This window comes from Pongo abelii, chromosome 2 (assembly GCF_028885655.2).
Source record: "Pongo abelii isolate AG06213 chromosome 2, NHGRI_mPonAbe1-v2.0_pri, whole genome shotgun sequence".
NCBI classification, from domain to species: Eukaryota; Metazoa; Chordata; class Mammalia; order Primates; family Hominidae; genus Pongo; species Pongo abelii.
Genome location: NC_085928.1, coordinates 52,873,417 through 54,026,849, shown reverse-complemented (window position 1 = coordinate 54,026,849; position 1,153,433 = coordinate 52,873,417). Strand labels below are relative to the sequence as shown.

At 36.2% G+C, this 1,153,433-nt stretch overlaps 1 protein-coding gene, 1 long non-coding RNA gene, 2 other non-coding genes and 1 pseudogene across 26 annotated transcripts; 2 read left to right on the top strand and 3 right to left on the bottom strand.

Moving 5' to 3' along the window:
* The first annotated feature begins 372,926 nt into the window (after positions 1-372,926).
* On the top strand, positions 372,927-373,030 carry LOC112132826 (U6 spliceosomal RNA). The gene has a single exon (XR_002914547.1). It is a non-coding gene; the product is annotated as a U6 spliceosomal RNA (small nuclear RNA).
* Positions 373,031-477,537: 104,507 nt separating this feature from the next.
* On the bottom strand, positions 477,538-481,675 carry LOC129058331 (uncharacterized). Its single transcript, XR_008523435.1, has 4 exons — positions 481,505-481,675; positions 478,452-478,563; positions 478,177-478,277; positions 477,538-477,631 (listed from the first exon to the last, which is right to left on the bottom strand). It is a non-coding gene; the product is annotated as an uncharacterized LOC129058331 (long non-coding RNA).
* A 46,529-nt stretch (positions 481,676-528,204) lies between these two features.
* On the bottom strand, positions 528,205-1,137,814 carry ROBO2 (roundabout guidance receptor 2). Of its 23 annotated transcripts, none has more exons than XM_054551634.2 (30): positions 1,136,990-1,137,814; positions 1,079,119-1,079,445; positions 705,288-705,445; positions 701,484-701,604; positions 689,369-689,507; positions 659,878-660,005; positions 655,368-655,379; positions 636,364-636,488; positions 631,801-631,972; positions 624,601-624,806; positions 619,866-619,947; positions 619,274-619,436; positions 617,494-617,660; positions 614,182-614,303; positions 607,890-608,121; positions 605,004-605,128; positions 602,544-602,715; positions 591,663-591,845; positions 585,413-585,455; positions 583,849-583,976; positions 577,841-578,122; positions 577,284-577,409; positions 572,388-572,544; positions 561,151-561,411; positions 556,506-556,711; positions 546,123-546,305; positions 543,736-543,909; positions 535,497-535,769; positions 533,547-533,738; positions 528,205-532,387 (listed from the first exon to the last, which is right to left on the bottom strand). In XM_054551634.2, exons 1-30 carry the CDS (start codon positions 1,137,048-1,137,050, stop codon positions 532,383-532,385), a joined length of 4,725 nt encoding a protein of 1,574 aa, XP_054407609.1. In that variant the 5' UTR covers positions 1,137,051-1,137,814; the 3' UTR covers positions 528,205-532,382. The 23 variants fall into 23 exon arrangements, with proteins under 23 accessions (XP_054407609.1, XP_054407610.1, XP_054407608.1 ...); XM_054551635.2 differs by having other exon boundaries at positions 533,538-533,738; positions 577,850-578,122; XM_054551633.2 differs by having other exon boundaries at positions 533,538-533,738; positions 1,136,990-1,137,813.
* LOC100459604 (voltage-dependent anion-selective channel protein 1-like) lies at positions 867,208-868,155 on the top strand (annotated as a pseudogene).
* On the bottom strand, positions 1,085,438-1,085,544 carry LOC112132828 (U6 spliceosomal RNA). Its single transcript, XR_002914549.1, has one exon. It is a non-coding gene; the product is annotated as a U6 spliceosomal RNA (small nuclear RNA).
* Positions 1,137,815-1,153,433: the final 15,619 nt, after the last annotated feature.

Genomic DNA, 1,153,433 nt, shown 5'->3' with positions numbered 1-1,153,433 from the left:
GAGCCACTTGAATAATATCTGTTGCTTAGTGTTAAATCAATGCTTATTTCTAGATTTTTGTTATTGCATTTGTGATTATGTATGAGATTAACATTAAGAAAGCTGAGAGGATACACAAGATTTGTATTTACTATTTTTGCAATATTTGTAATGTCTAAAATGATCATAGAATAAAAAGTTAGAAAATAAATTTTGAATAATTTTAGTTTCAATTAATGTTTGTATACAATTGATTGTAAACTATAAATGTATTAGAAATTTTGTTAAATATTTTAAGAAGAGTAAAATTATTTGAAATGCAATAAAAGGAAATTCTTTTTCAATGTATATATTTTCCAATGAATAGTGTTTAAAACTATGTAGGTTCAAAATCAATTTTTCTCTTTTGTTTTGATTTTGTTGTGGTTTATAAATGCAAACATTGAAATTTTATATTTAAGTAAATTAAAAGATGGGAAAAGAATTTTTTTAAATCAATGAGAATTTATAAACTTTTTATTTTTATGTCCAAAATAAAAAAGTATTTGTTATAAAAAGTATTTTTTTATAAATTAATAGCTGACAACTTTATCTGATTCTCTTTAAACTTGCCTAAAAACAAATGACTCAAAACATTACATTTGGATCATTCACTTTCTCATTTTGGGGAAAAAATGTGAAAAATATTTTATTGAAATATATCAAATTACTGATAATTTAAAAAAAAATTAGAGACAATGTTTAAATCAACATAATCAGAAAGTGTTAGGAGAATTAAAATGTTATTAATTTCTAAACACCAGCAGTATTTGTTTTTAATAAAACACTTTTATTGCATGTCTTAAAATATTTTTAAATCTTGAAACTTCAGATTTAACTAATTCAATTATGGAAAAATATCTACAATATAACGTACTTCCTAAAGCTGGTTTTCATTGTCAAACCAATCAACCAGATCAGACTTACTTTCTGCCAGGACAAAGCAAACATATACAAGCAAACAAACATGGAATTTCTCAATTACATTATTGAAAATTTCAAGGAATATTATTAAAAAATTAAATTAAATATTGAAAACATTCTATAAAATAGATTACTAAAGGCAATTGATATAATATAATTAACTAGTGAATGTTTATTACTACTTTTAAAACAAGTTATAATAATTTAATGTTATATGTGAAACTATATCTTTCAGTTATTTAGCAGGCAAAAGTATGATAAATAATAATATTTTTTATGAATATATGTACATTTATATTTTGAATTCTAGTTTTCAGTTTTGGGGGAATAGTTAATCATGTATAAAGTTCAGAAATATCTCCATCAGTTTCGTTAAATACTATAGCAATCTTTTCCTGCTTATTTAATGAAAATAAAAATATTAATAAAAATTATTTATTATCAGCTACCATGTAATTTTAATTTTCAGTTATAAGAAGTGAAAAAACCTAGAATTGTATAGATTAAGTAAGATGACTATTGACTGTGATTGCAATAAATATCTTATATAATTGATAAAACAGGTTGAAACCTCCGTATTGAGTAGAACATATGTAACTTAAAAAGATCTCAGTAAAATTTTTCTATAAATTTTTATCTATTAGAAATGGACATTTTTTGCTTTTTATTGTTTAGTGATCTCTATCATTAAATTGCCTGTCAGAAAATGTGTGCCAATTTTCTTATCAAACGTGTGTTAAGTGACAACTTTTCCGATACTGATATTAAAATTATTTTTAAACCTCATCAACTGATAAGTATATAATAGTAATGCATTGTCCTACTTTTAAGCTTTTTGATTTTTCTGTACATTAGATCTATTTTCCTATGTTTATTCGTCAATTTGATTTACATATATATGATAACTTGCCTGTTTATGTCCCTTGTCCATTTAGTGAGTGGTTTCTTTTGTTTCTTTATGAATTCTTAGGTCTCCCTTTTTCTCTGTCAGTGTGTTTGTGTGTGTGTGTGTGTGTGTGTGTGTGTATGTGTAGGCTATTAATCCTTTGTTAGTCACGTTTGTTTCAAACGGTTTCCCCAGTTTTTTAAAAAAACTTTTTATTTATATATTACTGTGCAGCTTGTATTAAAGCAATTCAAGAAACTAATTAATTGCTTCTATTAAAGCAATTAAAGAAAGAAGAAAGTTACATGACTAGCTGACTCGTGGTTAACTGCTACTTCCATGAATCTCTATTAACATTTGAATTTGTCATCCCAATTTTCTAAATATCAGCAGCCAGTTTTGAGATATAAAAACATTAGTTTGCTAAAGATTTTTAAACTATGTTTCTCTTTGATTCTCTTATGCTCATATAAGGGAAGCAATCTTGAGAAGGCAGAACTCTAATCAACAGTTAAGAAAGTTTAGAAGCAATCAGTTTATATCACAGATTCCTCCAAAGCACAATTATTGGTCTAATCTCACCAGTATTAGGAGACCAAGAAGCTGTTAGGAATCCCTTCCTCCTTCTCCACTCTTCCCAGTCTAATAACTGCTTCTGTTAGAGCCAGCAGAACACCAGGGGTTCATCATTCTCTGGAGTGAGTAACAGAGACACTAAGCACAGCTGAGCACAGAGACACAGAGACACTTTAATGAAAATGATGGATTTTAGTCAAGGTTTATAAACTAAATGTTTTGCTCTCAGTCCTCAACCCCCACACAAATACCACACTAAGCCCCACAGGTAGGATATCTTTGACACTTCTCTAGGGACTGACCAGCCTAAATGAAAAAACTCTAAAACTAAAATCAGACATTCTGCACAGAAATGGATCAGAAAAGTCAGTCTACAGTAAAGAACCATACTCAGTCAGCACCCCACAACACAAAGGAAGTTTCCATACATTGTTTTAGTGCTACATTTATAAATATAAGCAGGCCGTCAAGAAACATCACAAAATTAAGAAGAGAATCTGACCTGAAAGTTTGCCTTAAGGTAGTAGCAGAAAAACAAGTTTCAGAAAAGAGAGACCGTGCAATCAGAAACTTGGATAAAAGACATTTTTGTTTTTAAATTGAGAGACAAGAAATATTGCATTCAAAAATGAAAACTGTATGAATGAATTACCAAAAAAAAAGCTTTTGGCAATTAAAAATATAAGAGCAAAAATTAAATAACTTTACAGAAGTGATGGAATATAAAGTTGAAGAAATCTACCAGAAAGTAAATTTTTTAAAAAGAGACTGAGAAATTAAAAAGATAAGAAAATTAAATAATTAGTCTAGGAGGCCTCATATCTGAATAATATGAGTGTAAGAAAGGGAGGATCAAGAAGAGGAGGAAATTATCAAATTACTAATTCAAGAAGTTCTCATAATTCTGATATGAGTTCTCCAATTAGATGGCCCATTGATTACCCAGTAAAAAGTATAAAAATAGACACATGATAAGGCACATCATTGTGAAATTTCAGAACACTGTGGACAAATATTTAAATCTATGTATTTCCAAATTGGAAAAAGAAATTGTTTTCATATAAAGGATCAAGAAACAGAACAGCATCAAACTGCAATAGTAGCCAACACTAGAAGCTAGAAGACAATGAGACATTGCTCTAAAATTCTGTGAGAACCCTAAATTAAATACCTAGTTAAGAAATCAACTAAAAATGAGGGTAGTAAAAGATATTTTCGGGCATAAAGGCTATCAAAGAATATGATTTAAATGAACCCTTTTCCAGAAAGCTGGTGGAAGATTTCTTTCTCTGATACCCAAGAGTAAACTTAGAAAAAGGGACATGGGATCCAGGAAAAAGGAGATTCTACACAGGGAAAGTCTAGAAAATCCCAACATGAGGGCGAAGGGACATCCCAAGACCATAGTCACACCTTAGGTGGTAGGAGCAGTGGTGAGAGATTTGTAAAAAAGGATTACAAATGATGGAACATTGGTAAAAGAGGATTAAAATGATAGAACAAGTAATAGATTTGAAGATATTGAAAAAAATATATTCAAATTGATGAGCATTTGAGGTTAAATTAAAGGCAATGCAAATGCATAAAACAATACAATTAAGAGAAAACAAAAAATTCGACAAAAGAAGTATAACATTTTGCACAGATCAGCTATAAATATATATTTCCCTCCAAGAAAGGCAGACTGCCATATACAGCACCTCATTGCTGTGTCTGGAGTCTTGGAAGCTGGACTACTCTGTGTTCTACAGACAGACCTAGAGAGTTTGGAGGCTCTAGCAGCAGAGCGCAGAAGAAAGATCCTCATGGCTCAGGAGGGAGGGCATCCTCTGAAAGGGTGGAAGGAAGCATGGGGATTGGTGAGGGAAAAAGGAGACACCGGCCTAGCCAGCCAGGTCAGCGTAAATCTACCCTGGTGATCACTGGGGTGACAGACGTGGCAGCCAGAGCGCCTTCACATCCAACTATAAATATTCTTAAATGGAGTAAGCTGTTTCAAACACTGAATAATAATTAATAAAAATGAAATCAGCACTATTTGGGAAGGATTTTGTGCCTAAGAGGGGGATGGTGAAGATGTTAAATCCTAAGCTTTTATATATTAAAAAAAAATCAATGGGTAATATCTAATAGAAAATCAAGAGGTACTGATATAATCAATGTTTTTAGAGAAAAAGAGATAAATATTTTAAAACTTGTTAATAGATATGAGAAACAGGAAACTAGAGAGGCTGAATTCATAAAAGGTATGTCAACTATTTGACTTGAAAAAATTCACTGTAATCTTGACAAAATTATGACTTTTTAAAAATAAAACAATTTCAGTAAGAGCAAGATAAAGATAGTACTGAAAATATAAGAGAGTTGAGGATAATTTCAGGCTGAAGATTTTGGAGGAGGAGAAATACAGAATGATACCAGAATCAAACTGTAGCTTTGATGGTGGATAGCAAAAAGCAAATGCAGCTGAAGCTCCAGGAGCTGAAAAGGTTGAGAAACTGATGACACCGTGTTGGAAAGGTCAACATGCAGAAAATGCCATGAGCTGCTCCATCATTTTGGGCGAACGCTAATGAAAAAATCCAAAGGAAAATTCAGTGTGCTGATTGATAGCTCTAATGCCTGAGGGGAGAAGAAAAAGAATCACATGATTTAAAGTTAAGGCAGTGAGGCAAATGAAAGTTGAAAATCGGTACTAAATTGTAAAAACACCTGAACTAGCAGCCCGTTGAAGTATTAAATTCTGGCATTCAAACACATCTTCTCAGGAGTCTGCTCCTCTAACTTGGATGCCCACGAGTTTATGATTCTTAAAAGAAGAGTTCTCAGGGAGAGGGAAGATTTCATCATGGTTTACAAAACAGAAATACAATAAATAAAGGTTGGGTTTCCTTTTCTATCAGGTTTCATACATTTTGTGCTAATATCCTGACTTCTAAGGTGGAGACACAGCCAAGAGAGAACATTCTGTTAGAATCTCAAACCATACTAAATAGATAATTTGAAATTCTTTGCCTCACACTTTGTATGTCACATTCATGTTCTTTATCATACTGATTACAATCGGAAGAAAGTATGAGATAAATGCTTGTTTTTTTTATCACGATATATTTGGATAAAAATAATGAAAACTGAATAACTCTCTCACTGTAAAGCTTCATAGAACAGTCCAACTGTTGCAAGACGGCTACCATAGGTGGATTTTCAGAGTCACTTAACTCTGTGGCTAATGTTTTTGTGGGAGCCATAATATTATGTGGGGAGAAGTTATTTCCATCTTTTCTTTTTATTAATCTTTAGCGTTTTAGCAAACGAGTGTAGCAAATTGCCATGGGGCTAGGGGAGAGAAAAGCAGAAAGCAGGATGATGATTTTTAGATTCTATCTTGTTTTTTATCCTGAAAATATAAACCAAAAAAAATGGCTTAAGATGTTGTTGAGGGAAATCATATATGGAATTCCACTGTGGAAATTTTATAATCACGTCCCTAAAAATAACTACACTTTAATTGCCTATGGAAAAAAATCTACATGCATAAGAACCACTGTGGAAAAAGAAGCATTGTGATGAAGAAAACAAAGAGAAATTAAATTCAAATCAGAATATTTGCTTAATAGCTTAGGCAGTTGCTAATGTTTATATATTACACTGTGAATTATAATGCTTAGATAATGAATTTGTTGCTTTTTGAAAAGTCATGAACATTTCAACTCACAACTTCTCATACTAAACAGATATGCAAATATTGTTAAGATGATTGTCTATTTTACAATAAGGTTAATTTTGGTAAAAGGCACGTTAACTCTATAATCATAATAGGGCTAATCAAGGCTGGTTTTGGTAAAGAAAGCAATGAAGGTAAATGTTAAAGAAAAAAATAGCCAATTTGGATAATTTAGACCAATGTAATAATTTTTGTTTTTAAATAGAAGGGCTGGATTCTTTTGGCCTGACCTAAAATGAAAAAGGGATTATTTCTTTTCACTTACCTTCTTTTGTAGAATTTATTAAATATATTCTGATTGTGTATTATTATAGACTTGAAGATGGTAAGAAAATCTTGAAAGTATATTATTGCTATCAAGCTAATATTGAATATATATTTTGCTCAGGAAATGTGATAAAACTTGTATGGATTATCTTCACTTCAGTTCTTATTTATTTCTAAACGTATTTGAAGATGCTTGCATATTATATTCTATAAAGTATTTGAAGATACATGTATATTATATTCAGTATACTAATTAGATGCTAATATTAAATGTTTATTTTTAACATTAGAAACAATTTTAGTTCTTAACAATTTAAAAGTAATCTGCTTCAGATATCGTTCCATCTAAATCTGAATATGTGATATATTTCAAACATAGACTCAGAATTTTGAAAAACGAAGTGACTTCTGGTCCCATAGGGTTCTGTCTGCTCATATTTCATGAAAGGGGACTGAGGCTCAGTGAGGTTACATAATTTGACCAAATTCACATAGTTAATTAAATAATTATGCCTTGGAGATATATATTTACATGTCACAAATGTAAAATCATTACATGTATTTATAAATGAGAAACAGAGACTCAAAGTGATAATGTGACTTGTCTTAGGACAGGTAACTAAATGTTGGAAGATCTGAAAATCAATCATGAGTGTGTGTGTGTGTGTGTGTATATATGTATGTAAATTTTTATTTTAATAGTTTTTTGAGGTACAAGTGGTATTTGGTTAAATGGATGAATTGTAAAGAGGTACATTCTGATATCTGATTTCACCTGTCACTGTAGTAGTGTATATTTCCAGAAGTTTATCCATTTCCTATAGATTTTCTAGTTTGTGCATGTAAAGGTGTTCATAGTAGCCTTGAATGATCTTTTGTATTTCTGTGGTATTGGCTATAATAGCACCCATTTTACTTCTAATTTAGCTTATTTAAATCTTCTCTCTTCTTTTCTTGGTTAATCTTGCTAATGGTCTGTCAATTTTATTTATTTTTTCAAAGAACCAGTTTTTCGTTTCATTTATCTTTTGTATTTTTTTGTTCCAATTTTATTTAGTTCTGTTCTGATCTTTGTTATTTCTTTTCTTCTTCTGGGTTTGGGTTTGATTTGTTCTTGTTTCTCTAGTTCCTTGAGGTGTCACCTTAGATTGTATGTTTGTGCTCTTTCAAACTTTTTGTTGTAGGCATTTAATGCTATAAACTTTTCTCTTAGCACCATTTTTGCTGTATCCCAGAGGTTTTGATAGTTTGTGTCACTATTATTCAGTTCAGGGAATTTTTAAATTTCCATCTTGATGTCATGTTAACCCATATATCATTCAGGAGTAAATTATTTAATTTCCATGTATTTGTATAATTTTGAGGGTTCCTTCTGGAGTTTATTTCTAGTTTTATTTCGCTGTGTTCTGAGAAGATACTTGATATAATTTTGAGTTTTTAAAATTTATTGAGACTTGTTTTGGGGCCTATCATATGATCTGTCTTGGGGAATGTTCCATGTGCTGATAAGAATGTATATCTGCAGTTCTTGGGTAGAATGTCTTGTAAAGTTTATTTATTCTAGCGTGTCATTTAAGTCCATTGTTTCTCTGTTGACTTTCTGTCTTGAAGATCTGTCTAGTGTGGTTCAATTGTGTATTGAAATCCCCCACTGTTATTGTGTTGCTGTCTGTCTCATTTCTTAGGTCCAGGGGTAATAATTCTATGAATCTGGGACCTCCAGTGTTTAATGCATATTTTTAGCATTGTAATATCTCTTTGTTGAATTGATCCCTTTATAATTACATAGTGACCATCTTTATCTTTTTTTGCTATTGTGACTTTGAAGTCTATTTTGTCTGACATAAGAATAGCTACTCCTGCTTGATTTTGGTTTCTATTTGCATGGAATATTTTTTCCACCCTTTAACCTTGAGTTTATATGAATCCTTCCATGTCAAATGAGTCTCTTGAATATAGCTGATATTTGGGTTGTGATTTTTTAAATTCATTCTGCCATTCTGTATCTTTTAAGTGCAGCATTTTGGCCATTTATATTCACTGTGAATATTAAGATGTGAGGTACTGTTCTCTTCACCATATTTATTGTCACCTAGATATTGTTGTTGTTGTTGTGTTATTGTTTTATAGACCCTGTGAATTTTATACTTTCAAGATGTTCTATTTTGGCGCATATCTGGCTTTTGTTTCAAGGTTTAGAACTCCTGTTAGTATTTCTTGCAGTGCTAGTTTGGTAGTAACAAATTCCCACAGAATTTGTTTGTCTCAGAAGATTTTATTTCTTCATTTATGCAATTTAGTTTTATAGGATACAAAATTTTTGGCTGACAGTTATTCTGTTTAGGGAAGCTGAATATAGGACCCCAATCCCTTCTAGCTTGTAAGGTTTCTGCTGAGAAGACTGCTGTTAGTCTGATAAGTTTTCCTTTGTAGGATACCTGATGTTTTTGTCTTGCTGCTCTTAGAATTATTTCCTTCATGTTGACTTTAGATAACCTGATGACTATATGCCTTGGTGAGGATCTTTTTGCAATGAATTTCCCAGGTGTTCTTTGAGCTTCTTGGGTTTGGATATCTAGATCTCTAGCCAGACCAGGGAACTTTTCCTCAATTATTCAAATAAGTTTTCTAGACTTATATTTCCTCTTCTCCCTCAGGGACACCAATTATTCTTAGGTTTGGCCATTTTACATAATCCCATATTTCTTCGATATTTAGTTCATTTCTTTTTATTCTTTTTTTCTTTATTTTTCTCTGATTGGGTTAAATCAAAAGCCTTGTCTTTGAGCTCTAAAATTATTTCTTCTCTTTGTTCTAGTCTTGTTAAAACTTTCCACTGTATTTTGTAATTCTCTAAGTATGTATTTCATTTCCAGAAGTTCTGATTGTTTTTTCTTGATGATATCTATCTCTCTAAAAAATTTTTCACTCATATCCTCAACTGTTTTTTATTTAATTAATTAATTAAATTAATTAAATTAATTAATTAATTAATTAATTAATTTTTGAGACAGAGTTTCACTCTGTCCCCAGGCTGGAGTGCAGTGGCGTGATCTCGGCTCACTGCAACCTCTGCCTCCTGGGTTCACACCATTCTCCTGCCTCAGCCTCCTGAGTAGCTGGAACTACAAGCGCGTGCCACCACACCCAGATAATTTTTGTATTTTTAGTAGAGACAGGGTTTCACCATGTTGGCCAGGATGGTCTCAATCTCTTGACCTCGTGATCCGCCTGCCTCGGCCTCCCAAAGTGCTGGGATTACAGACGTGAGCCCGTACCCGGCCCTGAACTGCTTTTTAAATGTCTTTATGATGGTCTTCACCTTTCTCTCATATCTCCTTGAGTAGCTTAATAATCGACCTTCTGAATTTTTTATCCAGTATTTCACAGATTTCCTCTTGGTTTACATCCATTGTTGGAGAGGTAGTGTGATATTTTGGGTGTTTGTGTAGACTGTTTCTTCTAGTTGTTCTTGAATTTGTTTTTGATTTGCCTGTGCTTGTTGTTAAATTCTTTTTTCCCCTTAAGGATAAGACTTTAATGTTTATAGTTTATCATAGCCTAATTTGGTTCTTGGTGCTTTCAGAGGTGAAGACTCTGTACGAGTTCCTTGGTTATAGAGAGTTTGTATAATGGCTTTCTCACATGTTGGTAGCAATGTGCTCAGTGTGTGCACAAGTTTACTGTCTCCTATGGGGTTGGAATAGTAGATGTCTCTTAAAGCTTTTCTCATTCTTCCATGGCATGCATTTTTATATTTATTTATTTTCCCCCAGTATTTTATTTACCGGTTTGATGGTTCAGGCTTCAGTTCAGTAGGGGAGGTTGTAGGAACCAGTTGTGGCTAAAGCAGGTGGGTAAATGCAATATCCAATAGTGGGCAGAGGTCTCAGCCTTGATAGAGGTGGCTGGAGAAGCTCTCATGGAGTCACACTACGGTCTTATCAGGGGAAGGGTTGGGTCCGCCTCAGCTCCCTTGCCAGGTCAGCAGGAAATTTATCTACTTCTCAGATACTTCTGTCCTAGAGCTCTAGCCATTCAGATCAGATAGGCACTTCTTCTCATGTGTAGAAATGTTGATGTTCCAAGTAGAAACAAATGTGACTCTGTCTCTCGTGCAAGCCTGTACTTGGAGGCTGCTCCTGTGGGGATGCAGTCACCCTGATGTGTCCCAGAAAGGCTGTCTATGGTCATACCCATGCCAAGCTCACATGGGAGGAGTCTCAACTGTGCCAGTGGTGTTGGGTAAGGGGGGAAATACATCCTCTTCTCCAAGACCCTTCAAGTGAAACAAGGTTGTCTGAATGTTGGGTTAGAGCTGAAGACTTACCCTGGTGAACCCAGCACTGCAACTGCGGCTCTGGTTAAAGAAACTACTCACCAGTGAAAAGATCTGGTACTTAAGGCCTGCCGTCTAGATTCTTTTGTCCCCCAGGGTGTTCCCTTGATGTGGTACACTCCCTCTTCCCCTAGGAGTGGGAGTCCCTGGGAGCCAGACTACTGTGAGTGTTATTGCTCCTCTGGGTCTAGAGGCCCAGCGAATTTGCCACAATCCAGGCTGGTGCTCAGAAATGTCTGCAAGGGATCTGGTGATGTGACATGTTCTCAAATTTCCCAGCAGTGGGTGGCAGCATCAGCTCTAATTGAGATGGCAGGGGCATGCCATAGACTTTATGAGATTTCTTGGTTATTGATAGCCTTAGTATGTTGGCTTTCTTGAATGCCAGTTATAATAGTAATGAACTGGTCATGTGGACAGACTCAGGACCTCCTGGTTAGCCAGAGTGGTGCAAGCAGTGGTGATAGCTGAGATTGCACAGCCATTTTCTCCTTCCTGGGCACAGTGTTATTCTACCAGGAGATGCTGTAATGGACTGTGTTGGTTGGCCTCCAGCCAGGAGGTGGTGCTTTCACAAGAGAACCAGCTGTGGTAGTAGCAGTGAGATTTTTGCTTCCCTTGTGCTGCCCAGGGAGAGTATTCTGGTTTCTTAGATAATGGTCAGGGCCATATAGCGCCCAAGAGTTTCTGTCTTTTGTGTGAAGCTACCAGAGCAAGTGGTGGGGCAAAGCCAGGTGGGGGCTGCATCAGGAAGGTTTCTGCTCTGAGTCTCTGCCTACAGGTCAAGCAGCAGGAACATTTCTCGGGCCACTGGGTTGATACTCCAGAGGGGAGTGTTACTGCCTCTGCTGCACAGAAGAGTTTGCACAGGGAGTGGGGAGCAGCGGTGAGTGGTAAGCCCCACATGGTTCCCACACATGTGAGGAGGCAGATGTTCTCCTGCAGTGTTCCGCTGGCAGAGGTGACCTGAGTTCCAGTCAGGCTGTACTCAGAACTCTCAACCACCCCGAGTCATAAGCTTTCCCTCTGGGGACAGCAGCCACAGCTTTCAGGTCACACCTTTCCCTGTCCACTGCCAAGCTGGGCCCCTGGCTCCTGTACCCACAACTGTACCCGCGACTCCTGCACTTGCAGGTGCAGCCTGCTTTTCACTCTTTGCTGCCCTGGCCCTGGCCAAGGGAGTTTGTCACCACAGGGGGTTATATTGTGAAACCCCATTCAGGACTTCTTTCAACCTGCGACCACTGCCTGCACTTTTTTGGCTGTCCTCTGCAGGGTCCCCTGTGAGGAACGGTAAGGAATGGTTTACTTGGTCCATGCTAGAATCTGGGAGTGCATGCAAGGGTCTTCCTGATGCTGCTGCTTTTTTTAAATTCTACAACCCTCTGCAAGTCAGTTCCTGTGCTGGGTGGAGTTAGGGTTTTCCTCCATGGCCTGGACTTTCAGGGTCCTTGGTTGGGGGTGTATCCCAGAGGCAGCCTCTCCCCCTGTCACACTGGGGACTTGCAGCACTTCACCCGACTCACAGTGTAAACTATAGCCGCCTGCTTCCATCAAAGAGTCTGTAGATTCCTTCAGTTTTCTTGTTCAGTTCCTGTGTTGCTTCTTGAAAAAAAGTTCACAGTGTGAATTTCTAAACACCATTTTGTCCTTCCCAGTGGGAGAGGTATGCTAACAATGCCTCTAATCTGCCATCTTAAGAAAATGATGATCAAATATATATGTATATACACATATCTAATATATGTATTTAATAGTGCATTATCTTCTAGAGTGATTAAATCTAAAATTCATTAATATTATGCAGATAAATTTGCAGCATGATCTTTTGTCTGAGTTTCAGATTATTTCCCACTACCTATTTGACATCTCCACTGGAAGTCCTACAACATCTCAAATTTAACATGTCCAAAATTCAACTTGGGATTTTTTTTCTGGTCAAATTGTTTTTTCATTCCCACTCCACAGTCTTGTGCATCTCAGTTAATAATACAATCATGCTGTTTATTCTAGAAATTTAGCAGTAATTAAATTCTCCCTTTTCCTCACCTGTCATATTCAAGCCAGGTTAGTTCTACTTCTAAGATATAACTTGAATGTTTCTTCTTTTATCCATTGCCACAGTCACCTCACTCAGTCCAGAATAGTCTCAATTATCTTGTCTTCATTACCATCTCATTACCCTACTACTGTGACATCCCTTCCAGTTTTCACACAACAGCCTCAGTTATCCACTTAGCAAGTAAACGAGATCATGCAACTCCTCTGCTAAAAACTGTGAATACATTGCCTCACACTTAGAATAAAACTAAACTGTTGACCATAGTCTAAGAGGATTTTCATGGCCTGACTTCAGCTTATCTCTCCAATTCATCTTTTAACACTTCCTCATCATTTATAATTTTCTATTATTCTGTCTTATTTCAATTTCTTCAACACTAAAGAGCTTTTAATTTTTTTTTTTTTTTTTTAATCTCAGGCCTTTGGCATTTACTGTTGCCTGGGATTCTCTTTCCCTTACTTTTCCAAGGGTTAGGTTTAGGTGACATCTTCTATGGTAAACTGTGCCTGATATGGCCCCACATGATCCCTGCCTTCTGGTGTGCATGACCTTGTGTTATCTCCTTCCTTTTAGTAACTTTCTTCTAGCCAATAGCATATCTCAACCCAGAGAGTTTGTCACTGCTGCAATGAGATTACAAAGGTCTGACTTTTGTCTTGCTAGCAGGTTCTTTCTCTTGCTGGCTTTGATTAAATAAGTTGCTATGTTTGCATTTCCATGTGGGAAGGGCCTGGGGCAGCCCCTGGCCAGCAGCCATTGGCTGAAGCCCTCAGTCCAATAACTCAAATGTAACCTTATCTTGTAAACAACCACGTAAATGAACTTGGAAGAAATTCCTTTCTCAGTCGAGTTTCCAGATGGGACCCTCGCTCTGGCTGAAACCTTGATTACAGTCTTGTGAGATACCCTAAATTAAAAGAACAAAACTAAGCAGATCCCTGATTCCTGACTCAGGATTGCATAAATGGTGTTGCATTAAGCTACTCGATTTGTGGTCATTTGTTATGGACAATTTGAAATACCTAATTCATCTCGGGGGGGAATTCACTAACTACCCTACGGTACATCTCTCTGTACTCAACCTTTCATCTGGTTCCAATGCAACATATTCAAAACTTGAATTTATTTTATCTCCTCCTCTTTGGATACTTTATTTGGTTAAGCTCCCCTACATAAGTGTGAGTTTTTTGAGGCTGAAGTGAAATATACATCACTGATTTATCCATGGCCTCTTCTCTATTATTGACCTAGCTTCATATTTCCTTCTAGCCTAGGGTGCTTATGAAGACTACGTGGTCATTAGAGACATAGCATTCTCAATTCACAATATTGGAATGCTCCTTCATCTTCATCATATTTCAATATGTGCTAGGTCTCCTGAAATAAGCCTTTCCTTCATCTCCATGTTATGAAAAGAAATGTGGTCACACTTAAGGTTTGAGGTTAGCTACTTTTCACAATATTATTAGGTTTTTAAAATTGTCTACACAAACAATGTAAGGTAAAATAGTATTGTTTGATGAGTTGACCAGCATATACAGTATAGTAAATCTGGATAATTCATGCTTCACCAATTGCCTGTTTCTGACTTGCAGGGAATTATTTTTTGCTTGGTTAATCAGGATAATTGCTTTACTTCTTCACTTCACTTTGCTTTTGTAGACACAGTCAGAGACCAGAAGGGCTAAACCTGCCTTGAACCCTTCAGGTAGTTCAGAGGGCTTCCATATTGCATGCAACTCCACAGAATATTAATTTTTCTTCTTTTAGGAATATTTGCAACTGAAATGACTCAATAGTTCAAGTGAAACAACTGGCAAGTTTGTCTGATTCTACAGTTTTAAGGCATAGTCTAATTGTCATAATGCATTCAAGTCTTTTGCTCACAATTAGTTTAAATAATTAAGAGCAAATTTATAGCCCTAAATCTTGATCAAAGATGATGAATTAGTTGATTTATTTTTTTGTGGATTTTTTTTTTTTTTTACTGAAAAGTTGTTTTTCAAGGGTGGCCTAATGACTGCTAGCAATTTCCAGTTTCCATAGTTTGACCTATTTGTTGAGATTCACACACACACACACACACACTCACACACACACACTCCAAATAACAATGTCATTGGCTCAATGAACATCTGAATTTAACTTAAAAACTTGGATACTGGCTCATTGATATTTCCTTTGAAATATTCTACTTCTCCACATTAATTCTTACATTTTCCTTTTTTTAATCCATTGGCAAGTTGTAGCAGGTGGAGTGAGTTGACCTTTCTCTCCTTGGTGATAGGTCAGTAACTGAGGGGTAGAAATGCACATCTACCAAAATTATAGATAGTTTATTTCCAGACCCAACCATTTATTGCTTCCTGTGCTTCTATTGTAAGAGACAATGTTATGATTGTATTTGTGTTTTGTATTTGTGTGTAGATTTCTGAGAAACTGTAACTGTTTCCAAGGTAATTGTCATTAGTATTTCACAGAACTAAATTGTAAGTCTGAATGTTTTTGTTGTCAGAATCCACCTAACGTGAAAAGGAAAGAGGTAATAACTTCAAATTTACATTAGCTTCATTCAAATTTAATTTAGCCTCATTTTTCTTTCTTGAGTTGTAATGAAGCATATCTATTTAAAGTTTAGTTTGAGTATATTTAAAGAAATAATTTCCCTCTGTTAAGAAAGGTTTGTATATAGCTTTTAGGTCAAATTAATTATGTTAATAGTATGATGTGTTAGTTTCCATTAATAAGAGTGAAAAGAAAATTTGAGCCAATTTTGAATGACTTTCTGTGGCACAGCTTCTGATGCCATAAAGTCTCTGGTGTATACAGTGTCAAGAGAAATACAAAAGATGTGCATCCAGGGGCCTCTTCTGTTACGTGGATAGTTGGAATGCCGATCAAAACTATCCCAAAACATTAAAAAGTTCTGTCACCAGTTGAAAAATAAATCAGAAAACTGAGACTTAAAATTTAGGGATTTGGAAAGCCAGGCATGATGGCATACACCTGTAATCACAGCTATTCTAAAGGCTGAGGTGGAGGGATTACTTGAGCATAGGAGTTTGAAGATGGCCTGGGCAACATAGCAAGAACCCATCTCTAATTTTTTTTTATTAGTGATTTGGGTTAAAATAATAGTAAAAAAACATTATTTTACCTAATGTAGTCATGTAATTGGTCCTGAGAAGTTTGTAGTTGTTATTTATTTATTTATTTACTTATTATTTTGATGTTAGGAACATTCTATCTTTTATTTACCTCAATTAGTATAAGACACAGCCAAATTTTAGACATAAGAAATGACCTTTAGGCAGTTCCAAAACATAAACTAAGGCACATAGAAATTTTAAATAGTTTATTTGAACAGACAGTGATTCATGAATTGTGTAGCTCCAGACCACGGACGGTTTGGGGATCTAATAAAGGGCCACAGAGGGAAGGCTTTAATAGGTCTCTGCAGAATCAGAACAAGAAAGAAAATTTTTGATTGACTAAAGAGGAGCAGTAGCAGTATTGGGAGCACTCCAGGGAAAAGTTCCTACTTAGCGGTTAATTGCAGTTTCTGATTGGTTCAGCTTCAGGAGTGGAAATTCCTTAGGAGTTAGGTGGCAGTTTCTGATTGGCCTAGAAAATGACTGTTTACATTGAACTGGATTTGGTTTGCTTACATATAAACCCAGGGTACTGGAGCCACCTCAGTCTAATGGCCTCCTAATTAATTGTTTAAAAAATAGTCTTTATCCTGGCAAAGGTGGTAGAGAATAGAATATTTCTCTGCTCTGCAGTTGATTTTTCTGTTCCTTTCTGATAAAATATTTTTAAAAGTTATTCGTTGTTGAACTGACATTTCCTAACATATCTGAATAAATTACTTTTCAAATAGCTTATAGCATGACCTCCAAGGGCAAGTGAGAAATGTAACATTTAGAATTGCTAAATCACTAATGATATATCAAGATAATATTATAAAAATTACAACATCCTGCGTCCTGTGTATGCTGCAAGGCTCACTAACTATAATTTATTCTTACAGATTATATTTGGACAGGATGATAAGCTTCAACTGTTACTTATTTTTTTCTGAAATTTTAAGAATTACATTATTCCTCTTTTTTCTTTGTTCATTATAGTGTGAGAAGAGTATTTTTCCCTCTCTCTTCGTGTTGAAACTTAGAGGGCTAGAAGGCATGAGTAAGCAAGCATAAGTGGTCAATATCTGGTAAAAATATAATACTTTATTTTCCTCTCTTGAAACTACCAGTTTATTCTCCATTTTCATTAAAAAGGAAAGTGAAATCAATACTCCTTAAATCAAACAACCCCCTTTACTTATCATAATGTGTATGCTGTTTAGTGTGTCGTCTTGCTGTCCAATCTTTCCAAGATACTTTCTTCCCATTTTTCATTTTGAAGTGCTTGGAAGTTAATGAAGTCCTCTGTGTGGCTCCCATCTTCAGAAAATGCTTCTCTAGATCAGGATTCGACCGTGTCTTCTGAACTCTTTTGGTCAGCAGGGCATTTAGTTTTGCCCTCATGCTTTATTTTTTGAACATTTTTATATAGCTGAAAATGCCTAGACCCCATGGAATCTTATCAAAACACAGCAGAGTGCTTAATTGCATCATATTATTGGTATAAATATGATAAAAAATTAACCACTGCAATAGACAGTGGAAAATGTTCCAAATCACAGAGAAGCTTTCTTAAGGATAAAACTGAAAGAAAATAGGACAGCAGGAAAATAGATCTGAGGAGGCCTTCAAAGGTATGGAAATCAAAGAAAGCTTTTGGTGAATGAGAGTTTTCTATTGGATTAAATTGAAATGTGTGGATGTTCATGATATATGAGTATTGTGTGTGTGTGTGAGTGTGTGTGAAGCATGTAAAAGCAAAAAGGGATAGATACCCATAGGACAATTAAGTTGAGAATTGAAGTAAACTTTGATGGCAATAAAATTAATAGATCCAAATGGTTATTTTCTTCTTTGAATTCTTTGTAAATTCCCTCAATTATTCATTTGTACATCCAGTGGAGTCCTGAATTTAAGAAGTCATGAGTAGATTTTTATTTAACTACATATTAAATTGACAAATATTCAAAATTAATTTCTACCTAAAGAAAATTAAATAAAGATATAAAGAAAACAGAGTTTTTACTTTAATAATTACTATTAGAATGTTCTTCATTAAAATCTTATGATTTTAGATTGACTCTGTACATAGCCCAAATATGTTAGGCGGTTGCTGAATTCATTTCATCTAAAGGTGAAAAAAAAGGGAATTGAAGTATTTTTAATAAAATGAAACTAAAACGATATATAGACTATTCTTTTTTATTCAACTAGACTGTAAATTCATTGAGGGACAATTTTCTTTTTTCTTCTTGGACACCTCCTTTACTGTTAGGTATTTAGTAAGTAAACTACTATTGTTGAATGAATGAATGAAGAATTTCCAGGAAAATAAATTAAGCATCTTTCTTTCTGTTGACCAAATATAGACCGTAGCTAAATGCTTACTAAAATGCTACATCATAGTTAAAAATCAAAATATTGTTAGTCTATAGACTATGTATTGTTCAGACTTGGGCAAGACAGGGATAGGATTATCAGAGCCAAAATGCTGTGAAAAGTGAAATAGAGCAGAAAGAACATCCAATTTTGTACCAACAAATGCACAGTGACTGGCTCAGGGGGTGATCTTCTCCTAAATTCAAGAATAGGTGTAAAGACAGAAAGCTAATGGTGTCAAAGGAAAAACAGAAAGTAAAGCAGATGCTGGAGCAAGAGTCTGTGTTCTTGCTATGCAGCCTTGGCAGAAAAAAAGTAATGTGAGGCAAAATACAGTGGGTCTTCACAATTAAAAGTTAACATTTGCTGACAGGGCAGAGAGGGGTGAGCGATTTTAAAGAATTATATGAGAAGTGGGGCCGGGCGCGGTGGCTCACGCCTGTAATCCCAGCACTTTGGGAGGCCGAGGCGGGCGGATCACGAGGTCAGGAGATCGAGACCATCCTGGCTAACACGGTGAAACCCCGTCTCTACTAAAACTACAAAAAATTCTCCGGGTGTGGTGGCGGCGCCTGTGGTCCCAGCTACTCGGGAGGCCGAGGCAGGAGAATGGCGGGAACCCGGGAGGCGGAGCTTGCAGGGAGCCAAGATGGCGCCGCCGCACTCCAGCCTGGGAGACAGCGGGAGACTCCGGCTCAAAAAAAAAAAAAAAAAAAAGATGTGAGAAGGGTTTTTAAGGCTAGGAGAGAACAGTCTACTAGATTTAGACAGGCGTGAAGTTCATATAGGCATTTTTGTACTGGGGAAGAAAAGGAGACTGAGTACAATAATACCCACGGTGTAAATGGGCAATTTCATTCCTAAAGGCAATGTAGGGGAAGGATACCCGTATTTTTTAACGAGTCATGCAAATTAGTTATTGTATTCAATGAGACAACGGCAGGACACAACCTTCCCCTTATTTCATAATCTGTATTTCATTCGATGGCCACATCATCTAACTGAAAAGCTAAGGAACAGCTTCAACTTCACTTTAACTTTACCGCTATTCGAATGCTAGTGAGCATATAGAGGTCTTACAAGAAAAGAGAATTTAGAATACAAAACACAATCCTAAAATTTATATGCAATGACAAAAGACCCAGAATAGCCAAAGCTATCCTAAGCAAAATGAACAAAACTGGAAGAATCACATTACCTGACTTTAAATCATACCATGGAGTTATAGTAACCAAAACAAAACGGTGCTGGAATAAAAACAGACACATAGACCAAGGCACAGCCTAGAGAACCCAGAAAAAAATCCACAGCCCTACACTGAACTTATTTTTGACAAAGATGTCAAGGACAAACACTGGGGAAAAAACAATCTGTTTAATAGATGATGCTGAAAAAACTGGATATCTATATGCCGAAGAATAAAACTAGACCCCTGTCTCTTACTGTATACAAAAATCAAGATGGATTAAAGACCTAAATCAAAGACCCTAAACTAGGAAACTACTGCAAGAAACATTGGGGAAAATCTCTGGGCCATTGGTCTGGACAAAATTTTCTTGAGTAAATGTATAGATGAAATCACATCAAGTTGAAAAGCTTCTGTACAGCAAAGAAAACAATCAACAAAGTGAAGAGACAACCCACAGAATGGGAGAAAATATTTGCAAGCTATCCATCTGACAAGGAATTAATGAACAGAATATCTAAGCGGCTCAAACAACTCTATTGGAAATAAATCTAATAATCCAGTCAAAAAATGGGCAAAAGATTTGAATGGATATTTCTGAAAAGAAGACATCAAAATGGCAAACAGGCATAAGAAAAGGTACTAAACGTAATTAGTCATCAGAAATGCAAATCAAAACTACAATGAGATGTTATCTTAACCCAGTTAAAATGGTTTACATAGAAAAGACAGGCAATAACAAACACTGGTGAGGGTGTGAAGAAAAGGGAACCCTGGTACACTGTTGGTGGGAATGTTTATTAGTAAAACCATTTTGGAGAATAGCTTGAAAGTTTCTCAAAAAAACTAAAAATAGAGCTACCATATGACCCAGGAGTCCCACTACTCCATATATACCCAAAAGAAAGAAAATCAACATATCAAAGAGATAATTGAACTTCCATGTGTGTTGCAGCACCCTTCACAATAGCCAAGATTTGGAAGCCACCTAGTGTTCTTCAACAGATGAACGGATAAAAAAAAGTTGTACCTGTACACAATGGAGTACTATTCAGACATATAAAAGAATAAAATCCTGTCATTTGCAACAACACGGCTGGAACTGGAGATCGTTATATTAAGTGAAATGAGGCAGGCACAGAAAGACAAACATCACATTTTCTCACTTATTTGTGGGATCTAAAAATCAAAGCAATTGAACTCATGGAAATAGAAGGATGATTACCAGAGGCTAGAAAGGGTAGTGGGCGTGGGAGAAGGTGAGGATGGTTAATGGGTACAAAAAGATTAGCTAGAAAGAATGAATAAGACCTAATATTTGATAGCACAACAGGGTGACTCTAGTTAATGATAATTTAATTATGCATTTTAAAATAACTAAAAGAATGTAATTGGATTTTTTGTAGAACAAAGGATAAATGCTCGAGGGGATGGATACCCCATTCTCCATGATGTGATTATTACACATTGCATACCTGTATCAAAATATCTTATGTACCCAGAGAAATATATACCTATGTACCCACTAAAATTCAAAATTAAAAATTAAAAAAAAAATGAAAAATACAAAAAAAGAACCAAATGGAAAATCTATAACTGGAGACAAAAGAAAATGTCATATCTACTGCTTATCATAACATGAATTACTATTCATCTGTGGAATGGCTTTCCTTTATTTTATCTCATTTGTTCTTCATAATCATTCATTGGGTTGCCATGATTAGCTTTATTTTAAAGATGAAGGAATCAGGACTCAGAAAGGAGAGTTTACTTTCCTATGGCAACGCAACTAGTAAATATTGTAACCAAGATCATAATCCACCAGAAATGATATTCTTTTATTTGTCTATACCATTCTGATTACTAATGACAGAAATCTTTTTTTTTTTTTTTGAGACAGAGTCTCGCTCTATCCCCCAGGCTGGAGTGCAGTGGCGCTCGGCTCACTGCAAGCTTCACCTCCTGAGTTCACGCCATTCTCCTGCCTCAGCTTCTAGAGTAGCTGGGACTACTGGTGCCCGCCACCATGCCCGGCTAATTTTTTGTATTTTTAGTAGAGACGGGGTTTCACCGTGTTAGCCAGGATGGTCTAGATCTCCTGACTTCATGATCTGCCCTCCTCAGCCTCCCAAAGTGCTGGAATTACAGGAGTGAGCCACCACGCCCGGCCTAATGACAGAAATGTTTAACTCTAGTGGATCAGAGACCAAAGCTGATGGAGAAGCCACTGTCTCGAACCTTGAAGATTATTATGCCATAGAAAAAAGAGAGCTCTAGAACTATCCTCAATGTATACAAGGGTCTAAAATGTTATGAAGTCCCATATAAGGGAATATCATATTATTAGTGTCAATATATGAGTTTTGTGTAATTTGATTATTGCTAAAATCTACCACCAGAAAGGTGGGGTCACAAAGCTAGATGTACATGAATTAAATATCAGATCAACACATTATACCAACTGTTTTGCAATAGCTAGTCATAGCAAGGAAATAACACCAACTTTAGGAGAAAAAAATCACAGAAATGGAAATTCTCACTACAGACATATAAACCTTGGGCTTTCTTAGATGGATGGCTCTTGCTCCCACTGCAGGTGAGAATGCTCTCTCCCCACTCTCCTAGTATTTGAAAAAGCCCAGAACCCTGGGTATCATTCAGATGAGAGCCCTCATACTGAATTCAATTCATGGTGACAGTGTAGGTCAGTAGACAGTAGACAGTGACCAGAGAAAGAGAGAGGATAAATACCTATCAGGAAACTTTACCACTGGTTGAGGGTCTGTGGGAATAAAGCCTACAGGTTAAGGCACTGTATTCCCCTTACTTCTGGTCCAAAAGAACATATGTGTTTGTGTGTAGATGGAAAAATTTTAGTCTGGTTGATTGGGTAGCTTTTTATATTTAATAACTTTTATATTAAATAGATTTTTGTTATGTCAAATAACCCTATAATAAATAAGTTAGATGGAAAGGCTAATTCTGGTTAGTTTCTACTTATTATTCAAAGGTAGTATAATCAGTGTGACTCAGCATATTGTGGATCTTAGATTCCACACAGTATTGACAAGCTTGAATTGATAATAAAATGCTCTCTCTCAAAAGGGACTAATACACACAAATTGTTGGATACAGTTAATTACGTGTTTCCATCAAACCACAAGATTGCCAGGAAATAAAATCCTATTATGTGTCAGGAAGTGGAGAGAACTGGGACTATTTGGCAAATACCATTAATAACTACAGTGAACCAACAGTGAATTCCCTGCCTGAAATTCAGATTGAATGTTGACCATGTGTGAACTCAATTTTTGCATTGACAGAAAGAGTTTTAAGAGCTAGATCATCTGCCAATATTTTTTCTCATGTTACATTGCAATTTGTTGGATTTCTGATTCCTTCTCTCTTGCAAATGCCTTGAGTGAGTCTACACGCTCTTTAAACAGTTATTTGTTCATCCTAGATAAAGCTCCTTCATAACTTTCCTAGACCAGAATAACATTGTCCAGCCATCCCTGCTGTTAGCCATGCTCCAGCATCCCCATTTCTTCCTCATCTATTTGATTCCTGGTTCCATAATGCATAGAATTTCCAAGTTGAATTTTCACATGAATGCACACACCTCAAATAGTATTCTGAAATTTCTGGCAGCAGAGTTGGCCCAGGGGAAAACATTTCCCATCAGGAAGCACACACTGGGTCACAATCATACAGCTCTGACAGAGAGGTCTAGCAGCATAGATCATATTCTCCAATTTTGCCATTTCAGTGCTTGCGCTATTTTCCTGCATCCAGAAAGTAGTGGAACTTCACAAAGAAATTGATTCCATTTATAAACTGGGGCACTATGTCAAATCTGAATACCTGCAGAAAAAGCTATTGAAAGTTTCTTACTTTGCCTCCAGTCAGCAAGAAATCTTAAGCTTTGTGAAGGCTCAAGATTGGTTCTCTATATCTATACCTGAATCATCAAGTATTGAATTAGGTTACTTCCTGTAGAATTGAGTACAGTTGTTCTTAATTGTACAACTCACTTAAGTCACTCAAACTGTTTAGCAAATTCATCTGTAGCCTCAGTATTCAAAATTAATATAGTGTGAAAATTAAATATAAAGAGACCTTTCAACCCATACTTTGAGAATAATAGTTTAATCCTTGATTTTTAGCAGAGCACTGTCTGGTAGAAATATAAAGCAAGCTATGTATGTAATTTTATGTTTTTTTAGCAACCACATATATAGTAAAAAGAAAGGGGTAAATTACTCTTAATGAGATATTTTATTTAAGACGGTATATTTATCATTTCAACATGCAATCAATACAAAATTATTTGCTGAGATATTTTTATTCTCTTTGTTTGCACCAAGCTTTCAAAATCTTGTGTGACTTTTATACTTATGGCACATCTCAAATTGGAATAGACACATTTCAAGTGATCAAGAGCCTCATGTGGTTATTGGCTACTATATTGAATAGGGCCCTTCTGGTAGATTTCCCAGGCATTTGAGAAAGCATGTTTGTCACCAGTTATAATTTATCTTTAACTTAATCTTCTTTGGCAAAAGGTCAACATGCCTAATATAGTTACAGTGCCAGCACACATCAAGGGTTCAATAAATATTTACTGAATATTTTTAAGTTTCAATTTACAAATATTTGCATATTCATTCAGCTGCTGCTATGTGCCAGGTACTTTTCTAAGCATTGAGGAATTAAGCACTGACCAAAATAGACAAAATGTTTCCAAGGAGTTTAACTTCTAAAAGTTTCTTCCTTTAAATTGATGACAAATAAAATTACAAAAATATCAAAACAAACCATACAGTAAGTCAATAGCTTGTGTTTTAGATGGACTTTTTCCTCCCTAATTATCTTCTCTGTTAGTCATTTCCACAATCCACCTATTGCACATCAGCTATGACTCTCTGACTGCCCAGGATTTTCTACTGCAGCATCACACATGAGCTTGCCTTCTTCAAGCTTCTTACTGTTTTTCTAGCAGAACAGCTTTTTTAATGTTTCTAGGCCTCTGATCTTCTCCATCTCAGATAGCTGTTAAGTTCTTACTCATAATTCAATGTCAGGTTCAATTAGTGCCTCTTTCATAAGCTTCTCTTTGCTCCCAATTTCAGTTTTTTACTTTTTAGTTGTTGCTCACAGACGTTGTGCAGGTCTTTATCATGCCATTTATTTTGGATTGTAATTGTATGTCAATTCTTCCCCATCAGATCTTTACTTATTTGCTTTAGCTCTTGTAACTTATAGAGAGACTGACATGACAGGTGCTGAAAGAATGTGTGTGGGAAGGATTGATAATGTACCCGTTTCCTATCTTAGTCTCATATTCATTCCTGATCCAAAAGAAACTGCATTCATGGACTTATGTGCCACATTGTACCTTCTGATATTTTTGTATCTTATCAGTGTTCCTTCTCATCAGAATTTTAGGGAAATACTAGGAGAAAGACCAAGTCTGTTATACCATGTTGGCAGTGTTTTCCTCTTCTTAGGAAAGAATAGCACTTGTATCTAAGTTATAGTCCATTATTTTTATTTTCCCACTTTCATTTTTGGGCATGTTTTTTGGCATCAATGTTTCACAGGCTTTGTGGTTTTCCAGTGCTTAATCAGGAAAGCTATTTCTTAACAATTGTTTACAATTTAAATAAAAGTAATAAAACTTTTCCCACCCAGCTCTGAAGGTAGCATTATTCACACCTCCACAGAACATTAAATGCATAGACTTAAGCTTTTATCAAGCTTCATTGTGATCCAACTTTATCTGTATATATTTGAGAACCAAGCTGAATGCAATTAGACCACATTGTTGGTATGATATGTTGCATTTTCTGGGTTCATGAATTAGCTTCTTCTGGGGATCCAGGGAGTCTGTGTCTGTATTTCTAACACTTTACCACTAGATGATAACACAGGTTTATATACCAAATGTAAGAATCTGTTCAGTTAAGTGTATTGAAGCTATACTAGAGACCATAATTCTTTCATTCTTTAGAAAATTATCTCCAAACTACTGAGATATGTTTTAATATCACATACATATTTAATTTATATATATAAAGATCATAAAGAAAAAACTATGATAGAATATAATCTCCTGATCTAACAATGGTCCAACGGTACATTTTTCCACTATTATTCTCAGTTGTCTGTCTCTTTGTTTCATTTGCTTTCCTTTTCTTGCTTTTATGAAATAGAATCTCAGATTAAATTCATAGTCTTTTCAGAAACCACAAGTGTATTTTCTATGGTTAACCAGTTCTCACACCTAAGATTTGAGTTTCCTGGATACAGATGGAAGATATAGACATTGGTGGAGCTTATGTAGTAGAAATAACAGAAATCAGAATTCTGCCAATTCTTGCCTTAGTAAGCAAAGGAATTTAGAAGGTACAAATTCTTTTTCTGTATATTGAGGACCATAAGTTTTTCTTAGAAATGCTGTGGATACGGAAATGAGATAGTACATCAATTAGAAAGTATATAAGATCCTTTATTTGGAGTTGGTGACAGATAAATACTAATTCTCTTGTTAACCCACTTTTCTTTTCCTTTTTCTTAAGGATATGAAAATATTAGTTTTATGGTTCTTTTTCCATCCAGCAATGACAGCATAAGACATTTCTTTCAAATTTTTGTCGGTGTATGCTTCCCTATCTCCAAGGAGAATATAGTAAATATCCAAGTCTTCTTTTGATGTGAAACTTGCCACTTAAGACTTTTTATTTCATGTTTCTTTCATATCTTGAAATATAGATTTATTTGAACAAGTTCTCTTTGGAGAAAATACCTCAAGCCTAAGAAATTAATCCAGTAGTGGTGATTTCAGTTAATTGGCTACTTAAGGCTAGATACTTATGGAAAAACTGGATATCACTATGTCTTTTTGCTGTTTTCTCAGACTGTCACAGCACTAGCAACTCAGGAGAGTACCCAGAAGGCCCTTTTTAAAGTGAGTGATGAAGGAGAAAGTGATCAACTGTTCCTTACTGAGGTCAGTAAAGGGAAATATTTTAAAATATGAGTCATTCCACGGAGATAAATAGAGCCACATAATACTTTATGACATCAATTTTGCTTTATCAGAGGAGTTAAGCTCACATTGCATTTACATCTAGTTTGAGTAGAACCCCTCATCTGAACTAGGAGTCATTTCAACTGTAGCATTGAACTAGATTTTTTTAAATAAAACTAATTATATGTAATTTACCGCATTTCTTTATACTAACCTATATTATTTCTACTCATGCTTATATTGGACATTATGTTTATCAGATCTCCCTCAACTTTTCCTTATTTGAAAGATGTCATTTTAAATGAAAGACATAAAATAAACAACAGTCCTATCATTTTCCATCTCTAACAGTAATGGACCTGGTTGTATCACATCCTCACCAATATTTTGGCATTGCCAATCTTTTTTTTTTTTTTTTTCATCTTAACTATTCTAATGCATACATAGTGATATTTCATTGTAGTTTAGTTTGCATTTCCCTCATGATTAATGATGTTGGGCACTTTTTCATGTGTTCATTGGCCACTTATGCATCTTCCTTTCTGAAGTGTTTGCTTAAATCTTTTGTCTATTTTTATTGTCATTCGTAACTTTTATTGCAGAATTTCAAGAGTCTTCTTGTGTTTTGAATTTGTGTATAAAGAGAAGCCAATGTGCATTTTACAAAGAATTTGTTGTTGCTTATTTTGTGTATATATTTCCCTCAAAAATAGCTTTAAAAGCTTTGTTTTTGCAGCACTGTAGTCTCCTCTCTCCTCTCTCATGAAACCTCTGTCTTCTACTAAAAATTAGCTGCATCCCTCTGCTTATCCTTGAACTTTCCTGGTCTGTCCTGAGTGGCATCGACAGGAAGGGTGGCATTCCATCCTGCTTTTCATTCATGTTCAACAGTTTCTTGGTTAAATGAGATCACAGCAGTCTTCCCCATATTAGCAATAACTCATTTATTTGATGGAACTGCCCATGTCTGGGGGATTTTATGTTGTACTTTGGACTTTGGGAGAGTGCCAGTGATTTTGAGGTTCATACTTTAGATGGTTAAAGGAATTAATCCAGTAGTAGTTTCAATCACTTTTCTCTAGGAGGAGTTTACAATTCACATATTTTATACTTTGTTCTCATAGCTACGAATAGACCAATAAATGTATATTCCCAAAAAACATTTTTATGAGAAAAGTTAAATATCATTGTAAATAAATAATTTTATATCCTTTGATGCAAATAATTGCATTGTTATTTAATAACTGTCATTGGACAAGGTTTAAAATTGACTAGGCTCAAAATATGTGAATGGATTAAAATAAGGTCTACGTATTAACACATGATTCCATTTGTTGAGAAGATTCAACTAAATGTATTCTTTGCATTTATTTCTCTAAGGTATAAGCAATGTTGCTAAAACGTGGCCATTGGCTTTGGGACTGAGGGGGATAACCTTACAAAACTCCCAAATGCTTTTCCACACTGCCTTAATAATTTCCAGTCCTGCTTCTAATTCAGGTCAGGATGGGCAGATATTACACCTGAGATGGAAGGTGGACAAACATCTTGTTTCTCCTCCTTTGTTCCTTTAACTGTCTAAAGTATGAACCTCAAAATCACTGGCACTCTTCCAAAGTCCAAAGTACAACATAATATCCCTAGTGACTATTCATGTAAAGCCTGTTGAACCAGTACTTGTTGCCTTAGAAACAGGATGGCCATTGTTGGGATGCAAGGAGGGATAACTTTTACTGATAGTCAATATGTGCAAGGCAATGTTTAAAATTTCCAGAAAAGAATGGTCGTTCCTTGGTCACTGTGATGAAGCAATGAGAGCTCAGACTGTTACAGTAGGTAGCTAGTTAGGCATGAGCAGGACAGGAGAGCGCTTCCTCCCACTTCTACTGGAACTTTCAGATGACCATCAGAGATGGTCAGGCGATTGTTAAACAGTCTCCTAAAATACGTGGTTACAGTCAGCACCAGGAAAAGGCACTCTCAATAAATAGAAAAAATCCCGAAACTGGTGATCAGCAGCTTCCCAGTAAGATCTCAGGAATTGAGTGAATGGGCTCAAACATGCACATTAAGAGGCAAAATGGCGGAGTTTAATTGGTATGTGACCTACGAGGCAGATTTGACTGGTAAGGGAAGAATACCTCAAGTGAGCATGCATACAACTCCAGCAAGCACAGTGGGCATGCGGCCCTTCCCAAGTGCTAGCAGGACACTGCACATGCGGACAGCCCACCCTAAGGGAAGAATCAGAGGAGATGGGATGCCAGACCCTGGAAGTATGCCAATATATAAAACCCTAAGTCAAAGGTCAAACAGGGCAATTGATGCTCTCAAGTCACCGACTTGGCCCTCTTCCAAGTGTACTTTAGTTCCTTTCATTCCTGCTCTAAACTTTTTAATAAACTTTCAACCTGGCTCTGAAACTTGCCTCGGTTTCTCTTGCTGCCTTATGCCCTTCCTTTTCTGAGGAGACAAGAATTGAGGTTGCTGCAGACACGTATGGATTCAACACCGGTAACAAGACCAGCATGACAGAAGCCCACAATGGATACAGAACAACAGAAGGAGGATGTTAATTTCAGAGAACATAACTAGAGTTAACACAAAATAATTCATATTAGCCAACTAAAGAAAGATTCTACAGGAATAAACACTTAAACAAATCAAAGAGCCTAATGTGTCTGCTCAGGAATTAATTATTAAGTGCTTACTATGCAACAAGCCTAAATACCTTTAAAGGAAAATCTCATTCAGTCCACTCCTAGAAGCACTATGAGGTAACAATTCTCATTCATAGGTGAGGAAACTGAGACTTGGGGAACCTCTGTGAAATGTCCAAAAGCTCGTGGCTCTCAGGAGTTGACAGACTTTTAGAATTGTTTTAAAATTAAATTGGCAGGAATGTAAAACAGTGCAGCCATTGTGGAAAAAATTAAAAATAGAATTGCCATATCATCCAGCAATTATACTTTTAGGTATATACCTCCCAAATTGAAAGCAGGGTATAAAAGAGATAAGTACACACCCGTGTTCATAGTAGTACCAACAAAAGCTAAAAGATGAAAGCAACCCATGTGTTCATTGATGAATTAATGTAGAAACAAAATGTAATGTACACATACAGGGAATATTATTCAGCCTTAAAAATAAAGGGAATTCTGGCGAGTGACAACATGCAGGAAACTTAGGACATTACGTTAATCACATGAATGACAAATACTCTATGATTCTGCTTACATGAAGCCCCTGTAGTAGCCAGATACATCGCTCGAGAACATAGGATGATGATTGCTGGAGGCTGGAGGTGGGTAAAGCAGGGAGTTATTTAATGGGTCCAGAGTGTCAGTTTCACAAGCTGAAAAGAGCTTTGGAGACTGGATGCACAGCAATGTAGGTATGCTTACCATTACTGGACTATGCACTTAAAGACTATTGAGATGGTTAATTCTCTGTTATGTTTATTTTGCCACAATTTTAAAAAACTTGACACAAGTGCCTGAGTCCGTATTAGGTGACCCATAAATGGTACCATTCTTGTTGTCTACCAGTTTCTTTTGAGTATGGTTAATTTTATTCAGGTCCTAGAATCTGGTGGAATTGAATGAAATAATTAACTTGAGTTTCTGAACCATCACTCATGAATGCGTCAATAAACTGTTATTGTTTATGAAGTCATGTCTGTGTGTCTGTTAAATCTTCACCTTTTTTACCATCACCTTTTACCTCCCTCAGCAATTACACACAAAATCAATTTTCAGCTTAAACTGGCATATGGATAAAGTTCTGTATAAATAAATTACAGATAGCAACTAATGGCAAAAAAAAAAATCAGGATTAAAATTGAGGATAGCATTCTTAATATAAAATATCGAGAAAACAAACTGAGTTGTATTTAACAGCTCAAGCAGCTGGACCAAATATGGATGTGGAACCAAACATGTTTGGTTGGCAGGCCTGGTGCTTTATAAATTTACAAATTAAGAGTGTTAATTTGCTGATGGAACTGGTAATTTCAAGGTTTATTCAGGAACTCCTCACCAATATCCCCCAGCCCCAGGCTCTTTCTGGTTTAGGATCACACATTTCTGTTACCTATCAAATTCCTGTGGACATTTGATTTTGCCACCTCTGATTTATAGGTTAACCCAAGAAAGTATATTAAAAACTACTGTCTATAAATATAGATAATTCAAAATATCTAAACTTTATGCAAGTTTTTGCAGAACTTTGAAATTATTCAATGTTTAGATATTTGAATCAGACTTTAACAACTCCTCCTGTGTTCTACCATATTATCTTATGTGTGTTGTATTTGTACAATCAGTAAAGACACACACACACATACACATAAGTTTAACAGGAATTTACTAAGGTACTTACATATACCAGGCTTAATGTTTATTATATAAATATTAGTTCACCTATCTCTTTCATCCACAAGGATTGTGTTTTATTCAACTTTTTTTACTCCATTAGTCTGTTCTCATGCTACTGTGAAGAAATACCCAAGACTGGGTAATTTATAAAGAAAAAAGGTTTAAGTGATTTACAGTTCCACATGGCTAGGGAGACCTCAGGAAACTTAAAATCATAGTGGAGGGCATCTCTTCACAGGGCAGCAGGAGAGACAATGAGTGCCAGCAGGGGAAATGCCAGACACTTATAAAACCATCAGATGGTGTGAGAACTCACTTACTGTCACGAGAACAGCATGGGGGACTCTGCCCCTATGATTCAATTACCTCCTACTGGGTCCCTCCCACAACACGTAGGTATTATGGGGACTACAATTCAAGACGACATTTAAGTGGGGACACAGCCAAACCATATCAATCACCAAAGTTGAAGATATACTAGATGTTTGTCAAATGAATATATGCATGGGTAGCAACATGCAATTAACAAGAAATGTTCTTTTAGTAAATTAAATACAAGTTACCTGAAAGTCTCAAATGGCTGTAGGTATACCGTGCCTTTAAATTATAGATACTCATAGTCTGTACCAAAGTGGTACAGAGAACTGTCATGAGACCATTAAAAAACAAAGTAATTTTTGGCTGGGCACAGTGGTTCACACCTATAATCCCAGCACTTTGGGAGGCCGAGGCAGGCGGATCACTTGAGACCAGGAGTTGGAGACCAGCCTGGCCAACATGGAGAAACCCCATCTTTACAAAAAATACAAAAATTAGCCAGATGTGGTTTCACATGCCTGTAATCCCAACTACTTGGAAGGCTGAGGCAGGAGGATCACTGGAGCCCAGGAGGTGGAGGTTGCAGTGAGCCAAGATCACCTCACTGCACTCCAGCCTGTGCGACAGTGCAAGACTGTGTCTTAAAAAAAATAAAAAGTAATAAAAAAGTAATTTTTTAGTTTAAATCTTTTTTTTTTTCTGATGGAGTATTGTCACAGCCAAATCTTGCTTTAAAAAGTTATCATGAAATTGAAAAATGTTTTAATCCAAAAATGCTTGTTACTTTACAAATAAAATGTTGTAACAGAAAAGTCTAGTCTGACTTTTCTTTTTTCAGCTCACAAAAGCAATTTCTCAAAGGCTGAAATCTTCAATATGCAGTTCAATATAGAGCAAATGTTTATAGCTGAGTTATAAACCTCTTGAAGCATGGAAATGGTGGCAAAGTGTTAACTGTGAGCAGCACCATTATAATCAATTACAGCAATGTGTAGTAGACTTAATACTTAGAAATGTGCAATAATCCACGTTTGGAATAAAGATTTGCTCATTTCATTTCATCTCCCAATTGTAACCTTAATTGTTTATAGAAATAAAAAGATTAGATGAAAAAAAAAAACTTCAAGTACTTATTATGGCCAGGATATATTTGCATGGATATAAATGGGTGAGTGGAAGTTTTCAGTCTATTTGCCACTGCTTATTTTGCTCCAGGAAAACTCGTATTTACATCAAAATGTTTGGGATATAATTGACTTATGTTTTAGAAAATTTTTTAGAGAAATGGATGGTGAATTGAAATTATTTTATCTGTAATGGCAGGGGTTTTCCTTCTCTGTGGAGGAAAAAATAGAGTTTCATGATGTTTTGGCATATTTTGGGAATGTTTATAGAAAAAAAACCTTTGAAATGTTAGGGTTTTTCTTTACATTTAATTTTTTGCATTCAACTATAAACTATTTAAGGTTATCAGTTTACTACAGGCAAGTTCTTCCCCTTTTCAAGATGTAGCTCAGAGACTTTAATGACATCTAATCCTCAACCAAACTTACTGTCACTGAGCCTGGCCCAATCTATAAATAGTATTTGCTGCTGAACAGCTCACCTCCTCTTCAGACCTGTGATGAAAGCTCCAATCTAGAAGCATCTGATGAATACAATTCTGAATTATTTTGGAGGTCTTATCCCTAATAAATTTCTGTTATTCCCTTTCCAAAAATATATATGATGAAGTCTGGGTAAGAGAATGAAATATGGCTTTCACTTTAAGTCATATTGAAGAGACAATGTCTATTAATTTTGTTTAATTCTCATGAGCATTACTTACATTATGAATCCAAATACATGGAGATGTACACAGGAATTTTTGTAATTAAATTGACCTAGTCATTTTTCCCTTGTAATTTCAACCCTGGAAAACGATTGTGAAATTTTTTAATATCTGGAAACTGACCTATGCAACATTGAGAAGTTAGGCATTTGGATGAATATGATTGTGGACATTCTTTAAAAATATCGCTATATAAATGAGTTTTATTTCTAATTCAACATCCTGCACCATTTCTACTCTTCCATGTATGTGTTTAATCACAAAATAATACTATTCGTTTCACATTGCTCTATCAATAAGTTACATATTTTACATAAAATATTATATTTTCTTATGTTCATTTATATTAGGGTTCAAGACATTAGATAAATTAGTATAACAGATTAGATATTTTTGCAATCAGATAGAGATGGGAGAAAATAAAAATGTGTCAACAATCAAGGAATAATTTGTTTTTTTCTGGTAAAAACTGATCTTCCAAAACACTGAGTAGGTAAAACTTGGATGACTAAGAACTAATATATAAAAAAAGGCAGCATTTGCTAAAAACAAAAGTGTTTTCTTATTGTAGAACTTAGGGCACCAAATCATTATCTGAAAGCAAATGAGTTTTGTAGAATGACAAGGTACATACAAGAATGCTTACATGGAGTAAAATACTGTTATAAAGAAGAACTAACTGTGATCTAAGTATTGCTGACTTATATTGTGTTCTTTTTCGTGCTTTTTTAACAATTAAACTTTCATTTTAGGTTCAGGGTACATGTGCAGATTTGTTCTAGAGGTAAACTTGTGTCACAGGGTTTGTTGTACAGATGATTTCATCACCCAGGTATTAAGCCTAGAACCCATTAGCTATTTTTGCTTCTCCTCTCCCTATTTCCACCCTTTGCCTTCAGGTAGGCCACAGTGTCTGTTGTTCCCCTCTTTGTGTCCATGTGTTCTCACCATTTGGCTCCCACTTGTAAGTGAGAACAAGCAATATTTTGTTTTCTGTTCCTGCACTAGTTTGCTAAGGATAAAGGCCTCCAGCTCCATCCATGTTCCTACAAAGAACATGATCTCGCTCTTTTTTTATGGCTGCATCATATTCCATGGTGTGTATCACGTTTTCTTTATCCAGTCTACCAAGGAATATAAATTCTTCTCTCATAAAGACACATGCATGCGTATGTTCATTGTGGCACTGTTCACAATAGCAAAGACACGGAATCACCTTCTTTCATGCTTTTAACAGCAAATTTTCTATTAATATATTAAGGAAGGAATTGAGTATAATGGACCTCCTTATACCTACATTAACATTGATTCACATTTTGTCACTTTTTTCTGACACTTTTTAGCTAAAATGTTTTAAGGTATATAAGCTAACATGTTTTTTCATCACCAAATAGCTCAGAATATATGTCTAAATATATAAGGATATTTCTTACATAATGATGATATTGTTATCTCACTTAAAAATAGAGTGATCCCAGTAGTCAACAAAAAAGTCTTGATTTACTAATTTTTAAAAAATGTTGTGGGCCTCTGATGGTTTTCTGTCTCTGCAAAGAAACAGTAAATAGTTCACTGGCCTCTCTGTCTTCAGTCTCCTTTATCTCCAAGACTAGGCAGGGAAAACAGGGCAGAGGCATCTGCACGAAGAACCTCAGCAGGGTCAAGTTTACTCTGCCCACTGACTTTCACTTCCCTAGCTCTTATCCTATGTGAGTTTGAAGTCTGAGAGCAGCAAAAAAATTTTTTAAAAACTATTTTACATAAATGAATTGGCTAACTAACACTTTCATTCTTGCTCGATAGACTGAGACTCTTGTCCTTTAAAATACTTTCAGTCTTAAAACAGACTCGCTTGATACTGAGTTCCAAAAGCTATTCTTTAAATAAAAGGAGAATATTAAATCGGTTGATGTTTCATCTTACCTTCTGCTACACCCTATCTAAAGCTAGTAATTTTAGAATGTCAGAGCTGCTTCAGCCACAGAAACAAAGTAGTGCCAGGCCCCTCTCAGTCTATCTTTAATCCCTTTTATTCTTATATTTGAAATAATGTAGACTAAGAAAAGAGAACCATTGGAGAATCGTATGTTGATTTTAGATTTTCAGGGGAAGAGATGTTCTCATTTGGAGTCACAGATTTATAAAGAAAAAAAGGAAAATAAGCCTGCTTTTTTTCTTATAAGATTGATAGCAGCTAACCCCCAAATTCTGGTGGGAAACAAAACTAATTACAAATGGGTAAATTTCTCTTGATAGACATACTGTGTTATGTGGACATTTGTTAATTTATCTGTAACATATACCACATTAGTTGATTTATGGTTAATTGAACGAAGGTCAATTAATGAGTGGGAATGCGGAGTGTAATTAAGAAGTCTTTTCTTTACTCTGTTTCTCTTCAAGCTAGAGAACAGTTCTGAATGCTGATGAGACAGCATGTATTACAATGCCATCTGTCTGAGTTAGGTGATTAACTCAGAATGAAGCACACAAAAAAATATCTTTGGTAGAGGCAGAAGTCTACAGAAGACCAGGTAGCAATGAGAAGAACTGAGTGTCACAATTATGGTAAAGAGTATCATGGGCCCAGTTCTGTTTTGATCCAAATAATAAAAGTATTCTCTAAGAATGGAATGCTGTACATCTGACTAGTATTAGCTCTTCACAGGAACCAGGAACCAAGCACCTTTTTTTTTAGCCAATGAACTCAAGTTTTTCATAGTGCTCATAAATAAATGTTTTAAAGAAACAATTGCTTTTCTATGAATGCTTTGGCATAGATCTTACTTTTAAAGGCCAAGTCTTCATATCCCCTGAGGATGAATACATACTGAGTTTTTGTAGTATGTTTTGCAAATTGCTGTTCTCCTTTAAACTCTCTCCTGAAAATAATGCACACAAGAAATTTATGCCAGACGCATTTTCTTTAACCCAGTATGTTAACAACAATAAAGAATGTTCTCCCCACTCTGAATTTACATAAGTCACTCATTTTGAATCACTTCTGATTGAACCTACAGCAGCTTCTCAAAAAACTGTATCAAAATCAGTGAAGCACTTGTTAAAAATGTAAATGCACTGGCTCTTTCATAAATCTACTAAGTCAGAATCTCTGAGACAGTGTATTAGTCTATTCTCAAATTACTATAAGGACATACCTGAGACTGAATAAAAACAAAAGAGGTTTAATTGGCTTATAGTTCTGCAAGACTGGGGAGGCCTCAGGAAACTTACAATTATGGCAGAAGGGGAAGCAAACATGTCCTTCTACAAATGGTGTCAGGAAGGGGAAGTGCCAAGCAAAGGAGAGAAAAGCCCCTTATAAAACCATCATATCTCATGAGAACTCAATCACTATCATGAAAACATCATGGGGGAACCACCCCCATAATCTAATCACCTTCCACGAGGTCTCTCCCCCAGTACTTGGGGATTCCAATTCTGATTACAATTCAAGATGAGATTTGGGCGGGGACACAAAGCCAGACCATATCAGACAGGTCAAGGAAATCTGTTTTTTTAGCAACCAGTAATTATTTTACTCATAAATATTTTTAAAACACTGATCTATGGAGGTTTAGAGCTGTAGGAGCTTCCTAAGCTATTTGAGTCATATGTTTATAAATGGAAGATGAAATAGAGTAAATGGTTCTCTTGCTTTTCTTTTCAGTGGCTTCCTCAAACAAAAATCAGGTACTATTTTATCATTTGCTGTTCCCTCTCTCACTCAACAAATCATTCATCAGCTAGCTTCTGAGTGTCTACATTGTGTTTCTAGGTGGTAGGGATAACACAGCCAACAAAACACAAAAGTCACTGCCCTCCTGGAGCCTTTACTGCTGGTGAGGAAGATAGACAAAAAGCACAACAAATAAGAATATATATATACTGTGTTATATAGTGATGTGTGTTTTGGAGAGAATTTAAGTAGACAAGAAGAATTGGATGGGGAAAAGAGTACTAAAATATTAAATGGAATGTTTAGAGTAAGAAACATTTAGAGGTAATCTTTGAATAGAGATCTGATGGATCGCAGAGAAATAGCCATGTAGCTATCTGGAGAAGCCCAGGAGGAAACAGAAAAAGTGATAGTCTAGATAAAAAAGAGAGTCCAGCAAGTTTAAGGCAAGAAAGCCAGAGCTCCTGGAGTGAGATGAATGAGGAGTGGTGGATGGTGGGGATGGATCACATAGGGCCTTCCAGATGATGATTGATAATTGCTTATCTCTGTGTCCCCACCCAAGTCTCATGTTAAATTGTGTTCCCAATGTTGTGGGAGGTACCTGGTGGGAGATGATTGGATCTTGGAAGAGCAGATTTCCCTCATGCTCTTCTCATGATAGTGAGTGAGTTCTCACGAGATTTGATGGTTTAAAAATGTGTGGCATTTCCCTCCCCCAACCTCCTTCCACCATGTGAAGAAGGTTCTTGCTTCCCCTTTGCCATCCACCATGATTGTAAGTTTCCTGAGTCCTACCAGTCATACTTCCTGTTAAGCCTGTGGAACTGTACTCGGTTAAACCTCTTTTTTCTTTTCATAAATTACCCAGTCTCAGATAGTTCTATATAGCAGTGTGAAATGATCAAAATTTTTTTTTTACTCTGAGTGAATTGGAAAGTTAATAAAGTATTTTGAGCAAGTTGCATTATGACTATTGTGAAAGGAGATAATTTTGGACACTTTTGCTAAAATTTGGGCAAGAGATACTGATGTTTGGGGCATGGGAAGTTGGAGGGAATGGCAAAGGGAAGGAGTAGAGACATAGCCATCCTCTGAATATAAAAGGAATAAATGAAAGGGGAGAATAAAGGTGACCCTAAGATTTGTACCCTGAGCACCTGAAAGAAAAATGTTGCCATTAATTAAGGAAAATTGAAAAAGGAAAAGTTAGGGTAAGATAGCAAAGCTCAATTCCCAGTATATTAAGTTGCAGATGCTCTTAAACATTCAAATGGGATGTCAAGTAGTCCTTTGATACATAAACTTTAGGTAAAAAATGAATTTGGAATTAACAACTTGTAGTTCCTATTTGAAATAATAAAATCAGTTGAGATAATTCAGGGAATGAGTGGAGATAGAACAAAGAAGAAGTTCAAGGATGGAACCCTGGAGTTCTCCTATATTTAACATTTAGGGACATGAGAAAGTACCAGCAAGTGAGGCTGAGAAGGAAAGACAAGCAAGGTAGAAGGTAGAAGGAAAGCTAGGCTGGTAGGATACCCTAGAAGATGAGAAGAACAAATATTTCAGAAAGAACAAAGTGACAAATCATGTAAAATGGAACTACTAGGCCAGGACTGAAAACTGGCTATTGGATTTGCTATAGAAAGAATATTCAGGGGCGGGCGCGGTGGCTCACACCTGTAATCCCAGCACCTTGGGAGGCCAAGGTGGCAGATCACAAGGTCAGGAGATCGAGGCCATCCTGGCTAACACGGTGAAATGCCCTCTCTACTAAAAATACAAAAAATTAGCCAGGCGTGGTGGCACACACCTGTAGTCCCAGCTACTCAGGAGACTGAGGCAGGAGAATCACTTGAACCCAGGAGGTGGAGGTTGCAGTGAGCTGAGATAGAGCGCCATTGCACTTCAGCCTAGGTGACAGAGCGAGACTCCGTCTCAAAAAAAAGAAAAAAAAAGAATATAAAGAATATTCAATGGGGTATTAGGGGCAAAAAACTTATTAGATTAGATTTAAGAGAAATGAGAGAAAATAAATCAGAGACTGGTTAAAAACAACTTTTATCTTAAATAAGAAATGAGGCAAAATCTCAAATAGAGGAGTGGAAATGGGGTTGAAAGTTTTTTGTTTCATTTTGTTTTATTGCATTAAAAGAGAAATAAGTATATGTCTAAATTGGGATGGGAATGATCCACTATAAAGGTAAAAATGGCATGACTGAAGGAAATAGAGAAAATTGCCAACTGTGCAATCACTCAATAAATTGTGATATCATTTATTATACAATTCTGAGAGTTGGCCTTATATTGTAGCATCCAAGTGTGACAGGAGTAAAGGCAGAACCATTGGTGGATGTTCTTGTTCTCGGGCCTTCAGACAGGGGCTGGAGCTATACCGTCAACTCTTCTGGGTCTCTAGCTCACTAACTACAGACCTTGACCTTCTCAGACTCTATAATTATGTAAGGCAATATACATTTCTATTGGTTCTGTTTCTCTGGAGAACTCAGACTAATACACAAGGTCAACAGCCAAAAGGGGCAATGGAGCATTGTTGGAAGCTTGACTAGTGAATCTCTAAAATGGTTAGCCAGCAGAGGAGGTGAGGAATAGACTCCTATCATTTTCTGGAAGTATCGAAGGTCAGTGACTATATATTTGAACTAAATCTATTCTTCATGATTTAGTCACACTTTGAATTTTTGATTTTTCAATGTTTGGTTTTGTTTTACTTTACTATGGTCACCACCATAAGTTCAGGAATGTAGTAATATGGAGAGCTGGATTTAGTCAGGGCTATGGCTTAGCCACACAAATACAAAAAAAGAGAAAAGGGAAAAAAACTGAGAGCGTATTCAAGGGAATAATTATGATTGGCCATCTGATTAAAGATAAGAGGGAGAAAATAAGATGGAGATAAAGATAGTGAAAAGTTGCTAGTATAAAAATATTGAAGGTCCTGGTAGGGTAAAAGGAATATCTGAGTTGGAGTATAACATGTAAGAGGTTGATTTGAAAAAATTGGGTGTGTCAGTTAGCTATTTGAGACTGAGATTCTGGAATACTTGTAGCTATTAGTAGCTACAACTACAATATCCTAAACTATCAGTTCCTTAACCCTTTACCCTATAACGTTCTTTACCCTGCCTTAGCCACTCAGTCACGTGGTTATTTATTGTTCAAAGAAATGACACATTATTATTCAAAGAAATGACCACACGATTGAGTGGCTAAGGCAGGGTGAAGAACGTTATAGGGTAAAGGGTTAAGGAAGTGAAAGTTTAGGCTCTTGAAAGGACTGTTTTATGAATTTGAATTCATTAAGAGTTATGAGAGGAGTAGCAATGGAATGGGTGGCAGTGGGCCAAAGATCTATAATTTTCAAAGAACAATGTAGGGGTGTGGTGTGGTTGGTGAAGTAGATTATGTATCAAAGTGGAGTGCAGTTTAATACATGAAATTCAAAACGGGGGCCTGTAAAGGGTAGTAAAAGGGACACTTCTGCACCCCTTATGCCCCATGATACAAAAAGCACTGGAGAGAAATAGCTGCCATTTTGGGAGGATTACAGGAGAATCAGTATCCTCAGTGGGCATAGATGGTTTCCCTAGAACATGAAGGGTAAGAGATGGTTTAGAGAGGAATGTTAGTTTAGAAGTGATTTTACAAGATTTCATCTTGAGTTCCAAAAGGCGTACTAAGAAGGTTTCAGTAACTGGGGAGGAGTGGGAGCTCCAGTTAAAAAAAAAAAAAATGAACAGAGTCATATGTGGATTAGAATTCAATGGATTAGGGTTGACCTGAGAGTCTTGGTCTTTTTCTGGTGACTGTCGTGGACAGAGATCAGGGCTTCATGACAAGTTCAGATGGCCTCTGGTACAAAATGATAGACAAGCTATGAGTGAGAAAAGTGCAGGAGAAGCGGGGAGTGCAGCCATGTCCCATCAATAGTGTAAGGAACCAGGAACTCTCATATGTCTCCTGCTGATGGAAACATGGAGTTTGACCAAGAAGTGATCTTATACCAAGTCCTAAAGAAAGATGGTTTACTCGAGTATAATAACCATCCTTTGTCAGTTGCTGAATGGCGATCAGAAAACAATATTGTATTAAAAAGAAAGCTAAATAAATAAACAGAAAAAAACCCTTTCTGCTGTAGATTTAGTGTTATATTTTAAATCTATCCCATGCAAATAGGCCACACGACCCTGTATTACATTGATATATACAATTTGGTTTTCCTAAACATTAATGTGATTTGTAGACTGTATTAACATTTTTATAGTATTTCTTTGGAAATTGGCAGGAGATAAGTAATGTATATTTAAGATCTTGTGCCAGAGTAACTAAAATGAGAGGCTTTCAGTTTAGGTCAGTGTGAGTAAATATTGACAGTTTATGGCTTGTTTAATGGAGAATATTATATTTAAAATGCAGAATATTACATTTAAAAATCATAATAGGCTATTATTCTTTACCTAAACATGAATGTCAATTACATTTTGTGGATAATTGTTAACAAAAGAAGAATAAAATCAAATCATTATGCACATAAATGTATGGAAGGCAACATTTAAAAATACAGCACAACTTGGGACATTTTATTAGATTGGACAACTGAGAAGCACCATTTACAACCCTCTGTCTATAAAGATATTTTTCAAGAATCACCATAAACAATACCCCCAAAGTATACTGAAAACACTATTCAAAGACCCCCAAAAAGGTTCTAAATATATGAAATATTTGAGGCAAGAGTTTTTAAGTACAAGTATTTTTCTCGGCTTCTGATCAAGACAAACTGTTCCCTGAAAGGGCAGTTCCTCCCAGGTGCGGAGAACAACCGTTAGTCTCATGTGAACCAAGTGCGCTTTCTTCAGTTCACCAAAAAGTGCTGTTTTTCTTGGAAAACGAAGCATACAACATTTTTGAGTTAGCTCCACATCTCTTAAGAGGTACAAATTGTGTTTTGGTTGTCAAAGAAAATCTGAATTTTGACCATGTAGGTATTGTTGTTTGGAGAGAGTTGCTTGGGGAATTTAAAGAATGTAAACTAAGATTGTACTATAGAATTCTGTTACCAACATTTTTTACTTGCACCATTTATTAAAAATATTGTATTTTTAAAAGCTGTATGGGAAGTTAGTGTTCCATTAATTCCTACATGGAAAATTGGCTTTATTAATAGTAGTGATTAATACAGTATATATCAGTTTGACAACATATGCTCTGAGTTAAAACACTGACAAATTTTAAAAGTCATAAATTGGAGGAAACTGATATGAAATCAAACATCTTTTATTATTTCCTTTATTGTTTCTTGCATTCAACAATTACTTATTGTCTCTTATTGTTCTTGGATTCATACTATGCATTAGACAAACAAAGGTAGAAACAATAAATATGGTTCCTGTGTTTAATGTACCTAGACAAGATAAAGAGAAACTAGAGGCAATTACCATTCTGAATAGTAATAAGAATTATAAGGACAGTAGAGGGCCTGGCACATAGAAAATCAAGTAATTTGTATTTAGCAGTTTAGAAGACTTCATAGACGAATGATGGTTGAAGCTTAAATTTAGAAGATAAAAGGAAATTACACTGGGAAAATAGCAAGGAAATTGTTTCCATGCAGAGAATGTCACTATATTTTATGATTATTTCACTGCAAGTGACAGAAAGGCATGATGAATATTATTTTGGAAAAAAAGAATTTATTTCCTTATGAAATCCAAAAAAGGGTTAAACAGCTAAACTTTAGAAAGTGCAGGAATGGGCCGGGCGCGGTGGCTCACGCCTGTAATCCCAGCACTTTGGGAGGCCGAGGTGGACGGATGACAAGGTCAGGAGATCAAGACCATCCTGGCTAACACGGTGAAACCCCGTCTCTACTAAAAATACAAAAATTATCCGGGCGTGGTGGCGGCGCCTGTGGTCCCAGCTACTCGGGAGGCTGAGGCAGGAGAATGGCGGGAACCCGGGAGGCGGAGCTTGCAGGGAGCCGAGATGGCGCCACCGCACTCCAGCCCGGGCACAGAGCGAGACTCCATCTCAAAAAAAAAAAACAAAAAACGAAAGTGCAGGAATGCAGTTGGGAGTAAGATGGGACCCAGGCACAATTCTTTTTCTTCTTTCTTCTCTGCATACATTTGCTTCATTTTCTTTCACTGCAAACTAACTTTTATTTCAAATGGCAGTAAAAAGCCTACTTGATGTTGGCTCTATACATTTAAAGTTCTAAAATCTAGGGATAGAATAATTGGTTAAATCTGTGTCTGGTTCCCATCCCTAAATGAATAAACTGTGGCCAGAGTGGTGGGACCATGTAAGAATTTTCAAGCTCCCGAGTGGTTAGTTGAGATGAGTTGTTGAGTTGAGAGGACTTATTTAGGGAAATAGTCCTGGGTGGCAGCAACATAGATGTCTGTGATTTGGCATTTCAATTATGAATAGTTTTCTGATAAGATTTCAAACCTTCTGTGATTATATCTAATATTTCACTCCAAGTACTAATATAAATGAATAAATAGAATAGTATTTTCTTCCTCAGTATGTAAAATTTATTGTATTTATTCTAAAAGCACATGTATCTCACCATACAAACATACACATCTACACAGAAATACATAGTGAAGATATATTTAATAATATGCAGATAAATATATACATATATTAAGGCCTGTTTGTGCAGGGTAGATTTAAAATGTAAGCTAAAAACCATAGCAGGGAGACTTTTTTTCTGTTTATTTTGCTTTTTAAAAAAATGTAATGCTCGGCCGGCTGCAGTGGCTCATGCCTGTAATCCCAGCACTTTGGGCAGATCACCTGAGGTCAGAAGTTCAAGAACAGCCTGGGCAACATGGCGAAACCCTATCTCTACTAAAATTACAAAAATTAGCCTGGCATGGTGGCGGGCACCTGTAATCCCAGCTACTCAGGAGGCTGAAGTAGGAGAATCGCTTGAACCCGTGAGGCAGAGGTTGCAGTGAGCTGAGATCATGCCACTGCACTCCAGCCCGGATGACAAGAGCAAGACTCCATCTCAAAAAAAAAAAAAAAGTAATACTCTTTTGCAGGCCACCAGTCAGCAGTAATAAAATTGGCACATATATGTGCACACACACACACGTATATGTATATGTATAGGTGATGTGTACATATGTTTATCTATTTGTATGCATGCACATATGCCTGTCTTTCATATAATGTATTTATCTTATCTAACTATCAAATTGATTTCTATATAACAAGATAGCTAGGTTGGGGATTTAGTACTGAATTCTGTAGGAAATAGGTCTTCATTATAGGAAGTCAGTATGCCTCAGAGCATACTGCACTGAGTATGTGGATGAGAGTACTCCTGACTACCTACACCACTGGCATTTGGCCCTCACTGCCTAGAGATAGCTGGGAAATGAACTTGGATGGGAACCAAATCAGGTAAGGCTAATAATGTTTTCCATATCCCTGGTTGGGTATAGTTTAGTAGTCAGTGTCCAAAATATTCTACTATATTAAAAAGATAGTTATGCATAAAGTTAACATAGAATTCTACTACATTAAAAATATAGCAATACAGAAAGTTATTGTTAACTTTAAACAGCTTTAGTTCATAACTTCAGAATATTAGAATTCAGGTTCAGTTTACAGGTTTCCTCTCAGAAGCCTTTACCACATATGTTCTGAGATTTGGGTATGAGGGTAATGAACAAGAGCTATAAATTAAACCAGATGTCCATGTAGCTTCTGTCCTCTTTCAAGTGGCTATTTCCTAGGTTCTTTTATCATGAGACAATAAAATAAAATATTCATATTGAACATAGAAGTCAGAGCTGTGTTGCTAAATGTAGATTTGAAGTAACAAATTAAAAACATATCACCTCAAACTTTTTGCTTAAATGCTATAAATGGAAAGGAACTCTGATTTTTTGAACTTCACGTATTGCACTCTTATGTTTTGTTAGTATTATTTTCTCAAGGTCTCAGATGTTTTGAAGAATTTCCTCAATCCGAAAAAAATGTTATGTAAGTTACTAACATTTGTATAGGATTTTATACACATTATTTTATATAAACTCTTGGATAAGAAAAGAGAGTTTGAATTTAGTATCAAGACTCTTCTTTATTTTGAACCATATAACCTAAAGATATGTAGCTAGAAGTATATATAATGAGTGAGGTTATTAAATAAAATTAATTTGAAATTAGACAAGTCGTTAAAAATATGGAGAACACATTTTTGAACGAAAATTTGATGCATTATTCTGCCAAAGTAAGCATATTTTACAACTTGCAGTTTTATTTATGAAAAAGCCTTTAAAGGAACAAAAGCTATGTTTGTGTTTTGATTTACATAACTGTATTTGTTAAAAAAATAGTTTTCTAAAGTACACTTCAAGAAATTCTAAGAAGCAGAAACACAAATCCTTTCCTAAATCCAGATAAGCTCCAGATATTCAATTATTTTTAGAACAGATATATTGTCTTAGTAATAAAAATGGACCTGAAGAAAGATAGGCATTTATAATATTATGGGAAATGGGGGATAGGTGGGAAAAGTACTCAAGACAAAAAGGAGAATAATTGCCATATTAGTAGCCAAAGAATAAACGGCCCTAGCAGGGAAAATAATAATTTTCCAGAAGGAAAGAACCCTTCTACACTTAATTCTATGATAAACAACATATGCTTGGTTTGTGATTATGACTCTCATATGATTAAGAAGGTCATACCTCCTCATGATGTATTTAAACTGATCGTTATCCCTAACTTTACTCCTTACTATGTACTTTAGATAATAAAATAAAGCTATCAAACATTCATATGTGCTGGATATTCAGTGCTCAGAAATTTTACAATCTCCTTCTGTTACCCAATCACTCAAATGCACAATGTTGATTCTGCCAAATTAGAACCACTTCTGGTGAGAGAACTTACAGAATTTAAAGCACTTTTAGATAGAAAGTTATTTCCTATAAAAAGAGAATCTAGCTCAATGGGCACTGAAGTAGAATTTAATAAGAATGTAGGCTTATTGTAAGTCACTAGTTTCTCTACTATTCTGTGCTTTCCAATCCCCCAAAAGTTTGAGTGTGTAGTTTGGTGGGGACACTGTGGACCTCTGAGCTTCTTTTTAACTAACAATTTTCATTAGAGATTAATGGATTCTTATATTTTTAATAATACCGCCTTGTAGCCTAGAGACTCATGAGTCCCCCCCTCCCCCCGCAACACCATGAGTCCTACACCCTGATATTCATACTTTTTTGTATTTCTCTCTTTTTGGGTGTGACTTGCTTATAAATAACTAGTTATGGCAAAATTAGCAGCCTGCATGTGATCACATATATGGGACTACAGGATACATAAGATTCTACCACCTGTCTTGCTGGAGTTACTCACTTCTTAGCTGGCTTTGAAGAAGTAAGAGGCCTTATCAGAGGCTGCCTATGTTGGGCTGCCATGTGACAAGTTGCTGAAGACAGCCTCAAGAAAATGAGTATAGCCTCCGGCTGACAGGCAGGAAGAAACTGAAGCCCTCAAGTTATAAAGGAGCTGAAATGTGCTAACAAAAACATATTCTTCCCCAGTCAAGCCTCAGATGAGACTGCAGATCCATCTGACTCCTGATCACAGAAACTGTGAAATAATGAATATGCTTAGTTTTAAGCTCCAGACTTACAGTAATTTGTTACACAGCAATAGATAATACAGGCCTATTATTGAGTATTAGATGAGAGAACATAAATTTAGACAGAAACTCTGCCAAATTAGCAGAAATATGGTATAGTCATAGTCCAGATTACTCTTCTACCTACTCTGCATCCTCAAAGCATTGTTCAAATGTCTCCAAACTTGTACAGCAGGCTGATTGGAGCTGGGAGGGTCTTTGGGAATGTGGCTGTAAAAGTTAGTTTCGTAAATATTGACGTGACAATAGAAAGACTGCAAGGTCAGAATCTAAAAGGGATATATTGGTGGTTCCAACTGGCCACACTAAATTTGTTGATACAGTTTTATATTTGTGAGCCTAATGCTGTGGATCCTTCCTAAGATACTTTTAAGGAAGAGAGAGAGGGATATTTGACAAAATATTTAAAGGGGTAAATGGAGAAAATACAACAATGTCATGTTTATGCCCCAACTTTCTAAGACGGTGCAACAAACCAGTTATTCTTGCTATGGTACTAGGCTCATAGATTGTGAGGCAGAGACTGGTGCTCTCACCTCTGCTACATACAATAATCATGAACTTGATAAAGTTATTCAGTCAAATATTGAGTCCTTCCCATATACCAGCCATTAATCTGGATATTTCACACTTACTATACTGTATGTTTCTCATAATAATTTCATGCATTATTATTGTTGGCCTCATTTTATGAATGAGGAAAAAATTCAATTAGCTTACCAAGGCCATAGAGGTAGGATTCATGTTCAGATTTATTGGAAGCCAAAATTCTTGTTATTTATATTATTTTACACTATCACTGTAAGCGGCAGTTCTATCTTTTTAAATTACAGTAATTATGAGATGGAGAAAATACATGAAAAACTATTTTTCACATAATATGTGCTAAGAAATTGGCAGCTTGTTTATCACTGACCTCCTATTCTTACCCATATCATAATTGTATTCAGTAAAATTAGAGTGCAGTGAATATCAAGGGCATTCTTCAAAGTGAAAAGAAATCAGAAAATTACAGCATTCTATCTTATAGAGGCATAATAGTTAAATCTGAGTATCTCTAACTCTTGGCTGTTTTTTGAAAAAATATGTTTTTTAGTACTAATGAACTTAGTTTTTCTCTAAGCCTGTTGAATCACAGTTGAACAATAGAGAGAAAGTGAGATCCAACAACAGGAACCGAGGGCAAGTGGTCCAAATCTCCAAACCTTACAGGTGGTTCAGGGATTTTCTTTCTTCAGATTTCTGCTTTGTAGCCTCTTTGTGTAGCAAGGGGGTCCAAAGGTTTCATCCCTCCTGTCTACTTTAAATCAAGAGTATCCACAGTGTTCAATTTCATGGGCCAGGAAAATTTCAATAGGCCTGGAATCTGATATAGGTTTGTCAAGAAAAAAACAACAAAACAACATATGAACATATAAACAACATATACAATTTACCATTTATTATCACTATAATCGCACAAGTGAAAGAACATTTTACTTTTAAAAAGTAGGAAAAAACAGAAAAGAGAAAAGTCTTAACAGCTTTAGTTCTTCAATAAATTTAGTTTTAGAAAAGAACATCCTATTTTCTTTCTCTTTTGTACTTTTTTTCCTTGCATTTTACAGCCAACTTCTGAAGACTTTGACATTGATGGATGCAAGTCCTCAGACTGGCTTTTGGGAGCCACAGACCCATAAGACTCCTGAGCCCACCCTGAAGTGGAGAGTGACGTTAGAATTTCCAGTGACTGCATTGACTGTGTGCATTGACTGTGCTGTGCACTGTAAAAGGTTTGGTTACTTAGCTCCTGGCCAACCATACTGCGGTGAAAGGCTTCAAGTGGACACCATGTTGTGGTTTGCTGTTTTACAACCCCTGGAGTCTTGTGTGGTCCAAATTGGCATTTTCCAGTGGTCCCCAAAGGACAGAAAATTGCCCAATTCCAATGTTACATTATTTATTTATGTAGTTATCCTTCCTCTTCTTCGTGAGGCATAGGCCAGAGTGGCCACTGATACTGTTTGTATAACACACTGTCCTTTGGGATCTGAGGGACTGAGTCAAATGAATACCAACTGTGAAGGAAAACTGAAGTCAGGAAGGGATCACGTTTATGGTTTTCCACAGTTCTCCCCAGCTGCGTTTTCACCTTTCTTTCAGTCCCAGTTTCCCTGATTTCTCACGGTTCTGAGACAGAACAACTCTCAGGAACACCAGCATATGAAACATCACAGCCTTTTGAGACCTCCAGGCCAACCCCATCAACAGACACATGAAGAATCTGGGCCTTGAAAGACACATATTTTGCAGATGTCACACAGCAAGTTAGTGGCAGGGACCCCCATAGGACTAGAACACCCACTCTCTTTATGGAGAAAGAAAATGCTCCCCTTCATTTAGCTGAAGCAAAGTTAAACTTGTTCAAAAGGAGCTTTGCAAGTAAGAGAGGAGAAAAATAATAACTACTCAAAAATAGAAATAAATGAGCTTGTAGGAAGCACATATTTCTGAACATTGAAAGGCAGCAGTGCCTGCTTAAAACAATATGGAGTTTGACGTAGGGCTAAATCCCCCCTCTGCCATTTATAAGTAATGGGATTCAGGGCAAACTAATAAATTTGTGTCTTCCCCTAATAAAATATAAAATGAGGATGAGAAAATCAACCTTCTAAGACTGTAGTATTCCTTAAAATGGCTTTCAAGACAACTCCAAAAACTCTATTTTCAGCCTTAGGACATTATCCTTTATCTATTTATTTACCATTTCCCCCATAGCCTGTCTGCAGGCTGGCTGGAATTGTATCCTCCCTCATCAGCCAAATACAGAAATTTACTCAATGACGAACGTTTCACTCATAGAGAAACAAACTTCTATATTCTTCCAATGCTTATCAAAATACTGTGGGGAAAGTGGTTAAGTTCTCGAATGTCTCCTTTTTATGGGAAATAAAGGAGAATTCTCTACATTCCAAGGATCTTCAATCTTGGGACTTCTCAAGAATCAACTATATGAACAAAGTACAAGTTTGTAGAAGCTAATTTAAATCACAGTGTTCCTGAAGTATGATACTCTATTCATATTCTTGTAAAAGCTAATCATCATAAGAGGGACAAAAAATCAACTGCTAATTTAGTTGTCTAGCAACATACTTTAGTCTATTGTGTTTAGAAGCCTATTATCCAGGCTTCTAGTATTTTAGGTTTCCAGCTCCAAACTCCCAAGGCAGGTCTCTGGCAGGGCTGAGACTGATCCTGGATGTTAAAACCTGGCATCTGAGGCACTCTAGATTTGAAAATGGGGGCGGGGGGCGGGGGCGGGGGAGAAGAGGTTTGAGGAGCAGCACTTTTAAGTGCTTCTAAGCCCAAGATTCCTTCCTAGTGATCCTTGCTCTTCAATTAGACTCAAGGGCTTATTTGTCTGTTTCAATTTCCTGTAGCTTGTGTCAGGACTTTTCCTCTCCCTTACCTATATAGTCTGTAAATATAATTAGGTTTTTCCAATACTTGCTTAATTTTATTTATTTACTTATTTATTAATTTTTTTAAGAGACAGGGTCTCCCTATGTTGCCTAAGCTGGAGGACAGTGGCTATATACAGGTGCAATCCTGCAGCTGATCAGCACTGAAATTTTGACCTGCTTTGTTTCCAACCTTGGCTAGCTCACCGCTTCTTAGGCAACCTAGTGGTCTCCTGGCTCCCAAGAGTTCATCAGATTGATTCCAAACTTTGTGCAGATACCCACTTGACATAGCACATTGCAGCCCAGTACACCTAGGCTTAAGCAATCCTCCTGCCTCAGCCTCCTGAGTAGCTGAGACTACAGGAGAGTGCAACTATAACTGACAACACTTGTGTATTCTTAAAGGTAACATAAAAACACTAGATTTTTGGAAGGTTGGACAATAAGTCATGATGAAAACATAAATCCACTTGTAAAAGTTACTTTTATTGTCAACTGTCTCTGCCTTCCATTCCCACCACTGACCCACTCCCTCTGGGATCTGTTAATTCCCTAGACAAAATTCACATGCGTTTCATATTAGAGAGGGGCTGGATACACTATGGGCAGGAATAGATTCATCTAGATTTTTGTAGGGAAATTAGACCAGGCTGTTGTTAAGAGCTGCCTATGGCCTCTCCAGAGTAAAGGCTGTTTGAAAATGGGGGTGGGATAGGTCCAAGACTTGAGATAATTTTGGACTGGAGAGATTATGCAGACATGTCATTGAGAGCTGAGAGAACATCTCTGGATAGGAACAGGCGACGACACAGGTCTGAGAAAGGGAGGGAAAGTCTAAAATGTAACTGCGGAGACAAAAGAGTTTCCATATTCACGGGGCCACCCAGCTGTAAATAGCTCTTCCTAGGTTGTAAAGGTGTGTTAGTGGATATATTTTCAGTGTATGTGTGCATGTCTGTGTGTGTGCATGTATTTGGTGCTGTGTAGTGTCTTTAGGGAATGAGAGTTAAGAGAAGGATTGTTAGAATATCAAAGACACCCACGCTACCAGTTTTTGCCACCTTTGCCATTGAGAGGAATAACTTTTTTTCATATTTGTAGAGTGAAAATATTAGCCAACATCTAGATACTGAGTGCTGTCATTTGCTGAAAGAATTTTTATAAGCAAGAAAAAGAATTTTTCTTTTGGTTGTAAGCCACGATGATTTCATGTGTCTAAATATAAATAAAGATGCTTCTTAAAGTTCATTTTATGACTGAGGAAAGCCAAGTAAAAACTTTTGTATGTAAATCTCCTTAAACATTTGTTAACAATTTCTTATTGAAATTAACCATGATTCTCCTTAGAATCTCCTGTGAGACAAGGCAAATCTTGAATTATGAAATTGATCAGCTAAAATAATTTAAACATCATTGACATCTCAGGTTAGAGCTGATTTTGAAAAGGTAGACTAATTACTAGGATAATTAGATTTAAAATACTCGTTACTAGGATTTTCATAAGGAAAAGGAAAAGGAAACAAATTGAGAATGGTTATTGAAATCTCTTTTCTATTGTAGTATTCAGGTCTGGTCTTCACAGTGTGGTTTCGTAGTAATCATATTTCTTTACTGATAATACTCTTCCCAAAATAATGGATTGTGCAAAGGTAAAACCATATACCATCTTGTGAAAATGGCTGGGGGTGTTATTCACAGGCAGATCACAAAATAAAGAGAGCTAATTCCCTGTCCTTACTGACTCTTAGAACATTTCTGACAGTGTTTGTAAAAATGTGAATTTTGTATTTATGTTACAATGAACTTGCAAACAAAATAAAGGAGAAAAGTCTTAATGTAAGTGTGAATACAGAAATTCTCAGACACATATGAATATTATCTTTGTGGAGTGCTAAGAGTTTAACCCAAAATTGATGTAGGAGTGGATATATTTATCATTAAATATGAGGAAATGTTTTTCAGTAAGGCTGTCCTTTTAATCTCATAGGTGATCTGCTTTCATTTTGGGTAAAGGACAATTCACTGTTTCTGTGCAAGAAAAGTGATGGCCACAGCCTCCATGAGACCCCAAAAGGATCAGTTCTTAGGAGCAAAGGAATTTGGTATTTACGTAAGAGAACTTGTACATTTTAATTGAAAAGAGATTTAAACTATGCCTAGTGAATAAGAAAATCTGATAAATCTTAGAGCTGAAGTGTAGACAGGTAATATGAGGAATGTTGTTAGAGATCATTGTTATGGTACTTGTGAACTTGACCCCAGAGCCATAGAACACTGAGCCCAGTAAAAAATACAGGCAAGGAAACCAATTTCATTCACAAAGGAGGCCTTTTTCGAGTGCTTCCATATGCAAAGTGCTTGATGTACATCATCTCCTTAAAGAGAAGAGCACATTTTACACACTACTTTAGAGCCGGGTGATCTTTGTTCAAGAAACAGCCGACATTTAAAACACATAGTTTGCCTCAGTGCAGAGAATCCCACACCAAAGAAGCCATTTCCTCAATGCCAAGAATCAGTGAATAACCAAGGAATACAGCGATGCATTGATGCACAAGTGGTGGAGCAGTCAATCCACAACCGATGGAATGAATAATTGGGAGCATATCAGTGAACAAACTAGCATCAGGCAACAAGCATGGACCCCAGGAGGCAAAGTGGCAATTCTAAGCGAATCGAATGCAGACTCATAGTACAGAGAGTGTTGCCCGGTGATGAACAGAGGAATTGCCCTGAGGCTTAAGTAAAAGTTTGCTTGAAATCACTGGCTCTGAGCCCTGAATGCTCATTAATATTACCTGGGGAGCTTTAACATCAAGAGTACACCTAAGGCCTCACCAGAGACCAATTAAGCCCAAATTTTCTGAGGGCAGGGCCCAAGCAGCAGTCTATTTAAAAACACTCCAGATGATTATAATATGCAAGTAGAGTTGAGACACATTGCCTTAAAGCTGCTGACCCTACAGAAGAGGCCAAGGAGAGAACATTGCTGGAAATGCTGGGAGGAATTCCTGGCCTTTGAGGCCAAAAGATTTTTGCAATCAAATTTTGACCAGAGATGTGACTTCATATGCTTAATTGTATAATGTTATCTCTTGTTTTCTGATGTTTATTCTTCTGCTTGCTGAATCAGCAAGACATTTTTTGAAATGCTATAGGCTTCTGTTTATATGATCTAGAGAGAAGACTGATCTCACAGAAATCAAGGACAGAAAAATGCTCCAGTTGGAGTGGATTTGTGATGTTGGCCTCTGCCCTGTTGTTAGATTGCCTGAAATGACTGGGACTGGATTTTCTGTCAAAATGAATTTTATGGAATTGAGATATGATTAGAAGGCTAGAAAATAACATTAGGAACATATTTCTTGTTCTGTTTCTCTTCATATTTCTATATTTCTGTAACTTTTCACTACTCCTAAAGAGAGTAGCTATTGCGTACAAAGAAGCTACTATTATTCGATATTACCTAGTTTTACAGACATAATTTATAATATAATAGCCCTGCTAAATAAATACTGCTTTTTTATGGCATCAAAAACAAAGGCTTAGTGAAATTAAGGTAGTATTTTTTTAAATGTCAAATGTGTTTAGAGTGTGACCAGGAAATAAAACTCAGGTTTGCTTTAATTCAAAGCCAGTTATTTCAGTAAGTTCAAATTCGTGTGAAATAACTTATCTGATGCCTAATAGTATGCTAAATGTTTATTTGACTTCAGTAAATAATCTCTTGTGTTTTACTTGTTAGGATGAGAGTGATGAATTGATACTGTAAGAGTAAGAGACTATCTAAAACCAATGGGAAGGACGTTTGGGGACAGTTTAATTATCTTTTTAATGTATTTTTCTTTGTTTTTGTTTTTTTCTGCAGTTTAATTTGACATGCCTAGATGTAGTTTGTTGACATTTCTTCTCCTTGGTGTTCTGTGAACATAACTGGATCTGTGATTGGGTGTCTGACATTAATTTAGGGAAAATTCTCAATCATTATTTATTCAAATGTTACTTCTGTTCCTTTCCCTTTCTCGTCTCATGGTATTGTTATTACATGTATGTTACACTTTTTATAGTTGTCTCAGAGTTCTTGAATATTCTGTTCTGGGTTTTGGGGTTTTGTTTCATTCTTTTAGTCTTTTTTCCTTGGATTTTCATTTTTGGAAGTTTTTATTGACATATCCTTAAGCTCAGGGATTATTTCTCAGCTGTGATGAGTCTATTGCAAGCATTCTTTATTTATGTTACAGCATTGTTGTGCTGGCAGTATTGTTGCTTTTTTTTTTTTTTATCTCTAGCATTTCTTGTTAATTCTTTCTTAGATCTTTCACCTCTTTGCTTACATTATCTGTCTATTCTGGCCTTTGTCTCATTCCATGAGAGCTCTTAACATATGAAAGTTGTTTTAAACTCATGTTCTAATAATTCCAATGTCCCTGATAGATCTGTGTCTAGCACTCATGCTTGCTATGTCAGTTAAAAAAAATTTTTTTTTGCCTTTTAGTATTCCTTGCATTTTTTTTCTTTGAAAGGGGACATAATCTACTTGGTTAAAGGAACCGAGTAAAAGGAATGTCATAAATAGGCCTTTAGTAATGTAGTGGTAGGGGGTGGAGAGAGGGAAAATGTTCTGTAGTCTTAGGATTAGGTGTCATTCTTCTAGTCAGATTTCACCCTTGGGCTGTGAACTTCACAAGCAGTTTTCAGTTCTTTCTTTACTTCCCTCCACTCCCTGCCCCCACTCTTAGGTAGTGCAGAATAACTAGAGAGGGCTAGTGTTGGATATTTGTTTTTCCACAGGCTGATTAGGCTCTGGTAAAATCCCAGTAGTTTAAGCTCTAGTAAGAAACTGTTTCCTGAGTGCAGGCTTTGTTAAGAAAACCAGGGTACTCTGGTATATTTCAATGGTTACTTTTTTCCCCTCTTTGTGCTGGAAGTATGAAGGGGATTCGTCTCCAATATTTACTGTGAGAACCTGGTAGAGCTCCCAGAGTTAAAACTCACAGAAGTGTAGGGGACCTCTCATGACTGGGTGCCCCTAGAGTTTTCAACTCCTGGATTTGACCACTGTGAGTCTACAATAAATAGTCAATCACTAGTTCAGGTTTTCCTATCCATGCAGCTAGTTGTTCATGCAGGGGTTTCTGCTCACGTGAGTTGTGATTCTCTCTGTCTGTCTCTCCAGCTTTAGGAGCAGTGGTTTGGCCTACGACCTCACTTATCTGATGAATCTAAGAAGAGGTGTTGATTTTTCCATTTGTTTGGCTTTTTACTTGTTGTTAGCATGGGGTGGTGACTTCTAAGCTCCTTACATGCTGGACCAGAAATGGAATTCTCTTTAGTGTATTGTTGTTCTTATCTCTTTCTTCTTTTCAGCAACAAATGCAAACTAAAGTATAACAGTTTAACTAAAAAAATATAGAAACAAGCTCTTATTTCCTGCTGAGTTTAAGAGAAAGTATTATCAATTTGTGCTACCTGCACTGTCCCTCCTCATTCTTGCTTCCTGGCATAATAAGCCTCATAGCCTACAAGTTACAAGTGATCTCATTTATCTTATTTCAGCTCAACATTCCAGTTTAGCAGCACTTCAGAATAAGTTCTGTGATGGTTAATACTGAGTGTCGACTTGATTGGATTGAAGGATGCAATATTGATCCTGGGTGTGCCTGTGAGGGTGTTGCCAAAGGAGGTTAACATTTGAGTCAGTGGGCTGGGGAAGGCAGACCCACCTTTAATTGGGTGGACACCATCTAATCAGCCACCAGCCAATTTAAAGCAGGCAGAAAAACATGAAGTGACGAGATGGGCCTAGCCTCCCAGCCTATATCTTTCTCCGGTGCTGGATGTTTCCCACCCTGGGACATCAAACTCCAAGTTCTTCAGTTTTGGGACTCGAACTGGCTCTCTTTGCTCCTCAGCTTGCAGACAGCCTAGTGTGGGATCTTGAGATCATGTAAGTTAATACTTAACAAACCCCCATATATCCTATTAGTTCTGTCCCTCTAAGTGAACCCTAATACAAGTTCTTATGTTAAAGTCTGTCAATTACATTAGACCTGAGAATATTTATTAAGCAATTTCTCTGTGCCAGGCACTGGACTAAGAAAGAAGATAGTCTCAGTTACAAGGCCTTATTGTTATTAAAGCTTTGCCTCTGGCTATTCAATGCCCATGTCTCTTCTTATTGACTACTGAGTCTGTTGACTTAAACTGTTTGTCCTGCCTATTGATACTTATGACTTCTAGTTCTTAAGTATTCTATTAATTACTGATTAATAGTCCCAGTTTGTTTGCACCAAGCTGTGTATTTGTTGTGTATGTCTTTAATTTTTAAAACCTGCCTAGGTTATGACATTACTTTATTGTGACCATTCACTAAGATATATTCTGATCAGTAGTAATCTGGTGTTTGGCCACATCTGACTTACACTCCAAACAACAGAACTCGTATGTTTTTTATAATTTTAATTCCTTATTTAGCTCCATTAAAGCGTGCCAAGTGCCTTATGTGATGAGGAAAATTGAAATGATTTCCCACTCCACCCTCGTTGATATGTCGAAAGAGTCAGACCATTCTTCTTGCCAATGATGAATTCAAAGTGAGCAGGTCTTGGTGATTTGAAACAATCAACTCGGAAGTGGTTTGCTGGAGAATTTGGAAAAACAGTTTCCCACAGTTAAGAGAGTCATTGGGAGCCAGTCTTTGCTCATTTTTTAATTGACAACTAGGAAAGATGTTCTCTGGATTGGTACCAGAAGCCCAGATAACAATGATAAGAAGATAAGGATGAAATGGACAAGAAGTCTGAGAGATGAAAAGAACCTGTGTCTGTGACATTGCTGAACCACTTCATCAACCAAACCAAGGCCCCTTGATTGGGATGTTTTTTCTTGTCTGTGAACTCTTTCTACTTGTATATTGTCTCTTTCAAATAGTCTTATGCATCAGAGTGAGATGATATGGTAAGCAGAATAATCGTTCCCCAAAGATGCACATGTCCTAACCCGTAGAACCTGTGGATACATTATCTTACATGACAGTGAAGACCTTGCAGATATATTACATTTAAGAATCTGGGTATGGCAAGATTCGCCTGTATTATCTGGGTTAGCCCATTGTCATCACAAGTGTCCATGAAAGTGGAAGGAGTTAGCAGAGGTCAGAGTGATGGGATGTGAGTAGGACTTGGCCTGCTGTTATTGGCTTTAAAGATGGAGGAAAGAAGTAGAATCCAGACATATAGCTGACCTCTAGAAGCTAGAAAATTCAAGGAGACAAATTCTCCCCTAGAGACTACAGACAGGAAAACAGCCCTGATGACACCTTTATTTTGACTTGGACTCCTGAGCTACATAAATGAAAAACAATTTTGTATTTTATGCCACTAATTTTGTGATAATTTGCTATGGCAGCACGGGAAACCAATACCACAGAACAAAAGCCACTACAGATATCAAGGAGCTGACCTGGTGCTCATAGGTAGAGCTCGATGTCCTGTTGAACACAACTTCTCAGAACATCAACACTAGACAAGGCCACTCTGTGAGTGTGATAGATTGAAACAAACGAAAAAAGACCACGTTATAATCATGTCTGAACACAGAGAAAATTGTGAATCACATACCTAAGTCATAAAAATGACTAACCATGCTCCTTATTCTGGTTAATATGTTACAGCTTCTCCTTTTTGAATTATTATGTTAATTTGCTTAGCCTTTGCTTCTAGATAAGCTCCATTAAAATGTTCAAAAAATTTTACTTCATGACAGTATGCTATTCATAGTAAAGACACATGTCTTTAAATGTTCCCCCAAGTCACCTAAAACAAGCTCGAATCTGTTAATAGCCCTTTCTTAAACACTTACTGAAATGTCTCTCAATTGTTGATGAAAGTTGTTTACCTTTCTGGAATAAATAAAAAAAAAATTTTGTTCAACTACAGGTGTGATCCCGGAGGACTTGGCCTGGAGTATATAGGCTAGAAATACACACAGACACACACACACACACACACACCCACACACACACGCATTTTTAAAGCAGGTAGGTTTTTTTGGAATTGATTTTTATCCTATAATTAGAGGTCCAAAAAGTAACAAATTCTGTTAACCAAACTCTATAAAGAATAGCAAGGATTTTCTTGTACCTACTTTCTTCCACTCATGCAGATGTTAGTTTTGTATCACCAATAGTGAGTATGTTTGGAGTACACTAATCTAGTCTATGGATATGTCCTTATCACGGAAAAAAAAAAAAAAACTAAGAAACTACACCTATGAGAAGCCACAGTTGTAATTCAAAAGTGAAGACATATTTAATCCTAAAGTTGAAGTAAAGGTGCTAAAGGCAGCCAAATATCAAGGCCACTGGGCAAGAGAGTAAAGTGCTGTGGATGAAGTTTGATGTGGGTGTTGCATTTACTTTATTTGTTCAAGCTGAGAGAGAATTTATAAAGAGAGGTTGCATATTTGCGTGCCTGGTGATATGGTGCTCAATAAGTGCTACTGAGATAAGCTCTACTGCCCAAGGATATCAGGGTGATGGCCTAAAATCCTACTGTGTAATGTAGGTCTCCATTGTAGAAGTCAGGTATCCCTAAATTTTTATGAAAGTATTCATCAGTCCAACAGAAAAGATTCTGACTGTGTAATATAAAAAGTACATAATAGGCTACTAGTGCTGATTAATTGCAGTTCATATCTCATGTTTAAGAATGTGCCCTAAATGTTAACTAATTTGTATTTATTAGTAATGTCAAATGTTAATACAGTATATGCACAGTTTTAAGAAAGTATGTAATACCTCGAATTCAGCTATTTTGAAGAAAAAGGTCAAGAATAAGTAAATTTTGAAAATATACAGTGGCTGGAGCAAGACAGTCATTTATTTCAGTGACATACCAAGGGCGGGGGTGTATGAATGGTATGCCCTGGTGGGAAGTAGTTTCCTCCCTAACATTGTTTAGTAACGCAGTACACGGTGCCTTTTTTTTAAAGGCAGATTGAATGTTTAGACATTCACTACAAAATATGTACCCCGTTCGTACCTACACTGAGCAGACGAAACCCGTTGCTTACCCCCTCAGCATCTCACTGTCCATCTGTTTTACGGAAACAAGGTAAAATGGCCCAATTCAGGGACCAAGTTTATTCCCATATAGTTGCTTCTTCATCCCTTAGGGCATTGTCATCATCTGCATGATAAAAGCTTGCCCTTATATATATTGCAGGTGGGAATCTAAAATGGTACAAGCACTTTGGAAATTGTTCAGAGAGTTTTTATAATAGTTAAACATACTCTTCCCATAGCCCAGCAATTCTACATATTTATTTGGGAAAAGTGGAAACATATGTTTATACAAAAATTTTAACAAGAATATAGTATAGTAGCTCTTCTCATTATAGCCATAAACTAGAAACAACCCAAATTCCCATTAATAGTGGAATAGATAAAAATACTCACACAAAGAAATAAAAAAAGAACCTACTGAAACATGAAACAACATGGATGAAAAAGTGGCATAAGAAAATTTTAGAAGTAATGGAAATGTTCCACATCTCAATTGAGTGATAGTTAGATGGGTGTATATATTTTGTCAGAATGCTCCACTTAAAATTTATACATTTTACACTATGTAAAATATATCTCAAAAGTCAAAGCTAGATCATAGCTACATTACTGTTCTACTTTACGTAAACTAAAAAGAATGCAGGCAAGACCAAACAATTTAAAACTTTTCCTTTAGATTTAATTAAATGAAGTCATAAGGCCCTACTTAGCTACAAGGAAGTGTGGGAAGAGTTTTCTCTAGCTGGGGAACATATGTCCAGAGTGAACTTTATTATCTTGGAAAAAATCAATGACAATTTTAGACAACTACAAAATTTAGTAACTGTACATGTATATGTGTGTAGATTTATAAAATCCTCTGTAGACTTTTTTTTGTTAAAATAAGGGCAATTTGTTCTAAGAGACCAATAGAGATTCATTTTACCCTAAATAATATTTTGTGTACTAACCACAAAATTTTACATTGATCTATTTAAAACAAAGAAATTTCTAAATGCCTCATAAGTTAAACACTATGCCCTAGAGATCTTGTTTAAATAACATCTATTTAAGTTTTAGCTTGTTTCAACAACTTTAGCTACTATTGTTTTGATAGATGTATCTACCTTCCTTTACTTCATGGTGCCAGAATCCTGATATTTGCTACTTTTCAAAAGACTATGAAAATAATATTTATAGTGATTTTAGTTTAACTATGTTCAGATAGGTATCCTAAATAACTTTAAAGTTTTGTCTTCAAAACTGGCAAGCTGAGATCTACACTTGGATGTAGCTTTTCTTTTGCACAATGGGAATTCTTTCACAAAACTAACCTCTACTGTTTTTATAATATTTAGAGAAAATATACAGAAAAAAGAATCAGAAAGTTTTGATAATTATGACTTTTATTTTTATACTTTAAATGTATATTTCAGATAACCTCATTTTTATTTCATAACAATGAATGTTCATCCCTTTGTTGCTTTTTGTATTAGCTTACTGAAATTTTCCTCTTCTGTGAGCTGTCACCACTTCTTAGTCTTCCTTCCATTCCCCAGTTCCTTGCAATCTGCCTTCTGTTTTGGTCACTCTAAATAAACTACGTTCTGTAAGTTGCCTGGGAAAACCCTTTTAAATCTAAATCATGCTTTTTAGTAATTTTTCTTAATTGCAGTTGGTAGCATTTAACATTTTTTTTAAAATCTCTCTTTAGCTTCTTTTACTAGCACTCTTCCTCTCCTCCTAGCTATCAGAATCTTTCTGCAGATTCTTTCTTTGGCTCTCCCTTCAGTCTTTAAGTGTTGTAATTCTTTAGGATTTTATTTTTGGCCCTTAGCCTTCTCTTATCCTCCACATGCCCCTGACTTTCTTTCTGGTGTAAACGTGGTTGACCCCACATCATCACCCTTGACCAGTTCTTGACCACCATCATCCAATACAGATGTTTCAAAGTATCCCAAGGTAATCTTGGATCTAAACTAGTTTTCTTCATGTATTTGTTATCCATGCTAATTACATAATTTTCTCTTAAGTGTATCAACTAAAATTCTTGAAATATCAACCCTTATTTAACCCCTAATCAAGATCTACCTGAAAAACGACCAATTTTTTTTTTAGCTATTCCGTGTTCTCATTGCTTCTGTGCTATTTGAGGCCCTATTATTTTGCTTAGATTATTGCAACAACATCCTGTTTCTATACTCCCCAATTTATTCCTCAAACTATTAGAGCTATCTTTCTAAGATATGAGTATAATCTATCACAATCCTTAAAGATATTACTCAGAGATTATACATTTTAGGAAAATATACACATTTAGTCATATTTATTTGATTAAGATTATTAAGAGAAACAGGTCAAAAATATGACTCTTGTGGCATTAAACTCCTGTATTTATTTTCCTGGCAACACTTGAACATACTTCTTTTTGGATTGAAGACTGCATCATGAACCACGAAGACATTGACAGGCAATGTGCCTCTTGACCCCCATGCAAGAGTGCTTCTGATCTCTGCAGCCTGACAGATAAGAGAGAAAAAAAGATCAACATCAAAACTTCTGAATTGTATTTATTGGATTTATAAAACATTCAGCATCAGTAAACCTGAGCTTCAGCAATGGGTAAGCAAGTTTCTCTTTTTGAAGAAGACAGCAAAACTCAGAGACTAGGTCAGAAGGGAGTTTGAGGCCAGCCAGAGGTTATATGTTAAATATCGTGTGTGTGTGTGTTTTACAGGTTATATATTATCAAGTAATCATATCTAAGAACATATTACCTGGCATCTGGCACATAGTAGGATCTCAGGGAGTACTTACAGATCAGAATCTGAACAGGAAAATGAAAAATGGTGATCTTCTGTTTTCATTTCATTTCATGCAGCCATGCATAAAAGGGATCTGGTTAACTCATTTCGGAAAAGAATTCCAGCTCTGGGAAACTCTTGAGTCATTAGGCTATAATTGTCCTCAGAAGCCTGTGAAAATAAGCCAGAAACCACTGTATGCTGGCAAGTAGTGTCTCCCTTATAGGGCACTGAAGATGACGTGCATAAAAGTATGAACTAATGTATAGGGTCTGTTAAATGCCATAAATTTTACATCAGCTAAACATTAAGTACTAAACAGCTCTGATAGACAGAGTTACATGCTGAAAAAAGCATTTTATCACGATAGAGAACTGTGCTGTACTTGTGCTAACACTTCCTAGATTGTAACAATAGGCAAGTCTTGTCACTTTTCACATCATGAAGTGGGGATAGACATAGAGTTCTTTTGAAGATCAAATGAGATAGGAATATTAAAACATGCTTTGTAAAACTTTGGAAAAAGGAATTACTGTGAACTGGTCCCATGTATAACAGTAAAGCTTGCATGTCTTCAAGGTGATTAGTAATGCAGAGATGAAAGTTGCTATGGAATTCTGTGCTTTAAACAAAAGATACTCTGTGATTTGATGAGCAACAAAGAAAGTGCAAAATGTTAGCACATTCACCTCTAGGCAGAGAGATGGAGGGTAGAGTCTTCACTGTACTAACAATAAGCTTAAAATAATCGCCTAACAGCAATGCCTGTATTTTGAACCTATCATAGTAGCTATTTGCAGTTTCATAAGTAGATGACCATTATTTCCTTCAAATGTTACATTACTGCCTACAGTTACAATGAACTGAAATCTTAAAACAGCCAGATCATGGTGAGAAAAGAAGGGAAGACTGAAGTTCTTTTGGGTAAGCTCTACTGTGTGTGTTCAGAGTCTTGACGGCAAGCCGAATGATGAAAGGCATGCTGAAGTCCAGGAGAAAAGTCACAGCATTGATGGGAGCCATGGCAGTGTGCAAATGAGTGTCATGGGAAGCAAATGGCAATACACCTTTTCTTCAAAAAGAAAGGCAATGATGGGCCAGGTGCAGTGGCTCATGCCTGTAATCCCAGCACTTTGGGAGGCCTAGATGGGCAGAACACTTGAGGCCAGGAGTTCGAGACCAGCCTGACCAACATGGCAAAACCCTGTCTCTACTAAAAATACAAAAGTTAGCCAGGTGTGGTGGCGCATGCCTGTAATCCCAGCTACTCAGGAGACTGAGGCAGGAGAATCACTTGAACCTGGGAGGTGAAGGTTGCAGTGAGCTGAGATCGTGCCACTGCATTCCAGCCTGGATGACAGAGTGAGACTCTGTCTCAAAAACAAAACAAAACAAAAATAAAAGCGGCATCTGCAGGCATTCCCAAAGCAGCCAATGAAATTATTGGAAATTTGGCACATATCCATTGCGTTCTGTTGAGTACATTTAGGAGAAGAACCTCTCCATTTTTACACATATTTAGTTATCCACATGGTTGTAACATTAGGAAGGCAGCCTGTCACAAAGAAAGCAATAGGCCCAAATTAAAAAAATCACTTTTATATAAAAATAGAACAGTCTTATTTTGTGTTTTATTTTTCCATTATACCCCCAGGTGGGTATCAAGTATCTATCATCTAACATATGTATCTTCTAATGTTATATGTTGAAATGAGTAGATAATCTCAAATTTTGATCAATAGAAAATTAGATCAAGATCTTGACTGTAACGGAAATTGGATTGAGATTTTGGCTGTTAATATTTTCTTCATGCAAATGATATCTTAGAAAAAACACTCAAAAACTTAGCATTCAAATATATTGCATAAAATATGCCATAGGATATGTTTAAAGGGTGTTTGAAGAACTTGGAATGTATGCCAGAAACGTATGCAAAGTCAAGGATCAATTGTTTTATTTTAGGTAAGAACTAATGTGGTTCCACCCTTTTGAACCATTCTGTAAAAATGTATCAACACAATACTAGATTCTGCCATACATGAGTTTCAAATTAAATTTAAATTCTATATACTTCTAAGCTCCCTATTATGATGTAAATTATGTTTTAAAACTTTTATCCCAGCTGTTTAGTAGTGAGAATGCTGCAGGAGAAATAATATATTGTAAAAACACTGAAATTCCCAGTTATCTGTACTTCCTGACTGATTTCAATTATTTTCAAATTCTCCCAAATGCAAATTATTTCTTGCTTTATAGATAGTCTAACACCTCACTCTCGAACTCCAGCATCACCCCAAATTGTATCATACCACTCTAAAATAAACTTTCCTTGTCACAAGCCTTTTTATTAATAGCACTTCACTTTAAATTGCAGTTAAAACTAAGTGCTATAGCAATTATCTGAGTGATAACTTGAATTTACTGCAGCTTTTCTTCATTTGGTAACCTTTCAGCACATACAATAGACGGATGGCAAATCTGGCCAATTAAAATTGAGACAATTTTTTTTTTTTGCCTTTTTATAACTGAAATAGATTTTGCTTGAAAGAGGAATGCTAGCCTTAGTTCCTGTCATTGCTTACTTAGGACATAGTAGCAAGTCAAATTTCAAAGAAAAAGCATAGGTTATAGTCAAAGTTTCCAGTTTTCAATGTGGACCTGTGCCTTCTACAAGCAGGTTGGGCTATATGTGTGGCTTCTTCCAGCCGAATGTGTGTTTCTACAGCTGCTGGTCTTTCACACCCGTCAAATGGTTCTGACATTGCTAAAGTTTGTTCTAAAAGAATAAATGAACACAATGATCAAATATCATCCACCACATAAATCTTTCTTTATTCATTCTCTGTGTGGCAATTTCTCAAAAACTCTCTTGGAGAGCCAATTCCCAAGCAGAAAAACTTGGCCGTGAGCATTTTATTTATTGGTAAAAATGTGTTTATTTAAAAATGTTTAGTTTTATCATCTTTTGATTGAAGTTAAAAAAATTTGTAGAACCACTTTGCCGGATTATTCCTACGTGTTCTAGACAAGACATAATAAAGAGGTCCCCTGATTCAAAATTATTCTTCTCCTTATGCGAAGAATCATAGTATGTTGAAATTTTTCAGAAGCACTAACACTTTTCTAATTCAAACTTGTGTTTTCAAAGATGACAAAAGTGAGTCGTGGTTAGAATGAGTGACATGGCGGTCAGTTTCATGCAGACAGCTTAGACTGAAACTTTGTCCTATATGCCAGCTGCTTCTCTAATGAGTGTAATTTAGGTTAATAATCTCCTTGTTTTAAAATAAAAATAATTATAGGGGTAGTTGAGCCTATCAGCCAGTCATTCTCTAATATGAATGAATTTAAATTATTTTCTTCTCAAATGATATCAGTTGCAGAAATGAGAAGACTAGCAAGCACTTTTCATGTGAGGAGAGGGTTGTTGGATCTTCAACAGAGGAAACACACTGTTGAAAGTCAGAGGAAGGGAAAAAGGTTGGAGTTTAAAAATCTATCATCTATCAGTCTATATAGATATCTATATTTGAATCTATCTATCCATCTAAATCTATATAGATAAAACATTTTGCAAAATTGCAGAATAGATCTATATCTATCTATCTAGATAGATAGATCTAAAAAGGAAGGGGCCAGCCAAGGGCACCCAACACAAACTTAATCTATTTTGCAATTTCGCCAAAGGCTCTGATGGAAAACATATTTTCTGTTGAAACTTATTTGTCAAATTGCTTTAACCACATGCTTGTCTTATAATGATGCTATACAATACCAACGAACACATTGTCCTTCTTAGAAAAGGATTTGGGGAGGCAGGCGCGGTCACTCACACCTGTAATCCCAGCACTTTGGGAAGCCGAAGTGGGTGGATCACTTGAGATCAGGAGTTCAAGACTACCCTTGCCAACACAGCAAAACCCTAGCTGGCCATGGTGGTACATGCCTGTAATCCCAGCAACTGGGGAGGCTGAGGCCGGAGAATAGCTGGGCCTGAGAGGGAGAGGCTGCAGCGAGCCGAGATCGCACAACTGCCCTCTATCCTGGGTGACACAGCAAGACTCCGTCTCAGGAAAAAAAAAAAAGGATTTGGAGGAGAGGGGTGTAGACAGAATTAGGAAAAAATGAGAGTTCATGACACATGGACACAGGGAGGTGAACAACACACACTGAGGCCTGTTGGGGGGTAGGGAGCAAGGGGAGGGAGAGCATTAAGACCAATACCTAATGCATGGGGGACTTAAAACCTAGATAATAGGTTGATAGATGCAGCAAACTACCATGGCACATGATACCTATGTAACAAACCTGCACGTTCTGCACATGTATCCTGAAACTTGAAACAAACTGAGAGTTCATGGTGGCTACGGTTGAGTAGGTAGGGAGGATTGGGGATGACAGTGTAGAATACTATGTACGTGGTGGGGCTCAGAACACAATACCCCTGATGTGGTGCTTTGGCATGCTGAGTACTTTGAATTGAAGATTGAAAGGACCTCAGAAGCAAGCATTTCTCTTTCACCTTCTCCCAACCCTCCTTTTGTCTTTTTCCTTTTTCCCATTAAGTAGGTTATAGAAACTAGAATTCCCCTTTCTCAAGGTGAGTCAACTAGAACTCTTCTCTCCCAAAGCAAACCATAAAACCAAGAGAGGTCACTCTCTGCCCTACCTCCCTTGAATACTTTCATTATTATAAGGCCACATGACCCTCAATACAGAAGAGTCCTGTCCCATACTTGGGGAAGGAATGCTACACAGGCCAAGAAGAATCTGAACAAATAGGCCTTGCTGATCTTCCCTGAGTTTGTCATCATTAGAGCATATACTTTTCGTCCAACCACATATCTACGTAGCTGTCCATCCTTCATGAAACCTAAGCATAAAAATAGTTTTCCCTGGGTCTTTGGGTCTTCATTTCTAAAGGCTTGGGGGCATACAAAACTTTATTCAGTAAATTTGTTTTGCTTTCTTCTGGATAACCTGGATAATCTGTCTTTTGTTACCTGAGTGTCCACCATGATTTTTGTAATGGGAGCAAAAAAAAAAAAAAAAAAAAACCCTTTATTATATACATACATGTAACAGCAGACCCTGAATTTTGGCATGTCTACATCTCATAACAATCTTAACTAAACAGAGCAATTTAAAACAGTATTTTTCTTCGTGTGCTGTATTGAACAATTAGTATTAATCACTAGCTAATTAATAAGTAACACTGAATCTGCTACAAAACTTAAAGAAAATTCATAAATTGAATTTGGCTCAAATATTCCTGTAGTGGAAAAAAATGTTTTTTGAGAACTCCAAATATTTACCAAAGCGCTGATCTGTTTTCTTGTCTGTTTTAATTTTCAAAACCTATTTAGTCTCCAATGTAGATACAACCACAGATAAGATCTTTTTTTAACTTAAAGGTTTGTTTGTGACTACTTGTGTTTATGTTAGTGTCTAAAGAAATAACTTCCTACCTATGTCAGTTAACATGTGTTTGGCTGTAAGTAGCAGAAAGCCAGATGAGTAGTAACTTATGTTAAAAGTTTTAACTTATTGAAAGCAGTCATTTAGTTACTGAATAAATAAGACCATTGTTGGCAGTCCAAAGCAGGTCTCTCTATCCTTTTACTCCTCTGTGCTGGCCATGTAAGCCTTTTGGGTTTGTGCTCATCTCTCCTTATAAAGAAAAGATGGCGACTATGGCTCATGACATCAACATTTCATCCATAGGTGACAAGTAGGATGCAAAACTTTTCTGGAAATGAAAAGTCTCCTAAATGATTTCCTCTTGAATATTGTTTGCTACAACTAGGTATATATCCAACTCTAGACCCATCACAGGCAAGCAGCATAGGGCCATAGTACTGATGGTTTTAGTCTCATGTAAACCATTCTCTGAAACTGGTCAAAGTTAGGTTCTACCTGCTTGAAAATTAGGATGTTAGTAGAGAAGAAGACAGAGGTAGATATAACCCTTTATTAAGCCATGACAGTATTTACCATATTATTACTGAAAGGAAAAAAAATAGTAGTCAAGGTAGGAAGTTTACTGTGCTTTGAAACGAATACAATTAAAATAAATGCATTAACAGTTGAAGTTTGAGTTCACTTAAGCAATTTTGATTTATCAATATATTGGTTTCAACATAGATTATTAGAATATATAAAATGTAAAAAAAATTTGAAGGTTGGCACTGCCTAAATATTTTATGTATCTTCAGGGATAGTTGATTATAGCCTTGTGTATAAATAATTTAAATAATTGTTCACAAAAACAGCCTAGAATTAAACTTTGCAAGAATTACAAAGAAAGGAAAGAGCCATGTGTTGTAACTATTGTAACAAATCATACCTCAAAGCTGTGGGCCTGGTGGGGGTGGGGAGAGGTGCAGGAAAGAAACAAATTACCACAGACTTGGTGATTTAAAACAATACAAGTTTATTTTCTTCCAGTTTTATAGAACAGAAATCTCATGTAGATCTCACTGAGAGAAAATTAACATAATATCAGGACTTTGTTCCATTCTGGGTGCTCTAGGGGTGATATGCTTTGGCTCTGTGTCCCCACGCAAATCTCATCTCGAATTATAATTCTCACATTCCAGGGGAGGGGCCGAGTGGGAGGTGATTGAATCATGGGGATGGACTTCCTTTTTGCTATTCTCATGATAGTGAGTGAATTCTCATGAGATCTGGTTGTTTGAAAGTGTGTGGCATTTCCCCCTTTGTTCTCTCTCTCTCCCCTGCTCCACATGGTTAAGATGTGCTTCTGCCATTATTGTAAGTTTCCTGAGGCCTTGCAGTTATGCTTCCTGTTAAACCTGTAGAACTGTGAGTCATTTACACCTCTTTTCTTCATAAATTACCCAGTCTTAGGTAGTTCTTTATAGCAGTGTGAGAATAGACTAATTTATGGGGAAAGTCTGTTTTCTTGCCTCTTTCAGATTTTTGGGGTTGCATTCCTTGGTTGGTATCCTTCCTCCTCTGTCTTCAAAGCAAGCAATGGCAGGTTGAGTAATTTTCATATCACATCTCTCTGACATTTCTTCCATAATCATATTTCCCTCCCTGGCCACAAGTGAGAATGGTTCTTCAATTCTTCAATCAGACCCATCTGATTAGATAGGGCCCACTCATATAATCCAGGATGATCTTCCCTATCTCATGATCCTTAATTTTCGGCACAAAGTCTCCATTCCTGTGTAAGGTAACATGTCCACACAGGTCCAGGGATTCAGGCACGGATATATTGGGTGAATAGGGGAGTGGGGATGGGCACCATTCTACCTAGCACGTTGACATTTCTTTTTCTAATCTCAATGAAAAAAATATTTACCATTATTTGTCCATTTTCACGCTGCTGATAAAGACATACCTGAGACTGGGCAGTTTACAAAAGGAAGAAGTTTATTGGCTTCACAGTTCCACGTGGCTGGGGAGGCCTCACAACCATGGCAGAAGGTGAAAGGCACATCTCACATGGCAGCAGACAAGAGAAGAGAATGAGGAAGAAGCAAAAGCAGAAACCACTTAGAAAACCATCAGATCCCATGAGACTTATTTACAACCATGAGAATAATACGGGGGAAACTGCCCCCGTAATTCAATTATCTCCCACCAGGTCTCTCTCTCACAACACGTGGGAATTATGAGAGTACAATTCAAGGTGAAAGTTGGGAGGGTACACAGAGGCGAACCATATCATTCTGCCCCAGCCCCTCCTGAATTTCATGTCTTCATATTTCAAAACCAGTCATGCCTTCCAGACAGTCCCCCAGAGTCTTAACTCATTTCACCATTAACTCACAGTCCAAAGTCTCATCTGAGACAAGGCAAGTCCCTTCTGCCCATTAGCCTGTAAAATCAAAAGCAAGTTAGTTACTTGTTAGATACAATGGGGGCACAGGCATTGGGTAAATACAACCATTCCAAATGGGAGAAATTGGCCAAAACAAATGGACTTCAGGCACCATGCAAGTCTGCAATTCAGCAGAGCAGTCAAATATTAAAGCTCCCAAATGATCTCCTTTGACCCCATGTCTCATATCCAGATCACGCTGATGCAAGAGGTGGGTTCCCATGTTCTTAGGCAGCTCCACCCCTGCGGCTTTGCAGGGTACAGTTTCCCTCCTGGCTGCTTTCATGGGCTGACATTGAATGTGTGCAGCTTTTCCAGGCGTAAGGTGCAAAATGTTGGTGGGTCTACCATTCCGCGGTCTGGGGGACGGTGGCCCTCTTCTCACAGCTCCACTAGGCATTGCCCCAACAGGGACTCTGTGTTCGGGCTCTGACCCCACATTTCCCTTTGGCACTGCCCTAGCAGAGGTTCTCCGTGAGGGCCCTGCCCTTGCAGCAGACTTCTGCCTGGACATCCAGGCATTTCCATACATCCTCTGAAATCTAGGCAGAGGTTCCCAAACCTCAATTCTTGACTTGTGTGTACTTATAGGCTCAACACCATTTGGAAGCTGCCAAGAGTTGGGGCTTCTGCCCTCTGAAGAAACAGCCCAAGCTGTACCTTGACCCATTTTAGTCACAGCTGTGGAGGCTGGAATTCAGGGCACAAAGTCCCTAGACTTCACACAGCAGAAGGACCCTTGGCCCCATCCACAAAACCATTTTTCCCTCATAGACCTCCAGACCTGTGATGGGAGGGGCTTCCATGTAGACCTCTGACATGCCCTGGAGACATTTTCCTCATGGTCTTGGGGATTAACATTCGGCTCCTCATTACTTACACAAATTTCTGCAGCCAGCTGGCATTTTTCCTCAGAAAATGGGCTCTTCTTTTCCATCGCATTGTCAGGCTACAAATTTTCTGAACTTTTATGCTCTGCTTTCCTTACAAAACTGAATGGCTTTAACAGTATCCAAGTCACTTCTTGAATGCTTTGCTGCTTAGAAATTTCTTCTGCCAGATACCCTAAATCATCTCCCTCAAGTTCAAATTGCCACAAATCTCTAGGACAGGGGCAAAATGCCACCAGTCTCTTTGCTAAAACATAATGAGTCATCTTTGGTCCAGTTCCCAACAAGTTCCTCATTTCCATCTGAGAACACCTCAGCCTGGACAGCATTTTGGGCAAAGCTACTCAACAAGTCTCTAGGAAGTTTCAAAATTTCCCACATTTTCCTGTCTTCTTCTGAGCCCTCCAAACTGTTCCAAACTCTGCCTGTTACCCAGTTCCAAAGTTGCTTCCATATTTCAGGTATCTTTTCATCAACGCCCCACTTTACTGGTACCAATTTTCTGTATTAGTCCATTTTCACACTGCTGATAAAGACATACCCAAAACTGGGCAATTTACAAAAGAAAGAGGTTTGATGGACTTGCAGTTTCACATGGCTGGGGAGACCTCACAGTCATGGTGCACGAAAGGCACATCTCATGTTGAGGCAGACAAGAGAAGAGAACTATTGCAGGGAAACTCTCCTTTTTCAAACCATCAGATCTTGTGAGACTTATTCACTGTCATGAGAACAGCAGGGGCAAGACCTGGCCTCGTGATTCAATTACCTCCCACTGGGTTCCTCTCGCAATACATGGGAATTCAAGATGAGATTTGGGTGGGGACAGAGCCAAACCATATCACTGTTCCATTCTGAAACGATAATTTTAAAAGTGTGCTTTATTATTTTGTCTTTAGAATCTGAAAAATATTTCATAATTTAAAAATAAATCTTATTAGATGCACGTAACTTTTGAAATAAAAAAAGGTTTTTCCCACCTGCTGTGAATTATACTGGTATTTTATACACACACATACATACACAAACCACACAAACATACACCACACACACATGCACACTCCCTACCTTCACCTCCCACTCACACCCCTCACCACATATAAAATGTAAGGGCATAGATGAGGTTGAACTTTATTTCTACATGTTTAATATGTTTTATGTCTTCTAGGCATTTATTCTGCATAGTAAGTCAGATTTCTGCTGTTGCCCAAATAAACAGAAGTGACTGTTTTATTGTTAGAAATTGGAATCAAATAAAACATTAACCGTAAATCACCTTTGCCTTGTCAAATCAGGTCACTTGAAACATTCCAGCAGGTGATAACAAGTCACGCCCAATTGTATGAGTTTAGTCTGCCATTTGGAGATGCAGGAATTTCCTCATGTCTCTTTTCAGATAGTTTATCTTCAGAATGTGTTGCTCTGAATGCTTCTAGCCTTATTATACTTCTTGGGAAAAAAAGAAAAAAATTTTTAAATAATACAACATCAGAGAATAAGAAACATCATCATGAGTTTTGTTTTAGATGAGATTTTACTTTTATTTTTTATTTATTTATTTTTAATTTTTTTTTAAATGTGGCCAGAAGGGATAGAGTTTTATTTTTAAAAGTAGAATATTCTTGAGACAATAAATGTTTTTTATTAAGAACATTTCAGAACTAAGATTTGTTTGATTAGATTTTCATATGGCATAAGTGGTATTAATTTATCATGCCTTGTAATTAATGATTATTTGCTATATTTAATTGTGGGTTAGAGATGAATCCACATAGATTAAATTTAGTATTTTAACTAATAAGTTTGGATAAACATTCTTTATGCCTTTTTTGTTGTTGTTAAATCCCTGCGAAATATAGTAAGGTGAAATGGTTTCTTGCTTTTACATCCTGGTCAAAAACCACCTTTTCCCTAGAACATACGCTTTTCAATAAATGGGAAACTGGGAAAATGACTAAAGTGCCAAACTAAACTGGAGAAATTAGCTTCTAGGTCATAGAGTGGCTCAGAGGGTAAGATTTATTTCAAACTTTGGAGAAGATAATTTGGAGTAACTTTCACTAAACAGTTTGTATCAGAATTACTAGGAGGGAAAGTTTGTTAAGCATCCAGTATATTTTATGCCTGGTTTCAATATACATAGTTTTAATAGCATTTGTCCCTCTAGTGACAAGTTCATGACAGAAGAAATACCACATGAGTGGTAAATTGTCTCAAATGAAGGATGTCAAAATTACATTCATCCTGACCTGTGTATGCCTCTCTTTTCATTAAATGATGAACACTCTTTCTGCTCAGCTGGAATCTGGGTTAGCCCTCTGACTTGCTTTGACCAGTAGGACATGGTGAAAGCGATTCTGTGCCAGTTCTGAATCTGGGCTGTCAGAAGACTGTTAGCTTCTGCTTTCATGCTGTTGGAATCCAGCTGCCATGCTGTGAGGAAGCAAGTCTAAGCTAGTGGAGAGAGAGAGGTCATGCGGAAGACAACCTGATGCCTAGCTGAGAGCCATCACCAGCTCTGAGACATAGGAACCAGGGCTTCCTGGACATCCAGACTTCCGGCTACACCATGCATAGCTAAAGGCAGCTGCATGACTAACTCCAGCCAATACCACATGGAAAGAAGAACCCTGCCGCTGGACCCAACAATCCACGAAGAAAAACAAAACAAAAAAACATCGTTTTAGGTAACTGTTTTGGGAGTGCTTAGTTACAAAGTAATATATAATTAATGTAACTAACCTGTGTAGTGGCAGCGATTTCCATTCTTACAACAAAGCCCCCTACCAAAAAATAGACAAAAATATTTTAAGAAAGCAAAACCTTAAAAATTCTTAGGCTGTTTCACCAAAATGTCTGTTATTATGCCATTCTCTTTGCCTCTTTTTATTCATATCAAACCCAATTCTCTCTTTTTGTGATTATTAACAATTTATATTATGGCTTATAGATTAGAAATTTGATTTTTTTTTCTAGTGACATGCTTAAATCATTAAAAGACTGAATAGATTTAAATACTGAAGTGAATTTTCCCTAAAACTGCATTTGAAACATAGTGACTATATAAGAAGGCCTAAGAATTTGCAAATAAAATCTCATTCTGAGACTAAAACAGAAAACAAGCAACTTACAGTTTTAAAAAGGCAGGTAGGGGAGGCTTAAGTTAGCAGCGCATACCCTAAGAGATGTTTTACAAGTGGGTTCATTGTAGGGACCTAGAATATGCCTTTGCCTGATCAAGGTGATCAGGGTTGTAGCCTCAAGTAGTCATGTCTGGAATGTGATTGACGTAAAAGAAAATTGCAAGCTATTCAATCGTGTCGTACCTTGCTTGACTTGACATAATGGTGCTTGTGGGCACTCGAAAAGAAAAAGAACACTGCAGAGCATGAATTCTCATTGTTTTTCCAACACTGTGCAGGAAAAGTAGTGCTCTAATTCAAGGGGCCAAAGTTCTTTACATAGAAAAATTCCTAGAGCGGAGGGCAATCCATCAATTCACAAAGCTTCATGCTTATACCCTGTGAGATCATCCAACTTTGCCTGTTCAAATTTTACTTTCTCCAGTCTTACGACTTATACTATCAAATCTGAATGGACTGGTCCACTAGCAGGGAGCTGTTTGTATACACAATTGGCCCTGCTTTTGGGAAAGGGAAATATTTTTATTATAAAGAACGCTAAGCCATTGAATTTACTGGGTACAATTCACCCATAAAATGCCTCATGATGAGGGAAGAATAATAGAGCCAATATTGAGGCATAGATGTGGTGAGTATAGTCAACTAGGATCACTGGCTAAAATAAATGGTTTACTCCCATATCCAGATTATAAATAAAACCTGTGGCTCAGCAAAACCATAGTTTGATATATTTCATAGAGTGCTGGGGTCTCATATAAGTAGTTAATAGCATAAATGTTATATCTGTAATTACCAGAATTCTAGAGTATACACTGACTTCTGATGGATGCAAAGGCATGATTTTAAAATTGATTAGTGTTTCTTAATTTTGAACATCGTATGTAACTAACCTGCACATTGTGCACATGTACCCTAAAACTTAAAGTATAATTAAAAAAAGAAAAAAAATCAAATTATGCTGAATCAAATATTAATAGGCCTTAATACTACCATTTGCCATCACCCTTATCTGACCAAACATGCAGTTGACATCTCTGTCTGCCTCTGTCCCTCTTCCCCGCATATCTTTCAACATTGGTATGAGCATGATAAAAGAAAAGTTTGACTTTTCTGAACTTCTATGCCCTACTTACCTATGTCTGAGAAGTGACAGTGGATGAGCTGAAAACCTTTTGTTTGAGTCACATGAAATAAATTAAAATGCATTGGGCTACACTTTGGTCAATTAGATAATGGCATCAGCTTTAAGTGAGAGGGGGTTTAATGAGATTTCACAATTTTTTGGTGGCCAGGTATGAGCAATTAAATACTATGGTTATGCTAAAAATTGGTAGATTTGATTGGTTACTTATTGAGTGATTGTACACCCTAATTTGCCTGGGACAGTTCTGGTTTACACCTGTTATTCCAGCATAATCTTTAGTAATGCTCTTTTTTGCTTTTGAAAATGTCTTCTATTTGGGTAGATAAATTTGATGATCACTCTTGTTTCAGAAAAGTTGGAAAGTAGGTATAGAGTGAATTAAAGTAGGTGGTAACAGTAAGTTATTGGTTTATCTTTCATCTATGTTAGAAAGTCATGCATGTGTTATGTTGAGTTAAATATCTTAAACAACTTAAGTCTGACTGTCTTCTAGGAACCCAACTACTCAACATCTCATATTTCCTCCCAGTCAGTGTTTGCCCCATCAACACCTTCCCTTAGGCACTTCCAAGTTCCTGAAAATGCAAGGTGTTCCGACCTCTGGTTTAAAGGTAGTCTAGTCGAATACTGAATACTGAATAATAAAATAAGGGTTTATTAATTTCTCACTGTATTAGACATAGGGCAGGGAGATGGAAAGAAACCAAGTAATAAGTTAAAAAATTCCAAAGAACCTTCTCTCCTCCCCTAAAACATGTAAAATCGGAGTTTATACATTAGATGACAGCATACTAATTTAAATTTCAAATTGTGGATAGTTGCAGGAATTCAAATTAAAGGCAGTACATATTTGTAATACTAACTTACCCTACATAATCATTTTTCATTGTATTTTCAAAATAATTATATTAACATTTCATTCTGCCCCAGCTTCAGTTTGTAGGTGGTAGCATGTTGAAAGAATGGTGAAGTATTTTATGTGAGAACATGAATTCTGGAACCACAAAGCTCTGGTTAAGTTTCAGCTCTACTACTTCTTGATGTATATCCTTGGACAAGTCATTAACCTCTGTATGCCTTGATTTCCTCACCTGTAAAATGGAAATAATAGGACTGCTGCACAGATTTGTTATAAACAATCAGTTAATATTTGTAAGAGGTTTAGAAGATTGCTTAGCATGTAACATATATGACAGTCACTCTTTATCCATGGGGGAATATGTTCCAAGACACACAGTAGATGCTTGAAACTGCAAATAGTAGTGAACTCTACGTAAACAGTCATGTGCCACAATGTCTTGGTCAATGACGAACCACATATACAACAGCAGTCCCATAAGATTATAATGAAGCTGAAAAATTCTAATCACCTAAAATTCTAGTGGTGCTGTAGCCACTGTAATGTCATAGGGTGATGCATTACTCACTTGTTTGTGGGTAATAAATCACATCACACTATGCATCTACTATACATGCGGTGTATATATACAGTAGATAATATTCGATAAACAATTATGTTACTGGTTTATGTATTTACTGCACTTTTTATTGTTACTTTAGGGTGTACTCTTTCTACATATTTTTTAAAAAGTTAACTATAAAACAGCCTCAGGCAGGTTCTTCAAGAAGTATTTTAGAAGAGGCGTTGTTGTAGGAGATGACAGATCCATGTGTGTTATTGCCCCTGAATACCTTCCAGTGGGACAAGACGTAGAGGTGGAAGACAGTGATACTGTTGATCCTGACCCTATGCAGGCCAAGACTAATGTGTGTGTTTGTGTTTTAGTTTTTAACAAACAAACAAAAAAGTTTAAAAAGTAAAATAAACAAAATAGCAAAAAGCTTATAGAATAAAGATATAAAAGAAAATATTTTTGTATAGCTGTACAATGTGTTTTAAGCTAAGTGTTATTACAAAAAAGTAGAAAAGTTAAAAAAGAGACTAAAATGTTTATAAAGCAAAAACTCATAGTAAGCTAAGGTTACTTTATTATTAAAGAATTTTGTATTAATTTAGTGTAGCCTAAGTATTTATAAAGTCTATAATAGTGCAACGTCCTAGGCCTTCACATTCACTTACCATTTACTCACTGACTCTGGGTGAGTCCAGCCCTGCAAGCTCCATTCCTGGTAAGTGCCATATACAGGTGCACCACTTTTTATCTTTTATATTGTATTATTACTATACCTTTAAAGTTATTTAGATATGTGTAGATACACAAATACTTAAGTACACTCTATGATGTTCAAACAGTGATGCATTTCTCAGGACCTACCTGAATCGTTAAGGGATGCCATGAATGTACTTTTTTTTTTTCATTTAATAACAAAGATGGCTACTAAGTGACTAAGGGGAATAAGTAGTGTGGACAGTGTGAATGTTCATGACAAAGGGATGATTCATGTCCCAGGCAGGAAGGAGCAGGATGGCATGAGATTTCATCATGCTACTCAGAATGATGTATAATTTAAAATTTATAAATTATTTTTGAAACTTTGTATTTAATTTTTTGAGTCATGGTTGACCATGGTAACTGAAAGCCAAACCAAGACAAAAGAGAAATGACCGTACTAGAGACTGTTTGTTAAACAATAAAATAGCAGGCATTTCCCTTTAGATGAGCAGTGTGACTGCCTGGAATTGGTTTTCGAGTGACACACGTTATGGTTAACTTTGTGTCAACCTAACTGGGTTAAGGAATACCCAGACCGCTGGTAAAACACTGTGTCTGGATGTGTTTGTGAGGGTGCTTCTGGACAAAATTAGTATTTAAACCAGTAGACTGAGTGATGTGATTAGACCTTGTGTCCCCACCCAAATCTCATCTTCACTTGTAATCCCCATAATCCCCATGTGTTGAGGGAGAGACCTGGTGGGAGGTGACTGGATCATGGGGGTGGTTTCCCCCATGCTTTTCTCATGATAATGAGTGAGTTCTCATTAGATCTGATGGTTTTATAAGTGTCTGACAGTTTCTCCTTCACACACTTGCTCTCTCTCTTGCCTGCCGCCATGTAAGACATGCCTCTTCCCCTTCTGTCGTGATTGTAAGTTTCCTGAGGCCTTCCCAGTTTAATTAACTGTAAACCAATTAAACCTCTTTCCTTTGTAAATTACCCAGTCTTAGGAATTTCTTTTTGGCAGTGTGAAAATGGACTAACACACTGAATAAAGAAAATCCGCCTTGCCCACTGATGTGAGCAGGCATTTTCCAATTCATTGAGGGCTTGACTAGAACAAAGTCAGGGGAAGGGTGAATTCATTCTCTCTTCTGGAGCTAGGAGATTCATTTTCCCCTGCCCCCAGACATCAAAGCTCCAAGTTCTTGGCAGTTCAGACTCCAGGGCTTAAACCAGCAGCCCCCTTTGATTCTCAGGCTTTTGTCCTCAGAGTGAGAGTTACACTGTTCACTCCCCTGGTTCTCAGGCTTTCAACTCAAGCTGAATTATACCACTAATTTTCCATGTTCTAGGGCTTGATGATGGAACCTCATATCTAGATATAGTACTCGTTTTATTTTTCTGAAGAGCCATAATATAATTTCTTCTTTTATCTCATTTTGATAAGTTATTAGTCTTAGTATCACTTACCTAATAAAGTAGCAAGACGAAATCTACTAACAGTGAGAATTGTTTTCTCCCTAATCACTATCTTTGTTTACAAATAGTAGATGTGTCAGAAGTTCTATCAAAGATGCATTAGAACTAACTCTGATTCTATCAAGCACATACAAATTGAGTACAGCTGTTTATGCCCCATCAGAATTGTAAGTGTGTTTCAAAAGAACATAGAAACACTTGAAATCTCATCTCTCAGTCATCACGAAAGTAAGGAGGTACAACTCTTTATCCTTGCACAGTACTGGCTATGCGGTTACACAGGGACCAGTGTTTAGAAAGACCCTGGGTTTGTTTTAAAGTTCTGATGTTGCTGTCTTAAAATTGCTAATGATATTTGAACCACGAAACCCTCATTTTTATTTTGCACTGGACCTTGTCAATTATGTAGTGAGTCCTGTCTTACACTTCACCAACTAGGATTTGAATAACATTCTTTTACAAAATTATAAATATCCAGATTACATTAAAAATTCTTTCTAGCAACAGGAAATACATGGTTCAAAAAAATCAAGTGCAAATCTGTGACTTAACATACAAAAGTGTGAGTCTCAAATGTTTAGTTTCTTATTATGAGCAGTTCCTGAAGAGCATATCTCAATATTCTCCAAAATGAATATGCCTGAAGCTGGACATATTATGATCCTTCTTCAGCATGTTTTAGGTGTCAATGGTACCATCTTCCTCCTATTCATTATGGTCAAATCCTCAGACATCTTTAACTCTTTCCTCTTTCTTGCCTTCACCAGCCAATCACTTGCCAAGAACTATTGATTTTACTCATAATAACTCTTACTTTGGTCCCTTCCTTCCATATTCTTTAGAGTGTCATTTGTCTCTCTGTGAATTAGTCTCAATCTGCTGGTCCAATTTTATCTGTCTCTATGCTTCCTCATATAAGATATACTAAAATCACAGTCCTCACAGGCTACCAGATTTGCTGTGTACATCTATAATTTTGTTAATTGTATTTAATTACTAAATAGCTTTGGAAATAATTGGGAGGAATACAGAGCTGAAAGAAGAGACTGAAGATACAAACAGGATTTAGATCTCCTTAGGCCTTCTAAGCAACATAGAAGGATGTGGCTTTTATTCTGAGCAACTGAAGAGTTTAAAAAGAATGGGATGATTAGATTTTATTTAACCAAATCAGCATTGTTACCTGGTCATGAACAAATCAAGGGGAACTTGTGCAGAGGAGGAAACTTTTTTCTCTACCTATCTTATGTTCGTAGCTAAGGCCCCTATAACAAAACACAGATTAACAAGATAAAAGCAAACATATTTATTGAATATAAGTTTTATGTGACACAGGAGCTTCCTTAAGGAAATGAAGACCCAAAGAAATAGTTAAACCTGTGTATTTTTATGTGAGGACTGATGAAGAGAGGCTAGTCATGGACAAAAAGGGTGTGATCAAATGCAATACATTGTTGACAATTTAGCAAAGCCTGTTTCAATTTTTCTCTGTGACCCTTTGTCATTAGAAAGAGATAAGGATGTTCCTTTCTTTCCTCTGAGATAGAGAAAGCACTTCTCACATGAGGGACTTATGAAAATTCTTCACAGGTCTTATGACCTCACATGAAGGTCAAAAAATCCTCCTTATATTTTATAAACCGCTCTAGGGAAGAACTTGAGAGTGACTTCCCTGCTTCTGTGGTTTCCTCAGATTCCTTCAGCTAAAAATATTCCATTTGCCAAGGAGTAGTCTGTTCCGGGCCTTATCACATGAGAGGTAGAAACCTTACTTAGGAAAGAATATATGTAAATGGAGGAAAGTGGATAAATTGGAAGAAATAACTAGAAGTGTAATCAATAAGACATAAACATTGATAGGATGTAGAAGTAAGGAAGCCTCCATATTTGTTGCTTTAATAACTCAGTGACTGATGAATCCAATTATTAACATAGAGAACACAAAAAAAATAGCAGGTGATGGTGGGGTGAGAAGTGGGGCTTGGGTGGAAGAAAGAGATAGACACTGATATGAGTGTTGGATACGATAAGTTGTTTAAAGAATATGTCCTGGAGTCAGTGGGAGGAAGCACTAAAAAAGAGCCCAAAGACAAATGTTAGTCATCAACTCTGCACGGAGCCAATGTTGATTAGTTGGGTTTTAGCAAATTTCGGTCATGTGTAAGATTTCAAAAGTAAAGAGAAACACTATTTTCTAGGCAAATCAAGAATATAGATGTCAGAAATGAAACTGATAAAAGTAATATTAAAATGACAGATTTCTTCACTGCAGGTAGTTGCATTTTTTATTTTCTGATTTCTCCATATCTTTTAAATTAATTCTTATCTCTTGAAGGGGATAAAAATATCTACTGATCAAGGTGTTTTATTGTTTTTGTTTTTGTTTGAGAAGAAGCTTGTATTAACTAAGTATTCAAATCTAACAAACTTTATAATTTTGAGAAATAATGACAAAGAGGGAAAGTGAAAAGTCTAGGCATTTTAACAGAAAGATATCAAAATCTTCTGAGGGCAATTTTCAAATTGAAGTGATTGCCACATTTTTGTTGATCAAAGATAATTCTGCCTTTATGTTTCTGCATGGTACTTAGCTCTCGGATAATGGTAAAAGGTATTACACACCCTCCCACCTGGTATTACAGCATGCATAGCAATAATGAAGACAGATTAGTGCTATTTACCTACTGACACTGACAAGAGTAGCTTGTCTTTGTTCCTTTATTTTATCATGAAAGTCTTATTTTTCAGCATTACGTTGCCTGAAGACTGCATGCTGCAGTCTTGAATACCAAAGGAAAAGAGTTTAAATAGCACTAATGGCCTGGATCACCCCCATTTGAAACCAAGAAAACTCAATGCTTTCCTCTGTCCATAACTTACATTTTTATAAAAATAAAATGGGCTTAAAAATCATTTTTATGATAGGGAGAGGTAGAATCTTCTATATTATTATATTATTTTAAAAAATATTTTGGTGTATTTCATAGATCTCAACATTTCAATGGTTATCTACATTCTTATGTTCACCTGCACGTTACTTTCTCACAGATGCCAGATAGGAAGGAGAGAAAGGTGATAGAAAACTTAAAATTTTGGACTCTGTTAAGAGCAATATTGGAAAAAAAAATCCATTTTAATATTACTTAAAATTTCTTTTGGAGACTGCCAAATTTTACTGATTCATCTCTGATCACTCTGGGTGATCCAAAAATTGATACCTTTCTTTTTGTTGTTGTTTCCTCCCAGGAGAGTACCCAACTTACCTCAAACCTGTCTTTGATACAGAATATGAAAATCTTTGTTAAAGCCCAAGTGTATTCTATCATCCTGCCTCATTCCTGTCAGCTGTCACTGTCATTTCCTTAAAGCAGTTAATTGGATATGTTCAGCTTCACCTCCACCTCTTTTTTTTTTTTTTTTTTTTTGAAATGGAGTCTCGCTCTGTCACCCAGGCTGGAGTGCAGTGGCATGATTTTGGCTCATGCAACCTCCGCCTCCCTGGGTTCAGCGATTCTCCTGCCTCAGCCTCCCAAGTGGCTGGGATTACAGACACACGTCACCATGCCCAGCTAATTTTTGTATTTTTAGTAGAAACGAGGTTTCACCATATTGACCAGGCTGGTCTCGAACTCCTGACCTTGTGATCCACCCACTTCACCTCCACTTCTAAAACCCAGCTCTACCTGCAGAATTTTATACCAGTTCAAAAATTGGTTTGGCAAAGACAAAGTAGGTATTTGCCTGTGGGGTCAGGTTTATAGTAACAGTAATTTCAAGACTTTAACTATAATTTAGCTACAATTTTGTTGGAACTATTGTCAAAGATCATAGCTTGAGGTGGGAAATTGCGTTGACATTGTTAAAGTTCAGGCTGACAATCAAGTGTTACACTTTGCCACAATTGCCCAATCCCTTTCTCTCTTCATTAATGATCGCTGAACCATCATTTCCCCCTTTATTATATCAGTTTAAAGTTACACAGTTTTGTTGCCTGTCTTGAGCTTTGTTTCAATATCTTCTTGATCACTTTGTGGTAGAGACTGTATTTGTTCCTAACATAAATCTTAGCATTCTAGAATTAGAAAGAACTTTATTTTTTCAATGGCTCTTGAATAAGAGTCTACATCATACCACAAGGGTGAGCATACTCTATCCACACAAATTAAGGGTCGAATGGGAGGAGCAGATGGTCTTGTTAGCAGTGAAAGTTGTCTGAGTCACATGGCACCAAAATACGTTAGAGGAGGTGAATCCATATGGGTCTGCAGCAACCTCAATTCTTGACTCCTCAGAAGAAAGAATTTGATTGAGGGACGTAAGGCAGAAAAAGAGACCAAGGCAAGTTTCAGAGCAGGAGTTGAAGTTTATTAAAAAGCTTTAGAGCAGGAGTGAAAAGAAATTCAAGTATACTTAGAAGAGGACAAAGTGGACATCTTGGAGGTCAAGTGCCCCATTTGACTTTGAACCTCGGATTTTATATGCTGACCCACTTCCAGCATTTTGCACCCCTTTTCCCTTGATTCCTCCCTTGGAGTGAGCTGTACACATGCACGGTGGCCTACTAATGCTTGGAAGGTGAGCATGCTCAGTGTGTTTACTGGAATTGTACGCATGCCCACCTGAGGCTTTCTTCCCTTTTCAGGTGGAATGCCCCCAGAAGGTCGTAGTCCACCGCTCTGCCTCTTACTGCTCATGCTTAAGCCCACTGGCCCAATTTCTGAAAGCTGCTGATTCCCAATTCCAGGTATTTTTATCTATTGGGAAACTGCCTCTCTCTGGTGCTGGCTGCAACCAATTATTATTTTAGAGAGGCAGTGTGACAACTGCCTGACCATCACCTGATGGTTACCTAATATCCTTGGTGTATAAGGGGAGGCCTCTCCTGTCCCTGCTCATGCCTGACTATCTACCTACTGTAAGTTTCATGGCGACTTCCTAATTGGAGCTAATGCTGGAAGTATTATTAGTTTATCCACAAATCATGTCATCCTATTTCAGGAGTTAGTATGGGTTCCTTCCTCTATAGTGGCCAGGGAGGATAACACAGTCTTTAAAATTTCAGGCTTTAGACAAAAAAAAATCTTGTTTTAAATCCAGTATTTTATATCTTACCTAGTTATGAGCAAGTTATTAACTAATCTAAGCTCCAATTTCATGATCTATAAAATGTGAGATAAAATATTACTCACTTGACAAGATTGCAATGTGAATAAAAAGAGCTTTACCTGGTAAAGCATTTGGCACATTGCATAACACATACTAATTGTTTACATTTTAGTAATTGTTATTTGTTCAGCAATCATTTTACTGTTACTAACATTTTTTCTTGTAAACATAAAACTCTGTATTGTAGAGATAACATAATCAAACACAGAAAAGGCCAGTTTACTCACCAAGCTACAGGCCATCTAGGCTTTTTTTTTTTTTAGACTTGCTGTTAGACAGTAAAATGTTTCTTTTAACCTGAGTTTCAGTTGCATGTACAAGACATAAAATGTCTTGAGTGAGCTATTCCCCTGCCTTCAGCATAACCCTAACCCATCACCTAACACTGCACACACCCTTGTCCTCCAACCCACATTCTCACCTTCTGAAAACAGACAAGAAAAATCCACTTATTGTGATGTTTTGTTTTGTTTTGTTTTTTACTGGATGGCAGCAGATGAAATGCATTTCTTAAAAGGGCACAGAAGTGAATTATATGATTTGTCAGATTCTCAGTATTTGGAAGGTCACATAGTAGAGAACAAAACGTGACTTACAGTGCAAGATCATAGGCATGAGATGAGTTGATGTTGAAAAATTGTTTTTATAAGGTAGACAATGAGAAACTTCTGGAGCTTAGTGGTTCTAGAAGAAGAAAAGAAATTTTTACTGAGTGGCCATCTAACATGTGCTTAAAGCTACTTAGTTTCAAAGAGATGCCTGTAAAAAATTTCTTTTGATCTAAGTCATTTAAACGTGATATCTTTTTGACATTAGAACATGTGGGGGACATAGTTTTACAAGCATTACACTGTCTGTAACTGAACATTTGAAAGAAACATCTCTCACACTGAAGAAACATGGAGTAAAATATTGTGTCTGCAGATCTTCCCAGAAAGTCATGCCAGTAGTAAGAAAAGTAATAACATATCTATAAAGAGGGGTCAGAAAATAATTTACAAAATGTGAGAAAAGATTTTTACATATGGGAAAATAATTTTACAATTTAGCATGACGATGATAAAAGTGTATTTATGAAATCTCTTTTTCAAAGGTGTTCAACTATTCACTTGCTAAAAGTTATATCTAATTAATCACTGCTCCAGGGTAATATATAGTCCCTTTCCAAGTTATGAGAATCTGCTGTGGAGGAGGCACAGACTGGGTGGGCAAATGCTACAATGTATTTTTCATCTATCCACTCACATCCTTTGTTTCTGATCTTTTTTGTGAGATATATAATTTTTAGATTGTCAATGTAATAAGATTTGTGCAATATTGTTCTTCTTTTTCCGACTGGTTTCTATTTACAAAATTTGAAAGAGATATGGTAGTCATTAAATGAATTATAAATAAGACTGACTACTATAAGTGTATATTTTCATAAATTGTTCCCTTCCATCAATCTTTAGGAAAATTTAAATAATAAAGAAATACTGATTATATTTCACAGCAGGATTGGTTGATTCAATCCCCTAATCCCTACCTTCTTTTAGAATTCTGAATATTAATCATAGGAGTAAATCACTGAAACAAATCAGTGAGACGGACGTATTTTGAAGCTGTATATTAAGGAAGTCCTTTGAAGACACTGAAGCAATATATTTCCCGTTCCTAAATAGTTTCTTTAGCAAGACTATTTGAAATGGAACAATCTTAACCACAAGCAATGAGAAGCCGGATATGGGATCTTGCACCTCCAGGTCAGCAGTTCAAATCTGGCCTAGATCAACGAAAACTGAAAATCATTACCAGTGAATGGTCTCATAATGTTCTCAACAAATGAGTCAGTGGACTTGGTTGCACTCTCTTTGCTAGTTGACAAGTGCCCAGGTGACAAATCATGTTACACCATTCGTGACACACCTTTGATCACAATGGCACCAAATGATACCATTGTTGGTTATTTTATTAAACTGGCTCAGTATTTACTAAAGTGAAACCATATAGTCATGATCCCTTCACGAATCATATCCATCAATGTATAATCTGATTTTGTTGAGCTAACAATGTAAATATTTCATACTTTGGTGAGTATCCTTATAACCATGATACTAATGAGCCTAAATTAAATTTTCTGTTTCACTTGGCATACTCAAGAAAGACCTTGGTGAATTTCAGGCTTGGTTTTGATAACTGAAGTATTTATTTTAATTTATAGATTTATTTCAGTGCATGGCCTGATCTTATCATGGGAAAACTGCTTTTTCTGCTCATTTTCCAAACTACAACAGGAAAGGAAATAAAATTTTTCCAAAATCTTTCCCTTGTTCTTTCAATAATATTTCAAAGAAAATGCTAATACCACTGAGGACTATTTTGTGCTTTTATGTATGTAAAATGAGTTTCAGTGGAAAATCAAGGTAAGAGTTGTTTTTGGAAGACACTAAAATGGCACATCATTAAACTTCTGTGACATTATGGGAAGGAAGGGTTGTGATAAGTTGAGGGCGCTACCCCAGTTTGCTTCCCCTGTCCCAAATGAAACAAGAGTTCAAGCCAGGAAGAAGGAATCCAGAAAGCACACTGTGCCATCCGTCACGCGTCTCCAAAATGGTGTTTCTCCAAAGAAACTGCCAGAGATTTTTAGCTTTCTGGATCACATCACATGGATTTCTCATCTAGGCCTTTTTTTCTCTTATACTTTGCCTTTATAACCAATTTGACATAGAGGACTTTTATGTATATTTTCTTATTTAATTTTAAGCCTCATGAAACTAAAGGACCTAAGAGGTTAAGTAATTTGCTTCAAGTTATACAACCGAAGCAGAGCATATAATTCAGTACTCTTTTCTCTCCCGCTGTTTCCAAGTTGTGGCCTTCAAATATGAGGGTGTGGGTAAGGAAAAGAACTAAATAGATATTTCAGGGAATGTTAGACTCTAGACAGATAGAAAGTATAACCTGTTGAGTGACTACACAATATATCCTTATCTGTACAAATTGTCAAAAATGGATAGATCCTATTGTCTAATGAAATACTGTTATATTTCAAAATTCTGGTGTGTGAAAATTTTGTAGTCATGTATTTTCTTACAAACACGTCCTAAAAATACAGATATTGTGTGGGAGCTCATTTTTTTTTCTTTCATGTTGTAAGAGTGTCACTGTATATTAAATGGTTGGGAACTCTGGCACTCACTATACCTTGGTGTCTCCCAGCTGTATCCATGTATTCTCTAACATCTGCAATGTCACAAAGAAATTCCAAACTGGGAGCTTATCTTGGGAAACTGTTGCTTTTGGATCTCCCTCCTAATTCCCCTCCCAACCTCGGCAAACTAAGTCATAGGAAGCAATGAGCAAAGGAGCAGAATAGCCTGTCCAGGAAAAATGTTCTGTGGAAGCAGTGGCAGAGACAAGGAATGAAAAACATTCTAGTTTTTGAAAGCAGTAGGCTGATAGAACCTAAGGAACAGGAACAACAGTGAGGACAACCTTACTGGCTTCTGCACAGACATTTGGGGTCTTATATCCAGCGGAATGACTTAATAGACCTTCTTCTACAACAGCAAAGATAAAAAATGACATTGTAAGGGATGTGGGGTTAGAGATACATGATTGTCAAATGAGGATGGTAAAGTAATCATTCCCAAGTTAGGGGGATCCATCTTTGTTCAAAGGTATAAATGTGGTGTTGTTACACAGGCTAACACATAAAACATATGTTCATAACTACTTAACAACCATGTGGAAATACAATCTGAACTAGGGTTGTATGTGGAAGGTGGATTTGCAAAATAAGAAACTTGCTTGGAAAGAGGAAGAAAAAGATAAAATTATTTATTTGCTTGTGTTACAAAATGAGCAATTTGTATTCAGAGCACATAACTGAAATGAACATGATTAAGGTTAAGATGTCTAGGAGTAAGGATTAGAAATTCAACTGGGAAAACATTAGGGGAATATAAAATATGGGTGTGGAGATAGAAATCTGTTATTCTAAACAGTAATATTCCATTAAGTAAATAAATAATCATTAAATTTTGATGTGATGTATAGACTAGTTATTAGGAGACTAGAAAGTGGCAGTTAATAAAGAAATATGTCTAATTTAAAAATATAATATTACTGAAAATTTTACATAAATATATGCCTTTAATTTTAATGAGAAATGTTGGCTTTTTATAGGAGATGAATGACAAACACAATGTTAAACTGAACTCTAACATTTGTTATTTTGTCAGCTTTCAGACCAGATACCCAAGAGAATGGCAGAGCTCTAAGGGTCAAAAGAGGGTGACAGTAGGGGGAAAAAATGACACACACACAGTTTGTGCAGCCCGAGGGGTTAGTCTGCACACAGTAACAGTAATAATTATTTACAACATTGATCTGCTGGGTTTCTTAAAAAATGAACTTGTGAGTGCAAAATGTCAGGTATAATAATAATAATGAGGGGAGTTTGTCACTATCATTGCACAACCACAAAAAATGAATTCTTCTGGGCCTTATAAACCCTGCAGGACTAAATAGCATATACTCATTGTAACCAATCACACTGTTTTGCTATTCTGGTGGATTTTTTTAAAAAAATTATAACATTTTTATGAGATAAGGGAAGAATCTGAATTTCTGTTAATACACTGAATTGTGTCCTCCTAAAATGTATACATTGAAGCCCTAGCCCCCAAAGTGACTCTGGAGATGGTACCTTTAAAGAGGTAATTAAAGTTAAATGAGTTAATAAGGGTGGATCCCTAATCCAATATGACTGATGTCACTATTAAAGGAGGAGGAGACAGTAGGGATGTGCTACCACAGAGAAAAGACCACAGAAAGATGAAGAAAGAAGGTGGCAACCTGCAAGCTGTGGAGAGAGAACTCAAGAGAAACCAAGCTGCTGACACCTTGATCTTAGACTTCCAATTTCTAGAACTGAGAGAAAATAAATTTCTATTATTTAAGCCACCCCATCTGTGGTATTATTTTATTGAAGCCCTAGCAAAAAAATACAACTGCAAATACACACACACACACACACATTCATACATACATGTATATGATATAATTTGCCTTTCTCTTCAAATAGATAAATTATCTGCTGTGTGTTATAAAAATAAACTTGGATTAAAGTATCACATTATACTTACGTTGAAATTATTGTATATCATTTGGAAATGAAAAACAATGTCCAGTTTTAAAATTCTTCCTTCTACCTCATAATACGCTAATAGTGATGTGTATTTGTGTAATTGGGTTTGGTATTAGGTTGATCCAGCTTTTGTAAATAAGTAAATATTTTCATCACAGACCATTCTGAAGCCAGTGATGTAGTACAATATATAAATAATAAATAAATATTTGACTTCTAAATATCTATTTGTTAAACTTTCTTTCATTTGCCAGATAGTTTTGTGTATTTACCATTTGGCCTGAATTGTATTAGGTGACAAGACATGGGGGCATGATATGGTTTTGCCATGTCCCCACCCAAATCTCTACTTGAATTTTACCTCCCAGAATTCCCAGGTGTTGTGGGAGGGACCAAGTGGGAGGTAATTTAGTCATGGGGGCCAGTCTTTCCCATGCTAGTCTTGTGATAGTGAGTAAGTCTCGCAAGATCTGATGGGTTTATCAGGAGTTTCTGCTTTTGCTTCTTCCTCATTTTCTCTTGCCGCCACCATGTAAGAAGTGCCTTTCACCTCCCACCATGATTCTGAGGCCTCCCCAGCCATGTGGAACTGTAAGTCCAATGAAACCTAGTTTGCTTCCCAGTCTTGGAAATGTCTTTATCAGCAGCATAAAAAGAGACTAATACAGGGCACTTGGGTGTGAAACTGATGGAACTCAGAGACTAGCACAGAAGATTGGTATAAGACAAAGTGAATGCATAATTAATAAACTGGTGGTATAGGGGAGGAAAAGTATCTTTCCTTCTATCCTTCTATGCTCTCAGTCAGGGCCACTGTAACAAAGGACATAATAACAATAGAAAAGCATACAAATGCATATAACATCATTTAATATCAGTTTTACATGACTCAGGAGCCTTCATAAGAAACAGAGATCCAAAGAAACAGTTGAGCTGGAATGTTGTTATGCTAGGTTTGGTAGAACCTAGTTTAAAAAAAGAAGAGTGGAGAGTCAAGGCAAAATGTGATAAGACCAGGAGCATGAGCTGAAGGTAATAAACAGGGAAACTTATCAAGGGCTGTCTGCTAAGACTCCTGTCATGCTGTTGGAGTCCCTGTGTCTTTGGAGATAAGAATGCTCCTTTTCTCTGAGAATAAGGAAGGCATCTTTCACATAAGAATCTTATGACCTGCTTCAGAGAAGAAGGGAAAGGAAGGGCAGAGTCTTCCTGCTACTTCTCAAATTCCTTCAGTTTAAAATATTCAATATATCAAGTGTGTACATTTTGGGGTAGCATGTTCTAAAGCCCATCAATGGCAATTGTGAAGAGTGCATTAGGATTATAAATATGGAATCCTGATCTAACTTGAAGGTTAAGTGGAGAGGAAACCAAAGGAGAACATTTACGCTTAAATATGAAGCATAAAAAACATTATATAGACAGGGTTTGAAAATGGAGCTTCCAGAAAGAAGTAACAGAATCCTCTAGGCTGCTGACTGGAAGTTCCTGGTGTTTTGGAAGACACAGTAGAAAAGTCACTGTGGCTAGAGTAGAAATAATCGTAGCAGAAAGGCCATGGTAGAGAGTTGGACATCCTCCAACAGCAAAGGGAAATCACTGATCACTTACAAATAAGGAAAACCGATGAACAGATTTGTATTTGAAAACATCATTTTGGCCTCTTGTAGTGAAAAATGAGAAGGAAGTTTGAGTGGATGAAAGGATACTAGCTAGGAATTTATGTGATTAATTTATGTAGATGAATCAGAATGATAGGACGAATTTAGTATAAAGTGAATGAATTCACAATTTTTTTCGGCAGCAGAGCCAATAGTACTTTATGAGAACACACACATACACACACACACACACACACAGCCCTAAGGGAATTTTTGAGAACACAGGTTTCAATTAAAGGAAGTTGATAAAGGCAATGTATGGAGCAGAAATGAGAAAATGTAAAAACTAATAGCTAACATTTATTTACTTCTTAGTAACATGGAGCTAAGAATTTTATAATGCCATCTAATCATCACAGCAGCCTACACAGTGAGTGTTTTGATAGGAAGTCTAGGAAAATATCCTTTCTGAGGTCCTGAGATCCCTTCCATCAAGAGTTTTGTGAGACTTTCTCCCTTTATGACTGGACTGTTCCATAAATTAGTTGAATTCTCTATCCTTACACTAACAAGCACTCGATTCAATTTGACTACAAATAGCAGTTGACTTTAGACCAAAGGCTATATTTGGACTGTGAAAATGTGATTTGCTTTTTTGAATCTATAATATAAAAGGATGGTCCATGGGTGCCCTCAAAAAGAGCTATGGCTTTCTCTCAGAAATGACCCCAGGTAATAGGAGATAAACCCAAGCCAACCTATATGGTTATATTTGCTGAGACCTGCCTATGGAATTCCTGTCCAGAGGAATCGCGGCAAGTTCTGCTGGGACGCACAAGCTGCCAGAACATTGCCCACTGGGAGATCTATAGCTTGCAGGAGTGAGAAGTTGTAATAATGATTTCATTGGAGCTACAGATCCTGCTGTTTTCTATACACTGTCAAAGCATAACAAAATGTGGCACCAAAGATATGATTGCATAAAAACTTACACAGATATTTACGTTGATATTTACATAAGATAGGTATGTCTCCAGGTTAATACTTGCTTGTATTAAGAAATTAGACTATAATGAATACTGTTTATATTGAGGTTATTTGTTCAATCTTAGTTTCAAACTTAGTATTAGGTATCCAAAATAAATTTTGCCATTAGAATTTTGCCATTCAGTTTTACGAAGACATGAGATATGTTTAGTGATTAAGTACATAGCCTTTATGAGGCAAATACATGTTTAAATACCAGGTCAATCTCTTTACTTCTGTAAACTTTATTATTGTAATCTAATAAGTAAAAAGTTGTAATAGATTATCACAAAGGATTTATGAGATTTAAATATGAAAAAATATATAAAGTATTTAGCACAGTGTCTCTTACCTGCTATGCTGGAATAAATTATTGTTATTGATGTTCAGTTATCTGAGATATATTAATAAGCTCCTAACCGTGATAAGACCAGGAGCATGAGCTGAAGGTAATAAACAGGGAAACTCAGAAAGGGCTGTCTGCTAAGATTCCTATCATCCTGTCAGAGTCCCTGTGTCTATCCAAGGAAGCCTTGCAGTCATTCTAACTTTAGTGTTTGTTCCTTTAGTATGTGATTAGCTTTATTACGATGAAAGTACCTGTAGTTATCGAGTCCAGGAAATAGTATTCAAGTTGTTTAGCAACATGTATCTAAAATATAGAAACATTTTTAAGCATTGTTTATCATAACCTTTTAGTACTATCTCTTAGAATCAAGTACTTGTGATGTTGTTTCTCTGGAATTATTACTACAAGGTCTGTGCTTACAGGCATGTGAAATGAATCTTTAACACACAAACCGAAATTCATCCTCACATATTAAAGACCTGAAAAACAGCTGGTCTGAAAAACATCTGATTTTAGAGTCTATGGACTTTTCAAAGACTGTTCTAAACAGGTAAATGGTGCGGCTGTGGGAGAATAAGTTAGGGGGTGAGAGATATGGCAGAAAGTAAAATAAAAATGTATCTATTTTCATTATTATCATTATTGTAGATGTATTCATATAATATAGTTCTCTTCACATATAGGTTCTTATTGCGTATATGTAAATCATATTGTGAGACAGAAATACCACTCAAGCCAGGTGTCTTGACAACCGTATTTTTTTAAATAAAAAATCACAGACATAGAGAAATTAAAGTATATACATCATAAGTATAAAGCTCTGTGAATTTTCACACATTGAATATGTTTTGTAACCTGCTCCCTGAAGCTGCCCGTCATCCTTCTTCCCACTACTCTGACTTCTAACGGCATAGATTATTTTCACTGTTTCCTTTTATACATGGAATCATACAGTATATAATCTTGTATGTAATCTTATGTGTCTATGGTTCAATATATTTGTGAGATTCGTGTATATTTTATATACTGTAATGTAAAATACATGTATTTTGTATACAGCAATTATCATCGCTGCATTGTATTCCATTGTGTGAATATACAATAATTTAATCTTCTTTTGGATTATTATGAAAATACCTGTAGTTATTGAATCCAGGAAACAGTATTTCAGTTGGTTATTATGAATATTGATGTGATTTACTATTCATCATGAATAGTTGCTTCATGTGAATAATGATTCATAGTTTGTTATGAATAACCAATAGCTTTGGTTATTATGAATAGTGATATGAACATTTTAGAACACGTCTTTTAGTGAACACATGTGTGTGTTACTGATGAGTATACACCTAGGTGTGAAATTATTCAGTTATAAGGTATGCATAGCTTCACCCTTAGTAAATACTGGTGAATAGTTTTCCAATATACCTGTACCAATTTACAGTTGCCTCTAGCAATGTAGGAGAGTTTCAGTTGCTCCATGTCGTCACCAAGAGTTGGTTTTATATTACTTTTTCCGTTTTTGCCATTCTATATCACATTTTATTAGTTTTGTTAGCAGTTTCATGATGTCTAATAGAATTTAATAATTGTTAAGTTTATTTGCTATTTTGACCACCATATAGTAAACACAAATTATAGTACCTTATGAATATAGAATCACAAACAGCAGCAAGCCTATGTCAGATGGGCATTTTGTCTTTTCTATGTTTTATTTTTCATCCCTCTAAGTATTCTTTCATTCAATATACCTATTTTCAGAAGCTGTTATTTTTTATCTATACTTATTCTAATCTCAAATCTTTGATCCTTCTATTTATCTAACTAGATTTATATGGATTATGTTTCTGTAACTCAGCATATGTTGCAGTAAACTGTAAACTACATAGAGAAGAAAATGCAAAGAAGAGTAATGGAAAATGACAGTTCTATTTAAAATAGAATTTGAGGTTTTCATGAAGTATTTATTTAAACAGCTACCTAAGGATTGACAGTGAGCTTTCTTTTTCTGAATTCTATAACTGATGAGAAAATTCTGTTGTCTAAAGTCTATATTTTGTTCATATTACCTTAGATTTTACCTGATTTTTTTCCTGTTCCAGAATCCCATCCAGGATATCACGTTACACTTAGTCATCACATGTTCTTAGGATCTTGGCTGTGACAGTTTCTTTGATTTTCTTTTCTTCTTCTTCTTTTTTTTTTTTTTTTTTTTTTGAGATGCAGTTTCACTCTTGTTGCCCCAGCCAGAGTGCAGTGGCGCGATCTCGGCTCACTGCAACCTCCACCTCCCGGGTTCAGGCGATTCTCCTGCGCCAGCCTCCCGAGTAGCTGGGACTACAGGCACCCACCACCATGCCCAGCTAATTTTTTGTATTTTTAGTAGAGACGAAGTTTCACCATGTTAGCCAGGCTGGTCTCAAACTCCTGACCTCATATGATCCACCTGCTTAGGCCTCCTAAAGTTCTGGGATTACAAGCATGAGCCACCGTGCCTGGCCTTAATTTTCTTTTTTTTAAATAATTTTGACAATTTTTAGGAGTATCACTCAGTTATTTTGTGAAATGTTACTCAATTTGGATTTGACCAATTTTTTTAACGAGTCATGATTTGACTAGAATTATAGGTTTGGGGGAGGAAGGAGGAAGACAACAAAGATAAAGTGTCATTGTCATCTTTAAGTGTAGCCCATACTTAAAGAGAAGGGAGTCCTGTTCTGCCTCTTACAAGGGAGATTTGTGTATTCTTCCCCATTTACTTATGTATTCATTCAATCATATACTTGTATTCAGTATGAATGCATGAATATTTATTTTATAATTTGATTTATAATAGCATATTTCTGTATATACTCTATATGTATTATTTTAGCCTTGTATCTTGGGAGGTCTTTTCATTGGCTTCCCTTTCTCTTTGACATACTGTGGTAGGAGTTATTAAGAAATTATTTTAGGCAGATAGAGAGGAAAAGTTTTTGTTTCTTTTAAAGCTGCTCCAGAAACGTTTCTTGTCTAGAAGGAAAGTCCCGGCTCTTAGAGCAACGCAGGCAACCTTTGATATGCAAATACAGGCCTTTAGAAACTGGGTCCACCCCACATGGCGATTCCCATCTTTGTGTTCTTGCCCTTGTCCCACATGTGCCTGGCAACATGGCCACCCCCACGTATCCCCACGTGTGTAGAACATCATGGCACCCTGCATTTGCATATTAAAAGACTAGAGTGGGAGGGCCAGTTTTTTCGAGGGCTACGTGAATGTCATGCCTGGTCAAACCAATCCCCTGAGACCTATGCAAATCAGACACCTCCTCCTCCAGCCTCTATATATACCTGGCTGGTTTCCCCCCAACTTGGGGGTCTCCTCTCTCTGCTTTGGAGCACCCTTCCCTCTGTCTCTGTATGGGGGAGACTCTTCCTTCTGCCTTCTGCCTTCTCTTTTCTTTCTTGCCTATTAAACTCTCCGCTCCTTAAAACAACTTCACGAGTGTCCGTGTGGTTTTATCTAATCCGACTGGAGACGAAGAATCTGGCGTTCCTCCAAACATCGGAGCCGTATCAATACTATTAGTGTGTGTATGTGTGTGTGTGTGTTTGTGTGTGTGTTGAGCACTTGCTTACTTTCTGATACTAAAAAATGCTCCAGGCCCATCCTGTGTATTTCCTGCCTCAGTCCTAAAATCAACCACTTCTTTGTATATTGGAGGATGGTATTAGAAAGATTGGGTGTTGATCTACTTTATAGGCAAAAATGTTACTTATACTTTAAGAGACTACATATAAACCTGATAAATAAATTTGGAAAAATTACTATAAGTTAAAGAAAAAATTTAAGTGTGTTTTTCTCCTGGAATAGCAAATATTTTAGAATTTTTAAAAATAAAATGGGCTAAATGAATATGCAGAACTATGTTTCTAAAGTTACTTTTTACATCTATTAGAATTAATCGTAAGTATTTAACTTCAGCTAGACATTAGTCCATTGATATGACTTACTGATGGACTTTTTAATTAAAAATAGGTTAGGCTGAAAATATCACATGCTGTGAAGGGCATGTATATTCTGTTTGCTAAGATTTTCTTTTTTTCATCTTAATGGAACTGAAGAAAGGAAATGATTATGACTATTGCCTTGAGTGATAAACATTCATCTTTTAAATTCAAAACTCAGTGGCTTGAGAGACAACTTTGGATGTATACAACCAAAGGAATGTATGAAGATAAATTAGGGAAATTATCTTGCTGAACAGATGCAGATCTAGAGCTTTAGCTTCAGAGAAGATGGCTGTAAGTTATAAATGTATTTTTCTGTTAATTATGAAAAGGCCCATCCATGTTTATCTATAGTCTCTCAGATATGCACATAAAGGTCCACTTAATGTTAAAAAGTATTAAGTAAGTGTTAATAACAAACATTTTTAGATTGTGGGAGGCTTAGATATCAACTGAAGGTGATTCTGAGTAGGGCAGTAGATTTTACAAGAGAAAAATAAACAAAGATAGAATTTACCTATGTGAAATAAGACATGTTATATCCTTTCCATTAAAACAATTGATTATTACATTTGAAATATTTTTTAGAAACATCTTCTTTCTCTACTTACTTACATTTTTCTGACTATCTTTTAATAATTTTCACTTTCTAACTAAATAGCATTACTAGAGTTCATAGTCTACTCTTTATAGCACTTCCTCAATGAACAGAAGTCACACCTGTTGCCTTTTCTAGCACACATGCACCCCACCCTCATTTTAAATGAGATCTGCATACACTCTGGCAAGGGTTGGTGGATCCAGTTTTTGGAGTGTGAGGTTTTCATAATTTGCACAGCCCTCTCAAAGAAAAAGAATAAAAGATTATTCATACATAATTAATTACAGGGCCTTGGAAGAGGTAAATAACTCAGAAGTTTAAGCTTCATCAGGTTCATAGTAAATCTGCCTCTCTGGGATTGCTCTGTTATCTACCCCTGCCTGTTCAACCACATATGGGCTGCCCTTAAAAATGGAAATAAAAACTGTTTGATGTACCACACATGGGTTTATGACATAGAACCAGAAAGGGCAAGTTAGGAGACAGTTCTACATGGGTTTCTCATGCTTCTGCAAGTCTTGCCAGCAGAGGTGCTAACTGCCTTTGCCCAATTATCTTTTTAAGGGTATCTGGACAGTGAGCAACTTTGGAAGACAGAGGTGGTGTTTGTTCTGGAGCAAAGGACAGGTTTTCTTTTTTCTTTCTTTTTTTTTGTTTTGTTTTTTGAGATGGAGACTCGCTCTGTCGCCTAGGCTGGAGTGCAGTGGCGCAATCTTGGCTCACAAGGGCAGATTTTCTTAGAGTATTGAAAGACAAAGTTTCTTCTCCCAGAGCAAAAGGGAAGGTATGCTCCCTACTCATCTTAATATTATTGTTCTTGAAGCCCAGAGTTTCTCTTTTCTAACTCAGCTCCCACTGCAATGTGCAGGTATAACCTGGCCTTCTTGTGGGAAATTTGGCTCAGGAACTTACAAAAGTGTTGACACTCTCACTACTGCTTTTGCTGTGAGTAAAAAATTGCCCTTTATCTTTGACCCTGGAGGCTTGTGTCTCTTGATAGTATACAGGAAATGGCTCAGACTAACTCATCACTTTCCAAATAGGGTAAAATCTTAAGTCCTTAGCAGTTCTTGATGAAACACTCCTGATTCCCTATTCTCCATTAAGTTTATACCCAGCAAGTGATCAAAACTGTTGTAATGTTTGATTCATGTACAGTTGATCAGTTATTTCTCATCTGTATTCTTATAGTACATTATACTCACTTGAATTTTGTAGCTTATGTTGTAACAGAATTTGAGTTTTTGTTTTTCTTTTTTCCCGCCCTCCATTTATTTTGCAAATAGTTATGATTCAAGCACTGTGATCAGTGCTGAGAGTCAATGGGATTCAAAAACACCCAACCCCTAAGGTTAGAGAGCTTACAATCGGCTCTATGAGCATGTCTCCTTCAGGAGACATTGACTTTTGATAAAAGCTGAGCGTAGGGAGGAGCCAAGATGGCCGAATAGGAACAGCTTCGGTCTACAGCTCCCAGCTATAGATGCAGAAGACGGGTGATTTCTGCATTTCCATCTGAGGTACTGGGTTCATCTCACTAGGGAGTGCCAGACAGTGGGTGCAGGTCAGTGGGTGCGTGCACCGTGGGTGAGCCGAAGAAGGGCGAGGCATTGCCTCACTCTGGAAGTGCAAGGGGTCAGGGAGTTCCCTTTCCTGGTCAAAGAAAGGGGTGACAGACGGCACCTGGAAAATCGGGTCACTCCTACCCGAATACTGCACTTTTCCGACGGGCTTAAAAAACGGCGCACCAGGAGATTATATACCGCACCTGGCTCAGAGGGTCCTATGCCCACGGAGTCTCGCTGATTGCTAGCACAGCAGTCTGAGATCAAACTGCAAGGCAGCAGCGAGGCTTGGGGAGGGGCGCCCTCCATTGCCCAGGCTCACTTAGGTAAACAAAGCAGCCGGGAAGCTCAAACTGGGTGGAGCCCACCACAGCTCAAGGAGGCCTGCCTGCCTCTGTAGGCTCCACCTCTGGGGGCAGGGCACAGACAAACAAAAAGACAGCAGTAACCTCTGCAGACTTAAATGTCCCTGTCTGACAGCTTTGAGGAGAGCAGTGGTTCTCCCAGCACGCAGCTGGAGATCTGAGAACGGGCAGATTGCCTCCTCAAGTGGGTCCCTGACCCCTGACCCACCAGCAGCCTAACTGGGAGGCACCCCCCAGCAGGGGCAGACTGACACCTCACACGGCCGGGTACTCCAACAGACCTGCAGCTGAGGGTCCTGTCTGTTAGAAGGAAAATTAACAAACAGAAGGACATCCACACCAAAAACCCATCTGTACATCACCATCATCAAAGACCAAAAGTAGATAAAACCACAAAGATGGGGAAAAAACAGAGCAGAAAAATTGGAAACTCTAAAAAGCAGAGCGCCTCTCCTCCTCCAAAGGAATGCAGTTCCTCACCAGCAACGGAACAAAGCTGGACAGAGAATGACTTTGACGAGGTGAGAGAAGAAGGTTTCAGACGATCAAATTACTCTGAGCTATGGGAGGATATTCAAACCAAAGGCAAAGAAGTTGAAAACTTTGAAAAAAATTTAGAAGAATGTATAACTAGAATAACCAATACAGAAAAGTGCTTAAAGGAGCTGATGGAGCTGAAAACCAAGGCTAGAGAACTACGTGAAGAATGCAGAAGCCTCAGAAGCTGATGCGATCAAATGGAAGAAAGGGTATCAGCGATGGAAGATGAAATGAATGAAATGAAGTGAGAAGGGAAGTTTAGAGAAAAAAGAATAAAAAGAAACAAGCAAAGCCTCCAAGAAATATGGGACTATGTGAAAAGACCAAATCTATGTCTGATTGGTGTACCTGAAAGGGACGGGGAGAATGGAACCAAGTTGGAAAACACTCTGCACGATATTATCCAGGAGAACTTCCCCAATCTAGCAAGGCAGACCAACATTCAGATTCAGGAAATACAGAGAACACCACAAACATACTCCTCGAGAAGAGCAACTCCAAGACACATCATTGTCAGATTCACCAAAGTTGAAATGAAGGAAAAAATGTTAAGAGCAGCCAGAGAGAAAGGTCAGGTTACCCTCAAAGGGAAGCCCATCAGACTAACAGCAGATCTCTCGGCAGAAACTCTACAAGAAAGAAGAGAGTGGGGGCCAATATTCAACATTCTTAAAGAAAAGAATTTTCAACCCAGAATTTCATATCCAGCCAAACTAAGCTTCATAAGTCAAGGAGAAATAAAATCCTTTACAGACAAGCAAATGCTGAGAGATTTTGTCACCACCAGGCCTGCCCTAAAAGAGCTCCTGAAGGAAGCACTAAACATGGAAAGGCACAACCGGTACCAGCCACTGCGAAATCATGCCAAAATGTAAAGACCATCGACACTAGGAAGAGACTGCATCAACTAACGAGCAAAATAACCAGTCAACATCATAATGACAGGATCAAATTCACACATAACAATATTAACTTTAAATGTAAATGGACTAAATGCTCCAATTAAAAGACACAGACTGGCAAATTGGATGAAGAGTCAAGACCCATCAGTGTGCTGTATTCAGGAAACCCATCTCACGTGCAGAGACACACATAGGCTCAAAATAAAAGGATGGAGGAAGATCTACCAAGCAAATGGAAAGCAAAAAAAGGCAGGGGTTGCAATCCTAGTCTCTGATAAAATAGACTTTAAACCAACAAAGATCAAAAGAGACAAAGAAGGCCATTACATAATGGTAAAGGGATCAATTCAACAAGAAGAGCTAACTATCCTAAATATATATGCACCCAATACGGGAGCACCCAGATTCATAAAGCAAGTCCTGAGTGACCTACACAGAGACTTAGATTCCCACACATTAATAATGGGAGACTTTAACACCCCACTGTCAACATTAGACAGATCAACGAGACAGAAAGTCAACAAGGATACCCAGGAATTGAACTCAGCTCTGCACCACGCGGACCTAATAGACATCTACAGAACTCTCCACCCCAAATCAACAGAAGATACTTTTTTGTCAGCACCACACCACACCTATTCCAAAATTGACCACATACTTGGAAGTAAAGCTCCCCTCAGCAAATGTAAAAGAACAGAAATTATAACAAACTATCTCTCAGATCACAGTGCAATCAAGCTAGAACTCAGGATTAAGAATCTCACTCAACACCGCTCAACTACATGGAAACTGAACAACCTGCTCCTGAATGACTACTGGGTACATAATGAAATGAAGGCAGAAATAAAGATGTTCTTTGAAACCAACGAGAACCAAGACACAACATACCAGAATCTCTGGGATGCATTCAAAGCAGTGTGTAGGGGGAAATTTATAGCACTAAATGCCCACAAGAGAAACATCCAAGATTGACACCCTAACATCACAATTAAAAGAACTAGAAAAGCAAGAGCAAACACATTCAAAAGCTAGCAGAAGGCAAGAAATAACTAAAATCAGAGCAGAACTGAAGGAAATAGAGAGACAAAAAAACCCTTCAAAAAATTAATGAATCCAGGAGCTGGTTTTTTGAAAGGATCAACAAATTGGATAGACCGCTAGCAAGACTAATAAAGAAAAAAAGAGACAAGAATCAAATAGATGCAATAAAAAATGATAAAGGAGATATCATCACCGATCCCACAGAAATACAAACTACCATCAGAGAATATTACAAACATCTCTATGCAAATAAACTAGAAAATCTAGAAGAAATGGATAAATTCCTTGACACATACACTCTCCCAAGACTAAACCAGGAAGAAGTTGAATCTCTGAATAGACCAATAACAGGCTCTGAAATTGTGGCAATAATCAATAGCTTACCAACCAAAAAGAGTCCAGGACCAGATGGATTCACAGCCAAATTCTACCAGAGGTACAAGGAGGAACTGGTACCATTCCTTCTGAAACTATTCCAATCAATAGAAAAAGAGGGAATCCTCCCCAACTCATTTTATGAGGCCAGCATCATCCTGATACCAAAGCCGGGCAGAGACACAACTAAAAAAGGGAATTTTAGACCAATATCCTTGATGAACATTGATGCAAAAATCCTCAATAAAATACTGGCAAACTGAATCCAGCAGCACATCAAAAAGCTTATCCACCATGATCAAGTGGGCTTCATCCCTGGGATGCAAGGCTGGTTCAATATATGCAAATCAATAAATGTAATCCAGCATATAAACAGAACCAAAGACAAAAACCACATGATTATCTCAACAGATGCAGAAAAGGCCTTTGACAAAATTCAACAACCCTTCATGCTAAAAAATTAGGTATTGATGGGACATATCTCAATAAATTAGGTATTGATGGGACGTATCTCAAAATAATAAGAGCTATCTATGACAAACCCACAGCCAATATCATACTGAATTGGCAAAAACTGGAAGCATTCCCTTTGAAAACTGGCACAAGACAGGGATGCCCTCTCTCACCACTCCTATTCAACATAGTGTTGGAAGTTCTGGCCAGGGCAATTGGGCAGGAGAAAGAAATAAAGGGTATTCAATTAGGAAAAGAGGAAGTCAAATTGTCCCTGTTTGCAGACGACATGATGGGATATCTAGAAAACCCCATTGTCTCAGCCCAAAATCTCCTTAAGCTGATAAGCAACTTCAGCGAAGTCTCAGGATACAAAATCAATGTACAAAAATCACAAGCATTCTTAGACACCAACAACAGACAAACAGAGAGCCAAATCATGAGTGAACTCCCATTCACAATTGCTTCAAAGAGAATAAAATACCTAGGAATCCAACTTACAAGGGACGTGAAGGACCTCTTCTAGGAGAACTACAAACCACTGCTGAAGGAAATAAAAGAGGACACAAACAAATGGAAGAACATTTCATGCTCATGGGTAGGAAGAATCAATATCGTGAAAATGGCCATACTGCCCAAGGTAATTTACAGATTCAATGCCATCCCCATCAAGCTACCAATGACTTTCTTCACAGAATTGGAAAAAAATACTTTAAAGTTCATATGGAACCAAGAAAGAGCCCGCATTGCCAAGTCAATCCTAAGCAAAAACAACAGAGCTGGAGGCATCACACTACCTGACTTCAAACTATACTAGAAGGCTACAGTAACCAAAACCGCATGGTACCAGTACCAAAACAGAGATATAGATCAATGGAACAGAACAGAGCCATCAGAAATAATGCCACATATCTACAGCTATCTGATCTTTGAGAAACCTGACAAAAACAAGCAATGGGGAAAGGATTCCCTATTTAATAAATGGTGCTGGGAAAACTGGCTAGCTATATGCAGAAAGCTGAAACTGGATCCCTTCCTTACACCTTATACAAAAATCAGTTCAAGATGGATTAAAGACTTAAACGTTAGACCTAAAACCATAAAAACCCTAGAAGAAAAACCTAGGCATTACCATTCAGGACATAGTCATGGGCAAGGACTTCATGTCTAAATCACTAAAAGCAATGGCAACAAAAGCCAAAATTGACAAATGGGATCTAATTAAACTCAAGAGCTTCTGCACAGCAAAAGAAACTACCATCAGAGCAAACAGCCAACCTACAAAATGGGAGAAAATTTTCGCAACCTACTTATCTGACAAAGGGCTAATATCCAGAATCTACAATGAACTCAAACAAATTTACAAGAAAAAAACAAACAACCCCATCAAAAAGTGGGTGAAGGACATGAAGAGACACTTCTCAAAAGAAGACATTTATGCAGCCAAAAAACACATGAAAAAATGCTCACCATCACTGGCCATCAGAGAAATGCAAATCAAAACCACAATGAGATACCATCTCACACCAGTTAGAATGGCAATCATTAAAAAATCAGGAAACAACAGGTGCTGGAGAGGATGTGGAGAAATAGGAACACTTTTACACTGTTGGTGGGACTGTAAACTAGTTCAACCATTGTGCAAGTCAGTGTGGCGATTCCTCAGGGATCTAGAACTAGAAATACCATTTGACCCAGCCATCCCATTACTGGATATATACCCAAAGGACTGTAAATCATGCTGCTATAAAGACACATGCACACGTATGTTTATTGCGGCATTATTCACAATAGCAAAGACTTGGAACCAACCCAAATGTCCAACAATGATAGACTGGATTAAGAAAATGTGGCACATATACACCATGGAATACTATGCAGCCATAAAAAATGATGAGTTCATGTCCTTTGTAGGGACATGGATGAAATTGGAAATCATCATTCTCAGTAAACTATCGCAAGAACAAAAAACCAAACACCGCATATTCTCACTCATAGGTGGGAATTGAACAATGAGAACACATGGACACAGGAAGGGGAACATCAACTCTGGGGACTGTTGTGGGGTGGGGGTAGGGGGGAGGGATAGCATTGGGAGATATACCTAAAGTATAATAATAAATAAATAAATAAATAAAAGAAAAAAAAAGCTGAGTGTACTAGGCTGTTCTTGAGTTGTGATAAAGAATTACCTGAGACTAAGTAATTTATTAAGAAAAGAAGTTTAATTGGGTTATGGTTCTGCAGGCTATACTGGAAGCATAACACTGGCATTTGCCTCTAGGGAGGCCTCTGGAGGCTTACATTTATGGTGGAAGGCACAGGAGCAGGCATCTCACATGTTGAGAGCAGCAGCAAGAAAGAGAGAGAGAGGTGCCACACACTTTTAAACAATCAGATCTTGCAAGAACTCAGTATTATGAGAACAACACCAAGAGGATGGTGCAAAACCATTCATGAGAAACCCACTCCGATGATCCAATCACCTCCCGCCACGTCCCACCTCCAACGCTGGGAATTTTTTTTTTTTTCATCAGAGAGCTCTTGAAGTAAAACTGAGGAAGTAAAAGATATTATCTGACCTGTGTTTTAGGAGAAGTTACCCAGGAATCAATGTGAAGGGCAGATTAGAGGAGATCCAGTTTGGAGGCAAGGAGACCCTAGAGAGGAGTCTTCTAAAGTGGGTTGGTCAGTTACTGTGGAGGCAGAACAGAAAGAACACAGACACATTGCCAAATGAGAATCAATATTATTTGATGCTTGGGAACCAATACAGACAAAAAGTAAGAATAATAAGAAAATGTCAAAATGTATTTACTTAAATCACAGTACTACTGTACATGCTCTACCCACAGGAGATATCTGTGGAGTTAGAGACCTAGTTGGCATCTAGAGATAGTGAAATATTTCAGAATATTCACACTCAGTATAAAATATAAAGCAAACTTGGAGGGGAAACAGGATCCCTGAATGGCCCTGAGTATACTACTGAGGTTGCAGTGTTCCTATATAATGGGAACAACTTGTGTGGGTATATGCTATTTATGAGCATCATTAATTAGTGAATTCAGAGAGACACAGTAATGTTTGGGAAAGAGTATGGACTTTAACTTTTGGCTTCAACTTTCACTAGTTGTGACTGTTATGTATATCTCTTAATTTAAAGCCTTGATTTGTTTAAAATTAATGTGAAAAGTGAAAAATGCAATCTACCTAATACGTTGTTTTGGGGTTTTTTTTGTCTGTTTGTTTTGTTTGTATTTAAATAAGAAACTACAAAACACCAGTCATAGAGATACTATACCTACTTAACCCCCTTGAAATATCTGTTTTATTCCTGAATGAAAAGTGGATCTGAAACAATATGGCAAATCTTTCAAGTTCTATGAATGGAGGAAACATTCTCTGAAAGGCCAATCCAAAATCACATGCATGTTCTTGGGACTTGCCTTGTATAAATGACAAGTTTGAGGTGGGGTTGGGAAAGAAGCAAGACTGTGTTCACAGCAACATTTTTATGTGTTTAGGTCTGCTGGTATTATTTTGTCACTACCATGTGGCAGGAAGCTAGCAGTATTTCTTCAGAACAAAATTAGCCAGGAAACATCAGCCTTTCCGTACAAATCAAGATTCTTCAGATATAAAGTACAAGATCTACTTCAAGCCCTCAGATTTTTTCCACTCTGTAATTTTCCAGAAGAATAACTGTTGGTCCAACTAGGGAGGTATAAGACTTTTTCTCCCCCTCCACTGATCTGCATGCCATGTGAGCTTTAAATATCCACAATCTTCCTAGGGCATAAATATCAAAATAATGTGAGGGCCATTGGGTCCCTGAAAATAGAGGCAGGAAGGTACTCTGGATGCGTTTCCAGGAATGTTTCTGTATTTACTAAACCTGAATATTTGCCTTTGAGATAAGCTCAGTTTTATGGCTGCAAGCGAGATACTGACTGGGCCGTCGTGAGGAGAAAGCTTTCCTGAAGGGAGGTAGGAGGTGAACTTAGCACAGCAAGGACAAGAAAGTGGCAACTAAATGTGCAGTATTGCTCTTCCTGACCCACAGCCAATGTGCTCAGGACTCTTGGGGAACAATTATAATCAATGAGCTTAATTGCTCTTACACATTTCTTTATAGTTTAGGAAGTATGGTCACATTAATTACCTCTTCATCTTTAGTATTTAATAGATTTCCATGTTTTTCTTGGATGTTCTCACTTGATCATTACATTACTCCATAAGATAGGAGGCCAGAGATTGTTACCTTCATCTGAAGGAAAGTGAGGCTCAGATATCAGTAACTTACTAAAGGTCGCTAAGAATTTGCAACAAAGGCAGAATAAGAACAGATTTCCAGATTTCTGGGCTTGTCATTATTTTTACAGAAAGCATTGTTTTGAAGAAGCAGAAATGCCTGAACTAAATCTATGACCACATAAAAATGACTCCGGAAAAGCATTTCCTTCTGGCAGCCAAGCATGAGCTGAGCTCCAGGAGGAAATGGAGGAGAGGAACAAATCAGTGCTTCTTGTTCCTTTGGTGAATACAATTTATGTGTTCCCAATTGCCACCTGCGATGATTTTTATTCATGAAAACAATTCTGAAAGAAATCTTAAATATAAATTTTATTAAAAACCTAAAGCAAAAAGATTGATAAATTGTTCTGACAGCTCAGATAAAATAAATACATCTATTAACTTTCTGGGGAGAAAGAAACATCCACTTGGAAAAACTGAGGCTGCTTGAAAAAGTACAGGAGGGAAAAGCCAAAAAAGAAATGAACAATGACTGTTATTGAATCCTGAGGAAATTATAACTCGGGGTGGCGGGGAGCAGGGAACATAATTGGAGGGACTGGAACATGACTGGAAGTTCCCATAGGAAATCAAATCCCTGTTCTCTCAGCTGGCATTGGATTTTTGCCCTTGCTATATTTTATGTCTCTTGAGGGCTCCAGTGACCTAATGCCCCATGACCTTCTAGCCAAAAAACAATAGTGCCACAATTTCCACTTCAATTGAGGAGGAAGCAAGAATAGCTAGGCTGCAGGGCTGAGGATGTCCAACCCAAGAAAGACGTTCCACTCCATTTCCGTACACGTGAAAGAGGGTGAGGGAATGGGCCACAGTGGCATGACTGTCCTGCCCTCCTGAAGACGTTCAGCCTCAGTGCAGTCTCCCCTGCTGTGAAAATGAGGGCAACCATCCCAGTGAGAAGTGGGGCTGTAAAAACCCAAATTCCAACTTTTTCTTGCCCAAAGTTAAATAAGTTGTTTCTTATTTCTCAATGAGAAAAAGTCTAACTCTTTTGAAGTAATGGTGCATGTAGCATTTCGTCCAACAACCGGAAAGGACAGTAAGTCTTAGAAGCAAACTGCTACTACAAAGACCTCGATGTTCCTTCTGTAGGAGAGGTATAGTAACACCTTCAGGCCTACCCCCAGGTGACTGATTAAAATAAAGCTGCTGGCGTAAGGAGTCCCCAGGATATAAAACTCCCCAAATCAAATCTCTGCAGTCAGTAGCTATTTACTCTAGGGGCAAAGAATTTGACATGCCTTAGTGGCTCTTGAGGGCATTATAACCTAGTACAATAAATGCTAATAAATGTTGTCCTGAGTTAGCAAGAAAAACACATTATGTGGTATAGCATATTAAGAGGATAAGAAAACACGTAATGTATTTTAAAACCACCCAAATTTTCAATCAAATCAATTCAATCAACATAAATTTGTTGTTGAATACTCTGTGGATTAACAAAAACAAAATGGAAATTTTCTCTTGCCTCCATATGCTTGCTGTTATTTTAGGGACAAAGACAGCTATACATGAATACATTTAGTAGAAGACTATCGTAGGTGCTATGATTAACATTTAAACAATCATATGACAGTATAGGTGAGGGGATGAATTTTGAATAGTGACATTTGTGACTGGCTTGTAAGGAGGTGAGATTTTGTCTAAGTCATAAATAAATCTACTACGTAATTTCAAATGAATGAGAAAACTTGAGTTAAGATCAATAGGAAAAACATATTGGGCAAACAGAAGGAATGGCAAATAGATAACAGCCACATGTGATTTGGGAGTTAGGGCACGCGAGAGTAGAGGTAGAGGGAGAAGGCTGAAATATAGGTTGGGGTCATATAATGGAGATTTTTAAATGTTAGGCTAAGTAATTGGCATTTATTCTAAGCAATAGGAAGTGAATGTTTTACAACAGGGTAAGGACAATAACTCTAGCTGTAGTGTGTAGTATTGACTGGGGACGGAGACCAGTAAGGTGACCATTGCAGTATATAGAAGAGAAATTAAGAAGGTCAGGACTAAGTTAGCAGTGGTAATAGAAAGATCTACACAAGAGATAGTTTGGAAATGATTCAAATTTTATAAATACCTAAAATCCCTCATACGCCAAACCCATACAGGTGTGTTCAGCAGAATATTTTGATGGCGGTTTGAATGTACAGAACAAATTGTATTAGGAATGAAGCTTCATCCAAAGGAAGAGAAATAGGATAATAACTCACCATTAAATAAGTCATTTTAAAAACTGCATTAGACTGTGTGTTTGTGTAGAGATAACAGGGTGTGTGTATAGTGGGAAAAATTAAATTACTTAATTACACATGGTGATGCTTTGGACAAGTTCATTGATCTCTCTGAGTCTCAGCATCCACAAATTTAAATTAAGAGTATTGGGTCCAGGCATAGTGACTCACACTTGTAAAACCAGCACTTTGGGAGGCAGAGGTGGGAGAACTGCTTGAAGCCAGGAATTTGAGACCAGCCTGGGAGACAATGCAAGACCCTGTCTCTACAAAAATTAAAATAATTAGCTGGACATAGTGGTGCGTGCCTGTTGTCCCAGCTACTCAGGAAGATCACTTTATCCCAGGAATTCAATGCTGCAGTGAGCTATGATCATACCACTGTACTCAGCATGGGCGACAGAGCGAAGTCCTGTCTCTTAAAAAAAAAAGCATTGGACAAAATAATCTCAAAAATTATATTCTAATATGCATATTCTTTGCATATAAGAAATAACTTTTTATTAAACAGGAAGAGAGAATATTCTAAATTAGAATATCTTCCTAAAAGCAGAATTAAAAATGTTCAATAGAATAATTACCCCTAATGAGTCACGCACATAGGAGAATATATGCATCTGGTATTTTAATTCTCCCGTGTCTATAACCCCAACGCACAAGGTTTACATACGTTTCTAAAGGGATGATGAAACCGATCTAGGAGTTTTTATATATTAACTTTTACTGCCCAATTTTATGGTCAGATATATTTTATGAAAAGCATTACTCTGGAATCAATACTGTGTTTACAACATTAATCAAATAAATAATGAAAATACCCATTAAATAAGGCAAGCAGATTAAGCCATTTATAAATAACCATTTTAAAGCTGTAGCTGAGTGATTGATTATGGCATAAACTTATTTTTGCCTTTAAAAAATGTTCTATGTCCCCTAAAAAAGATTGCAGTTTTCATAAAAGAAAAATTATGTGTGTTTGTCAAAATATTTATTACTCAAAAATTTCTGCAAAAATTTTAGGATGCAAATGATTAAATCATCCAAGCATTATTGACTTTTTCTGATATATGATCCTTTTGAGGCTAGTGTAGTATCAGGCCTTTTAGAAGAACTCAATTTCATAAAAATGAAACAAGCAGGTAGAAAATATTGTATTTTTGGAAATTGTTTTCCTGACTTTTGTGTCTAAAATAATCCCAGGAACTTAGGCATGTAGAAATAGTTTTGGTTTACAGGAAAAGTAACAGCATCGTATTTTTGTCTTTGTAAAATGACTTCATTAAATGAATATCACAGGCAATTTAAAAAATATAGCTAGCCATTGGGTAGAATGAATAGTAGAAGATAAAAATAAGTCAATATTGTTTGTTTTGTTTATAATTTTTCACAAATTACATCATTTCCTCCTACCGTCTTGTTCCTTCAAGGATGCTGCTTACATCTCCAGTGGTTTCAAAATTTAAAATAATGCGTTCCATGTCGTTAGTATACACAGTCCCCGAATAGTCCCCAGAATGAAAACAGATTCAACCATTTTTATTGTATATACAATACTAAATAAATATCTAGAAACATCTGCATGACTAATCAAATATTTCTCTTTCCATCCAGGTGTCTGGAATATAATGATCTGAGTTTAAAATAGAATATTTTTAAAATTCATTAATATCTGCATTACTGATTGAGTATATGCATTAAGTTGCAAAAGACAAATGGTGGTAGAAATATAATTTGATTCCAAGTGCTCATTGCTGACCATACACTTCCTTTTAGTTGTGACTGTCCCCTGTATGGTTCTTAGAGCCACTGTTGCCCTGGGGCTTGTGGGTAGAGTTGTCAAAACAGACAAGACAACAAAAGTGGCAAATTTCTACCCTTTAAGCTCAAATGATCTGAGTCAGCAACGTCCCATTCCCTTCCCATGTGATATAAAATACCTTCTTTTTGGGGCAGATGAAAAGAAGAAGGTGGAATATTCTATAGGTTAGAGGCAGACATCCTACCTCCCCTCCACAACAACTACCTTCACTCATAGATAAGTCTGAAAGACAGAATAAAATTACATAGTATTCTTTTTAAGTTTGGGCATCACAAAGCTAAGATAATATGTTCTCCACTTCCTAGATGAAAACTAAGGAGATGACAAGCTTCATTGGAAACTCTAATGTGTTGTCGTGGTGTGTGTTAGGCACACAATAGAAAGGGGAAAGGGCGTCACAAAATATTTAGGCACAAGAGGGTCAAAGGCAGTCCCCCGTGTCTCCCATGAGGCATAAGTGGCGGGGGAACCGCACTCCACTGTTTCTAGGTGCAGGAGTCCCACAGGGGATTAGATGAGGACACGGCTCACTCTCAGCCAACAGAAACTGGGACAAGTTACATCCAGAGCAATGGCCAACATTACTCTGGCCAACATTTAATGGTGTAAACCCATTAAACCAATTAAACACCCATTTCAGGATTTAGAGGTAGACCTTCCTCCCGTAGCTGTGACTCAGTACTATTTTCATAAACTTCTAAAACCCCCTACTCAAAGGTTAACAGCTTAACATCAACCCAGGGACAATTTTTGAGAAAAATTAAGTTTTACAGCCAAGATAATTTTAATATCTGTCAAATTTTCTGAATTTTTCCAGTAGTAGCTAAAGTATCAGTCAGACTGAGGGCTAAAGTTAGATATTAAATCTTTTTATTTATTTATTTATTTATTATTATTATACTTTAGGTTTTAGGGTACATGTGCGCAATGTGCAGGTTAGTTACGTATGTATACATGAGCCATGCTGTATTAAATCTTTTATAGAATAAATGAAAACATTTATAAAGTTGTACATCTTAGTCTTACCATGCACTACTTATCTTTCATAAAAGAAATAGAGATATTAATCAGGGTATATATTCATTTATTACATAAAACTTTTATCTCTGCATAATTAGATGCTCAAATTTGTCTGTGTCTGAAAAACTATCTAGGTACCATTAAGTAATTTGGGGTACAAAGGTTGCTATTTTCCACAATATTTGTAAATTTTCCTCATTCTTATTGACAAAGCTGTCTGGATCTTCGGATAAGAACTTGTTTAAATCACAGGTACAAGATATATTGCTTTATGTAGGGAATGAACTGTGAGTAGGTTGCCTGATTTCACTGAACCTATGGAAAATAAGAATATCAATATTTATCTTATAATAGCTTATGACTGCTGTGAAATTAAATAATAGTATGTAAAGACAGGTGTTTAGTAGCTGCTCATTTTTCTGTCCTTCCTTATAACCCGAACATTAAGGCATACAGCATCTGGAATGGTGCTTTGCAAATGGTTGGATCTTGACAAATACCGTTGAGTAACTGTACCAGTGCAGCTCTCCCTAGCATAGTGTAGCTAGTGCTACTTTTTCCACCTTCACCTCTTTCAACAGCCACCTACTGTTAGCCTTTTGCCTAGCTGGTCAATCCATGATAGCCTTTTTACTTCATGACTTTGTTAAATATGCTGATGAATTCCTGCCTCACCTAAAATTTCCTGAAACAAAATTAAAATATTAAAGTGAGATATCAATTCACCCAACCCATTTTATTCTAACCTATTTGAAAACCGCTTCCTCTACCCCCCTTTTCTGTTTTTTGTTTTGTTTTGTTTTGTTTTTTGAGACAAAGTCTCACTTTATCGCCCAGGCTGGAGTACAGTGGTTGCGATCTTGGCTCACTGCAACCTCTGCCTCCCTGGTTCAAGTGATTCTCCTGCCTCAGCCTCCCAAATAGCTGGTATTACAGGTGCCTGCCACCACGCCCAGCTAATTGTTTTGTATTTTTGGTAGAGACGGGGTTTCACCACGTTGGCCAGGCTGCTTTCAAACTCCTGGCCTCAAGTGATCTGCCTGCCTTGGCCTCCCAAAGTGCTAGGATTAGAGGCGTGAGCCACCCCACCTGGCCTCTATTTCCATACACTCTCAGAAGAGTCTATTTATTGTGCATGTAGGAATATTAGACTGTTACATAAAGAAAAATAAAATATCTTCTATCATGTAAAACATTTCAGCTATATGCCAAGGTTTTACATCCCTTCGAAAATTGACAAAAAGCCAACAGTACATCATGTTTAACTTTGGATAACAAATATGATTACTTCATTGCTAACAAGACTAACAAGTGAAATCTACTTATGTAAATAATGTTCCAGAGATCAAGTTAGAAAGCAATTACGACCTAATGAGGGTGTGGTTTTGTTTTCTGTCCCAAAATCATTCCAAATTTAAAGTCCTGTGTGAGACCGAAAGCAAGACTCAACAAATAATTAATAAAAGCATTATTCATTGATTTATGACAACAAATATAATTTGCTCATGCAATTCTACTATAGCCTTAAGTCTAACAGCATAATGCAATGATACTTACTTGAGTTATAATGTAAGTCCTCACACGTTTCTATCAGCTCTTTGCCCCTGTCAGAATTTTCAACACATAATACCTAACAACTCATTTAAGGACAGAGAGCAAACACTTTTTAATATACTCAGTTTTTTCTTCACATAGATTGAGAACAAGTCATAGCACTTTTTCAGAACATAAAGTACTTTTAAAAATAACTGGCTATACAAGTACAGCTTCGGCTTTCTGAAAAATATATGTATTAATGTATTAGTTCATTTTCACGTTGCTGATAAAGACATACCTGAGACTGGGAGGAAAAAGAGGTTTAATTGGACTCACAGTTCCACATGGCTGAGGAGGCCTCAGAATCATGGCAGGTGGTAAAAGGCGCTTCTTACATGGTGGCAACAAGAGAAAATGAGGAGGAAGCAAAAGCAGAAACCCGTAGTAGACCCATCAGATCTCATGAGACTTATTCACTATCACAAAAATAGCACAGGAAAGACCTGCCCCTATAATTCTATTGCCTCCCCTTGGGCCCCTCCCGTAACACATGGGAATTCTGGGAGATACAGTTCAAGTTGAGATTTGGGTGGGGACACAGCCAAACCATATCAATATATTTGTAAGGTGCATATTTATAATACAGATATGAAAAGCAAAGACAAAATATGAATTACAATAAACATCATTATTTTTAATGCCCAAGAAAATGTTGGTTGGGTTACTTTAATATTTTCTTTTCCTAGGAATAAAACAAATTTTAAAATCTTTGCACAATATTTGTTATTATCCTTCAACCTAAAATCCCTCTTTTGCCTTTGAGATCCTTTAAATAATAGGAGTTGTTTTTCCCTCTCTAATAAACCAAAAGAACCCTTTGTTCATTTTCTTCTAGTCTTCAAAAAGTGCCTCAGGAGACTCTTTTAAAGGAAATTGGGTAGATAATTACAAAAACAATTCTACTGGAATACAAATGCTCAAAAATCATTCTCCTGTAGGTCTTCTGAAAGAACTTTTCATTCGGCATGTTTGAGGGCTCGTGGGGATAACTGCCTTTGCTTGCAATTTGGATTTGGATTTGGACTTTAAACCATGTTGCAATGTGTGGAAGGAAAATCCTGGGGCCCCAAAACTACTAAGCTAAAGAGAAAAGTCAAGCTGGTAACTACTCAGTGCAAAACCTTCCTCCCATTCTATTCAAAGCCATCCCTCTGTTCACTGAGATAGATGCCTATCTGATTGCCTCCTTTGGAAAGGCTTATCAGAAACTCAAAAGAATGCAACCATTTGTCCCTCACCTACCTGTGACCTGGAAAGCCCCTCCCTGCTTCTAGTTTTCCCTGCCTTTCTGGACGGAACCAATGTACTTCTTACATATATTGATTTATATCTCATGTCTCCCTAAAATTCATAGAACCAAGCTGTGCCCTGGCCTCCTTGGGCACATGTTGGCGGAATTTCCTGAGACTGTGTCACAGGTGCGCATCCTCAACCTTGGCAACATAAACTAACATAAACTTTCTAAATTAACTGAGAGCTATCTCAGAGTTTCAGTGTTCAGAAATGCAACCAAAATTCTATGTAGTGCTAATTTGTGCATTTTTGGTATTGGAGGACGAGAAGGTGGGCTGTAAAGAAGAGATCTCCAAGTGAATGTGTGGTGTGGGTGCTGTGTCATTTTTATGATTTACTTTCACAGGAATTCCATCTGAGCAGATTGGCGAGCTGTTAATTTCACCCCCCTCAGACAATCCTGCAGGCAGCTACCCCCTCTCTCCCACCACTTCGCTACTTGGGGTACAGTATTTCAAAACTTCACAAGGACCTCAGGAACATTTTGGTGTTGTTTTCATTAGAAAATTAAACTCAGATGGGATGACCCTATTCTAATACAATGGCAGTTCTTGGGATAAACTAGTAGGCTCCATCTATTAGCATCATCTAGTCTTGGATAATAAAATCTCTATGTTCTTTTTTGACCACAGCAAATGGAAGTCAGTCTAGCTTTCCCCTTGCTGACCACATCTATTTCCCACGATGGTGAGAAATTAATTTCTATTCTATTCAGTATTAAAAAGTTACTCTAACTTCTGGATCTACTGAGTAAATAAAATCCTGCTCCTCACCCAGACCCCAACAAGCCACAGAATAGGCTTAACTGTTAATCCAGGATAAAAAGGTCTTTAGTAGTTCATTAAGGATTTTCTTGGATTTTAGGAGAGGACATAAGATGGAAGATAAAGAGAAACATGGAGAGAGAGAATGGCAAGTAAAAGTTTGAAGAAATGTGAAGCTGCATATGGTTATTGCTGTAAATTGGCACAACAGTTTGTGGGTGTTAAGGGGATCAACAGAACTCATTGTGTCTGACACTGGCAGGAGTGATTCAGTTGGTTTGTTGTTAATTGTGTGTGAGTGTGTGTGTATCTGATTGCGTGAAGATGAAAAATACAATGCCCTTAATAACGCCAAAAGGTGATCAATCTTCTGAGACCATAAGCTACTCAAGGGAAGTACCTTGAGTTATCAACACATGTCCAAAGTGCCCAGTATGCCTGATGAATAGGGGTCACTTAATAAATGTTTGTTAAAAATTTAAACAACAGCTCAGAAGAGCATCCAGACTTTCAGTCCCCAAGTGCTTGTGCCCCTACCAATTCAAAGAAAAGAAATTTAACAAATTCCCAATTCCCCTTTGCCCTGAGACAACTTAGTGCATTTTCCTTGTAGACGAGGAAAACAAAATCCAAGGTGTGTAACATGCCTGGGTTCCTCTCCACAAACTGACACCCCAGAGACCCAAAACCTTGGGTCACCTGAGGATCACTCACTGAGGGGGCAACATCTGAGTGGCTGCCTCCATGCAGCCTAATTTTTAAATATCTAATTTTTAAAGATTTAAATTGGTAACTCCTAATTTTTGAAATTGTATTGACTTTTATATTTTCTTAAATCTGTAATGGTTTTTGAGATATGTAATTTTCTTGCTTATGATGTCCACATTCAATCTTCTATGAACTAGAGTGAGCATATTTTCTGTAGATATTCCTTGTTGATTCATAAATATTAAACTATATAATTTTTATGCCAGTGCACTCAACCGTGGCAGAGAGCAATTTTGCTGACATTCAAACTATGGTGTTAGGGATACATTTATGCTGGAAGATAGAAGTTGAGCCTAATATTATAACAGAGTAGAATCATTTTCTGTCTTTGGTATGCTTATATCTGGACCCTTCCCCAACCTCACAGACCTTATCTAGTGCACATATCCATGAAAATTCTAGCTGGAGAATATTGCATTTGAATATGTTTGGAGTATCTGAGGAAAATACTATCAAACCCTGGTGTCTGAATTTCTCCAACTCACTAAGAGCATCTGCAGTTTAGCTTTCAGTGGAAACCTTTTCTAGTTTTCAGGTACATTGGTTGTTAGTTGAGAGCTTGTTTCTTTAACAGAGTGTTTAAATATAAGCTAAAAGACTAAAAGTTTTATCTTTGCCAGTTTTCTTATTTTAGAAATGTTTCCTTTTTACAACGGTTATTTGCTGACCCAAAAGATGTTACACACCAATGGACAAAGAAGCAAAGAGAAGAACAAACACCTTGGTGTAAAGGGAAATATCATCACTAAAATAAAAATGCACTGAAGAGAGTTTCAAGATTGTACATTACAGGTACCTTAAGGAATACTAGTTTAATCCTTGGCCTCTCCCTGACTGTCAGAATAGAGAAGAATATCAGAGTTTCTCTTGACATGTTTATTATGCTCTCCCGCATGAGCTTCAAATCATCAGGGCCATAGCACTCCCCCCACCCCCATTTTTTTCCTCCTCCTGCATTACCCATTTCAGTAAATCGTGATATATTAATTATATGTTGCCCCATAACAAATTATCCCCATAATCAATGACTGAGAACAACAAACATTTATTTCCTTCACCGTTTCTTTGTGTCAGGAATTTGGAAGCAGCTCGTTGGAGCAATTCTGGCTCAGGGTCTCTCATGAGATTACAGTCAGGACGTTGTCCAGGCCTAGAGGCAGCCAAAGATTTAGAGATGCTATCAGATCCCATTCCAACGTGGTTCACTGATGTTGCTGGCAAATTTGGGAAAAGCATCAGGTTCTCTTTACATGGAACTGTCCTAGGGCTGCTTTATTATTCTTATGACAGGTTGTTTGGCTTTTTTTTTTAGAGCAGAGGGTCAGAGAGAGAGATCCAAAAGACAGAGAATCCAGTAGAAGCTATGTTCTTTGTGACCTAGCCTTGGAAGCCACACAGCATCACTCCTGTCGCATTCTTTTCGTTGGAGAGGAGTCCCTAGGTTGGGCCTACAACTAAGGCAAGAGTAATTAGGCTTCACCTTTTGAAGGAAGGAGTGTCAATAATTTGCAAACATGTTTTAAAATGAGGACAGATGAGATTCAATAAGTCATGCTGATTTTACCTACTAAAGGATTTCTATAGATCCTTTTCTGTTCATCTGTTTTCTCTCCTATTTTAAGTCCTTAAGATACCTTACTTTTTAACAGGCTCCTTTTATCCTATCTTGGGTTTATTATCTCCGCAACGCACCAGGGAAATCTTGCTAAATCTGATCATGTCCCTCTGCTCCTTAAAACTCTTAATCTGGTCGCTGTGACACAAAAACAATCCACAAGCACCTTACCCTAACAGCCCTTCATGTCTCCAACCTATGACTATATACTCAAAACTTTTCCCTTTTCTGTTTTAAATTTTCTATTTGTATATTTAACATTTGTAATTTATTGAATATGTGATAATATGTAAGATACTGTTCTCTGTAAACCAGAGGTCAGAAAACTTTTTCTGTGAAGGCACAGCTAGTACGTATCTTCACCTTTGTGGGTCGTTCTGCCTCTGTGAGGACAACTAAACTCTGTTGTAACAATGGGGCATGACTCTGTTCAAATAAAACTTTATTTGTAATATAGGTAGTGGCTAGATTTGGCCCATAGGCTGAATGAAGTTTGCTGACCCCTGCTGTATACTAGCCTTTTCTTGAATTACATACCCTAAAATAACATGTTATTTTGTCTAGATAACATCTATGATTGACGTTCAAGAGTCACCTCAGGTGTTGTCTCCTAAATGATTTTTTTCAAGTGCCTTTATGTTGGAATCATGGCCTTTGTTCTGTGGTCCCATAGCAGCCTGTGTGTACTATTATGTCATTATCACACAAAAATGAATGTCAGCTTTCGGAAAATCTTCCTCATTATGCTGGCAGATCTTTTTCATTTTTGAATTCCCATTGCCAAGCATAGTTCTTGGCTAATGTGTTGAACTGAATTGAGTCAGAGAAGGACTAATGCACAGAAGATTCTTAGCAAAATATAATTTAGAAAGGGATTGTATCATATAACAAGTATCTTTTCATTTTCTGCCAAACACAGTTTGTTAATATTCCATTTTATTTTACGCAAATAAAAGCAATAGGGTCTGAGGACTTTGGAGTGACAGATCCAGAGTTGAATGCATGAAACTTTTGCTACCTGTTGATTCTCTGTTACAAAGAAACGTTCTGTGGTGGCTCACAGCTGTAATCCCAACATGTGGGGAGGTAGACGCAGGAGGGTGGTTCGGACCTAGGAGTTTAAGGCCTCCTTGGGCAATACAGTGAGGCCGTGATCGCTACAAAAAGAAAAAGATAAAGCAAAAAAAGCAAAAAACAAAGAAACATTCGGCCAAGGAATATGATCTATACCAAGAAGTCTCGACAGTGTCTGCTCCTTAGAATTAGGTGTAGAATTGGTGTGTGGGTCTGCATGCGCGCACCCCCTGCCCCCCCGCCCACACACACACGCCCAGAGATTTCCATTCAATGGGCTTGTAATGGGGCAGAGAATTCTGATTCCAGAGGACCAGTAAGTAATTCAAACATACACTCGGGGTTGAGAATTACTGAGTTATAGTTCACATCTGAAAGTATAAATCTGATATAGAAAAATTGCAAATAATATTTCAGATATGCTATCATAGAGGAAAAAAAACAAACTGCATAGGAAGAATTAGAATGCCTGAGAGTGACTCGTGGATATATTATGCTGCATAATTGTATGGCTGTAAGTAACTTACTTGCTGTGAATTCTCCCAGGATTTTCTCACCATTAAAATGAGATGATTGGATGATACTTCTATTCTATTAGTTTACCCCCTCGTATTTCTATTCTACTAGTCCTTAATTGGTTACCAAGTATCACATAACTAACCACTCCAAAACTTAATGGCTTAAAACAATGACACATACAGTTTGCTTACTCATATGTACTTTGGGCAGGGCTCAGTGGGGACAACTTTTCTCCATTCCAGTGTGTATCAGCTGTGATAGCTCAAAAACTGGAGTTTATAATCACCAGAAGGCTCACTCATTTACTAATCTGATGGTTGATACAGTTAATTGGGACACTTCAAGCAGCTAAGGCTGTGGTCAAAAGACTTATTCATGGTTTTTCCACACAACTGCTTGACTTTCTTGCAACATTGCTGCTAGGTTCCAAGGTCAAGCATTCCAAAAGAGAGTCAGGTGGAAGCTTTTTCAGCATTTGTGACTTAGTTTCAGAAAACCCTCAGCATTGCTTCTACTTCATTCTGTTCATCAAAATAGTCACAAAGACCCTCCCAACTTCAAAGTAAGGGGAAATAGACATCCCCTCTTCAGGGAGTGACACTTTTCTGGAAGAATACACAAAACAAGAAATGCCCTTGCAGCCATTTTTTTTTGATGCAATTTACTACAGTGTAAAGTTTTCGGTTTTTTTACTATGGTTGAACATATTCTTGCAGTCAGGTTTGAGAGACAGTATGTAGAGCTAAACAGGTTTTACCAAGAAGTTAGAGAGAACACACTACTTAAATTCATAAATAAAAAGCATAATGTAACTCTAGTAAACTGCAAAGTAAAATCTTATGTTTAATATGATAGGTGAGAGTGTTGCTCCCTAACTATATAAAGGAACAGGACCAGGGCAATAATAGTTGTGCTTCAAGAGTGGTATCAGTGGCACTTTGCAGAAGAAAGTATATGAAAGTTCTTGGCAGAGATTCCTAGTTGCCTGCTCCATTTCCCTCTTCTTCTCTTAGGGAATCCCAAATTTTAGCTGTGCACATGACCTAATGGAACAAAGGCTCTATTTATAAGCTTCCCTTGTAGTTAGGTGTGGCAATGTGATAAAGTGCTGGCTAAAAGTGCTATGTACAACATCTGGAATGTATTTGAGATGGAGGGAGACACACCTCGCTCTGCACTCTGTAACTGTCAGTCTTTCTGATAGCTTGACTGTTACAGCTGCCTATTGAAGAGTCATGCTGGAACATGAAGCAAAACACTAGGGATGGATCTCCAATGATAACAAAGTCACTGTTCCAGCAAGGACCATGTCCCTCTCCCCACACTTCATTTTCATGAAAAAACAATAAGACTGTGTCTTAGTCGATATTGTTACAGATTCAGTCACATTCAATTGAACCTAATCCTAACCAATACAGAAACTATGTCTTATTCTTACATGTAGTGTTGACTACATTATAATTATTGCTAAGTTTTTGGTGTTGTCTTACATGACATCACATTGACAGTGCTGATTAAGGCCCTCAGAAGCCTAAAATTTATGCTATACTATCACCATGTCTGCTATCTGAGGTTTTGATTGTTCTAGATACAATCCAAAATTGAATACACTTTATAAACTCAATTTGAGTTTTCTATTATGTAAAACAGAAATAGTCTATTTCATAATATTTTGAGGAAAATCACATGCGATAATAGAAGAACATATCTTGTGCAATTGCCTGAAATAAGAAATAGCTATTATTATTATTATTATTTTTGTGTTAGTAACAGCTGTGGTGATTCATAGCTGTTTTTCAATAATAATTTCTTTCTGAATTGATCACATGGCAGTTGTAAACATTGGGGAAACATATATTTCAAAGGAGAAATGATGATTGCAGTCAGGAAGGCATGTCTGTTCTCTTTCACTTTCACTCCTCATCCTTTTGCAGGTAGATCATGCTCTGACTACAAGTCCAGGCACCTAACAGAGCGGCGCATGCTCATGAGTGGCTCAGAGGACCTCGTGCTCATGGCCACAAAGATTGGTCCAGAAAAAGGCACATAAACCAGGTAGTGCAATCAAAATACTCATCAGGAATTTTGTGCAGGGGGCTGAGCAGGGATAGAGAAAATTCTTGTAATTATGTGCAAATAATCAGCCTCTGGGAGCCGCTGTCTACCTTATATGGGAAAAGTCTATCAACAACAAAAGAAAATGAAACTTTGTGCAGAAAAAATATCCATGATGTGGGCATCTATGAGACAGACAGAAAGAGAGATGGGGACAGACACACACACACTCTTGGTATTTATTAAGTCAATGATACCAGATATGTCTTTTATACCAGTTCACTCTGTACCAATTTTATGAGCCAAAATTTTTGTATTTTGCTCGAATTCCTTGCATTGAGTTTCTAGCTCTTGTAATTAAATGAGTCCTGGTTATGTCAATGACGAATTAGATCAGATGAGCAGAGCTACTGGGAAATGTTAGGTGAATCTCATTATTTGGAGAGAAAAATGGGTTAGAAATATTGTGATTACATTTTCTGTGTGTGCCTGTGTGTGTAAGCGCAGATCATACAAATGGTGTAAACACATCTAGTAAAAACAATGTTTCTTTTTCTAAATTGAAACTTTAGATTTTACCATATTTTTCTAATGTTCATTTATTCAACTACCTGAAACCACCACATGTAAGCCATGAATTTAAATTCCCATCAATCAACTTATCCAAAAGCCTGATTTGTGCTATAAACAGCAGTCTGTAAGGTTGTTAAGGGCTAGTTACATACCATGCAAATATTGAGAAGGTGCTCATATTTTCCTGCTAGCCTCATGCAGCAAGCAGACAGCTTGGCTTTGAAGATCAAAGTCAGTCTTATCTTTTGATTCTAATCTTTTATATTCCTCATAAAGCATAATCTTTAAAATTAAGAAATCATTTTAATTTTGAAACTTTTACAGTACTTTCAAAATGGTTTCATATAAATCAAAATAAGCCCTTTCTTACTGAATGGGGTATTAATGAAGGAAGGCTTACGTAGCTATTGTGAAAACAGTCTGTTTTAGATAAGAAGGGAGCAAATATTAACCTCAAAGATTTCATGTAGGAATTGCATGAATCAAAATCCAAGTATACAAATATATGTCAATTTTTAAATGTAGCTAACCCTTTTTTAAGGGGAAAGAATCTTGCATGCATATGGTGCCCTTCTTTCAGCGATGTGTGTGTGGGTGCATGTGTGTATGTATATACATACATACATGTGCGTATATTTATATGTAATTATAAGATATGTACATATTTCTTTCAATACACTGATTTATAGTTCTGTAAAACAAGTAGAAATATTTCCTTATTTCCCTAAAATAAGTAAATTATCACTTTAACGCTGAAACCGGGATGGACCACTGATGTTTTATACTCATAAAATGATTCAGTCTGGCCTAGACAGTTAACCAGTCTAGATCCATACAGTCATATTAGCCATGAAAAATCCAAATGTCCATTCAGACTGTTATTGGCTAACCATTTTTCCCAGTTGTCTTATACTGAGACTCAGCTATAAAATCTTACAATTCTTTCTCATCCATTTCTTCTTTCCTTTCTCCTCTTTTCTCAATTTCTTTTTCCCTCTCCATTTTCTACCTCACACTCGATTCTCTTATTTTCTGTATTTTTGTTTTTGCCTTCTTCACCCCTTCTTTCGTTTTTGTAGAACTGAGTGTACTAACTTCTAACCACTTGAGCTTGCTCTCGAAGTCTTTTGTGATAGCTGCAAGCTGATTATGGTGCTGAGCCTTCTTTATGACTTTCTGATGCCCTCAGAGTTTTCTTCCTATTTTTTTCACTCCGCATCCCCATTCCTAGGGATTTACTTTCAGCTCTGTTCCAGAACAGATGCTCTTTTCCACTCCCCAGGGAGATCAAGAGCTTGGAGCAGAAATAATATCTCCTCCTCACAAAAAGACAAGGTAAACTATAATAAACTAGAGCAAGCCATTTCGCGAAATTCTGAGTGTTTTCTGTGCTTTAATTGCTATGTAAAAAGCAAATGGTTTCTGCCTTGATTAAGACTATAAATGCACGGAAGTGTGTATAAGCCAGGGTTTGAAATGCAAAACACCAGTCATTGCAACACGTGTTTGATATAAATGTCAGTACTAAACAGTACATTTTTGGAAGTTCTTAATTGTTTTTCCCTCATTGTGAGCGTTAACTGTTTAATCTTTAGTAAGAGATACAAATAAGCAGGTGGAATTTAAATGTGTAGTGGATTTAAAAGGGAATCCAATTCCTATGCTAAATTTAAACATCGTTAAAACGGAAACATGTCACTGTGCAGTACAAAGGCAAATACCACCTCATGGTTTAAAGAAATCAGTGTTTGTATGTACTGCATTTTTGAGCATTCCAAGCTTCTGAAAGATATAAAAGATTGAGCATGTGGGGGTTCTATAAAGGGAGATGTGTGATATCTCTCCTTCAAGAAAATTGAAAATGACAGTATTGATTTAGAAGGTTAATGTGTTTTATGTCATCTCTCTTCTGTTATATATTAAAGAAAATATAAATATTTTCCTTAACTAGATTTTTAAAAATTGGCTTAAGCACCATATTTTGAGGAGACACTTCCCCAAACATAAAATTGAGAGGATTTATGCAAGACAATGACATTCTCATCTCAAATAGCAAATCTAAATAAGGCTCCCAAAGTCTCAGAGGGAGTCAGGGGAAAAATTAGTGAAAAAAGTACAAGTTTGACAGACGGAATTCGGGTGACACAGGTAGAAGGTGAAAAGATGAATGCAGACATTACACCAGAATGGAACAAAGCCAGAAGCAAAATATGAAGAAGAAACATTAAGTAACTTGAGACAAAAGCAACAACTATATAATATTGCAAATTGTATCATATAATCGTTAGTTTCCTGAAATATTCTCCAAAGAATGTCTTATGGTCTAATATGTTGTATTTTTGTCTGTTTATTTCAGGTTCATGTAGTAAAATCTTATATCATAAATTTTGAGGATTTTGGGAAAGTTTAACTTAGTTTAATTTAGTGTTCTTAGTAATCTTTGCATTTTACAGAGAAAACCACTCAAATTCATTAAAACAAAAAAAGAGACATTTTAAAAACTACAAGGGTTGTAACATAAGGGTCGAATATACAGTCAGGCCTTACAGATATTTCTATTAGATATTTCAGTATCCCACTTCCAGTTTTTAGGAATGACAGTCTGACAGGTCCAGGTTGAAAGAAGTTTCCATTTCTTGTTTAGCGACAGTTGAATTTACATTTTCTGATGCTGAAACTTATTTCATAAACTCAAATATATCGGGATAGTATTTCTTCGTATTTTCATTACATTCCTACTGCTCTGTTTTAACATGTTTGTCTTTAAAAAAATTCCTTTACTCCATATCCACCTCTGACTATTGCTGCATTGTTTTGCAACTGTTACAATAAAATTTCTTAAATGAAATTTTTGTCCTTATTATCCCATGTTATAACACATTTTTTTTACCTCTTTTGAATCTGGCTCCTCTCTTCAAAACTCCACTGAAGCATCCAGGTCAGCAACAATCTTCATGTCACGCTTCATCATAAACAACCTCTCAGTACTGTTGGAAAGAGTTGATCAATCCCTCCTGGTCAAAAACAGACAACAACAACAACCTTTTCATCATTTGCCTTCTCATGATATCATCATGGTCTTCTCTTTCCATCTATCTTCGTTTCTTTTTCAAGGGCTCTTTGTTTAATATCCTGTCTTTAAACGCTGAAATGGGCCCATGTCTCTTTTCACTAAATGATTTTATGATCTCATTGATTCCCGTCACTTTAAATCTATTTGTTGATGACTGGCAAACCTCTCTGTCTCACTTACCTCTACTTAGAGCTGTAGATGTCATATTACTTGACATCTCCAATAAATATCTATTCAACATTTCACATTTAGAATGTTCACAAAGGAGCTCATGATTTTACCACCTTATCTTTGTATCAGCAAATGGTAGCAGCATCCACACAGCAGCTCAAGCCGAAAACCCAGGAGTCGTCTTGAATTCCTCTTTCCCATTCACAGAATGTACTGCTGTCTTTTGTTTCCAATTCTCCCTTCCTCCACTCAAGAGAACGCATGAATAATTTCTTGATCTGACCCTCGTTAGTCTCAGAGTAATCACCCTGCTTTTCTCTTTTAGTTCTAATTGAACGATACTAGAGAGAGTTTGGTCCCTTTGCTGCTGTGACTTATTCCAGTCTGCAAATAATGGTCAACCCATTTGGATACTGTCATATTTAGCCACCAGATCTCATAGAATATGATCTGGGCTCTACTAGACTCTTGGTAATAGATTAACTGCCCTTTTAATATTTTGCTAGCTCACACAAACTACCAGTTTCCCCTTTTGGAGCAGGTGCTTATTTCTGGGTTATAGAAATTACCTGAGATTCATTTATATTCAAAATGCAATGACTCTCCTTCCAGTTGTCCCTGAAGTGTCTGTCGTTTCCTTTTTTTCAGCCACATTCCACTTGCTCTTGACATACTGCTCTTTTTCCTTCTCTAATCTGTGGTATATTCTTTCTACTCCTTTTTCTTTTTACTCTTAAGTCAATTTCTGATCTTGAATTTTGCTCCTTTTGGTTTGCATAAAGTTGTTTTTACGGGATGAAGTATAAGCCCTAGAAACAATACATTTTTACTGAGGGGTCATAAATATAGAGACAGGTTAATTAAAATTAATAGTTGCAGCTCTATGAGTAAACGGACAACTCATAGCAATCCATTTAGGAAGTTATCCCATTTTAAGGCTGTCAATGCTTAAGCAAGACATATTCATACATATCCATAGACCTGAGAATATGTACATTGCTTCAATCTCAAATATAGGAGGCAGGTGCTAGGGTGAGAAAAGGAATGCAGAAGTGTCTAAGCCAGCAGGCCTGTAGGAGCTGGGGCAAGGTTCTCAAACAGAGGTGGTGTGTGCGTCCCAACCTTATGAGAACTGTAAGCCCTCGAATTCTGTGACTTTTTCCTAGAAGGTATTTGTAAGCAGAATGAAATGAAATGGACACATATGATATTATTCAGAAAAATAACTGCTTTTTAAAAGTTGTCTAAGTGTATCAAGTGATAATGGTGGCTCAGAATTTCCCAAAATAATAACTGGAAAGACAAGTCAGGCAAGAAACAAGGAAAAAATTTCTGCTTACTACAGTTCATATGTCATGTGGCTGCACTCTATGGAGCTGACAGAAATCATATGCTCAGTGGAAATTTATAGATTATACTTCATTGCTCCAAAAAGTCCCAGGAGAAAATACTTGACACTGGGCAGTGACAACATTTCAACTAAAACCTTGATTGTCTTTAGATACAGGTGAATTTGTAAGGACTTTCAGAAAAGAAATGATCACTGATTGAGATGCTAAAATACTGTAAATAATTGGTAGGATAGCTATCTCAGTTTTCTTCAAAATTTTCTGCTAAATCTTTATAAGTCTTAATAGTATTAGGTCAGTGCAAAAGTAACTGCTGTTTTTGCCTTTGAAAGTAATGGCAAAATATTTATTACTAATCTCACAACCAATGGCCCTTTCATAAACATTGACTAATGAAATACCAAAATGATTTTATATCAGTTCTTTGAGATGGGTTTTTATGTATTTATCAAATTGGTTTTGAGACTGCTCCTGAGAAATGCTACAGGTACTCCCAAACAATCACAATTTCCCTGGCCTGATCGCCACCAAAATCTTCAAAACCATCCTAGCCACATATAGGCTTTATTTTCAGTTCGTTCTTACAGAATACCTGCGAAGATCTTGATGAAATGGATTTTACAGTTATTTCCTAAATGAATGGGAAGGGGAAAAAATAAAAACTTAGATTTTAAATTTGCATTTTTGTTTAAGAAAATTGCAAACCTCCCGCATTATGCAATTGAAAGCAATATAAAAAATTCATGAGTAATAGAACTGAGATTTTTCTCATGGTTGAAAACATTTTTTGAAGTCTATATCAGCATGTTTCAAGTGAAATGGATAAATGAGACAGTTATACATTATTACTTTAAAAATAAAAAAATCACTTACTTCAACTTTTGAGACTTTTTAAAAACCTAACTTTTTCTAAATATTTTTAGGGCTCTGTACTTTATTCATCAATGACCTAAACTAACTATTACAGAGCTGCAGAGAATTTTTGGTGGGTATTGGGCTATGGTGTGGGGTTGAGAGAGGCAGTTTCTTAACCTAGGAACTGGTACCACTTTTCATTTCACCTTCATTTCTACATGGGTTTTATATACCACTTGAATTTGCCCAGTTGGTCTTCAAAGAGCACAGGTGTATAATATGGGCTTTTGCTATCTCTACTAAGCAATATATTTTTATTTTCATATTTATTCAAGAGTGGAGAGAACCACACAATGTCTTTTAACTTTTGGGGGAAGACTCAAGAGCTCTAAGACGAATCACTTTATTCACTTATCTCTACCGTCTTTGCATACATGGTAAGTATGAATAAATTTCACCTTAGAAAATTAGCTGCGAAAAGGATGCAGAGAGCACCAGGATGAGCTCAGTTAAAACAAATAATACTTGGACACTCTCATGTCCTTATTGGATTGCTAGATTGTTTAATCAACATTACCTTGTGGGAGTGAGCTCATAGCCATATCATCTCCAAAATGAATGGTAAGAGGCACTGCTCCATAGAGCTACACGTAGTTAAATAATGAGATTTTGTTTTAAATTCAAACTGTTTTTCTCATTTGTTATTAGCAGAAGGAATTTTGAGATAATTAAAATATAATTGCTATAAAAATACAGTAAAAAGAAAAAAGGTAACTAAGAATTTTGACATTGTAGAGTCATAAGAAATGTAATTGCTGTTTTGTACCTTTGGTATGCAGATTTGAAGACGTTCCAAGTCCTATTCCTGACCACAGTTTTACAAAACTGTGGTGTTGGGAGAGAGCCAAACATTTTTGGTTTGGCTAAACCTCCTCTATTGATGATGGAAAATTAGTATCCAAGTGCATTCCCAGTTAGACAACTGCACGGTTTAGAGCTGCTTTGTTTGACATGATCTTCTTCTACCTCACAAGGGTATACAGAGGATCTGCAAACTATTGAGAATAAAAATACTGAGTAGGATCATTGATCATAAAGGAAATAAATGGTGTGTTGCCAAATCATGGGCAATTATTAATGAATACTTACAGAGTTGTCTCAGGCCCTTCTGCCTGCAGAACGAACTTTTGTGTCATAGCATGTCTTTTAACTAGGGGAAGAAAATTTACAACTCAATTTCCAAAAGTAGTTCTGCTTCATGAATTCTTATTCATTGTCCACATCCTGTCAATATTATGCTAGTCTTTTCATGTTGCCACAATCTCGTTCTATGTTAAATGATTTGTCTTTCCTGGTGATGTTGACACCTTTAAATACTTGTAGACAATCATTGTCCTGCACATTGTTTGGTGCTTAGCTCTACTTTACATATTTAATAGTTTTAATTTTTTTTTTTTTCCCTTTGGAGACAGAGTCTCTCTCTGTCACCCAGGCTGGAGTGCAGTGGCGTGATCTCGGCTCCCTGCAACCTCTGCCTCTCAGGGTCAAGCGATTCTCGTGCCTCAGCCTCCGGAGTAGTTGGGACTACAGGTGCATGCCATCATGCCCAGCTAATTTTTCGTGTTTTTAATACAGATGGGGTTCCACCTTGTTGGCCAGGCTGGTCTTGAACTCCTGGCCTCAAGTGATCTGCCTGCCTCAGCCTCCCAAAGTGCTAGGATTACAGGCATGAGCCACCGAGCCCAGCCAGCTTTAATATTATCTATAAGTGAATTAGTGTTATATTTTTATTTCAGTGAGAAAGGTGCTTAAATATGACCTATCAGTTCAAGAAGTTATGGAAACTAAATGCTATCCAAACATAAGCCAAGGGAAATAAGTTAGAATTTGCAAAAAATGGGGTCATTCAATTGGCTTCAGAGGTGGTTAAAATATATGTAACAGATATATTCCTTGCTCATATTTGGTTTCAACCACCAATGTCTTCACATCTCAGGCACATTTAGGGGTAGGGAATATGTGATATCAGACAATTTATTTTTTTGGCTTACAGTTTATTCAATTCAGTCATTTTTCTATGTTGTAATATAAATATATTCTCTCTAATAAGAACGGGGCTTAGTGAGTACTCAAAAATTTTGGACTTGTATCACAAAAACAGGCAAATAAACAAAAACATCTGTTCTTAGGAAAGGGTAAGTAAATATGATAAAATCTTGTCTAACTCTCTCAAAGAGAGAAGACTTGGGTATAAAAATCTATAGCAAGCTTACACTTTGCATAAATGAAAAAAGATTTTGAAGTTTCATTCTCAACTTTTTTTTTCTATAAAAGGCAAGGTAAATGTATCATGTGAAATAAAATAAGATGGTCAGTTATAGGAAGTAATGAAAAATATGTAATTAAATGAATTAGTTATAATTGTTTGGACTACTTTATTTTAAATTCCACCAAAAACTCTATGTCTATTGTAAAATGACTAATAAAAATAGTAGTGCTACTTCTCTATCTTTAGAAGGCTATTGAAGTAATTTCTAAAATATAAGTGAGCTTTTTATGAGAAAACTATATTAAATAAGACCATGTTGCCTGGCGTGGTGACTCACGCCTGTAATCCCAGCACTTTGGGAGGCCGAGGCGGGCAGATAACAAGGTCAGGAGATCGAGACCATCCTGGCTAACACGGTGAAACCCCGTCTCTACTAAAAACACAAAAAATTAGCGGGGCGTGGTGGCGGGCACCTGTAGTCCCAGCTACTCGGGAGGCTGAGGCAGGAGAATGATGTGAACCCGGGAGGCAGAGGTTGCAGTGAGCTGAGATTGCACCACTGCACTCCAGCCTGGGCGACAGAGCGAGACTCTGTCTCAAAACAAAACAAAACAAAAAAACACCATGTTTACACCTCATAAGACTAAAGAAGTTTTGTTTTTTGTTTTTTGTTTTTTTACTATAGTATCTTTCTAGTACTACTGTTTTTTGCTTGCTTGTTTGTTTTTTGAGACAAGGTCATGCTCTGTTTCCCAGGCTGGAGTGCAGTGGCACCATCATGACTTACTGCAGCTCCAACCTCCTGGGCTCAAGCCATCCTCCCACCTCAGCCTCCTAAGTAGCTGGGTTTACAGCCATATGCCACCACGCCCAGCTAATTTTTAATTTTCTTCTAGAGATGGGGTCTCACTACATTGCTCAGACTGGTCTTGAATTCCTGTACTCAAGTGATCCTCCTGCCTTGGCCTCTCAAAGTGCTGGAATTACAGGCATGAGCCACTCTGCTCAGCTAGTATTATTGTTGATAAACTTGTTTATTTTGAAAGCATCCAAATATTTCCTTTTAACAAAAGAATTTATATAATGTTTTCCTCCATTTTTCTAACAACATTTTATGTAAGTTTCTCAAACATTTAATTCAAAGTATTGAATTAAAAAATGAAATTATGCTTCTTTTCTGTATTAGAACTAGGTAACAGGAAAAAATGAAAAAACAAGACAATAGTTTATACTGCTTCTACCAGAAGTTAAAGATAAGAGAAAATTTGTTTCTGAGAAAGATAGATTTTCTTTAGAAGGATAATGTAAAAAATACTTGTTTCTTTTCTTTCTACATCATACCAGAAGACTAATTATTGACACAATTGTCCTGATCTGTTTCTCTCTTGTGGACCTACTTTTATTACCCCTTCTCTTTTTGAGGTAACCAGGTATCCAGGTTAATCACGCTACCCTTGGTTATCATCACATGTATTTCTGAAATTGTCTTTTACATATATCTTTTTACTTGTTAATGTAAGACATAAGAACAGCCTTTATCTTGTTGATTATGGTAATTAGCACCTAGCAATTTCTCAATTAAAAAATGTTGGAAAATAAACGTTTAAGTACTGTTTTGTGTGTAATTGACTCAGAAGAGTAATTAATTCAAAAGTTTATATCCTAGATTGTTGTAATTTGTTTTTTTCTTTATTTTCTCTTTTCTTGGGAAGGAAAAAAAATTCTTACCTAAAAGGTGGCATCTTTTCTGGCAATATTTTTGTCAATGTGGCACCTGAGAGGAGAGAATTTAGGCAAATAGCTTTCCATAAAATTTCTCAAATCCAACAATGTAGGCCTCCTGTGCCTAACTTGTTACTGTCTCCAGGTTAAATATTTAAAATGGCCATTTCTGCTACATTTGCAAGTCTATTCTGGAGTTCCACGGTTTTCAGACAAAGAGAAGAGAGAAGATAGCAAGGAATGGGTACCCTTGAATTCACCATAAAATATTGTAGGCCTATTCAGCTTTGGCATTGTGAGAACTGGACATATTTAACTGTTCGTACCACTGACCTGGTGTAGTACCAACTGTTTGAGAAACTTTTAGAACATGTTTGCAATTGTACCATTATAGCTATGTTCTCCTATTCTTTTAAAGATTTAGGCTAGTGATAGTTCACTAGTGTAACACATTCTAGATTATTTTTGTTTCTGTCATAAGTCTAATGCCACAAATTTCTATGCATCTCATTGTCGTTCTCAGTTTGTAGAACTAAACTGAGTAGTTGAGAACTTCCTTGCATCTCTTAAGAAAATTCTTCACTTCCCATTGTGCTCAGAATAAAATCAAAGTTCATTTTCATCACCTATAAAGCCACAGCTACTTCTCTATTAAATGAATGAAAACAAACAAATACAAAGGCTTTTGACTGTGAAGTCTATATGTTTAAAAATCTTCTTTTCCAATCCTGGTAATTGATTATATGGAGTCAAATAAGCCATAGCAATTAAGCTGCAGAATTCACTGGGGAAAGAAAAAGGGAACTGGCTTTTATTGAACATCTACCATACTCAATTAGTGTCAGGCACATTTGTGTACACATCAACCTTGTGAGCCAGGTGTTATCATTCTCATTTTCCAGTTAGGCTAATTGGGAATCACAGTGGTTGACTGATTTTTCAAGTTAACTAGGTGAGAAGTAAAAGAGCATGAATTCAATCCTAGATAGGTTTGAAGAGCCAAAATTTATGAAATTGAAATGTATTATCTTACAGGTATGGCCAATGTTTATAATACAAAGTGTTTGTTTATTCATTCATTTATTTTTTCAACAAATATTTGTGGGATGCCAATTGCTTACTAGGTATTCTACAAGATGCAGAAAGTAGAGAAGATAAGCAGAAAGAAAACAGAAATGGTCCTTGCTGTTTGGGAGTTTATAGCAGAGTGGGATGCCAAGTTTTCTGCAAATAATCATGGTGTTGACTATGTGTAATATACAATTACTGAATATAAAAAGTGATCTGAAGTAACTGAACACAATTTTATAAAAGTGTATTAAAATATTAAAAAGGGAACTGAGGTCAGGTTGAGAGGTCAGTGAAGGCTTCCTGAGATAGTAATTATTGAGATCTGAAGGATGATTAACAGTTAAATAGACAAAAACAAACAAACAAACAAAAAACAGGAAAATGAAGTGAAATTGTTTCCTTGGAAGAGGAAGGAAACAGCTTTTGCAAGGGCTTGATGGCACATTGGGGATTTTTTTAAAAGCTAGTAGATACAGAAGTCAGAATGTAAGGGGGAGAAAGTTACAAGATACAGAGGGAAGGAGAATAAACACGGGGCTAAACTTGGAGGCCCCGTAGGGTATGCAAAAATGAAGGTGTATCCGTGTAAAGGGAATCATACCTTCCATTAATAAAGCCTACATTAGCTATTGAAATTGTCAGAGGCGTTCAAACCACAGTGACTGCATCTTGAATAAGGGCTAGGTAAAAATAAAGCTGAGACCTACTGGGCTGCATTCCCAGGAGGCTAGGCTTTCTTAGTCCCAGGATGAGATAGGAGTTTGACACAAAAGACAGGTAACAAAGACCCTGCTGATAAAATAGAATGAGGTAGAAAAGCTGGCCAAACCCCACCGAAACCAAGATGGTGATGAAAGGGACCTCTGCTTGTCCTCGCTGCTTATTATATGCTAATTATAATGCATTAGCATGCTAAAAGACACTCCCGCCAGCTCCATGGCAGTATACAAATGCCATGACAATGTCCAGAAGTCACTCATATAGTCTAAAAAGAGGAGGAAACCTCAGTTCTGGAAATCTATTCCCCTTTTCCAGAAAACTCATGAATAATCCACCCCTCGTTTAACATATAATCAAGAAATAACTATAAGTATATTCATTCAAACAGCCCATGCCACTGCTCCGTTTATGGAGTAGCCAATGTTTCATTTGTTTACTTCTCTACTTTCACTTTATTCTGTGAACTTACCCTCAGTTTTTTCTTGCACGAGATCCAAGAACCCTCTTTTGGGGTATGGATCAGGACCACTTTCTGTTAACAGAACATCTAGGCCAAGTTGAAAAGAGTGGTGTCTGCAATGGACCTGGTATCGAGCACTGAAGCACTGATACCATGTCACTGAACATAAGTAAAGGGAATGATAAACTCTTCTTTATTTGTTTATTCTTTTTTTCATAAATCACACTTAAAGGTGAATCATTCATTGATCCTCCTTCAAGAAGCTTATGACACAGTGGAGAAAGTAACTCCTATGTAAATATCTCTGGCCTACAGAACAAAGGCTGCAACTGCCATGAACAAAGAGAGAGAAAAGTTGCTAAATCCTGAAGAAGCTGGGGTGGGGGTGGGAGGCAGAGGTTAGCTAGGGAAAGGTTCTTGGAGGAAGCACTAGTCCAGTTAGGTCTTAAAGGATGAGTAGTACTAGAATATTCAGAGGTGGGAGAGAATGGCTTTCTAGTCCAGCATAGTAAAGCCTGGCATATAGAGGGTGCCATGAAAGAGAATAGCTATTAAAGAGGAAATTCATGCATGGGTAAAGATAAACTAATTCCAAATTAGGAAGTTTCTTTGAAGATGGCATTAAGTAGGGATCCTGAAAGAGGGGTCATCACTAGAAGAACTCTACTCGTATACATGGTAGAGTTGCAGAAATGGGACTTTTTCTGGGAGAGTACTCCTGAAATGAGTTGACTGAGATTTGCATATGGAAATAGGCAGCTTTGGTACAATTGAAATAATTAAAAGGCTTCCTTTCTCAGCTGTGGGTGTTTTCATCTCCATGTACAACTGTTGGGGGAAGGAAGTGTCTTACTGCTTTCATTAGTCAGTTTTTGGGCACCCTAAGAAAGGAAGAGTGCAAATAGGCAGGGATAGAGGTGGCGCGTTTCACAATTCTCCCTCCGTAATGCTCAAATCCTACCATATTATTCACCCTAGGAAAGAAGCACCTGAGATTTCCTCATGTAAACCATAAGAGCAACTGCCCTTTGATGCCTCTATAGCTCCCAAGATAACATCGTTCTGTTGCTGTGACAAAGGCTGGTGAGAAAAGAGAATTTGGATATCTGAATGCTGGTTTTCATGTGCCTTATGTATTAACCACCTCCTTCAAGTTGTATACCCTGCCTTTCTTATTGGTTTGCTCCCGTGATTTTGAGAAACCTCTGTGTATTCTTCTTCTGATACTATTGTGAATGTGTAGCATTTTGATTTGCTGATCACATTCTTTCTTGTCACAGTGGCCAGTATTTGGTTGTCTCTATGATTCTGGTTTTGCTCTGCCTGCACTGAGAGGTACAGATGAGTGCCATAAATGAGGTTCTTTTCCTCCCTTCACGACTTTTTGATTTGGAGCAATAAAGACTCTAATCTTTGGGTGACATGTTTAGATATAGTGTCTGTTTTCTGAATTCATCCCTTGTTTCTCACTTTATTTCTGTCTCATATGTTTAGCCTTTCATTTTCTCAATAGCTTTTGAAACATTTATGATGTCTGGAACTTGTTTCTTAGTACTTGCTTCATGAACATTCAAAAAGTGCTGTCATGCTGTGGTAACAAAAATGTGGAAAAAGATGTCCACGTAGCAGTTACCAATTTGCGCTCTACAGTTCTTCTGGATTTTAGTTTACCAGCCACCCACTGTCACCTGTCATTTTTCTAGGTTCACTGTAGCTTTTCCATGATAAAATTTTTTGCTGATTTATAGCATCTAAAAGATTCCAGAAGAATTAAATCTGTTTCAAAAATAATAATAATAAACAAACAAACAAACAAACAAAAAACCAGGGGTCTTGCTCTCTTGGGAAATACAGACATGGTAAGAATGAGACTGATCCTTTTTGTTTGAAGTCAGTTCTCTTCTGGGATCACTTTACTGGCTCCATCTGCCATTGCTTCTTTTTGTTAAATTCCTCACTATTTGATCAGAAACAGCCTGCTTTTGATTCAACTGGAAAATGTGACTGCTTTTGTGCTTAACATTTAGTTTTGTGTTTTTCTTCTTGTAGTCTCACATTGGGTTTCATTCATCCATTCATTTAACATTTAAGGAACACCCATAGGGGGCTGGCACCACTCTAGGTTCTGGAAGAAATGGGGAGAAGAGGGTCCTGTCCAACACAGAGGAGACACAGCTCCTATATTCAGTTGTTTGGGAGGCACTTATTCTTTTTTGGCATCCTGGATAATGAAGACTATTGAAACGGGAAGCTCCCTTTAACTTCAAAGGGTGTTTTGTGCATATATGAGGCTCCCTCAGGGGCCAGTCAAAGAGAAATAGAGCTAGCATTAGAGTGAGAGTGGGTGAAGCTGAATGTAACAGAGAAAAAGTCGGATGTTAAAAATATCTCAACAGGAATAAACAAACAGTATCAGCTGTGTCTTATATTGTCGAGAAGACTGTAGAGGGCAGGCGGGGAAGAGAAGTGAAATAAACACTGATTAATATTCGGGAGGCACAGGGGATTCACAATCTAAATAGAAACAAAGGAATTATCTCTGTGCTGCTGGTTTTGGGACCAGCCAGAAATAGGAGAGTAAGCTGAAACCTCCCAATGCATTGATGGCTGTTAGCAAATCCGTTCCAAAAGCAGCAATATGACTTTTATAAACCAACAAAGTATCACATAACAAATTATTTTTTTATTCCTCTAGGAAGCAACTTACAATTGCATCCAATTGTTACAAAAAGGCATTGCATTAGTCAAAAAAAAAAAAAAGGATTTTTAGAAATCTACATTTTACAAATCTATCATGGTAGATTTCTAAAAATGCTTTCTTTTTTATAAAAATAAAATATTGTTGTAATGAAACAAATAAAACATTAATGGACAAATACTAGAATATAAAGTAATTTGCCTAGGATGTAAATATTTTTATATACTACTAGAGAATTGTAAGTATACATACTTTGAGAGTTTAAAATTAGGGCAAAGGTATCTGAGCAAGTAAGCAGATGTGTAAGAGAAAGTTTCAATTCTTCACATAACCCATAACCCATTGTCAACAGTTACCTAAATTGCAATTCAGTATTTTAGCTTTTATGAGACTCTGTGACTGTCATTTGAATGTGACTATCGCATTTGCTTTCATACCTGAAAAAGAAACATTACATGCTTGTAACCTGGCTTCTAAAGAAAGTCTGAAAGACTTTTGTAGAGTTCTACATATTCTTTATATTTTGCAAAGTATTAGGTTTTCATTTTATTGTAGCAATGTCAATATATTTTGGTAATTTGAAGAAAAGAAAATTAGGAACTGATGCAGAGGCAAAACCAGTACATATAGAATATTATTAATTTGTAAAAAGAGAAGAACAGAGAGCTGGGAGTTAACCCAATAAACAAACTCATAATTTTGGTAAGCCTCAATGCTACCACAACTATGGAAATTTAACCATACACAGTTTTACCTCCACAAACCACAGCAATTATAATGAATATATTTTAAACCATTGAAATTTGGGAGACAGTCAAGTACATTCAGACAGAGTCTGATTTTGATATTCTGAAGACTCCACTCTAAGGTTTATAAATCTACTCATTTCAAGGAAGTAAGACAATGTTGCAAGTGTTGTAACTCCCCAAAATGTAACAAGTATATGTGGATAAAAATCAAAACACATTTTTTACTTCCAGGTTAGTATTAAACATTTTCAAGTATAGGAATTTTTTTCTTTGCTCAGTGCACAAATTCTAGAAAATAAAAATGTTAAATCTATCCAATGTATATTAGTTTCCTATAAAAAATTATCACAAAATTCATGGCTTAAAGTAACACATATTTATTCTATTACACTTTGAAGGTCAGAAGTTAAAAATGATTATCACTTGGCGGAGGAATTGAGGTGTCAGCAGGGCCAAGCTCCATCCTGAGGCTCCAGGGAAGAGTCTATTCCTTGCCTCTTCTAGGTTTGGATGGGTGCCAGCATTCCTTGGATGGCACCAAGGTGCCACAACAGTTCAATCCTCAAGGCCAGCATCTTCACATCTCTCTCATCTTCATCTTCTTCTCATGTTCTCTTCTGTGCTTATGTGTGTCAATATCCCTTTGTTTCCATATAATAAAAATGTGTATGGTTACATTTTTCAGGAAAGTCTTCTCATCTCAAGATCCTTAATCACATCTGCAAAGACCTCTTTAGTTCATGTAAGTTAACTTTTAAAAGGTGCAAGCATTCAGACCTGGATATCTCTTGATGGGCCATTGATTAGCCTACCACAGATTTATGTAATAATTGAAAAGTGATCATTGAAACCTAGACAGAAGCGTCCAGATTTACGTAATAATTAAAAACCCTTCAATAAATATTTACCTGACAACAGCTACCATGGTAGGCAGAAAGGATAATTGCAAAGGAGACAGGTATGATTCCTGTTCTCACAGAGCTTACCACCTAGTGGGTATTGATAGCTTCCAGTTTTCCATGAACTAGTGGACCGACATCTTAAGAGACTGGATGATAGTTGGTAAACTGGAAGTTTGAAAACAAGTGAGAAAGTTGGAAACTGCTTTTGTGGGAAACAGAAGTCAAAGAGAAAAGATTAAGGACAAGCAGGATTTGAGGGATTCTCTGAAGATCCAGGTGCAGTAGCTGTTAGCTTTCTTCATCCTGTATTTCCCCAGAGTTCTTCTCCCTCTGAGACCATGGTAGACTTTCACTTCTTATTCCCCATGTAACTGTTTCCAGACAATGAATTAATTGAGTGTCTGAGTGCCACTTCTAGAAAGAAGAGTTAAATATCCATTGAAAACCCTCCAAACCTCTCTTCTCCTGTCACAACAACTGACAAATGGTCCAAACAGTGGCTGCTGTGTCTTGAGTTTGACATGGAAAAGAACCCACACCAATGAATCTAAAGTGTGAAGAAGAAATATGCCTTTGCCTTAAGCTATAGAGATTTTAGAGGTATTATTGCAATCTAACCAGGAATTTATAGTGACATTCATTAAATAAGCTGTTTGATTCTTTTTGTCCATGCTCAGGAGCAGAGGCAAAATAAAGCAGAACGTAGGTAGCTCAGATCATTCAAAGCTGTTATATGCCTAAGCAGGGAGGGCAGTGGGGGGTGTACACGATAGAAGACATAGTTAGTTACAAAGCTTTTAGCTCTAGCATTTTGTATTGTTGTTGTTGTTATTGAATCCAGTTGCTTTAGTTAGTAACAAAAAGAATAACATCAAAGAATTTGGCATGACACTAAGGGTTTACAGACCATAAAAATAATATATCGTCTCCTTTGATCTTCATAGTAACGATTTGATCTAAGAAAATGTTTCCATTTTTATGGAAGAGGAATTTGTGGTATTTTGATAGAAAGTAAAATTTCCAAAATCTAATTATTTAGTCAACAAAGCACCTACTTATTCTTAGCTACTGTGCTAGCTGCTAGGTATGGTACCGTGATGCCCAGAAGAGTCAGCAGTAAGTGAGACAAGCTTAGTACAAGATCTCATGAAGCATAAGGCAAAATTGAGACAAAATATTTTTCTGAATCCTGGACAAAAAATCTTTCTTTTTATTTCAGATTTTGTGTTTTTATGATACCATGTGTCTTATTAATGACTAAAAACTCTAATTCAACTACCAGGAAGAAGAGGTTTTAGAATGATTTATGGAAGAATCCCAACATCATTTTATTAGGTTTATTCTGTACTACATAAAATAGGCATAAAGCAATAAAAGAAAGTGATGTTTTTTCCTTATCATTATAAAGATAAACATTACAAGTCTATGGGGAGAGTAAACTGCAAGCGTAGGAGTTACAGAAAAACCTGACACTTCTAGTTTTGCACTGAATTCTGATATCTGATGGTTTCTATAAGTCTCTAAATGCACTGACAGAGATAAATAGCTATTCTATAAGTCATTGGGTTATTTAGAGGTAGGCGCTGTAAGCCTAGGCTGCTGAATTTTCATGTCTTTCTCCTATAAGTGTTCCTTTCATTGTCTCTTATAAAAACCAAATGGAGAGGAGGAAAAATGTTTTTTCCTTCTACGCTTCTAAGTTCATGGCTGAGGCCCCTGTGACAAAAGACAAACAAGTGAAAACCATAGTTTATTTAATATAAATTTTACCTATATGGGAAGCTCCAAAAAAATGAAGACCCAATGAAATAGTTCAACCTGGGTATTTTTTAAACAATAGGTTTGATGAAGAGTGAACAGTTGTAAATAAATACCATAGGACAGATATGAACTAAGTGTGGCATACTGAGGGAAACTTAGCAAGGCCGGTTGGTTCAGTTTCCTCTGTGTTCTTTGGTCTTTGGAGCAAAGGATGCTCTTTTTTTTTCTGAGTACAGCAAGGGCACCTCTCACATGTGAGTCTCATGACTTGCTTTGGGAAAAGGTCAGAAAATCCTTTCTAGGTTTTATAACCTGCTTCAGGGGAAAGTGTCAGAGGAAGGTCTGAGACCTTCCTGCTTCTGCCATTTTCTCAAATTCAATATGCCATATGCCAAGGTGCCATATTTTGAGACAGTATGCCCTGAACACCATCACTAATATGATTTCATTATTTGAAATATAAAACCAAATTTCCTAGATTTTGTTAAATTGCTGACATATTTCATTATAGAGAGGAAACAAGGTATTTTACCTACAGTTTGTGCAAACAAACAACATTATCACCATCATCTGGCATTTGCTTGAGGAATTGCAAGCCCAAGTACCATTATCAGAAGCATAATAGTTGGATATGCAAGACCAAGGGATGCTTGAGATCTGAGCTTAAAATCTGAATTTGGGAGTTGTGTGTATTTGGATGTCAAAAGAATACGATCATTGAGGTCTTTTTGAGAAAGAGTGTTCCTTACAAAGAGATGAGAATCTAGGACACATTTGAGGAAGTCCAGTAATTAAGATCTACTGAAAAGGATATTTTAAAAAGTACCTAGAAGGATCTATTTCAGAAAGTAGGAAGAAAACACTGCTCCAAAAGATCATGAAAATTGAGCATCTTTAGATTTTTATTATGTCCCTACACTATGGGGTCAGGAAAAAAATATATAGATATAGGAAACTTGTCCCTACATAACCTCTCAGTAGTTAGCTTCTTGCCATGCCCTTGCTACAAACAGTCAAGCACATAGCTGCATTTAAAATCCTTACCACACTTTGACATGAGCAAAATATTATTAATTAACATTTTTTGTATGCTTTGTTAGTTCTTTTCTTATCTTCATAATTTCAGACTAAATACTGAATAGTTGAAACCTCCAGGGAAAGGTTTTTTTTGGAAAAACCCATGTCTTAAAAGTCGCCTCTTAAAATAAAATAAAATCCTATTTTGTTTTATTTTCCAGATTTTGTTTATTTTGTTTTTCCTTAGGGCATTGAGTAGGAAGAACTTGAATACTGGCTTGGGTGGCCTGCTTTCATTCCCTTATCTGGCCCCACCCACATCCTGCTGATTGGTCCGCTTTACAGAGAGCAGATTGGTCCATTTTACAGCGAGCTGATTGGTCCATTTTGACAGAGAGCTGATTGGTGCGTTTACAATCCTTTAGCTAGACAGAAAAGTTCTCCAAGTCCCCACCCTTCCCAGAAGCGCAGCCTGCTTCACCTCTCACTGGCACTTGCCGCGGGAGTTTGCAGCACCAATCCCGGGCACTCTGACAGCCCAGAGGGAGCTCCTCCCCTGATCAAGCCCCGCAGGCGCCGATCAAGCCCCTCAGGCCGCACCGAGGGCGGGGCCCGCCGAGTCCGCGCCCACCCGGAACCCCCGCCGGTCGGCGCGGGCCGCGCGCAACCCGGGTTTCCGCCTGAGCCGCTCCCTCCACACCTCCCCGCCAGCAGAGGGAGCCGGATCCCGCCTCGGCCAGCCCTGGAGAGGGGCCCCCAAAGCGCATGCGCAGGCGGAAGGGCTCCTCCAGCGCGGCCAGAGCGGACGCGGAGGCCTGGGAGGCGCGGAGAGCGCGCGAAGGCTGCTGGCACGTTGTCACCTCTCAGTAGTTTTCTGGGAAGGCAATTGTGCCAGATCCAGTAGGTTACCACACTACTAGCTTACTAGTGTCTATGTGAGTTAAAGAACATTACAATGAAGTTTTGTAAGTACCGTAATCCTTAGTATTTCTTCCTTTGTCTTTCTACATGAATGATGATCTCTGTTTATACCTGTATCTAGAATATATTTTCTTGCTACAGTCTTCCTTAGAAGAAGCAAGTGTTAATAAAAAAATTTTGTTTGTCCTTTCCTTATCTAATGATAAGGAAGCATCTAGTGTATGTTTATCGTATCAATGAGTTCCGTTTTCCAACACATAGCACTAAAAAAATTGATTGTATATCATTACATGCAGTTATTAGATATGCATTGTTTTAAAAAGAAATATCAAAGTGTTCTTAAATATTTGTCTATCATTTTTAACGAAAAATTTAAAAAGAGATGAGGTACGTGAAGATTAGTGAAAGTGTACTGCTGATATTTTAGAATTTCGACATCTGTGTGTGTTCTGTTTCATGTCTACTTTTACCTTGTCTTTGGAAACATGATGTATATTTCTAATGTGTTACACATTCAGAGAATGCTTTAGCAGATATGGAAATTAGCCAAACCCGTGTATCTACTTTTCAATTCCTTAAAAATTTTGTATTCATTAGCAGCCCTAGGAAAATACAAGGTAGAAAAAAGAAAAAAGATGACTCTTAATACTACTCCCTCCCCTAATTAAAAGAAATATTTGAGTAAGTAGATAATGCCAAAAACAAAACATTGGTTTGAAGTAGAACCATGAATTTAATTATCTAGAGTTTTTGAGCTTTCCAAATTTCATCCAGTGACTTCGTAATCACCTAATTCTGCCATCCAAAGTAGCACCTTTGTATTACATGTATTCCGTTCTCACCTTTTCTTTAGACTCTTCTTCATATGCCAGAAGAAACCAGATGCTCCACACATTCTCTCACTGAATCCTTGTAACATTTCTGTCATACTGGAGGAGTGAAATAATATTTTGTTAACAATATTAATCCATTTTTTTACCCGCCTGCATTTTGCCCTATTCTTCCCCTCTATTCAAGCAAATGGCATGCTGTAAGCTCTTACCTGAGGGAAGGAATCTGGTAGAATGACATGCAGAGAACTATTTTGTTGATTTCAATACCTCAGCCTCAGAGTGTGAAAGTTTTCCTGAGAATTGATATATCAGCACTGTAGCCCAAAGCAGGCCGAATGTGAGAAGTGTGTCCACTCTTGGCTCTCCACTTTCTCCTTACTATCAAGCAAAGCAAAGAGAGAAAGGCGTGCTCTATTCTCTTGCACAACACCTAGAGAGGCAGCAAAACCCAAGAGAAGAATAGATCTAGACCAGGATTTCTCAACCTGGCTGTTACTGACATTTTGAAATGAACAATCTTTTGTTGTGGTGAGGCTAGTCTATACGTTGTAGGTTGTTTAGCAGTAATCCTGGCCCCTACCTAATAAATGTCAATTTTGCCCTCCACCCCACGTTGTGACAACCACAAATATATCCAGAAATTACCAAATGTCTCTTGAGTAGGGGTGGTGTGGCAAAAGCACCCTTAGTTGAGAACCACATATGACCAGGTAGATCAAACCTTGAAAAGTCCCAATACAGACTCCGTTTGCCTATGCTGCTGAGTGCTTAGGCCTGGTTCAATGTCTCTCGAAAATGCTTGAAGGCCAATTTAAGTTTATAACTTCCCAGGTGAGCAAACTTATAAAGTAAGCCAGCGCTCAATATGTCTTCAAGATGTGCCTGTTATATTTATCCTGCCCAGGAAGTCATTAGCTTTTTTTTAAGACTGACCAACAGAGCATTTTTTTTTCTCTAGTGACTGAAGATAGATTACTGAGGACTAAACGCTATTTTTGTAAAGAGAATTTATACGCATTGCCATATGAACTCTAGGGAGCTTAATACATATAATTTTAGCTAAGAGTTTTTGAAAATATTGTCTTGGAATGGGTTGTCCAATCCATTATTTTACTTGGTTTTATTTCTTAAAATTTAAGCAGTTTCTACCACCAGAGCATATTCAAGGTGATTACTAATAAAAACCACTACATAAAACAGCCACTCTAAACTAAAAGATAAAAAGAGATAAGAATTTGTATAGAAGAAATAGAAAATTATTTGTACCAGAGACTACAAGTTAGCATTGCCTACCTGAGTTTCCTAGAAGGTAGGGAAAAATAAAAATGAGACATTAAAAAGTTATCATCCCATAATCAAATCATTTTTATGGTGATCCAGGAAGGCTAAAGGGAGAAATGGATTTTGGCTGGTAAGAATTTTGGAATCTTTTTGTTTGTTTTTTGAGGCACAGTTTCACTCTTGTCGCCCAGGCTGGAGTGCAGTGGCACAATCTTGGCCCACTGCAACCTCTGCCTTCTGGGTTCTAGTGATTCTCCTGTCTCAGCCACCAGAGTAGCTGGGTTTACAGGCACCTGCCACCATGCCTGGACAATTTTTGTATTTTTAGTATACACGGGGTTTCACCACATTGACCAGGCTGGTCTCGAACTCCTGAACTCTGATGATCTGCCAATCTCAGCCTCCCAAAGTGCCGGGATTACAGGCATGAGCCACTGCGCCCAGACGGGATCTTTATAATCACACTGTTGTCTACTCTGAAACAATAGGTTTACCCATGTAACCTCATCTTTACTCCTATTTAAAAATAAATAAATAAATAAAAGACAAGGATTAGCTGCTCTCTCATTTATTGACATATATGTATAAAATATTTTTAGTTTCTGAAAAAGTCATTAACACAGTGACTTAGCTCTATTTTGTTCATAATTAAATTTTATGGATTTTGTGAACAGAAAATACGTGCATGGTAAAAATGTTCAAAAGACATAATTGTGTACAAAGTTAAAAATAAGTCAACTTTCCCTTCCTAAACCACTTCCCAGTTTCCTTCCCCAGAAGCAGTCATTTTTATCAGCTCCAGTTTCTTTCTGGAGATATTTTATGCATAAACAAATACACACACACACACACAAACACACACATAATGTCTTTACACACATGGCACTGCCCTATGTATAAAATTCTAACATGAAAAAGTAATTGGATTTTTAAAGTAAAAATTAACTTTGATTTATAAGCCAGATTTTAAATAAGACTTACATTTGACCATTTAACCCCTGCTCCTGGGACACATTAATCTTGGGCATACAAAATAGGGACATATTCTGAGTCATGTCCCTTATTTTTCTGTTTTTTTTTTTTTTTTTTTTTTGCCAGCCTGAATTTCTGTGCTTCTAGCTCCCTTTAAGTCCATTTCACTTATCTTTTGTAGTCCATATGTGGTGTTTTGCCTGTGTGGACAAACACATCTCAGCTTACCCCAGCCACTCAGAGTCTGCACGCTTCAGTCACTCCCATTGAAGCTGGGTGGAGAATTTGGACATTTCTTCTGTTGCTCACAAATTAGTCTCTGCACTTTCTTACCCTATCCTCCTGGTAAAGACCTGTGTTGCCACCAGATGTTGTTCTACTCGCCGCTCTACTGGGGCATGGCTGGTGAAACCACGTGTCCTGTGTTCTCTGCAAAACTTAGAAGATGCTGATTCACCTTTTGGCTTCTCACAGGCTTTCTTTGCTAACCACCCAGTCTCCCTCCAGATTTATTCAGATTTAGTCAGTCACTGGGCAACAGCACTTGGAGGTTTCTTTTTTTTACTGGACATTTACAAACATCTCGGGCATTTTGGTTAGACAACACCTATGTGCTAGGTTCTCTTTCCAGGCTGTCCAAGGAGGCATATTGTTCCTTCAATAAAAAAGCTCCTTATGCATTCTACCTCACTAGGCCACCAGCCATGTCTAGATTTCTCTGACACTTGAAGTAAACACAGCTTATCCTCAAAACTAAATTTCCTAACTATTTACACAAATGACCTCCTTGCACTAACTATGTCCGCCTCTTTTTCCTCTCCTGTTTCCTTGTCTACTACTATTTGAAAGAAGAGAGGAAGCCACAATAACTTTGGATTCTCCTCTTCACTTTACCTTGCAACTTCAGTTAATTCTCCTGGTTTTACTAGATGTTTACATATGTTTATATTTAGACCACTTGATCTAACTTTGATTTCCTTTTTGAAGTAGGTAGACATGTTTTATAGTGATTGTTGTACAGACAGCCTCAGGATATTTTTGCTTTCATGGTAATCTAACGTGACATTTTCCAAAGTTATTTATCTATGCAGCACTTTCAAAATTGTACCATTTGGTGGAATGCTAGCTAAGATCATGAGTTATAATTGCATCTAGCAAACTACACTCAGCATACAAACTTACATTTTAAAAAGTTTTCTATTAAAGTAACAAGAAAATATTTTGTTGATTTTAGTTGAATTCTTTTTTCATTTGGTTGCTAGTAAATCAGTATGTTTACTTCCCCTTAATGTATCCTTTTAGACTTTTGCCTTCAACGTTTAGCTATAAGGTTTATAGCCCCAGTAATGCAGAGTTCCTCCTACAACAAAATGATCATTTTTCAGTTTTTCACAGTTGACTTTCTTGATAGAAAAACAATGTACTCACCTATGTACTACATATCCAAACTGCATTTGGTTCTCCCAACAACCCTCCCCCTGGCCACCTCTTTGGCCTAGGGATGCTGTAATAGTCTTCTATGTTGCACAAAAAAATACCACAAACTATACCCACAGTTTCTTTGAGTTAGTAATCAAGGCACAGTTTAGCTGGGTGCTCTGAGTAGGAGTTTACAATCGTGGCAGTTAAGGTTCAGCCTAGCAGCATCTTCATCTTCAGGCATAAATAGGAAAGGATTCGCTTCCAAGCTCCCTCAGTTATGTTGAGAGAATTCATTTCCTTGAGGGTATAGGATTCATAGTTTGTTTTCTAGAAGGCAATAAAGAGAATAAGGCTTTCTTATGAGTCAGGTAGCAACATCTAATCACTCCAGTCTAACCTAATTAAATCATGACAGTGATATACCACCACTTTTATCATATAGCATAAGGTTATCACATAGTGACATCTCATTGCCTTTGTCATACTCTTTTGGTTAGAATTAGTCACAGGTTCCTCTTACAGTCAAGGGGAGAGTGTTGGGGATTATACAAGGTGTGAACACCAGAAAGCATTGATCATGTGGCCACTTTAAGGTTTGTCAGTGCAGGTGTGTACATAAGTGCTACAGAGTGTCCCTAGAAGGATGGACCAGGCGAAGAGACTTGTGCTCAGCTTGGAAATGGTCTCAGGGCCTGTTTCGTCGTGGAATTCTGAGATCCAGTGTACTTAGACTATGTTTTAGAAGGTGAGCACACAGGCTCATGCCTCCATCACTCAATGGACTCTTCATCCCAGGAGAGAGGTGCAGTTAGAATAGTTCCAGAGTGGAACTCTTTAAGGTATAGGCAGGACACAAGGCAGAAACTTTTCTTTTCTGGGTCTAAGATGTATTAGCCACAACTTTGACAGCCTCATAGTTGGGTTGTATGTGGTGTCACTGCCCTAGGGCAAGATGTAACAGGGTGACAAGGGCTACCATCATTGAAGAGAACTTCAAAGACTTGAAGGGCAGCAAAAGGATCTACATGTGAATGTGAGGCCCTCTGTTTTACCTCCATAAAGACTCAGTAAGCTCTTTCGCAGAGCAAGATGGCATCTAAAGAGGACATAGAAAGAAGCCGCAGAGTGAGGGAGTCAGTGTTTACCTGAAAGGGATTGTTTAAAGTCTGCATATACCAGAAGAGACAGTGAGAAAATAAACAGATAAGTTAAAGTTTCACCATTGTCCAACAGCTTGAGAAACATGTGAGGAAAATTGCATTAGCTGTGGAAAATTAAGTTGCATTTTATTTGCTTTTTTGATGTGATGTGAACAAGTATTTTGATCCTATTATATCAACCTTTGACTGAGAGTGTCCAACTCAGTGTGTGTTGGTAATTTCATCCTTGGCCATTCATGAGTCCCTCCCGGAACCTGAGCTATCCTAGGGTGATGAAGTATTGTGCAGGGACAAGTTATTTGAAAGTTCTTGGCTGCCAGTGATATGTGAATATGCTTTGATCTACTTCTATTACCTCAACTCTTTTTCTATGTCCAATTCTATGTTTTCAGTTCTGTCTACTACGATTCCTGCTGTTTGTAAGATGATTTTTAATTTCATATTTGTTTTTTCTTTTTTTCTGCTGACCTTTGATTTACTTTGCTTAGTTATCTCTTTGTTTATTATTTTTATTTGATTTTTATCTTTTCTTTGATATTTTGTCTTAAAAAGGCCTTTTTGTCCAGGAGCGTTGGCTCATGCCTATAATCCCAGCACTTTAGGATTGAAGTGAGCAGACCACCTGAGTCCAGGAGTTTGAGACCAGACAAGCCAACATGGAAAAATCCCTTCTCTACTAAAAATACAAAAATGAGCCAGCCATGTTGGCGCACACTTGTAATCTCAGCTACTTGGAGGCTGAGACATGAGAATCGCCTGAACCCTGGAGGAGGAAGTTGCAGTGAGCCGAGGTTGTGCCACTACACCCCAGCCTGGGCGACAGAGTGAGACTCTGTCTTAAACAAACACCTTTTTAGATTTATTTGATGTCATTCATATAAAATATTTTAAATTTTTTATTACAAACTCGTATTCGAATAGATAACCCTTTATTTGTCGTCCTTTTATGTTAAAATATCTCTATCTAGTTTTGATGCAGATTCCGTTCTGATTTTGTCTCATTTTCTAACAGGGCCAAAATTGCTGTTAGGATAAGCTCTTTGCGGAAGAATAACATGAGAAGGAATTATGTCCCTGAATACTTTCTTACTCCATCAAATATGAGAAGGTATGTACACCATCATCAACTCACTGCTTTGAGCATTTCAGGTGAAACGGAAATAAGCTTGGACTAGAGTGAGTCATTCTCTCATAAGCTTTTGTTTTCAATTACCTTAGATTTTTGCATGTAGCGTTCCAGGCTCAGCTATTATGACACTGATTGTCCCCTTCACTCCTTCTCTGTGCAGCCTTGTTCTTGTGAATATGTGTTGATGACGACTTGTTTGGCCTCATTTTCTGCCACCCGGCAACGTGGAATAAGGCTTGCGGATTTTTTCATAACCCATTCAGATCATTAAGTTTCTCATCTCAAATAAATGATGAGTCATCCTCAACTATTTAGGGTTACAGACATTTCAGTGTGTACCATCTAGTGTGTATATCTAGTTTGCTACATATTAGCATATAGATGTAGATGTAGATATAGACAAAGACAGACACACAGACACAGGCGCAGACGCAGACATACAGAAACAGACCTAGATATATAGAGATCTAGTTTAGGCCTCATGACACAAATTGGTCCCAATATCACTGTTTTGGGCAGTTATTTATAGATTGAGGCTTGCAATCAAGTTGGTTTTTCATGCCTTCAGTGAAGATAGAAAATCCTTATTTGAGCTTCATGCATTTTGTAGTTTGATAGGTTTCAGGGAAGAAAATGACATAGAAATGCCTTTATTCTGTCACCTCTAACAATAAGATTCTTTTACATATATTTAAAAAATTAAAACTAAATTGTTGAAGAAAAACAGTTCTTACCTAAAATTTCTTGTTAAATGTTTATGGCATTCTTATCGACGTAAAGGACAGTATGGTTTAGAAAGTTATTTAAAGGACTAAGTGGGCAGTCTGGAAGGCCTTAATTATCATAAACTATGTGCAGTAAGTGATGGGTTTTTAATGTTCCAAATAAGCCTACAGTGCCAGAAACTGACTGACACCTGATTCATTCTTATTAAAGTCATTTTTCCTTAGCTACCATTCTTAAGCAAATTCCATCTTCGACTATATGTAGTTATTCTAGGTGATCTAAGAAGCAGTATACAAGGATCTCAGAGGTCTTTACTGCCTGTTCACTAAAGGAAAAAAAAATGTACTTTGAATAAGCTTACCTGGTCTTGTGCCTCTGTGTAGTCAAATGCACAGGAAACTTCTCCTTAGGGTGCATGGCAAGAGCTAATCCAGGGCCAAGGACTTAGTGAGCTCTGTGAGAAAACTTCCAGTAATTTATTCTGAGATTGAATTTAAAGATATGAACGCAAAGACCACAAGCTGCTATTTTAATTCAATGTATTTGGACCACTTACTGTTAACTCTTTATTTGTGAGACATTAACTTATCTTCCTTGATGTTACTGGTTTTATTAGAATAAGGTACATTTCCATGATGTATCCTAATAATATATCAGCAGAAAGACAAATTTTAAAATGACCAGTCTGCTACTAGGTTTAATACATATTTATTATAATAATCCCTTTTCGTTCCACAAATGAGAGAGCAAATATTCATGTACTCATTTCTCCTCCACTGTAGTGTGGCACAGTACATAATATTACATTAATACTCTCATGCTTTTAAATTAAGATTTGAGTTAGTAAGTCCCATTTTTATTATCTTGCATGAACATTAAAAAAAACCATTTGTGCTCTAGTTTATGATTACCATCTTATAGATACAAAAATTAAAGTTCAAAGGTATTAGGTAACTCCCCAAACATTACATTGCTAACAAGTAGCAGCACTGGGTTTCTAAATAAGCTAACTGTAAGCTGTAGCATAAAGAAGTCTTCTATATTTTGAGAATTATAGCCAGAAGAAATACTATAGGAGAATAAAGCTCAATTTAACACACATCTTGTGAAAGACATTGAAAATAGGCACGAGAACTAGCTAGTTATCCCATTTCCCACTGTTAATGGGTGGTTGCTAGTTGCATTGAGAATAATATTCTGTTTTAAACTTGTACAAGAATTTATTGTTTAAGGTAATTGAATGTAAAGCAAGAATGTTACATTGAGTCATAGAAACCAAATCCTTAGGAAAAACCCATCTTTATAATCCTTTCATTGTTTGTAACTAGAGATGGACCACACTTCTCAGAATATGTCATTAATAGTTTTACTCAATATTTATATTAAACTTTGCTTATATTCCATGTCTAACTTTATAATAGATGAAGACAATTATATCTGCCTTATAGTACTTTATAGCCTCTTAGTATGGAATGAGTCTTCTTGTTCAATATAATTTAAGTGTAAGACTAAATTTTAGCAGTTGGGGGATGGAAACAGAGATAAAAGGGGAAGGAATAGCAAAGAGGAAGATTTCTATCCATTTGTCAAACTCTTAAAGGAGTCTAACACACTCCTCTGAGTTTAAGGAGTCTTAAAATCACAAAACATTAACAGAGTAGAATGATAATGAATTCATAGTTGCTGCCACACTTTTATTGTATAACTATAGGTATTAAATGAAAATGGAAAGCTATAGCTTCCATTTCAGCTGTTTACTATGTTCTCATTCTGACTGAATCATTCCCTCAACTTAATATGCTTGAGTTTATTGTTCTCAAAGCCTATTTTTGTTGCTTCATTTATAGTTGACCATTCTCTGTTAGGAATGGCATTAAAAAGTCAAGATACTAAAGTAATTAAGTGATCTACTTAAAAGTGTTTGTTCACTCTTGTTTTCATAGTTCTTTAAATTAATTTATGGACTAAATGTACTGTGTGTTAGTTACCTATCGCTGCATAACATATTACCCCAAAATCTAGCAGTTTAAGTTGATACAGATTTATTATTTCACATGTGGGTCTGGAGTCTAGGTGTGGCTTATCTGGGTCCTCTGGCTCTGGCAATCTCACAGGGCTGCAGTCATCTCAAGGCTCTTCTGTAAAGAATCCCCATCATTGGCAGGACTCAGTCCCTCATGAGCTGTTGCCTGGAGGCCTTTCTTACTTCCTTGTTCTTTGAGCTTTTCCAGAGAGTATCTTACAACATACCAGCTGGCTGAGGAGAGGGTATAAAAGGGAGTACCAGCAAGAGAATGCTAGCAAGATGGAAGCCACAGAACTTTGTAACGTAATCAGAGAAGTGTTTCTATCACTTTTGACCTATTCTTTGTTACAAGCAAGTCACAAGGTCCAGTTCTTACTCAAAGGGAAGAGATTTTACAACAAGTTGAATACTATTAAGCAGGTGGGAATTATCGTGAGCCAGTTTATAAAGTTGCCTACCAGATGATACATGTTTATAACTTTCAGGAAAACAGAATGTGATTTCATTGTTTGTAACTTATCTCTTCCTTAATTTTAGACTATAAAACAAGCGTATAGTGTCAGTCTCTACTGCCAAAAAGCAACAGTAAATATTTTCCTATTTTGAAATAATAGATATGTTTTACCACACTGACAGCAGGAGGAAAAAAAAAACTGAAGAAAACGGAAAAGTTTCAGTCTTGCGGTTTCCATAGAAGAAAAAGTCTCTGAAGTTTGTTATTTAAGAATCATATATGCAATTTTGTAATCATTAATTTTTTATGTTTACTTGTTATGTTATATGAGATTTTTGGATTTAGTTTTATCCGTCACATAATTATAAGACCAGGTTAATATTTAGCATATTATAAATAATACGTGGGGCAAAAGTAGAGAGGCATTATTTGCTCTTACCTTAATCAAAGATTGATTCTCTGATATTATAAAAAATACAGCTGAATTCTTGGCTCTGTAATTTTTTTGGAGATCTCACTATTCCATAAGTTGATTTATTTGAACTTTTCTTAGGGATAAGATTAAAGGAGTAAAGATCTACATGGATATCATTCTCTTTCTCAGACACTTTCCAGTATAATTGATATTAATACATATTCTGTCTTCTAAATATTTTCGGGAATTTTGGCAACTGTTCACCAGCGCTATTGCTACTACTCTGTTTTGTGACGCCACCGCCTCTCACATAGATTATTGCAATTGCTTTCTCATTTCTTTCCCTGATTCCGTTCCTCTGCCCTCACCCCGCAGTCTACGCTCAATAGGGCAGCCAGAATAATCCTCTTAAAATGTAAGTCAGATTATCACTTTTCTGTCAGTCTGTCCATGCCTTCTCACCTCACTCAAAGTACAAGCCTGTTTTTCAAAGGTCTATAAGGCCCTACAGTTGGGGCCACCATTATCTCTCTCACCTCATCTTATTATTATTTTGCCTCTTGATCAGCAGGTTCAGTACACAATTTCTTTCTTGCAGTTTCCTAAATACCCCAGGGATGTTCCAGCCTTTGCATTGGCTGTTCATTTTGCCTGGAATGTTCTTCTTCCAGATATTTGTTTGACTCATTTTACCTCCTCTTTCAAATAGTACTCTAATGTTTCGTTTCATTACTACTGTATGATCCTATTTAAAAATGGAATACCACATCCACTTGAATTTCTTTATCCACATTTCATTCTTTTTTCTTCTTTTTCTCATTTTTATAATCTGGTAAATATTTGTTTAATTTTTCTGTTATTTCTCTGATTGTAAGCTCCATGCAGTGAGGAGTTAGTTTGTTAGCCTAGTGACTAGAATGCTGACTGGTACATTCTATAATTGGTACTCAAAAAATTTTTTGGGAATAAAATTTCCACTTTCTATGTTTAGTAAGATAATTGAACCCACGCCCACTCTGCCCTACCTCTTCCACAAAGAGAAAATTTGCATTGCTTTATTTATTTACAACAACATAGTCATGCTAATTCTTTTACTTTCTTGAAATTGATTAAATGTACAGAAAGACCTAAATTTACATACTGGCTCTTTTCTCTGAATGGTGCATGGATTACATAACCTGCTTTTCCTAGGATATCTTATATTCAACACATAGAAATACTAAATTCTATGACTCAATATTTTGGATTTATATCTAATAATTATACTGCTGACTCATAAACAAGTATTATAAGGATAAGGATTTAACTTTTTCTAGGTTCATACAATAATTAACACATAGTTGATTAAATTATAGTGCCTGACACTATATTTTCCTATTTTCTGCTACACACAAAAGCACACACATTTTCTAGTCTAAAGGCTGGGAAAGAATTCTCTTCCTCTTTTTATTTCATTTCTTTTTCAGATTTTCCATCAGCAAGTAAAAGGTAGGGTTATTCACACGTTGCCTATTTTTAAAGGCTTCTCGGTCTTCATTATATCTTGCTTTAGTTTTCTTTTTTTTTTTATTATACTTTAAGTTTTAGGGTACATGTGCACAACATGCAGGTTAGTTACATATGTATACATGTGCCATGTTGGTGTGCTGCACCCAGTAACTCGTCATTTAAGGTTAGGTATATCTCCAAATGCTATCCCTCCCCCCTCCCCCCACCCCACAACATGCCCCGGTGTGTGATGTTCCCCTTCCTGTGTCCATGTGTTCTCATTGTTCACTTCCCACCTATGAGTAAGAACATGGGGTGTCTGGTTTTTTGTCCTTGCGATAGTTTGCTGAGAATGATGGTTTCCAGTTTCATCCATGTCCCTACAAAGGACATGAACTCATCATTTTTTATGGCTGCATAGTATTCCATGGTGTATATGTGCCACATTTTCTTAATCCAGTCTATCATTGATGGACATATGGGTTGGTTCCAAGTCTTTGCTATTGTGAATAGTGCTGCAGTAAACATATGTGTGCATGTGTCTTTATAGCAGCATGATTTATAATCCTGACCTGAGTTCCCACTGTGCCTCGACCTGGTACTTTGGTAGGATTCTCTAAGAAAGATTAGATTAAACCCAACAAGAGCAAATGTAATCAAAACAGATGTGATCAATTGTTCTAATTTAGGTACAGAACCCTACTTAAGTTACATAAGATAGAAGTTACATAATTTGATTTTAATGATTTTAATTGGCAAGAAATTACAATACAATGTGGTTTTTAAAAAAGGTAATTCTAAGTTTAGATTACACTAATTGTAATATAATACGTAGAATGTATGAAATGTTGATATGATTATGTCTTATTCTGCATTTAGCTGTATGGATTTAGTGGCTTATATGTCAGGAAGGCCGATAACCTAGAGCAAATTGATAAGGGAAAGTTTTACCCCTGGGTGGGTTGCTTAATGACCTGTGGTGTAGGTGAGGAAGTATTTGGAGCAGATAAAGGAAAGAAGATATAAGAACTGTCTTCAAGGATGTTTTAGGACAGATGACTTAGAGGTTCTATATTTCTGGAAAGGTACCAAAAAATGGATGAAAGTAACAGTTTAAGTTTTGCTACAAAGTTAAACCTTTTAACAATAAGAGACTTCGGAAAGAGGAATGTGGTGTTTAGTGGGGAAATGAGATCCGCATTGCAGGACGTGTTTGAGCAGAACTCCAGATGTTTAACATTAAATAGAACCTGAGGTTGATGACTTTTAGTTTCCTTCCAATCTCAAACTTCCATGTTTCTTAAAAGAGAAAGATAGAAGAAAGCCAATGGCTAAAGACTGGAGTTGTGTTTAATATTGAGATGATATTTATTTAATATGATAAAGAAACTCACTGCAATTTCCATTCCCCTTAATGTCATAGGAGAAGCAATCTGAAAAAGCAAATAAAACTTGAAAACTTGATGAAAACATACAGTGAAATATAGGCATCAGCAGTATTTTTAATTTAGGGGAAGGCAAAAAATAAATCAAGCAGCTAAAGAAGTCTGGACTCAAATCTCCAAATAATAAACTCAAGCTGAGAGAAGCCCTGGCTTCTGTAATCTCACATAAGTACATGAGAGAAGTTGTTGTTCACTGTGACCTTCATACAATCTGGACAAAGAAAAGGCAAGAACAGCCTGTATCCTGGTATAAATCACCACTCAGTATGTTGTGCTGTCCAGAAAGGCGGAACTGAAGGAGGTAAAGTATTAAAGAAAAAGTCATTAGATTTATAGGAGAAAAGTTCCAGCTGTGTGTCTGTTAAGATGGTATCAATGGGCTGACTTTGAAAATGTTTCAAACAAGCAGGATTTTAAATGGTGATTTTTTAAGGAGCACATATTCATTCACCTTGAAAGTTTTAATGAGAAAAGCAAGAACAACTAAATCATCTCTTGGCGTGACCAGGCATTTCTAGAATCTTCTTTCCTAGTCATGGGTATGTGTCCAGGTCTTTGGCATTTAAGGACATTGTCCTTAATTGGCATTAAGACATTGTCACAGAAATGCGTAACATTGTTTTTCACTGGTTTCATTTACTTGATAAATAAATACATCAGGAAGAAAGAAACAAATATGAACAAAAAATGCTGTTTCTTCCATAGTATTGAGTGATTGTTTTCCTTTGGATCACAGCTCGGTAGAGACAGCAAAGAAATTTATCCTATTATAAAAACCAGAGATATTTTCAGTATCTGTTTAAGTAGTATATTATTGGGAAGGTTTAAAACAGACCCTAATAATTGAGGTAATTGAAACCGATTACCCAATATAAGATATAGTGTCCTAAAGTGCCGTCCACTCTAGGGAAAGACCCTCATCTCTGATTTATAGTTCTCTACCATTTTGCATTCACTTATGAGATGATAGGACCAACTCGTCAACATTTGTTTTTTCTTTAGCCATAGGAATACTTTTCCTTCATCTCTTTGTGTTTTACATGTAGGACTTATTTTGACACCCAAATCATGTATTGATGTTAGCCTTTTGAAAGAAAGGAATAAACAGACATGATAGCTTTAGTTTCAAGATGCTGAAAACACCAAATCCATCTAAGATTTTGTATATGAAAGAAGTTGCTTAAAGTCTGTAATAAAGTGAAATTATCAATTGCAATCGCAGAGAGGAAACCATTCTGAAATTGGGCTAATGTGTGCATTTGCAAGCTTGGTTCTCTTTGAATCTTTCTGGAAAATGCATTTATTAGTTTCCATTTAATATGAATTGTGCTAATAAGACAAGAAACTGGGAAAATATTCCTATGGCAAAATATGTTTTAACATGACATATATTTTTGCACTTTTGAGCTATCACATTGTGTTTGGATAGATAAGACATGATGAGAGTCTGCGCTTTAACAATGGCAGTAAAGTTGGCAGATTGTGAGAAAATTAGGTAATTAGAATAATCTTTTTTATATTGACTTTCGGAATTTCTTCTAGTCTCCCCCTTAAGTGTAAGTTCCAGGTTATATGGCAATAAAATTGGGATGATATTTTGCAATCAGGATGAAAACATTTTTACTGTTTTTTTAAGTCCTTTAGTTATAGAACTTACAATGCCCTTTTTAATGTATTGGGGGTAATTTTTATTTCTAACTTCGTATTCATGAAAATAAAAGAAATTGCCCAAGTGTATTAACAACCCTAGTTAATGGTTTTTGTATGGGATTCAGAAAGAAGGAAAACTTGGCAAGTTAAAAATAGAAAGAAGAATGGTAAAGGTAAGGAAAGTTTAGGATATATCCCTGTAATTGGCTAGAATGATCACATTTGTCTCTCTGGGTCTTGAACCAAAGAAAGAAATGTATTAAGAGAAGATTACAGACTTTCTTCCCTTTAACCTTTCTTGAGAACTTTCAATTATTTAAATGTGTTATTTACCTTTTACTCCCTCCTCCTGCATGAACAGCCAAGCTTTTCTTTGTTTGGATTATAACAAGTCTCTAAATGAAGAGAAAGTCTGTGATACAGATCCCTCAATCATAAAATTATTAGCAAATCTCTCACTATGTTTCTGTTTTATAACAACCAATTTCATATATTCTTTTTTTTTCACTTGCAGCCAGTTTACTATCATATCACAAATCTGGAGCTCTCCCCCTGAAATCTTATTAAAATAGCAGTTTGAATCTCTCCTCCCTAGGTTCCTTATCACCAAGAAAACATATGCAATAGCAGAGATCACAGTGGAGCTGTCTTGGATTACTAAAATTTCATTACTTCCGTAAAATTTGTCATGGCACATTTACAGATAGATAAATTATCATTGAATACTACACCTGTCAAAATAGATGATATGGGCTCCTTTGAAGATTGGACTAGGTAACCTCATTATCCCTTCAATCCCAACTTTCCTGAGATTCTGTGATACGGCTGACATGAGGCCTTAAGGAGCTTCATTTCTGAGGAAGAATGTTGCAGGAACGACAATGAGGCAGCAGGTGGACCACCTAGAAGCCAGTTGAATTTAACCAGGAGGTAACTACAAGCGTAACTAGACTTAGCAGAAATAGAGTGATTGTCTCATTCAGTGGGTTTACCTTTCCTAGATGTCTACTAAGGATCATAACTAGGCAAAATTGCGAATTATGAAAAAGTACTTTTTCATTTACACACTTTTAATGCTTTTAATTAACATGTTTTAAGAGTCTCTAAACTAGGGATTATGCTAAGTGCTTGTGTATTGGGACACTCAACTGAAAGAGAACCATTCTGCCCACAGGAGCTCATTAGCTGTTTCGTTTCCATGCAGCATATAAAAGCTGAGAAATAGGTATTCAAAGGTGAAAAGGGACAGAAAAAAGATCTCTAGTTCAAATGTAGAAGTCCAGGAATGTTCCCGAAGATATGACATTTGAGTTGATAGCTGCAAGAGTGGAAACCGGTCAGGAGGATGAGATATCTAGACTGTGGGCATGAAAGAATGGATACTTAGAAACCTATAAAATATCCTACAAACTTCAAGTAGTTCAATGTTGGGTAGTACTGAGCAGAAGCTGGGCTCCTAAAAATGAAGAATTTTATAAACTAAGCCAAGGCATTTAGACTTTATCTTGGAGGCTATTGGAAGCTGCCAGTAGTATTTTAAGGAAAAAAAAAAAATAGGGACATTTTCCTTTAGCAAGGTCCATTTCAGTCATGAGAGTAGAGTTTGGAGGGATAATAAAGTAGAAGTGAAGGATCAGTTCTAGTTCTATGTTGAAATCTGAGAGATGAAAGACTGAACTATGGTAGAGGTAAAGGAAATGAAGGCAAGTCCCTGGCAAAATTGTTACCAAAACAGGGGATACTTAGAAATCAGGGCACACAGGATTTTATAACTAACTGTCTATTTAGATGGGGAGTAATTCACTAGGTAAATGACAGTTTCACTCTCTGAAATAGACGTAATATGAAGAGGAGCACTGATGACAAGTATTTTTTAACACTTTGTTTTTTATTCGTGTGTAGAACATTCCAGAGAAGATATCAAGGAATTATTTCAGGAGGTAGCAAAGCCTGGCAAGGTGAAGAAAATGTGACTGAAGAGATTGAATTAATGTGCTGACATTCACACCCTTTAACCTTAGAGATGTTATTGGTTCCTAAGCTTCAGTTTCTTTATGTGTGCAAGGAAATAATATCTACCTCAGACACGTTTCATTCTCAAACAAAGCTCTCTAGTAGAGAAAAGGAAAACTAGTTTCTTTGTTCAAGGCATCAACCACTTGTCAAGCCATCTCTAGATGTCCTATAGGATAGGCCCAGGGGAACTATGTGCTGCCCATAGAGTAGTTATATCTGTTTTAATGAACTATGTCTAATAAATGAACTAAACTATCCAAAATTTCAGAACATAATGGGTTTTTAGATATATATTCTCTTCTCATTGCCTATAATTATTCCAGAATTTTCTTGGTAACTAGCTAAGTGACCAGATGATATCATCTACCTCATAGCAGTAAATCAACAGAGAAATATGTGAGGATTTTAATGACAGTTTTTAAAAAGGGTACAAAGTGATAATTTCATTAGCCTTTGCTAAAGGTGATAGCAGCCAATTTTACTAGATTAAAACATTTTTAAATTTCTCTCAAGCTAACTGTATTAGTCTGTTTTCACACTGCTGATAAAGATGTACCCGAGACTGTGTAATTTACAAAAGAAAGAGGTTTAATTGGACTCACACTTCCACATGGCTGGGGAGGCCTCACAATCATGGCAGAAGCAAGGAGGAGCAAGTCAAGTCTTACATGGATGCCAGCAGGCAAAGAGAGAGCTTTTGCAGGGAGTCTTCCATTTTTCAAAAACATCAGATCTCGTGAGACTGATTGATTATCATGACAGCAGCACTGAAAAGACCTGCCGCCATGATTCAATTACCTCCCACTGGCTCCCTCCCACAACATGTGTGAATTCAAGATGAGATTTGGATGCGAGCGCAGTCAAACCATATCACTAACCTTCAATCATTGATTTAATAAATGTTGGCCAACTCTGTTCAATGTGCCAGGTACTGTTGTACCTTTCCATTGGGTAGGAAAATAGGTCTCTGAGGAGATTACAGTTAAGTGGAGAGTTAAGTGATGAGAAGAAGCCTGACACACAGAGAACTGGGGATCAAGTATTCTAAGCAGAAAGGAAAGCATGCTTTAGGCAGAAGCCAGTCCATTTGTTTTCAAATAAGAGAAAGGAGGCCAGTGTATGCAGAGCTTCAGGGGGAGATCTGGTGGGAGATGAATTTGGGAAGGGAGCAGGGACAAAATGTATATGACCTTGTAGATCTTGGTAAAGAGTTGGATTTTTTGTTAAATAAAATTAACAAAGGCCGAGGATCATGAGGTCAGGAGATCGAGACCATCCTGGCTAACACAGTGAAACCCCATCTCTACTAAAAATACCAAAAAAAATTAGCTGGGCGCAGTGGTGGGCGTCTGTAGTCCCAGCTACTCAGGAGGCTGAGGCAGGAGAATGGCGTGAACCCGGGAGGCGGAGCTTGCAGTGAGCTGAGATCGCGCCACTGCACTCCAGCCTGGGTGACAGAGGGAGACTCTGTCTCAAAAAAAAAAAAAAAATTAACAAATCCCTGGAAAATTTAAAGTAGAAGCATGATGGGGAATGATGGTGCGATGCATATCCTAATGAGGCCATTCTGGATTCTCTGTGGAGACTGGATGTGATAGAGCAGTGGTTGGGGTTACACCATCCATCTACTCATAAGGAAAACCTCCTGCTAAGAAGATCCCCTAAGTGAGGGTGGCAGACCAGTGGCAGGAGCTGGTTAAAAAAACCATGGCTGGCCAGGTGTGATGGCTCACGCCTGTAATGGTAGCACTTTGGGAGGCTGAGGCGGGTGGATCATGAGGTCAGGAGTTTGAGACGAGCCTGGCCAAGATGGTGAAACCCCGTCTCTACTAAAAGTACAAAAATCAACAGGGTGCAGTGGCAGAGTGCCTGTAATCCCAGCTACTCAGGAGGCTGAGGCAGGAGAATTGCTTGAACCCAGGAGGCAGAGGTTGCAGTGAGCTGAGATCATGCCACTGCACTCTAGCCTGGGCAACAGAGCAAAACTCCATCTAAAAAAAAAAAGTAAATTAAATTAAAAAACCATGGCTTTATGTTAACCAAAGAAACATGTAATTTAATAAAAGGAATTCTTTCCTATTAGAAACTATCATTAAGTCATTTTTTAGCATCAGAGGAAATCCGTAAAGAATGTTTATTTCCCCAAATTCAGCTGTACATTTGATTTTTTTAAAAGTCATACTTTAAAAATAACAGCACGTGTCTGCTTTTCCCTCTTTTGCCTGTATTCCATCCACAAAAATATAATGGGTTGTGACTTGTTCAAAGCATTCAACTCTTAAAACTAAATTGCATTCCAACATTTTTATTTAAGAGCTAAGATTTTAATTTGAAGGAGAAAAAAGTACAAGGAATTTATTTAAATAAGATCATCAACATAAATCTAACCCATTTATAAATTGCAATAAACGGATTAACTGAAAAATCACTGGTGAAAGTTTGTTAACTGCAATTTCTGTAGAAAGAGGGAGGAAAGTGAAGAATGAATAATATTTTGACACAAAGCAATCATTGAGCAAAAGGTATTTAATAAAAGTAGGACAAGCTTTCTGATAGCATTTTATCTGAAACTAATCATTTAATTTAAACATGACATTCATTTAAATGTCAAAAATATCTAACACTTCCTACCAAAATTAGGACACAACATAAATATCCAACAAGAGGGGAATACATAAATAAGTTTTAATACAGAAGGTCCTTAATTATATTAAAAAATTTGGAGCCAGGTGTGGTGGCTCACACCTGTAATCCCAGCACTTTGGGAAGCCAAGGCAGGCAGATCACCTGAGGTCGGGAGTTTGAGACCAGCCTGACTAACACGGAGAAACCCCATCTCTACTAAAAATACAAAAATAAATAAATAAATAAATAAATAAATAAATAAAAATAAATAAATTAGCTGGGCATGGTGGTTCATGCCTGTAATCCCAGCTACTTGGGAGGCTGAGGCAGGGGAATCACTTGAATCAGGGAGGTGAAGGTTGTGGTGAGCTGAGATCACGCCATTGCACTCCAGCCTGAACAACAAGAGTGAAACTCTGTCTCAAAAAAAAAAATAATAATTTGTAAGTGGAAATTGAACATTTAAAGTGAATCTATATAAATGGATACCAAAATGTCAAAAGATGTTATTTAGAAAATACTATTTGGAAATATCTTGAAGATAATTTAAAATCAACTACATTTTATTGTATTTTATTAACATTTAGATTATAAATGCAAGTATGTTCACATTATTAAATTGAATAAAAGTTATTCATGTGTGGCTTTTTTAGGTTTTAGCTTTAAAAAGTTTTCAATTCCAGTGAGTTGTTTAAAAGAATGATACTGTGCTCTTCATTTTACAAAGGACCTTAGCACTGTGTTCATAAATTAGGACATTTACTTTGCCAAGAGTATCTCACAGGCTCCTAAACGATTCTAAAGCTTCCAACGGCATTATCATTCTTTTTCATGTCATTGATTCGTCCTAGACATTACCATAAAACTTGAGAACCATTTTTTTTTGCCTACTTGACTTTTTCATTTAGATGACCGGTAATAGACATTTCAAAATTGAAATGTCTAAACTTGAATTTCTTATTTTCAGCATCCTTTCTCCCATCAAACTGATTAACTCTGATTCTCTGCCACTCGGTAAATGCGCATGAGCAGAGGATTACCAGAGACTTGTCACCCAAACCCTACTCTCTTTCGCCCACATTCACCAAATCAATCCACTTACTTCTTTCTGTATCTACTATTAGCCTTGCAGTATCAGCTATGCTTATTTCTTGAATAGATTGCTACAACCCCTGAATAGGGTCTTCATTTCCCTTCCATTTCAATAATCCATTACCCACTTAGGAGCCAGAGTGATCTTTTAAATAGCAATATTAAAATTTAAAAACATGGATGCTTTTCCAATAATTCAAAAACTTTTTATCCTGGACCACATGGCCTGATTTTTGTCCACCTATCTAATATGGGCACTCACCAAGTCCCACCAACCACACACTTCTCTGTTCTTCTAAAACACATAAAACTTGTTCCTGTTGACCGTCCTTGATCTGAAAGTCTCAGACTGGATTTCTCTTCACTCTGTTTTTTTTTTTTTCTTGGCCTTGCTCCTTCTCATCATGTATGTTTCAGTTTAAATATCATCCCTTTGTAGAGGATTTGCTGAACTACCTTTCTGTTGTTAATACTCAGGCATGTTCTGTCATCACATTGCCCTGTTTGATTCCCTGGATAGTACTTGCTACTACCCCATACATTCTCAGAAGACATACAAGTGCTTCGGGAACAAAGATTTTGTCTGTGTTGTTGCTGTTGTACGCTTAGTCTTAGGCTACTACCTGGCACATAGACACTATATGTATGTACATGTATATACATGTATATGTACATATATATACATGTATATGTAAACGTATATACAGATATATAGATAGACCCACATATACATACATATGCATATATGTATATGTGGGCATATCTATCTGATCTAATGGTTATCTATTACATCCAATGACATTCAAACATCACCTTTGAAGTACCTCAGTATACTACATTTTATGGTGATTAATTACATCTTGTAAAAATGTACTATTTAAAAATATGAATATAATTTTGAAAAACTTGTCATGCCAAATTTGTAGAACCCTATAAAGATTGCCAGGTTTTCATTCATGGATTCCTATTTGAGAGACACTGAGTTAGCAGAGGTGTTTTTCCTCCTTCCTATGCTGTAAGATTCATATTATATTTGTATCAAAGGTCCAAATGCATTGCTTGTGAGACAGCTGCTTTTGCCCTCTACCACTGATCCTTAATTATTTGGCTTTCTATCTTCATATATCAAACTGCTTAGACCAATTGGAACACTCCTCTCTACTTATATTCCATCACTGAGCAATTTTTACTTTGGACTTTTTGACAGCTTGATACAAGTAAGCATCTATTAATATTGACCACCATCTGCACAACTTTAAATACAATGTAATGATGGTTGCAGTCTACATTTTACTAAGCGAAAAGCAGCTAATAAAACCAAAAAGCATGACAGGTATTCTCAACTATTTTGAAGTCTTTTTGGTTTGCCCTCTAATAGGCATTTTCCTTTCCTGTTTAATGATGTTCTTAAGTGAGGGGAATAAAACCTCCCTCTCCCAATATCCCATTTGGTTTTTAATTTATTTGATTAGCAATATGATAACATTTAAGATAGAAAGCTTGAAAGTCACAAGAAACGAACCGACCAGACTATTTGTAAATCCTGAAAATGTTTTTGCAAAACCCTCATAACATTCAGAGAGTAATCATTTGTCTGTTGTGGAAGGGGGGAAAAGTAAAACTATAGTTTACTTAATTGGGATATATGTAATGTGAGGTTCGATAGGACTTTAAATGCTATTTGGCAGTAGTTCATGCTATTACCTACCCTCTATCTAGACATCACAAGAGCATCAATGTTACGTACATTTACAGGGAGGGAAAGAACATGAATACTACTCCTATTTTCATTTACTTACCCTGTTTGTATTATATACTTTATTTTCCTTAGGCTTGTGTGTTCATTATACAAAGTTAACATAGATGAAAAATGAGTTCTTGGCTTAAAAAGTAGGACAATGAGGTAAAAGGGGAGTAGATGTAAGATACATGAAGTTATAAAACAGACAAGGGAATTATAAATGTACATTGTTTTCCACCTAACAAATTCATTTGTCAGCAGGAGGAACTGTTTTGAGGGAGGAAGATTATTTTCACTGCATATGTGTGAAGTATGCATAATAAGTCATTTAAATCAAGGTTATACATTGTCTTTAGGCAATTATTCTCTTCAGTATTTGTCAAATGTAAAAAGCCAACTGTAAGCAGTTTTGAACTGTTATTTTGTTGCAATTATGCATGCCTTTGACAAAAGATAATGATTTATTTTCCAAAAAAAAAAAAAAGGTGCTACAGGGTTACTTTGTGGAATTTATAGTATAACAGGGAGAAATAATTAACCAAACAGGTACACAGGAGAAAGAAGGATGCTAGTGTACAATCTGAAATGAATCAGCTCATCTAGAGATTGATATATGCACTTCAGGTTTTTCATAATGACTTTAGGCTTCCTTGCTAGCATCTGGGCACAATATTCATCTAGGATGAAAATTTAATTTTGACCTTTTCCTATCCAATGAGGCTACTTCTGGGAACAGAGACAGGTGGTACTATTTTTTTTTTTTTTTAATGCTGTTTAGAAGTTGACATTCAACGTGTAGAGGCCAGAAAGGGTAAGAAAATAGATGATATAATGAACTCAAGCCTAAACGGAAAGGACAGGAAATAGTCATGGTCAATGTCAGCATGTCACACTGTGCACATGCTAGGGCATTCCTGAGGAGAAGCATGTTTTCCGAAGACGGTGTCAGTCAGGGAGTTTATCATGAAGTTCTTATGGAAGTCAAAGCCCAACAGAGAACCCTTGTGCTGATTTTTAAACTCACACTTATGGTTCAGAAAAGTTAGATTTTTGTTAATTTGTTATTTTTTTAATAATTGAAAGAAAAATTAAAAAATTAATAACAATGATATTGTAATTGTTGTTGCACTTCTTATTTTACATGTGTAACACATACTTTTGCATTAGACAATGGGGCAATGAGGAAAGGTTTATCACAACAATAATAATAGCAGACACAATTTTTGTCTTTAAGTTCTTCCAAGAAGAATTGTTGGAATTCTAGTTACTTCTTGTAGTTCCTCCCATTTCCTATAAGGGATTTGGGCGCCTGGCTGATTCTACTTACCAGCCTTTGATGTTTGCCTGTGGGTATCACTTTTTCCCGTAATGTTACAGCCAAGCTCTGTTGCTCTGCTCTAGCTTCTCATTATGTGGCCCAAAATATTTTGCTCTAACTGTAGAATCACCTTTTCTTATTATTACTGATAGTAATCTGCTAACCTTCATCACTGCTTGTGTTTCTTTTACTAAAACAACAAATGGTTTCATTTCTACCAAGGTGTTGGAATCATGCTTGAGCTCGCTATAAGGATAGAAGTTTCTGATTTTTTAACAATATTTTAAACAGAAGAGCATTTATATTTATTGACTTTTGCAGTTTCTTAGAGCTCCTGTTTTTGTTAAACTTGTGTACAGTTGCCTCAGACTTGCATAGGAAAAAAAAATCAACAAGTTTCATTCTAAAATTATTCTTCTCATTCTAAAATCAACTCACATTCATTAAGTCTTTTCTGCTTCAATGAATACATTTCTCACCTGAGACAATAAAAGAGCTTCTACCCACCTTCCTTCATGGTAGTCTAAATGTGATGTCCCAGGACCTGAGTCCAGTGTAGTGCAGGTCAAGTCTAATCCCTTTCCTATTTTCTCTCCGAAGACCCCCCAGACTTCTTAGCAAATATAACATCCACTCTATTTCTCAAGTTATCACAGTGTGTATGCCAATTCTCTTTCATCCCTGCTTTCCAAACTTAGAATATTACTAAATATTCTCAGTTCATTAAAAAATATCATTTGCACTTTTAGATAATATAGGAACTACAGTTTAAACTAGGAAAATATGTGTAATATAGGTGTGAACACATTTTTGCAATTTAAAAATTGTTAAGAAAAACATTTTAGTCTTCAAAAATATATAGTTAAAATTTGTAGAGGCATATCTTATTTTATTGAACTTTACAGATACTGTATTTTTTTGCAAATTGAAGGCTTATGGCAACCGTGCACTGAACAAGTCTATGAGTGCCATTTTTTCCAAAAGCATGTGCTTACTTCACATCTATCTGTCACATTTTGGAAATTCCCACAATATTTCAAACATTTATTTTTATGATGATTAATTATTATTACACATGCTATGGTGATGTGTGATCAACGATTTTTGATGTTAAAATTATAATTGTTTTGGAACATCATAAACCATCCACGTATACATTGAATAGCTTAATAAATGTGTATGTTCTGAATGCTCCATCCACTGGCTGTTTTTCCAGCTCTCTTTCTCTCCTTGGGGATCCCTATTACCTAATTTCAACGATATTGAAATTACGCCAGTTAATAACCCTACAATGGCCTCTAAGTGTTCAAATGAAAGGTAGTTGCAAGTCTCTCACTTGAAATTAAAAGTAAGGCATGATTACGCTTAGGGAGGAAAGCATGTAAACAGCTAAGAGAGGCCCAAAGCTATGCCTCTTGTGCCAGTTAGCCAAGTGGTAAAGGGAAAAGTTCTTGAGGGAAATTAAACGTGCTGCTCCAGTGAACATACAAATAAGAAAGCAAAACACTTTTATTGCTGACATGGAGAAAGTTTTACTGGTCTGCATAGAAGATCAAACAAGCCACAACATTCTCTTAAGATAGAGCTTAATCTAGGGCAAAGCCCTAACTCTTCAATTATAGGAAGGCTGAGAGAGGTGAAAAAGCCACAAAAGAAATGTTTGAAGCTAGCACAGGTTGGTTCTTAAGGTTTAAGGAAAGAAACTGTTTCCAAAAAGTAACAATGCAAAGTGAAGCAGCAAGTGCTAATGTAGAAGCTGCAGCAAGGACCTAGGAAAGATCATTGATGAAGGTGGCTGCACTGCACAGCAGATTGTCCACGTAGATAAAACAGCCTTGCAAGAAGATGCTATCTAGGGCTTTCATAGCTAGAGAGGAGAAGTCAATGCCTGGCTTCAAGGCTTTAAAGAACAGACCCTCTTTTTACAAGCTAATGTAGCTAGTGACTTTATTTGCAGCCAGCGTTCACTTTTCATTCTGAAAATGCTAAATTTACTCTTCCTGTGCTCTAGAAATGAAAGATGAATGCCTGGATGACAGCACATCTGTTTACAGCATGGTTTACTAAGTATTTGAAGCACTCTGTTGAGACCTCCTGCTCAGAAGAAAGGATACCTTCATAATATTACTACTCATTGGCAATGTACCTGGGCACCAAAGAGCTCTAATGGAAATATACAAAGAGATTAATGTGATTTTCATGACTGTTATCATCCATTCTGTAGCCCAGGGTACAAGTAATATTTTTGACTTTCAAATATTACTATTTAACAAATACATTCTGTAATGCTATATGTGCTATAGTGATGTTTCTGATGTATATGGGTAAATTAAAAACCTCTGGCTTAAAGGAGTCAAGGCGGGAGGCAGCAAGATGGCTGACTAGAAACAGCAGCAATCAGAGCCTCCCATCGAAAAGAACCATAATAAGCATGTGAATACTTCTCCAGCAACCAAGGTATCTAGGTTCTCTCATCAGAACTGACTAGGAGGCTGTTGTGATCCACAGAGAGGGAGGAAGAGCAGAGCGGTGTACCGCTCACCTGAGAGCCACACGGGGTAGGGGAGCCCCACCCCTCAGCCAAGGGAGGCAGTGAGTGAGCGTGCTACCCAGCCGGGGAAGCCATGCATTTTCCATGGAACTGGGCAATCCTCTGATCAATCCACTGATCGTAAGATCCCACTCGTGAACCCACACCACCGGGGCCCAGCATCCCAATCCTGGAGCCTCACAGATTCTCAATGGTCTCTCAGCTGGAATCTGCTCAAGCCTACTGAGCTCCCGGGGGGAAGGGCAACCACCACCACAGCTGCAGCTGCCTGCTGTCTAAGCCCGTTGAGCTCTTTGGGAGAGGGGCAGCAGCCAGCACTGGGACTCACAACTGCTTAACATGCTAATCTCCTTGGGTGGGGGAAGGGCGACATTCATCTCTGTAGCTCCAGGCCACGCTTTTCCCTTTCTGGAGCCAGGGAGGCTGGACAACTTGCTCCCAAGACATGTTCACCACAGCCCAACACACTGGCTGTGGCCGACTGTGGCCAGAGTGCCTCTTCAGGCCTGACCCTGACTCATCCTTCCCCACTGGGTGGGGCTTCCCTGCAGCAACTCCAATAACTCCAGCCAGAGGCTCAGGGACAGAACCTGGATCTCCCTGGGCCTGAGCCCCTTGGGAGATCCAGAGGGTGGGGGAGGGGTGGCCATGGTCTCTGCAGCTCAGTAGATTTAGCCTTTCCTCTTGGTAGTTTTGAGGAATCCAGACAGCCCAGATGATGGGGTTTCACCCCAGCGAAGCACATCCCCTCCACCAAGGGACAAAATGCTTTGTTAAGCAGGTCCTGTTCCCTGTGCCACCCAACTGAGTGAGACTCTCCAAAAAAGGTTGTCGGACACCCTATACAGGAGTGATCCTGCCGGCATCAACTTGGTGCTCGTCGAGGTCAGAGATCCCAGAAGAAGGAGCAGGCACCCATCTTTGCTGTTCTCCAGCCTCCTTGAGTGACATCTCCAGGCACAGGAGTGAACCAGATGAATAGATCCTGAAGTGAGTCCCCAGCAAACCGCAGCATCCCTACAGAAGGGGGACCTGACCATTGAAAGAAAAAGAAACAAACAGAAAGCAACATAAACAGTATCAACAACAACAACAACAAAAAGCCCCCACAAAAGCCCCATCCAAATGTCAACAGCCTCAGAGATCAAACCTAGACAAATGCACGAAGATGAGAAAGAATCAACAAAAAAACACTGAAAACCCAAAAGGCCAGAAAGCCTCTTCTCCTCCAGATGATTGCAGCATCTCTCCAGCAAGGGTGCAGAACTGGATGGAGGATGAGATGGATGATTTGACAGAAGTAGGCTTCAGGAGATGAGCAATAAAAAACTATGCTGAGCTAAAGGAGTATGTTCTACCCAATGCAAAGAAGCTAAGAAATTTGATAAAAGGTTAGAGGAGCTGCTAACTAGAATAACCAGTTTAGAGAGGAATATAAATGACCTGATAGAGCTGAAAAACACAGCACAAGAACTTCATGAAGCATACACAAGGACCAATAGCCAAATTGATCAAGTGGAAGAAAGGATATAAGAGTTCAAAGACCACCTTGCTGAAATAAGGCATGCAGACAAGACTAGAGAAAAAAGAATACAAATCAATGAACAAAGCCTCCAAGAAATATAAGACTTTGTAAAAAGACCAACCTACAATTGATTGGAGTACCAGAAGGTTAGGAGAATGGAAACCAGTTGGAAAACACACTTCAGGATATTGTCCAGGAGAACTTCCCTGACCTAGCAAGGCAGGTCAACATGCAAATTCAGGAAATACAGAAAACAACACCAAGAAACTCCACAAGAAGATCAACCCCAAGATACTTAATCATCAGATTCTTTGAGGTCAAAATGAAGGAAAACATTTCAAGGGCAGCCAGAAAGAAAGGCCAGGTCACCTACAAAGGGAAGTCCATCAGACTAACAGTGGATCTCTCAGCAGAGATTGGGGGCCAATATTCAACATTGTTAAGGAAAATAATTTTCAACCCAGAATTTCACATCCAGCCAAACTAAGCTTCATAAGTAAAGAAGAAATAAAATTCTCTCCAGACAAGCAAATGCTGAGGGATTTCACTCCCACCAGGCCTGCCTTGCAAGAGCTCCTGAGAGAAGCATGAAATATGGAAAGGAAAAACTGGTACCAGCCACTACAAAAACACACCAAAGTATAAAGACCAGTGACACTACAAAGAACCTGCATCAACTAGTGTGCAAAATAACCAGTTAGCATCATGATGACAGGGTCAAATTTATACATAACAAAACTAACCTTAAATGTAAATGGGCTAAATGCCCAAATTAAGAGACACAGACTGGCAAATTGGATAAGGAGTCAAGACCCATTGGTGTGCTGTATTCAGGAAACCCATCTTATGTGCAGTGACACACACAGGCTCAAAATAAAGAGATGAAGGAAAATTTACCAAGCAAATGGAAAGAAAAAAAAAAAAAAAGCAGGAGTTGCGATCCTAGTCTCTGACAAAACAGACTTTAAACCAACAAAGATAAAAATAAAGACAAAAAAGGGCATTACATAATGGTAAAGGGAACAATTAAACAAGAAGAGCTAACTATTCTAAATGTATGTGCACCCACTACAGTAGCACCCAGATTCATAAAATGAGTTCTTAGAGACCTACAAAGAGACTTAGACTCCAATACAATAATAGTGGTAGACTTTAACACCCCACTGTCAATATTAGAAAGATCAAGGAGACAGAAAATTAACAAAGATATTCAGGACTTGAACTCATCTCTGGATCAAGTGGATCTAATAGACATCTACAGAACTCTCCAACCCAAATCAACAGAATATACATTCTTCTCAGTACCACATGGCACTCATTCTAAAATAAGCCACATAATTGAAAGTAAAACACTCCTCAGCAAATGCGAAAGAACTGAAATTATATCAAACAGTCTCTCAGACCTCAGTGCAGCCAAACTAGAACTCAGGGTTAAGAAACTCACTCAAAACTACACAATTTCATGGAAATTGAACAACCTGCTCCTGAATGACTCCTGGGTAAATAATGAAATTAAGCCAGAAATCAAGAAGTTATTTGAAACCAATGAGAACAAAGAGACAATGTACCAGAATCTCTGGGACACAGCTACAGCAGTGTTAAGGGGGAAATTTATGTCACTAAATGCCCACATCAGAAAGTGGGAAAGATTTAAAATTTACACCCTAACATCACAATTAAAAAAGCTAGAAAGGCAAGAGCAAACTAATTCAAAAGCTAGAAGAAGACAAGAAATAACTAAGATCAGAGCAGAACTGAAGGAGACAGAGAAATAAAAACTCTCCAAAAAAAAAAAATCAATGAATCTAGGCTCTGGTGTTTTGAAAAAATTAACAAAATAAATAGACTGCCAGCTAGAATAATAAAGAAGAACAGAGGGAAGAATCGAATAGACACAATAAAAATTGATAAACTCCACAGAAATACCAACTCCCATCAGAGAATACTATAAACACCTCTGTGCAAGTAATCTAGAAAATCTAGAAGAAATGAATAAATTCCTGGACACATACACCTTCCCAAGATTAAATCAGGAAGAAGTTGAATTCCTGAATAGAGCAATAATGAGTTCTGAAATTGAGGCAGTAATTAATAGCCTACTGACCAAAAAAAGCCCAGGACCAGATGGATTCACAGCTGAATTCTACCACATGTACAAAGAGGAGCCGGTAACATTCCTTCTGAAACTATTCCAAACAATGGAAAAGGAGAAATTCCTCCCTAAGTCATTTTATGAAGCCAGCATCATCCTGATACCAAAACTAGGAAGAGACACACCAAAAAAAGAAAACTTCAGACCAATATCCCTGATGAACATCAATGTGAAAATCCTCAATAAAATACTGGCAAACCGAATCCAGCAGTACATCAAAAAGCTCATCCACCACCATTAAGTCAGCTTCATCCCTGGGATGCAAGGCTGGTTCAAACATACGCAAATCAGTAAATACAATCCATCACATAAACAAAACCAAAGACAAAAACCACATGATTATTTCAACAGATGCAGAAAAGGCCTTTGATAAAATTCAACATTCCTTTATGTTAAAAACTCTCAATAAACTAGGTATTGATGGACCATATCTCAAAATAATAAGAGCTATTTATGACAAACCCATAGCCAATATCATATTGAATAGGCAGAAATGATAAGATGGACATAATACTATTGCACCCTCACTAGACTACAGTGTAGTATAAACATAACTTTTATATGCATTGGGAAACCAAACACTTCGTCTGACTTGCTTTGTTGCAGTGGCCTGGAATTGAATCCACAATATCTCTGAGGTATGCCACTATTTAAACTGAATAAAATTGGTAGATTATACTTTCTGGTTTTACTTCTTCAGCAATCATAACAAATTTTGGTGTATATAAAGTATAGCAAGGTAATTCTTATCAAAGAGCCCTTAAATTAGTGGAGGAGAGAATACCTATAAAAATGTAAAAACAATGCTGGTAAATAATGACAAATGGCATAATAAGGGAATAGGTCCAATGGTTAAGAATTGTACAAAAAGAAAAATCACTCTATATTGAGAAGAATTGGAAAAGGCATAAGAAATTGTATCTTATTTTAATAAGATAAAAAGAATTTGTAAAATTCAAAAGGCTGACATAAGTGATAGGCTCTGGGTATATGGAACAGGCTGAGCAAGAGTGGCGTGTAGAAATTTCCCAGAGAATTGAGAAATAGTTTTATGACTTGTATATCAGACAGTACATGGCAAATGTAGTGCAATGTTAAGACTATAGATTTGGAGTTAGACGTTTCTAGACTCCACTCCTGGCTCTTTCCTACTGATTAGCTGTGTTGGCATTAATGAAGTCACTTAACATCTCTGAACTGGAGTTTTCTCATAGATGGAGTGGGACTAGTGATGCAATTGATTTATAGCTATTAAGACAGAATTTTTAGTTAGTGGAAGAAAGAGATGGATGGATAAAAAGATGAGATAAATCTGGGGAAAGAAATCAGGTCTTTTAGAGATGTACATTAGGGATTTAGAACTTCTTGCAGTAGGCATGTAAAATTTAACTTTGATTACATGAACTGGTTAATGTACATGATACAATTATTTAAATTAATTAAATTCAAAATAATTATTAATTTATGCTTACTAGGTTACCTATGATAATGAACTTTCTGACATTGAAAATTCAGAGATGAATAATAGCTACAATGTATTTTCAGATCCCTGTATAGTTGATATTTTATTAGATTCTACATGCTACTAGAACATTCAAATAAATATAGTAGTTAAGATAGAGCAATGAGAATAAAATATTTCAAAATCTGATTTTCCTTAATAACATGAATTAATGTTATAATGATAATTTATTTTATACAATTAATATCATATAATAAATTTTATAATAAAATATTCTTTATGATGACAAAACTATCCTTCCTTGACTGAATTTACACATAGATGAGAGCAGTTATTTGCCCTTGACTCTTGTGGAGACCACAATCTGCAGGTTTACATTATTAATTTGTTTAGAGACTCATTTTCCTAATTAACTGAACAGAGGCAAACTTCACAAGTTCCAGAAATTAATCATATTTTATTGGCCTAGTATTCCAGGTAAAAGGTAATTTTTGCTAGGATGATTTAGATAATTGTCTCAATTTGCTTCATAACTTTCTATTTATTGATGCATCATTAGAGTTTAAGAGAGGTAGTTAGCAACCACCTGTGTATTCTAATAGAGACAGGTAATCAGTTGAATATATCTAGGTGATTCAGCCTGTATTAAGTGCCTGCTCAGTAAAATATGTGCACATGATTGGATAGTTGAAGGTACATTACCAATAAAGATATCATGAAATTGCAAATCAATTCATAAATTTGTTAAAAACACTCAAACTTTTTCTTAAGAAGAATAGCTTTTTCTGTGTTTTAATTTTTTTTTCTCAGTGATGTTAGCTTTAAAAAGACACAGTGAGGTGCCTTGATGCTTCCTCTTTGTAAGTTGTTTCTTTGTAAGTATTCAGAACAAAAAATAATCATACCAATTTTTTAAACTTCATTTTGGTAAAAGCTAAGACACAAATACACACACACTAGCCTAGGCCTACACTGGGTCAGCATCATCAATATCACTCTTCTGTCTCCATGTTTTGTCCCACTGGAAGGTCTTCGGGAGCGATGACACACATGGAGCTGTCATCTCCTATGATAACAATGCCTTCTTCTGAAATATTTCCTGAAGGACCTGTCTGAGGCTGTTTTACGGTTAGCTTTTTTTTTTTTTGTAAGTAGAATGAATGCATTCTAAAATAATGTTAAAAATCATAGTATAGTAAATACATAAACCAGTAACATAGTTGTTCATTATCATTATCAACTTTTATGTACTATACATAATTATATGTGCTATACCTTTACATGACCAGGAGCTCAGTAGGTTTGTTTATGCCATCATCACCACAAATACATGAATATTGCATTGCGGTAGAAGGTTAAGATGGCTATGATGTCACTAGACAATGAGAATTTTTCAGTTTCATTATAATTTTATAGGACTACCCATGCAGGCCATCATTAGCAAAATGTTGTTATGCAGCACATGACTGTATTATATTGGAAGGCAACCACCTGGGGAAGGAGAGGTGAAAGAAAGAGGAAAGTGAGCTAGGGAAAGAATCGGAGCAAATATAAGATAATGCATTACAGAGATGTCCACAGCTTTCCAACAAAGCACAGCTTGTACTCAGTCATGCATGCTATCTCCAGGCAGCCTCCATGGGATGCTGCATTTTGGAAGAGTCCATTGGTAAAGAAATAAAGGGAGAGAAATTTATCTGCTGTCTTCTTGCTGTCTTTTTCTCTGACTGATCAAATTCTACTCCTAGGGGAAGGTGTCCCTTTGCACTTTGGGAAGCTGCTGAGAAAGGTAGTATATTCGCAGGTCCATTCTGGCGAATATGCTGCTGTTGCAGTCTTTCTTTGTTAATTGATGTATTATTGCCATCTTTGGTCTACATAGAAGTGCGTGACATTTGTAGCGAATGGCAGGGATACTTTACTATAAGAAGAGTATGAGTCATCATTAGGGTTGTTCACGCAGGAATTAAGCAACTGAGGCCCAGGTAGCAGAAAGACCAGCCTGAATCTGGGGTATACATAAACTAAATCTGTACAGGAGACATGTTTGTTTTATGGGAGTCTCATGAAGTAAACACCTTGTGAAAAGGGACACGTCAACACAAGCCTTCGGGGCACAGCCACAGGCACATCTAAAGTACCAGGGATATTAAAAAAAGAGGGTATGGCTTGTTTGTGGGACTGAAATTCTTCACTCTGGCTGGATCTCAAAGTTTTATATCAGTGGAGAGAGTTTAATCTGAAGAGGAAAGTAAAGCCCGATGCAAAGGGTCCTGTACTCTCATCTTGTACACCTCAAGAGCTGGGACTTTATATTAATATTGGTGGCAAGCTAGGGGTCCTGCAAGTGTCTCAAAAGATTTTTGTATGGACTTCTGCTGTGGCTGAAGCAGTCTTAAACCAGTTTCCAATTTAATTTTGTGCCTCAGAATTATAGCATCATAATAAAAATGAAGATTTAGTTGGAATAATTACGCATGTAAGAGGTTTAGGTTTTTATTTTTCATAGGTGACTTTTTTTCAATGCTTCCTTAGTGTCTAGAAATAAATAAAAAATATTCTCATTGTCTTTTCTACCTTTTTCTGGTTCTCTTTTCAACTTTTGCAGCTTCAGTCTTCATGTACAGAAATAAATTTTATCTACAGTTATCTCCTGGCATTCATTTATGGACATGAAAGACTAGCTACCAGCCCTCAGATCCTAAACTTGGGTTTAAAAAAAATCACAGTGGCTATGGCAGTGTGAGTTTTTGCTTATTTCTCTGGCTTTAATATTTTCTTCTTCAGTGCTGAAGCCTAGGGATTTAACTTTTCTTCCTTTGAGATTGTTTATGTATTTAAGCGTTTTTGTTGTTATACTTCATCCATCATTTTAGTGTGTTTGTAAAAGAAAGGAGGGTTCATATCAGCTCAGTTCACTATATTTCTGGAACTATCAATCATTGCTTAAATACCAGTCGGTCATAAGAAGAAAAAGACAAATGATATGAGACTGTCTAGGAGAAAGGAACTAATCTAATCTGGTGGATAAGAGTGGCCACGGAAAGGTAAATGTGGTTGGAGTGTTGAGGGCAGATTGTAAACGATAATGCCAGAAGCTGAAGAGTTTGCTGTAGTACAGAATACAGAAAGACATTAAAAATGTCTTTACCAAAGAGTGATGGGATAGCAGTGAATAATCGTAAGAGGGAGTAATGCAATTCTATTTTTATTTTTTAAATGTAACTCTCTTGAGTGTTGATTAAAGCATGGCCAGATTTGATGAACGTGGGAAATTTTAGAAGACAATTATATAGCTGATAATTGACCAGGCAGAGAAATAATACAGATTTTAAATTCTGAAATATGAAAGTACAATAATTATTTTGTATTTTTGGCCATAATCAATTTCGGCCACTGTAATAGTGACTGAGCTATTACATGTTACAATGTTACATGTTACAATGACTACACTGACTACATTACTACAAGTACTACGTTACTCCTGCCCCCAGTGTCTGGTCTCCCTGACTCCACCCTTGCATTCTTGAAGGTAACCTGTGCTGCTGCAGCCAGAGGGATTGCTCTCAAATGTGAAGTAGATCATGGCACTCCCTGACTTTAAACCTTTCTACAGCTTGTCACCTATCTCAAGAAAAAAAATCCATAATCTTGAGGTGTACAAAGTGTACAAAATGCATGTACAAACCCCTTTGCATCTGGCTTTATTTTCCTCTTTAGACTCTCACCATTCACATCAAACTCTGAGATCCAGCCAGAGTGGAGAATTTCAGTCTCACAAACAAGCCACACCCTTTTTAATTTCTGGTTCTTCAGGGGTTCCTGTGGTTATGCCTCCAACACCTCTCATGGCATGCCTCCCCTTACTCCTCCATCCCACATCACACATGAGAACATGATTTACTGGACTAATGGTTGCTAATTTTTGAATCACATGTTTTACATTATTCTTCCACTCCTCTAGGAAGATCTACCATGCCTGGGATTGGTGATTCTCTGTCATCTCAACTATCACCATTTAATTGTGATTGCCTTACTTACTCTTGAAAACTGCTTCTAGGTTTTCTGTGATAAAGAATATCACTTTCTTGTTCTCAGTTGCATTCCCATACTCAAGCACAGTTGGTGCTTGATAAATAATGGTTGAATTAATGAGAAAATGAATGACTGAATGTTTAAAGAGATGCACAGATTTAAGCATTTTATTTCACCTCAACAATATTCAATCAAAACTTTTTCAATTAGGAACTATATAATCACAACAAAATAACTTACAGCCCATTAATTGTACTAGGCCAGATAGGAATGGATGTGGATGTGGACAAGCATTTTTTACCCCTTAAAATTAAGGCAAGGTTATGAAACTGACCAGATGCGAGGGTGAGACACAATAGCTAAGAAGGCAAAGTCGCCTGTTCTATCAGCTGTGTAGGCATCTTTGCAGCCATCCTTGATTTGGAGTTTTTGATCTTGATCTAATTCTGTCCGTCAAAACCAGCCCTTACAATCTCAGATGCCCACCTCTTCCATGACAGTCCTTGGGCCTAGAGGGAGGTGATTGTGTAGTTTTAGCGGCAGGGCATTTGCAGTGAAAACCAGATTGGGCCCGGTGGGATGCCAAATGAGAGGGCGTCACATCTCTGGCCTTCAGAATGCCATGATTTTTGTTTCCTTGGAAGTAAAACAAGGTTAAATCAATAACATTAATATTTTGACAATCATAAGAATATTTGTGTGACGGAACGGAAATAGAAACCTATTCCATTAGGGCACCAACAAAAGATATGAAGAAAAATTATAATCTGGCACTCTCTAGAGAATTATTGTAGCTAAGAAATAAGAAATAATTTATGATTCAATCTGCACTCAAAAAAAAAAAAAACAACTAGGGCTAAAATCTAGTATCAAGTGTTACATTTTTCCTTTGAAACAATTTCTATCTTTCATTCTAGTCTTCCTTTTCTATTAAGGAGAAATTACAATAAGACCAATTTGTGTGTAAAATAAGTTTTGAACTCATTATACTTTGCCTGGTTAGTCACATAAAGTACAGCAATAATTGGATGCTTATATAGGCTACTCTTAAATTGGCTTTGCTGGAACTTTACCTTAAAATATGCTATTTTAGTCAAAGTCTTGGTAAAATAACCAGTGTCTCCAAATGTTCTGTTCTAAAAGACTCTTATTAAACTTATGCAAATAACTGTATTGTCATAAAATAACAATCAAAATTTTGGAGAACTCAGATAAAGAGAAAAGTAAATTTTCTTACAAAAACATACTTTATTCAAATGCTCTAAACTATGAATAACTTAATTTTTTAAAAAAATTGACCCTTTTTAAACCACAGCAGCAGCCTTTCAAGCAAAATGTTGTTCACCTAAACCTTTAATGCTCAGACACCAAAGAACGTATCGTAGCATTAACACCATCCAGGAAAACATGACCTCACCTCACCAATTGAACTAAATAAGGCAACAAGGATCAATTCTGGAAAAACAGAGATATGTGAACTTTCAGACAGAGAATTCAAATTAGCTGTTTTGAAAAAACTCAGAGAAATTCAAGACAACGCAGAGAAGGAATTTAGAATTTTATCAGATAAATTTAACAAAAAGATTACAGTAATAAAAAAATCAGGTAAAAATTCTGGAGCTAAAAAATGCAATCGGCATACTGAAGAATGCATTAGAGTCTTTTAATAGCAGAATTGATCAAGCATAATGAAGTAGTGAGCTTGAAGACAGGCTATTTGAAAGTACACAGTCAGAGGAGACAAAAGAAAAAACAATAAAAAGCAATAAAGGACACTTAGAGGATCTGGAAAATAGCCTCAAAAGGGCAAATCTAACAATTACTGGCCTTAAAGAGGAGGTAAAGAAAGAGATGAGTAGATAATTTATTCAAGGGAATAATAACACAGAGCTTCCCAAGAGAAAGATGTCAATATCCAGGTACAAGAAGGTTATAAAACACCAAGCAGATTAACCAAAAGAAGACTACCTCAAGGCATTTAATAATTAAACTCCCAAAGGTTAAGAATAAAGCAAGGATTCTAAAAGCAGCAAGAAAAAAAAAAAGAAGAAGAAAAGAAATAACATACAATGGAGTTCCAATACGTCCGGCAGCAGACTTTTCAGTGGAAACCTTACAGGCCAGGAGACAGTGTCATGACATATTTAAAGTACTGAAGGAAAATAACTTTTATGCTAGAATAGTATATCCAGTGAAAATATATTTCAAACATGAAGGAGAAATAAAGGCCTTTCCAGGCAAACAAAAGCTGTGGGATTTCATCAATACCAGACCCTCCAACAAGAAATGCCAAACGGAGTACTTCAATCAGAAAGAAAAAGTCACTAATGAGCAATAAATAATCACCTGAAGGTTCAAAATTCACTGGTAATAGTAAGTACACAGAAAAACAGAATATTATAACACTGTAACTGTGTGGTGTGTGAACTACTCTTATCCTAAGTAGAAAGACTAGGCAATGAACCAATCAAAATTAATAAATACAACAACTTTTTAAGATATAATCAATACAATAATATATAAATAGAAATAACAAAAGCTAAAAAGTGGGGGATGAGGTTAAGGGGTAGAGTTTTTATTACATTTCTTTTTGCTTGTTTATGCAAGTAGTGTAAAGTTGTTATCAGATTAAAATAATGGGTTTTAAGATAGTATTTGCAAGCCTCATGGTAACCTCAAACCAAAAAACGTACAATGGTTACACAAAAAATGAAAAATCAAGACACTAAGTCACATCACCAGAGAAAATCATATTAACTAGAGGAAGACAGGAATGAAAGAGAGAAGACAACAAGAGAACAAATAACAAAATGGCAGGAGTAAGGTTATCAATAATAACATTGAATATAAATGGACCAAACTCTCCAATCAAAAGACAGACTGGCTAAATAGATAATAATAAAAAAAAGAACCATTGATCTGTTGCCTGCAAGAAACATCCTTCATCTATAAAGAAACACATAGACTGAAAAGGGGATGGAAAGACATGTTCCATGTCAATGGAAACCAAATAAGAGCAGGAGTCACTATACTTAGACAAAATAGATTTCAAGACAAAAACTGTAAGAAGAGATAAAAAGGTCACTGTATAATGATAAAGGGGTTAGTTCATCAAGAGGATATAACAATTTTAAATATATATGAACCCAATATTGGAGCACCTAGATATATAAAGGAAATATTATTAGAACTAATGAGAGAGATAGGCCACAGTAAGATAGTAGCTGGAGGCCTCAACACCCCACTTGCAGCATTAGACAGATCTTCCAAACAGAAAATCAACAACAATTAAAAAAAAAAATCAGACTGAATCTGCATTATAGATGAAATGGAGCTAACAGATATTTACAGAATATTTCATCCAAGAGCTACAGAATACACATTTTTTCTCTCAGCACATGGATCATTCTCAAGGATAGACCATATATTAGGGTAAAAAATAAGTCTTAAAGGATTCAAAAACTTTTTGAAATAATATCAAGCACCCTCTCTGACCACAATGGAATAAAACTAGAAATCAGTAACAAGGAATTTTCAAAACTATACAAATATATCAAAATTAAACAATATTCTCTTGACTGATCAGCAGATCAATAAAGAAATTAAGAAGAAAATTTTAAAAAATTCTTGAAATAAATATTAATGGAAACACAACATACCAAAACCTATGTGATACAGCAAAAACAGTTCTCAGAGGGAAACTTATAAGTACCTGTATCTTATAAGAGAAGAAACTTCAAATAGAAAATCTAATGATGTATCTTAAAGAACTAGAAAATGAAGAGCAAACCAAACCCAAAATTAGTAGATGGAAAGAAATAAGGACCAGAGAAGAAATAATTTAAATTGAAATAAAAAATACAAAAGATCAATGAAAGAAAAAATGGTTTTTTTGAAAAGTTAAACAAAATTTGACAAACTTTTAGCCAGACTAATCAAGGAAAAAGAGAGAAGACCCAAATAAATAAAATCAGAAATAAAAAAGGAGACATTACAACTGACACTACAGAAATTCAAAGGCTAATCAGTGGCTACTACAAGCAACTATATGCTAATAATTGGAAAAGCTAGAAGAGATGGACAAATTCCTTCATATGTAAAACCTACCAAGGCTGAATCAGGAAGAAATAAAAAACCTGAACTGACCAATAAAAAGTAATGAGATCAATGCTGTAAGAAAAAGTCTCCCAGTAAAGAAAGCCTGAGACTTGATGGTTTCACTGCTGAACTCCACCACACATTTAAAGAAGAACTAATACCAATCCTACTCAAACTATTCTGAAAAATAGAGAAGGTGGGTATACTTCCAAGTATTACCCTGATACTAAAACCAGACACAGACACATTAAAAAAACTGCAGCCCAATATCTCTGACAAATATTGATGCAAAAATCAACAAAATACTATCAGATTGAATTCAACAATACATTAGAAAAATTATTCATTATGACCAAGTGAGATTTATCCCTGGGATTGAAGGATGATTCAACATATGCAAATCAATAAATGTGATACATCATATCAATAGAATGAAGGATAAAACCATGTGACCATTAATGTGATACATCATATCAACAGAATGAAGGATAAAGCCATATGACCATTTCAATTGATGCTGAAAAAAACATTTGATAAAATTCAACATCCCTTCATGATAAAAAAGAAAACCAACCCTCAAATAACTGGATATAGAAGGACCTTACATCAACATAATAAAAACCATATATGATAGACCCACAGCTAGTATCATACTGAGTGGGGAAAAACTGAAAGCCTTTCCTCTAAGACCTAGAACATTACAAGGATGCCCACTACCACCTCTGTTATGCAACGTGGTACTAGAAGTCCTAGCTAGAACAATCACACAAGAGAAAGATATAAAGGGCATCAAAATCAGAATGAAAGAAGTCAAATTATCCTTGTTTTCTGATGATATAATCTTATATTTGGAAAAACCGAAAACTACAGAAGGAAACTATTAGAACTGGTAATCAAATTCAGTAAAGTTGCAGGATACAAAATAAACATACAGAAATCAGTAGCATTTGTACATATCAACAGTGAACTATGTGAAAAAGAAATTTAAAAAGTAATCCCATTAAGAATAGCCAAGCACAAATACCTAGGAATAAGTCAAAAAAGTGAGAGATTTCTAATATTGAAAACTATAAAACATCGATGAAAGAAATTGAAGAGGACACAAAACATGAAAAAAATGCACCATGTTCATGGACTGAATCAATATTGCTAAAAAGTCCACACTACCCAAGGCAATCTACAGATTGAATACAATCTCTATCAGAATACTAATGACATTCTTCACATAAGACAAAAAAATGCTAAACTTTATATGGAACCACAAAAGACCCACAATAGCCAAAGTTATCTTAAGCAAAAAGAACAAAACTGGAGAAATCACACTACCTGACCTCAGATTATACCACAGAGCTAACAGTAACCAAAACAGCATGTTATTATCATAAAAACAGACACATACACCAATGGAACAGAATAGAGAATCCAGAAACAAACCCACACACCTACAGTGAACATACTTTTGACAAAGGTGTCAGGAACGTACACTGGGAGAAAGACAGCCTCTTTAATAAAACTGGAAAATAAAACTGGAAAAACTGGATAGCCATATACAAAATAATAAAACTAGACCCTTATCTCTCACCGTATACAAAAATCAAATTAAAATAATTTAAAGACTTAAATCTAAGACCTCAAACTATAAATCTAGTATAAGAAAACTTTGGGGGAAATTTTCAGGACATTGGTCTGGGCAAAGACTTCTTGAGCAATTTCCCACAAGCACAGACAAAGCAAACACAGACAAATGGAATAACATCAAATTTAAAAGCTTCCATACTGTCAAGAATACAATCAACAAAGTGAAGAGACAACTCACAGAATGTGTGAAAGTATTTGCAAACTATTCCTCTGAAAAGGGATTACTAACCAGAATAAGGGGCTCAAACAACTCTATAGGGAAAAAAATCTGATATTTCAAACAAAAAAATGGGCAAAAGATTTGAATAGACATTTCTCAAAAGAAGACATACAGATGGCAAAGAGGCATACAAAATGGTGCTCAACATCAGAAAATGCAAATCAAAACTACAATGAGATATCACCTCACCCCAGTTAAAATGGCTTATATCCAAAAGACAGGAAATAACAAATGCTGTTGAGGAGAAAAGGGAACACTTGCACACTGTTGGTGGGAAAGTAAATTAGTGTAATTACTATGGAAAACAGTTTGGTGGTTCCTCCAAAAACTAAAAATTGAGCTACTATATGCTTCAGCAATCCCACTGCTGGGTATATATCAAAGGAAATGAAATCAGTACATTGAAGAGATAGCTGAACTCCGACTGTTGTTGCAGCATTGTTTACAATAGCTAAGATTTGGAAGCAACCTAAGTGTCCATCAACAGATGAATGGATATAGAAAATGTGGTACATATACACAATAGAGTACTATTCAGCCGTATAAGAGAATGAGATCCAGTCGTTCGCAACAACATTGATGGAAATTAAGGTCATTAGATTAAGTGAAATAAGCCAGGCACATAAAGACAAATATCGCATGTTCTCATTTATTTGTAGGATCTAAAAATCAAATCAATTGAACTCATGGATGTAAAGACTAAAAGGATAATTACCAGAGGCTGTGAAAGTTAGTGGGGGGTTGTGGTAGAGATGGAGATGGTTAAGAGGTACCAAAAAAAAAAAAAAAAAAAAAAAAACCAAAGAAATAAAAACAGAAAAAAAGGAAAAATACCTTCTATGTGATAGCACAATAGGGTGACTATAGTAAATAATAACTTAATTGCATATTTTAAAATAACCGAACTAATGTAATTGGATTGTTTGTAACTCAAAGGATAAATGCTTGAGGGGATAAATACCTCATTATCCATTAATCGCTTACTTCTCTTTGTATGCCTGGATGAAAACATCTCATACACCCCATAAATATATGTACCTACTATGTATCCACAAAATTTTTAATAAATAATAGAAAAAATTTAAAATATATATTTAAAAATTTTTCCTGGACCCTGGCTTATATCCCCATTCTTTAGTTTTATGTCTTGGAGTAAATATATTTGAGGTTTCTGTCTTATCCAACTTTGGCTTCGGATTAGTTTTCAGAAGACCTCTGATTCTGTGCATGATGTGGTTTGGCCCTGCATCCCCACCCAAATTTCACCTTCAATTGTAATAATTCCTATGTATCAAGTGTGGGACCAGGTGGAGATAACTGAATCATGGGGGCAGTTTCCCCCATACTGTTCTTGTGATAGTGAGTGAGTTCTCACAAGATCTGATGGTTTTATAAGGGGCTTGACCATTCACTTGGCTCTCACTTCTCTTGCCTGCCACCATGTAAGATGTGCCTTTGCTCTTCCTTCACTTACTGCCATAATTGTGAGGTCTCCACAGCCATGTTGAACTATGAGTCAATTAAACCTTTTTCCTTTTAAATTAACCAGTCTCAGGTATGTCTTTATTAGCAGCATGAGAATGGACCAATAAATACAGTGGGGCATTGTTGAAAAGATAGCTGAAAATGTGGAAGTGAATTTGGAACTGGGTAACAGGCAGAGTTTTGAACAGTTTGGAGGGCTCAGAAGAAAGGAAGTTGTGGGAAAGTTTGAAACTTCCTAGAGACTTGTTTAATAGCTTTGACCAGAAAGCTGATAATAATATGGACAATAAAGTCCAGGCTGAGGTTAGAAACTTGTTTAGAACTGGAGCAAAGGTGACTCTTGTTATGCTTTAGCAAAGAGACTGGCAGTATTTTGCCCCTGCCAGTCTCTGTGGAACTTTGAACTTGACAGAGATGATTTAGGGTATCTGGCAGAAGAAATTTCCAAGCAGCAAAGCATTCAGGATATGGGTTGGGCGCTGTTAAAAGCATTCAGTTTTAAGTATTCACAAGGATATGGTTTGGAATTGAAACTTATGTTTAAAAGGCAAGAGGAACATAAAAGTTCAGAGAATTTGCAGCCTGACAATGCAATAGAAAAGAAAAACCCATTTTCTGAGGCGAAGTTCAAGTCAGATGCAGAAATTTTTGTAAGTAACAAGGATCCAAACATTAATTGTGAAGACAATGGGGGAAACGTCTCCAGGAGATATCAGAGGTCTTCATGGCAGCCTCTCCCATCACCAGCCTGTAGGCCTAGGAGGAAAAAAGTAGTTTCCTGGGCTGGGCCCAGGGTCTTGTTGCTTTGTGCAGTCTCTTGACTTGGTGCCCTGCATCTCAGCCATGGCTAAAAGGGGCCAATGTAGAGCTCAGGCCATTGCTTCAGAGGGTGCAAGCCCCAAGACTTGGTGGCTTCCACGTGGTGTTGAGCCTGCAGTGCACAGAAGTCAAGTATTGAGGTTTGGGAACCTCCGCCTAGGTTTCAGAGGATGTATGAAAATGCCTGGAGTTCAGGCAGAGGCGTGCTGCAGGGGCAGAGCTCTCATGGATAACCTCATGCAGAAGGAAAATGCAGGGTGGGAGCCCCCACATGGAGTCCCCACTGAGGCACAGCCTAGTGGAGCTGTGAGAAGAGGACCACCATCCTCTAGACCCCAGAATGTTAGGTCCATCAACAGCTTGCACCTGGAAAAGCCACAGACAATGCCAGCCTGTGAAAGGAGCCAGGAGGGGGGCCATACCCTGCAAAGTCACAGAGGTGGAGCTGCCCAAGATCATGGGAACCCACCTCTTGCATCAGCATGACATGGATATAAGTAAGACATGGAGTCAAAGGAGATAATTTTGGAGCTTTAAGATTTGACTGCTCTGCTGGATTTCTGACTTGCATCGGGCCTGTAGTCCCTTTATTTTGGCTAATTTCTCCCATTTGGAACAGCTTTATTTCCCCAATGCCTGTACCCCCATTGTATCTAGGAAGTAACAAACTTGCTTTTGATTTTACAGGCTCATAGGGGAAAGGGACTTGCCTTGTCTCAGATGAGACTTTGGATTGTGAACTGTTGAGTTAATGCTGAAATGAGCTAAAACTTTGGGGTATTTTGAGGAAGGCATAATTAGTTTTGAAAACTTGTCTCACAGAAGACTTGGGACTGTGGACTTTTTAGTTAATGTTGAAATGCATTAAGACTTTGGGGGACTGTTGGGAAGGCATGATTGGTTTTGAAGTGTGAAAACATGAAAGTTGGGAGGGGCCAGGTGCAGAATAATATGGTTTGGCTGTGTGTCCCCACCCTAATTTCACCTTGAATTGTAATAATTCCCATGTGTCAAGGGCAGGACCAGGTGGAGATAATTGAATCATGGGGGCATTTTCCCCCATACTGTTCTAGTGATAGTGAGTGAGTTCTCACAAGATCTGATGGTTTTATAAGGGGCTTCGCCCTTTGATTGGCTCTCACTTCTCATTCTGCCACCATGTAAAATGTGCCTTTGCTCTTCCTTCACCTACCACCATGATGTTGAATTGTGAGGCAATTAAACCTTTTTCTTTTATAAATTACCCAGTCTCAGGTATGTTTTCATTAGCAGCCTGAGAATGAACTAATACAGCCCAGGATACACTTATCGTCTCCTAAGATATTTGAATAAAATCTAAGGTTTATATTCAGTTCAAGCATCTGATCCAGTTTGCTGCCTAATACAACACCCTTGTCAGCATCTTGTTTCCTAAATCTTGTGACATGATTCAGCTATGATATATTCTATTGTTTCTTGATATTGAAATTCTTCTCTGTCAGCTTCGGAAACCTGGATGCCCTTTGGAATATCTGAAAAGGAATCTAATAGCTTGTCAAGGGAACATGACCAGACCCCAAGGTCAGACAGAGATATAATTAGAACAAAATAAATAGTTTTGTCTTAATTATCTGAGGAGTTCAATGTTCCTTGCCTATTGTGTATATCCTGTTGTCTCTGCTTATTTCAGTTTTAGAGTCATGTTTATTCTATTAACCTACTACATGTTTAAAAACTGCAGATTTATATACCACTGTTTGTGCTTTCTAGCTTTGCCTCATTAAAAATATATCTTATTTCCTATTTACATATAGTACAATTTTTCTTTCTTTGCTCATTTGTTTCTCTAAGAATATTAATTTTATACTAAAGATAACTAAAAAGAGTGTCTCATTTTATTTATATTTATGTAATACTAAAATTTAAAAATCTTTGGTCACAAAATGTGATACCAAAAATGTATAGTATACCTAAATAGTTGAAGATTTAATTATAATAGAAAGCAGAGAGAGGACTCAAGAGGATTCAAATGATATAATAAGTGGTCTTGTTATATATGACATTATTCTGAATTAATTTCTTGATTTATTTAGATTTATACAAATTGTCCAAACATGAAATATTTGAGAGATCAAGAAACATGGGAATAAATTTTGAGTAGTTTTTTACTTAAAGCTACACCTTCAGAGAGAATAATAATTATTCATTAATGTAGATGTGTTCTGATATAACTTCTTACAAACTTGAAATTGTTCTTAATAGGAAAATCTATAGTTTTCATCCATATAAAAAATTGTCAACATTTTAATATTATTAGAAGTATCATATCAGTATAAAGATGTCTTATACAGAGAAGGTTCTCTAGAATATTTCAGCAAATTTGAATGCTTCACAATCTTTTACATTAACCATTCATTATGAATTGTGTTTTGTAATTAAATTAAATGCTTTTTGTTAATTGCTGAATCTGTATCTTACGTTTTATCTCATGAAATAAAGATATTTTATTGCTTTAGATTTCTGTTAATATTTCAAATAAAATTCAAAAGATAAATGTCTACTATAGAAAATCTAAATTCATTTAAGAAATAAATGAGATTCATTTATTCTCCTACTACTCATTGATTATAACTTTTAACATAGTAGCATATTTTTCATCTATTTTTAATATTTAACAATTAATATTTTACTTTTTTAAAAAATTACATTTTTACACTTTTTCAGTAGATGAACTTTTGAACCAGTGTTTTAATTTCCCACTGGGATTTTGATTGGGAAGACATTTAATTTAAAAGTTAATTTGGGGAGAAATGATATCCTTACACTGTTGATTCTTCCCTTTCTAGAACAGGTTGTATCTTTCCACTTTTTTCAGATCCTTTTTATAGACCCATATATTAAGAATAACAATTTTTATATAGTAAAACATGCCTTTTTGTAGATTAAAATTGTATTCTACTTTATTGGTATTAGAAGTTTACTACCTCATTTCCATAGCCCACACACATCTCCTAGATGGAGTCATTGATTTTTTTTTTGTTGGATGTGTTGTTATTATACTATTTGTATTAGTTTGTTTTCACATTGCTATAAAGAAATATCCAATACTGGGCAATTCATAAAGGAAAGAGATTACATGACTCATAGTTCCACATGGCTGAGGAGGCCTCAGGAAACTTACAATCATGGTAGAAAATGGAGGAGAAGCAAGGACATTCTTTATATGGTGGCAGGAGAGAGAAGAAGAGCAAGAGAGAGCAGGGAAAACTACCTTATAAAACCATCAGATTTCATGAGAACTCATTATCATGAGAACAGCATGAGGGGAAACCACCGCCATGATCCAATCACCTCCCTCTCTAGACACATGGGGACCACAGTTCTAGATGAGATTTGAGTGGGGACACAAAGCCAAACCATATTAGTATTTTTATCTAGATACCTACGTCTACTTCCTAATTTGTCTTGTTTTTTATTTTTTAGTTGATTGAGTTGGAAATCACATTACATAAAAACATAGTTTTATCTCAATCCTTACGAATTTTAGGACTATTTTTAGTTATTGATATAAGTGGTGATGTTGAAAAACAATATTGAAAAGTAGAAGTAATAGCAGACATCCTTATTTTATTCTAAGCTTTTAAATGTTAGAAATTAGGGAATGTTAGAAAATATTTAAAATATTAAGAAATATCTGTAATATTTTTATAGGTATATTTATCATATTCAGAAAAATTTTTCTATTTGTATATTACTAAGATAACTTTTTATTCAGTAATGGGCATTGAATATGTAAAATGAACATGTTGGAAATACAAGGGAGATTATTTCTCCCTTATATGCATATTCATAAATATTTATTTATGAAGTCTAGAGAAATGTGTATTCAAATGTATATGTAAATGTATATATTTTAAAACACATATTTTTAAAGACTCTTAAATTTCTATGTAAATCTATTGGTTATAATGTGAAATTTTTCTAATATATTTTTAGATTTGGTTTGTGAATTAGTTAAAATACTTTAGGCTGACAGTATCTACAAATTGATTCAAACAAAACAAGAAGTCCAAGTAGGACCTGCTAAAAATTAGGTGAGTTAAGTGCTAAACAACATTGTTAAGAACTCAATTTATTTTCATCTCTTGTTGTGCCCTGCTCAACATTGTAAATACCATTGTTAATAGCCAAATTCTGTTCTGTTCCACGAATGACCTAGAATTATTTAACCATTACCTTTGTATTCTATATTTAGATTATTTCTAATTATTTGTACTTATCAATGACATTAAGAAAAATAAATTTGGACTTGTCTTCTTTACCTTGTCTTTCTTTAAGTTAGACTCTAAGTGAAAGTGCAGAATCAAAAGACATTAGCAATTTAAAGCTCTAGTCTAGAAATAGTCTCATACCTTGTAAGCAGCTGGGGTATGAGAATTCCTGTCCCACTGCTTGCTGTTTCTGTATCATCACCAGATTTGAGTGTTACTAAAAAGGAAAAGAAAAAAAAAACTGTGGTTATAAGAATATGTATATGTGTATGCTAACTATATAATTTCCACAAGTTTGACATCATGCTCATTCTGCCTAATTTATCTAATAGCACTTAGTTTGGTTCAAATATTTCATCGTTTTTATTATTTGGGGATAAATAATTTTGGTAAACAGGGAGTTTTAATTTTTTTGGTTACTCACATTCTCATGATTCAATTCTCCTTTGAATTTTCTTTTGTCATAAGGACAAAAATATTAATGTACAAGTATAAACAGCCCTTTCCACCTTCTAAGCAGTGACCCTAAAATTTTATGTGTGAAAGTCTGGATAGGAAGAAAAGGAATTAAAGTGCCACAAACTGAAGGAAGCAAAAGAGTGCTCAGTTTGTCTGATGGGAGAGACAAAGGAATGGAAAAGTACATAAAGGCTGAGGCTGGCTGAGAAAAACAAGGGGAACATAGAGAGTATTTTTAGGGATTTTGATTCCTTCATGGTATTTGACAAATGTAAGTAAGGGATTTGATTTATGTTGAAATTATTTTTGATTGCATGGATATGTTTTATGGTCCACAGTGCCTCTATGAGACAGAACCACATCATTTTTTGCTAAACCTTTTCATACACATTTTGATTATGCCCAGCACGGCCATTACTAAATCCAAGATAGTAAGTCAGGTTTTTCAGCATTTTAATATTTACTCTTCTCTACTCACTTCTTTCTTATTTCTTATCTATAATGAAAATGCCTCTTTAAATTCCCCATCAGGCAGGACAACAAAGCATCTGTTGAGCACCAACCATATGTGAACTATTGTGTTAGTCTCATGATGAAGGGATATCAGGAATGTACTTAAAATCACATGGAGGGGAGAGAACCACAGTTGTAGAAAGCATAGCTATTTGCATATCCTGACTCTGTTCCCCACTTTCTCCTTCCTAATAGAACCTCAATTTGTTAAGATGTTGGTGTCAAACTAATCAGCCCATTTTATGTTGGAGAAGCTTGGTCGTTCCTGATTTGCTTTGATCAACAAGCATATGCCATTTTCCAGATTATTAAAATTCTGGCTATTCAACCTATGGCAAGGGCCACATTCTCTGAGGAAGGAAGAGATTCCTTTCTACTGGATGTTACTAAGAAAGCATATTCTTGGTTGCTGCTGAGATCCTTTATATGATCCCAAGGGTAACTAGCCTTAAAATGAAGCCAACAATGTGAACAGCAGAGCCAAGGGATGGAGAGAACTTAAGTCCCTGATGACATCATTAAGCTAGTGAATCCACAATCTATGACATCTGTCTTCTTCTTGACTTCCTGTTAAGGAAGCTAATGATTTTTAATACATTTTGCGCTGGAGATTCTGTTTGTCATAAAAAGCCTCCCCACCGACATGGCAGTTAAAATTTAAACAAAAAAATTCTGATAATCCTTGCAGTATTTCCACCTGGAAGCCTTTATTTACTGCTATGTAGGTATATACTTTCTGGGGTGCATTATTATTTTTAGTGCAAAGGAAAATGTTAGTTTTCTTTCCAAACATACTTGTTTTTGATTTAATAATTAATACTTCTTTGCAAAGCTACTGACACCTCCCTCTCCTCTCCCTTTCCTCCAATTAAATGCTATGGTTTGAAAATAAAACATAACCTAAATGTTTATGTGAGCAGACTTGAAAGACAACTCTCTTCGGCCCTTAATGAAACTTTAATATAATATTGACTCTTGATAAATTGAAATTCTCTAATACTATGAAATATACTAGTGTATTTTTTAATAGTCAATTAATTTGGTAGAAAATTTTATTTTAATGTATGTGCACCTAACTGGTTGCTGAGCTTCGATTTATGTGATCAAAGGTTTAAGAGGCCATGTTTGTATGTTAATTAGTTATTATGATAATCGGTGATTAAAAATTTCTCAGTTTTCAATATCGTTTGTTGTTCATTTTTGCAATAAAATATTAAAATAAAAGATTCTGGTGAGGAGATCAACTTGATGAATCACCAATAAAGAACAACAGAGTAAAGACTGTTTTCTATTTTGCAAAATAAAATTCAAAATTGCAAGATGCCTTAGTCTGAAAGAGATTAATTGTTTTTATGCAGCAGATGAAACATGCAGAGAACCAAATAAAACCTTCAACTATGTAAAATTAAATGTTAGGGCATTTACTTCACTTTTTATAACCTTTGGTTCCACCCTGATGCTCCTCCAGCGGGAATTTGCATCAGGAATGAAGGCGAGTGGGCCAGAGGAAAGGCAGAACTATATATTAGTGTAAGAATTATATTTAGATATCAGGCACTGGCTAAGATTACCTGATGATAAACTTGGATTTTAGTAGAGTAACCTCTGAGTTTCATTCTTTTCAGGAACGTGAAGAGGGCATAAGTGATGAAGATACTGGTTTTACACACTCACAGGGTAATCCAGAAGGAAAATGGAAGATAATAATAAATAATTTCATAGGGCAAACAAAATCTTTCTGTATTGCAGTACAGTGAACAAGCAGAGATGATTGAGAAATGTTTAGTCTGGTTATGGGCTAAGTCACTATAACATTATCAGATATAAATAAATACATTGATAGATAGAAAAAAAGATTTGTTTGTGCATGTTTTCAACATCCTCATGAAAAACATGACTTCATAGATTTTGTCTATTGAGAAGAGAGCAGAAATGTTTCCAGTGGAGAAGTCAAGGCCATTGCCTTGTCTCTCATGTTTGCTTTGTGTGCTCAGTACCTAGAACAATGTATGGAACGTTGTAAGTACTCCATATGCTAGAGTATGTGAGTAAATATTAATATATGAAAAAGTGTCATATATGATGATCTGAAGTCCTTTTCAGCTGTAACACCTTTATTGATGGCATTCATAAAGACAATACCTTGCTCTGGATATTTGCTTATATTGCTAATCAAAATATGTTTAAGAAAATAAAACATAACAATAAGTTGTAATCATAGCAAACATTAACCACACAGGATTTTGGCACAGAAAATAGAGGCTTCCAACATGTGTAAATGCATAATGGTCCCTGTAACTCTATTGTATTCAATCAAAGGAAGTATATAATGTTTAATAAAAAACCTTTAAATTCACCTGATATTATTTTAAAAATAATTTGCATATTTGATTATTAGTACATGTGATTTTCTGCACACCTCACAATTAATGTCAGAATGTTGCTGCTGATCTTCCTATTTTCATAATATGCACAACAGCGCAGCCCAGTTTTTTCTTCGCAAATGTGAGCTCTAAGACCATGAACTGCATTTGTATTAGTATGATTCATGATTTTGTTTTAGTGCCTGACAATGACTTGGTTTTACTAGTCTTTACCTAAAGAGTTGATGGTTCTTAAATTGTAATCCAAATGTTTTGACCTTGCTATCATTGCAAAAATGTATAAAACATAAGGAAAATTTAGTCCTCAATTTTCTGATTCATTTACTCATCAAACTATCTTATTAAAGGCACTTCATATTCAGGAAAATTCTTAGCAAATTATTTCCAGCTTATTTCAGAGTCCCAGGAAGTTGACACTTACTAACCCAACTTAAATCCCTATAGATTCTCCTCGGTGTATAATTCAGAACTCACACAGATTTCATGTTACTACAATTATTGGGGAGTTGGGCCTCCAGATCCTCCATGAAGCATTTATTGTAGGAAATTCAATCCAAATTTTGTCAGCTATTCACTTTCAATAATCCTTTTCCTCCTACATTTAAGGAATAATTTTTATTCTTTTTTGGTTTCTCAAATTATGTTGTCTAACATATTTTTGAATCTTATTCAAAGTATATGATTTGTTTAAAATTCAGTATAATTTACATTTCTTATTATTTTTGTTACAGGTAAACTTAACTCTTTTCTTTACAAAACAGTATAGCTCTAGTCTTTTTTAACTTTTTTTTCTTAAAAAAAGAGAAATAATTTAGGCCTTGATTTGTCCAATAGAAACAAAATAATAATTTCAGGGAGACCAACCAAGAAAAATGGTAACTGGATACACAAAAGAATCTGATTTAACTAGTGCCAGGGGACAAAAAATAGAAGGTCACTTGACAACATGTTAAATTCAAATTGAAAATCGTATGATGAAAATAAACGAAAGAAAATAAAAAACATATTCTGGGTCGTTGGACTAAGATGACCTGGAAGGGCTGGAAGTATACATGGGTGTACAGAGTATTGAAAGCATAATTTTATGAACTGGAAATCTATAGGATTTTTATGTAAATTCATTTGGAAAGATGAGGAGAGGGATGAAATGAGACAACCATAATTTACCAGAGTATTATCGGGGAGCAAGGTCATCGTTTTTGCCAAATTGATTGCAAACAGATCGTATAAGCTCTAGGTATGTAGTGGCTAGCGAGTAGTATCATAAACTGCCAGCAGTAAAAACAATAGAACATATTTTCTTGAATGTTTTGGGGATATGGAAATTTTTAAAGAAAGCAAAACAGTGTAATGTTGAGTAAGACAGAAATTCAGATGTATTTGTGATTATTGGAGTGACCTTGTTTTTGATCATATGCCAGCGAGCATACTCCAGGGTTTGGGGTATGGGGAATTTCCACAGAGGCACAAGCCTGAAATTTATTTTGCAATGGAATTGGGGTGGTGGGTTCTTTTTCTCTTCTATCCACTTCTCAGTTCAGTCCTTGCTGTCACTTTATTGTATAAATACATAAAATAAATGTGCTGATTTCAGATGTGCAGTTTTGAGTTTGAACAAATGCATATGGCCATTTCATCAATGTTCCTATCAAAAACAAAACATTTCTATGATTCTAGAATGTCTTTTCATACTTACTTTCTGTCAATCTCCTTTTCTGCTTCTGTTCAAGCTTCCTGTTCTGATTTCTATATCTATTCATGTATTTTTCCTTTTTCTGAATTACATATAATTGGAATTATATGGCATGTATATATGGAATTATATGGCATGTATATATGGTATGTATATTTTTCCTTTTTCTGAATTGCATATGATTGGGTTTATATGGTATGAATATTGTGTCAGGCTTCTTTTGCTCAGTGTGATGTTATAAGGTTCATCCAGATATATCAGTGGTTCACTCTTTTTTTTTAATCACTGAGTAGTATTTCATTATATGATTATAACAAATTAGTTTATTCAATGTCCAATGTCCAGTTATCATTCATAATGGATATTAGGGCTGTTTTCAGTTTGCTGTAACTGTTATGAACATTAATATTAATATACACATCTCCTTTGACAACCCTCATTGTTAAATTTTTTTTTATTATACTTTAAGTACTGGGATACGTGTGCAGAACGTGCAGGTTTGTTACATAGGTATACACGTGTCATGGTGGTTTGCTGCCCCCATCAACCCGTCATCTACATAAAGTATTTCTCCTAATGCTATCCCTCCCCTAGCCCCCCACGCCCCCTACAGGCCTTTGTGTGTGATGTTCCCCTCCCTGTGTCCACGTATTCTCATTGTTCAACTCCCAGTTATGAGTGAGAACATGTAATGTTTGGTTTTCTGTTTCTGTGTTAGTTTGCTGAGAATGATGGTTTCCAGGTTCATCCATGTCCCTGCAAAGGACATGAACTCATCCGTTTTTTTATGGCTGCATGGTATTCCATGGTGTATATGTACCACATCTTCTTTATCCAGTCTATCATTGATGGGCATTTGGGTTGGTTCCAAGTCTTTGCTATTGTGAATAGTGCTGCAATAAACATATGCGTGCATGTGTCTTTATAGTAGAATGATTTATAATCCTTTAGGTATATGCCAAGTAATGGGATTGTTGGATCAAATGGTATTTCTGGTTCTAGATCCTTGAGGAATCCCCACACTGTCTTCCACAGTGGGTGAACTAATTGACACCCCACCAACAGTGTAAAAGTGTTTCTATTTCTCCACATTCTCTACAGCATCTGTTATTTCCTGACTTTTTAATGATCGCCATTCAAACTGGCATGAGATGGTTTCTCATTCTGGTTTTGATTTGCATTTATCTAGTGACCACTGATGATGAGTTTTTTTCATATGTTTGTTGGCTGCATAAATGTCTTCTTCTGAGAAGTGTCTGTTCATATTCTTTGTCCACAGTTGATGGGGTTGTTTGTTTTATTCTTGTAAATTTGTTTATGTTACTTGTAGACTCTGGATACTAGCCCTTTGTCAGATGGATAGATTGCAAAAATTTTCTCCTATTCTATAGGTTGCCTGTTCACTCTGATTATAGTTTCTTTTGCTGTGCAGAAGCACTTTCATTTAGTTAGATCCCATTTGTCAATTTTGGCTTTTGTTGCCCTTGCTTTTGGTGTTTTAGTCATGAATTCTTTGCCCATTCCTATGTCCTGAATGGCATTGCCTAGGTTTTCTTCTAGGGTTTTTATGGTTTTAGGTCTTACATTTAAGTCTTTAATCCATCTTGAGTTAATTTTTGTATAAGGTGTAAGAAGGGGTCCAGTTTTCTGCATATGGCTAGCCAGTTTTCCCAACACTATTTATTAAATAGGGAAACCTTTCCCCATTGCTTGTTTTTGTTAGGTTTGTCAAAGATCAGATGGTTGTAGATGTGTGACATTATTTCTGAGGCCTCTGTTCTGTTCCATTGGTCTATATATTTATACCAGTACCATGCTGTTTTGGTTACTGTAGCCTTGTAGTATAGTTTGAAGTCAGGTAGCGTGATGCTTCCAGCTTTGTTCTTTTGCTTAGGATTGTCTTCACTATGTGCACTTTTTTTTGGTTCCATATGAAATTTAAAGTAGTTTTTCTAATTCTGTGAAGAAAGTCATTGGTAGCTTGATGGGGATAGCATTGAATCTATAAATTACTTTGGGCAGTGTGGCCATTTTCATGATATTGATACTTCCTATCCATGAGCATGGGATGTTTTTCCATTTGCTTGTGTCCTCTCTTATTTCCTTGAGTGGTGGTTTGTAATTCTCCTTGAAGAGGTCCTTCACATCCCTTTAAGTTGTATTCCTAGTATTTTATTCTCTTTGTAGCAATTGTGAATGGGAGTTCACTCATGTTGTTAGCTTTGATATGTTCATTATGTAGTGTCTGCTGGGTTTCTCCAGATAAAGTTATTTTTCACTTTGTAATTGATAATATACTTTGAAGAAATACTTTACAATACTTTCACATTATGCAAATATCCACGTCTTCCTTGAACTTTTTCCCCTTGATGTCATATCTACCAGTTGGATATTTTTCGTATTATATTTATTAATGTAGTGTTTTCCCTAGGTGATTTTCTATTTCGTTCATTTCTTCTACATTTAAAAAAAAATGAATTCATCTCTAATGAAGAGCTGTGTCTTCTCTAAAATTTATGTATTTATTTTAATTATTTACATTGGTATGGAGTCGCGAATATGGTGGGATGCTGAAAATTCACTCTTCTCCAAAAACAGATATCCATGTCCTTATGCCTGTGCATTAGTAATGAATGGTTCTACAGACAGAGCACCAATAGGAAATTACACACCCAGACACACACACACACACAGAATCTTTTCTTGACTCACATGGTACATTACAAGGTATTTGCTTAAATGATTATGGACAGTGGAAGGTCCCATTATGTGCCATCTGCAAGTTGGAAACCCAGGAAAGCTGGAGGTATCATTGAAAGGCCTGAAACCTGGAGCTCCAAGGGCAGGAGAAGATTGATGTCCCATCTCAGCAAGATAGACAGAGTTAATCTGAACTTCCTCCACCTTTATTTTCTAGTCAGGTCAGTAACAAATTCGGTGATGCCCACCTGTACTGGAGAGGGCCGTATGTTTACTTAGTCTACCAATTCAGTGCCTGATCATTTTCAGAAACGCACCCATAGACAAACCCAGAAATAATGTTTAACCAGCTTTCTGGAAATCCTGTGACTCAGACAAGTTGACACATAAAAATTAACTATCACACCCTGGAGGCAAATGATATCTTACATGGCCAAAATACATGATTACAGTAAGGACATTGAGATGATAAATTATCCGGGATAATCTCAGTGAATCCTAAAGATGATTACATGCATTCTTACAAGATGCATGTATCTTATACATGCATTCTTATAAGAGAGAGAGGAAGAAAGAGATTTCACACTCACAGGAGAGAAGGCAATGTGAAGACAGACCATACCTAGGTGTTCTCACCACTATCAGGAAGCACTACTTCCTAATACTTCTCAAGAGAGTTAGAATATGTGTATACTAACCCATGCATAGCTATACATCTATTTTTTCTGTGTGTGTTTTTGTTTAAAATAAACCAAGATTTCATATTTACATCTCTGATTTCAATCCTACACTGTAGAGATAAAATGGGCTTTCAGTTTCTTTTCTGTTTTTTCCTTTTTTTGAGACAAGATCCTGCTCTGTCACCCAGGCTGTAGTGCAGTGGCATATACATGGCTCACTGCAGCCTCAACTTTCCTGGCTTAAGTGATCCCTTCCCCTCAGTCTCCAGACAGCTGGGACCACAGGCGTGGCACCACCATGCTTGACTAATTTTTTAAAATTTTGTAGGGATAATTGTCTTGCCGTGTTGCCCATCCTGATCTCAAACTCCTGAGCTCAAGCAATCTTCCTCTCTTGGCCTCCCAAAGTGCTGGGATTACAGGCAAGAGCCACTGTGTGTACTGCCGGGCCTTCATTTTCTACAGTAGATTTACCTATGAGTTCAATCTTATTATACACATCAGGCAGTTAGATAATTGTTAACCTTATCTCTGTAAGGTTTACTAACCTGACTACAGTGTTTTGTACAGTTATTCTTTTTCCTTTTTGTTTTTTTAGTCTTCCATCTTTCCAATAAAAATGTTTATTGTCCCCAAAAATTACTTAGATAAATTATTTTCTCCTCCATCCTCTTCAGTGTGAAAATATTATTATGTTATTCATTTCTAATATAATTAGGTCCATTTTTTGCTGTTCATATCATGCAACCTGGCCAACCCTGGTTTCTTTCAATTATTTGTTATTATGGGCATGTGAAAAATTACTGAAGTCTAAGAGTTAAACACAAACAAAGAGGTGTACTTATAGACGTGTGGTTTCTACTGCATACCTACTACCATATTCCTATTTCCCCCTGCTTTCTATTCCATTCTCTGCCACCCTCTATAGGGAACAATTTCTTGAGCTTCTGGTTAGTGCTTCTTGTATTTATCTTGCATAAATTAGAAGATCAATGTGTATTAGTACGTTCTCATGCTGTTATGAAGAAATACCTGAGACTGAGTAATTTATAAAGAAAAGGGGTTTAATTGACTCACAGTTCTGCATGGCTGGGGAGACCTCAGGAAACTTACAATCATGGTGGAAGAGTAAGCAAGCATGTCCTTCTTCATATGGCAGCAGGAGAGAGAAGTGCTGAGCAAAGAGGAAAAAGCCCCTTATAAAACCATCAGATCTCGTGAGAACTCACTATCATGAGAACAGCATGGGGGTAACCGTTCTCATGATTCAATTACCTCTCACAGATCCTTCCCACGACATGTGGGGATTATGGGAACTACAATTCAAGATGATATTTGGGTGGGGACACAGCCAAACCATATCAAATGTATTTTCTTATGCTTCTTTCTTTCTTGTAAGAAGAATAGGATACAATTATTCTTTTGCAATTAGTTTTCTTTTTTTTACTTAACAATATATCATGGAAATGATCTCATACCAATTTATAAAAAATGTCTGTATAATCTTTTATTTTGTGTGTATAACATAACTTAACCAACGATTCTTCCATATCTGAGTATTTAGATTGTTTCCAGTATTTTGTGATTATAAACAATGTTGATATGAATAACCATGTGCATATATATAGTTTCATATTCTTTGAGGCATACATTTAGGGTAGATTCTTTGAAGTGGAATTGCTGGATGAAAAGGTAATTGCATAGTATCTTATTTTGTTACATATCACCAAAATTCTTTCCAGGTCAGTCTCCAGAATCAATGCTCAAAGCCATCAAATAAAATACGTAGGAAGAAAGGGTTTGATTTTCTGAATACAGAACATTATTTATCTGGAAACATAAGAAACAATCAAACAGCAGAGCTATACAAGATATTTTTAAATGTCTGTTCACTTTTTTCCAGTGAGATTGTTGAAGTAATGTAACAATGACTCGCTTCATTGCTTAGTGTGTGATGATGGTATAATCCATCACCCTATAACAATTTCTTGAGTAAATTATTTGTGGACTAATGTGCATAATATAGACAAGTCTTTGAATCATAGAGAATTAAATATACAAAATAGAATATAAATATAAATAGAACAGAATATAGTGAGTTGTCTTGCTGGTATTTTAAACTTCAATAGTCTCTGTTGGCTGGAATATTTAGGAAGCAAAGTATTGAATTGCAATTATGTTAATATAAGTATATCCAATTTCTTAGCCAAGATAATGTGAGGCAACAAAAACTCAAGCAAACTCAAGCAAACACATTTAAAAGTTGTTTGGGTCTAGATCAAAACTTTTCAAATGTGTATCTCCTTTGTAGCTAAGAATATCTAAGTTTGTGAATGATTGATTAGTCAGATTGGGGAGGACCTGGATTATACAGGTAAATGAGATGTCACTGCAGTAAATAATTACATCATAATCAGGAATAAAGCCCTCAGGTCCCTTTGATCATGTTACTTTTGTAGTACATAGAACACTGTAGGAAGTTGATGTGGAAAGAGGAGACATCATCCATCTCAGGAGACCAAAGACAGCACAGGAGTAACCTGAGATGAAAAGAAACACAAATCAAGTGGGCAGCCCAGTGTGAAGAAAATGCAGCATGGTACTGAGAAGTCAGAAGGCTGTGTGCAGCAGGAAGTATGAAACATTCCACTTAGCACTTTTAGAACTTTCCATGAAAAACTGAAGTGATCTGCAAGTATTTTCAGTGTAGAAACTAGCCACTAAAAAATTTTTATGTTGACACTGTTATAGAAGAAATAAACATAATATAGAGAAAGGGGTTGTACTACTTTAATTGAATAAATAAAGATTATTGAATCAGGGAGAATTTTGAACATATGAAGAATTACTAACTGCTAAGAATTATTCTGCTAATTAATTATATCAGCATGTACCAAAAAATAATTTCGAATTTTATTCTGAAATACTTTGACTCATAAAAATATTTATTGTATTTAAATTCCTACATATAATAAAGAAAATATTCCAATAAAAAATATTGTAAATGACCAGGTGCAGTGGCTCACACCTGTAATCCCAGCACTTTGGGAGGCTGAGGCAGGTGGATCACTTCAGGTCAGGAGTTTGTGACCAGCCTGGCCGATATGGTGAAACCCCATCTCTACTAAAAATACAAAAATTAGCTGAGCATGGTGGTGCACACTTGTAATCCCAGCTACTTGAGAGGCTGAGGCAAGAGAATCCCTTGAATCCAGGAGGCAGAGGTTTCAGTGAGCCGACATCGCACCACTGTACTCCAGCCTGGGCGACAGGTGAGACTCCAAAAAAAAAGATAAGTCTTGTAAAATATTGATTCATTTGTTTATTCTCCTTTACAGTAGGTGATCATGAAAATTTATACAATCACTTGTCTGTATTTAGAAATATTTTAGATGGACATAACCTGGACCAGCAATTCCACTTTTATATCTATAGTCTGAGAGTATCCCAAATATGGCACAAGATGTCCCTACAAGAATGTTCATTTTAACATTTTTTTGTAATAGAGAAAAATAAGAAATCATCTAAATGTCTAACAACCAGAGAATAGATACATATATTGGGGTACATTTATATAATTGGAATAATATATAGCAGTTAAAGTAAAAAACTAAAACTACACAAATCCCAAATAAATATTTTAGCAAAATAAAAAAAATCAAGTTGTACAATTGTGACTATAGTGTGATACCACTTATAGAAATTTAAAAATATAATACAAAGAATCCATACACATGTATGGATTCTTGAATATGTTGTGCTGTATTCAATTATAAATAGTGAATTTAGAATGTTTACCTTTGGGGAGCAAGGAAAGGCAGTGGAGTCTATTTGAGGCACATAAAGGGCTTACCTTTATCTGTACAATTTACTCACTAAAAATATGATATGAATATTGCTAAAGACTGAATGTTTATTTCCCCAAAATATGTTCACTACTAAGCCCAGTGTGATGGTATTTAGGTGTGAAGCTTTGGAAGGTGATTAGGCAATGAGGTCATGAATGAGATTAGTGCCCTTATAAATGAGATCTCAGAGAGCTCCCTTCCTTGTCCCTACTGCTTTCTTCTTTTTATTATTATTATACTTTAAGTTCTAGGGTACATGTGCACAACGTGCAAGTTTGTTACATATGTATACATGTGCCATGCTGGTGTGCTGCACCCATTAACTTGTCATTTACATTAGGTATATCTCCTAATGCTATCCCTTCCCCCTCCCCCCACTCCACGACAGGCCCTGGTGTGTGATGTTCCCCTTCCTGTGTCCAAGTGTTCTCATTGTTCAGTTCCCACCTATGAGTGAGAACATGTGGTGTTTGGTTTTTTTGTCCTTGTGATAGTTTGCTGAGAATGATGGTTTCCAGCTTCATCCATGTTCCTACAAAGGACATGAACTCATCATTTTTTATGGCTGCATAGTATTCCATGGTGTATATGTGCCACATTTTCTTAATCCAGTCTATCATTGATGGACATTTGGGTTGGTTCCAAGTCTTTGCTATTGTAAATAGTGCCGCTATAAACATACGTGTGCATGTGTCTTTACAGCAGCATGATTTATAATCCTTTGGGTATATACCCAGTAATGGGATGGCTGGGTCAAATGGTGTTTCTAGTTCTAGATCCCTGAGGAATTGCCACACCGACTTCCACACTGGTTGAACTAGTTTACAGTCCCACCAACAGTGTCAAAGTGTTCCTATTTCTCCACATCCTCTCCAGCACCTGTTGTTTCCTGACTTTTTAATGATTGCCATTCTAACTGGTGTGAGATGGTATCTCACTGTGGTTTTGATTTGCATCTCTGATGGCCAGTGATGATGAGCATTTTTTCACGTGTCTGTTGGCTGCATAAATGTCTTCTTTTGAGAAGTGTCTGTTCATATCCTTCACCCACTTTTTGATGGGGTTGTTTTTTTTTTTTGTAAATTTGTTTGAGTTCTTTGTAGATTCTGGATATTAGCCCTTTGTCAGATGAGTAGATTGCAAAAATTTTCTCCCATTCTGTAGGTTGCCTGTTCACTCTGATGGTAGTTTCTTTTGCTGTGCAAAAGCTCTTTAGTTTAATTAAATCCCATTTGTCAATTTTGGCTTTCTAAGAACACAGAGAGAAGACAGCTGTTTATTAATCAGGGACTGGGCCCTCATCAAATAGAATCTGCTAGCACTTCGATGTAGGATTTCCCAATCTCCAGGACTGTGAGAAATAAAGTTCTGCTGTTTATAACAACCCAGTCTATGGCCCTTTGTTATAGCAGCTCAGATGGACTAAGACAAGTGTAAAAAAAATTTAAAAGAATTTGTACGTAGTATTCATTATAGTGATTTTAAAAAATTCCTCTAATTTAAAATATTTCAAAATAAATATTATTTTTTAAAAATCCATATTCCCAACACTTTTATTTCTGCATCTCCAGTTCAGTGTTCCATAAAATTATAGGCTCTCTGTAAAAAGGGGCACATGTAAGAAATTTTCGGTCTCATAGAATTTGATTTTTTTACTGGAATTTCTTTCTATGTCAACTACTTTAAAATATTACAGAAACTGCTCTTTGTGGCTGAAATTAGAAGATGCAATTACTTATTTTTTGTATATCATATTCTGTTCATCTGTTCATTAATAGTAGATAGTAAATAATAGATGACCTATAATAGCAGATAACTTTTGTACTAATGATCACATCCTGTAAAATTTTGGTGTGATTTAATATGTTGATTTTAAAATAATGACCTATATCTGTATATCTATAGCTATCTATATGTTTAAATATACACATTTATGTGTGCATATATACATACATTAAAACTATACGTGTGTATATATAAAATATAAGTATCATCCAGCCTGGAAATCAATTTTAGAGTAGTAAGAAATCAACTTATCTTAAAAAATGCTGTAGACAGTGCACCAAGAAGATAATTAAGAAGGTATTATATCATTACATTAAAAAGATGAAAGGAATGCAAAACAAATTAGTAGAATTTTTGAACATATAGGGAATTATTCACTAAGAACTTTTATTAGAATTAAGAATATATAATTTCATAAGGTTTAAGGGTCAAATTTGAAAATGTAAGCTTTACAGAATAAATTCACTAGCTCAAGTAAAAAAATAGAATCCCAAATATGGAAGCCATACTGACATGCTAAAATGAAATGTGGCATATTCAATTATAGTGGTGTAAGACCTTTTAAACAACAACTGCTAATACAATTGCTATCACAAGATTTTTAATATAAGTTCCATGCAATTCTTAATATAACTGAGATTTTATTTTGTATATCTAAATAATCAATAAAAAACTTAATTTTTAATATTTCAGTAAATAATTATGTTTTCCATTTGGAATTAGTTGCCAGCAATTTTTTATCATCAACTTGTAATTCACCTTTGAATGTATTTACCATTACACTTAAGGCATGGAATGTCTTTTTTGTCCATATTTCATTATTGGAAGAGCTTAGATTATCATCCATTTTGTGGCTCGTATTTTAAAATGTGTAGATATATATATATTTTAGTTCTTTGAGGTTTGTCCAAATGCATCATGATGATAAATGCCATTTATATATAGTCAATACTCATTTCACTTGGAATCATAAAGCAGAATGCAAGCTGTTATTCAACATGTAAATGAGGATTACTAAGGGATAAGAAAAGTATTACGTTCTGGAGGTACAGTAGTCATTAACATGATGGTAACACTGTGTATAGACTAAAAATGCCAGGACACAGCAATCAGAAGATTAAAATGTATAATATACATATAGACATTCAGCCATGAGAGAATAATGGTACTGAACTTGTTATCCCACTGTACACAAATTTTTGTTTTGTAAACAAAATCAAAGGGGGCAATATTTACGCAACAACTGTTTTCAGACATTGGGAAACAACATAAAATTAACCACTAAGGGAAGGAAAAATGCATTTCACATACAAACATACAATAAGTTAACAGTGAAATGATGGGAGAAAACTATACCATGCAAACACTAAACATAAGGGAGTTGATTTGCTATATTAATATCAGACCAAGTCAAACTTAGAAAAAGAAATATAACCAGGGATAAATATCATTTTATAAAGATCAAAGGATTAATTCTTCAAGAATACCTAGGAATTCTAAACATTACGCATGGAAAACAGCTTTAAACCACATATAGCAAAACTTGACAAAGCTGAAAGGAGAAACCGACGTTTCTACAATTAGAAACTATAGCACTCCTCTCCCTGTAATTGAGAAAACAAGTAAAAAAAATATAAAGAATCTCGACTATGTGAACATTATTACTTAACATGAACCAATTGGCATTTAAAGAACACCTCATTCAACAGCAATAAAATATACATCAGTTTCAAGAGCACACGTACTATTCCCCATAAAATATATATATACAGCAATAAAACAAACTACAAGAAATGTAAAAGACAGAAAATTACACCAAATCTGTTATGTGATATATACATAAATATAATCCAGATTGGAAAAGATGAGTAAAATTTTCTTTATTTGAAGGAAACATAATGTGTACATAAAAAAAAATCTTAAGTTTTTAGAAAAAAAAGTACTACTAGAACAAATATTTGAGTTTAGCAAAGTCCCCGTATGAAAGATCAAGCTGGGAGCAGTGGTTCATGCCTGTAATCCCAGCATTTTGGGAGGATGAGGTGGGAGGATCACTTGAGGTCATGAGTTCGAGACCAGCCTGGCCAACATGGTGAAACTCCATCTCTACTAAAAATACAAAAAATTAGGGCTTGGTGGCGGGCGCCTGTAGTCCCAGCTAGTCCCAGCTACTCCCAGCTACTGGGGAGGCTGAGGCAGGAGAATGGCGTAAACCCAGGAGGCGGAGCTTGCAGTGAGCTGAGATCGCGCCACTGCACTCCAGCCTGGGCGACAGAGCGACACTTCATCTCAAAGAAAAAAGAAAAAGAAAAAAGAAAGAAAGATCAATATACAAAATTAAGTTAGAATTTTATATTTCAGCAATAAAAGAAAAAATAAACTTCAAATAACTGTAATAATATCTAAAAATTAAAGATTTAAGTCATATATAAATAAAACAAATATGAAAGATTTTCAAGCATTTAGAAATTAAGTGTTGTAAGTCTATGAAACTAATAAGTAAAATGATAGCTCAAGAGAAATTAGAAAATATTTTACCCTAGATAGCACTGAAAACAGCCTATCAGAAATTATGAGGTGCAGATAATATAGTGCTGAGGGAGAAACTGATATATTTAAATGCTTCATTAGAAAAGAGAAATTGTCTGAAATTAATGTTCTAAGCTTCTGCTTTAACCCCACCTTCCAAAAAAGGTAAAAAAGAAAAGTAAAAAAGAAAAGAAAACCAACCTCTGTGTAAATAAAAAGATGAAATCTATGATGATAAGAGGGGACACAATGAACTCAAAATTAGATAAACAATAGAGAAAATTAGTGAAACCAGTGGCTAGCGCCAGAAAGAGTAAATTTTACTGTATGTAAACTTAAAAATAAATAAAAATTTCGAATGCTAGAAGTGGTTTTGTGATAATGCATTTAATAGAAATATATATTTCATGAATTAAAAACAAACCCCATATTGGAACTTCTACTTCTTTCTGTCTTTCCACTTTGCCCCATCTTGGCACTTAACTGCTGTCATAGCATGTTTGTGTCTCAGGGAATGGACCCAGCCCAGCCCAACCATTCTTCACCACCTACCCAGTTGAATACAGGCACAGACTTGGCAGAAAGAGACTGCTGGGAATTTTTTTTTTTAGCTTTTAAGATTTGGGCGTTAAGCTTCAATGCTTCATTTATTATATTAACAAAACATTTTGTGTTTATTTTCTCTTGACAAAGTACTTTCACATGTTTTTACTGGAGTGCCACTGTGTCTCTGTGAACAGGATAAGGCAAGTCATACTCTTCTTTATGGAGAAGCAAAGTAAGGCTCGGAAAAATTAAGTGACTTATCCAAGGTCAGTAAGATGGTAAGTTGAAAAGACTCAGTACTCCTCTGTAATGCGCAGCTTTGTTCTTTTTCTACTTGCTGGTAAAATCCTAATAAATCTTGACCATTCCAGCTAGGTCAATGCATTTCTATTAAAAAGTAAAAATTCAGGACTGTGAATGTATTGTTTGGGAAGTATAGAAAATAGTCTGTATTCTCAAGAGTTTTAGAATGTGGATATTCACACACAAATGAGTGTGAGAATGGTGGGAAAGAACACTCCACAAGGACACAGGAAGCCCAGGGTCTATTTTTCATTCTTTTGCTTATTTTTTTTTTTCTTCATGGGCAACTTAACTACTGCTATGCATAGTAACATGGATGAATCTCAAAATATATTAACCAAGAATCCAAGCATATAAAGTATAGTTCATATGACTTCATTTATATAAGATTCTAAAACAGGCAAAGTAATTGAAGGTAGTAGAAGTTAAGAGTGGTTAACTTTGGGGGAAATATGGGCTGGAAGACGATAAGATAAAGGCTCTTGATTGCTGATAAAATTGTGTGTTTGAACTAGGGTGGTGGTTATGAAAGTATATTCATTTGTAAAATATTCCTGTGGAATATGTTGAAGATTTGTATATTTTACTACATCTGTATGTTATATTTTAATTGAAAAGGTTACAAAAAACTTGTGTTTTTTGTAATCAATAGATCTGATAAACATCTAGATGGACTAGGAAACAAAAAATATACAAAGTCATCAGTATTAAGAGTAAAAAAGTAGATATCACATGGTTCCAAAAGTCATTAAAACATAGTAAGGAATTTAATACTTTTTATCAATAAACTTGAAAAAATAGATGAAATGGACAAATTCCTAGAAATAAATAAACTTATAAATTACCATAACTAACACAAGAACAAATACAAAACTTAGATGACCACATATCTGTTAGAGAAATTGAATTCATAACTAAAAAACCTCTTCACAAAGATGGCTTCAGGGCCAGATGTCCTCAATGATCAATTCCAGCCAACATTCCAGCCAACATTTAAGGAATAAATCAATGTACACAGTTCTTTCAAGAAATAAGATTACGATGCACTTTCTGATTTATTTTATGTGATTAACATAACCCTAATAATGAAAACAAAAAAGGCATCACATAAAAAGAAAATTATAAAATAGATTCAAAACCCTTCAGCAAATATTAAGAAAGTGAATCTAGCAAAACAGAAAATTGTTAACACATCATGACCAAGTGGAATTTGTCCCAGGAATGCAAAATTAGCTTAACATTAAAAAAGCATTAAAAAATAATACATGGTATTAATAAAATAATGAGAAAAATTATAATTTTCTCAATAGATGTGGCAAAAGCATTTGACAAAATTAAACATTCATCGGTAATAAACAAAAAAACCTTCTTAGCCTATTACAAATAGAAAGAAATTTCCCCCATTTGATAAAGGCCATTTATGAAAACCTATAGCTAACATCAAACTTAATAATGAGAGACTAAATGATTACCTTCACCTACTCACTCTCTTGGGAAGAAGACAAAAATATTCCATTTTTACCTCTTTTATTCAACACTATGCTTGAGTGTCTAGTAAGTTTAGAAGGTATATTAAAGGGAATTACAATTGCCTCTGCACATGATGTAATTGTATACATCAAAAATTCTAAAATAGCTTCAAAATATCTTTTATGCAACTTGAAAAAATATTGAGATTAACAAAGTCACAAAGACAAAAGATTAATATATAAAAGTCAATATTATAGCAATGAAAAATTGAAAAATAAAATTTAAAATGCAAAACCATCTACAAATACATCTAAAATCAAGAAATACTTCTGTATGAATTTAGCAAGATATATGTTAGACTTGTATACTGAAAACTATCATACTGCTAAGATAATTTAAAGAAGACCTAAATAAATGAAGATAAAATATCAAGAAGATTTATTAGGAAATTCATCGTTAACGTGTCAATTCTCTCCAATTTATTTATAGATGTATTGTAACCCAAATCAAGATTTTAAAAAATAATTAGTTTTTTTTGTAAAAATGAACAAACTGCTTCTAAAATTTATACAGAAATTCAAAGAACTCAGAGCAGCCAAAACAATTTTGAAAAGTAAGAACAAATTTGAGGACTTTTAATAGCTGATATTAAGACTTATTATTGTAATTAAATTAAAATCAATGAGATACCAGCATAAATATAGAAAAAATATATCAATGGAATTAAATAGAGAGTACAGAAATTGACCCATATCTATATGGCCAATTGATTTTTAACAAATATAAAAAGTGGAGGAAAGGATTATCTTCCCTCAAATAGTGGAAAAATTAGATACCCATCTTCAAAATATGATTTTTTACTTTTGGCTTCTTTTCCTCAAAAGAAGCTTTTGGCTTACTTCAAATATTAAATTAGCTAGAAATTGATTATATACCTAAAGTTAAGTGCTAAAACTAAAAAACGTCTAGAAGAAAATATGGGAGAAAATTTTTTTAAACTTGAGGTGAGTAAAGAATCTTTAAACACCAAACAAAAAGCAGTAATCACAAAAGGAAAAAAAATAAGTTGTTCATCATTAGAATTAATGATTTCTGCCCTTCAAAGACACCGCTAAGAAATGAGAAGTAAAAAACAGATTGGGAGAAACTATTTTTAGTAAATATATGTGACAAAACGTGTATACATAACATATAAAGAACTCACACAATTCCAAAGAAAAATACACAGTATCTAATTTTAAAATGGGCAAAAGACTTGCATCAGCACACCACAAGAGTCAGCAGGAAAATGCAACCATGGTTCAATAGCATTAAATATTCACTTGAATGGGTAACATTTTTTATTTTTATTTTTATTTTATTTTATTTTTATTTTTTTTAATTTTTATTTTATTATTATTATTATTATTATACTTTAGGTATATCTCCCAATGCCATCCCTCCCCCCTCCCCCCACCCCACAACAGTCCCCAGAGTGTGATGTTCCCCTTCCTGTGTCCATGTGTTCTCATTGTTCAATTCCCACCTATGAGTGAGAATATGTGGTGTTTGGTTTTTTGTTCTTGCGATAGTTTACTGAGAATGATGATTTCCAATTTCATCCATGTCCCTACAAAGGACATGAACTCATCATTTTTTATGGCTGCATAGTATTCCATGGTGTATATGTGCCACATTTTCTTAATCCAGTCTATCATTGTTGGACATTTGGGTTGGTTCCAAGTCTTTGCTATTGTGAATAATGCCGCCATAAACATACGTGTGCATGTGTCTTTATAGCAGCATGATTTATAGTCCTTTGGGTATATACCGAGTAATGGGATGGCTGGGTCGAATGGAATTTCTAGTTCTAGATGGGTAACATTTTTTTAAAAAATCTAAGTGTTGGTGAAGATGTGGAGCAACAGGCAAAATTAAACATATAATTATTAGAAGGCTGAGCAATTTCACTAGTGATATTTCCTCAAGGTAAATGAAAATCTATGATTACACAGAGACTAGTACTGGATGTTTATAACAGTCTTACACCTAATAGCAAAACAAAACAAAACAAAACCAAAAAAACCAAAAAACTATCAATTAATGAATAAACGTTATATCATGTTCACCCAAGGGAATACTGTTCACTAATAACAAAGAATAAACTAACAACATTTAATATGGGTGAATCTCAAAATCATTAGTCTGAGGAAAAGAAACCATATAAAAGAGAGTACATGTAATGTAATATGGTTCCTCTAGAAAAGATAAATCTGATCTATAGCGACCTAAGTAGATCAGTTGTTGGTTGGGGGTGAACCTGAAGGAAGCAAGGACTGACAGAAAAGAAACATGAAAAAGTGTTCTGGGATGGTGGGAATGTTCTAGGTTGTGGTGGTGATTAGCCAGCTGTATACATTTGTCAACACTCACAGAATTGTACTCTAAAATGGTTTCATTTTATTATGGGTAAATTAACCTTAATAAAATTTACTTGAAATGTATAGGAGAAAAATGAGACATTAAACATATATTTAAATAGAAATTAAATGACTTTTAAACTATGGGATAAAGTTTTTGTTTCAATATTTGATATATTTATGATTGGTATTACTATTATATTGTGTTTGTTCCATTATAGCTCGAGATAGTTGACTGCTTGTGATTTTTAACTTTATTGAAGAACATCAAGAAACAGTTTACATTTGATTTATGTTTTAATCACATACCTGCACATAAAGCTATAGCAAGTATTATATTCAGAATGGGTTATCTTTGGTAATTTCCAACAGATTTCTAAGATATTAATTTGGTATATGAATAGGAATTACAGAGATCACTGTCTTATGAAAAATATATCCTACCACCTGAAAAATACATCAGGCCAAAGTCTGTCCTTGCTAAAACAGGTGAGGAAAGGTGTTATGCCTAAGTCCTTCCATGTTCTTTGTCCTGTTGTCAATCCACAGAGAATTAAGCAAACTTGTAAAAACATGGTAATAAATAAATTGTAAATAAAAATTGGTCTGTCACATAACATAATTCTGTTCATAGCCTCAGCTTCATTCTGAAACACAGTTAACTTTAGAATTGTGGATGTAGAATATGGCTCTTGAAATATTTTTAAATCTGGAAGCAACTGCCAAAAGATAATTGATTGTGCCAGTTTATAGAGAAGTGATTGGTTTAAGAAGCTAGATAGTAAAACCAAACAGGCCATATTTTAAGCCAAAGTTAAATCTATTCATGGACAGATAAACAGATGTGTTCATTCTAATATGGGCCTTTATGCTTATGCTTGAAAAGAGCTATGCTTGCATTAAATGCAAATTAGTCACTGTGCATGAGAACAAGATGGAAGACTTTGCTTCTGTACAACAAATCTCATCAAATAGAGTTTTTACGAAGAATGGAAATAAGTAACATAAAGAAAACCAAGAATTATAAAAGTCACACTTTAGGAAAATGAAGAGATAATACAGGGGGTGTATAGATGAATAAAAGAAAAAACTTCATTACAGTGGAAGACCCTGATAATACCTAACATTGTTTTAAAGCACAGACTACATGCTGGGCACATGCATTTTCTGGAATTTAAAAATTATTGTAGGCACTCTATGCCTTGGGAACTTTTGTCATCATCCTCAATTGCACAGAAAATGTAACTTACCAGAGGTCATATACTTAATAAGTTGCAGAGGTGGGATGATATGGTTTGCCTGTGTCCCCACCCAAATCTTATCTTGAATTGTAGGTCCCATAATTCCCATGTGTCATGGGAAGGACCCAATGGGAGGTAATTGAATCATGGGGAGAAGTCTTGCCCATGCTGTTCTCATAATAGTGAATAAGTCTCACGAGATCTGATGATTTTATAAAGTGGCGTTTCTCTGCACAACTTCTCCTGCCTGCTGCCATGTAAGACATGCCATTGCTTCTCCTTTGCCTTCCATCATGATTGTGAGGCCTCCCTAGTCATGTGGAATCATGAGTCCATTAAACCTTTTTCCTTTGTAAATTATTCAGTCTTGGGTATGTCTTCATTAGCAGTGTGAGAACGGATTAATACATTGGATATGAATCTTGATGAAGATGTGAAGTCCCTATGATTACCACTAGGCTTTCTTTTTCTACACCTACCTGAAGGACAGTTCTTTGGGCAGTTTTTGACCAACCTTTCTTTCTCACTTGTAGTTCTCAAGAATAACTAGAATGTGCTGGGAATATAACAACCTGAGATTGAGAGGGACCAGCAGGAACAGCTTGGAAACCATTCCATCGTTGCCCTAGAAAAAGAATGCCCTTCAACAATGTATCTCAGTGAGTTGGATGACCCTGTGGTATAAAGCCTAGAGAAAGCTACTTTTCAGGGTCCCCTAGCTGTGAGGTACAAACAGTTGAGACGCTATCTGCCCCTGACATTTTTCTGAGCTTTGGAGGCTGACTCATAATAAATTCTAGGCTTCTGTTTTTTTTTTTTTTCTGCTTTTTGTAAGGAATAAATCCATTTCCTGTAATTTGTTGTGTATGAGTGTGTTCTATCTTACCAGACTTAGACAAGTTGGTAACCAGTGCACCATGAACCTACTGTACCTGTCCTACTCTTATCTTCCTGCACAATGAATAAGGGGTCCCCCCTATTGAAGGTCTCATAGAGCAGCAGCACGCTGAGCATCTACTCAATTCTGTTACATACTGGGCAATGCTGAACAGTATTAAAAGCTTTTTGTACTATATCCATGTTCTCTGATCCCAATTCTAATTTTCCAGAGATATCCAAAATCTAGTAGTAAATATGGAGACAGTTTCTGTATCAGAAATTGTGGTGGCAAGACCCAGAAAGTTTTTCTCTTCAACATTATAATAATGTTAACTATAAAAGGAAAGATGTCATGTTGAGTAGTTAACATTCTTTAGAAATTCATTTTCTAAATTGTCCCTGCACAAAATTGTATCTTGGGCCCATGTTACATCTCAATTAACTATACATTTCATTACACTTATTATTAAGTTGTATTACTTTTAATTACTTTTAATGCCACATGGCAAAATTTTATCCTTCATAAAGGCACAATATAAATATTACTTATCCTGTGACATGCACTCTGTCTCTTTCATAAAATAGTTTCTTGTATATGGCTCTGTCTTTTGTGTTTGGTTCACCCACAATGTCTGCCACACTTTAAATCATATAGGATTACATCTGCCTGGTGTATTGTGATTCCTGACCTCCTATCTTAATATGTCTAGGTTTTTAAACAACATATTTGTACAGTCATTTAGTAGTCGTTATAGTCTAAATGAAATAAGCTCTTATCCAAGGGAAAATATTCTTCAATAGATCTAAGAAGGTATACTTTCTTTCTAGTCATTAGTCCGTTATTATAAACCAGTTTATCAGTTGACATTATTTTTACAGCATTACAAATTCTTTCTAGAGTTAAGTGTTTTTATTTTCTCCTTCAAGTCTTTAAACTCCTTAGAGATGCATCCTTGGCCCCCTCTAACACTGAACTTGTCCCCATATAAGTCAATGCAAATGGTGAAAAGAGTCTTAGTAAGGCTATGTTCTCTTTCCATTTTGGATACATATTCTCTTTAAATAGTACCCTCTGGCTTGATCATGTCAGTTTTGAACCATGAACCTCTAGATTGTCCTTATGGCAATCGTTATGAATCATGATGTTTATTTTTTTCTGATGGCTGTTGTAGCAGGTTGACTTGTACCCCCTAGCTAGACTGTGCCATCTAGAAATGTTAGGAAGATATTTTGCTGGGAGATCTTTTTAGCTCTTTCCAATGATTCAGAGTTCCTTTTCCCATCCTCTCGCCTATGATCATTAAAAACAATAAAATCATCTTGCTCATCTTTTATTCTCAGAATATGTAATACATATTCAAATGTGTCTGGCTTATAATGACTAAGATACTAAAACATAGAAAAATAACAGTCTAGAAATTGAAACCAGAGATTCTTGGAAAGTAGATTTTAAGAAAAACTTTCTTTAAAAGGGTATATGCCAGCCATATTTTCTTCATGTTAAATATAACAAATATTTAATACATATTTAGGTTATGACCTATTGTACATTGAGAAATCCATCAGCAAAATTGAAAATGTCTTGTATTACTGTAGAGGCTATAGACAGACTGAGGAAGACAAAATGCATTAAGAACATTTAACAGAAAGAAAAGTAGAGAAATCCATAGTGCAGTGGATTTAGCGGACTAAGTGTTGCTCTGCCTATAACTTCTCCTGGGAGTTTGTCAGAAATGTAGAACTCCAGGCACCACCTCACACCTACTGAATGTGCAGTTCAACAAGATTCCAGGGTGAGTTTCATGCTCATTTACTTTTGATGAGCACTGAACTAAGACTTCAAGCCTTTAGTCAAAGGGTCCTATAAGAATTCTAGAGCAATTGTGTAGGCCCCAACTGAGGAAGCAAAGGTGCAACCCTATCTGTTTGGGTTTTACACTAAGCCACAAGTTAATCCAGAGAGGAGAATGACAAAATTTCCAATCTAATTTGCCCAAGGTTATCAGCTTTTAATGGCTAGTGAGAAAATGAATAAATTTTCCAGACTTTTTCAATTTCTCTGTAATCAGTTCTCCAAATGGCAGTGGTTGTCATAGACTACAGAGTTCTTCAGACTACACAGAACCCCAAGATTCAGTTCCTGGAGTCTGATCAATTTTTGACTTATGATTGCTCAGTTTAGTCATCTGGTGAAGCTGTCTAAAAGACATTTCTTTATCAGGACTGGTCAGCTGCCAGAAAGCTATGGAAACTGAGGCTCCGAGTATTATTTGCAGTAGGCCGTAGAATAAGAATTGTTCCTTTCTGTCCTTTGCCTGAAGACAGAAGTTGCCTGGGGGAAATTTCTCAGCTAAAATGGGATATCTCTATAACATCTTTTAAGCAATTCACTTTTGAAAATATGTGACAAATATTATTTTTTGCTATCAGTTACTTTTGTGAATCACGTCAATGTTAATGAAAAAAAATTTGGATATTAAGAGAATGGCCTCATGTATCTTAAAGGAAAACTAAAATTTAGTTTTTTATTCTGCTTAGAATAGTGACTGATTTTCCCTTTATCTTTTACCAAATGTCATAAATATATAAATCAAATAGATTTCTTTTTCCCTGAGGCTTCCTTAAGATAAGGTCAAAAAAATGAGAAAGGAAAAAGCTATATTCTACCCATCTTTTTGATCTGGTGAAAGCCCCAAAATGAAATTAATATTGATTTGCAGTAAGAAAGGACAGCTGGTTTAGGTGGGTATGTATGTTTATAATAGGCCTATTATTGATGGGCAGTAAATACAGAGGCATCACTAGAAAATGGAATCATGATTCAGTCATGAAAAAAAGAAAACAGGAATTTAATTTTATAAGTCTTCAGGCCATAACTAGACCAAACTGTTTTTCTCAACAATAATTCAGACAACATAAACAATCAGTATGACCATGGGAATCCCATATCTGGCTTTGTTTGTATTTGCACGATCTAGACATTGCTTATATCTGTGGCCATCTGCAGTAGGCAAAATAATGGCCCACAGATGTTTGCATCCTAATCTTTGGAAGCTGTGAACATATTATGTTACATGGCAAAGGAGAATTAAGGTTGCTAATCAACACACCTTAAATAGGTAGAGCATCTTGCAGGGCCCAATATAATCACAAAGATCCTAGAAGGAGAACAGAAAAGTGGAGGTGAGAACCAGAGAGATAGCAACAGCAAAGGACAAGGTTGACGTTACTGGCTTTGAAGACAGACGACGGGGCCATCAGCCTAGGAATGTGGGCAGCCACTAGAACCTGTAAAAGGCAAAGAAAATGAATTATCTGCTGGAGGCTCCTGACAAAAATACACCCCGCTAATGATACCTTAACCTTAGCCTGCTGAGATTGCTGTGGAATTTCTGATATTCAGAACTGGAAGATAATGAATTTCTGTTGGTTTATGTGCTAAGTTTCTGATATTGTCATAGCAGCAATATAAAATAACCCTCTTATCATGACTTTTACTGTCATAACACAAATACAAAAATAATAAAGATATTGTGTAGTGTATATTGTACATCTGCTATGTGCTAGGAACCTGAAATTTACTATTTCAGTTTTCACAAATCTCTGCCAAAATAATCCTAGATTTATGAATGTAAAAATTAAGGTTTATATAAAGAAAGTTGTCGTCAAGTAATCGTTGAGCAAAGATTTGAAAATAACTATTTCTAACTGATTTCAAAGTCAGAATATTTTCCCCGATATCCACTGCTTCTCAGACAGTAAGTGTCATCTTGCTTTGATTTACTCAAATAACCAAATCATGACCATGACTAGATAAGAACTAAAATCATGGGCTGTGTAGCTGTGTTATTATCCAGAGACAATCTAGAAATTTCATCAATTACATAAGTCGGTTGTTATAGGATACAGTGACAAAAATCTATGCAGATAGAAATTGAGCAAATTTGAACTTGTCTTTTGAAGGACATACTTAGGTTTTGGCTGCATGAATTACTAATGTGCTAACCCAAAACAATTATTTCATGTTTATAAAAGATGACAAGGAAGCGTGAATTTATGGCTCAAATATGATTTTGCAGTGTCATATGTACTTCTTTCACAAGAAAGGAGAAATATTCCTCCCTAACTATTGGAGTATGAATGCATCTCCTTGGGAGAGCTCTGCTGCTATGATCATGTGGAATAATCATAACTCACGGTTTTTTATTAGCATTTTATTCCCTCAAGCATTGTTTTGTCTACAATAGTACAAAAGCATTCTCTAGTACACTTCTGTCTTCTGGTGGCTTTATTACCTGGTAAACTTACAAATCTGGATTTACACTGCCATGTTGCTCTGTACTTTCCCTTTACACTTTCTTGTCTTTTTGTGGGAGGTAGGGAGTGGAGAAATGGCTAAGCTTTTAGTGCAATCTTTATTTCTGGTGAAAGCAGTATAGATAGCTACAATTAAAAGTCAAGCACTCATCTTTCCAGCATCACTATTTTTCGACAGCTGACTCAATAGCTCAGCAGGCATTTGTAGTGCCATCGTGCCAGGTATGCTGTTTACACTTCATAAGTAATTCGGATGTTGGCCTCTCACTTCCTTAGCTGTCAGAATGTGGGCCTCCCAGAGCAGCAGACTGCTCAGATCCTAGAGGGAAAAAAGTGATTCCCATCCTTCAACAGACCATTAAAGAAGGAGCCCCATCTGGTAGACTTGGTAGCTCTCTATGTTCCTGCATGAAGCAGGATCGGAGGACATTATAGTGATGGTAAAATTAATGAGAATTTAGAGAGAAGAGTAAGCTTTTCAATGATAATTCAGAACTAACTATAAATGTTTTTTCTGCCTCGGAAATAAAATTAAATAACATTTTAAAATGAATTGAATTTTCAATTAAATTATTATTCTTATCCTTGAATAGCTAGGCTTGAAGACTAGGCATATGTTGGTTAATTTTTTCTACATTTTTAGGCCAAAAGAAACATGTTTTATATATTTTTAAAAAATATTTTGAATTAAATGACTCCCTTTTTTACTCAAATGCAAAAGGGTAAATTTTATTAGTCAAATGAAAATGTTTCATAAGTGGGATATACTTAAAAATATAAACAAATAGAAAAAAACAGATTCTGTTTAGGAGGCTCAGGGAAGGGCTGAAATTTCTTAGTGTTAATATGATACCTGAAAAATATACTAACTCTGCCGTGTAAAGACAAAAGTAATTATTATGTTCCATTTTGTGTTTATATAGGTATAATACACAACTTCTCCTTTCATGAGATGTTAGATATATTTGAAAATTCTGGGTGAAATTTTGAAAGACACAAATTCCTCCAGTCATCAATGTGCAAATTTATTTTTGAAATGAAGAGAAAGCATCAGAAAGGTTATGGAATTCTTACGTATCTTAAATTCACCAAGAGCAGCTGCTACAAGAGAACAGAAGAGTTATTATATTTTTATATTGACTCTATCCCTATTACAGAAATGTACTTTCCAATTGGCTTGCCAAATTATAATTTAAATTCTTATAACAGAGGTCTCACCCTGATTTCTTACTGTTGAAATGGTTTTCTTGCTTAAGGAGTCCAAAAAAAAAAAAAAAAGAAAGAAACAAAAATGTCTGTTTCAGTCCTCATTCAAAAACACTTCTAAATCTCCCAGGTACAGGCGCTTTTGAATGACTTAAGTCTCCTAGCTGTGTGTTGTTTTGTTCATGTTCTTTTGTTTCTTCACCACTGTCTGCTTTGGAAATTCTTCACCAAGTTCTCATGGTATTTATCTTGCATTTTTTTCAAACCAGGAACCATTGTTTTCCTTGCCTGATTTGCACTATTGATTTGAAGTGTGATTATCTACCTGTTTTTAATCTGGTACTCTTTGACATGGTGTATTGGCCTTTGGCTGTCACAGCTCTATGTTCCCTAACTCTAAGCTTTGATGTCCAGTATAGTGGCCAACCCCCTGAGCAAGCTGTATGGCCCGGCCCTTCATGTCTGGTGAGAAGGAAGAACGAATGAAAACTGATGCTGATGTTTTCATTTTGCCTTAATGACTTCGCAAGTGAATTAACTGGAAAATAAAGCTGTTGAAGTAGTGTTTCTAGGAGGATGTTTAATGGTTCAGAAACACAGGAAATATCTCAAGGAAATTCTTTGTTCAGGTTAGATGCAAAAGTGTGTCTCTCTGTGCCAAAGACAGAAGAATAAAACATCATCACTCCTAGGAGCAAAGAGAAGGCTGTTGTTGCAACAATACAGATGAACAAAATGAGCTCAGATTTTAAAATGAGAACACCATTTCTGCAGTAATAAGGAAGGCAGGCAGCAGCAGTTATTTTTGCACATCTATAAGGACAGAATTAGATTTAAAGTCTGGATGGCCAGGCGTGGTGACTGACACCTGTAATCCCAGCACTTTGAGAGGCCGAGGTGGGCAGATCACCTGAGGTCAGGAGTTCGAGACCAGCCTGGCCAATATGGCGAAACCCCATCTCTACTAAATATACAAAAATTAGCTGGGCGTAGTGGCGGGTGCTGGTAATCCCAGCTACTTGGGAGGCTGGGGCAGGAGAATTGCTTAAACCTGGGAGGCGGGGGTTGCAGTGAGCCAAGATCATGCCACTGTACTCCAGCCTGGGCAACAGAGCAAGACTTGGTCTAAAAATAAATAAATAAAATCGATTTAAAGTCTGGAAATGTGGAAATGTAGACTAAGAACAAGTAATAAAGGTACTGAAATGAAGACTTGCCAATCAAGGAGTAGAAATTTTGAAGCAACAATGAGAAATATACAGTCCCTTGAACAAAGAAAAATTAGATAGAGATTCCTTCATTCATATTGGTTAAAATCCTTCACTAGTTCTCTGATAACAGGTCACCACAGCTTTATACCAGAAATGCACAGTACATCTTTTATGGGTTTTGTATGTAATTATGCTTACATAATTTTGCAAAATTTTACAAAAATTTTCTAATTTTGCACTTTACAGCAAATTATAGAATTGGCACTCTGAATGCTCGGATTCATTCATTTTCAACCATTTCCTTTTCCTGTCACCATGAAGTTGTAGAGATGAGGGATACTTTCTGGAGATATTTTGTGCTGGCATCTGCCTGAGCAATCCCTTGATCCCAGATGATCACAGAACATATTCCAGTGGTCCCTGTTGAAAGTAACGGGGACAACACAAACAAGCAAACACACGTACATAAATGACATTTTTAAGAGAAAGCTGCCTTGTAAAAGCTTATTTTTCTTCCTGCCTACAACGCACTGAAAAGGAAGTGATCCTACTTTTCTGCTGTCATCATACCACCATCTTTATATAAAAGTAATCAAGTAAACCCAGGAAACTTTAAACACTGTGATGGGAGCCTCCTATGCATTTTGTAGCATAGCATAGTGAGCAAGAGCTTGGGCTTTGGAGTAGCCCTGCCTGGGTTCAACACCTGGCTCTAGCTACTTTCATTTCTTCATTTGTGAAGATAAATGATGGTCTGAGTTTGTTGTAGATGTCATCCATTTGTTTTTATAGGGATATTGGAGAGAAAAAAATAAACTACTTCTTTACATCTACAATCTCTCCAGAACCCCGTTGTCTATTTTTGAAAAAGATAAATTATTCTTATAATATGTTTGCTTGCCTAAAATAAAATATCATTTTGATTATTTTAAGGAATTCGGGGGGTGATAGGTAAAGTTTAACCCCCAGATATGAAAGCTTTGATGATATTTAGTGTTTCACATCCATAAACATGTGAATGTGAGCAGACACACACATGCATGTGTCCTATCCAGCTGCTTTTGAAAGGTAAGAGTCAAGAGGCTTCAGCTAACTGGACTACAGGACCTAGAGGGTGGCAGGCCTGTGTGAGGACCACTTCCTCAGGTGGCAAAAGCTGCAGTGAAAAGTGGTTTTGCTGCGCTGGTGTAGGCACATACAAACTGTGGCCACAGTCTCTCCTAAATATTGAAGCAAGAGGGTATGTTGTCAACTTTTGAATCTATTTGCTCTCTTTCCCCTGGGAAGGAATGTAAAATGTTTGAGCACAAAGGACTTTGGCTGAGCTATCAGTTTATAGTTCATTCTATGTTTAGATTTCTTCTTGCAGATAAATTATAACACATATTATAAAGGATATATGTAATCTGTAAACATGGATTATTAGAATGAAAACGTCAGACATATTCTTTTGTCCTTGAGATAAAGAGCAGTTAAATAGGAGACAAAACCCCCGCAATTACAACAAAGTAAAGATGATGATAAATTCGTAATAACAGAGAAAATCCAAGATTGATACTGCTATTGGAAGAGCTTATAAAATAGATATTCAATAGCATAAACCTCCTCCAAATGACCACACATTTTCAACAGTATGGAGATGTAGATTAGTCCCTTCTTAGTTTTGTTTGTCCTTAAAGTAGCAGTGGAGGTAATTTTCTATTGAATTAAAATATGCTGTTGGCACTTCTTCACGGATCATAGTACACTTTAATAACAATGTCTATTATTGTTAGCAGGGGAGAGCGATTCCACCAGATGACAAAACTGATGCGTCCCTCGGTGCTCATTTATAGTGGTTAAATGGGATTTAGTGAATTGTTAACAAACTGGTATAATTTGTATAAATGTGTTTTATTGCCACTTCTGAAATATAAATATTTCTGTGAGTCTAATTTCTAATATTTAATCCTCCCAATTCAAATTTTTTTTGCTAGTAATTAACCCAAGAATAGATGGACAACAGTGAAATAAGGTAGCTTTTGATATGTAATAAGGAACATAAAAAAGATTAGAGTTATACTAAGTGGAATCCCAACTTTAAAATATAGTGAGCTTTCATTTATCAAAGGCATTAAAATAGTGTTAAGAAATATATTTCTAGTAGTGATTCATCTATCTCAAAGAGGCTTCCACAAGTTACGTTTTAATATTTCATGTGAATTATGAATGCAATCACTTCACGGCCGTGTTTGAATCCATGCCAAGAAAGAGTGCCTAGGCCAGTGTGGTGTATACCTTATGACATTATTATAATCACAAAGGTGCTACTTTTTATTGTAAAGTAAGATATTAACATGGTAAAAAAATTGAACAATAAAGAGATTATTAAGTAAAAAATAATATTATTTGCCTCATTTCCTCATTCTCATTTCCTAGAGGTGGCCAGATTTAATCATTGCTATTTGGTTTTTGGTTAACAACCAAAATCTGAATAACATACTATATCTATATATTTTGTTTATTACATTTGTACATTATCTTGTTTCTCCAACAAGAAAACTAGACAATTCACCATGATTACCTGTCTCCTGCTACCAACTTTCCATGTAAGATGTTATATTTTATTACTTGTATTTGTTACTTTTTGCTCTGGTTCTAAGCTCTAGTCCTTGTTCTATAAATTAAAAAACAATTACTCTTCAGTTTTAACCTGGATAATTAAATACTTAATTTACCTCATTTCACTTTTACATCACCTAAGTTTATAGCATTTTTATTTTGTTCTGTCGCTTTAATTAATTATTGTAGGCTTCACCTATAGGATCTAAAAATTGAAATTCAATAAACCCTGATGCCAGTTTGGTGTTCATTTACATACCATTTCTGCAGCTAACTAGAGTAACTGGACCTGAGGAAAAAATAATGCTATCCTTTGTGGCATTCAAAGGAGAATGTTGCATGTTTTAAGGTCAGATGGATTTATTTTATATTTTCCATTGCTCAACATCATGCCTGATTTGGAAGATTGAAATTCTTTAGCACTCTCTCTAATTAATTATATTTTTCATTCTCATGGAAGAGAGTAAGATTGGAACTGAAAACCATCATTTTAAATATGAGTCTCAGTAATATCTTTTTTCTGCATTCCAGAAGAAATATTATGCATTTTGTATTAAGGGGGGAAGGATTTTAAAACGTGGAATTTATGTGAAACATCTAATTCTTCTCACATATTACGCTTGTGCCTTCTAAGATTTTCTGTTTAAGAATAAAGAAGGATCTGCCCAGCGACACTATCTCAAATGAGGTCATAGAGCTGTGATTAGGGGTCATCATGGCTCATAATTAATGCTCCAGGGGCTAATAGATGAGGCTGAACTAATCGCACTGTTTTCGCAGAGCTGACTGGCTAATCTTGTAAGGCTCTGTGTCAAGGGGAAGACCAACTCATGTCTCTTTAAGACCAAGTCAACTGTGCCACTTGGCGATTTCTCTCCTTAGACTAAAAGGTGTCAGCCAACACAGATAATACCGTAGTGTTGCTTGGCAATTACAGTTGAAACTGTCATGTTGACCCACATCCATATGCTCCTGAAGTTGGGTTGGCCATAGAACTGAGTGGAATGTGGGTGAAAGAGATAGATATCACTTCTAGGACAGACCCCTCAAATATCTTGCACTATTTCTGTTGTCAGTGCATCTAGAAATTAAGAACATTGAATTGCAGACCCACACAATGATAGGAGCATAGTTCGCTGGGTAACAATTTACAGGAAAGTACACAGAAGAGCAACTTGATCAACATTCATCTGTGATGAAACCAAGAAATAAAATAAACTTGCATTATAAGTCAGGAGAAACCAGGGTTTATTAGGTGGCATACGATAGCCTTGCCTGACTCATATGGCATTGTTTTATTAGAAAAAAAAAGTTAGACTTGACTGGTCTCTGTTTTTTGATGTCTTGAAACTTCTATCAAATTGTTTATTTAAAAAGAATAAGAATAAGGCATAGCCCGGAAACACAGGTTATATCATATTTTAATACCTATTTAATTTGCTTCATATTTGGACCAATAATTTCTTGTGCAGTTGTTTTTTCCAGAGTTTATGAAAGATTTTTTCTTTGTTGCTAAGATATTCCATCATCTTAACCATTAAAATTTGTTTAATGGAATTTACTTCCTTCTTGAAGACACACTTCTCTGAGCCATTCAGTTATAATTTTCAGGATTTCACTATAATTAGACCAATTGCTTTTTAACTTTTCTATCTCCAGAACATCTATTATTCCAGGTTTCCTTTTCAAGCTACCATTCCTTATATATCATGCTTTTTTCTTTTGGTATTCCTTTTGCATTTTTCTAGGCAATATTCTTTAGTAACTATTTAAAGAAATTATTCAAAGAACATAAACTTTTTGACTTCTTGTATTTCTAAAATTATGTTTACTTTCCCTTCATAAATTATGAGGGGCTTGCTTCCATGCAGGATTCTGGGTTTGAAATCATTTCTATCAAATCTTTGATAGCACTGTTCTACTGACTTTCAAGTCCACTGTTTCTAATCACTTGTCTATTGTATTCTGTTTTCTTCTTTTGGAGGTAACCTGTTCTTGTTCTCTGAAAGCTTTTTATACCTTCATTTAGTGTTAGTATTCTGAAATTTTTCAGTGATGTGTATGGTGTAAGGCATTTAAAACTTTATTCTGCTTGGCCCTTGGTAGGATGTTTTAGTCTAAAACGTCCCTTTTTCAGCTCTGGAAAATCCTCTTCATATTTTTAAAATCATTTTCTCATTTCCATTTTCTCAGTCCCCCTCATAGCCCTTCCATCCTCTAGAAGACCTCCTAGATATATGTTAAATATCCTGTTTTGATGCTTTATCTCATTTCAAAATAAATGTATGCTATTAACTACTTAGTGATGCTGCCATTTTCAAAAAAAACACACAAACTTTTTTTGGGAAATTAATAAGAGCATTCTGTATCTCCCTTCTCCAAACAACTCAGAATTGTTGTTATTTTACCCTATACTTTGATATATAAAATTCTATATACACTTATCATTACTATCTTTTTTGACTATTTAACATGTATCTAAAATGTTTCATAAAGCATTTGAAAATAGGTAAAATTAAATTAATTTTAGATTTTTATCCTTTCACTTATTTTTACCACATTTAAGTTTTTTCCTCCAATATTCAAACACATTATAAGGAAACAGACATCACACTGTGGAAGTATTTAAGGTATTTAGTGAAGACTGGTACCACAGGAGTTGTTCTTTGGGGGGTGTGTGTGTGTGTGTGTGTGTGTGTGTGTGTGTGTACGCTTTCAAATATGTCCCCTCCTCTGATTGGAGGGGATGTTATGGTGGTAAGTAGATAGGTCTTCAATAAATATTTAAAATTGATTAGCTGAATAAGAGCATAATTTACATTTTTTACAAGTCCATATTATACTGAGACACAAATTTCAAGACCTTACTGTGGTTTCTAATTTATGCTTCTATGAAATAAAATACAGAATCATTAAGTAGAAAATGAAGGGTGACATCATTTAATCAGCTTGTGCTTGAGCGGAAATTCTATCCAGGTCAAGTTATCCAGGTTCACAGATTTTAGAAGCACCCTCTCATTTATCAGCATGCAAGTAATATACAAAATTTAGAATAAACACATACTGAAAAGCACTCATGATTTGAAATATTATTTTTAGTAAATATTGATATTTAATAAAAACCCCATAGTTTTAAAAAGCAAGAACTATTTAGTACTTATTAGTTACAAATACATATATAACAGTGCTAGAAAAAGGAACTCAAACTCTCTTATTTACATGCATTATAGATGAGATTATAAATCAGCTTTTGAATTTTACTATAATTGTGCTTTTCAAAGTAGATAATTAAATTGCTATGTCTTTGGAAAAGGTCAGCCTGTTGGGATAGCACAGATTAATCTCTCCAGAGCATTTGCTCTTAATAACCGTGAATCGTTGTTTCATAAGCTTGAAGGCTTGGCGAGATTCCATCCAGTTTAAAATACTTTCAAAATGACAGGAATTCACTAAGAAACCCTCTAATAGTTTTATTTAATCACCAATTAACCTGTATAAGCACCTTTGTATTATCATCTACCAGTTAACCTACACTATGATCAGATATTTGGGAAAATGAGAGCATAAACCCTCCCGGGTTTCTTTGTTCATTCCTGTGTTTGGTTTGGTGTTGGCACCCTGAGCTAGATGCAGAGAGCAGAAGATATGAACTTAGGGTCAGACAGGATAAAATCTCTAATTCTATAAATTATTGTTAAATATCTGCCACCTGGTTTTGTATTTCTGTAATAATGTTTCTGTTCTCTATTATGATACAAATAATAATTATTTTTGATACAACTTCTTAAGAGTTGTAAGAGATCCTTATATGACAAAAGCTATGTCTATGCCAGCAAAATTGAAGTTTTTTATTGAGCACGTGTCACTATCAAACCTTCCTAATGAGGCAAAAAGCCTGAAAACCATCAGATAATTTGATCCTGAATTCTCTAACATCAATATTCTCATGTTTATGGGATTTTTTAGCATCTCATTCATATAGCTTAAGAGAAAAAGAACAAATTGATAAATTATAAGTGAAATATGTTGTTTTCTAAGAAAAGACAGAGGGATAAATATAATTCATGCATCTTTTTAAGATTGTGAACTTAAAGTTTGCTAAATTCTACCAACATACTCTTAAATTACTAATAGAAGAAGATCTGAATTCTACCTGGAAAAAAATCTTTATCATGTGGTTGTTATTAGTGTACGTTTGATCATTATTTTTGAAAAGTTTATTTAAAGAAACAAGCATCTCTATTGCTTAAAATAAGGGCTCTTGTTCTGAAATGATGCCTGCTTTTTCCTTCTGGTCATTAAGCAGCTTTTGCTTTTTAGTAACATTCACTGATTTTTCTGAAGGTGTTAGAGGTTTTCCTTGTCCTGGTATTTGAAGAAAGGAGTCTGCCCACCTCTTATATTAATGCCTTTGGTATGTGTGTTGGCCTCAACACTCTGGACTCTGTATTAGTCTGTTCTCACGGTGCTAATAAAGACATATCTGAGAGTGGGTAATTTATAAAGGAAAGAGTTTTAATGGACTCAGTTCCACGTGGCTGGAGAGGACTCACAATCATGGTGGAAGGCAAGGAGGAGCAAAGTCACGTAGTACATGGATGGTGGCAGGTGAGAGAAGAAGAGCTTGTGTGGGAAAACTCCCCTTTATAAAACCATCAGACCTCATGAGACTTATTTATTATTACGAGAACATCATGGGAAAAACCTGCCCCCATGATTCAATTACCTCCCACTGGGTCCTTCCCATGACATGTGAAAATTGTGGGAGCTACGATGCAGGATGAGATTTGGGTGTGGACACAGCCAAACCATATCAGACTCCTAAGGAAAATATGTTTAGGATTTTGGGATGGTAGTATTTAAGGGGAAGGAACAAATATGGAGACTATTATGTAGGAGAAAAGTCACAATTTTTAACTTAGTCTTAATTGATACGGTTTATAAAAACAACAAAAAAGATACTTGTAGTTGCCTTATTCTCTGAATTATTCAGCGTACTTTTCTTGGCTTAGTTCATTTGGAGTGCTATAACAAAAGGCCATAAACTGGGTAGCTTATAAACAATTGACATCTATTTCTCTTAGTTCTTGAGGCTGAGAAGCCCAAGATCAAGGTGGTAGCAGATTTGGTGTCTGGTGAGGCCTCACTTTTTTGTTTAAAAATGCAACCTTCTCAGTGTGTCCTCAGTTAGTAAAATAAATTTTATTTATCTGCTAGATTATTTAATGCCAATCCCTCTAGTATTCCTGGTGGGAAAAGTGAGAAGCTATTTGAGGCTGATTTTATAAGGACACTAATACTAGTCATGAGGGCACCACTCTCATGACTTAATCACCCCTCAAAGGCTCCACCTCCTAATGTCATCACATTAGGGGTTAGGATTTTAACATATGAATTTTGGGGGACATAAACTTTTAGCCTATTGCATTGGCATGTGTAAATTACATTTTAACTTAAAATGATTTTATCAGTTGATTTTTATTTAATTTTCTTTTTCTGTGAGCCTAGGCTGTTGAGGACGACTGCATGTTATCAAAGTTCAAAATCAAAGAGATGTCCATTATTATTACTTGATTATATCAACTTAAAAAACATTTACTATTTAGTGAATTTTAGCTTTGTAGAACATCTGTTCTGAACCACAAAAACATTCATATTTTGAATGGTATTTTCTTATCAGTAGTAGTTTAACTCATCACCATTTAATATTTACTATATTTTAATATTATTATTTTTATGAACAAACCCTTTTTATCACTTGTTGACAGAGGGATTATTTCAAGCAGACATTTATTACTTTTTAAAACTGTATTCTTGGTCAATTTCCAGCATTATATGAAATATCCTAAATAAAGGTGAGAGCAATTTCAGCATGAATTTATGAAGCTAATGGCTAGAAGCTGTAGCTGCAAATACATTGTTCAATCATATTTTCACCTATTTACTGGAATCCTACACGTGCTGACTAATACTTTCATGCTCTTCACCTAGTATTTATGCCTTCATACAATTAGTAAAAGAAATTTTGTCTACATTTTCCATTTAGTAACACCTCCCCAAATTTATCTATGCATTTTGAAGAAGAGTTTCTAAAATAAAATCATAATTTTTACTGGAATTACAAATCACACACACATTATAATGTAATACATGTCCTGTGTATTGTAAAAACATGCAAAAGACATCCAGTTTTTGAGAAGCTTTTGTACATTTTATGACCATCTACGTAAATAAATGCGTTTGACTCTAATATTAAGAATAATTTTAAGGAATTTCTACTTTTGTTTACTGTTTGCTTATTTAATGAGCAGAACTATCACATTTATTCTAGTCTATAATGTCTCACAACATGGTTACTACAACCCAAGGCTGTTTGGGTCTGAAATTAATTTTATTTCTGTGCTAGATCATTTAATACTAATTCCTTTAAATCTCCCCACCCAGTTTCAGATCATTGGTTCCTTTTACCATTAATAAACTCATTAGCCTAAAGAGTTATCTTTTTAAATATGATGATAGCAATCCCCAACATCACTTGTTCACTGTTACATCCAAAATTCAGTCATTACCACTGAGGTAATCACTCTGCCTTTAATTATGCTGCCTAAAAAGGTCTACAATAGCTTTGATTCTAAACAGAACATTTCTTGAAGCCATTCACCTCAAACTATTAAACCAAGAAATTAATGGCTCTGTCTACTGTGGCTGTTTCTGCCAGATTACTTGAATAAGATAAAGTTTTGTATAAAGCACATTCTTTTTCCTTTGTCCTTGGCTTGCAATTTATCATGAAATTTGATGACCTTCCTCCAACTCATCATTCTGATAAGTTTACCACTAGTACATAAAACTCTAGCCACTTCCTGTGTTCTGAATAGCAGTTGTTGATTGTGTGTGTGTGTGTGTGTGTGTGTGTGTGTGTGTATCTGTCTAGGGGAGAAAGGTTGTTATATGAAGAATAGTGTCTTAAAGAGTCATATGGCAACACAAAAGTGTGTAGTAAAGAAAAATAAACCAGCTATTGCTCCCTGGCTTTTACCCCTGTCCCTCTGACACACACTGAGAACTTGCCTAGTCCTCTTGGTCTGGTCTACCCCTGCAGAACTTGCTTCTAGAAAGGAATGTGATTAATTCATTCACAATGAGATAAAAACAATAAAAGTTTCAAGTATTGCTAGGGAAAAGGCCTTTTTAAAGTATAACTATAATTGTAAAAAATTATGTTTTGTTAAGTAGTAGATTAGCATTGCCTTTTGAGAATATTAACAATGATGTAAATATTGTATGATCCTAATATATGGTTTATAGTAACTTGCGTGTGCAAGACACAGTTATATAAGTTTTACGTGTAACCTCTTTTATTCTAATAACAATACTTTGAGATGGGTAATATTATTATTCTTATTTTGCATATATGTAATCTTAGAGAAGTCTGCCCGAAATTTCTGAAACCGTAGTGCTAAAGTAATCAGTGAAATTATTAAATAGACTCACTTAATCTTTTTGGAGGGTAGGGATTTGACTTCATAGAATATACTAAGTATTTAAAAAGAAAAATATTCCACAGAGAATGCATGCGTGCTACCACTAACTTAAACTTTAAAATATAATAAAGCTTATAAGCACTGGGAAAAAAATAAAAACACTACTTGAAAGCACTGGAAATCAAGCAAAGGCAGAAGTTAAATGGGGATCTATTCTTGGAGGAATAGAGTAGGTCTACCAGATATTTAATTGGAGTTTCAAAAGGAGAGAAGATAAAGAGGGGAAATTTAGAAATAATGCTAAAGTTTCTCCAAACCTAGTGAAAGTCAAATTGCTGAACAAAAACATAAAGAAAATGATTTGAAATTGGCCAGAGGTAAAAAATGGCACATTAAAAAGAAGAGCTCCAAAATATAAATTACTGCAGACTTCTCATAAGAAGTAATGGAGTGCATAGGTCTGTGGAAAGACACTTCAGGTGCTGAGAGAAAAATCTGTCAACCCAGAAGTCTATACCTGTTGCAAATAACTTTCAAGAAAAAAAGAAGATACAGATTTTTACAGATAAACATAATCTAATTCATCATCAGAAGAACAGCACCATAAAGAAAGTTGTAAAAAAATTCTTAAGAGACAGGGAAATGATAACAAAATGAAGCCCAGATGTCCAGAAGAGAACAAAAAGCACCGGAAGTAGTAAATATGAAGGTAAATGTAACACAAAGCTTTACACTCTTAATTTCTTTAAAATATATGTAATTTTATTTAAAAGTATCAATATGTATTATGTGGTTTATATAACTGTAACATGGCAGAAAACTGAAGCAGACAGGATGAGAGGTGCGAGGCCTATATGGCTGGGATTTCTTAAATTTTACATGAAGTGGTACTGTTTTAACACTGAGCAAATGGTGAAATGTTAAAGATACACATTGCAATTCCTTAGAATAACCACTAGAAAACACTGCAAAGAAGGTTAACTAAATTAAATGCATACACAAAAACAGAATTCTAAAAAAATTCACACACACACACACACACACACACACACACACACACACACGCACACATGAAAGTATCAATACTTTCTCACAAAGAAATCTGCAATCCAGGATGGGTTTACTGGTAAATTCTATCAAACATTTAAAGGAAATATAATGCAAATCTTTTGCAAACTTTTAAAGAAATTTAGATAGGAAAACCTAGCAATTTGTCTAATAAAGCAATACTTTCCCTGATAACAAAATGAGACAAGGAAAGAAAACTACAAACCAATATCCTTTGTGAACATACATGCAAAAATTCTCTACAAAATATTAGCAAATCAAATTCACTAATACCTGTTAAATCCACATAATGACCAACTGGGAAATTATGCAAGAATTGCAAAGTTGGTTTAACATTAAAAAAAAGTGAGTATAGATTTCCATATTTGTGAAAGAAGAGGAAAATCATATTATCAAGTCAATAGATGGGAGAAAAAGTCTCTGAAACTATTCAATAATTATTTATCGAATAGCTCTGAGTAAATAAGAATAGAAGACCTTCAATTTATGAAAATAATATGTAGAATGACTATGACTAATATGATATTCAAAGGTCGGAGACTAACCACTTTTCCCATAAGATTAGCAATGAGGAAAGCATATCTGCCTGCATCACTTTTATTCAACACTGTATTGGATGTCCTTCCCGATGCAACAAAGCAAGGCAAAGAAATACAAGGCAAATAGACAAAAAAAGGGGGTAGTAAAGCACTCTTTATTCACGGATGACATTGTTTTTTAATGTAAAATATATTAAAGTATCTAGAAAACAAGTAATAGAACTAACAAGTGAATTTAGCAAAGTCACAAGATACAAGGTTGGTGTAAAATTAATTGTATTTATAAATAATAGCAAATAAGAAATAAAGCTGAAAGATTTAAAAATGCATTTATGGTAGCATCAAAACAAACCTAAAATTTAAGGATAATTTTAACAACTGGGTATCTACCCAAAGGAAAAGCTGTATCAAAAAGACACCTGCACTCGCATGTTTATTGCAGAACTATTCACAATAGCAAAGACATTGAATCAACCTAGGTGCCCATCAGTGGTAGATTAGATGAAGAAAATGTGGTACATATACACCATGGAATATTACACAGCCATAAAGAAGAAGAAAATAATGTTTTTTGCAGCAACATGGTTGGAGCTGGAGGCCATTATCCTAACTGAAATAACCCAGAAAGAGAATATCAAATACTGCATGTTCTCATTTAAGGGGGAGACGAACAATGGGTACACAGGGACATAAAGATGGAAATAATAAACACTGGAGACTCCAAAAGCAGGGAGGGAGAGAGGTGGGTGAGGATCAAAAAACTATTGGGTACTCTGTTCACTCTTCACGATTTCAGTGATGAGTTCACTAGAAGCCCAAACCCCAGCATTACACAACAGACCCATGTAACAAACCTGCAAAACCTATGCAGGTGCCCTCTGAATCTGTAATAAAAAATAAGGTGCCTAAAAAACAAGTGCAATAGCTTTACACTGAACACTACAAAATATTGCTGACAAAAATTAAAGAATGCGTAAATGAAAGGAGATACAATAGTAAATGAGATATAATGAAATCTTATAATTTAATAATGAGACATCAAACAACTCATTATAAGTAGGCAAACTATTTAAACAAACATTTCGTAAAGCAAAGGTACATAAATGGTCAATTAGCACATGAAAAAGTGCTAAAAATCAATAATCATCAGGCAAATGCAAATTAAAGCCACCATGGGATATCATTACATAACCACTAGAATGATTAAAATTCAAAATAATAAAAATCCAAATTTTGATAAAGCTGATGAGCAGCCACAACTCTCACTAATGTTTGCGATATTATAAAATAGTACAACTGCTTTTGAAGACTATCTGGCAATTTCATACAAAGCTGAACACAAATCTACTCTATGACCCTTCAGAGTGAGTAAACGAAGAGGAGTGGTCAGTATAGGTCTTACTTTTTCTTGCTGGTTTCGACTACTTTTTGAAATCATTGCTGTTATTCAAAACTTTCTTTCCTGAAGCCCATGATGTCCTCCATATTTCTTATCTGCAATACCTGTGGCTACTACTCTTGACTGTTTTATAAAAGGAAATTATTGATTTTATCGATGTTTTGTTTCTCAGACTATTTTACACCTTTCTACTTAGTGTTTAATGGATTACTTTGAATATCTGTATGGCATCCTAGCACCAGAGTTTCTTAACCTTCTCAACTGCCATGACTTCAAGAGTTGCCAACTGACAAAGCCCTATCTCAGACCTTGCCTAGAGTTGGAACTTGAATTATTTTTCTGTGACTTACAGTTTCTAATTCGTTTCACTTTCCACTTTCATATCTGCTCTGTGTTTTCTTGACTCTTTGCTCTCATTGTGACCTCTGATCCTTCAGCACCTGTTCATTTTCCTGGTCTTTTTCTTTCTTCACTTAGTTGGGACCTAGCACCAGGTCTTGAAACTGGAGACCTTACATAAATGTTTGTTAAACCAGACTGAGTCCACTCACCTCTCTGGTTTGGCTGGACACTGTGATCTGTCATCCCAAGGTCCCCTTTAAAGCACCCTAGTATCACTCATCTCCTTGGCCTACACTGCATTCCTGAATGCTTAATCATGTGTATACCTGTGGTTTCCTCTGTTCTGTTCCACCTTGTTGAAAGTTGATATATAAAGTTCATACACATAATTGATTATGTATAATAATTACTGTAACTAAGCTCAGAGAGCTCTACCTATAGCTCAATCGTCCTTATATTCATCTCTTGTTGCATTCTTACTCTGTTCTCCATGGTAGCCATTCTGACTTTTTAAAAAAATTATTCAAACTTTTTTTCTAGTCCTCTTTCATTTCTGAGAAAAACAATGGCTCTCTTGTATTCTAGCATAATATTTTAATGTTTGATTCCTTTTTATCTTGGCATCTACAAAAGATTAGGTTTTATCAGTAACTCCTCCAACCCACATCCCCATGCATTTTCAATATCTTTTGAATTAGCTCCTTTCCCTCTTCCCATAAGATTACCCAGATCTCCTACTTCAAAAATAAATACCCCTTTCTCCTCAAAACAATATATTCCATGGTACCAAAAAAAAACTATTACTTCTAATGAGTTATGAGACAAGTCTGCACTTAGCACTTCTATTTCTCCAAGTTTAGATTCACAGTTCCTGGTTTCTTCACCACTGAAGTTTCACCATTTGTGGTAACTGCTGTCAGGAAGGCCACCTGGAACCTGCCACCAAAATCAATGCTTCTTTTTTTCTCAATTTGCTTCCATTTTGAATTGTCAAGGTATGGGATACTCTTACTCCCTACTTCAAAATGTTATCTTTGACATGGCTTCTATGCCACTGCGTTACTTGGATTCCATTTTATGTGGTATTTTTTCCTCACTTTTCTTTTAACTAATATATTTTCCTTCTCCACTTTCTCTGCTTCCTTCTCTTTCATCTTGCTTCTCTTTTTAAGAGGATTAATGGCTAGCCATAGCAGTTGTGCTCACCGAGTTTACATACGTTTTACTAAAAATGAAATACTTTTTGTAATGAGAACTTATATAAAATTCAAGAAGAAATTAATTCAAGATGCAGAATAAAGTATATTTTATTTGCTGGTGGTTAACATAATATTTTTCTATATATACCCACAAAAATGGCATACATGTATGGGTGGGTGTATATATATGTATGTGTATATATATATCTGTGAGACAATAGAAATTGAGAAAATTATGCAATATGTTTGGCCATAAAACCCAAGTAATCCGATTATTTCCAATATGTTTGTTGCACATTGGTAATGGTAAGGTTATTTCTTACTAAATCTGGGTCCCAGTACTGCTATATATGCATCTTCCATTGTCTTATTTTTAATGTCGTTTCATTTTGTCTTATTCTGAGAGAAATATTAGTACTAATTCATTTGGAACTCTTTGGAATTTTTTAGAAGCTCAGTGTATATTAACAAAGCCTGTTCCGCATTGACTCATAGAACCCATAAATACCATAGCTATTTCTGTTTATAATTGCTATTACACAAGTCCAAGGAATTTTATCACTGTGGTTTCCCATCTCTCACTTCCAAATATTCCCCATCAACTGAAGCTAAAATTTAGAGCTGCCTACTCCAGGCAAATGCTGCCTCACTTGCTGTTTGCTCTCTAACTCTTCTTTGCCAGCTGTATAAGAATTAAACTACAACCAGGTTACTTTCTGCTCAATGAATCAAATTCACTCCCAACCATATACCACATCAATTCTAAATTATTCTTCATAGTTTTCAAAATTCTCCATAAATTGGACTAAATTTATATATCAATCTTATTTTTACTCCAACACACGTGGTCCTTTCATCACATAGATTTCACTGCCCCAACGCAGTGTGACAATTTCTGTCAGCACACCTTCTTGAATGAGGTTTACTTCACTTTGATGTTTCTTCCCTCTTGTCTTCATCATTATTAATCCTATGTATTATTCATGGCCAAACTCAAGTCCCAATTCACCAAATAAAGATTCTCCAATTATTCTCATCTTTTCTTTCTCTGGTAAATTTTACTCTGTGCCGTCACTGGGTATTTGGACACAAATGTTGTTTTATTCACTTTTTTCAACTAAATTATAAAATTCCTGATGTCAGATGCTTTATTAAATGAAAATATTTATTGACAGAAGGGAAGTAGACTTATATTTTAATTGCACATTTACAGTGCCTGAAATAGATATTCAGTGTGTTTGCCGGTTGCCAGATGTTATCCTAAATTCATTTAATCCTCACCACCACACTCTGCAGTTGTTGTTATTAAATCCATTTAATAAATGAGAGCTGAGGTTCAGAAAAAGTAAATCTCAAAAGTCATATAGCTAATCAAAATCAACTATGTTCAATTACAAAGCCCATAATCCTTCCATTATACCTAGAAGATTCCAAATACTTGTGAAGTGATTGTTTTAAATGAAAAGACTTTGAGTTGGTTGAGTATGATGTGAAGTATTTATATATAAACCTTCTGCTTAACTTTGCGTCTACATTCTGAAAATAATCTTCTTTCTTCTGGTATTTTTTTGTTGGCAGTGAGTATCTTTGCTGCCCTGTTCTACTCAAAAGTGCCATTGCGACATGAGAAGCTCCACATAATCAAAGTTACAGTTTGTATTATTTGGTGCAGAAGCCATAAGTTCAAATTATTGATAATAAGTCACTGTTAAGGCATACTAGAAAAATTTTATCTCATAATGACAAACAATGAAATAATAAAACTAGAATATTTTGAATGCCTGCTAGCATTGTTTGGATGAGATGAATGTTGTTGGCCTTTTACTAACAAGGTCTTTTCAAAGGAGACATTATAATGTTTACCTAATAGAAAATGTGAAAAAATAGGAAATAGAAATAGGCTAAAGAAAGTCATTAAAAACTTTTTTTTTTAATTTATTATTATTATACTTTAGGTTTTAGGGTACATGTGCGCAATGTGCAGGTTAGTTACGTATGTATACATGTGCCATGCTGGTGTGCTGCACCCACTAACTCGTCACCTAGCATTAGGTATATCTCCTAATGCTATCCCTCCCCCCTCCCCCCACCCCACAACAGTCCCCAGAGTGTGATGTTCCCCTTCCTGTGTCCATGTGTTCTCATTGTTCAATTCCCACCTATGAGTGAGAATATGCGGTGTTTGGTTTTTTGTTCTTGCGATAGTTTGCTGAGAATGATGATTTCCAATTTCATCCATGTCCCTACAAAGGACATGAACTCATCATTTTTTATGGCTGCGTAGTATTCCATGGTGTGTATGTGCCACATTTGCTTAATCCAGTCTATCATTGTTAGACATTTGGGTTGGTTCCAAGTCTTTGCTATTGTGAATAATGCCACAATAAACATACGTGTGCATGTGTCTTTACAGCAGCATGATTTATAGTCCTTTGGGTATATACCCAGTAATGGGATGGCTGGGTCAAATGGAATTTCTAGTTCTAGATCCCTGAGGAATCGCCACACTGACTTCCACAATGGTTGAACTAGTTTACAGTCCCACCAACAGTATAAAAGTGTCCCTATTTCTTCACATCCTCTCCAGCACCTGTTGTTTCCTGATTTTTTAATGATTGCCATTCTAACTGGTGTGAGATGGTATCTCATTGTGGTTTTGATTTGCATTTCTCTGATGGCCAGTGATGGTGAGCATTTTTTCATGTGTTTTTTGGCTGCATAAATGTCTTCTTTTGAGAAGTGTCTGTTCATGTCCTTTGCCCACTTTTCGATGGGGTTGTTTGTTTTTTTCTTGTAAATTTGTTTGAGTTCATTGTAGATTCTGGATATTAGCCCTTTGTCAGATAAGTAGGTTGCGAAAATTTTCTCCCATTCTATAGATTGCCTGTTCACTCTGATGGTAGTTTCTTTTGCTGTGCAGAAGCTCTTGAGTTTAATTAGATCCCATTTGTCAATTTTGGCTTTTGTTACCATTGCTTTTGGTGTTTTAGACATGAAGTCCTTGCCCATGCCTATGTCCTGAATGGTAATGCCTAGGTTTTCTTCTAGGGTTTTTATGGTTTTAGGTCTAACATTTAAGTCTTTAATCCATCTTGAATTGATTTTTGTATAAGGTGTAAGGAAGGGATCCAGTTTCAGCTTTCTGCATATGGCTAGCCAGTTTTCCCAGCACCATTTATTAAATACGGAATCCTTTCCCCATTGCTTGTTTTTCTCAGGTTTGTCAAAGATCAGATAGTTGTAGATATGTGGCGTTATTTCTGAGGACTCCGTTCTGTTCCATTGATCTATATCTCTGTTTTGGTACCAGTACCATGCTGTTTTGGTTACTGTAGCATTGTAGTATAGTTTGAAGTCAGGTAGTGTGATGCCTCCAGCTTTGTTCTTTTGGCTTAGGATTGACTTGGCGATGCGGGCTCTTTTTTGGTTCCATATGAACTTTAAAGTAGTTTTCTCCAATTCTGTGAAGAAAGTCATTGGTAGCTTGATGGGGATGGCATTGAATCTGTAAATTACCTTGGGCAGTATGGCCATTTTCACGATGTTGATTCTTCCTACCCATAAGCATGAAATGTTCTTCCATTTGTTTGTATCCTCTTTTATTTCCTTGAGCAGTGATTTGTAGTTCTCCTTGAAGAGGTCCTTCCCGTCCCTTGTAACTTGGATTCCTAGGTATTTTATTCTCTTTGAAGCAATTGTGAATGGGAGTTCACTCATGATTTGGCTCTCTGTTTGTCTGTTGTTGGTGTCTAAGAATGCTTGTGATTTTTGTACATTGATTTTGTATCCTGAAACTTTGCTGAAGTTGCTTATCAGCTTAAGGAGATTTTGGGCTGAGACAATGGGGTTTTCTAGATATACAGTCATGTCATCTGCAAACAGGGACAATTTGACTTCCTCTTTTCCTAATTGAATACCCCTTATTTCTTTCTCCTGCCTAATTGCCCTGGCCAGAACTTCCAACACTATGTTGAATAGAAGTGGTGAGAGAGGGCATCCCTGTCTTGTGCCAGTTTTCAAAGGGAAGGCTTCCAGTTTTTGCCCATTCAGTATGATATTGGCTGTGGGTTTGTCATAGATAGCTCTTATGATTTTGAGATACGTCCCATCAATACCTAATTTATTGAGAGTTTTTAGCATGAAGCGTTGTTGACTTTTGTCAAAGGCCTTTTCTGCATCTATTGAGATAATCATGTGGTTTTTGTCTTTGGTTCTGTTTATATGCTGGATTACATTTATTGATTTGTGTATATTGAACCAGCCTTGCATCCCAGGGATGAAGCCCACTTGATCATGGTGGATAAGCTTTTTGATGTGCTGCTGGATTCAGTTTGCCAGTATTTTACTGAGGATTTTTGCATCAATGTTCATCAAGGATATTAGTCTAAAATTCTCTTTTTTGGTTGTGTCTCTGCCCGGCTTTGGTATTAGGATGATGCTGGCGTCATAAAATGAGTTAGGGAGGATTCCCTCTTGTTCTACTGATTGGAATAGTTTCAGAACGAATGGTACCAGTTCCTCCTTGTACCTCTGGTAGAATTCGGCTGTGAATCCATCTGGTCCTGGAGTTTTTTTGGTTGGTAAGCTATTGATTATTGCCACAATTTCAGCTCCTGTTATTGTTCTATTCAGAGATTCAACTTCTTCCTGGTTTAGTCTTGGAAGAGTGTATGTGTCGAGGAATTTATCCATTTCTTCTAGATTTTCTAGTTTATTTGCGTAGAGGTGTTTGTAGTATTCTCTGATGGTAGTTTGTATTTCTGTGGGATCGGTGGTGATATCGCCTTTATCATTTTTTATTGCATCTATTTGATTCTTCTCTCTTTTTTTCTTTATTAATCTTGCTAGCGGTCTATCAATTTTGTTGATCCTTTGAAAAAACCAGCTCCTGGATTCATTAATTTTTTGAAGGGTTTTTTGTGTCTCTATTTCCTTCAGTTCTGCTCTGATTTTAATTATTTCTTGCCTTCTGCTAGCTTTTGAATGTGTTTGCTCTTGCTTTTCTAGTTCTTTTAATTGTGATGTTAGGGTGTCAATTTTGGATCTTTCCTGCTTTCTCTTGTGGGCATTTAGTGCTATCAATTTCCCTTTACACACTGCTTTGAATGCATCCCAGAGATTCTGGTATGTTGTGTCTTGGTTCTCGTTGGTTTCAAAGAACATCTTTATTTCTGCCTTCATTTCGTTATGTATCCAGTAGTCATTCAGGAGCAGGTTGTTCAGTTTCCACGTAGTTGAGTGGTTTTGAGTGAGATTCTTAATCCTGAGTTCTAGCTTGATTGCACTGTGATCTGAGAGATAGTTTGTTATAATTTCTGTTCTTTTACATTTGCTGAGGAGAGCTTTACTTCCAAGTATGTGGTCAATTTTGGAATAGGTGTGGTGTGGTGCTGAAAAAAATGTATATTCTGTTGATTTGGGGTGGAGAGTTCTGTAGATGTCTATTAGGTCCGCTTGGTGCAGAGCTGAGTTCAATTCCTGGGTATCCTTGTTGACTTTCTGTCTCGTTGATCTGTCTAATGTTGACAGTGGAGTGCTAAAGTCTTCCATTATTAATGTGTGGGAGTCTAAGTCTCTTTGTAGGTCACTCAGGACTTGCTTTATGAATCTGGGTGCTCCTGTATTGGGTGCATATATATTTAGGATAGTTAGCTCTTCTTGTTGAATTGATCCCTTTACCATTATGTAATGGCCTTCTTTGTCTCTTTTGATCTTTGTTGGTTTCAAGTCTGTTTTATCAGAGACTAGGATTGCAACCCCTGCCTTTTTTTGTTTTCCATTTGCTTGGTAGATCTTCCTCCATCCTTTTATTTTGAGCCTATGTGTGTCTCTGCACGTGAGATGGGTTTCCTGAATACAGCACACTGATGGGTCTTGAGTCTTTATCCAATTTGCCAGTCTGTGTCTTTTAATTGGAGCATTTAGTCCATTTACATTTAAAGTTAATATTGTTATGTGTGAATTTGATCCTGTCATTATGATGTTAGCTGGTTATTTTGCTCGTTAGTTGATGCAGCCTCTTCCTAGTCTCGATGGTCTTTACATTTTGGCATGATTTTGCCGTGGCTGGTACTGGTTGTGCCTTTCCATGTTTAGCACTTCCTTCAGGAGCTCTTTTAGGGTAGGCCTGGTGGTGACAAAATCTCTCAGCATTTCCTTGTCTGTAAAGTATTTTATTTCTCCTTCACTTATGAAGCTTAGTTTGGCAGGATATGAAATTCTGGGTTGAAAATTCTTTTCTTTAAGAATGTTGAATATTGGCCCCCACTCTCTTCTGGCTTGTAGGGTTTCTGCCGAGAGATCCGCTGTTAGTCTGATGGGCTTCCCTTTGATGGTAACCCTACCTTTCTCTCTGGCTGCCCTTAACATTTTTTCCTTCATTTCAACTTTGGTGAATCTGACAATTACGTGTCTTGGAGTTGCTCTTCTCGAGGAGTATCTTTGTGGCGTTCTCTGTATTTCCTGAATCTGAATGTTGGCCTGCCTTGTTAGATTGGGGAAGTTCTCCTGGATAATGTCCTGCAGAGTGTTTTCCAACTTGTTTCCATTCTCCCCGTCACTTTCAGGTACACCAATCAGACGTAGATTTGGTCTTTTCACATAGTCCCACATTTGTTGGAGGCTTTGCTCGTTTCTTTTTATTCTTTTTTCTCTAAACTTCCCTTCTTGCTTCATTTCATTCATTTCATCTTCCATTGCTGATGCCCTTTCTTCCATTTGATCGCATCGGCTCCTGAGGCTTCTGCATTCTTCACGTAGTTCTCGAGCCTTGATTTTCAGCTCCATCAGCTCCTTTAAGCCCTTCTCTGTATTGGTTATTGTAGTTATACATTCTTCTAAATTTTTTTCGGTTTTCAACTTCTTTGCCTTTGGTTTGAATATCCTCCCGTAGCTTGGAGTAATTTGATCGTCTGAAGCCTTCTTCTCTCAGCTCGTCAAAATCATTCTCCGTCCAGCTTTGTTCCGTTGCTGGTGAGGAACTGCGTTCCTTTGGAGGAGGAGAGGCACTCTGCTTTTTAGAGTTTCCAGTTTTTCTGCTCTGTTTTTTTCCCATCTTTGTGGTTTTATCTACTTTTGGTGTTTGATGATGGTGATGTACAGATGGGTTTTTGGTGTGGATGTCCTTTCTGTTTGTTAGTTTTCCTTCTAACAGACAGGACCCTCAGCTGCAGGTCTGTTGGAGTACCTGGCCGGCCGTGTGAGGTGTCAGTCTACCCCTGCTGGAGGGTGCCTCCCAGTTAGGCTGCTGGGGGGTCAGGGGTCAGGGACCCACTTGAGGAGGCAGTCTGCCCGTTCTCAGATCTCCAGCTGCGTGCTGGGAGAACCACTGCTCTCCTCAAATCTGTCAGACAGGGACATTTAAGTCTGCAGAGGTTACTGCTGTCTTTTTTTTTGTCTGTGCCCTGCCTCCAGGGGTGGAGTCTACAGAGGCAGGCAGGCCTCCTTGAGCTGTGGTGGGCTCCACCCAGTTCAAGCTTCCAGGCTGCTTTGTTTACCTAAGTGAGCCTGGGCAATGGCGGGTGCCCCTCCCCCGCCTCGCTGCTGCCTTGCTGTTTGATCTCAGACTGCTGTGCTAGCAATCAGCGAGACTCCCTGGGCATAGGACCCTCTGAGCCAGGTGCAGGATATAATCTCCTGGTGCGCCGTTTTTTAAGCCCATTAGAAAACACAGTATTTGGGTGGGAGTGCCCCTATTTTCCAGGTGCTGTCTGTCGTCCCTGGAAAGGGAACTCCTTGACCCCTTGCGCTTCCCCAGTGAGTCAATGCCTCGCCCCTGCTTCGGCTGGTGCACGGTGCACTGCACCTACTGTCCTGCGCCCACTGTCTGGCACTCCCTAGTGAGATGAACCCGGTACCTCAGATGGAAATGCAGAAATCACCCGTCTTCTGCATCGCTCACACTGGGAGCTGTAGACCGGAGCTGTTCCTATTCGGCCATCTTGGCTCCTCCCCTCTAAAAACTTCTTATTGTACTTTGTGCAAATAAACTATTTCCTCATCCTTAACATGAAGAAAAAAATGAGAAACTTAACAGAACAACAAGAAAAGCAATACAGGCAAAAACAACAACAACAAAACTGGTCAGGGAATTAGTAAGTGACTCCAGCAGTTAGAAACATCCTCAGAAAAAAATATGAAAGATAAACTGTACAGTAGGATAGTTTGGCCATGGAGTTATAAGGTCTAAAACCTTCAAAGGAGATTATGTCAGTATATCTAAATGACATTTAACTCTAGACTCCTAACAGCAAATGCAAAGGATGAACAGAGGAATTTAAAACTTTTTTGGAGACTATATTTGTCTGAGAAACCCTGGGAGTCTTTCTCTCAGAAAGGTTGATGCTATGCAAAGCCATCAGTGCTTTTAAAGAGAGTGAACTCTGCTTCACTTTCCTTCTAATTTCATATCTCTTGTGTTATTAATGAATCAGCTAGAATTTTCTGTTCCTTGCACGAGTTAAGCATCTTAAGAGGCCTGTGTGAATGCTGTTTGTTTTGTCTGAAAACATATCAAATCTGAGGGACTATGGAGTCTTCCAACACCTGAAACATTTGCCTCCAGCTCTCGGTACCAGGTCACTTCACCAAATTCCCTACTTTGCTTTGTTTCCAATGACTTTCGTAGCAATCAATGAAGACATGGAAAGCAATCAATATCCATCATCCTTTATTATCTCCATCATTTTGGTGGCTGCAGAAGACACTGTTTTTCCTCCAAAAAGAAGAAGACAGAGCCTCACGTTAGAAAATGAAAAGAAAAGCAACCAAGCTGATATCAAGGGACTTGGAGGCAAATAAGAACTTTCTATGTGAGAACAAGAAAAGAAACATGACAGAGATTACAAAAAGACCCATCTTGCTTTCAACAGTCTTATTTTAGTTCCGCTGAGATCCATTAGCAGCTGTGAAGTGTGAAAATTAGGAGCTAAAGCACAGACGATATTTTAAGGCTGAGAATGCAGTAAGCTTTCACATTTTCTTATCACGTTCCCTTTTATTCCATCACACATGTTATTCATATTATTTTTTAATGATTTCTCAACAGATTTAAATATTGCCCCAGAAGTCTAATGAGGGAACTGACCTGCTTCTGAGTGATAGCATCAGGGGCCTATTTTCCAAGAGAAGCTTTCAAGGGGACAGGGAAGGAAGCAGATGTTTTCCATCAGCAACTGATGCTGGAGAGCTACCATTACTCCCTTCTTAACCACATGCTCTAGGCCGTAATCATGTACTCCCTTCTTCTGCTTTCATAGACACAGCAGCATGTCATAATTCAAATTCTGTCTTGTTGACACAGCTTGCTTCAGCTGTTCACATAGCAAATTGTTTGTTCACTAAAACCGAAGACACAGCAGCTCTTTGTAGAGTGACTAAAAGGAGCTGCAGATTTCTGGATGATGTTTGCAATCGAGTTGTACTGCTGCGTGGGGGTCTAGAAACATTACACAAACATGTTTACACTGCTTTAGTCCCAGCTACATATGGGGTATTTCCACTGATGCATTAGCTATAACAGGGCCTGTGTATCATTTGGTGAGACTGCTAAAACCTCAGATCACTACCAAAGCAACTTGATCAAATTCCTTTCTGATTGAATATGTAGCCTTTTCAAATGAGAGAACAAATATAAAATAGCAAAGGCATCCAGGATTATTATGTGGGACATGAAATCAATCTTTTACATCTCAATGGCATTACGTTTGAATAACCTGAACTCTTCCTGTATCACATATGTTTACTTATTACTAAGGGGCAACCTATCCTGGTATTTATCACAATTATTTTGTATATTATTTTGGGTATTCACCCCATAACATGTGATTGGCATTAGTAAGCCCATAGCAGTAAGGCTTAGTGGACAGAGAACTGGACATAGAAAGTCATATGCCTGGTATCATCCCAGCTGTACACAAATTATATAACCTGAACAAATTCGGTTTAATACCTAGTTTCCTTATACGTAGAGACAGATCAAAACTATCCCATAGACCTATTTAAGTTTTTAAATTTCAATTCCTCTAAATTAATCTTTGGTAATCAAAGCTGTAGATCAGTACATTTGTAATGCAATCCTCTTTCCGAATGATTTCTAACACTATTCAAATACAAAGTCCACCTGGGAGCCGTGGCTCACGCCTGTGTCCCCAGCAATTTGGGAGGCCAAGGCGAGTGGATCATGAGGTCAGGAGTTTGAGACCAGTCTGGCCAATATAGTGAAACCCTGCCTCTACCAAAAATACAAAAAATTAGCCGGGTGTGGTGGTGTGTGCCTGTAATCCCAGCTACTCTTGAGACTGAGGCAGGAGGATCACGTGAACCTGGGAGGCAGAGATTGCAGTGAGCCCAGATGGTGCCATTGCACTCCAGCCTGGGCAACAGTGCAAGACTCTGTCTAAAAAAAAAAAAAAAGATTAAGTCCATAGTCCATAGGCCTAATTTTCTCTGCTCTTCTAAAAGTGGTATGTGCACAGAGCAAATTTTCCCATGAAACATAGGCAGTTTGTGTAAGAAGGTCCTTCTTTCTTTCCATTCCACTCTGATTGTTCAAGTCTAAGACTTTATACGGTTTCTGCCAGATACTTTTACTCTTGATCTATCTGCCCATTTCCCCTCCCTCCCCCATCCAATTCCTTCATATCATGAACAGAATTAACTTTAAAAAACTATTTCATCATTTCCTTCCCCCTTTCCGGTATATGAAATATTTTCTTGTTACCTGTCGAATCAAGTTTTATTCTTTGGTCTACTTTGTCAAGGCTTTCGTTTTTATATGGTCCATACAAATGCCTGAGAATTATCCAGCAAAGCCAGGTCAGTTTCTTCCCTGACCGACCTATAAAGCACTTTCATTTCTACGTCCGTGGTTATTTTTCCTCCTTGTGTCATCCACATGCCTTGAATTCCTTTTCTCTTACACTTCACTGAGTTTTGCTCAACCTTCAAGCCCAGTAGAAACCATTTCAGGCCCAGCAGAAACCATGTCAGACCCAGTAGAAACCATGTCAGGCCCAGTAGAAACCATGTCAGGCCTGGTAGAAACCATGTCAGGCCCGGTAGAAACCACATCAGGCCCGGTAGAAACCGTGTCAGGCCCGGTAGAAACCCTGTCAGGCTCAGTAGAAACCGTGTCAGGCCCGGTAGAAACCATTCCAGGCCCAGTAGAAACCGTGTCAGGCCCAGTAGAAACCGTGTCAGGCCCGGTAGAAACCCTGTCAGGCCCGGTAGAAACCATTCCAGGCCCAGTAGAAACCGTGTCAGGCCCAGTAGAAACCATTGCAGGCCCAGTAAAAACCATTTCAGGCCCAGTAGAAACCGTGTCAGGCCCAACAGAAACAGTGTCAGGCCCAGTAGAAACCATTCTAGGCCCAATAGGAACCATTTCAGGCCCAGTAGAAACCGTGTCAGGCCCAGCAGAAACCATATCAGGCCCAGTAGAAACCGTGTCAGGCCCAGTAGAAACCGTGTCAGGCCCAGTAGAAACCGTGTCAGACCCAGTAGAAACCATTCCAGGCCCAGTAGAAACCATGTCAGGCCCAGTAGAAACCGTGTCAGGCCCAGTAGAAACCATTCCAGGCTCTACCTTCTCTTGGCATTTCCTAGGGCTCTGCAGTTTCTGTTGCTTCTCTTTGCATTAATGGTCAAAAGTGGTGTTTTAGAGTGACAGAAGTTAATGCTTCTTCCTCCCACACAAATTTAGAACCAAATGAGATGAATAAGGCTTGAAATATCATCTTTATTACAAGAAAATGTTGAATTGGAAGTTTTGACCTAGAGTTTAAGCTACATTGAGATTGCAGCTAGTTTTGAGTTTGTTAACTTACTATTTTAGCACAAATTTGGACAACTACAACATAGAGTCTGACAGAGACCTGATCATTAGGCGTGCTCTCGGCCAGCAGGCAGATTGGATAGGATAAGACAAGGAGAAAGAGGCTGAACTCCTTCTAAATTCCCCAATCAGACGAGCCTTCTCCTTTTCCTCTGGAGTCAGAGAGAAGCTATGGATATCATTTTATGTGAAGTTCCTCCAGGAAGAAACTGGATGCGTCGATTTCTTGGTCAGTATGAAAGATGGCACACGTATTTACTTTGTTAGTGCTTAACACATATTAAACATGTCTCTTTAGCTAGATACTAAGCCTGAAGTGGGCATAAACCACCATCTGAATTTATTTTCATTCCTCACAGAACCAAGTACATAATATTTGCTCAAAAATTAATTGTTGCTCAATTGTGTAAGAAATTCAGCTATTTGTATTTTACATTTAAATACACTATGGATTTATTTGTGTGTATGTGTATCTTGAATGTGAACAAAAATAAATATTTTCAGAGAATAGTAATTTTGAGAACAGTTATTGCGAACACTTCAAAGGTCATATAGAGAGAATATCTTTTTGTGAAAGTAAATGATTTTATTAAGAAACATAATACTGAAAATACTTGTTTTATTTTTGCTGAGGTGTAAATGAACACAGCTAAGAGTAAAACAAACAAACAAAACCTGGTATATTTTGTAAGATCTTGGTGTTAAGAAAGGAAGTCAAGAGCATAACATCTGTCTTAGTGGGATACTATTACACACACATTTTACTGATATTATCGAGGGAAGAGGATCCTGTTTTACCACAATGTGGCAGCCTTCCCTACTGTCACAAACTTGGAATGAACTTGGAGAATACAACTTTTCAGTGACATTCTTTGATAACAAAATTAAGTATGACTCTCTCTATTTTTTTAAAAAGGTAAAATGGATAATGCCACTCTAACATAAAAATCATAGTAATACGTCTTAAAATAATCAGGTAGATGTCTTTCAAATACTAATTTCTCTTAGCTACCTTTATAACTTCCATTGTAACGTTCCTCAATTTTATTCTTTTCCACTTCTATTTTATCTTATTTTTCTGGTATTTGAGGAATACTCAGTGAAGAAGAGACAGAAAAGCTGTTTTATATATACATATATATTATATATATACACATATGTGTGTACATATATATTATATATATACACATATATGTGTGTGTATATATATTGTGTGTGTAGAGAGATTGTGCATGTATATTGTATGTGTGTGTATATTGTATTTATATTTGCCTAAGTGATATTATTTTTTCTTTGGAAAATATGAGATCGTGTTTTGCTGTGCTTGCCTTGCTGTGTCTGTCCTTGTCTCCAGTGTCTATCTACTCAGAGACATTACAGCCAACTAAAACATGAGTTGCCTGTTGGTAAGATGTGCATAAGGTAGCTGGAGACTGCATTGTAACAGGCAACTCTCCAGAGGAAACTCAGGTCTCTTATGTCCTCAGGCCTTTCTCATACATAATAAAAGGGTCTCTAGTGGGTTGATCTTCTTACAAGCACAACTCAATTTTAGGCTGCTGTGTTGAAGAAGACAATATGAAATTCATTATCTGGCAGTAATTGGGCATAAATTGAATAAAATATATAGCTAGATGGGGCAATAGTTGTATTTTTTCTGTGTGTGTGTCAGAGGGGTAAGAATAATGGCTATGGAAGGTGCTATTGAAGATCGTATTTTTTTAATGTTTTGAATTCTAATTGTTCTTTGCGAGTATAGAGAAATACAATAGATTTTTAAATAAATTGACCTGTACACTTCAATTTTGCTAAACTCATTTAATTCTAGGACTTTTTTGTGGACTCTTTGGGGCTACATACATACACAATGATATGGTCTGTGAATGGAGAATGTTTTGAATATTCTTTTTCAATCTGGATGCCTTTATATTCTTTCATTGCTTTATTATGCCAAGGCTTCCAGTGTGTTGGTGAATAGCAGTGATAAGAGCAGTGATAAGACACCCTTCTCTTGTTTTCTATCTTAGGAACAGAAAAATAAGTCTTACGTATGATATTGGCTGCAGGTCCTTTGTTAACGCTCTTAACCAGGCTGAGGACAGCCTTTCCATTCCCAGTTGGCTGAGAGTGTTAAATCATTAATGAAATCGGGAGTTTGTCAAGTTTTTTTTTTCTGCATTTGTGGAAATAATCGTGTGTCTCTTCTTATTTAGTCATTGAAAGTAATGGCAAAAACCGCAATACCTTTTGCACCAACCTAATAATATGATAAAATACATTTGTTGATACTCAAATTTAAACCAGTCTTGCAATCACAGAATAAACTATGGTTGGTTGTGAAGTGTTGTTTTACTTTACTTGTATATTGCTATAATTGATTTATAACAATTTTGAAGATTTTTCATACATACTTATGAATATAATGATTTGTAATTTTTTATTATCTTTGGTTTTGATATAACTATGGCCTTATAAAATAATTTAATAAACTTACAAGCATTCCTTCCTCTTCTGTTTTCTAGAAAAGATTGTATAGAAGTTGAATTATTTCTTTCTTGAATGTTTGGTAGACTTCATCAGTGAAACTATCTGTACATGAAATTTTCTTTCATTGGAAGATTTATAAGTACTAATCCAAATTTTGAATTATTGTAATAATCTTTAGGGCATCTATTTCTTCTTGGGTGAAGTCTTGTAGATCATTCTGTTTTAGTCAGTTCAGGCTACTATAATAAAGTACTATGACTGAGTGGCTTGTAAAGAATATACATTTATTCCCCATTGTTCAGAAGGCTAAAAGTCCAAGATCAGGGTACCAGCATGTCCGCGTTCTGGTGAGAACCCTCTTCTGGATTATAGATTGCTGATTTCATGTTTTTACATATGGCAGAAAAAAGACCTAGCCAGTTCTCTGGATTCTGCTTATAAAGACACTAATCCCACTCATGAGGGCTCCACTCTCATCAACTATGGTCTCACTTTCAATTATTATCACATTGGAACTAGGGTTTCAACACGTGAGTCTTGGCAGGGACACAAATATGCAGTTCATTACAGTTCCTTTCTAATAGTTACTTTATCTATTTGTTTTCCATGCTGTTCCCTTGTTATCAATGTCCCTGGACTTTGTAGTGACGATTTCTCTTACATTCCTGATATTGGTATACTGTGACTTTTTTCTTCTCTTTCTTTTTTTGGGGGGTTTTCTTGATGTTTATTATTGTAACTGATCTTTGCAAAGAAGCCACTTTTGATTTGGTTGAATTTTCTATTATTTTTAGTTTTAAATGTATTTGATTCTGCTGTTATCTATCTTTATTATTTCATTTCCTTATTTACTTAATGTGTAATTTGCTTTCATTTTGTTTTTCCTAGCTTTTGTTTTGTTTTGTTTTGTTTTTAGTTGTGGACTCACTCTGTTGCCCAGACTGGAGTGAAGTGGTGTAATCTCATTTCACCACAACCTCCGCCACCCAGGCTCAAGTTATCTTCCCACCTCAGCCTCCTGAGTAGGTGGGACTGTAGGTGCACACCACCACGCCTGGTTAATTTTTGCATTTTTGGTAGAGAAAGGGTTTTGTCATGTCACCCAGGCTGGTCTTGAACTTCTGGACTCAAGCAATCAGCCCGCCTTGGCCTCCCAAAGTGCCAGGATTATGGGCGTGAACTGCTGTGCCTGGCCTTCCCAGTTTCTTATGAAAGATGTTTAGCTTCCTGATTTGCAGCTTTCATCTTTTCTCTTGTAAGCATTTAATGCCATAAGTTTCTCTTAAAGCACTGCTTTAACTGCATCCCACACACACTAATATATTGTAATTTTATTTCCACTTACTTCATAATACTTTTTACATTTATTTTAGATATCCTGTTTGACCCATGGAAGTATGATTTTTTTAAATTGCAAACATTTGATAATTTTCTAGATATCTTTTTGTAATGGGCTTCTAGTTTAATCCTTTTATAGTCTTAAATTTCTTAATGGTCTAAAACCATAACTTTGCATGATATCTATATTCTTAATATTTATTAGGATATGTTTTGTGGCTCCTAATACACAGATCTTGATGAATATTTGAAGTACATGAAATAAATATGTATTTTACTATTGTTGGTTGGAATATTCTATAAATGTTAAGGTGATTGATAGTACTGTTCAGGTCTCTATATGCTAACAGATTTTATGTCTACTTATTCTATCGGTTATTGAAAGATGACTATTAAAGACTTCAACTGTCTTTGTGAATTGGATACATTTTATTTTCAGTTCTTATCAGGTTTTGTTTCACGTATTTTGAAATTATACTATAAGGTGAATACACATTCAGATTTATTAAGTTTTATTGGAAGACTGGCCACTTTAACATTACATAATATTCCTCTTTGTCTTTCTTTAATTTTAGTTTTCCTGAAGTCTGCTTCCATTGATATTAATATAGTTACTCTGGCCTTATTTTTAATTGTGTTTGCATGGTATACACCCCTTTCCATACTTTTATTCTTAACCTATTTATATGTTTATATTTAAAGTGTGTTTCTTGTAGATACAAGCCAAAATTTTCTGGAAAATGCATATCATAAAAATCTGTGCATGGATTTCAATTATTTATACTAAAATAAATACACAATAATTTGTCATGACATGTCTGAATAGGATCTAGTTTGAAGCACTAAGGATAAGGCATCAATTTGAAAACGGCCCCTGTGAGAGCAACACAAATTCTGCTAAAATTGAAGCAAGGACAAACATCAATTGTATAGTGAAGTTTGAGTGGAAGAATGGTGAAATTAGTGATGCTTTACAAAAAGTTTGTGGGAACAATGAAATCATCAGTTTACAAATAGATACCTCATTTTAAGAAGGGAACAGATAATCTTGGAAATGAAGTTCACAGTGACAGGCCATCCACATCAACTTACGAGAAAAAATATAATCTTGCTTGTGTCGTAATTGAAGAGGACTGAAGATTAATAGCACAAACAATAGCTGACACCATAGACATCTCAACTGTTTCAGCTTACACAACTCTGAAAAATTAAAGTTGAGCAAACTTTTCACTTGATTGGTGCCAAAAGTTTTGCACCCTGCTCAGCTGCAGACAGATATTCTTCTAATGTCTAGGGCTGTGCCTCAAGTAGGGCTTGCTTTAATTGGTCAAATGCTGATAAAGCCCCAGGTTCCCAAATCAAGGAATGAGTTCCTAACTCCTAAGTTTCTTTTATTAATTGGCATAAAGGGTGAGCTATTTCTCTGTACCCAGGTATCCATAGCCTGCAGAATCCAGTAATGCCCAAGAATCCCATTAATTACCACAGCATCTTGGGAAGAAGGAAGGAGGAAATGGATTCAATTCTCTCCTTGCCCGTACCCTGGTCCCTTCTGACAAAACCAGGCCAAGGTACTTCACTGAAGTCTGACAGAGCTGAGCCTTGGACTTTAAAATTTTATACGCTTTGTCAGCCAGGAAAATTGAGAAGAGCCCTACTGCCTTCCTGAGAAATGTCCTTAGCTGGGGCACAGAGGAGAATGTCATCTACATACTGTAAGACTTTACCTTTGAGCATGAAATAACTCAGAGAGATCTTTTGACAATGCCTGCCCAAACAAGTCAGGGCTGTCTCAGAATCCTTGAGGTAACACCATCCAGGTTACCTGAGTAAAGGTCTGGTTGGAAGGATCCTCAAATGCAAACAAATATTGGGAGTTGAGGTATAACAGTATGCAGAAAATGGCATCTTTTAAATCCAAGGCTGTAAACGATTTAGTTCCCTTGGGTATCCAAGTTAACAAAGTATAGGGATTGGAAACCCCTGGATAAATTGGAACCACAGCCTCATTAATAAGGTGGAGGTTCTGGACCAGTCTCCATTCCCCACTGGGTTTCTGTACCCCCAATATTGGGATATTACAAGGGCTGTTGCAGGGTTTAACAAGGCCCTGAATCCTTAGGTTACTAATGATTACTTCTAGCCCTTTCCTAGCTGCTGTTTTTAGGGGATATTGTCTTTGGTTAGGGAAGGAAGTGGGACACTTGAGATTCATTTGGACTGGTATGGCTGCTGTGGCTTGGTCAATTTTTTCCTGAATTGCTCAAATTTCTGGATTAATATCAGTCTCCACCAAGGGGAGGCAAAGAATCTTCCCTGGAGCTATAAGGATGGTGGTTCCCATACAAGCTAAAATATCCCTACCTCACAGAGGAGTCAGGCAGTCAGGCATGATTTAAAAGTCATGAGTAAACAAAAGGTCTCCTCAGCTAAAATGAAGGGGTTGAGGAAAATATCGTTCAGAGGCTTTCCTGAGATGCCCCTCATGGTCATGCCAAGAGAGGAGGGGAGGCCTGGATTAGAGAGGAGAACAGAAATGGCAGCTCTGGTATTGAGTACAAAGTCTACCTTCTTTTCTTCTATTAATACCTCAGGAGTCACCTGGGGCTCCTGGATTATGTAATGGAAGTTTGAGCCATCAGAGTGGGGGAGGAGAGCCCTGGGACTTATCAGTCCTTTCAGACCTTCTGAGAAGCTGGCTCTGAACCTCGGGACCTACATCTCCAGAGACAGTCCACCTTGCGGTGGTCTCCCTTATAGCTTGGACAGGGTGTTGGGGCTTCTTCTGATTTCTAAGGCAGTCTTTTTCATAGTGGCCCCTTTGGTCACACTGATCGTGACAGCAACAGGAAGCAGACAAATTCCTAGGCAGACAGGGACAAGTCCCCAGTGAAGCCTGACCTTCAAGCCAAAGACAGCCTGAACCTGAAAACCAAACTGCTAGTTTTGGATAGATTCCATGACCGGAGTGAGAACTTCTCTCCTTGTCTCACCCACTCTCCCTTGATTGGTTCCTTCTGGATGATGCCTTTTAACCAATTGAATGGTGTTTTTTCAAGGCCACCAATGGACCAATCAGCACACACTGCCCCAATCTAAGCCTATAAAAATCACAGAATCAGCTTCCCAGATGGCTACCTGCTTTCAGGGTTCCCTCTTGCCACTGAGAGCTTTATTTCTGTCACTCAATCAAATTCTTCTCTTCCTTACTCACTCTCTGGTGTCGGCATACCTTATTCCTCTTGGTTGTGGGACAAGAATCCAAAACTCAATAAGCTTTGGGTGACAGGAATGATAGAGTTATAACCCCCAGTGAACCCTCATTCATTGAGGTGTGGGTAGCAGGGACAAAGGAGCTGTAGCCCTTCCATTTGCCGAGCTGCAGGAAGTTGGAATAAAAGAGCTGCAACCCTCCCATTTGTCAAGCAGTGAGAGTGAAAAAGCCGCTGGGTAATCCTTCCTTCCACTCACCAAACTATGGGAATGAAGAAGCCACAACAATGCTAATAGAAGGAGAAGCTCCCTGGGGATCCCAGGGTTTATATGCCTGTATGGTGGCTATTAGTGCCTCCACCTTTTTTTTAGTTCCTTTTCTCCTTTCTTGTGCTTCCTCCTGGTCCTGATTATAAAATAATGAGGTAGCAACTTTCAGGAGACTCTGTAGAGTACTATCTGGTCCAATAGCTAACTTTTGCAGCTTTATTCTAACATCTGGGGCTGCTTGGGTTATAAACCTGTCTTTCGAAAGCAATTGTCATTCTATAGAGTCAGAAAAGAGAGAGAGGTGTGTTTAATTAAAGCCTCTCTCAATTTTTTTCAGAAACATGGAGGGATTCTCTTCAGTCCCTTGGTTTATGGTTGATAACTCAGTGTAATTGAGGGACTTGGCTGCAGTTCTCCTCAGACCTTCCCATATGCATGCATGAAAATGTTTTCTTTGCCTCTTTCCTAGAACAGTGTCTGAGTCCCATCAAGGATCATCAGTGGGTACTGCCTGCTTGCCTATCAGAAAGGGCTCCCTAATTTATTCCCCTTCTTCGGAGGTGCCACAATAATAAACAAACATTTTATCTCCAAATGTCTCAGCAGCCTGTAAGGCTGCCTGCTTCTCTGAAGCTGTAAGAGCCTGAATGAGAAGTAACATAATATCCTTCCATGAAAGCTCCAACACTTGAGTAAGGTTCTGAAATATTTCAATATACCTCTCAGGGCTGTCAGAAAATTTTCCTAGATCCCTTTCATTTGCTTCAAATCTTGTAAAGAAGGGGGAATCGTACTCTGAAATAATCATATGCACTAGGCATTTCCTGTAAAGGAGGAAGTGACTCCAGAGTGTGTCCATATAGATCTCTTCTAATAGGATGAGGGTCTAAATGGAGACCTACATAAAGGGTACAAGATGATCCAAGAGGAGCTGGGACCTGGGCTGGTGCAGGTGCCTTTGACTCATTACCTAAAGATGCAGACTGGTTTTTCTCCTATATGTGGTTTGAATCTGCCTTGACAGATATCACTGTTGTAAGTGCAGGGTCGATTCTACATTGCTGACAGAGCTTGGGATTATCCCACAGGGCAAGAAGGCCAGTATATGTGGAACTTCAGACCATTTTCCTTCTCTCCAGCAGAAGAGATCTAGCTGTAGGATAGTATTATAATTGATGCATCCCCCAGTTGGCTAGGCCTTCCTGTCTTCCAAATTATAGCCAGGTCAAGCCTTGGTACTGAAAAATTCCAAGCACTTTCTCTTCAGAGTCTGAGTATCAGAAGAGTCCCAATGTCTCAAGATGTACTCGAGAAAAGTGCAGGCTGAAGGTGGTCTCTTTCCATCTAGAAAGAGAGAGGGAGAAAAAGGAGTCTCTTAGTCTTTCCCTCTGCTATCCCAGAGTCCGAGACATTCCTCAGGCTCACCTTGGTCATGGATGCATGTGCAACTGCCATTCATGACTAGAGGAGGATCAGGCTGGAAGGAGCAGTTGCACTTACCTATGCTCAACCTTGATCCTCCTCGTCAACTGCCTTTGATTTCACTGTCTGAAGCTCAAGACTAAGATAGATCCAGGGAGTCCCTGCATATGCTTTCCCTCTAATTCCAATTTGGCTGGCATCTTATTTAACGTTATCAGGCATAGCCAGGCATCCTGCCCTGAAAGGAAGCAATTTCTTAAAGAGACACTAACATGAACATTTCTCATAACATAACATTTCCCAGAAGAACAGTAGGAAAAAAACAATAGGAAAGATTGGAAGTCTTTGTCAGACACCCAAATGGGCTGCCATGGACTGGGGCTGGTCTAGGGGCCCTTGAGTAATGTCAAGGTGTAGCCTCAGCCAGACACCTTCACTTGTCCTAGGACCTTATTCCGATCCCATGCAATGGCTAGACTTTCGTGAAAGGAAAGTGGATTGGAACAAGGCCAACATTCCTAACACCTGAGGGTTAAGGGAGATTGACCAAGCCCTTCCCAACAAGCGTACCCTCTGAGTCTTGCAGACCAGCAGCCACGCTATTCACTCTTAACTGGCTGACAGATGCCTGGTGTTTTATGTTTTTGAAAATTTCTGAGGATGAGAAGCCTCAGAAGTGAAAGTAAAGAGCCATAAGTCTGTTTTTACTCAGCCTTCCAACAATCCCAGTTGAGCCCCCAAGAAATGTTGCAGCTCTTTTACTCCCATAGTTCAATGAGCTCTGTGTTCTTGTCCCACAGCCTAGAAGAATGAGGTGCACAGACACCAGAGAGTGAGTAAGGCAGAGTAGAATTTGTTGAGTGACAGAAAAGCTCTCAACAGTGAGAGGGGACCTGAAGGTGGGTTGATGCCACAAGGCTGAGTCTAAGGGTTTTTATGGGCTTGAAATGGGTAAGTGCATGCTGATTGGTCTGTGGCTATGCTAGAAAAACACCATTCAGAAATAGGCATAATAGTGTAGGAAGGGTATGGGTAGATATATATAAAATAGGTGAAGGATAAGGACCAATTGGGAGAGAGCACACCAAATGTGAATGGGAGCTCTCAATTGGTCCACAAATTTATCTGAAACATGTAGCTTGGTTTTCAGACTTTAGACTGTCCTCGACCTGAAGGTTGAGTTTCACTAGGGACCCATTCCTGTCTGCCTAAGAATTTGCCCACCTCCTATCACTATCAATACTTAGGAATAAATGAATCCGAGGAGGTGAATGATCTTTTACTGAAAGCTATAAAACACTGATGAAAGAAATTGAAGACAAAAATAAGTGGAAATCTTCTGCGTTCATGGATTGAAAATGTTATTATTATTTAAATATTCATTCTAACCAAAGTGTTGAACAGATTCAGTGGAATTTATATCAAAATTCTAAAGGCATATTTTACAGACTTAAAAAACAAATCCTAAAATTCACGTGGAACCACAAAACAACCCAAATAGCCAAAGCAATCTTGAATAATAACAAAGCTAAAGGCATTACACTACCTGATTTGAAATACACTATAAAGCTATAGTAATCAAAACAATATGATATTGGCATAAACACAGACATATAGTCCAAGGGAACAGAGTAGAGAGCCTAGAAGTAAATTCATATATTTACAGTCAAATGATCTTTGAAAAAAGTGTGAAGAATACACAACAGGAAATGGAAAATCTCTTTAATAAATGAATAGTGCTAAGAAAACTGAATATCCACATATAGAAGAATAAAATTGGACCTTATATCATATACAAAAATCAACTGAAAATCGATTAAAGATAGAAAGTTAAAACATGAAACTATAAAACTTCTAGCAGAAAACAGGGGAAATGCTGCTTGACATTGACCTGGGTAATGAATTTTTGGATAGGACCTCAAAAGCATAGGATACAAAACAAAAACAGACAAATGGGATTGCATCAAACTAAAAATTTCTCCACAACAAAAGAAACAATCAACAGAGTAAAGAGACAATCTATGGAATCAAGGGATTAGTAGGCAAAATATATTAGGAACTCAATAGTGAGAAAAAAAGAACACAATTAAAAACTAGGAAAAGGGCCGTAATAGACATCTCAAAAGAAGACATATAAATGGCCAACAGGTATATGAAAAGATGCTTTATGTCACTAACCATCAGGGAAATGCAAATTAAAACCATAATGACACATCACCTCATATCTTATATGATAACACATCACCTCATAGCATTCTATTAAGATGACTATTATCAAAAAGAAAAGATAACAAATATTGGCAAGGATGGAACTCTTGTACACTATTAGTAGTGATATAAATTAGTACAGCCATTATGCGAAAGTTTACAAATGCGTCAAAATATTTTAAAAAGAGCTAAATTATAACCCAGCAATCCCATTTCTAATTATATGTTGTCATCCTGAAGTAGTTGAAATAATCAAAATTCAGTCTTAAAGACTTTCTTTCAGCTAAAAGTTGAGGATTGTCATCCAGGAAACACAGGCTTCAGGAAAATAGGGTCAATAATCTGAAGATAAAAGTTATAGTCTTGCTTAACTAGTCAGAAATCAAGGGAGCTTAGTAGGATTGTAATGTTTCCTATACGAGGATGGTTTATAAGTTACAGGAATTTAATTAGTTACAGCTTGTTCTCTTTTCTTTACAGCTTGTTTTTATTTCCTTCTCAATTTATGATTGTGTGTAACTTTCTATCCTAGACAATGTGCTACTCATGAATTCTTTGTGTGAGAAAGAAAAGAGGGAAGTTAATGTACAGTAAAGGCCAACAGTTTAGAGGGAATGCATCTTCCTTGGCGTTCTTAAGTCATTTACGACAATTTACAAAACAATATAGGTAAAGAAAAAGGTTAATCTATAATCAAAGCAACAAAGGTTACAGCTGCTTAGGTTACAGCTGCCTGCTTAGGGGACCCAGGTTCCATAATTATGTTTCCTGAAGGCTCAAAATATTTTAAGGGTCCAACAGCCTAGATTTTGAATTACTTATTTTTAAAAACATAAAATCAGTATTTGGAAAAAATATCTGCACTCTCATGTTTATTGTAGTGTTATTCACCATAACCAACATATGAGAACAACCCAAGTGTCTATCAAATGGATGAATAGATAAAGAAAATATGGTATATATAATACAATGGAATTATTTTTCAGCTTTAAAAAAGAGAAAAGTTGTGTCATTTATGACAGCATAGATGAATCTGGAGTACATATGCTAAGTGAAATAAACTAGGTACAAAAAGAAAAACAGGGCCGGGCACAGTGGCTCATGCCTGTAATCCCAGCACTTTGGGAGGCCGAGGTGGGCAGATCACGAGGTCAGGAGATCGAGACCATCCTGGCTAACACGGTGAAACCCCATCTCTACTAAAAATACAAAAAATTAGCCAGGCGTGGTGGTAGGCGCCTGTAGTCCCAGCTACTTGGGAGGCTGAGGCAGGAGAATGGCATGAACCCGGGAGGTGGAGCTTGCAATGAGCCGAGATCGCTCCACTATACTCCAGCCTGGGTGACAGAGCAAGATGTCTCAAAAAAAAAAAAAAAGGAAAAACAAATACTGCATGATTTCACTTATATGTGAAATCCAAAAAACACACGCTCACAGAAGCAGAGAGGAGAATGGTGATTGCTAGGAGCAGGGAGGAGGGAAAGACGATGGGGAGATGGGTAAAGGGTACAGAACTTCACTTATGCAGGATATATAAGTTCTGAAGATCTAATGTACAGCGTGAAAGCTATGGCTAATAATACTGTATTGTAGTCTTGAAATTTGCCAAGAGAGTAGAACTTAAAGTTCACATTATACACAAAGACACCCCCCCCACACAAAATGTTAACTGTGGAAGGTAGTGGCTGTGTTAATTAGTTTGATTGTGGTAATCATTCCACAGTATATATTTACACAAAACATTTAGTTTTGTACCTTAAATATATATGACTTTTATGTAGACAATACCTTGATAAACCTGGGAGATGGGAAAAGCCAAGGGGAAAAAAGAGCAGAGATCTAAAAGTTTTTATAAACAGCTACTTTATGTCAGATGCTGATTTTCACTTAAGGGTGGGGGATGTATGCGAAAAGGTTACTGGTCTTCTTGATGAGGACATTGTTAGTGAGAAGTATGGCAGAAAAAAGTTATCTTAGTTTTATGAAATATGCATGTTCAATTTCAAGAATTTACCCAGGCATCTTTTAATGCAACAATATATTCCTTTGCAAAAGGTTTACATTATGTACAAATGCAGAATAATTTTTATTTTTGCCGACAAATTAAATATATATATATATACACACTAGTGGAATTTATTTCAACATTTTTTAAAGGATTATGTTTTCCTTTTTTTCTTCCGTTTTAATATTTTACTGGAATTCATCAGAATACAATATCATTGAAGAAATAATTTTTTCTTTTTTCTGAGCATGAGATAAATATACCTCTTTAAAATTCTAACTTCAGGTTGATTTGCTTCGTGTTTTATTTGTACAGGCTCATTTCACTTTCTTTGCTTAGCCAGCCACGGTTCTGATTTCAATTGGAATACTGGCCACTCAGGATCACATTGTGTTTCTGTATCATTTGTATTAATTCTTTTGGTTTCAGGATTCTTTATATTAAATTCACTGGAAGCAATGGAATCTTCAACTTCAAGCCTGATAGAGTTAATTTTCGAGGCTGAACTGTTCCCATAGTTCTGACTGTAATTGTTTCTGATTATTTGTATGTTGTAATGAAGCAATAATGATCAAAGCACAGGGCATTTCTTAGGGATTCATGACTGGCTGGCTTTGCCTCGGGCCATTAACCTCCACCATTAATTCCCCTGGAAATCCATTGTGCTGAGGTCATTATTGTTAATAACAGAGCTGTATGAAAACATTTTCACACACTCTGGAATAAAACTGTTGATTATTTTCTGCCTGTACAAGTTTTGTGATTGAAAAACCTAAGATAGTGATGAAGTTTAACCAAGAGAGAAAGTAAATTATTGTTCTCTGAGGGAAAATGATATATATTTGATACATATCATCATCGTTTGATATGATGTCATGTATGTGTATATGCATACATGAACACATGAGTAAGTGTTCTACATATTTTTTATCCTTGGATTTTATATAGTCTTCTAATTTGTGAATATATTACATATCAGTTGAAGATTTTAAGTACAGTCATTTTGAATCATAGATGCATTTTTAATTATGAAAAACATACTGAGCAATGTACCTTTTTTTCTTGCTATACATTTGTTCCTCTTTAATACCTCTAGGAGAATGAATGTGAACAAAATTTTCCTTGAAAAGTAATTCTCTATTTAGTAACCATTCAAAAATCTACTTTTGTTCTCGCCCAGTAATGATTTCTTAAAATAATGACAGTGGTAGCACCGTAATTATCACATTCACAATGTCACAATGTTTTGGATGGTTTTTTTTTTTTTCTGTAATATCCTATGTACATATCACTGCACTTCTCACTAAAAGGGTAGCCACAGTGTAAGATGTAAGACTATCTTGAATGAATTAAATAGCAAAGCAACCTAAACTCTGTCTTAAAGTTTCAAGAACTGCTTACTAATCAACTATAATTAAAACTTCACTTAAAATACAACTGGTTGCCCTTAGAAAGAGATAAGAGCTAAGGAGACACCAAATGATCAAACTGGAATTTGAGAAAAACATCAGAAACTTTGTCTTCCTGTCACTTCCTTGTAAGTGAATTTGTTTCTGTAATAGGTCTTAGTTACTGTTGAAGTTTAACTTACTTTTTAAGTATAAAGATAATCTCCAATTTTCATTAAAGTTTTAAATTTTATACTATTAAGACTATTATAGGTAATTGCTACTTAGTGTTTATTCTTCTTTTATATTCTCCTCTATTTAAAATTTTAGTAGTAAGGAAATAAACAGAAGGAAAATAGGTTTGGCTAGGAGAGGATTCCATATATTTTTTCCATAAAATCCACCACATCCAATGGAATTGGAAGGAGATAATCTAACTGAAAATGTCAGGTACTATACAAATGCAAATTTTAAAAAATTAACAAGAAAAACATAGCTTGGAGAAAATGTTTTTAATCCTGGAGATATTAGAAAACTAATAATTCAATCTATATATCTCAAATAGGAGCAAATCAATGAAATGTGAATTAATGGAAAGATCTATCCTTATTTTACAGATAAAAAAGCAAGCCTTGTATAAATAATTTCACTAAAGTAAATCATGTGGAGAACAGCAAAACTAGGATTTAAATCACAAGGCATATTCTCCCCCGACTTCATATGTTTTATCACAGAGAAACATTCCCTAGTGTGTCTTTCGAAAAGTACTTCCTAAAGAATCACAGAGGACAATGGCAACATGACTATTTTCAATAGATAATGTGATGGCTAATTTTGTGTATCAACTTGGCTGGGCCACAGTAGCCAGATATTTGGTCAAATAGTATTTTGGATGCTTCTGTAATGGCCATTTTTGGAGGAGATTAATGTATAAATCAATGGATATTGATTGAGTAAGCAGATTACCTTCCCGAATGTGGTTGAGCCTCATCCAATCAGTCAAAGGCCTTAATAGAGCAAAGTCTGACTTCTCTTGAGCAAGAATGAATTGTGCCAACAGACAGCCTTTGCACTCAAACTGCAGCTCTTGCTAGTGTCTCCAGCCTGCCAGGCTACCCTGCAGATTTTGGATCTACGAAGCCTCCACAATTCCACGAGCCAATTCCTTAAAATAATTCTCTGTATAGACACATATACACATCCTGTTGGTTCTGTTTCTCTAGAGAATCCTGACTAATACGAATGAGAAACAAAAATCGAAACAGAAAATGGTGTGAAGAACCAAAAGCATGTGGAAAGAAGTACAGATATTTAGGGCAGAGTATGAGTCGAAGAATATCTCTGGTCAGGGTTCCAAAAAGATCCCATCCCTACCCTCAGAAGCAAAATAAACAAAATGCCACCACCACCTCTATGGTAAACTGTGGGTCTAATGTGCATATCTAGTGACATTTTATGGATGTTTACTTGGACAGTGAAATGATAAAACTCTTTTTTTCGATACACCTAAAATCTGCTTTCCTTTTAAAAAAATCTAGATTCACATATAGTTTAAGATTAAAAATACCTGAAAAAAAAATGCTTTTCCTGAAATAGTTTTGAGCAGAATATACATGAATGAATTTATGTGTATGTGTATATTTGGAAATGATAATTAGCTAACTAGGTAAAAGTGGAGGTTGGAAAAAATGTATCCTTTGTAATACATATTTCACAAAGCTTTCTATTTTCCAGGAAATTTAATTCTCTTTAGAAAGCAACTGAAAGCCCTTTAACAACATAGCATCTCTCCTGGAGGGCCCATATTATTCCAGTTACATCCAATTATGTACACAGGTATATGTGTTCACGTTTAAATGCAGGTGAAGTACTTGCAAAGAGCTTCATTTCATACCTTATTGTTTTTAAAAACACCACCCACATATGCTTCAGAAATAATTATGACTGTGTAGTTGCTCAATGGTTATTTCTTCTGTATCAGTCTTAATGGTGAGGAGGTTTCCTCAAGAGCAGAGCACCTTGGGTAAGGGGGTTTGTTTCATGGTAGCACCAAGAAGAGACTCAGGGCTTCTTAGCCCTGGACTTGTAATGAGTAAAGATAATTTTTTTTCTCTTTGAGGAAAACAGTAATTGTTATTATTGCCATGTGCTTAATCCATTGTAACAGTAGCGATATAAGTGCTATATTTCATTTATATTTATTATGTAATATGTAATCATATTGTATATTTATATGTATTATATAATCATATATAATTTCTATATTTATAGTTAGCAATATAATTGCTAAATTGTATTTCTAAAATATTATTTCTAAAAGTGACAAGGAGGATAAGAACAAGAGAAACAGAAAAAAAAGGCGACAACTCATGGAGAATTTGGGCTTGTTTTTGCCAAAGATGCCTCCCCCTGTTTGCTCGTACTGAACGTGTTTCATGTGTATAAGGAGTGACACATTTACACGTGCATCTCTAGGCGTCTGCAGGGCAAAGATTAGGGAAATTGTTCCCATTTTCAGAGGGCCACCTTTGACACTGCGATGTGGCCTGTCTTCTCTGAAATCTGTCCTGCATTACAGCATTTTCAGGATGCAAAATAGGAAAGGCCCTCCTTCCTTAGGAATAAACCCAGATGGAGAGCAAAAGTCTGGAGATATATCTCTCCTCTACAATTATTTCACAGAATAAAAAAGTGGCAGGGTTCATCTTCATTATTTTATTTTGTATAGTGCCTTTCACAAGAATGCAATTTGATAATTTGATGATAAGTTATGATGATGACCAACTAAAAGTGAAGTATTATTCGTGAAATTTCATGAATAATAAAATATCAAAAGTTTTCATTTTGGAATGGTGCCAAAAGCAAAATTCTACATAAATTGTATTATTTATCCTTAGTTCAAGATGCAGAAATTCTTCCCTATGAGGGCAACTTTTAAGTAATATTCATTGATTGCCATTTATTTTACAAATAAAATAAACCACTCACAATCCTACCATGGCAAATATAGTGTAACTTTGTGTCTTCTTTCCAGATTTACATATTTGTACACGATAAAAATGGTACCTATAAAACAATATTTGAAAACACTATTTAGGAGAAGAATGCTTTTCAGCACAGAATACTGAATTTTTCTACTAACATATTTGACAGAGATGATATGATACTTCCAATAGAGATTTAGTTAGCCCATTTCTGCCTAAAATGTCATGATAAAATATAGACTCTGGCAAGAGAAATCTCAGCCACACTTCATTTGACTTTCTCTGTTAACCACATTCCTACAAAATTTGTCTTTTTTTTTTACTTTTAATTTTGATGAATACATACTTCACATGTTCTCCCTCATATGTGGAAATTAAAAATGAAAACAATTGAACTAATGGCGATAATGAATAGAATGACAATTACCAGAGGCTTGGAAGTGGGGGTGGGGAAAGTGGGAATGGTCAATGGATACTGAAATATAGTAAGATAGGGTGAATAAATTCTAGTATATGATAGCACAACATGGTGACTACAGTCCTACAACATTCTTGATTACTGAAATTCCAATATTGTCTCATATTTATTGGTTTTCATGATGTTCACAGAACTTTCACATTTACGATCTCAAGTTTTCCGAGTTCCCCAAAGGTAATCATGGGCAATTATTTCCTATTTTACAAATGTAGAAATTAAGCTTCTTACATACTTGGTTAAATGTTCACAAGTAAAATGATAGCCATTGAGCCAAAGCTAAAACGTGAACTTCTGATTCACAAAGAAGTCTTACGTTAAATTCCAGATTCCTAAATTTATTCACACAAATAATCAGTGGCTGAAGAATTGGAGCAAAACTTAGAACTTTTTATTTTAGGTCACTGTTAGTTCCCCCTGCTTCATTTCTCTTTCATTGGCCACTGTGAGACTTTCTTTGGTTTCAGGACCCTTGATCCATGCCTCCATGTAATTGCCATCCTTTTAGTGCCCCCCTTATGAGTACATAGTATGAGCAACTCCTCTCCTCCAAATGAAATAGAGTCATTTATTTCCTTCTACATTTATTTACTTAGTGCAGTGAATGTTCCAACAACAGGACCTAAACCAAATAACCACTGGAAATTTAAAGACGTCAGAGATAATGAATGAACTGTTCTTACAGGAGGCAAGGTGGCAACAGAAAGGAAGGGAAGAAAAGGGGAAAGAAAGGAGGAAATGTTTCGGAGGTTATGTGGATTAGCACATCAGCCTCAAACTTTAGGACATTAACCTCTTGGGACAATGGTCAGATGTGAATCCCCAGTCCAATAGATCAAATCCTGGTCAGTTATATTCAGTTACCCTCAGATTGTGTGCTGAAACAGCTCTTTTAAAACAATGCCAAAGGCCAGTCACAGTGGCACATGCCTATAATCCCAGAGCTTTGGGAGGCGGAGGTAGGAAGATCATGAGTTTGATACCAGTCTGGGAGATATAGTGAAACCCTGGTTGTATCAAAAAAAAAAATTAAAAAATTAGCCAGACATTGTGGTGTACGCCTGTAGCCCCATCTACTCTAGAAGTTGAGTTGAGAGGCCTGCTTGAGCTCAGAAGTTTGCAGCTATGATTATGGTACTGCCGTGTTGTTTGAGAGAAACCCTCGAACTGTATGGAGGATGATTATAAAAACAGCCCTCTAAAGTTTGACATTAAGTCTATTGTAGAGTGTGCTCAAGAATTTCGTTCTTTATAACAAAGTCCTGAAAGAAATTCCTGTTTGGTCGTAGTATCAGAAAAAGTACTGCTTAGTAATTGGTTTTGTTGTATGGCCTTCCTAAATTACATACTTAGTTTGTTGTCGTTTTTAATGCATGCTGTTAGAAAGAAAAGTTGTGGCCTATCCATCACTCGGAACTTATTTGATAATCCTGTTCTCATTTTCCTTTCCTCTTTTGCCCCACTCTTAAGTCTACTTATTAGACTTTCTTTATCTTGTCTTTAATTCTTACTTAATGAAGTGGGGTTTGTAGCTAGGGAAACAAACAAAAAGTAAAATGGGAGAAAATACAGTCACAATGTATAGTTTTAGCATAGAGATAATCAGAATTCTGAATCCAGATGTTTTTTGCAGGAGTCTGTAATACTCTTTAAAACACAAAATTTCTTCTAGCTTCTGGTCCTATAGTAGTAGTGGATTTGGAAAGCAAAGTGAAGTCATACTTTGGGTTTGGGGGATACCAATGAACCAAAAGAAATATTGAGCCCCTTTAGGACACTCACCCCAGTGCCTGCATGCATAACTGGAAGAAAGCTACTCCTCAGCTTCTCAGGCTGTATGAAACAGCCACGATGATGGCAATAATGTAGTAGGTCCCTAAGGTTGCCATCAGAATGTGCCACAAACCGGGTTGCTTAAAGCAACAGAAATTTATTTTCTCTTAATTCTGGGGCTAGACGTCAGAAATGAAGTCTCTAAGGAAGCATTCTTCCTTCTTAATTGCCTCTTTCTAGGTACAGGTGGTTGCTGACAGTCGTTGACATTCCTTGGCCCCTAGATGCATCACTCAAATATCTGCCTCTGTCTTCACATGGCATTCTTCCCTGTGTGTGTGCCCAAATGTTACTCTGCTTTCTAGCTCTGTCTATTACTATAAGGACAGAAGCAAGCAGAAATTTATGTTTCAAAAGATATTTACAGACCTTGAAAATAATATCTGAATTTTGATCTCTGGTCATCTTTATACTAAAAACTTCAGTGACTGTAAATTCCTTACTTTTTTTTTTTTTTTGAGACAGTTTGTCATCCAGGCTGGAGTGCAGTAGCGTGATCTCGGTTCACTGCAGCCTCTGCCTCCTAGGTTCAAGGGATTCTCGTGCCTCAGACTCAGGAGTAGCTGGGATAACAAGCATGAGCCACCACACCCAGTTAATTTTTTGTGTGTATTTTTAGTAGAACTGGGGTTTCATCATGTTGGCCAGGCCCGTATCGAATTCCTGATCTCAAATAATCCTCCCGCCTCAGCCTCCCAAAGTGCTGGGATTACAGACGTGAGCCACCATGCCTGGTCTACTTTTTTAAAAAAGTAAATTTCATCATGTATATTTGAAGTTTACAACATGATATTATGGGATACATCTAGACATTAGTAAAATTATTATTATAGTGAAGGAAATCAACATATTCATCATCTCACATAGTTATTTTTGTGACTGGAGTGGCTAAAATCTACTTACTTAACAAAAATCCCTAATACAATACAATTTTATTAACTAGAGTTGTTATGTTGTACATAAGCTCTCTAGACTAATTCATCCTGCATATCTGCTCATTTGTACCCTTTGAATTGCATCTTCCAGTTCCTCCCCCAACTCCTGCCCGTGAATAACCACTGTTTTATTCTGTATCTCTGTATGTTTGACTTTTGTTTAAAGATTCTGCATATATGTGAGGTAATATGATATTTTCTTTCTGTGTCTGGGTTCTTTTACTTAGCATAATGTCCTCTGGGTCCATTCATTTTGTGGCAGATGCTGCAACCTGCTTTTTTTTTTTTAAATGGCTGAATAATATTCCATTGTTTGTGTGTGAATATGTGTGTGTATGTCTGTGCCTATGTATAACATTTTCTTTATCCATTTGTTCATCAGTGGACACTTAGCTTGTTTCCCTATCTTAGTTGTTGTGAACAATGCTGCAATGAACATGGAGTGCAGATATAAGATAGTGTGTTAGTCCATTTTCATACAGTTGATAAAGACATATCCAAGACTGGGTAATGTATGAAGAAAAAGAGGTTTAATGGACTCACAGTTCCACGTGGCTGGGGAGGCCTCACAGTCATGGCAGAAAGTGAAGGAAGAGCAAAGGCACATCTTACATGATGGCAGGAAACAGAGAAAATTTGTGCAGGGGAACTTTTATAAAACCGTCAGTTCTTGTAAGACTTATTCACTGTCATGACAACTGCATGGGAAAGACCCGCCCCCATGATTCAATTACCTCCCACTGGTTCCCTCCTGTGTTATGTAGTAATTGTGGGAGCTACAATTCAAGATGAGATTTGGGTGGGGGCACAGTCAAACCATAACAGATGGTGATTTCACCTCTTTTGTGCATATATCCAGAAGAGGAATTTGTAGGTTATATAGTAGTTCTATTTTTAATTTCTTTAGGATCTCTCATACTGACTTCCATAATAGCTACACCAATCTACAATCCACCAACAGTGTACAAGTGTTTTTTTTTCTTGTCAATACTTGTTATTTCTTGTCTTTTTGATAATAGCCATACTAACAGGTTTGAAATGCTATCTCATATTGATTTTAATTTATGTTTCCCTGATGTTGATGATGTTGAGCACATATTCGTATGCCTATTGGCCATATCTATGTCTCCTTTGTTTTTGATTTTGTAGCCTGAGCTTTTGGTGTATTATACAAAAAAAAAATAATAATATTGTGAAGACCAATGCCAAGGAGCTTTTCTCCTGTGTTCTCTTCTAGGAGTTTTATGGTTTCAGGTCTTACATTTAGGTCTTTTATCCATTTTCAGTTGAATTTTGTGTATGGTGTAAGATAAGAGTCCTCATTCTTTTGCATCTAGTTTTCCTAGCACCATTTATTGAAGAGACTATCTTTTTCCCATTGTGGTTGTATTTACTGCTGTACAATCAACAAAAATTAGTTAACTGTAGAGTAGTCCACCCTTATCTGCAGTTTTGCTTTCTGCGGTTGGATTTATCTGCAGACAAATGTGGTCTGAAAATCAGTCAGTACAATTTAATAAAGTATTTTGAGAAAGAGAGAGAGAAACCACATTCACATAACTTTTATTACAGTATATTATTATAATTGTTCTATCTTATTAGTTATTTTTGTTAATCTCTTGTTGCGTCTAATTAATAAATTAAACTTTTTAAATCGGTATATGTGTATAGGACAAAACAGTATATATATAGAATTTGGTACTATTTGCAGTTTTGGGCATCCACTCGCAATTTGGGAACATATTCTTTTTAGATAAGAGGGGGACTACTTATATATTTGGATTTATTTCTGGAATCTCTGTTCTGTTCCACTGTCCATTTTTAGTTTGTTCTGCCCTAATCCAGTATGATCTCAACTTAATTACATGTGCAAGGACCCTATTTCTAAGTAAGATCATACTCACAAGTACTGAAAGTTAGAACTTGAACATATATTTTTGGGGGGACACAATTCAACCTACAACAAGTAGTAGTAATAATCATACAGCAAAAGGAATACTACAAGCCAGGTCTGGGCCTCCTTCTTCAGCCTCCTTCTCCATTAATCTCATTGCTGCATCTACCTACTACTTAGCTCAAGTAATTGTATGAGTTAATATTTGCTGCCCTCTGCTCCCAACCTCTTCGTTTTTAATGACACCCAATCTCTGTTTCTATATTTGTACATGAATTATTTCTGAATGCCTCATCCCTTTAGTAGATGATTCATTAGATGGGATGATCATTTCAGCTGCTAACAAGGTTCCTGCTTCCAGGTGACCCATCCTGAACTTTACACACAGTAGTCTGTGAGCAAGTGATATGCAATTCCTCATATGACTCCAGCTCCTGGATTGCTTCTACCACTGTTTGTCTCTGACAGGGACTCCCATATAAGCTACAGAGTAAGAAGTCAGCTTAGTGTGCGTGGAATGTGAAGGTAGATAGAGATTAATTCATGCTCTGGTTTTGCAAACAGTGATGTTGGAACACAGAGTTCAGTGGTTCATCTGGGCTTAGAGAGTCACAACCATGCATAGAACTGAGCTTCAGTTTTCTCAATACTCCAAAGTCAAGAGTAAAACAACAGCAAGTTCCATGACTCTCATCCAGCCGTAGTAAACATTGCCACTTAATCACATAAGATTAACCTTGTTCACATACAACTCTATAATTTACCTCTTCTGAGGAATTGAACAAAATTGTACATCATAGTTTTGCCAATTCTGAGCTGTGTGAGCTCATACATTAATTCAATTCCTAGAATAAAATTTCTTCATGTATAAAATAAGAAAAAAAAGCTCATAGTTTGCTTGTGAGAAATAAACCAATCTATCTATAATTTTGTCTTATTGTATTAGTCCAATTTTATACTGCTTTGAAGAAATATCCAAGACTGGATAACTTATAAAGAAAAAGAGTTTTAATGTACTCACAGTTCCACATGGCGGGGGAGACAACAAAATCATGGTGGAAGGTGGAGGAAGAGCAAAGCCACGTCTTATGTGGAGACAGGCAAGAGAAGATGTGAAGGGGAACTGCCCTATAGACAAACATCAGATATTGTGAGACTTATTCACTATCACAATAACAACATGGGTGAAACCCATCCTCATGATTCAATTACCTCTCACCAGGTCCCTACCATGACATGTCGGGATTATGGGAGCTACAATTAAAGATGAGATTTGGGTGGGGACACGACCCAACCATATCAGTTATAGAATAACATAGATGTTTATGTTGGAGCTCAGACACACTACCCCAAAGTATGGCATCTTGGAAATTGAGAAAAGAGCAGAAGCAGAAAGGTCACTCTCCAATCTTTTTCTGACTTTCTGTATGAAAGCTGGCTATAGAGAAATTATGTGACCTCTCTCCCATGAAAATAGGTCAAAAGATTCTCATGTGACAGGTGTCTTGCTCTATACGTGGAGACCAAGAAGAATTTGAACAGGCAGGCCTCACTGGGTTCATCCTGAGTTTATTGCCGTTAGAGCGTATACTACTTTTGCCCAATTATACTTCTACATGACTGTCCATTTTTCATTGAATCTAAGCATGATTTTTTTCCTGTATCTTTTGTTCTTCATTTCCAAAGGCTCCCATGTCAGGTAAAACCTTAGCTAAATGAATTTGTTATATTTTCCTATTTTTAATCTGTCTTTTGTTCTAGGGTTGTCAGCCCATGAACCTTGCAGTGGGTGAGGAAAAGATAGTATCTTTTCTTCCCTACTCTTAATAAATTGTAGTTCCTGCACCTCCCACATAAACATCAATAGAACTGACAATGTCACAGTATTATTCTATTATGCACTGCTTTGGGCTAAGTTTTTATGGTGTATTTAAATTTGTTTTGTTAAATATGTATGTCTAATATTCCAAAGAATTTTCTTTAACTTCCTTCAACCATATATATTTGTTTATGTGCTTTTTTTTTTGTCTTCACTACTCAAATTAGTCATCTATGTTTGCACAGGTTTTATGAGCCAGACCCCTGAGATTAACCTTTTCCAACTAAGACAACCCAACATTTTTCAAATTAACAGAATAAGGTAGTGCATAAAATTAGAGTTGGCATTTTCCCCTTCTTTTAGTGTTTAAATCCCCAAAGGTTCCATGAACAGCTAGCGTGAAACAACCTCGAGGCAAAACATCATCATTTAAAATATGCAAAACCTGTCTAGTAGTTGGCCTAACCTCTAATTTCAAGATATAAGGCAAAAGCAGCAAAACCATAGCAAAATGCAAGAAAATAATCTCAGAACTTTTGAGAAGAGTTTGTCTTCTATACATTACAAAGTGCTGACTATCTAATTCACATTCAGCATAATTTCCAAAAAAATCATATACCAATGAAGATCAGTCTGTCTCATTTGTAATATATAATTAATGACAACATAATTGCAATAAAGTAGGCTTTTTTTTAAAAAAATAAGTAATAAAATATATGTTTATTCACACTTGAAACAGATGATGTACCAGAACTCATTTTCAGAGTAGAGGGAGAACGATGTGAGAAAGAAAGAAAATTTTCAAAATAAGGGCCTTTAAATATTGTTACATTCTTTATATGAGCAATGCAACTACAATAATAGGAGAATAATGATATACCAGTGAATGTTTATTTCTTTATAATTTCCCTTCGTAATGGATATCAATTTTCAACTACCCATAAACTGAATTTAGTACTCAATAAGAATGCTGCAATATTCTTCATATTATCTTTGACACAAGTGTGGTTGCAAAACTTTATATCTCTTGAAGTTTATAGGAGGTTTCCTGCTTTGAGAAATCAGTATAAAATCTGCTTTCATTGGTAAATTTGATGTATTAGGGTCAAGACAAGATGAGACTGAGAGTGACAGCTTCTGAAGAGTTAAACTTACATATTTTAAGCTTTTAAATAATTAAGCTAGTCATGATGCTTGAGAAACATTGGAACATGTCACAGCAATCTTGATATATGCTTTTCTAACCTGTAGCACATATCTACTAGCCTTCTCAAAAATATTTTCCTTTTGATAATTGGTATTATTTTCTATTTTCTGTCTTGCATTTTTGCATATCAGTCTTGTTCTTTGATGAAATCATGTTACATTTTGAACATATGAAGATGGTACATTTAGAAACATAGAGAAAAAGCATTGCCATGGGATGAAATATACACTTTCTAAACTCATTCATATAGTGACTTCACAAGTGTTTGTCTATTGTGAAGTATGTGACAAAACCCCTATTTCTAGAAAGTGATGCTGTATTCCTTACTGTTTTCTTGGAAATAATTCCAAGACCATAGAGAAGCTGCAATATTGTACAAAGAGCTCTTGTGTATCCTTTATCCAGATTTGTAAATTGTTAACATTCTGCCTCATTTTCTTTATCATTGTATGCATCTACATAGCTGTATAACTGCACATTTTTTTCTTACTGCTTTACTCTTACATGCTTCACAGTGTATTTCCTAAGAACAAGAATATTCTTTCATAACCACTGTATAGTTAAAAACTTTTGGAATGTCCAACAATGATAGACTGGATTAAGAAAATGTGGCACATATACACCATGGAATACTATGCAGCCATAAAAAATGATGAGTTCATGTCCTTTGTAGGGACATGGATGAAATTGGAAATCATCATTCTCAGTAAACTATCGCAAGAACAAAAAACCAAACACCGCATATTCTCACTCATAGGTGGGAATTGAACAATGAGAACACATGGACACAGGAAGGGGAACATCACACTTCGGGGACTGTTGTGGGGTAGGGGGAGGGGGGAGGGATAGCATTGGGAGATATACCTAATGCTAGATGACGAGTTGGTGGGTGCAGCGCACCAGCATGGCACATGTATACATATGTAACTTACCTGCACATTGTGCACATGTACCATAAAATCTAAAGTATAATAATAATAATAATAATAATAATAAAAGAAAAAAAAACTTTTGGAAATTTATAATTGGCATAATCTTTATGTAATCTACCAGACATACTTCAACTTTGTCAGTAATGCTCTTTGTAGCTTTCTTTCCTTTAGTCCAAGATGCAGTCCAAAATCACATATTGCATTTCATTGTCATGTTCTTTGATCTCGAACATTATTTCAGACATACTTTGTCTTTTGTGACAGTTTCTTTTTGTTTGTTTCTTTGTTTAGAGACAGGGTATCACTCTGTCACCCAGACAGCTGTGCAGTGGCATGATCATGGCCCACTGCAGCCTCAATCTCCTTGGCTCAAGCACACCTCTCACCTCAGCCTCCTGAGTAGCTTGGACAACAGGCACCTGCCACTACATCTGGCTATGTTTTGTTTTTGTTTTTGTTTTTGTGTTTTTTTGGGGGTTTTTTGCTGGGGGCAGGTAGAGATGGGTTCTCACTATGTTGCCCAGGCTAGTCTCAAACTTCTGGGTCCAAGTGATCCTTCCACCTCAGCTTCTCATAGTGTTGAGATTACAGAGGTGAGCCACTGTGCTCAGCCTGGTAGTAAATTTTGAAGCATACAAACCCTCCTGTCTCTTTTCAGTAGTGTGTTTTAGTGGGTTTATTGGAACTTTTCTCACATTTAGATTCAGAGCATGTATGCTGGATATGAATTCTATCTAGGAGATATTGTGTCCTCCTCAGGGTGTCATTAGGAGGTTCACAATATCATTCTATGCCTCAATGTCAATGTCAGTTTGCATCAACAGATAATGGGATTTCTGGTTTCTCTGCTATAGAGTTACCATATTTCTTTTTGCATGTTATAAGCGATCTGTGGAGAGACCCTGTAAGGCTATGCAAAATCCTGCTCCTCATCAAAATGCCCCTCCATATTTCACTGAAAAAAAATTTGATGACTTCATATAATGATTTTCTAACTTCTGGATTTTCTCAGCCTGTATTAATTAGCATTCTACTTTAAGGAACAGCTCTCCTTTCTTCTTCCTTCTTTATTTACCTGTTGATTGATTGACTATATTTATGGACTCACTCAATTCTAGTTTTTCTCCAATGGTTTGTAGTTCATTACCCTCTCTGCTTCATCATCTTGTTCTAGTCTTAGCTAGTGGGTCTACCTTCAAGATGATGGAAGTGCCCTTTTAACAGGGCTCCATCATTTTTTTTTAGGCACATTTCAAGTTTCTAATATAACAAATTATTCCATACTCATCTTAATACGCCCTGTTCTAGAATATGAATTGGAAATTCCCTGAGGATAGCTGTTATTTGGTCGTGCAAAATGTAGAGGTATGTGGGTTCTAGACATGCTCATTGCCTCCGGAGTTCCTTTATTCTTTATCTTGGCAGCAGACAGAACTAGGGTTTACAACATAAACACATATTGATATTTCCAACTGCAATCCACCCCAACATGGTTCTTTCTTCTCTCCCCTCACCTCATACCATATTTACATTTTCCTTAAACCATAGTAAGAAGCCTGGATTCCACCAATATCAATACATTTATTTGGTCAATCCTACAAATCACCTATCATAATTTGAGGATTGCTTCATCTGTACCAGTACAAAAAAATCTACTAAAAGATTTCATCATTTCTTGGCATTCCTCCCTCAATCCCCACATCTCACTCCAGAACTTCGGATATATACCATGTTCAAAAGTTGCTTTGATTCAACTGTCTTTAATTCACCTTTGCTTTGTTTTTATTCTTTTGTCGTAACTATATAATCCTTTTGAGACAAAGTTAGGTTTGTTTGTTTCCAATTTAATTCTTGTTTCTTCTCATTGTTTTGAATTATATTTAATTTTTGAATATGTAAAACGTTAACATGCTTCCAAGAGTTAAAACTATGTAAAAAGATACATTCAGAACAATGTCACTTCCCTTTTTTCCCCTTCTTCCTCATACCCTATCAGTAATAATTTCAGTTTTCTGCTTTATTATTCTTGTAGGGGCGGTTGCTATTATTTACCCTTCTTTTCTATCTAGCTATCCATCAACCAACCCAGCCACCTATCATTTTTGCCCTTTGTTTTTTTTTCATTTAACAATACATTTTTAGGCAGAAAAGTGATGTCTTAAAAGAATGAAATCTCTGATCTCTGGACTGGGTAAGTAACAACATAGAACAGTATACAAAAAGAAAAGTGAGTGCACAGAGGACAGGGGTTGTTGAGGATGATAAGGTTTCTCCTATCATTCCATCATTCATACTCTGTGCCACGCCATATTGAACTACATGCCTCCCTCAACTGCCAATTTCCTTTAAGACTTTGTTTCTTCCATTTCATTCTGATTTTTCTATCTACATGGTTCTAAATTGAATTATTTGACTTAAGATAAAAGCAGTTTCCACCATGTCTCATGTCTCAACCACATCCATTATCCTATATCTCCTTCTGGATAGCTTAGCATTTCATTCCCAGTGTTCATTGTAAAACTTCTCAGAGAGAGGATTTATGATTTATTGATACTTCCTTACCTTCCATTTCACTCTGCAGTCCATTTCAGTATTAATTACTACCTGTCACACTAACCAAATTCTCCTTTCAAAAGTCATCAAGAATGATAATGATGGCCATTACATCCTTGCTGCTCTAAGTGTGATCAAAGAGCCAGAATAACCAGCATTACTTTAGGAGTTCATTAGAATTAGCACAGATACAAAAAAAGGGGAAATAGACCCCTGTTCTTGATGGACGAACTGTCAGTGAATCTGTCAGTCATTAATCAATCATGGCCCAAATTAGAAGAAGAGGAACAAAATAATCAGAGGAGCATATTCCTTCCATTTAAGGTAGTTCTTAGAGTTGGACTCCTTCATTTATGCTTGCATTCCAAGTCACATGGTCACATCGGTCAGTGAGCTTGGGAGATGCAATTTTTCTACAGGTGGCCATATACATAGCTAAAAATTAAGGTTCTGTTAGTTTAGAAAATGAAAAAATAGGCCGGGTGCGGTGGTTCACGCCTGTAATCCCAGGACTTTGGGAGGCCAAGGCAGGTGGATCATGAGGTCAGGAGATCGAGACCATCTTGGCTAACATGGTGAAACCCCGTCTCTACTAAAAATACAAAAAATTAGCCAGGCATGGTGGCACATGCTCTAAGTCCCAGCTACTCAGGAGGCTGAGGTAGGAAAATCGCTTAAACCCAGGAGGTAGAGGTTGCAGTGAGCTGAGATCATGCCACTGCACTCCAGCCCGGGCGATACAGTGAGACACTATCTCAAAAAAAAAAAAAAAAAAAGAAAGAAAAAAGAAAATGGAAGAAGAAAAATGGAAAACAACTAATATATTAATCATTTTGGGCTATCATACACCGGGTGGCTTAAATAGCAGAAGTTTATTTCTGAGAGTTCTGGAGGTTGGCAAGTCCAAAATCAGGGTGCCGATATGGTCCGGTTCTGGTGAGAGCCTGTTCCTGGCTAGCAGATACAGTCATGTGCTGCAATATGACATTTCAGTCAATGATAAACCACGTATACAATGATGGTCTCAAAGGATTATAATGGAGCCAAAAAATTCCTATCGTCTAGTGAATTGTAGCTATCCTAACATCACAATGCCTTACTCATGTGTTTGTAGTGAAGCTGGTGTAAACAAACCTACTGCACTGCCAGTCATGTAAAAATATATGACATACAATTATGTACAGTATATATTTGATAATGATAATAAACAATTCTGTTATTGATGTATGTATTTACTATACTACACTCTGTATTGTTATTTTAAAATGTGTTTCTTCTACTTATATAAAAATCCTTCAGGAAGTGTTCCAGAGAAAGGCATTGTTATTAGAGTGGGTGACAGCTCCATGGGTGTTATTGCTCCAGTACAACGTGACGTGGAGGAGGATGACAGTGATATCGATGATCCTGATCCTATGTAGGCTAAGGCTAATGTGTGTGTTTGTGTCTTAGCTTTAACAAAAAAGTTTCAAAAGTATACTAAAAAAAAAAAGGAAAAGAGTTGATGGAAGAATAAGGAAATAAGGAGAACGTTTTTGTAAAGTTGTATAATATGTGTGTATTTTAAGCTGTGTTATTACAAAAAAGCTAAAATATTAAAAATTAAAAATTTTATAAGGTAAAACCAGTAATCTGTTAATTATTAAAGAAAAAATTTTAAATAAATTTAGTGTAGCATATATGTACAGTATTTATAAAGTCTACGGTAGGTTACATTCACTCCCCATTCACTCACTGACTCACCCAGAACAAGTTCCAGTTCTGCAAGTTCAATTCATCGTAATAGCCATATACAAGTGTACTATTTTATATCTTTTATACTGTGTTCTTACTCTACCATTTTTATGTTTGGACATGTTTAGATACACAAATACCATTCTATTACAATTGCCTACAGTATTCAGCACACTGACATGCTGTACAGATCTTTGTAGCCTAGGAGCAAGAGGCTATACCATATAGCCTAGGTGTATAGTAGGCTGTAGCATCTCAGTTTGTGTAAGTACATTCTATGATGTTAACATAACAACAAAATTACCTAAGGCACGTTTATTGGAATGTATCTTCATCATTAAGCAATGAATGACTGTAGTTGTCTTCTTGCTGTGTCCTCACATGAGGGAGAAGGAAAGTTCTGATCCCTCCAACTCCTACTAAGGTCACTAACACCATCATGTGGGCTTCACCCTAATAACCTATCTAACTCTAATTACCTTCCAAATGACCCACCTCCAAATACCCTCATGATATGGTTTGGCTGTGTCCCCCATCCAAATCTCATCTTGAATTCCCACACGTTGTGAGAGGGACCCAGTGGGAGGTAATTGAATCTCGGGAGCAGGTCTTCCCCATGCTGTTCTCATGATGGTGAATAAGTCTCACGAGATCTGATGATTTTTTAAGGGGGGGTTTCCTGCACAAGCTCTCTCCTCTTGTCTGCCACCATGTGAGATGTGCCTTTCACCTTCCACCATGATTGTGAGGCCTCCCCAGCCACGTGGAACTGTAAGTCCATTAGAACTCTTTCTTTTGTAAATAGCTCAGTCTCGGGTATGTCTTTATCAGCAGCATGGAAACAAAGAAATACAGTAAATTGGCAGCAGTAGAGTGTAGAGTGCTGAAAAGTTACCCGAAAATGTGGAAGCAACTTTGCAACTGGGTAACTGGCAGAGTTTGGAACAGTTTGGAGGGTGCAGAAGACAGAAAACTGTGGGAAAATTTGGAACTCCCTAGAGACTTGTTGAATGGCTTTGACAAAAATGCTGATGGACAATGAAATCCAGGCTGAGGTGGTCTCAGGTGGAGATGAGGAACTTGTTGGGAACTGGAGGAAAGGTGGCTCTTGTTATGTTTTAGCAAAGAGACTGGCAGCATTTTGTCCTTGCACTAGAGATTTGTGGAACTTTGAACTTGAGAAAGATGATTTAGGGTATCTGGAAGAAGAAATTTCTAAGCAGCAAAGTACTCAAGAGGTGACTTGGGTGCTGCTAAAGGTGTTCAATTTTAAAAGGGAAACAGAACACAAAAGTTCAAAAAATTTGCAGCCTGACAATGAGATAGAAAAGAAAATTCCATTTTCTGAGGAGAAATTCAAGCCAGCTGCAGAAATTTGCAAAAGTAACAAGGATACAAATGTTAATAACCAAGACAATGGGGAAAAATATCTCCAGGGCATATCAGAGATTTTTGTGACAGCCTTTCCCATCACAGGCCCAGAGGCCTAGGAGAAAAAAATTGTTTCATGGGTCGAGCCCAGGGTACCTATGCTGTGTGCAGCCTAGGGACTTGGAGCCCTGAATCCCAGCCACTCCAACCATCGCTGAAAGGGGCAAACGTAGAGCTTGGACTGTGACTTCAGAGGGTGCACGCCTCAAGCCTTGGCAGCTTACACATGGTGTTGAGTTTGTGGGTGCACAGAAGTCAAGAATTGGGGTTTGGGAACCTCTGCCTGGATTTCAGAAGATGTATAAAAATACCTGGATGCCCAGGCAAAAGTTTGCTGCAGGCGCAGGGTGCTCATGGAGAACCTCTGCTAGGGCAGTGCAGAAGGGAAATGTGGGATTGGACCCCCACACAATATCCCTACTGGGGCACTGCCTAGTCCAGACCCCAGAATGGTAGATCCACAGACAGCTTGCACCGTGCACCTGGAAAAGTCGCAGACACTCAATGCCAGCCCATGAAAGCAGCTAGGAAGGGGACTGTACCCTGCAAAGGCACAGGGGCAGAGCCGCCCAAGACCATAGGAACCCACCTCTTGCATCAGCATGACCTGGAAGTGAGATGTGGAGTCAGAGAAGATCACTTCAGAGCTTTAAGATTTGACCGTCCTATTGGATTTGGGACTTGCATGGGCCCGTAGCCCCTTCGTTTGGCCAATTTCTCCCATTTGGAATTGCTGTATTTACCCAATGCACGTACCCACATTGTATCTAGGAAGTAACTAACTTGCTTTTGATTTCACAGGCTCATAGGCAGAAGGGACTTGCCTTCTCTCAGATGAGACTTTGGACTGTGAGATTTTGAGTTAATGTTGAAATGAGTTAAGACTTTGGGAGACTGTTGGGAAGGCATGATTGGTTTTGAAATGTGAGGACATGAGGTTTGGCAGGGGCCAGGGGCAGAATGATACGGTTTGGCTGTGTCCCCACCCAAATCTAATCTTGAATTCCTATATGTTGTGGGAGGGAGCATGTGGGAGGTAATTGAATCATGGGAGCAGGTCTATTCCATGCTTTTCTCATAACAGTGAATAAGTCTCACAAGATGTAAAGGTTTTATGAGTAGGAATTTCCCTGCACAGGCTCTCTTCTCTTGTCTGCTGCCATGTGAGATGTGCCTTTCACCTTCTGCCATGATTGTGAGGCCTCCCCAGCCACGTGGAACTGTAAGTCCATTAAACCTCTTTCTTTTGTAAATTGCCTAGTCTCCAGTATGTCTTTGTCAGCAGTGTGGAAACTGACTAATATGCCTCACATTGGGGAATAGATTTTCAACAAATAAATTTTAGGAGACACAAACATTTATTCCACAGTAACCATCAATCTCAAAATCCTAAAGAATCTATATGGAAAGCTTTAGTCTTCTTTCTCCACACCTTTCAAAATAAGAAATTTTTCCCTACCTCAATCTTTTCCATCTCAGATAATTACATTATTACTCAAGCTTGCTTTTTATCCTTGATCATTTTCTTTCTATAACCTTGAATATTTCCCTTCTCTAACTCTGTATAATTTATCAGGAAGTCCTACTCATATCTGATGTATTTCTGTGTCTTATGTCATTTCATCTCCACAGCTGCCTTCTTGATTCAAGCCAACGCCATGTTTTCTGGTTCTCTGTAATTCTCTTCTGTCTGATCTCCCTGCCTTCATATTCATTCATCTATCTCCATATAGATGCCAGAGTGATGTTTTAAATGTATAAATTGCATTATAGCACTCTTTTCATTTAAAAGTCTCATTGGAGGTAGAATAAAATCCAAACACTATTGATTTGATTTTTCTAATCTGCTTCCTTTTCAACCTCATTTCATACTATTGTGCTTTCTTGACCAGATTTCAGCCACTTGGACCTTTTGTTGTTTTTCTGTTCCTTAAAGATACAGGTCACTCTTAATTGAACATACTATTTTTTTCTGCTTCATACAGAAATTTTTTTGTCTCTCTTTCACACACTGCATGGTAGGCTCATTCTCATCTTTTTGGTATTACATCTAAACAACCTCCAATCACCTCCTCAAAAGAGTCTTTCCAGACAGAGTAAATAATTACTGTTTATTACATCAACCTTTTTATATACTTTAGACATTGATGTGATCTATAATAATTCCTTATATTTTTTCAGTTTGTTTACTATTCATCATATCTCATCTGTAAGGAAGGGTCCCTATCTGTTGTGTTTATAACTTTGTCTACAACACATAGCACTGTACCTAGGTCATAGTGATTAATAAACATTTGCTGATTAAATGAATAATTGTTTAAATGGGCATTTCTCTAAAAGATCTCACTGCTAAGAAAGCCCTTCTGTTGACTTCAGTCAAAACTCCTGCTGTAGCAGCTGGGCATATGTGATGTGAGGAAGACAGACTTCTCTGTAGTTCGTAATCTCTTTCTTTAATCAGTTAACTCAGATTGTCACAGAGGACCATGATATTATTGTCATATTTTGACATGGAGTCATTTATCAAAATGTCTGCCATCTGATAGTACCCCATCTTGTTTTTCTTCACTGCTATAATACCTTCCTTCACCTTCTACAGTTCTAAGGCCCTTATCCTACTCCTCTTCATCATCATTATCCTCATTCTAACTTACTCTTTCATATATCTTTTCCATAATTTCATGGATTTAGATCACTATAAAGAATTTAAAATTTTGCTCTAACCTTAAGTTGAACAGCTTTGGAAAAGCTTTTTAAGAGATCCTGAAAGATCTTGAGAGTTCAGACCCTAAAACATGAATTCCAAACTTTATATCTTCGTTGCCTTGACTATAGAAATGGCAGAATTTGTTCTTTACTCACAGGAGTTCTCTAAAGACTAGTTTTGACACTCAGAAAAAACATAATGAAGAAATATTTTGGTTCCCATTGCTAATTCTACTTGATTTCTGTAGTTAGACTCTGTTTTTCTGAATGTAAAACTTTTATAAAAGCAGACAATGCAGTAAATTCTTGCTCTTAAATATTTGGTACAAGGGCCCTATATCTTGGAGCAATTTCTTAACCCTGACAAATAAATTATTCCTATGGCTGTAGCCTGAATTATATTTTCTCTAAGTAGAACAACAAGCCAGCCCCAAAGCCCATTTGCTCAGTGCTAGTGTTGACCATATAAATACACATTTTAAAAGACAATGATAACTTGCTCTTAGACAGCATTGCAAATTGAAACCAATAAAACAAATCTCATTATATTCTGCTGCCAAATACCCCACTAGCTGTACCACTTTCTTCTTCTTAAACATTCTAACTTTTTCTTGATTTCACTATAATCTCAGGAATTATAAAAAGATTAGTTCCTTTTCAGATGAAGTACAAAAAAATTTTAAATTCTAGAGTGAGTTCTATAAATCATTTAATAATCCATTCCAGACATCATGTGTTTTTCCCTTAAATTCTTATATAAAATATTTCAGTCATGCAATTTAATGTTACATGTAAATGAATGGCTGGTTCATGCAATACTATTTATTTCCAATTGAAATTGAGATTCATATTAAATTCTAAAAGATATTTCTTTCTGTTATGAAATAGTGGTTTCAGATATTTGCCATCATATAGCCAAGTAGGGTAAAGACAAAGTCCAAACTTATGCTTTGATTCTGGTTTCTGTTACTGAACTCCTATTTTCATTTTCATGTCAATTGATTTACAGAATTGAGAAATACATCATCCAGTTTATATATTGTTAGAAATGTGGAGAATATGTATCAAAACCAGTCTTCATTAATTATTTCATTCATTCATTTACTTATTACAGAATATTTGTGGGACACGTACTTTGTGGCAGGCATATTCTCGGTGCTGTGCAACACAGGACAAGCTCTTTGCCTTTATGAAACTTAACTGAGGATCGACAGACAATGTAGAAGTAAACAGTAAATGAACAAGATAATTTTAGATGTTAAAAATGTATTATGAGGAATATTGTGAAAAAGAGTGGGTATAGGAGTTACTTTAAATTGGGTAGCCAAGGAGGACCTACATGAGACAGCCTTTGGGTTGATTGATGAGAGAATGCCAACTAGAGCCAAAGCAAAAGCACTCTGAGCAAAAGAAAGAGCAAGTACAGTCATACTTGTGGCTCCTTCTTTCATCTGAACACTTACAGGTCATTGTAGGGCCACTAATTGGCCTAATTTCAACATTGTATCTCAGGGGATATGGAGACCCAAGTAGGGGGCGGGGGAGAGAGAGAGAGAGAGAGATGGGAAACAGCCAGTTGATGGAGCAGTCAGAACACACACATGTATTGGTGAAGTTAGCCATCTTACATGGGTGCAATTCATAGCACACCAAAACAGTTACAATACTAACATCAAAGGTCTCTGATCACAAATCTCCAAAACAGGTATACAAATAATTTTGAAAAATGAAAGATTGCAAGAATGACCAAAGTATGACACAGACATACAGAGTGAGCACATACTATTGGAAAAATGGTGTCAATAGACTTGCTATTTCAGATGGTATTGATAAATATTCTAAAGCAGGAATCTTCTAGCTCCTGTGCGATAAAGTGAGCACACTCAGAATTGTAGAGAGAAATGGGAGATGAGAGCAGGATACTTTCTGCTTTTTCTAAAATGCCTTATTCTACAGTGAATGAGGGGGAAAAAAGGACATGCACTTTTGCTTAAAAAGAAAATTCACAATAAAAAAAGAATTAGGCTCACCTTACAGATTTATGGTGCTTTTCAGAACAAAATTATTAAATTTTATATGTTCATATTAAATAAAGTTTTAGAGTTTTCCCCGTCCATGCATTTAAGTCCTATGAATTTTCCCATTTTATATGACCTTTTTTGTTTCTAGGTAGAAATAATTATATGGCTTATTTGACTAAGCACTGTTTTTTTTCCCTGATTTATTTTTTAATGTAGCAAGTTAATTGATACATCAATAATAGGAAATAATATATATTAAGAGAGAAATAATGCTCAGAGCCCAAGCAAACTTTAATAACTAATGAAGGAATCAAGGCAAAATAGTTAAAAAATAGATACTTCTAGTTGAACCGTAACGATGACGTTGAAACATTTTCTGGATTATCTCAGTTTTATAAAAAGAAAAAAAGTGTTTTTTTTAATAGATGTCACAGGTGTCTATTTTTCTTTATGTTTTCTGATACTTACTGCTTAAAATGTCCTGTCAACAATTAAAAATTGAAAATGTTATCTTGTGAGGGCACTAAATGAAAAAAAAAATACTAGTGTCATCTTATGGAATCATACTTTTGATTATTAAAGACTTGAGAATACAAATACATGTTTTTCCTTCTGAGAAAAATAAACTTATTCAAGTTTCTTTTCAAAGGTGTATAGTTGGGTGCTAGCTGATTTAGAATATTGACCAAGGTTATCTGAAACTGTATAATGTAAATTAAGGAAATTTGCCAAGCAGAATACACTTTAACAGAATTTATCAGAAATTATATTATAGAAAATGTAATTCACAAATTGAGTTTTATTTTGCTACATTTTTCAGACAAAAATAGCAAGTATACAAGTGTTGATGGTTCAGAATAATAGATTTTCTTATATATAGTGCTTCTTTACAATGCCTAGTAGTGAAATTTTATAAAACAAGGTGTAGATCATGCCCTATCAAAAAAGTTTTCTATTCTATGTCAAAAACTTAGTCAAATATATTTTTCCCTTTTTGAGGAAAATATGTGCCTTTTTGCCAGATCATTTCAGACTATATGTCAGTTTTGATAATATACTTACTTTTAATTACCTTATATTAGTGACACTCAATCTCAGCTCTGCAAAATTATATGAAAGTGTTCTATTAAGACATGATATTACATTGTTAATTAATTTCCTGTGACAAAGCTTACAAGTGGAGATATTTCTCCTTGACATGCTGATTCTACAAAATACCCTATCCTTCCATCAGAACTCTACAACTATTAACAAGCTTTGTCAGGCTCACTGTGTTTCTGCTATTAAATTTTAAAATTGAACCAAAAGTATTATTGACAACACATTATAATTCTGAAGTAGATCAAATTATGAAATTCTATCTAATTCAGTCACCTAAGAGTTGAATAATAGAGATTATGATTTTACTGTGAAAAATCCTTAAATTGATTTTCAAATTATGGAATAGAATGCTGCTATATATTTGAATCAAAAACAAGTGAACCAAAATCAAAGATATGTTACTTTTCCCCCGTCATTTCTTTTCCATATCATGGAAGTGAAATTGACTAGGATGTTTTGCTCTTAGCAAACATGTACATGTCTGTACTATTGTAAAAATCAAAGCCAAGGGTGTGGATTTTTTCTGTAATAGGTTCATGCTTAAATCTTCTATGCTTTATTTTTTTTTATTTATTTTTTTTTTTAGCTAACACAAGAAAAAAGAGGGCTTTATTCGAGGTACTATATAGTTCATAGAATTTCTTTTTTTTTTCTTTTTATTATTATTATTATTATTATTATTATTATTATTATACTTTAGGCTCTATGGTACATGTGCGCAACGTGCAGGTAAGTTACATATGTATACATGATGTGCCATGCTGGTGCGCTGCACCCACCAACTCGTCATCTAGCATTAGGTATATCTCCCAATGCTATCCCTCCCCCCTCCCCTGACCCCACAACAGTCCCCGAAGTGTGATGTTCCCCTTCCTATGACCATGTGTTCTCATTGTTCAATTCCCACCTATGAGTGAGAATATGCGGTGTTTGGTTTTTTGTCCTTGTGATAGTTTACTGAGAATGATGATTTCCAATTTCATCCATGTCCCTACAAAGGACATGAACTCATCATTTTTTATGGCTGCATAGTATTCCATGGTGTATATGTGCCACATTTTCTTAATCCAGTCTGTCATTGTTGGACATTTGGGTTGGTTCCAAGTCTTTGCTATGGTGAATAATGCTGCAATAAACATACGTGTGCATGTGTCTTTATAGCAGCATGATTTATAGTCCTTTGGGTATATACCCAGTAATGGGATGGCTGGGTCAAATGGAATTTCTAGTTCTAGATCCCTGAGGAATCGCCACACTGACTTCCACAAGGGTTGAACTAGTTTACAGTCCCACCAACAGTGTAAAAGTGTTCCTATTTCTCCACATCCTCTCCAGCACCTGTTGTTTCCTGACTTTTTAATGATTGCCATTCTAACTGGTGTGAGGTGGTATCTCATTGTGGTTTTGATTTGCATTTCTCTGATGGCCAGTGATGGTGAGCATTTTTTCATGTGTTTTTTGGCTGCATAAATGTCTTCTTTTGAGAAGTGTCTCTTCATGTCCTTTGCCCACTTTTTGATGGGGTTGTTTGTTTTTTTCTTGTAAATTTGTTGGAGTTCATTGTAGATTCTGGATATTAGCCCTTTGTCAGATGAGTAGGTTGCAAAAATTTTCTCCCATTTTGTAGGTTGCCTGTTCACTCTGATGGTAGTTTCCTTTGCTGTGCAGAAGCTCTTTAGTTTAATTAGATCCCATTTGTCAATTTTGGCTTTTGTTGCCATTGCTTTTGGTGTTTTAGACATGAAGTCCTTGCCCATGCCTATGTCCTGAATGGTAATGCCTAGGTTTTCTTCTAGGGTTTTTATGGTTTTAGGTCTAACATTTAAGTCTTTAATCCATCTTGAATTGATTTTTGTATAAGGTGTAAGGAAGGGATCCAGTTTCAGCTTTCTGCATATGGCTAGCCAGTTTTCCCAGCACCATTTATTAAATAGGGAATCCTTTCTCCATTTCTTGTTTTTGTCAGGTTTGTCAAAGATCAGATAGTTGTAGATATGTGGCATTATTTCTGACGGCTCTGTTCTGTTCCATTGATCTATATCTCTGTTTTGGTACCAGTACCATGCTGTTTTGGTTACTGTAGCCTTGTAGTATAGTTTGAAGTCAGGTAGTGTGATGCCTCCAGCTTTGTTCTTTTGGCTTAGGATTGACTTGGCGATGCAGGCTCTTTGTTGGTTCCATATGAACTTTAAAGTAGTTTTTTCCAATTCTGTGAAGAAAGTCATTGGTAACTTGATGGGGATGGCATTGAATCTGTAAATTACCTTGGGAAGGATGGCCATTTTCATGATATTGATTCTTCCTACCCATGAGCATGGAATGTTCTTCCATTTGTTTGTATCCTCTTTTATTTCCTTGAGCAGTGGTTTGTAGTTCTCCTTGAAGAGGTCCTTCACATCCCTTGTAAGTTGGATTCCTAGGTATTTTATTCTCTTTGAAGCAATTGTGAATGGGAGTTCACTCATGATTTGGCTCTCTGTTTGTCTGTTATTGATGTATAAGAATGCTTGTGATTTTTGTACATTGATTTTGTATCCTGAGACTTTGCTGAAGTTGCTTATCAGCTTAAGGAGATTTTGGGCTGAGACAATGGGGTTTTCTAGATATACTATCATGTCATCTGCAAACAGGGACAATTTGACTTCCTCTTTTCCTACTTGAATACCCTTGAGTTCCTTCTCCTGCCTAATTGCCCTGGCCAGAACTTCCAACACTATGTTGAATAGAAGTGGTGAGAGAGGGCATCCCTGTCTTGTGCCAGTTTTCAAAGGGAATGCTTCCAGTTTTTGCCCATTCAGTATGATATTGGCTGTGGGTTTGTCATAAATAGCTCTTATTATTTGGAGATACATCCCATCAATACCTAATTTATTGAGAGTTTTTAGCATGAAGGGTTGTTGAATTTTGTCAAAGGCCTTTTCTGCATCTATTGAGATAATCATGTGGTTTTTGTCTTTGGTTCTGTTTATATGCTGGATTACATTTATTGATTTGCGTATATTGAACCAGCCTTGCATCCCAGGGATGAAGCCCACTTGATCATGGTGGATAAGCTTTTTGATGTGCTGCTGGATTCTGTTTGCCAGTATTTTATTGAGGATTTTTGCATCAATGTTCATCAAGGATATTGGTCTAAAATTCTCTTTTTTTGTTGTGTCTCTGCCAGGCTTTGGTATCAGGATGATGCTGGCCTCATCAAATGAGTTAGGGAGGATTCCCTCTTTTTCTATTGATTGGAATAGTTTCAGAAGGAATGGTACCAGCTCCTCCTTGTACCTCTGGTAGAATTCGGCTGTGAACCCATCTAGTCCTGGACTTTTTTTGGTTGGTAAGCTATTGATTATTGCCACAATTTCAGCTCCTGTTATTGGTCTATTCAGAGATTCAACTTCTTCCTGGTTTAGTCTTGGGAGGGTGTATGTGTTGAGGAATTTATCCATTTCTTCTAGATTTTCCAGTTTATTTGTGTAGAGGTGTTTGTAGTATTCTCCAATGGTAGTTTGTATTTCTGTGGGATCGGTGGTGATATCGCCTTTATCATTTTTTATTGCATCTATTTGATTCTTCTCTCTTTTTTTCTTTATTAATCTTGCTAGCGGTCTATCAGTTTTGTTGATCCTTTCAAAAAACCAGCTCCTGGATTCATTAATTTTTTGAAGGGTTTTTTGTGTCTCTATTTCCTTCAGTTCTGCTCTGATTTTAGTTATTTCTTGCCTTCTGCTAGCTTTTGAATGTGTTTGCTCTTGCTTTTCTAGTTCTTTTAATTGTGATGTTAGGGTGTCAATTTTGGATCTTTCCTGCTTTCTCTTGTGGGCATTTAGTGCTATAAATTTCCCTCTACACACTGCTTTGAATGCATCCCAGAGATTCTGGTATGTTGTGTCTTGGTTCTCATTGGTTTCAAAGAACATCTTTATTTCTGCCTTCATTTCGTTATGTACCCAGTAGTCATTCAGGAGCAGGTTGTTCAGTTTCCATGTAGATGAGCGGTTTTGAGTGAGATTCTTAATCCTGAGTTCTAGCTTGATTGCACTGTGATCTGAGAGATAGTTTGTTATAATTTCTGTTCTTTTACATTTATTGAGGAGAGCTTTACTTCCAAGTATATGGTCAATTTTGGAATAGGTGTGGTGTGGTGCTGAAAAAAATGTATATTCTGTTGATTTGGGGTGGAGAGTTCTGTAGATGTCTATTAGGTCCGCTTGGTGCAGAGCTGAGTTCAATTCCTGGGTATCCTTGTTGACTTTCTGTCTCGTTGATCTGTCTAATGTTGACAGTGGGGTGTTAAAGTCTCCCATTATTAATGTGTGGGAGTCTAAGTCTCTTTGTAGGTCACTCAGGACTTGCTTTATGAATCTGGGTGCTCCTGTAGTGGGTGCATATATATTTAGGATAGTCAGCTCTTCTTGTTGAATTAATCCCTTTACCATTATGTAATGGCCTTCTTCGTCTCTTTTGATCTTTGTTGGTTTCAAGTCTGTTTTATCAGAGACTAGGATTGCAACCCCTGCCTTTTTTTGTTTTCCATTTGCTTGGTAGATCTTCCTCCATCCTTTTATTTTGAGCCTATGTGTGTCTCTGCACGTGAGATGGGTTTCCTGAATACAGCACACTGATGGGTCTTGAGTCTTTATCCAATTTGCCAGTCTGTGTCTTTTAATTGGAGCATTTAGTCCATTTACATTTAAAGTTAATACTGTTACGTGTGAATGTGATCCTGTCATTATGATGTTAGCTGGTTATTTTGCTCGTTAGTTGATGCAGTCTCTTCCTAGTCTCGATGGTCTTTACATTTCGGTATGATTTTGCAGTGGCTGGTACCGCTTGTGCCTTTTCATGTTTAGCGCTTCCTTCAGGAGCTCTTTTAGGGCAGGCCTGGTGGTGACAAAATCTCTCAGGATTTGCTTGTCTGTAAAGTATTTTATTTCTCCTTCACTTATGAAGCTTAGTTTGGTAGGATATGAAATTCTGGGTTGAAAATTCTTTTCTTTAAGAATGTTGAATATTGGCCCCCACTCTCTTCTGGCTTGTAGGGTTTCTGCCGAGAGATCCGCTGTTAGTCTGATGGGCTTCCCTTTGATGGTAACCCTACCTTTCTCTCTGGCTGCCCTTAACCTTTTTTCCTTCATTTCAACTTCGGTGAATCTGACAATTACGTGTCTTGGAGTTGCTCTTCTCGAGGAGTATCTTTGTGGCGTTCTCTGTATTTCCTGAATCTGAATGTTGGCCTGCCTTGCTAGATTGGGGAAGTTCTGCTGGATAATATCCTGCAGAGTGTTTTCCAACTTGTTTCCATTCTCCCCGTCACTTTCAGGTACACCAATCAGACGTAGATTTGGTCTTTTCACATAGTCCCACATTTCTTGGAGGCTTTGCTCGTTTCTTTTTATTTTTTTTTCTCTAAACTTCCCTTCTCGCTTCATTTCATTCATTTCATCTTCCAGGGCTGATACCCTTTCTTCCATTTGATCGCATCGGCTCCTGAGGCTTCTGCATTCTTCATGTAGTTCTCGAGCCTTGGTTTTCAGCTCCATCAGCTCCTTTAAGCACTTCTCTGTATTGGTTATTCTAGTTATACATTCTTCTAAATTTTTTTCAAAGTTTTCAACTTCTTTGCCTTTGGTTTGAATATCCTCCTGTAGCTCGGAGTAATTTGATCGTCTGAAGCCTTCTTCTCTCAGCTCGTCAAAGTGATTCTCCGTCCAGCTTTGTTCCGTTGCTGGTGAGGAACTGCGTTCCTTTGGAGGAGGAGAGGTACTCTGCTTTTTAGAGTCTCCAGTTTTTCTGCTCTGTTTTTTCCCCATCTTTGTGGTTTTATCTACTTTTGGTCTTTGATGATGGTGATGTACAGATGGGTTTTTGGTGTGGATGTCCTTTCTGTTTGTTAGTTTTCCTTCTAACAGACAGGACCCTCAGCTGCAGGTCTGTTGGAGTACCTGGCCGGCCGTGTGAGGTGTCAGTCTGCCCCTGCTGGGGGGTGCCTCCCAGTTAGGCTGCTTGGGGGTCAGGGGTCTGGGACCCACTTGAGGAGGCAGTCAGCCCGTTCTCAGATCTCCAGCTGCGTGCTGGGAGAACCACTGCTCTCCTCAAAGCTGTCAGACAGGGACATTTAAGTCTGCAGAGGTTACTGCTGTCTTTTTGTTTGTCTGTGCCCTGCCCCCAGAGGTGGAGCCTACAGAGGCAGGCAGGCCTCCTTGAGCTGTGGTGGGTTCCACCCAGTTCAAGCTTCCCGGCTGCTTTGTTTACCTAAGCGAGCCTGGGCAATGGCGGGCGCCCCTCCCCCAGCCTTGCTGCCGACTTGCAGTTTGATCTCAGACTGCTGTGCTAGCAATCAGCGAGACTCCGTGGGCGTAGGACCCTCTGAGCCAGGTGCGGGCTGTAATCTCCTGGGGCACCGTTTCCTAAGCCCGTCGGAAAAGCACAGTATTCGGGTGGGAGTGGCCCGATTTTCCAGGTGCCTTTTGTCACCCCTGGAAAGGGAACTCCCTGACCCCTTGAGCTTCCCGAGTGAGGCAGTGCCTCACCCCTGCTTTGGCTGGCGCACGGTGCACTCACCCACTGACCTGCGCCCACTGTCTGGCACTCCCTAGTGAGATGAACACGGTACCTCAGATGGAAATGCAGAAATCACCCATCTTCTGTGTCGCTCGCGCTGGGAGCTGTAGACCGGAGCTGTTCCTATTTGGCCATCTTGGCTCCAGTCTATGCTTTAATTTTTATATTAAGAACAGAAAATTTTAAAGAAAATTGAGAGGTAATAAAAAAGTTGCTGATTGCTTATTCAAGATAATAGTTATTGTGAATTATTTTGAGAAAAAAATCATAATTTTGAATATGTCCAATCATGCCCATATTCAAATATGCATACCTCAAATTAAGTTTCTCGTTTATTTGAGAAATAACCTAGAACACAAATAAAGTTAAAATACCAAAACAGGGATCTAAATAAATATGAGCATTAACATTATTTTTTATCATAGCTATCTAATAGAAAACACACCATAGAGTCTTTTAAAATTGTGATAGAACTTTAAAAAAATATGTTACTAATTGTATAATTAATAAGAAAACATGTTTACATTTAAACATCTTAAATATATCTACATTTCTTTATTATAGAAATTTCTTTATTATAGAAATTCCAGTTTCTAATTCAATACTTAAAGTACTTAGAGGTTGACACACCATCCTAAAACCAAAGCTTTCTTTAGGGAGGGTTGGGAGAAAGACTAATAATATGCATTTTTGGCAGTGTACCAGGGTTCTTTCTTAAGGCTTCACCTTAATTCAATGAGTTCTGACTAAAGTCTGACGATTGAGGGGTTATGACTCTTGGTTGTATAATTCAGGTCAGATTTTTGTTCACTTGACCTAGAACTTTTCTGCTTATATAGAAGAAATAAGAATTTAGAAGGCTTCTGCAATGAACTGAATGTTATATACCCCCAAAATCTATATCTTGGAATTCTAATCCCCAAAGTGATGATATTAGGAGGTGGGGCCTTTCAGAGGTGATTAGGTCAGGAGTACAGCTCCTTTATGAATGAAATTTAGTTATTTTATAGAAAAAGACTAGCAGAAATTTCTCCTCATTTTCGTTATATGAGGTTATAGGGAGAAGACAGTCATCTGTAAAGAAACAGGCCCTCATCGGACAGCAAATCTCTCAGGGTCTTGATTTTGGATTTTCCAGACTCCAGAAATGTAAGAAATAAATTTCTGTGGTTTATAAGCTACTCAGTTTATAGTATTTTGTTATAGGAGCCTAAATGTACTAAGACAGAATCCTGTATATTTTGCTTGTAGGAACACTATGATCAACCAGCCATGATAGCTCTACATAAGCCAGACTCTTTTGATTGCTGTTTTGACTCTACCATCTACTACGGTAACCACATCCTCTTTGCCTTTGGCAGCTGTGTGGTACCACTTGGCCACGTTGGGATCCAAGTGCTCCCATTGCATGTAGGTTTCCCAATTCAGTGACTGCAGTTCCCACTGGAAGATCTTGACTATAGAGAAGAGTGATCACAGAGCTCTACAAGGATGCCAGGGTTCCTCTCACCAATTTATTTCTCACAGTGTTAGTGAAATGTATGCCTTGTGGATCCTCCCAGTGTGGAGGGGTAGACCTTAAATGACAAATCTACTCTAATATTCCAATCTCCCCATGCCTTTGAATCTTCCTCTACATTAAACTAAGAAAGAACTGGCATTTCCAACTTGCTCACTGTGGACCACTTTTTTTGGTCCATGTTTGAGCCAATGAATCAAATGGTTTAAAGCTCATTCTAACTCCCTGAGCTGCAATATTAAATGCAGAGTCTCTGCTTAGTGAGCCCATATCAATAAATTCAGCCTGATCCAACTTTTTGTTTCTTCCACTATTATTCTTTATCCCTAGTAGCCATTCCCACACGTTTTCTGGATTTGCCTTCGTAAATTAGAAAACTCAGCAGTTCTTTTGGAGTGTAGCATACCTCCTCATGTGTCACACTTTGTCCAGAAGCAAAGGAGAGTTGCAGGCATTCTGTTCTCAAATATTTTCAAACTTTCAATGTGAAGGTCTTCTGAATTAAAGCAATATATGAGGGCATGGTATCTGGAAGCTCATCATTTGGTATGATTTTAATTATTAGATTAGCTTTATGAAAACAGTTAAACTTGGTCCTGATGGGAAGGATAGAAATATACCACAAATTATTTTTTTTTCTTGTGAAGATGTAGGTGTGGCTTCCAAAAACAAATGAACAAAAAAGATTTGTTCTCTTCCTAGAATCCCCACCCAACCTCCTTCCAAATTGGTAGAGAACATCCTTCAAGAGCACATAGTTCAATTAAACAAACAGCAAGCATTTCTGCAGGCTGGATCACTCTTGAAGCCGTGTGGGAAGTGAGTTTGGGGAGTTGGGGAAGAGGGAGGCACTCTGGAAATAGAGGGACTAATTGGTAGGCAATAATCTTGGTGAGATGTGATGAACATAGAAAATACTAAAGATACAATGTGGACAGAGAGAAAAATAACTTAGACATTTTCAATTGAGTCTTAGGGGCAGAGCCAGAGTGCAGTGGATGGAGAGTTTAGTATTGCTTCTAAGTGACAAGCACAACAGAGACTGTGAGAAACTCAAGTTTATGATACACTGAAGCTCGTAGAGAGATCTCATGACTCCCATCCAGACATCTTTCCATTGCATTACCTGCTTCTGCCCCTGCCTATACAAAGAGAATATTTCATTTGAAGGAGAAAGAAAAGGTAATATATCCAATTACGGCATGGTTTCTTGTACAACCAAATACTTCTTTAATCCGGCTCTAAGTAACTGTACTATTTTATATGATGTCTTCACTCTCAGCAAGAGGTTTTTAATCATCTGTTGCTCCAGTTGATTGCTATTAGACATCTGCTTTTGAATTCAAATTTTTTTTGAACAGGTCAGCCATAAGTTATGTTTGCATTATTACCCAGGTAAATAATTTCCTTCCAGTCTTGCGGCTCTGTGCTAACCAAATCATTAGGCACCCTGCCATTGCCTCTTATCTATAAAAAAGAAAAACACGTATCCATGTATTTTATTTTGGTTTTCTTACTTCCTTGCAGCAACTTCTCATTCTTTTAATTAACAAATATTTTTATTGGTCTATGTGTTAGTTGTTATGGCTTTTCACAAATATTCTGAGACTCCTCTCCTTCTAGATTTGGTAGGATTGCATTCCCCTGCACAATTTGAAGTTTAGCGTGGCCGTGTGACTTGCTTTGGCTAACTAAATATAAACAAAGTAATCTCTTTATTTTCAGGAAGACACTCTAAGAACCAAACATGAAATTCCAATGTCCTCTTTCCTGCCACAGAGATTTTAAAAGCATGCGCAATGATAGAGTCTAATTTTGCCCAGGACCTCGTGTAATGCCTGCTTTGAAATTGCAGTGTGAATAACAGACTTCGGAGCTATCTGCTACTAAAAATACTAAACTTTGTACATGGAGGAGTGTTGCTCATGTGAAAAAATTCTAAAATATGTGGGATTGTCTTTAGTGATATATTGGTGAGGAATTAGAAAAAATTTGAAGAGTAGACAAAATAAGATTAGAGTATGAAATAATAAAATATTGGATAAAACTGTTATTTTTTGTAACTTAGAAAGAAGATCAGCCTGTAGCTCTAGAAAATGGCAGAAAACAAAGAATCTGCATTTCACAATGTTTTCAAGAACGGATAAGCTCAGAAAAGACTTGGTAAGCTCAAGAAGGCATTGAAGGGAATAGGGAGAATGGATAATATCGGGGTCTTTCAGGGTTGAAAGAGGCAACTACTTCTCAACCCCAAAAGATAGAACATAAAGATGAGAAGAACATGGGTCTACAAGGGCCTGTTCACAATTTTAGAGTTGCAGCTGAATTTGATCAAGGAAATGGCCAATATCCTTACTAGTACATCTTCAGATTTGGTTATATGGTATTCCTGAAAAGGACCCAGGATATAATCCCAAGCAAATACTTTGAATTGGGGGGAAAAAAATGCTCTAGGGAAATTGACAAAGCCTATGGCTTTCCCTCTGAAAAACATTATGCTCAGGGTACCCACTCATTATAATAAGTCTAATGAGAGAGGATAGGATTAAGAAAGCAAACACACATCACAAATTATAAATCATGTCTAGAAAAAAAGAACACTATTTGGAAAAGAACAGTGAACATAGATTTTGACACTTGGAGGTCACTGGAATAAACTAGACAAGATTATTGAAAAGATTTTTGAGAGAGATTTATTTATGTATTTGACAAAGAATTAGCAGCCTCACAGAAGGGACTGTGATTATTTGTGAGTTATAGTGAAACATGTAGTTCAGAAAGTGGGCTGAGGAAGAGCTCAGGGCCAAGATGGTCACATTTGCCAATGCTCATTTCAGTTATGGCCAGAAAAATAACAGAAAAGGATGACTTTTCTAGAAGGCAAAGTGAGGAGCTATAGAGAGCTCTAAACAAAGAAAGCTCTGTCAGGGAGTGGCTCAGGGTCTACTCAAGATACTCTCCATCCAGAGGATGGGGTTCCTCACAATGTCTATTCATCAGGCTGTCAGAATTGCTGCTTCCACTGTCTGTATTATGTCATCCTTTCCCCTTGTCTGAATGGGAATATTTACTTTGGTTATTTTATTATTATATGTATTTTGAAAATATAATACTGGTTAGGCTATTAAACCTCTCTGCCTACTCATTGTCTGTAACTAAACGTTACTATCAGTGGTAACAAAACAATAAACAAATTTACTGATTGATCTAATTGAAATCAAGACAATACATTTCCATAGAACTCAACAATGCCTATTTTTCACACTTTATGCAAGTAATTATTATTTTTCCTTTTACCTCAAACACTATATACTTTCTCCAGCCTCTTACTGTCTGCTGACAAGAAAATAAACACAAACAGAAGAAAAACCTCCTCCATCTTCTCATCATAAAATCTGAGTAGCATTTTTCTCTCTCTTTCCTTTATTTTGTTATTACTGATAAATTGCCCTTCCCTCTATCAAAAGTTGATACCCCACTAGGCAAATATCCTCTCTCTCTCCTGCATCAGAAATTTCTCTCCTTCTACTCAATCATTCCTATAAGCCTTTAAGTATCCAATATCCTCCATCTCCTCTCCACGTACATTTTCAATCCATGTTAATAGTAAACATTTTGAAGTTGTCTGTAATTCCTTTACTTCCTCTTTTCACATACTTGCTCCAGTTAAGTCTATATAGACCTTCATTCCACCTCTCTGTTGAGACTATCCATATCAACATAACTAAAGAGCACCATGCTGAAAAGTCCCCTTGTCACTTTTTTGCTTTTTCTTAATTGAGATCTCAATATCAGTTAACTCATTTTATCTTTCTTTTTTATAACTTTTCTCCTCTTGGCCTCTGTCACATCACACTTCTCAGATTTCCTCTTACCTCCAGGAACTCATTCTCAGTATTATCTTAATTGATTCTGCTTCTCTGCTTGATCGCTAAGTGCTGGACCACTGGCCTCAGTTTTGGGACTCCTTGTCTACTTCCATGCTCCCAACTAGATGATCTCATACAATCCCAGAGCTTGATATAACATCGAGATATGCTAATAGTTCCCAGATTTATGACTCTAATCCACACCCTTTCCACTAACCCTAATATGTTTAACTATTTTATTTTCCTATTTGTATTTCTAATAAGCATCAGACACTTTATGTAGACAAAACCAAAATCTCATTTTTTTCCCCAACCAAACCTGCTCTTCTCTCAGCTTTCCCAAGTCAGCAAATAATACTGCAGCCAGGTGATGCTCTGGAAACAAGCCTAAGAGGTTACCTTAAGTCCTTGTTTTTCCTCACTTTGTACATCCATTCATCAACAAAACCTGTTGACAGAGTATGCACTGAAAACACGTTAAACGAATCTGTCTTCTTCTTGCTACTGCTATTTTCCTAATCCAAGCCTCTATTATTTTTGTCAGGTCCATTCCAGTAGTCTCCTAATTCTGCCTAATGCTTTCCTTCATTCGGTTCCGTCACAATTAGTATCAGATATAAATACATTCCTTTGGCTTTTGTAGCCCTCTATTAAATTGCCCTGCTTGTCTGCCATCCTATCTCTTTTCCTTGCTCAATGTACTCCACCCACACTTTATTACTTTTTTTTCTTCCACTCCTCTTACACAACAAGCTGCGTTCTTCTTCAGCACCTGTCTACTCCCTGTTCCCACCTTCCATCTCATGATTATTCAACTCTACCAAATATCAGTTCCTCAGAGAGACTTTTGCTGGAGGCCTAACCTAGTCCTCGCCTGGCAATCTCTATCACATAAACTTGTTTTTGATGTATTTTCTTACTATCTAAAATGGTCACTGTCACTTGTTTCCTCTGTTTGATTTGACGCCCCACACTTGATTGTGAGTTCCCAGAGGTCAAAGACCTCTCAGTCTTTTTCACCAAATTTCTTCAGCGTCTATGTAATTTGAATTTTATTTTAGATGCATATTTCTTCATAACGGGATGGTTTGCAGATCCTTAGTACTGTTTTGTTTCAGTCCTTGGATTTCTCACAATTCGAGCCTTTATCTGTGCCTTGATTCCTTCCTAGACTTCCATGTTTCCTGTCTACATTTTACTTCCATCTTTGCTAACTAGCTGCTTAGCCATGGCATGAAAGTTCCTTTCATTGAGTACAATATAAAATCATCAAGAAAATAATTTTGCCATTTAAAACTGATCAGCAAGGTAGAGTCTTATTCCTATTTCCAAGTCTTGTCCTAATTTTTGTTTATGTAGAAGATGACAGAGAAAAGCAAGAAGGGACAGGGAGAAGTGAGTTTATAGAAAAAGCAAATTAGAAAGCAACTCAGAAAAGATGACAATAAAACTATTTTATGAGTTTGCTTTAATTCAGATATTATTGTATCTTATAGGACTTTTGTCAGTTTCTGAATCTCTGCATCATGACTTTCTTCTATCTCTATAAAGTCAAGAATTTTAAAAAATATTTTACATTTGATTTTCATAATTAAAATATGTAACTGTGAAAATGTTAAATCACAAAAACACACAAAGAAATTACTTAGACGTAATTGTTTAAAAACTATTACAGCAAGCAAGATAACTACATGTACATGACATACCTTTAATTTTCAAGCATATAGCTGTTTAGCTAGGCCTATGTTGACATTAGAGAGATACAAGTTTGTAATAGTATAGTTGATCTTAGTTTTGTACTCTTATGAAGATTTTGTTTGCATAGTAAACAATCTAATATAGCAGGACTAGACATAGTTCCACTGTAAAGACATAGTCATCTAAGAGAAGCTTTATGATGCAGGTTTTTGTTAAACGGGTACCCCGTCTTTATGTCTAAGCAAACTGCTCTCATATTAGCTTTGTATGCAATACAAAGACTCCAGTACAACTAACCATTAAGTTAGTCTCAGAAATGTCCATTTGAAAATAAATATTTTAATTAAATGTGCTACTTTTGCCAACAAATGTAAACCAGCTCATTTCTTTATCAAATAGCTGTCTTTTTCAAACATCTTTTGCAGCTTTGACCAAATCAAGGACATCCTGGCCCACGGCCACAGCTCACAGCTATGTTTATACGTGTTGTCAACAAGGGCAAATGCATGCAGTGCACCAGGACAGAAGCAAGGATGTTACATAGAGAGAATAGGACATATGATGAATTTTAGTGAAGGAATTTCATTTGACATTATTCTATTTTAGTTTTTTCCTATTGAAATATTAGAAAATAAGTAGCTTTGCTATATTAAAGGCAGTTACTTAGAAGAAACTCCCTAAATACGTAAAAAAATTTTTTTGACAATGATTCAGAAAAAAAAGTCAACATTGCCTGAAAAGCATTGAAGGTGAAAGGGACCATAAATTTAATTCCAAAAGAAAGTGTGACTAGTAAAATAAGTCAAGGTGAGGTACTAAACAAATTCTTGGACCTCAGAAGAGAACCATATCAATATTTGTAGGAAGGATAGATGATACAGGAAAAGAAGTATTTTATATAATTATTGATACTTATAGACATAAGGAAATAAAAATCCAAATGAGATTGTCATGTTTTTTCTATGGATTAGTGACAAATTTCCTAGGTTTAAGAAATAAAAACAATTAAATGTCAAATCAAAAATTTGGAAAAGAATATCAAGCTAATAGTTGAAAAATGAAATAATATAATTTTAGACACAGCATTTCAACTTCAACTTAATGTTGGGGAGTGAGTGAGAAAAAGTTGACTTTAATACAAATAAAAGTGGAATTTTAAAATACCTTTTATAAAGATTATGTGTTATTTTGATACATAATTGATGAGAGTATAAATTGGTACAATTTTTGGAACCTTATTTGGCAATAGATATCTAGAGATGTGAAACTGAACACTTCTCACTATGCAAAAAAGAAAACCATTGAAAATATTTTCATAAAGTAATTTCCTCCCCAAACAATATTTTCACCTTTGAGATGACAAGTATAACTGCAGTGGTGATTCATCTAGAGTATTAAAAATATTACTGAGCTTCGTAGCTGCCCAAGAGGGATGCAGAGTAAACGTTCTTTTAAAATTTCCCCTTTTACTGCAATACATCTTTCCTTTAAAAAAAAAAAAACTCTAGAAAACTATGCATCACAAAAAATGTACTTTGTCTTTCACAGATAAGACAGAGAGTTAAATAAAGGACTAGCTTGCTACAGGCTACTAGGAAGAATGAATAAACCGGTGTGCCTCGTCCTCTCTTTTCCTTCTTAGCTCTATTTTCTTTTTAACTTTACTGTCCCACAGCTTCCTCTGAAGTTGTTGGTCTACACCATATTGAGACTGAATTGTTGTGATGGAAATGTATGCTTAGCCAATAGTTCAGATAAATGATATCTCCCATGTTTTCTCTGTTCTGTTCACAAAAAGATACTAAAATAGTACATTGGCTACTGTCTTCCTACATAAAAACACAACAAGGTAAAACTCCCCCCTTCCCCCCAAAAAACTACTCTCTAAATGTCAATGCCACATTTTCTGAATTTGGAGTTTATTTTGTATTTATTCCTTCTCTTTCTTCTTATCAAAACCATAATATAAAATAGTAACTAGAAAACAGTCTCAATTTTAACCTCTACCAAAATTTATTTCTCAGCATAAAACAGAAATATTATGGAATTAAAGTAGTTCAATAGGGTATCTTAGAAGAGATAATATTTAAATTTAGAAAAGAAAAAGTGAACAAGCATATTGAAGAAACAAGTTTAGTAGAGTGGAGCCTTAGTCCACTTTCTATTGTTATAACAGAATACCACAGGCTGGGTAATTAATAAAGAAAAGAAATTTATTTAACTTACTGTTCTGGGGGCTGGGAAGTGCAAGAGCATTGGTTCTGGCATCCGGTCAAGGCCTTCTTGGTAAATCGTATTATGGTGGAGGCCAACACATGGCAAGAAGGCAACAGCGCAAGAGAGAGCCCCTTTTTATAAAAAAGCTACTTTCTCAATAACAAGCTCACTCCTGTGATAACAACATTAATCCATTCGTAAGGGCAGAATGCTCATTAATCCATTAATCCATTTATGAGGGCAGACGGATTGTGTTTCCAACACGTGAACTTCTAGGGGACACATTCAAACCATAGTAAAAAGAAAGTACATTTTTTTAAAAATTCATTAGTGACTTTTTAAAAAAATATTTACTGAGAGGCAATCAGGTGCTAGAAACCACAATGGGATGATATGCTTTTTGGTGTTGTAAAGGTATGAAAGGCCAAGTTATGGAGTATCTGGAAGCCAGTAGTAGAAAGAAGGACTGAAACATGCAAAATAAAGTCTTTGAAAATTCTTGAGGAAGAAATAATATAACCACAATCTTGTATTTGACACTATAACTAAGGTCCACAAACTATTTTCTCTGGGTCTACTCTGGTCCCCTCAAACTAAGAATGCTTTGTACATTTTTAAGTGGTTAAGAAAAGAAAAACAATATTTGATGATGTGAAAATTATGTAAAAATCAAATTTCAATGTCCGTAAATGAAGGTTTCTGGAAAACAGCAACAATTATTTCATTACATATTATCTGTGGCTGCTGTCGCACTACCACAGCAGACCTGAGTATGTAAGCAATTGTAGTTTCAGGTATTTCCCAATAAGTAGGATCATTTACCCCCTTTACTCAAGTTCTAGGCAACTTGAGAAATAAAAAAGTAAAGCAAATGATATTCTAAGAATGTGGGTCTATTAATTAATAAAGCTAACATTGGAGAGTAAATCTTATATTTTTGGGCTGGTGGAAATTCTTAATAATGGATCTCATTTTAGGAATATTTATGTATTATGTCAAAAGAAGTACTGGGCAATATAAGCTCCCATTTTGGGGAGCAGGCCCCTTTTACCACACGTCACAGACCAAGGTAGGATATATATTTCCTTTAGGAAGTTGTGTCCCGAAGAGGAGGAAATGAAAGGGTCATAGCTATTTATGCCATTTTCTTATGATAACTTAGCAATCAGCTAAGTGAATCCTACTTTCCAGAGGAGGAGTAATCACAGAAGCAGGAAGAATGTATGAGTGTTTCTGTTTGTTTGTTTTTTAATCATGAGAATTGAAGGACTGAGAAAGAAATACTCCACTCCAGCCTTCAACTTTTTTTTTTTTTAACCCTCTGGCTTTAAACAATAAGTCAATTGCCAACCACAGCCATGGGTGTCCTCTTTACAGCAGCACCCCACTACTGGTATCAATTTATTGCATTAGTCTGTTTCCATGCTGATAATAAAGACATACTCAAGACTGGGTAATTTCTAAAACAATGAGGTTGAAAGGATTCACAGTTCCACATGGCTGGGGAGGCCTCCCAATCACGGTGGAAGGCAAAGGAGAAGCAAGGGCATGTCTTACATGGTGGCAGGCAAGAGGGCTTGTGCAGGGGGACTCTCATTTATAAAACTATCAGATCTCATGAGACTTATTCATTACCATGAGAACAGTATGGGGGAAACTGGCCAAATGATTCAATTATCTCCACCTGGTCCTACCCTTGACATGTGGAGATCATTACAATTCAAGGTGAGATTTGGGTGGGGACAAAGCCAAACAATATCATATCCAGAGTCCTGTCCCTACCTTCCTTGATTACAAAAAGCTAATCCACTATGGCTCCTTTTGGGATCACTGGTGCAAAGGATAGATTTTATACCTAGAAGGCTTTAAAATTTATCAGAACAATGTATTAATAAAATTAAATGTATTCTGTGACCAAAGCTGAAAGTGTGACATTCAGCCCCCACACTATTTCCTCTCCAAAAGCTTCTAGCCAAGCTGTCTGACATAGCCTATCTGAGATTTTATAAGCAATGAAATTAAAGACACTATGAAAATATTGCTATAATACATTGAATAAATAAACTTTTGACAATAAATTACCAGTAATAAAAAGGCTGCGCAATTTTAATATAAAACTCCTCTCTTCATTATCAAATTCCCAGGGGGAATATAAATTCTGAAATTATAATTCCTCATGAGTTAAAGTCTAAAGAAGTCAATGTGCCTGTTGTTTGCACTCCCAAGAGTCAATATCCCTTGCCTCTTCTGTCTGATTTATTTTCCCCTGGGTTTCATATCTTAATTATTTTAATCACTTACACCCTCATCTGTCGCACTAGAAAGCTGGGAGTTTTCACCATCATCTACTACACATTCCACAAATATGATTGTAATTACATCTCCTAAGTCACTCTTAAATGAAATGTCCCGTTCTCCTATTTTACTTGGTACTCACCTAGGGAAAACTTTTATAACTCTCAACTGGACTACTGTAAAAGCTTCCTACAGTTCTTTTGCCTTCAGTCTCCTCTCCTCCACTTGTCATTTACATTTGACAGAAATTATACCTGATTTGACCATATCTCCTAGCATAGAAAGATCTCCTATATAAAAGGCTAAGTGGGCCAGGCACAGTGGCTCACGTCTGCACTTTGGGAGGCCGAGGCGCACAGAACACGAGGTCAGGAGTTTGAGATCAGCCTGTCCAGTATGGTGAGACCCCATCTCCACTAAAAATACAAAAATTAGCTGGAGGTGCTGACAGGGCCTCTGTAGTCCCAGCTACTCAGGGGGCTGAGGCAGAAGAATTGTTTAAACCCGGGAGGCAGAGGTTGCAGTGGGCTAAGATTGTGCCGTTGCACTCCAGCCTGGGTGACAGAGCAAGACTGTCTCAAAAAAAAAAAAAAAAAAGGCTAAGTGAAAAAAAAAGCACATTTCTATTAAAAATAAAGTATCAGCCCACTTGTAGATAATTACAACAGAAATAACCTTTATGTATGCATGCATAAAAATGGATAAATGAACCCTTTAAGTACCTGGAAACACCAAGAGTTTCGGTGATTTCCTCTGGGGCAAAAAGATAGAAAGACTAATCTGGGGTGGGTGAATATAAAGTGGAATGTTCTATGTTATTCTACACAATTCTTCATTATTTAATTCTTCTAATAACAGAATATTGCTATGCATTGTTTTATTAGAAAAAGCAAAAAATGTCTGTAAATATATAAAGCAACAACAGTGTAATAAATGTGACATCTATGTGAAACCAGGTAAAACCCTAGACACAGTGTCTAGTTAGTAGGCTTTCCGTTGCTCTGAGTGTGAGGTGGTAAACTTTTTGGTAGGGAAGCAGCAATGGAGAGTGAAAAGTGGTGTCAGAGAAAGGAGGGTAAAGCAAAAGCATATCCGCAATGGAGAAATCCAAATCCATCACCCAGGCTAGCAGATAAAAGAGAATTAAACATCAAAGTTTATTTCAAGGTATCCATCTTGACAGGAGTGATGATTTACAAGTGACATGAATGGTGTATATATGAAGTCAACATACTTTTTAACAATGAGAACACATGGACACAGGAAGGGGAACATCACACTCTGGGGACTGTTGTGGGGTGGGGGGAGGGGGGAGGGATAGCATTGGGAGATATACCTAATGCTAGATGACGAGTTGGTGGGTGCAGCGCACTAGCATGGCACATGTATACATATGTAACTTACCTGCACGTTGTGCACATGTACCATAAAACCTAAAGTATAATAATAATAATAATAATAATAATAAAAGAAAAAAAAAAAAGAAAACTAAAAAAAAAAAAAAAAAAAACATACTTTTTCAGGTGATAGTTTTATTTTCATCTTAACTTGCTGAGTTTGAGATAATTAAAAAACAGTCAGGTAGAGGCGTTATGTCAGTAGTCAGAGTTGCAACCTTAACAGCAAAATTTAAGGTGGGAGATTTCATATTAAGTATAAAGGAAATAGCTGAATTCTTGAGTCCTTGTGGGAAAGGAACAGAAGGAGATATGACCAAAAGGCTGAACACAAACCTCTAAAAGGAATTATTAAAGGAGTTGAAAGGTAGCAATAAGAATAGAATAGATAAAGAATGTAGAACGTGCCAAGAACTCAAAGGAAGAAAACATTCCAAGCAATGCTGGAAGATCAGCATATCAGATTTTACAGTGATGTCAAGGATGAGTGTGTATAAAAAAAGTCCTTTCATTTTAATTAGATCCCATTTGTCAATTTTGGTTTTGTTGCCATTGCTTTTGGTGTTTCAGACATGAAGTCCTTGCCCGTGCCACGTATGTTTATTGCAGCACTATTCACAATAGCAAAGACTTGGAACCAACCCAAATGTCCAACAATGATAGACTGGATTAAGAAAATGTGGCACATATACACCATGGAATACTATGCAGCCATAAAAAATGATGAGTTCATGTCCTTTGTAGGGACATGGATGAAGCTGGAAACCAACATTCTCAGCAAACTATCGCAAGGACAAAAAACCAAACATCCCATGTTCTCACTCATAGGTGGGAATTGAGCAATGAGAACACATGGACACAGGAAGGCGAACATCACACACCAGGGCCTGTTGTGGGGTGGGGGGAGGGGGGAGGGATAGCATTAGGAGATATACCTAATGTTAAGTGACGAGTTACTGGGTGCAGCACACCAACATGGCACATGTATACATATGAAACTAACCTGCATGTTGTGCACATGTACCCTAAAAGTTAAAGTATAATAAAAAAAAAAGTCCTTTCAGTTTGGTAAGAAATAGTTATTGGTTATCTTAGAAAGAAAGAAACTTTTCTTAGAAAGAAAAGTTTCTGTAAATGTATATTTTCCCTTTTAGGAAAAAAAATTAAAATAGGCTATATTGTACAAGTCAATGTGCTATACCATATTCAACATATATTCTGTGAGAAGAAGCTAGTACGGGTAAATGATATGAACAGGTGATAAACAGATGGTGAAACACAAATAGCTATCAAATATATGAAGAGATCCTCAAGCTTATTTATAATCAGAGAAATGCAAATTACAGTAAAATAATTTACCACTTTACAACCATCTGATTGGCAGAAACTGGAAAGTTGAATAATAATAATATTAGTGGGGATGTGGAAAAACCAGAGCAGCTTAATCTTGCTGAAGAGCACTCTGGCAGTACTTACTCAGATTAAAGCTGCATATATCCTATGACAGAGTGTTACTATTCCTGGTTATACAGCCCAAAAATATTCTCCCACGAGACAAGGAAGGAGCATTTATGATGATTGTATCACTCAGGAGAAATGAGGTGATGTTGCTGTAACTTCCACATCTCTTACACTTGAAACAACATAAGTCTGATTTTTGTTCCCACTGCCAGTCCATCTCAGGTTTTGACTCTGCTTGTTGTATTCTTCTGAGACTGATGGAGTATAACCCACCTCAATCATTGTCAGTCATTGTGAAGAGTGGAAAGATAGAGATTTGGAAGGGCCCAACACAGCAATTAAACATACCAGGCCAGAAGTAATACATGCAGCCTTGGCTCACACTCATTAGCCTGATATATATGATCTTAGAAAGAAAAGTTTCTGTAAATGTGCATTTCCCCTTGTAGGAAAAATAAATGTATATTATAGGCTAAACCATACAAATCGATGTGCTATACCATTTATATATATGTAATAAATGGTCAGAGATGATCATTTTCCTCCCATGTATTTACATATGGTGTGTTGTGGGCTGAATGATTGCGTGCCCCAAATCCACATGTTGAAACTTTACCTTGCAATTTGATAGAATTAGAAGGTGGAGTATTTGGGAGGTAATTAGAATTAGATGAGGTCATGAGGGCACAGCCCTCAGATGAGAAAAGTGTCCTTATAAAGAGTCCAGAGAAAGCTTGCTTCTCTCTGCTCTCTGCCAAGTGACAATACAGGGAAAAGTTGGCAGTCTATAATCCACATCAGACAACAATACAGGGAGGCATACAAATTTTAAGATACATAGCAAACACATTTGAGTGAGTTGACTAAGGGGTACAGAAAGGAGATTCAACTTTGGAATGGGGGGAAAAGTGATAAATTAAATGAGTAAAATAAAAGGTATCTCATACTGATCTTTGATGACAGTCACCATGAATGGAGAAATATGAGGTGCTTCACATGAGGTTATTCACAAAAATTAAGAAGCTTGTATGTAATAGAAGTTGACATGGTTTGGCTGTGTCCCCACCCAAATCTCATCTTGAATTGTAGCTCCCATAATTCCCATGTGTTGTGGGAGGGACCTAATGGGAGATAATTGAATCATGGGGGCAGTTTCCTCCATACTGTTCTTGTGGTAGTGAATAAGCCTCACAAGATCTGATGGTTTTATAAGGAGTTTCTACTTTAATTTGGCTCTCATTCGCTCTTGTCTGCCACCATGCAAGACGTGTCTTTTGCCTTCTGCCATGACTGTGAGGCCTCCCCAGCCACGTGGAAATATGAGTCCATTAAACCTATTTCTTTATAAATTACCCAGTTTGGGGTATGTCTTTATCAGTAGCATGAAAACAGACTAATACAGAAGTCATCAAAACTTTAGAGCATGCATCTAAAAGTAACTAGGCAAATTGAAAACCCAGTGGGGAAGGTATTATAAAACGTGTTCTATAAAGTATCACTTGCCTATTAGAATGAGAAACATTTTGAAAATGAAAGAGAAAATGTAGGGTGTTTTACAAGTAGACATGGGAACTGTGGTTGTGGTAAAATGGACTCATCAGGTACTGCTAAGTGATAAGAGAAAGAAAAAAGATGGAGATGAAAAGGGAATGCAATGAAATCGATCCATGTTTGAGGAAATCTGTGCCTTTTTTGTCATCTTTTGTGGGGGCAAGTTTTACAGGACAGGAAAATGCTAAGAATGATAGCTCAGAATAAGACAAGTTATTATTGGCAACTGCTTATTAGAAATGCTAAATCAAGAAAGAATATTAATTGCTGTTCTTAGTTTTTAAAGAAACTATGCTTGCTAATGTAGACAGATGTGAAAGCTCAACATATAATACACGTGTTCCCTACCACTTGCCATAAAATATAGGCTCTCCATAGTGATGTGGCAATAACTAACACTTTCAGGCCCATCTTCATTTACTGCTGAGCCTTTTTGCCTCCTTGTATTTATGACGTTTCTTCTTAAAATAAGTCACCCCCGTCTGTGATTTGATTTGTGTCAGCATGACCCATCTGCTTTTCTGTCCTCCCAGAAGTAAACAATTATGTGGTGCTACTTGATGAGTCTGAGCCTGACCTTATACTAGAAATGCCCACCTTGTCAGCACTTGACACCTACCTATTACTTCTCCTGACCCCTACCACTTCAACATACTCAAACAGCATAACATACCAAAATTGCCTAGGGATCTTATTTCTCCTTCTCTTTCTCTTGTTACATGTTCAGGTCAGAAGCTTCAGTGAACATGCATATCAAGCCGATGGCTGCCAGAAACTCATAGCCACATTTTTAGGGAAACTACTCATAAAGATCGTTCCTTACATTACCTTACTTTATATAATATTGTGTCATTTTTTAAAACGTGCTTTTGCATTTGTAGGAAGTTCCTGAATTTCCCAGTTAAACGAGAAAAAAAAAAGTTAAAATTAGCAAGTTGGCACAGTTGCAGTGTTGAAAAAGCTGAAAGTGATTTTTGTGATTAGTCAAAGTTTCACAGTTCTCTTTTGGGAAAAGCATGACCTCTGTTTTATAGATCCAGAACTTGAGGCCACATTGGAAATATATTCAAAGGTGAGAAATAGTAATGAGAGGAGGAAGGGCAAAAGGACAGAGTTAATATCATGGGCTTTTAAAATAGCTTATTATTTACTCAAATTTTTAGTAATTTCACATTGCGTTAAATGTTTGAAATAAAACTTACTTGAGTTAATTCTAATATTCATGTAGACCTTAATAATAATGTATTAGTGCTTGATTCACTTTTATTTAGAACTCAAAATAAATTGCCATCATAAAATATGACATTAGCTAGAGATGCATATGGTTTAGAGCGAAGATGATAATAAACATTGATTTCTGCGGAGGTGAAGAGCAAGTTAAAATCGATCAATATTTGTTCATTTCAACAAAATCTTAGTATTAACCAGCATCAAAATCCAGTGAGTTTGATTCTTCACTCTTTCCACTTGAGAGACTATGTGAAACACAGCAGCCCCTGGAGAACCAAGAAAATTATTTCTCTGAAACCTTCTTGTATCCCCCGTTGGCCGTCTTCCTGCCTCCAAATGAATAGAGTCCTGTCCAGCTTCCTTGGCGGGGAATTCAATGACTAGGCTAGAAAAGCGGGATGTCTTTTCTTTAAATGTCCCCTGCTTCACATTAGGAGTAATAACTCTCCTTTTGGATAATTTAAAAAAGAAACAAAAATTGAAATGGAGTACTATTGAATAAACAGTGAAGAGTAAGTCAGTCGTGTTTTCATATACTTCCTTTAAATCCTAAAGAATTTTTAATAAACCATTGCTTCTTAAATCATTGTTGTACCATTGTTTCAAAAAACTTTTAATAATAAACTATATAAAAATTGATGAAATTTTTCCCACTATCACTACAGCAGTATTAATTTTTGAAACTTTAAATTATTACTTTGATGTTTTTATACATTTTTCAGATATAGATTGAGAATTACCCCGTTAGATAACTACCTTAATAATAAAAATCAATTTTTACCTGCTTTTAAATTTTTCTTTCTTCATATTGGCAACCATAAAGTCACTCAAATTTCACAAAAAACGTCAACTTTAAAAATAAGCAAAATGCACCACACACACACACACGCACACAAACTCACAGACCAAATGAGGAGCATCCCAATGTAAAGGTTACAATGCCCTGCCACATGAACTGTGTTTTTCCTTCTGCACCACACACACAGGCACGCACGCACACACACACACATGCACACAGACTCACAGACCAAACGAGGAGCATCCCAATGTAAAGGTTACAATGCCCTGCCACATGAACTGTGTTTTTTCCTTCTGTACACTTCCCTCCTCATCCCATTTCGAAAAGAAAGTTCAAACAATTGATTTTGAAGGCATATGCTGTGACCAGGTGTTACCTGCTTTATTAACATAAGAGATAAATCAAACCACAAAATGTTAGATTTAGAAGTTTCCTTATGTACCTGGTTTCACCTGCTCATTTTACATAAAGAAAGCATTCAGAAAGGTTGACACAGCCATAGAAAAGATGGAAGAGCCGGGAATAGACAGGAGATCTCTAGTACATAACTTCTAAAAAGAAGGGCCACAGCTTGTAGCTTGCATAATTTTCCAAACCTGAGATGAAAATTTGAGGTCTAATATTTCTATTAAAGAGAGATTTTGAAAAGGTGGAGAGACATTAAGAAAGGAGAAAGAAGAAAGAAGAAATTAAAAACAGTTGCTAAATTGTGATTGGAATTAATCAAGAATCACCTTGATTCTTCCAGTGGTGGGTAAGCAATCCAGAAAAACAGAAAAATCTTGTTTATAGTTTCATGTGCAATGATGTTGTTTTTCAGCCCTGTCTCCATCTTTGTCTTAAATTATTGCTGGAATCTTGTACTAAAAGTTACCTTTCTTCTACTCTTCTCTATTTGCCTGACTTTGTCAAAAGATTTGAAGTGGCTGACACAACTGGACTGCCATTAACCCCAGGCAGCCTTTGCTAATAAGTAAGAAACTATGGAAATTCCCTCCTCAGTGTTGACCTTGGCTTCAAGAAGCAATAAATGTGAAACCACTGTGAAAGATCAGAGTTCAACCCACGTGAGCTCCTGAACTGCCATGCAAGCTCAGTCTAGTACTATTGAGAAACATTAAATTTAGTTTTTTAAATATTAACATTAGATTTAGTTTTTCAATAAGTGATTGCTTTATCATATAATTATATGTTAAGCACCTACCAGGTACCAGACCCTGCTAAATCCTGGAATTATAACGATGATTAGGATACACATTACTAAGAAGTTTTTGGTCTGGTAGTATGTTAGGTAGATATACAAGTATTAGCAGATAAATTTCAGTGCAATATGGCATTACTACAAATAAGCAATTCCTGTGATTACTCCAGGGACAAAACAAACAAAAACACTTCTTAGAGATTTGTTGTAATGTATAAATGAGAGTTGGCCCTGTGTATCTGTGGGTGCTACATCCGTAGATTTACCAAACTGTGGGTGAAAATATTCTGAAAGACAAATCCACAAAGGTTCACAAAGTAAAGCTTGAGTTTACATATGCTGAGTGCTCTGTTGTATCCATATGAATGAAGTGATATGTAGGCATTAAATTTGGTATTATAACTAATCTAGAGCTGATTTAAAGAATATGGGAGGATGTGCATAGGTTATACTCAAATACTATGATATTTTATACAAGGAACTTGAGTATCTGCAAATTTTGATATTCTTAGGGGTCCTAGAGCCAATCCCCATGTGTATCACAGGATGATTGTATATGGTCTGGAGTTAACAGTCGTATTTTGGGAATTGCCTCTCCCACTTGCCTAAGACTAAATAAATTCTTCTTCTTTTTTGTTTGATTTTTTTTTTTTTTTTTTTTTTTTTTTTTGCCAGTGTCTCACTCTGTTGCCCGTGCTGGAGTGCAGCGGCGTGATCATGGCTCACCACAGATTCGACTTCCCAGGTTCAATTAATACATTCTTAAAATGGAGTCTCTTAACCAGATTTTATTAGTCCAAAGAGGGTACTTGATCTAATCTAGGCCAATTAAAGTACCTAGTCCCTTGACCACGGTTGATTGTCTAGGGCTGGGCAACCATCTAAGCTGGGTTATCTTGCAAAGGGAAGCAAAGCTAAGAAGTGGTGTTGGAGGCATCTGATTTCCAGATTCCTATTTTTTTGTGGTTTAGCAGCATCCACGTTTCCAGGTAATCATTTTTCTATGCTTCTTTGGATTCCTTGAGGATAGTACACACACTTTTTGCTTAAGCTTACTCAATTTGAGTTTCAACCAAATGCATCCTATTAGTGTTGGAGAAAAAAACGAATTAGGAAAGTGTGTGGTGGTCAACGCCCCCAGATGACCCCCCAGTGATTTCCTGCCTGCTGTTTTCCACACCTTTGTGTAATCTCTTGTCCTTGTATTTGGTAGAATTTATCACTTGCTTCTAACAAAGAGAATACAAAAAGATGATGAGATATGACTCCCCTTATTAGGTTACAGCAATTGAAAATTTTAAATAATGCAAGCACTGCACAAATCAGGAAGTAAAAAACTGTTTTTTAGTTAACTGACACACTGGCTGTGTGCCTTCATATCGTCATCTTGGATATAGCAACACAGTGATAGGGAGCATATTTCTAAAAGTCATTCCACACTGGGCTACCTACCTATTTACAAAATTTACTGCAAGCCACATAAATATATCCCATACACCTGCATTAAATATCTCCTCAACTCAACTTTCCCTAGGCAGATCCAAAAAGTGTTAATGACCACTAAAATGTGACCCAATGAGGGGGAAATTCTAGCAAAGGGGAATTTGGAGCAAAAAGAAGGTTTAATCTTATCAATTATCATCGAAATATACCACTCGTATAAATTTTACAAAGACATATAATCATGTATCATACTGATAAGTTCCCTGGTAGTAACAAAAGAAGCATGCGCAAGTAATGGGTGCTCAAACTTGACTTTCCTCGGTTTCATAGTAATATGCCTTGGATTTGCCCATAGTCACGTGATTAGTGACAGAACCTAGGCTAAAACCCATATCTTGATGGGCTTTATCATAAAATGATATGATCATGTACGAAAAAATGGCGAAAATAACCAAAACAAACAAGAATTTGCACAAATGGAACCACCTACTTCTGCATGGTGAGCTGATCTGTCACTAAGTGTATAGAGTTATGCAAAGATCGGGGCCTAGAAATCATTCTCAAATTCTCTTTAATGAGGATGTCTCCCATTTCAGGGACATAAATACTGGGAGAAAAAAGGCCGCAATCGAAATGAGAAAGAAAAACTTCTGTGATATCTTGATATGGGCTTTAGCCCAGGTTCTGTAATAATAATAGTAATATAGCAGTAATACAGAATCAGACTAAGAAAGGCTAGTCATAGAGATGTATGTGTGTTAACAGCGACCTAATAAAGGATCTATTGACAGAGCCTAATTAATGATTTTCAACTCTCAGAAAAAAATTGTAAGTTTAGCTAAAGTATGCAAAAATAGTCTGTATTCATTAGAAAAAGAACTCTGGGTTATGAGTGAATAAAGCTGTAAGTGAAGATTATATTATTAGGAATTATATTAAGAAAGTCAGTTGAAACTTGTTTTTTGTAAATTAATTTGGCAGGGGTATGCTTCTTGGGAAATCAGGAGTGCTTTGGAACAGTGCTGAGGGCTATGAATCATAGTCTCTCTGTTGACAAAATATTCAAAATGTAGAATCAACTCATTAATAAATTCATGTTCAGGCAAGTGTGGATGTTCTTATTCTCCCTATCTCCCCTCTCCCCAATCTTTTCCTCTTGCTCTCTTAAATGGAAGAATATATCATTATAAATAATTGGTTATGTGGTAATGAACAGAGGTTAGGGAAGAATTATTGGAGGCAGATTAGATCCCAAACAGGGGTAAGCATAAAAGATCAGAGTAGAGAATAAATCCCTTAGTCATATGCGATGGTTTGGAATAGCTAAAGCCAAAGTTTTAGTGCTCTGAGGAATAAGAATGAAAACAACAGGATTAATCTGAATAATCTTTTAACATAACTTTCTACCTAAAATTATAAATGCACAATCAATGGTCCTCTTTCTAGACTAAACAAGGAATATTACACAAATGAAGACTGATAAACTCATTTGCTCTAAATTTGCCATGATGTCCTTGAGATAATATAGGCTCCCAAAAAATATCACCAGCATTAGGAATTTTATTATAATTGAAAATATGATTTTATATTAGTTCTATTAATTTGACTACTGTTACAATCAGTTTCATTCTGAGTTTTTATAGTGTCAAATTATTATCTGAAAAACATTCAAATGAAAGAGTGGGAGGCTGACTTGGATATCTGAGCTTTATTAAGGATAAAAATTTTATATTTATTTTCAAGGATAATCAGAGCATATTTATTGTTCTAATTTTCTATTTATCCCTTCTTGATAATATTCAGATAAAAATTTTCTATTATTTCACTACAAACATGAAATCAATTATTGATGTATCCAAAAAGCTCTGATTAGGTGTTTGGTATATTTCTCATGTCTTATGAGAAATACATGTTTTTTTCTTCCCATTACTTCTTCATGGATAAATTTTCAGTCAGACTGTAAGGTATTCTAATAGAAATTATATTACATTTTTGATTGTTAAAGACTCCCATATTTTTAAAGGGAGATTGACCTATAGATTTCTGTCACTCAACAAAATTGATTATGTAGATTTGGTTCCATAAAAATTGTAGTGCCATTCTGTTACTAGTTTCCATAGTACTTATTTTAAAATGATGTACAATGGCATTATTTAACTTATAGTAAATGACATATAATAAGGGCATTATTTTTTATTCTAGGATTTCACATCAATAAGTCAAATCAGAATTTAATCTTTATTATACTCTGTTACTTTTAAAACAAAAAAGAAATGAGATGTAAAATTAAATTCAACCCCATAGGTAAGAGGCAGTTTTATGGTTTGAATGCTTTTATTCTCTCCAAAATTCATATTGCAACTTAATCCCCAGAACAATATTGGGAGGTGTGGCCTTTAAGAGGTGATTAGACCATGGGGGATCCTTCCTCATGAATAAATTAGAGCTCTACAAATAGGGCTTGTAGGAGTGGGCTCTCTCTCTTTTGCACTTCTTCATATAAGAACAGTATTTGTCTATTTTTGCCCTTCTGCTTCCACCATGTGAGCATGCATTAAAAAGCCCTCACCAGATGCTAGCACCCTGGTCTTGGGCTTCCCAGCCTTTAGAACTATGAGAAATACATTTTTGTTGTGTATAAATTATGCGGTCTGTGATATTTTGTTATTGCAGCACAAAGAGACTAAGATACACAATTTGTTGTAAAGGAAAGACCATTGGTTATGGTGTCTATCAGTCAGAGTTGGGTTCTTTATCGACAGGCAGGAGGGTTTGGAAGTGGCCTCTACATTTTCTTATTTGCTTGTAGTATATTTTAACCTATTGATATTTAAATGACCAGATTATTTCCAGGAATGCTAAGTATGCAAAAGAGGAAATAATAAGGGCATGAATCCAAAACGGTGTCAAAATAAGACAATTACTTAAGAGTCTTAGCTATGAGTGTTTCAATATTTGAATAGTAGCAAAAGTAGACAAGTGTTTAATAGTTGCCTGCGGAGCAGCCTGGTTGGAAGATATGCAAGTAAACACAAATGAGAAAGAAAATATCACAGTTGTAACAAGTTGTATTACTGGTATGGACTCTTAGCCATGTCTTCAAGTACGAAATGAGAATGATATGATCATGTATGAAAAAAATGGCCAAAATAACCAAAACAAACAAGAATTTGCACAAATGGAACCACCTACTCCTCCATGGTGAGCTGATCTGTCACTAAGTGTATAGCGTTATGCAAAGATCAGGGCCTAGAAATCACTCTCAAATTCTCTTTAATGAGGATGTCTCCCATTTCAGGGACATAAATGCTGGGAGAAAAAAGGCCCCAATCAAAATGAGAAAGAAAAACTTCTGTGATGATGTTTCCAGAGCAGTTTGGCTTATAACCATGGCAAAATGCCTAGTTATATTGATGATGATGGTGATGGATGCAAATGTGGGGGGCAGATTTATGGCATAAGAGGTAAGGAAGTTGTGTATTTCTGGTTAATAGTCTCTAAATTGAGATTAAAGAAAAATATCTCTATAATCTTTGGCATTCACGCATAAAGCCTTTAAGTTTATAAAACATTTTGGGGGTTGGTAAGTGTGATGATTAATTTTATGTCAACCACGGGGTACCTAAACTAAACATTTTGTGGGAGGTGTGTCTGCGAGGGTGTTTCCAGCTGAGATTAGCATTGAATCATTGGACTCAGTAAAGTAGATTGCCTTCCCCAGTATGAGCCAATATGAGTGGGCATCATTGAATCTGTTTAGGACCTGAATAGAACAAAAGGCAGAGGAAGAAGAAATTCACTCCTCTTTTTCTGCCTTGCTATTTGAGCTAAGACATCTCATCTCATATTCTTCTGCTCTCAGATTGGGATTTATACCACCAGCTTTCCTGGTTCTCCACCTTGTAGAAAGAAGATCGTGAGACTTCTAGCTCAGCTTCTATAATCATGTGAGTCAATTCCTCATAACAAATCATATATATACATACACACACAGAGATGAGACAGAGATTATATAGTATCTATATAATTGCTGTCTCTCCACGTGTGTGTGTGTGTGTGTGTGTACCTTGTCTAATAAAATAAGGCGTTGAGAAAACAAGGTTACAGACCAGTTTGAGACCTAGAAAAGTGAAATAGGTTAAAAATCTGAGAGATGGAATTATAGGAAAATATGGGCCATTGATCTGGAAAGACAAGAATATCAATTAAGATGTTAGTATTGGAATTCAGAGTGATGGGACTATGTTTAGACAGTAGAGAGTATCGTGGATGGAATTTGACATTCGGAATCAAGTATGAGTAACTTCTGATTCACTGATTTGTATTATAGGTAAAAAGCTTTGGACTCTTTGGGGGTTAATGTGTTTTCATAATCTATCTTATTAACCTAAATTTAAAAAAAAACCCATAAATTTTCTTTGCCTCGTCCCTTACTATTTTCTAATTTCAATAAATTGATGTTTCTGTTTTGTTTTGTTTTGTTTTTTGAGACGGAGTCTCGCTCAGTCTCCCAGTCTGGAGTGAAGTGGCGTGATCTCAGCTCACTGCAACCTCTGCCTCCCGGGTTCAAGCGATTCTCTGCCTCAGCCTCCCAAGTAGCTGGGATTACAGGCATGCGCTACTAAACCCAGTTAATTTTTGTATTTTTAGTAGAGATGAGGTTTCATTATGTTGGCCAAGGAGGTTTCGAACACTCGACCACAGGTGATCTGCCAGCTTCGGCCTCCCAAAATGCTGGGATTACATGCGTAAGCCACTGTGCTCGGCCAATAAATTGATATTTCTGATTTAACTGTTCGACTATTGTGGAGGAATCCTAGTTGATATTTGAAGCTATATTAGTCTCCATTTTTCCTGTGAGTTTTCACTAAACAAATACATAATTTTTTCTCTCATGTTGTCAATTTCACAAAATTCTGCTAACATTTTAAGATTTTTAAGTAAGGTGGTAAATTATTTTGGTATTTGAATTAGAGCTATAATTTTTTTCAATTGTGTTTTTGTTTTCATTATGTAAAAATGTGCCAGTTTTCTTGAGTAGAATTGGTTTGTAAAGCTTGCATCCTTCAGTCTTTAATTTCATTCATGCTTCCTGATTTTATTTTTTTCATCTATAGAAGTAATGATTATAAAGCCCGGAGGAGAATATTTATAAGTCTCCCAAAACTGTCTACCTTCCCCAAAATATTCGAGTAAATTTTAACCATTTTTACTTTACTTTACATTGATATGTTTTCTGACTCTAAAATTACTTTAAAAATAAATAAGTAAATAAAACCCCGTAGCCTAATTTCCCGTATAATTCTCAGGATGAGCCGAATTTGGGAATCATCACATCATACATCTCTTTATTCTGTGAAAAGAGACAAAATAAATTAGGAGGATAATTTTTACATAATCAGTCTTTGCACAATCTATTTTATCAATAGTATCATTAGGGGACTTGATTTATCCAGAAAATGTACTTCAGTGATAAACTTGATTGAGAAGGAGTTTCAATGGAACTTACGATATTACTCTACTAACCACTGGGAACACACTAATGTAAAATCTTTAGTAACTAGAAATCTTTAGTATGGTGAGAGATTCCAGTGGGAATTACAGCTGCAAAATCTCACTGTTGAGGTCAGCACTGCATGACAACATACAGAAAAATTTTTCACAAATTTCATTTAAAGAGATTAATTTAAAAGTATTACTAAAGAATGTCCCAGTGTCTTTTGGCTCAAATTAGATTAAGAGATTGAGAAGTGATTCATTTTTAAATAAAGAGGTTTAAGATTAAAGAATGAAGCATGGTATCATTTATTTGTATATCTCAAGGTTTAGGAAAAAGTATTCATTCTGAAGTTAAGGAACTGCCTCTTGAGTCAGATTCTGATTATATCATGACCCCCTTGTTTACCCCCACCACCAAGATTACCTTAGGACAATGTATGTTTGAATTATCCAAGTTTTTTGAACTGTAAAATCTAGGCAAAATCACTAACATTGATAAGTTCCCCAAAACCATATTCCTATCATCTTCTTTTGAGAGTGCCCTTTCTTTCTTCTGGCACTTTCCTACTCCTTACAGCAAACCTTCCCCTAACCCCAACAAGCAGTGGTGTCTGAAACATATTTTCATAACAGTGGCTCTTGTGGCCAGGACTACATCTGGTTTAGCACCTGGGACCGCTTTTCATTCTTCTTATCTCACCCAAAAATTTTTGTTGCAGCAGGCAGTAGAGAGGTTCAAAGACTCAGTGGAGAGCAGCGGTATCTGGCAATCAAATAAATAAAAATGAATAATTGTAGCTCTATTAATCTGTTCTTACAGTGGTATAAAGATACTGCCTGAGACTGGGTAATTTACAAAGGAAAGAGGTTTAATTGACTCACAGTTCCACATGACTGGGGAAGCCTCAGGAAACCTATAATCATAGTAAAGGCGAAGGTGAAGAAAGGACCTTCTTCAGAAGGCGGCAAGAGAGAGAAGTGCGAGCAAGGCAAATGCCAGATGCTTATAAAACCATCAGATCTCATGAGACTTCACTCACTTTAATGAGAACAGCATGGGGAAAACAGCACCCATGATCCGATCACCTCCCTCCCTTGGCACATGGGGATCACAGGCCCCTCTCTCAACACGTGGGGATTACAATTCAAGATGAGATGTGGGCGGGGACACAGAGCCAAACCATATCACCAGGAATGTAGATATTACCTTTCTAGCAACGTGGACTTTAAGAACCAGAGTTTATTTTCAACATAATACTGCTTACTGTGTGCCAGATACCCTTCTAAGTACTTAACAAATAATAACATTTAATTCTAAAACCTAGCCCATCCAGTAGGTAACACAACTATTATCCTTATTTTGCAATGAGGCAGAGATAATTAAGAAAGTTGCTCAGAATAGGAGAGCAACTAAATTCCAGGGCCAGTATTTGAGCCCAGAAAAACTGGCTTCAAGTCTGTGCTGTTGATAACTACAAAATGCTGCCACTCATGAGATTATACAGGGTCACACAATGTCAGTGGCACATCTCTGCTACCTATGTACAAAGATGACACTCCAGTAGGGCTGAGTGTCCTGTAAGTTCAAAGTATCCTCAGGCTATCAGGTCACCTGATATACCATGGCATAACAGGTATAATGCAATATCCCCATGTGTCCCCACTATGTAACTTGAAAAGCACTCACAGACTGCATCAAATGTCATAAAGATTTTCCTTCCAATCTCCTCATGTTATTTTCCTACTAACTTCTTTGGAGAAAACCACCTGCTAGAAGGATTTTCATGTTTCAAATCAACCAGCTAATCTTTAAGGAAACTGTCATAATAGAGACATTTTTGGTGCTTGGCTCATACTGAAAAGTGACTTGTGATGAATCCTGTTGAGTTTTGAAAGAAAGTAGAACAGGGGCTCACCACTAGCCATCTAGTTCCAACTGGAAGAGACAACTTGGTGCTACATCTCAGGTCATTTGGTGCCCTCTTACAGATTTCAGTTGACTTGTCACACCCTTGAGACCAGGGATTCTTGCCGTTTTAGAGTCATGGCCCCATTTGAGAAATAGATTAAAAAGTATAGATCCTCTCTCCAGAAAGATTCATAGATGGACACAGAGGGCAAAAGTTGTCTGCAATGTTTACAAACATCACCCTCACCCCCTCCAAGTCCAGTGATGGAATCTTTGAGGTCCTTGAACTGATAGTTAAATGGCTTCACTTCAGAGGAATTGGGAAATGTCCCTTTGACTTGTGATTGAAATTTGAAGACCCGTTCTTTTTTGATAACCTTGTCTTCTTTTGTAGAAAGGTCATTGATCACTGGTGTCTCCAGTGATAAACCCTCAATATAGGCATTTTTGCTTTTTTCTCAGGAAGGTTAACTTTAAGCTAATCTATCTCTGTAGCTCTCTATATCTCTACCCTAGGATCTATGTGAAGTAATAAAATACTACATATAAAAGAAATTAACTTAATTAGCACTGGGTGCAAAATGGCAAAACAATTAAATCTCTAAGTTGCTGCATGTAGAGAAGTTAATTAGAAGGTTTTAGAAATAGTTAGCAAGGAGCATAACTTGCTCCTTCAACTCTCACCCAAATAAAAGGGGCTTTTACCCATGAAAAGATTGGAAAGTAAAATACATGTGCAAAGAGGGAATGTAGAAAACATTGGAAACAAATTGGAAGTGGGACAGAGAAAGCTAGAATTAAGCCATTCTTTCATTTAAAAAGAATTTATTGGGCACGGAAACTATTTGCATAAAGAGCTTCAGCCATACAAAAAGAAAGTCACCCATTAGTTTAGATAACTTGATCCTGTTATGTATTTTCAAGGCTATCTAAACTTGGACTATTATAGTACTTATTAACTTTTACTTATTTTATTTTGTAATTGTGTGAGTTTGCTGCTAAACCACACATTTCAAGAAGGTAAGGATCACATACACTATTGTAATGTCAGTGCCTTACCCTACTTATAGTTCTTATTAGGGAATACGTAATGATAATACAAATAATAGGATTTGAAGTGTGTTTCGGGCACTGTACTAAGTACATTTCCACTTATACTTCTTTTAATTGCAATAGCTATGAGAATGTTTTGGTAATTTGAAGTAAGTATAATAGTATATACATGATCTATGTATGGATGAATATTTGTTAACTAAATAAATCTATTAATGCATTTTTCAGAATTCATAACAATTTTACTTAGCATTGTGACAGTAATTTAAGAAAATTTCAAGCAATCTTTTTTGCATTTAGTAACTAGGATCTATATATGGAAGGTCTGTAACTAAACATATTGCTATTGCACAAGACAAACATGAAAGGTATAAATCAAATCAAACAATACAAAGAAAGAAATCCAAATCTGAAAAATCTAAGGCAGAGATTTTTCTCTTGGTTATATCTTGGTGAGTATTATCATCATTTCCTTGGTAAAGAGGGCATGAAAAATCACCCCAAACTCCACTGAATATCATCTATACTTTAGATAAGTAGTTTTTGCTTTGGTTAACCCTATTGTAAATTATACGTATTTATCAACCCAAATGCAAGTATATTTGTTCATAACCAATCCCCTGGTTGATTTCATAAAATCCCAAGTTAAGAAACTGTTCCTTGTGTTGGCTTGGTGGATATTAATTATTATATTGAGTTTCTGGGCCTCTAATGAACAGAGATGTTTACCCTTTCAAGAGGACTGTCTTAAATAGACTTGTTTCAGCTCATATGTGCCATATATTCCAAGATTTACAAAGTACATAAAATGTCCTTACATCTAGAAGAGACCATCAAATAGTTTCACGTAATTCTAATCATCATGGAGATACACATTTAATAACCTGCTTTATTTCCTCTTCTCACAGCACAAGCTGTTGGGAGACATGTCTCACTCAAGCAATTGTCTTTTGTTTGCAGAACTACCAACTCTTTTCAAATTTAAATCCTACAAACAAGCTGAATTTGATTAAGTATTCTTCAGGGGCTCTATCAAATAATCTTGTATAATATCAGTATGAAGGTAAGGCTTTTAATGAAACTCCAGCATTCAATTTCAACCCAAACTATACTATCAGAGTATAGAAAAGATATTTTCTTCGTTGCTTCACTTGCCCTGTTTCAGCTTCTCTAAACATTCGTCTTTTAAAATGCTGAATGCCTGATAGAAGCACTGCATTCAATCCACCCACTGAGAGAAAGGCAACACATTTTCAAATTCCCAGAATGATGTTGAGCTAGGGAAGGGAAGAAAGACAGCCATCTGTATTACCAGGGCAAAATTGACTTCTGAGATCAATAAAAATTATAATTAAGCAGTGGAAATTTATCCCTCTTAAAGCATTCCATTTCTCAAATATTTAAATGATGACTTTGCAATACGACTTTCACTTCATCAGCGTCTCTGCGGAAATTGGAAATTACAGTATGTGATACAATTAAAATGTATATCCACAACCACTCAGAATAATCATGGCTAATTAGAAATTATGAATCATTAAAATAACATGGTTTTCTGTCAGTATGTGTGCACAGCACATTCATGTCTTCTAACTTCCCAATTCAATCTCAGTAAACCTAAGGAGGTACATTTGTTATAATATTTCTATTAAGCTTTTCCATTAGGTAAATTACCATTACAGCCAAAGTTTAAAGGTTATCTGGGCTAGCAAACTACTCAACATAGCTAATATGTATAATTAGCTGTGGTTAGATTCCACATTAAACTTTTCCACTGCTATTTAGTGAATTTTCAAAAACAAATCATTTATGCAGGCTTATCAAGGTTGCTGCAGTACTCCTGATAGAATTCAGAATATCTTTATTGTCATAAAATACTAATTTCTATTTTTTTGTATCAATTTTAAGGCTGACTATAAAATCATCCAAATATTTCAGTATTTCTGATACATTGTTTGAAATATCCTATGGAAAAAGTAAATGTATATTGAAAAAAGAGAAAGAAAAGAAAACAAATAGAATTAAATTCAAACAATAATTTCTTTGAAAATTAAGAAACGGGTATTTTTAAAACAAAATGTTAGTATGAACTTAAAGGACACAAAACTCCTGTAAAAAATTGTTTCTGTTTAAATATGCTAGATTTTAACACTATTCTCAGAGAACTTCAAATGTCCAGTTTTTGTAATAAATTCCCCGATTCATGAGAGAGATTAGGGTGAGAAATTCCAAGGAAGATAGCCACAAAAGAAGTCTTCGCTCCAATTGCCAACATATTCTTTGCCAGGCCAAAGTACAGAGATGAGGCTTGTACAGCTCCTTTTTAAGCTGCAACCATTGAGGCAGAGGGAAAAAATACTATTAAAGAAAATGATGAACCTGGTTGGACCTGTTCTCTCAGAAGGAACTGCTGGCACTTCTGAATTTATATTCTAAAGAAAAGCTTCAGAAATTTCAGTTTCTGAAAACATGGTGAACATGCTCCAAAGTTTAAGTAGAATATGATTCCAGAAATATCCAACCGGAATAGAAAGAACGTGGTGTCCAACTACAAAGTTTAAAGAAACTAGTGGTGAGAAAGGATTGAGTGCAACAGATAGCCGGTAGCAATTTGCACGCAGATGTATAGGCTCTAATTACTGTTGTGTCTATAGATACAGATAAAAACCACTGTGGATGCACAAAATATTCTCCAGCTGATGCAGAACTGATGTTGCTGTCGTTGATGTGCTGGTTATCAAGCTGTTGTCTCACAGCTTCAAAGCCACCCTTTTATGCCCTTCTTTGTGGCGCTGTCTGGGGAATTATAAACCACGTTTCTACTTTGCCACCTGAGATCTCCTCAGGCTCTGCCAATTGGGGGAACTAGAAAGGGACTGGAAGGCTGGAAGAGGAAGAAGAAACTTACTCCGTGTTTTGCTTTCTCTTCCTTTCAGTGTTACTTCAACAGTAAGATTTAACATCTGTTTCCAGGTCAGTTTTTCCCATCTCAAGAACAGATGTGGCCCCTCACAGATACCAGCACTAGCGGGCTAATACTCCCTCCCCCGAGAGTTCTGGGTTCTACATCTGACCCAATCTTCTAGCTTTTACTTTTTTTGTATGAATAAGTTAACCTTTTTAAAACTATTTTCTTTAATTGACAAGTAAAAATTGTATAGATTTATAATAAAGAACATAATCTTTTGGTATATGTATACTTTGTGAGATGACAAAATCAAGTTATTTAATATACCTGTTACATCACTTTTTTGGTGATTAAAAACACTTAAAGTCTACTGTCAGTAATTTTCAAATACAAAATATATTGTTATTAACTGCAGTTATCACAATGTACAATAGATCTTCTGAAGTTGTTCCTCCTTTCTAACTGAATTTTTTTGTCCTTTGACCAACACCTCCACAATCCTCTCCCCGCCCCTCCATCCCTCCCCAGCCTCTGGTAACCAGCATTTTATTCTCTGTTTCCATGAGTCTGACTCTTTCACATTCCACATGTAAGTGAGATCATGTGCTTTTTTGTCTTTTTGTGTCTGGTTTATTTCATTTAACATAAAAGTCCTTTAGGTTTATCCATGTATGGGAAATGACAGAATTTCCTTCTTTTTTAAGGGTGAATAGTACTCAATGGTGTGTGTGTGTGTGTGTGTGTGTATTACACTTTAAAAAGTCAATTCTTGCATTGAAAGATATTTAGATTGTTTACATATCTTGGCTATTGTGAATAATGCTGTAATGAACATGGGTCTGCAAAAATCTCGTTGGCAAACTAATTTTATGGTTTTTGGATATATACCCAGTAGTAGGACTGCTGAATAATACAGTGGTTCTATTTTAACTTTTTGAGGAATCTCCATGCTCTTTTCCATAATGGCTGTACTGATTTACCTTCCCACCAACAGTGCGCAAGGCTTCCTTCCAGCACATCCTCACCAACATTTATCTTTTGACTTTTTGATCATAGCTGGTTTAATAGGTGTGAGGTGATATTTCACGGTGGTTTTAATTTGTGTATCCCTGATGATTAATGATGTGGAGCATTTTTTCATATACTTGTTGGCTCTTCTAGCTTCTAATAATCCCAGCTTTTTATTTTTAAAGCAGGTTTTCTCAGACTTAGGGATGGTAGCTGCTTCTTGTGGTTCTCCCTCTCAGATACTTCAGTGTTGCCTTTGTTTTTTCAGCCTTTCAGTACTGATTTAACTAATTCTCTATATTAAATTTTCTCTGTTAAAATAATTACTGGTGTCACTTTCTGACTGGACCCTAATGTATTACTGTAGTAATAAATAACAATTTTAATATTGATACATACAGGGTTGCTTTGTAATTTCTAGTTCTGGCTTGTAATTTAAGTTCTGGCCACAGTGAACATGAGCAGTGTGTCCAGCAGCTTTTCCTTTGAGGAAACACCCCATCTTTAATGCCTTGGTCCCAGTGGGGTATATTAGTCCATTGTTGTACTGCTATAAAGAACTGAGACTGGGTAAGTTTTAAAGAAAAGAGGTTTTAATTGACTCACAGTTTAACAGGGCTGGGGAAGCCTCAGGAAACTTACAATCATGGCAGAAGGTGAAGCACAAGCGAGGCACCTTCTTCAAAAGGAGGCAGGAAGGAGAAATACCAAGCGAAGGGGAAAGAGCCTCTTATAAAATCATCAGATCTCATGAGAACTCACTATCATAAGAACAGCGTGGGGGAAACCAACCCCATGATTCAGTTTACCTCCACCTAGTTTTTCCCTTGATACCTGGGAATACCTACAATTCAAGATGAGATTTGGGTGGGGACACAAAGTCTAACTGTATCATGGGGGTAGTGGCGCTGTTAAAGCGGGTATTCCATCCCCATGACAGGAGTGGACTTATGACCCAGGCTGACCAATTAGACCTTCTCAATTCTATACTACAAGGATTGGTCGGGAGTAGGCATGAGATGTAGTTAGGCCAATCACAGTCTTCTCAGGGACTTTTGTACTAGAGTTGGTGAAGTTACAGTAGTGGGAGAATTAGAAGTTGTGGCAGCTAGCTTCCAACTTACCCTCTTGTTTGGAATTTTCATCCACAGTAGAAGGAAATAAGAAAAGGAAGGAGAGATAGAGATAGAGATAGAGATAGGGGTAGAGATAGAGATAGAGAGATAGCAAGTAAAAACAAACTTCATCTGAATTCTTATCCAGTCATTGATTGTTAGTCAACCAGCACCTTCTCAGGCATCATTTTATTCTATCACTTGTAAGCAAAAGTTGTCTAACTAATATGCATCAGCAAGGGTCAGGTGAAGGTCTAAATAAACATTAGTGCTGGGCCACACAACCATGACAACAAAAATCGTATGTTGAAATAGCAGGAAAACATATACTTCAAGTTTATAGAGCCTGTAATCAAGGTATTTTCACATTTATTATTTAAAAAACAAGAAAAAATGTATTGCCAGTATTTAGGAGGCTGGTGTAGTCTTTTGACTTACAAATGAAATTGGTAGAAAAGGTTCTCTGTTGACTATTTATTTTTCAAGTTTTCATGGCATATTATTAATTAGTATATACAAAACTAATTATGATTCAGAATTTCATCTTGCTGGAAGGGATGTAATGAAGAGTAACAATTTTTTGGCTTTACATGTCTCATATGACCCATTACAAACCATTAGAGAATCACATTTAATGTGTCAGTGTTTCACAAGATAATAAACAAATTAGAACAGCTAACCTAAATTTAAAAAGTACCAGCTTTAGAGGTCTCCTGATACTTGAATTTTCGGTACAGACACATGTCAAGTAAATCGTCATTTCCTGTATGCACTTCTCTTAAAAGCTGATGGTCTGTTTCCTTTCATTTGACCTTGAGCAGCAAAGAGACAAAGAAGTTCAGGAAGGCTTGTGATTTCTTCTTGGGGTAGAGATATTTTCCCTGGCTCTCAGAAGAGGGCCTGCTCCAGCTGTGAAAGAAACTTCTCCTTACAGATATGCAGCCAGACAGGATTTTTTTTTCATCTCAAAGGGAAAGACTCCAAGAAAGAACAGTTCTGACTGTTCTTTCACCACTGGAATGGCCCACCATAACGCATCATACATATGTGATTTTTCTTCTCACTATGACAGCATCAGCTGCCCCTCAGAGATCTTCAATGTAAAAGCCAAGAGGGATTCTAGCATCCCACAAACTTTGTGTAATTTATGTTATCCAAAAGCCCATTTTGATTCAGTTCTGTTGCCATTATTTCCAAGACTATTTACATAAATCTTATGGTCCAATTGATGAAAGTTAATTGGGTTAGGAGTGTGAGGATCAGATGTCCAGTTTTCACCGAATTTTCCAGGCTTCCCCAAGTTGCCTCTCTCAGATACTTTTTTCTCTTTGATCATCCAATAAAGTTGATCCTGCAATTTATTTTTCTATTTTAACTTAAAATTTACATATACAATTATACATCTATTTATATTCATGCAACTGTGGTATATTCAGGAAAACTGGAAAAATGCATGACTGTGCTTTTTTATTCCTTCCTTGCTGCCTATTATTTAATTCTTTATTCCTCTCCTCCAATACACATATACCACAAGGAAAGCTGAGATGACTGCATTGAGCCAGAATGATAGAATCATATTATTCAGTTTCTCCTATGGTCATATACAAATGAAATTTTTCTCTAGTCTTAGAGGTATTCATACGGATTTTCTATTCCTTAATTGGGCCATGAATATGTTAAGTAACTCATCTCCATTCTTTGATTTTGGGTCTCACTCTCTCCTTGTATTTTCTCTTATCATTTTGGAAAAGAGAGCTGTATCACACTTGAATTTACTATACTGTCATTTTTCTTAAATTTTATATGATTTGTGTAAGTACATATTAGGTGTATATATTTATGAGGTGCATGAGATGTTTTCATACAGGTATGCAATGGGAAATAAGCACATTATGGAGAAGGGGGCATCCATTCCCTCAAGAATTTCTTGTTTGAGTTACAAAAAACTCAGTTACACTTTTAAGTTATTTTAAAATGTACAATTGAGTCATTATTGCCTGTAGTCTATTAAATAGTCTATTAAATATTGACTGTTGTGCTATTAAATAGCATGTCTTATTCATTCTTTTTGTCTTGATAAAAAACATTTCCCAATGGTTTTGCAGTTAACAGAGTGTTTAAAATTTTGGATTTTTTTGTTGTTGTTTTTGCTGTTAATCAAAAAGTGTTAGGAGATTCAAGAAAGGAAACAAAGGCTTAACCATCTGCATGTATACAATCAATTGAGTAAGCCACATGTTACAGTCACACAAACTTTTCAAATATCTAAAAATACATCTGAGTCACTTTTTTGCTGTATTAGAATATTTTGCTACTGTTGTTTTGTAGACATCACCATAATCAATTAAATTGAATAATTCATAGTGTTCATCAGTATTTGGCACATAGTAAATGCCTATCAATGTCAATTATTAATATTGTCATATTAATTAGCCACCTTTAAAATGCTTGCCATCACTTTGGGAGGTCAAGTTGGGAGGATCACCAGAGGTCAGGAGTTCAAGACCAGCCTGGCCAAAATGCTAAAACCTTGTCTGTACTTAAAAATACAAAAATTAGCCAGGCGTGGTGGTGTGCATCTGTAATCCCAGCTACTCAGGAGGCTGAGGCAAGAGAATCACTTGAACCCAGGAGGTAGAGGTTGAAGTGAGACATCCCACTTCAGCTTGGGTGACAGAGTAAGACTCCGTCTCAAAAACAAACAAAAAAAAATTCCTTTACTGACATGACAAAGAGTGATTTTCTTTCTTTTTATAATGCTAACTTTATATGTGGATTGCAATTCATTTTTCCTATATAACCTTCATAAAGGTACCCTGAAACCACTCAACACTGTACCAAGACAACTTATGCCATATCACATATGGGGGATGCATCTCATATAACACTTCAAGTTTCATAAAACTGCTTTTCCATATGCTCAAAAAAAATCTTTTAAGCATTCTGCATTATTTTACTCAGTAAATTGTCTCTTCAGCATAGCAAAATTGAGCAAAATTTTCTCTTTAATATCCAGAGTCAAACATCCACAATAATGATCAAATGACTTTGTCCTCTCTCTGAGGATAACAAAGTGTCCACTAACCTGTACACTTTATGGGTGAAAATATAGTGATATAACCTGTAACCTTTATGCATGCAAATATAGTGATATCATGTAGTTCACTTAGCAATAATGCTTGATACACATATCTGGGGATTATCTCTCTGACTGATACACTACAAATATTATATACAATATGTAAAACTTTATTAAAAAATAATTTATTTTCACTTGTATGTTACCTGATTTTAAAATATAAAGGGTGATAAAAAGAATTTGTGTATATTAAAAAAATGTTACATTGATTTTGCTTATGATTGTAAAGGTTCATTAAATCTATATGTAATGGGATAGTTACATAACTTTTTAATAAAGACAAAGGAGTAAACACAGTGATTAAGTCAGCACTACTAACCTATCATACAAGGTAACTGATAGTTCCTTTATTGCAATGTAATAATATAAAACATAACTAGGTACTGAATATTGTCCTGTCAGAAATTAAAACTATGTACCTAGGGACTAAAAGTGCATGAAGAATTGTATAAAAAATAAAAATCTTTTTAGTAAATTATGTTCATTTGTTTATCTCACAATTGGTATGACATGAGTTTTAAATATGTAAAAATAGTTTTAAATGCCATACTGTATAAGACTTAGTTTATTTATACCATATTTTATTTTACATTAAAAAAAGACATTTTATAGGGTAACTACAATTGATTTCTCTTGATAAGATTGTTCTCAGAAAATAAGAATGTCCTACTAAAATCATTTACTTCCCTTTTAATCTATTATATATTTATGGATTTAAATTACACTTGAAAGTGTTTTTATTTGCATGAATTTCCCTTATAGCATATTGCATTTTGGTCACATTTGATTACCACATTCACAAACTACATGAATGAATACTTTTCCCAACAAATTACTTCAAATATGGATGGATGTTTGGTTATCTATATTACCAATATGCATTAATTTTCCCTTATATCCTATATAGTTGTCTATGTTAGGCTGTGATAGCTGACTCCTCACATGAAAATTGAATTCAGGTGGAAATTATATTGGAAGAAAATAACCCATAAAATACAAAATCCATTTATATGAAATACATAATTCAATACTTGGAAGTCACACAAAGCTCTGGGTGCATATAAGCAGATGCCATTGCTATTTATTATTCAAAGCTATAGAGATCAATAGTGAGCACAGACCCATTCATCTAATTAATGATATATTTGCTAAGTCAAAATTATAATAAGTTCTGAGGCTTAAAATATTCTTTAAGTAAGGATTTAACATATTCCTTTAAAAATAGGAAAGTTAGATAATGCTATTACTATTTACATTGGATTATACTGTCATCAAATTTATAAAAATAATCAACAGCATTTTAGTGGAAAATATCTTTGGTTGTATCTTGGATCTACTATGGGTGCAACAAAAAATATGACTCTAGTAACTTCAGAAACACTGACCTAACAGAAATATTTTAGAATCTAATAAAGATCGTTTTAAATCACAGATGAAACTACATTTTTTTTTTCTAAAGGGCAAACCAATCTAATTCTAAAGAGAACAAATTCACTAGCTATAAAAGCTATAGCCAGTTGCCCAGAAGTGATAAAACTTGGAAGAAGATAATTTAAATACTATAAATATTACTCAAAAAATGATGTAATTTTAATCCATTTTCATGAATTTTCAAGTGGCCCAGGAAGACAGGAGAGCATAATTTAATATGAAAAGGAGGTAGAGTTAGAGGTCTACATCTGTTTTTACCTTATGGAGAATCAACAGCAAATACTTGGTTCCTGGAATACAGGAAGGTAAGGATAGATTATTAAGAATAAAAATAAATGGGAGATATTAATGCAAATATTTCTATGTCTATAGTTTAGTGCCAGTAAGATTACTGTAAATGCAAATATTTTCATAAAATGATGTAAAGGCTAAATATATATCATATGATGGTTGTCTTTACTGACCATTCTGTCAAAAAAAAAAATCAGGTTAAAAGATCCAAATTACACCAATTTAATTATTATATAAATGAACAGAAACTAGTTTAGGCAAACAAATCATTTCTCACTCAAGATAGCAAATCTTGAGGACAGGAGTTTGAGACAAGCCTGGCCACGTGGTAAAATACCGTCTTTACTAAAACTACAAAAATTAACTGGGCATGGTGTTGCATGCTTGTAAGCCTAGCTACTCGTGAGGGTGAGACACAAGAATCGCTTGAACCTAGGTGGAGGTGGAGGTTGCAGTGATCCAAGACTGTGCCACTGCACTCCAGGCCGGGCGACAGGGTGATATTCTGTCTCAAAAAAAGAAAAAGTAAAAAGCAAGAATAAGCACATAGAATATAGATGAGAATATTTATGGATAGGATATTTATTGTATATCATTTTAGATGTTGATTTTTTTCTGGAATCCTTAGACAAAGGATTAAAGTCAAATATTCATCCTTAATGCCTCTCTTAGAGAAGCAAATTATTTTTAACACTTTAGCTGTTTTTTATATTTGTATAGATATTAACTGTCATGTTTTTATTGTTTTTCCTTATTTTCTGAGCTCTAATTTGTTGACTTACTAAATATAGGAAGAATATTTAGCTCTTATTCATGCTCCACATTTTGTACACAAAAATAAATTCACAAACACGCAAATACACATAAACACAAAAAATCCTCTGAGTCCCACAGCTTACCAGATTTATTGCATTATTATTTTTAAATAATAATTGAGATTTATATTATTTCATCTTTGTAAGTTTTATTTACAGATAATCTGTAACATGTAACCTCATTGCATTTCCCTTCTTTTATCATTATCATGCTGGAGTTGATAACTAAATTAATTCTTATTTACTTAGTCTTTTCATTAATCCTCAAATCTTTGTCAGAAGTTTAAACTCCCCTAACATACAATATATATCCCAAGGAATCTATTCACTTTTTTTTTTTTTTTTTTGAGATCTCTTTCCTTCAATTGCCAGCCTTCTGCCTTAATTTGGATTGGTTGATTTCCTGTCATGCTATAGGAGTTTGTTGATATTTTCTCTAATTTCTTGGGAATGCCATTCATCTATAACCTGGGTTGAACAATTAACTTCTTCAATCTCATGTCTTTCTGTTTCTTAAGAGAAAATCCAACAGGAGTATGATGGAAAAACAAATGAACCAGGAATCCAAATTCTGCATGATATTTAGTCTGGAAGATAGAAAAGTAGGTGCCAAAATGGAAGGACACACAGTGGCAATTTAATATGCTAGTAATATTCTATTAATCTGATTGGTAAAAATTCGAAGATCATTTAATTATTGTTAAATTATACACACACACACACACACATATATTTAATTCACCTTTTAAAAGTTCAATATATTTCACAATTGTAAACAAAAATCCCAAAGAATTTGTTCCAGCTTATGCTAGAAAACTTAAAATACAGGAATTTGTGTAATCTATGTTTTTTTTTTAAATTAGAAATGAAGAGATGAAATTGATCCTGAAGGCCTGACCCTGCATTTAGAGCCCATTTATTTTGGACATTTGCCCAGACTACTTGGGGAGATAGTCTTACATTTTTAAAAATTCTTGACATAAAGTTATTTACCTTAAAAATATCACATTAAGATATAGTTAAAACAGCTTTTATCAAAAATGTAAAAAATAATGAATGCTGATGAAGATAAGGAGAAAGCGGAACATTCATACACTGTTGGGGGCGATGTAAATTAGTGCAGCCCCTCTAAAAAACAGTATGGAAGTTCCTCAAAAAGCCAAAAACAAAACTGCTGTATGATCCAGCAATTCTACATTTGAGTATACATTTTTAAAAAAGGAAATCAGTGTATCAAAGATATATCCGCACTCCATGGTCATTACAGCACTATTCACAATAGCCGAGATACAGAATCAATCAAAGTGTCCATCATCAGATGAATGGATAAAGAAAATGTGGCACGTATATACAATGGAATGTTATTTACCCGTAAAAAATGAATGGAATTTCACTATTTGCAACAACATAGATAGAACTGAAGGCCATTTTTTTAAGTGAAATAAGCCAAGAAGCACTGTCAGATGAAGCAGTGGAAAGTGAAAGACAAATATTGCATGTTCACGCTTCTAAGTGGATGCTGAAACATCAGTCTCCTGGAGACAGAGAGTAGAATTATGGTTACCCATGCCTGGGAAGAGTGGTAGGGCTGGGGGAGTTAAAAGGGGTTGGTTAATGGGTAGAAAAGTACAATTAGAAAAAATAAGATCTAGTGTTTGGTATCACAATAGGATGACTACAGCTAACAATAATTTATTGTATTTTTTAAATTAAAGGAGTGGAATTGGAATATCCTAACACAAAGAAATGATAAATATTTTAGATTATGGATTTCCTGATTATCCTAATTTGATCATTACACATTGTGTACTTGTATCAAAGTATATGTACCCCTTAAGTATGTACAACTATTATGTATTCATAAAAGTTTTAAAAATAAAATAAAATTATTTTTCCACTTCATTATTTAAGATTTGAAAAATTAAAGTATTGAATGATGGAAGAAACTGTATGAAGATCAAGATTTTAAAAATGCTTCTATCTTTGAGTTACAAAGAGCTAAACATTTATATTTCAAAGGTAACTTAGTTTGGGAATATAAATAGAATGAAAAGGAAACTAAAGCAATATTTTTGGAATATGTAAACCATTTAGAGTAGAACTGAATTTAAAAGCATAAGAATACCACCTTATACTAATGTAATAAAATGAAAAGTACTAAAGTACAGCATAAAATTGCAACTGGAATAAAACTCCATAATTTTAAAAAATATATAGTTTTACAAATGATAAGTGTTTAAAGATGATGTGCTGCCAATTTCTTTAGCATATTAATATTAATCTTTCAAAAAAGTATTAATTTATAATGTAAGTTTAATAAACCTCGTCTCCAACATATTCTTAAAGAGAAAATGTAGGAAATATTTTGTTGTAAATAATAGAGATACTATTGGCTTATAAAAATATTGCATTAGTTAGTAGAGAAATAACATAAAACAACTTGAAATTATACAGCTTGACCTCTTCTATATATTAATATGTGCACAAATTTTATTATACTCTTACATTTAAAAACATGTCAGATTATATAACAAAATTGTGAGATAATAAAATTAGAAAAGTAATTTATCAAATTTTTTATACAAACTTTACTGAGTTTATATTTTGGGCAAGTAATAAACTAGTATATCATTCTAACCTCAATGGTTTCATTGAAGATAAGGGAGGAACGTTTCAAGCTGAAAAGAGTCAACAGTGTCAGATGCAACAGAGGAACAGTGAAAAAAAACTTTAAAGACAACTGAATTAATTTGGCAAGTCAGTCATTGATGACGTTTGCCTGACAGTATCATTGAAGGGGTGAGGTGAGAAGGCTGATTTCAACTTCCTCTTGGGCATGGGGGGAGAGAAATGAGAGCATTGCACGATGACAAATAAAATTTCCAGGAGCCTAGCCACGAAGGGACATAGGCATTAAGAGATGTGAGGGGAGTTTGGTGTTTTGCTTGTGTATACAAATGTGTTTTTCAAGTTTGAGCAGATTTAAGCTCTTTAAAAATTCTGGATCCAAATCACAATAGGAATACTAAAGTGCACTTAAAATATTTGTATTATTGTTAATCATATTTGATACTGTTTTTTCATGTGTAAAATTATTTGATATGTATCTCTAGCCATAAAAATTATTTAACTCAAATCTATTCTACTGTTGAATAGAAACAATTTAAAATTAGGTGCTGGATCTCCCTGATCTGTATCTCAACCACTTTGGCTACTCATGCATACATACACGTATGTATATATGTATACACATATGTGTGTGTGTGCACTTATGTGCTTCATTATGTGTTGTTGAATTAAACTAGATAATAAAAAGAAAAATGTATATTCCACTATCCAGATTCTCCCGGTAAACCTAATGGAAATATTTTAATCTAATAGAAATATTTTAACCTATTAGGAATAATTCAGTAAAATGGTGTGGGTTGTAGACGAACAGGCATGTCAGGTTACTGAGAAAAGCATCCTTGCCAAATATTTGCTTTTTCCTCGGTGTGTTATGATATTTTTTTAAAATCCCAGCATTTCTATAGTTCATCATGTCATCAAATATTATCTGTAATATAAGAAAAATTCACCATGCCAAAATATTTACCCACCCTTATAAAATGATATGGCAACCCAAGCTTTTCTAAGTACATTTAAGATTAATATATTAATTACTAGTTATCCAGGGGTGAGTTAACATTGAGAATTGGCATGAAAAGGCATGCCTCCTCTCCCAAACAAGACTGTCCTTTAAAATATCCCCAATTTCAAATTAATAGCCAGCAAGACAGGAAAGTCCAGGAAGGATGTGTTAATTTCCTGAGGCCACTATAAAAAATTGACAGAAACCCAGTGCCTTAAAATAACGAAAATTTATTTTTTCACAGTTCCTGGAAGCTAGTAGTTTGCTGCAAAAGTGATTACGGCTTTTGCCATTACATTTGGTTGTATTTAGGTCCCATCTGGGTAATACAAGGGAATCACCTCATATCGTATCAAAATTCTTAATTATATTTGCAATGACTCTTTTTCCATTTAGGTCACATTTACAAATTCCAGGGATTAGGACTAGATATCTGTGTATGACCATTATCCAATGTACTACAAAAGGAATTTAAAAAATGAATATTAGAGGGGGCTGGTAAGAGAGGCTGAATAAGAACAGCCCTGGATTGCAGCTCCCAGCTAGACCAATGCAGAAGGCTGGTGATTTCTGCATTTCCAACTAACGTACCAGGCTCATCTCATTGGGACTGGTTAGACAGTGAGTGCAGCCCGTGGAGGGCAAGCAGAAGCAAGGTGAGGCGTTGCCTCTCCTGGGAAGCACAAGAGGTCAGGGAACTCCCTCCCCTAGCCAAGGGAAGCCATGAGGGACTGTGCTGTGAGGAACGGTGCACTCCAGCCCAGATACTACACTTTTCCCATGGTCTTTGCAACCCACAGACCAGGAGATTCCCTCAGGTGCCAATACCACCAGGGCCCTGGGTTTCAAGCACAAAACTGGGCAGCCATTTGGACAGACACTGAGCTAGCTGCAGGAGTTTTTTTTCATACCCCAGTGGCGCCTGGAATGCCAGTAAGACAGAACTGTTCACTCCCCTGGAAAGAAGGCTGAAGCCAGGGAGCCACGTGGTCTGGCTCAGCGGATCCCACCCCCACAGAGTCCAGCAAGCCAAGATCCAGTGGCTTGAAATTCATGCTTCCAGCACAGCAGTCTGAAGTTGACCTGGGATGCTCAAGCTTGGTGGGGGAAGGGGCATCCACCATTACTAAGGCTTGAGTAGGCAGTTTCCCCTCACAGTAACTCAAAAAGCCTCCTGAAGTTCGAACTGGGTAGAGCCCACTGCAGCTCTGCAAAGCTGCTGTAGCCAGACTGCCTCTCTAGAGTCCTTCCCTCTGGGCAGTGCATCTCTGAAAGAAAGGCAGCAGCTCTAGTCAGGGGCTTATAGATAAAACTCCCATCTCCCTGGGACAGAGCATCTGGGAGAAAGGGTGGCTGTGGGTGCGGCTTCAGCAGACTTAAATATTCCTGCCTGCCAGGTCTGAAGAGAAAAGCAGATCTCCCAGCACAGTGCTCGAGCTCTGCTAAGGGACAGACTGCATCCTCAAGTGGGTCCCTGACTCCCATGCCTCCTGACTGAGAGACACCTCCAGCAGGAATCAACAGACACCTCATACAGTAGAGCTCCAGATGGCATATGGCAGGTGCCCCTCTGGGATGAAGCTTCCAGAGGAACAGGCAGCAATCTTTGCTGTTCTGCAGCCTTCGCTGGTGAAACCTAGGCAAACAGGGCCTGGAGTGGACCTCCAGCAAACTCCAACAGACCTGCAGCAAAGGAGCTTGACTGTTAGAAGGAAAACCAACAAACAGAAAGGAATAGCATCAACATAAACAAAAAGGACGTCCACACAGAAACCCCATCCAAAGGTCCCCCATCAAAATCAAAGGTAGATAAATCCATGAAAATGAGAAAAAAAAAAAAAAAAAGCAGCACAGAAAGGCTGAAAATTCCTAAAACCAGAAAGCCTCTTCTCCTCCAAAGGATCACAGCTCCTCACTAGGAAGGGAGCAAAACTGGATGGAGAAGGAGTTTGGCAAATTGACAGAAGTGGGTTTCAGAAGGTGGGTAATAACAGACTCCTCCAAGCTAAAGGAGCATGTTCTAACCCAATGCAAGGAACCTAAGAACCTTGAAAAAAGGTTAGAGGGATTGCAAACTATAATAACCAGTTTAGAGAAGAACATAAATGACCGGATAGAGCTAAGAAAACACCATCAGAATTTCGTGAAGCATAGACAAATATCAATAGCTGAATCGATTGTGTGGAAGAAAGGTATCAGAGATTGAAGATCAACTTAATGAAATAAAGCATGAAGACAAGATTAGAGAAAAAAGAATTAAAACGAACTAACAAAGCCTCCAAGAAATATGGGACTACATGAAAAGACCAAACCTATATTTGATTGGTGTACCTGAAAGTGATGGGGAAAAGAACCAAATTGGAAAACACTCTTCAGGACATTATCCAGGAGAACTTCCCCAACCTAGGAAGACAGGCCAACATTCAAATTCAGGAAATATAGAGAACACCACAAAGATTTTCCTTGAGAAGTGCAACCCCAAAACAGATAATTGTCAGACTCACCCAGGTTGAAATGAAGGAAAAAATGTTAAGGGCAGCCAGAGAGAAAGGTCGGATTACCCACAAAGGGAAGCCCATCAGCCTAACAGCAGATCTCTCAGCAGAAACCCTATAAGCCAGAAGAGATTGGGGGCCAATATTCAACATTCTTAAAGAAAAGAATTTTCAACCCAGAATTTCATATCCAGACAAACTAAGCTTCATAAGTGAAGGAGAAATAAAATCCTCTACAGACAAGCAAATGCTGAGAGATTTTTGTCACCACCAGGCCTGACTTACAAGAGCTCATGAAGGAAGCACTGAACATGGAAAGAAAAAACCCATACCAGCCACTATAAAAGCATATCAAATTGTAAAGACCATCAACACTATGATAAAACCGCATGAACTAATGGGCAAAATAACCAGCTAGCATCATAATGACAGAATCAGATTCACACATAAAATTAACGTTAAATGTAAATGGGCAAAATCCCACAGTTAAAAGACACACACTGGCAAATTAGATAATGAGTCAAGATCCATCAGTGTGCTGTATTCAGGAGACCCATCTCTGTGAAAAGACACACGTAACTCAAAATAAAGGGATGGAGGAGGATTTACCAAGCAAATGGAAAGAGAAAAAAAAGTAGGGGTTGCAATCCTAGTCTTTAAACCAGCAAAGATCAGAAAAGACAAAGAAGGGCATTATAATGGTAAAGGGATCAATGCAACAAGAAGAGCTAACTATCCTAAATATATATGCACCCAATACAGGAGCACCCAGGTTCATAAAGCAAGTTCTTAGAGACCTACAAAGAGACTTAGACTCCCACACAATAATAGTGGGAAACTTTAACACCCCACTGTCAAAGTTAGACAGATTAACAAGACAGAAAATTAACAAGGATATTCAGGACTTGAACTCAGCTCTGGACCAGGTGGACCTAATAGACAGCTACAGAACTCTCCAATCCAAATCAACAGAATATACATTCTTCTCAGCACCACAGCACACTTTTACTGTAAAACTGACCACATAATTGGAAGTAAAACACTCCTCAGCAAATGCAAAAGAACGGAAATCATAACAAACAGTCTCTCAGAACACAATGAAATCAAATTAGAAGCCAGGTTTAAGAAACTCACTCAAAACCATACAACTACATGGAAACTGAACAACCTGCCCCTGAATAACTACTGAGTAATGAAATTAAGGCAGAAATGAAAAAGTTATTTGAAACCAATGAGAACAAAAATGCAATGTACCAGAAGCTCTGGGACACAGCTAAATAAGTGTTTAGAGGGAAATTTATAGCACACTAAATGCCCACAGGAGACAGTGGGAAAGATCTAAAATCAACGCACTAACATCGAAATTAAAAGAACCAGAGAAGCAAGAGCAAACAAATTCAAAAGCTAGCAAAAGACAAGAAATAACTAAGATCAGAGCAGAAATGAAGGAGATAGAGACACAAAAAAACCTTCAAAAACTCAATGAATCCAGGGGGTGGTTTTTTGATAAGATTAACAAAATAGACAACTAGCCAGAATAATAAGAAAAGAAAGAATCAAATTGACACAATAAAAAATGATAAAGGGGATATCACCACTGATCCCACAGAAATATAAACCACCATCAGAGAATATTATAAACACCTCTACACAAATGAACTAGAAAATCTAGAAGAAATGGATAAATTCCTGGACACATACCCTCCAAAGACTAAACCAGGAAGAAATCAAATATCTGAGTAGACCAATAACAAGTTCTAAAATTGAGACAGTAGTTAATAGCCTACCAACCAAAAAAACGCCCAGGACCAGACAGATTCACAGCTGAATTCTACAAGAGGTACAAAAGGGAGCTGTACCATTCCTTCTAAAACTATTCCAAACAATAGAAAAAGAGGGACTCCTCTCTAACTCATGTTATGAGGCCAGTATAATCCTGTTACCAAAACGTAGCAGAGATACAACAAAAAAAAGAAAATTTCAGGCCAGTATCCCTGATGAACATTGATGTGAAAATTCTCAATAAAATATTGGCAAACTGAATCCAGCAGCACATCAAAAAGCTTATCCACCATGATCAAGTCAGCTTCATCCCCAGGATTCAAGGCTGGTTCAACATATGCAAATCAATCAATATAATCCATCACATAAACAGAACCAAAGACAAAAACCACATGATTATCTCAATAGATGCAGAAAATACCTTTGATAAAATTCAACACCCCTTCATGCTAAAAACTCTCAATAAACTATGTATTGATGGAACGTATCTCAAAATAATAAGAGCTATTTATGACAAACCCACAGCCAATATCAAACTGAATGGGCAAAAGCTGGAAGTATTCCTTTCGGAAACTGGCAAAAAACAAGATGCCCTCTCTCACTACCCCTATTTAACATAGTATTGGAAGTTCTGACCAGGGCAATCAGGCAAGAGAAAGGAATAAAGGTATTTGAATAGGAAGAGAGGAAGTCAAATTGTCTCTGTTTGCAGATGACATGATTGTACATTTAGAAAACCCCATCATCTCAGCCCCAAATCTCCTTAAGCTGATAAGCAACTTCAGCAAAATCTCAGGATACAAAATCAATGTGCAAAAATCACAAGCATTCCTATACACCAATAATAACTCCCATTCACAATTGCTACAAAGAGAATAAAATCCTAGGAATACAACTTACAAGGAATGTGAAGGACCTCTTCAAGGAGAACTACAAACCACTGCTCAAGGAAATCAGAGAGGACACAAACAAATGGAAAAGCATTCCATGCTCATGGATAGGAAGAATCAATATCATGAAAATGGCCATAGTGCCCAAAGTAATTTATAGATTCAATGCTATCCCCATCAAGCTACCATTGACTTTCTTCACAGAATTAGAAAAAACTACTTTAAATTTCATATAGAACCTAAAAAAGAGCTCATAATATAGCCAAGACAATCCTAAGCAAAAAGAACAAAGCTAGAGTAATCATGCTACCAGACTTCAAACTATACTACAAGGCTATAGTAACCAAAACAACATGGTACTGGTACCAAAACTGATAGAGAGACCAATGGGACACAACAGAGGCCTCAGAAATAATGTCACACATCTACAACCATCTGATCTTTGACAAACCTGATAAAAACAAGCAATGGGGAAAGGAATCCCTATTTAATAAATGGTGTTGGGAAAACTGGCTAGCCATATGCAGAAAATGGAAACTCGACCCCTTCTTTCACCTTATACAAATATTAACTCAAGATGGATTAAAGACTTAAATATAAGATCTAAAACTATAAAAACTCTAGAAGAAAATCTAGGCAATAGCATTCAGGACATAGGCATGGGCAAAGATTTCATGACTAAAACACCAAAAGCAATGGCAACAAAACCAAAATTGACAAATGGGATCTAATGAGACTAAATAGCTTCTGCACAGCAAAAGAAACTATTAGCAGAGTGAACAGGCAACCTACAGAATGGGAGAAAATTTTTGCAATCTATCCATCTGTCAAAGGTCTAGTATCCAGAATCAACAAAGAACTTAAACAGATTTACAAGAAAAAAACAACCCCATCAAAAAGTGGGCAAAGGATATGAACAGACACTTCTCAAAAGAAGACATTTATGTGGCCAAGAAACATATGAAAAAAGCTAATCATCACTGGTCATTAGAGAAATGCAAATCAAAACCACAATGAGATACCATTTCATGCCAATTAGAATGGCGATCATTAAAAAGTCAGGAAACAACAGATGTCTGACAGGATGTGGGATGTGGAGAGATAGAAACACTTTTACATTGTTAGTGGGAGTGTAAATTAGTTCAACCATTGTGGAAGACAGTGTGGCAATTCCTCAAAGATCTGGAACCAGAAATATCATTTGACCCAGCAATCCCATTACTGGATATATACGCAGAGGATTATAATTCATTATACTATAAAGACACATGCACATGTATGTTTATTGCAGTACTATTCACAATAGCAAAGACTTGTAACCAACCCAAATGCCCATCAATGATAGACTGGGTAAAGAAAATGTGGCACGTATACACCATGGAATACTCTGCAGCCATAAAAAAGGATGCGTTCATGTCCTTTGCAGTGACATGAATGAAACTGGAAGCTTCTCAGCAAACTAACACAGGAACAGAAAACCAAACACCGCATGTTCTCACTTATAATTGGGAGTTGAACAATGAGAACATATGGACACAGGGAGGGGAACATCACACACTGGTGCCTGTCAGGGGGTCGGGGGGGGTGAGGGGTGGGATAGCATTAGGAGAAATACCTAATGTAGATGTAGTTGATGGGTGCAGCAAACCACCATGGCACGTGTATACTTACCTAACGAACCTGCATGTTCTGCACATGTATACCAGAACTTAAAATATAATTTTAAAAAATGTATAACTTCAATCTAATCAAGAGTACATATCAGACACCCCAAAATTAAGGGACAGTCTACAAAATAACTGGGCAGTACTTATTCAAAGTGTCTTAAAGACAGGAAAGTCTGAGGCTAAGCTTGGAGAAGACTAAAGAGATATGCAACTAAATGCAGTTGTAGAACACTGGATTGTTTTCAGAAATATAAAAAAAAAGTAAAAAAACCGGTGAAACAGATATAACTTGTAGTGTAATAGTATTGTACCAATGCCAATTTCATAGTTTTGATAACTTTACAATGATTCTATAAGTTTTTAACATTAGGGAGAGCCTGGTGATAGTTATATGAGAATGTTCTCCACTAGTTTCCAAACACTTATGTCAAAAAATTACTGCAATATAAAAAGTAAGGAAAAAAAAAAAGAACTGTTTAGCTCTTACACAAATACGTTTTAGTGGGTATGAGCACAACTGTTGGCTAAAAGACATGACCAATGTATTACTTTGTTCTCACAGTGCTATAAAAATACTACCTGAGACTGGGTAACTTATACAGAAAACAGTTGACTTACAGTTTTGCATGCCTGAGGAGGACTCAGGAAACTTACAATCATGGCAGAAGGCAAAGGAGAAGCAAGGCACATCTTACATGGTGGCAGGCGAGAGAGATCAACAGGGCAAGTGCCACACACTTTCCAACAACCGGATCTTGTGGGAACTCACTCACTATCACAAGAACAACCAGGGGGAAATTTGCTATGATCTAATCAGCCCCCACGAGGCCCCTCCCCCAGCATATGGGGATTAGAATTCTGGATGAGATTTGGGTGGGGACACAGAGCCAAACCATATGACCCAGTGAACCCCATCACCTGTCCCATCAGCCATTTTCATATAGCAGTGTGATGCCCACTCTTTGATGGGCTACATTTTAACAAAAGCCCTATTTTCATCTTAGTCACTCCATAAATGATAAATGGTAGATAGATAGACAGATAGATAGACAGGAAAGCAAACTGCTTGTATTGCCAAGTAATATTTAAAATGAACATCCATTTTATCCTGTGCTGATGATGATATTACCAAACTCTTCTTTAATCATAACTTGAGGAGACTGGGTGAAACATTCTTAGAGACAAATTGGGTTCTAGTGGATTTATAATAAATTATATATTATTTTATTTTTCATATTATCAAAGTAATGCATACATAATATTTAAAACAATGTTTTAAAATGCGTAGAACTGAATAAAAGCATACTGTTTCTCTTCATCAAGGCGGAGCACAGAGAAGGTCAGGTTTGTGTTGCTTACATGCATTTGTAAACATAAACCATAATATTACATTTGGTTTAAAGATGCACTCTGTTTCACAATTGTTAGAAGTATTTCAATGTTGAATCCTCAGAGAATTCTACTTCAGCTCAGATCACATGTTTCTTGCCATATAGTATTGTTACACAGGTTGTATGGGAGTCTTCCAAGGGACAAGTGAAGAGAGAGGTTTTTGACTGTTCAACTCTGCCTTTGCTCCTGCACACCATGGCATGGTAGGGTACTGAGTGCAATGAACTCTGCCAATTTTTAAGCATATGCACTTGCTTCACTGCTACCCACCACCCATAATTCCCAGGTCCGGAAATGAAGATTTTTGGCACAGAGCCAAAAAATTATCCAGCGAGATTCTTCTGGCCTCTTGAGATCTCAGGTACTGGGTGGTCATTGTATGCTCAAAGAGAAAGAGTAGCAGGAAAAGATCCAAAACCTTAATGCAAAAGTGCCATCAAAGCGACCATAACATTTGTTTTGGACCCAGGCACTTCGTAATGGACCCCCGAGGGTTTTAACTGCATGTTCTCAGAGAGGGCCTAATGCCAGACCAACAGCTACAGAGAAATCTGATCACTGTCCCTTAATTTTAATGCTGTCCTTAGCAACTCTTTCTATCTACTTTGTGTATTCAAAATCCTTCTGGCTAACGTTATTTTCCAGGAGCACAAAAGAGCAATAACAGAGAGTTATTCCAGGAGCAGTAACAGAGAGTTATAGAATCAGTTTGAAGAAGCACTCGTGTCATCAATTAATTTAATAGCACTGAAATATTCAAATTTTCTGCTACATAATTTATGCCCTAATTTCAAGCAACTTGTTTTACAATCCCCAGACCTAACAAAATGACCTCCTAGAAAGCATACAAGGCCTTTTTTATTTTATTTTATTTTTTTTTTGTGCCAAGGACAAGTTTGTCATTCAAGATATTTTCCAACACATACTTGCGTAGTGTACTGTCTAAGTTCATAGTGGCCTCATCCACTACAGTGTAATGAAAAATCAGTTTGTTGGAAACTGTAACCTCTTAAGATTAAGAATCTACTTGAATCACTAAACGTGTGCAAGACACTTTCTATACATTAGCTTGTTAATTCCCATAGTGGTGCTCAGCTATAGTTCCAAAGGTTAAGGAATTTCTCAAGGTTATACAGCTGGTCAGAGGCAGAACCCAGATATTTTGCTATAAAATCTCTTCTCTTTAACTTTCCTATTGTTTCTCATCCTTACATAAGCGTCAAGCTTTATAGTTGGTATATTTTTCAACTGAAAAAATGTGAAGAGTAAAAGAAAGGCAAACAAGATTATTTCCATGCAAACAGTGTCCTCCTCCTTCAATCGGTTTCTACTATACGACCAACTGGAAAGTGTTGGTCTGTATGGGAGGGTTCCTGTATCTCAATCACATCGTGAGATCTTCCAGAATCTAGAGGATTTCGTGGGTGAGAACAGTTCCTGTTGAAATACGAATGAGTCCCTTTGGTGATGGGCTTGGCAAAATACTCAAGATGCTTACCAGTGACCAGGATGAGCTAATTTCTAAAATGTATACATTCTGGGCTGTTTTATACTACTCAAAAACGCAAGACTAAGAAACGAAGATGCAGGCAAACTTTACCAAGGCATTGACCCCTTTGCTTTCAATGTATAATAGCACTTCCCCAAAGCTGTGGAAGAAAATGATTACTGATGGTTACACAATTTAGTCACAATCAGAAGCATGTGATTTGCTTTAGTTTAATGACATCCAATGCTTTGCTTTTAAAAGACACCTGTCATTAACTGCTTCTGCCTTATGATTGCTAGGGTTAACTTTCCTTAAATACAGTGTTTTATTCTAATAAATTTGCAGGTGGTATGATAAAAACCCTGATGTTATAGTAAAGGAATATTTCCTGGGCAATAAGCTGTCCATGTCTTTGCAACGAATGCACGCTTTCACAGCAAACTTCCCTCAGTGGGATTCTGGCATCTGGGATAGTTTATTTCATTTAATATGAATGTGAAGTTTACTGTCATGGAGGAGTTTATGCAACATGTGATCAACTGTTTTACTATTTCTTAAGATGAAATAAATACATATAAGATTTCACAGAAGATCTCTCTGTGTAAATATGAATTCTCGGTATTTACTGGCTATTTCAAAGTGTGGGAGAAAAAGCAGCCACTCTGATTGTAAGGGTAGATGCACTTATAATAAAGAGGGGATTGTACTGAATATACAGGAGCTGCACTGATGATTTAAAATTTATCAGAATATGATAGGAGTCCTCATTATCCGCTCTGAGCTATTTGTAATAAATCAACTCAAGCAATTTTTGTCTATGTTATGCTTCATCATGTTGCTCTAATTCCTGGCAAATCCTTCTTGATTGTTTTGCAAAGTGTTTTATTAATGTTCATGTTAACATTCTCCACAACGTTAGTAGTAACCTAGACTTATTAAAGAGATTACATTTTTACTTTTAGCTTTTTATAGAAACTTAATATTTGGATTCTAAAATGATGTCTCTGTCCAAGATTGCAACATTGACACCTTTACCCTAATGTACCCCATGGAAAAAAATCAGTCAGCTGAATTAAGTTTCTTCTTACAGGAAAAAAAAAATGTATAATTAAATTCATGAAACTACACTGTTATAAGAAACCATATATCATATCTGTAGCTCTCTGTATAGATATGCCACTTACAAGCAAAGTAGATAATAGACTGTTTCCTCACAAAACATTTCATATCTTTGCCTCATATCACATGCAGTATAGTGAAATAAGAATAGTTTTAATCTTAGGATCAGATATTTGATTCAAATCTCAACTTTACCACTTACAAACTTTGTAAACTTGGGTTTTATTTATCTGCTTATTCATTTATTTTAGCATTTAAGCATCAAATTATACTATAATAAAATTAATAGTAATTCACAATGTACATAATGGTCTGTACTGTAGAATGGCAGTAAAAAATGTCTCACACAATGATTGGAGCATAACAGAGATTAAATAAGTCTTATTTCTCCTTTTCTTCCCTTCCTCCACAAGTGAGTAGCTTACACATTTTCCATTGTCAATACTTGATAAATATGTTTTTACTTGGTTTACTAAACAGTTAAATACACACAAATTGACCAATTTACTTCAAAAATGTTGTAAAGGTATTTTCACAGATTAAATTTAGAAAAATGTGATCTTATTTTTTTAAATCATCTTCTGACATTTAGTCAATAATTCCTGTGTATTGTCAGGAATTGAATGAAATAATATATTTATTTCACATAGTGCATTGAGTGAAATACATATGTAATTATTCAACTACATATTACTTATTGATACATACTACATTTTGTAAGTTAAACAAAAGTTTACCTGAGAGTAAAAATCTATAAACAAGAATTCTTACTGTAACATTTTTATTAGTAGTAAAAAACTTAAAATAATCCAAATACCTATACAAAAACACAATCACACAGAAATAATATTATTTTTCCCCTTATTACTAAGGGGAGAAAAAATTTCTAACAAATTTTTCATAGTATGTGGAGAATAGAATCCATTATTGTTACATTTTTGTAAATAGTAAAAAGAATGAAAATATACATAGCTCTTATGTGTAGAAAAGGAAGAAAGAGAACTGAAAAGAGTTATTGGAAGGAGAAGGTGATTATGTGGGTCTTTCTCTTCCTGTATTATGTATTTCTCTAATGCTTAAACATTGTAATACATTGTATGTTATAGTATATGTTAATATCATCCTATGCAAAAAATATAACCTTCTGACTAAAAATGAAGAAAATAATTTGAGAGCTTGTCTATTAAGGCAAATAATTAAGGTGATTTAACTGTGTATCTCTCAGTTTTCTCATCTAACAAACATCTAATCTACTTTATAGAATTGTGGAAATAACTTGAAATAATGCAAGAGAGACCACTCTGTAATATATAGTGCTCTCTCATAATTCGAAATCCAAAAATGGATTTGCTTTGAACTATTGATAAGATTATCTTGCATACCTCTAATTCAAGGTGGAAGACAGTGCAGTAAATGGCTCTTACAGAGATAAAACACTGCCTTCCTTAGCAGCTAGGTTTAACTCCTTCAGAGACAGGCTATTGTCATCAGTCAGTGTTGAAAAATAAATCTCACACTTTCAAAAGAAAAGCTCCATTACCATGTTGCAGCAAATCTAAAGAATAATCCCATGCAACAATGGCCATCTGATTCTTTTTTATTGAAATGATTTATTATTTATATATAAGACACTTCTAAATATTCATGTTGATGTCCTAGAGTACTGAAGCAAGATAGACTGAGCCACTTCGTTATAAAGTTATCATAAAGTTATCTAGAAAAGCATAGCAAAGGACTTTGTTAGCTCATTTACAAAGAGTGTTCTTTTCCTGTTTTTTAGCAATGACAATGAAAAAATAGAGACGGTGTGGCAGCTTCCTTAGCAGCTTGTGGCAGATTGAGGCAGTTGGAACCTCACAAATAAGGACCACATTAGTTGTACTAATATTTGCCGCCCTTCACCGAATAAAATGTCCATAATTACGATCACATATTTACATCACCAAATGAAGTTCAGCATTTGCACTGTGGCTTAAAACGCATACTGATGGTGATTTCATTAGTCATTAGCATACCAAATATAGAAAACCCGGGCTATGGAAATGCTGGAAACTGAATTTCACTGTCCTCAAACTAGATTATTTGCATCTTTTTTAAAAAAACCTACTCATGACCTCTTATGTGTACGTTTCTCAGATTCGCCTCTCCTTCAATTAAAATCCAGTTTTAGACAATAAGATGTTCTACATTTCATTTCAATAAGCAGAGCTCAAACTTTCCTATGTATCATAATCTGTCTATCCCCCAAGTAAATCTCAATTATAATTAGAAAATCAAATACAACTTTCTTAGTAGAAGAGTGAAATTTGACATTTTTAAAACTTGGTAATATTTAGATCCACAATATCTTATCATTCAGTTCCTTGGGTTTTTTTTTCTGAAAATGGTAGGTGTTAAAAATATTTTGGAAAACTTTGAGAATAAATAAAAACCTGGAATTTAATTAAGATGAAATTATAGTATTTTTACTAAATTTAATGCAGCAAATAACATTTTGAATGTCAATGATATGTCATTTACATAGGAAATCACACAAAAAAAGAGAGATTGAGAGAGACAATCTTTGACTTCAGGGAGCTTATTATTCAGTAAGGGGGTACCATGCAAAAGTATTGATAAAACAAATATTTACAATTTGTTGGGCACTTATAATTTTAAATGCAGTACTTTTACTATGATTTCTAAAATACCAACACTAATCATAGTAAGGAAAATTTTTCTTTTTTTAATGTAGAAACGCAGTCTTGTTATGTTGGCCATGCTGGCCTCAAACTCTTAGCCTCAAGCAATCCTCCCACCTCAGCCTTCCAAAGTGCTGGGATTACAGACATGATGCTTACTACATGTTAGGCATCATCCAAGGCACTCCAAACATTTTCTTGTTTAACCTGTCCACAAACAGAGAACTGATATTTAAATCTTTACACAAACTAGAAAACAAAATAAATTGTCTGGTTCTAAGATTCTGTTGAACACAGAAACCCCATGAAATTATCAACAATATATACAAGACAATATTGATACATTCTGCAAGAGAATTCAAGCAAAGGATGTAAGTGCCAAAATGGCAGGCAGCTTTATCTGTTTGCTCCCTGATTTATACCAAGTTCCTAGAACTGTATCTCGTGAATAAAAGATGCTCAATAAATATGAGTGGGATTGAATTAAATTTCAGGGAAATAAGTTCGCAGTCACTGGGTGTAGAGATTAGGATGGGAGTTAGATGACAAGTCAAAAAACACTATCTGAAGGCAGTTTTAAAGCTCTCACTGGCATTGGAACTGTTGTAAAGGTCCTTCCAGTCAAATCTTCCCACTGCAGCTTGTCTGATTGTAAGATGATCACTGAAGCCCTTTTGAACACTCTTCATGTTAACGGCATCTCCAAAACTACTTTCTAAACATAGTAATACTTAGATGAGCATGGTTAGATGCAAAGTAAGAGCATGTTACATGTGAGAAAAATATAACATTTCAGTGTTCGTGAACTTGGAGGGTTTATATGGTTATGCTTGTGGCTGGTAGAAATTAAATTACTGGCGTCAAGGAGGTGCAAAAACTGTGAAGCGATTGAATTATACCCTATAGTCATAAACTTTGCAGGAGACAAGGCAGAGGATGAAAATGTAGACCAGGTGCCGAAATCACTGAGGAAAGAGGAGGAATGTCTGGGTAGCTCAGTAAATGACTGTATTAAAGGACAGAAAGCAAATTCTGTCAAGAAAAACTGAAGAAAAGGACGAAATTACTGCATCTGGCCACTTGCAGTGAGCAAAGAAGGTGCAAACGCTTTCTGTTGCTGGGGATTCCTGGGGAGCACATTATCAACCAGATACAGTGTTTTGGGGAAAGGCAAAAACAAAAGTGATATTCAAGGAAAAGTCTAAGAATAAACCCTACAGCATGTACTTATTGATTAAGTGCCTACACTCTGCTAGTCTCTTTGCTAGGCACTTTGGATGTAGAATTGTTTTTATTCTCAAAATAGCAAGCATTTCAAAGGGAACATTTCAAAGGCAAGTTAATATGTGAATATTGGAACGTGCACAAATCAGGTGATTTTGATGACAGCAGGACTGAGCTAATTCTGATCAAGCACAGAGGCAATATTGAGGAAGGAACAATAGGCAAAGTCAGGGAGACAAAGCGAGAGGTTTAGGAAGTATGAGGATATAGGAGGGACATGTTGCAATAGAAAAATAAAGTATAGAATTTAAAATAATATACTTTAAAAATTGACCAGCCTAAGCAAAATAGAGGGACCCCATTTCTACAAGTAAATAAATAAATAAATAGCCAATCTTGGCAGCTCATACCTGTAATTACAGCTACTTAAGAGGATAAGGTGGAGGATCACTTAGGCCCAGCAGTTCAATATTACAGTGAGCTATGATCGTACCACTGCACTCCAGCCTGGGCTACACAGCAAATCCCTGTCCCTAACGAAAAGAGAAAAAAAAAGAAAAATTATCTTAAGTAAAGATTAGTCTGCCTAATTTTAATATTTGGATTGCTACTAGATATAATCATAAAATTATTAGCTACCAAATCGTTTTAAAAACCACAGGTGTCACCCATAACTTAGTATGATTTTATGAAAGTTAATCACCCCAGAACAATTTAATATTTTTGTGATAGTGATGGTTAAAAAAAAAGCAAGACATTTAATAGATCTGGATCTTAGTAAGGCCTCTGATACAGACTCACATGACATTTTTCACGAAGAAATCTGGAATATTTTGTAGGGTCAATGTATAACTGGTGGGAAAGTCATACCCATAGGTGATGATCAATGATTATGGGACAAACTAGGGTTGCATATTGAGAGCTGTCCCACTGGGGTCAGTTCTCAGGCCCACTATTGTCATAAACTTTATCAACGGCTTGGAAGATAATCTCATCCACCCATTAGCTGTCCTAATCTTGGAAAGCTGCCAACACTGCAAAGCAAAAGAATAGAATCCAAGTGTCCCTGATTAATTTTGGTCCATCAAAACTGTGACTTAAACCATAGAGACAGACCCTCTATATTTGAAGGCCACACACTAACTACTTGATTATAAGCATAAACCCACTAGCATAGCTCTAGACCATAAGTAAAGACAAAGGAATTCCTTTATTGACCATTGTGAATTACAATAGTATTCAGTTTATTAAGAGTATCACAATGCCTCCTATGTCCTAATTGGAGCGTTGTTTCCTTTTTTTCCATTTTAAAAAGGATACCGCACAGAGAAATACCCAACAAATGTTAATCGATAGAATATAAAAATTAATAAATATAATGTAATTACTAATTTAATTTTGTATAATGTAAATTAATTTTATTCCAAATAAATGTTTTACATTATCTTGCTCCATATTTTATAGATAGTAAGCATTGATGCAATATTTGTTAAATAAATTGATAATCTGAAAAGAAAACTTGAGAAGCAACAGATAATTTAAGAAAAATGTATTTATTTATATTAATTTATATTTACCATTCATTTAACTGGCATCTATTGTGCTTTTACTATTTGTCAGATATGTGTTAGGCAATGGAAATACAGTAATGAATGAACCATTGAGGCTGCTCAGAGGAACAAACAGCCTAGTTTAAAAAAAAAAAGAAAGAAAAATAAAAGCAATGAGTATAGGATATGTGACAAACACTGGAAGAGATACATGACAGGTCATTACGGACAGCTGAGAATGAGGGGCTGTCTAAACTGAGACACGAAGTTGATCTGAGTAAGATAAAATTTAAATAATGTTTGAATTGAAGTTTTAAGGATGACTGAGTCTTAACTATGGCGTGTGTGTGTGTGTGTGTGTATGTGTGTGTGTTTGTGTTGTAGGAAAGGAAACTACAGTTGACCTTCAGTGTTCATGGGTGTGTGTGTGTGTGTGTGTATTTGTGTGTGTTGTAGGAAAGGAAACTACACATCCTGGCTAACACGGTGAAACCCCGTCTCTACTAAAAATACAAAAAATTATCCGGGCGTGGTGGCGGCGCCTGTGGTCCCAGCTACTCGGGAGGCTGAGGCAGGAGAATGGCGGGAACCCGGGAGGCGGAGCTTGCAGGGAGCCAAGATGGCGCCGCCGCACTCCAGCCCGGGCGACAGGGCGAGACTCCGCCTCAAAAAATAAAAAAAGAAAAGAAAATGGAAAGGAAACTACAGTTGACCTTCAGTTTTCATAGTGATTGATTTCAGGACCCCCATCAGATAACAAGACTGGCAAATGTCCAAATGTCTTATATGAAATGCTATAATATTTGCATGTAACCTATGAATATGCTCCGGTACACTTTTTATCCTTTCTAGATTACTTATAATGCCTAAATACAGAGCCTACACAGCATTTAATTATCATGGATTCAACACAGAATTCAGTGCGTGGAAAATTCAAGTTTTGCTTTTTGAAATGCGGCAGCTTAAATAAAATCAGATGGAACTGAAGCTCAGCATCACAGTCTCTCTGTGTTTTAACATTAGAACAGAATGTTCACACAATATTGATATTTATTGAAAGTTATCAAAAATGGAATTTAAAAAATCAATCTTTGCCCATTTTATATGGGAAACACAGATTTAAGAGCTAGAATTGCTATCTAAAGTCTTCTCTTGCTTTGAAATGAAATATGTTGCTTGAATTATGAGTGAGAAAACACATTTATTGAGCATTTATTTCATGTCTGGCATGAATATACATTTTTACACCTAGGATACTTACAGCTTTCACATATTATCACTGGTTTAATCCAATGAAAGGTTATTTCTCTTTTACATGACCATGCAAGTTACTAGAAGACTTTACGCACTGTATCTATTTGAAGATCCATGTGGAGAAAGCTTTCAAGGTCATAACTAAGAAGACAACATGGAGAATTGAGTCCCGGTTTGTCACACTTAACACATCACTGCTGCTCACATTTAGAAGCAAGTCCCAAAGCTAAACCTGTTGTCAAAAATAAAAAACAAAAAAATAAAAATAAAATGCAACCATGAGTCAGGAAGTGAAAAATAAGAGACACTATAGAAGAGGTGCTGCACAGCCCAAGTGTACAGAAACGTGGGCAGAAAAGTGAGTATCACTGTGAACGGCGGGCTTCCTCTTGAATTGGTGCCTTCTATGAGCATCTACTCTGCTTATGTCTTGGCCACGGTGTCACTTAGCACAGGTGTCACAGCTGCCTCCTGTGTTCTCTGTGGACCTTAGGAGATCCCTAAAGGAATGGAGACAAAGAGGTGGAGGTGAGACAAGACAAAGAGGGAGGAAGACAGAGAACAGGAGGGGACCTCCGGCCAGACTGCCTTTTTATGTTGATGATTGCTTCTTATTAATAAAACTGTGTGAGACAGGGAGACACCTTCATTGGAGCTGAAGAAAGGGTAAAATTGGATCTCTCCCTGGTGTTTAAATTGCTCTTCACACAGCCCCATGGAGGTGATCTCATAGCAATGTAAACACTACCTCGTAAGAACAGGGAAGTAAGAAGTTTTAACTTGCTGGCCGTGGTGGTTCACTCCTGTAATCCCAGCATTTTGGGAGGCCGAGGTGGGTGGATCTCCTGAGGTCAGGAGTTCAGATCAGCATGGCCAACATGGCAAAACCTCATCTCTTCTAAAAATACAAAAATTAGCCAGGTGTGGTGGCGCACGCCTGTAATCCCAGCTACTTGGGAGGCTGAGACAGGGGAATCCCTTGAACCTGGGAGGCAGGAGGTTGCGGTGAGCTGAGATCGCGCCACTGTACTTCAGCCTGGGCGACAGAATGAGACTCTGTCCATCTCAAAAAGCAAATAATAAATAAGTCGTAACTGACCAAGTGAAAAATAAAAATAACAATCTCCTTTTAATTAAATTGTTAATAGATGAATAAACAATTCAACCTGAGACTATCAACTCACAAAACAAGCAAGTTTGCAGTTAACACATCACATCTGTTCCTGACTCTTAAAACTTAGATTTCAAATTTACTGAGGATTAGATGATGACCTTGTTAGGAAGTAAACTGAGCAAGCCGTTGTTAGGAAACAGAGAGCAATTCCTGCCAAAAATCTAATTTATTTCTCTCCTCATATGCTTAAGTCAACTCGAATAGCATTTATCAGCAGCATCAGCATTAGCGTTATTATTTTGTTAAATGCATCTAATCATAGAATTACAACTTTAAAATGTAATTGCTCTATACTATATGTTAACTAGAAATAAGCTTATATATGTATTGTAATATGCAAATATATATGGAAATGTGTATTTAGTTAATTGCATATATTCATATACATTTATTTATAGATATTCTTGGAAAGATTATATACATACATAAATTTTATAAACATATTAATATTTTTCTACATTTCAATTTATTTCCAATAATAAGGAAGCCAGTGTCCCTGGTCTGCTTTTCAAATTCAAGATGGAATCATCTTTGATAACATATATTAGAGTGAATGTCTTGATCTAGGAATACACATGACTCATTATTTCTGGCATCATGCAATATTTTCAGAGACAGCAGCTGCTAAATAAAATCATCACACAATAGTCTGCAAAAATATCATCAAGGGAATTATTTCTCCCTTCCACCCACATTCTCTTTAAATTGTTTTTCATGTGAGTATATGTTTCGTCCAAGACTGTCTTGATTTTACCCAAAGCAATTAAAAAGTATTTGAGAGTTTTGAAAATAATATACTGAAAACAGTATATTATTTCTCTGACTTCAGCTGAATTTTGTCACTGATAATAAAATTTAGACATCATGTCTATGAAAGGTATTTTTAATATTTATGGACTAATTCAAATGGACAATCTCATAAGGCATTTATATTTTAAGAAATCATATATAGTTATATCTGTAATGAACTACCTTCTTTAAATAATGTAATTAGTCTTTTTCTAGACAATTTAAAATATACACTAGCCATGTCTATGGTTAATTAGATGTTTCAGTTATGAGGATGGCTATAGATAAGGCCAAAGTGACTGCATATCCACTAAAGAACGTCCACTGCCCTCACACACTTGACTTCCCTTAACTTTGAAAAATGCACAGGTATACATTTGTGTACATACCCATGTCCTCAGGTCTTTGAAATGCTATTCTAAGAACCGAAGCTAGGTTTTCATAGCCTCAACTCTCTGAGTAATTGGTTAAATTGTCCTGAAAGAAAATCTCTTAGCCTATGTACATCAGCCATTATATCCATGGTGACATGGCCCAAGAAATAAAAATCCAGGAGGTAAAAAGACTGAGTGGCTTTGAATCCTTCTCAGCTTCTAGTAGCTAGAATCATAATTTGATAGCTACCACAGGTTTTCCTTGTGACCTACTCCAAATAGGTTGTTTTATGCCTCAGTTTCCTTATTTGTGAAATGTATTGTGAAAATAAAGCCAGTCCCATGTGGCAGAGCTGTCATTAGGTTTCCATGATGAAGTGTCATCTGAGTGAATCCTCATTATGCACATTACGGCCCAATTATGCTCATGTTATGAAAAAAAATAGCCCATTTGTAGATATGCACAGGTATCAAATCTCACACATCAAAGTGAAGGTCAGAAACATTTTTCAATTTTTATTTTTGAGAATGATTAAGTACTAAAATTATCTGACATCCAGCTTGTAATTTTCTGCATTTTCATAGGCATGATACTCTTAGCCAATAACATAGGATATTAGTCTGACTTTAACTTATAATAAAATTGGACTAAATTCACTCACTTCTTCATTTCTATTATTTATTGCAGTGTCTACCACGTGAAACGTATTGACTTTTGTGCCAACCTCTGTTCTTGTCACAATTTTAGTCAGGCAAATTAGCTTTCTAAATGTGGTAGCCTCAGTATACTTTGCAAAATATATTGGCTTGCCTTTACAATTTGACCTTTCTTCTGAGGAGCTGGGCCATTTCAGGGCTGAAAGCCATATTTTGTACTTCATTTTTCTCATTCATGTTTGACTTTTATTGAGCTCTACACAAGGTGAGGCATGCATTTTGCATAGAACTTTCTTTGAATATTGTCATTGAACACAGGTAGTTCAAATACATACTTCATATTATTTGATCATGGCTAAAGTATCTTTTAGAGTGTGGTTAAACTAAGGACATTTGTTCATAGAAAGAAATGAGGAAAAGGAAAAAAACTATTATGAGTTGAATAAAAATTCAGGAAGGTACCTGAAAGATGAAATAATTATTTGCTACCAATACAGAGAGATGTTGAGGTAGGTTTTATGTAGAATTTTCTAGAAGTTCAATGTCCACTGTCATGAAGCGATGTAGAAAACTGAGAATGCAGATCAGTAAAGTATGTTCTGAATGACCAGATTAGCCATGGATATTAATTAGCTAGGAAGTACCCACCTACAATGCACTCTGCTTGGAGGTACAGTGTCTCAACCACCTGGTTCTTCATTCATTTAAACACATTTATTAAGTACCTTCATTTGCTAAGCTCTGTTTTTTATTACTATTAGTTTATATCTTTGGAATATCTATTTTTTAGATACAAGAAGGTTTTGTTGTTGTTATTGCTGTTGTTTTAGATATTAGATGCAATAGTGAAATATTTCTGAGACTTACAGATGAAAATCTATCCATTATATCACAGTAGAGCTTTAACATAAAAGATATTGGACGGTAACAGTACTTTGTGCATAATAATTCAACTAATGGAAAATGTAAGGCTATTCTTTTTACTTTTCCATAATTTAGAAGGAAATTTTCTACCCTCTACCCCAAAATCAAACTTGGTGATGTTTAAGAACACACACTTGAAGCAAAAAAAGTTAGAAAATATAATCAAAATCAGAAAAGTTTTTCAAAAAGGAAAACTCCATAAACCTTAGAAATAATTTTCATGGAAGTTAAAATTAGAAGCATCACTAAAGTAGAATATAATATATTCTCCTACAGCACAGTCTAAGAAACAAGAAGTAAGATATGAATGGTCCATTGGACAGTGCATTTTATATTTGCCTTAAATTCCAGCAGTATTAAAGAGACAGTGGTACAGACAAGTAATTGCTGTGGTCATCAGAGCTCTCTGAAAAAAGAAGAATCTAAGCACTTGAGGGATGTGATGAAGAAGGAGACAGGGGACAGAGGAAAAAGAAAGAAAAGAGAAGGGAAGAGAGAAGGTAACACTGGCAAAGCTGGCATTCAGAATCATATAAACATCATTTTTTATTTCTCTTTACCTGAAATTGTCATTAGCTAACCTTGGTCCATAAAGAAAATTGAAATTTAGAGCTCTTCAAGATTCCTTACAAAATAACTCCTGACCTCTTTGTTGAACTATCACAACTTAAAGCAAGTGGTAGTGAGCCCTAGAGATCATCCTGCTGGAATGCCTCCTAGAAGATTCAAATATGTCTTTAATTGTAATTATGTCGTAATTATCAATGACTAAAACCTTACTCAAATAATATCTTATTCTTGTCATTTTTAAACTGAAGAAATGAGGTAGCATAAGCACTCATTTCAGTGTCAGTTAATAATTGGATCTAGTCAATGGTAACAGAGACTAGTATTACTAGCAGCTTTGGTGTACAGGTAGGACTCTCCCTTTCCCTCTCTCTCTCTCTCTCTCTCTCTGTCATACCACACACACACACACACACACACACACACACACACACACACACGCACACACAGGCACACAAATTGAAAAGTTAGCCAGGCTTAGATTGGATGGGTGGATCCAGAAAGACATCTCAGTTACCCTCAGGTTCTGTTCCCAAAATCACAAAGTGGCTGCTAGTGCATTAGCCGTCTTCCAGGAAAGAGTTAACTTTGTGGTTCTGAGTTGCTCAAACTGTGCACATCCCTATACTAAACCTGTCTTTATGATCGGACTGGCCCCATTGGCTTCTCCTGGAAATAGAGCTCCTTGTTCTAACTAATGACTGTTCCTGCTGTTTTTTTGCCTTTAACTACACTGTACCAGTTTTTCTAGATAAACTGTACAAACCAAGTAATTTATGCTAAACATCTGCTTTTCTTTGGGGATCTGGAGAGACTATGGAAGTCCTAGAGGCATTGAATGCCTACATGCTCAACCCCTAATGAAAACTCTGGACTCTTAGGTTCAGGCACAGGTGAGTTTCTCTGATAGAAAACACTTTACACATTTTTTTTTCTAGACAAATTAAGCACATCTTGTGCAACTCCCCCCAGAGAGAAATATTGGAACTTTGAGACTGGTTGTTTTCAGACTTGGTCCCACACACCTTTTCCTTTTGCTGATTTTGCATAGTATCATTTTGCTGTAATAAACCATAAGCATGAAAATATAAACTTCTAAATTCTGTGAGTCATTCTAGCAAATCAAATAATCTGAGGGTACTACGATATTCACATTTTAAACAGTATAAAGGAAAATGCAGGGAGGGACGTGAAATACTTACCTCGAATACCCACACAACATCTGTTTAAGTGTCAATTTGTTCCACCTTTACCTTCATCTGTGCACAATGCACAGGGTTATATTGGTAAGAAAAGGAGAATAAATATTGGGTAGACAAACAACTGTCTTTTTTGCCCACCCCAAAAACAATGTACACATTTTTTCCCACCTACATATAGAAGGAAGATAACCTTCCCTTAAAGGAAGCATTCACAAGGTCTCATACAGTTTCTGCTTAGAGCTCAAGGCCCAGGATCTCTGCGTTACATACAGGTAGGTGAATATCATGTCTAAATGTGGCTTCTGGGACCTATAGACTCAATGCTTTCAGAGGAGAATAAGAAAAACATAGTAGTCAAATGTCACCTAATAGAAATCGCCTGAGGTCTGGCTCCAGCAGTGGAATATGTTCCTTCATTAGCCAGTCTGAGGGTCCCTGAGTGATTTCTTGGATAGGCAATCCCCTATTGATTTTCCTCAGAGGGCCTGGCTCTGAAGATCCAGGAGATCCTGGGAGAATTCTGCTTGCCTAAGATCTCTTGCCATATCTGAGATGAGCACTGAACAGTGTGTCGTTCTTTGGGGCTGTCCAGTATGCGTGGCTCACTTCTTACCATTGCAATTTCAAAGGCCCAGAGATTCCTTTGTAAATTTAAGTGTCATACCTCATTGAGGCAAAGGATTGTGATTTCTTTGACAATATGGTTGCATGAAACATAGATGTTTCTGGTATATTTGTTTTTAATCATTATGATAAGAGGCCATGTGAATGGGTTATTTCTGTCAATGTTACTACATTTCTTCAGTTCCTTATGAAGCTGGTATATCAAGAAAAACAAAAATATTTTCTATCCCTGCCCTTTAGAAGATTACAATCTGTGATGAGATAATACATCAAAAATAAATTACTGAGTCCTACCCAGAGCAATCAGGTAAGAGAAAAAAAAGGCATCCCAATAGAAAAAGAACTCAAACTATCTGTTTGCTGACAATATGATTTATACCTAGAAAACACTGAAGACTCCACCAAAAGGCTCCTTGAGCTGATAAAGAAGACTTCAGTAAAGTTTCAAATACAAAATCAATATACAAAATCTGTAGCATTTCTATACACCAATAATGTTCAGGCTGTAAGCCAAATCAAAGAAACAATCCCACTTAAAATAACCAGGAAAAAAGTAAAATACATAGGAATGCATCTAACCCAAGAGGTAAAAGATCTTTACAAAGTGAACTACAAAACACTACTGAAAGAAATAAGACATGACACAAACAAATGGAAAAGCATTCCATGCTCATGGATTGGAAGAATCAATATTATTAAAATAGCCATACTGCCCAATGTAACCGACAGATTCGATGCTATTTCTATCAAACTGCCAACATCATTTTTCAAAGAATTAAATAAAACTATTCTAAAATTCATATGGGGGAGTTTCAAGATAGGCAACTAGATACAGCTGGGAAGTGCCACTCCCACTTAGAGAAACCAGGATTTCAACTAAACCAGTGTAATTTGAACAGATCTTCAGAGAGAAAACACCAAACGTGGATGGAGATGCAGAGGCTGAAGCTGAAGAGGGAGGAAGCTGGTAACTCTGTGTGAGGTGCCTGAACACTAGGGCTTGCTCCCAGCCCTGAACAGCCCCTGGGGAAAGAATGAGTGTAGGGACCAGGTAACTGACTCTTGACATAAACCTGTGGGATCTTAGCTACAGGGGATGCCACTCCCTCAAAAGACATTTGAGCTTGAAGGAGGATGTCCCCAGAGATTACACGGAGATGGGCTTGAGTAGGCATGGAGCCAGGGACTTTTGTCCACAGGATAGCTCTGATGGAGCCTGGCCATAGACGCTAAACCTCCATGGCTGCCCATCTCCCTCTGAGAGGCTCTGGCCCTAGCTCACCACCAGAACAGGAGAAAGCAGGGCCAAATTACCCACAGGACTCGGGCACATCTGTCATGCAGGCCTGCCTGCCAGCCCCTCCCAGTGCTCCTGGCTGGCTGCCTCACAGGTGTGTGTACACAGTGCAGCCTCTGCTGCCCAGCCTGGGTGTTTGGCTCCACCTCAGTGCATTCCAGCAGCCTGGAAGCCCTTCAGATCTCCCAGTGCACCTGGAACCCAACCCTGAGAGTTCAGAAGAGGAAGCCATGAGCAGATCCTGGTGCCCCAAGGCTGTGACTCATACCTCTAGAGTGCCAAACCAGGATCTGTGCCCAGCACTTGAGTGGAGAAACTCACACTCTCAGAAAACTGAGAGGAGTGAGTTACACAGCTTCATGGACTGGTGTGGGAACTGGGCATGCTTCTCTCCACAGGGCTGTTCTGGTAAGTGTGTAGCCAATCTCTCCCAGCTGAACCACTGTCTGAGGGAGTCCCATGGCCTAAAACACCTAACAACAAAAACAACAAAACATGGGCACAATGTTAGTGATCAGAGGTAGCTCCCCCAAGGCCCAGGAGTGGAAGTGATGGAGGAGTCACCTCTCTCCCCTTCATACCACAAAGCACAGCTGCAAAGATAAGGATACACAAAGGAGCCACATGGCTGAGTAAGAGCCTATTTACTGTCCATTGCTCTCAAGCATCATCTAGTGGATCACAGCCCAACCTATGGCATAAAAAAAAAATTGCTAATTCAGTCTCCTGCAAAACCAAAGGCAAGAATGTAACATCATGCAAAGAAACATTTCTTTGAAAACTTCCAGAAATGAAGCTAACTGACTATACTCAATTTATGCCACAGTTAAAGGAAACAACCCTCCCCTCCACAGAAGAGAAAAAATCAGCACAAGAACTCTGGCAATTCAAAACGCCAGAGTATACCCTTACCTCAAAAATGAGCCCACTAGCTCCTCAGCAGTGGGTTCTTAGTCTGAAATTACTGAAATGACAGACATGGAATTCAGAAACTGGATGGCAAGGAAGCTCAACAAGATCCGGAAGAAAGTTGAAACCCAATCCAAGGAAGGCAAGCAATCCAATAAAACAATTCAAGAGTTGAAAAACAAAATAGTCATTTTAGGAAAGGCCCAAACTAAACTTCTTGAGCTGAAATACTCACTACAAGAATTTCAGAATAAAATCAGAAGTATTAACAGCAGAATAGACCAAGCCACGGAAAGAATCTCAAAGCTCAAAGACCAACCAGAGGCTCAAATCAACTCAAGCAGACAAAGATAAAGAAATTTTTTTTTACAAAATGAACAAAATCTCCAATAAATATGGGATTATATTAAGATAACAATTTTGTGACTCACTAGCATCCTTGAAAAAGAAGGAGAGAGATTAACTTGGAAAATATATTTTAGGATACAGTCCACAGAAAAAAAAAAATCTCCCTAATCTCATAAGAGAGATTGAGGGGTAAATTCAAGAAATATAGAGAACCCCTGCTAGTTACTATACAAGATGACCATCCCCGAGACATATAGTCATCAGATTCACCGAGATCAATGCAAATAAAAACTCTTAAAGGCAGCTAGAGAAGGATCAGCTAATGTACAAAGGGAACCTCATCAGACCGGCAGTGAACGTTTTAGCAGAAATTTTACAAGCCAGAAGACACTGGGGACCTATTTTCAGCATCCTTAAAGAAAAGAAATCCCAAAGAAGAATTTCATACCCTGCCAAACTAAGCTTCATAAGTGAAAGAGAAATAAAATCCTTCCAGGCAAGCAAATGTTAAGGGAAGTTGTTTCCACTAGACCAGGCTTACTAGAGGTCCTCAAGGGACTGTTAAATGTGGAATCAAAAGAAATTTGAAACCTGCTACCACAAATACTCACTTAAGCACATAGTTCACAGACACTATTGAGAAACTACACAACTAAGTCTGCATAACAACCAGCTAAAAACATGATGACAGGATCAATATCTCATTTATTAAAACTAAGTTTGAATTTAAATGAACAAATGGCTTCATGTAAAAGACATAGAGTGGCAAGCTGGATAAAAGAAAAGACCCGACCATCTGCTATCTTCAGAAGATCCATCTCACATGTAATGATCTCAGAGGTTCAAAGTAAGTGTTGAAAAAAAGATCTATCCTCTAAAAGAAAAAAACAAAAAGAGCAGGAGTCACTATTCTTATGTTAGATAAAACAGACTTTAAACCTCTAACAATTAAGAAAACAAAGAAAGGCATTACATAAAAGGGTACAATTCAACAAGAAAACTTAACTATCCTAAATACACATGCACCCAACATTGGACTACCCAATTTCATAAAACAGCTTCTTCTTGATCTACAAAAAGACTTAGCCACACAATGATAGTGGAAGACTTCAGCACCCCACTGACAGCATTAGACAGATTAGTGAGGCAGAAAACTAACAAAGAAACTCTGGACTTTAACATAACACTTGACCAGTTGGATCTAGTAGACATTCACAGAACACTTCACACAACAACCAGAAAATATGCATTCTGTCATACTTCATGACAGAGACACAACCAAAAAAGAAAACTTCAGGCCAATATCTCTGATGAACATAGACACAAAAAATCCTCAAACTGCATCCAGCAGCACGTCAAAGAATTAATACAACACAGTCAAATAGGCTTTATTTCTGGAATGCACGGCTGGTTCTAAATACACAAATCAATAAATGTGATTCACTACTTAAGCAAAATTTAAAGCAAAAAACCTATGATCATATCAGTAGATGCACAAAAAGCTTTCTATGAAATCCAATATCCCTGCAAAATAGAAACTCACAACAGGCTAGGCATTGAATTAACATACCTAAAAATAATAGGAATAATCTACGACAAACCTACAGCCAACATCATACTGAATGGGCAAAAGCTGGAAGCATTCCCCTTGAAATTGGAACAAGACAAGGATGCCCACTCTCACCACTCCTGCTTAACATAGGACTGGAAGTCACAGCCAGAGCAATCAGGCGAAATAAATAAATAATATGATTCTATACCCTGAAAACCCTAAAGACCCTGCCAAAAGGCTCCTAGAACTGATAAACGACTTTAATAAAGGAAATAAATCAATGTACAAAAATCAGTAGCATTTCTATACCAACAATATCAAGGCTGAGAGTGAAATCAAGAACATAATCCCACTTACAGTAGCCACAAGGGAAATGAAATACCTAGGAATATAGCTAATCAAAGAAGTGAAAGATTTCTCAAAGGAAGACTACAAAACACTGCTGAAACAAATCAGACAAGACACAAAAAAGTGGAAAAACGTTCCATGTTCATGGATTGAAAGAATCAATATTGTTAAAATGCCCATACTTCCCAAAGCAATTTACAAATTCAATGCTACGCTTATCAAATTGCCAGTGTCATTCTTCACAGAATTAGGAAAAAATTATTCTAAAATTCATGTGAAACTGAAAAGAGCCTGAATAGCCAAAGCAATCCTAAGCAAAAAGAACAAAGCTGGAGGCATCACACTACCTAACTTTAAATTATACTATAAAGCTACAGAAACCAAAACAGCATGGTAATAGTACAAAAACAGACACATAGCCAATAGAACAGAATAGAAAACAGACACATAGCCAATGGAACAGAATAGAAAACTCAGGAATAAGGCTGCACACCTACGACCATCTGATCTTCAACAAGACCAAGAAAAACAAGCAATGGGGAGAGAACTCCCTATTCAATAAATGGTAACTGGCTAGCTATATGAAGAAGATCAAAGCTGGACGCCTACCTTTCACCATACCATATACAAAAATTAACTCAAAGTGGATGAAAGATTTAAATGTAAGACCTCAAACTATAAACCTCCTAGAAGACAACCTAGGAATTTTTCTTCTTGACATTGACTTTGACAAAAAAACTTTGGCTAAATCCCCAAAAGCAATTGCAATAAAAACAAAATACACAAATGGGATCTAATTATACTAAAGTGCTTCTGCACAGCAAAAGAAACCATCATCAGAGTAAACAGCCTACAGAATAAGAGAAAATGTTCACAAGCTATGCATCTAAGGTTTAATATCTGGAATCTATACATAATTTAACCAATTCAAGAAGCTAAAAATCAAATAACCTTATTAAAAACTGGGCAAAAGACATAAAAAGACACTTTTCAAACAAGACATACAGGCAGCCAACAAACATTTGGGAAAATGATAAACATTACTAATCATCAGAGAATGCAAATCAAAACCACAGTGATATGCCATCTAACAGCAGTCAGAATGGATACTATTAAAAGATCAAAAAACAACAGATGCTGGTGAGGCTGAGGAGAAATCAGGACGCTGTTGGTAAGAATGTAAATTAGTCCAGTCACTGTGGAAAGCAGTCTGAAGACTTCTGGACTTAAAACATGACTGCCATTCAAGCCAGAATTTAATTACTGTGTATATATCCCAAAGAAAATAAGTCATTTGACCAAAAGGATACATGCTTATCTTTTTGAACTTGTATGTTCATTGAAGCACTATCCACAGTAGCAAAGACCTGGAATCAACCAAAATGCCTACCAATGGTGGAATGGATAAAGAAAATGTGGTATATATCCACCATGGAATATTGTACAGCCATAAAAATAATGAAATAATGTCCTTTGCAGCAATATAATGTGACTGGAGGCAATTATCCTAAGTAAATTAACACAGGAACAGAAAACTAAATGCCACATGTTCTTTCTTTTAAGTGGGAGCTAAACATTGGGTACACAGGGACATAAAGTTGGTAATAATAGACACTGGGACTACCAGAGTGGGGAGAGAGGGAAGGAGATATGTGTTGAAATGCTAACTGTTAGGTACTATGCTCACTAACTGGGTAATAGAATCATTGTATCTCAAACCTCAGCATCATGTAATATACCCATGTAACAGATCTGCACTTGTATCCACTGAGTCTAATGTCAAGTTAGAATTTAACAAATAATTAAATAAAACAGTCAAAAAATTAAAAGTAGCATAATTAAATAAAACAGTCAAAAAATAAAAAGTAGCTTATTTTTATATAGCAATAGGTGCTATAGGATTATTCAGTAAATGTGGAGACTCCCTGCTGTAGTAATCTTGAAAGTCTTGTGAAGGAGATGAATCTTAAGAGGTACTGCAGTGAAGGATAGACATTTAAAGCTAAAGCAAATAGCTAAAGGAGAAGAGGAAAAGGCCTACCAAACAGATGTAATAGCACTGGTATAGGATGAAGTAGAGCAGGAAGGCAAGGTTTTTCATTCATGAAAAAAAGAAGCATAATAAGATATGGACCTATGCATTAGTCTCAAATATGCCTGTGTCCAGAAAATAAATACAAAATTGATAAAATTTAAGGTATACACTATCCTAGATGAACACGTGTCTACACCGGAACTGCTATTTTTCAATCAAGAGTATGAATTCTTGGGGAGTTCTGGGACACTGAGGGAGGATAGTAGTGAGCTGGGTAAGTAGCCTACACATTTGACAAAACAGGTGGTGTATTAGTCAGGGTTCTCTAGAGGGACAGAACTAATAGGATAGAGGAGTTTATTAAGGAGTTTTGACTCACGCAATCTCAAGGTGAGGTCTCACAATAGGCCATCTGCAAGCTGAGGAGAAAGGAAGCCCATCTGAGTCCCAAAACCTCAAAAGTACGGAAGCCCACAGTGCAGCCTTCAGTCTGTGGTTGAGAGTCCAAGAGTCCCAAAGCTGATTAACTTGGAGTCCGATGTTCAAGGGCAGGAAACATGCAACAGGGAGAAAGATGGAGGCTGAGAAACTAAGCTAGTCTAGTCTCTCCGGTTTCTTCTGTCTGCTTTTATTCTGGCCACACTGGCAACTGATTAGGTGGTGCCCACCCAGATTGAGGGTGCGTTTGCCTGCCCCAGTCCACTGACTAAAATGTTAATCTCCTCTAGCAACACCCTCACAGACACACCCAGGAACAATACTTCACATCCTTCAATCCAATCAAATTGACATTATTAATCTTCATAGGTGGTAATGGAGAATAGAAGTGATCTGGCTGATATCTGTGGCTGCTACAGTAAGATCTAATAGCATGGGATAAATTGCATTGCAAGGCAGCCTACTTTTATGAACAGCACTGTTAATGTTAAGTATTTGGAAAGATTCATTGACATTTCTGGGACTGTTGCTATTACATTCATTCCCCACAGCTTACCCCCAGTCTTTCTTTCAGGTTCTCTCTCTTTCTGTCTCCCCACCTACTTAATTCTTCCTTTCCTTCTAGGAGCTGGCCTTCCTCTGTTTCATCCCCGTATTGCTAGGTACCAAATTGGGATACTCTTTTTTTACAAGTGTAGTTTTTAACCTAAATCAGTGTCCCTTTCATTACTAATCTGTGTGATTTGCTTAAATAGAAAGAGATTTATTAGAGTCTTAGAGAGCTGAAAGAATATCCAAGAAGGACAGTAACAACAGAAGTTAAGAAAAAGCTCAATCATATTTAATTATCTTCAAATGAGAGCCCCAACACTATTTTTTATTGTGCTAGGCACTAAGGATTTTAAGAGTTATATGTTAGGACTTCCACTAGACCAGAATACAAGGCATCAAACCCACCGAACCTGTGCTACATGCTTTATAAGAAGCCAACATCCCTCGATATAGTTGCTTCCTCTCATTCATTGCTTGCTTCCTTCCTCTGATTTGATGTAGTTATAACTACTTAGAGGAACCACAGCTGTGTGGGAGTCCATCTGCAAAGGAATCTGAAAATGGTAATTATCTATGTATGTATGTATGTGCTCATCTATGTATCTATTAATAATTTGTTCATTTCTTTTTAGTTTACCAGATTTTTTTTTAAAGAAAATTGTATTAGAAAGTAGTTGAAATGAGTATTGACTCAATTTATAGTACTCTCAAAACATCTCATTCTAATTTGTTTGAAGTGATTATTTAATCCTGAAAAATCTTTGAAAAAATTGTATGAACACATATTTAAAGTGTTTCCAACAGCAAAAATAACCAAATAATTTGATGAATCATGATATCTACGAAAGAACATTAAGCATCTCATTTAGTAGCCCTAGGTAATATTTAACACATTTTATACATACATTAGCTGCCTTTAGATAGTTTTACAAACATAATATAGTTTGTTAAAATCTAGCATTATATGGAATAATAAAATGCATTTCATTTTTCTGCTAACAGTTGCCTAAATAGAGGTTTAACATTTGGTGCAAGGGATGAATTTACTAAATCACCCTTCTGGGAGAGGGGTCCCAGAAGATGCGTAAAGTTTGTTTGCCATCACGCAAAGTTAGGCTCTTTCTGGACTTTCAGGATGTAGAAGTAGCAAAAGTTAAAAATAGCGTTCACAAAGAGTGGATAAAAAAGACCACAAATGTAAAAAATATCAGTGTAATTATCTTTAATGCAGGATTAAAGATAATGAAGTTAACTAAAGAGACTTGGTCTGAAACTTATTCAGATAAAACAGAATTCCAAAAGAGAATTACATGGGCCCTAAAGTAATTTATTTATTTTTTAATGGTGTGTAAAATGTCTTACAATTGTTTTTCATGGGTACTTTTCTTTTACTATCCTCAGGACACATAGGATGAAAATTAAGTAATTTAAAATTTCAATGAACATATGTACCATGGTATTCACTTTGTTTTTTCCTATCCAAACTAAAATGAAAACATTCCAGGTCATTTTATTTTCAGAATCAACCCTCAAAACAGCAAAGTTCTAACAAATGATTGAAATAATTGCTCAATTATTAAAACAAATGACAGTTGCAAATTTTTACTAAAAAATGAATATTCATAATCACCTCCAAAAATAAAGAATGAGGATGCTACAGATAATCATTTCGATCAGAGTGCAGGTGTCAGATTCCCAGGTGAAGGGGATTAGGCCATATAGTATAAACCTGGCTATGGCCAAATGGAGCCAATAGGTATGGGTTCTGTCTTTTTAATTTATTTTTTGACTTTTATATAATTGAAGAAAATATTATATATCCAAGAAAATACATGCTTTCTATTTCTTTCTGCCAAAGGTATCTTCAGCCTAGTCTTTGATTCATTACAATATTTTCTCTCGATATCTCAAAAAATAATGTAACATTATTTTATTTTGCCACGTGGAAATCCAAAATCCAATTATAACTTTGTGTTCTCAGAAATGAGCTGTGCTTCAATACCAAATATTTTAGGCTTGTTTAAAAGAACAATAAAAGGAGAAGAAAAACAAGAACAGGAAAAAGGCCATAAAGGGACAGAAGGAGGATAGTAGTCCTATCAGTGGTAAATCAGAAGGGAGGTCTTCACTTCTCCCTTTCTCCCAGTCTCAATCTGTGCATCTATCTGGATTTGTATTGGTCTTTATCTTCTACCCTCTTTCATTTTCAGGTATGTGTCACATTTTTCCCAAATCGAATGTTCAGCCTTTCACAGGGAACAATGGGGAGGCATCTTTTGCCATCTCTTTCATTATCATGGATTTTGCTTCATAGGTCATCCACTACCTTATCTGGGACTCCAAATTTCCCCTATTTCTTTCCTGTCCAAAGTAAACATCTCTACATTTCTATGAGCTCAGAAAACAAATGAAGACACATAACAATTTTTATTTAATCTTTACATACCTGCAACCTACTACAGCTGCATCATTGTTCTTCACTTCAATGTTCCAAATAGTATTTTCCTCTTCCCATTTCACATTTCTATTCCCACTCTTAAAACTCGTGGTAGTTTAGAAAAAGGAGGTGGTCCACAGTGTTAAGATTCCTAGGATGGTGAATAGAGACAAGCCATTTTTAAAAGGCGTTTCAATTTCTCTTAAATAATAATTGGTGACATTTAGAAGTGTAGGTTTATTAGAGTGGGAGTTATTTTTAATAAATTCTGGGTTATAACTTTTTAAAACTTTATCACAGCTGATGACTTGCAGAAACAAGATAAAATAATAAAATTTCCAAAAATTTCAATATGGCTTTTTATACTAACAATAAAACACTTTATTTGCTGCTAAAATAGTACAAGTAAATAAGGAAAATAGAGAAACTGATGTCATTTAATAATTATTTCAATATGAATAGAATAAAACATAATGAGGAACACATGTTTGCTTGGTGCTAATGATACAACGTTTTGCAGTTTTATAGATAAAGCAGAATGTGTAATTTGAACCAGATGTTGAAATACTTTAGGATTAGTATCCAAGGGCAAATATTTCAGAAAATATTGGAAAGGTAAACCACATATTTGCTACTGGGAGTCCTTTATGTATGTGTCTTTAGATTGCACTTTACTTGGTTTCTCAAAATGAAATTGCGATCTGTTCTCCATACTCTATATTTTTAAAAAATCCCGCAGAAGCAGTTCAGCAAAGTGGTTAAGAGCTCAGGTTCTGTGTCACATTTTTGGCTTAATCATTTCCTGGCTACGGGACCTCAGGAAACTTAACTTTTCTGAGCCTCAGATTCCTCATTTGTAAAATGAGAATGATAACATTAAAACAACCTCATAGGACCAATGTGTTGTTTAGGTTAAGACAATGCCTGTAAAGTATTTTCAGTGGAACACAGTAAGCACTCAATATAAAGTAGTTAGCACCATTGTCATTGTTATTATCACTACTATTTTTCATTTTAATACCAATAAAACTAACACTTTTCAAAAAAACACTTTTCAAAATTATTAACTGTTAATCTGAGCATCCTTTCAGTCTCACTAACAGTGTCAATTGTTTGCATCCTGAGAAGTGTATGAAATAGGTTCTTTTAAGTTGCATAGCACAGAATCACATTCAGTTTTTCTCAGGTGATGGGAACATATTTTAACAATATATTGGTAAATAAGGAAATATAAGAGCAGGCCTTAGAAGCCACTTCGGGCCTGAAATGTCAATTTCTTACAGGACCTCATACAATCCCAGCTCTATTGGTCTGGATGTGCTGAATCAGAAGTATCTCTACTGGTCACTTCTGCTAAAACAGGTGTTGCCTGGGCTCCATGGAAATACTTCTAGCTATTTCATGTTCAGCTGCTACTGCAGAGCCTGCTGCACCTGCACTGACTCTAATGTCAAGGTGACCGATTTCAACTCAAACTCCCCTGGAAAAGAATGCATTGATGAGTTAACCGACACAATCCAGCATGGTGTGTCGCTGGTATGTGTGGTTCTCCCCTCGATCCCCTTAGACTGCTGGGCAGTAATCCCTTGTAAATCAACTGCATAGCCAATGCAAAGGGAACAGAACTTGGCAAGATCAAGATAGACCCGGTTTTTATGTTGAGGCTCCTCGAAGGGACTAATGCAACTGGCAGATGCCTTGCATAGCAGTCCAATATGGAAAGCACATTAGGTGGCAAAGCAAGACTTTTTAACTCATTGGTCTCCCTATTAATTCATTTGGAATTTCAAAATACAGAATTTGCATTCGTTATTGATTTCTCATGGGAATGCATTCTGACTAGTCTTTTCATACCACCCTTTTTGGGGAGCTGCTTTCCCCATTTCACCACAGGAGGGCAATAGTCAGTCTGGGAAGCTGTTTTGTACAACACAACCCTGTCCTCTCACCAGGCCTGACAGGGAAGGGCCATCAGAGTCCATTCCCCAAAGACAGTGACTTAGCCTAAGCTATTCATGGTTCAATCCCTAGGAATTTGAAGTTGAGACTGAAAAAAGAAAAGTTTGCTCCAGGGAGCAACATGTCAACTCGGGATTCATCAGTGGCCATGTTTTGTTGTTGTTGTTGTTGTTTTGCTATGTGGTCAGGAAAATTGGAATCAGCTGATCTTTGAGAAAGAGAAAATTGAAACAGACACAAAGAGAGGCATAAAACCTCCTAGTTCCTGTCTCCAGGCAATTCCAGAGAACTAAATTTATGCCTACCCTTCAATTCTATGAGATCTAGCATCATTGTAATAAATATTCCATATTTCTTAAGCTAGTGCCTGTGAGTACTTGCAACTTGAAACTGAGTCTAAATAACCAGTACAAAGGTAAACTAATTTTTTCTCCCAAGGATGTGAATTAGGCACTAAAATAACATAAATTTTATACTAAAATTCCAAAATAAATTTTGTAACTATTCTGCAGTATTGAAAGAGGGACAAAAAAACTTGGATGATTAAATTCTGGGAATAGTACAGTTTTGATGACCTCAGCTATTAAATTATTTTAAAGGTTTTTATTTGTTTGTCTCATCCTTATTATTGAAATTTTAAATTCTTAACATATTTGACATGTAGTAGAGAAAATAAATATTCAATTATCTTGGGATCTTCAATTCAAATAAATAGTAATTTCATAGTTAGAAATATAGATGAAAATGAAGACAAGAGGTGATGAAGGTTTGCTGTAAATCCAGGAGATATGTATGTGTGTGTGTACGTGTGTGTGTATGTTTATGTGTGTATATGTGTATGTGTGTGTATCTAAAGAATATCTGAAGATGAGTGTATTATGACTAAACTCAAACTCTGATATAAATTTGTTTTCTTGTCATTCATCTTTTTCTCTAAGATAGTACACCCACCCACCCACACACACACACACACACGCAAACACAACTATTTTTAAATTTTCTGTAATTAAGGTCGCGTACGTATATATTCCCATCATTCCAGGGCGCCGGCATGGAGCTGACCAGGTGGGTGATACTTGTGTTTCTAATGATTACAATCTGGCCTCAGTCATTCTAAAATCACATTCCTAAAGCCATTTCAGGCTTCTGCTAATAGTTGGCTTTGAATATTAGGGGCTTAATTGGAAGCAACTGATTCTGGCCAGATAGATCCTGATGAGGCTTGAAGAACTCCTGAACAGATTTACATTTCTGAGGGTTCTTTTTCCCAAGAATTGTCCTTTTCCTTTGTATGATTCATCTGTTGCATGGATGTATGGTTATCCCTCATCCACGCTCTTTTCTCAAATGTACCGGTCATTATCGCTATATAACAAATGTGCCCGAATTTGGTGGCCTGAAAAAAAACTCACCATTTGGTTATGTTAATTGCTCCTGTGGATCAGAAATTCAGACAGTGTCCAACAAAAATGGCTGGTCTCTGGTCTATGATTTTGGTGCCTCTTTCACTTCCTTGTCTGGTGCCTGATTTAATCTGCCTCAGCTGGGACTGTAAGCTGGATACCCTCACAGGGCCTCCCTAGGTAGTTTAGGTTTCTCTTAGCATGGCAGCTGGATTCTGAGATACCCAAGAGGAAGCACCTGGAAAGTGATTGTTCTAGGAGAACAAGGTAAAAGCTGCATGGAAATTTTATGTCCCAGCCTTGGAAGTTAAATAGCATCACTTCCTCACTGAATTTATAGAGCAGGGGATATAGACCCCACTCTCAACGGAAGGAATGTCATAGAATTTGCAGCCATCTTAAATCCAATCAACTAATGGCTGACAGAAGAAGCCAAATCAGAATCTAAGTATACATTATTGGTAAAACTAGATTGGAAAATACAGCAGGGGTATTTTGCTTATCCATCTCTTATTGAGTTTGCCTACCTAGATGCAGATAAAATTTCAAAACAGCAGCTTCTTCCTCATCTTTCCACCCTGTTGTAAGAGACGATAGATCCCAAAATATTTATTACACTGGAAGAGGAAAAACAGAAGAATTTACTCTGCATGAAGGCAGTCAAGGGAGAAAAGAGAGCTTTGAATCACCAGCTGATTATGTGGACAAATTAGATACTCCTTCCTTCGTCCTCCTGCAGAGTAGTGAGTCGGGGGCGGACAGCAGAATAATGAGAAGCGTCCTGAACAAGATACCCAAGAAAGTATAAATGTTGGTGCATTTTTCTTCCTCTGCAAAGGTAACACATTGAGGACAAATTTTTTCCCTAATGATTCCCTGCCTCACTCCCTCATAATCTCTAAGCAATATATATGTTTCTCAAACCTAAAGATATAAAACCACATGGTGTAAAAGCTTTGTGCGAAATCATTGGAGATAGAGGGAAATAGCCTGCCTTGCTTAGGTCTCAAAATTAAATAGAAAAATAATCAGAGATTTTTACATAACCAGGATATTAGTTTTGTTGCTTAATGTCAGTTTTATGTGTTTAACAAAATGCAGACTAGATATCATATGCATTATTAAATAGCTCCTACTATGGAAATGTGATAGTCAATATTATAATTATCCAGGATTGTAATCTTGAAATAGAAATGCTTAACAATATATTTGTTTTCTCTATTGTTTTCCATGTAGAGCTTACCATGCAGTATTTCTTCTTCATAATACTTAATACAAGTTTAATGAATGAATTATGCTATAATTACTTATTTACTGTGTGACATCCTTCTAGGAGTCATAGATGGTGTTAATGGCTCCAATACTTCACAATCCCTCTGATTAAAGCTATTGCCTTGAGACTTTGCATTTTCTTCCACAAAAGAGGACATTTCTCTATTCCCTGATTTGGGGTTTGGTCATCTAACTAACTTGCTTTGACCAATGGAATAAAGCAGAACTTACGGAGAGCTAGTTCCAAGTCAAGAATCTAAGAGACTTTGTGTAAAATGCAGTTCTACATGAGCTGATGCCATCATCATGAGAAAGACACACCTAGTCTAGCCTATTAGTCTGTGGAAGAGAATGAAAAACACGTGAAACAGAACTTTCCCATCTAAATGAAACCTGCGAAATCCAACCAACAGCGGAGCCCACATGTCTGGCATTACTCCTGTGTTTGCAGTTAGCTGCTTGTGCATTTGGAAATACCAACAGGGACTCACTTTAGGCTGCATTTGGCTGGGGCAGCTTACCTGGTATTATGGTCTGAATGTATTCCCTAAACTTCGTGTGTTGGAAACATAATCCCCAATGCAAATGTTGGGAGGATGGGTCTTTGGGGAGGTATTTGGGTCATGAGGGTTCTGTCCTCGTGAATGGATTAATGTCGTTATGAAAGGACTCAATGGAGGGAGTTTGCCCCTCTCTCTTTTGCCCTTCCATGCCTTCTACCTCTTTTACTTGTCGAGGATACAGCATTCCTCTTCTTCAGAGGATGCAGGAACAAGGCACAAACTTGGAAGCAGAGATTAGGCCCTTGCTAGATCTGAACCTGCTGGTGCCTTGATCATGGGTTCCAGCCTCCACTAAAAATACATTTCTGTTCTCTATAAATTACCCAGTCTAAAGTATTTTGTTATAACAACACAAAGTAAGACATCTGGTACGTCTCTCCTCTACAGCCCATCCATCTTCCTTTTGGGAGGCTAACACAGACATGTTCTACTCATAGTGATTGCAGAAATCCTAAAAAGCAAATAGAAATGCATGAGGGTGCTGACTTCAGCAGCACGTACACTAAAATTGAAATGATACGGAGATTAGCATAGCCTCTGTGCAAGGATGACACACAAATTCATGAAGCATTGCAGATTTCTGTAACACAAAGGATAAATGCTTAAGGAGATGGATACCCCATTTCCCATGATGTGATTATTATACATTGCCTGCCTCTATCAACATATCTCACATACCTCATGAGATATTTAAACATCTATTATATATCCACAAAAATTTAAAATGAAATATTTTTTATAAAATGTATGAGGGCCTTTGAAGCCTAGGCTTTGAACAGACATACCTTAATTTCTGCCTCATTCTATTAACCAAAACACGTCATATAAGGAGCTATATTCTGCCTTTATCAGAGAAACCCTGAAGTCATATGACAAAGGGCTCAGCTAGAGAGACAGGTGAAAAATCAGGTTTATTAATAAAAATTCATTTCTAGCCTTTCCCATATCCACCTGGATTAAGAAATAGAATATTACTAGGACCTTAAAAGTCACTCTGATGTCCTCACTCAGTTATTATCTCTAGCCTTCCTCCTCCATGTTAACAATTATCTTGACTCCTGTCTACATAGATCAGTTTTGCTAACTTTTATAAAATGGAATCAAAAAATCTGTATTTATCTGTGTTAGGACTCATTATTTTAATAACATTTTGTGAGATTCATGTGTATTGTTATAGGTAGCCCTAGTAAGTTAATTTTCATTGCGATTTAGTGTTATATTTTAGGAATATGCCACAATTTGTTTATTATCAGTCATCTACTATTGATGGATATTTAGGCTATTTTCAATTTGGAGATATTACAAATAATGCTGCTGCAAACACTTGGCAAGCAATATAAGCTTCTCTTTTGCCTGTATACTAACAGTGGGTTTGCTACAGGCTAAAAGACTTCTGATTGCTCCACATTCTCTCTGACACTTAGAATTGTTAGTATTTATTTTATTTTAGTTACTTTTTTTCTTTTTTTGTTTTAGACGGAGTCTCGCTCTGTCACCCAGGCAGGAGTGCAGTGGCACGATCTCCGCTCACTGCAATCTCCGCCTCCTGGTTCAAGCAATTCTCCTGCCTCAGCCTCCCAAGTAGCTGGGATTACAGGCATGCACCACCACCCCTGGCTAATTTTTGTATTTTTAGTAGAGACAGGTTTGGCTAGGCTGGTCTCGAACTCCTGACCTCAGGTGATCCGCCTGCCTCAGCCTCCGAAAGTGCTAGGATTACAAGCATGAGCCACCCCTCCCAGCCTATTTTATTTTATTATTTTTTTAGAGACAAGGTCTTGCTCTGTCACCCAGGCTGGAGTACAGTGGTGCGATCATGGCTCACTGCAGCCTCGACCTCCCAGGCTGAAGTGATAGTCCTACTTCAGGCTCCCAAGTAGTTGGGACTACAGGTGTGTGCCACCATGCCTGGCCAGTATTTTAAATTTTAGTCATTTTGGTGGATATTCATGGAGTTTCTTATATTATGTATAATCTTTATGCTTTTATAAGTGGTATAACTTTTAAACATAATTTTAGTTATTTATTGCTGGTATATAGAAGTATAATTAATATTGATCTTGAGTTTGCTGACCTTGCTAAATATACTTATTAATTTTAAGTTCATATGTAGATTCATTTACATATTTTACCTACACAGTTGTGTCACTTACAAATAATGAGCTTTCTACTTCCTTTTCATTTTTATGCCTTTTGTTTCTTTATTGCACTGGCTAGAACTTCTAATATAATGTTGAATATGATGTTGAAAGTAAACAGTAACAGAAGATATTCTCATTCATTTCCAAGCTCTCAGTGAAAAAAAATTTTATTATTTTCCCAGTAACTGTAATAATTGATGTAGTTTTTTGGTAGCTGTCCTTTATTGCTTAATCCCATTCTTCTACTTAGCATGTAAGCTATATATTCTTTAAATCTCCATTTGGGATTGTCCCAATGATTTCAGTGTGTTTTTTGCCCTGTTAAAATCTAATATTATTAATACTATTACCACTTCTGAGAAAACATAAAGACTGTATTACTTTAATTTCATTTTTTCCTCCCACCTTTTGTGCTATTATTACTATGTGATGTATGTATTGCCAAAATGCTTCTTTTGTCATTGCCTTATACATCCAATATCCATTTCCATTTACCCCTATGTTTACATTTGAATTGCTCTCAGCCTTTCAGCTGCTGCTTTTAAGTAAGCAAATGACTAGGGGCAGGGGAAGTAGTAGCAAATGTCTACAGATAGTTTCTCCTTGAGAACTTGGACTTTGCTACTCTGTGGGATTGTGTTCTAATTTCTTGCTGCCTTGGTAGATCTCTAATCTCTACCAGTAGCTACAATTTTATGTGTTTTTGTATTTTGTCTATTTTCTGTTTGTTTTTATGGGAAATTTTTCCAAAACAAGGTCATCTAGTACTTCTGGAAATACAAAATTCCAAAATGTGTCTCACTGCCTAAGATTCCAAAAAGTGAGGACTTCCATTTCTAGCCACACTGCAGACTAGATACTAAACTCCTGCTGAAATTGACAGATAATCCTGTGTGTGTGTGTGTATTTGTAAAAATGTATATATACATTTGTATGTATACAGCATACTTATATGACGCTCATCTGGCAGGAAATCTTCTAATGTCCAGTAGTGTTCAGTAAAAGAGGAATCTCAAATACATGGGTGTAAAAGTCAACCAGCCTTCAACTGAATTCATTTGTCGGGTTAAATATACTAGAACTTTTACTCTCTTGGCTTTGTGGTTGTGGCCTTTGGAGAGTGACCAGGTTAGCGACCTACAATAACGTGGCATAGAGTATAAATATAATACAATAGAATAAAAATATGAGACTGCATTGAATGAGGATTACTTCTGATGTTTGTGAAAATTTTTGTTTATTTGATTGCCAAGTAAAACGAATTTCTTGTTTTGTGTTGGGGTCAAATATTAGACCATAATAACTGTATATAACTAGAAACAGCTACCTGTATATAACCAGGAGAAAACTATGACAATGTTCAAGTAGCACTGTTTGCATTAAGAAAAAATGAACACATTCAAATATCTACAAACAGAAGAATGATAAATAAATTGTGTTATATCCAGAAAATTGAATACGAGTTAGAAGGAGAACCAGTGAATAATGGCTAAATGGAACAATATGATCAAATCTTAGAGACAATTAATTTAAAAAGCCTGTATTTGAAGAATATTTATAGTATGATTTCATTTATATGCATTCAAAAACATGCAAAACTGAATGTTTTGAATGTTTTTGTTTCAAGAATAGAATGTTTTAAGAATAGAAACACATGCAGTAAAAATTTTGAAATTCTATAGAATGATAAACACAAATTTTAGAAGGCTCAAAAGACCTACATTTTTGGTGTCTCTGCTCACCAGTAAATAGTCTCCTGACACAACTGCGTAATGTGATCCTGAAAATTCAAAATGCCTCACAGCTTGGTTTACTATTGCCCAAGTCTTAAATTCACCCAATGCAGTTGAAATTTTTATGTATTACTTTATTCTTTAATGGCCAGCTGTTATCTATCTCTTCGTGTTTCTGGTTAATTAATTAATTAATTAAAAAAATAAAAATAAATAAAACAAGATATAAGGGTTTATAAATCCCAGTATATAAAAATCTTTCTTTCTACTTAATGGAACATAGTTGTTCCAATAAACACTAGGCATAGAGGGGAAATCAAAATTAAGTTTAGAAGACGCAAATCAAAAAGGAGAGTCACATCAAACAAGTGCCTTATTGTACTCCCTTTTCTTCTTGTAAATCTAGGAAAAGGCAATTGTTTTATGAATGCCATCTATTCTTTGAGAGAGCCAATAGTGTGTATTGGTAATATTGTTTCCATGTAGAAGTGATAAAATCAGATACCATGGTTATCCCTGATAGGGAGAATTATGCCATTTGAGTTTAAGTTCACAGGTCATGGGCTCCGGGTCATAGCCCTGAACAACTAGCATATTAGCAAGGGTGAAATCAAGATTTTTCCTTTTCTGTCTAACCTCCATCCTGCATATAATCTCATGCTCTTTCTCTTTGGCAAATGTTGTTTCTGTGAACCAAATTTTTCTCCAAAAACTGCTTTATGAGTACACAATTGCTACCAGGTAGAGCCAGATCATGAACCCAGACAGTCAGAATAAATAGTGTGGTAATCACTATATCATGCAAAAATAGATTTTTTTTCAGGGGACATTTTACTTGAAATTTCACTTCTTCCTTATCTAACGAAAGAAATAGCAGAGATTGTGTTTCAAAGCACTTTGATGTCATATGGATTTATTAGGCATAAAACAGCTTTTAAAAGGAAATTATTAAAATGATGAGTCAGCTTCAAAAATCTAAGTGTTTTGGTTAAACTGAGTGCAATTACTCATATTTGATAATTCTTTATAAATGCTGGACTCCATATCTCATTTTTCTTCCAACTCTTCAAATTTTATGTTCATCCAACAGCTGTATTCAAGGTAAATTTGCCAAATGTGGATCATTTTCTATGCTGCTGGGTACCAGTTGCTAGGAATGATGCTTCATTGTTTTTCTCTTCAATGGCATCATTAAAACTCTAGTCAGTTAATCATCAAAGGAATTACACAAACAACTTTTTCAATTGCACCAAACATAACAAAGCTTGTCAAATTTATTTTTATACACAATTTCCATGACAATAATGAAGCAAACACCAACGTCTGTCAGGCATCACAGTTTCTGCGTAAGTTTTATATTTATCCATCCTAAACTTGTCAAAATATCATGACCATCCCTATGCAAATTTATTTGCTTGAGATTTTGCGTGTACTTTTACCAAAAAAAAAGGATGCTTGAACAATATGCATGTCTTTGAACGCTCAAACCTAAATGATAACTAAATGTTACCGGGAATAGAAGTCTGTGTTTTACATTTTTATGGGTATGTAGTGGGTATTTTTTACTTCATGTGAAATCTCTTTTAAAATACTCTCATATATTGTCATTAATACAGTCTTATAAATCATCCATTGCCAATTAAATTATGAGACATTTCTCTGATTCTGTATCCTATGATATTAGAGGAGAAAAGGAAAAGAAGGATTAAGTGAATTTCCTGCACCTTTTTTTTTCTTTCCACGAGGCCCCAGAATGTGATCAGTACTTATGATCAACAATAGATTCCAAATTGAAAATGAAAGAATACATCAAACCGGGATCTGAGAAGGTGAAAGGAAGTCCTCAGCTTAGACAGCATCCAAGCCCACATTCTAATTTGGTAACTAAATTGAAGGTATTTGAATATAATAAGGGTTTGTCAACTAATTGGCCCACAGACAAACAACATTGATCTTGGTAAATTGATGCAATTTCTCTGTATTTGTGTTCCAAAAGATTATCTCTTGGTTTTTCATTCCAATATGAATTAACTCTTCAGTGCATAGATCGGCTATTTTCAACAGCATACTCAGTAAAGTTTTGTTTCTTTTTACGTTCCTCATCAAGTTAAGTATATTATACTAGTAGAGTTTAACATAAAGCATACTTCTGTATTTTTCTCTTGCCTTAGACAGCATTAAAATTTTAAAATATTCGAGGTAAAAGCCTCTTCTCTGAAATAATAAAATCACATTTTCAAGCACATAACAGAGTGAAAAACAATTTCCTCCATGTTATTCAAAACAGTGTGATAACAAATCTTAATATTATAACTAATGTGCCATAATCAAAATAAATCACAAAATAACAGTGATTAAAGCTAAAATGAAATATAATACCAGAAATTCATACTGGAAATTAACTGCTTTGTCCTGTCTTAAGAAGGTTTTAACAATAACTAGCAGTACAAGTTCTAATGCTTTAACAATTGGGTTAAATTTGCCATTGGCAAATGCTCAGAAAATATATGATGCTCCATCCTAAATAAATACTAATGTGTTTGTTCTTTTTCGATCTTTTTGGTATTAATATTTTCTATTGTAATGCATTATTTATGCATAAACAATAATACACTTAAGTTACTAAGAAAATAATATGAAGCATAACATCAAGCCCATCACTCAGCCTTCAAACAAGACCATTTCCAATAACTTGCATCTCCCATTGTGCCATTGTCCTATCCCACCCCACCTTGTGTCTTTTTTAAAAGATAACTTCTATTCTGCATTCTGTGTTTACCAATTTCTTGCTCTAGTTTTATCATGTGCCTAAAGAGTATATTGAAGAATGTTGGGATAGTTTTTAAATTTTATAGTTAGATATAATAGTGTGGTCTTCCAGGACTTGCTAGTTTGTCTTGATGCTTCCAAAGGTTCATCCCTGATGTCATGTTTAGCTATAGGTCATTTTTTTTACGGCTGCATATATTCCATTGTGTGAATGCATTCCGACCTATTTATTCATTTCTCTATCAATGTGCTTTTGAATCATTTCCAGTTTTAGGAGGATATTTCTTCCCGCTCCCCTTCTTTCTCTCTTTATTCACACAAACATTGCTTCTATGCTCTCTAGGGTGTATGCACACCCTGTTCATTAAATATGTGTTTCTTCTTTATACTGGGCACACAGCTAGACTACATTTTGCAGATCTCCTTGGAATAGCCATGTGACTGAGTTGTAGCCAATGACTTTGAGTCAAAGTCTGATACATCTGAGATACAGCTTTCAAGTCATGTGTTTGCCCTTTCAATGACCAGCAGAACATCATCTCTTTCATTTGTCTCTTTCCCCTCCACCAGCAGAAAATAAGAGGCTCAGAATATATATTGGAGGCACAATGTGCAAATAACCGGGGCCTCTGAATGTTCACATCGAAAAAGTCTTTCATGGCAAGTGATACATATTTGGACTATTATATGAATGAGAAATAAGGTTTTATATTATAGATCCCATTTATACATTTTGTAATGTAGTTGATAAGACTATTAGTATTCCTTTAACTTAGTGGTTCAATGAGTAGAATTTTTCTTTCCCTTAAAGGAACACTTGACATTATTTGTCACCACAGTGAGGTAAGGTACAATCCGAGAGAACATTAAATTCTGTGCCCTAAGCACCTCACTCATAATTATAAGGGCTTGCTACTGGCATCTAGTGAGTAGAAACCAGGATGCTGCTAAACATCCTAAAATGCAGTCCCCCACAGCAAAGAATTACCTTACCCAGAATATCAACAGTGCCAAGGTTGAGAAAACCTGCGCTAATTAATATACAAGCAGATAACAAATGAGAACTTAATGAGCGGTAGTTATCCTAATACAGCTTAAAGTCAGCTCTTTAGATTACATTTCTGTGGCCATCTGATTTCATCCAATGGTTCAACAATCCAGATTCACAACAGTGGGCCAATTAATCAAGTAAATAATATGTCTTAAATGTATGGGTTTTTTGTTTGTGTGTTTTACTTTTTCAAATTATACACATGCTCCTAGAAAGTACGAAATGCAAGTGAGTAGAAAAGCAATTCCTCTCTTTTTAGGAGTGTTTTACCTTATATATTTAATCAACCAACAGATCAGGAACTAAAATGTAAATACTGATTTTTGGTAATCCACAAATTGTTTAATGTTCACAAAATGGAAATTACTGGACTAAGAAAATTAAAGTGGTTGAAGTATGACATAAAAGACAAAAACAACCTGCTATCATAATCTGTCCATATCTTACCATGTGCTTCCAATATGTTGTTCCAATATGAATTCCTGGGTCCACTAAGCCTTAGGTTTGGTGTCTGCCCAAACTAATCTGATTTATTAATTTTCCTGGCTGGCCTCAAGGTTTGGCTAGAAATCAAATTCTCTTCCTACTGTTGTGCATCCATTTCTCTGCTTCCTATGCCAGGCTCCATTTAATATTCATTATATTCAGGGAGTCCAAAGGGAGGCAGTATAGGAGGGGCAGAAGCTCTGACTCAAATGCAATTTTTACCACTTTCTAAAATAGAGACCTTAAACAAGATGGAGTCTTCTTGTGACTTACATTCCTCTCTGTAACATGATGATAGTAGGATAATGTGAGGGGCGAAAAGAAGTAGCATATGTAAAATACTTAGAGCATCACCTACACATAGCAAGTACTCCCAAAAAGGTCATCTTTATTATGCTCAAGTACTTCATTGACTGTCTTGCTGTCATATTTTGGGGTTTTCTTATTCTTGTCTGTGTGACTACTTGCTTGATTTATATTTTACCAACTAGTTTGACTTCTAGTTCCTGATCCTTCTTCTTGGCCATCATCTTCTGTTTTACCATCTGCTCTGTTTTTTGTTCTCATGTTGTATATATTATCGATTCACCCATTCATTGAACAAATGTCTATCGGGCACCAACTATGTTCTACTGTAATTATGGCAGTGAATAAAGCAGACAAAAATATCTGCTCTCATAGAACTTAAATTCTATGAACTCATAGAACTGCCCTCATAGAGCTTAAATTTTGCGGACACTCCATCCATATCTTGAATCATAACAAGACTCTTGATTTCTTCATGGCTGCAGATCTGATTTTCTTAGCTGAGCTTTTAAATTCAGGGTATCCATTGGCTGTTCTCACTGTGCCTTCTAGCCCTGTCTGGTATAAATAAATGACAACAGTTGACCAAGTCTTGACATTGGTTCCAATTCCATAAGTTGCAAAAATCACTGCACAGAAATCAAAACTAAGGCAGTGCTGGGTGATCATTTGTCTGATTCTTGAGACAAGTTTATTCAATATTTCACTAGGGTTGAAGCAGATAAAAAGTACTAGAGGTAGTAGACTACATGAAAAGTCCAAGAAATATTCAGGGGGAAGTTTAGCCTGGGATTCTAAACACTGTGAGTTACTTAGATCAAAAGGAGGACTTTTCTGGGCATACCATTGGACACAGGGTATTTGGAAATTTCCTTATCATTTGTAGATGTCCTAGAGATATTCCTACACTTCTGACATTGTATTTTTATGTCATTGTTGTCCAGGATCCCAGTAAAAATCCCATTCTGACAAGGGTTTTGTAATTATATTTTTGGTGATTATATAAAATACAAAAACAAACTGGATAGAGTATATATCTGATAAAATACACCAATTCTTGCAAAATTATGTTTTATTAAGCATCATTTCAACTTGCAGAAAGTGGAAATCCTTTGCTATTATACAGCTATCTAAAAGTTAATTTCCCTTTTCAAGCTTTGGTTTTATGCATTTTTATGTTTCGATTTTGGATAACAATCTTAAATTACACAACTGGCTTTAAAAATGAATAATCATGCATTTTCTACATCAGAGATATGGGGCCTTAAACATATCTTTGAAGCAAACAGATCTTTACTTCACTACTGACTAATACCAGATGCCTTTTCAGTACACAAGGGAAGGATTAACGATATGTAGGAACATGTAAATGGAGAAAATCAGTCACAGGTGCCAAAGGCACCATAATGATTGCCTTCCTATGAAACAACAATCCCAATGTTCATCAAATAGAAAATGGGGTTCCTCTTGGGAATATAAAAATCAAGCTTTGTAACAGTTAAGGGCTATTTTGTGAGAAAATTTCAAGTGAGTTGATGGAAGAAGAGCAATGCATGCTCCTGTCATTTATGTCAGAACAGTTGTGCTTCAATATAAAGATACTGAGCATAGAAACCTAGCGAGTGAAACTTCCAAATTCTTAACAGGAAATAGTAGAGTCAGACAATGCTGAGTACTTTTTTGTTTGCTTCTGATGTGGCCATTATGTGTATTTTCTCTCAAATTTGTATAACTTTTTGATTAGCTATGTTAGTCTATATGTGGAAATTATTTTCCAAGTGAATGATAAGGCTCAAAAACAGTGACTTAATTACACTATATTTAATTAAGGTGAAGTACTCTGTAGTCCACATATTTGAAATATATGTATGCCAAGGATTAGACCAACATTCCTCCCTAGTTCCAACTAGTTCAACAATGAATTTTATTAATTCTTCGTGCAGCAAATTAATGCACTACTGGAAGAGTTTAGTCATGTTAGGGTGCGTGTCAGCCAGATGACTGTTTAAGATATGACATGTGAATCTCTTGCTCTGTCAATTACATAAATTGCTTTTAAATTATGCTGTAGATCTGGAAACTATCTTACAAAAAAACGGTAAAGACACTTGCTAAGCATCAGAGGCCACAAACTATGGATTATGTGACTTAGCTTTTAGTAAAAGCAGACATACAAAGGTGGTGCATCCAAAGCTTTTTTCTGTCTCATATGGAAAACCATATGAATTTAATCTGGTTTTGGATATTCGTGTGAAATTTGAGGAACCTAGGTTACGTACATGCCTATAAATCTATCTTTGAAATAGGAGTCTCAATATTTCATTGCAAGGACATGTGAAATCCTAGAATCTTGGTCTATCTAGCACCTGAATTAGGCTCGTTGTAGAAATTTTTAAAAGTATTCCATCTAGACTACCCTTGCACGCATAGCCTTCACACAACTGAAAGTGACGAATGCAACATGTAAGAGAGTTTCAAGAACCATCTTTGTTTAGTTAGTGCTCCTGTAAGTCCTACATTTCTAAACACCCCGATTTTAAGTTTTTAACTAAAAATATAGAAATACAATTTTTTTTTTTTTTTTTTTTTTATTATTATTATACTTTAGGTTTTATGGTACATGTGCACAATGTGCAGGTAAGTTACATATGTATACATGTGCCATGCTGGTGCGCTGCACCCACCAACTCGTCATCTAGCATTAGGTATATCTCCCAATGCTATCCCTCCCCCCTCCCCCCACCCCACAACAGTCCCCAGAGTGTGATGTTCCCCTTCCTGTGTCCATGTGTTCTCATTGTTCAATTCCCACCTATGAGAAATACAATTTTTTAACACAGTTACCCTTTTGTTATTTTGCTAAGTGGTTAAAGCAAAGTGATGGAAGGATTCTTCAGGGTAGTGAACTTTCTGTTCCTTTGTGAAAGATTGACTGGATACAGGCTGCTGCCAATGAAGTATAAGAGACTGGCATCCTTCAAAAACAGCAGCTGTAGACAATAAAGTAGTTTAAAATAGAATGAAACTACTATGCCTGCCTTTCATTGCCTTTGATTCATCTCAATAAAAATTGCATTTAAACATGGTAGGATTAGCTTGCTTTGCTATGCTTCATATAAAAAACACTTTTCCCCATACAAAGAAAGTTTAATTTCTTTTCCAACATTTATTTTCATTATAGTTTATTACCACTGTGTATGTTGGCACTTTGCATAAACATTCATTAGCTATGCTACAAAAAAAGTGTGTGTGCGGTCAATCTAAATAAAAGGTAAATATTTGTTTCAAAAATGCTAGTTTCATTTGCATTAAATATTTATCTTTCACGTAGAGCAACCAGATGTAACCTAGGTTTAGTCTCTTTCCAGTATGCAGTATTTAATTAGAATGTTGCCTTAAAATGTTACTGTCTGTAAAAAACAATGCACCTTCTGAATTTAAAATATTAATTTAGATTCCATTAACTAGGTTGTTGATTTATATGTGACATAATTTTGCTCTTAGAGCCACGTCAAAGTAACTATATGGAAGAGTCATCATATTATTTATGTTAAAGAAAGTCAGTCTTCAAAGTGAAGCTATTTAGCCTTCTCTAATAAAGCAAATAATCACTTCTTAGATATAAAAATTGTATGAAAGAAGTAGTAAGTGTAACAGTGTAACACTCATCTATTAGAACATAGCCATTGAGTGTATAATAATGACAAAGAAGATCAGTAATGATAGGTTTTAGAAGATCAAACTGTGTAACTGTAGAATCACTGATGGAAGAAAAACTATTCAGTCCACTTGGTTATGTATTGGCATTATATAAATTGTATTATTTAATCTTCATTTTAATTTTTAAAATTGTATTGGGAAGTCACTTTTCTTTAAATTACCTAACCATATTTTACCATATTATGAATGTTAAACTGATTCTAAATTCACTAGGATACAATAAAGACTTATGTAAATTACATAAAGCAAAAAATACAAATTTTGGAGTAACTTATGAATTTAGATTGTATTTTCAGGCATTAATTGATGCTTTCACTGCAGGAGACGGGGAGAGATGAAAGGGTAAGAAAAGAATGAGTTATCTAGTTTGGCTCTATATGACTGAAATTCACTAAAGGTAATTGACAACTTTTCCTTTGTCATGCCCAGCCTGGATCTCAAATCAGTTAGTTTAAATCATCCCACGTGATGAAGTTTATCCATTTATAACACACTTAAATCTGGGAAATCCGCAGCTACATAGCATTAACAGCAGGTCAACAGAGAATTACACCTGAAATTCAAAATAAACAGAAAAAGACCAGTCAATCTTAGGCTCGTTAAGTGCATTTTTATTGATTGTATTTTCTTCCTTCAGCATGAATCCAAAGGACAAAAACTGGTCCTATGGCTTTTACTCTTTCATTATCCCAGACAAGAAAGAAAGGATAGTGTAGAAAACAGGAACATAAAATATCTGTTTCTGCAAAAATGATCACCTTCCTCATAGCTTCATAATTTACTCCCAGTCCATAAGGTCCTCAGTTCCTGTGATTGCAATGATGGATGACTCCACTTCAGCTACAACAGGCAAAGATGCTGCAATGTATCACTCTGCAGGATACACAATAGAACCAACGAACTAGCAGGACTGAATGGCAAGCAGGGGTGCCAAGGGAATTATCTTCAGTGGAAGAGTAGACAGTCATTCCCTGGAATTATGTAAACTGCAGCTTGTAAATATTGCTTCCATTGTGGACACGTGCGTGTGCAACTTGACAGAAAAGGGCAACGCTGGCACAGAAGAATGCAAAAATATTTTCCACTTCAGTGCCCGTATTTCTCACACGGCCAGATTTTGCATTAAACAAAGCCCTAGCTCCATGGCCAGTGAATTGTTGAGAATGTAAGTATATATATTCGAGGACAGAGGGAAACCATTAATGGTTTCGTCATTGAGATTTGGTTTACTCTGAAGCTTGTAATTCGATACTGAGGTAACGCTAAATTGTTTGGTGATAATTTCTTAAATCACATTTCTGAGATCACCACATATCTTGTCACAAGTCAATATTAAATTTGAACTGACTAAATTAGTATGTGAAAAAATACCCAGCAAATTTTAGCTCTTCCGTCCATTCCACCATCTGTTAAAAAAAGAAGCCTGGAATTTCCAGACTGTGCAGGGCTATATACTCACTCCCACCCCGTCCTCTGCAGCTTGTACAGGAGAGAAAAACGCAAACTACCCATGCTTTACACTTTCCCACATGATCTAATAGAAATATGCCCTGTCCTGTACAGAATAAAGTTTAACACTTATGTCCTAATAGGACTTTGGTAGCTAAGGCCTCGCAGCAGCAAGGGATAAAACTAGTTGTTAGCAATTCCTCTGAATTACTAGCAACCAGCAAGAACAACTTCCCAGCCAGCGCTTACAACCAATTGACAGATCCTTTTTGCCAGGTTCTTCTTTATCTGTCTTGTATGAAAAACTTATGTTCTACAGGGAGCCCTGGGGATTTTTTGTTTGGTTGGTTGGTTGGTTAGTTGGTATGGTTGTTTTTTTTTTTCTTTTAACTTTTATGCAAGAAACCTTCTCTTCCTCTTCCGTACTAACAGAAGCAGAAACAGAAAATAAAGTAAAACTCATAAAAAGTAGTCTAATGACATTCCAGGTGACCATACAGTCCAGGCACTGCATACAGTCCTGACACTTTCAATTTATACTGTATAGCCACACAACAGACTATGTGTGTGTGTGGTGTGTGTATTAGGGATGGGAGACAATCTATAATCTTATGTAAAGTGATTGATTCTCATGACAGATGACCTTTAAAAGTGAATGAAAGATGTGAGTTTCATCTTTTACATATTGAAGTAGCTACATTCGATATTTTTTTAAATCATTTGCATGTTCTTAATTTGTTTTTATTTTTTGGCTCAGTAAAAAAAATGAAACTAAAGATGAACTGGTAGTCATAAATGATACTTTGTACCTTTTTTATTCTCGGGGAGGAGATTTGAAACTTCTGCTTGAGAATGGATAATAGAACTCCGGGTAGCTCTCAGAACACAAGCTACACACTAACTCAATATTTCCAGTTGTGTTTTATGAAATGCTAATATTTGAAAATGGGGTTTTGCTGTCAAGCAAGTTTGGGAAACACTTGTGAAACAAAGTTAAATATCTTTACTGTACAACTTCACAGAATCTTTCATATGATCACAGGCATTGCAAATACCAAGAAGGGATATTACCATTTTTTCTTTTTTGTTTTTGTTTCTGTTTTTTGTTTTTTAACTTTAATTTCAGGAGCACATGTACAGGTTTGTAACATAGATAAACTTGTGTCACGGGGATTTGTTGCACCAACTATTTCATCATCCAGGTATTAAGCCTACAACCCATTAGTTTTTTTTTCTGATTCTCTACCTCCTCGCACCCTCCAGCCTCCAATAGGCCTGAGTGTGTGTTGTTCCCTTTCATGTGTCAAAGTGTTCTCATCATTTAGCTGCCACTTACAAGTGAGAACATGTGGCATTTGTGTTTTTGTTCCTGCATTCGTTTGCTAAAGGTGGCCTCCAGCTCCCTGCAAAGGACATGATCTCATTCTTTTTTATGGCAGCATAGCATTCCAGGGTGTGTACGTACCACCTTTGTTTTAATCCAGTCTTATCATTATGTATATTTGAACTGGGCACTTTTGTTTTCACTTAAAATCTTTTAATATAATGAGGAACTTACATTCTGCATAGTGTATTTTGAAAAATGCTACCTTAATGTTGCATTCATAACTAAGCATCTTTGATCTTATATTTTAAGCATTATTGTCAGTGTTTTGCTACAATGCAATGCCATGACCCGAACAAGCTTCTGTTTATATATTTTATGTCCTTTCCCTTCTGCTGATTTATAGAATTAGCATTTTGTCTGAGGTGTCCCTTTCTTTATCTGAAAAACTTCTAAATCGGTTGGTGACCCCTGGCGACTAAGACATATGTCGAATGAATTCTCACTCCCTTACGACTACAAAGCAGAGGCTCCACTTTGTAATCCAGAACTCTGGGTTGTTTTCAGACCACTTTCTAAAAGAAATGCATCTCATTACAAATTGTAAAAGTAGACTGGGCGCAATGGCTCACGCCTATAATCTCATCACTTTGGGAGGCCTAAGCAGGTAGATCATTTGAAGTCAGGAGTTCGGGACCAGCCCGACCAACATGGTGAAACCCTGTCTCTACTAAAAATACAACATTAACCAGGCGTGGCGGCACATGCCTGTAATCCCAGCTATTTGGGAGGCTGAGGCAAGAGAATCACTTAAATTCGGCAGGCAGAGGGTTCAGTGAGCCAAGATCGCACCATTGCACTCCAGCCTGGGTAACAAGGGCGAAACTTCATCTCAAAAAAAAAAGAAAAAAGCATAAGGAGTTGTCGAGCTTTAATTTAGACTGTTAATTATTAAAATACATCTTGTCACTTTACATTCAGAGACTCAAAGTCAGTGAAGGAAGGTGACGTATGTAGTGGAAATAGCATTAGACTGAGAATCAGGGAACTAAGGTTTAATCATTAATAACGGTACAACCCAAGAAAGATACATCCGGGTCCTCAGTTGCTCATATGTGAGATGAAAAGTGTATGATTCATGCATTTGGAGCATGAAATGGGAAATCGAAACCTAATAAGGATTAAATTATAGTGGCTAGTCCTTTCTTACATATATAAGACATTCTTATTGCAAATGGAAGTCATTTAACCTTAAAATTTTATTTCCTTTATTTCTTAAATTTTACTTAAAATATATAAACAACATATATAATTAGTCTGTTTGGTGACACCTAGAATAATTAAGACAATGTTCTTGCCCTGTTTTGAAATTATTATATGTTAAATATACATGCTGCTTACTACAAAATGGGCAAGGAGATCAAAGCCTTTTGTTTTTAGCATGAGTGTTAATCTATAGGCTTTTTTCCCATTAAAAACAGCCGTTAGTCTAATAGAGTCAGAATTTCATCGCATATCTTTCAACACATCAATCTACCAACACAATGCTTTTTAGTGCCTTTCTGTTTGAAGACGAATGTGTACCTACTTGTTAGAAATCTTGGCACCAACTCTTCTCTGTATGTAGAAGATATAATAGCTTGACATTGAAAGAACTTAGCTTTAACAAAATATACCCATTATGTGTCACAGCTAAATTCTTCTTGGCAAAGAAAAAAGGCATAAAAAAGAAAAGTGTGAGTTCATGAGAAGAACTCAAATTAAGCCTTTTAAAATTCCTTTGGTTTAACTACCGATGTTTCATCCGTCGTTCAGTAACAGACATTCATTATACCTTTTTATGATTCATTGCTATAAATTTTTTTAATTTTAAATGTGTGTCAATTTTACCCTGCTAACTTGCACATGAAATGCCTTGGACCATTACAGTATTTTAAGAGAAAACATCGCCTTGTATGTTTTGAAGGTGTACTTCAAAATTTGTGCTTAAAATATACTATGACAAAAAATTAAAATGTTTGCCGCTTCTGTGGCTTGTGAAAAGGTTTAGTACAAACCTCAATATAAAAATACATATATTTTATCTTGAAAGGGTAGAAAGAAAATTTGCTGAGCAAAATCAAATATTTTTATTTTGAAAATGAAAGAAACGTTTTTGCTTAATTTTTTGGGTCACTACATGGTGACTGTTTAGTTTCTGGTGTAGCATTTCACTTCCGCCTTACAGAGGCACAGTGACTAGGGTTAGGGGCTGCAGTAAGCTTGTTAAAGATGGTAGGTATTTACTTACTGCTTTAGAGTATGCAGATGGACTCCTAGGAGCCCTGCGACACTGACTCTTGTTCTACCTGCAGGCACTAAAGCAGGTGTGTGCGGCTGATGGGGCTGCTCCAAGTGGAACATACCATAGGTGATGCTAATTAAGGAAGCTCAGGGACTCTGAAGGAGCACACAGTTTATTGCTGATGGTGGCGTGCCAAAGGTTAGTGAAAAGCAGGATTGTCTGCTGGCCTGGGGAAGATAAGAACACAAAGGGCACCGAAAAGGATTTGAATATAGGCACTTATCAGTGTGCCTTTTAAACTACATAATGCTGCATACATTGCTTTGCTTTTCACAGTAAAACTGGGAGTTCTTTTATGAGTGTACTAATTTATTAACATCAATTTGTGTTACCATTTAGGTAACACACTCATTTTACACTCTCATTTTTATTTTGTCTTAAAAAAGGAGCATCAAGAAAACATTAGGCCAACCCCAAATAAGCTATGATTAAAATATATACCAGATGTATCATGCCATTACAAGTAGTTTTATATAGTGCCACTTCACTTTCACATTAAGAAGAAAAAAATTTTAATTTTAACAGCATATGAATTAATTTTTCATCTTTCCCTAATGTACTAGTTATTTAAAAAAATATTTATTTAGAGAAGTGAACACTACATTCCACAGAACAACAGAATTGAATTTTTATTGGCATTATGATCAAATGGCCAATTCTAATAATTATAAACCAGAATTAATTCATGTTAAATTAATTGTAGATAATTTTAAATTTTATATATGCTACTTCATTATTAATTATATTTTACTTTGAATAAATTAGATTAACCTGCAAGAAAGATGATCTAAAGAACAATGAATGCTAAAAATAAGGAAGGCATATAGTGTGAACATTACAGATTTCAGCACGGTTTACCATAGAGCAGCTAGTTGATGATACGCCATGAGTAGATTACCTAAAGTACATGTGGTATAATTGATCATTCTGAATTTAATTAGTGTCGTGTTTGTTTTTGTTATCTATTGTGGCTCAACAGACTAACCCACCATTTGATGGCTTTAAACCAGAACCATTTCGTTTGCTTAAGATTCTGTGGGTCGGGAATTTAGGGGGTGGGTGTGCTTGCCTGAGCATTTCCTCCATTCCTTGTCGTATTTCCTTACTCATTTGGCTGCATTCAGCTGGGTTATCAGCTGGAGGTCAGGTTCAGTTGGAATACAGGGCTGACTGGTGAATGAATTCAGCCACCTCTATGGTATCTCAGCTTGAATGGCTAGAACAGCTCAGGTCTAGCTGGGCATGCCTCTCCGGTAGAAGATGGTTGAGAACTCCAAGAAAACTGAATTGCAAGCTGCAGATAAGACTTGGCCTCAGGGGTTACACAGTGCCATTTCTGCTGCATTCTACTGGTGAAAGCCAGTCACTAGTAAGCCCAGATTCAAGAGGAGGGGGATAATAGATTCTAAAGCTTGATGTGGGAGTGGAATGGGAGATATTATTGTGGCCATCTTTAGGAATACAATCTAAATAAGTTGAATATATTTTTTGTTTGCTACCAGAAGATGCCATATCTTTCCTAGAATTAGCATTAATAATTATATTAGACTTTACAAACATTAAATCCTGAAACATAGGAAAATCCCAGAATATTTCCTTATTAAATGTATACATTTGAAACCATACTAAAAAATAGTTAAATAGGAAGTCACAGTCTACACCCCCATTGCCCTGAAGCAGTGCAGCAACGGTTGTTTCAACAGGGAACACATGTTCACCATTACAAAGCCAAACCTCAGTGCACCTGGCCTCTCAAAGAAGTCTAAACTAGAATGAATGAGATAAACTGTTATGGGTGAGAATTTTCACCCACCACTTAGGAATGGCTTTACTTAGAAACAAACTGCTGGCATCTTGCCAGGCCATATTGCGCCCTTACCTCATTGCACTTGAGCTCAGTCTTTTCAGGGACTTTCTGGGAAAGCATCACTGAAATCACAGTGGCACCAATTTTCTAAAGGGCCTAAAAGAAGTAACTTCAACACCCACAGGGAGAAACGTATTTTATCTAAGATTATTGCAAATAATTGAACTAAAACAGTGAAGAGTAATAAAGTAAATAAAAGTGACTGTAAGAAAAGAATTTGATGTTCATTTATTGTAACATTCTCACTTCATTGGTTAAAACAGTGAAGCTTTGAGAAGTGGAAGAACCCACCAGTTGTCAAGCCAAGATACTTGACCTGATTCCTTTCTACCTCTCACTGCATCATATTGACTCATGCAACTTGTCTCTGTGTCTCTACATCTGGGAGTGGCACACTATGGCCCATTTTGTAGAGTTGTCGTCTGAGGACGTTTGTTTTTCTCATTTTCAATAGCTAAAAAAAGTAAAAAGAAAAAAAATTTTGTGACATGTTTTGTGACATACAAAACTTAAATGTTAATGCTTATGAATAAAGTTTTATGGGAACATTGTCACATTGATTTATGTATTTCTTGTGGCTGTTTTCACACTACAAAGGCAGAGTTGACCAGTTTGACAGAGCTCCCTTTTGGTTCATAAAGCCTAAAATATTTACTATCTGGTCATTTGGAGAAAAGTTTCCCTAACTCTGCTCTAGGCTTTTCTTTCTTTTGATCTGTTATCTATTCGTTCTCTCCTTCCCTGCCCTTTCTTTCTTTTCTCTCTTTTGCAATTTCTCTTTCTCTCTCTTTCCCTTTTTTCCTTTCTTTCTTCATTTCTTCCTGTTGTTTCTCTCAGGCTTTCCCTTTTCTATGGTAACAAGGTGCTCCCCAAATTTTCCCCTGACTTTTGCATATGCTTTTGTCCTATGCAGGGTTCTTTACATCTATTACACCCAAATGAAGACTTTGTCTGTGATTTTTCAAAATGGTGCTCAACCCGGAAGCAGACATTTGTTTCCTTATTATATATATATGGAACAATCCAATCAGCAGTCTTTTCCACATTGGAAAATTCACCTGAATCAGAAACATGTTAAACCATATCATGTTAATTAAAACAGAACAGTACTTCCTCTTGGGCTTTAAGAATGTGTGTGGCACAGTTCGCCACCTCCCGCAGGTCTTTGCTGAATGTCCCCCTTTCAGCAATATCTTTCCTCACCACTTTATTGAAAGGTGCAGAGGCTCCCACTCTCTTTCTCCTTTGTTTAAATTTCCTCCATTGTGCATATATCTGAAACATAACAACTAATTTACTTATTTATTTTCTTTCTTCCCCACTAGAATGTGAGAGCTTCGTGAGGTTAGATATTTGGATCCGTTTTGCTAAATGTTATGACCCATTGCCTGGAACCAAACAAGCTCTCAGTCAGTATTTCATTGGGCTATAATCTATTAGTAACATTATTTGTTTTGATATCTACTGTGTTGCATATTTGTTCAGTGAGAACACTTCAGGTTGGCTGTTGTACAGTTTTGATGTTTCCATAATCCTTTGAGCATGTCATTGCTTTCTGGCATAATAGGCTATGCCAGGCTCATCTTGAATGTTCCCTTTCCCAGCCCTGGTATCACGTCTATAATTTCCATTGGGATGTCACTGTTTCCAGTTTCTCTCAGCAGACAGAACTAGGTAATATGTGTATATGTGGATATATACAAAATCCATGTTACCATGGCGTTTCTTTCCACACGAGACTCTGCATATCCAACAACGAGACTCTGCATATCCAACCAACGTGGATATATACGCCATAACTTGGTCACAATTTGTTATTTTAGAGTTCTCAGAAGTGCAATTAGTCACTATCATTTGTTCTTTCAGTAAAAGAGGTGAGTGGCCAATTTCATCTGCAATTAACAAATTACTGCATGGTTTCATCTGCCATGCTGGAGCCCACGTGTTTTCAAACATTATGTATACTGCGTTCAAAACATCCAGAGGAAGGTCAGGGACAATTTTCAGACCATAAATTAATAAATTTGAGGCAGCACATATCTTCTTCTAGAAAAGAAACTGAACATTTAGAAATAAAAATAACAGAATATATATATATATTTAAGATATATTATATATACATATACGTATAAGTATATATGTAAGCAGCACAGAATGCCCACATAGTGAAGTGCAGAATTGCAGCGTGGAGTGTCAATGTCAGCGCCTATAAAGCTCATTGGCTTCTGCAAGGGCTCTCATTTCATAGACCATTTATTGCAGTGTCTCCACTAAATCAGCAGAGTTTAAGGAATGAATATCAGTGTCCCTATTTTCTTTTTCATTTTTAAAGCAAAAATAGATGGACATGACCTCTAGATAGATGATAGATAGATAGATGATAGAGATAGATAGATAGATAGATAGATAGATAGATAGATAGATAGATAGATAGATATAGAATGGAAAAAGATAGCCACTAGGTTTTTAAAAGTATTTTTTCCTAATGAATTGAACTCATAACTGAAATATTTCATTTTCAGTGAAAATCCAACCTCAATTGTGCAATTAAAATGACTTATTTTAAATTTAACATAGAAAGAAAGAATAATTGTTTTTGGGTTCCTCTTTTTTTGCTCCATCCCTGTGCCCACCATAACCAAGCCTAATCTCCACCCTTTATCCCTCACCCATCTCAGTTATAAGATTTAGATTCTTTCATTTCAGTAACTTGTACAATAAAAGTGAGGAAATGACGCTATAAATGGTTGATTGTACAAGGTAATGCTTGAACTTTGCCGCCTTACAGTTTAAAGAGCAGCTTTGGTCATTGCCATGTGATGAAACTTCCTTCATATTGAGAAAAATGGGATTTGATCCACTGTTCTAGGAAAGTATGTGATGGCATGGCTTGGGTTTGTCCGTTCATTTCTCAGACAGACATTTTGAACATTACAGCAAAGAAGAGATGAAAGCGTGAGATATTCTTCAAAGTCTTCGTATTTAGCCCTATTTCACAAGAATTAGGGAACATTACGATTTTGGCTGAAAGTATTCAAAATCATTAAATTGTTTTTTAAAAACGTATTTTTATATTACATTTTATAAAATTACTGGCAATTCACTTTTTAACCACAAAGGGTAGACAGAGTCTTTAGAATTTGCCTGACGAGGTCATGTCTTTAAAAAGGTAGTATAACACCTATTTCTAGCCACTCTTGCAACTACAGGTGGCTGTGTACAGGATAACTCTATTCCTCTATATCCTGTTTGGACAAACCATCTTTCCACAGATTTAAGCACACCTTCAGAATGAAACATAATTTCTTATCTCAGGAATTCCAAAGTCTAATTGAAGAGGGAAGCTTATATTGAATAATTTAGCAAAGCAGATTGTGATTGGCAATAATAAAGTAATTCAATATATAAAAAATAAGAAGGAAATATCTGTTTCATAGTTGTAATAAATTAGAACTTTACCATGCAGAATAGAGAGGCATTCCTCAAAAGATTAAGAGAGGTATAAAGTAAATGTAAATGTAAACTATAGGGGTTTTCTAAGGCAGAGAATCATGCTTCAGGATAATGAAGGTGATGCTGGTATTTAGGTTCCTTTGGAGAAGGCAACACTAAAAGTAGAGTTGTCATTTATGAGATCCAAGAAGCCCAAGAAAAGGTAATAAGAGCGTGAGCTACAGCAGGCTCAGGCTTTTTTCCTAAATAAAAAGGAATGAATAGCTAAATGTGACAAAAGTCAAGGTATCGTTTAGGAAAGTTACACTTCCTCTGAACCCCAACAGAAATCAAAGATAGTCACCCTACCTCTCATCAAAGAGTCACCTTTGCCTCTCATCCAAGGATAGAGCTATGTATTGTTTTTTAGAAAAGGTAAAGGGAATATACACTTGGCCATGTCTCTATCCAAGGTGAATTTATCCAAAAGCACAACTTTGGAGTACTTGTAGGCTATAGTTTAAACCTCACTGAATTTGATTTCTCACCCTCCCAAACACTTATCTAATTTTTTTCTCTATATTTGTTTGTTTTTGTTTCCTTAATATATTCCAGGAAATTTATTTTTGGGTTGTCCTACAGGAGAAGTTATGATGAATAGAAAAGTGTGAAGAAGAACCTTCTATTCTCCCAAGAGTATAGGGCAAAGAGTGTGCAATTGCACCCAAAATATCAGTGTGTAAAGGTCACATAACTGATACTAGCAAGTAACACATTGTCTTACAGAATTCTCATCCTTAGGATAAAATATTACCTTCCTCATCAAACTTACCTGACCGCATATTTGATGTTGTTTGAGTAAAATATAATACTCTTTTATTTCCCAAATACACACACACACACACACACACACACACACACACACACATACACACACATATATTTGGGGAAATATATGTGCTATAGGATCTATATTTCTTCACTTCTAAAAATTGTACTTAATCAATCAAAAATGACAAAAAAAAAATGCCAAAAAGTGTTGGTAAAATGATCACCTGTATTCAGTCACATAACTATTAGTTAGTCTTAGTAATGAAAATAGAAAAAAAAAAATACAGCTGGGCGCAATGGGTCATGCCTGTAATCCCAGCACTTTCGGAGGCCAAAGCAGGTGGATTGCCTGAGGTCAGGAGTTCGAGACCAGCCTGGCCAACATGGTGAAACCCCATCTCTACTAAAAATGCAAAAATTAGCTGAGCATGGTGGTACACACCTGTAACCTCAGCTACTCGGGAAGCTGAGGCAAGACAATCTCTTGAACCTGGAAGGCGGAGGTTGCAGTAAGCTGAGATAGCACCACTGCACTCCAGCCTGGGTGACAGAGTGAGACTCCACCTCAGAAAAAAAAAAAAAAAAAAAGAAAGAAAGAAGAAAGAAAATAGAAAAAACCAACAGACACTAAAAGATAAGAAAATAGTGTGTTCATTTTGGAATCTAATTCAAAATTTATTATAATGAATTTTAATGGACCATCAAATGCATTTGTTGAAGTTCACTGAATATTATTCAATGTTTGAGAATTATAGACAACACACGTATTTTGTTTGGAGCAATGTTTGATTTGTTTTGCATCTATATGTTTGCATTTATTTAAAACAAAACATCAAAATACATTTCATCTGTTATTTGGAAAAAACACTGAGTAATTGTCCAAATATAATGCTCTATTTTGTAATTTTTAGTTAAAAATGCTTCTTATTTAAAAAAAAACTTATTTCAAGATAATTGACATTTAATTTTTTTTATTTTTTGGAAAAAAGTTTTTATACACATCTATTTAATTTCTAGATGCCGTGAGGAAATTGTCACTGTATCTGGAAGCCAGATGCCAAAGATGTTCAGTTATTATCAATGTATCTATGCATAAGGGATTAAAAATTACATTTCATGCCATAATTTATCCAAATGTTAATTCCTTTGGAATACTGTTTTCCACTGATAGTAACAAGACTTGGAACAAAATAAAATAGCAATATCATATGCATTTTCTATTTCTGCACTTTTCCACTTCTGGAAATAGTCATAGGATCATTTTGTGACAGATTAATATCATCCATGATCCTAAGTTGCTAAGAATAAAAGTGTTAGATTCTTTGGGTTAAATTGCCATAAGGACCAAATTTATTTTTTTAACTGATTCCCTAGAGAATCAACTGATTTTTTTTTAGTTTTACAGCATATGTATCACATCTCCATTTATTTTGCTTTAATTCTAGTTCTTTTTATCCTTCAATAGTGAGGATGAGAAAACCTGGATGCATATGGCTATGGTTGATTTGAAAAGTACTTTTTAAACATTTGGAAGTTTTTCAAAACCAAAAACATATTTGCCAAGTGATCTTTTTCCCCTGCATTTTAAATCCATGTGCAACTTAAAAGAAACTTAGACCATATGTAGTTCAGATTCACTTATATTAAAATCTTGAAAATTATATTTAATAGCTTTTTGACACTCAGGGAGCATTTAAATTAAACTTCTCTAAATTTTATATTTTTCAAAATACACGATGTTTTCTGTCTACCCTCAACTACTCCTCACTACTCTCCAAGAAAATATCAGATTTAATTCAAGAGATGGAAGTTGGATGTTTTCAGTCCATCCACAATGATTAAATAATAAAAAAGCATTCCTTTTTTTTTTCACTTTTTCTCTAGCTTTTGTTTGTTCGTTTCCTTGTTTAAATATCTCTGTGCAAGTTCTGAACAGTTTTATTTATATCAGGATCAATAATCTGAGGAATGAAATAAACTGCTGCATTTGTTGCAATAAATGAGTTTATGCTTCCTTTACAGAACATTAAGCACATAAACTTTTAAAAATGTTTTAATGTTTCATTATAAATGATACCAGAGCCTTGTATTAGAATAAATAAGGTAAACTTACATAAAGAAAAAATAAAAATCTTCTCCTTCTCATGCTCTGCATTTGCAATCCCACCTGCACTGAAGTAATCAATGTTAGTGGTTTTGTGTCCATTCCGCCACACCTCTAATGGATGGAATTTATGTAGTGTAATTCTTTTTCAGGTACAACTACGCATGAGTAAAATTAGGTGTGATTTGGAACTCAAGATTAGGATTTTAAACTAGTAGTGAAATGGGAAGAAAAAAGCAAAAGTAAAATACACATCACTAATGGCAGAATAGGGTATAGAAGGGAGTCATCTGTCTATACGACATCTGTTGTCCTGACCACTCGGCTACCCCATCCACTCATGAAATAATGAATAGACAAGTGCATTGAAAATTGTAAGTGTGATGGAAAGGTCACCACATGATTACTACTATTATAGCATTTTATTATTTTATTTTCCCAACGATGTATAGATCAAATTTATACTACAGGTTGTTCATATCCTTTAATGAAATAAGCATTAATTTATGAATTTCATAAAATTCTAACTTACTACAATGACCTACAAATAATAGTTTGGCCCATCTGTGGTGATGACTTTCCTGAAGACCTTTCTGATGTTGAATTGCTAATATTGTTTTTCAATGTTACTATTAGTTTGGTGCAAAAATAATTGTGATTTTTGCCATTAATCACAACTACTTTTGCACCAACCTAATAGAAATTGAACATTCTGTATCTAACAATTGTGGACATTGATTGAATATGCAGTATTCTGGGCAGAAGTTGGTGGAAGAGATGTGTGTTGTTTTGTGGAAGATAGTATTCTGAGGGAGGACAGAGAAGAGATATACATATAAGAAAATAGTGGATCTTAATCAAATGCACCCTCTTTCCTATTTACAAGAAGTCTACTCTGTGTTACTGAACAAATTGACTTACGTGAAGTCAACTAATTCAAAACAATTTTCCATCTAGAGAAATTCACATTGGTAATAATAAATAGTTTTCTTAACCACAGAAATTTCATAATGTCTTTTTTTAAATTTTATGGCTATAAATGTAGAGTTATAAAATCTGAATACAGACAAGCCTACCCAGTGTTTGATTATATTCAATGATGTTTAAAAGTAATGGCCTCTCTTTTGTTCTTACTGGGAACATTATCATTAGCACAGTGCTTCATGCAGGCTCTTATTATTCTATCACTGATTGTTATGATTGGCAAAGCACAAAGCCATACTCAAATAGGAATGCTTGGGCACACTGCAGCATTTATCCTAGGGTGGACTGGATACTGAGTTTCTTAGTTTATAAATCTTTCTTTCCAATGCAAAATTCGTGAAGCCTTAATGCTGGGAAAATGTCTGAATGGCTATCAATTCCCTTCCTAATTCCCTCCCCTCAAAGCATACCCATGGTTTTTTTTTGGCTCATTCTTAAAACTGTAGCAGTTCTTGAATCTTTGATGAGTTGAAGCTAATCCACATTTGGATTTTTCAATCTGATATAATTGCCAAAATTCTACCCTCCAAAACACGTGTTTCTTTCTTTTTTTCTCTTACATTTCCTTAAAGAAGAGTAGTGAAAAAAAACAATTTTTTTATTTGGTCTGAAATTTTATGGTGCAAATCTGAGGACAGGAGGAAATTTAAAGACTTGTTCATCCACATTAGATTTGGCGAATGCCTAGAATATATTTTTTTCTCTCTCTGCACGGTGCAAAGTAGTTGCACTCACAAAGTATGAATTAGAAAAAATAATTCCACATTTCCTCAGAATTTTAAGTGGTTACACTACAATAATCCCAAGCTATTTGGGAAATGGTAAAACAAAACTTTGAAGATCAAACCATCATTATTATTTTCACTAAAACTTAAAAATTCAGCCACAATATGTCAAACCAGTTGGAACAGGACTTCCCTCCTCTAATTTAGTTTTTACTGCTGGATCCCTGATGGGCTACTTACTATATCAGGTGTCTCATAGGGCAAATTGTACCTGGAGATAATGTGATTGGCTCTGTAAAAATACTTATCAGTCTGAACCAATGCAAACATTCTACGAGTAATTCTGAATACTATCAGTCAGCTTGCTCCTCAGCCTTTAAATTTAGTAATAATAGCAAAAATAGCCAACATTTATTAAGAACTATGTTCCAGACTTTACTAAGAACTTTATCTGCAACGTTTTATTTAATGCTCACCACCAATCTGTGAGAAAGATATTATTGTTTTGCTCACTTTTACACAAAGGAAGTAGGGCTTAAAGAGGCAAAGTAACTTGACTATGATTACATATCTAATAAATATTGGAGAATGCCATGATTTAAAACTGTGATTGTCAAAATTATAGGAAAACATCAGAGTCTCTTATTATTCACCTCCCTTCTTTCTTTGGAGGTGGTCAATCTGTACATACATACCGTAAATTTTTTCTCCTATCAAAATAGCTTCATAACACTTGATAACAACTAAGGAAATATAAACAATGTATGGACTTTAATTAATATCATGTAGCAATATTCGTTTGTTAGTTTCGAAAAAGGTACCATACCCGTATAAGAAGTTACCAAAAGAGGAAACTGGGTGTGGTGTATGGGAGAACACTCTGTGTTATGGTCAATTTTCTAGAAATCTAAAGCTATTCTAAAATTGAAATTCTATCTTAAAAAAATGACTACATATACATACCCAGCCAGTGTTTAATATGATCTATCCATACATCTAACAGACATCTTCTATCACAATTTTACGATGTTTTTGCTAAAGAGGGGAAAAATATCCTCAGATACCAAATGAGCTGATTTCATTAAACCCATTATTCTTAATGTCAGAAGCCCTTATTCCATGTTTTCAAAATTCATGATATTGTAAGGATTATGAAAAACACGAAAGCAAATTAAAGTAGTCAAAGTGTTTACAATAATGTTATTAACACAACAATCCATCTACAAAAATGTGAACATATTTTAATAACCTTGAACATGGCAGGAAGAGTTGTAATGTAAAAAGAGATTTACATGTACAAAAGCTGACAGAAAAAGTTTCAGCTTCAAGCATTAACATCTTAGTTCATAAATCTGAAGGAAAATAAAAAGGAAATAAAAGCATTAAGAGATATGAAAAAGTGTAAAAGAATAAATGTTTCTTTTATGAATCTTTGTGAATATGTGACAGCATACAAGCTACAGAAAACCAGTTTAGTGTTTGAAAATGAATGTTAGTTCAGAAGTACCAATATGGCATTTTCAAGTCAGTGGAAAATAAGTGTACAGTGTTTATGCAATAAATTATAGTACTCTGACTGCATTAAAAGGGATTTTAGAACATAACTTTTATTACTGAAACACATTTCTCAGCTCTGAAAATGTAAGGTGTTTTGACAATGGATTACGAAGATTATCAAATACATAACAATAAATTACACTTAATCAATTAAAACCTGTTTTTACATAGTTTATTAGAAAGTATTTGTTCTTGTGCTCTAAATGTTTGATTAAAATTTAAGTGATATTAATCTTAAAATGTGCTTGAGATGTAAACTAGATTTAATACATGCAAAATTCTTATTTTCCCCTTCAATTTGATAAAAATTCCAAAAGATCATTTTCTTTTCAAAAAGAAACTTGTTGAAATAATTACCTGTTGAGGACCAGAAATCCCAAAGGATTAGTTATGGATATAGAGCTTTCAAGTTTCTAGGTCACTGAATGGAATCTGAAACCAACCCCATGGTGACTGAAGGGTATTATCAGGAAAAACTGTTAAGTGACCTTTATCAAATGGTCTCAGTGGGAGACAGGTGTCCACTGTTGCTGACCATCTGGGCTTAAAAGCAAGAACATAAAAGGGGATGATTGCCCCTAAAAAATTATCTGCAGGGATTTGGTTTAGGCCAAACATTGCGGTTGGACAAGTCTATGGCACAGTGAGTTAACATAATCTCCTCCACCCCACTCTCCATACATACAACCTCAACCAACAACGCCCCCAACACACACACATACACACACATTCTGCATAAGCTTCCTGAAAAGGTATTTACTAAGAAAATGATTCAAGGAAAGGGAGAAGTATTACTTTTGCCTTGGAAAGGAAAAGCTAAATTTTCTCAAGAGGTATTAAAATTTGGATCAATAGATGGAAAAGGAGGGTATATTAAAGATACAGGTACAAAAGAAAATGTGTACATTAATTACACAGATTTTGAAATTATGAAGACCAATGCTGACTTTATTTTGAAATGGCTTCAAATTCCATAGTTTCATTAGTTGATTTCCCATTGTTTTGGGAAATGTGGGCCATTGTCAAGATATGTCTAAATAGCTTTGGTGGGTAGAGAAGGTTATGTTATGTGGGATGGGAGAGAGTAAAAAGAACAGAGGGCCAAGTGCAAAATGAATGATGAAATGAAATCAAATATATTTCATTTGTTACTGTAATAAATTGTTTTCATAATCAGAAAATGAAATTGAATTTTTATATTTACTATCAAATGAAAATATCAATAAAATTTCTGTACCAATTTTGGGAGTGATGTAGTGGTTACAGCTCTCCCCATCTCTCCATCACCTGACCAAGAGAAAGAACAAATTCAAGGCACAGTCTGTGTTACTCATTTTGGCCACAATCAGTATGGAGACTCGTGTCTGGTGTTGAAATCAACTTTCTATGGAGCATAGTAATTTTAGCTAAGCTCCTTCTTTGAAAAATGTGCTTTAAAAAATTAGAGCTGCTATACAAAGACTTGAGAGTGAGATGGGGAAAGAGAGCCTGTGGTTGATGAAATGCAAATGAGGCTTGGCTCAGACAGCTGGCTGCTTTGGGATGACATGGGTGATAAATGGTTCTTAAAACATGAGCAGGCATTAGACTCCTGATTCAGTGTCAGACTGGCAAAAACAGCAGTATTACTAGATGCTTCCTTTAATTAATGCAACACTACTGCATTAGTCCCGACACTGCCGATAAATGGGAAAGAACTGATATCAGAGGTAATATCAGAAATCTTTCAACCTTGAAGCTGGGATGTGTTGGGAAAAAGCTGCAGTATCATAAGAAGTTTAATTGTATTTGTAATGTACCAGTGCACCATGACAAAAATGGGGAGATAGTGTAGTCAGGACCAGGAGAGGCTGTGATAAATTAGAGAGAATGAGTGATTACACAGCCGGGAAGAGTGTGAAAACAGACAAAGAACAAGCAATAGAGAAGGGGAAAGCAGCCACCACTGTAATTTGAACAGTAAAACTCAGAGGAACTTTGAAGTGGAGAGGACTGTAGTATTTATTTAGTCCTTGGGGATTTGTCAGGGCTGGAGGATGCACACAACAAATAACTAATTTAGGGTGCTCTGAAATATGGTCAGACAGCATATGCCTTGTAGTTATGTCTACACATTGTGCTTGATCCAAACATACATATTATTGGGGGAATATCTGACTGATACCTTTTAAACACACACACACACACACACACACACAGACACACACACACAGAGGATGTTTTATAGAAAATATATCTGGGCCTGGCTACATTTCTAGAGTGTCCCATTTCTCTTGGTTCAAATTTCCACCTAGAAATTAAGTTAAATCTTTGGGATGACACTAATGTTGTAAAGATGCTGCATCAAAATAAGGTTTTTAAAAGTAGATAAGCCATTCAATGATTTTCTACAAGTGAATGACAGAAGCGTTGACCTCAAATTTCACAATGGACCCCAGTGAGAATTCCCTGAAATCATGTCCCTTTTCTCATTCATTAAGAACAACCACAGTATTACAACCACAGCCACAACCACACCTATGCGATTTCCCCACATGATCACCTGTACGTTCCTGCTCTAGTCCAACATCTTCCAGCCATGCCTTCCTACCGCGCTCTACAGCAGGGGTCAGCAAACATTTTCTAAAATGAGCCGGGTAGTAAGTATGTGAAGTTTTATGTGCTGTAATGTCTCTCTCAACTGCTCACCTCTGCTAACGTGGAGCAAAAGCAGCAATAGGCAATATGTAATGAGAGATGTGGCTGTCTTATTCAGTGAAACTTAATAAAAACTCACAGCAGGCTAGATTTGGCTTATGAGCTACAGTTTGTCAATCCATGATGGAACGTTTAAAATTTCCATGGTTACTTTAACCGCAAAAGTGAGTCTTGCCTGTTATATTTTACCTCTTCCAGAAGGGCGTACAGACAGGAGCGAGTTGGAACACTTCCTCTTGACATTTATACACTCAGAAGTATACTGGTGTGTCACTACAGTACCTCACGGATGGTATCCTATCCTTCCCCTTTGGTTCTCATCTTTTGTCCTAGATTAATAGAGAACATCAAATACTGTTTTCACATAGAAAAACTGACAAGCCACCTACACCCAGTCTTTCCTGCCTCTTAACATTAGTGTTGAACTTTTCTTATGCACAGACAGCAAAGATGCTTCAACACTTCTCTGTCTCCTGTGAGACATTGCGTTTCATTTTATCATCTGCAAAAAGCAAGGGAAAGAGTTTACAATTTTGTATTGGTTGTCAACTGCAGCAAAACAAACCACCCCACAACTCAAAAAAAAAAATCATTTATCCTTTCAGCTCAAGTATCTGAAAACATCTAAGACCAAGTTGATGAAGGTTGAACTTAGTTGGGCTTGACTGAACTTGTGCTTCTGCAGTTTACTGACTGGACAGAGTTCTATTCTTTACTGGCTTGCACTGGGCAAATTCTCTAGTGAGGATCTGCACCACCTTTCTTTCACCTTCCTGGAACCAAGAAACTAGCTGAGATATGTTTGTCTCATGGTAGTGAAAGAGGCACAAATCAAGTCTAATTATGCAGACTCCATTAAGCCTTTTCTTGTGTAATGCCTGCTGAAGTTCCACTGGTCAAAGCAAACCCCAGGAGTAAACCTAGGTCACCAAGTCATAGTAGGACACTACACGTGGAGTGGATTCAGAGAAGTGTCAACATTTTAGTCAGATGTGCAATCTCCCAAAGACTGGCACAAAGGTGGGTGTCAGTAAAAGCCCAGATTAATTCCAGCTACATGATCTTGAGTTCAGTTTTACAGCTGTAAAGAAGAGATGATGATGCCTACCACAGAAGATCATTTGTGCGATTACAAGGATTAAATAAGAATGTGAGGAATGTGTGAAGTGCCTAATGCAAAGTTAATTGGTAAATGTTCTATATTTTTCATGTAACCTTGGGCTTAAAAACAGATTAACTCTAAGCTCTTTAATATTATTCTGGCATAATTGCATAGTTTGGTGGGCCTATCAGCATGTATAAGCAAATGTGAATCTGAAACGATCTGCCTATGTAACATGAAATTTATATTAATTTAGTCCACAGAAAATTAAGATCTGATTTTCTGCAGCATGATTAGTTTGGGAGCTGATAATTCGAAAATTTACTCCTTTGAGTAAATAAAAATAGCCACTTGGATACCTATCCATAAATTTATTAGTCTAGAAGGTAATTCTGTGGTGTTTACTGAAATAGTAATCAATTATTATTTAGCCTACAATTGATTCTTTCCCAACAACTTTTAATTTTTACTCTTAAACTACAAAATCCCTTCTCTGTGATCTAAAAGCAAGATATTTGAATTATCACATAGATTTTATGCAACTATGACGTGTTCAATAAAGCTCAGACAAATGATGCATTATCTTTAATTCTTTGTCTCATAATGACCATGATTAATTAAATATATGAAAAAATGTATTAGATCTCTTTCCACAGGCTTAAGACTCACATCTATCTCTTGGATTTCAATCAATATCCCTGATTTTAGAATTGAATGCATTATTCCTGATGTAGACTCATTAGTCTCTAGCTTACAGGTTTTTCACATGGCTCTAGCTGAGATCAAGCAGCCTTTTGTATTCCTGGAGAACTTTCCCTGTGCTACTTTAAAACTTATTTTAAGAAGTTGGAGTGACTGAAAAACCAAGGATTTTTTTTTTTTTCACTTAAAATGACTCCTCAGAGAAGACGGATTAGAGTGGGGTGGGTTATAATTCTTTTCTCCACAATGTTCATGACATGCACTAATGAAAATGTTCACCTTTATGTTCCTCTTGATTATAACCAAGGAATTTTTGATGCTACATAGGCATAAATTTTTGTTTCTTGATCGGAAAAGGGCAGGCTGGTTGTGAGGTCTAATTGCTAAAAGATGAAATTTAAGAACTGAAGGTCATTTTGAAGTTATAATTCTTTCCCATATCCTGACAAATAACTAAAATTCAATTTTGTAGAATTTGAGGTTAAACTTTATTTTCTGAGGTCACTTCATGCATTAGCACTTTCTAAAACATCTATGTGGATAGTGAACCCTAATAGAAAACTCATCTTCCAACATGATGCAAACATACCTATATAAATTGGCCAAAGATCACTTTTCTGTGGTCTGCAGTAGTAAAGAGCCAAACAAATGAAAAAACTTAACAATGCTATTTTGAGATTTCTGCTATTGAAAATGATGCACTAATTAGCAGAAGACATTAGAGATTTGGTTGAGACTCAGAGAGATGACCAATGTTTGATATTTTTCCTGTCCAAAATGAGAGATGTGGATTCATCTGCACATGGAAATCTTAGCTATGATCAAAATGAAGTCAATTATGGAAAAAAGAAATTTTATCATAACTGTATTTTACCAATTTCTACTGTGGCAAAATATGTACTTTGTGATATTGGAGGATCTCCAAACTTCTCTAAGCTTCAAAACCTTACATGAGTCTGTTTACCTTTCTATGTATCTATTTATCTAATATTCATGGGACACACATTTTCTTTATATAAGACTTGATCAAAATATAATAATGTTTATTAAGTACTCAACTTTCTAGAGCAGGTGACTGAGAAGTTAGTTGCTTCTCCAAACTATTAAAAAAAGAAGACAGAATTTTCCTACCTTTCTTACCTCACGATCTTATTCTGAGGATCAAATGAAATAATTAACAACAGCAACATTTTGTAAGCTGTGAGGTCTGAGATACTGTCATATAAAGATCATGTTTTGTGTTTTAATTTTTATGATATAATGTAAAGACTACAGGTTCTGGAGTTAAATTATTTCTCTCATCTATAAAATGGAAACAAAAACATATATTTGGATTGGAAATAGTTTTTAGAAAGTAGCTAACACCTTTTCTGGGATAAAACATGTAAAAATTTGTAAAGTAGTGCTTCCTCTTCAAAGACTTTCCACCCCATTTAATTAGGAATAAATAGTAACTTCTCTTAGAAGCAAAATTGATTCAAAGACCTGTGCTAACATTCTTAAATATCTGCTAACTGTGATTAAAAAAAAATCAATGTACTTTATGTTCTTAGCTTCTACAATTTAGCCTAAATATTTTCCCTGGCATGCTTATACTGGTCCAAGCAAGCATTAGGTCATAGCCTGTTCCTATTCCTTATTTGAAGGTGTTTTTTTTACCTTTCTCAGCGTTCCACAAGTTACTTCCTCCTTCCTGTGTTCTCCTCTGCCTTTATCTCTTTTAAAAAGTTCTAAGTTGCTAGCCAATCGGGACAAATACAGAATGTGAGATCCTGTTCCAGCCAGTGGAAACCAGACACAGCAGTAGGGTGGACGCGTCAGGTTATAAATGACCCTGTCTCCTTTGTTCAGTGTACTCTCGTGGCAACACTGCTGGTGAGTGTACCCTTTCTGCACCATTTCTGCAGGAAGTAAAAATGGCCTTGCTGAGTAAATTAAATTTATGTTCAAGTGCTATTTCTTTAAGGCACCAGGGAACAAGCATTTCATACAAACACACGCTCAATAAGTGATCATTATGATTACTATTAATATATCAAAATGGATGAAGACCTGACCTAAGTCAGGAGACATAACAGCAGGCAACTTCTAGGCACATGCACTAAATTAGCCAGGTTCACATAACAATCATCAACAATTTCCATTTAGAAGAAGAACCATGGTCAACGGCTAAGAAAATATGAGAACAGGTCTAGCCCCTCAATAGGGAAAGAATTGGAAAGAGTTAAGGAGTTCAGGGAAAGCCTGATTTCTGTAATAAGGAAACCAAAATACAAATCGGAGAAAAAAAACTGTTAAAGAATTTCATAGTCACTGCACAAACATGACCAGGGTTGGAAGGAAGGAAATGTTGAGATATCTGTTGTCCTGTGTATTCCTCTAGCTTAGTCTAAGTCCCTTAGTGTCTGACAAAGAAAGAAATCGACTGAATGACAATACACACATAATTATACATGAATACATAAATGTATGTTATGGACATTGAGTACACATATACCCACATGCAATATATTTAGATATTACCTCAATTTTCACAGCCATATATATTTCATAGTCCATTGTTATGACCATCTTTCATTACTTATTCTTTGCAAGAGTCAGGCTAACTACCTGCTATCACCTGCTTTAATTCTTGCCTTCACACTTGCTATCCACCTGCATTAAATATTCTACTTTTATCCAGGTTTATTCAGTTCCTTCCATCTTTTCAAGCCCTGACTGAAAGCTAAGTTCTTTCATGGAACTTTCTCTGAATTCTCCATCACACTCTAATCTCCTTTTTCTCTGATCTTCTGCTGAACTTCAGCTGTAACACTCAATTTAGCACATGCCCCATCTCTAATCTTGTCGCATTACGTTAATCTTGTCATTCTATTAAGCTTGTAAACCCCTTGGATGCACAGACTGTGGTAAAGGGTGAGAATTGGCTCTCAACATCCATTCTAACTCCATTCAAGTTGAAGACATTAGAAAGCTAAAAACATTCCCAGATCTCTTTGCTACTAACATTCCAGAAGAGAATCAGGTTTCACTAATTAGATTACTTGAAGAAGAATTGGAGGGTAGGAATGAGGCAGAAGCCATTTTTTTCACCTCTTTGATTATGCTGATAGTAATGTTGTAGTCATATGCTGTTTCCCTGCAGTGAAATCCTGGTGTCCATTCTCTACTTTACCAGATGTTCAGACCTATATGTATCAGTAGGAGCAGCAGTGGCTGTGGGTCACTTTTTTATGCCATCTTCATTCATTCACAGAGGTGTGCTTTTGAACTCCTGATACCAATCATGGCCTCAAACAGTAGCCCCTAATATTTCTGCCTTGACAATGCACTTCAAGTTTTCCAGTATGTTCCTGAGCATCTATAACCCTTTATCAAACATTTCCAGTTAAAAATGTCTACAGTGGCTTCTGTTTTCAGCATTGAGACCTGACTTATAAAGAGGTCAGATATTATGCTTTATCTCTGATAGCGCCTTGAACAAGGTAGGATATCTGGTAAGATATTAATAAACACTTGAATGAGTATAGTAGCTATTAATTGCTATGTGACAAATTACACAAAACATGGCACTTTAAAACAAGAAACTTAGTTTATCACATGGTTTATGAGAGTCAAGAATCAGGTAGTGGTTTCCCCAGATGGTTTTGGCTCAGAGTGTTTTCAGAAGGCTGCAGTCGAGGTGTAGGATGAAGTCTGCAGAAAGTTTGTCTGAGAGTGGAGGACCCATTTCCAAGTACATTCAGTGGCTATCGGTAGTAGCCCTCAATTTCTCACTGACCATGGATCAGAGGCCTCAGTTTCTTAACACATGGGCCTCTCAGTGATGCTGCTCATGATATAACAGGCTGACTTTCACCAGAGTAAGTGATCTGAAGAAAGGAGAGAGAGAGAGAGAGGAGACAGAATGAACTTGAGGGGTGGTGATGGGATTGAGAATGCCAAGATGAAAGTCACAGTATCATTTGTAATCTACCTCAGAAGCGAAATGTCATCACTTCTAATATATTCTATTTGTCACAGACCCCATCCCTATTAAATGTGGAAAAAAAACTACAAAAAAGTCTCAATTCTAGATATGGGAATTTGGGGGGCCATCTTGAAGGATGGCTACCACAGTCTGACTTCTTTTCACCAATCATTTATGTCTGTCTTACATGCAAAATACCCTCATCCCCTCCTAGGGACCCCAAAGTCTCATCTCATTCAATTTCAGTGTGACACTCAGAATCTTATCATCTACATCAACTCCAGGTGCAAAGGAGTCTATTTCTGTGTAATTCCTTAAGGAAAGCACCTTGTGTCCAGATATTTTTCAATCTGGAGTCTTGTGAGCTAAAGAGACGATGACACTCACCCTCCAACACATACACAACCAACATACAATGGTGGGACAAGCTTAGAATAGTTGAAGTAGGAACTCCTATTCAAACCAGAGAAAACAAAAGTTACACCTACTGGTCCACAGCAAGGCTTAAATCCATCCAGGCACATGTTGAAAGTTCTTTGAATGGGACTCAGTCAAACTACTGCCTGCAAATGATTTACTGTGGTCCTGGGCTTCACCCTCTGGGATCTTGGTTCTGCCCTGAGTTATCGTTTCTTTTTCACAAAAGGAAGTATGTGTTTGCAGCTGTTTCCTTCTTGCAGAAATTTGGAAGTTCCAGGCTTTAATTTTCTACTCTCTGTCCCTTTCAGTCAAGCTTTCTGTGATTCTTTAAATACAATATTCTGTAAAAATATTTTTTGTCTCCTTGAAACTTATTAAGGTTCACTCCATTAAACAAAAGTCACAGTCACAAATTGCTTTGAGGTAACTCTTTCTCCACTATGGGCTTCTATTAAAATAGCCAAAGGACAACTTCCATAAACTTTTTAAAGGCCTTATTATTTGATTGAAGGAATCTGTGAATCTATATATTTCTGCTGCATTCTATTGATCATACAGACTGATCGTGGTTTCATGTAGGAAGAGGCTACATAGGAGTATGAATACCAATGGGAGCTGGGATCATTAGGATCCATCTTGAAGTTTGACTACTATAATGGTTGAAAGTTTCCCAAATAGTGCATTTCATGTGTTTGTTGTTAAGTGTTATATCCTAAGGGTTTGCTGAGTGCTTATATCTACTCTGAAATTTTAAAAGTAAACATCTTTAATTAGTCACATACTTTATGAGTCATATGTACCAGTCAGGGTTCTCTAGAGAAACAAAACCAATAGAATAGGTGTGTATATGTGTGTGCATAAATATATGCACATTATATATAGAAGGATATATGTGTATATATATATGGATAAAAAGAGAGAGAGAAATTGATTTTAAGTAATTAGCTCATGCAGTGATATGGCTTCGCTGTGTTCCCACCCAAATCTCATCTTGAATTGTAGCTCCCACAATTCCCACATGTTGTGGGAGGGACCCGGTGGGAGATAATTATATCACGGGGGCAGTTTTCTCCATACTGCTCTCGTGGTAGTGAATAAGTCTCATGAGATCTGATGGTTTTGTAAGGGGTTTCCCTTTCTTCATTGCTCTCATTCTCTCTTCCCTGCTGCCATGAAAGACATGCCTTTCACCTTCTGCCATGATTGGGAGGCCTCCCCAGCCACATGGAACTGAGAGTCCATTAAATCTCTTTTTCTTTATAAATTACCCAGTGTGGATATGTCTTTATCAACAGCATGAAAATGGACTAATACATGCAGTTTATAAAGGCTGGAAAGTTCAAGCACAGGCGGGCAGACTGGAGATGCAGAATGCCGTCTCAGTCTGTTCAAGCTACTATCGCAAAATACCATAGACTGAGTGGCTTATAAATAACAGAAATTTTTTTTCTCACAGCTCTGGATACTGGGATGTCCAAAATCAAGGCAGACTCACTGTCTGGTGAGGGCCCATTCCTGGATTATAGAAGGTACTTTCTAGCTGAATTATCATATGGTCCTCACATAGCTCTCTGGGCTTCTTTTATAAAAGCCTCAATCCCATTCATAAAGGTTCCTGCCTTATGACCTAATCACCTCCCAGAGGCCCACCAACTAATACCAACATTTTGGGGCTGAGAATTTTAGCATATGACTTTTGAGGGGACACAAACCTTTAAACCATAGTGTTCAATGAAAAGCCAGTGCTGTGGTTCACAGTTCTGAATGCTGTCTGCTGCAGAAGTCGCCCGTGCTTACAGGAAGTCATTGTTTTGTTCTATTCAGGCCTTCAATTTACTGGATGAGGCCCACCCACATTATGGAGGGAAATTTGTTTTACTCAAAGTGTACCAATTTAAATACCAATCTCATCGAGAAACACTCTCACAGAAACATCCAGAATGATGTTTGACTAAATATCTGGGTACCTTGCCTAGCCAAGTTGACACATAAAATTAGCCATCACATCATAAAAGTACTATATTCATATTTAAGCAAGGAGCTGAGATACAGGATTTTGGCATAATGAGTTAGAATGGTTCGTATCAATATCTATATGCACTGATTTTCCTTTTAATTGAGGCTTACTTTCAGTTCCGGAGTCGTGGGAAGGTAATTTTCAATCATGTTCAGAGTATTAAAAAGTAGCTTACAGTCATGTCTACTGCTGGGATTCAGACAGTTAGCATGACTCTCAGATTGAGGTGAGAATACAGAAGCAAGATTTTAAGACAGGCTAGAAGGGGCTATAGAAGAAAATTATCAAAAGAGAAATAAAAACCTACACTATCAACCATCTTACCTAAAAGGATTGGGCATTTAGCAGGGAGTGGTCGATTCAGGTATGGTGAGATGGTAAGCACAGTGATCTATTGCATTTAATTGCCTTAGCACTTATTCTTAGCCAGACACTGGGATCACCTTTCTTTTTAAGGATCTGCCTGGTTTGCTTGAGGCTAAATAATTTTGTAACCCGTATAACTGTGTTTAGGCAATGGACTCTAGTCTTACACAACCTCTAGCCAGCTCTAATGAGGTATCCCTTCCTACCAAAAAGGGTGAAATGGTCCAGATAGTAAATATTTTTGGCTTTTAGGGCCATATGGTCTCTGCTGCAGTGACCCACCTCTGCCATTGTATCAGGAAAGCAGCCATAAACAATATGTTTAAAGTGGCTGTTTTCCAATATACATTATTTGTATCACCTGGCATCAGGCAAGATTTACTCCCCAATATTGCCCACTCCTGTTTTGTACAGTTTTTAGAAGATACTTTGATGAGTATGCGTATATAGTCTAAAGAGATCTCCTTTTTCTTGGTTAAAGATATACCTATTTCAGAAATTTTAAAAATCCAAACAGATAGACTAGACAGATAGATAGATAGATTAAAAACTAACCCTATATCTCAGTTTTTGCAATAAATACCTGTTAGCTTTTTAAACTTGTAAAATTTATCATTTTACATATTATCTTTCCAGGCTTAAAAAAGAAGAAAAAGAAATATAAATTATAGACAAAATAACATGTCTTTTGATTAAGACCCCAAATCATATTCTCTTTACCCTCCCTCTTCTCAGGACAATCAGTCTGATAATTTTGATGGATATATTTTTGCACTTTAAAAATATTTAAAATGCAAATTTATAGAAATATAAACATATCTGGAATATATCCATAAATAATATATAAATTTTATTTATACATGTGGGCATGGCTATCTGCCATTTGTTTTTTATCTATAGCAATGTATACCCCCACCATTAGTATTTGTTTGTCATATCCTCGCCAACTTTTGATATGGTCAAATTTTTAATCTTTACCAATTCAATGGATGAAATAAAATACAACTTACAATCTGTTCAGTGGTTTTGATTCAATTTCGTGTCATTGCTTACATATACATTTTCTGATTACAAATTAGTTTAAGCTAAATGTCATATGGTTTTGAATGTGGTAGGCAGAACAATGTGCTCCCCATCCCATGCAACAAAGATATCCGTGCCCTAGTTCCCAGAACCTATGAATATGTTATCATACCTTGGTAAAGAGATTTTGCAGATGTGATTAAGGTTAAAGAGCTTGAGAGAGGAAGATTATCCTGAACCTGGGTTTTCCCAATGTAATCATAAGAGCTCTTAAAAGCCTAAAAGATGGCAGCAGAGTCAGAGAAATTCAGTGGAGGAAGAACTCCATCCATCATTACTGGCTTTGAAGATGGAAAATAAATACCACAAGCCAAGGAATGTGGCATCCTCTAGAAGCTATACATGACTCTCTGTTATAGCCCGCAGGAAAACAGGGACTGCAGTAACATAACCTCAAGGAACTGAATTTCACTAACAATCTGAAAGAGCAAGAAACAAATTCTCCCTTAGAGCCTCTAGAAAGCAATGCAGCCTGCTGACAACTTGATGTTAGGGTGTTGAAAACTCTTTCAAACTACTGACCTCAAGAAGTATAAGATAATAAATGTGTTTTGTTTAAGCCATAAATTTTGTGGTAATTTGTCATGACAATTATAGAAGTTTGACATTAATATTTACTTTTTCATGGCTACCTGCTCATATTTGACCATTTTTCTAGTGGGTTGTTGAATTTTGCTTATTAATTTGTAGTTCCTTATACACTTTGTTTAATAATCTCTTGTGTTATAGTTTCTGTTATATGAATTGCAAAAATCTCTACGTCTAGCACTTGTCTCTTAACTTAGATTATGGTTGTCTTAAAATACAGATGGCTTTAATATAATGTGGTAAAATTTACCAAAATATCCACTAATGTTTTTGTTTTTGTTGTCTGAAGAAAGTACTTTTTCTCTTTCATTATTAAATGATAACCAGACTATATACTGATTTGTTCAATGAGAAGACTACTAGGTTGAGTGCTGATAATGTAAATTGGCTTCTTATGGTTGCATGTAATAAGATTCAGAAAAGGAGAGATGAACAAAAGATGACATTTCTATTTGTAATAGTTCCCACAATTACATTTAGTTTCCTTTTTTTTAATCTCAAACAATATAAAACTGATATATTGGGGTCAAAAACAGCAGAATATTAACAATTTTACATGATACAACATATATATTCTCTGCCAAATTATTCACATTATTTGATGGGATCATGTCAATGTTTATAGTTTTTATACGGATCATGAAAAATGTTTCACTTTACTGTTGTTGTTGTTGTTTTTATTTTGTGTTTTTTATATACTTTAAGTTCTGGGATACACGTGCAGAACGTGCAGGTTTGTTACATAGTTATACACGTGCCATGGTGGTTTGCTGCCCCCATCAACCCATCATCTACATTAGGTATTTCTCCTAATGCTCTCCCTTCCCTAGCCCCGCACCCCGCGACAGGCCTCGGCGTGTGATGTTCCCCTCCCTGTGTCCATGTGTTCTCATTGTTTAACTCCCACTTATCAGTGAGAACATGTGGTGCTTGGTTTTCTCTTCCTGAGTTACTTTACTGAGAATGATGGTTTCCAGCTTCACCCATGTCCCTGCAAAGGACATAAACTCATCCTTTTTTATGGCTGCTTAGTATTCCGTGGTGTATATATGTCACATTTTCTTTATCCAGTCTCTCTTTGATAAGCATTTGGGCTGGTTCCAAGTCTTTGCTATTGTGAACAGTGCTGCAATAAGCATACATGTGCATATATCTTTATAGTAGAATAATTTATAATCCTTTTGGTAGATATCCAGTAATTTGATTGCTGAGTCAAATGGTATTTCTGGTTCTAGATTCTTGAGGAATCGCCACACTGTCTTTCACAATGGTCAAACTAATTTACACTCCCACCAACAGTGTAAAAGCATTCCTACTTCTCCACTTCCTCTCCAGCATCAGCTGTCTCCTGACTTTTTAATGATCACCATTCTAACTGGTGTGAAATGGCATCTCATTGTGGTTTTGATTTGCATTTCTCTAATGACCACTGATGATGAGCTTTTATTCATATGTTTGTTAGCCACATAACTGTCTTCTTTTGAGACGCGTCTGTTCATATCTTTTGCCCACTTTTTAATGGGATTATTTTTTCTTGTAAATTTGTTTAAGATTTTCATGGATTCTGGATATTAGCCCTTCGTCAGATGGGTAGATTGCAAAAATTTTTTTCCATTCTGTAGGTTGCCTGTTCACTCTTATGATAGTTTATTTTTGATATACAGAAGTTCTTTAGTTTAATTAGATCCCATTTGTCAATTTTGGCTTTTGTTGCCATTGCTTTTGGTGTTTTAGTCATGAAGTCTTTGCCCATGCCTATGTCCTGAATGGTATTGCCTAGATTTTCTTCTAGGGTTTTTATGGTTTCAGGTCTTACATTTAAGTCTTTAATCCATCTTGAGCTAATTTTTGTGTAAGGTGTAAGGAAGGGGTCTGTTTCAGTTTTCTGCATATGGCTAGCCAGTTTTCCCAACACCATTTATTAATAGAAAATGCTTTCCCCATTGCTTGTTTTTGTCAGGGTTGTCAAAGATCAAATGGTTGTAGATGTGTGGCATTATTTCTGAGGCCTCTGTTCTATTCCATTGGTCTGTATATCAGTTTTGGTACCAGTATCATGCTGTTTTGGTTACTGTAGCCTTGTAGTATAGTTTGAAGTCAGGTAGCATGATGCCTTCAGCTTTGTTCTTTTTGCTTAGGATTGTCTTGGCTATATGGGCTCTTTTTTGGTTCCATGTAAAATTTAAAGTAGTTTTTTCTGATTCTGTGAAGAAAGTCAATGGTAGCTTGATGGAGATACCATTGAATCTATAAATTACTATGGGCAGTATGGCCATTTTCATGATATTGATTCTTCCTATCCATTAGCATGGAAGGTTTTTCCGTTTGTTTGTGTCCTCTCTTATTTCCTTGAGCAGTGGTTTGCAGTTCTCCTTGAAGAGGTTCTTCACATCCTTGTAAGCTGTATTCCTAGGTATTTTATTCTCTTTGAAGCAATTGTGAATGGGAGTTCACTCATGATTTGGCTCTCTGTTTGTCTATTATTGGTGTATGGGAATGTTTGTGATTTTGGGCCACATGATTTTGTATCCTGAGACTTTGCTGAAGTTGCTTATCAGCCTAAGGAGATTTTGAGCTGAGATGTTGGGGTTTTCTAAATGTATGATCATGTCATCTGCAAAGAGAGACAATTTTACTTCCTCCCTTCCTAGCTGAATACCTTTTATTTCTTTCTCTTGCCTGATGGCCCTACACAGAACTTACAACACTATGTTAAATACGAGTGGTGAAAGAGGTCATGCTTGTCTTGTGCTGGTTTTCAAAAGGAATGCTTCCAGCTTTTGCCCATTCAGTACAATATTGGCTGTGGGTTTGTCATAAATAGCTCTTATTATTTTGAGATATGTTCCATCAACACTTAGTTTATTGGGATATTTTAGTGTGAAAAGAGGTTGAATTTTATCAAAGGCCTTTTCTGCATCTATTGAGATAATAATGTGGTTTTTTTCATTCGTTCTGTTTATGTGATGGATTACATTTATTGATTTGTGCATGTTGAACCAGCCTGGCATCCCAGAGATGAAGCTGACTTGATCGTGGTGGGTAATCTTTTTGATGTGCTGCTAGATTCAGTTTTCCAGTATTTTATTAAGGATTTTCACATCAATGTTTATTAGGGATATTGGCCTGAAATTTTCTTCATTGTATCTCTGCCAGGTTTTGGTATCAGGATCATGCTGGCCTCGTAAAATTAGTTAATGAGGAGTTCCTCTGTGTCTATTGTTTTGAATAGTTTCAGAAGCAATGGTACCAGATCCTATTTGTACCTCTGGTAGAATTTGGCTGTGAATCCGTCTGGTCCTGGGCTTTTTTTGGTTGGTAGGCTATTAATTACTGCCTCAATATCAGAACTTGTTATTGTTTTCTTCAGGGATTCAACTTCTTCCTGGTTTAGACTTGGGAGGGTGTATGTGTCCAGGAATTAATCCATTTCTTCTATGTTTTCCAGTTTATTTGTGTAGAGATATTTATGGTATTCTCTGATGGTAGTTTGTATTTCTGTGGGATCAGTGGTGTTATCCCCTTTATCATTTTTTATTGTGTCTATTGGATTCTTCTCTTTTTTCTTCTTTATTAGTCTGGCTTTTCCCTCTTTCTCCTGTGGGCATTTAGTGCTATAAATTTTCCTCTAAACACTGCTTTAGCTGTGTCCCAGAGATTCTGGTACATTGTGTCTTTGTTCTCATTGGTTTCAAGGAAATTATTTATTTCTGCCTTAATTTTGTTATTTACCCAGTAGTCATTCAGGAGCAGGTTGTTCAGTTTCCATGTAGTGCATTTTTGAGTGAGTTTCTTAATCCTGAGTTCTTATTTGACTGCACGGTGGTCTGAGAAACTGTTTGTTATGATTTTCATTCTTTTGCATATGCTGAGGAATGTTTTACTTCCAATTATGTGGTCAGTTGTAGAATAAGTGTGATGTAGTGCTAAGAAGAATGTAATTTCTGTTGATTTAGGGTGGACAATTATGTAGATGTCTATTAGATCCACTTGGTCCAGAGCTGAGATCAAGTCGTGAATATCCTTGTTGATTTTCTGTCTCACTGATCTGTTTAATATTGACAGTGGGATGTTAAAGTCTCCCACTGTTACGGTGTGGGAGTCTAAGTCTCTTTGTAGGTCTCTAAGAACTTGCTTTATGAATCTGGGTGCTCCTTTATTGCGTGCATATATATATTTAAGATAGTTAGCTCTTCTTGTTGCATTAATCCCTTTACCATTATGTAATACCTTTCTTTATCTTTTTTTGATCTATGTTGGTTTAAAGCCTGTTTTATCAGAGACTAGGATTGCAACCCGGCATTTTTTTGCTCTCCATTTGCTTGGAAAGTCTTCCTCCATCCCTTTATTTTGAGCCTACATGTGTATTTGCACATGAGATGGGTCTCCTGAATACAGCACACTGATGGGTCTTGACTCTATCCAATTTGCCAGTCTGTATCTTTTAATTGGGGCATTTGTTAATTTTCTTACGTGTGAATTTGATCCTGTCATTATGATGCTAGCTGGTTATTTCGCCCATTAATTGATGCAGTTTCTTCATAGCTTCGATGGTCTTTACAATTTGGCATGTTTTTGCTGTGGCTGGTACTGGTTGTTCCTTTCCATGTTTAGTGCTTCCTTCAGGAGCTTTTGTAAGTCATTCCTGGTTGTGACAAAAATCTCTCAGCATTTGCTTGTCTGTAAAGGATTTTATTTCTCCTTTGCTTATTAAGCTTAGTTTGGCTGGATATGAAATTCTGGGTTGAAAATTCTTTTCTTTAAGAATGTTGAATATTGGCCCCCACTCTCTTCTGGCTTGTAGGGTTTCTGCAAAGAGATCCTCTGTTAGTCTGATGGGCTTCCCTTTGTGGGTAACCCGACCTTTCTCTCAGGCTGCCCTTAACATTTTTTCCTTCATTTCAACCTTGGTGAATCTGACAATTATCTGTTTTGGGGTTGCACTTCTCGAGGAGAATCTTTGTGGTGTTCTCTATATTTCCTGAATTTGAATGTTGGCCTGTCTTGCTAGGTTGGGGAAGGAAGTTCTCCTGGATAATATCCTGAAGAGTGTTTTCCAACTTGGTTCCATTCTCCCTGTCACTCTCCGTTACACCAATCAGATGTAGATTTGGTCTTTTCACATAGTCCCATATTTCTTGGAGGCTTTGTTCATTTATTTTTACTCTTTTTTCTCTAAATTTCTCTTCATGCTTTATTTCATTAAGTTGATCTTCAATCTCTGATATCCTTTCTTCTGCTTGATCGATTCAGGTATTGATACTTGTGTATGCTTCACGAAGTTCTCGTGCTGTGTTTTCAGCTACATTGAGTATTTTATGTTCTTCTCTAAACTGGTTATTCTAGTTAGCAATTTTTCTAACCTTTCTTCAAGGTTCGTAGCTTCCTCGCATAGGGTTAGAACATGCTCCTTTAGCTCAGAGGAGTTTATTATTATCCATTTTCTGAAGCCTACTTCTGTCAATTTGTCAAATTCATTCTCTGTCCTGTTTTTTTCCCTTGCTGGTGAGGAGTTGTGATCCTTTGGAGGAGAAGAGGCATTCTTGCTTTTGGAATTTTCAGCCTTTTTGCGCTTTTTTTTTTTTCTCATTTTCATGGATTTATCTACCTTTCATCTTTGATGTTGGTGGCCTTTAAATGGGGTTTCTGTGTGGACATCCTTTTTGTTGATGTTGATGATATTCCTTTCTGTTTGTTAGTTTTCCTTCTAACAGTCAGGACCCTCTGCTGCAGGTCTGCTGCAGTTTGCTGGAGGTCCACTCCAGACCCTGTTTGCCTTGGTATCACCAGCAGAGACTGCAGAACAGCAAAGATTGCTACCTGTTCCTTCCTCTGGAAGCTTTGTCTCAGAGGGGCACCCACCAGATGCCAGCCAGAGCTCTCCTGTATGAGGTGTCTGTCATACCCTGCTGGGAGGTGTCTCCCAGTTAGGAGGCATGGGGGTCAGGGATCCACTTGATGAGGCAGTTTGTCCCTTAACAGAGCACAAGCACTGTGCTGGGAGATCTGCTGCTCTCTTCAGAGCCAGCAGGCAGGAACGTTTAAGTCTGCTGAAGCTGTGCCCAAAGCTGCCCCTTCCTCCAGATGCTCTATCCCAGGGAAATGGGAGTTTGATCTATAAGCCTCGGAGTGGGGCTGCTGCCTTTCTTTCAAGGATGCCCTGCCCAGAGAGGAGGAATCTAGAGAGGCATTCTGGCTACAGCAGCTTTGCAGAGCTGCAGTGGGCTCCGCCCAGTTCAAACTTCCCAGCAGCTTTGTTTACACTGTGAGGGGAAAACCACCTCCTCAAGCCTCAGTAATGGTGGACACTCCTCCCCCCACCAAGCTCAAGCATCCCAGATTGACTTCAGATTGCTGTGCTCTCAGCGAGAATTTCAAGCCAGTGAATCTTAGCTTGCTGGGCTCTGTTGAGGTGGGATCTGCTGAGCTAGACTACTTGGCTTCCAGGCTTCAACCCTTTTTCCAGGGGAGTGAACGGTTCTGTCTCTCTGGCATTCCACATGCCACTGGGATATGAAAAACAACTCCTGCAGCTAGCTTAGTGTCTGCACAAATGGCTGCCCAGTTTTGTGCTTGAAACCCAGGGCCTGGTGATGTAGGCACCTGAGGGAATCTCCTGGTCTGTGGGTTGCTGAGACCATGGGAAAAGCATAGTATCTGGGCTGGAGTGCACCGTTCCCCAGGGCACAGTCCCTCATGGCTTCCCTTGTCTAGGGGAGGGACTTCCCCAACCCCTTGCACTTCCTAGGTGAGGCAGTGCCCCACCCTGCTTCAGCTCACCCTCCATGGGCTACACCCACCATCTAACCAGTTCCAGTGAGATGAGTCAGGGGCCTCAGTTGGAAATGCAGAAACTACCCACCTACTGTGTTGATCTTGGTGGGAGCCGCAGACTGGAGCTGTTCCTATTTAGCCATCTTGCCAGTCACTGTCACTTTACTTTGATAATTAAAATTTCCACACTAGATTTAACCATTGCATAGATTATTAGAATAGTTATAAAAGCCAATTTCAAAGTTACCATTAAAGAATATGCAGAGAAATATGCACTACTGTCAGGCAAGATGTCTTTGAGGGACATCTACATAGTTCCTTGGCTTTAAGTCACACAGCCTGTAACTAAAGCTAGAGTTGCAGAAAATTAAAATAGCTTTTTGCCTGGCCTGAGTATCTTACCTAAATCATATTTGTATGTTGCTACTATTATGCAATCTTGTAATTTTCCACAGCAGATTTTCCCAGGTTTCCAGGTCATTTTTCAGAATATGCTTTTCTAGGTAGCTTTTTCTTTTCTGCCTTGCATGGATATGAAAGAGCACAGAGCTGATGTCAGCATAGTATTCAGTTGAAACATCTTTGCATTCTTGCAGAGGTTGCAGGCTATCACTACTTAAAAACTGGCTTTAAATTTTTTGTGTCATTGTTATTACTGCTGCTGTTTTTTTGTTTGTTTGTTTTGTTTTGTTTTTATTGAAATCAATCAAAGAGAGGAGTTGAATCCAAACACTAGGCCTTGTTGACTGCTTGGTAGAGAGTGACCTTCAGTCTCTCTCACACAACATAATATGATACTTTGTGGATTTAGGAATGTAAATACAATTTCTGTATCTAGCACAATCTTTTATATATTAAACCAGTGGGAGGCAAAGGCTATGGAGAGCTTTCTATATTTAATGAAGCTCTTTGTTATCTAGGGATGTGATCCAGGAAATACCTAATACATTTGCTTCAAAGTCCAAATTTTGTGGTGGCAGGTGAGATTAGTCTATGAATACCCAGAAGCCAGTTCTCTTTCTGAGGAAATAATAATGATGATGAATATTGTTATTACAATGATTTATTTCATCAAGGCTCTAAGTATTTTATTAACCAGAGTTACAGCTTGATACAATTTCAAGGTAGAAATACAGCTTTTTCCCCCAGCTGAAAAAGATTTCTTGGTTAAAATTAAAGCATATTTTAATCATGAATTTCTTCCACGGGTTAGACAAAAGGGAAAGGTTAGCCAGAATATAAATAGAAACCAGTACACAATTCACTTATTTGAGACTGTTTAACATCATCAGACCAGTCAAATACCATTTAGTCTACTCATTAGTGAATCAATAAACAATGGCAATCTTGAAGACTTAATGGGTGAATTGAGGAACGTTCATTTCAGTGTTCTGAAGTATGTTCTACAGAACATTTCTCTCTATGATACGCCAAGGAGAAAAAAAAACTAGTTCTGTAGTCAAATATGCATTTGAAAACTGTTCTCTCTATAAAATAGATTGTGTGTGTGTGTGTGTAAGTGTGTGTGTAGAGAGAGAGAGATACACACTACATATATGTAGTCATGGTCCACATTAGCATTTAATGGCTCTGAGAAGTACTACAATAAAGAAATCTGTATGACTTATTTAAACTAGTTTTTGCCAAATTTACTTGATCACAGAGCTTTTGTCTTGATTAATGAATATTGGCATATTTTAAAACTACATTTCCAGAAAATATATACTGTGAAACTCTGATTTACTTATTTATTACATATTTGCAAAATCAGGATTCTAAAATTTAAATTATTGTTTTAGATTTTTAAAATACATATATTTTGTTTTAAATTCTGTCCAATGTCCACATAGAATGAAGATAATATATGCCAAAATACTTTTGCCTCCTCCCTTTCTTTTTCAAAAAATATCATTCCAAGAATGAAATTGGCCACATCTGTTACACTGCTCTTTACCACTTTAAGTTAGGGGAAGAAAATGACCTTTTTTCTTCTTTAAAAAGAAAACAAACAAAAAAGAAGTCAATCAAATATCTCCCCATCTGTTTACCAATTATACATAATGGTGAGTCATTTTTTTCCTGTGAACAACATAATTACCAATGCATAAACACAAAATATGTCTGCTTTTAATCAAGAATCTGAACTCTGCCAGAATATTCTCAGATATCTTTTTTATTAATGCTATGACCAGGCTTTTTAAAGAGTTTAGGAGATATATATATATATATATCTCCTAAATATATATATATGACTAGCTATCCTCGTTTTTCTTTTTAGAATCAGATTTGAAAATATAGTTTAGATGTCAGACACTAAAAGAGATTTATTATGTGCATGACTATCATAATCCATATGCACAAACTTACCTGTCTCCAAATTACAGACAGGATGAGCCCAATTAGGAAGAAAATTATGATTGCAGTCTTTTTCAATGCATGAAGTCATTTTCCTTTGAAAGTTCAAAAACATTACAAAAGAAGTTAAGAAAGAACATTTCTCTTCATTCAAAAACTATTTATCAAAGCATAGGCACAATTACAAGGCAGTATGTTAAATATGAGTTAAATGTGTAATTAAAAGAGACAGTGATGGTTGTATCTGATTGTATCCCAGGTTCTTGAAATCACCCTGCAGCTACAAAGGTGCAGGTAGTTCCTAATGGATATCATTATGTGGAAGACACTATATGGAAAACTTACTGTCTAGGCTTTGGCCTGCAATTTCTCTTTTTTTTTTTTGTATTGACCTAAGCCCTAATTATATTCAGTGTTATTTTTTCTTCAACTATTATTTAAAGTTCAGGTACATGTGCAGGATGTGCAGGTGTGTTACGTAGGTAAACCTGTGCCATGGGTATTTGGAACACAGATCATCCCATCGCCTAGGTATTAACCCCAGCTTCCATTAGCTATTCTTCCTGATACTCTCCCTCCCCCAATATCCTGATAGGCCCTAGAATATGTTATTCCCCAAAATGTGTCCATGTGTTCTCATGATTCAGCTCCCACTTATAAGTGAGAACATGTGGTGTTTGGTTTTTTGTTCTTGCATTCGTTTGCTGAGGATAATGGCTTCCAGCTCCATCCATGTCTCTGCTAAGGACATGATCTCATTCCTTTTTGTGGCTACATAATATTCCATGATGTACATGTACCACATTTTCTTTATCCACTCTATCATTGATGGGCATTTTGGCTGGTTCTATGTCTTTGCTATTGTGAATAGTGCTGCAACGAACATACGTGTGCATGTATCTTTAAAATAGAATTATTCATATTATTTGGGGTATATACCCGGTAACGGGATTGCTGAGTCAAATGGCATTTCTGCTTCTGGGTCTTTGAGGAATGGCCACTGTCTTCCACAAAGGTTGAACTAATTTACATTTCTACCACCACTACTGTAAAAGTATTCGTTTTTCTCCTAAACCTTGCCAGCATCTGTTGTTTTTTTGACGTTTTAATAATGGCTATTGTGACTGGTGCAAGATAATGTCTCATTGTGGTTTTGATTTTGTCTCATTGTGGTTTTGATTTGCATTTCTCTAATGATCAGTGATATTGAGTTTTTTTCATATGTTTCTTGGCCACATGTATGTCTTCTTTCAAGAAGCTGGCCTGCAATTTCTTTGTGCTTTCCTACTTCAACACACTGGGCTTAACCATTTGTGAACTTGGATTGGAACAGAGAAAGAGACCAACATCTTCAGTCTCCAACATGATTTTGGCCCCCCAAATTCCACCATTTTAAGGAATAGTACAGTCAGTCACAAAGGAAAGAAAATAGTTTTTTTGTTTGTTTGTTTGTTTGTTTGTTTACAAAATACAAAGACCTAATTGAACCAATCTACTCGTCACCTCCCTTCAACTGAATCTGCTCTAATTCTGCCAGGTCTTTCTTCCAAGTGTTTAAGTTGGTTGTGGTTTGAAGTTCCCCTCCAAAATGGGAGAAAGGCACTATATTTCTCAAGGGTTTCAAGAGAGAAGAATAAACCAAATACAGGTCTAAACAGTGAAATGGCCACTTAATGAGGAAGTTAGACCTTCTTTCTTAGTCTGGAAACTCTGCTACCTACCACTATGGCCTATTTATGTCCTTCAAACCAGAATTATAAATGGGGAAATGGAAGGTCATTGAGTTTCACTGAAGGTCATATGTACCTCTGTGTCCCTTTAGGGAGCATATATTATTCTAAGAGTGGTTAGCAGTTGTCAAATGAGGCTACACTTCGGATTCTATAAATAAAAATAAGTTCCAAACCCCACTCCAGACATTCATATTTTTCTATAACACATTCAGGTGATTTCTAAATCTGCAGTCTTTGCTATAACAGAGATTGAGTTGCCCCAGTAACTTTAATATAAAACAAACTATTATGACAGTCGCCAAGGAAGTCCAGAAAATAATACCAGTGCACCATACTTGAGCAATTAAAAGAAATGTAGGCTACTTGAGGACATCAAATAACCCAAACGAAGCCCAAGACTAAACACCAGAGTGGTTAAGGAACTTAGAGAATCAATATAGCTCATACTAGAAATATAATCATGTGTACCTGGGATGATGTCTAAAAGATATGACAGCCTCAGTAACATTTTCATAAATGTTTTACGTCAAGGGTTCCAAACAGTAATAAGACATGGGATCTGAAAAATTTGCACAAGGCTATTTTTATTCGGAGCCATAGTTTGCAGGAAATAGAATACCATTCAAAGTAGCTTGAACCAAACCGGATAATTCATTAGAAATAATCAAAAGCTATCTCATAAAACACAGGGCAGACAATATGTAGCCAGGCTTTAAGAAGAACTAGAAAGAATCAAGGAACTTGGGTAACATTCTCTTTTTCTTCTTAGTGCCAAACATCTTCTCTTTACTTTCTTTGTGGCCTCTTATTTGTTTCTAAGACCAGTATTATTTGCTTCTCCATGTCCAAGACATATCCTCTCTTTTTAAATGTCCACAGTGATACACCAATGTCACAAAACCCCAGTTCCATGTATGCAAGAAAGATAATTTGATTCGCTAGTTGGGTCGCATGCTCATCAATGGTTGTACCACCCATAGACATAAAAGAAAAGCATGCCTACAGGTACCCTACCCTGTAAATAGGACTGTGTATTAGAGGTAGTGCTTAGATAAAGGGACATAATTTGGCCAGTTTCAAAAGAAAAAAATCAATATTCTGCATTATGATTTATAGTGAATTGTGTAATATCAATTTATTTTTAATTTGGATCAGTGGAGTTGTGGTTCACAGGCTAATTAATGCAATGATGTTGAGACAATCCAACCTCATATGCCAAAAATAATTTACCACCTAAACTAAGTAAACATGTTTTCTACAAATAGCGTTCTTGTGAATTTAGCTTTTTATATCAAACATTCATACCCTTAAAGTTATGTCAACGAACCTTCTAACAGCAACAACAAAAAAATAAAAATTATAGGAAAGTCTTTTATCATTGTGGCAATCAGACTTAAAAGTTAAAATTTCTAATGACAAGACACAAAATAAGTATGATTCTACATAAATACATTGTACCTGATACATACACCTTTGTTAGCTTCTTCTTTTATCAACATAAACAAGGGCTTATTGTTAATCCAGTAATTTTTATTTTCAAAATCACTTGTATTTTCTCAAAACTTCTTTCAATTAAGTTTCTCTCAACCTAACTTTAATCAAGGAACAATTAAAAATATTTGGGACTTCTATTTTTTATTTTTGTAAAAGTTACACCAAAAAGTATTTACAACATGTTATCCACAAAACGGAGAAGGATGAGTTGCCTATATCAAGAATGTTAAACGGACCAGGGCCTAAGTAAGTCATACCACGTTTTAGAAGTGGTGGGAAAGTTAATTAACCCAAACCAAGCAAAGAAACCAGACTTTAGGTATGGGGCTAGAGTTCAGAACAAGACCCTACTACTGAGCATGAGTCTTCGTAATTACTCAGGTGGGTGTATGGAAGAAAAAAATAAATAAAATTCACTAAATGCAATAAGTACACTGAGCATAATTTAAACTTTCATTAATAATTAATGGCTTCTGTATCTTCAATATGATTATCAATTCTTACTGGTTTGGCAAACTAATAGTACACACTTCAAGGTGGTAAAATAAAAGATACATTTCCATTCTCCAATCTGCCTCTTTCCATAATGTGTCTGTGTAACAAATGCCCGTATGCAACAGAAAAATCAGAAATTCTTTAGATCTGTAGAAGAGAGGACTGAAGGATAAAGTGAAAATGTGAACAACTGGTTTATGATTTTAATGCATTTTTACTGTCTAATATTGAAAGGGGACAGGAGGCTGGGCATGGTGGCTCACACCTGTAATCCCAGCAGTTTTGGAGGCCAAGGTGGGTGGATCACTTGAGTCAGGAGTCCAAGATCAGCCTGACTAACACGGTGAAACCCTGTCTCTACTGAAAATACAAAATTAGCCGGGCTTGGTGGCCCACCCCTGTAATCCCAGCTACTTGGGAGGCTGAGGCAGGACAACTGCTTGAACGCAGGAGGTGGAGGTTGCAGTGAGCCGAGATCGCACTATTGCACTCCAGGCTGGGCAACAAGAGTGAAACTGCACCCCCACCTCCCCCCCCCACCCAAAAAAAAAGAGGACAGGAACTTCTGGAACATAAAATTTAAATATAGTATTTTATTTGTATATAATGCAATTATACATATTTATTATTTTATTAGCATAGAGGCACTAGAGTAAATGTTATAAAAGTTAGCTGGGATGTAGTGACACTACAGTGAAAAAAATACATCTTATATGGGGACATTTCCTTAATGTTACTGTTATTCCAAGTAAATCTATGGTATAGTTCTAAATTAAAAACCTAATGCCTCTTGACTCAAATTTCAGTGACAAAATTTTAGGAACATTATGGGACTGTCTATATAATGCATGTGACAATTTTTAATAGGAAAAATAAATAGTTCACAGAGTTCACCCAGAAAGAAAGTCAGCAAGGAGCTGCCATGGGAAACTGCTTCACCGATGATTCAAAACTGGAGCAAGTTCACAGATGTTTGCTCTCTGATAAGAAAGAGGTGCCAGTTATAATTTGCCTGAGGTGACCTTTTAAAATAATGTCAAGTCCCAAAGAACGACCACCATCTGGATGGTTGCTGGCTCTGAGATGTGGATCTGAATTAGGCATAAAAAGTAAAGCAGGATTATTTTAAACAGTGGCAAACTATTCTTAATTTGTAACAGTCATTTCTTGGCTCCCTGGTTTAGATCCATTACCCTCTCTATGTGGTTCCTAATCTCCTGGGTAATACTAAACACTGGCCTTTACGGTTACTCTCATCATAAGCCAACTTGCACAAAGAACAAGGAGAACGGGCCTCTGCTCATTTCCTAGTCTCAAATTTCTTCTAGAGGAAGAATCGTGTCTGTAGAATAGGACACATTATATATGATAGACAACTACAAGATTAATTGTCTGCATCTAATTCTAGCAAAGTTATGTGGGAGAAACCACAGTTATATACTATACCTGGGAACTCTCAAGCATGCCAGAACGAAAGGACTTTTTACATACAATACATTCTGTCTCATAGAACAAAGCTCTCCCCAGATTATTTTTAGGCATTCAACAAAGACAGAACTAGCTAGACAATATATGGCTCCAGTATTAACTACCATTTATTTCTTTTGGTTGTTCTCAATAATAATATTTTTCATAACACACTGGTCCTGTATCTAATAATCACAGTAGATATATTGCTCATGTAACCCTTATTGAAATTTTAACCCTGATTGGATAACCCCCATTGTGTTCTTGAGTCACTCCACTGCTTCAGTCAAAGAAACAAAGAAACAAAAACACAAGACATTCCATAGTTTTTCCCGCTTTGCCTCCTATTTTGCCTGTTTTCCCCGAAATCCTTGGAAACCTACATCCTTTTTTTCTGGAGGCACTGACAACTTATTTTATCCTTGTTAACTACTCAAAATATCTTTTCCTCTTCCTATAATTAATCTATAAGATCAATTCAACAGTATCTGTATTTTTTAATTGCTTAATTTGGAATTTCAAATTAAATTAGCTCTAAAAATATTAGCAATGATTGTTTTGATCTTAATGTTATTAAACACACTCAGACACAGAATTGGCTATAAAATGTGTTAATGTAAATTTTTCTACTTTACTACTCCAAAATTGAATCACACTGCCTCCTCAAGGCACATGGGCTCCTCATCTAAAGGCATATATACAATCCAAAAGCACAGAATCTAGGAATAAATAGCCTCTACAGGGCTTGCCTACTATATCTAAATTTTCTAAGGGATGGACTTGGATTCTCCTTGTTGATTTTAATCCTTCTACTCACATGCCTTTCCATTCCTATACGTACAATCACTGCTCTCTGGCCACAACGTCGTGAAGGGAGAAACAGGTCCTCAAAATGAAATAAACATCCAACAAACATTGAATGAGGACCGAACTGTGTACTAGACACAGTATTATACACTTAGAATACAGATATTATTCTTTCCCTAAGGAGCCACTATCTAGTGTGGAGAAAGCTGAGAATGATGCTATTATAGTAGATATACGCACAATATTTTGGTGATACATGAACTATAGTATAGCAGAAAGTACAGTAAATAGTTAAATATGTACAGGGTCACATCTCAACTCTGCTACTTAAATTTCTTTAAAAATGTATTTAAAGACAGGGTCTTGCTCTGTCATCCAGGCTGGAGTGCAGTGGTGCGATCACAGCTCCCTACAGCCTTGAACTTCTGGGCTCCTGCTTCAGCCTCCCAAGTAGCTGGGACTACAGGGGCAGGCCACCACACCTGGCTTTGCTACCTTATATTTGACCAAGGAAATGTTATATAACATCTATAGATATATTTCTTTATCTAAAATGGGGCATTTCTAATCCATACCTTGTAAGAGTGTCATCAAGAGTAATGATAGTTTATGAAAATTACATGCAGCATTGTAGGTCCATAAAACAGACCAGCTGTGACGAGTGTCAAGAAGAGGACCCAAGGAAGAGTACCTAATTCTTCCTGAAGATGATCAGAAGAGAAGGATCTGAGAGGAGGTAACTGGTAAATACAGGCAAGCCAGATCCTAATATCTGTGTATATTAAATTAAAGACTTTGGACTTAAACCTGATGTTACTGTGAAAGACTTTTAGAAAATAAGTGACATGATTAAATTAGCATTTTAGGAAAAAAAAAACATTTGAGCCACTATATAGAACATGAATTGAAGCTGAGCAAGATTGTGAGGAGGAAGGCTAACTGGAATGCTCATGAATAGACAAGAGGAGCAGTTTCATGGAAGGGAATTTGTTTAGTGACTGTGGACATGAATGGAACAAAAATTGGTTGTTAATTGGGTATGGAGGGGATCAGAGTTTGACTCTGAGGATGCTGGATTAAAAGTTGTCTGTGTTACCAACATAATTAAAGCACAGGGTGAGCAGGTTTTAGGAGGTGGTGATGCTTCCATTGCAAGAGAAGTGAAACTAGCTTGAATACCAAGTGCCCATGAAGAAATGAAGCTGATATTCCTTTGTAGTTTGTGGAACAAGACTCATAACTTTGTGGTTGTACTGTATATAAGAGAAAACTAGTTTCCTTTAAGGGTAGTGCCAACTTTACATTTTATCTATTTGTTGAAACTTGTTTTAGGTTTCCTATAATCTGGTGTGGGGAAATCCTCAAACTACTCCTTGGTAAATGTGTCATATGTCCTTTTCTTTCTTTTTTTTTTTTTTTTGAGACAGAGTCTCGCTTTGTCGCCCAGGCTGGAGTGCAGTGGCGCAATGTTCACTCACTGTTGCAACCTCCACCTCCCAGCTTCAAGCAATTCTCTGCCTCAGCCTTCCAAGTAGCTGGGATTACAGGAGACTGCCACCACACCTGGCTAATTTTTGTATTTTATTTTTAGTAGAAATGGGGTTTCACCATCTTGGCCAGGCTGGTCTTGAACTCCTGACCTCATGATCCACCTGCCTTGGCCTCCCAAAGTGATACGTCCTTTTCTTAATACATGCATATATACAAAGCGTGAGTCCCAAATTTATGAAAAACCAAACTTGATTACACAATCATCTTATCTTTCATAGCTAATGTCAATGATAAATAATCAAGCAAGCAATTCTTTTTTAACACACTTTTTGGCCTCATCTTTTTTCTTCTCCCTTATCTAACAAAATATGGTGTATTCTATAGGTTGTACTTGCAAAAACAACATAATGAATCATTTTCAAAATGATGATTTCACATTTTGGCTATAATAGGAATGATATCTGCATAATCTTAATATAATAACTTATTTTAAACCCCAAATTATCTGCATTATACATAATCAGAATACATTACTAAAAAATAACACAGCATTTGGCCAAATTATCAGTAATAAAATTATAGTTTTAAGTTTGTGTGCAACTAAAATATAATTGAATTTTGGAGCTGACTAAAACCAGAATATCAAAATGGACACTGGATGATATTAAACTGTAGTAAGCTGAATAATGATCCCCAAAGATGCTAGCATTTGAATCCCCAGAAGTTGTCAATATGTTACTTTATGTAATAAAAGAGGTTTTGCAGAGGTGATTAAATCACAGAGTTTGAGATGTAGGAATCACCCTGGTTATTCAAGGTGTTCCCAATGAAATCACAAATGCCCTTGTAAATGGGAGGCAGAGATATTTGACTGAAGAGAGGGTAATGTGACAACAGAAACAGACAAGGAAGTGATTTGTGGCAGACAAGTAACCTTCAGTTGCCTCTGGTCATTGGAAGAGGCAAAGAACAGGTTCTCTCCTCTTGCCTCTGAAGGGAACCAGTCCTGCTGACTCCTTGATTTTAGCCAAGAGAGACTCATTTTAGGCTTCTAATATGCAGAACTGTGAGAGAACAACTCTGTGTTGTTTTGAGCCCCTAGGTTTGTAATATTTTGTTAGAGCAGCAACAGAAAACGAATACCTAGAAGTGGGACACTGCTGAAAGAAATATCCAGAAGGGTGGAAATGACTTCAGAATTTGGTAATGGGAAGAGGCTGGAAGAATTATGAAGCAGGGGATGGAAAAGTATAAATTTTCTTGAAGAGACTCTTAGTAGAAATATGGTCGGTAGTGATTCTGACAGTGAGAATGCACAAGGAAATGAGGGGCATGGTGAAGAAAGCCTATGTTACCTTGGAGAGAATCCCTAAATCATCAGAAACAGGCTGTTGATACAAATAAGAATATTAGGCCCGGTGCGGTGGCTCACATCTGTAATCTCAGCACTTTGGGAGGCCAAGGCGGGTGGATCACAAGGTCAAGAGATCGAGATCATCCTGGCCAACATGGTAAAACCCCATCTCTACTAAAAATACAAAAATTAGCTGGGCGTGGTGGCGCGTGCCTATAGTCCCAGCTACTCAGGAGGCTGAGGCAGGAGAATCACTTGAACCCAGGAAGCAGAGGTTGCAGTGAGCCGAGATTGTGCCACTGCATTCCAGCCTGGAGAAAGAGTGAGGCTCCATTTCAAAAAAAAAAAAAAAAAAAAAATAGGAATGTTAAAAGCATTGCTCATGAGATCTCCTAAGGATGTGAGAAACATGTCATCAAGAGGTGCAGCTTAGTTCATTCTTGCTACTTATAATAAAATGTGATAGGAAACAATTAGACTGAAGCAAGAACTGTTAAGCAAAAATAAAGTAGGCTCTGGTGACTGGGAGATTTCTCAGCCTATCCAAAGGTGCAAAAGATGCTAAATTGGAGATTCATTGTCAGGAACTGACTTGGCTCTGGAGTGAAAGACAAGGGTGTGGTTGAACAACTTTTACTTGTGCCTCTGAAGTATCAAAAGGTCAAATTATTCAGTCATAAAGAGGACTATTGATGAAATTAGGTGTGTGACTCATGGATTTCCTATGCCACCTCAGCAGGAGACACTCCCTGACTCCCAAAACTTCATGTCTGTCTCACATGCAATACATTCACCCCATTCTCAAGTCTTAAAAATTAAACATCATTTTAAATCCAAAATCTTATATAAGTCTGACCAGCTCAAAATTTCTAAATCTCATTATTTAAATATTCTAAATTAAGCACAGATGGGACTCTAGATATAATCCATCTTATGGAAAAATTCCTCTTGGACTTCTGACCTTCAGAACTATAAGAGAACAAATGTGTCTTGTTTTAAGTCACTAACTTTGTGGTAATTTGTTACAGCAGCAATTAGAATCTAATAAACCAGCTTTAAAACTTTCAAAATTTTAGCACTTATATTTGGTGACCTCTGTAAACAATAAATAAAAGAACTTGGATAAAATGAAAATTTTTCAAAAACCATTATCAACATTTTCTAACAGATTTTTTTTCTGACAACAAAGAGAAAAAAATTATGGATTAGTAGGGAGTCATTGAAGACATTCTGTCTTACATGAGATATTTTCACCTTTGCTTCAATAGGAATTGAGATAGCTTTTAATTTCACTATATTCCTTTAGGTCAGAAACTTTTGGCAAGTTACCTACATTCTCTGGTGCTTAGATTGTTAATTTGTAAAAAAAGGGATAGTAAAAATATCTAATTTATCACATAACTACGGAGTCAAATAACATCATTTGTAATATCTAAAATAGGAACAATGTGAATCACTTATTATTTTCAACTTATTTTACTATTCCTTTATTATTATATTATTTTATTATTGTTTAAACCCCTGTTGACAAGAAAGGAAAAACAGGAAAGAGGTTTTATTTTATTTTGGAATTTACTTCTTAAGTATGAAGTAAAAAGTTTAAATATTTTTCCATCATACAAAAATGTTTCAAAATATAGTAAGTCAACTAATTTAAAAGCTTGTGTTTTTCTAATTTTGTATGTGAATTGATAATTAAAGATAGACTTTGTGGCATTTCTTATTTTAAGAAAACTTAGTTTATGACATCTTAGACCTACTGGACAAATTAGAGAATTAACATTTATTTGAAAAAGTAATCATCCAAGGGCTTCTTTGAATAACCACCAGCAGGAAAGCATTACTCATGTAAATAGAAAGTATCTATAATATGGTTTTTGGGGTTTTTATTTTTTTAGAGTCTTGCTCTTGTCACCCAGGCTGGAGTGCAGTGGCGCTACTTCGGCACACTGCAACCTCCACTCCCGGCTTCTAGCAATTCTCCTGCCTCAGACTCCCAAGCAGCTGAGACTACAAGCACACACCACCATGCCCGGCTAATCTTTGTATTTTTAGTAGAGACAAGATTTCATCATGTTGGCCAGGCTGGTCTCGAACTCCTGTCCTCAGGTGATCTGCCCGCCTCAGCCACCCAAAGTGCTGGGATTACAGGCATGAGCCACTGCACTCAGCCTATAATGTGGTATTCTTATATAGCTACGCTGAGACTATGAACAATTCTCTGGAACAAAATTTATTTTATTTCTATGTATATACATTTTCTTTAACTTTGAAGAAAATCCCATAATGTACACTAGGGCTATATTTAGCCCATAATGAATATTAATGATAATTCACATTATTAATAATTTTAGAGTTGTTTGCTTTATACTTCTGAATTATTTTTACATACACCTCTTGAAATTTAAGCACTCTTTAAATGTATTTTCTACTTTGAATTACGAAAAACGTGTTTTAAGATAAAATTTTTTTATCAATTTAGTCTCAATTAAAAACAAATACATCAAATAAGATACGTATACATCACCTTCCCAAGCCCCTGATACACAGCAGGCATTTAAAAAGTAGAAAAAAAAGTTGTAGTAAAATAAATATGTCCAAGGATGTTACATTATTGTATCACTATTATTAACGTTTTCAGTTCAGGAAGGGCCAAAATGTTATATGAACATCTTCACAGAGACTCACAGGAGTTTTTTAATCCAGCCACAAAGAGTCAAAATTTTAAAGGAAACTTGTTTTATGTGGTATTTTAATTTAGCTTAACATAGTTGTTTTTTTTTTTAATTAATTACACATTTTACAACTTCAAAGTACATACGGGCTATGATATATACAAAACTGTGGGAAAATGACATATATATGGAGAGCATAGGTCTTCCTTCCTCCCACTTTTTATTATACATTACATATACACATATACATAAATACATGTATATAATCAATTTATAGCATCCATTTGAGTATTGAACATGAGATGGTACTGAGATTTAGGAGTGTCAGAATAACACTAGAAGCAAAATCAGAAATGATCAGGATAACACTGTAAGCCATATCTGTTTAACTTTATTCCTATAATCTTGCCATTAAAAATTAATAAATTATTTTTTAACTTTAAAAAATAACTAAACCGACTACAACGTTTTTGTAAATTATAAACTTGGAAGTCGTTCTTGTCATCTTCATTAATTATATACAATTTCATCACTACTGAAGTTTAAGCAATATTAATATTAACATAATAAAATAGCCTATGTTTAGTCTTACTATGCCCTCATTTTTATTCATGTTTGTAGTGGAACATCTGTTTGGTTGACATTTTAAAGTGCCTATGCTAAAATAGGCTAACAAATGTCATTTAGCACTTCATATAACTAAAAGTACTAAGTCTAAAAATGTTTGACAATAAAACAAGGTGATATTTACATCATTAAAAAAACACTACATAAGTGGTATAAACATAATTCACTTTTAAAGATCTTTATGTAACATGGAAATATTTTCAGCCTACCTTAGAACTTACATATAAAAATGATGCATTCTTAATGCACATAAAAATTCATCCTAGAAGAAAGTGCACATTATAGTGTACAATAAGAACCTGACCCAATAAATAAAGAGTAGTAGTGTTTCTAGAAGGAAAAAATGGTTTATTCCAGCTTTCTATAAAGGGAAACAAATTGAATAAAATCAAAAGTAATGCCACTTACTTTTCTAATATGTGTTTGCTACATACACATAATGAATTATTAGAATAATGACACACATTTGTTGTATTGTTTTATAATTGTCAATATATTTTCACATTCAATTCTAACCCCTCAGCCATGCTTCACTGTAGGCGGTACACATTTGTACCCCATTTTACATATTAGGTAACTGAAATCCAAAGAGATTGAGTACTAAAGTCTATTTGATGATAAAGTTGAAGTTGGAAGTTGCATTTCAATTTTCTCAAGCCAAGTTCCCCAAGTCTTGATTTTGAGGCAATTATTAGTAAATATTACAATCCATGTACGCGTAATCATAAGGAAGAAACCACATATTTCCTGTTAGAACCAGCCTTCTGGAGATCTCTGAATGTTAATGAAGATGAATAATGCTGAGGTTCAAAGGAATGCCAAGTCAATATTACCACTCTCCTCTGATGAAGTGTGAAACAACAGAGAAGTACGACAAAAGATTCTATAGTTAGGAACCAAAATAGCACTTTTGTCACTAATAAATTTGGAGAATGAGGCTTGAGCATGTGCCAACAATGGATTTCCTACGATTGATGCCAGAATCAGAACAACATAACCCTCTGGTCACCTACAGCTTTGGACCACCATAAGCCTCTCCAGGGGACGGGGCCTTTGCATTTAAATGGATCACATGCCTAAGAGCATATGACTTCTGTAGGCAAGCAGACCTCACACAGAAGAAAGAAAGGAGCCACATTTCCATGCCCAGTTTTTTCCAATACTCACAAACAGGTGTGCGAAGAAGTGGAGAGAGGCAGCGTAACCAACTAGTGGAGCTTCCCTGCTGTGTGGAAGAAACCATCAGGAGTGGGGAAGAAATGTTTCTTCTCCCTAAAAATGTCAAATAATCATGGGGACAAGAAATATATGTAAATACAGTTTAGACTTTCAAAATATCTTGCCAAAAGTCATAAAATCTCCACATTTGCCACAAAAGGATATAAAAAATAATGTTAATGAAGAAATATAGAAGCCCTAAGATACAGATAGTTATTTTATTCGAGTTGAGATTCGGTGGAATCTCCTATTTATACTGGACTGCAATCCCCATTGATGTATAGTAAAATAATCTGTAAGAGGAAACATACCTGATTTTTCCTGAAATCTCTTAAACTGATCTAAGGAAAGATGTGTGCAGCTTACTAAAACAACTTAGATGAGACTTAATATCGTCTCCCAACTAGATCTATCTTTAAATGGATTGTGTTCCTCCTTTCTCCCCTGCCTATTGAATTTATTTACCTTGGTCTGTAGTTCTAACTCTTTAATATAAGAATAAGTCTTATATCCCATTAACCCCTAGGACTAGATTTTTAACTATAAATCAAATTTCCCATCTCTTCAATCACAGATTGGGATAGCACAGACTTTAGCGCTTGGTACAAACTTTTTCTAGAGCTGTGACTAGAGATAGTTGAATTTATTGGTCCCCATTTGTATCATTTTGAATAAACTTATAGTATCAGATAGCTTTGTCTTTAGCTTGGGTCACCCCCTATTAGGTATCATCTCAGTTGTTTGCCAGTTTCATTTTATGGATGTATGAAATGGCTTGAATAGATGACCTCACTACAAATCTCATGAGAACTGTAACCTCCAATGTTGGAGGTGGAGCCTGGTGTGAAGTGTTTGGGCCACGGGGGTGGATCTCTTACAGCTTGTTGCTGTCTTCACAATAGTGAATGAGTTCTTGACTTACCTGGTTGTTGTAAAGTGTGACACCTTCTCTTCTCTCTTGCTCCTGCTTTTATCATGTGACATGCCTGCTCCAGCTTTGCCGTCCACCATGAGTAAAGGCTCCCTAAGGCTGCCCCAGAAGCTGACCAGATGCCTGGGCCATGCTTCCTGTATAGCCTGTAGAAAGATGAGCCAATTAGACCTCTTTTTCTTATAAATTATCCAGTCTCAGGTATTCCTTTATAGCAGTACAAGAACAGCCTAATATAATGTACATGCCTTGATGACAAGTTTCAGGTTATAGCAAGAAACGTATAATAAGTATATTTTAAAATATTCCGCAAACATTAAACTCATCCAAATTTTATTAATGTTAAATTTACATAAATAAGTTGCAGTGAAATCTTGTGTGTTTATTTCCTTAGAAAAACCAATAAATTGGCCTGGCGCAGTGGCTCACGCCAGTAATCCTAGCACTTTGGGAGGCCAAGGCGGGCGGATCACGAGGTCAGGAGACTGAGACCATCCTGGCTAACACGGTGAAACCCCGTCTGTACTAAAATGCGAAAAAAAAAAAAAAAAAAAAACCTGGGTGTGGTGGCGTGCCTGTGGCCCCAGCTACTCTGGAGGCTGAGGCAGCAGAATCACTTGAACCCAGGAGGCGGAGGTTGTAGTGAGCCAAGATTGCACCACTGCACTCCAGCCTGGTGACAGAGCAAGACTCCATCTCAAAAAAAAAGAAAAGAAAAAGAAAAAGAAAAAATCAATAGATGTATGCCAATGTGAAAAAATAAGAATTCATGTTTTTGGAGATGGGGATGGAATGGGAAGAATACAGTCTTCCCAGAATGTTTTCTTCTGACATAGAGAAAGGCTCTAACAATTATTGTACTAATGTATCACTACCAAGGGTGTGGTGTATGTATATTCCAGCAGCATCATCCAGGAACATCCTAAAAATGCAGAATTCTGGGCCCCACTGGACCTACTGAATTAGCACCTATATTTTAACAAAATCCACGGGCAGCTCATATGCACATTAAAATTGAAGACGCGCTGTATTAATCCATGAATACAATTGTTCAATGAACATTTGGAGCCTGGAGAATGCTGGGATCGGAAACAAAGCTTTCGGGAATACAGAAATCATTATTTTGCCTTTGTTCTAAAATATGGAGACTCCACATTTGAAAAATGAGATACAGATCTTTTTTTATCTTCCTCAGAAAAGAATGAAGTTGAAGAAAGTCTGGTAGCCATGGTGGCTCAAGCCTGTAATCCCAGCACATTGGGAGGACAAGGTGGGAGGATCACTTAAGGCCAGAAGTTTGAGACAAGCTTAGGGAAACATAGGGAGACCCCATCTCTACAAAAAATCTAAAACTTAGCCATGCATGGTGGCACATGTCTGTAGTCCCAGCTATTGTTCTGGAGGCTGAGGCAGGAGGATTGCTTGAGCCCAGGAGTCCAGGCTGCAGTGAACTATGATCAAGCCACTGCACTCCATCCAGGCAGACAGAATGAGACCGTCTATAAACAATAAATAAATAAATAAATAAATAAATAAAATCATATAAATATGAAGAAGAAAGTCTGGAGACTAGTAAACTTGAATTATTGAGGAGAGAGAGGGATGGCCACATGTGGGAGGGCAAAAGGATCACTCAGTCTGTAAGCATGAAAGATGAAGCAATGGTGATCAAAGTTTATAAAATCATGAAAGGCGTACAGAACATGTTCACCGATATCAGTGTCAGAGAAATGCCAATGCTGGAAAAATATATCTGTCTTTTACTATAGCAAGTGTAGATTAAGTGTCTGCTACTCAGACATCCAGCCACCTGTTTGTAGTTATCAAGGGCTTAGCTCTTAGCCAGGTTCAGTCCGGACTGAATCTCCACCAAGTGAGAGGAATATAAAGGGAGTGGAGGCCAAGACAGTCAGCTGGCTCCGTTTCAAAACTCTTCTTTGCTTCACTCCCCATTCCCAATCTTTCCTTCTCCTCCTTCCAAAAGGGCTTAATCAGTTACATTTGCTGCCTGCCAGTACTTTCAGATGATTTAGATGAATTTTAGACACTCTTCATTCCTCTGCTTACTGATATGGATGTTTTCTTGATGTCTCTTGCTTGATTGATCTGAATGATTATTTACTGCACAGAATCCCCAGCTTGTCAGCTTCTGACAATCCTGCAGGTCACCTCAGCTCTTGCTGTCAGTGATTCAGGGTTACTGGTGGGAGGGTACTCCTTGGGCTTAAAGGCAGTGACTTCATTCAAAAAACAGAAAGTATTTCTCTATATAATAGTAAAGGTATCCTAAAAGTTGTTCTCACACTACTATAAAGAACTGCCCGAGACTGAGTAATTTATAAAGGAAGGAGGTTTAATTGACTCACAGTTCTGCATTTCTGGGGAGGCCTCAGGAAACTTACATCATGATGGAAAGTGGTTGCAGGAGACAGAAGTGCAGAGCGATGTGGGAAGCCCCTTATGAAACAACCAGATCCACTGAAAACTCACTCACTATCATGAGAACAGCATGGTGGAACCCACCCCCATGATTCAATCACCTCCACCTGGTCCCGCCCTTGACACATGGGGATTATTACAATCTAAGGTGAGATTTGGGTGAAGATACAGAGCCAAACCATATCAGTAGACTATAGAACTTGAATAGGTTCAAGAGGGTTTTATGTCTCTTATACATTAAAATCCCTGGGAATACATAAAAGAAAGAAGACTCAAATACTCCTGATTAATATGGTGGAATACCTTCTATAAAATACCCCTAAGTGGCCAGAGACAAAGCTCTAGGAGATACAATATGTTCTTACCCAGTTTGACATCTTTCTATTCTCAATTTCAACTTAACAACATTACCTAGTGATTATGATTGATGTGATGGTTAATACTGAGTGTCGACTTGATTGGATTGAAGAATACAAAGTATTGATCCTGGGTGTGTCTGTGAGGGTGTTACCAAAGGAGAATAACATTTGAGTCAGTGGGCTGGGAAAAGCAGACCCTCCCTTAATCTGGGTTAGCACAATCTAATCAGCTGCCAGAATGGCTAGAATAAAAAGCAGGCAAAAAAATGTGGAAAGTGAGAGACTGGCCTAGTCTCCCAGTCTACATCTTTCTCCCATGCTGGATGCTTCCTGCCCTCGAACACCGGACTCCAAGTTCTTCAGTTTTGGGACTCAGACTGGCTCTCCTTGATCTCCTTGCTGCAGATGGCATGGCCTATGGAGAGGCCTTGTGATCATGCGAGTTAATACTTAATACAATCCCCTTTACATATATGCATAGTCCATTAGTTCTGTCCCTCTAGAGAACCCTGACTAATACAGATTTTGCTACCAGGAGTGGTTTTAGAGGAACAGAATATTAAGAATGGAGTTTTTTCATTGGTTTTGGTGTTCCTGGAGTTGGCTGCTTAATATGATTAAACCCCAAAATTCTAAGGACTATACTTCTACTAGTACGGAGAACTCTGGTAGTCCTTGGCACGAACTGCTTAGAGTTATGCAAAGTAAATGCATTTGACACTCCTGATTCATCAGTCATAAGAGGCAAGGAGTTTAGTGACTCTATGCATAATACTTTTGACCATATGTGGAGAACCAAGGAACATAATGAAGCTGGTTGGTTGCTGCTAAGTTCAGTGGACAAGGTGATGAAAGAAAATGATGAACTCAGGGATTCTATCTCCAGGCTTCAGAAGCAGATACTGAGCCTCAAATCTGCTAAGATTGTCCTGAGTGAGAGATTTATCTCCTGTAGAGAAAGAGCTGAAATTGTGCAGAAACAGATACAACTTCTTATCATGTGAGTGGATGACCTGCAACAAAAGATGCATGCACAGCCTCGCCAGGTGTCTACTGATAAAGTGAGAGCATTGATTAGAAAAGAATGGGACCCTGCAACATGGAATGGGGACATGGGGGAGGACCCTGATGAAGCTGGGGACACTGAGTTTGTAAACTCTGATGAACCTTTTTTGTCAGAAGAAACAGCTTCCCCATCCCCAGTAGTGGCAACATCCCTTCCGCTACCTATGCTGCCATCAGCCTTTCTGCCTTCATCTGAGGAGATAAACCCTGCACTGCCTGAGGCAACAGTGATGGCATCCCCTGAAGCAGTTGCCAGGCAAAATAATGTTGACTTTCCTCAGAAGCCACCCCCAACACCTCTGTTTGCTTGTAGACCTGTAACTAGACTAAAGTCCCTGCAGGCCCCTAGAAGGGAGGTTCAGAGCATGACCCATGAGGAGGTGCGCTACACTCGAAAAGAACTGCTTGAATTTTCTAATTTATATAAACAGAAATCTGGAGAACAGGCATGGGAATGGATATGAAGGGTGTGGGATAATGGTGGAAGGAACATAGAGTTCGATCAGGCTGAATTTATTGATTTGGGCCCACTAAATAGGGTCTCTGCATTTCATGTTGCAGATCTGGGAATGTAAAAAGGCTCTAATAGTTTATTTCTTGGTTAGCTGAAATGTGGATTAATTCCACTGTGAGCCACCTGGAAATGCCTGATCTTTCTTGGTTTAATGTAGAGTAAGGGATCCAAAGGCTTAGGGAGATTGGAATAGTGGAGTGGATTAGTCACATTGGACCTACTCATCCCAGCTGGAAGGGTCCCGAAGATACACTCTTGACCAATGCTTTGAGATACAGATTGGTGAGAACAGAACCTGCATCTTTGAAGAGCCCTGTAATGGCTCTTCTCTGTATGTCATATCTAATGGTGGGAACTGCAGTCACTCAACTATAAAATTTAAATGGGAATAATTGGATCCTGAAGTGGCAGGGGCCAAGTGGCAGCACTCAACCATTAAAGACAAGGTGGGCATAGCTACCATAATGGACAGCAGAGGCAAAGTGGCAATCAGAACAGTCTGACTCATGTAGCGCTCTGGCATTGGCTAATTAATCACAGTGTTCCTAGACATGAAATTGATAGGAAGCCTACTGTATTCCTATGTAATTTATATAAAGAGAAAACTTCTATGTCAAGTGGACAAAAGCCCAATTTGAATTATAAGAACAAGAATGATGGCCCCTCAATCAATGTCAAGACTTGAGCCAGTTTACAGACCCAGAACCCCTTTAATGAAGGGAAGGCCAGGTTCCCTTGAGGAAGGACCCCACTACATTACCAACAATTTCTGCAGTGAATCTTTCTTCCATCCTTCCCCAACGAGACCTCCAGACTTTTTACCAGGGTAACTGTGCGTTGGGTAAAGGGAAATGATCAGACATTTCAGGGAGTACTAGACACTGGCTCTGAGCTGACATTGATTCCAGGGGACCCAAAATGTCACTGTGGTCCCCCAGTTAAAGTAGGAGCTTATGGAGGTCAGGGAATTAGTGGAGTTTTAGCTCAGGTCTGACCTACAGTGGGTCCAGTGGGTCCCCGGACTCATCCTGTGGTCATTTCCCCAGTGCCAGAATGCATAATTAGCATAGACATACTTAGCAGCTAGCAGAATACCCACATTGGCTACCTGACTGGTATGGTGAGGGCTATTATGGTAGGAAAGGCCAAAAGGAAGCCATTAGAGCTGCCTCTACTGAGAAATATTCAACTAAGATTCAGGGACCTTCTACCTCAATAAAACTTCTAAGGATCCAGTGGTGTGGGGCCTGTCAAGATATTCCTTCTAAGGTGAAGGATAAGTTGCTGCATTTGGCCCTTCCTACAACCAAGAAAGAGGCACAACACCTAGTGGGCCTCTTTGGATTTTGGAGGCAACACATTCCTCATTCTGGTGTGTTACTCCAGCCCATTTATCTAATGACCCGAATGGCTGCCAGTTTTAAGTGGGGTCCAGAACAGGAGAAGGTTTTGCAACAGGTCCAGGCTGCTGTGCAAGCTGCTCTGCCACTTGGGCCATATGACCCAACAGATCTAATGTTGCTTGAGGTGTCAATCTCAGATAGGGATGCTATTTGGAGCCTTTGACAGGTACCCACAGTGGAGGCCTCTAGGATTTTTGAGCAAGGCCCTGCAGTCTTCTGCAGATAACTACTCTACTTTTGAGAGACAGCTTTTGGCCTGTTACAGGGCTTTGGTGGAAACTGAACATTTGACTACGGGCCATCAAGCCACCATGTGACCTGAAATGCCCATCACGAACTGCGTGCTTTCTGACCCATCTAGCCGTAAAGTAGGTCATGCACAGCGGCATTCCATCATTACATAGAAGTGGTATATATGTGATCGGGCTCGAGCAGGTCCTGAAGGCACAAGTAAGTTACATGAGGAAGTGGCTTAAATGCCCATGGTCTCCATTCCTGCCACTCCACCCTTTCTCCCCCAGCCCCTACTGATGGCCTCATGGGGGGTTCCCTATGATCAGGTGACAGAGGAAGAGAAGGCTAGGTCCTGGGGTTCACAGATGGTTCTTCATGATATGCAGGCATCACCCGAAAGTGGACAGCTGCAGCTCTACAGCCCCTTTCTAGGATATCCCTGAAGGACAGCAGTGAAGGAAAACTTTCCCAGTGGACAGAACTTCAAGCAGTCCACCTGGTTGTGCAGTTTGCATGGAAGAAGAAATGGCCAGATGTGCGATTACATACTGATTCATGGCCTGTAGCCATGGATTGGCTGGATGATCAGGGACATGGAAGAAGCATAATTGGAAAATTGGTGACAAAGAAATTTGAGGAAGAGGTATGTGGATGGACCTTTCAGAGTGGTCAAAAACTGTGAAGATAGTTGTATCCCATGTGAGTGCTCACCAACGGATCACCTCAGCAGAGGAGGATTTTAGTAATCACGTGGATGACTCATTCTGTGGACACCACTGAGCCTCTTTCCCCAGCCACCCCGTCTTTGCCCAATGGGCCAATGAACAAAGAGGCCATGGTGGCACGCATGGAGGTTATGCATGGAATCAGCAACATGCACTTCCACTCACCAAGACTGACCTGACTATGGGGACTGCTGAGTGCCCAATTTGCCAACAGCAGAGACCAACACTGAGCCCTCGATATGGCGCCATCCCTCGGGGTGATCAGCCAGCTACCTGGTGGCAGGTTGGTTATATTGGACCTCTTCCATCATGGAAAGGGCAGAAGCTTGTCCTCACTGGAATAGATACTTACTCCTGTTATGGCTTTGTCTATCCCACATGCAGTGCTTCTGACAAGGCTACCATCTGTGGACTCACAGAATGCCTTATCCACTGTCATGGTATTCCACACAGCATTGCCTCTGACCAAGATTGTCACTTTATCGCTAAAGAAGTGGGGCAGTGGGCTCGTGCTCATGGAGTTCACTGGTCTTACCATGTTCACCATCATGCTGAAGCAGCTGAATTGATAGAACGGTGGAATGGCCCTTTTAAGTCAAAATTACAATGCAAACTAGGTGACAATACTTTGCAGGGCTAGGACAAAGTTCTCCAGAAGGCTGTGTATGTTCTGAATCAGCTTTTGATATACAGTGCTGTTGCTCCCATAGCCAGGATTCATGGGTCCAGGAATTAAGGAGTGGAATTGGCACCACTCACCATCACCCCTAGTGATCCACTAACAAAATTTTTGCTTCCTGTTCCCATGACATTACTTTCTGCTGGCCTAGAGCTCTTAGTTCCAGAGGGAGGAACATGGCCACCAGGAGACACAACAACAATTCCATTAAACTGGAAGTTAAGATTGCCACCTGTCACTTTGAGCTCTTCCTACCTTTAAGTCAACAGGCTAAGAAGGGAGTTACAGTGTTGGCTGCGGTGATTGACCCGGACTATCAAGATGAAATCAGTCTACTACTTCACAATGGAGATAAGGAAGAGTACGCATGGAATACAGGAGATCCATTAGGGTATCTGTTAGTATTACCACGCCCTGAATTTAAAGTCAATGGAAAACTACAAAAACCCAATCCAGGCAGGGCTACAAATGACCCAGATCCTTCAGGCAGGAAGGTTTGGGTCACTCCACCAGGGAAAACACCACAACCTGCTGAGGCGCTTGCTGAAGGCAAAGGGAATACAGAATGGGTAGTAGAAAAAGGCAGTCATCAGTACCAGCTATAACCACGTGACCAGCTGCAGAAATGAGGACTGTAATTTTCATGAGTATTTCTTCCTTTTGTTAAAAACATGTTTTTGCATGTATACACTTGTACTAAGGAAATATCTTCATTTTATTTCCTTTATCTTTATCATGTGACATAAGATCTATTGACTTCACATCAGCATTTAAATATTGTTAATTTTATGTAATAGTATTTGGGTTGGGGATTGGGGCACTTCTGGCTGTGCAAAGGATAGTTGTATTATGTTAGGTGTAATTATTATTGGCTTTACTTGAAAATGATGTCTGAGCACAGGAGATGTGTATGGGTTCAAGTTAACAAGCGGTGGGCTTGTGATGGTTAATACTGAATGTCAACTTGATTGGACTGAAGGATACAAAGTATTGATCCTGGGTGTGTCTGTGAGGGTGTTGCCAAAGGAGACTCACATTTGAGTCAGTGGCCTGGGGAAGGCAGATCCACCCTTAATCTGGGTGAGCACAATCGAATCAGCTGCCAGTGAGGCTAGAATACAATCAACCAGAAAAACGTGCAAAGATGAGACTGGCCTAGCCTCCCAGCCTACATCTTTCTCCCGTGCTAGATGCTTCCTGCCCTCGAACATTGGACTCCAAGTTCCTCAGTTTTGGGACTCGGACTGGCTCTCCTTGCTCCTCAGCCTGCAGACAGCCTATTGTGGAACCTTGTGATCATGTGAGTTAATACTTAATAAACTCCCATATATATATATCTGAGATACATATGTATATATATGATATATATATGTATATACACACACATATAATTAGTTTTGTTGCTCTACAGAACCCTGACTAATACAGTTAAGGAAACTGAATAACAAAATAACATTTCTTCCAATATATAGTAATTTTTCTAAATTGTTTCTAAAAGCATAAGAAATAACTTACAAGTTTCTGTATACTCATTATTTTAACGTTGTTTAATTACATTCACTTCACCAATTCTCCTTTCTTTTCCATGATATGGGAAACAGATGGATTGATAAAAATGTACAGGAATCTAAAATATGATGTATTTATAAAAAAGGACATATATAGAATTGAATTTGTGGGCTACAAAGAAATATAATTCAGAAAAGGATTTAAGAAAAGAAGAGAAAAATGACAAAGGGCACCAACATTTACTCAGTACCTATTGTGTGCCAGCTACAATATTCATGGCTTAAAATATAACCAGATCATAAGACGTTTCTATAATCTCGGAGTTTCTAACCAACATCTATCTTTGTCCAGAAGAAAATATATATAATAGATGCCAGTATCCTCCTAGTTTTAAATTGATTCCTATATTATCTATGTAAGATCTGCATAATGCTTCTTTCTGCCAGCATTAGCATATTAACTACCTCCAGCATCTACATGAGGAATAGAAGAGTGACAGGAAATTGAGGACAATAGTAGTGAGGATCCGTTTGGAGACAGAGATCAGTATGTCTTCCCCTTTCCAAGGTGCAGGAACAGGGTAGGCTTCTTCTCCTCTGAAGCCAACTGAGGGTGGCTTCATGAGAAGCCCTGGGAGAGCATGACATATGTGACCTGAAGTTTCACAGATAAAGATCAGGTCACTGACTCTCAAACTCACCCATGAACACTCTAAAGAATGACAGTCTATGGCTCTTTCCCCACTGCAAGTTTCCCAGCCTGGTTGAAAGAAAAGATATTAATTGGTAAAGCTCAGAGTTTTAGTATAATACTGAACAAGACTCTTAATATTAAGGAAAAAATACCATTTTTTATTACCCGAAACTCACTGGAAAAGCTTTTGAGCTTGAATGACTTTCATGCAGGAGAAGGAAACAACAAACAGAGGACTGCAGTTGCTTTCTGTTATCTTATGGAGCCCAACTCACTTTACTGAGTAGGTTACACATACATCTTTCCAGGAAATGTTAAAATTCTATCCGTGGTGTGTGTAACTGGTAGCTTTTTAAAAATTCTATATTCTTTTCAATAAATCACATTGTAAATGAAATTTGTCACCTCAAATTTGTTATACCCATCTTTCTGCCTAATTCCTTACTATTCCTCCCAAATAAAACTCTACTCAAATAACAGATATCACCATTTACAAACTTTCTTTCTTTTTTTTTTTTTTTTACTTTATTAACTTTATTCTTGGTTTGACCTCCTGTACTTTCTATCTATTTTAATTCTACCACGTTTATTAAATACATAAGTCATCTCTGCTGAATATAATCTCTGCTTTAAAGCAGTGCAGGCTTTTGAGTGCCTCGTGTGTCTGCTACTGTGGAAGGAATATAAAGTGAAGGATATAGCATCACTGATCTTAAGAAGCTAATGAGTCTGGTAGAAAAGACATACAAGTTGTATTAGTCTGTGTTCATGCTGCTGATAAAGACATACCCAAAACTGGGCAATTTACAAAAGAAAGAGGTTTAACTGGACTCACAGTTCTACCTGGCTGGGGAGGCCTCACAATCATGGTGGAAGGCAAGGAGAAGCAAATCACATCTTATGTGGATGTCAGCAGGCAAAAAGAGAGAGCTTGTGAAGAGAAACTCACGTTTTTAAAACCATCACATCTCGTGAGACCCATTGACTATCACAACAACAGCAGAGGAAAGACCCGCCCCCATGAATGAATCATCTCCCACCAGGTCCCTCCCACAACACGTGGGAATTATGGAAGGTACACGATGAGATTTGGGTGGGGACACAGAGCCAAACCATATTACATGTACTTATTTTAATTAGAATGCAAAGTAACATTTGATAATTGTATAATTGATGTAAGGAAAGTTTTGGAAGGTGAGAGGAGACTATCACTGCTTCTGACTAGAGCATGCATTTTCAAAAAAGGCAAAAATTGGTTCTGGAGGGTGGGGAGAATTAAAAAAAAAACTAAGTCTTTTTATGTAGAAAGCACAGATATTCATTGCATAAACAGATATATTCTCTATGATATTCAAAATTCATGGGGAGGACAATTAGGAAAAAAATGTCTCACAAGGCTCTTGGGCAGTCGAAGGAGGTATAATAACATCAACAAAATAGGCTGAGAAATACAGGACTAGAGGAAATGGTGATGACAACCCAGATGTATTTTTTAAATTTTTATTTGAATGAATTTTAGACTTACCAAAAAAATTTATAAAAGACACAGAGAATGTCTATATATCCTTTGCCCAGTGTTTCCTAAAGTAACATTTTATGTAACTATGGCATAAAAAGCAGAACCAGGAAACAAAATTGATACAATACTATTAAGTAAACTAAAGTCCTTATTTGAATTTCATAAGATTTTCCACAAATGTGCTTTTCTGGAATCTCATATTGCATTTAAGTGCTTCTCTTTAGTCTCCTTTTTAACCTGGGGTGAGTTTACTCCCTAGGAAAGATTTGGAAATGTCTGCAGACTTTCGAGTTATTACAACTGCAGAGGTGTTGTTGGCATTCAGTGGGTAGAGGCCAGGGATGCTGTTAAACATCCTACAATGCAAAGTTCAGCTGCCCACAATAAAGAATGATCCAGGCAATAATGTCAATAGTGTCATGGTTGAGAAACCCTGAGTTGAGGAATCAGTGTGTTCCTCAGTGTGAACAGTGTGCAGCTGTTTAAGAGAATGATCAGATGTCCAGGATGAGAATGCATAGCTGATGCGTTGGAAGGGAACACTTCAGTAAGCAATTATCATTTTGAAAATGTAAAGTCAGCTTAGAAATAAATTTGAATGCATTTTTAACAGGTTTAAGCCTTAGTCATGTATTTAATTGACATTTGTGGTCGTTGCTGTTTGTTGTTTGCACTTTTCTGAAGTGGTTCTCTGGCATTCAATTTCCCTACTGACTTGGGGTTCCCCAATGCATGCACTGTCTCCGTGATGCAGTACATCTCACACCACAGAACCCAACAGTAAAGAAGATTCCCCTTTTCTAGCATTAATGGTGCCCTGCAGCAGCAATAGCAGAATCCTGGCCAGACCATTTCTGCTACAATCCAGTTACTGTGTTTCAGGAAAGACCTCCCAGTTGACGTTCCTCCTCATTCATTTTTCAAATCTAGTTTTTTTAGCCTCCCATAAGTCTACTATTACATTCAATTTTCATTGCTGGAGACCAAGGATTGGTTTCTAAGCTTGCAGACTTATACAACAGAAAACAAGAGCCCTGACTGATGCACTGGGCCACCTCCTAAAGTTTTACTAATAGAGGGCTGATGCCATTGTAACTCTGCATTAGAGTGTCCACTCTGATATCAGTCAGTTGTATGGATACAAAATAAAGGTAGGACTAACAGTAGTAAGAAGACATATATTAGAGTGGTTTTGAAAAGATACATGAATTATGAACTTGAACTAGTATAGAGGAGGAAAAGGAATAAAACACAAAGTGATTGTGGATATATACTTGGTTAATTTAGATGATTTGATGATTGCATGTGTGAGGGAAAGAGTGAAAGAAAGAAGGAGGTGGTTGATGACTTCTGAGATAGTAGCATAAATACAGTAATGGTTCTACTATGGGAAAACAGTATCATGAGCCAAATTGAGACATCGGGTAGTGCTGCAGTATCAAAAGTGAGAATTTAGGGAAACATAATTAGGTTCTTTTTGGAAATGCTCTATTTGAAGTACCAGTAAAACACTACTTTATATGCTTACCACTTATTTTGTGCTTGCTGTTTGTGTAATGTTAATTTCTGGTTCACAAATATCACTAACTCATGGAATTATGCTTCCAAAGTGGTGATATAAAATGTCTTTTCCACTAATCATAACATCATAGCATTAAAGCAATTACATTAAGAGTTGTGAATACACATGAGACAGTTTACTAAATAAAATAATTCTAAGCAGAGTTTCCATAAACTTTATAGTATTAGGAATATTATAAATGGCAGGTCAGGACATATCTAGGTGTATTTCAACATACTTGTGAAAGATAAGACAAGCTAAGAGTATATATATATGATTTAAAGGTTTTTTTACTTGTTTTGACCCCAGACTTACTTTTTTTAAGAAAAAATTATATATTTGTGCTTGCTCATAATTAGATACAAACATGATTTATTCAAACTAAGCTTCTTCTCTTTACTGTACAAACCTCCCTGCCCCACCCAATGATGAGGACATTAATGAATAGCAAAATAACTGGAAAATAATGCAACTAAAATAAAATATTTGCCAAAATAAATGAACAACTCACATTAGTAATGTCACTACCCTAGGGAGAAGTCAAAACAGATTGTCTAATTCAAGCAAAATCATTATAATGAAAAATTATTTTATGGAAACTTCTGGGAAATTGTTCTTTTTTGAATCACTTAGGCTGCCATTCCCAGGAGGAAGCAGTAGCTCCAAAATTTGTAGCCAAGAAAAATGTCTTTTTCTTATGACATCAAATATTCAATAATGAATAGCAATGCTCAACTTATCTCTGACCTATTTAATGAAATTGACTGTATTTATTGATTTTCCCCTGAAACTTTATATTTTATCTTTAATAATCTTATTCAAAGGACATTGTCTGGGACCAAGAAACTTCTCAATCTTCCAAGATACCTCAATTTAACATTTTTCCTTCTATAAGTTTATAATCCCTCTTCCCTTCCATAAGGCTTTTTTTTTTTTTTAGACACAATCTCACTATCTCACCCAGGCTGGAGTGCAGTGGCACGATCTCGGCTCACTGCAACCTCCACCTCCTGAGTTCAGGGAATCCTCCCGCCTCAGCTCCCCAAGTAGCTGGAACTATAGGCTCTTTACACCATGTCCAGCTAATTTTTGTATTTTTTGTAGAGAAAAGTTTTCACCATGTTGCCCAGGCTGGTCTAGAACTCCTGAGGTCAAACAATGCACCCATCTTGGCCTCCCAAAGTGCTGGGATTATAGGAGTGAGCCACCATGCCTAGCCCCGTAAGAGTTCTTTATGGGGATAAGGAATCTGTCACTTGAAATTAACCTGAATCAATTAAAATAAGCACAAATAACAATGTCTTGATAGTTAAATTTCTTCCTTCTTCCTTCCACCTGCTTTCCTTTTAGCTGCCTTCTTAATTTCAAGTGATAGAAATGGAGCTTCTATTAATATAATGTATCTCAAAGTTGGAAAAGAGACAGATACTCTTTTGGTCTAACAAAGTATCTACTAAGAAGAATTGAGAAAATCAGTCATTTTGTATTGCAAAGATTACTCTCCTTCTGGCATACAGTAGATACCTTATGAGATTCTCCCAACATTCATGAGCATCTTTCTCCATTTCATTCTATTTCTGCCCCCATTGATAAGCAGATATGAATGAAACAGAAAATGCCTGATAATCCAAGCTACAGGCCAGGCATTAGAGGAGGCAGAAACTTGGTGGGGAATATGAACAAAAAAGATAAGAGGACCAAGGAAAAATACTGGGAGCAGGCAAATAGTAAGGTTTAACAGGAATGCTCTCTCTTGAGCATAGTGGTATCCACACTGTATCTTCTGAGGGCCTTGGAATAAGGCCTCTGTATCAGCAGACTAAGCCCAGGAACAAACAGAACAGGTTATGTCTCAACAACATTTGTGAAACTTGTTGTTTGAGTTACAACATTTAGTGTTTTGCTTTAAGAAAAGTGATAATTAAATTTACTACAATTTTTTTTGCTTGTAATGAAACTATTTCTCATAGGATCCCTGGCTTAGAGTTGTTGCAATTTGTTGCAATATTATTATATGTGACATAATATCTAGCTATACCTTCATCAAATTATGCCACAGAACTAAACGTGGCAAGACATTACTATGACAAGTGTTATTGTAAGGTACAAAAAAAGTGTACCTAGTGTTTGCCATGAATTTATTTAATAAATCTTTGCAAAGTGCTGACTATTTGTTGAAATACCGTCTCAGAAGAAAAGAGACAGAGAAAAACTGAGCTTGGCCCCCAAACGACAGAATAAGAACACTACTGTAAGACAGAACTATTTATGTGAATTTTCCAAGGGCAGTTCACAGGAGATACCTCTTAGAAAATGCCAGGAGATGATAGGTTCTGTAAAGAAGCATGTGAGACCACCTCTTTAACTGAGAAGGAGAAAACGAATCCACAGAGAGAACTGGTAGGAGAACTCAAGCAGACATCAATTCACTGGTGGCTACTTTGAGGCCTTAGTCAGTCAGGGCAGCTACAACGAAGTACCATAGTATCGAAGTACTGGTGGCTTAGAAACAACAGAAACTTATTTCTCACAGTTCTGGAGGATGGAAGACCACAGTCAGGGCGCCAGTATGGCAGGGTTTTGGTGAGGATTCTTGCCTGGGTTGCAGATTTCAACTTCTTGTATCCTCACATGATGGAAAGAAAGCAAGAGAGAGCGCTCTCTGTGGTCCCTTTTTCTAAGGGCACTAACTCCACCCTCTCGACCCAGTCACCTCCCAAAGGCCCCATCCCCTAAGCCTATCACATTGAGAACTTAGGCTTCAACATATTAATTTGGGGAGACATGTTCAGTCTATAACAGGCCCCAGACTGATGGTCTAGGATTAGTATTAGCCAGGTAGAGCAGCCTACTTTGGATTTGACCATATTCTAAAACTTAAGACTCTTTTGCATTTTGCATTCCTCTCAATCAGAAGTTCAGGAAAGAACAAGGGAGATGTAGGACATAAAAGGCCCCGTGCTTGGGGTTCCATAAGGGTTGAAATCCTGAAACTCATTCTCCTTAGTATACTATCTGTTGTTAAGCTTACAGCAAGTAAAGAGTACAGGAAGAAAGTTCCACATTTTTTTTTTTTTTTTTTTTTTGAGACAGTGTCTTGCTCCATTGCCCAGGCTGGAGTGCAGTGGCGCGATCTCGGCTCACTGCAACCTCAGCCTCCCAGGTTCACGCCATTCTCCTGCCTCAGCCTCCCGAGTACCTGGGACTACTGGTGCCCGCCACCACGCCCGGCTAATTTTTCATATTTTTAGTAGAGACGGGGTTTCACCATGTTAGCCAGGATGGTCTCGATCTCCTGACCTTGTGATTCACCCGCCTCGGCCTCCCAAAGTGCTGGGATTACAGGCATGAGCCCCAGCGCCCAGCAGAAAGTTCCAAATTCTTAACTGCCCAGGAAATGATGGTTAACATGCCTCTTTGTATATATTTTACAGAAATGATCGGGGACAATCAGAATCAGGTAGTGCTTAGGCAATTTCTAAATTATGCCTAGGAGCTAATGGTCCACCTCACAGTATCGAATTTGTTTAAAATTCTCCATTTTTAGGTTACTTTTAGTTAATTTAGGTGAAAGACATGAAAACCAAAGACATCCAAAATGACCAAAAACGAAGCAGACTGGCTTCATTTTATTTCCGAAGTGAGTTGGGCAAGCATGTCACAGACAACATACCTTCTCAAGAAGTTACTTCTTAGTGCTGGAGAATACTCACAGTCTTGTGATTGTTTATGAAAGGGATGGGGTCCAAGCCAGAGTCTACCAAATTCCTTCACATAAAATTTTGCTACTTCAAGCTGTTCCTCAGTGAGTCTCCCAGCATCTGTGAGAAGTCTGACAATTGTGATGGTTAATACTGAATGTCAACTTGATTGGATTGAAGGATGCAGTATTGATCCTGGGTGTGTCTGTGAGGGTGTCGCCAAAGGAGATTAACATTTGAGTCAGTGCGCAGGGGAAGACAGACCCACCCTTAATTCAGTGGGCACCATCTAATCGGCCACCAATGAATTATAAAGCAGGCAGAAAAACATGAAGTGATGATATGGGCCTAGCCTCCTAGCCTGCATCTTTCCCCCATGCTGGATGCTTCCTGCCCTTGAACGTTGAACTCCAAGTTCTTCAGTTTTGGGACTTGGACTGGCTCTCATTGCTCCTCAGCTTGTAGACAGCCTATTGTGGAACCTTGTTTAATTAATTATTATTAGTTTTTTAGATAGAGTCTCTCTCTGTTGCCCAAGCTGGAGTGCAATGGTGTGATCTCAGCTCACTGCAACCTCTGCCTCCTGGGTTCAAGGGATTCTCCTGCCTTAGCCTCCCGAATAGCTGGGATTACAGGTGCCCGCCACCGTGCCCAGCTGATTTTTGTGTATTTTTTAGTACCGACTGGATTTCACCATGTTGGCCAGGCTGGTCTCAAACTCCTGACCTCAGGTGATCCGACCGCCTCAGCAGTCTAACTTCAATAAATGGTCTATAATACTTGCGGAAACTCCACTGTGTCTTTAGGTCTCTAAAATGAGTTGCACAGGATTTATGATGAGGTTTGCCATCACAATAGTCTTTCTGTTCACCCCAAGTTTGCTATTATGAGCTTCACAAACTCACCAAAAATGCAGCAGAAACTGGCTTTTGTCAAGGGCACTGTAGCACACCCTGGTTAGATGCTCACCCAGTCTATTTTCCGTTTTCAAGAATGCAGAAATAATATTTCTTAGCCTTAGCATCTTTTTAGGTTAGCTTGGAAATCCATATGATGAATTTCGGCCAATGAAATATGAATGAAAGTGGTACTTGCTTCTTTTTGGACTGTATGTTAAAATCTCCCAGAGATATTCAACTAGAGCCCTCTCTCTCCTTTGCCCCGAGGCTTAATGCAAACATCCAGCCATATCGGAGTCACATAATGAAAAAAGCCAGAATCCTTTAAACACAAACTTGGAGGAAAACTTTGCTCAGAAGGGACACCCAAAATGCATCAGACTGAGATGTGAGTGTGAAATAATGTACGGTGGAGTAGTAGCATTAGTTTTGACACTGTATTCATTTACTTAATAAATATTTATTGAATGCCTGCCATGCGCCAGGACTCTAAGCACTAGAGATATAGTCCCCTAACCGCTGGGCATACAGTCCCCTAACCGCTGGACATATAGTCCCCTAACTGCTGGACATATAGTCCCCTAACCGCTGGGCATATATTCCTCTAACCGCTGGACATATATTCCTCTAACCACTGGGCATATAGAGGTGAACAAAAAGGGCGATATTTTTTGCCATCATGGTGCTTACATTCTAACAGAGGAACTAGGTGGTAAACAAAAATAATAAGGATAAATGGTTTTGGGGAAAAAAGGTTGACTAAGGAGTGACTGGAAGAGATTCCATTTCACACAAGGGGCTAAAGAATGCTCTCTGGAAATCTGAATGAAGTGAAGGACCAAGTCAGGCTATTGTCTTAAGAAAGAATATCCCGGCCGGGCACGGTGGCTCACGCCTGTCATCCCAGCACTTTGGGAGGCGAGGCGGGCGGATCACGAGGTCAGGAGATCGAGACCATCCTGGCTAACACGGTGAAACCCCGTCTCTACTAAAAATACAAAAAATTATCCGGGCGTGGTGGCGGCACCTGTGGTCCCAGCTGCTCGGGAGGCTGAGGCAGGAGAATGGCGGGAACCCGGGAGGCGGAGCTTGCAGGGAGCCAAGATGGCGCCACCGCACTCCAGCCTGAGGGACAGGGCGAGACTCCGCCTCAAAAAAAAAAGAAAGAAACAAAGAAAGAATATCCTAGGCAAAGAGAATAGCAGTTAAAAGTCCTGAGATGGGAATTTCTTGGCAAAAATATTAAGGAAACTATGATGTCACCAAAAGAAGAGAAGAAGGAAAAAGTAAGACCTTTATAGCAACTAGATCTATGACAGAGATATGCTGCTAACATTCTTCATTCTGTGTTTTTAAATCAGTGGCTTTGATAGCCAAAATAATAATAGAATTATTGTCTTCACATCACTTCTGCAATATAAATTGAAAATAAATGTACTTCCTATTCCAACAGTTTATTAGTTAGTAATTTCTGATTATGCTCAGACAGCCTCTTGTAACAATGCCTTCTCTGTCAACATGCAAACATACAGTGCATGATTCTAGAAAAAAAAAAAGTGTGCATGTTAAGCCATTGAGGTTTGGATATGATTTGCTATAGCAACTAGCATCAACTATCCTGTCTAACACAGACAACTTTTAAACCTGTCTCCCCAAGGTGATCTAGCGATTTTAGGAGTCATGGCTCATTTTTGTCCCAAATCCTTCAGAACACATAAAGAATGAGCATTTACATACATAACAGCTCCCAGTTGTTCTGTCTGAACCATGAAACAGCCTTAGCCTAGCAACATACTTGTCTCACCTGGCAGGCCACTTTAATAACCACAGTACATCCAGTAAGCTTAGAAAATCTACACTCATGAATGATGCAAAAATGCTTTTCTCAGTTTATGAATTTCCCATTCCATCTGCATTCTGAGTAAGAGAGAAATTTTGAGAGTTGTTTACAATGGAGAAGTGTGTTGAATGGCAAGAATAAAAACATCAAAGTCAGTTCCTTAGCCCCAGAGGACCAAAAATTAGAAAGATTTAATGGAACTCTATTAAAATATGCTAAACACTGTCCTAAGAGCAGAAGAAAGAACAGAGCTAACATGAGTGTTTCTTAGCCGATTCCTACAAAGCAGCTAAAAATGACACCCACTGGTTTCATTCTCCAGGTCTGACATTAAGGTGAGAGCCTTGGTTCCCATTCGAGTGTCTGTTTAGCAAAAAGAAGAAAGAATCAAAACTGGGAAGTTAGAACCAAATACATTAAAAGTATGGATTTTAAGCATCCATCATACAGCATCTTAAATAGCTTGAATTTATTTATTGAACATTTGACACTAACGCTGAGTAACATTCATAATCAAGGAACTGCTTTTTCCAGCTGAAATGATAAAAAACAAAAACAGTGAAGATGTTTCATGAGCAGAATATATTAATCATATTACTCAAAAATACTCCTTTTTAAAATTCCACATCTAAATGGAATCAGCTAGGGGTTGACATATTTCTGGAGGGTCCCCATTATGATAACCTGGGTGCCATATATATAACACTAAGTTACATAATGGGTATATATCATTTGGACAATTACCCACCAAAAATAATTTAGGTATGTGGCTTGTTTAAATTATTGTTTTGTTTTAATTTTAAATAAAGGAGCCAGTTACCTCTTTGCCTTGCCTAACAATATGGATTTCTAGAAGATATAATTACCTATGCAACTAATCTTCCTCTACTTGGGGAAGAGTACCAGAGGGAGCTTCAGTTGCTGTATTAGTCCATTCTTGTATAAAGAAATACCTGAGACAGAGTAATTTATAAAGAAAAGAGGTTTAATTGGCTCACAGTTCCATAGACTGTACAGGAAGCATGAAGCTGGCCATCTGCTCTGCTTCTGGGGAGAACTTAGAAAATATACAATCATTCCGGAAGGCAAAGCATACTTCACATGGCCAGAGCAAGAGGAAGACAGAAAGCGGGGAGGTGCTACCCACTTTTAAACAACTAGATCTCATGAGAACTCTGTCATGAAAACAGCACTAGAGGGATGGTGCTAAACCATTAGAAATGGCTCCCATTATCCTGTCCCCTCACACCAGGCCCTACCTGCAGCATCGGGGATTACCTTTCAACATGAGATTTGGGTGGGGACACAGATACAAACCATATCAGTTGCATACATATAAGGTGATACCCATTTTTCATTCAGAAAGAGAACTTCAAGTTTTTTTAATTTGGAATGGGGCTATTAAGGGGTTCGGCATAGTTATGTGAATTTGGATTTATCTATATCCACACAATAACCTTGTAAATGATGAAATCTTTTCTTGAAATAAATAAGCAAGTAAGCTGGAATGTTGATGGCTTCTACCATAGATTATTTGGGAAAAAATAACATAATTTTTTGTGAAATTCCCATTACACTAATGGTTTACCCTGCTCACAGAATGAAAGTCTCTGTGAATGGAGGGGACTCATACTACACATAGAAAAAAATAGCAAAGAGCCAGCAAAGTATGCAGTTATTTTCAATTATTAATCTTGTAGCCTGAGGAATTATGATGGAGTAAAGAGACATGATTAGCAAACACATAGTCTGCCCACATCTTGACAATAGACTACTGTGGCTAATGTCGTCAGACTGGCAAGACTTTCCAATGACAATAACCAGGACTGATTCACTTGAAATTAACTCTACTGGGTTTTGGGTATCTTAGGAAGAGAAGCTGAGAAGTAGAATAAGATTCTCTCAATTTAAAGGATGCAACTTCAAATCCATAGTGATTTGATATTAAAAGGCAGGGAATTTTATACTGAACCTGAATTTGGTAAAGCCAGACATATTAGCTCCCCAAATTCTTTCTTAAATTGCAACAATTTGTGGTCATGACCTCTTTCTCTGATGCTGATTATAGGTTTTCCATATCCCTAGCTTCATCCTGCCTTGCCCTGCAGGAGGAAAAAGAAAAGTAAACTTGAGTCTTATTTTTAAGGCTTACTTGAACAAACGTGGTCTTTTCCTCCTTCAAAATGGCATCCTAAGTTCATTCTAAACTGGTCCTGACACTTAGATAATCTCTTAGAAGTTCACCAGGCCCATTATAAAGGAATTGTGTTTTATCATAAGGAGGTATTTTTGCCTGAGGGAGGCAGTCTGGCCACTTAGCTTCAAAGTTGACTTACTTCCACTCCACTAGCTCTCATTCTTGGTATATTGTAGCCTTTAGCAAAATAGCTTTAGCAAGAAATAAGGAAATGCAATGAAGAACAAAATCATCAAGGGCAATGAAAAGAGTCTTTTGAGCTATCATTTATTTTTTCCTCAGACTAAAATATAAGCTTTATCAGGTTGTTCTCTAACCAGTTTCCACTTAGCTAGTTAACAGCATGAAAGAGGCATGCTAGAGCACATCTCTGTAAAGCATTGTGATTTCTTATTTCATGCGTAAGTACTTTTCAGCTTCATAGCTCAACACATAAAGTGAAAAAGTTGACAACCCAAGTCTTATTTGTTGTCATAAATGAAACCAGAGTGTATTTTCTTTAGATTTTGTCACTTCATTAACTTAGAGAACAATATGGAAGAGGTGATTTACTGTTAAAAATAATATCATTGCTGTATTGATTCTTAAACCAACCATGACCAAAAGAATTAGCATTGTTTGTCACCTTTTGTTAAGCAGAAAGGATAGAGAGTCTGGGAGTGTGTAGGCGCAACTGAAAAGTGTTAAACAGAATCGAATGGGCACACATTAGTCTTTATATCCTATACAACACTAGACATTGTCCCTGATTTATATGTTCGTTTCTTCATCTTTTTACAAAAATTACTTAGCTCAAACATTCTATAAATCAGACAGAAAAGATCAAAATTACAACCAACCAACATAGAAAATAGAAACCAAGTATAGTAGGTCACATGACTCTATCTTCTATTTAAATAGTTTCATATTATCTGTCAAGTCTCGCTAAAATGGCAGACTAAAATTTTTTTTTGAAAAGGCAATCATTGTTATTCAAGTGCACTTTAAAGAGAAAAAAGAAATGTACTGCAAGAAAGAAGAATTACCAAGAAGGAGTGCGGAAAATAAAACTTCCTATTTTAGGCAGTCAAATAATAAATTGCACAAGCACAAAAATGTGGAATACTTTACATCAACTGGAGAATTGTGGTTATTAAAATGATCTGTCAATAGAAACAAAGCGAAGTTTAAGTGATGAATAGCTAACAGCTGCACCTTTACTGCACAGTCAGGAATTTATAATGAGGTTTAGGTACTGTTTTTCTTTTCTTTTCACTTTTTTTTGGTAAACAAAAACGGAGGCTTAGAAAAATCCTTAAGACTAAACTTTGTAGTAGATTACGTTCTAGGTTTAAAATGTTGTAGAATATTTATGCTTCAAAATGAAATTTGGGGAGTAAAACAATGCATCTCTTCTGCTCGTACTGTCTTCAGAATAACCCTAAATAGTACGTGAAAGCCTAGCTTTAAAAAACTCATAGCAAATATAAACGTCCTTGGGATAAGGATTGAATAGTTCAAGTAATATGTATAGGCACTGAAATTCCTTTTGTAGGATAAAACAAAGACAAAACTTAAAACCCATTAACATGGAAAACACCTAGGTCTTTTTAAATACATACATTGCAATCTGACATTAGGATTAAATATTCAAACAAACATAGTAATTGTCTGATTCCCATACTGTATTACCTAAAAGATCAATAATCTCAAGGATATATAATTCTTGCCTTAAAAACAAAATTAGAGAACTATGGTATAATTAATTTTTGTCTATATTTATCTTCTTCACTTCTAGCCTTTGAGCTTTCTGAACATTATAGCTAGGGCCAGTTAACTTTATTAATTAGCTCTTCTCAAGATTTTAGACCAAAATCTGAGTCTAGTCAGATTTACCATATACCAATTTCATGGCAGCAGAAAATCTGATTTGTCCAAGCATGTTTGTTCTAAGAACTGGTCTCTTTTTTTTTATTAAAGCCCATTGACCAAAGGTGACCAGGAGCACAAACATAGTGAAATAAAGGAGGACTCATTAGTTTCCTGAAGCAAGGATAACACACAGCAGAGCCACTGTGGGACAACTTGGAAGGAGATGGGGAGAAGAGGACCTCTTACAGGGTTTTGGCTTGTGCTGGCTGATTGCAAGAGGAACGCAGAAGTGGGAGAAGTGCAATGGTTCTGCAATTATCTATTTCAGTAATCTTTTTTCAAGTGGTGGGAGAAATGAGATAGGGCTGGGTATGTCATCAGTAAGAAAGTAGCAATCACTCTGAAAAAAAGATTATTAGTAATTTTAAAGGTGAGGTATGGCCGTGGGTACAATTCTATTAGAAATACGGTTTTCTGTTCACTTTGTCCCTGATCTATTGGAAAACTGTTGATGTTCCTTTAGGAATATTTCAGTCTTATCATCATCAGGATTAATTTTTACTTTCACATCTTGTTCCTCTTTTAAATAAGTCCATACTATAAATCTCAGGTTCTTATTCAATGGATGCCAGTATTTAATTTGTTTTCGTTTTCTGTTCAATTACACTACTCTTATATGTTATTTGTAAAGATCAAGCACAAACCTCTGAATACCATTTGGCTGGGATTGCAATACTTTCCACGAGATCTTCCTCATGCTAATGGCTTTATGGGCAGCTGCTGCCAAACTGTCACCTGCCAGGACGTCTGGCTATTTTAAGTGCAGTATATCTTAGTTGCCTACACTTCTCCATTTCCTGTTTTAGGAAATTTTTCCTAATTTTCTGCCTCATTTTTTTGTTGTTGTTGTTGTTATATTGTTCTCTCTTGGCCAACAGAAAAGAAGGAAAATACAAACAAAAAGTTGAAAAATGTGGTCCAAAGTACAAATGTTTCTCAACATGTTAGTGTTTGGCAATTAATAACTCATGCCCTGAACAACACCAATGAAAACTTTATAGTTTTTATTATTGGCTTTAAAAATCAGAACAAAATACATTCAATAAACCTGAAATGAAAAGAGAAGCATTTCTCCTTTGTTTCAAAACTAAGCCAAGATAGCTTGGGTTTGAGCCTTGCTGGAGAATTGTGGTCCAGTCCTATGCTATTAACTGATACTGGAAAAAATTATCTAACATTTTTATGCCTTGATTTACTTCCTTCATAAAAAACTAATGTCTTAATAGTCCTACCTGATAAGATTGTTGATATGTAAGGTGCATAATACAGCAATACTATCTTGCCTTTTTTGTTTGTTTGTTTTTAAACAAAGGCAATTTCTGTGGATGATATCATTAGAGGAAAAAATAACTGAGACTAGCTGTAAATTATTATCAGAAGTCTTTCTAGAAAGCATACTTTACGAGCTTTATTCTTTACAATTAAATGGATTTTAGGTCAGCGCCATTCAACGGGAATATACATGATGGCAAGAATGGGAATAATTCAACAACATTATTTTGAGATAATATACCTAAAGTCTGCTGATATGAGTAACAGTGATGTGGTGGTGCTAACAGAGTCCTTAAGTGCCATTGTTGTTATGCCATTGTTTAAATCATTTAGGATTTTGCAATTTACGTGTCCCTGGAGGTCTTAAAAGTAAGTGCACATTATAAATCAAAGGAATAAAAATAATGGCCTTAGACATTATCAGCAAATAAAATATGACTATTAAATGATCTCAGTAACTTTTAAAGTAGTACTTTATATATGAAGTATGTTATTTTGCTTCCCTGAAACATTTGTTTTAGCCCAATATTTTAAATTATTCATTCTTGCTTAATGCATTATATTGAAATGTTTTGCCACCCAGTGGAGCAATAATTTAAATATGACCATTCCTATCTACCTTATTTTTTACTCCAAATATCATACACTAGGTACAAAATGTAAAATGTCACATTCTCCGATAGATATGGTGACAGCCTTCTGAGCCTTGCTAAGCAACTCCTCGGCACGACTGAACTCCTTCATCATCGCCTTAAATTTGTTTACACAATTTTATTTTCTTATCAGTCAGTTCAACACAGTTCCCAGCATCACAACAGAAGCCTTCTCTTTCACTTTTTACCTTTATCAAACTCCAGCAAGCATCCTCCACCTAAACTTTCTTTAAAATTAACTTTAAATCTTTGCCTGAGGGGATTCTTTTTCCGCCTTCCAATTTTCCACTTCTGTGGTCTTCTCTTTGCCTCCACATATTCAGAAATGTGTGCAGCTGATAGGAACACATTTGGAAAGGCAGTGCCAAGGAGCACCTCTCGCCTCGGCTTTTCCAGGTGGCTGCTCTCGGTTCATGTGGTGTGCGGTCTGTCCTGGTGGTGTCTGCCTACCGAGTTATCTAATGTTTTAGGCTGCTTAGTCGATTCCAACATAGAGTCTCTCCTTTATTTTTTAACACTGAGACACATTGCCAGGAAAATGAAATTTAAATAACAGTCACAAAAACTCTCCAACGTAGATGACATAAAAGGTACTTACTAAAGTAAATCATATCTTGGCAACTTAATGTCTTGCAGTAATGAGAAAATTTGAAGTCGTTCCTAGGAACAATAGATCATACAGCTGTGTCCTTAACTGAAGCTTAAGATAAAATGGAAAAAAAAAAGCAATACCCATTAATAAAGGAAACAGCTATGAAAATAAAACATACATGAAAGTATACTAAATCAAATATTTGAACAGCTTAAAAATAGTACTGTTAAAAAACGAGAGAGGCAATTTTAGGCATAGGAAAAATCCTTTTAAAAAATAGAGTTCAGCAATCTTGAAACCCAACTTCCTAGGAGGCAAAGCCTTGTGGCGCACAATGAGAATCTGTATGGTTGTTAAGACAGGTGAAACTGAACCTTAAAAATAGGATTTGAAAATTGTTTCCTCTGGTTGTCTTTCTTTCTGTGAAGTGCAGGTGTTTAGTATATTCATCATCAGGAGAGGCTTTAGAAAATAGTTGATCATATCTAGAGAATGGATTGTACCAATCCACAAGTAGTGATCAGATTCAAAGATATATTTATATGTAACAAACTCAAAAGAGACTAAATATGAAAGTTAGGCATCAATTTAATTCCACCCAGGCATTTGCAGAGGGCAATAATTTTCCTTTTTTTTTTTTTGCTCTTACTACCAAGTAGAAGTTCATGTAGAAAATCTATAAAATACAGATAAACTAAAAATGGAAAATAAAAATCAACCTCATTTGCACTCCAGAGATGAGCTCTGCTAGCTTTTTGAACTATATCTTTTCAGCCCTTTAACGCATACTTCGTATTATTGTACATATTATTTGCATATATTTTGTAATACTTATAACAATATTTTAACAATAGAAACATGTTGCCCTATTGTATGTGCTATTTTACAACTTGCCATTTTTTATTGAATAACATATAATAAATATTTTTTCATGTAATCCAGACAGCCAAGTATAAAGGGGTCACTGGAGAAGCTCCAAGCGCCCTGCACACTGGGGGGAGTGTGCACTGGGGTGGAGCCTCGGGAAGTTTGTGCCGCTTGCAGTGGGGAGAAGCCTGGCCTCCCCTGTTCCAGGTGGTACCTAGGATTCAATCTGTGTGGTGGGAAGCCTGTTAGCAGGACTCTTGTTTTACTGAGAGTCCCTGTTTCACTTTTTTCCTTTTCACCCAATAAACCCTGCCCTTCTCACCTTTCAAAGTGTCTGGGAGCCCAATGTTTTATGGTTGTGTGACAAGGACCTTAAGGAGAAAGTCCTACAACATAATTAAATATAATTCTGGAGCAAAATGTTATATGGTAAAATTTTCTATGATATTTGAAATTTAAGGAGCTAACACATCTCAAAAACCAACCTCAATCTAATTAGGAAACCTCAATTTTCAGTGACGGTGCAAAATCTTAATCTTAAAATGAAAGAAAAGGGAATCTTATTTGGATGAAAATTTTATCACATTCAAGGTTGCTTTTCCTTTCTGAGATAGATCCTGTGTACTGGGGGAAGGTTATGCACGGCAGATGAATGTGTGCTGGGGACAAGACCGTCTTCCTCTGCTTACTCCTGCCATCTCTATCCCTCTGCAGTCTGGTCCCTGGTGCTGGTGCAGCTCATTGTTGGCTACATCTTTAACTTGGCACTGGTGAGTGGAAGACCGGTCCCTGTACTCTAAATTTAATTTGATCTGAAGTCCTTGATCTGCAATGCTATAGTGCACTTGGCAAGGATAAGGTCAGTTTCCCCCAGCTTTTAAAAGATCTTCAGCCTATCTCTTTTTGGCTTCTGTCAGCATCAAGTGCTAAATCCCCAGGTAGTTTTATACTCCATCACTTGGCTGAGTAACTTCAGCTCTAGCCCTTCTCTCTCAGGTTCACATGAGCCATGTAACTTATATTCCTACATTCTGACATCCTAAGGCAAACATCATGAGGGGAAAGAGGAGGGAAGGAGTGTGTCTTGCAGGCTCCCCTACCTAGACAAAGCACACATTTCCTCAATCTCTGCTTGAAAGTATGCTTTAATAAACCCCTGCCATCAGAAATTTCCAGGCAAGGAGAAGGGACTATTTCTTTATTTTAGAGTCGCCCAACCTTTAATGGTTAATTTCATGTATCAACTTAACTGGGACACAATGCCCAGATATTTGGCCAAACATTATTCTGGATGTTTCAGTGGAGGTGTATTCTTGGACAGGGTTAATATTTAAATCAGTGGACTTTGAGTAAAGCAGATTACCCTCCATAATGTAAGAGGGCCTCATCCAAACAGTTGAAAGCCTTGCTAGAACAAAACACTGACCTCCCCTGAACAAGAAGCAAGTCTGTGGTAGATGTCCTGTGGACTCAGACTGTAACTCTGTCTAGGTTTTTAGCCCGCCAGTCTAACACGCAAATTTAAACTTCCACCTCCACAATTACATAAAACAATGACAATTCCTAAGAAAAACCGTCTCCTGTTCTCTCTCTCTTCCCCTCTATGTACACACACACACACACACACACACACACACACACACTCTATTTGTTTTGTTTCTCTGGAGAACCTAAAAAGCCCACCCCCAAAAAAATTTTGGAGAAGTCTTTGCCCCACTCCACCCCCTGCTGTAGGAGTGACCCTGGTGAGGACAAAAGTTAGTGATCACGGCTTTTACTTTCCTGCTCTGTAATGAACTTAATGGTGGCCCCCAAAAAGTGTGTCCACAATATTATCTCTGGAACCTATGCATGTAACCTTATTTGGAAAAGGGGTCTTTGCGGATGTAATTAGGTTAACATGTTTTGAGGTTAGATCATCTTAAACCATCCAAGGGGGGGCTAAATCCAATGATCAGTGTCTTTATAAGAAAAAGGCAGAGGGAGACTTGAGACAAAGAAGAAAAGGAGGAAATGTGACCACAGAGATGGAGACTGGAGTGATGCAGCCATAAATCAAGGAATGCTAGCAGCCACCAGAAGTTGAATGATGCAAGAAATGAATTCTCCTTGAATCCCTGATAACACCTTGACTTCAGACTTCTATCCTGCAGAACTGTGACAAAATAAATTACTGTTACTGTAAGCCACCAAGTTTGTGATCATTTGTCATGGCAGCCTCAAGAAACGGAAACACTCTCCTTTTTTTCACAACTCAGCTCTTACCTAACTTTTTTTCTGGCATTTCACATACTCTTTGTATGGGAAAACAGAAGCAAGTGAGGTACAAAAACAGCATCTTTTGGAATGTACTCTTGTTTAAATTTCATTTATACTCCTTATCCTCACAACCCTTAAGAATTTCACCAGTGGCTGGCAACAGAGAAATATTTCTTTAACCTAAAAGCTAAGAATCATTTAAAAATTTTCCTTGTCTACCAAAAATTATCTTTTGTTTCACTTTGACCTTATGTATTTAACTAATGTTGAAGTTGTTAGATATTTGTTATAAAATAGAATGCTACAGTGATCATATTTTTGGCTAAATACAACCAGGATGGGAAAATTTTATGTAAAAATGCTGAGTTATAAAACCTACAAAGACTTAACGGTTTTGGTGTATCCATAGCCTTCTTACCACGCACCTTGCTTCTGATTCAATGTTTTTCAAAGTGTGTTTACAAAGTGTATTTGTTCCAAAAAGGTATGAGTTAACAAATAGGCAGTAGGCAGTAATGGGGCCCTTTAGCCCTGCTTCTTATGTATTGTATTGTGGCTACTCACCATGTTTTAAAGCATCTATATTTTAGATGTCTTCAAAATGACCCCTGCTTTCTCTGTCAAAGTCTGAATTCAAGTTCTCAGTCTCCCTTGCAGATAGAATGCTGAGATTTACCTGGGCTCTTCCAGTCAGATATACTGATATAATTACTCTTAAAGGGGAATAGAGTGAAATTACACAGAGTTAACCTTTTGAAGACCTTAGCAGTGAAATGACCAGTGTAGCCTGGGCACCTGTGGAAGACTTTCTGACATGCCATCTCAATTCTCATTGGTGTGAACTGAGTTGATGGGTTGAAGTGTTAACAGTGTTTTTCCTGGAGAGCTGCCCTGTGGTATTCCTTGGGACTATTTCTCACTCTAGAGCTTACCATTCTGTCACTTGGACTCTCTTGAAGAGTCAATTATTTGTTTTATATTTTTAAATAACTACCTTTCTGTTTAAACCAGCTAGAGTGACTTTTCTTTTTGTGATGAAGACCATTGACCAAAAATATGTCAGATAAGTTTGGGAAACACAAGGTTAAATTGATTACATAGTTTTCTTTACTAAAGACACTGTAAGATATTTAATGTGCCTTGTAAACTTCTAAGCAGAGCGTAAAGTTTTCCTCAAATGCATTTGAATGCAACATACTTATTCTAAGGAAAATCATAAGATCTGTATTTCCTGGAAGACTGCTTGAGAAATGTTTTTTGTTTCTTCAAGCTACAAGAAAGATTCTGTTTGAGAAATAGTCTATATTTCTATGTTTCTCCTGCCACAAGAAAGAGTCATCTTTTCTGCATGAAAATCTTACCATGGTGTTCCCCTTCTCAAAATGTGTCAGTGGATTTCCATTCACCTACAGGGTAAAAATGTAAACTCTTTGATGGAAACATAAAATAGCTTTTCAACATGTAAGTCTTGTTTTCTGATCCAACCACATAGCCCTCCTCTCTCCTTCCTTTGCTGCTATGGTCTGAATAAGTCCCCTAAAACAGATATGTTTGGAACGCAGTCCCCAGTGCACTAGTATTTGGAGGTTTGGCCTAAATCAGGGAGGTGTTGATGCCATGAAGATTCCACTCTCATAAATGGACTAGTGATCGTTTTAAAGGGCTTGTGGCTGTGAGTTTGACTCTTGCTCTCTCATGCTGTTGTCCTTCTGCCTTCCGCCATGAGATGATACAGCTGGAAGGCCTTCAGCAGATGTCTGCAGCTTAATATTGGACTTCCAGCTTCCAGAAGTGTGAGAAATTTCTTTTCGTTTACAAATTACCCAGCCTTGGATATTCCATTATAGCAACAGAAAATGGACTAAAACAGGATTAACTTCTATGTTTAATCCTACATTATTGAACTATGTATAGATTCCAGGACAAACCTTTCTCCCTGATATTTTCATCCAATATACGGACTCTATGCCCTGCCTGGGATGCTCCTCTCTTGGGATTCTAACTAACTTCTGACACTTTAAACTCTCAACTCAAATGCTGCATTCTCTGTGACATTGCACTTGACACCCCTAAGGCACATTGAGGTGCCTCTTCTCTCTCTCCTGCACTTGGCATACACAACATTACAGCAATTGTCTCATTTAGTTGCAACTGCTTATTGGGAAGTGTTCCTCTGCTGTAGGCCATAGTTCCTTGAGGGCTTAGGCAGTGCCTTATTCCTTATATGTCAATAACACAGGAAGAAGCCATGAGTACAGTTCTTTACAGAATCAAGCCTCCTGTCTCTGTTAACCAATAAAGCAAGCACCCAGACACAGACTGATGTGCAGAGTTCTTTGCTTCTGGTCCAAGTCTTCGCTATACAAACTCCATATTGCCTGGGGGATGGGAAAAGGCTTATAAAGCACCACTCAGTTCACCCCTTATATTTTTTCCTGATTGTGACAGAACTTCATTCTTTCTTATTCTCAACTCTCAGTACAGTGAGCTTGGGAATGGCTTCTTACTGTAAAAAAAAAAATTATTCACTTTTCTCCCATGTGTTCCCAAGTCCTTTAAAGAATTTTGCTCCCTGATTCCTGCCCTAGGATTCTTTTTCTTTGTCTCAAACATCACTTTTGGATGCCAAGCTTTCCCTTTGGTATGATTTTTCTTAAAGTGAAGTTAAGTAGTTTTGGATCTCTGAGACTAAAAAAAAAAAAATCTTAAAGGAAAGAATTACTATTTCAGCCTCAGGATCAAATGTCAATGGAAAATCAATCATTTGCATTGTGGGGAACAATATTTTTTGTAGTATAAATACTGTGTTTTTATGCAGAAAGAGGCTTTTCTTTTTTTCTTTCTTTCTGCGAGTTATTATTTAAAGGCCTGCATCTTTTATTTCACTTTGATAGACATCCAGAAAAGGGAGGATAAATTTATGCCCAAGAAGATGGTGCTAGATTGGCGAAGAAAACACTGCCTACTGCCAAATTTGCATTCCTAATGCCTATCAGAGTGATGGCACATTACATATATGTAAATGTCTTTTAAATTATCAAACAAATTAACAACTGAATGATAATCTTCACTAAAGAGCATTAGGTATATAACAAGAGCATGGACCAATTGAGAAAGGATTATGAGAACTGGAAGTTGCCGTGAAGAAAGAAAAAAGTTAAGGCCACTCCTCAAAGTTTTGTTCTGAAAGAAATAGAGTAGCATCAGGAGGATCTACAGGGTCAAAAATTGTGTTCTTTGCCTACTTTCATTTTGGTTTTTAAGATGGAAAAGACAGAAGTATCAATGTAGTCAAGAGCAAAAAGAGAGAGGTCCGGAAAGAGACCTCTTTTTGGAGAGCAAAAAGATAAAGGTCTGGAAAGAGAAGGCACCAACTATGAAGGAATGTTCCTAAAAATGATGAAAGAAATATCATCCTGAAGAAAGGTAGAAAGGATTCACTTTCCATAACAGAGAGGCTTCTGTCTTTAACACAAGAGTGGGGCAGATATGAAAATGGAAACAGAGGGAATCAAGTTTATAGCAGAGGATCAGTACTTTCAAGTGTTTTTCTTTCTTTTTTTTTTCTTTTTTTCTGAGAGACCCTCTCATTTAGACATGTATATATGTATTTGTATCTGTTTGCCAAGAGTTGAGAAAATATTACTCAACATTTTTTGGCACTCTATCAAAACAGTTTAAGTTCCCTCTATTTTTTTTAAGTTATTCATTCATTGTATCCCTAATTCCACTCTCATTTATCTACTCTGTCTCTATTGGCACTTACCAAATACCTTTTGTGTGTGATGTTTATCTATCCAACAGTGCACTATTCTTAGCACCTTTCATGTAAGGATAGGGTTGGGGAATATGTCAGTGAAAGAAATAGAAAAACAAACAAACAAACATGTTTCTGCCCTTGTGGATTTTCTATTCTAATAAGAGAAGAGGAAGCAGGAGAAAATAAAATAAAATTAATGAGTAAAACATGTAACTTGGGTCTTTATAAGTGCTATGAAGAAAAAAGAAATCAGGGAACAAGAATGGGGAGTGACCAGGAAAGGTGAGATTGGAGTTTGTCTGAGGTAGACAGGGAGTCTCACTGAGAAAGTGTTATTTGAACATCATGTCTCTTTTCTGCTCAAAACCTTTGAAGAGCTTCCCACGTCATCCAGAGCGAAAACCAAGAACCCTTAGAAAGGTCTCCAAAGCCCTGCACATCTACTCATCCCACATCTCTGTAACTTCATCTCCTACTCCCCCTCACTCACAGGCTGCAGAAGCAACCTGCTCTTAAAACCTGCATCTCCCGGACCAAGGGCCTCTGCACTTGCTTTTCCTTCACCTAGAATCCAATTCCTCTAGACATTCAAACAGCTTCTCTCACTAACTCTTTCTGTTCTTTGCTTATCACTTTCCCAACAAGACCTTTCCTAAGCACTTTTCTAAAACGTTAACATATCCTCTATGCCCTGATACCTACAGAATCTTTCTTTTGTCCCTGCCTAATTTTACGGATAAAGTGTATCCATTTCTAAAATGCTATACAAATTGTTCATTTTGTTAATATCTGTCTCTTCCAGAGGCAGATAATTAATCACATCTCCATCCCCCTCCTCCCGCCCCCCACACCCAGTGTACTAGAAGACAAGCTCCTGCAAGGCAGAAATTGTTCGGCTCTTTTCACGGATGTGTTCACTGACCACCTACTCCTTCCCTGCAATACCTAGAAAAGTGTATTCAGAGTAGGCTTATGAATAAATATTTGAGAAATACATGAGCAGAGGGAACATGCTATGGGATCTCTGGAAAGCAGATGTCCCAGGGACAGGACCAGATGAAAGGAGTGGCTGGCTTGTTCAGTGAACAGTAAAGGGGCCACTGTGGCTGAGATAGATGAGCCTAGAGCGAAAAGCTGGACAACAAGCAATCAGGGAGTGCTTTTTTGGCCACTAGACAAATTTTGGTTTTACTCTGAGTATTGTGAGAAGTTTTGGATGAATTTTAACAAATTGACTATAATGGCCCAAGGGCTAAAACCGAAAGAACATTCAGTAGAGCACAGCAACAAACCCACGTAGATATTATGAATGAGGCTTAGCTTCTTCTATCGCATTTAGTGTCATCCTGTGTTCATGTATTTTTAATCAGCACAAATGTTGTATTATATTATATGTCTCTTTCTCTTCCTTACCTTTCTTTTTTTTCACTCCACAGTATGCTTTCACAATTTATCCATGCTGATTAGTGAACAACTAGTCAATTGCTTCTAATTGCTGAGTATTACCTCACTGCCAGCATCTATCTCTTCTTTCCTAATGTGAACTAGAAACAAGGTTAGAACTGGAAAAAGTGTGCTGTCAGGAGCACTGGGAGAAAAAAGATAAAGATCAATTTACTGAGGGGAATGGGATGGTGAGAATGAAACAGGAAAGCAATGGGTTAGATTAGCCCGTGTATGAATTTGCCAGATGGGGACAGTGAAGGAAGAACAAGGCTACAGAATCAAAAGAAATAATAAAAAAAGGTGGCCAAAATGATAAACCATCGGGTCCATATGGATATTAATTATGATAAGAAGAACAATAGCAACAACAATCACACCAAGATAGTATTCACTAAATACTTTCATCATGCAAGACACTGTTCTAGGGATTCACATACATTGAGCAAGGAACCAATATATTTGAAGCAAAAAATAAACCAAGGTATTTGTTACTACATAGAAATAAACTTTAATGGAAATAACAAAATGAAAAAAGTTAGAAGTGTTGTACATTGTATTCAGATGCACTGATATTTAATTTTCCAGATGTAAATACTTTCAAGATGATGACAGGTCTGGTAAATGTCTTCACAACTAGATAAGAGATGACGATGTTAATGAATCATGAACATGGATAATGAAGTCTCCAAGATGAAGCTAGTCATGTAATAGCCACAGCTGCAATTGGAAGATAGGACAGTACCATCTCAACCTCACGTCCATCGATATATAGGTTAGTGAGGAATAAGAAGCCATTGCTCAGGACAACTAGAAGAGAGCTAGATTTCAGGCAATGCAGAGAAAGAAATGCAAGTGGAGGCATTGAAGTATAGGTTAATTAAATAATTAACCTGGCATGACATATATTCAATTAGACAACTGTTTTGCTCTTTGATTATTAACAAATACCACAGGTATGTCTTTGTGGTGGTGAAAAGGGCCAGTTTCACCCAACTCTCTTGCCATTTTGACTTATCCCCTCTCCCCACACATATCCAAATGAATAAGTAAAAGTTAAAATTTATTACATATAGTGTTGCCATGTTGACTGTTCGTTATGTGGGGGGTTGTTTGTTTGAGATGGAGTTTCGATCTTGTCACCCAAGCTGGAGTGCAGTGGCACAATCTCAGCTCATTGCAACCTCGGCTTCCTAGGTTCAAGTGATTCTTCTGCCTCAGCCTCCCAAGTAGCTGGGATTACACGCAACCGCCACCACACCTGGCTAATTTTTGTATTTTCAGTAGAGACAAGATTTCACCATGGTGGCCAGGCTGGTCTCGAACTCCTGACCTCAGGTGATCCGCCCACCTCAGCCTCCCAAAGTGCTGGGATTAAAGGCATGAGCCACTGTGCCTGGCCCATGTTGGCTATTTGATCAAGTAAGAAAAATATGTTGTATCATCCCAATAGCTACATTAAATGGCTCTTCATCTTCTCCTTCTGGGAACAAAAGACAAATTAAATGGACTAAATCTGGCTTCAACAATAAATAAATAAATTTAGGTTTTAAGAATTTTTCAGTTTGATTCTTTGGCTGAGGATGTTTAAAGTGATTGACTTTTTCCTTTTATCTTTATATTTGATACACACTAACAAGCCATTTATAGGTCTAAACGTTAAATAAATATAGAGAAGTTGTTTTCTGACTTTGATATTTGCATATCATCCTAAAAATAAAATAGGACAAATTAGAGCAGTTTATATTTTGGGAAATCACAGAGTGTTTAATATTCAAGCCATAGGGTTTGTTTTTAAAAACTAAAAAAAATCCATACTAATTATATGATTTCTAAATATGCCAACAGCTCAGCACGCCCTGAGCACATATTAGACGCAGGAGTTACACGATTCTCTGGGTTTGAGTCTTGTGCCTTTCTTTGTCTTCACTGCCACTCACTGATGTTCATATTCATTCTGAAGTGAAATTTGGCCCAACTTTGTTTCTATGTATGTTATCAATCTCCCATAGAACTGATAGGAGACAGTGGCTGGATTACGCTGATGCCGTCAGGACACACTGGCACCTTGGCATTTGAGAAAAGAGCAGAAGCAGGAAAGTCACGTTTACCTCCTCACCCTTTCCCTTGAAGCAGGTCACATTGCTGCAGGAAAGGAATGTCCTTTGATCTCTAAACACACTGGGACACAGAGGAGAATCTGAATACACAGTCCTTGCTAACTTGTCCCATGTATTGCCATTAAATTATGCACTTTGTCCAATCACTCTTCTGCATGACTATCCACACTTCGTCATATCCAAATATAAAATTACACAGGCTTTCTTTCTTTAGGTCTTCATTTCTGAAGGCTCCCATGTCAAGTAAAAATTATGTCAAATACATTTGTATGTTTTTCTCTTGTTAATATGTCTTTTGTTATAGAGTCCTCAGCCATGAACCTAGTGAAGTGTGAAACAAGAAATCTTTCCTCCCCTTCAATACCCTCAGAGGTTGTAGTCCCACAGGCAAAGACCCCAGTCTCCGTTGTTTCTAAGTTCTGGAGAGAGAATAACTTCTTCTAGGGTATGAAATTTTTCCAATCACTGGAGAAATGCTAGATAACAGCATTTACTAACAAAAGTGTTCTATAGAGACCCAAGCTGAATAGCTGGACACAAACAACATTTGTTTTCTCATTTATTCAACAGCACCGGTGAGCTGGGTGCAGGGGACAAGTATGACATGAATGTGGAGTTGCCTGGGAGGAACTCAGAGTCTATTGATGGAGATTAATGCACAAACAAGAACTTTACAATGATAAATTATATAATTATTGTAATTACAATAATTAATAAATGTAATCCCTCGGTTGTGGCTGAACTGTCTGGAAGAGCAGAGGGGATAGTCCATGAACAGAAGGAAATCAGCCTTATTGTTGAAACACCATAGTTCCCTTGATCGCTTCACAAGGCTTGCAAAGAGGTTCCTTTACTCAGCCCATAGCTGCCAACCCCTCATGGGATGGGGAGCACGCAGGTGAGTGGGTGCCGGGGCCAGGACGAGCACTTCTGGGCAACCGGCCGGAGTAGATCTCCATGCCGTCTAGTAGGGTTACCCGCAACCCTTGGAGCCCTAGAGGGCATGTGTTACAGTGTGCTCTTTTAGCTCTGCCATCTGTGGACAGCTTAAGTGTTCAACAGCTCAGTGGAGGGGCAGCGTGATGCCTTGTTAGGCATCTGCGAAGAATCAGGTCACAGGAATGAATTGAAGATTGTAAATGCTGGGAATTTTATTGGGTGGTAGAAATGGCTCTCAGCGGGGTGGAGAGCTAGAAAGGGGATGGGTGGAGCAGGAAGGTGGTCTTCCCCTGAAGTCCAGCCATCCCCCAGCTGAACTCTTACATGAAGTCCCACTGTCAGGCCATCCCTCTGAAGCCAAGCTGCGTCTCTCAATGTACAGCTGCTGCTTCTCTTCTCTCCTTCTCTGCTGCTCTGCCAGTGGGGTCTGGGGTTTTTATGCATGCACGATGGGGGGCAGGGCGGGCCAAAAAGCAACTTTCGAGGGGGGAAACAGTAGTGTATGTTCTCACTTTGGGCTGTGGTCCCAGGCTTGAGGGTAGGGATTTGTCAGGAACCCCGCCCTTTTCTGCCTAGTATTTCCCTTCCTTCTGCCCATATCATTATTAATCCCTTGTGAACGAAAACAAAGTGAAGGATATAATATAAAACTCTTCTTTGCTGTTTCTAACAGGAAACATTCAGTCCCTTTAGGGTCTTTTTCAGATGGTTATCAGGTATCTCCTTCTTTCCTACCCTTCTTCTCCCCATGTTCTTTTCGCCTGCCTTGCCCTGGCTTCTTTCTACCTTTTTTAGACCTTCCAGCAGGGTCTTGGCTCCAGCCTGGAAAGACGGTAACAGATCCTTATTGGACTTCAAACAAAGAGGCTTAAAGTCCCTCGGATTCTCCAGAATGTTGTAGCAACAAGATAAATCTGTCTCTATTAGTATACATTCATACTAAGTTTTCCCTGCACTATCCCTGATGTATTTTTATACAAAATTGTTCTAGCACTAATTAATGGGCAAACTCTGGCAATATGAAGAAACGTTTCAGCTCATGGCTTGTGGAGCCAGATGTCTGGGTTTGTAACACTACCTTGACAGTGTGTAACGTCTTTCTCTTCCTCATAATACTGTTTGGGGATTAAATTAATTGATATGTGTAAAGAGCAGGGGAAAAGTGAACAGAAAATCTGCAGGAAACTGAAAAGTTCCTTCTGCTGTAGTAAGGTAAGTAACCAAATCTGGAAACCCAGGGGCACCAGGCACAGTGGCTTTGTGCTCAGCCTCTGCTGTGCCTCACAGATTCCCTATCATCTGGAAGAAATTCCTACTGTTTTAGTCTCCAAAATATAGCCCCTCCCTGTAGCCAGCCACAAGGAATTTATTCTAATGGGTTAATGCAGCCTTCTTCTCATGTGGAGGCAGAGAACTGATTCACTCTCTTCCCTAGCCCAGTTTTCTTCACAAAGTGGGGAGGTTCTTTTTCGATAACGGAGCTTGACTGACTCCAAGATCCCAGGACCTAGCCCGTGACTCTCACCTCGGCATTGTGCTAGAATTCCTCATTGCTCTTCTTGTCTCTTGGACACAAGTTTTTGGAAAATTTGCTTTCAGTAGTACCATTTTTCCAACTGAAGTTTAACCAGCCAACTTCTTTTTTAAAAATTTTATTTATTAGACTCTAAGTTCCAAGGCACATATGCACAACGTGCAGGTTTGTTACATATGTATACATGTGCCATGTTGGTTTGCTGCACCCATTAACTCATCATTTACATTACGTATTTCTCCTATTTCTATCCCTCCCCCATCCCCCCACCCCACCACAGGCCCCGGTGTGTGATGTTCTCCGCCGTGTGTCCAAGTGTTCTCATTGACCAGCCAACTTCTATGTCAGTTTCATAGACCCCCAAGGAGTAGTCCCATGTATGTAGCTCCCCCATCTGGGGATACTTAACTGACTCATCACACTCCAGGGCCATGAGAATCTAAGGACATCATCACTGCCTGTGCAGTACCGATGGGTCTACCCAGGTAACAGAAACACTTTTCCATAGACCTAAAAAGAGGAGGATGACAGGAAAGAGGAAAGGGCTTTCTTCCCTACCTCCTTTGGCTGGGTGAGTGTTTCCAAGATCAGGACCCCATCCTCACTCGCCTAGAAACTTCAAATTTTTTTAACTTTTTAAAGTTTTAGAGCCCTTATTTAATTATTGCCTCCATAAGGTAAGGGAATATTCATTCACAATATGACCCTTAGCTAAGCACCTTGGATCCTACAAAAGACTGCGACTAGGCACTTAAAAAAAAAAAACAAAAAACTTACTATCTAGGGAAATATATCACAAAAAGTTTTTTCAATCAAGTAGCATTATCTGTGAGGTCACAAGGATAACAGTAAAAAAAGTTTTGCTTCTAAAAAAGAATAATCTTTGTAGACTTAAAAACCAAAATCTTAAAGAAATGAATCCCTAATGGCTTCCTGACCAGAACACACAGCATTAGAATATAGTTGAAAGAATTTAGTCCTACATTAGCAGGAAATGGTTTAATATTTGTCTCTCTCATTTACTAGCTGCAGGCCTTGAATTATTTGCCATCTCAAAGTTCCTGTTTCCTCTTCCATAAAGTGGGTGTACTAATTTCTACTTCACATGATTTTTGACATAATAAAATGAGAAAACATACAGAGCAACTAATGGAGGATAGCAATTATCAAGATGAACAACAAAAAACAACCAATTTATCACAATGTCAAATTTAACTGTATGTAATTTTCAAGACTCAGTTTATTTCTCTGGGATATTCAAATCCAGTTCTTCTAAAGGAATCCAGTGATTTCTTAGAGAATCTTATCTAGAGAAATTAGATTATTTATTTAGTACCTATTTCCGAAATAATCACAAAAGATTATGTTATTCCTGTAGCTGCATAGCTAGTATCCACTGAAAATGTTTGTGCCATACTCTATAATAAATTCATTATTCTTTTAGTCACAGAAGACTCAATCTCCAAGAGGCTGTATGTTTTTCCAGATCATGGAAGTGTGGCAGTCAGTAATTGATATTATTAAATATGTTTACTGCTGATGCAGTGACATAGCTGAAATGTGCCTGCTTTTCTATGCTGAAAATTGATGGGATATTGGATCTGATTTCAATTCTGCAGTGTATGTCAGCAAAACCTCAACATGTGAACCGAAGAAAACAAGAACAGTTGATAAATGCCCTTTTTGAGTCAGTCTCAGAAGACAAGAGAATCAAATGTCTGTGGTAACATATGCTGCAGTTTCAGACGGAGTCTGCATTGAAACCATGAATAGCTGGTTTAAAGCAGCTCAGTGTTATCCACAGAACGGGGCAAAGCATTGTGGAGCCAGAGGAACTGGCTCTAAGCCTTACCTAAGGACGAGGATTTGCTTCAGTCTGCATCTATGCTTGTGGCTGTCTTCCTAGAAGGCACTTGTTTTGTTTGTTTTGGAAAGGTGACTTTTTTCACTACACTGGATAAATAGTAAAAATGTCAGAAAAAAATATTCAGTCATATTGACTGGAGAAACATCTTTGTAAAATGACAACCAGAAAAATGATTTTTTTGGTTGGAAAATAACATAAAATGGATATGTTTTCTATATTTATATGATATATCTAAGTGCATTATTTAGGCAAAGACTTACAAAGGTGAATTCACAAGTGAAGCAGGTGAAGTGCAGGGCCTGTTATCTTCCCAAAGACATGTCCAGGGTATTGTTTCATAATTTCAGGTTTCAATTCTTTATGCACATTAGACTATTTCAACAAAGAGCAAATATTTACACCCATATTTATAATATCACTAATGTTCTATGAAAATAATGTATTTTCACGTGCTTCATCTTATTTAAGTTTTATAACAACCATGTGACTCACGTGAGTTGGCATTTTCATCCCTAATTTACATATTAGAACACTAGGACTAGGAGGATGGAAATAATTTGTTCAGTGTCATGCAGTTAATAAGTATCTCAGTGACAGCACAGTCTCCTCTATTCTGATTCTAAGTTGAGTGCTATTTGGGTTTTCTGTTTGTTTGTTTTTAATATATTAAAGCACCTCTCCTGCTTACTTTTTATCATTTACTGACATAACTCAAAAAGAAAACCTACCAACATTTTTCCCTCTATTATTTCATTCAATAGATATGATTGATAACAAGGGATGTATGCCTTCCTTAACTAGGATCACGGAATGTTAAACCTCGAAGACGTTAGAAATGTAGTTCAACCTCTGTATCAAGTTGGTCAAATCTTTTTCTGGCATGATCCGTCTATAAACTTGGCTGGCTTTCTCCATTGTTCCTATTCTAAGATCAGCAACCTGTCAATTTCCAACTTTCCTTATGCGCTGTTTTCTCTGGATCAGATGCAAACCTTTACAAATGAGATATTGAAAAAAACAACCAAGTAATTGAGGATGTGTAATAAAGGAACTAATTACAAAGGTGTAGGAAGGTTAAGATAAAGCAGTAAGAGATGGTTCACTATCTTGGAGTCATTATCTCACCTAGACTTGGAGGGACAAGGGGAAGGAGCAGATACTGGAACCCAAAATGTATAGCGGTAGGAGAAGGCTGGAGTGAAATTGGGAAAGATAAAGTCAGGGAAACAAAAACCCCAAATTCACTCTCTTCTGAACGAACATATTCTTGCCATATCTCCGATTGTTCCAAATTGGAAGCCAGATGGTGTCTTAGCCCAAGTATACTTTAAAACAGAGCCTATGGTATCATATTATCTGAGACTATAATCCAATGAAAACAAAACTGAGAGAAAGGGGGATGAAGCAAAAAAAAGAGATAAAAAAATGTTAAGTGCTTTACCTAAGCTGGCCACATCTTCACAATAAGCAGATTGCTTAGGTTTGTGAAACATCTCCAGAGAAGTGGTATGGAAGCTCCATTGGCTATTAAGAGCCCCATGAAGTATCATAACTGACCATCTGGATTGTGCTATGCATGGGTGCTGAGTGGCTTCATGGTATCACCTTTTCAGCAGCAATTGTGAAGCTACATGGTGCAAGGAGATAAATGTGAAATATGAGCCAAGGTTCTGTGTGGATGTGCCCTTGAGTGATCTCAAGGAAAGCAAATAATCAAAGCAGAATCCTGACGCATCAGCAATATCTAAGTCTATGATCTTCAGGACAATGCTAGTCCTTGCTAGGGCTGCACAAAAAACAAGCAATGCATTGATGCAGACCTGGGGACACAGAAACAGGGCCTGGTGCGGAGGGCCAGGGTGTCCATAAAGTGCAGCCTCACAGGGCAGAAAGGTGAGGTGGGAGTGGCAGGAAAAGAGAGAGAAGTGCGTCTGGAGGAAAAAACAGGAAGTATGCATCATGTATACAAAATGGGAAGAAGTTTCTACAAACTGGCTGTTATGGACTAAATATTTGTATCCCCCTAAAATTTATATGTTGAAATCCTACCCTCCAGGATGATGGTATTAGGTGGTGTGGCTTTTGGGAAGTGATTAGATGCTGAGGGTAGAACCCTCATCAATGGTATTAGTGCCCTTATAAAAAAGGTCCTAGAGACCTGCCTTACCTCTTCTGCCATGTTCTCACACAGAAAAAAGCCACTATCTGTGAACCAGGAGTAGGGTCCTCCCCAGACACTCAATCTGCCAGTGCCTTGATCTTCGACTTCCCGGTTTCCAGAACGATGAGAAATAAATGTTGTTTAAGCCACCCAGCCTGTGGCATTTTTGTGATCACATCCTAAATGGACTAACACACTGGCCATGTCCTATGTTACCACTCTATGTTAAAAACTTATTCTTTTACGATTCTTCAAGCTAAAATAATGAGACAGAATGCTCTAATAGTGTAGTCTGAAGTCTTTGCATGCAGTCTTAGAAAATTTGCTCTGTTCTGTGGAGTGGCTTCTTTTTTTTTTTTTTAATTTTATTATTATTATACTTTAAGTTTTAGGGTATATGTGCACAACGTGCAGGTTTGTTACATATGTATACATGTGCCATGTTGGTGTGCTGTACCCATTAACTCATCATTTAACATTAGGTATATCTCCTAATGCTATCCCTCCCCCCTCCCCCCACCCCACAACAGTCCCCGGTGTGTGATGTTCCCCTTCCTTTGTCCATGAGTTCTCATTGTCCAATTCCCATCTATGAGTGAGAACGTGCGGTGTTTGGTTTTTCGTCCTTGCGATAGTTTGCTGAGAATGATGGTTTCCAGTTTCATCCATGTCCCTACAAAGGACATGAACTCATCATTTTTTATGGCTGCATAGTATTCCATGGTGTATATGTGCCACATTTTCTTAATCCAGTCTATCATTGTTGAACATTTAGGTTGGTTCCAAGTCTTTGCTATTCTGAATAGTGGAGTGGCTTCTTTTTATCCATCTCCCTGTAAAACTGCACTGTCACTCATGACCCATTCTTACTGTCCTCGCTCCTGATTGTCTTTACAGTTGCCTCCTGTCTGTTCTGCGTGAGACCTTCATCATCTCTTGTTTGAACCATTACATATTGCCATGTATCTAGGACTCATTGCATTTTTCCCAAGCCATTCTTTACAATGATAACAGAATAATCTTTTAAATATACAAAACGGATCAAATCATTGTCCTTTTTAAAAAGTCTTCACTACCTTGTAGGAAAATAATTTTTAATTTAGTATTATAAAATAGTAACTACTTGCCAGTTTTCTATGAACTTTCACTTACCTTGGTCTTTTTATAAAATAACTCCATTTAGTGTATTTATAAATGAGCACTGCAGTTTTCAATTTAATGCATTTGAGCATTAAATAAACTTTACCAAACAAACAAAATGTTGACTCAGTGGGAGTGTGTGTGTATTCCAGGTTATTCTTGATTGTATTTTCCCACTCACCTTGTCTCTTGATGGAAAGGTTTTCACTATTTCCTGGTTACACAGACCATTTACATATTTCTATGGTAGTCATTATGACCTACTACAGTCATTCCTTCCAAGTATCTCTCATCCTCATTTTTTAAGCCCAACAGAGTCAGTGAGTCTTACTCATTTAAGATTCCATAATTTGATACTAAGTGCATGCTTCTGAATGAAATGCAGAATCTAATGTTTTAATACTAGACTTGCTTAAAAATCTATTTGCTTTTTATTTTACTTGTATTTATATTTATATATGCATTACTATTTACTTTTGAACCCTGATTTAATTTAAAAGCAAGGATTTTTTAGGACTAAAAACAAAAAACAAAATAAAAGCATATATTATTTAATTATACAGTAGCTTACCATAAAATATGTGTAAGAGCTATTCAAAAACGTTTTTTTCTGTTATTTTTAAAAGTTACTTCTCCTGCCTTTTAAGGGTCCCATTCCTGAAAAAGCATTAAGTAGTTTTGTCACCTAACAGCAGTGTGTCACTTAGCTAGCTAGTCCACTTCTCCAGTGCTCAGTTTCACAGTCTGAAAAACGGGAGGTATGATGTCTGTCTCATGAAACGGTGCACATAGCATGCCTAGCCTGGTTCCTGAAAAATATATCAGTCCCCTGCCCTATTTCCCATACTGAAAGTTAATTTTTAAAAATGCTTGTTATATTGCTGGGCACGGTGGCTCATGCCTATAATCTCAGCACTTTGGGAGGCCAAGGCAGGCTGATCACCTGAGGTCGGGAGTTAAAGATCAGCCTGACTAACAAGGAGAAACCCCGTCTCTACTGAAAATACTAAAAATTAGCAGTGAGTGGTGGTGCATGCCTGTAATCCCAGCTACTTGGGAGGCTGAGGCAGGACAGTGGCGTGAACCCGGGAGGAGGAGGTTGTGGTGAGCTGAGATCACGCCATTGCACTTTGGCCTGGGCAACAAGAGCAAAACTCCGTCTCAAAAAAAAAAAAAAAAAGCTTGTTATATGTGAATTGGTAGTGATGTAAATACTAGCCAAAGGTTGAGGAATACTTTCATTTCTTTAGAGTGAAGGAGAACCTTCCATCTTCATACTTTCAGGCTTTATCTCATTATCTTCTTTAGAAAATAAAGTGTAGAACTGCTTTATTGACTTATTTATTCACTCAGCAAATATTTATGGAGTTTCTAATTTGCACTACTCACTCTGCTGAGTGCTGAAAATAAAAAGTAAAATTAAGAAAAGGGATGTTGGTTCAGGTGCAATTTCTTCCTGCTCCTAAACAGGTGTTAGTCGGATATAGTCACACAAAATCTACTGACTTTTGTCAGGCACCAAGTTTACCATTTGCACCAGGGAAACGAATGTCACGTTTCAAGTCTTCTTACAGAATTTGCTTCTGACCTCCTCACCTTTGTCTCCCCCTCAACTTGAAAGTGTTACCAGTGTTAGTCAGGAATTTATGTATGCAATTTACTATTTAATTTCTTCTTAAACACTGTATCATCATTGATGTTTAACACAATATTTTTTCTCTTTGGTAACCATAATAAATCTTAATTTTAATCACCAGTTTAAAAGAATATTATTTCCCCTCTTCAATACTGTAGAAACTAACCCGACCTAGAAGTGAATTTGCATTGATTAATATCAGATATTATTTAGTTAGTCATAATTGTGATTGGAACCACATGGAAAAGAAAACAGGAGAAAAAAAGGACTTGCCTACCTCAGCTGTCCAAATTCAACTAACAATTAATATTTGCAGGTGCTGGGAAATTTACTTAGATGACTGCTGCCAGGGCACACCTTGATCTACCCTTGAGGCATGGCATTAGGCCTGGGAGTACGTAATTCAGAAAGGAATTGTGCAGGTGCAAAAATAATCTACAGATGAATTGCCAAGTGCCTAGTATTGCACTCCTCTGATTCTGAAGACAATGTCATTGGTCTCATTTGTACTACCTTTGGATAAGATCTAAATTAGAAATAAAGACTAGAAAATATCATAGAACAAAGGAGAGTCAACAAAATCGATAAGATCATTGGAAATCATAAATTATTCTTATGTCCTTTCCCTCTTCCTAAATCCACTCTTGCCAACTTGCGTATAGAAAGTCACCTTTGCAGAGATGGTATATAAAATTCCATCCATATTATGAAATGTTCTGCTATAGACAGTCACGGACATAATACACAAATAATGTCTTTCTCCTGAATGTTCTTTTTATTTAAGTGGTGATCGTGTGTACATATGTGTGTGTGTTGGGGAGGGGAGTGTATCTACAAATAGGGAATTTTCAAGGAGCTTAAGTCCTCTTGAAATGCGGTGTGCATGACAATCACTCTGACAACAACTGTAACAGCTAAATATATAATAACAATAATCTGTTCACAGTTAGGAAATAAAATAAAATAAGCTATTAACTCTAGAGTTAATATTGCTCTGGACTAGTTTAAAGAGCATGATTTTGAGAAAAAGAAGGGCATATCTTTATAAATTTCTTTCTCTTTTGACATTTAACTTTGAGGTTGGGAATAGACAGTAGAAATTACCAGGATCTGCGTCCTTAAACAAGGTTTAGACCCCAGATGTGTTGTATACAACAGAAATACACTTTGTTTACATTCTTAGCCATGCCATACTGTCTGGGGCCTAAGACAGTTTGTTTTCTTTTGTTTGTTTATTTCACTAGTAATAGGGCCCATTCTTGGCTCACATCATATTGCTGATTATGTTGTACTTCAAATCTATGCAATCAAAAGTGGAGCTTATTTTCATGTATCTACTTTAGAATTGCAATATATCAAAGAGCACTGTAGGGTAAACAATACTATTTCAATGAAAATTTCTCAATACTACCTTAATCTAGATTTTTTGCTCTAAAAACAGTAAAAAAAAAGAATAGTATTATTTTAAAACACATTACCAGTAAAAAAAAATAGACTAATATTATTTTAAAACACAACATTACAAAATGAGTTGGTAATATTGCTAGATGGATCTTTAAACATAAAAGACATACTGTTTTGGGCCCTCCTTGTTTTTACTGATAAACTAAGGCTTAGAGATGCTAATTTAACAGGAAAGAACAGTTAACAAACCAAGGAACTGAGAATGGAACCAAGGTAATTTGCTTCTAAAACCAGTACATTTTTTCACTATTCCACACTGATAGATTCTATTTAGATCATAAACCAGTGTTTTCAAAATATAAACCCAGATCCACCAGTATTCCCTGGGTGCTTTTCACGACTTACCTTCAGGCCCAGCTCTTGAGATTCTGATTCTGTAGATATGAGAAGAGACACTAGCATCTGTATTTTAACAAGAAAACACCCAAAGGATCTGATGCACATGGAACTTTGAGAGCACTGCTAAATACAGAATCCATTCTCACGCTGCTATAAGGACATACACGAGACTGGGTAATTTATAAAGGAGAGAGGTTTAATGGACTCACAATCCCACATATCTGGGGAGCCCTCACAATCAGGTGGAAGGTGAACGAGAAGCAAAGTCATGTCTTACATGGCAGCAGACGAGAGAGCATGTGCCAGGGAACTGCCCTTTATAAAACCATCAGATCTAGTGAGACTTATTCATTATCACGAGAACAGAATGGGAAAAACCTGCCCTCATGATTCAATTACCTCCCACTGGGGTCCCCCCAAGACAGGTGGACATTATGGAAGCTACAATTCAAGATTAGATTTGTGTGGGGACACAGTCAAGCCATATCAACTGCCAACAGTGTGATGCCTTAAATTACTGTACAGGCACCCAGTGAAGGCTGGTTCCCTGCTTCCCACCCATTTGAATTGAAATGAACCAAATATCTCTATTTCAAATATTGGTCAGGGCCACTAAACAAAACAAAACAAAAAAGTCTCACGTGTAAGGCTCATCTGGACTTAATTAGTCAGGGAAGTGATAGATGGAATATAGCATTTGGTAACACAATTAACTCTCATCCTGAAAATAGTGTGCACTGAGTAAAAATCATCTGTTGCATCTTACTTCTTCAGGGAAGCTGGCAACTGTCATTAAATGGATGGAGTAGGGCTATTTCTCTCTAGCTAAAAGTTGTACTTAGATGTGAATGGTCAGGTCACCAAGGAATGTTCAGCTAGCAGCACTTGATTACATCCAGGTCAAATTCAGATTTGGTGACATTCTGAAAAAGGATTGCGAATCCCATTTACAAGCTTAGAAATGATACTTTTGAGGCTCAGTTTTAATTTTATTATGAGCATCAGGAACATATTTATACAAATTTTTATTTTATGAAAGTCAGGATTGTCATTTTCAGCTGATAATGCTCAACAAGAATCAAGACAGCATTTTTCACGTCAGATTTTATTTTGTGTTGTTTTAAGGTGGTGGGGAGAACAGAGGACTGAGGGACATGCACAGAAGTTTGATTGAAAACAACCAAATGTCTGAATCAGTCTACATAGAAAATGAGGCCTCAGTTTTCTCATTTCAAGCCTGAGTAATTTAGATCATCTGGCAAGCACGTGGGCTGCAAGGCCACAGACTCTAGTCAGTGTCAGTTGCCTTTGTACAGGAGACAATCAAGCAGTGAGGCACACTGTAATTTTTCTTTTATGTTTCAAAGGGTTCTTTAAAAAAGATTGTATTCTTCCCTTACATTTTCATTGCCACAGCTGGAGACTCCCTTCTAAATGGTATATTACGGCCTTCAAGCACTTGATGTCTATCTTCTCTCACTTGACTGACACAATGTGTGTCAAAAATGTAAATAGTCTAATGCAGAAGGCACACGAGTTCAATGGGAAACTCCGAAACTGTTTCTGCAATGGCTCTGATGGGCTGGACTCTGAGAAATTTCAATGTGTGACCTTCTAGCCTTCTGTAACTCTAAACCGGTGGATTTATAAAGCCGTGCCAATGACCACACTAATCTATATCCACCGATGAGACTAAAATGTTCTCTCTCCCCGATTTGAATACACAGCACTTTTACAGTGATCTAAAGCAGATTATTCACAGCTCACTATACAGCCCTACAATTCCTTAACGCTAAATTAAATTAAGCCTATTTCTGATTATTTTACTGGTTATTAAGGAATAGTGCATTTTATCTTTAGCACTTTAATGAGGCTTCTGTTGTTAATGAAATCATTAAGTATCAATAATGCTGTCTGCATCTAACCAATATACAATTGGATATAGTCTTGGAATGTTAGAGATGTCAGGAGCACAGAGATTTAGAAACCATTGAGTTCAGCATTTCCTCACCTTCTTTTCCAGGTGCAATATTCCTTGTAAGCTGATGTAAAGCAGCCAGAGAGGACAATAGCTAATCCTGTACGCACTCCTAAGACCCATCTTCCGAGGCTGCCCCTCTTTGCCCCAGAGCCACCTCCCTGAATGTGGTGATAGAGGAGAATCTTCATCATGGGTTCTGGAAGAGGGCATCAGCTCAGATTCCTTCAGCAGGTCACATGCCAGTCTCAGGTTCTGAGTCATCCCTTCTTTTCACCCTTCATACTTCTCATGTGCACTGAGTGCCAGGTCTTTTCAAGTACCCTGCTACGAAGAGAGAATTTGACATAAATAAGAAAATCTTTTCCCTCAATAAACTAACAACTAAATAGTTGTAACTATCAGTAACACAAGATGAAGGGGAAGAAACATAATTTTTTATTTAGTCCTCATAAATTCTTAGTTGGAAAGAACTCCTGTAAGAGAGTAGCAAGAGAAAAACAAACAGAAGTGTATTAATATATATGTATCTCATATATACATGGATGATACCAGGGAAATAAGTAATCTTCAAAGAGGTGGTGACAAGACAAAAGAAAAGGACTTTGAGTCTCTAGGGCCAGCAACTTGTGGGAAGGTGAAGGAATGGCAGAGAAAAGCTAATTAATAAACCTTGTTCATGTAGATTCCTCTGGTACCGTGTCAAGGCAGAGAAGGGTTTAAAGTTGATCTTCGTGGTTAATCCTTGTTCCCCTTGGTGGAAGAGAAGGTAGGCTACCTTTGGTCTTTATAAATCTGTGTCCTGCTTTTAGGCAAATAGAGGAGAACAGAGAGCTTCTCAGCATCTAATTCTTTTTAATTGCCTTCAGCTCAACAATCCTTCACATTTTGGAGTGGCATATTACAGTCTTCCACAGAGGTAAACGCTGAATTAACAGATATATTCTAAAGGTGGAAAGTAAGATTTGCTTGTGAGTGATGAACTGCGCCACCCAGCTTCTCCAGGCAGGTGAAATGTGGCTGCTTTCCTCCTCCTCTGCATTTCTACAATACCTCACAGCTAATGCTCCAAGTGAAATCAGAATGATCCTATCTTCCAAATATCCCATGGTACTCCGTGCCTCTCCTCCCTTGCCTATTAATTTTCCCGGAGAACACTGCTTAATGAAATGGACAAAATTACTTCCACCACACATGCCCTTTCTTTGTTCACACACACCCCCACACAGAACCCACACACAACACAACACAACACATATTACAGTCTCACTAATTGAGCTCTCTGTGACATTACCATGTATACATTATGGTGATAATAAGGACTAGTGAAATTTACATTATTTTTTTGACCTCATGATTCATTCTGTCTCTTTTCAAGTAAGTAATATGATAATCCAAGCCCAGCTAAAATAATAGAAATGGTTAAGACTACCAGATCATAGGACCGTGTCATTGCCTTGTGCTGAATTATACAGACATATTCTTACTATCTAACATCCTAGTTTCTAAATCATATGCCTATAACATAGCTCCTGTTAAAATGCACTTATTTCTGAATTTGTTCTTATTTGTACATTTGCATACAATTGTGTATCTGTAATTGGATAGGATAGGTTATATTAGAGCTTTAGTTTGCAAAAGCTAAGTGTTAGTTAATAAATAGCTTCAAACAAAATATGAGACCACGTCCTTAGATCTCCCAAGTCACTATTTACTATTTCTTTTAGGTTGGGGAAATGCTTCTGATGGTTAACCATTATTCACCATTACCTAATAATTTTTCTTAATTTCACTTTAAAATAATTACCCCATTTTATAGTTCTGGGGACCTATGGATGGAAACAAGGATGGAAATCTAAAGTGTAGTGGTAGTATCCAACATTAAGCACTGGTCTCATCATTTCACAGTGAAATTTCTACATCAATTTAATAGATAGTGTGTGTATTTCAATGTCAATGAGATGATAAAAATAACATTCGTATATAATTTTCAATATTAAAACACATATTTATTTTATTCTCACAACCCTATGACAAGATAAACTCTGTGCACAAGTGATGGAAATCCACAGATAATCAACAAGCTTCTCTCCCTTGAAGGGTTTGCACGTTATCCCCAAGGAGGCTTTTGGCCTGATCTCTACCTAGAAGGAAAAATTGGCTGCTCTTTCTTCTTCATCGAGTTCTCTTCCCAGCTTGTGGCCGCTAGGCTCCCCTCGAGGAGTTTGTGTAGCATCTCCATTGGAGGTCATCTTTTTTTCATCACCATCTGGAGGTCTTTTCCCAGGCACTTTAGTCTCTCCTCTACCTGATTACAATATCCTACTGATCCTGTTTTGCACTTTCTGCTTCTTAACAGGATCTCTCTTTGGTGTCCCAACACCATAAAGAAGTTAATAATGCATAATGAGTTTGGACATCAATAGTTTGAGCTATAGTGAACTAAAACGACTTCTCTTTCATGGCACCATGAAGGCAGAGTCTGATCATAGCCTCACTGAATTCCCATGTTGTCAAGACAGACACAGGAGGATGTTTTGTGAACAGCAACAGTACATGAGCATGAGCTACAGCAAATGCACCTCTCTCCTTCATTCTATTCATCTGGAAAAATAATAGCTTTACATCTGTCCTTGAAAAATCAGCAACTAATAGTCTGGAAAAACTACCTTTGTCTTGTAAAATGCACAATATAATCTTTGCCATTTCCACATAAATCCAAGCTGTCTTTCATTGCCTTTGGTTTTGTGTTTCTTAATAAATTATGATTAGCATACTTAGCCACACTTTTAAAAAATATCTGTTTCCCTTAAGAATATAGAAGAGGTAGGCTTAGGTATGTCAAAACTTCTAAAATTGTATTCTTTTTTTTCTTTTAGTACATTAATAGGAAAATGGTGTCAGCTCTCTGAATTGATTGCTTGGAAAAACGAAACACACACACACGCAAGCTAGGATTTGTTAAGTGAATACAAGAATAAAACTAATTCTTCAAAACGACTTGGGGACATGGACAAAACATTTGATTTGAGGAAAGGACAAGAAGTAGGAGGCAATTTGGGATCAGTATTTGCTCCAATGAGTGTAATTATTGTGTAAATTGTGGCTCTTGACAAAAATCTCTGAGTCCTGTTGAGATGTTTTTATGTCTCAGGAAGGAGCCTGCCTTCTATAGTGTGATTACTTTGCAAAGATGCTGCCGCCTCCTTCCTCCTTTTCCCACAGGAGATGGGCAATTTGCCAGTGTTTCATTTTCAAGTGCCATTGTTCACCTAGAGCCTTAGGAAAAGCTCCTGCTTTTTTATTGTTAATCTAAGCCTAAGTGATGATCTTAAAAAAAAAAAAACCCGTAACATTTTATAACAAATTTATTAGGCATCAACATTAGCCACTAAGGCTCAAATAGCTCTGTCACTTATATTTTAATTTAACAAGTAATTGAATAATTTATGCAATCTCCACATTACTTTATTGGTTTGTGAAATCTGTCTGTATGAGTAATTCATGGGAAAAATTATACATCTAGAGTTGTTTCTGTAATACCTTTCTAACCTCCTTCCATTAGTTATGTTTCTGACAACAAAGCAACGTGGTAATATTCGTCACGTGATTTAATCTTTTTAGCATCATATTTTACATTATATATGTATATGATACTGAAGAAGAAAGGTCCAATTGTCCTGTATTCTAAGGAAATAAGATACATTTATTCATTAAAGAATTTGAAGAATAGGTTAAAGATGTTAATGATCATCAAATGTGAGCTCATGCTGGGACCTTATGTGAATTAGGTTTGGCAGTCTTGGATTAATTCTTCATATTTAAAACACACTACACACTCAAGGGGGAGGGTAATTTCCTGAGTTTTATCATAAAGACTGAAACATGACCAAAATGGATGCCAGAATTTGAAATGGTTGTATGCAAAAATGTAAAGCAGGCAGTCTTTGCTTTTATCACTCCTAACAGCCCTTGCAGACGGCTTCCCCTGTCCTACCGGCATGTGTCATGCCCTGCTCACCTCCCAGCACTTATGGTCTGTCACTTGTCCAAGGCCCCCATCGTGACGGCATCCTTATGCTCACAACCTTTCCCATCTTCCTCATTCTCTGTTCAAAGATTTCCTTCAAACTATAGATTCTTTTAGAGTCCTGTCTAGTCTACCGAATAAGCACATTGATTTGTGTTTAGGAGTTAATAGCTGGTAGTAGCTATTAATGTGACACCTTCCCAGATATAATTTGCATTTAAACAGCTGCCTTTAACAGAAAGAAGTGGAAAATGCTAAGGATTTCAGACTCTGAGGCAGGGCCAATGAGAGTTATTTCTGGTCACCAAGCCAGTCTCAGTACCTCTCAGGTGTTTAATCTGTGTATGAGACATTAGGAGGAAAAAAACAAATAAACAAGGCTTTGATTTGATTCACCGCTCTGACAATTACTAGCTTTGTGACCTTGAGCTAGTTTTCTAGTGTCCTCAGCCATTAACATCGGACTAATAAGGTTTTATGAAAACTGAAAGTAGAATAGCCCAAACTCCTAAAAAGTCAAATATTATAAAAATGTCTCTTAGTTAGAAATTTTTTGGTTACAAATGATAGAAATGTAATGCAAACCATTTATTCCTATACCACTTGAAATGTGCATTTTTTAGCAAACAAAACAATGAATTCTGATATGGGTAGTAATTGGATGACACCTCAATAACTAGTATTCTCCAGTCAAAGCTTTATATTAGTCCATTTTCACGCTGCTATAAAGAAATGCCTGAGATTAGGTAATTAGGAAAGCAGTTTAATTGACTCATAGTTCCACATGGCTTGGGGGGTGTGCTTAGGAAACTTACAATCATGGCTGAAGGGGAAGGGGAAGCAGGCACTTTCTTCACAAGGCAGCAGGAGAGAGTGAAATGCTGCGAAGGGGGAACTTACCAACACTTTTAAAACCGTCAGCTCTCATGAGAATTCACTCACTATCACGAGAACAGCATGGGGGAAACACCTCTTATGATCCAGTCACCTCTGTCACTTAACACTTAGGAATTACAGCCCCTTCCCTCAACAGGTGGGGATTGTAATTCGAGATGAGATTTAGGTGGGGGCACATAGCCAAACCATATCAAGCATTATCTCATAGGACTTAAAAAATGAGAGGCAGGAGGTGATAGAGAATGTAATTATCTAGGTCTAAAATCGTCAAAGATGAGGGCCAGGCATGGTGGCTCATGCCTGTAGTCTCAGCACTTTGGGGGGCTGAGGTAGGTGGATGACCTGAGGTCAGGATTTCGAGACCTGCCTGGCCAACATGGCAAAACCTTGTCTCTACTCAAAATATAAAAATTAGCCAGGCATGCACACCTGTAGTTCCAGCTACTCAGAAGGCTGAGGCAGGAGAATTGGTTGAACCCAGGAGGCAGAGGTTGCGGTGAACTGAGGTCGTACCACTGGACTCCAGCCTGGGCGACAGACTGAGACTCCATGTGAAAACAATAACAAAAATAACATAAAATAATCAAAGATGAGTATGGCAACCTCGGTAGTCCAAGAAGAGTATACAAAAGATTTAAATCAGAAATGTTATGCCTAAGGTAAACAGAGAATTATTAACATTAATAATATTATAATTATTTAAAACAATTATAATTAATAATTATCATAATTATAAATAATTAAAAATAATTATAATTTAAAATTATTATTTTACATTGATGGGAGTTCACAGAAAAGAAATGAAACTCAAAGAAGTGGCTTGACTCAGTGGCTTATATATTATTCTAAGAAAGCAAAGAAGGTTTGGGCTTTAAAGATAGATAAATTGTGGAGAAGTGACTAGAATATATACAGCAGAACTAATGGAAGATAAAGGTTATTTTAGCAAGGTCTGTTTATGCAAATTCCTTTCAGTATCAACTCTGTGTCTCTGATGATGAGTGCTCTCGCCTTCATAATATAGGGAAGGGACACCTTCACAAAGACTTATACCCTGCTTTTAGGCAGATAAGGAGAGGGCAGAGAACTCTTCCTCCATCTGTTGATCGTTGATTGCCTTTGGCTCAAAATAATCTTTATGCCCAAGTTGCATATTTCGAGGTGGCCTATTCTAATCCCGTTTATAACCAAAGATTGTAAAGTAGTAATTCTTGATCTTTTTGGTCACAGGGTTCTTTATACTGTTAAGATTTATTGAGAATAAATACACATTTTGTTCATGTGGATTATATTTATCAATATTTATTGTATTTGAAATTAGAACAAAATGTTTAAATTCTTAGTAATTCATTTAAAATAAAAATAATAAATCTCGTATATGTTAGTATACTTTATGATAATAGCTATGTTTTTCATAACAAAAAATGAGAAGAGGTGACTTCTCTTTTACATTTTGTAAATCTCTTTAGTGTTTGGCTTCACGGAAAATTACTGGATTCTCATATTTGCTTGTGCATTAAATTTGTTTTGACTTAAAAAATGGGCTTCAATGGAATACTATGCATTGTAACACACCCTTTCCTTTTATTCAATTCTGATTCTATAAGCGCCATTTTACCATTTTGTAGGTTGCTGTAGGTAGCTGGAAAATGTGTAAATTCTGTCTTCTCTGTAAAGGTTTAAGTGTCTTCCCTTAAGCCCGATGGAAAAAACAGGTTTACCTCCATTTGCAATTTATTTTAAAATTTCTTTATATAAATTTGAGGTTTTTTGACTTTTCCGTTAAATCAATCTGGTTCTCTTAGCTAATGAGTAGAGCAAAATTATAAATGCATGATCATTTTATATCCAAAGTGAGTCATGATTTTACTTTTTTTAAAGGTATTTTTTCAACAGTGCTATCTTTCGTTATGGAGGATTGGTAAACTCCACTGTATACTCTTCAGAGAATTAGAGTGAAAAAGAAAAATAATGACAAAGTATTAGTATGAAAATAGTTTTGACCTTGCAGACTTCTGAAAATATTTTGATATTTTCAAATATCAAACCGTATTTCAAATGTCAGAACCATAGTATTGCTTCATAATTTTGAGAAGAGTTCCCTTACTTAACAAAGCCAATAAATAAAGCGTTTTTTGAAGTAAAGTCACAAGAATGGTGAGGGGAACCCAAAATGTATCCTGATAGAAAAGTTCAAAGAAACTGAATAATGCATTTAACATAGAAAAGAGAAAAAAAATTAACACATAATGTTAATACTTAAAAGTTTAAAAGGCTTTACATAGAAGACTATGCCTTCTCTTATAAAAAAGTGGAGTATGATTTCCCTCAGATTAAATTCAGTGCAAATTTAGTGACTTGCTTCTTATGAGTTGATGGAGCAGGAAGTGACACGGAATGACTTCCACAGTGCGGTTATTCAAGGTGATAGAGCTTTCCTGATTGTCTGTTGGGACAATTATTCTTGGAACCCAGCCACCATTTCATGAAAAAACAAGCTTAGTTCAACAAGGAGAGTCCACCTGTAAATGTCTGGCCTCCAGCCCCAGCTAAGGTCCAGTCAACAACCAGCAACAACCACCAGATGTTGTAACTGCCCAATGGGCTCTCCTGGCCCACTGCCCAGAAAAAACCAATTTATCAAGACAAGGGAATTGCAATAGAGAAAGAGTTTAATTTCATGCAGAGCCAGCTGAACAGGAGACTTGAGTTTTATTACTTAATCAATCTCCCTAACAATTTGGAGACTGGGTTTTTTTAAGGACGGTTTGGTAGATAGGGGGTCAGGGAGTGGGGAGTGCTGATTGATTGGGTTGGATATGAAATCATAAAGAGTCCAAGTGGATTCTTCTTGGTGTTTCCTGTTCCTGGGTGGGACTGCAGAACTGATTGAGTTAGATTACAGGTCTGGGTGGCACCAGCTGGTAAGTCAGAACACAGGGTCTTAAAAATATTTTGATCACCAATTTTAGGTTTTATAATAATGATTTTATCCCTAGGAGTAATTGGGAGGCTCAGAATCTTGTGACCTCTAGCTACATGATTCCTAAACCATAATTTCTTATTTTTGTGCCTAATTTGTTAGTCTTACAAAGGCAGTTTGGTCCCCAGGCAAGAAGAGGGCTTGTTTTGGGAAAGAGCTGTTACCATCTTTGTTTCAAAGTTAAACTATAAGCTAAGTTCCTCTAAAGTTAGTTTGGCCTACACCCAGGATGAGCAGGGATAGCTTGGATGCTAGAAGCAAGATGGAGTTGGTTAGGTAATATCTCTTTCACTGTTATACTTTTCTCACTGTTATACTTTTTGCAAAGGTGGTTTCCATGTCACACTAAACAAGACTTCAGCTCCCAGTTTTTGGTCTGCCCCAGCCCTGGCCAAAGCCAAGTAGTGCAGAGACAAGTTGTTAACTGTCAAGCACTGACCAACTTGTAAATCTGCGATCAAAATTTATACAGTTTTTTAACCAGTATGCTTTTGGGTGGTAGTGTAGTGAGACATATCGAAAACAAACAGCAATTACTTCTTAAAGGGCTATCACTAAATTTTTGGTGATAATAGCATGAAAATCAATTTTGGTTGATTGTAAGAAGACTTTCATAGTGAAAATCTCGTAAAGGTACAGCATAGAATGAGAATATTGGTAGAACTGTGCCTAAGGTTATCACATAAAATTCCCTTATTTTTTAGAGAAGGAAACATGGACTGAAAAAAGTCAGAAGATTTGTTCCTCTACTCCATAATGGCCCAGCCAGAATTAAACCAAAAAAGCCTGAATCTTAATCAGCTTTATTTTCATTATTTTAATTGGGAAGCCTTGGGTTTTCTACAACCAGAGCCCTTCAAAGAGTGTGACTCCTTACTTGTCAGGAGTCTAGTATAAGGGAGTAAAGGCTTACATAGGGTTATTGCCTAGATAATGTACAAGGGCCTTTCTAAAACTGACATATTACGATTCTATGACTTAAAAAGGAGGTGTCCATAGACCTATGTGAAATAAGGGTCTTCCCTCTAGCACACTTCTTACACTTCTCCCAGATTAGTAATTTATGTTTTTATACTTAAATATTATAGTATTTCAGTGGCTAATTATTTCCCAATGAGACTAGGGTTGTATCATGCATTTAAGTACTCACTGATTATCTTCTTAATATTTATTAAGAGCCTACATGTGCTCCATATTGTGGATATTAATTCCATCTTATCCAATCCACATTCCTCCAAATGTACTTTCATGTTTTTCAATTTTTGTATTCATTCTATTTTATGCTAAATTTTACATATTTGAGGAAAGTAACAATTATTTCACTATTTTTATTAAATTATAAATTAATTTTAAAAACTTGAAAAAAGTAGGAGAAAAATATATCATAATTGTAGAAAGACATAGGAATTTTTGTCACAAGGCTACATTCGTGAGCTGGAAATAGTTAAACTGCTACTAAGTAGAATGTTTGCTTTTCTTTTCCATCATTGTAACTAAAATATATGAGCTGTTTAAGAAACAAAAAATCCAAACAGAAGGCAATTTTGTTCCAGAAGGAAGAGCATTGTAATGTTAAATGCTACTTCTATAGAAAATTTTAAGGAAAGCAGTAAAGGGTGGTGGTTGAGAGGGCAGATCAGTAGCCAAACTGCCTGGGTTTGTATCTCAGTGAGCCTATTTCCTCATTGTGTTACCTGGGGTCAGTAACATAATCTGTTTTCACTTTCTTCGTTTGTAGAATGAGAGTGACTATAATATTACTAACTTCGTGTGGTTGTTATAATGGTTCAAGCAGTTAATATTCGAGACGATACTTAGAACAATGTTTTGCCACATAGTTGTGCAAACACTTGTTAATTAAAATATGGAGATGTAAGATTTAATTATACTCTTATTTTTTGTGATTCCTCAAAAGCCCAATTTTCTGATTTACTTGATATTTTCTTCAGAAATAGATGAATAAAAGCCTTTAGAATTGACTTAATGTCAGTAACCTGTCATTCTCTTCTTTCTTAAGTCCTCTAAAATTTTATAACTGACATGGCTTACTATCACAATAGAATGATTTAAATTTAATCTATACTGTTCATTTAACTTTAATCTAGTTAAATTGAATATCCACCTCAGGGGTTTTGCTTTTGAGATCTTGTGAAAACTTTATTCACTCAAGGGGTGGAGTGAGAACATGCTTCTAAATTTTCATTATATTTATAGTATTACCTTTCACTCACTTTTAATCTGTCTAAATTTATGTGCCTATCAGTGGGATAAAGAAAATGTGATACATTCACACCATGGAATACTACGCAGCCGTAAAAAGAAGGAAATTATGTTCTTTGCAGCAACACAGATGGAGATGGAGGCCATTATCCTAACCAAATTAACACAGGGACACAAAACCAAATACTGCATATGCTCACTTACAAGTGGGAGCTAAACAATGAGCACACATGGACATAAACATGGGAACAATAGAAAGTGAGACTACTAGGAGGGGATGAAGGGAGTGAAGGGAGGGAAATGCAAGTCTAAAAACTCCGTATTGGGTAGTATGCTTACTAGCTGGGTGCAATATACCCACATAACAAACCTGCACATATAGCCCCTGTGTCTAAAATAAAAATTGAAAACAAATGTCTAACTTCTTATAAGGTATAAAATGGGCATCTAGATTTCTTATTATCCACATAATCAGCCAGCTTTCTCAATACCATCTTTTAAACTCTCCATATACCATACTCACTTTGTAATACACCAAGTATCTGTATGCACATGGGTCTTTATCTCAGCTCCTGAATGATCTGTTGTTCTATTTCTATTTTTTCCCTGTGGCTTTTAACTTTTACAAATTTATAATAATAGCCATTATTTACTGACTAATATATATCACTTAGGATGGTAACTACCAGACTATAAAGTGTAATGACAAGTGTTCTTTAAAATAAACAAAAAAATGAAAGAAATGCAGCCATTGAGGAATGAAGGGAGAAAAATGTGTTTGAAGGGAAAGAAGCAAACATTAGTCCTCACAGTAAAAGCTTATTAATTCTTAAAGTGAAACCATTGTTAGAATTAGGAGCCTAATCTCCACGAGACTGACCATATGTGACATTCAGACAGCTGTTTTAGCCTATTTCTGATCTATTTAAGAAACTAGCTTACATTTTCAATGCAAAGCTTGATCATTAGCAATAAACCCTGAAGAATTAGACATCATAACATGGAAATTTTCAATGGGGCCACGATGCTCTGGTGTCACACTGACAGGTGGACTATGTAGAGCATGTCATCTTCACCTTCTCAGGCTTGGTTGTAGACCTGAGATAAGAAAGGGGGTGAATAAAGACTTTGACAAAAGGAACTAAATCAGTTTAAAAATGTAAATAACCAAAATGCTTCTTCGAACATGGCATGTATTTGTGAATGCACTGTTATCTTCAGACAACATTTCGAAAATGTATCCCTTTCTGTCTGCTGCTAATAGTGTAATCGTCCTTCATCCTGGATTTTCATAAGAATTCTGGAGGATTGGAGAAAGCCCAATTAATCAATGCCAGAGTGGATAATGATTTATGACCAGGGCGAAAATAGGAGTGCATACTTTTCAATGCAGTCCCTTCTCTCTATTGACCAGAATTTTTTTTTTTCTTTTTCTTGGAATGATTCCAAACATCTTGCTGGCAAAGAGGGTGATTTTTTGAGATAGCAAAGTTGTTTACTGAGCCACTGAGTTCAATCAGAATCAGTAACTCCTGCAGTACAAGGAAAATTGGAAAGAAAAAGCTTAGTGTAAGTCTTCAAATATGGAGTAAACTATTAGCTGGTTCAGCAAGTCACAGAATGGGCCTTGGAATGTGAACATGTTGTATATAGGGTGTGTGTGTTTGTGTCTGTCTGCTTTAAAATATATGGGATAGTCTCTACCTGTCCAAGCATTTTCATTATGATGCCACATTTATACCCAGGTATTTTGACAGTATTGCTAGCATAGCACTCCCACCCAAAATAAAATATCTGTATAGTTTTCCTTGCCTTCTACTTTTATCTTTCAAAATAACTGGTTCAAATATTCAGTCAGATTTTATCACACTTTGTTTCTAAATCATAAAATGTTTAAAAATACCACTTCATTGCTGTGTATCCTAGAATAAGATAATATCTTACTTTTTGATGAATATTATAAGATACTACCCTTATACTGCTGAGATTTATGTTACACTTCTCAGCAAGAGCTACTGTAGGATGGTGAAATGACTAGCAATAAAGTTGGCGAACGGAATGCTGCTGTGTGTGTCTAATGTCTGAAAAAAAGTCTGCTTTTATGAACATACAAATTGGCTGCGAAGCTTGTAATTCTGGAATCCAAACATCTAGTATGTGTCCTCTATTTGACCCGATATGATTTGAGAGACAGAATGAAGGCAATGAGTGGAGAGGGCAAGAATTGAGGAGGAAAATATTGGTGTTATTTGTAGATATTTGTGAAAGATCTTAGCCTGTTAAAGAAACAGACTCAGAAATGAAACTACTGCTAAATTACCATCTTAGTAATGAAAGAAGAGAGAACTATTGTTATTTTACAGCAAAAATAAGGGTTAATTAATATATAACACTGCCTTTGGTGTTGAGTAAATAGATGATTTCATTGTATCAAGCATTGTTGTGAATACTAACAGTGCTCCTTTTGTGAGAAGGGATAACAAATGATAAGAGAGTTATGCCGGGTAGATCCCATCTGCTTACAGAGTCTGCTACAATCTGATATTTGATACCAAGTATCATTACGAACCACATAAAAAAGGTTTCTGGGTCTCTAAAGCAAACTTGATGTAAGAACTGGAAACTATCTCTTTGTATTCCTGTCCTGGGTATCTATCATTTGGTTTGTTCAATACTCTCCTTCTTCAGGAATTTCCCCTCTCCGCTCAGAATTTCCTCAACAGTGGCCATACTTTAATACTTTAATTAGCCCATCTAAGCACCGTCATTGGTTCAGGGGTGAGAACCTGACTGAACCTAGTAAAAATATAATTCCCCAACTCCGTGCTGAAGTTCATTGATCCAGAATTGGAAACTCAGCCATACCAGATTAATTATGATAAGTTCACCTCTAAGATTTGAAATATTAAGATGAAAAACATTATTAAACATTATTAAAATCCATCCCTTCTACCATGTGGAAGAAACCCTTACAACTTTATATATCGAGAAAAATGATATAAATAGTCAAATGGAACCTTAGTTAACATACAGGGTCCTGACGTCCCTTAAGCCTTGTCTCTAGGAGTTCCTAAGCCTCAGTTGCACCCATGACCTTTCTATATATTGGATATTCATCTAGTTCTTTTGTTCTTTGAGCTAACATATTTCCTGTTTTGTCTAATTAATTCAACTTGAGATTTTGTCACCTGCAAACAGGAGTCCCAACTAACTTAATTTCCAAGGTCAATTGTTTGCAGACATTCTGGAAGGCAGCATTGTCTTCTAGCTGTGGTGTATGTATGTATGTATGTGTATGTATACATATACGTGTGTGTGTGTTTCTGTGTGTGCATACACACATACCATATCTATCTATCTACCTATTTATCTATCTATCATCTATCTATCTTCTATCTACCTATCTGGCTATCTGTATGATGCTATCAGGTTTATGTCTAGGATTGACTTAAATTTATTTTTTTCCTTAATGAAATCATTTATATAAACCATACTGCAGAGGAGAAATAATCCCGAAGAGTGTTTCATGGCTAAATGTGACACAAATCAGCATAAACACAATTTTAGCTCTTTTACACGTCAATATGTCCAGTAGAGACTATTTTATCCTTTTTCTTTTTATTCAAGTTCACCAAAATATTTGTAGGGTTTTTTTTATATAATAAGTGAAAGCTGGCCAGGCGCGGTGGCTCACGCCTGTAATCCCAGAACTTTGGGAGGCCGAGGCGGGTGGATCACGAGGTCAGGAGATCGAGACCACCTGGCTAACATGGTGAAACCCCGTCTCTACTAAAAATACAAAAAATTAGCTGGGCGTGGTGGTGGGCGCCTGTAGTCCCAGCTACTCGGGAGGCTGAGGCAGGAGAATGGCGTGAACCCGGGAGGTGGAGCTTGCAGTGAGCCGAGATTGTGCCCCTGCACTCCAGCCTGGGTGACAGAGCGAGACTCAGTCTCAAAAAAAAAAAAAAAAAAAAGAAAAAAATGAAAGCTTAGCTAGATTGAACAATAATTGAAAGATAAATATGAACAGGAGGCTGAGGTGGGAGGATTGCCTGAGCCCGGGAGGTTGAGGCTGCAGTGAGCTGTGATCGCACCACTGCACTTGGCCTGGCTGACAAAGTGAGACCCTGTCTCAAAAAAAAAAAAAAAAAAAAAAAAAAAAGTATGAAAGAAAATAACAAATGAAAAGTGAACAGATTTGAGTTGCTAATCTCCTTGCAGAGCAAGTTTCAACACCCTTTTCTCCCTTTTAGTTCACATTTATTTACATATTAGCTTTCATATAGCAAGCACTGCACTGAAGAGGGAGAGTGTTGAACAGACCAAACAAGAGGTATCCAGTAAAACTATGGATCTCCCAGTCTAGTGGAAGAAAGCAATAATGAATTCAAATGGCACAAACTCAAGGCATAAAGTGCAGCCTTCAGTCTGTGGCCAAAGGCCCAAGAGCCCCTGGCAAACCACTGGTAAAAAAGCTGAAGAACTTGGAGTTGGATGTTCAAGGTCAGGAAACAGCCAGCATGGAAAAAAGATGGAGGGCAGAAGACTCAACCAGTCTAGTCCCTCCATGTTCCTCTGTCTGCTTTTATCCTAGCCACACTGGCAGCTGATTAGAGGGTGCCCACCCAGACTGAGGGTGGGTCTGCCTCTCCTGTTTCACTGACTCAAATGTTAATCTCCTTTGGCAACACCCTCACAGGCACACCCAGGAACAATACTTTGCATTCTTTAATCCAATCAAATTCACACTCACTATCAACCATCATAGTTAGTGATGGAGGCAAATTTTGAAATCAGTCTAAATCCAGAATCTGGACTCTAAACATGATTTTGCTGCTATGCCAAAGAGCATCAACTCCTGCCAAAGAGGACTGGTAATGAAAGTGGGACCTTTCCTAAAGAAGGTCTTCATCAAAGGGGTGTTGAATTTTAGTTTCGATGGAAATGGGCTGTGATGATATGGGAAAGCCTAGAAGGTAGATGCCCTGGTCCTGATTTTACTATAAATGAGAGAAGAAAAGGAAAGAAAAAACATTTTAGATACTTTTATCCTGCTAAGATTGACCTGTTTTTAGCCTCTCTCCAGTGCATTATTGTGTGTAAAAAGTCTGTTTCTACTCTCTTTTCACCATATGGTAATTTCTTTCTTCCAATTATCCATGACAGAATTTGGAGCTAATTCTTCATATCTTTTTTTACCTCATGTGCACCTTCAATCAGCATTTCGGGGCACTAATCCCATTCATGAGGTAGAAACTTTTATAACCTAATCACTTCCCAAAGGCCTCTCTTTCTAATCATATCACCTTGGGATTTAAGTTTCAACATATGAATTCTGAAGGCAGACATACACAGAAAGCATAGCAAGAGGGAAGAGGAAGATGGAATTACTTCTATATAACCTGGGCCAGGGGATGTGTGTCTAAAATTCAAGGACATTTTAGTACTGGGAATAGGAGTGATACAGTTTGAATATGTGTCCCCACCCAGCTGTCATATTGAAATGTAATCCCCAATGCTGGAGGTGGGTCCTGGTGGCAGGTCATTGGATCATGGGGCGGATTTCTCCTGAATGATTTAGCATCATCCTTCTTGGTACTGTCCTGGCAATAGTAAGTGAATTCTGGCGAGATCCATTAAAAGTGTGTAGCACCTCCCCGTTCACCCTCTTGCTTCTGCTTTCATCATGCAATGAAAAGTGCCTGCTCTCTGTTCATCTTCCCCCATGATTGTAAGCTTTCTGAGGCCTCCGCAGTGGCTGAGCAGATACTGGCACCCTGCTTCCCGTGAAACCTGCAGAACCACAAGCCAATTAAACCTATTTTCTTTATAAATTCCCAAGTTTCAGATATCTTCCTTATAGTAGTATAAGAACGGACTCATACAAGGAGGCCAATCATAGATATAGTAGGCAAAGTTCTACAGACAGTAACATTAGCTTGATCCCTAGAAGATAATAGGTAGCCAGTGTACCTTACACTTTAGAGTTGTGTTGATCAAGGTGTGAGACAGTTGAGAATTTTTATCTTTACATTATCAATTATTATCTAAGGGCTGTGCCTAAAGTGACATAAATTATTAGGCAGAATGCCACACCTGGTATTCCGACCCTCTATTTGTGCAGGTAGACTAAGCTCAACATTTTAAGTACAGCCCTATGACCAAGAGATGAAGGTTTTGGCTGCTGGAATTAGAGTGAATGGAATTGGTAAGGTCATTCCAGGGAATGTGTGTGAAGCGCAGACAGTGTCTGCTATAATCTAACCATTTCAATGGTCAGGTCCATCCAATCTTCACATAAATTTATTGTACTGATGTTTCAGTATGATACCTGGTAACGTTTCTAGAAAAAATGGACTCAAAAGAAGAATTAGCAAGTGATAGCCTCCACTATAGCATAACCTCCTCTATAGTTGTCCTGAGACTTAGATAAAATGCATCATCTCCTTCCTCTACCATTGATTCTAGATTTTTCTCACCCTTACCCAACACTTCTGCTGCTCTGGGTCAATTAAATAGTGGGGCAACTCATACTTTTATATATCGAGTGACTGACCCCTTGTTTGACTATGGTCTGTTCAGAGTTAAAATAAGGCTTGAGAATACTAAGGATGCCGTAGTATCTCTGCAGAGTTTCAAACATACTACTTTCTGCTCTTTTATAAAGAAGTAATTCTACATCCTTATAATGATCAGAGTTAATTACCCTTGCCATTATAACTCTTTTCTTGTCTGTTGGTCAATTGGCTTAAGAAACTCAAAATGACCGAATGGAAGCCATAGCTTTAGAACACTAGGCCTGTCAAATTTTAACTTTTAAGGACATAAGCACAAATTCTCTAAATGCGTCACTGGGAATAATGATAAGAGGGGCCACTCCTGCTTCTATCTCATTATTTTTAGACTCAAATATTCTAACTATCAGGAACACAGGAAAAATTACCATTGGTTACAGTAATATGCCACATCTAAAGGAAATTCTACAAACTAGCAAAATGTTGTCTCTAAGTTGAAACATCAGCCATGTCTTTGATTGCTTATTGCAACATTCTATCAGGCAGGCAGGCTCTGAGTGATCCAGAAAATAGTAGGGCCAGTGATTCCTTGGGCACCCTTTATGTGCACCCACTTTAGTGAAAAATGTGTTCTTTGATCTGAAAAAAATGATATGGAGGATGAAACGCTAGTAAATCAGACATACTATAAGCCCTTAAATACTAACCAAGACATTAAGGTCAGGAAAGGAAAACACATACCAGAATATCTGTAAATCACTGCCTATTCCAGAGTGGATGTTGCCTGGTATAATCAACTTGCCACTAAGTGGCTGATTGATTCTCTTGAGAACCGAGAACATATCAAGGGTCCAACATCAATCTCTGCTGCCGATTAGTTGGATATTTAACAAGGGTAGCTGTATCAGCCTTGCTAGAATGAGACCATGCTTTTGGATCTGTGTGAGTTGGATACTTAACAACAAGAGTAGCTGTATCAGCCTCACTAGAATGAGACCATGCTTTTGGATCTGTGCATAGGCAGCATCTCTTTTGCCAAGGCTACTTCATATATGGGTCTAGTATGTAAACGCTGGCATGAGTGACTACAGAGGGTGGCAGACATATACCAGATGACTCATCCTGTCCACCTGCTTGTTAAATGCCTCCTGTAGAGTGCATTTCCTAAGATTGGCAATAATGTGGAATATGAAGATCTGTACAGTTCATGTTGCTCCTATGCATCCATCCATCATATGTCTTTTCTCTTGACTTTCTCTCCAATCTTGCTCTTTCCAAGTCACTGATCAACCAGCCAAGCCATTTGCCACTGGCCAGATGTCTAGTATGTCCTTACTGTAGGCCACTTTTTTTCTCCATTTAGGGCAGAAGACCAGAGGTATTACACAAACTCTGCCCTCTGGGAGAATTTTTATTGCCACTTATCTCAGGACCCCTACTGGGCAGGGCTCTGATGTGACAGAAATGTCCAGATGATCAAGAACCCCTTGGAGTGTATTGTAACATAGAGCAGGAGAGTTAAAATAGCCCTGATTAAGACTGGAATTTATACTATTGTCTTCCCTGACTGTAAATACATTCACCCCAATTATTAATTCAGGGGCTGGGAAAGACCACAAGTTGAGTGTTTTTCTTCTGGTCTTGGAAACGAATTCCATTTGTTGCCCAGTTTTCCACTAAAACAAGTAATCACATGGGATTTTGGGTCATCTGTATCGTGATAGCTTGGATGACATAACCCACAGCTTTTTAAAAATTCTGGATATTTCCCTTTCCCCAGGGTACACAGATCTTTCTGGAGAGGGATAAGTTGTATTGTTGATGTTTACACTTGCAGTAGCATTGCAGGGAACTTCCTCAAATGCCCCTGTATCTTCAATCAAGCTCAGTTCTGAAAACTAGATCTAGATGTGGGATAATGATTTTCCACTGGGGTTGTTAACGTGAGGCCATGTGCCTTCAACTCTTTTTGATTATTCCTATTAAGCTATACCTTGCTGGTTGTCCATTTATCTGATTCTTAAAAATACTATGGTGTATTGGCCACCACTATAGATATGTGTGGGCCAGAACCCCCTTACTTCCATTCGAAACTTACTACCTATAGTAGTGAATATGTTAATTCTGTGTCTGATAGTTAAATGCTGCCACTTGGCCTCTGTTATTCCGTAATCCTATCATCCCCATAACAACAGGGTGTTCCGTTTCACAACAGCATTTTCAGTCCTCAGTATTGGCCTCCAGTGGGTAGCCATCACTCATTACTGAGCATCCCTCTTGCTGGTTTCTCCCTCACTAAGTATTTTTCTTAGTAGAGGGGTATCCTCTGGGCCCTCCTGGGGAACATAGTTATTTGGTAAGTAGTTTGATCTAATGTAGTACATTCATTCTTCTATGTACACCTCTCTGAGCATTTTTGTTTTTTCTTCAACATTCTACCAAAGAAATTTTGTCACATCCTGTTAATTTAATGTGGGTGCTTATTTATTTCCAACCTTCTAGGAGCTGTCCCAACAATGTATTAAGACCAAGTAGCTGCCAGCGTATTAAATCTGAATCATGGGAATGAGTCCCCATTTTATCCAACCCTTTTAATCCCACTTTATATACAACTCACTTGGTCCAGTATGCTCAAGTTTCACTCTTACTCATGTTCCCTTAGTTCTGCAGACAGAGAGTGGACCATGCTGATGATGAGGTCTGGAAGTCAATGGCGAGTCTAGCAGAACTACAAAGAATGCTGAATTCATAGCCTTGGTGCTACATATTATCTAGGTCCTGCAGTTATCTTTTTGAATAATCCCTGCTCTCATTTAGCAGAGTCAGTATTTCCCAGTAGGGCCATTCTAATACTTGACCGTAGTTATTGGGTCCTGGCTAGGAGGGCTACTCTTCAGAAGAGGTTTCAGCATAATCTTCAGGCAAAAGGATGTCTCCACGTGTTGTTAGAATCTCGTTATCTTTAAGCAGAGAAACTGGCCACTTCTTTAGACACAGAAGGCTCTGGTAATCTCTGGTCCAGTGCATTCAAGGACATCCACCCAAATGTTTTCATGGGAGGTTTCAGGCTCCCACTCCTTCTCAGCTTGCCAAGGCTATGTATTCAGCATTCTTCGTAGCTCTGCTAAACTCACCATTGACTTCCAGGCCTGACCCTCAGCAGGGCCCACTCTCTGGCCACAGATGGTTTCTGCTTGTGCTGCCAGGGAAGTGTTTTCACTTTCTTAATATGCCTTGAGTTTGGTAACTGGTTGAGCTCAGTTTGTCATTTTCTCTTTTTTTCTTTCTTTTTTGAGATGGAGTTTCACTCTTTTTGCCCAGGTTGGAGTGCAATGGTGTGATCTTGGCTCACTGCAACCTCCGCCTCCCAGGTTCAAGCGATTCTCCTGCCTCAGCCTCCTGAGTAGCTGGGACTACAGGCATGTGCCACCACACCAGGTTAATTTTTGTTTTGTATTTTTAGTAGAGATGGGGTGTCTCCATGTTGATCAGGCTGGTCTCGAACTCTCGACCTCAGGTGATCCACCCACCTCGGCCTCATAAAGTCCTGGGATTACAGGCATGAGCCACCGCGCCAGGCTGCCATTTTCTTTCTTTAGCACATTAGTGACACTTAAAAAAAGAAAAAAAGAAAATAAAAAAAAAAACCTTCACAATTATAAGAGTAACAATTTTCTCTATATTACTTTAATGCTTAGAGATACTGCATAAACCAATACATCCTTTTCCAACTTTATCTTATCCCAATTAACCACAGAGGAAGGTCCTGCCCATTGTAAAGCAGTATTATACCAGAAGTTACCATCAATCCAATGTCCACCAAAAATTGCACTTCTATTGCCATCTGGTTGGTAAGTGATCCCTCTCCAGAATTCCATTTCTTTTCTAGGACCACCTCTGTTAACAACTCAGTTAGATTGGATTTCCCAGAATCAGATCTTGAAATAAGCATTTGTGTGAAATACAATTATTAGAAAGAATTAAAAAAAAAAAAACTGATATAGGCTTGAGGAAATAAGACTTGAAAAGAATGGATGTTGGTATGGTTGGAATGTGTCCCACGAAAACTTGGGTGTTGCTAATGTGATGGTATCCAAAGGTAAGGCCTCTCAAAGGTAATTAGGCCAGGACAGTTCCTCCCTCATAAATGGGAGTAATACCCCTATCAAAGAGGTTTTCTTGCTTGCTTTTCTGCCTTTCAACATGTGTGGACAGTGTTCCTCCTCCTGGAGGATGCAGTCCTCACCAGACAACTGACGTTGAATTTCGCAGCCTCCAGAAGTTAAAAAAAATAAATTTCTGGCCTGGTGCGGTGGCTTGTGCCTGTAATCCCAGCACTCTGGGGGGCTGAGGCGGGTGGATCACCTGAGGTCAGGAGTTCGAGACCAACCTGGCTCACATGGTGAAACCCCGTCTCTACTAAAAATACAAAAATTGGCTGGGCATGGTGGTGGGCACCTGTAGTCCTAGCTACTCGGGAGGCTGAGGCAGGAGAATAGTTTGAACCTGAGAGGCAGAGGTTGCAGTGTGCTGAGCTGGCTCTACCACACTCCAGCCTGGGTGACAGAGTAAGACACCATATCAAATATTACCTACAAATTACCCAGTTTGTAGTATGTTGTTACAAAAAAAAAACTAAAATAGAGGTCTAGCAAGGATATGACATCAAGAAAAGCCCCACAAACCTCAAATTAGTTTTCTATTTCTGTGTAAAAAATTACCACAACTTGGTGACTTAAAACAATATAACTTGTTGCTCTGTAATGCTCTGTAATATAATGCTCTGCTCATGGTCCTGTAGGTCAGAAGTCCAGGCACAGGAAGACTCAACTGGGTGTTTTTTGTTGTTGTTGTTTTTGTTTTTGTTTTTTGCTGAGGGGCTCAGAAGGCCAAATTAAAAGTGGAGGCTAGGCTGAGCTCTTGTCTGGAGACTCTGGAGATAAGCCTGCTTCAAAGTTTATTTAGGCTGTTGGTTGAATAGAGTTCTTTGTGATTGTACGAATGAAGTCTTTGTTTCCTTGTTGGCTATCGACCTGTGGTCACTCACAACTCCTAAGTCTGCTCGATAGCCTTTGCACAACTCCTCTGTCTTCAAAGTCAATGGTGGGCCTTTGAATCCTTCGTATGCTTTCTACAGCTCTGATTTTCCCTCCACTACTAGCTAGAAAAAAATCGACTTTTAAAAGTTTGTGTGATTAGGTTAGGCCCACCTGAATAAGCTCCATATATTAAGGTCAACTGATTAAAAACCTTAGTAAAATCTTCAAAATCCCTTTGTCAAATAACAGAGGCAGGAGAATAATGCCATGGGGCCGAGATCATGGAGGCCATCTTGGAGTTCTGTCACCACAGCCTGCCATGGGATTGCCATGCAGTAAATAGTTGAATCCATTATTTCTTTCTATGAAACAAAGGTAATAACAAAACAGAATTCACTGGATTATTATAAATATCAAAACAGAAAATCCACGTAAAAGTATTTAGCATCGTGTTTGGCTCATAGTAACCTATAAAAATTCACTCAGCTAGCATGCTACTAAGATTCTGGTGGCTGTTCTGTAAAGATGGATCTCAAAGTACAAAGCCTCCCAGTATTCATGCCTTTGTATAATTCTCTTTTGAATCTTGGCTGACCCTGTGACTCGTAACAAATAGTATGACTTCTGATGCTATGTCATAAGAACCCCGTAGTTTTACTTCAGTCTCGTGGACACTTGCTCAAGGCACAGCAAGCTTCATGACACCGCCTTGTTCTTTAGAAGCCCCAACTGGCAACGTGAAGAGGTTGCATGGGTGAAAAAATGCCTGAGGAGCCCTAAACGTTGTCTGTCTCAGGCAGATGATAAACCTGTGATTGAAGATTATACCTTGTATGTTTAGCCAGAGGCCCCTGCCAACGTCTGACCACGATCTTACGTGCAACTCACAGAACAAATAAAGATAATAAACTGTTGCCTAAAAAACACCTAGTTTACTGTGGTTTGTTGTATAACGATAGACAACTGAAATAGAGTTCCAAGCAAGTTATTAAATTAAATTCTCATTGTAAGGTATGTTCATGGTTGCAATTCAGGTTATGTCCTTTCCCAAGTTCTTAAATAATCTTGAAGCTGGTTGATACAAAGGCCCTCTGTGATACAGGGTGTCAGTCTCTCATTTGGCTTATGTAGCCCTTATAATTCAATGGAACTCACTCCAGTTTCTTGACCATCTGCAATGAATGTCTCTGTCTATGCCCAGTCAAAACTCAGATTAAATCTGACATACTCACCGAGTAGTTGGAGTTAATTTGTCCTCCGTTGGCTCCCACTTATTACAGGAAGGCCTGTTCATTTAATTGTTTTCAAGCCACACATTCCTGTAGTTGGAAGTATTTTACGTGTTGATAGTTATCTTCGCTGACATTCACTAGCCTTGATGTGCCAGGGAATTCTTAATGGAACTGAGAAACAAAGGCAATGCAGTTATGCAGACACTGAAATGTAAAATAACACTCCAGTGACTTAAAGAAATGGAATCAGTGTAGCCCTAATAAAATATGAAGGCTTTCTAGTCCCAGATCCTATTATCTCCAGTGATACTCTGGTTGTCAGTCTTTTAAAAGTGCAGATGCAATCCAGTTAGAAAAATGTCACAGCGCTCCTGTAACAATAGAGTGCTCTATCGTCACAGTAATAAAGATTTCCTCCATCAGTGAACATTGTTGTGTTTGGTCTCCAGCACTGAGACGCTTCCTCCAAAATCTCACAACTCCTTTGTTTGACAAGTGGGCTGATCTCACCCACAACAGCAGCAAATATCTTCTTTAACTTTAGTAACTTGACAAAATTAGATAAAGGAAATGGTCCAAGAAAAACAATCAACAACAAAGGCTGGAAGCTAGTGGAGCAACCTGACTTGGCATCTGTGTCCAGCGCATGGCTACATGGACAATTGTCAAGGCTTTATTGATGATAAATGGCAGAGAGGTCATTATTTCCCTGACCCCAGTTGCAAAACCTCCTCATTCTTATAAGCACAGTCATTCCTGAAAGACATTTAAAGATATTTGTGACTGTCTAGGAACATGATGGCTGCAGCTCCAAGCTTAATGAGTAGAAATGTCCTCTTATGGAAACAAGAGAGATACCCAAAGCCCCAAAACTTCAAAAACTTTTGACAGTGGAATAAAAGAGACTGAATTCATGGAAATAGAGGGCCTCAAACTAAGGGGAGTATTATTTAGTAGGTTTCTTTGTGGCTGAATCGTTGGTCGACGAGGAGTATAAATTTAAGTTAGAGATCTATTTATCTCCTAATATATTAAAAAGGGTTTTTTGCATTGATTTTTCCTCTAATAAATATTATTCTATCAGTCTTTTGAAAATACAGCCATAGTGTATGCTCATGCTTGAAAAAGCTGAAGGAAATAAATCAACAAATAATCATAAAACTAGAAGGAATTCTAGAATTTCACTAGTTCCATTCATTATTTTAGCTTATCCTTGATGACCTGAGCCCAGAGAACAAGTAATGTGAGGCCACACAGCTCACCTGTGACAGGACTTGAACACGATTTCCTGCCTCTGGGTCTTTTGCTCATGCCATCCTGCCTCCTCAATGCTGAATATACCACAGATGCCATTTCCTTAAGTAGTAGTTGCTTTCTGTTATATTCATCTTTATGGGGCCAAAATGTCAGCACTGATTGTGATGAGAGAGGAGAGGGAGGAGGAAGGGGGCAACTTCTAGATTCACTGAGTTTCAGGGAAGGTAGACTAAGCAGAAAGTTTATTATTATGCTTAAAAATTGCAAAAGATCAAACAACAATATGTTATAGAATGTCAGGGATTATTAACAAGGGATTTTACAAAAGCTTAACTTAAAATAGAGGACCTGATGTGGTGGGTCATGTCAGTAATCCTAGCACTTTGAGAGGCCAGGGCACGTGGATCACTTGAGGTCACAAGTTCGAGAAGAGCCTGGCCACATGGTGAAACCCAATCTCTACTAAAAATACAAAAAAAAAAAAAAAATTAGCTGGCATGGTGGCTCATGCTTGCAATCCCAGCTACCTGGGAGGCTGAGTCAGGAGAATCGCTTGAACCCTAGAGGCAGAGGTTGCATTGAGCCAAGGTGGCTCCACTGTACACCTGCCTGGGCAGCAGAGTGAGACTTCATCTCAAAACAAAAACAAAAACAAGTCAATGTATTCCCTGTTTTGAGGACCAAAAAATAAAACCTTACAAATACATCCAGAAAGATCTTTAAATCGGGTCACACCTCTAATTTTGGGTGTAGTTTTGAAGCTCTCCCGCACCGCAACCCATAGACTATATATTCTACTAGATATAATTTATCTCTACTCCCTATTGATTTATCCTTTTCTTTCTTTTTAACTTTTATTTTAAGTTCAGGGGTACATGTGCAGAATGTGCAGGTTTATGATGTAGGTAAACGTGTGCCATGGTGGTTTACTGCACAGATCATCCCATCACCCAGGTATTAAGGCCAGCATCCATTAACTATTCTTCCTGATGCTCTTCCTCCCAGAAACTCCCCAAAAGGTGCAGAGTGTGTGTTGTTCCCCTCCATGTGTACATGTGTTCTCATCAATCAGCTCCCACTTAGAAGAGAGAACATGTGGTGTTTGGTTTTCTGTTCCTGCATTAGTTTGCTGAGGATAATGGCTTCTAGCTCCATCCATCCATGTCCCTGCAAAGGACATGCTGTCATCCCTTTTTATGGCTGCATAGTATTCCATGGTGTGTATGTATCACATTTTGTTTATCCAATCTATCACTGATGGGCATTTAGGTTGATTCCATGACTTTGCTAATGTAAATAGTGCTGCAATGAACATGCATGTGCATGTATCATTAAAATAGAATGATTTTTATTCCTTTGGGTATATACCCAGTAATGGGATTGCTGGGTCAAATAGTATTTCTGCCTCTAGGTCTTTGAGGAATCGCCACACTGTCTTCCACAATGGTTGAACTAATTTACACTCCCACCAACAGTGTAAAAGTGTTCCTTTTTCTCCACAACCTCACCAGCATCTGTTGTTTTTTGACTTTTTAATAATCACCATTCTGACTGGCATGAGATGGTATCTCATTGTGGTTTTGATTTGCATTTCTGTAATGATCAGTAATGTTGAGCTTTTTTTCATGTTTTTTGTCCTCATGTATGTCTTCTTTTGAGAAGTGTCTATTTGTCTTTTGCCCATTTTTTAATAGGTTTTTTTCTTGTAATTTAAGTTCCATGTAGATCCTGGATATTAGATCTTTACTGCTCAAAGTAATTTATAGTGTCACTGTTATTCCCACTAAACTACCAGTGACATTCTTAACAGAATTAGAAAAAACTATTTTAAAATTCATATGAAACCAAAAAAGATCCTGAATAGCCAAGTCAATCCTTAAGCAAAAAGAACAAAGCTGGAGGCATCATGCTACCTGACTTCAGGCTACAGTAACCAAAACAGGATGGTACTGGTACAAGAATAGACACATAGACCAATGGAACAGAACAGAGAACTCAGAAATAAGACTGCACACCTACAGCCATCTGATCTTTGACAAAACTTACAAAAACAAGCAATGGGGAAAGGATTCCTTATTTAATAAATGGTGCTGGGAAACTATTCTAGTTCTTCTATGCTAGTTCGGCTATCCACATGTAGGAAATTGAAGCTGGACCCCTTCCTTGTACCATATACAACATTTAACTCAAGACGGGCTAAAGACTTAAAGGTAAAACCCAAATCTATGAAAACCCTGAAAGAAAATCTAGGCAATACCATTCAGGAGCTAGGCATGGGCAAACACCTCGTGACAAAAATGACAAAGCAATTGCAACAAAAGCAAAAATTGACAATAGGATCTAATTAAATGAAAGAACTTCTGCACAGCAAAATAGACCATCATCAGAGTGAACAGACAACCTGCCGAATGGAAAAAAAGTTTTGCCTTCCTTTTAATATTTCCAACAGAATTTTATGGGGGTTTATCAATATAGCAATGTTCTGAGGTGAATATTTGCTTCTCAGAGCCCCTTATTGAGGGGGTCAGGTGGGATGGGAGGGTGAGAAGATTTATGTGACATCATTAGGTTGAGATTTAGCTGAAGTCATGGGGGAAGGACTCTGGCAAAGCTCTATCATTCCAAATAAAACACGTTGGCTCTCATGGTCATATTGTCTTTCCTCTTCCCCCTGCCTGAAGTACAATTGACCCTTGAACAACGTGGGTCTGAACTGCATGGGTGCACCTTAACGTGGATTTTCTTCTGCCTCTGTCACCCCTAGACAGCCAGATTAATCCCTCCTCAGATCTTTATGATGATCTATTTCCTCTTAATGAATAGTAAGTATATTTCTCTTTCTTAGAATTTTCTTAGTAACATTTACTTTTCTCTAGCTTACTTTATCATAAGAATACAGTACGTAATACATATACAAAATAAGTGTTAATATATTGTTTATGTTATGAGTTAGGCTTCTGGTAAACAGTAGGCTATTAGTTTTGGGGAAGTCAAAAGTTGTATGCAGATTTTTTGACCATGCAGGGGTGTCAGTACCCTCAGGTTATCCAGGGGTCAACTGCCTATGTGTGATGTCTGCATTTCTAACAGTCTCTCTGCAACCATGAAGGACAGGCATGACTGATCCCCTGAACCACATCCAACAACTACCTATTATAAGCTTTCTTGCCATGTGATAAAAAAAAACAACAACATCCAGACCATCCTGGCTAACACGGTGAAAACCCATCTCTACTAAAAATACAAAAAATTATCCGGGCGTGGTGGCCGCACCTGTAGTTCCAGCTACTCGGGAGGCTGAGGCAGGAGAATGGCCTGAACCCGGGAGGCGGAGCTTGCAGTGAGCCAAGATCGCACCACTGCACTCCAGCCTGAGTGACAGACGGAGACTCCGTCTCAGAAAAAAACAAAAACAAAAACAAAAACAAAAAAAAACCCAACAACAACAACTCTTTATTGTTTAAGCTATTGTCCTTGGGTTTTCTGTCATGTGTAACAGATTATATTCCTAACTGACACATTTTCTCAAGGGGCCATCTTTATATACTCACATTTTTTAATATTCTGGCCCTTTTGAAATGAATGTCTTCTCTTTCACTATCTGGAAACGTTTTATTCTACTTTCAAGAGAAGGGTCGCCCATAGATTTCCTGTTGAATCCTCCCTTAGGTTCTCCAGGAGTTAATTCTGTACTATTATGTGTCCTCATTGCTATTTGTATCCACATTCATCAGATACTTGTTATATGTTAATTATAATTTTGTATATAACCTGCAAGTCCCCATTTGGGCTCCATAGACTCTAAGGTTGTATTAACATTAATATTCATTTTTGCTACCTCAGTTCTCACCACATTTATAAAGACAGTTCCTGGAGAGACAAACCACCTATCTCTCAAAAATACTGGGCCTTACATAGTGCAAGGATGAGTCTTTGCCTCTCAGTGTGGCTGTCTTAGCCTCAGGTCTCTTCTGGTCAGCTTCACTATCTGCTGGAGTGGCTGTTGATTCTAATGAGAATCTTGCCTGCCTGCTCTGCCTGCCACAAAAGTTTCTTCATTTTTCCTTTTGGGGAAATGCTGTCCTAACCTGGGTATTGAAATCTAGTGCAGCCCAAAACTGCCAAAGCATCAAAGTGACAAAATTTCACTTTGCTTCCAAGTGAAAATTCATTGCCCACTTTAGTCTCTTCCAACTGCAGCACAAATCCAGTCCTATGGTCATATGGGAAACAAGACGGCAATACAGCCTAGCTACCCCTTTATGTTTCTCCTCTGTCTTCTGTTTTCTTTGTAACTCAAGCATAAATCTTTCATCCTTTTTCTTTACTACTAAAGAATCGACACGTTTTGGACACCTGGAGAAGTGATCATTTACCATACATTTCACATACAGGCAGGTTGCAATTCCCAAGTTGATGTCAGCTAGGATATCCTGATGTATTTGTTTTACATCTATTTATTTTACAAGGTCGTAAGTTCCTCTAAAACTTGGAGCATTTAGGTTTTGTTGTTGTTGTTTTTAGTTTGTTTGTTTTATTTTTCTTTCTATTGCCTTCCACAACATCTGGCATACAGTGAGTCCATGATTAATATTTATTTAATGAATCCATGAGGCTGAGATGAGTTAAATGACAATGTCCCAAGGTGTCCAACTAGTTAGTAGTAGAGTCAAAATTAGAAAAAGTTTCTATGTCTTCCAAGCCCAGACTTATTACTCTTTAATAAGAATTGGAAAATTAAGAATAGGTTGTTTCTTTACAAAAGAAAAGATGTCTTTCTTGCAGCTAAATTTAGGCATTATAGTTTAAGACATAAACAGGAGTTATCAATTTCTATACATAATTTTTGCTCTGCCCGACAATCTTGGGGTGCCATGTACCTTAAAAACCCATAGATAATCCTACAGTAGAGGCCAGCTCTGCTTCTTACAGAGAATTTGTAAGATCCAAACAGAACTAGTGGTCTACTGGTTGCTATAAAAAATAAATAATCATGGGTAATATTAGTGTACATAAAAAAGCATCTCACTTTCATATGTCCACATCCACTCACCCACTCATATACATTATCTCCTTATGAACATTTTTCAGCAAACTCAGAAAAGACAGCTAAGAAAACTAACAGAAGCAAAAAGACAGTAATCAATACTCAAGTTGTCCTGGCAACTGGTGGTGGGGAAGAAAATCTACTGGCAAATCATTTGAATAATGACAATAGTCTTCACCGAGAGTCCTACAGTAGCACCATTTGCCATCTGGCTTAAAGAAAAAGAGAGATAAGCAGTGCATTATAACACCAGTGCAGTGTGTTATTTGATTCCTGCTTCTCCCCTATTCCTCAAACTCAGGCTTCTGACCTAAACTAATAGATTCAGTTGTAGTTTTTTTAAGGCAAAATCTAGATAGGCTGTATTAAGATGAAGAAGTAGAATTGTTTTTTTCTCTTTTTAGTATCTAAAATTTTAAAATGGGACTTGTACTAGTCAGCTAGGGCTGCCATAACAAAATACCATAGACTGGGTGTCTTAAACAACAAAAGTGTGTTTTCTCACAGTTCTGGAGGCTAAAAGTTTCAGATCAAGGTCCAACAGGGTCAGTTTCTGGTAAGGGTTGTCTAAGCACATCAGAAACGGAATGAAGGAAGGTTGACAACATGATTATCTTTCAAGAAAATAAAAGAATTACCCTGCAGATATTTTAGAGACCATCAGGGCTGCCACTCCCATCACAGGTTCAGGGGAAGTCTGTTTTGTCCTTCATTTTAGTGGGCCAGACAGAAAGTGCCCAACCAGTAACTTACCCCTACAAGTCAGAAAGACAGTGGTCATTTTATGGTTATCTTTTTTTCGTTATATGGCTTTTGCTAGGTGCTTGCATGTGAAGAAAGAGAGATCTCTTTCTTTCTCCTCCTTTTCTTGTAAGGCCATTAATTCTATCAAATTATGACTCCTACCCAAATGGTATCATTCAAATTTAATTATCTTTTAAACTTCCTATTTCAATATACAGCAACATTATGACTTTGACATATGAATTTTCGGGAGACATAATTTAGTCCATAGCTTAAAATTCACGTTCTTTTTGCATATAAAATACATTTATTTCACCCCACAGCCCCCTGAGTCTTAACTCATTCCAGTGTCAACTCTGAAGTCTAAAGCCCAATGTCTCATCTAAATAACATCTAAATGGGTGAGACCTGAGATACAATTCATTCTAAAGCAAAATTCCTCTTCAGCTGTGAAGCTGTAAAAGCATACAAGTTAGGTGCTTCCAACATATGGTGGTGTGACAGGGATAGGACATTCAACCCCATTTCACAAGGGAGAACTCAGAAAGAATACAAGTGTGATGGGTCCAAAACAAGTCCAAAACTTAGCCAGACAAATTCCAATAGCTCTTAGGGCTTGTGAGCCATTTTTTTTTTTTGGTTTGATATTCTGCGCTCCAGGGCCACTGGGGCAGCAGCATAGCCCCACCAGTGCTTCCCCTTTGCTTTGTGGGCTGACCCTGCCCATATGGTTTGGGGGGAGTGCTGCCCCTGGGACTTTTCATGGTGGCTGCCTGGCCCACTAAAATGCAGGACAAAGCAGACTTCCCCTTGGTCTATGGTGGTGGCCATGATGATCTCTAAAATGCCTGCAGGGTCAATCTTTTATTTTCTTGAAAGATAATCATGTTCTCAACCTTCCTTCATTCTATCCTATTTTTTTCTCTTTTCTTTAATTGCAGGAGGCAGTATTTCTGCTGGTGTAATCCTGGCTTCTGCTGAAGTAGTTGATTAAATTCATGGTTCAACCCTTGTTGATTTCCTTATCAAATGGTTGTTAGGCAACACCCTCAGTGTTCACTTCAGAATAAACTTTTCCATTTTTGCCATATGAAGAGGCTGAAAATTTTCCAAATTCTTCAAATTCTAGATCCTTTCTGTTTAATAATCTTTTCTTTAATTAATCTCTCTCCTCTCATATTTTGCTATAAGCTGTAAGGAGGATCCACGCTGCTCCTTCAACACTCTACTTAGAAATCTCCTCAGTCAGACACTTAATTTCATCACTCACTTGTTCTACCATTTTGTGAAAAGTAGAATAATAGGACATGTGAGTGATGAAATTAAATGTTTGGCTGAAGAGATTTCTAAGCAGAGTGTTGAAGGAGCAGCTTGGATCCTCATAGACAGAGATTTCTAAATGACTAGAACATGAACAAAATTCAGACAATTTCTTTGTAATCTGATAACAAGGATCACCTTTCCTCTAGTTTCCAATAATCTGTTCTTCATTTCTGTCTGAGATCTTGTCAGACTGACCTTTAATGTCCGTATTTCTACCAACATTCTATTCATGATTATTTATGTATCTCTATGAAAATGGAGGCTTTCTCTTCAACTCTTCTCATTTTCTTTCTGAGCTCTCACCAAAATCACCTCCAATGTTCATATTTGTAGAAATACTCCCTCCACAAGAAGCATAGCTTTTTCTAGCATGTACCTCAAAACTCCTCCAGCCTCTATCCACTACCCAGTTTTATATACAAGTCAAAAAGAAAGGTCTCGAAAGAAACCAATCCTGCAGATACCTTGATTGTGGGCTTGTAGCCTCCAGAGCTGTGAGAAGATAAATGTATGTGGTTTAAGCCTCTTACATCTGTGGCACTTTGTTAGGACAGTCCTAACAAACTAACACAGTGCAGACTTCAATGATTATTCATAGAGTTTAGTGCTACTAACTTCATTTGTGCTAAGAAAGTTGCAGTTTGACTCACCTCTGCTTTTGCACTATCCTTGCAAATATCAAGTTAGTGAAAAAGACAAATGAAATATTAGTATTATTATGAAAGTACTGTTGCCCTCATGTTCTCTCTGAAAATGTCTTGAGAACACCTAAGGTACTGGAAAGATACTTTGAAAACCACTGGGTTATCTATATTATACACTTTATTCATTATCATTATTATTTCTTGCTTGTCTCATCAGGGAGCTGCTAACTCCATCTTTTCTAAGAAGTGTGATGATTAACACATATCTGGCAAAATCTTAAGATATCTTTTTCTACTGAAATTTTAAAGAATCTGTGTAAAGCACTAATTTTTGAAAACCAACACCACAAATAAGTTTTCTTTGACCAATTTGTAACTTCCCAGTGGATTCACTGTGCTTGCTGCCCAGATGGAGTCATTTAGCAAGATGAGGGAATTGCAATAGAAAGAGTTTAATACACATAGAATACCAGCTACAGCCTCCCCAAAATTCAGAGGCTAGGACTTTTCCAGGATAGTTTGGCAGGCAGGGGCTAGGGAATGGGTGTTGCTGATTGGTTGGGGATGCATTCATAGGGTTGTGGAAAACAGTCACCATGTGCTGAGTCTGCTTCTCGGTGGAGGCCAAAGAGGAGTCGCTGGTCCATGTGTGCCCATCCGGCTGTCATAAATGCAAAAGCCTGAAAAGACACCTGATATGGTTTAGCTCTGTGTCCCCACCCAAATCTCATCTTGTAGCTCCCATAATTCCCACATGTTGTGGGCGAGATCCAGTTGGAGATGACTGAATCATGGGAGCATATCTTCCCTGTGCTGTTCTCGTGATAGTGAATGGGTCACATAAGATCTTATGGTTTTAAAAATGAGAGTTTCTGTGTACAAGCTCTCTTTTTGCCTGCTGCCATCCATGTTAAGATGTGACTTGCTCCTCCTTGCCTTCCACCATAATTGTGAGGCCTCCTCAGCCATGTGGAATTATAAATCCAATAAACCACTTTCTTTTGTAAATTGCTCAGTCTAGGGTATGTCTTTATCAGCAGTGTGAAAACAGATTAATACAATATCTAAATAGCTCAATCTTAGGTTCTACAATAATGATATTTACAGGAGTAATGGGAAGTTGCAAATCTTGTCACTTCTGGAATAATGGCTGGTAATCATTTAACTATGCCTATATCTTAGCAGAATTCAGGCCTCTTTCATCCCCCTAACCTCATGGTGTTTCATTCGTTTTACAAGGCAGTTTAGTTTGGGGAAGGGCTATTACCATTTAAACTGTAAAATAAATTTCTCCCAAAGTTAACATGGCCCATGTCCGGGCATGACCAAAGGGCAGTTTAGAGGTTAAAGGCAAGGTAGAGCCAGTTAGGTTAGATCTCTTTCACTGTCATAATGCTCTCAATGTTATATTTTTTGCTAAGGCATTTCAATATCTCTAAATTAAGAAAAAATTGAACATAGCTTTAAAATTCAATGCCACACCTTTGTCTTGAAGAAATTTAGTCAAAAAAGGTGAGTAAAATTTGGGCAACATTATTTCATAACTAATTACATTTATTTCGTTTCAAACTCATTCACTGCAACCACCCTGGAAATATCTGACAGCTTGTGTTAAGTTATATTAATCTGTATTTTTAAACCTGTACTTTTGGGGCAGATTATTTCTTGCATTCAAAGTATTAACCAATATACAAGGAGTATTCTAATGACAATTTTAAAATGAAAATTGTATACATTTTTAAAATTTATACCTTTTTTGAATATGAACCTTAACAATTTGGACAAATTACTAGAGAAAAATAGATGTGTATTCTCTTATTATAGTAAGCATAAAACCAGAATGATTGTTAGTGAGTGAAGCCTTGCTTCCAGAGAACTGTTGTGGAGCAATCGCTGTACCAAACAAACCTAGTGTGCACAATTATCAACATCTAAATGGAGTCTCTTAGATTCACTCATTCAACTGATGAGCTGCTTTTTTTTGTTGTTTGTTTTGAGAGTGTATTGGATGATTTCTGGTGTGCTCAACAGATTGAAGTACATATTCTACGGCATAAGCTGAGCTTCTTTAGAGATAAGATCTTTCCTGGGAGCACATTCAGGAACCATTTTTATCTTAAAGGCAATTTCTTTCACTAAACACAGCACTCAGGCATTTGATAAATGCTTAAGATGATCCAGGTATCTTCTCCCAGGAAAATATTGACTCAATCTACTCCCTAAGTATATGCTGCTTAAGTGGATTGACCATTCCAAGTAAAAAATATTGGTCTACTGTTCACACTTTAACACCACCAATATGATTGCCTTGGATAAGATAATATTTACTGTGACTACAATTCTTAGCTTTTCGAAAAGATTTGCATTACAAAATGGTCTATTTGAAAAACAGTCCTCAGACTTTTGCAAAGCTGTGGTTGAAGATAGTGCTACTCTCTTACCCAGCTTTTCTACAAAGGCTCTCCTGATAAATTTCTGTTTATTTGAGATTTTAGCAGAATAAATATGTTTGCCTCTTCAGGGCAATTTCATATTTACTTAGACATAAAAAGTAAAGTGAAGCTTTAATGTTTTGCACTTACATGGGTTTAAGTCCAAAACTTACTATTCAACAACTGCATTCCTAGTAGCTTCTACACATGTTTTTGATGCCTTCTATTCTGTTTCTACTACTAGTTTATTCAATACGTTTAGACTTTGGGCTCTTAGATAGGGTATTACTCAGATGGAATAGATGATTTAACAAGAAAAGTTGCAATGCCATTCAACTTAATATGCTAAAATAATTCAGTGGGTGTCAGTATATTCAAATCAGTTCAATATTTCGGCAACCCCTCAATTCAGTGTTCTGTCAGAAACTGGCAATTGCAAACAGAGTATAAGAGATGGTGTTTTAGTGCTGTATATTTTTAAATACCCTGCAATCTTTATTCGGAAATGCTCTCTCTCCAGCCTCAAAAGGTTAGAAAAATAAAAATACATGTCTTCAAGGGAAAAAAAATACTTATAATAGCACTAAATTTAAACAAGGAAAACCTGAAATCCCTGATGACAAGCTATAACTAGAGAAATATGTCAAAGAGAATGTTGAGCAGGTATAGTTTATACCTGTAGAACTTATCTAGCAAATCCATGTTCAAGTGTATATTGAATATTGCCCCTAAGTCTCATAACAAGTTTGTTTTGTCAGCAAGGAGTTTTGTGCATAGTTTGTATGTGTGTGTCTATGAGAGCTTGTGGGTGTTACAAAATTAAAGTTATTGTGCATTTTAAAACTATGGGGTCACTTCAGAAGAGACACTTGCAGGGAATAGATGATTAATTATATTTTGACATTTCATAATTATCCATACTTAGTTTTATGCTCTAATTATTTTTCATATTTTTAAGCTGTTCTGTTCTTCATCTTTAATAATAGATAACTAACAACTCACCAGGGGCCTGGTAGAAGGCAGAATAGGTGAGAGGAAAGCTGGAAAGACCAAGTTATGCTTTGAATTCCATTTTTGTCTACTAAGTTTTACTGCACACCGTTACCTTGGTTTTCATTCATCTGCTCTTTGCAGGATATAGATTCATTTGTGCTCCTTGAATGTGTACTCCTTGAATATGGCTGGTTCTCAGACAGATTATTGTTGCAGGATTTATCATCATTGTGTATTGTTCTTAACTTTCCCTAATGAAGTTCCCATTCCATCCCTGGGGTCTGGTTTGGCTCTGCTCCATTCATTTGCACATGTGTAGAAAGTCACCATGACCCATTTGTGATTATGCTCATCATAATTGGTGTCATTCTGGTTTTGTCTGGTATTTCCCACTTGTTATTTACATGCAACTGCATACTTTGTAAGTGGAAATATTTCATACTCTATTATAATTATGATATTTATTTTAGGCAGATATTTATTTTAAGCAGATTTGGGCTTCTATAATGTTCTTTATTTTGACTCTTACTGCATGCATGGCAAATGTGTTTACGTAGAATTTGAAGGTAGAATCGACTGTTCTCATTTCCAACAGCACAAATCCCCTTTGAGGATGAGATGTCCTTATCTGCTCAGAATGAAAACAGGAGCATGCAAAGTAGAAAAAATAGCCTCTTTGCCTGTATTCCTTCAGGTCTTTATTCACTCTAGGCATTATTAGTCTACTTCTTTTTAACCCATTCATCCTTTTCTTCATTGTATTGCCCCACCATATTTCCTTGTTGTTTTCTAAACACGTGTGCTATTGACTGGTTAATTATGCTGTGCTGCCTTATGAACCAGTGCTTTTGTACAGGGGAAGTTTAACCTTCATTTAACTTGTTTGTTTGGGAGAAATAAACACTCTCTACAGTGTTAGTCAGTCTGTAATGCGTGGCTTGACTCCTAAAGTCTGAATGGAGTGTCCACCTTCCTTACCCTACTGCAATAGTATATTGCTTATTTATCATATCTTGGATACTCCTGAATTCAAATGTTGGTTCAAATGACTGGTTCCCATATTAGACTACAGTTTCCTGTTGGCTAGAGACTACATTGTGTCTGCTTCCTCTCCTCTAAATTATCTTTCTATTAATTGTTCTCATTCAAAGCCAAAGTCAATTCCCTTTACCACTGACATTTCGCCTGACCACACCAATGCTCAATGCTCCCTTCCACTTGTCATCTCCCAAAATTGATTTCTGCAACAATTTAAATTTTATATGGCTTTCTTTCACTTTCTACTTGTAAAATAATATTCACTCTATGACTTATGTCACCCCAACTAGTTTATAACATGATTACATTAAATGTAACTGGCTGCCCCCAACTACATTGTGCCAACCACAATACTATGTATACAATATGTGTTCATCTATTTAAAAGGAGCATTTGGTCATTTGAACAACAAAATATCCATTTCTTCAGAAATGCATATATGTATGTATATATGTGATGTGTATAATAGAAATATATACAGTCAGGCCTCCATATTCACAGGCTCCAAATCCTCAGATTGAACCAACCATAGATGGAAAACATTTGAAAACAAACTACAATAAAAATAAAAATAAAACAATAAAAATAATACCAATTAAAATATAGTATAAAATGATTTACATAACATTTACATTGTGTTAGATGCTATAAGTAATGAAGAAATGATTTGAAGTATATTAGGAGGATGTTCATAGGTTATATGCAAATACTACACCATTATATTTAAGGTATAGCATCCACTGATTTTGGTAGGAATCCTGGAACCAATTCTTTGTGGATCTTGAAGGAAGACTCTGCATGTGTACGTAAGTGTATGTATACATATGTATACATGTAAATGCATCTATGTAATTTGTCTAGGAGAAATAGAGATTATTTGAAGTATTATTCAGCCTATGATATTTGTCTCAATCCCCATAGTTCTTGTTAGGTTTCCCTTTTTCCACAGTTTAGGACTATGGGTATTTTTCAATCCCCATCCTATCTTGGTTGGATTCTAATGAATGGAAATTATTTTATTATATGTACATTTGTATATCTGTACATGTGCATGAGTATGCCTGTATGTGTGTAGCTCCTAATACAGTTTTTGGCTACTTAATACATTTTAAGGTTTATAATTATTTTTACTTGGAATATTAGGACAAATCTAAAATATCATTGTGCATGAGCTTCAACTTTTAAATAATAACTATAAAAATGATTTTAGTGGGAATTAGTTGATATGGACATTTAACACACATATTTCTTTAAATGTATACTTTGTTGTCATATGTATATGGGATTTGTTTTATACATTTTTATTATAGTTGTATAAGATAGGAAAAAATAGCATCACCAACATTGATGGAAACGGTGTCTTAATTCTTGGTAGGTGGTTATTTGCAAAGAGATGCTTGCACAGTTATTGAAAATGTTGTAGTTCCTTTTCTTAAGTTGAATACATAGTATTCTAATGTGTCTTTTGTTCAGACTGCCACCATTTGTCTGTTCCCTCTTTTTCATTAGAATAACCATTCATTGCCCATCCGTAACTGTTCTCACATTACCTATGTTGGGACATGTTAATTTATTGATTGCATCAATCTATCATCATTCAAAATTAATCAAGTAAATTTAAATTCTTACTTCTCACATCCCACTTTAACTTCCCTCACTTCTTTTGTCCTCATAGCCAGTGAAAGTTCATGTAATAGTTATCTTCGTCTTCCCTTTGTTACTTCTCTATTTAACCATTTCTGAATATATGAATTTTCATCATTACTAGTTAGCTCTATTTCAAATTCCACTGGTACTTAGCTCTGTATTATCTTAATGAGAAATTATAAGCCCTCTTTTCCTACATTTTGCGTTACTCGCTACTATTTTAAGCAAGGTACCTCTTCAGGGAGAACCTATTAATAATCATACAGTAGCTTTTAAGAAATTATCCTTCTGTGAAATCTTTCAAAATATATTATACTTTTGAAATCTGGTTGAAGGTCAGTAGCTAGGGGTGGGAGGAGACAGAAAGTGTATTTCCATGCTTTAGTTTTAGCCTAATGATTTCAAGAGCTGACAATGCACAAAAGCATTGTAGAGAAACTAAAGAACATGATGCAATCTTACCTGTTGCTACAGGACTGAGCACTGATCTCAAATAAGGTTTGGAAATATAATTTAATTAATGAATTTCTCACTGCACATTTCTTTTTTTTTTCTTTATTATTATTATTATTATTATTATTATTATTATTATACTTTAGGCTCTATGGTACATGTGCGCAACGTGCAGGTAAGTTACATATGTATACATGTGCCATGCTGGTGCGCTGCACCCACCAACTCGTCATCTAGCATTAGGTATATCTCCCAATGCTATCCCTCCCCCCTCCCCCCACCCCACAACAGTCCCCGAAGTGTGATGTTCCCCTACATTTCTTTTATCATCTGCACATTATACATAGAATTTGAATGATTCTTTCCCATGACTTAATATTGATTTTTAAAAGACCACAGCAAGACATGGCATGCAAAACCTTTGGGGCCACTAATATAGAGTCTAGGGGCAGGATAAAGTATGATACTTCCTAGGAGACTATTTTTCAAAGAGGATTTTACATAGCCCTGTTTCATAAGATGCTCCAGGACAAAGGATTTTATGTCATATAAGATTTGAACAGATTTGTAAAGGATTCAAGTAGTAAAGAAATGTCTTCATATATTCAACTATGGAACTTCAATTCCATTATTGTCCTATTCATTTTAAAAATGCTATTAAAATCCTGTGGACTATTTTTGAGAAAGACTAGATTTTATGATGGGTATGGAGGATTTGAATGAAGCTAATACAAATTTTACTGCTTGGCAATCTATTTGAAGACCTTGCTTATTGGCTCTTTCCTCTTAGCTTCAAAACATTCGTCAAAAATTTCTAGGCAAAAAATCAGGGAAGGAATTAACAGAAGATATTATTTATTTATGAAGGCAAAGGTTATTGCTGTTTTTACTAATCTGAATATTTAATTCTTAGCACAGTGTCTCAAAACTTGCTTGCAAAGGAAGTGAATAAATAAACAAAAACACAGATTTGTTAGACACAAATTATTCCAAAGTGTTGTGTAGAAAAACATTTTCTAAAACTTGTCCAAAAAATGTTGTCTACGACCCAGAGGTTATATCCATCAAGGTATTTTATAGGCGAAGGATGTTATGGTGCTATGGTTTCAGAACAGTTATAGTGGCCTGCAAATTTCCTGTTATGAATATTGACATGAGCCAAAAGGTCATTCTATTTGACTCACAAGTGTAGCTTTCCTTGATTACTAAGATATCTGCAATACATATATATATATATAAATCTTGATAATATTTTGGTAATAGATAATCAGATATCTTGGAAATATACATGTATTTCTCTTTTTTCTCTTTCTATGTATGTATGTATGTATGTATATACGTATGTATGTATTTATTTATTTGAGACAAGGTCTCACTCTGTCACCCAGGCTGAAGTGCAGTGGCATGATTACTGCTCACTGCAACCTGGACCTCCTGGGTTCAAGTGATCCTTCTGCCCCAGCCTCCTTAGTAGGTAGAACTACAGATGTGTGCCACCATGCCTGGCCAGTTTTTGCATTTCTTTTTTTCTTTTTTTTTTTTGTAAGACAGGGCTTTGCCATGTTGCCCAGGCTGATCTCAAACTCCTGGGCTTAATTGATCCACCCATCTCATCCTCTCAAAGTGTTGGGATTACAGGCATGAGCCACAGCACCCAGCCATTTTTTTTTTCTTATAGCTCGACTACTGCACGGAGAAAATGTTATGACTGGAAAATGCAAAGACTAGTCACCTTTGTAGTTCTTCATATTAAACACACATCTGGATAATTGTCTTGCATCTGTCTTTGGGATTCTTGACAGCTTTGCGCACTCCTACGTGTCAGATTCTTTCTCTGTGCCTAAGAAGCTGAAGGCCAAAACTGAGACCACACTAAATTCATCAACGTAAAAAGAGTCTTTACAAACTTTTGGAAATAACAGATTCTTTTCCCCCCACTGCTAGCTTTTCTACTGGAGTATTGTTTTGAACTTTTAAAACTTGGTTTTGTATTATTGTACAGTTTTATTTCACATCTTTCCTACGAAATGAAGTTTAGTGTCAACTCTGCTTCTCTCCTCTGTGGAAGAGATAAAATCACATTTAAAAAAAAATGGAGGACATGAAGTATAATTTCTTGTTCAAATGCTTTTGTGCAACATTAATATATCTTTTCTCCAGCTAATATATACAGTAATCAAGAGTGTAGTGTATTACTTTAATAAACCTTCCTGATAATTTTACACTTTTGCCATTTTATACACAAATTCCATAAAGGAACAGTTGTTTTGTAATTGCCCTACCATTTATCATATTGACATACTTTGTCTTTAATCATATATATTATATTTTGTCACTGTATTATATTAATACAACATCATTTGTCATTACAGTAATATTATTTTATTCTCACCTTATTAATATAAATTAAATGAAACTCTAAAATGTGTTGTCCTAAACCTTGTATTTTTAAAAATATTTTTAAATGAGTGTTTCAGGATTTAACAATAATCTTTTTCCTTTTTCCTGTCACTAGTATTACTATTTTAAAGAATACAGAAACTGCCTCTGTTTATTTTTGGAAAAAAAATTGAGCCTATAGTTGTACTTAGCAGTGAAAAAGAATAAAATATTTATGAAATATAATAAAATGAGGCATTTTTCTTTTCTACTCAGTCCTTGAGATAACTTTTCAACATCCAGTATAAAAACATCCAAAATAAAAGAAATTTATAATTAGCTCTTCTAAAGTAATTGAGAAAAATTCATTTTCTCTCAATTTTCATATTTACTTATACTTCCAAAAATAAGATAATTGTTTTAAATCTATCTAAAGGTCTTTATGGTATGGGGAAAGTAGCAGTGCTGATAGAATGGGGTCTATATTTCAAATGCTTGCTGTATTCTTTGTCAGGGTCTGTTAGTCACTACTAAATGTCAACACCAGTTCCTATTTATCACTATTCAAGCCATAACTGAGTGAGAAACTGAGATTATGCATTTAGTCACAAAATATTAATGCAGAGTTCTAAAAGTGGCTACCTGGTCTTTTTTGGCATGTCTACAAACAGGTTTGTTTTACATAAATGGCTTTTCTACAAATTTGAAATGTGAATATATTTTATTTTTTCCCAGTGAGTACACAATACACAATTCTTTGACAATACTATTAACCGATTTTATGCCAATTTCTTCTCTGATCTAACAACATCAAATGAAACACATTAAGATTTTGGACGCTGCTTGGTGACTTAAACAAACTACAGTTAAAAAAAAATCCATCTATAAAACAAAGTATAAAAAGTCTACCCACGGCCACAAAATCCCTTTTCTTGCAACACTTTAAAATCACAACAAATGCTTTTTAAATTATGAGATTTAAAAAAATTAGTAAATTGAACATCTTTTTTTAAAAAAAGTATGGTGTTTCATTTGAAGTACACATTATAGAGAAGCAAAACAAAAGTAATTTCACTTCTAAAATAATGTGGAAAGACATGTTGCTTTACAACAGTTCTTGCCATGTAATTCCATAAACAATATACAGAAGCAGATGAACAAATTAGTGAATATTATGTTTCTGCATATCTTTAATACTGATGCACAGTTGCTTCCCAGTAATGAAGATAAACCACAGTTTAGAGTTCAATGGTACTGTTATCATTATATTGTCAATGGACGATTACATAAGTTTATTGAATAGAAATTGGGAGGTGTTCCATCAAAGCACATTACAAACTTTCAACTCAAATCCTGTTGAAAACATATTTAAATACCCAGAGCATTAAACTATGACATAGAACACCATTAAATCTGTTTTGTACTCAACGCAAGTAAACTTGCAATGGTTTTACTTTTCTTGGTTGTGTGATACCTTATATGTTGGTTTTGAATTTTCTACATTCTCCCTTGAACTGGATTCAAATCCTGTGAAGGAATCAATTCTTTTCATGCCCCTGTACTATTGCCATCTTATTTTAAAAATCTCATAGGACATGTTTGGAAGAAGGGTAGGGCGACTCCACCTGCATACACTGGCATACCTGAGTTTGGGCACCAATAGAGCTATTTTCCCAAAGAAGACGTTTCCTGTTATGAATGAAGCTGTGCTTGTGTTGGGCATGACTGCATTGCAGCATTGCCTATGAGTGCAAGATCAGATTACATTCTCTCCCACCCAGACTTCCTTTTGCAGTCCTTATGCAGGCCTCCGTTTAAACCTGCAAGAGTGAGCTCAGTGAATTTCTAATCACATTCATTGAATCGGCTGTGAAATGAAAAACTGCTGTGGCTCTCATAGGTATTTGTATTTTTCTGTTGACATCTGACTCACACTGATTAGTAGCTTTTTACATGTAGCAAGCTGACAAAGCCTTTGATTTCTAATAATGTTTCTGAATTCCTTTGTATAGCTACAGCACTTTATCTTGCCCTCAATCTACCTGAGGGTGATATTTTGGGTGCATAATTTGACTGCCCAATGTGTTTAAAACTAGGTTTAATAGGCAACATGGACTATTCTAAAAGAACATTCCAAGTAAACACAAGCTCTGCAATGACATAATTTTAACTACAACAGTTAATTTTTATATGCTGAAGACAATCAGGAAGGTATGACGCTATGCCCACGTTATTCCAAAAGTCATCTGCACACGCATACTTCACTTTGAAGCCTTGGTTTATTAATCACCAACACCTGCCAGTTACCAGGGATCAAAGGCTATGTGTTGTATATGTAATGAACTAAAGTTTTAGACTAAACTGGGTCATACAGACACATAAAGAGGGAACACAAAACCTCTTCGAAATTTGTTTGCCTTTAAATAGAAAGAGGTTAGGTAGGGAACTGCATAAAGAGATATTTAAAGTCCTCACATCCTAGAGTTGTGAATAAGTATGTATTCACTGTTTGCAGAAACTTCTCATCTTCCTCAGTCTCTTTGTCCCAGAGAAATCACACTGCATTAGAATTCAGGCACTGATGGTAGAAAGTTGATAAAGGGTTTAATAACTGTGTCTCAGAATTCTTTTTCTCTTCAGTGAAGAAATAAATTACATGGCACCAAAAAGCTGGTGGGGCCCATGAAGAACATTACATTCTATACTTGCCTGTGCTGATGCAGTCTTAGGGAATAAAAAAGATGGAAATGTTTAATTATGTCATCCCTTTGTTATAACGACATGACATAAATTGGTTACTGAGCCAATAATGCGTGGAGTGTGAATTGTCACTCAAAGGGGTCCCATATTTTAGAACTGATCCTAATTAAGTTGAACATTCTTAGAAGAGTACCAACAACTGAACTTATCATAGGACAAATTTGAGAAAGTATAGACAGAAATAAAATTTAAGATTGTGTAGGAAATACATGGGAAAATGTCACAAGTGAGAATTTCAGGAAGGTCCTCTTCTACTTGACTGACTATACATGTACAGTAGCTAACATACATTTCAAAGTCACATTTATTCTGAGCATACATGACTAATGTTCAGGAACTTCTTGTTGTCAAAGTCGTGGAAACAAATGAGGCAGGACAATTATTAATGTCCACTTACAAGGTCTGGTTTTATTTAAAAAGTTTGTAAACATGCATTTTTTTTCTCCTTTTAAATTTGTCTTTTCAATTTCCTTATTCAAAATGGGTCAAACGTATTTTAGTTGGAAGCCAATTTCTGAGAATGTACCATAAAATATTTATTCCAATAAATCTACTTACTGTGAACTGAACATACTCTCGGCGCTGCTTTTTAAGCACGTACAATTTGGCTATACATTGGGTGGCATAAACTTCACTTCTTAATCAAATAAAACACAAATTGTATATAGACTGTATTATTTTTTAAGTCATGAATTTAAGTGATGCAGCTCTATCCTCTAGTGTGTACTGTACATGTATTAGAAAGATGAAATGAGATATTGCAATAGAGTTTATATTTGGAAACAGCCCGAGTATGCCCTAATAATAAATTGCTTCTTTAACTATTTGCTAGATATTCTAGAGTTCTTTTGTTCGTTTCCTTGGGGAACTTCATATTATATTCTGACTTAATGAGTTGGAGAGCTTAATTATGATAATGCAGAAAATGTTTTTAAAAAACTGTAATATAAATACAGCTCTTGCAAAACACCTTAATTTCCTCTTGCTTATTGTAATTCTCAGATGGGTCAATTACAATGACAGGTAAAATTGATTCTAAATAAAACTTTAATTTCTTTTTTTAAGCAAATTTGTTACGTCTTTGCTACCTGCATACTTTAATGCATATTCAGTCTTAAGACTTAAACTACTTTTTTTGACCCCTGCTTTTGTCAATAGTAAAAGCCATCTTTCTACTATTTTTTTTATTGACTCAGTCCCTGACATTCAAATAAGACTTTGCCAACACCACTGTTCCTTTGCATCTTCCTATTTCTACACCCCAACTGAAAACCATCTAACATGATTTGTTACAGCCATCATTATCCAATCTAGCTTACAGTACAGAAACTCCCTTCACATTCAGTCTTTTTCTTCATGTCATGAGGAGTAGAGATTTGTGCTTATCACCAAATAAAATTGCAGTGCAAAATTTAAACATAAAAGTTACACAATTAAAAGTTAATATATGGCACCACAGCCTATTAATTCACATATAGTACAACAGACCAATAAGAACAGACAATAATATGAACAGAGCTAAAAAGAGTGAGCTTGCATAGCAATGCACAAAAGAAATTATATACAGAGGAAAATCCTTTTCTTCCTGTTGGGTGAGTTTTGTTTTCTTTCTTTTTTATATACTCCTGACAAGAAAGAGTTAAGGTGGGTGGTGTACTTAAGAGAAGAACACGATTAAAATATCTGTGGGATATGTGTGGCTGTGTGTCTTTACATTGCATTTACAGTTCTTTTAATAGTACATAAATAAAGAAATTGTTCATTGCACTGTTTAGTGTCATCACTTCCATGAGTTCGGACCTGATGGTCCTTCAGAGCAGCTTTGTATGTCTCCTCTCATTTACTCTAAAAAGAGAGAAAAAAATAGAAATAAAATGTAAATTAAGCATTCTACTTTTCCGACCAGCATAACAAAAAGCAAAGCAAACAGATAATCAATGAAAATAAGGTCTTCAGATAGATGAGTTTGTGAATTTAAGTAATTTTACTTGAAGGAGATGATCAAAGAGTAAAAGAAAAGAAAACACTATAGAATTTGGAAATTTAAACACCCAGTAGAACTATTTTGGTACTCCTGTGAGTCTGTCATTACTTCAAAAAAACGTTAAAGAAAAATTCAAGTAGTTATGAATCAAATTAAAATTATAAAAAAATGTTAATAATAGATTAGCAATAGTCAACAACAATGACAACTGAGATCAATAAAGAAATTTATAATTTTGAAATTATTTCTCTTTTCATCACGTCACAGAATCTTCCAAACAATCTGTGATGTGAAGATAATGGTAATGCTATTTTTCTGATGAGGCAGTTAAAAATATTCGGCAAATATGTTTCTGATAATGAAAAGCTGTATTGGTAACTTTCCTGAGGAAATTAACACAAGGAGCTCAATATTTTTTGCTGTGACATTCTTAACTTTCCCTATTACCTAGTATCTTACATTTAGAAAAATTATTATACTAACTACCTATGCCAGTTTTCATTCATAAATGGAAATTTATTTATAAAATGTTATTGTCGTCAAAACATTACAATTTAATTAAAAATCAAAGATCAACTCTTCAAGGGTGACTACCCAAATTTAAAAAATAAATAAAGAGTAACTTGAAAATGAAGCATTCCTTAGGAGTTTCTTTAAAACTACCAAAAGGCCAGTGTCTCCATTTCTTTATTGTGTTCAGTTAAAAAGGCAAAGAAAATGATAAACACACTATATTTAATTTCACTTATAAGTGTTAAGACAACTTGCCTAACTTAAAACAATTTTTATTGCATAAATCCAACTTGAAATAGCAGAAACATTTATAAAAATGGACTGCAATAAATATAGCAATGGCCTAAGTTATGACCAAACTTGTTGAAAATTGCAATTGATTGTTTTCGTAGCAGAGCAGGTTTTCTATTAATCTGAAATTTGTTTAATATGGCAATGTTATTAACCCAAGATTCTTTCTGAATCACGATAGCCTTTTAAATGACCTGCAGCACTTACATAATTCACCTGTAAACTGTCCTTGACTGTTGGAGCCCATATATCCTATGTCAAGAAGGTCGCTGGCATTGCGCTGATGGCCTGCTCTCAACACCTCGGTTTTCCTAGGTCCAGTGGATCCCTTAGAAGAAGCTGTTCCTGATGAGCTGTGGCCACCTGGAGATGGGAAGCTGGGCTTGCTATAGGGCACCAAGGCCTCCTCTGAAAAAGAAAAAAAACCCAGAGGCTAAATTGAACAGCAACATGGAGGCAAACTAAACTTAACTCTTAAATATTACACTGTGAATGGCCTACTTTACCATTTCATTCTTTAGTAAAATTAAAATTATGAAGTTTAATCAGGACCGGATATTAAAGAAATTTCTATGTGCAAGCAACATTTCCTACAATAGGAACCAAAGCAAAATTAAATTGAAAGAGATCTTGGGATAAGTACACAATGTTATATATTATTTGCAAGATTTAAATTCATTATAAAAGAGAGCTGCATACAATGAAATACAGTTTAACAAAAGCATATCTGAGAATAATTTCTAAAGTTCAATGAGGCTCCAATTTAATTTTCCCATTAAGATTAAAGAAACATGTTTTTTGTTTCAGCTTAAATTATGGCAACATTTTCTCAATTGATTTAGATAAAGAACTATATATTAGTTAAATAAGCTTTTAAAATTTATGTTGCTTTTTGAGACAGAAATACATTATTTAAAGGGCTATGTATTTCCTTAAAAGTAAAAGAGAAACTCACACATTTAAATAAATAATATGCTAATTTTTTTTACAGATTGTCTCTCTACAAATAACTCATGACATATGTTACAAATAATTACTCAATAGTTCAAAAATTGTTTTTCCTTTCCCTCTCTATTCTCATTGCTCCCTCTCCACACCCCATCCCTTCTGTTTTTCACTTTCTTTCTATGTATGGGCTATTATTCTATGATTAATGCTGACTGAATTTACTATTTCTCCCCTTACATAGTCTTTAATGACAAGAACCACATGATTTTTCTCTCACAGCCTGAATGGTGTAACCTTTCTAAATGTTTCACTAAACCCAGATATTAAAATTGTCATCTACTGGCCCTTGCACAAATGACATTTTCCAAAAACTTGAGCACCAAGTTGTGACAAAATGTAGTTATGGGAAATGCATGGAGACAGGTCTATCTACAACACATTAAGTCCAAATGAATAAGTGAAAAGACATTTTTTCAAAGATTGTGTGTATGTGTATGTGTGTGTTTCAATACTCAATGAATCCTGACATGAGATGTCTCAGAAAATGCGTTTATAAAACAGGCTCCCCACCTCCCGCGCCACACCGCCCCCCCAAAAAAATCTAACTACAAACAATGAAATTTATTTCTGTGACATTTCCAGGAAGCTTGATTTATAAAAAGGAGCATTTCCCATAGACGGATTAACAACCAACTAAATCAATCAACTGATTAACAGTTGGAGAAAGTGCAAGCCCAGTATAACTTTATCTAACTTGAGGATCTGTGATTGGGCATTTTTCTGCAACTTTGTAATTTTAATGAATTCACGTATTTGATGTGAGTTCTCCTTTCGAATGACTGGTTATTTCAGTCAAAATGAACAAACTTGCTAAAGGCAGAGATTAAACTGACAGAAAAGATTAAATTTAGCGATCTTTAAAGTACTCAATATAAACATTAATAGGCCAAAAAATAAAATTTTCTACTGAGCCGTTTAGATGAAGCCTGGAAGTCTCTTGGGATCAAAGACCCTATGGAGAGGTTGACTGAGGAGCAATGCCCGTTGGAATCAGCCTTAAGGCATGTACTGGTAAACTCTGCTAAGGAATTCCAAATTCCATTACTGATTGAAGGCAAATATTTTTCAGATGCCCTTAAACAACTGCCATTTCTAGAATACCTGGTAGGAAAAGAAATGGTAACAGTCCACACTTTCTTGGGACTGTGCAGAACACACCTGATCCGACACCTTGTTTGTGTGGGGCTTTCCGTATATCTTCTTGTCGTTCTGTGGAGCTTATCCATTCCTGGGTTTGTCGCTGCCACTCTAGGGAGGTTCTAGCTGGACAATCCAGTGAGCTCTTTGTGTCTTCTAAGCTGGATGCATGTTGTCTCTCTAGAGAGCTTCCTTTTCTCTCTGCTGAGTTTTCCACGTTACCAGCCTGCTGGCTCGGGCCTATTTGCTGCCTTAAACCCTGACCTGGCGGGGGATCTGGTGGTGGTGGAAGATCTAAAAATTTTGAATAATGTTTAGAATGGACTAAAATTTAATGAAAAATACAGGTTTTAGTTCAAGTTGAAGAAAATCTTTGCCCTCATACAGGTATTACCCATACAAAAGAAATTTGGGGAAAATAAAAGTCAATTATTTATTTCCAAAGCTCATATTATTGCTCTCTCTGCTGTCTTTTGGCCATAGCATCATTGAAACAAAATTGACTAGTTTTATTCAACAGTTGAATGTGGAAAGTGTTTTCAGTTGCATATTGAGGCTATCATTCAAGGTGTAAAGGGCAGTTCATTGTTTCTATTCCATCCATTCCAACCCTCCTTCCCCAAAGTAGAAATACCATGACACAAAATAAGATCACTAGAAATTCCAGAAGCTGTACTAATAAACGGCCCCAAGAACAAAAGCTCTCCTGCCAATCTCCAAAGGGAATGTCACCCTCGGGAAATTTAGAACTATATGCTGTGTCATATGCAACATATGACTGCCTTTACCCGTGTATGTGGCACATTTAACAACATTAAACTAACATTTATTAAATGCAATTAACATTCTGCTTGACAACCAATGCTGGCTGTTCGTTTCATGAGTCAGCTAATGAGTTACAACTAATATATTATAATCTTCCAATGTATTAATTTTAATAAGTAATAACCGATGTTCAGAGTAAAGATTGAATGTGTTTTATGGGGCTAGAGAAGACAATGCGTCACAGAAATTTGCGATGGAGTAGAAGAGATAATTTTTCAGAAAAGCTCTTTAAAGTAAATATCAGATAGGAAAAAATTTAAGGTTCCAATATCAACTCCCTTTTCATCTCTCTTTGATTAACTCTTCAGATCATAATACCTTTATATTTTGTATGCCTTCGACTGTGAAATCATAGTTCTTTCTCTCTTTTAAGTATGTATTAGTTCTGAAATTACTTTGCTGAAGATTTTGAAATCTTCTGAACATCAATTTGTATCATTTTCTTCTCATTTTTCTTGCATGCTATTGTAAACTTCTTTGTTCATCCTTAGAATATTGGTAATTATATTATTTTTTCATAAAGACCAAATATCATATAAAATATACATTTATTTCATTAATAGAGGATATTGTACATAATGTAGTCAATTATTTCTGATGCCATTTTTGTAAATGTATTCTGTTGTCTCTAATAATATTCTGTTTGTGAAATTTAGAAGAGAAAAGTATAAATTTCTTGTAGACAAAAGATAGCTTCCTTAACAGTCAGCTAAGCCTCTCCTTTCAAAAAACTTCAAGAACCTTTACACTCTCTTTTATGAGCAAAGTGATACTAATCTGCATTGGACTGATAATGTTGGTCTCTGGAGCATCTCCTCTGAGTTCCTAAGTTGGAGCAGCATTACCAGTTCTTACATATGTCCTCATGTTAAATTATGAATTGCTAATAACTGAAGGGAACAGGGTCTCTGTTTGGGAGGATAAAGTTGCATTTGGAATATTTTTCCAAAATGAAGAGCTAATCCAATATTGAGATATCTGTTTGTTGGATAATCCAATGAGTTTGGTGTTTCCTTCATATTCGATAGTACTGACTTCCTTCACTATATGTTATTATAAATGCAAATTAATTATTTCATTTGATTTATTGAACTTAGACTGCCAGTGAGGAGAAATTATTCTATTTTCTTCCAAAATAACTTATCTTGTCATTGATTTTTATTCTCCATCAGAGCAGCTTAATTTTTAAAATGGCCAAAACGGCATCTGCTTATGCCAGCTAAAATTCTGATTATTATTTAATTTAACCTAAAATTACATAGCTTCATAAGTAATATCCTTGGAGTTTGTATATTTTAAGAAGAAAGGACATTACATGCACATTGAAATAAACTAATTGGAAAAAGAAATGGGATTAAGAATGGTTTTTTGAAAAATAAAAGTATGTAATCAAATACATTTACTTAAATTAAATTTATTATTCATTTCTATGTTGATTCATTTCCACTAAATCAATTCACTATAAAGTCTCTTACTGGCCTACTGAGGATTAGCTCTTTTCAGGCACACAACAGTCCAGTGAGATAGGTGCCACTATTACCTTCTGTTTTTAGACAAGAAAATGAAGGCACAAAGAAATTAAAAATCTCCAGGTTGGATCTTTCCTCCCATGAACTCGACTCATGTAGCCAGATCTACACTGGACAGTTCCACTTAGGTGTTTAGAAAGCTTCTCAAATTTCATGTATCAAAACTCAGCTCTAGTTCATCCTATATAAAATATGCGACCAGGCGCGGTGACTCACGCCTGTAATCCCAGCACTTTGAGAGGCCGAGGAGGGCGGATCACAGGGTCAGGAGATCGAGACCATCCTGGCTAACATGGTGAAACCCCGTCTCTACTAAAAACACAAAAAATCAGCCGGGCGTGGTGGCGGCGCCTGTGGTCCCAGCTACTCGGGAGGCTGAGGCAGGAGAATGGCGTGAACCCGGGAGGCAGAGCTTGCAGTGAGCCGAGATCGCACCCCTGCACTCCAGCCTGGGCGACAGAGCCAGACTCTGTCTCAAAAAAAAAAAAAAAAAAAAAAAAAAATGCTTCCTCTGCAGTGTTTCTTCTCTCGATTGGTCACAGTTACATTCTACAAGTTAGCCAAAATTTCAGAGTAATGTGATTTGCCTTCTTTATGGCCTACGTTAATTTCATAACAACTCCCGTTAGCTCTACCTCCAAAATCCAACGTTTCTGAACACTGCCGTTGATTCTCCTTTGGCATGAACCACCATCATCTATTCCCTAGGTAGCCTCCACAATCTCCACCTTGCCTCATTTAGTACATCTCAACACAGACGCTAGAATGACTTTTTAAAAAATAAACAAATAAATAAGGTCATGTCACTTCCCTGCCTGAAACACACACACGTGCATGCACACGTGCACACATATACACATATACACACATATATACACATGCACACATATACACACCCCGTCCAGTGGTTTACCATTCACAGGAAGAGCCAATGTCATTATGGTAGCTTAAAGGTCTCACAAACACTAGCCTTTGTTTGCTTGCCTGGCTTTGTATTCTATCTTCTTTCTCTCTCTGCTGCAGTCATATCGTTCCCTTTCCTTTTTATCAAATAAGTCTCAGGTTTTCACTTGCCATTCTCATTTCCTGGAATAACCTTTCCTCAGATATCAGCATTACTCTTTTGCTTGTTATTCCAGTCTTTTCTCAAATGCTGCCTTCCTGGTGAGGCCTTCCCCGATCACTCTACTTAAAAATACTTCCTCCCTACACCTATACTTCTCAACTCCCTTCCCTTTGTTTTTTCCCCATAACATTGATCACCATCTTACTTATGTGTTCATGTATGTACTTAGGGTGGTCTTTATCTATCTTCCCCAACTAAAATATAAAAAGGCAGGCAATTTTGTCTGTTTGGCTCCCATTGTCTATTATGTGCTATATACTTAATAAGTACTTGAGTGAATAGATTAATTAATATGTAAATTTATTTGCTCAAAGGCCAAAGCTAGTATGTGGCAGAGCTGAGAAAGAGCCCCTTCTCTGAACAGGACATTAAGAACTAGGGGAAAGGGGCCGGGCATGGTGGCTCATGCCTATAATCCCGGCATTTGGGAGGTGGATGTGGGCAGATAGCCTGAGGTCAGAAGTTCGAGACTAGCCTGGCCAACATGGTGAAACCCTGTCTCTACCAAAAATACAAAATTTGCTGGGTGTGGTGGTGCACGCCTGTAATCCCAGCTACTCGGGAAGCTGAGGCAGGAGAATCGCTTGAACCCGGAAGGCGGGAGTTACAGTGAGCTGAGATCGCACCATTGCGCTCCAGCCTGGGTGACAGCAGCAAATCTCCCTCTCAAAAAAAAAAAAAAAAAAAAAAGCTAGGTGAAAGGGAGAATAGGCTGAAAATAAATTATCTAGGAAAAACAGGTTGATGGATAGACAGATCTATCTTCCTTTTTTAGCATTGGTTAATATATTGGCTTCCAAGGGTATTCTTTGATTTATAAGACAAATGGAATACAAGATTTGGACTCAGCAATGCCTGCTTTGGAGAAACTTTACAAAAGGGAGAAGAATGTGTGTGTGGGTTTTTCAGTCTTTAGGATACAGACTGACATTTCCCACCATTCATAATCTCTCTTATGGGACACAGGGAAGGCTGCTTTCTCACCCCAGTAGTTAGTTTGACACCACGTGGCAGAGTTGTGTTCAAAGAAATAGAAGTGATGTGTGCCACTTGCCATTACAACCTCCCAAAAACCACTCATGTTCTGTCTTCCCCTCAGAAACCATAAAGATCTGATCTAGAAAATGATGGTATCCCAGTGCTAAAAAGGCCTACATCTTTACAATACTGCGTAGAAGACAGCAAACACTATTGTAAAATCTATAATGCAAAAGGTTTATTGTAAAATGTCTGTACACTCAATGCTGCTAAGCATCAGGCTTCCCAAAAAGAACAACTTGATTTTTACATAAAAAGTTATGAAATTATTTCTGACATATGGATCCAAACCATATAAATGCTATGGCATATGCATTTGCTACAAAATAACAATGTTCTTAAGGATAACCTGTAGAGCACCATCCAAAATAAATGTCTTTGCACTGTATCATAATTAAAATGGCTTTGGATTAAGCACTTGGGAAGATACGTGGGCTGAAATTTCATTTGCTATATCACTACTTCTAAAATGTATCATTTTCTAATAACACATAATCCATAACCCCTTCTTGAAATGCTGGCAATTTTGAAAATTTACAAACTTATTTATTTTTTGAAAGATAAGCAATATATTGATCATACTTTAAAGTAGGAGGTAGCTTGCTTTAAGGAAACATTCTGAAAAAGCTTGCGATAAAAGTGTTTTAGGAAAAAAGAGATCTCTACTTTGTTGATTTATATTTTATGTCTTCCACATATTCTGAATATTATCTTCAAACATTTCTGGAAAACCACAGAAAATTCTATACCTAGACATTTTTCTCTTACCACAATATTCGCAACAGAAAGAATATACAAAATTATCAATTACTAGATTTATAACTAGCAATTCAGTGAAAGTAGTCCTTTTTTATTTACGAAGAATTAGATCAACACTACAAATAGTTTTAAGTGCTCAGCTAATCTTCTGAACATATAAGGCAGAAAGGCAGTGGTGACCATTTTTACTCACCACAGGATACAAATTTATAGAGACTCAAAAATCTCAATTCTACTCTTAACCTTCATATTCCATTGAAAACAAAGGAAGCAGGAAAGATGAGTAAACCGGAAAGTATGTACAACAATATATTTGGCTTTTCAAGTCCTCTTACCTTTGCAAGATGACAAAAGAAAGCACAAATAGGGCTGCAGGATTGGATACTCCCTTCCCCAAACTAATAAAAAACAAATGCTGGCCGGGCGCGGTGGCTCACGCCTGTCATCCCAGCACTTTGGGAGGCCGAGGCGGGCGGATCACGAGGTCAGGTGATCGAGACCATCCTGGCTAACACGGTGAAACCCCGTCTCTACTAAAAATACAAAAAATTAGCCGGGCGTGGTGGCGGCGCCTGTGGTCCCAGCTACTCGGGAGGCTGAGGCAGGAGAATGGCGGGAACCCGGGAGGCGGAGCTTGCAGTGAGCCGAGATGGCGCCACCGCACTCCAGCCTGGGCGACAGAGCGAGACTCCGTCTCAAAAAAAAAACCAAAAAACAAAACAAAAAAAATGCTTTTCTTCTTTTTCAACTAAGCTTCATTCTGTCCCATAATGATAAGTGTAAGTGTGCTAAGGACTAGGTCATAGCTTCTCCAAGATAATTATACTTTAGATTCACCTGTGGAGCTTTAAAATTACCTAACTGGGTTTCACCCCAGAATAATTAAATCTGAATATCTAGGGTATATTTTAAGAGCTTCCCAGATGGTTCTAATGTGCAATTTTTAAAAGCTTATCCTTTTGGTGTTTCACTCAACTATGTTAGGATAATGTTTGTGTGCTTATAGGGTACAGTGCTGAAAAGGAAAAAGAAATTTACCTTTCAATCTGACATTGTACTAGACATTTTAAATATGTGTTACATATCCTTAGAATATAACTTCAGGATACATATTTTAATTCATTCTTTAAAAGATATAAGAATTAAATTAAAAATACGGGAAATAGATTATATTCTGTAAAGCTAATGAAATACTCATTATCAAACATGGATATCTTCCAGTAATATTGTGTTTCCTGAAACTAAGTGTTTAAGCAAATATTCAAATATTGGATGCTATATATAAATGAAAAGATTGAGCTAGATCAGCAAACTATGGCCCATGGGCCAAATCCAGTCACTGCCCATTTTGTGAATGATGTTTTATTGGAAGTCAGTCATTTCCATTATTCTACTTTTCTTTTCCTTCTGTCTTTTTTTTTTTTTTTTTTTTAGTAGGAGTCTTGCTCTGTTGCCCAGGCTGGAGTGCAGTGGTGTGATCTCAGCTCATTGCAACCTCTGACTCCCTGGTTCAAGCGATTCTCCTGCCTCAGCCTCCCAAGAAGCTGGGATTACAGGCACGCGCCACCACGCTCAGCTAATTTTTGTACTTTTAGTAGAGAGGGGGTTTCACCATATTGACCAAGATGGTTTTGATCTTCTGACCTTGTGATCTGCCCGCCTCAGCCTCCTAAAGTGCTGGGATTACAGGCTACATGAGCCACTGTGCCTGGCCTATTCTACTTTTCTTATAGCTGCAGTCATACAACAATGGCAATGTTGAGTAGTTGTGACGGAGATCATATGTCCCAAAAGCCAAAGATATTTACTATGCAGACTTTAATAGAAGTTTACTGACCCTTTGCTAGAGTCTGGATGTTTGTGTACCCCCAAAATTCATATGTTAAAATCCTAATCCCCAATGTGATGATATCGGGAGTGCAGCCTTTGGAAGGTGATTAGATGATGAGGGTGGGGTCCTCGTGAAGGAATGAGCACCCTGTAAAACACACCCCAGAAAGAACCTTGTTCCTTCCACTATGTGAGCATACAATGAAGAGGCACCCTCTATGAACCAGAAAGTGGGTCCTCACCAGACACCAAGTCTGCCAGTGCCTTGATCTTAGACTTTGCAGAGTCCAGATTTGTGGAGAAAATTTCTGTTGTTTGGAATCTACCAGCTTATGGTACAGTCATATGTCACTTAATGATGGAGGTAAGTTCTGAGAAATGTGGTGTTAGGTGATTTCGTTGTTATGCAAGTGTCATGTAGTATATTTACGCAAACATAGATGGTATAGCTGACTACATACCATTGATCTGGGGTAAAAATCTGTGCAACATGTTTCTGTACTGAATGCTATAGGCAGTTATAACACAATGGTAAATATTTGTGTATTTAAACAGAAAAGGTACAGCATGAATACGGTATTATAGCCTTATGGCACCACAGTCTTATATGCAGTCTGTCATTGACTGAAACATTATCATATAATGCATGACTATTTTTTTATAGCAGCCCAGACAGACTAAGACACTCTTCAACTACTGTAGCCTGATTTTGGCTCTGAAATTTGTGACGAAAAAATTACTAAATCATTTCAAAAAGTCTTTTTTTTTCCCAAAAGTGAAATACCAGCTAAGATATTGTAATTTAATATTATAAAAGTTCTGATACTCTAAGTGCACATGCAACTTATGTTCTTTCCTAGTCTTAAATGCTTACTAAAAAGCATTTATGAAATATGCCAGAATGGCAAAAAAAAAAAAAAATCAACCTCAAAAAATTGTATGGCATGTATTTCTTGAGGCTGAATAATATAGAAATAATTCTAGATTGTTTTTAAAAATGGTGTTTTATTTAAACAAGACCATATTGCCAGGTTTTTGTCTTGTTATGTAATGAGGCAATGGCTAATCTACCATGACTACATTAATCTAAGTAAATGATTGCATGGAGCACCTCTCTTCAGTGAGAAAACAAGAGTAAAGGGAAGAAACCTACCATCTGTCATTCCTTCCCTTCGATGAGGCAATGCTGGTTGTTGGTCCATCCGCCCTCCCTTGTGTTTTTTAGTGGGCCGAGGCCTCTGACTTTGACTCAGGGCTGCACTGGTATTACTGTCAGTAGAAAATGGGCTGGTAGGTCGAGGTCTTTGAGAGGAGGTAAAGGCTTTTCCTAAAATGAAAATAAAGGGAATGGGTTCTAGAGAATGTCATTATAGTACACTGATTCTGTCCTGTATCTCTGCTCTATGACTAACCTGTAAATCTACCTAGAGATAACATATGAAGATACCAAATACTGGTGCATCTCTGTAGAAAAATGTATTTTCTACATTCTCAGCTGCACGTATTTTGTTCAATTTTTAATAAGCTAACAACACCCCCACTGACCCCCCTCAAAATCAAACAAATGAACATAAAACAGATCCACCAATCCAAAACTCAATATTGCATGATTATACTTTTATTTAACCTTAACAATATTAGTGATATTTTCAAACATATATGCAAATTCATGCAGTTTTTAGTTCTTAAAATTAAAGAAGCTATTTATGAAGTATATACTGTTGTATTTGTTTAATAAAATTTCATCCTTGGAAACTTACAAAATCTCTCTGAACACAGAAAAATGTTATATAGTAATTACATCTGAAATTTTACATGAAAGGTCTGCTCAGACACATATATTAAATTGACCTTACCACTTATGCACATACACAATGAATTCTATCTCTTTTGGCAGAAACTCAATAACATCTGTGTAGAGGATAGCAGGTTAAAATCACCTTGTATATCTAGCGTGCAATAGGTATTTTCTGATTAATATTATTGTATCTGAGCAGGCTCCAATTCTCGTTGAAAAATGATATGTGCTGTGTCCTTTTCTTGTGGTTTAGAGTAGGTATACAGGGAAATTCATTCTGGGAAAAGGTTAGCTAATAAATTTTCAACAACTTATGATTTTAATACCATGTTTATTATAGTAACAGAGGCCTGGTTTATGTGTATGCATTTATTCTCCTGTGTATGTTTTCATTTCATATGACATTATTATATGTAGTTACATTTTCTTATGTCGATGTGACATGATATTACTTAATGCTGTATTAGCTATTAGCATACATGCAGGAAATGCACTTGTGCCTTCTAATGTATTAGTTTCCTTGCACGTTCTCACTGCTCTTCTTACAGCTAATGCTGCGAAAAGCACTCAAGCAACATAAAGTTTCAGACTTACGCCTTATAATGCAAGACAATTCAAATAACAGTTCTATTACAACATAGTTTGGATGCTATTTGAAAAATAAACCTCTGCAATGCTTAGAAGATCTTTTTTATTTCATTTAAAGATAGCTAATGTATGCTCAAAAGAAACATGATGGTATAATTCCAAGAAAACTTCCAAGACTCATTTTTATAACCTGAGAGTTTAGTGAAGGGTAAAAATCTTTTTTCTTTACTATTTGATTATGGTTAAGATTTTGCAAATGTACTTAATGTTTTATTAGCTTGGTTTTTTTGCAAGTTAATTCAGTTTAATTCATATATTAGAATATTCTTATATGTATAGTTAAGAATTATACATACCAATATAAAAGCATGCATCATGCCTAAGTAATTTTGTTGCAAATGTTTACAAATTACTGATCTATTATTAATCCCACATTCTTTTTTGTGGAATGAGCAGCACTTGAAAAATTATGCAATTGTTCTTTTATATGATTACTTACCACTCTCAGAAATCAAAATTAAATTACTCTAAAGAGAAATACACATGTAGTCATTATTTTATTCAACTTGCAAATGCAGTGGGTGTATCATTAATTAGCATCCTTTAAGACAAATAATAAGTTATTGTATTAAAATCTTACTAGCCAAACAATTAATAAGACCATAAGCTATTTGAACTGGTAAGACCGACAGCCTTAGACCCATTCACCCCATGCTAAGGAAACCTTCCCAGAAAATGCATTTGCAGAAAGAGACGAGGCAAAGGAAAGTAATGGAGATAAAAGCTGAGTAATTTTAATCACTGGGTACATTATTAATTGTGTGAGGATTTTGCAAAGTGTGAGTTATGGAAAATTTAATGGCAATCTTAGTTGCTGCTTTGTCGTAATATAAAAAAGAAGCATATTCCAATTAATCAGCAAAGCCGTGAAGAGAAAGGAAAATAAGAGAAAGTGGTGAGGAGGAGTCTATTCTTGGCTCTGCAAAACTAGCATCAGAAGAGAATTTGGGTAATGGAGCATCCAAATTGTATTCATGCGTATTAAAGAAAGCCCTACAGTCAGACTCACTAAGGAGAAAGAACAGGAGAAAAGAGGTCAGTGTCCAAGGACAAGATTCTCTCATGCAAAAAGTGTTGACTTGGAGTCTACCAACCTGTTCTTGTAAGGCTGGTTCCATCCAGCCTAAAACCAGCTTTATCTGCTGCTGCCACCAGTGCTTGTGCAAAACTGCCGCTGGCAAAGATAGAGCCATCTGAGGAGCTACCTACACTAGATCTATGACTAGAAAAGTTACGATCCTCATCAGATGCAGAGCCCCATCCATTTACCATTGAACCTAAAAACAAATGTAGTTGTCTAGTGAGTTGTATATATTGAAAATCTCATCTGCTTGTACACACTATACTAATGAGCAAGTAGGCTGTCCTCGCTTCTTGCTTGAAGTTTCATCATGATTTCTTTAGCCAAATGCAAGTATCATGTACATTTTAAACATTTTTTGTGCAGAAGAATGAAGCTCATTTGAAACCTGTATCTGTTTGCAGCACATAAGCAAAGCATGTGCTGTACTGTTCAACTCTCACATTGTTTAAATTATTACACAATCATTTTCCAAAAGAGAGCTGCAATGTGTATTTTAAGCTACTATAATTCAGAAATGAACACTTTTAATAAAACAAACAGTGTACTTAAACTTATCAAAGACTCAGTTGAAGAAATAGTGCAAATATATTTTGAATTTAATGCAGACTGCAATGATAATCTGCATAGAAACTACACTGTATACCATAAAAGGGCAAAAACTATTTCAAGATTTTAAAATATAAACTTAATTGCAAATAACAACAAAAATTCACAAACAAAAAATGTATAAACAATATCAAAGCAAATGAACTTAGAACATAAGAAAAAATGTATTTTAAAGAAGTTCTATTAATTTAAATGCTCTTTTTGCTTACTTTGCCTTTTAAGTTACTTGAGAACTCCAGTTTTCTCTTTAATATTAATATTTATATTAAAAAGTAACATTTATAAGGAGTATCATCAGCATTAATATGAATTTTTTCTGCAAAATGCAACATGGGAATAGAGGAAAATAATTTAAATTTTATGTTTAAAGAACTGTAAGTTGTGAAGATACTCAGAAACATTTTTTCTTAATTTTCTAGCGAGTCATTTACAATTTTATATCTTTTCTTAGACAAAAACAGACTGAGAACATAATCTCCTACTTAATAAAATTAATATTACAAGATTTATTTACATCGGTATATCATTAATTCATGACACAAAAAAACTACCAAGTATTGCTTATCCTAAAATTGTTAGAAGAGGGGCAAAAAGTATTTGTAAGAAACCAATTCAAGATTTCTAAATAAACCAAATACATATTTACATAAAAGAGATGAAAGCCAAATGCTATAGACCGTTTAATTTTTTTTCTCTAATATTTAAGCAACAACAGAATAGTTAGGAGTGTTGCCCTGACGCAGTATTTGTAATTTTAGTCAAGAGGCCAGGATACAATGACACGGATTCATGCACTTTCAATACAGAGAAAACAGAAGCTGAACTGGTTAGAATGATCTGAGAAGTTAAAAGGGTGTTAAGTGTAGCAAAGAAAGATAGAGTTTTGATTCTGGTTGCCAAAAGCACAGAGATACACTTTTTACTTTTCAAACAAATTCCCTTGACACAGACCACTGCAAGGAAGCTGAGATAACACCAGCAACTGAGCCTCTTCTGAGAGAATCATTTCTGGGTTAATAACCACAAGTCAAGGACCAACAATCCAAAATGAAAGAAGAAATGATGCAGTAGGCTTTGCAATATAATGCTATACTAGATAAGAAAAAAATCAAAGAAATTCAGCCAGGGGGTCACAAAAGAATACGAAACTCTGGAACTGAGGATAGTTTAAAAACATTTGAAAGCTCACTCCCAGTCCCTTCCCTGTGCTGTTTTCTGTATTTCTAAATGCCTGCTCTTGTGTTTCTAAATACCTGCTCTTACTTTCCAAATAAGCATCTCTTTAATCTTCATCTTGTTTCACTCCTAAACTCCTCCTACCTGATTTCCCTCTAGTCTCTTCTATCTTCCTCATTGCTTTCTACATTATCTTTGTGAAGCACTTACATACATGTGTTCCTCTGTTTAAAGCCTTATCCAACTAGCCAATGCCATATCCAAACTTCTAATTAAATATTTGCAACTCTTCCATATCTAACCTAGCCTACTGATATGATTTGGCTCTGCATCCCCCTCCTCAAATTTCATCTTGAATTGTAATCCCCATGTGTCAAGGGAGGGACTTTGTGGGGGATGATTGGATCGTGGGGGCAGTTTCCCTCATGCTGTTCTCATGATAGTGAGGGAGTTCTCATGAGAACTGGTTGTCCAATAAGTGTCTGGCATTTCCCCTGCTCTCTCTCTCCTGCTACCTTGTAAGACATGCCCCTCTGTCTTCTGCCATGATTGTAAGTTTCCTGAGGCCTCTCCAGCCGTGTGGAACTGTGAGTCAGTTAAACCTCTTCTGTTTGTAAATTACCCAGTCCCTGGTAATATCTTTACAGTAGTGTGAAAACAGGCTAATATACCTACTGTGTATTAGTCCTCATTCACTCTTACAGCCTGTGTGTCTCCTTGCTCATTTACGTAACATCATCTTTCATTCTTTAGACAGAGATATTGCCACTAACACTATTAACCACTGACAAACTTTAAAGTCTAAATTAAATGCCATTTCTGTTATCACCATGATTCTGTCCTATTATAGCAAGAATCAATCTCTCTACCTCCTTTGGTTTCCAAACACTACCCATAAACTCGCATATCAGTTCTCCCTATATATTATGGTCCACTGCACATGTGTTTCCTCTCCTAGACAATGGAATTCTGGAGATTAGGAACTATTTCATATTTATTTTCATATTTATTGTCCAGGGACATTGTACATTAGAAATTCAATAAACAGTAGGCATATGGAATTAAATGCATTCAACATTTTCATTATTCTATAATTCTGTGTATGACATTATTTGATGTGTAATTTCTTAGCAATGTCCTTATTTTAACTATAGAAAGAATTTTCTTATAAGAACTCTTGGAAAGTTTATTAAATAAGGAATATGATGACACTATATAAATAGTATACATATATGTGATATACATGTATGTGTATTGGTTATGCTTTGATACACTTGAATGTTGATATTTAGCAATATCTTATTCAAATTAAGATAAAAAATTTGCATTAAGTGGCAGCTAAGTTTCTTTGGAGTGTAACTTTTCCATCCACATTTATCCATCTTAATGCACTTGGCCTGGTGATTTGTTTTCTAAAATTTTTCTTTTTCCACTATAACCAGCCTAAAAATAGTTGAGTTTCTTTGGTTTCATGTCTATGTCTGCTTGCTGTGTAATTCCAGCCTGAAGATCTAGCACAGTGACACATTTAGTCTCTGAACCTATAAAACTGACTGTGGTGTAGCTATTGACAGGTGAAATCAGTAAATCCTACACCACAGCAGCATTACTAAAGAAATGATATCCTGTGAGACCTCCTAGCAGAGAATCAGCCTAACTTTCCACCTCAAATAACCCTGTTTATCTCCCTGTGGTAACTTGACAGTTCATCCGAGCATTTCCACAAACACACTTGGGAAACTCTAAACAAACGGACTACTTCCTGCCTTTGTGTCTTTGCTCTGCCTTTCTCCCAGCCTTTAGTACTCCTTGAATGTCCTTAAAACTCCCAATTATTCATGAAGTATTCCCTGCTGCTTTTTGTCTCCTTCTGGGAAGAGAGAGTCACATGGAAGACAGGGCTTCAAGTGAGTATTGGTAAATACAGAAAGAACATCAGCTATTCTTTCTTTCGTACTTCTTGTAAGAGCACAGAGACTAGATAGATGACTTCAGAATTAAAGACATGTGGCCACAGATACTTGGCCATATTGGGCAACAGGAAATCTCATGACCAAATCTGAAGAGAGGGAAGTGTCTCACGTTAGTGTAGTTGTGTTTGCCTTCAAAACGGAGGGCAAGGAACACAGAAAGGAATTTTCTCTCTCCTTCTCTTCGTCTCTCTGCCTCTCTGTCTGGGATCTTCGACATCCCTTCCTCTACAGTTTGGTTAAGATGTATGGAATGGGCATATTTATGGTAAATATTTTTAAAAGACACTTGGCTACATTCCATGAATCAAATAGTATATAAAATATTAGAATTCCTTCTGTAAAATGGCTAAAATGTATTGAACATCTACTGATTTTACGTCTAGTGGCCTTTCTGAAAAAAAAATGTTGAGATTTAAACATGAGCAATGAGCTGAAGATTTAGGTAAACAATTACACCCCCCTCCAAAAAGAGAGAGAGAAGAAAAGATAATGAATGAATGAAAATAAAAACATTAATTCACGAATTTAAAAATAAGTCACTTTTGTGATAACTGATTTCCTTTCACAAACATAAGTATAAACACGAAAATTAAAATGAACACCAGGTAAAACCAGTTCGGCTAGAGGCTTCTTACAAATTATAAGCACTCCATACCAATTTGACATGTTTTAACCCCAAACATAATCAATACATATCTAAACATTTAATGAAAAATGAATTTCTGTCATATAGCCAAATTTATTTGTGTTTACATTTTCAATCTTTCCAAATTTCCCTGATTTAAATTGCAGAAAGGCCAAAAAAAAATCTCAAATTTATTCAAGCTGTTAAAGTAGTACTGCAGATAGGACGTTAAGTTGTTGCTCAGATGTTACTGAGCAGTAAAATCCCATGATAAAGTGGCATCTTGCTGTGTCTCTATTACATCTTCAGCACTAAAATTAATTTATGATCAGTCATCAATTCATTTACATGTCATTTTATGCTAAATCTTTCCTTGCTGATAAATGCTTATCCTTAGATCCATTAAGCTAGAGTAAAGTCTGTGCTTTATAAGATGACCCTGCTAATTGTTGCATTACCATTTTTATGAGATACAAAAACTAGCCGTTCCCCATTTTTTTAACCAATATTTAATCTATGAACTTTTCCTATTAAATGTTATTTGTCTACCTATTAAGTAAAAGCTGCAGCTACAAATGTCTTTAGAAAAATTAATCCAAATATTGACCTTTGCCTACATGTAGAAAAACATGTCAAACCTACAGAACTTCTTCTTTCACTCAAACATATTGAATGTGCAATGATTCTACCTGCGTGCCTCAGAGAGAAAGGGATGTGTAATCATCTGTAATCCCAGCACTTTGGGAGGCTAAAGTGGGCAGATCACCTGAGGTCAGGAGTTTGAGAACAGCTTGGCCAACATGGTGAACCCCGTCTCTACCAAAAATACAAAAAATTAGCTCAGCGTGGGGGCCTGGGCCTGCAATCCCAGCTACTCAGGAGGCTGAGGCAGGAGAATCTCTTGAATCTGGGAGGAGGAGGTTGCAGTCATTGTGCCACTGCACTCCAGCCTGGGTGACAGAGCGAGACACTATCTCAGAAAAAAAAAAAAAAGGAATGTGTAATACATGTGGAAAGCAAAATAAGCAATTAAAAATATCTTCATTAGGACAAATGATGCTTGATACCTTGTTTCACTCAGATAAAAATTACACATGTAATATCCCGCTTCCCCTTTTTATCTGTTCAATTTTGAAATATACATTTAATTGTTCTTTAAAGGCATCAAACCTGTTGAAGTAGTCTAAGAAATTAATTTGATTACTGTAGCATTATCCCTGAACTTTTCCTTAATACTAAACTTATTTTCCTTTACGTTTTGTAGAAAAGCAAAGTTTCAGGTCAAATATTTCAGTGGCCCAGGCTCTAAAAGCTGTGTGGTCGAGTCAGATGGTGAGGCCGCCAGGTTTCATTGTTTCCATACTGATCTGTTGTGGGAGTTCCAGAACAAACCTCCAAAAACGTAACAGAAAATATAGAGCCATGATTTCCTTTCAGCTGTGATATTCACGTGGGGTCCAGCAGTCAAGGAAACTTTTTACTTGTTTTACTGAACAGCACACAATCTCAGTCTTCCTTTTTGTGATCACTGAGGCAGTTAGAATCTTTGCTACACGTTGAGGGCATTTTCCCCCTGCACTCTCTCCTACTGCCTTCTGTTTCTTTTTTCCTGGTGGTGTCATTAAATTTGGGAAACAATTACCCTTGACTCCCGCCATGGAAATTACAGAAAGAAGTATTGTAGCCCTCTCCCTCCCCGTTACCCAATGGTTTGGCATTTAGGAAGAAATTACAGGCTTCTTCCTGAAGACAGAAACAAGCCTTTATGTTTACTTTCTAGCCCAGAGTGCAATGAGCTGCAATAAATAAATATGTTGTATTTTATTACAATCAAATAGGTGTGCATTATGAGCATAGATTACAATGAAAATTATTAAATGAGGTTCATTGCAAAAAGTGCTGATAGAGTTGAATTTTGTTAGCATGGTCAATATAAATAAACATAGAACTGAATGTGAAAAAAATGAATCACAAAAGTCACATCTAAAATTAATATCTTGATCTTGATTAAATGCATAAGGAAAAAGGACTAATGTTTCTAGAGAGAAAATTATATGTTGTGCTTGTATACATATTTATTCATGTGTGTTTATATACACACACACTCAGTTCCACATATGAAGCAACAAACCAGCATATTATTTTCCTCTTAAATGTACCTGTTCCTCAGATTAGAAGAAAGTTGTGTGTTTCCAGAGCAGGGATCATAATTTGTCTTTAGAGTAAGACAGATTGATTTTGAACATTCTTCTTCCATTTATCAGGTGGGTAACCTGGACAAAGGCTTTAAAACCCTCTGTGACCCAATTTTTTAATCTATTAAATGAAAATAATACTATTAATAGGGTTGTGAGGATCAAATGAATTAATATACATTAAAACTTTTTAATAGGGATAAGCAAACTTTTTCTGTAAAATGACAGTAAATATTTTAGGCTTTGCTGTCTTTGTCATACATTCTTCTTAGTTTTTGTTTGTTAGTTTCTTGTTTCCCTACAATGCTTTCAAAAATGTGAAAAACCATTCTTAGCTCATGAGACCACACAAAATACAGGCTACTGCTTAGAAAGATGCCTTGCATGGGCCGGCCGCAGTGGCTCACGTCTGTAATCCCAGAACTTTGGGAGGCCGAGGCAGACGGATCACCAGGTCAAGAGATCAAGACCATCTTGGTCAACATGGTGAAACCCTGTCTCTATTAAAAATACAAAAATTAGCTGGGCGTGGTGGTGGGTGCCTGTAGTCCCAGCTACTCGGGAGGCTGAGGCAGGAGAATCACTTGAACCCAAGAGGCATAGGTTGCAGTGAGCCTAGATCGTGCCACTGCACTCCAGCCTGGAGATAGAGTGAGACTCCGTCAAAAAAAAAAAAAAAAAAAAAAAGGAAGAAAAAAAGAAAGAAAGATGCCTTGTACTGCCTTGCACTTAGTAAAGATTGTATATGTGTTACCTATTATTATTATTACTGAATCGAAATTTTTAGCCAAGTGATTAGAAGTAATAGGCGTTCACTAGGTGTTTGTTGTAGAAAGAAAGAAATATTAACAGCAGACCTGCAAATACATGTTATCCAGTACTGAGATCATGGGATATTGAACTGCTGATATTTTCTTATTTTTTTTTAGCCTTTTCCACTCATAGAACATCATTTCAAAATTTAAGAGCTCCCTCACAAATTAGTTGTTATAAAAACTTTTGTAGTTAACATGCTTATTTCTTTACAAAAAAATGGGCTCTGTCCCTGGATAACTGCTGATATATTCCCTAATGTGGCAGCTGTGAAGTGCAATATATCCAAGTAAATTCCTGCATAATTTTACATATAGGCTTACTAGCCCATCCCAGTGTTGTTATTGAACTAATATTCTGATTGGCTTCAGTTTCAGGGACTGGAACCCAATATTCTGTTTGGCTTCAGAGTTTCAGGGACTGGAACCCAATATTCTGATTGGCTTCAGAGTTTCAGGGACTGGAAGCCAATATTCTGATTGGCTTCAGAGTTTCAGGGGCTGTGTAACCCATGCTGCCTCCTGTAACTGTTAGATCTCTTTAATAAAATGGTCATTAGTTTCATGAAAGTGAAAATAACTAACAACATTTCAGGGGGAGGTAATAGCTAATCTATTCACACCACAAATATATTTAGAACCCAAAGTAACTGGTGGTATGATCTGCATCCACTGTATGGGCACTTACTGTGTTAAAAACATAAAAAGCTCATAGAAATAATGCCTGTTTTATTGTCCACCTCATTCAGCGTCATTAAACTAGCCTTAAGTGTCTGAGGAAAACATAAGCATGTTAGAACAACATTCATTGGCATGCTGATTTCTCTAATATTCAGTCTCTATATACATCCACCTCAGGGCTATTCTCATACATGTCTGCATGCATGCATGCATACACACTATATCACACTTAGAACTTTACACTCTCACACATTTATACACGTACTCACTCCCTACACAAGCACCCACACCCACACCCACATTCTAATACACTCACATACCTAACACGTACTCCTCACACACATGCACTTATAAGCACTCACTCACATACCATAGAAAGCAAATTAAATCTTTGATCACACCTTCTCCACAAAGTTATTGTGGAAAAGAAAGGAAAAAAAAGAGTGAATTTGTATTTGGCTACATTTGTGTAGAGCACAACTTCTTTTACTAAAGAGATGTATTATTCACAGGATAAACTCATCATGGAATACAAACCTAAACACCCTGAGGTTTTTATATATGGCAGTAATTAAGCAGTGAATTCAAGGAGGAAACCAGACTTTTTTTCTTAGCAATAAAAGCTTCATTTGGAATGAACATTACACTAGCTACAGGAGAAATGCGGACTGCTCGAGCTGCAGTCACATCAGGCAGCCTAGCATGTCACAGGTGAGCATGTAAAAGTGCAAAATGGCATTCTCTTGATTTATAGATGTATTTATCATCTTTGACATTATAATATTTAATAAAAGAACTACACAGACTATAGCTGACTTTTTTTCATCAGTATTGCAATTTGTTACTGCATTCCTAATGGAAAAGAGTTCAGTATCATTAGTGAAATATGCAAAAATATGCAGAATTTTACCCTGAAGGAGATTATGCTAGAAATTCAGGCAAAGGGGCTTAACACAATAGTGCACTAATAAGTCAGCTCTCTGCATTTGAAGATTTTAACTTGTGCTCTGTCACCTTCGGTTGGATCTGGATTTCAAATCACAGCAGTGTATCTGCAGCTCTTAAATCTTAATTAGGCTGGCAAGCAGACCAGCCCCTGGATAAGAAGAAAAACTGAAAAATGGGCTCATGCATCACACATTGAGTAATTCAGTGAGGAATACAGAAGAAAATCACAGGCACTGATGCTGCTTTATCACTGTCATAAACCAGTTCCCATCAGTGTTTGCAGAACTCTAACACATTGTGTAAAATCTGTGAAAGTTTGGAAGCTGTTGGCGTAAAAATGAATTAAGTGAGATTGTGGTAAAATACCTCCTAGGATGAAAGATGTCATCACGGTAAATATAGATATGAGCGGTCTTCTGAGAAGACCCAGTGAAATGCAGAGACCAGACTTCAGTTTGTAGTAGCTCTGTCTACACATTCATGTAAGAGGCATTTTCTTGTGTGTCCAACAATGTATATCGATTTGAATAGAAAGACTGAATTTTTAGTTTTCTCCAAATTCATTGTGTCCATACTAGGATTTGAAGTTTTCTTTAAAAAATTTGGTACATTTAAATCCCTGAAAATAGGTTATACCTCAGTCCTGGGATCATCATAGAAGAGTTCCAATGCAACCCTTTCATTTGGTGAACAAGGCAAGAGGAAGCCAAAGAAATAAACAGAAAAAATAACTGCATTTCTTGGAAAAGAAGCATTTACTGGATGCGGCAATGTGAAATGCATAAACATATGGTTTATCTCACTACACATTTTCTTCATTCTAAAAATAATACCTTGTGCAACCTTAAAGTGGCTTATTCAGGAGACTTGCTTACTTTCCATCAGTGAATGATTTTACAGAGTGAAATATCAAGAAGCATTTTAAGACTGCATTCACTTCATATGTTGTTCCTGATACATATAAAAAAGATCATTTCTAAAAGTCAAGGTTTTTAATGTAATAGACTTGGTTTCCTAGTAGAGTGAACTTCTCATGAAAGCCCTAGATATAATTGAGTTTTCTTTCATGTCTTTAAAGCTTTTTAAAATTCATGAATTTTCTTATCATTTTTGGAGCGAAGCAAAAGTATTTCCAAATCCTTTTTTAATTTTGTATTTAATGTTAACACATTTAAAATGTTACAGAAATAGATGGAGTGGAATAAATCTTTTTTTTTTTAATTTTTTCTTTTATTATTATTATTATACTTTAGGTTTTATGGTACATGTGCGCAAGGTGCAGGTAAGTTACATATGTACAATAAGGAAGTAGTTGACTTTTGATGCATTTTAATGTTACCAGTAAGCCAGTTATTCCTATTAAATTGGTTCCATTACCTGTCACAGAGCTGTCTAGATTGTCCATGCTGGATCCAGGAGTCTGGTCCAGTGCTCTCAGGGGCCTGGGGATTTCTAAAGCTTCCTCTTCATCGTCAGCGTCATCATCTGCAACATCTGTTTCCAAATCAGAAATCAAGGCTCCGGCCACATAACCTAATGGTGGAACCGGAGGCTGTGGAGGTTGATTATTGCTTTGAATATGCCTAGAATTCAAATGAAATTTAAAAAAGAAAAGCAACTCATTAACATGCAACAAAATCATAATTTTAATTAAATGCTGTAGTAACTCATATTGTCTTCTTCCTTTCCATTAACTAATTTAGGAGCTCATAATGATTTCAGCAGAAACAATGGCTACGAACACGAGCCTCACCAAACAAGGAAAACATAGACCATTAAACTCTTCACTTGGTATTTATAGGACAATACACAGAGAAAAAAAAGTACGGACCCGGTAATTTGTGAAAAGAAGTCATCTAGAGGGGACTAGGAATATTCACTATGAGTAACTATTTACAGTGAAATATTATACTTTTGTTCCCAGTTTAGTGTCAAAATTATACTCAGTCTGTGTAACCCACGCTGCCTGCTGGCCCTTATGAAGAAAAGATGTCACATGAGGACCTAATATCCCCTACCTCCCAACCCTGAACACATTTCCCACCCTGGAAGGCTTCCTCCCCACACGATCTGTCTCACATCAAGGCTGGAGGGCTCTTTCCACTTTCACTATAACCCAGTTTAGGGTAGGCACAACTAATTTGTGCTCTAGTAGCTATTTGTGTATCTGTCTCACCCACCAAAGTCTTAAACTCCTCAAAGGCATAAACAATTCATCTAAGCAGTCTCTGTGTTTAGAACACTAGTGTGTTAAATAAACCTTTTGCAATGAATAAATAATTCTAATCTCAACCTTATGAAATAAATAGATCATGCATTATCAACCATCGTTTATTTATTTATTTATTTATTTATTTATTTAATTTTTTGGAGAGACGGGGTCTTGTTCTGCCACCCAGGATGGAGTGCAGTGAGGCGATCATGGCTCACTACAGCCCTGACTTCCCAGGCTTAAGCGATCTTCCTGCCTCAGTCTCCCAAGTAGCTGGCATTACAGGTGTGCTTCACCATGCCCAGCTAGTTTTTAAATGTTTTGTAGAGTGGGATTCTCACTATGTTGTCTAGGTTGGTCTGAAACTCCTGGGCTTAAGCAAGTGTCCTGCCTCAGCAACCCAAAAGTGCTGGGATTACAGGCATGAGCTATCATGCTTGGCCCAACCCTCTTTAGAATTTATTAAAGTGAAGGTCAAATTTAAGTGACTTTTTTCAAACCAGGTAGCTAACAAAGTGTGAAGCTGGGTAGTAGGGTCCAGTTGATTTGCTTTGAGTCTACTCAGATTTTCTTCTAAACCATAACATGCTAAATGAAATGAATTTATTGTTATTTGTTACCAGCATTAAAATGTGAGTGTACTACATGTTTTAATATAGTAAGTATTTTCTTTGCCTTCATAAAAAAGGTATTTAAAAGGCCATGCTATTTAAGGGAGATATTAAAAAGTACTATGCATTTTTATTGTTGGCTTATGAATGAAAGACATTAGATTATTTTTCTTTGTCATTTGCATGCTTTGGGGAAAATATTGTAATCTTCTCGAATTTGTTTAATATTCCTCTCCCAACTGGCTTCTTGAACTTGTAACCAACCTCAATGTTAACAGGATTCTAGATGTTTCAACGTTAAAAAAATTTCTAATTCTGGAAGCTACCTCAATATCATCAGATCCCAATCTTCAATCTTTAACAGATTAGAAAGTTGAGGCCCCAAGTTAGTATTCAGCATTCATCACAGCCTGCTAGTTGAAAAATAGGAAGAAATAGCAAGTTTCCTAAGTATTAGTACAGAAAAGCTTGAGGATAAATGAACACATCTTGCTATAAATGTTGCCACCAATCTGCTTATGAATTGACACCTCTTGATAAAACAAATATATCTTAATGGATGAAAAATGTACTCCTATTCAAGCAAAATTAAGAGGTAAATTGAAATACAGGAAAAGGATACATAACATTTATAAATATCTTCTAGTGACAGGCACTGTGCTGTTTACTTCACGAATCAATAGAAACAGATCCTGGGAGGTGGAGCCTGGGAATTATTATTTGTTAAACAGTCCTATGATGTTGATGTGCTACCCAGATGGAGAGTCACTTCCAAACCAGAAGCACATGTAAGCTCATAACTCCCAGATGTGGAGTCAGCCAAGGCCTTCTGAAAGATTGCTGGTTGAGTAGGAACACACTCAGAAGAAGAAACAGGGTGTCCTCTATGGGTATTTGGAGCAGGTGGAAATGAACTAATTTGTTCATTCTTTTAGCAACTATCTATCAAGCACTTACTAAGTGGGACACTCTTCTAAGTGTGGGAAGACAGAAGTGAACAACTCAGGGGTGAAAACCTAGGCCTTTCTAAATAATAACAGCTAACATACAGCCAGGGACAGTAGTATATAAGTTCATACTCATTTCATTCTCACAAAAACTAGGATATGTAACAAAGAATTGAACCTGGACCCAAGAGAGGTTAGGCCTTTGCCCTCTACTCCTGGGAGGTCATCTCTAAGCCCTTAGAATGTCCTGTGTGATAAAAGTCTCTCTGCTTACCTAGAGGCCTTAGGCTACTCCAAAAAGCATCACAATATGATTATGGCGGGGCTTGGAGTTGCACGGTACCACCTCAGCCTCTGGAGGGGCTGGAAATTGAGGTCAGCTATGTGGGTAGTCAACACTGTCTGTGTGACAGAGCCAAAGTGAAGTCGCAGGACCTCAGGGAAGGTGTGCTCATCCCTGGTTGGCAATTCTCTATGGTGTGTAATGTCACACTCTTTGTTGAGAAAGTAATGCTGTCTATGATTCCACTGAGAGGACAACTGGAGGCTCTGCTTTTGGAATTTTCCTGGACCATGTCCCATGCATTTCTTCTTTTGGCTGATTTTAATGCATATCTTTTCACTGTAATAGACTGTAGCTTTGAGTGTAAAATCTTTTGGTGAGCTCTATGACTTACTATAGAGAATTCTCAAACTTCAGGGTGGTCTTGGGGACCCTTGAAACTTGTACTTGGTATCAGAAATATAGGTGGTCTTGGGGACTGCCCTCTAACTTCCTATACGAGCTAATTACTACTATCACCATCATTTTACACATGGGGAAACTATAGCATATAAATGTTTAGCAGGTTGCCCAATGTCAAGCAGACAGTAAGACAGGTTCATCTCCATGGCAGTGGTCCCAACCTTGGCTGTCCCAGTCAAATTCCAGATCATGGCAGTCAGAATCTTTCTCTGGGAGTGGAGCCCAGGTACTAATATATTTTAAGGTTATCCAAATGGTTCTAAAATGTAGGCAAATTTCAGAACCCTTCAGCTTGAGTCTGTGCTTTAGATGACCAAACTGCATTGCTTCATTAGTTAATGTGAAGGAAGCTCTATGGCTCTTGAAGCAGCTGGCTTCAACTTACATAGTGATGTTTTATTGAAAGCAGATTGATGAAAAATAATAGCGTTTAATGGTATGTTGTCTTTGACCTTTGAGAAAGCATCTGATGACTGTTGGAAAATGTTCAAGAATGTCTTAAGAAAAGAGGCTGTTTGTAATAATCTTTAAGTAATACTCCTCCTTTTGGTATCTCTTTCTATGTACAGTTAGCTGTATTTTAAAAATAAATACCTCATTAATAATGAGAATAAGAATTATTTATCCCCATGACTAGAACAATTTAAAGAACACAACAAATACTATTTAAAAAATTTACTCAGACTTCAAGCACAAAGTGTAAATCAACAGAAGAAAATTGGAGTATGACATGGAAATTTAAAATAGTGATATAAAAGTCTGGGCTTTTGAAAATTAAAATAGAAAGATTGAATAACAAAAATCCCATATAAAATTGTTAGAGTTAGTCCCATTTATACATCTGTGTTAATTCCACAGGATACCTAGGTAAACTGACACCTATAGTTTATAAAAGTTTATAGATTAGAAAAAGAAATGTGAAATTTTTGATTTACTCCTGCTTTTTATGCATTTACTGATACTAGTATTGTTTTTTTTTCTGTCGCATTTAACTCAGGTAAAGAGAGTCTTTTAATAACTAATACTGACCATATGTGATTTGCAGAAGCTCACATTTACATATTGACAACCACATACAGAATTAATCACAGGCAGTTTGAGGAATCTAAAAGGAGTCTTTTATTACATCATGGGATGTGAGTTCAATGATAAGCTAATTGAAGATAAACCATAAATTAGAAAAGATTCTGGTGTAGCCAAGAGCACTTTAGCCTGAAATACAGCAGATTTATCTTGCTCTAGCTCTAGTTCTAGTTCTAGTTCCAGTTTCAGCTCCAGTTCCAGTTCCAGTTCTAGTTCCAGTTCCAGTTCTAGTTCTAGTTCTAGTTTTGGCCAAATTATTTAACATTTCTGCCGTGGATACATTTATCTAAATGATTAAGGAGTTATACAAAATCGCTTTTAACCATAGCTGTGTAGTTCTATCAGAATCTCTTGTGAATTATACTCCCCCAAAAATTTCCATGTGTTGAAAGCATGGGTCTCTTGACTCAATGAAGATATTTACCATGTTTGTTTTGCTATATCAAACTGATAGGCTCTTGTCAACTCATCCAGGTGAGCCTGCAGCATGGGTTGCATCTCTTCCCGTGGGGATGGAGTAAGAGTTGCAGTGGACTGCTGTCCAAAGGAGATAGCAGGAGAAGAAGCCACGCCTCGAACAGGAGGTGTTGGGACCCTATCATCATCTTCTTCCAGTTCATCTTCCAGACCTTGGTGTAAGTAAGTTTGTACTGGCAATGGTGGGCACCAGCTATCACTGTCATAGCTGAAATTAAATGAGAAAAATACGCACATTGACACAAATACACATACACATACGTGCACACAATTATACTGGCAATAAGTAGCAACCACATGGTATCTGAAATGTTCTCTCGGTTTATTTCTTCCTGAAGCTGTTGGTGTCACCACAGTGAATCACCTGGCTGTTATCTTAATTTCTAATTGTAATTACATCTGTTATCTCAATATCTCAATTCATTCTTAAAAGACCTTATTAGCTAATTGTTACCCCACAGTTACAAGAGGCAATAACTTCCCAACAAACTTACTCATGTGGAAAAACCAAATTGCTAATTAAAGACAATTAATGAATTTAGTGCTTGTAGATTTAACTGCTTCCTTCTCCTGTTCATACTTGTGCACCAACATTACATGCCAATATCGCTGATTGATTATCTAAGAAGTATTGGAGAATTTTACTTGTTCTTGTTCTAGATATCTGACAGCTTTCATTTCATATGTCATTAAGAATATGATATAAATGCATTCAGTATCTCTTTGATTCTCTTAATTTTCTCAGTAGAAACTAATGTCCTCTTTATCTTGTAATCCAAATGCAAATCATGAAACAGGAGTTCAAAACCTTGCCCTATAAAATAAAAATAATACTTTTATTGTAGTAAAAAAGTTTAACATGAGATCTATCCTTTTAACAAATTTTGAGTGTAAAATATAACAATTATTTTAAAACTGTATTTTTTTTAGGGACCGTGGTCTGTGAATATAGAAAATTAATCCAAAAAGTTTTAACCATTAGACAAAATCAGTAGCTTTTTTACTTCAATTCTCTGTAGTCTGAATACTTTCAGAAATCAAATGGATTATAACATCCTTTTAAACACAGACAAGGAAAAGATAAATAATATTATTGGATATAGTGGTCTTATAAATTCAGCCTCTTAAATATCTAGTGAATCTTTCTCCAAACTTCACCCCCACTCCCACAATCACACATCAGTTTCCTGCTGTAAACAAGCTCATTAGCTTTCCTACTCTTCCGGTATCATCTTCTCTTCTGCCCTTTCTTACGTGCAACAGAATTATATCTCTAAAATCTCATTCACATCACGCTTAAGCCTAAAATTATTCAGTGATTATAACTAATATTTAAAAAAAAAAACCTCTCCAACTCATTAGCTAGGTCTGAAAAACCCATCCTCGTCTGATAAACCCATCTTTCTAGCTTAATCTCGCACTATTTCCTCAACATCCGTATACTCTAATTTTTTCTAAAGTCTGCCTCTGTTTATGACTGTTCTCAAATCACTTGCTTGTAAGTGCCTACTCTTCCTTCAACCAGAGTCACTTCAAACATCATCAGTTTTGTGAAGTCTTCTCTTCCCCACTCCAAATGGAATTAATTGCAATTCCATAATACTTACATTGTGGTACTCCTCATATTATATTGAGATTATTTGTTTCTGTGTTTCTTTTCTCCCTCTATTTTGTGAGATTCTTAAATTCAAGAAAGCTGTAATTCTCATCTACTTCTTGCACCTCATACAGTTTCTGGTACATGGGAGATATTCATTAGGGAAACTGTGATATTAGTAAATATCAGAAATGTACATCTCTAGTCTTGATCTCTCTTACAAAGAGTAACTTATAAATGTCCGGATGATTCTTGAATATTTACACTTGAATGTCTTTTCATTTATTCTGCTTAAAAGTTGAATTTATCATAAAACTTGAACATGTATACTTTTATTGGTGTTATTCATACTTGACAAAATTTGGAAGCAACCAACATGTCTCCCAGTAGGTAGACGGATAAATAAACATCCATGCAATGGAATATTATTTGTTGCTAAAAACAAATGAGCTGTCAAGCCATAAAAAGACATGGGAGAAACTTGAACGCATATCACCAAGTGAAAGGTCTAAAAAGGGTACACACAATAAGATTCCAACTTCTTGACACCCTGGAAAAGGCAACGCTACGGAAACAGGAAAAAGATGAGTAGTCTCCAGAGGCTAGATGAGAGGAAGCCATGGACAGGCAGAACACAGAGGAATTTTAGGACAGTGAAACCACTCTGTATTATAAAATAATGGTGGATGCATGTATTACATTTGTCCAAATCCATAGACTGTGCAACACAGAGAGAACCCTAATGTGAACTATGGACTCCGGGTGATGATGATGTGTCAGTGTAGGTGCATCAGTTGTAACAGATGTACCACTCTGGTGGAGAACGTAGATAGTTGGGGAGACTATCAATATGTGGGAGCTGGGATAAATCTGTAACTTCTGCTCAATTTTGCTGTGAGCCTAAAACAGATGTAAAAATAAACTTTATTTTAAAAAAACTCTAAATTTATTTTTTTGGGCAGTTATGTGTCAGGGTCCTGAACCTATTTCACAGAGCATACATTTCAGTGGGGAAAGCTGATATTAAACAAATAATCAATGACGCAGGATGCCACAAAAGTAGAAAGCAGGAGGTTTAAACTAGTTTTGGAGTTGGGCAGGGCTAGGTTGACCACCAGTAAAAGGAACATTTTAAACGACATGTGTGGAAGCCTGGAGGAAGAGAAAGGAATTTGAAGAGTTCAAATACTTCCCTAAATGCCAAGAGCTGGCAAAGAAAGAAGAAAATCAGCCGTGTAAGAGGCAAGAGAGTTAGGGATAGGCTGGTCACTGAAGGCCTTATCAGCCCCTACAAGGAGCTTGAAATTTTCCTGTGGTTGACTGACAGATAGTTACAGAAAGGATTTTTGTCTGTTTGGTTGGTTGGTTGGTTTTTTGGGGGAATAATATCATCTTTGGATGTTCAGTTTCCTTAGACCCCTAAATTCTTTTTCCCAAATTCCAAAGATTCTTCCTTCAAAGTTAGTCATAATTTTAACTCCTTTATTTTCATTTCTATGGCCATTTTCTTCCCTTGCTGAGGCTACCTAAATGAGTTGCAAGACCCTGTTTCAGAAGCCCTGTACGGTTTGATAGGAATATTTCCTCCTAAATATCTATTATAATATTAGATATTATAAACAACAAACACACACTAGTGTGTTACAAATAGCAATTTTTATACTAGAAAATACCATCATTTAAACTGTATTCCCATTTAATTGACTACATAATGCGTGCTAGTCCGAATTTAAAAAACATATTACTCTACAAAATTGATGCCATTTTTATCTGTTTTATATGTTGGAGATCACAATTAAATTTCACATGGAAAAAAGATCCTATTGCTTTAAAATATTGTAACTCACTGTCCTCGTGGGATTTTCTGCTTTTGGTTTTTCCCATCCTCTAATCAATCCTGCCTGCCACTTAAAAATTCATCTATGAAAATATCAGAATGGTCTGAATAAACAGATTTACTTCTCTTTATTCCATCCATTGAATATGTCTAAGCCTCAATCTACCTTTTCAGACAGTTTTTACAACAAGGATCTCCTGCTGAAATAAATCAGTTTGTTTTCATCTTTCTTTGTACTTTTTTCCCATCCTGGTGCATTTATTTATAAGAACCAACTTATTTCCAATAAGCTGTACTCCTCCAATTTTACCTATCTTAATCTTATAAATCCATCAAGATGCAGGCTAAATCCCATATCTTGTATGAAGGTTTCCTTGATGCACATTTCTTTGAAAATTGATTATATACAGTCTTGTGTCATTTCCAGTGTTGGTTTCTGTAACTCTTGACTAATTTATTTTAGTATTTAACTTTTCACATGTTTATAATACATGTTTATAATACACTTTTCCTCAAGTGCATTACAGTTATGACATTGAACTGTTCTTGTATTGTTACATCTAACATAACACCTTAAAAAGAGTAAGTCATAAGCATATGTATTGATTTGAAAACACACAAATCGTTCCACTAATTAGAATGCTTTGTTCTTTTTTCATAATTTGTTTATCTGACTTAAGCCACATTATTAAGTTAAACAGAAATACGTAAGAGGAGGCTAATCAAAAGAGAACTGTCTATTTTCAATATGAAATGTGCTTGCTGTTCTGCTTCGTAACTAGATATAATTAAATTTACTTTGTAAATCTTACTACAAAAGAGTCCTTTTTTCTGCCAAAAAGTAATAGGTGCACTTTCCTTACTTACACTCATTCATTGCCAAGGATATCATACCTTGGAAAAAAGAAAGAAAATGTTTACATATTCAATTTTTCAAATGGAAATAGTCTGTTATTTCCTAAGATTTTTCTGAAACTCCATAGGTAGTAAGATATCCTTACTTTTGAAAATCTAATGGGGATATACACATGAAATGAAAATTCATAGAGAATATATTAGAAGAAATATGTGTTATATGCATCATGTGCTAAGAAAACATAACAAAAGTTATAATTTGATGTACTCAATTCATTTTTATTAATCAAATAATGTTAGGCCAAGGAGAGCCAAACCATATAAATATTGTTTTTGACATTAGTCAAATACATTGCTTAATGCATTAATTAACTAAAACATATTTCATTAGCTATTCCCATTAACTACAATTAATGTTATCACCAATTTTTCTTTCTCTCTCTCTTTTTTTTTGAGACGGAGTCTCGCCCTGTCGCCCAGGCTGGAGTGCAGTGGTGCGATCTCAGCTCACTGCAAGCTCCGCCTCCCGGGTTCACACCCTTCTCCTGCCTCAGCCTCCCGAGTAGCTGGAACTACAGGCGCCGCCACCACGCCCGGATACTTTTTTGTATTTTTAGTGGAGACGGGGTCTCACCGTGTTAGCCAGGATGGTCTCGATCTCCTGACCTCGTGATCTGACTGCTTCGGCCTCCCAAAGTGCTGGGATTACAGGTGTGAGCCACCGCGCCTAGCCAGTTATCACCAATTTTTCTGTTCATTTTTTTTTTGCAAAGAAAATTTAGAACAAGAAGGAGCAAATTCTTGACCCCTTTGGGATAGCGAAGCTGAAAAATGTCCACAGATCCATCTACTTACCATGTACCAAAAGAGGAAAAATGGAAAAAGAGATAAAAGAAAAGACTAGAAGAACCTGAAAGAATAAATGAAGGGAAGTTGGGGCATGGCGTATATCATATGAAGGAGAAGAACGGTCTGGTATCTCTATGGTGTTCATGTCTTAATTCACTGCAAGCAACAAATACTTAGGTTTCATGCAGTTACTGAACAAGGACGAGAAAGTAACAGATGACTCTATAAATTTTAGGAAGGGTAGCCCTGTTTTTATAGTTTCCTTCACATTTTACAGATATACATCTTATTTGAGTGATAGAATTTCGACTTTTTCTTGTAGTAACATTGAAAAAGACTGTGAAAATGCTGCTAATGCCAAACCAAAGATCTTTTGGTCAACCTTTCCTGGAGAAGGTTTTGTTCTTTGACTTATTGTCAGTGAACTATGAGGCATCGTATTATCTGTCTTGCCTGGCAATTAATGATAAAGATGACAACAAATCAATGTTGCATGTGAATGAACTTGTAAAAGGCCAGATACAAATACCAAATTACTAATAAAAATACAATAAAGTTCAACACTGGCAGAAGCTTGCCAATCTCTAACTGCAGTAGCAAAGAAAAGCCCCACTTTTCAATTTAATTACCATTGAATTCTCCCTGGAATCATATGACTATAATAAAATGCACTGTATTTATAGCTAGGGATTAATACATTTTGACATATTTTTGTCAAGCTGAGAGAAGAATATTGATAGGAAAAAACATTGCCATCATTGCTGTATTACTGAATTAACAAATACTTTTCTTCGGGCAATTGTTTGATAACTTTTGATATTCTGATACTTTTTATTTTATTTTGATATTTATTTTGATATTGTGGGGAAAGGCTTAGAATGAAAATTGATGATAGCTAAGCTTTTAGAAATAACACTAAATATTGTAACAAAAAACTAGAGACAATATTTTCAAGGTGATGATTACCATTAGCTGGGTATATCTCCTAAATACTTACCTTTCCTCCATCCCATTGCCCTTGCTTTGTTTTATTCCCTTATCATTTACATGATATTAGCCATTCTGCTGCAATATTCCATGCTTTATCTACCTGCCCCAGCCTCACATCCTCCAATCCATCATCTGTACTCAAACATCAGAACTCCAATATGACATACAAGGCTTCACAGTTGGCTTCAAAACGTCTTCTTAGATTATCTCCTACCCTATGCAGTTTTCTCTTTTTTTTTTTTTTTTTTTTTTTGAGACAGAGTCTCGCTCTGTCACCCAGGCTGGAGTGCAGTGGCGCGATCTCAGCTCACTGCAAACTCCACCTCCCAGGTTCACACCATTCTCCTGCCTCAGCCTCCCCAGTAGCTGGGACTACAGGCACCTGCCACCTCGCTCGGCTAATTTTTTGTATTTTTAGTAGAGACAGGGTTTCACCGTGTTAGCCAGAATGGTCTCGATCTCTTGACCTTGTGATCCGCCCACCTCGGCCTTCCAAAGTGCTGGGATTACAGGCGTGAGCCACTGCGCCCGGCCACCCTATGCAGTTTTCAAACTCAACAAGCCTCATACATGAGCGACAAATTGATAAAGGACACAGACAAGCAGTTAAGTGCAATATGAGGAGTACTACACTAGAGGAGCAAGCTTTAGGAATAGCCAAAACAACAGTTTAGTTAAGGCAGATAACCTTAACGAAAAGAGTGTGGGGTTTCAAAAGGAAGACTAATGGGACTATTTGCTATTTCCTGTTTTCTCGTCTTTCATTGTATTATATTTATTTTCTTTTTTTTTTTGGTCTTTGACCAGGGAAATTTGTCTCCATTTGCACAGAAAATCACAACAATAGTAAAATTTTGTTATAGTTGTTGACTACAATCTATTCTAATGCTAGACCACTTTTGGACAGAGACGTTTTCTTGTTATCTTTGTCCTTATTTTTGGCTCAGTGCCTGGCATCCAACAGCCACCAAATATTTTTCTATTATTTGTGAGTCAGTGATTCTAGATGCACCTCAAAACTTAACTTCTACAAGCTTTCCCCTGGCTTCCCTGGTATATATGATTGCCCCTTTCTGTGGGGAAATTATTAGTTCTTCCACATTGCTCAGCTAGGGCTTATCATACAAAATTGTGTGTGTTTGTGTGTGTGCATGTGTGTGTGTCAGAAGCAGGATAGTGTTTAGTGTCTGGTCTCTAATAAGTATCAAGAGCAAAAAAAGTATCTGAAATTTTTATATTTTGTACATCAGGAAAAGCTTACCTGAATTATGAAGGTTCTAAATTAAATATAGAAGAATTTTCCAGAAGATCAATTCTGAAGATTTCTTTTTCGAATTACTTAATATTATGAATTGTAGAATACTCTACTGTGTTCAATAATCTTTCATTTTCAGTATCATATGGTTTACCAATTAGAAAACATAAAAGTATAAAGAATATCAAAAAATGGACAAAATCATGTCCAATCTATTAATTTTTATTTGTTCTTTTTATATTAACTTTAAATATGTGTTTTTATTATAAATAATTAAAATAATAATTTTCAAGTGTTAGCCTTTTAAAAACTGAGCTCAAAAAATAAGGAAATTGAATTTTGTTGTCAGTATTACTGACTGGCTAAGATCTAACCACTATTTTTAGTAAGAATGATAACTTCTTTTTTTTTTTTTAGCAAATACTAGGTATTTAAGGCAAACAAAAACTTGAAGGTAACTCAAAATACATACATATATATATATATATAAAGTTTCCAAATATGTAGAAACAGTTTTGTGTTTTATATCTTAATTATACTGAAAATAATTTGTGTTAAATAATAAAAATTTGCACCATCTACTATTTCATGAATATTTTCAATTCCACTGCAAGATAATAAAATAAAGTGAGAAGTTTAGCATTCATTTTGATTTAATTGGTTTTACTGCAATGGGTTACAGGAATTATTATAGTCTATTTATTTTTTAGTAGACTCAATGTGAAAAAAAACCCTCCAAATTATCCAGTTTTCATGTGGTATGAGGTCAAGACTTTATGCATATAAAGCTTTAACAGCACTACTTTCTCTTCCTATTTTATAAATCCCCATTTCTGTAGTCTCTGACTACAGCTTTTAAAATGCAGATTTCTCGCCAAGTCAATCCTAAGCCAAAAAAACAAAGCTGGAGGCATCACGCTACCTGACTTCAAACTATACTACAAGGCTACAGTAACCAAAACAGCATGGTACTGGTACCAAAACAGAGATATAGATCAATGGAACAGAACAGAGCCCTCAGAAATAACACCACATATCTGCAACCATCTGATCTTTGACAAACCTGAGAAAAACAAGCAATGTGGAAAGGATTCCCTATTTAATAAATGGTGCTGGGAAAACTGGCTAGCCATATGTAGAAAGCTGAAATTGGATCCCTTCCTAACACCTTATACAAAAATTAATTCAAGATGGATTAAAGACTTAAACGTTAGACCGAAAACCATAAAAAACCTAGAAGAAAACCTAGGCATTACCATTCAGGATATAGGCATGGGCAAGGACTTCATGGCTAAAACACCAAAAGCAATGGCAATAAAAGCCAAAATTGACAAATGGGGTCTAATTAAACTAAAGAGCTTCTGCACAGCAAAAGAAACTACCATCAGAGCGAACAGCCAACCTACAAAATGGGAGAAAATTTTCGCAACCTACTCATCTGACAAAGGGCTAATATCCAGAATCTACAATGAACTCAAACAAATTTACAAGAAAAAAACAAACATCCCCATCAAAAAGTGGGCGAAGGACATGAACAGACACTTCTCAAAAGAAGACATTTATGCAGCCAAAAAACACATGAAAAAATGCTCACCATCACTGGCCATCAGAGAAATGCAAATCAAAACCACAATGAGATACCATCTCACACCACTTAGAATGGCAATCATTAAAAAGTCAGGAAACAACAGGTGCTGGAGAGGATGTGGAGAAATAGGAACACTTTTACACTGTTGGTGGGACTGTAAACTAGTTCAACCATTGTGGAAGTCAGTGTGGCGATTCCTCAGGGATCTAGAACTAGAAATACCATTTGACCCAGCCATCCCATTACTGGGTATATACCCAAAGGACTATAAATCATGCTGCTATAAAGACACATGCACACGTGTGTTTATTGCGGCATTATTCACAATAGCAAAGACTTGGAACCAACCCAAATGTCCAACAATGATAGACTGGATTAAGAAAATGTGGCACATATACACCATGGAATACTATGCAGCCATAAAAAATGATGAGTTCATGTCCTTTGTAGGGACATGGATGAAATTGGAAATCATCATCCTCAGTAAACTATCGCAAGGACAAAAAACCAAACACCACATGTTCTCACTCATATGTGGGAATTGAACAATGAGAACACATGGACACAGGAAGGGGAACATCACACACTCGGGACTGTTGTGGGGTGGGGGGAGTGGGGAGGGATCGCATTAGGAGATATACCTAATGCTAAATGACGAGTTAATGGGTGCGGCACACCAGCATGGCACATGTATACATATGTAACAAACCTGCACATTGTGCACATGTATCCTAAAACTTAAAGTGTAATAATAAAAAAAAAATGCAGATTTCTAAGCTCTGTAGTAATCTCTTGTGGAATACACGTTTGGTTTTTCTTTGCTCATGATTTATATGACACTGACACATTTATAACATTAATATAAATTAAGATCATATACAGAATTTTATTTTTTAAGTTAGAGAAAGAGGACACAGGATATGCTTTTAGTTTCCCATTTCAAACGTGAACTTAAAAGAAGTAAAATAACGATATATGCATATATAATAAGTGCTACAATCTCAGAGACACAAAAGAAGGCTTTTGGAGGGAAAGGAAGACATAGACAAAAAATATTCGTGTGTGCGTGTAGACATATATAATGCATATATACAGCATATATGTATATATATTTTATTTTATCAAAAAAGGCAAATGATATCATTAAAGGAAGCCAATGTTATGACATAGAAAATTCTAGTTAGAAAAATTAATCTGAAGACCTCAAAGACAAGAGTTATGTACAAAGAAAAGAGGATGAAGAAAAAATTTATAAACATGTATATGTGATTTTTTAAACCGAGATAATGAATAGCCATTAGAGAAATAAATGGATTTATTTTAATATCTACATATTTCTAAGTAAAAAAAAAATCCTGTGAAAAGAAAAAACTGCTTTTATTCTATATTTTTAGCTTACATAAAGGCCCAGTCAAAATAAATAGTGACCTGGGAATTAGGAAGACAAAGCATTCAGAATTATTAAACTAGAAAAGGAAACAGTATGATTTTTTGACCAATTTTTTCTTCTTGGAATTAGAGGATAAAAAATATCAGTGTCTTTGTATTTAAAATCAATTAAGGCTTAAAGTAACAGAAGAAAGCTAACTCTTGTGAGACATTTGGGAAAGAATAAGGAAACTGGTCCCATTTAAAGACCCTCGAAGAAAATTTTGTATCTTAAAAAGGTTTCATTACAGAGTGTGCATTGGCTCTATTATTGTTCTGGCCCCTAAATTCCCATCAGAGCTGATGATTAAAGTTCTACCCACTGGCCAGGTCCCTACAATTATCCCATTGTGATGGTGCTCTACAGTGGCGCCCTGCTATGGCCAGACATCAAGTCATTAGAGAACTGCAAGGGATGATGAAGAAGGTTATTTTAATTCCCTTTTCAGACCTTCTCAGGAGTGGCTCTTTAGTTCACAGAGCTGTGGGTACTTGCTTTCAAACTAACAAGCAATATTATAAATGGAGGCTGCATTATCCTGATTGCAGACAATCTAAGGCACTTGAAGGCCAAGGATTCTCTGTCCTCAATATGTGCTGTTTTGTGTTTATCGGCTAAAAATATATAGACAGTGCAAACAATAAAAGAGGGGGAAATGCCATGAACATGGTGGTGCGGGGCAAAGGAAACAGTGAGAGAACATAAGATGATGGCAAAAATGAACAACAGAGAGGAGAGGAGAAGAGAGCCCTGGCCATTTTGTTAGTATATAAAATATCTTTACCCATTTTCTTGTTGTTCCACTGCATAGTGTTCCAGCTCTGTACCAGGAAGGGGCTGGACTGGGGGAGGAGGTAGAGGGACATTGGCCCAAGTGGATCCATTGTTTTTCTGTGGTTTAGAAGAGTTTTTATTTTTCTTCTTTTTTCCACCTTTCCCACCTGAAAGTAATAACGTATTTATTCAGAGATGCCAAATAGCAGAATAAAGAGAATACATCAGATGGCAAGATGTATTTATGTTTCAAAACACCAGAATCAGTATGTTGGAGTTGTTAAAAGCTATAAACAATGAAATGATATAATCAGAAAAACATTTTTATAAATCACTCAAAATGATACTGTTTTTTTTTTCCCCAGTGCATTAACAGCAGAGCTGAATAAACCAAAAACATGGCTGCTGTATCAAAAGCATGCTTATTGATTTATTCATGTCTGCTGCCTTCACGTTTTCATTGTTAGAGGAAATAACGGGCCATAACAAATTCTTTTAAATGCCAAATTTTAGTACACTTATAATGCTCTTTTGCATAATCTCTCTCAGTGGAAAATGCAAGGTCTAAGGATATAGGAGAAACTTTTCCATTAGAATTTATTCAATTTAATTAATCCAGGAAGGGTAACAATTTTTATCTCAAAAGTAACTGATAAAAATCAATCAGCTACAATCAGGAAAATACCTGTAAATATTTTGCGAAGATACGTTTTACAGACTTTTTAACTAATGAATGGCACAATTATTTTTGCATATGTAAATAGTTCTTAGCTATTTTAAGCATAACATCATATAATATTCCAAAATGGAGGAAAAATTAATACAGTAATCAGTTTCAGTAGCATTCTAATACAAATGAATTCATGCACAAAATATAAGAAGAAAGTAAGCTAGCAGCATATGAGCCATATCTAGGATTACATGGAGCTTAATGAAATATAAAAAATCTAATTTATCATTTGGACAGTGCCATGGTTTTTACTCTTCGAAAATTAAGTAGATAAAGCTTCTTCCTTCAAAGTGGACTACAGTTAGAAGAGGAATGAGTACTTATTGGAGCAGAATAACAAAGGACATTTCAGGGGACACTATATAACTTCTGTGGATCCCACTACAGCCTACAGCAATATCTGCCAAAAATCTTACTGATTCTTTCGACTTCATCTTTCTGGAACCACAAGTTGTGAGCAAAAACTATTTGTAGCAGGGCTATTTAGCAATATATTATAGTATCACTAGAAGTCTACTATTCTCCTTACTTCTACCAATTACTCATCTGCATCAGCCACATCGAATATTATGTAATTTAATAGGAACGTATTTGAGCACCAGGAAGTGATAAAACTGTTAAACTAGATATATACTTTATTGCCAGTTATAAAATAGTGTGTGTTTTCCACATAGCATGCACACCTTCACACATATTTCAAAGAACATCCCTGCACACAAATTGCTTTCACCTTGCCTTTTATTTACTTGTTTGGTAGAATAAGAGATTTTAAGAGGAAGGAGAGCAGATATCTTTTGCTTAGAGGATAAGAGTTTTGTATCTGGGTTTACAGACCAGTTTCCCACTGACTGGATAAGTTACTCAATAGTTACTGCCTACATTTTTGCACATGTAAAACAGATATAAAGTTACTACTTCTTTGAGTTATTTTGAGAATTACAAGAGACAATGCATATCAACTACTCAGAATGGACAGAACATTCAATAAATGCCACTCATTTGTGTTCTTTTTTTTTCCCATATCCTCTATCTTAGAGCAAACCTAGCTCCTCTTGATTTCTAAAGCTTTCTTTACTCCCAACTTCTCCAGGCCCTATGAGTATCCCACAAACAGCCTGACTCAGAATAACAATAAACTTGCTTGAATATAAATCTGTAATGTTTGTCTTTAAGGTAGATGAACCTTAATCCTTTGTTTCCTGATGAATCAGCAAAATTATAACACAGGAACCATTTCTTCTGCTGTAGTATCAGAACTCTGTTTCAATGATTAAAAGGGGAACAGATTGAGCTACTTGTCTTCCATAGCTTTCTCTCTAGTTTCACCTCCTTTATTCCTTATTTATTTATATATTGAGAGAGCGCTTTTCATTTTCCGTAGTACTTTTAGAAATGTGAGGTGGTCACCACCAGAACTGAGTAACAGAAATAGACAAGTTCTCGCATCTCCATTTTATAGATGAAGCAATTGAGGTTCATTCTGAGGGTTACGTGGTCCACATTCACTCAGTAAGAGAAAAATCAGAATTCAGAGTGCAGCAGGTTTCTTTACTGGAAATTACTACTTCCAGAGCCCTGAATTCTGTTGAAGTCACTGTCCAAAGTTCAAGAAAGCCGTTCATTACCTACTCTTCCAAACAGATTTAAAAATATATTTTGGAAACAGGGGTGATTCACAGAAGAAATGTGTGAGGGCTTTCTATCCGACAATCACTTTCCCTTCTTTTGAGGAAATTTCCGCTCTCTCATTATGGGCAGTACGTGTAGGATTACAAATCAACACACCTGACTTCTTTTAGCGGTGAGCAGTGGTAGGTTCATAGCATGGTGGAGAGCATACAATAGAACCAAAGCCACTTACATTCTCTGAGATCTGAACCTTCAGTGAAGTAAGCCACAGTCTGTTGCTGTTACTTGCAAACAAAGAACCCTCAATCACTTTAAGGTGAGAATTTCCTATATTATCTTTAAAGGGAGCATATTTTAATGACTTACATGTATAAACTCTTTAATTTGTGTGTATATTAATATATACGTGTATATATACATTTTTTTTTCCTTGAGACAGGGTCTCAGTCTGTCACTCAGGCTGGAATGCAGTGATGCAATCACATCCACTGCAGCCTCACCTCTCAGGCTCAAGCATCCTTCTACCCCAGACTCTCAAGTAGCTGGGAATACAGTCGAGTGCCACCATGCTTGGCTAATTTTTGTATTTTTTTCAGAGATGGGGTTTCACCATGTTGCTCAGGCTGGTGATTTTATATTTTTAATGGTTAGATTATTAATGGAAGTGCTCAGAACTTATATATTGAATAAATATTAAGTGTTTCAAAGAGGGTAATACACTCACTCAAATAATTCAGAAATGTCCACTTTTATCACTGTGATTATTTTAAATTGCTTACATTGCTATGCACAAATTAAGAAAATCTTATAATACCATGTGATTAGCTATCCACAAGGTGGTTTGATCTTAAATTTAAGTCTTAGGAAACATACCTATGATTATGAGCATAAGACAAAACTCTAATATTAAACTCAATTGAACTAAACTAAAAAGAGAATAATCACTTCACTCTCACCTACTAAAGAACGCTTTCTATCATCGATTTAAGTAATTTTGTATTCAAATGTAGATGAAGTAGTTAATATAATTCATAGATATATATAAATGTCACTCAGGAGATTAATGGATTCAAAAAAGCACTAAGCACTATTGTGAATTGTGTTCTGCTTACAATTACTCAAAAGACAACTTTTAAAACTTGGTGGTGGCAATCAACACATATAGAATACTTAAAGGAAGATTTTTTAAAGTCTTAAGTAATCCATGGATTATAGTATATAGATTTATTTTTACATACTGCATGTGACTTTGCATATCTTTAATGAAATAAAAAGGAAGCCCAGGATAAATTACTTTTTAATTATTCAGAACAATTGTCAGACTTTTCATAAATAAATGGCAGTCTAAATGACATATAAGGTCATTCAAAAAGTTCTCCTATATTATTAAACCCGTTTAAATTCATAACAGATGTTTAAAATTTTCTGGATTCTATAATATAGCTAATTCTACCAATAGGCAAGAAGAGCAAATGACCCATTTTGAAGGGAAGAGGGAGCATTAACATTTTCAGACTGAAAGGGTTCCATCTCCTGAGGAAAAGTAATTTAGAAAATGTTACCCTAATGATGTAAAAAGTTTAACTCATTATGGCTTTGATGCTTGGTAGCCTGTAACATGCCATAATACACTATAGTCTTTTACAAATAACCTGTAATTAAAAAAAAAAACAAAATCTCAGTACAAACAAATAGCATATAGTTAATCCGAACAAATTAAACAAGTGGGGTCATGGAATAAATTAGAAATGCACAAAGTCATCAGCCATACAATGTATATGCCATGGTTGAAAGTTAGAGTGTGTCTACTACAACCTCCTCATTTTACAGGTAAGGATCTTTGGGCCAGGAAAATTTCATTCATAAGTCATTACAATAGGTATATATATTTGTCCAGTAAAGGGTGTTTCTTTCCATTTGTGCTATATGATACCGACATTATAGATAGATTGTCAGTTTAGCTGATATATCTCAAATACATATTAAAATTTATACCATAAAAGAATTATCAATATCAAAGATTATATGGTTTTTTGGAAATTAAATATTAATTTCCCATATTAACTTCCTTGTATAGTGCAGTAGAATATCATTCAACAGATAAAAAATCCTATTATATGGTATTTTGAAATCTTGTCCAAAAATAGGAGGTCACATCAATGAAATACTAATATTATGAAGTACTCCAAAATCATTTTCATTTTAGTTGAATTCATCTTTTGGTATCTATAACATGGAATTGACTTTCATGTATGATCTTTTTATTATAAAATTCTCTTTACTCTGTTCTTTAATGAATAGTGTTTAGTAGAATGGCATAATTTTTCTTTAAATATTTCCTTGTAGAGTTAGTATATAAAAGGGGACAGTGATTTTTCTCTTCCATTTTATCCAACCAAGGCATGATTTCATTAGCATAAACTGTTGTCATTTGACAGATAAATGCCTGACAGTGAGCTGTGATTCAGTATATCTTCACGGTTGTTAGGAACACAGGTCATATGCTGGTGACAAACAAATATTTCTCCTTACTGTGATGAGACCAACCTGAGAGACTGCCACTCCTTTCTGAGCTGTTGTGAGAGCTGGTGGTGCTGAAATCCTGAGACTGGTTGTGTGGCATTCTATTAGACAATCCCTCAGCCAATCGGTAGTCAGGAATGTAAAGTAAGGCTAAGGGTTAAAGGGCAGAGGTCATAGTGGCATCATGTGATTAGTTCACAGCACAAGCCCATGCAGAACATGCAGTTAGCAACTCAGAAGCAGATGTTGTGGGAGAGTGGAGGAATGTTTTGTCTACCCTGTCCTAATGGAAGTAGAGATGGATTGTTGATCATTAGGTTGAAAAAGAGCTAAAAGATGAAACCGATTGGCATTGGTGTGTGGTGGTGGTGGAGGAGGTGGTGGTGGTGGCGGCGGCGGTGGTGGTGGTGGCGGTGGTGGTGGTAGGTATTACTCAAGTTACTGGAAACATGCTGGTATCTTTTTTTAGTTTAGGTAGTAAACCTGATAATGAATCACTAAGTCAAACAACAAATACTAATTTCTATCTCATGCACAAATGATATGAAAATACCTCCTCAGGACACAAGAACCTGACTCACCATTGTTACCTTTGTTCTGATCAGGTAGAGAATAACCAAATCCCATCAGATCTGTTTTTTGCTGAATTGAGCTTTTCCATTGTGGATCAGGCAGATCGACAGCCAATTCGTGTATGCTGTTGGAATGCAAGATCTGTGTCGTGGCATATGGGGTAGCCTGTGTTATTTGGCTGGAACTGTTGTAAGTGGTTTTGGTAGTGAAGTCGATGCTACTATAAATGGCTCCATCTGAGAGCATCGTTGCTGTTTTATCCCCTTGGCCTGGAACTGGTGGCAGCACATCTGTGGTGAACACAGGGAAATGAAACAATTTAATGAGGCACCGGAAGCCCAAAACTATCAGGATTGAAGATGAAAAATAAGTGTGTCACACTGCACGTTTGCATTTCAGCTGAGATGGGCTTCATGAGTCACTGAAGGGTAGATGATATACAACCATCGCCAAGCTATCAGCCTCAGTGACAGGCAGGCCTACTGCTCGCCCTTCACGTCTCACTGCTTAAAACACCCTTCCCCCCATTTTCTTTAACCATGAATGAGACAGTTGGCATACTTCACTATAGAAAAATGCTTTCAGTTGTTCACTCTGTTTTAGAGCCAATGAAAGTGTTAGCACTTTACAGTTGCAATGATAGTGAATCCACAACTCACAGATGAAAAACGTCTCTTTCCACTTTATCCCAAGAGACATGGACTACAACTGCTGAATATATGCTAACATTTCCAAAATTATACTATACTGACTATGAAGTATATTTTTTGAAGTTATAACTTGCCACTTATTGATGTGATTTCATTGCTCCAGAAATGAAGAACGCCTTCTTTTTTCTTGGATAACAAAGGAAAATTTTCATGTGTAAGCCATTTTCACAATATAGCAGAATTTAACTATAGAAAAAGCAATCTCAGTGATCGGTGAGTTTAATTTATGCTATCAAATCTGAACTAGAGAACTATAGTTTCATGTTGTAATACAGCTAGAGTAAAATTAAACTCCAGGAGCAGCACTGAATATCAATCAGTCCATTTTTCATTTTGGTATGCTGAATTATTTTTACATGATGCTTTATAATTCAGAACTGCTGCCTCTCTCCTGAGCTCTTATTTTCCCTTTTTGGAAGAAAGATACTAAGTGAATCTAAAATAGAAATCATTAAATAACACTATTTTTAATCCTGTAGTGTTAAAATGAATCTAATTATTATATAGTACATTTTAAAATAAAATTGGAAATCATCATTCTCAGTAAACTATCGCAAGAACAAAAACCAAACACCGCATATTCTCACTCATAAATGGGAATTGAACAATGAGAACACATGGACACAGGAAGGGGAACATCACACTTTGGGGACTGTTGTGGGGTGGGGGGGAGGGGGGAGGGATAGCATTGGGAGATATACCTAATGCTAGATGACGAGTTAGTGGGTGCAGCGCACCAGCATGGCACATGTATACATATGTAACTTACCTGCTCATTGTGCACATGTACCATAAAACCTAAAGTATAATAATAATAATAATAAAATAAAAAACTTAAAAAAATAAAAAATAAAAAAATATAAAGTGAAATAAACTATCCTCTGAAAGCTTCATTTCATGGGACTTGAGGTCATCAAATCACTGCATTCTTTCATTATAGGACATTTTCAACTACCTTAAAAGTTTTAGATTAGCTGATACTCAATAGTACCTGAAATAAAAATTCTTATAGAAATATTACTTTTGCTTTTGAATTTTACATAAGCTAAAAATTGTCTTCTTTAGCAACTGTAGAAAGAAATGTATACTATATTTTGTACACTGCATAACTTAAGTCTTTATGAAGGTTTTGAAGTTTGGAGCTTGTTTTACAATCGAGTGGATATGTACTTAAGGTATTGAAGTAAATATCTTAAATGTGTATCAGTGAAATTGTTAAACATATTTAAACTTATAATATTTCACCATGTTGTATAAGCAAATAACATTATTTTTAAATTTCAGAACTTCACAACTACTTTCTTGACCTTCTTTCTTTGAGCTATGTACTAATTACAAAATTTGATGTTAAGCATACTGCATTCTCAAGTGTTAATATTTTTATTTCTCAAAAACTTTTAATATGTAGTATATCGAAATTGGTCACAATAGATCCTTCATTCTGGGTGATCTTTCAGACTTTTGTTTCTGCCGCTTCCACCATGTCCTTCACTGATGAATATTAAGTGAATATACGTGATTCCCCAACTTGAGCTCCAATTTCACACACCTTGAATTTGAAGTTCTCCAAAGCTTTAGATGTGGATTGCAAGCCACTTCGATGGCAAGCTTTTCAAATGGCTGTGTGCTCAAATGTTAAACAATGAAGAAAAGTGCTCCAAGAATCTAATCCTACTTGCTATACAACTAATGCTATGGCTCTGGAAATTGAATCTCTCCTCTCCCTGCTAGATAAAATTATAGTCAGCCTTTAAGTCTAAGTGCTTCTGTATTGATTTTTAGGCTGCATATTGTCTTCAAATATGATTTGATCATCCCTACATTTTCAAAAAATAAACTGAATTATATTCTAACATCGAAATATTGGAATATTGCACATGACTATTTGGATGTTAAGGAGAGTCCTGAAATACCAGATGATTTGGAACTCTGGCCCAGCCTTCCTCCCAACAGGCTAGACGTAAATAGGTGATGTCATATTTAGCAGGTCTTTTTTCCATTTCCATTTATCGCAGTCCCCACCTACCAGTCCTTAATGTTTTAGGCTGTCTGACTGGTGCTTGTTAACACTTGTGTTTGAAACCTATAAGTTATAGAAACGCTTCCTCTACTTGGAATTGGTAATTCGTTCTATAGTTTTCAGCACCTTGGTTATACTTGTACTCACATTTATTTCCTTTTGTTTTCTATAATTATCTGTATGAATGACTGTCTCCTTCACTGTATCATACAGTCACTGGAAGATAGGAGCATATGGGATTCATGTCTGCATTTTCAGAATTGCTCACCCAGTGTTTTGAAGAGAGTAAGCACTTGCTGACTTGAATGGTTAAATAATATTTTTTTATGGTTTGCTTTGATAAAAAATAGATGTATGCTATAATTAGTAACTTTATTATTCTAAGTACTATTTTTATTACATTCAAACATGTATTGTCATTTCGTTCTTTTTTTGCCAAATTTTATTTATTTTTTATTTATTATTTTTTTATTATGCTTTAAGTTTTAGGGTACATGGGCACAACACAACGTGCAGGTTAGTTACATATGTATACATGTGCCATGTTGGTGTGCTGCACCCATTAACTCATCATTTAACATTAGGTATATCTCCTAATGCTATCCCTCCCCCTCCCCCCACCCCACAACAGGCCCCAGTGTGTGATGTTCCCCTTTCTGTGTCCATGTGTTCTCATTGTTCAATTCCCACCTATTAGTGAGAACACGCGGTGTGGGAAAATGTCAGTATCCATCCTTATTCTTCCAAGTGAATATGGTTATATAGTCATACATATGAATCCGCCTTTACAATACAAAGCAGAGATTTCTACAACCAGATCTCAAATTATTTATCTTGAGAAAACTTAGTTTCTTGATCCTTAAAATGGAAATATGACTATCTATTTCATACATTACTATGCAAGCAAAATGAATTAAAATATACAAAACATTTTAACAGTATTTCTGGCACATAGTAAATGCTTAAAATGACTATCACATGGATAAGGGATACAGTCAACCCTACAAAAACATTGTCTTGGCCTTGCTGCTCATCTATGAGATATTTCACATCAGGAAAATTAAGTGAAAATGGAAGAAAAACCTTGCAAATCTCCAAGTGTACCCTTTTGTTAAATTTGACTGAGATATTTTAGACGTTAAGGTAGACTGTGGAAACTGAAAATTCATTTTCTCCATCTGTAAGCATTTACTTTTTGATATAACAATAGCATCTCATATTATTTCAATAAAAATACAAGAGGTAAAAGAGGCAGCTATTCCTTGATTGACAACAGCTATGGGAACAGAATTCTTTTTGACAAAATTAGTCTACATAGCAGGGGGAGGGACATTCTTGTTTCCTGATGAGCAGGTGCTCAGGGACAGAAACTACCCATGGCAAAGTGACAGCTGACAGTTGCTCACAGTCAGGTCACTTAGGGGAGGAAGCCACTACCAGATCATCTGGGCAAGTGAGAGTCCTAAGTGGGGTCTGTTGGCTTGCAGAAGCGGAAGAGGAAGCTGAGGAGTCATATAACTTACTTTCCATTCTCTCACTCACTCCACTGATGCCTGGTCATTGATGGTATGCCAAGCTTTGGGAGATGAGATATATATATATATATATATATATTCATCTATATAAATAAATATATACATATTCATCTTTTTAATCCTCATTACACACCTATGAAGTAGGAATGGTTATTTTCTGTATTTTATTTGCAGAAGGGAAGGGAGTTCCCCTTCTCATAGTTGGTAGTGACAGAATGCAGACTTATGCAATAATTAGTAGCTTCATTATTTGAAATACAACTTTAAAGACAGTCAAACATAGTGGTAATCCATTCTTAAAGAGAAAATGCTATGAATATTCTTCTCAGTTCTCAGTCAATCTGGTTATATACTCATACATATGAAATTAACCCATCTAGGCTTATAATGGACTCAGAAAAATTTAACAGAGCCCTGGGCCTCCTTCACTAATTCTAGAAGTGCAGAAATCTTACAGTAAATTCATACAGCTTTGCTTGGATCACAGCACTATTCTAATTAATCACTCCAATTTTCTACTGCTACTCCATTCTTCAACCAGCAGCAGGCTGGATGACTTAAAACAGTACTTGGATCCCAGCATTCTCCTCTTAAAAATCCATCAACGGCTTCTGATTACTCTCTGAACGAAGTCTAAACTCTCTATGTGGCTTCAAAGGTCCTTTGTTATCTATCCTTCTATATTTCTTACCATTTCTGCTTCCTCGTATTTTATACCCAAGTCATTAGGAAATTCCTCCATTTCTCAAGTATGTCAATGTCTCTTTTATTTCTGGAACTTAAAATAGAGCAATTTCTTTTCTAAACACTTTTTTTTTCGTACTTTCGACTCATTTTTAAACTTGCTTCAGGTATCAACTTAAATGACACTCTGTTCATAGAGCTTTCTTGCTCCCAATTGGTAGACATTCCATGTGGGGTTCTGGCAAGGCAGTTTAAGTACATTTAATGTCTGTACACTCTTCCACCAGTGGAAAACTCACATGAACCTGCCAAGCCACACTGAGATCAGAGAGTTCCCTACTCCTCTCATCATTCTCTAAACCCAGCTCTCCCCTATTGACTGGATGAAAAGGTGAAATCAGGGGAGGCGGTAGTTATTTACAGTAGGTTACTTCTGTCTCCTTACAAACCCACAGGGAGAGGACTCCGGCACCAAATTTTGAAGGCTTTAGCATGTTGGCTACTTAGCACTTTTTTTTTTTTTTTTTTTGGATAACAGTTCCTAGTTGTGGAACTACAGAAAAGTTCTCTCTCAACATATTATATTGACTTAATTGTCTATTTCTTACATGACATATTATATGAGGGCAAGAACTATCTTTTTTATATCAATATTAGATTCTTATGGTCTTCCATAGTGCCAAGTACACAGGAGATGCTCAGTAAATACATGTTAAATGAGACGGAGAAGGGAAACCTCTAGTCCAAAACCATAAGCCCTAGTTAGAAAAAGAGTCTCTGAGTTCAGTAATCTTGTATTAGTAATCCTGAAACCATATATATTATAAATATTTATCATCTTGGTTAGAAATAGCTTCCTTAAAAGTTTGGTTTTACTCAAGGTAATGAAGACACAATAGTTTTACATTAAAATATGTAGCAAATGTACAGCACTATTAGTGCATATGTTTCATTGATATTAATTATGGGAGTAAATACTCTCTGATATGTCTCTTTAAAAAAATCCAGGAAGGTCAAAAAAAAAGAGAGAGAACTCAAATAGCATTATTTTAAAAAACACAACTTACCTCCACGGCCAAAATTTCCAATCTCATTTGGGCCACTGTTGCTATTATTTACTGGCAAGCTAGTGGCTGGCCAAGAATCAGCAAGCCATGGATAGCTGGGATCACCAGCATTGAGAAGACCTGGACGGCTAAAACAGAAATTACAAGGAAATCAACACATGGAGCTCAATGCAAGATTTTGACACTCGTCTCATACAATATAAAGCGTTAAGAAATGGAAGATTTTAATTGACTTCAAATTAATATATGTAGACTCCCTAGAATTAAAGAACTCCAGCAATTCATTAAGGCTATACATAGATTAACAGTGGACGCAGGGAGTCCTTGCCCGGGATTTTGTCAATGTCCAAATGAATTCAGGTGTCTGCCCTGAAACTGGTAGAAATCAGTAACATACTAGGATCCTAAAACAAGGTTTGATGATACATTGGCACCTCAAGGGAACAACTGCTCAAAGTGACTGCTCTATGTCAGCCATTTCTAAGACTTTGGGTTATTCCTTCCCCAATTCCTGCAGCTACCTTATGTATCTGTTCCCTCTAGGCTGTAACCCTTGTTGTGAGCCCTCATGCTTGATTTGGAGGCAAGGAACTGAAGCAAAATTAATGAACAGTATTTATACTGCTCCATCAACAGCACATTTCAAAGTTCTAAATTGCAAAATATCAGGGGTATATTAAGGGTTTTTTTAGAGGTAATAAAAGATACACTGTGATCTGATCCAGCATGTGAGTATAGTCTATGAGTAAAATTTCCTTCACGTCATATTTAATAAAGAACTTCCTTCTTTAATATAAAAGATGGGATTCTGATTCCTTTCCAGATTACTAGCATATTTACACAGAAATAGAACATCTATAATCATTACACTTTTCTTTTGATAGACCCCTTCTGGTACAATCCCTAAGAGAAACATGTGTTTCTATGGAAACTGCAATAAGAAGACCCAACTGCTTTCTTGCTACATCCACAAACTCTCATTAGACTTAATCTCTTTTTGCTAAAATATTGATTAAATGGGAGATTGGAGGTTATTACCAGAGCCTAATTACAATCTCCATATTGGCAAAGGGAAAATAGATGAGGATATATGAGTTTGTTATCAGCTTTTATCAATTTCAATTGAGTATCCAAAGTTGTGGAATCCAGTCCTATCAATCTATAGCCTATTTATCATCCATGAATCATTTACTTTGTGATTGATTATGTGTAATTGTTCACTCACAGCAATTTAGTGAGAGCCAATAAGGAGTCTTAAACAACAGCAACTTCATTTGCTAATGTCTAATTAATGCAATAAACATCCTGCTAACAAATGAACACATTCCATGTGATATTTACTACTAATTTCTTCAGGGGCATCTGGGAGTTATGAAACATCTGGACTTGATTCCTCTAAAGTGCCAACAGATAGATCATTAAACTTTGTGGTAAGCCATTTAATTCCTCCTAGAATTCTCAGACTTTTAAGCGATCATTTATTACAATAATAGGCTCTTACTATAGCGTTTCCCCAGTCCTGATTAAAAATAAAAATAATAATGAAACAATCTCCTTAGCATACCTTCCGTTGCTCATTAGTCCTCCATCTCCTCTTTGAAATGTAACTGTAAAAAAAGAAAAAAGGAAGACATGCACACACAAGTAGTCAATATTAATTACAATTAATAACAACTACATACTGGCCCTTAGTTTAGAGCCGAGGCCTCTGGGAATTTTAACAAAATATAATTAACATAATTGTACAGAGAGTAACAAGCAGTGGTTTGGCCCAAGGCAAAGCCATCATTTGCTCCAATTTTAATAGGACATTTCAAAATTCTTTAAGCCAAATCCATGGTTAAGTTAAAGAACTAATTTGTATTTAAATGTCAAACCTGTTACAATTAGTATATATAGTGGTATTGCAAGATCAATGTAGCATTCTTGTGAATTTATCAAATCAAGATTTTTAATTTTAAAACAAAGGTGTCCTAATTAGAAGGCATAAGACAAAACACTCATAATATAAATTGAAACAGGAAAGTTCCAACATGTTATGTCCTTCTAATGAAACAAGAAAAACAAATACTTACTGATTACAGATTTTTCACCATTGCAAATCCTTTTATGACTCTCATAAACAGTGATAATTACAACAGACATGAACTATAATTAATAGAGAATAACATGCTCACGAAAATGAAATTTTCAAATAATTGATACTGAATATATTCTTAATTGTATGTAGTGATCAGAAAAGTTGAATCCTCCATATAACTATGGAACCTATTAGCAACACCAATAAGCATCCACCAGAGCCATAGCCAGTGAATCCACTCTCTCCAGCCGATAGTTTCAAGCCTACAAACCCAACAACATGAAAGTGAATTTTAAGAACTGGCCAAAGAATGTTATTATCAGTTCAGGTCCATCATCCTTATCCAAACCTTTGCAGCCAAATGGATTTGGACTCCAGAATGATTCAGAATTGAGAAAGGTAATATACTTTGCATATTACAAAGAAGTTCTGAGACAGTAAACTGTATTCAAAGTTATTTAGTTTTTCTGCAGTGGAACGTGAATATCCATGATTAGTAGGATAAAGTCTACAAGTAGCTTCACATTAGTTTGGATCAAATTTTGCCATTAAATTAGTTAACTAGAAAATTATTTTTAAAAAGAAATGTGGTGTTTAGAAGTGTACAGCTTGCAAAAGTGCAATAAACCTGCAATTCTGACCAAAATTAATGTGGATTGGCTAAACCAATCACCGGGGATGAAGGAAAAAAAATACCATTTTCACAGCTGTGAACCCAATAAACCCTATCTTTGGAAGGGGTTGATTATATTTACTATGATTTTTTTTTAATGTGGTGAGTACAGGTGAAAATAAATGAAATTTAATTAGTTGATTCATATTGTAAGTAAATAGAGGATATATTGCCACTTAATATATACACATAGTGAATAATTCTTACTTTGAATAACTCTCCATAACTCCTCTGTTCCCACGTTTGGGCTATCAAATATGATGATCGCTCTTTAAATTTTACACATTTCCAAATGAAGTCCCTCCTTTAAGGTTATCTACTAATGTTATCTCTCATGCTATCATAATCAGGTAATATGATTCTAAACTCCAAGGGTCTTCATGGGACAGTAAAGCATATCAGGGCCTTTAGGAACTTCTTATTGGTAACTGATATATACTGCCTTATCAATTTTACGTGTAATATCTCAACTGCATTGCAGAACAATCCTGACATAACCTTTGCATCTGCTCAACACTGGCTTTAGGCACATGCTCAGAGAAGATGAAAAGGCTCGCTGAAATGCGGGGAATCAGGAATCAGCAGTGCATCTGTCCCACATTGTGCCCGTTTAATAACTGCTTTTAACAAAAAAGAATTAATCTGAAATAATTAATGCAAAAAATTGAGCACTAGAGATATTAAATAAATGCCTGATTAGTACACACGCAATGTGAAAACAGTATAGCTAATTAGCTTTCCATCTGATGTGACTTTCTAGTTTGTGTTTTTTTTTTAATGGACTATCAAGTGATTGTTTTAGTCTGTTAAAGAGAGTTAAGATAATGGTGTGAATATCATTGTGAATATGCAAATAAGCAGATGCTCATGGGTTACACCTCAAAATGTGCTGTTTAAGAGATATGTGAGAAGCTAAGCAGTTTTCCCTAATTTAGATGCTTTTTTGTCCCATTCAAACTTTCTGTTACTGCCGGAGCAAATAAATAATATTAGAGAAAAGGAGGACAACAGAAGCAGAGGTACAAACATTGAGTTGCCCTTAACTTTAATACATGAACCAGTGGCAAAGTCTTCATGACATGTAAAGTTTAAAGTATTATAATTGAACACTGAAAACCTTATAAAAAATGTATCATGAGGCCAGGCGCGGTGGCTCACGCCTGTAATCCCAACACTTTGGGAGGCCAAGGGGGGTGGATCACGAGGTCAGGAGTTCAAGACCAGCCTGGCCGAGATGGTGAAACCCCGTCTCTACTAAAAATACAAAAATTATCCAGGCACAGTGGCAAGTGCCTATAATCCCAGCTATTCGGGAGGCTGAGGTAGGAGAATTGCTTGAACTTGGGGGGCGGAGGTTGCAGTGAGCCAAGATCACGCCACTGCTCTCCAGTCTGGGCGACAGAGTGAGAATCTCTCTCAAAAAAAAGATTATATATTTATATATATACACACACATAATGCATTGAAGTTAATTTGCAAACTTGTTAGAGTATGAACACTATAGTATGTATGGCCCATATCTGGCAATTGAAAATTAAATGCTGTGAGCAAAATAATTTAAATTTAAAAATATTTCATATTAAGCATTTGGGAAAATCCATATTCTGTTTCTGTTCCCATCATCATTAAAGTATGCTTTTCAAATGATTCTAGACTGCTAATAGGGTGTCAAAATATTCTATAAAGACACTTATATCTGTATCACTGCATATTAACTATACAAAGGCAAAACTTCACACATTATGTAAATATTTGATGACCTTAAAAAGGTTCACATATAAGTTAGTACACAATCTAAATTTCCATGTTGTATTATTTCTGTCAGAATTTTTTTAAAAACCCTTATCTTAATAGGTTATTTGGTTGGGTTTTTAAAGCAAGGGAAAAACAGGGAACACTTTTTCAAGTTTCATTTTTTACTTTATGCTTCAAAACTTTTAGATTTGTTCTATTTTGAAAAGTAGATCAAAAGTAACTAACTTCTATTAGATCATGAGATTTAGGGCAGACTACAAATAACTATGAACAATTAGAACTCCTAAAATGGAAATCATATCTGGTGTTTTGACCAGCATTTTGTGTGTCTGTGTGCAGAGAGATGAACATACAAATAAAATTCCACAGCAAATTGAAAGCTATTTTGAGGTGGTTCTCATTTCAAAGAACTGTTTGCCTTGAAGCTATAAGAAGGGTTGGGGGTGGTCAGACAGTCTTGTTCTTGTCACAATTTTGATAATCACAGAGTAGTAACTTTGTGCTTATTAGAGATACATATGGAATAACTGTGAATCTCAATCAGAAGTCTCTGTTAGCATCTAAAATTAAGAACTTTCAAGGAGTTACATACAGAATATTTTAGCTTACACTAACTGAATAGTGCTAAGGTTTCCAAAAAGTTCTGCAGACACCACAATTTAAAATGTTTTTGAATTGCATGAAATATTTTGACTTTCTTGCAATTTTTACAACAAATATAAGGTAAAGAGATTTTGCAAGGTTATAGCATACAAACAGTAATTCTAATATTACTTCACAGGATTAATCCTAATCTCATGCCTGCTACAACTGGGGTAGAGGAGGAGAAAACATAACTGTGGTAAATTGACATTTTGAGTCAGGAAGTTTTCAGAGTGCCTGTCTTTAGTAGGTCACATTTTCCTACTCCAAATGGAAACTTTACTGTTGCAGCCAAGCCTCATTCCCTTTCCCGATAAGCTATTTCTCAAATATGAATGTAGATTAATCCTTTTATAATAAGCACTAACTGAGCCCAGATAATCAGAGTATAAAAAAATCCATCAAATCTTTTAAGTGCCTTGGATGGTTTTGTCCAATAATTTATATTTCACTGACAATTTTAAGACCTATGTGTGAAGTGTTTAGCATTTCACATAATTTGCTCACTCATATTAAATTGTTTATATTTACTGAGCTTCATAAAATCTGTTATCTTCATAGTGAACCATCTATCAGTTAAGTAAAAAACTTCTGAAAGGCTTCTCTCTGGCTTGGCCTTACTCCAAAACACCTGAAGGGCATAGCACCTTCTGAGTTAGCAGTTCTTCTACAAGCAGATGAGTATCAATAACAATAAAAAATTATAATAGGAAATGTACTATTCTTGTCAAGCTCAATGATCAACATATATTTTCAAATTAAGTGCATAGGTTGTGCAAAGAATTGCTGTTAAAAAAAGAAGAAAAGTCTCTCTGTGTAGTTTTACTAACAGTATAAACTTACCAACTATGAGAGATATTTTATTTATAAGGAGTGAGTGAACGAAGAAGTATGGAAGATAAAAATGCAACACTCCAAATGTGAATATATTAGAACTTTGCACCGAACTGACCAGCACAGTCAATTTTTTATTATCATTGCTAACGTCAAGCGAAGGGATAAACACAAAATAGTCCATGAATTAAATCAGTTCTTCCTTATATTTCATATGATTTATACGAGTGTATCACAGAGATGTAATATATAACATGGTGGCTGATTAAACAGAAAGGTTGATGGGCAATACCTTCAGCGATGAAGGCAGAGAACCGGACTGCATAACAAGAAGGTACATTAAAGTATCATTAATTTTCCAGACTCTGACACTCAGTTACTGCTTAGCACCCCTTTCTGCAAAGAATCCCTCACTGTTGAAGTGATATAGGACTTGGGTGACAAATTATGAGGAAGCAGAGAGGCAGCAACCAATGAGAAATGAGAATGGCAGAATGATGGCATGTCACCAAACATGGAAGCCTCTTGTCAATGGATATGCTGTACTACTTTCTCTAGTCCTGGAAACGTCTTCTAACAAGTAACTAATAAATTTTAACTTCATAAGATATAGACACAAGCTACAATGCTATAATCAAATGATCATAAACATATAAATGCATCAAATAACAAGTAAGGCAACGAAGTCAGTGCTATACTTAGCATTTTGCACTGTTTCCACATTCTCAGCAGTTTAGGAGCCTACAAGCCACAGCATCTTAAAAGCTTAATAACCAATGACGCCTCTGTCAAAATCAGTTACTAAGACATTTATGCTTCCTACCAAATTTAATATTAGAAATACAAGATTGAATATAATGTCTCAAAAACTTCTTACATATTTGTAAAATCATGTCAAATTAAAATTGCTCCCTTGTAAATTCTAGGAAGTGTGAAATGTTGTGAGATATTTCTTATCATTGTTGTTGGAGAAAATATTTAAAAGAAACTGCACTTAAAATTGTAATTGAACATTGCTTCAGTATTGAGTTCATTCTCTCAATCACTGACTTTACAGTTTTGTGTGTCTTCTCTCTCCTCTCTCTCTACCATGGAGATATTTCGAAGGCTACATTATATGGCATCCTTGAAACTGTCTTGGATTCTAAGAAGAAAACATTGTTGTGAATATGTAGACCATCTAGGGTCTTCTTTTTATTGTTCTGGTTCAGCTTCTTTCTCTTTTTCTTCATTTTCCTTTTCTTTTAAAATACTGTTCATTTGCATTGTAATAAGAGTCTATTTAAGTGAACAGTAAATCACTTAATTCATGCCTCATCAGTCTTATCAATTCTGGTGAGATTTTTGCTTGTCAGTATTTTTCACGAGGGACATTTCCTATTGTAATCTGCATCCTGACACACTAAAAGCTATATTTCAAATTTTTCTTCTTTCCTGAACATTGAAGTAATGCTCATGCATAAATCCACTTCCCAAACATGGCTTCATAGCATGTAATGCATACTCTGCGTGTGTGTGTGTGTGTGTGTGTGTGTGTGTGTGTTTGTTTATGACTTCAAAGAACTAGTTGAGAAAAATAGTTAAGCATTTTTATCAGTCTGTGCTCTTGTTATGCTTCACTGGAGCTACGAGCAAAAAGACTGCCTTATGGTTATAAGGTGATATGGTCAAGAGCAATGCATTAAAGCATGTTGAGTGTAATTGCATTTTACAGTGCACGTTTCTAAAATAAGCCCAAATCACTCATTTGTTATGCCTTTCTTTTCCTTCCATTCATTTCATTACATTCCTACAGATGAGAGATTTTCTTAGCTGGAAATAGTCACTTACCAGCATAATTACTGAGTCCCTTCCTCTTCTTTCTTCGCCAATACAACCATATGCTAAAACCCATCAAAATTACCCAGCAGGCACCACCAATACCAGCTATAAAGGCTGGTTGCTTCACCACATCAGTGATTTGCTCAGTTATGCTGTTATTGTTTTCAGTAATGACAACTTCATTGCGTCTCCCTATGGAAAAAATAATAGTATTAGTATATATTAAAACAAAAATAAGCACAGGAATACAAACGTGGTGCATCAAAAATGAAGAAAAATTATTGAAGGCAGGAAATGCTTGTTTTGTTTGGAGCCTATCACAAGTATTGATAAGCATAGCCCATAATTTTCAAAAGAATAATCAAATCGTGAGTTTGCAAATGTGATTAAGAACACTGACCTCTTGTGTTGTGGTTTGCTATGGACGGATTCACAATGTATGTTGATTTATCACCTTATAAATTATAAAAATAAGTACTAGGAGTTGAATTAATAACTTATCTTGAATTACATCAAGTGTTTTTAAGTATAGTTCTCATTTTTAAGAAAGCAATTACAACTTTTAACATGGGGTATTTGCAAATTGCCTTTCTGCTAAGGCACGGCCCATATTCAAATGTTCATAATTCACAAGAACATGTAACTTAATGTTGACCTTAATATTCTACCAAAGAACTTATTTTGAGCCAATATCCTTTAATTTTCTGGGAAGTATTAAAACTACTATACAAAACAATGACAATTATGTAAACAGCCTTCACAGAGATCAGCATGTATAATTAAAATATGAAAAAGATGAAACTCATATATTCCCTTAAAGTATTTGAAATTAGTTTGAAAATCCATTTGAAAGCTAAATTTAAAGAACAACTTAAAAATTAACTTTGAAGTCTCCATTACTGAGAAATGCATTTAAATATGGACTAAGACTATTCTAGAACTAGTCACGTTTGGAAAATTTAGGCCTCTCAGATAATTAAGAAAATCTCAATCTACATTTTAAATAGGTCTTAAACTTGTGGACTCATAAGATTTATGGGCTTATTTAGCAGATCAAGAAATGTAGACGCTGGGAATTAAGTGATTTCTAATGTTAATATCATGCCTAATTAGTGACTAATCAAAGACTTTTAAAAGGTAAATGGTAAGCAAAATATAAATGGCACATTTCAGCATATCACATCAAAGGAATGTGTGGGATTTTCCTTGTTTTAGTTACAGCACTGTAATATATTAAAAAGATCATGATCTTTGAAGTCATGATTTTGATGATACCACCCTGCCACTTACTAGCTAAGTAAGCAGTAAGTTTATATAGGGCACTAAATCTTCTAGAGCCCATGTCAATTAGTTGGCACCAGTATTGTCTACTTCATGTATTTTGGGAGGGTTGAAGTGGGGGCTAATATGTAGTTACATGGGTCAAAATTATGACCCATGTAAGTTTAAGGGCTGCTTTAAGGGCTTCTCAGTCAACCTCAGTGTCATGAGTGATAAATTACCTAGATTTGAGAATCCTGCAAATCTCAATTCACTTGTTTACCTCACTGCTTCTCCTTTCTTCCAAGGCAGAAAATTAGCCTACATTTCCTAGCATCTTTTGCAGCAGAGTTCAAAAAAGTAACTGAGCATTAGCCAGTGGTAACTAGGAACAAAAAGTGCGCACGACCCTCCAGACTTGATCCGTAAGACTGCCTTGACTTGAAACTCTCTTTCCTCATTGGTTGGACAGAAACAGGGGATCTGTTGGAGGATGTTAAGCTTCCAAGAAATGGCAGAGCTATGATTTGAAACCCCTGAATAACGGGGTTTGAAACCCCAAAACCCCAGAATAACGGTATGGAGTAGAAACTCCATTTCCCATTCTGCTGACCCATATTGGTCTGAGCTGTGAATTAGAAATAAAATTTTATTTTGTTAATCTTTTCAAAATTCAGGCTTTTTTATTATAGCTGCTAGCATTTCCTTATACGTACTTATAATCCATTCCTGAAAGGTCTTTTGTATTAAATTTCAGATTTAAAAACCAGCGTCATTTATGTAGTAAATCTGGCTCATTTTCCCACTATGTCTGCCTTTAATTATTATACATGTAAACATAGTCAAAGCTGTATTTAAAATGAGCTCATATTTTCAATATGAGACATATACCTATCTGGTGATGTCCTTAACTATTAGGAATTATCAGAAAGAAAACAAATACCTTATTGAACAAAAAGAAAAGAAAATTTGGCCTTCATTTTTGTAAAGGATCCATAATATATCATATTTAGTAAGGTGCAATATTTATGTTACTCAAGGTGTATTGCTATTTTTTATGCTGCTGGTATGTTTGAAACAATGTTGTCAGTTGGATTAATTAGAGCATAGACAAGGGATGTGTGTGACCTGTAACGCTCCATTGTTCTTGCAGACAAAAAAATATAATGAGATATAATGTCTTCATCCCATTGGAGAGTAATGAAGAACAAAGTCATTTGTTGGACTAAAAATTAATTAGACACATCACATTCGATTGTACGTATTACCGTGAAAGTTTGCAGCTGTTCCACATATTATAACCAACTATGTAATGTAAGCGTGAAAAGCCAAATGATTAGAGAAGCAATAACTATACTATTAAGCAGATAACTAAAATTCTTAAGTCAATGTAAATTGGTTATATGACACACTGCTTAATGGATATATATCTGAATGTATTTGATTGCATTTTTGTGTCTGTAAATGCAATGATGCAGAATTATGGACACTATGATGTAGAAGTCATCTTACCATAGGAAACGGCACAGAAAAGAACAACAACAGTGTTAAGCCAGTGTAAGGCAGTGTGTTACATTTTTATAATGTTTTAATTAATGGTCCCTTAATGGAACTTTCTGGAAGGAAGGCTAAACTGAGAAGGAATAGATGAAACAATACACGGTCTGGCATAGTACAAATCTAAAATTCTCAACCATAAATTGCATCAAATGCCAATACATGATATAATTAAAACAAAGGGGAAATGTGGTACAGTTTGAGTCACTTCAAGTGCCGTTTCCAGTTCTGAATAGACAATGGGAAAGTGTAAACTGAAACAGAAAAGAAGATTAGCCATCACTAAATCACTTCTCAACTAAGGAATAACAGTTGTGTAGATAAGGGCATCAGACAAGATGTTAAGGTAGATACGCAGGAGTAATTAAGGAAACAATTAGAAGGCTTCTCAGTACAAGAGTAGATATTAAAAAGAAATAAACCTCTGAAGAACAAATAGCCTTTTCTAGGTTGAATTGTGATTTGTGTGTGTGTGTGTGTACACAAAAAATAGAATTTCTGTAATTCTATTTTTATAATTACATTTTGAGTATAGCATATTCTAACTATTTGAATAAAAGATAGAAATATTATTTTCTAGATTACTTTATCTCACAGAAAAATGTGAAAACACTTGTATGAAATGCTAAATAGTAAATTAAAAGGTACTCATTACCCATCTGAAGACTCAGACTTTTATAAATGATAGGGAAATTAAGTGAAATTTTCTATTTGATTTAAAATAATCGTTAACTTTATTATTTTAAGTTACAGTTCAATTGTTCAGTGCATAACTGTGATTGTCATGACATGAGCTTGTAATTTTTTACTTCCCTATAAGGAAATAAATCCCCCAAATATCTGGCAAACAGATAAAATATCTGGCAAACAGGTAGTCACTAAGAAGAAAAAGAAACAGAAAGCTCTACTTAAGAATTTAGTAGTTATTACTAAAGATAACAAAAAAAAACTATGAAAGGAAAATACGTTATTTGACAGTTACTTGACAATCTTAGTTATCTTTCACTTACAATAATTATATTCAGCCAATCCATTTCATAAAGGTATACAGATATAGATATTTTGTACTGTCTTTCTGGCATATATATGCCAGTATACAGTACATATAATATATATACACACACACACACACGCACATACATATATATATATATGTATATCTTTTTAAGTGAAAAAATAAGGGCTTATTTCTAAATACTATAAATGAATACACACACATGTATGTTAAATCCTTTTTGGTGTACCTGTATTTCTTTCTTATTCCAATTTATTTTAGAAAATCTCAGAAGGACAAGATTGTAGGTTTCCCTCAGGTTAAGGAATTAATTCAGTCTGAATGACTAATTAAGAAAGAGAAACCAATTTAAAGAAAAGTTAATACTTTAACTTTTTCTCTACAATGCTTTTAATATATAAAAGGAAGAAAACCTAGAGAATCTAAAAAATTTTAACACTATGACTGAATGTTAAATCTGTCCATATACAATACATATTTGTAATAGAAAGAATTCTCTAGAAGCTGGCAGTCGGCTTTATATGCATCATTTTAGCAAATAAATAGAAAAAAATGAGAACGGCTTATATCAAACACTTTAAAAACATGTAAACTCTAGGAAGAAGATGTCTTATTTGTTTATTTTTCTTTAAAGGCACTGGCAAGCAAATAAAAGCAGGGAAAACTGAAGGGGATGCATGTATTGAATGAAGGGCGCTTTACTAGAGGAAATCTGCAGTTATGAGGCTTTCTTTCCCTTAGGGAGCACCGCAATCCATACAGTGTGAGACAGTTAGGACCTCAGCTGAAAAAACTCAATCTTATTGATATGAGATGTCTCAGGGTGGAGTTCAGGGAGGCCAGAGTGACTTAAAACAGAGAGGAGAACCATATGAAAAAGGGAGACGGTGGAGAGTGAAGCTCCCAAATTTGTGTATACTCTCCCCTTACATCCAAGGGTGAACCCTGAACTGTGCTTGCAAAGAGAAGATTGTAGGATCTGGTGAAAGCACAGGTTTTAGCTCATGTTCACCGCAAAACTTCCAAACCATGTTAGGAAGACCAGATAAACATACGAGGCTTCTCACCGGAAGCCCAGGAGAGGATCACGCCTTGAAAGTATTTTACTGAGGTTTTGTCTTGAGAATAAGGGCAAACGTAAGAAGTCCCATACTAACCAATGTAAAAACTAAGACATCACCGGTTAAAGATGACCAGACAGTAACGTATGTGCCTGCTAGAACACAAACATGCTTCAAAAGATCACAAAATTTTACTTCATCTGCAATGTTCAGTATAGTAAAAAATTACCAGGCATGTGAAAATAAATAAGCAACAAACCGGAAAAATATAACCCAAGGTTAACAGAAAAGATAATCAATAGAAGTAGACTATGAGACAAGCTGGATGTTGAAATAAGGAGAAAAGAACTTGAAGCAGCTACTACAATAGGTGTATGGACTTAATATGGTCATAATAAATGATTACATGGAAAACATCAGAGGGAAATGAAAAGTGTAAAAGAAAGCAAATGGAAATTACAGAACAGGAAAGTGTAATATATGGAATGACCAGTTCTCTGGACACTTCCACTTCTGCCATGAAGAAATAACAGGTATTGGGATATGCACTCCCAACACAAACAAGTAGAAGACTAGGCAAAATATGTGAAAGAAAAGGGTAGGACTGTGATCTCAGACAGAAGGGAAAGAAACAGGGACAACTTCAATATTTTCACAGCTTTGTACCTACAGATAACTTTAAAATATGATGCAGCCAAGACTAACCCAAACATTGCTGAACAGCATCCCTGAGTTGAAAAGACTGAAGCACTCATGCAAGCTGAGGGGACTGAATATTTTTTTCTTTTCTTTTCGTAGAGACAGAGTCTCGCTCAGTCACCCAGGCTGGAGTGCTGGAGTGTGGTGGCGTGATCTCAGCTCACTGCAACCTCCGCCTCCCGAGTTCAAGCAATTTTACTGCCTCAGCCTCCTGAGTAGCTGGGACTACAGGTGCATGCCGCCACGCCTGGCTAATTTCTTTTGTATTTTAGTAGAGATGGGGTTTCACCATGTTGCCCAGCTGGTCTCGAACTCCTGAGCTCAGGTAATCAGCCAGCCTCGGCCCCTCAAAGTGCTAGGACTACAGATGTGAGCCACCGCGCCTGGCCAGGGACTGAATTTATGGAGCAGAATATCAGATAAATATGAGAACTGCACTTTTTATTTTTAATTTATTTGCAAGATAACTGATGTTTAACGCAAAAACAACACTAGAGCTATAATTTGTATATTGCTGTTTATTACATAGAAGTAAAAGGTATAATAATAGCAAAAAAAAAAAAAGACGACAGGAAAAGGAGTGACATTATACTGCTGTAGGATCCTTATAGTCAAATCCTAGAGCAACTGTCACCAAAGAAATGAGGTGTACCTAATAATCCAAAAGCGGACATAAAATACTAACCCTTTCTCATTTTATCAAAAGAAAGCAGGAAATTTGGAAGATAGTAACAAAGTTAGCAAACAAATAGCAAGATAGTAATTCTAAACAAACACACCAATAATTACATTAATAATAACATTCTGAGTATGCAATAAAAAAGGCAAAGATTGTTAGATTGGATTAAAAAAAACAAGACTGGCTAGGAGAGGTGGCTCATGCCTGAGAGGCCAATGTGTGAGGATCACATGAGGCCAGGAGTTCCAGAGCAGCCTGGCCAACATGGTGAAACCCTGTCTCTACAAAGATACAAAAGTTAGCTGTGTGTGGTGGCACGTGCCTGTAGTTCCAGCTACTCAGGAGGCTGAGGCAGGAGACTCTCTTGAACCTTGGAGACAGAGTTTGCAGTAAGCGGAGATCACCTAACAATGTGCAATTTAATAGAACTGCACGTTCAATACAGAGAAACATGGGTTAAAATGAAAGAATGAAAAAATGACAATCCATGCAGATACTTACAAAAGATGATGTAGCTATACTAATATCAGACAAAGTAAATTTTAGGATAGAGAATCTCACTAGAAAATAAACATAGCCATTTCATAATAATAAAGGGTAAATTTAAAAAGAAGATATAATAATCTTAAAACATACTCACATAAAACAAAGTAGCCAAAACATGAAACACAAACTTATAGATGAAAGGGAGAAATACATAAATCCATAATTACAATAGATTTACACTGTTTTTAGTAATTAAAAGTGCAAATAGAGATCAATGAAGACCTGATAATACTAAGAAATAATTTGACCTGAGATAAAACCTTCCACTGAAAAAACAGAGAAATGCAAATACTTTTCAATTGTTCAAGAAACATTCAATGAGATCAAATCCTGTGTCAAAAAATAAGTCTCCATATTTAATAGAGTAAATTTACACAAAGAAAAATTACTCTGAGGCTCTGGCCTCAGGGGAATTAAAGTAGAAATCGGGAACAAAAAGACACCTGGAAAAATTCCTAAATATTTGGAAATTAAATAATATACTTATAAATAACCTCTATGAAAGAAAACAGAAATCCTTAAAGAAAAGTTGAAGATAGTTTATATTCCATGATAAATGGAAACATAACAAATCAAAGTTTGCAAGAGTCAGCTGTAGAAATGCTTAGAGGGAAATTTAAAACTTTAAAATACCCAAAAAATAGGAAAGGTCTGGAATCATTGATTTATGTTTTGATCTTAAGAGACAAAATAACAGTACATAGAAAAAAAAGCAGAAATCAATTGGTTAGAAAACTAACAAAGCCAAAAGTTTGCATCTTGAAAAGATTAATAAAATTGATAAATCCTTATCAAGACTGATTTAAATAGGAAAAAGAGGGGTAGAGAAAAGAAAGAGGGAGGATAGGAAGAAAATGAAAGAGATAGTTCACATACATTTTTAGTATTTAAGATAAAACAGGTGGCATTATTCTATATCTCACAGACATTCAACGATAATAAGGGAATATTGTAAACAACCACATGCTAATAAATTCAATAGCTTAGAAGGATGAGAGAGAGTCACTACTGGGCAAAAAACAAAATATCTATTTACCACAACCAACACAAGAAGAAATACAAATTCTTTTTTTTTTTTCTTTTTTTTTTTTGGAGTTGCCTCAGCTGGAATGTGGTGGTGTGATCTTGGCTCACTGCAACCCACACCTCCCAGGTGGATTCAAGTGATTCTTGTGCCTCAGCCTCCCAAGTAGCTGGGATTATAGGCGCCCGCCACCACACCTGGGTAATTTTTGTATTTTTAGTAGAGACAAGGTTTCACCATGTTGGCCAGGCTGGTCTCGGACTCCTGACCTCAAGTGATCTGCCCACCTCAGCCTCAGAAACACAAATTCTGAATAGACCTGAATTCATATATTTTTGATATATATATATATATTTAATTCACAAAGAAAAGCATAGATATAACCACTGAATTCTAGAAAATATTTAAGGAAGAGGTAAGTCCTAAAAAATTTTCACATAATTTAGAGGAGGAAGGAATGCTTCCCAAACTACTTTGTAAAACCAGCCACCTGATTTCAAAACTGGAAAAAGAAAACTACAGATCAATATTCTAATGAACATAGATGCAAAATTATTTACCAAATATTAGTAAATTCAGCAACATCTATGAAATGGATAATGTATCATGACCAGTTGTGATTTATCCAAGAATACAAGGTTGATTTACCTTTAAAAGTCATTCAATAGAATTCATCACATTAACACAAACAAGAAGAGAGAGAAAACATGATTATCTGAAAACACTTAAAAAAATTTCACAACTACTAAAATGAGTAAGTGAGGTAGTAAGGCCACAAAGCACAAAGGCTATTTAGAAATTAAATTTATGTGTAATACAAAACAATTGGAAAAATAAATTTTAAAAATCCATTTATAATAGTGTAAAAAAACATCAAATAGGCCAGATGAAGTGGCAGGACCTCATGCCTGTAATCCCAGCACTTTGGGAGGCCACGTCAGGCGGATTTCTTGAGGTCAGGAGTTTAAGACCAGCCTGGCCACAATAGAAAAACCCTGTCCCTACCAAAAATACAAAAATTAGCCGGAAGTGGTGGTGCATGCCGGTAGTCCCAGCTGCTCAGGAGGGTGAGGTGGGAGGATCACTTGAACCTGGGAGATGGAGGCTGCAGTGAGCCAAGATCGCACCACTGCACTCAAGCACTCCAGCCTGGATGAGAGAGAGAGACTTTTTCTCAGAAATAAAAACAAAACAAAAAACATATACAAAAAATCAAATGCTCAAGAAATGTGTTGACACACTAAAAACTATAAAATATTGGAACAAAGTAAAGAACACTTAAATAATGGAAACATATATTGCGTTCATGGAAAGAGTTATTATTAAAATATTTACTCTACCCATTTTGATGGATGTATTCACTTCATTTTCACTCACCATTCCAACACAGTTGTAGAGATATCAACAAGCTGATTTGAAAAGTATGTGGAAAAGCAGAAGGCCTATAATAAGCAAAATAACTTTGCAGGAGAAAATGATGGAGTATTCATGTTACCTGATTTCAAGGCTTACTATGAGCTACAGTAACCAAGACAGTGTGGTTTGGCATATGGATAGACATATAAACAAATTGAATCCCATAGGGAATCCAGGAATGCATCCATGAATATATGATTAACTGGTGGAAAGGAAAGTCCTTTTAATAAATTATGAGTACATAATTTGATATACATATGGAAATAAATAAGCCTCATTCCTTTAACCACATTACAGTTACCATTAGACGAATTATAGACCTCCGCATAAAAGCTAAAATTATAAAGCTTCTAGAAGAAAATATCCTCAGTATCTAGAGGTAAGCCACAATTTCTTAGGAAGCACTAAATATCAGAGAAAAAATGATAAATTGTACTTCATTAAAATGTAATACTTTTGTTCATCAAATGACACTATTAAGAAAATGAATAGGGAAGTCATGGACTGGGAGAAAATATTTGTAACACATATGCATGGAAAAGAATTTGTATCCAGAATGTATAAATAGCTCCTACTAATCAGTAACAAGAGACAACTCAATTTTTAAAAGGCAAACATGTGGTCAATTCACAAAAGAAATTATGTGGATGGCCAATAAGCTCGACATTATTAGTCATAAAAGAAAATTCAAGTTAAAATCACAGGTTATCCCAATTAGAATGGCTAAAATCACAAAAACTGGAAACATCAAATGTTGGTGACAATGCAGGGCAACTGGAAGTCATTTTTCTCGCTGGTGGCAGTATGAAATTATATAACAATTTGAATATTGTTTAGCAGTTTCTCATAAACTCAAACTATACAACTCTTTTACCCAGAAATTAGACTCCTAGGTATTTCTCCAAAAGGACACAAACATTTACACAGTAATATTCATTCTGTCAGGTGAAAAGCAGATAAACAAAATATGGCATATTCATACAAGTGAATACTGCTCAGCAATAAAACGTATGAACTGAATAATACATACATGGATGAATTTCAAAAACATTATCCTTAGTGAAAGAAAACAGATTTAAAAAATCACATTCTGTATGATTCCATTTATATACATCTCAAGAACAGACAAACATAATCTATGATAATAGGGAACAATTTTATGCAATTATGATATTAGATTTAATGTGATTTCTTCTTTGGGATGGTATATTTAGATTACAAAGCTTATTCTGGCCTGTTTCTTGTTAATTTTTGACATTTCTCTGACTAAGAGGAAGCACACAGATTTGAAACATGGTGGTCTCTCTTCAGTAACTATCTCATTTTCATTATATTTCAATGGCACCAAAATTGCCAATGAGGCAATTGATTAAAAATAATTTTTAAACTACCTTTCAGCATTTAAACTCTTAAATAATGCAATTTTAAAAAGGTTCTGGGACTTTTAAGAGCATGATCAATTGCACCAAGTATTTTTGTAAGAAACCCTAGTCAGTTAACCCATTTGTCAATATGATATGTGTACCCTATCATTCATAAGTGTATATTCACTATTAATACATTGATGCAAAATCATCATCCACCTTGTCAGCTGACTGATTCTAAAGCACAGACCACATAGTTTGATACTCACCGATTATTATTGGCTGTGGCTCACTTTTTACTCCAACCCCTGCACTGGTACTAGCTGCAACCTCTACCCGGTATTGAATACCTGGGAATAATCCACCAATTATTACGGACCGAATGGCTGCATCCACAGTTTTGTTGATATGGAATCGTGTTTCATTTCCTAGACACCAGATCTACAGAAATGGAAAGTGAATAACACATGGGTATAATATTATCATTTCTGGCAACAAGACACTATAGCTGATCAAATGTTTTTTTAATCATAACCTATCTATCTTCTAGGCTTATAGAAGTTTTGCAAATGACATCTTCTAAAGTTCAACCTCTGCAGTTTATTTGTAAGTGTATATGTAAGTGTGTTTGTGTGCACGTGCACCTGTATTAAAGGAAGAACAATAAGGGAAGCTGAAACTATGCCGTGTTCATTTATATCTTATTCTCAGCACTGAATGCTCATAGTGAGTAATTTAGAAAGCACAGTGATTTCTTTAACATCTCTGGTATGTGGTCTTCGGTTGCAAATGGCATTTTCATATGGATTAAAACACAAAATTTCCTCTGTTTTATTTATCAAGATTTATTGTGCGTATAATCCACTAAAATATGGTGATTATAAGTTGTAAAACCTAAGGTATATACGTAGACATCTAAGTAATTTATATTTCATTTAAGAAAATATTAACTTACACAGAAGTAGTTAACAAGATTAATTGACCTAAGTTATAGGTATTGACTAAAATGAAATTAAAGTCAATATTTACGTTGACAGCAATAAATCTAATATTGATCAACACATATCTACACACACATACACATTCATGAGAACAAAGTGGTGGCAAGTCTTTAGACATTGATGTTAAGGAAGTTAGGCTTTTATTTCAAGTAGGAATCAAATTTTAGGGCATCTTCTTGGATATAGAAATTGTTCTGATAAACTGTGTTATGAAAAGAAATCCACTGTGTATCCACATTTGTATTCATATTATACAATATTTTAAAATCTACAGGTAGACACATATGTAGGAAAACATATGATTTGTTTTGGAGCAGGTAAGTTCCCAAAATTTTTCAGTAAAAAATAATTCTTGTGAATCATGTGTTTCTTTTATTGATATATGATATCTATGTTCTTAGTGAAGGAATATTTAGCTCTTACCTACATATGTGCTTTGAAACCAAAATATGACAAGTCTCTAGAGAGTGAGAACGTTTACAACTTATGGAAAAAAAATTCATCATGTTGTAAAAAAAAGTAACAATATTTAACTACATGGAAATTTAGGATATTTAGTGCCAAATGGTACAAAAATAAATTCCTAACCTCATTAAAACACACACACACACACTCAAACTCACACAGAGTAGATAATTTGTTACTCTGTTAAAATAATGTCCTAATGCTTATAAAATCTTAGAATCTATATAATTATTGTATTGTAAAAGCATTTATTCTTGTTTCTTAAGCATGTGTCTTTACATGATAGAAATCATTTTAAAATAAATCCTTATACCTTTAGTCCATTCATTTGCTTTAGCACGTTATTCTTTAATAAAATTCTATGTAAAAATTAATATTTCCTTAGAAATAAAATTTAATCTGCAAACTTTTGAGTAAAATTATTCAGCTTAATATTAAATACCAACTCTGAATTTTTTAGGTGAAATGGGTGTCTAGTTTTGTATTATATTAGATGTATAGAATATGCTATTTTCAGAAATCTAGAAATATTTATTAATAGATGATACCAATAGATCATTTATTAATAAATTATAGTTTTGAATTTTACAAAGATTAATGAGGGGTTTTTCATTCACATGGGTCTAATCACAACACAAACAGAATCTTATTTTGAAAACTTAGACACACTTTCTACGTTAAACACCAAATGATGGCAATGAAACAATAGATATATGTTTCTGAACAGCCAAAAATTCATCAGTTGAAAAATGAGACAATCAACTGTTTTTTCTGTAAGTCAGTATTTTGTAAAATGTGTTGTTTCAGTGGCTTTTTTTCAGGTGAAATATTCTACACAACCTCAATAAACAGACAAAAGTAGCATCTAGAGTGAGGGTCGGTGCTGCCACAACCCACTCCACCTCTTTAACACCCGAAGCATCTTTTTTTCTGAGAACATGGTTTAAAAACAGCTGCCTTAAAGCTTCTTATGCAGAATTCTAATAACAAAGATAAAACTCATTTTCTAGGCTTCACAACCTACTCTGTGTCCCATCTCTTTAAATCCTTGAGGTTGTAGAATCACACTACACAGAAAACCATTTCACTGATGTGGTTTAATACCTATGCATTTGTTTCATTCTCTGTCACACAGAAATATAAATAAAAACTTTACGCTTAAACTGAATAAGAGAACCTTTAGAGATGTGTCTCATTCGTGAGACACTGAGATTTCTCTGGGAACCTTTACATGAGAGCTGTCCTTCTTCACCCAGGTCCTACCTTGTATTCTTGGATAATTCCATTCTGGTGATCTGGAGGAGGAGGATCCCAGGAAACACTAATACTTGTGCTATTGTAGCTTCCAACTGTCAGTACAGTGACAGACTGTGGCGGGGCACTTGGGGCTGTAGAGGAAGTAATTAGAATAAATGCAGACTATAAGCCTTGGTGCACGTTTGTGCTACTTCCAGAATATGAGTATAAAGACAAGATGCAGGAGGCTCTGGCTTCCAGGAGTTCTGAATGCACACGGTGTTCAAAAGTGACAGTTTTTTTGAGAAATATTCTTTAAATACAATATCTAGATTTAAAGCAAATGCAACAGCTTTTGTAATATGCTCTCAATAATAAATTTAGCAGCTAACATTCTAATAAGTGTTTTCTATGCACCCCGCACAGAGCTAAGTGTCAGGTTGAATTCTCGCATTAACCTCAGGAGGTAGAAACAACTCTTATCTCGCTTTTACAGATGAGGAAACAGAAGGTTACCGTAAGAGACTTAGGAGAGTCAAACAGCAAGTCAGAATTTGAGCCGGTGTATGTCTGATTTTAGAACTCTACTCCAATAGGCTGTCTTTCTAAAAACAACCATAACTTCTTCTAACCAAAATTATTCTGAGAGGACATATTCCAGTATTTATCACCTGTTATTTCTGAACGGTGGCATTATTGACAGCTTTTTTGGTATGCTTTTAGCTTGTGCTTACTAAATAAAAACAGAAACATAACTATAAATGTCATCAACACAGAAAAAACTTCTTTTTCTTCCCATACTGGGAAATATAATTGACTGCTATAAATTGACCCGCAAATTAAGAATGAAAACTTATATTATATGGATGGGCAAGGGACTCCGATGATAAAAATGAAAACAGTTCATGTTGGGTCAAATGTGAAACGGGAAGATTTTGATTTCCCACAATAATTCTCTGCCTTTGTAATTTCTCCTATAACTAATTACAACCATACTGAGAAAAGGCAAGAGAGAAGTTCTTCCTGATTTTAGACTGCCGCATCTCTCTTTTAATGTCCCTGAGAACTCAGAAATAATAACTTTATGGAAAAAGTTATTTATTCTCAGTGAGTCTTTGAATTAAAACCAAAGGTGGGGGTAGTTAAAATCATAGTATTACATAACATACTTCTTGACAGTTTAAAATATCAAATAATTTGGTGGCATTAATGGCTTTTTATATAGAATCATCAATGCTTGCGTAGCTGTACACGGTTTAGTTTTTTGAAACTATCCTAAATATCCTAAAATATATTTTAAAAGCCTGACAGCAGATATCCCATGTTTTGTAAATATGTCATGACATATTTCACTTAGGTATAGCCATATTTGCATTGAGATATAGGACACACACAGCAACATGTTAACACAGTACTGCTCTTTCCTATTCCTCTTTGTGACAATATTGCTCCAAAATATGGCATGACGACATAAATCCGACCACTTGTCTATGAGCCTTGTAGTTATTAAGCAGACTGCATTGAAAAATAAGACTTTCAGAATGGGTTTCTCATTCACCTTGCTGCTGGCTCAGCGAGAACACCGTGCCTGCTTCCTGACAGGTCAATTATTCCAGGACTCAGCTTCTTTCTACAGATGTGAAAGAACCCAAATCGCTGCTCATCATTCCCAGACACAGCCCAGCTGAGTTCCATTTGTTACCGTCACATAGCCACAGAAATTGGGGATGAATGTATACCCAACAGGGACAAATGTCTAATCCAGAGGAAAAGTCTAACTGCAGTGAAATGGATTTTGGAAATAGGCTTCAAAGAGGGCATTCTGTGTTAAGGGGACCTGCTCCACTCATTAACACCACCAATTTGCAACACAGAGTGAAATTTAATGATGAATAAAGATATGATGATAATGATTATTATTTTTAAACATGTTGGCAAGAAGAAAAGATACTATTATAATTACTGGTAACTTTTCAACATATCCTAAAAATAGATTAATGGTGCCTTTTTAAATATGCATTTTTGCCCTGCCAGTGTATCACACTGCAAAACAATGGGAAGATGACATTTTTACCATGTTGTGTAAGAAATGCATAATTTAAGAACTCTTTGGTCAAGCACATAGATGTTAACGTGGGCAACCTATATACATTTTTTTAAGGCTTCTCTTATTTTGTATGAAATATGTTTAGAGAAAGGGCTTTTTACAAGAGTTGTGAGCACAAAATTAATACAAAAGCAGAATGGAGGGATTTATTTCATTTGGCATCTCCTTTTTTTCAACTTTAATGACAACATTTATTATAAGCCTCTTGTTTGGTGAAAGAGATACTACTAAATGAACTGGTGGAAAGCTTGTGTTCATCACAGATTGACTTTAACATACCTTTAGGTAAGAAATGGTCCAAAGTGGGGAGAATGAGGGAACTTCACTAAGAAGAAAGCTACTGGAAATACTCAAGTGCCCTTCCTGATTAGAAACATGGGTTTGACTGGCAGTGCCCACAGGAAAAAGTGGCTAATAAAAGAAAATGTCACACTTAACTATAACAAAAAAAGAGTAGTCACAATGAACAGCCTGTGTTCTCAAATTTCCAGTCATCTGTCTTCCATGATCCAAATGAACTAAATCTACACAAAATATAGGGGAATATTTAATAATCCAATTCAAGTGAACTTAAAAACATAAGATTTGGTGCAAATGGTTACTTAAGAAAAATTCAAATTACATTAGTGTCCTTTTTTCTGCTTGTCACATTCTATAGAATTCTCAGAATAAAAGGAGAAAACGACACTTCCTCAATTTACTTTTAGGTGATATCTTTCCATTCTTCTAAGGAAGATAACAAATAGGTACTGTAACAGAAATTAGTGTCATCATGTTGGATTTATATTCAAAATCTGAATACTGACCTTCTTCAGTAGTACGAACCGTTTTAGATTCACTATCCATTCCTTGGAACTCATTAAAATATGGCCGTACTTTAATTTCATAAGTCACCCCCTTCTTCAGGTTGACTAAGACAGCACTCCGTTCAGTCGGGATTTTGGCATCTAAATTCTGCCACGAAGATGTCGCCTGCAGACCTGAAGTCTGACGATACATCACTCGGTAGCCTTGGATAAACTGGGGTTGGCGATCAACCTGAAAAACATAGTTAAGGGCATTTGAAACTAAAGGAAAGTATTTTAGACATCACAATGAATTTGTCCTCTTTTCATTTGTCCGTATTTCTGTCCTCATAACTGTCAACTGAGTGACGTCATGGCTTTCTAGCTAATCTCTCTGCTTCTAATAACTTCTATCCTTTTAGAGTTCAGATTGCTCCCAAGATTGTTTCCAAAATGAAGATTGGAAGAACTCTCTCTCCTGTTTAAAATACCTCACAGTATCTAAGATACCAACCTAATTAATTAACATTCCTTGGATTAGCACACGGGCCTCTCAAAGGCCAGACCTGCCAATACCTCTAGCTTTATATCTCCTCTGCTTACCCTTTTTCTGCATCCAACAATTCCCTTTTATGTGGCTTTATATGTAATATGCCCTTTGTCAGGGATTTCCAATCTCATCCTTTGTCTATTCACTAACATCATCACTCAATCAAAACACAGGTTTTGGGTTCCTACTCATAGGTGCCAGAAATTCTGCTGAGCTCTGGGGGTAAAACGGACAATGAAAACAGAGTCAGCCCCTGCCCTCATGAGCTGAGGTGAGAAGATAGAGTCCAGGTAGAAGGTAGGAGTGGTCTAATAACGACTGAACCATGGTCAAGTTACAATCATAAAAAAAAAAGCATAAACAAATGTTAAGAAGGAGAAGTGCCAGGAGCTAGGAAAGCCTATAGTGGAGTGGAGAGAAAGGTGACTGAGTTGGGAAGCAGAGACAAAGCTTCCCTGAAGAATTTGTTAAGTGCTAGATAGGCAAGAAGAGCAGGATTTACCCAGGAAAACAAATATGAGGACATCATGTATAAAGTCCCTGTGGCTGGAAAAAGCATACAATGCAGATTAAAGTTGTAGAGCTAGAGCATTTGTTTTAAAAGCATATGAACGTTTATACCCATTACCAAATATTAAATGAAAAACTTTTACTAATTTACCAACTTCTGACTCTTCAATTGTCCCATTCTTGACAAAATTTGACAACTTTTTGATATCTTCATTTATTTAAGGTACAGTAAGAAGCTATTTTAATTAACAATCTAGGATTAAACTCATACCAAATAGAACTTTTAAAAAGTGTTTTTGTTTTGTTTTAAAAAGTGTTTTGACAATCACCTAAAAATCAAATATATAAAAATGCAAGATTAAAAAATGAAATATATTCTTCTCTGTACACATTTATTTTAAAATATTTACCAGGGTTTTATGGTTGTTTCATTTTCAGGGAGAAAACAACTATGGATTTTAAAAATTAGTTTTAAAAATTAAGCATCTTTTAATACTTTGTCATGTTTTTAGAAACACTTGATTTAAACACATACTATGATAGCATGTTCCAACTAATATCCCTTATCATAGTTTAATAGCTATAGTCTAACAAGGCTTAAATTTGACATACTTCACTATCAAATAAAGTGTAAAGATTAATGGAAAAGAAATGGAATAACCTCATTTCAGGAAGTTTGTAGAGAAAGAGGAAGTAAAAAAGAGAATAATGGAGATGGTTATTAATTTCAGCTTTAAACAAATTTCTTTGTCCAAGAAATTTGAAATTTGTTCAGCATTTGAAATTTGTTTCCACATTTGTTGAAATGTTGAAATTTGTCAGCAGGTTATAAACAAAACGTATTCTTTCATGTATTAACTACTAACATCTCTTCTTTAGTTGCAGTATTGTTTTACTTATTTTTAATTGAGGGCAGCAAATGAATATTAGCTAAAAATATTGGCTTTAGAAAGTTAAAAATGCAGAGCCTCAATAAAAATACAGTGGAACAAAAGGAAATACTTAGAATGTCCAAACGAGAAAACTCCCTCAATTAAGTGTGTGTGTGTGTTTCTATGTATGGCTAATTCCAGTTTCCCAGATAAGTCTCAACAAGAATGAATTCCTTCACCCACCTGAAAGCTTTCTCACCCTCAAAGACTTTCTGAAGTTAGTGCTACACTTGTATGAGGTCAGATAAAAAAAAAAGTGAGCCCAGGTGTAACATGGAAGCTGGTGATCGGCAAGTCCTCATTCATGCTACCTGTTTACGTTTCTATCACTGGACACATTCTTTGAAAAGCAGGAGTTTTTCTGACACTATGAAATAAGGCAACCAAGAGGCGAAAAGTTAAATTTATGAGAGCCAAAGAGAGATGACTTTCATAAAAACTGTCAGTGTTCAAAAAAACCCTTGCAGTATATGTTAAAACAACATTAAGTTTGCATTTTATAAACTTCTCTGCATTTGCTTTAAGTGAATTTATATACTGAAAGAAAGGCATAACTCACAATAATAGCTTGTTAATACTGAAAGAAGCAAGCTGTGTTTTTAAGAAGAACATTAAGCAGCTGTTTCCAGATGAAGGGAGTCTGTAAATCAGGGTAAATTGGTTTTATCCATGTTTGGTTTTCATTAATTAAGTGTTTTAGGGACTTTATGAAGCTAATGTTCACTACAAAACATTGTTTTGCACACTTCAGTGTACACTATCGTCAGCCAGTATATCGTATGGGGCTTCTTAATAGTTAAATCGTTTAACTTGTGTGCAGTGGCAATGCATTTTTTTTTTCAGGAGGAAATTTGTTGTTACAGGTGGAAGCAGAAATGAAAACACTGAACATTTACTTTAAAAAAAATAGGTGAGATTTTTACTGGATGTGTGTTCTACCCTACTAAATTTTGGAGCTCATTTTGACAGGTGGTCATTTTCAAGTTAGGCCATATGTTTGTTACGAGTTTTATTAACGTTCTGATTATAAGAAAGAGGATTTTCTTTTAGAGTTGATTACAATCAGAGTCTGACCACAGATTCATGGGTTTATATATTTTTTTAAATAGTATTTTCTGAAACATGAATAAAAAGAGAGTTGTCTTAAGGAAAAGGTAAAATGATTACGAGAACTTCAGGCTTCCAGCCATAAGCCTCAACTTGAATTAGACTTCAACCTCTTAAACTTTCTGAACCTCAGTTTACTTAATTTGCTCACATAATACCTATATCTCAAGGGCACAGAAACAATCAAATGACTGATATAAGTGAAAGCATTTTGCTGGCTTTAGAGATGCACAATGATAAAGCATAATTGTTAAGGAAGCAACAGGCTAAAAAAGAAGAGGGCTTATATGTGGCCCTAAAATCAGCAATCTAGTTAAACTGTTTAAGCGTGATGCTTCATATTTACCTTTTCCATTTACAAAACAAAACAACATAACAACTTGATATAAAGCAAAAATTCAAAGTGAATTTTCTTTGATGGGTTTAGCTGCTAAGGGTCTGATCTGGTTTTAGCAGACTTCTGAAATTCTAGTTTGTCGAAGCACTCTTTTCAATCTCTGTGGAATAATGCTTAATGGGCAAAGAGTATGTAATTCTTTTTGTCCTTGAACAAAACAAAGACAAAAAGTAAAGCTAGAATAATCATTTTTCGGTAAGTGACTTATTGCTATTTTTCTTTATGGAACAGCAGGTTTCTTATCATTTTTGCCCACACTCATTCTAAAAGCAGCCATTTTAGAAAGCAGTTGTTGCTAACCATTGTTGTTTCAAGTTTAGCCTGGTGAGGAGGGGGACAGCCAATGGTCTCTCCAGTAGTTATGTCTTGTGCCTTTGGTCATTAATCCTACCAACCACTGGGAAACTTCCTCAGCTGGCCCAAAACCTAATCACATGGTGGGGAATTATTTCTCCCTTCAACCCCAACACTTCTGTAAAGCAAATGCTAACATTTTGATAATTTAAATAACATATGCATTTAGTAAATTGAAAATATTACATTAATAAAAGAGTTACACAAATTATTTGACCACTGGACACACCCCAGTCTGACTTTATTTCACTTAATTTACCTCTTTCAAGTGCATATTTATGTCATGTGCAACTACAAAGTCATGGAGAACAATATGCTATGATATTAACTGAATTCTTTCTTTTATTAAAAAAAGTGTAAAATGTATGAAAACAACTGATTTGATCATTCAACAAACAGTTATTAAAAGAGTACTTCATAATAGACACTCTGCTCTGAAAAAAACAGAAATGAAAGAAATTGGCTGTAGTCTCACAGAAGTTACAGCCCATGACGGGGATAGATGTGCAAACTAGTAATGATAGCTTCTTGGGGTACAGAGATGAATAGACAACATCCCCCTCCTGGAAGAACTCCCAGTCTACTGTCATGCAATATTGATCTAATGCTATTTAGTCTTGAAACTAAGTGACTTTAAAGTGATTAACTTCATCAACATAATGACTTTGATTCTTACCCAAAGAATTCCCACATTTAGATGCAGCTTAAAAGAAACCCCCTTATAACTTTCAACAGAACAGAGACTTTTTACAATTGAGAAAAAGGAAAAATACTATGCTGTGAAAAATACAAAGTTCCTTTGGCTTTGTTAGTTTTGTATCTACTCAAGGGTACTGAAAGATAGAAAAGGCATGGCAGATAATACCCCCTACTGTGCCACTGTAAAAATGATAACGTAATTGTGTTCCCTTCATAGGAACAGAAGACTAGAAACCAATATATGCAGAAAATGGAATAAATCTATGCAAAATTATGTCAAAACTGGAATAAGAAAGTGTAATCCTAAATAATCATAATTACTCTTAAAACATTATAAACTTAGTCTTATTTTTAAAATAAGACTAACCCAATTTTGTACTCATAAACCAATAATTTGACTGATTATGTAGTTTGCTTTAAGGAGTAACAATATGGAACAATAACAAAAAAAGCCTGAATAGCTAAGGCAATCCTAAGGAAAAAAGAAGGAAGAAGGAGGCTTCATGCCACTCAACTTTAAACTACATAACAGGGCTACAGTAACCAAACTGGGATAAAATGTTTTCAAATTATGTATCCGATAAGGCATTTGTATCTAGACTATATAAACACTTACAAGTCTATAATAAGAAGACAAACAAAATAGAGTGTATAAACACTTGTAAGTCTATAAGAAGACAAACTCTTTGTCCAAAAATGGACAAAGAGTTTCAATAGACATTTCTCTTAAAAAAAAGTTCAATTAGGATATGAGAAGATGAATATGATTAGTCATTAAAGAAATGCAAATCAAAACCACAATTATATACCACTACATACCCACCAGAATGGGTATAATCCAAATGGCAGATAATAATAAGTGTTGGCAAGGATGTGAGAACAAAATGGCAAGGATTTGAGAGAATCTGGAACACTGAAACATCGCTAGTGAGAATAGAAAATGCTATAGCCACTTTGGAAAGCATTTTGGCAGTTCATCAAAATATTAAATGGAGAGTTACCAATATTACTGAACAATTTGTAGGTTTATACCAAGATAAATGAAAACATGTGTCCACCCAAAGACTTGTACTCAAATGTTCATAGCAGCATTATTCATAATAGACAAAACTGGAAACAACCCGAACATCCATCAATTGAAGAAGGAATAAACAGAATGTGAAGTATCCATAAAATGGAATACTATTTGATAACAACAAGAAACAAAGTCCTGATACACGCTACAACATGGATGAACCTCAAAAACATTATGCAGAGTGAAAGAATCTAGACACAAAAGACCATATATTGCACAATTGTACTCATATGAAAGGTCCAGAATAGGCAAATCTACAAAAACATAGAGTAGATTAGTGTTACACAGGGCTACGGTAGGGGAAATGAGAGAATCAATGTTAACAGGCACAGGATTTCATTTGGGGATGATGAAATTTTCTAAAATTAGATTTTGGTGATAATTTTAAAACTTTAAATACACTAAAAATCATGAAGTTGTTCACTTTATGGTATGCTAATTATATCACAAGAAAGCTGTTAGAAAATTCAGAAGACAGAATATGCCATGTTTATATAATAATCAATCTATTCTTACTATGTTTATTCTAGTAACTTTTTAATTTGTTGATTTTCTTTACTGTCATCGATTACACCTTGATTTTAAATGGCAAGAATTTTTATTATCATTTTTTGTTCATTTGCATTTTTCCTGTTTTGCTTTCCCTAAAGAGAAGAGATTACTATAAATATTTGCCTTTGAAAACTTACCGTCCACGTGACCTGAACAGTGGTGGGGGTCAGTACAACTGGATTATGAAGACGGACAAGGACATCTCCTAGTTCTTTCTGCACTTGCCTGTGGTCCACTCCTTGTGCTGGTGGGCTGATATCTGCAGTTAGATAAGATAATCATTCCCAATTTTAAAAAATTCGTATTAAAATTACAACTTATTTTATGTAAATCAACATCATGTCTTTAGAACTAATTACAGGGAAACAAAACTGAAACTCTTTTGTGACAAAAAGCATTTAAGCCTATATATATAAATATACCACTGTGGTAGGACGTAATGAGAGTTGATATTGATCTTTATTAAAAATATATTAATAAAAGAGTATTTATAATCCCTCATCCTCATTCAAATGCAGACACACTGCTGCATAAGATCACTTATTTTCTTACTAAAGGATAAAGTATGTGCTGTAAGACTTCTCTACAGAAGTCTAGAAAGATCTCCAGAAAGATGAGCTTTGTACAGATGTTGGTGTATTGAATGATTTTCTGGATTTGTAAATTGGAATATATCTAAAAACTGATGCTAAGGGACCTGTTAATCCCTTGTCCCAATTTGCAGGTTGTGTGTTCTTCTTGACCTACTTCAGTCTGGGAGCATGGATGGAGAAGTAATGGTGGACTAGGAAAGTGAATTCTGTCATTAAAGGTAAATAGAGTTGGGGGAAGAGGGGAAACAGCTCCTCAAATTTGCAAAGATACTTTTGACAGAAATAGTTATAATACTGATAACATGTTCTAAAGTAATACATTTTGAGCAGTACTCTAATACCTGACATGAGGTCATGCAGCCATTTTTAGGAATAGTGGTGGGGAGAAGGGAAGAAAGAAAGGTGACGTTTAAAATATTATACCCTCAGTCACATATTGTTATGCCACCTTATTCATCAGTCTCCTAAGTACTATTCTATTTCTCTATACGATGGTTTATATTCTTGGTCCATTAAGAAAAAAGGATAAATTATAGGCTGTGTCCATTAAGAAAAAATGATAAATTATAGGCAGCTAAGTCCATCAAATTGATATTAAACATTGAATTTTACACATACTCAGATTAACATTTTAAACTGGTACACAATGTTTTCGAATTGTTTTTCTCCAACTACTGTATTTAAGAAAGGAAGTCTAATTTAAAGTTATTTATTTTCTTAATCCTGTTTTTTCTTATTATCTCAGGCTACAATGCACGAGCACTCTCACAGAAGTATTTTTAAGAAAATCTCTCAGCTATTACTTAAATTGGGAGCACTAACTTAAATTGGGTCGTAAATAATTGGGAATAATACTTACGTAATGTTTTTCCAGTTCTACTTTTTTTTTTTCATTTTTAACATAAACAGTAAAATGAAGTTTGACTTAATTTGGAAAAAAGTCCCTTTATGTGAATAACATTAATCTATGCCTATATATGTATGTTCTGTTTTGATGTTGATAAGGCAAGTATTTGTACTTTTAATGAAATAAAAGATTTCTAGATTCTCTGTTATTCAATACCTTTGAAAAATAAGAGTTCACAGTGCAAAATGTTCTTTGAAAAAGAAGAAGTGCTTTGCAGATTGCAAAGCTGCTGAAAGTATGGTATCCAAAAATAATCCTGACCATCAGACACAACGCATGGGTTTTCCTATTAAGTATTTGTTAAGAGCACAGAAGTCTTTCACTCTATATATTCTTTCCATTGGAACAAACCAGACCACAAACAACTTTTCATTAATCTTTCTTGACCTTTTCACTGAGAGTTATTTTATGAGTCAAGATTTAGTGACTAGCATAGTTACCGAATGATCAAAAAGGTCTGCCAGATACAATCACACCAAATGTCTTCCCATTCTGATCTCTCTCTACCTTTCATTGGCTACACACAAAAACTATTTCTATGCACAAAGGTACAAATGATCACGGTACTACAATTTCTTGACTTAAAATTGTACACATCTTCCATTTTAAGTTCAATAATAAAATTTACACACTTGATTCTAACACAGTAAAAAGCAATCGGATTTAAGGAAGGTAAAATATAACTGGGTTCAAATTTCAGATTTTCAAATTCCTTGTTGTGCTTTTTCTTTCTCAAGAGACAGGTTCTTTACCTACAGGCCCTTTATCCTCATGGAAAATTAATCACGTTACTGCTTAGAGAACAATAGCAAAATGGCATTCCCTCCCCCCTTGTCTGTCATCATGTCAGCAACGTTACAAAGTCACGTGGTGACTTTATTTCAGTCGATTCCTTTAAGGTGCCCTTCTCTGTTATAATAGCATGCTAGTTACTATCACTGAACTACATTGTAATTATAATAATATTTGATGGCTGTATGGTGCTTTTCATTGCATAAAAATACTACTTTGAATTATACCTTGTTCAAAGTCTTTTACAAATAAGAAATAATTAACCCTTTCTGAAGAACCCTGTGGGAAGTAGCTTATAACAAATAATAAAATTACCGTTTCTATTTTATTAATTTCTTTTACCTACTTGTCAGAAGGGAAACTATAATGTAGCATTGTATATTAAACCTCAGACTCCAGTGACTTCTCAGTTTGAAGAGACAGGTAATAAGGATAAAATTATGAAATCTTCCATTTTGAAATCGTATTTTAATATTCTATGTGTATTTTACATTATAGTCGAAAGAACTGAGTTCTTTAGAAAGAAAACTTGATTTCCTGCTTTCTGTAATAAATTGCTCCTTTAAAAATCTGATTTAACGAAATTCATTGTAGCAGTGGTTGTAAAACTTATACATCAGCATCACAAGGAGGGTTTGTTAAACAAACACTGGGCCCCAACCTCAGAGCATTTGAATTTGAGCCTGAAAATGTGTGTTTCTAACAGTTGTAGGCTATGCAGATGCTGCTTACCCAGGAACCATACTGTGAGAACTATAAAAACAGAATTCCAAAACAATAGGACATAATTTTTATACCTCTATTTGGGCATCTATTCATTAAAGACCACTTTTCCGTTATTGCGTAATTAATTTTAAAGAAGGAGAAACATTTTCCTCCCTTTGAAATATAGTGAAGCTCTAATTTAGTGAATTCATTCTACGTAGAGGTACCCAATGATTTTGTTTATTTTTTGCTGAATAAACCCGAAAACTCCAGAAAGAGAACACATCTCACCGAGGTAAACAGCAAGCTACCTTCTCCTTCCCTAGATACAGCCTAGTGAGCCATCATACAAAGCAATGCAGGCACATGTATATCTCCTCATCAATCCCCTCGTTCTTCAATATCTGATGTTTCTGCCTAGAACCAGTCTTGTTGACAGCTATTGAAAGTACCTTGTGTGCGCACAGGATCTGACATGGGACTTGGGTCACTGAGACCTTGGGGGTTGATCGCTCTGACCATGAATAAGTAGATTGTATTGGGCCGCAGTCCTCTTACAGTATAGAGGGTGGTCTTTACGTGGTTTGCCACGGTCTGCCAGCTGTTGCTCACTGATTGGCTGAAACGCAAACAGAAATTTCATTTAAAGAACGGTCATTTGAAGATTGGAAATGGAGTTGGGTATCAATGACAAAGGTTAATGGCTGGAAATTAAACACACACACACACAACACTTGAAGTGTTCAGCCCAATAAATGAAACATTTGGATGATTTCAATTTATTCCACAACAAAGCCGAGCCCACCTAACGAAAGTGCCATGCACAACACAATTAAACTCAGCCCAGGAGATGTGACAGCCCTTTGCTAATGCACAGCAGCCCACTACATGAATACCTGTAAAAGGAACAGAGGCCAAGATCACAACATCAAGTTTATACAATAAGTATGGTCCTCGTAAATGTATATATATATATACCTTGAAAAGAATTAACCTGTAGAAAGAATAAATGGACTACAGAGTAAATTATGCATTTTCCTGTTACAAGGTGTGTTTTCTTTTGCATCATTTTCCACATGCAATATTATAACAGAGCCTTCTAAACTACACATCTGTAAAAGAAGAGAGGAAGCAGGCAATGAATATTGTCCCTCGGTTACATTCTTAATAAAATTGTACATTACACAGTATTGTGATTTCTCATCTCAGAACGGTGAACTCTCTCTGAATTTGTGTGTGAGGACCCATTTAGAGCCAGCCACAGATGGATGCCATTTTAGAACAGTTTGTCTAAAGTCAAATGCCACTTTTTCCCAGAGGAAGGGGAAAATGTAATTTTCGGGGTGGTCAGTTTATTTTTCTGATATCCTTAACTGTCCACGCATAAGAATTATAGAAACGTAGTATTTTCAAATTTGAAAATTAAACACCTAGCATTACCTTAAATCATGATTAGAGAAGCCTTATAAGAAAGTGATCATTTGTCCTAATGTTTAAAAAAAACAGTGCTTATCCATTAAAATTTATACTGTCACATAGAAGCACATTTGAAAGGGAACATGAAAGCATATTTTACCATTTGTGTAAGCATTTCATCAAATTCTCATAAGACAATTTTATACTGATATTTGCTAATTTACATTTAAATCTTTAAATTGGCAACAATTATTTCAGATAACACGTGGAAACATCTTTTCCATTAAGCAACTAGAAGCACATGGAATAAATTTATTAATTATTGTTGTTAATTTTCTCTCAGGCATATCTAATAGATGTATGTAATATATGGCATAAAAACACTGGGATTATTTTAAGTTCTGCTCTAATTATTAGGAATATAAATGCCAGAGTCCCCTGTTTCAATAAATGTCGCCTAACTTTAAAAAGTGCCTGTGCCTATGCCTAATTAAAATATTTTCTACCCAGTTCAGATGCCTAAATTCTCACCTTAAATCCCTACAATGGTCTGGGTAAAGAATGGAGCTAAGTGATTATGTAATGAACTGGATCCCCAGAGACCTAGGCATGAATAATGCATATTTAAATCTTATAATTAAGTTGTAAACTAAAAGTATTAACTCTGTTCTTGAATAAAGTCAGAGAGAAGAGATCAATTCTTAAAATGCATTGATTGGACATGTTTTTAATAAAACAGCAGGATAGTTCAGGTGACATTTTAGAATAAAGGAGCTAAAACAAAACCCAATGGAGAAAGAAGGAATTGTCCCATACCTGAAAGCCTCAATGATATATGCACTTGCTGGAAGGGCTCCAGGGGTACCTGGTTGCCAGGACAAGGTGACACTGTTCTTAGTAACATCAGTGACCTGCGGTTTGGATGGTGGCCCTGGCAGGTCATTTAAATCATAGTTTTTACTGATTGTTGCTCCAGACTCTATAGAGGACAGACAGAAAAAACTTCATTCCTGATTGCATAAGTTGACAATACTGCCTAAAAGAAGGAAGCAGTCTACTAAAGGACTTGACCTAGACAATGAGAAATTCATCTCCATGAATCAGACGTATGTCAGTGAATATTTGCTTCTCCTACATGTTAATAAAAGTAAGCTGTGCTTTTACACAGGATCGTTAGAATTCCTTACACTTCAGAGGAAATAAAATAACAAGGTTATCAAGGACAAGTGTATTAAATTCCACAAATGTATGTGCAAATTCATGCATGAATTAAAAAATGGCGTTGAATGTAAAGACTTAAATTTACATTCAGTGAATTAAACACTTTGATCTCTCCTTAACTTATTATTTGATATTGAGCTATCACTAAAAGGGGCTCAAGATTTCTCCTAATTCACAAAGTCCTCACCTGTCACATCCAGCACTGCACTCCAGGAAGTCTCTCCACTTGAACTTGTAGCCACACAAGTATAAGTGCCAGTATCAGAAATCTAGTGTGCATAGAAGGGAGAGAATTAAATTGTTTCAGTCAATTTGTAGAATGATTACTCAATGACAGCCAGGCAATGTTTAATTTCTTAAAATTAGATGTATCATTTTGTTGTCTAAATTATGCATTAGAGTCAATCATATGTATACATAAAATAATGAAATAAATTCATATAATGTTATTCATAACATTGATCCAAAGGGCTTTTAAAAATATTTATGCACCTCAATGTTAATTTGCCTGATAAACAATTTGCCCTTCTCTTTTTCTTCCTCCGTGATAATACTCTTACCTCTTAACTCCATTTTATGGTGGGGCTCTACTATATCTAAGTTGTTTATGAACGACTCAGAACAGAACTCATTCAGAATCTCACAAAATTACAGAGAAGCAGTAATGCAAAACTGTTCTGTCTCAAATAAACTATGTTTCAATGAATAAAATGTACCTGAGTAAATAAGCAATAAGACAATAAGGGATCACACTTTCTTTCTTTTGAAAGACATGGAAAAAAGTGAAGAAGAAAAAGAACTTTTTTTTTTCTTCTGAGACAGAGTTTTGCTCTTGTTGCCCAGGCTGGAGTGCAATGGCTCGATCTTAAGCTCACTGCAACCTCTGCCTCCTAGGTTCAAGCAATTCTCCTGCCTCGGACTCCCGAGTAGCTGGGATTACAGGCATGTGCCACCATGCCTGACTAACATTGTATTTTTAGTAGAGACAGGGTTTCTCCATATTGGTCAGGCTGGTCTTGAACTCCTGACCTCAGGTGATCCGCCTGCCTCAGCCTCCCAAAGTGCTCGGATTACAGGTGTGAGCCACCATGCCCGGCCAGAAAAAGAAATGTTTTTAAGGTAAATTTCTTCATTTAAAAACCTCAATATTCACTTATATGTAAATTGCAGTAGTGGAACAAGGAATAGAATAAAGTATCATTAAAAAAATGTGGCTATGGAGTGACTGCAATTTCAAGCTGAAAGGGAACATAAATATATCATAATTCATAACTCTTTTTTGATCACAATTGAAACTTGCCATTTCATCGACCACTTAAAATGGTTTTGTTATTCACAGAAGAGTGGCAAAAGACTTTCAGAAAAAGTTGATAATATAATCAAGAGTTCTCTTTTACAAATGCAAGAAGCAGAAGATTCTGTGATTATATTTTGAATAAAGCCCCAAGATCAATAAAAGAGGCAACTCCAAAATTCTGTGTGATCAAGCCTTGTGGCTTACACTGCAAACAACATTCATTCTCTTCAATTTAGGAGTAAAGGAAAAGTCACACTGGGAAGAGAAACTGATGACCAAACAAAGTCAGACGAGGCAGAAGATGTAGAATTAATATTCTGTGATGAACATGAGTCTAATTGTTGATGAAATATAGTCGCTCATGGAATATTATATCTGCTGGGTTCAAACTGTCAGTGTGTTGATGACTCAAGCTTTCTCGATTGATTCTCAGGTAAATCATTAGTGCCTGGATGTTACTGCCATTTCACTATCTTAATTGATTTTAAATGCCATTATGTATTTTAACTTAAGTTTCAAATTGCTCTGGCATGACATTCTTTGCCATACTATCTCTGCACAATTGTCTTCTATTACACAGAGGGATGATGGGGATAGCCATTGTAGAAAGAGCCATTCTTTCAAATGTGGCTGTGCACACATTATAGTCATTAGAAATCTTTGCATTTAAGAAGCATCACTCACAAACTAAATATAATGAGCCAAGGTTGGATTTTAATGGGATGTTCATTTGAATACGGTCTGTGAAAGAGTAAAAGAATTTGCATTTTATTATAGCTGTTGAACTAAAATGTAGCACTTGTTATTACTTGCAAATGCTAAAAGAAAAGTATGTAGGTAATGCTTCTTAACTGCATCTCCTTGTCATTGTGTGGAGATACAAGTATGACATTAGCTGTGGTAGGTATGTTTTAATGAGTGCTGGAATATTCTACTTCTCAAAAGATAAAGATTCAGTTACCAATTAGCTGGCCTAGAAGAACACAGTATTCATCACGTTATTTTTTTCCCTTGCATTAAGTACTGAAAAAAAAAAGTGAGACACAAAGGAATACAGCCTACAGAAACTCTCTTGACTGTATGAGTGAACTATTGGAAAGTCCACTTCTGTCTCCCTTTAAGGACAGTCATGTTACAGGAAAAGAACAACATTTTCATTTTGGTGTCCTCATAAACCTAAATATTGTTGCTAAAACTCACTCTTGGTATTACCATCATCGCCACATTTTATTCCTTTAATTTTAAATAATGTATTTTTCTGGTCAGGAGTGCTTCTCATCTTTTCCACCCTTGTCCTTTTACCCTTAATAAATTGCTTTAAAATGAGATTAATGTGCAGGCAAATCCCATCATCTACTTTTCTCCTTGTGCACTTGGCTGCAGACAAGCCCCCAGGAGCTGGCATCTCAGAGAGACTACTCAGAAGCCTGTCAGGGGCTCAAAGTTTGTTTGACATCATCAAGCATCCACCTTTAATTGCTTCTTTCAAACACTACTAGAAATCTTGACTACTCAAGCATACCCTTTAATTCAGTGATACGGTGAAAATGCATTAACCCCTATGGCCCAAGTCTGCCTTTAGCCCAGAAATAGAGGTTAAAGTGTTTACACAAAGAGAGTTGGCATTAATTTTTTAATAACTTCCATTTTGTTCAAAGAAGGTTAACAATTAATTTACAATCAATAAAAAGGCAGGCTCAAAATATTTGCATTAATTTACTTTTTTAAACTCAACTTGGCAGCATTTTTTCTACTTAAAGCAATAATTAATGCCTGTATCTCAAAAATTAAAGATAAATATTATATATATAAAGTAAAAACTTATGTGTGCATGTGTGTGCATGTAGCAAAAATAGTCACTTTGCTTTCTGATACACATCTGTATGATACAGTGATAATCAGATAAACATATAATTGTAAATATATTCCCATCATAAAAGAACAATATGCCAAATTGTGATCATTTGGAAATAAGTGTAGTTAAAAATTTTTGCCTTTCTTTTTAGCTCCAGAATGGGAAAATTCTAAAATGCTGTTTTATTTTGTTTTTCTTCATCTTGGCTCTGAATTTCTACCTGGACACAAGATTCTACAGATGGCTCCTCCACTGAAGTTTTCTTCACGCACTATTACATCATTTACCTTAGTTCTGGGTCGCATCCCCAATCTTGTGATTACTAAAACATACTCTCCAGCTTTCGCATAGCACTTGCTACATGGCAGTTAGGAGGAAGGGACTTACCATACCTAGTTGAATGAGTTGAATGTACAGATAGAAGACAGGTGCCCTCCATGATAACATCCTTCTGGTATTTGTATCTTGTGTAATCTCTCACCTGGAGTGTAAGTGGGACCTGTTGGTTCCCTTCTGGCCAATATAATATTGCAAAAGTGTCAGTATGTCATGTTTGTGATTTGTTCCACAGGACTGTAGTGCCCATCTTACTAGGAGACTCTCTTCCTTGCTGACTTGGAGGAAGCAAGTAGTCATATGGGGAAGATCCAGATGGCAAGGAACTAAAGGCAACCTCCTGCCAACAGCCATTGAGAAGGTGAGGTTGTTAGTCCAGTAGCCACAAGGAACTGAATGCTACCAAGAGTAATGTTGATTGGAAGCAAATCCAGCCTGTGTCAATCTTCAGATGAGACGGCAACTCTAAATGACATCTAACTGGAGCCTTGTAAGACCCAGAAGCAAAACACGCAGCTCAGTCATGCCTAGGCTCCTAACTCACAGAAACTGTGATGTAATATATCTGTGTTGCTTTTAGCCACTATATTTTTGTTCATATTGTTCCATAATAATAGATAACTGATACAATATTCAAAAGTAGACATTTTATTTTGAATTGCTCCTGAAGCAGGAATGACTTGTTAAGTTGCCAGGAATGCTCATTTTTTTTTTTTAATGAAACAGAATAGTTGTTGTCTTTATTGCTATTGTTGCTATCATTGTTATTGTAGTTTTGCAGTATTTAGTTTCTCTAATCGAAAAAATAAAATTGGCACTGGCAAATCATAGTTTTTTTGGTACAATTACAGTTAAATGTAGCCATTTCCATTTTTTATCATGTAAACGTCAGTAAAAAACCACCAATGCCTTGTTCTTTCCATGGGTTTAAATCTAAACTACACACACAACTTAACCTACAATCTAAGGTTTTCCACTAACCAGGAAAACTTGCCTTTTATGTACTCAGTCTCATCTCTTTATTTTTCCTCTACTCAACTCTTTGGCCAAGCCACCTTATCTACATTTTCTTACAATTTCTTTTGCTAATGAAAGTAAATCAGAAGCGTTTGTTGTTTTTGTCATTTCCAATATCCTATTACTTGTATTAATGCTATGTGTTTAAGATTTCTAGATTTATTGACTGTATACATATGGAATGGGATACAGGAATAAAAGTTTCGAGATTCTGTTATGAATGTGTGAGTCACGTAAAAACTGCGACCTTTCCTCTAATTTCAATTCATCGTTTTTAAGATAAGTAATAACATTAACTGTTTTTAAACATACAGCAATTATACTAGGATGTAAGATTTTAAGTTCACTACGCAATTTTTCCATAGAGCAGTACTTATGTGCGGATGATAATTCAAGTACAAGTCCAATATTACTTACCCGTAAATTCTTAATCTGCAGTGTGCCTTGCTCTTGAATTGTTGCTCTTGGATCTCTACCCGGAAAAGTAAATCCCTCCTTTAACCAGCTAATTACAGGAAGAGGATCACCAGTGGCTTTACATTTCAGTAACGCTGTACCATCCACCGCCAGCGTTTGGTTGGCTGGGCCTTGTAGAATTATAGGTGGAGGTCTATCTGTCAAAACTGAAGAATAAAGCTCTTTTCAGGGTATTTTAACATCAATGTAGTTCAGTAGGCTTGATATATTGACACTGAAAGTAAGGTTAAAGCCCCAACACAATATATATTACTTATAACTTATTCTAAGCAATATGTATATTCTTAGTAATGTATATTCTAAATCTATCATATATCTATCATTTATATGTACATACATATATACTATACTAAGGCCATACTATTTATTGTCAATAACTTCCTCTGCATTACCTATAACTAAAATGGCACTGAGATAAATTCTGACATTTTATAAAGCCTTAATTATATAAAAAGGCTTAGGCTTAGTCATATTAAAATTAAAATTAAAATATGAATAGCTTTGGCAGTCAGTCACCTATGAAATGTTCATTTTATCTCATATGCATATTTAAGAAAGTGTGTGAAGTATCATATGAGTACAGCCAATTTTCACTTTTGCATTTATCATAAATATAGTACATAATTTCCCCCTTATGGCACCAGTTATGTGCTGTATTTATATAGGCTAAAATATTTCTGTTGATGTTAAAATATTAGATTATAAATAATTTACTTCCAAAATTGTGATATTAGCTTATCAAATTATGGTCATATCATTTGGATGATTTGATTTAATTAGTGCTTATAATTGATCAAAGAAAAGTAGTCTAGATTATATTTATCACATGACAAAAACGGTGCTTGTGCAAAATCAGTGTTTACATGTATATCAATTGTCGTGTTCATTTGGATAAATTTTCCATAATTTCTAAATGTTTAGCTTAGTATTGCTTTTTATTTATGAAATACTGTATTTGTAGTAGCATTTCAGTAGTACAATACTACTGTATTGTCGTAGCATTTCAGTAGTACAATACTACTGTATTGTCGTAGCATTTCAGCGCTTTTAGAAGTATTTAATGATTATTTAAGAAGGACATCAAAATGTACAGTATTATTTACATGGTTAAGAAAAATATAGACTTGACCGGAGGTAAGATTTCATTTAGAATTCATTAGAAGATCACCATATAATCAAAGGGATATGTCCAGGTCCAAGGAAGTCTTTCTAAAGAGAAAGTTCTGTAAACTTCTCCATAGACAGCATAGACTTTGGTTAATTATCCAAAATATGCTTTTTATTGTGTATGGTTATATGTAACATATAAAATATATGTAGTATATAAAAGAATATATATGAAAAAGACTTCTACAAAAAAGAAAAAATGAATGATGGATTCCAATAATTTCTAAGCAACTGTGAAGATAAACAGTGTTTTTTCTCAAAAAACTCACCTTGTATTACAATGTATATAATTGAAAACACTTTGCTTAACGTTCAAATTTCCTTTGCCCACCAGCTTTTATAAATGGCAGCTTAAAATTACTGTCTTTTCGATTTACTTGTATCATATTTACTAGAGTTCATAGTTTTAGGGAACAAAAGATTAAAGTTAAGCAGCCTTTTCAGAACCTATCATGAGAAAGCCAACCAAATTTAATTGAAGCTAGAATTTATGATACAGGTTTCCTTCATATCAAGACATTGCAGATTCTAGTCAACCTAAACCTACTTTATCAATGATAAAACCTAAGAAAAACAATAAAAACTGTTTATCGTTCACAAACAAAAATCAGAATCATTTATTTCACTGCGTTTTTCATCAAATTCTTACTTTTAATACTAAATAAAACATTTTAAGAAAATATTGAAGTAGAACATTATAATAATTCTGGCACATCTGTCAGTAATTAGGCAAATAGAAATTCAAACTAAAAGTTTCATGGGACTTATTTTTATGGGTCAAAAATAGAAGGCCAATGGACAAAACACTACGAGTAATTTTTTAATGCAGTGAGAAAGTGAGTCTATATTACCAGAGTAAAGCATACTAATTATATTTTAAATGATTTTTTTTCAAATTAAATACCTATGCAGAATTCAGGTAACTTCTTATAACCTGCTTTTATTGTCATATCCCTGAAATCATTAGATGCAGCCAAAGGTCATCTAATTAGTTTTTTTCTTTCTTTTTTTTACTGCCCAAATGAGTAGCTCATCACCTTTTGAATGAATCTAATCAATAAAGTAATTGAAAATCTCCTGGCCAGACATAATTTTCAGTTTCAACGATGTTATGGGTGAAAGATGACCACAGGTTTCCATGACACTAAAGTCAAAGGTTAAATGAACATTTAGGGATTCCAGTGATCTGTGAACAACTCCACGGTTTTCTCTCACTATGCATTAGAAATACTCAATAAACCATTCATATAAGATCATGATGTGACATTTATTGTCAGTACAAGATATAAATACATCTTATCTCCCCAGTCTTTTTAGTTTCTATTGGCTCTATTCACAGAATCCTGATTACAATTTCCTAATTCTCTGAGAGAAAAAGATAGAGCAAAAGAAAAGAAGAAATAAAGAACAATGCCAGTGAACTAATGTGGAAGTCTTTTAGAGAAATATATTGAAACTCAAGTGTATTGAAACATATTAGCTTAATCTATGACCAGTAAAACTGTTGCTCAACATAGCACTATTCAGCATCATTAGCAATTTCATCTTTTATGAATGCTTGAATTATAAATATTTCCAGAAAATGAGTCTAAGTGCAAAAATGTGACAACAGATACACTGCTCTAAATGGAATACAGGCATATCTCAGGGGTATTGTAGGTTTGGTTCTAGACCACAACAACAAAGCAAATATTGCAATAAGGAAGGCCACACAAATTTTGTTTCCCAGCGCATGTAAAAGTTATGTTTACACTATTCTGGAGTCTATTAAGTGTAGAATAATACTATGTCTAAAAAAACAATGTTCATACCTTAAAAATACTTTATTGCTAAAAAATGCTAATGATCATTTGAGCCTAGAGTAGTAATCTTTTTGGTGACGGAGGATCTTGCCTCAGTGCTGATGGTTGCTAACTGACCAGGATGGTGGTTGCTGAAGATTGGGGTAGCTGTGCCAATTTCTTAAAATAAGACAATAAAGCTTACTATATCAATTCACTATTCCTTTCAGGAAAGATTTTTCAGTAGCATGCAATGCTGTGTTATAGCATTTTATCCACAGTAAAATGTCTTTCAAAATTGGAGACAATCCTCTCAAACTCTGATGTTGCTTTATCAATTAAGTTTATGTGATACTTTGAATCCTTTGTTATCACTTCAACAATATTGAACAGAAGTAGATTCCAGCTGAAGTCATCACTTTCTTTGGTCATCCATAAGAAGCAATTCTTCATTTGTTCAATTTGTATCATGTGACTGTAGCAATTTAGTCACATCTTCAGGCTCCACTTCTAATTCTAGTTCTTTTGCTATTTGTACCACATGTGCAGTTACTTCCTCTACTGAAGTCTTGAACCCCCTCAAAGTCATCCAACTTTCCAAACTCCTGGTAATGTTGATGTTTTGCCCTCCTCCCATAAATCATAAATGTTCTTAATGGCATCTATAATGGTATAACCTTTCCAGAAGGTTTTTAATTAACCCTGCCCAGATCCTTCAGTTGAATTACTGTCTATGGCAGCTATAGCCTTAGAAAATATATTTCTTAAATAAGACTTGAAAGTTGAAATTATTCCTTGATCCATGGGCTGCTGAACAGATGTTGTGTTAACAGCTATAAAAACATTAATCTCTTTGTATATCTCTAGCAGAGCTTGGGTGACAAGGTACATCGTAGATGAGAAGTAATATTTTGAAAGGAATAGAATATTTTTTTTTTCTGAAGAGTAGATCTCAACACTATACTTAAAATATTTCAGTAAACCACGCTGTAAAGAGATATGCTGTCATTCAGGCTTTGTTTTTCCATTTATAGAGCACAGGCAGAGTAGATTTGGAATAATTCTAAGGGTCATAGAATTTTTGAAATAGTAAATGAGCATCAGTTTCAACCTAAAGTCACCAGCTGCATTAGTTACTTACAAGAGAGTTAGCCTGTCATTTAAAGCCAGGCATTGACTTCTTTTCTTCAGCTATGAAAGTCCTAGATAACATCTTCTTTCAATATATGGATGCTTTGTCTACACTGAAAATCTGTTTAGTATAGCCACTTTCATGAATGAACTTCTGGATAACTTGATAAAGCTTCCATATTAGCCCTTGATGCTTTACCTTCTACTTTTTGTTACGAAGATGGCTTTTTTCCTCAAATCTCATCAACCAACCCCTGGTAGCTTCAAATTTTTCTTCTACAACTTCCTCACCTCTCTCAGCCTTCAAGGAATTGAAGACAGTTAGGGCCTTGCTCTGGATTAGGCTTTGGCTTAAGGCAATGTTGTGACTCACTGATCTATCCAGACTCTAAAACTTTCTTCATATCAGCAATAGGCTGTTTGACTTTCTTATCATTTTTTGTGTTCACTGGAGTAGCACTTTTACTTTCCTTCAAAAACCTTTTCTTTGCATGCATAACTTTGCTAACTGTTTAGAACAAGAGGCCCAGCTTTTCGCCTATCTCAGTTTTTGACACGCCTTCCTCACTAAACTTAAGCCTTTGTAGCTTTTAATTTAAAGTCAGAGACATGTGACTTTTCACTTGAACACATGGAGGCCACTGTAGAGGTACTGACTGGCCTAATTCCAATACTTTTGTGTCTCGAGGAATAGGGAGGCTCAGGGAAAGAGAGAACAACAGGGGAATGTCCAGTGCGTAAAGAAACCAGAGCACACACATTTATCAATTAAGTTTACAATCTTATATGGGTGCAGTTTGTGATACTCCCCCAAAATTATAGTAATATCAAAGATCACTGGTCACAGACCACCATAACAGATGTAATAATAACGGCATTGTTTGAAATATTCTGAGAATTACCAAAATGTGACACAGAGGCACAACGTGAGCACATGATATTAGCAAAATGGCACCAACAGACTTGCTTGACCCAGGGTTTCCATAAACCTTCAATTTGTAAAAACCATGGTATCTGCAAAGTACAATAAAGGAAGGTGTATGCCTGTAATCACTTCTTTCTCTGAGCATGACATACGTTTTCATTCTACCATGGAATTTCAAATGGCTCTACAATTCCCTGAATTATATCAAAATAAGTGTGTTCAAAATGAAAATAATGGCTCAGATAGTATTAAATCATTAACCTGTATGAAAGATCAAAACTATGAGTAGAAGCTTAAGGCATCACCAATGTGGCAACTTCATATTTAGAGACAGATTGATTGATAATATGTGTGTACATATTTAGTTCTTATAGTTTAATTTCTTTACTGTCAAAATCAACAACACTGTAACTTCCAGTCAACATTTCTGCAAAAGGATCTTGACTTTGTAATTGCTTACTCAAGTAAAAATCAATATAGGAATTAATATTCAAGCCAGTTGTAACAAAATGTTTAGAGCAATCTCAGTTGGCAGAAGATTTAAAATTAGTCATCACTTATTTTTGACCACAGAAAGAAAGCTAAAATAACTACTGTTTTGTAAGATAGCATGAGCTAGTGTAAGGTCTCAAAGGTTTTCCATTTATAGTATCAGACGTAATTCTGAATATCCACCTGTTTTACGAACAATAACAGTCACATCAACTGGCTCTTCTAGTTCATCAACTTTGCTTCCTACAAATATGGTTTGCCTTTTCCATAACAATTTCTTCATTTAGAAACATTTGAGAGTCAATCTTCTATAAAATATTATAAGTAGCTAAATGATAGCTGGTATCTTAAGTATTACATTTGGAGTGTTCTTAGGAATATAGAATAAAATGTAGGCTTTGGCCAGAATATCTTATTTTTCAAGTGTATGTATCTGGACATTTTTGCTAACAGGTGAAAACATAAGATCTTTTTAATGATTAATAATTATCTCTTATTCTTTTAAAGAAATATGGAGGTACAAAGAATCAAAGACCTTGCCCATCTAAGGAAGAATTTCTCATCACTGCTATCCTTGAACCTGACTTCTCCTTTCAGTTCCATAGCAGTAAATCTCTGCAGCATCAGCAGGTGCAGCCATTAACGATTCAATGTCCCTGCAGCCAATGTTTGTCTGTTCTATTTATTCCCATTCCTGACGTGTCACTGAATCAGGCCATACCATGAACAGATATTAAAAAATACTGCCTTTCTATTAATTTTAAATGAACTTTTAATCTACATGTAAATTTAAATTGTATAAAAGCACATCAAATTTCACCAGCAGAGAAAGAAGGGGATCAAGAGAGGCCACAGACCAAAGCACTTGTATCTCAGAAGCCAGCATTAGAGGAGAAAACAAAAATAAAAATCCTCACAAATAAAGGAGAGTAAGAAAGAATTTTCAGTTTAAGACATCAAAGAATAGAGATTAAATTCACGCTCAGAGGTTCATGAAATATCTCAAATTTGCTAGCTGTCAATTGTGACAAATAAGCTGCTGGGAAAAAATCAGATTACGCAGAGCCCTTCATCCTTTTCAACTTTCACTATGAATGTAGATGCCTCAGTTAAGATTCAAAGTGCATATGTGCAAATAAAAATTATAATTTTAGCATTGTTCAGCACTTTGAAAGGTAGTTAATTTAACTTAGTGAAAGCATAATTAAAATCATAGGAATGTCCTAATGTGATTAGCTAACTAAAATCTCATCTCTGATAATATTAAAGGTGGTATCACCTCCTCCTAGGGTGAAATAAAATTATTAATGTCTAGTAGAACCAATCGTGTCAGCCAAAGACTAAATAAAAATATACAGATTACATTTCAGCATGCAGTGAGTGTGATGACATTTATTTAAAATAATGCACTATTCTATTTTTAAGAATTAAGTAAATTATCTCTGAAGTTCTTCTTTGGGGAAAATAAGTGGTATTCAATCAGGGAGAATTAGAAACTACCAAAAGAATGTGACCTGGATTCAAACTTAAAAGATAAGCATACATAGAAATGATTTAACAAATCAGCAAACTCCACATGGTTAACGTGTATCTAGAAATAAAAATCAATGTTTTCATAAGACAAATCTAGTAAAGATATCGCACCATCAGTAACCTCCAGTTGAGCTTTTGCTAAAATGCTTCCTGCCACAGTTAAAGCCTGGCAGATGTAGTAACCCGCGTCGGAACGTTGAATGTTGGTGATTGTGAGGTCTCCAGTTGGTGACACTGAGCATCTACTGTTGGGCTGCTGGGGTTGGTTTGGGAAAAGTAGGTTCTGTGGAAGCAAGCACAATCTCATCAATATTCATTTTCCACTTAAAAAAATATGTTAATAAAAGCTACTACAATTAAGGAATATAGTGGGAAAAAGAAAATACATAGATTAAAATACATATGGTTCAGAAATGTTTAAACGCCACACAGTGGGTTTCACTAATAAAGGTTTTCCAAATCATGGTGAAATAATATCCTCTAAGAAGTCAATATTTTCTAGTTGAAAGAATAATCATCTGTGTTTTTAAAGTATGGGGATCTTTTTCACATCCTGATTTTCTGCTAGTTACTTAATATCTTTGAAGCTTGTTTCTTCATGTGGAAAATGGGCAAAACAATTCTTATCTGACTCAACTACTAAAGCCTCATGAAGATCTGGCCATAACATTGACTGTGTATGGGTTGTATAAACCGCACAGCTCTGAAGAATGCAAAATATGATTGCTGTTGATCATTTTGAATACTTGATGGACTCAATTGAATTTCTCCCAAAGTTGTTCAAAAGTGTGTGACAGAGAGCTGACTGTACTTCTGCTGTAAAGTTTTCGCAGCTTTGAATGGGGCTATAAACAAATGCTACAATTTAAGCAAGATTAAGCAAATTACTGAAGATAAAAAGAAAATGTAGAATGTTTCTAAAAGTGTGTTACCTTAAACAATTTCATAATATTACTTTCTTTTTAAAACAAAATTACTTGTTTACTCTATATCTCATATATACATATAGCCTAATTACAAATTGTAAAAGTTCAGCTATGAGAGGAGTAACATTAATTTGGATGAACTATGTTGCTTTACTGTTGTTCAATTAAGAAAAACATTTGAGTATAATAAATTACATTGGGGCATGTTTCCAAGTTGGATTATAAATAAGGAGATATCAATTTTTATGTTGTATTTACTTACAAAAAAGGACATTATAACCCTCTGGGATCTGTTTCTCCATATAGTAATTAATTTTCCAGGTTTGTAATTAAACAGTTTCAATACGTTGCAATCAGGAGGTAATAGCATTCAATGAAAGATACAGGACACATTTTCACCTTAAAATGTTTTTACCCTTGAAGTAATACCAATGGAAGAGGATAAAATAGGGTATTAACACTTTTCAATTATGCTAAATGACTTTAATCCTGCAAATGATGTCCTGTTTTAATTAGAAGCTCTTCTCTTTATTGCAACATGATGGATGTCCACTTTATTAGATTCAAGTGTGACACTATAAGCCCACTTTACATAAACATTACCATGTTATTAAACTCCTTCTAAAACAAGTGATGTTTGCTAGCATGTCAGGAATGTAATTTCAATATGCTATTGACCTCTTATAAAAAGTGTACTACTATATAAGGCTAGACATTTTCATGCATAGAAACACAATTTGAGAATCAGCTGATTCTACTGTAGATTCCAAATGTATTATCAAAATAAATGAGCTAAAAGAGAGAGTCTAAATTTTGAAGTCACTTGAAAATGATACAATAACTCAAAGTGCACACTTTCCCACAATTAGCCATTAGAATACTAATTTACATAGCACTAATATATCAGATGGGCTTTATTCTCTACAGGATCGCTTCCTCTACAATGTACCATCAGTCCACCTTCTAAATGATTCGTTGACATGGAAAATGGCATTATATGAAGGTTAACCCATCATTTTTATTCTCTGCTTGCATGACATAGGCAAAAGAAAATGGATTACAAGCAAAAACCGGGAACCTCACAGCTCTTCCCGCCTTGGAGAGTGCCTGGGTATCCTATTAGAGCTAATTGGCATTATCAGCATATATTGAGAAATATGGACCATTAAGTTCAGGCTTTTAACTGTTTCTACTGATGGATGGTCATAGATCACTGTAAAAACTGGGTACTGGAAACGGTAAGACCGATTTATTTTTTCCCAATATCCCAATTCATGATTTGAGAATTTATAATTTGCTCAAGCACTTCTCTCTTGTTCTCATTCACAGTATTTTCTCTCTCTGTGTATCTCTCTCTCTCTCTCTTTCTCTTTCTCTTTCTCTCCCACCACATCCCTCTCTATCTCTACCTCTATCTCTCTGATGGGAGAGAGATAGGTGAGGAAAAGAAAACTAGACATAAGATTTTATGTAGTCTTTAACATTAATATCTCTGGAATTATATGCCACTTTGTCAAATACAGAAAAAGGAATACTTAAATGCTATTTAATTGTTATTTATTTTGAAGCCATTAACAAAGATGTAGCATATTTAAATATCCTATGTTTATTAAGCTACACAGCCAATATACATTGTATGCACTACCTTGTAATTCAACTTGGAGCTACTTTAGGGAATGTGATTTACACCTGATATGGTCTTAGCTATATAATAACAAGACACATTATAATGAGATTTCACTCAATACATGGATTTAAAGTGTGAGTATGCAATGATCAAATTGCTTTACATCATTATATTTACTGTCAGTGACATAACATTTTGCTTAACCTTCATAATCTGTAAAGCAATTTTATATATAAACTGACTTATTCATTTAAACTTTGTTTGTGTGAAGTAAAATGTTTTAGCCCCGTGTTTTAGATTAAGAAAATGAGTTTCAGTACATTTAAATAGCACTACAAAAGTTGTACAATTTATAAGGAGGAAACTGGATTTTGAATTCTCTCCTTTGTGTGTGTGTGTGTGTGTGTGTGTATGCATGTGTATGTGTGTGGTATGTGTCTATGTGTATGCATGTGTCTATGTGTGTGCATGTGTGTCTATGTGTATGTGCATGATGTGTGTATATGTGTGTATTTGTGTGCATGTCTCTGTGTGTGGCGTGTGTGTATGTGTGTGGTATGTGTGTGTATATGTGTGTGGTATGTGTGTGTATATGTGTGTGTGTGTATATGTGTGTGTGTCTATGTGTGTGTGTATGTGTTTGTCATGCTGCCTTACACTTACTTTAGAGTCTGAGATGCTAACATCTGAAAAGAAATTTAAAGCAAACAGTCAAAGAACTCTATGTGTAGAAACCTATTTTATAATTACTAAATTATAAAGAAGATTTGAGAGTTAAGGCCTGGAACAGTTCTGATGCGGGATAAGGCAGCGGCCATCACCTTTCCTTACATTCCCATCACTACATTTACATTCCACAAATCACAGGAGGAATGACTCCACCAAGGAGAGTTGAGTGAGGAATAAAAGGCCATTCGTCCATCCAGACTGAGCTGTTAGAACTGCTCACTATGAGCTGGTACAGGAATTTATAGAAACCCACAACAATTAGAGATAACGGCTGAACAGAACTTCTACAGGCTTCCTTGCACACATGTATGTTGCAGATAAATATATGTAAGCTTTAATCAACAGAGTCTTCTAATGCAACTTACATTTCCCATCTCTGGCCAAGGTTTTAGGTTTCCAGAGATGTTTAATAATGATTTCCATTATTCCCAAGGAAATTCTTCTGGAACGTGTAGTAATAACAGAATGTGATGAGGAAGACCACCAGTAGGTCTCTTCCTCAGAATATGCCTAGTAGTGCATGTTTCTAGAAAGTTTAGAAGGAAAATATCTCCAGGTCCCATGGGAATGCACAGATAAATTATTTTGCAAACCACACAATTTTTAATCTAGTTTTAGCTGGAAATTTCACTCATTGACTACGAACCTAGAGGCTAAGCAGTTGTCCAACTTTAGACAAAGTTCTAAATGAGAAAACTAGTGTATCCAGTTGACTTTCCATAGAGACTCTGAGAGGCCATGTTGCCCAGAGAGGGCCCTGGAGAGGACAAACCAGGGCAGAACAAAGACAAGACAGGTATGGGTTCCTTCTAGTGTACTATGTGTTATTTCCTGTCTAACCCCACTATGGATGAATCCAGGAGGAATGGAGAAGGAAAAGATTTATCCTACTCTTAAATGGAAGCATGCTTTAATTAAGGATAAGAAGAGTCATTTTTGCTGTGTATGTAAGAGAGAGGATTGAAATTAAATTCTGGGCCAATTAAACAAATATTTGACTGTTTTCCATGTCACAGAGATTGTTCTAAGTACTGCAAGTGTCCTGACTCTATCACACCATGTATCTCAATACAAGAAAACAAAATCAGCTTTACCTTCACAGATTTTAAATAGCTACAGAGGTTTTGGTTGGACTTTTAACGATAATTTTGTTACACTGCTTTATTGCTGTTCTATGTAAGAGACAGAATTTTGAAAAGATTAATACTAGCAAATAAAGAATGCTTTTGCTGGAACATCTGACTGCCACTTCTTTTTACATTCACCAGTCTCTTTTTCAGAAATAAACTAAATTCAAACATTGAGAAGAAGAGAAGCAAGGCAAGCTTTCAGGAGCAGCAAAGACAATAGAAGTTCAGAGATTTCAGAAAAGCAGTGAAGCCTCACACTCACCTGGCTGCCTTCTTTCTGCCAAAAAACAGCTGGCTGTGGGTTTCCTTTAGTTTCACAGGGAAATGTCACTGTTCGACCTTGAGCAACAATCTGATCTCTTGGCCGAACCACAAACTGTGGGGGAGCTATAATTTAAAAGAAAAGAAAGCGTGTAAATATCAACCATTGACAAAGAAAAATATATCAAGGAGAAAATATGGTACCATGTTGATTGTTCAGTGCCAGAGAGAGACTACAGTTTTTTATTTACTTTTACACATTTCTCAAAACACAAAAAGCAAGACATTATATTCAATCAAATGTGAGGAAAGAAGCAAACTTTTTAGCAGACATATTTTAAATGTTGTACATTGTAATCCTTTGGCCTATATATAATTGCATAGAAAATTAGATTTTTAAATGATTTTAACATTTTTAAGGAAAAACATGGATTCTCAAGTTGGTTCTGTTTTTTAAATAAATAAAGATAAGAAAAGAATCACTCTCTTACTCAACCATCTCCTTCCTCTAAAGTCAATTTATTTATAAGCATTGGCAGTTTTTGTAGTTACTGCAAGAATTGTATAAGGCACAGGGATACCAGAGGGTATAAGATATGACCCCTATTCTTAAAAGTGCTTATATCTAGAATTCAAGAGTTGAAAGATTAAAGACATTGAAGAATTGAAGAGATGGGAATTATATACAAGGGTAATAAGCAATATAAATAAATGTATTGAAATGGTTGACTCAATCTAATTTATTTCATTTAGATAGATAAAGGTTAGTCAGGTAATTACTATATTCCCCTACTGGGCACTAAAGATACAGAGATGGGAAGCTTTTATCCTGAAGCCATCAAAGAGCTTACAGTCTAATGGAAATGAAAAACACAATGACAATGACAAAAACAAAAACAAAATTAAATCAACACTTGTCCAAGACTGTGGTAAGTGCAATGGTAGAGGTAATCTCAGAGCACAGTGGAGGAGAATTTAAGTTATTGTATGTATAAGAAACACAATAAGACTCAGGAGAAAGAAATCCCTTGGTGTTGTAAAACCTACAGAAGGCTCTGTGTAGAAAATGGGCATTATGGGAGCTTTGAGGTAAATGGAAAAATGAACACATTCCAAACGAGATTATGGAGCAAAGTATAAGAAGCAAGAACAAGTTTAGAATACAGTGTGTAATTTGGCAGGATGGAGGGTCCAAGTTATGTAAACACTTTTGGCTACAAAGGAGGGTTTAAGAAGTCAAACTGAGGATTTTATTCTGATTTTTTTCTAAGCTGAAAAGTGACAGATGCAAAAGATAATTTTTGGTGGCTTTAACCCTCTAATGAATGTAGCATGATTGGAGAGGAAGGCACTTAGTCTATAAAAGAAGGAGTCTGGCTGGGAGGCTAGTAAAATAGTACAGGTGAAGCTAATGAGACCAAGACATAAGTAACTCTGACAGAAAATAAAAGAAAGGGATGGGGGTAAAAATCCTAAGAAAGTTCAGATTTAAATGATGGTCTAATGATCTTGAGAGAGAATAAAGTGAAAGACAGTAGGCAGTATCATTGGAAGTTTTCACAAGGGTATCTCCCTACCAAAACTCATTTTTGTTGAGCAGAAAACAGTGTTTATTCCATGACTTTTCTAATAATCTATTTCCACTTTAACTCGCTTCTTAGGCTAGAAAACTGAGACCAAGAAAACATTTTAAAATCAACTCTAATTTTTAGAATCTAGTGGTACTTTAATGCCCTCTAACCATGAGTGATGTCTGGTAAAAACTGTCACTTGAAATCATTTCAGTCCTTCAGGAGAAAAGAAGTGCAGGTCCAAGAATGGGGTAAATGTAGAGCAGCCCCAAACATGCAACCAATTCTTCATCCTTACAAGAATCCTAGCATAGAAAAAGCAGCAGCATTTTTCCAGACAATTCCCTGGGATTTGTATTGACTTATTTTTTGGTGTTGTATTATACTGCCTCCTAGTTCAACACATCTAACACATACCCCAGGGACAGACGGGATAAATCTACTAAGTGACATTTTCTTCTATAACTATAGATAACAGAAGACTCATTCTAGCAGTATGGAAAACCCAGATTTATGAATCTGTTTGAACAGAGTGTGGTATACGTTGCCTTGTATTTTCAGGAGATTAGTTGCTTTTTACAATCTTCTTGTTATTTCTACACAATTCTCCTGAATCAGCAGATACATTGATTTTTGTTCCATGTTTTCTAATAGAAATGATAGTGTAAATCAATGTTAAAAAATTACTTTAGAGAAAAATCTTAAAACACTGCAGTGACCATTTTTTCAGTAGAAATGTGAAACCACCAGGTATTTGCACCAAAAAAAACACTTAAGGTTTGTTTCCATCATCTGCAATATTGTAGAAAAATTATATTTGTTATGAAAAAGTTAAGAATGAGTATGTAGTTATCTCTTTGTAATCCTATAAAGAAAAATAATAGTGCCAACATGGACACTTGCTAAGTGAGGAGTATTAAATAATTTAGCATGTATCTAAAATTATTAAAAATTCAAAACTCAGTTCAGTCAAAATCAGTCATTTAAAAGATTTGAATAAAAATCACCTATTTAGCTTATTAGTTAATTTGTACTGCTTTGGGCCAGAAAGAATTTAAATTACCTCACAAAAGTAGTTAGTAAAACTTTAGAGTCCTGGATACTCTATACAGTTAGTCCTTCTTTACAAATTTTTAAAATACATTAACTGAGAATAAACATGATTGAAATCATCAAATGAAATCAATGAAATATAAACATATATTTATGTATTTTATAGTTTTAAGCATATTATTCTTCATCTATCCAGTAAAATTACAAATCTCTATCACCAAAATTACCATGTGTACTTTAGAAGTACAGACTTCCAAGAATTTAATTTTCAAACTTTTGAAAAATTTTTTTTGTAGATGAGTGATTTTGCAAAATGCTTTTGGCATCCAGATACTACAATTTTAACACCGCTGCTAAAATATAGTCCTCAAAATAAGGACTGGCAAATGACCACATCTATGCATCCACTTTTCTGAAAAGACATAATTCATCCATTTATTCACACAAAATGTATTGATTGACTAAAAATGATGATACATTCTGGTTGGTACAGGAGATGGGAAGCCAAATAAATTGTTCTTGCCCTATAGCAGAGGCTTACAAGTAAATATATAAACAAATACACAAAAACAGCAAAATGTGATTTTTCTCAATGAAAACAGAAAAAATGCAGATGGCACTGGGGGAGAAAGAGTGGAACAGAACCAATCAGCCCATGTTGTGAGAGAAAACAAAGAGAAAAGCTGCTAGGGCATGGCTGCATTAGAGCTGTACTTTGGAGAACAAGTAAGAGTTGACTAGGTGAAGAGTGGTAAGGTCACTTGGGACAAAGAGAAGCAGCACATAAGGCAGAGACCCACTGAACTGGATTTTTAGGGGCATGTAAAAGATTCTGAGAATAAAAGAAATCTAGTTCACAGTGGTCATATAGATAGGGCCAGATGATTTCTGCTAAACGAGTGTGACATTTCATCCTGAAAACTATAAAGATCTGTTCAAAGACATTTTTGTAAGAAAGATATAATCAGATTTGTATTTTGGAAAGGATGCTTTAGAAGCAATGTGATGAGGATTAGAGAAAGAGCAAAGACAAAGAGCTGGCAAATCTTCACAAGTTAGGGCAGAAAATCCAGTTGAGAGTTTTTATTTATAGTAGCACCTAAAGATACCATTTCATCAGGGCTTTTAAAGGACAAAGAAATTCTGCAAAATCACAACATAATATTTACCACTGATTGTATAATCTAAAAAGGACAGGAAATTATAATTTCTGGAACTTTTACCCAATACTGGATTATTTTAAAGACCACTAACAAAAAACTGTCAACATCTGTTATTTATCCTATAAAATATATTATCATATGATGTTTATTTATACTGTACACTTACACCAAGTCAGAAATGTGTTGTATTTCAAATGCATCCAATAGACTATTGTCACCGGAACTTAATGTCACCACATTGATCTTGCTGGAAGTAAAATCATCTAATCATATTTTAATTTTAAAAAATGTAAAAATGGAAACATTTATCAAAGCAAAAAATTGAAGAGTATTCAAGCCTGTGAAAATATACATCCTTTCCTATTATCACCTGAAGGTGGACCAAAGAAACGAATTGCATCAATCACTTTTACTTTTGTAGACTCTCTGCCTGCCCTAGATCTATATTGCAATCTTCTTTGAAGGGATATCAGCTGAAGGAACTTATTTTTGAGGTTCTAAATGAAAAACAGCATCAATAATTCTTCTAATAACCCTCCACAGTTTCAGTGTCTCTGCCAGGTGGCAGTGAAAATGGTCTGAAAATACAGTATTTGGCTGATGGCACCAAAGGGAGGGAGTAGACAGAGGTGGCATTTTATCAACACAGCACAATAGCACAAAGTGTGCTATACACAAAATAGATTTTCTATAATGACTCCCATTAAGTATTAAAAAAAAAAAACTACTAGGTCCTCAAGATGACAATTCCAAACACATGCTTAAACCCAATGTGAATTAAAGAGATTGAGTTATAAACTCCAGAAGAACATGCCTGTTATAAAAATGGCAGTTCTCCTATATGTCTCTGAGACAGAAGACTATAAAATATATATTTATATTCTGTCTAAAACCTGAAAGCATTGGAAAAATCTTTTGTAACTACGATGTAATATCCTACTTGCTTACTCTGTCACGTGATTATACCTTATTGCTTCAGCTATAACTAGAAATGAGATGAAGCAAACAGAATGACACAATTTAGTGTTTAATCAACACTTACAAGCTGAAAAACAATGGCTCTATAAGAAAAGTATGTTGTGTGATTTCCAGAGAAGTAGACCCAAATATAAAAAGGTCAATTAAGATTAGAGGTCTGGGACAGTTCACTTGAAACTGTGTTTTGAGAATTTAAATACAATGCACGGTAAATTAGATTTGATTTCTGCTAAATTATGCTTTGATACTGCATTCAGCCCAAGCTGGCTTCAATCAAAGTCATGCTGCAGCTCCGTTATGCTAATGCCTGCTGGTGAGAGTGAGTGGGTGATATGGAAATCAGATGGCTGGACATGAGTAGGAAGCACAGGCCGTGCATGAGTTGGGCTTTGAGATGAGCGGATAGGGGACCCTAAAGGTTAATCACATCATGTTCAGAGTTGTTTCAACAGGAAAATATGACTTCCTATGGCAGGCATTAGCATGGAGAGAGTCATGCAACAGCTACGTACATTCGTGTGTGGCACAGGGTGAATACAGGTATGCTCAGCCACTCTTTTTCTTTGGATATAATTTTATGCCTGAATGAATAAACTTTTAATTCTATAATAGCCATTTCAAATTTTTTGACAAACTAAAGTAGAATTTTTTTTTTTGCTATTTTATATATTTACTTGTTAAATACTAACATATTCTATAAGCATATTTAAGAAGCATTCTCTTCCGTCATTTGCTTGAGTTAAAATTTCACTTAGTCACAAACCGTTTAGTAGAATGGCAATAATTAACATTAATTGAGTGCTTATTACGTGCTAGAGTTTGTGTTAAACCCTCCACAGGCATTATCTCAATTAATACTTGAAAAGCCTTATGTTTCAACTACTATCATAACGATGTAAAACCAGTAAACTGAATCTTACGCAGGGCATAAGTAACACAGCTTTATTAGTTTATTTTATTTTATTAAGTTCCGCCGTGCATGTGCAGGATGTGCAGGTTTGTTACGTAGGTAAACGTGTGCCATGATGAACTGCTGCACCTACCAACCCCTCACCTAGGTATTAACCGCATCATGCGTTAGCTATTTTTCCTGATGCTGCGCGCCCCAACTGCCCCCAACTGGCCCCAGTGTGTATTGTTCCCCTCCGTGTGCCTATGTGTTCACATTGTTCAGCTTCCACTTATAAGTGACAACATGCAAGAAACACAGCTTTCTTAAAGTTAAATTAGATTGGAGGACAGGTTTGACTTCTGGTTTATTCCAATGCCACAGTAGAAACTCTTAAACACTGAGATGCCAGATTCATTTGGTTCCCTTCGAACCAAGATCGGATTAACTAAAAATTTGTCATATCTAATACGAAGAAGAATGATAGACATTTAATGCTATCATTTCCAATGCACTATAAAGATTTGAAAAATAATAACATTATGTTTTTCCTGAATAACTGTTTTTATTATTAGGGTAGCATAAAACCCATTACCTTTCTCTTTCTATACTACCTGTAAGTATAACCTTTCTTAAGCACACTTTCTTCAAGTCACTCTTTATTCATAAACCTATAGTACTTTTCATTGCACCACAGTGAAACCTACAATACTTACCATAGCGATGCTTGCAAATTATTCTTCTCCGTGTAGCATTCTGGCTTCCATCCGCTGATCTAAGATTTTCCAATCCTGACACTCATTTGTCCCCAAACTAGCTCCAGCATTTCAGCAGAGCAGTCTACTTTCAATCACTGGTATTTGCTTGGTCTTGTGGTTGACCCACCCTGATATCAATTATCCTTTGGTCCTCTTTGTCAACAATGATTAACCTGAACAATCTCTGACCTTGTACTTGTCTTGTGTTCTTTTCCCATTTAAGGTACTTGCTCTTGCTTGCATTGCCTTCTCTATTTTTCCCCAGCCTATGTGTCTGACTTCCTCAGTTCAGTTTGAAGGTTTTACTGGTATGGGGTGCTGTCTACTATTTAGCATATAAATGGTGTATTTTTTTCATCTAGAAAAGCCCAAAACAGTGAACACTAAATGAATGCCTCGGAATAGTACATTTTAAAAAGAATAGAATCCTTGATCTAAAGCAAATACTCAATATTTTTTCCATCTCATTATACCTAAGGAATAATATATCTGCATTATTACACCTATTCCATTATACCTATACACATACCCAACAGTGACAGTGACTTACAATTGCAGTAGTAAATATGGTGTTTGAAAACAATATATATATGATTTGAAAAAAAACTAATCGATTCTGGTATGTGTTGTTTCAAATATGTTACCTGAATACAAATCTAAGTGATTCTGATATGCCCTTTTGTAGAGAGTGCTGCTACACTACGTTGAAAATTTATGACCCAAAGGCTATAAATGAGTAGCCAATATTCCAGAGTAACAAAGCACTATAGACAAATAAAGACATTGTGTAACAATGGGTTTTAAAAGTTCCTGCAAAAGGCCGGGCACGGTGGCTCACTCCTGTAATCCTAGCACTTTGGGAGGCCGAGGCGGGTGGATTGTATGAGCTCTGGAGTTTGAGACCAGCCTGGGCAACATGGTGAAACCTCGTCTCCACTAAAATACAAAAGAAATTAGCTGGGCGTGGCAGGGTGCGCCTGTAATCCCAGCTCCTCAGGAGGCTGAGGCAGGAGAATTGCTTGAACCCGGGAGGCGGAGCTTGCAGTGAGCCGAGATTATTGCGCCACTGCACTCCAGCCTGGGCGACAGAGCGAGCCTCCGTCTCTAAAAAGAAGAAAAAAAATAAAAAAGTTTCTGCAAAAATTAGTTAATAGGCTTGCCTCCACCAACAAGAAACAGATAGTGAGAAATCGTTTCTTTGCAATGCAATCTAGACCAGTAGTAAGAGGTAAATGTTTACTCAATTTATACTCAACTCAGGTTGGGTTCTAACTGATACATGAATGTTTCTTCAACTTATTTAATTTTATTTAATTTTTACTATGTAATACTTCATTTGATTTCAAAAGATTTTCTGTTAATAATATTGGAAATGCATACACACTGCCATAGAAATATTTGATTTGAAGCTTATTAACACATAATTCATCTCAGAGGAAGCAATGTATTTATAATAGAAAATATAAATTAGAAATATAGGATTTAAAATAATCACTTTTATAGAGACTACTTAATCACATTTTACTCATTTGTCACTGTTTCCAAGAAATGTAAATGACTGGCCAGGCGTGGTGGCTCACGCCTGTCATCCCAGCACTTTGGGAGGCCGAGGCGGGCGGATCACGAGGTCAGGAGATCGAGACCATCCTGGCTAACACGGTGAAACCCCGTCTCTACCAAAAATACAAAAAATTATCTGGGGTGGTGGCGGTGCCTGTGGTCCCAGCTGCTCGGGAGGCTGAGGCAGGAGAATGGCGGGAACCCGGGAGGCGGAGCTTGCAGGGAGCCCAGATGGCGCCACCGCACTCCAGCCTGAGGGACAGGGCGAGACTCTGGCTCAAAAAAAAAAAAAAAAGTAAATGATCAAATTGCTAAATTACCTACCTTTCTAATTAACTATTTTGTTTTGTTTTTTATTGAGTCCATGGCAATAAATCCTTCAGATGAGTGATACACTTTCTTTGCCACCAGCTACTTCCTTGTAGCTAATAATAAAAATCCTTATTCCATAGTAAAATACCAATGTCTGTACCTGATATGGTTTGGCTGTGTCCCCACCCAAATCTCATCCTGAATTGTACCTCCCACAATTCCCACGTGTCTTGGGAGGGACCCAGTGGGAGGTAACTGAATCGTGGGGCAGAGTCATTACCCTGCTGTTCTTCTGATACTGAATAAGTCTCACAAGATCTGATGGTTTTATAAAAGGGAGTTCCCCAACAAAGGGCTCTCTTGCCACCGCCATTTAAGATGTTCCTTGCTCTTCCACCACGATTGTGAGGCCTCCCCAGCCATGTGGAGCTATGAGTCGATTAAACCTCTTTTCCTTATACATTACCCAGTCTTGGGTATGTCCTTATTAGCATCATGAGAACAGACTAATACAATAATACCTTTTCTTTCAACAATAATCATATATATGTATGTGCTTCTTCAATGTCAAAATGAAAAGGAAAAGCACTAAATGATTTACTGCTCCCATAAATATGAAAAAATAAATAATCAAAGAGAATAGAATGACTACCATGAATCATAATCCTTAGATTCTTCATCTATTTAGACTTCATATCCACTCTACACCCAGGAGAGGTCTCACATATACATACAAATTACATTCATTCATTGTATGAGTAAAACATGTTACTATTATGCACCTATTACTCTTTACAGTTTGGAAACAGTCTTGGAATTTGTTGATTGTGAGATTAATTTTGGAGGGTTCATATAATATCAGAACCTCCTCCCCACAAAAAAAACTCTCAATTATTCAAAATCTGATTACTTAAAAAGGCAGTGAAGTCAGCCAATAATTTCATAGTATGACTACAAAGTAACAGAAGTGGCTTCTGAATTGCCATGTGTTGCAACTGTAAAGGCAATTCCAAGGAGAGCCAATGGCATTGAATTTATTTCAGTAAGTGTAATACACCCCCCCCAAAATATGTGTATGTTTTGTGAAAGTGGTTCAAACCATTTGCTTTCACTTAGAGTCACACATAATGTGTTCCTGCCTGAAATGCCACAATGTAAATATCAAAATGAAATAATTCTACAATAATCTAGAATGGAAAGAATGCTTCTGAAAAGAGTTAACTCAATTCAAAACGTCTTGCATTTTTAGATCTCATAAGCAGGCACACAAAAACAGTGTTATAATGAACAGCTATAAGCACATAGCCATTTTATACTTGGGCCAGTGCCTTAACACTTATATTTTTGTTTTTGATGGCAAAATATTACTGGAATGTACCACAGTAATAAATTTCTACAAAAATGAATTCAGATGTTGCATGGCAATTCAATTCATAATACTATTCAATTATTTTTTAAACAACATTAGTGGTTTTCTTTTCTGTGAGAGGGTACTAAGATCTCTGTCCTGTGGAAGTCACTTCCTACCACAAGAGACATTCCTGGAAAGAATCAAGCATGTTACAACACATGTTACAATTCTGTTGTGACATGTTACAATACAATGAAGGTTGTAATACAATACATACTAAGCAAAAGAGTAACTTGACTCAGTTGGCCTTCTACAGCTGGAGAAAACATAGAGAGAGAAGAGAGAGGAAGAAAACGAGGAAAGAGATGGAGGGAGAGGGAGAAGAAAAGAAGGAGAGAGAAAAGAAGAAAAGAAGAGGGGGGAAAGAGAAAGAGAAACAAATTGATTTGTTCCTTTAGATTAAGTTGGAAAGGAAGGAAGGGCAGGAGAGTGTTCCTGCCAGAGGAGAAAACACAGGCAGTATGTTAGAGACAGAAGTTTCGCAGACTGCTCCAAGGCATCATTCCCCCCACCTGCTTTTTTGTCGCCTGTGGCAGTCTAGATGGGTGTGCTCCTTGAGTCAGCTTAGGTATTTGAAGGCCTCCGGCAGGTAATATAGTTCAACTATAAACTCGCTCATAGTTCGAGTTTGCCAGGCAGAAATAAAACTGAGGGATTGTTGGGGGTGGAACCATGTATTTTTTCATCTAAATGGTCTTTACTGGGTTTAGCAAGTCCACTCTAATCCTATAATCATATTAAATATTTCTACATTGCAATCAATAGTAATAGTTTACTCACACTGTAAATAAGGTGGGTACATTTGCAGGTAATTTTAAACTTTATTATATTTCAGATTACTAAAATAGATTTCCTTAATTATAGGTAACTACAGGAAATCATCTAACTATGGAAATCATTATGAGATTCGCCATGCAAGTTTCATAGAACTTTTAAATTATACATAGGTATAAATTGAGAGATCCCTAGGAAAAGCTGTCAAAATATTAAACAAGTTCTGAACTTTTAAATTCCATTGTCCCATATTATTCTGTACTTTACCAGTGCGTATGTAGCTTTGCTTTTCTACCTGCCTTTATCATTAAAATACTAAAAATAAAACAATAAAATTTTGTTTTCTTTAAGGGACTCTTAATATGAAATAAAAAGTGCTATTAACTTAAAAACGAATTCATTATTAGAGAAATTAACTCTTTGTTTGTAAAGAAATGATCTCATTTTTGACCAGTAGAAGAAGACTAGTTTAAAGTGGTGAAAAACTTCTTTCAAGATCCTAAATTCCTAAATTGGGAAAACTTGACTTCTCATATCTGGGATAGAAGGAGTTGTAAGTGTGGGAGTAAAGAGAGGGAAACTATAGCTTAAAATGGCTCTTCAAGTAAATGGTGAGACAAGACATCCATTTTCACTCACTTAACCTGTCAACTTGCCAGAACTGTCATGTCAGCACTCCAGCTAAACCACGAGGGCTGATCACATCCCATTATCTCATTTTTTAGAGAAAGATTGCATGAAGATGCCAATCAGAAAAAAAAAAAAAAAAAAGAAAAAGAAAAAGAAAAACTTGAAACCAAGGAACAAATGTACTGATGCTGAAGGGTTGCTTAGTTAACGGAATTTTAATATGCAACTGCAATGTTTCTTAATAACATTAATTACACGCTTAGTAAGTCACCATCCTAGCTCATTAGTGCCTTCTTTTTGTTGTATTTTATCTCCCACCAGCAGAATGGGGAATATGTGATTGGCCTGTTACCACTAATGTTGCTTAATCTTTTTATAGCACTATTTAAAGCTGCTTGCATAAACATTTTCTAGGCAAGTATTACCTATGTATGCATATGTGTGTATCAATTAACTGCACCAACATTTGTGTGCCCCCACCACATGTGTTATGCTAGACCTAGAGGCAGCAGAAGGATAAATATAACAATGTATTTACTGACAAAGAGCTAATAGTTTTGTAGGGGAGATGAAAATAATATCCTCAGTAAATCTGGAAAGCAATACTTGCCATAAGTGAGATTTTAAAAGGCATTCAGATATATTTTAAATCAAAATGTAATATAGTTTGCTAGTTTATATATTTTTAATAAATCTAATTATGTACTATTCCCTTAAGTGACATTTAATATGTTTAAGTAAGTAGTGTAGCAATTCAAATATCATGCATATGTAGGTGTAACACATATCATAAGATATATTTTACAGTATATGTATCATGACATCCCTGTCTACAAAGTGCAGCAACTTATGAAAATTCTGACTTTCTTCGAATACATAATTCAAATGTTAATGTGATTTTTTTCTGGACACAGCCAGTGAAACTTCTTAATACTAATCTCCTAATACTGTTTTGGGCCTAAGTATTCACATTATTCTGGTATTTAATATTTATAGTACTTTAGTTTTAAGTACTAATTAAAAATACTTAATATTTATTTTATTCTTATTTGAATAGACTCCAAAAATAATGATTATTCAAACTTTTTGCTATTTAGGTTAAGATAATTGAGTAAAGGCTTATATTGCTTCACTTTCCTGTGTTGAGTACAACAAAAGAAATGAATAATAAGAAAAAACTACCACAGCCCCAAAACCACAAATTATGAAGTACCACTGCCAAATACAGCAGAGTCTGAAGAAAACTGAGGACCCACACTAGACATCAACATAACTAGCCTTAATCCTTTATCAATACCAGTTGCACAAAAATTATCTAACATCATTGTGAGAACCCATGCCATGATCCTTTTATGGGAAAAATGATACTTAGAGTCAAGAGTGAGACATGGGAAATATGAGACACGACTGTAGAAAATAAGCTAAAATTCAGAAGGCAGAGAAAGAAGTATTGACAGAAAGAAAAAAAAAAAGCCTGCCGTAGTTGGCAGAATTCTGAGGCCCCAAGACCTCAGCCTTGCCCTTCCTGGAAATACTTTCATGATTATATTAGGTTACAAAAAAATATTTTGAGATATACTTAAGGTTACTAATCAGTTGACCTTAGAATGGGTTGATTCATCAGCTGGGCCTTACTTAATACTCTGGATCTTTAAATCAGAAAGAGGCCTCGGAGAGCTACAAAGCGAAGCACATGAGGAATTCAGGGTGCCCCCGCTGGCTGTGAAGGCTGTGGTGGCAGCGATGTGCGAAGGCTGAAGAGCAGCCACTCAACACAGTGAGTCACCCTGTCTAACAGCCAAGGAAATGGGAACTTCAGTCCTACAACAACAAGGAACCAGATTCCCAAAAACACCACAAGGAACTTTGAAGTGGATTCTTCTGGAGAGTCCCCAGAGGAGAGTGCAACCTGGCCAATATCTTGATTTTGGTCTCTGAAACCCTTAGGAGAAAACCCTGTTGAGACTGCCTGCATTTTGGACCTATAGAATGACATTGTTTTAAATTGCTCAATGTGTGGTCATTTTTGTGCAACAATAGAAAACTGACACACCTGAAAACCATCCTTATTATGAAGCAGAGAGTATAAAGGAAGATGAGGAGAGAGTTTTATAGGAAAATGCACACAGCTCGTAACTTAAAAAGGGTGATTCTGTTTCAGCAGGCCTAGTACAATACCGAGAAGAAAATAGTATGTTTTTAGTAAGATATTGAAAACAATGTTGTAAATAGGGGTTACTGAATTACCCTGCTACTTCACATTTTCTCTTCTCCAAATATGCAAACTCTAGTCTTCAGAGCTAACCAGAAAATGAATAATCAGATAGGAACCAAAACAGAATCTATGCAAAACAAAATTTAACAAAAACTTGTATATTAACTAATTACTTATTTAATTCATGACAGAAAAGGAACATAATTAATTAAAGAGAGATAAAGAACCTGTGTCTTCCAAGAATTACTCAAAGAAACACAGAAATAATTTAAAATAAATACTTAGGCATAGTCTAAATGAAATTATATACAATGAAATCTCTCTTTTAGAAACTAAAAAAGGGTTACAAAGGCTAAAAGACAAGGAAAGACAAAGAATTTTATATTAGAGCTTAACAAGAAAATAACAAAAAACAAAAAAATTAGAATACATTTTAGAAATAAGAGATACGTAATGATTGCAATTTTAAAAGTTAGAGATGCAGTATATTGTCATTGAGAAATCATACAATATGAAATAAAAATGATTGAAATTATTATAGAGAAGTTGATAAATGTGAAATTGAGACTAAGGAAAGCCAATATCACTAAGAAGAAATAAAATTTGAAGAAATGAGAAAGTAAAACAGAAAAAAATATTCAAAGATAAAACAGAAGAAAAGGTTAAAGCATAGATCTGGCAGATTCAAGTGGCTTGTTGCATCCTAGAAATATTACCTACAGGATGATCATTACCAAGATATAACTAAGCAAAGTTACTTGAAAGAAGGGACTACATGCATATTCATATGGTAAAAGAACATCCCAGCCAAGAAAAAAATATATTTTTTGTAAGTTTCAGACTACACTATAATACCATTCAATACCAAGACAATAGGACATTTTTACCAAGTTCTGAGAGGAAAAAAAATAAATAAATAAGGAAGTGTGAGAGTAATTTAAGATCCGGCCTCTCTCCTGTTCAATGGACAGACATTGTCAAGCACACAAGGCTAGAACCAGCTCAGCCTGAGAAGTAACCCACGCCTGTGTTTCACTTTAGAAATGAATATTAGCTTAAGATATTTTAAACGTTTCACATTATGGAAACTCGGTTGGAATATAGAAGATAAAACAGAATGCCTTTTTTAAACTTACCATTTAATCAAAACATATGGAGCAACGGAAAACCGATGCTTAATAATAAGTAAATGGGACTGTGCATAAAGTAGCTAATTAGTGCCAGGTGCAGGAAACATTAAGAGCTCTCGGGAGGGAGATGATTACCTCAGGTCATGGGGTAACAGCTTGTCCAAAGAAAAGGGATGCAAGAAACAAAATTCTAGGTCTCCTTTCAAGGTACACTTAGAACATCTTTTGAAAAAAGTGCATCCAAACATGAAAAGGTTCATGCATAATACCTTTACGTTTTCTTATTTTAAAAAACTGTGTTTTTCCAATATCCAATTATGTACAGCACATTATATTTTCCAAATTTCAAGTTGGGGTGGGAGATGGGGGTATCAAAATATCTGTTACATTATTCTTTAAGTAATGTCAGATTTATAATTCATGCTGAATGAATTTTTCAATCACAAACCTTTTTTTTTTGGACTTCTTAGTGGCCTCAGAATAAACTGCTTTTGAACATGCTTTAACAAAACTTTGCTTCAACTCATAAAACAGAACTTTCTAAACTAGTATATTTAATTACTGTGGTTAAGCAGTTGAAACATTAAAAAAATATGTCCCTATAGATTTCTGTTTAGAGTAGTGGCTGCTGCTTTTAAAAAATAATTTTTAAATGGCGAATTTTGCCAAAAAACATGTGTACTTCTTATTACTTCTAAATTCTTGTGTGGCCAATTACATTCTTCCATCAAAAGGAAGCATACTTTTGGGTCACTAAGTTAGAAAATACTTAGAAGTTTCCATCAAGTTGTGAATTGTCAGTTTGTTTTTTGATATTTTAAACAAGTTTCATGTGAAGTACTCAGCTTTCAGTTTTATACTCCAGGCAATCAGCATCTAGCATATGGTATACAAGTCACCAAACGGAGCAGGACGGCTTCATAAACAAGGCAGCTGGTAGATTCGACAGTTCCTTTCCAAATTACTCATCATGTTTTGAGTTGCTGCTGGGAAAAAATGTGGTGCCCATCTCCAAAATAGATGTTCTTTTATATTTTTGAGCTCGGGAGAGGCTTCCAATAGAAAAATAAGACAGATGGGTATAGGAAGCAAGATATTTATCCCTATTTAGACCATTTTCTTCTGTCAGTTTCCTCATCAGAAGAGTTTTCCAAATAAACAAATGAATATTTCAGCATTCATAGTTAACTACATCCTACGATGTACTTTTCTTTTCATATAAAGAATGCCTTTGGAATAGTAAAACGTCAAAACCACAGGAAGGGCTTGTGGATTTTTAATTATTAAAGTGATAGTTGCCTAGATTTTGCGGCAACCAGTAAATATGAACATTAGATTAAAGAGCTCTTTTTGACCCATTGGTAACATTGCAGATGAATAAGTGAAATCTGTAAAACACTTTCCTCTGTTGGCAAGTATATGAATGTCTGCTTTCAGTAATACCTCCCACACTGGGGCATCCTCTAAGTTCACCTGGAGGAAAACTCTAAATACAGGCCAGAGGCTTTTATTCCAACTGTGACTGCACAGAGTTGCAAATCCTTTAACGCAAATGCATCGCACAAGAGTCATCCATTTAGACAAAATTCTCAGTTTGGGGGTTTGTAATGATTTCTAAAGGGGGCTTTCTACACAGACCATCCAGAAGTTTCATCCAGTGAGTAATGTAGTGAGGGTTTCTGAATCTCTAAGTATTCCACAATCTGCAATGATTTCTAATTTTCATTAAAAGCTCTAAGCAGAAACTATGATCTGAATTTTCTCTAAATGTTATATGCTTGGTACATATTTCTTCATCTAATTTATATTGGAACTAAAAGCTGTTTTTTCTCCCCTTTCTGTGTCCTCTACCTTACAGAACGCCCTTTATGCTAAGAGCTCCAAAGTTGAAAAACGTGCTTTTTAGTGCATTAACAAATCTAAATAATAATGCAGTTTTTCTATGATTTTAATATGTAATCATTATTTTACTTGGCTTATACTTTTTGACCATACAATAAATGTTCAGATATCTATGTTCTTGAATTAAAATTGATGTAAGAAGTAGATACAAAAAAAATGAGGCTAATTGCCTTATTATGTCTCTTCTTTGGAAATCCAATTAAAACATATCCAACATTCAGTTTTTAAAATTAATAGTAGTTGTCAAGTTTAAAGTATAGTTCTTTATATTTCTGAACATTGTCATAAGTCATTTGAGATAGATTTATGAAATGACAGACTTCCCCAGAATAAAGTACAATGTGTCAAGAAGCTATTCTTTAGTTCCAGTCCAATGGGAATTTAAGAAATCATTTCAAACAGGAATAAAAAATGGAAATAACTTTCGAAACATCTTGCAGATGACAGATACATCTCAATACTCTGTGTATATCACATTTTGAAATCAATGTACTTTTTCCTACGTTTAAAGATTTTAAATATATTGGAAGTTATTAACATACTATTCTGTAATATAAATCAAGTGGTCATGGTATATTGGCATGAGGTTTCTGTGTACAAAGATCTGTAATTTAAATGGTGATTTTTCCTTTTCATTTGAAAAATCATTAGCTTATAAGTACAACTGCTGCCAGTGCAAAACCAACCTGTATTTTTTGATACCTACTGTCATCCTTTCTTTTGAGAAATGTTTTCAATCATTCATCTATTTTCATATCTCCTATAAATACTGTAATGCTTAATATCTTTAAAAAAACTTCTAAATAAGGTTGCAAAGTTTTTGTACTCCATAGTCATCTGAAAAAGTGTCAGATCCTTCTCAATCTTTCCACTTCATATATTTTATTATATATATAATCTATAACATTGTTATATATAATTTATATATAAATCTTTCCACTTATTTTATTTTATTATATGTTTTCTTATTTGACACATAAATGAGTGAATTTCTGAACCTGAAAACTAGCTCACAGATGTTGAGAAAAAGAAATCTGACAGAGTGGCCATGTATTCTACCATCAGCTCTTTCTTTGTCTATTGCTGCATCATCTTATTCTTTCTCATTCTTTTCTTAATTTTGTGTGTCATTCAAAAGACGCATAAAATTATCATTAATAGGAATCCTTACAAATACAAGAAAATAAGGCTTAAAAATTATTACAATATATTCTTCAATTTTCAAACACCAATTCTACAAACCACAATTGATTCCATCAGTTTCAAAAAACACCCTGCAGTTTATGTTTCAATTAATTGTGAGCCATAGCTTTATTTCAAAAATATTAAAATGTGAAGTAATGCCTCAGAAACTAGGCATACGATAGCTACCAACATTGGCATACTGAATGCCTTTCACATATAAAATCAATCTTAAACTCAGTCCCCTCCTGCAACAGCTTTGATAAGTCAGTATTATTCTCTCCATTTTATAGAGGAGGTCACTGAGGATAAGGGATATTAAATTACTAATCAAAAGGGAGTATTGCTCAGAAACACCAGATCAGAAAGTCAGATTGGGAAACCAAAGTATATTTACCGTGTTTGCTGACAATGTAAAAACATACCGTCTAGCAACGAAGACCATGACTCTTTCAACCGAAGGGGGAAAAATGTGTGAGTTTGAACCAACATATATATCAGGTGTCAATGATGTCAAGCCGGTACATGAAGAAAGCTTTTGAAGCTAGAGGGAGAATTTATAAAGCCCTCAAAATTGAATAAGTTTTTATTAAAGTATCTTTTGGTATATTAAAGAAGCAGTGTACTAAATTTGTTCACTCTTTCATCCATCCATTTATGCATCCATCTATTCATTTACATGTAACACAATTACAAAAATTTATTTAAACATAGTTATTGGTGAATTAAGCTTAAAAGAGATGCAGAAAGCTTACTAAGTCAATGAATTGAAAAATTTTATCTTCCAAATGTTTACAAATAATTACCACTTAAATATCTGCAAAAGCAAGCTGTTAACTTTCTTCGATTTCACAAAGCCAAATGAAAAATAAGATACATTAAAACCACAAATACTAAGTTTTCATGCCAAAGAACACAGCTCCACTCTCCCTCCCCCACTTAGGGTAAGCATCTACTTAAAGCATTTTACTTAATTTTGTTTAAATAGGCATGCAGGCAATAAATATGCAGCAGCTAAAAATATCCCTAAAATACTGGGACTCAGAGTAACTTAAAAGAAGTGTATAAAGTCGTAGAATTTTTTAATTTAGTGCATAACTTTTTATCTTAACATCAAACATAACTAATAATTGATTATTTTATACATACAAAAAAGGAGAGCAATGCTTTCTTATTGTATCCTAATACAATATATTTTTCTCCTATAAGAAAAGCTAGCAGTTCATAAACATTAATCATTCATTTATTCTCTTACATAAAAATTGTTACCTACTTATTGCTCTGTAGCAAAACTCACTACAAAATTGTTTATCAAAGTGATTAAAAAAAAACAGGAGCAACTTTTACAGCATACAGTCTCAAGTATTATTTTAACATGGATAAAATAAATATATTTCATTCTGTCCAATCTTACTATGCATGAGTTATGAAGCACTGTGCAAAGCCATGCTTAGTGGATAGAAGGATGGCTACTTACCAACAGGGCGAGCTGTAGACATTACAATGGTGTGGTGAGAACATAAAAAAGAAATTAAAAAAAAGAAAGAAAAATTATCAGAATGCATGATGTGTAATGTTACATTTAAGTATGGACAATAGAGTGATTTCTAGTCTCACAATTCAAGTATGACCAAGATGTCTGAGTCTGATAAAGTTGAGAGTTATAAATATAATTCTAGGAAAATAATTACTTTGAGGACTGACTGTAAGCAATTTGAGAGATATTTTAGGTAAAGTCTTATCATCATCAGTTACTGCAGTTATTATTTCAAAGATCTTGAGTTAAACAGCCTTGTGTTACCCCAAAGTTAAAAACCTGATGAATATAACTATTCAAGTCACAGACTAGCAAATGTCATGTCAATAAAAGAAGGCCTCGCTGTCTGATTTAAATAGCAATTGGATTTTAAGCATGGTTAGTCAGAACCATTACAAGGACTGCAGAAAAGCCCCTGATGCTGCTTTTCCATCAGTAATAAGTTAAGATCACATCACTTTTCATCCATGGACAGGGTGGATGAAAATATAACAAATAGGTTGGAACATCCTTAGAGATTTCAACTCAGTAGCTCCCTAACTACTGTTAAGCTTTTTTCTTCTTTTGGCAGAGGGCAGGAAACAATGACTGACAAGTTGATTCTTGTTCACACTGAGAACGGCTTTCAAACTGCTGCTTCAACAAATTATCATTTTTTTATTATACCATAACTTTCAATCACTAAAATCAGTGGTAATAGGCTGCCCCTGTTATTAATGCAAACAAATTGTAAGAGATACACATGGGCTTCATAACCCTTTCTTTAAAAAAGAATAACACTCTATCAGTTTAGATGGTAAACCATTTTATACAAAAGCAATAGACAAATATTGTGAAACATGTGATCCCATTATCCAAATGAAGAAACAATATGCTTAGTAGTATATGAAATTTCATGAAATCTGACATTAAAAATAGAATTTCTTCAACAGTGTTTCGCCCATATCTCAGTAGATACAGCTCTAGCGCATATGTAATGTGATTCTGGAACATACCAATAGTTTTGTGTTGATGATGGCTCTTTGGGCAAGATAGGAACAGCCATTAAGTGAATGGCTTTAAGTGAAAGTGTGTTAAGTGAATATCTACACATATTCACTTAACAGATACATCATAATACTAGCTTTGTGCAATCCATCTCTATGAGAGCCGTGGTCTTATAATATTATTCACAATTAAAACAGGGAAGCTTCAGACAGTAGGCAAGAAGGCAATTGTAGCAGTGGTACGAAAAGCCTGGTTTAGTGGAACCCTAATGTGTCCTAACATACAATGTGTGTTTGCTATAGCCAGAGAAAAAGAGGAGTGAGTTACCCAATGTATCATAATTTCTTTCTTTTTGCAGGGGAGTGAGGGGCAGAATACAAGATTAACTATCCAAAAGAGATAACAGACTAACAATGTGAAATTGTGGCTTATTCTAACAGATGAAGTTTCTCTTAATTTTGCATTGGCAAAATGTCCAGTAGAAAAAGAACTTTGTTTTTCATCTTTGAATTTGCTACTTTTCAGCTTGCCATCTCAAGCTGAACTTAAAACATAATGTTTCCTTCAGAAACAAAAAGGCGTTTTGAGTGTAGGATATTGACAAAAGAAGAAAAAAAGAAACTGTTAAACAAATAAAATGTATTTCTATTTTGTTTTAGTATAGAATAATTCCAAAAAATTAAGGCTTTAATGCTCTAGAAACAATATGATTTTTCCAATGGGATCTTTATGCAAGGCAAATTAAAAAATTTAAAAATGGGTAAAATGTGCTTACAAATACGCAGTTTGTGTTGTCATTTTTAAGCCATTTAAAAAGTTTTATTAATAATAAATTAATTGATTAGAAGGAAAATGCTAGGAGGTTTGTTGTTGACTGGCTTTATTTCTTCCTAATTTTACATTTGCCAAGTCTTGATGTCCAGCCTCAATTTATATATATATATTTTTTAAAAGCATATTTTTGAAATGGGAAACAACTGAGTAGATCTGTATCAAATTTTGACAATAAACTCCCTTACCTTTCCCAAATTGGCTAATGTGAATGTTATGATAAAATTTTAGCAGAAATATCACAATACATTTTTTTTGTCCTTGTTACATTATCAACATTTCATCTTGAAAAAAAAAAACAGCAGGTGGATGTTTTCAGAATCAGCAAATTAAACTCAACTGTGTCTCTGCATTAAATGGATGAAAATGGACATGGCCTCTTGGGTCAGTTGACCCTGTTCTAATAAAACAATCCACAGAAAGGCTGCACATTTCATTTATGTGCATAGAAAATTTAGCAAAGAAAAAAATAAGTCGTAGATAACAGTGTTGTCTTTTTTTTTTCCTGTTAATCTCTTAGCATGAGAAAACCCAAATGCTTTTCCTAATGGTAAAAAATAAATGTTTTTAAACAGTATTTTACTCTACTTTATATTGTATTAAGGAGATTTTTTTAAACCCAGTTTTTGAAGTTTCAGTCTTAGAGAGGTGATAAATTCATACCACAAAGAATAAACACTCTAATTCATCTACAGGATACAGATTAGGGGAGACGCCATTTAAGGTTTGCTGATTAAAAAAAAAAAAAACTATTGAAAACAAACAATGCTTTCTATTAGTTTTGTAAGTTAGCTTCAAAAATCCTTGCATGAGGAGCATGCTTTGTTAAATAAAATGTTAAGCCTGAAACTTTCAGCAAATTATGAAAACAATTAGCTGGGAAAGGTCTTAAAGCAAACAGACCACTTAAAGTCTCACTCATCCAAGCATTCAAGTATAAAAGAAATCCTGCTGCTTCTACAAACAAACAACTCCTCACATTTTCTCACCATTTGTTTAGTCAGCAAATATTTTTCGAATGGAACATTTATTGGTTGGTTGTTTACTATTTTTTTCCATTTACTTTAGAAAAAAAGAAAAAGAAAACTTTGGGGATAATTTAGTCTAGTGAATTGTTTTTGCAATAAGCTGCCTAGCAAACATACGACAAACATATGAAGTCATCCATGTAGAGTGTGGGTTAAATAAAGTGTGCTCATTGGCTTACAAAGTTTATCAGATTTTCATCCTACATAATCCATATATATATATATATTCAATTCATATATGATCATAGTCTTTTATGACCTGTTAACTAATGAAGAATGAAAATGTTTTTATGCAACTAGCTGTCAATTTTGTCTAAATATGTTTTGTATCTAAATTCACACTAGAATGTCTAAAGAAGAAAAAATGAATTAGGTGGAATATTGAGTAGTATGAAAAGCACCAATATTTTTCCAGGTACCCAAAATGCCTGTCTCCTAATAATAACCTGGAGGTAGTTGAGTTTTGTGTGATTTGAAGCCCAAATCATAAACCTGGTAAAAATTCTTTTTCTTACCACACGAAGGACTAACTTGAGAATCCCTCACACCTTTCCTGCAACTTCAAACTTCTCCAAACCTTTTTCCTAATCTTCTGAAACCTTTTGGCAGCAAAGCTGCACAAGGGTCAGAGGTATGACTAAATGGGGTAAGATGTAACTGAGACTTGGATGAAAACATGAAGCCAATCTCTTTATCACGAAGGATGAGAGAAGGAGGCACAGTTAGCAATGGGAGAAAGGATGTGCTTGCCTATCTTTGTTTGATTTTCTATGAGTGTAGATGATGCCATGGCTAATGTCTATTTCAAGAATAAGTGTGTCTACTTGGTACTACTTGGTACCTTGAACTATGTAATTTACCTCATGTGATCAACAAGTTCCACTGAAAAGACAGTTAATTTATTCTAGTGCACTGTGAAGTTAAGTAATGCTTTCTTTCACTTATAAGCAATTCCAGTGAGTCTATAAATGAACATTATTCCATGACTGAGGAAGTGCATGACACCCAGAAAGTGAAAGTTATTACAAGAGCAGCGCTGACTATTTCAATTATTTAAGGCCAATGAACTTCACAAATCAGTCTCTAAATCAGATTATCTCAAGGCTGGAGAGCTCCTCTGTATTCATTTTCACCTTTGGAAACATTGCTAGTTTTTTCAGATTGCTGTTTTGAATGTTGACATTAAAAAGGACTTCAAAACAGTACGCTACTAGTATAAAGTGACAAACTAGTAAACAGAAAACATGAGAGTACCTTTGAAACTGATGACATTTAAAAGCAGTAAGTAGTTGAAAGCAATGGAAATGAAAAGAGTAGTATAGATCTTTTCTATTTTTAAGATTTACTTTTAAGCCATATAAACTGTTAACGTTAAACCATATAAGCAACTTACTAAATAAGAATTAATCTTTTAAAATTATCATCATTTGGAACCAAATATTGAAAGTAATTTTATTTCAACTAATGATAGAGAGGACACAAAATCTAGGCATTTTAGTACCACAAAACAGCATAATTCATTATTTTGATCGTAAGTTCACTTACCAATTTAACCAAATATTAGTCTCCTGGTTCAATTATCTTTGACATCTTAAATCTCTTACCTCGGACGGTGAGTGTAGCAGAGGCTTCCATTTTTCCAACCCGATTCTCAGCAATACACATATAGGTGCCTTCATCTGTACTCATGGTCTTTTTAATTCTTAGTGTGTAATCATCTTTGATGTCATACCTGTGTAGAATATGAACTGGTTTTATTAAATAGTAGTAGCTATATGGATAATAACATTAAGTATTCATCTTCATTTTTCTTTTTATACTGTATTTTACCTAAATACAAATACACACATGCACAAATCAGCCATAAAGTGCAATTACTTAAAGATATTGATAATAAAATCAATTTCATATCTGATCTTGAGCTGCTTGTCAGTTACCTATACTTCACATATGTATACAATTCTTTCCACTGCACAACTATCAAAGGCATAATTAGCACTTTGACCTTTATTTGGTAGCTCTTGACTACTAAAGAAAATAGTATATATCTCAGTTTCTCGGTGAGTTATATTTCATTAGTTTGTTAGTCACATTGTGTTCAGTAATATGATTTATTTTTAGGCACCTTGGATATTAGAGAGCCGAAATATATTAAAGAACAAAATTTTTCTCTCATTTGTTGGCAAATTGACAAAATGGGCATTAGTTAAAAGAATTAAGTGTATGTAATCAATTTTTAAATAAGCAATATTAACTCCTGAAACATCAACATGCCTTGGAGTGATTTTTGGAAATGCACATCCTCAGCTCGTTCACGTGCATTTATAGTTTTACCTCCATTTCATTAATGAAGCAGACTAGCAAAGTGGGTCAGAAAACATTATAACACCAAAAATTTGGGAGTACTTGCACGAGAATATATTCTTATTTAATTCTAAGAAATTATAATTACACAAACTAAATAATCCAGCTATCATTTTTTTCACATGTGATCTTTCCTCCTGATATTTACCAGTGGTTTTTATTTCAAACATACATTTTGCAATAGTTTCTGATTGGCCACCTTGCTTCTCTTCCTCGTGCATACCACAGTTAGATCCATGTTTCCAAATATCATTTTAATTGGTTGTGTCTGCTCAAAACTAGCTGTGACTTCCTATTGTTTTCAGGACAAATACAAACATTTTAGGCTTGCATTTAAAACTACCATAACCAGATGTCTTCTACTTCTAGATTTAGCTAGAAGAATAACCCAGTTTAACTTTATTAGAGTCTAAGGCATGAACTAATATAGTCCTAATTTATAGACCTTGACATGACAAAAAGCATTGTCCATATACCAATCATGGCAACTAAACTTAACCACCCTTACTCTTCCATCCTTTAATTATCATGGTTACTTTCCTGTCTGCAAGTTTTGCCTTAAAATTCTGCTTATTAAATATGTCATAAGTGGTTAGGGAAAAAACTTATCCACTACTTTCTTATCCACTACTTTCACTGTGAAGCCATCCATTACTATACTATAAAAATCGAATTACTCCCTTTTTGAAAACTTATTGCTACAGCAATAATTCTGCACTTAGTTACATTTTGTAGTTATCTATTTTGATGAAGGCAGACATCTTGTCTGCTTCACTCACTGCAATATCCACACTCCCAAACATAGAGTTTTTAACATCCAGTAGCATAATCAAGTGGTTAAGAGCACAGGCTCAGGAGCAAAATGGCCAGAGTTGTATTCATGGACTTGGCCTCTTAATGTGCTTGTAAGGGTTGGCAATATACTTAAATTTTCTGGGTCTCTATCTCCTCATTAGCAAAATAAGTGCTAAAGATAACATCTATTTCATGGAGTGAGTGTGAGCTTTAAATGACATATAAAGTACGTAAAACAGGCACGCAAAAAGCACAATACATGTTAGGTATTATTATTCCACTACTAGGAGCTCAAGAAACACTAATGGTGTATACATGATACATATCTTGTTTCCTGCTGATATAAAGGCCAACTGTGAATGGCTTCAAGACTTCAAATTACTTTACCCGTGTATTTATAGTTTAGAGCAAGTACTAGGCTAAAATGCACACAGATAAACACTTTCTGCTTAACTTTGCCAGTAAAAATGTGAGAAAAACAATTATTTTGATAATGGCTTCAGCAAAGTTACTGGTGATGTATTTGATCTCTAATAAAAATAATCTTTTCTACAGTTAGCTTATGAACTGCATGACATGCTTAGCTGTAAGACAGAAACATTTAAATACTGTATTTTGCAGCCATTTCCAATTCATCTAAAAAAAATTGAATTCTTGACTACTGTTTAGCTATTTATTCTTGTTGTTTGACTTTCAGAAGTCGCTACATTGTCCTATAGCTGAGTTTTTTCAAGAGCTAAAAGAGGGGAAATAAAGTTAATGGTCTAAAAAGTCTTTTCTGGATCAATATATATGTGAAGCCATGATTCCAAGTTAATAAAAGATATCTATATTGTACATTATTTTGATTTGCCATTGAGAAAAAAAATGTATGTTACCTCAGTTAAAAAAATGATTGCACACATTGTTCATAGTATCCGCAAAACCTTATTCTGAATTAGAAATTGTTATTTTATAGATGAGAAAACTGACACTTAGGCAAGTAAAATGACCTGCTCAAAGTCATGTTATTAATAAACAGAAAAACCAGAATTAAAACCCTTACTCTAAATGTGTCACTTTTCTCATTCTATGTGTACTTCTTCTCTGCAAGAAAATAGTTTAATTTTTAAATGCTAACTTAAATCAGTAAGACACATAACTACATAATTTGGACAGAAAAATAATTTCATATTCAGCAAATATTTAGCTATAGCATATGACAAAATTTTACTTCACATTAGAGACATTCACTACACAGAAGACAACATGGAAGCTAAATGAAATGTAAAAGTTATCTCCTGCTTTAGTTAAAAAAAAACTGTTTATTTTAATCATCAGAGAACTGAAAATCAAAACCACAATGAGATACCATCTCACACCAGTCAGAATGGCTATTAAAAAGTCAAAAAATAACACATGCTGATGATGCTGTGGAAAAAAGAGAATGCTTACACACTGCTGGTGAGAACGTAAATTAGTTCAGACATTGGGGAAAGCAGTTTGGAGATTTCTCAAAGAACTTAAAACAGAACTACCATTTGACTCAGCAATCCAATTACCGTGTATATACCCAAAAGAAAGTAAATCGTTTTACCAAAAAAACCCACAAGCATTTATACATTTATTGCAGCACCATTCATAATAGCAAAGACATGGAATCAACCTAGGTGCCCATCAACAGTGGATTGAATAAAGAAAATGTGATGCATATATACCATGGAATACTACACAGCCATAAAAAAGAAGGAAATCATGTTCTCACTTATAAGTGGAAGCTGAAAATTGGGTACACATGGATATAAAGATGGAAACAATAGACACTGGGGACTACTAAAGGAAAGAGAGAAGGAGGGGGTTAAGGGCTGAAAAACTGTCTGTTGGGTAATATGCTCACTTTCTGGGTGATGGCACAATTTGTACCCCAAACCTCACTGTCACACAATATACCCATGTCACAAGCCTGCACATGTACCTCCAAATCTAAAATAAAGGTTGAAATTTTAAAAAAAAATTAAAAGTGTTTATTTAAAAATTATAAAATACATAATATCTGAACCCAAACTAAGTCTGAAATCTGACTTTCTGAGATTTTTTATCATTTTAAAGGAAAGTGGAAACAAGAATAGGAATGAGATTCTGTTAGTTTGTTTTTGAATTAATGGTACATTGATCAGGGATGAAAGTAATTGTGCATTCTATGATTGCATATCACCTCCCTTGTGAAAAGTTAAAATTAAATATTACTTGGAAAGAATAAAATGAATAATCTTAACAACTAATAAAAGAGACTACCTTTCAAAGAGACTGTGCCATTAAAATCAAACAGCAAATCTATTTTTTTCTACCTAAGAACAGGTTTTCAGATATAGATTTTAAAACTATGGCCAAGGCCAATAGTCTGGTGACATGGGGCAGGTTTGTTAGAAAACATGTAAGTACGGAAAGTAACTAAATCCATTCCCAGTGAGACAGGTATGCTTTGGAGTAAAAAGAAGTTTTGGGTAATAATTTTTAACGGTCTTGCCTATAACAGTGCCCAGCATAGTTCCTAGGAATTAGTAGATGTTCATTAGCATTATCATCTTTTAATTTCTCCTTGATGATCACTAAAGTTTGAAAAGATTATAACAAACATTTCATTATTTTATTCAAGAAATGCTGATGACATATCTATGCATTGCAACAAAATTTGGGGATACACAACTTGATAGGATTCAGAGCCTAGTGAAATGATGTCTCCAAATTAGGGTAGATCAGAGCTACCTCCGGGGCTTTCTCCAGCTAACAGACACTTCCCAGGGCCATGCCTTGTCTTTCTCCAATTAGAAGTAAATGCTACAATACATGTCTTGTTATGACCCATAACATTGGGATATTGTAATTTAAAAACAAACAGACTTCGAGTACTTAGTTATTGAAATGCTCACAATCTTTTAAATTCTCATTTCTCGCTGAATCTTTGCCTGAGGAAAGACTGCAAGTATTATCAGCAGTTTATATGATGTATTTATATCAGAATACTTTGAATATATATAAAGTGATTGACTCATTAGGCTAAATGAAATCTTTAAAAGTTCACCTTCTGCAACCGTCCATCAACACTTGAATCCTGTCTGCAGCATGCAACCAATCAGTCCTCCCGCTTACTCCTATGACAAGTGGTCTATTCCATCTTTGAACACCTCTATTAGAAGACCTTCTACATGTGATAACTTTTCTTCCCAAAGTTACTACTAATAGTACTACTCCTTGTGCCAGACAAGGAGAACTTGTCTTGTGTCTCCTACAAGAGAGCTTTTTCAATTTTGGGTTTCTTATGAATTATCTCATCTTCAGGTCAACTACTCCTAATAACAACAACCATATACTGTACAATAATCCCCCTTTATTTGAAAGGAAAATGTTCCAAGACTCTTAGTAGATGCCTGAAGCCACAGATGGTACTGAACTACAAATACACTACACAAAACAGTCAGTCTGATAACTGAGAGATTCTGGTAAGCGACTAACTGGCGGGTAGTGTGCATAGCGTGGATATGCTGGACAAAGGGGTGATTCATATCTTGGTGGAATGAAGCTGGACAGTGCAAGCTTTCATCATGTTACTCAGAATGCTGTGCAGTTTACATCTGATGAATTGTTTATCTCTGGACGTTTTCATTTAATATTTTTGAACCACAGTTGACCAAGGGTAACTGAAGCCACAAAGAGAAAGTACAAAACTGCAAATCAGAAGGGACGACTGTAACAGCAGTTGTTTTATGTAAGGGCTTCAAAGGGAATTAAGAGCTTCAGTACAGATTTACTGATTGATAAACATAAATCTGATTATGTCACTGAACTCTTGCGAAACTATCCAATGGCTTCTCATTCGGTCACTCAGAATAAAACCTATTTATGTATGGTGTTTAAAGCTTTAGATAATCTGGTCCTTGCCTCCCTCTCAAACTTCATGTTCACTTTGTTCCAGTCACATGGCTTCTTTTCTACTTGTTCAATGTAAGAAACCAGTTCTGTGTCTTTGTAGTACTTTTGCAAATTCTTGGAATGTTCTTCCCTTGTGTTTTCCATGGCTGACCCTTTTTGACTTTCAGGATGACCCAAATATCATTCCCTTACACATGTCTTTCCTGCCTAAGAATTCTAGTTGCTATCTACCAATCCAGTTACTTTTAAAAAATTACTTTCTTTTTATTCTTTGCTTTCATATTTCTTTTGTCACTTAATACGTTTTATTTTCTTCGAAGCACGTATCTTTACCACATCTTTTGTTTCCTTATTTCTTGTCTTCTTTATTTCCAAGAGCACGTGTGTTCCATGGGAATGAGGACTGGTTCTCTCTTGTTTTAAACTGTATAGCCCAAGTCTAACCAAACAGTGCCTGAGATATTGGAGGTGTTCAATGAATGCTTATTGAAAACATCATGATGCATCAGCAAATGCTTGAAATTCTTCTCTACTTCTTTATAGCATGGTTACCAGTGCAACGATTATACGCAGTACTGAGAGATTAACTAATTTGAAATATAACAAGATATTGTATCAAGAAGCATAGTAATGTTGTGCTTATATACCAGCAATTAGCTCTGAAATGTAAATTAAATTCATATTGATATGATGCTGAAAATGTAAGAACTTGGAATATTTAATACATTAATGCTACTAGCTATATGGAGATAACTTGGCAATTTGAGTGGCAATCTACACATATGGTTTACATATTATCATTAATAAATTACCCTCTGTAAATTAGTAACATGAATAAATAAATAGTTTCTCTCTATCCACCAAAATAAATGAAATAATTTTAGCAGAATGTATAAAACAAATGTGAAGACTGAGAGAAAACAATGTAAGCTTTGTGTTTTGTTCCATGCTTTCAAATATATAAGCTCATTATTTTGGCAGGGAGCTTTCAAGTCACATGTCTTATGAAAATAAAATATGACAATAAAAATATATTTGCATAGTATTCTCAAATATACTCTTTCATTTATACTTTTAACAATTCTGGTAGGTAAGGTGGGAAGCTGTTATTTCCCCCATTTTAAAAATTAGAAAATGTACATATACAAATTTCAACCTGAAAGCAAACCATATAGCTGTTCTTAGACATTTATAAAATCTGGCATAGCACAAATTGGGATATTATTTTCAATTTTATTGCTCGCTTCTTAACACAGGAATTATAGCACGTGTAAAAATAATAATTTCAAAGAACTTCATTAAAGTCTAGAAAACCACGAAGATACGAATGAGTGAACATGAAAATATTCAGCTAATCCAATATTATTAATATTAAAAGAGAACATATGGAGCCTAAATAAAGTACCTCTAGGATAATAGACAAAAATACTCTTTTATTATGCAATAATAATAAAATACATGAAAATTGGTTATTTCAAGACACCAACAGATCATACGTTCTGAGACATAGTAAAGAATTTCAAAATTATTAAGCCTAGTCTAATGTCCTAATTTTAATATTAGAAAAATAGTTCTTTGTTATCCAGTGCCCTGGAATTCATTGGTAGCAAAGGTTTAGACCGTATTGGAATCTAAGTCTCCTGGCGCAATCTTCATCAACTATATTACAAAGATTTTTACCCAGCTTTTTACCAATGCACAATATAGGCATTCAATTTTGAAAAATCCTGATGTATGAATCCATATAAGGAAATTAAAGTAAGCAGGGGATATACTACCAAAAGAGTAGCTGCTTCTCAGAATTTTTTCCTAATGGGTTCAAAGAATAAATGGTTAACATCACAGTTAAGCTTTTAATGGCTGTTGTTATTAGAATTCAGGTCTCATGGTCTGGGTATTGAAGTTTACCTTAGATTGTATAAATTTGTAGTTGTGTGTGTGTGTGTTGGCCTAGTAATATTTTAAATTATTTAAACAATTGACATAATTTAAAACGTGGACATTTTTAATATACAAATTTGAATTTTCAAATCAAGATCTGTCTTACTCCAAAGTACAAGCTCTTTCTGCTTCCTCACTCTGCTGACTCAACAAACCCAATACAACTGTACACCATGCAGACACTACGGTTCCTCCCAACATCGTCGACCCACTATGCCAGTCGCTAGTCTGACAGTACCTACAAAAATCCCGGAAGACTCAATCAAATTATGATACCTTTATGAACATTTACATTAAGCGTCTCAGGTCAGAGAAAGGATAGGCCTGTACTTGTGATCAGATTAACTCCTATCTGCAAAAGCTTAAGAAATATAAAGACTATTTTTAAAGAAATTATGTCTAACTAACTTCAAAATCTAGAATGTAAATAGTTGGCTCATTACTAATTTCACATGTGGGCAATCTGAAGCAAAAGATGACAAAGTTTCTTTCCCAAAACCACATACGGAGGCAGTTATAGTTGGAGAAAAAACTCTTGTGCCTATCTACTACCAGTCTCTGCTTTCCCTCATGGGTCATGGTTTCCCTAAGACAATAATTTGCTCCCTAAAACTAATAGGTTTCAAGTATTTTCCCAGGTCTAATAGATGTGGCCTTATTTCTTAGATTTCTCTCTAGATACATTGGTCCATGCTTAATATTAATCTCATTGTAACCATTACATTGGAAAATTGGGAAAACATGCATTTCTCCCTTCAAAGCAAACATTGACAGAGTGATACGGTAAGTTACAAATAATGTTTTCTTACATTTAAAGACATCTTTATAGCGTAAAACAGGGCTTTACATGTAACTGCACAGCAGTAAATAACTTAAAGAAAATGCCTGTTTCCAAATACAATTTTACAGAAAATGCTGACATTGCTCTCTCAAGTTATAAAGTGACTGGAACTCTTTATAAGTACATTTATTTTTCTAACAAACAGCAGCATGCATTTTCTGTTGGATGTGTGTGTTTATTGCTCTGTGTGCGTTTGTATTGGGCAAATAGATATTTATGTACTGGTGACTTTGTGTTCAGTTTCAAAACCTCCAGAAACTAACTTTATCAATATTTTTTCTCAATATTCCTCTAACACCAACTGTAACCCCGGGAGGTTCATAAATGTGTTTCCTGATGTATATATCCTTTAACATTATTCTCCTATTAAACAATCAAAGGTATTTATATTTTGCTTTTAATTGCATTTAGCCTTCTTTAAGAAGTCTAGAATAAATTTTCAATAAGTGGAGTTTATTTTGGTATGAAACAGCTACTTTGTAACATGGTATAATATTATATTATATATGATCAACACAGGAGGTTGATCATATGTAATGATCAGTGTCAATGTAGAAGGTATCATTGGCTGTAATTAAAACCAAGAAAAAAACAAACAGATGAAAAAATGTTACTGATGAGGAAATTCAAATAGAAATTTGGTGATTTTTGTTTTGAAATCTGCTAGTTTTTGACTTAAATAAATGCAGTCATTGTTGCCAAGTTTGATTAATGAACGTTGTACAATCGTGTGCTGACAGTCCTCACCATAGAGATACCTTATTTTTTCTGATATGAAACACTGCTGAAAAATGCAACCCAATCAGATTTGGCCCCTGGACAACATGTGCTATCATCACTGTACCGTGAATTGAGATTGATTGGTAACCAGCTGTGACAAAGTGGAAAAGAAGCTCTGTGTTTTTGTGGGGTTTTTTTCTCAAGGAAGAAAAAAAGAAAACGAAAACTGAATTGTGTCAAAATCATTACCATCTGTTCAGCTGAATAATAAACAAAACAAAGTAAATTTATTTTAATACTTAAAACCCACAGTTTGCATGCAACATTCTGTTTGTGTGTGATCCTATATTTGATGAATAATCTTAAAAGTGCTTCAAAAGAGAAATATTAAGTATGTTTTAAGAAAAAAAGTACTACACTCTAAAATCATTTCCAAATTTAAATAAAAGAATCTATGTTATTTTTTCCTCATAAACATACCTGCTTTCATACCTAGTGGAAAGATTTCCTATACGGCTAAATTTACTTTTAAAATACCAAACAGGAATTGAAAACTGGCAAAATTTTATAACCACATTTCATTCGTTACTCATACTTTGCAATTCTTGACGCACATTAAGCCTCAAGGGTAGGAACGTCTCATGATTTTCTAGCTTCTAAGAATATAATTCAGACAATTTAGGGACTCCCAAGCCTTCCACAACGAACACAGAATTTAGGAGAAAAAAATTAAGAAACATAAATTAAAATTTGTATTACCAACTGGAATTTTATCATGCTCAGTTCAAGCCTGTGTATCTCATCACCTTGTTCGAATTATGTAAGGACTCTATAAAACTTCCTGACTGGCCATTCCCATCTCAAAAGCACCTTTGTTTTTCATGGAAGGAAATGTATTTTCTCAACATATTTAGTTTTTGAAATTACCTACTACTTCTTATTATAAGATTTCTGGCTCCAATTCTAGAACAAGTGTTTTGAATTAGCACTTAAAATTTTATTATGCATCTGCTGTATTAATCGTTAAGTTGGCCAATAGTAAAAACTATGAATTGAACCAGGAAACATTTAATGTCTATATGAGTAAATGTTTCTTTCCCTTTAAGGAGACTTCAAAAGTTTGTTTTCAATTTTTGAAACACTTCCACTCAATTCAAATAGCTGAAGGTCAACCTATACCTTTCAGACTCTTTCAGAAAGTAAAGGTCTATAATTATAGGCATTCCATAGTTCCATAATTCAAGAAAATTTCACTATGGAGCTTTCTATGAAAATGTCACATAGTGTAATGTCTTACTTTCAACAGAAGAATTTTTAGGATAAAATCACTTATTCATCTTATGGGACCCTGTATTGATTTTTTATACATACCCACTAACCAGTTCCACTGTACCATGTTATGGACATGGAGATACATCCATCTAGAACTTAGTGACAGTGTTATTCAATTACATTAAAACATGCATTTTAGTAACTCACAAGTTTATTCAAGGCACATTTCTATGAAATATAAACTTTCCTGCAGAAAGTTAAATCTTTTACCTCTTTCAATTTTGAGAGCTGAAAATAGGAAAAGTTCCTCAATTTTTCTAAAATGATCTCTCCATTCACAATTTTTCAGGTAATATCTTTGCACAGGCAACACTTGAAACTCCTATTAAGAATCACATAAGCACTTCTTGGCAGTTTAATTCCATATGATGCTTTCTTAATCTTTAATATTTAAGGTGTATTCTAAAGGCAAGCTCTTATTTAAATCACCTTTGAGGTCTAAGACCCCAAAATGAACACAATAAGCCATTATTTTGTTGGTACAGATTGAGTCTTTGTTTTTAATCTATAGACAACCACAGGTCACACTTTTCTTTTTATCTACAATTATAATGCAGGCTAATGTTTACTGTTTGGGTGAGGTGAATATTTGCCAATTCTCTTAGGGATGAGGTTGCAAGCAATTTCTGGGCAGGGCACCTTAGAGAAGTATGAGAGACAGATACCCTTTTAAGAAAATAAAAATTTTCACAGCATTCGTTGTAAAATGAAAGAAATAAAAAATCCTGGGAGGTTACACTTGCAGGGAAATAGTAAGAAGCAAGGTTATCATTCAAGTGTACGTGCTGTTCTGTTCTGAAAGGCTCTACAGAAAACCAAAATGAAACTTGAAATATGATGGCATCCTTATCTTGTCTTAATTAACCAAATCAAACAATATTTTAGTCTCTCTTGGCTTCCCATATTCTACCATTTTTTACCTTCATCCTCCAGTGATCACTGGCTCTCTCGTCTGCCTGACTGATAAACGCAAACCCCTACGCTAATCTTCCTTTAGCACAGCTGAGAGAGCAAGACATTTTCCAACTGAAAAACTAAGCAAAGACATACAAACAAAAAAGATGTTTACCACAATTGGACGATAGCTGATTTAATGAAGTGCAGATTTCAGCTCATAAGGTAACTAGGCCAAAAAGACTAGCACTTGAACCGATGCCAAGGAATTTGGGTACTGACCACCTTGGAGCTAGAGCCTCTCTCTGGAGTGTGGGCAATGAAACCAAACTTCAGCTGGGCTCTTTCAGACGTCAAAGCATCCTGCTCACCCTAAACCAGAACTCCTTCCAAGTTTTAACCAGTGTAGCCTGTGGCTGTCTTCTGAGTGCCCGTCTCTCCCATCTTACATTCCTATGGTAGACATGGGAGGCTCCAGGGATTAATTCTTTTGGCAAATTTGTGGCCAGCTGTAAGTTCCCAGTCCGTTGCTTTTGTTCATCGCCCAAGTTTCCATCTTCTCCTGTCATCTCATTCTCTTGTATTTCATTTCCTCTGAAATGAGCTTTATCTCCTCTAATATAACCCCTCACAAAACTTTTGTGGCCATCTCCATAAGGATTTTTCACTGTGCTTTCTAAACTACCTGTTTCCTGATTTGTGAAGTGTCCTTCTCATCTGTCTTTCTCAGATATTTCTTCTCCACACCTTAATGCAAATCTGGCTCTTTCCTGAGGGTTTGCCCTCTGGAGTAGAGGTGGAGGAAGAAGGAAAATGAAGACCACACCTCCAACCATTCCAAGCAATTACTCCGTGTCTGACACAGAGTAATTACTCAATAAATATTACTTGAATGAGATGCTTATTTTCTCTCATGCAAATAAAATACAGCAAACCAAAACAAAATTCAACTTCATTGAGCCTCATGTCATCCAGTTTTCAAATGAAATATTTAGAATTTCTTCTTCCTTAAGATGATAATTAATAGGCCCTACCTCACAGGGCTGTTGTAAGAACTAAATGATTCAATACATTTTGAGATTTGCACAAGGCACATAGTAAATCCTCAATAAATGTCACCTAACATTTTCCATAGCGGACCTCACTTCATTCTTATAACCTCCTCCAGTGATATTATTGTCTCCATCTCTCTTTGGCCATTGACCTGTCTGGCTTTTGAAATGGCTCTGCCTTTGAAATGTGAGGTTCAAATGTCTGATCCTGCCATAATCTTGGTTGTGTCTTCCTCACTTACTCAGTTCACAGACTGAACCTCTTCCTCCATGTCTATCAACCCTTTGTATCTTCTTTACTTTCTCTACCCTGCTTAGATGTCGTGGTCCATAAGTTGCTTGTCTATATCTTCAGTTATCTTGTTCCATTGCTTTAATGTTGCATTTGCCTGACAAAACCCCAATTTCATATTAATATAACAGTTTACTGTCTTCTTTCAATATATACAGTAGACTAATAAAAACTCCAATTCACTCTTGACTGGCTCTCTGGAGGGCTCAGGGAGTAATTCAAACTTCTGAACTCAGTCTATATGTGACATCCTCATTGGTCTCTGGCCATCCTCATTGGTCTCTGGCCACTTCGCCAGTCCCCTTATACTCGAGCACTCAACTATACCCCAGAATTCTCGGGCTGTCTCTTGCATCCCTGCATATGCTGAGCCTTCACATCTGGCCCACTCTCCATACCTCCCACCTCTCTCTCCCTTTAGCCCAACTACTTCTGCTTATGCTGACATGGGATTAATTTAATATCTACTTATACCTCTAGATTTCAATCTCCATAAAAGCATGGCCCTGTCACTTTTATTAACAGTTGTATCCTCAGAACTTAGTACAGTTACTTGAACCTAGTAGGCAGCCATGACAAATTTGTTGATGAGGGAATAAACAAAGGCTGTACACATGCAGGAAGGGGAAGGTTATATTCTCTCATCAGCATCAAACATTGCTCATTGCAAAATGCCAAGTGTGCACAATGGAGTCACTGGGGACACCACACAGTATATTTTGAGCAGAAGAATCACTTCATTTTCTGTTTACTGAACTTTGAACTCTGTCTGAGTTTGTTCAAGTTATATCTTCTGTTCATCATTTTCCACTTCAAATATTCTCTCTACATCCAATCCCTCCCAATTCTGAATATTAACACAATTAACACAGTTTTTCACAGGACCCAGGAGCCACCCCAACCTCTAGTTCGAGGTAGATATAAATTAAATAGAATATCCTCACTCACACCTGTCTTTGTTCTATTGTTTAACCTGAAAACCTTATGAAGGAAACCATACCCTAATGTATGAAGGATTGTTAAGCTGGGGAAAGACAAGATTCAGGGGAACTTGCTGCTTTTCCTTTGTGTTTGCTGAAGACAGGACAGAAATTTACAAATACAAAAGGTCTTTCTACCCTCCTTCCTACCTTCCCACCTGAAGACAGGCTGTAATTTCTCCCTTGCAACCTTCATCAGCTCAGAGATGGCACCGGAGGAGCAAACGACTCTTTCCTATTCTCCTGTCTTTGAAGCCTACGACTACTTTGTCTTGTCACTTTTCTAAAATTGATGTTCTTTGTTGAAGATAATATGTAAACCAGACTTGTAAACCACTGCTTTGAGTTACCTCTCTCTCATTTTGACGTACACGACACTCATTAATAAACCTGTTTGCTTTTCCTCTTGTTAATCTGTGTTTTGTTGAAGCAGTCTATCCCAACTACAAACTTATGAGAGTTGAGAAAAAAATGCATTTTCTCCCCTCACACATGCACCCCTGTTGCCTAGATGAAGAAACCGAAGTTTGATCTTCAGCAGTAAAAAAAGAGCAAGGTCTAAATGTTGTTTTTTAAAAAAATTTTAAGATAAAAATTAAGTTTAAGTTAAAAAGCATATGATAAAAATTATAAACAGATTCCATTATTGATAAACCCTTCATTTATATCAAATATTAACATCAAAGAACTTGCCACAATTTTAGAATTTACTTAGAATATTTTAAATCACTGACATGGTGGTCATTATTGTTTGTCATTACACTATGAATAGCAGCAGATAGTGCGCTCACCTATCACTGACAATCACATTATTGTTCCCAAAAATGCAGAGAACTTTAATATCAACTATAGTCGTTCTAGTTTTCACTAAATTGAGAACTCCTAAACATTCAGATTTAAATATATTTATATATTTAATATGTATATATTTATCTTATGCTATCATATATACAGAAATCTCTAAACCTTTAATATATACATTTATATATAATGTTTTTACTATATAGCTTATAACATTTTATAATAATATGTTTTATATAAATTTTTGTAATATAGAAAACTTTCAAGATTTTATTATATATTTTAAATATATATACTATATAAACACATATTTAAAGATTAGAGATTCAAATATAAAGATATTTTTGCAACATTTTGAGAAAGACATATAGAGGTGGCTGGAACTTTCAATTTAGTGAAAATCAGAACAATTATTGAAGCTCTCTGCAGTTCTGAGAACAAGATACATATGTACTTTGTGAAATCATGTACTTCTTCTTTCTACATTCATATAAGATCAAATCCAAAGCATTATAGAGATTAGATTATAGAGAAAGGGTTTCTTTGGTTTATCATGATCAGAAAGGAGTATTTCATTATTTTCATTATTGTCCTTAATATGCAACACTCTTTTGACAATTTTTCCACTAACTTTTCATAGATTATTTAAATAAAATCTGGTGCAACTTCCTGAATTTATTACTTTTAAATACTTTAAAAATATTGCAGGTATGATTTTCAATAAGTTCTTGACTAAGTAGAACTTGGAAATTTACTGTTAAAAATACAAATATATTACAACTAAGAACAACAACTAAGAAGAACATTTGTTCCTATTGGAACAAATAAAGTTGTGGAAGCAAGTTAAGTTATCCTTTCATTTAGAAATAATTGTTTCACTGGATTAAATACTTTCAAAACTGGTTTTACAATAGGACTAGAAATTGCATTATCAGATTTGGAAAAGTAGATATAGCTCATAGCTGTGCATTTGGGTAGAAATTAACCTCAACTTTAAGTCCTTTTAGGACAGGACTTTAGGGATCACATCCACAAGAATCCACAGAGCTCACAGCTCAGACTGGAAGTTTTTAGATAGGCAGAGCCCATGCTTGCAGTCTTCTGTGTGCAAGAAGAAATGCTGTGATAAGAGACAACCAATTCACGGTAAAATTGGTAAAATGCATTTCCGAATGTGCCATCTATTTGGCGGCCTTGCTGTCTTTGTTGGAAAAATGCTAGGAAGTCTCCTTCATCAGTGTTCAAACTGAGAACCAGCTGGGGAAGTGACTACATTATCAGAGGGATGTTCAGTCCGGGATGCTGTGGAAGATTCAAAAGGCTCTCTTCTTTTTTCTTTTGCCAAGAGAAACTTCCTCTTGAAATGTGTTTATGGAATAATTCATGAATTCCATACAACCTCATAGGAACACTTCTGATCATTAAATGTTTCACATAACTTGTAGGTTTGTAGGTCTATTTGAAAATGAGGTTCAGACACTTCTCTAATTAGGATATTCTTCACTAGTTTCGTCAATTCAGCAACTATTTGATGTGCAAGGAATATAAAGAAAAATTATCTGCCTTACATATTCTAGAAAAGGTGCAAAAATATACATTCATCTCAAATCATTAGAAAACCAACAGGTCCTCTTCTTGTGTTAAATGATGACATGCCTACATCAAACCAAATTATGATATTATTCATTTATCTCATTTTGTATAACCATCATATCTCAGGCAACAAAAAAAGATTATTATCTTTGAAGTCTATTTCGGTGAATTATATTCTATTATTTTTGCCCTAACATTAAAAACAAAAATAAAAATTACATAAAATAACTAATTGAGCAATGCCCAGATTGATTTTTTCCATGAAATCACCATTTCTTAACCTCAACACTACCGGCATTTTGGGACAGATTATTTATTCTTTACTGTGGGAGTTGTCCTGTGCACAGCAAGACGTTTAGCCGCATTCTTGGTGTCTACCCACTAAATGCCACTAGCACCCACTCTCCCAAATGTGGCAATCAAAAATGTCTCCAGACATTGCCAAATGTCTATCAGGAAATGGGGGAAGCAAATTTGCCCCGAGTTGAGAATCACTGCACTAAAGGCCTAACTCGTGAGCACCATGTGACAGTCATAGGACTGGATATTTAGGATTGTTAGGATTGAAGATAAATAAGGCAAAGGGAGTTGGGGAGATAAATAATTATAATAATGATGATCTGAGCACTATTTTCTCTTAGAAAGTTGTTCCAAGTGTGCACAATGGAGACACTGGGGACACCACGTAGTACATTTTGAGCAGAAGAATCACTTTATTTTCTGTTTACTGAACTTTGGACTCTGTATGAGTTTGTTCAAGTTGGAGTTATATAGAAATATACAAACAAAATGTCACAAGCCATTGACTAACACATGGAATGAAGGGGGTCCCGGGTCCAACATAAGCCATGAGCACAAGCTTTTAATATTAGAGAGACCTGAGGTTTTAATCCAGTTTTGATACTATGTTTCCTGTGACCTTGAGCATGTTTTTCACTGTCTCTAACCTTCAGTTTTCTCCTCTGTTTAAAGAAGGGATTCATACTTTAAGGCTGTTGGAAGCATTAATTAAAAATATTGTGTAGCCACTAAGCAGAAAACCAGTGAGCCCTTAAAATAAAATTAGTTTATGCCATTATTTTTAAATATGTTTTACTAGAAATGAATTACTGTATGTAGTAGTCAAGAAAGTGGGCCTTGGATTTGGATTTGGATTCAAATCTCTATCATTTAAATTGGCCCTTCAGATTCTTCATTTATCAAGTAACAATGATAAGAGTTCCTGTTTCATAAGAAAATTGAGAAGATTAAATGAGTTATTTCTAAGGAAAGCACTTGTAAATATTAGCTATTACTCCCATATTTAATATATTTTATGATGCACATTTTTATATTTTAACACCTCCAAAATTAGGAATCATCTTATCATAGAAGGCATATCATAGTTGATTTGGTCATTTTTCCTCTCCTTAACTCAGAGAAAAAGTACTATTAAATCTCACAATCAGTCCTACCTTGGATTCAGTGACAGAAAATACTATTACATGATGAAAAATGATGAGGCTGAATAATACATTTTGACTTCTCTATTTATTGAACACACCACTTTTTGACCAGGCACCCAAGTTACAAACCTCAGCATTACTTTTTAAGCTCTCTTTTTCCAATAACTCTGACATACAATTAATTGCCAATTGAAAAAAAAAAAGGTTTTCTTGTATGACCACTTGTATTAATGTCCATATTTGTGTAATTCACACAATACACTCAATGTATTCCCTAAACTGTATTTCAAACAGCTTCCTACCAGGTGTGCCTACTTCCAAACTTTCTCTGTTCCAAGCTACTCTACATAAAAGAATCAGTTTTCTAAAGGTGGACACAAAGATACATTTCTATTCAATGTGCTTCAATTAATCCCCATTTTATGATGTATTCCATATAAATACTTCACTTGAAATTAAAGGCTTTCTTAATAGAACCTCAACCAACCTTTATGGCCTTAAGTGCCACTGCTCTACGTTCCAGGCAAACCGAATCACTAATTGTTGGCCCACGCTTTCCAAAGCTTTTTCATCCTGCTTCCTTCTTTTGAAATAGCCATTGCAGCTCCACTTATGAAAATTCAATTTTCCCTTTCAGACCTATCTCTAGTTTCATATAGGAATAGACTATCTATTATTTTCTGAAGCCATAAAGAGCCTCAAATATCATAGTTTTTATATAGTTCACCTTATTTAATAATGTTATGCATATCTCACACTCCCTACTAAAATCCTTGAGAACAATCTCATCTTTTTTTATTTCTTGAAATATCAACACAGAATATTCAATGAATGGGATTATTTTTGAAATAATTCTTGATATATAATATTTGATTAGTCTGGCGATTTGGGGTTTACGTTTGAGAAAATCAACTATATATATGTCTTACTATAAATTATGTTCGTAATGAAGACAAAAGCATTTTCTTTCTCACTTTTAAATAATCTCTCAAATAAAGATAACAGGTCTCTTTTACTTTTTTGTTTCTGTTATTTGTGGTGGTAAATATTTGGACAAACTGTTAGAAAATGTGAGTTAGTGGGTTGGAATGTTTATGGCTTTAATTGAACATTTTTTTTTTTTTTTGAGAAGCACTGCACTGAATGTCTTAACTGGTGAGTACTATGTGTCAGAAATAGGACATATTTTTATAACAACTGCCATTTATTTAAAGAATTGCAATGATATAGCATATCCAACCAGATCGTCTTTATAAAGGTTTCAAATGTCTATACTGATGAATGGGTTGAATGGTATTACAATACCTTTTGTAATTTTAACATCATGCTCATAAGAATAACTGGCAGAATTTTTATACTGACATCTTATTATGATGTTATCCCGTAGATCTATATGATGAATCACTTCTCAGAGGGACTTCTAATTTCTCGGCAAGGACTCACTGAGCCCTAGGGCTAACCTCCCACCTCCAAATATGGCCTTTTAAAATGAAGTGCCAGTGAGTTATACTATGTAACAACTAAAACAGAAATCCCCCAAAAAATGACTTCACTGAAGTGGACCAGGGTATACCCTGAAATACTTTGAAACTATTTGTCCTCCCATCCCTTATATTTGGCAATTATATCTCCTTCATACACTAACAAAGATATGTTCCTTGTTCATGTAATTGTAATACTGGATCTCAAAAATTATTCTGTTTTTACCCCTTCTCTTTTAATTCATACCAGTTAATTAAAATAATTCTATCAAATAACAACTTTTCCTGAGGGACCATTACATAGTTTTTTAAAAAATTTAAAAAAAATTTATTGGGTAGAAAATATAGCCTAGAACTCAGTCCTACCTGTTAACTCATAACCATCCATGGAACTACTGATATTCAATCATTATCAGGAAATTAGCAAAAATCATACTCTTAGTACCTATTGATTTATTTTGAAGAAACTTTTTATTTCCTCCAAATAGCTTTATTATTATTATTTTATTTTATATTTATTTATTTATTTATTTAGAGACGGAGTCTCTCTCTGTCGCCCAGGCTGGAGTACAGAGGCTCAATCTCGGCTCACTAAAAACTCCACCTCCCGGGTTCACACCCTTCTCCTGCCTCAGCCTCCCGAGTAGCTGGGACCACAGGCGCCGCCACCACGCTCAGATAATTTTTTGTATTTTTTAGTAGAGACGGGGTTTCACCGTGTTAGCCAGGATGGTCTCGACCTCTTGACCTTGTGATCCGCCCACCTTGGCCTCCGAGAGTGCCGGGATTACAGGCGTGAGCCACCGCACCTGGCCATTTATATTATTATTTTTTTAAATTTATATTTAAAAATTTTTATGAGTACATGGTAGGGTACGTGAGAAGTTTTGATACAGGCATGCAGTGTGAAATAAGCACATCCTAGAGAATGGGGTATCTATCCATCCCCTCAAGAATTTATCCTTCGAGTTACAAACAATCCAGTTCCATTATTTAAATTATTTTAAAATATAGAATTGTTATTATTGGCTATACTCACCATATTTTAGTACACTTAAATTTGGTCAGAGAACTTTGTTAGACAGTGAATGTGAAAGACGAATTAAACTATCAATACCCTAGAAGAGTTCATCATTCTAGATGTATACATAGTCCTCCCTCGGTATCCACTGGGGCTTAGTTCCAGGACTGCCATCCCCACAACCCTGAAAATACCAAAATCTGAGGACTTCCAAATCCTTTATATAAAATAATGTAGTATTTGCATATAACCTATGTACATCCTCCTGCAACTTTAAATCATCATAGATTATAGCTAATCTAAATGCTATGTAAATCATTGCAATACTGTATTTTTATTTCTGTTATTTTTATTGTTGTTTTTTAATCTTTTTTATCACAATTGGTTAAATCCACAGATGTGGCATCCATGGATGGAGAGGACCAATCACACTCCACTCATACTATTTGACTCTTTCAGTAAGCACTTCTTTAACTTCTAATATGTTTCCAGTGAAATTATTTTTTCTTACCCAGTATAGTGTTGAGAAGACAAGAATATAAGTTAAAATATTCCATGAGAAAAAATAGATTTGTTTTAAATTTTGCATCAATAAGCAGTATAAAATAATGATTTTAAAGGAAAAGACATAAACTTATTTATTTGACATAATAAACATTAATTATGGGAAATAAGTGACCTTATAATAAAAATTTTCAAAACTTTAACATGTGCTTTCTATATAGATGTATTCTGTGACTATATGATAAAAATCCTACTTCTAGGCAAGCATATGCTAGGCTGTCTTTCCTTACCTTCAATCCCGAATAAAAAATGAAGAAAAGCTCTTCCCACTCAGCACCACTATGTAGTAGCCAAAAGTGTGGACTTTGAAGCCAGACATTTTAGGTCCCTTAGTCAGTGACGTTGGCATATTTACCCTCTCTGCATATCAGTTTTGATATTTATATTATAGGTATAATAATGTTTACATCATAGCATTTTCTAAAGATAAAAGAGCACTATTGTAAAATGCTTAGAGTATTTCTGGTATAGAGTAAGCACTGTGTAAATATTATTTATTAATATTATATTTATGGGAAAGGAAAATGCAGTCAGAAACAGCTATTTTGAATCAGTACTGGCTTTTTAAAAATAAAACCCTAAGTAAGCATTCAGGGTCAAGAACAATTTTGAATGAAAAATATGTCTAAAATATAAATAAGTTTACAAGATGCCTTCTATACATAAAATGTGGTTGTCACTGGATAATAGATATATGGGTAATATTAATTTTCTTCTTTAGGTCCATCTATTTCAATTTTCTGGTTTCTTTTTTTCCTTCTATTGAAAAAAAAATTACCGTGCTTCTCTAATTGTTTTGAGTGATTGACATAGAATTATACAATTTCAGAATTTGAGAACAGCACGGAAACAATTCAAGCCAACATAGTTTGCAGATATGGACTCTGGTACTCAGACATGTTACATGAATTGCTTAAAATAACATGATGAATTATGGCAGAGCTAGGATAAGAACATTGATCTCTTAAATTCTATTATACCTTTCAGCCTCACGTTACAATTCAACTTACTAAGAATAATAACAAAAATCAGTTAGAAATGTATTTTTAGAATAACCCCTGGGGTGATTAAAACTTATTTGCATGATTCTAACAACAAATTGTCTTATGCACACAAGTATTTGTGTTAATATAATTAATTAAACAACTTTTTTTTTTTTTTACCTTTTGTTTAGAGTTAACGTAAGAATCTAGGTACAGGACAGAGTGTCTCCAATGGTAAATCTCCATCCACCTGTGTGATATGGTGGGATATGAGATCTATCTTCTGGTAAGCCTCTGGCTTGTCCTATAGTTTGGTTTAAGGTAAAGTGTTGCCCTAGTCGGTACCTCAGCCTAACTGAATGCTCTAACAACCACACTTTGATGGAAGAAGCACACCTACTGTGGCTCCTGTTTTGGACATTATGCACATGGCAATGACAGGTGGCACGCAGACAGATCCTTTTGCTCTGCATACTGGCACCTGGTCTTGGCTCTGCCCACACACAAGAGCTGTCAGTTAACAGACAGCAGAGCATCTCTGACTTCAAGGCATTTCATATTCCAAGTGTGTTCCAGCTTGTTAGTTGACCACTGGCCAGAACCCAAATTGGATGCCAGTTCCAGCATTGTTCCTAAACTGAGATTCCTAACAGATGGGCCAGTGTGGCCACAGGCTAGGCAACTTGCACTCCCCACCCTAGGTGGCAATTAGTTTTGTGTTAACAGCAACTATTAGCACCTATTTGATGAAAACACAGGAAAACTACCATTCTGTCATCCCTCTGAAAGTTGTCAATTAATCCTGTTTGTAAAAACAAAATCTTTATCTTCAGTTTCCAAGAAGGTAAACTTGAACTGTTCTAAGTTTAAATTTTTATAATGTCAAGACATCTTATGTGTGGCTTACGAAGTCGGTCTAAAAATTACCTTAACTCTATTGCTGTATAGTATGTGTATTTAGTTATTCATAATACAGTATTTCTAACCAATTATCTAAGTTTCTATCTACAATATAAAATTCATAGGTGGCTCAATCCTTAAATAATTAATAATCATATAATTATCATGCCCTTTCATTTAAAATAGAGATTTCATGCTAGACAGATTCTACGTCCAGTTCTGGCCCTAATGCTGATTAATGTGTGGCCTTAAAAACCGAACTTGTTTAAGCTTCTGTTTCTATAACCCTCAAGTAGGAGTAACATTATGCTGTAACACTATTCTTTAAAAATAATGGCATTAACATATGTAAAAAGCATTTATTGCATTGCAAGGCACATGGTAAGTCCTCCCTAAATACTTGCTTTTAACATTACACATCTTTTTATCATAATGGTTTTATGCTTATTACTCACAGACAAACAAAACCGTATGTGTGAAATGTGAAGGTCTCAACCCAGGTGACTGATTGCACCGGAGCTGGCACACAATACCAGGAGAATGTATAGCTTACTAAGGGTAGAAAATGCAGGCAACTTTCAGACTTGGCAAAGTCACTAGAAACATTTATAAATGAATCTATATAATTTAAAAGCAGGCCAGACACGGTGGCTCACACCTGTAATCCCAGCACTTTGAGAGGCTGAGGCCGGTGGATCATGAGGTCAGAAGTTCCAGACCAGCCTGGCCAACATGGTGAAACCCCATCTCTACTAAAAATACAAAAATTAGCCGGGCGTGGTGGTGGGCGCCTGTAGTCCCAGCTACTCAGGAGGCTGAGGAAGGAGAATCACTTGAACCCGGGACACAGAGGTTGCAGTGAGCCGGGATCGTGCCACTGCACTCCAGCATGAGTGACAGAGTGAGACTCCGTCAAAAAAAAAAAAAAGCATAAGTGATACCTATTTAAAAATAATATTGTATATGTTTCTATGGAAATCATATGGCCAAAGATAGGAAAATGTGTCATTATATACAAATTATATATTTCATATTTATTTTTTAGCATTAATTATTTTTTCCCTGTAGTTAACTGTATAATTAATAAATGCCACCAATCAGGTGGATTTGTAAAACTGAGGCACCATGTATGTGTATCCGTTGTACAATGTTGACAGTGCTTTGAAATGGTTATATCATTGTAATAGCCCTTTGAGTTAGAATGGATGGCATAATTCTTCACCCTATGAAATGAGTAAAAATATAGGTTAATTGCCAGTCCTACCACATTGCTGGTCCATATTTTCAGGATGTAAAACAGAGTTTAAATAGCTTCTTCAAGATTGCATTCCTAGTTTGCAGTAGAGAAATTTGTCAAATATCATTTCCAGAAAATAGGAGTGTAAATAAACTAAATGATCAAACAGTAGCAGAACAAGGCCTAAAGTCTAAAACCCCTTGGCAATTGCCTAAATATTTGTATGTTATTGTAATTTGTATTAAAAGGTCCCACAGTCATTGCTCATGAAGTTTCTAATTGTTTTTAGACAGACGTAGATAAGCACCTGTATAGCATAAAATATAAAGATTTTTCATTTACACTTTTTCTTTAAATTTCTGGCTTTTGGGAACCAGTCCATTTTTTAGATGTCATTTACAATATTTTGTACACATTGCTTTTCTCCTGTTCTTAGATTTTCCTTCTTTTGCTAAGACCATTTCACTTGCCCAGTCTTTACCAGCCAACCTAATCAGTGTGGTTATTTATCAGGAGCTCAAATTATCGCATGTCCTTGATGCATACACTATATGTGAAGAAGGCCCATTGCCTCCTAAGGGTAGCTGAGCACCTGTTCAGCATCTCTGTGTCCCAGAAGCACATGCTCTAAACAATAGAGCTTCCAAACAATTAAGCTAAACACATTTTCAGGGCTAAGAAGAAAGAGCCACTTTGTATAAAAATGCCATTCAAAAAAAAAAGGAATTGTAAGTAGTTCCATTCAGTTTCTTTTCTTAAAGACTCATGTGTTTATGCAAATCTCACATTTCATGGAACTAAAAACTCTGAAAATTCTCTCTTAAAATAGACTTGCACTTTAGAGAAGGAAATTTTGTCAGTGGGTTAAGGAAAATTGATAGAATTTTCCTCTATATATCTTGAAACTCTTGTTCTCTACTCCCTTTTCTATTTTATGAAATATTCATTAATTATATCCACTATGTGCAAGCCATCAACTGCATTTAGAATTTGCAGGCATACGTAAAAATGTAAATGGCGTATTTTATTTCCTTTCTCTTCTGACAAGCTATTATGAACATTCCTTTGTCTACTGTGGAAGAGAGAAGTTCTTATTGAGGAACTTAGTGTCACTTTAGAGTTAGTTTAGAAAATAAAAATGAAATAAAAAAGATAAAGGAGGTAATGGTAATATGCTGAAAATTATACGATTGATGAGAGATATTAAATCTCCTGTTTACAGTTCTTTAAAGACTGCTAATAACGAAATGAAATACAAACTCTGCTGACATGCACAGGTAAGAATTCACAATTAGATTAATCACACTAACTCTTATCCAAATTCTGAGAGGGATTTTTTTAAATTTCTCATTAATATTAAATTGAACAGAATATTGTAGTGTTGTCATATTTCAATTTAGTTTTATATCTTTGGTTACAAATGTATTATATTGTTTCTTTATGGCATGTTACTTGTGTTATGTTAATGTTTCTTCATGTGATACTTTTTTACAGAGCTTTAGCACATAAATATATTTATATAACAAAAATATACAATAAACCTATGTTATGATGGAACATGGCATAAGATGGAACCTCACCTCATTTATTATAAATACTGACAACTTCTATCACATAAAACAGTTTGTGAAAAGATATATTGAAGGCACTCTATCAACAGAGTACTAATAAGCAACATGTTGGATATTTACCTGCAAAAGACAGACAGTACCCAAGAAAATAACTAGAGCTGTTCCAGTTTACTTTCTTTACTGTATTTGGAATGTAAATACTTTCCCACGTCACCCAATCTCACTAACATAAAACAAAAACTAAAGAACTGATAACAGTTAACTTACCTTGTTTAAAACGACTTACTTTTCCAAACTTGCAATGAGCATTATAAATGTAGTAGGCACTCACTAAATGTAGGTAAACCCAAAAGTGCATCTTCTTCTATTTAAATTATGCTTTTAAAACGTGCTTTAAAAATCGTAATCATTATAAACTATAAAATGCCTTGCACTTGCTTGTTCCCCCTACTCACTTTATTTTCACGTTAGTGTTATGAAATTTTTGTCCCTAACACATATGTATTGAAACCTTCTAGAAAACAGTATTGGTACTTGGCACAGAATCAGTATGCTTCCTGAAATACTCAATTGTGAAATGGGAATATCTTCAGAAGTATCTGCAAGGAATTAACAGTTTGGCACTAATGTGTATAACGTAGACTCCTTCCCGTTTTGTTTCTTGGTGGCGTGGAAAATGTCCACATAAATAACTTTCCCTAGTTGAGCATAAGGGTTATTGTTAGACTTGCTATGCTTCCCACCTCACTGAAACATTCATCTTTTCAGAAAATGTTTTAATACAACTCACTAAGAGTCTGTTGTAATTTCATTAAAGATAGTTACTGAGAAAGGTCAGGAGTTTAAGACTAAATAAAAGAAAGAGGCATATCAGTACTACTTAAAAAATATTTTCAAGGCAAGGGGAAAAAAATACTCCCTTAATTCATCCCTGGTTACTGAAAGGTTGGCACAGATATCTTCTTCTGTGTTGAAGGTTTTAATAGCTCTCACAGCATTTCATAAATTTAAACTTGAATTGAAAAGCTTTTCTTGTCTCCAAAAGAAAAACAGTCACATATTACTTACATAGTAATTACAGGCTATGCAGCTGCCCTACAAAGCTTTCATATAAATGTGTTAAGCATGAACTACTACACAAACCTTATTCAAATTTCATTAAATGTTAAGCCAAAGAAATGTCATCCACCACACCAATTGCTTATACAAGAACAATGGCCATCTCCCTAGTCTGAGACCTAAATAATGTAATAGAATCAATGTTGTTGATTTAGTCTACGGTTGGCTAAAAGTTATTACTGTTATTCGTCACCAAGGAAAGAGGTGTCTTTCTCTCTCATTATGCATAAGTGAGGCTTATGCTAATACATACAAATCAAGGAATGAATAAACTCCTCTGAAACATCACTTAAAGACTGGGAATCCAAGAAAAAGTACATGCTTCTTTCATGATGAAATACTGACCTCAGTTTCTACATTGCACTTATCCTTGCTTTAAGCCTTTCTAACAAAACAATTTTAAGCTTACACAGCACTGCCATTTGTCTAATATTTTTAAAATATTTAACTGGTTACACAAAGTACTATAATAATATGCCAGTAAAAAGAATAAAGAGGCCAAAGCTATGAAAATGTTTTAAAGGAAGTTAGTGAAAATAAGATTTCTCATGCTATCAACCTGGTTGTTTAGTGGCCTTGATATCATACCTTCTGATAGTGTAGCTTTAATGCTGTTGTTTGATTTATATGTACCATTTGTACTTTGAAGCAAATGAATTTGGCAAGATTTAGAGAACAGTGTAGCAGCTTAAGTTGTCAAGTTTATGACCTAACACCTACATTAAGCTGGAAATAATCAAACTAGGCTCAATTCATTTTTATTTTATCTTAATTCAGGAACATAGACATGTTAAAATGCAATGCACACTTACAATTCTCTATTTTAATACTTTTTTCAACTAGCTCGTGCTCAATGTTTGAAAATTAACAGGGTGGCCAGTGCTGTTATATGGATATAACGTGCCCCCGATACAATGTGATAAGAAGAGCATGTCATTTCTAGGGTATTCTTTTTAAAAACCTATAAACACAGTCTAATCAGGCTAATCCAAGTTTGGGGGACATTCGATAGCATACCTGGCCAGCACTTCCCTTCAAGGTTGTTAAGGTCACAAAACTAGAAAAACTAAGAACCTGTAACAGGACGGAGGAGACTGGAGAGATACGAGAACAAATGCAGAAGTCTATGATACCCAACTCAGTAATTACCTGAACTAGACTTGGAGTAGAACGAGGACAATGATGAAAACCTGGGAGATCTAAATAATGTATACACTTTACTTAATTATTATTACCTATCAAGGTTTGCTCATTAGTTGTGACAAATGTTTTATAGTCATGTAAGATATTAACAATAAGGAAAACTGGGTGTAGTGTAAAGGGGAACTCTCTGTTACTAACTTTGTAACTTTCCTATAAATCAAAATTATTCCAAAATTAAAGGTTTTTAAAGTTTCAGTGTACAAGGCCATATACTCCCAGTTATTTAAAATAAACCTTTGTTTACACTAGGATAAATTTTACTACAGAATTAATCTCTGCACCTTACATTAACATTTTAAAATTATTTACTACGTGCTCTCAAATTTGAAGAAAGTTGCTGACTATGTATAGAGGATGGACAGTAACAATTCAATAGTGTAAACTCTCCTTGTTTTCTAACCTGCTTCTCCAATGAGAGGGCATGAAAAGCCTCACATTTACAAACCTCTTCTACTAATACCATTCCTTTAAAGATAGATGTCTGGCATTAAAATGATAAAAGAAACACAATGATGACTGTCCCTACTACATAGGCTGAAAAACTAACTGAATTAATGTTTTCACTTGTTTTATTCCCGTAGATTACAAAGAACCTCTCAGTAACTATTATAAATGGTTGGTGCATTTGAATCCAGTGCATTCAATCCATGAGTGACATGTCTTTTGAAGTAAAGTATCCTATCATATCTAGGGATTTATAAAATAGAGATTTTGAAATGAATGTTTACATTTAGGAAAGTACTGATAGCAGTGAAAGCACATAAAAGGTATACAGCTTCTGTGGAAGCATGGTTAATATCAGTCAGTTGAGAGAAACAAAGTTGTTTTGTTTTTTTGTTTGTTTGTTTGTTTTTTGTTTTTTCTCTTTGAGACAGTCTCACTCTGTCGCCCAGGCTGGAGTACAGTGGCACGATCTTGGCTCACTGCAACCACTGCCTCCCGGGTTCAAGCGATTCTCCAGACTCAGCCTCCCAAATAGCTGGGATTACAAGTGTGTGCCACCACACCCAGCTAATTTTTTGTATTTTTAGTAGAGACAGGGTTTCACCCTGTTGGTCAGGCTGCTTGAACTCCTGACCTGAAATTATCCACCTGCCTTGGCCTCCCAAAGTGCTGGGATTACCAGGCGTCAGCCACCGTGCCCAGCCAAAAATTTTTTTTAAAAAAGAAAAATTAGAAAACCGCAGCCTGTACAATTTTATGCAGGCAGTAATTGGAGAATGCATGATGGTTATGATATCAGCAGGTAGAACTAGCAGGAAGGCATAACAAATCTTAAAGATAAAATTACTTGTGTTAAACCAACAACAACAAAACACACTTGAATCACTTATTTGATTCTAAATGGCAAGGTCTTAGGGAAATTTCTATAACAACAAGTTACAATTATTTTTATATATGATGAAAAGCATTTTTGAATACAGGTGAGACTTTGAGAGATTGGGTTTGGGGGTTTTGTGATAAGTACAATAAGAAGGAGATGGAAGAGAAGGTCTCCATGGAGAGATGGAAAAAAGAAAGTGACGGGAGGTCCCTGTGTTGGAAACCCCCTATGTGAAAAATGATGCCAACTACTTGCTACCATTTCAGTGTTGTGCTGACCTTTGCTTGACTCCAGGACTCAGAGTCAGCCACATGAAATAGTCTTTTCTTAGTTATGCTTTGGGCCACAGAGGTGACAAAGGGTATCCAGAGGGGGTGAAGCATGGGAACGGGCAGTCATTGATGGAGGCCTCCAGGGAGCATTCTGCAGGAACAGAATGGTATACCTCAAAGGGTCCAGGGGAAAGAAGGCACCCAGGAATCCTTGGTATCTGGGGATAAGAGGTGGAATGAAGAATCAAGCATTAATGTAGATATTCATTGAAAGAGTGACATTGAAAGCCTGGAGGACTTTAATATACAAACAGTAAATATGTGGCTTGCGTATGTAAAAATCACATGAGTGAAAATATCCCAAGATGTAGGAGTGTTTGGTGGTGGCACTGTAGCTGTCCTTTTCTTTCCTAATTATCCATTGGTTATCTAACGATCTTCCATCCATATGTTGGTCTTACCTTCCTCTTGGCAAGTCTGCATCATCCTTTTTCCACCTCACAGTTGGTTGAGGATCTCCTTGGACTTGACAACGAAATTCTACAGCTTCTTCCTCCAGGACCACCTGGTTAATTGGCCTCCTGAGAAATGTGGGTCGTTCTTGAAAAAAAAAAATGAAACAATGGTAAAATGAGATAAACTATTATGCATGCTTTAAGTACATTATGAAAAAGCAAAGGAAACCTAATTTACTTTTGGTACACAGGTACCTAACTCTGTACCTCAGCTGTGTTTTAATAATGCCTTGTGAACCCAACGTCATTCAATAAAATAAAATATTTTGGAACAAAGAAATAGCTACAGTTTGCACATAAGACCATACAACCTTTGGAAAAAAATATTAAGTTGATTTTTCAGTGAATCCCTGAGCTAAATCAGGTGGATTCTATCATAAAAAATCACAACACTGAATTCTACAGGAAAAGATAGATTAAAAATGATTACAATAATCTATTATCGGGGTTCAAAGTGGGAAAACCAAAAGTTGAAAGGGATAAAAACATTTACAAAACAAATATTAATATTCCTCAAGAATGCTAGAGAAAACCAAAAGATGTGTACTTTCACACATATATTACCTAAATTTTCCCACAGGCTATGATTTGATAAGGACTCAATATTTCCATGATTATTTTAACTTCATGTATGGAAAGCTGTCTACCTGATTATTTTTCTTAAATACAAAGACTGTCATTATTAATTGTTGCAAACTACTTATTTATCAATTTTTTGAGGTTTTCTCCAATGGTCTTCTCTTAAGTGTTTGAGATATTTAACCATTTTTTTTTTTACTTAATTTTATGTTTTTTATTTCTTCAGTATTCTGTTCTACTGTTTTCATCCTTTCTTCTTTTATTAATCTGTATTTGGCACTGTTAAATTGTATTCTAGCACTCTTCTACAAAAAGCTAAAGAAAAATAAGTTCGTATCCATAAAAATCTTTTCCTATCCATAAGATTCTTAGCCTCTGAGGATATAAAATAAAAAGTAGTTTTATGTATCACCAAACATGGGCATTCCTTGTCCAGTTTCTTCCCTTTTGGATAATGGTCTGAAACTGGAAAAATTATCATTTAAATTTTATTAGCCCATATCTTCAAATCAAAACAAATTCAATATTGCTACTTACTGAGGTAGAAAGAGAACTAAGCCAAGGAAAAGAAAGATGAGATCCACAGGAAGCTGACACAATTTATCTGGCCATCTGGACATATTTAGCCACCTAGAACTTGAGTTTCAAACCTTCTAATTTAAAATTCTGTATACAGTGGCACAAAAACCAAAATGTATTTGGCAGGAAACCTTCAAAGAAAATAAATTACTTCAAATAATAGACGTTAAGAGTATAAAATAAGAGTATTTGATTTTATTGACTAAATCAAGATCCATATTTATAAAACAAATGTGTGAGTTGCAAGATAAATATTTTATTGCAATAAAACTAACTATCATTGGCATTTAGAAGGAAGACTATTGTATCTCTCCAGAGAATTTGACAGTAGGGATCAAAATTTTCTGCATATGCTTGAGTATCTGTGCTCTGGGACTCAAAAATCCCAAGCAATAAAACAAGGCAAATAGAATTTTATCATGAAAAATTTTGTAAACGCAGAATTGACAAGCAATCCATAAAAACTAAAGATAAACATGGTTGCATCTAAGGATTTTAGACACCCTGAATAAATTAGCAGCAAATTGTGCCCCGTAGACAGCAGAACAAATCTGCATGTCGGATAAAATAATTTAATGTTACTTTTTTCAACTCTGGACACTATGTGCCCAAAACAGCTATTTTGAGGCTTGCATAGTTGGTATTGAGCTATCATTTCTGGTAGTTAAATAGGCAATAGGATTAATATATCCTTATGAGGGTCCCAAATGTTAATAGTAAAAAATAAATCATTAGCATAGGAAGTGGAATCGACTTTTTCTGTGCTATCAGGTGCAGCTATTCATCCAGTTCATCCAAAAACTACATTAACCCAATGTTAAAGAGGTTTGAGACACTATTGGTATTACTCAAGATTGAAAAATGATTCATCAAGAGGAGGTCTTTCCTGTTCCCTTTGATTTTAGTGGGAGTAGCATACTACATCCTGACACTGGGATGAACAAGCTAGAGAAGTCTTCCTCTCATCCACTCACTCACTCAGCACATATTAACACAACCACTCCTAGAGGCTTTCACTAAGTGTCAAGCTGGTGAATAGTGAGTAGCTTAGTTTCACTGGGGAAAGTGGTGAGAGACAAAGCCAGGCAGAGAGTGTGAGATAAGACCACGAAGGCCCTATTCACCACTCAAGGACTGTAAGCTCTGCCCTGAGGTTGATAGAGAGCTATTGAAGGACTTTAAGCAAGTAAGCAACGTGTCGAATAAGCATATGAAAAAAGTCATGTTGGTACGTCTGTGAAAGATAAATTAGAAGAGAAACATAAAGTCGTGAATTAGGTCAAAGACTCTTGTAAGAAATTATTTCAGCTTAAACTGACACAATGGTTCATAGGATGTGGAAAAGGGGACAGACAAGAGAGATCAAAACTGGGTGATCAGTCAGACGCATAGGGTGAAAAGGAAACTCTAGGAAGTGTCTCAACTTTTCATTTGGCAAATTGAAACAGACCGGCAGGTAAAACATGGATTGTGTGTGAGTGTGTGCATGTGTGTGTGAGTTTGTGTGTGTAAGCTCCTTTCATCATAGAAATGGTAAGGATGAGAAAAATGAACCTCTTATGCCTAAACCATTGTTAGGCAGATTTCTATTACTTGAAGTCAAATAAAATTTTAATGAGATAAAGGAGATTACTTACATAATAGGAAGAGAAATAAAGATAAATATGATCAAATCTGTAGATAAAGCCATTGAATTAAAAAAAATCTAAATAAAGAAGGAATCAAAAAGACTTTTTAAACGTGATGAAGACATTTTGCCAGAAATTAAATGCCAAAATCCTCTTAAAAGTAAAATAAGGGCCGGGCGCAGTGGCTCATGCCTGTAATCCGAGCACTTTGGGAGGCCGAGGTGGGCAGATCACGAGGTCAGGAGATCGAGACCATCCTGGCTAACACGATGAAACCCCATCTCTACTAAAAATACAAAAATTAGCTGGGCGTGGTGGCGGACACCTGTAGTCCCAGCTACTCAGGAGGCTGAGGCAGGAGAATGGTGTGAACCCGGGAGGCGGAGCTTGCAGTGAGCCAAGATCACGCCACTGCACTCCAGCCTGGGTGACAGAGCGAGACTCCATCTCAAAAAAAAAAAAAAAAAGTAAAATACAAAAGTCATGCCCATTGAAGTCTGGAACAAGACGGGCATGCTGGCATTAAAAATCAGTAAGAAAAAGGAAGTATGAGCCCTGAAGAAGAACCAAAGCAACCATTACTTACAGACACTCTGCAAAATATAACAATGCAGAACAGTGGCTTCGATAACTGATAACTGCAACAAAAATAAGAAGTCCATAGGATAATTGCAGCAAAACTCACAATATTGGAAAATGCGAGATTTTAGGATAAATTGCAGCAACTTATACATTGAAAAACTGTTAAGTCATTGCAATATTAAAACTATCTACCTGTCTAATATGAAAAGTTTTCATGACATTATGCTGGGTATAAAATAAATTGAAAAACAATATGTGAGACCAGTTCCGTTAAAATACTTATATTTTCAGGCAAAGTTTGTGTATGCTTTCCTTAACATGCTAACAATCACAAAATCACAACATATAATTAATCCAAATGGCAAACGTTACATCAGAGATGTCACAAAACTAAGCTGTCCCTTCCTCAAGGGGATACCATCAGGATCCTTAAGGGTTTTTTGGTCATGGTACTTGTTCTAAGCCTCATTGTTTTATATGGAGACACGTGCAGGCACTTGATTTATAATTTCAAGAAGAATCAAGATACAGGATCCCTGCTGCTGTTCAAATGAACTCAGCAGGGGTGCGGGACTTCACAATGAACCTTCTCTCTTCACTGCTACCCTCAAGCAGAGTCCAGTTGCTTAGCAACTGGATAACCACAGGAACATATGTGGTATACGATTTTTGGAAGCCTGGCATTGGCTCATGGTGAAAAATGTAATTCAATGGATAGAAAACCAAAACAAAGCAAAACAAAGGCAAAGAATAAATGAGATGAAAGTCGCCTGCACATGCATGACACATCAACACGGGTTTTATGCCTGGGTATTAGGATGTGCTGTCCAACACGTGACACGGGAAATTCCTGAGATACTGGAGCTTGGTCACATATTTTAAAGTATTATTCTGAGAATTTCCATAGCACCCTTTCTAACAATTATCTCTAAACTGTGTTATTCATTATTCCAATTGTTTTCTGTTAATTATACTAAACTCACCTTCTGCTTTGCAACTTTCATAATTACCCACAGAAAACGTTATGTTAAAAACTGTAGGTTTGCCTAACATTTATTTAAATGGAAGAAATTTTTTGTAAGACCTATTTTCCACTTTTCTTAACCAACTTTATTTCCAAAAAATCTGAGAATCAGAAACATAAATATGAAGACTAAAGAAGTTGTACAGGCCAAAAATGTATTTCAAATGTGTTGCATCTGCAGTGGCAATTGTTACAATAAGCCAAACACAAAGCCAAGCCCCTTTCAGACACAAATTTTAAAAATTATAAGGAAGTAACTTGAGTCTCCCCTTTTGACTCAAAATAATCTCCAAAAAAATGAAAAGCTAGAAGGATTAGAAAGTAAGTTGGTAATAGAACCATCCAATACATTGATAAGCGATCACACTCAATACCTATTAATGCTCCATAGAGTTTGGACAATTAGAGCTCTGTACAATTAAAATAAGTATGCATGAAAATCTTAAACTATTGAATAACAAGCAAACAATTTTAAAACATGTCAAAACAAGGTCACTGGTTTTTTCATGTTAATACCTTATGTCTGACCACATATTGAAAAACGGGGAAGAAATCTCAAGGGTCGTTTGCTGACTGCTTATCAATTAGATTAGAGCCTCTCTGAATGGGCTGATCTCTAATTATATAACTGCAGAGTGATCAGAGGCAATGTCTTTGCCAATGCAATTAACATTTTTTTATGTGAGATTAACAGGATTTGAATCACCTGCATAACTTGCTTACAAGGTTAATCTCTCTTGGGACAGTAGTGTTGTTTGCCAGTGTGTTTCTGTGAAGTACAGCTCTCAAGTAGTCAATCTTGTCAATTTAGTTCCAAATTGGCATTTTGGAAAAATCCAACTTTATATACAGCTATAATAAAATCAAATGCCAAGTCTCTTGTAGTTATGATAAAAATATTCAGAAAGCAAATATACAATTTAACACAAAATACCATAAATCTGAAATGTGGTTGCATAGTATCTCTTAAGTTCCTTAGTTACATGAAAAAAATTAAGTGCCCAGCAAACAAATTTCTCTTTTTAACTGTATTCAGTCATTGAAAACAGCTTTAAAATTGTCAATCACTGTGTTATAACAGCTATTTCTCAAATGACCATAAAATTTTAAAAATAAACTTCGCTTAACATTATAAAATTAGTGTTATGGCAATAATTACATAGGTAGAGTTCTTTAAGTCCTGTAAGACCAAAGCTATGTAATAAAAGGACATTAGAGTTAACCACTGCTTGTAAACCTTATCTCGACTTCAGCTCACCCAGAAAGAGCTGCCACCCTGTAGTGTCAATTAAATTGGAAGTCAGATGGCCCTGGTAGGTCTCCTTCTATTTAACTGGGCATGAATGAGGTGAGGGTGGGTTTGATAGTCATTGAATGTGAATTATCACGCCCTTCCAGAAAAAGACTGAACGATAATGATCAGGCTGTCTGAATGTGATTAAATAAATCCTGACTGCATTAGTTTCTTTTTGGCTAGAACTTTCCTTGCCTGAGAAAATTCATCCTATGAAGCAAAGACAAATATAGATAAATCTTCTCAGAGGAAAAAAAATGCCTCTCTCACCACATATTAGAGGCAAAATTTCATGTTATTGCTGATAACATGATATAAGACTCCAGGTGAGAGCAGGGGCTCTGCCTATTCATTCCACCATTAGTATTTAAGCACTTAAACAGGGCATGGGACATAGTAGATGCTCAATAAATATACTCAAGAAAGGATTATATTGCTGACAACAATCTTAATAACACCTCATGTTCTTATACCACATGCTACAAATAAAATACAGATATTTCTTAAGGTGTGGGTCCTAAGGATCTTCTCTAATAGCATTATCTCTGAATATCTCAACTACTCTTATGCTATCAACGATTATCTCTCATTCAAAGACTAAACACCAATATCACCAACCCCAATCTCTGTCCTCATCTTCCCCAAAATGGTTAGTTCTCAATCTGAACATCATACTGTGAAAATAATCAGTTGGCACAGAGTTTCCAGTAATCCTTTTGGAGAATAACAACTAAATATGAATTAACAATAGATCATGTGCCATTTGAAAAAAGCTTCCAGTGAAAAGACAAAGAACAATGTGGTATGGAGCCGTGGTGGTGGGGGATGGTGGGGAAGAGAAACTAAGAGGAAATAAAGGCAGAGAAGCATCACAAGATAATTTTACTTAAAAAAAAGTGTTATTAAAATTCTGTGATACAGCAAAAGAAATTATCAGAGTGAACGGACAACCTACAGAATGGGAGAAAATATTTGCAATCTAAGCATCTGACAAAGGTCTAATATCCAGATGTACAAGGAACTTAAACAAATTTACAAGAAAAAACAAACAACCCCCATTAAAAAGTGGGCTAAGGACATGAACAGACACTTCTCAAAAGAAGACATTCCTGTGGCTAACAAACATATGAAAAAAAGTTCTACATCACTGATTATTAGAGAAATGCAAATCAAAACCACAATGAGATACCATCTCACGCCAGTCAGAATGGCAATTATTAAAAAATCAAGTAACAACAGATGCTGGTGAGGTTGCAGAGAAATAGGAATGCTTTTACACAGTTGGTGGGAATGTAAATTAGTTCAACTGTTGTGGAAGACAGTGTGGCCATTCCTCAAGGATCTAGAACCAGAAATACCATTACTATTATGGAGTATATACCCAAAGGAATATAAATCATTCTATTATAAATATACATGCACACCTATGTTCATTGCAGCACTATTCACAATAGCAAAGACATGGAATCAACCCAAATACCCATCATGGACTGAATAAAGAAAATGTGGTACAAATACACCATGGAACACTATGCAGTCATAAAAAGGAATCAGATCATGTCCTTTGCAGGAACACAGATGGAGCTGGAAGCCATTATCCTTAGCAAACTACTGCGGAAACAGAAAACCAAACACTGCATGTTCTTACTTCTAAGTGGGAGCTGAACAATGGTAACACATGAACACATCAGGGGAACAACACACACTGGAGCCTGTCAAAGGGGCATGGTTAGGGAGAGCATCAGAAAGGATAGCTAATGGATGCAGGACCTAATACCTAAGTGACAGGTTAATCTGTGCAGCAAACCACCATGGCACTAGTTTACCTAGGTAACAAACCTACACATCCTGCACATGTACCTGAGAACTTAATAAAAGCTGGTGAAAAAATAAAATAAAATACAAATTACAAAAACAATAGTCTCTGCTACAAGAGAAGTCATAATACCCATGAAACAAGAACAGGATGCTATAAGTAAGGAGGAATTACAGAAAAGAAAAACCAAGGAGGTTTAAAATCTAATTGATGAAAACATGTTTGACAAAGAAAAATTTAAAAAAATTAAACATTTCATTGAATTGTTTTGGTTGAGAGTTTTCAGATTGAGACTGCTCATCAACTATATAGCAAGGAAAAGAAAGGAGTGTCAAACTAAGGTAATGTATTGAACCATTTCAGAAAACTGGGGTAAAGAGACCACCAAACATTTGGGAAGAAAAAAAAAAAAAGAAAAAGAAAACTGATCACATACAAAGATACAGGATACAGAAATCAGAATCACAGTAGACTTCTCAAGAGCATCATGAGAAGCTAAATGATATTACAGTCACAACTGTAATATTCTGAGCAAAAGTATTATTTAAGTCAAATTCCCTAACTAAAGCATAATTCTAAACTAGAACTCTAAGGTCTGGATAGAATAAAGGCATTTTGGTTGGGAATGTGCTCCAAGCTTCAGCCAAGCAGAAAGAAGTTGAGAACCCCTTCCGAAAAGAGGGGTTAACCGAGAAAGAAACAAACACAGGATGCAGAAAACAGCAGATCCAGCATTCCAGACAAGGAAGACAAAATCAGAATTAGGTTTACGGGGTTGACCTAAGGAATATCTAACCAAGTCAGATCAGGCAGCCTCAGGGAAAGCTGTAGTTAAGGGGACTTAATAGCTAAAGTCTAAAAAGTAGATTATAGGAGATTTTATAGTTTCTGTTAGAGATTTCAAGAATTCATGACAGGTATAGACAAGCATAAGTAAATGGGAAAACGGGCTTATTATTAATTCAAAGAAGAACAAAAATGGTACCAGAAAAGAAATATGGTCATAATACTATAACATTCAACTCACAGTCAATAATATTTACATGACTATAATAACTCAAATTCTGAATATTAATATAACCAATGTTTCTAAAGTTCATAGACTAAAAAGAGAGAAAGAAGGAAAAGTGGAGGTGAGAAGGTGGGGAAGAAGCTATAAGTGGGCCAAATCATCATCTTCTGTAATAGGAAGTCAAATAATGTATGAAATTGATACATCAATAAATAGCAGAGTAAGCACATATTCAGAAATATGGAAACAAATCCCAGAATAATTAGATAAAACAGAATGTAAAATGATGAGAAATATGTGTGTGTGTGTGTGTGTGTGTGTGTGTTTGTGTTGGGGCAAGAGATTCCTGTATTTCATTCTAAGTTTTGTAATACTTATTATATTTTACAAATGTTACACATAAAATAAGTTTTGATGTATTGCATTCATAAACACTTAAAAATCACTTTTGAAATCCACATGTCATTTTTAAAACCCACATTTTGGACAGCAGTTTTCTGAAATCTACTCATAATTAGAAATTGTATTATTTACTTCAACTCTACTTTCTCTGCCATCCAGGATCTTTAGAGCTTAACATATGTAAACTTCTAGGGGCTATACTTCAGGAAAGTGTATAGATTGGGCCACAGATTTCAGTGCCACTGTAGACTATGATACCTACTTCTAATTTTTAGATTTGATAATGCCCAGTTAATTAGGATGTTATTTCATGACCAAAAACTATTAGAAGATCAACCACAATATTTGATTCATGATATATGGCACAGTAACTTTTTAAAATTAGGTTACACTGATCATATCTTTGATATGATCAAATGGCACATTTAAAATATATAATGCTGAAATTTTAAACTATACAACTTCAAAGTACAAGCCCACTAGAATCAAAATACTTGAAGAATTGGGAAAATTATTTTTCCTAGCAATATGTCTCGGAAAGTAGATAGCTATTATATTGGAAAAAACCTTTATTCCTTTCATTGTTTTTCTTGGCATTTACAAGTGACTTATATTTCTTGAACAATTAAATGTTACTTTACTATACACATTTTTATTATATTTATAATAATAATATATACACTTATTTTTTCGAACAACAAAATGTTACTTGTTCTGTATAACATATCTTAAGATAAAGATTCAATTGCAAAGGACATTTAAAAACCTTATAGCTACAGAGTGGTTATAGTAGCCAGACCTTTAAAAGTGAAATTGCTGCTCCATGAAAATAAAATTGAGAGAGAGTATGAAGTATAATCAGTTTTACTTACATAAACATTAGGTCAAAAATGATAATATGTAACAATGCTAAAATATAAAGAGTTTTATTGGAAAATGTGTATTAGATGTAGGAGCACCAGCATAAAATAAAGAAGACCTCCCTATTAATAGTACAGTTTTTTTTCTTTTATGTTCTCTAAGAATAGGGAGCCAAGATGCAGAAGGGGTTTCTTGGGCAATACTTGTCACATCCTTGATTTGGACCATCACTTTGGTTTTTTTGTTTTTCTTTTGGATTTGGATGTTGTTTTCTTACCAATAATGGAAAGTTAGTTTTTCCTTCAACTTAATCTTGTACTTATAACCCCTCAGGTCAGTTCCGACTAGCTTACACCATCTAATAAACATTTCTCAGTTTCCTAAATCAATTCTGCCAGGGGAACTGCCTTTAGACAATTCAATCTATTTGGATGATAGCTATTTTCAAAATAATTTAGAAGTTCCCACATAACTTTTGACATGTTTAGGAATCCCCAGTAGTTCTCATCACTTCTTTAGGGAAAGTAGAGTAAATATTTCATAAGGATGTCTCATTAGTGGTAAGTCTAATTGCTTCTGTAATGACATTAGACCCTTTCAATTTCCTTCTGAAGGCAGTCTATACTGCAGTAATACAGCTTTTTTTTTTTCTTTCTTTCTATTCCAGAGTTTGTGGTAGTTACAGAAAAATAGCAATGAGTGTTTCTTTAAATAGAAGAGCTGTACTTGTGGGCTTTCAATGCTAACATTCAGTGACCACTAATATCATTTCTTACCAGGCAAAACTGTGTTTTATTCATTGCAGAGTGGAGCACATCTTGAGAGTCTTATAGAGGACTGCATGAAATGTAGGGGCAAACTGACACTTGTCTGAGCCCTGCAGGATAGAAATTTACATGCATACTTTGAACAATTCTATTTTTTCTATTCAATTCCTTTAACGAATTACAGGATTTCTCCTAGCATTGTCATTTGGGACTTCAAGATGCTTAGTAGCCACAGGGAGTGTTACCAGAGATTACCCGGTGCTCAGAATGATTGAAAGGAGAGGCCTGCATTCTGGTACACATGCACAAAGCACAATCTTAACTCTTGAAATATAGCAGAAATCATAATGCAGCTCTTTCTATAGTGGCACTCCCATTACACCATTGGATGGCGTCTCCCAAGCCAGCAAATTACGTTTCTTTGGGGACCTACGCAGGGCTTTGGTGCAACACTTGGGGGTGTCCTGAAGAAATGACCAGAAATAGGGATTTTATATCATGCACAGAAGTAGAGGATTATTTTACTGGTACTGAAAAATAATTTAAAAATATCAATGATATTTTTGCTCCTAAAAAATCACATAATATCTGCAATAGTAAAATGTTTAATGAAGATTGTATATATACACGTACATATACATACATACATATATGTACATGTATGTGTGTGCATGTGTGGGTCTATAAATGTGTAAGTCTATACAGAGATTTAAATAGAACTTCAATGTATTCTAAAAGAGTGTTTCATTTTTGAGTCTCTTTAGCATATCTATTTTCTCCAATTTTTTGTCATTTTCTCTCTCTTTCAATCTTCCACAGTTGCCCTGCAGTATTTTCCTTACATTTGTTTCCTTGGCCATCTTTAATTGTCCCCAGTTTTCTCCTTTCCGATACTTTATCCACCATTTATGTGATATGGTTCTAGTCAGTTTTTAACCTATTAATTGCATTTATCCAGCTAAGGAGAGCCTTGGTTCTTGAAGGAACATGAATATCAACAAAATATCTCATTTTAGGGGTCCTTTTTCTAATTTAGAATTTATATGTGTGCATACATAGTATTTTTATCAAGAGTTGAAATTATAAATACTTCAGTTTGAATTTCTAAGAACTGGAAAACAAGTTTTTTTATACTATACTCTCTATTTTTTCAAAATCCTTACCCTGTATCTTGCACATAATAGCTACCTGATAAATGCATGAGAGTTGAATGAGTGATAAACTTTAGATAGATGTAATATCTCAAATAGACTTTAAGAAAGAACATTACATTTTGATGAACTGCAAAATCTTACAAATATATGAACAATGTAAGTTAATTAAAGTTTCAAATAATTTTTTCTTTACATCGAAGCTTTCATTAGAAAGACAGAAAACAAGATAATTCTAATTTGTCACTGCTTACCATGAGTCATGAGTAACTGTCCTTACATGGTCCAGTTTTTAATGTTAGTGATACTTAAAAGCAAAGAAAAACTGATAAAAATAAAAATTAATAATTTAGAAGAAAGTTTTACCGAAGACAGTCAGCTCTGCTGGGTCACTGTCCCTTTCTCCCACCATATTGGCACCAACACAAGTGTACATCCCGGCATCACTTTTCCTGGTATTGGAGATCATCAGTTTCCCACCACGGATCTGTTAAAATCAAACAAAAAGAAAAGAGAAGGGAAGAAAAAGGAACAGAATAGAAAATAAAAGGTCATTAATAAATAGTTTTGAGTATTTGAGCATATTTGTTTCCCAAAGGAAAAAACTCTGCCATTATTTCGGCATTTGCAGGTATGTTTTCTTTTCTTAAATTCACTCTCAGTATAAGTTTCCATACTTTCTTCATAGAAAATATATTTTTTTATTTTATTTTATTTTATTATTATTATACTTTAAGTTTTAGGGTACATGTGCACAATGTGCAGGTTTGTTATATATGTATACATGTGCCATGTTGGTGTGCTGCACCCATTAACTCGTCATTTAGCATTAGATATAGCCCCATATTTTTTAAGGCAGCTGTCCTCTCTTTCCTGATCCTATTTTGAGTCTTGTGACTGACCTCCCTAAATCCCAGTAGTTAGTCTTCACACTGAAATTCATTTGAATAAATTGCTATTGTCATTTGTCATCAGAAAGAAATACTAGATATTCATTTTAAATAATCTAATAAAATCCTGCTGAATCAGAGGGATTCAGAAAGTATATATATCCCTACTGACTAGGCATATTCTGGACACTTAAGAGACAATAGTAAATCAAACGGTAAAAATCTTTGCCTCCCTAGAATTCACATTTCAACTGTTAATATTAATCATCTTTGTTTCATCTTAATTGTATTTAAGAGATAATTCGTGGAGAAAAAGGCAGGTTGGATAAAAACAAACACAGTTTATAAAACGGTAATATGTATTGGTATAAACCATTAGCATCTAATAGGTTCCCCTTCAAGATTTCTTAAATGAGAAGCATTTATTGGCTGATAAAAACAAATGCAATAATATTAAAATATGTATTTGCTAAAGAGGACATTAAAGCAGAGTTAGGCTTTCAGTAAATCTATAACTCATAGTTTCTTTTCCTATTTTTTTTTTTGTATTCATTTAATTCAACATTAGCTTCACAATGATTGAGTGTTCTTGAAGAAATACAAGATAAGAACATGTTGGTTTTCTCCATTATTTTTTAATTTCACAGGCAAACACAACTCATGTACATTGGCTCTTATCAGAGATGTTTCAAGATTTACAACTTGTCATGTTCTAGAAAGGAATTTTCGACTTTTTTTTACATAGGTGGAAAAGACCATTAACCTGTTCTCAATTCTGTCTGGTAGAATAAAATAAGGGCTTATAAAAATGGCTATGAAGGCCATTTCTCCTTCCCCTTGAAGGTTAGAGCTAGGTAATATGACTTGATTTGACCAATGGAACTACAGCAAATACTTCACTGGAAGAAAGGTTCTTGTACATTGTGTCTTGCCTACTCTTGCTGAGTTGGAACTGAGACCAACATGGGAACTGACTGAACTAGGCTGCTGGAAAATTAGAGATCATAAGGAGGGGAACAAAGATACCCAGCTGAGAGTCAACCAACTGCCAGACTTGTGAGTAAAGTCAACCTGGATTATTCAGCTGCCAGCACACCTTTAAATAGGCAAGAGCTAAATGCTATAAACATAAACTACCAATCCATAAACAATGATTTTACTCCATCATCAGGAGTACATTTTCATAAATTTGGTACCCAAGCAAGACCACTGAGAACAAAACTCTCTTTGGTAAAATAGATCTCACAGTGTTAACAGTGAGACTAGTGTTGGGGCTCAGAAAACGATATCCCAAAATGTGGTGCTTTGGCTTTCTGAGCACTTTGAACTAAAGGAAATTGTAAGTCATTAGAAACTTCCTTAACATCAATGTCTCTCTGACATTCCTTTGTTTCTCCCCTCCCCTTTGCCCCAAGAACAGAGAAGGGAGCTCTCTGAAGTTTCCTTATCTGACTGAGAAGTTCTTCCAAAAGAAACACAATTGCCTTAAATCCCCTGTCTGAAATCTCAGTAACCTGCAAAGATTAATCACCAAAGAAGAAACTAAAGGTCATTACCAAGCCTACTGGACAGACTGTTCAACTATTCTTCTTGGGGTTGTTATCTGAGACTTTATCTACATAATAAGACAACCTTTGTTTGCAGTGCAGTTCTGCCCCTCACCTTCCCAGAACTTGTCACCACCTCTCCCAGGGGCCAGAGGAACTTTATCTATTTGTTGGGCCCATTCATCTTCTCTGAAAATCATTTAATCTTACTCTAAAATTGCCTACTATTCCCACTTCCCTCTAGCCTATGAAGAGGATAAGTAAGCGTCAACCATCTAGCCCTTCTTTGAGTTTTATACTTTGTGTGATTCCCTTGCACTTACATATAAATACATCTGTATGCTCCTCCTTCCATTAAACTGTCTATTGCCAGTTTATTTCAGCAGACTAAAAGACTTAAACCTTTAGAGGGTGAAGGGAAAAATTCTGTTTGCCTCTATACCAGAAACACATGAATATACATTGTCATCACTTCCACAGCCTATCTAGTTCTGTTTTATGTTGTAATCACACTGTGCACACAGGAAAAATCCTCATTTGTAATAAACATATTTTTAAGATAATAGATACCAATAATTTATAGATTTTTTAATTAAAATGGCACATGTATTCAGTCAAATGAGAAATTATCTTAATTATATTCACTCTCAGTTGTATTGAATATAAAAATTATACTACTGAATAATATCAGAAAGTTAAGCAATTATATACTATTTCTGTGGGTTGGTTCTCACTTAAAAGCTTCACATACAATGTTGCATGGATCCTCTGAAGAAATAAAATGATTACATGCCATTTGCCTGTTTCTGTGTGTTTTATTTTGAATTTTAATCAACTGATGAATCTGATTATAAATTTCCTTTGGAAACAGTTATTTTTCTACATGCAGAATCAGTCAGCTATTTTGATTTTGATTTTATTTCATATCTATTCAATTTGCTTTTAAATCAATTCATGTATAAAATTTTACTGTTATAAATATTATTTAATTGGAAAAACTGGAAAAATAATTTGAGATATTCATCACCTTAAATTACTTTCTCTTGTAATTTTTGAAAATGGTGCAAAATTAGATGTAGTTAATGTGGTTTATGGCTATTATTTATACTTTAACACTCATGTACTGCATGATCAACAGAAGCTTCTGGAGATTTTATAAAAGAGCTAAAACATCAGCCGGGTGCAGTGGCTCATGCCTGTAATCCCAGCACTTTGGGAGGCTGAGGCAGGTGGATCACGAGGTCAAGAGATGGAGACCATCCTGGCCAATAAGGTGAAACCCCATCTCTACAAAAAATACAAAAAATAGCTGGGTGTGGTGGCGCATGCCTGTAGTCCCAGCTACTTGGGAAGCTAAGGCAAGAGAATCACTTGAAACCGGGAGGCAGAGGTTGCAGTGAACAGGATTGCACCACTGCACTCCAGCCTGGGTGACAGAGCAAGACTCTGTCTCAAAAAAAAAAAAAAAAAAAGAACTAAAATATCAATATTGCAGTGTAAAGATATAATTCAGATTGGTGCAATTATTAATATTTCATGTACACTTGATTTACATAATTTTTGTCTCTTGTAGTCTCATCCAAATGTTTTTAAATCTTTTCAAGGCAGTATAAATTGTAATTAGCATTCAAATACGATTCTATTAATAATAAGTTAAAGAATAAAATACATCTATCTTGTATTTTGAGACCGAAAATTCAATCTCTCTGGGCCATGATTTTAATTTAACTCACACTTATTCTTTCTTCCTTGTCATCAATTCGAACTTTGTCTTTTTTCCAGTAGATGGTGGGTTCTGGGTGTCCCCGGGGAGGCTGGCACTCCAGGATTGCAGGCTCTCCAGCTGCCACCACAACATCTGTGGGGTTTTGTCGGAAGTCATCTCGTAACACTGAGGAAAAATAATTACAGGAAAAGAAAACTCAACGACAGTGACTTAGGCTTTTTGTTGTACAAGGTAACTTCAAGTGTTGTTTACCCTGTTCTAGTAAAAATTGCCTGGATTTTTACTGAGAACATAGCTACATCCACCTTAAAATATTCTAGAGCCAACATAAATGATCATCAACAGGAGAATGGCTGACTAAATGATCGTGCACCTTTGGTCAAAAATCCAACTTTAAAAATGAAATCAGTCAAAAAAATGAGAAATATTCATGTACAGTTCTGTGATTAATTAAAAAAGCAAGATGCAGAACCCTTCATTAGTATGATTCTATTTTCTATATAGAAACTCGTGTGTGTGTGTGTGTGTGTGTGTGTGTGTGTGTGTATGCATGTGGTTTGTGAGCCTGCAAGCCTAATGGTCTGTGAGGGAAAGTGGGGTGAGAATTCTTTGAGAAAGTCCTTTTTATGACATGAATATAGACAAGATCCACACTGTTTTCATTACACTTCAGAAGACAGATTCATAGTTCACCCTTGCAGCACACTAGCACCCACATACGCAGGGCTACATTTTCATTCTCTCTGCAACTCCACCTGCCGAGTGACATCTGGGCAGCGTGACATTCAGGGCAGAGATATCCCTTATAGCAGTTTTGCCTGTCTGAAATTTCCCTCCTTTCATTAAGGAGAACAGCAGGTTGGACCTCCGCTGTAACCACCAAAAATCTGGCATGCCTGCCTCTCCAAATGTCACCTATCTATCTACTTGTGCTTCTCTGCTCCTGACAAGATGAAAAGCCTGGAGAGATGGCTCAGCCCTATCAGACTGCGTTTATGTGGTAAATCAGAGCTACATTAATTTTAGGGTAAACATTCAAAAAAGTAGTTGAGATCAGCAAATGTACCATATACTGCAACTGCCTCTGCTTTTCCTGGCTGGCTTCACTGTTTCTGTTCTTGGACATTCCAACACCGACATGTTTGGTTCCAAAGTACCTCGAGGTAAAATGAACCTACACACACACACACACACACACACAGACACACGCACACATCAAGCTGTTTGAAATCAACATTAGGCAGCTTGTGGTAGCCTGTTATGTAAATCATGTGCCGCGAGTGGGGATTAGGTCAAACCAACTGCCTTCCGTGTCCTATAATGAGACCCACTTCAGCACTCTGCTTCTTTGTTGTGCCAAGTCTGTAGGTTAATTGTCATTCTCCAAATAAATAAAAATCCCTGTCCTTAAAAGAGCTCCAGAGAGACAACTCAGTGACTTTCAGGGTTTTTCTTTTCTCGTCTTTTGCAACACACCCTTTAACACGGTTTTCCATCTTAATGAAGTCATGGCCCTTTATGAGATTAGAAAACCTTGTCTCTTATTGAAGGAGCAGTAAGAAATAATTCAGCACAAATTGTTCACGCTCAGTTTATAAGCTGATTAATTTACTGATTTCACTGCTAAAGAAATGTGTTCCATTTTAGCACTGTGAACTGCATATTTTTGGCCCCCTTGTCTAACTGGCAAGAAAGGTGTGATTTATATGCATAAGGATTTGCTTCTGAATGGGCTGAGGAAAGTGTGCATTTAAATGTGACATTCACGCAACTGATGAGAAGGGGTTAACACCCGTGGTTCCCTCTTGCAGGTAAATCCTCCAGGGAGAACAAGCTGGTGACTCATTTAGATTCTAAATACAGAACAGCTGCCTATTTATGCAATGCTAAGAAGTGCAAAAATATGGTAACAGGGTGATGAGCACCCCTACAATATCCGGTATTGGCAACAAATGGTGTTTTTGCAGGCCCTCAATCTGTTCCAAAATGGCACATCTGGCCAGTTGAAGGGCCTTCTCCAGATCTGCTCTCCTAAAAAATGGTATGCCAAAAAGCCTAAGCACAAATGGTACTTAATACCATTGCAAATCATTCAGAAATACAACGTTACACCAATTTGCCACAATCCATTTTTTTTAAAGGTCCTTTGACATGAGGGACAAAAAGAAGAAAAACATCATAACAAACTATAAGGACTGGTACCCTTTAACAATAAAACATGTGCTTATGGCATTCAACAAAAAGGGGGAAAATGACTCCAATTTGCAAATGAAGCCAAGAAATCTAACATCAACTGTAATTTTAGGCTTTCAGACTATTCACCCAGAGAGTAGGGTGAGATAATGATATAATTGATACTGTACCCTCTTCAACTTGTAATATGCTCTTTGGGGTTTGTATAGTACTCAGTAAATCCGTTTGTCTTTAGTGATATCACTTATTTTACCCTAAGTCTTCAGGATATTATAATATGTTTCTTCTCTCTCTCTCTCTCTCTCAGTTGAAAAACATGCTTTTTAGCAGGTTCCAGCATAGGCAGCCTGAACTTATTTTTAGAAAAAGGAGTAAAATCATTTTTACTCTTCTCAAATTTTGAAGGAAGATATGTATATTCTGATATTTGTTTATATGTTTCTGGGGTCTGCATTTACATTCATAAATGTAAGAAAAGTAAAATAAAATAATATCTATCAGTTCCCCTTTTTGTGCTAATTATTAATTTCTGCCTTGGATTTTGCCCTGTGCTCTTTATCGTAGCCGACAAAAACAAGAAAGTGTTAGCCATGGTGAAGTATTCCCATGTGTTGGATGAAGAGAACTAAAATGGTCTGGTAAATGTAGAAAATAGCAAAGCAATTTCAAATTCTAAATTGAATGTGTGTGTGTATTCCCCCTAAATCCTCTACCCTAGAAAGAACTGAAAACTATATTTTCAAGTGTGACTTGACAAGTATGTCAAAAGAAGAGCACATACCACAGCGTGTGTTACCTAATTCTCCAAAAAGTCTTTATAATGAAGAGAAATAAATCTGATGAGAGGGTAGCAGCAGTTGTGTTTTAAAGAAAAAGGAGATACTGTTTCCATAATGGCTCTATTAATTTACATTTCTACCAAGTTGTAGGGGCCAAGGGAAAGCTTCCCCTTTGCCTCTGATGTTTCACTGAAAAATCAACTCACAAAAAGCAGATTAATTGGAGAAAAGGTATACAAATTTATTAGCGTACCCTGAGGAGAATCACAGAGTAATTGCCTAACACCGCTATGGTATACCAATGCTTATATACTCCGTTTCTTAGGGGAAAGGGAGATGGGGAAGTATAGCTAATTTTTAGGCGGATTCGATAACCTTAAAGAACATACAATAAATAGCCTGGGACAAAGTCTTTTCGGCTCACAAGGGGACGATGGTTTTTGACGAAAGTTTGCCCGGGTTTTCTGTCCAACTTCAGTCTTCCTTTCTGCGATGTCATTTGAGCTCATGAAAATTCAGGGAAGGGGTCAGAGGTAATGGTTTTCTTCTTTGGCAGGTCCTGACTTCAGGCAGGTGAGAAACTTTGGAGAACAACTTCATCCTGTGCTTCAAGAGACACAGAGGACTGAGAGATGGGGGTTTGGAGGAAGGAAGGTCAGAGATCTTGAGGCTTCCTCTTCAGTTCAGCATGTCCAAGTGCTGCTACAGGAGCTCGAAATTATTTAGGCAGACAGAGAGGGTAAACAAGTCCTCAGCAAGGCTTCCCTTTTAACAAAAAACAGCCCCAAATAATTTCTAACAAAGAGCAGCCTGCAGCCGGGCGCGGTGGCTTACGCCTGTCATCCCAGCACTTTGGGAGGCCGAGGCGGGAGGATCATGAGGTCAGGAGATGGAGACCATCCTGGCTAACACGGTGAAACCCCGTCTCTACTAAAAATACAAAAAAATACCCGGGCGCGGTGGCGGCGCCTGTAGTTCCGGCTGCTCGGGAGGCTGAGGCAGGAGAATGCCGGGAACCCGGAAGGCGGAGCTTGCAGGGAGCCAAGATGGCGCCGCCGCACTCCAGCCTGAGGAACAGAGAGAGACTCCGTCAAAAACAAAACAAAACAAAACAAAAGAGCAGCCTGTAAAATCGAACTGCAGACATAGAGAAGCAAGCCAGAAGCTTGCACGGGTGAACGCGGCAGCTGTGCCAATAGAAAGGGATACCCGGAAGCCAAGTCTGTTCCACACGGCGGCTCCATCTTCTTCCTCTTCTTCCTCTTCTTTTTTTTTTTTCCGCCGCAGGTACAGTAAAAAAGCGGACAACATGGTGCCGGCCAGGTACAGAACTCATCCGCATAATAAAAGGTTAGGGTGGGGTGGCCAACTTCTTCACGCTCTGTGTAAATGACACACCTGCCCCAGCCAATCCTTTAAACCCTGTGGGAAGAAGACGCCGCATCCTCAAGCTAGTCTATGAAACCAACCGCATCGCGTCGCACACTGGGAGATACGCTCGGAACCCCTCCCTCTGCACAAGGGAGCGTTTCTCCTTTGCCTGTTAAACCTCTGTTCTTAAACTCACTCCTTGTGTGTGCATGCCCTTGATTTCCTGGGCACGAGGCAACGAACCTCGGGTATTACCCCAGACGAACGACACTGCTTCAGCGACATACTTCAGGGTATCAGTTTCTGAGCCCCAACAAAATACACAAGGGTTCCCTTTTCTCAACACCCTTACCAATATTTATCTTTCATCTTTCAGATAATAGCTTTTCTAACAGGTGTACATTGTACCCAGTAAATATATAATATATACGATTGCTTGTCAAATAAAAATAGAATTTTTAAAATTTCATTTAAAAAGAAAAAGGATATAGTAGGTACATTCTAATATAGAACTTGCTTGCAGATCTAAGTTAGAATACAGGGTTTCAAATCTCCATGGGGTGAGGTGGCGGGGGGGGATATGTAAATGGCTAGAACCCGAATATTCACTTCCATATGTGAGCTGGAAAACACATATAAATAGTTCACTTAGCTAGTCATAATATAACCTGAATTATATTTGCATGTTTTTTACATTGGGATTCACCATGACTTAGGAAATTATTTTGGAAAATTGGAACATTCTAAATTACTAGAGTACTTGATACAATATAGTTCACATTTATGACACAGAGATTTTTGACAAATTAAAATTCTGCAAGTATGTATTGAATGCTGTAATGTGCCCAACACTCTCCTATGAACTGGTTAAGAAATATATTAACAAGAATGACATGATAGTGCCTGTGATAGGCCCTTGCTCTATTCTCCAATGGTCACTCCCTTCTGTTATTTATTCCCTTTGTATATCCCCTCCCCTTGAGCATGAACTAGACCTGGTGATTTACCTTCGATGAACAAAATGTTACAAAGTGATAAGATGCCACTTCCAAGATCAGTTTATAAAAGATTGTGACCTTCATGTTTTTGCTCTCTCTCTCTCTCTCATTGTGGCCTAGAAAATGATACCCCAAAATATGCCACTTCAGACTTTAAACTAAGAGCACCCAGTGAGTAGCAAATGGAAGAAAGAGCTTTCTCTAAAGATCCCCTGTCTACCTAAAGATCCTGTCCTCCAGAAGATATTCAATTAATTCCTTTCTCAGATATCTCATTAACCAGGGGAAATTGGTGCATACTGCAGGAGGAAAGACCAGAGTTGACACTGCACCCAGAGCCCAGGGAAACTTTGTCCCAGGCCACACTTTGTTCTTCAGGCCCATTCATCTCCTCAAAAAAAATCACTTATTCTTCTAAAATTGCCTGTATCTCCCACTTCCCTCTCCTCTATGAGGAGAATAATTAAGCTTCAAGTATTTGACCTTTCTTTGTCTCATATTTTGTGTGGCTTCTATGCACATGTGTGCATAGTAAATATGTAGCCTTTTTCTCCTGTTAATATGTCTATTGTCAGTGTATTTCAGCAGACTAAGTTATTGAATCTTTAGAGGGAAAGTCTGAACTCCTCTCTTACTCTCTTTTCATATACTTTCTCTGATCATGCCGGGTGCCATGTTGCAGAATGGAGAAGCCCATTTGGCAAGGATCTGAAGTCAGCTTCCAGCCAACAGCTGGCAAGAAACCAAGGCCCTCAGTCCAAAAACCCTTGAGGACTCAAGTCACCACTGAATTTTGTAGTAATTTGTTACGAAGCAATAGGTAACTAACAGAGTGCCTTTAAAAAGTTTTATGTCCAGCTGTGATTTTAGAGCTTATATCTTTGACTCCTGCTTCCTTATAATCCCATATTCTTTCCCACCCCAAACCCTCTCTGGTTTGTCTTAAATCAATAGTTCTTAGAATTTTTTTTAACCTCAGTCTAGGCAAATCACTACTTAGTCATTTCCATCTTAGTTTATTAAAACAAATTAGCAATGACAATGAGGTGAGACTGTATAACTAATGGACTTCTGAAAGATACATTTCTAAACCACAATGTGCACATGATCCCAACTAAAGTTATTAGAAGGGTAAAGCCTAGAATGTTACTGATAAGAGAATTGGCACACATCATTGATTAAAGAATACCATCCACAACCAACTATTATGAGAAAGATAATCTAAGAAATAATTGTAATGAAAGGTACGGCCAACAGCAGTTGAAAACCACAGGGGACCCAAACAACACTGAACACAAGGCTTTCTTGCCGGCAGGTTTAGTCTCTATGTATGTGTCAGAACTGCTGGAGCTATGTGGCACAATGACATCCAAACTTCTCAGTAGAAGACCGACCTCTAGTCCGAAGCAGTTCCTTATATGACATACATTTTAGTTTATGAATACAGTTTCAGTAAATTATGATAAATAGAAGCATACTCAGGAGCCTTTACTTATCCGTATATATAATATATATAATTATGTGCTGATTTTCAGTAAGAATTTTTTAAACTTGCTTTTAAAAATTAATTAACAGGCACATATAATGACACTTTTAATCTATTTTTAAAATAACTTGTTCTATGATAATAGCTAAAATTTAGTGAGTACATACTATGTGCCAAAGATAGCATCATGGATATAGAATAGGTCATTGGACCCTCATATACTGTGTTAGGTAAGCACAGGGTTTCAATCCAGTGTGTCTGACACTAGAATTTATACACAGTCATTATGCTGCACTGATTTGCAATATCATCTGGGTCTATTCATCCTCTCTCCACTGCCCTAGTCCAGAATGTCCTTATATCTTCCTTGAATTACTGTAAGAATATCCCATTTGACCTTTCTCTCTGATTTCTCCTTTAAACTTTCCATTGTAGCTATTATGAGTTAGCTAAAATGCAAATGTGATCATGTCAATTCCCTTTTTAACACTTTTTAATGGCTCTTAAGATAAAATTCTCTCCTTAATATGATTTCAAATGTTGTTTGGAATCAGGCCCCTGCATATATCTCCAGGCTCATCAGGGACATTTCTGTAACCTCCATGCCCTAGGGATATGAAGGAACACCTAATTATCATTGTACGTTGGCATATGATGGTCTTTCTGCCTGCAAGTAACTCCTAGCTGTCCCTTTGTTCTCTTACTTTTGCCTATGCCTTTCTGAAGTACATACTGTTCATTCAGTGTCAACTTTGGACTCACTCATCTGAAGTCTTTCCTTATCTACTTAACTGGACTGGGTAACCCTCCAAAGAGCTCTCTAGTTGAAAGGTATCAGAAAAGTTAACCAAATAATGTCGATTGGTTGATTGAATTGATGTGCTCTTCTTCAAGATGTGTGCTGCAGCCCTTTTTTTATGATATAAAATAGACCACAGTGTTTTAATTTGATTTTAAAATGTCATTTATGAAGAACAATTTGAGTTGTTTGGATTTAAGAAATAGAGTCCTTGGCTTGCCTATCTACATACTCATATATCTGTAAAATAAAAGCCAGACAGTTCAAGAAGGTCAGAAATCAACGACTCAAGGAATAAAACAGATTTATGTCAGCCAGAAAAACTGGTAGCACAAATTATAATATATCATAGTAAATTATTCCAATGGACTAAGAGAAAAAAAAATGATGGTCACTCATAAAACTACCACAGATTATTCCCCCAGCCCCACCAACACCACTGCCACCATCACCACCACCAGTTACCATAGGGAATGACTGAGTGTAACCCCAACCAGCATGCAGCTCAGAACTTCCACTCTGCACATGAAGAAAGCACCCTACCTCTTCCTGGACTACGTGGCTATAGGTGGCAGCCATGCTTTGACCCCAGGGGGATCCTCAGGATGAAACTGGAGCTATGAACAAAGTGTAAAAAAATCTGGGTTCTTAAGGACATGGCTGGACGAATTAATTCTGAAAACTATGCTAACTCTGGACTTTCTAGATATGTTTCCTTTTATATTTAAGCCAGTGTAAGTTTTCTTTTTCAACCAGAAGCTCCCCACTGACATGGCATAATAACTCTGTATTTTTCTGAAGTTTTAATGACTAAACAACTGAATAAAGATTATCATTCACAAGAAACTACTTTATTACATTTGGTACAATTGAACAAAATATGGTCAGGATGGGCAGGCTAGCCACCCGTTAAATAGACAATAACATCTGAACATGTGGGCATAAGTCATAAGTGGTTTCTTCTGCACAGAAGGGGAATGGGAAAGAAAGAACTCAGTGGGGAGACATCCGGGGGCCGCTGTGCAAGCTGACACTCTGGCACCCTGTAGCATGCTGACAACTCCAAAATGAGAAGCTCTCACCCCCACCTCCAATGAGATTCTGTGTACAGGCACATTCACTGAGCAAATGATCCAGATAAACCAGCAGTATGAATTGGAGCATGTTGAATAAACAAGAATGCCCTGTGACTTGTTCATTTTCAAGTCATAGCATTTTGTGAAGTCTAGTATTCTGCAGGGAATAAAACACACAAACACAAACATAATTCACACAGGAGGAATGGCCAGCTTCGAGTTTCTTAGCCAAGTCTTTATTCTTGAATCCTTTTTTTAGCCATGTTCTGTCCTCACCCACAATATAATTTGAAGTCCTGCTAAGAGTGCCAAGTCTTCCTTAATGTTTTCCATTTATGTTTAAAACTTGCTGAAGGATTCTTAGAAATTGCATGGAAACATTGTGCTCTCTGTAATTTGTATCCATAACCTCTGTAATGCATATGTTCTCCTTGGGGACCAAGTGTTGAGATCATTCATAAACTCTTGGATCACATGTGGCACTGCAAACTGGTGACATCTGACCACGGCAGACTCTAGGCCTGTCTCTGGCAATCATTTGCTTTGGTTTGCAGTTAAAGAGCCAGCAGTTGGCACGCCTTCAACACTTGGAAGTCCTATTTTTGGCAAAGCCTAGCTATGTGATATTTGACAGGGATCTGCATAGCCTATCCATTAGCTTATGAGGAAGCTGTGGATTGAAGCTGATTAATGTTTAATCAGTTCCTCTTCTTTCTCCCTTAAAGAGCCATCGCCCACAGAATTGTTCACGTGGCATTGCTGTCTCCAAAATCACAGAAAGCTCAAAGAAACCAGATCAAGTTAGAGATTGTGTCCAAACATAGCATGTGAGGAGGAAGGTTTCTAGAAATGCTAGTATTAACCTAAACATGTTCAAGGCAATGCCTCGCTCAGCTGCAGAACAAAAACCCATCTCACCATGCTCCCAAAGTGTACTGTTCTGCTCCACAAGCAACTGTCTTTCAGCACCTGCCCAGTTCAGACAAAACTGTCTTGGCTTGGTCAAAGCAATGCTTGTAACTTTGGACATTAGAAGATGTAATACAGTCAATTTAAAATTAAGAACTACACAGGCTAGCTTTTTTTTTTTTATGTATTAGTGTTTTTTAAGATAGTAACAAGGGGAAACACGAGATTGTTTCAAGGTTATAATACTGCCTCCTACTTTTCTTAGATCTGGGTTTGGGTATAGATAGACAGATAGATAGATAGATAGATAGATAGATAGATAGATAGACAGATAGATAGATGGATGGATAGATAGATAGACAGACAGAGAGATGATAAAGCCAGCAAGCCCAGCAGTTTTAAAGAATTTACATTTACAGGATGATTACAAATAACCATCTGTCTGCTTCCAGCTTTTCAGTCTGGTTCATGTCCCATGGGCCTCAGGTCTTCAGACAAAGTAGTTAGGCTGCTAGGCACCAGGTAGGCGTGTTACAGATGCTTTGTAGAATGCCTGCCTGATTTCCCTACTGCTTCTCATTTTTCTCCAACTCTCTGCATTCCTTCCTCATTTAGCCCTTACCATTAGACCAAAGAAAACAAAAATTAAATATTAAATCTCTTTTACATATATTTATACAAAATTTGAATTCAATATATTTGTTTACATGCACTTTTAAATTAAAATATATCTAAGTATATATTTAAATCCAAATTTCAGGATTCATTACTGACTTATAGCTATAGTTGTCCATTTGAATAAAGGAAATAAAGAGTGTTATCAAGTACCTATTAATGTGCTGCATTATTCCGGATCCCAACAGATCGCCTCTCTCCTCCCACCTTATCAGTCTTTATCTGAAGATATCAGCTTTTACAGCATTCCACTGCACAGTTCACAGAGGTACACAGCTTCAGCAGCATCTTTTGTCATTCTAGCCTCTCCTGGTATCAACGTGTTATTGCTCTGATATTTCTCTACTGTTGTGTATTCTGATGTGCATGATCAACATGAATTACAATGCCAAGTAACTGCCAGATGTCATGAGTTATAAACTCAATAGTCTAAGGATTATTACACATTAGGGCACCCTGCAGTGCAAGGGTGTCCTGGAATTTGTGTGTTATTTATTACCTATTGGCAGGGTCTCAAAGTAATCTCACCCCTGCTGATGAAATGAGGGTTGAAAGGAAAAGAAGGTCAAGGTCAACCTTCTTTGCCAGTTATTTTAACACTACTGTTGCTTTATCTTTTCTTTCCCCTCTACCCGAAACTCAACAAATCTCTGAGTAGAGTAGAAATATAATTAATCTATGGGCTCACAACTTGATTCTGCTAATTTCACCATCTCCATCATTTTAGCTATTTTAACAACACATTTTGTAACCATAACCATTGGAGGTCCTAGATAGGGGGTTCACATGAATCACATCATAATCCATAAACTCAAAAATGAGCAGTTTGAGAGTACATGGTTTATGTTCCTCTTTTGCACCAGAACATAAACCAACGCCTAAATGCATAGATTATGTTCGAATTTTGAATTTTAAAAACATATTCCACATGCTTGTGGATTTTTTAGCCTTAGTCTTCCAATATTAAAATTTGATATGTCCACATCACAAAATATGGGCACTACACTGTCATGAATTTTGCTGAATTAGATCCAATTTGACATCCTATGTTCTTCAAGAAATGTTCTACTTGATTACTACATGACAAGAGGCTTGAAATGTATCCTAATTCAGAATGTATCATATTGATTTTTAAATTCACTGATTAAAAATAGCTCTATCACTTTTCTACTCTATCCCAATCCCAGTAACCTCCTTTTCTTTTGCTACTAAATGAATTCCAAATGCAGTAGTTAACATTCAGCAATCTCATTACCCATCTACCATAAATCTTCAAAAGCATCACCATCTTCTGACAATTCAGCAGGAGAAGAGGAAGCAAGGAGCATATCCAAGTACTTTTTATAAATGCAAATATCCTAAATACCAAATTTAAATTACCTCAGAAAAACTCATATTACACCATTGACAGTGATTGGAGAACAATGTGCTTGAAGATGTTTGTTTACTTATGAAAAGCACAATTTCTTACATTCCTAAAGACAAACATATCAAACAACAGACACTGAATATCTTTTTAAGGTATAAGTAATACTGAGTTCTCGTGAAGAGAATTAATTATATGTGTGTTTTACCCAAAAGTATGTAAATATTTTAAAACTCATGGATGCTTTAATCAAACCTTCACATCTTAGCTGAAACTGGAAAGAAGCCTTCTTAAGTAGAGTTTTAATAAAATCCTTCTTTTCCTCTGATACACACTGGAGCCACCTTGACCATCCATAGAGTACGTGCTCAGCAATAAGAAAATAAATACTACTGCCTTCTGAATCTCTAGCTATATATCTATTCCCTGGGCTACCCTGTTTCTCCTAGCCTGAGGACTTACTACACTTTCACTCTCAGAATGCTTGGAGATAAAAAATAATCATAGCCATTTCCTTTCTGTGCAGAGAGGAAGCAAATCTCTACATTGTAGTTACTACTTACTTAGCTTCATGAGATGGTTTGAGTTTCTCTCCCTGGGATGGTACCAAACCTGATAAATAAGATTTACCAGAAAGTCTACTAAACCTCCATTATTTTGACCTGATCAAGGCAATTCATTATGCCATATTACTAAAATTCACAAACTGCCTTAATCACTTTTTGGCTTTTTTCATGCATCATATTAACCTTACTCCCTCTAAAAACTGTCTACAAATAGTAAAATTAGAACTTTGTTTTCTTGGTACTCTTGATGAATAAATTATGGCTGTTGTGAATGTAGGGCAAGTTGTCTAAAATGTCAGCAACAACAACCAAAAAATCTGAAGTTGGCGAATGGGATAATTTTTGAAATAAATTAGTGGATACTAAATGATCAAATGTTATATACAGATTCAGTAATTTCTAATGCACATGTTTAATACTGCCCTTGACATATTTTCCCCATATTTACTTAAAGGAAAGACCTTTGATTTAGAGGGCTAGGGCCTTATGACAAATGGCTTCAATATATCACTGGAGAACCAATCACTGAAGTTGGTCTCAGTTGATAAAAGTGCTGGATATGAATTATGGACTAACAGACTTTTCATTTTCCTTCTAATATCCCAAGTAGTGAAGGAGGAAATGCGTTCATTCATTCTGAAATTAAAAAAAAAGAATCTTCAACATTACCTAAGAATTGGATAACTTTCTATTTTACCTTCCAAACTAACACTTTTGAAATCCTAAGGAAGTACTATTAATAATTATTCCAGGACAGTTCCAGGAAATTCAGGCTGAATAGTCCCCTTCCTCCGCCTGTAACTCTAAGTGGTCTAGCCTCTAAAATAGTCTCTACAGCCTCTTCTTTGTCACCTCAATCATAATATTCAACCCACACTTTCTCAGGCCTTTCTTCAGGTTCTGAAACGTAACACGCTCTTTTCCTTTTTTAGGGCCTAAACACAGTTTGTTCTCTATTTCTGGAATGCACTCGAAATCCCCTCCACCGTATGCCGGTTCCTCTTAGGGACTTGGAACTCCCATTTAACAAGTGTTTATGGAGCTACTACTGTTTGGCAGGAAAGCAACATAGCACTGTGGTAAAGATACTGGGCTTAGTCAGATGGCCTGGGTTGTCTCCGTTCTGCTACTTTGATTATCCAGATGATTATCTACTTTCATTATTAAATTATTACAGGTCCTTCAGCCATTTTAGCTTCAGCTTTTTCATCTGTAAAATGAAGGTTTAAAAAAAGCCTTTGTCTTTTGTTTGTTATGAAGCCTGAACAAGTGATCTTTGTAAAGTACAGTGAAAAGTAAAGGAAGTAGTTCATAAAAGAATTACTGTCATTAGGAATTAGAAGTAGTGTAGTAAACAAGAAAGACTTTGAATTTTACTTCTGCATCTGATCTTAAATGAGTTTAATAGCTGTCAATTTTTAATTCCTTTGACTATCAAATAGTTAATGATCTTTAAGAGGTCAGGCATGGTGGCTCACGCCTATAATCCCAGCACTTTGACAGGCCACGAGGTGGGGGGATCCCTTGAGCTCAGGAGTTCGAGACCATTTTGGGCAACATGGTGAAAACCCATCCCCACCAAAAATACAAAAATTAGCCAGGCGTAGTGGTGTGCACCTGTAGTCACAGCTACTTTGGAGGCTGAGGTGGGAGGATTGCTTGAGCTCAGGTGGTCAAGGCTGCAGTGAACCATGATTGCACCACTGCACTCCAGTCTGGGCAACAGAGTGAGACTCTGTCTCAAGAAAAGTAATAATGATAACAATAATAATAATAATCTTCAATAACCCTGTCCCATATATAAAATTTTTCAGACCTTAATGTCTTAGGGGTCAATCAATTACTATGCAATTGCTAAAAGTGATCATTGCTATGAAAAGTATTAAAGGAGTAGGGATTTATATATAATATAATTCTAAAAACAAACATATTTAGAGGTACTATTTTATGTTATACAGTACTAAAATCCATGGTTCTTCCCAATCAAAAAGTATAAATTTTGCCCAGTGAGTTTTACCTAGTTCACTTTTAAAAGTTGATTTTAATATGACCTTTAATTTTGCTCTGTTTAATTGATAACAAACTTAAATATTTGTTTTTCACTTTTCAACCAGCTCTAGTTGTTGAGACTACCTCTGTGAGGTAACAGAAGAGTTTTACTTCTCAATCATCCACTTTTTAAACTCAAGTATGTGCTGCACATGTTGTTCCAGTCTCTATATAGCACACTTTAGGAGTACAAGATATTTCAATGAAAGATGTTCCCCTGATGGTGCTAAAGAGATTTAGGAAAGTTACCATACCTAACTCAAAAACCACAAACTGAAAGATAAAAGTATGAATTACTGGGGACAAGTATACTTAAAATGCCATAAGGTAAAATGGAGGAAACATTGTTTTCATAAGGAAGGCTTTTTGGAGGAGCGAGTTTCAGAGCTGGGTTTGGAATATGCATTGTATGCTTTAATTAATTAAAAAAGGAAAATAAACATGCTGGAATGTGCTTGCATGCACATAAAACAATCTCTGAAAGAACACACAAGAAACTAATAATAGCAAATGCATTTGCAGGAAAAAAAAATACTGGAAAGTAAAGAATAAGGGAGGAAGACTTCCCTGCATCTACTTTACACTTCTTTAAAACCCTGTAAGTGTATTAATTACTTATTAATACATATGTTTACCAATGTATAAATTCAGTGTATAAAGAAAAAGTATATTGATGGAGTGTTTTCAAATTATACTGTCTTTCCCAACTGGATTCAACACAAAGAGTTGCGAAGAGAGTATAGAAACGTGGTTTCTTACAAGAGTCATTCAGTGACACAAATGGCAATTTTCCACAATTAGGTGCTTTGAAATGTAAATATCAATAAAATATCTGTAGGATGCTGGTAAGCATGGCCTTAACTTGAGCCTGATCAAAGTGTACAATTCAACTAATGAGTTTTTTTCAAAGATAGACTAAAAATTCACAAACTTTACTATTGAGAAGGACCTTTCTTTTCATTTAACATTAACTGAAGGCCTATTGTGAGCTAGGCACAAGAGACATAAAGACGAATTCGATGACAACCTTTTGATTTGAGACTTAGGTCCTTTCAGTGCCTCAACAGAATATTGAATAAAGAGTGAGGAGGTTCTAAAGGAAGGAGTAAGTATTACTGTGTTTTAGTTAAGAGTGGCTTACAGTTATGAATACATCTTCTATAGAAGCCAAAATATCAATTATTACCCAAAATTATCAATTTTATGAAAAGTTATTTTTCTCTCTCAAATTATAAGTTGTGAGTTTATAAATCTATTTCATGTAAGTAAATCAGGCCAGGCGCGGTGGCTCATGCCTGTAATCCCAGCACTTTGAGAGTCCGAGGCAGGTGGATCACCTGAGGTCAGAAGATAGAGACCATCCTTGGCCAATATGGTGAAACCCTGTCTCTACTAAAAATACAAAAATTAGCTGGGTGTGGTGGCACGGGCCTGTAATCCCAGATACTGGGGAGGCTGGGGCAGGAGAATGGCTTGAACCCAGGAGGAGGGGATTGCGGTGAGCCAAGATAGTACCACTGTACTCCAGCCTGGCAACAAAGAGAGACTCTGTCTCAAAAAAAAAGAAAAAAAAAAGTAAATCAAGAAAATTATAAATGATTCCTCCTTTAAAAAATAAAAACTTATAACAATTCTTCATAGAGATTTCCTTAAATAACATATTTTTTTAAAAATCGAATATTATAAAAATATTAATTTATTTTCTTTGATATGCTGTCTTTTATATTTCATATGGATTGAATATACAAATGCAAAAATATCATTAATGTTTTTAAAGTGTGATGAAGAATATATCTACGTACAGCATAAATATAATGTTATTCAACCATTAGCACAATTTTTCATACACGATGATACTTGATGGTTTATCATAAAATGTATTATATTCCGTCTTTAAACAATATAATTAACTCTTGGTGAACTTTTCTCAATACCAGTAAATTCAATTTTGTCTAATCCTTGGGTCTATAATAATGTTGGCTCATTAAAGTGTTAGTTAAAATTCATTAAAATGCATACTAAGAGGTAACAGCTTCATTACTGTAATATGATGTAAAGAAAAAAGAATGTTTTATTATCATTTAGTTATTTTTAGAACTGAATAAATTTGCATAATAAAAAGTTCACTCTATATTTTCAACAGATCTCAAATATTAAGCAGCCCAATAATTAAATTGCATGTTCTAAAAACATATTATTTTTTAACACACAGTCCCAGTTGTTGTTGTTTTTTTCAATTATAAAAAATTTCCTTCACTACATAATATATCAGTACCTTATAAGACTGAAGAATCAGATGGCCATGGAAAAAATATGGGAAATTAGCTAGCAGCTATTATCTCCAATGCAGATATAACAACTCCATGTTTCTCTCCCATTGTACCTTATCTATAATAAGTGCTAGATATATATTTGCTAAGAGTTAATATGTGGAAAATTCCTACAGTTTTTTTATTCCCCCCTAAATTCCTACATAATGAAATCATTACCACGAAAGCATTGCATTAAAATGCATCTAATTTAAATGTGTGTTTTTTACCTTGTCTTCTGGAATACTTTTCCTAATTTCCTTCCAACTAGCCATTACTCATCCATCTACTTTGCAAAAACTTCCTGCCCTTAAAAAATAGTCAGTACTTAAAATGGAGTGTTCCAGCCACATATTCTTTTGAGTGAACCCCTGCTGGTTCTGCCTCCATGCTGATGATCCCAAAATGGATGCCTCCAGCCTGAGCTACTCTGGAACTTCAGTCTTGTGTCCACCTGCCTGCTTGACAGTGCCTTGAACGTCTAAGAGTAACTCAACATTACCAAAATGGAATTCATCTTTTTTGCCATACGGGTCTTTATTTCCTCAATCTTCCCTGTCTTTGTACATGGTATCGTCTTCTATGAATCGCTCAAGGAATTATTATTACTCCTCCATTTCTGTCACCCACGAACACACTCACACCATCCTGACCATTCGTAAGGTCCAATGACTGTGAAACTTATTCAGAATCCGTCCGATTTTCTTCACTTCCGCCCATCATTTTGTCTGAGTCGCCAACATCTCTCAGAGTACACAGCAGCCAACTCAACAATCTTACTCTTACTCCTGTCCACCCTACAGTCAATTCTTCCTGCAGCAGACAGAGGAACCTCTTTAAAATTATAAATATAAATGTTGGCATCCTTTTACATAAAATTCTCCGAAGGACCCCCCCCCCACCCCACCCACTCCACCACCCCCGTCACATTTAGAAACAAATGAAAATCCTTATCCTGGCCCACAAGGCTGAAGAGATATGACCTCTTATCTCAGAGCATCCACCCCTTCTGCTCTCTTCCTTCCCAACCATGCTGGCCTTTTTCTTCTTCTAGCAGGGCCAGTTACTTCCTTGGGTCTTGTTTCTACATTATTTAGTTGGCCTGTGAACTGTTATTCTCCCTACGACTTCCTACACCTCTCCTGTTCTTTTAGTCAAATCTCGGTTTACATATTCACTTCTTCAGTTTCCCCTGTTAGGACTACCCAAACTAAAGAAGCAGCAAGATCACACATATCATATTCCTCTGTTTTCTCCCTTGAATATCACATGTTACTGTGTAAAAGTATTCTTGTTTGTGTTCATTATCTATCTGCTTTTAATAAAATGTAAGCTAGCTCCACGAAGGCAGGCACCAAGTTCATTTTGCTTGCTGTTGTATTTCCAGAGTCTAGAATGGTATCCTTAGCACACAGCAGGTGCACAGTAAATGTTTATTGAATAAACAGATGAATAACAAATTTCAATTCTTGTCATTACTAAATTGGATATAGTTAATTATTACACATGCATCTTTAGTAGAAATTTCCTTATATTTGTCTAATTGTTGAGTTTACTCAATATATGGGTAGTTGCTTATCTCTTGTTTTAGTAAGGAATGTAATATGCATTGAAGGTATCACTGTGGAATGATCTTGAAATGCTAGTAGTTTCTTATTTTCAAAGGTAAAAGCTAACTCCTAAATTTCATGTATTCAAATGGTCAGAAAAAAGCCAGTAGCTTGTATCACTTCTTATCACATCCATAACCTTTTAAAGATCATGTTCTGAATGTTTATTTTAAAATATTGCAGTTGTCTAGTGGGGTGGAATAAAACAGTGTCTACTAAATGGTCAAGATTTCTTGTCTATAAGGTCAATTGAATACTCACAATGACCCTGTGAGGTGGGCAGGTTTATAAATGAAAAGACAGAGGTTCCAAGATGTCAAGTTCATCTAGTTAATAAAAGTGGCCAGGATTTGAAAATAGACAATTTTTTATTCTAGATCTTATACTTTAAAAATATTGTGATGAAATAAGATGTAACAGGCATATTTTACAATTCCTTAACCTAATAATCAAAGTATACTAAAAATAATTTAGCTTGGTAACTAAGGTCTTCATTATAATCAGTTATTACGCCATGCTGTGAGATGGTGATTTTGAACATTAGGCTAAATCTATTTTTCATTCAAAATTCATGATGACACTTGCTTCTTTGAATAAATCCCTAATATGAGCTTGATTCTGTACAACTGCCTTTTTTTCATAAAAACAAAACAAAACAAAAAAAACTGGAGAACAAAAGGTGATGGTGAGTGAATTGCTGATCAGTGTTACATTCTTCCGTATAATGAACTATGGCACTTTTTCCTAATGGGTATGCGGAAACCCTCAGGACTGGTTTTCACTTTTTAAGAGAAAATTAAGCCAGCCTCTTCTTCCAACAATCACAAACCTTCTAGTCAGCCTCAATCTTTTCTGTCTCCTCATTCACTGTTATTAAAACATTCAAAACTGTATGTTACCATCTTGGAGACAGTTTACTTCTCAGAGTCACATAATTCTTATAGGTTATATTTTCTGCAATTGCAAGTACAAACAGAATCTTGCATCTTCAGCTATTCTTTGCCCTTTGGAGGTTATGCCCACATGTTTTGGTGATTGAAAGCCTTTGGTTTGAGTCCTGGTATTGTTGCTTAACAGCTATGCCATTTGGAGCAAGTTATTTACCCTCTCTAATTTTTTGCTTCTTCATCTGTGAAATGGGGATAACAGTGCCTCTTATCTAAGGTGGCAATGAGGATTAAGTGAAATAGTTTTTTGGCATTTAGCACAAACCTGGCAAAGAGCAAGGTTCATTCATTATCATGGTTTTGCATAATCAAATAGAGATATTTAAAGTTATATATAGTCTCTTATAAAGTGTTTATTTGCCCACAGTGATAATTGTCCTGATCAGTATATAAATGTATAACTAGGTTGTAGCTCAAACACAACAAAATGTCTATTTCTCTATTATTACATTAATTTAACAAATATTAAATTCATATAATATTTAACAAATACTATTTTGACTGAACAAAATAATACTTAGGAGGACAGAATAATCTGGTTTAAACACATTCATTGGCTTAGATAAATAGTTGTGACACTTTGCTTCATATTAATTTAGAATAAAATCTAGTCATTTACTTCTTTGGACAGTCTTTCTCAGTGAAAGCACATAAAATAAAAGGGTTGACATTTGTAGCAAAAGAAAGTGATCCCTGTTGTATGGGAAGCAAGGGCAGAGAATCACTCTAATATAATACCAATCAAGTTTTATGACCAATTCTTAGTGAACAACCATTTAACTTGTATTTACATATAGGCATTTTAACACAAAAAGTAACTCCTTAATACAAATTTTCAGAATGCTCAAATTTCTAAGACTTTATCTCTCTTTATATTTTAAACTTACACTAAGCAAATGTTATTGTCATTTATTACACTAGGTGCTTTGTCCTCCCTTTTATATAGCTATTGCTGGTTAAAAACTAAAAGAGCTCACAGAAAGAAAAAAAGTTGAAATAATGAGGGGAAAAGACAAAACAAATCAGGAGCCTTAGTTTCTTGACAACCCAAAATCACCTGTTTCTGACAGTTCCATCTTCCACTCTCTGAATGCCTGTTAGTAAAAGAAAAGCAGTCCAGCCCACCTCCTGACATCTTTAATTGACTTACTAGAGAGTGTTATCAAGAGCTACTCAAGCAGGGCTAATAGTGCCTGTGGATTGCTCACACATGGCAAAGCTTGGTGTGCTGGATTTTTAAAGGGCTGGAGGGGGACTGTAATCTCTATTCAGTGTGGAAGCAAATAGCAAGGTTTATTCGAAAAGCAGCAAATAATCCTTTGGTACCCTTGAGACAGAAAGAGGATGTGTAAATGGGGAGACAGGGAAATTGGTGCCCAGATGCAGACCCTCCAAATATGCCTCACATTGCCATATCTACATTGTGACCCTGAGTTGTGTTCCATGATGGGAACTGCATGACATGAAAGGACACTGGCCATGATAAGCCTCCTTTTTTCAGTAAGTGTGGACTCTTCCAAGAATACATTCTACTGAGAAGAGCCATCCCATGTTGAGATGAAGTGAAAAGAATCCGGCAGAATTCAAATAAGCCCAGTCATTTCAGTTAAGTTTAAAATGTCATCCCCATAGGAAGAACAGCACATATGGTACCTAAGATCTTCTACCACTTGGATGGTTGCCTTGGCACTTCAGAATGAAGAGACGTCTGTTTGTTTTCTTTTCTTTTCTTTTTGGATTTGTCACTAAATTTCTCACTTCTGTACATTAGAACTCAGTATTTAACTGGAACAAAATGAAAGTTTTGCACACAAAATCCAGCACACTGTATATCCTTTAGCTTTTATTAAAACATCGTAAGTGTATTTTCACATAAGTGTTTCCTTAACAGTTCCAAGACTACCCCCTACCTCTTTCCTACCTAGCCAATATTCTTTCCTTTGAAGCAGGGCCAAACTTTGAGATTTCTTATATCTCCAACAAAACATAAATAATTACAGACAGCAACTCCTGTTCACACTTAGTTTTGGATCTTCAATGGCTAATTTTATTGGCTTGCTGTTTCAACTTATAAAAAAGTTCACTTTGTAAGTAAAAAATAATATAGCTTTCAACATTATTGCTTTTTACTATTCTATTTATGTTGTTTCTATTTATGTGTGGTTTTCTATAGAATATGCTATGATATTATGGCATATTTTCATACTACAGTATTAAATAGGATGCTAAGAATTCAAGGTGACATATGAGCACGGATAATACCTTCTGAATAATTCCTCTATCACTCTACTACAAGAAGACATGCTGGGCCTTGATAATTCATTTTTAATAAGAGAAAGGGAAATAAACATTTGCATTTACTTTGCAGATTCCTTCCACATTTAGGAATATTTAACTGGCAAAGCTCCTTAGTTGCCATCAATCCTCAAAGGACATTACTATAAAGAGAAACACATGTGAAAATTGCTTTGCAAATGAGATGATATATATGATGATGGCATTTGATATTTATTAATGAATGAATAAAAATGCATATTAGTCATTGCCTCAAACATCTAAAAAAAAAAAAAAGAGTATAAGGCCGGGCGTTGTGGCTCATGCCTGTAATCCCAGCGATTTGGGAGCCCGAGGTGGGCGGATCACGAGGTCAGGAGATCGAGACCATCCTGGCCAACATGGTGAAACCCCATCTCTACTAAAAATACAAAAATTAGCTGGGCATGGTGGTGTGTGCCTGTAATCCCGCTACTCAGGAGGCTGTGGTGGGAGAATAGCTTGAACCAGGGAGTCAGATGTTGCGGTGAGCTGAGATCGTGCCACTGCATTCCAGCCTAGTGACAGAGCAAGACTCCATCTCAAAAAAAAAAAAGAGTATAACGATTTTTGCTTTTCCTTAATTTTAGACTTCTGTTTTGCCCTAATTAACTATATTCACATGTCAGTGATTATATTTTTAGTGTCATAATTTTTCAATATTTATTTCTATACATTCTTTTCATTAGCATAACTTAAAAGTTTTCCATAAATGATTGTACCTGCTGAAACACTTTTTTCAAGTTTCCGTCAATGATTCAGTATTTCCTTCTCAAAGGTATGAAAAAATGTTCTCTCATTAATCAAACAACATGCAAGATTTGCTATTTATACTAGTAATTCTATTTATTGTAAAGCCAGTTAAATTTATTGTTTTGGGGTCAGCATTAGAGTTTCATTGTTCTATTTGTTCTCCCATAATAATTTTACCTTTTGAAATTACAAGCTAGTGACCATTAACATCTACTTTATATCAGCAACAACAAACTACTAATCCATTTTTTCTTGCCATCTCCTAGTTTAAGCCACTTTTATACACCCAGGAGATGGTAGACTAAAGGCACAGCCTGGTTGTAGGAATGTGTTCACTATAAGAAAAAACTAACTCAACCGTGATCTTCAAACTATGATAATTCATATGGTATCCTAACAAATGATCTTAGCATTATGTCAAAGTCTACCACAAATGAATGGATATAAACGAATAACATAAATAAATTGAAAAAGAGAAGACACAATTAAGTAAAATTGGTTAGAATGAAAAATAATCATCATCCTAGAAATTTTTAAGAGTGCATAATGGCTTCTTATGAACTAGAGGTGAAAAAAATATTCAAAGGAAACACCTTTCAAAATGCCAAACTGTGAAGTATTATAAGTCAGATGCACTATGGATTAATAATAATTTTCTGTACAAATGATGCCAGTACAGAGTTAGAGTGATGTTACAGCACAAACATCATTCTGCAGGAGATTAACACAAATATTTCCAACTTTCTGCCTCAAATGTATAAGAATGACTAAATGAAAGGGTTGCTTAATATAAAACCTACTGTGTAATCAAGAGAGTTTTGATTGCAAATGAGTCAGGGATTTAGCATAAGTGCATGACCTATATGACTACGACAGTGGAAATGTGTAGAAATTGATGAGGCCGACTAAAGACTCTGCAAATTTACCAAGGCAGGATACCAGAAAATGCAAAAACCCAATAACCAAACTGAACGCTTATCTTTTTCTCAAACACAGTCTTGTTTATATTGGCAAACAACAGTAACCATTAAAATATCAGTGTCCCAGACAAGATTTAAAAAGAAGAGAAATAAGCTAGCAAATATTTGTACCATAAACAGGCAAGTATTAAAACAAAACAAAACAAAACAAAAAAAAAAAAAAAAAAAAACGCCCAGAGTAAGAAGACTTTGAGGAAGATGCTAATCTTGAAGAAGGCTATATACAAGTTCTATGTTTTAAAATGTCTAATAAGGGTGCCTGGTCCAATCATTAATGGGAAATGAGGATTGAAAATAGATGTGCTGATTGAACATGGGGAGCAAAAGAACATGTATTTGCAAGACACTTAAAACACATCAGAAATGTTTCAATCTCCTAATGATCTTTCTTCACTTTTCTTCCTGGAAGCTCATATTATAAAAAGGTCAATATGTTATTTGGTTTTGATTTTGGCAGTCAATTGATAAAAATTAATCCCATAATATCTAAATTACTACTCCAAGCCATGCACTCAAACATAACCTGGAAAATAACAGTAATAAGGTAGAGTTTCTGTCTTCAAGAATCTAAGAATCTAACAAAAACTAGGACTAAACAAGAGAAAACATTTAATACTTCTCAGAAATAATCAGGAATATTAACTAAATTTTACATACTTTTTTCCTATCAAACAGATTCTAACAGATTCTTTATTGTAGCTGCTTGACAAAGGAAAAAGTCTCAAATTATATGAAGCTCCATTAGCATCTGTAAATTGAGGAAATCAGAGTAGATCATCTACAATTCCTTTTAACCCTTATATCCTATAACATAAATAAAACAATAATGGAAACAAGCAGGAATAGTAAGTGAATGTGAAATTAAGTTCCAGTTAGTGGATATGACTAGCCATTGAGATTGAAGTGAAAAAAAAAAAAAAAGCCTTTAAAATTGTAGCTAATAGGAATCAATCCAAGTAGATGGGCATTTGGAGAGATACCATGTTCTCTTTAACTCTGTGCCTCAAAGCCAACTGCAGTGATGAGAAAGTTGCTCAATAAATGTTGAATGAAAAATGACCCAAAAGACCATTAATGGAGAAGATATCCTATTTTTATTTTGTTGTATGCGTATTTCTTCCAAAATTTCATAGTAGTTTAATAGAGAAGGCAGTAAACTGGTTTAGATAAATAAGAAAATAGAATAAGGTGTTGGTAAGATTTTTAAGTGGCAATGTTGAGTAGACTTGGCTATACAGAAGTGTGATACCTAGGTCATAGATATACTTCGGGGAAATGTCAGCCATGTAGTAACTAAGACATGAGATTAGAAGACACTGCTTGAGGAGATGGATGAATTCCTGATGAGAATGCTGAGAAATACCCATTTTAAGGATCAACAGGAAAAATGAAAACTGCAAAAAACATTATAATTTAATTCACATTGGCTTGTATGTGTGCTTTTGATATTCAAACCTGTTTCTGCAACTGGGATTAATTTTCCCATTGATTTCTATAATTAAATTCTGCTTTTTATTTAAAAAAACATAGTTTGGTTTTAGGATACAAAATATCACATTCAAGAAATGAATCCATTTAATGCTAATCTTGTCACTTGTAAGCTGGATCTAGTAATAATAACAGCTACTATTTATTGAGCACTTGCTGTAAACTGAGTACTGTTTAAAGACTTTGTAGGCATTTTCTTTTTTAACTTTAAAAGAAACGCAAAATTACATATTATTATATTGCCATTTTGCAAATGAGAATATTGAATGTATAATTGGTGTCCACTTCCAGTGATAGCAAAGGGGTATCTGGGGGATTGGAATGAGTGTCTGTTAGACTTACAAGCATGCTTTTCGTATTCACTATAAAGGCTGACACAAACATGGTTAGTTTATCTGATTTTAACTATATATATACTCAGAAGGAGAGAGAGGGAGAAAAAGATAATAGTTCCACAATTCAGTCAATTCCAAACAATATTCCTATGAAATAAAGTTTGGAAATCTTTGCAGTCCTCTTTCCCACATGAAATGTGAACATCTCACTCTTCTGCTTGTGATGAATGAGTATGATACTTTGCAAATGATTTGAAGGACTTTCAAGGATCATTTTTACATTATTTTGCCTATGAATCTTTGCAAATGATTTGAAGGACTTTCAAGGATCATTTTTACATTATTTTGCCTATGAATCAACTTTCAAAATTATTCCGTGTTTAAAATGTAATTCAATGAGATATTCATTTTTGTCTGGGGGAAAGATGGAAGCTGGGAAGAAGAAAGAAGGGAAGAAAGAAGCTGGAAACCGTCATTCTCAGTAAACTATCACAAGGACAAAAAACCAAACACCGCATGTTCTCACTCATAGGTGGGAATTGAACAATGAGAACACTTGGACACAGGAAGGGGAACATCACACACTGGGGCCTGTTGTGGGGTGGTGGAGGGAGGGATAGCATTAGGAGATATACCTAATGTAAATGACGAGTTAATGGGTGCAGCACACCAACATGGCACATGTATACATACCTAACAAATCTGCACGTTAAAGTACAATAAAAAAAAATTTAAAAAAAGAATTTGCTTTTTAGAGTCAGAATGATTGAAAAGAATCACACACACAGAAAAGAAAGAGTAGAAGGGAGAAACAAAGGGCAGGAGAGGGGAGAGAGAAAGAGGAAATGAACTAGACTTTGCACATTTTGGCTGGTAATGGTGGAATACTCAAAGAGTGAGATCTTGCAATTATCTTCTCATTTATTCACTTAATATATATTAAATAAAACTGCACTTTGGGCAAGCACTGAGCTAGCTAGCATTGGGATGCAATGTGGAGCCAAAACATACCGGTACCCTATGGACCTTCATTAAAATAGCATTACTTTCTTCTCATGAGGACATTAAGCCAAAAGGTAGTGATCTAAATGGTGAAAAACCTACGAATTCAAAGAAAAATACTATAAAATCATAATAATTTTATAATGGGAGGAGGAATTTTATTTCTTTTAAGGTTGGAGGATCCTTTCAGCATAAATAAATTAAAAATGTGGTTTTCATATGGATAGGGATCATTTTTCAAACTTTAAAATTCAAACAAATTAAATGGAAAGAATTGGAAATTATAAATGCTGCTTAGTGAAACTTGCTTACACTGGATTTTAAGCTATTGAAGAAAATTTTGATATAACTGGGAAATAAAAATTTGTAGGAATCCACTTACATAGCATATGTTCTGATTCCCTTTGAGAATTAAGGCCATTTTCAAATGCATTTAGATTTTTGAAAAGTGGTATCATGAAAGCTTAACGAATATAGCTGCTGAAACTAACGGATGAATGTAACAAAACGTACAAGAAAACTAGTGTGTTTGGAACATGCTTTTTGACTTTGTAGAATTTCAAATATGCATTCAATGAAATGTGCAATTCTTTCATAAATTTCACTATACTCTGAATTTTAATTAATAAAGGCCAAAATTTCGTTCTCTAATTATCCAGCTTGAATACCGTCAATTATCTCAAAGTACGATTCTGCAGATACAATACCTAACAAAGACATTTTCCTTCCACTATCTTTACCTTTAACTTGCCTCGACTTATGAATATCACATGAAAATCGTTAGTCTTTCTAAAAACTAAAGCCTTTAGGCTTGCTGTACTTATTCTGCCATTTTGATATCGACAAATAGAAATCTCATGTACAAGTATCCACAAATGATATTTAAAACTTTTTCATATTAATTGATGGGATCCAAGTAAGACAAACAGAAATTTATTAAATAAACCAGTACTAATAGTAATAATTACCATTCTTGGGGATCTATTATACAGCAGGCACCACATTGGCCAATAATCTGTAAAACTCACATCACTTTTCAAGGGATTATTTTCTCTAGTTCACTTTTCAGGGGATTCTTATCTCTAGATGTACATTTCTGAGTTTCAGAAAGTGATATTCCAAAGGTCATTAAGCTTAGAGATGGAAATCCAGGGCCCTTTTTCTCTAAAATATGCATTCTTTTCACTTCCCTTACTAGAAAATGGCTTACATTAGTTGAAGCTGCGTGATCAACATGTCATGTTAACAACAAGGAGTGAAGTGTCTCATTTAACATTAAAGTAAAAAAAAGTAGGTTTGAATATTCTAACAACTGGATTCTCAATTTTAAATAAAACCAACTGACTCAAAAATGCAATTATTCTAAAATATGCCTAGAGAAAACTGTCTAGAGAGTATCTAAAAATTAACAACAAGCTATTTCTCATATGGACAAACAAAAGCTTCTGGCACACATGTTATTACTTTACAACATTTTTTTTCTATGTTTACAGGAGACACATAGATTTTTATTTTGCTAGAGCTGAAATAGAAAATTATTTTATCTTCTATTGGCAGGCAGATGGCAGGTTTATTATTTTTACTTTGTGGTCAGTTAGAAATAAAAAGCCCATTGTGCTTCGCAAGAAGGTCTGTGGCTTGTTTTTAACAGAGCTGGGCTCGCTTGGTCATAAAATGCTAGCCAATCTCTTATGGCCCCTTTTGAGATCTGACTTTGCTCACTGTGAGAGACACTATTTTTTTCACTTGAATAATTTTGTATAAATAAACTCAGATTTTGCTAGCTAAGCACGTGGAAGTCATATAAAGCACACCTAATCACACAGTTTAAGCATTCAAAATGTAGCATATCGCAAAAACTGCAGTGCTGTTTCTGTCAAAACCTGTCACCTGATGCATAAAATTGTTGGTTTTATGAGTCATTTTTCAGTGAACTCTAATGGAAACACAGCTAGATGGAGATTTTAATGAAAGATGCAGATTTCTTTCTTCCCTTTTTTGAATGAAACTCAACCAAAAGTGTCCTCTCTGTGATTAAAATTAACGCATATTTTGTTCAAGATGTATGGACTTACAGCACATTTATTATCCCTTCTCATCCCTAAATATATATTTGCCAATCTGACTGCATATGTAACAACCTAAAATTCACTTACCCCATATGCGTATTTAAAAATTCAAAAATGGAAATTAAAAATACAGACCTTTTCATTCTTCTCACTACCATCTTGTTTTCATGACCTGAATAACCATTTGCTTTAGTCACTAAAGTGCTTATTTCACACCATGAACTTCAAGTTCAAGTTTTCTTTGGTAAATCTTAATTAATATTGAGTTATAGAATAGAACATTTAATAATGTTAATTTTAAAGAACAAACTAATTCCGTGTTTTATGATTATTACACCTTTTCATGTAAGCAATTAGCATATCTAATTGAATACTCAGTATGCTTAGAAATGTTTACCTTTCTTTTCAAAGTAGTTCTACAAAACTTACAGAGCTAAGACTTTTATAAACAATTTTTACATACCTATAAATATCTGTAATTTTCTACTTCAAATAAACCAACACAATCACACCAAATGAAATAGATAGTAAGTTAAATTTATTCACACTTTCTCATATGATTTTTTTTCACATAGAGTTGTGCATAAATGTTTTTAACTTGGCTCTTATACGTGATTTTATGAGGAAAAGCTTAATGTTGGTCTCAAGCCCAGAGCTCAGCAAGAGACTGGAGGTGACTCTTACAGGCAAAAGTTCAATAAGGGATGTGGTTCCTTTGCCCAGTTCCCCCATGAAGCTGCCAGTCTCTTGAAATAAAGTTTGCTACTTACTTCATTTCATTTGGATTCAATAATTTTTCCTTAATATATACTCTGTGCCAGGCAGTGAAATGTACGCAGACTAATACCTGTCCTTACGCATAATAAAAGGTGTATGCATTAGTTAACTCTAGCTGCCTTGCTAACCTCAAAACTCAGTGGCTTAACAAAGCCAACTTAAGGGTTTACAACAATTATTTCATTGGCTTACACTTGTGTGTGTCAGAGACTAGGGCTGACTTTGCCGAATGGTTCTTCTCTTGATCTTGCCTGGGGACACTGATTCATCTACAGTCTTCAAGGGACCTTTACTGAAGCTGAATGGCCAAAGGTGGCCTCGTTTACATTTGTAGGTAGTTTGGTGCTGTCTGTGGTCACTGGGGCAGCTATACAGCTGGGCAGCTGGGCTACTCTCCCTTCATAGTAATCTCAACTTCAAAAGTCATAGGCCAGACTACTTCACATGGGGACATCAGTGTTCCAGGAAGTCAAAGGTAGAATCAGCAAGGCCCCATGAGGTGGTAGCTCAGCCCATCAATGCCACTGCATTATTTTTGTCAAAGCAAGTCACAAGACCAGCCCAGATTCAAGCAGTAAAGAAATGGGCTCCTCCTCTCAGTAGGAAAATGAGCAATATCGCATCGCAAACACTGTAGGTATAGGGACAGAAGAAATTATTGTTACTCATCTTTATAAACGCTCTGCCTACCATAGCTCGAAAAAATTACTGCGACACTTTATAATCTTTATGTACAATGAGCAAGAGTTTATATTCAACAGTTTTTCTCACACATATGACGTTGAGTAGCTCGATATTGCACCTACTTTTCATCATCTCTTACAATCTCTCAAGGATAGAAACAAACTATAATTAAAGCAAGACAACCAAACATGAAGGTTTAACATATATGGATTCTTTCTATCTTGATTGTGTTGTGCACTAGAACTTTTTAATTAGTCAGCGTTGATTTGGGAACCAGCAGATGAGATTAAATTCCTCTGAATTTAAAAGAAGACACTAATTAGTTCAAAAGGATACTATCACTGATGCTTCTGCAGAACTTGTATAAATATAAAAAATGAATTCCATCTCAAGCAAAGTGTGATGTCAAATTTATTCTATAATTTTAGTGGTCCGTCTTGTGAACCTATTTCCAGAGATGTTCCTCAAGCACATTAGCATCTTATGTCAGAGTAGTACTAATCAAAAGCCTATTATATTAAGCTTTAGTATATAAAAAGTTAAATTTTAACAGTCTATTTTAATTTGGTGTTCTCAGAAATTAACAGGAATTAATAATCCAACAGCATTACTGAAGAAGAACCTCATCAATATTAATAAACAGCAAAAAAGGCCAAAGTATTGAATATTCCAACACTTGACATTCAGAATACTATGTTTCTTACTATAGTAAGTTGCATCCAAAATATTAGTGATGACTGTTCCTGTGTATACAGAACAGATATTTATGGACTATCAAGCAATAGTGCTAAGTAACTTATTAGCACTGGCTGTTGCTATAAAACATTTCAAGGTGTAGTATCAATTAAAATCTCAATATACTTGAGAGAACTTCCCTCAGCTAGCAATGGGTTATAAGTAAGTTTTCTTTTTATCAAACTCTGATCTCACTTTTCCTTGAGAAAACTTCTGGCTATCCAGGAAATTAAATAGCATCTGATTGGCCTGTTTACATTTTCTCATTTCCCCAAACCATTTTGCTTCATTTACTGCATTCTTTCACAGTGAAAGTGATTTGGGAATTTAAAATGGATTCATTCTGTTCAAACAGATGTCAAAGATGAGGTACACTGATTTTAACAACTATTTGGGGGCCATGAGAGAAATAGCTTTTCCCATGTAAAATCCTATTGTGAGCATCCAAAGGATTTTTTTTTTCTGTTCTTTCCACCGCTATATTTCACTAAATTTAGTCAAATTTATTGAGCAATAGTTTTGTGTATTGGTGTGGAGAACTGACATTCATATTTAATTTTAAAAACTCTGCTATATTGTAGAAATTATAATATGTGGGAATAGTTTCATTGTAGTAGAAACCATAAATAGTGTTTAAGCACTGTAAGAAAAATATGCAGTGTCTATTTTTACATATATAAAGTGATTTTAAAAGGAAAACAAAAGATATGCTCCTTATATCCTTAAGGGATATGACAACGTGATGAAAACAATATGGATATATACTTACTTTGATGTACTTTTTTTGTGTTAGCTGCACTTGGGTGCAATGAGAAATTAATATTTGCCCAGCAGTTAAATCAAGCATGGAGCTGAGTGGTATGGTAGTCTTAATATCCTTTCAAGTTGTTATTGGTTTCAAATTATGAAATATACATTGCAAAACATTGTCATATGAGAAAGAGAAGTAAGAAAGAGCATATAAACTGCTGTGTCATCATTTTCTTTGTGTTTATGTGTGTGTGTGTGTATAGCTTTGATGTCTACAATTTTGTCTTAGTAAGTGAATCTTTGACAATTAGATGGTGCTGAAAAGTATTTAGTGACCTGAAGTATGATGCTATTAACATCGACTAGAGAGACAGAGAAAAATCAATACAAATTTTGCTCACAATTAGCAAATAATTCAATGATTTCTTGCTGGTCCTCTGGAGAGGAGAGTTGTAGACTCCTTGAATTCTAGGAAAGATACTCTGAATTTATTTCTACAGAAAAGCTTATCTCACAAACCTGATGAATAAAGGCATAAGTCTAAATAAGTCAATGCCTCAGGGTAATTGGAGTTACAGACCCAATTACTACGTGTCATCCTAGTAATTATTTCACCTGTACAGTATACTAGACATCGTTTCAAAATGGAATTCCTGTGGTTTATATTACAGAAAGCTATCCTTGCTATGCTAAAATTAGCAAAAAAAAAAAAACCTTTTAATTGTTTAAAAGCAACTGTTACCTTTATATGCTAGTACAGTTAATTAGACAAAAATACATACATATTTTTATTAAGAAACTATCATGAAAATTGTAGCTTCCATAGTTATCAAGTTAAGGCTATACCTATATTTAAATTGTTCACTTATTTTCTTCACTTGTGGAAAACCTTGAAATCTCTAACCTTGTTTTACAATATTATTTATAATTTTAAGAGTCAACTTTTTTATTTTTCCTATTAGAAGTTTGGTTGAAAGTCACTATTAGTTGTGATATATAATTATTTTTGTATGGATATTTAAGGGTGAGAGTATAAGTAAGTATATATAATCATTAGAAGAGGGAAGTAGGGAAGTACTTTATGAGGAGTTACATACCCATATTTCACCAAATAAGTTTTCTGTTTGTTTTAATATAGATCCTATTGATTTTGAGGTAAGTGACAATTATTGAATGTTACACTCATTCGACTAGTTTTAAGAAGTCCTGAAATAGTCTTAATTTTAATTTCATATTATTCTTTAAATTAAAAAAGCATTAATTTTTAAATGTATCTTTCCACTAGTAGCATAGAGTGGCTAATGATGCTGTGGGCCAGGTGCCTATCTTCCTGCTCTCGTGTCATCATCTTCTTAAGACACTGAACTATCTAAGTCCCTAAAAAGGCTCTATCTGCAGAAGACAAAAAATGTGTCAGCAATATGGCAGGCGATGTCACCAAACTGATGTGGTACATCAATCACTTGGTGATTTTATTTGCCAAAAAAGGGAAATACGCTATTTCAAGAATGAGAACACCAAATCAGCTTGGGTACTGGAACTGGAATGCATTGTAGACATGTGTCCCATCCAGACTTCATCATAGCAATTGGTAAGGATGCCTCCGGACATTCCAAACATAGGTGACAATTCTGCATGTCTGCTGACAACTCCTAACTGGAGATGCTAACTATTCAAATATGAAATCCCTGCCCTTCTCTATACATCATATAGGTTAAATAAAGGTCTTTCCAAATTCCCAAAGCCTGGGATAAACATATGTGTTCTTTTCGGTAATTTCTGCCTTTTTTCCCACATAGGATTTTATACGTCATCCACTGAGAGCCTTCAGTATCAAGCAGCAATTTGCTTTATGTAGAGATGTCAATGCTGCTAAATCAATAATTCCAATGTGTATTTTAACCTCTTTTTCCTCTTTAAAACTTCTCATGGTGGCAAAATGTTAGTTTCAATTAACTGAACTTAGAAAAAATTATCTATCAAAGGGCAAACTAAGAAACACCAACAGACAGAAACTGGTATGTCATTGAACAGAGTTATTGAGGTTGTTTACATGGAGACATAACTTAATGTATTCAGAGACACAAGTTAATGTATACAAAAGTTAATGTTTCCATTAAAATTTGAAGGTTTTATACACACATATCTACCTAATCAGAGTAAGCATATAATTATATACTCAAATATATCAGGCACCATAAAAAGTTTATATTCTCTTAAAGCTTCATCCTCTGTATTAAATAGGAGGTTATTCTTTCTAATAAAATACATAAAGACATGAACCTACATTTATTTATGCAAATACATGTTTAGTAAGAGAAAATCTTAATATTAAAATCCTACTCCATAGTATTCTTGAATTTACTTCATATGGAATCTTAGAGGGAAATGTTGAATAAATAGAAAAGAAGATCTAAAATAAAAAATGAAGGCATGGACAAAGATAATAAGAAACAAATGGGGAGGTAATCAGGAAGAGAAGAAGTGAGACTAATTAGGGACATTATCTGCTTAATTTGTAAAGTATGAAGCCTAAGATGCTTTATGCAGATTGTTTTAGAAGACTGTGAAGTTGGAAAGAATGACATGAGAATCAAGAAAAAAAGTTCAGATTTGGTAGAAGGGAGGGGCTCTGGGCTAGGTAACTCTGACATTCCCTTTATGTCTTCTTTAGTCCAAGTTGGCTGTCTTAATGCTATGTCTGCCTGCTGGCTACATAGCTACAACTTGCATGGGGAAGAGACAAGAACCCTCCAAATGAAGTTAGAGGATCTAATGTCTTTTTACTCATATGAGAAATGATTAAGATGTTAAATTAGAATAGGAGTTCACTCATGATTTGGCTCTCTGTTTGTCTGTTATTGGTGTATAAGAATGCTTGTGATTTTTGTACATTGATTTTGTATCCTGAGACTTTGCTGAAGTTGCTTATCAGCTTAAGGAGATTTTGGGCTGAGACAATGGGGTTTTCTAGATATACAATCATGTCAACTGCAAACAGGGACAATTTGACTTCCTCTTTTCCTAATTGAATACCCTTTATTTCCTTCTCCTGCATAATTGCCCTGGCCAGAACTTCCAACACTATGTTGAATAGGAGTGATAAGAGAGGGCATCCCTGTCTTGTGCCAGTTTTCAAAGGGAATGCTTCTTCAGGGAGAACTACAAACCACTGCTCAATGAAATAAAAGAGGATACAAAGAAACGGAAGAACATTCCATGCTCATGGGTAGGGAAGAATCAATATCGTGAAAATGGCCATACTGCCCAAGGTAATTTATAGATTCGATGCCATCCCCATCAAGCTACCAATGACTTTCTTCACAGAATTGGAAAAAACTACTTTAAAGTTCATATGGAACCAAAAAGAGCCCACATCGCCAAGTCAATCCTAAGCCAAAAGAACAAAGCCAGAGGCATCACTCTACCTGACTTCAAACTATACTACAAGGCTACAGTAACCAAAACAGCATGGTACTGGTACCAAAACAGAGATATAGATCAATGGAACAGAACAGAGCCCTCAGATATAACGCCACATATCTACAACTATCTGATCTTTGACAAACCTGAGAAAAACAAGCAATGGGGAAAAGATTCCCTACTTAATAAATGGTGCTGGGAAAACTGGCTAGCCATATGTAGAAAGCTGAAACTGGATCCTTTCCTTACACCTTATAAAAAATTATTTCAAGATGGATTAAAGACTTCAATGTTAGACTTAAAACCATAAAAACCCTAGAAGAAAACCTAGGCATTACCATTCAGGACATAGGTATGGGCAAGGACTTCATGTCTAAAACACCAAAAGCAATGGCAACAAAAGTCAAAATTGACAAATGGGATCTAATTAAACTAAGGAGCTTCTGCACAGCAAGGGAAACTACCATCAAACTCAACAGGCAACCTACAAAATGGGAGAAAATTTTCGCAACCTACTCATCTGACAAAGGGCTAATATCCAGAATCTACAAAGAACTCAAACAAATTTACAAGAAAAAAACAAACAACCCCATCAAAAAGTGGGCAAAGGACATGAACAGACACTTCTCAAAAGAAGACATTTATGCAGCCAAAAAACACATGAAAAAATGCTCACCACCACTGGCCATCAGAGAAATGCAAATCAAAACCACAATGAGATACCATCTCACACCACTTAGAATGGCAATCATTAAAAAGTCAGGAAACAACAGGTGCTGGAGAGGATGTGGAGAAATAGGAACACTTTTACACTGTTGGTGCGACTGTAAAGTAATTCAACCATTGTGGAAGTCAGTGTGGCGATTCCTCAGGGATCTAGAACTAGAAATACCATTTGACCCAGCCATCCCATTACTGGGTATATACCCAAAGGACTATAAATCATGCTGCTATAAAGACACATGCACACGTATGTTTATTGCGACACTATTCACAATAGCAAAGACTTGGAACCAACCCAAATGTCCAACAATGATAGACTGGATTAAGAAAATGTGGCACATATACACCATGGAGTACTATGCAGCCTTAAAAAATGATGAGTTCATGTCCTTTGTAGGGACATGGATGAAATTGGAAATCATCATCCTCAGTAAACTATCGCAAGGACAAAAAACCAAACACTGCATATTCTCACTCATAGGTGGGAACTGAACAATGAGAACACATGGACACAGGAAGGGGAACATCACACTCTGGGGACTGTTGTGGGGTGGGGGGAGTGGGGAGGGATAGCATTAGGAGATATACCTAATGCTAAATGACGAGTTAATGGGTGCAGCACACCAGCATGGCACATGTATACATATGTAACTATAACTAACCTGCACATTGTGCACATGTACCCTAAAACTTAAAGTATAATAATAATAAAATAAAAAATAAAAGAAATATTCCTAAGAAAATGTTGGAAAAGCAAATATTGCCAATCCACATTTATAATGAGGTCAGGGTAGAAAAATAAAATAGGAAAAAGAAAAAAAGTTAGGAAATTGAGGATACAAAAAAAGGAAAAGATATAAGCTAAAACAGAAGCAGAGAAAACTGGATGGTAAGAGGTATGAAGAAAAACAAAGAAGGAAAGATAGAAGGAGGTAGACAGAGGGAGAGGGCAAAGTGTTAATCATTGGAAACTAGGCATGATAGTAAATAATAGTTATCACCACCCTTTGTCTTTTGAAATGTAATAAAGCAGTTTTGAAGTTAAAAAAACAGATGTTAATTAGAAATTATTTATGTTAATATATAGGTAAAAATGTTAAAGGGAAAAAGAAAAAATTACAGTATTTTTCTCAATTTCTTATATTATTTTATAAAATGCAATTTTAGTAGAATTGTGTACCTCTAAAACAAGAACTCCAAAAGCACATACATTTATTCTTCAATATTATTCTGACATACTGTTTCATGGTACTATTAACAACAGCTGAGTACTTATAAAATATACTAGAACTGCACTACTTCAATTGGGCAACGAGTGACACTTAGACTATTTTATTGAGCACTATATGTAAATGATGTTGCCACATTGGAAATTTAAGATTTTAAGTGAGAAAAAAAATCCATGTCAAACTGAATTTATTTTTCTTCTCAGTCTATTTCCTCTTCTGAAAAAAAAAAAAGATAATAATAACCATCCTATCCTCATTGTATGAGAATTATTTGAAGATCATTGAGCATAATGTGTAAAATGATTCTATAAACACTTCAGGGCTATACAAGTATTATTAAAAGCAATTATTTATAAGCAAAATTATAATAAGACTTTGATTTTACATTCATTGTTCTTTCCATTGTATCCAATCAAATCCTAGTATTTCGCTAAAGTCTCTAAGGATGGCAACAATATTTGATTTGAATTTCATTTTAAATTTGGTTTTCAACTATTTTTACAACAAAAACTAACAATGCACTCAGACACATTATATTCCAATCCCATCATATGAGAACCACCGTATGTGCAAGCAATTTAACTGACTTCACGCAGAGGTTAGACTCCACTCTTCCTGAGCATTGATGTAAAATTCAGGTGTTTATTATTACTAATATTTGTATAGCACTGTAAGGCTTGCAAAACCATTTCACAAACTTTATATGGGAAAGTCACACACTACATCACAATAGATCTTGGAAGAGAAGATTCTGATTTAGCGTTTCAAATTTGCCCCAGCTCACTTGGAACATGGTACAAATGGGAATGCTACACATGTGAACACTGGTAGGGTCACCCAATACTTAGTGTCATATGGGGGGTAAGTGCACACCATCAAGCTATTGTCATTTCACTGCTACCAACTGATACAACGCGTCATAGCACCACGATGTTGTCATGTATTGGAGACTGTTTTGATATGTATAAGTTTTAAATGCTTATCCTTAGACATTTATATTCGTAGTATCTCTTTAAATACTATTTAATTATGTTTTATATGATACAGCTCTGCCATGAAGAAAAGGTTTGCATTGGGTGGAAAAAGTTTGAAAATTACAGTCCTATTTCCTACACAACAGGATAGTTTTACAGAATGACCATACTCTCTCTTTGAATGAAAATAGCATCATGCAACAAACACATGACTCATGAATGTAATTTTTTGTTTTTTGTTTTTTTTGAGATGGAGTCTCCCTCTGTAGGCTGGAGTGCAGGGGCGTGATCTCGGCTCACTGCAAACTCCGCGTCCTGGGTTCCCGCCATTCTCCTGCCTCAGCCTCCCAAGTAGCTGGGACCACAGGCGCCGCCACGACGCCCGGCTAATTTTTTGTATTTTTAGTAGAGATGGGGTTTCACCGTGTTAGCCAGGATGGTCTCGATCTCCTGACCTCATGATCCACCCGCCTCGGCCTCCCAAAGTGCTGGGATTACAGGCGCGAGCCACTCCACGCCCGGCCGTAAATCTTGTATTATTGTTCCATTTTAACTAATACTTAGGAAGCAAGTCTAAAATGTGTTGTGTGTAAACCTAAAAAAAAAATCTTAAATGTAAAATGTTTTAAAACCTTAATTCCTCCATAATCAAAATGTTGATAAGCATCAGCAAAAAATGACCATTGTAAATTTGTGTTTTCTTTGATTTTCTGAAGAGAATCTCTGACAGTCACATTCTTCTAATATTTTAAGCTAATTCACCAAAATTGAATTTTAAAGTTTAGAAACTAGCAGGTTTTTTTTCTAGGAGAGGTAAAATGTCACTTTGAAAACCTTGACCAAAGACATTTATCTTGTAACTGTTACTCTGTGTGATCATTTTTCTTCAGTCTGATCCCAAAGGCCTCTGTCGCAGCTGTCCTTCAGAATACTGATTTCTTATGCATTACAGCTCATTTTATAATTTTTTATGTTTAAATTTAGATATGAAGACATATGTCCTTCATATCTCGTATTTTCAATCCTTGCAAAATGATTTTTAAGTAACGTTTTATAACAGTTAAAGTGTTGGGTTTTTTTACATGACATTGTTATCTTATTTTTCTTGTGTATTATTTAATGAATATTTTAATATACAGCATAGGTATATGTGTGTATAGATATACATATATACAGTTGCACACTTACATTTTAAATGAAACAATAATATCTCAACCCACCCTGATCTAGTATCAGCACATACACATTCCCGTTTCTGTTTTGGAAACATCCAATGCTTTACACGGCAAACTTCAAACATGTTTCTTGGATTAAATTAAGGCACACCATGATAAAACTAAGCAAAAATGAAAAGGGGCTGCTCTGTTGTAAAGCCAGTTGGGCAATGAATGGTGCAAGAGGACAAGCCCCAGCGAAAGAGGAAATGTCCACAGGGAGAGAATGACACGTAGAACTACACTCTACTCATTTGTATTTCAGTCTTCCCTTGGACATAGGAAATCTTTGACAGAAAGAATAGAATATGGGAAATGTAAACAGACTTAGGGCAAGAAAAGAGAAAATGGGGAGGCATGGGAGAAAAGAACGCAGAGAATGGGGAGTTTTCTAAATCTGGGTGCAGAGTGGCATATCCTCTCCTCCTGTCCTCACCACCCGCAACCCTCAAATATTCCTGGAGACTGAGCTTCCACAACTAGGTCAATTCGCAATGGTGAAAATGGAAAAGGAATGTAGCAAAAATTGAACAATTTCAAAGATTGTATACTTGGCTGAGACTTTCCTTCCTTCTCAGTAAGAATCAATAAAGAGGAATAAAACTGAGCTTTCACATAGGTCTTGCGATTTAGAATAATTTCAAAACAGTTTGTTCAAAAAGAACATGAAAACCTATCAAATGTTTACTATAAACACAATGAATTTACATTTTTATTCTTCATATTATTTCTAATAGAATAATTCCATCTATCATGTCATGACCCATATATATGGGCTAAGATGTTTACTCAGTGCATATTTTAACTACTGAAGTATATGCACAGCTCATTATAAAAGTACAGTTTAACTTTTTAACTACTATAAATGCAAAATCTTTACATTTATTTGGAAAAAAGCCAGTATGTGGTACTGCTGATTTAACTTTTATTTAGATCAAAAGACTCTCAAGTTAATAATGAGTTTTGCCACTCAATACTAAAAACAAGGATGTAAAATAGCATAAGAAAGTAATTACAGGGACAAAGTCTGGATTCAATAAGTACATGACAGCAATCAATATGGAAAGCTAGGCTTTTTATTGACCAAAACAGTGTAAAAATGTGTCACATGAAAAGACAAAGTAAAAATGGCAATAGTAATGGTCATCTTACTGAACCATCTTTTATTGTTACTCTAAGCACAGAGTAGACTGACATAAATGAAAACAACTTCTGTGTTTTAGCTACATTTATAACCTGTTTCTCACACTGAGCATATATATAATAACTATCTTCTGTATTTAAAACTACATATTAAGTAAAAACTCTATTTTTTGTTTGCATATTATGTTGCTACATCATTCATTCAACAAATATTTTTGGACCGCCTCCTGGACAAGTACCAGGCCAAAGTGTGTTTAATTTCATTAAAAAACACTTAAGAGATGAGGTATGATATGTAGGAGGTGTCTGGAAGAGAGCTAAAACATGTTAGAATGTAAAATATTCAGATAAAATGTCTATCTAGAAAAGAAGATCACAGAAGAAAGAAAGCAAGGAAAATGAGAGGAAAATTGGGGAGGGTAGGAATAAACAGGAAATGTTGAAGGACATGGGACTGTCAAAGTTGATTGACGTTCTCGCCTTAGTAGGTTGCCTTGTGCTCCTTAATACTAATGGTTAGCATGCGTCTTCTCTTGAAATGCATTAATGCAAGGAACACTTCATACTTAATAAGGTATTCTTTTGGTGGATCTTGGTCTGTTCTGCCCTGAACGACATAAGTATTTATTTCAGCAAATGCCAGAGAATAAGAGAAGAGAAAAATGCAGTCCATCTTTTTCAGAACTAATTTGTGTATCATAATTTCTAATTCATATCATAATTCATATCTAATTCATATCATGGCCACAAAGCCATGTAGACTGATAAAATACAGATACACTGCAATGGAAAAATCATCAGATATCTTCATTTTAGAAATGACATAGTCCTCCTTTTTAAATATATTTCCTTGATCATCATGTTCAAATCCTGAGCAAAGTTGATAAAGCAGATGACTGTTTCAATGAAGTGATGAGTCCAGGTTCTGTATTAAGATATTAATTGCTTCTTAATGACTTACAAGATATTACTCACTTTTTGCTGTTAATTTAAGGGACAATGGATAATAGTAAATAGAATGTTCTAGTCTATTTAATTAACATTTAGAAAATTAGCTGCTATAGCTGATGGTAATTGTAAGAATTTAAAATGGTTTGAATGTAAAAGGACGTATTTTGCAATTTTTGTTCTCCCCCATCATGGTTATTATTTTGACTTTCCCTTGAACTAGTGAGATTTCTTTTAGTTTAAATGACTTTGACCACACAGAACACTACAGATTTAATAGCTCTGTGTGTAAAACTACCTCAAAAAAACTACTTCACTTTTTCTTACAAAGCCAATATGAGTTATTTAGTATTATATGATAGTTATTTAGTAACACATCATCCACGAAAGAAAGCTTTCTTCTTTTGCATATACTTTAAAAGTACAGTTTAAAAAAAAAAAAGTACAGTTTAGCACAGGGATCTGGAAGCAACACCCTGTGGGTCAAATCAGCCTCTTGCCTGTTTTTGTAGAGCTAGTGAGCCAAGAATGGTATTTACATTTTTAAATGGTTACAATTTAAATGACTAGTAAGCACATATATAATATGCTTGATTTATATATAATAAATATAACTATTGATATTAATATATTCTAATATGTAATATACATAATATAGATACACATATATGCATGTGTGTGTGTGTGTGTGTGTGTATCCCCTTCTCTTCAATATAAACTTCTTTCAGATACACACTTTTCACCCTAAACAGTCTGAAGTGTTCTGGCAAACCTGCTTTCTCTTGTAGGTTGGGTATGCTCACTCCCTTTCCATATATATATAAAATATATACAGATTTATTTTCTGGTAAAACTCAGTTTCAGGCTTGAAATGCTCAGAAATCAGTCAAAGTGGGTAGTCATTTGGACAATTGCTAGTCCTCTTTGGATGTCTTGTTGCTGTTGCCATTTGCTCATCCCTCTCAGAGATCAACTCTATCGTTATCTGTCTATCTATCTATCTACCTATCTATCTATCTATCTATCTATCTATCTATCTATCGTCTACCTATCTATCTATCTAGAGGCAGAGAGAGAGAGAGAGCACATTTTCCAATCCAATCAAGGCTGTGTAGGTTGAAAAGTTTGTATCTGAAACTAAGCCTATGCCAAAGAGAAGGGGAAAGTATTATTATAAGACAGTACAAACCTCCTATTAATCACATATATGGTATTACAGTTATTATAGTTATTAAAAATGTTTTAAATTGCTTTTAAGACATAGATTTTTATTAAACACACTGCTACACTTTATTTATTATCCTAGCTTTGCACACTGTAGTGTCTGGCATACCGATTGATATAAGTTCTTGCATCTGGATATTAAGGAATTGACTGGCCAGAGGACAGGGTGTATTCACAGAAGGCTGTCATATTTTATTGGGGACATTTTTGACGGAAGGCTTCTTTTGATTTTAAAAAAAGAGTTTTGAGTAAGTAGGTAATCATCAGTTCAAAAAACTAAGCCATTTTATAGGCTAGATTGTGAAAACAATGTCAAATTCTCTCACTTATCTGTAAGCCTATGATGAATAATATAATAAAGGAGCTTTTCTAGCCCCATTTTACTTAGAAAGGTTAAACATGTTACAGTTCTATGCAAACATTTTTTAATATAAGTATAAGAAAAATAAACTAAAATTAGATGCTTTAATAGGCAGTAAAGTCTGCTATCATAAAAATAAATTGTTAATTAATATTATGTATTATCTATAATGTAATAATAATCACTATTTCTATTTAAATCCACAGCTTAAATCTTAGAACATAATTTAAAATCTTAAATATATAACCCTAAACACGTTAAATTTCAGTACTTGAGCACAAGTTTTATAAGATGAAAGATGATATAATATAGTAACATTTTGAGCTTATTTAAAATAGTGTAAGAACTATATCTTCATATTATAAACAAACTTTTAGAAATCACACATTTGAAAATTAATAATTTCTCAAATATTCAAAGAATTTTCATGCTGGCCGGCCAAGTGAATGGTGAACTGGCTTTATGCTGTTGCCACGGGGTCGTTCCACTGTAGTGGTTAAAAGCAAAAATCTGTCATCCTTTGTCAGGGATTATGAATAACAGAAGATGCGGACTATGCAAGGTATTCAGAAACACATTTTCTTGCATGAATTCTATTTGTCATGTTTTGATGCAGGCCTGAATCTGAAGAAATGCAAAAGTAGAAAATCATGTATATAGAATTGTCCAAAGATTGCTATTACAGAATATTCACACTTCTTAATAATAAAATAAGTTGCATAAGCAAAGCCTGAATACACATTATGGTTTATTGCATAGCTGCTAAACTTTTGAGTTGACATATATTTCCCCTGCATACAGGCTATAATAGTTTCTTTCCTTATTCCTATTTGAATAGACTTCAAATTGGTTTTTAAAACATAAATAGCATCTAGATAAGGAAATCCCAAATATATATTTTTGGAACTAGTTCTGACTTTCTAATATGTGATTTCCAAATATTATTATTATTATTCTGAAATCCAGTATCTCTACACATAAATTAGTTTCTATGTTCTTTTTACATCAACTCAGAAGGTCACATCTGACCATATTCGAATCTTCAAAAATCCCCACAGACATGCTAACTTGAATAATTCATAAAACAGAGTATTTTCATTCTTAAAGTAGCAATGTTGGTACAGGCTGACACCTACTTTTGCTCTTAAAATGTAACAAGCCCAAGAAAATAAAATGTTTAGAGGAATAAAAAAGAAAAAAAGAAATTTGTGGTAGGCTATTTTTCCATAGCTATACTATCAACATTAGCCACCTCTGGTTCTAGAACATATTTGTGATTCTTTAATACAGTGGTGAAGAGAACAAACAGATAATGTATTCCATATGCACATATTTCACTACAGTATATTAAAGTTTATTCGACAGGGAGGAAATCTCACAATCTAATTACTACTTTGTGATTATGCCAGAAAACATTTCTTCCATCTCTCAATCTCTCATCAGCCCAATATATCTGATTTTCAAAATCTGAAATGTAAAAAAAATCTGCAGGAATATAAAACATAAATTAGAGAACCTAAGAATCAGATGTATTATATATCATACCTAGTCATCTCTTTATGACCAAGCCCAGCAGGACTGAGTCCATATCATGTCTTTTTTTTCCTCTAAGACTCACTTCTTAATCAAGAATGACAAAGTCATTCTTAATCAAGACAAAGTCATTCTTGATTAAGAAGTGAGTCTCAATTTCTTCAAAGAGACTCCTAGGACCAAGATATGGCATTGTAGTCATAAAATATTTACATTACGATTTTTTTGCACAGTAAACCTACAGAATTCCTTTATAAATGAACAACTATCAGATGTACTTGAAGATATGCTCGTTTCATGATCTCCAATAATCTTGGATACCCTGTTTCTTTCATGACCTTTGTCCACCCTGTTTCATTTTTAACTGGTCTATGCTGCACATACACATTGATCTGTAGACAAAGCATTGTCAGATGGAATCAATATATCATTCCTTTGGTATTGAGACTGGCTCTTGCTTCGTTTGCTTTCATTTTTTAGCAGATCAATAGTGCTAAACTGATGCATTACAAATTGGGGTACAATTAGTATCTGTCTTCAGGCTAGTTAACATGGGAATACAGTTTGAAAGGTAGAATTTAGATGGAAAAAAAATTTGAAATTGTTAAACCTGTATTCAAAACTTCTTCCAGAAAACGAATGTTTTTAAAATAAATTTAAATTTTTTAAAACAACAGCTACTTTTCACATTTCTTAGTACTTATTTGGCTTAGAAAGAGTTTTTCATAATAGATCAGTTTCTTCATAAAATATGATATGAAATAAAACAGTTTCCATCAATGTGCTGCTAAAAGGAGGTGGTTTTTCTTTTTTAGTCTACAATCTCTGATTTGGAAAGAAAATAACAGATTCATGGAGTCAGTATAAGATACTTAAAATAATTGTATTAGTGTTATGTAAATTTCAAGAGAAAATTAGCTTTATTATGTTATCTATATCAACAAATTTATTTTTATTAATAAAAAATGTTTAGAATGAACTTTTATGATTATGCAATGTCTTTAATGCCTTCTTTTTTACCTACTTCTTAGTTTGTATGATAGGGCTCATCTCACTGATGACAAAAGACTGTTGAGCCCATTTTCCTTCAATTACATCAATATATTCATTAACAGGACTTCATCAATCTCATTGCCCTGAGAAAATATTAAATCTTCTAAGCATATTAAAATTGATTTCATGATTTGGGGATCAAGTATTCATTATTTGGCTGTTTCTTCATTTTATATGCAAGTGCATTAAAATAATAATACAATAAGTGATCTTAAAAGGGTATCCAGTGAAGCCATTTTCTAAATGTAAGGGTAATAAGGTACACAATTTATTCAATTTGACGCTTAACAGCAAAAATACTGTTAAATATTGATTTGCTCTTCCTTACCTAGGATCCAGTAGCTGGACCTCATCAACTTTTCATTATGCATGGTAATGGGGAACCAGGAGAGCAAATAAGCACTAAACCTTCTTTGCGGTGTATCACAGTACATGGTCTGAGGGTCTGATAGCCTAGATTGGAAATTTAGTTCTGCCTAGTTCTCATAAATGGTGACAATGATAAATATCTAACAAGTTTGCAAGTGTTAAATGAGCTCATTCATTCATTCAGTCAGCACATTAATTCTTTCAGTAATGATAAAGTTGTGTTAGGAGACAGAAACACAGTCCTAAGCAGAACTATACAGCTCTTGTCTTTCTAGAGATTCCCTTCTGGTGAGGCTGACAGATTTTACGCAATTACATACTTGTTTACTTAATTACAGTTGTGAATACAGTTGCAAATGGGAAATTTGGGGGTCCTCACCTAGTCTGATCATTTTTAAAAAACCATATTAAGGATATGATGTAAGTTCTGCTGAGAAAGATATTCAGGGGTTATCTAGGCTAAGGATAAGGAAGCAATGTGTTCAAAGGCAAGAAGGAGAACACGCAGGAGGAAGTAGAAAAAGGCCAAGAAGAGAGCTGTGAAGAGATAATGCAGGGTCTCGTAGGTAACATTAATGCTATTGGACTTTTTCCAAAAAGTAAAAGGAGGTCAGGGAAAGGTTTCAAATAGAACAGCAACATGATTAGCATGAAGAGTAGCTTTAGGTGCACTAGCTAACTAACAAGCTGTTTCCTACTCTGAGGGAGAAATGCGGCTGCTTTGACTAGAGTGATGGCAGTATGAATAAAAAGAAGTAGATGGATTCCCAATTATATTTAGAGGAAAATACATACTAGACTGGGTGATTTGATCCAGGGGATACAGGAAAGGGAAGGGACAAAACTGACACAAGAATTACTGGGTTTAGAAGTTTCATGGACGGTGGATGTATTTACTAAGACAGGCTCTGACTGAAGAGTCAGATAAAAAGACCATGAGCGAGCCAAGAGGAAATATTTCCAAGTAGGTGGTTGGGTATCCTGATCTGAAGCTCAGAAATTAGGTCCAGGACAGAGTTACACATTTGAGAGTTATCTGTTTAGGGAAGGCACTTGAAGCGGTGATGTCCACGTGATTGTCTAGGGAGAAAATACAGAATAAGAGATTAAGAGAACTCACAAGTAAGTCTAGAGAAACTCAATTGTTTAAAGATTAGATGAAGGAGAATTACATAAAAAAAAAAAAAAAAAAAGTTGCCAGAGAAGAAGAAAAATCCTTAGCATGCAGGGCATCTAGCACCCTGCGTGGTCCCTACTAAACATTATATAGATGTCCTCTAGGAGTGATACTGACAGCATAACATAGAATAATAGAACACAACACAGAACAGTTTAGGATGGATGGGAAACCCCTACTTTATGGTTAACTCTCCTAGCTAATAAATTATCTGAAATGCAGGAGGAGTCTGGGAACCCCTGCTCACCTTGCCTCACTGTCTTTATTTCTGTTTTTCTTGCTCTATTGGCTCCTGACCAAGACTAAACCTTTTAAAAATCAACTCATGTCTACAAGGTGTCTCATCCCAAGACCCATCCTGATCAGGGGCTGAGATGCAGACAGACTAGTTATGGGGACAGTGTAGCAAGAAGGAAGGAAGCAAGCAATTGACTTCATCACTAGTCTGACAATTGTCATCCGACAATAAGGCATTGTCGCCAAATAAAGCCATGTCCTCAACCTCTGCAGTGAACTTGAAACACCAAAAGAAACAATCCAATCCCATTCTTTTATGTCTCTTAGACTATGTCCTGTGAGAGTCCTCTCTTCAGACCTTGAGAATTAATTCCTGCCACATGAAGTTGTACCACTGTCTGGAGGGAGCACACCACTGTGCTGTGAGACACAATAAACCAGCATACGGGTCGACTAGGGTAGCATGAATTCCTGATTGGTCTCTACAGTCAAAACTCTGAATAAACTTCACAGGTCACCCTTCCTTGTGGTCATCAAAGACCATTCAGTGATAGGCAAACACTCCCTCCGAAAAGTTGGGTTTGTGGACCAAAAGGTCTTTGTGGCAACTACTCAGTCTTGTCATTGTGGCCCCAAAGCAGCCATAGACAATATGCTAATAAATAAGCACAGCTGTGCACCAATAAAAACATGACTTATTAAATCAGGGGGTGAACCAGAGTTGGCCCAGGGACAATAGCTTCCCCATACCCTGGTCTATAATATCGTTAGTCCCTTCATAGACTTCAGATGCTTTGCTAAATCAGATTTTGTAGACTGGTGTGGAGGTAATTAAAAACTACATTTAATATTGCTTCCATGCACCAGTATATACCCCATTGCAAACAATAGTTTAGAAATGAATTTTGTAAACACAGTCAATTCACAGAGGGTATCCTGTATTACCCATACAGAATTCACTTTATTAATATAGGATTAAAGGAAAAATAAGCCCTATATAAAATGTCATTCTTTACATTTCCTATAAACTTCTGTAAATGCCACTGTTTTAGCTTGACTATACAAATGACTTTTATAATCCTCTCTTTGTCCTTATTCTTACTATGTTTATTAACAAGGCAAAAGTGTCAGAACAAATCCCAAAGATTTTGTTCCAAATTGCTAAAAAAGTTAGAGGCATATAGTATGCACATTCATTATATGCTGCAGAGAAAATTGCTCAGCCTGGTTTTGCTACGTATTTAGAGTTACATCAATATCCAACCTAAGTCACAAATCTTTAGCTTAATTCCAGGATTTGGAATTCAAGGATGTCCCTATAAACAATGATTCCTAGAATTTTCACCCTGGAGACAGAGAAACATCAGTGTCAAGCAACATACTTATGTTATTGAATCTTTCTGGTAGACTTCCTTATAGACTGATAGACTTTCCTGGGATTTGAAAAGAATAAAATATAGCCTCATTAGATTTAACACTATCAACACTTTCTCTAGAAAGTGGTTGAAGTCAACCAGACTGCCCCTTTCATCACTGACTAGCCTTTCTCTTTCAGGGAGCCAATTATAGATTCTTCGTTCCTTAACTCAACCCACATTTATTGAATAGTATGAGCCAAACATTGAACTGGATGCTGGGAACACAGGACGAAAGTAAGACAGACTCTGCTTTGGGAGGGCTCAGGGTCCAGCGACTATGTCATTTCAGGCATAATGTGCAAGTAGGGGTCATCACTAAAAGCTGAAAAGAGAGGCTTAATTTAATAGAAATCAATAATTACTTATATCTATTTTTGAACTGTGGTTGACTTGAACAATTAATTAGAAAACTATCCTGTAGAGAATATAAAATGTTTAACTTTTCCTCATTAGTATTTGCTCCTTCATAAATATTTGTTGAATGGATGGATTCCTATATTATTTCTCCATTGCGGATGATCATAACCCCTTTATCAAAGGACACTTCTTGAAATCTTCTTTGTCTTCAGCATACTCTCATATCTAATCAAATCTCATTGATTGTTTTGAGGATTGTAACATTGTAACTGAGGGTATCATCACCTCTCAGACATTAAGTTGTTACTTGCTGAAACCAGCTCTGGCTGAATCTCAAGAGCCAATTGCTAAATGTTTAGTTACTTTGTGAGTTTGCTGTTGCACTATATACATTTCTAATTGATTCTAACGCCGAAAAGTTTCCAGTTTAAAGAATGTAATTAATATCAGGATGAGAAATAGTTATAGCAGATCACATATAAAATTTAATGACAATAAATTTACTGGGAAAAGAATAAGCAGATTGGGATGCAACTTGATTTGGGAAACCATGGCTAGACTGCAGATGCAGATGCGATACAGGCACAAAAGTTTAGCAAAAATCAGTGACAGAACCTTGAGATCATCAACTAGCCATATGAAATGTACAACAAAGGGTGTTACATATATCTTAGTCTGCTCGGGTTGCTATAACTAAAATACCCTCCACTGAGCAATTTATTAATAACAGAAATTTATTTCTTAGAGTTCTGGAGGTCAGGAAGTCCAAGGTTGAGTTGGCAGCAGTGTCTGGCGAGGGCATGGTTCCCCTGAGATGGTGCCCTCCTGTAGTGGAAGGAGCAAGGCAGCTCTCTGGGGCCTCCAGTATAAGGTCACTAACCATCTAAAAAGCCCCACTTCCTAATCTAGTATCATCCTCTTGTGGTTTAGGATTCCAATATAAGAATTTTGAGGGAAAACAAACATTCAGACTTAGCCACATGTTTCATTATTTGTAAACTGTGTGTCCATATCCTATCAATAAAATTTTTAATACATTAATATGTACATACACATTTTTATTTTGGAGAGCTGGTTGTTAAACACTTACCAGCACACCTCTGACCAATAGCCACTCCTTGCTAAAACACACAAATACACACAAAAGCGTTATCAACAACAAAACTTCAAAGGATGCCAAAGTAAATATTTTATCTAAGGCTTTCTACAAAGCCTTCCTTTCCAAGCTTCCACAACTTCTTCACGTAGACTTTTAGCTCCCCTCACCCTTCTAGTCACCATTTAGAAAGGATCCAATCTTTACCCTTTACTCACACCACTCCCTGTCAGAATTGCCCTCATCCTCCAAGAATCAGTAGAAGTCCTCCCTTCTCCACAGAACGGATTGCAAGAAACTCCAGGCTTGGGTTTCTAGCTATCATTCAGTGTCTATGCCATGTTTCCAGGGATAGGATTATATGAAACATATCGATCACTGTCCATTGCACTGAAGCCTCATGGTCACAGCAGAGTGGGCCAGGGGCTCCCACTCTTGGGCTCTACCATGTTGATCCAGATTCTCTGTCTTGAGATACAGTCATTAGTGGGCACCGCAGCTGAGAGACCATAAGGCGTAATTTGTGTGGGGCCATTTCAAACCATAAGTAAAACAAAAAAGTATCAACATGCAGAGAGAAAGGGGTGCAGACTGAGCTCTGTGTTCTTTAGGGAAGATCACAACCGTGTCTTTCAACTTTCTAGGTCTGATTCTCATGAATTTCCTTTTCAGTATTTGAACATCATGAAATACTGAGTGCATAAAAAAAAAAAACAACCCTCCTTTTTACATGAGCGATTTTGAACTGTTTTCTATTACTTACAACCCAAAGATTCATGGACATAACAAAACTGCAAAGTCCTTTGCTCTCTATACTGCCTGAGATTCCCCTCAGAGACCAGCAAAATAGGATTTTGATGATTAGTTGATTGCATAAAGGAAGAATTTCCAATCAAGTCTGAGGAAGGGGAGAAATATCATTTTACTTGTCTTCAGTTTGAATCTGTGTTTTCTGACCAGTTGGGTACCAGTGGGGGCTATAATAATGGCTTAAAAATATGTGTCATAGTCTGGTAAAGCAAGTTGGGTGCACTTATGGGATGGTAATAAAATGTAGCTCCTGGCCTATTACCAGGATCAGTAAATGGAGAAATAAAATGTAATACAGAGATTGAATTTGTGAGCTTCCACAAGTCCACATTCAAGAGTAACCAGGAATACTTTTAAATGCATACTTTGGATATAAATAGCTGATTTGTGTCACGATAGGATACGACTCCGAAGTTTGCTCTTTTTTGTCATGTTTCTAAAGTTATCAGATTATGGAAATAAAAATAGTGTACATACAATAATTATTTAGCTGATATAACTTTACATTAGCACTAACTATTCTTTTGGTTCTAATAAAAAATAAATCAAAATTCTATAGTATGGTTCTGACTTTCTCTTCAATAAACTTTTTAAAAACTCAAACTGAGTTTTGACAGAAAATGCATTTTTCTTATACTGTTATTTTGAAAATGTTCACACTGAAACTTTTTGATTTCATGGATACATACATTATTCAATATAATCTTGGCATGCAATAGATCAACATGACTACTAATACAAGTATTTCTTATTATACAACTTTGCCAAGCAACAGCAAAAACATAAAAATTAATTAAAAGCTATTAAAAATGAGCACCATTCTACAAGCATCCAAAGGAACATTAACAATAAAATATTACCTAAGTTTTGCTGTGAATGCCTCAAACATAAAATATTACATTTTATGTATTACAGGCCAAATAATTTTGACACTGTATCCTCATTAATTTCAGTAACAAATAAAATCACATACTTCCTATAGTTTTAAAGGGAAAAGAGATCAATTTTCTAAATTAATAGGAATAAGGAGTGTGTATACTCGGGTAGATTAAAAAGCATAAAAATTTCAAAAATTTGTTTACAATGACTTTTATTAAAAATGTAACATTTGTCTTCTTGTGCTTTCTTGGTAAGTCAGAATATATTTTTGTTCCTGGAATGAGATATCACAGTTAGAATTCAATAAGATAAATGCCACATTTTTAATGAAAAACCAGCTCAGCTCAACTCTGTGAAAAGAAATGGCTAATGGTTGCCTGTAAGGTTAAAAATGGAATATAAAATTAATCTTTTTATATCAAGGATCAATGCAAGCTGAATAGTCAAAATTATCTCTCCCTATTAACGATATCTTTAATGATTTATTGCATTCTTTATTGATAGTTTAAATTATTCCAGTAGGATAATTAGCAGTCTTTGCAAACACAATGAAGCTGACTAAATGATTCAGGTGAGATGAGTCAGCAACGTACCAGGTGCAGAAACTGCAAGCCTTGCACTTGGGAAAATTATGTTTTATGAATTAACGACTTGCTGTTATTTTCTTTCTTTTTCCCTGGCCAGTGGGAGCCAGAAGGCCATTCACTCCAGGAAATCAACTAACATCCAGGAAAGACAGCATTTCTTTCCTTTGGGATGGAAATTTCTTGTCCCCTCAACCCACTCATCCCAAACAACAAATAGCAATTACGATACGTGCTTTGTGTGAACAGGAGTTCACATCCTAGGGGTACCACTTACGAGATACATGAACTTCTGCAAATTATTTAAGCTCACTTCAATTTCTTCAGTTATAAAATAGAGATAGCAATTGCACCCATTTTAAGAGAATTGTAATAATTAAATGAAATAATACATCAAGTGCTTACAACACTGACTAGCACATCATAAATAAAATACAGATTAGCGATTATTAATTTGGCCCTGTGTTTTCAGTAGCAAGCGTTCTGTGGTCTGACAATGCTTCTATAAGATACAACTTCAGGATCAGTGGCAAGAGAGGCTACTCTATCTAATCCCAAATCCAGAGGTTTTTATGTTAACCTCGTCCCTTTTCCAGTGCCTCCAGACGCCTACAAATAGGTTGTTCATATTCCGCACATTCCATATGCCCTCTCCAGGAATCTGGCAAACCTTCCATGTAGAAATGTCACTTTTAGAGGTTTTAGCTCAATGTTAAATTAAAATATGAAGTTCACTGTTAGCAAATCTTAAAAGGAGCATGACTCTTAGGAGAGAACATAGAGTTCAAACACTTTCATCAGATATTCAATGCAAATTCTTACCCTATATGCACTTTGGAAGCTGAGTTAATCTTATTTGCATTTTTAATCATTTTCTTTTTACATTCATATACAGCTTTGTGGGGGAAAATTAAAGCAAATTAGTAAATGAAAGCAAATTAGTAAATGATTTCAATGTGTAAAGTTGAATTGAACATGGGTTTCTTCAATCAAGAAAAACTTTCCTTCCTTCCTTCCTTCCTTCCTTCTTTCCTTCCTTTCTTCCTGACTAAATGATATCAGCTATTCTTTTTACTCGTTAGGTTTTATGCACACACACACACGCACAGACCCACACATCCACACATATGTATGTGTGTGTATGTATTTACATTATACACACCACATTCAAATAGGGTTTCCCCTTTATGATCAAGAAAAAGAATTTCTATACCTTCAATTATCTATATATTTCCATTATTCAAATCCTTATCTGTTACCTTAATCTCACCCCTGATTTCTGAACACTCTGAAGCATCTTAACCTTCATTACAATCAGGTATCTCAAATTCAGAATACAAAGTGGAACTCATCTTCTTCACCCCCAAAACCTGCCCGCCACAGTGGGCCCCATCTCTGTTCATGGTCCCTTTATCCATCCTGTTGTTCAAGTTAGAAACCCATCAATTCTCCTTGATCAGTCTTTCCCACACATCACAAAGCCAGCACTTGGAGTCCTTACAGCTCAATGTCCCAAGTATTTCTAGAATGTGCTCACTTTGCTCCATTTCCACTGCCATCACCCTAGCCAAATCCACCATTATCTCTTGTCTGGACAGCTGAACGACCTTTAACGTGACATTCCTGCTTCGTTCTTGCTCCCTCCCAATCCAACCTCAATACAGTAATCCCAGGAATCTTTGGAAAATATGAACTGGGTCAGGCACTCCTTGGCTTTAAATTCTTTCATGGTTTCTAATCACACCACGAATCATATTCAGGGGCTGGGCACCATGGCTCACTCCTGTAATCCCAGCACTTTGGGAAGCTGAGGCAGGCAGATTATTTGAGGTCAGGAGTTCGAGACCAGCCTTGCCAACATGGTGAAACCCTGTTTCTACTAAAATACAAAAATTAGCTGGGTGTAGTGTTGAATGCCTGTAATTCCAGCTACTCGAGAAGCTGAGATAGGAGAATGGCGTGAACGCAGGAGGTGGAGGATGCAGTGAGCCGAGATCACGCCACTGATTCCAGCCTGGGCGACAGAGAGAGACTCCATCAAAAAATAAATAAATAAAAGAATCATATTGAAGTCGTTAGCATGGTCTGCACATCTTTGCATGACCTGACTGTTCCTGATTACCCCATCCTCCTCATACCCAGTCTTCACTCTCACTCCTTCCCAGCTCCTCTCACTGCAGTACCACTGCATATATAATTCCACCTCCCTGCTTAGCACTTTGTCCCTGTCTTTTACGGAGTATGGGCGACTTCATCTTTCACCTTGGCTCTAAGTTTATGTATCACCCCCTTAGAAAGAACATCTCTGGCCACCCCCAAAAGAGGACACCACCTCAAGCTATGTCTTTTCTTTTAATTTTACTCAAATTCGAACAGACCAAACTACGTTTTACCACATCATCTCTTTGCTTTTCTTAACATACTTCCAGCAATTTGCAATGTGTATATTTGTTCTGTAAGTATTATATATCTCCTTACTAATTCAAAGCTCCATAAGAGCAAAGACCATTCAAGTCTTTTTTTTTTTTTTTTTTGCCATTGCATCCCTGACAACTAGCGTACTGCTGGGCACGTAGTGAGAACTCAACAGATGATTCTTAAGTGGTTTAAAAATAATTCAATAGAGAAAATATTTACCAATTTGCCTTTCACTCAAATATTAGCCATGGGTAAGAGTTTATCTCACTCAAATACTATGTCATATATATGTATCTCTCTTTATCTATGGTATTTATACCTTTTGTTCCAATTCACATTAATCGGGAAGGGATACTTGTGTTGCCTTTTCTAAGGAGGATTTTAGAGCCAACACCAAATACAGAAAGAAAACCATATATAACCTGTAGATGTCATACTGTGCAAAGGTTCATGGAAGGAGCTGAAAACCCTAAACTACATTGACAAGGGGATGTTTGTTCCCTCCAACTCTCCCCTCCAACCCTTCTCCTTGTGACTTCGCACGCATACACGGGCACGCAGTGTTCATATACAAAAAAGAACCAAACTAAGAAACCTCAGTATTTTCCAAAATTGATGGAAACAATTTCATGGGGATAAAACCAACAAAAAGAAGAAAAGAACCTTTACATTACCAATTGTGGAAGCCTAGTTGCTTTAGTAAATTAGAAATATATTTATGTTTAAGCCAAGTTTCAAGGTTTGGATCATATTTAATTTTCAATCCTATCCTAACTTGTAACACAGAACACTTTTACGAAGTATCACTCATTTTCCAATCTCAAAGGAACAGTCTCTAGAATTTCACATATATTGTATCTTATATCAAAATAAGAAAGCCAACAAGTATATATCCCCTGAGTAAAAGCATATACTTTGTAAAGACATCAGAACAATCATTGATTAACATTCTGTTTGCTCACTCTTCTAAGCACATTTTAGGTCTTCCCCTGTCAGTGTTTTACTCATACCATCCTACTCACATTCTCCCATTTCCTCTGCCTGTCCAAATTCTACCCGTCCTTTAAAATTCATTTTAAATCCCAGTTCTTCTACAAAACCTTCTCTGATTGTCATTGTCTAGAGTTATCCCAGAGTTACTATTTCTCTGGTTTAATATCTGCGCAAATTGTCACATATATAATTTTAGATGATTTTTAGTATTTTGCTTGTGCTGTATCAGCTTTAACTCCGCTCTTAAAGAGCAATATCAAGCTATTTTTTCTGAGCATCAATATTCTCATTTATAAAATAAGGGGAAAGAAGTAGAAACTCTCCAAGATTTTTCCCAGTTCAAAGAAGAAAATGTTACTGAATCATTAATAGAATAACATATTCATTCAGTCAGCACTGAATTTAGCTACTGGTATATGCCAGTCATGTTAATAAGCTCTATAGATACAAATACGTTATGACATCTACCCTGAAGGACACAGTAAGTCATAACGTTATCCTGGGAGAATTACGTTTTAGGAAGCACCAGGGTGGAGTTAGGGGTTTATGAAATCACATATGATAAAATGTCCACACATTGAATTATTTTAAATGTAAAATCTGTATAATCAGTAATGTAGTGCTTAAGACTTCTTGTGAATATCAGCAAAAATGCTGGGCACATATAGTGTTCCAGGTGAGACTGTACAGACGAAAAGTAAGTGTTCCTGTCAGAAAAAAGTGGGGAGGGACATTCTAGGCAGAAAAATCAGGGAGGACAAAGGCACAGAATTGAGGAAGAATAAAATATTATGTAAAAATATAATACAATTGTATGAGGTTATATTTGGTCAAAACAGTTGAAAACTGGCAATTTCATACATTTCAACCTAGTATAAACTTAATAATTGTTTATTTTAAATGTTTACTTACAGTATTTGTCATTCTGTATTTCACATTCATGGGAAATTCTGCAATTACTTTGAAAGCTCATGGCAGGAAAGGTCTACTTCTTATAAAAGAATGTCATTGAATTGAACATACCAGCTATACAACAAATATGCAATTAATATGACATAGTAATTCATTTAGTCTTTTAAAGAAATTTATCTGAAAAGCATATTAGAAACTAAACAGTAAGATTAAAGAAATGTTGCTTCATAAGCTGGTGAAAAGTGTAGGGTCCTCATTTACATAAAATACGTTTTGATGCTTTTGGTCCAATGAGTAATGTGGGGAAAAAATAGTTATTTATATTAGCACAGCATTATACTGCATCTGATCCCAGGAAATCTGCTTTATTAATCACTTAACTTCTATACTGTATAACTCTGACTGCCATAGAAAATATAGTTACACTACATATGGGCCATAAGGGAATTGGTAAATAATGAAAAATAGTACTTTACATAAAAGACCAAATGATTGCTTTCCAGTGGCATATCATCTCTAAAAGTGAGTAAAGTGTTTTATTTAAAGTGTACTTGAGTATTCATAAAATGTGGGCACATTATTTTCTATGCCTTCTACGCTTTTATAAAAAGTCATATAATTATATAATCATAGGCTGACACATCCATAAAAAATAGGTGCAAATCACTGTGAGTGTCCAGGCAATGTTGCACGCTGAAGCAATAAAGATAGAACAATCCAACCAGGGGACGTCAAATAAATGTGAAGAACACATTAGCTATGTTTTGCAGGAAAGTATTAAGATAATCATTTGTAAATCCATGCCTGAAATGCAGTTCTATTTGAATGAATCTGTGGTTCAATATCATTGAGCTGACTCTAATTTATGAAACACTAGTTTAGGAACAGATTGATTCCAGAGTCATATCTCAGGAGGACGTGGCAAAGACGTTTCTAAAAATGGTGTCTTGAATGCACACCATGTGCAACAATTAGTACCAGGAGCCGCTTGAGATGCAAAGATAACCAGGAAATAATTATATGGAGGAGTAGAAAAGTGCATATTAGCTATAAATGCCTTCTTAGCCTTCATGTCCATTTCTAAGCAAGATTCTCTGGACACCAGAAGATACAGTGAGCATAGGAGGGAAATGAAAGGCATAAAATGTCAAAAGGAACCGCTAATCCCCTATCTTATTCTACACCAACTTGATTTCGCCTTCAGGTATGGTTCCATAAAACCGAGTAGGATGCTTGTGCAGTTAGACTGACACAGCAATTAGGTAAATGGCTTCTTGACTTTTGTGCTAATCTGCCGATGTTGGCGTTTTCTAGGGTGCTGTCTCAGCATTCAAAATTGCCAGAAGAGTATAAAGCAAAGTGCCCATTAAACGCAAGAATACAAATCAGCACATGAATCTAATTTTTCATGATATTATTTCTAATTCATTTGAATAAATTTTGAGGAACTCTAAATTAGAGGAGTGTAAATTAATAACGTTTTAATGTGTAAAAGGAAATAACATTTTTAGACAGCAGATCTTGTTTTTTAAACTTAAAATTATTTCAGGCTGATATAATTTATTTGTTCATTATAACAAAATTTCTACCATGCCCTTTGAAAACAAGATAACCAATGGATTACTGTTAAATGTTATTTACCCATTTTTATTTTTCTATATCTGTCTACTTATCATTTTCCCTTTTTCAAAATCTACTGCAATTAACATGTTTATGGAGTTTTTAACACTATTATGCTCATTGAGGATGCTCACTAGTTCAATGCTTTAGATGACTAAAGCTCTGTGATCCAATAGAAAAGTGCACCCATAAAGAATTTTCCCGAAATTATTCAACGAATGTTTGTGGGCTTTTTCTCTACTTATTTCTATGGTATTATATGAGCTAATTCTTATGAAGCATTAATCCCTTGAGATTACAGAAATACTCTCACATACAAATTTATACTGAAGCTGCATCACCCTCTGTTAACCAATATTGACAACATAGAGTTGAAGATGGCCATAGAAAAAAAATGTTACACATGATCAGATTGTAGTAAAACAAAATACATAAAATGAAACTTCTCTGAATATTTGTCATGATGTAAATATTAATAGGATAACCATATAAAACAAAAATATATCAAAGTAACATTTAAAAAACCAGATAATACTAAACATTTATACAGGAAAACAAATGTCCTGTGACATTTCCAGACACATCTAATGTATAAAATAATTCTACTTTACAGGTTAAAAGCCTAAGGCACAGAAGGATTAAAGAGTGTGCCCAAACTGCCACAGAAGGTAGAGGCCAATTTCCACTTCTAATGTGATTTTTCCAGTGTGATAGGAAAGACCATGATGGCTTTCCCTTCCATACTATACTTTCTTGTAGACAATTTTCAGGGAATACAGAGCGACTGAGCTGGGAGAAGGGGTGAGTTGGAAACTGTTATGGGAATTTGACATTTAATTAGTCAGATTGGGAACATATAATCACATACTAAAAGCAAACTGTCAATGTGGGGAAAAAATGTGCATAAATCTTATTTTATAGAGTGCAATGATATAGCATTTGATAAGGGAAACATTCTAGAATGCCTCATTTTCCAAATTTGTCTCTTCAAATCACTTCCATTCTTCATTTTAAAAAGGCATCTGCAAATCAGCAGAGTCTGGTAGCCTGAAAGGAGCTTCAGGCACTCCAGGAGTTAACTAATGGCACGTATTTTCTATATGAATATCTGACCAGTTTGATTTACTTTTTTGAGCAGAGTCAGAGTGACAGACAACACATTTGGTAAACCTTCAATCCTGTCTGTTTGGCTGAAATCATTAGAGGAGCAGGTGGCTTTCATTCTGTTGGACATTTCCCAACTGTACAGCTGCTAAATGGAAAGTAAAGAGAGCAACCACTCCCAGAAGGATGTGTGCCCAGGAAATTTGGCCTGATTGGTAGAGCCAGTCCCTTGAAATGGGAAGGCTTTCTTCTGACTAGCAAGAGAAAGCCCAATATCTACCTTATTTTATTTCATTTTATTTTATGATACACGACCATATATACCATATGCATACATACATTCAGGCTTTTTAGAAAAGAATTTACAAATAGATCATGGCTTTTCCAAACATATTTATTTGATTAACAAATTAAATAAATAGTTGTAAAATAGTTACCTTGAATATTTACTTAAAATAGTTACCTTAAATATTTACTTAATACAACTCTTTTGAAATGAAAATTCATGGAACCACTGTAGACTGAGACCACGCTTTCATTTTATCACCATCTCTTCCATCTTACTGAAGTCATTTTTTAAAGTTAAAAATTAAAGAATTTTTTTTAATGTTGGGGGGAATGTTATGAATGCTCACATTAAACCTACACCAATGGTTCTCAGGTATTTGGTTTTAAACAATTATCCTGGATGTTCATTTATAGTGCAAATTGCCTTAGCCTGTTTCCTGAAACTTCGATTGAGAAGGCATGGTGTTGAGCAGAGTAATCTTCACTTTTACGTATTCCTATGACACCTATTTTCAGGAATATAATATGGTGATCACACTTGAAAAATATCAGCCTGGTGAAGCACCTCAAAAACATCAGGCTTTTCTAGCTTAGAAATAAATTCATTTTTGAGAAGTTCTTCAGTTTATTTGCTTTTTAACAAATATCCGTTTACTTATAATGGCAGCTTATATTAACCTCTACTTTGTGAGATAAAGCTTCCAATCTTCAAATGTAAGGTTTCAAAGCAATGTTCACTATAGCCTTAATATTTGCTGTCATAGTAAGCAGCGCATAATATTTTTATATTGTGTAATGAGTTTTGCTGCAGAAGGCAGAAGCAGAAAGTGCTGAAAACTAAGTTGATCACTCCACACAGAGTTCCATTTCCTCTGTCATTGCACTATCATTTAATATTTATGCTCATGTACCACCTCTCCTTCTTTTTTCAGTTTTCATAGTAATAGATGTCCTCATGTTCAATTTGTTTTATTATTATTCTGCTTATCACAAGCAAATGTTTATAGATAACTCTCTTTAGGCCTCAGTTTTCTTATCTCTACCTAGAGCATGCTAGTACTACCATTAAGGTGATGATTAAATGAGATATACATGTGAAACGCTTAACTATGTTCAATACATGACGGTTATTGCTAATAACATTTATTATTATTCTATTAGATAGGTCAATGTATCTCTGTGAGCTGACAAAGTATGATTTAATGTTTTCTATGATAGGACATTACTAAAACCAGACATAGGACTTTATGTTGCCTTAGGCCTTTATAGTATCTGTCTCTCTGCTTCTAAAATAAATTGAAACAATAAATAGTGAGAAACTATTATTTTTCAAGAGTAGGCATGGGACAGTTACTCCCTCAGAGTCCCCAGAAAGAACCAAACCTTGATTTCTGACTTCTGGCCTCTTGAATAAAGAAGGAATACATTTGTTTTAAGCCACCCAATTTATGCTAATTTTTAATGGTAGCTCTAGGAAACAAACGATTGTTCCTTTCTCCTGATTGCAACCATCACTTTTGCCCATATGAATAGGTCTTCCTTCATCATCTGCAGTGTAAGAAAAATGCCAACTTTAAGGAGGCTTTTAACACTCCTTAATAATTTTTTCTAGGTGCTCCCATAGTTTACAGTTTTTAAAAATTCTACAACAGCAAATATTGTATTCTCTCTTGTTCTGTGCTTTAAATGTCTCTCTCCGTCATATTACTAGTTCTTGGAAAAGGCAGGTTGGACCTTTAATTTCTACATCTCGTAACTCCTAGCAAAATGGAGATTTGCGTAAAGTGATCTGTCATACGAATGTACGAATCACAACACTTTTCTTTGTGAGTCTTAAAGAGATTTGGTGTTCAACAATATTTGAGATAGTGAATCTCCAAGGGAAAAAGAAAGAAAATGAGAAAATATAAATGAAAGTAAAAGAACAAATCATAAATTATAAGATCCAGCAAATTTAGTCCATTTTATGTCTTTGGTAAATTGAGCCATGATTAATTTTAAAAACTTACAATTTAAAAGATTACCATTTATAACCGCAATAAAAATGTACACTTGATTTGGAAAATGGATGCATCTAATATGTTGCAGAGTCAATATGATGATAAGAATATCCTCCAAAAAATAAGGAGAAGCTGATTAAAAATACTAAGAAAACTTTTGCTCAAGCAAAGTACCTATCCATGCTAAACACAGCCGATATCAATTTGAAGAAAAACAAGAAGCACCAAAAAGGCTGCTGTGACTTTTTCACATACTTTTCTGTAGGTAAAAAAAAAAATAAGGATGTTACTTTCAGTGGGCTACTAATATTGCTGAAAGTAAAATTTTTTTAAGAAATCACTTGAGGTAGAAACAAGGCTTATTTATTTTTTCAGTTTGTATATTCATTCATTTATTCCTCTTTTTATCTGCTGTCAGAGACTTTAATCAATAATAAAGTCATTCACCTAATAAAAATATAAGAACTTAAAAAAGGAAACTTTAAAAAATATGTAACATAAGAAAATTTTAAATACCTTAAAGGAATTAACATATTGGCCATAATTATATATTAAATTTAGGTTTAACTTTCCAGAAAAAAGCATTCCATTAAGTATGCATAATCTCACAACAAAAAATGATAATACATTCATATGATAATCTATGTCATTGATAACATTTCTGAGTACAAGAACACTAGGACAGTGTAATGAGAAAACAGGAGAAAACATCATAGCATTTCATAGTGTTCTTTAGTTTGTTAAAAAATAAGTTTACTGATTTTTAAAGTTTTTACAGTATATTGAATCAATAGACTAAAGTGGTACAAATCAACGGAGTCTTTGTGGATTGGCCAAGTAAGCATTCTATTCTGACGTTAAATGGTCTTGGTGTATAATTAATGATTGAGACAACACAATAAGAACCTTGATGCATTTATTACATATATTTTATTGAAGTTCTTGGAAATCTTAAAACTATTATCATTTTCCACTGGGCACATATGAAAGAAAAGAGTATCTTCAAGTAAATTAATCCTTTTCTTTATGCTGTATTACTTAATCACGTCCTCCTAACCATCCTTCTAAGCTTTTGTTTTATCTTTACCAAAGGATTGATTGCTTGTGAATATATAACAAGAAAAGAAAGTAAAGTGTGTCTGGCCCATCTTGTAACTTACAAAAATTACTTTAAGCCAAAAAAAAAAAAAAAAACAGTGGTTACCCTGCTGCTCTGCATTAAAATAATGGAAACCCTTGATTTTGCTAGGGATGTAATGAATTTGTCCTTCAGCAATCAATGTCCTTCACATGAAATTGCACCTAAATATTGCTAGTTTTCCTGAATTTTCTTTTGTTGAGTTCAGATTAGAGAGACTCAACGTTCATTAAAAGACAGGAAACATGTCAAAGAAACAAATCCTAGACTTTGGAGTAGCTTAAAATTACCTAATATTCAACATGTACATAATGAACTCATTATGTTTGCTCACCTTCTGACCAAAACTGTCTCATTCTCGGCAATCTACATCTTGACAAATGAAATCAAAATGTAACATTTACCCCAAACAGCAACCTCATAGTCACTTATTTTTTCTCTTATTTTCTAAATATGTGTCAAAGTCCTGCTTAAAAACTTAATGAGATGTACTCTCTCCTTTCAACATTTATTGCCTTTGTTGATAGCAGCAGGAGGCAGATAAATTTCCTTTTTTTTTTTTTTTTTTGAGACGGAATCTTGCTCTGTCGCCCATGCTAGAGTGCAGTGGCATGATCTTGGCTCACTGCAACCTCTGCCTCCTGATTTCAAGTGATTCTCCTACCTCAGCCTCCTGAGTAGCTGGGATTATAGGCACCCGCCACTGCACCTGGCTGATTTTTGTATTTTTAGCAGTGATGTTGTTTCACCATCTTGGCCATGCTGTTCTCAAACTCTTGACCCCGTGATCCACCCACCTCAGTCTCCTAAAGTGCTGGGATTACAGGCATGAGCCACTGCTCCAGGCCACGGCAGATAAACTTCTAGGCAGAAAGGGACAGGTCTCTGGTGAAATCCAACCTCAAGCCAAAGACAGCTTAAAGCCTGAAAACTGAACTTCCGGTTCTGAGGACAGTCCACCACCAGAGTGAGAACTTCCTTACGGCCTTTAGCCAATTGAATGGTGCTTTCTCCAGGCCCACCATGGACCAATCAGCACACACTCCCTCATTCTCAGCCCATAAAAACCCCAGACTCAGGCACACACTGGGATACCCATTTTCAGGCCCTCCCCCTCACACAAAGGGCCACCATCTTGGGCTGCCCTCTCATTGTCAAGAACTTTACTCTCGCTCAATAAAATTCTTCCCTGCCTTGTCCACTCTCCAGTGTCCGTGTGATCTCATCCTTCTTGGTTGTGGGACAAGAACACGGAACCCACCAAACAGTAGGTACAAAAAGAGCTGTAACACTGTAATCCTCCCTCTCGTTCACCAAGCAATGTGGGAGAAAAAGCCTCCGGGAACCACATGCCCCCATTTGCTGGGCTATGGGTGGCAGGAACAAACAAGCTGTAACATGAATAAGCTGTAATATGTCCCCCTGTTTGCCACACTGCAGGCAGCAGAAATGATGTAACACTTCTTGGGGGCTCAAACCTGGGGACTCCCTGGGAAAGAGCCATAAAACCCCTAGGTCTCTGTGGTTACTGGCATCTCTGAGTTTTCCGATGCCACTGGGTTCCCCTCATCTAGATGCTGGTGCCCAAAGCAAAAACTGCCCACACCCGGCTCAGCCGTGGGCTGAGTGCAGAGACCTGTGCACCACCCTGGGTTGGTAGTGCAAGCTGAGTGCAGAGACCTGTGCACCACCCTGGGTTGGTAGTGCAAGCTGAGTGCAGAGACCTGTGCACCACCCTGGGTTGGTAGTGCAAGCTGAGTGCAGAGACCTGTGCACCACCCTGGGTTGGTAGTGCAAGCTGAGTGCAGTCCGCTCAGCCGAGTGGATAGAATGGGCCCAGTGGTGAGCCCAGAGCCGAGTGAAGCCTGGTCAAGGGCACCGCTGGCCACAGAGATTTCCAGCTGGTGAGGTGGCACTGAAAGCATCCTGTGTCATTGTCACTTCCTTATTGTATTTTGCCTGGACTATTGCAGAGGACACACAGTGGTTTTCAACCTCCAATTATGGTCAGCCTCTGCTTCATACAGCTACTACATTTCTCCCCAAAACACAGACATACTTAACATCACCATCGATGTTTATAGAAAAATATTCACACCCCTTAGAACAATTGTTCATTCACTATGACCCTAATCTACCTGCCCAGCCTTAACTCCTGTCTCTTCTTCTATTTCAGTAATTTTCAATGCCTTAACATTGCTTTTCTACACCTCCCAGACAAAGTTGAGCATTTGCTCTTCTGTTCCCCTGTAACACTGTTTATTTCCCTATTTCTGCACTTACAAACATCTGACACTAATTACAGTAATGGCAAACATATGTTCTGAATATTCCTGGATGTCCCTAATGTTAAATATTATTTCCTGTTGTGGGATCATGGGTGGAGTGAGCAGTCCTCAGAATATCTTAGGGCTCATTCCACCAGATGGGCAGCTCCCTGAAGGCAGGGGGGGAGTCTTAATAATCTTCAGCAGCACTCAATACTTCATTGTTTAATTAAACAAGACTGGAAATGAATTCTCTATTTATATAAATTGACTCTAACAGGAGCCATATGCAATGGATTAAGACTCCAATAACACTGTCTGGAAATCTGTTCTCTTTCAGCTTAATTCATTGTTTCTCTACCAAACAATGTATGCCAGGGTTCCCACTTATTTTCCAAACATTAATGTGAAATAATGAATGCATCATGGACTGCACACTACAAAGACCAAATATCTGGGATTGTCTACCTCCTTCACCCGTTATCTCCCTTCTCTCATAATAATGAAAATCTGTCTATGTGCCTACATTACAGTCACTTCTACACTTGTGCCTAGCTCCCATCTTGTTTTGTCTGCTCAAGTACTTTGCTTCAGCAATTTTCCCCCCTCTGCTGTATCATTAATTTTCCTAACTTAACTAGATGATTCCCACAAACATATGGACACGCTTTTCCTTACCCTGTTTTAAAAACAAAACCTGTTATAGCCACATTTCTCTCCAGATATTCCTCATTTTCCTTCTTCCCCGTACTGCAGGACACTAGTGTGGTATCATCACCTGCTATCTCTATAGTCTCTTCTCTCATTCTCTGTTGAACCTCCTGCAATAAAGACTTCCCTTGTACTACTCCAGGAAAATTGCTTTTATAAAGGTGGCCCATAATCTCCACATTGCTGTTTCCAACGGTCAGTTCTTGTTACTTGTCTTCTGTGACCTTAAGTAGCATCTGACACAGTTGGGCATTCTGTCTTTAAATATTTAGTTCATTTGGCCTACAGAATTAGACACTCGTATGGTTTTCTGCCTACTAGCTAAGGTTTTTATTTTTTTCTTTTTTTCTCAGTCTCCTTTGCTAGGTCCTCTTCATCTTCTTAATCTTTAAAAATGAACTGATCCAAAACTCAGTCTTGGGATCTCTTATGCCTCCATAGACTCCATCTGTAGACTTATCAAATATCATGACTTAAATTACTACATGTATACAAAGATTCTAAATTTATATGTCGAAGCCATATCTCTTCCTTGGACTCATGCATCCAACTGCCTACATTACAGCTCCATTTTTAGTTGTCAGATTGACCTGCCACATTTTACTTGCCCATAACATTTGCATCTCTCTCCAGTCTTTCCATCTTAGTAAGTGGCTATTCTGTTCTTCCAGCTAGGCCAAAAAAGTGGAGCCTTCCTTGACTCTCGTTCTTCCTTTATATCCTCACATAGAGTGATGGAATCCTCATAGTTTTGATTTGAAAATACACCATATTTTAATTGCTTCTCAACCTCTCCGCTGATTCCACCTGGTTAACTCTCACCTACATTACTGTAACTGAGCTCTCTATTTCAGGCCTTGTCACCATGTGGGAAATTCTCAACTAAACATCAAGATCATTTCAGTAAGTCAGATCATGTTGATTCTTCTTCAAAACAAAACAAAACAGCAAACCTTTCAATGGATTCCTGTCTCGCTTAGCATCAAAGCCAAAGTTCCCAGAGACTCCATGACCCGGCCCCTGCTCACGGCTCTCAGTTCACCTCATTCAAATTTGCAGGATGTATCCCACCCGGGTTGTTCCACTCACATTGAACTCCTCGCTTTAAGCCTTTGCACTTGTTCTTTCCTCTTTCTAGAACAGTTTCTGTCCCCACTCCCCACTCCTACATGTTTTTTTTTCTTTCTTAATTTTTACCCCCAAACCTTAGAGTTTCATCCTAAAACAATTATGTTTTCTTTATTTGCCTCGTTTATTGTCTATTATATATCTACTTCCCAAAAGGACTGATCTTGGTCTCTTTTGTTCCTTTCCGAATCCCCAGGTCCCAAAAGAGTACTGGTCCCAAAGCCTGTACTCACTAGATATTTTTATTATTTTTATTTCTGTTGTAGAGATGGGGGTTGTGCTATATTGCCCAGGCTGGCTGGACTCAAGCTACCCTCCTGCCTCAGGCTCCCAAAGCGCTGGGATTACAGGCATGAGCCACTGTGCCCAGCCCTCATGAAGTATTTTTTTTAAATAAATGAATAGAGTTTAAAGAATCTGCAGCACTGACTCATCCCCAAATGTCAAAAGACTTTAGCCAGGCTGGGAAAGGAACACATTGACTAGCCCAGTGCCCCAGGGCAGAGGCTAACTATCCATATAAAACAGGAAGTGTGGGGTTGGGCCTTCGTGAGCAGAATGCCTCAGGAAATGGATTAGGAAAGCATTTTTGGGATCAGTCTTGGCAGGATGGGTCTTTAAGTTCTTTGCAAAGACTTTCAGATCTTTTAACTCAGAGAACACTGGGCTTGGCTGCTCAGAGATTGCCCAAGGCTAGGGTGTTCCAGGAACAAATACTTTCTGATTGAGATCCCACTCTCCCCAGTTACTGAAATCAGAAAAGTAGCAGATCAAGCAAATTAGTGACAGAGAGCAGTGCTCAAACTAGGGCTCTTTTATACAGTGCCTTCAGTAGATCTAGAGGACAGAGCGGCTCTAGAGTCTTTCTTTTTAACAAACATTCCATCATGAAGCATATGCCATGTGTTATATGTCTTTTGCCACATGTGTGATAACCACACTTAGATATACTTGCTTAGAGCTCAGCAGCTCTGTCCCATCTGTACTTGGAGTTTTCCAGCATGCAACTTCCTTGCAAGCCCTCTGGGCATCTACTTCTGGGTAGAATCTTGGTGTGAGTGGCAGTGACTGCTTTGTCCTTTTGTCAGGGATGTGGATTAAAGAACCTACAGATGTCTTTGGCTTGCTGTCCTCACTTTAATCAAATGATCATGCAAGCACTGCCTGGAAGGTACTTTTAGAACCGCCTGGTATTTAACGAGTGAGAATTCTATGCAAGTTAATAACTCTCCTCTTCTAAATAGAAAACATGCCTGGAAGGTCTGAGGCTATGAGTCACCTACACATTAACATGAATTTAGGTTGTTTTTCTAATAGCCAACTAAAATTGACAGCACTAAAATGGAGATTTAAAAGAGGGGAAGAGGAAAAATGTAATTTGAACATTTGAATGTGGGATGTCAGGTTGGGAAGGAAACAGTAAAGGATGAGAATATTTTTAATGTTTTAATGATATAAAAACATTATTTAAAGTGGTTAAAGAAAAATGCCATGCTCGTACCTGTCTCCTTTAGCTTTGCCCAGTTCTCCTCCCCATACACAGCCGGTATGATTAATTTCTTTTATGTCCGTCCTTCCAGATAGAGTTTACACACATATAAGCTAATATGCATAAATATACATATATATGTGTATATATTCATTTCTCCATTTTTACACAAATTGTTTAAAATGGAGAAGTTCAATTTACCACCTTTATTCTTCGTGCTTAATAAAATGTCTTGGTAACTTGACTGTAGCAAGGTGTGAAAGACTTCCTCATTCTTTCATTATGGCCCAGAACAAGCTGTATCATAACTTACTTAGCAAGTCCCCTGCCGACTTCATCCTTCTTAGCTTGAAATCTTTCATGATTTAAAACAATGCCATAATGCAAAAGTTGACACATATAATGCCATTTTTCACATACACAAATTTATCTGAAATACAGATTTACAGCAGTGGAATTGCTGGGTTGAAGGCTTCAAGCATTTTTAATTTTAATAAATATTGCTAAGTTGTCCTCAGTAAAGGTTTTATTAATTTATGCCCTCACCAGGCATGTATGAGAAGACTTTTAGAATTACTTGGATAATCATGGACTCAAGAGCGGGACTTTGTTCCTGGACAGACAGTGATGAATGGGCAAGAAGAGTTAGGAGAACCTAAAAATGATGCCATTTTTATTTCTGCTCTGTGCTTATAAGAGATTACAAATTACAAGCTGTTTGTGGTGGCTCATGCCTGTAATATCAGCATTTTGGGGAAGCTGAGGTGGGAGGAGGATGGTCTGAGCCCAGGAATTTGAGACCAGCTGGGCAAAATAGCAAGTCCTCATCTCTGCAAAACACTTTTAAAAACAGCTGGGAGTGGTGATGCATACTTATGGTCCCAGCTACATGGGAGGTTGAGGCAGGAGGATCCCTTGAGCCCAGGAGTTTAAGACTGCAGCAAGCTATGATCACACCACGGCACTCCAGTCTGGGGTGACACAGTGACAAGAAGAAGAAGGAGAAGAAGGAGGAGGAGAGGGAGGGGGAGGAGGAGGAGGAAGAGGAGGAGGAGGAAGAGGAGGAGGAGGAAGAGGAGGAGGAGGAAGAAGAGGAGGAAGAGGAGGAGGAGGGAGAGGAGGAGGAGAGAGAGGAGGAGGAGGGAGAGGAGGAGGAGGGAGAGGAGGAGGAGGAGGAAAGAAGAGGGAGAAGGGGAAGGAGGAGGAGAGGAAATTGCAAATTATGGAACACAGTGTTGTGTGTAATGCAGCATCTCTGTGAGTCAGCCCATACTAGAAGCAATAGAGGCGAAGAAAATTAGCTATAGATTTTTCTAACACATCTCTAAGTGAAATTTAGAAACTAATAATAATAATATTTTTATAAATGAAAGGCTTACATTAATGGGAGGTCATTTAAACAGTAACATGAACTAAAAAGTTTTGATACATACAAACAGATTCCACAGAGAGATGTATTAACTAATTTATCTGTCACATCTCAAGAATTTTTGAAGATTTCTTTATTCACTGTTAATTCAAAACGAACTTTGGTACGCTTGTGGGTACTTACACTTTTCAAATCATCAGGCAGCTACAGTGTCTAAGGAGGCATGTAAATTAGTTATCACATGCAATTTACTCATCACTTAGGAGATATAACCCAATTAAGGAAGTGAACATTAGCAGATATAAATTTAATTACATAAACAGTAGTTTCTGTTTTACTTGTATTTTTATTGTGCTGTGCTAAATGTGAACATCTGTAGACTTCAAGTTAAATCTCTATACAGGAAAAGCTATGTAATCAAAATTAGGGTGTGTGTGTATGTGTGTACGTTACATATTATTCACTTTGATTCTTTCCTTGGTCTTATCATTGGAAATATGAGCTAGATCCACATTGCAGTTGGGCTTCATAGTTTCATCAAAATCAACTGAGCTGCCAGAACATTTTTAATGCTACTTGAAACCATTAATGACAAAGAGTCATTTGCTTACCCACGGTCCAGTCCTTCTCCAGTGAAAATTACTGGTCATGAACCTGGTGAACATTTACAGGAATCTGTAAATGAAACAGCTAAATCCTTGATGACAGGGAGCCTCATAAAGCCGGCTCATTTATTCTCTCGGGACACTCATCCCCGCAACTGGGATCAATAGAAAATCTCAACTGATATATTCTTAAATGCCATGGTACAAATGCTCTCTTGGCAATTTTGCAGGAGAAAAGCCCCACTTCCATTTTTTAAAGAATCAACATTAAACTCACTAAATAAGCCAAACAATGCTACCTAGAGTTTGATTTAATTTTAAAGCCTATAGAATTAAAATGATCACTTTTTTCCTCAATACAGAAAGAGTAAGATTCAGACATTTGGAGGTTATGAAATCGCCTACTAAATAAAAGTTTATAATTTGGCCACACATCTAACAATGTAAATATTAACTGCTTTAGAGTCTCATGCAGAAACTATGAATTAGCAACTTGTTGCAATATAATTGTTCTGCAATCTTTACTGGTTTACTCTGCAAAAAAATGATTTTAACCTCAGTAAAAGACTATATATATATACATATATGTATGTATTTCAAGATGCTAGCATAAACAATTCTTTTAAGAGTACATATAAAAGATGGATTCCAGTGATGGCTCACACCTGTAATTCCAGCACTTTGGGAGGATGAGGCAAGAGGATCGCTTGAAGCCATGAGTTTGAGACTAGCCTGGGCAACAAAGCAAGGATCCACCTCTACAAAAAATTTTAAAAATTAAAAAATTAGCCAGCCACAGTGGTGAATGCCTGTAGCCCCAGCTATGCAGGAGGCTGAGGCAGGAAGATCCCTTGATCCCAGGAGATTAAGGGAGGCTGCAGCCAGCTATCATCATGACACTGCAATCCAGACCGTGACACAGAGTGAAACCCTGTCTCTAAAAAAATAATAAAACAGATAAATAAATAAAAAGATGGAACAGAAGAACTCAATGTAGGCTAAATAAAAGTTAAATTTTGATAGCAATTGGGAAAACAAACATCTCCCCAAATCAAATTTATAATGATAGAATTATTAGTCCCAGTCCTGATAGTATATTATAAATACAACAAAAGAGATTTCACCCATGTAAGTTCCCCCCCTTTTATAAATGTCATGACTGCTTACTTGTAATTTGCTTTTTAATTAATATGGGAGGGGGTGTCAATTCTAAAGTCTTCACATCCTAATGAAATGTCTTTGGCAAGAGTACAGATTCTATTATGATTGGTAAATTATAAGACTAGGGTAATAAAGCAGCACATGCTTTTATTTCAACTTAGAGAAACAACAAGGATAGAAAACCTTTTTATTCTTTACTTTCATTGAAAAAGTGAAAATATAAACAACACATACACTCGCACAAACAATTTAGTGTGGAATTAAAAATATTTGACACAAGTGATGTATTTATTTTAAGGAGAATAAATCAGTCACTACTTACCAGATCTATTTAGTGAAATCTAAAAGTTAGAATGTTCCTCAAAGATAAAATACCTAAATGCAGTTCATGGAAGGTTTTTTTGTTTGTTTATTTTTTGTTTTTGTTTTTGTTTTCTGATCCTCCCTCCAATTACTCCGATACACATACAAATGCATAATATATTGAGAAATCTGTATAAGAAATATTATTTTCTTGGGAAGGGCATGCACCTTTCCAGCATAATCAAAGCTAAAGATTTATACTAATGCAAATTTTATTAAATCTGTTAGTAACACGTGAAGTGAACAAGTGTAAACTTACAATTCTGTCAATGACCACGTATGTATTAATGAGTCTTGTTTTACTTTTGAAATCAAAACTAAAGTTTGATCATTCTTTATACTTTTTCCATGGAAAGTTCTACTTAAAATGAATAAGAGCAACTTTAAAAATTAAGAATAATGTCTAAAATAAACACGAGCATTATTTTTTAAAACTGCGAATGTAGTTTGGTTTAGGCAATAGCCTGGGAGGCAACAAGCCAGCAAGAGGCTGGGAGGATTAGCCCTAATTACCTCATGTTTCACCTTAATTAACTCCTGATACATAAAGTAAACGCTGCAGGAATGATGGAGAAACCTTAGGCCAGTAGGCAAGATAGCTAAGCTCTCTTTATTTGCACATGATAATTTTTCTTTTGAATTTCCCCTAACTCCTCCAAAAGATCAAATGATGGACACACATTGTACTGTAATTAGCTTTGCTACATTTTTCATATTTGTTCTTGGCATGAAACCACATTTCCAGCAAGGCAATGTGTCAGTACATTGGAACCATAATTTTATGATATTTGTTTATAAGATCATATAAATATCTAAAGAAACGATTCTAAAAGGCTTAGGGAAAACTACTCTAGAGTTGATTTTTTTTAGAAATCATTTGGCCAACCCACTCATAACTTTCTTTTAATCCACCAAAAGCCCATTTTCTAGATGTCCCTGCACCATATATTCTTTGAAAGCATGAGGCAATGTGAATACTCTCCATTCCTTTGTCACTTAGGATAGATATATATCCACAAACATAAAAAAGAATTATTGCCTGGGTGGTTCACTCTTGTAATTCCAGCACTTTGGGAAGCCAAGGCAGCAGGTTTGCTTGAGCCCAGGAGTTTGAGACCAGCCTGGGCAACATAGCAAGACCCCATATCTATATATAAAAAGAATTATAGCTGTTAAAAACATTAAAGCCTTTCTCCTGTCTTTGCTCATACAGAAATCTCATTAGTGCAACCTGAACTCGAAATGAAAGGTCAAATGTGTTAAATTTAAAATGTAAACTTTGAGAAAGTCATGTACTGTACATTTTCTTCCCAGCCTCACATTGCTACAAAGAAGCATAAAATAATTCAAAGAGCAAAAATAGTTAGAAATTGTGATTTGTCTCCAAGAAATGGGAAAGCATGAAGTGGGGACAAAAAGGGGCACCATAGCCTAGAACTTTCAAAATATGTGAAAACAAAATAAGCCACCTGCAGTCATATTTTTACTTTTCAACTTATAGGTAAATATATTTTACTATCTTGGGGAAAAAATAAAACAAGGACAGAATTAGGCTTAGCATCCAATTAATAAGTATTACTAATCAAAATTGTTTTCCAGTCAGCACTCCTTTTGCATTGAATATACAGTATCAATAAGGTCATGTTGATAAAATATTTATCTTTATTATCTCAAACTTCGATAGGAACAAAAAAAAATTGATCCATTAATTTTTGACTCCGCCATTTTCACTCCAATTTTTATTCAAAAGGTAAAAATAAGTACATAAGATAGCATCACAACACAAATATTCTGGAGAAATCCCTATGATATGGTTTGACTCTGTGTCCCCACCCAAATCTCATCTCGAATTGTAATCCCATATATCAAGGAAGGGACCTGCTGGGAGGTGACCGGATTATGGGAGTGGTTTCCCCATGCTCATCTCATGATAGTGAGTGAGTGAGTTCTCAGGACAGCTGATGCTTTTAAAGTGCTTTTAAAGAAGCTCTTCCCCTTTGCTTCCTCTTTTGCCTGCTGCCATGTAAGGCTGTGCCTTGCTTTCCCTTCACCTTCTGCCATGACTGTAAGTTTCCTGAGGCCTCCACAGCCATGCGGAACTGAGTCAATTAAACCTCCTTTCTTTATAAATTGTGCAGTCTCAGGGAGTATCTTTATGGCAGTGTGAGACTGGACTATACATTTTACTTCATACCTCTACTTTTTGCCATTCAAATCAAATTCAATTTTATCTTTTCATGACATACAGGGATCAGCAAACATTTTCTTTAATGGGTCAGATAGTAAATATTTTCTGCATTGAATTTTGCTGAATTTGGCCCAACAGACCTTTTTGCTCACCTCTGCACTATCAAATTCTATTTCTTGCATTCCAACATCACTGTTCGTGGTTTTTCCTTTTTCCCTCCCAACTCCTAAACTATTAGAAATCTTTAATTTTTTAGTAGACTTAGAAACATTAGGAGTTGGAAGAGGCTTATACTTTTTATAACTAATATTTATATTCATTATATTTATGCATAATTATATTTATAGCTAATATTTATCCTACACTGAGTAATTGCAATTCTGACTTCTAAACATTTCCAAACACTAGAGTTCTACCTGCAATGTTAAGTTATATTTAGGGCAGAACATACCACACATTCACTTTAAAGACATAACTGCTATTTAAAACTTAATCATAGTTAGAATATGAAGATATGAATAGTACTATGATATTTTTAATTTTTTGGTGAATTAAGTACATCCGTAATATTTAAATAAGTTACATACCTTTTACAAAGAAAGCTCTAAAATACTATTTTATTTTTACAAAGAAGAATATTCTCTACATTTTTACTGTTTACAATGAAATGTAGCAAATCAAAATAAGTAAATATCAGTGCAACATTCGTACACTATCATATTCACTCATTTATTTATTTGTTCATTTAGTTATAAGTTCTTATTCATCTTTTATTGTGCTCTCTCAGCCCTGAGCTAGCAATACTATACATGAAATAGGAAGTTCATGATGTGTTAAAAATAACTGAAGACCCAAATCTGTTTTATAAGAGAGATCACTGCTTCCAAGAAACTCATAGTCTCGTGGGATAGGTAGGTAAACAAACAATTCTGTGATTTTTGCTTTCAGGGAAGTGCATGTTCAAGGAACATAAGACATGGGAAAAACAACATCAGTTGGGGAGGGTATTAGAAAATTTCAGACAAGAGAAGACATCAGCCCTAGAGCTTTACTCAGCACATATTGAAATCTATTATTCAAAATCAGTTCCAATGTCTTTTTCGTCATGCTATTATTTGAACACAATTAATTCCCATTGATTGAAATTACTTTTATTTTATTCTTTAGGATTTTTAAAAAGCTTATAAGAAACGTAATTATAACAAGCAAAGCAAATGAATATTTTACTTCCATTTTGCCAAATTTCCTATAATTGATTCCAGGTAAGTTCCCCTTTCCCCCATTAAATTCTAAGAATATCCATATGTCCCCTGTAAAACGTTACCTTAGTCATTTGGAGGGAATTTTCCTTCTTTCATATTTCAGTTGAACGTATGCAAAGAATGACATGCTTTGAACTGCAAAATACATCTTTTCATAATAAAAACAAATTCTAGAATTCCATGTTTATGCCTTGCCATACTGCTGACCTTTATGATCCTTTGTTATTTGTGTGTTTATTTCTAGACTGATTACTAAGTTTAATTATGACATCTGTAGACTCTTAAAATGTCTGAGCTAGTTGTCCAACAACGGTTAGAAGACATACTGCAAGTGACACAGAAGAAAAAATGTAATCATGAAATTATCTGTTTCATATAAACACAACTAAGAGTGGATTTTGCCTCCTTACATCCTACAAATACACACACACTTAATGTTTATATAGAGGGGCTGTGTACATAAACTTACACATGAGATATTATATTCTGTAAGGCTTTACTCTATTTTAATAATTTCCCCATACCCTATGCTTATTTAAAAACCAAGAATCCACGAGTTACGATATTATATAGAGACTGTCATATAACATTTTTGCAGCCTCAGTGTTATGAGGAATTATTATTCCCCAATTCCTTCCTCATAATAAAAAATAACTATGGTATTTGTGTACCTTTAATTGGATGCTAGTGCTAGTGTTTTATTTCAGCAAATGCCGACTTGAAAACCAACCATTTTTGAGCCTATTGCCAATTTGGAACACTGACCTACTCCAAGCAATCCAGGCTTGAGAACAGAGTTCCATCTTAAAAAAAACACTCTCTCCATTGGTCTGATTCAAACTCCACTTTTTTCATCTTGATTTATTACTCCACTGAAATGTTTGGTACATTGAAATGTACCATATGATCCAACAATCCCACTACTGGGTATATTTAAAAGGAAATAAAATCACTTACCAAAGAGATATTTGCACTCTAATGTTCATTGCAGCATTATTCACAATAACCAAGATAAAGAATCAACCTAAGTGTTAATAAATGAATGGATAAAATAAAATACACACACACACACACACCACACACACACTGAAATACTATTCAGACTTTAAAAAACAAGGACATCCTGTCATTCATGGCAGCATGGATGAATCTGGGGACCATTAGGTTAAGTGAAATAAGCCAGACTCAGAAAGACAAATGCTGTGTGACCTCACTTATACATGGACTCTAAACAGTGGAAGTCATAGATGCAGAGAGCAGAATGGTGGTTAACAGAAGCTGGGGTGTGACAGGAATTGGGGAAATGTTCGTCAGAGGATTCAAAATTTTAGCTAGATAGAAGAATAAGTTCAACAGATGGGTTGTACAATAGAGTGACCATAGTTAATGTATTGTACACTTGAAAATCACTGAAAGTAGATTTTAAGTGTTCTCACCACAAAGAAATGATAAGTATGTGAGACAATGCACATGTTAACTAGCTTGGTTCAGCCATTCCACATGTATATATATTTTAAAACATGTGGTGCACCACAAATATATAATTTTGTCAGTTATAATTAACTAATTAATTAATTGGAAAATGTTTGGTCTATCATTGCTTACTAATATCTGTTCCTGGTGGTGGAATGTATCTGTACGGGTCTGTAGCAACCTTAATTCTTGCCTCCTCAGAAACAGGAATTCAACTGAGGGGCATAAGGCAGAAGGAGAGTCTCAGGGAAGCTTTAGAGTAGGAGTAAAAGTTTATTAGAAACCTTTAGAGCAGGAATGAAAGGAAGTAAAGTACACTTGGAAGAGGGCCAAGTGGGCGACTTGAGATCAACTACGTGGTTTGACCTTTTAACTCGGGATTTTGTATGCTGGCGTACTTCTGGGGTCTTGCATCCCTTCTCCCCTGATTCTTCCCTATGGTGGGCTGCCCTCATGCACAGTGGCCTGCTAGCACTTGGGAGGGGAGCGTGTGCAGTGTGTTTACTGGAGTTGTACACATGTTCACTTGAGGCATTCTTCCTTTAACAGTCAAATGTCCCTAGAAGGTCGTATACCAGTTAAACTCTGCCATTTTGCTTTTTAATGCACATGGTTGAGCCCATTCACCCAACTCCTGAGATATTCAGAAGCTTCTGATCACTGGTTTCAGGTGTTTCTGTTTACTGGGAGATTGCCTTTCCCTGACGTGGGCTGCAACCAATTATTATTTTATTTTATTTTATTTTATTTTATTTTTATTATACTTTAAGTTCTGGGACACATGTGCAGAACGTGCAGTTTTGTTACATAGGTATACACGTGCCATTGTGGTTTGCTGCAACCATCAACCCGTTACCTACATTAGGTATTTCTCCTAATGCTGTCCCTCCCCTAGCCCCCCCACTCTTGACAGGCCCCGGTGTGTGATGTTCCCCTCCCTGTGTCCGTGTGTTATCATTATTCAACTCCCACTTAAGAGTGAGAACATGCGGTGTTTGGTTTCTGGTTTTCTGTTCCTGTGTTAGTTTGCTGAGAATAATGGTTTCCAGGTTCATCCATGTCCCTGCAAAGGACATGAACTCATCCTTTTTTATAGTTGTATAGTATTTCATGGTGTATATATGCAAAATTTTCTTTATTCAGTCTATCATTGATGGGCATTTGGGTTGGTTGCAAGTCTTTACTATTGTGAATAGTGCTGCAATAAACATATATGCGCATGTTTCTTTGTAGTGAACGGTTTATAATCCTTTGGGTATATACAGATGCTGGAGAGGATTGTGGAGAAATAGGAATGCTTTTACACTGTTTGTTGGTAGGAGTGTAAATTAGTTCAACTATTGTGGATGACAGTGTGGTGATTCCTCAAGGATCTAGAACCATAAATACCATTTGACCCAGCAATCCCATTATTGGGTATATAACCAATTATTATCTTAAAGAAGCAGTTAACCAATGCCTGACCATCGCCTGATGGTTGCCTGACATTCCTGGTGTGTGTGTTGTGGGGAGGGTACTCTCCTGCTCTGCTCATGTCTGACTAGCTAGCTACTGCAATGATTTCACAGAATATGTCCCTTGATGTGCTCAGTCCAATATCTCAATGCTTTCGAAAGGCCACCAAGTTTTCAAGTGCATACCCTTTTTACCAGCCCAATAGGTTTACTTCTGTATCTCCCTGTTTAAAGAGGTAGGATAGTCTTCAAAATGAAGTACAGGGCAAAATCTAATTCAATAAGCATTTCATAAAATTCTGAGCTGCATCTAGTATATATGAAAATTCACATAAAAATACACTGTCCCTGCCTTGAAAAAGTTTAAATTCTAGCTGTAAAGAAGATACTTGGATTCATGAAAAGACTTGTAACACTGCATGAATTCTAGAAAGATAAACAAAATCCTCTTGCCTTTTAAGGATTGAAATCCCCTCTTTGAGGTTTTTGTTTTTGTTTTTTTTTTAATACAAACAACTCTGCAGTAGTACATGACCAGCAGAAATAAAATAAAATATAAACTCATAGTCAATCCACCCAGAGCAGGATTTTTCAATAAACTGCAGGGACTGATGAGGAAGTAATCTAAACAAAGGCATGAAATTTCTGGACAGATTTGCTTCTTTCTGCAATGCTTTTGTATCCTCTATGTTCATGGCTTCTATGGAGGAAATAACCAAGAATCGTGGAAACAATCCGGAAATGCCACACAACCCTATGTTTTTATTCTTGCAAGAACCCTCCCAAGAAAGGTGGAAAAGAACACAAAAATTGTATATATATGTTAAAACTTACTTCAAACAGAATAAGGCATAGGATTAACACAATCAATTTTGTAGAAGAAAAAATTTGAATTGTAATTAAACTTTGCCACTCACTAGGTATAGAACTTGATAACTCACTTAACCAGGCTCTATCTCAGTTTTCCTGGTCTTTGAAGTGAAGATCTTAATACCTACCTCATGGAGTAGATGTGAGAATTAACTACATCTGAATTTAGCTCACTCGCGAATCCATAATTAGCCCCATACTAACCAATATAAAAGTGATTCTTGAATCATTACAAGGCAATCATGAAAACAATCAAAGAAGTGTGACTCAGAAGAAAAAGTTGAACACAATTTCTTAATTAAAACAAATATGGAAATTAAATATGTTAAAGCAATTACTTGTATAAGTTATACACTTAAACGAACCGAATGTGTTGGATAATTTCTAATTTCTAAAGTGAACGTACTGGCTCCTTCTTAGAACTATGCGCTCCAATGTCTGATTTACTTTAAAAGGCCCCCCAAAAGACTCCAGAAGAATCCACGGTTGATTTCATATGATCAATAGTTGATAAAGCCTACAGAAAAGAAAGCAGTGCCATTCAGAAACATTAACTACTAATTTTTGAAGATGCCCTAAAAGTTACTGAAACATTTTAATAGCTCTGTTTGTCTGATTAGAGTTCACCAAGTCAGATAATTCACAACCTACCCATTTCCTTTTGAGCTAACCCTACCATTTTTAAAGCCTAAATCCTTCGATGCGTGGCATCCTGGGCTAGAAATAAGGAAAATTTTTCAATAAAACGCTAAGCTATATGGTTAACCAGTGACAATTCTAAAAAGTGGAATTTAATCAATGTCAATGCTTTCATTACTAGCTTCATCATTTTCTCTGCCTCGTCATCCATTTCCTCACTCCCGTCTGGCCACACAAACCCTCTTCCATCTCTCTTTTCCTATATAATCCACTCACAGCAAAAGACCTCTCTGGGCAGACTAACCTAGCCCAAGGCAAAACACTGCAGATTTCAACCTGCATCACAGTGTCAAGCTGATGGGTTTCAGTGTAATCACCATGACTCCTAGAGCTATGTGAGTTAGGCAGGTTACTTAGGGTTTCCGGGGCCTCAGTTTTCTAGGGATAATACAAGTTTCTACTTTAGATAGGTGTAAATGTTTTTAAAAGATAGAGATAGCTTGCTTGCTGGCTAGCTAGTTATGTATAGATCTGGATCCATACACAGGCACCATGTGTATTCTAACCCTAAGGAGAGTGCATGAACTCTATATCTATTTATTACCATTAAGTACTATATAAGTGCTTATCATGGCCAATTAAATCAATTTACCTCTAGATATACGGTCTAACCACACGTTATGGTCATTAAGGTACCATTCCATCCTCAAAAACATAGGAATTTAGAATTTGCTTAGATTGAGGTTTTAAAACACACAATTTGAAATGTGTGCCACAGAACATGGATTTCACATCCTAATTCAGTGGCTGAAGCTGTACTGAATTGTGATTTAAAAAGAAACCCAAACAAAAATATTGATTTACTAAGCCAAGTATTGTAAAAAGAAAAAAAGATTCCTAGGAAACTTCCATAAAACGTATCCTGACTACTTGTCACCAAGGAATATGTGCATCGGGCATCCTATCTGCAGAACTTTTCTGGAGAGCTCTAGATATGAAGGGAATTAATGTGACAAAAATAAACTTAATTCTCTGTATCATTCACTCAAAGCATGTAAATAAGCTATTTTAGTAGTTAACTGTTTTAAGTGCCTTTCTAGAATCATTTACTGCCCCAAGTATTTTCTTGAAATCTATATCTAATGAGAACTGAAAGAAGGAAAATATATTCTTAAAAAATCAAACTTGGCAATTTGATTTATCTTTTCGAAGGAATTCTCAAAGGCTTGTATAAGGAACCAACTGCTAAAAGACAATAACCAATTTTGCTAACTTCTGAAACAGGAGCTTGAATTGTATCACTTTTAGAAGGAAAAAAAATAACTTCTGTTAACTCCAGGCTATTTTACAAGGCTTGACTTTAAATAAGTTAAAAAGATAGCTAGTAATGGTCAGGCATGGTGGCTCACGCCTGTAGTCCCAGCACTTTGGGAGGCTGAGGCAGGTGGATATTTTGGCCCAAGAGTTCGAGACCAGCCTGGACAACATGGTGAAACCCCATTCTCTACAAAAAAAAAAAAAAACAAAAATTAGCTGGGGGAGGTGATGTATGCCTGTGACTACAGGCATCCTCCCAGCAACTAGGGAGGATGAGATGGAAGGATCACTTGAGCCCAGGAAATCCAGGTTGCAGCGAGCCATGATCACGCCATTACACTCCAGCCGCAGTGGGAGAGTGAGACTGTCTCTAAAAAAATAAATTAAAATACAAAGAAAAAAGAGGCCTAGTAAAAATCCATGTTGTCAGTAAACCTGAGCAAGAAAAAGCCCTTTAGCAAAGGAAATGATTTTTTTTTTCATGTAGGTAATTTTACAAGGCACAAAATATACAATGAGAATTCTACTACATTCAGTCTCCCTTTTTCTCTCTGATTGTGTCTCTCTTCTAAAATTTCAAGAACAAAACAATATCACTGGCAAAGTTAATAAAATAAAGAAGAAACTCCTCAGCTTGGCATCTTGGCTTCCCACAACCTACTTCATCAGTTCTAACACTCCCTTCTCTCCACCAAGCTAACATTCCAAACTAACTCACTCCCTCCCGCATGTTCCCTGAAATCCTCTCTTTTGGTTTTCCTGCATCAAAAGAGTTTACAAAGGACTTAGATGTCTAAAGCTCAATTAAACCCAGAAGTTCATATAATTGGCTTTAAAATGATCCTTGTTATCTCATTATTGAAGTGAATATTAGTGTATTTCATTCATATATAAAATATAATACATACATTCTAAAAGACCTAGAATGTTCTCTGTGTTATTATTCCTCATGTTTGGAAAACAATACATCTAAATGTTAAAGACATTTCATTTAAGTACTAGGATTAATAGTGGTATAAAATTTATCTTTATTTTTATGTCTCTTCTTTTTCTTTGTTGCTCCTAATTTTTTTTTAAGTAGCATGAATTACTAATATTTAGTAAAGGGTTTTGCAGACAAATTCAGAACTCAATACAAAGCTGGGAGGAACATTTCAGAAATTTTACAAAACAAAAATTATATAGTTTGCACTAAGTAAATGGAAATTCTTCAGAAAACTATTAAAAAGATAAATGCAATTTATACACCAATTTGTTGCAATGAACATTTTATGAATAATATTGAACATTTATAGGCGCTTATTTACAGGAAGATAACATACACATACACATTTGCCGAAAGAAAGACATACATTTTTGCCAAATGATGATGCTAGTAAATACACAGGGGGGCATCAAGAGGTTTCTTACTGAGGATCCTTTAGTGAAAATAACTAATTGCATTCACGCTGACAAGGCTTCATCTCCAACCTGGGCTGCCAACCAGAAGAGAGACAGAGCCTTCTAGGTAAGAGCAGGTGTTATGATGGGACTCATGAAGATGGGATTGTTCTAGAGGATGCATTTCTACTTCACTATAGAAACAAACGCCTCTGATTACTGCTGTCAGGTATGGCTGGTTTAAGGGCAATCATAAAGGAGTTTCCACTGTGAAAATTTTGATGTAGTTTGATTTCACAGAATCTCTTTTTTGGTAGGGTGCAACTAATGAACCAGCCATGATCAGTCCCACTGACTAAGACTTTTCGTTACCTACAGTTCCCGAATATGAACAGACGGACTTTCTTTTGGGTGAGAGAGCAATTTTTCCCCCAGAAACTTGACTTGTTTCTACAATAACACTGAATATTTGCTTGGAAAAACTGGATAACTTAATGATATGTGTAATACTCACATAGTTTCCTGAAATTCAGATGTGATACCTTTAAATATCCTTTAAGTATTTGAAATCTGAAAATTTTAACATATATTTATATTTAATCTAAACGTGTCATAGTTTTCTGAATGCATTCACTTTTACTATGGACCTCAAAGGATGAAGTTTCTATTAATCTCACAAATAAAAAAGCAATAATTGTTCTACTTACAGATTCATGGAATAAATTGACCACATAAGTCCTTTTCTTGGTTTACCTAATGATATAAAATGACACTGACAAGATTAAGAAAAACAACTGAATGTACTTTTGCTGACTGACTAATTGCAAGATTTGAACTCTTCATCCTCATTGGCAGTTTACAGACTTTCATGACTGAGACATTTAATAACAGCAATCTAACCATGACAGGGTCTAATATGATGATTATGTCTAGAAGATATTTAGCATTGTAGAAACAAAAAACTTAATAGATACCAACACCTTCAAAAAATTGCAAGTGTTTAATTAAGTACTATAACTAAAATTCAGTGATTCTGTATAATTGTCCTCAGTTGCTGATGGTCACAGTAACTACAAGAGTACGACAGCTTAAGTTCACAATAGTTGTGAAGATCAGAGTGTTTCACGTATTCACTCTTTTGTCTCTGCATTGTGATTGCAAGGTGATTAGAACGCTTTTAATAATTTGATTATTTCAAAGAGAAACAACTGAAAAATACAGAAAGAAATAAATTTATTTGAAGTGTATTACAGACTGCCTAGTTTTGAAATTTTGACTCATTTTTCTAGTTTTTCTACAAATTATAAATCCTTTGTTTCAATGGCATTGGAAATATGCATATTACCATAATTTATCTTAATCTTGTATGTAGAAACAAATAGTAGACTAGAAAGCAGGTCCAAATAGGAGGTGAGATAACAACCCTCAGAATTTTAACTCAGGGAAGGACAGATGCAAGTGAGGATGCTAGTGCTTCTCTTTTTTTTTTTTAAGTTTCTTGGATATAATTTTAAAAACTCATTCCTAGATTTGAAAATATATAATTTTATTGGTTATTTGGATATCAAAAAGATTGAGTTATTGCAGAATGATTTCCTAGCAGTTGAAATTTCAGAATGCTTCCACAATTAAGTTAAAAAAAAAAGGGGGAGCTCTGAATTCTAACAAAACAAAAGGACTTTCAAAGCTATGGCTCATTCATGCCTTAAAGAAGTATACAAAACACTATGCAAAATGTAATCCAACCAATGTATAGTGAAATACATTTAAATAAAGAGCAATGTATCATGCATCACATATTAAATTCCCTTAAAAATTCTGGTAATAAATAATTTAGTAAAGTGTTATTATCAGTTAAACTCTCATAAAAGAAGAATTGTATCATACACGATTACATTTAGATCTACTACAGAACTTATCCAGTGCAATTTTATATGAAGAGTCTAGAAAAACTTGTGGAGTTGACTAATTATGATAGCAATTACTTAATATCAGGCTGGACCTTGGGCATTTGATTAATCCAAACACATCTAAAATACAATTCAATTAAAATGCTGTCAATAAAATACAAGCAAAGCTTGAATTTAAAAGCTGAATTGGTCCATATCATATTCTTACTCCTTCTAATTTCACTGCTCTCCTAAAGCATAAATCTCCTTCTACTTCCTCAAAAACACTCAATTTTTAATAAAGTAACATCTGTTTTGGGGATGAGGCTATGCTACCTGCTGTTCCCCCACCCCTCCGGGAAAGTGGAAAAGTAAGCAGTTATTCAACATTATTTTCGTTATCCTAGTAACAGCTGTGGTTTTTAAAGGGATAAAGCAGGAGAAATTAAAAATGAGAATGCTTGAACACAGTGTTTGCAATCTACTACATTAAAATCAATCTATCATAATAGGAAATTAGACTGTGGCAATCCTATGTGGAGAAGGGAGGGTAGAAAATAGCAAATACTGCATTATGCTCTGAACTCTTCCCGTACGCATCTATACAAATAAAATTAAAATAGCAAGAGAAACTACTAAGGAAATCATTTCCTTCATAGTTTGAGTCTGTGAATGTAAACAATCTGTTAATAGGAGAAGTGGAGAAATACTGGGCCTATTTAGGCAAGCAGGATCTTAAAATAATTCTACATTGAATAATAGTTATTAGTGAAGAATTGGCATTAAAGTTAAAAAATAGTGTAGTATGGTTAGAAGCTTGTCGATATCTTGATACCGACACTATTGCTGATATGAATATCATATGAAACAGTGAATTTGGTGGAGTGAAGATAGGTAAGATAAATAAGGCTAAAAAAGCTATGATGACAATTATTACAGCATTAACAATGCAGGCCTTCTTGGTTATCTTTACTGTTACTTATAAAGACTTTTGTTTAGTGTTATTCTAAATGTAGACATGATGATTCAGGTAAAGGAAAACTGACAAATTCAAGGCGAAATGAGCTAAAGTCATTTATTGTTTGCATTCTCAAACTATATATTTCTGAAATATTACAAGAAAGAGAAATGAAGAAGCAAAACTCATCTGAGCACAAAACAAGGAACTGTGATACCGGCTCTGCTTTCTTCTTAACAGTCAGTATAGAAATATGTTTTCATTAGTTTTTTTTAATAGTAGTTCAATACTTCACCAGTCTTTTAACTGGAATTTTTTCTTCCCTTTATTATCCTTAATATATTCCACTGAGAGTTTTCTTTTCAGTTCAAGAATAGGGAGGCGACCAGCCAACGGCATCTCCCTCCCAGAAGCCACTGCCATGAAAACCTGCACACTAATCAGAAGTGGGTCAAATGGTCTTCACATGAAAGCATCTAACAAGGTCCCCAAGGAAGCTCTTCTAAGTGGCAGCAGGGAAAAGCACGATTGCTTTTTTATGGAAGAGGGATGCTAGCTTCCATTGGCCCTTCTTAAAGTACAGATGCTTGCTGCTTTGAAGTTACTATAATCACCGTTGCTTTTGAAAGACTATTATGGTGTTGGAAACAAATTCCCTGAGATTTGGGATTAGAAGCAGTTATGAGGGTTCACTCTGTAAGGAGAGGCCGCACACATAAAAACAAAATCTGTTGCCACTGTTTGGTCAAATAGGCACTTGTAATCTTCCATTTCTCAGCTTCCAATTGTAAATATTACAATTAACTGTAAGTTTAATAAAGTCTAGTTTATATTTTAATAAATTACCATATATATAATATTCTGTAATCTTTTTTGAGTAAGAAAAGAACTCCAGATTTAGTTGTAAGAAACAACCACAATGATTGAGTTAAATATTCAACAGCTAGTAGATGAATAGTAAATAATGACTGTTGACTAATAATATATGACTTGGGGATCAGTCTGTACAGAATGTAATAACTTTAATAAACTTTATGTAAATATGAATATCTTGAACAATGTGAAGCTGTCTTTGCAAAGTAATTGTTATAATTAAACATTGTTTGATGTTCAATATAAATATATATTACTATATATTATAATTATACTATATAATTAACTATATATAAAATATAATAGTTAATTCATTCACATGTATAAGTAAGTTACTGTGTGCTAGTCATTTTCTGGTACTGTTATCATAGGTAACTTTTCTTCTGTCCTTGAAAAACAACATTCTAGCATATACAATGAGATAGAGCATTAATACTTATGATGCTTTGTCTTCCGGAAGTTTTAGTTAATGCTGTTCACCGGTTGCTAAAGCTCTAAACTGTGTTTTTCCAAAAGAAAATAGGTAAATCAGACCAAATATAAATTTCTGTTCAAAAGCAACCTTTCATCCTGCTTACCACACCTTTGCAGGTAAAAGGACATTGAGAAGAGAAATTGATATATTATTCAATTTCTATAGGCAGACAGAATAAAAATATGTTAATTGATATTATACCAATAAACAAAGAAAATAGAAAATGAGATTTCATTAACGAAATTTTCAATAAATCCAAATTTATTCTTAAATATGGTTTAAATTATAACCAGGAAAACAGAGCTCTTCCTAACACAGAAAGACAAAAATGATATACTAATAACTGATGCTCAACTTAAATTTAAAATGTGATTACAGTCTTCTGAACCTACCATTTTATGAGCATCAGTGATAAAACTTCTAATATCTGCACAAAATAATAAGAAAGGTCAAATTTTAGTGGCATCACAAACTTATTTTGTTCAAGATTTGCTTCGTATGTATAACATGAAACAGACCAAAGTTCATAATACTTCTGCAAATTCAGAAGAAAAAAGACAAAGAAGTAGCCTCCGTTAGGAATAAAAAAAATAGTACTATGTTTAAATCCGGCAAAATTAATGTTTAGCTCAAGGATTTGCTGTTCATCTCAGAACCCCTCAAGCCTGAGGCAGGATTAGGTCAGACTCATGTTCGAACAACTGGAGGAAATCAATGGATTTCACTTTATTAATAATTAAAAGGCTAATGCAGACTGGCAAGTGATTAAAAATGTGTAGAACATATATTTATTACTGCAATTGCAAATACCTCCACAATATATAATTTTAAATTGGGCCACACAAGAACGAGGTTATGTTAAACAAGAACAAGTAAGAGATGGAAAGGAGAGGTAGGCATTGTGGTGTCCATTGTAGATTTAGCAAACTTCCTGCCTGCAGCAAGAAAAACAGAGCTCACAACTAGTTTGGATCCATGACAGAATGCAGGGTTGCCATTGCAGCTTATCTTGTCACCCATAACTAAATTAATCCCTATTAGAATTTGTCAAGGGTGACAGAAACAAAGTTTGCACAAATGAAGAACATTAAAGTTTTTCTGACAGAGTCAAATAGGTTGAATTTTAGCAATTTAAAAACTGAGTCGATTAAGGATATGTGGTAGACCACAGTAGCAACACCTCATTTTTGCAATCCACAGTAATTTCATTATCGTAGCCACTAACAGTCTAAATAAAATTTATGAAGTCAAAGAATAGATGAATATACTTCTAAACTAAAATGCCAGCCTTCAATTTGACATCAAAGCTGCCCTGAAGTATTGTTGTCTTGACAGGTCTTATTTCACAATGCAGTTTCTTCCAAGATAAAAATCTGTTATGCATGGCCTGGCTAAAATTAAAATTTTTAAATATTAAGTCTCAAGGGATTAGAAAGCATATGGAAAATAGACGACAGTAAAAGAGATGATCCAAACCATCTAAAGTACATCACTTTACAAAAGAGAATGCTTTTGGCCAGGAATGGTGGCTCATGCCTATAATCCCAGCACTTTGGAAAGGCCAAGCCAGGAGGATCATGTGAGATCAGGAGTTCAAGACCAGCCTGGGCAACGTAATGAGGCCTCATCTCTACTAAAATTCCAACAAAAAATTATCTGGTGTTTTTCGTGAAGTATGGCATCTTACATGGTTTGGCTATATACCCACCCAAATCTCATTTTGAATTGTAGCTCCCATAATTTCCACGTGTCATGAGAGAGAGACTCAGTGGGAGTTAATTGAATCATGGGGGCAGGTCTTTGCCATGCTATAAAACCATGTCTGATGGTTTTATAACACATCTGATGGTTTTATAAAGGAGGGTTCCCCTACACAAGCTCTCTCTTGCCTGCCACCATGTAAGACATCTTTTGCTGGACTACAGGTGCACACAAGCTACTTGGGGGCTGAGTTGGGAGGACAGCTTGAGGTGGGGAGGTTGAGGCTGCAGTGAGCCCTGATTGTGCCACTGTACTCCAGCCTGGGCTACAGAGTGACACCCTTTCTCAAAAAAATTTCTTAAAAAAGCTTTTTGTTTTGATATTTATAAATTATACTGTAATACAAATTTCAGAAGTTTCTAATGAAAACTTGACTTTGAATACTGCAGGTTATAAGCAATTTGACAAGAAAGTGTTTTGTCTTCTTCTTCCTTTCTAAACTTGTACAATACTTGGCATTGTGACTACATTAATATAATAAAATATTCGCCTCCAAAATCATAGACCCTTGGTGTTCAACAGAGAGAAAGAACCTGGGAGTGGAATTTATGCCTTTTGAGGGGGATGCAGTGAACTTCAAACTGTGGCATTCGGCACTCAGGAGAGTGTCTAAAATGAAGGCAGGCCTGAAATGCAAAGGGACTGAAACACATCCAGAAAGCATAGGGAAGGGAGGGAAAACTTTCATTCGCTTACCTGCAAGCTGAAAGAAAGATAGAGACTGGAGAGATGCCCTGAATTGTTGGGATGTTGGGAACTCAGCAGGGCAATGATTCCAATAAGAACTATTAACACTTCAGACACTGTGTATAATGAGTGCAGGGTTTACAGGAATAATGGATAATCTCGATCACTGAATGTTTTTAAAATGTAAGTGGCACACATGCTATTTAAAAATATAATGTTCATTTTTTTTTGTATTACATTTTGATCATAGTTGCTTTATTATCTGTTATCACTTTGCAAATAAAGACTTACCAGAGACTGGGTAATTCAGAAAGGAAAGAGGTTTAATGGACTCATAGTTCCATATGGCTGGAGAGGCCTCACAATCATGGCAGAAGAGCAAGGGATACCTTATATGGTGGCAGGCGAGAGAGATTGTGGAGGGAAACTTCCCTTTATAAACCCATCAGATCTCATCAGACTTATTCACTATCATAAGAGCAACATGGGAAAGACCCATCCCCATGATTCAATTACCTCCCGCTAGGTCCCTCCCATGACACATGCGAATTGTGGAAGCTACAATTCAAGATGAGATTTGGTTGGGGACACAGCCAAACCGTGTAAGATGCCATACGTCAAGAAAAACACCAGAGTACTTGACTGGAACTTTGTCATATAACAACTTTAGATTTTCCAGGAGTAGAGTAACCAATTTACAGGTTACCCATAGGTTGGGTAAAATAGGAATCTGGCTTGCAACCTAAGCTGCGTGGTTAAGGTGGAAGAAGGGGCGGAAGGACTGGCCTTAAGGACATGGATCTTACCAACCTCTTCTCATTGATCCCACTCCCCCATAATGACCCAGGCCCAAGATTGATATTTGGAAAATCTGTTTCCTCTCTTCTGGACATAGGTTGCTGCTGTTTAAATACACTTACAGGTAAAATCACAATCTTAGAATCTTCTTTGTATTCCTTTCTAGTAAATGCGTTTGACATGATCAAGTATAACGCAAGAGTGTAGCCTAGGCTTCCATAGAGTGGAGGAGCACATCTGTGCTCTTTATCCTCATCTGGATTTAGCATCCATACCAGGTGGGAGTGCGAAAACAGACACACTCCTAAATGAATACAAAGTGGGTGAGCCAATGTCATGATCTTGCTGAAATAGTTCTTTTTTTTTAAAAAAGTTAATAAATTAGGTCAAAAAGAGAAATTAAAAAGAAATTAAAAATTAAAAAGGGAGAAAGACATGAAGAAAAGACATGAAGGAAAGAAGGGAGGAAGGAAAAAGGGAAGAAGAAGAAAAAAAGGAAAGAAGATAAAGTAAATATAAATGTATGAAATATATAAATATAAAATATAAATACAGTTGACCCTTAAACAACGCTGGCTTGAACCCACACAGTTCTGCAATACTGCTGACTTTCCCGGTTAAATATCACACTATGTTGTGTGGCACTGTCCAATAGAACACTGCGTGATCATGGAAGCCTTTTATGTCTGTGCTGCCTAATAAAGTAGCCACAAGCCCGCATGAGGCTACTGAACAGTTAAAATGCGGCTAGTACAAATGAGGAACTGGATTTTTTTTTAAATTTTAAATTATTTAAATGCACATAGGCACACGCAGCAAGTGGCCACTCTATCATCACCATACATCTATGGAGGAAGAAAGCAGGTTAAAAAAATAAATAAGGCCGGGCTTGGTGGTTCACGCCTGTAATCCCAGCACTTTGGGAGGCCAAGGTGGTTGGATCACCTGAGGTCCGGAGTTCGAGACCAGCATGACCAACATGGTAAAACCCTGTCTCTACTAAAAATACAAAATTAACCAGGCATGGTGGCAGGCGGCTGTAATCCCAGCTACTCGAGAGGCTGAAGCAGGAGAATCGCTTGAACCCGGGAAGTGGAGGTTGAGGTGAGCCGAGATTGCGCTATTGCACTCCAGCCTGGGCAACAAGAGTGAAACTCTGTCTCAACAACAACAAAATAGATAAATAAATAAATAAATCAGAAAAACCCCTCTGAGGTAAACTCTGAATTTACTTTACATTCTGTATATTAAAATGCTACATCTTGTCTCTATTTAAAAATTGTCTTTAGAGACATGGCTCTTTCAGACAAATATTTTACAGATTTTATTGGTGTATTAAGATTCCTTTCTAATTTACAGTCAATTTACTACGGTAGTAAAAGGCCACAAATTGAAGATCCGTGAAAAAATACTTAAAACACATCATTCCTTCCCAGCGCAAACTAGAACTTGATATTAATTGTGAGATAAGTCATAAAAATATCATGTTGTATCACCTTAAATATATACAACACAGAAATAAAAACTAAAAACATAAGAAAGTTACAATAAGGGTGCCTTTAATTTTTAAAATAATTTGAGAAACTCCAAAAACAAATTTTAAAAAAGAAGAAAGTAGAGAAATAAAGAGGTGGGGAAAGAAGAGGAGTGAGAAGAACAAAAGGGAACATCCCAACATAGTTTTTCATTTGTTTGTTTGTTTGTTTTTAGAGACAAGGTCTCATTCTGTTGCCTAGGCTAGAATGCAATGACATGATTATGGCTCACTGTAGCCTCCACCTCCTTGGGCTCAAACGATTCTCCAGCCCCAGCCTTCTGAGTAATTGGGACTATATGTGTGAGCCACCATGCCTAGTGCCAAAAAAACTTTTCATTTGTTGAATATACATTGAAAAGATAACCCTGCATCCTTTTACATTTTAACAAAATAGTACCTTTACAAAAAAACTGTGTGTGTGTGTGTGTGTGTGTGTGTGTGTGATGTATGAGAATGGAGTTTGGATTGCTTACAGATATTAAGAGATTATAACTAAATTTGCTACAAATATCTGACCACTCGGCAGGGGTAAATGGTGGGACAAGCAAAACTCATTTTTTTTTCTTTTTTCTTAATCAATTTGGAAGTTTATTTTGCCAAGGTTAAGGACAATGCCCAAAAGAGAAGTCTGAGCCTTTCTCTAAGGATGATTTAGACGGCTTCGATATTTGAAGGGGAGAAGCAGGCTGGAGGTGAACGAAGAATGGTATGGCCACATTACTGAATCTGCAAGGTGCAGGACAAAAGGAGCAGCTAGGGCAATAGTCAATGATGTATTTTTCTGGAGCTCAGTAAACTGACACTTTACATAAGATAAGATGAACATAGAGTAGCTACCTGTGGGGATATTTAATCTTCTGCCTGTAGCTATCTGCTTAGAAACAAAAGGAAAGGCGGATTCTTGTATGACTCAGCTTTCAGCTTTTTTTTCTTTTTGTAGAGTGAATTGGGGTCTCTAGCTTTACTTTCCTTTTGAGACAGAAATAATACAGGGTGATCGCAGGAGATCAGAAAATTTCAGGCAGCAGTTTCAATAACTAGCAAAAGGAAACTCAAAATAGCTGCAGAAGCTAGGGACTGATAAGACCCTGAAAATCCAGGGTGTGGGTCAAGCGAGCTAAGACCAACTGGACCCAATATGGTGCTTGATTCGACCTAGGTTTCTCCTAGGATTTCATTAGATGTTCTTTTTTTCTTTTCTTTCTTTCTTTTTTTTTTAGAGATGGGGTTTTGCTATGTTGGCCAGGTTGTTCTTGAACTCCTGGCCTCAAGCAATCCTCCTGCCTCAGCCTCCCAAAGTGCGAGGATTACAGCAGGAGCTGTGGTGGTCTGCCAACACTCGTTAGCATTCTAAATCACACACCCACCAGGGCCATGATAGTCCCAGAAACACTGATATTTGGTGTAAAAATGGGTGGCATCACAGTTTTGAGAAATCACTACTTGCTTCCAAGATTTTTCATGAATGGGGCCGAGGCTGAAGACTGCACTCTAATATCCCAAATTTGAGAATGTGAACTGCTTAATAAGGCTTTCATCAAGACAAGAGCATTCTTTTTCTCTCATTTTCATAAATAAGTCAGAAATGCTTCAAACTCTGACCTTCAAGTTTTTCCTGTTTGATCAAGCAGAACTAATTTATAAAAAAATATTATCAGCTGGGCACAGTGGCTCATGCCTATAATCCCAGCACTTTGGGAGGCCAAGGCAGGTGGGTCATCTGAGGTCAGAAGTTAGAGACCAGCCTGGCCAACCTGGTGAAACCCTGTCTCTACCAAAAATACAAAAATTAGCCTAGTGTGGTGGTGGGCGCCTGTAATCCCAGCTACTCTGGAGGCTGAGGCACGAGAATCACTTTAACCTGGGAGGCAGAGGTTGCAGTGAGCCAAGATCACACCATTGCACTTCAGCCTGGGTGACAGAGACAGGCTCTATTTCCAAAAAAAAAAAAAAAAAAAAACTTACCTGGCTGAAAAAAAAAAAAATTAACTCTGAGTTTTAACAGTTAGAAAAACATATTTTAATAAAATATCTTGTAATCCTCAAATGTTAACTGAAATGTACCTGATGTAACACTCAAAGAAATGCTGCTACAAGGTTTCTATAATTTAATTTTCACAGTTTGAATTGTAGTTAAATGTATTACATTCTATACCTAACGTGCTAAAAGAAAATTCTCTGTGTGCTTTAGAAAATCAAGTGTTCCACTGGTATCTTTTTTTAAAGTGTTAAACATTAACTATTGTTTACTTTAGTCCTGAAGATATTGTAAATTGGAATCATAGATGGGTTATAAGAACAAGCTCTGAAGTCAGATCTAGTTAGGACATCTAATAGCTAGGAAAGTTATTGAACTTTTTAAAGTCCTATTTTTATCACTTGTAAAATGAAGATAATATTAATATGAACTTCTGAGGGTTCCCGTAAAGATAACGTAATAAAATGCAGGTAAAATACTTAGCACAGTGCGCAGTGGAGTATGTACTGTTAAGCATATTACCTGCATTTTACCTTCATTAGGAAGTACTCAATATGCATTAGTTATTATTAGAATAGTAAAATATAAATATCATTACAAATTCACCTTACATGACAATATTTCATGTTTTTGTTTCTCTTTGTTGTTGTGGTTGCTATTGTTAGATTTCACTTTTAGATTTAGAATTAGAAGTGATGTGATAGAAACATTCCTGGATTGAGTGTTAGGATAACTGTGTTCTAGGCTCTGTCACTCACATTTCTGAAGGTTTTGAGTAAGTTACCTAAACTCTGCAACAAAGTGTCTTCACTTAAAGCAGGAAAACATACAACCTCTTGCTGTGCAGCCAGAACTCCACGTAACTGAGAGGGTTATCAATGGAGGTTTCTCATTTCACTTGAGGAATTCATCGCAAAGACCTCACAGAATGAAAAACTTGTATAACTCAAGCTAAGTTTTCCATAGGAATAGGTGTAAAAGGTTTCTAGAGGAGGGACTTCCTCGGATATATCAGGATGAATGTTTAGGCTTTTTCCAAGCTTTGAATCATTGTTAAACTCTGTTTCAAAGTTATTTATCTTCAGATAAATGTTGTAGATCTGTGCACTACCACACTAAAATATCACCTGGGTACCATTACAATGGGATATTGAAAAGATTTTAAATGATAATAATTTTGAATTTTAAAATAACAGCATATTACTGACTAAAATTACTCACATTATTCTCTAATAAATGTTTAAAAACAAGCAAATAAACTCCATATTTGGGCCGGGTGCGGTGGCTCGCGCCTGTAATCCCAGCAGTTTGGGAAGCCGAGGTGGGCGGATCAAGAGGTCAGGAGTTTGAGACCAGCCTGGCCAACATAATGAAACCTCGTCTCTACCAAAAATATAAACAATTAGCCGGGTGTGGTGGTGCGCACCAGTAATCCCAGCTACTCAGGAGGCTGAGGCAGGAGAACTGTTTGAACTCGGGAGGTGGAGGTTGCAGTAAGCCAAGATCGTGCCACTGCACTCCAGCCTGGGCAACAGACAGACTCCATCTAAAACAAAAACAAAACAAACAAACAAAAAAATCCTTCATATTTGAAGTTTATTGTAAACCACAGAGCCAGAGTGTTTTTGTTTTGCAGAGAATGCACTGCCTCCTAGGAAGAATTAACAATTCATTGAACTCAACAGCTTTGAAATCATGGAAATTTTTAGAGGTAACAATGCGGGAAGGGAAATTTATAGTATCTTGTCTGTAAATAAAGTCTACAGTCATTTTCTATATCACAATATTTTAAATTCTCATTAACACAAATTCTAATTACATCTTATTTATATATACTTTGTGACTCTATAAGGAGCATGCAAAATGTCATATAAGTTTTAAAAAGGTCTATATATGCTCATTAACTTATTATCTTATGTGTTAAAATGACGTTCACTGAGTATCACTTATATTTTAGGCAAAGTACTGGGTAGAGGGCCATATAGACTAATAAGGTACAATTTGTGTCTTAAAGCCACATATAATCTTCTCAGTAATAGGCAACTAGAAGGCTGTCATTCGATTGTTTCTAAAAGTTGGAGAGAGGTATTTATTTCCTTGTTCAGAGAGGACTGGTTTATCCAAATGAGAAATGAGTATCAGGAATACTTTCTACTCCTGGACTTTTTTTTAAGATAAATAACATTGAAGAAAAACAACATTTGTTCAAACTTCACAGATTGCAATATCAGGAAAGAGATGGCCTTGCTGGGAAGATTCTTAAGTTAATAACTTTAGTGTAAGCCAGTGTATGTCAGTCATTGAGGACTAAGCTTAATCAGAGCATCTAGGAAAGGTTAGTTAATCCATTTCAGTTTTAAGTAATAAATATCTGATTTAAAGACTTTCAGTTGGCATACATTTAGATTTTAGCACTCTGGGAAATAATTGAGCACTAGTCTCCACCCAAACATCACATAGATTTGTCATGACCAAATGTTTAAAGAGTACAGATGAAAAAACTCACCACCCTTTTTTGGTTTATATGCGAACATATTTTACACCATACTACATCTGAAAATTTTCAGGGTGGCATATTTTACATTTGTCAATTAGTAAACTCTTTCTAAAATACTTCTCCAATGTTTGATAGAACTCATTTAGTTAAGTATCCTAACTACATTCTCTTCCCTCCTTAAACACATACAGTTAACATCCTATTTTTGAAGCCATTTATTTGAGATCACCTTTGCAAGTTTATGAAAACTAAAGTGATAAACCTCTATGAAATATTAGAAAGTACATAAAGGATGAAAAGTCTCTTTTGTTGAAAGGAAATATGGATGAAGCAGAGGGAAAGGAAAAATGTTAAATCTTCAGTGTCTCAAATGAGGCACTTAGTCAACCTCTTTTCCTCCATGGCAAAGTGTAGAATCCTAAGGTAACAGCTTTTAGGTTAAAATCAATATATCTACCTTTAGGGACTTAACCCCCAAAATAGTTAAATTTCAACTAAACTTTGAGTTAGTTTAAACAAACCAAAAAATAGTTAAATTTCAACTAAACTTCGAGTACCAGCAGCATAAGTAATTAAAACTGGCTCTACTTATTGCAAGTTTGAGCCTTAAACTTCCGTTCATGCAATGGCCATAAAAGCATAAAATATATAAAACAATAAAAGAGAAAAATAAATATTTTAATTAATAAAGGAAAATATGGAAAACTTGTTTCCAAATTTTAATGTTACTTATATATCTTTCTCTATAGCAAAATAATAATAATAGCTATTTCATTATTGAGCATCATGCATATTACAGTACAGTATGTGTCTAAACTTTGGCTTTTGAGTTAAAGCACAATTATTATTTTCATTTTACAGATGAGAAAATTGAGGTTAAATTATGTGTCTAAGGAAACATGCTAATAAGAGGTTCTAGAGTCTCATTTCTTATCAACTATATATAAGGTGGTAATAAAATTATTTCCAATGAAGTTTTATTAATGAAAATAAGATATAATTCAAAAGTTATTTTAAATGCATATGCAAATAGTTGTCTATTTTATGCTTCCTAGCAGCAAAAAACTTGCAGATACTTGTAAAAAGTAACACAAGAAAAACAAAAATTCAACATCAATTTTAAGTCCTCTGTCTTAAAAAAAATGTATTTTGTTGGCATGTTGGCAACTAGGAATGAAATATTACAAATAGATCTTTTGCGACACCTGCACACATATGTTTATTGCAGCACAATTCACAAATCCAAAGATATGGAAGCAACCTAAATGCTTATTGACTAATGAGTGGATAAAGAAAATGTGGTATATATGCACCATGGAATACTACTCAGCCATAAGAAAGAACAAAATAATGTCTTTTGCAGCAAATGGATGGAGGCGGAAGCCATTCTTTGAAGTGAAGTCACTCAGAAATGAAAAACCAAATACCATATGTTCTCACTTGTAAGTGGGAGGTAAGCTATGGGGATGCACAGGCAGAGAGTGGAGTGGTAAAATGGATTTTGGAGACTCAGAAGAAAGAGGTTGGGAAGGGGGGTGAAGGAGAAAAACTACATATTGGGTTCAATGTACACTACTCAGGTGACAGGTGCTCTAAAATCTCAGGATTCACTGCTACACAATTCAACCATTTAACCGAAAACAACTTGTACCCCAAAAGCTGTTGAAATTAAAAAAAAAATTAAAAAAAAGAAAAAGAATTACTTAAAACACCAAAAAAAGACTTTTTTTTTAAAAAAAAGGGCATGTTTGCTACTATTTCAACGATATAATTTAGAATGTTTTCATTCTAATGGTGTTTTTTAAAGGGCCTATCAAATTTTCTCAATTGTTAAACACAAGGTATAATCTTAAATGTTAATTTATTTTTCTATCCATTTCCGGTTCACTCTTATGGTGCAGAACATTTTACTCAATGGGCAGCTCTGCCATTTATGCCTCTGCTTTAAAAAGCTTGTTTCTGAGTAACCTTCATTTTCATGTGTTCCTTTGTTGGTATGACCCTAAAATATCCGATTTCTCCAGAGTTTCTAGGTTCTCTGCAAACATCAAGGACAAACTTAGCTTGGGCATTTAATACACGTTCATGGTGGGAAGGGATTGAAAATGCATTCTCCTAGATACCTCAAATTTCTCTTCAGAAAAATAGATTTCATGTCAATTGGCATCAAGTTTCACATAGCCCCTCACGCCCCATAAACATCAGAAAATGTCCAGGATAAATGTACTCTGGTTTAAAAATAAATGAAGAGAAAGGAAGATCTAAAGCAAAATAAAATAGTAGCAAAAGTAAAGGGGAAGAACCAACCAACTGCTCACATATGTGGATATATGCAAATGAATTTTCTGAGATTTTCAATGATGATGTTCACAAGTACCCTTGCCTGAAGTCATTTTTCTTCTTCACAGCTGAAACATTCACAAATATCTAAACTTGTGATTATCTAACCATGGGTAGTGTGTGTACTGTAATATATGCCTCAAGGAAATGGCAAATGTCAGGAAGATGCAAAAATAGTCAGAGTATGAAATCATTGAAGGGATACTGAAAGTTTAGAAGCTATAATTTAAAAGGCCCTTCATGCACATTTTCTCTGTTAAAAACTCTTGCATTGTGCCTCTGAAGATCTAAGATAGGCTCAAGAGACTGGATATCTGATCATGGCTTTGTGAACTAATAGGGCATCCTAGGTACTTCACACCTTCTATAGATTCTATGGAAACAGGAAGTATAAGAATACTGTGTTTTTTTTGTTGTTGTTGTTTTTTGTTTTGTTTTGTTTTGTTTTTAGACAGAGTCTCCCTCTGTCACCCAGGCTGGAGTGCAGTGGCGTGATCTCGGCTCACTGCAACCTCTGCCTCCCGGGTTCAAGCGATTCTCCTGCCTCAGCCTCTGGAGTAGCTGGGACAACAGGCAGGTGCCACCACGTCCAGCTAATCTTTTGTATTTTAAGTAGAGACAGGGTTTCACCGTGTTAGCCAGGATGGTCTCGATCTCCTGACCTCGTGATCCCCCCCGACTTGGCCTCCCAAAGTGCTCGGATTACAGGCGTGAGCCACCGCGCCCTGCCAAAATGCTGTCTTGATTATTCTAAATGTCTGTTTTAGAAATAAATGGTGATGGCTGGGGTAGCGAGGGTAGTGGTGGGGATTTGCCAGTTTCACGGGGAGAAAGAGAAAGGAACACTGTGATTGGACTGTGGTGGGGATTTGCCAGTTTCACGGGGAGAAAGGAACACTGTGATTGGACTGTGGTGGGGATTTGCCAGTTTCACGGGGAAGGAGAGAAAGGAACACTGTGATTGGACTGTGGTGGGGATTTGCCAGTTTCACGGGGAGAAAGAGAAAGGAACACTGTGATTGGACTGTGGTGGGGATTTGCCAGTTTCACGGGGAGGGAGAGAAAGGAACACTGTGATTGGACTGTGGTGGGGATTTGCCAGTTTCACGGGGAGAAAGAGAAAGGAACACTGTGATTGGACTGTGGTGGGGATTTGCCAGTTTCACGGGGAGGGAGAGAAAGGAACACTGTGATTGGACTGTGGTGGGGATTTGCCAGTTTCACGGGGAGAAAGAGAAAGGAACACTGTGATTGGACTGTGGTGGGGATTTGCCAGTTTCAAGGGGAGAAAGAGAAAGGAACACTGTGATTGGACTGTGGTGGGGATTTGCCAGTTTCACGGGGAGGGAGAGAAAGGAACACTGTTATTGGACTGTGGTGGGGATTTGCCAGTTTCTCTCTTTGAGTTTGGGGGTGGGGTGAGGCTGCAGGAAGTGCATCAGAAGATCAGGGTTTAAAACATTTGCCATTTTAGACAGTGCTAATCAGTGGAGAGATATAAAGGAAATATTCATCTTTGTACAGATTAACCTTTGAGATAATCTCTGTAACACTCCTGTGATGATGGAAGGAAGCAGGGAAGGAAGGAAGGAAGGAAGGGAGGGAAAGAGGGAGGGAGGGAGGAAGGGAGGGAGGGAAGAGGGAGAAAAAAAAGAAGGTGCACTTTAGCCAAAGAACTTTTATATATCACTAAATAAATATTGTATAAGAAAATAAAGCACTACAAATGCTATTAATTTTTGAATTCTAAAAAAACCCCTCGTCTTTTTTTTAATTGTTACTCATTGATTTTCATTCTTCTCCTTTGATAGATATTTCTCTTTGCATAGTTTCAAAAACGTTTTAACATGATGTTACACTTGGGTCCTCTGTCTTTTAACTTTTTTCTCAATCTCTCAGTTCTCCTCTTTCCATATGACAGAAAAGAATGATAATAGGCTTGTGTTCCATGAACTCAGTACATCTAGGTCAACACTGTCATACTTCCAGGAGGACAGATCATCAAGAAGGAACAGATTAGACATGCTAGTGGGTTTCATCTTCCAAAGTAAAATTTGTATTATTTTGATTTCTTCCAAAAAAAGCAAGATATTCTGCTTTGGTGCTGAGTACAAGACAAATAAAATTCCACTTCAGGTGGCTCACTGATGGCAGCTACTTTGATAAATGCTCCTTGTTTCACACATTAATATTAGTAGACTCACTTCTCTACTGCACAGAGGCACACAGCGAAAGGGTTGGAACAGAAAGAGTGCTTTAGAAGTGACTATCCGTTAAGTCCTTCCTGAGTGTTTTAGGGCAATCCAAATAACTTTGCTTCTTCCTGGGGATAAAAAGACAGATGCTCAGCCTGTATGCAGTGAGCTGAGAGGTGGAGGGTGAAAGCTAACAACTGAGTTGACACGGGATTGAGATTCTCTCGGAGGACCTAGAAAGGTGAATGGAGTCTGAGCTGGCTGTCATTTAGAGGATGAGTGGGAGCACCAAGGCTAGGAAAGGACATATGGATGGAACAGGGAGAGATCCTGATGAAGCTAAGAGCAAGCTCTGCAGGAGTGAAGGAGTGTATTGAAGTGAAGTAGCAGGTCAGGAAGAGATATTTCAGAGTACCAGAGTTTAGAGATATCACAGAGTTGATTCACACATGGGGACAAGGGATAAACGTCATTTATTATTTTTAAAATGTTCATCTGAACAAAGGGCGTACAAAGATTTTATTCTATATTTACTTTATCAAACAATATCACATTTCTTCAAGTTATAGAGCTCTAATTCATTATAGCTACTGACGTATTAAGTTAGACAAATGTAGGATGGTGTCAGAGTCATCGACTTTTAATTTTGTTTTTTTTAATCAGGCAACCCTCGAACCAGAATACATTCACAGAGACTTCCTACATTTTTTAATTGAGTGCGTACCGGAGTCAGATAGCATGTAACATACTTTGGATACAAAATTAAGTCACCATACTTTATTTAAAGGTATCGCAGATTAACAAAAGGCATGCATGTATTGGTAAGTACCTTAACTAAGTTATGTAAAAAGATACAGAAGTTGCCGGGTGTGGTGGCTCACACCTGTAATCCCAGCACTTTGGGAGGCCGAGGCAGGTGGATCACGAGGTCAGGAGTTTGAGACAAACCTGACCAACGTGGTGAAAACCCGTCTCTACTAAAAATACAAAAATTAGCTGGGCGTGGTGGCGTGCGCCTATAATCCCAGCTACTCGAGAGGCTGAGACAGGAGAATTGCTTGAACCTGGGAGGCAGAGGTTGCAGTGAGCCAAGATCATGCCATTGCACTCCAGCCTGGGCAACAAGAGCGAAACTCCATCTCAAAAAAAAAAAAAAAGAAGATACAGAAGTGACATCAAGGAGTGACTGATAATCTTGACTTGTTATGCATGCCGGGTTGGGGAAAGCATGGCCAGGGAAGACTTTACCGAAGAAGCACGAATTGAATGGATCTTAAGTAAAGATTTTTTCAGGCATCTATGCAGAAGTAATTGCGTAGTTAACCATAGCATGGAATCATAAAACAGTTCAAGAAATCTAACACTGGTTCAGAGATGGCACAAGAGAAAATTCACCCACTTCAAAACCACACAGCCTATTTCAAATATATTTACCTATATTTATATATCAATATATATATTTAATCATATCTCTCTATTTATACAGTGAATAAAACTACAGATTTTGATGTCAGATTTGGGTTCAACTCCTGGCTTTACCACTTTGCAGGTACATGACTTTGAGCTTTTGGAAATAGAGTTTCCTCTGAGAGGTTGCATAAATTTAGCCATAAAAAGTAATGACACTGGAGCCAAATGTCCTGTTTGTTGTTGTTTATTTGTTTCTAATTCTGGCTTTACAATATCCTAGTTCGGCTGTTTTCTTGAGCAAGTCCTTAAGTTCTCTGCTTCTCAGTTCCCTCATTCTATAAAATGGGGATAATATCATCACCTACCTTACAGGAACTCAAAGAGTTAATACAGTTAGGGCTCTTAAAATAGTACCTGGCAAAGTGCAAGTTCTCATCAAAATATTAGCTGAAACTTCAAGTTAGGGAGAACGATACTTACCTATTGAGTTGCAATAAGACAATGGTAATTTTCAAAAATGTTACTTTCATTCTAACTTCAAATATAAAGGGACAACTCTTATCTATACTACCTTTTTTAAAAAGCATAGAACATATTAATCTTTCTAAAGTCTGTTGCAAAGAACTAGATTTAGTTGGTGCCACCATTTAAAGAATTCAACAGATAAATCTTTCATCCAGTAAACGTAGACATAACCTAAATTACTGCAAAGAGGAAACGCCAGAGAGTTGGAACAGAGAAAATAAAAATTATCCCTCACCTCTGGCATCTATCTGATTGTATCTTGCTGATTAGTTCTGAACTGCTCTGTTTTGCCGCCAGGCTGAAGAACTACTACCATTAGTCACTGATATTAAGTATTGTTTATGTCCATTCTAATGGGAAAAGGTTAAGGTAAGGTTCACAGAAGGATTAAACACCAAAAGTCCTGGGTTTTCCTTTTGAAATGGATATACTCAACTAAATCAGATATCTAACTCCTATTACAGTAAGTCAATAACCTTCAGTCACTTTAACAACATGGTACAATGGACAGTCAGTCCTGCCAAGGATCGAGGTCTCATATCTTTCATATGGTCTTGGGGACATTATTGACTTGTGTGTAAATTCCTGCTGGATTTGCATCCCATAAAGGAAACACAACGAACAAAACTCAGCTTGTATACAAGATGTAATAGAACACTTATCTAGTTACAAAGTGAATGAGGATGTTCTCTGGTACGGATAAAGATCACTGTAATATGTTATATAAAAATTTCAAGGACAAAAAATTGTGTAGTACATCAATATTTGTTTTTCAAAGGGAATAAACTAATGTACCTTTTACACAGTATATTAATTTGTTGGTATATTTCACAAAATATTTTAGGAGGAATAACCAAGAAACTACAACATCAGTTGCCATTGGAAAGAGCAATGGATGGGCTAGGGGAATAAGATAATTTTTATTGCTTATTATTTTATATTTGAATTTTGAATTTTATTCCTTTATACTTTTGAATTTTATGTTTTTGAATAATGTACATTTATTTTATATCCAAATATAAAAACCATATAGACTGAAGATATAAATTTCTAAAATAAAGTAGGGAAATCAGCTTTTGGTCAAACTCACAAATCACCACACAATTGATTTTAGTAAACAAGAACTGTTAAACCCAAACTTATGAGATTTACAAATAAATAAACCTTGCCTAGGAATTTCTACTTAATGAGAATGAAGAAATAATTTTAGGTGACACTTTCTCATAGATGTAGTATGATTATTTTCAGAAAATGATGGCATTTAAATTAAAATACTTCTGCTAGGCAGAATTACACCAATTGAATAATAGAAAGGGCAGAATTGGCAAGTGGATGGTCATTGGATATTATGATATCCAAAGTCACACGTTTTAGAACTTGAGCCCAGCCCTCTACTAGTGTTGAGTACATACTGTCAATGGACTTGCAGTCTAATGGAGGATGCAGGGGTAAAAGATGCTTAAAATATGCAGGCAATTCACATTCAGCAAGATCAAGGCGTGTTAAATGCTGGACTTTCTAAGAAAGAAGGACTTTCTAAGAAAGAAGGATATGCAACCAGCCTAGGGAGAAAAGGGAACGGCTTCTGGGAAAGTGACTTAATAAGGGCCTTTAGGAACGGAGCACCTAAACTTCTTCAATGATGCCTTGTGTGATATTTTAACTGTAATGCAAAATGAAGAGGAATTTCAGCTTGTTGACATAAACTTTAAAAAAATGAAAGCTAAGCTGGGTGCGGTGGCTCACATCTATATTCACAGCACTTTGGGAGGCTGAGGTGGGTGGATCACTTGAGGTCAGGAGTTCGGGACCAGCTTGGCTAACATGGTGAAACCCTGTCTCTACTAAAAATACAAAAAAATTAGTCAGGCATAGTGGTGCAGGCCTGTAATACCAGCTACTCAGAAGGCTGAGGCAGGAGAATCGCTTGAACCTAGGAGGCGGAGGTTGCAGTGAGCAGAGATCGTGCTGGTGCACTCCAGCCTGGGTGACAGAGACTCTGTCAAAAAACAAAACAAAACAAAACAAAACAAAAAAGAAAAAAAGAAAGTTAAATAATGCCTATTGTAATGTTCATTTGCCTTTGCCTTTTATAGTACAACTGTATCGATAATGGGATCTGCTACCAGTAGCTATTCCTTAGGGATATTTCCTGGACTGTGTCCATCTCCCTCACAGTGGATGCCAAAGAGCCATAGAAACTCAAGGCACAAACATGACCTACTTGAGAAAGGGATCTCTTGGTCTGAATTGGCTTCCTAGGCCTACCTTAGACTTTTCTGGCTAAAATGCAGTGCTGAAATCATCGGTGATTTCTCTCTTAACTACTACTGAGCACCTCAGTACTGTTTCTTCTATGTGTGTGCTGAGGGGTGAGAAAGTGTGAGCAGTGAACAGTTGTGGGAAAGGGGTAGGGCTGCAGTACAGTCTATGCCAAGTTTCTCAAATGCATGGGAATATCTCACACATCAATGTTTGTCCCAGAATGAAAGGAAGAAAACAGTTGAGAACCTTGTGTTTTACATACTCCTGTTTCCCATTAATACCAGATGACTCTTCATTATCTTAACTTGAACCCTAGTATGTTTCTAGTTTAAATAGTTTCATAGTAAAGAAAGTCTAAAGAGTTAAACTTTAGACTTAACAAAAAGTGTGGAAGGGTTAAACCAAAGATTACTAGTCAACACAAATGAAATCGTCATGTGTAAAGAGAAAAATTTAAAGGAAATCAAATAGGCACCATCATTTGGAAAGCACTACAAGTGAAGTTCTATTCAATAATAGAATTACAATCTTAGAATTTAAAAGGTACACCTGTTTAGTGTTCTGCCTTTATTTCTGTGAGAGCTGCATGATACGACAGAAAAAATAAATGAGAAAAGAAAGACATCCTATTGTCATTGGGAACTGAACAGAGGTTAAATAGACTTTCTAAATCAATGAAAAGAGCCTGCAAGAAAACATTTTAATTCCATTCATATATCTTTGTTAGAGACAAGGTCTTGCTCTGTTTCCCAGGCTGGGGTACAGTGGCACAATCAGCTCGCTGGAACCTTGAACTCCTGGCCTCAAGTGATCCTCCCACCTCAGCTTCCTGAGTTGCTAGGGCTACAGGCAGATGCAACCATACCTGGCTCATTTTTCAAAAACTTTTTGTAGAGACAGGGTCTTGCTATGTTGCCCAGGCTGACCTCAAACTCCTGGCCTCAAGCAATCCTCTCACCTCAGCCTTCCAAAGCGCTGGGATTACGGGCATGAGCCAGCATGCCCAGCAGCATTCATATATCTTATTGTATTGAAAGCAAAGGCTGTTTCAAAGAAATATTTTAAAATATCTTTTTATAGTGAAATACAAGGATTAAAATAAGAATTTACTGAGTCAAGTATTTTTGCTGAATTACTTTTGGATTAGTAAAGAATTCTATAATTAGGATACAAGCAACTAAGAGTAATTCAGTCAGTACATCTCAGCTACTCTCTTAGTAAACTGGCAGCAAAGTATATTTTAAACCAACGTGGTAAACTCTATAAAAGCAACAGAAAATAGCACGTAGACCAAATTAAGAATCAAGCCATTGAGAAATGATCCAGAAAATAAACTTACAAAAACTTTAAGGAAGCATATTCCTGAATTATAGTTAACAGTAATCTACACAGAAGTTTAAATGGCAATATTTTCTATTTAACACAATTATTTAAGGCCAAAAGGGTCAACAGGTCCTTAATTAAAAATAAATAAGTGGCTGACACTGCAGTGAGGTATATTTTTAATAACTATTTACTTGTCAACAGTTATCTGTTTCCTAAGAAAAATTTCTCAATTCCTTTCCTTCACTGAACTTAGTCTAGTCACTTCAACTTATTATTTCATTCTTGACTCAAACCCAGATTTAATGGTTTAGGATATTTTTGTTGAAAACACCAAAAAAAACATAAGTCTGGCCTAATAATTTTGAAGACTGTATTCAGGTTGTATTTTGGTTTTTTCTTTAGTCCAACTTTTTTTTTCTTTTCTTCTTTGACGGAGTCTCACTGTTGTCGGCCTGGGCTGGAGTGCAGTGGCACTATCTCAGCTCACTGTAACCTCTGCCTCCCAGGTTCCAGCAACTCTCCTGCCTCAGCCTCCCGAGTAGCTGGGGTTACAGGCACCCACCACCACACCACTTTTTTTATTTTTAGTAGTGAGGGGGTTTCACCATGTCCAGGCTGGTCTTGAACTCCTGACCTCAGGTGATCCTCCCGCCTCTGCCTCCCAAAGTGCTGGGATCACAGGCATGACCCATTGTGCCCGGCCACCTTTTTTTTTTTGCCCGCTTTGGTGTTGAGGCTGCTCTATAATCACCCCTGTGGGAGTGAATGAAAACAGCAACTGCAGGCTCAGACAAGAGCAAGGCAGGGGAGATGACCCTTTTTCCTTCCTTTGGATAAACCCATCCTGTGAATTTTCTCCCTATAGAGAGGACTGCTGGCAGCTATAATTTCTCTGACACACACAATCAAAATGTACGTTTTGCTCAGTTCCCCTTTTCACCAGGACGCAGCTTTTCTGGAGATAAGCCATTCACTTGGCATGATGTTCTTTGTACTCACTCTCAATTTTGATATTAACACTATTATTTTTGAGAAGGGTGATTTCTTTATACTCTAGGAAGCTCTACCATGGAGATATGATATTAATAAATGGAAAAATAAAGGTCAAGTCTTGTATTATAGAAGTAAAACTAAGCAAATTAGATAGATAGACAGACAGATATACATTTACGTAGAACTATTTAAGTTCAACAAGGCCAAAATGAATTCCAGAAGTAAAAACATTTGTATCTAGTTGACTCATCATTGATATATTTTTTAAAATCACTGAAATGGAATACCACCAGAAGAGGTGCAACTAAATATGGCTTGATAATCTCTGGATATTTCCCTCTAATACTTCCACATGTCTTGCTTTAATTATTTTATTATAACAAACTTTTTCCTCAATTATGATTTTAACATACCTGGTCGAGTAAGTGGAAAATGTATAAGCCATCTCCACCTATATGTAAACAGAGAGCTTTAATAGTTAATACAGAAGCACATATACTTCCTGAACTGTCAGCTGTCAAAAATATCATTAATAAATAAGGGGGTAGGTATTATTCATGAAAAAGAGAAGCTTGGCTTAGAAATCTTGTAGTAATAAAGCCTTAATCCCTGCCAATCATCCTGTCTTAAGAGGAAGGAACTTCATTTAATGCAAATCCAATGAGAACAGTTTTCATCCAAACTAAAGGCAACATGGAAGATCCTCCTGTAAGGCTCTACTGATTCCCTGTACCGAGAAAGAATTGTATATTTCCATTCAACACAGATAATATTTCAACTTTAATTTACATTTTATGTAAAAATAGTACACTCTTTCTTACAAAGTTGGTAGAAGCAATTATTCTATAACTTTAAGCAACTCAGTTTTATACATTTACTACTGATCATTATGTTTTATGCATGGTGACATGATTATCTGTTGTCCAAGATATTAAAAATTTTCAGCTTTAGTATGGGACCTCATCATTTATTTCCTTCTCTCCTACAAACTATAAATGGCATAGAATATAGTGAAAAATATAATATTTGGAGAGGAATCTTAGCATCAAAGTCAGAAATGGAAAGAAGCTTAGGGATTCTTTTAATAGCCGTCAAAATAGAAACAATATTGATTTATGCATCTCTTTTCTGTTTAATATCTTCTTCCTGATACAGGAATTGACTATGCCTAAACTGGACACTTTTTAATAATGCTTTTCCTTTTTCTTTTCTTGCTCCCTCCTTTCCCCTGCCTTTACTCTCTCACATCTTCACTCTCTCCCTCCTTCCTTCTCTTTCCCTTTCTCCCCCTTTTTAAAATCTCCTTCAATGTAGTTTATAGTCTCTAAATTCTTTCTTTAGCTTTAGATATTCACAGAAGGACAATACAGAACTCTTGATGTGGGTTAAGATTTTGTCACTCATAAAAGGTGGAATATTCCAGTTATCCACATAACTCAAATCCTGGAATGGAAACCAACCAGAAAATATTAATCACCTGTAATTATTGGCAGTGTAATATTCTGTTATTTATTACAAGTGACTACTGCAGCAATTTGTTGATTTTGCATTAAACAACTAGTTTCGTTTAGCTGTTAGCTAGTAAATGATGAATGAAAGTGTATAATGGTAACACACGCATGGTCCCGGATAAAAATCATGACCCAAATGGCCCAGCATATATTAGGTTTGATAACCGAAATACTTACCAGGTCATTCTTAAACTTTCACAAGAATAGAGTGTTATGCAGCTGTAGAATAGTAAATGTATTTTGAACTTCTATTTTTTTCCTTATTAATGTAGCGCTTCTGAATCACTTTCTTCTTAGTTTCATAAGGAAACTCACATTATAAGAATCAAAATTTGCCTGTGTTACTTTGTATATGCTGAGTACTACAGATCCTCTTATTTAACGTTCCTAAAATAGCCCTTGTATGTAAGTAAGGCCCTAGTATGTAAGTTCTCATTTATAATGAGAGTAAATGAGAACTTAAGTAACTTGTCCAGTGTTTCACTGGAGGGATGTAAAGGGAGAAGGGAGGCAGGAGAACGGAGAAGAGAGAAGAAACATAGAAAGAGGATAAAGACTTTGAATGTAGAGATTTCAAATTTATCCTATAAAGAGCACTACTTGTAGAGGAGACATACTAATTGAAACAGTTAAACAATCATTCAGAAAAGTGCATAATTATGTTGTGAGATGACTTTTGTGAATGGGCTAGTGTTCCTGTTTTCTCACAAATCAGAATCACACGTATGAAATCACCAACCTTGATCCCTGGAACATAAAGCATTTTCAAGCATTGTTAAATGAATCTGAATTTAGAAGTTTGATTCTTGATTCAGTTTCAAGGTTGTCAATACAAACCAGAAAAAAAATAATAGCACCACCTTCATTCCCTCTGCTTTCCTTCTCATATCTGCTCTTTTCCCAGGGTGCACTTACACAACACAACTTTGCTCCCCTTGACGACTGAACTATATGACTACTGCAAAGATGTCAGAACTTTTCTGGAAACTTTCAGCTCATTTCCCTGGGCTATCTAGGGCAGAGATCTGAAAAAGTCTAGAGAGTAAATATTTTAGGATTTGTGGGTAATGCGGTCTCTTGTTATCAACTCTGTCTCTGCTCACCTCCACTGTGGTAGTATAAAAAATAAGTGAGTGTGGCTGTGTTCTGATAAAACTTTATTTATGGACACTGACAGTTGACTTTCATCAAGTTTTCAAGTGTCCTACAATATTATTCTTCTTTAAAGTTTTATTCAATTATTTAAAACCGGAAAAACCATTCTTAGCTCACGGGTCATACCAAAAAACGGCAGTGGGCCAGACCTGGCATGTGGCCATGGTTTGCTGATCCCTTCTCTAGAGCACAGTCTTCCACAGGATCTAAATTGGAATGAGCCCACTGGATAACCCAATACACTTGACCTGCAAGGTATCAAGCTGCCACGAGCCCAGGGAAGAAGGAGGCAGCAAAAAGCTGCAGCACCAGAAGCAGAATGAGAGAGAGTGGCAACTAAGAAGGGGCTTCAACACCAAGTCAAAATCGGAGCCCTCATTTTAGCATGTACAGGAATTTTATTCATCAATATGCTGAGAGATGATCAGGTTCATTTACGCTACTAAGGAGACTCCAATGTAAGGTGAGATGTACCAAAATGTGAATTCAGTTTTGAGCACTGTAATATGCTGAAATTTGTTACCTTTGATATACAAAGGCTAGAAGTATCTAAGGAGAGCAAAGCAATTATCTAGATTGAGAACCACAACCCATACTAGTTCCTGGATATGCACTAGCAATTTTAAATTTTGGTTCCCCTTTTTGTGCCTTTTTCAAACCATCACGCTTTTGTTATAACAATCCAACCATTATTTCAGAAACATTACAATACATTTGAGAGCATTACAGCTTTCTGGAAAATAGCCTGGTCTTCTGAATCTGACTTGCATCACTCTTGTTGCATCTACAATAGATTTAAACAGTGTTTTAGAAGGCTCTGCAGATGGCTGTTTATTCATTAGATCTTGATTATTAATCGTTTCACTATGTATGGATGACTTTTCAAATATCACTGTCTCCTAACACTAAAGCCCAATACATTAACTATAGATGCCCATATTTTCATTCACACATAAGCCAGTGAATAACTCCTTGCAAGAATGTAACTCTTGGGACAAAGAGAATCCTACACCATTTGGACACTTTCATATTGCCTTTGGCTTAAGTCTATCCATAAAACCCTAAATCAGCCTCTCCAATGCAAGTTCCAGTATCCTCTTGCAGGGAATCCACATCAAGAGTCCAAAAAACTTTAATTGGGAGCACAAATTATCCCCTTATTTCTCACAAGTGAGCATGGTTCTATGGGATTCAATAATTACAAAAATGCAGCTACCAAAAAAGAGTCCGCACTTTCAGGTAAGTGTGCGACTTGCCTCAGACGTGCTCAGTTATGGCCTACAGCCACATACCTGCTAGCATCACTCAATATTATACAAGATTATCACTTGGTTTCCAAGAGACTCTCATTCATTTCTGCATGCATACACTGCCTCTGGCTGCAGCTCAGTGACACAGGTGGGGCATCCTGTACACATTTTGTGAAACCTGCTACAGTCCAGGACCTAGACAATTGTGTAGCAAGTACAAATTCAGGGGACAGATGCATGATCCTGAGAGTGAGGCCTTCATTAAATTTTGCCCCCAAGGCACCTCACTTGAACAACTTTCAGGGTTGTTCAAGAACAGGATGGGCACTTGGGAGACTGAAGAGTGTGAAGCACATCCCAGGCACTTCACCTGCTTCACTCTAGTCTCAGGACAGCTTTGGCCACACTCAAGAGGCCACCTTAGACAACATTGCTCTAACTGGCTTTTCTTGAATGAACAGGATACTAGTTCTATCTCTTATATGTGAAAGTGTAATTTGCCAATGTTTAAGGGATTTGCAGTGAGAGTTTGCAACTCCACTGCAAGATAAAATTTTAACACCCCCGTAAGTAGTGAATGCATAATTTTTTAATTAATTAACTCAAGTAAGGTGACTTTATGGGTGTTCACTGACTAAAGGTTATACTACGCATGTACTCATATACATGAATTTTATCAAATAAAAGATAAAGACCCAACTTAGACGTTTATAGTAAGCACTAAAAATTTTCTATCATATTAAAGATCAATTTAGGAAGGAAAGAATAAGTTTCACATTTCAAATTTAAGTAGCTAAATGTACTGAGAATATCACAAAAGATACAGAACATAAGATCTAAATAAACCATTAAAATGGACACATAAACAAGGAATTATGCGGAGACACACGTAAAATATGTTTGCACCTCAAGTGGGCATATTAACTAATATTTTAATTGCATTCTTTTTTGAACATGAGTATATTCAGAAAAGTATAACATTAAATATAGTACATCTAGAGCAGTATCAGCTAATGAGGAAATAATCCTTGAAATTCCACACAGTTGCTAAACCACCAATGAGCAAATTTGGTGCCCAAGTTTTTTCGTCTTGTTTCAACTTCATGTCACAGAAATGATTCCCAAAGCCTGTTATTAACAAAGTTTTTCAACGATACAAGCACATATTAAGTGTATTATACATACATTTGCACATATAAATGTATATTCATAAATGATAAATTTCATATGTGCTCTTGGATGCATAGCTTCGGTTTTCTTTATTAAAATAACAAAAAAAGAATGTATTTGACCCCCAAATAATTTCAATAAGAAAAAAGGAAAAAGATGACGGAAATTTAATACAGACAAAGCATAAAGAATCAAGGTGCTGGAGAGAATTATAAATTAAGCCCTTGAACAACTTATAACCAGAATCTGTTTAATAGACAAACGTGAATCATAAATGCTCTAAGAAAATGTTTACTTAATGTGAAAATTTAGACAAGGCAGATGACACTAGAAACACTCCACTATTTATAAAAAACATACTTCTTGTCTCCTATAATTTCATAGGGTTAAAATTCTTAGATGGAAGAAAAATTAATTTTCCATCAAATGAAACTATCATCCAAAAACTAATTTTCCCTTTCCATTAAAGAATGTTATAACATTCTGGAGCTCTCTAGTCAAATATTCACATAAAGAACTACAACTGATGAACTGGAAGTGTCAGACATTGGCAAATCTTAGCATTCTAAGAGTTAACATTAAAGCAGAATCCAATGGAGAGGGTAAACAGAATAAAGTTCTGGAAGCTAGCGGTACTATTTCATCCAGAGGGTTTATTACACACTTTCATTGCTAAGCATAGCGTGTCCCACAGAACCATGGAAAATTACTGTTGCCTGTTCTTAAAGGTTGGAACTCTTCATCTCCTTCTGATAATTCTACAGTAAAATGAAGAATATATCTCTTGGCATCTTCGTAACACCTTTAATTTTTCATGTTGGATGTCTTCTTTTTATCACCTATCTATGAAAACTATCGAGAGTCCAGTTATGATCCTTTCTGAGTTATCATCATTTCCAAAGTGGGAGATGATTCTCAGAGTGTGTACTAGAAACCCACCATTCACTACTGGGTCGGGGGTTGGGAAGGGCAGAGTGGAAGGAATGCCATACTCCAAGGATACTCACAAAATCAACAGACACAAAGCAATACTCTAATCATTTCCTTAGAAAAAGGACACTTAGGACTATCACCTTTTCACTTTGCTTAATCATAATTTCAATAAGAGTTATGTACATATCTCTGGCTTAAAGGTTTTTAACGTATATATTCACATAAAAATATGATCATACAGTAACCTGGTGGTCTTGCAGTTCCAATGAGTGGTATGTGTACAGCATCAACAGTAGCAGCAGGATTATGATACAGAAGGTTCAGGCAAAGGGTTTCAAAGTGAGTGTCTAAATCTGTTTGAGCTGTCATAACACAACACAACTTACAGTGCAATGTATTGCTACAATTCGAATGTTTATCCTCTGCAAATTTCCTGTTGAAATCTGATCCCCAGTGTTTGAAGTGGGGCCTAATGGAGGTGGTCCCTTCATGCATAGATTAATTCCAGGGGACTGTGGGCATGGGGGGTGCTGTGAGAGTTCTCACTATTAATTCCTGAAAGACCTAGTAGTTAAATAGAGCCTGGCACCTCCCTCCTCTCTTTCTCTCTCTGTATCTCTCTGTATCTCTTTCTCTCTCTCTCTCTTTCTCTCTCTCCCTCTCTCTCGCTCTCACATCCTCTCTGGCCATGTGACCTGTACACTGTCTCCCCATTGCCTTCTGCCATAAGCGGAAGCAGACTGAGGCCCTCATCAGAAGCAAATGTTGGCATCATGCTTCTTGTACAGCCTTCAGAACTGTGAGCCAAATCAAATTTTTTTATTCATAAATCAGTCAGCCTCAGGGATACCTTTATAGCAACACAAACAGACTAAGACACTTACAAACCCTGGAAATTTATTTTTCACAATTTGAGAGGCTAGCAAATCCAAGATCAATGTGCAGGCAGATTTGGTGTCTGGAGAGGGCCTGCCTTCTGGTTCCTACGTGGCCATCTTCTCAGAGTCCTCACATGGCTGATGGCACAGAGAATCTCTCCGGGCCCTCCTTTCTAAGGGTACTAATTCTCTCCATGAGAGCCTCACTCTTATAATCATTTCCCAAAAGTCCCACCTCCTAATACTATCAAATTGAGGATTAGGTTTCAACACATGGATTTTGAGTAGACACAAGTATTGTCTATAGCAGAGAAGATGCACCCTGACCAGAAATACCCAGACCAGATCACTCACATTTTCTAAAAGACTTGAGATTTTTTCAAACTATTTCTTTCTAAAGATCCATGCGTGGATGAGTGAATTTAATACAACATATACTTCTTTTTACAAACTCAACAGAAAAATTCACTTAGGTTGTGCTCTTATTTCAGTTGTTATAACAATAGGACAATATGATCATTTGGACTGATACCTGCGATATTTGCTATTTTATGCTGAATTGTTCTTTAAAAAGAAATGGAGAAAAAAACATTTTTCTGCAATCAAAATCATTTTTCTAGTCCTTACCACCACCTTGGGTTTCAGATAGTTAAAATTTTGCTAGTCAATATATTTTTCTCCTCATCAATGAAATACATCATGTAATATTTTGCCTAGAGCTTCCATTCACATCTGCATTTCATCGGGTTGGTTAGAATAAATCACGTCATGTATGTTAGTTTACTCTGGGCTATACCATGAGAGCGTCCTCTTATCAGCACAAAAATGTGAAAGTGATTCAGAATTCGTGATGCACTTTGTTACCAGCTATGTGAATGGTTTGCCAAGAAATCTGAAACACCTTTCTACACCTGAGTCTTCTGCTCAACTTAACTGGTGGTACACGAAGTGAGTGTTACACAAAGTGATGAATCTTCCTAAGATAAGACAATTCTTTTGAGTCTAGTTGTAGGAATAGAACAGTGACTTAGACAAGGGTATACTATTGCTACTGAAGGGACCAATAACCCATCAGATTGGTGTAAATATTACTTTAAACTGAAAACATCTGAACTAACTGCAGGAAAAAGAAAAAAATATTCTTATCTAAATTCAAGCAGAGCCTCCAAAAAAAATAGCTGTCACTAGCTCCCCTCTGAGGGTGTTTCCTGCTTGGGAGAAGACAGACCCTTAACACAAGGATGTACAAATTCAGCTGCCATAAACCCTCCATCAGTGGAGCTTTCAGTCAAGAAGAAAACTCCATTAGCATCAGGATGAAAACAAACAAATAAAAAACAGTAGAACCTTCCATACTTTCCCACTGAAGTCTTAGAACCTCTTCTTTTTCTTTTTTTCTTTTTTTTTTTTTTTCCTGAGATGGAGTCTCACTCTGTCACCCAGCAGGCTGGAGTGCAGTGGTGCAGTCTCAGCTCACTGCAACCTCCTCCTCCTGGGTTCAAGCAATTCTCCTGCCTCAGCCTCCTGAGTAGCTAGGATTACAGGCATGCACCACCATGCCTAGCTAATTTTTGTATTTTTAGTGGAGACGGGTTTTCACCATGTTGGCCAGGCTGGTCTCGAACTCCTGACATTAACTAGGTATACTGCTTATCCTTGGCTATTCAGCAAGCTTACTCACTGCTTCTGCCTCCTGCATGCATATGAATTAAAACTTTTCTCCTTGTTAATCTATCTGTTGTCAATTGATTCACATCCTCCTCTCCCATCACACACACCTAAGTTGGGACAGAGAAAGTTTTCCTCTCAACACCATACTAGAAGTTAAAAGTATTATCTAATTAAATACTCTCAAAAAAAGCATAACAGTTACTTCTTAAGTTCAACTATTATTATTCTCTTTTTACAAATTAGTCAGTTGAGCTTAGAGAAACTATTTGCCCAAGGTTATATCAGCTGGTATATGAGAACCAGTGTTCTGACCCCAAAATGGTTCTCTTTTCAATATCTACTTCCTTAACCAGAGAACCTCTGATATGCCTGTTACTGACTCTCTCCGTTAGAGCTGATCAGGGTTTTCCAAATTTTTCCAAGTCAAGGCATAGAGAGAAAATAGTAATACACTCATACTGTCAAGAATAATGAAAGAGGCCACTTTTAGCTATATATGATCACTGTGGTCAGCCCATCCAAAGCCTCATCAAACTCTGCCCTGGTGCCCCAAGGCTAACAAGTGACCTATTTGGGAGGTCATGAACATTGCCTGGGAGGCACCACACTAGATAATATTAAAAATCATGGAGAATATAGTTCAACAAGTGGTGATAGGGAGCAGAGCTGATAATCACCAGTAGATAAACAAACGTACCAGAAAATAAGACATAGAGCAGGGAAGGAAAGTGGAGATAATTAAAGATATACCCAGAATGGAGAAGCATTGGAAAGACTTTAGCAATTAAGCATTATAGAAGATGTCCGCCCCTGCTGGCTTCAATTGCCTCATATACCTTGTATTCAGATAAAATGATTTTCATTTTTTTAGTTTGTTGTGGCTTAGAAGAGAATACTCCAAAATATAATGCTTTGGCATCCCAAGGACTTTGAACTAAAGGAAATTAGAAGGCCTCAAAGCAAAGCCTCTGTCTGCCCTTCTCCCAGCCTCCTGTCTTCTGCTCCCCTTTCTCCCCCATAGTGAGTTCATAGGAAATAAAATTCGTCTTCTCCAAGGCAGGTCATAGACACTTGAATCCCTCTCTTCCCACAGCAAGTCATAAAACTTCTGAAAGGTTACTCTCTCCCTTCTCCCTTCTTCCTTGAAGACCCTCATTCCAGTGGGGCCGTGCCCTATACCAGGGAGGCAGCAATGTTACACAGAGAGACCAAGAAGCGTCTGGACAGCCTGGCTCGGTTTGCCACACTCTCAGTCTATTATCAGTAAATCATAACCTTTTGTCCAGTCACATTTCTGTACGGCTGTCCATTCCACACTAAACTTAGCAGAAAAACAGATAGCTTTCCCTACATCTTTGGGTCTTCATTTCTGAAGGCTCTTGTGTCACATAAATCTTGATTAATTTGTTATACCTTTCTCTTATTAACTTGCAACAGAGATCGTATGGCCTGCAAATCCTGAAACATTTACTATCTGACCCCTTATGGAAAAAGTTTGCCAATATCTGATATACATTGAGCTATCATTTTCTTTTTGCTACAAGAATATACAGGCCACCAGGAAATGCTTTATAAATGGTGCCTTCAACAATAATCTTCTTGCTTTTGAGCAGCTAGATTCATCTTTTCAAATGCAAATCTTACTAGTCTTTTAAAACCTTGGTAGATCTTTCCATTGAGTTTTAGCATCAAAATTGAAATGGCTTGCTGATTCACGCTTGATGTGGTTACAGACTTCCTTTGCAGAATTTTTAGTAACACTTTCTACGCTCACTGTGTTCAACCTGACACATACTTCCAATTCTTTTGTTCCTGATGCCTCATCTACGTATAAATTCACTTCCTTTCCTCTACCTGTTTGATATGGTTTGACTGTGTCCCCACCCAAATCTCATCTTGAATTGTAGCTCCCATAATTCCCACATGTTGTGGGAGGGACCTGGTGGGAGGTAGTTGAATCTTGGGGGCAGCTTTTTCCTGTGCTGTTCTCCTGATAATGAATAAGTCTCACAAGATCTGATGGTTTTATAAAAGGGAGTTCCTCTCAACGCACCACCTTGCCTGCCACCATGTAAGACGTGACTTTGCTCCTTATTTGCCTTCCACCATGATTGTGAGGCCTCCCCAGCCATGTGAACTGGGAGTCAATTAATCCTCTTTCCTTTATAAATTACCCAGTCTTGGGTATGTCTTAATTAGCAGTATGAGAACAGACTTATACACTCTTTTTTGCCTAATTTAGTCCCATTGGGGCTTTGGTTTTAGTTCTGACAATTATCCTTTGCTCAACCAAAATTCAGTCAGCCTCCTCCTAAGCTCTCCTGTGTACTTCCTTGTAAAATCCAGTTTTAGCAAGAATCCTGCTAAGTCAGTTTAGCAAGAATCCTCCACCACAGATATCTGATCACTCTCAATATCTGAGCAGGTTCTTCATCCTCCACTATCCCCCAGATGATATCTAATCACCCTATTCTGTCTTCAGCAAGATTCATGTTAGGATGGTTTAGTTTGAATCTTTCTTACTCCAGATGCTTCCTCTTAGCAAATTTCCATCCACTGACCCCACTCTACTTCTTGGCTATAAATTCCTACTTGTGCATGTTATATTTGGAGTTTCGTTCAATATCTCTCCCCCATTGCAAAATTCCATTTTCAAAGTCCGTATGTCTATTGCAATAGACCTGACTAAAGTCTGCCTCACTGTGCTTTAACAAGTATCATTGACTGACTGTTTTCTTTAACAATTCAAATTTCACTTCTTCAGAGAAATCTTGCCTGACTTTCCCTTTCCAACACATTCCCCTATATGTATGAATGTTATCCTTCTGCATTATTGTATTTATTACAGTTTATCATGTATTTGTGAGATTATTTGGTTAATGTTCTTCTCCACTAAGTTATAAATATCATTAAGGCAAGAATTAAGTTTGTTTTGCTAATCCCTTAAGACCTGACATTTTAGGCATTTGGTGAACATTTGTAAAATGAATTAATGAATCAAAGTTAACAAGATCTTAAATTTGGATTTCCCCTTCCCTCTCTAATCATTGAAATGTAACTGAGTCAATTACACACATTTTTAGAGATAATCCTACAGTCTGAATGTTCATGTCCCTCCAAAATTCCAGTTGGAAACTTAATCCCCGGTGCTATAATACTAAGAGGTCGGGGCCAAGGGTGTTTAGGTCATAAGAGCTCCATCCTCATAAATGGAATTGGTGTCCTTATAAAAGAGGCCCAGGGCAGCTTGACCCTCCTTTCCACTATGTGAGGAAATACAGAAGGTGCCAACTTTGAAGCAGAGACCCTCACCAGATGCTGAATCTGCTGGCACCTTGATCTTGGAGGTTCTAGCACCCAGAACTGTGAGAAATAGATTGTGTCTAAATTACTCAGCCTAAGGTCTTTCGTATAGCAACCTGAACCAACTAAGACAGATAGCTTGATATATAACATGTTTTTAACCAATAAATTTTCCTATACTTCTTTCTTTATAGTGGGATTTCCAGATAAAAATAAAATAAATATACAAATAAATAACAAAGAAAAAATAGTGAAATTTGTATTTCAGATGAATAACAAATACTTTTTTGTATAGGTACTTACTATGTGAAAAAGTATGTCTGAAAATAAAACAAAACGATTTGCTCTTATCTGAAATTCAAATTTAACTGGAACAAAACTGTTGTTTATCTGAACTTCAAATTTAACTGGGCAAACTGCACTTAATCTGGCAACCTTACTTTAAAAAGGTATTTTATGGAAAGTACAATTAATTTGCTAATTGAAGTACTAACTAGGCATAAGCATAAACATTGATAAAATTATCAATAGATATGCCTGATAGAAATGAAGGGATATTGAATTTTAAACTAATAATTTTTGCCTATGCAATTTAAAAAGTCATAATCTTAATATAAGAAAATCACCAAATTAAGAAAAATCACTCACTACCAACAAGAAACTAATGTAGCCAGAAAAAAAAAAATTGCAAACAAAAATATTTTAGCACCCACCTCAAGTCCCTAAGAAAACCTTTGGATGCTTCCCAAAATATAGAATGTGGTCAGATGAAAGTGCTAAGAATTAAATTGTGAAAATATGGAGGTGGGGCCCAGACACAGCAATTTGCTTAAAAAGTCAGAGAGGAGAGGAATCCTGAAACTTTGTATGCATAAAAACGACTTTGCTTCTTAAAATATGTTTGGTTTGAAATTAAAGCTAATTGCAAATCACATGTTACAGTTTTGTTAAAAAAAAAAGTCAACTGGAAAAGAAAAAAAATTACTCCTAGCATTTTCAGTGCTTGCATAAGGCTTGTGCTAAACCAACACAACGAAATTTATTGATAAAACACAAATAGTCCTCATTATCTGTATAAGCCCAAGGTGACAGTTATAGCATTTTATGATAATAGATACTGACAAAGTTCATTGACTTTAATTACCTCGATGGATTTATTTTTACCTACTCCCACATTTCCTCTCCACCCTCCATCTCAAACAAAACTTCAAAATTTCTAATCACTGAATTCTTGATTTATACAAAATAACTTTCTTCAAGTGTCAAATTCATTGCTACTTATGGGTAGAATAAATCCTTCCTGGGCTTCTAAATTTGGGGGGGCTTGATTACATTCTAACTGTTGCAACTTAGTGCATTTGCAAATAGAATATTTAAGCACCCCTGCTCCGCCCCGGCCCTGACACTGCTTCCTGTATGTGGTGACTGATAAAGAGGTGGTCAGGCCCTTGGATACTAGAGAGTATTATTTTAAGTGCTCAATAAACTTAGGGGATTTCATCCCTAGCAATGCTGGAACACAGTAGAGATTTAGTACTTCAATTTCTACACTTGGCATCTATGCAGCTTACTATTTCTTTGATTAAAGGGCTGAGGTTGGGCACAGTGGCTCATGCCTGAAATCCTGGCACTGAAAGGCTGGATCAGTTTGGTAGATCACTTGAGCTCAGGAGTTCAACATCAGCCTGGGCAAGAGAGTGAAACCCAGTCTCTACAGAAAATAAACGATAAAAATATTTGGTGAGTGTGGTGGCATGTGCCTGCAGTCCCAGCTACTTGGGAGGCTGAGGTGAGAGAATCACTTGAGCCCAGGAGTTTGAGGCTACACTGAACTGTTATCAAGCCACTGCACTCCAACCTGGGTGAAAGGGCGAGACCTCGTTTCAAACAAACAAACCAAAGGGCTGAATAAAGAAGGTGGTATTTCAGATGTTTTCTTTTACTTAGTAGTCTACAGATGCCCTCTCCACGCTATCTGCTCTGGTGGATGACCCGACCCACAACACACTCAGACTCACAGGTAATGGTGTTCTTCAGCAAGACTTAATTTTTGAAGGCTCACTAGACAATGATAATTGCAAGTACTCTGGAAAGGCACATATCGAAATCTTCAAATCAGCACAGGTAAATGTTTTTTCAAAATGGATGCTTTCTGCCTAAAAGGACAGACACATACATTTATCTGTTCTCTGCGTTTCAGTTTTATGCTATATGGTTCTGAAATAATCTCTCTCTTTTGAATCTTACTTGATCACACTCCAGCCACAGTCTATGAGAGTTCCCAGCCCTCTAAGCCGACACAGAGATGCATTTTCCATTACTGGTCACAGCCCTGCCTGCCTAGGCAGATTTTCCCAGGTGCTTTGGCTTTCGCAGTTCAGTGAACATGTCCCTGAGAAACGAATAAAATCCAGTTGTTTTCTTGTTTCTTTTGCATCTTTGTCAAAGAACATTTTATTCCTGTTTAGATACTCATGCATTGCTTTCTATTCAAGTCGGGACAGGAAGGCAGGGTGAGAAAGAGCGCTAATCATTTCACATGAGAGAAACACTTTTGTTTCTGTTAAGGCTTTCAGTCAGAGAAGAAAACAAAGCAAAACCAAACAGAGCAACTAAATGAAAAAGAACACAAAGCATACTCAGCAACAGATTTTCCTGCAATGATTGTGCTCATCTTGCAGGCCTACTATAATAATTTACCTTACCAAAAGGTCATTTATTCAACAACTTATTTGACTTGCATACTATATGCTCTTCTGAATAAGGAATTGGAGGAAAGGTAATACAGTTTTCTTCCACTGGTTTCTTTATTGGGGTGATATTTAAAAATCTCTTTCTAAATGCATTGTTGTCTAGATATAAAATCTCAGTACATAATACAAATTGCTAAACGCTTAAATGATGTACTATTTAGAAATAAAACACTGCATGCGTAGATTCACATGGATATGTACACATAGTTATTTACACATTTAACATATTTTGATTTATTTTAAATGCTCAATGTCTACCAAGTTCAAGAATGAAACATAAAACTTATAATGATTGCCTTATTGTGTTTTCCTGTTGTTATGGGTTGAATTGTGACCTACAGAAAGACATGTTGAAGTCCTAATTCTCAGTAGCTCAGAATGTGACTTTACTTGGAAATAAGTTTGTTGCAGATAAAATTAGTTATGATGATGTCACATCGGAGTAAGGTGCACTCAATCTAATCTAAGCAGTGTTGTTATAAAAAGTCAATGGGAAGAAACAAAGAAAGAATGAGAGAACAGAGGAACGAACTGGAGTTCTAACCCCAGCAAGTTGAGGGACAAGAACTGACAACCACCACCAGAGGCTAGGAAAAGGCATGGAAAGAGTCTACCCAGAGTCTCCAAGAGAACACGGCCCTGCTGACATTTGGATTTCAAACTTCTAGACTCCAGAATTATCAGAATTATTCTGACAATTTATGACAGTTTGCAACAAAAACTCAGTATTGGTTGTAACCAAATACCCAGTTTGTAGTATTTGGTTACAACAGCTCTTGCAAACAAATACACCTGCGTACCCTTTAGCATTTCCAACGAGGAACGCATTTTAAATAGGATCTTCCTGAGAAGACACTGTTTCTTTCTTATGCTTGAACTACCAGTTCAAAAGTGAAAAGACAAGAATTTTACACCAATCCTCATGGATCTTTCAGAGTTTAATTCTCTGGTTATTTTATTTTCATAGGGAAAGGTAGTTTTCAGCCCTAACCTCTTTTCTTCTATCCCTTAAACTTTACTTTCCATTTCCCTACTTTATTTCCTAATAACCCATCTGATTTAAGGCTAGCACCAGTCTCCTCCACATTTCCTTTCTCAACAGAAAAATGCTATTTATTACAGAACATGGAAGTTTGGAGTTACAAGCTTTTAAGGGAGTCAGAAGGCTTTGGTTAAAATCTTGGTTCTGTCACTTGACTGCTGCTGGGTGACCATGAATAAGATTCAAAACCAATCTGTGTCCATTTTCTACATCTGTGATACAGGCTGTCTTAGCCTGTTTTGTGTTGCTATGATAGAATACCTGAGACTGGGTAATGTATAAAAATCAGAAATTTATGTCTTACAGTTCTGGTAGCTGGAAAGTCCAAGATTGAAGGGCTGCATCTGTTGTGGACCTTCCTGCTGCATCATAACATGGTGGAAGGCGTGACAGGGAGTGACAGTACTCAGGACAGAAGGAGAGAGGGAAAGGGGCCAACTGAACTCATGCTTTTATCAGGAACTTAACTCCCATGAGATAAGGGACCCACTCCTGCAATAACTGTATTAATCCATTCAGAGGGCAGAGTCTTTTGCTAGGGAAATGAAAAACATCTCATAAAGGTCTTACCTCTCGACACTGTTGCATTGGGGATTAAGTTTCCATCATGTGAACTTTGGGTGACACACTCAAACCATAGCGTCACCTAACAGCTGTTGTGAGGATTAAATGATAAAATACAGAAAGGCCCTTGCAAAGTATCTGGTACACAATAACTTCTCAATAGATGCAAGTTACTGCTTGTATTATAATAATTCAAGAAAGGTCGCAACGGTAGCACCCTGTTCCAAACTAAACACTTCTTCCTTCCCCTATTTTAGGCAATATTTAATATATTTCCTTATGTTACTCCATAATGTCTTCTTTAGTCATCATCTAAGCAAAATATTCTCCATATTTTTAATAACAAAAACTTCAAACTATCAGGAAACAGAAAATAACATGTCCACATATTTCAATCATCTAGGTCACCAAACATTAAATATCATGTCATATATACTTTATATTTTTTAATAGTCAAAAATTATAGAAACGAAGCCCAACTTTGCCATCTCCTCCTGAATTAACCACTTTCCTGAGACTGTATGGTATCATTCCTTGCATATTTTCACCGTTTACTAATGGGTATTTCCCCAAAACAATATATAAATTGTGTTTTCATTTCAAAAGTTCTCATATCATGTAAAACTTATGTTAAATCAACTTGCAAGTTTTTCTATTAATCTGCCTTTTGTTATAGAGGCCTCAGTCATGAACCCAGGGACGGGTAAGAAAAATGTATTTCTTTTCCTCTACATACCCAACCCAATTCTAAGATCCTCTGTGAATAGGAACTGCTATTAACCTGTTGGCCATTTGATGTGCATACAGTTGTTTTCCTTTGAATTTAGTCTCTCTTTCTCTCTGTCTCTCCTTCCCTTCTTTCTTTCTGTTTCTCTCTTTCATTCTCCCTGTCTCTCTTTTATGCACACATAGTCACAAATGTGCTTTTCTTTTTAACTATCAGTAGAATCATGCTGAACAAACTGTTTTGTAACTTTTTCATTTAACATAGAACTTTCCATGATCTAGCTCACTCTTTTAACTGAGATCTAGCTCATTCTTTTAATACAGATCTAGCTCATTCTTCTTAATGGTTGCATAATATTTGATTATGCCAATGAACCAACATTTACATATTTATTTCCCTATTGATGCAAAACAATCTATGCCCACATACATAAGTATTACCATAGAATGGATTGCCAGATGTGGAATTGCTGAATCAAAAAGTAACGAGAATAAGCATCTTTTTATACGTATATTGGACATCTATATTTCTTCAGTTAATTGTCTTCTCCACTTTACCCATTTTTTTTGGATTTTCTGCCTCAGAGATTGACAGCTGCTCATTATATAGTGTGTATATCAATACTTGGTTATATATGCTATTAATGTGTCTCCCTGGCTGACACTATTTTACAGTTTTGATTATGGTGTCCTTCACCTTATGCAAATTTAACTTTTTCATATTGTAATTTTTTTCCACTTTTGTTATGTTTTGTTTTGATGAATAAGTTTTTCTTCGATCTAAAATTATATTAGACTTTCCTATGAATCCTTTTAGTACTTTCATTGTTTTTTAGTATTTAATGTTTTGAAATTATTTTTCCTAAGTAGAAAATTATCTTTCCTACTCATATCTGCATCACTAGCACTCATGACAGATGAGCCTTCACCATATTTCCTGAATCTGCATCTCAGCACCTTCCTGCTGTGACCCATCCTCTCCCTTAATCTCACCTGCTACAGTCACCTCTTCACAACCCCAGTCCCACAATTACCACAGCAAAGGAGTTATTTCTATAAAACACAAAGCAGTTTGTATCATTCCCCCACTCAAAACTCTTGGTGTACAAACACTAGCATGAATGAACAGCAAATGCATTTTGCTAAGTGCAAGAAGCCAGACTCAGAGGACTACAGATTGTATGATCTAATTTATAAGATATTCTGGAAAACGCAAAACTATGCGAGAGAAAGCAGAGCCAAACTCCTAGGGTATGAGGATGGGAGGAAGGGTCGAGCATAAAGGTATGTGATAGAACTCCTAGGGAATGGGGATGGGAGGAAGGGTTGGTCATAAAGGTATGTGATAGAACTCTTTGGAGTGAGAGAAATGTTTTGGTTTTGGTTGTAGAGATGCCTACCTGACTCCATGTGCTTATCAAAACCCACAGAACTTTATTCTAAAAAAGTAAATTTTACTGTATACCGATTCTACTTCAACAAACTTGACTTAACAAAGAAACCTTCGGTATTTCTAGCGTGTTTGAAATGGGATGCAACGTCTTATTATGGTTTGTAAGGCTCTTCCTGACATCTGGCCTGTCTACTTCTCAACTTTATCTCCCAAACCTCTCCCTTTCACGCGTTCTGTCCCAGCCATGTGTGACTTTTCGCTCTTTTGAAATCATGCCAAGCTTCTTCCCTTCTCAGGGCATTTGGACTTGCTCTTTTCCATGCCAGAAATGCCATCTTTTAATTATACATGTTATAATTCAAAAAATACCTATGCTCGGGTGTTGTTTCCAGGGATTCTGATTCAGTTAACACCTTAATTCTACTGAACTTCCACACTGAGACACTTCATGAAAATACGGACATTTCAGTTGACAATCTTTCCCCAAATTCTTCATCTAAGACTAGGCCTTTGGTTTCCCAGAGGTGCCTTGGTCTCACTCACATTATAAAGGCAATTTGGTTGTTTATACTCTTTTTCCAGACTTTAGATGCAAATTCATGCCACAAAATAAAATTAAGTCAACAAGTGCATCAAGGCAAAGGAAAATTAACAAAGGAACAATAAAATGAAACCTGCAATGAGACCAGGAGAAAAAATTCTGCAATATTCTGTACTAAGGGTAGAGATGTGCCCTAGGTTGCTCTGTATTATCTAGACTCCAGTGTAAACTGGAAAAGAAAAAAAATTGTAATTGTCAGTGTCCATGAGACCAACAACTACTTGTTCAGGAAATAGAAGACTATTCCTGGTATTGCCCTTTGAGATCTATTTCTTCTGGGGGTTCTCAAAAGGTGTCCAAAGGGCAATGCAGAGAACCACATCCTCAAACAACATCTTACAGTAAATAAAGTAATGAGATTCTCAGGGCTGTTTTTTCTAATGATCCTCAATGTGGCCCAAGGGCATAATTTCAAAGTACAATTCAGTAAAAACAATTCAGGGTATGGAGTTTCAGGAGCAGTGGTGGGAAGAAGTGGTAATTAATGTAATTCATTTACACATTTTCTATTCTTAGAGTTTAATCCAAGAAGAGATTTCAGAATATCTACATCAATATTTTCCATTGTATGTTCTGAGCAGTATTAATAATTACTAGTTTTTTTTTAAAGGTTCCAGGCCCGGTGCTGTGGCTCACACTTATAATTCCAGCACTTTGGGAGGCCAAGGTGGGCAGATCACTTGAGGCCAGCAGTTTGAGACCAGCCTGGCCAACATGGTGAAACCCTATCTCTACTAAAAGTACAAAAATTAGCCAGGCATGGTGGTGCATGCCTGTAGTCCCAGCTACTCGGGAGGCTGAGGTAGGAGAATTGCCTGAACCCGGGAGGCAGAGGTTGCAGTGAGCCAAGATCATGTCACTGCACTCCAACCTGGGCAACAGAGCGAGACTCCATCTCAAAAAAAAAGTTCCCTAGGTATGAAAGGTATTTTGAGGCATACTGAATAATTAGATGCCAAGTACATTTATCCTTTGAACATTTTTGTTTCAGAACTCCCTATCTTGATCCAAATAGAATAGATGGATTTGACCAAAGCTCTCCTTGGTCCTCAATCACGTCAAGAAATACAGACTCTTCCAACTATGCTTTATCTAAAACAAGGACTGTGATAGAATTCACCCTTTTAGAAGTAGCAGTAATTGCTCAAATCTTTTACACTATTGACAGCACCCCAAATGTTTGGGTGGCCCACGTCACAGAAATATATCATCTGGTTCAATGTACAGCTTCGAAAACTTCTTAGAGGAGAGACTACAAAGTTACAATATTAATTTGAGCAGCAGGTTCAAAAAGGGGGTGTAAGAGTAACATTTTTAAAAATAAATATTAACACTGATTATAACCTATGAAAAAGTTTAAGCCAGTAAGAATTTATTCCTTCATCATAGAATTTAAAAGAACAATTCTGAAAATAATTCTGTGGATAAGTTGTAAACACTGAGATTTAATCAAACACAGGTAGCACATGACCAACAAGATTAATAAAGTCTGTTGAGACAAACTACTTTATTTAAAAGGATTATGTGATGGACCATGTGAAATTAGCTGTTTAAATCAAGAAATACTCGCCATCTGCGTTTTCCTGAACGCTCTCTCTAGCCATCTTGTCACAGAGAGAAGTCACTTCCCACATCCGGGGTCTACAGTGAACTAACAGAAGAGACTTCGTGCCCACTGGTGACTTTTCAGTTGATGACTTTGATGTTGCTAAGGTTGAACACTCCAAAAATAAGGTGAAGGCAAAAAACTAAGATGAAGACAATAATATGACTATTTTTTAAAAAGCAAAAATTTTGAACTTTTTTTGAGACTATTCATTCCGTGTCATAGTTTTCTTCTATCGGAAAAAAAAAAATCAAGTTCTAATTTCTTCATGGCTTACCAAATGAACAAGAAAAACATTTCGTAGCCTTGCAATTTCTCCCGTTACGATGTCATTGACTCTAGACTCTGGGGAAAAAAAAAATATATCGGTGTTTTGTGTAAAAACTGATGTCTGTCTCTGGGCTGATGTTGCTGTGTATAGACACACGATGTCAGACCACCCGCATGAGAATATCTTCTATGAAATAGAATGATGCACGAATTGTAAAGAAGCCCTTGTCGTTACTCCTGAAGTCAAGAGTTTTGACAACACTTCTATAGTCACTCCTGCCTACATGTTCAAATCCTAGGCCTTTTTTAATGTTTTTTTTTTTTCAGAAAAGAAAGAGAGAGCATAAATCATTCATTATGCATTTCTGTAGTGCTTTGCACCAAGTTTAAAATAAGCTCCTCTAGAATGCTAGAGTAAAATGCTGATACCTGCGACTCTTATTGCTGGAGACCCCAGATTATATTGTTGTGCTCTCTCCACTTAGAATGTTAATATAACAAGTCCTTCCTGATTCACTCTCAACAGCTTTAGGCTGATTAGAGAACCTGGTTAATTATGACAGTGATCCTCCATTCTACTTGCTGATAAATGAGACCTTCTTGATGTCTAAGGAGGCACCTCCTTGTATTTCAACATAGATGACTCTGCCACTTTGTTAAGGGAAAATGTATCTGGTGATTGTAGTGAGGCACCTTACGATTCTCAACCAAGGAACACTTTATCTCAGTTTTTTCCTTCATTTTTGCCGATCCCAGTTCCTGGGCTTGGAGCTACCCTTTCTCATTCTCATGATCAATATCTTCACCTGCCATCATAATTTGTTTCCTGCCCAATATAAAAGTCATGCCACTCATTGTCTATCCACCTTCAACGGCTCATTTTTCATTTCTGTGGTAACTGAGTGATATCTTGATGTTAAAGACGAATTTTTAACTCTCAGACTTAAATTCAGGTGTTCTTATGCCATCACAATGCCAGTATGTTTTGATATGTTTATGTCGCTCTTTTTTGTTCCCTAAAATTAATTATTTATTCGAGATTTGACTATAGTACAACAGAATTTTGAAGTTGTCACAATAAACTTCCCTAAGATGTATCTTCCAAGGTGAAATAATTTAAAAAGACAAGTCAGTAGTAAAACAAACAAATAGGAAGGAAGGAAGCTTTCTTGCTAGAAATAAAATATTTTCCCTGAGTGCTTTGTTAACTATTATTCAACACTTTAAAAGGGAGAAATCACCAAAGCATAACTTACTGACACATATAGAAATGCATACATGCAAGCATTAAAAACAATTTGTGCCAAACTGTGCTCGATAAATCAGAAAGCCACCAAGTGTGTGTTTAGCTCTCTGGCTGGCTGATTTAGAAACCTAATTTGCTTCTGTTGAGAGACAACAAAAGACTGAGACCCCTCTTCTGGGCCTCTCTTGTGTCCAGTTCTGTGTAGCTGTTCCTCTGGGCTCCCTCTTGCAAGTGACCTTAATGACAAGTGCCCTTCCCACTGCCTCTTGATAAAAATCTAAGTTGCCAAAACAACGGCAGCTAATCTGCAAGAGGATTCCTTCCTTCTATGAAAACCCAGAATTATCCTTGGCCCACTATTCCCTAAAATGCTGAATTTCACCTGACACCTTCTGTTAAGACTCCATAAAAAAAAAAAGTCTGTCCTTCGTCTCTAATTTAGGAGCCTCCTTCAGAGCCTGCTCTTGTGCAGCACTTCGAGTACAGAATGATGCTAGGAAGTTCTGGAGTGGTTGATTTTGCTTCACACTGAAATGTTAAGAGTGTCTCCATATTCAGTGGAAGTGAGGGAGGTGCAGAAGAGACTCACATTCAATTAACCAAGTAAGGGAGACTGATACATAAAATCACAATTCAGTGTATATTTACTTCAAGACAGGGTCCCACATTGTCACCCAAGCTGGAGTGCAGAGACACTATCAGGGCTCACTGCAGCCTCAACCTCCTGGGCTCAAGCAATCTTCTTACCTCAGCCTCCCAAAATTACTGGGTTAATAGCTATGTTGCACAGGCTGGTCTTGAACTCCTGGGCTCAAGCGATCCTCCTGCCTCAGTCTCCCAAAGTGCTGAAATTACAGGCATGAGCCACTGCACACGGCATATATATATATATATATATATATGAATGTGTGTGTGTACATATATATATTTTTTTTTTTTTTTAATGTACCAATCGCAGGGATATACAGGTGTCAGTGAAATCAGGATGTCTTTTCTTCCAAAAGTAAGCTTTACAAAAGCCATACTGCAATCAGGTCAACTAATTTTCAATAAGAAATAACTAACATCAGGACCAGACTGCTGGAAGTACCTATTAGAAGGGATTTTTCTTCTATAGAGAGGCAGAGCTGCATGGAAAATTAATTATTAATCATAAGGCTGTTTTGTGATCATGATTGCAATATAAAGTGGGGTGACAAAGAAAGGCCTCTGAAAAAAAGTGAGTTGGTCAGACGAATCAAATGTTTATTGTCATTAGCTAACAGAGTCTGATGCATCCGTGAACCCAGGAAGTTCTGGAATTCTCATAATTCACTGGCTTAGACTCCAGCCCCTAGGATTCATTTGCCCAACTTTTGCTTTGGAGTATCCTTTTGAAGTGCCTCTATGTCTGCCTTTTCTTATTAAAATGTTCTTTCTTTGGAAATGTTAAACCATTTAATCAGTAATGGTCCCTTTGGTTTAAAAGCAATTCTAGCTCTTTAAGGTAAGTGACTCATTACATGTCGATTTCATAGTGTAACTCTCAGAAGGCAATCTTATTTCTTTATTTCCAGGTTCTTGAGGGCTGCTGTACTGTAGCTCCCAAGAACAGACAACACTATATTTTTAGCACCTATTGTAGTGGAATGGAAACCGGGTTAGGAGTCAAGAGAATTGAGTTTTGGTTTAATCTTTGATACTTAACTAGTTTTGTGACCTTGGGCAAGATGTATAATTGCCTTCATTTGGAAAATAAAGAAAATAATACCTGTACTATCTACCTCAAAGTGTTATAGCCAGCACCAAAACATACCATTTATCAATGTACTTTCATGTTTTATTCTTTTTTCTCAGTATTATTTATTGACCACCTGTTATATTCAAGGCTCTCATCTAGCATTGGCAGAGAGAAAAAAGCAGACAAAAATACCTTCTCACACAGAATTTAGAGGCTAGGCTGATGTTAGGTAAGTGAGAAGAAGACGCAAGGCAGGAAACGGGAATACAAAACCTCAGGTGCAGGCGGGGATTGCAATGTAAAGAAAGGCCTCTCCGAGAAGAAGCTTTTTGGGAGAAGAAGTGAAGAAAGTGAGAGAGCTAGACAAATGAATATCTGTTGGAAAAGATAATGAAGCAGAGCCAACAGGTGATGCATCTGCAAGAAAAAGCAAGGAAGATAATGAGGACTTAGCCCTGGGGAGAGACTAACAGCAGAGAGGTCAGAGATGTGGTGGGCACTGATACCTGAAGGCAAGGGCAGGATTAGGGAGACTTGTTAGGAGGGGTTTGCCATAATTCAGGTGAAAGATAGTGCTTGCTTGACTTTAGGCAGTGGCAAAGGAAATGAACACAATCTGGATATATTCTGAAAATAGAACAAATAGCTTTGTCAGAGGCGTGTAAACCAGAGCTACTCCATCTTGAATAGGAGCTGGGTAAAATAAGGCTGAAACTTACTGGGCTGTATTCCCATACAGTTAGTCATTCTAAGTCACAGTATGAGATAGGAGGTTGGCACAAGGTCATAAAGACCTTGCTGATAAAAGAGCTTGCAGTAAAGAAGGCAGTCCAACCCACCAAAACCAAGATGGTGATGAGAGTGACCTCTGGTGGTTCTCACTGTTATACTCACGCCAGCGCCATGACGGTTTACAAATGCTATGGCAACATCAGGAAGTTACCCTATATGGTCTAAAAAGGGGAGGATGAATAATCCACCCCTTGTTTAGCATATCATCAAGAAATAACCATAAAAATGGGCAACCAGCAGCCCTTGAGGCTGCCCTGTCTGTGGAGTAGCCCTTCTTTAAAACCTTTACTTTCTTAATAAACTTGCTTTCACTTCACTGTATGGACTCTCCCTGAATTCGTTCTTGCTCAAGATCCAAGAACCCTCTCTTGGGATCTGGATCAGGACCCCTGTCTGGTAACAGCTTTTCTCACCACAGGAAAGGGATTAGAGGAAAAAACGTGTATAAAATCAAAGATCCTGGGGTTAATTGAGTAGAAAAGTGTGGGTGGAGCAGTTTTTAGGAAGAAAAGTAGAAATCTTAGGAGTAAAGTTAGAGACGATAGTGAAATCCATGAGAATTGATGAGATCACCTAGAAAGTACTTTAAGATAGAAAATGAGGTCTAAAAACCCTGAGCTGAAGCACTCTAAAGAAAAGGGTTTGGGCAAGAAGGTGAAATTAACACATACATGAGAGAAGGAGCTTCCAGGCAGACAGGAGAAAAACAATGCAAGGCTGATTGTTCTGGAAGCCTAGTGAAGAAAGTATATCAATGATGACAGTGTGACCGTCTGTGTCAAATCCTAATTTTGGGGTCTATTTAGATACAAACTCTAACAAGACCATCATAATTAGTAATGTGTAAGTCACCGTGGGTCATAAGGGCAGTTTGCATAGAATATTTGGGGAAAAAAGAGCTGAATTTTAGAGGTGGCTTAAGAAAAAAAAATACAAATTATGAGCAGAAAATATAGATAGGGAGAGATAAGGGGAGATATAACACACTATAGGTTCTTCTATTTTCTTTTGGCAGAAATAAACATTATAGTCCTATGCTGATAGGAATGATTCGGTAAGAGGGAAGGAAAGAGGGAAAATTGCTACAAAAATGTTTTAAGAACATGGAAGCGCAAATTATGATGTCTGCTTATTTATTAATATATACTTATAATATTTCAGGTCTGGAATGCAAGGTATTTAATTCGTATTGTTTTGGTTAGTAGTGGTATCTGTTTTGCTTTATAGACCTTTGAATAAATCAAATATGAACCTTACAGCTTTATGGTGTACTTGCAATTAGCATGCTCTTTTTCTGGTTTTCTCTCCACATCTTTCTATGATTCCTTGTGTCACTGAGAACTAAACTTAAATGTAACTTTTCCTGAATGGGCTCTCTCAAGTTACATTACTCTAAGTTTCTAATCAAACAACAACACTGTGGAAAGCAGAATTCCAAAGATATCCCTGGGAGATTCTTTTCCCACAGTTACTCCCTCAGGTACTACTGTGAAGGGACTCTGCAGTTGGAATTAAGGTTACTTACCAACTGACCTTAAAATAAGAAGATTTCCTTGAATTATACAGGTAGACCCAATCTAATAACATGGGCCTTTAAGAAGAGAGAAACTTCTCTGCCAGAAGGGAGAAAGGACAAAGGAGAAAGGGATTAAGAGAGATCCTAAGACGGAAAAGGACTTGATCCTTTTGCTGGCTTTGAAAATGGAGGAAGAGGGTATCCGATGAGGAATGCAGGCAGCCTCTAGAAGGTGAGAACTAACCCCAGCCCACAGCTACCAAGAAGGCAGGAATCTCAGTCCTGCAACTGCAAAACACTGAATTCCTGCAACAACCTGGATGAGCTAAAAAGCAGATTCATCCATAGAATTTCCAGAAAGGCCAACACCTTGATTCCGGGGATGTGAACCTACTGCAGAAAGGTAGCTGAGCCTAAACTTCTTACCCACAGAAATGTGAAATAATAAATGAGTGTCATTTTAAGCCACTAAGTTTGTGACAGCAGGTTACACAGTGATAGGTTACTAAAAGAAACCCTATTTCTCAAAATACTGCTAAGTATTATTTTAAAATAGTTGTAAGAGTAGAATGAGGAGTAATAAAACTGGACTCACGGAGAAGGTTGATATGCCATTCTATTATTAGTACAATTGGAGGAATAATCCTAGCTGTATTTATAATCACTACACTCATGAAGTTTAAATGTACATTTAGCTTAAAAATCATGACTTACATTTGTTTTAAAATGGATTACACTTTGATCTACAAATGTTTAAAATATACTAAGCAATTCATTCTAAATATACTAAATGCAAGTTTGAGAATTACAGAATCATTACTTGTTTAGTCATGTAAACTACTCCTAAATGATGGGGCCAAAAGTGCCTAATGTTTGGTTGCAAGCAATATATCATGGGTAGTTCTGTTTTAGTAACAGAGTATGATGTGGTTTCTACTAAAATTACTAAAATTAGCACAATAATAATGAAGCACATTAGTGTATGACGGCCAAAGAACCAACCAATATTATGTGTAATTTCTAGATGTACCATCTTAGCCACCATACAACAGCATAATTAACATTTAACCTACATTAACAGGCAAATAATGTGGCTAACATTTTAATATCACAGAGCAAATTGACTGTTAATGGGTTTAAAAGATTATTACAGTAATAAATTGAAGAGTATACAGGAAAATAATCACCACCCATTATACTGGACAAAGTCTTGATAATTTATTCTAGGCATATATTTTCACCTTTTGATTTACAAAGTTATTTAATATTATTATTCCATTAAATACAGCTAATTTAAGTGCCTAATCAGAAGAAAGACATCATTATATAAACGTACCCTACAAACTAAATATAGACACAGAGGTTTAAAGATAATTGTGTGAGTTATGACTTGAAAACAACAAATTAATGAGGGATTTATTTTGGGGGGGGGCATCAATTCAGTGAGCATGTCAAGATTATTTGTTTAAATACCAAATACACTGTTTCTCCCTGTGGCAGCTAGCCTTCAATATGTCCACCAATTATCACCATCTCCTGGTATTCATGTCCTCATGTAGACCCCTCTCACCTTGAATGGGGCTGACATCTATGACCAATACAATCATGCGTGGTAAGGGTGTGTGATTTCCAAGTCTGTCATGTTTCTACCTTCTCTTGGATTGCTTCAGAAAAAGCCAGACACCATATTTTAAGGACATACAAGCAACCCTGTGGGGAGACCCAGCAGGGAGGAGCTAAGGCCTCCTGCCACCAACCAACATCATCAACTAGTCAATTCTGAGTCAACCACCTTTGATGCAAATCCTTCACCTAGTCAAGCTAGTTTAGATAACTGTAGTTTTGGCTGACATCTTAACTCAAATCTCATAAGAGTTTTTACGGTTTTTTTGAGGGTGTTTCTCAAGCTAAAACCACAACTTATTGACCCACATAAACTGTGAGGGCTAATAAATGCTTATTGTTGTTTTAAGCCTCTAAGCTTTGGGGTAATTTGTCATGCTGAAGTAGATAAGGAATGCAATTCCTTTCAATAATTGTTTATCATAATGTTCTTTATATTAGTTTAATAAATAAGGAATATATCAAGAAGAAACAGTATGTTCGTGGAGAAAACATTTGAGACAAAAAAAAAACCTTTCAATATTAATGTTTTCAAAGGTACATGAAATGAGAGAAAATTCTCACAGATTCCTAAGTACTCATCACCTATCTTTAACAACCATTCAATGTCTTACTGCTCTACCACGGCCCCATCTCACTTACTGATCTCACTATTTTTATCTTCTGTTTTAGTCCATTCGGGCTGCTGTAACAAAAAACACTCTATACTGGGTAGATTATAAACAACAGAAATTCATCTCTTATTCCTTCTGGAGGCTGGGAAATCCAAATTGAGTCACTGGCAAATTTGGAGTGTGGCAAGAGCCCACCGTCTGGCTCACAGATGGCATCTTTCTGCTGTGTCCTCACCTGGTAGAAGGGACTAGAGAGCTTTCATGGACCTGTTTTATAAGGACACTAATCCCATTCATGAGGGGGTCTGCCCTCATGGCCTAATCACCTGCCAAAGGCTCTACCTCCTAACACCATCACCTCAGGGATTAGGATTTCAACACATGAATTTTGCAGGACACAAATGCTCAGAGTCCATGGCATCCTCCCACTTTTCCTCTTGCATATTTTAAAGCAAGATTAATATGTCATATATTTTAAGAAAAAAATATTTTTGATACATGAAAGAAGCTGTTCTGTATACCTGGATCTTCACATGGCTGACTCTTCTTTGTCATTCAAATTTTACATCAAACATCTCCTTCTCATCATCTTCTCAGGAGGACCTCTCTGACCATAAAAGGAGGTTCACTGTAGCCCATCTTGCTATATCAAGGTCATGTTTATATTCTTCTTTGCATTTACAGCTCTTGATCACTTATTTACTAATCATTTATTATCTCCTCACCTTTGAAAATTGGCTCAAGAACAGGGAGCTTATTATTGTTTACCACTCTATGCTGACTCATATAACCTGGAACCTGAAACATAGTAGGAGCTCAACAAACAAACAAACAAACTTTAAGAGCATTGTATTTTCTTCATTTTGTTCAGCATAAATGGTTTGCAGACTGCAGTAAAGCCTTCTCATTCACCCATGTGTTTGCTTTGTACTTGCCATTCTTTTTGCCTGGTGTTTGTTTACTCTCTTTATTTCTTCAACTGTCAAACTCAGTCTCATGATCAGATGCTATCATTATTGAAAAGTCTCTAATTTACAAAAGATCATGGGCACTGCTTCATTTTTATTTCAAGAGCAAATTATATTAAGCACTTGACACATTGCTCTGAGACTGTCTTTCTTGCTAACTAGGAGTTCCTAAAGGGTATAATGTTGTCAGGACATTCTTTAGATCCTAAGCCCCTTGGTCTGTATGCCTCCTGCATATGGTTGGGCAACTTATCAATGTTAAATACATAAATAAGTGGATTCATAAAATCAATAGTAAATTGATTAATAAAATCAATAGTAAATCTCTTGTATGTTTTTTAAGATGATAAGAGTAGAGATTAGCACCAGAACATAGAACATCCTTTAACATTTGAAACACATCTTTATTATTTACTATATTTAATATGAGCAGCTCTTGGAGAAAACAGAAGTGGCCAAAGCCTATAGGCAAAGAGCTCTTATATTTTCATGTGAAGGGAAAAATTCAGTCCTCTCTTCCGCTTATGTAACTCAATTTGTGTCAGAGGTACTTGCTCTGGACTGAACTATGTTCTGTCAAAATTTATATCTTAAAGTCCTAACTCCAACATGACTATATAGGATCTTTAGGCAATAATTAAGGCTAAATGAGGTCATAAGGGCAGCATCCTTATCGAATAAGATTGTGGTCTTATAAGAAAGGTCTCTCTCTCTCTCTCTCTCTCTCTCTCTCTCCCTCCATCTACCTATCCCCTTTGTCACGTGAAGACAGAGAGAAAAGGAGCTATCTGCAAGCCAGGAAGACAGACCCTACCAGAGCCTGACCATGCCTGTACCTCAATTTCAGACTTGCGGCCTCCAGGACGGTGAGGAAATAGATTTCTATGGTTTACGCCATCCAGCCAATGGTATTCTGTTACACTAGCCTAAGCCAACTAATACAGCACCTTAAAGGCAACCACAATAAGAGGAACACAGTGATAAGCTTTGTGGGATACACAAAGGTATAAGGTAAAACGGTCTCCAACATAAAGGTACTTGCAACAAGGGACACAATGGCCACACCAGTGAGAATATAATGTGTGTGTTGGGCGGCGGGTGCCAACAAAAATGGTTCCACAAAAGGAGGCAAATGAAAAGCCAGGGAGAAATGTTCATCAAAAGGACAATACCATAGTGTCAGCAAATGGGGAGTCTTCTAGCTCTCTGACTCCAAGAAGGCTCCTAGCGCCCCTTAAGGTGCAGGAAAAAGATATTCAGATGCAGTTTATAGAAAATGTCTTCGGGTAGACATATAAGTTTATGTTCATACATGCAACTCTCTAGTTATAAGGGAAGAATTCTCTCTGCAACAATTATGAATTATTTTATTTTTAAAAATCAACTCTTGCAATTCCAACCAGAGAAGACGGTCTGTTTTTGTTTTACAGTGACCTCACACTGCACTTTCAATCCAGGTGTTGAGAGAATGGAGCTGACACATCTTACGCTTTCGAGACTTTAATGATGCCCAGAGCTTTCATTTTCTTTTACACACTGACAACGGAAAACATGGTCTCCTTATGTACAACATAAAACCTAATAAAGCATCCAGCTGTTCTTTCCCTGGTGATTCCTGCTGCTTCTATCTGAGGTGCAGTAATGTCAAATTTTCATGAAAAGGGTTAGAACACATACTGTATAATTGTACCATACTAGAATATCTATAGTATGTTTGCCTTTTTCTTTGTGCCTGTCATTATACATCAAATACACGCACGGAAGCTTTATTTCCCAGTGGCCTAAACCTAGAAGATAATGCATATTCTTAATATCCAGCAATTTCTACATTGCTCTCTCTTGCAATATTCCAAGAATATGCTTTCTTTGTTCTCTTTTATTTCTTTCTTTCTCAAACTACAAATGCATCTATTTCTGATAAATGCCAATATGAAAAGAACTACAATATATTTATAATTATTTTTAAAGTTTTTTTTAAATTAGAATATGCATATAACCACTCATGATCCACATGGCCTCTGAAAAATTCTGCAAAATCTATTCCACAAAGCACAACTGTACTTACTTGTGTTATTTTAGATGCTAAGCTGGATTACAGTGATGACTATTACACTTTTCCAACACTGTCAAATGTAATTCAGAACAGGCAGTGTCTATAGAATGTTCGTATTTTCTTTGGTGGAACAGAGCCTTGAGAACTATTGAAAAGTTTGAGGATATTTCTTTTCATTATACAACGTGTTGCTGCTTCACTAGCCACAAAATGCCACTTCCCCAGTTCCCATCAACTACGGGACTCTGAATATCTGTGGGCAAAAGCTCAAAGACTTGCTGGCAGTAAAATAAATTAGACTTAATGGGTTGAATGTTGTAGGGCTTAAAATGTATGAGAAATATAACTATGTAAAAGACTATTTCGGGAAAATTTAAATCTACAGTCAAGATTTACTCTTCCGTTTGTTCTGACCTGGTCATTTTAGATATGGTGGATTCCCTTGTGACTAAGAAAAGGTCAGATATATAATGATTTCACCTCTGCTCTAATAGTATCTCCAAAGTAAGAGGTTCGGGGAATTAACCTCTTATATGCTGGTACTCAAACAATGGAGTCAGCAAACTTGTTCTGTTAAGGGCCAGAATGTAAATATTTTAGGATTCATGGGCCATATAATTGTAGTATGAAAACAGCAATAGAGAATATGTAAAGTGATAAGCATGGCTATGTTCCAACAATACTTTTGAACACCAAAATATGAATTTCACATTATTTTCACACATTATGAAATATTATTTTTCTTTTGATTTTTTTGTCAGCCATTAAAAATGTAAAAAATATTCTTAACTCATAGTTGGCCAGATTTGGCCCATAGACTAGCTTGTTGATCCCAGCTCTACAAGTGACGATACCACAGAACCTAAAGCTAAACTTTTTTTCAGCCTAGTATCTTTGAGATCAGGAAAATTGTTAGCTAATTATTGTGTATCAAGCCATTACTGGCTGCCATATGAAATGCTTTCTTATACCTGGGTAAGTCATACAGTATTATGATTAGTAACTAGTCTAGTGTGACCTAGAACAACATGGGCAAAATATGACCAACCTGCTTTAAAATACAAAAGCTAGCCAGCAAAAAGGACTTAAATGATTTTGAACATATGGCTCCTATGAATAGGTACAACTCAAACTGGGTCTTCTTGTTAGTCTGTTTCCTGTGCCAACTAATGCAAAAGATCTGAAGTATATTTCTGAAAATGATGATTTGTCTTATGTTCAATTTTTACCCTATTTCGCCAGAAAATTCAACAGTGCAAATAGGCAACGAATATTTATTTTAAAATACAATCATGGACTCCTAAGAATACCAAAGAATCAGAATCACTTACCTATTTGAGAAACAAAGGCCCAAGTCATTTGGAATCATTCAGCAATGATAATTTTCAAATCCATGTTAGGAGACATGAAAGAAAAGGAATCAAAATAATTCATTAAGATATGTTCTTTAGAAAAGTGACTTTTCACGTTCATATTACTAATTCTGTTGGTAATAAACCACCAGTGTTTGGAAACCCAACTGGAGGCATTATTTTATTATTTTCGTTACCATTCATGACAAAGAAATGATTTTAGAAATATCTGATAAAAAACCTGTGCAGCACTTGTATTATAGCTAATACGAATTGAGCAATCTTACCACTTATGATAGCGAAGAACATAGGACAGTTCTGAAAATTACTTGAATGAAATCTTTATCTGAATATCAGCAGGCAAATGGCCAGAGTGGAAATTATACAATGAGAAGGAAATTGAACAATTCAGATATGTTTATGGAAAGCTTGCAACTTGGGGCATCTCATTTGCCATCAAATAAAGCTGTTATTCATGATGTACATCAACAATACAAAGTAGCTATCTGGTATAAAAATTTTGCCAGCAGGGCAAATTCAGGCAAATAAGTAGTTTTCAAATAAATGCATTGAAGTGGAAAGGGGAAAAAAGCCCTATAAAATGTTTTCATGTGTTTTGCTAGCCACTCCAACTCTTTTTTTTTAATATATATTATAATGCCTAAAACCACTAATTCAAGAGAAGGTCATCATTCCCATAGATATATGTTTTAGTTCTATGAAAAGGACATGACAATAATGGCTTTTTGCAGAACTGAAAATGATATAGATTCTAAAAGTCTACCCAAAGATTGAGAAAACCAAATAAACAACTTTTCTTTCATTAAGTGGATTATTTTAAGGCTATACTGACCAAGATCATTTCTTGCATTTTTAGGGACACTGATGTTGTCCGCAGATGTAAGCTGCATTGAAATTTCCTATTCAGCACATCAACACTATTTCAAATATTTTTGCGAAAGCTGAAATTCAAGTCTTGAAAATGTGTTCTTATATGAAGAAGATGGTGAAAAATATTTGGAACTTTCAAGCTCACCACACTTTTCCTTATCACCTGACCAGTTTGGCATCTTCTTTGGTTGAAATTATCTGTACATTCAAATTATCTTTGCTCATTTAATTACAGTCAACATTTGCCAGGCTAACTGCAGATAACTTCTAACTCTAATCTAATCCTCAGTGTGGCTACTTCAACCATACGGAATATATATATGATTAAAAAAAGAGTGTTAATTTTTTTATCATTTGCCAAAAAATAAAGAAAAGCTTTCTTAACGTCCTCATCTCCTGCAAAATAAGTTAAGTATATTAGAAATATATTAGAAATTAACTAAAAAGAAAATGTTTTAAATGAAATGTTTCTTGTCTGAAAGCAGCTCTGTTTGTTGTTCTATCATAATACTCCTCTAATATGGAAAATTAAACAACCATTTTGAGATGTTATCAAGTACTCACCTCTAGAGCTGTTTCTATTATTAGATCTATAATTCAAAAACAAATCAACTCTATCAATACACTGGCTTTACTATTCTAGCCTCAACTGTGAGTAAAATATAAATTCAAACAATTATTTCAATAATTTACTCAATAGAAAAAGCAATAGCTAGGAAAAATGGCATTGCTTTGCTAGTAGCAAATACCTAATCCTAGTAATTTTCTTGACCTATACCTAAATATATTAGCATTTTAAAAACATTGAATATTTGTGATGGCAGATACTTACCATTTGAAGCATATTTGAAAAATATGTTCACATCAATATTTTAATTCAATAACTGCACTCTGTGGTTCCTTAAAGACCTATGTCTGCCATTAAAAAAATCTTTTCATTTTATAAAGTTTAATAAGTTATTTAAAAATAATTGCCACAACATTGTCTCATTGCTCTGCATCAACCACATTTGTGAGTTTTGCTTTCTGCATTTTATCTTTAAGGTCATTTGTCAGAGAAACATAAGCTTAATCTTCACAACATGCATCTGCTCCTTTTTTGACCACTCTCAGGTAAGGTCATGGTGATCCTGTCTGAGATCTCATCAACAATCTCGGAGCAACTACGTGTTGAAAGTCTGACCAGAACAAGGGGGGAGCAGATGTTAGCTAAAAAACAAAGTGCACTTTATTTAACAGCATCACAAACAATGAGAAATAGAAAAGACTCAGTGTGGAAATGCTGAAGTAAAATACTATCTCCAAACAATTTTTTTTCTTAATCCTGGACCAAAATAAAATATGAGCTCTAACTTGTATTGAATATGAAAAATAGATCTGTGGTACCCCTTTTCTGGTGTCTGTTTTCTAAAACTTAGCTTTATAATTGGAAAGAAATAACCACATTTTCTTTGTTTTACCCAAGCATATTATTACTGATCGTAGTTATTTACTGGAAATATGAAAGGTCCATGGAATATTTCAAGGATGCTGAAATTAAACATCAACCAATACTTACAGATTTATTATTTACTATAACAAATTTGGTTATGCTGGTTTGTGGAGTCAAGCTGGAATGTTTTCTGCCAAGGAAGCAGAAACACGACTAATAAAATGATTTTACTGATTATCCATACATTTAGAAGACCTTACCATTTCATACCGGAAAGTAATTCAAAACCTTTCTTCCCTAATTTTTGCAATGTATTCCTAAAAGGAATGAATTTTATACTAAGATTAGGGGATGTTTATGTAATCCCAGAATCAATTAGCTTTGTTGTGTTCTCATTTAATGTTTTATGTAGGCCTAAAGCAATAGCTTATTTTTGGGCAAGATAGGCAATTTGCGAGTTAACTATTAGGTTCAAATAAAATAAAGTAACAATATAAGAAACATAATTTTATATCAAAATAAATGCTTTGTTGTTATAGTATTTTTTGAAGAATATTGTAAACTCAACTTAAGTTCAGGTAACATATTCAACATGAAATGAATTTTGAGGGATCAAACACAAATTTTTGAAGTTGAGCCGCCTTTAAGAAAATAAACTCTCCATTTTCTTTTTGGTCATAACCATGAACAGAATTGGCTGCTTTACTCCAAGTTTAATATTTTGGGGGCTAATCTTGAGGAAGAGATGCCATTTTTCTTAGGGCAAAGGTTTTCTTTCCAAAGAAGAAAGAGATTACTTTCTGATCATTGGCTGCCTTATGAATGGAAACGGCAAAATGCTAATTTTAAAAGAACAAAAAGATATTTGAAGGCTTCCAAATGTATCTTTGTGACAGTGCCTCTTTAGAAATATGACTTGACTTTCTAACAGCTAGAAATTCCTGACGTTCATTCAGAAAGTGAATAATTAATTTCTTCCTAACAGAAAACCAACCCTTTACATCATCTGTCCTATAAAAATTGCAATGAAACTTCATCTCTTGTAGATGGTTTTTCCTTCTTTCCCTTATGCTAGAACTCATATTTATTTCCAAATATTTGTTGAATACAGACATTATTTTATCCTGGAGACATATACCGAATTTAGCAAAACAAAAGTGGAACTTGTCTGTTCCTTTTTTCCTCACTACTATTTTACACAAGCTTTGTTTCTGGCCTTGGGAAAGGCATCACCAATTCATTCAGCATCACAAAATAGAAGCTACGCATTATTCACAAGTTTTTGTTTGTTTATTTGCAAATAATAAAACTTCACAGTCTGCCTGTTTTGTGTCAAGCGTTGGTGTGGTACACCAGGCTTAGGGAGGGGAACAACAGATTTTGCCTGCCTTTGCCATACAAGGTTGTATCTGCTTTTATCAGCTACTTTCTTACGGAAGGCCCTCATTAGTTCCCTCATAACATATTACTAAAATTTCTAATTATTCAGTATGCTAATCATCTTTCCCAATCCTAGTCCATCCACCACACTACTATTGAAAGGATCATCCTTCATTTATAAGCAAAAGAAAAAAAAGGAAGAGGAAGAGGAGAAAGAGACGGGTTAAAAGGAAGAAGAGGAGGAGCAGGAGGAGGAGGAGAAAAAAGGAAGATGAACAGAAAAAAGAAATAAGGAAGATCCAAAGGGAAGGAGAGGGAGACACAAAGAAGACTAGTAGACAAACAGGTCCCTCTTGACCTTGTGTTGCTCGTTGGATAAATGTTACAATCTTTTGCTGAACCTGAGAGGTCCTTTTCACTCTGCCTTCTCTCTGACTATTCAGTCTCATCTTCCATGATGCGATACTCTGTACACCATGCACCTGCACCCGAAAGCCTGGCTCTTTGTTCACCTACAAAGTCCAAAGGGACCCTTCGAAAACTGCACTTGTGCAAGTAGAACCCTTGGTTTATCTCCTTTTTTCTTCACCAGGCATATTTCTGCCCATTGATTATCCTATCTCCAAAGCCATCACTATGAGGCCATTCTTGACTTTCTCAGACAGAGTTACTGGAACTTTATAGTCCATTCTACTCTTAAAAGGCTGTTCATAAAGCTTCTCTTTTGTTCTTACAGTACCTTGCATATGCCTCCATTATTACAATTTCAACATTTAATTTCTGAGGTTTTTCTCCCCATCAAACCATTAGGGCATCATTAACTGACTCAGTTAGCCGTTAACAAGGTTGCATTGCTTATCTTTGATGGATATCTCTCTCTTCTATTGTAGTGTCAGCTCTTTAAAATCAAAGTTGCCTTACCTAACACACAGTTAGGCTCAGTTGCCATTCAATAAATCACTATAAATTATTTTCTATGTTTCTTCCTTTTTCTTGATGGCTACTATGAATCAGAGAGTAACGTAACACTTGGTATGCTTCCTGTTTAATAATGACTCAGTAGTGAGAGCTGTTATTTATGATCATATGTAGACTCAAGTAGGGGATAGGTCAATTATGAATGGGCTTGGGGTCTATTGTAAAGAAGCCAGCCTAGGTGAGTGAATAGAAGTGGAAAATATTTACATTTTGGCAAACTAAATACTATCATGTTTGTTTTATAATTAAGTTAAAGAACATAGGTATAGCTGTGGCTATAGATGAACATACAGATTTTTTTTTATCTCTGCTTTTTTTGTTTGTTTGTTTTTTGAGACGAGTTTCCCTCTGTCACCCAGGCTGGAGTGCAATGATGTGATGGTTCACTGCAACCTCCACCTCCCGGGTTCAAGTGATTCTCGCGCCTCAGCCTCCCAAGTAGCTGGGATTACAAGTATGCATCACCATGCCCGGCTAATTTCTGTATTTTTAGTAGAGACAAGCTTTCAAGATGTTGGTCAGGCTGGTCTCAGACTCCTGTCCTCAAAGAATCTCCCTAAGTACTGGGATTACAGGGGTGAGCCACCATGCCTGACGTTGACCTTTGTCTTTACAATTTTTCCAGGTGTAAAGTCTGATCTGCTATGTCAAAAGCATAAACTAAGTGTATATTAATAATGTGTGTACTTAAACAACCTTTGAAGAGAACACTAAATTACCACTTCAAGTTTTAACTTCTTTTAGTTTGGGCAATCAGTATCTTTGCAAAGGTCCACCTTTCTCGCCTACTTCAATAGACTTAAAAATGTCAAATGGAATAATACACATAATCTTACGATAGATAAGCGTCTTGCTCCTACTATGCAGGGAATATAGGAAATTCTCTTACGGACTGTGTAGAGTTTTCAGGTCCACAAGTAAATCTCAATTATAAAGCCTAATAATTGCTACCTTAGTGGCAGATTTGTGTCTCACTAAGACCCACTATATATACAGTTCCTGAAAAAGAGCTTGTGTTTTCTTTTTTCTGTCAGTCTTGAAAGTATCTGTCACTCCCCCAAGCACTACTAGAGAGCTATTGCCTCTGCTTCTGCCAGGAAGTTTGTTATATGGTAAGGGATATCCCAGAGCTTTAGAAGTGCCTGTGTATGTCAGAGAGCAAGGAAGAGAAGGTTGAAGAGAAGCATATATGTGATGTATGAATGAATGAAAGCAGTGTATGCTTCATCTTATCCTGGGCCTGGAACTAGGCCAAAACAAACAAGCAAACAAACAAAATTTCTCTTCAGGCCAGAAAAACTATAGCAGACGTTTAATGGATTGGATTGTATGAGGAAAGAAAATTAGTGCCCGAAGCCAAGCACAGGCAATCCAGGACAGGTACACCGAAGATGTCACTGAAGATGATATTCAGCTTCATATAGGTCAGCAGTGCCCAAGGCAGATTTACACGACTGATGTATTGTTTTGGCCTCTTCTCACTTTCTGTTCTGCCTTTGTTCCCTCAAAATCTCTGGCCACCCTACTGTTTCTTTGGCTACTACCTAATCCGTGTACAGCTTCATACAGTGCTGAAATGATCACTTTGTATCTACCAATCAAAACTATCACTTCTCCATGGTGGTTGAGCTCATTTAGGCGTTAGGAGAGAAGTACCTGTTAGTTTGAAGAACATTTACTCAAAGGTATAGTTGTGGGCAGGAGAATAGGTGTTAGAGTATGAGGCTTTAAAAAAAGAAAGAAAGGAAGAAAGAAAGAGCTTAAAGAGCTTACTCAATCTGAATGAATTTATCAGTAAAATGCTTGGGACCTACACTCCAATCAGGGAAGCTTGTTGCTTCGCCCTTTTTAATGGTAGATTAATACCCTTTCCATCCCTATTTCAGAAAAAAACAGAAACGAAGTACACATTTTCTTCCGGAAAAGTGTCCATCCCAACCTAAGCTATAAGTAATTACTCTAAATAACATAATGTGATGATTTTCATCATTGAATCAAAGAATTAGTTGTACCAATTGAGTCTTTGTTTTGCATAACACATTTGATTGCAGATGGTTATAACAATATAGTGGACACACATTCGTAAAAATGTAGGCATATGTGATAGCTACAGACATATGAGAGAAAAGTCATTGTCAGGTTTGCTTTCATGAGTCACGTGAGCAATGGCTTTTTATTGTTTATTATAATAACAAACATACTTCTCTACATAAACATATGCATTTAAATTTAAATCACTGGTTTGTAACAAAAATATAGGCATATATTTTTATTCACATAGATCTTTTCACTTAAAAGCTTCTATACTTGCATTCTGTTCTAATCAATCTAATAAAACTAAAATCTAGGATTCTTTACCATTTCAACTGCACAGAAGCAGAAAGCTTCCCTTCTAAGTGTAACGTTAGAAATATGGTGAAAGTAATGTCTGAGGAAATTTAGGAACATCCAGGTTTAATTAAGGTGTCTGCGACATCATCTTAAGAATGCATGGTTGAATCAACAAATCTAAAGCTATAACCTCTTCATGATTAATAAAATGACGGACGCCAGAATATAACCAAGCTTCAACTAAATCTATTATAATAAACTGGCTTAAGCTAGAATAACCATAATCATATGCATTGTATCTGGTCAGATAATTCTTTTTAGGGAAACAGAGGTATCTGCACAAAGTACAGAGAAGAGAAACCTGGGATACAAAATTTAGTAGATTTCACTTAATACCAACCGGAAATGGTTCCAGAAGAGCAAATCATCACAGACACATTTTCTGCTTTAAGTGAGGAAGGGTATTCGGGTTTTCTATTACCTGGGTAAATTTGTAATAAGTCGCTCTAGCGCTCTCTGTTTTTAACCTGGTATTGAGCAAGCGCTTTTCAGATGATTACACAGTAATATTAATTAATTAATGTTAGCATTAATATTAACAGCAGCAACTAATACTGGTTAATTTTGTGTTATACATTAGAGCTAATGTATTTACAAACATTATCTGTTTTTATTATGATGATAACCCAAGCAGGTACAAATATGTACTACATCTTTTGGAGTTAATGCCTAATTACACAAATATGTCTATTATGCAACTTTTATGTACTAAATATACATTATGTACATAACAGTTATGTATGTTAAGTATGTATGTTATGTAGTTATTTATGCTATGTTATGTGCATAACTTATGTAACTGTGTCACACTAAGTTATGTAACATACTGAGATTACATACATGACTATGAGTTACATGACTATGAGTTAACATAACTATACACACTAAGAAATTGATGGGGTCGGATTCAAGTCTACAAAGTGCATTTCCAGAGCTTTTAACCACACACCCCATAATACTACCTCTGTAAAAGGTACCTACAGAGCTGAGGACCAGACCCGATCATGAAGACACACCAACACCAGCCCACCTGGACAGACTCTGATGGCTCACATTTCACCACAGCGTTGTGCCAGTCTCACAATGTTAGTAAGTACAAGGTGGTCACAAAAGGTTCCAATGAAAACAAAGGCAAGAGAAAAATATATTGTTCAATTTCTTTTCATTTTGAAAGTATTAGGCAACAGACATAAAAACACATTACGTATATTAATATAGTACACAATATAAGAATCGTTATCTGAATAGACTTTCATATCGAATTTTTGCTGTGGAACTGCCTCAAGCCATTTCAGGGTTTTTAAGTACAGACTACAAAGGATATCAATAGTTATAACACTACCATATCTAACCGAAAAGACAAGCATTTCAGGCCGGGCGCCCTGGCTCACGCCTGGAATCCCAGCACTTTGGGAGGCCGAGGCAGGTGGATCACCTGAGGTCAGGAGTTTGAGACCAGCCTGGCCAACATGGTGAAACCCCGTCTCCACAAAAAATACAAAAATTAGCTGGGCGTGGTGGCACGTGCCTGTAATCCCAGCTACTCGGGAGGCTGAGGCAGGAGAATCGCTTGAACCTGGATGATGGAGGTTGCAGTGAGCCGAGATCGCGCCACTGCACTCCAGCCTAGGTGACAGAGGGAGACTCCATCTCAAAATATATAAATAAATAAATAAATAAATAGGCCGTTCAAGCTTGTAAAAACAGTGGTAGTAACTTTTAATTCAACTGAATAACTAGAAAAATTGAAATTCTTTGAATTTTAAGAAAATTCAGGTATCAGATTTACAAGTATTTTTTTCTTTGCCTTCAATATATGAAATTAAGTTTCTAAAAAGGTTTTGTTTTTGTTTTTGCTATCAAGTAGAAATTTGATTACTGATAAAATCTGATACAACACTCTGGGGCACATAAACCACATCCAAGAAAATACCCAGCTTTATTGTTTTTCAGTCTACCCCACTGCAAGTGTCCCTAAAATGTCATCAACAATAAACTGTAAAAGGCTTCACATCTCCTCATTAAACAGTCTCCCTAAGGCACTAGGCAGTGAACAGACATTGCCTGGCTCCTAAGATGGCATTGATGAATTCAGACATAGATATTTGCACTCTCACTAAACATAAAGTTTATATTTTGAGTCCTGTTTATGGATTAATCAGTTCAGGGTACAAGGAAGCAAGAAACACTGTAATTACCATATTAATGGGCTTAATGTTTTTCTGTCATACCCTAAACCTCTACTGAACATTTTGAAATCGAGATTGGAGAATGTGTGTGGTTAATACCCCGGGGCTCTCTTCTTCTCAAATTCAACAGCACATTCTCAAATGGTGGAAGACAAAGGTAACTTTTTCACTCTGAGTGACACAGTCTACATCATACAGAATACTATATGATTTACCTTTTCTTTGAAAATGGATGAATCAAGTCAATCAAATATTGAGAAACAATATCACTTGACTGTTTCACAGTGGAACTTAGAATTGCTAACCCTTAAAAAAAATAACACTTTACCAAATAAACAAAGATTATTACTGAAATAGGATAAGATGGTGTTTAGTAATATACCTCAACAATAAATAAGCAAAGTGCGTATAATGTGGTCAGATCAAAACCCACATTTCTTTGCCTGCTTTGAAGACCTTGTAAAACCTCCCACCAAAGTTTTCTTTCTTGAGTTGTCCAATCCAAAATGATTTTCTAATAATCCCTTAAACACGCATCACAAAAGTCTGTCTCTGTTCATTGTCTATACAGGCTTCTTTACTTCACCCTCTCAGCTCATTTATAACTGACTGCTATTCAAGTATAATCTTTATTTTCTTTTTGGAGAAAATAAAGATTAAATAAATCGCTCTGTTGCCCAGGCTGGAGTGCAGTGGTGTGATCTTAGCTCAAAGCAACCTCCACCTACCAGATTCAAGCAATCCTCCTGCCTCAGCCTCCTGAGTAGCTAAGATTACCAGCATGTGCCACCACGCCAGACTAATTTTTGTATTTTTAGTGGAAACAAGGTTTTGCCATGTTGGCCAGGCTGGTCTCAAATTCCTGGCCTCAAGTGATCCACCCGCTTCGGCCTCCCAAAGTGCTGGGATTACAGGCATGAGCCACTGCGCCCAGCCACAAGTATAAATAAAATCTTTAACAACATATTGGATGATTATTAAACATAAAGCATACCAAGTTCTAGGTTATTCTCTGACACAGAGAATTTGTATGGACAACAAATCAGGACAAATCATACGCCGTTATATATATTACATTTGGACTTTAGGGTAGAGTGGAGGAGTAAATGGTTTAATTTATATTAAAAAAGAAAAAAAAGGAAAAGTAGAAATATTACTAAGTTAGTTTGAGTTTGTCTAATGCTGAAGTTCATGTTTTTTGGCTTTACTGAGCTTCCATCATCTCCAAGAATCCTTCCTTTATAACTCCAAGCTCCAGACTGTGAAAACTAAATGAGATAATATATGTCAAATATACTAAGCATACATAGGTATTAGCTACCATTGTTTTTGTCATTGTGCCACCCTCACATAACACCAAAAGCAGAGACAGGTTATAATCTGGTCTACACAGTCAGTGTATTCCAATGAATTATGTAGTCTGCCTGAATCCTTAGACTGACTGTACAAATTGGATGAATGCACGTCTCCTAAGCACTGTGGGGAAGTAGAGACCCAATGTGCGGCACAGGGCAGGAGAGAAGCGGAATTAAGGAGAATTAATTCTCCAGCAAAAAATGGCTGAAGAAGTCACTATAGTATCACTGTCACTACACTGAACTCTTTCTTTTGGAATTTCTTTTTAATATGCTTATTGACAAAAAGCTGCCAGGTATGATGCTTCTGTTTCATAAATGGTGCAGGATTACTCTTAATGTGAAGGTTATTTTGTGTAACCAAGGGTTAACTAAACACTATGTCATTAGCCTGAACACTAGAACAAACAGCATTTGTTATGTTTTGTCATGGAGACAAGGAGTGATTCTTAAATTCTGAAGGAGTATAAGAGAATGAAAATAGAAACAGAAGTTTCCAGTGTTCTGCCTTGATAGAATTGTAGCCACACGTATCCGTCTAGAAGATCTTACATCTGGTTTTGCCCATTGCTTCATTCCTCTTTTTCTTAAAAGCTGTGTTACTACTTTACCCAATGCTAAATTAGCTTCAGATTGTTTCTTTTTATCCGCAAAAGAAAGACTACATCAATATCAACACTGGACTATTAATTAATGGGGAAAAGTCAAGTGTTAAGCTCTGTTTAGGCATTAGCATGTGTGTTTTAGGGAGACTTGGATCAACGCATCAGAAAGCAACACAGAACAGGGAAGTTCAGTGAGTTTGACAAGAGAACGCAAGGAAAAGAAAAAATTAAAAGTTGTGTTCCAGCATTGTTCCTGTGATTACTGCCAAACTATCACAGATTTCAGCAGTTTATGAAAACAGTATTTTGTGTTTTCAAATATGCTGTTAAATTTTTCACAGGATGTATCAGATGGGATGCATTCTTGTCATTTTCGGAGAATGTGGGGATAACAGGCATGCCAAAGACCAAGAACAGCATGTGGGAATAACACTTTACATGCTATTTTTATGCCACTTCCTTATTTTATTTTATTTTTTTCAGAGTATAAAGTGTTGTGAAACATTAACGGGGCAATGCAATGTTAAAAGGTTCTGAACTATATCTATCTCTTTTATTGCTGAGATGCTCTCTTACATTATTAACATATGCCATTATTGTTAATGCCAGGCCATCATCATTACTATAAATTAAACAGCAGATCAATCACCACATAATAGCACAGCAAACAGCATATACAAAAATGATGAAGTGCTGGCAGGTGATCTGTATATAAAAGCTAGATTAAAACTTTAGGTTTGGTTAGATGCTGGTAGTCAATTAATTCTGGCTTGCTAGGAACTCTTCATAGAATATTAGTTTGTGCATTGTTGCTCCAGCTTACAAAACTTTACATAGCAAACTGTGTTCTGTGTCTTAAAATATAATTCCCTTCACAATTTGGCCTAAACTTTATTAATAAACTCTGTGGTAGCATTTGGTTAATTCCTCAACTCAACAGGGACTTATAGTAATGTACTGTGTGGCTCACCATCACTGCATCATGGGTACAGCAGAAAGGAAAATCCTTAAAGCAATTTTGGGAGGGAAGAGGAAGTGATGGGGGCAGAGGGGTGTGGGGGAATTGGGGAAGGAAAAGGGGGTGAGTAAACAGGAACATTTCTAATGTTCTTTTTTTTTTTTTTTTTTGAGATAGGGTCTCACTCTGTCACCCGGGCTGGAAGGCAGTGGTGCGATCTCCACTCACTGCAACCTCTGCCTCTGTCTCCGTCTCCTGGGTTCAAGCGATTCTCATGCCTTAGCCTCCCAAGTAGCTGGAATTACAGGTGCACATCACCATGCCTGGCTATTTTTTGTATTTTTAGTAGAGACGGGGTTTTGCCATTGTTGTCCAGGCTAGTCTCAAACTCCTGACCTCAGGTGATCGACCCACCTCGGCCTCCCAAAGTGCTGGGATTACAGGCGTGAGTTACCACACCTGGCCATTAAATCTTCAATGTTTTTTAATACAGATAGTTAAGGGTCAACATAGTTTTTGAAATTTCATTGCTCCATATGTGTCTAATATCCAGGAGCATGAGATCTGTACCACTTCTATCTTCAATTGGGCTTGGCTGAAGGAGTCATAACTTCTTTGCCTATTGTCATTGGGCATTTGCTTCCTATTTTCTTTTCTTAGCCTTTGATAGTTGGGGTCCATATATGCACTTTACTCATCCCTTCTCCAATAATGGGTCCGGTTTTCAAGGGCATGTTCTTAAATTGTAAAATGGAGTTACAGCATATCCAAGGGGATAGGAAAATGAAGAAAATCTCACCCTACAACTTGTTATTTATCTAGTTCTTCCTCTTTCTCCTATCTCCAGCACACTACTCCGAGAAGATACAGACCTGTCAGTTTCTCTGATCCTCGAAATGACATACACTGTGAATGAAATAAATCTGAAGGCATTCCCAAGGAAAAGGCGTTTTTTCTTCCCAATATTGAATCCAGAATATTGGTTGGAAGTATTCTCATAGAACTGCTGCTATACAGAACTTGTACTAGTTACATAAGGTATATTCAGCTACATTGTGAGTTCAATAGGCTTTGAAGGGTTAACCAAGAAACCAAATTTTATAGAACAACATTTCTATGATAAATTCTATCCCGAGTTCTAAATTGTCTATGACTTACCTATGAACTTTTATAATATCATTCAATTGTAAATTGAGAGCTGCCTGCACACTCTTCATTTATTAATACTATATGAAGTGTATCTCCCTGTATCAGTTAGCACAAAAGGGTAAGTGTTGGTTCTTGGAAAACAAAATGAGTAAACTGTTATTAAAGCAGAATTCATATTGAAGAGGAATTCAAATAGAACGCTATAGGGAAGAAAAACAACAAATGAAAGGTACGTCTGCAGCTCCACCAGGGAGACTTTGGAGGAATTAGCTTGTGTTGTGTTAGTTCTTATCCCCGAAGAAGCACTGCTAAGCTATTTGAAGCTGCTTTCTCAGAGGGATTATCTCCTTCAATCTGTTTTAATCACAACTAAATGCTTTCAACTGGTATATACTGAGCTCGAATTAGAGAATCACAATTCCCCTAGATCTTTGTGATTTGTTTGAAAAAAAGGAACACATTCACATACAAAGACACATTCTAGAAATTAAATTGTGATCTGTCATTGTTCAAGTTAATCAAAAAACATAAAAGATTATACTTTTAAACAACACAAAACAAGATCAATGGACATACAAAATACTATAAATGGAAATGATTTGGGGTTGTCCGGTGATTTTCAGAAAGAAGCAAATGCATTCTTTAGAAATGGCTATATTTGAAGATCACTGTGTTTAAAAATAAGTGATTTGATCAACAGAATGGTAAACTGAGCTACAATTCATAAATTTGATAAGTATTTCTTGCTTATTTTTTGCGAGCTTCTGAGCTTCTAATAGTCTTTATTACTGAGATTATTAATCAAAATTCCCCACATTTACTCACTACTCCTCAAATTTTCAAAGTGTTCTCAAATACTGTGTTAAAGTAAGTACTGTAATGAGAGAATTAGTCTTTGACCAACTCCATTTAGGACTAGAATCATTCCATTGGATACATGGTTACTCCAGAAAAGCTATGAGGATGATAAAAAGTTCCAATTTTCATTCAGTGAGTATTTATCAGATCATACAAGGCACTAATTGCTATTTTCCCTCAATAAAATAACAGATGTTTTCTAAAATTAAAACTAAAGAAAAAAATCAACGGCAACTCAAGGAAATAATTCCATTTATCTAGGATCTTCAATTCCATGGGAAAAACCATGTAACTCAAGGTGAAAGCACGGATCTTGGAACCAGATTGTTTGCATTTGCGTCCCAGCTTTTCCATCTTCCAGGAGTATAATCTGTACTGTCAAATGAGGATCAAAATAATACTATTTATCCTCTGAAACTGTTGTTAGAATTAGATGAGCATGTAGTTTAATGAGTACAACCAGTATGTCCCTAATAGATAGTTACAGTTCATATTTATGTGAACCAAATTTTAAACAAAAGATTATTTAACAATAAACCAGGTAAGTATTCTTTCTCAATTATCTCCACCCCCTAATTCCAAGAATTTGATGACTATTTTATAACATCGATAGATTCACATTTTGCCCAAGATGCAGAGCTATCAAATAATTTTATGCTGACATCAGTTGCCTCCTGACAGCTCTAAGATATGAAATAACAAGCAGTCAATGTCAGTGCTACTAAATCAAGCCCAGGGCCCCCATGGCACCAGACAGTAGCAGCTTGTTACTGCTAAGGAAATGTCAGTCCAGTCAAAGTGTGGCAGAGTTGTCAAATCCCCAGTTGCGTCTGCTCTGGTATAACTAACGTTCTATAAGGTAACATTCATAAAGATGTTGTTATGTTGCCCAAAACCCTGAAGCAGAACAGCTAAGGTGGCTCTCAGAGTTCAAAAAGTTGTTTGACTTCTTCAGTCACTGAGATTTCTCCCTCTGGTAAACAGGTTCATTTTCTTTCCTCTGTAGGGACAACATTCAGGATCAGAGAGTATATTTTTTTTTCCCTGAAAATGTTGTAAGTATTTGGATAGAGTCAGACATCATTATGCATGTGATATCTGACTTTTGGTTTGCATTCACAAGCAATACTTATGAATCATTTCTTATTTCTAAAATATCCTTGTTTTTAAAATTACCTATGTCTGCCCCCTTACATCATAACTATACTTTAATTTCCTTCCACTTGGCACTTACTCTGACATCCTGTTATTATCCATTCCTACCTACAGCATCTTGACCATGGAGAGAGTATCACTTACTTCTAAGGTGGCACATTGGCTGACTCTGAGGTTCTCGTTAGGGTTTTTCTATTTCCGTTTAATTTTAAGAATTACTTATAGGAAACACATGCTAGTTTAAAAATTCATTTTTGCTATCCCTGTAAAGTATGGTAGTATTTTTTTTTTTTTTTTTTTTTTGAGATGGAGTCTTGCTCTGTCACCCAGGCTGGAGTGCAGTGGCACAATCTCAGCTCCCTGCAAGCTCCAACTCCCGGGTTCACACCATTCTCCTGCCTCAGCCTCCCCAGCAGCTGGGACTACAGGCGCCCGCCACCACATCCAGTTATTTATTTATTTATTTATTTTTATATTTTTAGTAGAGACGGGGTTTCACCGTGTTAACCAGATGGTCTCGATCTCCTGACCTCGTGATCTGCCCGCCTCGGCCTCCCAAAGTGCTGGGATTACAGGCGTGAGCCACCGCGCCTGGCCTATAAAGTACGGTATTATTTTGACTTGTGTTTCTACTTGCCCTGCAACAGGACAACAGGTCTACTTTTATACTCAATGCCACAAAAAATAATGGAATATGTTGGCAGGTCACAGTCCTATTTTGCCAGTAAGTAGCATTACTCACAGATGCAGTTTTTCATCACAGTTGGTAAAGACCTTTAGTAGCACTTAAAGGCTTCATTCTCACAGTGCCGTACAGTCATCAATCGGAGTTCCATCTTTTGAGTCCGTGCTAGGAACACACATTCATCAACATACTGCAGTAACTGGATCTGATCTTTTGCTGACACTTATAGCCAGTCCTCTGTGACTTTTATCATGGAGACTGTGTTGAGATTAGAACTGGGTTATAGTCTGTGATCATTAATCTAAAGTCTCACTGTGGACTGTCCCAAGCAGCAAATTGGGGGACCCTCTCACCCTCTTCATATACCAGTGTTAAGGGAAATACTTACATCTGTGTTATAAATCAATCTGATTATACACTAACAGAAACAAACATATGGGTTAAATTTTCTTGAAATTACACATGGTTATAAAAATTGACCTAAAAAAAGTACTCGAAAAAACATGTTTGGAATTTGGTTGAACAAAAATATTTTTAAGTATCTCAAGCTGTTTGGCAAATCTCAAAAACGCCAAGTGATTTCCAAGCCTACTGAAAATACCCTTTGTCTTACACATGAGCCTTTCAAAGCTTGAAAATTGTGTGTGTGTGTGTATGATGTGTTTGTGTGGATGTGTTTGTGTGTGATGAAGCAATGGGCTTTGTAATCATTTTCAGGAGTTTCATCCTTAAAAGACAAGAATAACATTGCCCAATTATCTCAGAAATTTGTTATCAGTATTGCAAACATTTATCAAATATTGGTTTAGCTCTATACACAACTAGAGTCCAAAGGCATGCACTTGGTGTGATTAAATGATGACAAAGTCATTTGACACACATTTTCTCAAATAGCCCATGTTCTACAGAAAAGCTATTTTTCTTGGTTAATTTTGGAAGAAAGAACAGGTCAAAATGCAAATGCGTTATTCTATTAGCATGGAGGAGCTTCTTAGATTACAAACTTGATCTCATCTTATACCTTATATCAGAGTCTTGAGATAACTGTCATAAGACGCAATTAAGGCTCAACTCAGGAGAGTATGAAAAGTCAACAGCAGGTGAGTATTGCCAAAGGAGGGTTAATGTGCTTGGGGCATGAAGGTCATAGTCCTGGGCAGTTGGAAATCCTTGAGAATGTAAAGGTGGGAGTGAACATGGGTGATAGCCAGTGTGGAAAATACGTTTATGGACATGGAGGGAGTCAGATAAAACACTATTTGATACAAGTAATTACATACACTTTCTTTATAACTGTAATATATATGTTATATATAACATATATATTATACCTATGTTCTTGTTTCATAATAAAGATCTTAGAAACTAAACTATTCAAGGATGAAAATATCTATAAAATATAGTCCATCCAACCAAGTGTGGATATTATCTAAACAACTGTCAATTTCTCTCCTGACATCCCATTTCCTTACTTACAGATTGCCTAGGTCTTGGTCATCAATCTGCTGCATTTCTTCCAAGCTTGTATCGTGTTCCTTTAAATTGTGAAATTTTGCCACCAAAAATGTCTTAAGCATTATGTTAGACAAACCCCACTCCCAATTAGGACTGACAACTTGAAATTGACTTCAGAATGCAACTAGAACTTTTGAGTATGCTTAATTCTCCCATCACCAGACTTCTGTTGAAGTGAATTTTCTCAGTGATACTTCAAATTTGAGCACCTCTTCATTATAGATTTTTTTCCAGTCATACAATACAGTGTCAAACATAATTCCTTCCAAGGAACACCATATTTGGTCAGAAGTCAAAGAAGCAAAAAAACATCATTTCATTCGGTTATTTTAGACTATCTTGTGTTTTGTGAAGGAATATATTATTTACAAGATTATTCATAGTCACATGTGGAGCCTGGGGAACCAAACCTCATATTCTCTCATTTGATTATTATGGTATAAAACAGTGCCTGCTTAGGACTTGCTCTAGCAAAGTTATTAACAACAAGTCTCCCTCAGCTCTCTCCATTTAAGCCTTCCATACTTGAAGCCCTGTTGTCTCCTGATTGCTCAGAACCACTTCCCATGGTGCTATGTGCATGGAAAATACCCGTGCACTGTGCCCAAACTCTTGATCATTTACACCTATCTTCTGTACTTAACTGTCCTTTTCTCCATCTCAAACAAAGGGCCACTTTGTCCTTGGTGTGCTCCCTTAGTTTGTTATACATATTTCTATTAGCACTCATCTCTTTGCTCAGTTCTCTGTTCACTTGCCGCTTGCCTGTCTAAGTTGTTCTTGTATTTCCTGCACATTGTCTAAATTATAGCGCATTCTTGGCATTGCTTAAATCCTTTCTTAGTGGTTACATGAATGTGAACGAGTAAGTTCAAGTTAAAACTGTAACACTCGACTAATCTCTAGTGCCCTTTAAATTCTAATACTTAAATTTTAACTATCTAGTGATTCTATCACCTCTCTCTAAAATTTTTCCAGTATAAAACTTTTCCTTTTTCTTTCTTTCTTTTTTTGAGACAGGGTCTCTCTCTCTCTGTCACCCAGGCTGGAGAGTGCAGTGGCATAATCACAGCTCACTGCAGCTTCGAACTCCTGGGCTCAAGTGATCTTCCTATCTCAGCTGCCCAAGCAGCTGGAACCACAGGTGTGTGCCACCATGCTTGGCTAATTTCTTAATATTTTGTGGAGATGGGGTCTCCCTATGTTGCCCAGGCAGATCTTGAACTCCCGGGCTCAAGTAACCCTCCACCTTGACCTCTAAAAGTGCTGGGTTTACAGGTATGAGCCACTGTGCCGAGCCTAAAATATTTCTAATATACAGAGAAGTACAGCAATATGCCCACTATCCGAACTTATGTGATACTTTTTAAGTTCCTTCACACTCCTTTGATAAATTATGAAAAAAATCTAGAACCCCTTTATTAACTATCTTGTGAGTCAACTAGAATCCTTTCATTTGGAATTGTGTGTTGTATGTGTGGGATTACTGAAGAACAAAATGAACAGTAAAGCACCTTGCCTACTTTGCATACCTAATATTATGAATTTGATAACTGAAAAGATTTCTAAACTTTTTAGGAAACTCGATTTTAGTTGCAAGCCACATTCATTAAAATGTGTGATATATAAATTATACATATCAGATAGTGTTTTAAAAAGAGATAACAAAAAAATTTTTTTTTAAAAATCCCTTGTAGTCTACACATGAAGTACCAGTTTTTGCCACTAGAGGGAAGCTACCTTCAAAAGCAACAAAAGTTTCTTTTCCTTTTTCTTTTTCTTTTTTTGCCTGTAGTTCAACAAGTCCTCTCCCTTGTCTGGTCAGATATTTGGCCAACATACAAATCAGTACCCTTCATCAACAATAAATGTAATGACAATGTTTAATTAAATAAGAGCCCTTCTTTTTTTTTTAAGAGCTAGAAAGAGAAACAAAGAACCATATAACTGGCAACTGCAATTTGCGTCCCTCTAGAGGCAAAAGGAAATCTATAATTTGCCTTGAGAAAGTGGGAAAAGATCAAGAGGCAAAGACAGAAGCAGCGCCAAAGTGCAATCTTATTCCTTTACCATCTGTCACAATCACTGTCATTCCCCAAAGACCATGTTTAAAAATGAGACGAGAGGGCTCCTAAGAACTTGAAAATGGTCAGAGCTCTGAATCACACTGAAATATTATAACTCAACAATACCAGCCAGCAATTGCTAGAAATCAAGAGTAAAAATGTCTTCCAGTATAAGGCCATGGTGGGGAGAGGAGTTTTAAAACAAGAGGGTAAGAGAAAGAAAATGATCCCCACAAAACCTTTAGAAATCTATTTCATGAATGGTGGCTGAATGTCTTGAAGTTTATTTACTTGGTGTAATGAATTAAAATGTGCAGCTACAATTTCAAGAATTATTATACTGCCATGATTTGAACAGGTGAATTCATATTCCATGTGATAAATTTCAAATTGTTCAGCTGTTGTATACCAACAAAAATCAATCAGGCATACAATTGCAGCCATAAGTCATGGATTGACCACGTTGTTATCTTTTTGGGTTTTTAGGCTCTCTACCACTTGGGGGCAGACTGAACAGCAACAGAAAAGGAGGATCCACAGCATAAGCAACTTTCTCAACTATGAAACAGTGAATGGAAGCCACCCAACATCCATTAAAATCTGTTTCACATATACCTGGAGAATGCAGACATTATGACATAGCCAGAGCATCATTTGAATAATTTCACATGAAAAAAGGCATGTTCTATATTGTCATTCACCACCACTGTCCACTCCAAGCATTATTGATAACGGGAAAAGATACAAAAGAGTCTTCTTTGTTATTTTCCTTCCCTCTTCAGAGGCTTCAATTAAAGCTGTCTTACTCATAGCACACTCAATTGTAGTATGAACTTTCCAGCCAATGGACCTCAAAAAGACAAATTCTAATGACCAGACAAAGGCCTAGACTACTTAGATATTCAATGTTGTTCTGTCAATCAGCATGAGCAATTGGGTTATCCGTTTGCAGAAACTTTAAAAAGGCCCAAAGACAAATTCTAATCTTACTTAACAAGAGATTTCTGTATGTATGCCTCATCAGTGACTGAAGTCACTGTAATAAAAATCCTTATTTCTGGGCAAGGGAGACATTAAACAATACAGGATATAAAAGAATGGTTAATTCTTTATCCAAAGTTAGAATAATGTATGCATAAAATGAACCAGAGTTCTGTGACTTTATCTTTTACTTTCGTTAGATTCAAAGAATGAACTTCCGAACACCTGGCACATAAGCAATGAAACTCATAATGGACTTGGCCATTGCCCATATTGTCAATATGATAAGAGCAGATTAAAATGAAAAATAGAAACATAATTACTTTCCAGGTATTGTAATATTGGGTAAGGAGCACAGACTAATCAAAATCATTGACTTGGTCATGTCTCTAGAAGATGGAACTGCCAGATTTAAACGGAGAAATAGAGACTTTGATAGAAGATGGATTAGAATCATTGTCATCTAAGAAACGAGTCTCAAATGCACTAAAGCAATCCTGATGACCTGAAGTACAATAATTTCATAAATAATATGACCTTGACATTGATTTATATAAAATGTCAACCATCTTTAATTTCTCAATCATAGTATGTAGCAGAGACCATTGGCTGGTTCATAGTAGCACTCACAACTTACAGGGCAATTACTATATCCTAGGCATTGTATTTAGGCGTTTCACTTTACATGTATTATCTAATTTAGTCCTTGACCTTGTAAAGCCCTTATTTTATAGATGAGAACATCGAGGTTTAAGTAATTTGTGCTAAGTAGTTTGCTCAAGTGGTGGAGTCCTAGTTTGAGCCAACTTCAGTTTTACTTTAAAATGTGTGATTTTAATTTATATAGTCTCTTGCTAATTATAATTCTGGTTTGATAATATTCCAGAACAGACATAATGGCAAATATAAATAACAGAAATACTTGTATTCATAACGTTATCCGTAATGGTAAAACAGGCCCCTGCAGCAGATGTTTCTAATGCATTATCTATATTCTTTCATTTTTTATTAATAGAACTTGAGAATTGGAAGAATACATAAGGTGACCAGTCATAAAACTATATCACTGGCTGGGCGTGGTGGCTCAAGCCTGTAATCCCAGTACTTTGGGAGGCTGAGGTGGGCGGATCACCCGAGGTCAGTAGTTCAAGACCAGCCGGGCCAACATGGCGAAACCTCATCTCTACTAAAAATACAAAAATAGCAGGTGCCTGTGATTCTGGCTACTCAGGAGGCTGAGACACGATAATCGCTTGAACTCGGGAGGCGGAGGTTGCAGTGAGTCGAGACTATGCCACTATACTACAGCCTGGGCTACAGAGCAAGACCCTGTCTCAAAAAAATAGTAAAATTAAAATAAAATGAAATAAAATAAAATAAATAAATAACATAAAATAAATCACCCCACCTTCTTTGCAATGTGGAGCCTTGTATTAAAATGTTGGGCAACTCCCTGCCTCGGTGCTGCAGCCCCCCAGCAGCCCCCTAGCAGCCCCCCAGCAGCCCCAGCAGCCCCCAGCAGCCCCCAGCAGCCCCCCAGCAACCCCAGCAGCCCCCCAGCAGCCCCCAGTAGCCCCCAGCAGCCCCCCAGCAGCCCCCCAGCAGCCCCAGCAGCCCCCCAGCAGGCCCCCAGCAGCCCTCCAGTAGCCCCCAGCAGCCCCCCAGCAGCCCCCCAGCAGCCCCAGCAGCCCCCCAGCAGCCCCCCAGCAGCCCCCCAACAGCCCCCCAGCAGGCCCCCAGCATCCCCCTAGCAGCCCCCCAGCAGCCCCAGCAGCCCCCCAGCAGCCCCCCAGCAGCCCCCAGTAGCTCCCCAGCAGCCCCCCAGCAGCCTCCAGCAGCCCCCAACAGCCCCCCAGCAGGCCCCCAGCAGCCCCCTAGCAGCCCCCCAACAGCCCACCAGCAGCCCCCTAGCAGCCCTCCAGCAGCCCCCAGCAGCCCCCAGTAGTCCCCCAGAAGCCCCCCAGCAGCCCCCAGCAGCCCCCCAGTAGCCCCCCAGCAGCCCCCTAGCAGCCCCCCAGCAGCCCCCGCCGAGCCCGCCAGCAGCCCCAGCAGCCCCCCAGCAGCCCCCCAGTAGCCCCCCAGAAGCCCCCAGCAGCTCCCAGTAGCCCCCCAGCAGCCCCCAGCAGCCCCCCAGCAGCCCCCCAGCAGCCCCCGCCGAGCCCGCCGCCACCTTTGAGCAGAAGACGGCTGTGCCACCCACGTATGCCAATCTTGGCAAATCTGCTAGGGATGTCTTCACCAAGGGCTATGGATTGGCTTAATAAAGCTTGATTTGAAAACGAAATCGGAGGATGGATCGGAGTTTACAAGCTCAGGCTCAGCCAACACTGAGAGCACCAAAGTGACGGGCAGTCTGGAAACCAGGTACCGATGGACGGACTGTGGCTTGAGGTCTACTGAGAAATGAAACCCCGACAATACACTAAGCACCGAGATGAGCGTGGACGGTCAGCTTGCACGTGCCCTGAGGCTGACCTTCCATTCATCCTCACCTAACACTGGGGGAAAAAAAAATGCTAAAATCAAGACAGGGTGCAAGTGGGAGCACATTCCCCTGGGCTGTGACGTGGATTTCCACATTGCTGGGCTTCCATCCGGGGTGCTCTAGTGCCGGGTTACCGGGCTGGCTGGCTGGGTACCAGATGCATTTTGAGACTGCAAAGTCCTTCCTGAGTGACCCAGAGCAACTTTGCAATTGGCTCCAAGACTGATGAATTCCGGCTTCACACTAATGTGAATGACGGGGCAGAGTTTGGCGGCTCCATCCACCAGAAGGTGAACAAGAAGTTGGAGACCGCTGTCAATCTCGTCTGGACAGCAGGAAACAGTAACATGCACTTCGGAATAGCAGCCAAGTATCAGATTGACCCTCATGCCTGCTTCTCCATTAAAGTCAACAACTCCAGCCTGATAGGTTTAGGATGCACTCAGACCCTGCAGCCAGGTATCAAACTGACACTGTCAGCTCTCCTGGATGGCAAGAACATCAAGGCTGGTGGCCACAAGCTTGGTCTAGGCCTGAAATTTCAAGCATGAATGAATACCGTACAATTGTTTAATTTTAAACTATTTTGCAGCATAGCTACCTTCAGAATTTAGTGTATCTTTTAATGTTGTATGACTGGGATGCAAGTATTGTTAAACATGTTAGACCTCGAGGTTAAAGATGATTCAGCTTTAAGATGTTACCCTTTCAGAGGTACAAAAGAAACCCATTTCCAAAAAAGGTCCTTTCAGTGGTAGGCTTGGGGGGAACTCGGTAGCCCCTTTGAGATGCCAAGTTTCTTTTTTATCTAGAAATGCCTTCAAGTGGTAGCTGGTAATATGTAGGCACTTTGTAAATTCATATTGGGTAAATGAATGAAACTGTGATTTCCTGAGAATCGAACCTTGGTTTCCTAACCCTAATTGGTGAGAGCCTCGCTGCTTCACAGTGTTACAAACTCACCAGAATGAGACTTTTTTAGACAGATCTTCATGACCTGTTCCCACCCCAGTTCATCGTCATCTCTTCTTTTACACCAGATGGTCTGCAGGGTGTGGTCACTGTTTCTTCCGTGCCATTTTGGGGTGGAGAAAGGTGGATGTGATGAAGCCAATAATTCAGGACTTATTCCTTCCTGTGTTGTATTTTTTTGCCCTTGCACCAGAGTAAGAAATAGCTTCCAGGAGCTCCAGCTATAATTGGAAGAGTCTGTGTGATTGTAATCACATGGTGACAACACTCAGACTCTAAATTGGACTTCTTTTGTATTCTCATCACTCAACTGGTTTTTTAGCAGTTTAATGGGTACATTTTAAAGTCTTCCATTTTGTGTGGAATTAGATCCTCCCCTTCAAATGCTGTAATTAACATCACTTACAGAAACTTGAATAAAATATTGAAGACTCAAAAAAAAAAAATGCTGGGCAATAAGTTACAACCAAAAAACCCTGGCTGTTTTTAAGATGAGACAAACTTATCAGCCACTTACCCTTTTGCCTTTTATCATTCTTTTCTTTCTTTTTAAAATCAGCTTCCTTGGTTGAACGTCATTCTTATTATTTTATAAATAAGACGCTGTGCAAACCTTGCCATCCCTGTAGGCAGTTACATAGGGAAGGCCAAGAAACTTGCAAAAACATTGGAGGTATATATTTATAATTTGTATACAGCATTAACTTTCAAAAATCTTTCGCTAGCAGTTGAATAAAATTCCTAACTGATAACAGCCCAGTTTTAAAAAATGTGAGTGAAGGGATTAGAGGATATGAATTCAAAGTCACTTCTAGCTTTTAAATTTTATGGTTTTATTTGATTAAGCGTCTCAAAGTTAAGGAGAGAGGAACAAATCAACTTTACCAGCATTTACTGTTTGGTCCAACACTGTAAAAGTTGATTAAGTAAAGCCCAGATTTGCTGGAATTCATCACACAATGCCATTCACCCTCAGACCTTGTAACTCAAATATGTGAGAGTAGATTGATCAGATAAAATCAATGTGGTCTGAATAATAAAATTTAATTTCCATTTAAAATTGTGTGCTTGTTTACATACAGTTATACTTACCATGCTGCTATTTATGTAGTTATTCTAAGACTGTTCTGCAAATAAGACCTCTGTGTAGTTCCAAGTTCATATTATTAATTTGCAAAAGGTTGATTTTTTTTCCTCCATTGTACAGAGAAGGAAACTGAGGCTTTGAAGACATTAAGGCACTTCAGGGATCACAGTAATGTGATCCTGCTTTCTTCTCCCTATAACACATTGTTTTATTTTCATTTTTATTATTATTCAGAATATTCATGAACTTATACAATATTAATTTTGCTAATGAGATAAATACAAAACTTCCAAGTAGATTCGTTTGAAAATTGTTGTAAAGAGAAAACATGCTACTGAAATTTAAGCAAAAAGAAGGCCAAAAATAAGTTTATTTTTCACAAGACAAACCCTACCCACATTCCCTACAGCAGTTATATGGGACAACCTTGCTCTATGATGAACTGAATGAAACAATTTTGGGAAATAATTTTCTCTGTCTTCCCTCCCATCCTCAATGGCTTGATATATAATGCCTTGTGTACAATCTTGTCAAAATATAAGAAATAGATGTTTTTTTTAACACTTCCCTGTCAACCCTATGATGTTAGAATTCTATGACTCACAGTCTATTCTCTGGTATATTTGTAAAATGACATGCAAAACACAGAAACTGTAAGTCTTGGAGTCACAGAACATCTCCCTGAAAAACCTGATAGCAGAATCTCATGCATAAATTTTAATCCCGTTGAATCAATGTTATAATTATTAGGCTTAGTAACTAATGACATATTCACCAGTGTTTGTTTTGACTTAAGATAAAACACCTTAAAACAAAAACACATCAATAACACATAAAAGATAACTCTGCTTAAAGAAGAAGGCCAAATGCTAGATGCAATTCTTTAAAAAGTCGATACCTAAAATATGGAGTTAATTCAGCATGTAGACTAGGTAAGATTGGTAGCAATGGAACCTAAATTGGGGTTTTAGATTTGCAGGTAGTATATGGATAATCATTATCGGTGCTTGCCGAATGTTTGTGGTGGTCCCCTCCTTCCAGAAACATAGCTAGATTGCCTTCTGACTTCTTCATGGTTATGTGTGGCATGGGACTTGTTGTGGCCCATGAGTTGTAACAGATTATGGCACGCATTACTACGGGCTGATTTATGTTGATACAAAAGCTTCCAGAACTCTCCTTTCCCTCAGCCACTATCACCAGAGTGTCAACATTCCTTCACCCTGGATACTCAAGGAAAGTCAATACTTATGCCAGAGCAAGGCCCCAGCCAACATGAAATAGGCATGTAGCCCAAGGACTGATAGGCTTTAGACCTTTTTTTAAAAAAATTGTTTTTAAAAACACTGATCCTGCTCGGGCGCGGTGGCTCATGCCTGTAATCCCAGCACTTTGGGAGGCCAGGGCGGGCAGATCACCTGAGGTTGGGAGTTCGAGACCAGCGTGACCAATGTGGAGAAACCCCATCTCTACTAAAAATACAAAATTAGCCAGGCGTGGTGGTGCATGCCTGTAATCCTAACTACTCAGGAGGCTGAGGCAGGAGAATTGCTTGAACCCAGGAGGCGGAGGTTGCAGTGAGCCAAGATCACGCCATTGCACTCCAGCCTGGGCAACAAGAGCGAAACTCCATCTCAAAAACAAACAAACAAAAAAACACAAAACAAAACAAAACAAAAAACAAAATACTGATCTAGAGACTGGGAATGGTTGGGGAAGGTAGGGATAGGAAGAGATTTGTGAAAGAATACAGAATTACAGCTAGATATGAGGAATAAGTTCTAGTATTCTATATCACTTCAGGATGACTATAGTTAACAATAATACACTACATAATTTCAGATAGTTAGAAGGACCATATGGAATATTCCCAACACAAAGAAATGATTAATGTTTGAAATGATAGATATGCTAATTACCCTGATATGATTACTGCATATTATATGTATCAAAACATCATTATGTACTTCACAAATACATACAATTGTTATGTATCAATTAAAAAATTAAATGGAAAAATCACTGAAATTTTGGGACTGTTTGTTAACACAGAATCTCTAACCCATCCTGAGTGATAAAACAAAAATTGGTACTTGAAATAACAAATGCACACTTATGCTCTATCTTGTTCCTTTAATCTGTATCTGATGGAAAGTGGAGTAGGCTACACCATTTCCACATAAGAAATATTTTCTTTTATGGATGCAACTGCTGGGTTCCAATTAGAAATTTTAAGAAATGAAGATAAGATTTGCACTGTCAGCTATGAAATTAAGCATGAGTCTAAAAGCCAACAGAAAAGGTAAATAAAGGACACAGATTTTTTAGATTTGGTGATAATTAAGATTTCTGAATTTTTAAAATGTGTGTGCTGAATAATTTCCATGAGTAGCTGCCATATTGAATTCTGACAGGTATGTCTCTATTCACTGTCATGGCAGAGGAGGACTGTTTTCTCTTTGCTTAAGACAGACATTTTCACTCACCAATAGTGCAAACTATGTGTACCCTTCACTCAAGACAGTTAAAGTTTAAGAAAATATGTAGTCATTAAACTCTTCAGTTTGCCAGAGGGATCTTTATGGCCTGAGAATGAAAACGATAAATTACCTGACTTGTCTAGTCACACTCACTCAAAAATCTTTAAAAATATATAGGTTTCTATTTTCTACATTAGATAGTACTACTTCCATATCGGTTTATGTGTGAATTGAAAGGTAAGACAAAAAATAAAAATTAAAACACCTTCATTCACTTTCTCTTGTGTCCTTGGTTAGAGGCAGGCGTATGAGCTTTTCTGTTTCTTTAAATGCACTTCTAAAACTGGCTTCATAAAATGCTTCCAAATAATACAGGTAAAAGTCATCATTTGCTAACAATATATGAATGATATGATACAAGATGGAGATCAAAACATACTTGAAACCACCGACTGGTTGTTTTGAAAGTTGTCTGGCTATGTAACCACAAAAATACTCAATAAACAAAACTTCTAACTATTTTTATTTGTGTAGTATCCGGTGTTAGATATAAAAGTAAGCTGAAAAACATCTGGAATTCAACTGGCTGTCACATATATATGCTCAAGAAGGATAAAAACTTAACAAATTTTAAAATTTTCTGAATCTTTTTTTTTCTTTTTTGAGATGTATTCTTGCTCTGTTGCTGAGGCTGGAGTGCAGTGGGGTGATCTCAGCTCACGGCAACCTCCGCCTCCCAGGTTCAAGCAATTCTCCCGCCTCAGCCTCCCCAGTAGCTGGGTTTACAGGTATGCACTGCCACACCCAGCTATCTTTATATTTTTAGTAGAGACAGGGTTTCATCATGTTGGTCTGTCTGGTCTCCTACTCCTGACCCCAAGTGATCTGCCCACCTCGGCCTCTCAAAGTGTTGGGATTACAGGCGTGACCCACTGCGCCCAGCCCTGAGTCATTTGTTTTGAGTGATGTATTAAAAGATGAAAGAATGAGACAGTTGTTTATTAGAAACAAATGATTATGAAAAAGAGATTAGTGATCCACATAAAGCATGTCCTACTAACATACTACAAGAACCCTGAGAAGTTAAGAAGTTCAGTGAGCCTTTCTCAAGTGAACCCAGTAGAATCCCCATTTCCTGTAAATCAAGATGACTGTTGTATGGGAACTTTGATTTAACACTGAATCCCTTTTGTTCTTAATCACTGACCCAGTGGTTTCAAAACATTTTCAGCAATTACATTCTCACCAAAGATCATGATGATATGACGATCTTAGCATTACATCTTAGATGAGTTAAGAGCAAAACAATAGAAGCCAATTACATAGCCACATATATTTCTAATTGACTAAATTTTCTAAAATCCAGTTTTGCAAAAATACAGTTTATCTGTGGAATCTGACAAATCATGTATAAGACATATTTGATTGGAGCTACCAAAAGCACCGGGATATTTCTGGTGCACATAAAATAGTACAATATTGTTGGAAATACTTGATGTATGTAGTTTTGTGGCCTTTAGCAAAAACCAGAAACAAAGCTATAAAGAATGACAAGCAAAAATTATAACCCAGTCAACTAATGAGAAAAAGAAAACATTAGAAATGAATAAATATATTGGGGTAAATCTCTTATTACCAAAATTGGTTTTTCCATGCATCTTAGATTTTATTTTGATTAAATAAATTAAATGAGTCAGAAAATAAATTTAAACCTACCCACAAAAATTCATAATAAAATGTATAGTGGATTACTTCTGCTATGACATTTCAATTCACTCATCAGAAGACATCTGATTACTCATGAGTGCTTATATTACATTAGCCTCTTCACTCATGACAAAAAGGCTGTATTAGACCTAATCCATTATGGAGTTTCTGTTCTTTTATTTTTTTTTCACTTAAAGCTCATCACTACTATCCACACTGAATTCTATATTAAATAGTAATTCTATATTTAAATAGATATTGTATTGGTAAATCTTGGTCTTATAATATAGGGTTGTTCTAAATTATGTTTCATCTCTTAGGATATTGGATAACTGTTCTGAAAAACTAGGCTTGAATCTTAAGAGAAACAAGATAATGAAGCTTTGCATCATACCATTTAATTTTGAGACATCTCAATTGGGAAGAAATGCACATTTTTTCCGAAAGACACAATTGCTCTGTCTGGAAATTAGTATCTTTCTTTTTCTCTAGAACCAGATTTGAACTGAACTTCAAGACAAATAGACACAAGATCAATCTTTTCTGATATATCCTCAATTGCAGGAATTTTATGCTCCAAACAGAATTAGATCCATTGCCTTGCTTTCTTATCTGCTTTAGGGTTCTCAAGACACAGGAATTCATTTCTTCCAAAATGGGTCTTCAAAAACATCTTTCTCAATTTAATTTCTCATAGGTTCTCAATTGGCTGCAACATTCAATTTGAAGGTGTAGAAATTTACTTTTATCCAAAACTTTTTTTAGATATCATCAGGCTACAAATAGGGACTAAATTTTATCAACGTTAGATTTAGCTTTTTAAAGACAATTTTGCAATAAACGGGTTCTTAATTTGAGTTTATGTGTATGTAAAATTTGATATGTGATCCATTAAAGGAAATGTAAAATAAGAGGAAATTTTCCTCTTCCAGTCACTGAAACCCTAGGAGGGGATCTAACTTTGAATGAAGAATAGCTGCATGGCCATGTTAGATAGTACATAGAAAACAAACTTGAAGCCTTTAAACTTTTTTAATGGAAGAAAGAGCTACTGTCTAACTACCACTTACTTTCCATTTTCAGTTACTATGAATTACATGCATGAAGATTTTACATTAAGGAATGAAGGAAATCACTTTTGGCATTAATTTGTTTTAAGCCTTACTGTTGCTGTTTTACAAGTACCACTGCTTTAAAAATCAGTCATCTCTCTATGGACCCTTCAACAGTATCACAGACACAAATGTGGTTCTTGCTGATGTAAATGTTTGATTCCTCTTGGATTGTCCAGAGAAACAGTTCAGCTAGGTCAATTTCTCTAAAGCAGAGAAGGATGATGTTTTGCCTTTTGCGGACACGGCAGTTGCCATCACTCATCTGGGAAGAGAGCTAAAAACACTGGACCAGAGATGAATTTGAGAGCCAAGCTCTTAGTAGCAGTGTTGCCAGATAAACACATTTAATACAAGTATTTTTATGTAGTAAACTTGGCAACCCTAATTATGAGACTTTCGTTATCACTCAGTGGCTTCTTCCAGGAGAATCTGGAATGAAGAAATCTCTCCATAAGCATGAAGGCACATCATAGATAATCAACGGATAGAAGTTCTTTTCAGTCCCTCCAGATGAAAACACCAGAATTTAGGAACAACCAACTACAAAAGAATACTTCCCATTTTTTCTTGTAATTGGTATCACATGCTGTATTTCTCCTAAATCCTCTAAATCTGCTTTTGAGATGGATAATTAAGCACATAAACTCATTTCTGTGAATTATGGATTTACATATTTATGTATTGTGAGTATATAAACGTAAGGCTTAATAACAACTGACATTTATTAGAATATATATGAAAGTAAAGGAAAAGGAAAATAAGTTATGTTTTCTTAGATTTTAAACCAGTGGTTCTCAATCCTAGCTATAAATTGAAATTACTTGGGATTAAAACAAAACAAAATAAAACAAACAAAAACAATAAATAGTGCCCATCATTAGTAGAGTCAGAATAAGTAGTCAGAATTAGAATCCAATGTTCATTTAACCCCTTGATTTATGGTGGAGAAAACAATGGACTAAAAGTTTTGGATCAAGACTGAATCTTGGTCAAGTCTTAATCTTGACCTTGGATTAAATCCCAGATCAACCATTTTCTATACGTGTATCTATATAGTCAGTTATTTAACTTCTCTAAGTACAAGTTAGAATCTGAGAGAAATAGAATTCTCTACGTATGAGTTAGAATCTGAGAGAAATACAACTCTCTAAGAATTAGTTAGAATCTGAGAGAAATACAGTATGTCCAAGTAACCTACAAATTCTGTGCACAATATAGGCATTTTAGATTTTGGAAAGCTATGAAATTCCCTGGCCCCACTCGTTTCACTGAAATTGATAAGTGGTGATTATCTTTAGTATATATCATAGCTCTATAAAGTTATGAAACCACAAGAATGTTCAGAAATGGTACTATTTAAATTTGTCAACATATATTTTAGTATTTATGTCTAGTATCTAGCATCCATGCTCCTCTGTTTCTCCTCCCAGGGCTTTTCTGTCAGTCTATTTGGATATATCCAGCGTCACTCACACAATGTTGAGAGTCCCAAGCCACTTAGGAAGTCTAGGTTCTTTCTCCCAGCTAGACGGATGCCTAGGCTCCCCTGAACTCCTGACGATGCCCTTGGTTTATCTTTTATTATGCTTTTATTCATGTATCACTAGAAAACTGATAAAGATATTGTGAGTCAGAATGCCAAGAAGGCCAGGGAATCCAGATGAGATCTTCCTGCCTACACAGAACATGACTAAGTAACTGGCTTAGACTTTTTATCTCTCGCATGAAAAGAATGACTGACGCATTTTCCAAAAATCTTAAAATTAATATTTAAATTTAACTCTCCTTATATGCAGATTTAATTTGTAGATTTTGTATAAAAGCAATTTAGTAAAAAGAAAAAAAAAAGGAAATATCTCCTTTCATTAAGGTAAAAACTCATCTACCCAACTCATATATTGTCAATATTTTTAATATAATTCAGGTGGTTTCTAGAAATTTCACGTTTCCTAGATTTGACAAAAATATCCCCACTCCTACTTTTTTTTCTTTTTTTGAGACGAGTTTCACTCTGTTGCTCAGGCTGGAGTGCAGTGGTGCGATCTCAGCTCACTGCAACCACCGCTTTGTGGGTTCCAGCAATTCTCCTGCCTTGGCCTCCTGAGTAGCTGGTGTGATCTTAGCTCACTGCAACCACCACCCCAGGGGTTCAAGTGATTCTCCCACCTCAGCCTCCTGAGTAGCTGGTGCGCTCTTAGCTCACTGCAACCACCACCCCAGGGGTTCAAGTGATTCTCCCACCTCAGCCTCCTGAGTAGCTGGTGCGCTCTTAGCTCACTGCAACCACCACCCCAGGGGTTCAAGTGATTCTCCCACCTCAGCCTCCTGAGTAGCTGGTGCGCTCTTAGCTCACTGCAACCACCACCCCAGGGGTTCAAGTGATTCTCCCACCTCAGCCTCCTGAGTAGCTGGTGCGCTCTTAGCTCACTGCAACCACCACCCCAGGGGTTCAAGTGATTCTCCCACCTCAGCCTCCTGAGTAGCTGGGATTACAGGCTCCCAACACCATGCTCAGCTAATTTTTCTATTTTCAGTAGAGACGGTGTTTTGCTATGTTGGCCAGGCTGGTATTGAACTCCTGACCTCAATTGATCCACCAGCCTCAGCTTCCCAAAGTGCTGGGATGACAGGTGTGAGCTACCGCACCTTGTCCCCACCCCTGCTTTTTCGAAAAGCCTGACAAGTAGTATAAAGAATGGCAGGCCTTCATGAAGAAGCCAGCAATGGGAGCCATGGGTAAGGTTGCCAGCAAACTGTTTAAAGAAACATGTCTTTGGTGATAGCTTAGATTGTCCAGTTCACTGCAGCCATTCACTTTGACTTTATTCACTTCACCCCTGTATGCTTTTGTGTTTGCAATCCCTTAGCCAAGATGGTAAACTCTACTTTAAAATAGTTAGCTTAATTTCTAGAAAACATTATCTAATGTATAATTTTCCAATATTAAATAAAAAGTAATATTAGTGTTAGGTTACTCGGTTCCAACAAAATAAATAATTCTTTTTGGTCACAGACAACTCACCAGTTTGGCATCTCCTTATCTTTTTCATGCCACCCAGCGACATAAATTAACGAGGCCAGGATGCATGCAGGAGGCACTTATAAAATGAAGTTTGTATATCACAAGCACTGGAAAGTGCCCTATTTCTCAGACAGCTATGTTCTGCATGTTAAAGGCTGCAATTGTTCTGTGAAATATTTTAAGGTGACAAGGTATCTATTTTGGCATTGGGAAAGAGGTGGCAAGAATGCATTATTAAATTTTTTAAAGATAACTAGAATGAAAAATGAAATTGTGTATTGTCACATGCAAAGATAATGCATTTTGTAAACAATGCTTTTGTTTCTAAAGGAAGCAAAACACTATTAGCGTGACATTTAATTTTCAATTTAAGAATTCTAGAAAAAAATGTTGGGTGAATGAAAACAAAAGTTCTAAGATTACACATTCCTCTGATTTATTTACTAAGCTATGAGATATAAATGAATATTTTTTATTGTAGAATCATAGTAGAAAGATAACTTTCTCCCATATATGGACTGACATAAGTTTTATGTTATGTGGTATATGTCTCCATCTTTTTCGACCATGATTTTACTTCAAAATTGAATTTGGTTTCTAGAAAATAGTTCACTGGTCTATTAGTGAACTTACCTCTTTAAGACAGGGTCACACAGGATTTTTAAAAATGTGTGTTTATTTTAACAGAAGCTAAGATTTTGCTATAGAAGAAACACTTTCGTTGCATTTTACAATTTAATGTGAGTTATACTTCATCAAATTAACCATCATAGTTTATATCTTTGAGTTTATACATTTGCATTGCTTTGCCCAAATAACTGAATGCTTTAAAAAGATGTATATGAATTCATAGTTTATTAATAGAATTGTATTTCACATGTACTATAAGAGTTTTCAAGTAAAAGAAACCATGTGAGAGATTTGTAAAAGGGAGTTTTTAATCCAATTAGAAAAGATAATGTTTCAAAATTTTTAAATAGGATTATTTAAACATTCAAGACTTACATAAATATGTCATTGGTTACTGAATATATGAATACATTATTATAATAAATTTATTATTTCATCAAATTTCAAAACTAAGATAAATATTATCATTCAATATTTAAGTGATTTTTCTTTCTATTGTTACTTTATGAAAGAAGAGGGAAAAATTGAATGGTCTAATTATTTCCTCAACTGGAAATATTTTTGTATCTCTAGATTTGTTATTTTTGTTTACATAACAATAAAGAAGCTACCTGAAATCAGTATATATTACAGAAAGTCTTCAAAAGAATAAAAGGGCACAGACAGACATACATATTAATCCTTATGTAGATATTCAGGTTCACTCTTGTTCAAATGTTAGAAAGCTAATTTCATACTCCATCTGGAGAACGTTGAATAAATTTCAATTTTTAGTGCTATTGTCCCATGAAAGAAGTCTGATTATTTTTCAAAATTCAAAGATTTTTTTGGTTTGTTTTCTTTTCCTTTTGTTGTGACTTGCACTTTGGCAAATGACAAAATCGGTGCAGAACTTGGAGGAAAGGTGAGAAGGCTTCCTTCCATAAGCTTTAATTTAATTTTCACAATGCCCATTCGAACATGGGCGAATTCACAGATTTTAATTTAATGCTTCAGAGTCTCAGATAAAGGGGGAACAGACAATATCTCAACACCATAGACTGTATCCTTCTGTCCTTTTTACATCCCACCTGAGAACACCATCCTCAAATGTGTCAGCTTAGAGTACTGATGTATTGCTGTGCGTGGCACATTCTGGAACTTGGAAATGTAGGCCACCTTCAGTTTTATAGTCTCACACTCAGAAAAAGCCATCAGAGTGATTTGCTAGGAAACAGAGTGAAGAATGCTACCAAAAGGGCAGTTGAAATCTCTTGTTTTGCCCTCTTTTATGACTGCAAAGGCAATGTTTAAAAATTCTACATTGACAATAAGGTGTTTATTGCACATTTTAACAGCCGCACTTGAAGATTATTTATTTTTCAAATGTTACAAAACAAGATTTAAAATCTCCCTCAGATAAAAGAAAAATCGTCTTCTGCTTTTATTGAGCAACTTTCAAATACAATTGTACTTAAATTAACTCATTGAGGCCAACAAATAGAGTCCTTATTGAGCAAATAAATATTCCCAAACGGGTCAGAGAGGTTGAAAGCTGCTTGTTTTAAACACCAGTCACAATAAAGCCCAAAGAGAAATGAGTAATGCAGCACAGAGAACTGCACCCGGTCATTTTTAGCATAAAATACTGCAGACCTACAAATGCATTTATCAAAACTACAGCTTACCTATGTATGCTCTCCCTAACTGACACATCACAAACAAATTTACTCCCCTCAAAGAACAATCTGATAAGCACAATACATAGATACACACACTGTATCTATCATGCTGTTATTCGACCAGAAAAGATCAAATTTTCTAATACAAATAAAGTGGAAATGGTTCTTCCAATTTAAGGTCCATAAAACACTTATTAAAGATAAAAGCAGGTTATTTAGTAATGTTGGCCTTCGTGAGATGCGGTATGTGCCATCTCACGATGAATGAAATAGAAATTTCAGTGATGGAAAATGATTCTCCTTCCCTCTTGATAGCATGATAACCTTTTAAATCATGTTTGACATTTGTAAGTTGAGTGCGCTGGCAGCCCTGAAAAGCCTCTGCAGTAATATATGTGGCAAACCCTTTCTGCAGCAGTAATCTCATTGCTGCGTCTAACGGCTCTCACTTCGTGTGGCCGACTGGGCCCCAAGAGACATATTTGACTCTGCCTTTCTCAAGCCACTGGTTGCTAATGTTCCCTATTATGAGGAAAACAGCAACGTGCCTTCAGGCAATGGCCACTCTGCTAGAGGTACAACCACCAGCCAACCTTCTGCTGAGCTTTTTTTGTTTTAAACTATTAAATATGCACATGCGTTATACAAAAGGGGTTCTTTGTGCTTCAAAACAACAATATGACAGCGATATTTACTCTGCTCCAATTGCTAATCTGACAAGCTCCATCTGGTAAGCAGACCCTTTATCTTCTCATCACCCTAAATCTCTGAAGGAAAGTGGACACTAGCGGCATATGTCCATGGCTGGTCCTTATGCTTAATGAGGTAGAATATTTATAGGTTGAAACTTTAAGGACACCTAGGAGATGTGTTAGTTGATGTTGAGAAAGAAAGCTATCTCACTAAAGAGAGCTACATGAGTCTATTTCCTGTCACACCGCATTTCATTTGGAAAGGAAGCCCAGCACAACCTCTTACAAAGATGAAGTTGAAATGTGATTTTTCTCAAAATGTTTAATAATCCTACAGAGCCACCTTCCATGTCCCCAGGTACATTTCTGCTTATCCCTAGCACTTGCATATATATATAAAAATAATATTTCATTGTCAAATAAAGATTGAATATATTCAAGATGCACAACATGATGATTTTATTTTTATGTATACGTATACACACACTTTGTGTAATGATGAATACAATCAGATTAATTAACACAACCACCACCACCCATTATGTACGAAATATGGTCAAAGTGTACAAACTCAGTTATAAGATACCCCTATATTTGAATTGGCCTTGTCTTTATTCTCTACTCAAATATAAGCATTGTGAATGCAATAAATATATATTATTTCATAAGTCCACACAGTAGATGCTCTTAATATTAGTCATTTGAATAAATGTATACATTTTCACTCTGTTATGAACACAGAATACTTATATTTCACACAGGAATAAATGTGATATCAAAAGAAACCTACCTTAGCCCCAAAATCAAATTTATAGACAGGTTATTTTTGTCTTCCATAGTTTATCATACAGCTTCATTTATCTTGACCTTTTTCAACCATTTAACAACTTAACTAGGGAGTGTCCACTCTGTGTGATCTGTACTTAAATATAAAATATTCTAGACATTCAAACTTCCAAATTAATATGGTACTCCATACCTACAATTTAATCTATAGTGCTTTGTAGCAATATAGAAAGAACATGGCATGGAGGTACGGTTATACCCACATGCCCAGAAATAAATGTGTAATTTTAGAGAATTAGCAAGTTCTGTCTTTTCATTTGGTAGCACATTAAGTCCCATGAAATCCATCTATGGAAAGATTGATTATAATTAAAGCTGATGTGCACATATTAAGGGAATAAATATTAGTGTGTTTTTCTATTCAAAGCTGATAAAACATCTCAGCAGTAAAGATAAAATATTCCCTTACTCAATTTGTATTTTATATACAACCTAAAGCCAACTTTATCCTATGGGGATTTAAAGGCATCTGAGACTTTGGTTCAGAAGTAGGAAATAAATGATGAAATTTCCTCGGCCATTTTCTGGGTCACTTTCTCAATAAAAAGGTCATAGCCAGCTGCTGTTGCTGCCTTCCAAGTCTATATTTCAGCTATATTAATGCATTCTTCTATCTTTTTATCATTTAGAGGGTATTTAATGTATTTTCCAATAGATACCTGAAATTACAGTTGACTTTAAAACCTCTCATAATAATCGAGTGAGCTGGAACATGCTAAATAAGAGATCTGGAAATTTGGCATTATCACTTAGATTTGGTGTCCATATCAGTATAACCTTTATGAATTTCTAGCCAAGAATGCATAATAATTATACAGAAATACACACAGGTACAATTATTGGTTTAATGATCTTATTTGCTGAGCTAGTATGGCCCATAATTGTTTAGGGGTGATTATGGGAGGCAAGGAAGGTAAGCATGTGGAAGACCTAATGAAGACAAATAAGGCTTTAGTGAGAAGAATACTAAACTTGCATTAAGGGTGCACCACAAACAAGACACTGTTCTAAGTAGTTTATATGTATTAATTAGTTCAATCTTTACAACCACCCTATGAGATAGGTACTATTAATATCTTTATTTTTTTATTGAGAAAACAGACTCAGGTCAGGTTTGGTGGCTCAAACCTGTAATCCCAGCACTTTGGGAGGCCAAGGCAGTAGGATCATTTAAGGCCAGTAGTTTGAGACCAGCCTGGGCAACATGGCTAGATGCTGTTTCTATGGAAAACAAACAAACAAAAAATGTTCTTTACTTAGTTTCTATGGAAAAAAAAAGTTCTTTACTTAGTCAGGTGTGGTGATGCACACCAGTAGTCCCAGCTACTTGGGAGGCTGAGGCAGGAGGATTGCTTGAGCCCAGGAGGTCAAGGCTGCAGTGAGTCATGACTGTGCCACTGCACTCCACTCTGGGTGACAGAGTAAGACCCTGTTTCTTAAAAAAGAAATAACTTAGAAAAAAAAAGGAAATTGAAGCTCAGAAAGGTCAAGTAATTTCTCTGAGGACACACAGCAAGTATGTAACAAAATTGGGGAGCTTAACCCCAGAGTGATACATTTAACCACTACACCATGAATTTAGTAAAAGAGTTACAATATTTGAACGTTAGCTTCTAAAGTAAAAAGAAGGTATCATTATAACTATGATGAGAACAAAGAGGGCTAGAAAAAGGGATTTTTCAGTTGAGTGTTTATGCCTAACTTTTCAAATGAATGGCATAGGCCATTTAATTTTGCTTTGCTCATGTGCGAATTTAGATATCCACACCTATATGTATGATAGGAACATTTTAAATATTTGATAAGTGAATGAATTGATAATTGAATAAATATATAGATTGCTGTATATTCATATTATTCTATAATTTTGGAGTAATACATGCATATGCAATTGCAGAAGTGATTGGAGTCTTCATATAAGTAGTTAGGAGCCTCCACTGTACATCGTTTCATAAATTACACTTAGCCAATGCAATTTATTATATTATCAGCTATGGTGGGAATTGTTTTAACACCAGTCTCCCCCAGAATAATTATTCTGATAATAATATTAGTAATAATATTAGGAAATTGGACTCTTTAAAAATCTTATGTAAAGCCTGAATAAAATCATCTTAGAAATCTTTATTTTTTAAAATCAGTAACATATATTTTCAATTTAAAAATATGTCTATTAGGCCGGACACAGTGGTTCATGCCTGTAATCCTAGCACTTTGAGAGACCAAGGTGGGTGGATCAACTGAGGTCAGGAGTTCGAGACCAGCCTGGCCAACATGGTGAAACCCTGTCTCTGCTAAAAATACAAAAGTTAGCTGGGCATAGTGGCGTATGCCTGTAATCCCAGCTACTCGGGAGGCTGAGGCAGGAGAATTGCTTGAACCCAAGAGGTGGATGTTAGTGGCCAAGATCATGCCACTGCACTCCAGCCTGGGTGACAGAGTGAGACTCTGTCTAATAAATAAATAAATAAATAAATAAATAAATTGTCTATTATTTCAGTTTAGGTTTAAAATAAGCCCCCCAACTCTCCTATTTTAGGTAGCTGCCCCTAAATGTCTCCTGTAAAGAAATTCTAGACATCCATTTTCAGAAATGTTGAGACTTCAATAAGAAAACTGATGCAGAGAGGAGATAGTGAAAAAGTAAAAGGTCATAGAGTTTATTTAAAAAGTAAGGAAATACTGCCTAAATGGGAAAATGGCTAAGTTTATATCCCGCAATTTCCTCTTCCTCTTATCAACAATTTATTTTTTTTTTTAATTTAGTCTTTTAGCATCAGGATTTTTGTAGCATAGCAGAGACAGAGCTAAAAATTCCAAAGACTAATATAAAAATAACCTCTTCAAAATTAGAAAAAAAGAACAGATGGGTTGGGCTGCTACATTCATGCTCTCTACATTTTACTAAATGGAGTTATAGGAGTAACTGTCTCTTTGGGTCCCTGCCGAAATATCCAGTTAGAGCCTCAATCTTAAGGTACTATTGATTATTTTCAATTCTGAGTAGCTGCTCTATAAACTAAATCAATTCTCCAAATAACTCTTTCTTAGAATAATTTTTGGAATATGTGAGGCAGCATAGCAAATGATAAAACTCTAGGCAGAGTCTAGAGTTTGAGTAAGAGCAGTAAAAAAAAAAAATTTATTTCCCTACTGCATAATTTATTTAATTCTATGTCAATTTCTCTTTTGCTGTAAATCTATGCTAACCTGCCAAAGTATTAAAGTTATAAAATTTGCATCTATGGACATGTTGTACATATACAATACATAATATGTATGGCAGATTTAAATATTTTTGGGAGAAAGAATGAGGTATTTTTTTCCAAACTATGAGAATATGATGAGTGTTATGGAAACATTTGCCTCCCATATTTATTTTCATGACTCTGTCTTCCCTCCTGTTACCCAGGCTTAGAATCTTTGAAACCAGCTTGAGGTCTCCATTTTCATTCTCTTATTTTTATCTAGTTGGCAGACACTGCCTGTCACTCACTGCTCTATCGTCCCTCTCTGTTATAATCTGTATTATTATGGTTGTTCTCTGATTCCTATTTTCAATTAGTCTGACCTGAGATTTTGCAATCATAATCTAAGAAGTCTCCTGATACGTTTTGGCTGTGTCCCCCACCCAAATCTCATGTTGAATTATAATTCCCATAATCCCCACGTATCATGGAAGAGAACCAGTGGGAGGTAATTGAATCATGGGTGCAGTTACCCCTGTGCTGTTCTCATGATAGTGAGTGAGTTCTCAGGGCATCTGATGATTTTATAAGGGGCTTTTTCCCCTTTGCTCAGCACTTTTCCTTCCTGCTGCCGTGTGAAGGACGTGTTTGTTTCTCCTTCCATCATGATTGTAAGTTTCCTAAAGCCTCTCCAGCCCCATTCAACTGTGAGTCAATTAAACCTCTTTCCTTTATAAGTTGCCCAGTCTCAGGCATTTCTTCATAGCAGCATTAGAACAAACTAATATATCTCTAGGCTTTCAGTCCTTCTTACCTCCAGACTACTCTTCACTCTCTCTTAAGTTGCTTTTCCCAAAACACATCCTGATACCACACCTATCTATTCCATTTTTCTGTCCCCCATTTAAATGTCAATTTAAACATATGTAGACTAATATTTTAGAATCTAATTCCAACTTGCCATCTCAACTTACATTTTAAAAAATGTTTCACATCCTGTTAAAAAACACTAATTTTTTCATGCATGCTTCTCTTTTTCCCTCTTTCTAAAATGCTTTCTTCCTGTTCCTCATCATGCACATCCTACTTATCATTCAATATCTAATTTAAATTCTACTTTTTCATGAAATAATCTTGACCCTGGCAATTCTGTTTGCCCTAGAGGATGAAAATAGCCCCTCTATCTTCTGAAATGTTCTGGCTACTGATTCGTTCCAGATCTCACAACACTTTTGTCAATCGGTGTTTTATTGTAATTCTGTACATGTATATCTTATCTTCCATACTGACTATAAGCCCTTTCAGGGCAGGTTCCATTGCTTTATCTATTCTACAGTGTGCCAAGCACACTCCTATGCACACAAGAGGCACAGATGAATGAAGGAATGAATAACAAATTTGTCTGTAACAGAGAATAATTTAAACTCATCTCCTGAATCCCAACCAAAGTTTTCTGTTCACGGCTCTGCTGAGGATAACTTGCTGTTAGTCAGCTGTGATTGTTACAGTGCAGCTATTACAACAGTGCACTTTCCCAGCATCAAATAACCCTTAATGGTGGTTTCCCATGACTGAAGTAAACCTTCTCCCACTTCAGTTCAGTCTCATATTTTGCCCTGGTCTGAAGGCAGCATGACAGACTAAGAACACAAAAGACTCATGAGTGAGAAAGTCTGGACTCTAGGCGTCGCTCTCAAGAATTCCTTAGCTTGGCAAATCATTTCACTTCAGTTTTCTCATTTGTTAAATGAGGGGTTGGGATTGGAGTTCCTTTCCAGCTATGAAATTTCATGGAGGTGAAAGGCATAATCTTCTAACTTTGACGTTTAGAAAATCATTTTCCATGCTTGAACTCCTAAGAGTTATTAGTAAATGGCCCTCTGCGTTTCCTGGTGCTAGTTGGTGTGGTTTCAGTACTTATTCTAAGTTTTAACTTTCAGACTTCATGTGACTATTATTCAATTCATGCTGAGAATTTTTCTTCATCTATGTCACAACCTTCAGAATTTCCTTGGAATTCTTCACCCAAAAAGCTTCATTTTCACTGAATCCTTTGATGGATCCAATGACACTCATTGTTGGCTGAGGAGGATTTGCAGAATAACCCACAAGCACAATGCCCTACCTGCTTAGGTAGCCCATCCACTGATGGACTCATTCAGCTGCTACCTGGTGTTGAACCTTCTCAGCCCATGTCCAACGACTCTTCCTACTCTTTCTGACCTCTGTTAGCATGCCTCCTCATGTCAATGGGCCTTCTATTCCGGACTAAGTCTGTTTTCCTCCTTTCTACCCATATTGAAGGTCTGTTTCCTTCCCTTTCTGTTCCATATAAACTTCCTTTACTTCCTTTGTTTGTCAGTTTCTTCTTCCCTTAAATGTAAAACCTCTGAGTGTTAACTGGCATCTAGAAAAGCAGAAGCATTGATACAACTGCGTGGACCTGACACGACTGTGGGGAAATAATCAGAACCAAGTGTTAGAGGTACACATCTTTCCAGTTAGATCCTAGAGACCGACTTTTGAAAACGCAACCTGGGAAATCTGCTGTAGCCAATGGCAAACTTCCAGAGGAGGCAATATTTCCCTCATTTCATCCATCACCCAGCATTCTGGAGGGAGCTTCCTTTAACTGGATCTGCCTGTAAAGGACTCGTCTCTATTCTGTGAAGGGAGTACACTTAAGCAAATACCTCAAGGTGTTCATTTTAACTTCTCCTCATTTTCAAAAATCAAGAGACTCTAGTTCATGTCTAAGATCAATATGCCCAAATTTAATTAAATCCAAAAAGATTTATCCAGCAGGTGTTATTAACTCTGGCTAAATGTTAGAACCACCTAAGGAACCTCAAAAATTATGCTTAACTATCACTCATAAATTGACTAACTTGAGCCTGAACATTGGTAGTTGTAAAAATGTCCCTAGGTGACTGTCACATGGAGCTGAAGTTGAAAGCCCACTGCAGTAGAGCTCATCTCAGATCCACCTGTGGTGGCTGGAAGACCCACAGTTGAAGACTGATCTAATGACTATGGACCATCTTAGATTTTTTAAAATACATTTTCCAACTTTGTGATAACTCCAGACTAAAAAAAAAAAAAAAAAAAAAAAAAAGGAAAATATTTTAGTTTCTCCATAAACAACTTAATATCAAAAAATCCTGTCCATTTAAAGGTACATACAGATGAATAAGTCAAAGTATGTGAGAAAAGCAAAGTCAACACTTCCATATTTTTCACAGGAGGTGGTGGAAAGAAATGTCCACTGAAAGACTTGAATGGCTTCTTGCTGCTATTCAGCAAAGCACCAAACCAGTATAATGGCCTACAAGCTTCTTCTTGGCCAGCTCTTCAGTCTCATGTTGCACACGCCTCTCTCCCCAGCTCCCTCCTCTCTTTGTCCTGCAGGAGCAGCAACTGACCTTTCAGCCTTATTAAGATTTTGCCACGCTTCATCTTACCACAAGGCCTTTTCCATCTGCCTAGGATATTCTGATCAATTCTTCTCAAACTTTGTCGTACATCAAAATCACCTGGGGATATTCTAAAGGTCTCAATGTCCAGGTAATACCCTGAACAATTAAATTAGACTTTCTAGACATGGGAGTCGGGTATCAGTAATTTAGGAAAAAAAGAGAAAAAAAGCAAAACAAAAGAAAACAAGACAAACAAAAAACCAACATCTGAGGCAAGTCCAATGTGCAGCAGTGTGTGACTTTGTGCTCTAGCCTCAGCTTACCCGTTTAACCGTCAATTTTACTTTATGTTTTTAGTGATCTGGCCTCAGCTTACCCGTTTAACCATCAATTTTACTTTATGTCTTTAGTGTTCTGGCCTCAGCTTACCCGTTTAACAATCAATTTTACTTTATGTCTTTAGTGTTCTAGCCTCAGCTTACCCGTTTAACCGTCAATTTTACTTTATGTCTTTGGTGCTCTAGCCTCGGCTCACCCATTTAACCATCAATTTTACTTTATGTCTTTCTCAATTGTCGCTTCCAAAGAAACTTACCTCAATTTACAATCTGGCTAAAAACTTCTATTAACAATCTCAGAGTATCAAGCACCTCCCCTCACATCAGTGCTAATTTTATATTTATTTGTAGAGCCTATAAATAAACTTCACCCAACTTCACCCACTAGACTGTACAATCCACATATCAAGTGCCTGTGTATGATTTTGTTAATCATAGTATCCCAGTCCCACTCACAACAGGAACAAACACACAGAAACAAAACTCACCAATGCCCAGACTCTTAAAGTCATAACACATACAAATTTGCTAAATTAGCCCGTCAATATAGAGGTCTCACATGGTGCTGTAAATATATTGACAACTTTGCTTCTAACTTTTAATGATAATTTTACTAGATGTGATTGCACTGGTAAATTATATTCTTCATGATAATATAATACAGTGTTATCACACTTTGAAATTCTGGACCCAGGTATAATAAATTTGTATCCATATGCTTGAGTAGGGTCTAGTCTCCTTTATTTTTTTCCCCAGTACAAATGAATGCAATCCTCTAATTGTAGATCCGTTGTAACACATTCTGTTAATGCAGTTGTTCAGGAAAAGTGTGATTCCATTTTTGTTTGGGTGTATTTTGTAAAAAAAAATCTGCCATGTTGGAAATTTCCTCAGCTGTTGGTTCACAGAGGGTGTCAGACCTGTGGGCTGTCACATGGTCAAATAGGGAAAACAGCACAACGGGCATGTTAATTAGTATTTTGCATAAGCATGGTCATCATGAAGGCTAATTGCTTGGCAGTGGCAGTGACCATAAGACACAAAATCCATACGAAGATTTGAGTCTCCTTTCCAGCTACATGTCCAGAAAAACAGTCAGAACAATGAAGACTTTTCTATCCAAAAACTTGTATGCTTTTAAGCGTGCTGGCTTAACACGCCAACTACTCTACAGAGAAGTGTTTGTCAGTTTAATGTTTTTGCCCTATGTTAACACCTCTCTACCTCTATTCTCTCCTACCCATTACCATCATCCTTTCCACACACATTTTCTCTAACAACGGTTCCTCTGATTCTTGCCATCGAAACTAGCTCCTACAATTTCTAAAAACAATTTCATGCTCGGTCAATTTTGCAGTCTGTATTTGATCTTAGTGGAAAAAGAGAAAGAACAAAATTCATCATTACACACATAAAACACCCTGTTCCTCAATAAACCCAACAACTAAATGAGAAACCTAAGAGTTTTTCATGAACTTAAATTACTGTACACTGAAATATCTACTTTTAATCAAATCTGGGGTGATTCAATGAAGATCTAATAGCCAACTGCCAATTTTATACATAATATTGTCACTGATCCTAAAGGAAAATAAAATGAAATCTGTACGTGGTTATTTTACCAGTTTCATTCACGCTCAGGTTAATTTAATTCAAACTTTCGAGGAACAATGACTGTCAATTACATTAAATTATACTCTAGGGAAAGGCCTTCTGAACATGTGGAGTGCAATCTGCAAAAGAAAAAATAAGACATCAAAGCACTTTGCTGATCTGAATTGCAGTCATCCTTTAGAATGGCATCCTGAGGAATTCTGAATGCAACGGAATCTATGAGAAATTCTTCTCAAACACCTAAAATCCTCTAAAAATCCATCTCCCACATATAGAGCTACTTGCTGAATGTTTCCTTTAAGTTTTCTCCTCACAGAATGAACAATTGAGTTTTAACGGTCTAAAGATGTGAAAGAAATAATATGTGCTTCAAGATCTGAGGAAGGAAAAGAAACCCAGAAGTATCTGGGGATGGTGTGTTTCAAAAATAATTGCAGCTTTACTTTTGCTCTTTTTAATGGAAAAAAATGTTGTATTACAAAACATTTTGAGTACCAAAAATAGGGAGTTATAGGTTTCAAGGAATAAGAATAATTCCTGTAGCTGAATTCAGAAGTCTTTCAAAAGATAAACGATGTTAAAAAAAAAAAAAAACTGTCAATTTAAAAAGCATGTTGCGATTCTACTCTATAAGATTTTTTGCAAGGGCACAAGTCTCTAACGGTAGCATGTGTGCATAGAGGGTGGTGTGTGTGTATAACTGAATGTGTTAGTAAGTGTGCATATAGCATCTTACTTAAATTCTCATGGGTTTATTTCAAGAGCGTAAGGGATTCTATGATGGATCAATTCCATAAAACAATGGCTTATGAACTCCAGATGTAATGCTTTTTGCACTTTGTCTAATAAGCAGAGGGATTTGTCAAAGAAAGCCTTCTTTTCTAAGAGAGCTCAAACGAATGGCAACCTCTATTTCTAATCTGTTTAGAATTCCAAGTTGTCTTTCACTTGTACAAAGGAGTCAGGAGTGAAAGCATTTGTACTTACATCTTAGCAGCATATTACTCAACATCTGGAAAAGCCCAAACTTCTGAAATATAATTTATACAAACTCGTGGCCAGAATGCCACAAACAAATAAGGAAAATTTGTAATGTTTCACATATTTTTCAGTGTAGACTTCAAGAGTAATAGACTAAATATTTATTCAATGTAGTTCTGTGAAGGATAAGGGAAAGCCTCATGAAGAAAGCAGAAAACAGTTTCAGCATATGGTTTAACAAACACAGATAAAACAAAAAGCCCTCTCAAACTGGCAAAAGTGGTTATAAGGAATATTCTACATGGATGATGTAAAGAAGGCAATTTTGTAATATTTGTAAAGTTCTTTTAAAAAATTGCTCCATAGGCCTGGTACGGTGACTCACGCCTGTAATCCCAGCACTTTGGGAGGCCAAGGCGGGCAGATCACTTGAGGTCAGGAATTCAAGACCAGCCTGGCCAACATGGTGAAACCCCATCTCTACTAAAAATACAAAAATTAGCTGGGCATGGTGGCATGTGCCTGTAGTCCCAGCTACTCGGAAGGCTGAGGCAAAAGAATTGCTTGAACCTGGGAGGTGGAGGTTGCAGTGAGCAAAGATCATGCCAATGTACTCCAGCCTGGGCGATAGAGCGAGACTCAGGCTCAAAAAAAAAAAAAAAAAAAAAAAATGCTCCATAATTTTGTGTTTCTAGGCTTCCATTACTTTTCGGGGCATTTTAAATTCACTATTTATTAACATGGAAGATGTTCAAGATACATGATTCACTTATGGAAACAGAGTACAAGGTAATGTCTACGACAAGCTTCCATTTCTGTAAAACACACTGCTATAAGCATATGCGCAGACTATTCACAGATATAATGAAAGTTTGCACAAAATAACAGCAACATTTGTTACCTCTGAGAAGAGAATGGGTTTCCTAAAGGTTAGGGTAAAATAGAGACTTGATTTTCCCTTCATAGCTTTTATACTTTTTGGTTTTGTTTTATATAGGGCATTATCTTTTTAAAAATAAATAACATTTATTTTCTAAACTATATTTTCTTGTACTTAAACCTATCTCTCTATTAAGACCTGTGGGTTTTTTGTTCGTTTGTTTATTTTTTATTTTTGTTTTGCCTTGTCTTCATGAGCATGTACATAGTTTAGGGAAAGGAGTGATATAAAATAAAATTCAAACAGAACTTTGGAGAACAGCGCAATGATACGTGTAGGATAGACAGTGAACGTGATCTGTGAGTCTCATTAAGGCCATAATACTTTAGTTTAAAAAAGGCTTCAGGCAAAAGTGGAGATCATAAGATTTATATAAAGAGAAAAATAAAACGTCATTTCTGTCAAACATCGTGTATTCAAGGTGGTATAGGAGACAAGGCTGGCTAAAGGACAGTCCCATTTTCTTACATGTATGTAGGTAGATTTTATGGCACTATGGAAAGAAAGATTGGTGTAAGTGAGAGGATGAGGTAAATAGATTGTATAGCAGACGTTTTTTTAATGGCTCTAAAAGCAGGATCAGTGGATGGACTTAACGCTTTTGTTGTTTTCTTTCATTTTCTCTTCTTTTTCATATTTCATTCTTCTTGTAAGCATTTTACACCTACAGTGAAGTGTACAAATCGTACGTGTTTTGGCCAATGAAGGTGTAGAAAGTGAATCCAGCCCTGTAACCTATACCCACATGAAGAGCCGTAACGTCACCTGCCTCCTACATTAATACCCTATGCCCCTTCCACACACCCTGAAAGGTAACCGATTTTCTTTTCTATCACCAAAGATTAATTTTCTAGGTGTAGAACTTTATATAAAGGGGATAATACTGCCTGTGGCCTTCGGCTTCTGGCTTCTTTCCCTCGTTAGCCTGTAAGATCATCCATGTTGATGTGCGTGGCAACACTCGACACAAAAGCGTTAATCTTGAGCCCTCTTAGCTAAATAATTACACATATTCATTACCCCAAAGTTCAAAGCATGGAAGTGAGGTAAGGTTAATGAGGCACTAAAACCTTTGATTTGTATTGCAACCTTACAAGTTACCCTACTTCATATTTCTAATTTAACTGGCCCTTTACAATATACAGGCTATTGGGGGATGATATTATTATTAATAATATTATTATAATTGTACAGATAAGAAAGAGAGGATTAGAGTGTTTACATTACTCACTGAAGGTCTTATTAAACAGCAAAGAAGAAGGCAAATTTTCATCATACCCAGGGCTTCCACCTTCAAATTCTATGATCATAATACAAAACCACACTACCTACTTTATTGTTTGACTAGTGAAGATGAACAGACTACAATAATGTAGTTTGAAACCTTCTTCTCAGTCTCCACGACCTAGCATTATTCCTGAGAAAATGACAGTGATGTTGATGTTGGGTGACATTTGTATCAGACCTATTATGAACGAGACCTTTTCCTAACAGCTTATATTATCCCATTTAATCATCATGGCTAGGTACCATTATTATTACCACATGTAGGGACATCTGGGTAGACACCATCGGTGTCTTTATATTACAGATGAGGAACCTAATGCTCAGAGAGCTTAAGAAAACTTACCCAAAGTTATAAAATGTGCTAGCACATCAGCGTTAGTAAAATTCTCCTATGAAGAGGCAGATAGTAAATATCTCACTTAGGGCTTGGTAAGCCTTACTGTGTATTGTGACTTCTCAGCTGTATTGTTGTAGCACAAAAGCAGCCACAGACAATAAGTAATTGAATGGGTATGACTGTGCTAAAATAAAATCTTATTTCCAAAAAACAGGTACAAGGTCAGATTCAGCCCTCTAGCTGTTGTTGTTTTCTGACCCTTGATACATCAATATTTAAAGAATGAAAATATTGTGATGCAAATTCCAAGTAAAACTTAATTTGTGGGTAAAGCTATAGAAACTTCTGTAAAATACAAAAATTAAAATATGTTCCAAAAGTAAAGCATAATCTGATCCAAGATGCATTTAGATGAGCTCTGATTCATCTTAACTAGCTATTCCAATGTGGATTCTGTCAGTGCATTGAGAGTAGGACCTATCAATCAAAGTACCGAGCTCAAGTCAGAATCAAATGACAAGTGAAAGGAGTTTCTGCAAAAAAAGTTACTCTTAAACTTTTTTAAAAATCTCATTTTCCATATGGACCATCTTTATTCGAAAGATTGAATAATCAGAGAGATGTGAAAACTTATACTGGGAAAAAGCTAGATTTCACTGATCTAGGAGTTACTAAAGGAAACCAGTTAGGTAGGTTCAAAAGCCTCAAATAATGCATGAATATATTTCATTTATATATTTAAACATGTAACTTTGATCATTTTAAAGAGTAGTTGGTATGTATACTCTTATTTTAGAGATAAAAATGTGCCTTTACTTAGATGTTTTAGAAGTTTTAATAAGAAAAGCTCTGTCATCTTTGTAAATTGTATGCTTCGCTGGTGCTTGCCTTAGAATCCAGGTTATTTTTAAAACAAACATTCTGAAATTCTTTGATATCGCATTCAGCAATCCATCTGCTCCAATGTAAATTCTTTGAAGTGCAGGTGGCTTGTAACGTTGTGTGAGAGCAATTAATGAAGTTTTGAATCTCTTTTGCTCTTTCACGCTCGGCTGAATGGTGAAAAGGGGTTATCATCTTTAATTCTCTAGCTTAACAGTATTTACACAATTAGATATTTTCATGCATCTTCATTTCCCTTTTAGATACATATATTATACATATTTTTCTAGTTGTTCTAGATGTAGACTAAATAGATTCACCAAGGATTTGCAGAATGGATGAAAATAATAAGATGTAGTAGCTGTTACATTAATAATGTTTTAAAAAACAACAAAGTTGTACAGAAAATATTTTTGCCATAATTGACATTTAAATTCTCAAGTTTATATCAGCAATTATTTTTTTTTTTAAAAAAAGCAGAAACCTTTTTACGCCATCAGTTATTTAGTGGAAAAGTTCCAATAATTAGATATTTATACTATTTCATTTATAAAAACCTTATTTGTATGCTAGTAAAGCATTCACTCTAGATAAATAATAATCTCATTGCAGATTTTCACATTAATTGATTAGACCCCCAATTTTTCTGATTATTATATTATGCTTTGAGGCTAACAAGGACTCAGGTCAAATTATGCTTATCATAAAATGTATTAGAGTTTGTTTAATTTATGACTTTGTGCAGATATAATGTTTTGCTAAGTACATCGATAATTCATTCATTCTACAGTAAACTTACATTTTATCAGGTATGAATGGTTGTGGATAGATTTGGGAATATTATATTTATTTCTCTTCAACTTTTCATACAAAATTTGTACTTCTATTTACAGAGAGAAATCTGTCCCTACCATTAAGATCTATTTTATATTTATATTAATAATATCTTTATGTTAGATATTGAAGATCAAAAAGTAGAAACTCTAAAGGAAGTAACCTGTGTAATAAATTTTGTTATTCTGGTCATGTAGTAAAATTTCATCAGCAATACCAGTCAGCTATCATACAACAGCCTAATTACAGTCTATACATCCTTATAAGTTATAAAAATAATTATATTTTATGCAGTAATTCAGTTTTTTAAAAAAAATAAATTCAGTCATAAAAGGAGGAGAAAAACCCTGAAAATAATGATGAATCCCAATAGTTGATTATAAGAGCTTGCAAAATTAAATCACCCCTCCATATCTGCAAACTGCATCAAAAGTATTTAGAAAAAAAGTGGTTGATTATGTCTGCACCGAACATGTAGAGACGTTTTTTCCTTGTCATGATTCCCTAAGCAATACAGTATTAATAACTGTTTACATAGCATTTACATTGTAGTAAATATTAAAAGTAATCCAGAGATGATTTCAAGCAGGGGTCCACAACCCCCGGGCCAGGGACTCATACTGGTTTGTGGCCTGGTAGGAAACGGGCTGCACAGCAGGAGGAAGCAAGCATTACCGCCTGAGCTCCGCCTCCTGTCAGATCAGCAGCGGCATTAGATTCTCATAGAAGTGCTTACCCTATTGTGAACTGCGTATGTGAGGGATCTAGGTTGCGTGCTCCTTGTGAGAATCTACTGCTTGAACACCTGATGACCGAGGTGAAAGAGTTTCATCCTGAAACCATCCTTCCTTCCCCCTGCACCATCCATGGAAACATCATCTTCCACACAACCAGTCCCTGGTGCCTAAAATGTTGGGGACGTCTGATTTAAAGTATATAGAAGAATGCACGTCGGTGATATGCAAATAATATGTTATTTTATATCAGAGACTTGAGCATCCACGGGAGGTCCTGGAACAAATTCCCCACAGATACTGAGGGATGAATGTACAAACATATGCATTTCTAAGACTATTTCTAGTGTTTTTTTTCTTATATTTCTTCTTCCTTATATTTTTCTATTTATTTTATATTTAGTGTAAATATTTTATATTTAGTGCAAAGTGAAGTCTTCATATAGAGTCAGTAAAAATATTGTCTAACTGGAAACTTTCTGTATTGAAGTCAGAAAAGATGTGCACTAAAACTGTCTAGAAAAAACTTTTGTCCTTTTGTTTTTGTAAAAATATAGTTTCTTAAAAAGCAAGTTTCTGAGAGGTAACGAAAGAAGGATTGAAAATTGGTCAGGAAATAAAACTAAGATAAACGGCAAATCTAATCTGGACAACTCAAGCTTCAGAGTAAAAATTTGGGATTTATCCACTGTCCATACATGTTTATAGGAAAATGAATAATTGCAAGCATCTTCAGCTAGGACTGATTATACAACCTTTGAATGGCTGTTTTTTTCTAGTATATTGGAAAGTGTAAGTGTGGCTCATAAGGCCTTTCTGATATCTGATAATACAGCTAGTTTTATATTCCACTTGATGTCCTCAGAGACATGGATTATTGAATGCCCTTGCATATTCTGTTCCTTGTGCCTGGAATACTTCCCAACAACTATTTTCCACTCTGTTCAGGTGTCACCTGTCTAGTCCTTGGAGCTAGTGTCAGGAACTCGCTGATTTTAATTCTTAATTATTTTGCTTTTCCAATGTAGATTGTGATTGGTTTTGTGTCATCAGTGTCCACATGAGTGTCTAGGGCAAGGGAAACTATCAATAAACTGAAAAGGAAGGCAGGAACACTGAAAGGAAGTTGAACCATGGCAATTTTCTGAAGGCAAAGTTAAACACCAGATATTGTCAAATAGTCACAGCAAATATATAAAGCAAAGTGAAAGAATCTAAAATACATCAAGTCACAGGATTGGCAGGGGTTTCACGAGACCATGTAATGACCTTATTTCCAGTGTCGTGTTATGAACAAACTAGTGTGGAAAAAATCGTTTATTCATTTTTTATGTCTGTAGGCCTATTAATTCCTTTTGGCTACAAGATGGGGCATAAATTACAAGTTCATTAGAAACAGATACCCATCCTCTGTGTAAGCCAAGTCAAGCCCAATCTTCTGTCCTCAGTTGCCTATTGGATTTTAGGAGATTGGCCAAACCAAGACAAGACATAATTTCTCTATCTAGAAACGCAAAGAATTCCCATATTTATCAACCTTAGATTTAAATTGGCTATAACTTTCCACATAACCATTTTGTAGGGAACATAATAGTTCAACTATAAATACTGTAGGAATTCATCGAGGGAAAATACCATGTAGCTTAAGTAAGGTGGGTAAGGTATAATGGCAGAAGAGCAGTTCGTCTAAACATTTAGATGGGTTAGCGATCATGCATTTACAGAGAGCATAAGAATTAGAATCGAGGCCAGATTAGAATGGAACATGTGAAGAGATGTAGGCGAGAGAGGTGCTTTGTATTGGAGAACAGTCCTCAATGCTGAACTAAAGGTCTGAGATCATATCTGATAATTAATCAAGAACTGGTAGAGTTTTTTAAACGGAGGAGGGGTATGACCTACAAAAAAATTGTTAAGAAAATATACTTTACAATGAAGCCAATATATTATATAAGAGTTTTAAAAGTAATCACAAGGTATTCTTGCCACTTTTTGTGAATACTGTAATGTCTGTGTGTGTATGTGAGACATCAAACTCCAATTTCTAATAGCACAATTGAACATAAGGTAAATGAAGTCCTGACTATAGCATTCTAGTACACATTATACACTTTGGTAGGAAAAGACAGATACCAAGATTTTTTTTTTTAATGTTATTTTTATCCACAGTGAAGTAATAATGAATAGAAAGTATTTAATAGTGTGTCTTTAATTATTAAAAAGACTATATCAAAGAGAAGTAAAGAGGACTCCACACGTTAGTATGTGTATTCATGATGCCTTATTTATAATTTTCAACATTTAACTAAAACAACAACCACAACAACAGAAATGAGCCAGATCTGGATTAGTCCACTAAGGTTTAAAATATTTGCATGTTAAAAGATGCATATGCATGAATTCGAAATAATCATTATGAACACACCCCACAAGTTAAGTAGAATTTTCTACTATGCATATTCAAATGTCTTTTTCAAATGCTAATTTGTTAATTACAAACTTTTTCTCAAGCTTAACTAAACTCATAGACTTCATTGTGAGTCATTTGCATAATGTTTCCCGTAGAAGCAATGCCGTCATTAAGTTACTGAAAATTTTCAAAAGAAAAGGTACATTGTATTAAACTCAAAAGAGTTAAAAAAACTTATGGTCATGGGCAATTATATTCAGAAAATATATACGATTCTAAAAATTTAGGCGTTTAAAAAAATGGCACATTCTACTCATTTTATATTGTGATAATTGTTTACGTGAAAAAAGAGACGTTTTCAGTTTTCTTAGAAGGCTATTTAATTACCCTTAACACATCTCACAACAACAAATAATCCAGACCATCACTAATAAAATATCGAGGTCTAGAATCTAAGGAATATGATTAGCATCTCTAACCCTTTGTCTCCTCTTCAGTAAAATGAAAATGCTGCTGTGAAGGTGAAGATGACTTAGTAAGCAGTTAACTAATGCCAGCTGTTACCATGATTACGATTAGAACAATTGTTAGTTTCAAAACAGCCAATTTTAGAGTCTGAGTTTGAATTTAAGTCATATTTTTGTTTGCTTTTTTTCCTCCTGGTGGCTATTTTATTTTTGTACCTAATGCTATTATCTCCACAACTGGCAAGATAGGAAGCCACCATAAAAAATGAAGCAAAAATTAGTCAATTCTGATTTTTATAATCGCTTCTTGCATTATAAACATCAATAAAATTAGCTATTTAAACCAGTATTTAAAATGCACTTTGGATATTATTTTTCTTATCTATAAAGTAAAAATAATAAAAGTATCTATAGGTTTATTGTGAGGATAAAAATTAGAAAATCTACGGAAAGTTTTTAACACTGTACCTGGATTCTAATAAGCATTTAATATATGTAATAATAATTTATAATTTCTAATCATTCACATATCATCATCTTGCATAAATTAGCCTAATTCATAAAATTGGTTCATGTGTTTTGTGTTATATTTATTTTCTAGCAACACTGTACCTCAGTCCAGGACATAACCCCTAAATATGCATCTATTTATAGGGTTTGGAAAGATATGAGTTACAGTGTTATCAGGAAGGCCAGAGTAGAGGCTGAATGGAGGATACACATATTATTTATCATTAACATAGTGGAGGTCTATGGGAGCTACTGGAGATGATAATGGCAAACAACCTTAATCCTTTAGCATGGCTGTTTAAGTAGATTTACATGGCTTCTCATTCATGGAATATATATTAATTCTAAGAATGTCATCTATAAGAAACAAAATATAAATTCTCTCTTTAGAGAGGAGAGGGCTAGCTTATTCTCATCTTTTCCCATCCTCTGTGCTCTTTCTGAAATAGACAAAGAAAACTGCATTTCCTTGCAAATCAAAACCACAATGAGATACTATCTCATGCCAGTCAGAATGGTGATTATTCTGGTGACAACAGATGATGGTGAGTTTGCAGAGAAAAACGTTTTTACACTGTTGGTGGTAATGTAAATTATTTCCAGCATTGTGGAAGATGGTGTGGCGATTCCTCAAGGATCTAGAACCAGAAAGGCAATCCCATTTGACCTGGCAATCCCATTACTGGGTATATACCCAAAGGAATATTAATCATTCTAGTAAAAAGATATATGTACGTATATGCTCATTGCAGCACTATTAACAACATCAAAGACATGGAATCAACCCAAATGTCCACAGTGACAGACTGGATAAAGAAAATGTGGTACATATACACCATGGAATACTATGCAGCCATAAAAAGGAACAAGATCATGTCCTTTGCAGGGACATAAATGGAGCTGGAAGTTGTTATCCTCAGCAAACTAACACAGGAACAGAAAACCAAACACTACACGTTCTCACTTATAAGTGAGAGCTGAACGATGAGAACACATGGACACATAGCGGGGAAACAACACACACTGGGGCCTGTAGCTGGGAGGGTGGCGGGAGTGACATCATCTGGAAGAACAGCTAATGACTGCTGGGCTTAATACCTAGGTGATGGGTGGATCTGTGCAGCAAACCACCATGGCACACATTTACCTATGGAACAAACCTGCACATCCTGCACATGTACACCTGAACTTAAAATAATAGTTGATGACAAAAAAATGCAATGAACTCTAAAAGAAAGACAGAAACAAAGAAAGAAAGAAAGAAAGAAAGAAGGAAGGAAGGAAGGGAGGGTGCATTTTTATTTCTCTCTCTCTTTTTTTCTTTTTAAAATACAAGGTTTTCACTATGTTGCTGATATGGTTTGGCTGTCTCCGCACCCAAATCTCACCTTAAATTGTAATAATCCCCATGAGTCAAGCACAGGGCCAGGTGAAGATAATTGAATCACAAGGGCAGTTTTCCCCATACTATTCTGAGTAAATGCGTCTTATGAGATCTGATGGTTTTATAAATACAAGTTCCCCTGCACAAGCTCTCTTGCCTGCCACCATGTAATATGTGACTTTGCTCCTCATTCGACTTCTGCCATGATTGTGAGGTCTCCCCAACCGTGTGGAACTGTGAGTCCATTAAACCTCTTTCCTTTATACATTACCCAATCTTGGGTATGTTTTTATTAGTCATGTGAGAACAGACTCCAGTTGCCCAGGCTGGTCTTGAACTCCTGAGCCCAAGTGATCCTCCTGCCTAAGCCTCCCGAGTAGCTGGAACCAAAGGTGAGTGCCGCCATGGCTGGCTATGCCTTTGAATGACATAATTATTAAAGCATTTCCAAGGGGAAGTCAAAAGAGGGAACATACAGAACAGCACATGACAATGTGTCCTACCTGACTAGAGTGGACAATCTAATAACTGCCACAGCCTGCATTCTCAACGGAGGCAATGCTAACCTTAAGGGGGCAAAAATAGATTCAGGGGAGTGAGCCAAAAATCAAGTATTTTATGTATTAAAACACAAATATAGTATATAAACAGATGTACAGTTTATCTGTAGTAGTAACATTTCAAGGGAATAGCAATTAGGAAAAATTTTTGAAAAGATTCCTTTAAGGGGCAGTAATGGAAAGTGGTTCAGAAACACTATGCTAAGTTATCACAGACATTTTTTCTTTTGTTTTGTTTTTTTGTTTTTACAACATATTAACTCTTATCTTAGAGGAACATGCAAAGGAAAGCATGGATACAATGAAAATGGGAAGGGCAGTGGAAGGGAGTACACCTGACTTTTCTATAATGTGGTTACAAATTTTGCAGCCTCTACAGATTTTGAAATAAATCCAAGCTACATAACACATACACATTGCAAAGATAGGTTTGCTAAACTCATAGAATACTTTCATAGCACTATATATAAGGGAAAACAATTGGATGTCATCACTGAGAAAAAGCGGGGTTCCAGTTTCCTTTAACAGCTTTATGTAGACAAAGGTAAAGATTCCAAGGAACTAAGGTGATTTTAATCACCCTTGAAATACCACATCTGGCATTTCATCTATAACTAAATTAAGAGAAAATAATGTTTAGGATATATTTGGTATCATATTGTACACCAAACTGTGGTCCTGGAGAAACTCTTATGCCAATTTTCTTTGGCAATTTATACTATTAAACTTTATCCATTTGATACACGTGCTAAAAAACACAATTTGGATACTGCAACTATGAGGAGAAAAAGATTTTATTTGATAAAACAGAAATAAAGAGGGATAAAGAAGAGAGAATGTAGAAAAACCCTGGAGATACTTGCATTTACATAGCAGTTCGTTTTCCCCCAAGCTTTCTATTTCTTTACTTGCTGCACATATTACAAGGATAAATTAAAGAGGCGGAGTAACCATACTGGGGAGAGAAATTGGAAAGAAATATCTTTAGCCACAAAGTAATGGTTGTTCAGACATGTGCTCATTAAATTTTGGCAGATTCTCTGCATATACTCAAGTTTATCAGAGATATGACATTATAAGATGCTAAAGTTCTATTAAAGTTCTACCTAAAAAAGTTTTGACATATGATAGTTTTGAGTGACAGAAAGTTTAGTTTTGACTTCAGTTTTATAAAATTTGCCTTATCACATAGTATCTCCTCAAAACTGTCTAAAAGTTTTGTCTTCAGAACACATTTTCAAAGTCAATTACCTGCCTATTCTGGTTTGTATCTATATATGTATGTATCTATGTATTTACCTGTCTTCATTGTTATACTGAATTATGTAATACACTTTCATGTGTCAAATAAGAAATTCTACATTTTCAAATGTTCTTCAGCAAATGATGCAGTTATTTCTGTAGCTGCAATAGGAATCTAAGAGATGTATTAGTAATTCAGATATTTAATTGAAAAATATTCATTAAGTACCCAAAAGAATGTTATCCTCTACTTCTTCAAATTTGTAGCACCAAATTGTGATGAATAAATAGATATCCATCTTTTAATTTTAAATCAGTCCTTAAAACACCTCTAAAGTAGAAGAGTCTTTTAACTGTCTGGTGTTCATGGACTATGTTACATCTCTTTGGCTCAGATTATTAACTCAGAAAATGATGCTTGAAAACTATCCATTGTAAGTACTGATTTTTAAACTCTTCACAGAGTGGGGGAAAGTACTTATTACAAAGTATATGATAATGTTTTCCCATATATATTTTCCTAATACAACTTGGAAGAGATGCCACATCTTAAAGTTCATTCTTTCCATGTAATTCAATCTCTACTCTATGATTATCTTTTGCTTTCTAAGATGGAGAGTTTTCAAAAACATCATTAAAGAGAACCTGAATCTCAGAATATTAATTAGGCAACCGTCCATGCTGCAACATATTTCAAAGTGGTTTCAAAGTGACAAATACAGTTGTTACTCAACTCTATGACAGGTTTTTTTTGGTTTTAAATGCCAATTCTAAAAATTTTATATTCATGAATAAATATAAAACATTCTTACGATATATACAAGTGTAATTTTAATAAGTGGCTAGCACTCCCTATCTGCCTGACAATAAAGCTATTTAAAAAGAGTAAAACTGGAAGAACCATTCCAGGTTATTTGGCTTTAGTGCTTCTTAGACAATGAAAAAGAAGAAAAGACCATATGCTTTCTAATTTTCCTACAACACTTTATATGCAAATTCAGATGTAAAATGCATGTATTTTATATGCACCTGTGTGATGAATGTTTCTTGGGAAAAAAGTGTTTAGTTTCGGTTTAAAATTTATACTTCAATTGACTCTGTTCAAATACATAGTAACTACAGGTAAAGTCAGCTTATATAGAACTAGGACTATATTAGGGTTATAAATGATTTATTAACAACTTCATTAACAAATTCAGTATAGCTTTAACTTATGGGGAAAAAAGAATACAGGAAAAAATATCAACTTGTCTAGGTTAAATTCACACCAAAGTGGAATTCTAACATCTTTTTTTGGATGTAATTTTCAGGCAAAAAATTAATAAAGTTTAGAAAAGATTGGATGAGTCTTGATACTCATGACACAGTGGTGGTGCAGACCATGGTCACCACACCAAAAAGTTCCCTCTGGTCTTTGCAGTTAATTCCCTCCCCAACCCTGGCCCCTGCAAAGCACTGATCAACTTTCCGACAATCCAGTTTTACCTCTTCAAGAAGTTTATATAAAGCAAACCATTAAACATATAGTCATTTGAGTCTGTCTTCTTTTATTTAGCATAATGTTTTTAAGTCATCCAAGTTATTGTTCTGTATCACTAGTTAGAATTCTGTGCAAGAATAGAAACCATAAAGAGAAAGGGAATGACCAACTAGCCAAAGGAAATTGTATGACTTGCTATAATTTTATGCAATACATCATCTACACTTCAAAACCAGCTAAATAAAACTACTAGATTTCTTTCATCTTTTGTATCTAAGACTCAGATCCATGAATACTATTCAGTTGTTTCTGAACCATAACCAGTCAAGATTCTGGTACTTCAGCAAGGATCCTTGCTTGAGTTTGTCTGGCAATGCCATTCAAAGATACCTTCTAAGTGAGAACATGTGGTGTTTAGTTTTCTGTTCCTGCATCAATTTGCTTAGGGGAATGGCCTGCAGCTACATCTATGTTGCTGCATATATGCATTTTGTTCTTTTTATACAGCTGCACATATCCCATAGTGTATATGTGCCACATTTTCTTATATGTGGAAGCTAAATATTGTGTACACATGGAAACAAAGATAAGAAAAATGGACAGTGGGGGCTACTAGAGGGGGGAAAAAGGAAGGGAAATGGTCTGAAAAACTACGTATTGGTTACTATGCTCACTACCTGGGTAATGGGATCATTCATACCCAAACTTCATTGTCATGCCGTAACCCCCTGCAACAAACCTGTAATGTGTGCCCCTAAATCTAAAATAAAAGCTGAGACTATCTAAAAAGTGGATTATCAGGAAAACCTAATGTTTGAACATGAATATCTGATCCTTAATAGAAAATTAATCTAAATATACATAGAGAGAGATTTTTTATAAAATAAGGATGCTTTCTAACCTACAAGATGAGACTACAACCTAAAAATTGCCAAATAGCAACCTTTTATATCTCAAATAACAGGTAAAGGTTTTTACAAAACTATGGCATAATTACAATAACGGAACTATGATCCACTATGATAAAGATGCAGGCCCAGTAACAGTCACTGGTGGACAGTGCTATCACTTTTACATTAACTTGAACCCTACATTTATAAATCTTTCCCCATCCTTAACAATTTTACATTTTGCTTATGATATGGTTTGGATTTGTGTTCCCACTCAAATCTCATGCCAAACTTGTAATCCCCAGTGTTTTGAGGTGGGGCATAGTTCCCCCTTGCTGTTCTTGTGATAGTGAGTCCTCATGAAATCTGGTTGGTTAAAAGGGTGTGACGCCTCGCCCCGCCGTTCTCTTCCTCCTGCTCCTGCCGTGTAAGGCATGTCTGCTTTCCCTTCACCTTCTGCTACAACTGTAAGCTTCCTGAGGCCTTCTCAGCCATGCTGCCTCTACAGCTTGTGGAACTGTGAGACAGTTAAACCTCTTTTCTTTATAAATTACCCAATCTCAGGTATTTCTTTATAGCAGTGTGAGAACAGACTAATACAGATTACATAGCAAGTTTGGATTCCTTTTCAAAGAGTATCTTAAACTAGTTCATCAATTTAAAATATCAGTTTCTGTAATTCCCCATCTTGTGGGTTTAAGACGATCAAACAAGAAGGTTGACGGGGAAAGAAAAATAATATTTTTACTCACATGGTGTAAAATTATAGCCACCTGTGCTATGTTTGCTGTGTCACTAACCAAAATGAAAAGCTCTAAATTAAGTGCTTCTTTCTACACTCTGCAGGGAAGTGTATTCATGCAGCAGGCAAAGAAATTCCCAACCACTATCCACCACTCAAAGAAGCATGCTAAAAATAGCACGCGAACCCTCTGGCTGTAAGAACCTGTTCAGAAGATGAAAAGGGGTTAACCATAAGGAAAGATCCTTGAAATGATGAAACTACATGATAAAGGTAAAGTCAGGGCCCATGGGGGCATCTAATTTTACTACAAGGCAGTTCTCTGTTAATATGTAATTTAGGGCACCCAAAACCAACACACACCAGGGTACATCTTAGTAGTACTTGAATTTTTTCACTTTTGATTTTATTTTCTTCTACTTTATTATCTTTTGTACAGGGACAATTAAAAATGTCACTGAAAATTACTGATGTGATTTTGTAGCGAATGAATAGCTAAGAATAGCAGACTGTGGAGGCTCTAATCACACTTTATGCTGAATTCCTCACACTCAATGCTGATGCTTCCTTAATCTTTCAGCTGTTACTTCTAAATACCCTAGGCTAATGCTTGGCAAATTCACTTCTGTCAGGAGAATAGTGCCGTGTTTTAAAAATATCATATAAAACAAATACAATAACATAAATATTTGTCCCCCAAAATACACTGTACCTTTCAACTATAATTTTACTAGTCCCTTTCCCTCTGTTTCTGGAGAGCCTCCAAATATAGGAATTTTATACACTGTTAGAAAAACATGAAAAATCCTCAGGTAAATATTATGGTAGCTTACACTGAAAGTTCTTCAAGGCAGAGGAGATAACATTATTCAATGTTATCATTCTAACACCTAGCACAGAGTAGGTGTTCAATAAATATTTGTTGATTTATTGTATATATTACATAGAAGACACAAAATAATGATAACATATAGTGTTTGCACAAAAAATGTGGACTTCCTCATGAATAAAAAATATAAAAATGTACCCTACATGTGCATTGGTAAAATATTATTTCTCATATAATCATATACATAAAAATTATTATCACTTTCAACAATGACATAGTAACCTTTTTTTTTTTTTTTTTTGAAATGAAGTCTCGCTCTGTCGCCCAGGCTGAAGTGCAGTGGCACAAACTTGGCTCACTGCAACCTCCGCCTTCCGTGTTCAAGTGATTCTGCTGCCTCAGCCTCCCAAGTAGCTGGGACTACAGGCGCGAGCCACCAAGCACAGCTACTTTTTGTATTTTTAGTAGAGACGGGGTTTCACCATGTTGGCCAGGCTGGTCTCGAACTCCTGAGCTCATGATCTGCCTGCCTTGGCCTCCCAAAGTGCTGGGATTACAGGTGTGAGCCACTGCACCTGGCCAGAAACCATTTTAAAAAACAAAACAAATTCCAATTTTCCTTTAGTATTTAACATGCCATATCAATCCTAAGTAACTATTTTTATATCTTCTTGAAATTTTTGTACTAAAAATAAATTTTGTCCTATTAGTTAAAAAAACCAACAGCAATCTTCAAATGTCAATGATTAAGGGTTTTTGGGTTATGCAAATAGTTTGAACCATTGAGTTAAATACTGAGGCATTTTAATTAATATGTTCAATAATAATTTAATACCAGATAATTATATGACTTTAAGAGGCAAATTATAATGGAATGTTTCTGAATGTATATACACAGAGTTTTCTCATTGAAAACGTTGATATCAGAATGTGGCAGAGTCTTACTTGCAAGATTACTTGGCATTTTGTTGGGCTAGCATAAAGAATAAGCCAACAGCCATAGGTGTTTTAAATCTGAGCCAAGAAAGTTTTTATTTAGGAAATGGTATTGATTTGAGCCATTTAGAATGTTCTTAAAGAAAAGCTTCTCTGTTGGCTGCTTCTAAGGAGTATGAACTCATTATAGCTATATTAACTAACTGAAGAACTGGGAAAAGGCATGATATGAAACATAGAGTAAATGAAGATAACTATTTTCTTAATCTTCATTTGTACCAATTTTAGTTGACACATTCAGTTTACATCATCATTTTTTATTTTGAAATACTTCATGGTCATTTGCTGTTAAGTTGCTATTTTAATTAGAGGGCTTTTAAAATCAATATAGTTTGCTATGCAGTTTAGTTTATTTTTAAAAGAAACAACAAATTCTAGATGCCAAATTATAATTAGAGAGAAAATACATCAGAACAGAGAAAAGTTTTTCTCACCACATTTTCTGAAAACTATGGAGACTTTCTGAATACATGGTAAGCAGAATATTAGCAATTCATCCTTGCTTGTTATCAATCTCAGAAATATATACATTATAGATGTCCCTCCCTTGTGCATATGGTATATGTGGGAAAGTTGGTAATTTATGCTTTAACATGTTGGTTCCTTTTTATAGGCAAATATATTGATACACACACACATCTTGGAAAACTCCTTATCAACCATGTTTTCATTGGAATTCCTTAAATTATGGAATATAACCTCAAAGGGGATTGTTTATTTAAGGTTTATGGAAACTCTATTTACTTGTGGCTTGCAGATGAATTCTAAATGATGTTAAGAACGCCAAATCCAAAAGAAAAGCCCATGTGGAAAAAAGGTACCAAAGCCTAAAGGATTTATGTTTAAATTATTGAGATTCAATTGGGAACGCATGGTTTATTTATGCTGATTTCCTTTCTGCCTGCATTGTATGTGTTAGGTCTACTGGGTTTAGGACAGAAGACAATGACTTCTTCTTTTCTGTATATTTGAATATTTTTTTTACATCAGTTATCCATGTTGATGAGACTAGTGACTCATAAATGAACATTTTGACACATCATATGTGTACATGAAATTTCATCTTTCTTTTAATTGGTTCAGAGAGCTGGATTTTCACTATAGTGTAAGGAAATTATTCATTAGTTAGGAGAAAAAAAATTACGAAACCTATTTTTTATACCAACACGGGATATGAAACCTGATCTGGTAGAAATCAAACATTATATTCCTACTGAATTAAGATACTCAGAGATATTATGTAAACCATATCACACACAAGCTGTGAACACTCTAGTAGCAAGCTATCTAGAAGACAAACTGTTTTATGGGAAGCTAATTATTACAAACATGGAATATAAGTAGAGATACGCAGCTCTGACTACTATTTCTACAGATGGGCTACGCACTGGTGGAACCTGTGGTCTTCCTACACTCTGCCAGCCTCTCTAAATTGCTGCTAAATCTACCAAGAGCTGTGCCCGGAAAAGGGGAAAAGGAGTAGATACAAAAATTCAACTTGAGTTTAGCAATAGATGTCTGCTTCTTGCTTGCAGTGATGTTGTCTCAAGATTCCAAGGAAGACACCTTCTGCTCCCTTACCCAAGTGATGGGAATAAGCATAAGGCAACTGACTGGTATTCCTAATATTAGAGAAATTGTACTGATGTGCACATCACTGAATAGTATCGTTTATTCGGTTTTACTATTGGATGGGAAAAAATGAAGTTAATAGATAAGCAGCAATGACTTTTTTCTAGTCTTGGTGTCCTAAACTCTTTCAGGTGGCATTTAGGACTCAGATAACCCACATTATAAGGAAATCCCAGTGCTTCAGTGGAGAATGAATAATTTCATTAAGTCTTTCTGCTGGAATGGGTCCTACAGAAAATTTAGGGCACAGTAAGTATTTAAAACGTATGCTGTACTTCTTTTTCTGTTATTCCATAGAAATGCCCTAATAGATTTTATAAAAACTTGCTTCTACATGAGAATAAAAATATATGCATTTTTTCACTGAGCATATATTCCATATTTTACTAGCGAAAAAAGAAGACTCAGACAAAAGAAGCTAATTAAAAATCATTAAATGTTTCTCTAGTGTGGTGTATTAACAGTATTTAAGAATTATAACAGTAAGCTGTAATTATAACATGGCAGAATATAACGATATAATTCAGCAAGCTCAAAGCAACCCTACTACATCCAAACACAGTGAATACCCAGCAGGGAACAGCATTTTACAACAATTTGCTTTCTATTCTAGGCAGGTCATATAATATTTATCTTTTATTTCACTGAGTGTGATCGTGATGCAAAATAATGTGTTCTGTTGTGTAGAAAGGGTTAAGTTACGGCCTTTGTGAGCCATTAGTTGGAGATTTATTGGGGGAGTTGGTAAGTCTATAGTTCAATATGTGGTGATTGAACAAGGACCATAGGTGCAGAGACAGAGAGAGGAAGAAAGCTGAGGCAAATGACACCCCTAGGGCTTTACAACATATGGCCCGTCAGTCAAGGGTCAGGCCCCCTCACAAATTGCATGCACTTTACATAGCCATCTGCATCAATAAATTACTACTCTACTGTAGCCAAGCGCTAATGCATGAGCAAGAGGGATCAGTCCCACTAAAAATAAACTCTTTTATTTATTTTTCCTCGCTGCTGCCCCGTACTCCAACCCATCTTTTCCACACTAGAATTGCCTCCATAATCACACCTACCCACTAACAAACACCCTTATTCTTTCAAATAGACATTTGTCTTGTCCAGGGTGGTGGAGCATGTCACAGAGAGTAACAGAGGTGCAGGTGAGGCAGGTGTGAATACCTATAAGAAACTGAACCTGAGAATATGAAACATTTCAACAATTAACTTATCATTTCTTTCTGCCAAGTTTCCCTGTGATGTCCAAGAACTGGATTGCTAATGAAAAGTTTCTGGACTATTGCACTTTGCAGTTTTAGATGTTTTCCATTTATAAATTAAGGCTGTCCACAATAAAACAACTAATATTTTTGACTACCACTTACATGTAGAGAGAACCTTTGAACTTGGGAGTCCTGGGCATGTTTGAACCAGCATACAAACTAGATTGCAACTAAAATCATTTTGTGTACATTCAATAGTTAACACCGTTGAATAATCCCTGAACTTTTATGTTTCAATGCCTTGAACAAAATTTAAAGCTTTGTTGAGTCTGAGAATATCTTTCATAACTGAAAGAGGAAAAAATATGTCTAGCTGTTGATAACCCACAAGAAGTAAAGCAATTTGAAAATAAATAAATATTGGAAAACTCGTCAGTTGGTAGCTATGTAATTGGATAGTGGAAAGCTTGAAAAAATCAACATTTTTTGTTTCACAAAATCGAATATTTTGGAGAGAAATGGGAAAAAAAGAGAGAGTAAAGAAGGAGTAAGGCAACAACCTGCTTAAATACCTACTTTGAGTCGGGCATTGTGACCCTTACATAAATCACTTAATTTCCTTCTCACAACAATCTTCCAATGTGGATAATTATTATCACTATTTTATGGATGACAAAACTGAGGATTAGACAAGATTAAAGGATTTGCCCAAGATCACACCGTGAGAATTAGTAGATCAGGGATTTACACAGAACTCTTCCTGGTCCAAAGTTCATCACTACCCAACGTTCCAAGAAAGAAGAAAGGAAGATGGAGGAGTGTGGTGAGACCAGAGTATGGATGCAATGTCATGGAACCCTAGGGGAGAAAAGGCCTTTATGTAAGGTCTTGTTCAGCTACTCCTCAGCTACTTTAACCTCATCTGTAACAGGAAGCCTTCATCAGCAGCAGGTCTTTCTGTTGTGGTGCACAAATAGAAGCAGTAGCACAGTTCTAGAAGGAAAATAATACAGACAAGGAAATGGAACAGATAACAAGAGATCAGGACAGCCCTGAAACTTAAAGGTGGCCAGAAATGGGCTCAAAGATTGTCCATATCAAGGTTAGATTGCAATTTATAAGCTACCTAGAGCACTGAATAGAGAAGGATTCTGAAAGATGCCCAAGAGTGCAGGAACAAAAGATGAAGATTTAAAAAAAAAAAACAGTAGAAATAAATAGTATGGGGAAAAGCGAAAGTTAAAAAAAAAAAAAATCCTGTGCCTAGTGAGACATTCTTCAGCTTATCTGAAAAACTGATTGAAATCTCAGTTTGTTCTTGTACTTTACAAGACTGGGTTAGGTAATCTTTTGGAACATGTCCTGATTCTGCAAATCTTACTATATATGTAGAATAGCTTTATATGCACCCCCAAAATTAAGAGATGCACATCCATGCATGAATGAATTTTTCTTACAGGTTGGTATGTATTAAACAGGCAAACCTGGATTCCCATAAACCCTATGCATTTCTTTAAATACTCCAAAGTAGTCTATTGATGTAAAACGTAATTAATTATCTTTTAAATTGAGAGCAAATAGGAACAGGCATGATTTAGTATGAGAAACAGATGTGTACTTCATGTCTGAGATTGGATTCTACTTCATGAAACATATTAGAGTGGACACAAGACCAAATTCTTTTGATTTAGATGGAAAGTATACAGTAAGATTTGCATTGTAATGGATCCATTGACCCTTGGTCAAGATGAAATTGTCAATAGAAATGTCTTATGTGGGATATGAATTATATCTAATGGTTCTATTAACATCATATTGAGATTGAAGTCTCAAGGAGCATGACTTAGAATAATGGAAATGGAAGAGGGCTTTATTTATTATTTTCATTTCATTTCTGCAAGTGTATTTTTTCACATTTATATCATCTCTCATAAAGAAAAGCAGGCAATGATGCACCTATTAAAATTATATGAAGGCATATAAACTTGTAAAAGGCATTGAGTTTTAAAACAGATGTTATTTTCCCCACAAGATCAATCTTCTAATGGCCTACACCTTACAAAATAAGGAGGCTAGTGACTAATGAAAAGAAGGGTGGATTGGCAGTGAACAAAAGTAGTATCTTTGCCTACTCCTGCCTCTGACATAGTGTGTAACTACAGGCAAGTGCCTCCATTTTCTGCTCGCAGACTCCTCAATTGGAAAATGAGGATAATGTGATGCCTGCCCTTCATTTATGTCATAGGGATGTAAGGATGAATCAGGCAATGTAAATGAAGCCCTTGGAGGAGCACATTAGAAGAAACTGGTTTCTGAGTTGCAATAGATATTTAATGATACCATATTCCAATTCCATCAAGTCGTGTGACCAAATTTAGTGTTTAAGTAGCAAAACGGGCAATCATCAATCCAGGAAATTTTCTAATTGTTCAAGGTATTTCTAAAGGAACAAGAATAAAGAGATTTTTCTATAGTGATACACCTAAAGTAACAGACTGCATTATAGCTTTTAAAAATGTTGAAATATAATATCTTAACTATACTCTTCATCTATTTAACAATAAACAAAAAGACAACTGTCTATTCAGACTTGTCAGAAGTGCAGCAATGACTAAGAAGAATATCAAAGAAACAGAGAGTGTTAAAGGAACTAGAGAGAAATGCCTCCATCTTACTATATATGTATCTATATGGTAGAATTAACCAGCATATAAAGCTGTGATTCTAGAAGTCTGTGAATGGTGATGGAAGATCATATCAAAAACAAAAATACTATTGACTCCTCTAGAAGGATCCAGTTGACAAACTAAAGGATATTTCTCTTCCTAGCAGACATAGATCTTTTTTAGAATTAAAAAAAACATTATGAACATGTACAGTTAACATTCCTCTGATGGCTGAGAATAAACCTGAGTAAAGTAGAATAAATTTGGATGAAAATTACTATCTTTCTCCAAATGTGCACAAGCACAGGAGAAAAAAAAAATCCAGATGCTCATGTGAAATGGCAATTGCACAAAACCAGTTTGGTGTGAAATAAAAGGAGCCGAGATGGATTCGGCGAACAATGAACAAAGTCAGGGATTGTTAAAAAAATAAGACCAACAAAGCTGAAAAGTGAAATTTTTCTGGGTCTTTTTAAGTTTATACCTAGATCAAGATTTATGAACAATCTTCTGTTTTTATAACTACTTATATAATTTTTGTTTAAAAATCTTTTAGAAGAAAATTATGGCTGTTTTTTCCATTTGTTAAAAGCACTAAATTTAAAAATTAAAGTATTTAGAGTGGCATCTATGGCAGTGGGGTTAAAAATTGGCAGATGAGGTGGATAACGATGATGGTGATGATGATGGTGATGAATATGATGAATGTGATGATGAAGGTGATAGCTAACCTTTATTGAGTTTTGCTATGAACCAAGTGCCACTCTAAATACTTTAATTAATTCATTAAATTCTCACAACAGTTTATTTTACATCGGAGAACACCAAGACACAATTCTTAGATTAAGTAACACTAACTGTGTGTGTGTGTGTGTGTGCATGTGCAAATTAAAGTATTTTTGAGTAGTTCATAGTAAAGTTAAGAAATTCTAACTTTAAAGACAGAAATAACATTTGACCAGCAATCCCATTACTGGGTATATACCCAAAGGAATATAAATTATTCTATTATAAAGACACATTCACTCATGTTCACTGTAACCCAATTCACAACAGCAAAGACATGGAATCCACATAAATGCCCATCAGTGATAGACTGGATAAAGAAAATGGGGTGCATATACACCATGGAATACTATGCAGCCATAAAAGAACGCGATTATATCCTTTGCAGGGACATGGATGGAGCTGGAGGCTCTTATCATTAGCAAACTAACACAGGAACAGAAAACCAAATACCACATGTTCTCACTCACAAGTGGGAGCCAAATGATGTGGACCCATGGACACCTGGAGGGGAAGAACACACACTGAGGCCTATCAGAGAATGGACGGTGGAAGGAAGAAGAGGATCAGGAAAATCTACTAAAGAGTACTAGGCCTAATATCTGGGTGATGAAATAATCTGTACAACAAACTCTCATGACACAAGTTTACCTGTGTAACAAACCTGCACATTTTCCCTGAACTTAAAATAAAACTTAAAAACATTAAAATAAAAATAAAAATTGTCAAGTAAATGGCTTAAATTTTAGCTTTACCTCTCTGAAGTCATGTCTATTTGAAATGGGGCTTTTTTTCTACCACCATAGTTCAGAATTTTAAATTCCTCAATTGACTTAATGATTCTACAAAGTATTTTGCAACTTGTTCCACTGCGATCGATGGTATTTCACTACAACATAGAAAACAGAATCTTGCATTTAGTTAACTGTGTTACTCAGACAATCTAAGCATTGTGTCTCAGTGTTCTCAGATGTAAAATAAACTGTTGTGAGAATTTTATGAATTAAAGTATTTAGAGTGGCACTTAGTTTATGGCAAAACTCAATAAAGGTTAGCTGTCACTTTCATCATCACATTCATCATATTCATCACCATTATCACCATCGCCATCCAACCTCTGCTGTCTCAGACTTACTGTAAATGCTGGGGAATGTGGGAGGGTCAGATCTGCCTATTTTATGATATTCCATCTTCAATTTATGATGCTAAATGACCAAAGTTAACATACGTATGACTTTCCAAGTAGCTTTCAGGGATTTTTTTTTAATTATTTTTTTCCGGGAAGCTTTTTTTTTCACATATATTTGGGAGTGCGAGTGTGTGTGTGCACTCATGCGCAAGAGTTGTAAGCTCACTCTCTACTTCAGGTTCAACTTGAAGCTGGGGCCCTGCCAGAAGTACCTCAGGGATTTCTTCAGTTGTAATATATTACTTACAAGGATGTATAGCTAAGGCCCACCCAAAGACACTTACTCTTTCTCATTGTGAATACACAACTCCCAGTACACCTATCAGCACAAGTACTCATTTGTGAGTACTTCATGCAATAAAAATTGGGTTCCAATTGATTGTTTAACTTACTACTTACTTTCTTTATTCCTTGTAAGTCTCTAGTAATTTATGCATCACAATGCTGTCATTTTTCAATATGCAAAACAGATTTCCAAACAAAGACAAAATAGTAGCTCCTCTGATGTGTTTCCAATTACTGGACATTATCCACCACATATAACCTATGGCTTTACTTGAGAATGTTTGCTTGACCTTCATCTCAAAGATATCCTCCAGCTATTGTATGAAATGATGGAGTTGTTGATATATTTGTGTCCAACTATAATATTTTTGTGAAGTATTTATTTTCCAACCAGAAATAGAATGTACAAATTTGAAGTGGCAAAAATTATGAGGCGGGCAACTTGAAGCCACTATTTTTCAGAGAGTGTGAGAATACATCAGTCAATTTAAGGATACTTCAGAGTGCTGAAAGCCTTTCTCCTATCTCATTCATACAAAGAATGAAATCAAGCCAGGTGTGGTGGCTCATGCCTGTAATCCCAATGTTTTGGGGGGCCAAGGTGGGAAGATTGCTTGAGCCCAGGGGTTTGAGGCTGCAGTGAGGTATGATTATGCCACTGAACTCCAGATTGAGTGACAGCAAGACCCTGTCTTACAAAAAAAAAAAAAAATGAAATCAGAAATCCTTTGGCAACAAAGCAATGAGGTTTTGCCATAGTTGCATTGATTTTCTTCCAATTGTGGTAATGAAGCCATTTGAAAAAATACATGCACCCCCCCCCCACCTCCTATACACATGCATGCAGCTGTGAGCATCTATGTCCTTAGTATTTCACTGCTGATTTATGAATAGTAATCTTGTCATGGTTTTCATTAAAATATATACTGTACATAAAAGCACAAATTCTCCAGAACAAAGGATTAAGCCACAATAAAATCTCCTTTTTATGCCATTTCCTTAGAGAACTGACAACACATTATAGCAATATGACTTCTTTTTTCCTGAGACTAAATATCATTTTAAAAGGTCTATCCTCAGCCTACAGGAAAGCTTTAACAGCTCTTTCCTATTTAAATTGTCTTTGGAGAGAATATCACCCTTCCCTTGGACCTAATTGTGACGGTTTTCTTAAGTGTCTGCAGAACCTGGAAGGCTGCTTCTGGGAGCCTCCTGTGGCTTCCCCAAGCACACATTTGCCATTTTGGTCCAGGCATAAGAGTCGTATCACTGTCTGTCTACTTGGCTTTATTTAACACTAAGCACCTCATTTCTACTCCAGACGTAGAACTCAGAGGCAGAAGTCCAAGGAAATTGCTTTCCCATACGCTGTCTTCACCCTGAAATATCTCCTCAGATACGTGACAGGCTGATTGATTGGAAACCGTGAGCCTGGGAGTGCCTAATTTTGTCACTGCTTCTGAGTTGGCAGCCTCTCTGTGACAATCCCAGGAAGCCCAGCTACCAGGAGGAGGTTTCCAAGAGGTCACACAGATGCAGTTTCCTTCATGTTCCTTGTCTGACTGCAGTCCTGCTCCACAGCCTCCACCCCCAAAACCACCCCCAAAAGGTGAGGTTACCCACTGGGGCAGAACGAGTGTCGGGGCAGTGAAAGCAAATAGGGATGTCGTACAATCATGCACGTCATTTCATCATTTCGGGGACTCAATGATCAGGATTGACTCTCCTGACAAGTCCTACTGTCATCGAATAATTGGACAAACTTCATCTTCACTTTGACTCTGGATCTATGGCTTGTGTCCCTTGGATAAGTCAGTTAAACTCTCAGAGCCGATTCCTTTTCCTGGATATAACATGCTAAATTATTACTTGAGCTGAATCTTCGTGTTGCATTGGTTCTTTTAGAATGATGGGTTCCTCACAATTCAAAACCGTGAATCTGCTTGAATAACCTTTGAGGAATTTCCTTAATCATGGTTCTAAGGATCACAAATAGTCATTTTATCCATCCTAAGTTGCAAGTGAATCTTCAAATAACTCAACTCATTGATTGCTAAAAATAAACTATTTTTTTAAGTTTCCCTAGGAATTAAAATACTGTTCATTTGTGCTGTGGAGTATTATCACCTCCCTTAGAGATCAGTATGCCACTCCAGTAAGTTGAGTTGAGGGCTATAATAATGTATATCTTCTATTTCAATGATACATAAGCAAAATAATATATTTGGTAAATTGAAAAAGTATTTTATTTCCCCCCAAAACTCACAAATGGGCTGCTGAGAACCCGTGAATAACATGGACCCACCGCTGTGAAAACAGTCCTTTTCTTTCCTAGTCTCGATGGCCACCTGTTTTATTACTTTCGTCAGACATTGTAGATACATTAAAAGGAATAAGTTGATAGCATGTGAGAGACATTTAAAGGGAAATTCTAACTAGAATGACAAGATGAGCTCCTAAATGGCCTGACCCTCACCGTGTCCCACAGGTAGCGCCACAGCCCAGCAAAGCTATTAGTGTAAACATTCAAGAGACAATAAAGAAGGCTGGCCAGAGCCCCAGATGGTGCTGCCGTAAAAATACATTCCAAAGCTTGGCATCTGGATTTTGCAGCTGCCATGCGCAGCCCATATGTGGCAATAAATATTGGTTCTGAGGTTGGAACAGCTAGAGGTTGGGGTCAAATGGAACCACCTGAACCATCACAATGGAGCAAACAGACAAAGCACGCAAGTGATTGTAAAACGACATGTAATTTTTCATACCTCTTACTCCTTTTTATTATTGTCAGCTGCTGAAATGCTAAGGTAAACTTTCAGAGAATAAGGGTTTATTTGTCTAAGAACAGCAGCTAGTAAGCAATCATCCTTTTTTGTTCCTGCTCTTTATTTTACTTCCAAATACTAAGTTCTATTTACTCTCATCTATCATTTTGTCATCATTTACATTTTTAGTACTTTCATTCAGCTGTAATCATTATTTATAACACAACCTCTTAGTAACCAATTGTTTTCTTTTTAAAATACATAATATTTTCATTCCTTTATTCACTGATTCATTCAACCACTATTTTATTGAAGATATACTGTGGGCCAGGCATGGTTCCAAGCACCAGAGATATAGATACACACAAAACAAATTTGCAACTTCCATGGTGCTTACATTCTGTGAACGCTAATTCTTACATGTATTCCTAATATTTTTTTTAGCACTGACCATGAATCTTATGATTCTCATCTCAGAGAGAGAAGAAATTCTGTTCAAGGAGACAGACAAGAAAGCAGGCAATAACAGGTGTGTGAAATGCTAACCTTAATAGCAGAAGGTAATTTTCTGAGAACAGAGCGAAGAGTCGTTAAATTGGATGTGAATATGAGGAGAGTATCAGGAAGTGAGACCTTAAATGAAAGCTGAAGGATTAGAAGAAATTAGCCAAGGAGACACGCAGGAAGGAAAAGAGAACTGACTGTGCAGAGATCAGTCAACTGTTCAGCAGAGTTGGAATGTAAAGTGGAGAATATAGAAAGAAGCAAAGACAGAATCCAGCACCATCCAATCAAAAAGGATTTGTACATAAGGAAACTCCTTGCAAAGCATCCATGAATTAAAAGAAATTTTGTCCTCAAGACAACCTGACTGGGGAGATTAGACAGGTACATAAATTCTTATACATATATAAATTCCCAAAGAATGGTATTTTGGAAGTTAAGAAGAGAGATTTAGCTTATTCATAGCTAGAAGGTCATTAAGGAGGCCTTCATGCTAGACTTTGAAGATGAGGCAGGATTTAAAAGAAGAGGATCAGCAAAGGGAAGTGTTGAAAGGCATGAAATTCTTAATCGGACTTTTTTTTTCTTTTTTTCTTTTTTTTTTTTTTTTGAGATGGAGTCTCGCTCTGTCGCCCAGACTGGAGTGCAGTGATGCGATCTCGGCTCACTGCAATCTTAACCTCCCGGGTTCAAACAATTCTCGTTCCTCAGCCTCCTGAGCAGCTGGGATTACAGGCGTGCACCATCATGGCCAGCTAATCTTACCTAGACTTTTAAAACTATCTCTTCCTCCAACAAAAATTAGTATAATTTCTCAATTTCTAAACTTAAAAATATTGGGGAGGAATATACAATTAGGTAAAAAGTAACATAGACTTAAACTTTTATAGCACTCATATTTCCCTCTCACAGGTTATTTAGTATATTTTCTCATTATTTTGGTTATAACTTAAGCCAGCAGTAATCTTGCTTTTAATTTGAGTGTTGACCTAAAATTTCCAGCTACATTTTCACTTGAACTTTATACAAGTGAATCTGAACTACATGCACCTTTCAAATCTCTTATACACATTCTTCACGGCATGTTGCCCTTACTCTGACATGTTGACACCTTACTTCAAACTTTACAGCCCACTGTATTTTCATTCCTAAGGGAATGTGTCCCACCAACAGGTTATAAAATCAACACTCTTTTTCATACACTTCCAGTATAGCAGAGTTTAATGTAAGTTATTTTTCCCCAGATTCTAGTCAAGACATTTTAGCTAAAAAAGGTTTAAATGGCATTATAACAAAGCACTTTCCTTATCAGACAGGTTAAAATGACATATCTTGACATATTATTATAAAAAGGTTTTTATAGCATTCTTCCTTGTTATTATACATTATTTTTTCTCAATATGTATTACTGAACTTAACCCATAATATGAATCAAAAATACTGGTAACAACATCTTCAATTACGTCACTGATCTCTTATCTTGTAAGTTGGAATTAGAAAATCAGAAATGCCCTGTATTCTGAACAAATAATGAGATTAGTTACGCAGTCATTCCTATGCTAAGCTAATGTTGCTGAAAACCCAAGTACAACTATGGAAAGGGTTTTTCACTGTTTACATACAGACTGCACTGCCCTTCTTTATTTTTACTATTTGCACTTCCTAAAAATTAATGGTTTTATTTCTTTTCTGTTCATACATAGTTATTTCCTATTATTTCTAGCAATCATTCTTTTTGAAATACCGTGCGAGCTCCCTACTCATGTCCATAACACATGCCCATTTTCATGATCTCTGCATTTGACTACAACAGCTTGCCAATTAAACTTTGCCAGGTCCCCACATCTCAGTGTTCAAAAGAACCTCTACAATCCCACCTGCTCTGTGAAGCTTCTCAGCCATAAAAAGCACTCACTGGGCCGTGTTTGTTCAGCCTTGTGCTGTACTTGCTTACAACCGCTGGGCTATATCTTGTTTGCTGGAAAGCCGGTCTTTTCCCTGATATGGCTTGCTTTGGCCCCATTCTGCTTTTTTTACACTATGTGTATTTAAATAATAAGACAGAAGCTGGTGATCACAGGGGCCCTCATTTCAGATTATCAAGTGTAAATTAGCCAAGTGTTTTGATAGCTCTTAATTATTGACAACAGACAGTCTCATGGAAGAGCTTGCATAAGCCACACGTCTAGGTAATATGAAACCTCGCTCCAGGGCTTGGCAACTACATCTCTGCTGAGATATGGGGCTGAGGGGTGTACCGCCAGGTGTCCAGCACATAGGATAGAATTTGTGGATTAGCAAAAAAAAGTGAGAGCTAATGAGTTGCAATGAGGGCTTTCATTAGCAGTGTTGTATTAGTGCATAATTTGGAGACCGCTTTCCAAAAGGCTCTAAAAATTGCCTGAGAAATCACTGGGTGCACAATAAAAATTATTGAGAGAAAGATGGCTGGCTTACCCAGACACCGCCAGAGTTTGTTTGTTTTGGTGTTCCTCGAGAGCCTTGGTTTCATGCTCTGCTCTTCACAGAAGCCTCTCTTGGGGATAGGCTTTTCCTCTTTCCACCTTTCTCCATCAATATTCTCCACAAATAAAGCACTGTATAATAGTTTTTTGTACTAATGCTTGAGCCCTCCTCTTATTTAACTTGCAGGTTTAATAAGATATAAGATGTCAAGATGTTTCTGCTGAATAAAAGAGATTTTTTTTTGTTTATAGTTTTCACATGCACACATACACACACACAGTTATTGAGAATGTCCCATGATTTACTTTTATTACCCATTTATTCTTAATGATGTTAATGTTATCTTCATTGTGCATAAAAGGGAAGAGGTTAAATAATTTGCTCAAATTACATGTTATGCGATTGGTAGAGACTTGTTTTTAGCACAGATACATTATAAATATTTTTGAGCATTATAAAAAATAAAATAAATGATGACTGCACTTAAGTACTGATGTTTTATTACATTTATGGAATCATCAATCAGGATAATTTTGGATTTGTCTTTGGTTGTCATCTATTGTCATGTGCTATAATACTATTTTGATCTATTAATCCCACTTCTGCTGGCGAAATTAAAACAGGAATACCACTGACACCTAAAAACAAATAACCTGCAGACAAAATTCTGTTGAACTGTTGACAATTAGGTGGCTTCATTTGGTTAATGAGTTTACAGGCACATTAGCTATCACATGCTTCGGTAATTGATCATTTTGGAATCAAACACATTTCTTGATGTCATGCTCAGAGTTGAAAGCACAACTGGTGTATAAGCGGAAGTAACCCGTTAAGCTCCAGACAGAAACACCGTTGGTCACGTTTATGAATGCAACTAAATGTAAAGAAGTGACTGGAAGCCTTCCATTCTCACATACCCATAGGATTTCCTTTGACGAGACTGTTACCTCATTGCTTTATACAGAATAGATTAAAATTTTTTTTCTAGATGAAAACTGCATTGTATATTTAGGATCCTCTTAAAAATAGAATATCTTCCTCCACCATGAACACAAAAGAATCTGAAAGAAAATTCAGTTCCTACTCTTGCTCAAGGTTTTCACCCTTGTGATTGATGTCTGTATAATAGCCCTGGTCTCCAAATATATGGTATCTCCTAAATCGCTGTGGTAGGAATTTGGATAGTAACTCCAGAAGAGGGATCCTGTGTTCCCCAAATCTGTCTGGTTCCTGAGTTCAGAACGTGGGAGGTTGGTTATCACCAGACACCTTTTATTTTTCCTCTCAGCACTTCAGAGGTTAATTTTCTTCGCAGAGCCTGTCTCTGAAATCTACATAGCACCACAAGGTGGCAGTGGAGACTTGTGGTCACATGGTTAGCAACTCCAAAGAATGGGGCTTAACTATATTCACTGCCTATATGACATCTACTCATAGTTGAATTGGTTTTAAAACTTCACACACTTTACAGAATGCTGATTTTATGAATTCTTGTAATTTTCACTTTACCAACTTTTTTCTTTACATTTACAGGTGCCTTTAAGAAAGGCTTGCTCAACATTTTGGACTCATGTAACTTAATTTGATTTCAAAACCTCCAAATAGATTTTTGTTCCTCTGAGTTCATATTTCACTGGGTAATCTTACATTTCTCTGTTCCTTTACCAAAAGAAAATCAAATCTCTCCAGTGTTAATCTAAAATTTACTTTCCTAGATCTTTGGAATCTTAGTGGAAAGTCTCACCTTCTCTAGTTCTTCCTTTTAACAGCACAGTTTAAACTTTACATTTCGGAATACGTTTCCCGCTCAGAAAAGACAGATAGAGTAACCTGCCCCTATTACACACAAAACTGGCAATTGAAGTTTAATGGAAAAGTCATTAGACCTTGTGTCAGAAGATCTGACCTTGTTCTTATTCTGCCACTTTTTGATGGGTGACTCGGAGCAAGACACTTAACCCCTTTGACTCTCAGTTTCCCCTTATGTCAAGAGAAAATGCTGGTTCAATATGGAAATAACGAGTAAATAAAAGTAAGTGAAATAAGTGCCTAGAACAGAGTGGGCCTTTAACAAATGTGATATCAGAACTGCTTTAAGTTCTCAATCTTGTTTGACAACAAACTAAAGATTATTAAGAATAAACACAACTTATAATAAAACCAAACTTTAAAAAGTGGAACAATTTTCTCCTCCTCTCTAATAGTTCCGAAAGGTATTCAACTTCAACATCATGTAAGACCCTAAAAAAAGAATATTTTGTACTTTAGTTTTCAGATGTTAAGTTTCCACCATAGGAGAGGGGTCCAAAATCACCATTCTCTCAAAAAGTAAAAAAAGAAAAGAAGTAGTTTAATTGCTTAATATACTGTAAAGCTGCTTCCTCTGTTTACTCTTTGGAAAATATCTACTGCGTTAGACAAATTAGGCTTTGTATTGATTCAATTAAAAAATGAATATATTGACTTAATGTAGAAATCACTATTCACTAGAAGAGCAGAAAACCATTTTTTCTTTCTTTTTGAGATAGGGTCTCTGTCACCCAGGCTCTAGTGGAGTGGCAATCACAGTTCACTGCAGCCTCTAACTACTCCTGGGCTTAAGCCATCGTCAGACCTCAGAGAGTAGCTAAGACTACAGGTGTACCACCATACCTGGCTAATTTACTTATTTATTTATTTTTGTAGAGATAGGGTCTCGCTAAGTTGCTCAGGCTATATCTCTTTAAAGAAAAAACAAAGAAACATTTCCATTACCTTTTCAAATTAATCAAAGGCTAACTACTTTGCCAAAGTCTCCTTATAGTGCTCAAGCAAAGTATAAAAACAGAATAGCAAAAGAAAAATTATGTCCAAGATATACCCTTTTTCTTTATTATTTTGAACAAAATATTTCAAATATTACAGATTAGAGGTTCTTAAATAATATCAGTTTATATTCATAGTTGTAGGTCATTTCTTTACCACTATCTCTAGTGGTATGAATATTATCTGGTTCTAGAGTTCAGGATCCACATTTGTCTCTGTGAAAACTGCAAGCTTTTTATGGAAATGACCCAAATATTTAGAACACAAGAATATGCCATTGCCTCTCTGATGACATTTATTGGTATTTCTCATTGACAAAGAAGAAAATAATTGTCTAGGCCCATCACTCAAATCATATGATTTCCATTGCCCAAACAGATGTAGATTCCTCCCACCTAGGGAAAACTTTGTTTCACATTGGGACAGACACCTCATAATAGCTTAAGAATACCAGATTTAATTTTTTAAAAAAGATAAAATTTAATATTATTTTTGGAATAGAGCTTTTCAGTGAATATTAAACTTTGCAGTTTATGTCACATGGGTCTTTATGTGAATAACTTCTCGAGAAGTCATTTTTCTGTAGCTGATCTGACTTTACATACCCCTTCCACACAAGTATATTTAAATACATAATTCAACTCATAGTAATGCTTGCTTGGCTTCTGTGAACTTTTACAGTTAATTTCTAAATCCATTTTTTAAAAAGTCTCCTAGGAACCACAATTATCTTTTAAATATTCTCATTAAAATCAAAATTTGCACGTTGAAACCATGACTTCAGAGATAATCCACTTTTTACAGAATCAGATATGAGCATCTGACAGTCATCTGAAGTAACATGGAGACATGCTAGCTGAGAACCCTTACCCTGTGGTGTCTCAGAAATTTACTTAGAACACTTCCTAGTTCTCTTTAACTTAGATCTTAAAATGCCCCACAAATATCTGTAATGTTAACTTTGGGACATCCATATTTTTTTCCAAAACGACATAATTTGAAATTAGTACAGCTAGCCATACAAATTAATTTAATATTCTTTTATCAAATAGAGTACCCTTTCTAAACAGGTTGGAATTCATTTATTAAAACTTTCTGTTTATTTCTCTTTTTTTTTTTTTTTTTTTTTTAGACGGAGTCTCAATCTGTCGCCCAGGCTGGAGTGCAGTGGTACCATCTCGGCTCACTGCAAGCTCTGCCTCCTGGGTTCAAGCCATTCTCCTGCTTCAGCCTCCCGAGTAGCTGGGACTAGAGGCGCCCGCCACTGCGCCAGGCTAATTTTTTGTATTTTTAGTAGAGACGGGGTGTCACCGTGTTAGCCAGGATGGTCTCGATCTCCTGACCTCACGATCCACCCGCCTCGGCCTCCCAAAGTGCTGGGATTACAGGCGTGAGCCACTGCAGCCAGCCCTATTTCTAATTTAATAATGATATATAAAATGCTCTTTCAAATGTATCGTGTCATTTAAAATGAATGAATTGATTCATGAATAAGCTATGCACACATCTTGTTGCTCTGAGTCAGTAATTGTTTTTGTTGGTTTGTTTATTTCAAAAAGAGTGGTCTCTTCTCAGAAGAAGACAACAGATATAGGGAAAGCCTAAATATTCTTAGGGATTACTTAAGTGGTTATGATCAGAATGTTGCTGGAAATATGAATATTCAAGGCCATTCTGATGAGATCTCAGACAAAAATGAGGAACAAAGTGTTGGAGAATGGAGTAAAGGCAATCCTTATTACACAGTTGCAAAAATTTGACAGAATAATATTCATGTCCTAAGACTGAAAGGCAAAACTTATGAGCAATGTACTAAGATATCTGGCTGAGGAAATATCTAAGTAGCACAGTGTTCAAAGTGCTACACGGCTTCTTTTGGCTGCTTACACTAAAATTGGGGAAGAAAAAATAATTTAAAGATAAAATGTATAATTAAAAGGGAAGTAAAATGGATAGATTTTGAAATTTTCCAGGCTGGCCGTGTAAATAATAAAAAAAATCTGTCAGTCCATTTTCATGCTACTGATAAAGACATACCTGAGACTCGGTAATTCATAAAGAAAAAGGTTTAATGGACTCGCAGTTCCACGCAGCTGGGGAGCCCTCACAATCAGGGGGGATGGCGAAAGGCACATCTTACATGGTGGCAGACAGAGAGTCAAGTAAAAGAGGAAACCCCTTGTAAAACCATCAGATCTCGTGAGACTTATTCACTAACACAAGAACAGTATGGGGGAGACTGCCCCCACGATTCAATCATCTCCCTCCAGGTCCCTCCTAACAACAATTATGGGAGCTACAATTCAAGATGAGATTTGGGTCGGGATGCAACAAATCCGTATCACTAAGGGTGTGGCTAATCAACCCTTTCCTAAAGTAATTAACGTGGACAGAAGAAAGCCAGGTTCTCTTCATCAGGATAAAGAGATAATGACCATAAAGGCAAATCTGAGATCTTCCAAGCAAGCTAGGACCTTGAGAGCAAGGTTTTGAGAGGGGTGCCTGCAAGACCTCAGCATTCACTGCCCTGCACTGCCCTAGAACTGTGCTCCCTGAATTCCAAAACAGCACGCTTTGGCTACCACACTTGTAATTCAAGTGAGACCAGGTGTGTGTGGCTTGACCCATGGCTCTAGAAGGTACAAGCTGTAAACCTTGGCGATGTCCACATCATATTAAATCTGCAGGTCCCTGAAATGGAAGAGCTGTGGGGCCACGGTTTAGTGGCCAATCTCCACTAAGATTTCCAAGGACGTATCAGACAGCCTGGGGGCCCAGGCAGAGACTTGCCACGGGGGTGGGCTCATCACAGAGATTCCCCACTAGGGCAATGCCTAGTGAAGGCTTGAGAGTGGAGCAGCCCCTGAGCCCCTGGAACTGCAGGGCCACCAGATTGCAACTGCAGCCTGAGAAAGCTGCAGACTTGACACTGCAACCCTGGAGAGCGAGGGCGAAATGTTTGAGTGTGACCCCCAACGTTTATGTTATAGAAACCTAATCTCCACTACAACACTGTTGGGAAGTAGGATCTTTCAGAAGTGATTAAGTCATGAAGACTCTGCCCTCATGGACGGATTAATGCTATTATGATGGAGTGACTTAGTGGGAGTCAGTTCCTGATGAAAAGATGAGTTCAGCCCCCTTACCCTCCATCTCTCATATGAGATCTTTTGCCCTCCCACCTTTTTGCTATGGAATGCTGCAGCAAGAAGGCCAACACCAGATGCATCTCCTCGATCCAAACTCCAGAACTGCAAGCCAGATCAATTTCTGTTCATTGTAAATTACTTAGTCTCAGGTATTCTGCTTTAGCAAAACACAAGAGACTAAGACAGTCAGTTAACACATGGATGTGTGATTCAAGGGAAAAAAAGACCGTGTCTGCCTCAGCTGCTATTTTATGTGTGCAACTCAGTCATGGCACACACAGACTTTGACTGGCTGGATATATGGAACGCAGCAATGTCTCGTCACCAGGAGAAGATGTGAAGGAGGCCTGATATTAAAGGGGAAGGGAAAAGGCATTTCCATTTATGAAACTATGGAGACAGTGGGAAAAAGGCTAAACATCTGTTGGAGGCCCGGTATGGAATAGCACAGACCAGACGTCTTTCACAATACCAGACGGAATCCTCAAAATGATCTTCCCAGGTAGCCTTAGGGTCTCCATTTTACAGATGAGGAGCGCTAAAATTCACCAATATTAAATAACTTGACCAAGAATGAAAACTGAATCAATCAAAAGCTGAGACAGAATTCAGCTCTAGGCCTTTCTAGATATAAAATTAATATGTTATTCTGAATTATGGTTGAAGCAAGCTAGGTAGGAGGTTTTAAAGTAATCTTATGGCATTTTTTATATAATAGCAATATTTTAATTCTGTAATTTGACTTTCTCCTTGTGCATTACTGGTATGCTATAATACAGTTTTTCTGTGTTTTTATAGAAAAAAATTACTTTGGATGCTTCCTTAAATGCAGAGTTCTTCAAGTAAAACTTTTAAACATATGGAAAATCAGGAAAAAAACCCAATTAAATCTAACACTTAGTAACTTTATAGCCAGGTCTTAGTTTTCAGTATTTATGCATATGGGTCCTATATAATAATAATAATAATAAAATATAGTAGCTATATTCAAATTTGATTAGTGTAAGACAATTGGTTTCAAAGAAACACTCTGATTTCTGACTGATATTTATTTTGCATTACTTAAATATAAATGTAAGTTAGCAAATATAAAACTGGGTTTAAGTTTTGTATGTTTATGTCCTTGGGCAACTATAACATTTTTAAATATAAAAAAAGGTTGTAACTTCTAAAATTTGAGTCAATATCTCATTTTAAAGTGATGGATGGGACTGTTCAGCTGAAACTAATTATCTCTTGCAATATGAAGATAGGGCTGGCTGCTACAGCTAAGGGCCTTTTAAAGGTGCCATGAGATGCTATGTTAAGTCCAGCTGCCTTTTTCTATGCAAATTCCTACAGAAACTTTGTTCTTACTGCATGCCATGATGTTTTAGAGTTTTTGAAATTTTTCTTTGATGCTTCATATACGTATGAATATTTGATTATTTCTCTCTAAATTACAAATTGTACAGAATATTATCTGAAACTAAGGCAATTGTAAAAAATATATATACGCAGAAGACAAAACAGAATATTTTATCATAAGGTCCTTTACAGGTAATTCAGCAGAGGTTTTTCTGTTTTGTTTTGTTTTTCCAGTTCTCACTGCGACAAAAACCCAAATTAAAACAAAAATGTGGGCAGGGGCGGTGGCTCACGCCTGTAATCCCAGCACTTTGGGAGCAGAGGCGGTTGGATCACCTGAGGTCAGGAGTTTGAGACCAGCCTGGCCAAAATGGAGAAACCCCGTCTCTACTAAAAATACAAAAGTTAGTCCCAGCTACTCAGGAGGCTGAGGCAGGAGAATCGCTTGAACCCGGGAGGCGGAGGTTGCAGTGAGCTGAGATTGAGTCCCTGCACTCCAGCCTGGGTAACAGACTGACACTCTGTCTAAAAAAAAAAGTAATAACTTTCACATTTATGAGTGGGCTCATATTCCAAAATATGTATGCTCAAGTGACCTCCTAACTTATTTTACGAATTCTTCCTTCAAAAAAAAAAAAAAAAAAGAGCAAGTGGTATTGAAGCAGCTATTTCCCTGCCCCTTTCGTGCGGGAACTGGAGCGCACAGGCCCTGGACCTCGCCGGCTGCTTTCGTGCTGGCGGGGCGGACTCACCCCTTTGGTCTCCCCTCCACTCCTCACAGGAGGGGGTGCAGATGAGCGAGCGCAGGAGCTGGGGTGAGCACTTCTGGGTGCTGGCAGGAGCAAAACTCCATGTGGGCCCCGCGACAGCCTCCAGGGGTGTGCCCGTGACCCCTGAAGCCCCAGACGGAGTATGACAGCATCCTTTGAGCTTTGCCATCTGCAGATGGCTTCGGTGTTAACAGCTCAGCGGAGGGTCAGTGTGACAGTTTTTCAGTGTTAACAGCTCAGTGGAGGGTCAATGTGACGGTGTTTGCACCCACACTCCTGGCACCCGAGTTCTTATCTGGATCCAGGAGGAATGAGGTTGCATGAACTAACTGGAGATGGTAAATGCAGGGGATTTCATTGCCAGTGAAAGTGGCTCTCAGCAGAAAGGGGAGGTGAAGAGGGGATGGAGCAAGAAGGTGATCTTCCCCTAGAGTCAGGCCATCCCCGCCAGACTCCTCTCCGAAGCTACACCGTTAAGCTGTCCCTCTGAAGTCAAACCACTTCTCTCCAACGTCCATCCCAGTCTCTGACATTCAGCTGCTTCTCCTCTCTGCTGGCTGAGCTCTGGGGTTTTATAGGCACAGGATGGGGGTGGGGTGGGGCCGTGGGTGGAAAGGCAACATTCCAGCAGGAAAACAGGGGTGCAAGCTCTTACTTTTGGCCATGGTTCCAGGCTTTTCAGCTTGAGGGTGGGGCCCTTGCCAGAGACCCATTGTCTTCTGCCCAGAATCTCCCTGTTCCTATCAGTATTATGAATTTAATAACATTCTTTTACTTGCTTAGTTTCAAAGGATTAGTAAGTAAGTGGCAGATCTGGGATTCAAACCCAGTCAGTCAGACGCTTTGAGATACTAAGGGAAATGGTCCGCAAGAATGATAACCTAAAGGAAAAAGAGAGCACATGCATTTGCGAAATTGTCAGTCTACTGCCTTTCCATCAAGGAAGATGATTCTAATCCTCAGAATTCCTGGTAGCAAAGGAAATATTCTCTAAGAGATACAATTACTCTTACTGAAGAGAGGAGGAGCCACCGTATTTGTGAGAGAATAATTGAAGGGTGGCAACTGGCCTTATATTTGGGATGTGAATATGGAATCACTCTCAGCACTGTAAACAAACTTTATTGAGCCTCCATGTGTAGAGTACACTCTCTTTTTTTAAAGCACTCAGACTAATGTCCTTGCGGAACAGCCTCATTCTAAAATTTTACAGAAGAAAGACTGTATCCTCTCCCTTGCCACATAAATAGAGTCTGCTGATTTCTCCACTAGCTCCATGACAACCTACTCTTGCCACCTCCAGGAATAAAGATTAGACTCCAAGCCTGGGAGCTATTCTGGGCTGCTCGTGGGAATAGTATGACACAATTCCACAGCAGTATCTTTATTGACACATTTAAGTTAAAGCACTTCTAAGCATGAAAAACTTAAAACTCGAGACATGGACTAAAGAATTTAGTCTGTAGAGAATGATTCAGCTCTTGGTAGATAGCCACTAAAATAATAGATACAATTGTTTACTGAAAGTGAAATATTTTAAAAGTTGACCCATATTTTTTCCTTCAAAAGAATTTACCTAAATCTTCCATTAAATTGAATATAATCCACCCCACCCCCTTCTACTTTCTTTTTTTTTTATTATTATTACACTTTAAGTTTTAGGGTACATGTGCACAATGTGCAGGTTAGTTACATATGTATACATGTGCCATGCTGGTGTGCTGCACCCATTAACTCGTCATTTAGCATTAGGTATATCTCTTAATGCTATCCCTCCCCCCTCTTCTACTTTCAATGACCAGTTAAATAGTAAAGCCTTTGCAGAGCCCAATAAACATGTAAATCAAATAGCCAATAAATTTTCCTGTTTCCTTGCCTGGAAATTTATGCCCCCAAGAGATAGCTTGTGTAAAATAAGATGAAGACCAGCTATAATCAAGAAGTAAATTGTCTCCAAGAAATGGCATTTATTTAATTAAAATCATTGTCCACAAAAAAGTGTTACATTGCTTGCTTGATAGCTTTCAGAATATATTAGGAAATCTGTACAGTACCGTTTTGGAATTCCATAACAAAGGAAAATAAAATGTTATGTGCTGACACTTCAAAATGCGGTTGACTTTTTCTGATTCACAGTTTCTGGAGCATACTGAAGTGCAGAGCACGTTTAACACGGGGCGGGGCTCATTTTGAAGTCTCATATTTCATCTTTATTTGTTCCACAGTGGCTCAATACCTAATGGTTTAGACCTGGCCTTACCACTAAGTGATCTTCTGTATATAAGCAAGGATTGATCCAACCCACATATTTGGGCTTAAAGCGAGTGTAGCCACAAAATCTCAGGATTAAATTTTCCTACAATGATTCCCTTGCCCCATACTTCGCCAACATGCAAAACACACACACGGACACACACATATACACATACACTCTCAGTAGTTTGTAGCCAAATTCAATTCTCACTCCTGTCGCAGAGGTCTTCTAGGACACAGGGAAGAGATCCCAGATTTCTCTTTGTGCCTAAGAAGGTATAAACTCATGAAAAAGTTGCTTAGATTTACTATTCCTTTTCCATTTACCCATGAGGCAGGAAGTCCTAAATGAAGGTAGAAAGAGCTTTCTAGCTACAAATTATTGATTTTGTCTACACTATATATTTCTAACATAAAAAATACTATGTTTACATGTTTTAAGTTCATGTTATTTAAACAATCTACTTCCTGATAGTCACCACTAAAAAACACAGGCCTTAATTCTGATTTAATCAGTAAAACATTTGAAACGCTTATCTTAGTTATTACAATAACACACCCATTACATGGTACATGGTTTATTTTTATGCCTCAGACATCCTTCAGCTTACTGTGATTTCTAATTTTATGACTAACTCAGCCATGGCAACATCGTTCTGTGACATCTATCCCAAGTCTCACTTAAACTTCCTAAAAATATGGTGGTTCCATTGTAATCCTAACATATTATGTTCTGCTTAACACAGTCACATTGTACTAAACATCAGCTTAAAAGAAAGAAGTAGAAGATGGCAGAGTTTTTCCCTCACTCGGAATGAGAATCAGAAACCATACTTGTTTGCCAGTTTCTCTGAATCTCCCTTGTATCCACACAGCTTCATCCTTTGGAGAGTTGAGCTAAATGAGTCAGTACGTTAATTATGTGCTCTGGGAGCACAAAGAAGAAATAAAGAAGTTATTACCTTCCAAAGTTTCTCAGGTAATGAGACGCACTTCTGGAGATATGTGGCACTGTACCAGAATCTATCATGAGAATGAGCTTTGCAGTAAAATGCACAGAATTGATTTTTTAATGAAAATCCTCCACTGGTTTTCTGAGTCAAATCTACCTAACAAATGTCACTGGGCAATGTCATTACCAGTTAACCAGCACAAGGCCTTTAGAACAGATGATGTAGCAATGCATTTTCAGAAGTGAGCCTGGCTAATTTGAGCCACCCCCCATGAAAAGGAAATAAAATAAAATTGGCTCCATGTCATTCAAACATGACAGTACTTTGGATTTCTCCCCCATGATGTTTTTTAGCCTTGAGGCAGATATGACAGGCGCCTTATTAAATTCCAAAAATAAATGTGGAACAAGAAGGCAGTGCATTCCAATGAGACACCCAACTTGTTAAAATGCAACATGCATAAAACTTGGTTCATTTTATTTTTAGCCATCATCCTCATAATTTTAAATAAAATTGGAAATATAATATTTGTGAGCAAAATCTGAATAAAATTATTTTAAAGACCTTTGCTTTTTTGATAAAAAAATTAGCTGTTCATTTGTTCACATATACTTAAGTTGGGATTTTCTTTTCTTTTCTTTTTTAATTTTTTTTTGAGACCAAGTCTCTCTTTTGGAGTGCAGGCTGGAGTGTCACCCAGGCTGGAGTGCAATGGCAGGATCTTGGCTCACTGCAAGCTCCGCCTCCCAGGTTCAAGTGATTCCCCTGCCTCAGCCTCCCGAGTAGCTGGGACTACAGGTGTGCACCACCACATCTGGCTAATTTTCTGTATTTTAGTAGAGATGGGGTTTCACTATATTGGCCAGGATGGTCTGGATCTCCTGACCTCGTGATCCTCCCACCTTGGCCTCCCAAATTGCTGGGATTACAGGCGTGAGCCACCGCACCCAGCCTTAAGTTGAGATTTTCTAAAACATCTCTATCAATATCTGGAACTAAGGGTAGGAAAAGAAAATATATGAAGGATCTCTCACTTTGTATTTTAGCATCCCCCATCCAACTACTAACAATTCATTACACACCCAATGATATTTATGGATCCCTGACTTTGACTTTGTGCATGCTATACTTTTCCCTATCTTTTTGCCTCTTAAACTACTGAAATCCTTCCTAAGTCCAACAGTTGTATTTTTACCATGTTTTCCTGACAACGACTGTCTTCCCCTATAATTTCTCCTTCTGATCTCTTACAATATGTGTCTTATTCATCTCTTTAGCACTTAATTCATTTGTTTATAAAGCCTATATGTTAATTTCCCCCACTAAAACATGATTCTTCCAGTAAGTTGCCTTTATTGAGGAAAAAGTACTTTTATATAATTGACAAAATTTAGCCTGAGGCCTTTTATGTATCAGGAATTCAATAAATGTTAAGCAAACTAACATGAACACTTACGTATATTATAATGATACAGTCACTACTGTCTCTCCATTGTTTTACTACTATAGCTCTGAGCAATTTGGATACTTGATACCAAGAAGCAATCCAGTTTTGAAATCCCACAATGTGTACATCCTATACTATGAAAAACACAACAGAATTTCATAATACGGTCCTTGTCTATAAGGAGCTTTGAGTTGGAGTGTAGGGTTCAGGTTTTGAGAATGCCAGGGAAACTTACATGCCCCATACCACATAACATGACATTTGCCTTGAGATTAATAGTATCTAAAGTGCTTTTAATGCATTATTTAATGTTAAACATTCCTATAAAGGAGGGATTACTAACCTGTGTCATAGATCATAAAACTGAAACTTAGAGAAATTAGATAACTTTGTGTAAGGCCGCACTCACTAAATTCACAGTGCTGGGTTTCAAGCTCAAGTATTTTAATGACAAAAACCAGTGCTGAGCACCTTCAATGACTGCACAGCTTTGCAAAGCACCAATGCATCTCCCAAGAAAAATGGAGGGGACTATAGCAGCAAAGCCAAGACTGTGTCTAGAATAGTCACCCTATTTTACCCAGATGATTTTCTCTTATGGGCTAATGTGTGGAAACTGAACTACCCTCCACACCCAGCTCCAGAAAGCTCCTGGTAAGGACTCCTCCCTCCGGATCAGGGTGTTCAAATTGTTGCTCCTAAGACTTCTCACGTTCTAAGAAAAATAACCATGTAGGTCTTTAATTAGTACTAGACTACAGTTAGCAGTCATGATCTAAATGATTATTCAAAGAACTGAATTTAACTTATTTTACTTATACCTAGTTTTATTTAGTCTTAAATAATGATTCTTACAGAAGAAGCAAATTATTATTTTGCAATATGGTCAGGTACAATCTGAGATGTGTTCTGCAAACTATTATTATTTATGGGAAATTAAAGTTAACACAGTTGAAAAAGATGGATGACGCTTTGCTATAACTAAAATTCCTTCAGTGACTGACTGTCCTAACATCCTAGATCAGAAAGTTGGCTAAGATAGGTTGGAGAAGATATTTATTTTCATTTTCATTGTCCCTCTTTTCTCTCTCTCACAGACACAGAAACACATACACAAACACGCACGCACGCATGCACACACACACATATTCACTCTCTCTCTCTTTCCTTTTCTGATGTTACCACTCTCATTTAATTCATGTAAACCAGGGAAGATATGAAACTATTAAGACATAGTACAATAGGCCATTATATATTAATATAAAGACAATGTACAACTTGAAGACTCTTTACTAGATATGGAAAAGAAGGAAGTAGACTTCCTAATAAAAAAAAGTAGCAAACACATAAAGACATTATCAGCTGCTCTCTCCTCTACCTTAGATTTTACCCTACATGTTAAAGACTATCTCTTGTTCTTCCTTCTACATTTACGCTTCTTTTTCTGTTGAAGTTCAACAAGAAATCTGTTTTAAGGAAGAACATTTGCTGTTTATACCACCCTCTTGTAAACAAGTCGTGTCACTGTTGGTGTGATGTCATCTCTATAGTAAAGCTGGATGCAAAGGAAATTCCCACACACTGAAGAAATTATTTCAGTAAACTGCAAAACAATATATCTTGGATAACAACATCTAGAGAATGTTTGCTTCTTTCTTAAATACCTTCCTATACCTTAGACTTGATTTAAATTGCTTTATTTATATCATTATCTTTTCTTTTCAGTGGAAGATGTTAAAATAGAATACATACCACAGAAAAGAATTTTGTTTGCCAAAACTTAGCTAGAAAACTAAGCTTCAGAAAAAAAGGGAACAGAGAAGAATGCTGCTAATCTCTTCAGCCAAAAGCCATGATTCTGCCTTTTGGTTACATTTTAAATCCTTAAATTCTATTATTATTTTTTTCCTGACACAAATATAAATGTATCCAATCTTACTTGAAATGTGTGAATCTTTAACACTAATAGTCCCTGCCAACTGCAATCCATAAGGCAATACATATTTCAGCATGCATCTGAGTGCTTTCTTAGCAGCATAAAAATAAAAGAAAATCAAAGTAAGTTGCTAAAAGAAAGAGCTTATTTCTCGCATATTTATTAGCAAAATGTCTACAAAGTTTTTCACAATTTGGGCCTAGTAAATGTCTGTGTTTATCATCAGACCTCTTAATATAACAGAAAAGATTGTTCACAAATGGTCAAAGCTTCCGACTTTTGATTCCTTTATGCACTTGGTATTTTAGATTCCAACCACATAAAGGAAAGACTGATACAAATGGATGATCTTTTCTTGATACTTAGTTTGCTTCCGGGTATTGATTAATCATACTGCAGTGCTGGAAAAGCCCTGAATTACAGGTCAGAAGATTGATGTTTTTATACGAGCATGGCCACTATTTATTTCTTGTGTGAATCTGCCACCTGACTTAATTTGTCTGCACCCAAATTTTCTCCTCTGCCATTTGGGGTTCATAATGATTTATCTCTAGTCGATGAAAGTAAGACGGATAGTGCATGTTGTTTTTTATTTATCAGTACCATTCTTACCAGATAGGAAAACTGTGGAAAGGTACTTAAAGTGTAAAGTTTTATTGACAATAGTGTTATCATTAAGGAGCACAAACTGAATTTGAATGAAACAAGAAAACTAGAATAAAATTTGGCTACTTACTATAATTATTTTACTTTTTTATTTGTGTAGTTTATAGTTTGAGTCAAACTTACAAATAAAAAGATAACATTATTTGTGAACATTCAAAATAAAGTGTAATTTTCACAAGTAATTTCTACTTCCATCAGACTAGAGGGCGTTGTAAAGTTAAACCTTGATTAATCAGTATATAGAACTATTTAAATAATTCCTGTCATGCAGCCTTTGGGATTGTGCTATTACTATCTTGGCAACCAGTAATAAGTTCAGTGAATGTATATGTCTACAATATGTCACTGGATGCACAAATGATCAAGTATGTAAAAGTACAGAGATTTCTGTATAAAATAAAACACTTTATTTACTAATTCATCAAAACTGTTTATCAAGAGAGGCTTATAGGCAGTTTGTGAACTACTTCTATTTGAACTGTTGTACCCTGCCAATCATCCCGGACCTTTGGCTAATCATCAGAAAAAAATATCAAAAGTAAATTGTGAATATACTTGTAGCTCAAATTTAGAATTACTGGAGGCTGGTGTTCATTTTCGTTGTGTGTTTTCACTTTCATGTGACACTTGGGCTGCTTTATAAAGTTAGATTGTACAAGTTTCCCTAAACATGCCCATTCAACTCTCATTTTCTCTGCTCTATCTGGGCAAAGAGTAGCAGCTTCTTTTCAGTAGAAATGTCAACTTTTCTGAAAGGCAGTAAAGAAGTATAAATTTAATCAAATAACTATACAGTTGGCTCTCCATATCCATGGGTTCCACATCATTGGACTCAGCTAACAGTGAGTCAAGAATACAGTATTCGAGGTGAGAGGTGACAACATGCTGGTGGCCCTCGCTCGCTCTCAGCCCCTCCTCGGCCACGGCGTCCGCTCTGGCCACGCTTGAGGAGCCACCGCTGCACTGTGGGAGCCCCTCTCTGGGCTGGCCGAGGCTGGAGCCGGCTCCCTCTGCCTGCAGGGAGGTGTGGAGGGAGAGGCGTGGACGGGAACCGGGGCTGCACGCAGCAATCGCGGGCCAGTGCAAGTTCTCGGGGGGCATGGGCTTGGCTGGCCCCGCAATCAATCGGAGCGGGGGCTGGCGCCGACGGCCCGGGCAGTGAGGGGCTTAGCACCCGGGCTAGCAGCTGCAGAGAGAGTGCCGGGTCCCCCAGCCCTGCCGGCCTGTCTGCCACGCCCTCAAATTCTTGCTGGGCCTCAGCCGCCTCCCTGCGGGGCAGGGCTCGGGACCTGCAGCCTGCCATGCCCGAGCCCCACTGCCCTGGGCTCCTGCACTGCCCGAGCCTCCCTAGCGGGCTCTGCCCCGGGTTCCACGGCGCCTGGTCCCATCGACTGCCCAAGGGCTGAGGAGTGCAGGCACCCAGGGCGGGACAAGCAGGCAGATCCGCCAGTGGCCCTGGTGTGGGATCCACTAGGCAAAGCCAGCTGAGCTCCTGAGTCAGGTGGGGACTTAGAGAACTTTTATGTTTAGCTGGAGGATTGTATATGCACCAATCAGCACTCTGTGTCTAGCTCGGGGTTCATGGATGCATCAATCAGCACTGTGTGTCTAGCTCAGGGATTGTAAATGCAACAACCAGCACCCTGTCAAAACTGACCAATCAGCTCTCTGTAAAATGGACCTATCAGCTCTCTGTAAAATGGGCCAATCAGCAGGATGTGGGTGGGGTCAGATAAGGGAATAAAAGCAGGCTGCCTGAGCCAGCAGCAGCAACCCCCTCAGGTCCCCTTCCACACTGTGGAAGGTTTGTTCTTTCCCTCTTTGCAATAAATCCTGCTGCTGCTCACTCTTTGGTTCCACACTGCCTTTATGAGCTGTAACACTTACTGCGAAGGTCTGCAGCTTCACTCCTGAGGCCAGCGAGACCACGAACCCACCAGGAGGAATGAACAACTCTGGACGGGAGGAAAGAACAACTCCAGACGCGCTGCCTTAAGAGCTGCAACACTCACTGCAAAGGTCTGCAGCTTCACTCCTGAGCCAGCGAGACCACGAACCCACCAGAAGGAAGAAACTCCGAACACGTCTGAACAGCAGAAGGAACAAACTGTGGACACACCACCTTGAAGAACTGTAACACTCACTGTGAGGGTCCGTGGCTTCATTCTTGAAGTCAGCGAGACCAAGAACCCACCAATTCTGAACACAGAGGGATGAGGATCCCAAGGACGTGGGGGACTGACCTTTTGTGTCTGTGTATTCCACAGGGCTGACTGCAGGACTTGAGTATCTGCAGATTTTGGTATTCTTGGGGAGTGGGGTGGTCCTGGAACCAAGGGATGAATCTGCATCTTTAGAGACACAAGGAAATGAATGAAATTGCTCAAGATATCTACCACTTCCTCTATCTGCAAGTAGGGGAGAAAACAGAATTGCTCCAGTGTAAACATCTATGTCACTATGATACCATGTACACAGGGGATACTGAATATACACTGGGAGAAAGTATATGTTGAGGATCAAGATGGTCTGTTTGCCTAAAAAGGCCCAAACTCATACAAATTATATTTATAAAAAAATTAAATATTACCATAGTATTAGGAAAGTAGCTTTAGCCCACTAAGTGAAATCTGTTTCTAAAAAAGAAAATTAGATTTAAAATATAGTTGAAGTTATATTAAAACGAATATTTAGAAATGTAAATGTTCCTCATAGAAATATTTTTTCATTCAAATCTATTTTAGTAGAAAGCTATTATTAAATCATAAGAATTCTCAAATTGGCAAAATGGAAAATAATAATAATGATGTAGACTTTATTTTCAGGGATAAGTGGTATCAAAAAGGCATGGAATGCTAACACCAGATATCCTTCAGAAAAGTTACCTCAAAATTAATTACAAGGCCGGGCGCAGTGGCTCACGCCTGTAATCCCAGCACTTTGGGAGGCCGAGGCAGGCAGATCACGAGGTCAGGAGATCGAGACCATCCTGGCTAACACGGTGAAACTCCGTCTCTACTAAAAATACAAAAAAATTAGCCGGGCGTGGCGGCGTGCGCGTGTAGTCCCAGCTGCTGGGGAGGCTGAGGCAGGAGAATGACGTGAACCTGGAGCCGAGATCGTGCCACTGCACTCCAACCTGGGTGGCAGAGCAAGACTGTCTCAAAAAAAAAAAAAAAAATTAATTACAGACCTTGGAATGCTAACACCAGATATCCTTCAGAAAAGTTATCTCAAAATTAACTACAGACCTAAATGTAAAACGTAAAACTAGAAAACTTCTAGAATATGGCACAAGAGAAAATCTAGATGAATTTGGATTTGTCAATGACTTTTTAGATATGGCATCAAAGGCAAGATCCAGGAAATAAATAATTGATAAAATGGACTTCGTTAAAATAAAAACTATATGCTACATGAAAGATGCTGTCTAGCGAATGAATAGACAAACACGGGCTGAGAGAAAATATTTGTAAAAGACCTACTTGATAAAGGACTGTTATGCAAGTATATAAAGAACCCTAAAATCTCAACAATAAAAAAAAAATCTGATTAGAAATTGTGTCAGAGACTTCCACAGACATCTTACCAAAGAAGATGTGTACATGGCAAATGAGCATATGAAAAGATGCTCCACATCAAATGTCATCAGGTAAATGCAAATCAAAACAATGAGATACTGCTGCACATCTATTAGACTGGGCAAAATACAGAACAACGACAACACCAAATGCTGGCGAGGATGTGGATCAACAGGAACTGTCATTCATTGTTGGGGAGAAGACAAAACGGTACAGCCACTTGGAAAGGCAGTCTGGCAGTTCCTTTCAAAACTAGACATACTTTTATGACACAATGTAGCAATTCCACTGTTTGGCATTTACCTAAAGGAGCTGAAAAGCAACAACAACAACAAAACTGCACACAGATATTTATAGCAGCTTTATTCATAATGTTGCCAAAACTAGGAAGTAACTGACATGTCAATAGGTGAATGGATAGATACACTATATGGACTTGTGTTACATCCAATGTAATACTATTCAGCACTTAAAAAGGAGCTATCACCAGGTGTGGTGGTTCATGCCTATAATCTCAACATTCTGGGAGGCCAAGCTGGGAGGATCATTGGGGACCAGGAGTTCAAGACCAGCTTGGGCAAGATAGTGAGACCTTTTCACCAACAAACACACATACACACACACACACACACACACACACACACAGAAACAAAACAACAAAACAAAAACAGGGAAAAGAAAAAAAAAGAAAAAGAAAGAAAAGCTAGGTGTGGTGGTGTACAGTATGGTCCCCGCTACTTGGGGGACTGAGATGGGAGGATTGCTTGAGCCCGAGAAGTTGAGACTGCAGTGAGCTGTGATCACACCACTGCCGTCCACCCTGGAAGACAGAGGAAGACACTCTCAAAAACACAAAAGAAAAATGAAAAAAAAAAAAGAGAAAGGTCAAGTGGCCAGGCACGATGGCTCACGCCTGTAAGCCCAGCATGATGGCTCACGCCTGTAAACCCAGCACTTTGGGAGTCTGAGGCAGGAGAATTGCTTGAGGCCAGGAGTTTGAGAAGAGCCTGGCCCACATGATGAGACAGTGACTCTATACAAAATTTAGAAAGTACTGGGCATGGTGGCACGTGCCTGTAGTTCTAGCTACTCCAGTAGCTGGAGTTGGGGGATCGCTTGAGCCCAGGAGGTTGAGGCTGCTGTGAGCTGTGACTGCACCACTGCACTCCAGCCTAGGCAATCTAGGCAACAAAGCAATACCTTGTCTCAAAGGAATGGTTATCAAGCCACAATGAAATATGGAATAAACTTAAATGCATATTACTGAAGAAGTCAATCTGAAAAGGCTACACTATATGATTCCATACTGTCTGACATTGTGGAAAAGATAAAACTATGGAGACAGTTAAAAAAGATCAGCGGTTTGCAGGGGCCAAGGGTTAGTGGAAAGGATGGATAATAGATGGAGAACAGATAATTTTTAGGACAGTGAAACTATTCTGTATAATACCAGAAGAGTAAATACATATCATTATGCATTTGTCCAAATCCGTATAATGCCTACCAACCAAGAGTGTACCCATGTAAACCAAAAATAAAATTTTAAGGACTCCCAAACATCTGGTTGGACCCCTTCTCTTGGCCAGGGCATTCCAAAGTTACCCTGAAAAACTGGCTCAGGCCGTGATGGGAAGCGAGAGTTGGACATGCATCATCATTCCTTCTTCTCTTTCGGATTTCAGGAAAAGCTGACCAGCATTAGCATCGGCACAGACCTTAAGTCTGATGAGGAACATTTACCATCTGTTCTCTGCGAAGCCTGCAACCTAGAGGGTTTATCTGCATGATAAAACTTTGGTCTCTACAACTCTTATCATCTTATCATCATCCCAGGCATTTCTTTCAATTGATTCCAGGTCTCTAGATAATAGCTTAACTCTTTCAGCCAATTGCCAATTAGAAAATGTTTAAGTTGCCCCAACTTTCCAGACAGAACTGCCAATGTACGTCTTACAGGTATTTGATTAATGTCTCATGTTTTTCTAAAATGTATAAAACTAGACTGTGCCCTGACCGCCTTGGACACATGTTCTCAGGGTCTCCTGAGGGCTGTGTCACAGGTCATTGGTCACTCATATTTGGCTCAGAATAAATCTCTTCAAATATTTTACAGAGTTTGACTCTTTTGGTCAACACCCTAACATCAGCTGTGGACTTTGGGTGAAAATGATGTGTCAATGTAAGTCCATTAATTGTAACAGATGTACCACGTCAGTGTGGGATGTTGATAGTGAGGGGGCCTATGTATGTCTAGGGGGAAGAGTATATGGGAAATCTCTATACCTTCTCAATTTCACTGTAAACTTCAAACTGATTTACAAAATAAAATCTGTTTTTAAAAAGGCATGAAATGCTAATACTAGATTATTCTGGCAGAAAGAAGTTTAATTTTTCCAATGGATGCTTTTGAATTACATTTCATTTTTGGCAGAAAGCATGGTAGAAATATTTTTAAATAAGTATTCTGAAATCTCTGAGACTTTCTCTTTAATATATAGTTGAATTTATCATTTTGCTGATATATAATATCACAATTTTGAGTAATTCATTAAAAAGGAATGTATAGAGGTATAATAGGTTCACATTCATATTTTATGTTTAGGTAAATTCTGTTGACATCATTACAATATTCTCCTCTCATATTATAGAATGCATAAGATTTTAGAGCTGGATGAAATCTTGCAGATCAGGCAGCAATTCTTCATTTTATAGATTTAAAAACAATAGCATTGAATGCTGTTCTGCCTTTCATGATTAGTCATAATTCTATGTATGATAGTCTCCCAAATATGTATTTTAATAAAGGTTATTGAATATTGTTTATCACCATAGATTACAAAATTTACCAAAATATAATAAAAAGTAATTGTTTTTCCATTAACCATATTTTGGGAGAAGATATAAAGAAAGTACCTTTCATTTTGTATGATTGTGCTATTCTGTCTTTTCTAATTTAAATAATTCCATCACAAAACTGCTTCACTTTTGTATGCTAAAATTATATATATATATCCACAATGCTTAAACATGATGCAATCATCAAAACCCTTGGAATTAAAGTAACGCCATTGCTTCCCTTGATACTGGCATCACCCACCTGAGCATTAAGAAACAATCCCAAAAGTCCCCAACCAATAACCATGAAAGCCCTAACATTAAGAAGATAAGCTCTAAACAGACACTATTTGAATTTTTGTCATTGAATTTTTAATTCTGTTTCTTTTTCAATAAACTTGCTCCATCTGATGACTTGCCAAGAAAGAGTGAATGCTACATGAACAAAGCACTTACATAGGTCAACATGAAAATTACAAAAGGATAAAGGATAAAGAAAGTGCAACATTTAATTGAAAAATGTTAATAAAACCTTATTTCTTTTAAGTAGTTTCCTTCTCTCCTTGGGGAATAAATGTCCCTTTCATATGCCAGATAACCTTCTAATATATGCATCTGTCATTTCAAGGATTGCTGTAAAAAAAGCAGATTGTCTGTGTGATTCACCTAATTGTATTCTTTTCTGTCCACATTTACATTAAACGACTGTGGTGTAATTCTTGAAACCAAAAGAATTCCACTGCCTGAAAAGTAATAAAAGACATCCAGGCATGATTAGTGCTCAAATATTTGACTGCTCTCTCCTAGAACCCTAATCTCACTTCATTTTAACAGGAAAAACAACCCTAGGGGTTCTTGAGATGGTAATGATGTCACAATCCCAAGGGCAGGCGTGGGAGATGGGAGGGGGATGAATCAGATTTGATTTCAATAGACAATATGAGCTGTTGCTCTTCTGTGAATTTTGACGTTGCCCTGGAATGAAGGGAGGATCCTGTCCTAAGCCAGCCCAGACAAAGCAATATTACATATTTAATTTCCAAAGGCAAAAACCTGAAGTCCCAAAGCTCCAGGAAAACTAATGGTCCACTCCCTGGTTAGGCTGTAAAGAGCAAATGCCAAACTCAGAACTAATTTGGCTAGGAAATACAAGGAATTTCTTCAGGAATATTTATAAATCCCAAGGTTTTTATTTTAGAGAACAGAAACACAAATACAGTATGCATATTTTTAAGTTGTGCAAATATTAACGTATATATTTGTATGCTGTGTGGATTCACTAGTGGATATTTTGTCTTTTATGTAGACATTAGAAGCAAATAAATTTCAATTCATTTAAGTATTATTTTCTTGAGAGAAAACCAGATATAAGGTAATTAATAAGAATTAATTGCTCACATTTTCTTTTCTAAATTGATATAAACATCAGTATATGAATGTAACATATAAAAATTTACATAAACACATAAGACTTGATTTCAATTATTAAATATTAAAATAATAAAGTGCATATACAGTTAACATGGGATACTGATATAAAAGTATTATACTAGTATTATACTAAAATTTGAAATACAGTTAAATCCCCACTAGCTTCTAGATCCTAATATGAGTATTCCAGGCACTGGATAATACAGTGATTTTACATATAGTGATGGGCAGGGCTTCGCTTCTGTAACACAGAAAGCCTAGGAAGCAGATGTTGCTTTTGTCTCCTGTCACCAGGGCCTAATAGTGTATTCTTGTCATCCACATTGGTTTTACCAGTGCATACCAGCTTCAGATGTGCTACCTGCAAACCACACAACTGCTGAAAACAAAAACAAAAAAACGGGGGCGGGGCAAGGATGATTTCTTTTACATTATTTTAATTGTATTCCAAAAATAATACAACCAGGCTTCACCTTATTGATATTACTGAATTGTTCATGGTATTATTCACTTTGAATTTTCAAACATATTAGTTGATGGGGCAACAATCAATCAGAGTAGCTATGCAGAGCTGAAAACTGACCAGGAAGTTAGGTTAAAAACTATTATATGACTCGGTTGTAGACTTTTTTCCCCTTTAGTTTTTCCATGTAAGTAGAGTAAATGTATTCCACCTGCTTATATTGTAAGCACTAGTCTCATACACACTAACTTGGATTTAAAGCTCTTCGATATGCCTCAGATGCAACTGGTATTGGTAATTTAAAGGCCATGGTTTACATTAAATGAAATCATATATAATTTTAGGCTTAAACCCAGAAACGTTTTGAAAATGATGAGGCAACCAAAATCTACAGACACTTTTGAGCACTGCACTAGATGTTAGAAAAGGCAATCATGGGCAGGACAAAGAAGAGTAAGAAATATTTTAATTTTAATCTACTGAAAGACATAGACATACATATAACTTACCAAAGTACAAGTTAGACCATCACCATCACATTACTGACAAAAACAACCAACAAAATACCAAGAGCACCAACATTGCTGGAGTTCACTCCAACAATCACCATCCCTTTCTGCACAGGCAATGTCCCCCTCAATCCTGGGTAATTCCATGTAGCATACAAATGTGTCACAATATCTGCATTTTTAATGTCTCGTATCTCAAGCCTATCAGAGCTTGCTTTTAGAAACAGTTAACTCCTGGTCTCCACCTTTTCATTTCCCATTTCCTCAAACCATTCTCCTACGAATCAAAGAATCCATTTTTATCAGATTCACCATTCTTGTCTCTCACTCTTTCCACTGGTTCTGTTTTCTTCCACTAGTTTCTCTACTCAGGACTTTACAGAACAGCCTCTCAGAAAGGCCAAAAGGGTCTCCATTTAAATGCCACTCACCAAGAAAGGAAATTCCTGACCACGCCAGCCAAATAGCTCTCCCTGGCCACCTACTCCATTGATTTATAATACATTCCCATAGAATTTAACCACCAACTTATACTGCTTATGCTTCCTAATTGATTTTATTTCTCTTTCACCAGCATGCAACTTTATAATAGCGGGACATTTTCTCAGTCACTTTTGTATCCCCAGTTTCACTAAAAGTACTCGACTCATAGCAGGTATGTAATAAATAGCGATGAAAAGAAATGGAATTTTGGAAAGAAGAAACAATACAGCAAAGTTGATGATAGGAAGAGAACCTAGAGTGTATAATATTACTGAATTCAAAGAAAGAAAAATATCCAAAGATGACAGGATAGTCAATAATTTGAAAGCTACAGAAAACAAGGACAGGGTAAAACATTAAAAGACGTTGGAGAGAGTGGTTTCAGTAGAGCCTCAAAGATAGAGACCAGATTCTTAAAAGTTAAAAGACTGGAATAATCTACTTTTTGCTGATCAAAGATCGTAAGTGGAAGCAAAGAATCCGTGGAGAGAAAACAAATAGATGTATGAAAGTCAAAAATGACAAAATAACACTCCAGAGAAGGCTGACAGGATGAGAAATAGAAACACCAATTCGAGATTTTCAGCGGGGAAAAACAGTAGAGTCAGGTCTGTCCTGAGATTTTAAGGAAAAAAATAATAATATAATGTATTAAGAACTTACAGGTGAAAAAAGATTCCAGCATGGCCACCTCTATTAGTAAAGTAGGAGGTGAGGTTTTAAAAACTCAAAGAATAAAGTAAGGCATATAATTAAAGCACCCAATAAAGGATAAGGGGACCTCATCAGGGGTCCTAAGTGTGTATCCTTCCCCACTTTTTAAGAGAATATGAGACTTTTATTTTACCTTAGTGTCTTTTTTTTTTTTTTCTTTTTTTGGACAGAGTCTCACTCACTGTTGCCTAGGCTGGAGTGCAGTGGCGCGATCTCGGCTCACTGCAGCCTCCGCCTCCCAGGTTCAAGTGATTCTTGTACCTCAGCGTACAGAGTAGCTGGAATTACATGCGCCCGCCACCACAACTGGTTAATTTTTGTATTTTTTGTAGAGACGAGGTTTCACCATGGGTCAGGTGGGTCTCGAACTCCTGGACTCAAATGATCCGCCCACCTCAGCCTCCCAAAGTGCTGGAATTACAGGCCTGAGCTACCGCACCGGGCCTAGAAGGATTCTTAACTGGTGAGAAAGTAGATCCCAGTTCTAAGTAAAGCAATATTTTTCTTTTTACTAAATTTCCAAGCACATGTTCAATCACACAAATTATTTTCTTTTATTAACTAAAAATTAATTTGCCTATGAAGGTAATATCTTAGAAACATGCTAAAAATAATGCATAAAATCAGAATCTAGATACACTAAAGGCTAAATTAATTATTTTCATAAAAAGATAGTAAAAGAATAATTTTGCATTAAAAAGTCTAATTTTAGGAAAATCCGGATCTTGTTTGCATAATTCCTTACCATCAAATGTTCAATGTTTTTCTCAATTTAATAACTAACATGTGTTTTCTAATAACTTTAGTTTCTGTATATTTAATGTGGAAGAAGCCAACCTTACAGTATTTTCATTAAAGAAATTTGAAACAGAACAATTTTCAGATAAAAACTTTGAGATTTGCTTGAAAGATTCTAATAGAAAAGTAAACTAATATAAAAGTAATATGCCCTAGAAATGGTTCCATTTGGTGCGAATACATATGTCCAATTCTAACAAAAAGGAATTAATTGTTTTTCCTACATTGCCTTTGGCACATCCAACTGCATTCACTTTCACCTTCAAATACATCTAGGTTAATATTACATTTGTTGAATAACTTTCATTTATATTATTGTTGCTGCTCTTGTATTTTAAAAAAAGCTATGTAGGCCAGGCGTGGTGGCTCACATCTGTAATCCCAGCAATGTAGGAGGCCAAGGGAGGAGGACCCCTTGAGCTCTGGAGTTAGAGATCAATCTGGGCAACATAGTGAGACCCTGTCTCTACAAAAAGCAAACAAAATTAGCCGGGCGTGGTGGTGCATGCCTTTAGTCCCAGCTCCTCGGGAGGCTGAGGTGGGAGGATCGCTTGAGTATAGGAGATCCAGGCTGCAGTGAGATGAGCTTACGCCACTGCACTCCAGCCTGGGTGACAGAGAGATTCTGTCTCAAAAAAAAAAAAGCTATCTAGCATGGGTGATTCAAGTAACAACCCTAGAGTTCTTGGACACAGCCAAAAGATATACTTCCCAATACCAAGGGAAAATCACTTAATAAAGATCAAGCTTTTTATTCACCAGATAAAACAATAGTTTACTTTAACTTATACTCTCACCATCAAGCCTAAGACAAGGATGGTTAAACAATTTTTATTTTTTTACCGTCCCTTTGAAGTAAAAACTTGATCTCTCTTCATGGGGGGAATCTCAATAATAAATTGTCAGGAAAAATAATAACCTCTTGATTTCAACGGGTTGAAATAAGTATCACCTAGAAGGAAGAACAATTGGCAGCACAAGGAGAGAACGGCGCTGCCCCACACTGCAGCAAGCACTGGCCTCCCCTGCCTATTCTGTCACCATGATAAGCTAGTCCAATTTGGTCCGTTCCCTCTTTTTTATTTATTTATTTTTGGAGACAGAGTCTTACCCTTACTCTGTTGCCTGGGCTGGGGTGCAGTGGCACAATCTCAGCTTACTGCAGCCTCCACCTCCTGGGTTCAAGTGATCCGCCTGCCTCAGCCTCCCAAGTAGCTGGAATTACAAGAGCCCACCACCACGCCTAGCTATATATTTTTTTAATTTTTAGTAGAATAAAAGAATAATTTTATCCTCAGGTGATCCACCTGCCTCGGCCTCCCAAAGTGCTGAGATTACAGGCATGAGCCACCACACCTGGTGCAATGTGGTCCATTCCTTTAACGTCCTTAAGCCTCCACTGATTTATCTGTTCATAGTATAGTAATAATATTAGCATTATAGTACACTGTTATTAATAGTATAGTATTAATACTACTCTGGGGAGTATAGTAATAGTAGTAATAATACTCTTGGGATGTTTCTGAAGAGAGAATTAGGTAATGTACATCAAATAATCTCAAAACCATACATAGCTATATAACATTGAATCCCATCTCCCTCCCAATAACCAAGAGCTGCCGCCATATCAGTAGCTGTCATTTGTGAGAAATACATGACAGAAACCATGGCGAAGGCTTAGAAATTAAAAGCAGTTCTTAAATGTGAAAAAAGCTTCTGAGAGGTTGATTGCATTGGTTTGGCAGATATCTTAGTGACAAAACATGCCAAATGAACCTAGCAGACAGACTTGATGTTGAGTCACACAGGTAAATTGCATGAGACTTAAAAATGAGTAGTTCAACTATTTCTAAGTTTAAATGAATTAAGCTAATCCATGTAGATTGATGAGGTTAACCTGGACTTGAGCATTTCAACAGAGTAATGTCAAGAGATCAGACATAATTGGGTCTTCTTATTGACTCAGTTTAGTGTTTCCGGATTTTGTTAAGATGTTCTTTTTAATCTTGCAAGTTTTTTTTTATTATTATACTTAAGTTCTGGGATACATGTGCAGAACGTGCAGGTTTGTTACATAGGTATACATGTGCCATGTTGGTTTGCTGCACCCATCAACCCGTCACCTACATTAGGTTTTCTCCTAATGCCATCCCTCCCCTTCCCCCAACCGTGCGGCAGGCCCCAGTGTGTGATGTTCCCCTCCCTCTGCCCATATGTTCTCGTTGTTCAACAAGGAACTGAAACAAATTTACAAGAAAAAAAAAAAACAAAACACACATCAAAAAGTGGGCAAAGTAATTTTTGAAATTAAAAAAAGGGTGTGTGTGTATGTGTGTGTGTTGTGCATGTAATACAATATCTGTTTTCTGAGCTATTTAATGCAAACTCTCTGTAATATTCCTGTAATAAATAGAAAAATTAGCTGGGTGTGTTGGTGTTTGCCTGTAGTCCCAGCTACTCCAGAGGCTGAGGTGGGAGGATCCCTTGAGCCCAGGAGTTCAAGGCTACATTAAGCTGCGATCATGCCACTGCACTCCAGCCTGGGTGATACAGCAAAACTCTGCCTCAAAAAAAGAAACAAAAATAAAAATAAAATTCCTGTAAATATTACTAGTTTGGTTACTATAATACAGAAAAATATTGCTGAATGTTTCTGTAAAGAAGCATCTTAGTGTATGCTTGACCAATTATATCAGTCTCTGTCAAATAGTAAGTCAAATATTAGGAAATTACAGTGTTGGCTTTAAGTTCCACATGTTTTCTCTTCTACATACCTCTGCACCCATAAACATCTGCAATATTTGTGTCTAATTTTCAACATGTGGACTTAAATATTTGTTATGTCTGTGTTTACAAGGGTGAGGTAATAGCACTCATAAAATAAATCTCTGCATACATGTGAAAACTAGTTTCACTATTTTGACTGACTTGACAGTCAATGACAGAGTAAGGCAGTTGAAAGAACAGTCAGATTATTTGATTGACTTGAGTGAACAGCATAACCTGTTTCCTCTCCTTTGTCCACCCCAATTCCCCACCTCAACTTGATCCAACCTGTCAGTCAAACCCATCACATACAAACAAGTTTTTACTTGTAGACACTGTCTCTGGCAGAATCATTGAGTGCTGTTTTAAAAGTGAAAAGATCAACTTTACAAAAAGTCAACTTCGTTTTATGTTATCCTTAACTTGTTCTTTCCTTAGAAATGGGCTGTGCTGGGTGTTTCTTCAACTGCATTAAAAAATCAAATTTTAATTATTTTATCACAATCCTATTTTAGGAGTCAAAATGTATTGCAGTAGAGTTTTTTCAATATTCACCTTTTGAAATATCTTGTTCAAATTCATTTATGCCATAAAAATAATACATTTGAAGGTATTTTCCTTAATTGTCCTAAATGGAGTTGGAGGTAAAAGGCAAAATGAAAAAGTTGTACAATGATATGTCTGAATCTTATGTGAATATTTTAAAGACATATGTTTTAACTGCGGTTTATGACCACCTGCAATATCATTTTTAGCCCATGTTTCTTGCTTTTATTTTTTAACTTATATTTTGAGGTAGCTAAAACAACGTAACTATTAAGAAAAGGTGGCTTTGTGCACCACAAAAAAAGAAAATCAGAGCCTCTATTTTCCACTGTTACAAGAAAATTGTAAGCCTAAAATTCTTTTCATTAAAAAAATGCTTTTAAGATGCAACATTTTTGTTGTATTAAAGGACAAAAATTTGTTGAAAAAAGTTACATTTACTTTGACATCACAATTAAGCTGTTAAAGAAAAATGAAGTTGGTCAGCAACCACTATTTTTTAACTGAGTACAATCACCAACTTATGATTTTTTGACTTCACAATGGTGCAAAAGTAATACATATTCAGTAGCAACTGTATTTGAGTACCCATACAACCGTTCTGGTTTTCACTTTCAAGTACAGTATTTGGTAAATTATATGAGATATTTAACACTTTATTGTAGGCTTTGTGTGAGATGATTTTGCCCAACTGCAGGCTAATGGAAGTGTTCTGAGCATGTTTAAGATAGACTAAGCTATGATGTTGGGTAGGTTAGGTATATTAAATGCCTTTTTGACTTACAATATTTCCAACTTACCTTGAGTTTATCAGGACATAACCCCATCATAAGTCAAGGCAGTCTGCAATCTTGATTTTGTCAATTGAGATGCTATAAGAAGTCAAAATAGCAGGTGTTCAAGATTTACTTCAGCTCATCTTTACACTGCTCCTTCCGTTCACATGTTAGCGTGGGCACCAAAATCTACCAGCAACTCAAAGCCAGGTAAGTGTGATGAAGAGCGGGGAAACAGTAGAAAAAAGGGGCAGAAAATAGGAGGAGGTGGTAAAGAAATGGAGAGTGAAGAAAACTGCCATCAAATGAAAACTAAAACTGTATTCTCGTGTTCAATAAAGAATATATGTGAAACTGAAAAAAATAAAGACATAAATATTCCATATAGGGTCATCTTATTTTACTAGGATAGTAATTTCTTGCTATAACTTTGTTTGTTTGTTTTCTAAGAAAACCTTATTTTTTAATTTTCTTGGTCAAAACTTGTTGTTTGTTTAACTTAAAACATATTTCAATGTTTTGTGGGTATAACATTCCTAAAATAAAAAAGGATTCATGTTGTATGATTTCTTGCATGTGCTGGAGAAGTAAAAATGCATCTCTAAGTTTTCATTCCAGCAATATTCCAGATTATAGAGAAAATACCGACGTGTAATATCATACGCTTACATGAGTCTCATGATACTATTGTAATTAAAATGCTCCTCGTTATAATCTGAACTTAGAAGACATGCTGTCCTAAATTAAACATCTTGAACATCTTCCTGTGATAAAATCTCCATAGCAGGAAGTCATATGTAGAAATTCTATTTCTGGATAAAAATGAATTTTACTTAAATGTTTGTGGCTTTTAAACATTATTATCAGCTTGCAAGTGTTAATTCAATTGCAGTGAGTCTTTTTTTACACTATTAAGTGCATTTAATACGCTATTGCATGCAATTGTTTGACAGTGAATATGCATAGGATTGATTTAGAAGCACGTAGTATTTCCTCCCTCTATATCTTTAGTAAATCATTTTATTTTAAATCAGGTTAATCAAAAATGACCCACAGAGATGCTTATTTAATTTATTATAGAATTTATAAAATAGATTGCCTGATAATGCATGGCTGCAGGTACATTCAAGAAATTGTACTTTGAAGAACAGGGAGAAAAAAAATAACAAGACTTCACACAATTCCAGCATATTGTTGAAGACAAGCTTTCTCTGAGCAATGGAATCCAAAAGCTGTCAGAAGGAATAAAAAGGGGCTTTTTCATCATTCTATATTATGCAAAGTTGACGGAATTAGAATCTATTAATAAAAGTAAAATGGGAGGAAATATCCCTGAAAAAAATCCATTTTTGCTTTCAGTACAATGAAACAACATGAGCATAGTAATTCCAATTATTTTTTATCTCCCACTTAAAAAATAAAGTGCCTACAATAAATTTTAATTATTTTGTGAGAAGAGGTCTGTATATATTTTGTGAACAACGAATTATCTAGCAGTGAAATGAATGCTTTAATGTACTTCACAGTAAAGAACAGGAGGGATAGATAAAAATTGTGGGAAAATATTACTTATGATTATATCTAGCTCATGATTATGTATCAATCATTATGCTACTTTTTTCTAATACTCTGTTTAAAAATTTTCATAATAAAAGTAAAAAATTCATATAATGATAAATTTGGCTATTTATGTTAAACCTATAGCTGCAATTTAAAACTTTTCCTATATTTGATGGAAACTTGACTAATCAAATATTATTCATCAGTCTTATCGTCCACTATCAGCGGTCTTATCTAGGGAAAAATAAATGTCTAATAACATAAAGTATATCTTATCTATAATCTGTGTAGCTTTGAAATTCAAACTATCAAGATTCTTCTGCCCAGCCCCTGATCATGACTCTTTCTGTTGTTTTAGGAGAAAGATACCTAAAGCTAGTAAATAAGTCATTTGAGGAGTTTAGTTCTAAAACAAAACAAAAACAAAAACAAAAAACATCTTCCAAATAAATCAAACAAACAAAAAAAACCCACACAATTTTATGATAAGCCCTAGGATTGATATGGATTTAACTCAAATATACAATAAATACAATGATCATTAATACCCATTGTGATAGCACTGCAGCATTACAAGACCATAAGTTTAAAGAATAAGCAAATGTTGTTCTCTGTACATTATTATGTGCATTTTCTAAGGCCGATAAGGATTTGTCGCAAATAGATAAGCAAAAAATATCACTGGCATAATTTTAAATTAGCCAGATATCTTTTCCCCAAGCATCCTATAAATACTGTATTTTACTTAAGCAATCTTTCAGCTCTGATACTCAAACATTTGTGGCTTGTGAAAAACTATGTTCAATGCCTTTCGATTGGGACAACATGGTAAATAAATTCAGAGATTTGGGTCAAGGTTCAAAAACTCCTTTTACTTTCCTCTGGTGAAGAAGCTGTCTTCTCATAGTCATCACATTTGTCAAAAACACATTAATAGACAATGTTAGAAAATATGATTTAAAATTAATAGACTACTACTTTCATGATCATTGGTTAGAAGTACTCTAATTACAACAAAATATCTTAAAACATAGAAGTGGCACAGACTCCTTTACCGAAATTTAGAAGCATAAAACTTGTAAATAGATTCTAAAAGCAAAAGTATCCATTTCTCTCCCTTAAAATATTTGAACAGTATTGAGGATGACACACACAAATAAGATACATATGAACTATTATGGATAATGCAGCTACTCATAGAACAATAACAAAATAAAATTCCAAGCTAACCAAATCAGACTGATACAATTATATAAAAATAAACAATTCAAACCAGAAGGAAGAAAAAATGAGATACTTCTCTTGTCTTAATAAAGTTTTGTACTATTGTCTGATATAATCTGCACATAAACATAATCTAGGTCACAGTTTTAAAAAGTGATTTTTCTTTAATGTTTAGGTGTTAAATATACTTAGGCAAATTGGGTGAACCAAGGTAGCACAGCTATATTTACTGAAAGCATTGTTAGAAAGTATAATATCCAAATTTCAATTATGAATCTATAGGAGAAAGCAAGGTATGTGCCATTTGACCATGTCATCCTTTTGCATGGAACAGAGTGGGTGGATATGGAAAGTTAATATTCTACAGGACTTAATCTTGGGGAATGTGGGTCTAAATTTCAAGGAAGCAAACTGACATTAAATGTGCATCAACTGAAAAAGAAAAATGTTTAGTGCACCTGTTTTAGTTGTTCTCTTCTCCTAGGAAAATAAGTTAACCATATTTCGTTTCAATATCCATTAAATATAACTATTTTGCACATAGAATTTTTGAGGTAACTGTATTAAAAACCTTGCACTCTATCTGATATAAAAAAATCAATGAAGGTACAGATATTCTTAAACTCCTTTCAAAGCCTATTTTTTTAAAGTTTACATTCTTTCTTTATGGTTCAAATATTTAAAGTTCATAGAGTCATTCTTTATAACTAGAACAGTGTAGCTATTACTAAACTAGATTCAGCTAAACTTTAAGCTTCTGTAACTGTAAGAGCTTTCAGGGTGAATAAAACGGAAAGTGAAGGCTTCGGGATACTGTACACCTCAGTGATCTTGAAACTCATTTTCCCAGGATAGAAGGGGAAGAGGTCACACATACATTCTATTTGATTCTATTTTGACAGGGTGAAGTGGATTACCAAAACAACAGTTCATGCATATTTAAAGAGGGAAGAAAGCACTCCTTGGGAGCTACAGCTTTAAGTGCTTTGTACACCAGATGTCTGCTTTTTAATGGGTCTTCTTATTTAGGAAACGAAAATGAAATTAGGAGTAGACCACATTTTCCCATAGAACAAATGTGCATATCAAATGAAGCAAATGGACATATCACCATTCTGTCTTATCACTAGCTTAAAATAAAGGAAAAATGTTTAAGTGAAAAAGAAATGCTTTAAACACATTAAAGAAAAGTCTTATAGTAAATGCTTGCATATGAAGATATAGTTTTTGAACAGCAGTTGTTTCCAAATGACATGAAGAAAATTTGAAGAGAATATAAACCAATAAAGATCACATGAAGGGAAAACAGAATCTACTTTGCAAACCAATTCACTCTTACTTGCAAGTTCTTACATTCCTCTATATTTAAAAATAAGTTTCCATTAAAAAAAAGTCTTCTGAAAAAGTCTTTCATCTCCTTATTACTAAGTTCTTCTGACTTTGAAAATCCTCTGCAATATTCAAATTCTGACAGGTTATCGGTAACATGTAACCCACTGGGGAAACAACACACACCAAATCAGTGAGATTAAAGGATTTTAAGCAGGTACCATTCTCTATACCTAATTATTCATATTGACAATGTAGTATATTTCTATAGCAGGTTTTGGATATGACCTATATCTCAACTTTTAAAAATAAATGTAACATCTCTTTTCCACCTAGTGCTTTTGGACAGGAGGGTAAAGTAAGATAGTGTATTGAGAGTCCATTGGGCCGGGCACGGTGGCTCATGCCTGTAATCCCAGCACTTTGGGAGGCTGAGGTGGGTGGATCACAAGGTCAAGAGATCGAGACCCTCCTGGCCAACATGGTGAAACCCCATCTCTACTAAAAACGCAAAAATTAGCTGGGAGTAGTGGCGGGTGCCTATAGTCCCAGCTGCTCTGGAGGCTGAGGTAAGAGAATGGCTTGAACCTGGGAGGCGGAGGTTGTAGTGAGCCGAGATCGCGCCACTACAATACAGACTGGTGACAGAGCAAGACTCTGTGTCAAAGAAAAAAAGAAAAGAAAAGAAAAGAAAAGAAAAAAGAAAAAGTCCATTGGGCTATCAATTTTTTAAAACAAATATATAGCATATATTTTTTGGACAACTATTGTGTATCTTCACAGAAATACCCTTCTTTCGGGAATTGTTATTTTATAGATCTTTTCCAAACTGCCAAGTTTTTACATATCTTGGTGAACTGGTGAATGGATGGGCACTTGACATAGACTAGTCATTGAGTTATTTTCATCTGGGGAACACTAGGTAAGATGTATGACAAGAAGATATTTAAGAAGATCAATCTAGGGAGAGACTAAAAGAGAGAGAGAGAGAAGAGGGGGCAGACAACAAATATTTGTGGGAGGTTTAGATATGAGATACACAAAAGACTGGATTGAGTCTGAACCCCAATATTAGCCTCTGCTTCCTTCTTTTGCATTGGATCAGTGTCACCCTTACTAGCTTTAAAACAAAAGCCCCTTTTTAGTTTAAACTGGTTGAAGTTGTATTTCTGCTGTATTTACCAAAAGGTTATCAAATAAAACAATGTAATCCTATACAACTCATTTTAAAAGAGTAAGCAACACCTTCTATCTACTTGGTCTGAATGATGAAATGTCAGCTTACGGAACCACATAAGGACAGCAAGGAACTGGGGAGCTCACACAGCACTGTCAGAGGGTGCCTAGTCAAGAACAAGTGCAGCAGAGGTATGAACCACCAGAGCCATGAACAGACAAAGCTGTACACCAGGCCTATGTGGGTCTGCAGTGTTCATATAACTGATGTTTTCCTTGCCAAAAATATTTAGCTCACGTAATCCAAGATGCATTGGAAAGCTTTACCATTACATACATAAAGGACACTGAAAATGGTATTTAACACTCCATGCTAACTTTGACTTCATTCAGATTATATTTTCCAATCTACTTCCTCTATTTTTTTGTAATAGAAAAAGTATGGTTTCTACTATTATTCTACTATTATTTCTACTATTATACAACATAGCAATACTTAGGAGGCGAGTTCAACAATAATTCATCTTTTTTTCAAAAAGATGAATGGGTAACTTTGCTGGGTAGGACTGAAAGTTCATTAACGTCTAAATGATAAAAGAGATACTAATCTCTCTTCATGAGTCAGATGAAGTTAGCTACACCTACCATGAAAGTTTATTTATAACTTACATGATTTTAAGTATACATCACTGGAAGACTCTATGGTTCAACTGGAAGATTAGGAAAAATGTCCATTTAATCATCTTGACAGAATAATGACTTTATTTTTTTAGAGAATCATTTATAATTTCCACAAGGAATATAATTGAACTATATTAAAATAATAGAGATTATAATATTTAAATATTTTATTCTTATAAAAATGACATATATAAACGAATACTTTTTAATATATGTAAAGCATTGAGTTAAAATGATTAATTTTAAATTAATAATCAATTTTTTACATACTCTTAGTATGTCTATATTTTCATTTGCAGTCAAAATGTAATTTTTATGTATGGAGAAGTTGCCAATTTGTCTGTGAAAAGCTATAGTATGCTTTCTTGGCCAGGTGCAGTGGCTCATGCCTGTAATTCCAGCACTTTGGGAGGCCGAGGTGGGCAGATCACAAGGTCAGGAATTCGAGACCAGCCTGGACAATATGGTGAAACCCTGTCTGTACTAAAAAATACAAAAATTAGCCAGGTGTGGTGGCATGTGCCTGTAGTCCTGGCTACTCGGGAGGCTGAGGCAGGAGAATCACTTGAACCTGAGAGGCGGAGGTTGCAGTGAGCCAAGATCGCACCACTGCACTCCACCATGGGTGACAGAGTGAGACTCCGTCTCAAAACAAAACAAAACAACCAAAAAAACAAACTATTAGTATGCTTTCTGAAGCCATGTTCTGAACATATTCTATTGCCATCTATGCTTCTGATTGGATATGTCATTGTTTCCATATTACTAAAGAACTTTGTCTTAAAGAAATTCAGATCTACATCTCGTATTTCACAAATATTTTTAAGATTATGTAATTTCAAATATCTACAAATTTTCTACACAATGTGGATTTTTGATATGGACTGAAATTAGTAAAGGTCTAACATTTGCAAAGCATTTTTGAATGTCATATGTGATTCGATCTTCACAATAGCTTTGTGACTTGTAGAGGGCAAATACTACTGTTCAACCATTTTATAAATCAGCAAACTGATGCTAACAGGAGCTAAATGACTTCCTTAAGGCCCATGGTCAATAGTAAAATGCAGAACAACAATTCAAATCTTTAGTGTCTCAGTCAAATACTTTACCAACAAAAGAAAGCACTCAGGTGAGATATATATATATATATATGTATATATATATACACACAGATATATCTATACAGATATATATATACAGATATATATCTATACAGATATATATCTATACAGATATATACATATACAGATATATATCTATACAGATATATATATACAGATATATATCTACAGATTATATATACAGATATATATATACACAAACATATATACACACAGATATATATATGTGTATATATATATATACATATATATATACAGTCAAGATGATTCTCTCAAAATTTTACATATAAAATAAAGCTTAATGAGTTTGGTTATAATCATTTAACCAAATTGCAAAAGAAGGAGAACTACCAGACAGATGAAAAGGAGCAATAATGGGCACTGTATCTAAAAAGAAGTTGAGGCCCAGTGTGGTGACTCATGCCTGTCTGTAATCTCGGAACTCTGGGAGGCTGAGGCAGGCAGATGACTTGAGGTCCAGAGTTTGAGACCAGCCTTGCCAACATGGTGAAACCCCCATCTCTACAGAAATACAAAAATTAGCGGGGCGTGGTGGTGGGCACCTGTAATCCCAGCTACTCGGGAGGCTGAGGCAGGAGAATCGCTTGAACCCAGAAGGCAAAGGTTGCAGTGAGCAGAGATTGCACCACTGCACTCCATCCTGGGCGACAAGAGCCAGACTCCGTCTCAACAAACAAACAAACAAACAAACAACAAACAAAAATCGATCAAACATACTGCTAAAGATATTAGAAAGATGAAAACGCCACTCATTCAAGAACATTTAATGAAATACTTTCAATGTGCTGTGTTCTGTGCTGGATTCTGGATGTAGAGTGTCAATGAAAATGTGCAGCTCTTGATATTGTAGCACTTCCATTCTAAAGGAAAAGTCAGACGCGTTAGTCAGTCACAAATAAATGTGTCACTACAAACTGCAGAATACTTACAATGGAAAAGAAGAGGGTGATATGATAACCTAATTATACTTCCTCTACAGGAAAGTATAATTTCAGGCCGGGCACGGTGGCTCACCTGTGTAATCCCAGCACTTTGGAAGTCCAAGGCGGGTGGATCACAAGGTCAAGAGTTCAAGACCAGCCTGGCCAAGATGGTGAAACCCTATCTCTACTAAAAAATACAAAAATTAGCCGGGCGTGCTGGTGGGTGCCTGTAATGCCAACTACTTGAGAGGCTGAGGCAGAGAACTGCTTGAACCCGGGAGGCAGAGGTTGCGTGAGGCAAGGTCACGCCACTGCACTCTAGCTTGGGTTACAGAAAGAGACTCCATTTCAAAAAAAAAAAAAAGAAAGTATAATTTCAGCTGAGCTATGAAGGATGGTAGGAATTAAGCAAGAAAAGCCTAAGGATCGAGAAAATTCCAGGCAGAAATGTACAAAATGCATTAGTATGAGAAGGAGTTTGGCGTATGAAAGAAATGAGGGGGCAGGCATGGTGGAAGCACAGAGTTTGAATAATTTGCTTTTTAATACCCAGTCCAGTGAAAGCATCCAGAGCAATGGGATTGAACACATCCGTGCATGATGATTAGACCCTACAAAGCGTTCACTGAAACAGGATGTCTATGCTCTAAACTATGACTCATAATTTTCTTGAGATTTGGGAAATGCATATAGATTTGATAAAATCTCTTTTTTGAGATTTAAAGCTGTCTTTGGCTTGGATAATCAAGAGCTGACAATGCATCCAAACTGGGAAATATAAAAATAATTTCAAAATAATGAGATAATTTCATTTGAGGGAGAACGACTCCTGTCTGTAATATTTCATTTACTTTTTTGGGTTCTTTTGTCCTTGTTTATAAAATAACAGTTTAGTCTAGACCCTGGGTTTCCAATATGAATTCCAAAAGCTGTAAATCTTTGTCAATTTAATACAATAGAATTAATCTAGATAGCTAGCTCACATGAGTGTCATACTCAAAGTATTGCCTCCTACAATTTTTATATAACTGGTTTCCTTTAGGTGTCATGCTAATAAGTTTGGATCAATTAATCACTACAATTGCAGCTGAATATAATTAAGCATTTCGTTTTGAGCTCTTCAAATATAATTCCACTAATTACAATATGAAACTAGGACAAAATAAAGAATTATTGACAGAAGATGACCAGGAACAAAAAACACATCATCATGCTTTTTCAGCAGCCAAGTGTTACATGGCTAAATCAGGTCCACGCTGACATTAAGTATGCTTATTTTCAAGTTGACAGTAGAAAAATAGGCCAGGCATGATGGCTAATGCCTGTAATCCCAGCACTTTGGGAGGCCGAGGCAGGTAGATCACCTGAGGTCAGGAGTTTGAGACTAGCCTAGCCAACATGGTGAAACCCCATCTCTACTAAAAATACAAAAAGTAGCCAGGCGTGGTGATGTGCACCTGTGGTCTCAGCTACTTGGGAGGCTGAGGTAGGAGAATTGCTTGAACCCAGGAGGCAGAGGTTGCAGTGAGCTGAGATCACACCACTGCACTCCAGCCTGGGCAACAGAGTGAGACTCCAGAAAAGAAAAGAAAAAAAGGAAAGAAAAGAAAAGAAAAGAAGAAGGAAGGAAGGAAGGAGAAAGAAAGAAAGAAAGAAAGAAGGAAGGAAGGAAGAAAGAAAGAAAGAAAGATTGATTAAGGGCCTTGCATGTATGGGTGTCAGCTTTACCACTCTAATTTTCCCTTGACAAGCTCTGTCCTGTCCTTTGAAGCTCTAACATCAATTATTGGTGTCTTGAAATGGATCTTTACATTTTCAGGTTGAGAAGAATAAAAGTGGCTTTATGCCCTGTTCTCCCTAATCTATCTGACACACTTGATAAGAGTGATTTTTTTTAAAATACAGTAATATAAGCAATAAATATATATTTTGAAAAAAATATGGCAGTCTAAATAAAAACAAAATAATATTTTGTAATTCCATCTCTTTAGAGATAGAAGTAGCTTCATATTAAATTACTTTTGCATTAGGTTGTTTAAAAAAATTATTTGTGGGGTGGAGCCAAGATGGCCGAATAGGAACAGCTCCAGTCTACAGCTCTGAGCATGAGTGACGCAGAAGACGGGTGATTTCTGCATTTCCAACTGAGGTACCAGGTTCATCTCACTGGGGAGTGTCGGACAGTGGGTGCAGGACAGTGAGTGCAGTGCACTGAGCATTAGCTGAAGCAGGGCGAGGCATTGCCTCACCCGGGAAGCACAAGGGGTCAGGGAATTCCCTTTCCTAGTCAAAGAAAGGGGTGACAGATGGCACCTGGAAAATCGGGTCACTCCCACCCTAATACTGCATTTTTCCAATGGTCTTAGTAAACGGCATACCAGGAGATTATATCCTGCGCCTGGCTCAGAGGGTCCTATGCCCACAGAGTCTCACTCACTGCTAGCACAGCAGTCTGAGATCAAACTGCAAGGCGGCAGTGAGGCTGGGGGAGGGGTGCCCACCATTGCTGAGGCTTGAGTAGGTAAACAAAGCAGCCAGGAACCTCGAACTGCGTGGAGCCCACCGCAGCTCAAGGAGGCCTGCCTGCCTCTGTAGACTCCACCTCTGGGGGCAGGGCATAGCCAAACAAAAGGCAGCAGAAACCTCTGCAGACTTAAATGTCCCTGTCTGACAGCTTTGAAGAGAGTAGTGGTTCTCCCAGCACGCAGCTTGAGATCTGAGAACAGACAGACTGCCTCCTCAAGTGGGTCCCTGAACCCCAAGTAGCCTAACTGGGAGGCATTCCCCCAATAGGTGCAGACTGACATCTCACACGGCCAGGTACTCCTCTGAGACAAAACTTCCAGAGGAACAATCAGGCAGCAGCATTTGCAGTTCACCAATATCCACTGTTCTGCAGCCTCTGCTGCTGATACCCAGGCAAACAGGGTCTGGAGTGGACATCCAGCAAACTCCAACAGACCTGCAGCTGAGGGTCCTGACTGGTAGAAGGAAAACTAACAAACAGAAAGGACATCCACACCAAAACCCCATCTGTACGTCACCATCATCAAAGACCAAAGGTAGACAAAACCACAAAGATGGGGAAAAAACAGAGCAGAAAAACCAGAAACTCTAAAAATCAGAGCACCTCTCCTCCTCCAAAGGAACGCAGCTCCTCACCAGCAACGGAACAAAGCTGGATGGAGAATGACTTTGACGAGTTGAGAGCAGAAGGCTTCAGACAATCAAACTACTCTGAGCTAAAGGAAGAAGTGCGAACCCATGGCAAAGAAGTTAAAAACCTTGAAAAAAAGTTAGATGAACGGCTAACTAGAATAACCAATGCAGAGAAGTCCTTAAAGGACCTGATAGAGCTGAAAATCATGGCAAACCATGGCACGAGAACTACGTGATGAATACACAAGCCTCAGGAGCCGATGCGATCAACTGGAAGAAAGGGTATGAGTGATGGAAGATGAAATGAATGAAATGAAGCGAGAAGAGAAGTTTAGAGAAAAAAGAATAAAAAGAAATGAACAAAGCCTCCAAGAAATATGGGACTATGTGAAAAGACCAAACCTATGTCTGATTGGTGTACCTGAAAGTGACGGGGAGAATGGAACCAAGTTGGAAAACACTCTGCAGGATATTATCCAGGAGAACTTCCCCAATCTAGCAAGGCAGGCCAACATTCAGATTCAGGAAATACAGAGAATGCCACAAAGATACTCCTCGAGAAGAGCAACTCCAAGACACATAATTGTCAGATTCACCAAAGTTGAAATGAAGGAAAAAATGTTAAGGGCAGCCAGAGAGAAAGGTCAGGTTACCCACAAAGGGAAGCCCATCAGACTAACAGTTGATCTCTCGGCAGACACTCTACAAGCCAGAAGAGAGTGAGGGCCAATATTCAACAATCTTAAAGAAAAGAATTTTCAACCCAGAATTTCATATCCAGCCAAACTAAGCTTCATAAGTGAAGGAGAAATAAAATACTTCACAGACAAGCAAATGCTGAGAGATTTTGTCATCACCAGGCCTGCCCTAAAAGAGCTCCTGAAGGAAGCACTAAACATGGAAAGGAACAACTGGTACCAGCCACTGCAAAAACATGCCAAATTGTAAAGACCATGAAGGCTAGGAAGAAACTGTATCAACTAATGAGCAAAATAATCAGCTAACATCATAATGGCAGGATCAAATTCACACATAACAATATTAACCTTAAATGTAAATGGGCTAAATGCTCCAATTAAAAGACACAGACTGGCAAATTGGATAAAGAGGCAAGAGCCATCAGTGTGCTGTATTCAGCAAACCCATTTCACGTGCAGAGACACACATAGGCTCAAAATAAAGGGATGGAGGAAGATCTACCAAGCAAATGGAAAACAAAAAAATGCAGGGGTTGCAATCCTAGTCTCTACTAAAACAGACTTTAAACCAACAAAGATCAAAAGAGACAAAGAAGGCCATTACATAATGGTAAAGGGATGAATTCAACAAGAAGAGCTAACTATCCTAAATATATATGAACCCAATACAGGAGCACCCAGACTCATAAAGCAAGTCCTTAGAGACCTACAAAGAGACTCAGACTCCCACACAATAATAATGGGAGAATTTAACACCCCACTGTCAACATTAGAAAGATCAACGAGACAGAAAGTTAACAAGGATATCCAGGAACTGAACTCAGCTCTGCACCAAGAGGACCTAATAGACATCTACAGAACTCTCCACACCAAATCAACAGAATATACATTCTTTTCAGCACCACAGCACACCTATTCCAAAATTGACCACATAGTTGGAAGTAAAGCTCTCCTAAGCAACTGTAAAAAAAACAGAAATCATAACAAACTGTCTCTCAGACCACAGTGCAAGCAAACTAGAACTCAGGATTAAGAAACTCACTCAAAACCGCTCAACTACATGGAAACTGAACAACCTGCTCCTGAATGACTACTGGGTACACACGAAATGAAGGCAGAATAAAGATGTTCTTTGAAAGCAACGAGAACAAAGACACAACATAACAGAATCTCTGGGACACATTCAAAGCAGTGTGTAGAGGGAAATTTATAGCGCTAAATGCCCACAAGAGAAAGCAGGAAAGATCTAAAATTGACACCCTAACATCACAATGAAAAGAACTAGAGAAGCAAGAGCAAACACATTCAAAAGCCAGCAGCAGGCGAGAAATAACTAAGATCAGAGCAGAACTGAAGGAAATAGAGACACAAAAAACCCTTCAAAAAATCAATGAATCCAGGAGCTGATTTTTTGAAAAGATCGACAAAATTGATAGGCCGCTAGCAAGACTAATAAAGAAGAAAAGAGAGAAGAATCAAATAGACACAATAAAAAATGATAAAGGGGATATCACCACCGATCCCACAGAAATACAAACTACCATCAGAGAATACTATAAACATCTCTAAGCAAATAAACTAGAAAATCTAGAAGAAATGGATAAATTCCAGGACACATACACCCTCCCAAGACTAAACCAGGAAGAAGTTGAATCTCTGAATAGACCAAAAACAAGCTCTGAAATTGAAGCAATAATTAATAGCTTACCAACCAAAAAAAGTCCAGAACCAGATGGATTCACTGCCGAATTCTACCAGAGGTAAAAGGAGGAGCTGGTACCATTCCTTCTGAAACTATTCCAATCAATAGAAAAAGAGGGAATCCTCCCTAACTCATTTTATGAGGCCAGCATCATCCTGATACCAAAGCCTGGCAGAGACACAACAAAAAAAAGAGAATTTTAGACCAATATCCCTGATGAACATCGATGCAAAAATCCTCAACAAAATACCGGTAAACCGAATCCAGCAGCACATCAAAAAGCTTATCCACCATGATCAAGTGGGCTTCATCCCTGGGATGCAAGGCTGGTTCAACATACGCAAATCAATAAACGTAATCCGGCATATAAACAGAACCAATGACAAAAACCACATGATTATCTCAATAGATGCAGAAAAGGCCTCTGACAAAATTCAACAACGCTTCATTCTAAAAACTCTCAATAAATTAGGTATTGATGGGACATATCTCAAAATAATAAGAGCTATCTACGACAAACCCACAGCCAATATCATACTGAATAGGCAAAAACTGCAAGCATTCCCTTTGAAAACTGGCACAAGACAGGGATGCCTTCTCTCACCACTCCTATTCAACATAGTGTTGGAAGTTCTGGCCAGGGCAATCAGGCAGGAGAAGGAAATAAAGGGTATTCAGTTAGGAAAAGAGGAAGTCAAATTGTCCCTGTTTGCATATGACATGATTGTATATCTAGAAAACCCCATCGTCTCAGCCCAAAATCTCCTTAAGCTGATAGGCAACTTCAGCAAAGTCTCAGGATACAAAATCAATGTCCAAAAATCACAAGCATTCTTATACAACAATAACAGACAGAGACCCAAATCATGAGTGAACTCCCATTCACAATTGCTTCAAAGAGAATAAAATACCTAGGAATCCGACTTACAAGGGATGTGAAGGACCTCTTCAAGGAGACCTACAAACCACTGCTCAATGAAACAAAAGAGCATACAAACAAATGGAAGAACATTCCATGCTCATGGGTAGGAAGAATCAATATCGTGAAAATGGCCATACTGCCCAAGGTAATTTATAGGTTCAATGCCATCCTCATCAAGCTACCAATGACTTTCTTCACAGAACTGGAAAAAACTGCTTTAAAGTTTATATGGAACCGAAAAAGAGCCTGCATTGTCAAGTCAAACCTAAGCCAGAAGAACAAAGCTGGAGGCATCACGCTACCTGACTTCAAACTATACTACAAGGCTACAAGAACCAAAACAGCATGGTACTGGTACCAAAATAGAGATATAGACCAATGGAACAGAACAGAGCCCTCAGAAATAATGCCACATATCTGCAACTATCTGATCTTTGACAAATCTGACAAAAACAAGCAATGGGGAAAGGATTCCCTATTTAATAAATGGTGCTGGGAAAACTGGCTAGCCATATGTAGAAAGCTGAAACTGGATCCCTTCCTTACACTTTATACAAAAATTAATTCAAAATGGATTAAAGACTTAAATTTTAGACCTAAAACCATAAAAACCATAGAAGAAAACCTAGGCAATACCGTTCAGGACATAGGCATGGGCAAGGACTTCATGTCTAAAACACCAAAAGCAATGGCAACAAAAGCCAAAATTGACAAATGGGATCTAATTAAACTAAAGAGCTTCTGCACAGCAAAAGAAACTACCATCAGAGTGAACAGGCAACCTACAGAATGGGAGAAAATGTTTGCAACCTACTCATCTGACAAAGGGCTAATATGCAGAATCTACAATGAACTCCAACAAATCTACAAGAAAAAAACAAACAACCCCATCAACAAGTGGGCAAAGGATATGAACAGACACTTCTCAAAAGAAGACATTTATGCAGCCAAAAGACACATGAAAAAATGCTCATCCTCACTGGCCATCAGAGAAATGCAAATCAAAACCACAATGAGATATCATCTCACACCAGTTAGAATGGTGATCATTAAAAAGTCAGGAAACAACACGTGCTAGAGAGGATGTGGAGAAATAGGATCACCTTTACACTGTTGGTGGGACTGTAAACTAGTTCAACCATTGTGGAAGTCAGTGTGGCGATTCCTCAGGGACCTAGAACTAGAAATACCATTTGACCCAGCCATCCCATTACTGGGTATATACCCAAAGGATTATAAAACATGTGGCTATAAAGACACATGCACACGTATGTTTATTGCGGCGCTATTCACAATAGCAAAGACTTGGAACCAAACCAAATGTCCACCAATGGTAGACTGGATTAAGAAAATGTGGCACATATACACCATGGAATACTATGCAGCCATAAAAAATGATGAGTTCATGTCCTTTGTAGGGACATGGATGAAGCTGGAAACCATCATTCTCAGCAAACTATCGCAAGATGAGAAAAACAAACACTGCATGTTCTCACTCATAGGTGAGAATTGAACAATGAGAACTCATGGACACAGGAAGGGGAACATCACAGTCTGGGGCCTGTTTTGGGGTGGGGGGAGGGGGGACTGATAGCATTAGGAGATATACCTAATGTTAAATGACGAGTTAATGGGTGCAGCACACCAACATGGCACATGTATACATATGTAACAAACCTGCACGCTGTGCACGTGTACCCTAAAACTTAAAGTATAATAAAAAAAATTATTTGTGAGATTTTATTTTTCATCTTTTCTTTAGAAATATAGGGGAATACCATTTGATGTTTCTTTACCGAGCAGTATATGGTGAATACTTTTTATGTCAATAAACATCGTTCTAGAACAGAAATTTTATGTCCTGTCGAGTATATTGTATTGTTATATGACAATTTTTAACAATATTATATTATTATCATAAAATTCTTTTAACCTATGTCTTGTTTGCAGATATTTGTAATGTTTTAATTACTATTACAAAATATGTTGAAGAACATTAATTATGCATACATTTTTGAACATAATTTAGGAATAATTACTAGAAGAAAATGGCTAGGCTAAAATGCATGCAAATTTTTAGGCCATTTTCCACAATGAAGGAGGAAAATTGAGATATTTGTACAAATGTCTGTGCAGGATGCTGCTAACTATAGAAGAAGCATAAGCTTACCTCCAAAGCAAAAGAAAAAAAATCTTGAGCTTTAGTACCAAATCCACAAATGTAATGTAACCTAATTTATAATGTAAAGATTCTTGGAAACAGCCTAGAGAAACACAGAATTCAAAGTTTTTTTCTTTTAAAAAGAAAGATCTTTTGGGGGTCATACATTCCACCTGTTGTAAAAGATCCCTACACATTAGAATCACCTGGGTGATTTTTACAACTCTCTGTCCTTGAACCCCACTCTGGGCATAGGAAGTAAAGATTTCTGAGTGAAGAATCTGGGAATCAACTGTATTTAAAAGTTATCCAAATAATTCTGATAAGGCCAGCCTGACATTCATCCTTGGACCAGCATTTTGGATCTACTATCTACTTCAATCTTCTAGTTTTGTAGATTAGGAAACTAACTCCAAAAACATGGTTTTTGTGCAACTCTCTAGTTGAATAGGCTGATCAAGGCTTTCTAAGTCTCAAACGAGTGTTCTTTCCACTATATTATTTTGCCTCAGTTGTCAATATGGCATACCCACGTTGTAATAAGCCCACTGGCTCTACCATTAAATGACCAACCAGGAAAGAAATGGATTGTCTGATGACATTCATTGCATCATCTCATAGAGTGGAGTGTGTGCCTAATGAATTATGTTTATTCCCATTTCCATGTTATTGCTTTTTTTTTTTTACCTTGAACCTATTTAAAATTAGATGGCATTGCAAAAGTAAAATACCGTTATGCAATTTTGCCTTCAGTTAAGATGTTTTTATGTGACACTAATCCATCAACCTTTTTGTAATATAAATATTTTGATAATCAGCAACAGAGATGTTTTTTGATTATCTAAGGCAAATAATTATTTTTTATTATTTAGTTTGTCTTAGATTCATAGATCATGAAACAAAAATAACTGAGTTCCATTTTCTTCATTACCGTTCATATTGGCTGTATGAAATTAACATTACCAGATAATTCTGGAATAAAGTTATTAATAGACAATAGATGAATATCTGTACAAAAATCTTTATTTACTTTAGAAGATCATGCCTGCTTTTCAAAGAATCACATGTGAGATCTGCTTCTTGAAATCATTTTATAAATCGTCAGAAATGAAGCAGAATTTTTTGTAATACATCAACCATAATAATCTCTCAAAAATATATGAAACATATCAGGTTATTATTTAAAGCAGTCCAGTGGCTTCTTTTTGCAGATAAAATGAAGTCCAAGTACCTTATTTTAACCTACACAGCCCAATGTCATCTGGACATGCCTTTCTCTCCAACTTATCTTCTGTCATTTTTCTCATTACCTACTATGACCAACCATATCGGTTTTCTTTCTTCTCCTCAAGAAATAAGAAAATATGGTTTTCTTAAAACCCAAATTTCAAATTACACAAATAACCCAGTAATTGTGTCATAAGTCATAGGACCATAATCTATAGTCTATCGTCAAACACACATGAGACTGATTGCTCATTCATGGCTTTATAATAATAGTATCTGCCTATTAGTTCTGTCCATTCAAATGGGTATATTTTGTCCAGTCTAATGGGTCTTCAGGAGCTAAGTTTTAACAGGTCAGGAGTCAATGAAAACACACTGACAATTCTGGTACTTTTTGTTATCAGCTATCCACATGCTATTGACCATGCCAGCTTGTGTAACTGTACCTATTGGCTGCAATTCAATCCCTATGTCCTTTAAAACAAAAGAAAATATAAATTTATTATAAAAGCAATTTATGATGTATCTATGTAACATAGAGCCTGATCAATCGCACTAACATGACATTGTCCTCAAATGCTAGATATTTTATCCAAAGCAAAATGTAGTTTTATAGATGAAAGAAATATATTCATAATTTTTAAATTCTTAGGGAGCTTTGAGTTCCAGGTGAGGCACTTTTGTAAGAGCTATAAACGAGTACACAAGGTCATGAAATGAATACATTTCCTGATCAGTCTGCTCACACTAGGCAGAGGCTTGTCAAATGGTTTAGAATCACAGAAGAGACTGGGAATTAAACTCGGCGTCAGCTAGTTCTAATGTGCACATCTTACTCTTTACAGGAGAGCGCTCACGATAGATCCTTTATCTGAGCCAATTCCTGCCCTCGGATACTCACGGACAATTCCCACAGTGGGAGTGAATCCATCACAAGCTCCTGTTGTGTATGAAATCAATTCTCAAGAGCAAGAAGACATCTTTAGTGCCCACATGTTTTGAAAAGCAGCAAGGATCTTAAAATGTCAGCTGTATGGAAGGCATATCATTAATAGACTTCACTCAAAGTAGTAAGAGGTTTAAACTCAGATGCAGTGAATCTGCAATTGCCTCACATTAACTGAGGATACTCTTAAAACTGCTGCACACTAAAAGCTTATGACTGTCCTTTTATGATCACTGGAATGTTACCTCTATTTCCATTTTGGGAGCTGCATATCATCCCCATTGGAGAGTGAAAATACTTTTGGATTTCGTACAGCCACGACATACAAATATATTAAAAATGAATTACAGTCTCATTTTTAACCTTTATCTTTATCTAAAAATGATGTTATGACTCCACTTATGTACATTCCTATGCATATCTTAAAGATAAAATGATGGCTAATGTGAACAAAAGATGGAAGCATCAGCAAAAATCACAAGTTAATGAGAGGCATTTAAGTATCTAAATACATGATTCAGATCAAAACTCAAATTCTGACTTATGTCATATAGAAGAGTTAGTTTAAATTGATGCCTACTATGAAAAATGTGACTGCCTGAATGGATTTTTGGTGTCATATAAAGTCTATCCTATTTTAGAATGATTCCAACTAACTAAAATAGAAAAAGAAGTAATTGTCCAGTTAAATGCTCCCATATCCCAAACTCCTTCAAAATTTTAGATCTCTTATAAGAGAGATGATTAGAGAAGCAGATAAATGGTAAGTGAGAAAAACAAAACATAAATAAAAATAGTCTTTATATTATTTATAACTATAGTTTGCACTGCCAAATAAATCAATTCAATTAATATTATGCCCATATTTGCATACAATTGTTTAAACTATATTCTTTATTTGTAGTTTATGGGTACAAAATGTTTATGATGCAAAGGTTAGTTAGTGTCCTTGAAATTACCAATCCATTAATGAAAGCATAAAAAATACTGTGTACCATTAACAAGCTGGTCCCACATAATGCATAGCCTTGGTTTCAGCTGTTTGTCTATTTTTTTTCTTCTTTCATCAATGGATTCTGGAATTCTTGAATGGTTTCATCAATGGATTACAGAATTCTTGAATTCCGTATCAATTCAAGAATATTGCAACGTTATTTAGAATGTACATCAAAAACTTAAAAATGCCAAATAATTATTTTCTGATGAGAGTACTGCTACATTAATTTCATGCAAAAAAGGCTAGCATTAAAATTATCTTATTCCGAAAAGAAATAATATAAAAATTTTAAAAATATATATTCTCTTCTTTATGAGTGAGACTGTGTTCCTCAAAAAGATATATTGAAATTCTAAATCCCAGTGCCTATAAATGTGACCCCATTTGGAATAGGGTCTTTGCAGGCATAATCAAGTTAAGGTGAAGTCATACTTGGGTAGGTGGTCCTTTAATACAATAAGACTGGAGTCTTACAGTAAAAACGATCTGCGCACGGTGGCTCACCCTGTCATCCCAGCACTATGGGAGGCCAAGGCGGGCCAATCACAAGGTCAGGAGGTCGAGACCAGCCAGGCCAATGTGGTGAAAACCCGTCTCCACTAAAAATGCAAAAATTAGCCAGGCGTGGTGGTGGGCATCTGTAATCTCAACTGCTCGGGAGGCTGAGGCAGGACAATCGCTTGAACCTGGGAGGTGGAGGTTGCAGTGAGCTGAGATCATGCCATTGCACTCTAGCCTGAACAACAAGAGCGAAATTCCGTCTCAAAATAAAATAAAATAAGAAAAAAACAGAGAGAGAGAGAGAGATGCAGGAAGAGCATCATGTGAAGACAGAAAAAAAGCGAAGACAGTGTGTGAAGAGAAGGCAGAGACTGGAGTTACGCAGCCCAACCAAGGAATGCCTGAGGGCACCAGAAAATGGAGACACAAAGAAAGATCCTTCCTCAGAGCATTCAGAAGGAGTGTGGCCCTTGATTTCAAATTTCCAGTCCCCAAAACTGTAAGATAATGCATTTCTGTTGTTTTAAGCCACTCATTTTGTAGTAAATTGTTACAGTCACCCTAGTGAACTAACACATTCTTATTCCCTGTAACCCTGATCTTACGCATGTTTCAAGTGAGAACCTTTCTATGTATTTCAATATTTGCCTTATCTTCACTCAAAGTGAGTTCCTTATCTTTGAAATACAATCAGCAGTATTATTTTTGCCCATACATTAAAAAAGTAAAATTGTTTCTACAATAGTACAACTTATTAAGCTGGTTTTAACACTACATGTCCATGTGATATGGAGAGGAGACAGGGAAATACATACGGTAGAAGAGGAAGGTTCCCATGCAAAGGCCCCACCCTCAAGCCTGGATACCTGCTGCCCTAAGGGGGAATAGGCATTTCTGTTTTCAAGCCCAAGAAGTTGCCTTTTGGCCTGCCATGTCCCCCCATCCTGTACCCACATAAACTCCCAACCCCAGGCTCCAGGAGCAGAGAAGGAGGCAAGGAGATGAGGAGACAAGCAGAAGAACAGCACAACGGCACGACAGAGAAAGAGAGAGAAGAGAAGGAGTCTGAACACTGAGCCGAGTTCAGTTGGGGGTGCTCAGAGAGGAGTTTGGCTGCTGGACAGCCAAACTTTAGGGGAGGATCATCTTCCCACTCCATTGCCCCCGCCCAGCTCCCCACTGAGAGCTACCTCCGCCACTCAATAAATTCATCCTTCAAGCCCATGTGTGACCTGATCCTTCTGGGACACTGGACAAGAATTCAGGATATAGAAAGCTGTCACACTGGTCCTCTGCCCTGGTGAAAAGGTAATGGTTCCACTGAGCTGGTTAACACTTAAGCTGTCTGCGGACAGAAAGGCTAAAAGTGCATTGCAACACTGGGGCCCCAGGCACCCACCCCTAGATACCACCACGGGGCTGGAGCCCAGAGCACTTGCCCCGGCTCCTGCACCTGCCAGTCTGTGCTCCCCTCCCGTCAGGGGTCTGAGCAGCCACAGCAACTGAACAGGGGAGCCACAACCCTGTCACATGCCCCGCAAGGGGAATCAGCAGACTGTCCCATTTCAATGGAACTGCTGATACCAATCTTGATACATTCGTATCTCGCTACCTAAATTTTAGTTAATTTAATTGGGCAGTATTACACATTTCAACAAAACAACATGGATAATCTGTCCTGAAGCTTATTTTTTTGTTGTGGTGGACACATTTACAATTTGAGAGAAAACACTAAATTATAAAACATGCTGTCAGGTGGCCCACTGGATAGTCAATTGGACCTCTAAAAGGAAGGATGAAAATTGCATATTCTAGAAAAATTGTTAACTATTTTTCCATGTTTATTAGAAATGAAGGGAGGCCTAGAAGTCTAAAAAGTTACAAAATACAAACTTAAACATATAGATTTTTAAATTATAAGGGCCTAACAAAAAAATGGCACTTACAGCCACAAAACTCTTGCCATAAATGCATCCTAAAAATGATTTCACATATTTGTTGAGGGACAAAAAAAGCTGAACCTTAATTCTTTATCATCTATCAATTTAGCATCAAATATAGTTTATTTTAAAGTAAAAATTCTTACAGTTTGGATAATGCAAATAAAATAAAAGTAGTATATTTTGCTAAAAAAATAAAAGTAGTATATTTTAGTTGCATGCACTGAATGCAATGTTACGATCAGGGAATTACTATTGATGGTGAGGAAGCAGGTTCAGAGGTAAAAATGGAGTTGTGCTGGGCTGCTGAAACTACATCTCTAGTTTCTCCTAGGATCCTGAAGAATTAAACCAGGTTTTGCTGGGAGCCCTAACTCAAAATAGACCTCAATATATTTTACATGACCAAGATGGTGAATCATTCTTATTTACTTTCTACTATAAAGCACATTTATCTCCTCTGTACATTGTGTTCATGAGGTTAAGGCCAGGCCAAATTGTGGGCCGTATTTTATCCTAAAAGAGATAGTTGCAAAAAGAGAGACCTTACTTTTATTTAAGTTACTTTTTCCATGCAGAGGCAACTTTGCATCATGGTTAAGTGCATAAGTTTTGGAAGCTGTGTGGCCTTGAAGACACTCATAATTCACTTGTGCTTTAGTTTGCTCATCTGCAAAATAGGCATGAATAAAGTTCCTGTCTCATAGAGTTGCAGCAAAAACTGAATGAGAAAATACTGGTAAGTCAATTCCAACGTGGCAGTTTCAGCCGCCACTATCAACACAATCACCATCAAAATGTCTTGTAAAGAGAAGCCTCTAAGCCTCTTTCAATAAAAATATAAAGTAGTATAAGGGACGAAAAAATGAAATCTATGTGAATAATAAATTGGCATTTGGTTTCTTGAAAAAGACAAGTCTGATTCAGTAACTTTTACAGAGAAACTATATTCAAACACTTTAAAACTGACATTTTAAATTTCAGCACCATCGTCGGCTTCTGATAACTCGGTTACACATCAGTCTTCCTTATTCAGGTTTTCCTTCCCAAAGATATAAAACCTGATTTATTTTTACACAGTAAGCAGTCTAAGAAAAAAACACATGCTTAACCTAAGATTATTTGCGAATTCTCAATATGCCGTAACAGTACCCCACCCCCAAGAACTGAGTGTGATCAATCACTCCCATGACATATTTTCATCAAAGATTACTTAATTCTGTTAGTCAACACAATCAGAAGTGTGGATAAAGTGATCTAGCAAAAAATATTTTACAAATCGCATAAATCCTTCACACAATTAGGGTAGCACATTTATGTGCAGTGCTTTTATTCTTTAAGCATATTTGGAACTAGAACAATAAATTACTTGTTTTATTGATTCGTTGGACATAAAACAAAACGTCATGATAGGGAGACATACCCCCCTTCAAATCCCAACTGACTTTACACCATGATTCGATATTGAAAGCTCTCTGCTGCCAACCAATCCAGCTACATTCCTGTGAGTGGCTGAGATTATGTTTTCCTACATGCTAAAATACACTGTGGATAAGGGCATCTCTGCTGGAAAAGTTCTGAACCACAGCTCTGCTAGAAACTGTCCTGGATGAGTATTTTCTGTCCTAAGGCCTTTGCCTTAAACTTGCTCATATGATCTTGAGAAGGTGAAAAATTTCATTTCATGAAGCTGCTACCATTACCCAGGGAGGCACTTGATAGGCACTATAATAAATATTTGATGAATGAAGGAAATAAAGGAAGAAAGAAAGAAAAGAAGAATGTGAGGAAGAAGGAAGGAGGGAAGGGAATGGGGAAAGAGAGAAAAGAGGAAGGAAGATGGAAAAGAATGAAGTCGGGGAGTCAAGTAATAAGTTGAGGGCTGTCTTAGATTTCTTAGATTCCATTACTCATGCTAAGAAAAACCAAATTACCTATGAATAATAATTTTTAAAGCAAATGATGAAGTTATAAGGACAGAAATAACTATATTTCAGAACAACCTCCTCCCAGGTCATTTCCCTAAGTTTTAATGATAAGGATGACAGGTGTATATTAAAAACACTAGTAGTTGTTACTACATCACCCCTCCAGAAGTATCATTAATTTGACTTTCTTCAAACCATTCAGCATTTCTCTATCACTCTAAAATGTAGATGTAATCAGATAAAGCAAATTAGAATAAAGTATCATGAGGTAGAAGTGTTGTACACTGCAGAAAATGTGTTGATAGCATTTTGTATAGTCAAAATGATCAACACTTTGTATAGACAAATGCTATTAACACATATGATTAAAACTCAGAAAAAACTCATGAGCAGTAATTTCACAGTTGGGTGGCTTCCCTCTGATCGTGGATACTATTCTTGACTCTTTCTTTGACTTCTAAAATGTGCATGGAGGAATTAAAGCTATTGCTTTAATTAAAAATGTAGATTGAGAAACATACACACTTCTCAATTAGCTCTAAATAGCTTGTATATATAATTTGTTTTAATCCTAGGAATTTGTGAGTAATCTAAATGTACAATTTTTAAGTTAGTAAAACCCATTAGGCCACCCGTAATTTGTTTCGTCCTTGAAGATCAGGCAAAAATCTAAAGATAAACAATATTTAGGAAGCTGGTTGTTGGCAGTTATATCCCACTGTTTCTTACTGTATATTTCAGAATACAAGTCTAGTTTTTGTGTTTTTTCCCCTCATGGAAATAATACCCGTGACTTCAAAATCAAGATCCCGCTATTGTATAAATTTTAGGCAACAAATACAATGAATATGCACAAGTTCAGTTCAATATGCACATGCTAAGACATACAGAAATAAATGCCCTGTTGCAATGTCACATACAGTGAAAGGAAACAGACCAAAATACTTTTACGTAAAACTTAAATATGAAAAATTGATATTATATCTTCAAATGTAAAAAAAATGAGTTTCTAAAATACTTTTATCATGTTCCTTGGTCTTCAAAGTTCGGAGGCCTTGTTATTAAATCAACTTAGAGGCACAAAGAGTAACATCATAAATATAACTTAAAAAATAAGAAAAATTAAACTGTAATTGTTATTATGTGCTCAAGTTCCAAGTCAAGCACAAATAGCTGCAATGGAGTTTGCTGCTTTCTGGAAAGATTTTCCACTTACTTTATCCTGTAACATTTATAAAACTTCTTAGTGGCGAAATGGTCAGGTATTCCCTCACTAAAAAGAAAAAGAATGTGAAGTTGTAGAAAGAGCACAAAATCTAGAAAGTTCTGGGTTCAACTCCAGGTTGTTCTATTTTATGAGCAGTGTGACCTTGAGCAAGTTACATGAAATCTCTGTAGCTTTCGTTTTCCACACTGAGCATAAGGAGGTTAATACTATCTTACCCTACAAAGTTGTTATAAGAATAATGAAGTCATATAGCTTGCCTAGTTAGGTAAGTGATAATGATGAACACTCATAGGAGCTTCATACCTGATAACTAGAAAGAACAGGAGCAATGACAGAGGTAGCAAGTTTAATAATTGCATTCGAATTATATATAATCATTTCAGCCAAAAGACTTGTGCTACTGTGTAGTTATTGATTGCCTGGAATTGGAGGCCTTGGTGGGCAAAAGGTGGCCTGGCCTATGGTGTCTGTGGTAATCCTTGCCTGCCCTTTGGTATGTTATTCAGACACAATGTGCTTAACCATATCAGCCCTCCAGTTGCTGCTAACTAACACACCATATAACATCTTAGAAAATAAAATGGCTTTTAGGTATTTCTCCTTTTAAGAACATTGTCATTGTGATTGTTTTCATCTTCATTGTTCAAGGTCACATGGTGACTAAGAAAGGAGCTGAACTACAGCCCTTCTGAGAAAGCTTTACAATGGACAGAACATCCGGTCTGCATGTAGACGAGGAACATCGTCTCTATGCAAGACAAAAGAATTGTTCGTGGGACCCTCAGCCTCCACATAACACAATATAAATATTGCTTTTGGAAAGCTTTTATATGACTGATGAGGGGGTGATACCAACTTAATTTTTGAAATTTTTAGAAGTTGCATGGATTGTGTTTTTCTTCGTGGCTCTAAAATTGGTTTAATAATAAGGACACCTACCAAAAGTAATCAGGTCTGGAATCTGAAATGTTTCCTGCTTTATTCCCTTTACCTATAGAAACTAAAATATATATATATATATAAAATATATATTATTTAGGATACACACACACACACACAAATTATTAGCATATACTTCTTTACTACTACGTTGTAAAATGTTGAAAAAATATTGTTAAAAGGAAACTCATTCATAACACCTTCCAAATGCAATCTTCTTTCACATAGTAGATAGCTTTGTGTGTCTCCTTCTAATGTCGTTTTTATACATACTTATACATCTAAAAGTGTATACTTTTTAAATTTATATAAATAAAATCCTGCTCTTTTATTCACTTACTTCTTGCATGCAATAATACATAATAAGAATATTTCCATTACAACTGTAATTATAATTTCCATTACAATATCTCTAAGAGTATATTTCAATGGAATGTAAAGAATAACTAATTAGGCCAGGCGCAGTGGCTCATGCCTGTAATCCCAACACTTTGGGAGGCTGAGACAGGAGGATCACTTGGGCACAGGAGTTCAAGACCAGCCTTGACAACATAGTGGGGTCATCATCTCTATAAAAAATAAAAAATAAAAAAAATTAGCGAGGCCCGGTAGCACAAGCGTGTTGTCCCATCTACTCAGGAGGCTGAGGTGGGGGGATTGCTTGAGCACAGGAGGTTGAGGCTGCAGTGGGCCAAAATTGTACCACTGCACTCCGGCCTGAGGTGACCACAGTGAGAATCTGTCTCAAAAAAAAAAAAAAAAAAAAATGGTGACTGAGTCCATTAGAATGAAAACAGCCTCAATCACTGAGTGTCCACTATGAATAGATGAATCAGCTGAAGAACAAGACATCAACCATTTTGGCTAAGAAATCACTGATCTTTAACCTGTAATAAAAACAGCTGAACTTGCCAATGCGATTTTTCTCTGAATATCCTTGTGCTGGCTCCCTGGTCACCTCCTGGCCACCAGCATTTAAAGACTGGTGGCTGACTGTGTCTGCTCCTGCCATCTGCAAGCTCAGGCAACATCCCTAGTTCCCCAGCTGGTGTTCAACCAGGTTCTCCTTGGTTTCCCAGGGAAACAGGCAATGATGATTTAAGACCTGTTAGATTAAAAACTCCAAGGTGTTGTGTAACCAAGGCCTGTTTGAATGCCTGGCCCTGAACCTGCACTGCTTGGGGGGACAGCAGATGGAGCTTGCTGCTGTTATCAATGGCCGAATTCGTCATATGTCTCTTGGGGTGAATCCCTCCTTGGTGAGCTGGCTGACCACTATGCTGGGACTGAGGCTTCAGGTGGCACTGGAGCACATGCCTGTAGGCCCTGATGCCATTCTCAGATGCTCGCAGGGTTGGTGATCCCCCCCCCAGCCACTTCCTGAGGAGCCAGTGGAAGTTCAGGGAGCAGAAAGAGCTTCCCCTGAGCCTCCAAGGGAGAATGCTTCCCCAGCCCCTGGAACAACAGCAGAAGAGGCATGTCCCGAGGTCCACCTCCTGCTCCTGAGGGGGGCTCCCGGGATGAACACCATGGAGCTTCAGCTGAGACAGAACCTTGGGCAGCTGCAGTCCCCCCAGAATGGGTCCCTATTATCCAGCAGGACATTCAGAGGCAGCGGAAGGTGAAACCCAGCCCCCTCTGAGTGATGCCTGCCTCAGTGGTGCGCCTGCCCAGAGACGCAAGATGATGCAGGGTGAGGGCCTCCAGCTGCTTCTCTCAGAGGCTGTGAGCCCCGCAGCTAGGGCAGCCGGAGCTCAGGCCCTGACGAGCCCCGAGAGCCTGAGCCCGGGCCTGGAGGCACCAGAGGTTCAGGAGGGCTACAGGCAGCAGCTCCGGTCCGATGCACAAAAACGACTGCAGGAAAACCCCAACTACAGTCCCCAGGCTTCCTCAATGCCCGGCGGGCCTCTGCTGATGATCCTTAGCTCTTTGCTCTATGGCTCTTCCTCATGAGGGACTGTTTCCCCCTCTTCCTTCACAGTATTTAAGAAATAAAAGTCGGATTTTTCTGGCTAAAAAAAAATAAAAAATAAAAATGAAAACTGAAAACTCCAAGGTATGGCAAAATAAGAGGGAAAACAATTGCATGAAAAAGTGAAGGAGTGGGTACTGCCTCAAAGAGATACAAATCCAGGAAGGAATCTTGCATGAGAAGATAAAATATCTTTCACCAGAGGGGCAAACACTTTATCTACCACTGAATATTATCCTGCTGGGAATCATTGCTGTTGGTTACAATGTCATTTGTATGCATCACTCTGTATTTTATTTATCTGTTTACACACTTGTCTCCCTTGAGTCTGGAATCTTTGAGGGTAGGGACCATTGAATGCCAAGCACATGAACATAGAGCATATTTTTACAAAATACTTGGTAAAATAAAATGTCTTTTTTTTTTGGACAGAGTCTCTCCCTGTCGTCCAAGCTGGAGTGCAATGGTGCAATCTCAGCTCACTGCAACCTCCACCTCCAGGGTTCAAGCAATTCTCCTGCCTCAGCCTCCCGAGTAGCTGGGATTACAGGCACACACCACCATGTCTGGCTAATTTTTTTGTATCTTTAATAGAGACAGGGTTTCACCATGTTGGCTAGGCTAGTCTCGAATTCCTGACCTCAGATGATCCGCCTGCCTCGGCCTCCCAAACTGCTGGGATTACAGGTGTGAGCTACTGCGCCTGGCTGTAAATAAAATGTCTTTCTAAGAAATATTTTGGTGCCTGGCTGAAAGAAGCCATGTACAATCTGAACTCATTCCTTTGGTCCTCAAATGTCCCACTATTGGGACATTAGCCACAATGACCTTCTAACCTCCCATTAGTTAACTCTAGCCTTTGTTCACTGCTCTCCAGCCACTGGACCTTCTTTCATTGCTTTAAATCAGCCAACTGCTTTTTCACCTTAGGAAGTTTAAGCAGGTGGTTTTTGCCATCTAAAATTTCCTTCCCCTAGGTCTTTATAAGACTGACTCTTTCTCATCCTTGAGTTTCAACTTAAATGTTTCCTTCTCAGTGCTGACCACCTTGACCAGGCCTTCCTGCTTCTCTCTATCACCCCTTGCTTTAATGTATAATGAATAGACATTATTTCTAAATAAATAATGTAAGCAACAAGGAGATCATGCAATTTCTTTATGCTTATGGGTTATCAAAATTTGAAAAACTGTGCCTGTGGTAATTGATTCATTTGTTCACTAGTTCACTCATTCAATCAAATATTTATGAATCACCTACTATGTGTCAGGCACTGTGCTGGGTGCCAGTGATACAAATGTGAATAGGACAACATTCTGGCCCCTGTGAAGCTGACATTCTAGCTAGGGCCTGGAGTACAAACACACAAATAGACTTAGCTCATTCCCCCTCACCCCCATCTTCAAAGAGAGCAATGTTGTATCTCTCTGACCTGCCTTCCATAATCACATCTCCCTTTGAATACAAAAGGGGAAGGTTCTCCACATTCTAGGTGCATGTAACTAGACTGGCCACACCCAGATAATCTGAGATAACCTCCCATCTCAAGGCCCTAATTTAATCACATCTGTACCATCCCTTTTGAGCCGTAAAATAACAATTCATGGTTTCTGGGAATTAGAATGTGGATATCTTTAGAAACCTTTATTCTGTCTAGCAGAGGAAGCTAAATTGATTTTTTCTCAGCTTCCTTTGCATTGGCTGTTGAAGTATCACCCCCTTTCTGATGGCAGAATCATAAAGGTCATCTGAGTTCAAATCAGTTCCTCTTTTTCCAGACATTTTCTTACTAGCCCTGACTCAACTTCACTAGAAGCAACAGGACCTAAACAGATTCCATAATCGAACCTGTTTTTTAAAGAACGTAATTATTTTACCCAGTCTCTTTTCTGCTCCTACCTGATGCTTAATAACAAGTTGCTTTTTAGCAGTGTGCCTCACGGACCCAGTTAAGATGAACTCCGGACTGAATATTCATTGCGAAGTAGATTCAGTGAGGTTGTCTATTACTCATTAATGAAGCTTTCCACCTAAGCTCATCCAACACTAGAAGCAGTTGATAACTAAATATACATATAATTCTCATTAAAACTTGCAAACATGAAAGGTGTGAAATTTCAGCTTTGGAACTTGGAGGAATTGAGATTTCAAAATGGGATTGAAGACTTTCTTCAAGAGAAATCACACAGAAGCCTTCCCGCCCAGCAGAAATATTTTTTCATGATTCCATAAAATATTTTAGAAGATAGTCAGTGGTTTCCTGTGTAGAACATTAGGACTGCTTGAACAATTGGAAGGTCTGCATTATTCATTTTACTTTTTCTGTTTTTTTTTTTTTCTCTCTACCTTCTTCTTTATCAAAAGGAATTTCATTAGGTCTCTTTTTTTTTTTAATTAAGCCAAATTGTTCTCATATTTTGCCCTTTTTTTGATTGTATTATATATGGTTATTAGGCTCAATATATAAGTGAAATTTTCCATTGAACAAGTCTAATCAGTTAAATTTATTTCCTACTTGCATCTGATTTTGCTTAATCAGGTGTAAGCAGGAAATAAACATATATTTCTACACTTGCCTAAGGCAAACAAGTTTGCAACTCCAGCTACGACTTAAGCCATTTTTTTATTAATGCAAATTAAAATAATAAAGATTTATCTAAAATGAATATATATGCCTGAATTAATAATAAAAATCAATAAATAACATGTACATATGCCCTTGAACTGCCACAATGTATTTAAGTATATTCTGATTAAATACACATTAATTAGGTTTTAAAAAGTATAAAAGAGCAAAATGTAACTATTTGTTGAGTTCTGCAAACGGGAAAAAAAGATGCCCTCCTCATCAAATTTTGCAACTTCAGTAAAATAAATATTAAGCGTATGTCTCAAACCATCTGTTGCAAACTTTCAAAAACACAAAAACAATTTAGCAATTCCGAAGAGATCTGGGTTTGAGAATTCTCTGTTCTTTGTAATTGAGTTCCAGGTTAAAAAAAAAGCAGGGTATTTTCCAACTATATTTTTAATGCAACATTCAAGTATGGTAGGATTGGACTAATCCCACACACATTTGTACTACAATGTGTAATAGCTGGAATTACACAACAGGCTTCCAAATGGATTTCTCACATTCCCATACAAAGCATGCTGAGCACCGCGCTACCTGTCTGGGGCTCCCCTATTAGCCGTCTACTGCTGCTCTCCCAGCAAGTTGCCAGGGAAGGCTCTAAATATATTTGATTAGTTTCAGGCCTTCATTTTTAGCGAGTCATCACCCTCCTAACAGCAGATGATGCCCCCTAGTCCAAATCAATGTGAGTGGCCCTGGTTACAATAGGCTGGATTAATGATGAAAAATGTGTCGTCAGCCTAGAGGTCCTTGGACATTTATCACCCAATGGGCCTGCCAATTGGTGGGCAGTCCCTGGCTCATCAGCACAATACTTGCCTAGCCTTAAAGAGATCGTGTTCTTTTCAGGATAATATAATGAGGTCTGGTAGGTGGGGAGAGGGACCTGAAAGACAGGTAACTTGACAGATTTAGGTTCTATACATTTCAGCACTTCTATAACAAGTGTGTTTCTTCTTGTAATATAATTTTGCAAGGCAAGTACAGGCAATTATTATAAGCTATATCTGGAAGTCTAAAACTGCTTATATTTCATTCTAAAAAGTTTTCTTATAAAGCAAGCCTAGAATGTTTTATTAATATAGATAGACAGATTTAAAATGTTTGCTGTGAACTATACTTCTAGGAACTTTAAATGTCCAGTTGTTAAAAAGAATAGAAGCTTTAAAATTATTTTGTGTTCTGTTCCTTTTTCCTTAATTTCATTTGCAATTTTGCTGTCAGTTTAGATTTTTTTTTCTTGAACTGCTCGTCAGTGCATTTATCTTCATTTGAAAGAGAAAAAGCTATATAAACCTAACTTAAATAAAATTTCCTTTGAAAAATGTTTACATCATTCTGTTTATAACTGCTTAATATTTCATTGATTGACTTCCTGTAATTCTCCACTTCACCAAAGTATTGGACATGTAAAAATTAAGATAATAAATTGTTCTACATTTTGTAAACAAGTCAGATATAATATAAAAAGATGCAATGACAAATTGCTCATATGGCAAATTTAACGGGGAAAAAGAATATTAGATTTATACTCTGTGTAGCGTCCTATTTATCTGAATTTAACGAAACTAGGGGAAAAACTTATTTGAAGGTTTCAAAAGTGGTTAGGCACTGAAAGGAAACAACACCACACTTCTCTCATGGGTTGAGATTTATAAAAGGGAAGATATTGGTAGATTTTACTGCCATTTCCAACATGCAGAATCCTAATTACGTTGCCCCTATATTATGACATTCTTTCTTCCAAGAGCCACCTAATATTTAATTTCCAAGAAATTACAATGATTAGTGTAAAATGCATTTGTGATAGAAATAAAATATTATAAATCAAGCTTTATACTATAACTATTCCTTCATCCAATGCCATATTTCTAATAACCCAATAATGCAATTTTACATTTTCTATTTTGTCCTAATGGCCAAAAATCAATCATTTCGGGCAAAGTTTTAAACAATACAACAGGTCAAAGACACAATAAACTAATAATTATAGTTAACCTAACACTGATTCCAGAAAATTTTGGAATTCTTTTTCAAATTGGTAAAAAGAGATTTGTAAACAAGATTTACCCAATGAATATACATATGTCAACTAATGAATTCCCAGTAATGAATTCAAGTAATGAATTCAACTTGTTGAATTGAATAAATGAACTCAACTTTCTGCAGTCACTAAAACAAATCTTAAATACAAAACTAGTATATGTAATCAGAAGATTTTAATATAAGAAGGAGTCTGAAGTAACCAGAAAGTATGGAAGTGAGATTAAGTAATAGCCAAAGAAAGGAGCTGCTAAAGGTAACTAATAGCCCTGTTAAGTTTGGCATACGTGAACTTACGTAAAGAACAGTAGGTCCAGGGACCACAGGACAACTAGGCATTAATTAGCAGGAATGGGGCCAATGACAAGAAGAGAGCTTCAGTGCAGAGACCCCCAGAGAATCTGGAGGGAGGCTGTAAATTGATTGATTGGATTAGGCTGCCAATGATCCTACTATCAACTGTAACTATAAGAACTAGCTTATTATACAAATGTTTCTGGGTTGGATGTGAAATAATAAAAACAAAATATTTGAATCAATATTCATGCCCATTTGTGTCTGTCATCAACTGTCATCTCACACAACATGTTACTTTGCTTTTATTTGCTTTTGATTTTGACAGTTGTGTGGGAAAAACAAAACGGAATATAAAATTAATCTAAATATCTGAAAATATAGTTTCCTGATTTTCACATTAAAAAAGAGATGAATACTTATTTGTCAAATAAATAATTCCTAGTACCACTATACTTAGTATGCAGAACTTCAAAAAGGAGGGGGTAGGCTTCACTTTATTCTTTTTTTTTTTTCCAGTTTTATGGAAACTGGAAAAATTTGTATAAATTTTAAGAAACATCAGGGGTTTTGCATCAGTCAGAACAAGAACTTGTTCAAAGAACAATTCCCTATGGTGCAAATGCTTAAACCAGAGTGATGATATAATTTTATTTCCCCGTGCTGATTAGGTCATGACCTATCCTCACCCTTTGCTACTCCAAGGTCATGGCCCAATTAGCAAAAAGAAGGAAATTTGTCTATAAAATTACTTGGTTAATATAAGTACATAGAAGATTACAAAGGTTCTCACATTCATCAAAAGTTATCTGTTGGAATCACTTGAGGTTAGAAGTCTGAGACCAGCCTAGGCAACGTAGCAAGACCCTGTCTTCACAAAAAATAAAAAAAATAAAAACTTAGCTGGGCATGGTGGTGCACTATTGTATTCCCAGCTACTCAGGAGGCTGAGGTGGGAGGATCGCTTGAGCCCAGGTGTTCAAAGCTGCAGTGAGCTATGATAGAGCCAATGCACTACAACCCGGTCTGGACAACAGAACAAGACCTTGTCTCTAACTTTTTTTTTTTTTTTGAATTCTCTGTTGACCATCTTGGTAGGTCCTCATGCCAAGAAGAATCCCTTCCATGTAATTTTATCATCGAATTAGGTAGGACTTCGCCTGGGACATGGTTTCCTCTCTGCAGCCAAGAAGTATTTAGAAAAACACAAATTTTGTTTCTACTCCCTCTGGCTTTGATTTTTCCTACCACATTAAAAACTAAATATATATTCAAAGAATGCTAATTTTTTTAATGTTGGCATGCCATTCACAGACCAGGTGCTTCTGTGAACATATTTTAAAACATATTCTAATATTTGTAAAGCACAATATATATTAAAAATGGAAATGTGGGCCGGGCTTGGTGGCTCATGCCTGTAATCCCAGCATTTTGGGAGACTGAGGCAGGTGGATCACTTGAGGCCAGGAGTTTGAGACCAGCCTGGCCAACATGGTGAACCCCCATCTCTACTTAAAATACAAAAATACAAAAATAAGCCAGGTGAGGTGGCACAGTCCCATAGTCCCAGCTACTTGGGGGGCTGAGGCACCGGAATTGCTTGAACCCAGGAGGCAGAGGTTGCAGTGAGCCAAGATTGCACCACTGCACTCCAACCTGGGTGAGACTCTGTCTCAAAAAAAAAAAAAAAAAAAAAAAAAGGAATTGTGTTTGTTCATAAAGAGGAAAAGATTTTCCAAATTTAATGAGAAATACTGAGTTTAGAGCCCCACATTTGATATCTGCATGACCAGTAGAAAATACCTGAAACAATTATTAGCTAAGAATGTTTACCCAGTGGTTCAAATTAGTTGGTAGATAAATAGAAATACTAACATTCCAATGATGATCAAACTTGAATAGCTACACTCAACATTTAAAGTTATATTTATTCTATAGGAATTGGTCCTAAGAAATATGTATAAAAAACATGGCAGAAAAATCTGTAGTAGTATGACCCACAGACTTTATGAAATGAAGGAATTACATTTTAAATTCTTAGGAAAATGTACTTTCCCTTTTTTAAAATAAAAAATCATGGTCAGCATATTAAAACATACACATAAGGCAGAACATTAAAAATACTTGCAAAGATAGAATAATATCATTGAGAATATTGACATTTAAAATTTATTTTTGAACTGTCTTTTAATAAAATCACCAAATAAAATGACATATCTTGTCTCCTAATCTTCAAAAATTGCATATCCAACTTCGCTTAATGTTACACTGCTTACTTTCTCAATAAAGAGCTTGCCATCCTGTTTAGACATTACTACTCATTCCCACAATTGCTTCCCCAAACAGAACTGTATTCATTTTATGACCATGCAGTGTACTATCTACAATCTTCTTACATTTAAAGGGAAAGTGTTATTTATAATGTTTATCGTTCTCTCGCCAGTAGACTTTTACAAGTCTCTGACATGTCAACGTGAAAAATTTATAGATATGCAATAAAGCTTCATTGTAAGGATTTTCAAATAAACTAAGATGCATTTTGTGTTTGTCTAAAAGGCCCAGTAATGAAACCCTGGGGGCTTGTTTATGCATAGTGTTTTCCCAGCAGGAGAACCAATATTGGTCAGTTCTCAGGTCCTCAGAGGCCTTTCTCACTAAATGGAACAGCATTAGCTTTGTTCTTTAAGTCTAATTAACAACTAAATCATAAATTGTAGCCTTTGCCCAGTTAGATGAAACTTTCAGCAATATCCACGTTTAAAAAACTCCAAGTGCCTTGAATTTTATTAGATAAAATGGAATACAAGGGCAAAATGGTAAATGCCAAAAGCAAGATGGTATACAAGTTTAATGTATTAGCCTCTTATCCCTAGAGATCACGGTTCCTATCTGTCTTAGGTCACAATTTTAAAGAGTTGAATGATCTAGTGAAATCCCTCATGACTATTTAGCCCTATCACAGAGTCCCTGAACAATTAAGGCTCTCTGCTCAATTTATGGCTCTCAACTGGACTAACCAGTGGCACAACAGGTCAAAAAATTAAGGTGCTCACATTAATCTGTTTTCACGGTAAACTTACAATACCGATTAGAGTTATTTCAGGGTTAAATGAAATAATATACTCGAAGCAAAATGTCTGTCACCCAGTAAGTCATTAATACATGTAGCTAGTATTACAGTGTATTCTATTACTATTAACTGACCATAAGAACTTAGACAAATATCCCACACACGTATAATGTGTTTATTTAGCATTTAATGAGAGTCTATAGTCAAAAGGCAAGGTTGTTAATTCGTTTTTATCTTCCTGAAGTTCTGTGTTTTGATTTTTTGCTTACAACATTTGAAATATTTCCAGGAGCACCTATTTAAAAATGGACTTCTGTGACGCATTTTTTTCTGAGGTTCATATTTATGTTTCTTGCCAGCAGGGCTATTCACCTTTAAAAAAGGTTACCTAAGCATTCTTGTACATCATTCTATAATTTATATAAAGAACACAAATTTACTACCATCTTAGAAGTTCCTTAAAGTGTCATCAGTATAATGGTTTTGTATACAGACTTCACATTCCTCATAGACTAGGAGTCTAAGCACTAAATAAAACTCTTCAAAATGTAGCATAGAGCAGCAGAAACAAATTATTTTAAGGCATTTTCTTTTAAAAAAAGCTTTAGCCAAGATAAAAGTCCAGAGTATGTTCAGCCAAAACACAAGACTTCCTTGCTAGACTCTGCCTGCCAAGATCCTGGGTGTCGTTCACAGATTATAATGCTCCATTTCACTGTTTTCTCTTAAAAAAGTTACACTATACAGGTTTTGTCTGAAAAGAAAATAGAGTCCATATTTACCTGTTAAATTGGGAGGGATGCTAAAAGGAGGCATTCAGGTTGCAATTCGTTTATAGAGCACTCAGACAATATCGTTTATTTTGAGAAACATCTGGTGCAACAGTTTAGAGGTCAGAATTCATGTTTATATTTTACACACAGATAATGCAACTCTGAAAAAGTTGCAAATGCCCACAAAACAAGACTTTTTCTGAGCAGAGCTAGAATTTTCTAGTAACTTTAAGATAACTATCCAATTTTACTTGTACACTAGTCTTTCATAAATGTTTGGAATACAATCCATGTTTAATATAGACAGGGTCTTTGCAGAAATTTCATGCATTCTTTAGAAACAAGGGTCAAATTTTCCTCCAGAAAAATACTATATTACTACAGAAGAACAAATACGTCATTTCAAAGTCAATGTTAAATCAACCCAAACTACTTCCTCTTTTTCATGGAGATGAAAAGTGTATACTTTATAAAGATCACGGACAAGAGTGCTAAAACCTAAGCCGATTGAATTTAGTATCAGAAAATTCAAATAATGTGGTAAATTCTACTTAAGGTAGAACTACATCTGGGAAACCTTGAACTCCTTACTTAATCTCTTTATGCCTCAGTTTTTGTATCTGTAAAATGGGAGTAAAAACAGTACCAGCCTGTGTTTAATATGAGCTCTTAGCAAAGCATCTGGCATATAGAAAGCATTCAATAAATATTAACAGTTTAAGATACAACTACAGATATATTGCTGTTCTATCGAAATAGTTTTTGCCTCTAAAATATATTTTTATTAAATTGTTATATACTGTGTATACTCATATACCCGCTTACATGTTTTATAAAAGTCTCACCAGAAAGTAAACATCATATTTTAAAGACCCCTTGTTTTGGGGATACAATATTGAGAATAAACTTGGTGTTCAAGAAACAGAAGTAGATTGAACAGGCACGGTTCTGACATGTTCAAGGTTTGCTATTTCTTTATGTCATGGTGATTGCGTGCTTGTAAGTGATGCATTTTCCCATACCCCTGATAAAAGAGGGCACAGATATCTTCCTTAAAAAACAGTTATCATGACATATGAGGTAAATATCATTTATCATCTTTCCACAGTCATTTCTAAGAGGGAGTGTTACACATCTTATCTTCAGTGTTCTTGTCTCAGCAAACCTGTAACTTCTTCAGTTTCCATATAATCTTCAAGATGTTCCACATTTTAACCCTATCATACCTAGTTGTAAGAGTTTAAAATTTCAAACCAAAACAAAGTAGTACAATAATCATTTACAAAATTTGTTACATCACAAGTATAAAATTCTCAGAAATTTCATTAGGAGGCCAAATAACTGTGATAATCTGTGAGAAGGGTTCTAATTCAGCTGGAATAATCTTAGTCATTTTTAAATAGTGTCTGACACAGTATGTCTACTTAAACACATATTTTATATAAGAAAAAGTTCTGTATTTTGAATCAGAAAGCCGAGTCTCTCTGTTTCTCTCTCTCTCTCTCTACACACACACACACACACACACACACACAAGATTACAAAAGTAATCTGGCTTCAAGTTTTAAATATTTGATCGTGAACTAGAAATGTTATCATTTCCTACCATGCATTGTTTAAAAATATATTAAAATAACCCCTTTTATTCTAGTCTGCTACTTGGCTCTATGTAAGACTATAATTCTAAATATATATTAGTCAAATATTCTAGTGGCAGAGTTTCATAATTTCAGGACTAGCGATTTTTAAATTTTTGGTGAACGCAGAATCTAGAGAGATGTAACAGGATATGAGAAAACAGTAAAAATGTTCTCTTACAACATAATAAAATGCTTGTTGCCAGTTTTATCCTGAAAAGGGTGTATTTTGTTTCAGCACCAGACATTTACTTTTACTGGCACTTTTTCTGCCTTAAACGAATGAAAGACTCATACATAAGTATGAAAATGCCACATAAAAGCACACGTATTTTTAAGACAAACCCAGTAAGCAATGCGGTCCCATGCTCAGAAACCCATTTCTTCACCTTTGTTTCTGGGGCACTGATGAGAAGCAGGTGTCAGAATTTTTTTCCATAATCCTGACAGGCGATTTTGCATATAAAACACATCTAGACTTTAATAACTCTCTAGGGTAAAGGTAGCTCTGTTTTGACTAGTATTAGTGTTTCTCTTTCATATTATTTAATCCTTCGGTTGGAAAAATATCCAATACATTAATTTTTTCATATGTTTGTAGGTCCATTTAATTGGCTTTTACCCTTCAGAGCAAATAATATATAAGTAAATAAGCCTACTTCATTTCAAATCTTTCTGTCTCTGTCTTTTTTTTTAGTAACACTGATAATTCAAAAGAATAATCCACATAATATCAAAGATAATTGATACATAAGCAAGACATAATAGATCTAGGACTTCTTATGTTTAATGTTACAAAAATTATGGTCTTACTCATTCACCTTCTTTGAAAATACTATTCTAATAGTTTATGGTAATAGAGAGGTTGGAAATAATTTTATTTATAGCATACATTTAGACAGTCGGTATTCTTGATTACATTTAATATGTTTTATTACCTACCAACTTTCATCCCTTACTGGGCTTTAAAGTAAAAAAGCAAAGTCGTTTTCTGCTACTTATTTCAATGGTCTACGATGAAAGAAAATACAAATATACTAATTATACTTCTATACATTCATTTTAAACATAATACACTTTTTTATTCTTGAAAAGACTGAACTTTTGGGGACTGAAAATAATTACAGACCTGATTTTTCTATCATTTAATATGAAGAGAGATTCCAAGTGCCAAAATAAATAAAATTGAAGAGATTGCCTAAAGTCTTTTAAAAAAATACTAATATGTAGAATTGCTCATGAGGCAGTGACTGTAAGGATGATCCACAGACTCTGCAGTGGCACTGAAGTATCTTATAAGTGCAACAAGTCAGTATATTCACCTGCCTGTAAAAACAAGACCAAAAACAACTATAGAGATAAAAAACAATCATCAAAATATAAGGACATTTTACTGTTTTGACATAGATTTTGCTAATTTTAAGTGTATTTATTTTGAACTGTATTCAAAGTTTTGGTACAATTTGGATGTTGGGCCTTTGGGATACCAATCAGAACTTCTGGATGCCTAAGAATGGCAAAAACAAATCTTATGTATATTTCATTTTAACCTGAAAGCATTATTAATAGTTTGCACTTTGCTGAATGGCCAGTTTCAGGTTAATCTAGATAGATAAGTTAGCTTAAGAGGATCTAATAATAATTTCATATTCTTCTAACCTATCCACTTCATAGAAGAAATATTTTAATATAGATGTCTTATTTAATCCTGATACTGCTTTCCTGTTTTTGCTTTTTACAATGAAGGATCAGTCTTATTGTTGTCTTCGTTTTCATTTACTTCAATGAGAATCTTACAGAAGAAACAACAGCTGTGATTACATTTGTGACAATGATTACAGAAAACTTACAGCTTTCACTTCCTGCCTCTTGAATACCGTGTGAGTTACAATCAGCTGACACTGACATGGTTCATACTACATTACATAACATGTAACAATTCAGCAATCCAGTTCAATCTATAAATAATATTGCCTAATCAAAGGAAGTTAAAGCATTTTTAAAATTAGCTAATCAGTCAGGACAAACATTAAAAAACAACATGGTAATAGCAGAAAGGCTGCAGGTTTTAAAGCCAGGTTGTATCTTTGGAATCACATTGCTTACTCTCAAAAAAAAATCTCAGTTTTGATGTCTAAAATGAAATTACTAATATCAGCCTTCAAGGATTGTTAACACATTTAAGGAGATGACTATTAAAAGCAATTCTCTCAATATGGGGGAAAAATGAACATCCCTAGTTTTGTAAAAGTCCTAGACTGCCCCCTGTGCTCCGTATAATCTCTTTTGCATTTGACTAAAGTTCTGCTTCACTGACTAGCTTTCTATTATAACTTCAGTTCCTCAGCCTCGCCTGCATGCTCTCCCTTGATTCCAAAGGGCTTTTCTTCTCATCTTACTGGTCCTGTAAACCATCACCTCCTACTCTATTAATAATCTCTCATTTATTTCTTACTCTGTTACCAGTTAGAATCTAAAGTTATTAATCTATAGAATTTGCTCTCTACAAGATCACCAGTAAAGCTTCTGGTCTTCAAAACCAAAGGCTTTTCCCCCTAACTTCATTTTAATCTCCCCATGACATTAAACATTTTTGTCTACTGCTAACCTCCTATTGCTATGATACTGACTTAAAAAAAAAAAAAAAACATTTCCATAGGTTATTGGGGAAGAGATGGTGTTTGGTTACATGAGCAAGTTATTTCATGGTGATTGTGAGATTTGGGTGCCCCCATCACTCGAGCAGTACACACTGCACCCAATTTGTAGTCTTTTATCCTTCACCCCCTTTCCATCCTTTCCCACTAAGTTCCCAAAGTCCATTGTGTCATTCTTATGCCTTTGCATCCTCGTAGCTTAGCAACCACTTATGAGTGAGAACCCATAAGTGTTTGGTTTTCCGCTCCTGAGTTACTTCACTTAGAACAATAATCTCCAATCTCATCCAGGTTGCTGCAAATGCTATTAATTCATTCCTTTTTATGGCTGACTAGTATTCCATCATATATATATATGATGTGATATATATATCACAGTTTATTTATTCACTCGTTGATTGATGGACATTTGAGTTGGTTGCACTTTTCTGTAATTGTGAAGTGTGCTGCTATACACATGTTTGTGCAATTATCTTTTTCGTATAATTACTTCTTTTCCTCTGGGTAGATACCCAGTAGTGAGATCACTGGGTCAAATGGTGGTTCTACTTTTAGTTCTTTAAGGACTCTCCACACTGTTTTCCATAATGGGTGTACTAGTTTACATTCCCACCAGCAGTGTTCCCTGTTCACTGCATCCACGCCGACATCTATTACTTTTTGATTTTTTGATTATGGCCATTCTTGCAGGACTAACGTGGTATCACATTGTGGTTTTGTTAACTGACGTTCTGACGTATCTTCTACTTGTCTGACTACTGCCTTCTTTCCTTCTATGCTTCCATTTCTTCTCTCCTTCAAAAATATTCATTCACTAAAAACCTGATCTTCAGCATCACCTTTGACTCTCTGTACTTTCTCCTTCAGTAATCTGTCTTTAACAACCATTCCAAACAGATAATTCTTCCACTTTACCTATATCTGAATCTAAGATGCCTATCCACTATCCTGTATTTCCAACAGCAGATCACCAAATGAAGTCATTCTCTTTCAATAAACTGACTCCTGTCCTCATTTTTGATGGAACTATCATTCTACCTCTCATCCCAGCTTCAAGCCTTAAAATCATATTTGACAATTCTGTTTATGGCAGCCCTGAACCCAGAGACTTGTCAAATTTTGCCGAATCCGTTTTCAAATATCTGCTCCATGCCTTATACTCTATTTCTACGGCTACTTAGCTATTTCAAGCTGAAATTACAACGAATTCATCAAGAAGTTCTGTAAGCTACTACATGCCACGTATGATGCTAGAATCTGAGGATGTAAAAATAAGCATTATATCATCTCAGTCTTACTTGCCCAATTATAGATCCTGAAATATTATCCAAAGCTTTTCTTCACAATTCATTGTATATATAAAAGACACAGCACATTTTCATGTGAAACCCATACTCAGAAACAGTAGATGTATTTTTACTTCCTATAATTTCTTTAAGCTAACATTGAAGGATTAACTAATGTTAAGCAAACTTATTTCAATGTTTTCTTTCAATCCAGATAAGGGGAATACATATATTTTCTTACCTTTTGCTCACATTGTCCCACCAGCTTGAAATTTCCACTCTTTTATCTCCCTGATGGGCAAACCCAAACCCCATCCTCTTTTTTAGGCATGCTAAAATCAATCACCAACTTTCTATAAGTAATTATTTTGTTCCCATAAACAGAAGTGATCCTTTGAACTCTTAACATTCTCTCTGCATCACTTCTGGATCATATATTTTTCCACTCACTCATAATTCCTTATTTGCACATAATATTCCCTTTATTATAATGTAAGGTTATAAATGGCAAAGTCCACTTCTAATTCATCTTTCTATCTCCCACAGTGCTTCACGCACAGCTGCCTCAAAATTTTTTGATAAATGAATGATTGTATTTCTGGTTTTGCATTTTTGATTTTAAAACCCAGTATTTCACAAGTCTCAGAATTTAAAAATAAAGCTGATGCAGGATTTATAAGGAGAAAATGCATATACTTTGTAATTAGTGAAAACCAGCTCTGGAGATTCAGGTTATGTTGTCCAGCAGTAAGAAAATCCCCAGAGCCTTCATTCATTAAAACCATCTTATAAACATACTCCTCTTCATTCAGTGAGCAGAGCTATAAATATTTTTATCCTGGAGGTTCAGTTGCTGTTTCATGGGATCTAACGATGTCCAAGATCAGAAGGAAAAAGATACTAAGCTCATATGCAACCTAATGTGAAATATATGGTGGTTAAAGACAGCAGAAAAACTGACACTGTGTGCTAATGTGATAAGCAGCACAGTGCAAATCAACTTGTGAATTGTGGCATATCATTTGAAAACATGAAAAGAAAGTTAATGAATTCAGCAGCAATGTATTGGTGCTTACTCTGGGAACAGTGATCTGTATGATGTTCACAAGAGGTGATTAAGAAACTCCAGTTGGAACAAAATATCAATGCTAATGAACTGATGAAATACACAAACAATACCTGTCATCACTATTGTAGTAGTTGGCTGGGGATGCCATAACACAATACCACATTCTGGGTGGCCGACACAGAAGAAATATATTGTCTCACAATTCTGCATCCTAGAAGTTCAAGATCAAGGGGTCAGCAGGGTTGGTTCTTTCTAAGGCCTCTGTCCTTGATGGCCATCTTCTTCCTATGATCTCACGTGGTCTTTCCACTGTGTGTGTTTGTGTTCTAATTTCTTCTGCTTATGAGGGCACCTGTCACATTAGTCTAGGACCCACCCCAATGACTTCATCTTAGCTTAATTACTTCTCTAAAGACCCTATCTCCAAATTCAGTTACTTCCTGAGAGACTAGGGTTTAGAATTTTAACATTCAAAGTTTGTGAGGAAATAACTCAGCCCATAAGTATTATAGACCACTTGGAGACGTGTCCAGTTGAGAAGGTAATCCCTATAGCAACACTGGAGAATGTGGAACTCTAGATTTCCTGAAAATTTTAAAGCTTATGGGGGAGAAGATAAAGGAAATAATGTTTCAGCTTTGGAGGCTAGGACAAATACAATTTTTTGTTTTTTGTTTTATTTTTGAGAAAGCTTAATGGGTTAGTGATAAAACAGGAGCCAGCATCAGTGAATTACAGAGTATGAAATTACAGAGACAGTCTGGAGACTGACCGGGTAGATTATAATGACCTGAGGCAGAGAACAAAATCAAGTAAAGGTTTTTTGTTTGTTTGTTTCATTTTGTTTATTCCTTCTATTCCCTAAGATAGGGAGAATACCTTACCAAACATACAGAAATGCTTAAATAACATTTTCATTCAAAGAAATTTGGTGACTTGTATTTTATGAAAAGTTCTTGCATTCAGGAGATCTCATATAATACCATTTATCCACCTAGTTACCTCCATCTGTCGACATTCTTTACTTAACACCTTTGTAGAAAGTTTCTTCAGCTGTGGGAACACCGAGTCTCTATGGAGAGATTGTTGAGAGCACCAACTCATTGTAGTTTCAGGGACAAAGCTACAAATGGCACTCATACCTGCTTGTGTCAGCGCACTATTCATTTAGGCCTGCTAGGTCTAAGTTCTGTCTTCTCATCAGTTGATCGATAGGTTGGCAGCTCTCTTTGGCTAAACTACTCAATTTAGGAGGATGGACTAGTGCTCTTTCATGTATTATTCAAAAGAATGGGCTCAAATTCAATCCTTCCCCTGTCCCATCTCAGACAGAATTAATTGCTCCCTCCTTCAGAATAACAGTTCAAGCTTGTACATACCTCTATTACTGTGCTGATCACACTGTACTCTACAATCATTTATTTACATGTCTTTCTCTCCTCCTAGACAAGGGATCCTTTAAGAAAGGAACTTGTGTATACTTCTGTTGTCCCAGCTTAACCCCAAGTACAGTTCTCAAACATTAGTTGTTGAATGAACAAGTAAATTCTGAATTATTTGGCTTTTTCCACCACCATAAATATAAATTCATATGAATTGCCCAAATATTCAGTCCCAACTGTTGGAAATTTTTTGATAGGGAGTACTTTAATCTCAATTAGTCTCGTTAATCATGGTTACAAAAGCTGACAATATAAATTAAATATTTCTTTGCAAAGAAATAAAATAAAGCTCTATGCATAAAACAACTGTACACAAAGAAATAACCATCTACAAAATATCAGAAGGTGACTGAAAACTTTCATAACAGTAGGATACATATAGCTAAAATCATACTGCTTTTGTGAAACATGAAGTACTCAAGGTTATCCTAACTAAAATCAATCATTGTACCAGTAAGAGAGATGTTAATAGCTGTCCCTACTTATGTAATGGCTGACTGAATCAAGTTTATTGGACTTGGTGCTAAAATATGTTAAGTAATTGATATGTGACTTTGCATTTTAAAATATTTTCACTATAATTAAATACTTGAAAATTTACATATTCCAAAAGTAATGTGATCCAACATTATTGATACATTCTGAAAAACACTAAAAGCAAGCATATTGAGCATCATTTTCTTAATTATAGTATTCATTAATGCATTTTCAAGCGAAACATTTTATTTGGTTAAATCCTAATTCCTCTGCTCTTTAATTTCTGCGGAGACTTTGGAAAGGGGGATATATTTTACGCATCTAAGGGATCCTAGGTATGTGTGAGACAGTACTAGCTATTATACTTATCTCTTGATTTTCTTTACTTTTCCATGCTTAAAATTATATACCGAAATAAAATTCTTTCAGCACAGCAAGTCCTATTTTAATAAATCCAGACCCGTATTCTCAGTCACTGGTGAATTCCTTTTCCAGAGACACACACAGCTTTGGAATATATACGGAAATAGGGGAAGAGCCTCCTCAATGAGCTTCCCCTGGAAGCATGGGTGGCATCTCATCCCTGGTACAGTAATTATCTCCACAACAAGTCAGATAATCTCAGTACGTCATCTAATTGAGCCTAACAGGAGTTTAGTGTGGATTCGCTACAAAACCCTAAGCTTTTGAAATTTCCTGGCAAAACCAAAGGCATTGCAGTCTACCTTGGGCATTTTCTGTGTTACAACAGGTGGGAAGCATTAAGCACTGGCAACTAAGTAAGATTGAAGTAATCTAGTATTTGTAAATGCTGCCCTTATTTAATTAGGCACTGAAGGTCACAGTTAGGTGATTACTTGAATTTGTAATAATAAGTAGGCACAAATTTTATAATGGTGTCTGTGGAGTTTGGCAGCAAGTTAAATGCAGCTAGGTTGGATCTGGTCCAGAAGTAACTCTTTTTCAAAAGTCATTTTGCTTGAGTTCTCTAATGGTCAGTATTAGAATCTGGGTGCTTTTGTGGAATTTTATGGGTAGCTATTATGGGTCAAAGTGTATACCACATATAAAACTATACATTAATATTTTATCACAGAATTTATATAATATATTTTTATGTAAGACATTTCAAAAATATCTGGGAAGTATTTACTAAGAATACATTTGCTTTTACACAGAGTACAAAATGGAATCTTTAAATTATGTAGAGATAGTAATACATCCCTAATGTGTCTATGAACATCACAGCTTTTCCATTTACAGTCTTTTTTTCATTAAACCAATATGGTATATAGAAAAACAGATAAAGAATTTGTGTACTCCCAGCTACTTGGGAAGCTGAGGCAGGAGAATCGCTTGAACCCAGGAGGTGAAGATTGCAGTGAGCCGAGCTCATCCCACTGCACTCTAGCCTGGGCGACACAGTGAGACTCTGTCTCAAAAAAAAAATATATATATATATATATATATAGAGAGAGAGAGAGAGACAGAGAGAGAGAATTCGAAAGGTAGTTTAGAAACATTTTCTACTCCCTATCTCTTCTTCAAAATCAGTTAAAACATTTGTTCTAAACTGATTTTTTTGTGGTTGTTAAATTTTTTCTTCCACACTTGATTCAATGATTCAAATGAGGTGTTTTTTTCTAGACTTGGGCTGCAACACCAAATTCCTACAAAATATGCTTCCCTGTTCTATCTCCTCTTTGTGGTGCTATATACCACTTACAAGTGTTTTTAGTGGTAAACAGAAGATTAAATGTAAGTGTTAGATCTCATCAACACTAAACATGGGGGAAGAATGTCCGTGGCTCTTTTCCAGGCGGCAAATTAAAGCATTGCTGGCAGTGTTACTCCAAACAAGCCCTGATGCTTTTATCGACTCCCTCACCATCTCAAACACAGCCCAGGGTTCAGTCAATACCTGTCATTCCATGGGAGCCACTAACTCAACTGCTGCTGTCAGTTTTCCTTATCTAATTACAAATGGGCTCCTGTTCATGAAACTGTCTCCTTAACAGAGTACATCCAGAACCGCAACTTTTAAGAGACAATTTAACCCCACTCTAGCAGTTGTTTAAAATCTCTTCTTGTAGTCACATGTAATTCCTTCATAATGGCCAATCTTGTTTCTGTTTTGTTTATGTTTACTCATTTGTGTTTTGGTGGAAAATAATTACAATTTTATAGGAGATTAAATATTATATGTTACATTCAAGGTTTAAAAGAAACTGGACATAGATAGCAAAAGAAAAGAATGTTAACCAACTGTTTTTAATGCTATTAATTTTTTTGGTCTTGATGATGCACAAATTTAATGTGTGGCCTTTTTTTTCTTGCCTCTTACATTTGATTAGCTATTTCTCTGGTACTAATATCTTCATTTAAAATATTACGATTTTTCTCATATACCACAGTATTTTTTTCAAAACAAAATTTTTGTTAAATGCATATGTATGTATTCATGCACATTCATTAGCCATATGAAAAAATGAAATATATTTGCATGGCAATGTATAAAAAATAGCTGAAAAGGAAACATGTACATGAGTCTTCAATTTAACTTTTTTTTTTTTTTGCAGGCATATTAAGAAAACTAGCCTATAGCAATTCAATCTCCCGAGAAGTGAAGTTATTAGTAAGTGACCAGGAGTTTTGAAGCCTATTATTAAGCGTGTGAAGGGCACTGACAAACTAAACCTAAAGGCAGTCACTAAATATTAAAGCTCTCGAATTTTTATTAGGAAAAGACAGTTTTTTTAAAAAATAGCCTTTCATTTCAGTGTTTCTAAGGAATATTTTGTAGCTAGCTGTAAATAAGAGGAGCATATATATAAAGTACCACATATTATGATATGTTAGTACATACCTACCTACCTAAGATACACTAAATACATCAAAATGAACCATTTGGAGCCATTAGCAGATTCCCAAGTTATCTGCAATCATATCAGTATTCAACTGCCTCGAATAAGACTAATGCCTAAACCACACTAAGACTAGAGAGAACAGAGTTAAGTATTTCTTAACAAATCAAACTCAAATTCAATTTGCTCTTACTAATAGTAGCCTTCCTATTTTCAAAATATTTCTGTAAAGCAATAAAAATAAGAATGTCTTCAGAAGTATATTTAAGAGAATATTTAAATACAATCTGAGTAAAATAGGTCCTATGTAATTTTTTAAAAATATGTACATGGCAATATATAATTATATACACACTGTGGAGGGTATAAAATTTATTTCAAAAAATGACACTTATTCAAAGTGTTATTAGTGCCTAAGATTTTTTAAAATGTTCTCTTTGCTGGCTCTCTTGAGCTTGCATTCTCACCTGTTTAGTAAGGATGGGTATCTTTTCATTAATCTGAAGCATTGAAATCTATTTGCAAGCATATATTTTTTGGTGAGCAAGTGTTGGAGATTTGAGATCATTGCTGTTCAGCATGAGTTGAGAGCAAACACACTGAAAGAGTACTTTTTCCCTTTAAGAAACAAAACCAACCATCTAGGCATCAACAAAAAGTTCTAAATGGCAGAGATTTGAGGTATTCTGCCATTGTATCTTTGTGCATTGGGAACTTCAGATCTACAGGGCAAAATGATCAATGGAGGGGTAAGATAAATCTGGATCATATGGCACGGAAATAGTATGTAACACATTGCTTTTCTCCATTGTCTTCATCTATCCTACCTTGTAGCGTGCCCATACCTCAACAGCATGTTCTAGCCCCTTATCTTATGTGATGTTGTCTTTACTCTCTACTTAATCTTAAATTTTATGTTGTTTATAGATTTGTGTTCAATCGAGCTCTTTCCCCGGGAAGTTCAGTAGAGACAGCGCTTTGTCTCTATTGTCTACTGCTCTCTCTTTGAACCTAAACACTTCTAGGCACATAGATATTCAGAAAAATATTAGCTGAATGAAGGAAATAGAAAATAATGAAGGAGTTGCAGAAGTATGAATGGGAAGCATAATATTTATTTAGCACATATACATACGTAGTTATAAATGCAAGAGAGATTTGTGTTGATTTATTGGAGAACATGAAGGGGGAAAAAGATCTTCTTCACAAATCATTCATGGTCTTTGTAAAGTATATGGCCTTGCTCTCTTTTTGCCTATTGATTAAAAATTTAATTTTCAACTTATATATTTAACTAGAAAAATAGAAAACTAGACTGTAAACTACAGTTGGCTGTCCATATCCACAGGCCCCCATCTGTGGATTCAATCAAGCTCAGATAAAAATATTTGGGAAAAATTTAAGAATAGCAATACAACAATAAATGGTAATACAAATAAAAAATACAGTATAACAACTAGTTACATAGCATTTATATTACATTAGATATTATAAGTGATTTAGAAATAATTTAAAGTATGAAGGAGGATGCACATAGATTATATGCAAACAGTACTTTTAAAGTCTTTTTTTAAAGAAGAGACTTGAGCCTCCATGGATGTTGATATCCCCTGGAAGTCCTAGAAGCAATCTCCGACAGATACTGAGGGATGACTGTACTACCAATAATAAGATGACATGAAACAAAGTATTATCATGTATTTAAAGCAGAGAGGCTCTCAGAACCATTGACAGGATTAAGAGTATGTTTCCTACTTGTCTAGTTCGATGAGAAAAAACATCTTCAGAGGTTTTGGACTTGAAATTTTGTTAAAATGAAAAACAAAATATTTTGGCTGCATTTTTATATTTTAAAATTCTAATCAATGAGACATATCCAAAGTTTTAGTACAAAGCGAACTATAGGTTTACAAGTAACCAGTGGTAACAATAACCTTTCAGAAATCTCTTTTTTCTACTTTTGTGTTTTTTCCATTTTTTTAAGCCAAAAACTTAATGAATCCACGATACAAATCACCTACAGATTCTTTAAAGAAAAATTTAAAGACATGCTTTGTAAATAAGTACTTGACATTTTTATTGTCTTTTCGGCAAACAGACCATATCAAATTTATATTTTTGTTTCCTGGCTTTGTTTCAGTCTCAGTATTGAACTTGTAAGTTTTATAAATAAGAAACAACCCTTGATCAAAATAAGAGGTCACAGTCTTCTGGATCAAAATTTATTCTGATCTAGCAAGCAAACCAGTGATACAGTTTTAACATAATGCAGTTTATTCCTAAAAAATGTAAAATGTAAATTTTGGATTTCACTAATCTAAAATCTTTTTGTTTTTTAAGTTTAAGCATGTGTGGCTTTAGTGGGATCCACAAGTTTTTGGCAGCAGAGATAAATAAGAATCAATTCATAAAATGGAACAAAGTACGTTGTGATCTTTCTAATGATATATGCATCTAGAATGCCATGTATAGGTAAATATTGGATACCAAGTCACGTTTATCTATTGACTTCCATTATAATTTTAAACATATGTGAACACCTGATCAAAAAACCAATAGAAACCCTAAAATTTTCTTTAGAGATGGTGTGTTTATAAACAAACATTCTGAAAGCATTAATTCTTCCACACAGACCCTGAATGTACTGAAAGGGAAAAATCCGTCCGAGTATTTTCACTGACTCATTCATATGCAAGTGGTTACTCTACATTTGTCATTGTTAAAGGTTATCTGTAATAATGGCCAACAGAAGGTTTTCTTTAGAGATTTTGGATGAATTAAACACCTTTTCTTCTCAATTAGCTCTGAAGTAAATGAATTTTGACCCTCTCTTGCTTCTTAGAATTCCCTTTCCTTTTATTGTTTATGATTCTTCCTTATTCTAGTTCTCCCTCAATCTTTTGGAGCTCTCCTTACCCAGCTCCTTCTTTCTGTTCCTGATATTTGCTGATTAAACGGAGGTCCTACCGCAGACTAATTTTTCAGGCTTTCTCCACCTCAGCTTCCATACTTCATTCTCTCATTATTCCATCTACTCAAATGGTTTCAACTTCCTTTGGCTAGATACTTCCAAAATTATACTTCTGTCTCTGATTTTTCTCCCTACTTACAGAATGACGTTTCCAAAACGTTATCTGAAATTTCCATTAATATATCAAAGTTAACATGTACCAAGGCAGATATTTCCCAAATTATTAATAAATATTCAGGCTGATTTGATCAGTGTTCAGATAACGGCTCCTTATCTTCTAAGTTATGATTTAAAATCTTGGAGTCACCTCTCTCCCTGCTTGCCTTGATCTATGACTATCCCAGCTTGGCCAATCCTGTAAATGCTACCTAAACCATTCTCACAAATGTATCTCCTTTCCAGTCACCTTCCTGATTTAGGCTTCCTGGTTTCTCACCCACACGGTTGCAATAGCTTCTAAATCATTATCCATTTCACATACTTCCTGCCTCAATCTGTCCACTGTTGCTAACATGTAGATCCAACAATATCACTTCATGTTCAAAATTTTGAGTGATTCCTCATTGTGTGCCAATTAAATTAAGTCAGAATTCTTCAGTCTAGAATTCAAGGACCTCTACATTATCATTCCAATCTACATTTCTGTTCCTCTTTCATGCTATTTCCCTATTGATGCTCTATAAACCCCTGAAAAAAACCCAAAAACCCAAACTAATTCTGAAAATGGATTTGCAAGACTTCTAAAGCCAACAGCTTTATGGTTAATCATATACACAAGTACTATGTGGAGAAGCAATAAGAATGGTGGCCAGGCACAGAACCTGGAACCAACTAGGTACAAACTCTGGTTCTAACAATTATTACTAAATATATAGTTTCAGGTAAGTTGTTTAATCTCTCTTTGACTCAGTTTCCACATCTGTAGAATGAGAATAGTAATAAAACTTACCTGACAGGGTTGTCATGAAAAATATGAGTTATAAATAGAAATTGTTAGGAAGATGATGTGCCTTATTGTAGCCTCGGGTATTAAAAGTGAGCAAATTTAAAAACAAAAACCGTATGATGACAGTAAGTAGTATTTATGTTAAAACAGGCTTTATAATATTAGTGTTTCAGGATATTTTTAAATGCCATTTCTTTTATGAAGCCTTTTTGAAATCCAAAGCTAAACATAATTCCTTTTCTTCATGAAATCTTATAGAATTTTTCTTTTTATCTATACTATCCTGTCTTTAAGATGGAGGAGAACTGGGTATGCTTATATTGTAAGGAAGAATTAATAAAGAATGAGACTGAAAGAGTAGCTATTTGACAGGTTTCGACTGGAGTAAATGAAAATCATAAACCTAAGCAGATAGGTTTGTTAGTCACAGACCTGAGTATCAGAACAGAAATAGAAAATGATAAATGAAGATTTGGAGAAATTTTGAGGTAAACAATAAATAATTCACATACAATAACTTCCTATTTCTTCAGGAAATTTAGGTTAAAGTTACATGCTAAGACAGAAAGACAAAGATGGCATGGGGATAAGGGGTATTAACTACAAATAAATTTTTTAAAAACTCCACAGCAAGTAGCATGAAGACCCAGTTGAGATGTATTGGCTTCAATGTTTTTCATTTGAAGCCTATTAATATGGGCTAATATAATTGTTTCTAGATTGTATAAAGAAAACTCTTTTTTTTGCATGAGTAATTTATATATTCTAAAATTTCAAAACATTTTAATCGTACTCCATGCTTCAGGCAATGTTAATCAACATTACATGTTTTCATTTAAAATTTCTGATTAGAAGAATTTTCTTAGTCAAGCAAAGCTATGGGGAGGGGGACACCCATGACTCAGTTAATGTTTTGGTTTAAAGGTGTCATTACTTGAAAAGATACCTAGTCTGCACAATCTAACTGGGGGACAGAATTGTACTCATGGGAAGAAAGTGAGTAAGTGAGAAATGAAGAGCTAGGAAAGCAACGGTGAGTATTATGGTTATTCCATTTACTTCCATCCTTTCTTCTACTTTGGGGTCAATAAATGAAAAACACACACGTGGAGAGTCCAGGATGTATCGCAAATTTAGGCATCACATGTTATAATGAGAAGATAGGATATGCCAGATGGTAGGTGTTTGGAGTCAAAAGCAATTTTCCTGATGGTCAATTCTAAGAAAACAAAGGTTGTAGTTTCTAACCTCATGAGAATTAGGAGAGATAATATTGTTTTTTATAACCACTGAGCCTTTTAATCCCTTTAGGTATAATTCAGAAACAAGATATGCACTAACTGATTAGACATGAAAATAAGATATGTAACAATAACTGATTTTTTTCAGAATTTTAAAATATGAATAATGCCTTAGAATAAATTTATACAACATACATATGTCTTCTATGTAAAAAAAAAAGAATGGTGCCAAGACCTGTTTTACAAATGAGGAAATTGCAGGTCATAAAAGGTTAAGTTACTTCCCCAGGACCACGTGATTATTAACTGGCCAAGCAAAGCTCAACACACGAGACTTTCAGACTCTCAATCTGAAAGTCTTTGCATCATACACAAGAAGGGGCAAACACAATTAGGAATCAAAGAACAACATAACAAGGTCACTTCTTGCTTTTAAAACAATATACTTGTTAAATTGTTTATTTGAAAAAAAAATAATGTGGGTACATTTCATGAGAGCACTCCTGAGAATGAAAAATTTATTTGAACACATGGGCCTTTACAAATAAATATTTGACAGTGTCTCTTTTTTCAAATCAAACTTCCAAATGTCTATCATCAGGCTGAAGCCTTAAATGTTTAAAACTTAATTGCTATCTATTATTAAAATCTACCCACACCTTTTTCTAAATAGCTTTCTTCCTTTTCAAAATATTCTTACCTTCCAAAGTCGTTAAATATTAGAGTCAATGCTTTCTAAATTATGGCTGGCTCTTTCTTGTGATTGATTCTGCCATGTTGATTTACCTTGTCTATCTACCTGACATCTCCACTCCATTCAGAGTTCATCGAATGCAAACATTCTTCTGATTAATGGCTAATTTATTATTTGCCTTGCAAATGTTTATCTGCTGGGAAATGGGATAAATACTTCAGTTCTGACAAGTAGGAGGGTCACTATTCTAGGACTGATGGAATGGTCAGTTGATGGCATCCCAGAGGGCCTGGGCCCTGCCTTGGGTTTCTGAGACAATCTTCTGAAAAGCTAAGTATCTATTTTTAATGAGTGCAATGGAAAATCAATTAGCCCTTGGTTTAAGGAAGGAAATTAATGATAACTTTTATATGGCATCTTATAAGCCCAACCAGAAATAACCACCATATGTAATCACTCAGCAATATTAAAACCTACTTATTTAAAATAAAAGGACGCTGCCAAAATCACACTACTTGTCTATATATTTATTCAAGATGAAAAATGGCATCACTGAAAACACTCAATAGAACATACACACATGTAAACAGTTAAAATCTTCAAACAAAAGCCAAATGGAAAAAATATTAAAATGTTAACAATGCACTCCTCTGAATGGTAGACTAATGCGTGATTTTCATACTGTTATTTGCACTTTATAATGTTTGCCAAATTCTGTAATTAACACATATTTTTTTTAAAAAATCAGAAAAAACATTTAAGAAAATAATTCTCACAAAAAGAGAAATACATCTAATGTAAGTCATGGATGCCACACAGATAGGAGATAACCAACATTAGATAGCCAATTATTTTCTTCTCTACAGTGACCAGTTCTGAAAAAAGTAATCCTCATTAGGCATTTGAGTAGACGCTTACAAGGTGTTCCCAATCCATACTTTTGGTGGGAAACTGAAAAAATCTTCTTACCTGAGCATGCGGAGACATTTTCATTTTGATGTTAAGAAAACCCTGTGTGGAAAGAGATGTCTAATTCCTACAGAACAAAAATATGTAAATTTGATTGTATAAAACTATACTTATTGTGAATTTTTCCAAACAGTACACTTCCAGCAGAATACATTGACTCTAAGAGGTGATTAGCCTAAACATGATTAATTAAATAAGTTGCATTTGTAAATTAACACAAAGAATAATCTCTTGCTGAGAAATAAATACAGCTACTTGACATCTCTTTTTATTCCAGGTGGTCTAATTTAGGTATTAGTTTCTCTATATGTTAAGGTAGGCTTTGGAAATGCTGATCTTTTTCTTTAAGCTTATTTGAAATTCCGAAGCAATGGAACAGAAGGAAATAGACAGCATGAGACTGACAGAAGAATCTTTATAGAAAATCTGGTGGATATGGCTATGTACTACCTACCTAGCATAGAACATACTCCACCATTTAAATGATGCTTCTCTGGCCAAATTATGGAATTGAGTCTCTCATTCTGATACCTGTACAACGCAACTTATTAGTGTACATTTGGACTTTTGCCAATAACAGAAGCCTGGCAGGAAAAGTCATAAAAGTTATCTTAACTCACGAGGAAACATATTGCAAATATAACTATTTCTGTAAAGCATACAAATACCTACTTTCAAGTCCATTTGAATTCCCCAAAGTTTATTTTAATTAGAAAAAATAAGTAAAATACTTTTTTTCTTATATTAACTGTCAAGTAGAAAGAATGCCAACAATTAATGTTATCCTCTAAACGTCCCCAAATTTCTAAGATCAGTTTTCTAAGCAGGACGAACCAGGCTGCATGTTACCCCAGTGGTAAAGCTAATGTGCCTTGGCCCTGTTACTCAGACATCATATATGTAACCAGTCCTGACAACTGCTGATTATATCTTTTTTCCAGGAGTGCTTTCCTCTCTTGTTGTTTGCCAGTTATATCCTCTAGTGTATATGCCAATGCAGACAATGTCCCATCACTGGTAATTGTCACTGGGCTGTCAGTGACCAGGAGAAAAGGGTGACAGCCTTGACATCCACCAATCATCCCTCTAGAAGACTGATATTGTCCTTCCCAGTAAACAACAGCTCAAGAATCGACCAGTCTCACCGGCACATCCCTGAACAATCAGCTTCCATTAAGGGCAGAAGCCACACATTTATCCCACCAGAGGCCAATCAATAAGAAACAGACTTTTTCTGTCCTTTTTAAGCATCCTCTGCTTGCATTTTGCACTTAATATCCCCCCAATTACAAACACCTTGTGGTCATTATTCACCTTAATAGAATTCAAAATAAAATTTTAAACATTCATTTGAGGGAAGCAGAGAAATCCCCGACATGGGTCGATTATTTTATTTTTAATGTCATTAATATGTAGACATTTAAGAGAGGTAAATTTCTGCTCATGTAGATTATAGACTTGCTAAAGTTTTACAGATCTTTTCCACTGCCCCTTTTTAAAAGCTAAGGGATTCTATAATGCCATTTAAATAGGAACCATAATTAGGGCAAAATAGGACCAGATAACAGTTGAGTTGAGTCACGTATGTTTCTTCAATAAAGTGACGTGTACCACAGAGAAGATACGTATTTTATAATATTAATGAATCACCAATGCTTACTGACTTATTGGAAAAGGTTACAGTCTGAGGATATTCAAAGCACTTTCATTAACCCCCAGATTCTTAAAGATTCTTAAGAATTCTTATCATTTTAAGTGCTTTAAGGTATTATTTATAAGCCACCCAAATGCAATATTCTATTGTTGATTATAAATATACATAATTAGATCTGTTAAACACATATGTATGTTTTTTAAAAAATAAAATGCATTTTGTATTATGTTCTTAGTTGTATACCCGATAACTATCTGGAACTATCAAGTTTTTAGGCGTAATTAAAAACCTACCTAGGCCATACTGGTAATGATTTAATAATATATGGGCAGCCACCCGGATAACAGCACCTAGGCAGCATATGAGAATGAATAAAGAAAAGACGGGAATCAGCTACAGTGACAGAGAATGTACACTCTTTAAAAGGTGACAGGTGTCAGCTCTGGAGGGAAGGCAGTGGCCAAAGGATCATGCCGGAACACTCACTTGCTGATTTATGAAGCTTCCCCAGTGTCAGTCTGGGAGCATGATGTGATGCTCTATTTATGGACCAGAGTTAGGTACAAAGAAAGGAAGCCATCAAGAAAAGCCCATCACTGTCAGATGCCATCCCACCCCCGAGAGACCCCAGGACGACCACAGTGGGGAGGCTCATGCTCAAATCCTGCCCCCTTGGTGGGGAATGGTGTCTGCTTCCATTGTAATCTCCAACCCTATGGAATACTTTTAACTCAGGAACTACCTTCTTAGAGTGACCTTTATCTTTAAAATGAAAAAATAAAAAAAGAAAGGAAAAGAAAAAAGCGGGAAAAATTGCAAACATCAAGGCAGTCCTTACCTAAAGCAGGTTTCTGGTTTAACTGCTCAGTCATAGTTACACAGCAAAGTTTTCACTCAGATGATACAGGTGAGTAGGTTGGATTTGCAGGGAGCAAAGTAATTTTCAGAAACAATATTCTGAAAATTTTAACAGTATATACTTGCACTGTGTTTAGCATGTGAAATTTTTATAACAATAATGGAAACATTCTGGGAGGAGTTTAACTACAAATCTGGTACCTGGTAAGTGTGATTCACAAACAACTTGACAAGTCAGTATTCTGATTATCTCTTTTGATTTTAGTTTAGAGGGGGCCTGGTAGATAATGACACATGCTTACTAAAACTTGACAAATTTGAAGACAAAAATTCAAACGGGGCTATTTTAATCATAGGTATCTAAGATAGCCAATTATAAACATTAAGAAATAATCTAAGTTTCCAAGTGAAGTTTTTAACACAATGTTAAATAATCACTTTATCTATAACAGCCTATTGACTTGTTCATAAATTCACTCAGCAAATAAGAACACAGACACATATTTCATTTATTCACATATCTTTAGGAGCTGGAATCTGAATGTTTCCATTTGCATATGTGTGGATGCAATCAGAGCATTATATTAAACAAATGGAGAGGGAAAGTCCTTATTTTGTGCTTAAGTCTTCTTCTTTAGACACTGGAAATGGAGTCACTGCTACTCTCCATTTCCTGTTGCTCCTTAAGGACAAAAAGAATCTTTTTACAGACACTTAGCTATCTAATCCCAGGACAAAACAATCCCACAGATGAGAGAGGGTAAAAGCCGCCAAGTTTGCCGACTCTGGCATTACATGCGGTCCTTCCCTGAGGTAGGCTGGAATTCTTCAAAATCACATGGGAGCAATTCACGTTTGGTAGAAAGCAGAGGGAACCCTCTGTGAAGGCAAATTGGACCAACATGTTCCTTCGATCCTTAAAACATCCCAGACTCAGCAGACTTTTTGTTTGTTTTAAGTTCCCTGTAATAGGTCATGTAGTTACTAGGAGTCGGGGCAAAAAATTAAAACTGGAATGGTATCTGCTCTATAGGTATAACATTCTAATGAGAGAATAGGTAAAAAATAATTACAACATAATAGAGTATAAACATGCAACTATGATAGTAAGTGTGAGAAATGTAGCTAGCTCCATTTTCTGGGTCTCTAGGGTAAAGGAAATAAGAAAAGGAACTCCAAGATTTCAAATCAGACTTCTTATTTCCTATTCTTCCTGCTAGTTTTCAAGGGAATAACTTGACAAATGTAAGTGAGTAGGCAAATACTACCTGTGGAGGCCAGATAACTCCTTAAAAGTAGAGATTTCATAGTGACATTCATTTTAACTGTATGTAGCCATGAGGTTTTCTTAATAACAAGATTTCCTAAGACCAAAGCTAGCATTAAGGTTAAGAGCCAGACTACTTGCACAGCCATTCTGCCACCGACTTCGTCATGTATTTAGGGGCTGGAGGTATGTTAAGCCAAGTGCTTGGAAGGCTGATTGACTGTAATGATGAAATGCCAAGTCACTGGGGAGTTCACGGCACCCTCAGCTTTGCTACATGGACACAATCAATACCTTCATAGGGATGTGTAGAATCAACTTTATGAGAACCAAATTGGCACATTACAACACTTCTTTCAAGGTATGCATTAAGTTCATTATTTTTTCTCATTTAAATTACAAATTTCATTTCTCTGATAAAGACGAAGACAAGTCTCTCATTTACAAGCTCAGATTTTTGCCTGTTAAGTTTTACAGGAAACAACAAAATTAATGTGGCGGAGAAACATCATGTCCCCTTTTTTGGAAGACAATTAGAAAAGCAGGTCCAGTTGTCCAATAACTAATGGAAGTGTCAGGGGAACTTCCATAAACCTTGTCAAAATTGTTAAGTGAGAAGACCCAAGGGCTAATTCAGCATATTAAAAAAATATGTATTAACCTTTGCAACAGTACTAATGTACACAACAAGATAAAATGTTTTTTAAATTTCGTTTTCTAAACTACCATAACTTGTTAAGGCCTAAATATCATGCAGAAAATTCAGTGTTTTGAAGAATACAGAAAAACACTTATATAGTTATGAAATGAAATACAGGGCAAAATTATACACATATGGGTTTAACCGCCACCCCAGTAGCCTCTCTTATGCTGGGAACTCAAGGAAAAAAAGAAAAGTTCCCAAGTAGGCTATAAAGGATGCAACAGATAAAGTGAATAAAGAGAGTATACCTAGCAGTGAGGCCACCTAGGTCTTCAAAAGATGTTTTAACAACTTGGAAGTCTAAATTAGAGCAATTGCAAAGAATTTTTATACTATATTTTCTACACAGAATGTTCTGAAATTCTTTGGTAACCATTCATAAGATTGTACAATTAGTTGATACTCTATTCAGAATATTAGATGATGAAATATTTATATAATTTTCCATCCCATGGTAGTAATACTAACTTCAAATATGGTAACATGGCCAAATAGAATGTTTAAATAAATAACACAATTTTATCAATGGAAGATAATGCAGTCAATTTACTCAAAGATGAGATATTTAGGTCTAAAGGGGCTAACAGGCTTACTCAAATTTGTACAGATTGTCACAGAGCTGGTAGACAAGTTTTTAAACTGATAGTATGATGAACTTATCACCATTTGGTACTTCCTACAGGCCAGATGCTGAACCATGTAAGTGCAAGAAAGAATAAAGAAACATACCATAAATAGCAATGAGTTGACATTTGTAACTTTTTCTATGAGACATAAATATGTATGAGGCATCTATCTATGAAACAATTGGCCAGGACTGCTTAAAAACTTCCGTGTCGGCCGGGCGCGGTGGCTCACGCTTGTCATCCCAGCACTTTAGGAGGCCGAGGTGGGTGGATCACGAGGTCAGGAGATCGAGACCATGCTGCCTAACACGGTGAAACCCCGTCTCTACTAAAAATACAAAAAATTAGCCGGGCGTGGTGGCGGCGCCTGTAGTCCCAGCACTTTGGGAGACCGAGGCGGGCGGATCACCTGAAGTCAGGAGTCCACACAAGCCTGGCCAACATGGCGAAACCCCGTTGCTACTAAAAATACAAAAATTCTCCGGGCGTGGCAGCGCCTGTGGTCCCAGCTCCTCGGGAGGCTAAGGCGGGAGAATGGCGGGAACCCGGGAGGCGGAGCTTGCAGAGAGTCAAGATGGCGCCGCCGCACTCCAGCCCGGGCGACAGAGCGAGACTCCGCCTCAAAAACAAACAAACAAAAAACACTTCCGTGTCATTAAATATTTTTTAAAAGGCTGGAAAGTTTTCAAACTAAAAGATAGAACAAGAGAAAAGAAAAAACTGATATTGGGCCAAAGGCAATGCATAATCCCGAATTAGATCTTGTGTCAAAAACATTATGATAGATACAATTGAATCAATTGGGGATATCTGGATATGGAATTTTTATTAAATAATAAGATTATATCAATATTAAATTTCCTGAGTGTGAAAATATTGTGATTATGTAGAAGAATCTTTCTTTTTCCTTTTTTTTTTTTTTTTTTAATTTTGAGACAGAGTTTCTCCCTGTTGCCCAAGCTGGAGTGCGGTGGCAGGATCTTGGCTTACTACAACCTCCGCCTCCTGGGTTCAAGCTATTCTTATGCCTCAGCCACCCAAGCAGCTGGGACTATGGGCACATGCCACCACATCTGGCTAATTTTTGTATTCTTAGTAGAGAGTTGGTTTTGCCATGTTGATCAGGCTGGAGATACATGCTTATGGGTAAAGTATCACCATCTGCAAATTACACACTCAAATGGTACGCGTTGTACATACAGAGAAAGAGATAGACTTCAGCAAAATAGTAACAAATACTGCATCTACATGATGGGTAATGCTTGCTACTATTTACACTACTCTTTGAAATTTCTATATACTGAAATTTTTAAACACAGAAAAGTTAGGGATAAAAGAAGACTCCTTTATGGAGTCAGAAGATAGGTTCTCTTGCTAAAGATTGAGATGGGGCATGAGAGGGCTTCTGTGGTGCTTTTCATGGTCTATTTCACAATCCGGGTGCTGGTGATACAGATGTGTTCAGTTTGCAAAAATTCATCAAGCCTTCTTGTTACTTTTCTGTATATATGTTATACTTCAATTAAAAATTTACAAAAATATAGGAGTTAGGGAATGTGGACAACTAATGACTGTATCAACAAATTAACAAATTATCACTGATTTTTTTTTAAAGGCTTTATACCAGCCTGGCCCTACTATTTAAATATGCAAATGATAAATATGGAATGTCACTCATGCTAAAGTAATAATAAAAAGAGATGTTTTACATCTCATTTTCTACTACTTTTTGTATTTTTAGTAAAGACAGGATTTCACTTGTTGGCCAGGCTGGTCTCAAACTCCTGACCTCAAATGAACCTCCTGCCTCAGCCTCCCAAAGTGCTGGGATTACAGGTGTGAGCCACCTGTAATATATCTAGAAATATCTAGTCTGCATAGAAGCAGTCTGATTAGAGGATCCATTCTAATACAGAAACATACATAGATGTGTAGAGATGCTACATGAATGTTGATACTCTGGTTGTGATATTGTACTATAGGTTTGCAAGATGTAACCATTGGTGGAAACCAGGTAAAGGGTGCCGTTTATCTTTGTATTGTTTCTTGTAGCTGGGTACGAATCTACAATTATCTCAAAATAAAAAATAAAAAAGTGGTATGTGGCATTTGTGTGAAAACTGAACCAGATGTAGAAATCATCTAGAAATATCTAGTTGATTCAAACATAATTACAACTTAAGAACAGAACTCTATGTGCATATGAATATATCAATTTTATCTGTATGTATGTCTGCCTAGCTATACATCCATCCTTTGAGAGAAACCATTTTTGACTATGCTAGAAATAAGTTTGAAATACAGATTTTTTTTAAAAAAAGTAACACTAAGATATTCAGTTCAAAGATTATAAACCATGAGTATTCAGTGCGCTTTTCTTGAGCTCTTAGTATGTGTCCCAGACCATGTCCAAATATTAGGTGTAAGTTGGTGAACAAAACAAATAGAATTGTCGGTCAAGTTGAGAAAACAGACATCAAACACATGAACATACAGATATAATTTCAAATTATTATAAATACTGTAGCATGCGACAATGGAGCATTATGAAAGAAAAGAGCAGGAGGACTCTAAATTGATGCCAGCAATTATAGTTGAGCTCTGTGTTTAAAGAGTTTAAAAATACACAGCATTGTGAAATGAATGGTTCACAACACAACAACACAATGTATGACATTGGGTTATTGGACTCTCTGTAAGTTAGCAGTTGAATGATTACCAGGACTATCATTAGAATCAGCTATGCCTCTGCCTTACATGAATGAATAGAAATTTCTGAATGATTTATGTAATGTAAAATAACTTTTGTAAAATCTATGTATAGATTCTTTATTCTTGATGCATGTTTAGATGGCAAGAGGAATTCTTTAATTATTTACATTTTAAAAGCTAATAGACATCTTTGATATCAGGAACTACAAAAACATTGCATAGAATTCAAATGAGGCAAAATCTGTAACACCGCCTTTATTGAAAACTCAAAAGTAATACCCTTGGCCAGGTACGGTGGCTCACGCCTGTAATCCCAGCACTGTGGGAGGAAGAGGCAGGCGGATCACCTGAGGTCAGGAGTTCGAGACCAGCCTGGCCAACATGGTGAAACCTTGTTGTTACTAAAAATACAAAAAAAAAAAAATCAGCTGGGCATGGTGGCACATGCTTGTGATCCCAGCTACTCAGGAGGCTGAGTCAGGACAACTGCTTGAACCCAGGAGGCCAAGGTTGCAGTAAGCCGAGATTGTGCCACTAAACTCCAGCCTGGGAGACAGAGCAAGACTCCATCTCAAAAGAAAAAAAAGAAAAGAAGAAAGAAAGTAACACTGCTAAATGCTAAACTGCAGGATTCTGAATGTCTCTGACCTCTAGTGCTGATCTCCCTAACACAGGCCTCAATGCTTTAAACCTATGTGTAGTCTTATTAGAGGAAAAAAGAAATACATACCATTTATAAAGCATGTGATATTTGATTCGTAAAAGAGGGAGATTGTTCTTCATGTCCTTAGCCATATCACTTTTAATCAGGGAGAGAGTGACACAGAGGCAGGTGTGTACTGTTGCCGTTATGTAAGTTTCCAGAACTCATTAAGACACTGAACTTGGCATCCATAAAATGGTATTTCTTGGATCTCACGTATGGAAACAGTTGTTTATCTGCCTGAAAGCTATTTTAATGAAACACAGAAGACAACAGTAATTCTTTTCCTAGCACGACACCTTCATGTTCATTCTTTGTCTGGAGGACATCTAAATGTGTAAGGTCAATACTTCTGAAGCTAAATACTATTTTAATATCTATCCACCATTCAGAATTATATATTTAAAGCATCCAAGAATTTCAAATTAAATCATGAAAATAAAAAATATAGTACAAATATACACCATGTTGTTATTAGTATATGGACATAATATTTGTTCTTAAGCTGTTTTATTTTTTCTCTTGAGCTATTGTGTTTTACAGAGTATGGTTTTCTGCCATATGCCCTATTTTTTTTAATACTGAGAAGCTATGACATAAGAAGGTTTGCAAATGTTCCAAGTTAAAATATGGTAAGTTAACTCTCAAAGTTTTACAAATTGAATTCAAGAAGAGATGAATTCTGTCTATAGCTTCTTTAGAAAAGGATGATTTTTTTAACACATTACTGCTACAGCTGAATTTGCACTAGAGAAATATTGTTGGTACGTTACTGTCAAACCAGGACTTTGTAGATAATTTGGATGAAGTTATTAATTTGAGAATTACATGGAATGTTTTTGTACAGAAGAAAAACTACATGCTTTAGTAAAAAACCATGACAACAGAAAAAGGGGTAAGAAAGGAGAAAGAAGAAGGAGGGAGAAAAGAATAAGGGAAATTGAATGACTGCTTCTTGCCTTAAGAAAGGCTAAGAAAAAAAACATATTTTCAGAAAACACCTGGGAATAAATAAAGCTAACTTAGTGATTTTCAAACTGAATTGTGTATTTTGAAATGTGATTTCTTGTAATAAGCCAAAAATAAAATATCTCTGGGCTATATTTCAGAAAATAAAAAACCAATTGCTATGAAATCACTATCTAAATAAAGTTCAACTACTTTACTCTCTTCATATTATGCAAAAGTATTTAAAAGTGACACACTACTGAAAATAATTTAAAATCTTTTAACCTTAGTTTTAATATCATCTAAGAGTGTGTACACACATTTGTCCTTAATAAAGAGTCCAAACATTGCTTGAAGAGTGGTCATCAGAAACATTTAATACTATACTAAATTAACACTGGTGGTACGTAGTCAAATGAAGCCTATATTTGAATAGTCCCATATTGCTTCATATGCAAATTAAGCATAAAATGGTGCTGAGGTTGCATTTTATGCAAGATGGAACTTCCTGTTATAGATGCAAAAATCCAATTCCAAATACATAATTATTATTACGGTCATAATGTGTTTTTCTCAACACCTAAACAAACAACTAAAACCTCCTGGGACCCAGATGCCCTAGGCAGTCATGCTCCATTGAGTCTATCTTTCTGAGAAGTGCAGGCCATGAGGCTTACAGGGAGGGAGCTTTCGTTATCAGCAGCTTCTTTCAGCCCACTGGAGTACTCCTTCTTTTACCTATCTGTGTAACCAGTTAACCACTCAGTCATAAAGGATGCCTTAATAACACTCTACATATTCTGATTCCATAGGAAACTGGGATAATTATCATAGTAATAAGTTATTCTTCAGGAGAACAAACTCACAATGCAAGCAGTTCAAAATCAACGTACAATTTTACACTCAAGTTCTATGTTTTACTTTAAAATTACAGTCTCAGTATTTCTGGAGGTCAATATAAACTGTAACTCCAGGGTAATTACATGCCAAGACTGCAGTAATTACATGCTCAGAATCTATCTTAAAGTAGCGGCACTAAAACTGTAGTTCAAATATGACTTTCTGTGCCACACGTAGGCAACTGCTCACATCTAAACTGCATGGTGTGTCCCACAGCCAGTCTAAATGGTTTCGCCACAGTTACTGAAATGTATTACATATATCAATTTATAGAATGGAATAATTCAGGTAAAGAAATAACTTGACTCCTTTTTTCATTATTTCAGCATCTCTGACTTATAAGGGTATATTATTGAGGGTACGTTTCACTAATTTAAAAATGTCTGATTCAGCCAGTGAATCAATCCAATGAAAACATCTCAAGATCATGTGAATGGAATTGCATAAATACAATTTATCTACAAATACATCTCACCATGTGTAAGAAAAAAGTACTTTCCAAGAAAATCTTTATAAAATAACTATCATTCTTTCTTTCAAATAAATGTTTAAAACTCTGAATTCTTTTAGTCACCTTTGTACACAAAATGCTACCATATGTGAAGTATTTTATTCATTGGGAAAGACTATATCTATTTATTTATGAATAAATAAGTTTTATAAAAATTGCATGGAAAATTGTGCCTTGTATAGTTGCCCTTTACAATTATTATTAGGCTAATAATCACCAGAGAAACTATAATTCATGTTTTGTGTTTGTGGTGAACAGGCGCATACATAGAAATCTGTAATGCCTGGTGAATCTATATATTTTTTCTTCATTCTCTCTCCCTTTATTTTTTCTTACAGCTAACTCCCAGACTAATGAAGAAGCAAGGGGATAATTTCAGAAGAAACAAATAACTTCTAAAACATAATAAACCATTGACAATATAATGTTTACATATTTAATCCCATTGTTGAGGAAACTTCAAAGATAAAGGATAGTATCAAGTATAGGAATTTGAAATATACCTTGGTAATTATCTTACTTTTCAGCTGAACCCAAGTAGGACTTCTCCATAGTTCTTTCTAAAACAGAATTTTTATTTAACTTATACACTTTTATAATTTCAATATGTTTATATGAGCTGCCCTGAATTTTAAATCCTAAGTTTGATCATAGACTAAAGACAAAAATTACTACATTTCTTTTGACAGAGCTTTTAATCCTTCAATTTGGACAGGTAGAGATATATTTTATTTTTATTTTTCAGATAACATTAAACAAATCACTACTTTCACAATTGCCATTGATGACTAAAGAATGAACAGTACTGAATACAAGTTCTACTGACCAGGCATCCACTCCTTATGGAAATCCACTATGGAAGTGCTGGGTAAGGACTGCAAGGACTGCTGCCACATCTACATTAGGTGTATCAGGGAACCTGCTAAAACACCCCCTAGTGCAATAGCTGGGAAATTCATTACTAAAATGTAGTAATCATCTTGCACAGCACCAGCAGATTGCACACATTACCTCCTGCAGATTGGAGTGGGAATAACGAAAAGAAAAAGGGTAATGATGGTCGGGGCAAATTGAATTTTCATGGCACTGATCTTCTCTGTCATTCTATTTGCATGAGAACAATGTTAGCTGCAGACATTACAGGACCCTAATGAGAACAGGATCTTCTCCTGATGGGCAGGAGCCAGGATGGGTGTTGATGAAACCAATCTATCAATGAGATTTTAAAAGGTGCAATAGTCCCTGCCTTGCTCAGAACCCATGTGGGTGGGCCTTCCATCTAAGAAGAGAAGAAATTAAGAATGATGACTTGAGAGAGTTCAAAGCACACTTGCCTCTCTGTCAGCTGGCCCTTAATGATAACGTACTACTGCTTTCCTTAAAGAGCTTCATGTCTTATTCAGGGTAAATGGTGAAAATGTGGCATTTTAGAACCCATGATGTGTTTTTCTATTGATGCTGTCAGTGTGACCAGCCGCTAAAGGAAGAGTTGTTTGTCAGTTCCCATTCTCTTCAGTGATTCATCAAACAGTGGCAGTTCATGCATGCAGTATCAGAAGTGGAATAAATAACTTAACAGCTCCGCACTGAACACTCACATATTTTATTAAGCTGCCACCAACCCCAGGGCAATTCAGCATGTCGGAAGACACACTCTTCTAGGGGAGTCTCTTAGCACACACTTTTAGTTATGAGTTAAACCTACTGCAAGTATTTATTATCTAAGATATGAAAAACATCTCTTGAGTTGCAAGAGCTAGAGAGGTATTTATCCCCTGGCTCTATTCTTCATGTGATGAGTAAACCAGTAATAATATTCATTTTTAATATATTCAATTTGTAAACCACTTTTCCTCCAAAGAATCAACTGTCTCCTTCCCGCAGTATCCCCAGTTACATGTATTAACTTACCTCATATGGCTTGCCGTCTGTTTTTCACACACTGAACTACATTAGTGACTTGAGTGGGTAGTTCTCTAAATCATAGCTATTTAAGGGCAAGTCATAGTCTTCAAACATTAATAACAGGGGCCATTCCCATGAAGCCTGTATTGACCAACGTACTCACTGAGACAGGTTCTACTAACCGCTTTTGGTTATCAATGAGTTCTACCTAACGTTGGCACAGGGGGTTTACTGGGTCCTGGCTGGTGTCCAATTCATGCATTGCACATTGTCAACTTAAATATCCTTCAAACTTTTCAGTTAACCTTTTTCACTCCTCAGCTCAGCCTGCAAGAGAACAGCTCTAAAGTATACTTTTACCGACCATGTTTAGGGACTAGGCAACTTGAATGAGATTAGATTCATTGCATATGAGAATTTTGAGTTGTAATTATTATGTTTCCCTTTCTATTCATTAAATCAAACAACTGAAATATGAACATCTAGGCTAAAAGCAGGGACAATCAGGGCTGTATTTCAGGACTTTTGCTGTGTACTATCATTGTTTATCTCCCACAACTCCCCTGAGAAATTTAGAATATATATGCGCTGACATGTAATATCTAAGTGGCAATTTTTGCCCTCCAGAATAAAATATAGATAATCTATGATATAGAAACAGTGTCTCAAACTCTGATTAAGAATTGGCTTTAGTTGGGGGAGGGGGGAGGGATAGCATTGGGAGATATACCTAATGCTAGATGACAAGTTAGTGGATGCAGCACACCAGCATGGCACATGTATACATATGTAACTAACCTGCACATCGTGCACATGTACCCTAAAACTTAAAGTATAATAATAGTAATAATAAAAAAGTTTTTACAAATTAAAAAAAAAAGAATTGGCTTTAGAACACAATGAATTTCCTCATAAGCAATAGCTCCCTTCAACCTACAATAAAGTAAAGCAAGAATACTCAAATCAATTTATGGTCAGCATACCAAAAAATAGGGAACAGACAGTTTCTTCACATATTACTAATTGCTAACAAGTCCTCATCCCATGGACTCCAACGGCCTTCAGTTACCTTGTCTTTTTTAATGGAGGTAAGGAAGATGGGTAAAGAACTGCTCCACTCCCACACAGAAAGCAAAAGAATTCCCCGAGCATGAACTTTTTATAAGTTTCTTTCCTTGGAAATTCAACCTGGGAATTGGAGAATCATTAAGCTGCCATAATGAAGTAAAATAAGACTTTTAGCACAAGACATTGAAGCTGAATATAGTTTACAGTGAAAACATTCAATCGAATTTTAGATATTTTAACCTTTCAATTATATGCTAACCTTAATATATTTAGGAATACTCATTGTTAAGTATGGAATCTCTTAGTAAGTTGGAATAAAACATTGAATTATTTCCTGGTTCTGCTTTAGCAGCAAAAATTAGTGAGTCAAAGAAGAATAATAAGAAAGATAGGGGCGGGTCACATCTATAGACATATAATCAGTGGTATAACAATATGGTTTTCTACATTTAGTGTGTATCAAACTCATCTGTAGGGCCTATTTAATGTGCAGACTCATCATTGACATCACCTGTCCAGTCAATCCCAATTACTGGGCTCCATCCCAGAGTTTCTGATTAAGTACATTTGGGGTGGTCCAAGAATTTGTATTTCTATGAAGTTCCCAAGTGATATTGATGTTGCTGGTGTGGGGACCAAACTTTGGGAACAACTGATATAGATAAAAATAATATAAGCATTAGAAACAGAAGAACTCTATTCAAATTCTTGTCTTTTTAATAATTACTTAGCTTAATTCTTGTTTTTTTATATATTCTAATGAATATTCTAATGAATATTTTTATATATTCTAACAAATATTTTCATATATTCTAATTAATATTCTAATAAATATATTAAAAAGTACTAATCACCAGCACAAATTTGTTAAAATTAAATGAAGTATATTTTATTTACTATTTTACTAAAGTAAAATGCCTGCAATATTACAGGAGCTTAAAAATGTTAAGAATTTATTTCACATACACAACTGAAATCCTTGAAAGAAAATTTATCATTTCTCACAGCAACCTGCAATACACAGGAAAATGTTCCTCCCACTGAATTTCAAATAACTAATATGTATGACAATTGGTTTAACTAATAATGGTTTTCCAATGTCATAGGTACAACAGCACATTAACAACAGTTCTTGGTGACTGCAGAGCCAGCTGATATTTGGGATTCAATAAAATTGGGATTGACATCAATTTAATTATGAAAAATACAAAATGATTCATATGCATAAATATACAATGTTACATTGTTTAACACGCTCTAAAGTAAAATCAAACCTGACCACATTTGCCATGCATTTTCTACCCGGTCTCAACCCTTCTCAACCAGTACAGAAAGACACGAAATTTATAGCAATACCGAAGGAGAATACTGGGGAAAAAAGCTGGGAAATCTTTGTTCCATATTGTATATTTTCTATCTTTTCAATGTCATGGTTTCTAATATTTGTGGTCTAAAGGTAAAAAAATGAGACAAACTGTGCTAAAAATGATATTATTGAGAGGTTACTTCACTTGCTACTAGAACTACTGAAAGGTTTTAGCAAACTGGAATAGTGCATACAGTTTTAGAAGGTCTGCCCTAATTTTAAAGGCAAAAGAAACCATTCAACAGTGTTTGATGCAGGTGGGATAAAGTACTAATACATGCTACAACAGTTATGAAACTTAAATATAATTTATAATTATATCCAAAAGAATAAAATATGAAAAATAAATTTAACAAAATAAGTGTAAGAATTATACACTGAAAACTAGAACACACCATTAAAAGAAATAAACAAAAGTCTAAATAAATGAAATAATATTCCATATTCATGAATGGGAAGACAATATTTTTAAGATAGCAATACTCCCCAAATTGACCTATAGAGTCAATATAATCTCTATAAAATTCCTAGCTCCTTTTTTTTTTTTTTTGGCAGAAACTGATAATCTGGTCCTAAAATGTATATAAAAATGTAAGGGACCTGGAATAATCAGTCTTGAAAAAGGAGAACAGAATTAGATAACCCAGGCTTCCCAACTTCAAAGCTTACTACAAGGCTTTGGTAACCAAGACGGTGTGGTCCTAGCATAAAAACAGACATATAGATCAAAGGAATATAACTTAGATTCCAAAAATAAATCCTTACATTAATGATTATTTGATAATGGACAGTGTTGCAAAGACAACTCAATGAGGAAAAGAATAGTTTTTCCAACAAAGAGTGCCAATACAACTAGATATCAACATGTAAAAAATAAAATAGGTAATAAAACAGTAATATTCACTGTTCTGCAGCCTCCGCTGCTGATACCCAGGCAAACAAGATCTGGAGTGGACATCTAGCAAACTCCAACAGACCTGCAGCTGAGGGTCCTGACTGGTAGAAGGAAAACCAACAAACAGAAAGGACATCCACACCAAAACCCCATCTGTACATCACCATCATCAAAGACCAAAGGTAGATAAAACCACAAAGATGGGGAAAAAACAGAGCAGAAAAGCTGCAAATTCTAAAAGTAAGAGCGCCTCTCCCCTCCAAAGGAACGCAGCTCCTCACCAGCAACGGAACAAAGCTGGACAGAGAATGACTTTGATGAGTTAAGAGAAGAAGGCTTCAGACGATCAAACTTCTCCGAGCTAAAGGAGGAATTTTGAACCCACCGCAAAGAAGATAAAAACCTTGAAAAAAGATTAGACTAATGGCTAGCTAGAATAACCAGTGTAGAGAAGTCCTTAAATGACCTGATGGAGCTAAAAACCATGGCACGAGAACTACGTGATGAATGCAGAAGCTTCAGTAACCGATTCGATCAACTGGAAGAAAGGGTATCAGTGATTGAAGATCAAATGAATGAAATGAAGCAAGAAGAGACATTTAGAGAAAAAAGAGTAAAAAGAAATGAACAAAGCCTCCAAGAAATATGGGACTATGTGAAAAGACCAAATCTACATCTGATTGGTGAATTTCCCATGGTTTCTTAGATATGACACCAAAAGCACAAGCGGATACATAGATAGATAGATAGATAGATAGATAGATAGATAGATAGACAGACAGATAGATAGATAGTTAGATAGATAGGACATTAAATTTAAAACTTTTGTGGTTCAAGCAATTCCATAAAGAAAGTGAAAAGACAATGCACAGAATGGGAGAAAGTATTTGCAAATTATATATCTGATAAGGGACTGGTACTCAAAATGTATAAACAACTCTTACAACTCAACAATAAAAAAAAATATCAAAAAATGGCAAAGGATCTGAATAGACATTTATCAAAAAAGGAATAGAAATGGTAAATAAGCATGTAAAATTTTCAATATGATTAGTAATTAAAGAAAGAAAATGAAAACCAAATGATATACAACTTACACCCATGAGAATGACTAGAATTAAAAACAACAACAACAACGATATGTGTTGGTAAGGATGTGGGAAAACTGAAACCCTCCTACATTGTTGGTGGATATGTTAAATAGTGCAGCTGATTTGGAAACAGTCTGGTGGTTCCTTCAAAAATTAAACAGAGTTAATACATGACCCACCAATTTCACTCCTAGATATACTTCCAACAGAATTGAAAACATATTTACAAACAAAAACGTGTATACAAATGTTCATAAAAACATTATTCATAACAGTCAAAAGGTATAAACATCTAAAACATCCACCAATCGATGAATGGATAAACAAAATGTGGTATACGTAGGCAATGGATTACTTTTGGGCCATAAAATGGGATAAAGTACTAATACATGCTACAACAGTTATGAATCTTAAAAACAGTATGCTAAGTGAAACAAAACAGACCACATCTTAAATAACTCCATTTATGTAAGATGTCCAGAAGTGGAAATTCCATAGATAGAGTAGATCAGTGGTTGTCAGTCACTGGGCAAAGAAGGAAGAGCTGAGTGATTGCTCATGGGTAGAAGTGTTTCTTCTGGGGCGAGGAAAATATTATCAAGTTAGATAACTGAAATAGTTGCACAATTGTGAATACACTAAAAAACATTGAGCTTTGAATGTTAAAAGGGTGAGTTATAAGGAATATGAATTTTATCTCAATAAAGCTGTTTGGAAAAGAATCTATGGCATGGGAAGTAATATTAACACCAATTTTCTATACATTTGGGAAACCAGAAATGTAGTGATTTTCTTTCTTTAATGTGCATCCAGTAACTTCAGGATCTTGTTGAAAGGAAGATTTGGATCCAGTAGGCCTGGCATGGGGCTGAGATTTTATACAACCAACATACTCACAGGTGATGTGGATGCTCTCTGTTCATGGGGCACTTTGAGTATCAAGGTCTTAGAGTGGCGCTATCCAGTATGGTGGCCACAGTCAGCAGTGGCTATTGATCACCAAAATATGGCTAGTTAGAATTAAATGTGCTGCAAGTATTAAGTACGCACTGGATTTCGAAGACTCAGTGTAATAAAAAAGAATTAAAATATTTCATTAATAATATGTTTTACTGATTGCATATTGATATAAAATTTGGGATATTAGGCTAGATACAATATTAAATTAATTTTAGCTGTTTTGTTTTCCTCTTTACTACAGAACCTAGTAAATTTTAAATTATTTATGTGGCTTACATTGTACTTCTGTTAAAGTTATTCTACCGCATTTTCTCAGTATACCAGCAAACTGTAAATAAGAAGATATTATCAGTATCAAGAAGATTCTGAATAATCTACAGCTGTGAACAGGTAGTCCATGGTTGTAGCATAAATGTACTCTGCTGAATGAATACAATGGGTAACAGGAATATGCCCAGAAAATCAAAAGCAAAAGAGCAGGAGATTGTTAAAAATGCATGTTTTCAAGTAGTGTAGTAAAACTGAGGACTGTAGTAAAGTTACAGTAGTAGAAAGTGTGTACTAGAAATTTGCAAAGGCATTGGACTGAAAAAAAATCTAAAGGATAGACTTTAAATGGGAGCAGTTCCAAGAAAACCAATAGTATTTTCCTATTTAAAGACAAATTTTACATGTTCACGTTATGAAAAGGTACAATTGATATTGCTTAATTTCTTCAACATCATCTAAATATGCCATTTGCAAATGCAATTTTTAATGCAAGACATAGATGAAAATACCATTTCTTGCTGAGCTGGGCATGGAAAGTAAATAAAATGTATTTTTCTCTGATGTAAAAATGTGTTGGGCACTTGGTAAATGACTATGAAAAAAAATACTTAAGCCATAATGTGAATATAGTCAAAGCCTGAACAGCAAATCAAAGTTGCAGTCTGTCAAAATAGTGTACGTTAACAGAAAGCTGTCTGTCCACATAGAATTACACTGCAGATTCACAAAAAGATTCACAAAGCATTCACTCTGAATGAGGGAAAGCTTGATAATTCCAGAAAAGAGAGACAAGAAAAGGCCAAAAATACAAGAGAAAAACTTACTTCTCCATTTACCTCACCTTAAAGAAACTTCATCTCCCTTAAGTAAGGGATTCCTATTTATCACCGAAGATCCAGATAAATTATAATTTTAATTCGGTAGCATTTTCTGAATCCACTTAGCATCACTGAATATTTGTATACAAATATTTGTATACAAATATTTGTATTCTATTTTTGGCTCTAATGTTGTAATAAATTTTTATGTTCTCATATACCATTTTGGGGAGGATACATTATTCAAGGAAGTAACGACTACCTTCTAAAGTGGAAATTGTATTTAATGTTGAGACTAAAATACATCTTTGTCCATTCTTTTCTTTTGATCAAAAGAGGACAAGATCTAGGTCTACATTTGAGTACTCCTTTTAAGCCAGAGTGTTACATCTTCTAATAACAAAATTATGATAATGCAATTTGATTTTAATTGGAAAAATAAACCCTATACTATAAAACTCAATTATACTTGTAGCTCTAACTGGTAACTGCTATGTCTTGAAAGCATCTGTTCCTAAAGTTAATGAAACTTGACTTTCACATGGTCAAATCCTGCCAATTGTAGTTTCCAAATAATTTTCCTTCCCTATAACATTCTGCCATAGAATCACATCCATTTTTGTTTTATTTGCTTTGCTTTATAATACACAACCAAGTTGTCTTATTATTAGAAAGAAGAAAAGTAGGGAGCCAGTGTTCTTATAACAAAAAAAAAAAAAAGGCTTCTCATTCCAGTATTTTATTCACGTTAGACAAATTTGAAACTGAGTTTTCAGTTGGTAAGGCTTTTTTTGTACAACTTTTGAAGTATGACCATCTACAGATACTTTTCTGTTGTTCTTCGCAGGGGAAAAAAAAAGTTTAACTGACTGTCTTGGGCACAGACATTTTACTCAACATTTATTTTCTGATATATGGAGGAGAAAGAAAAGAATCACTGCTTAAAAAATATGCTTATGCTAACTTTCAGAGGTTTTCTTGCGGTAAAAAGATTACCAAAAATATTGTCAAACACGAACAAATAAATATGAAACCTCAAGTTACTTGTCTTTCTTTACATTTTACTATAAAGAATTTTTCTTTTGTTCTCAATGCAAATGGTCATTGGTTCATTTTCTCTCACCCGGGACAGCTATGTCACATCCCTTGACTAATACGCATGCATTCGCCACTAAAAGACATTTTAACTGAGAGCTGTCACATCCGTCATCTCCACTCGGCCTGGTTAAAAATTTTATCTGCCGTCTTGAATTAATTTCAACCTGCTTGAGCCCAGCAGGGGAGTTTTGAGTGTTTTTGTTAAATTCTTCATTTTAAAAGAACATTAGAGTTCCCTATTTAGAGTTTTCCTCCACATCTAATTTTTGTTTCATATAACTGAAACAATGATATAATCATGTATCTGCAGAAAAAGAAAAAATCAGGAATAAATAAAATAATCATCCAATGTGACATTTTCCCGAGGAAGCATTTTCTTTTGCTCTTTCTTTTTTCATCAATTTTCCTGTTACTTCACAAGTTAGTTGTAATCCCCCCTAAACAGTAGACTGAGTACAGTACATTAACAAATAAATGTGCAGAATTTAGAGAGAAAGGAAATGAGAACCACAACACTAATTGACAATGGAATCACAAAAGCAGAAAAAAAAATAAGGCCTCATCACCAAAATATTTAATAAAGATCACATCTGGGACAAGACTGAATGGAACCAAGTCAATCATCTATTCTCAAATCTGTTGCTAAACCGTTTGCTTTTCAGGCAGCCAACACAGATATTGGTAGGTAAGGAAGTTCAAGCTGTGAGTTGGATGAGACTGATGTGTGTAGCCGATTAATGCCAACAGACACATCTAAATCTCCTATAAGCCACTATTGACCTCTGAGAATGTACATCCCACTTGACAAGTACTGAACTCGTGACAAATGTTTTGTCTTACACACGGGTTGCAAGTTGACTTTTCTAAGCATGGTGATACCTGCTAAGAAAGCTTAGTAAGGGCATGCATAAATACTAATTCCCCAAGCTAGCATGGCTAGTCTACATTAAATACTACCATCTTCACACATATGTTTGTAAGACACCATTAAAATTTACTTTGGGCCGGGTGCAGTGGCTCACGCCTGTAATCCCAGCACTTTAGGAGCCTGAGGCGAGCAAATCACGAGGTCAGGAGTTCAAGACCAGCCTGGCCAACATGGTGAAACCCTGTCTCTACTGAAAATACAAAAAATTAGCCAGGCATGGTGGTGTGCACCTATTGTCCCAGCTACTCAGGAGGCTAGGCAGGAGAATCGCTTGAACCCAGGTGGCAGAAGTTGCAGTGAGCTGAGATCATGCCACCGCACTCCAGCCTGGGTGACAGTGCAAGACTCTGTCTCCAAAAAAAAGAAAAAAAAATTTACTTTGTCTCCAAGCTTTCAATTAATGAACTTTGGTTAGTAGTGATCTTAATATCTTAAGTCAAAGGAATAAGCAGATTACTGTTGTGTAATTATAACTCCAACATCAAGCTTTCTCAAACATTCTTTTAAAAATCTCAGAGGGAGTGGATTCAATCTATGCTTTTACTGTTATTTAATCAGGATTGAGGAAATTGTACCTTTTAATTAAGCTAAATTGGTAGTTTAAAATTCCCTATTAGATTTATTTTGTTAACCATAACTATATTATGTAATAGAGTCAATATTTTGTTTCATATTTAGCGGTATTTGCTTGACATAATGGTGTTTAATATTTGTAAGATCTCATCTGATATGAATTCTTTTTGCACCTGTACTTTTTAGGAAAGAAAATTGGCTGCAATATTAGTGGTCTCTCCTGTGCTTCAGACTGTCCTCATTTATTGCCGTATTGATAAGGCTGTGTTGATGAAGGAACGGGAACATGAGAACTGAATACACAATAGTTCTTTTTATACACTGTTTTAACTTTATATGAGAAATACGAACCAAGAAGTTCAGGTAGTTTTCCTTTCCTCTTCAGTGTTGAGTGAAGAGAGAAAGAAAAAACTTTTCATGCAGAAATTATTAGAAGAAAAGGGAAGTACCTACCAATAACTGGGCCTCCCCCATGCCCGGTGTAAAGAAGAAGCAGTGAAACACAGTATGTCCTCTGCTTAAACAGCCATCACAATATTGTGCTATTAAAGCCCCTTTAATCGACAGGAATGAACACAGTGGTTAAATCAAAAGTAGTAACCAAAATAGTTGATTGCCACGGGGCTTAAGGAGTGGGTGAAGGCATTGAAGGAGCAAGCACAGAAGTATTTCAAACCTATCTCCTTTAAAATTTACCAATTCAGCCATCTGCCAAGTTTACAGCTATTATTATACATTCTTATTTAAATGATAATAAAATCACTTGCTGACAGGAAATTAGTCATGCAAGGACCTGCAGATGCACTGCCTTCTGCCCAGGACTCATGTCTCTGTGTGCAAAGTTCAAGGCTGCTCATTTGCTCAAACCGCATGGGGTAGTGAAATGGTGACAGCTTGAAGTTCTTCAAGGTATCCCCCAAATTCAACAGATCCTTTATAACTTTTCAGAGTGGATGTGTGTGTGGGAGGGAGTGTGTGTTTCTAAATGCCAGATCTTCTCCCTGATTTCTTTCATCTTTCCTTTGTTAGAGTACGTATTGAAAACCCAAAGGAAAAAAGAATGTAACTATCTGCCTGTGTAACTTTTGCACAAATTCTTGGCACAATAAAATTAGAAGACAGTGTCATATTAAGCAGTAATATTATAATAAAATTCTATCTTGATAGTGTAGAATTATTTTTAAAATTACACATAGGAAGAAAGTCACCAGGAAAACATTTTAACATACAACGGTGTGCTTTACACAGGAAATATTTCCATAAAACTTTCAGTATTGTGGTGGTAATAATTAATACAATTTATTTTTGAAAGTATTTTGGTTTTACTTTATAAGTTTATTTAGTAATGAAACTATGAGTATCGTATCTTTTGGAGACCATGGTTAATCTTACATGACATCAGTCTTAATAGAAACAATATCTGATGTTTATATAACACATTACAGTTTGAAAAGAGCACTCACAATTATTATGTCATTAAATTTCCACCCTTTGGGGCCCCCTCAAATGGGCAGCAGTGCTCCCTTTTTGTGGATGAAGATACTGAGCCTCAGGCAGATTAAAGAACTCACCGAAGGTCATGGAACTAATAAATACCAAAGGCAGCAAGCAGTCTCAGATTTTCTAATTCAAAGCCTAGAAGCCCAGATGCAGGATGACACAATTACTAAATGAGCATTTGCTAAACCTAAGAAAATTATAATTTAGTAAACATGTTGAAAAAGAAAGATGATAGTATTGTTTCTTGTTAGGTAAAAAAATTTCTACCATAAACAGGTTCATATCGCATATATCCCAGATATGAGTCCCCAGTGTATATATTTACTAAATCTTGGCCATTTTTCTTTTTTTTTTTTTGTTTTTTGAGACAGAGTCTCGCTGTGTCACCCAGGTTGGAGTGCAGTGGCGCAATTTTGGCTCACCGCAACCTCAGTCTCCTGGGTTCAAGCGATTCTCGTGCCTCAGCCTCTGAGTGGCTGGGACTGCAGGCGCGTGCCACCACACCCAGCTAATTTTTTATGTTTTTAGTAGAGATGGGGCTTCACCATTTTGGCCAGGCTGGTCTCGAACTCCTCACCTCAGGTGATCTGCCTGCCTCGGCCTCCCAAAGTGCTGGGATTACAAGCGTGAGCCACCATGCCCGGCCAAATCTTGGCCTTTTTACACCTGTATGCATGCCTGAATTTCATGTTGTTTCTTTGATAAATTAGACAATTTTTTGCAATGACATCATTGGAAGAGATCAAGGAAAGGTAACTTTGGAAAAGACTCAGGTAGCAATTCACCATCTGATTTCTAATTCTCTATATAATTGAAAACATCATCTATTGATAGATACGATAATCAAAATGATTATTAATCTTGTCTTAATAATCACCCACCCCATTCAACTTTAAAAGGGGAAAAAATGATTCCCACAGAGAAAACTCATCTTTCATCACCTACTACCATGTTATCAGGCTTCCCCGTTTCCCTGCTCGCTGGGTTTGGCTCCTCTGTAGTAATGAACCGCGGCTGACAGAGGCATCGCCCTTCCTCCCTCGCTCCACCCTCCTGTGTCTATTTAAATTCAAACATGCAAAGCTCATGTATAAGCAAACAGGTGCAGGGAGCAGGGGGCGGCCAAACCCTGAGCAGGCAGGAGGTACATGTGTATCTCGCTGATTGTGGCACACTACTGATAGAAGACGACAAGCCCAGACAATAGGGAGGGTCAGTAGGTGGCTTTTTGATTTCTCTGGCTTCATGACATGGCAGCAGGCTGGGAGTGTGTAGCTTGTAGAAGAACTAATGGCCTCTACCCTGTAACATTTAGCAGGAAGGAAATTTTCAGATGACTTGAGCAGTGGCTGTAACTGTGCTTTCTAATCAGCACCTCAGGCAGGTGAAGAGCATGACAGCATCACCTCAGAAACTCAAGATACCAGGCGTCTCAGATCACAGCCAATGTTCAACCAACAAACAGCAATAATGCCACACTGGAATGAAGAACAAATGAAGAAGCATGCTGTTAGATTGTTAACATGAGGGAATATTAATTAGAAAATAAGAATTTACCATGGCGTTTACTGTGACAGAAAAGATCTTTTCTAGAAACACATAAACTGATGTGTTTATGCCACACTTATTTCAAGTCTTTCCATCGATTATCTCATTCAGTTGATGTGGGATGGAGGCAAAAAAAAAATGATGTTACACCAAGAAAAGTGCTACCTTACTAGATCCATCATAGTTCCATAGTTTGCTTAATTTTTAGAGTATGTGGGAATATTTTTAAACACATAAAAGCCTGAACAATATTAACCTAGCCTAGTTAACATTTAAAAATAATGCCTCTGTTAATTGTATAAAGCTATTTAGAACTTCATGCCATATAAAAAAAAAAACAAGCCAAAAGACATGACTTAAAACACAGTGGTTCCTTCAGAACATTAGCTACAAGCAATCACAATAATATCCTTGAAAATATAAATATACATTTTTTTTGTTAACCATAATTGTTAGAGCCGAAGGTTCAAACTTCAAACATGTTTCTCAGGAATCAATATTCATCTTATTTTATTTTAATACTTTTTTAAGGCTCACAGATCACTTTTACTTAGAACTCCTTTGTTGGACTCCCATAAAAATGTAATCTTCATATTATCCTTTCAGCCCATGCACACCCAGCTAAACTATACTAGTCACTCTCCAGGTATCTATCATAGAGACTCTGAACTGCAAACCAGGTATAAAGCCAATTAACTTTATTCATTTCAGTTTGAATCTAAGTACCTTCATTATATATAATATTAACACTTAAGAGCAAATGACAAAAAAAAAAAATGTGCCAGGGCAACTGACTACTTCCTATCATAATATACGTTTTTACCTTTAGAGATATTAAAATAGGACAAAAAAATGATGAGAGAAGTAGCTACTGTCCATTTTTATCATCACGTTCCACTTGGCAAGGCATTAATACAAAATTATTTCACAAGGCCCACAACTATCTGGTATTTGAGGCCTGAAGGAAAACTAATTATATTTAAGTTTATCACGAAAGCATGTATCTTGGAATTGATGAAAATCTACTTATCTACACTTCCTTCTCCCAGTCCGCTTACTTTCTAAAAATTAGTGACTAACTTTACATTAGAACCCCAGTGCCATATATTTGTCATATTTTTAATCAGTACAGTCCTTTCAAATGTGAGTTAATGTAGTCGATCCAATATTTTATTTGAAGTTTACAAAGTTTAAATAAATTGTAAATCATTTTTCTTTTCAAACAAAACTATGTACATATGCATATGCATGTGTATTTTATATATAGTTGAGACAAATCAAAATGTATTATTTTAAGAAGAACATACTGCAAAGAGGGTAGAAAGCTGCTGAGGGAGAAATCAGGCATGGAACAGATTCTCAAGAAATTTAAAATTGTTGGAGAGTCAAGATGTCCACATATGAAATACTCATGAGGAAAAAAATATGGGACCACTGTCTGCCAAGAGTTAAATATGGGGGACAAATTGCAAGCCCAGTAGGATTTCAAGGCAGGCAAAGGTATTAGGAGAATGTGTGGGAGAGTAAGACTTGATAAAGGAAATACTATTGAATTCTCATCCTGGGTCATATGAATTAGGGAAATAAAAGGGAGAGTAAACTGGTTAAACAAGTCAGGTAAGCTACGAAGTCAGAAATAAACATTACTGTAAGTGAGACATGAAGTGGCTGGTCTGTGTAGAAAAGGCATTTTCTGATAGGAATTACGAAAGGAAAGGTTGTCTAAATAAGGTAAGATCGGATCATGCAGGACACTGAGAGTCATTGAAGGCCTTTCTTTTTAATTTAACCTGATATAACTTATTTTAAGAATAGCACGTGTCATGGAGAAGGTAAATGTTTTAGGACAATTAAATTGTCCGTAAGTTTACAGAGTGGAATAGAGTAGCAAAACATCTTCTAAGAATAGTCCCAATGCCTGACACACCAGTATGGTAAAAATATGAAGGCACCAGTATAGTAAAAAATATGAAAAAAAAAAGGGCAAGAAATGATGGATGTCAGAGAAATGCAGGAAGAATAGCAATAATTAGGAATCAAAAAATTTAGCAAAAATAGGCACTACTGATTTCAAGTGAGAAAAATACTCTCGACTCTATATTTTCTCTACTTAGGTTAAAAATGAACAGGTCTTCAGTCCGTAAGTATTAAACGCAGCTAAAAGAAGAGGCACTATGATTTTATATATACTGAGTTTACAATAAGTATAAAATATAAATATTAAAGTGATGTCTGACACTATAAGTGGATGAGTTGTATGGTACATGAATTATATTTCAAAAAAGCTGTGGGGCCGGATGCAGTGGCTGACACCTGTAATCCCAGTACTTTGGGAGGCTGAGGTGGGCGGATCACTTGAGGTCAGAAGTTCAAGAACAACCTGGCCAACATGGTGAAACCCCATGTCTACTAAAAATAGAAAAAATTAGCCAGGCGTGATGGTGCATGCCTGTAGTCCCAGCTACTCGGGAGGCTGAGGCAGGAGAATTGCTTGAACCTGAGAGGCAGAGGTTGCAGCGAGCCAAGATTGCACCACTGCACTCCAGCCTGGGCGACACAGCCAGACTCCATCTAAAAAAAAAAAAAAAAAAAAAAAAAAAAGCTGTTGTTTAAGAAAATGGTGTCTGGTAGGTAAATTGCAAAGCTGTCATAAGGTACTGCAGCTGGCAGTTTGCTTTTTGTTTATTTGCTTGCTTGCTTGTATTAAGACACACAGAGTCCGATTCAAATCTGGATTTGCTGGGCTTTCAATTAGTACAATCTTAGTTGAGTTACTTCATTTCTCCCGGCCTTATTCATTTTGTTTTCCATTGAGAGAGTGACTGCTGGGTGCCAGACTTCCTGCTGAGGAAGGGGTAGGGAAACACACTTCTCTTTTCACTTGTAAAAACAGGGCTACTAGCGACAGGTCCCTGCATTGCATTGAGGCTAGAACAGAACTCTGTACGTGCACATGCCTAGCCTGGTGTCTGACCCACCTCAGGCCCTCAGAAGAGGTAGCTGTCTTCTCCTGCCCTTGTAGCAAGCTCTAGAGGGCTCCCTTTAAAGGCAGGTGCAGAAGTAATAGGCCCTGTGCACCCTGAATGCAGCCATGTGTGAGTGGTGACGGAACTCCTCCCATGATTAATCCTGGTAGGGACACCCACGTATTGATTTGCCTGCTATGTGGACAATTTATTTTGTATTCCATGTGTGTATAAGCAACAGGCTCCAATAGCAAGGAAGACAGATTTACAAAGCCACTGCTCTTTAGCCTTTATTATAGTAATGTCCTTAAGATTAGGTTATTATATATTAGCACTCCTCAGAAGTATCACTTTGGAGGAAAACAAATCTTTGTCTGTCTTTCTCTGAAGGGGTATATGTGCTTGCACGTCAGTGTATGTGTTCTTATCCTTTAAATATGTAATAAACATAATTATCTGTACAAGTGTATTTCCGCTATATATTCAACATGGAAGATACATTAAGAGTTTAAGACTTTATCAAATACAGAAGAATATTAATGACAGTGTATTAACAAGTTACCTTGATAAATGGATTCTCTTTATAATCCATCTTTAAATCTCTAAACTTGGAAAAGATGTCCTCAGGATTTGGGTGTATACATGGAAATTTCTAATAGCCTTTCTTACAAATATAAGAAAGGGGGTGGAAGGAAAGAGAGAGAAAGAAACAGAGAGAGAGGTTTTTATGAGTTTGGATGACTCTCTTCCAAATGCTCACTGACTGTTCAATGTATAAGACAGCACAAGTATGCAAAATGGAGCCCATATTTTTAATTGAGTATGCAGCCTTCGGTTACTGTAAAACTACATTAAAGGAATAATTTGCCAGTTTCTGCAATTAGTAAACAAGTAGTCTAACACAGGGCTAGAGGAATATGGCAGTATTAGTGCAATTCATACAATAGACTTTTACCCAAGGATGTAGCAGAAATGAAAAATCATTCAGTAAGCTTGTTTGGTTTGCCTCTAATTTATCACGGCTTACATCTCTTGCCTGCCAGCAGAGCCAAATTCATACGTTATTGTCCCAAACCTGTCACTTTCTGGACTGCTTTTTAATCTTCCTTCCACAATTACATCCAGAAAGGTCACCGCTATCCAATTAGAACCTTATCAAAGATGCACACGCAGTCTGGATTCATGCTTATCAAGAATGGGTCATAAATCCAGAAATTGCATATCACAAAGTGCCATTACCATAATGAATAACTGAAAGGGGGTAGGATGTAAGAAAAGTGACAAAACACCTGTGCATTTGTCAACAGCCTTTGACTCCCTTCTTATGGGTATCATGGAAAGTGAACAACTGGAATGTAGGCAACAAGGAAATGGACCAGAGCAGAAGAGAAGCAAAGCAATGGTCTTCAAGAGTGGGACCAACAGTAGGTCATTCTGCCTGAACAGATATACGTCCAAGGATAATGGCTGTTTATAAAAGAAGTACATCTGTTATAAGCCTATTACAAGGGGGGGCTTTATATGTACATCCCATCTTAGCATATAAAGGAAAGAGTTAAGTACTGCTCAGCTACAACACAGAATCATAGACTCACAACCTATTACATTTCTATGCAGACTTTAATTCTCAAGAATCTGGGATAAATATTACTTGCTATAAGATCAAATCACATTGTTCATTTCAGGAAATACTTCATACATTTTCTTTGTAATCCTAAATTATCACATTGGGTCATAACTTTCTTGGAAAGTAATGTATTCTTTCATCCTGACAATGAACGTCCTATTATCAATTTATCACAGCATACCTGTAAGTAACTCACTATCTGACACTCATAGAATGAAGTAAATAAAAATTTCGATTTAAACAAGTGAGAAGTGAGGAGGTAATGATTTACTGTATAGGAGGATTTATTATTGTTCTAACAAGAAGAAAAAGAAGAGTTATTACAGGTTTCTTTGAAACAGAAAGCCCTTAAAAAGTATTTGTAATAAAATTACCCAAAGAATTTTACAAAAAGGTTTGATTATATAAAGAAAGGGACGCCATGAGTAGGTATTAAATTGGGACGCTGGGCTAAATTTTAACCTCATATCATATTCTGGGAGGACAAAGTGTTGGGAGTATTGAAGGTACATGTAGGTAATATGTTCGTAGATGGTCAGAAATTCAAATACCCTAGGACCCCTGGAGCACAAACTCTCCATTGCAGATGGTTCTGTGATTTGCTTGGCCCAGGCTTTTAGCACCCAGTTACCACCATGCTCACACTAATGCATATTTCTTTGAATGCTGATTCTAGGGATACTGGGAGGTATTACGTAAGTGAATCCAAATCAATATCTGACATAATCTGAGCAGTGCAAATTTAATATCCAATTTCATAATATAAATAAAATGTCTCTCTCCATATCCCTTCAGTGTTTACTGAACTGAATTGAGTGTCTGTATTCCTATAATGGTCCTAGCCAGGCTTTTAGTTCACCCGGAATCTAGTTATTATTTTAAAAGATCATTATTTGTCCCCCCTCCCAGCTTTAAAACATTTCATCTTAATCTAAAAAACTCAGCTAGGTTTAAGAACAATCTCCACAATAAAACCAAAGTCTCTCCGTCTAAGGCACTACAAGGTCATGCTGTTAACAGAAGCATTTGCATTCAATCAGGACGCTCACAGTTCATGTTTATCAAGTGGAATGTAATTGTTCATTTATAGAGTTTAAAATTACAAAAATCTCCCTGGAACTATGTCTGCAGTTGACAAAGTCAGGGCAAACAGCCACCCTTCCTTCATCCCCTCCTGCCCTGGTTTGCAGTAGGGTTTTGACTTTCAGCTGGTCATGAGGGGTAAAGATACACTCTCTGAGTTTTGGTGTTGACAAGCATGTCATCTATAACTTAGGCTCTGACATGTGGGGTTGTCAGGATCTTCCTTGATGGGAAAATGATTGACCTTCGCCCATAATTATCAAAATGAGGGGAAGCAAAGTGACTAAAGAGGCAGCTGCTACTGCGGCTGCTGTCCAACTTCAGAGAAAGTGGGGATGAAAGGTCTTTTTAAAGCCTGAGTGCAGAAGATACAGCCTACATGAACAAAACGTTTTATTGGAAAATGCAAAATGGCAATAATACCAACATACTCTGAAAATTGTTCTGCCGTGAGCAGGCACTGATCTTCACAGCTACGAACTGTTAACTTTGAGCTGGTTTCATATCTGCGTTCCAAATCAGACAAGTGATGCAGGATTCAAAAAGAAACTTTAGGCAGTAAATCATATTTTTATTAGTAGGCTCTTAAAACACTGGTAGATGTGGCTGCAAGGCTGCTTAGTATTAATACACCCTAGGTAAATGGCTGGTTTGATGAACCGCTCCAAGTACAATCTACTATTGAATTTAAAATTTAATAATTTTCAAATATGAATCGAGTGTATTAATGGAATAAAGTACATGGAAGGAGATTTTTCCTTTTGTTAAAACATTCAGATTTTGGAGGTATAATACAAGGTTTTCAACATCAGAAAATTACTTGTATAAAATAAAATCTTTCAATTTTTTTTAATCAGGGAATTCGGAAGCAGTTTGTCTCCAACTCCACAGTCTTAAGCATAATCAGATTAACCCTCAGTAACATTAAATTTAAACTCTTAACATTTTCCTCTATTGCTGTTTTTGTTTCATCTCAACTCAAATTGTACTATAGATTCAGTGATTAGAACTGGCCAGATTGCTCCTGTTTTACCTTTAATATAATATAATTATATAATAAATTCTTATAACACAAATACTTTTAAAAACAGCTCGGTTGCTAAGTCATGGTCTAGCACAGAGACCAGCATGCTTTACAACACAGAGCCAGAGCCAGACATGTGTTTTTTTTTCCTTTCTCACAGCTAGACACCTCCAATCTCATATTCATGAGGATGTTTTCTCCTCCCTAAGTGTGGAAGCCTGCAATCGGCCTAATCCTCCATAAACTCTGCAATTGTCCTGTTTCTTCCACTTGCTTGCTTCTGGCCACTTTAAATTATGGCACAAAGAACACAGAGACAATCATTCCAAGTCTTTTCATATCTGTTATTAGTTGTAGGATCGACTTAGAACTAAAACGGAATGTTAAACAAGGGATAAACAGGAAAAAAGTTTTAAAAACTCACTCTGCATATTTTATTTAAAAGCTTTCAGACATATGTGAATCCTTTTATCTGTTCACAATTAGTGTCTCTCTTTTCTGCTTATCATATCCCATGATGTCTCTCTAATATGAATACATATTTGTAAATATTCTAACCTGGATACACTAGAGATTCTGTGACAGTTGCATTTTTCATTTGAAAGGAACTTCTCTGTTCATGATTCTCTCATCATCTTGAAAGTATCATGGCATCTAAACTACTATTGAGAAAAAAAATCCATAAATCAGATTTAAGTAGTTTGGTAAATTAACAATGTGTGGTGGAAATTATGCTACATTGTACTATTATTGATAATATGAGTAATTAATTGTATTTTCACAAAATATAATCACAAATAAAACAGACTTAATAATTGTAGTAGGTCAATAGATTGTGATGGGTTTCATTGCAAAAAATGAAAAGCAAATGAAAACTAGTGAGAAACTAAAATTGCTTATAGTGCTGGTAAGGATAATTGAACCATACTTTCAAATAATCAACCCTTATTATAAAAGCTAAGAAAGAACGAATTGCAAGAAAAAGGCTTTGGATAATAAGAAGGAAAGTTCCTGGTAGTTGGTCAGATTCAAATGAGTGTCAGAGCGATCTTTATATTACACGTTTACCACTGTGTCTGGCATATTGGAAAAAAAAATTCTGTTAAATTTAACTGCGTTTGCTTGGAAGGGCTGCACCAATGACCTTCCCTGTCAAGGTCACAGAACTGAAGATACTGGGATGGCCAAGCGCTAAGAGATGATTATGAATATATCTGGCTGTATTTCAATACATAAAGTTTCAGGCTTACGCAGATAGAACTGAAGAAAATGTGTCTCCTTCCTTGTGTTTCCTCGCCGTCTCTTACAGGCAGGCAGCCGTTTGGGGAGGTTCTCTCAAGCACAGACTTGTCCGGGCTCAACAGACTGTACAATCAGAATCCCCTGGGTAACAGGAGGAGGATGTCCCTCAAAATCAGTGGGGATACAGCCAGAGTTTTAACAACTTTTATCATCATTTTGTTATTTCTCAAGGGACAAAAAGTTGAATGCAAATTAAAGAAAAATTAAATGTGCTTAAGATGTTATATATGCGGCCGGGCGCCCTGGCTCACACCTGTAATCCCAGCACTTTGGGAGGCTGAGGCGGGCGGATCACCTGAGGTTGAGAGTTCGAGACCAGCCTGACCAACACGGAGAAACCCCATCTCTACTAGAAATACAAAATTAGCTGGGCGTGGTGGTGCATGCCTGTAATCCCAGCTATTCAGGAGGCTGAGGCAGGGGCATCGCTTGAACCTGGGAGGCGCAGGTTGCGGTGAGCCAAGATCGCACCATTGCACTCCAGCCTGGGCAACAAGAGCAAAACCCCATCTCAAAAAAAAAAATAAGATGTTATATATACAATATCACCAAATTGCACTGTGATGGCTTTATTTTCTTGAGAAAAGCTAAGAAGTAATAACACTAAAGTTACTTTAAAGGACAGCGGACTCTGCAATAAGAGTAGTGAGAATAAAGTGAAACTCTCCAGTTCATCTTTAAAATTAGAAAAGAGGCTGGATGCAGAGGCTCACAACTGCAATCCCAGCACTCTGGGAGGCCAAAGTGGGAGGACTGCTTGAGGCTAGGAGTTTAAGACCAGCCTGGGTAGCATAACAACACCCTGTCTCTACAAAAAATAATTTAAAAAATTAACTGGGTATGGCCAGGCACGGTGGCTCAGGCCTGTAATCCCAGCACTTTGGGAGGCCGAGGCGGGCGGATCACAAGGTCAGGAGATCGAGACCATTCTGGCCAACATGGTGAAATCCCGTCTCTACTAAAAATACAAAAATTAGCTGGGCATGGTGGTGCGCACCTGTAGTCCCAGCTACTCAGGAGGCTGAGGCAGGAGAATCACTTGAACCAGGGAGATGGAGGTTGCAGTGAGCCAAGACCATGCCACTGCACTCCAGCCTGGTGACAGAGTGAAACTCAGTCTCAAAAAAAAAAAAAAAAATTAATTGGGTGTAGTGGCACATGCTTGTAGTCCCAGCTACTGGGGACGCTGAGGTTGGAGGATTACTTGAGCCCAAAAGTCTGAGGCTGCACTAATTCATTCCAGTCTGTGTGACAGAGCAAAACCCTATTTCTTAAAAAAAAAAACACACACACAGATTTTATGCCCTTTCTTATTCATATATAGAAAAAGATATGAATTAACAAGACTAACTTTCCCTAATACTATTAGAATATTCTCAAATGGAGCAACAATTTAGTATGCCATAAAAAAAGTACATTGGTATTTAATGATGAAGCTAATTTATAAAAATCTTAAGTCAGACTTAGGCCAAATAAAAACCTTAAGAGAAATAAATCTATTATTTTATGAAAAGAACTCTGAAGTCTACTTTCAATGTCTCCTTAATTATCTTACTGCCTCCTTAGTTAAGAATAATATTTCAGATCTTTCTATAATTCATCATTCTGTAATACCACATTACGTGTAGAATATATAAACAGGAAATATGTACAACAATGTCCCAAACCCAAAATACTCACAAAGGCAAAAACCAGTAAAAAATACATCTTTATTACTGCTACTCTATGTACTGTGCTATATAAAATCCCTTTCAGATACCCAGTCAATAATCTTAGGTATTTTTAATTATAGAAACAAACATTCAACATGCTACATGGAAAGTTTATATGAAAACTTTAAGCAATTGAATAATTCTGCTCTGACAGAATATATTACTTTCCTGTTTTTTATTTGTTTGTTTGTTTACTGACGTTAAAATATCAAGCACTATTGAATGATGTACAGTGATGGAAAATGATTCAAAATAAAACCAACTGCTTCAAGATTCTTCAGGTAAGTGAGTAGAAAGGGCAGAAACGTTTCTACAGTCAACATTAGTGTATTAAGATATTGCGGCTGGGTGCGGTGGCTCATGCTTGTAAATCCCAGCACTCTGAGAGGCCAATGCAGGCAGATTGCTGGATTCCAGGAGGTCAACAGCAGCCTGGGCAACACAGCGAAACCCCTTCTCTACTAAAAATAAAAAAAAAAAAAATTAGCCGGGTATGGTGGCGCATGCCTGTAATCCCAGCTATTCAGGAGGCTGAAGTGGGAGAATCACCTGAGCCTGGGAGGTCAAGACTGCAGTGAGTAGACATCACATCACTGCACTCCAACCTGGGTGACAGAGAGAAACCCTGTCTCTAAAAAAAATGTAAATTCAATTAAAAAGAGATTGATTTCTCTGGAAATCTAGATTTGATTACAGTGATCACAACAAGACACACCCACCACAGACTCCAAATAACTTTAGGATCAAGTTAGAATCTAGTGAAGGTAGCATGTGGCTCTTTGGCCTCTATACATCACTCTTCATATCCTAAAACTAGAGTTCAAACTGCAGTCATTCCCACCTATCTGTTTTCTTTCCCTATTTCCAATTAAAAATCGCAGCCCAAGAGTTTTGCATGTTGAAGGCTGCTGGTAGAGTTGTCAGGAGGTGTAATTGCTGCCCAAGCCTCTTATCATGGGCTTCTAGGCTGATCTATGGAACCACTCAATTCCACAGCTGTCAAAGCACTGATACCAACTGCAGTTAATGACACGGCGTCATCTCTCTAGCTCGTTTACCTGCCGTCCTGCAAACAAATGGACACTGGCAGCAAATGGGGGGTGGGCCCGGGGAGCGCAGTGAACGGCAGATACCATATTTATCATAATCACTATGATCCACAGTAGAGGAAAATCAATTTCTCTTAATCGAGTAGAGTGACTTATTAAGGGTTATGAGTCCTGGCTGGATAGCTGTACTGATTTGATTATGTAGGGAGGGAAATTAGCAGTGGCCTCCTTCACAATCTTTTCCTTTGTCTTCTGGCTGGGAGTTTCTTATTAAATTATTATCTTATGAAAGCTTTAGTGAGTAGGTCATGCTTTGATCAAGAATAGACTGAGACATAGGTGCTGAAAGGGTTTCAGAAGTGTTGACAGGTAAAGATGTGAACATTCACAATATCCTCACTGCAGAGCTGTTGGTTTATAATTGAAAGGGGCATAGATAGAGACTGTGTCTGTGCCAACACTGGAAACTTCTTGAAAAAACCCAATCCTAAATTAACCTTTATCCTTCAGTTTATCCTTCCTGTTTGTGGTACCATAATCCTAGTTACCTGGAAAGCAAGGTATTCTTGTTATGCTGTCTGAGAAGAATAGATTAGTAGATTAAAAGTCGCAAATGTGTTTTTAAATTTTTCAAGAATGCTTTGACCAAAATCAGTACTACAAAAATAAAAAGTCAAATGTGTGGTATATTTTTTAATTCTTTTGGTTTTTAAAAGGTTACCTATCATGGAGAAAAAGGCCAAAAAGACTCTGTGGAAATAGCTTTTAAGCATTTTCTCATAAAGATCACCTATCCTTGTTTTTATGTTTCTTTTCCTTTTTTTTTTTTTTTTTTTTTTTTTTTTTGAGCCAGAGTTTCACTCTTGTTGCCCAGGCTGGAGTGCAATGGTGCAGTCTCGGCTCACTGCAACCTCTGCCTCCCGGGTTCAAGAGATTCTCCTGCCTCAGCCTCTCAAGTAGCTGGGATTATAGGCATGTGCCACCACACCTGGCTAATTTTGTATTTTTAGTAGAGATGGGGTTTCTCCATGTTGGTCAGGTTGTTTTTATGTTTCTATGATAAAACTTTGGGAAATAAAACAGAATAAACTTCAGTTGTTTCCACCTCTTTTTCTGAACAATTTTGCTTGGAATTTTGAAAATATATGAGCATCATCAGATTTATTTTCTTCTGAATAAAATAAAGAGATAAGAAAATGACATCTCTCCCGACATACATGACAAACAAATATGGTAGGATACTAAAAATTACTATATTTTGTAAATACTTATAGTTGTATTCTAGAAATTATCCCTGTGTACTACCAAATATGTCCAATTTTCTCAGTAATGTTATTTTAAAATACCAAGCAAAATTACAGGGTGAATTTTCATTAGGAATAAATATAAAAACTAAAGGAATCCCAGGACGGAATGTATTTTAATAGAGAAGAGTACTAAATTGCTGTTTCTTTGCCTTTTGCAAAATACACAGTTCTTTAGATCCACATAATTCCTTTCCTAATCATAATTTGTTTTATACATAGATTTCAAGTATTTGATAAATATAATGCCAAGATTTCTTTTGATGGTTTCAAAGTTCTTAATAGAGTTGTTATTTGATTTCCCTGAGTGAAATCTTATTGTTAGCACAGTGATAACAAAGGCATGATGCAATTCATAGAAATGGGACAATGTGGGTTCCAGAGTCTTTTGCTACCTTGAAAATCACATATATGTTCAATTGTCTTCCTCCCCAGTGGCCTCATCACTACCCTCTCAAAATATCACCTGACAAAAAAATGGAAAATTTTTATTCCATAGTGTGTGTTTGCCCTTCAAATCGCTAACAGCTTTTTGCTCCCAATGACCCCCCAAAAACTTTGACATTGTACTTATAAACCATAATTGCCACACAATGTCCTATTATGCATTTTGCTATATAAATAAATAAGCACAGAGACATATTGAAGACTATAAGAAGCAAGAAGTTAAAAGTTATTTAGATGCTCCTATTCATAGTTAACTGTATGTGGAGCATTTATACAGCATGCTTCTATGCTTGGCTATTTCATATGGAGCAACCATAAACATCTCCTCTCCACTCATCTCTCCCTTAAGATACATTCACTTCTGTAAACCTTCAGCCTAGCACACTGCCTAACATGGAGATGTTCAAAACATATTTGTTGAATTAAACTCAAAAATATTGTAAACTTCCCAAGCATGGTTTACATGAATTATTTTCGATCTTTAGTAATCTTCATTTTTCCAGTGCCTCACATTATTGTAGACATTTTCACACTCTAGAGAATAAAGACTCTTGTACTTAAAAAAAAACATCAGTGGCCAAAAGAGATTTAGTGACTCTTTAGTGAATGGAAACTTCTACTCATCTATTAGCAATAGGTGAAAGTTTCAAATTCTACAGCTATACAGTTCATTCATTTCATCTAATGTTATAGAGACATTTTTGGTTAATCAAACAGTAATCAAGAATGACTTTTTTTCATCAGGACCTTCCTTGTGGTATAAATAATATTGTTTAAAATATGATAGCTCAGACAAAATAGCCTTTCTGTGAGCTGAAACTACCAGCTAGTTTAATGATAAATTTAAATCTGATAAAATTGACATATTACACCAAAAAAACCCATATTAATCAGAGAGAGTTGGAAAAACATTTACCACTGAGCTCTATGTAGGATCATTTTATTGCTTATCAGTCAATAACCACCAAAACGCATCCAAGTACTCTGTCTCTTGGCTCAGAGAAATTAAAACTACAATAAATCTTCTGACATACAGTATTACAATATTATTAAACATCATCATTCAATACAAGAGTGTTGGATAAAAATCACAACCGTATAATAAATCACACACATTTTGTAGGTAAAGATTATAATAAGCTTCTTTTAATTTTCATAATTTTAAGAGTGAGCCATGGCAATATATTAGGTCCTATTCTAAAGGAAAACATGCACCCAAATTAATCCAATTTAAATATATTTTAAATGACTGATTTCAAATGAATTCACTTTATAACTTAATAATGTATTTTCCCTATTTTAATGACACTATTTTAGAATATTACTCTTTTAAAACAACACAGCTACTCACAAACATATATAAACACTTTACCAGAAAGTTGTAGTAATTTTCTTCCAATTAATTTATTTTAAAAATTAAATTGTCAAATCTGATAAACAAAAGAATATTTCCTAAATTCTCTAGTCTCACAAGTAAATTATAAAAAGAGAATGGAGACTATGCTATACTCATTCAACACATTTTATGGAGCATTGATAACTATGCTAGACACTTTAATACATGTTATAGATTTTTTTTTTAATTTAAAGAAATACATAGTTCCTTCCCTCATTGAGTTTAGAGCTTATCAACAACTTACTTTTCATATTTATGGATTCTTGAAGGTTATATATTTCCCCTTATGTTATTGGCAGGTTTAATATCTCCTGAGGATCTCAAATCTCTTTTTACTATTGATTTTTGTTTGTTCATTTGTTTGTTTTTGCTTAGCTATCTTAAACATACATGCCACCTGGATACAGTCAAGTAATCTGTATGAAAAACATGCTAGACATGAGTAAATCTGGAGAGAAGAGACTTATCTAGAAACATTTAATGCCATTAGAACACAACAAAACAGCAAGCTACTGAAGGCTAAAAGAACTTGTCTATACATAGCCTTTTTGGTTGCCTGCTCTAAAATATGAATACTAAGGAAGAAAATTCAGATGCCTTCAGCATATCTCAGAGGGAAAGGTTTGTGCGTATGTGTGGAGGGGAGCATCTTTCAACCAAAGATCCAGTGTAGGCCTAAGGTTCCACAAACCCATTAGAATTAGAAAGGCAGAAATGATACCCACATAAAGAACATGCTGGATCCGTACATCTCGGTCCCATCAGTGCCATTTTCACTTTTGGCTAGCAGTGTCCCAAACTTATCCGATAATATATATTAAAGGAAAAAGCAGTAAGAAATTCTAATACTCTAATAAGAAAAAAAAGGAGAAATAAAAAAATTTCACTTCCATAACTAGTTAACAAAAGAAGTTTGCACAACATAATGCTAACCATACTGTCAGTATATCAAAATAATTCATATATAAATGGTGGAAAATCATATATGTTTCAATTTTAAAGTAATCACTAGAAAATCATGGAGATTACTTTGAAGTTTTTCTACATAGAAAATGAAAAACCTTTATGCACACACACAGAGGTTCATGAAAAGAGGATAATGTGTTACATATATACCAAGCATTGAAGTACATATCAAGAAAAACTCCATAAAGCATGGTGACTGTAGTTAATAATAATGTATGTACTTAAAAATGGCTCAGATCTTAAATATTTTCACCATTAAACAAGACACGTATGTGAGGTGATGCCTGTGTTAAATATTAGGTTTGTGCAAACATAATTGCAGCTTTTGCATTGTTAAAATTTGCCATTTGGTATTGGAATGCATTCATAAATAAATGTGGTTATGTTACACATCATTTTAATGCACATTTCTCACTTTATTTTTGTTAATTACTTATTACTTGCTGTTTATTCTATATTTATTTTAGATTACGGAAATGAAGTTAGACAAAAAGCAAATTCAAGCGACTTTCTTATTCGAGTTCAAAATGTGTCGTGAAGAAGCGGAGGCAATTCACGACAACAGCCATGCATTTGGCCCAGGAACTGCTAACGAATGTTAGCAGTGGTGATGCAAGAAGGTTTGCAAAGGAGATAAGAGCCTTCAAGATGAGGAGCGCAGCGGCCGGCCATCGCAAGTTGACAACGACCAGTTGAGAGTCATCATGGAAGCTGACCCTCTTACAACTACACGAAAAGTTGCCGAAGAACTCAATTTCAACTGTTCTGTGGTTGTTTAGCAGTTGAAGCAAATTGGAAAAAGACAAAAGAGCTTGCACAGTGGTTGCCTCAAGAGCTGAGTGAAAATAAAACAAAATTGTTGTTTTGAAGCGTTGTCTTCTCTTATTCTACGCAACAAGAAGTCATTTCTCAATCTGATTGTGACGTGCGATGAAAAGTGGATTTTATGTGACAACCGGTGACAACCAGCTCAGTGGTGGGACCCAGAAGAAGCTCCAAAGCACTTCTCAAAGCCAAACTTGCACCAAAAAAGGGTCATGGTCACTGTTTGGTGGTCTGCTGCAGGTCTGAACTACAACAGCTTTCTGAATCCCGGCAAAACCATTACACCTGGGAAGTATGCTCAGCAAATCCATGAGATGCACCAAAAACCGCAATGCTGCAGCTGGCAGTGGTCAACAGAAAGGGCCCAATTCTTCTCAACAACACCCGACCGCACGTTGCACAACCAACACTTCAAAAGTTGAACGAATTGGGCTACAAAGTTTCTCATCTGCCATAATCACCTGTCCTCTCACCAACTGACTATCACTTCTTCAAGCATCTCGACAACTTTTTGCAGGGAAAGACGCTTCCACAACCTGCAGAATACAGAAAATGCTTTCCAAGAGTTCGTCAAATCCCGAATCACAGATTTTTATGCTACACGAATAAACAAACTTATTTCTCCTTGGCAAAAATGTGTTGATTGTAATAGTTCCTATTTTGATTAATAAAGATGTGTTTGAGCCTAGTTATAATGATTTAAAATTCATGGTCCAAAACCACAATTACTTTTGCACCAACCTAATAGCTTGATTTAGTCATTGCACAATGTGTACATATATCAAAACATCCCACTGTACACCATAAATATATACGAGTTTTACTTGACAAGTAAACATTAATAAAATTGAAAAATAAAGACATAATTAGTAACAATTAATAATTATTATTAAAAATAAAGAAATAATTAGTAGAAAAAAAGACAGTTGTAAAAGTTTCTAAAAAGAGCACTCCAAAAGCAGAAAATACTTAAACATAAATAGGCAATTCACAAAAAGAGAAAGATTAAGCCAATACTCATGCAACAGCTTTTAGCTTCACTAGAAATAAAAAGTAAAATTATTATGCAATAATATTTTCACCTATCGTATTAGCAAAGGAAAATATCCAAGGAAAAGAAATGAGTAAGCCTGAATTTTCAGATACTTTTGATGGAAGTTTAAATTTATATGTATACTCACTGACTGGTAATTCTACTGTATGAATTTATTCAAAGGAAATAACCAAGGATGAGTAAAAGGATTTGTATCACAGTATGTTCTTCATAGTTCATATATTCATATGCAACCCTGAAAAACTACATACATCCTAAATATCCAATGACAAAGAATTAAGAAAATTAGCACAGAACACGGGATGAAAGGTCCACCATTAAATATCATGGTGAAGAAAAACATAATATGGGAAAATATTTATGAAATTCATACAAATAAGCAAAATAGATGGACTACACCAGCAATCTGAAAAAATTGCAAAACACAGTATACACAAAAACATGCAAAAAACTAGTCATCCACATATTGTTAATAGTGAAATGTTGAGTAGTTTTATTTTTGTGTACAGCAGTCCCTTCTTATCCATGAGGGATACATTCGAAAACCCCCACTGGATATCTGAAACCAGGGATAGTACCAAAGCTTATACCGTACAGTATATACCATGTTTTTTTGATCTGATAACCAAGAAGCCTACTAAATGACAAATGAGAGGTAGCACCCCCAGAAAGCAGAGGAAAGGACTACTGTGTTTACATTCACATATGTTTCAAGTTTCTGCACTGAATAGGTAAGCACTGAGAATATAAGCTCTAGGAGGCTTTTTTCTAGCTTATTCGCTGACATAGCCTTAACACCCGGATGTGCGCCTGGCATCTAGAAGAACTCCTATAATCATCTGCTTAAATAAATGAGAAGTAGGGATAATTTTTGAAACATTTTCTATCTTAATGAAACATAAATGAATAAATCATGTTTAATTATAAAATATAAGTATCACCACACCCTTACAAATTTAGAACCATCAAAGCTGGTTAACGTTATAGGCGAAAAACTGTGACTCAGACACTAAATAATTTGCCTGAGGCCTTTCATAGCTAGTAAGTAATCTTTGGTAAATGATCTATAACTAGGATTGAATGGAAGGTCCTTCATTCCCACTTCAGTCCTTGGTCTTTCACCTCAACACACAACCTCTCAACTGACTGGTGTTCTGTTGGTTAAGACTGTATTATTACATATTTTTTAATTCACCTGCTTGGATAAGTCAAAACTTTAGCCTTAACTGATAACACAACCTACAAGGGAATGGGGCCTTAATTTTCCTGATTAGGAAAGACAAAATGTCAACTTTATGCAAAGACACTACCTTAGGCAGAACACCTTTTTAAGTTTACTAGCAGATAAGAAATACCCAATAGATATTTAATTGACTTACCCACACAATGAAAATCTTCTTTTGAGAAATCCACTTTAAAAGAAATAGAATTAGCCTTCATTCAAGTTTGTAAATGGTCTTCTTGCAAAAAGTATTTTTGTCAATGTAAGAGAATTTTAGAATTCATGGTGAAAAATAATCTATAATAAAAGGATTCATGGTGAAAGATATCTATAATAAAAGACATGGTGGTGATAGTGAGGAGCAGAAGAAAAAGTTCAGTATGTAGAAGAGTAAGAGAAAGTGCAAATGCTGAGACAGGAGAGAGGCAAGGACAACTGTGCGTGAGATTGCACCACAAATGAGAAGTGATCAGAATAAAACGGGTTTTATGTGCCAACCATAGCACCGGACTGTCACATTTGAAACAAAAATGGTGCTCCTGAACATAAGAAATTTTAGAGATACATGCAAATATTGCAGTAGGAAGACTACGAGGAGCAGACGGAGCTTCCTGTAGGTCAACATTTCCACCTTGTTCTTCATTAAGAAAAAAAGAAGTTTCGGCCTGGCGTGGTGGCTCATGCATGTAATCCCAGCACTTTGGGAGGCCGAGGCGGGCAGATCACGAGGTCAGGAGATCGAGACCATCCTGGCTAACTTGGTGAAACCCCTTCTCTACTAAAAATACAAAAAAAAATTAGCCAGGCGTGGTTGGCGGGTGCCCGCAGTCCCAGCTACTCGGGAGGCTGAGGCAGGAGAATGGCGTGAACCCGGGAGGTGGAGCTTGCAATGAGCCGAGATCGCGCCACTGCACTCCAGCCTGGGTGACAGAGCAAGACTCCATCTCAAAAAAAAAAAAAAAAGAAAGAAATTTCAAAATCAAATACACATGAAATATATCTCACAAAGACTTCACCATCTTCAAAGGAAAATATATATATATATATATATATATATATCTACCCATATTCCTTCTTTTTCTCAATTACATAACTTCAGAATGTTGATAGAGTTCCCTTGAGTACTAGTGCTGAAAGCCTGACTTTAAACTACTGGACAACGTACAAATGAATACTGCGGAATAATTTATCATGAACTGGTGATTGTGGACAGAAACGTCTAAAATACCGATATATATTTAATGATCAAGGAGAAAACAACTACAAATATAAACTAAAAATTCCAAACCACAAGGGATAATCTTTTTAATCCAGTATTTGGCACCGTTTTTCTCTTACACAAATTGGAATCTGTAAATGTGATTTGTGAATTTTAAGTAGGCCAATTATGGATCAAACAGATGATTACTTCATTGCTTCTATAATAACACTCCTAGGCAACCAATTCAAACTTATATTTAATGGTCATATATTTTCTTTTAAATCATCTTCGAATACATTTTGGAAAGGGACTGTGACAATGGTTCAAAGCTTTATTCCTCTCCTCAGCTACAAGTCATCACAATTCTGACTGTAATGAGGTTACTCTGCATCTGTCTGTCACAAATAACCTAGTAACAACTAAATGGATTGCCATCAATCTTTCAATTAGAATGTATAACTTTATTAGCACAATATTTTTTGAACTGATTGTATTACTTTGAAAAAGGGCTTTCATTTACTTTGTCATTTAGGGTCAAATGTGTGCAATCGCTGGGAGCTGAATAAATGATAATAACCAGTTTTGAATTTGTAGGCTCTAGACTCTGCAAACATGTTTTCCTTTAATTATATAAGTGAAACAACTAATAGTACTTCAGAAGTAGAAGTGAACTAAACATAGCCATATTTTTATGACAATTGTATATAGTTTATTTTGTGATATGAATTACTAAAAAATTGCACTCTAAAATTGGGTGTTAATCAACTTATACTTCAGGAATACTTCACAACAACTTTATTATATACTAAATAACTGGTAAATACCTGTATTGAAAAAGCATTATAATTATGGTGAAGCAAACGTTTTCTATATCTAAGACACTTTTTTTCATATTTCCTCATGCTGAAAAGTTTAGATTCACTCAGATCACACCTTTGATCAGGCACGCTGACATAAATACCGATGTGTAGCTTGGTCAGCGTTTGTCTTCTTTCACCGCGCAATCTTTTTGTTGTTAAGAAGAAAGAATATTGTGTACCTATCAGTGAAACAAATGATAGAGACCTAGACCCCCAAATTCAGCAGAATTAATCTTAGAATACTAAAGTAATAGTACCACATCTGAATGAAATGCAAAGTAATTAACAAAACAAACACCTACAGATGATATAAGTCCTGGACGGGTTGAAATTTGTAGTGATTTATGCTTCAAAAGCAAATCTCTTCCTTCACTATAATCACCTGGTTTACTTACATAAACAGCACCCTTAGAAGTAGAAGTCCACAGATACGCATGTGACTGTGATTGGCGTGGTGCAGACAGACCACAACTATTATAGATAATATGGTTTTTCCACTAAGTGTGAATATCTGGCCTAAATTTTATTATAGTTCCAGATTTCATAGCAAATAAAGCTTGTATCTAAAAACTACCTGGAAAATGAGCAAAAGTAGGGACATGTCATTATTTAAATTATATATCTTAAAATTGCCTAGATTCTTCCCATTGGAATTCTGATGTTACTGGAATATGAGGATATAATCATATCATATTAGAGTTAAGTATTTATAATGAGTAAAAGTCCAGGATATTATATGGTAGGAAGAGATTCAGAAAGAGGAAAGGAAGAGGAAAAAGGAAAGAAAGGGGGAAAAAAGAAAGAAAGGGAGAATAAAGATAGAGAGTAAGAAGAGAGAAAAGGTAAAGGGAAGAAGGGAGGGAGGAAAAGAGGGTAAGACCTTGCAAACTGTAAGAAATTATAATGGATACTTTATTTGCTACTTTTAATTGGAATTAAAAATGGTTGCCTAAACAAGATGTATACTTAGTTTATGACTAAAATTAAGGTAACTGCACTACTATTTCTGAAGCCAGTATACCTTTTACCAAAAGTGAATACAAGAATACAACGGACCCCTCAAGTTTCTCCTACCCTGATGATATTTTGCACAGTAACCTACTCCTACAACTCCACATTTATATAACTTATGTTATATCACATTGTGTCACTGAACCATTTTCAAAGGTTCCTGAATATATACATACTACTGACTGCTGGATGGTCTTTGAAAAATCTATGCCTGGCATTTGTGGCTCCTGTTAGTTTGGCTTTCCCCTAACCCAGGTTCCTCATGAATCAGTAATATAACCTCTACTCCTATCACATGGGTCTTCTCACAGTCCAGAAACGCTACTCTTTCCCGACTCCAAATGTCTGCTTTCACCATGTTGCTTCCTTCGGATATGCCCCATTTTCCTCTCTTCCAATTTTTCAAATTTTGTTCCATTCAAAAGACATCGCCTCAAGAAGGAAGGCTTCATCACCTTCTCTAACCCATATCTTTCATTCGACTCAAGCCTCCCTGATCCTACAAAAATAGTTTTCAATCATTTGAACTTTGAGGTATCCAGAACGACAGGAGCAGAAAATATCTGCCTTTAACCCATCTGGACGCTGGGCACTGGAATTTCTGGTAGGATTTTATTGCAAGAAAGCAGTTCTTCAAATGTTTTACACACGTATGTTTTACACACCATTGTGAACATATATATATCTATATAGATACATATATATATGAAAGCTGCTGTCCTCTACCCTTGCCTACATTTATCATTTTCTTGTCCACTCTCCAGAATTGTTAAACAGTTTCATATGTGTATGTCTAATTTTTCAAATTAGTGTGCAAGCAGTCAAAAGGCAAGGGCCACACCTTAATACACACCAAAACAAGCTAAATTCACAGAAAGCTCTAGTAACTATTTCACTGATTAAATAAATAAATGAACAAAATACTTCCAAAGTGCTCTAATAATCAACCTCAATTATTTTCTAACTCCTCAAAGTTTTTGCACCTTTGTAAAAGCAATAATTTGATGAATCATCTTGAATTATATAGCCAGAGAAGCAAAACTTTTGATTTCCTGGAAACCGCTGCAGAAAAAACACAAACAAACAAACAAAAATTTGCCTGGCTGATAAGGTCTGGTTCCATTTATAGTTTATTATCTTCCTTTATAGGACTGTATAATATGGAATAGAACTAAAAATCAATTCACAGAACATTTTAAATTTCTTCCTTTACTATTGTTAATGCTCCCAGTCCATGTATGTTTATGAAAATCAACTGATTAACATTGTTGTGACGATATTAAATCATATATACAGAGTTAATATCTTTATTGGCGAACTGCTTTTCAGAGTTCAGATCCTAAACTTGTCTTTGCTTTTATTGCTGATTCCTCTCCATTCTTCTCCTTTAATAACAAAGTAATATGGCTTTGATCAAACAGTTCTTTGCAGCCTGAAAAAGCCCCTCACAAGCTGTTCCCAGACTTACTAGGGAGGACTGTATGTTGGAAGCAGTGAAATTATCACGTTGACTCAAACACCATTAGTGTGAACTAGGAAAAAGAGGCAGTGTATTCACTTTTAAATTTGAATCTATCAGAGATGGCTTGTCGACATTATGTCATTGGCCTGTCAGAATGAAAGAACACAAGACAAAACTGTTTTAATACTTCAGTGCTCACAATATTACCACAACACCACATGTGGAACAGATCTGAGAAGGTGAGGCATCATTGGTTCATTCTTTATGACTGGACTTCAGCCTTTTAAGTGGCCATTCTCTATGGGTTTACTATGGGTGTAATAATAATCTGATTTTAAATTAGCTAACTTTGTGGATTTCTACATATGCTCCGAATATGAAAATTAATGAAGATTTTACATATTAACTATTTTAATCCACACAAAATCAAAGGGGCAGCGACGGCTAAATTATAACCTCAGCTCTTTGCCAGGGCAACACTTACTCATTTACACATCTGCGTGGATGACCACAAATTTACATCTGCAGCCTAAGGGGCAAGGGACACTAGTCTGAAATTTGAAATCAAACAAGAAAATACGTTTGTGACCACAGATCAAAGAGTCTACATTTTTAGAGTTGGGGAGCAGATTAATATTGAATACTACCTTCCTCTCTCTTTAGACATAAATACACACACACACCTTTCAGTGTTTATAAATAGTTACCTACTTCATCTGTGTAGAACAAGAGAGTTACATCTCAGTAAATCAAGATCCTGAACTCCCATAATCAGAAAGTCTTGTTGCGCTTTATATTCACAAAGAGATCAATCCTAAGAACTCTTCCTTACATTAAACACTCTAGATACTGTGTGAAGTGGAAAAAAAATCCAGGTCATTGAACTAACACGTGAAAATTCAAAAATCCCCTCTGGCTAGCTCTTAGGCTTTGGGCAATTTTTTTTTTTTAAATCTACCCTGCCATTAAGTTTCCTCAAAAAGAATAATAATAATAAAATTCTAAATATCAGTGGCTTGCAGTGAAGATGAAATGTGTATGAAAACTTCCAGAACATAATTAAAGTTCAATTTATGTGGATGAAAACTGAATTTTACACTGTAGAGTAACATAGTATATTCATAATTCTATAATATAAAGAACACTGACACTTAGAATTATTACCCTGATGAGATCTTAATCATCCAAGCAATTCCAACACTAATATATAATATAAAACAATACCTTCAAGAAAAATTTCAACAGAGCATGGTGGCTTAAACAAAACAAATCTGGCTTAACTAGTTAAGCAGAAAATAGTAATTAATTTATTATTTAATTTAAGTAAATAAGACTTTTATTCAAATAGGAGAAATTTTCATTATTTGCAGATAAAATAATTATTTCACAGAGAACCCAACAGAGATCAGTAAGATTGCTGGATGCAAAATCCAATTGTATTTCCCCATTCCAGTAGAAGCCAATTAAAAATGTAATAGGTATCATTAAGCAGAAAATTTTAAAATCAGAATATCCCATTCCTCACTCAGTTTCAACCAATGAAGGACTTATAAGAATTCTTAGTGAAATGGATATTAGCTAAAATGATTATGCTCACAGAATACGAAAGAATTTTAAAAGAATATCAAAACCTGAGCATGTATTCAGGTCAGCATAATAATACTATGGCCGGGCTCGGTGGCTCACGCCTTTAATCCCAGCACTTTGGGAGGCCGAAGTGGGTGGATCACCTCAGGTCAGGAGTTTGAGACAAGACTGGCCAACATGGTGAAACCCCGTCTCTACTAAAAATACAAAAATTAGCCTCGCATGGTGGCAGGAGCCTGTAATCTCAGCTGCTTGGGAGGCTGAGGCAGGAGAATCGCTTGAACCCAGGAGGTGGAGGTTGCAGTGAGCCCAGATCACGCCACTGTACTCCAGCCTGGGTGACAAAGTAAGACTCCATCTCAAAAATAATAATAATAATAATAATAATAATAACAACAATAATAAAACATCTGCATTCTTTCCCCCATTAATTTGCCCACAACACTGACTAGTAAGAAATTATTTTGGGTTTCTAAGGGTAAGGAGTATGGCAAACAAAGCTGGCTACATGTAAATCAGTTTCAAAATACCAATGCATGTTTAAGTTCCCTGTTCTGCTCAGTATAAAGCTGCTCAACTGCTTTTTCTTATCTTTTAGTTTTTGGTTTTTATTTAAGTCTGCATTCAAACTTAGCTAAAATGTATACTATTCCGAATACAGACAAGGCAATAGGTGGCAAAGCTGATTTTTCTTCAAAGCCAACTCCTATCACTGTAATTCCAGCTATGCCAATGAATTTTATCTTTGCAACTGCTAAAATTAGCATAACGATGTCAGGCTAATCTTAAATTCACAGAATAAAAGCAAATTCTTTTCTTCCATGTTTTGTGCAGCTACTCCACATTTAAAATTTTACTATCAACTTACAACTATTAACTTAATATTAACATATGATCAGTTTTATGAGAGGTAAATTATAGTATGAATCAATCCAGAGCAGGAGAAAAATGTGATTTCCTTTGAATCTCTTCAGGACACATTTTAGAAGCTTCATAATTTTCCAGATTCCCCCAATGCCTAAATCTTTTTAGGTCATGAAAGTAAAGTTATTAGATTGCTATATAAACATCATTGACTTAGTTCTTTGCCATATCTCTCCAAACTATCTTGCCCATAGGACAAATGTTCATGCCGGACACATGGAATAAATGCCAGTGTCTATTACAAGTTAAAATAATTGTTACTCTACTCACTTGTAATCATTATTGGTCATCATGATGCTAACAAAATGGAATTTCAGTATAGAAATCAAGGTTGTTGATGATTCAAAACACTAATCCAATATTGTAAGAGAAGTGAAGAAAATAATTAATGCTTAATAGGGTTTATTAAACATTCTATCATAACAGTTGTTCAAAATTACTGATTCAAATGCTTTCAAGGACATTTGAATGACAAGGACATTAGAAGGAAGGCAGTATTTTAAAATTGTGGTTCTTAGTGTCGTTCTGAATTACATTTTACTATATGAAACTGAACAATGTTAATGTGCTCACATGAAAAATCATTACATGTCAATGTGAATTCCATAAAACCACAACTCGTAGACTGCCAGTCCAGAGCCTCTAAAAATGGATAGCTATGTATTTTCTTTCTTTATTGGTCTGTACCAAAAAACTCACACAGCATTAAAATACTTTGCATTGTTACAGCTCTTTATAGTTTGTGAGGTACTTTCATATGCATTACTTTGCTTAATTTCTCAGTTTCCCTGTGAGGTAACAGATAAGATCCGTTTCTATGTGAAAGCATCTGGAGATTTTACATCCATGCTTCTTTATCTAAAGAAACTTTGACCCATATCAAGTTACATTTCATAAATATTTTTTTCTAAGTTGATTCATTTTGATGGAAGAAAAAATGTTCATGCTACTGGTTTGATCCATGTAATCTTTACGCTAAAATAATATACAGTCATACACCACGTAATGATGTTTCAAACAACAGGCTGCACATATGACTATAGTCCCATAAGGTTATAATACTGTATTTTTATTGTAACTTTTCTGTGTTTAGACATGTTTAGGTACACAATACTTACAATTGTATTACAATTTTGTATTACTCTGTTTCCACACTTCTATAAAGAACTACCTGAGACTGGGTAATTTACGAAGAAAAGAGGTTTAATTGACTCACTGTTCTGCATGGCTGGGGAGGCCTCAGGAAACTTACAATCATGGCAGAAGGTGAAAAAGAAGCAAAAGCACCTTCTTCACAAGGTGGCAGGAGAAGAGAGAGCAAGGGGGAAATGCTAAGCACTTTGAAAGGATCAGATCTCGTGAGAACTCACTCTATCATTCACGGGAACCCTCCCCCATGATCCAGTCACCTCCCACCACCAGGTCCCTTCCTCCACACGTGGACAATTCAAGATGAGATTTGGGTGGGGACACAGAGCTAAATCATACAAATTTCCTACAATATTCAGTATACTAACATGCTGTACAGGTTTATAGCCTAGAAGCAATAGGCTACACGTTATAGTCAAGGTGTGTAGTAGACTATACCATCTAGGTTTGTGTAAGTTCAGGATATGATGTTCACACAATGTAAAAATTGCCTAATGTCTCATTTCTCAAAACATATCCCTGTTGTTAAGCAATACGTGACTGTATATAACTTTTCTGTTATTGCATGCTTGCTTTACATAAAAATATCTGTTGACCTGCTCCTGACAAGTCATGTATAGTTTATTATCGTGAGAAATTGCAAATGAAAAAATACATGTCATTTCAGAGAGAAGTCAATGGCGTAGAGTAAAATCAAAAGGAAACTTGGGCATCAAGCGAAATAGAGTGCACATACAGAGCATCTCCAATTTTAAAATAACTGTGTAAAACATCTGAGGAAGCATAAGTGCTAGGCATCACATTTAAGAATTTAAAACCAATAAATATTTAGTGTTCTAATTGTTAGAGGCATTAATCTTTGAGGAAAAAATGTTACAATGACTTCCCTACAACTGCTCAAACGAATTTCCAAATCAAACTCATATTCTGATCTGATCTCCCTCATTTTTTAAATTGTGTCTTCTTTGGGCATCCACAGCAGTTTTTTCAGCCCAATCTAAATTACTGAGCATATCCTGTGACTAGAATTCATCCCAACATTTTCCAAGCCAACTCTGAGATGTCAAAGGAGAGATGGGTTAATTAAATACCATAGTCAACTACTAAAGGTTTCCACAGAACTATAGAAGAAACCTCACTTAATTTTAAGACAAATCAGGAAGTCTTTGGCAATAAATAATGGCCCACAATGACCTGTAATATTGCCACGTTATATCACATTGTAAAAAGCTGGACACTCCAAAGGGCCTATCAATTTAATGGCACACAGCACTGGTGTATTAGTGAATCAATGTAAACTGTAATGCCAAAGGGCTCAATCCTTATTTTGTGAACAAAGGTAACATTTCTAAGTTCTTATCAGTTTGGTAATTCAAGAGAATGTGTGAAAATGCATCGTATGAAGATTAAGAATCATTTTTAGCTTCACAAATATTTTTATGACAGCACACATAAATATTAAATGTAGGCTCATCATAAAGTAGGCCATTAGGTGCATGGAATATAAAGCTTTAGGGATAATCACATGAAAGATTTACAAATGAGAATAAAGCCAAAATAAAAGTTACAATGTATTCTCTGCCAAAATCTATTAATTTCTCAACAAACATAACCAGTTTTTAAAAGACATAAACTTACCATAAAACAAACTGCTAACCTTAATCATTTGAAAAATGAATCACAAGATTATTCTTAAATTTACATGGAACTTTGAAATACAGATATGAAGAAATTTATATTGAAATACATTTTAGTAAAATGGACAGAGGAATAGAATATATTTCTGTGTTAGATTAGCATTTGCAATAAGGTTGTTATTCTTTATTACCAGAACTCCCTCAGGTTAAAAGAACCATTCAGTATTAACAATAAACACAAAATTTTTGCAAATCTTATTTCACATCTTGTTTATAATTTAAAAGAATTAGTATCATAGGTATTTGAGTCGGGGTTTTATTTTGGTAATTTTATCACTGTAGTAGACCAAACATTTAAAACCATTATTTTAATGCCTTAAATTTTTTTAACAGAATATTTTGAAATGAGTAATATTTTTATAAATCACATTGTTTCCAAAATAATTCCAAGTAACTATTTCATCAAATCCAAAATGTAAGTGTAAAAATGTTATAAAAATATCACAAAAATCAACAAAGCATATTTACAGTGCAAGTCAGTTCTTATTCCAGCCTTGTGTGTAAACCACTGGGTGCTTTTAGATTCTCAAGTATAGGTGCAGAACTCGTCTGATTTCTGCAACTTTTGTCTTATTAAATCTGAACAAAATCTTTCCAATATTCAGCTGTGTGATCACACAGGTAGCTGAGCATGTTATTGTTGAAGAAAATGTGTTATGAGTCCTCAGATGATGGACTACACTGAGGCCAGATGTCAGAGGTGCTGAAATTGATAATCCATCAGTAATTTTCTATCTGTTGCAATAGCTCTGACCCACTGAACTAAATAAATATGTTTAATCACTGACTGGTCAACTTATCAAAGGCTGCCCTGGGCTAAGGCGAAAGACTTGTCAAGCATAGCACAGATAAAAACAAGAACCATAGCCAAAGGCAAGAAAATACCTGCATCCATCATCTCTACCCCTTGCCATCTGACTTTGGGAACACAGACTTAATTGGAAATCATACTAGAAAAGCAATGTTTAGACGAAAGAATTACAGGTAAATACTTCCTTAAAGTTCTACTACATTTTTTGTATTCTTTTCTAAGTGTCCAAGTTTAATGGCAGTAACACCCTGAAGGACAGCAATGGAGAAGGAGTGAAGGAAGAGCTACATCACACAGTTCTCAAGCCATGTGACAATGGTGGCTTGCAAATAAGGCTGCTCGGCCCCTTAGATAAGTTCTCTTCTGAAACGAGAAATACCCTTCAGTCATCAAGTAAACTAAGGGATTCACAATTGCTGAATATGAACAGTTACATGACAAGCCCATGCCATACAAACATTAATCACAGTTAATGAGATAAAAGCTTTAGCAATGTGTGACATTGGGTAAGTGATAGATCAGCCATGTTTCACTGAATGTGCCAACAGCTATGTGATTATAAAGGCCAACTGCCATCGCTGTCCAGGAATGGAGCGAACTGAGGAGATTAGACACACTACGCTGACCACAAACAGTAGTGATTTCTCCAACAGGATTCGTGGAGGTGCACAAAGAGTATTTCAGGTATTAAGTTCTCTACGTCTTACTTTGCTACTGCCGTGCACTGGCAGCCCGGACAGAAGACTCTTCAGCTTGTTTATTCACACTTGTTTAATCCTGATTCTACACACTGACTTGCAGCCTTGTGGGGTTAAGAAGATGGATGAGAGGAGTCAGGGCCACGAAGGCCTCAGGGTCATGATGTCGCTAGATCTCATTAACTACATCACTCAAGACACCAGCCACTCCAAAGGTCACTCCAGCTGAGGACACTGGTATAGGTAAAGAAAGACTAGTTGGAGAAGATAAACCGTTTTTATCTCGGACTGATAATCACAAACAAATACAAAAGTATTCTAAATTTGCTTTCTAGTTTCAAATTCATCTATGTACTGAAGTAAACAGCATCTTTAAATGCAGAATAAACTACCTTTAAACTCCCAAAACAAAACAACAGATGAACATTTTTAAAGGGACCATAAAAGTCTGGTTAGTTCATGGAGTAATGATGACTCTGCTTATTTTTACTATGTAAAATGTGAGGCTTATTGTATTTGTTACTTGGTTTATAGAGTAGAGAAAGGGCTAATATTCACAAAGATATCACAAGAGTTAGAAAGCTAAAAAAACAATGTTTTGTGGCAGAAAATATTTTAACTTATTTTACAGAGATGTTATAAAATATTTAGCACTATGCCAATTATATGAAAACTTTGAAGACGACACTGCTCATACATGGAAGAACTTATTAAACAAGTTTGCAATTTAGATCACTCCTATTTTCTGAGTACATGTGCAAGCTATTATTTAAGCTTTCTAAATATTCTTTGAAAAATAGAAAAACTACTTCTTCAATTTCTCTAAATTACTTTACTTACATGTGTAGTATTTTTATATTTTATTTTATTAAAGTACTAAAACTAAATTCATTCCACAGATTGTCTATTCAAGTCATACAGTTGACAGAAATGAAATTAAAACACAATGGAAGAAGTGGTGTTTATTTCTGTTGGTAATTTTTAAAAACTTTTCTGTAGTTTCCAACATACCTAAGATGGAAAGATGTTACATATAACCAGGAAAATAATATAATAACGCAAAATAAATAACGTTTTTTAAAAAATAAATAAAATAAAAACACTCACAGGAAAAAGATCTTTACAGTAGTTCAGATAATGTGTGTTCAAAGAGAGGACAAATGTGATGTTGGTTTAATATATGACTGCTACTTGTAAAATTATGCTATTTGGGTGAAAATATTTTGGTAAATAGATAAAATACATTTTACCTAACAAAACATTTTATATACAAGGTGTAAGTCAAATATATGAGTAAAAAAAAACTTCTTTGCTTTTTTAAAAAATTATTTTCTATTTTAAAGAAACAAAATAATTCAGTTGATATACTAGGAATCTATACTTGTACACTTTAAACCTAAAGGGACCAGAAGTACTGGTACAAGGTGTGCATAATCTTTAAAAAACCCATTTGCCCTAGACCTGAATGGCTGATTGGAAAAGAAAAATGACTTAATTACATGGTCACAAGGTGAATGAGGACTGTGTAGACATGGATACATGAACAGCTAATTTCTCAAGACATGTAAGATTAAGGAAATGCCTCATTTTACCAGCAATATTATCAATTACTTGCCAACTATAGGACAGATAAAGAAATGCTATAAAAATAAAATATTTTCTGGAATAACAAAAAAGTCTTTTCACGGCTTACGGAAAAGGTTAGTTTAAAAGTGCTACTAAATTTATTTGATATCCAAGGCTGGTGTCTTCAATTTTGAAAACAAAATATACATGATACGTTAGAAATATCTTTTTTTCCAATGAACTAAGTTGGAATAATAATCACACACTAATCTCCTATAGGAGCTTGCTTAGATTTCCCCGTTTCCAGAGGGCAAATGCTTAGTCTAGTCTCACCTCAAATTTAAGAAAACAGATCCAGAGAAGGTAAAAAGTTTGCCCCAAATCACAGGGTAGTTAATAGTAGAAAATGGTCAGAACATGGTCTCTTAAACTCCCAGAATTATCTTTCTCTGCATTGCTGCCCGATGACAGAGGCTACTTCATTTGTCACCTCATGCCTGCCTCTGATGAGACATCAGCTGGGACTTCAATTAAGTCATTGCACTCCTCCAGGACTCAGTTTCCATATCTAAACAACAAACGGACTGAGGATCTCTAAGATTCCTCCAACCTGCCAGCTTCTACCTGTATAGCTCTATCATGACCTGATTCATCTAAAGGTTGCCTTATTATTTTCTGATTTAATCCCATATTCATTTCTTATGAGAAAGCTTCCATTAATGCCCCTATAATTAACATCAAACCCAAATGGAATGAATGAGAGATTTTCTTATGCATAGGGTGAGGACCCTTAAATAAGAATGAATCATGATAATATTTCCCAGAAGATAACCACGCAGTCCTCAAGTATGATTAACTAGACCGCTCCTTGTCTCTCTTTCTCCACAGAAATAGAACAGTTCATTTGCATGTCATCTGATACAAAGAGAGATTCTAGCATATAATGGGTTATTGCCATTGGGTACTTCATTAGTAAAGCTTTTCCTTATAATGTGTCAGGAAAGGAAAAGACAAAGCACACTGAGATTCTTACATCTCTATTAATGACATACACATTTGAAGATTAGACTCCATCAGCTTATCCATCAATCCCCAAGAACCAAATAAGTACTTAGGAAGGATTTCACAAGTTGACCCCTTTATAGGCAGTCCTTCTTAACAACAGGCTTTTGAGAGAAGCTGCTTTTAATAGAAAATCCTGTATGAATATTAAACACAGCATTTTCCTCCTTCTTTTAAGAATATTCAAAGCAGACCCAGGAAGAAAATAAAAATAAATCAGTCTTTCTATCAAGCTGCTCTTGAATCTGGACATGTGGGTCCTGGGGAATTACACGTTACAAGTGAGGGGTTGGCCTACAAAATGCAATTGATTTAATTGCTTACAATCTCAATGGATTTCGAAATAAGATGTGTAAGATGTATGCACAAATGGGATTTTTTCAAGGACTTTTCAAAACAGTGATAATGCTAAGTTTAATAAACTTATTTCTACTTTATTGAATTCCTTGTGTATAGGAAAGTGCTGAGAATTATTTTGCAACTGAAAGTGCATCAGAACTGTCTTGTTACCTTGTTTCCTTATCCTGGAGATTCAGTTTTCCTTTGAGGAAAAACGTAAGGCAAACTATACCAAAACATATTTTATGCAACTTTTTAGGTTTATTTATTATTTAGGTTTATTAGGTTATGTTGTTTTGGTTGGTCCACAGTTCCTTAAGATCCCAGGAAAGAACACATATAGCATAATCACCGTATGGCACACCGAGGCAAAAGCTGAAACTTTTATCCACTGATCCTTTTCTTTCTTAAGGTTAAATAGAATAAATGTATTCTCTCTTTGGGAGAATAGTTCTTGGTGTGCCGGGTAGGAACGATAGGATCTACTGATGTCTTTAATGCTCCTGGATCAATAATTCCAATTCCTTTAGCTTTTCCTTCTTGTGACATAGTCTTAAATCCTTGATCTTTCCCGGCCGGGCGCGGTGGCTCATGCCTGTAATCCCCGCACTTTGGGAGGCCGAGGCGGGCGCATCAGCCCAGATCAGGAGGTCGAAACCAGCCTGGCTAACCTGGCGAAATCCCGTCTCCACTAAAAACACAAAAATTATCCGGGCGCGGTGGCGGCGCCTGTAATCCCAGCTACTCGTGAGGCTGAGGCAGGCGAATCGCTTGAATCCGGGAGGTGGAGGTCGCAGGGAGCCGAGATCGCGCCCCCGCACTCCAGCCTGGGCGACAGAGCGAGACTCCGGCCCCCGCGTCCCCACCGCCACCCCCAAAAATACTTGATCTTTCCCCTTTTTTTTTTTTTGAGACAAGTCTCGCTCTGTCACCCAGGCTGGAATGCGGTGGCGGCGCCATCTCGGCTCATTGCAAGCTCCGCCTCCTGGGCTCTTCTCGACTAGCTGGGACTGCAGGTGCGCACCGCGACACCCGGCTAATTATTGCATTTTTGGAGAGATGGGGTCTGACCGTGCTGCCCCGGCTGGTCCGCGACACCCGGCTAATTATTGCATTTTTGGAGAGATGGGGTCTGACCCTGCTGCCCCGGCTGATCTGGAACGCCTGGGCTCAAGCGACCCGCCCACCTCGGCCTCCCCAAGTGCTGAGATTACAGGCGTGAGCCACCGCGCCCAGCCCATCTTTCTCCGTTAGTGACATTTCAGTTGTAATGGTGAATTTAAACAGATACTTAGAAATATTCACAATAATCCACGCATAATTTTAGCAGCAAAGAATCAAGATGAATTGCATCTCTTTATTAACCTCGTTTAAAGTAGGGACTTCTTGCCAGCTCCATAATGCACTCTACTCATTAAGTCATGTTTTGGGCATTCTTGCCAAACTCCCATGAACAAACATTCCTCCCTTTTCTTTCCCTTCCCCTAAAAAAGAAAATGAAATAAAATCTATCCTTAAACTAAAAAACCGTGATGGAACAAAAATCAAAGATATGAAGATAAATTCATGAAACTGTACATAGAATGTATCACAAGTTAAATTTATAAATTTAAAACAGTAAATACATGAATTTGAATAAGATTTTTAACAGATCATGGACACTTAAAAATATGAATTCATCAATATTTAAGAAAAACAAACATTCAAAAGCTATCCAAAGAACTATTCAGTTCCAAATTCATTTTTATGTATATTATTAATGTCTACTTAAGATAGCTTGACAACTAATTTTAATATTTTATTTTGTGATAAGTATAGATTCACAGGGACTAAGAGAGATACTACTAGTATCTCTAGTAGTAGACATACTTCCTGTGTATACTTATTTTAAAATAAAAAAGATGTCACATGGATTATTAGTTTTATTTAATGTTGAATTTTGATATATCTTTATAAATTCTAGATATACTTTTTTCAGATATGTGGTTTGCAAGTATGTTCTCCCTGTATATAGTTTGCCTTTTTTTTCCATAAACAAGATCTTTAAGAGAATTAAAGTTTTAATTTTAATAAAGTCAAATTTATTAATTTTATTTTTTGGTTAATGCTTTACTCTTCACCAAATTCTAAACACAAAGGATTTTCTCCTCTGTTATTTTTTAAACATTTTGTAGTTTTAAGTCAGGCGCAATGGTTCACACCTGTAGTTCCAGCACTTTGGGAGACCAAGGCAGTTGGATAGCTTAAGCTCAGAAGTTTGAGACCAGCCTGGGCAAGAGGGTGAAACCCCGTCTCTACGAAAAGCACAAAAATTGGCTGGGCTTGGTGACGCATGCCTGTAGCACAAGCTACTGGGAAGGCTGAGGTGGAAGGATCACTTGAGTCTGGGAAGTCAAGGCTGCAGTGTGCTGTGATCACACCACTGCACTCCAGCCTGAGTGACAGAGTGAGACCTTGTCTCTCTCTCTCTCGCTATATATATATATATGTGTATATATATATATACTTATATTTACATTTATATATTTTTATATATATAGTCATGCCTTACATTTAACTGTATGATCCATTTTACATTAATTTTTGCATAATTTGTAAGGTTTAAGTCAAGGTTCTGTTAATTTATATTTTTGCCTATGGATATTTAATTCCACCAGCATCATTGGTTGAAAAGGCTATGCTTCCTCTTTTGATTCATTTTTAAATATAAAAAAAAGAGTAATTTGAAAGTCAAATAGACCAATGTTAATGATACTATGTATTGAACTTAGAAACTATCGAAGTCAGCAAATGTCTACAAATACATATAGCAACGAAATAATGCATATAAATATGTTAATGACTCAAAAAACTCCAGAAAGTATCCTAAAGTAGTAAGATATCATTGCTATTATCATATTTCTTTTTCTATAAAACTTAGTCAAGTTATCTTTGGATATTCAATGATAGATGACTTGTCTTATAAATTGGATTCTTAATCTCCAAGCTGCTTTGACCTGCAAACATGTCAATAAGAACTGAAAGTGATGGATTTTCTTGATGCTAATATTTGACAACTAGGAACTGTACAGAGAAAATCAAATTACTTGAATAAACTAATGAGCTCTCAAATGTCAATATGTAACTAAATAAAAAAATAGAAAAGATTACTCTTTCTGTTGTTTCTTTCTGTCATATCTCAGGAATCACAGAATTATTTGTGCCAAAATGCTACTCTTGGACTTCACGTATTCCAGGGGTCATCATTGTATTTATACAATTGAATAACTGTTTCTGGGTAAAATACCTAAGAAAATGCTAATGACTCTTTTAAGTGTCAAGTGATTTTGTTTGCTTGTTCAAGTAAATCAGTGAGGGTGCTTAGCATAGTAATTAAGAAAGCAGGCTTGAGAGATAGGCTGCCAGCATTCGAATCCCAGCTCTCCTTTCTGTGTACCTCAAAATACAATAGAGAGAAAATAATAGTACCCAAATTTTAGATTTGTTTTGAGAACTGAATCAGCCATAAGTGTGAAACACAGAAATAAGCCTGGCCCTTAGCAAGCACCAGAGATTATTATTAATTATTTTCTCCCTAGGAAAATCATTTCACCTGTTTCACATTCTCTTGCAGAGTCGGCCTCCTTCTCCTCTGTTTTTCACAGCAGAGCAGCTCCTCCTCCCTCACTCTAACACTTACCACATTCTAGACCATCCTATTGAATGTTCTTTGATGGCAAGAGCCATGCCTTGGTTTTTGTTGTGGTGGTGGTTTATTTGTTTTGTTAATATTTTCATGTTTTAATTGTGGCAAAAAATGCATAACATAAAATATACCATCTTAGCCATTAAGTGTACAGTTCAGGAGTGTTAAGTATATTCGCACTGTTGTGCAACAGATCTCTAGAACTTTTTCATCTTGCCAGCTGAAACTCTATACCCACCAAACAAACCTTGTTCTAAGTATCTGTATCCTAACACCTAGGTGAGTACCGACAAGTAGAAGGTACTGTACAAAACTCTAGCAAACTAAATTTAAATCTTCCCTTGAACTACAGATTCATTTTTTAAATTTCTATCAACTATTTTTTTAACATTTTATCTCCTCTTTTCCTATTCTGAACTTAATTAATCAACTTAACCCTCATGCTACTATACCTGAATGTATAGTAGATCTCCTACCTCCACACTCTTAGTCTCCCATCCACCCCACACTGTGTTTATCATGTCTCCTTTTACACTTCACTTCCACATAACAAGCCCACATCAAACAGTGCTCCCTTGGGTTCTAGGATAACATGAAAGCTCATCAATTCATTTAGTCATTACTAATTTCTACCTCGCTATTTAAATTATCTCCCTCTACTACCCTACATCTACTCCCCAATTAAGCTAATATATTATTTGTGCTCGAAATCTGGCCAAGCACAACCTCAGGGTTTTGCTTTTATACTTCTTTCCAGTTTTCTAAGTCCATCTTTCATTCAGATTCACCTAGAAGCAACTTGCGGCCCCTCCTCACTCCTGCAGTATGCCCTGTCTGAAGGCCCCTACCCTACATCACCAGGGTAGAAGGTTCACTGCCACCTGATGAGGCAACTCAGACTCCTCATATGCAGCCCAGCACCACCAAGGTGCTCTTAAACCCGTTTTACTCTTAACAATTAGGAAACCCAACAAAGATGTTTAAAAATTGATTTAAGAGAAAGTGTTCTCTGGCCCTGATGGCTCATACTTGCAATCCTAGCACCTCGTGAGGCCGAGGTAGAGGGGTCACATAAGGCCAGGAGTTCCAGGCCAGCCTAGGCAACACAGTGAGTGGGATCACATCTCTAATATCACATCATATATACATATATATGCATATGTGTATATATGTATATATATAAACATGGATACACACATATATGTATAATATACTCATTCAATATGAATAAGCAAAGAAAGCAAGAAGGAAAATGAGGTAGGTGGATTTATATAAAATGGTTTATATCAAATATACCTCATGTTAAGAAAAAAATATATGTATGTTTATATACACACACACATATATGTATAATGTACTTGTTCAATTTGAATAAGCAAAGAAAGCAAGAAGAAAGAAAATGAGGCAGGCAGATTTATATAAAATGGTTTATATCAAATATACCTCATGTTATGGAAAAAATAGTTACATTTCATTTCCATATATAGATACTGTAATGTTTATTCCAAAATCTTGGTTCAGACTTAAATGTTAGATAATCACACACAAAAAATGTGATGATTGCCTTTATACTTGCATTACCAGGAAACGGCCTGACTCTCAGAAAGAGGCACATTCGTCCCTTGGTATCCAGAGGAGACTGGTCTCAAGACCCCTGAATTGGATGCTCAAGTTCATTTTATAAAATGGCATAGTATTTGCATATAGCTACACATCTTCCTGTATATATTAAATCAACTCTTGATTACTTATAATACCTAATACTATGTAAATGATATGCAAATAGATGCTATACCACATGATTTGTAATATTTTTTGTTGGTATATTTTTGTTAGTTTTTAAAATTATTTTTAATTTGCACTTGGTTAACTCCTCAGATAAGGAACCGATGAATCTGTAGGGCTGCCAATATCAGTGAGAAAGAAGAGCCTTTTCTCTACTTGGGTGTTAATTTAAGCTCAATTTCCAGGCCCTGTCTGTCATTGCATCCAAACACCTGCCTCTCTTACAACCCTTGCTTGAAGTCTCTCCAAAGGCCAGAGCTGTGGTCAGAATGTTTATATCCCCCCAAAATTCACATGTTGAAATCTTATCCCTGAAGGTGATGTCATTGAAGGTGGAACCTTTGCAAGATGATTAGGTCATGAGACAGAGCTCTTCTAAATGGAGTGCCTTTTCACCTTGTGAGGACACCATCTATGAACCAGGAGGTGGGGACTCACAAAACCCAACGATGCTGGCTCTCTGAGCTCAGGCTTATAGGCTCCAGAACTATGAGAAATAAATTTATTGTCCTAAAAAGCTACCCAATTTATGGTATTTTCTTGTAGTATCTTGAACAGACTAAGACATCCAGAGATATTAAACTACTGATGTCTTAGTAGACAAAGGAGGACTATGCTAGAAAACTTCAAATAGTTTACAGAAACATCCCAACTGGGGCTCAGTAATGCTTTCATAGAGTATTTTTTGGGAGACAGTGACAAAAAGTGGATGAATATCTACTTCATAAAAATGTATAAGTATTTTTAATTCAGAAATGGGTGGCTGAGAATTGCTTTTGAAAATCTCCTAAGAGGGAAAATCAATTCTAATGGTATATAGTGGAAAGAATATCTTAATACTATCGAACCTCATCCCTTAGCAGCTAAATCATAGACTATTAGAAACATCTATAAAGCAAAAACTTTCAGAGTTAAACAAAACTTCACCTATTGTTTTTACTTCTATACTTCTGTAAAGGCCTTATCATATATACTGACTCACACTTAAAAGAAGTGTAACCTTCCTTAAGTAATTACAGAAACCTTGTTGGGGGTGTTTCAGAATTAAAAGATGTATATTATAATTATCAGAAACAAATTCGATCTAAAGAAGGGAAATTGGAAATCTGTATTCCACCGAAACACAAATCATGGGAGAAAAGCATATGAGTTACTGCACGAAATTATATTTCCTAAGCATAATGTCAACCTACATACATTTTCAGTAAAATCAACTTGCATCTACACACCAGTTGAAATTTTATAAATTAAAAATTTATAGTAAGAGGCCGGGCGTGGTGGCTCACACCTGTAATCCCAGCACTTTGGGAATGCGAGAGGATTGCTTGAGGCCAAGAGTTCAAGATCAGCCTGGGCAACATGGCAAAATCCCGTCTCTACTATAAATACAAAAATTAGCCAGGTGTGGTGGCACCTGCCTGTAGTCCCAGCTACGTGGGAGGCTGTGGTGGGAGAATCGCTTGAACCTGGGAGGCAGAGGCTGCAGTAAACTGAGATCGCACCACTGCACTCCAGTCTGGGTGACTGAGCGAGACTCCATCTCAAAAAAAAAAAAAAAAAAAAGTAAGAAATAAATTCAAAATCCTAAATTATTTTTCTTAACTTTATATAAAAAGGGTTTCTGGGATCAAAAACCAGAGCGGACCTCAACATATTTTGTCTCCTTAACTCTTAGTATCACTATGAATATGTTTCCTTGTCATTTTATGGATAAGATCTACATGACTGCAGACCTCAGGATCATACTCAGAATTATACTGTTTACGGGAATAAAGATTTGAAAAGTAGAGGACACAATGACTTCACTTCATTTATGTGCTTTCCCGGGAGTCAGAGTTAATTCAGGCTAATTGTCAGTGAATGGCAACTTGAGACTTGTTGAGAGAGAGTTTGAATACGGTTAATTCAATCAACAGAAATAAACCTCGTATCACAATACAGCATTATACATACTTAAATAGATCACAAATTCAAACACGTTCCCCAGGTGTAGCAATTTCACACCCTCATTTGTGAAGATAAAGGAGAGGCTGCATTTGAAAGTATTTGATGGAGTATGGCAAAATTAAAAGGCACACTCACAAAACAGCCAAAATAACACATTCGCATGATCCTGTGAAGTACCTGCAGCTAGGGAGCGTTTTACAGTTGTGTAAGTATCCTCCTCCCCTACCACCCACCATCACCACCAAAAATATCTGAAATCTCACCTGACATTTGTAGAAATGCAAATGGAGAAAATTACAAAAAACAAAAGTTGCTCCTATATTCTTTTCGGTCCTCGCCTGTAAATATTAGTTCCAGTCCAACTCATCGCCATGGAGTTTGCATTTAAGTTGATATGTTTGTTTGTATGCTTCTTTGTTTTAAGAAAGATACAGAATGGTAATAGTTCTTTGTTTTCCCACTCTTAGACTTACTTAACTGACTTCTAGTATAATCGCTCATTAATTTCTTAGTCTGAACCTGACAAGTAAAAGAAAAAACCTCAGTATATTTGGAAGAGAAAGTAACCCGAGAACGAGGAAAGTACTGTCGGTTATTCTCAGGAAAGGTAATGTCAGCTTCTGAGAAGACAAATTGCCAGCTTTCAGAACAAATACAAACAGAACAGAAAATGAAGTGAAGACTCAAACAGTAAGATTATCCAACTTAACTGGGACCAAAGTGAAAACAGTCTAGTAGAAGTTACACAAGGATTTATTAGGAACTTTGTGGCCATCCGTTGTTTCCATATGGTTAATTGTTCTATATTTTTAAATACTTGAATCTTACCTGAAATGATGGACATATGACACAGAAAATCTAACATAACAGCCATACAACAATATTGATTAAACAGTAGAAATGTTTTATGACTGTGTTTCATACTGAGAGGGGAGTTGGATACAGTTACTTCAATGCACCAGTAAATATAATTTAATCTACACTTAATAATAATTACATATAAATTCCTCAAAAAAGTTAAACAGAGTTACCATATGACTCAACAATTCTACTCTTAGGCATAAACTTAAGAGAATACCCAAATGAAACCATATGTGCACACAAAAATGTGTACAAAAATTTCCATAGCAACATTGTTCATAGCAGATAAAAAGTGGGAGTAACGCAAATGTCTATCATACGATGAATGGATAAATAAAAAGTGGTATGTTGATACCATGAAATATTATTGAGCAGTAATAAAGAATAAAGTACTGATACATGCTAAACAAACAGGATTCTTGAAAACATTAAAGCTAAGGAAAATATGCTATTATAGTCACACAAGACAATCTATTATATGATTCCAACATATGAAATGTCCAGAATAGGAAAATGTATAGTTATAGAAAGTAGATTAGCATTTACTTAGGGCTGGGATGAGAGGATGCAGGAATGGGAACTGAGTTCTAATGGGTATAGAGTTTATTTTAGGATTGATGAAAATGTTCTAAATTTGATTATAGTGTTCATTGCACAACCCTGTGAATACACCAAAAACATTGCCTGTATCTATTAAATGAGTAAATGATATGGTATGTTAAATATATCTCAATTAAGCATTTTTTTAAAAAGCTCTCTATTGATTGACCTTTTTGCAATTTAATTTGTCTTGTGTCTTTATGATGTGTAAAGGTATTTTGCCTAGATAAGATGCATTTACAGCCAAAATAAAATAAAAAACAAACATTTACATATTTATTAACTTGAGGAGATCAAGGAAGCTCTTTACCTTGTCTTCATTTTCAATGCCGCCTGTGCCCTCTCATACTAAAGTCAGTCTACTTCTGTAGCCTCTCTTCTTTGTACAGATAAACCGTCAATTTAATTTTCGATTTAAAGCAAACAGGAGCATTATGTTTGGACAGTGCTCCATAGCTTTGCTATTCTCACAATCTGTGACCCTATAAATAATGCAAGACCTTTTCCTTCTCTCAATGACTTTCATACAGCGTAAGTCTTGATACTGAAGACAAAAAATAAAAGAAAAAGAAAAAAAATCATCCTGAACTCATGGAATTCAATCTATTTTCAGTTCCGCACTTGAATTAGGAATCACTCTGTTCTCTCTTGTAACTGCATCAAAAGCCAACTTTTGAACATGTAGTCATTTTATTTATCAAAGCAAAGGTAAATCATAGCTAATCTGAAAAGTTTCTTGTGTTTTGCTTTAGCAGTTAAGAAAAAAGAAAAAAAAAAAAAGAGTGGTTTCTAAGTGACCCCTGACCTTTGAACCACAACCTCCTTGCCACTAAAGCGTTCAGCACCTCATTGAATCTCTACTCTGCACTGGCACAGTGCTGAGAAAAGGAAACGGAAAAAATAATCTGGGGACTTCATCAATTTTTTATGAATTTTCATTTAGGCCAGAACCCCCTCTTACCCTGGTCGATAGATCAAGTTGCTGTCATATATTTGCCACCTGGGGCTACAGCTGCCATCTCTAGAGGCTGCCACTGACTCAGGCTGCATCACAGGCAGCTACAATCTCTGTGAGGACCCCCTGTGCTCCTTCTGCTCCATAAACAGGGGGCACCAGTGTTCAGAACTGAAACTTCATCCGCACCAGGTACACCATGGCTCTCTTGGTGGTCCCATTGGAAAACTATGTATTAGCTTTTTGAGTACCAGGCCTCTTGTTTATTAACTCTGCAACTGTTTTCTAACTATTTTTAAAACATTTTTTGCCTAGAGATTATTTTTGAGGTCAAGTGACTCAAAAAACACTTTCTGGATAGCTATTTTTTTTTTTGCAAACTAAGAAAAAAATAAAAGCAAATTTGAGGTGATTCATTGCAATGATTGGTCCCGAATTTTTTTCCCCTCCGCTGTATTGTTCCAGAACATAAAGCTGAAGCATGTATTAAAGGAAAACAAACAAACACCAAAATGAGTGCAGTATGGTAAAGAACTGGCTGACTTCCAAAAAACCAGTCAAGACAGATGGTTATCAATAAAATTCCACATTTCGTATCACAGTAGAATCCAACATTTTTGAAATTAAAAATGACAACTAATGTGAAGCAAAAATAGTAAAAAAATTCCATATTTTTAATCAATAATCATTTTATAATAAAAGTTGTGAAATGTTTATGTCCTACATATCAATACATTCTTGACTACTTAGGTACATCTATGTCAGTAGTTCTCAACTGACTTTCTCTCCTGGGGAGTATTTCCAATGTCTGGAGACATACTGTTTGTCTCAACAGGGCTATGGAGGATCCCATTGGCACCTTGTAAACAAATGCCAGAGGTATGTCTAAACATCTTACAATGCCTAGCACAACCCACCCATCCCCCCCACCAACACACACACACACAAAATAATTTTCTGATCCCAAGTGTCAGTAATGCAGAGGTTGAGGCACCCTGCTCTAATTCTCCATGCTCCATTCTAGGAAAGAACCGGCAGCATTTACTACTTCCATCCCACCACTACTCACTCTTCAGCTGTTGTGCTCTGTCCCCATCACTGGAGCCCACAGATACTGTTTATTTGACCATCATTTGGGATTTGCATCGTGTCAACCACTTTTAGTACTCTTGTGGTTTGTCTGTTTGTTTGAGATAGAGTCTCACTCTGTCACCCAGTCTGGAGTGCAGTGGCACAATCCCAGCCCACTGCCACCTCTGCTTCCTGGGTTCAAGTGATTCTTCTGCCTCAGCCTCCTGAGTAGTTGGGATTACAGGCGCCAGCCACCACACCTGGATAAGTTTTGTATTTTTAGTAGAGTTGGGGTTTCATCATGTTGCCCAGGCTGGTCTCAAACTCCTGGCCTCAAGTGATCCACCCACCTGGGCCTCCCAAAGTGCTGGGATTACAGGTGTGAACCATCACACCCAGCCCCACTTTTAGTATTTTTTAAAGTATTCCTTGATTATTCTTGCCACTTCACTGCCCATATTCTATCACTCTGATAACCTCTCCTGAGCCTGATCCTTTTGCATGAGCATTGCTTGCCTTGGCCACCACTAAATATTACTGTTCTAAGCACTGGAATTGGACTCAGCCCTTATTAACTGCTCCCTGAACACAGCCTGCCTGGAAATCACATCTACTTCTATATACTTCTGTGGCTTCAAACCTATCTCAGAAAGACCTCTCCCCTCAACTCCAGAAGCTGTTTCTTTAATGAAGCTTGAGATATTTTAAGCTTACTATTTCATTGGTATGTCAAACAATACAGCTGAAGTTTACCATACTGTTCTGTCCCCTAGAGTTATTTCTCCTGTACCTGCCCTTCACCTCTATGGATTGTAGCACTATATATCTAGTCACTTAGCCAAAACACAAAACAAAAACAAAACAAATCTAGTAATCATCCTCTACTTCTCATTGATCATGTCACATAGTTTATAATTCCTAAATATGTTCCAAGCTGTTTCCTCCTTTCAATCTTCACTGCTATGTTCAGTTGAGAATCTAGCATCAACTCTTTTCTGAATTATTTGACAGCTACCTAACGCCTCTCTGACTTCAATCATCATACCTTTAATGCAATCTTCAATTCTCTTTCAAAGATTCTCTTTTCTCTTAACAAAATAGCTTAGATTTTTATTCAGCACATGCCTACCTTTCCAATTTACTCTGCTCTCAACCTCATATCCAGACACCTGGCAGTTCTCCGAATACACAGTGTTCATCTAAGCTTCCATTCTTTCTACCAGGATGGTCTTTCACTTCAATTTCCACCTGGGACATTCTTACATGATCTTAAATACAGCTAAAATAATGTATCCTCTTAGAATCATTTCTTAAGCTTACCTATCTAGGAAGAATTAAATATCTTCCCTCCGGATTTGCATAGTATTTTTTACATGTCTTTATAATAGGCTTTATTGTTTGTCTATTTAATTTATTATAGTAACTCTTTATTTACATGTTTGTCATCCCAACTAGAATATGAGCTCTTTGAGACTACATTGGACTATGTCTTCACTGCTATTCCTTAACACCTCTTTCAGTGGATATCCGCCTTCTATTAATAAACTAAGTGAATGAACCACAATGAGTACTTATGTTCAGTTTTCTAAAATATGAAGGCCAATTTAACATAATCTGAAGTTGCTCCTCTACAGCTGTTCCTCTGTCATTTTATAAAAATACATATTAGTTACCAATAGATACTGAAAAATCACAATGCTTTGACCCAAATTTCCATATTAATATGTTTTATGAAATACATAAGGAAAGATAGAAGACTGATGAGCGAATGCAAAGAGATGAGCAACATATAAATGAATATTATTTGACCTTGTGATGCCTCAAATGGAATGAACTGTTGACATGGCATTAGAAAAAGGGATTTTATTCACTCCCTAATCTAATTTGCAAGCCTTCTTGTTTTCCTCTCTAGGTCATGAGTAATTCAAGTATTTCTTAAAGCTCATTTATTTCAAAATAAAAAAAATTACTGTCACATTACACACACACACAAAAATCATGGTTTAAAATATTCCCACTAAAACAGTTTGATTCATTATTAATGATGCAATTAGAAAAGAAAGCAATTCTTTTAGATGAAACAATAAAATGACAGGTCAATTTTTATATACTTTAATTTTGAAAAGTAAAATTTTGTTAAGGATTTAAACATGTTATTTGCTGCTGAGTAGATAAAATTTTTAAAATAAAAATTAAAATTTCTTAATTTTTATATATTTAAAATAGACCAGATTTCATTTGGAGTGTTTCTTCAAATATGACACAATTCCCTAAAAATAAAAATTAGAAGATTCAGGACCTGGTCTAGCATCCCCATTGATTTATTGTCTGAATCTTGGTCACCTAAACTTTTTGGGCCTCATTTTCTTTATCTTGAAAATGGGAGAATAATGCCAGTCATATTCACCATAAAAGGGTCTGCTGGGGGAAAAAAATAAAATTTGGTATTGAAGTATTTCAATATGTTTGAAAAGTTTCCAAAATTAGATATTTCAAAACAAAAATGGAACAGGTATGGATATTTGCATTCTTGAATTTTTGTGTGTGTATTTCAAATTGCATTTAATTTAAGGGCTTTTTGAAGTATCATTTTATAAAAATAAAACTATTTGGTGGCCAGTACAAAATCCCATTGTTAGCTAAAGTCCTAATGCTCATAGCTCAAGACACTTCACAAAAAATAAAAAATATGAGTCTTAGGATTCTCCTAGTCTTTTCCTATTGGAGTTATACATTTCCAGCATCCGTGGGTTCCAGGTTTCTTAGCACAAACTGTAAGTCAGAAGCAGATGCCTGAGAATGAAAAACTTCACTGGAATAGCCGCATAAGAAATTGTAGGCAAGTGGATCACCTGAGGTCAGGAGCTCAAGACCAGCCTGGGCAACACGATGAAACCCCGTCTCTACTAAAAATACAAAAATTAGCTGGGCGTGGTGTCTGTAATCCCAGTTACTTGGGAGGCTGAGAAAGGAGAATCGCTTAAGCCTGAGAGGCAGAGGTTGCAGTGAGCAGAGATCGCGCCATTGCACTCCAGCCTGGGTGACAGCAGGAGGCTCTGTCTCAAAAAAAAAGAAAAAGAAAAAAAAGTACAATGTTGTTTACCAAAAGAAAGACATGAGCCCATGAGCTATTATTTAGGAGAAAATATACACAGCTATATACATAAGACTCCAGCATCCTGAAATCTGCCAATTCTCTTATCTTTGAACATGTACATAACGACAAGGAAGCTGAAGAGTGCAAAAATTTTAAGGCATACTTGTTGGCTTTTGTTTTGTTTTGAGCCGGAGTCTCGCTCTGCGGCCCAGGCTGGAGTGCGGTGGCGCCATCTTGGCTCACTGCAAGCTCCGCCTCCCGGGTTCCCGCCATTCTCCTGCCTCAGCCTCCCGAGTAGCTGAGATTACAGGCGTGAGCCACCGCACCCGGCCTTCTGTGTATTTTTATACTTGAAATGATATAAAATTAATTTACATGCCAGTTTTCATATAAATTGTAAAAAAGATATTCCCATCATCATCAAAGCCATAACTTTTTTTTTGAGGCGGAGTCTCGCCCTGTCGCCCAGGCTGGAGTGCGGCGGCGCCATCTTGGCTCCCTGCAAGCTCCGCCTCCCGGGTTCCCGCCATTCTCCTGCCTCAGCCTCCCGAGCAGCTGGGACCACAGGCGCCGCCATCACGCCCGGAGAATTTTTTGTATTTTCAGTAGAGACGGGGTTTCACCGTGTTAGCCAGGATGGTCTCGATCTCCCGACCTCGTGATCCGCCCGCCTCGGCCTCCCAAAGTGCTGGGATGACAGGCGTGAGCCACCGCGCCCGGCCTGCGTTCTGATAATAACATATTGGTCATCTTGATTTCATATAAACGAATTTACTCCAACGCCCTGGCTTGGTATTATCTTGACCAGACTTCTCTGAAGAAGACCCAGTAAAATTATGCAGTGTGTGGATTGATTCTTTAGGTTTCAGCGTCCATGGGAACACATCAGACTTACTTGAAATAAATAAAAGTAAATGTGCACAGGAGGTTCAGTATGTCCACTTACGTGCCACTTCCAGAGACGCATTTCGACTCACGGCTTCACCAAGATAGTTCCTCGCGGCACACACGTAGCTTCCTTCGTCGGGTTTACTCCTGCGCCCATGCACGATGCGCAGGAAGAATAAGGACCCGCTGGGCAGCAGCATCCTGTGGGACCGCGGATCGTCCTTGTCAGTCTCCACTCGCTCCCCATCCTTGTACCACTCGATGGTGGGCGTTGGCCGGCCCTCCGCCTTGCAGTTGAGAGTCGTGGGCTCGCCCTTGGAGACGATGACATCGGAAGGATGCTCCACGATCCGCGGCGGAAAATCTTCCTGGCGAAGACGCGATCCTACAAAACACGACAGAATAAAGACAAGCTTTACCATCTCCTGATCCAAACCCTCGGTGTCACTGAGGTTCCTGATGGGGAAATTAAACTCTTCCATTATCCAATTGAACATTATTTTATGTTTCGTTTTGTGCATGCATCTCGTAAGTCATCTCAACTCCTTTGCAGGATGGGGGATACCAATACATTAATATGTTAACTCGAAGGAGTTAGGTTTAATGTGTTCCGTGAATCATGACAAGCAAAAGTAAAAGAGAACAAGAGACTTTCTTGTTTTTCTGGGATCAGCATGGGTACTAAGATGAGTAAGACTAATTTCCTGTCCTCAGATTGCTTATTATATACTGGGGAAGAAAGCCACGTTGGCAAGCACCTAGAAGACACACATAGATATCATTTAATGTGCTGCCAATGTGTTATCAGACTAACACAAAAAGAGACCTGTAAATTATGTACAAATATTATCTGCATTTAACAGATGAGGCAAAAGCTTAGTAAATGATGTCAGTTGCCCAGAAATGTAGATGAGGCAAACAGCAGAGGCAGAATTTTGAACTCAGGTGTGTTTGACTGAAGAGCTCAAGTATAAATCCGTATGTTAAAATGCAACACACTGCATAGAGGTATATAAGAAATGTACTATAGGCAGAAAGAAAAAAAAGTAAAAGTTAACCCTAAATTAAGCATAATAAGATACCTCTTCCCCCCAAAAAAAAATACATTTAGATTGAGCTGTAAAGAATGAAAAATGACAACTAAAAGAAAAAAGCATCATGCCAAGAGATACCATCAGCAAAAGGACAAGGAAATGAGAGTTATGTGCATGGTACATTTCATAATCAGGAAGGAAGCTGATACGGCAGGAAAAGGTTTAAGGCAGTCTTGGAGGCTGAGACAAGGCTTTGTACCATGCTCAGGGGTGTGACTATTCTTTTACACGGCTCACAGATTTTTAAGGGGGCAGTGACATGACTATCTGTATAATTGAAAGATACTGTTAGTCTGCATTATCAATAAGGGATAGCAATGGAGACATGAAGACAGTTGCGATTTACTTAAATAGTTCAAGAGGAAAATAAAGAACCTGACCTTGGGAAATGATGGCTTAGGTAGAAAAGAAGAAGGAAAAATACACCACATCAAAATGCTTGACAGAATTTGGTATATCGCCATACACAGCACAAAGAAAGATCATACCAGTGACTTCTCTGTGAATGCAATAAAAGTGGGGCCATAAGCGGCGTAAGAAATCTGAAGAGAGGCCGGGCACGGTGGCTCACACCTGTAATCCCAGTATTTTGGGAGGCCGAGGTGGGTGGATCACCTGAGGTCAGGAGTTCGAGACCAGCCTGCCCAACATGGCGAAACCTCATATCTACTAAAAATGTAAAAACTTAGCCAGGCATGGTGGTGGACGCCTATAATCCCAGCTACATGGGAGGCTGAGGCAGGAGAATCGCTTGAGCCCAGGAAGCAGAGGTTGCAGTGATTGCAGTGAGCCAAGATCGCGCCACTGCAATCCAGCCTGAGTGGCAAGAGTAAAACTCCATCTCAAAAACAAAAAAAAAAGAAAAAGAAAAAAAAAAGAAAAGAAAAGAAATAGGAAGGGAAGGATCTGTTGATATTTTATAATCAAATTTTTGCATAATGTGTTATTTTGAATATTTTTCATTTATATGGTGTCAATTACCATTATTCATGAAAATGTTCTACCAGCTCCTCCAAGTAAATAAAAAGGAGATGCTGAGAGGAATCAACATATATGGGGACATAATGATTATATAGATAAGCACTTCTTAAAAGTTTGCTCTTATATAAGACTTTCCAACCAACCACCGAATATGAGCACATTTCTCTTCAATAGACAGCAGTAATATTTACTTGTCAATGTTACCTCAGTTCACTCTCAATATTAATTGAAAATACATATTTCAATGTATTAAAAGGAATTTAATTTAGTCTTAAATGAACTTTATTTTTCTGAAGAGGGTTAACTCTTAAAAGTTGCTGACTATTTTTTTAATCACATCAGACCAAAAAAGAATGTATACATTACAAGTGTTAGATATCTAAAGCAAAAGAGTAATTTACGGTTCACAGGTCAGAACTTTAAAAAAAACTAGAGATCCAAAGCATCTAGATAGGTAATTACAGTATACATCACAATAATAAAGGTTGTAGATCATGAGTACTGGGTCTTAAAGCAATGAAGAATTTACAGAATACAAAAGTAACAATGAATTTTTAAATTCATAATCAAGAAAGACCCCAAAGTGTTTAAATATGAGTGGCTGAATATAAGTAGCTTGCAAATCAGAAACATATTCTCAATGTAAAGGTCTGGATACATAGCCATAGACTCTGATCTTAAAATACATCAAGAGTTTTATGTCACTTTTCATGTAACAGGCATATAGTAGGTTACAATCATCTGTTTAGATAGCCTCTTTGTTCTCCATTAATCTCCCTATGCACAGTGACCTACATTCTCCCTACTGCAAAAACTGTTCTACTATTAAAAGTAAGCAAGTAAATCATCCATGCTACGAGGGTGCTATTTACTATATTAACCTGTTCCCTAACTTATTAGGCAGTAGGCCTGGATAAGGGCTGAATAAGACCTGAAATATGCTAATACTTATTAAATAAAATATAAAATAATTGATTTATAAAAGAAAAAGTGAAAAAATAGCTAAGCTATTTAGCAATAAAATTAAAATCCAGTATGTCCAATGAGCACACAAAGAATTTTACTCATTTATCATGACAATATAATGTAAACTATCTTACATAAAGATTATAGTACTGTCATATCAGGACACTCTTCTAGTAATTTTACTCCTACTTTAACAAAAACATCAAAGAACATCTACAACCTCAATATAAAAAGTAAAACTATGAAATGATTACAAGAAATTATAGAGGCAAGTTTTTATGATTTTGAGTTAGGTGATGGCTTCTTGGATATGATACCAAAAGCAGAAGCAACAAAAGAAAAAAAGAGATAAACTGGATGTTATAAAATTTTTAAATACTTGTGCTTGAAAGAATACTACCCACAGAATCAGAAAAAAAAATCTGTGAATCATATACCTAATAATGGATTTACATCTAGAATGTATAAAGAACTCATAACTCAATAAAAATATAAATAATCAAATTTTAAAATAGGCAAAGGATTAGAATAAGTAGTTAGACAAATTTGACAAAGAAGTTAGACAAATAGCGATAAACACATAAAGAGATACTCAACATCATTAGCTATTAGAAAAATGCAAATGAAAACTACAATGAAATACACTTCACACCCACTAGGACATATATAATCAAAGCAATGTAAAATAACAAGTATTGTCAAGGGTTGGAAAAACTGAAAGCCTCATCCATTGCTAGTGTGAATTTAAATCATACAGTCACTTTGGAAAACAATCTGGAAGTTCCTCAAAATGTCAAACATGTAGTTACCATAAGACCCAGCAATTTCACTCCTAGATATATATCACCCCAAAATGAAACCTTACATCCACACAAAACTTACTCATGAATATTCATAGCAGTATTATTCACAATAGTCAGAAAAGTAGAAACAACCCAAATGACCAACTGAATGGATAACAAAGAAAGAATCAACAACATAAATATCCATGATGAATGGATAAATAAAATGTGCCATATCCATATAATGGAATATTATTCAGCCTTAAAAATGAAGTATTAATAATACATGCTACAACATAGATGAACTTTGAAAATGTAAGTGACAGAAGCTAGTTGCAATGGACCATATACTGTACGATTCCATTTATATGACATGTCCAGAGAAGGAAAATCCACGGACATAAAATGTAGATTAATGCTTGCCTAGGGCTGGGGTATGGAAGTGGGGAATGAAGGGGGTCTGGGCAAGTGCTGCTAATGGAGATGGGATTTCTTTAGGGATGATGAAAATATTCTAAAATTAATTATAGTGATGGTTGCATTACTCTGTGAATGTAATAAAAATTATTATATTGTATACTTTAGGTGAATTTTGTGGAATATGAATTATATCTCAAGCAATTTTTTAAAAATTGATAGATAAAAGAGCACTGTGAACAAGTTTAATAAAAGGTGTGTAACAATTTGTGCTCACTCCTAACAACAGTTAACGTTATTTTCTTCATTTACAATTTTAGGTTCTAATGAAATCATCAGGCCTGCAATAGATAATTAGGACATAAAGTGAACTTTAAAGGTCTCACCAGCCAGGTAGACAGATGAGAGAGATAGAAAGATAGATTAGAAAGATAGACACAGATATACAAAAATACAGCTTTACAATCTAAGTTTTACGATGTTATTAAAAATATGGGGATTAATTCTGAGCTTTCTTAAATTCAGACATTACATAACAATAGCAGTGGTCTTTACGATGGACCCAATGCATAAGTCTTTGGATTCTTTAAAACTGTGTGTGGAAATGAGTATTATCGTGTAAAGGGGAGGCAGTAGTGGTGGTGGTGTGGGGTGGGGGATGTAGCTTTCATTATATTCCCAAAGATGTTGGGCCTTTAAGATTATCAAGGAGCACTAAACTACTGGGTATTCTATGTTACTGGCTAAAACAACTCCATTATTTGGTCAAAAATAAAGCTGAGTTGTCAGCAAAACTCACTGGGGACTGAGAACAGAACAGTAAGGGGGAGTGGGAGTTGTTCATCACATGAAGTACCATGAAACAGCTCAACCTCAACATTTTGGCTGTCTAAAGTGTGAGCCCCTCAACTAGCAACAAAAGTGTGATCCAAAGGCGTATTAGAAATAGACGCTCTTAGGCCCAAACCCGCATATCTGAAATCTGAATCTGTGTTTTAACAAGATTCGCCTCTCTTCATCAGGTATTTGTATGTACAATACCATTTGATAAGCACTGCTCACACCAGTTTTTGTATGGCTCTGAGCTAACAATGTTTTTAAAAGAAGAGGAGGAGGAGAGGGAAGAGAAGGGGGATGAGGAGGAGGAAGTGGTAACAAAGAAAACTTATATAGCCTGTGAAACTTGAAATATTTACTAAGGTTTGCCCACCCTGCTCAAGAGTACCTGATTATCATTGTCCATTACAAAGTTCATTTTTAATTTAAATTTGTTTTATAAATAAATTTATAAATTTGTAAATATCTCTTCTACAGATTTCAAATGAAAATTAGTTTGACAGCAATGTTATTATTGCCCATATAACGAGAAATTATTCAAAGACTCCTATTTGAACAGATATGCTAAGCGATGTATGAAAATAACTATCTACAATTCTAATTTTGCTTCTGACTGATATCATGTCTGGCATCTTTTTATATCTCAACTATTAATTGGGCAATCAGTCAAGTTTTAATTAAAATAATATATATTATTAATATATATTATATAAAAATTAATACATATTATATATAATATATAAATGAAATATATATTATATAAAATATATATAAATGAAATATATTATATAAAATATATATTAATGAAATATATTATATAAAATATTAATAAAATATATATTATATAATATATATTAATAAAATATATATTTAATTAAAATAATATATAAATTATATATAAACATATATATATTCTTTGTCTCTTTTATAATGATAAACGAAAGATAACAAAAATTGGTCAGAGGGTCCTAAAGATGAATATCCGAATGTTTATTTTTACTGTCCAAGAAAGTAAGTTGTGAAATTGTCATGTAAATTGTCCCTAATTGAATAGACAGAAGAAGCAGAATTGGAACTCATGACCTTTAATCCAGAATGTGCCAGGATTCTTTAGAAATGAATGGAGGACCAAGTAAAGAATGCACATGGCATCTAGGCTAATTCCAAAGCCCTCTTCTAAGGTTCATTTCAATAAAATGTGTCACATGAATGTCGCTAGTCCTAATTTCAGCAGAAAACATTTTCCTTGTTTTTCAAAGCCTGATTCTCAAGACTGCCTGCATCAGAATCATCTGGGTTTTTTTTTTTCTAATGCTTCGTGAATTTGCATGTCATCCTGGCCCAGGGACCATGCTAATCATCTCTGTATTGCTCCAATTTTGGTATCTGTGCTGCCAAAGTGAGCACTAAGATATTTCTTTAAAATACAGATTCTTTGTTTCTTTATTTTATTTATTTATTTTTTTTGAGACAGAGACTCACTCTGTCACTTAAGCTGGAGGGCAGTGGCACGATCTTGGCTCACTGCAACCTCCGTCTCCCAGGTTGAAGCGATTCTCGTGCCTCAGACTCCTGTGCAGCTGGGACTACAGGCACACACCACCACACCTGGCTAATTTTTTGCATTATTAGTAGAGACAGGTTTTCGTCATATTGGCCAGGATGGTCTCGAACCCTTGGCCTCAAGCGAGCCTCCTGCTTCGGCCTCCGGAAGTGCTGGGGTTACAGGCATGAGCCACTTTACCTGGCCACCAGATTCTTAGTCTCCATAGTGAGCAAGGTGCATCAGAAATTACCAGTGAAAGGTTCCAAGAAGCTGCATTTTTTCCATGCTTACCAGAACATCACACACTTAGACCTGGCTAATGCAGCATTCCACAGCATCATCAAGTTCCTCAGCCAGATGCAGGTGCATCTGTGAATAATGTTCTAAGCACCTTAATTTGCATAATGGATTATTTCTGCTTCTCAGAGACTCTCAAACAATGATTTTGTAATGATTTTTGATAAAATATTTGATATTTTAAAAAGTTGAGTGGTATATTAGCACTTCAAATTTTTGAAGGTGATGTATAAATTATAATTCATGAATATAGTTAAGTTTAGTTTTCTTTAGTCAGTAACCACTCATTCGCAGTGAGTGCCAGAGAACATTTGTTTTCAGGAAGAGATTTCAATCACGTAGTATAATAAAGGAGGAAAATGCACCTAGAATACTTGTTGGTTTCATTTCATGTGTTACAGAGTAAATGTCTCTGCCTCATTGAGTTGGAGTATAGTATTTCCTTGAACCAAGTTTTATTTTTCTTTTACAAATTGGATAGCCCTATCAACTATTAGTCCCTCCACAAGTCAAGCATTGTATTTCAAATTGTTCTAAATTTTTCTGAGGGCAGAAGAAATTCTCGGCAAATTAGGGACAGAGTGTGAAATATACTTCCTCCAGCAAAATTTCTATGCTGTGTTCATTTTTCTCTCTTAAAAATGTATGTAACAGCATGTTCTAGCCATAACTATGTCTGTTTTAACAAAATATTGTTCCCCAAAATGATATACACAGAATTAACCTAGGAAGATTCTACAGGATTACTTCAATTCTGAATGTGATCAGAGCCACCTGCTGATAATGAGAGATACAGTAGCACTACACGAAAAGGTGAAGGTTGCCTGACACATCACAATAGGAAGGAGGCAGTGTGGTACAAATAAAGAACACAGGTTATTGATCAGTTAACATTCATGCCTCATTTGTAACAGGTAGATCAGGACATCAATGCTATAAAGAGTGGTTTAGGCCGGGCGCTGTGGCTCATGCCTGTAATCCCAACACTTTGGGAGGCCAAGGCGGGCGGATCACAAGGTTAGGAGATTGAGACCATCCTGGCTAACACGGTGAAACCTCGTCTCTACTAAAAATACAAAAAAAAATTAGCCGGGCGTGGTGGCGGGCGCCTGTAGTCCCAGCTACTCCAGAGGCTGAGGCAGGAGAATGGCGGGAACCCGGGACTCCAGCCTGGGCGACAAAGCAAGACTCCATCTCAAAAAAAAAAAAAAAAAAAAAAAAAAAAAAAGAGTGGTTTAGAGGATTAAAAGAAATCATATATATGGATCAGGATGGGCAGTAAGCATTCAGTGTAATATTTTTTCTCCTCCTGCAAAACATGACAAGTACTCCAACTCTAAAATTTATTTCCAAAATTTAGCCCATAAAACTCTACAATCCCATTGACAGTAGTTTATCTTTGCTGAGGATGATTCTGACATTAATATTTTATTGCTTGATACATTTTAGCTGGACCAGGCTGCTAGCTTTACACTAGATTTCCAAAGAATTAGTTGTTACTACTTATCATTAGTCAAAAATATATCCAATTCAAAATTTCCTTCACTGAAGGAAACATAGCTCAGTGCCACTGCAAATGCTGTCTACATTGATTAGTGAGCTAAGGTAATTTGCAATGAAATGGAATTAATGAATCATTCCATCAATCCATGAAGTCTGTCCATAACAACTTTTCCATCTTTGAATTCTTCGTGATTATTAAATTCCAGCTTACTTTGCTTATGAGGGGGGAGTGGATAGAAAAGTATTATGAGATAACTTTTTTTTTCTAGAGGTCCAATGATGTGATAGGATATGGTGAGAAGGTCAATATTTGGAAAACACGAAGGCCATTTTATCCATTTGAACTTTGCTAAAACTCTCTCAGGAGATTTCTTAATTTGCCATTGGCCTAAATAAATTTATAAGATTATTATTCCTTCTGGAAGCACAGCAGTGCCATCTTAATAAGTCTAAATTTGAAACAAAATCAAAATTGAGACCTAGAAATTCTACTTATTTTTTAGAAAAATTTCAAAATAACTTGTCAGTGTCCTAAAACTAAAGGGCTTATAGTGTGAAAGGGAATTGGTAAGGATAAAAGAGGTTTGTCAAACTCAACAGGCAGCCTTGATTCTGAAAGTTTCCAGTTGTACAAAACAGCACCCTGCAACATCTCTGTGCCCTCGCTTTCCAGATGCAGAAAACAGAAGATTAAGCTATCAGAGGTCCTTTTACAAACCCTTATTTTATAGATGAAGAGGAAAAATGGAGTACTAAAGAACTGAAGTTTCTTTCTCACAACCAAAACTAGAAGGATATAAGGATATAGTTGTCTTAGCTGTGGGTCCAAGCTCTGTTTTCAGGATGACTTTTTCTTCTTACCCACATTTTAGAAGTCTAAAATATTATTAGAAAATCCCAAGCACTAGATTTCAGTTGTTTTTTGTTTGGCTTTTCATCTGGACCAATATATGGTTAGTTATATCACCTTAAGCAATTACCTAAACTGGTTTTTTGTGCTATTTATTCATCCCAAAACTGAGGTAAGTGGAAAAGTAAATTGCTACAGCCTCATTGTTCTGTAGCAGGATCACACTCTTTATGGCTGTCATATTAATGATATCTTAACAGACATATCTAAAAGAAAGCATAATAAGTAGTAATTTAAATTTATGAACACACGGTACACTTTTTTAAAAATACACACTTTAGATTACTGTTCATACTTTTGATAAATGTATAGATTACAAAAGTTGGCCTTTGTAGGTCTTGTATCTGCTGTCAAAAGCAGTGGGTATCACATGAATTCTTAGAAAACCCTCCAAGAGTTAACAATGATTTAAAAGACTGAAAACATAGCTTAGAAATGTATTCCTAAATTTCTATAAAATTTATCCATATTGTCAGTAAATGCATGGCTCTACAAATCATTTTAGCCAGAGACTAACTGGCTATATTGGATAGTTATCTTAAAAATAAATAGGTCCACACACTGGGGTCTGTCAGGGGCAGCATGGGGAGTGACAGCATCAGAATAAATAGCTAATGCTTACAGGGTTAATACGTAGGTGATGGATTGACAGGTGCAGCAAATCACCATGGCACACATTTACCTATGTAACAAACCTGTACATCCTGCATATGTATCCCAGAACTTAAAATAAAATAAAATGTAACAAATAAATAGATACGTCATTAATTATGTAAAATAAAACCTTCAGCATTCAGCAAAGATCTTTAAAATTTCCTTCCTTATTTAGGGTGAATGAGTTGATCTTTCAGGTGAAGGTAAGTAATAAAGATTCATAAAACTTTCAACCTGAAGTTCACAATTGCATTTCAGGTCTTTACTCATCTACCATTAACAGAAATTGCTAAAAATATGAAAATTAGAACACTTTTCCCCTCATTTTTTCCTCCACTACCGCATGTTATTCAGTGCTTTTATCAGCTAAGTCTTAATCACATTTTTAAAATGCTATTCAACTTCCTGGATGCCCACATCAAAATTGAGCCACTGACTGCCCGAGCAAGTGGGCCTCAGTGACAGGTAGAGCCTCAGCACCCACAGGGAGCGCAAGCTTGGTTTGTGTAAGTTAGAGTCAGAAGCTGAAGGCAATCAAACCAAAGGTGGACAAATAAGAATATATATATGAATATACAAATAGAAATATATATATATATTCTTATTTATGTGTGTGTGTCTCTATATATGTGTGCATCTATATATATGTGTATATATACAACTTTCCTATGTCTCCGTGATGAATACATACATATATACACACATGTATACACATACACACATATGTATGTGTACACAAATATATGTATATATGTGTACATGTATATACGTGTGTGTATATATATACACACACACACGTATATATAATATCGAAGATAAATTTTGAAACTCCTAATCTGAAGTTTTCTAGAAAACTGTTAGGGGTGATTTTCCTCCTGAGAAATAACAAATTACTCTTCTACTTTATAAATTCATTTCCAACAATTCAATGAAGAGCCAATGTATTAACCTGGATATTCATCCAATACTATTTCAAATCAATTTGCTACATCTTACACGGTTGAAGGTATTCTTTAAAGTGTGATTTACTGCCCAATCAGAGGTTTTCATGGCTTATGCAGATTTACCTTACAATGACAAAAACAATCCCTATTCCAGGAAGATAGCTTTAAAATCTGGCTTCTTATTATCATATTTATAATATTTTGATGTGGTTTGAAATTGCATTTGGCTTTACAAAAGGTGATACAATGAAACAATCTCAAAAATCATTAAATTTTCTAATAATGTTTAATTTTCTAAGAACTATTGGCATTTATTTAATGAAGATTATGAGTCTGTCTCCAGAAAAGGGGATTCTACTTAAATAAACTCTGAGTGGAGTGATATCATTTTGACCTTCTATTAAATTTCCTTCTATTTCTATATTCTGAAAATTCTGTAGCAGTAGCATTAATCTTAGTAACTGAAGATGCCAAAAGACCCAATGTCAATGTCTAAAGAACACCATTCCCACCAGCAATGACATCTTACGCATGTTTGTGCTAAGCTTTGTGAAATACTTAGTTAATAAATTTGTCAGGAACTCCTGATAATTTTTCCTGTACCCCAAAATATTTCATAATAAAGTTAAATTGAGATTCAATGATCCTACTTGAAATTTCAGACAAACTTCTTTTGCTATATAAGTCTATAAAGGATTTTTAAAAGACAGATGGAAAATAAGATTACAGTCCAACAGTTTCTTAAAGGAATAATGGCTAAATCACGACCAAAAAAATTATAGCTTTCATGAGCCAAACGCGCTAGTTGCATCATGTCCAAGGGATGCACAATGACTGATTTTAGGCTTGTTCATTTCTAATCAACATTCATCTACTACAGAACTTGGCCTAAGATGCAAATCTCATTGCATTACTCCATTATTTGTAAAAATGTGATTCATAAATCATGGGTTGGTTTATGTGGAATGGAGGTAAGGGATGGTACTGCAGGCACTGGATGCAAAATTTTGTGCAGATATGTGCATGTTCCTTTTTAAGAAATGATAAAGTATATTTTCGGTAGTTAATATAAATCATCTGTCAGTAGGAGGACTGACTTGAAATTTCTCCTGTTCAAATGCTGAAAAGAAGTGTGAACTCAGGCAAATTTCTTACCTTCTCTGCATCTTGTTTCCCTATGTATAAAACATAGCAGTATCAGTCGAATAACATTGCTGAGAAGACTGAATGAGATTTTTCCATGTGCTGAGTACACAGCAAGCACTCAATAAATGTTCCCCACTAGTATAAACATTATTATAATGTATAACTCTTTTATTAGTATAACCTCTATCTTTAAACTCAAAGGAGTCTGTAACCCCCTTAAAAACAATGAACCACAATCTATAAGATATGGCGTTTTTAAAGCAAATGTCGACGCCTAAGAACCCTGTGTCCCTCTAAACTATTTTACTGAAATATATACCAACACTGTTTATTTTTCATTATAAAAATCTTGGAATGACTCCATGATTAATGCATAGGAAGCATGTATTTATTTTTTTGGTTGCTTTTCCATTATAAGTTTAGAGAGAACTAAGGGATATTAAATAAACTTTATTGAGGGCGCAATAACATGACTTAAGTGACATAACAGGAATGGGAATATTATCAGAATATTATCTGAAACGGACTTTTACCAGTAGTTTCAAGAGATGGTCAAAACAAAATCATTGTCGTCCTTTTAAAGCAATAACTTTTCCTAGAAATTTCTAAATGACACCTTTATGAAATTGTGTATCTTTAAATAAAAGGCCCAAGTCAAAAATGAGTATAGTGATCCCAAAGATGAAAAGAAAGATTTCCTCTTGGATGGTGGAAATGGCCATAATCGAGTTGGTTTATTTAATATGGTACAATGGCTTTTGGAAATCTTTCCTGAAGTTTGCATCTTTGAAACAAAGGAGGCTTATAAAGGTATCCAAATACAACTCGGACTTATGGCTTTGTCTTTGTATCATACTGAGAATGAATGGATTTTCACAGTTGGCCAAACTGAACAGAAGTGACAGCATCATATTTCTTCAGGGGTATTTGGAGGATATACACCTAAATTGTTAAGTGTTTACTCCACCAAAAACACCTTAGATAAGATTTGTGACATAAAATAGCTTGAAAAAGAGGCATGTTTTATCAGTTGCAAATAGCACTAAAATTTGGAATAAGCTCTGTTTACAAAATTATAGAATCTTATAGAAAATTTTGGAGTTTGTATTTTGCCTTCACTTTATGCAATGCATTAAAATAATAAATAAGTGTACATTTACATCTTTAATAAAAACATTTTCTCCAGTTTTATTTGGCAAATCATAACAATTTTGATGTGACAACTGTAGTAAGGCTATGCAAAGTGGATTACATTTAGATTGCAAACTTGAGTTATTTTAGTAGATAAAGAATATAAGTTACTTTAATGATCAGGATACTTTTCATTTGGGGATCTACTTTCTCTTCATTTGTGTCTATTTATGATATCTATCGATGCCTTTTTAGTGACCGATTTAATAAAACTTTAAATTTCCTTTCAGGAGATGTCTTCTGTTTCAGAGCAAAATGACCAGCAGATAACATCACTGCTGCAACACAAATACTGAGTGTAGTTTTCAGTTAAAAGATTCTGTGTGCACAGAGAAAAAAGAGCTTATTTTTCTGCTGAATGGAGAAGAGCAGCAAATGTGAGTGCTATAAACGTTTTCAAATGATCTTTTTCTGCTTGAATTATGTTTCACTAAAATATATGAGTCTCAATTCCTTGAGTCTCTCAAAAAACATCTGCAGCTTCTAGAAAAGTTATGGAATAATGTTGTTTTCCACTCAGCCCATTTACTTTGAAGCCTTATCAGAGGAGGGATCAAATGAAACTGATCATCCCCAGGTTTCCCCAGGTTATTACCATGCACACACGGAATTAACCCCCATCCAGCCACTCTCAAAATGTAATGCTTTCTTGTCACAAAGCACAAGAGTGGAACACAGAATTATTCTGGATTATGCGAAAAGGAAAGAAAAATGCTGACAGGCAGAGGTATAAAAATGTAAAGTGGTAAGTTTTGTGAAACACAAGAATAATGATAGCTTCGAACAGGGTGGTATTTCTAAAATGTAGGAAGTTGCCTTTACCATCAAATATTCAATATATCAAACTCTGATAAGTTGGATCTCATAAACAACCAGCAACTGAAAATCTGGAAGAAAATGAAAAGTATACAAATGTTAAGAGTATAATGATGTTTGCCTAATATTCCATGTAATTTTTCCCACTTTCAAATGAGGCAATAATAACTGAATTTTAGTGTTTTAGTGATGCACTCACTGCTGTTGAAATTTTTTTTAAAAAGAACATTATTACTGGTTACTTTTGTTATGAATTTCCATTATAAATAACAGAAAAAATATTTGAGTTTTATGTAAACTAGTGAACTAGAAGTTTGAATTGTCTAATAATTTCTGACCCAATAGTTACCACCTCCCAAGGTATGTATGCCTTAGATGTCTACTCTTCCCTTCAATGAAGATAATTCACTCATTCCACAGAGAACTCATTCCCTCTCATGGTGTTCAGGTATTATCTCTACAACAACAATAGCCAAATGTGAGTTTAGTGTCTCCAGCTAAGGAAAGCTCTAGGCTTTGTTTGGGTGACCACCTGAATGCTCAGTCATCAACTCAAGGTTCATCTATCTCAGAATGAAACCCTCACCTCTCTCCTTGTCCCATGTTTCATCGTCTCTCCTTCCTGACATCAACTCCATCTTTCTCAAGATCCCTAATACTCAGAATCCCAGTTGTGGGGTTTAACTCTTCCATTTCTATCATAACCACTTAGGCATACATTTCTGTGGATTCTTCCTTCTTTCTCCAGGTTTGTGTCTGGAACTGACTGCCTCTCATTTCCACAGTCACCATTTGTGTCTCTCGACATAATTTCACACTATCATTATTCTAAATGCCTCATCGTTTCTCTCTTCCAGGTATGTTCTTTCCCTTTCCTCATCACTCCATTCCTAGAAAAAAAATGCATACGGATTTTGGAACAGTTAGTGATTGCTTTTCTTTAAACCAACACAAAATAGGTTGCCCAGGCAAATCTCAAACTTTTATGGGGTTTTCTAAATTTTTATACTCCCTTGGCCAGAAGAAATCTACTTATTCATCAAATTGACTTACAAATTGGGACTTCCCTAAGTCCATCTTACGCATCGAGAATTATACAAGTTGCCTCATGAGTCTTACGATGAAGTACAAAACTCTGAACCTCCACGCTGGGGCTCAGCATTTATTTGGACAGAATTTACTCAGGCTGCCATGAGGTCTCTGTGACACTGATTTATGGTCAAAGGTGCCAGAACATCACTTACTATATTAGAACTTGGCTGTGTTTCTCATTTTTTGAGTTCACTGAAAATTTGAAAAAACACACTGACTGCAGGGGGAAAAATGAGATGCAGGGTTCTCTATTTCATCGAGGTAGCTCGTGCCTGATATATGTATCTAAACTGCCCATATTGAAATCAGGTCCATGGGCCAACTGCTTCAGATATGAAACCCGAAATGATGATGGAGGCACTGATATAATCTGGCTGACTTTTTTTCCATTTGGTGTGAGTACATTTAAATACCGTATAAATTTTTTAAAGAATCTCCTATTAAATAGGGGCCTCAATTTAATCTCTGGACATTCCTTGTGAGATTAGCCAAAAAAAAATGTTTTAAGTGTAGTAGCATGAATACACATTCACTCGTCACAAGTACATTTGTATATACAAGAGTGTACATACAATACACTATTGTGTGTATATACATATATAGAATGTTACTATGTAGCATTTGAATCAAATGTACCAAACACTGAAAGAAATTGTATATATGAGTGTGTGTATATATATATGTTAATTAATATAGCTGTTGATATGTTTCACAGGAGAAATATATCAACAGTCTAAAGTTCATCAACAATCAGAAAATGGGGAGGTTGTATCCCTGTTATCATTAGTTTACAACCAACTAATTTCTTTAATTATCCTCACAGGGGCTAAAAAAGGTATGAAATACCCAATGATCAGTCACAGAAACACAGGCAGGGATGAGAGCATAATCTATGACTTTGCCAGGCTCAGTAAGCACCACCTTGATGTACTGATGTTTCTTAATGAAGACAACCACCACCAATTAGACAACTGACAATTAGGCTGAAAACTAAAGTGTCAAAACAGGAACAAGGAGTGACCTCTGAATACTAAATTATTTTTAGATGGCACTTAATCACTATCACAATAGCAATAACAAATGTTAGCAATTTTTCTTTACTACAAGAAGTGATTCTGCTTTATACTTTATACTTTGCAGGCTAATCTGTTAGCGTTTTTCCTTCTCCTTTTTAAATTTTGCTGGAATATAGCTTAAAACAGTCTCTTATTATGACCAAGTTATATCAATTAGTATACGATTAGAAACATCAGCTCTGCATTGTTTTTAAATTTAGGGCCTATGCCCTTGGTGCGCATAGAATCTGGATTCTCACAGACCTCAGTTTCAGTCCTGGTTCCTGGAGGGCAGGTTATTTCTACTTCTGAAGTGAAGGTATGGGGAATTTTAAAGCACTGGATTCTTTAGCCAATATTAAGAGTGATTACAAAAACCACCCAAGCATTGGAGTTTGGGGAGGATGCAGGAGAATTCCAGGTCAGCCTGAATAAGGAACAGCCATATGTATCTGTGTCTACATCTCCATTTATAGCTATATAGCACTCCTACATTAAGCACATTGCCTGAAGAGCTCATTGCTCATAGAATTTTCTTCAATAAACTAAGAATGTTACAATACTTAACACACTTTTGCACGAGCCACTGCCTCCCTTCAACATAACAAAAATAGAAATTCTTCGTGCTCACACACTGGCAGGCAGCCCACACTTGCCTGTATCACGATTATTTCTGAATGACTTGGCACAACCTTTAATGATATGCTTCTTGCATCACAGGATTTGATGTTCCATTTTTGCCCAGCTCATCACGTTAGTCTCCAGAAGTTGTATTTGCCTGATTGTTATGAATACACAGGGGCATTTCTTCATGGCTATTCTTAGAGTGCACACTCTCAAGCTGCCTCAGAGGTGAGATCACCTTTGGATCTCCACTGGTTCGGTTCCTTTGGATGGCATCCAAGACAGAACTGCCTTCTGCTGAATTTCACTGCTGTGGCCAATGGCGTAATAATGAGACTCTTGTGTCAATGCCCCTTGGATTGTAAAGAATCAAATTCCCAATATAAGTACAAGCATTTACAATGATGTGTTTATTTTCATTTTATTTCATTTAACTTTTTTTCTTTAACAATCAGAGCCAAACACTGGATATCAAAATATATGATAGTGTCAGTAACCTGTAATTTTCCATAATCTAATAAACTAGCCCATAGATATCAAACACACAACACACATGCACGTGAGTATAAACACATAGAATCATGAGAACAAAATTTTTCTCATTTTTCCCCTCAAGGAGGAAAAATACCACTCAATATTAATGTCAAATACTTGAGCCATGAAACAAAACAGGCAACTCTGGTGAATACCTTATAAAAACCATAATGTAAAATACACATAATTATGTAATCCGATTAATATATCCACTCCTTTTTAGTGGAATAATGCTTAAGCAATAATGTAAGCCTCCAAATAACTATATATTTGTGAAGAGAAATACACGAGCAAATGTTTTCAAGCTTTCTGCATTCATACCAAAGGCAGTTGTATGCATCAGGAAAAGGACACAGGTCTACCCTTACCGTCAACTGTAGCTAGCTCAGCTGAAGAGAGCTTTCCAGTTCTTGGCAGAATAACAAATTCTCGAGGAGAGAGGGGATAGGGGTGAGATTTTTTTCTCCTGTAAGTAACTTAATGAATGAAGTACTAATTAACATTATGGCATTGATAAATGGAGAGAGAGATTAGGGATGTACTCGATATTCAGACCTTCGCAGATGGACTGTCAAAGCCACATCAATTCCTATCTCATTGGAGCATCTGCTTCTCCCATAATCTGCTGGCCCTTGGTACGAACAACACAAACTGTTGTGACTGAATTCGATTTATATCAATCTAATTTCTTTTAATCCAATTTGTATTCCAATCTACTACCTTCTAATCACTTAAATCTTCAGCCTCCATCTGGTAAATTTTCTCTCAAAATTAACCAAGCAGATGCCTCTGCGATTGTCTTCCACAGTCAAGCTAATCAGACCCTCGCAGTGGCCTATAGAACCCGCTGAATAGGTACGTGACTTACGGTGTTGTCCCTCTAGTTACAGACACAGGGAGGTAGGAAGACCATTTCATCTACCATTAATTGGTTCATTTGCATAACACTGCTTGGGAAAAAACACAGGACACAAAAGCCAAGAGAAGAAAAATACAGGAAGAAAGCAAAACGTGCTCATTTGTCAAGAGAGCTTTACAATTCAATCTATCTTTTGTTTCAGTTCACAAACACGGAGCGAGAATATTATTTAACACTGTATGATGGAATAAGCTACCCTGTGTACTCTATGGAATTAAAAGAGCTTGTCTAATAACCACAAAGTCATATTGAGACCCAACTTTGGTTCATCAATATGTTCTTCAAATCAGCTTCTGAATTTCAGAACTATGTGCTGATTTATTCACTTGAGCCTATGTGATATAAACAACACAGCCCCTGGCTAGCACCGACATTCACTTCCACAGAAGTTCCACTGTGATCCATAATTAAGGTCACAGATTCAACATTCCCCTATAAGCAAACTGGACGGCACTACCTGTGGAATGAACAACATTATGAGGACACAGTAATTAGCAAAAATAAATTAATAAAGAAGGGACTAAGAACATATAAAGGCAAACACTATGGTAAACTACTTTCACATGAGACTTACGAGGTTGCTTTCATTAACTTATGGCCATACTTCTTACATAGTAGATCTTGATTATACTTAAAAGTTTTGTGGGTTTTTTTTTCAAATTCGAAGTCACCATCAAATAGAAATATTCACTTATTCAATGTAGCCACATGATGAATTGGCTTCAGGAAGACCTTTGTTGTTAGGAAAAACCCAGAAGGCTAGCCAAGAAAATCATTAAATCTAGAACGTAGTCTATCTTGGAATGAAGGATACCTGTAAAGTCAGTCTCATTAACATTATGAAACAGAAACATCAAAGTTCCTTCATAAATTATAACACAAAGTATTAATAGTTGAATTAAATAATTAAATATAGGGGCTGGGTGCGGTGGCTCACGCGTGTAATCTCAGCACTTTGGCAGGCCGAGGTGGGTGGATCACCTGAGGTCAGGAGCTCGAGACCAGCCTGACCAACAAGGTGAAACTTCATATCTACTAAAAGTACAAAAACTAGCCAGGCATGGTGGTGTGCACCTGTAATCCCAGCTACTCAGGAGGCTGAGGCAGGAGAAGCCCTTGAACTCAGGAGGCAGAGGTTGCAGTGAGCCAAGATCGCGCCACTGCACTCCAGCCTGGGTGACCGAGCGAGACTCTGTCTCACAATCAATCAATCAATCAATAAAATAATTAAATATAGAACCTATTTCTACAATTCTGACAAGAATAAGATATAAAAGACGAGTGGCCAGGTCACTGAGTGTTCAAAATAACCAGAGAAACCCAGCTGCAGAAATCAAAGGGCTGTGGGAAACTGGTAGCTCTGGTGAGTTGCGGGGTGTGGGAGGCCCTGATCCATTTCTATTTCAGCCCTAAAACAGCCAGTGACACACACCACTCAATGAATAAAACCAAATACTTTTGGGCCCAATTCTGTTTTACATTTGCTCCTTGAACACTTTGTCTCTCTGAGCCTCAGTTGTTTCATCTGTAGAGTGGAGTGAAAATTTTATCTGCTGCTACATACTATGTTAAGGATGAAATGAGATCAGACATGCAAACCGCACTTTTTGAATGCCAAAGCGCACCATATCAATGTAAGACAGTATGGCAAGGCCACTGAAGAACATGAACTCTGGACTGAAATTTGAGAACCAGCCTCAGGGGTTGTGTAACTGTGGGCAAACTGCTAACTCCCAAACCTTGGTGTAAAATGGTGACGATAATATCTCCTACCCCCTGTTATGAGAAGAAAACGAATTCACATATGTAGCATACTTAGATGGATGTTTGGGACAAAGTATCCCAGGAAAACGTGTGTCCACTAAAACATATAAGCTAAGAGTGTTTTGTTTACGTTGTAAGTTTTCAAATATGTTTTTAAACTGGATGTTTATAAACTGCTCAGTAGCTAAAAAGCAGTGTGTATTTTCTCCATGATATTTTTCTTTTCAATAACAAAGGCAAATTAAGCTGTAATAATATAATTATTTAAGGTGCTGCATTGAGGTGTATCCATATGAGTGGAAATAAAATGTAGTCAATAAGCTACTTGTAATTGGCTCTCATATGAAAACAGTGACCTCACTGATATCAATAATGTAATTAATTACTGAAACAAAGTTACTGTGTACTAGATGCCAGACAGTGTGCTGGGGGTGGCCTTGAGTGCCAAACAGGCTCACAAAATTGACTTAAAATTGTCAAAGTATTGGTTAAAAGCCCACTTTCATAATCCTGGCCTCAAGAAGAAAGCAGAGACAGAAACTGGCAGAGATTCTAGAATATCCAGGAATGATTCTCTACGCAGCTGAGCCACCAGTACACTCAAAGACTCCTATCTATTCCACACCTCTGTTACAGCAAAGAGCAGACCTTGATGGATAAGAACATACGTGTGTGTGTATATATGAAGAGTCAAGAGGACTCAATGCTACTCTGAAAAACAAAACCCTTGAAAATCTAGACAAGACTACAAGACTGGAGAGTCCAGTTGATGACGGACCAAAGTCCCAGCTTCCATTTTACCACAGTCCCAGCTGATCATTTCTCCTCTAACCTTTTATGCCTCAGTGCCAAGACCCACCCCAGCAATCACCCACTTTAACTGAAGCTAGAATTGACAAGGCTTGCGGGTCGCTTGTATACAATAACTCAAGAAGTAGTTTATCCATTATTGTCCTAGAATTCTGATTATTTATAAAGATCTTGTTTCTTCTGGAATATTTAACTTAGTATTTCTGATGTCCAGCACAGTACCCTGGTATATAACCAGGGTATATAACAGTACCCTGGTTAAACATAAACATATGTATATGTTTAATTCACTTTCAATGATACTATAATAATATCCAATAATAACAACAGAAATTATCAATACAGCTATAATTTACCGAATTTTTAGACACCACTGCTTTACCAAGATTCTTTTATTTCATTCTCACCACAAGCTTTGTGTAATGATCTCTGTTTTACAGATGAGGAATCTGAGATTTTAAAAGCTTGTGTAGATGCACAGGAAACTGCCATTATCCACAGTTCTCAAGGCTTTCAAAACGCAACTGAAAGTTTTTGTGCTCTCTTTTTCAAAAGGCAAGAATATATATTTCACATGTGCTATATGTCATCATTGTGTTTTTTTGCCTAAGATTTAGCTCAGGAGACAGCACATTTATCAGTAAGGAGTACCAGTTTGTTGAAGTGAGCTGTTTCAGCATCATCTTTGAAGGTTCCCTTTATCTAATCCCTTCCTTAAAAACTTTAGCTTCTGCAGCTTTAACAAAATCTGCACTAATCAGTATCAGTCTGCTGATATCCATAAGGCAAAACTGAAAACCCCTAATTTTGACTTATTTTTTTAAAAAACACACGCAAAGCTCAAAATTGTCTGTAAGGCCAAGCTTATCGCCTTAATTAGGGCAAATTATTAAAGTTCATATAGATTTATCCGTACGTTATGACTTAGTTATTTATAATGCAAAGTGCTACATTATTTCTATTAGAAACTATAACTCATCCTTATTTGAACAATCTTATTTAAGTTTTAAGGCAATCATTTGTAAAGATTCCATATAATCTGATTTTGAAATAATTTATAGGTGGCTGGTGAGACATAGCTTAAAATAAGAGAAAAAATTATTCATTATGAGAATAACAGAAAAAAATTTATTTTCCTCTCATTTTACTTATTTTATTTGCATTTTAGAATATCACTTAAAAACACAAACTTTAAGAAAAAAGAAGAAAACATAAACTGCTGTTAGATGCTTTAGTACCACGTATGCTAAAATATCTTCCTTCCCCAAAGAAGTTTTAAATATTTGAATTAGGTGCTATAATTTAAGAGCCAGTCTAATTAAATCCCTAAAAAGTTAAAGAGTCTTCATAGAACAAAGCAGAAACCATAAGATAACACACTAAAATGGACAATAACCATCAATACAGGAGAAAATACAGAATTTATATACTTTATGATACAGTCAAAAATAAATTATGGAAAGACAATAAGTCTTTCTAAATAAAACTATAAGATAATAAAATGTGCCAAGGTTTTCAAACTGTTTTAAACTATTAATATCTCCTTTGTGTTTTTCTTTTGTTTTTTTTTTCTTTTTTCCCCCAATATTTCCTTACCTCAGCAAAGAACAGTAATTTTAAGACCCACTAGGATGCCATAAGAAACAGCAGTATGTAGGCCAGGTGCGTGGCTCCCACCTGTAATCCCAGCACTTTGGGAGGACGAGGAGGGTGGATCATTTGAGGTCAGGAGTTTGAAACCACCTTGGCCAACATGGGGAAACCCCATCTCTACTAAAAATACAAAAATTAGCCGGGCATGGTGGTGGGCACCTGTAATCCCACCTACTCGGGAGGCTGAGGAACAGAATCACTTGAGCCCGGGAGGCAGAGGTTACAGTGAGCAGAGATTGTGCCATTGCACTCCAGCCTGGATGACACAAGCAAGACTCCATCTCAAAAAAAAAAAAAAAAAGAAAGAAATAGTAGTGTATATTTGAACCATTCCTCCTATATAAAAAAAATAGCATATTTTGTTGTATATATCAACATTTAAATGCAAAAAAAGTTACTTTTTCTGCCAGTTATTCTCATCTGGAGTTTATTGAGTAACGGAAACAAACAATAAAGCCCAACCCTGCCATAGTGATTACCTAGGAGCGCCTCTCCCCTACCCCGCTTCAAGTCTTTGATATATCTGAGAACAGGAATCTCAAATAATCTCAACAGATAGTGCCTAGCATCAGTGACAGAGGGAACACATTACTCTCAAATTAAAATCTTACTGATGTTCCCAATTGCCTCAATGACTGAAATTCATCAGTATTTTCATCTGAAGTATCCCTGTGTCTGTGCAGCACTCCACACACTATACTTTTAGATACAGGTTCAATGATAAAAAATATTCTCAGGTAAACTTAGTCGGAAAGATATGAGTCCCAAAAAACCTGGTCAGTTGTTCTATAATGCTAATATGGAATGTCAACATATAAATTATAATGCTGATATATAAAGAGATGCGTTTTATGTACGTGTGTATATATTTTAATGACTAGACACAAAGTGACTTCACCTTTTTGATTTATTGATCATTTTCTAAAAGCCAGGTTTTGATGTATTCAACTTTCCAGTTACAAAATTTTAAGTAATATGACAAATATAACAAAAGCATTTAGTTGAAAACAGTTACAATATGAAGTTTGCCATCTTTAAGTCTTTCTTCTCAAGACTATGCAAACAGAAACAAGGCAACATCCACATGTAGCACTTTAAATACTCGAAGTTTTGGAAGAAAAGGTTGCCTCACCATCATCTCATTCTGCCCTTAGGGACATTTATGTTGTGCTAAAATAGCATCATTTCTTCAAAGGATTGCATTCATTCATTCATTCATCACTTATTCATTTATACTGAATATTCCAGTGAGCAATATACATCACAGAAGGGGAAATCAAACAATAAAGGTGATGCTTTCTCTAGGGAGGGTTATTGTAAAAATGGGAGAGAAAATAGAAAGTCATGAATTCACCCAGGACATAACTTTTTTAAAATTGAACTAGCTGTATTGGTTCTTCTTCCATCCTAAAGGAAACACCTGTCAGCAAACTAGCTGAACTAATAGATTCCCTAATGTGTTAGAAAAGACTGTGCCTTGATTCATTCAAAATATAATAGATAAATACAAAATATAATTGATTCATTCAAAATATAATAGATAAATACAAAGACCCTCTCGGGAACGGACTAATTGCATTAGTGTGCACGGAAACACGACACGTCAAAAATCATCTGTTCCTAACTACTTCTTTTATGTCCTACAGTTATAGCATAGGCAGAAGGGGACATATTTTAAACAGAACCTTAGAGAAAAGGAAGGTGAGAGGCTGTAAGTTAACACTTCCGGAGACACTTTAAAGGTAGCCCTATGAGTGTGGAAACATAAAGTGCCATTACCTCACCCACTAACATTTGTGAAAACAATCAGGACACGCTTGAGTATGTATGCTAAATCTAAATGTAAATTTTCATTTATAATTCATAAATAGTCACAGTGCTAGTGATAAAAATAAATTATTAACATCACCTGTTTAATGAAAATGTCTTCATTCGTACATTCAGGATGTTCCCTGGTGAGGTACAACACTTCCACGTTTCTATTAAACTATTTTAACCAAAATGTTTATCAAAATAGCTCATTTTAAATTAATTAAAACATATGATCTAGTTAACAAACTTCACTTATCCCTTTCTTTGTGTATGTTTTCAGGTCACGATCACCAACTAGGCATAAAGCTTCACGACTCTGCATAATTCCATATTCAAGGGTAGAGAATTGCACCATGTCCACAGGACAGTTCTATCTGGTCACCTTCAGTGTGAGGGTCAAGCTGTACAGTCCCCAGAAAGAAACATTAAAGAAGACAACTTCATAATGCACTAGGGAGGAAATCACTTACTATTCATGTTGACAGAAAGGAAGAGAAGATGAATCACCACAAGTCTGTATGCTCAAGGAGGGCTCAGGAAGGCCCTAGGTTCCAGTTCCAGGAAAGTGGATTGCTTTACAGTGGTTAATAGCAACCCTTTGAGGAAACGCTTAGGTTTACTGCAAATTGGCACTGGGTGAAAAATGAGAGCCCTTCCTTACTTTACCTTCGAATTAATCATATTGTCCCATTGATCTTTGTTTTCTGTAATGTGCTTCTCACCATCTTTTCCCCTCTTTTGTATGGAAAAGCAATCTTCAATGAATTTTAAACAATTATGGAGACTATTTCCTCTCATATTTACTTCACCCTACAGGTGATTTAAGAAACAATATGCTTTCTTCTCTTAGCAAATAGAAATGTGTTCTCACTCTGCTCATTTCTTATGACAAAGTAAACATTAGAAAAATAATGGCCAATGTTTACCTGGTATTCAGAACACTGAGTTAAATGCATTCAACCTGTTAAAGACTATTTTTAATGGAAATGATTAAAAATAATTACAACCCTTTTCCCTTAAGCAATTTATTAGCCCCTTTGGATTAAATACTTGTCTGCTGTAATTTTTAAAGGGCAATTGTTTTCATATCTATTAAGCCTTTCCCTCAATACCTAACTATAAAACCATTCAAAAGCTACAATGTTATAAACATCATAAAGGCCTAGCAGATTTATTTTTTGTTCATGTTTGTAAAAATAATTTCCTTTCGGACTTCTGCTACTCATTGCATTGAACTAAATGATGATGTCCTAATCGTTCTTCTGAAATACAAAATGAACTTTATTTTGGTATGTTTGTAGTAAATAAATATAAATGTAATCCGGAATTTAAAGAAAAACAGATTAATATAAGACGTAACCACAAAGCACACAAACCAAAGATGATGAAGTTTATACTCTCTATTACATATTAAACAGAAAATATATTCATTCACAAATATATGTTGAGCACCTACTACCTGCTCAGCACTGGGTATATACTTGCAAACAAAACAGAGACTGAAGAAGGTTACTATCCCATTGTACATATGCTTCAAAATTATGATAAATGCAATCAAGGGGAATATAACAGGAAGAATTTAATTTGATTATTGGGAGAAAGCCTTCTTTAAGCATAGCCCTGAAAGATAAATGGAGTTAGCCATGGTAAGAAGTGGAAAAGAACATTCCTGGCACAGTGTCCAGCACAAGTAGTCTTTAAATGCAAAAGGTCTTGGTCAGTTCTAGATCACACGTTCCCAACCTTTTGGCACCTGAAACCGGTTTTTCAGGTGACACTTTTTCCATAGACTAGTGTGGGGGGCGGGGGAAGGGTTTGGGGATGATTCGAGAGCATTACATTTATTGTGCACTTTATTTCTATTATTATTACATTGTAATATATAATGAAATAAGTATACAACTCACCATAATGTAGAATCAGTGACAGCCTTGAGCTTGTTTTCCTGTAAGTAGACAGTCCCATCTGGGGGTGATGGGAGACAGTGACAGATCATCAAGCATTAGGTTCCCATAGGCAGCACGCAACCCAGAGCCCTCAAATGCACAGTTCACAACAGGGTTCTCGCTCCTACGAGAATCTAACGCCACCGCTGATCTGACACGAGACGCCACTCAGTCAGTAATGCGAACGAAGGGGAGAGGCTGTAAATACAGATGAAGTTTCACTCTCTCACCCACCACTCATATCCTGCTGTGTGGCCCAGTTCCTAACAAGTCTTGAGCGGTACTGGTCCAGGGCCCAGGGGTTGGGGACTCCTGTTCTAGAGACTAGAATAATGTCAGTGTAGCTAGAGTATAGAATAAGAGAAACAGTATTGGAATAGTTGAAAAGTAAGTAGTTAGAGTCAAAACTATGCAGAAATGTATAAGGCTATGTTAATTATTAAAAACCCATCATAAATGCAATAGAAACAATTAAGATGTTTTGAACACATCAGAAGGCTAACATGATCCGGGTCATTTTCAAAAAGCACCCTTGGCTATTCTAAGGAAATTCAGGAGGAACTCCCAACATCAACTTGGAGGCTCTTGCAGTAACCCAGATAGAAGACGACTGTTACTTGTGAGGAATGAGAGTGGTGGATAGATTTGTTATTGATTTGGAAGGTAGACTCCACAGGACAGAGCTCAGCCTCATGGAAGTAAGGAAACTTGATTATGTTCAATCCCTTTGCCATAGGAAACTGATGTTTTCCTAATCACGTTTTAAATGGCCTAGAAAGACCCTGAAACAGCAAAGACAGCAGTGGCTGGCAGAAGACAGCATCTACATACACAACCAACTCCAGCCTTCCCCTCAAATGGACTCTGTGGAATAGGCTCCATGACCCTCAGGCAAGCTGCTTAATAGCCATGCTTTCCAAAACACCATCACTCGTCTTAAAGGAGTGACAGGATAAACAATGGATGGCAAAATCCACTTCATTTTTCATTTATGAGTTTTGCGAATGGGGAAGAAGGTGTTCTTCTTATTTTCTAGGCATAGAGCCTAGGCTATGAAGTCTTAGCTAACTTTACAAGTACTCATTATCCAACAATCGTAAAGGACATGTATCATAAAACTACCAATTTCATTTTAATTTAATGCTATTTTAGACTTTACTGACATATTTTTACTGAATGAGCAGGTGTTTCTAAAATGTTAGTTTTCCGGGCCTGGAAACATGTTCATTTATTGGATTTTATGGAAGAAGAATAGCCCTACTTTAGGAGAAGGTATATGCCTTCTTAGAAAGAGAATGCTCTACGTAAAATATTTCCTCAGAAGGATGTAGATAAAATTGCTAATAGTAGCTGTTCTTAAAGTAAAGACACTGCGAGAAGCGGGTCAGATGGGATTTTCTTTTCACAGCATAACCTTCTGCAGCTTCTGAAAGACTTAGTCTGCTGGTACTCATATAAATATGTGAGTAAACAAAAATGGATAAAGAAGCCACTTATGACTTTTCCCCAGTCTGTAAGACACCACTCATTACATCCTGGTGTATATCGAAACCATCGACAAGTCTTCCAAACCTGGCCTGTTTCTTATTTGTACTGAGCACCTTTCACTCCTTCTCACAAAGACCCACAAAGCTTGCCCTTGTTTCTACTCTTTCCCCATCACAGTCCATCCTCTACGCAATAGCCCGAGATACCTCTTTGAAATATAAATCAAGTTGTGCTACTTCTCAGCTTAAAACCTGCCAAGAAATTTTCTTTATATTTAGAACAAAATCCAGACTGCTAACTGGGATCCACAATACCCTATCTATCCCATTCCATGCCTGCTTTACCTTCATTTGATATCACTCCTGCCCCTTTGCTGACAACTCTCTTGGCATAACAGTTATAGTGCGTTGAATAGTGTGTCCCCCTGCAAAATCCATGCCCATCCACAACACCATTGTATGACCTTATTTAGAAATAAGATCTTTACATCTATAATTAAGGCAAGGATGGAGATGAGATCATACTGAATTATGGTGGGTTCTAAATGCAATGAAAATGTCCTTAGATAGAAAAAGACACACACACGCACACACACACACACACACATGCTCACACAGTGGAGAACTCCATGTGAAGACGGAGATAGAGTTATACTGCCACAAACCAATGAACACCTAAGCCACCGAAGCTGGAAGAGGCAAGGAAGATGCATTAGTTTCCTAGGGTTGTCATAATCAATTATTACAAACTGAGTGGCTTAAACAACAAAAATGTATTGTTTCACACTTCTGGAGGCTACGAAGTCCAAATCCAAGATGTTGGCAGAGTTGGTTCCTTCTATTGAACAGGAGGAAGAATCTCTTCCACCCACTCCTCCCAGCTTCTGGGGGCTTGCTGGCAATCTGTGGTATTCCTTGGCTTAGAAATCCATTATCCCAATCTCTGCATCATCTTCATATAGATTCTCTTTGTGTCTCTGTATACAAATTCTCCCTTTTTATAAGGACACTAGTTGTACTGAATTTGGGCCCAAAATAATGACCTTTTTAAAGTTTTACTCTCTCTGTAAAGACCTTATTTCTAAATAAGATCACACTCTGAGGCACCAGGGGTTATGATTTTAACAAATGTTTTTGAAGGGACACAATTCAACTCACATCAGGGCTCTTCCTTAGAGCCTTCAGAGAAAGTGTGGCCCTACCAACACCTTGATTTCTTGCTTGCGCATTGTCTCTCCCCCTCAAGGACTCTAGCAAGACAGTGCATGAAGAGCAGGCGCCTGGTCTGTGCTGCTCACCACTCTAATCCCAGTGCCTAAAAGAGTGTTTCATACAAAGGAGGTGCTGAATACATGTTTACTGAATTAATTAAAGAATAAGAAAGTTATTCAATCTAACCACCGCCAGATGTGTCAACAAAATGTTCAAGTAGTCTATGCATGAATGACTGAAGTACTAGAAGTCACTGACTTACAAGAAAAAAGATATTCCATCAAAGTATAATTTTATTAGTATAGTCTTTATTTTCTTCATTGAATCAATATATATTTCAGTAAAATGTCCACCTATGACCTTAACTCCAATTTCGTTCCTTTGTGTTAAATATGACAAGTCTAATCATTCTCCCATGTGATTATGAATATTTGAAGAATATCATGATCCCAATCAACTTCTTTGCCAACAAAGCATCCTTATTCTTTCAAGTATTTTTCATATTTTTATTTGTCTTAAACATATTCAGACCTCTTCCTTCTCCTAAGTGAACTCTTTCACTGAATTCCAGTGGTCTCTCTCTCTTCAAATTTAGCATTTTTGCATACGGCCTGAGAGCACACATTAAGCACACGTAGTGCCCTTATAGTTTAAATCAGAGATCAGCACACTCTTCCTTAATGAGCAAGACAGTAACTATTTTAGGCTCTGTGAGCCACACAGCATCTGTCACAGCTACTCAGTTCTGCCTTCGTAGAAAGAAGGCAGCCATAGACTGTGCTTAAACAACTGAGCGTCGCCATGCTCAAATAAAACTTTATTAGTGAACAAGAAAATTCAACCGAATAAAAAGTTTATGAGTCACGAAATAGCATTCTACTCCTGATTTATACTAACGACTTAAAAATGTAAAAAAATGTATTATAGTTTGCAGGTCACAAAACCAAGCAGCAGTCCAGAGGCTGCAGTGTGCCCACCTTTATTTTAGATAATATGTCCTATTTAATGAAGCCTAGAAACACACTAGCCTGCGGAAGTGGGCTAGGCATTATACTGTGGAATTATGTCGAATTTAATGTTCACAAAAACATCACTTTATTCACATATTCTACTTCCAATTCTGCCTTCCCCTATACTGTTTTGATGCCATTCATTTTTTCTCACAAATCAGTAATGTGTTTGAATTATATTGTCAAGATATATTTATATCATACTCTGGAGTGAATTTTGAACTTGCCTGTTACGTGACTAACAGGCAAGTTAGTCAGAGATAAGAGTTATGCAGAGACTAAGGCTTTAGAAACCAGCAATGGAAAGAAAGATTCTGCTTTATTCCATGCAATGTTCATTTAAACAAAGATTATATTCTTAATAGGGTGATTCATTCATTCTCCTTTAAAAGAGTCAAAATAAAATGGCTTCTATCACTTCCCTTGAGAAATCATGACACAATAGAGGAAACTTCTAGGCAAAAGTTGTCTTAGTTTTATTTCCTTTCAAACATATAGACTTAAAGCTTTCTTTCGTCACAAAAATATATTTTCGTATATCAATTAAGGCTTAACTCCTTGATGTAAATATTAACCCAAAAGCCTGCGCACTCTCAGTGGTGAGAGAAAAGTAGCACTCCAAAATAAAGGGCAGCCTCTTCCCTTTAGTTACAACTTTATGAAAACAATGACAGAAGACTAAGGGTGTATTTTTGGAAACTTTTACAAATATACACTTCTAAGCATTTTGAGAACTAAAAATGTACCAAGAGTAAATAAAGTAAAAATAACACAAAGAGAAACACAAATAAAGCAAAGATTTAGACATGATTTAGAATTGATGTTTATGTCTTAAACAGGTATACTCTAGAAAAAAATAATAATTACGGTGTTAAAGTACGCATCAATAAAACAAAAAAGAAAAAAGTTCTGAAACATCCTCGGCATGCTCTTTAAAACTGGGATAACCTGGTAGCTTTGAAAGAAAACAGGACATATGGGGTGCATTCCTCTGATGACTCTTTTATTTTAACATCAGCCATGGTTTTCTCTTCTATTTTCTGAAGGTCTGCATCTACTGTTTCTAAGGTCCACTGAGGCTAAAGATGATGTATCAGTAGAAAACACGTGACTTTCATCAAAGAATTTATGAAAAGAAAAACCAAACACTCAATTCAGCACTGAGTCTATATCAAGCATGGTGTTAGGTATTTTCACGTGTTACCTTGGTTAATGTTATTCTCACAAAAATCCTGTGATATTTTCCCCTATCTTTTCAGTCTGTTATGCATATCCAATTCAAGCGCAGCTAATTTTAGAGACACATATATGACACATATATCAGTTCTTTCTAATTCAGCATACAGGGATAAAATGCTTCCTTTTCTGTACTCACAGTTGTCTGCTGACTTAACTTTTCTTAAATAAAGATGTTAATAAAAATACCAGGGGCAAGTAGTAAAAAGTAAATACAAAGTTTGGGAATAAGCAAAACTGAGCATTGAGTTTTCAACTGATGGAAGACTAGTGCTCACTCACTATAAATTACCTTAAAATCCTACTCACTATAAATTATTACATGTTTGGAGGGACTCTGGCTTCAGTTAGGATGTTTTGCAAAGGGAAGCTTTGATAAATCCAATACTACAACTTATGCAGTCATGAAAAATCAAGTACAGACAGTTTTTGAAATCTTTGGAAAAAGAGCTATGGCCCAGCAACAAAGGCAAGCTGTTTTGTGTTTTTGTTTTGCAGTGTGTGTGTGTGTGAGTGTGTGTGTGATTGTGTGAGTGTATGTGTGTGTTGCAGGGGTGGAGGGGGGAGGGGAAAAGGATCTTTTTCTTAAAATATTTAAACTAAAAGCAAATGAAGAGTCAAACATTTGCAAACTAAAAATGGGTGTTGATTTTTAAAAGTAATGCAAGGATAACAAAGATTTTTCTGTTTCTTTTCTTTGGGGAAAATAGAAGGATAATTAAGTAACTGTACTATGTCTTAATCTAACCTCCCAATACATAACACTAAACAATCATTCCCTACAAATTCTTTAGATTTCCTGCTTGTACTATCAAAACGTGTTTAAAACCAAAAATAAAAACAATCACTTCCCCCAAGAAATACAGATTATATAATTAAAGTACTATCCTATTTAACATTAACATATATACCTCTATACATTAACTTACTTCCCTACTGTTAGTCCTTTGATTGTACTCACATTCTTATATGATTTCTGGGAAATACCATATACAAACACCTTTTCACATAGAGATTGCTGTCTAACAAACTTTTCCTAATTGGTAATACATTTTTAAAGAAATTATATGATTAGACTATAATTAATACAGGAAACTATAGAACAAAGAGTTGACTTTGAAGCCAATTTTTTTCCAACTGCAGTTAATGTTGTCAGAATTATTATTACCAATGTCTTTTGGCATCTAATATAATTATGCATTTAAATGTTAAAGGTTTTGCCATAAATGAATAATTTAGTTAACTAGAATGTAAAGGCAATCTTGATTTTTCTCAATATAATTGAATGAAAATACTTATAAAACTACTACTAAGACAAGGAAGTGGCCACTTCAAAATTATTCCATCTGTTTATCTTGCCATTTCCCATAATCACACCCATCTTAATAAACATACTAGATTGTTTCTGTGCTGTTATCGATCACCACATTGATTATGATGAGACATAATTCACCCTTGTCACAAGTGAACAGACATATTCTGAGCCATTTTTATATACATTTTTAAAAAAACCCATGACCTAGAAAAGCATTTTCCTTTGTAGTAGGAAATAGCTTCAGTTTCAATGCCAGCAAAGTCCTGGGAGAATGCCAATTACGCCAATTTTGCAAAAACAGATGTATCGTGATTTTGCGATATGGACTATTTTACACTAGGGACAAAGACCAAACCATTCATCTCAATTTACTTAGGACTGAGGCTTAATTTGAACTCTGACCTCAGAGTGGTAAGGTCATTTGTATATCCCATAATAGCATGAGGCACTATTTTCAAAGAGAAACATATATTTGACTTCATATTTCAACAATTTTCTAATTACTAATGCAAACAATAACATTATTTTACTATTTTAATTGCACCTTAAAATTAACCAATTTTAAGAAATGTTTAAATTTGGGCCATTACTAAGGTAACAAAATATTTAATCAATAGCATGGATGATGGCCATTGATTGAAACTTCTCATTTAAGGTACTCTCAATCTTGATCACCAATAGTCAAATGACATCTGACTAAAGATTGCTAGAAATCTTGTTACTTGCTGACTTTAACGGAATTTTGAAAATAGGTCACAAGAATGACAGGTAATTGGGTTTAGATACAAAAATTACAATGAGAAACAATAGGATATTTTTCACAATTAATTTTGAAGAAAGTTTTTGTTGGTCATTCATTACTTGTTAAGAAAAAGACAAAATTTATTTCCATAAAACTGGATTCCAACTTTTATTGACCAACTTCTATTGATCAAGAATCAGACTGACTCTGTTATTTAAAACATCTCTTTAATATGTGATTTATTGCTCTACTCTTTCCCAGGGAGCTTCTGAGAACTAATGAGACAATTGCCAAGTGCTTGAAGCTCCTTGGGAAAAGACTGTGATAATATTACTAAACATTATTGTGATTATTATTATTTTATATGCAGTTCCCTCTAATGTATTTTTTCCAGATGATTTACTTAGTGCCCTTGATTAAGCCAGATCCACTTTACATTAGAATCATTGAATAAAAATATGTTGTGAGCACCTCTCCTTTCCAAATCTGGGAAGTCATGCAATTCTGATCGGTTCCCAAAAACCCATTTTTGCTTTCAGCTGAGAATTAAAGCTATCAAGACCTCCATATTCCTTGGTGGCCATCAACCTTACGAAAAAATGAGACCTGAGAATACCAGAGTATCATTATTGCAAATACCTTGTCATAGAAAAGAATTCATTCTCCATTTCCCTCAGAAGAAAATCAAAATATTTGAGTGAGGAAGCACAAATCATTATGAAATCGATTGGTTTCTGCTTCAGGGATCTAACTGTCCCAATTTTTTTAGCTCTTCAAAACTACTACACTTTTTATTCTGAAATGAAATATGTTTTTATAGGCTGAGTGTGTTGGCTCACACCTTAATGCCAGCACTTTGGGAGGCCGAGGGATGTAGATCATTTGAGGTCGGGAGTTCAAGACCAGCTGGGCCAATATGGCAAAATCTTGTCTCTGCTAAAAATACAAAAGTTAGCTGGGCATGGTGGTGCATGCCTGTAATCCCAGCTACTTGGGAGGCTGAGGCTGGAGAATCGCTTGAACCTGGGAGGCGGATGTTGCAGTGAGCTGAGATTGTGCCACTGTACTCTAGCCTGGGTAACACAGTGAGACTCTGTCTCAAAAAAAAGACATATAAAAGTATTAATTTTATTTAAATATTTGTAATATAAAATTGCAATTTGTATAAAAATATATTTTACTACTGATTTTTTCCTTTGCTTGAATTTTGTCTTAAAAACTTTTATAAACTAATGCTTACACCTTACTTTTCTCTCTTTGAAAGGAATAAACAATATAATTTAATACCTTTTTAAGGCAATTTTAAAAATAAAATCAAATGTTTATAACAAAAAGCATAATAAGTGAAAGCAATGAACACAAGCATTTATTTACCTTTTATGACATTACAGCTTAACAATACCAACATAAGCATATAATTTTTCTACAGGCTTTAAAGATAACATGAAGAAAATAGATTTGCCCTTCATCTAGGTATGTGAACTAACAAGTACAACACGAAGTGTTTATTATGAATCTTCTTAAATGAGAAATACCTTTTAAGCTTACAAGGATAGATAGGCAATTGCCCAATCAAACTTTGAATACATAAATTATATATGTTCAGGAGATGATAAATAGAGTAATTTTTAATTTGCACACTCTATTGATGAATTCAGCAAAACCAATGGAAATCAGTAGTTTTGGCTGAGTCTAGAATAGGCAGGGAGAATGAAGAGCTGAATTAAATGGGCCATCTCGATTGAACTCAACGAATATTTATTAAACACTTCCTTATGTATAAGTTGCTTTGCTACAGACTACAAACAATATCAAGTTAAGAGCAAAGAGCTCCTCACATGAAGTAGCCTAACGTAAGTGTGAATCATAAAGCACATATGTAAATTACTACAATTCAAGTAAGTTATAATCCAGGAGAAAGGAAGAAAGAGTTACATGATTATGGGAATTGAAGAGGTCGGGAGATCTGCCAAACTTCCATCAGCTTCCCTGTCTTGCAGCACATACTTGAAACTGTTTTACTTTTCTGGCGAAACTCCTAATTATCTCCCTAAACACACCCCCTTTTCACACACTTTGCTCCTGTCTTACTGATTTCCAGTTCCTCTGCAACCTTCTCCTATTTTATTCCTTACCATCTTCACATTATCAAATCTAGATGCACATCAAGAATTACATGAGAGAGCTTTTAGAAAACAGACAAGTACACTCCTCTCCCAGCCATTTCATGTTACTGGTTGGGGGTTCGCTGGGCATAGCCCTTGGCGAAACCTTACTATGAACTCAACCCAAGCTGTCCACTTCTAGATCCTGCTCCCACCCTCATGATGTTTTCAGTTCCCACCCTATATGCTTTAATAGTCCACCGGTTTACTTCTGAGCTAAAAATTGATGATGCTCTACGGTATTCAGATACACCAGTAGGCCTTAGCTGCCTTTAAATTCCCACAGCAGTATAACATTTCTCTAATGGATTTTTATTATCCTTGGGATAAAATTCAGAATCTTTATTATTAAAAAAGATTTAACTGGGAGGCCATTAGACTAGATTAGCTCTGGCACTTTAAACTCATACATATACAAACTAAAGCACAATGTAAATAGCAAACTGAAACTTCAAACTGCACCAATCAGAAACCACCAACTAACCTCTCACTAGGAACTTTCCACTCAAATCAATCAAAACTGGCGTTTTCTTGTGTGTCTTGCTTCTGTAAACACTTTATAGAAGTTCCCCCTCTTGAACCCTCCCGGTGGAGTGCTAAATACCTTGCAGTGCGGTGGAACTCCAATTTACGGGCCACTGGATGTCCAGATAAACTTTTTAAAAGTTAAATATGCTTAAGTTGTTTTTTCATAAACTCTGGTGTCAGAAGTGTGACCTAAAGGCTACTGCACAATCATCACCTCTGGGAGAAATTAAGTAAACAGGAATAAGTACCCAGCTGTGCCCCTTCTGCTCACTCCTTCTTCCTATACATTTGGAGGTCATCACCACTAAGTCCTCTTGGATACACGAGTTCCACAATTTGGATCCTGTTCTCTGAGTTTATTTGAGTATTTTTTAAAAATCTGAACTAGGTTTGGAAGTCTTAATAGAAACTGCACTGCTTTCTGTAGAGAGCCTTTAGGTGCCTGACTGGGTTAGACAGAAACTGAATTGGGTTTAAACACCTCTGGTAGGAAAGGTTCCCGGAAGACAGAAACAATGAGTTTATTTAAATCCAGAGAGTCTAAGACTCCATCTTGGAACCTGTGCTTTTCTAGAGAAATGGGTGAATCTTAACAAATATAATTTAGAATTTTGGTGGCCACAATGGGAAAGTTTTAACCTAGGTAAAATTGCTCATCTATAGGGCACATACATAAAAAGAGATCCCAAACACCTCAAAACCATAGGATGCAGTTTTGACTGACATGTAGAGACCTCTAAACTCTCTGTTTCTCTCTTTTGTCCTTTGCCTACTTTGAATCTACTGATGTTTTCACTGGTTTACCTGCTCACCTCAAAGGGAAAAAAAAGAAAGAACCAGATCAGTGTTGACAAAAGGATGTCAGATCAACCAGGTCTGCTTTATAACCACTGTTATTCCTTGTTCAAAGTCTTGAGCTCAGAGGAATAATAAATGGTATTCCTGTCCTGCATAGAAAATGCTTTGTCCCTATATGTTAATTGATTCCACCCGGAACTCAGTAATCCTGTTAAACACATATTGACAGGACCAAGGAAAGCTCAAAAATGGATGCAAGAGGCATAATGGTATCATCGTGAGGACACGATCCATGGTGATGAGTCCCCATTTGGTTCACATATGTGCCAGAAAAAGCTCAAAAAACTAAAAACAATCTTCTGAAAGCCATTCCTAAGTTCTTTCCCCCACTTACACTGACTGGACAATCAACCAGACCTACAGACAGAAGAAAGATGAATCTGCTACTGATTTCAAAAACCACTTCGAGCTTTCGTTTTTCTTACGGCATTCCAGGCAACCCAGCCTACCCTTGCTGCCCTTTTTGTAAAAAGATTCTCCCCGGGTATTATTTGGAGACGTAGGAAAAAAAGTTAAAAAATTTAAAAAAGGTAAGGAAATAAGCCATAGGTTTAGCTAGGTTAGCTGAACATTTGTAAAGAACCTTAGAACAAGGTAAGAAACAAAGGGCTTCCAAATTAACAGCCTTGCAATTATAGCAACTCCAGGGCAACCAACAATTTAGACTGACCTTCAGACTTCTCCTAATAAGTGACTTTTAAATCAACAATTTATCTGCTTCCATCTGTATGTACATGCATGTCTTTGTATGAACATATGTATGTTATGTGTATGTGATGTTTTGGGATGATATTACTAAACAAATTTATGAAATTAAAAAAAGTGAGCTGGCACTGTCCTGCACCTGTAGTCCCAGCTACTCAGGAGTCTGAGGCAGAAGAATCCCTTGAACCCAGGAGTTCAAGGCAGCATTGAGCTATGATCGCACCACTGTCTTCCAGCCTTGGTGACAGGGCAAGACCCTGTCTCTTTAAAAAAAAAAAAATGTTAGATTTTCCTGGGTTGCTGGTCAGATGGGTTTGTATTATCTCTGCTAGATGTTTAAGTCAATAAATCCAACCAAAGAGTAAAATATGCAGTAAACATGAATTGCCTGGTGCCTGTTAGCTACAGAAGTTAGAAAAAGACAGAGAGGAAAGAATAATGTTTAACTTTTCAGTTTCTTTCCTTCTGTGATAATTTTGATATTTGCCTGACCTGTAAACACAAATGAAATAAGATGATGGGGTAGGGTAGTGACTGATGACAGTTGAGCTGCTGTGGTGGATCTGGATTTGGCAAACAGGAGGTGGTCTAGGGAAAGCCTCTCTCTGCATTTGCTATTTTTCAAGTCCCTTTAGCTCAAAGTGATCAATATACCAAAGTGGAATAGCTTGAGGTGACATTTCTTGAACTCCTTCAATGGCTAGCTGTGTTTAGTGTCTCATGAAATTTTTTATGAGCAATCCAAGCACAAGTGTTAAGAACAAGTGAATTAGGTAAATATCAATGAAATAAAGGTAGCTCTGTTCATTGTTCTCAAGTTTTATTTTCCACCTGTAGAATGGACTAGATGCGGAATTCTTCTAGGTTTCTCCAATTCAATTTTCTCCCATTTTTCCAACTTGGGATTACTAAGAACAAGAACTCCTCTGTTCCTGAAATGCCATGAGCTGGAATGGGTAGCCTGGTATAATTTCAGAGGACAACCCTCATTCCTGATGTGTGCATGACTCCAGGAGTTCACCAAAACACCCAATGCTATAACCAAAGACACTCAAACTGCAAACCAGGAAAACATTATTTGAACTCAAATCTAGAAGTCTTGACTAATTACCCTCTGGACTCAGAGACTGAATTTATAGTTTGCTCTAGTCATTGGTCTTTATTTTTCTTTTATTTCCATAGAAATACTAGTTGGTTTGATTTGTGATGACCTTGGCTGAGGCGCATACTTCAGTCTCTTGGTATTATTCTCCTGATAGTAACCACTGTAATCCCCCTGGTATAGTATATACTCTGAAGGGTCTCAAATGTATGTGTGCAGCCATCAACGGTATGCCAGATCGTCTCACTGTGATTAGAGCAACAAAAATGAGATAAGCAAAAATAAGAACCTTTCTTCAATGAGCCTGATGTCATGACTTATGAGTTTTACACTGAGATAAAGACAACCCAGCCAAGACAGTGACAGAGAGTGATGCTTATGCCCAAACTTTGGTCAATCTCTCATAAATGAGAGGCTGATCAAAAGGAGACAATTAAAAAAATTGTAATTGGGAAACTATTAAACTGGGGTGTCTCTGGCAATTTAAATTCCCACATCAATAAATCAAAGCCCAATATCAATAGTAGATTGAAACTAGAAACTACCAATCAGAAACCACCAACTAACCTTTAAATAGGGTCTTTCCACTGTAACCAAAATTGTTTTCTTTGTCTTGCTTATGTGAACACTTTATAAAAGATTCCTCTCTTGCCCTTCTCAGTGAAATTTTATGCCTTATAGGCTAGTGCTACTCCAAATCATGAATCCTCAAATGTTCAAATACACTGCTTGAAATTTAAATGTACTTACATTTTTCTTTTATCATTACCTACATAATCTGTGTCATCCAGCCCAGACTTCTTCCACCTTTCATTGCTGGCAGCTTTACCAGCCACTTGACTTTCTTCCAGGCTTTCAAAGGGACTCCAATCCCTGTCCCCTTCGGGACCTTCCTTCTACCTAGAATTCTTTTTTCAGATCTCACTCTTCACATAGCTATCTCCAGTCCTCAACATAATTGTTACTTCCCCAGGGAGTTCTCCAGGCACAAAAATCTAAATTTCATAGATTTTATAATCTGCTTATGACACCCTATATTTTTCTTTCACAATACTTAAAAATTCAATGACAGGTATAAACATATTCAGCACGATTATTTGTCTTTCTCACCAAAGTAAAAACTCACCACACTTTTACAAGTATTCAGCACATTGCAGATGCTCAGTAAATACATTCTAATGAATTAATATATACATGTGATTGTGTGCTACCATCTAACTAATTAACAATAATGGTCAAAAACTTGGAAATAGTAAAACAGCATGCAATTAAAAAGCAACTAAGTCCAGGTGTGGTGGCTCGCCTCTGTAATCCCAGTACTTTGGGAGGTCGAGGTGGGTGGATCGCTTGAGCCCAGGAGTTGGAGACCAGCCTGGGCAACATGGTGAAACCCCATCTCTATAAAAAATACAAAAAAAAAAATTAGCCAAGTGTAGTGGTGCAGGCCTATAATCCCAGCTACTCAAGCTGAAGTGGGAGGACCACCTGAGCCCAGGAAGTCAAGGCTGCAGTGAGCCAAGATTGCACCACTATACTCCAGCCTGGGCGAGAGGAGTGAGACCCTATCTCAAAAACAAATAAACAAATAAAAATAAAAGCAACTATATGTTAGTGATATATTTCATAGGTGCATTTTTTCAATTACTTTTTGAAGCATACTGAAAATATCACTTGAGATCTTTATTAACCCTCACAGGAGCAGGAAAGTTACAGAAGAGGTGCACAGGTTATTCCAGATGGCACACAATAATCTTTTATTTAAAATTACAATAGCAGGCTATTGTGAATATTACTTATATTTAGCTGGAACTTTCCAGGTAACTAAACATTAGTGTATTATACTTTTCAATTTCCATTTTTTGTCTCAAGGCAACTGAATAAAACTAGATGGCTATCAAGCAAAAAATATCTAAGCTCAGTTTTCTATTCACCTATTTTATTCAGGTGATACTTGGAAGCTTAGTGAAAGACTTTGAAGACCTTTGTTATCCCAATAATCTAAGAATTTTCTTAATAACAATTGGGAAAACATCTGAGTATTCTCCTTTTTAATGAAAAAAAAAAAACACATACACCCCAAATAACATTAACGTTCAAAATCCAGCCACATATTTTTCTTTCTTTTTTTTAAATTTTACTTTAAGTTTTGGATACATGTGCAGAACGTGCAGCTTTGTTACACAGGTATACATGTGTCATGGTGGTTTGATGCACCTATCAACCCGTCAGCCACATATTTTTTAAAATATCTTGCCAGGACGCGGTGGCTCACACCTGTAATCCCAACACTTTGGGAGGTCAAGGTGGGCAGATCACGAGGTCAAGAGATCGAGACCATCCTGGTCAACATGGTGAAACCCCATCTCTACTAAAAATACAAAAATTAGCTGGGTGTGGTGGCACATGCCTATAATCCCAGCTACTCGGGAGGCTGAGGCATGAGAATCACTTGAACCAAGGAGGCAGAGGTTGCAGTGAGCCGAGATCATGCCACTGCACTCCAGCCTGGCAACAGAGCGAGACTCCATCTCAAAAAAAAAAAAAAAAAAAAAATCCTCTGGAATCTGAAAAGTATAGCTTCCACATTAGTAATCAACTCACAAAAATGCAATGACTAAAAGACAGACGTGCCAAAGCCTTTGAACTTGGTCTTTTTTTAATATATATACCTTACGTTCTAGGGTACATGTGCACAACATGCAGGTTAGTTACATATGTATACATGTGCCATGTTGGTGTGCTGCACCCATTAACTCGTCATTTACATTAGGTACAGCTCCTAATGCTATCCCTCCCCGCTCCCCCCACCCCACAACAGGCCCCGGGGTGTGATGTTCCCCATCCTGTGTCCAAGTGTTGTCATTGTTCAATTCCCACCTGCGAGTGAGAACATGTGGTGTTTGGTTTTCTGTCCTTGCAATAGTTTGCTCAGAATAATGGTTTCCAGCTTCATCCATTTCCCTACAAAGGACATGAACCCATCTTTTTTTATGGCTGCATAGTATTCCATGGTGTATATGTGCCACATTTTCTTAATCCAGTCTATCCTTGATGGACATTTGGGTTGGTTCCAAGTCTTTGCTATTGTGAATAGTGCTGCAATAAACATATGTGTGCATATGTGTCTTTATAGCAGCATGATTTATAGTCCTTTGGGTATATACCCAGTAATGGGATCGCTGGGTCAAATGGCATTTCTATGAACTTGGTCGTTTTTTTACAAAATTATATGTATGTACGCATGCATAGACATATGTATGTATATGTGTGACATGTATATATTCATCTGTGTATATGTATATATTACACGTCAATTCCTTGATTTATAAAACATCTTCCCTGGATTATGACATGGCCTTAATTCAAGCACCTTAGGTTTCATGTTAGAAATATTAAGCAATAATACATTTGAAAAAAAGTTACAGCCTTAAAACAAATTGCCAAAATATTATATGTCTTGTGTCTGAGTTTTGAGTTATCTGTGGATTTAAAACTATGAAATTTACACCAAATATACAATTTTTTCCTAAATGCTCAGTTCCCTATATTACCCTGTTTTTAATTTTTTTGAATTGCCCACCCAATTTCAAAGAAATAAGAGGTTGCCAACATAACAATCTCAAATGGAATGTTATACAGCATGGTGTCTTCTTATAAGTAAAAAAAAAAACACTGCATGAATTAAGATAGTAATAATAAGCAGGATCTTTCATTTACTAATATATGTCATTTTTGTCTTTAATTTGTTGTCTAATCCTAGTGAATCTCATCCAACAAAATTAGGTCTTTATAAACTCTACCAAGTTTGCTAAATACTGCCTCCCTTAACAAAAGGTGGTTGGGGGACAAGTTTTTACACAAATGGATCAAGAAAGGATGACTTCATCAAAGAAAGTCTTAGCTACGTTAGAGAAAAAAGCTGGGAAACACAGTGGTGGATCTTTGTAGTCATCATCCCTTCCTCGTATTCTGAGGACTTTGTCTTGTTGTAACTTGTTTAGACTGAGTGTGGTTTCACAAAGCTGTAACTCAGATATTTCAGGCCTTCCTATGATCTAATGTTTTCCCACGGAAGGAAATTTTTCTCTTTGTGTGAGATAAATACCTACACACTATGTCCTAAATCCTCTCTCAAAAGACATTGCTGGTATTGTGCAGTCATTTGTAAGGACAGTTCAACTTCTCTATTTATCTTTTCAATTTAATGCATTTCACAACTACTTAAAAAGTTACGTTTTATGACAATCACCATTTGGCCAGAGTTCACCTTATAAACATTCTTTTGGTTAATTTTACTTTTAAAACTTAAAATTAGAAGTGAAAAAGTAAGAAATCATCTAGTAGTTATATAAATTTACAGAAATAAACCTATCAGGAATGGGTGTAATAAAGTTAGCCTCTGGCTTTGATTAGTTCCTCAGGGTCCAAAAATGTGGTTTTGTTACATTTATATCACACAAGTTATAATCCAATCCAATTCATGGAAGTTTATATGTGGATATATTACACTTAAATGAGTCTTCCAAATGTATATTTTTCTCTAACTCTTTATAACCCTCACATGGAATCAAGGTATGCAGAAATCCTGTGACAGGATGACGTGTTAGAACATCAAGGCAAAAAGGAGTATGAGTCTACCATATTTTCTTTTCCAGCACCTCTATTTCTATGATAAATTCCTCATGAGATTTTGTATAGTTCTCGTCATTTATACATGACTCCCCAGAAAAGGAGTCCCCAATGAGTTCACAGACTATTATGAGAATGAAAGCCCTTTTATCAATACAGTATGCAACTTACTGGCCCAATCACTAGACCAGTAGAATGGATTTTATATAGACATCCCTAATATCAAGACCATCCCTTATAATATTTATATGCTCTTTGTTACAAAATGATGAATACTGGATGCAGAAGGGTTTGATGTTAGTGGGAAGATGCAGTGGAAGTTGAATAAAAGAAAATCTTTAAAAAATTAACTGTAAAAGTAGTGAATAAAAATCATAGAAGAGTGAGTTCCAAATGAATAGATTTTGTATCTGGTATTTTTTTTTTTAAAGAATGAGTGTTTCTCTACTTATTGTTACATGATAATTCCACAATTAACATGTAGGGACTTTATTATGAGGGCTCTAATGTTATTACTGATGAATGACACGTTAACCAAGTTTTACACACACACACACACACGAGATTTTGTGGAGTGCAGGCGTCTCTCAGTCACTGGCTGCAGTGACATTACGGCAGGATGCCCATCTGCTTTCAAATGTTGGCTATGAAGTAGCCCCACAGCATTGATGGGAATGTAAAATTGACAAAATAAAACCAATCAGAAGCCCTAGGAATTGGCCTCCATTACCTCTCACTGCCCATCTTAATTTGTTTTTACTTCTGTTTTACTAAGATGTTGGCTCCATTCTATTTCTATCACTCTCTTACATCAGGAGAAAAAAAAAATGGCGATTTCTATCTAAGGACTAGGGAAAAGGAACCAACATATAATTGTGCAGCAAGCAGAGACTCTCACTTGTACAACCTTCTCTAGTCTTTATCATCAGACCTAGTATCCTTATTAACCAGGAACGTGGTAAATGCGACATACTTCATCTGAAGAGTCATTCATTGTCTGTGCTTCTCTATGCCATCCAATACTTTCTTCTGCTGGAGGGAAGACCCTTGACTTCCACAGAAAATATTACTCTTGAATTTATCTGGGGTCAGATGGCATACGTTGTATAGGTTTCTGCATACAAGTTGTCTATTAAAGATCAATTTAATTCACCCAACCTTAATTAAGCCCTAATACGTGTAATACAGTACATATAAAATGAACTAAAACACAAACATGGGCTTTGCTGTATACTGACAGATGGTAGAAATTTCTCTTGGAAGGCTTTGTGAATTTGGTCTTGGTTTTGAAGATGCTATATTCTCTCTAAAAAGGAACTATTTGAACTTTCCAATGGAAACTCCTTTTCTAGTGTTAAGTAGACAAGCATCTTCCTAAAGAATCTCTCTTTGTACTAACCCTTGTTTCTATTCTGCCACAATCTCTCTCATGTTCTGGCAATGAAGTACAAAATGAAAGAAGTATTTCAATTGCACTTAAGCCACATTCATTGAAAGAGAATCTCCCTCGTCAGTGATACAATCCTCCCTAAATGGGCACTATAATCGCGTGACCTTTAAACTGGGATATAACACTCCTAATCTAAATCACATTCTCTCCTTGTGCCAACTCCTGTACTTATCCCCAGGGCCCTTTCAGTGTTATTGCTTTGCTGGCTTCTCCCTCTAGTTAGATTTCTAGATTTCTGATTATTTCCCTGAAGAATTAGTTTACATTTATATACCAAATAAAGCATTCGTTTTTACTCCACTAATATTTTCTGCTGCCTAAATTTTTGTATATCATTATATGTGATTTCAGGGACAGTGAGGGGAGGTTCTGATGGTATTCCAATGTTGAGATTTATAATTTCTTTATCATTTCTCTTTTAAATGACTAATAAAGATGTTACATCAGACCTCACTTAAAGCTGATCTTGAGACATCACCCACCAAATCGTTACATTTTTATCTCTGATTGCCTTTGGGTATTAGCCCCTCTTAACAAGATACTTCACTTCCACAGAGCGAAAACAGATTACAGGAAGCATCACACAGAGTCTTTAACGTGTTGTTTGTTCTCATATTCAGATGAAAGTAAAGCCTTTGGAATGAGCATGAGTATATATAGAAGGGCCAGACTAAGCTGCTATATAAAAAATAAGTTTAAAATGTAAAATGAAGAATAGAATGAGAATGACTTTTTAAAAACAAAGACATGGCTTAATTTTCTGTCTAAATATTAACAGCCTGCTTAATGTTGGAATCATGTTGAAAAACAGTATGGCAAAGCATCCCCTTGGATTTTCTAGCTGCCACACTCAGGCCACCAAAACCAGAAGCTTTTCTAACTGTGTGACTCAGATGGTTGACAAGTTTAATAAACCTTGAGCAATTTTATTTGAACTGTGCCATGTACATAATATAATCAAAAGATAAAAGGAGAGATGATGAGGATTATAATAGTGCCATTTTTTAATCCCATATGCTGAACCAGCCTATAGATATAAACATACTGGCATACATATATAAATATCAACTTCTTTGTAATTCACAGACTGTCCCTCATATCCAAGTGCTTATGGAAAACTAACACCTGCCACCCTTAACACTTTCTCATTAGCTGCTTCTGTAAACTCTCAAGAGTATTGCAATTAGTTCTTTTATCAAACAAACAAAAATGCTATTTGGCTGTTGTCAAATAGATCTGCCTAGATAACATTCTGAATATGATCACTAACATCACGTTCTTAGTTTGATGTCATCATAAAGACTGCCAAAATCTAAGAATGGCTAACTGATTTTTTTCAGTGTTCATTTGGGATATTATTACCGTTTCAATTTTATTTGACAGTGGCCACAATTAACAGTTTCATGAAAAACTAGCTTTTAAAAAAGACTATTGCAGGTATTGATATTTTAGCAATTTCTTTGTCAAAAGGTTTGACAATATGTAAGATCTAATTTGCAAAATAGCCAAAGTAGTATGAAGACCTTTCTTGTCTGCCTTTTCCCCCCTTCAAAACAGAAGGTATTAATCACTCGATCTCAAAGGCAGCTGACTGCTGCTATTCACTGAGTAGGGCATTCTCACTAATGTGGCCCCATGAATAACTCTCAAGGCTTTTATTATTGCTCTGAGTGGACTCTCAGCAGCACAGCCTCTCTTTAGCAACCCTCATCCCCTCAGGCTCCAAAAGGATTATAGATAATGGCTGAAAGAAAGCATCATTGGTAAAAACAAAAGTTTTTAAAGGGAAAAAAAATGGGAGCAAAGTGGACATATTGGAGACAGTCATGATTCATGGCCTGTACTGTGTTCTGCCTCTTTCTCTTACTCAATACACTCTTTAGTTTTACTGCTGGATAAGAAGGGACTAAACCAGTGCACTTCTCCTAGCAACCAACATCAGTCAGCAAAGAAGGCATGTCATCTGCTCAAAGAGAAAACGGAAGAATCTGGGGTCATACAAAGCAGACACATGTTCTTTTGCATTTGATCCCAAATTGATTATCAAAAAGGATTCAGTAAATGCTAAATAATTCTGTTTTATGTGAATGTTAACAATCCATAGAACTAAATATCAGCATGTCCGCTTGCTATATAGTTGAGTGTCAAATGCTAATCCAACCCACTTCATTCAAATGTTCAGTTTTTCACTTTTCCAACATACTCTTTCGTCCCCTCCCCTTATAGTTCAGGGAGATTGCCCCTCCCAGGTATATCCTTGCACCTCCTAGACCATTTCAAATGCAAAGATTAGGCATAACCTCCTATAGAGATCCATGTTTGGAAAGCTTAGAATTGAATCCTGATACAGACAGACAATACAAGCAATTGCCTGGTCATTTTATTTGCATGTCATGTGTAGCCACTGCTTCAAAAGTTAAAAACTGCTTTCTGAAAAGAAATGTTGAATAAACTTCGAATTTAAATTTACCAAGATGAGACACATTTACTGAGAGCCTCAAAAATCTGGAGAGTTTCATAAGATCCAAGTGATGAACATCACAGGTGCTACAGTTTAACAGCAAAGTGTAATAAGAATTCACAGCCTGGAAAGGGTTCTTAAAATACAAGTTGGCTGTTGGATTGTGAGTAGAGGGCAGGCATCAAACAACTCAGTTTATTCATATCTTATTGCCATGTATATAGGGAGGTGGGAGGCAAGGGGTAAGAGCTATATTTGCCCAAAATCTGTACCCACATGTTGTACATATTTTCTGATTCTTTTTTCTTTCACTTTTGTATTAAAAGTTGACATTATTCAGGCTTTCAAATCAGAAAGGTGGGACTGAAACACTTAAAAACATACTTAGCTATGAAATTTATTTACATGTTTCATGATAGCCAGTGAGGAATAACCCAGTTAAATCTGGTTTTGGGCAGAAAAAGAGGCCTCAAACCTCAACTGAACGACAACTTGATTTGTGAGTGCAGGGCTCATGTGCCAATCTGATGAATATATATATATATATATATATATATTTTTTTTTTTTGAGACAAGGTCTCCCTCTGTCACCCTGGCTGGAATGCAGTGGTGTACTCACAGCTCACTGCAGCCTTGACCTCGCAGACACAAGCAATCCTTCTACTTCAGCCTCCCAAGTAGCTGGGACTACAGGTGAGCACCACCGTGCCCAACTAATGTTTTTTTTTTTTTTTGCAAAGATAGGGTTTCACCATGTTGCCCAGGCTGATCTCAAACTCATGGGCTCAAGAGATCCTCCCAGTCTCCCAAAGTACTGAGATTACAGGCACGAGCCACGCTGTGTGGCCTGAAACATTTTTTCATTATTATTGTTTAACTCTTGAAATTATGCGAAAAGAACTACAATGCAAAAAAAAAATGTTTTGAGACCACCACATTAAATGTTCTAACTCTTCATAGCCAATTTTGCATGGGGGAAAAAAAACCACACACACACACACACAAAAGCAAACAGTGAGAATGTTGTACCTAGCATTTTCTTTTCTTTGCTTTTCTTTTTTTAAATGAAAGTAACTTTATTAGAGTAGTAAAGAAACAGAAATGGCATTTTCTTTTTAAAAGGTTACATTTCTCCTACTCAGTTTCTACTCTAACCCATGACAGAGATGGGGTAAGGAGCACTAAAACAATTGGCGTTTGAGTAATAGCTTGTTGTTGCTGGCATTCAAAGGTACTTAGAATACACGAGCGGTTATATACTTAAGAAGAGGAAGGTGAAATGCCGTCTCTGATTTAATGGAACAATAATAAGCTTGGTTTTCAATAACTGTTGGCAACGCATTAAAATTTACTTTATAATAGAGATATAAAATACAAGAGTGCCTGTTGCTAGATTCATTCTAAATTTCCCTTAATTTACTCTAACCCTGAAATCTATATTCTATAATAATTGGATATATCTAAATAAGTTGAATCATATTCTAGCATTTGCTGGTATTTGGAAATATATGTATTATAAAACTTCAAAGTATGACTCTAACCTTGATTTATAAAAACTTATAAACTTACCTTTATCATGAATAACTCTTAACTCAAGTTTTTTGGAAAGTCAAAAGTTCTCCCTTTTTGAATCACACTTATGAACATTTTAATTGGTTATAAGTGCTGCAGAGGTTTGGGCCAAATCCCTTAAATTCCAGTCTGGTTTCAACTGGGTGTTCCTTGCTTAAACTTGAAAAGCCTTTCAATGGGATAGTTGAGTTATATTCCATGTTCTCCAGCTCATTTCCAAAAAGCTTGGAACCAAAGTCTAGGGAAAGAGATCCCACATCAATCCTTACAACAGAAATTAAAAGGTGGCTGTTAACCCCCTCTCCTGAGCTAAAACTTCCATGTTGCATATGGTTCTAGTTACAGCGGCCATAAACTAAGCACATTGACCTAAGACTATTGTCTCCTTAGTATTAAATTTTTAAAATTCCATTTGTTGATAAGGAAAGCCTAAGTGCCACTGGTCATTAATGAATGAGAGTGGATGTGAATCATAAGACTAGTTAATTTTGGCTGTCATGTGTATCCATAGCCATATCATTGAACCCACACCAAAACACAGATATGCTACATGCATATTAGACAATAGACTGTTACTGTTTTTAAAGATGAATGTTTATGGTTTTGGATAATTCTTTTCAAGCCTAAGTTTGTGTGAGTGTGTGTGTGGAGATGGGGCCTCTGTCACCCAGGCTAAAGTGCAGTGGTGTGATCATGGCTCGCTGCAGCCTCAACCTCCTGGGCTCAAGGAATCCTCTCATCTCAGCCTCCCAAGTATCTGAGAGCACAAGTGGACACCACCATGCCCAGCTAACTTTTTTTCTTTTTTGTAGAGACAGGGTTTCACTATGTTGCCCAGGCTGGTCTCAAACACCCAGGCTCAAGCCGTCCTTCAGCCTCAGCCCCCCAAATTGTTGGGATTGCAGGTGTGAGCCGCTGTGCCGAGCCCAGGCTAAATTTTCTTCTTTAAAAGTTCCCAGATATAACAATAAATGTTGGAACATTAAACAGAAGTACTTGGGATAATAGAACCTAAGGTTGATGAAAACCTTGGAAATTACACAGTCAAATGAAATCATTTTTGGTAAGGTTCTAGGGCTACACAATTAACAATCTACTAGGGAAGCTACACAGTGCAGTCCAGAGATCTGGTCACCAAAGGTATGTCACTTCCACAATAGTAATGATATTGTTTTATTCAGGCTATCCTTTCTGATATACATAACTACTCATTGTGCAAATGTAACTAATGGATAATTATAAAAAGTTATTAGATTCAATGTCTTATACTAAATGAAGGGAAGCTAAGGGGGCTATCTAGAAAAAGAATTAGTGAGTGGATACCAAATGTTAATTTTTACTTAGGTCTTCGGTTCTCAAAGTGTTTATTTAGTTTGTCTTACACAAGATTTATCTCCACGGTACATTATATCAAAGCACCAGGTAAAAATTACCCAGGATGAAATGTAAATCAGCCAACATGAGCCAAAATGCAGGCTTAGACAAGCATGGTCTACTTGCTAACAAATTGCCATTTGTGTGATTCTTCTCTTGTTTACTGTCATCATTCGTAGCACCTTTCACTTGGGAATCACATGTGTTTTGTAATCAGCTTATGATGCAATGGAAACACACATGTCATAGCACAATTGTCATAGTTGCATAGGTGAGGCTGCCGATAAGTTCCCTTAAGAGGCAACAAAAATTCTTAATCAGTCACCTGAAGACTCACCGCTGAAAAATCTTATTAAAATTGTCCTAACATGCACCCCAATTGTAGTCCATAATTAGTCTGATAGCAACGTCCTCTTCTAGTTATTTTCCTTGTTCATACTAGGCAGGGAATAATAATCTAATAAAAATGCTACTAATTATAACAATAAGTTATGCTTGAGTGGCATTTATAAAGTACACTGTTCATGGCATCATATATATCTTTTTTTTTTTTTTTTTTTTTTTGAGACGGAGTCCCACTCTGTCACCCAGGCTGGAGTGCAGTGGCTCAATCTCGGCTCACTGCCAGTTCCGCCTCCCAGGTTCATGCCATTCTCCTGCCTCAGTCTCCCAAGTAGCTGGGACTACAGGTGCCTGCCACCACACCTGGCTAATTTTTTTTTGTATTTTTAGTAGAGACGGGGTTTCACCGTGTTAGCCAGGATAGTCTCGACCTCCTGACCTTGTGATCCACCTGCCTCAGCCTCGCAAAGTGCTGGGATTACAGGCGTGAGCCACCACGCCCAGCCCATATATATCTTTATATACATCTTTATTATATATATATATATATATTTATTTATTTATTTATTTATATCGTTATATATATTTTTTTGAGACGGAGTTTTGCCCGTTGCCTAGGCTGGAGTGTAATGGCACAATTTTGGCTCACTGCAACCTCCACCTCCTGGGTTCCAATGATTCTCCTTCCTCAGCCTCCTGAGTAGCTGGGATTACAGGCACCTGCCACCATGCTCAGCCAATTTTTGTATTTTTTTTAGTAGAGAGGGGGTTTCACCATGATGGCCAGGCTGGTCTTGAACTCCTGACCTCAGGTGATCCACACGCCTCGGCCTCCCAAAGTGCTGGTATTACAGGCGTGAGCCACCATGACCGGCCTATATATCATTATATTTTTAAAACTATTTTATTTGTCATTATAGCTGTATGAGATATACATTATTGCCATGCCTATTTTACAGGTAAGGACACTGAGGCATAAAAAGGTTAAATTACTTGTTCATACTCATTCAGTAGTGTTTGCTCAGTAGTCTTTCAATAAGCATCTCATCCTTCTTCCCTACAGGCAAACTATGTTGTAATCAATCTAGACTTCTTGCCATTTCCTTAGCACCCCTTTGTCATCTTCATGCCATTTTTCTGGTTACTTCTTTTCCTGGAATTCAATTTCCAATCCTTTTGCCCACCAAAATCCCACTGTTCCTCTAAGGTCCATGTTAAGAGACCCATTTAGTGTTGACCCTTCCCAGATTGTACCAGCTGGAAATCACCTATTCCTTCTCTGAGTTCCCAAGACTATACTGTGTACACCTTCAAACTTCTTATTTATCAGACACTACTTTTTTTGTTCTAGTGACTTGAACATTTGGTACCTTCCCTACTAAGTCATGATTTCCTTGAATGTGGGAACATTTTCACAGGTCAGTATGTTCTTCACAGAGCCAAGCAAGTTATGTTGCCAATATGCATGTGTTGAATCAAATGAATAACCTAAACATATTCAAGCTAATTTTCTCATGGACTCTTCAGAAAATAGCTGGTCATTTTCAGTAACAAGAGCCTGGAATTCTTGTTAAGGAGTTCCAGGGCTAAGAATCCAGAAACAGTCTCTCATAGGCAGAAGCATGGTACAGAGATGAAGCATCCCTGGAGTCTGGTTTCTGCTCTACCACTAAGTAGCAATGGGATCTGTGACAAGGCACATAAAATCTCTAAGCTTCAGTTCTCCATGTGCCCAACCAATAAGAGAGTTGTGCAATACAGCTGCAAATATTTATAATGGCTCTGAGATGCTATCATTCTATGATTTATATTTACTATTGCTGAGATCTCTGCTAAAAGTGACAAGTTCAACTGAGGTACTATCTTTGTAAAGTTTTACAAGGCAACTGAGGAAGACTTAGAAGACAACAATCACTGAAGGGATTAGAAATCAGGACTATTGGGGATTTGAGACAGATTAGTATAATATAAAATTGTTTCATTTCAAACCATCATATCCAACTCATAAGACCCTTCAACTCTTTCTTTCCATGATCAATTAAAAGAAAATATTTACCTCATATATTGCTAATGGGAATGTAAAGTAGCACAGCTGCTTTGGAAAATATCTTGCAGTTCCTCAAAATGTGAAACACAGACTAAACATACGACCTAGCATTTCCACCCCGGGTTAAATGAAGACATATGTTCACACAAAAGTTAGTACGTGGATGTTCAAAGCAGCAATATCTATAATAGCCAAAAATGGAAATAACTTAAATGTTCATCAACTAGTAAACCAAAGGACAGATGATATGGAATATTATTTGGCAATAAAAAGGAATGATGTACTGTTACATGCCATGACATGGATGACCCTTGAAAACGTCATGCTAAAGAAAAGAAGCTAGTCACAAAATGACATCATATATTGTATGATTGCATTTATATAAAATGTCCAGAAAAGACAAATCCATACAGGCAGAAGTAGCATGGTGGTTTCTTGTGGTTGTTGGAGGGATGGTAGAACAAGGTACATAGTTTCTTTCTTGGGTAATTAAAAACATTTTAAAGTTAGATTGTTGTGATGGTTGCACAATTCTGAGAACAAGTTGAATACAAGTTGTGAGAACAAGTGAAAAATGGTTCCTCACTGGGGGTCATGACAAGCCTATGAATGGTGGAAGCCATTTACTGCGATGGGAATGGCTAGAAAGAGGAGAAGATTCTGTCTTAGGCTTGAGTTTTGTATATTCTCATTGGACATGAAGAAAAGATGTCAAGTAGTCAGGTGAGTATGTCAAGCACTGATGCAAGCACTGGAGATACAACAGTATATAAAACAGCCAAGTTATGTGCTTATGGATCTTATATCCCTCCATGCAATGATTAGGGCAATTTTAGAATCATCAATCCAAACATGTATTTAAACCTCATGTGATTAGGTGGAAGATCCTAAGGACTGGCTGCAAATGGAGGACAAAACACTAAGGATTGAGGCCTCCATTACTCCAACACTGTGTTGAGTCAAGTATTTTGGGTAAGCATGCTACCCTAGATGCTATATGCGTCTATCATTGTATAACACGCTGCTAAAATAGTAGAGTTGATAGGTATTTATTTTTTAAAAAGAGTTTATAATCATTCCTTCATTCTTTATATAATATTTTTTTTTAAAAGAAGAAGAAAAGCCTACAGCTGGCTCAGGAAGTTCTTTTGGATACTTTCCCTCCACCCCACCTCCCTCCCCCAAAATTGGGTGTTTCAAGCCCCTCACAAAGACCTTGAACCTCAAGTAGTGGCTCAGCTAATAAAGGCACACTTGGAAAAAAAAAGAAGACGAAGAAGGAGAAAAGCAATATCTATGCCAATGTATTGATTTAGGTTGATAGATCTATATATACCTGGAGACCCTGTAAGAAACACAGCAATACTTTTCTTTAGAAATAAATCTGTAAAATGGCACTCTATAAATCTCCACTGTTTGCTTGAACTCAGATCTGACAACTTTTACTTGTCTAAACTGGAAAATGATAGGATCCATGCAAAACATTTTGCATAAAGCTATATATAGTATCGTGGGGGAAAAGTGAGAAAGTCAAAACCCCAATTGGATATAGCTAAAGGTAAAATATTATTCACATTTTTCCTTTAAACGCAGATTTTCTAAATTATCATTCAGGAAACACCCTCATCTATCTTCTTCACTCTTCAAGTGTTTCTCTAATTCCTTTCATTAGATCCAAAAAAGAAAAAAAGAGGAGAATAAGAAGAAAAGGAAAGAGACGATGAATGAGAAGAAGAAAGAGAAGGAGAGGAGAAGGAGGAGAAAAAGGAGGAAAAGGAGAAATAGTAAATAAGATGATAATCTTTTTTTCTAATAATCTTCAAAAACCAAATTGCACATGGGAAGTAAATGTACCTCCTGTAGACTGCCGGAACTATTTCAGCAGATATTACCAGGCACACACACATCCCACATACATCAGCTCCCTTCATTGCTATGTATGTATCCCAACTTATACAATGTGCTCATATATCTATATTTTTATTGTCAAACATGCTATTTTATACAAGCTGCTCAGGGATGAGATGGCCAGAACTGCTCTTTTTATATAATCGTTACTTTTTTTTTTTTTTTACAATAGTTTTGTTTAATGGTCTAAGAAATCCTTTTTTTTAATGGTCCACGTGTTGCATAGCATCAAAGATTATTCAAACAAAGCCAATTCAAATGTGGTATTACTGCATAGCTTCAAAAACACATTTCAGGTTACTTATATACAATTTAAGTTCTGAAATAGACTACATATGGCTATGATAATAAGCCCATTAGTGAAACAGAGCACTTTAGCAACATGTATAAACCTCTATGAGATTATACGTCTGTGCTATGCACATACATTATCTTTATTATATTTATCTCCCCTAATATCATGTGTGCCACTTTCATTTAAGAATAGTTAAAGGGTAAAGATGAGAAAAACATCTCATTTTAAAACACCTTTTCACAAGTATTATAAAATTATCAGACTCATGTAATATATGGCATATAGATGTCATGTAAAAGTGTTGCCACAGTTCATATTAATTCCTCATAAATGACTGCAAAACCCTATTCTTATTCAAAAATAAACAAAAGCTGGAAAACAAAGGCTAACCTTAACATACATTCTCCTATATGATCATACAGAAAAGTCTAGATATGATTAATCTGCATCAATAAGAAAACCATTATTTACATCCCAAATAGAAAAGTTTATCTACAGTTCTCAACTAACTTAATATTTGCTCTCTATGGATTGCTACAGGGACACAATACTGAAAAATTATAAATAATATTAGCACATAGCTTCTATGAGGTGGCAAAACTCTAACATTTTTCATGTACTATAAAAATGCACATATAAATAACCCACCAAGCAAATATCAATGCAAATCTATGTATCATTTGTCACTGAATAAAATTAATATCTGTGTCTAGCACAAGGATGTTCAGTATATCTTTGAAATGGTACAAGCTTCTGTACATTTGAAATTCATGTGGAGTATAAGCACACACCTCTAAGAAGAATAAGTAAATAGAATTCATAGAATCCTGGAAGTGTAACAAAGCTTAGAGATCCTACAAACCAACCTCTTCACTGTATATGTGAAAGCTGAGTCTCAAAGTGTTGAAACAGCCTAGAGGGCAGTGTTGTCCACATCCCAAATTTTCAAGCATCCCCGTGGAGAAACTGTCATTCTGAAGTATCCAAAGGCAATCCAATGTCAAACGTATGATTTACATATTAATTTAGTAAGACTGTCCAGGGTTTCCTTTGCTTTTGACACAGCAGATGCTAAATACAAAACTAGTTTCACACACAAAAAAATTTAACATTGCCTTTTCAGTCTCAGCTCCTCAATTTTGGCATTTTTCACTACATTACTATGAATTCTGCTGCATAATTGTGGCCCAGACACAAACTGCCCCGCTATCCTATAATGTTAAATCAGAACAAAGGTTCTAGGTTGTCTTTGGGGGCAGGAGAAGGGTGGCGTGGGAGAGAAGGAAGGAAAGAAGAGAGAGGAATAAAAGGGAGAGAAAGAAGGGAGGGAGGAATGAAAGGAGGGAGGGAGGGAAGGCAGACAGAAATGGTGTCTTGCTACTGCTGTTCCAGCAAGCTGGTTAATTGCATTTGTTTCATATATCTCCAAACACCCTGGTATATTAATTACATTCTGTAACACCAAGCTCTTCTGATTTCCTCTGTCACTTCCACTGAGCAATTTAATTGTATTCCTCCTAGCAACACACTGATTTAAAAACACATATATAAAAAAACCCTTGGTGATAATTTTGTAGTCTAATGTATAGTTTATACATGCATTTCTGTTGAGATATGTAAATTCATGATTTATGAGGACATATTCTTTACAAAGTTATACCACAGTCTTCTTATCATGAAAATCAAACACACCTGGGACAAATAGGTAAACCTATTTTGTTATGGTAATGTACATGTATTTTAATGTACTGAAAAATAAATGCATGAAAAATAATTATAGATGTTGCCATAGTATAATTCACAATAATTAAATCTTAAACATCTACTGCTTAGACTGGGAAAAGAGAGAAGAAGTGCACACACACGCATCCCTCCCTTACCATCGCTGGGGGGCAAAGGTACTCATGTAGTCCATGATTGAAAACAGCCACTTGACAGTAGGTAAACTCTTCTGTATTGCCTCATGTTTATAGAAAGCCTTCCTTTTTGAGTCCAATACATTGGGCTCTATGCAGCAGTAGCTGCCAGGAACAAAGTTAGCTACCACAGATGGGCAAAAACAGGCAGTGTCCCAAATAATGAATTCATCCACAATGCAAATGCTGGAGGAAAGTTTATGTGGCAGCAAGCTATTGTGATGGTTCGAACAGTTGGACTAATACACTTTAGGTTCTTTACAAGTACAGTAAGTAATTAAAAACCTAAAGTACTGCAATCCAGTTAGGGAAAAAAAAATACCTAGTACTCCCCTTATACCAATTCTTTCCATCGATATAAAAATGAAAGCCTCTAGAAGGTTAATAGCAAATATTCTTTTAACTTTTTTCTTTTGAATACAAACCGAAAAGCATGTTAATGATTATTTCCACTCTTCATTCAAAAAAGCCACAAAAAAGGATTTTGCAATCGCCGCACAGGAAATTGACATCGTGTGAAAATATCCCAGTAAACCAAATTGGAACAAAAGACAAGAGAATCAGAGGCAGAATGCTGTGGGCTTGACAGACTGACTCAACCTAGAGGGAGACACCTACAGCACCTGTTTAAGGTCCCCATTGTGTTTGCCCACTGGGGACTGAGCTAAGTGTTCCACTCCTGTGGCCAGCCGATAGCTGATGCTTCCCCCTTCGTGGAGCCTCGCCCAGTCTCACTTTTGACAGTTTTCTCCCTAGGATCTAAATTCTTCATTCTGATTTAACGCTAGGAGAGCATTCACTGGCACGCAGGTGATACACATTGATCTCAGTCTCAAATTCCTAACCCATTGAACCTTCCTTAGAGTGTCTATTACTGTATCTCTTCACTTGAACGTCTCAGCCAAAGTTCAGACACAAGAGCAAACATCAAACAGAGAGCAGGCACAATAGTATCAGGCTCTTTCAGGAGATTGACTGTACTATTTCTTTTTCTAACAAAACCGGGAGCCCAATCATTTATTATCCAACTCCTTAATCAGTGAAGTAAATTACAACAACAATAACAACAATAGGTGACTACCAACACGTTCCACTTCCAGCAGTTTAGAAACAAAAGACTTAAATAAAACCTCTGCCCCCAAGGAGCCCGTGCCCGGCCAAAACGGACTAACAGACATAATGTCATTTCATTTATAACCCACATCAAATTCAAAAAGAAATGGTTTTGGGGGATTGGAGGGGGTGGGGGGCGCCAAAAAAGATGAAAGCATTTTTAACTTACCATCAACCCGAACATATAAAAATCCACAGAGCAGTAGTTGTGTAAACATCAGCAGACTCATTTTGACATATTCAAAAGGATCCAGATTGTTTCAGAAACCAATCCCAGAGAGCAAAAGTACAAAAATGAGTATCAAAAAAAGAGGTAGGTCCAAAGTTTAGACTTTCCTAGCTACTAATTAAAGTCAAGAAGAGCAAATCGCAAGATCAGAAGGGGTTGGTGCAGAGGTCTTGAACGGGGCACATGGAGATCCATCCACATTAGCAGAGGGCACTTCAAAGGCTGCTGTATTTCCAGCACTCTGGCTTCCTACATTCCCGCAAATTCAGCCCAGCCAGAGGGATTATTCGAGTGTGTCTAACCCCCTCTCCTCAGGCTCCACTGCAATCCAAAGCCAAGTTCTGTCTTCAGAAGTCAAGATGATGAAGGGGGAGGAAAAGACCTAATTCCTAGAAAGTGTTCCGCAAACTTGCCACCGGCCTCTGCCTACTGCTGTTCTTTCCCCCGGTTTCCTTCTCCGTGGCAGCTCCACGTCCGGAGCTATTTTTTAATATGCATCTATTTTGACTTAACTTCCATAAGAAGGATGTGTCAGAGCCACACTTTGCAGGCGGGCAGACTTGGCGGGCCTCGCCTTGGCAGCCTCGTCGCCTCGCTCCACCTCTCCGGCTTGCAAAAGAGAGGAGAAGCGAAATCAGGACGAGCCGGGTGGAGCATCCGAACTCCTTCCTACGTGGTGGGGCCGCGGGGAGGGAGGCGGGGAGGAGGCGGAGGCGGAGGCGGAGGCGGAGGCTGAGCGTCCCCCGCGGGGCCGCCCCCGAGGACCGTGCACCCGGCGGCTGCGGGCGCGAGCGGAGGAAGGGGGCGCCGGGCCAGCCCCTCGCCCGGGTCCGGCCTCCTCCGGCGGCTGCCGCGGGTGGAAGGACTCGGAGGAGGGGGGCGGGCGGGGCGGGGAGGGACGAGGGCGGCCTGGGGTCGGCCGCGCGCCCGCCGGGGAGAGGGGAGGCGTCCTGGGGGGCCGAGGGTCCCGGGGGACGGAGGGGAAGCGATTCGGAGAGTCCCGCCGGCTGCCGAGGGCCGCCCCGTGCCCTTCTCCGCGCCCCGGGAGGGCCTCCCGCTCCTCCTCGCCGCGTCCCGTTCAACGGGCAGGTGATTTCCTCGGGGAGGGATTTCAGGGAAGCCCCTTCCTAATTATTCATCCCTCCGTCTGCCGGAGCCGCAAGCGCTTTCCGGAAAGGATCCCCCTCCAGGACGCGGGGCGCAGCCTCGCCACGCGTGAAAATCACACACGCGCTCACTCTGCACCTTTCAGCCACATGGGAAGCCCGGAGGGAGGAAGGAAAGGAAAAAGGGCACAGAAGCGCCTTTTGCACTGGAAAGGTTGTGTGTAGATGCTTCCTAGGGGGAAGGTTGTGTAGATGCTTCCTAGGGGGAAGGTTGTGTAGATGCTTCCTAGGGGGAAGGTTGTGTAGATGCTTCCTAGGGGGAAGGTTGTGTGTAGATGCGTCCTAGGGGGAAGGTTGTGTAGATGCTTCCTAGGGGGAAGGTTGTGTAGATGCTTCCTAGGGGGAAGGTTGTGTGCAGATGCTTCCTAGGGGGGAGGTTGTGTGCAGATGCTTCCTAGGGGGAAGGTTGTGTGTAGATGCTTCCTAGGGGGAAGGTTGTGTGTAGATGCTTCCTAGGGGGAAGGTTGTGTAGATGCTTCCTAGGGGGAAGGTTGTGTGTAGATGCTTCCTAGGGGGTTGTGTGCAGGTGCTTCCTAGGGGGAAGGTTGTGTGTAGATGCGTCCTAGGGGGAAGGCTGTGTAGATGCTTCCTAGGGGGAAGGTTGTGTGTAGATGCTTCCTAGGGGGAAGGTTGTGTGTAGATGCTTCCTAGGGGGAAGGTTGTGTAGATGCTTCCTAGGGGGAAGGTTGTGTAGATGCTTCCTAGGGGGAAGGTTGTGTAGATGCTTCCTAGGGGGAAGGTTGTGTAGATGCTTCCTAGGGGGAAGGTTGTGTGTAGATGCTTTCTAGGGGGAAGGTTGTGTAGATGCTTCCTAGGGGGAAGGTTGTGTAGATGCTTCCTAGGGGGAAGGTTGTGTGTAGATGCCTCCTAGGGGGAAGGTTGTGTGTAGATGCTTCCTAGGGGGAAGGTTGTGTGCAGATGCTTCCTAGGGGGAAGGCTGTGTGTAGGTGCTTCCTAGCGGGGAAGGTTGTGTGTAGATGCTTCCTAGGGGGAAGGTTGTGTAGATGCTTCCTAGGGGGGAAGGTTGTGTGTAGATGCTTCCTAGGTGATTCAAAAGCACGAGGGGGAGAAGAGGAGGGCGCAGGGTTCTGGAACCTCCAGCGGCTCCTGTTAGCCGAGACCTGCGGCCCCCGCGCACCCCCGAGGAAGGGGGGAGAGGAAGGGGAGGCAGCCCCTCTTATGTCACTCAGTTGCCTTTTGACCCCTCAACCAGGAGTTTGAGGCGCGATCGCGCAAGGCGAGGGAGTTCCGCAGAAGATGGAACTCCCCGGGGGAGCGGGGAGCACAGAGCTTGGGGGCGGGGGATCCCCGAAGTCTTTACCCTCCGGAGACCAGCACCTCCAGAAGGAAATTCGGGAAACGCGGGCTCTGGGTGTGGAAAGCCGAAAGCCCCGCTGAGCTCACGGAAGCTCAAAAAGAAGCCCAATTTCAGCCCAAAGACGACACAACCCTGAAAATGAAGGCCGAGACCACCGAGGGGTGCCGTTCGGGACCGGGGATGGCGAAGGGAGGTCGCGCTAGATCAAAGGGGCGCCGGTGCCGGCGGTGCCCGCCCGGGTGCGGCAGGTGCGGCGGAGCCCAGGTGTGATCACAGGCTCGCTGGTGCCGTTTGATGCTGGTTCAGGTGATGAGAACGCGCGCAGGTCTCTGAGCCGAGCTCAATGCCGGATGGCGAGTCTTTAGCTCCCCCTACTGGAAAATATGAGGAAAGGTTCTCTCTACACGGGGCCGTTAGAGGAAGAGCCTTTGTTTGGTGGATACATTTGGGTGCTGCTGCTTAACTTAGGGCTCCCTTGCATGTTAGGGGCGCTGTGTGTTCTTTTAAAAAAAGGTCAGCGACGTTCAAGCAATTGGAAGAGACATTATGACACCTCAGCATGCTTGAAAATTAGTCTTGCGAAAGAATAAAACAACCACTCTTCTTGTAAAGCGTTAAGAGTAATTTTAGCTCACTCTTTAATCTACAGTATTTACTTGTGAAGAAACAAAGTGCATTCGGTTGTTAAAGTTGAATCACTTGAATTCTCACCGTAATAATTCTGAATGTGCTGTTGTTTTAGCACCCCGTGAAAAAAGGCTTCACCGTTAAGGAGAAACTAGTTCACTCTCCACCACCCCAAAGGTCCAATACGTCTAAATTGGATAATACTGTGGTTTAGAAAAATCCAAAAGTGCACTATTAACATCTCTTTTATCTCTGGAACAGGAAAGTAATTAAAATTCTCGAAAAGTTTCATTTTAAACACTTGGGCTTGGTTTACCCAGTTTAGGATTACGATGTCTAACTCATGTCTCCAAATAATATACACCACCAGCTTATCTCGGGCAAATTTCCTTATGCGGGTGAAATTTTTAAGATATTCGGAAGATAAAGTCTTCCTAATACAATAATGCAGGAATTAACACATCATATAGACTTATAAGACCCTTAATTTTAAGATGGTTCACAGAAAGGAAGACATTGGAGGATTTCAACTAGAAGTGTTTTCTCATGACTATTTATTTATCAGGCAAAATATAGATTCTATTTTATACTTGATAGACTCACCATCTGTAAATGCCTTTCCTTAAGTAACCTATAAAATCACTCAGAGGCAGAAAGAGTGTGTGTGGGAAACAGAACGGATAGATTGGGTGAGATCAACCTCCCACCAACTGCCATTGTCCTCTAGAGCAGAAAATGTTGCCCTATTCATAGAAAGTTATCCTTGTGTAGGGTATAACAAATTATATCATACAGAGAAGAGCTTTGTATAAGGGAAATCGCTTTGGTTATACTGGCATTTTTTACCAAGCATCAACATTTTGCATTCATAACTACTTTACCTACTAAAAGTGACAAAGCAAGCCAGTGATTTTAGACTGGTGCCATTTTTTAAATGGCTTTTGTTGTTGTGGTTGTTGTTGTTTGCCATACACTAGCTACCTTATGGAATAATATCTTTACCAAAACATTTTGGAATCCATGTTTTCTGCTTTTCTTGTAGTCAAGTTCATAACTGATTTTTTAAAAGAATGCTTTGTCAATGTCTCATGTGATATGAAATGTGACTAAAAAACATTATTTTATAACAATCTCATCCCAAATGATAGTTTAGGATTATGACCAAACATCTCACATGAAATTAGCAACAGTAACGAGTTGCCAGTCAGAAATTTGTTATGGACAACATTAATTCCAAAAGAACAAAGACATTATCTTCTGAGATATATGATAAGATCTATACCAGAAAAATGTGCATATTTCAATTATACTTAAGACACTTTTAGTGAGCACTGCCTATATAAAAAATGGATTTCTCACTCCAAATGTTTAATTAAAGGAAAGTCTTTAAAATCTGAAGCTTCTAGTAGAAGTTGGAAATTACGTTTTAGCAGTACTTTAGCAAAAAAAAAAAAAAAAAAAAAAAAATTAAGGTTTTCCTTAGGCCAAAAAGAAACAGCAATGGCTTAGAACAATGAAGCCCCATGACTACCAAATCAGAGAGCTTAAGATACAGAAAAAACAAATGGGGATCTGGCTTCAATGTCTTTCTAAATATAAATTGTTTTTTTCTTTTCCAAACAAGCAGCTGAATAGATAAATGTAGATGGAAATCTAGGCTTCTTTTATGTAAAACCTGGAATGGTATTATATATTTAAAATGTGCCTATATATTTTAATACTTCTAAAGATTGTAAGAAACTGTCATTATCCCTAATTTGGGTAAGGTTATCCAATGGCCTTCTTTGTGATTGAACCTCTGAGTTCGTATTCCAGGAGAAGTATAAAATAACCATATGAAGGAAATCTGCACAGTGTAACATATTAAATATTTCTTTTTTCATACCAGATTCCCCAAGGATGTGGTAAAAACTACAAAACCCTAATCCACTTTTTTACTCTTTTCATCATGCCCTTGTTATAATTGCAAGGCAGCATTTATATAAAAATCAAAGGTTTGATCAATGATAATAATTTTAACATATACTGCCATGTGGTGAGCACTAACCACGTGTCAGGGAATTCTTCTAGTTTTTAAAAATTCATCATATTGTTAAATTCTTATAAGAGGCTTATGTGGTTGATACTATTCCCATTGTACAGATGAGAAAAATGAAGATTAGATAATCAACCCAAGTTAATAAAAGGCACAATCTTCCTTTGAATCCAGACCTGAATACAAAATCTATGTTCTCAAGACCTTCTTGAGATTGATTTAAGACGTCTACCACATTGCAGAAATAGTATAACACTATAATACATTACTCTGATCAATTTAAGAAAACCGCAGTGTACCAAAATATACAGAAATATATAATCAATTTTTCTTCAAAATTTAAGAACCTCTTTAAAGCCATTGCTAAGCTCGAATTTTTCTATATAAGATTGTCTTATTATACTATGCAGAAACATCACATTAAATGACACGTATGGGTTATTATCTACAAAAGGACACAGGACAACTAAAGTAAGTGAAGCATTAAAAATCCTGATCATAGAGAGACGGCTCATTTGTCCCTACATGATTTTTTCTTTACTACACTTGACCTTGTTCCAGAAAGGATTTGAGGGAGCCAAGATAAAATGAATATTGTTCTTCCGAAATAGGTTCTAAGTATCTGATTTGATTTGATTCATTTTGAAGTGGTCACCAATACTTGTCTCTATATAAGTCTGTCTGTGTAGCTGTTTATGAATAGCATTTTTGGTATATTACATGGAGTTATTAATCTGGAATTTAAGTTGACTAAAATATAGTAATAGTTCATTTAAAAGAGTTTTCTCTGCAGAATAAAATCACGTATTTTCAAGAAAGAAAGAAAATCTTTCTTCCTTTAGAGTCCAAAATCTATTTGGAAAATCATTATTTATCTTGATCGAAGAGTTCGGTGATACTTCCAAATTAACATAACTATTGAGTAAACAAATATTACAGTAAGTGGTATGTAACATTGAGACCAAATTTCTTTAAGTGTGTATACCTTAAAATTCAAAATTTTAAGGTAAAATTTTGAATACACTTAGAGGTTCCTTAGAGGTCATGGATGAGATTTTATTTATCTTCATAGTGTCAGTTCAAGAAGGTCCATTACCCCCTCAGCCCCATCTTAGTAAATTGCAAAACCTAAACTAAAGTTAAAAAGGAGTTCTTTGGTAGCAAAATGATAACCTCTCATCTATACTAGGCTAATGGTTTTACAAAATGAGCAGAATAGCCTCGCAAAACCACTTATTATTTGAAAGTGCAACTTCAGTCATTAACCATAACAGGCTAGAGTTAATGTGTGTGCAAGGATTTTTTTTCCTGCCCATTATTTTATCATTTCTTGTTACTGATATCAAGTTATTATTTTAGTATATAGCTTAACTTCAATGACATAAAATAATACACCTTTTGCTAATTTTACACCACACTTTCATGAACCCAAGAAAATCCCTTTGATTCTTTCTGAATAATTCCAAGTCCATCTGCTCCAATCTGGAATTTGTATAATTAAATTTTAGCAACACGTAGCTGTAATCCTAATAGGAAAATTTATTTTAAATCCAAAACAGAATTTTTTGTTGTTCATAAAAAGAAGAGATTGTCAAGGATTTAGGAAAAGGCCAATGATACCCATGGGTCCTATAGATACCCGTGGATTTTTACAGTTGTATGCTCACTGAATCTCTTCGAGGCATGTTTCACAATGGATACTTCAAATTAGAAAAAAATTGCTTATTCTCCCTTGCAGTAGTGTCATGGAATTAATCCAAGGGTACATGTAATCTAATTGAACTGTCTGTGGTTTTATCATGTGTAGAAGAACTAATCTGTTTGGGAGCAGATTCTGATTTTCTTCCAATATCCAATTTGTTTTATTTCTGCCTGATAAAACAAATTCTGACTACTTGTGGAGTACCTGAAGTTTTTTTTGTTTTGTTTTGTTTTTTGTTTTATTTTGTTTTGTTTTGTTTTACAAAGAATACTAAGTTCTTAAGTTGTTAGATACAATACCAGCCAGGAATATAAGTAATAGAATTTTGCTCAAATTAGAGATGTAAATACACATTGTCATCCGTAAGTGATAAAGTGAAATAAATGAAAAAAATCTCCATGGCCCAAGTTTATAGACAAACTTGCAAATAAAGCAATAATATGACATATACTTCATTTCATAATATTTTAATTTGAGTAAGACGTCTCTCTCTCTCTCTCTCTTAAACAGTTTCTACTGTTTAGTCTTTCACTTAGCAAAAAAGGATGATAGCAATAAGTGATTTTTTTTTCTCTGAGCAATTTTGGCTTTTTCATTATATACTAATACAAATTTAAAGGATCCAAAGGACCAGATACTTAATATTGAAAAATGCTAGTCAAGTTTTTGACAACTAGATACAAATTTTATAGAACCCCTCACGTCACTGGATTGCTTTCTGTTTTAACGTAATTTTAAAAAAAAGTTTCAATGGCTGGTTTCTTATATTTATCAGAAATATAAAATGTAAATAAATTTACACTTTAATATATATTTGCCATCCAAATTAATTTTCGGTTTTTATCAATGTGAAATTAATTTTTGGTTTTTAGCAATGTGAAAAATTTTCATCAATTTTTATCTTAATTTTTCAGTTTTCTAAGATTACTCATCTGTAATCTTTTTCTTCAGCCTTTGAGCAAATAGTAGACTTTCAGGTATGACTAGTATAGACAATGTCAATGGAAATTTTGTGGCATGATAAGCATAAGGTTATTTTGTTTCCTTATTGTTTTTGTTGTTTTAGCTTGCCTCTATAACTGGCTTAGGTCCAGCTTGTGACTTAACCTATTATTTTATTTCTCCCTTCTCTACCAAACACATTAAAAACACATTTCATCACAAAGCTAGAGGCACATTTATAGGAGTTCTGGTAGTCTGGATACCAGCCCTCATTCTGAGTCATGTTTAAACTATCAAAAAAGGATGAAAACCTGTTTTATTTTAAAGATTTTCATAGGAGATTTCACAGTATTCTTAAGTAAACCATTCACTTGTCATCAGGAAAATATTAGTCTTCTCTAATCTAACACTGAAGTAGCATTTCCACTCAATTATCTCTGCAAAGAGAAGGGGTAATGAATGGCTTCCTAAATAAGGACACAATAGAGAATACTGAGATAGAGCTCTGAAATTGGATGTTGAGTACCTATCTGCATTCTAATTTTGGTACTTGCAGTGCAATCTTGACAATTACCTTAACTATAAAACAAAGATAACAATAGTGCCTACTCACAAGGTAGTCGGATGTTGCATTTAAAGAACTTGGTCCAGTGCACATTTTAATTGTTTACAACACTTAGGGTCATTGGAGTGTACTAATAATCCTCCATCATGACAGAGACAATGCTGATTGTTACCCAAGAATCCTCTCCTTCCTTTCTTCCACACAGAATTCCCCAGCCTTCCTTGTAGTTGTGTTGGATCATGTGATTGAGTTCTGGCCAATGGAATGCAGGCACTTCTAGATTTGCCCTCTAAGGTCTCACCTATACCATACCCCTTGGTGCTCTGGCTGTTACCTCACTTTTTGGATGGCCAAATAGAAAACACTGAGCCATCGGATAAAATGCATGAATTTCAGGATGAGTGTGTAAGCAGACTCAGAACATCTCACTCTCTGTTGTATGCTTTGCACTGTGAGTTGAGCAATAGATGTCTTGTAATGTGTGTCGAATTATCGAAGTTTGGTATTCTTTGTTTTAGGACTTCACCTGTGCTGACAAATATAATCAGCCACTTTGAATGTTGCCTAAAGTTTAAATATTCATTTAAACTTTATGTTGCAATATACTTCTTCTTAGGACATTAAACTATGGTTAATATTATAAAAATTAAAGAATAATAACACCTAAATTTTTAAAACAATTACTATATGACAAGCACTGCAATATACCTTTTAAATTAATTGTCTTATTAAATTCTCATGAAGCATATGAAGGTGGTTTAGCCTCATAATTCACAGTAGTTAATGAAAGCTCAAATGGATGATGTAACTTTGAAACTTTGAAAGTGTCATAGTTTGTAGCTGTAATTCATATCCAGTATCAATAAAGCCTACAGAATCACCCAGGATAGGCTAATGTATTCGCCAGCAGTGATTTCTCAACATTTTTTTCATTGTCACTTCTCTAAGAAACTGCTATGGTCTGAATGTTTTTGCACTCCCTCCCACTGGCTTCAAAATTCTCATGATGACATCTTAACACCCAATGTGATAGTATTAGAACGTAGGGCCTTTGGGAGGTAATTGGGTGATGAGGGCAGATTCCTCATAATTGGGACTAGTGTCCTCATAAAAGAAACCTTGGAGAAATAGTCTCTTCCACCACGTGATGACACAGTGAGAACGTACCACTCATGAACCGGAAATAGAGCCCTCACCAGACACGGAATCTGCTAGTGCCTTGATCTTGAACTTCCCAGCTTCCAGAATGGTGAAAAATAAATTGCTGTTGTTTATAATCCACCCAGTTTGTGGTATCATGTTATAGCAGCCTGAATGGACTAAGACAGGAACATTTTTATGCATTTCTGCCCAATACCTCCCCATGGAATTTCAATATGACATATAAACTACATATTTAATATATATTTATTATATATAATAATATGATTATAATGTATTATATCATAATTAATTACATTAAATTTAATATATTATATATTAAGTATCATATATAAAGATATAATTAATTTATATTAATAGTGTGATATAAATTATAATTTAATAATTTGTGTATATATTAGTAATTTAATAATATATAAAATATATTATTAAATATACAAATGAATATATTATATAATAGATATATTTAAATATATTTTATATATTTATTATATATAATAGTCATATCATTTATATACTATATATTATATAATAAACATGTATATGCATATGCACTGTACAGACATAATTATATATAAAAAAGAAAGTTTTTGATATGTAAAAAGAGAAAAGTGTGTTTTTTTGCCCCAAGAACCATCTTCCCATCATCCCCATTGAGAATGAATATTCTACAAATACAAACTATTCTAAGATCTCAAACAAAAACGGCTATTTCTTGTTATATTGGGAATCAGCTGGGAACTCCTCCACATCATCCTCTTTCCAGGACCCAGGCTGCTAAAGCACTCATTTTCCAAACAAATGAAAAGGCAGAAAATGGTTGTTAAATCTGGCTGGAACAAATAACACAATTTCTTATATCTTCACTACCAAACTAAAACACAAGCCCCACCTTCAAGGGTGGGAGAAAGCTGGAAATATTTGTTACCAGCTGTACCTGCTATCACGCGTATCCGACTCTTGCAGACTCCTTCGCTTTTGGAGGAAATAGTGTAAATTCATGGTGGCAATACGGGTATTGCAGGCTAAAGCAAAATGACTGACCATCGTGTGCTTCTGTACTGGGTTGAATAGGGTCCTTCAAATGAATGTCCATGAAGAATCTCTGAACGGAATGTTATTTCAAAATAGGGTTTTTGCAGATATAATCCAGGGAAGATGAGTTCACACTGGATTTGAATGAGCCCCAATCCAGTGATTCGTGTCCTTATCAAGAGAGGGAAATTTGGACAGAGATACATAAGCTACATGAAGATTATGGAAGAGTTGGCAGTATATTGCCACAAGCTGGGGAATAACAGGCCACCAGATGCAACAAGAACCAATTTTTCTCTAGAGCCGTCCTCAAGAGCATGCGCTTGCCAACACCGTGACTCTGGAGGTCTAGTCTTTATAACTGTGAGGATAAATGTCCTCTTGTTTTAAGCCACTAAATCTGTATTACTTTGTTATGGCAATCCTAGGAAATGAATATAGCTATTACCTGTTCTGATGAATTCAAAATGGGAAACTTTGTACATACCAAAAGCCAAGTGGATTAATGATAAATTAGTAGAATTCTTGGAAAATGGTAACATGCATTTTAATCCTGTTTAAGTGAAAAGTGCATATTATATATGTACACACACACAAATAAATACATGTATATCTAAATAGAAAGAAAATTTAAATGTATAAAGTTTACTTAAAAAACTCTATTTTAGTTCAGAACTGAATGGTATTTTTGCCAGGCACGGTGGCTCACGCCTGTGATCCCAGCACTCTGGGAGGCCGAGGCGGGCGGATCATGAGGTCAGGAGATCGAGACCATCCTGGCTAACACGGTGAAACCCCATCTCTACTAAAAATACAAAAAATTAGCCGGGCGTGGTGGCGGTGCCTGTGGTCCCAGCTACTCGGGAGGCTGAGGCAGAAGAATGGCGGGAACCCAGGAGGTGGAGCTTGCAGTTAGCCGAGATCGCACCACTGCACTCCAGCCTGGGCGACAGAGTGAGACTCTGTCTTAAAAAAAAAAAAAAAAAAAAAAAGAACTGAGTGGTATTTTTACGATAATCTTTTCATCATATAGCTCAAGGATAGGAGGCCTATTTAAATTAATAAAGAAACCTTATTCATATAGTAGTATTTGAAAATGTATATCAATTTAACCAAGACATCTTTGGTAATTTAGATATTGTCTTTTGTTAATAGTTATTGCAATGGCCAGTGGTTTCTGATTATAATTTAATTGTATACATTTTAGCACATTTTTAATTGTTTGTATAAGGATCATATCAAAATTTAAAAGTAATTCTATACCATGAACATCTTAGAAGAAATATTAAATAAATATAGTCTCTATGTGAAAATGTTAAATAAAAATATTCAGTCCTGGTTTTATTTATGTTAATTATAAAATGCCTCTTGCAAAATGTAGTAAAGGTTATCACAGAACCAGATTTACACAATTGCCTATGGCAGCAAATAGAATCTTAAGTCGTTTCCTCTGTTAATTTATTTAATGTTGTCTTAGAGAGGCTTAACTCTCATCTTTTTACAGCTTTCCTGTTTTAAAATATAAGAATTAGCCAGATTTCAATTTCTATGTCACTACCCCATTTCCCTCATCATTTTTCTTCTACATTCAGTTAAATAAATAAAAAAGAAAATTCTCTCCAATTTTAAAAGCTCCCCAAATTACCTAACATATGATCTATCTTGGGAACTTTTTCATATGTACATTAGACATGACAGAAGCCAAACAGTCTTCATAATCATTAATAAGTACTGATAAATACACACACACCACACAGCCCACGTGCACAAATAAAGATGCTGGGCCTCATAAGTCAAGCTGAAGGAATATAGTCCAATCAGTCTGTTACATTCAGTCTAAAACAACATCCATAATAAAGATGGAAATGTATCACTAGCAATATTTATACAGAGAAACATATATGAATCCAGACAAAAGTCCTGGACCAAATTCATAAGAAGATATGCTGATCAATTATACTGTGCATATTCAGTGCCCTGTGTTGTACCAAAACCTTAGTGTGAACAACAGGGATTGGAAAGAAAGAAGGATATAGTGGTTTTCTTATATTCACACACACACAATAAAAGGTACAGAGAACATTTCACAAATATTCAGCTATATATATGGCAACATGGAATCAAAATTGGAGGAAAGTGAAAAGTCCTGTGTGCATAGGACCAGGAATTTAGTAAATCAGATAGCAGATTTTTTTTCTTTTTTTTTTTTTTTTTTTTTTTTGAGATGGAGTCTTGCTGTGTCACCTAGGCTAGAGTGCGGTGACACGATCTTGGCTCACTGCAACCTCTGTCTCCCAGGTTCAAGCAGTTCTCCTGCCCCAGCCTCCCGAGAAGCTGGAATTACAGGCGCATGCCACCATGCCCAGTTAGTTTTTTGTATTTTTTTAATTAGAGACAGGGTTTCACCATGTTGGTCAGGCTGGTCTTGAACTCCTTACCTCAGGTGATCCGCCTGCCTCAGTCTCCCAAAGTGCTGGGATTACAGGCATGAGCCACTATGCCCAGCCCAGATGTCAGATAGTTTGTTAAGTTTTTGGAGGACCTATAACAGATCAGAGATGGAGTAAAAGACATCCATTATGAATGAAGAAAACTGAGGCTCTGAGAAATGAAGTGACTTCGGCAGAAGAGTACAGAAATAAACAAGAGCACTGGACCTGATTCACTTCAAAGTCCCTTTTATTTCCACTGCATGCTATGTGGAATCATTGAATGTTAATCATTGTTTTCCGACAACAGGGAGCATGTGCAGAACAGTTTTAACTTGAGAAAAACGTTGGCAGTTGCTGAAGAAGGGGATTTAATGAGCAATTCCTTGTTGGTTTGCCATAGTGGGTTACGAAGAGGAGTAAGGAAATGAAACAGAATAAAAGAAAAACAAGCTGGGAAGACAGAAAAGCCGGAGAGTGAGGAAGTAGAGAGGAATATTCCACAGGCTTGGTTTCGCTGAAACAAAAACTAGAGAAAGCCATGTGATTTAATAGTCGTTGGGCTTCTAAATTTTGCTTTGTAGCTTTTATTGAGTAATCTTCTTTCTAATTTCTTTCTACCTGCTTCACTTGTGTCTTGTAGGACACAATGTGATCTGGCCTCATTAGTTCACACCACAGAACTTCCCAGCCAGCTTAGCGGTGATTCCTCCCTCCCCTGGCACACAGGCACACACTTAATTAAACACACTGTGTGTATCTGAGAGCAGTACAGGTGCTTGGCTAGCACCCTTACTACAGTTCTGAATTGGACCCTCCATGGTCCGACAGCTGGCTTTCAGTGCTCAGAGGACTCCACTAACTACTGTAGTTCAATAAAGTACCATACTGACATAAATGTAGCAAAGATTTTTTTTTTAACAGTTCCCATCATTTAATACCAAAAGAGTTAAACAAAGCAACTTAGCAATTGCCGTGTAGTAATTTGCTCCTCAGAATTTGGTTTTACATTGATTGCCCAATTTACTTTTGATGCTATATATGCTCTCTGGAATGTTTACCGATCATTTCTGCGTCTGCTTTCAGATGAACTTTGGAAGTGCCAGCCTCTCTTACACCCACAATGGCAGGTCTGTGCAGATGTCACTTTATGAGTGTTTGGGCCCTTAGCTTTAGAATAGACGCCTAACTGCATTAGGCGTTTCTGGTGAATTCTTCCTACCTACTTTGCTCAGGCTGAAATTTCTTTTTGTAATATGATGTTGTCATCACCGTTGTCATCAGAAAGACATATGAGGGGATTATTAACATTATTGTTTGTCAGGCTTCTACACTAATTTTCCTCAAAATAATAGTGCTTCAACTGAGGAACAGAATTATATTTTGCCTTGTCTCCAGAAATGCTTTTAAATTAGAATTGATGCTCAAGCTACATGACTTTTCACTGCTGATGTAATTTAGTTTTTTATCTGAATGTTTGATAAGTTGCAGTATGACTCTATTCTTGTAGTTAAAAATCCATTAACCTCCCTTCTAAAAACCTGTTGCTTTAATAACAGCAGCTTTTTTTACCAAAGAAAAACACTGAAATGTATTATCTTAGTCAAAATGCCTGTACCTATTTGTAGATCGGTCTTCTAGGTATGAGAAGTTACAATGGTTGGAATAAATAAAATCGAGGGGAAAATGATAATTTATTCAATTCACTTAACAATTTTTTATTGAGTGCTGTTATATGCCAGGATATGATATGAATAGCGTCTGTCTTATAAAGATACTTTGCTTTTCTGAACTTTAGTTCCTTTATCTGTAAAATGACAGAGATGAAATAGTGACTTCTAAAGCCTAGTCCTCCCCGGAACATTCTGTTACTTACTTTGCTCAGCTAGAAATATTTCGAAGGATTTCACCTCTTGTATCAATAATTGAGTCTGAGCCCTTTGCAGAACATAAAGAATCATGGCTTTGGGTTTCAGATTCTGTGAAATAAAGTTACTTTGAAAGCGGCGATAAGAAATGGTGATGATTTTGGTAGTCTTGCATTGACACATCTGGTCTAATCCATCATGCTTGTATTTATGTGAAATTGCTGTCCCAGTGTTAGCAGCTGTTCTCTGGGGCCAGTGATGACTAGAGAGTTGTGGTTGTTATTGGTAGCTAGTTCATCTACTATATTTCATAGAAATAAGGTATCTGCCTTATTCTAATATCACAATCCTCTATATTTATTCAAACAGCACACTAGCATCCTTAATATAACACAGCTTTTAATAATACAGATACGTATATCACAAAGGTCAAAATTTATCCCTAGATATTAAGGGGTCTACAAGGATTCCACAGAGTTGGAGTTATATTATTAAAAACCTGTAGTATTGAAGGAAATTACAGTAGGATCTCATGATTAAAACAAGAAGCAGAGAGGCAGAGACTGACTTAACACCAAGCATATGCACATATAAACTTTGCTGTCTTTTGAGGACCTCCTTACTATAAACATTTAATTCTGACTGCCGATGGTGGTGGTGGCAATCGTAGTGAAGGCAATTTCTAAAATAAATACATAAATTGAAACATTGAGGTGCTCGTAGCAGAATTAATTGTGTCTGCCTGTTGATAGTGTTGAGGCTGTTTTCTTATCAGGTACCTCTTAAGAAACAAAATGGTGTAAAACATCCAGCTAAAAGCAGCAATAAGAAAAATACCTCTCAAGGACTGATGCAGTGATTTATGTGGGTATTTTCAGTAAGTGCTCCAGGGATTTGCACGTGTAATTCCCCAAATGCCACAGCAGCAAGACTTTCCATTAGCACCCTACCAGCCCATTCTAAGACCTCTGAGCACAAATGATACCACCCAGGAGATTTTTCCTAAGAGAGCTGTAAAGATTCTTTGAGGTTGTTTGCATTTCAAAAGAAATTCACTTAAATCATGAATCTTTTGTCTAACCTTATGTCATCCCCCTTTATGTTCATTTGGGAGCAATTTGTCTATTCTTTTAGAAACTTTTGTTAACCAAATTTCCAAGTCACTGCAGGACATTAGTTTTGCCCTTAGCAATAAATTTATATTTGGATTTGTTACACCAAGGGAACTGGAAAGCCTCCACAAAATTAATTACTGATGTCACTTGGGACATAGTCTATTCTATTTTGTTTTCTAGGCTCAAAATGGTTAACAGAACCCTAATAGAAACTATTCTGGAGGAGTCTTATGAGCTGATAGCAGGTTTAAGCATATTAGTAAAGACAAGTCCAAAATAATAACTAAGAGCTCAAATGCAAAGGACATTAATTGACCTTAAATGCCTAATAATCAAAATTGAAAGAAATAACGTTTTCATTATGTTTAAACATTTTGTATTAGAAGTTTAGGGTGACTTCCCTTAGACTTCACCACCACAC

What these genes read in the sequence shown, in the direction of transcription:
- ROBO2 (XM_054551633.2), bottom strand. Translation starts at nt 1,137,050, where the DNA reads ATGAGTCTGCTGATGTTTACACAACTACTGCTCTGTGGATTTTTATAT. An exon ending in AAGGGAAGGAATGACAGATG is followed by an intron (nt 535,770 to 543,735) that starts GTAGGTTTCTTC and finishes CAAAATTTTTAG; the next exon opens with ATCTTCCACCACCACCAGAT. An exon ending in CAAACAAGGTGTCGGATCAG is followed by an intron (nt 533,739 to 535,496) that starts GTGTGTTCTGCA and finishes TTTCTTTTTCAG; the next exon opens with AGGAGGCCTTGGTGCCCTAT.